This window comes from Vipera ursinii (genome assembly GCF_947247035.1).
Source record: "Vipera ursinii genome assembly, chromosome: 6".
In the NCBI taxonomy this organism is placed as follows: Eukaryota; Metazoa; Chordata; class Lepidosauria; order Squamata; family Viperidae; genus Vipera; species Vipera ursinii.
Window position 1 is genome coordinate 75,537,494 of NC_139515.1, and position 1,124,800 is coordinate 76,662,293.

At 39.5% G+C, this 1,124,800-nt stretch overlaps 11 protein-coding genes and 2 long non-coding RNA genes across 18 annotated transcripts in view; 7 read left to right on the plus strand and 6 right to left on the minus strand.

Moving 5' to 3' along the window:
• The window catches only part of WNT5B (Wnt family member 5B), a 134,452-nt gene extending 134,339 nt beyond the window's left edge, over window positions 1–113 (plus strand). The window contains exon 5 of the mRNA XM_083366819.1: window positions 1–113. This exon is cut by the window's left edge and continues 1,396 nt beyond it. The gene's annotated coding sequence lies outside the window, so the exon portion shown is untranslated.
• Window positions 114–13,574: 13,461 nt separating this feature from the next.
• Window positions 13,575–47,479, plus strand: ADIPOR2 (adiponectin receptor 2). 3 transcript variants are annotated; one of them, XM_083366054.1, is made up of 8 exons: window positions 13,575–13,771; window positions 24,353–24,584; window positions 35,639–35,755; window positions 37,134–37,305; window positions 38,979–39,165; window positions 41,032–41,219; window positions 44,197–44,390; window positions 44,888–47,479. In XM_083366054.1, the coding sequence occupies exons 2-8, from the start codon at window positions 24,423–24,425 to the stop codon at window positions 45,014–45,016; spliced, it is 1,149 nt and encodes a 382-aa protein (XP_083222180.1). In that variant the 5' UTR covers window positions 13,575–13,771; window positions 24,353–24,422; the 3' UTR covers window positions 45,017–47,479. The 3 variants fall into 3 exon arrangements, with proteins under 3 accessions (XP_083222180.1, XP_083222181.1, XP_083222182.1); XM_083366055.1 differs by lacking the exon at window positions 13,575–13,771 and adding an exon at window positions 13,814–14,055; XM_083366056.1 differs by lacking the exons at window positions 13,575–13,771; window positions 24,353–24,584 and adding an exon at window positions 32,072–32,240.
• A 5,616-nt stretch (window positions 47,480–53,095) lies between these two features.
• On the minus strand, window positions 53,096–229,174 carry CACNA2D4 (calcium voltage-gated channel auxiliary subunit alpha2delta 4; the record flags this gene model as incomplete). Its single annotated transcript, XM_083365389.1, has 39 exons — window positions 53,096–53,191; window positions 53,365–53,435; window positions 54,959–55,104; window positions 61,500–61,617; window positions 65,669–65,689; window positions 67,580–67,635; window positions 68,601–68,653; window positions 70,990–71,065; window positions 73,730–73,800; window positions 75,959–76,021; window positions 77,944–77,988; window positions 83,064–83,078; window positions 85,513–85,574; window positions 132,378–132,455; window positions 141,640–141,767; window positions 160,258–160,353; window positions 160,774–160,867; window positions 165,638–165,735; window positions 166,777–166,822; window positions 167,892–167,959; window positions 169,604–169,665; window positions 174,462–174,533; window positions 174,961–175,047; window positions 177,524–177,598; window positions 178,553–178,633; window positions 180,223–180,300; window positions 183,883–184,016; window positions 185,622–185,700; window positions 187,040–187,153; window positions 189,242–189,331; window positions 191,615–191,689; window positions 194,974–195,124; window positions 196,957–197,017; window positions 197,906–198,037; window positions 199,992–200,154; window positions 203,807–203,866; window positions 205,120–205,236; window positions 214,576–214,657; window positions 229,098–229,174. The coding sequence occupies 39 exons, from the start codon at window positions 229,172–229,174 to the stop codon at window positions 53,096–53,098; spliced, it is 3,291 nt and encodes a 1,096-aa protein (XP_083221515.1).
• LRTM2 (leucine rich repeats and transmembrane domains 2) lies at window positions 109,093–118,717 on the plus strand (the record flags this gene model as incomplete). The annotated part of the gene is made up of 3 exons (XM_083366820.1): window positions 109,093–109,180; window positions 116,142–116,732; window positions 118,263–118,717. 3 exons carry the CDS (start codon window positions 109,093–109,095, stop codon window positions 118,715–118,717), a joined length of 1,134 nt encoding a protein of 377 aa, XP_083222946.1.
• Window positions 229,175–250,416: 21,242 nt separating the features above from the next.
• DCP1B (decapping mRNA 1B) lies at window positions 250,417–300,675 on the minus strand (the record flags this gene model as incomplete). Its single annotated transcript, XM_083366812.1, has 9 exons — window positions 250,417–252,650; window positions 254,624–254,872; window positions 262,206–263,039; window positions 263,880–263,990; window positions 266,606–266,741; window positions 272,141–272,207; window positions 289,312–289,439; window positions 295,034–295,074; window positions 300,523–300,675. 9 exons carry the CDS (start codon window positions 300,673–300,675, stop codon window positions 252,570–252,572), a joined length of 1,800 nt encoding a protein of 599 aa, XP_083222938.1. The 3' UTR covers window positions 250,417–252,569.
• A 59,375-nt stretch (window positions 300,676–360,050) lies between these two features.
• On the plus strand, window positions 360,051–882,504 carry CACNA1C (calcium voltage-gated channel subunit alpha1 C; the record flags this gene model as incomplete). Its single annotated transcript, XM_083366796.1, has 48 exons — window positions 360,051–360,099; window positions 426,606–426,942; window positions 431,559–431,664; window positions 683,272–683,411; window positions 684,670–684,809; window positions 694,728–694,886; window positions 698,879–699,075; window positions 722,181–722,284; window positions 725,980–726,152; window positions 748,296–748,386; window positions 761,247–761,273; window positions 764,080–764,240; window positions 766,885–767,110; window positions 771,441–771,648; window positions 772,670–772,790; window positions 776,426–776,540; window positions 778,189–778,309; window positions 778,409–778,478; window positions 780,678–780,810; window positions 782,757–782,886; window positions 788,352–788,411; window positions 788,552–788,611; window positions 794,762–794,868; window positions 798,101–798,188; window positions 799,036–799,143; window positions 803,390–803,442; window positions 803,547–803,693; window positions 804,068–804,269; window positions 805,020–805,178; window positions 806,673–806,783; window positions 825,986–826,069; window positions 826,669–826,746; window positions 850,700–850,936; window positions 853,320–853,385; window positions 857,233–857,324; window positions 857,944–858,115; window positions 858,359–858,486; window positions 860,113–860,209; window positions 861,441–861,543; window positions 864,705–864,806; window positions 865,821–865,948; window positions 866,875–867,009; window positions 868,306–868,658; window positions 874,003–874,134; window positions 874,928–875,031; window positions 876,315–876,418; window positions 878,263–878,583; window positions 882,208–882,504. 48 exons carry the CDS (start codon window positions 360,051–360,053, stop codon window positions 882,502–882,504), a joined length of 6,636 nt encoding a protein of 2,211 aa, XP_083222922.1.
• A 17,692-nt stretch (window positions 882,505–900,196) lies between these two features.
• Window positions 900,197–926,380, plus strand: IL17RA (interleukin 17 receptor A). Of its 2 annotated transcripts, none has more exons than XM_083365736.1 (12): window positions 900,197–900,533; window positions 908,883–908,907; window positions 910,205–910,351; window positions 911,067–911,194; window positions 912,549–912,675; window positions 914,493–914,540; window positions 914,617–914,777; window positions 915,719–915,796; window positions 920,775–920,883; window positions 921,566–921,667; window positions 922,895–922,936; window positions 923,441–926,380. In XM_083365736.1, exons 1-12 carry the CDS (start codon window positions 900,423–900,425, stop codon window positions 924,874–924,876), a joined length of 2,514 nt encoding a protein of 837 aa, XP_083221862.1. In that variant the 5' UTR covers window positions 900,197–900,422; the 3' UTR covers window positions 924,877–926,380. The 2 variants fall into 2 exon arrangements, with proteins under 2 accessions (XP_083221862.1, XP_083221863.1); XM_083365737.1 differs by having other exon boundaries at window positions 920,775–920,808.
• An 8,104-nt stretch (window positions 926,381–934,484) lies between these two features.
• Window positions 934,485–936,667, minus strand: TMEM121B (transmembrane protein 121B). The gene has a single exon (XM_083366813.1). It carries the CDS (start codon window positions 936,400–936,402, stop codon window positions 934,771–934,773), a length of 1,632 nt encoding a protein of 543 aa, XP_083222939.1. The 5' UTR covers window positions 936,403–936,667; the 3' UTR covers window positions 934,485–934,770.
• Window positions 936,668–941,139: 4,472 nt separating this feature from the next.
• Window positions 941,140–954,262, minus strand: HDHD5 (haloacid dehalogenase like hydrolase domain containing 5). The gene is made up of 8 exons (XM_083366818.1): window positions 954,039–954,262; window positions 951,919–952,125; window positions 950,422–950,534; window positions 947,931–948,024; window positions 946,352–946,385; window positions 945,967–946,141; window positions 942,744–942,932; window positions 941,140–942,276 (listed from the first exon to the last, which is right to left on the minus strand). The coding sequence occupies exons 1-8, from the start codon at window positions 954,180–954,182 to the stop codon at window positions 941,919–941,921; spliced, it is 1,314 nt and encodes a 437-aa protein (XP_083222944.1). The 5' UTR covers window positions 954,183–954,262; the 3' UTR covers window positions 941,140–941,918.
• Window positions 954,263–959,197: 4,935 nt separating this feature from the next.
• LOC310642241 lies at window positions 959,198–965,753 on the plus strand. Of its 3 annotated transcripts, XR_014492862.1 has the most exons (4): window positions 959,198–959,606; window positions 962,692–962,898; window positions 963,324–963,552; window positions 963,636–965,753. It is a non-coding gene; the product is annotated as an uncharacterized lncRNA (long non-coding RNA). The 3 variants fall into 3 exon arrangements; XR_014492861.1 differs by having other exon boundaries at window positions 963,324–965,753; XR_014492863.1 differs by lacking the exon at window positions 963,324–963,552.
• A 6-nt stretch (window positions 965,754–965,759) lies between these two features.
• ADA2 (adenosine deaminase 2) lies at window positions 965,760–989,373 on the minus strand. The gene is made up of 11 exons (XM_083365804.1): window positions 989,254–989,373; window positions 988,659–988,984; window positions 985,931–986,153; window positions 978,348–978,558; window positions 977,350–977,477; window positions 975,263–975,353; window positions 973,076–973,184; window positions 972,053–972,210; window positions 969,120–969,322; window positions 967,385–967,539; window positions 965,760–966,455 (listed from the first exon to the last, which is right to left on the minus strand). The coding sequence occupies exons 2-10, from the start codon at window positions 988,966–988,968 to the stop codon at window positions 967,425–967,427; spliced, it is 1,548 nt and encodes a 515-aa protein (XP_083221930.1). The 5' UTR covers window positions 988,969–988,984; window positions 989,254–989,373; the 3' UTR covers window positions 965,760–966,455; window positions 967,385–967,424.
• Window positions 989,374–1,003,614: 14,241 nt separating this feature from the next.
• On the minus strand, window positions 1,003,615–1,017,313 carry LOC310642869. Its single transcript, XR_014492975.1, has 3 exons — window positions 1,016,252–1,017,313; window positions 1,013,817–1,013,913; window positions 1,003,615–1,003,933 (listed from the first exon to the last, which is right to left on the minus strand). It is a non-coding gene; the product is annotated as an uncharacterized lncRNA (long non-coding RNA).
• A 3,680-nt stretch (window positions 1,017,314–1,020,993) lies between these two features.
• On the plus strand, window positions 1,020,994–1,120,867 carry CECR2 (CECR2 histone acetyl-lysine reader; the record flags this gene model as incomplete). Its single annotated transcript, XM_083365390.1, has 19 exons — window positions 1,020,994–1,021,233; window positions 1,082,695–1,082,789; window positions 1,087,753–1,087,936; window positions 1,090,232–1,090,365; window positions 1,090,996–1,091,097; window positions 1,092,935–1,092,984; window positions 1,094,340–1,094,509; window positions 1,101,526–1,101,603; window positions 1,102,737–1,102,893; window positions 1,103,646–1,103,772; window positions 1,104,579–1,104,616; window positions 1,104,722–1,104,813; window positions 1,104,917–1,105,043; window positions 1,105,509–1,105,927; window positions 1,106,694–1,106,822; window positions 1,108,379–1,109,186; window positions 1,110,417–1,111,800; window positions 1,118,735–1,118,840; window positions 1,120,552–1,120,867. 19 exons carry the CDS (start codon window positions 1,020,994–1,020,996, stop codon window positions 1,120,555–1,120,557), a joined length of 4,446 nt encoding a protein of 1,481 aa, XP_083221516.1. The 3' UTR covers window positions 1,120,558–1,120,867.
• Window positions 1,120,868–1,124,800: the final 3,933 nt, after the last annotated feature.

Here is a 1,124,800-nt window from a genome sequence, read left to right on the forward strand (position 1 = left end):
GAAATTCTACAAGCACACCAGGCTCTACGTGGATGTGAATTTGAATAGCCATAACGGGGAGTTCTTTTTTCCAGTATCCAAGATGTACAGTTACTTTTTAATATTAAATATCCCCTGTTGCTGCCCTCTCCCTTGTTTTTGTTATTCATTATCTGTTTTTGTTATATTTATTATCTGTTGCTGCTAATGCATTACACACACCTCTCATTTTAATGTATTTCAGGATGAGAAGCCCGTTCTTGCCATCTAAGGAAACTTTAACTTTTAAAGTATATATTTATTTCTAGTAATGAATAACAATGCCATTAAGCTGTTTTGTGGCTTCCTGATCCCTGGATGAGTGGAATATTCCAGTGTTGCAATCATTTCCTATTTTCCAAACCTGCTAGCATGAAACTATTTAAATCATTTTCACAGTGCAAATTATGAGTGTCAGTTTACGGCATAAGGTCATGACTTATCTGTTGATACAGAGTGAAATTTATTTCATTTGAAAGATTCACGCCTGTAAAAATAATCTGGCACACACCCACCCACCCACACAAATCTACCTCACAGCACCGTTGTGAGAAAAAACAAGATGGAGAAATATATTCTGCCTTCACCTTTCAAATGAAATTAAATGATAAATAAGTAATTGTTACTCATTCTGTGACACAGAAATAGGAATTTCAGAAAAAAGATTACTCAATTTTCTCAGGCCCACAAATTGGCTAGACACAGCAATAACCCTGCGAGGTAGGTTGGGCTGACAGAGAATGACTGGCCCAAAGGCATCCAGCTGGCTTTTATGCCTAAAGAAAAGAGTAGAACTCACAAGTGTCCTGGTTTCTAGTCTGGTGCCTTAACCACTAGACTAGGGGTCTTAAGACTTGTGGACTTCAACTCCCAAAATTTCCCAGAATGGTTGGCTGAGGAATTCTGGGAGCTAAGGTCCACAGGTCTTAAAGTTGCCAAGTTTGGAGACCCCTGCACTAGACCAAACTCGAGCTAATGTTACTATGCATGAAATTGTCCTGGACTTCCCTTGAGATTTCAATAGATTTCAATAGGGCCTTGGTGGAGCAGTGGGCTAATGCCTCCTTAAGTAACCCCAGCTGCCTGCAATTAGTGCAGGTTCGCATCCCACCAGGCTCAAGGTTGACTCAGCCTTCCATCCTTCCGAGGTAGGTAAAATGAGGACCCAGATTGTTGGGGGCAATAAGCTGACTTTGTAAAAATGCTGCTTGGGGGGAAGCAAAATCCCTAATAAGCAGGCATATACATAGAATGAAGGCTATTGCTAAGCACATTGGTTTGTGCTTAAATTGTAAGCCGCCCTGAGTCTTCGGAGAAGGGCGGGATATAAATGGGATTAAAATAAAAAAAATAAAAAAAATAGCAGAGGCCATAGAACTAATCAGAGAGAGCTCTGAAGTGGGAGGGGGGAATCCAGCCTTGAAAACATTGACAATCCCCCCCTCCCATCAGTCTCAATGTGGTCTTCCCAGTGCCATAATTGCCACAGTCAAAAAAGGTCAAAGGAGATGTGGCTGAACTGGACCAAAGATGAATTAAGAAATCCTGCACCAAAGCAGAAATAGGGGAAACGGCAATCTCCCCCACCCTGCCCCAAATTTAATCTTGTTGTTCTGCAAGGGAGTGGGGTAATGATTTCACATGTTACGTCTGCATTGTTGCCTAATGCACAAATACGCCTATAAATACAGATAAAAGATACAGAGATACACAGACGCGCACAGATCTACTATTTCTCAAAGTCACCTTGTACTGAATGTAAGTCCATGAATATTATAATGACAATTTTCTTGCTTTCTTTCTAGTGAATTATGGATTTTTTTTTCAGCACCAGCAAAGACAATTTCCAACTGGGCAGGAATAAGAAAAAGAATAAAAATTATAAATGTTTACTGACCATATTTTTATTATTTGGAACAGTTTAAAAAAGAATTACCTCCGTATGAATTAAAAATGATATAGAGAAATAATATCTTACTGCTGGATTTTACAAATTATTTTTGCGTCCTGCTTTTTATGATTTCTTTGAATGTCTGCTATGAAAGATCTCAATAACACTTTCTGGAAGGCTTGGCAGATACAGAATGTAGAAGAGAAAGAATTTATGAGAATGTGCTTTATAGTTTAGAGGTTTTTTGCCAATATTTTAAATAAATTATTTGTGCATTTTGTAGTACTTCAGAAAGAAAGTTATTGGAATGCACCACGTACGCTGGATTTATGATGTTTTAGAAAATCCCAAGACAACATTGAATACTGAATCACATATTATGTACATAATTCAGAGCAATGAAAACTGTTTTCCACACATGGAAAACATGAGAAGATAACACAGATCTCTGAAAAACTCAGCAGGAATTTGAATAATCCCCAAATCCCATAACAGATATGAGCTACACATGACTGGAATATGCTTCTTTATAATCAACAGAAAATCATTTTGTATTTATATTTTTTTAATCAAATGATCATATGTATTCTCCCATCTCTCACAAAATCTAGGGTTTTTTTACTAAAAAGTTTTAGAATTTAAAAAATGTTGAAATGTTACTAAGGAGGGATATTTCATGGATTAAAAGACAATTGTACTTGGGAAAGGAAGTCTTACTACAGTCAATAAAAATAGGAAGATTTATATAAAGTCAAGTCTTGTCATTCTTAATAGAAAATGGGAAACATTCCATGATTTTTAAGAATTTTTAGCAATCCTTCAAAAATGTCATTTTCCTTTGAAATATACTTATATTTTTATCCTGCCCCATAAGAAATGAGCAACATTAAAGTTTAAAGCAATTTGATAAGGTAAGCTACCAGATCATCCAGTGAATCAGAGCTGAGCAAGGATTGGCATCCAAATTTTCCAGATATTCTAGATAATGAATTTACAGGGTTGCAATTTGATTGACACTTTCCTGAGGTAGCACTGAATCATTTGATACTTCCTTTTGAGTCCAGTAGAAAAATACAGGATTTAACCACAATCCATGAAACATCCTGCAAATCTATAATTAAAATAATAGTGATAATGGTAATAAGCAAGTGGGCAGGTTGTATTGAACTTCTAGAAGGAAGCAACAAGACTTTTATATGCACGCTAATGAGAAGATTTGATATTACCCAGAGTGGATAATGACAGTGATGGAGCTTGCTGAAATGGCTAATTTGACAGCCTTGGTTACAGAAAAAATTGATGTTAATGCCATCTAGAAACCCCTTTTCCACTTTTGGAGTGAAATAGAAAAAATGAAATTATGATATACAAGTTGATTAGAAAAAATAGTGTTGTAAATGATAGGAAAAAAATGAAAGTTATGTTGTAACCTTAGCGTGAGAGATCAATTTAAATTTGGAGTTACAACCGTTTTAAAAGAAAATTGGAAGCAATTTTTTAATCCTTCCTTTCTTCCCTTTTCTTCAGTTTAATGTTTAGTTTCTGTTAAAGATTTAATAAACTTACTATATAAAAAAGAAATTTTAACAGGCAGCAAAGTATGGATGATACTGGTATATAAGAAAACATTTTATAGATGAGAAGGTAGTTATGAAGAGGTATGATTGATCCAAACAAGGTCACAAAAATACATTTTATTTATTCATCACCTTTATATAACTCTCTTTTCACAAGCATGATTCTGGGCTGCATACAGTAAAAATTGACCACAGAGGAAACTGAACAGATGTCATAAAGATGAAAGGCTACTGTGAAGCCATGTTTCTTTCTACTTAAATATTAAGAAATGATTTAAAGTATCTGATTTGGATTCTTATGCCAATTGTCTGGCTCTTTGTTTATTTACAATATATTAGTGAATTTGTTACTGGAATATGATGGAGGGAAAAGCTGCTGTAAACTGCAGGGAATCCATAGCTTAAAAGTAGTGGCAATTTCCAAAATTTTCCAGAGGCAGATAATTGTGGATTTTCAAGTACAGCTTGGCAGGTATAATTATTCTTGATTGCAAATAATGAATTCAACTGTTTCATGAACCTGTTCTGCCAGTTTGCATGAACAGTTTATGCCATTCCATATACTGCTTTGAGAACAAGGATGCTTGTTTTGCTTCTGTTTTATTTTATATAAGCCATTGTTGTGACAAATTTTAATCCTCAAGCAGCAATCCCATCGCAGTCTTTCCAGCCACCATGGCAATTGCTGTGAATACTGAGAATTGAAGTTCACACATCTGGAGGAACCCAGATTAAGAAAGCTGCCTTACGAACCATATTCAGAATTGACTTATAACATGTTCCAAGCAGCTGGCACTCTCAAGAATCTGAAATGTACCAGATAATTAGATGGAATCCTTGGATCTTATTGCTGCTACACTATTATAGCCATTGTTGCTTTACTAATGACTTGAGTTCTTTGAGCAGTAGCATCAGCCCTAAATGCATTTTTACTTCATTTTTATTTTGGATGTTATACAGCTACACAGGGGTGTCAAACTCAATTTCATTGAGGGCCGCATCAGCATTGCGGTTGCCCTCAGGGGGCCGGGTGGGTATGGCCTGGGTGGGTGTGGCCTACTGTGTGGGTGTGGCTATAGTGGGTGTGGCCTACTGGGTGGGCGTGGCCAGCCCTACATCGTTCGCATCAAGGGTGCCTATGGGGGCCTGGGCAGGAGTGGGACAGATCTGAGGGTCTCTAGCAGAAGGAGGGTCTCTGGGCCAGGGCCAAAGCAGTGGGGGCCGTTCCCTCACTTTTTTCCAGGATGGCTTCGCGGGCCGCATGAAACCACTTCGCGGGCCGCATCCGGCCCCCGGGCCTTGTGTTTGACATGTCTGAGCTACAGGAATCTGTTTCTACTCCTTTTTTTTAAAATCCTTTGCAGTGAAAGCTGTTGAACAGGATCCTTTTTTTAAGAACCCCTGATGTAATACAAAATTCTACTGGTTATTAACTCAATAGGTCTTGTGACCAAGCAAAAGATTAGGGAATTGTATTGAGGATGATGGGAAAAAATTGAAATGTCATGTTAGAGATTATTCCAAAAGGAACAAACAATTTTTATGTTTGTCTCCATCTCTACTTCAAGCACCCCAGAAGCTACTATGAGAAACAAAATGTACCAAGAAGGAAGATGTTATGAACCACTGTGGCTTTTATTATATACTTAACACTCAAGCTTAATAAGATCAGAGCCTATATTACAACTGTATCTTTGAAAAGCAACATGGTGTCTGGGTTACAATAATTCCATTTCATACAAGTACATGTTATTACAAATATCCAATTTGTTGTAGCCAATATTTCCACTCTTTTTCCCTTTAATACATATTATCTCTTATCTAAATTGACATACTTCTTATTTTATCTATCAGTTATTTAGAAGTTTTCTTACATTTGCCAATACTTTTATATATTTTATTTTCATTCCATCTTCAAAACATCAATCACCTTATAAATTTTCCCAGCTTAAATTTTGCATTAATATTAGTTAAACGTTTGAAGTTTCTCATTTTCATATTTCTAGGTGACCCCACTTCCCTTTATCACAGTTCTCTAATATAGATACACATCTTATCTATCTCATTTCCATGTCAACAGGTTAATAATACAGTATAATGTTTTTGTTTTCATTATAACTTCCATATACTGTAAATTCAATAGCCAAAATTTCTCTCATTTCAACATTTAATACATCCTTTCTCTTCTCCTTTATATCTGCTCTCTTGTGCTTAAACTTATATTTTTATTCTTATCACTACATCCAAGTATATTAGTTTCAAAGATACAATTGTAATATTGGAAAATCAATAAAAAATTTATATAAAAAAATAAGATCAGAGCCTATGCATTTAAGAGGGGTGAGGAGAGAGTGAATGGTCTTCCAAATATGACTGATTTAAAACTCCCAACAGCGTTGCTCACTATGGCCAATGATGAGGAATATTGCAATTGTAATTTAATACCTGGCTATCCAGTGTCTCTTTCTCCATTAATAATGCAAACTATTAGTGTGATCAACTGACACAAGAGGCCTTGTGTTGTCTATATTACTATATGAATATCAGCATTACTTTTTTGTTATCCCATAATTATACATACAATTGTAAGATAGGCTTGAAGTTTTTGATTATAGGAATATTTTTTTTTCTAAAGGCCTTGGCTGTCCTCTCTGTTGCTTGTCACTGAAGATGAGGGCTATAACTTCAGGGACGTGTTTTGTTTCATTTTTTTAAAAAACCTCACTTTTGTTATTTTGATCATTTTTTACCATATATACTTCCTTAATATTTAATACTTTTAAGTATTTCACACATTATCCTAGTACAGGGGTAGGCAACCTCGGCTCTTTTATGACTTGTGGACTTCAACTCCCAGAATTCTGGGAGTTGAAGTCCACGAGTCATAAAAGAGCCGAGGTTGCCTACCCCGTCCTAGTACATACTTTTAATACTTGCTTTATAGCTTTTTGTTTTTATTATGTTTTTGTAAAGTTTTCCTTGGTTTTGCTCTTGAATTTTTCTTTGTAGTTATGAACATAGTTACATGTTTTTATTCTTAACTTCTTTCAGACTTGCCCCTTTTTTCAGGTATGTCCTTTTCAAGAAAATATCACAGTAATTATAACCATCCTGGAAAAGGAGCTTCCCTGTTGTTTAAAACAGGAAATGGTATAAATTACATGGCAGGCAGTACTGTGAGTTTTGGTGCATCCTATTTACTAAATCTTTGAAGTTAGGTTAATTTAGGAGAAGCGAAGATAAAGACTTCTGCGAGTAGAGTTTCAGGCAGGGTTGCTCACACATCAGGAAGCAATATCAGTTGCAATTACCACTGCAGCCACTTTAGGCTTGTGGAGTCCTTGGTGCTCGGCGAGCTTGGTTGTTTGTTTGCAGACTTTTCATTACTGATTTGTACTGATTATGTTATGTAGCTGGGTAAGTAAACATCAGCAGGCAAACAACCAAGCTCGGAGAGCACTAAGGACTGAGCTACATATATTCTCTTACCCAGGGCTTTTTTTCTCATAGAACACTCAGAACGGCGTTCCGGCACCTTTTTTTTTTGCAAAAAAAAAAAAAAAAGCTTTTGCACAAGCTGTGCTGCTATTAGCTTAAGCCTATTCCAGGCTTTGCTCTTTTATGACTCATGGACCTCAACCCCCAGAATTCCTGAGTCAGCTATGCTATTGGCTTTTGGAAGCCAATAGGAATTGCTGCTGAGCTTGCCAAAAGACCCAGCAGGCAAATGTTGCACAGGCAAGTTGTAGCGAAGGCAGACAGAAAATAGATAGCTGCTCCCCAACTACACCATCTCAACTAGGTAAGTAAGATATTATTTGCAAATAGGATATCCAAGTATGACTCAAGGAAATTTTCCCTGCATGGAGGGAGTAGTGGTTTGTTTCACTTTGCTTTACTTTTCAAATTGCTGTAGGGAAGAAATGATGATTAGAAAAAGGCAGGAAGTTATTTTTATTAGGAAGAATTCATTTATCCCATGCTAGATCTTTGGGAGCTTAGTACCACCAGCACAGAACATTTGCTTTTCTGAAACTTCATTCAAATTCAATTCCTGATAGGGGCATTTGGGAAAAAAGTTATTTATTAAATTTATATGCTGATTTCAGGATGACTCTGAAGTCAAGGAGAGGGCTTGCAACTTCTGTTTGTATATATATATATATATATATATATATATATATATATATATATATATATATACAGTCATGGCCGAAATTGTTGGCACCCCAAAGATTTTTCCAGAAAATCAAGTATTTCTCACAGAAAAGTATTGCAGGAACACATGTTTTGCTATACACAGGTTTATTCCCTTTGTGTGTATTGGAACACAACAAAAAAGGGAGGAAAAAAAGCAAATTGGACATAATGTCAAACAAAACTCCAAAAATGGGCCGGACAAAATTATTGGCACCCTTTCAAAATTGTGGGTAAACAAGACTGTTTCAAGCATGTGATGCTCCTTTAAACTCACCTTGGGCAAGTAACAGGTGTGGGCAATATAAAAATCACACCTGAAAGCAGATAAAAAGGAGAGAAGTTCACTTAGTCTTTGCATTGTGTGTCTGTGTGTGCCATGCTAAGCATGGATAACAGAAAGAGGAGAAGAGAACTGTCTGAGGACTTGAGAACCAAAATTGTGGACAAATATCAACAATCTCAAGGTTACAAGTCCATCTCCAGAGATCTAGATTTGCCTTTGTCCACAGTGCGCAACATTATCAAGAAGTTTGCAACCCATGGCACTGTAGCGAATCTCCCTGGTCGTGGACAGAAGAGGAAAAATTGATGAAAGGTTGCAACGCAGGATAGTCCGGATGGTGGATAAGCAGCCCCAAACAAGTTCCAAAGGAATGCAAGCTGTCCTGCAGGCTCAGGGAGCATCAGTGTCAGTGCAAACTATCCGTCAACATTTAAATGAAATGAAACGCTATGGCAGGAGACCCAGGAGGACCCCACTGCTGACACAGAGACATAAAAAAGCAAGATTACAGTTTGCCAAAATGTACTTGAGTAAGCCAAAATCCTTCTGGGAAAACGTCTTGTGGACAGATGAGACCAAGATAGAGCTTTTTGGTAAAGCACATCATTCTACTGTTTACCGAAAACGAAATGAGGCCTACAAAGAAAAGAACACAGTACCTACAGTGAAATGTGGTGGAGGTTCAATGATGTTTTGGGGTTGTTTTGCTGCCTCTGGCACTGGGTGCCTTGAATGTGTGCAAGGCATCATGAAATCTGAGGATTACCAAAGGATTTTGGGTCGCACTGTAGAGCCCAGTGTCAGAAAACTGGGTTTGCGTCCGAGATCTTGGGTCTTCCAGCAGGACAATGACCCCAAACTTACATCAAAAAGCACCCAGAAATGGATGGCAAGAAAGCGCTGGAGAGTTCTGAAGTGGCCAGCAATGAGTCCAGATCTGAATCCCATTGAACACCTGTGGAGAGATCTTAAAATTGCTGTTGGGAAAAGGTGCCCTTCCAATAAGAGAGACCTGGAGCAGTTTGGAAAGGAAGAGTGGTCCAAAATTCCGGGTGACAGGTGTAAGAAGCTTATTGATGGTTATAGGAAGTGACTGATTTCAGTTATTTTTTCCAAAGGGTGTGCAACCAAATATTAAGTTAAGGGTGCCAATAATTTTGTCCGGCCCATTTTTGGAGTTTTGTTTGACATTATGTCCAATTTGCTTTTTTTCCTCCCTTTTTTTGTTGTGTTCCAATACACACAAAGGGAATAAACCTGTGTATAGCAAAACATGTGTTCCTGCAATACTTTTCTGTGAGAAATACTTGATTTTCTGGAAACATTTCTGGGGTGCCAACAATTTCGGCCATGACTGTATATATATATATATATATATATATATATATATATATATATATATATATATATATATATATATATATATATATATATATATCCACGTTTCTGCACACTAACCGGCCATTGTACAAATACAGAGCCTATCATGCTTTTATATTTATATGGAACAGATGCATTTTTGGAACGTGTAAAAAATGTGAACCAGCCCAGAAACTCATTTCCCATTGTTTGTGTATATAGAAAGTAAACCCTGAAATAGATTTGGAAAGAGCAAGGACTTTGATTAAATGGAAATGTGGCTAAGCATAGAACTGTTAATTTGCAGCTGTTTCTGCTGTTTTCTTTTTATGTGCTTATGATTTTACATCACATTTTAAAATCAGCCAAATTGAATAGGAATAAGATTGTGACTGAAAGAATACTAATTCTGAAATATAGTAAATATCTTTAACAAGTAACATTAAATTTAGCTTTAGTGTAATTTGCTTGTTTACTGTAGCTAAAACTGGAAATTATATTTCTAAAGCATTAGTTTGGATCATTGGAAAGAAAAAATATTTAATATTTATGATTCAAAAATATAAATATGTGAGAAACATGTTTTTAAAGACCTTTGCAGCTTGTTCTCATATATACCCTGCCACAAAGGAATAACTAAAATTATGAAATTTAGAATCTACCAAGCTTCCCTCCCATGGACAGAAGACAATCCATGGGAAATGTGAATCATAATCCATAGCTTTAGCAGCAATAATAAATCTAATTATGCTATGCATATTTAAGTTAGCCAAACCCTGGAGCAGTGGTAGCAATCTTCTGTTACAATGGTAAGCCCTTTAAGATTATATATTGTTAATCATATAAGTGAAGAAATGAGGAAAACTGTGGTTAAAGAAATTGTTTGATCCAATAATAAAATTTCATTGATAATTGATGAATCAACCACAATAAGCAAAAAAACTACCCTCATAGTATTTGTTCGATGCTGTATCAAAGGTATGGGAATGAATTCACCAGTACATTTGTTTTTGGACTTGGTAGAACTTGAAAAAGTAACAGCAGAAGGAATATTTGATTCCTTACTCCAATGTCTTTACTCTTATGGGATGACAGAAGGATTATTTGAAAAAATATTTGATTTCTCTGGTATGCGATGGCGCCGCTGTGATGATGGGATGTAAAAGTGGAGTGAAAAAATTGCTGTCAGAACATTTTCCTTCTATTATAGTTTGGCATTGTGCTAATCACAGACTAGAATTATCAGTAGGTGGTACTGCCAAGGAAACTTCAGGAACAAATAGATTTCAATCATTTATTGATAAACGGTATGTCATATACCATGCTTCACTAAAGAATAGCAGAGAGTTGCATTCATGTGCAAAATTACTGGGGACTGAGCTGCTGAAAATTGGAAGAATTTTAAGTACCCGATGGGTGTCATCTAGTTTGCGTACAGTTTTGGCTGTATGGAATAATTTTGAATCCCTTGTGTATCATTTTGAACAAGCAATGCATGATCGTACAAGAGATAAAAATGATAAATGCACTTATGATAGCTTGAAAAGAAAAATAACATCTACAGAATTTTTATTGGACCTAGGATTGATGTGTGATGCTCTCCAAGAATTGTCAGATTTAAGTTTGGATCTACAGGACTGCAACATCGACTTGTATAAGGCAAATAAAAAAATAAAAATACTGATACAAGTTTTTGAAGAAAGCAGACAGAACTTTGGGCCCTATTATAAATGTGCTGTCGCTGCTGTAAGTGATCTTCACTTTTGTGGAGTTTTACTTCACAAAAGAGATTCAAAAAAGGATCCTGCCATTGACCCAAGTATATTTTATACAAAATTGAAAGAGTCAATTGAAAAAAGATTACTTGATAGCAAAGACGATGAGTTGGCGTATTGGTCTCGCGTACTTGATCAAAAACATTGGCCTGAAGATGTTAATAGTCAACTGACATTTGGAGAAGTGGAAATTAGAAGCTTATCAATCAGACTGCAACTAATGAAAGAGAAATGATTCGTGGATTCCATGAATATATTCTCGAAAAGGCATATACAGAAAAACTGTTGCATTTGATACGGACTCTGAATACCATTCCTATTTCTTCAAGTGAACGTGAACGTGGGTTTTCACAGATGAATCTAATTGCCACCCCAAGAAGAGCTTCGTTAAAGACTAAGACAATTTCAGCACTTTTGTTCATCAAACTTGTCGGACCACCTCTGAGACTTTTTGAACCTTCACAGTACCTTGCTCTGTGGTTACTCAGAGGACGACATTCGGCCATAGATACTAAGAGCAAGGAAAGGAGTCAAGATTTGCCAGACGAGAATTAGACAAAAGTTTGGAATTTTCTATGAACATTTGCCTTAAATACAATATTAGATCTCTCAGCGGCTTTCGATACCATCGACCATGGTATCCTGCTGCGGCGTCTCAGGGGGTTGGGAGTGGGAGGCACCGTTCTACGGTGGTTCTCCTCCTACCTCCAGGGCCGCTCGCAGTCGGTGTTGACAGGAGGGCAGAGATCCGCCCCGAGGTCTCTCATTTGTGGAGTTCCTCAGGGGTCGGTCCTCTCGCCTCTCCTGTTCAACATCTATATGAAGCCGCTGGGCGAGATCATTCGTGGTTTCGGGGTGGGGTATCACCAGTACGCTGATGATACCCAACTTTTTCTTTCCACCCCGAACCAACCCAGCGATGCCCTCTCTGTGATGTCCCGGTGCCTGGAGGCGGTTCAGGTCTGGATGGGGAGAAACAGGCTTCGTCTCAATCCCGCCAAGACTGAGTGGCTGTGCATATCGGCATCTCGGGTTAACCAAGTTATTCCACCTCTAACGATGGGGGGTGAGGTGTTACCCCCCGTTGATAGGGCTCGCAACCTGGGCGTCCTCCTGGACTCACGGCTCACTTTTGAAGACCACATAGGAGCCGTGACCAGGGGGGCTTTTGCACAGGTTCGCCTGGTGCGCCAGTTGCGTCCCTATCTGGACCGAGACGCCCTATGCACAGTTACTCATGCGCTTGTTACCTCCCGTTTGGACTACTGTAACGCTCTCTACATGGGGCTGCCCTTGAAGACCACTCGGAGGCTTCAACTGGTGCAGAATGCGGCCGCGCGAGTTGTAATGGGGGTCTCCCGATACTCCCATGTAACACCTCTACTCCGCGAGCTGCATTGGCTTCCGGTTGCCCTCCGGGTGAAATTCAAGGTGCTGGTTATTACCTATAAAGCCCTACATGGCCTGGGTCCGGGCTATTTGAGGGAACACCTGCTGCCGGCATCAAACGCCCTTCGCCCAGTGCACTCCCACAGGGAGGGTCTGCTCAGGGTGCCGCCGGTGAGAGATTGCCGGCGGGTGACACCCAGGGATAGGGCCTTCTCAGTGGGAGCGCCTGCCCTCTGGAACCAGCTGCCGGTGGAGCTGAGGACTGCCCCCGACCTCCGATCATTCCGCCGGGGCCTGAAGACCTGGCTCTTTGAGCTCTCAGGCCCAGGCTGAGGAGAAATTTTTAATTGGGGTTTTAAGTATACAGGGTCAATTTAATATTTTTTAATTTGGTTTTTTAACTTTTGTATGGTGGATTTTTTAATTCCCTGTAAACCGCCCTGAGTCCTCAGGGAATAGGGCGGTATATAAATGTAACTAAATAAATAAATAAATAAATAAATAAAATGTACGTTAAGAATCAAATATATAATTGTTTAATTATATAAATAAATATATAAATAAAATTATATAAATAAAAGATTAACAAGATCAGAGTTCCGGCACCTTTTTTTTTTTTTTTAGAAAAAAAGCCCTGCTCTTACTTTAGGCTTATTTACTTAGGAGGGAGCCCGAACACCTGCCATTTCCTCCTTATATTTTAAAACACTCCAAACTTCACTAAGTGAAACTGAACTTGGAGCCCCCACCAGCCATTTTGCCACCCTTCTCCCCCCCCCCCATCCCATAAGCCAGGGGTCTTCAAACTGGGCCCTTTTATGACTCATGGACTTCAACTCCCAGAATTCCTCAGCCAGCATGCCTGGCTGAGGAATTCTGGGAGTTGAAGTCCATGAGTCATAAAATGGCCCAGTTTGAAGACCCCCTGCCATAAGCGATTTCCTTAGAGAGCCCTTCGGCTCAGGCTCCGAGCCTAATCACCTGCCTCCCGTTTTACTACATTGCCCAGAGTGCATTGGGCCGAGCCAGAGCCGCCCTTTTTTCTGCGCGTCGGTTGGCGTGGCCGACAACGTCGACCTACGCGGCCGAGGCGGGCTCCGATTGGCTCGCGGCGCCTCTTGCGATGTTGATTCCATAGGGCAAAGAGCAACGGAAAACCGGGGAGGCGGCCAGCACGGCGGAGGGGGCGGGATTCCCGGAGGCGCCGGCGGCACCGTGGGGCCTCCCTCCCTCCCTCCGACCGCCTCAGCATCGGGACACCGGAGCGAGAAGGCGTCTGGTAAGGCGGCAGTGGGAGACGAGAGATGCGGGCTTCGGTCCCGAGGGCGGGTGGTCGTTAGGCCCGGGTCACCAAGGGTTTCCCCCTCTTACCGTCACTTCGTGGGGGCTCAGTCGCAGGCCCGTCGGCCCGGGGACTGGCGCCGGTGGGCTGCCCGGGCTCTCTCCTCCGCCGGCGCCTCTTCTTCTCGGGCGGCTGCTGACCTTGGCGACGAGCTTCTCCCGGGCCCGTCTCAGCGGCGATCAGGATTTTCTTCCCTCGTCGGGCACCTCGAGAGACAGACAGTGCGTGCGCTTTTAATTTTTACCTATTGGGATACTTTTAAAATGTTCCACACCGTCCCACGTTTTCAACCAGCTCAGGGGTAGGCAACCTCGGCTCTTTTATGACTCATGGACTTCAACTCCCAGAATTCCTGAGCCAGCTACGCTGGCTCAGGAATTCTGGGAGTTGAAGTCCATGAGTCATAAAAGAGCCGAGGTTGCCTATCCCTGGTATAGCCTGATCATACTTTGCTTCATTTTACAAAATTACTCAAAATTAGCCAACAATTTTATCCAGATAGTATAGACCAGGGGTAGGCAACCTCGGCTCTTTTATGACTCATGGACTTCAACTCCCATAATTCCTGAGCCAGCTATGCTGGCTCAGGAATTCTGGGAGTTGAAGTCCATGAGTCATAAAAGAGCCGAGGTTGCCTACCCCTGAACTAGCTGGAAGCTGTTTCATTTCTCGATACCCACCGAGTCTTGTAATAGCCAGGTGTTCAGCCACCTGCCCTAGCCTTGGAGTTTCTATAACGTGAGGGGGGAATTTAGAAAGAGCCAGTTTTTTTTTAAAAAAAAGAGGAAAACGCAAACAAAAACTGAAGGTTTTTTCCCCCCCCCACTCCTTTCAAAGTAAGTAGTTGCTGTTTTTATTTAGCCTGAGTTTACCATCCAGTGTGGTAGAACAGCATTTCCCAACCTGAGCCATTTTAAGATGTGTGGACTTCAGCTCCCAGAATACCCCCAGCCAGCAATGCTGGCTGGGGGCATTCTGGGAGTTGAAGTCCACACATCTTAAAATGGCTCAGGTTGGGAAACGCTGTGGTAGAAGAAGGTAACTTGCTTCCTTCCAAAAGCAGCCTCTTGGGAGGCTGTCAGGTTGGTTATTTATTTGAACAAGCTGGCCTGGCCTGATGGGGAGTTACTTAGGGTTTTTAATTTATATATATTTTCTTTTGTTTTTACTGTGGGCAATAATTTAATTCTTTTTTAACTTTTGTATTTTTGTAGTTTTATGATATGCCCTGTTCACCGCCCTGAGTCCTTCGGGAGAAGGGCGGTATAGAAATTTAATAAAACCTAAACCTAAACCTATTTATTTATTTTATTTTAATTTATTTTAATCCCATTTATATCCCGCCCTTCTCCGAAATCTCAGGGCGGCTTACAATTTAAGCACAAACCAATGTGCTTAGCAATAGCCTTCATTCTATGTATATGTCTGCTTATTAGGACTTTCGGCCTCCACCAAGCGGCATTATTACAAAGTCAGCTTATTGCCCCCCGACAATCTGGGTCCTCATGGGATGAACGTTTGTGTGCCTACTCGGGTCTGTCCTTTTTGGACGTTGTAACAATAAAAATCGGGGGAATCAACAGTTTATTTATAGCCCCCCCCCTTCCATCTTTCTCTTTAGAGTAATAAAGGCTCTAATAGTCTTTGGGTAGGTTTACATCACTAAACATTGGATATTAAACATAAAATGTAATAGGAATTACTGCAAGTGAATGCTATAAGAGGAATTTTACCATTCGTTCTGTTTTGGGTAAAATGACGGCCCTTGAAGGAACAGCAACTTTTTTTTTTAATCCCATTTATATCCCTTCTCTGAAGAAGACTCAGGGCGGCTTACAATCTAAGCACAAATCAATGTGCTTAGCAGTAGCCTTCATTCTATGTATATGCCTGCTTATTAGGGCTTTCACACACACCCCAAGCGGCATTATTACAAAGTCAGCTTAATTGCCCCCAACAATCTGGGTCCTCATTTTACCTACCTCGGAAGGATGGAAGGCTGAGTCAACCTTGAGCCTGGTGGGATGCGAACCTGCACTAATTGCAGGCAGCTGGTGTTACTTAAGGAGGCATTAGCCCACTGCTCCACCAAGGCTCCACCAAGTTATATTTGTAAAAAACTTTATAAGTCTTGGATGAAATACTGCATGGAAAAATGGCAGGCTTCAATACATTTGCAGGAGCAACACTGCATGAAACCCACTTAATTAGCAATAGGGTAATTTGAAGCTTGTAAGCATTTGGAGGTTAAAGTATTCCAGGATTTGCAGTACAAGGGCTGTCAAGATACTTTGGTACATTTCGGGTAACTTTAGTGGCAAAAGACAAGAAGTAATATGAACGATTTGAGTAATCTCAACTGAAATATTTTGTGTAAGTACTGGTAAATATTAAAATTAAATGTTTTTACTTGGTTTAATAGTGAATTGAGTTATGAACCAGGTTTGATAGCACTTGACTAATCATTTGCCTGAGACTGAAGAAAGGCATGTCTTATCAATATGTGCAGTATTTATAAATATTAGCTATGTATCTTTATCATGAAGAGAAAATATGAGGTTGATAGAAGTTGAAAATGACTTGATGGTACATAATTGTATATTATTTACCCCAAATTTAATATACTACTTTTTTCAGAGGCATAACATACATGATGACACTCAACCCAGCTGATCCTTCAGTGCAATAAATTTTGTACATTTGGAGGAGTAAGCCCCACTGAACTATGTGAGGTTTAATGACCATCAGAACCACTAAGAACTGATAAAAAGGAAGATGGTAATTGTTATCAAACAACACCACTCTATATGGTAGAGATCAAAGCACCTTTGAATGTTCCATCAGCTTTAGTGGAAGTGGGTCAGAACTGGGAAATCTATCAGCTCCATCACTCTTCTTTTACAGTATAATCCTAGGCAAGTTATTTTCAACTGAAACTGATGGAAATCTCGGAAGTAGTAAATTAGATGCTTTCACTTCATCAGCTTCTGTTTTTCTATCACTGGGGATACCAGAATGAAAGTGGTAAAGATTGAGTAACAGGAAGGGAAGATACAGAGGCACATAATAGGAGTATGTTTGACTTTGTTTACTGGTGGCTGCCTGGACAGGTCCCTGCAGTTTTCTTGGTGACATTTTCAGAAGTGGTTGACCATTGCTTTCTTCTTTCCATACCTGAGAGATAGTGACTGTCTCAAGGTTATCTGTGTGGCTTCATCCCTAAGGTGGAACTAGAATTCAGGGTCCCCCAGTTGCTAGCTGGGTGCCACTACCCTAAACTAGCTCTTAATAGGAGTGGGTTTTTTTAAATACTCACATTTCCAATGTAAAAAAATAGAAATATTCAGTATGCTAGCTTATAAACAACAGTGTTTGGGTGCAATTTGGAGTTAACTGAGCTCTGCCCATGGTTTTTAAAGTAGAAAATCTGGAAAACAATTCAGTATTAGCTTTGAGGTACTGTGTTAGAAGTCTTTAATCATAAGCAGTATCTGGGTTTTTTATACTATATTTCATTAAATTGTATCCTGTCTTCAAGGAGCTGAGAAAGAATTTCTTGCTGCTGGTAGTATACTATTTTGTCATGTACTTGCCTATATAACAATAACAACAATAATAGAGTTGGAGGAGACCTTTGAGGTCTTCTAGTCCAACCCCCTGCTCGGGCAGGAAACCCTAGGGCCTATACCGTTTCAGACAAATGGTGGCCCAGTCTCTTCTTAAAAACTTCCAGTGTTGTAGCATTCACAAGGTCTGGAATGTCTTTAAAGCCAAGTAATTATTTTGCTTTGAAAAACAATTCTAACTAAGGTGATATATATCATTGCACTGTGTATGATTATAGGTAAGAACAGACATACATGAATATGCCTATGCTTAAAGAAAATCAAATAACTATCCAGAGAGAAAATGAAAAATCTAAAGAGAGGATCTACCCTGATTCCCTTTTTCTCCTTGGAATTGTGTTTGTACAGAGAAGCCTTCATAACAATTTTCACCTGTCATGTCTGAACTAAAACACTTCAGACTGGTTTATAAACAATGAGTATCAGTTCAGGGTATGCTGTAGGCAGATTCTAGGTAAACAGAGATATACTTTACATATTACATTGCATATTAAGGTGTACACCTGGTACACTTTGCATATTTCATTGGAATACTGACTTGTATCCAATCTTTCTTCACATTTATTTAATATTCTGTTCCATATGTTTTATTTATTTTATTTATTTTATTTTTATTTTAATCCCATTTATATCCCGCCCTTCTCCGAAGACTCAGGGCGGCTTACAATCTAAGCACAAATCAACGTGCTTAGCATTGTGTATTTAACAGCTGAAAAATTTAGGTTGAATATATGTCATCTTCAAAAAGCTTTCCAGTTAGACTATTTGTATAGGAACATTTCATAACTGGTTTGGGTAGAATATTGTTGATGATCACCTGCTCTATGAATAATGTTAAAAATGATTGTATTCCAGAAATGATTTTAAAGAGACCTGCAGCATGTGAAATTTAAAATGTTAATTGAATTAATAACATATTAGAAAGGATTAATGATGAATAAGCTAGGCCAAAATACATATACCATACCAAGTAATAAAGTAAAAGTAAACCATTTTCATTTCAAATTTATGACAACTTTTTTTTTACTATTTCTTATCCAGTTGTTTAAAGATACTTTGGGGAATTTCATTTGGCTGTTTATTAAGTTAACTGTGGCCATATTGAAACCCTTGTACTTTTTTCTTGTAAAAGGAGCCATAAAATAAACACTTTGCTACCTGTGGAGTTAACAGATTGAATAAAATTTTCTCTTCTGCTTAAAAAAAAATTATTTCCAGATGGTAAGTTGCTTCTTGCTTATTGACAAATGTAAAACTTTTTCTCCACTTTATTTCTACTACATAGGAAATGCTTCAACCTCACTGATTACTTTTTGGTTTGTTCAGTGAAAGTATCTGAAAGAAACTAATCATAATCCCTGACTACTAGGCCTGGTTTTAAAAGGCAATTTTCAAACCAGATGTTTGGATTTACTAGTAATTTTAGTGCACATATATTGGATTTCTAATTTAGAAGCACAGTAACTACGCTACTGATTGCTCTTGGTTGTGATTGCTCATATGTTATAGATTGATGATGGCCTGATAAGAAGAAACTCAAATAGGATGAGGAGCTGTTTAGTGTAATGAATACCAAAGCCTAAGCCAGTTCAATCTCCATGGTTGTATAATTTGAGAATAAAGCCTATTTTCTCTTATCGCTGATGCAATTATCCAGTCATATAGTTGAAATGTATATTATACATTATATTTGTGTCTTTTGTTTGAGAGATATTAAATAACCTGCATTCACAAAGTACTGCATTAAAATACAACCTTTGCTTACTTATCTTAGTATCTTGCTAAGATGTCCCTTGGAAAGATATCACTAGTGAGCAGTGATAAAGAACACTTTGTCAGCAGCAATATTGAAGCCTCATTGGGGCAAAGTTGTTGACTTTTTGATTACATAAGCTTTAAAATTAGTTTGCTGAACAGTTGTTTAAAGAATATTTGCTCAATAGTGTGCAACTTTGTGTGCAACTTTGTGTGCCTGTCTTTTTAAGGAGGCATTTCTACTTCAGGGTATATAACTACAGTCTTTAAAGATTAAGGGACATCATGTTATTTGGGTAAAAATTGATATTTGTTAAACACTCGATATTGGCTGACTGTCAAGAAGTGTCCTCCTAAATAAATATGACTCAGTTATCCTTTGTTACATCTGTTTTTTTCTAATCTAGATTGCAGCTATTTCTTCATTTTATACAATGTCTTCAGTTCCTTGCTTTGAAGCTGCCAAGCCTCCATGTCATTACATTGTAATGTATTTTATCTTAATATCATGCATTTTGATTTTGTCATTGCATAGACTTTGGACAGGCAGTTTGTTAAATTAGGGCTGCAGATTGGAGTTGTGCAATTTACTTGTCATTTAGCCTCATTAGTTTGCCATCCATCTATTGCAAGGAACTTTCCAAGGCACAGCAACACTTTTATCAAGTTTCCATATGCCCACTGCCCTCTAAAATTGAGAAAACTGGTGAGAAGTAATGTATAGCACTTTCCTGAAATACATGTATACACACACACACACACCAGGTAAATGTGTGCTTTTTCTGTTTTAGCTTAATAATATAGGAGGTTCTTGATGCAGGATATTTATTGCAATTAAGGCATTGGCTGGATCACATATTTAATCAGATTAATTAAAACTTTTATGTAGTGTGTATTTGCAGCAAGTACTAAATTTGATTAATTTCAACCTTGTCTTACTTTTTATGGTATAATGTTTTATGCAGTTCTAGCCTGTTTGGTTAATTTATGTCTGGGTGCATTGTGTAAATGAAGAAAATATAATAATTCATGATGCAATCAGGGTAGGTCACCAGTACCAGAGGTTTAGTCTTCCAAGCTTTCAAAGGCATGACTGACCCAGACTGGATCCTGCAACATTATCCTGGCACACGTACATTTGCCTTCATTCATGTAATAATTCAGTAATACCCAATGTACCATGTTGTACAAACTAAGCCAGCATATTATTGTGGTTATTCTGCCAGGTGGAGAGACCTGTGTGTGCAAATCTGTACTCCTCAAAATTTTTTACTAGTAACTGAATACCTAACGTGTTCTACATAGTTTAGGAATGAAATGGGAAGGGATGAAGGGATGTCTGTAGTCCTAACCTTATTTCTTTTCCTATTTTAAAATAAAATAAAATTTGTATGGTATGTTCATACTCTATTTTAAAATAAAATAAAGATAAACAGGTACCACTTTGGTGGGAAGGTAACAGTGTTTTGTGTATCTCGGCATATAGTCTTGCTGGCCACATGATCATGGAAATGTCTGGACAACGCTACCTTCCTCAGCTAAGAAATGTGGAGATAAGCACTAGAGTCAGAAAAAACTGGATAGGGGAATCCTTTACCTTTACTTTTATACCATCTCTAAAGTCATCTATCTCAGAATTCTCCCACAAAAGCATCTAGTTTTCATTGCTGCTTTGTATTCAAATAGCTAGGAGCTCATTTCAGTAGATGTAACATCATGAAAACACCAGCCATGATTCATGTCTTGTAGAGTTTCTTTTCTGGTTTGCTTTTACTTAATAAAAAATATATTTGTCATGTATCATGGGATTTCTGTGAATTTCATTGAAATCAGTACAGTTGAGCAGGTTGTATCTTGGAGTCCTTGAGGCAGAGGGAACCAAACAATATGGCCCCCAAAACATCTGTATAATTACAGGAAGTTGTCTTCTGCATGCTTAGTTAAATATACAGTTTAGAATAAGTGGCACTTATGATTGGCTCAGGCCATACATTATTAGCAATAATATTACTATGAAGCTAATAAGAGTAATTCAGTAATTACACAGATGTACTGTAATGAAAATACAGAATTATGGGATGAGGATTAGGAAGCTTAATTTAGAGAGCCCTGTTTTGATGCTATGAGCATTTAGTTATACCGGTACACAAATTACTGCATTTATCTGAAGTGAAGACTGTCATTTCCTTGCATAATAATTTAACTTAAAATGGGATTGTTGCCTTGTGAAGTATGTAGGAAGACAGACAGATGAAGTATTTTTTGTTTAGTCTTCTTTTGATGGTGATGTTTATTCTTTTCATAACTGTGAAAAAGTATTTTACAAGTAAAGATAGCTTGGCCATCAGTAACATTTTATGTGTGAATGTTTTGTATTGTATTCAAATTATATTTTAATCGAATTTTTAAATTTAAAATCCTTATATTTTTAAATTTAAAATTTTTAAATCCTTAACATTTTATATTGCATTTTATTCAATATCTCTAAGCCTCTGTAAGTAGAGTTAATAGCATTCCATCTGAATCCACATGACATGAGGCTGATTAATAGTAACCACACACTAATAGTGGGGTTACTTGCTGAATTGGTATCTATCAGTATGTCTGTTAGAAATCTGAGATAACAAAATTGTTGTGCTTCTTAATATTGTATTAATATTATCTAGGAAGCTTACTTTCCATAATATAGCATCATAATTATTACTAAAAGGGGAACTAAGCACACACTTACGGAATGCTTTCTAATATCAAATTTGAGAAATAGACAAGAACTAGTTTCTAGACTCTGTTTTACTTGAAATGGAATAATCCTTTTATTTTTCAGCTTTATACATTTATGAGTTCTGTAACGTAAAATATAGTATAAAGATTTTTTGTGATTAAAACACACAATCTATGGAATTGATTGTATTTTGTGTACTTCTAATAATGTCACTTTTCCCAATCAGTATTGGTAATATGACTTGTACATTGCTGACAGTTAAAGTGCATTATTGGTATTGGGTGGAGGTGGCATTTTTACTTCATTAAAGCTATCAACAACATTCCCCAGCTGCTTTTCAGTCATGTATTCAAGGTCAGAGGTTATATAACATTAAAAATTAATAATTTATGTTGGATGAGAACTTAGTTTACTCAGGGTTAACTAATGTTATAAGTAATATTGTCAGGTAGATATCTTCTACTAGATAAAACTAAATTTATCTTTATCTAAAACTAGATAAAGAGAAGCAATAATACTAATAAAATTATTAAAAGTATGTTCCACTTTTCCTCTAAAATGGCATTCAGCCTCTACCTAATCCCAATACAATCCTGTCTATTTTGGTATTATCTATTTCAGGTCTCTTAAGAATGTTCATATTTCTTCCATCTTATTCTTTCTTTCTTCCTTTGCCATGTCATTTTTCGCTTCTTTGCCTCAGGATCATCAAAGCATTCTTATATTGCTATATCATATTGAAGTGGCCTTCCAGTCTCCACTCTTGAAGGATTGAACCATCTGTCAACAGCACCAAATCTTCTCATTATTTTCACCTCTTGATATAATTGTCCTGGTCTAAATAATTTTTTTCCATCTGTTCTCCATTATAATCTTGAGAAGCCTGTATTTGTTGAATATTTAATTCTTCTGCCAATGTATTTGATTGTTCAATTTCTTCTGTTAAGTTCTGTCCCAGTAATATATTAGTTGTAGTCATAGTTTGAGTTTGAGTTTGTTTCATCGAGATGCTTTCTAATTCTTTTCCAAAAGCTCTTATTTCATCGCCAGCTGTAGAAAGGAACTGATAAGTTTGGTAAGATATTTCCCACATAGCATGGATTTGTTTTTGAAACTCTTCCATAATGAAGTTTCACACCTGGTGTTCAAGGTTACTCTTATCTTGTTTTTCTTAAATATTTTCTTGATTTTTTTTTAAAGAGAAAGATTGCAAATTCAGGATTTGCTTAACAATTGCATGTTTCACTTAACAACTATAGTGATTCATTTTACAACTAGCAAAAAGGTTCTAAAATCTTGCACAACTCACTTTAGAACCACCTTGTTTAACAATGGAAAGTTCCAGTTGTGGTCATAACTAGAGGATTACCTATGTCTTTCTCATGCTTTATCAGTAGTGGGTTTTTTTGTCTTATGCTATCATTTTTATAAAAATCTGTTAAAAGCTTAATTTTTAAAAATATCTGTCAAGTACTTTTAGAGATATAGTTAACAGATTAACCCAGCTATAGGGTTGGTTTTTTTTAATTCATTCTTGCTACATTTCCCTATTGTATAGGGAAAGAATATAATGACCATGTTCTTCCAATACTGTAATATAGAACACTCACTTTACATACATGTTATACAAGTTGCACAGATGCTCCATAAGGAAAGCACATTCCTATGTTAACATGTCTTCAGTTAGCACTGTGTCTATCCTTACTGTCTTTCAACATGCTTATTATAGCAGTTATGCTTTCCTTTTCTTGGACAATGACACAGTTCCATTCTCCAGCATATCACAGTCATTCCCATGCAGCCCTCTAAAATTAGTACTTTTAGCCTTCTCTCACTTCCAACATTATCCCAACTCACTTCATTCGTTTTATTTTTAATTCCATTCATTTTGCTGGAGGCTCCCTGTTTGACTTGTCTCAATGGATTCCTGCTTTCCTAGACATCCATTATTATCTAGATCAGGGGTATCAAACTGCCGGTCCTCAGGCCGGATGCGCCATGCTGAAACCGCGCCCACTCCATTGCCGGCAATGGAAAAAAAGTCGCAATATGTCGTGACACGTCACGTGACATTGAGAGTTTGACACCCCTGATCTAGATGATAGCAGTTCCTATTTTATGACAAAACTTTTTGTTTGTAATAAAATCTGCTTCACTTTATATCTGCGGTATTAATCACCTCATTCAGTGGCAGCAAAGAAAGACAGCAGACTCAGACTGTTTTGTTTAGTGGCTCAACTGGATGTTTGTTGATGCTTTGTTAATGCTAGAAGATTCCAGAAAAGAGACTTCTTTCCATCCAAATGTGTATTCTTGATGGTTATGGTTTTTGGTACCTGCAAAAAGAAAAGATACTAGATAGGTTTACATAACTTAGCGGTGACATGTTTTATCAGTATCAACTTTGTTTTTCAGAACCAGCCGATTCGTCACTGCCTCTTGCTTGAAAAAATAAGAACTTCTTTTCAGGAAGAGCCTTGATCTCATGAACGAATCAACAGATCTTGGGGATGCAAGCACTCTGGAGCCAGTTATACGGCTCAGGAAGGGACACATGCCCAATTCTGCTGTGCAAGAATATGATCATAGTGACAAGTCCAGTGAGCAGAAACCCCTCTTAGTAGAACCATCAGCATCATCTGAAAAGGTAACAGTGAATACTTGTTATACTGAAATTTGAACACAAAAACAGACTTTTCTTGAATCATGTGTTTATTTAATGACTACAAAGATATAAATTAATCTGTAAAGTGGTTTTTTTGAGTACCTTAGGAACAACTATACTCCTGTTTTAATATACTTGATTCCGGAGCTGCAGGCAATAGTCGTATTGCCTTCTAGAGTGGCTGAAGTATTTTAGCTGTTTTGAAGGCCAATCCTATATAATCAGTTTTATTTTTGTTAATAGGTTTACCAGGGCAGACAATAAGAAGTGAAGTCTTAGGGAAATAACATATTGGTGTATTATCCACACTGGATATAAAACTCTTTTCTATAAGTGGTTGTTTGAAAATTTAGGATAAATATTAGACTACTGAATTTAGTCTCTACCTATACATCCAGGTTGTACCTGCACTCACCTTTCTGTAGCATTGAAAAGAAACAACAGCAATCAAGAACCATCCTAATGAACTTATTTTGTAGTCTTTAACACAAGGTATTGCACTCAATTGACATAGAAATGGTCTTTCAGCTGTTGGACAGAATGTTTATATTATCATTTAGTTCCTTAACTAGGGTTTTCTTTGACAGTTAACATAAACTTAAATAATCTTAAGTGTTTTGGAACCCATAAAAAGATTTGGGATTTTTGCCAGGAATACCCTTCCCCCAAAACATTGTAAGAACATTCAGAGAAACAAAGCATCCTTCTAGAGCAGGGGTGTCAAACGGGCCGGGTGCATCACACAGAAGCCGCGCCCACCCCATTGCCGGCAATGGCAAAACAGTCCTGATACGTTGTGCAACGTCACACGACGTCGCAAGTTTGACATGTCTGTTCTAGAGTATTGAAACTGATCAAGTTTTAAAATACATTTGTTTGAGACTAAATCTGTTTAAGTTAACTGAGAGCTAATCTCTATTAAACTGAGAGACAATGAAGTTTTGGAGTGGCAATGAGAAGTGTCATTTTCAAGTCCTTCCTCAAGTTCATTGGAAATGGGAGAAAGAAAATTATTTCCTATTATTTTATAAGGAGAGTTTAAAACTCTCCTTCTTTAAACATTTTCTTCTCTCTGCCTCTCTGTTGCACAAACCTATCTGAAATATGGTGGGATTCTACAACTGTCCTAAATACGGCATTGCTTGACATATGCATTGATTCTCTTGTGATCACTGTTTATTCAATATTCACATCCTTCTTTTAGCTGTAGCTTGTATGAATACTCTTGTTGGCAATGTGATGAAGAAGATGTTGAGGTTAAGGAATGCAGCAGTTCTGAGCTTGGGTCTCTGGAGGAGGGATAGAGCATGTACCTGAAAATAACTTGTAAAGAGGTTGAGCCAATGTCACATATAGGTATAACTTTAAGAGCCGACTTTGCTTTCATCCCTCTGTGCAACAAGCATTAAATGCCCTCAGTAGGCTATACTGGCTCATCTCAAGTGTTTCTGCAAATTGCTCTTACATTTGAAACTTTAAAGAACTTCGAAAAGGTTCTTTAAACCCCAAAAGATATGAAGGCCTAAAGGAAAAGCGACAAGCAAGATATTCTATTGAATTAAAAATTCACGCTTATTTTCTTGCTCTCAGCAGGGCAGTTTGTTCATTTTGTTTAGTGTGTACTTATGATCTGAATTTGCACACAGCTGCAAAATGGGAGAAAGGGTGGATTACAGTATTTGATTTCTCAAGAAGAAAATCAGATGGGGCCAGGATTAAAAAAAGAAGGAACACCCATTTTCATCTTGCAAAAGAGCGCTTGGGAGGGAGACAGGAAGTGAATGGGGAAGTTGCCTCAGATTCAGACACTATTGTGAGTCATGCAGTCCAAGTTAGATTATTATGCCCTCTGGTCCAAATTCCATGTATTGTTGTTCTGGAACTTCTTCTTTTGCACTTGGAAAGAAAGTGCATGTTTTCAATGTAGTTTCAGATGGGGCTTCATAAGTCTGGAATGGATAAAATCCAATTGGCTGGAGACTAGCAGAGCATAGGTTAAAGTGAAGATACGGTTGAGAGAAAATTCCAATTCTGTCCACATCATTGAAGGAAATCATAGGACTAGGTCACTGGTTTTGCTTTAGTGCCACAAGCCTCTCTGTGTTCAAGATATGGTAGATAACCTATTTTAAGAGTCATTTCGAAAAACAAAGAGCTGCTTTGTGTCCTCATGAAAAGAAGGAAATATTGTTGGCTGGCTGGCTTCAGACAGTTCAAGTTCACAGGTCTGCATACAGACTATATACCTTAAAGTGTAGTGATAAATTATGCACCTCAAAATGGCTACTGCTAAAGAACTATAAAGTGCGGTATTACTAAGCTTTATAAGTGGAATTTAGTCCCAATCAGTGCTGTCATAAAAATAGGCTGTTTATTTGGATAAAATATTATGTAGATATTTCTCTGTCCCCATTTATATTAAAACCTTTGATTAGAAACAGGAGCATATGAATAAAAATATAAGATACTAATTCTGAATGTGTTTATAGAAAATATACGATCATAAAGAAGACATCAGATTCACTTTCTAAAAACTTCTCTGGTAATGAATCTTATTAGTGATCTTGATGCAATTACCTCATCTGTTCTTTCAGACATGATGATAAAGCTGTTTTATTGGACTATTCATTGGATATTCTTTCTAATGTTTAGATGCTCTAGCAAATGCTTTTCTAAAAGAAAGGAAATACCATTTACTAATGTCATCTCAAAACATGAAATTCCATTAGGTGTAACCTACATGTTGATTTTCCCTTTTAAACTGGATAAGCCACTATTTTGAAATTTGCAGTAATCTATGTACTCTTTTTTAAAAAAAATCAGTAAGACTTACTAGGTGATAGGTATTTGGGAAGTGGGAAGGGCAGAATTATGTATAAAAGTGCTTTCAAACTTGGCAACTTTAAGATTGTGGAACACGAACCCCCAGAATTCCACATGCTGGCTCAGGAATTCTGGGAGTTGAAGTCCACGAGTCATAAAACAGCCAAGGTTGCTCTTTTATATTGAGGATATTGAGTGTATATTGAGGATGTTATTAGAAACAGTATGTTTAGTCCTGGATGCCTTCTTGTGCAGATTTATGCTTTCTTGTATTTCTAGGGGGAATGTTTTGTGGCACGTTTGAAATTACATTGCTTGCTGCCCATAACCATATGGATTGGGTGGAGCTATAGATAGTTTTTAAAATAAATGAATAAATATTCAAGTTCCCCCCCCATCAATATTGCTGCTTTCTCCTCTGTGTTGGAGCTGTCTGCCCTTTATCTCTCTCTGTGCCCTTCGCCCTTTGAATGGTGGAGTGTCTTTGTTTCCTCTGCTGTTTCTTCAGTTACTGATATCGCCTAAAACAAATGCCTCTTACTGTGGTTTTTGTTAAACTGGCACAATCAAATGCATGTGACTTTTATCACCTGATGAATGGGCTTTTTATGTACAGCTCTGAAAACCTGCACTTGACTCTCTTCTTTCCCCCCCCCCTTATAATCCTTCAGTGGCGGGGGGGGGGAGAGAACAAAAGGCTGCTTTTTCCAGCCACCCTAGCTTTTTGCTCTTGATGGATGGTGGGTTTTGTCTAAAAGACCTGCATCTGTGGTGTTCTGTGCATTTTTAGTGTGTGGCCTAGAAGCGTAACTGTGAAATTTTGGATCCGTTGCGCTGAGCCCTTTGGTACAGTGTGAAGAATAACGAAACCAGGGCACTTGACTCTTCCTCATGACAAAAGCCCAGCTGGAACATTGGTTAGACAACCGGGGGCCTTGGTGACTTCTGAATTCAGCTGTTTGACCTTTGGGAAAGAATCTGCCAGTAAGCCTGCTTTGAAACTAAAAATATGCTTTTTAGTTACAGCAGAGTGAAGAGGAGAGACCCAACAACAGTATCAAAGAAAAAATTAAGCTAAAATATTTTTTAAAAGCATAAAATATTTTTTTCAAAAAAAATATTAAAAGTACAGAAGCATTTTTTTTAAACTCTTGTGAGGAAAAAGCAGCTATAAAAGTTCATGTTAATGTTTAGACAAATGGTGCTTTATCTATTTTTCATGTCTACACAATATTTTGTACATACTTCTAGTTATTTTCCTCCACTGTACCTTTAAGTTTTACATACCATTTCTTCCCCATCGTGTTCTGATTTAATTTTTGAGATTTTTTATTTTTTTTAGAAAGAGTGATGCACACTCAAGACAAAACTCTTAAACATAACAAGCTTTTCTTTCTGTTTCTTTGTGCCCCTCACAAACGTGTAGTGGAAAATTCCTAACTCTGTAGAAATGCTTTGGGAATTGTTAGGAAAGCAGGAGGAGCTGCAGCTCACAAAAGCTTATCTCTTTTTAACAAAATTTGTTAGACAGAAAAGGTGCGACAAGACCCCGTCTAATTTTTGTCACCATAAACTAGCATTGCTTTCCTTTTGCAGTGTCTACAGTTGAGGAATGCTGGAGATGAGAATTCATTCTCCCAGTGAGGGATATTCTACTGTCAAAAAAAGACACCATTTCATACCGTCTTAAACTTATACAAAGTTTACGGCATTCAGTTTCAGACATCTGAAATTTACTGAAATCCTACCACCTAATATAGTTTGGCCAAAACCACCATGGCTGTGTGCTTGAGATTGCTTTGATGCTGTTTTGCAGGATCTGTTCTCTCTGAATTAAGTTGTTCAGACATTCATTTGATGACATATTTTTTATTTATTTATTTATTTATTAATGGGACTTATATCCTACCCTATCTCCTGAAGGACTCAGGGCGGCTAACAATAACAAAATTAAAGATCTCTGTACAATAAATTAAAATTAAAAATTAAAATAAATTAAGATTAGAGTTAAAAATTGTAAACATAATTAAAATCCCTGTCAGTCCAGGTCAGCCAGGTGGAAAAGGAGTGTTTTGAGGCCGCGGCGAAAGGACCGGAGATCTTGGGTCATCCGAAGCTCAGGGGGGAGCTGGTTCCACAGGGCTGGCGCTCCCACAGAGAAGGCTCTTCCCCTGGGGGTCGCCAGCCGACATTGTCTAGCCGACGGTACCCTGAGGAGGCCTTCTCTGTGTGAGCGTACTGGGCGATGGGAATTTGTTCCCGGCAGCAGATGGTCCTGCAAGTATCCCGGGCCTAAGCCATGTAGGGCTTTAAAGGTAAGTACCAGCACCTTAAATCTCACCCGGAGGGCAACCGGTAACCAATGCAGCCCACGCAGGAGGGGTGTAATATGGGAGTATCGGGGGGCTCCCATCACTACCCGTGCAGCTGCATTCTGCACCAGCTGAAGCCTCCGGGTGGTCTTCAAGGGCAGCCCCATGTAGAAAGCATTGCAGTAATCTATACAGGAAGTAACGAGTGCGTGGGTGACTGTACGTAGGGCATCTCGGTCCAGAAAGGGGCGCAACACATATACTGTGTTTCCCCGAAAATAAGACCGAGTCTTTTTTCTTTTTTCTTTTGCCTCCGAAAGAAGCACCAGGTCTTATTTTCGGGGGATGTTTTACTCATCTCCGACACCGACAGCCCCATCCAGCAGGTCCACTTCTTCTGGGGCTGAAGGAGCAGCTTCATTCTGCAGCTGCATTCCGGCCTGCATTTCCCAGTCAGGCCTTGCTGGAAGGCCTATGCAGCCGAGTACCGAGCTATGGATTCAATTGATAGCTCGGTCCTCGGCTGCAGAGGTCTTGCAGAACCAAGATATAGATTGAATCCCTAGCTCAGTTCTTGGCTGCAGAGGACTTCCGGAAAGGCCTGTGACTGAGAAATGCAGGCCTGGCTGCAGAAGACATCGCAGAAGAAGCGGCCAGGCAAGGAGAGGCCTGGCTGCAATGTAAGTGGGTGCAAGGCACGTAGGGCAGCTCCACAACCCCGCCCCAGCCTGATTTTTAGGTGTGCGCCTTCCCCCCAAAATAGAGCTTATTTTGGGGGTAGGGCTTATGTTAGGCCCACCCCCCAAAATTAAGCTAGGGGTTGTTTTCGAGGTAGGCCTTACTTTTGGGGAAACACAGTATATGACTTGGGGAGAAAAGACAAGAAAAAAATCCATTTGTTGTCTTGAAAATAAAAGAGAAAAAAAAGCGTTGTACCAAGCAGGTCATTTCCCTTTCTGGAAGAAGAGAAGTTTTTTAACAGCTGTTGTAGATGTGTTTTTCCCCCCCTCTTGTGCTTCATAAATAATAATAATAATAATAATAATAATAATAATAATAATAATAATAATAATAATAATAATAATAATAATAATAATAATAATAATAATAATTTAATTTCTATACCGCCCTTCTCCCAAAGGACTCAGGGTGGTGTACAGGGCAATACAATAAAATACAACATACAAAAATTACAAAAATATTAAATATTACAGCCCAATTCAATACAATTAATACAATAACATTAAAATACCCTTAAACCCATCAGACCAGGCCGGCTTGTATGGCTTGTATAAAGGCAACGTATGCCAGGGAGCTTGTCACACTAATACACAGCTGCTTTGGGAATTAACATATGGTCAAAAGAAACGGGGGAAGATGTTTTGAGGGCAGCTGCAGTTCTTAGTTCTGCCTGGTTTCAGATTGCCTGGTCGTTCTCCAAACAAGTCGACTATGCAGCCATTACTTGTGTTGTTGTTGAACAGATATGCAAAAGTTGGTTACTTGTCTGACACACAGACTAAGAAAAAAGTTATTACACTGAAACTGTTTTTAAGATAGAGGACCAATTCATATTTGTGTCTAAATTATAGAAAACTATTATTTATTAAATCACATTTTGTCTATCTCACTAAAAGCAACTCTGGATTGTTTTTAGATAGCAAGGGATAGTGGAAAATCAGAATCTAGTAATTTTACCCATTTTTTTTATTTTAAAAAAAAAGTGGTATTGTAGAAACAAATTTCAGGGGATTAGGTATGTTGGCATGATAGACCAAATGCAAGTAATATAAAATTTTGTGACAAAATGCACTCTGTTACACTTAAAATAAGACTATGTCTGGGAGACATTTTGCATACAGTATTTTGATCACCAGATTTATTATTTACCACCCTGTAGACTAACAGTGTTGTTGTTTTTTGCATGATAATGAACCTTATGACTTCAGTTTGATTTATAACCTTTCTTGACCTGGTGCCCTTCATTTGCATTGGGCTAGAGCCCCCATCCACAAGGGGATAGGATACTGAGATAATGGAAATAGAGGTCCAGTGTAGGTCCAGTATACATGGATGATATCAGGACATGTAGTGCTCATCTACCTCAGAGAGGACCAGCCTTATAAACATCTAATGTTTAATGTTACCATATAAGCTTATCATTCATTCTCTTTATGTGTACTTCTCACTCCTGACTTTGACTTCTGCTGTATTCTGCTCCACCTGCACAGTTAACTCAAGACAGCTTCTCCTCTTCGAAGTTTTTCTGGACTATTATATCCTTACTACCACTTTTGTTCTTGGCTAACCTTTTTACTCTCATTTCACTTCTCTCTTGTTCTTCTGTCTTGCCCTGTTTTCAGCACAAGGGATGCATCTATTCTATAGAGGGGAGAATAACCTACCTGTGTTCATCCACATTGCTAGTTTGCAGTTAGATGGCATCTAGAAGATGTAGCCAAAGGTAGTAGATGTTGAAGATATAGTCCATCATACCATACTGGTGAATATACTGGTGCTGGGAGTATCATACATAGGTTACTCCTACAGTAGAGTAATGTTTACTGCTCTGGGGGCATTTGTTTCGATGGCCATCATCAATATCATTAAGTTACAGAATGCTGCGTTCCTCACGCTTCATTTCTGCAAACTATAACTGTGTTAACTGTTGTAATTTGCTTATCTTGTCCCAACCCTCCTAAAATGTTTGGCTGAAATTTGAAGTTTGCAAAAACTAAAACACTGGCAATTCACGATCGATACAGAGATCATTGCAGCCTTGAATACTTAACTCAGAAGACAAAAAGTCTTGCTCTATTGTGTGTCAGTTTAGAATAATAATTAGCTGCATCCAGATGGCATGCTTCCGTTGGGTTATGTGCCCCTGTTGCAGTCTGGTTGCCGAGCCCTTAGAGCAGAAAGACGCCTACGGAGCTGTCGCACAAAATATCCTTGCGATTGGTTAGACGGGCAGCTTCCTTCTGGAGTCAGGTTACTGCAAAATAATGTCGCTCTTTTGAAACATTTCATTTCAGCTTCTCTTCCCCTGCTTCGGTGGAATAGGCCGCTCAGGATTGCAGTGGCGGTAGTTGGCCAAGAGGACAGGGGAAGCCAAGCCATTTATCTCTGATGTTATTGCAGTAAGACTGTTCAGCCAAGTTAATTATAGTGGGTGAAAAGAGGGAGCAACATTTTAGCTAAAGTTTTAAAGTTTCTGCATTGCTGAGATCCCCCTCTGTCTCTCAAAATAGTAGTTCTCCACATATGCAGGTGAGAAATTAAAACTTTTAAAGCTTTTATTACGTTTAAAAAAGTATTTTAAAGCCTCTTAAAGCTGTTTTAAATGGGTTAGAGAATGTCCCCATACCCTTTAATAAGGGTAATTCCATAGGTCAGACCCAAAGAGAAGAAAAAGATGAAATTCTCTTAAGATAGTGTTTGTCGGGCAGGTATACTCAACTGGAAAGCTATGAAGAGTTTGCACTTGTGTGATTCTTCTTCAACTTTTTTTTCTTTTAAAAAAGACAAGGGTTAGGTATAGTATTTGATAGAATAGTTCACTGTAGCTTGCAAACTGTTAAAAGGGTGTAAAGGCAAGACTGTTTAGGATAATCGTCGTCTTAACAATTACTGATAGCTAGATGCAAATGAGAAAATAATTTTACCTCATATAAATTACTATAGCTATATGGGTTAATTCATTGTACAAAGACCTCTGTTTCCATATATTCAAGAATCCTGCGTGTTTCTAGTTCCTCAGCAGTACATTCCATGTGGATGCTCTTTATTTTAAAGTGTTTCAATGAAGCCAAGAACTGTCTGTTCATTCTGTTACCACCTGAGAAGGCAGAATAGAGATCTATTAATTGATGAAAAAGGGAGAGAAACTACCATTGTAATTTGCTGCTACTTCATTGTTTGGAGTTGGGGGGGGGCTCTTTTTCCTCACTGTTCATAGAGCTATTAAGAAAGGACAATGGGAACATGCACCATGGAAAGGGTCATAGGAGACTGCTTATCAAGATCTGATATCTTGCTTATTTCCATGCCCTAGCAATCTCCTTTATCTTCTATATCAACTTTAAGAGTCAGTCAGTCTGTCTGTCTGTCTCTCAGATTTAGAGACCACCCAACTCTTAATGACTTTGGGCAGTTTATACCTCAAAAATAAGAAACAATGAAATGAAAGAATAAACACATGTATATTTATTTTATTTATTTTTTATTTATTAAATTTTTATACCGCCCTTCTCCCGAAGGACTCAGGGCGGTGAACAGGGCATATAAATAGAAATACAAAAGTTTAAAAAGGATTAAATAATTGCCCAATTAAAACAATCAGAATATAAAACCTATTAAAACCCTCACGTTCCCCCATCAGGCCAGGCCAGCTTGTTCGAATAAATGGGTCTTTAACCCGCGCCGGAAGGAGCGAAGATCCGGTGCCATCCGGAGCTCAACCGGCAGTTGGTTCCATAAAGCCGGGGCACCCACAGAGAAGGCCCTCCCCCTGGGGGCCACCAGCTGGCATTCTCTGACCAGAGGCACCCTGAGGAGGCCCTCTCTGTGGGAACGCACAGGGCGGAGGGGAGTCGACGCCGGCAGCAGGTGGTCCCCGAGGTATTCCGGACCCATGCCATGTAAGGACTTAAGAACCATCACCAAGACCTTGAACTGGGACAGATCTGGGACAGATAACCCAACACATTAAAAGAAAACAGTGCTTGACAACCACCTTACTCCCAGACCTGGGAGCAATATAGATGATAGATAGATAGATAGATAGATAGATAGATAGATAGATAGATAGATAGATAGATAGATAGATAGATAGATAGATAGACAGACAGACAGACAGACAGACAGACAGACAGACAGACAGACAGACAGACAGATAGATGATAGATAAATAGATAGATGAGAACTGCTTGCCACTGGATGTCTGCTGCTTGTGTATGGGGAAGGAAACTAGTGCATGATACTCCTTTTTCAGGCTGCAGGAGCAGAGCTCAAATCACCAGGATTTAAGCTCTGTTTCGACACCCTGCAGGAGGATGTCAGATCTCCATTCATTGAAGGGAACACCTTCAGTGGATGTTCAGGTGTGCGGAAGTTCAGCCCCCTTCCGCTTACAGAAGGGAAGGCCGTTGGGTGGGTGCAGGAACCAAGCTCTGATCTTCAGGATCTGAGCTCTTCTTTCCACCCTGCCAAAAGAATTCAGCTCCCCTCAGCAGGCAGCTCTTTCAACAGACCCCAGAAACAAGAGGGAATCCTCTCAACAGGTGGCAGCAGCTTGCGACCTTCCCTGCCAGCCTCCCTAATGACTTTCAGGGAAAGCTGCCTGAGAGGAGTGCAGATGACGATCATGTGATCGCGGGATGCTTGGCAACCTGTCATAAGTGCAAACATTTGCCAAGCATCCAAATCACAATTGTGTGAGCCCTAGTGCAGGCAGTGTAACATTTTACGACAGCCGGAGGTGCTTTAGAGGCCCGGAAGCACCCATTCCAAGGCTGTTGTAACTTCGAACGTCAACCACTCATAAGTCAAGGACTTCCTGTAATAGATGATATTCATGCTGTGTAGGAAACAAGTAACTTTGGAGATTTTTAACTCCTCTCTGAAAGACATTGGGATACACAGCAGGAGTCAGTTATATGCTGCCATTCTCTCTCCTTCACTCGTTCCCAACCATGCCAAAAGCATCTTCCTGGGGCACATTGAACTCACAGCTAACCAAAGAACATCTGTGGAACAGGAAGCTTAGATAAACTGTCTTCATGGTTAATTGTCCATTGACTCACATTTCTGGCTTTGTAGTTTACCTTTCAGTTTTTAAGTTTTGCCCTTTGAAAATAAAGCTTTTGCTTACCATTTTCTATTATTATTTTTCTGTTGCAGGATTCTGGCAAAGATGGGGATGACAATTCAACTCAGGAAGATGAGGGCTTTATGGGAATGCTGCCTCTCCTCCAAGCCCACCATGCAATGGAGAGAATGGAAGAATTTGTATGCAAGGTAAGATGTTGTAAAGCAAAAGGGCATCATGCACTAGTGAGTTTTACACAGTTTGTGGGTCCCGTGGCTAGCAGTGCATGCCCTTCTGGCAACAAAGAGGAAAGTCACAGTGGGTGGCCATCAAGAACTGCTGTCATCTCGGTGGTTACTTCTGTTTTGGTAGGTGTATCTTCAGATTTCACACCTTCCATAATTGGATAAATTAGAAAGTTTAATATGGTGTGGATTACAAGTTGAAATGTGGGATTAAGTATGTGGCAGAACTGTTGAGCCTCCTTTTAGAAACATCTGCAGAAGTCAGAGCAGAATAATGCTCTGTGGTTCACATGTTTCTGGGTCACAGGACTTTAACTTACAAGGTCACATTCCCCCCTCCCCCCAATTCTTTCTTTTAGTCCTTACAAATCTTTTCAAATCACCATATGCCTCTTTTCTATTGGAATCTCATTGTCTCTACAGTACAAAAAATAAAATCCCAATTCTATTGAACTGCTACATTGGGCAAATCTATTGTATAATTCTTGGAGCAGTACTTGTTTTGATTTTTCTTCAATTCTTTAAAGGGTAATAGTTCATACTATATAGTAGCCTAAATATGATGCAACTATTATTAATTTCAGAAGTAAAACAACAGACTAATTTTGTCCTTGTTTTGCATTTCTGTATCTGCATCAGTGGAATGAGAGATTGAGCAACCTAGTTATCTAACACAAATTCTATTAAAATATAACCCCAATATACAAATGTGGCAGAGAAATCTGCTTCTTACTTTTATCCAGTATTGAAGCTATTTAAGAAATTATAATATATTTGATTCCTGTTTGGGAGGAACCTCTGTGTTCATTGAATAAACTGGATATATTAGGTTGTCATTGCTTTCATGCATTATACATACCTCAGGTGATCTATTATAGACACTTGCAGCCCAGTGAATTATCTGCATGATACATACGTGCTTATTTTTTTCGTTCCTATTTTTATCACTTACAAATGGATATTGTGAAAGAACACTTCCTTATGGGGAAAAAATTCACACTAAGCAGCATTATAGCCGTTATAGCACATAACGTATGCATAGGTTCAAGAAATAATAAATATTTTCACAATTTGCATATCATCTATCATTGTGCCCTTGAGCAATGTTAGAAGATGGAAGCATGTGGAGTAGTAGGGCTGCATTTTGAGGGTAGCTATGTCCTTATTCTTCCTTTTGATATAGTTCAACTAGGAGGGAATCATAATCGTGTGGAAAATCAAATGGGCATATACAGTATAGATGCAACATATATGTAGATTTCCTGGAGTGGCAGGATTTTTTTCAACAGATCTGTTCCATCACACCATAATCCAGAATGTAACTTCCTATTACTTTCTTCAGGTATGGGAGGGCCGATGGCGTGTCATTCCCTTCGACGTCTTGCCTGATTGGTTAAAAGACAACGACTACCTGTTGCATGGGCACCGGCCGCCTATGCCTTCTTTCCGGGCTTGCTTTAAAAGCATTTTCAGAATACACACAGAGACAGGCAACATCTGGACGCATCTACTAGGTACCCTTGATGAAAATGTGTTTTTTTTTCTTTTTTCTTTATAGTTCATATTGGAATAGGAATGAAAGGAATGTAAATATAGCCACTTTGGTAATTCTATTAGAATAAATAGTTTTGGTCCAGTATTAATTTTTGTTGACTTGAACCCAATATTCTGATACATACAGCTCAGATAGCAAGTTGTAATATGCTCTTCTGCCCAGCTACGGCTGGTAACAATTTAAATGGAATTAAAATAAATAAATAAATAAATTTGAAGATTGTTGTTGACGTGCCTGATTGTCACTGTTGATCTACTAGATCCATGTGAATGGTGGTACTCTACTTCCCGTTCCCTGAAAAGAATCATCTTAATTAAGATCACCCTACCCCTTTCTATTATAGCCATCCAACCTATGCATTATATGGTTTCTTTAACAAGCTTGAGTTACAGTGTCAAACTAGTGGTGGTTCTTTTTAACTATCAGTATTGTTCATTGCAGCAGATAGGTTTGTTTTGCTTTTGAGATATCTTTCATTCATCAAACTTCTGAATCAAGATTTCTGGTTCCAGGCTTTGACACGGGCTATCTGAGTTGCAGTGATGCAGACCAACATTATCCATTGCAACTCTTTGTGTTGTCTTTGAAAGTAGCTTAATTACTTTTGCTTTCTGACCTTTGGGACTAATGTTAGACTAGCAATTACCTTGAATTGCCATTGCAGTCAGCATATACTACTGATCTGGAACAAAACTTGATTTGCTGACATTTTTAAAGTATGTAAATTTCAACTATTTTATCTGGTAGGTTATGCTTCAGTCAAAGTACATCTGCCCCAAGCCTTAGTGGCTCACTGATTATATCTGTGTGTCAATGCCACTTCCAGTGCGTAATTACACTAAGCTAGACCTAATCCTGGCTTTGTCAGATCACTTGTTTAGTTGGATTTCATAATCTTGCTAAAATGTTTATTGCACCAAGAGTAACCTTGAAATAGGAAGGGAGGACTGTAAGCAGGTATTAGTTTGGAAAAGCCAGAAATTCTAGTAGGATAGACTTGAAAATCTGGAAGGAGCAGTTAGCATTGTTATGAATTTATTGGAGAATTTTGGTAAATCTTTGCCTCTTATCAGAAAATAAGCCAACAGAATGTAGATCAAAACATTAGCTGGAATATACGCAGTAATAAGATAGATGATTTAGAGGCAGTATTTTGTGGTTGAGAGCTGGACCATAAGAAAGGCTGAGCGCCAAAGAATCGAGGCCTTTGAACTATGGTGCTGGAGAAGACTCCTGCGAGTCCCTTGGACTGCAAGGCGATCAAACCGGTCAGTCCTAGAGGAGATCAACCCTGACTGCTCTTTAGAAGGCCAGATCCTGAAGCTAAAACTCAAATACTTTGGCCACCTAATTAGAAGGAAGGACTCACTGGAGAAGAGCTTAATGCTGGGAAAGATTGAGGGGAAGAGAAGAAAGGGACGACAGAGAATGAGGTGGCTGGATGGAGTCACTGAAGCAGTAGGCGTGAGCCTAAATGGACTCCAGAAGATGGTAGAGGACAGGAAGGCCTGGAGGAACATTGTCCATGGGGTCACGATGGGTCGGACATGACTTCACAACTAACAACAGCAACAATTTTGTGGTTATGCCCCCTTTGCCTATCTTCCAGTAACCATGTCTTCCTTTGTCTAGGATGTGTGTTCTTTCTGTGTTTGGGGATCTTCTACATGTTCCGGCCAAATATGTCCTTTGTAGCACCCGTTCAGGAGAAGGTGGTGGTTGGAATGTTCTTCTTGGGAGCCATCCTTTGCCTTTCCTTCTCATGGCTTTTTCACACAGTTTACTGCCATTCAGAAGGCGTTTCCAGGCTCTTCTCCAAGTAAGCATCTTAACGATTAATCGTGAGCTATAAAATCCCTAGTTTGCCTTTTTTAGGCCTGGGCAATGGGAAATACTGAGGAAATTGGCTAAATTTACTGATTGGACATATGGCAATAAGGATTGATTGCTGAGCCCATGTATATAAACCATTTTGAAAAATGGCAGTGCATTGCATGTATATAGATAATCCTGTAAGCTACTTAATGACAGGTCGCTTAGCAACCACTTGGAAGTTACAACAGAGTCTCCTGAAGCTACCGGTGACCTGGTTTCAAAGTTAACGACAGCTGTGGCACCCCTGAAGTCAATTGTTCTTGCAACGGACGGCGGGGTGGTGCAGCGCTCACCTACCACCCATCCCACCTGGCTGAGTCCCTGCAGCCACTCGTCCACCTAAGGGAGATCAGGTGGCTCTAGCGAATCAGCTGGACCTTGCAAGCCTCCACTTTCCTTCCCACCCAGCAAGTAAGGGCAGATCAACAAGTTGGAGTATGCAAACTCCAGCAACCAAAGGGAGGCCGGGCACCAAAGGGAGGTCAGGCCTGCCAGAGCATGCAGGCCTCCAGCTTCTTTCTCACCCAAGGACTTGCAGCACTTAGCCTGCTCCAGAGCCCAACAACACCCAACCTACTTTTCTCTTTTTGCAACTTCTGAGAGAGGCACCCAGCCCAAGATCAGTATGGAGGTTCCATAAAAAAGCACAAACAAATAGGGCCTGCTTAAAAAAACAGAGCCTCATTTAAAAAAACAACAACTCTACACACGGCGAGAATAGAACCTGTTGCAAAATAGCAGGATTTTGCCAGGAGGCTGAGTTTATAAGAAAATTATCCTGTATCAGACCAGGTGCCTATTTCAGAAACTGAAAAAACAAAATGGTTAATTTGGGTTTTGCTGGGGCCCGGAGGAGGCCAAATCCTGCAAGTTCTTGGGTGGAGTCTTGCCCTTGTTGGTTGGAGGCTTGCAAATTCTGACTGGTCTGACCTCCCCTAGCTTGCTGGGTGAAAAGAAAGCTGAAGGATTGCTGAGACCCTGGCAAGAAGTGGAGCACATGGTGCTTTATGGGGTGGGAATAACCCTTGGGAGGCTTGGTGCAGGCAACCCTGGCCCTGTGTAGTCTTCCCACCCCCAAGGTACCCTATGCACCATTTAACAGCTCTCGCATTTAACATTTTAAGTACCCTGGTGGTTAGAATGCAATATTGCAAGCTAAACTCTGCCAACTGCCAGGAGTTCAATCCTGATCAGCTCAAGGTTGACTCAGACTTCCATCCTTCCGAGGTCGGTAAAATGAGGACCCAGATTGTTGGGGGCAATAGGCTGACATTGGAAACCACTGCTAGGGGGCTGTGAAGTGGTATAAGTCTAACCGCTATTGCTATTAACATTTGCAACAGGGGGAGCAAATGGTGGGGGTCATTAAGTGAGGCCAGTTTGCTTAACAACTGTTGTGACATGCGGCTGTAATGGGCAAGCTCCATTATGATCATATCTCAAAGACTACCTGTACTGAGTTCCTTAGGGCTAGGTGGGAAATAAGGTAGCCTTCACAAGCTGAGACAGTGTCCCTGTTTGGGCAGGTTTGCAAAAGTTTTATTTCAGGGATCAACGGACTACATATGTCTTACATTTAAAGTTTACACAGAGCTCCAGAATTGTTCTTTCCTGTACATTCACCAGTATCTAGAATTTATTTTCAGAATGTAATTTTATTACTGATGAGACCCGGCATGGTTCTTGTTGCTTATAAAGTTAGGTGCATCAGCAGCATGACAGGTGTATGTAATCAGGGAGCAGACAAGGACGCTGGAGTGTGTGAAGTTCTCTACAAGTGACTTTTCTCCCCCCCCCTCCTTTGTCTTAGGCTGGACTACTCTGGGATTGCTCTCCTCATTATGGGCAGTTTTGTCCCTTGGCTTTACTACTCTTTTTACTGCAACCCTCAGCCCTGCTTCATCTATCTGATCGTGATCTGTGTCCTGGGCATTGCAGCCATTATAGTTTCACAGTGGGATCGGTTTGCAACCCCTCAATACCGAGGAGTACGAGCAGGTGAGGTTTCTAGAATGGCCTTTGCAACATATTGTATACCAGAGGTAGAATGAAAAATGGAGCTTGCGTAAATGATACTGTCCCCTTTGAAATTACATAATGCAACTGTTAACTTAGATTTGCATAATGTAATATTCCAGTCATGTCTGTTTCCTTGTGACAACTTTAAAACGTATCTGGGAACGGCCTATGCATATCACTTCATATCACTTCATCACACGTATAAAGTGTTATCAATCACTAGTCTTACATTTTGTGTGCGTATAGATCACGGGTCAGCAACCTGCGGCTCCGGAGCCGCATTCGGCTCTTTAAGCCGTCTCCTGCGGCTCCCAGTTCTCCTCCACCATGTGCAGTTCTGAAAAAAAAGTGGGAGTAAAAAAGTCCCATTGAGAGAATGGGGCGGCGGAGGTTTGGAGAGCTGAGGTTTGGAGAGCTGCTGCCTTCATCTGTATTTCTTTCGGCCCCGAAAGAAACACGGACGAAGGCAGCAGCTCTCCAAACTCCCCGTTTGGAGAGCTGCTGCCTTTGTCCATGTTTGAAAGAAACACAGACGAATGCAGCAGCTCTCCAAATGGGGAGGCGGAGGTTTGGAGAGCTGCGCAGCTCTCCAAACCTCCGCCGCCCCATTTGGAGAGCTGCTGCCTTCGTCAAACGCGGAGGTTTGGAGGCCCTGGGGGGAGGGGCAGGGCACTCGGGTGGCTCCAGCAGTGCCCGGGCTGAAGGCGGTGCCGCGACCCAGTGCCCGTTGCCAGGGAGACCCACCACCGCCGCGCACGTGCCTCCCGGCTCGGGGGAGCCACAAGACGCGAGGCTTCCTTTGGCCGGGGAAGGGCCCGTTGCCTCAGAGGGGGGCCTGGGCGGGATCCTCTGAAAGGCCGTTTCCTTCGTCTTTGCGCGGCCTTCCGTGGTCGTCTCGGCCTGCAAGTGCCCCCCGGTAAGCTGGTGGCACCAGGCGGCGACAGGTGCATGCGGCTCAGGATGCAGCATGGGCGTCGGGGTGGTTCACGTTTTGCCTTGTTCTGTGCATGCACACGCACGCATGTGCGTACACATTTTGCGGCTCCCACTTTTTTGTGTGTGTGACGGAACCAGTTCCGAGTGGCTCTTTTGCTGTTTTACGTTGCTGACCCCTGGTATAGATAAAACTGAACTCCCAGACGTGAAATGTTAATTGTGGATAAAGCTGTCAAATTGGTGGCTACTCTTTACAAACATTTTAGCCAGAATACATTTATTTTTGAAAATATCACAAGATTGTTTTTCCTGCATTATGTGTTCTAATTGTACCCATTATTCAGCATTTTGTTCGTGGGACTATAAGCTAAGTAACCTAGCCATTGCGGTCAAGCCTATCTGATGAATAGGATGTAGTCAGTTAGGTCTTTTGTTTTCTCATTAAAAGTTTTACAGTAGAATATGCCTCGGATTTCTTTCTTTGATGTTCACCATGCATCAAATGAACCACCGTTCGTCGCCCTCTGATAATCCTCCCCTGACAGGATAGATGAAAATCAACTGGTTAGCCTGCCTAGCCAATGAGCTAGATTCTGGCGTTGTCTGAATAGTTTTTAATAATAATTTAATTTTTATACCGCCCTTCTCCCGAAGGACTCAGTTGGCATTCACATACAGTAGATGTGAGATATTTAGGTTTAACACACTTCATTTTAAAAATGCCACATGCTCAGCAAACAATACTAGGCTGGTGATTTTGGTGTGCGTCTTCTGGGTACCAAGACTAAAATTAAATTTATAAAATTTTGAAAAGCGAAAGTGAGTTATCCCATGAAAGTTGTGATTGGTTACATTAATTTTAAGAGGCGTTCATAATAACTTTATGTGAATAAATAGGATTTTGGACTTGGTATTTCTTTTGATTTTAGATTTGTGTGCAGGGTTAGGGTTTAGTACTACTTATCAAGGGCGGGGGGGGGAAATGACAAAAGTTATTTAATGTTATGAATGATAAAGGTGGTGTATTTTGTTAGCCAGGTTTTGTGTTAGAGTAGAATGCCACTGGTTCAATAGCAAAGCTGGATTCATTGGTAGTTAATAATATGTTAACGTAAGTGAATATTTTCACCACAATGGCAGAGACAACATGGAAGCCCAGTTTTTTGTGCAGCGTCTTTCTATTTAAGTAAGTAATGATAAATCACGATTGGCATTCCTCCGTTAGTGATTGCAGAAAGAAAAGTATTCTTCTAATTGAAATTACAATTGGATTGATCAGGAGAACCGCTTTATTGATAGTCCTCAACTTATGACTTAATGGCTGTTTGAAATTATGAGGGACCCCTTCCCCCAAAATATGGTATTTGCAACAAGGATTCAAAGTTCTGACAGCCAAGCCCCCCCCCCCAGTGATTACATGATTGCCCTGATGGATGTTTGTTGTGTTCTGTGGTTAACATGACTGCAATTTACATCCTTTTTTTTGTGTGTGTGCTTGGAACCGGCATTTCCTTACAGTTTCTTTAAAAAAAATGCCCATTGTGGACAGTGGGTTCACTTAGCAACTGTGGCATTCATTTAACAACTGGGCTTCGCGTAATGACCCCAAAAATATTGTAAATGTGGATCAATCACATGAGGACTCTCTTTTAACAACCAGCACAACTTAATGGTTATAATTCTGAGCTCAATTACAGTCATAAGTCAAGGACTACCTGTAATTGATTGGAACAGTTAGTCTTACCACCACAACCTTTAGACCAGGGATCTTCAACCATGGCCCTTTTATGACTTGTGGACTTCAACTCCCAGAATTCCTCAGCCAGCTTTGCTGGCTGAGGAATTCTGGGAATTGAAGTCCAGAAGTCATAAAAGGGCCAGGTTTGAAGACCCCTGCTTTAGACATTAAAGAGCTTTAATATTTTTTCTCTGGGATCCTGAGTTTTAGCTATTTGATCTCATCTTGCCCTGGTTTATTTATATGCAAGGTTGAATCTCTTGTACTTGCTCTGTCTCCTAGGAGTGTTTCTGGCCCTGGGCCTTAGTGGTGTGATTCCCACTCTGCACTTTGTCATCTCGGAAGGGCTCCTCAAGGCTGCCACCATGGGGCAGATCGGGTGGCTGGCCCTCATGGCCTGTTTGTACATCACTGGCGCTGGCTTGTATGCTGCTCGTATCCCAGAGAGATTTTTCCCGGGCAAATGTGACATCTGGGTAAGTACAGCTGTGAACTGTCAGGCAGATGCTACATTGGAAGCTCTAATTCAGTTCTAGTAGTGCCTCTGTTCAGTTCTGTTGTGAAACAGAAGCTGATTAGACAGTTGAAAGCCACAGCCCCGTCCTAGCGCATTCATTGGCTTTCCAGAAATCGGGGGGGGGGATACTTAAAACTATCACAGTTTTCACTATCGGAGACAGAGTGACATGTGGCTATAGAAATGCAGTTTTTTGAAATAGCAGATTTGTCCTTCTCGTCTTAAGCCTCGAACAGGTGCAAATTGCCACTTGATTCGTACTGGGCCTAAGGACGTGGAACAAGAGTGCTTCCTAGCAAATAAATTGTGTCTTTATCAGGCTAGTCCTGTTTCTAGGAGCTTGTAAGACTGCTGTTGTTATTTGGTGCTTGTTCTGAAAAAATGCTTCGTTTTCTAATCTTACTCTTGTCTTTCTCTCTCTGTGTATGTGTTTCTCCCCCCCCCCCTCTGCTGTAGTTCCACTCCCATCAGCTCTTTCATATTTTCGTAGTGGCTGGTGCTTTTGTGCACTTCCATGGCGTTTCAAATCTTCAAGAGTTCCGTTTCAACCTTGGGGAGAGCTGCTCAGAGAACGAGATGCAGTAAAACCCGTCCCCTGTTGAGGATCATAACCAAAACTGAACCGTGGGAGCAGTCGATCCACACTTCGCCGACAATAGTGTGGAGGTTTTGCAGGGAATCTTTTAAGTAGAAGATGGGAGAAAAATTCATACCTCAAACAATGGAGTGAATTGGTTCTGAAGACGACGTGGACCTTCTTAAATCTTAACTTATTCCTGGGATCTGCAACTGAAGCAAGAAAAACAACAACAACCCTTTTCTTAATCAGCTTATACGTTCAATGCCATATTTATTTGTAGAAAATAAGAGAGGTTACCTTGGGGAAGAGCTTGGCATTTTTTCTTTCTTTTCTTTTTTTAAATCTAGCTTAATCAAGATTTGTATCTTGTTCAGGTAAAGTTGATTTTTAGATGCCCTTTTGGGAGAAAAAAAAATGTAAATAAGATTTCTAACTTTCTGTTTGATTAAAAAACTTTCTATAAATGTTTTAAAAGGGGGGGGGAGGGAGATGGATTTTGTATTGGTTGCAACATGCAAGTACCACACACTGTTTCTATTTTGCACAAATTCTTAAAAGTGCAAGAAAGCTAGGTGAAGCTCCTGAAATCAGGCATCTGGGTCCTGCAGATTCTTCCTAATTCTGGTGTGTACTGATTGGCTCGATCCAGTGGACCCGATCCGCTACCCACAAGGCCCGAAAAGCAAAGACGCGCTTACTGATCAGCCTGTTCAGAAAGCAAAGGGAAAAGGCGCCAAGGCCGTTGCCTTTGAAGCTCTCTTCTGGGGTGGGTCTTTTAAGATTCCTTCATTGGCCCTTTGCTGCATTGGGGTTGGATGGCTTAAGGCACCATGTGGCATATATCCTGACCTTTTCGGGTCTCTCATCAGTGTTTCACCATTCTTTTGGGTGTGCTGTCTTGTTTATCCAAGTGCAATTGTTAATGTTGGGTACCAACCTTCTAGGTGGATCTGCCTAGGGTGGAAATGGTCCCAAGGGGGATGGGAAGTACACACAAGAAAGCAATTTTGTTTTTTGTTTTTCTAAGAAGAGGACTGGCTGTCTATGTGTTAATCCGTTCTGGGGTTTTGTGTGGAGGTGTGAGTGTGTGTGTGTTGCTGAGTGACAGTAACACTACAGTTGTCTGTATTAAATTCACTGAACTCTGCAGGCTGCAATAGTAACACTGCCATTCTTTTTTCCTCTTTCTCCTGGGGTTTATTTAGGACAATACTGTGCACTATTTTTAATAAGTGAAAAGCAAACAAACCGCAGGATAGACTTTCCTCTGCTTGTTAAAGTAGTGCTTTGTGCCGAGAGAAGGTTGTGAGCGCTTTCAAATATTTCCAGTTGAATTGTATGAGGCCAGGAGTATTCGAAGAGAAGAGAGTTACGACACAACAAAACAGTCAACATGGCAAGTGAGAAGAAATAGGCTTACTGCTGGTGAGCAATACTGAATCTAGAAAGAAACATCTGAGCAAAATGCAGGATTAATAGATTAGCCATTTGTCTCACTGTAAGGACAGATAATTTAGCCTGTAGTGAGTTATCAAGGATCGATTGTGGGGTAACATAATTGGTTACGTTTTTAAAATGTTAAATTTTTATAAAGAAATCCTTGGTCTTCCCCTTAGCTCTTCTTCTGAAATGAATTCCTCTAAGTATTTAAACCTGCAGGAGGTGCTTAACTGGTTCTTGTAGTCAAATTCAGATACAAATGGGCTCTGGATAGGATCATGATACTAAATGCATATAGGTAAAAATCACAGCCTAATTCATTTCAACGTGTTGATCCCAGACTGAAAACAGAACAGTATTAGCTGAATCCCTTCAACCAAACTGGGAGACCACTTAGGAGAAACTTTGGAGTTTTATATTTATGGAGTTAGCTGATAAAAGGATAGTTTACCTAAGGTGGGGAAGTGGTAATACATATCACATCCAGACTTACCTGTTTGAGAAGCACTTTTAGAGGTGTATCTCTGTATATACCAGCAGAGACTATATCTCCCTACTCTGGATTACCCACGCTCACTCTGAATGTGGCCCTTGCAATCCAGTCTAACAGCACAGGACCTGTACAGTATACAATGCACCATTTTGCTGTCCTGACTTCTGATCTTCCTGTTGAAGATACTTTGTGTCCCAATATGAAAACTGCATAGCTGCTGTGCACTTTTTCTGCGGTGCTTGCTGAGACTTCCTCCCAGGTTGGCACCTGAATGCCTTACTCTCAGCAACTGGAGGTTTGCTTGCTTTCTTTTGATGTGTGTGCAGGGTTCGGCATAGCGTAGTTGAGATACACAGCTCTCCCCCCCATTAACTAGTGGCCTTGTTCAGTATTTACTTTTCATTTCTAATTGCTCACTGTTGAAGGCAACAAAGCACATCTTGGATTTTGAAGATTGGGGGAGGGGGGTCTCCAGCCAATGGGATCCCATTACTTGTTGTATTCTTAACTTCTAATAAAAAGAACAAATGTAAAACAGGTTTGGATTTTTGCTTTTATTGTTGTTGTCTTTTCATGCCAGTATAAATTACAAGAGGTAACTGCATTTGTAATTTAATACTCACATACACCCCCAGGCAGGTAGTCCTTGACGTATGACCTCAGTTGGGACCTGAATTTTTATTGTAAGTTGTTGCGATCGTAAGTTGTTGCAATTTTGTGACATTTTTTATAGTGGTTATTAAGTGAATCCAGCTACCCTAATGAGCATTTTTTTTGCTGGAAACTGGCAAAAAAGGTTGCAAATTGTGAACGCATGACTGCGGGATGTTGCAACTGGTGAACGTGAGCTGGTTGCCAAGTGCCCAAATTGCAATTGTGACTGTGAGGGTGGTGTGACAGTTATAAGTACGAGTAGGGATTGTATGCCATTTTTCCCAAGGCCATCCTAACTGAACCATCAAGTTGAACCATCAAGCAAATTGTCATAAGTCAAGGACTACCGGAATGTATCAGGTAATTTAATCAGATCTGTTGAGTGGTTGGTTTAATATCAAGGGTAAATTACTGAAAATTCTAGGATAGGTTTTTCCATCACTTAGGAATTTTTATATATGACACCGTTAGCAACCTGAGCTGAAGAAATCTGAATGCATAACCACATCACAGAAACCATATTAACTTGAAATTAAACAAGTATTGTCTATCTTTCTTTTTTTTTCAAGAAAGCCATGTGTTTTAGTTAGACTGTGTTTTGTACTTTCCCCCCCTTCTTTTTAGAACACCAGGTTAAAATAATTATTGTCTTGCTATTATGACCACTTAGGTGTTGAAGAGACCTGTGCATCACTTACTTTACGGAAGATTTTAAAACTACTTTGTAGAACTATTTTTATCTACCCTGAAGTTTGTTAGGCTGCCTCTTGGGCAATAAAGAAACAAATAAAAATAAATGAATGATGTTACAGTAGCATTTAAAAAATATGAACGGCCTGTGCACAGGAGTTTTTCCAGAGATTAAAAAAAGAAATTGGTGCCAAAACTATATTTGGCTTGGAATTGGAAGAACAGATGCATTAGGACAGATCGCCTTAAAAGAGGAGGGCATTCTGTGGAAGAATGACAAATTAGCATGAGGTGTGCATATGCCAAGGTCAATTGATGTGTTATGGAGAGCTTTATCTTTCTGTTTAAATATTCTAAAACAGAAGGAACTGTACCTTCATGAAAACAACATTTCCAAAATCTATTTCTCTATGGCAATAGAGGAGAAATTGCTTATATCTAGGTTCTCTGAAAAAAGACTTAAGTTGGTGATTCGAAGTCCACAGACACGGCATAACTAGGACCATCTATCTCTCTTTATGTTTCTCTCTGGACCTTGTGGGTTTCTTGTCAAATACTGTTACCTACTGACTGATCATTCCTAACCTTAGTTCTAGAACTGGTGTCCAGCAATATTAAAATGTCCTTAACAGTTGAAGGGTAAAATTTAGACCACATGAAGAAAAAAATGACCAAACATGCCAGTCAGACATAATAGTTTAACTGTTAGTGCTGTTTTAATATATTTTTAGACGCAATCTTGGTGTTACCCTCTAATTTTCGCTGCCTGCTGTTAAGTATTGAAAATGTTTTATTGCATCTTTACACATTAGTAAATAGTCCAATTTATGGTTGCTTCAGCATCAGCGTAAAAATAGCCCTTTGTGCTTGTCAACATGACTATGCAATATATAGTGCAAATACTATATGGGGAAAAGGATGTGGTGTGGAAGCAAAACACAACAACCTGTCACAAATTTCTTTTGGGGAATGTATCAGTCAATAAAATTGGACTGAGGAGGAATTTGGATTTCATAGTGTAAATAGCCTCTTTCAACTTTATGAACTCCTAGTCATCCTGTTGGTGCTTTGTAAAATGATCATTTCTGATGACTCATGTTGAGTTAATCTAACTTCTGTTTTGGGTCTCAGTTTTGAGTAAAAATACCAAGTTTTTTGTTGTGTAACAACCTGGTACTTAAATTCCTAAGGGTGAAATCTATAAACTCTCAAGCGAGCATGAAGAAATTGCCCATAGTTTCTTTCACAAAGCAAAACAGCTTCCAAAAGTAGAGATAATTTCTACCTTTCAGGGATGCATCCTCTTAGATGTGCATCATGCCCTTAATAACTTAAAGAATTTATTATGCAGCCTTACCTAGGAGGAAGCATTTGTCTGAAAGGGAAAATAAATCTTTGGCACAAAGTGGCTGGCTGGAAGCAACAATATCTATTGTCTCATTAAGCCCTAGGGCTAGGCAGTAGCCTAATGTCCATGGTTTTTTTCCAAAATCATTTTTGAAAACATTGTCATTGCCAAATCGGGTGTCTTAATTTATAAGTTCAGTCTGATACTTATTTCTGTAATTTACACAAGGAATCATAATTCTATAAAATGTTCAAGTGTTTAGAAACAAAATGTAAGAGCCATAAACTCTGGCTGAAAATTGCAATAGTTAAAAAAATCCGGAACACATCCCTGACCTATCCTCATGCCAAAGTTCAATTTTGGAGAAACAGTCAATTCTGATATTTCTCACCAGTTTTGTCCAAACATTTAAAATTATTTAGCCAAGGAAAAGGTAGTCCTCAACTTATGACTGGTCACTTAACAAGAGAAATTCCGATGGACCTACTTGGGGAGTACTTGCAACCCAGATTCAAAGTTCCAGTGGTTGCACATGACCGCACTTTGGGGGCTCAGCAGCTGGCCTGCATTTATGGCAATTCGCAGAGTCACGTGATCAAAGTGGATTATGGATTACAATGGTTTTGCTGAAAATGGGCCTTCCAGTTTTCTGAAAAACCAGCCCATAGTGAACCTTTGATTCGCTTAACAACTGCAGTGTTAGACTGTTGCAGAAAAGGTCGTAACATCAGATTGGTTATTTGACCAACCTGCTTTATGTCTGTCACGAGTTATGACTGATGGGTAAGCTCCATCATGATCATAACTCGAGGACTACTGCTGTGCAGGTTCTGAGGTTTTGCTTGATAAAAATGTACAGAAACCAGAAGTTGCCTTTAAGCTTTACGTTTTTATTCAGCTGAACAAAGACGGGCTCCTCTAAAAGAGAGAAGCCCCAAATGATAAGAAATCCTTGTATTTATTCTTTCTAATTACATAAGCAATCCACCCAGCAAAGCTGACAGACATAAGATAAAGATTTCACCCAGTAAGTCTGGCACACTAGATAAGAAGGGAGAAAGCAGAAGTAGCTAAAAATGTTCCCTTTTGGGTGTTTCCCTAAAACAGGGGTCGGCAACCTTAAACACTCAAAGAGCCACTTGGACCCGTTCCCACAGAAAAGAAAACACTGGGAGCCAGAAAACCCTTTTGACATCTAAAATGAAGATAACACTGCATATATTATTTTTTACCTTTGTGCTATGTATAAAAAAACTATAGTGTGTTGCATTTATGAAATCAATGAACTGCTATAGAGAAAACAAATTTTTATTTCTGCATGCAACAAAAGCATTTTGAACTCCCAAAAAAAGACGCTGGGTCGAAGGTTGCTTTCAAATAAAATACTCAATGTCTATTTGAGTCCTCGTATTTATGAAATAAAAAGCCGGTGCAAGCTATAAAAACTACAAATAGAAAAATAGAAAAAGAAAAAAAATGCAGGGGTGGGGGGAAAGAAAAGGACAGGAGAAAGGTGGGGGGGAAACCCTTTCTCCTTCATCCCAACAGGTAAAAACAATTTTAGTAGCTTATCTACCACCTTTAAATACAGCATAATTATCCCCATACCACATCTCTTAATTAAAAAAAATCAAAATATTTCATTAGACATCCTTCTCCTGGGTTTCCCAGAAAACGTCTGGGATAACGCAAGGTGTGTGTGTTACATCTCTCGGCATCCATCGCTCCCCTGAGGCCAGTTCACATCTGCCACAATCCAAATTCCCTGTGGGGGGGGAAGCAGAACCCAAAGCTCTTGCTCTCTCTTCCTGGTTTGAGTCAAGGGCTCCATCCCAGGAAACAGCTGGGCTCTGTGGACCCCCTTGGCAGGGCAGGGGTCCACCCTCCTGCTCTGACCAGTGAGCAGCACAGTCAGCCCCCCCTTGGAAGACCCCTAAAGCCGCTCAGCCGGCTCTCTTCAGAGCAAAGACCAGGAGCTGAGCAGAATCAGGAAGAGACACCCCGGGTCTTACAGAAGACCCCAGACACAATTCCCTGCCCTGCCCATCTGGGGACCCCACCGCAGCCCCCCCTGCAAAGCAGCCTGCAGGATACTTGGGGGGAAGCCCTGCACTGGACCGTGGGGGGAGCCGGGGTCCCAGGACTCCCTGCCCAAGGAGAGGAACCCCCTCAATATGTACCAATCCTTCCAGGTGGCCCTTCTTCCCTCCAGCTCTGGGGCTCCTACAGCACCCGGCTTCCTCCTCCCCCAACCCTGAGCCAGCCTCCCCGGGAAGCTGTGACCCCCGGCAGCCTCCCTGGGAAGCTGTGGGCTGGGGAGGGGTCCTGCTCCAATTGGGTCCCCCCCCTTTTCAGAAATGGCACCCGAAAGGAAAGGAAGGATGGAGCAAGCGCCCAGCGGATCCACCGGGTTGGCGAGAGGTCCCTTGAGAGAGCAACTGCTGCCGCCTCCCCTCTCATCTCCCAGTGGGCTTCAGGGGAAGTGCGGGATTTTGGGGGCAACTCCGAAGAGAGCCCCTGACCCTAAACGGGGCAGACCCCTTTCCTGGGGCCACAGCTTGTGGGAAGGCTGGCCTGCTCAGTGAAGGCTCTGGTGGGCCGCTCCCAGGGGGAATCCCAGGGCTACTCTGTGCGGCTCCCCAGCCACATGCACCTAGGACGGGGCCAGCCCTGGAAAGGGACTTCCTTGCTGCACTTCTCCCAGGGGGCCAGGCACCCAGGTGCAGGGCCAATCAGGAGCCCCATGAGGGGGAAAGTGTGTGTGTGTGTGTGTGTGTGTGTGTGTGTGTGTGTGAGAGAGAGAGAGAGAGAGAGAGAGAGAGAGAGAGAGAGAAGGGAAGCGCAAGTGCCTTTCTCTGTCTCTGTCTCTGCAAATGGCGGAAGAAGACTGGGAGCCGCAGAAGGCTGAAAGAGCCACATGCAGCTCGAGAGCTGCGGGTTGCCAACCCGTGCCCTAAAGACATCGTACATTCCCAGGTGGATTAGGACATTGGGTGTTTTCCTTGCTGTCCTTTCATAATCCTGCATCCATGACTCTGCAAGTGCCCAAAGACAGCAGGGCCATCTGCACATATTCATAATTGATACTTCCTATGCTGTCTCCTAATTCCGGGTCAATGCTACCTGTATTAGAGGTTTAAATCCAGTAGATAGCACCTTTCTCCACGTGGAGAAAGCTAATTCATTATACGTTAGTATATAGTATACGTTATATGCTAAGACAAAAATCTAATAAACATCATTCCCCCAACACTACCCTTATATGAACATCTCTGTACTGTAGAGATGGAAAGAGTCAGTTGTTAGCTTTGTGTCATAGTTATTATCTCTCTCTTCTTTATCACTTGTAAATACAATGTAGAGTTAGGAAGTCCTTCAGAAATGATGAGGTCATGTTCTGTTTGAGGTCCATGTGAAAATAGCAGCCCAGGCTCAAGGTAAGGACTGCAGTGCACTTTGTCACCGCAGAAGAAGAGCTGTGGTTGACAGCAGAAACAGGAGCAAGGTTGATGAGGCTGAAATTGCTGCAGCTCCTCCACAATCTTGGGCATTTTCCTGAAAAAAGAGAAGGCCAGCGGGTGTTCAGCATCCCTAGTACGGTAGTAGAGTAGGATTGGCTCCATGGGAAATGAAGCAGACCTTATGGTTACAAGGGTATTGTTATACATCTAATTCTATAATTTCTGCATATTATTCTGTGACTGAAAGCTATGGATAACAGATCTTACCTCTGGATGGAATGCATGGCAGGTGTCTGGTCGGCGTCTTAGTTTCTGAGAGCGCATCCTGTCGCATTTCACTGAATTGTTATGTACACAGCTGTTAAGGCTAATAGCAGTGTTTGGAAATGGAGAAATAAGGACATCTTACTTAAAATATCTAGAGTCAGGTGGATGCTGTGCTGGCCAATCATTTAAATTTGCAACTAAAAATACTGACAGACCTACAGCAATGTATTTCCACTGCATACATAGCATTGCCTGATGCTCAAGCTAAGCAGGATGCTTCAGCCCACATGGATAATATTTCAGCAATGGGATAAGCCTACATCCAAAGTCTTGACACAGGCAGGAGATTTCCTAAATGTTTCTACCACCCATGATAGGTGTTTCAGTTGAGATGAACTGGAATTTGTGGGCATGTTTCGACACAAAATATCCTCAGATCATGTTGAAACTGACAGGACTTCATCACAACTAATCTGGCCCACTTTATGTTTTATGGCTTTCAGTTGGATTTGTTTCCTAGATGGGCAGCAAGCTGAATCTATTGAAAGCAATGGCTTTCATCTAGTCTGGGACACAATCTGTAGGTTGTTTTCCTCTCTGTGCTGAACTAAAGCTTATCAGCAAAAGTCCAAGTGTAATGTTTCATTAGATACATTTCCTATTTCTGCACGAGTTATATCTTTTCTCACCAACAGGCTGGTTCAGGGTGAACATTTCCAAGTTATCCTAAGGAGGTGAGAGCTGAACTTGGAAGTTAAGCTTTGAAGGCTAAGCAAGGTTGAGATGGGGGACTACTGGAGAATCCTAGAATAAGCAATGAGCAATTCTATATGATTGTCAAGAAAACCTCATGCATGTGTGCATGAAGTAGTTGGCAGGAGCTGAATCTAACTCAAAAGACTCTTCTTTTTTATCATTGGCATGTTGGTTCTGCTAACCTTCCTGCAGCTTCTAGGTAAAATCGGTAATATGTATTTTAGCGGCTGCACCAGGGCATCTTTAGTACTGTTGCAATTCATTATGGATTTCTGGACCAAAGGTTGAGAACATTGGCTTAACATACTGTGCCTATCCAACCAAGTAGTCAGTCTATATAGTATATCATGTGGATCCAGAAATGTGGCTTAATTGAATACTAAATAATGATTTAGAGTAAACTGTCAAATCTGTAGCAATAGCGACCAACGGAACTGGAGATAAAATCAAAAGTATCTTGCTTTTATTGTTGTAGTTTCTAATAGCCCTTCTATCCTTCTATATCTCTATTGAAAATCAGAGGCACAGGCTCTTAGAATTACATTTTTATAGAGAATTTGGAAAACAACAAGACTTATTTTTTCTGCTTATCTTCATAAAAAAGATTTATAGAATGCAAAAAAGCGCACACATTTTACTTTGCCTAATGGGTATCAAACAATAATAAATAATTGTAAATAGCAACTAGCAATATAGTACTGTTTCGGCTTCACTTTTTAGCAGTATTGTTTTCACTCCACGTTTAAATGGAAGCATGCTCTATTAATCCCTTCTAAAGTTATGAAGGAAAATGCTAGATTCGTACCTCATTTGTGCTAATAAATTGCCAAAGAATTACAATCCAGTACAACCATTGCCAGGGAAAAGATATATTTGACTTCTTTAGCTTGCAGTGCAAAAGATGGGAAGATGCTGCAATCACAGCTGGTGTCAGTTACCAGGAGCAGAAGGTTGCTCTTCATAATTTGCTGCACCAAAAACATCCTGCAGGATTGAGAAGGACATCCATCCCTAAAGATGATGTTATTTTCCCCCAAAAATATTATTTCTATTAAGAATTTTAATTGCAATAGTAAAAACTAATACAAGGTGAACTTTGAGAAAGAGAAGACAATGGAAAGAATAGAAAATGTAACAAAAGAGAAAAAAAGAGTATATAATTAAAAAGAAAATGCATCAGGAAGTGACTTCCAACCTTCATCATAACAATATAAACCAATTTAATAACTCTCCGCCCTCTAAAAAGTTCAACAAACATGTCTTCAACAATTCCGTTCTGGGAGTTGCAGTCTGCAGTCCCAGTCCCAGTATAAGTACATACAAACTTTTAATGGATCTTATCAGTAGTTTTGATCAGTGACGTCATCAAAGTAAACAAAGCCACGTGCTGATTACGTCACCAGGCCATGCCCATAAATGGAAGTGATGTTCGCACCCCTCCTCCCCGGAAGTGACGTGCATAATCCACACCCCACCCCTCATGGTACAGGACTCACAAGGCCATAACCCTAGCCAGATATGACGTGTCTGCCCAACCCCATCAAAATAAGCATGGGTAACCCTAGCAGATAAGGTGTGATATAAGGTGATAGCCCTATTTCCAGATGGTGCTTGCCAAACCTAATCCCATCAACAAACATGTGGCGGTCAAGCTTCTGTGTACTTGATTACATTAGCCCTAGACCAGGGGTGTCAAACTCAATTTCATTGAGGGCCGCATCAGCATTGCGGTTGCCCTCAAGGGGCCGGGTGGGTGTGGCCTGGTTGGGCGTGGCTAGACTGTGTATGGCCTACTGGGTGGGCGTGGCCAGCTCTACATTGTTCGCATCAAGGGTGCCTATGGGGGCCTCGGCAGAAGTGGGACAGATCTGAGGGTCTCTGGTAGAAGGAGGGTCTCTGGGCCAGGGCCAAGGCAGTGGGGGCCGTTCCCTCACTGTTTCCAGGATGGCTTTGCGGGCCGCATGAAACCACTTCGCGGGCCGGATCCGGCCCCCGGGCCTTCTGTTTGACATGTCTGCCCTAGACTAATTCCATGGACGTGCAAATCCAAAAGAAACACAGAGACCTGTGTTTTTGGGAAACAAAACCCTGCTTTTGGGGGGGTGATGATTAAAAAAAGCTTTTTATTTCTAATCATTCTAGCCTAATGATGCTTTTAATTTTTGTGGAGTTTTAAAAATCAATACCTCAAAAGCTGGGGGTGGGGGGGGGGGAAAAGGATCACCTAAAAGGCTTCCAGGGTTTGCATTTAAACCAGGCAATTTTAAAAACATTTTCCCTGAATGTAGGGGGAAAAAACCACAGACCTTTTAAAGCCCACAGCTGGTTTTTTACCTTTGTAAAAATCTAAAGACTTATATTTTGGCATTTGCAACTCCCTCGAATTCATATGTACGCGTAACCGTTCATAGCAGAGATTTAATAAAATTTATTCTAGCCTTACAACAAAAGCGAAGCGTTTCTGACTGGCCAGAACAGATTGATGTATTAGGTATGTGTATTGTGGGCATGTCTGGACATGTCATTCCCCGTGATTCTGGACAGGCACAAGGCTCAAGGACGTGTCATAGCATGCGTGAGGATGTTGTACAGGCAGGTCTGAACAGCTAGCAAATTAATTCCAACACAATGAGGAGAACCCTAGTTTGGAATAGATCTAATTATCTTAGTATTAATTTAAAAGATACTTGCAGGACCATCTGCTGCCGGGAACGACTTCCCATCGCCCAGTACGCTCACACAGAGAAGGCCTCCTCAGGGTACCGTTGGCTAGACAATGTCGGCTGGCGACCCCCAGGGGGAGGGCCTTCTCTGTGGGAGCGCCAGCCCTGTGGAACCAGCTCCCCCCTGATGGCTTCGGATGGCCCCAGATCTCCAGTCCTTTCGCCGCGGCCTCAAAACACTCCTTTTCCACCTGGCTGACCTGGACTGACAGGGATTTTAATTATGTTTTTAATTTTTAACTCTAATTTTAATTTATTTTTATTTTTATTTTTATTTTTATTTATTCTACAGGGGCCATTAATTTAATTTTTATTTTGACTTCTGTATTATTGTATGTTATTATTGTTAGCCGCCCTGAGTCCTTCGGGAGATAGGGCGGCATATACCGGTAAGTCCCAATAATAAATAAATAAATAAATAAATAAATAAATAAATAAATAAATAAATAAATAAATAAATAAATAAATTTTACAAGTGGTGACTGGCAATGCATTCCAAGCCCAGCCCTTTTTGTACAGGCATGGATGTCCCTCCAAAATATATAATGGTGGAAGGTGGGGGGGGGGCTGAGATCTTGTTGTTATTCCCCAAATTCTTGTAGATTTTGACAGCCCTTTATTGGATAAATTGGCCCCACTTTTGGTTTCCCATAACATGCTGTCTTCCCATTGATTGGGTTGTGGGTCGTGGGAACAGGGCCACAAAAGAGCAAAACTACCGATGCAACATCACCTTAAACTATGAAGTCAGAGATGTTGTAGCATCATTTTGTTTTTAAGATAAGGCAGCTGACTGGCTACCTAACCTGGTCAATTATGAAACTGACTTCACCAGTTTCCTCTCGTCTATAAAAAAATACCTCGGACCCCAGTGTGTCTCAAAGTAAGGAAAGTGAAAAGAAAGGGATGAAATATTTGGATCCCGGAGGTCTGTTTTGTAGTCTTTGAGGAGGAATGTATAATAAATAATTTTGAGTGAAGTTGGAGGTTGAGCAGTTGTAAAGGGTGACTAAATGCCTTATTACATTGACTTGTATTTATTTGATTTCCATAAAATACTTTCTCATATAACAGTAATGTGGCACAGGAGTTTGGTTGACATATAAAGTTATGAGGTAATTTTAAGTCACCTCAAGGCAGCCACAGTGCTCTGCTGCCCTCTGCCGGCACTTTATAGGTACAATTGAATCATGTGCCAAAATCTAGAGGAAGGGAGACTTCTAGCTTAAATATTAATTGCCACCAAAGATTCTGTCTTTGTATTGGCATATTGGTGGAAGTTTCATTTACGTTTTCGTGTGCACAGGTTTTTCTGAAGACCATCCTGCAAATAGTATTGAGTTGGTAACTTGATGTGAATTACCTGCATTTTCTAAAACCGGTATCTATATACTAGTTTTCTAGCAGCAGTGACAATACATCAACTCAGGGCTACCGTGTTTCAGACAGTTTGTTTCATATCTCAGTGCCATCATAGGTTATAGATCTGTAAGGATCATGGAGGTTCTTTGACAGAATGCCAATCTGAACATAGGATGCAGTTACAGGAAGCCTTATGGATGGTCGTCAAGCCGCTTATTTAACACTCTGGTCAAAAAGACCCCAAGAACAATAATACCAAGGTAGTCACAACAAGGTAGTCACTACAACTACAGGTAGTTTTTGAGATACAATCAGTTGCTTAGCAACTGTTAAAAATTCCGATGGGGAGGGAGTCCTGGTTCCAAAGTTCTGATGGCTACCTCCGGCCTGTGGTCATGTGATCAAATCTGGGCCCTTGGCAAGGGGCCTGCATTTAGGGCTCTTTGCAGCATCCTGTGGTCATGTAACTGGGTTTTATGATGCTTTTTGCCAAAACATGTCATCTGCTTCCAGTTTTAAGCAAAATTGGCTCATAGCAAACCAATGGGTTTGCTTAACGACTGTCGTGTTTGCTTAAAAACTGTGGTGGTTATGTAACGACTGCTTCAGAAAGGGTTGTAAAATTGGGTTGGTCACATGGGTGACCCGCTTTACAGTCAGGGTCAATTACAGTCGTAAGTTGAGGACTACCAGTATTAGGCAGCTCCTTCAACTAGGCATTTGTGTTTGTCTATATGTGAGCCTGTTTGTTAGCCTTTTTGGCAGCTGCACCATACTGGGTTCAAGCTTTTGTTTTTGCTGAAGTAGATATTCGGAAATTATCAGGAATCTTCTCTATCACTTTCATTCATCATACCTCACATGTTTTTATCCCTAATATGTTGCTGTTTACTTTTCTCCCTCAAGAACAGAAGTCATTAGTTCACAACATCTTGATGGAGGATGAAACTTGGGTTATGATGTTGCAGCTCAAACTTCATAACATGCGTATTGACATCTGTTGGTGAATCACAACAAAAGCCAGGTGCATATTGTGATGTCATAATGCACATTTTGTTCTTTGTATTTATCTTTGTGATTTGTATCTGACGTCTGTAACTGTAAACAGAATATAGCTAATCCTCTTCCTGCAATTTTCAGTAATTTTTTTGTTTAATGTTTTTGATGGGCTCCTATAACCACTGCATAGTGGGAAGCCACGAGGTGCAATCACATGAAGTCCTTGCTTAACAACCAGTGCAGTCCTAATCACAGCGAGTGGGACTGCCGTTGTTCAGCAATGCAGTCCTGCAGTATTTTTTTTTACTTAGGAATGAATTGCTTAATGATACATTAGTGTTGTTAAGCAAGGACTATCTGTAACAACACTACCAATGAGAAAAAAAACCATGTTTTTCTAAGTGTCATTTTAAAGTTAAAAATATTTATGTTTATCCAGTCTTCTTTACTTTTGCGTCCCCCATCCTCTAGTGGTATTGAGTGCTACAAGCACTCCACTGTGAGATTAAACAGTCTCACAAAATACAATAATTGCCAGATGGATTAGACTTGTTCTTATGAGAATTGAAATGATTGTGTTTGTTATACAAGAACAGACTTACTGAGATTTTTATCTGCAACAAGCCCCACAGAATTAAAAGACCTGAACAATGTTTCATCTGATCCTGAAAAGAAAGAGTTCCAATGTGTCAGCCCTACAAAGTAGACCAGACTATGAAACCATATGTAACCAATTCCATGAATGTCAGGACTACTTTTATTGGGACAGATATAATAACGATTGAAGATAGCTTGCAAGCTGAATATGCTTCCTGCCTTTATGTGAAATAGGAAAGGGCTTCTTCTCTGAGACATTTTCTCAAGTTACTTTCTTGGCCCAGGTTCAAGCCTCTTTTATTGGACATCTGTCTGTCTGTCTGTCTGCCTGCCTGCCTGCCTGCCCCCCGCCCTCTCTCTCTCTCTCTCTCTCTCTTTCTATCTATCTATCTATCATCTATCATCTATCTATCTAACATTTATCTTTTATCATTTATCATCTATCATCTATCTATCTAACATTTATCTTTTATCATTTATCATCTATCTATCATCTATCATCTATCCATCTAACATTTATCTTTTATCATTTATCATCTATCTATCATCTATCATCTATCTATCTAACATTTATCTTTTATCATTTATCATCTATCTATCTATCATCATCTATCTATCTATCATCATCTATCATCCATTTAATCTCCCTCCCCTTCTTCCCTATTTACCTATTTTGTATGGCTACCTATCTTACTCTGGATAGCAAAAAAAATTAAAATATAAAAACAGTTAAATTAATATATACAAATATGTGGTAGCCAAAAATAAGTACCCATCATAATGATTAAATTAACCACAAAATGGCCCCCTGCACAAACTTGGGGCTCTAGTTCCAGGCACAAAGCTAGGTCTTTAAGGACTTATGAAAAGTCAGCAGGGCTGGGGTCGTCCTGATCCTTGGAGGGAGAATGTTCCAGAAGGCCTTGGTAGCAGCTCTTCCTCTTGTCCTTTAAGGCCATTCTCTCTTCCTTCTACCCAGTGTTAGGAACCAGAAAGATGACCTTTCTCCAGGTATTACCCATCTAATGAGGGTAGCACAGGGTGATGTCTTCTGGAGCTGAAATTAAGTGCCAGGTGCATGTAGAAGGTAATAGTCAGGATCTTAACCAGGATTTATTATTTTGCTTTTTTAGTGCTTGCAATATTTTTTTTATTTATTTATTTATTTATTTATTTATTTATTTATTTATTTATTTATTTATTTATTTTAATTCCATTTATATCCCGCCCTTCTCCGAAGACTCAGGGCGGCTTACAAGCTTAGCAGTATATTAATTGCATTTGCATTCAATATCCAATTATTCAGTCTAAATCCTATTTTTGCTTTTTACAATTTTAATTCCCCATCTATGTTCAAAATATCCCAATCAGTTATAATTTCAAAACAAGTTATATTTGGGTAACCAAACGTTTCCCCTATTCAAAATTCTTAACATATTCTTCTTTTCCTTTTTATACCAAGATATGATATTCTGGTTACAAATCCTATCTATCTAATTATAATATTTCTATTGCTAACAATCTATTCTTAACCATATTCAAACATCAAATTGATACTATAACATCCCCCTCTAACAGGTCAAAGCTTCTGTTTCTTTCAGTCTTACTCTAGCTTTCTTTCTTTGCCGACTAACTGGAGGAAAAGGGTCAAAATTCTTGGTTGCTCTTGAGAGGCATAGATAAAGACCATTCTCTTACTTCTGACAGGCTCCACAGTCAATTAGTCCATTGGCCTCTTTGATGGCAGGCTCGTATACAAACACCGGATATTCAGTGTCACAGGGTTGCAGCGCATCGTGTTTCCTATGTTTGTGAGCTAGAATGGGAAAAATAAATGAGTCAGAGGGAGAAAATCAGGCACAAGAAGTGAAAAATGTGGAGGAGAAACAAAATGCATGGACATCAACGGCCAATAGATGCTGCTGATGAGCCAATGATTGAGGATGTCTTGAATGTATGATGCTAATCTCCCTTCACTCTACAGCAGGGGTCTCCAACCTTGGCAACTTGGAGTTGAAGTCCACAAATCTTAAAGTTCCCAAGGTTGGAGACCCCTGCTCTATAGGTACAATTAAATCCTGTGCTAAAATCTTCAGAAAAGGAGACTTTTCCAGACAAGTTAAAAAATTTTGAGTGACTGTCCAACTCTGCTGAAAGAGAGGACGAAAGGAGCAGGAAAAGACTTTTATAATTCTCCACAAATGTCTGTTCTTGACTTAAAGGGACAATTGCATCTCTAACACCAACCCCACCCCCAAGTCAGGTAGATTTAAATAAATTGGTGCAATAACTCATGCAAGGCTCAGTGCATCTGGCCATTCTTTGGCATACACCTTACTGAAATAAATGAAATGAACTTGGTTTGGACAAATCTATCTAATACAACGAAGAGAGAAATGCCAAGTGACTCATTAAGCTTGTTCTCAGCTGTAGATTCCATGGGACCAGCGTAACAATGGGAACTTTTATTTTAATTCAAATAGCCAAAATACAAAGAAAGGCAATAAAGCTATAATGCCAAGTCATTGCTCATATTCTTACTAAAAGTAATTTCAGTAATAGACTTAACAAAGCAACCCCCCTCCCCTCAAAATTTTTACTTCTAGGATGACAAAAAGAGATAACATTTAATTTAACTTGCCCATTTGTAATGAAAGCTCCCCATGTATGTACTGGGATGAGAAGGATAAGCAATTTTAGTTCTTCCTTTGAAAAGGAATTCCTTTTGACTCAAATGCAATGTTTTATTACAGACTAATCTAATCAAGAAGCCGATAATCTTTTAGTTGCATGGGATGTCAACCATCTGAGGTCAGTAGGATACCTTGAAGGGGGACGTGAGTTGATCAGATAAAGAAATAGTTCAGTTAATACATAACCTGGTTGCCAGGAGGGAAAAATCATTGATCCAACAGGGCATCAGTCTCAGTCAAAGTGCAATGTTTATTTAAGAATAGCAATTGGAGAACTATCATTTGCAAATATATGGCAATCTACATAAATAAAATTGCTTGCTTAGTGCCTCCTTCCTCCTGGAGGAAAACATTGCTAGTATTTACCCCTGTCACTAATGACCCCTCAAAATAGCACAAATATTATTATCTATTGAAATGTATTGGCCGCCAAGCTCCACTCTGTGTAGTGAATAAAAGTAAAAGAAAAAGCACAAAACATAAAAATAACATTTTAGCATGACAACTTTGTTGATTGTATCTCATGATTTATGTTGATTGCCTTTATTTAGTATCCTATGACTATTACTGAGTTCGCATCTTATGATTTATGATGATTGTATTTTATGGTTATGATCATGATTTATCACTAGTTGTTTGTATGTACCCTTATACACCAGAGACAAATTCCTTGTGTGTCTAAACACACTTGGCCAATAAACAATTCTATTTCTATATGCTATCTATTCAATGATCAAGTTCACTGGCATTAGAGAGAGAGGACCTTGAGGCAAATTGTCCGTAATGGTATAAGTCAGTGATGGCGAACCTTTTAGAGACCGAGTGCCCTAACTGCAACCCCAAACCCACTTATGTATCGTCGTGTGCTGGGTGGGCGTGGTCAATTGGGTGGGTGTGGCCCATTGGGTGGGCATGGCCCATTGGGTGGGTGTGGCTGCGGTGGTAATGGCAGACTGGATGGGACTAAAAAGTTCAATCAATCAATTCTAACTTTGCGAGATCTTTTTTTTTTCCCACGAGAAGTTGAAAATGATTGATTGATTGATTGAATCTTTTTTTTTTGCACACGATGGCGGAGACCTAAAGCGAAAAGGTTTTATAAAACCCAGCTGAAGGCCTAGGACAGGGGCGATGGCGCACGTGCCAACAGAGAGGGCTCTGCATGCCACCAGTAGCACTCGTGCCATAGGTTCGCCACCACGGGTATAGGTTCTCCTGCTTGAGCAGGGGGCCAGACTAGAAGACCTCCAAGGTCCCTTCCAGCTCTATTCTATTCTAAAATAGGCAAGAATTGTTACATAAGGAAAGAGGGCTGAAACATCCTGAAGCCCTGGGCAGCAAGATAGTATTCAGAAAAGACTCAGGCAACTCCTCTCTAATTCATTGGGACATACAAAGGAAGGGGCGGCAAAAGACTATCAGGGTTGGAAGATTCTGCTATTGTAGCTTACCTCAATAAAATTTAGTTCTACTCTGTTTACTATATCTGGTCTATCCCAAAGGGCTGACAGTAGAGCCATATATTCATATAGAAGTAGTCTTTGACTTACAATCATAATTGAGCCTGGAATTATGGTTGTAAATTATTAACTGGCTCATTATATGATTGACATTTTTGTGGTGGTTGTAAGTGAACCTATGGTTGTTAAGCAAACCCATTGTCTGCAATGGGTGCAATAGTGGCGCAGTGGTTAGAATGCAGTACTGCAGGCTACTTCTGCTGATTGCTGGCTGCTGGTAGTTTGATCCTGATGGGCTCAAGGTTGACTCAGCCTTCCGTCCTTCCGAGGTCAGTAAAATGAGGACCCAGATTGTTGGGGACAATATGCTGACTCTTTAAACCACTTAGAGAGGGCTGTAAAGAACTATGAAGCAGTATATAAGTCTAAGTGCTATTGCTACTTCTATTTTTACCAGAAGTAAATGTTGTTTTCTGGCAAAATATGTAAATCGTGGACACTGCAAATGGTTGTAAACGCAGACCCCTTGCTGAATGCCCAAACTGCAATCACACGACTAGGGAGGACAGTTATCAGAACTTTGTATCCAGATTGTAAGTATGTTTTCTGGGTCCATTGTCACTTCAAATAGTTGTTAAGAGACTGGTCATAAATTGAGGACTACATGTAATATATGAACGTAATTTTTTTAAAAATGCAAAAACTGAATGACTATAACTATGGGAAAGCCATGAAGAAAATACTTCCCTTTTTCCAAATTTGAAAAAAGGATAGATGTTAAGATGGAAGACTTAGAAGAATGAGTGGAAGATTCATCTTAGCAATATATAAAAGAATCCTTACTCTTCAGTTTTCTCATTTTTTATTCTGCCATTGTTTCAGTTTTCATCGACAGTAAAAACCTGTTCCATACAATATTCATTAATTTTATGAAGGTGTGTAGGAATATATATATATCTCCCAGAAGAAGGAAGCAGAAGCCACCAGCCTGATGATGACGGATGGGATTCCGTCGAAACGTCGCCCCTACACCTTTAGTTCTACGCGGGAAAAACCCCGAATAACCAAAGATCCACATATATATGTTAAATACTTGTTAACTATTTAGATTACCTTGCTAGGCCCCAAACATGGGACAAATCTTTATTTCCTGTTTCAGCCTAACCGAAGACCATCGACAGGCAGTAGTCACAACAGTGACAGCTCATATTTGTGTAAAAATTTTTTAGATTGCTAACAAAGAATTAAAGGGAGACTGATATGCATTTCAAACCTATTTGTTTTCATCAGTAAGCCATACCCTTCTGAGATTGTGTGTATATATATACACACACACACATATGTATATGTATATATATGTATATATATATGTATATGTATGTATATATATATTTGTGCATATATATGTGTATACACACACACACACACACACACACACACATATATATAGTATATATCACTAGCTGCATCTATATACAGTATGTCATGCACAGTTATGCAGCTATCAAGAAAACATGAAAAAAATTACAAAATATATTTATCTTCCATTGAATTGTGGCCAGATAATCAAGTAGAAAGTTATATTCCTGTTTCATCTTGAAAGATGTAACTGGAATATGCATAAATGGTGATATTATGAACTTTGTTGTTAAATCTTATGCACGTCTTCTTCTGTTTCAGAAGACAAAACTCTTTGTATGACAACACTACTTACCATGATGAAAAACAGATTTGGCTGTATTGTTCACATGGCGTAAGAAATGATGAAAATGAGTCCATCATGACATGTCCAGAAGATGATGGCACAACGTTATTGTGAAGAAACATGAAAGGGGGGGGAGGTAGATGGAAAATGAAGAAGAAAGAAAGAAATGATATGAAAGTATGGTGGTTAAAGCTATACAAGGTCACAACTATTCTATTTGAGATATCCCAATGCTGTGCTATAAAAGTTTTAAAGGTGATGACCAGCACTTTGAAATAGGTTTCTGGGCCCAATTCTAAGTATATGTTGTTACCTTTTAAGCCCTACATGGAGTACTGGGATACATCCAGGATTGCTTTGCAAAAGTGAAGGTATCCACTTGGTCTGATTATATAGAAAGCTTTTGTTGAGGGCCTTCTCTCCCCGAGTCATTCTAGGTAACACGTCTTTATGCTGGCAATTCCCAATCTGTGGCAATTCAGGCAGCCTCAAACTTGCAGGATCCAATCTGGGTAAGTCACCAGGAGCAGAGGTTTAGTCTTCCAAGCTTTCAGACTTGTGCTGGAGCCCATCCTCAAGGAACTTCTCTCTCACCAGAATGTATGCTTTTTTCATTGACTGTTGTTTCCTTTTGCTGCAAAGTCCTTGGCTCCTAAATACCTCATAATCTGGTGCTAAATCAGCAGTCCTGTTGACTGACATAGGGCCTGGTTCCCAGGCTTCAATCATTTCCCTGGCTATCTTTGTACCTGTTCGGCCAACAATCTTAGGTGCTGTGAAATTGAATGTGTGTCCTTGCTCATTGCAATGTGAGGCTATCACTGAGTTTGGGTCTCATACTGCTTGATTTACATCAGAGTACTGCAACATCTCCATGCTGGGAATTGGATTCTTTTTTAAACTGGATAACAATCAGTACAGGAAATTCTATACAGCATTTCTTAGCACTGTCAGCCTCCTCTGGCCCAAATAAGCCTCAAACTTGTTTAGATTTTAGAAAACAGTTAAACAATTAAAATGAAGATTGTTCCACCACTCTTGCCATGACTGATTATGAAAGGTTAACACAAACACTGATCTCATTATACTGTTTTATTTTCAGGTTTTAACTTTTGCATTTGAACTGGTATCAATTTATTTATTTGAAAATAAATATATAAATAATGTGTCTGTGTTCTCTTTGCCTATCTGTCTCACTTTCCTTGTATGTAACTATCTTAAGGACCATTCATCTGGTTAATTTGATGATTGTCAAGATTTGGGGGAATGTATGTATTTATGACACATGTGGTGCAGTGCTTTTTTGAAATTGTTACTACAGCTTTTTTAAAAAAATGTACTTAATAGTAATAACATTTTGGAAATTCAGGATATATTTTAAGAAATTCTTCTTTTCTCTTTTTTAAACTCATCTGATTTGCTTTGTCATTATGCACAATCAGTAGTCACCAAGACTAGAACTTTATTCTTGAAAAAGAAAAAAATAAAGTTAACCATTTTCATAATTTTAATAATCTATGAACCATGAGAACTTAAGCCAAAGATCTTATGTTAGTGTACTTCTGATTTAGGTTTTTTGGGTGTCCACTATTGATATTCCCTCATGTGTTCCAACTAAAATACCTGAGCAAATCAGAAAGAATGATTTCATTTCATTTCATTGACAATTTTCATTAGTCTTCTACCTATCTTCTGTGACAGCCTACTACAGACTATGTATCCAAAGTACCACAGTAATCAATGCCTTACTCCTTGCCAAATTAATGCTGGGGTCAAAATGAGATGAATGGGATCCAAATGTAATATTCTTAATACTAACAAGTGACAATTCTTTCAGGCTTTCCAAAATGCATTATTACTTATAACTTTTTCATCCAAATGATGTGGCTGCTACGTACTTACAGTAATACTGCTACTCACCATCAGCCAAGTTATCCATGTGCCAGAAACTAAAGATGTTAAATTCTAAAAGGAATCTGTCAAAGAAGAAAAATATGACGTAGTTTATGTCAGTCCAGAAGAGCAGAGGTGTTGTAAAACAGGCAGATACTTCTGATTTGCTGCTTAAAATTTACCTTGAAGCTACATTTATTTCTTGCCTGAACCAGGCACTTCAATCCTTCTTGCTTACTTTTTGACTGGTAATTGTATCTTAATTCTCATAAAAACTACTAGCTATTCCAGTGGCAAGGCTGTCATTAACACTGTGCTCTTAGGCGCTGAGAGGGAAATATTCTCAAGTCACCTTGAAAGCCATCTGCTTGATCATAGTGAATCACGGGTATGCACTATACAGCAACAGCTGTTGAGAGTGCCTGACAAATTAATCTCTACGAATATCTTGGAATTTGGTTCCCTGATCAGAGGCATTTGGATCCATCCAATCATTTCATCTGAGACCCATAAGATCCCTGATGGGTGCTGCCCCAGATATCTTTATCATCAGCAACTCTTTGTTACTAAAAATCCCTGCTCTTCCATTAATAAAGTGGCAGGTAAAGTAAATGGGCTTAATATACTTGCTCAGGAACAAAATGACCTTTTTCAAATATGCTTTCATTCACACAGCTCACTTTAGAACACCCAGTTGGTCAAATTTAAGAAATGAAGAAGTAATTCTGAAGACTTAAGAGATACTCCTTGATTTACATCAGAGTAGTACAACATCTCCATGCTGGGAATTGCAGTCTTATTTTATCTGGACAACACTGGGGGAATTGTTTATTTCTTAGTACTGCTGGCCATTTTGAAGTTGCTTTAATATTTTCTTGTTCATTTCCTAGTATAATAAAATTCTAGAACAACAACAATACTATAAAAAGTTAAGAATATGCTTAATCTGAAGACCTCAGTCATTGAATGTTTAATATACTAATTAAATTCTGAAACGGAATTTCTTCGATGTAATTTTCCACTAGAATTCCCAAACATTCATACTCACATGAGGAAATCGGTGATCAGCCACTTTGCTGCTGCCAATAATGTGTAAACTGGCTGTTGAAAAAAGAACAAATACGTCTCAAAAGAAAAAGAAGCATTTTGTATAGTGCCCCATTTTAATTGTGTTTCTCTTAAATTAAATGGCTTTCTTTAAGAATGCAACATGCATCCAAATCAGTTGTCTTTTCTACTAACAATAAATCAGGACATTTAAGAAAAATATATAAAATATTTTGAAAACAAAGTTTTTCCAGTTGAAAAGGCTTAAAAGATTATGTGTGTAAGAAAGAAAAAAAAATCTGGTTATTTGTGGAGCTGAACAACCAATACCTCCCCTAAACAGCTGTTTTGGATCATGCAGTACTGACAATATTGTTCATTTTAACAAAACCCAAAGTATTTTGGACAGTAAAGCTACCATTTTTTGTCACAGTAGGAATAATGACACATATTGATGGTGGATTATATTAATATTGCATTAACATTGGCTTTGTCTTCTTATGAATACTTCTGAGCTACTTTTGCTATGAATCTAAGTCTTCCTCATTTTGACCAGACAAATGAAGCCAAACTAGCGCTACCATCTTCAGGATGTATAATTGATAATGTACATGGTTAAAAGGTCCTTGCATTTCCACACATATGCAATTCAACTTTAAAGGCAAAGAGGCAACCATCTTGAGACTTGAGATCAGTTTGAATGAAAAGGAAGGAAGAAGTCTGTTCATAAAGACACCACCATTCTAATAAAGATCCTTCATTGATAACATAATATAAATGTTTGTTTCTTCTGTTCAGTTGTGTCCAATTCTTGGAAACTATTGAAAAACTTCTTGCAGTTTCCTTAGCAAGATTTTTCAGAGGCAGTTTGCCATTCTCTGCTTCCTAGAGTTGAAAGAAAGTGACTGGACCAAGGTCACCCAGGTGGCTTTGTCACTAAGGTGAGATTAGAACTCAAGTGTACCAGTTTCAAACCTGATGCCTTAACTACTACACCAAATTGTCTCTTTACAAATTAGTTAAACCCAGCCAAATAAAACAAATCAATTCAACCATAGTAGAAAATCCTATTGTTACTAGGTAAAGAAACCTATTACGAAATTTCTTGGTTGTTAACAGTATTTTTCTGGATTTTCTGCATAGAACAGAGCTAGCAGGCTTAAGGGTTTGCTAGTCAAATTTTGCTCCAGAATGGTCCAATGTAAGATTACTATAATATGAGCCATATATAGTTTATTTGCTAAAGGAACAAATGCACAAATAAGACAAGCACTGAAAGAATGAAAAGTTCACCCTTCACTTTCCCATCCTAGAATGAGTTTTCTCAGTAACATCCATCTTCTCTAAATTAATATATATATGCACTGTCACTTGTCCAGTACAAATAACTCATGGGAGAAATCACAGAATCAAGGCTGGAGTACTCAGCCAATTTATCTTAAAAGTGTTCCTCTCCCCCACCAGAATCTGGTTTATTCCTTTTGCATGAACCTCATTTGCTCAAGTTTTAACTGCAAAAGTGTAAGGTTGTATGGAAACTACCTGCTTTGCAAAAGTACGACTCGGAAAATGAACAAATGAATGGAATGATTTACATCCCTCCTTCCCTTAAGAAGCTCCAAGTGTTATTTATAAAGCTTCCTTCAAGTGTCCGTTGTTTTTACTTCTGCTCTAGCAGAGTGCATGGACCCTAAGCAAAGCAGGAACACAAAATGACAGTGGAAATCTAATGTTGCCCCATGAAACCCAGCAATTTCACAAGAACTCAAGGCTTTTGAATTTGACTGCTGAAAGCTTTTAATGTTTATCTCCAACACTGACCACTTTGTCCACCAACACAACGATTACAGAGTAGAAATCCACCCTGTTCTAAAATACTGTATAATTCCTGACTAGTCTTCGTGTACAGATGCTCAGATGTATGTATGTAACCCTGATCAGCTTTTTTCTTTCAGAATGCTCTGCCAATTATAGAATGGGAAAAAAAAAACATATATAGAAGATGGACATGCCTTGTCTTCCTTATCTGGCTTTGTCCTCAGGAGGAAGGAGAAACTTTCTGACAGTAAGAACAATTAATCAATGGAATAGCTTGCCTCCTGGATTTGTGGATGTAGCATTACTGGAGGTTTTCAAAAATAGACAGGGCAACCATTTGACCAGGATGGCATATAGTCTCCTGCCTTGAGCAAAAGGTTGGACTAGAAGACCTCTGAGGTCCCTTCCAGCCCCATGATTCTGTATTTGATGTTCTCTTTTGTTCTGGGAGAACAAAAGCAACTAATCTCATCAGAAAGAAAAGCATTTCTGAGCTTCTTTGCATCATTCTGTTCTATGTTCCAAGCCTGGCTGTGACTTCACGATGTGGTTTACGATATGGAGATACTTACACTGAGAAGAGGACGGGTACCACTATGATGGTGATGGGGCACTTTACACATGGCTTGGTAATCAAACATCTTCACTCTGCAGAAACACAAAAGCGACCATGAACTTTTGTGTAGAACAACTCTGGGAAGTTTATGTTGGGTGAATTTCAACTCCCAGAATTCCCTTTATTCCCTTATTCTAAAAGCCATCATTTACCCACCCCAATGCTGCTTGATCAGCAATGGCATTTCAAAGTGTTCTTCAGAGTTCTGCTCTTCAGGATGCTTTTTAGTGGAAATGGCAGAAATTAATCAAGGCATATATGTTACAATTGCATTATAGTCCCATAGCTACACATTCTTCTGCCTTGCACATGACTTTTGCCTAGATTTAAATTCAGTTAATGCACAGAACTGACTTTAGTTCATACTCTAAGGAAATACCTACAGTACATTTATGCCTCCAGTTGGATATTGCACAGCAAGATTTAATATTATAGAATGTGTTATCTGCTATATTCAAAGAAGAGATTTTGTACTACATTTGCAGTGTGCTCTTGCGATGTGCAAATACTATATAGTATTTACCAAAATAACCATAGCTACTATTCTATTCACTCCAAGTCCATTCTGGCAAAGAATGGCATCTCGGCTACTTTTTCTACCTAACTATAGCAGCTGTGTTATTTTCTTTGACCAGAAACAAACTGGTACTGAATGTTATGCAAGATAATTCTGGCTGTGTTCCTTATATCTTCTTTGTTATAAGTACCTGTCCTGGACCCTTTGTATACTCAGTCTGTAGGCCATATAAGTTATTTTCATCTACAGTGAATGGCTCCAAATTTCTGTGGTTCCAGATAACAGACTTTTTCAGAAATGTGGTCTTTGAACATGAAGCCCCTGGCAATCAAAAGTTCTATACTACACCAAACGTAAAACTAGTATTTGTGAGAACCAAAGAGATTGAGACAGGAAGTAATGAAGTGGGCAAGATCCACAGGGTAACATCTGTCCCTTTCATTCTGATTTTCATGCTAGACTGATAATATATGAAATGTCCAAGTTTGAAACATGAATATACCAGAACTGGTTATTTTGATAATATACAGTAGGAATGTGTGTTGTACCTCTGACAGTTACGGTGTCATAAAGGTATGTGTTTGAAACTGTTTTCTTGACAACTTTCTAGCTGCATTTCAAAATGTGGGTGGTGAAATATATTGATGTTAAAATATTTGTTCACATGCTGCATAAACATAAGGATGGCTGAGCTAGTCAGCAGACATTCCTCTCATCAAAGTTTTTTTATTATATCATTACAGATAGATTGCACCTATAATCATGTAATTTGCATATCATAGTTGCCAAAGTGAGTGAGACAGAACCGGCAGTTCTTTAGAACAAACATGTATTATAGGGAACAAAACTAACAAAAACAGAAATGTATGTATGTAGGTATGTATGTGTATATTCTGCCCTTATTATTTTTACAAATAATTCAAGGTGGGAAACATATCCAACACACCTTCCTCTTTCTATTTTCTCCACAACAACCCTGTAAGGCAGGAGTCCTCAAACTTGGCCACTTTAAGACTTGTGGACTTCAACTCCCAGAATTCCACAAGTCTTAAAGTGGCCACGTTTGAGGACCCCTGCTGTAAAGTGAGTTGGGCTGAGAACGAATCTTTTGGCTCAAAGTCCCCCAGCTGGCTTTCATGGCTAAGGCAGGACTAGAACTCACGGTCTCCCGCTTTCTAGCCTAGTGCCTTAACCACTACACCAAACTGGCTCTTCTGCTATTGTCCACTCTCTTCATCCTGTCTGTCTTTATTTTAATCTGTAGTATTATTGGAAATAAGGCACTTTCAGAGCATAAGAAGAGCAATTTAGGTCCCAAGTCAAAGTTCTTGCTGGGAATCCCCATCCCAAATCAATTCTTATTTAGAAAGCTAGTAGCTACACGAAGGGAGCCTATGGCTTGCGTGTGTGCGCACACACACACACACACACACACACACACACACACACCTTTCAGGGGGCCCCTAGCAGCCTTGGTGGCTCTGGGGCACCTTCAAAGTGATGAAAGAACCCTGGCAGGTGGCTAAAGCTACTAGATCTGAGATGCCAAATTCCAGATAACCACTAGATGGCAGCACAGAGTTTCTGCTTGAAACTCTCTTCCGATATTAACTTTACCTTACCCATCATGGCACTGGGTTCCTCTATGGCAGACATGTCAAACACAAGGCCCGGGGGCCAGATCCGGCCCGCAAAGTGGTTTCATGCGGCCCACGAAGCCATCCTGGAAACAGTGAGGGAACGGCCCCCAATGCCTTGGCCCTGGCTCAGAGACCCTCCTGCTGCCAGAGACCCTCAGATCTGTCCCACTCCTGCCCAGGCCCCCATAGGCACCCTTGATGCAAACGATGTAGAGCTGGCCATGCCCACCCAGTAGGCCATACGCACTTTGGCCATGCACACCCAGTAGGCCACACCCACCGGCCCCCCTGAGGGCAACTGCAATGCTGATGCGGCCCTCAATGAAATTGAGTTTGACACTCCTGCTCTATGGAGATGTTCTGATCCTGCACAATTAGCATTGTTTAAGAAAGATTCTGAGTCTAACTAATTCTCGTGTCAATGAATCTTTAGGCAGCTCCATCCTTGTTTTGATTATATTTATGCTGTGAAGGATTTTGCTTCAGATAGGGTCTTCTTTGAAAGGAGATGAACATAAGGAAGAGATGATGACACTTACTCTTTGAGCATTCCCATATTTACGAGCTGAGTTGTAACAGAACCATCTACTTCTCCCAAGAATTTTCCAATCTGCAACCGCAAGCAAGTATGATATAAAAAGAGAGTTTCTGGAGAGTTTTTAAATCATAGGTTTTGTTTGGCAAAACATTCTTAAGCAGGTTAGTTAAATATTCACTAATAATACAACAGGCTAAATTAAAGTAGTAATAAAACAGGCTAAAATTGATTGTTAGAATATGTTTTTTAAAAAAGTGTCTTAGCACATTGCAAACACACAGTCTGTTGATTTGTTTATAGTTCACTGTATTTTGTGAACCTGAAAAAGAGTTAATTCAGTAACCAGGTTTATAGATGTTGTGTGAATATTTCCAGAGGCTGCAAGGCAGAAATATTTACTGATTATTATATAGCAAATTCTTTAAGGGCATAAGGACTATGTACTTATGTTGCTTGGGGAAAAAGTGAAAGCACAGTAAGACACATTAAATCAGGGGTGTCAAACTTGCAATGTCACATGACATGTTGCAATGTATCATGACTTTTTTGCCATTGCCGGCAATGGGGTGGGCGCAGTTCTGCTATGATGCATCCGGCCCACGGGCCGGCAGTTTGACACCCCTGCATTAAATTGAAAAAACTGAAGTCCATGCTCAGTTTAGCTTTGAACTCACTATCTATGTTCTCACTATCAGGCTGCAGAAACACATAGCAAATGCACACCAAATTTGCTAAATCTGCTAGATTTAACTCCCCCCCCTTTTTGTGGTTGACTGGGCTTGTTAAGCAAATCCAATAAATTCACTGGTTAATGTACTCAGAAAATGAGTAAATCTGTACAGTTTGCTGGTTGGAGCATGCTGTATGAATACAGTGGGAGGCTTCAGATCACTGGAGATTGAAGCAAGCTTTAGACAAACCATTATGTGTTGCCTTCAATCTGCAAGATAATAATAACGGCCTACTTCGTAAAGATGAGAATAAATGCAAAGGGTTTGAACACTTGATGTATTATTCAAATAGTGCTGCCTCTGCTGAGATGGAAGGTATTAAGGCAATTAAGCTATTTTGCTCAAATCTCCTTGTAGTTTAAGGTCACTTTCGCCCAAGGAAGTTTCAGATAGGATAGCAAGCACGCTCACTTCTTAATTTTTTGTGTTTTCCAGTTCTGATACTGGAAAGGCACTGCAGCCTTCTTCCTTTTCTTACCTTTTCTTTACTCAGATCTTTATATTGCTGCAGTAATATTGTGTTTGAATGAGGTTTAAAAATTATTACAATGCATTAGTATGTGAAGAAGATCTCTGACATCTATCAAAACATTTTGTTTACTTAAGATACATTTAGCCTGACATGGCTTTGTCAAAGTAGGAGTTGACAGGTTCCTTAAAAGTCTTTGGTACATCCTCATATGCGTCTAAACATATTTTAAAGGGCAGATACTTTTGGCCTAGCAGTTAAGAAGCTGAGCTTGTCGATCAAAACGTTGACGGTTCAACACCCAAGTACTGCATGACGGGGTGTGCTCCTGTTTCTGCCGCAGCTCCTGACAATGTAGCAGTTTGAAACCATGCAAATGTGAGCAGATAAATAGGTACTACTTCATTGGGAAGGCAACAGCATTCCATGTGCCTCGGCATATAGTCATGGCCATGGAAATGTCTTCAGATAATGCTGGTTCCCTTGGCTAGGAAATGGAAATGAGCACCATCCCTTAGAGTTGGACATGATGGCACAAGGGAAACTTTACCTTTATCTTTACTTACTGTTAAGGCATCACAGAAGGAATTTTGCACTAACAATTCTTCCTAACAATGAAAAGTTAAACTTTCAATGTGAGATGGTGTCTCTCACCCATGCTAGTCTAATGGCATGCTCTGTTTCACTGGGGTTTTGAGTGCCATGACAGGGTTGCACTCCAAAAATTGATGCGGTATGACAAAGTATAGCTAGGACAAGAACAAAATTCGTTGTATTTATTTGATGCTTCCATTTCAAATGATTAAATGCAGCTGATATAATTACCTCGCATGTTATGAATATTTCTCTTTTTTTACAATATGAAGGACAGATGGCACTCAGAACTGTATGCCAGGCTTTCCAGGAGGATAAATGTGAGCAACCTTAGAAATACAGGCAGTGATTTCCTAGTCTGACCATTTTATTTAGTCTTTCTTCTAGACTCAGTTTGATAAATAAGATCAAGAGCCACTCATTCATTCCTTCTTACCTGTGGGGAGATTTTGGAAACAAGTATGAATCCATTGTTATCAATAAGGTAGCAATTCAGTTTCTGCAGGAAGAAAAAGACAGAATCTTCAGAAAAAGGTAGGTCAAGTATAGACCTCAAGAGCAGTATTTCCATGTCGAGGGCTGCATTCCTGCAAGAATAATCTCTTGGAGGCATCCCTAGGAGAAATACTGGGCAGGGGCAGTGGTGGGATTCAGCCGGTTCACACCAGATCAGCAGAACCAGTAGCTAATTTTTGTGGGGTTCAGCAAACTGGCTGAAGCCCTAGCCCTTTTTCGCAAGGCCCACAACGGCCCTCCGGAAATGCATGGATGCTGCTTCCAGAAGTCCATTCTGGGCCTCAGAGGCCAAGGCCCAGAACAGACTTCCGGAAGCAGGATCCACGCAGAGAACCAGTTGTTCACATATTTCAATCCCACCACTGGGCAGGGGTGAAACAAGTCATGGGGAGATCAGAATCAAAATAGGTGGGATTAAGCATTCTCTCTTTTTTTTAAATGAATCTTTATTTACATTTCATGTTAAAAACACACCATACACCAACACAGACAAAAAAAACCATTTACAATATACAAAAATCGAAGAAATCAAAAAATTGAAAACCATTTCAAAAATTTCACATTTTATCTACTTCTAAACTAACAATTATATTCCACTCATTAAGTTTCTTATAACTATTCAACTCCAAAGCCTATTCATTAACAAAGACTATATCACTTCATTTTTGACCAACCTCCAAGCCACCCTCATTTCTTTAATCTTTTATCCATCCAAATATACCATTTATTCCATGATAGAAATGCTGGTGTCTCTTCTTTACCCTTCAACTTCTTGATCAATGTGTCTGCTTCTGCACAATCAAGTATTCTCCTAATTATAACTTCATCTGGCGGGGTATGATTTGCCTTCCAAAATTGAGCATACCCCATCCTTGCTGCCGTTAAGATATGTAAAACCAAATACCATATTTCCTTCTTAATATTTCCAGGCCTGGAGCCAAGCAGATACATCTCTGGTTTAAGATCAACTAAACACCCTGTGGGTACCTCTTTTAACTTTATCTCTCCTGAAGACTGTGTAAAAGTAAACTAAGGGTTAACAGTCTCATCTCTTTTAGATGAGATCTTTGAAATCATCTAAGGCTCAGTTTAGATCTCTGACAAGAGCAGTCTTTCAGTTGGTCAACAAACTATAGACCAGGGAGAAGGTAGGTAGGTAGGTAGGTAGGAAGGAAGGAAGGAAGGAAGGAAGGAAGGAAGGAAGGAAGGAAGGAAGGAAGGAAGATCAGTTCTAGCCATTTTGGGTCCCCCCCATGCTGTTTTTCGCCATTCACTCCTTGAGTCCATCATAAGTTATACTAGAAGGAATGCAACATTAACTGAAAATTAAAGGTTCTGAGCTTTATCTTTTTATGTCAATGAGGCACATTTTTACTTATTTATAAGATTTCTATATACCTGTATCTGGAATGCCTCTAAGCAATCTACATTAAAATAACAGCATATATATCCCAATGAAAAATACTGATAAAAATAATACATTAAATGCAACAATTTTGCATAACAAAAACCATGGTAGGCCCTAACATTGGTCTCCATAGACCTTCCAAAATGTCCTGGCTTCTGGGGGTCTTTAGACACCAGGGGGGACTTTATTTTGGGACAAAATAGAGGGTTCCCCCACGTTCATGATTTCTCCTGTCTCAACTCACAAAAGTTTGGGAGTTTCAGCCTGCTATCCACCACCATATCTGATCTGATCTTCAGGTAAAGTAGTCATGCAATGCTCTATAAATAACCATCTTTTGTTATCATAGTTTCATTTGTAAAAACATCATAACAAAGACAAATAAGAGTAGCTGAATAGTGATGCTGGATTTAGGCTGTCTATATAGCATGAAAGTAAATTTGGCCCTGAACCACTGAATTACAGATATGAGCAAAATCAAAGTCTAAACAACTTACATCATCACGACAGCTCATTGGACACAAGCCGTCCACATTACTACACTGCAAAAGAAGAGAAAGCGTTTAAATAATTTCTTATTTTAAGATGCATTTTCCTGAGCTGTATTAAGTACTTTCTCTGGATTTATGGAATATTCCTGTCTAATTCTAGCACTACTCATATTATTCAGGTAGATTAAAAAGAATTTCCCACAGTAGTGTTCCTCTGACTGGTTCCATCCTGATATTTTGACCACTAGCAATAACATATCAGCAATACTATGAATCTGGGATTTAAATACGGTACTTGTTTATTTGGGAATACAAGTAACATGCAAGATATTTATGGAAAAGACTGGGTGGCAATTGAAATGTTGACACTTTTACTTTAAAAAAACCTTCCCTATGGGATAATTCTATAATAAAAATAGCTGGTTCCCCCCCCCCCAGTAAATCTGGGCTTTTTATAATATTGTATTTACCTGATAAGAAAATAAGGTTTCTTCCCAAAACTATAATCTGTGAATCAGATCATCCTAGACTGGCTAAAAACAATGTTGAAAACAAGCAAAGGGATACAGGTGCAAATACTGCACATATCCCTGCTGAAAAGCTCTGAAGACTTACAGGTCGTCTTTGATTTACAACCCTTTGTTTAGCGACTGTTCAAAGTTACAATGGCACTGAAAAAAGTGGCTTATGACTGGTTTTTGCACAGCATTCCCATAGTCACGTGATAGCATTGGTTTCTTAGCAACCAGCATTTATTTATGACCACTGCAGTGTCTCAGAGCCGCATGATCATTATTTGCAACCTTCTCAACTAGCTTCCAAGAAGGAAAGTCAATGGGGGAAGTTGGATTCGCTTAATGACTGCATAATTCACTTAAAAACTTCAGTGATTCACTTAGCAACCATGGCAAAAGAGGTCATGAAACTGAGTGTGACACACTTAACCACCAACTTGCTTTGCAATGGAAATTTTTTGATCCCAATTGTGGTTGTAAGTTGAGGATTACCTACACTGTACTTACGAGGAGTTACTTACCTGGAGACTTTTATCTTTTTTGTAATCTCTCTCCTTTCCTTCTTTCTTTCTCTCTTCAATTAACTTTTCCTTTTTCTACATCTCCATCCAGTTTTGTTCCCCCACCTTCTCTCTCTTTCCATCACAGCTACAGATTCATCTCACCCTATTTTTATCCTGCTTGTGTGTCTGTGTTTAGCTGTTCAAACAGGGTGCCCTGAATATTAGTGCTCAGGCTGACATGGCAACACTTGCTATATCAAGTCCTTAAAATGGTTGGCCCAGAATAAAAAGACTTACTACCTAGAGAAATACCCAACAGTGGGCTTAACACAAGGCCAGAGAGCAGCCTTAATCAGAGTAGCATTTGAGCTTGTGGATTCTATGATAAAATGAGGATTCCATCAAGCACCATATTTAGAAAGGAAATATCTATAAGGTGTTCCACATGTAGAAGACCCTGCATATATTCTTTGTGATTGCTGGCTATATGCCTGAGCCAGGATGAAGCATTCAGAGTCACTAATCAGCAGGCTATGTTCTTTGGTTTAAAGCACAAACACACGGACACTCAGAATGGCTGCCAACGTTTATATTAAAGCCATTCAACCAAGAACTTCCTACCAAGATTAGATTGCGGTCAATAGCGAAGGAGATGAACTGTTACTATGTACTGATGTGTTATGATCTGAGATGATTGTTTGACTAATCAGTAGAAGACAACTACTTGCAGATTGTTGCATGATCACATCCAGGGAGTCACCAAGAGCAGAGTTTAATTTCAAGGAGACATTATTTACTTCGGATTTTATAACCATTAATAACAACAGCTTTGCAGAATTACAGAATTAGAAGGGACTGTAAGCATCATTTAACCTCAACCCCTGCAATGGGTAGGAAAGCCATGAGAGGTGGCTATCAAGACTCTTTTTAAAAACCTCCAGAGATGGAAAACTCAGCATCATTGATGGCGTCAATGATGATGGTGTTGATGATAGTGGCGGTAATGGTGATAATGATTCACAGAAGGCAAGTAATATCAAAGAAGGGTATCAGAAATATATATATATATATATATTTAAAAAGCTACTACAATTATTTAGCAATCTTTCTAAAATCAGGGACACTATATTGTAAGAGGCTTCAGGGAGGAGGGGGGAGAAGTAACAATCCCATTTTTATCTTTATATAATAAGGTGGCTTTAAAAAAGAGAGGTTTCCTCCATTCAATTTAGTGTCGTCTCTGGGAGAGATAATGTAAAATGAATTTGTTTGATACAAACATTTACTTATTTGTATGGGTAAACCAAGCCATAAAGCTAGCCATAAACCTTCTAATTGTTTCTACAGTATATTATGAAATGCATCAAGAAGTTATGAGGACCATAATTGAGATGTAGATGCAAATCAGTTTTTAGAGTCAGTATCCCATCCCTCAGATTAACAAACAGGAATGCAAATATTTTTAAAGACAAGAACTGATTGTGACAATCATATTCTTGTAGCCTGTTTACCATTCCAGTATTTGTCTCTGTGTTAATTAAAATGTGCGGTTTGCTGCAGAAAATTCAATAAATATTCCTGATTGGATATCCCATGTACCACATGTACAAATTAATCTGTCCTTCATATAAAGTAGTTTCCCTTAATATATTTATGATTAGCTGTGCCTACATTTACACTGGCACATCAAAGCATGCCAGGACATGTACAATCTAGAAATCAAGCATTGGTGGTAGTCAAGTACTTGTTACTATGGATTTTAAGATTTCTAAAGTGTTTAGCTTCTGGGGGAGGATCTATGGCAGACTAAACATCCCTGAAGGAGAGGGGATGGCATTGCAGTGGAGACCAGGAGCCAGATGGCATATTCAGGCAAGCATTGTCTTTCCACACAAGGAGAGATCATGAAAATATTCAATTCAAAAACAGTTTTTTGTGGTCAGCTAAGGAATTGAGTGCTTGGGAGTTGAGGGATTTCAATCAGGTTCACAGCCATGATGCAGCCTCTATGGACACTAGGTTCACAGAAGCCTCACTTTCTTATCCACTTTCAGATGTAATCGATTTACAGCTAAACAGAGATTTTTCTGAGTGGCAGGATAAAAGTATCCACTTAGTGAGTCAATATTCTTTGTGGATTAAAAAGAAAAAAAGGATTGTAAAGATTTAAAAACTTTTGGCAAAAAGCTTAACAAGAAGTAGATGTAAGAATGTTTACACCTGATAAAGGAGACAGGCGGGTGTGTGTATGTGTGAAACTGCTTTTAAATAAGTTGGAATTAAAATAGACAAGCAAACCAGACCTTCTTGGAAATGTTTTTAAATTGCTATTAAGAATGCAGACAATTGGTGAAGTTTATAAGACAAAAGATTTTTTTTAATTCCATTTACATCCCGCCCTTCTCCGAAGACTCAGGGCAGCTTACAAGCTTAGCAGTAGCCTTCATTCTATGTATATGCCTGCTTATTAGGGCTTTCACACACACCCCAAGCGGCATTATTACAAAGTCAGCTTAATTGCCCCCAACAATCTGGGTCCTCATTTTACCTACCTCGGAAGGATGGAAGGCTGAGTCAACCTTGAGCCTGGTGGGATGCAAACCTGCACTAATTGCAGGCAGCTGGTGTTACTTAAGGAGGCATTAGCCCACTGCTCCACCAAGGCTTTGACTATTGTGCTTTTGAAATGGAATTACATACAAATAATGAACATGTAATTGATAAAATACATAAAGTTCTATTAAAATTTGAAATGGAAGAACAAGTGAGAGAATCTATGATAAGTTTTTTTTAAAAATTGGTTATCATATACAGATGGAACAATGGGAAAATATGTGGTTGAAAGGACTGACATTTATACCATGTTATAATTTAAATAATTTTTATAAAATGATGTTCTGTTGGCAGTTCAAACTCATGTTGAAAAAGTGAACCAAAAGAAGGGACATATCATGCTTGGTGGACATGTAAAGAAGCTAGAACACTTTGGATTTATATATATACTGATTCAGAGGATTTTGACAAAAACCTACAATGGAGGAATGGTTGGTGAAGATGACAGAACTTGCCGAGAGGGCCAAATTGACTTCTTTGATCAGAGAAAAGACAGTATATTTATTGCTGACTGGAAACTCTTTATGGACTTTTTGTCAAAAACAGAAAAAAATGAACTTATGATTTATAGTTTTGATGATTAGACAGGATAAATTATAGAAAGAAGAGAAACATGTAGCTTTAGAGAAGGTAAATCAATAACTACTTATAACTGCTATAAAGAAGATCAGGAATCACTTCTTTGTATCTTTTTCCTTCTCTATTTTTCTTTTTCTTTTTTTTCACATTTAGTTTTCTCTTTGATTTCTTTCTTTATCTTTTCTTAACTTTATATTAATGTGCATTAGTTTTTATCTTCTTTTATTTAAAAAATAATAAGAACTTTCAGACTTGCAAGATCAATATCAGCCTCCCCAAGTAGATCAGAGAGAAAACACAGCCAGATAAGATCATCCTATTTTATTGTAAAGGCTACATTAACAGAATTGTGCAAATTTGAAAATACAAACCTCCTGGCATCTCTTTTTATAGCCTGATAAGTTAGGAAGGATCCTATCTGAGTTTCTTTCTCTGCTGTTAAGCAACTGTGGGGTCCCCCTCCCCGTTTTTGTCTGATCATTTCCTAAGCAGCATATATTCCCTTTCACATTTAATTTGTGCAATGCATAACTATCACACATTTCCAAAGGCAGTTATGCAGAGCTGAGTTCAGTTGTCTCAGCCTTAGATTTGTTAAGGAGCTTTTTGTAATCTTTGCAGCTGGATTCCTACTGGGGTTGATTTAAGATTTTTTTTCCTTCACAGAATTTGTAGAGTGTTTGGCCAGATTATTTTTTTTATATATTTGAGATTTAATCAGTTTTAAATCTGTTTTTATTGTGCCAGTTCCCAGTCTTTAGCAACTTAATCTGATTTGTCTGTAATATTTGGGCATACAAAGAGTATTCAAATTCCACACCTCACACACAAATGGCAAAACAATAATCAAAGCTTAGTGTTGTACATAATCCATAGGTTCTCTTAAATATTTTAGTCTTTAAATCTTCTTACTTACATCCGTATCATTGGGCTGGAAGACAGTAAACAGAAGCAACATAAAACAGAAAGAAGAGAGAAAATGACCATTAATGACTTATCCACTGTTGAGTGCCACAGAGCAGAAGAAAGCTCCCTATACAAATTTTTGTCAATTCTAAGAACAGAAACGTGAGCAAAAGTTGAAATTTGCCTTTATTTTTTTTTCAAAACACACCATTTCCTGGGGTGTACAGCGGCAGGTTCCAAAATATCTGTTCTCCCATTCTCTGTCTTAGGAATGGCCTTCTAAGTTGTACATTTTTAATGTGAGAAAATCCCTATTAAATATAGATGGATTACCATCTCTATTAATAATGGATTAGATTAATCCATTAATTAATTTGGTTTTAATTATATTTAAACTAAATCAAATCAGATAGAAAGAGATTTGCTCTGGGCTGACACATCCTTTTGGAGTCATCTGCAATGATGCATTAAAAAAAAGAGGGCAGATCTTCAGTCACAGGAATGTGGCCATCATCTTGACTTTTTTTAACCTTTTCCATTGATGCTGTTGATTGTGGCTGTCAGAAGAACAGTGAAAGCAGTACATCCTTCCAATAGTGAAAATCTCTGCCATCAAAGATAAATGAGATGATTGATGACAAATGGTACAGAATTCTCTCTCTATAGCCACACCATGTTGTGACTAGGCAATCAAACTTCATTAAAAAGTCTTGTGTGGAAACTGGGGACAGCTAGCCTCAAGGTAGGATGGTGGAAGAAAGCTCTGCCCAAAGACTACACTATGTTTTTCTTTTAAAAATGTATTATAAAGCTTATAATATTAAGATCTTGCCTAACACAAACATCTTAGAGTCCTTGCTTGCTGTTTCCACACAGTCAAATGCTTTTTGGCTTATGTGAAGATAGCAATAGCATTTAGACTTATATACCATCCCATAGAACTGAGCAGCACTCTCTGGGTGGTTTATAATGTAGAGGATTATTTGCATAAGGCCCCCAACAATCTGGGTCATCATTTTACTGACCTCAGAAGGAAGGTAAGGCTGAGTCAACCTTGAGCCCTGTCGGGATCAAACTCCAGGCTGTGGGCAGAGTTCGCCTGCAATATTGCAATCTTGTTACCGTGCCACCTGGGCTCATGATGAATGGCTTCAGTGCTTTTATGCAAACACAGTTAAGACAATGCTAAAAGTGGTAAATAAATTGGAATATGTTCTGGTTATCTGAGGAATTGTTTTTCTCCCATAGTTGTACCAACCCAGCATGCTCTGGGTCTCGTCCTTGAAGAGCCATTATTGATGGGTCACCAGAGAATATGCCTTCCCTGTTGTAGCACCTACCTTTTGGAATGGTATATCCCCCATCCCCAATAGTCTTGCCTTGCCCTAACTTGGCTGTCCTGTAGGAAACCTTTTTCTCTGTTCTTGAGATTACTATTTTCTGTCGTTGTCTTGCATGATCAGACCTGGGGTTTTTGTTTTGTTTCGTTTTTGTGGATCTGATTAGTTTTATCAGGTCATGCAATTTTATTAGGGATTTTTAATTGATTGCTTTTATTGTAAGCCATCTAGAGCAGGGGTGTCAAACTCAATTTCATTGAGGGCCACATCAGCATTGCGGTTGTCCTCGGGGGACCAGGTGGGTATGGCCAGGGTGGGCGTGGCATACTGGGTGGGCGTGGCTAGAGTGCATATGGCCTACTGGGTGGGCGTGGCCAGCTCTACATCGTTCGTATTAAGGGTGCCTATGGGGGCCTGGGCAGGAGTGGGACAGATCTGAGGGTCTCTGGCAGAAGGAGGGTCTCTGGGCCAGGCCAAGGCAGTGGGGGCCCTTCCCTCACTGTTTCCAGGATGGCTTCGCGGGCCACATGAAACCACTTTGCGGGCCGCATCCGGCCCCCGGGCCTTGTGTTTGACATGTCTGATCTAGAGTAAGCCCCTACATTTTGTGGTACCATACTCTTTGATAGGTAAATGAATAAATAGCCACTGAATGCGCAGAGCAGCAGCAGATTCTCTCAAAAGAGTTGTTTGCATCAATTTGTAAGGCAAGAAAGAATGACGGTCCTAATTAAGAAGGATGTGCAAGGGGCTCATACAACATTCTGGATGAAATCAAAGTGGCTTTTGAATAACTGAACTGGTAGAGATGATCCGACATTTCAGTGTTTCAGCTGCAGTGGATTTAATGCCAAGCCAGGCTTTGGATTGTTAATGTTCTCAGAACAGATTGGCAGCAGATGCAGCATTAAAGTTGTCAAGGGATTACCAAAATGTGCAATTTAAAAACTAATGTCTTGCTCAAATCTGTTTAATACAGATTTCCCAAGGACTTCTCTGCAAATTTGGTATGGGAAATGCCGCTCGGCCCAGCCCTATCAGTATGGTTCACTTATCTAGAAATGGGGAAGTGGGCCTCTGTTTTGCCCTTTACCTCAACTAAAACATTGGTATGCTTACCTGTTGTGTAGCCTCCCATAATTTCTGCTGGAGCCATTCCAATTTAAGTTGCACCCCCACCGCTACGGGGAAAACAGAAGCAAAAAAAAAAAAGAAGGGAAGATTAGAGAAAAAAAAATCTAAAATGTATTATAGAGGCAAAACTCAAGAGATGCTAGAGGAAGTTACACCTCTAATAAGTGTAAATGACAGGTAAATGCTGAGTCAGATCAGAAAGTGAGAGTCAGGGGTTTAACGAGGGGAAAGGAAGCGGATCTATCAGCTGGTGTACTGAAATTCTGACACCTAACTCCCACTGAACACTATCAAGATAAAACAGCCTGACAAAATACTTTCCCCTTTAATTGATGTATAGACAATTATATAACCCATCTCTTGCAGTTACAATTCATTAAAGGGACACGGCCAGCATCTTACTCTAAAGATGGAAGAGAGCTGTTAACTTAGCTGAAAAGTGTGCATTTTTGTCCCACTTTCATTAAATCTACAAAATTCTTTTTAAAAAATTAATTAATTAACTATTCAATTTAGTTGATTGATTCAGGCATACTCTTGTTTTGGGTACTAAACTATTGCTTATATGCAGCATATTCTAGCTGGCTTTGCTGTTAAAAATCTATAGAATGGTTTTTATTCCATCAATAAAAACAAGATATTATGCCTTGCATAATAAGGCATGACTGGAGTGGCCATGGAGGAAAAAAAATGCATGATTGAAGCCCTACCCATTTTTATGGACATTGCACATAAGAAATGGACGGGGTTCTGGCTGCATGGTTAGTCTGGACTTACTATGGATGGGCAGCAAAACATCTCAAGCCAACAAGAAAATAAGTCCAGATGCCATGACTAAACTTACAGACAATTCTACTTGGGTGATTAAGAATCTTCATCGGCTAAAAGAAATGAAGTTAAGCAGTAATTCTGGCAATCATTGGCAGAAATAGAAACAATTTAAGGAGAGGAAAAATCAAGTATTTCTGTCAGCAGGACAAATGGAATTGCTTTATTACGTACTTGCTGCCAGGTCGAGGTTTTAAGGGAAGACTTTTACAATTCATTCATTTTAAAGGCATGCTATTCTCAAAGTGACAATGAAGGGAAAAAGGCTGGCTTTGTTGCATCATCAAATTATGTAGTTTGTCTAGTATAAATATATTGGTATGTCTTCATGCTTGTAATTTTTTCCAGAGGAGGGATTAATTTGAAATGTCTTAAATAAATAAATGCCTGAAATGTCTTAAATGAATAAAATGAAATTAGCTAAGCATAAGTAAATCCAACTAGGAAGGGTGTTAGAAAGTTGCTACAAGGTTCTGGCAACCAGAATGTGGCCGTGATGTCATCATACAACCACATCCTTGTGATGTCACATGCACAAATACCTAAGAGGAAAAGCTTGCATTACAACACCTATGTTTTGTCACTTCCCCATCCTAAAGACACCTACTGTCAAGACAGAATGGTTACTGCAAAAATTAAGAATGTGACGTACTTAAGGTGTCTCTACAGTAAAAAATATTTTTAAAAATGACAATAAAGATTATCTTATCTATCTTATCTATGAAAAAAATAAAACAAGAAGATACAGGGCAAGGAAAGAGAGAGGGATGTGAGAACCTATTATAGAAGTAATTTGGGGCCTGCCACATTCTTACATTACAGTTCTTACTCAGATATCAGACCCACATCTGCCATTATTGGATTAAAAACCTGTGAGCATGTGCATCCTTGGGATGAGGACAGACTTGTGTAATTTCCTGTCTGAGCCTTGAATTAATATAAAATGAAAATGATCCACCCTTCTGTTCAAGCTGCATTTTTGCATCACTGAAAGAAACACGTTGTCAGCGATAACTATGCACTTGGGTCCTAAAAGCTATTTATTATTTAAATAATAAAAAAGAATAACGTGCTTTGAAAATGTATATACTGCATGCTCACACTCATACAGACATGCACACATGTGAGCAGAATTGTAGAGAGTTATGCACACATGTGGCATTTGCACCCAGTGCAGTTTGAAGCACTTTTCTGAAGTAATGCATAGTAATGAAGCAGTGCACTTAAGTCAAAGGATTTTAAAAAGATCCATTGGTTTACTTACAAGGCAAATGAAGACCGTAAATGTAATCAACATTTTATTTTGCATATTTATTTGTTACCTAGTTCCCCCTAGAAATGGGGCTGGATAAAAAACTGAATGATATGAAATAAATAAAAGACTTCTTGCAGCATATGGTCTAGTGCAGGGGTCTTCAAACTTGGCCGTTTTATGACTTGTGGACTTCAACTCCCAGAATTCCTTAGCCAGGCATACTGGCTGAGGAATTCTGGGAGTTGAAGTCCGCAAGTCATAAAAGGGTCAAGTTTGAAGACCCTTGGTCTAGTGGTTAAGGCACCAGGCTGTAAACTGGGAGATTCTGAGTTTTACTCCTGCCTTAAGCGCGAAAGCTTGTTGGGTGACTTTGGGCCAGTCTCTCTCTGTCAGCCCACTCACTTTGCAGGGTTGCTGTTGTGGGGAAAATAGGAGTAGGAAGAGGTGTTAAGTATGCTTACTGCCTTGAGTTATTTATATAAAAAAAGTGTAGGATATAAATAAAGAGATTTTTTTTCATTATAAACCCTGATAGGCCAGGGATGATAATAATAATAATAATAATAATAATAATAATAATAATAATAATAATAATAATAATAATAATAATAATAATAATAATAATAATAATTTAATTTCTATACCGCCCTTCTCCTGAAGGACTCAGGGCGGTGTACAGGGCAATACAATAAAATACAAAATACAAAAATTAAAAAAATATTAAATATTACAGCCCAATTCAAAACAATTAATACAATAACATTAAAATACCCCTAAACCCATCAGACCAGGCCGGCTTGTTCAAATAAATATGTTTTTAGGTCACGTCGGAAGGAGCGAAGGTCGGGAGCCATCCGGAGCTCCACCAGTAAACGGTTCCACAGGTCTGGCGTGCCCACAGAGAACGCCCTCCCCCTGGGGGCCGCCAGTCGACACTCTTTGACCGACGGCACCCTAAGGAGGCCCTCTCTGTGGGAGCGCACTGGACGAAGGGAAGTTGATGCCGGCCTCAGGTGCTCCCGTAAGTAACCCGGACCCATGCCATTTAGGGCTTTATAGGTCGTAACCAGCACCTTGAATCTTACCCGGAGGACAACCGGAAGCCAATGCAGCTCACGGAGTAGAGGTGTTACATGGGAGTGTCGGGACACCCCCACCACAACTCGCGCGGCTGCATTCTGCACCAGTTGGAGCCTCCGAGTAGTCTTCAAGGGCAGCCCCATGTAGAGAGCGTTGCAGTAGTCCAAACGGGAGGTCACAAGTGCATGAGTGACTGTGTGCAAGGCATCCCTGTCCAGATAGGGCCGCAACTGGCGCACCAGGTGAACCTGGGCGAAAGCAGCCCCAGGGATATATTTGCTGTTCAATTTATATTCCCCCTTTTTGTTTTTTCTTCAGGAGCTCAAGCCTGCATACACAGCTTTAAATTCTCCCAATAATTCTGTGAAGTAGGCTTGCCTAAGAGCAAGCCATTGGCTCAGCCTCCCACCTGTATAAAAAGATGCTCCCAAATTGCAGAGATAACTTTGTTCTCTTTTATGGAGCTCATAATAGGTTATCTGCCCATCATTTCCTTCACCACTTATTCCCTTTGAATTTTTAAGGCCCACTTTTTAGGGCAATAAGGCGATTTAGGGCAATAAAGAACTGAAGACAATGCAAGTTGTCAAATAACAGCAAAGTAACAGGACAGAGAGAATGAGAGAGGATTGTCAAAAATAATCTTTGCAAGATTTAGCTTTTGGAAGAAGTTATGGAAGGTCCAGAGAGAAAAAAAGGAGATTTATTTAAAACAGAAAATCTGTAAGAAAAGATTCTCCACCATATAGGAATCTAGAGATAACAGAATAACACCATTGGAAGGGACCTTGGAGATCTTCTAGTCCAATCCCCTACTCAATCAGGAAACCCTATACCATTTCGGGCAAACGGTTGTCCAATCTCTTCTTAAAAACCTCCAGTGCTAGAAGACTCACAATTTTTGGAGGCAAATCATCCCATTGATTAAATGATCTAACTGTTGGAAATTAAGGTGGCAGAATAACTGCAAAAAAGTCTGATAACCCATCCACATTTTCTAATAATATACAGTTTCAGCTCTCCAGGCTGCTGCTGCTATTATTATTATTATTATTATTATTATTATTATTATTATTATTATTATTATTATTATTATTATCAGGGCTTTTTTTCTCATAGAACGCTCAGAACGGAGTTCCGGCACCTTTTTTGGATGGAACCTTATAGGTAGGCAAAGCGGGTGTGACATGTGTGAGTTCCGGCACCTTTTCCTTTTACAAAAAAAGCACTGATTATTATTATTATTATTATTATTATTATTATTATTATTATTATTATTATTATTATTATTATTATTATTATTAGCCTCCTGCTCATCACTTTCATTCAGAAGCTGGTCTGCTGAATTTACACCCAAAATGCAACCATCTTTCCACACAACTTCCACTTGCTCTTCTCCCCAGATGATCCGGCCTCTCTAGCCAGGCCCTGGAGTGGAGGCCTCATATGACTCTCAGTTGGACTCCTGTGACCCCAAACTGGCTGGCAAACAGGGTCTCACCCTCACTTTTCCCCAGGGGTGATATTGGTGTTGGTTGGCTGGTTGTTCACTGTGCAGATGTCAAAGGCTTTCTCTTCATTTCCTCTCCCGGCTTTTTTCCCCCCAAGTCAAGCAGGAAAAAGAGCAAAGCGAGGGGAAAAAAAAGAGCTCTCGGTTCTCCGGGTAGACCTGCTGCCGGCAGAGGCTTAGCGCCCAAGGCCTGCCCTGCTCCGAAAAGCGGGGGCGGCAGGAAGGACGGACTTCCAGCCACACGAAAGCACCTGCTGAAGCGGTGGGGGGGAGGCGGTGGGTGGGGAGAGAGGGAGAGAACGGGGCCCCTCGGAGTCCTGGGCCCCCCGGCCTGGACTTTTGAGACTGGGGAGGGCTGGAAAAGTGGAGGCCGCCCGCACCTCTGAGTCAGTCCCGTCACGCCGGGGCTGTGTGTGTGTGTGTGTGTGTGTGTGCGCGCGCGAGTGTGCTGCGTGTGCATTGCTGTCATCACAGATGTACACCCCCCCCCAGCTGTCACTCCACCCGCTCGGTCTCTCCTTCTCTCTCCTCCCCACTCGGCGCTTTCGCGAGCGTTCAGAGGACCGCGCGCCGTCCCCAAGCCCCTTCCCGCGCGGGCTCCCCGGCCGCGCTTTCCGACCCTTCCGAAAGCCTGGCGGCGGCTAAAGGGGCTGATGCCGACCGGTGCCCTGCGAGCCCCCGCTCGCCCGCCCGCCTTGCGCTCCCTGGTCCTGGAAGCTCCGGCCAGCCAGGCAGGGGGGCTGTGGGCGACCCCCAGGAGCGCCCGTCCCAGGCAGAGGAGACCGGTAAGTGGCGGGTCTCGCCTCGGGAGGGGGGTGGGGGTGGTCCCAGCGGAGCCGCGAAGAGAGGCTTTCCCCGGGGGCTGCCCTCCGCCGGGCGTCGAGAGGAAAGCCTTTGTCCGTCAGGAAGCGGAGCGAGAGAGGGCCGGGCGGTTGGCGGTGAGGGGCCGACGAGGGGACACTTCGATGCGGGCATTTGGGGGTCGAGCCAGGTCCCAGGAAGCGCCCGGAGGACGCTGTACTCGCCTGCCCTGGACAAGCCGCCGCTGCCCTTTTTTCTGGCAGTCCCGGTCTGATTCTGGCAGACGTGCTGCCCCTCCGTTCCTTCCCTGCCTGCCCCTTTCTCAAGAGCGCTGGATGCCCGGCGCCCAACAAAAGCCGTTTTCGCCTGGGAAACTGCCAGACATGGAGGCTGCGAAGAGAGAGGAGCAGGCTGGCTGATAGCTGAGGAGCGACAGAGAGAGAGAGAGAGAGAGAGAGAGAGAGAGAGAGAGAGAGGGAGGGAGGGAGGGAGGGAGGGAGGGAGAGAGAGAGAGAGAGAGAGAGATACACGAAGGGATATTTGAGTGAGAGGAGGACGACGTTGATGAAGATGGGGTGATGAAGATGGAGGAGGGGGGGAGGGGAAAGGAGACTGTTGGCTAACGGCTCCCCCATTGAAAGTTTTGATCCCAGAAAAGAGGTTTTTAATACCAGAAAGGTGCTTTCTGGCCCATCAGCTTCCCCCCCCTCCCCCCGGTTTCTTTTCCACTATTGCAAACATGAGTCCTGAGATGCTGTGCCACAAAAGGAGCCAAAATACCGGAGTTGTCTAAATGTGTGTCTGTGTGTGTCTGTGTGTGTGTGTGTGTGTGTGAGAGAGAGAGAGAGAGGTTGGGTGCTTGCACATACACACACACACACACACACACACACACACAAAACTCCTGCCTGCTACCCAGAGGCTAGCCCTTGAGATTCAGTGAGTCTTTGTGATGGAGACATCTGGTGAAGAAAGGAAGAGAAAAGGGCATAGGCTGTCCTTCCTAATTTGGTTCCTTAGGAATGATTTGCTCAGAAGTTGATAAAAGGGAGGGGGGGTGAGTGTAAAGGACTCCACACTTTTTGTATTATATCTGCCTGCTTTATATGCATTCAAGCTTGTGTCAAGGTGCCTTTTGGTCTGTTACACACAGCACGCGCACAAGCACACGCTCCCCCCCCCCCCCCCGCAAGAACCAGGCACACAACAATTTGCTCGCCTGCTTTTTCTTCAGGATGACAAGATGTTAAATAAAACCAACCCAAAGTTACAATTGGTCTAATATTCAGTTAAGCGTCTCCCTCCTCCTCCTCCTTGCGGATTTGAAAATGTTGTCAGTGGTTGACAGTTGCAGCTGAGCTCCTGATAGAACCATCTGGGCAAAGATTGGTGATGCAGGTAGCAATGAAGCCCAAAGCTTTTTTTCTTATATATACCGGTAGCATGCTGCTCCTTCTAAGGCTCTTCTTCCGTGGCCCAACTAAGATGCTGTCCACCAATCCTTGAGCTGGACGAAAATGTTTACCAGCAATACATTTGTCGCTTCCAATGGGAATTCCTCTCTTGCACCGGCATGATGCTGGCAAATAGTGCTCCCCTTACTTACTGTTTTCTGTTAAAGGAAAGATTTGTGAGATTCCTTCAGCTTTGCATTCCTCCCCTCTTCTGTAAGATCCCCAGCTATTAGGAAAACAGTCTTCTTAAGTTAGGATGGGGATGGACATGAGATGGATTTGAACAGATGGCTAAACCAGGTAATTTAGCCAAATGCCAAAATTTGCTCGGGTATTCCAGAAAAAAACAACCCTAAAACTCATGTTCGGAAGCAGTGTGAATCACAGCTGATGGGCATGAAGAGGGTTGCCCTGTGAAACAGCAGAGAGAGAGAACTGGTTCCGTCTCCCCAATTTTATCAAGCGATTCCCTGCCATCACAGCTGAGCAGATCCAGGCAACCTCATTAGGATGTGGCAGAACAAAGAGGTGGCCAGCAATGTTCATGCCCATAGTTAGGTGCAGGTGGGGAAAGGCTGTACCTGAGAGCTATCAATCAATTGCCTGCAAGTGCACCAGATTAGTATTTTTGATTTTTCAGTCTAAAGATGCTATATCCATTTATCATTTTCTGCCTCTGCTAGGTAATAGCTTAAGCACTGTGCAGCATCCAAGTAATATGGTAGGAGGTAGCTGGGAGCCAAATTTGAACATGGGATGGTGTGTGATGACAAGGCTACATGAAAACGTATCGTTAATTCTGACTACTGGAAGAGCAGAAGAAATAAGTTATTTCTTCTCTGGTATTTCCAGCCTTCTTTGAGTTATTTTGTCCAGGCTTTCTAAGAATGTGAATCTTCTCTTGACTACAATATTTCCACTTCAGGCAGTGACCATAGTTGGACTTACATACCACCATTAATGATGTCAACCATAAACTCAGTGGCATAGATATAAAACTTTATGGTTTTTACTATTAATACCCTCTCCATCAATCAAAGAGAAAACACATTAATCAGAAGCGGCCAAGCAGGAACATTTGTAAGTATCCTATGTAGAGCCTAGATAGAACTGGTAATTTTTTCCCCAAAAAAACCTTTTTCAAGCTGTGGACTGGAGGAAAGGAAATATATTTTGACAGGCAGCATAGCAACATTTGACAATGCTCTCAATTTTCCTGATGCCTCTGAAGTTTCTGTTAGGTTTTGCAAGGGAAAAGCAAGATAAACTTTGAGAGCATAGAATATCCTCTGTGAAATCTGGTGGGTCCCTTAACGTTTTCCTCTGGTTTATGGGATCATGAGCATTTATACTACGTAAGTAACCAAGTGCAACAAATTAATTGAGGCAGAAACAGGAATAAAGTGAAAAGCCTTTTTAGAGTTCATTATATATTCAGTTCTGTTTAAAGAGAAGAGTTGAGTCCATTTGGGGGATCATTAGCCAACAGCTGTAGATGCAGATTTTAAAAAGGAGTGAGAAGGGGCTACATAAAGCTGTTGATCCATTCTGGCCAAAGGAAAGTCAAAAGATGCACAGCCAACAGGTCTGCATGCAAATTATGTTAGGATTAGCCTAAAAGATTGGTAAATGGGGACTTTGGGAAGTGACAGAGGGATTTTATAATAAATTGTTTTCCACAATTGGAAAACATTTGATGCTATTCTACATAACTTTTTTTGTGGGGGTAGAAGAGGAAAGGGACTTATTCTAATTAGATGTGCACAATCAGATTTTTTTTTTTGCATTTCTGCTTGCACAGATATTCATATTAAAATATTCTGTAATTGGAAATAAATATCTTTTATTTGCACCTTAAAGTATAATGCTTGAGAAACTGTTCCTGCGTGACATCATTAAACTGTGGGAGTACTTTTTCTTTCCCTAAAAGAGTGAATAACAGCTCCCACAATATCCTAACAGTTTGTGCAAATTCACTTTTTTTAAAAGAAAAAGTTAACATTTGTTTCTTTTAGAAGATGTGTGCTGTCTTCTAAAGAAAGCTCTCTCTTTGTTTTCTATAATGTGGGAATGAACTGTTATGTAACTGGCCCACATAGGATCTAAAGAAATGATCATATGCCTTTGTGATTACATGGCATCACATTTTGTGTTGTTTTAAGTCTGCATAAACAGTTGCTTATGCGTATCAGAGCTTTTTTGTGACTATTTGGCAATAGGTTTTGCAGAATTAAAATGTAATGTTCTTCCTATTGGAGAATGATGGTTGAGTACGAAACGGCAAATGTTCTGATGATGTAAAAAAGGTAACACCATGTATAATCTCGTAAAACAAATTTGATTAACTACGAGAATTCGTAATACCATTCATGTAAGTATGGTTTTAAAGTGGATTTTTCACAAACCTAGCAGCATTCAGAATGACTTCTGGGAAGTCCACCCCATTGATGCAAGAGTTTTCTACAGTTATTGCTTGAGATCTGAGTTCAAAAGTCACAGAAGTAGAACATTTGAACTAAATTGGGTTAGGGTAGAAGTTGAAGAGACAAATGTAATTTTCTATGATTGTTTCTAAGTCACGAGTGGGGACTGGGACACTGTCAGTCTCTGATTCACATTTCTTTGCTGTGATTATTTCATGTCCATATATAAGCATTTCCAAACTACAATTTCTTCTCCACCAAGGATCACAGGGAGGAGTCTACAGATAGCAACTTGTTATTACTACTTTCATGAATGCTATTCTATCTTGGCATCTCCCGTATATCTTCCTGTTGTCTAGTACAATGAGAATTCTCTGTATACCGCATTATACACTCAAGAAATGATATTATTAGCAGTTGCTTTCATTACTGATACCGGCTATAGAGGTTTTTCTGACCCTAGCATTGCTTGGCCCCCTGTATGATTTAATAAGAACATACAGGTGTTGTCATGGAAATCTCCTGATTTGCCTCTAGCATAGGCATAGTGGCAAAAATCACGATGGGAAATTTTAAACAACAAATGTGCCATAGGGTTAAGGTGTGTCAAGTGTATGTGTGTGGGGGGAAAGTAAGCACAGAAGTATTATAATCTGTTCAAGAGGGCAGGATCTTTCTTCCTTTTATCCACATTACATCTTTTTTCTTTCATTCTTGCCCACATGGGACATTTTTCACATATCAGTCCCTAGCAGAGCAAGACTAGTGGGCATTGGAATGTTTTTTTTTCCTGTTTCACAATCTGGTGAGCCTGCTTTGCTACCCAAACTTGCCACCATAAACATACTCTTATAGGAAGCAACATCCTTAAACAAGAGCGCATATTCTGCATTTTGGACATATAGCTTGCATTGGAGACATAGAACTCTCGTACCCTAGTGGATGAAGACTTCACAATCCATGTCATACCGTTATACTCTGCACAGTTAGGGCTGGATCCTAATTGAACATCAGGTGGTAGCAAGATAAGTGTAGCTCAGTCCTTAATTCATGAAACATTTCAACACTTCTTTGATCCAAATTCTGTATACCATTTTGAGTAGAAGAAACAACCAAGAAAAGTCTTTAAAAGCATAAGATTATCTCTCAGCCAGCAGTGAAAGTACAATAAGGCAGAGTTGAGACTGCTCTCTTGCATAGCACATAATGAGTGCTATGAAATCCTTAGAATCATAAAACCGTGGAGTTGGAAGGAACCCTGATAATTTTCTCATCTGCCTTCTGCAATGTGGAAGAAAATCGTCCTTGAAAGGCGGATATATAGCCTCTTAAAATCCAGAATCTGTTGAGTAGGTGGGGTATACATGGCCCAGCAAACGAAGTACACATACATTATCTCTGGAGATAGAGGACCAACACTTCCATAGGTGGCCTGTCTCACTGTTGAGAGAGCTTATTGTCAGAAAGCTTTGTTTTTTTTCCTCACATTGAAATGAAATCTAAGTAGCTGCATTTAAATTCCTTATTGCTGGTCTTAGTTCTTATGTCCATGAAAAACAGTTCCTGGCCACCTTCCTTATGGCATCCTTTTGCTGCCTGAACACACGTGTGTTGCCTCTCAGACTTTTTTTTCCTCCAGATTGAACATCCCCAGTTTCTTAGGCTTGTCTTCACATGGCATGTCCAGAGTCACCTTCCTCTGAACCTGCCCTAACCTATCAAGAGCTTTCTGGAAATGTGCTGCCCAGAATAGCTGTAGCAATAGAAATAGCATTTAAACATATATGCTGCCCCGTAGCACTTTGCAGCACTCTCTGGGGGTTTTATATCATTTGCATATTGCCCCCAACAATCTGGGTCCTCATTCTGCCAACTTTGGAAGGGTGGAAGACTGAGCTAGCTGATTCATACATAATTCTCCAGTGCAAAGTAAATATAAATTTAAACATCCCACCAATAATTTAAATATAAATTTGCTTAGTAAATGAGTAAGTAGTACAAAGTAAGAAGATAATAAGGAGTTGATGAGTCTTTGATCAATCTTTCTCTTCTAATTAGAAAAGAATGGCTTCTTTTTCTCTATCAGGCGAGAGAAAGTATTTGTGGCATTTCCTATCTCATGAATTAAAATAACTATAGATTCTCTGCTCTTTGAATGGGTATGTCTGGGGAGATGATAACAGGAGTATATTTTGACTCCACCTTGTTAACAACATCTAACACAGATATTTCTATTTCCTTCCTTCTCTCTTCCCTCCCTCTACACTCAAAACATATACATAAAACCATAGATGCACCCAAAATACTTAACTCTGAATCTCATGCATCTTGATCACTTTATTTTTCTAGCAACCTGCATCATTAGAACAAAAAATGTTCTCCCAAGTATTTGTAAGTGGAAATATATATTGAGGGTTCTTAGCTGGTTTAATAAACCAAACACACAATTGGAATTTCCTTCATCCCTCCTATTTTCCTTCCCTTTTGCCTTAGATAATGCTAAATGAACATTTCTTAACAGTTACAGAATTGAGAATCAAGTCACCTGTGGAAATTTCACAAGCACCTCATCCTCAAACTGGGTGACAATGGTGTCCATGCATCACCTTCCAGGCAAATTCATGTGCAAAAGTGGAATTTATGCAGTGGCACCCTTTCCCCACCTATCAAACCTTCTGTTATTTCTGCTGAGTTCAGAAACCCTCTGAGTGTGTGTGTGTGTCAGGGGGATTAGCATCCTGAGCCACCGCTGATCATGAGATTAATCTTTGCAGAAAATTAAACTTCTGTCTGTGCAGAAGGCCTTTTCCTCTGCAGCTGAGAGAGACAAAAAATTGGGATTTGGATTAGAATTGACAAGGCGGGTGATAAACTGCCACCCACATACAGCAACTGTTCTTGGGTGGCTTTGAAAAGTGTCTCTCCAGCTTCACATGCAACCCTTTTCCTACTTCAGAGCTGTATCATTTCTTTTCTCCAATACAAGGATAGGGCACACTGAAGTGATTAAAAGATGAAAGCAAGCCATCATTTGATGACCTCAGAAAATGCCTGTGTTCAACTGTGCATGAAGTACGTGTGTAAACTGTGTAGTTCAGGAATTCCCCCATGGGAATCTTTATAGATCCAGTCTCTAAAGCAATGGATCTCGCTGGGGAATTCTGGGAGTTGAAGTCGACACATTTTCAAGTTGCCAAGTCTGAGGAACAGAGAATCAGATAGCTCCAAGCTAATCTGTTCATCCAAAATCACTGAAGGGGTTGTTTTTGAACTAGAGTTAAAATCAGCTATTTAATGCAGGGGTCTTCAAACTTGGCCCTTTTATGACTTGTGGACTTCAACTCCCAGAATTTCTCAGCCAGGCATGCTAGCTGAGGAATTCTGGGAGTTGAAGTCCACAAGTCATAAAAGGGCCAAGTTTGAAGACCCCTGATTTAGTGTGACCTAGCTAGAGCAGAAACATGCTATTTTCCTTGCCTGCCTGTCTCTAAAGTAATGAAGTATCCTTCTAGATTAGTCCAGCTGGTCCAATGTTCTGTACTTTTCCATAATAGTCCAGTCAGGACTATACAGGAGGTTTATAACAGGCTGGAAACAATAGTCCTTTCCAGGAAGCAGATCTTTTAAAAAGTTTGATTAAAGAGCTCAAAGACTTCTGAAGTCTTTCTCTCTTTAATGATATATTACATGGCTTTATGGGCCTCCAGGTTATTACTGCCTCTCACATTTTCTCACTATTCCTGTTTATTGCAGCTGAGTTAATACCGAGCACCACATCTGCTAATTAGTTAGTCTTGAACATTATCCCTTTCTTAAATCACTTTTTTTTTAATTTTGAAGTGCTCAGCCTAGCCGAAGCCCTTTGAGAAAGATTTCTTAAAGGATGAGAGAGCAAAGAAAACATCAATTGCCAGTTCCTGGTTTGGTGGGATAATTTGTTTTAGGGGGTACAGCTTTTAATGTAATTCAGTTCATTAATACTGTGTAGCACTTTGAATTTTTTTTTTGTCAAAAAACAAGATACAATTTTTTTCTAATTAACAAACCAGCAATCAGTGTAACAACCATAGATTCACGGTTGCTTTGACAAGACAGGAGCTGTGAAGGCATTACCTTTTCAAAACAAATGTAAGTAAATGGTTGTATTAATTGTTTATTGTTAATTTCTAAAAGGAGAGGTGGAGGTAGAAAGCCTCTGTGTTTGCCTATGTCTCTGGTTTTGAATCACTTGCAGTATCACACCAATCAAATCTGCAGCACAGGATCCAAATACAAGGCAGCAATGGAATTATAATCTTCATAGGCTCGGAGGCATTCTCCAGTTGTGTGTTCCAGGGCTGAGAGCTTGATACTTAAACAGATCCTGGAATTTTGCTCAGGCTGAAATTATGGCAGCAAGCACTGATGTAATCTTTCAAAATCTATAGAGGTGTCTGGGATAGTGGGGATTATCATCTCTATTTACATGCCTGAGAGCATTGCTTTACAAGCTAATAACAATTTTCATGCTTCACGTGAGCATATCGCCTGTTAGGTGAAAGATAGGAAGGATCAGAAACTTTCTGACTTCAAGCATTCTCTTGGGGATCTTTGCTGACATTACAATTCATAAAAGATTTTGCATCTCCATTAGGATGCAAAAAAACCCCTGAGTGTTTTAGGTTTCAAAATGTGAGGGCAATATAAGGGACTTTTGATCCATTTTCCTTATTTCTGGGAGTATACGGCAGTGGCATTACCATATTTTCTGACTTCAAATATCATGACAGTAAAGAAAGGCTGAGTGACCTCAGCTATTTCTATTTAAAGAATGATGCTTGAAAGGGACATTCTTATTGCAATGAAAAGTGGGCTCAAGTTTAATCGTATCAATGTCCCATGGCACCGTCCAGTCCGCTGGCAACACCAAGTCCCCACTTCCATTCCCCTCTGTCCCCTAGATTGCTGCTAGTGGCCACTGCCTCTTGGATTCCCTTTTTAACTCATTTTCTGTCCAAGGATGTACTGGCATCAGAAGTGATGGTAGCTAAATGGTTGCTTTACTCCAATTAGCTGATTAACATAATTTGCTTTATGGCATGTCTGGCACTCAGGGCCATCATCTGTTTTACATGCACTAGCAACTACATTACACAACCAAATGAGAGCACAGAAACAACCACATACAGTAACAAGAAGCCCAAAGAATAATGGAAGATAGAGGCAGCGGTGATACTTCTGGACAGTGTTGCCTACAGAATGTGTCAGAATTTTCAAGATGCTGGATATAGTAGTGACCCAAGCTCATGTCATAAGTGTGTAAGTTTGCATTGTGACACCTAGGTACCATCTTGCAGATTTTGACCCCTTCTTGTAGATGCCCCAGCCTTTGGATAGGGCATGAAACCTGATAGCCCTGCCAGGATAGGATGCATGGTTTCTGGAAGATTCTCTGAGTCTACTGCCGGGCCTACCTTTATTGTTTTCATTCATAATAATTAATAGTGCAATACATTATGCAATTATTTAGGATACTTCAAACATCTTATACAATTGCCAGTAAAATAAATCCTCACATTATTAATAGGAAAATGGGTGAATTTGCACATCACGCTAAAATATGGTTACTTTAACTCAGGTTTCTTGACTAAAGAGGTGGTTTAAGCCAAACCATATGTAGCTGGGTTCACATATTAATGCTAAGACACGTCATAATTTGGAAACCACAACGACTGTCTTCCCCCAATATGGTAAACTTCAACTAAATATACCATATTATGGGTCATTGCAGTGTATAAACCCTATTGTTATTAGTCTGACTAAAAGATTTTATTTATTTATAATATTTTTTTCTGACAAAGCTTCCATGGTTTTTTTTATCAAAGCTCAGTTTGATATGAGACACTGTCACCTGAAACAAATTCTACCACTGACAGGTCTATTTTGTCCTGGATAGCAGGGCTTTGCATAGTTGGCAAATAATTTGAAAAAATGCTCCTGGGTATGCCCACAAGAAAGTCATAAAAATCAAGATAAGATTTGTGACGCTGTAATGGAAACTCCACCCCTTTTTACACAGAACTCATATTAAAAAGTGGTGGGTCTTTGAAGGCACAGTTGCAGCTGCTATGGTGATATTTTACACTCAACAGATGCACTGAGTAGTTGAGATCCTATTTGAGCATGCACCTCGCTGCTGGTTGATGAAAGAAGCTCAGCCTAAGAAAAAATAATCCTGGTATCTTAAGAGTCCCATTGAGCTCCTTAACTGAGACTTGGGGGTCACAATAAAAGGGTTATCCCTGAGTGGCTTTTTGTTTGCTTGTTTCACTGGGTGTTTCATTTCAATTTTTGTGTTCTGTTACTATATGTTGTCATGGGTTCAGTTTTAAACTCTGTTTTAACTTTGTTCCTGCCTATATCAGCAGGACTTAGCTGATCCTGAAAAGCTAAGCAGAGTTGACCTGCAATCATTTTTGGAAGGCAGATCCCCAGGAAAATCCTGGCTTGTCATCTAAATGGGATGATGAAAAATAAAAACCCAGGAGAAGTCAATCTTAAACCTCTTGTGTAATGAGTCAAGGAAACAATGGGTGTGGGCTATAGGCATGAAGTCTCTTGGAACCAAGGTTGATTTAAAGGATTCTTACCTTTTTATCGCTAGATTTTGTTGCATCTTTTCACCTGTGTTTGTGAGCTATTTTGGGCTCTCCAAAAGGAAAGGAGCACATGTTTACCTTAATGACAAGAAAGTCTAACCAATTTCACAGTTTCTAGCCATGAGGGTAAGAGATGCAAGGGCAAGTCTGTCCTCCTGCACCTTTCCCCCTCAATATAATAGAAATCTTTGCAAAAGAAGATAACCAAGATAGTTTGTCCTCCAGAGCAAAGGACGTACAGATAAGCATTTCAAATAATTTTAGAAATTACATTGTAGAGTCTGTGTGTGCATCAAGGACTTCATAATTCAACCGAGCTACATAAATTCACTTCTGTTAGATAAATTTTATCACTGTGGTGAAGTTTAGTAGGTGGTTTAGTAGTTGAGAAGACTCTGTATAAAGGAAGCTGAATTCATTCACTATAATTTCCCTCTTTGATACCGGCCATTTAGAACATACCAGCCATTTAATTCAATAAAAGTGTATGTTGCCTAAAAGAAGTGCCCTAGTGTTTCTTCTATGGAAAAAGTGACATGTAAGCTGATAAAACTGGGTACAGAAGGAAGGAATCTGCTTGCTTATTATTATGCTTTCCTTGAAAAAAAATAAAAATAATTAAATTCACAATTTATAGAGATATTTTCATTAGTGGTCAATGACTCAATAGGAAGGAAAATGATATATTTTTGGCAATATGTGTCTGGACAGGCCTGTGAGTGCAGTGAAAATGAGTTAATTTCTGATCCACTTGTCCAAGAGAATTTTATTGGGGACACAATGTTTTGCGTACATTTTACTGTTTTCATTGTGTATTTGCTCTTGATTAGCTATTTGATAATCTTAACATGTAAAATTAGCCTTGATTCTGCTTGGAAACAAGCAACATGTATGTTAATAGACATGTTTATCAGTAGACACGCATACTTTAAGAATTATAAAAATAATCAAATAAAGCTATTTTTTAAAAAGTCTTCACAAACCTATGTACCATCCACAGGGAAGTAAAAAAGTTAAGAGGATGGTAACGATTGTGCGACAGAAGTCTGCTCCTTTTTCTATGCAATGCATATTTACAAAGGATGGGAGATTTGATTGTATTGTTGTAGCTGCCATCTTAACCTTTCTGACCTCTTCAGCCTTACCTGTGCTCAAAATAACCATCATATCTGCTGAGCTCTGATTTCAGAGTACCTTAGCACCCAGGCACTTACAAAGTAGATTTGTTCACACAACCTGGTCAGATAAAGACTTAATGGCTGAATATCCAAAACATATCAGGCTTGAGTTAATTTTAACCTTAGTTAGTTTTTGTTTTTGTTTTTTATTTTTTCTCTGTATAGCTTACATGCTGTGAAAACACAACTCATTTTATTAATTCATAATAGAGATGCTTTGTAAGATCCAGAAAAATGGGTTGATTCAAATGTACTGTATGGAACCTACCAAAGTATCTGTATGACAAAAGTGTCATGAATAGATAAGGATGTATCTCAGTTTAGTAACTGAACTCTTTCCATTATGCATTCATCTCCTATGTGTGCCTTCTTCTTAATCAAGTTTTGATAACACAAATTTAAGAAAGGCATTCACGGAAATTTGTGTCCACATTAAGTGGTAGGTGCAGGGAGAATTTAGCTATGGAGCCTTTGGTTATAAAACCTGGACATCCATCTTCTTTTATGCATTAATAGGACAGAATCAGGTTTAAAGCTTAAGGACACAGAGAACATTTTGGTAAGAAGTTTATTCAGGTTGCTAATTCCTGCAGCTTCTCCTACTATTGTTAATATCCCACTTTCTGACTTCTAAAATATGCCACGAGAGCTAACACAATCTAGAAAATATCACAAAAAAATAAGATATATGGTGCAAAAAGTATCAGTAATAAAATCATTTCAGTGAAACAATTCATCATCCTATCAAGCTCCTGTCAAATGCTTTATGAAAACTATATCTTAACCGCATAGTAGAAGGTCATCCAGAAGGAGGATAGATACACATTTCTCAAAAAGGCAGTTGCATGGCTTTGGTGAGGTGGCTGAAATGCCACTTAACCCCTTGATCTATCTCAGATGGTGGAGAATAGAGAAGAAGGCCTCTGCTGTTAATGCAAGTTCTCTGATAGGAGAGTGCAGATGATGACTAGAAGGTTGGCCTTAACAGGCTAAGATGACCACTATGATGACAACCCTGCCAGCAGGTCAGGAATATATTGAAGTAGGGGTGTGTGTGTTCTGTCTCTCTCTGTGTGTGTGACTGTGTGTCTGTGTGAATGTATGGTGATAATACAAAAATGCAGAAAATACTGTAAACTGTTCACCTAGTCGGAAAAAGTCTATTTATGATTTAGAACAATTAATCAGTGGAATAACCTGCCTCCAGAAGCTGTGAATGCTCCAACACTGGAGGTTTTTAAAAGAAGAGACTGGACAACCATTTGTCTGAAATGTTATAGGGTTTCCTGCCTGTGCAAGGGGTTGGACTATATGACCTCCAAGGTCCCTTCCAACTTCTTCTTCTTCTTCTTCTTCTTCTTCTTCTTCTTCTTCTTCTTCTTCTTCTTCTTCTTCTTCTTCTTCTTCTTCTTCTTCTTCTTCTTCTTCTTTCTTCTTATTAGAAACAGGTTCTGGGATTGAATGTGAAGGATGAGCTATGTGATATTATGCTAGAACGTTGTTGGAAGCAACAAGCAACCAAAATTTAGGATTGTTTTCTGTCTTCTGTGGGTGAAGGACAGCCCTGCCTTGATTGCACGTGTCACGATTATTTTACTTGCAAAAAAAGCAAGTTGCACACAAGCTGTGATTGGAGGAAGCAGATCAAAGGTTTGAGAGGCAAACTTTTACAATGGTATAGGATCTCCTGTTTGAGCAGGAGGCTGGACTAGAAGACCTCTGAGGTCCCTTCCAGCCCTTGGATTCTACATCACTCTTACTGTCCTGTCAAGATTCAGAAGTGCTTTAGAAAATGTGCACGTCTTTCTTTCCGTTCTTGCAGGTCACCTAGAAAGGCCAGAGAGACTTCAGTAAAGAAAAGCAGCTGAATGTGTGAACTGGCTCTATTGAAAAATGTTAGCCGTCAGCTAGGTGAGGAGGTGGGAGGTGAGGGAATAGCAAAGTAGCTGTTGCATCCTGACACGGAAATCCATACGATGGTGTAATCATCAAGTGAGCAACATAAATGTGAGAATCATCTCAGTAGGGGCAAGATTTCTAGTAAGTTTCCCGTGCCAGGAAACCGAGACCTGTGTTTTCCTTCAGAATGGATCACAAGAGGAGGGAACCCAGAACATCCCTTTCAAGAGCCAACAGGCTTCTTCAGCCCAGCCACACGGGTGGGGAGTCGATGGCTTCAAAGCCAGTTGTAATATTTATAGCTTAGTCAAAGCCTGGCTGAGTGATGGGGTGGGTAAAAGAAGCAAAGCAAGTGGCAGGAATTTCCTAATACCTCAGGGAAATGCAGACAGGATCATTCCACAACTCTCAACTCCCTTGCCCAGCCATTCACAGCAGCTGGTTAGGTCTCTGTGGCTGGCAGCTTAACTCCTCTCCTGGTTCCTGTGGGGTAGGAGAGTTAAATAGGACACAGATTCAGAGACTTAGAGTCAGTTTGGGGGGGGGGGAAGAACGAGGCACAGGAGGAGAGGAAATAAGGTGGAAATTGGCCAGAGCCCAGGTAAGCACTCCTGTTTGGGCTTAATGAAAATAGAAAGGAGAAGGTCCAAAGGGGGTTTTGGAGGGCCATTTCAGAGCTTTGGGCTCAGGTGCCTGAGCCACGGCAGAAGTTCAGGCTACACCTTTGGAAAGAAGTCCAAGGACAGATGCCAACTCAATTTTATTCTGTTTTTCAGAAGGTGGCGTAGATGTGTGTCTCTGTGTGTGCACCTGCATGTGCTGTGTCAAGGGAGTGTGTGTGTGTGTGGGGGGGAACAGGCGGAATGAAAACAACCTTCCCTCTTTGTAAGTGTTTCTTAAAACGCTTTTCCCCTCTGTGTTCTTGAGTCTTTTTCAAACAGTTTCCAGAGACCAGCACCAAACCCTCTGGCTCTCTTTGCGTGGGGATTTGGGAGGCTTTGATTGCCCATCAAAATAAACAAATGAGATGGAGGAGGGGGAAGTGAGAGATGTGGATCCAGCTATAGGCATATTCCCGCAAATTGAAAAAAGGAAGCCCCCACGGGTTCCGGAAGAAAAGAGAAAGGGTGATGGTGGTGGGAAAGGCATTCCTTTTCGATTGAGAAATACTGCCCATTAAGCGCCAACCCTGCACGGCAAAGCTGCCCCCTGGGTGAACCTGGAAGAGCAGCAGGAGCCGTAGACAGAGGTTACTTTCCTCCCCTCGCTTCTGGTACCTGAAGGGCAGGGAAGGACCTGTTGTGGTGGTGCCTCATGTAAGCATCAGAGGACAAAAACTGATGACCGTAAGGGGGCTTCTAATGAAGCCACACAGAGACATGGTTCTCCCCACGCATGTCCTTTAGATCAAAATGCAATTAAATCCCACCACCCCCTCAACCTTTTTTCCCTTCTTTTGCTCATCAGCTACTGCGTTATTAGGATTTCTGTACAAATTCCTTCCCTCTCCCCCGCCATCCGCTCCTTTCCCCCCCCACTCCCCCAGGGACATCTCCGAGGCAGGGATTACATCACCTTGTCATGGAGGGAGAGACGGAAGGGAAATCTGTCAGTGCAAAAGCCCCCATAGCCACACTAATTTTATTTACTTACTTCCCTCCCCCCTCATCCCACTGCAGAGCACTGATTTCAGCAAGTCAAACAGTGTATATACAGCAACCCCACAAGCTGAGCCTAGAGGAGTTCCTATGTTAGATGACGGATTGAGAGCTCATTAGGGCTTTAGTCTTTGAACTTCTTATGAACGCTGTGAATTTATGAAGCGCTATCTCCATAAACCTTGTGCTGGTTTGCACGTCAGATACACCCTTGGCTTTCCCCTCTCTTCTACTTGATGGCAGTATGCTGATGGCAACTAAATATTTTGAAGAGCATTTGGAGTGACGTGAACATTCTGCAATATTCCAGCAAGTCAATATTTTTGGCCATGAAATACTGAAAGAGCCGATCATGGGTCCATCAAACTCAATGCAGTCTGTGCACATAAAATAAGCCTATCTCAACCCCACCAAGAAATGGGTTTGAATGTGAGACCTTCTGAGCACCTGCTGGCATAGGCAGTCTGAACTAACCCTGGAGAAGCCGCTAAGAAGATAAGCAACAGAATGGCTCCCTCTTATCCAATCACATTTAGGAAGCCAAGAAGGTCACGGTATAAGATTTTGCTTTCAGACTGGTAAAAGGCTCATTGGAATACAGTAACATAACCATGCAAAGGATCAACCTTGGTTTGAACATACAGTAATGCACAGCTGGGAGATTCCCATGTTTCCTAAACCATTTTTACTGCTTCCCACTGTGCAAACAGGTAACTGTCAAAAGTTCTTCAGTTAATCCCAGAAGAGTGGACAAAAGCTACTTCAGATCTTTCTGTCTCATCAATGTCTCCTTCCCGATAAACTCATTTTGGTTCCATTTTGTTGCCTGTAACCTACATATCTTCCCTCTGGATTGCATGTTTGTCACAAGGACAGTGTTTCTCCACTTATAGAATGGTGATTTGACAAATGTAAGAGCCCTTTCCTCCAATTTATTGCAGTTGCAATTTTGGTATGAAATCTGGTGGTGGTTTAATACAAGTTTACTAGATACCTGATAACCAAGAGTGGAGGTCCAAACTTTTCCAATCATTTTCATTCACAAATTTTGTCCTACATTATGTTAAAAACATTTGAGGATCATACAATTACCGCTTATAACATTTCCATAATACTTCACTGAAGTAGCCATTTTTAAAGCAAAAAATACCTTGGGCAATAAGGTTCACTAATCCTGTTTGTTATTTAAATAAATCCTCCTGCCCTTAATGTGATGGTGCGACAAAAGCTAAAATTTGCAGAGGATAATATTCTCTTGAACTTTACATGCCTAATACATGGAATTTGACAACTGGACAATGTAAAGGGATTCTCTGTGATTTACTATGACTAAAAGACTGATTTTGCAACATTAGAAAGATAAATGTACGGTCCCATTCACTCAGTGGACTGAAGGATTACATTTGCCACCTATGAGTGGACTGCCTATAGACAGATTTTATGTGGACAATATAATGAAATATGGAACTCATTTTTACAAGTTACAGTAGGTTAAAAAGTCTGACAGTTACATAAATGTATTAGAAGTTAACATAGATTACTAAAAATATTTACATTAGATAGCTATATAGTCATAACTGTTAATTACCAAAACATATAGTAATTAGTATATAGTAATATATTGTTTCTTTTCTTTTTTCTTCGTATTTCTTCATGTTTTTAAGCACTTTGTATGCATAGTTTTGTAGGTATTATAATTGTGTTTTGCTGCTTTTCTTCTTTTTCTGTTATTTCTTAAAAAGCACTAAAACAAACAGAAACAAACAAGCGTATTCTCCATTTCATACTTCATCCTAGCTTGCTTTCCTTCTTCAGCAGCACTGGGCGAGTACCTTCAGAAGGGTACCTTCTCCTTTGGCTGGGTACCGATTTCCCAGAACGATTGCTTATAATTGGTGTCAAAAGCCTAGCCTACATTCAATAAAGACTACAGCATCATTTAGAAGGCAGTTTCTTCCATCTGCCCAAGGGCATAAACGTAATGAGATAGAGCACATGGCTGCCTTGCAGCCCATAGTCACATAATCTTGGGCTCCTCCTCGCTTCATTCCTTGCTCCATATCTTCAACACTTTTGGTCAATAGGAAACGTAGTGGAGGAATGATACAGAAAGAAGGAGAGAGCAAGTAAAAGATGGACCGCTTCCCCCACTCCTGAGTTAATTGTTGCCTTAGGTTGTAGGAATGGCCAAGGCTTTTTTTCTCATAGAACGCTCAGGACGGAGTTCCGGCACCTTTTATGGATGGAACCTTATAGGATAGGCAAGGCGGGTTGTATGACTTGTGTGCGTTCCGGCACCTTTTTCTTTTACAAAAAAAGCACTGGGAATGGCAATGTCACTCTCTCAGCCTCCACTTCAGGGATCACATCACCTGTAAGGAGGCTGGGCCTTGGAGTGGATGTGGTGCTCCTTGCGGTCCTAGTGGCTTCTACAGGGTTTTCTATTGGTCATTCTCTTTGCCTTCTCCTAAGTGCTGCCTATGCGTGTGATGCCAGCAGGGAAGAAACAGCTGGATGGGCTTCCTTCTTCTTTTCCCTCTAATGCTCTCAGTTGCCATAGCCTGGGGAGGGATTAATGCCTGAGCATTCTCCTCACTGGGGACCCATCTGAGCATTTTGCCTGGGAGTCCAGAGATCTCTCCTGATGCCTCCTTCTCTGCTAATTTTCTGTGGGTACCTATAAAAAAGCCCTCATTCTGAATGTCAGATTCCATCTCTAGGTTCTCTTCCAGGCACCCGATAATCATATGATTTTTGTTCTGTTTTTATCTTCCAGATTAGCCAAATTACTGTTCAGACCTCCAAGTATATGTGCCAGTTCCTCTGGCAAGCACAAACGCCATGGGGAAAACAGCAAATGTTATGTTGTCTCTGAGTGGTGGCTACTGGTGGAGCAACAGACTTTCTCTGAGATGGAGAAAAACTAGCCGTAAGTATTACTGGAAACGTTTGCAAAGAGACCTTTTTAGGTGAAGGTAAAGGAAAATAGCCTGGTTTTATAGTAACAGCGAACAGTATCCAGACCTTGTATTCTTTGGGACTTTGCATAGATGGTGTAAAATGTAACGTTAGAAAAAGAAGCTGCAGAACTTTTGCCGGAATGAATTAGACAGAGAGAAAATGTTCCCATCCTGTTCCTAATACCCAAAATAAGTGCAACCGACAGGTTCTATCACCTTTCATAATGATGTTATTTTTAAAACATTTACTGGGCCGTTTCACCAGTAGTCGATATTTTGCATTAGCCCTATACATTTCTATCATAGAAGAGAATGCCTAGTTTCAGGAAAAGGGCTAAATGCATCATTTTTATGATAATGATGGATATCCAATCATTCAAATCTCATAGATTCTATGTGATCACAAGAGCCATACCCTCTTTGCTCACTAAGCATTCAAATTAAATAGGTACAGTTCTAAGGACTGTGAGCATTTTGTAAAATATATATATATATATATATATATATATATATAAAAGCTTTTTCTCTTGCATGTTTAAAAAACGCAAAAGACCAAAAAGACACTTGGTATCACTTATCACATGTTATAATTTGTGAGCTCAGAGAAATGATTTGAAGAAAGAAGCAAAATAAAGAAGAAAAGTAAGTCGCCAGTAACTCGTGAGTCCAATCAAATATTTTCAAGCATTCTATGTTTCCATTTGCAACACAATCACCACCAAATTAGTTTATATTATTCACTGACTTATGATAAGTTCCAGCTAGAAGAGGGCTTTTCAACCTTTTCACCCATTGTACCACTTTTAGGATATGGTAACATCCAAGAACCACCAGTCGCCTAGCAAGGTGTCAAAAACTTGATGACCAAAAAAAAAGGGAAAAAGTGATGAAGTACAGGTAGTCCTCGAGCAAGACAACTGCCTGCCCGCCCGGTGGCACTCTTCCTCCTGTCCGAGGTTTTCATTGTTGTGAGCATTTCTGTTGAGGATTGGCAGCAGGGTTGGGGTGGGGGGTGTTTGGTTTTTATTCCCCCCCCCCGTCTGCTGGGTGGTTGCAGCAGGTTTCGGTCAATTCACATGAACCTGGGGCAGTGTGACTGTCATAAATATGAATCAGTTGCCAAGTATCTGAATGTAAATCACAAGACCCTGGAGATGCTGCAACATTCCAGCTGATCGGCGCTTCCTCTGGGCTCAGAAGCACCAGGATCAGTGCCGAGCTCCATTTGGAGACTGGCACTGATTCTGGCGCTTCCACTGATCCCTGACAGCCCTGAAGAAGCACTGATCCTGGCACTTCCACTGAGCCCTGACAGCCCTGCAGCTCCAGCCGTCTCTCGCTCAGGCTTATGCAGTGCTGCCACCAGTTCAACTCATTCCCCTCTCCCACTACCACTTTTCTAGGATGGTCGCGTACCACCTGCCAGGTGCCAATGTACACAGGTGGTACCCGTACCACTGGTTGAAAAGCCCTGAGCTAAAACATCAACTCTAAGGGATCTTCCTCAAAGTGATGTTAACATGCATTCTTCCACTCCTTGTGTCAGCAGAAAAGTATAGCAATAACACTTAAACTTATATACTGCTTCATAGTGCTTTACAGTACTCTGTAAGTCAGGGGTTCCCAAACCCCAGTCCCTGGACCAGTGCCGGGCTGCAGCACGCCAGCAACCGGGCTGCACAAACAAGCAAAACCCCATCCATGGGATGCAGGCAGTACATAAAACCACACACCCTCCAGTCCATGAAAAAACCTCTCTCCAAGGAACCGGTCCCTGATGCCCAAAAGGTTGGGGACCTCTGCTCTAAGTGGTTTCTAGAGTCAGTATATTGCCCCCAACAAAGTATGTTGACATAAACTGCATTGCCTCTGTGGCCAAGCTTAATGTTAGCAAGCAGGCTGATAAATGGTGCTGTTCTGACAAATTTAATGGGCAGTTTTAGGACAGCAATTGGTGGATTTCCTCATGTTTTATTTATTTATTTTATTACGTTTGTTTGTCTCCCATGTCACTGCAAGGAGACTTTGTCATTACCTGTCATGTCACCCCTCACCTTTCTCTTCATTAAACTACACATACCCAATTCCAGCAACCGTTCCTTATATGTTTTAGCCTCCAGTCCCCCAATCATCTTTGTTGCTCTTCTCTGTACTCTTTCTAGAGTCTCGACATCTTTTTTACATCGTGGTGACCAAAACTGGATGCAGTATTCCAGGTGTGGCCTTACCAAGACATTGTAAAGTGGTATTAGTACTTCACGTGATCTTGATTCTATCCCTCTGTTAATGCAGCCTAGCACTGTGTTGGCTTTTTTGGCAGCTGCAGCACACTGCTGGCTCATATTTAAGTGATTGTCCACTAGGACTCCGAGATCTCTCTCACAGTTACTACTATTGAGCAAGGTACTACCTATACTATACCTGTGCATTTGATTTTTCCTGCCTAAAGGTAGAACCTTACTTTTTTCACAATTGAATTTCATTTGGTTAGATAGTGCCCAGTGTTTGAGTTTGTCCAGATCCTCCTGTATCTTAAGCCTATCTTCTGGAGTATTGGCTATTCCTGCCAGCTTGGTGTCGTCTGCAAATTTGATGAGTTCCCCATCTATCCCGTCATCCAAATCATTGATGAAGATGTTGAAGAGCACTGGGCCCAGAACAGAGCCCTGGGGCACCCCACTACACACTTCCTTCCATGTAGATGCAGTTCCATTGAGGACCACACGCTGAGGATGGCCTGTCAGCCAGCTACGAATCCATCTGGTGGTGATGCTATCTAACCCACATTTTTCTATCTTATCAAGTAGTAGGTTGTGATCTACTTTATCAAATGCCTTACTGAAGTCCAAGTAAATTATATCTACAGCATTCCTCTGGTCCACTAGTTTTGTTACTTGGTCAAAGAATGCAATAAGATTTGTCTGGCATGATCTGTTTTTGACAAACCCATGTTGGCTTTTAGTGATTACTTTGTTTGCATCAAGGTGTTCGCTGATTTGTTGTTTGATTATCTTTTCCAGAATCTTCCCAGGTATTGAGGTCAGGCTGATAGGTCTGTAATTTCCTGTATCTATTTTTTTCCCTTTTTTGAATATGGGAACTACATCACCTCTCTTCCAGTCCTCTGGTAGTCCCCAGTGCTCCAGGATCTTTGAAAGATATAGTTCAGTGGTTCTGAGATCACGTCTGCTAGTTCCTTGAGAACTTTGGGGTGTAATCCATCTGGTCCTGGTGATTTGAACTCGTCTAGGCTGGACAGGTGCTCACTTACCATTTTCTTGCCTATCTTAACTTGCGTTTCTATTCTGTTTTTTATGGCACTGGTTTTGGTAGGTTGGACTGTTTTTTCCCTTTGTGTAAAGACAAATGCAAAAAATGAGTTAAATAGTTCTGCTTTCTCCCTGTTGCTTGTCACCTTCTTGCCACTTTCCCCCACTAATGGACCAATCATTTCCTTAACTTTTTTCTTGTTTCTTATATGTTGAAAGAAGCTTTTTTTGTTATTTTTGACTTTGGCCGCAAGCCTTAGTTCATTTTGATGAACATAATGATGATGATGATGAAGATGATGATGACGACGACGATGTTGGAAGGGACCTTGGAGGTCATCTAGTCCAACCCCCTGCCCCAACCCTATACCATTTCAGACAAATGGTTGTCCAGTCTCTTCTTAAAAACTTCCAGTATTGGAGCATTAACCGCTTCTGGAGGCAGGTTGTTCCACTGGTTAATTGTTTTAACTGTCAGGAAATTTCTCCTTAGTTCCAGATTGCTTCTCTCCTTGATTGGTTTCCATTCATTGCTTCTTGTCCTGCCTTTGGGTGCTTTGGAGAATAGCTTGGCTCCTTCTTCTTTGTGGCAGCCCCTGAGATATTGGAACACTGCTATCATGTCACCCCTCGTTCTTCTCTTCATTAAACTACACATACCCAATTCCAGCAACTGTTCCTTGTATGTTTTAGCCTCCAGTCCTCTGATCATCTTTGTTGCTGTTCTCGGTACTCTTTCTAGAGTCTCGACATCTTTTTTACATCGTGGTGACCAAAACTGGTCATATTTAAGTGATTGTCCACTAGGACTCTGAGATCCTATTTAAACAACAGTTTGGTAATCTTTTGGAAGAACACCAAACCCGTATCTAAAATAACCCAAGCTAGCTGATAGATCAGTTGCTTGCTGAGGGGCATAAGCTGAAATGTGTGGGGGTGCACTGCCAGAGCTCCCTGCCACCCTATTGCTCTAAACCTTAATGCCATGTTTAAGAAAACACACTTAGCACTCTTTCAAAACAGTGCTTGTCCATGAAAAAGTTAATTTAAAAGCATTTAAATAAATGGTGCAGAATCCTATATACTAAAATACGGAAGATAGAGGATCTACGGAGGTTTCAAGTATCTATTGGAAGTGGGATAGATTCCAGTTCCTGACTATATAATCAACTACATAGTCAGTGAAGAATTGAAGAGGGCGACCTCACTCAAAATTGTGTTGGAAGAACAAGGAAAACTGCATTTTAAAATTGGAACAGCTAAACACATAAATCTAATCTCTCTCTCTGGCAGGTTGAGGATGAGGCCAAAGTGTCCTTTAAAAATGGCCATCTCTGTGCTGCAGTTAAAAGGATAAAGAGTCCAAATCTGAAATTACTTTGTGTCCAATGCAGAAATAGAAGCTTAATAAACTTCAGTGAACTATCAGTCTCTGTATTTATGAAAAGCGTTCATTAATGAGGAGGCATGCAGTTACGCTAGGCAGGGGGTAGCGACACTCACCCAAACCTACAACTGGGGGTCAAGTGCAATATGTCAATAAAAGTTGCTGAGAAAATGGTTTCTTTTCACCTTCCTTTGTTAAAACACCATTGCTTCCTAGATTGCTATTATAAATTATTCACCCTAAATGCTACTGAGCCCTAGCCTAATCTTATACTTCTGGATCACCTTACTAGAGTCCTGAACATCCTACAAAGTAACACGATCTTTTCTTGACATAAGAGCATACACTGGGCTTGACAGTTTCTCTTAAACTATTGTTCCGTAAATATTGTTGGCTTTCATGGGATGAAAAACTATCTAGCTGCTCTGCTGAACATCCATAAAAAATGTCTTTTGAGATCTTGATACATGTACCTTCTGTCCTTTGCAAACAACCACATGCCTTACTCATGTTTTTCTTGGCACTTCTGTTTCCTCAGCAACATAAGTAATTGAAGTCTTTTCTTTCTCTCGGCTACCTCTTTCACCAGGAGAGTTTTGGTGTATATCTAATTCTTAAGCTGAAATTTCCAGTTGCTTAGAAGTAGCACCATTGCCTCATTTTGAATAATGGTATTTCAAAAGAGTTCTGTCACAGTCTTAACAGAAAGAAGGGCATTTGATTAAATGTGCATAGAAGAGTAATGCATTTCTGTGATATATTCTCACCTTTCTCTGTACACAAAAGCATTACCGTAAATGTTCTCCCATCATCAGAAATATCACTGTATTATTAATATGGTACTTCTGTCAGGCGTCCAAAGGCAAGATGGTTTTCATAACACATGTCACTTTTCCTTTCTCCTTGGTCTATCAGGCATAATCCTACATTAGAATGAGATGTTCTAAGAGGAATTAAATTCTCTAATCAAATAGTACCAACTATGGTGCCAACATACAGAATGCATCAAAATATTTCTACTGCTGCCTGTGACCTCTACAATAAGCAGGAAGATACGTTATGAAGACTGCTCTGTAGCCTTTTTAAATTTCGATCTGTCAGATTAAACCCTAATTTTCTTATGATACTGATATAGGAGCATCAGGTAGTTTTGGACTGAACTCACTATAGAATCATAGCAATGAATTATGTATTAATGTTCAGTCCCATATTAACTGATTCTAGATTTAATCTAAATCAAAACTGATATCTTCACAAAAAAGTAGTAGTTTCTGGTGTAATTTAATTCACTTTTCTTGTAAGTAAGACCAGATAGAATGTGGTTTTTTCCCCCTTGAGTTTTGCCACTTAATTATGGGACGCTGATGAAGGCCTTTATATTTGTTGGTTGGTTATACTTTTAGAATACAGCACTACCGTATCTCACCTGCAGCAAATGATGCCATGCTTAATGTCTTGGGTGCTTGTGTAATGTTTTAACATTTGCTTATGCTAGTTATTCATGATATACTTTTGTAATTTGTAAGTACTGAGGGCTGTTTGGGCACATTGAATTTAGAAGAGTTAAACAAAAGATAGTAAATACAACCACTGTTGTAGTCAATCAGATGTATAATAAATCCCACTGAAAAAATAACAACACATTGATTGAATGGATAATTTATGTTCTAAATTATCTTAAGTTAACTGTCCTAAGAATATCTAATTAAATATAAGCAAATATATTATTTATAAACGCTAATGGTCTAGCAAGTTCTCTTTTATAGTTCTGGATTATCTTCCATTCATACTTAATTCCATTGTGTCTAGGATGCTGGACACTGTGGTATCAGGCAGAAAAATCTCTGAGGAAGTATGACCTTTCTTTTCCACAGTGTGAGGATGTTTATTCTTTAGCCCCAGTAGCTCATCAGAAGCTAAAAGGAAGCTCACACTGTGGGAATCCATCTGGCTGCACAAGGATTAATCTGTGAAAAAGCTCATTTGGCTACCATTTAACTCTTAATGCTCCTTTCAAAGAGAAAGGGAGAAGGAAGGAGGCATTAAGGCCAACAAGAAACCACCCTAGAACACAATGCAACTGGTTCTAGAACTCTTTGAATCAAGAGTATTAAAAACCATCCTCTAGGTTAGTAGATGGAATTCTACTGTGATGGAGACACTTGTGCATCTGGTTGCAAGATACAGTAGCATTAATAGGTGAAACTGTGGTTACATGCAGTCATGGAAGATGCTTCAATATATTGTGTTTGGTTTTCCTCTTCTCTTGTGCAGTGTTTGCTTGTTGGCTTTCGTTTTGCGCAGCAGAGAGTTTCATCACATGTCCCTCCTCTTGTAAGTGCAACAGTGGTACCCTGGAAGTGGACTGCAGTGGTTTAGGCCTTTCATCCATTCCCTTGGACATTCCTACTAGTACCAGGACCTTCCTTTTCCTTAACAATCAACTCAGCACCTTGTCGGAACAAGCTTTTTCCAATCTTTCTGCTCTTCAGAGACTGGATCTTTCCAACAATTTCTTAGATCAACTTCCTGAGAATGTTTTCAGAGACCTAGTTAATCTTACTGAACTACAGCTGAGGAATAATAGCATCAGAAGTTTGGACAAAGATCTTCTGCAGAACACTGTTCTTTTGCATCAGTTGGATCTCTCCATTAATGGACTTGCTCAAATTCCCTCAGGAATTTTTGATGATTTGCCTTCTCTTCGTTGGCTTTCTCTCCGATCAAACCGTCTGCAGAATTTGGACAGGGTAACTTTTGAGCCATTAATCAGCCTACAACAGTTACATGTGGGAGATAATCCATGGGAATGTGACTGTAATTTGAGAGATTTTAAATATTGGATGGAATGGTTCTCTTATCGAGGTATGTACATTAAAGATTGGTCTAAATTGAGGGTTATTTTTTGCTAGTTTACTATCAATTACCAGAAAGAAAAATTAGTCAGATATGCAAACTTCAGATCTTGGGCTAGGAGGATAGTCACAGTGCTTAACTTGACTTCGTTAATGATACTGTAGTGTTTTGTAGTTGGTTTAGGCAGAGATAATTGCTTAGCCAAAGTCATTCAGCTTCCTGGAAGTGAGTTTATTTTCATTGGATCAAGATGGGGAGGGTATCCAATCCATTTCAATCATTCTGGAGTTTCTAAACATACTGTTGCAAATACAGAAGAACTGAACACAAGTCAAAGCCAGGATAAAGCTCAACATTTGAGCTTTTAAGACAACAATTTAGTTTTACCACTTGTATGCAAGAGGCTTGTAACGAAACTTAATCTTGGATTGTTTAATACAGAGTCATGGCTTCAATAGGACTCGACACTGGTCACCCTTAAGCATTTAGATTCTCCCATCTTTAAAATCGATCAACAGTGTATAACTGGGTGGTCCATAATTATTCCACTAGATTAGTTGAGACTATTATTGGGTGGGAAATATTAAGCATTTGTTAATGGTACTGCCAAGTATACTGTTTGATACATGCTGTTTAGTGGCTTCCCTTTTAAAAACTGATATTAATAATTCAAATCTTCTGAGTCACCTTGAAAGTATGTTTTACCAGAATCATCACTGATACAAATTTATGTAGTAAATTCCTCACATTGCACTGTAGAAAGTTAGATGTTTCTACTGATTATTATCCATTGGTTGCCAATTCATTTCTAGACTGGCCTTAGCTTTTATAGGTGCTCAAAACCCATTTCTAACTATACATACACTTAACTCTAGATCTGGAATTCTTGAGTGGACAAAGACACTGTCATTTTAATTGTGATAATGTTGTCATTGATAGTCCTCCTAATAAAGTCCAATTAGCATAGTGACAGCTCACATCTTGATTTTTTGAATCAAAAGTTGGAGAGAGCCACTTCACCCATCTATTTCACCCGAGTGGTCATAGTACAATCAGAATTTAACATTCTTAATCAATGTTTACCCAGCACCTGCTTGAACTTAGCCATTGAAGCTCATAATGTGTCTAAGTAATTGGCCACTCTCTTTTAAAGCTTTTTCGTGTTGTTCTAGAATGTTTGTGGCTGCTGCTGCTGAAGCATTATGTTTCTTGCTTTTTATTTACCTTTTACCGTAATCATTTTGGGAAGTTTGGGTTATTTACGTTTATTGTTACGCACTTGAAACATGAGGGGAAACCCAGCTTAAAGTGCAAGGTTTCCGAAAAGCTTTTTGCTTTAATAATTTGTTCCACAAGCCTGACTTTCTTGATATGCTAATGTAGCTACTATTTAGGTAAGCAACAGTAGGCCACTCCAATATTGAAGAATTCAGCCACAACAGCTCTACTGAAATGCATTATTATACTGAGACCACAGTATGGTCTCACTTGAGGATAGGGAACTAAGCTTTTTTTTTCTTTCTCTCTCTTATGGGATAGGAGGAAAGATAGACCAGCTGGCATGTACTTTGCCTAAGGAGCTGCGGGGGAAGGATATGCGCTTGGTACCCATGGAGATGTTTAACTACTGTTCCCAGCTGGAGGATGAGAACAGCTCTACTGTGCTGGACAATATCGGTCCTCCTTGCACTAAGGGAAGCCAAACTGCTCCCAAACCCAAAACAAGTCCTGAAACAGAAGAGGATCCCAGCGTGGGTTGTCCCCAGAAGCAAAAGCCACGACCCATCAGTGTGCGTCGAGCCATTGGCACAGTCATCATTGCTGGGGTTGTTTGTGGCATTGTGTGTATCATGATGGTGGTGGCGGCAGCCTATGGCTGTATCTATGCATCTCTCATGGCTAAGTACCATCGGGAGCTGAAGAAGAGGCAACCATTAATGGGTGATACAGAGGGAGAACACGAGGAACAAAAACAGATCTCCTCTGTGGCCTGAATTTTCTTGGAAATTTGAAGCAGAATAGGATACAGCCAAGACTTAAGAATACTTCCTCCCAGGTGAGCAGATGGACTGTGCAATTATGCCATTGGTCCAATTAGTAAAATGTGTTTATGGGTTCAAGACACCTGGCTCTGGGTTCATGTTCACTTTCCTTTGTTCTCATGGAACTCCAGGTGAATAAAAGATGTCTTCTCTTTGCACCAGATTTCCCATTAATGGTCACATCTTGGGAAAGTCAGCCAAACAAGCATCTTTGTTTGATTTCCCAGCTTTTTTACTTCTATTTTTTTGCAAATATCCATTGTCTCACAGAGTCTTTGGCACTCAAAAATATTTGTTAACTGTCTAAACTCCCCCTGTGGCATCACTCATGTTATTGTACAACTATTTATTCATTTTAGCTGTGCTAAAGAAATTTAGTTCACAAACACTCCAGGCTCATAGGCCTGAACAGTAATTGAATCCACCATAGTCAGTGGAAGTCTAATCTTCTTCTCTTAACACTAGAAATAATGAATATTTAGATGTACCATAATCAACGTAACATATGCTTATTAACATATGTATATTAACATATGCTTATTGCCTATATACTTATCCACACTTCTATCCACATCTTTCTTTACATATCATCAATATGTAATTGTGGAGAGTTAAAAAAATATGTCTCCTATCTCCTCATTCAGATTTTTTTCCTGATAGCTACAATGAAGAACAATGAAAAGCATCTGCAGAAGAATGGATCACGTCACTCCTATTAAAAGATCAATCTTTAGGAAAGGCCCTGAGTCTCATCTGGTTGATCAAAGGCCAAGTTGAAAATGTGATAGAAAGGATGCAATTCTGAAAATGTGTGGCCCCTTCATGCTAACGCTCTCCAACTGTGGTCACTTGCATCTATGTATACAACATACTAAGAATCCTCATAGGATTTCTGGTGAAAATATATGGATAGTAGAAATAAGATTCTGAGCAGATTTTGCATAAATTATATTCAGGCACTCAGACAACACCCTGAAGTATACATGTGTACACACTCCCGTGTATATACACATACTGAACATATGAATTCTCATCTTAGGTATTTTTCTCAAGCAAACATTGCATCACATTAGCCTTATTTTTCTTTAAACTGGTGGCAGCAGGGAGAGAAAACCAGCCTAAGGACTCATTTTATATTACTGGAAGTGGGATAAAGTGCAGTCTCCAGAGGAAAGCACACATTGCCATGGTAACCTGCTCTAGCCCGTCACAGCGGGTATTCCTGGGATAAGAAGATGACACAAGAGGTCGGTGCAGCCACAGTTTTTGTGGATATTGTGATTCTTGCAGTCATAAAGTAGCTTAACAGGTGGCCCAGATTCTGAGGTTTATCTCCTGCAACTGAGAAGCAGAACCTAGCTGGGCAAGGAACAGGCCACCTTCATTCTTCCTTGTTTTGTTGTGTGATGCCTTTGGCAGCAGCTTCTGTTTGTGAATGGAAGAATTCTCACTTTAAAAAAAAATAAAACAAATCTCCCCCGTCATCTGTCAGCAGCAGTCACACTGGGATAAACCTAAGATTCCAACGTGGGAGTAGAAAAGCCGTTTCTGTTCTATTAGCAAAGAAGCACTGGATTCAAAGAGAGAATCGTTTTTATGTAAGGATGACACGGGTGGTAGAAAAAAAACAACATATGGAACGTTTCCTGGAGGATTTGGCTCTGGCATCTGACATAATGTGCAAAAAGCCAACATCAAGGCCAAAGGCAAATGTTAAGAATGGAAAAAAACCATTCCCCCCCCCCCACACAATGAACTATATAAGTACTATAGTTCTTCCAAGGAACATTTTGTCTGATGAACAAAACTAAACAATCAAAGACACTAAACAATGACTTTATCTGTATTGCTTCCACCACATTTATGCCCAGGATTTCAGAACTAGCAATGAATCTGCTAGCTACACAACTTCAACCTTACTGTCTCATCTCAGTAGTTTCCCCAAAGGAAACTAACCTCTTCAATTGACTAGACAGCACAATATACTTGAAATGGAACATGCTAGAACTGTATCTTTAAAAATCTCTAGTTTATTTGTAAGAAATAATGATGACACGATTGCACAGACGAATCATATTTGAATTTATGTTTAGGAAATAAGAATATCTGGGCAATAAAAATTACAAGAGGAAGAGTGAAAAAAAAATCTGTTTTCTTTCTGACCCCTATTCTTACCTCTGAAATGATCCTTTATTGCATTCTTTTTGTCAGGTTGGGATTTCAGTTACAAATCTTAGCCTATGTTCTGATTTCTTATTAATAGGGAGAAGGGTTGGCACTGATATTTCCAGATTTATATTTAGAAGCTTGTATTTGAAAAGGTGACATAGATGAAAGACAGATTAAAAAAAAAGATGGGTGGATATTAAGTTAATCCCAAAGACACTAGAGTTCTTTGGAAGTACAATGAGGTACTAAAAATTTAGGGCATGGAGAATGCAATAATCCTAACTGAAAAGAGTCCTCATTATATTATTGGGAAACTGTGCCTTCAGCTATGATTGGAAAGTCTATAGACTAAAATATTTAGCATTCTTGTACTGATGTCCAGAAACTTCTATGAACCTCCACATTACACAGTGTCTTGCATCTCATCAACCTCCTATTGTACAGTCTGTATTCTATGTATCCACAGCCTATATTGTGAATATAGGGATTTATAACATCTTTGTTCTTGTACTGCTGCTATTAATATGAAGTGTGGCTAGATGCAGTGCAAAGAATTCAGAAAAAGGTTGTACCAAATTCACATGTAAACAGTTTCAGATCTGCTGTTGAACTAGAACTCGAAGGATAAGTAGAGCAGAGCCTATATACCCTTCTTTGTGTGCATGTAACCAGGGTACCTATGCATAAGATCAAAATAATTCAAGATATACATGGCAGTGCAATGTACATTAGGGAAATTGTTCCATCCAGTGATATAATACAATAGTTAGAATTTGTAATATGCAAACCCATAGAGTATTTTCCCCAAATGACATAAAAAATGCAGCATTACTGCTACAGGTTCTAATATGACAAATAGCCCTAATAATTTTAATGGAACTTAATTGTCCAGCTATTAATTCTAGTAGTGTCACTGAAGCTTCTTTGTTGGTGTGAGTAGAATTGTTTAACCAAAAGATGCCTAATTGCGACTGATGAAACTAAAAGAATCCCAATCAAAATTGGAAGATTAGAATTTTTTTAAAAAATTAGGAAATTAATAATACATGTATCACATATGAAAAAAAACTTGCATGCATCCAATTTAAATAGAAATTTCTTCATCACCTGTGAAGCCTTCCTAGATATGATCCAGGCTATTAGGTGTAGCCAGAACACTTTCAACATTCACAGAAAATGGTTCTTTGTAGTTGTTAAGAAGCCATATTGAAGGACAATCAAACTCATTAGTAATTGTGGCATAAACATGCATTGTGCTTTCTGGGGATGAAATATCAGTAGAGAGTTCAAGGGAAATAAAGATCCTTTTGAGAAAGTCAGAATAATCCAGGATGGCACACATCCTGGAGAAAGGGCAGAATTGTTAGACAGATGGCACATACAATCCTTTTCCTTTCTGTTAAAAGTTTAAAGAAAATAAATTTTTAAATGAAAAAAAAACAGATGAACGTATATTATATTTCTGGCTTGTGTTTTAGAAGATAAATAAAGAATGTATTTTCCTACAGAACATGCCTCTTGTTTTAATTCACTACTGTGTGGTGAAGGAATTAAGAGCTCTGAAAATTTCCTGCAGAAATGCCACAAAAAGGAAAGATTTCTTCAATGTCTGCGTGAATAGATCTCTAAAAATACACAATAAATTGAAGAGACTACAGTTGAGGTTAAGCAATCATTTATTAGGGGTTAGGTTATGCTGTCACAACCAAGAGGGAACCTATTTTTGCAAAAAGATAAGATTATATTCTTGTGGTTTAATGAAACATGCTGTCTGAAATGCATGATTGTCCTCAGAGCTAGACATATTACAGGTATTAGAAGCACACACCAACAGAAGGGACCCATCTCTACCTTCCCAGTTAGGCCATATGACGTCATGACATTCTGCTTAAAAAAAAAGAGAATTCTCTGACACCAAAGAGTCAGAATGTGAGGGTTGGACGGTATCTTAAAAATAATATAGATCGCCCTTCATCCAGTGCTGGAATTCACTACTACTGCAACTCTGTCAGGTAGCCATTCATCCCATCTTAAAATACTTCCAGCAAAGGAGAAACCTTTGCACACAGTCTGTTTTGTTATTGTAGAAGTCTTATCATTTGGATTTCTGGAGCCTTGTCACAGTCTTCACATTGTAACTTAAATCCATTGCTTCTCATCGTATCTTCTAGAACAGGGGTCCCCAACCCATGGTCCATGGACCGGCACTGGGGCACGGCATGCCAGAAACCGGGCCATGCAAACAAGCAAAGCCCCATCCGCGAGATGCAGGCAGTACACAAAACCACAACCTTTCCGGTCCACAGAAAAACCTCTCTCCACAGAACCGGTCCCTGGTGCCCAAAACATTGGGGGCCACTGTTCTAGAACAACTCAGCACTTCTGTTCCATCTTCTACATGATAGCCTTTCCATTTCTTGGAAACAGCTATTGTATTTCCCCAGAGTCGTCTCTTCTCCAGAAAATGACTCCAACTTTTATTGTTTTTCTTCTAAGATTCTTATCACCTTGGCTGTTCTTCTTTGGAGATATTCCAATTTGTCAATGTCATTTCTAAATGTGGTTTAAACCTGGATGCACTATGATGTGATCTGATCAATGCAGAGTAAAGAGGAACCATGAGTCCTCTTGATTTTGATACTTTGGTTGTTGCAGTTAGGACTGCATTTGCTTTTTTATTGCAGCTGTGACACACTGGTTAACACTCAGTTTGATCCTTTTCACATATGCTATTGCCCAATATTTCCCTTCATTCTACACTCACGTCTTAGATATTTCCTACTCAAATATAAGATTTTGCATTGAAATGCATCTTGCTACCTATTATTTCAACTTGTCAGAGTCCTCCTGAATGTTAATAATCTTGTTCTTGATAAACCTATTCTAGTTTCCACCAGAAAATGTTTTGTTTTCTGCTGCTCAGAAATTGATTGCTTAATAAACTATTTAAGAGTTTTGTTCAGTATTAATGTCAAACTAACCAGCTAGTTTTCACTTAGGTCCTCTTTCCTTGCCTTTTGAAAATAGGAACAACATTACATGCCAAAACAATTAGACAAAGAGATAGGTTTTTCCCTCATGCCATCACTCTGCTGAGCACCTAATTCCCACAGCACACTCTTACGTATGTCTAAGGATATTTACCCACGTAGTAGGGCTGTATTGCTATTATCTTTCCCGTCTTTCCTCCTATATTATGATTATATTACTTTTTGTTTGTATGTATACTGAGAGCTTTTGCACTGAAGATAAATTCCTTGCTTGTCCAATTACACTTGGCTAATAAAGAATATTCCCTTCCCTTCCCCCTTCTTCTATTCAATTATTACCCTACCCTACCCTACCCTATCCATTTGCCCTTTTCCAATCCACTGGCACTATGGCTGTCCTTCATGATTCCTCACTGGGGGGACTCTAAAATGATATCTTCAAACCCTTTCAAGATTCTTGCATGTAAATGATCCTGGAGAGGTAAACAATGCACTGTAGTCAGCTGTTCCATTATTTCCATATACTCAAATTCTTGGATCTCAATACATGTACACTTTCTTCACATATAATGTCATTCCTCCTCCCCTCTTATCTAACTTATTATTAAATATATTATGCACTTATTATTAAATATATTATGCACTAACTTATTATTAAATATATTATGCACTTTCAGTTCGCTCGTTTTATGCCGCCAGATTTTAGTATTGATGGATAAATTATATTTGCCTTCCTGCATTAAGACTCCTATTTTTTTGCTGCCCCCCCCCACCCCGGCCACTTTATACATTGTACAGAAACATTGGGACCCCAGAGACACATGGCTTGATTTACTTCAACTTGTATTTATATGTTCATTATTGGATACCTTCACATTCTGTACACTCCTCCTAGTCCCAGATCAGCTCTTAGCATTACCTTGTTTTCTATTTTGTTTTGTTTCCCCCATCCTTCATATAATACAGTTCAAAGCCCTTTGGATTACATTTGCAAGGTGCTTTCCAAATACAGTCTACCCAGTTCTCATGAAGGTTAGTTCATCTTTTGTTTCATCTTGGAAACACCATTGGAGAAAAATTCAAGCTATTCCTGTTAGCATCATAATTGGTAGCCAGTTGTTTTCTTCCAGTATTCTTTTCTCTTTCTGGGACAAATCTTTTGATGGAAATAAAGGAAGAAAATATGATCTGTGTTTCCATCTTCTACCCAATATCTCATACTCCTTGCAGTGCCTTCAAGGCTGTGCCTGACCAAATTATTTATTTCCACATGGATCAGCAGAAAGGAATAATTATCAGTGGATGTAGTCTGGGGAGCCTTTCCACCACATTCTGTATATTTGCCCCAAGAGGACAAAACATTTCTTTGACGGAAAAGCCAACCAATTGCTCATTCATATATCTGCATAGCACTCTGGAGAGAGGACCTTTTCAGCCAAAATGAAAGCACAGCTGCTCTTTCAGGTGCTTCATGTAGAACATCTGTCACTGCAGTTTTGCCCAAGCTCAGCCACTGGTGTCTTCTTCCTTTGGGAAAGGCAGATACTGACCAAGTTAGAACTGTGTTTTTCATGCTGCATTCAGGATTTTGCCCTCTTTGTGTGACAACCTTCCAGTATTTAAAGAGTGATGTCTGATCCTCCTTAGATTTTTTTCCAGGCTAAATATATGGAAGTTCCTTCACCCTTTCCTTGAAGATTTGCTTTCTGTATACCCAACCACAATATGTTTTTCTCTCTCTCCTTTGAACCCATTCCATTCATTTATAGCCTTAAAGATTAATACCCAGAACTCTATCCCCAGACAAAGTATGAATACTTTAAAGTAATGTCTTAAAGATTAGCATTCTCATCTAATTACAATTACAGCCCTGGAACATATGAAAAAAAAAATAGGATGGTGATCAATGACGCACCAAATAAGTCTCAGCAGTCAGTTGCTGCAAAGGAAGTGAAGGCACTTTGAGATACCATGAATAGATCCATAGTTCTCAAGTGCCAAGAGAGTGATTTTATTCTGGGCACCCATTTCTCTATTTCTGAATTAACATTCGAAAGCACTGACTTCTTCTCTGAAGAGGGCTAAAAAAGCATCTGTCAAATAAACCAAAAATAAGATTGACTTTGTTTCTCTGCTCTGAGGGGCCACATAATATGGTGATATTCCACACTCCACATTTCTCACTTTTGGCATGTGTATTTGTCTGTCTCGCCTCCCCTCTTTCTTTTATTATTAAATGCCTCCCTTGCTTTTCTACTAACAGCTGCTTTCAGATATTCTTTTCTCTGATCTGCTCAACTCTCATTTTTCAACTATCGCAAAGGATTCCAACCCCCACCCCACCCCACTGCATTTCCAAAAGGAGAGCTCCACTCCATTCCAGAGATGGAGATGAGAGATACCATAGAGCAGGGGTGTCCAACCTTGGCAACTTTAAGATTTGTGGTCTTCAACTCTCAGAATTCTCCAATCAGCAGCTAGGGAATTCTGGGAGCTGAAGTCCACAAGCCTTAAAATTGCCCAGGTTGGACACCACTGCCATAGAGCTCTAGGCAGAATCTAAAATGGGTGCAGGGTTAGTTGAGACAGCCTTTAATTTTGTAAAACAAGGCTATAAAGCATATGAAGAAAACACAGGTAGAGTTGATTAGGGACCAAGAAAAGGCATATTGACAAGCTTGATAAATTCCAAGCAACCCAGGAAGAATTATATCAGGGAAACCTGGCTGAGCAGCCTTTTACTTGACTCTCAAATTCAATTTCATCAGACATCAGGTGAGAACAGTCACTGCTCTACTACTCAATCATTTACCACCATCAAGGAAGCTAGCCGGTAGAACAGCTAGTTTAGCATCTTCCAGCAGAATGTCCAAAATCAGAGCTCTTTGCTCTTTTTGCAATCTTACTTGCTACTGGTGTTACTTCTGTTCTTATTTGGTGAGAAGGGGTCATGCTCCAAATAAATTTCCAATACCTCTGCTTGCAAAAGTTTCGATTAGGAGATAATTGTTGCCATAGAAGGTTAGCAAATCATTTGATCTACCCTTTCTCTATTTGCACTGTTGGGTGAAAAAATGCTTGTAAGGTTTATCTACTTTAAATGCCACTGTAATTTGGTGAATATTTGGCATTATAATTTTTTATGGAGATGAGACAGCTGCCCTTGCCTCAAGCAGCGACATTCTTTGAACTGTCCCCCCTTCCACACATTATTGTTGCCAAGTCACTTTACATTCAAATGCATGTGTAAAAATATGCAACATTTAAAATATTTCAGAACACAGTGTCTGTTTTCTTCAAACCACACATTATTTTCTAATCTGTGTCCAGGCACAACACTTCCCAGCAAGCAAATGTTCTCTCCAATGACATTTGCTAGAGGAGAAATAATATATTTCATCTATTACAGCAGGCTTTGCTGTGGTGAACATGGGCTGGTGTGAAAAATAGGGGCTGCTTTCTGATGCTCAAATTCTAAACTATGACAGTCTCTAATAATTCTTCTACTTGCCTCAACAAAATCTTCTCTAAACTCATATTACAGTTTGATCATTTAGTCATAATAGAATGACTTCTTAGGTTCAATTTCAATAACATATTTTCCCCACAAGTACAGAATTTATTGCCACAATATATGAGGAGAGCCACCATTGGAGATCAAAAATAAGGAACCTGTAGCTTTCTAGATGTTGCTGAACTACATCTCCCAGTGATCATGATTTAGATGACCGCAGGTGAGAAATAATGTCCCTCAAATGATGTCTGGAACCACAATATTTGGAAATTATGGTAAAATATAAGAAAATTGTGTCAAATATCTCAATAGTTATTCAGCGTTCTGAGACAATGTATTACCTAATATTAGTTGCTGAAGAGGAAAAGGGATTGACTTCAGCAAGACTTGGTCTACAGATGAGTTGGGATTACAATTCCCAGAATACCCAGTCATTTAGGATAGACTCATCACAACTGAAAGTTGCCAGTTTGGGGAAGACTGGCTAATGTCTTGGTGGCAAATGCTCCAGAGAAATCTGCTTAACCACCATGCAAACATTAGTTCACAGACTTGAATCTAGTAATCAGGTGGATCTCTTGTCTGATCCAAAAGGCATGTTTTTACTTTATTGGATGTATAAAAGGTAAAGCATTCTCTGTCCAGTCATATCTGACTCTAGGGTGCAGTGCTCATCTCTGTTTCTTAGCTGAGGAAGCCAACGTTATCCAAGGACATTTTCTGTGGCCATGTGGCCAGCATGGCTGTATGCAAAAGGCATATGGAACGCTGTTACCTTCCCACCAAAGTGGTACTTATTAATCTACTTGCACTCACGTGCTTTTCTTGGGGCAGGAATGGCAGCTCACCCCATTGCGTGGCACTTGGGTTTCGAACTGGGCTGTCAGCTGACAAGCTCAGTGTCTTTAACATTAGATGTATATCCCATCCTTTAACCAAACCAAGGCATCTTATATGAGGATCCATGTACATTTTACCCCCACCAAAACTTCTCTGTGAGAGAAACTGGACTAAGTATTAATGACCAGACAATAGTCCCCTGGAGAGTTTCTGTGTCTGAGGTGAATTTGAACATACGCTTTTGCCAGTCTTAATCTAACACTTAAACGCTACACCCCACTGGCTTTTTCTTATGTTCTTATAACATACCATATATATTTATGTATACATTTCTTTACACCCCTGATGTTATTTTTACACATTCAGTCATGTCAGGCTAAATTAGGAACTTAGAAAATCTTTTACTGTTTGCAGAATCTTTACACATTTTCACATTTGTGCATATATATCATGGAAACATAGGAAATACACCTCATATATAATCAGGACATAGTTTACAGCTTCACATGAGTATTACTCATGGCCAAACATGGTCTCAATGTACCAGCAGCCCCAAAAGTATGATGTTAGAGGAATGTTTCCATGACTATTTGGCAGTTAATACCTGGGATAAGAAGAAAAGGAAATACAGCCCAGCACACATTTCTCCTCTATCACATCTATGCATCCTGGAGCATGAGAGTAATTGTCTGAAATGAGTCAGACCAAAGGCTTAAGGAAACAGTTGCCATAGCAACCTCCTTCTCTACTCTGATTCTGCTTAGAATTAAAACGATAACAAATAATTTGGGAGTGAAGAGATAGGGCAAAAATCTCTGGGTGCTAAATAACCTTCTGTAAATCAGTCTCCTTTCTGGTCAAAATGACATACAAAATATATAAAAACTAATAAGCAAAATATTGTTTGATAGTAGGAAGAAAGGCTGCAAGCAAGATTTCTAATTATTTCTGATTCATTTTCTTTGCACTGATAAGACTCACTCCCAACAGTTAACCTATTTCCAAAGAACTCCTCATCCCCCATCCTCACTCAGTGCAGGAATGGACCAAGGCTAAGCCTGCCTGACATCTGTGCCCTTCTGAAATTCAACTGTATCATCACACAGCAACTGACAGTTAACAGTTTCACCCCATGCTGCTATGTCACTGTTAATGGCTCCCTATAGACCAACACAGAAGGCAGAGGAAGGAATAGTTGCTACAAGCTGTTACAGTCAGGAACAGGAATTTCTCTCCTCTTACCCCCATCTGTGGAAATCCCAGTGAGCATATGAATATATACAGTGCTTTTTTTTGTAAAAGAAAAAGGTGCCGGAACTCACACATGTCATACAACCTGCCTTGCCTACCCTACAAGGTTCCATCCAAAAAAGGTGCCGGAACTCCATTCTGAGCGTTCTATGAGAAAAAAAGCCCTGAATATATATACTTGTAGACATGTAAACATGCATGAACATGTGAACACACTGGTCTGTCCATGCTTGAAATTAGCAAGCAAAGATTCTCTTGCAAACCACAGTACTCAAATGACATCATATACGCTTCATATACCCAGACCAAGGAGATGCAGCTTCTAGTGGTTTTACTGAGACCTTAAAACTCTTAGCAGCTACAATGTCGGTTCAACCTCTTTTACCAATACGGAAGCTCAGTTTAATGATTCACATGATAGAACATTCAGTCACATTATCTGGAGCAGAGTGATGCCCCCCCTCCCTCCCTCTCCCTCTCTCTCCCACAGACACACATCTGGAGATATAGTCTTAATTAAGTAATAAGTAATAATTATGTTTCAGTTAATGTTCACTTGGGGATCAAAAGCTGGTAGGAAGATTACAATATTGAATGGATTTTCTAAATTCACTTGAAAATGTAGGCTATTATAAAGAGAGTATTCTTCCAAGGTGATTTCAGCTGGAAAATGCTATAATTTACTCAAAAAAATACTATAATTAACTCAAATAATAAATACTCAAATTTACATTATAGGAATTATATTATTGAGAGGAATCCAGAATATCAGCAGTGGGAACTAAAAGACTTGGATGTATCCCTGGCTGTGAGATTGGCAGATTAGTTTGTGTCCATGAGATATTGTGGTTTTTGTTGCTGTGGATGTTGCCATTGGCAGACATTTAGGTATTATTTATTTATTTTAAAAGACAGTAAGCTTATATTGCAATCATAAACCTGGGTGGCTCGCAAAACAATAAAAACAGCAAAAATTTCCAAACAGAGCTGAACAGAACAGCAACAATTCCCAGACAAAATAGAATAAGAACTCAAGAAAATAAAAACTCATGGCATCCCAGGACAGCACTTTCCCACATATCCACATATTATATTGATGGGCTCTAGTCAACCCTGACTGCTCTTTAGAAGGCCAGATCCTGAAGCTAAAACTCAAATACTTTGGCCACCTAATGAGAAGGAAGGACTCACTGGAGAAGAGCCTAATGCTGGGAAAGATTGAGGGCAAGAGAAGGGGACGACAGGATGGAGTCACTGAAGCAGTAGGCATGAGCTTAAATGGACTCCAGAAGATGGTAGAGGACAGGAAGGCCTGGAGGAATGTTGTCCATAGGGTCGCAATGGGTCAGACACAACTTCGCAGCTAACAACAACAACAACAAATGAAGACCCCTGGGTTAGGAAAAGCTTTAAGAAGACACACTTCTTGGTACTGCTGGAAACCAAATTTAAGAAAGGGACCTAGTGTGTGTGCGTGTGTGTGTGTGTTTGTGTTTGTGTGTGTGTGTGTGTGTGTGTGTGTGTGATATAGATCTGAGGTTGTATATATTGTAGCCTATATTTGTTTGTTTTAATTGTTTTATAAGTTGTCAGCCGCTCAGAATCACTATCGCAAGTTGAGTAGCCATACAATTTGAGATGAATGAATGAATGTATGAATGAATGAATGAAATCAGAATAGCAATGAATTCTTGGCTATTCCCACTTGCCTGGCTTCTAGATAATGGTGATCATTCATGTTTTGCCTATTCCAACTCATAGCAAAGAGGCAAGATTCTACAAAGACCTGTCTTCACTCCTTGCCTTCTTTCTTCTCTCACCTAGCTGCTTTAGATTTTACAACGAAATTCATCTAAGGCTGTATGGATAGCAAGCTTGATATGAATGTTTCTGTTTGGATGCTATAAACTGATATCACCATGCCCATGATTGAGCATGTATCTTCTAGGGGTATTTTTGGGAGGAGGGAGAGGGTGATACTTCTGAAGTTTCATGATTTTTCCATTTAATCTCTTTTTAATCCTCATCCTTCCGTCCTTCTGCATCATCTGCTTTTCTATTTTTGCTATCTTCTGAGCTGTGGTATGGCTTGGTTTTATTAAGAAGTCCTAATTATCAGCTACTTTTTCCCCATTAAAATAAATACCTTTTCCCCAATAAAATAAAATAAACCACTTTAAAGGGCATGAATGAGGCTCTCAAAACGCATACATTATCTGTTTCAACAATATTCATGCCAGTTCACTGATTCATAAATATCAAAGGGGGTATACAAAAAATAAGATGAACATTTGTAGGTTTCAGTTTTTACATGGATGAGTGGAAATACTGCAAAAATTGATGCAGTTATTATGCAGAGCAGCATCCCAACATTTCTATGAGGGCTATTCCATATTGTCATTTGAGCCCGTGGGGAACTCTGATCTTGGTTGAAAATTAAGTCAAGTGCTTTTGCTTTCTGTGTGTTTATTTTTATGAAGTTATGAAAAAGTTGCAAAGCACAGAAGTGATATTTGCTGAGCACAAAAAGGATTCTGCAATGATACACATGACATAAATCTTAGGCCTAGTATTAACAGCAAGGATTTGTCCTATAAATGTTGAAAGTTTTTGTTAGGACTTCCACAACATGCTGCAGTTGACCACTAGATGGCAGGAAAGCATTTTCTATCTCTCTTTGCTGCTATCTAGTGGTTGCCTGATATAATGATTCCATGTTTTGCCCATTGAAGTGATGGACCTGCCAATTTCCAGAAGACACTATTCACATTCAGACAAACAAATAAAAACAAGTAGAGGCTCTCCACAATGTTATCCCCAACTTCAAGTGCATTGAAAGAGGTCCTACCTGCAGCAATTCCTGTCTTCCCACCAATAGTCACAGTCACAGATGTGCTTACTGTTACTGCCTCAGGCAAACTTCCCTCTGTTAAGACATAAAAGTAGCAAATTCAAAAGCTGATCCTGTATCTCAAGGGAAGATTTTCAGCACTGACAGCCTGTTAATTTTGTTCACAAATCAAGTATAAAGAATAGAACAGGCATAAAGAGCAGTAGATGTAGGGTCCCCACATTAACTCCTCAGAATATAGGAGAGAATTAATCAGATTGCATTGTGTGGGAAAGAATGTATGGGGTAGAACAGGAAGAATCCTGCTCCTTGTGTGTGTGTGGGGAGAGGAAGAATATACAAGCAGTCCTTAACTTACAACTTTTCATTTAATGACCAAACAAAGTGATTTATGACAATGTTTCACACTTGCAGTTGCAGCATCCCCATGATTACATAATCAAAATTTGAATGCTTGGCAACTGGCATGTACTTATGACAGTTACAGTGTCCCGGAGTCATGTGTTCACCTTTTACGACCTTCTGATGAGCAAAGTCAAGAGGAAGGCCAGATTCCCTTAACAACCACACTACTAACTTAACAACTGGTGTGATTCACTTAACAACTGTGGCAAGAAAGTTTGTAAATGGAGCAAAACTCATGTAATAATTCTCTTGCTTAGCAACAGAAATTTTGGGCTCAATTCTGGTTGTAAATTGAGGACTACCCTGCATCAGGAAACCTCTTCTGTTTGATGGCTATGTCTCTGAATGTTTTTGATAGGGAAACATGGATATGTCTGAACCAAATGCTTTGTTCTGCTGCCAGTATGAGATTAAAAACAAAACAAAACAAGAAGTCACTTTGGGTTATTGATCACCACAAAAGATGCCTTGATCATCCTGACTTACAGTAATGTAATAGACGTCTCCAATGTTGAAAGGTAGAATTATGTCTGAATTTCCCAAATCAAACTAAAGAGTCCTACTTGCTCATTCATAAAGCAGCGCTAACATCAGTGTTTTGTGAGAAAAATACAGATGTCTGAATTTGGGAATGGACTTATTTTAGGGACATAACATTGGAAAAGAGAAAATCCGCTTAACAAACAACTGTTTTTCCACACGGATGTATAATTTGCCAGCTAAAGTATGGCTTCAGATTTTTTTACCTCTAGTCTAGTCTAGAACTCTAAATATTTTTAATAGGGAATTACTGTGGGTGTGAACTAGTAATATTAACACTATTTCCTGGTCAAAAGAACTAAAGGCTTTAGAAGAGAGGTGTTTAGGAACCCAGCTAATTGTCCATGGACAATTAGAGAATGTTCATGCAACATTCTTCTGAGCTGTATTTCTCTATCTGCATATGCATCCAAACCTCTGGTTAGCATTGCTAACTGTAGAGGTACTAAAATTCTCAAAATGCATGTATCCTGGCTTGTTCTTTATCAGTGAAGGTAAAGTGACACGGATCACCATGTGCTTTTCAGCCATCCATTCCTTTTGATAAAGAAGTGTAAGAAACTATGTGATTCTACACATGGAGCTAAGCAATAGTCAGGATATTCTTGTATTGTCATCAAAGGTTGGATTCCAGACACTCTGGACTTCAGACTCTGCATATCCCATTTCAACATTTCTTCCACCACCAATATTCAGTTTATCAAAAAGCACCATACTTCCTCTGAGTTTGCAATGCATTTGATTTCCCAGAAGTATGGATGGAATTAACCGGCTTTGGGAGAGGAGGGATTATGCTTCAGTTCTCCAAGGAGGAGTCAAATAATTGTTGGTTAACTTAACAAATTAGCAAATTATGGTTTGAGATTTTAAATAGGTTTGCACTAGGACAGGTATCATATCAACCACTTGTGTCATCTTAAAGGGATACTTTTGTTTACCAAGTACTAGTTCCTCAGAATAACAGAGTTGGAAGGGATCTTTGAGGTCTTCTGGTCCAACCCCCAGCTCAAGCAGGAGACTCTATACCAGTGGTGGTGATCCTATGGCATGCGTGCCAGAGGCGGCACTCAGAGCCCTCTCTGTGGGCACATGAGCCATTGCCCCAGCCCTGCCGTCCCCGTGGCCCCCTCCTGACCAGCAGCTCCCCTGGAGGAGAGTCACGCTGGGGCGCAGTCCACGTGGAGCAGCAAAGCCGAGGACATGACAGCCAGGCAGCAGGGACAAGACTCCGCCCTCGTGCCCCATCACGTGCAGTTGATGCTGCAGGGCGTGGCTGGAGGGCGTGGCCACCATGGCACTGCAGGGCCGCCTGGGTGATCTGCTGCAGCGGGCCGTGGAGGCGATAGGTGGCCCTGCGGGTGGGCAGGGCAGGGGGCAGAATGGATGGGGGTCGTTTTTTGGGCACTCAGTGTTTAAAAGGTTCACCATCACTGCTCTATACCATTCCAGACAAGTGGCTGTCCAGTCTCTTCTTAAAAGCCTCCAGCGATGGAGCACCCACAACTTCTGAAAGCAAGCCGATTCACTGGTTAATTATTCTCATTGTTAGGAAATTTCTCCTTAATTCTAGGTTGCTTCTCTACTTGATTAGTTTCCATCCATTGTTTCTTGTCTTGCCTTCTGGTGCTTTGGAAAATAAGTTGACTCCCATTTCTTTGTGGCAGCCCTTCAAATATTGGAACACTGCTATCATGTCTCCCCAGTCCTTCCTTTCACTAGACTAGACATACCCAATTCCTGCAACCGTTCTTCATGATTTAGCTCCAGCCCTCTAATCATCTTTGTTGCTCTTTTCTGCACTCTTTCCAGAGTCTCAACATCTTTAGTTTAACAATTCATTAAAGGATAGATATTCCGTACTGTAACTCCAGTAGTTCATTTTTTATGACAGATGAGCACTCAGTGACTAAACATATAATAAAATGTCTTCTACGTAATTAGAGAAAATTCTTCTTCATCATTTCTAGCTTTCTTTGTGCAAGCTTTTGTGGTTATTGTACAAAGGCACATTGAGTCACATTACAACCCACTTATAGTCTGAAGTAGCATAGTTGAAAAATAGGTCCGCCTCCTCATCAGCTGTCTTTGACAGCATAGGTTTCGAATCCAGCGGAGGCTAACTTGTTTATATTTCCTTGTGTTGTGCAGCTGTTCCATGCTGGGGATATTCTGAATATTGGTATTTATTTTTTACTGTAGTTTTCTTAAAATTACAATTAAAAATCTAAAAACTAATGCAAACCAAAAAAATAAAAGAATTTAAAAAATAGTGTAGAAAAAAGAAAAATAGAAAATAAAAAATAGGAATATAGTAAAGAAAAAGAAAATTATAAAGAAATAACTTTTCATCACAAAAATTATGAACAATTTTAGCAACTTATCACTTTAGCAACTTTCTTAAAATATAACAAATGTTCTCTTCTTCCTATCTGCCATTTGATCCTTATCAGCAAAAGTCCACTGAAGGTAGATAAAGATAACAACATATCTATTTTGAAGTTGATCAAATAAATCTATTTTATATTCCTTCCTTTTAGCAATCTTGATAATTAATCCTTCAAATAATGTCCTAGAACTTGATTCCTTTTCTCTTTTTGTCTCTTCTCACACATTTTTTCAAAGCTTTACTAAGTCTCTTTTCTAAAGAAGTCTCTTTTATAAATCCAATGTAAGAAAATTATTTAAGTCACTCTTTTGATTTATTATTTGTTCATCTCTTTTAATTATTAAGGTATCATCCAGTTTCATTTATATGACTAGTGTAGCATCTTTTTCCATGATATTCTTGTAGCCTGCCATTTTTTAAATCCACTTTCTGATTAGTCTCAGTCTCGTCCAGTAAAACCTGTTCCTACTCCATAACACCTTTTAAACAGAGGCTATTTACAGAACCACATTCTTAAAATTAACTTCTGGGTCCATTGTTCAAAAATATCCTTTAATATATCCAGGGTTACGATATTTTTCTGCATTCTGCATTTGTAAGTCAAATTTAAGTATTCTTCTCCTTTAATTATGTTTAGTTCCCTCCAGTGTCCAACCAAGTCTCATCATATTGGTGTGTTTTTTTAAAAAGAATTCTAAATAAAGGTATTTTCCTATGGGAAGGATTCTCATAATTAATTCCAAAATATTATTTCAAATCCATCTGGACTTTTAGTCTATTTCTAACGTCCTAAAATCAAACTTCTAATCATTCTTTTCCTGTTTATTCCAAAAGAATTTTTAAAAAGTCCTTAAATTTTTCTTTAAAACTTCTTTTGCCAAGGATTAAAGAAAACCCATGCAGTGCTGTTAAGCTTGTTGATCCAAAGGTTTGTAATAGCTGAAAAGCAATTAACGAGCAATTTCCAAAAGTAATTAAAAAGTAAACATGTAAAGCCAATATCTTTTGAAAAGGTGCTAACTATGGTTTGAACTAGATAGCTGTTCGCTTGTTTCTCAGAGCTCTAACCTTGCTAGAGACTGCTATATTGTGTTTCCTGGTGAGGAACAATTGTATGGAGTGTTTGTGGGTGATCTCAAGTTCTCTCCTTGTCCAGAAGAGAATTAAAAAGAGCTGGTCTACGCATTGCCAGGTCTTCGTTCCACAATGGACTTCACCTCTATTTTTAGTGGAGCCATCTTCAGTTCACCATTTCTTATTCAGAAGTCTGAAATATCAGGATTTCTGATTATATTTTCCCCTGACTTTTATTCCTGACTTTCTTTCCGGTACATTGCTTATTTAATGTTCCATGCAACAGAAGGGATTTTCTTTCTTTTCCTTCACAGTTCCAACACTTGTCACATTCTTGGCTTGATCTTTAATGCCCAATATGTCCTGAACATAATTTTGCAGCTTCATTCAGTTTTAGCTTCAGCCTTTTTGCCTTTTTTTTTAAAGCCTTGGAAACAGATTTGTGAGAGGCCTAAGTGCATTAGTCTTTATACATTGCATTGGCCCTTATTTCAAGAACTTTCCTTTGGGATAGCATTCATCTATATTCTACTAAAACTCTCATTATGTTTATCTTTCTGTTTGTACCTTCAGGTTAGCTCAAACGGTGCATTATACCGCGACATTTTTAATCAAGGTACCTACAATCCACTAACTTAAAGAACGCATAGAAAATCCAGGATTCATATGGAATTGAAATTTATGATGTTCAGACAATTTTATTTGCAGAGTTGTGGCTGTTGCAGCACCCATGCACTCTGCCAGCTTCCCACAAGCAAAGTCAATGGGGAAGCCAATGGGGAAGTCAGAAGTTGCTCCTGCTTCCATTCTCTATGAAGATTCTCAATCATTCAGGTTGTCTCCCTGTTGACTTTTAGAGTGTTAATGATTCTTGGTGAGTAGACAAAAATGCCAATCTAGTCTAAATATCTAGCTGACTGTGTGATGCGCACCACCCAACTCCCATGCTATGACTTCTTGTAGTGCATCCCTCTGGATCCTAGCTGATATTGTGGTATGTTCTGTGAGAGTCAAGGCAGGCCCTTGGTGAGATCCAAGATCATATGTATCTTTCCTGTTACAGCAATGGCACAATTCCGTTTTCATGTTTTCATATTTTACTTGTACACTGCCCAGAGTCACTCTGTAATGGAGATGGGAGGTTTCTAAATTTGATAAAAATATAAATACAAATAAATAATAAATAAAATTATTATTAGAATTTGAGGAAAATGAAATTGACAAGATCGCAAAGGAAAAAAAAAGCTAAAGCAGTAGACAGAAACAAGGAAGACAGAAAGAAAAGGGGTGGACAATAACCTATGGGATGAGGTCCACAATGACCTATGGGGTGAGGTCAAATGAGGGCATTTCCCATCAGCATCCTGGTATTACTAAGCAATGTTTCTTCCTGAAATGCCTGTCCAAAATAGTACATTAGAATGCTGGCAGATTAATTTTAGAGATGTTTATACGTATCATTAGCACTCGGTGCTAAAGGAGTTGGGTGGGTGTTGAAAATAGTCAAAAGGTTATGTAATTTATGGACAACCACAAACTGCCATATTATGGACAATAGGGAGATGGAGAGACAAGAAAAGTGTTTCCTCTTATTCCCAAGGAATAGAGCCACAACAATTGATGGAACTGGTAATTTTTAATTTTCAAGATACCAGCCAAATGAGAATATTAAGGGAATATAACTTAACAGAATTAACTGGCCAGCATAAAACTCAAGAGGAAGCATTCCAAGCTAGGTCAGGTATGAAACAAGATCATCAATCTTGTTTTGTCACTTCTGTTTGCTGCCACTCTGCAAAGTAGTATGCCTTTGTGGAGCCATCTTGAAGAGGTACTTCACTAAACCTTGATTCAAGGCCTAAGGTTTTTCAGCTTTCAATCTCAGGAGTCCTAGAATCCAGCTGTATTTGTCTGACTAGTTCAAATAGTAGTAAAGTGATAGCTGTTGAAGTTAAATGAAAGGAAACTAAAGAGCAAGAGCAAGTTCAGGTATTTTCATTCAATCTTGCATGTGCTTTAATTTTCCAGTTCACCTTCTTTGCTCCCCAATCTTGCCTTCCTTGATGTTGTCTTCTCCACCCACCCTTCTTCCCACCACAATGCCGAAAAAAGATTCACGTTTAGTGCATTATGCACCATCATCATGGTGCTTGAGTGCAGAAAAAGAAAGCAGAAAAAAACACCTTTGGATTCATTTTTAACCACCACATATTTACCAGACTTTGTAAACTTTGCCCGCACTCTGTTTCACTTTCTTATTTACCAACAATGTCCATATCCAGTGTCTCTAGAAAGATAACCTTTTATGAGCTGGAGGCCTTCTAAGATTCCAGAGTCACCCCACAGATGTATCTTTTAATGCATATCCTGCATAATGTACACCAGGGATGTCAAACTAGCAGCCCACGGGCTGGATGGGTCATGCACAGGCCACGCCCACCCTGGTTCCTCAAAGGCAAAAAACATTGTGAAACACAGTGGTGGGATTCAAATATGTGAACAACCGTTTCTCTGTGTGGATGCCACTTCCGGAAGTCCATTCTGAGCCTGGGCAACAAAAAATTAGCTACTGGTTCTGCCAAAGTGGTGCGAACTGGCTAAATCCCACCACCGGTGATACATCACATTAGGTCACATGATGCTATCGAGTTTGACACCCATGATGTACACTGACTATCAGCTCTAGATTGGAGAAGTGGAAGTTTCCTTCCATATGCAACCTTGAGGGAAACACAACTCAACAGGTTGCTAGACTGGTGTGAGCTGTTCCTCTTTACAAAATCTGGAATGGCCTTCCCCTTCTCTATCCCTCCCTCAATGCGTTTCTGAAACACATGTTGGGTACAGTCACACACAAGTATTCACTGCCTTGGGGTCTGCAAGCATGGGATCCCCTTGCCTTCAATCTTAAAAACACCCAAATCTATTAATGGTCTGCAAGGATGGCAGGCACTCTTAGAAGAACCAAATTATTTCCCTAGGGTGTCATGAAGGTGGTGGAGGAAGAATAGCAAACAGAAGCAGGCTGTGGAGGGCATAGCATCTAGTTTCACCCCACAATGATTAGGGCAACCACTAGATGGCAGAAAAGAGACACAGAAGACTACCTCTTTGTTGCTTACTATGGCAGGGGTCTCCAACCTTGGCAACTTTAAGACTTGTGGACTTCAAGTCCCAGAGTTGAAGTCCACAAGTCTTAAAGTTGCCAAGGCTGAGGACCCCTGTACTATGGTACTACCATCATAGTTTTCTAGAAACTAATTTGATAGCCCTAAATCTTGATGCAACTTGTTGTTACCATTCCACTCCCAACAGTGCACTTGAGCCATCTGATAGTGGCTTGTCTATGCAATCCCTGAGCAGCAGAACAGGTGGACTCCCCTGAGTTTAGCTGCTAGGTTTTTAAATGTTGACTAATATTGGGATGGGAATCTGATTTGAGAGGTTTTTCTGGGACTAGGGAACTGTGCTTGAGGCATGTGACACAAATCATCTTTAGAATATTTTTGCACTGGACCAATCTTGGCTGCCTTACAGAGTGATTCTGTACAGATCATTTTTCACTGTAAGCAAACATGTAGTACTACGAGGACAGTTCAGAAATAAACCTCCATTTATCAATGACAGACACTCATGGATACAGAACTTTTATTATACAAATTAGAAACCTACAACATTACATTACTTTTTGACATAATCGCCATTCAAATTGAGGCACTTGTCATAACATCTTACAAGGTTTGAAATTCCTTCCACAAAAAAATCTCCCGCCTGGAAATGAAGCCACCCTGTAACAGCATTGTGAACCCATTCGGTGTGTTTTGTGCTCCTCAGAAAGGGGTTTTGGTACCCAACAAGCACAGAACTTGAGGTATTCCAAATTTTCTGTCACTACCCCATCCAAACAGTCCAAGAAATTTGGGGAAAGTGTAAAGAAAGTGCAGATATTGTGAACTGATGGACTTCACGGAACTTTTTGTCAATTTCCTGCATGAGTTCATTGCTGACTACAGATGCATAGCCACTTCTTGCTTCAGCGTGCAAGTCAGTTCGTCCATCTTTAAACATGCAACGCCATTGACATAAGACACCTTCACTCATCACGTTTGGTCCATAAACATTACACAGTTCACGATGAATCGAAGCTGCCAAAAAATTTTTTTTGCACACAGGAATTGTGTTACTGCATGCACTTCACATTTGCAGGGATTTTCTATGGCAGGGTTCATTTTCAATTGATCTAGTGGACAAGTCAACTGCAACACAACCTTCTCCTTCCACTCCTCACTACTGAACTACTGTGCACGGCGCCATAGGACGGGCATCGCTATCCTCGTCTATTTCTCGCACATATTCAAATGGAGGTTTATTTCCAAATTGCCCTCGTACATTGTCATGGCAGTTGCAATTTAATCAAGTGTGCTAAAATGGGCACTCCTTGGACTTTGGGGAAAGAAATGGTGGACTGAAGATAGTTGAACAAAAAAGCAGAGTTGATAACTACAGCAGAATAAAAAGTCAGTCAGTAGACTGGTTCTTTGTCATTCCTCTTCAGACAAGGAGAGGACTTGACATAACCCATAAGCGCTCCAGTCAGAAACCCTATATATCTCTACAAGTGTTGGCATATTCTTGAATTTGCAGAAAGCTGCTTATTGAACAGGAGTGGCACTCTTTTAGCTATGAAACAATCAGCACAAATCAGTTGTGTGCTCCACCCATGGAAAATTAATGGCCCCACTATTGATTGGTTGGGTGAAGCAAGGACTGAAAATATTCTCGCTTCCACTGAAATCTGTCTTCTGACTAGCTAAGCATCAGCTGTTTTAAGGCACAGTATTTCAATGTAGGTACCTGAATCCTCTTCAAAAGAAAGGCTATAAATGAAGCTCCCCGGAGGATGTTCAGCTGCTCGGCGATACCAAAGGGGGAAGTGGTCCATAGTGAAAATGCTTTCTTTATCATAACTGGTTAAAAAGTTCCTGGAATTGAAAGAATAAGGAAGAAAAAGCTACATGATCATATCACATGATTTCAAAGCATTTAAAATATTTTTTTTTTAAAAAAATATTTTCATCCAATGAAGTGTTCTTGTTGTGCAAAACAGACACCATATTTAATATGGTAATATGTAATATGTAATATGTAATATGTAATATGGCATATTACATATCCATCTCTTTCACTTCTCTATTTATCAAAATTCTGATACTTCCCTTTTTGTACTTTGATGTCTCTGCTTGGCATCTTTCTATAGCAGGGCTGGCTGAAAGGCTTTGCAGGAGCCTGCCCGGGGAGAGGGAAGCTCAGACACCTGCTGCCAGTTTTGCAGAAGGAAAGAAAAAGGAGGAAAGAAAGGGGGTGGGAGTGGTTGCTGTTGTCGGAGAGAGACCAGGTGAAGTCGAAGAGGGATTTGAGGTTTTAGCCAATCCCTCTCTGTGAAGGAGAGGGAAGGAGATACAGAGAGAGTGAGAAGATGGAATTTTACTGCTTTCTTTCATGGGGGGGGAGGATATTCCGAGTGGAGGCAAGAGAGAGAGTGAGGAGAGAGAAAGTTGCTGGGGTTGCTAAATCCAGATTTTTGTCAATAAAAGAAAGGGGGGAGGGGTTTTGACACCGACGAGACCTGAGATTGCGGGCAATGACAGAAGAGAGGGAGAGGCTGGTCATTACTGCTTTGGAGACCAGCAGCCCTCCGAACTTTGATTATTGTTATTTGCGCAAGTTATAGACATTGTGGGGAGTTGCCCTTGCAGGGCGAGCTGTTACTGCAGAATGCTGACTACCTCCGTTCCTGTTCCTATCAATGCTTGGAGCCGTGTTTTGTCCCACCCCACTTGTTTCCATTGTGAAATCATTGACTATTGCTGCTATGACTGCCTGGGGCTGTTAAACACCGTCACACATTGACTATTGAGGCTAGGGGCTGGTCATCTTTGTTCCTGAAAGCCCGCCCCCCCTTTGACAATGAGAGTCTGCCACCTCCTCACTTCGCGTGAGCTTTTGCTAGAAAGGACACTTTACCAACACCTTGAGAGCGCAGCTGCAGAGTGCGACGGAGGGGAGAGGGGCTGGGGGGTCCTGGGCTTTGGCGGCCTCTGTGGGGGTAAGGCTACATTTCTATTGCTTGCTTTGTACTGCACAGCATAGACACATATTATACTCCTTCTCATTGTATGCCTATTCAGCTTCCTTCCTGGGGTTTGCCATTTCCAGAACTTGAGCTGGATAATGAGAAATCAGAAGAAGAAGCCCACAGCAACCACAGGTACTCAATGCTGTACAGTATACTGTATCTCCAGTGCTCTGCATCTATTCTTCCTCTGCGTTCACATGCACCTACTTTGATTAATTCTAGGAGCCCAAAAATGTGAATGGAGATCCACCCAACTATAGAATGAAGTATTTTGCAGGCAACATCAAGTCACACTCCACCAAGTTGACAATGTTTCCAGGATGACTAGGGGTGTCACTGATGTGCCAAGAATGAGGCCTGCTTTGGAAAGCTTCAGCATCTGCCTGTCTTATCTTGGCAAAAGACATTGTGACTGGAAAAAAGGTACGGCTGGGGGGAAAGCAGTTGGGTGTGTACCAAGATTTGATTTGTTTGAAAGAAGGCACATGACGCAAGACAAGAACATGTAGGCAGAAAACAGAGAAATGCTTCAATACTGGACTTTCATTCCATGCACGATCAGAAATATAGATTTTATACACAGCTGTTTATTTTAAGTTGGCACTCCTTACCCTCCCTTTTTAAAATCTTCCAATTGTTCAGAAAATATGATCCATATTTGGTAAGACTAGAATCCATGCAGACAAATGAAAAGCTTATTTTACTCAGGGATGTCTCAGGGATGTCTTCTTAAAACTCTCTCCTCTGCCCCCACCTTCCAAGTGCTTTTGGGTACAACACAACTACTCCAACTTGACTAACATAAGGAGTGGCTGCAGATGATGATGGTGTTGCAGAAATGAAATTAAAAGAAAAAATTTACTGACTAATATGTAATGGTCTATATTGCTTAAACCCTGTGCAGATCTGTATCCCTTAGACTTGATAAATCCTATTTGAAGAAAGTGTGTTTTACTTTTTGGTAAATATGCAAATTATATTAGCGCCTCTTAGCTGCCTACTCTTATTTTGACCATGATACTTTGGTTCCCAAGCAGACTGAAATACATCTCATTCATAGGGTGTAATACATCTCATTCACGAGGTGAAATACATCTCATTCACAGTGCATGTCTTTTTCTTTTTTCCTTTTCTTTCTTTTTTTTACCAACAGTATGCTGTACACAAGTATGTGTGTCATTTTATTATCCATTACAGAACTCCTGGAAAGATGAACAGGTGTTGTATTTTACAGCTTGTAGCTTCATTTTATAAACATTTTAGCATGTTAAATACTGTGTCTCCCAGGACAGATTTGGACAGATATACAGTATTAGGTTCTCAAGGCAATCTTTGACTATATAAACTCTATGTCCCCAATTTTAAAGCATACAGAGCAATCAGGATAACCAATAAGAACAAAATGTCCAAAGTATTTTGAAACCCAAGATTGATACGGACTATACAGGGCATACACTTTAAGCCTGAGTTATTAAAGTTGTGAATATCAGATACTCTCATGCTGATATACAGCTAAATACACAGAACTGATCTTTAGACTTGCCTTTTACATATTTGAAAGTCCCTCGGAGAGTAATGCAAATTTATCTTTGCAAATCCCAACCTATAACTACTATTTCCTTTATTTTTCCAATGTGCAATATGCAGGTCAAATGTGAGAATGCACCACACATGCATGAAATAGTGATCCTTTATGAAAAGAATCTGCTGAGTCACAATAGACTGATTTAAAGAAATTATAATATATTGATTTAAAGCAAGATAGAAAAAAAGTATTTCACACAGTAGCTGCTGCCATTAGGTATAGATTATAGATTGTTTGATTTGCACTAGACACATTGAACTAGGTCCTGTAAACATCTAGCGAACCATAGTCAGAGTGCACAAAAGGACAAGGATTGGAGGATTAAGCATTTTCTCCGTAACTCATGGTAAGAAATATGGTTCCAGTAGACTTACTCCTTTATATTTTCTTTCTTTCTTTCTTTCTTTCTTTCTTTCTTTCTTTCTTTCTTTCTTTCTTTCTTTCTTTCTTTCTTTCTTTCTTTCTTTCTTTCTTTCTCTCTCTCTCTCTCTCTCTCTCTCTCTCTCTCTTTCTTTCTTTCTTTCTTTCTTTCCTTCCTTCCTCCCTCCCTCCCTCCCTCCCTTCCTCCCTCCCTCCCTCTCTTATGGTCATATGATGAGAACGCTCCACCAACCATATGTTGTTGTTAGTTGTGAAGTCGTGTCCAACCCATCGCGACCCCATAGACAACCAACCATATAATGAAGTAGAAATATCTAAGGACGTACAGATGACTTTTAAGAAAAACAAAAGTATCAAGTATAAGACCAATTTATCCTAGAAAGAAGATATTTGTTTTATAGAATTCATATATCCCCTCATTCCAATGAGCTTCTGCTATTGCTGTTGCTGTACAACTGTAAAATAAGAAGATTAGGACTAAATAAACTAATTATGATGTCAACAGTCTATCCATCAGTGATTTCTACCACAATTCCATTTCCAAAAGTGTTCCAAATAATAATAATAAAAAAAAAATCACAAATTTTTACAAGTCTTCAGAAGAACCTGAATGTTGGAGCCCTTCTACTTTAAACTGCAAGCTCTTCAGAGGAGGAAGGTCTTTCAGGGAGCAGATATTCTGTCTTCATTCTGACTGAGCAGGCAGATGGCCTCACAGGTATTGAAACCCCAAAACACGCATGGCTTTGTAGGTGAAATCTAACCACCTACATGAGTTAAGGTTAAAGGTAAAAATTTCCCATCTCCAGTTGTGCCTGACTCAAGGGGGAGGTGCTCATCATTCTTATCCGAGGGAGCCAGGGTTGTCCAAAGACACTTTTGTGGTCATATGGCCAGCATGACTGTACGCCGAGGCCCATAGAAACACCATGAATTATGGCAGACAAAACTAAGAAACTCACAGGGATATTCCTGTAAAAGAACACCTTCTTCTTGGAGCAAGCTTCTTCACAACTAGTTCAGTATAATGACAATCAACTTCAGCGGTGATCCTGGATTACCTAACAATAACTGGAATCCTAGGTAAGCCATGTAACTAATACCCACAAATAACATTTGTTTTTTTTTCAATTTTGATTATTTCCCTCAAAGTTTGATAGCTTAGGTGACCAGTGAGTTTATTTCTATGGAGAGACTATCATGGAACATGGTGAAATGGTATCAAAGAATAGAATGTTTTCCCCCCTTTAGGAACTGTTTTAACTGTCTGTGTATATTTTAAGCTGGGTGGCTTCTGGAGTGGTAGCCATATCAAATTGAAATAAGCAAAGAATAGGAAAGAGAAGAGAAGAGGATATTCAGTTGGTAAGAAGGGACAGCATTTTAATAGTTCCCTTTTGCACAGCTCTGAGTCAAAGAAATGGCAAGGTTAAGAAATATTAACTAAGTTCTACCCACCCCAATATTATCCCAACCCATCTCAAAGAGCATCCCTTAAAGTGATACAACCCCCCCATAAGGAAAGGTAAAGGTTCCCCCGCACATGTGTGCTAGTCGTTTCCGACTCTAGGGGCCGGTGCTCATCTCCGTTTCAAAGCCGAAGAGCCAGTGCTTGTCCGTGGTCATGTGGCCGGCATGACTAGACGCCAAAGGCACATGGAACACTGTTACCTTCCCACCGTAGTGGTCCCTATTTTTCTACTTGCATTTTTAACGTGCTTTCAAACTGCTAGGTTTTATTTATTTATTTATTTGATTTATATACCGCCCTTCTCCTGGGGGACTCAGGGCGGTGTACAGGGCAATAAAATAAGAATACATTAGATAAATAATTTTAAAACCCAAATCCATCAGGCCAGGCCGGCTTGTTCGAATAGATAAGTTTTTAGATCACGCCGGAAGGAGCAAAAGTCGGGGGCCATCCGGAGTTCAGCTGGTAAGTGGTTCCAAAGGATTGGTGCACCCACCGAGAATGCTCTCCCCCTGGGGGTCACCAGCCGACATTCTCTGACCGGTGGTACCCTGAGGAGGCCCTCTCTGTGGGAACGTACAGGACGGAGGGACGTTGACCCCGGCAGTAGGTGCTCCCGTAGGTAATCTGGACCCACGCCATGTAGGGCTTTGTATGTCATCACCAGCACCTTGAATTTCACTCGGAAGGCAACTGGAAGCCAGTGCAGCTCACGGAGCAGGGGTGTAATATGGGAGTATCGGGAGACCCCCAAAAGAACTCGTGCAGCTGCACTCTGTACCAGCTGAAGCTTCCGAGTGGTTCTCAAGGGCAGCCCCATGTAAAGAGCGTTGGAGTAGTCTAGACGAGAGGTCACAAGTGCATGGGTGACTGTACGTAAGGCATCCAGGTCCAGATAGGGTCGCAACTGGCGCACCAGACGAACCTGGGCGAAGGCCCCTCTAGTCACAGCTCCTATATGGTCTTCTAAGGAGAGCTGTGAATCTAAGAGGACACCCAGATTGCGAGCCTTATCTACGGGGGGTAATGACTCGCCCCCAATATTAAGAGATGGAATAATCTGAATTTCCTGACATGCCGGTATGTACAGCCATTCAGTCTTGTCCGGGTTGAGTTGAAGCCTGTTCCTCCCCATCCATTCCCGGACCGCTTCCAGGCAACGGGACATCACGTCGAGGGCATCACTGGTGTGGTTTGGGGTCGAGATGAAAAGCTGGGTGTCATCAGCATACTGATGATATCCCACTCCAAAACCACGGATGATCTCACCTAGCGGCTTCATATAGATGTTAAACAGGAGGGGTGAGAGGACCGACCCCTGAGGAACTCCATAAATGAGAGGCTTCGGGGTCGATCTCTGCCCACCCGCCAACACCCACTGTGAATGTTCCAGAAGGTAGGAGGAGAACCACTGAAGAACAGTGCCTCCCACTCCCAATCTCCTGAGATGGCGCAGTAAGATACCATGGTCAATGGTATCAAAAGCCGCAGAGAGGTCTAATAGGACCAAGACAGAGGAATAACCCCTGTCCCGAGCTCGCCAGAGATCATTCATCAGAGCGACCAATGCCGTCTCCGTGCTGTGTCCGGGCCTGAAACCCGATTGGTATGGGTCTAGATAATCAATATCTTCGAGGAACAGAGGAAGCTGATGCGCCACTATGCTCTCAACAACCTTCGCAAGAAAGCAAAGATTGGAGACCGGGCGAAAGTTGTTTAAAACAGCTGGGTCCAGTGAAGGCTTTTTGAGGAGGGGTCTCACCACCACTTCTTTCAAGGTTGCGGGGAAACTGCCCTCTTTCAATGAAGCAGTTATCACTGCATGGATCCAGCCTCGTGTCCCATCCCGAGCCGCATAAACCAGCCAGGAGGGGCACGGGTCCAATAAGGATGTAGTGGAGCTCAGCTTCCTCATGATCTTGTCTACCTCGTCCAGAGTCACAGGATCGAACTCTTCCCAGATAACATCAACAAGACTGTCCATGTTCTCATCGTCAGATTCTGCCCAGTCGGAATCCAGACTGGTCCGGATCCGAGCGATTTTGTCCAGCAGATGTTGGCTAAATTCCTCGGCACGACCCTGTAAGGGATCCTCCTTCACCTCTAGATTAAGGAGGGAGCGGGTCACCCTAAACAGGGCGGTCGGGCGATTATCTGTGGACACGATAAGGGTAGCAAAGTAATTAGACCTTGCCCTCCTCAGCGCCGCGAGATAAGACCTCGTAAAGGACCTTAGTCGTGATCGGTCGGATTCGGATCGGCTGGATCTCCAACAGCTCTCTAGGCCCCGTCTCTGACGCTTCATCTCCCGGAGCTCCGTAGAAAACCATGGAGACCACTGGGATCTGCGCCGGGTCAGGGGCCGCATGGGTACAACTCAGTCAAGTGCTTCTGTGGCTGCCTTTTCCCAGGCTTCCACCATGGCATTGGCCGAGCTATGAGCAAAGGAGGCAGGTGGGGGACCAAGCGCTGTTTGGAACCGCCCAGGGTCCATTAGCCGCCTGGGGCGGTACCATTTCATTGGTTCAGTAACCCCACGACGGGGAGTGGCAAAGCGGAAGGCCAGCCGCAGGAGATGATGATCTGTCCATGACAGGGGTGTAACAATTGGGGAACCCCCACCCAGATCATCTAACCACTGTCCAGATAGGAAAATCAAATCGACCATGTGACCTCCTACATGAGTCGGGCCCTGGATTACCTGCGTCAGGTCCATGGCCGTCATGGAAGCCATGAACTCCCGAGCCAACTCAGATGATCCCCCCAGGGATGGTAGGTTGAAGTCACCCAAGATCATAATTTTGGGGAACTCAATCACCAGTCCCGAGAGGATGACAAGAAGCTCGGGCAGGGCTGCCGCTACGCGTCTAGGTGAAAGGTACACTAGCAGCAAGCCCAACTGAGCCTTAGGGCCACATCTTAGGAGGAGAGACTCACACCCGGCTATTTGGACAACAGTGGCCTCCCGCGGATATAGGTTCTCCCTTACCGCTACCGCCACTCCCCCGCCTCTTCCCTGAGCCCGAGGCCTGTGTAGCAGAAGCTGGTTGGCAGAAGCTGGGACGAGTAACAGGCGCTCACTCTGTTACACAGCACTCGGGATTCGACCCGCCAAACTGCCGACCTTCTGATCGACAGGCTCAGCGTCCTAACCCACTGAGCCACCGCGTAACCCCCCCCATAAAACCCCATAAATTGGAATGATGGCAACTGAAGTTGACAAATTATAGATCTCCTATTTCATCTTTTGCTAGGGGAAGACTGCTGCATAGAGCAAAACTAGCCAGCTCATAAGCATTGAAAGATATGTAACAATGGAAGAACTGGAGCAAAAGATAATAGAAAAGCTTTCCCTTTTTGCAGCAATACATTTCAACAATAGGAAAAAAGGAAGACCTACCTATCTCATATGTCACTTCCAAACTTAGGGAGGGAACTTTTTGCTCTACTTTGAGAATGTTAATGCAAACAATTCAGCAAACTCTAGGAAAAAGCCCATTCATGAAGGATTATCTCACAATGACTGTAACATCTAATGTTTGCTTTCATGTGTGAATTATAAATAGACATTTCCAGTGGCCTCTCATATTCTCAAATATCTTGATTTTTGGTTATTTCATATGATCAGTCGTCAATTTTCAGCTATGAACAAAAGTTAGAAATTTGAGATGAATATTTTGTGGTAAATCTAATTGTAAAAGATCTATATTTGACTTAATTAGATCTGCAGAGAAGCTTATATTGAAATTCAAAGTCATTATAGTAATCAAAGAAGAAAATAATTACGAGGCTTAAAATTACGCCAGACTTTTCTAAATCCAATATGCAGCATGCATGCCAAATCAAAATCAAATTGATTTAGAAAAGGCTCTCAGATAACCAATCTACCTAAATCTTGAAAATGGAGATGCCGATTTCAGTGAAGTTCTCAAGGTACAAATTCTTCTCTATCACCTATTCTTGGATGTTTGAAAAAAAAAGAAAGAAATACCAAAATTAAATCTAGGACCTGCTGTTTGCAATATCTAATACCGAACTATGATGCCCTTCTTATCACAGTATTAATATGTAATAAGCCAATGCAGAACGGTCTTCTTAGAGAATCATCTCTAATTCCAATTTCATTTTTAGAAATTAAGTCTGTCTTGTAAAATTGGCATCTTATAATTTCTCAACAACTATTGAATGTTCTCACAGTCTCAGGACAACGTATTCAGGCTTGACAATTATGTTGATTTTTTTTTTTTGGCAGATGATACACAGATTGAGTGAGCTCTGTAGAAAAAGATGGGTCGCTCTACAGCAGGGGTGTCAAACTCAATTTCATTGAGGGCCGCATCAGCATTGCAGTTGCCCTCAGGGGGCCGGGTGGGTATGGCCAGCGTGGGTGTGGCTAGAGTGTGTATGGCCTACTGGGTGGGTGTGGCCAGCTCTACATAGTTCGCATCAAGGATGCCTATGGGGGCCTGGGCAGGAGTGGGACAGATCTGAGGGTCTCTGGCAGAAGGAGGGTCTCTGAGCAGGGCCAAGGCAGTGGGGGCCGTTCCCTCACTGTTTCCAGGATGGCTTCATGAAACCACTTTGCGGGCCTGATCCGGCCCCCAGGCCTTGTGTTTGACATGTCTGCTCTACGGAGAGTAACAATAGCATAGATAAAGTGCTTATAGAAAATAGTTAATATAGAAAATTGTTTTATTTCAGATTCATTCCTACAATATTTGCAGGTATTTATAATTTACAACTTCCTTTTTCTTTTGTTTGTAAGCATTCCTTTTTTAAAAATGAAACTCTTGCTCCCCTTCCTCGCCACCTAGGGGAGATACAAAAACCAATCAATTCTCTAAATTTTCAGCATTTTGTGTCTATTGAATCTGGGTTATTGGTGGTCCAAAAAAAATTTTTTTTTAACAAGCTTTTTCAAAGCAGAAAAGAAAGTTACCAAACTGAGCATCTTAAGAATAAAGAAAACTAGGTGGGCTGGAAGGGGTCATTCTAAATTTATTTTATTTACTTATTTATTCAAATTTGTTATAGCCACCCAACTTCAATGGACTTTGAACATTGTACAAAATGACTCTAACCCTAAAAACATACAACATAAAACCACAGAGACGTCTCAGATGAAAATGATACTAAAAGCAACACAAATCAAATAAAATAAGAGCCCCAAAATATAATACAATATCCCTGGGCCAGATTATTACATAATATACAATCAGGATATGTGTCCATATGAAGGACTGGAATGGCAACGATACGCAAAAAGTACATTTCTAAGTATGCATGCAGCTATAACTCAATAAAACATAGCATGGAAGTGTGGAAGAAGAGGAATTCTTGCAAATTCTTGAAGAATTCTAAGATGAATTGCAAGATGTGCCAGGTGCAAACCTATAAAAGGATGCACTGCCTTTAATGGCAAAAGTTGGACAGATATTTAAACTAATAGGAGGCAGGCTAATAGAGTTTTAGAAAAATAGTGCTTTGCTTATTGTTAATATCTCCAATGTCAGGCATAAGGAACCGGAAACAACTCAAGGAGATGATCAGAGTGTTATGTTTATTGCTACTTGTCTACTGACAGGAATCCCGCCAGACTAATGCACTTACTACATAATTACTAGGTAAACACTGTGAAGCTTTAGGGTGGATCATCTTTCAGCCAGTTCCTCCCCATCAGTGACTCAAGGCTAGCCAACCTTTTTACTCCTTGCGCCAACTAAACTCCAGATTCCAACCACATATAAGCAATTTAGATGGACAACTTATACATGGACACTAGTGACAGGAACCAAACAGACTATATAATAAGAGATTGAAGATTAAGAGATACAAACTAGTCAATCACCTTCATAGGCTACATGGGTTAGATTTAAGAGAATATGCACGAAAATACACGATCCCAAAAACATAGAGCATATATTCAGTGTAAAGAATTTATTCAAGCTGCTTAACATATTTGAAATGGAATCTGCAAACCTTTGGGAAGGGATAAGAAACCATTTGAAAACCAAAGACACACACACACACACAGACATACAAACACATGCATTCTAGGGTGTCTATTCTAGATGTTTCAGAGGAAAATATCCAAATGTCTTTCATATTAGCTTTCATGATAGCTAGGAAAAGTTACATGACAAAAATAAAATGACCTGAATTTCAGCATCAAAAAAGAGAGGACAGGGATAGGTATCTCAGTCAAGAATATCATCAAGCAGAAGATTTGTTTTAAAGTTAAAGTTTAGAATTGAAGACTTTCAAAGAAGATCAGAAGATCAGAACTCTCTGATAAATTGAAAGATAAAGAAAGTGGAAAGAGGGGCACATAACTTGTCAGAATATCAGCAAATAGCCCGTGCCTGCAAAGACAAAGTGAGGAAAGCTAAGGCTCATAATGAACTAAGGCTTTCAACCAAAGTCAAAAATAACAAAAAAAGCTTCTTTCAACATGTAAAAAACAAGAAAAAAGTTAAGGAAATGATTGGTCCATTAGTGGGTGAAAGTGGCAAGAAGGTGACAAGCAACAGGGAGAAAGCCAAATTATTTAACTCGTTTTTTGCATCTGTCTTTAGACAAAGGGAAAAAACAGACCAACCTATCAAAAATAGTGCTATAAAAACAGAATAGAAACACAAGAAGATAGGCAACAAAATGGTAAGTGAGCACCTGTCCAGCATAGATGAGTTCAAATTACCAGGACCAGATGGATTACACCCCAAGGTTCTCAAGGAACTAGCAGACGTGATCTCAGAACCACTGAACTATATTTTTCAAAGATCCTGGAGCACTGGGGAACTACCAGAAGACTGGAAAAGAGCTGATGTAGTTCCCATCTTCAAAAAAGGGAAAAAAATGGATCCAGGAAATTACAGACCTATCAGCCTGACCTCAATATCTGGAAAGATTCTGGAAAAGATAATCAAACAACAACAAATCAGCAAGCACCTAGAGGCAAAGAAAATCATTACTGAAAGCCAACATGGGTTTGTCAAAAACAGATCATGCCAGACAAATCTTATTGCATTCTTTGACCAAGTGATAAAATTAGTGGATTAGAGGAATGCTGTGGATATAATTTACTTGGACTTCAGTAAGGCATTTGATAAAGTAGATCACAACCTATTACTCGATAAGATAGAAAAATGTGGGTTAGACAGCATCACCACCAGATGGATTCATAGCTGGCTGACTGGCCTTACTCAGCATGTGGTCCTCAATGGAACCGCCTGAACAGGGGGTTGGACTAGATGACCTCCAAGGTCCCTTCCAACTTTACTATTATGATTATGATTAATAGGTCAAACATAGATAGTTTAGGTAAGCATAGGTACCAGAGAACAATTTTGATAGTGGTTAAAAGAAGTTGAAAAGATTATACTGAGACATTTGACAAACAGGGTTGTAGAAGAAAGTGTTCACTGAAGTGTTGCACAAATTCCTCCCACAACGTTTTATTTATGATCCTAAATAAAATGGGTAAATTTTAGAAAAGGTAGAGGGACATGAACTCCAGGGTGTCCATAAGGGCAGCAGTGCGGGTAAATGACAAAGTTTATGATAACATCATCATGCAAATAGCACAACTTGTACTAGTGTCAGACATCAAGAGACAAATACACAGTGGCAGCATTTGTACGATGATTCATTGTGAAAGTGTTGTCATTTTGGCTTCATTGTGGCTTTTTTTTTTGAGAAGACTGCTGATACAATCAGATAGTTAATATTAAAATGGATAATGGAGGAAACAAAAAAAATAGAAAAAATGTGTTTGTTTCATTGACCTCAGCAAGGCCTTTGTCTGTGTGGATTATGTGAGTATATAGAATATATTAAAGCTAATGAGTTTGCTGGAACATCTGATCATTCTGTCTTTGGAATCTTTACAAAGAACAAGATACCTTTATAAGAAATTCTTATTCTTCTTTATAAGAAATTCTAAGAAACGGAGTGATCCGTTACAGGAAAATGAGTGAGACAAGGATGCATACAATCCTTATAGATAGTCCTTGACTTATGACTGGTTGCTTAGCAACCGTTCAAAATTATGACAGATTCCCCCAAAGTACTTACAGGCTAGATTTGAAATTCTGTGGTCACAAGACCATATTTTGGGCCTTGGCAATTGGCCCCCATGTAAGGACCTGAAAGTAAGACTCTTGAATCCATATGGTTGAATCAAAAGAACTTTTACTGAGGCAAAATGGTTGCAGGAAAGTCAGGCGGACTCTGAAAATCCTGCGCAAAGCACAAAGCTATTTAAGGCCATTGTCCCATGGTCCCATGGTCATGTGAACCACAATGTACGTTTTTGCTGGAAACCAGAGTTTACTTCTGGTTATTAGCAAAAAATACTCATAGGGAACAATGGGTTCACTTAAGGACTGCCACGTTCACTTTATGACTGCTGCATTTGCTTAAAGGCTGCTGCAAAATAGGCAGTAAAATCAGGCACAATCACATGAAGACCTGCTTAACAACTGTCACAACCTAATGACTGTAATTGTGGGCTCAGTTATGGTGATACATTGAGGACTACCTGTATATCATTTCAATCCATAAGAAGGGTAAACATGGAAGAGATAAGACCTGGAATCAAAACATTATGCAGCTGAACCATGCAGACAGCATCATGTTGGTTGAAAGTAATAAAAACTAAGAACTGCTTAAAAAGAGAACTACCTGGATTAATGTTAAATATTAAGAAAATAAAAGCGATGCTAATTAATATATTTAGTGAAACCCATACTGACGATGAAGCCTTGAAGCTGGTAGACAGTTCCGCTTTCTGGGGACTCAGAAACATATAAATATGGATAATACACTGGAGAAATAAAAAGATCCTAGCAAGAAAAGCAATAGCAAACTTTGAGGAGATCATTCAGAATAAGGGCCTTTCAATTAGAACTAAGTTCAGAGCAGTTGAAATAATGCCGCTCCAGCATTAAGAAATAGCTAGGATACTGGATGCTGAGAAGAAGAAAGAAAAAAAAATATCCCTTTGGATTGTAGATTTGAATATTGTAAATGTAAGAACAACCAGTCACTCAGTCCTGATCTAATCCAAAAGCTGACTTTGGCATATTTTATACTAAGAGAGGCAAGTAGAAACTTATTTATTTTGGATATGTAATGCAAGCAAATGTTGGACCAGACACATAATAAAACTTGGCAAGGTTGATATAACTAGAATAGAAAGATGGCTAGGTGGGATTAAAGAGATTACAGGCAGCACTTAACTAACAAATAATCAGTGACCATGATGTTTGTTTACCCAAGTACATTCTTCTGAAAAACTAAAACCTGCCTAATAGAGATAAATATCTAGCAGAAGTATCTACAGCAAGCCAAGATTTTGTCAAAATGATGAAGTGTGCATTGGGACCTCAGAAAACAAATTCCGCCCTTTTTCGTATTTGTGTACAATATCTTGATGCAAAATACAAGAAAGGCAGAGCTCCCACTGCAATATCCCAATGTGCATATCAAATTTTAATAATAATAATAATAATAATAACAACAACAACAACAAACAACAACAATAAATAATAATAATAATAATAATAATAATAATAATAATAATAATAATAATAATAATAATAATGTTGGAAGGGACCTTGGAGATCATCTAGTCCAATCCCCTGCTCAGGCAGGAAACCCTATACCCTTTCGGACAAATGGCTGTCCAGTCTCTTCTTAAAACCTCCAGTGTTGGAGCATTCACTGCTTCTGGAGGCAGGTTGTTCCACTGGTTAATTGTTCTAACTGTCAGGAAGTTTATTCTTAGTTCTAGGTTGCTTCTCTCCTTGATTAGTTTCCATCCGTTGCTTCTTGTCCTGCCTTAAGGTGCTTTGGAGAATAGCTTGACTCCCTCTTCTTTGTGGCAACCCCTGAGATATTAGAAGACTGCTATCATGTCACCCCTCACCCTTCTCTTCGTTAAACTAAACATACCCAATTCCAGCAACCGTTCCCTATATGTTTTAGCCTCCAGTCCCCTAATCATCTTTGTTGCTCTTCTCTGTACTCTTTCTGGAGTCTCAACAATAGGTTCTGGGCACCACTTTAGCAAAACCGGTAGCTAATTTTTTGTTGCCCAGCCCAGAATGGACTTCCAGAAGTGGCATCCACACAGAGAACCAGTTGTTCACATATTTGAATCCCACCACTGGTTCTAGATGACTTACAAAATATAATATTAAATAAAAACAATTTCAAAAAATGAAGACAGCCCAGATTAAACAACCATTAACACAAAGGATAACCTTCTTTCTCAAATATATGCCATTCTTCTTACATTTCAATTTATTATGACAATTTGCTGTGTTTACGACTGGCATGCAGAAGTAGATCAGAAAGCACTAATATTATTGTTTTTAATTATGGTTAATTTACTCATCACCAAATAAATATATAATTAAGCAACATTTGCTGCCATTCAGTTCTCTAGTTTAATATTTTTGTCCCTAGGACAGGGGTTCAAACTCACAACGTCATGTGACATGTCACGACGTATTGTGACTTTTTTTTCCATTGCCGGCAATGGAGTGGGCATGGTTTTGCCATGACGCATCCGGCCTGTGGGCCGGCAGTTTGACACCCCTGCCCTAGGATGTTTTGGAAAGCAAAGTTGCAGGTGGGTGAACTTCAGATGCAGATTAAAGCAATGAACAGAATAACAGAAACACAAATAACTGCATTGTGATATGTGTCCTCAGATAACTGCAAATTTTGTTTTTACTGATAGATTTTGTCTAATGAATAAAAGCTCAACCAAGCTGATTAAGCAAATAAAACCTACCTTTAGAAAACTCTAAACTGCATGCATTCACACCAACAAATTACCAAATTATAAAAGTTCAAAATTATGTCAATGTTTTGAAAATTAGAAATAATAATAGCATTCAAAGCCATCCAAATGAGAAAACCAGATGTAACTTTCTCCGCCAGATGGGGCTGTTGCCCACATCAAACAGACAAGATTTTTTTTTCCAGCTGGTTACAGTTGCAAATAGCCTAATGCTAACAAGCTGAGCAGTTGCTTAAAGGAAGGAGGAAACTCAGCTGGGCAAACATTGATTTACAAATGCTCACAATTTTGCTATGTACTATAGATTCCCCACGATTCCATAGTATAATGGCACTGTAAACATTTCTTGAATATGAATGACATATAAACAGGAACAATTTGGCAGATTAGGTTAACCTTCACAACTTCATACTACAACTGAAAGGTTTTCAGATCACACTGTTGGATAAGTCCTTGTATTTGCATTCTTCAATGCATTCATCCCTGAACATGCACATGATCTTTTTTATGTTCTGAAGTAATATATATTTGGCACTGAGGATGTGGCAGCAATTCAACAAATTGATAAAGAAGATAGACAAATGCTGCCAGAATCTCTTGTGGAGATGGGCAGCTATAGAAATTACATAAATGGAATAAAAAAGCGAAACAGGTCTGGTTATATAGAAGGTCTGGTTATTGTACATGAGAACAACTGTAGCAATATCTGTTATCTGAAGGATTCTGTTGTTGACATCTGTACCAGAACAGATGTTACCGCAAGCAATTGTGTAAGCTCTAGAATGAAAATAGTATCAGAACAACAGATGTCCCATCAGTTGAAGAAAATATGCAAAACAACGGATGCAATGGAACCTCTGATGTTATTGTGCAGGTTGGATGTCACCTTGTGCCACAGGAATAAAGCTGGTGATTTGACTCACCATCCTATGTTATTCCTGTTGCTTTTATCCAGATACAATTGGGAGGGAGGGAGGGGGGAAGGGAGAGAAATTGACTTTATAGTAGTTATACTAGTGATGAAGTAGCATTTCTTTTTTATTAGACATCATCCAAAGTAGCCTTGTTTTAAAAAAAACACCACAAATTAGGCTTTGTTATCCCTCACATGGAAGGAAAGCCAGGTGAGTGAGTACGTTTGTATGTACACTTCCTTATGCGTCAACAATATGTGCACCTTATGCATATATGTATAATTCCTACACAGGTCACCACAAAATAGTGATTTGCTGAGGTCTGACCCTGGCATTGATCAAGACAAATGAACTTATCAGCTCATACTATTTCCAGCAAGTATTTGCCTCAATATCCTCCTATCATTGTTGAATTTTCAGAAGGTGAATTGATGTTTTCAGAAGGTGAATTGAGTGAAGGAAGCCATGAATGGGATATATATTTTGCCCCAAAAGTATTATGAAAGGGAAATTGTTATGAATACTGTGGACTATTCCATTTAAAGTTAGTAAACTGGCAAGGGCCAGAGGGAATAGACAGAAAGGGAGGGAGAAAATGACAAACAGAGCATTAAAGCAAACAAAGAATGAAGCAATCTACATCAGAAGCTGCCACTAAGTAAAAATGGCACATTAAGCAAAACTTAATTCAGCAATCACAGCAACAACCAGTGACATAGCTGAGTCAGATAGAAGGAGTGCTATAAATAAGAGGATTGGACAAAAAAAATGATTGGAGAAAACAATATAGGTACTGTACATACAACATCTGAACCTGCAGCTCATTCCCTCTTCAATTTGATCAATTGCTTGGTGACAATATGAAAGTAAAGAAGTATGTATATGAAAGTGCTTTAGCAAAGCTTATAGGTAGTAGTCTTTGCTTACTGACTATCTCATTCAGCAATCCTTTGAGGTTATGATAGTACCACCCCTCAGTCATGTGATGGTCACTCACGCATTGTTCAGTGCATGATCTCCTAATTTTTTTCTCTCCTTGAAGAGGAGAGAGATTGGAGAGGAAGGGATTACAACAGAGTAAGCAGGAACGCAATGGGAATGTACACCAAAAGCAATGTGCTTGTGCCAGCAGCTGTGAGAGTGTTATGCAAACAGCCGGATGTATTCCCCAATATGTGCCTGCTAACTCTTGTAATCCTCTCTTGTAATTTCCAATGAATGTAAATACAAACATTAATTCCCTTCTTGTTAATTACACAGTGCTGGGGTGAGCATTTCAAAAGATGGGAGAAGAAAGAAGAGGAAGCACAGTTGTGGTCATGTGATTTCTCACTTTGTAACTGCTTCATTTAATGACAGAGCTGCCAATCCCAATTGTGGTTGCTACATAAGGACTACCTATTTTTTCCCTCCCTTTAATCCCTTTATTCAGAGTGGAGTCAGGGCAATGAGTGCAGTTGAGCATTTACTGGCCAGACGTCTTTACTGATACCTACATGGAGTTTGCAGCAGATATTTTCTCCTTGCATCCTGATAGAGAAACATCTACTGCTCCCTAGGATTGAACTCTCAACCTTCCAAGTGGAAGGCAAGCAATAGTAATAACACTTAGACTTATATACTGCTTCACAGTGCTTTACAGCCCTCTCTAAGCAGTTTATAGAGTCAGCATATTGCCCCTAACAATCGGCCTCATTTTACCGACCTCGGAAGGATGGAAGGCTGAGTCAACCTTGAGCCAGTGAGACTCGAACTGGCAGTCAGCAATCAGCAGAAGTAGCTGCAGTACTGCATTCTAACCACTGCGACACCTCTAGGCCTCTGTGCCATTCTAAACGATAACTACCTATATTACACTCAGTAAAGCTAAGGGTTAACAAACAAATCTTTGTCTGTTGTCTTGTCATTTTAGTATGGATCACCCATTCTTCTTCTATCCCTGAGAGGTTAAGATTTTGTGGAAAAAGTATCCTCTTCACATAATCTCCTGACCACTGACCAAGACTATGTCTCAAGATGCCAGCTGTTCACAAACCATGGAGCAAGTGGGGAGAGATGGTTACATGTGCCTCAGTGGATGGCAAAAGGAAAACTGAGAGATTATAGTGTTTCATAGTTATATTGGAAAGATAATAGAAGGGGCACATCTCAAAAATACATGTCCAAAAGACTCACTTGTTAGACAGTTTTTCAGTTCCTACATAAAGGGTATTCCTCAGGAGACCAGCTCGAGTTCCCATGAAGGCCATCTGCACACCATCTTCAGTTTCACTGTTACACAATAAAAATGAGAGTTGTATAAGCAAGTGAGAGCAGAAATCATTGAAAAGCTGGCTGAACTTCCTTTGTGCTGTAGGAACTGAAGTTGTATTTTAGAGTAATCAACATGCTTTCTAGGCAAGATCACAAGTTCAGTTCTCAGCAATTCTGGATAAAGTCAGATCTGTACCCAAGTGGCATTGGGATCCAGGACATGGGCCTTCAAAGGAATGAAGACTGTGGGAAGATCCCAATGGCCAAAGATGATAATTTGTACAATACAGGTAAAAAACAAGCTGCTGTTGATCACTGATTTTGTACCAAATGAACTTTTTGAACACTATTTCTGGACAGGTACAGGTAGAGTGCATTGCAGCAGTCTAAAGGTGGATGGTTTCAAAACCTCTCTTAGCTCAAGAAGTGTGTATTTACTTGGACATGGTGAGGGCCAAAGTCGTCCAATAGGCTTCCATAGGTGCTGTAACTACGGCATCAAAGAGAACCTGTTGAACTAACTCTTCATCACCTAGGTATGAGAAAGAATGGTAAGAAAGAAAGGCAATCACCACACAAACATTGGAGTTGAAATCCAAAGCCCATAAGGATGGGGACTTGATCTATGTGTTTAGCTGTACATTTAGAGTTTTGGGAAACAGGATCAATGACATTAAACTATAATCAGGTGGCAGAAGCCCTGCTTCATTTTACATGTGTGCTATGAATGCAAAGTGAGTTAAAAAGAAGTGAGGCTTTCAATCACCCAGTTTCAGCTGCCATAGTGATGTTATTGTCACCCCAGCAATGGATGGTCTTATATGGAGGCCCTGAAAACTGAAACGCTTTGAACATCCCCGTCTATCCAAAGTATATTCCTAAGATTTAAAGCTGAAGCCATCAGAAAGAATCTTGAATTGCAATAACAATAAATCTGTTCCTAGAATTTCAGTTTGGATCTCGTTTTAAATTCATCCATCCATTTCCCTCCCCTCCTTTCTCCATTTGCTCCATGGAATTATCAGGAGCTGAACTTTCATACTGAAAAATGGATGAAGCCTTAAACAATGTATTAGTAGAATTCTCCCTGAAATTTCATTCCAATAAATAACTTTGCTGGTTTGGGAATGAGAGATGATATACTTCTCTAGGTCAGAGACCAACTATGCTGACTGGAGCAAAGCATGAAAAAACAGTTTTGTAGGCCAACTGAATCAAGGAGATCAAAGAAACAGTGACCACGGGAAATGTGAGTTTGGAAAGGGTTCCATTAATAATCAGATGGGAGGTATACCACACCTGAAGTTTCTAGCTATTCAGCAATGATATTCAACAGCACAGTTTTAGTTACTAGGACAGACAATATGATCTGATGGACCAATTCATACAAGGAATTGAATGATGAAAGGTAAAGGTTGCCATCTGCCAGGTTTAACTTGAATTGAATTGAGTGGAAGTTGCTAATTCTCCTTCCCCCCCGTAAATATTTTATTAATTTCAAGTTTTACAATCATAAGTACTTAATAAACAACTATGTGTCTGGGTTCCTTTATCATTCAGTGTTATATATTAACTTTCACTCAAAATCCAATACTACACCATCCAGTTTTTCCCTGATCCTCTCTTCTTCCAATAATAATCATTTCCCCCCACTATACAAGTATAATTCTTACTGCTACTCATACCTATACAATTAAATATAAACATCTTCATCACATGTTTCTAATGTTATACATAATGTCAATAATATCAGTTTATAATATCTTGTCTAGCCAAAACATATCTCAGACGTATTTGCAGAGTTCCCTTATTCCAGACATGTCAAACACAAGGCCCGGGGGCCGGATCCGACCCCCGAAGTGGTTTCATGCGGCCCATGAAGCCATCCTGGAAACAGTGAGGGAACGGCCCCCACTGGCTTGGCCCTGGCCCAGAGACCCTCCTTCTGCCAGGGACCCTCAGATCTGTCCCACTGCTGCCCAGGCCCCCATAGGCACCCTTGATGCGAACGATGTACAGCTGGCCACGCCCATCCAGTAGGCCACGCCCACACTGGTCACACCCACCCGGCCCCCTGAGGGCAACCGCAATGCTGATGCGGCCCTCAATGAAATTGAGTTTGACACCTCAATCCATATCCTGTTTTTTTCCTCTTTTTTCAATTTTAATTTCCCATCAATATTCAAAATAACTTATCAATTATCATTTTTCTCATAATTAACTATATTTGGGTAACTAAAAGCTTCCCTTATACCAACTCTTAATATTTTCATATTTCCCATCTTATAGAAAATTATGTTATCCTAGTTACAAATCACATCCTTCTATTTTTACAATGGTCCTTTTATTTCTAACAATTGTCTATTCTTTTAATCCTATTCAAACATCCATTAGATGGTATAATACCTCATCTAATTAGTCGGGACCTCTATTTTCTTCAGTCTTATTCTAGCTTGTAAAAACACTTAATCATTTATATTCGTTAAACGGCCTCCATTTCTCCTTTAGTTTCTCTTTTAGTTTCTTGTTCCCCAGTTTTCAGCATTTTTCCTGACAGCTCTGTCATCCATTCTATCAATTCTTCTTCCTTGTCCTCAAATACGATCTGAAGTCTTGAAAAGTAAAATATCTTTTCCATTTCTGGTGTTATATCTGGGTCTTCCAAATTTTTATTTATCTGTGTCTGTCTGTTGGTTTCTTCTTTCGAATCCTCTATCTTTATGTCAGTTTCCTCTATTTTTCTTCTGGTTTCTGAGTTGCTAATTCATTCTTTATGGTCATTTTCTGAACATTTTTTGCTTGGAAAGTTGCTCATTTATGTAATTTAAATTATTTTTAGTCTCCCCATAATTTAAAATAATTGTTTCTTGAATTAATTTCAACATGGAAAGAATTTCTTTCTGAAGTCCATTTACATTTTCGTGTTGATTATCCATGTTTCTTCCAAAAAGAAATAGTCCAGAAGCAACTTTCCCACTGTTTCTTAATATTTCTTGATAATTATTGAAACTAAAAGTCAGTCAATATTTGTAATCCAGACTGGCCAATTTAGAATGGTTTATTGTCTCCTTCATACAGATAAAACAGCCCAAGGATTTTTTCCCTTTTCCCAGTTGCTGTCTGTAAAAGTGAAAGTTTCCAGGAATAACAAAGAGCCTTATCTATGTCCAGGCTTTGTGCCAAATTTTCTTTAAGCATAATAAATTGTAATGTCAAGGTTCATCACTAGATGTCATTAACATCCATCTTCCAGCTTTTAAATCCAAACCTATTTCACCAACTTTCCAAATATCTTTTCGAATATAAAGTCTTAAAAATACTTTTAGTCCCCAAATTTGTCAAAGCTATGTCTCTGTATTAAATCCAAATTAATCTTGTAGTTTTCTCTAATTTACCCCTCTTTTCCTGAGAGAACAGGATGGAAATTCCCCTTCTCTCTATCAACTGGGGGATTCTTTGGTTTGGGAGTTCTTTTTTCCAGGAAAATTTAATTTAATTTAATTTAATTTAATATTTGCATTTGTATACCGCCCTTTCCCTGAGGACTCAGGGCGGTTTACAGGGAATTAAAATCGAAACATACAAAAGTTAAAACCAATTAAAAAAGCATTAAATTCACCCTGTAGATTAAAACCCCAGTTAAAATTTTCTCCTCAGCCTGGGCCCGAGAGCTCAAAGAGCCAGGTCTTCAGGCCCCGGCGGAATGATCGGAGGTCAGGAGCAGTCCTCAACTCTACCGGCAGCTGGTTCCAGAGGGCAGGCGCTCCCACCGAGAAGGCCCTATCCCTGGGTGTCACCCGCCGGCAATCTCTCACCGGCGGAACCCTGAGCAGACCCTCCCTGTGGGAGCGCACTGGGCGAAGGGCATTTGATGCCGGCAGCAGGTGTTCCCTCAAATAACCCGGACCCAGGCCATGTAGGGCTTTATAGGTGATAACCAGCACCTTGAATTTCACCCGGAGGGCAACCGGAAGCCAATGCAGCTCGCGGAGTAGAGGTGTTACATGGGAGTATCGGGAAACCCCCATTACAACTCGCGCGGCCGCATTCTGCACCAGTTGAAGCCTCCGAGTGGTCTTCAAGGGCAGCCCCATGTAGAGAGCGTTGCAGTAGTCCAGACGGGAGGTCACAAGCGCATGAGTGACTGTGCGTAGGGCGTCTCGGTCCAGATAGGGGCGCAACTGGCGCACCAGGCGAACCTGTGCAAAAGCCCCCCTGGTCACGGCTCCTATGTGATCTTCAAAATTGAGCCGTGAATCCAGGAGGACGCCCAAGTTGCGAGCCCTATCAACGGGGGGTAACACCTCACCCCCCATCGTTAGAGGTGGAATAACTTGGTTAACCCGAGACGCCGATATGCACAGCCACTCAGTCTTGGCGGGATTGAGACGAAGCCTGTTTCTCCCCATCCAGACCTGAACCGCCTCCAGGCACCGGGACATCACGGAGAGGGCATCACTGGGTTGGTTCGGGGTGGAAAGAAAAAGTTGGGTATCATCAGCGTACTTTAAAAAAGGTTTTTAAAGTTATAAAGAGAGCTTTGTTCTCACCCAGTTCCATCGTGTTGTTCAGAAGTTGCTAGTTAGTGCTTATCTTGGGTTGTTGGTGGCTTCTGGCTGGCCACATAAATGTATCCAGTCTTTCTTCTACTGGTTTGAAGAGCTTCCTCAGAACTGCTGCCCCGAGGGTCCCCTTCTTCTTCGTTGCCTCTCCAGGTCAACTTTAGACCCTTTTTAGAGTCCCCAGCAGACCAAAATTGGATGTGGAAAACAGAGCCCCATTTCCCTGCACCTGTTACGCCACAACCTCTAACCCGGAAGTGTGAAGTTGCTAATTCTAATTTGCAAGTAATTTGAAAATCAAGAAAGAGCCATAATGAAAGATGATTAACCAACATGCTGATTATATACTGTACATGTTTACCCTGTAGAAAAAAAATTAAAAAGGGATATGATCGCCACTACCAGTTATTTGAAAAGATGTCACATAGTTGTTGGAGCAATTTTAGTGTTTTGCTATCTTAGAGAATAGGAGACAATTCAGGAAACAGGATTTAGAAATTGCTAGTAATTTGGACTGTGAAACATTGGGACAAAGTGCCTCAAAAGTTGGTGGAGGAGCTTATATTGACGCTTTTAAGCAAAAAAAATTCATTAAGCCCTAGTGTAATATCCTGGAATATGGCCACTGTGTAATTATACTTGGATGAACCAATTTGGTATCTTCACAAGACTGTTCCTAACAGTTTAGGCAAAGTGGTTCAGAAGAACACTGATTATTAGCTATATGTTTCCATACTCACATTCAAGGTCAGGTTCTTCTGCTGTAATAAAACGGATTACAGCCTCCAACTGACTTAGCTTCCTGTGAGCTGGATCAATATCTGTAACACAATAAATCCTGGGGGAAGGAGAAAGAAAGAATGAGAGAGTATTGGCACATATTCTCCTTTCGGGGTCTATCCTGACACACATAAGACTAAGCACAAAATATACCTTTTCACAATCACTATAGAGAGAAGTTAAACCAGAGAACAGGAAACAGCCTAGGGAAACTATAGTTAGCCCATTGATTGTCCCCCATCTTACCATATTCCAATATGGGCAATTGTTTGAATTACTCTCTTATCCCAATAAGAATATAAGAAAGCAGAATGCTCTAATCCAGAAGACTGTCACACAGGGCTTCCAGGATCAAAACACATCCTTCATATGTGGTGCACATGTACAGTACACATGCAAAACACTGAGGATTCAGACTCATCTTGACTTCTTTTTTGATTCCCCACAGTCCTAACTTTAAAGGAAAAAAAGGGTAATAAATTTATTTAGGCCCTAGGATTATCAGGTTCTGATATATAAATAATAATAAAAAATGGTAGAGTAACTTTTTACATCTGATTAATATTCCCCAGGGATGTGAACACTTGTGCTGGGTTTTGAATCTGAAAGGCAAATGATGCTTCAAACGGCATAGAATCACTCATGTACAATAGCACCCATTGGTAACTCTTTAAATTAGTTGTGTCTATTCTAGGATTCCGTGACCACCCTTTGCAGCATAATCCAGGGAAAAGACATCTTTGCTTTAAGCAGTGGCAATAGGTGTAGCCACTTGTAGCCACTTGCATTTTGGTGCAGTTCAGAACAGAATCCAAAGGGTTACACAACCCAAATAAACAGACATGAAGATGTGAATCAGCCTTGCACCTAACTCAAGCACAGGTTTAAGGCAGCGTTAATTGTTCTGGGAGACAGTGTTTCGCCACATCCTTGGGCAAAAAACCTTTCTCTGGTGTATTTAATATCCTTTAATTGGCAAAGATTTAGCTCAGCTGTTTAGCTTCTACAGAAACAGTTTCTCAAGGCCTCAATTGCAAGGACCCAATGCAAAGTGTTCATCTTTCCCAGACGTGCATGATCAGAAAAAAAAACATCTTACCACTCGTTGGCTAAGGTCAAATCTGGCTGCAGAAGGTCATGCAAACCTGAAATGAAAAGGTTATAGCATTGTTATGACGGTGATTCCTTCTTTGTGCCAAATATGCTTAACACTCAAAGTTTTCCACAAGAAATTTCCATTTGTACTGAATGAGAGTTCAGTCTCTGTAGGATAACAGAAATGAGGGTGATGGTTAAGACATTGTGTAATGGGAATATATACACAAAGAATTTAGTTTGGATGGGGGAGGAGGAATTACCTGATTCCAAATCTTATGTTGTACACACAGACACACAGACACACACACACAGACAGACACACACACACAGACAGACAGACAGACAGACACACACACACACACACACAGAGAGAGAGAGAGAGAGAGAGAGAGAGAGAGAGAGAGAGAGAGAGAGAGAGAGAGAGAGAGAGAGAGAGAGAGAGAGAGAAATACAATTTACAGTTTTGATTTAGATGCAACATAGATATGAGGATTCTCAAGTATCAAATTCCAATGCTTAAATTATAATAGATGTTCATATAGTGGGAATGAAGTTCAGTAAAATAGGAAGAACTGCCCCATTACTTCAGTCTACTCGGAAACAGCAAAGGTTGCTTTGTTTTGATAGAACTATTACTCTATAAAGTTATTGAGGCATCCTGTACTTTGCCTCATAGACAAAACCAATTAAAGTGGCAAATGAATCTGACTGATGCCACAGACCTTGGCACATCCATTTTGCAGAAATGGTTACTGACATTAGGACTGGATATGATACACAACATTGAGAAAAGGGAACTGTAAAAACTTCATAAACACACAGTGGGAGCCTTTCCAAGAAATATTTCGGTTTCAGGGGTGATAAATTAGTACGTTGCCATATTTTCATTTTTTTCATTCTATTAGTACTTTTCTTCTCCCTCTTTAAATATGTAGGAAGCTGAGATCAGATTTTTAATAATCATTTCCTACTCTGTCAGGTTAGCAAATAAATACCTAAAGAGAGATGGAGAGGGTGGCCAAAGAAAAACACTATTAAAACCTAGATAGGGTACAAGAAAGTGTTCTCCAATATTTCTCATTCAAGACTTTTACAAAACTGTGCCATATAACCAACCTTCTTCCACTGAAGTGTCCCCAACCAGCGTGTATTCACCATATCCTCGGGACAGAACAATTCCCAAGCTGTGAGTTGGGGTGAGGGAGTGGGGGACAATAAGGAAATAAAACAGAATATTATGAAAGTCTATCTCAGCCTCCATTGGTGGGGCATTAAAAAGATAAAGGTTTCCCTGTCAGTCGTATTCAACTCTCGGGCACAGTGCTCGTCTCCGTTTCTTGGCTGAGGGAGCCTGTGTTGTATGAAGACAATTTCTGTGTTCATGTGACCAGCATGGCACTATGGCAGGGGTAGGCAACCTTTTATGACTCGTGGACTTCAACTGGCTGGCTCAGGAATTCTGGGAATTGAAGTCCACGAGTCATAAAAGAGCCAAGGTTGCCTTCCCTTGCTCTATGCCAAAGGCTCATGGAATGCTGATAACTTCCTGTCAAAGTAGCACCTATTTATTTACTCACTCGTGTTTGCATGCTCTTGAACTGCTAGTTGGGCAGGAGCTGGGGCAAGTAATGGGATCTCATTGCGCAGAGCTCGGCTCTTGAACCCAGCTGATAAGTTCAGCATTTTTAACTGCTGAGCTATGGCGCCCCATTAACCAGATGCATTAACACTGAAATCACAGAATTCCCAGCCAACTTACAATTTAAAACAACAAAACAATAAAATGGAAAAATTAGAGCATCCAAACAACATTAATCCTCATAACGAAATACTAATAGGTCCCTATTTGAAGCTATGTGTTTTTTAAGATTTCTGGAATGACATTAGAGGTGTTAGACAAATTTTGGTGGGATTTATCATTCCAGAGGAAAGATGCTTCCTAGGCCCTGATAGCGGGCATTGTTTGACTGAAAGGAACTGAACTGTACGTATTTTGCCTGATCTTTTTAGATGGGCAGCAACCCTGGGTGATAGGTGGTCTTCCAAATAACCTGGCCTGTGAGATGAAGGGCTTTTTAAGTGATAGCCAACACCTTGAACTGTACCCAGAACCCCATCATACTTCCCTTTTTCCTCCACTATGAATTCTGAAAACTCAGAGATTCAGACTTTTAATTGGCAGGTATAACAACTGAGTTTTTGGATCTTCAACATCTACAGCATCTTGAAATTGCCTTGATGAATTTGGTTCTATTTCTACAGGTATGAAAAATGGATTCACTAAGTGAGTGAACTGGGGGACTTAAACTGGAGGAGTTAATGCATCTTTTTCTCTACAGGACTTCCATAAAGAAACAGGGCCTCCAAAGGCTTTGTAGATTATTCCTTTTCAGAGCCATTCCTATGGCTCTAGAAGTCAAATTCTCATTCTTTCTTCCTTTTTCTCTCTTAGTTGTTGCTATTTTTCTAAAAAAAAGAAAGAAAGAAAGCCTACTGTATCCAGCCTAATGCATCTGTTGCTTCTTTTGACATCCTGGTACCATCCAGGTATAATTGGATAATTGGATTACAAAAATAATATAAAAATATAACTGGACTATAGTTCCCATGTTTTCCAGCCAACAGGATCACTGGCCATGCCAGTTGAAAATTTTGGACCTTATAATCTCAAATTATTTTGATGTCATCAGGTTGATGAAGGTTGACCAACTGAATTGAACTGACTCTGTAGGATACTGGGTGGAATAAACTTTTTGTTACCTAAGGCCATCTGAATAGTAATGCAAAACATTTAATTTGATCTCCCTCTGCAGAGTCTGCTCACTCACCTAAATGGAGTGTGGGTAATATGAGTGAAGAAATAGTCATTAGTGAGAAACAGAATCCTTTTCTGAGAAAAGAAAAAAGAAAAAAAAAGTCAGGAATGCTAAACTGTAACTGCAGAGAAAACATACACCTTACACACAGACATAAACACACAGACACATACAGAGAGAGAATAAGGCAACTAGAGAAGAAACGTAGTTTGTCTTTCACATGTTTACTCGCTAAAAAGAGAGTCCTGCTCCTTCTTGTTACAAAGTTGGCATGTAAAAAGAAAGGCTTAATTTTGTTGTACATCATCAAATGAGTGCTGAAACTAGGTCATCATATATTAAGAATCTCGTGATTAGGGCAGTCTCCCAATTAAATAAATCTTACATTATAGCATTATATCTACTGGGAATTAAGACAGACTCAGTTTGGTAGATCCAGTCCTAAGTAAATGTGCAGAGGACTGCAGACTTTATCAATTAATTGGATGAATTTTAATTATGTAAACCTGAGTAGACTGAAGAAGAAAAAAGTATGGTTCCATAAAGGGAATGCCACAGCAGAGTAAGCGTGTTGCCTGGAAACTAGCAAATGTAAATGCCTGGCTGATGGCATCTGTACCATGCCTTCTTTGCAAAATCTGATGGGGCAAGTTGATGAAAGATGGTCCCTCAAATACAGGTCGTCCTTGACTTACAACAATTCATTTAGTGACCGTTCAAAGTTACAACACATTGAAAAAAGTGTCTTATGACCATCTTTCACACTTATAACTGCTGCAGCATCCCCATGGTCACATGATCAAAACTTGGACGCTTGGCAACTGGTTGGTATTTATGACGGTTGCGATGTCCTTGGGTCACGTGATCAGCTTTTGCGACTTTCTGACGAGCAAAGTCAACAGGGAAGCCAGATTCACTTTAACAGCCATGTTCCTAGCTTAAGAAATGCAATGGTTCACTTGACAAGAAAAGTCATAAAATGGGGCAAAACTCATTTAACAAACATGTCACTTAGCAACATCAATTTTGGGCTCAATTGTGGTTGTAACTTGAAGACTATCTGTAGCCTGGTCCCATGCCATGAAGCGCTTTAAAGGATAAAACCAGCACGTTGATCTGGTAGATTAGTCTTCCTTTGTAAGAAAATATAAGAGGTCATGAGGGGGTTGCCCTCTGCTATTAGCTACTCTATCTCTGTATCTAGGGCACAGGTGTCAAACTCGCCACGTCATGTGACGTGTCGTGACAAATCGAGACTTTTTTTGCATTGCCGGAGCTGGGGTGGGCGCAGCCTCCGCATGATGCAACCAGCCCACGGGCTGGCAGTTTGACACCCCTCCTCTAGGGTGAGTTTTTGTTCAATTGGGAGTGGTGGGTGGGAATGTGAAGGATGCCAACAAAATGGAGATGGGCTCTCCATTCTTCTTGCATCAACTAATATTCTAAAATCTTTGCACAGCACACTGGCCATTTTGTGAATTCACACTCATGATACCAAAGGAATCTTGCTGAGTAGGATTAAGCTGTGGGAAATAATACGATCTTAGCACTGTTTCTTTGTATACCTTGATACATGACTTGATGAGCAATGCACTTCTTATCAGAGAACCAGATGGAATTGGGGAAAAAAGAGACTGGCCACAGCCTTCAAGGCTGTTCTGCCCCTGCTTTAATGTCCTTGAAATATGTTACACAGATCAATGCTCAGCAGCTGGGCTACATGAAATGACAGATAGGCTTGAGATGGAAGTGTGACAGAGAAGATGACAAGCAGTAGGATAACCATCTCAGTCCTTGTGGCTGCAGGCACGTGGGCTGCTTTTCTTTTCTCCTTCACCTAAACATCATCCTTCCCTTTTGCTAGTTAAACACCAATCCTCAACATCCCGGAAACCCCATCTAGTACAATGACAGCAGGCATCAAAGGAGTTGAGGCTAAATTGTTCATGCTTTGGAAAGGCAGATCGATCCTGCAGGCAGTTACGTGAGCTGGCTGCCAGCTGAGCATTTCAAAAATATCTCAGCTAGCTTATTTAATTAGCCAAGCGTGGCCAGCTTGACGCTCTCCAAAAAAAGAAAAAGAAATCTGTGTGGGTTGCCATGTAATGTTGAGTGGTTCCCCCATTTTCTGTGTTGCTGGACAGGAAATAGCTCGGCTTAAATGACCCCCATGATATTCCCTCCAGGGGTCCCAAACCCTCCTGCTTTTCTATTGCTCTTAACATTTGATTTTATGATTCTTAGGTACCACAAGGTCACAGTAAGTGTCAACATCTAACCAATTTGGCTGATCTGGAAAAAAGCTAAGCAGAGCCACCAGGTCCAGCTGGGACTCAGAAATCAAGAGTCTCTAGGATAGGGTGGAAAACTGAAGGGAAAATGGAAAAAAAAATCCAAGGCAGTGGTAATGCTGCCAAGAAAACTACACAAGCATACTTATGGAGTCAACATTTTGGATTCAAAGAACACCAAGAAAATCAAAATGGATTTACATTTATTTTTAGGCTGTAGTAAGGTGCCTATTTTACACAGGCACACACACAAGCACTCTTCATGGAGCAGAATTTCCTCACAGTACTTTTTCTCCTTCAGTATAGTTTTTGCCTGAATATTGAGGGGAATTGGTGAACTATGTCATGCATTTAGCTTCACGCTGAAACTTGATCTGTTTTTTTAAAAAACCCAGTCTTAATGTTAATTAATGCAGTCAAGGAGGCACTTTGTATAGTCTGAAAGCTTACAAGATTAGAGAAATGGCAAATAGTTTCAAGTATTTTGGGGCAGGAGGTGATGTAATATCAACAGGAGTGAATAAAATGCCTCCATGGAACCCTGCTTTGCTAACCTTTAAAATAATTTTCAGTACAGTTGGAAATGGGGAAGAATATAAACTTAACTAATCAATTCCAGGGAGGATGTGAAATTTAGATGAATCAAAAAGCAGAGCATGAAGAAGTTAAAAAAGGTTAGTGCGGCAAGAGAGAAAAAACTAATACTACTTTTTAGAGTACTGACATATATTTCTTCAACTCTTTTTTTTCTAGTTACACAGACCTTGGAGGATTTGTTGTGATTCAGGGTCAGCCTGTGAGTTCGGCAATTGGGTTGGACAATTCAGAGGAGGAGGAGGGGGGTGTTGGAGAGGTTGATGAGGGTGTTGGAGAGCTTGCTGATGAGAGCCCTCAGCCAGGCCCATCTGGTTACGACGCAGACCCAGCTGTGTGAGCCTGACAGCGTGGATGAAGATGACCCACAGCTGGCCCTGTTCAAGGACGCCCGACGCAGGAGGCAGTCAATCAGGAGTAAACAGAGGAAGGCAATGGGGCACCTCGGAAGGAGGCAGAGAGAAGCCACGCCCTGAACTGTTTAAAAGGGGAATGCGTGGGAGGGCTGGTTTGCTGAAGGCAACCGTTTGAATAGCTCCTGTTTCATGGTTCATGTCTTGTTTTGCTCTGTTTGCTTTTGTGTCCATAAATTTGGCAGGCTTAGTTCCAGCCTCTTGCCTTCTTGTAAAGGGGTTGTCCCTGCATTATCTGCAGGGCCGGTAGTAGGCTGGTACAGAACAGGATTTTCTATCATTTCAAAACCTCTATGCATTTATTTAACTTAAGGGGGCAGCTGGTCAAGCAAACCATCTCAATGCATGTGTGTTATAGACTCCATGGAATACTTTCCAACTCTCTAGAAAAAAAAGTATGTGCCTTCAGTTTAAGAGATGCAGGTGAAAAAAAGCAATAATTGAAAAGCCAAGTCATAATGAGATGAAGGAGCAATAATGACAAAATAGTAAAAGACCTAATAAGGGGCCAATAAATGTCATATGGCATTTAATGATAACATATTTAATTTAGGAAATGTCATGATGCCTACATGCATTAATAAAAGGTAAAGGTAAAGGTTCCCCCGCACATGCGTGCTAGTCGTTTCCGACTCTAGGGGCCAGTGCTCATCTCCGTTTCAAAGCTGAAGAGCCAGCATTTGTCCGAGGACGTCTCCGTGGTCATGTGGCCGGCATGACTAGACACCAAAGGCACACGGAACGCTGTTACCTTCCCACCGTAGTGGTCCCTATTTTTCTACTTGCATTTTTACGTGCTTTCGAACTGCTAGGTTGGCAGAAGCTGGGACGAGTAACAGGCGCTCACTCTGCTACTCGGCACTCGGGATTCAACCCGCCAAACTGCCGACCTTCTAATCGACAAGCTCAGCGTCCTAACCCACTGAGCCACTGCGTCCCTACATGCATTAATAGAAGGGTATAAAACATTTCAATTTGTACAGAAGAGAACAAAACAGAAAGGGGGATATTGAAGCCTCTCCTTTTAATGTACACTAGAAGGGGGTGGGGCTTTGATTGCACAATTGCAGCACCTATATTGACTTGTTTGACCCTTTGTGGACACCTCTGCCCTGAATTCTTGATATGCACACCTGGACAAGATTTATTAGCACATAAGTCTCCAGAATTTTAGGAAACATTTCCATTCCTGAATCTACAGTCTTCAAATACCACTGGATTTTAATTGATCATATGTTTCTGCAGCAGCTACTGATAAATTAAGCCTCTGTTGATGACAACTATGACGAAAATGGATATTGTTCTCTTTACATCTTTTCTCTGCCTCCTAGGGAAACTCTGTGTTCCTGTTAGAGATGAAGAGAGAATAAAGATATGGCTAAGCTTTATATTTCTGAAACAGCCTTTATGATTTCGGTCTGCTAAATCTCCTGCTATTGTCATGAAGCTAATCTAATTATACTGATGTGCTTTTGGGATTTTAGGATTGTTCCACACAATTAACCTGTTTACTTTTCCAAATTGCATGGTTTTTAATCTACAATTTTTAAATACAGACTTATAAATACTCACTCCTTTATCCATGGGCACTTTCACATCCATGGACAAATAACCAGTTTCTCCATTGATCATTGCTGTTCGTAACTGCAGAAAGGAACCGGATTTCATTAGAATCTTTGGCTGACTCAGGACTGCTGGCACGCAGTGACAATTTAGGTATAGATATTTCACCCCTTTGTGTAATATACAGGTTGGGCTGTAAGCCTGTAATTGATCATACTGATTCAGGGAAGCAACTGCTATTAGAACTGGGAAATTTGTTCATATTGAGAAGTATGAACAATTGGCTACACCAGATTGATTCAAGGATGCTCTTCTATATGTTATATTTTTGCTCCACCTTTCATAGATTACTTGCATCATCTTCAGCTTGTTCTTATTTTGCTGCATATTGCCCATTGTCAATAGACAATTTGTCAATATTCCTGTGATTTGCTAGGAACTTTATGGATAAATCAGCCATGGTAGTGAGCACAACCCCCCCCCCCCCCGCCGCCAATTAGACACTTACAGTTTCATTGACATCTTCCCATTCTACTTCAGAAAGGTCAACACTGTTGTAATTAGGTTTGGGCTTCAGTTTTTTCCCTTCTTTGTACTGGAATAGTGAAAAAAGGACAGACAAAAAAGGAAGATATGCTTTTTCTCTATCAAGGAAACACTCGCCCCCCCCCCTCAGCTGATTATACAGTGTTAGTATCTATTGTTGAACGAAGTTCTAGGCATTATTACTGTTGAACAAGGAAAGTGCAGTTGTGCTCTTCCATTCATATTGCCCCCTGGGCAAAGATGAAGTTGTCCTCAACATGAGATTCAAGGTACTAGTAATGGTGTTCAAAGCCCTTCATGGCATGAGTCCGGAGTACCTTAGGGAACACCTGCTGCCGGCGTCTACTTCCCTCCGCCCTGTGCGTTCCCACAGAGAGGGCCTCCTCAGGGTGCCACCGGTCAGAGAATGTCGATTGGTGGCCCCCAGGGGGAGATCCTTCTCTGTGGGCGCCCCGGAGCTATGGAACCAGTTACCGGTTGAGCTCCGGACGGCGCCCGATCTTCGCTCCTTTCGCCGCGATCTGAAAACATACTTGTTCGAACAAGCCGGCCTGGCCTGAGGGGGGATTGGTGGGGCTTTTATTATTTTTATTGGGGTTTTTAGTATGTATTTATTGTATTTTTTAATTGGGCATGTATTTAATTACTTTTTATCTTTTGTAATTTCTGTGTTTTATTCTTGCCCTGTACACCGCCCTGAGTCCTTCGGGACAAGGGCGGTATAGAAATATTAATAAATTAAATTAAATTAAATCTTCCAGAGTTTTGCTATTACAGAAAGCAAAATAATGCTAGTCCTCGTGGCATCATTAGGAATGGAAGATTTTGGCTTCCAGTTGCCTTCCGGGTGAGATTCAAGGTGCTGGTGATGACATATAAAGCCCTACATGGCATGGGGTCCGGATTACCTACGGGAGCACCTGCTGCCGGCGTCAACTTCAGTGCGCTCCCACAGAGAGGGCCTCCTCAGGGTACCACCGGTCAGAGAATGTCGACTGGTGACCCCCAGGGGGAGAGCGTTCTCGGTGGGCCCGCCAGTCCTTTGGAACTGCTTACCGGCTGAACTCCGGATGGCCCCCGACCTTCGCTCCTTCCAGCGTGATCTAAAAACTTATCTATTCTAACAAGCTGGCCTGGTCTGATGGGTTTGGGGTTTTAACATTGTTTTTAACTAACTTACTGCATCGGGCGCAATCATTTAATTTTAAATCTTGTATCCTGTATTCTTATTTTTATTGCCCTGTACACCGCCCTGAGTCCTTCAGGAGAAGGGCGGTATATAAATCAAATAAATAAATAAATAAAATAAATAAGATAAGTTTTTTTCTGACAAAGAGAGGTAGTCCTCTACTTATGACCATTCATTTACTCATGATTCAAAGTTACAACAGTCTAGGTAGGAAAAAGTGACTTATGGCCTGTTCTTGAAATTACAATTGTTGCACCACCCCACTGGTCAACTGTTTCTAATTCAGGTGCTTGGCCTGAATCACATGATCACAATAGTAATCTTCCAAACAAAATCAATTGGGGAAGCTGGATTTACTTAATGGCCATGTGATTCACTTAATAACCCCAATAAAAATCATCATAAAATCAGACCTGATCATTTAATGACTCTCTTAACCACATTGCTTAACAACCAAAATTCCAGTCTTAATTGTGGTTGTAAATTGAAGACTACCTGTACAGACCTAGCATATTTTATTTGTACAAATTATCTTTCCAATAGCCCAAATCAGAAACAATAGCAGTGGCAAGAAGCAGAGCAATAATACAGGAATGATATATACTTTACTGTTTTAGATCAGATATAAATTTTAACACTGTAAGCATATAAGTAATCTAACCAGCTTGGCATTTATTGTATAATTTGTGTTCTTTTTCTAATTGGGATATTTATTGTATGCTTGTAATGAAAGCAAAGAAAATATAAATCAAGAGAAAATATAAAAAGTGAAGGAAGTTCTGGAGGAGATCTTTAAATCTCACATTTTGGGCAGAATAAGTATGTAATTAAAAGGTACCTTGGAGAAAATGAAGTATTTAACCAGCCAACGTAATTAGATAGGTGCATTGGAGCCTTGACATTTAAGTCAAGGTGACATAAAATTAAAATTTAATCGTGCAGGTGAGAAACGTTACCTACCTACAAAAGTTACCTGAGGTCCAAATTCCCTAGACACCATAACAATTCCATTGGCACAGAGTTACCAGTGATGTTTTTGCTGATGCAATGGGATCCACTGCATGTAAAAGTTCCTGATAGGCTGTTGATTTGATACCTCAATGGTGCCATTGAGAAGTTTGCATAGATATTGAATAGATAATGGGTTCATTGGAAAAGAACAATCAAAAACTGCCATTAGAAAAAGACAACCATCCAACAGCACCCACTTACTGTCACTGTGGGATAGCACAAATCTAGATAGCTGATGACCCTGTGCATCAATGAACTGGAGGTTCTAAAATGACGCAAACTAGACAGAGATCCCAGAAAATCTAGGGCTTGTTTAGGTACTTACCAGTGGTCGGAGGTCGGGATGAGACAGAATGTAGCCATTGTTGGTAATTAGAAAGGCATATCCGTGGATACCCAGCTTGAAATAAATGCATTAAAACAATTAGATGTATTTATTTCATATATATTTTTTGCAAGAGGGAAAGTTACAGAGCCCATCCCACAAAACTGTGCACTGATTGACTAGTACGCACACTATCATTTCTTAGTTTGAAAATTTTGTATAAAATCTTAACCCTTCAAGATATCTCTTTAATTTTTATTTTATTTATTTTTTATATTTCATATTTCTAAACCGCCCATCTCCCTCAAATTATCTTGCTCCTTCTTTAAGAAATACACATCTGGGCCTCTCAGATGCTCTTCTGTCTTAACATAGGTTAAAACCTGAATCAAGAGAGTTAAGGAGCATAAGAAGCTGCCAATACATCAGAATATTTGTTAATCAAGACTAAATTCTTGTGTCTAATTGGCAGTGACTCTCTGCAAGGATTTCTTCTAAATTTGCTTACTGAATTTCCCCCCCCCCCTCGAACTGAACAGAGCCAGATCGCTCATGAACCTCAAACAACATATTCAGATTCATTTTTAAGTTCAGACCCTAGCTACTACCATCCTAATATCACTTCTCTCCTCCACAATGCCTTGCTCTGAGGGTTCCTCAGATCAAGAAATAAGAATGTGAAATCAGCCTGAACACAATGCTGGCCCCCAGTACCCTGTTTTTAAGATTCTCACAGGAGCACCATATCTTTATAACAAGCCACGAGGAACATGGTTTCTTAGTTGTGCTCATATGATGGTGGGACTTTCCTTTGAAAGGGAGTAGTAGTAACAGAGAGTTTCAAAGGCATACATGTACTCTGCAGACACCTGGGAATGTGAACTTAATCCTTCTGAACCAGTGGGCATCTCTGCTTCTTACAGCATACAGGGATTGAATGAGTTCTTTGCCATTATGGTGGAATGAAGATTTCCTTTGGGACTGTTGCACTTTTAAAGATCAGACAATTCTCATTATTTCAGTTCTTACTTTGTATCGTGGAGCTAACTTAAGGAGCTCTCTCAGTGGAACATCAGACCCTACTACACCCAGGAGGATGCCATGGGATCTCTGAAAAATAGAAAATGAAAACCAGGAATGTATTGTCTCTTTTTGTCCTTGTACCGAAATCAATATCATCATTTTGTCACTATGTTGACTTTCATCATTTATATTGGACAAAATATTTGGATGGAAGGATAAAAAAAGGAGCAGAAATTGGTTAAACGTTCCATTCTCTAAGCTGTAGTGTAGATGCTAATAAAAAGAGATAATAAATTTTATAAGACTAATAATTTCAAAAGAAGCCAGAGAAGGGGATTACATTCCTTTTCTTAATTTGCCCAACAAAGAAAATAGTTCTTTCACTAGTTTTGATATGTTAGTTTCTTTATTTTAAAAAAATTATATTTCAAAGCCGAAGAGCCAGCGCTTGTCCGAGGATGTCTCTGTGGTCATGTGGCCGGCATGACTAGATGCCAAAGGCACACGGAACACTGTTACCTTCCCACCGGAGTGGTCCCTATTTTTCTACTTGCATTTTCACATGCTTTCGAACTGCTAGGTTGGCAGAAGCTAGGACGAGTAACAGGCACTCACTCTGTTACGCGGTACTCGGGATTTGACCCGCCAAACTGCCGACCTTCTAATCGACAAGCTCAGCGTCTTAACCCACTGAGCCACCACGTCCCTTCAGAAGCTCTAGAGAGTCCCTAAAAGGGAGTTAGGGCCATACAGGGAATGCAGGCTATACTTTGTTCACTTGACTTATTTATAAATATACTCTTTAAAATGTTTTTATTCATCTCGCATACTCTAGTTATAGGGTTTTAAGAAGTAGTAACACACATGTCCATTTAAGAAATAAATTAATGTCTGGAGATCTGCTAAAGATGTTTGAATTTGTTCTACCAGCAGCAAGATCTGACTGCTGGCCCAGTGATGGATTCTATTGCAAATCAGGGCTGTTTCCAGAGGAGGCAGAGGAGGAGAGGACCTGGAGCTTATGGAGTGAAGGAACTGGATGAGGCTGTCAGCAGGCCCAGAGGAAGAGAGAGAGGCTTTTGGAGGAGTTGGTGGCGGCAGCAGCAGTGTGCTCCAGGGGCGAAAAGAAGCAAGGCCTCTTTAAGGAAAAAGTGGAAGAGTCAGCATCAGAAAAAGGAAAGAAGGCGAGGTAGTCAGAATACAAGCGAATTTGAGGGCTAATCCACATGGAGCCCCATTTCCATCTGTCCTGTTTGCCATCGTTCACTGCCTAGAGACTAAAATGGACAATGTGAAATTTGAGCGGGCCCCGAACAAGGAGTATATATCGGAGGTAGTGACCCTTTGAGAGCTGTATGCAACGAAATTTCATTTTGATGTATGCCGATTGGTGTACATTCAAAGTGACAATAAAGTTATCATTATTATTATTATTATTATTATTAAAGCTCTGTCAGTCTGGTCTACTTACCTCCACTCCAGAGGAAAACTAAAACATCTGAAAATTATCTAACTGTTCTGATCTTAAGACATGTTTTATTCCTCACCACCCTTGAAGTTCATGTTCCTTATTCATGTTCCTTACTCTCTACAAGCTCCAACAAACAAAGTTTAAATTTTGCAAGCTATCCTCTTATCTTGCTCCCGGTGGAGGTTGCCTAGAAAATGATGCTTACCGTTTCATTTTTTTTGCTGAAGACAGGCATAGCCACTGTTGTCATAAGCAAAAGACTTTGAGCTTGAGAGGCAAAGAGCTACCAGATAGAAAAAGAGCAGCAGATTAGCTGGTGGAAGAGTAATTGGCAGGAGAAGCACAAATCCTTTGGATTAAATGGTAGGAAAGCACAATGAAAAGTGTGCACTAAACATACTAACTATACAAGAGGACAAGAAGAATATGATACAGAGGAATAAGAGATGAAGCTGAGACATGCTTTGACAATACTACTTTCACATAGGCAGATAAGATCATAAAGAAAGTTTAACATGTGACTGCACTTCTTCATATCCAGGTTAACATGGCATAGTTAGAGATATAGCTAAGCATGTGAATCACTTACCCAGACTTAACAAATTGTAAATGTGCTTACAAACTTATATTCAGGGATCAAATGCAAATGGGCTGGGGTTGAAAATAAGGGATATGTTCCACAAGAGACATGGGCTTACATGGAAGATGGATCATCAACAAGTTGGAAGAAATAAAGGTGAATTGTGTGAAATGAACAAAGGCATCACAAGCTAGAGATGGAGAGATGGGAGGGAGAAATAGCTTTGCAGCCTCAGAAGAGGAAAAAACCATTTATCTAGGGCTTCAAGTCAATTCAATAAAAGCTTCACCCATTTCACCACAGAGGGCTTCAAAGTCTCATTAGATGAATCCAAAGATCCAGCATAAAAGCCAACTAGATACCTATGGAAAGTCCTGAGTGGCATGAAGGCAGCTGCATCATTCCAGTCACATATGAAAGCAACCAGTATTGAGAGGAATCCTTCCTCTGTTGGGAATAATATATTGCTATTATTCTTAATAGCTGTACATAGCACTATCTTCTATGAATGTTAAATTTCACTGTTGCATCACCTATCACAAGGGTAGACAACCTTGGCTCTTTTGTGACGCGTGGACTTCAACTCCCAGAATTCCTGAGCCAGCATGCTGGCTCAGGAATTCTGGGAGTTGAAGTCCACGCGTCACAAAAGAGCCAAGGTTGCCTACCCCTGACCTATCACAACATTTTATAGTATTCAGTTCCACAGATTAATCTTCTGCTAGCCATTCTAAATGTTAGCTCAGTGGGCATTATTAACAGGTTGAGTATGGGTAATTCAATAACTAAAATGTAGATGGCCATCCTGTTGCGGTACTAAATATTTACTGTATAATTGTGAAAACATTTCCTCTATATTCTCTCAAACAAATTATGTTACTGCTATTTCAGTATTCAGAGGGAATCCCTACTAATGCTAAAATCCCATTATGGACATTGTATAATCTTAACAATTACTTCAAGGTGTAGCACTATAGTTGCATAATTATCCACATGTCTAGAAAGAAATAAGTATCATAAATTTCAGTTTAAGTGAGCACCAAGTTGCAGTCAAATCCATTAAACGAATCTAGGATTAAGCCACAATTCAAACAGGGCACCTTCAGCCCATGAGCCATGCTCGGAAATACTATTCCATGACACAACACAACACAACTCAAATACATCCAGAATTATGTTATCTGTGTCTTTCCCATGCTGCGTTGCTCAGACACCACTGTATTATCATCTGGATGTATAGTTAAGCTACAAAGTAATCTAATATACAACACAGCAATCCACATAAAAAAGAGTCAATGTTCACAAAATACAGCTAGGTTGTTACCTCCTCGAATTGTGGCAGCTAGTGAGAAATGTGGATGACATTAATGAATGGACAGGACAGAATAGATGAATAAGCCAAACAAACATGCAACCACTAACACAAAAAATGCAAGTGAGAAAAACATAAGAGCAAGCAAAAGCATCACATATAGTAGTAGTTTTTAGGTAGCAACAGTCCAGAATCAACACTCAATAAAATAAATACAAGGTCATTCTGCTGATAATCTTAACTAAATTGGAAAAGAGATTTCTTTTATAATTTAGTTCCAAGCTCTCTGAATTCAAAAATATCTTCTCTGGTCTGAGATGGCCAAGGCATGGTATGGTGTGGTGGGATCAACTTTTTTAACTGTTGGCTCTTGTAAGCCGTTGAGCTAGTTGTGGACAGTAGCAGCAAGTAACTGGGAACACATAAAGCCATATTCCATCCAGAATCAGATATTTTAAAAACTGTAGATTGATTCTGCCAGTATCAAGATTGTTAATGCTCTGCCTTACCATTTAATGCACAACAAAGACCATGTATATGTAGCAACCACCAGGCAAGAATTTTTCCTTGGTTCCTTATGATTTAATGGGCTCATTTTTATAGTTTCTTGAGGAACAGTACAAAGTGGTTCACTGTTGCTCTCTTCCTGGATTTATTTTTAATTTCCTAGTCTAACCTATAGTTCTGGTGCTTCCCAGTGATCTCCCACTGAAATCCAACAATGGCCAACTTGTTTAACTTCCTAAAACATGGCTGTAGGTGTTCTGTTCCAGCCTACGACTGGCCCTGTTGGAATGTCAGGGACAACCCCTTTTTATAAACAATAGGCTGGAACTAATCCGACCAAATTTATTTGCAAAAGCTAAACGAAAAAGTTCAAACAAAAGTTAAACAAATACAGACCAAGACTTTATCAGAAGCTCTTCACCTGGTTGCCTTCAGCAACCAGCACCTCCCACACATTCCCCTTTTAAACAGCAGTCTCAAGGCGTGGCTTCTCATTGCCTTCTCCTGAGTTGCCTCATTGCTTTCCTTTGCTCAGTTCTGCTGGATTGCCTCCTGCTCCTAGTGTCCCTGAACAGAGCCAGCTGTGGATCGTCTTCTTCCAATCTTTCACGCTCACACAGCTGGGTCTGAGGAGGAACAAGATGGGAGGGGCCTGGCTGAGAGTTCTGCCGTGCATCAGAACCTTCCTCTGACACCAAAGGCTCTCCAAACCCCTCCTCCTCCTCCTCTTCAGAATTGTCCAACTCAGCTGCCGAATCCACAGGCTGATGCTGAATCACAACAGTAGGTGCTGCCACTAGGTGGTCAGGCTTTATTGCTAGGAGTGGATAAATGCACTTGAGAAACTTTAGCCTTATACAAAATGATAGACATTCCTATGAGAAACCTGTAAAATTGTACTACTGAATTTCAACTTGAAAAAAATATAATGGAAAGTCTTCACTTTTCCCAACAGTCTCACTGCTAAAGCGAGATAATCTTGCTCATTATGAAAAGCAGTCTTCCTCCTCAAACAAATTCTTCCTTTGGATTTTAGCCTTAGTCATTTAAGACATATGGGACCCCATAATGTATGTTAATTCTTTCTGTGAAATAGGAAACAAGCTACAGTATGCTGCTGCTGCAGGCTCAGTGACCCATTTCTTGAGCACAAACTACTTTTTTTCTTTCTGCTGACTAATCTTTTAATAAAGTGCTTCTGCAGAATTTACAGAGACAGAGGTTTTAACTAAGTCATGCTATGCCTCTTGTGATTTCTTTTGAGTTCCTGGACTATGGTGGAACTTTAAATTGCACATAAGGAAAATGTGATAAACGATAACTCTTTTAGAAGGCACATTTTAACACTATCCAGCTCTGTGATCCACTTCTGAATGATATACATATTGCAAAATATATTTGAAGAGACCCTTATCTCTTAACACCTTCAGAGCTGGACAACTAGAAACTTTTCATGAAATACTTACAGCACTATCCATATAGGCTTCAGTCCATATGATGTCATGATCATGGTTGATAACCATTGGCCGACTAAGTACATGCAAATATTCCATGACATTCTCTTGCACATCAGCCAAAGTAGATATTTGTGTGTAGTAGCCTGACATGGAAAAATATAGGGGGAAAATAAAGATTTACCCTTCATTTACAAAAACCAACTGACTATACCAAAATCAAACCTTCTGAAAGTTTTCTAAACATACTTTACATGTTTTTATTTGCAGGTAGTCCTCAATTTATGACCACAATTGGGACTGGAATCTCCATTGCTAAGTGAATAGAAGGCTGTTAAATGAGTTGTGCTTGATTTTATGACCTTTTTGCCATGGTTGTTAAGTGAATAATGGTGGTTGTTAGGTGAAGCAGATGGTCATTAAGAGAATGCAGCTTCTCTCATCAACTTTGCTTGTCAGAAGCCAGCTGGGAAAGTTACAAATGGTGAACACATGAGCCTACGATGCTGCAACCATCATAAATCCATGCCGGTTGCCAAGAGCCTGAATTTTCACTATCTGACTGCAGGGACACTGCAGCGGTTGTAAGTGCAAAGACTGATTGTAAGTAACTTTTTCCAGTATTGTTGTAACTTGGAACAGTCATTAAATGAATGATTATAAGTCAAGGATTATCTGTACCATCTTTGTAGGTTACCCCATACTATACACAAGCACACTATTTGGAAATTTAGGAAAGGCCCAATTGAAATTGTTACTGTTATTTTTTTGCTTCTTTTATATTTTCTTTCTGAAGCAGTAGGCATGAGCCTAAATGGACTCCAGAAGATGGTAGAGGACAGGAAGGCCTGGAGGAACGTTGTCCATGGGGTCGCGATGGGTCAGACATGACTTCGCAACTAACAACAACAACATATTTTCTTTCACCCACAAAATGCTCCTGATTCAGTTTCCTAATTGCATATTCTTCAAAATCTGTGACAAATGGTTCGTACAAGAGTAGGCATTACTATAGTCTGCTACTTGTTTCTGGAACTTTACCAGTTCAAATTAGATTTGCATGTCACAATTGCTATAATATAAAAATATATGATTGGCAAGTGCTTCTGTCTTGCAGAAAGGATGATTAAAATGAATATATATATATATATATATATATATGTGTGTGTGTGTGTGTGTGTGTGTGTGTGTTTATGTGTGCAAATTTTTTGGATTGCTAACAAAGAATTAAAGTGAGCTGTCAATATGAGCTGTCACTACTGTCACTACTGTCACTACTGTGACTACTGCCTGTGGATGGCCTTGGGTTAGGCTGAAACAGGAAATAAGATTTGTGTGTGTGTATATACAGGAAATAAAGATTTACCCCATGTTTGGGGCCTAGCAAGGTAATCTAAATAGTTAACATTTGACATATATATATATATATATATATATATATATATATATATATATATATATATATATATATATATATATATGTCAAATGTTAACTATTTAGATTACCTTGCTAGGCCCCAAACATGGGGTAAATCTTTATTTCCTGTTTTCAGCCTATCTTGAAGGCCATCGAACAGGCTGTAGGACATATATTAAGCTGACTTTGTAATAATGCCGCTTGGAGGCTGTGTGAAAGCCCTAATAAGCAGGCATATACATAGGATGAAGGCTACTGCTAAGTTTGTAAGCCGCCCTGAGTCTTCGGAGAAGGGCGGGATATAAATGGAATTAAATAAATATATATTAATTACCTTTGTTGTTACAAGCTATCCATTTCACATTCTGGACGAAGCTGACTTCCCTCCCAATAAGGTATGTAAAAACACGGACCTGTCAAATGAGATCGCAAGCATTAGAATGTAATATTAAAAACAACCAGCACTCTACATCATTAATATTTCATTTTAGAAAACCCTGGACAAGATCAGCATTTATCTTATTCTGGCTCCCATCTGCAATTCTCAGGTCCTGCCACATTGTATCTCTGAGCTAAAGACCCCACTCCAAAAGACAGTCCTTATGTAAATATAGGAGTAAGAGTATGTGGAAATAATTAGTTTGAATTCATGGAATACCTAAGTCAGAACTAGCTAGTACTTAGATGGGAAGGGAGCAGGAAATCTCAGGGCGATAGGCTAAATGGATTTTTTTAATTCGTTGAAAAGAAACAATGACACAGGACTTTCATGAAAAAAAAAGCCCTACATGGATGCCCCGTTTGGAGATCTGCTGGCTTCCTCAAACATGGATGAAGCCGGCAGCCCTGCAAACGGGGCGGCGGAGGTTTGGAGGCCTCTCCAAACGGGGTGGAGAAGGTTTGGAGGCCCCGGGGGGAGGGGCAGGGCACTCGAGTGGCTCCGGCAGCACCCGGGCTGAAGGCAGCGCTGCGACCTAGCGCCCGTCGCCAGGGACACCCGCTGCCGCTGCCGCACAGGTACCTCCCGGCTCGGGGGAGCTGCGCTGCGGGAGACGCTCGCAAGGCTTCCTTTGGCTGGGGAAAGGCCCAATGCCTCCGAGGTGGGGCCGGGCAGGATCTTCTGAAAAAACGTTTCCTTCCTCGTTTTTGCGCGGCCCTCCGCGGTTGTCTCGGCCTATGAGTCCCCCCTCCCCCTGTAAGCTGGTGGCACCGGGCAGCGACAGGTGCGCGTGGCTCAGGATGCGGCATGGGCGTCAGGGCTGCCAAGGATCAGCGCAGTGCAAGCAATCCAGGGCAGGAGCTGATCCCGAAGCTTCACAAAAGGCGGAAAGAAAAAAGTCCCAGAGAGAGAGAGAGCGCAGGGCGGGGGGAGAGCAGTTTTTTCAGAGGGAGGAAAAGTAAGGATGGCAGAGCCGTCCATACTAGAGGTGGATGGGGGCAGGGCTGGTGCACATTTTGCGTTCTGCGCATGCATGTGCATGCACGCATGTGAGCGCACATTTTGCAGCTCCCACTTTTTTGTGTGTGTGACGGAACCGGTTCCGAGTGGCTCTTTTGCTGTTTCAGGTTGCTGACCCCTGATCTAGACCAATCTCATTAATTAGCAAGATCCATCCAAAATTATCTCAAGCAAAATTTTAGCTAGGAACCTAAGCGTCTCCCTGCTACTCATTGTTTTGTTCCCTGCTCATGATTCATACCAGACCAGTTGATTTTCTATGCTCTTCTCTGTTTTTCACTTTGGAAGCTAACCTTACGATCAGGCCAGTTGAATTTTTCAAAGACGTATTCATAATCTTCCATAGCTCCATCAGTAAGCAGCATGATTGCTTGGTTGCAAAGGCCTCCTTGTCCTGCATCTCTGAACTACAAGCAGAACAAACCACAATGAAAATCATGTATAGGGATACACATCTTACTGGCACAAATAGTATAGCAAATTAATGAAGTCCTTCATTAAGCCTCAGCAACTCCTATCTATCATACTGATAGGTGTGTTCAAACAAATTTATTCATTTATTTTTATCCTGGCTTTATTATTATTATATAACTTAAGAGAGTAAACATGCCTTCCTCCTCATATTCTCCTCACAACAACAATACTGTGAAGTGGTTGGTCTGAGAGAGAGTAACTGGCCCAAATTCACCCAACTGGCTTTCATGGCCAAGGTGGCACTAGAACTCATAGCCTCGTAGTTTGTAGCCTGGTGCCTTAACCACAAATAAAATAAAATAAAATAAATAAAAAATGTGTTCATAAAGGTCTCCCTACTTTTGTGCTAGATAATTCTATGATTAGTTATGCTAGAAGGGAAAATCTTTGTACATGCCAGTAACGTATTTCATAATAAGTCATGGGAAGAAAATATTAGCCATGAAATGGACAAAAACAATCCAGGCACGGTGATCCAATATACCCAACTTGAATTCAGTTATGTTCCAGAAGAGCAGAATATTACTTAGGCTTTCCAAAAATAAAAACAAGACTTTTGCCTAATCTAAATATTTCTGGGTAAATGTAAGGTTGTTGGTAACATTATCATTATATGTACATTATTGATATTCTTCTTCATAGCCTCCAACTAAGATGACTCTGGTGAATTGATGCTAATTAAGTGTAGTGCCTCCTAGCTTATCTCTTCCTTCCCAAAGTAGTGTTTGCTGTACATCATCTGAAGGTTTGGGTGGAATACTGTATGCTAGATGTAAGCTTTTAAACTATGCGAATGAACCAGACCAGGAAATATACTTGGTTTAATTAAGTAAAGTACATTAGGCCTTAGCATTCCAAAGCTCTTGCTCTCATCTTCTCTAATGCCTCCCTTCCAACCCTTTCTACCTCTCCTATTCCTAGGAAAGCAGACCCAAGTGTTGTGATTCAGTGTCAGCTTGTGCTCCCAGCAGCTGAGTCCGATGAATCTGAGGAGGAGGAGGTGGGGGGGGGTTGGAGAGCCTTTGGTGTCAGAGGGAGGCTCTGATGCACTGCAGGACTCTCAGCCTGGTCCTTCCAGTCATGTTCCTCATGAGGCTCAGCTGTGTGAGTACAAGGTGTCAGAGTCAGAAGAGTCACAGCTGAATCTGATCAGAGACGCTAGAAGCAGAAGGCAAATCAATGAGGCAGTAGAGCAGAGCAGAGCAAATCAATGAGGCAACTCAGTGAGAGGAGGAGAAGGCAGTGAGAAGCCACGCCTTGGGACTGATAATAAAAGGGGAAGGTGTGGGCAGGGCTGGTTGCTGAAGGCAACCATTTGGAGACATTCTAAGGGAATCCTGGTCTGTTCTTGTTACTTCTGTTTAACTCTTGTTTGTTGACTTTTGTTTGATATTTTGATTCATTTATTGAAGGAAATATTCCGTTGCTTTTTTGTTTGAACTATAAATAAATTTGGCTTGGGTTTTTCCAGCCTATTGACTGTAAAAAGGAAAAAGGGGTTGTCCCTGACACACAAACAGGGCCGGTTGTAGGCTGGAACAGAACACCAACCAAATATGTTATCCTCTTGAACAAATATGAAATTGGAAATATATAGTTATGATTAAACACAAAAGCCAACTTCAGTGGTCTCCCTACTGAAGAAACAGAGTTCCAGGTTAATCTGCACCCTATCTATTAGGGTCATCTAGTCCCATAGGAGCTTGGCAATATGGGTTGTTTTTAGTCCCCAAACCACTCCTAATATCTATTTTGGTCACAGTGACAGAACTGTTTTATTGCTATCCTGAATCCAACACATAATAAATATGAACAAGTAAATCAACATTCTTAAAATAATAATGTCTGACCTGGTCTGCAGTTTGAAACATGTTCATCAGCAGGTTTTGGCCATGTCACAAGGAGTATCTGTCACCACTATCTCTCCTTCCTTTTCCTCCAGTGATTTGCAATAATCAGCACAATGCTGCAGGACACGGAAGCCAGTGTGCCCTTAAAAAGTGGAATATAAAGAGTCTTACCTCCCTCAGGATTTTGAAGGATTCAGTCAGGGCTTTGTTCACCTTCCCAACTCCTTTTGCTTGTAACTCGTGCACCAGCTGCTTGAAATGCTGAGCAAATGAGACATTAAAGGTGCTCTAATAGCAGTGATTAGAAACATTAGAGAAAGGATAATAAAGGAATGTCAAAACTTTAGAAAACTACTTAAAGAATAGAGATCTCTAGCACAAGCGATATATGAAGGGTCCTTGGTAACATCATCCGTGCTAATCTAGACTAAAATCCTAAAGTACAAATATTCTCCTTTATTGGCAAGCTATATATTTCAGCGTGGGACGCGGTAGCTCAGTGGGTTAGGACGCTGAGCTTGTCGATCAGAAGGTCGGCAGTTTGGCGGGTCGAATCCCGAGTGCCGCATAACAGAGTGAGTGCCTGTTACTCGTCCCAGCTTCTGCCAACCTAGCAGTTCGAAAGCATGTGAAAATGCAAGTAGAAAAATAGGGACCACTACGGTGGGAAGGTAACAGCGTTCCGTGCGCCTTTGGCGTCTAGTCATGCCGGCCACATGACCACGGAGACGTCCTCGGACAAACGCTGGCTCTTCGGCTTTGAAACGGAGATGAGCACCGGCCCCTAGAGTCGGAAACGACTAGCATGCATGTGCGGGGGAACCTTTACCTTTACTATATTTCAGCACTGGGACAGCTCCATTATTTGAGTTACCCATTTCCCCTTCTCCCACCCTTCTTTTCTATACAGATAATCCTCGACTTATGACCAATTACTGAACAACCATTCAAAGTTATAATGCAGCGGCCCCCAACCTTTTGGGCACCAGAGACCAATTCTGTGGAGACAGGTTTTTTCCACAAACCGGAGGGGGCATGGTTTTGTGTGCTGCCTGCATCCTGTGGATGGTGCTTCTCTTGTTTGCATGGCCCAGTTTCTGGCATGCCATGGCCCGGTGCCGGTCCACGGACCAGGGGTTAGGGAATCCCTGTTAAAATGGACCTCCCCAAAAGTTACTTATGATCTGTTTTCGAACTTATGAGAGCTGCACCCCTGTCATCATATGATTGCATTTTGGGTTCTTGGCAAGTGGCTCAGCTTTACAGAATGATCCAATGTCCTACAGGCATATGACCATGATTTGCAACACTTTTCAATTTCTGGCATTTACTTCTGGTTTCTGGCAAAAAATGCCCATTGGGGAAAATGGATACAATTAACAATTGTAGTGTTCACTTATTGTCCCCTACAAAAAATGTTGAAAAATCAGCTCCAGTGATGTGATGCCCAACTTACAAACATAATGACTTACAACAAAAAATCTGGTCCCAAATGTGGTCGTAACTTGAGGACTAGCTATATGGCCTCTGTGTCTGCTGCTTCCTACAATAATCTCAGGAAATCTTGCCCCTGACCTTCCCACTGCTTTCCTTTTTCCATTCCCTTACCTCCCTCTGGGCCACCATTGGCATCTACATATTGATCTCTGCCCGTTCCTTATTGCAACAATCTCAGAAATTCCCAGCTTGGCACATCCTACTAGTCCAGCTGTCCCCTAATTATTACAGTATTCTAATCAAGCTTTATTTTTTGTTTTTCTTCTCCAGATCTAGAAGTTATCTTTAATCTCAAATCTCCTGATGAAATTCACAATTTCTTTTAAATATTAATATTTTTTTATTCTCTGGGAGACTTTATACTACCAATAATTTATTCATTATTTAATCCCTCTTAATTGTAGTTATTGCAAGGCCACTGCTTTTTTTAAAACATCCCATATTTTTGAAATGTGTAGATTTTATGGTTCTTTGATTGAGGAAATACAAATTTGTCGTGAAAATGCATCCAGGGCTTTGGTTGATCTTAGTTATCATTTTTCTCTCTCCTTCCTTTTAAAACAAGCAAGCAAGCAAGCAAAAAGATTAAATGAAAAATGTTAGGGGGGGGAGATAAGGGGGCACACTGGCTGGGGAATCCTGGGAGTTGAAATCCACACATCTTAAATTTGCCAAGTTTGAAAAACACTCCTCCAATATTTTGGATTCTACATTTCTAGCTTCCGATCACGTGAATTATTTATTTATTTTATTTTATTTTAATTCCATTTATATCCCGCCCTTCTCAAAAGACTCAGGGCGGCTTACAAGCTTAGCAGTAAGAATTAATATCTAATATCATCTTTAGAGTCACTATTCCCTAAATAGGTTTAGATGACTGAACTACTTAGCTAACATTTGGGTATATTGTATAAAAATAGCCACAGAATTCACAGGGGTGGAAAAAGCATGGGTTAAATATGTTTTATAAAAGTTTATGGGCCTTTAAGTCCCCAGTGCTTACATGCCGTATTCAGCAGATAATGTCTTTTCAAGTTTAATACTTACCTCTCTGTTATCTCTGTCAGCTTGAACCAGGATTCCCTTGAAACACGACTCAATGTAATGAACATAGTCATTGTACTGTAAAGACAAAAGGAGGAAAATTACATGCTGTAATTCTTTTTTTTTAAAGAACTCTGAAAGCATGAGCAGATTTTATACTGAATAAAGAAGATCCCTTTTAGCTACAAACTGCCATCCTCTCTTTGAGAGCAAGGAATATGTTCTAAAATGCAAGGTGCTACAAAACAATTTTCTTTGACTTTTGGGAAGCAAATCTGAGCATGGATACGTAGGATATAAGTTGGTAATGTTCATTGATGTTTAAATAGTACATAGGGGAAAGAAAATGTAAATTAAGAAGCAAATAATCTTGGCTACATCTTCCTGTGTTTCTTTTCCTTAATCTGTTTCTCAGTTGAATTACATTTTCTAGTGTTTAGCTCTTTATTAGTCTTGCCAGTGCTTTTTTTTGTAAGAAAAAAAGGTGCCGGAACTCACACACATCATACAACCCACCTTGCCTACCCAACAAGGTTCCATCCAAAAAAGGTGCCGGAACTCCGTTCTGAGCGTTCTATGAGAAAAAAAAGCCCTGAGTCTTGCACTCTTCTGAATGCTGAATCAGGCAGTTTTGTTTGCTTCTGATAATGTTCTGGGTGCAGTTTCTTCCCATAAATGGTAATAGTCAACACAAGAAGGGTAAAATCCATAAGGAAATAAGGGAGACCTATTTATCATAACAGCTCTTTAGCAGTGAAACTCATGATTCAGAAAGGCTTTCTTTCACCGAAAGAGCTCAAGCAAAAGCTACATGGACACCTGTCTGGAATGCCTTCATTTGGGTTCCAGCACCCAAAGTTCTAAGGGTCTCCTTCCAATCTTGGAATGATCAGTCTAACCTTCCTTGCCTCAAAGATATATATTAAGAATTGCTCCCGAGGATTGTTGGTGAAGATCGAGGAGGAGGGCAAAGGATGCTGCCTGAATTAGTCTGTCGCCATGTTATTTCTCTTATTTTGGAAACATATCCCATGGGGCTGTTCTGCTTTTATCACAGCAACATATTGCTGTTCTGTTTCTATACTGGAAAAATCAATACCTCTGATCAGGCATAGAAATGGAAACCAATCTGATAATAATAATGACCCGCTCTAGATTTATTGCTACAGTCAGAATCGTTTGTTTGGCTCCTCTATAGTAGAATAAGAGTATTCTTCATTCAGTTAGTTTTCTCAGATTTTGTTTATGGATGCCCCAAATATAATGCCTGTCTCTTCAAAGACTGGTGAAGATTCGGGGGAGGAAGTTGCTTGAAGATTTTTTTGTTATTAGGGGGTGGGGGCAGAACTCAAGTCCCTGTGGAAGAAGATACTTTAAGAAAAGAGATTTCATACTTCCAAGTTGAGGAATTTTAAAGAAATTGGATGTCCATTTGTGCTTAAATTCTACAACTCTCTCTGTACTATCCCAAAGGGAAAATTATTTTGCTAGAGAACCTGGTGAGATGGCTGTATTAACTTCCTGACCAAAAAATAAATTAAAAAACCCCACAGTTATGCTTGCAAACTTCAGTCTGAATTATCTGCAGCACTATATTCAGAACAGGCTGGTATAATGCTCACTAAGAGTGCCCTTCTGAATGGGCTGGATTATCTGGGCTGGTCACTTCCATTATTTCAAGACAGTTGAGTTAATGGCCATGGTGGGAGGGATGATGGCAATTGTAATCCAGGACAAATAGTGGAGAAAACTGTTGAGAGAGTCCTGTTTTATAGTGCAACAGCTCAAGACAGTGTGCCACAGTTCCAAATGACTGGCTTCTGCTGCCCAAAACTGCTGTAAACAAGAGCATGAAGGAAGCCCAGCACAGGGGCTAGAATAGACAAAGATGGAAAGACTGCAGAGCAACAAAGAAATGAACAGAAAGCTCAGGAAAAAAAATCAAGAGAAACACACAGATGACAAACAGGTTACATACAACCTGTTGTACCTGCTGAGTTCTTTTATCTATTGACACAAGTGGTATCACCGTGCACCATTTTTAAAGTACAAGACAGTTCTTTACTTCAAGTGGCTTAAAATATAACCTTCATGAAAGGAAACAGGAAAGCAGAGACAGGGTTTCACCAAATATGATTATGCATTTGCTTCAGCTGCGCAAGCTTCAGCTTAGTGACAGGCTAAATTATTGAGAGAGACCCGGAATTACTTTAGGGCTCCAAATCAGGCAGAGTGGAGGAATAAAGTATTGGTTAGTGAGGCAAGTGCTGAGACAGCACAGTGGGGCTACCCAGGGATATTTCCACATTTGCTCTGCTAAATATCTCTCTTTCATACCTCCATGAATCCATCTTTTAAGGATAATATGCCACTGCCAGGGTTGCCCCTTTTTATGGGACGGGGGTGGGCAGAGGGTGATGTAAGGGCTCTCTTGCATTTTAATCTCATGAAATTACTCTTGAGAGTAAATATCCTGCCCAAGCCTGTTCAGACTCTTAATCTCATAGCAAAAGCTATTTTTAAAAACTGTTGTATGACCAAACCCAGATAAAATAATTCTATTTGAAACAAATACTGCAAGCTAAAGAGAGAATGTGGTTTCATCCCAGGATTCTTTATATATTTAGCCAGAATTTTTATTTACTTATTTATTTTGCAATAATATGTGAAGCTAAGCAATCAGGAAAATCACTTCTATAAAATGTAAAGGTAATCCACAAAGATGTCTGCTTTTCTTTTCTTTTTTAATAAAATAGAAGGATCCATCCATGTCCACAAGATGTAGTAAAAAAAAAAAGTCAAGGCGGTAACATTCCTCCCCCCATTTTATGTGTCAGATGTGTTGCAGCATATAAAAACAAATAGGTGGGCCATCAAGCACACTATTGTGGCCACCATCCTGGTTTTGACTATGTCCTGCAAACACACACCTGAGTTACAGTCTTTTGGAACGAGTAGTTTATGCTTTGAATATATCACATCTGATAGACAAAGGGCTGATTGTCCAATCATTTGTAACCATTCAATGCATACAGGCTTTACGAAAAGTAGACCTCATTGTTTGGAGGAACAATAGAGATTACCAAGCAAAGTTTCTGAATAAATAAACTGAACATCTAATGAAGATGATAATGTTCTGTTTGGCTTATATCCCATCATTTTTCCAGGAACACCCAAAAAGCATCTGGAAGTTGGAGTGAGATTGAATGACTGGTCCCAAGTTATCCAATGAATTTCCATAGCCGAGCATAGATTTGAGCCTTAGATTTCCCAGGTCACCATTTTAAACACATAACACTCCACACTGACCTACCGGTTGTCATTCTAAAGTAAAAGAGAACTTCAAGGAAAGAGATACTTACGGCAATTATATTGACAAAATCATTTTCTCCCAGTGTGTCCAATATAGTGACAACAGTGTGTTTAGCAATGGTAAGACGCAAACCCTTCATGCTTCCACTGATGTCCACCACAATCACAATATCTTTGGGTGATGTAGCTGCCTGGATATACCTTAAGACAGGTGTAGGATAGGAAAAGGAAGTCAGAAATATAAAGCAAACATGTTAACGGAGACACAGTGGAAAATTTGGACCAATCACAGCACTCATGATCCTAGGCTGAAAGTTGCTCCTCCTGGCTACTCTTCTTTCTTATTAATGTAGATACAGTGAATCTTTGATTTAAGAGGCTGATTGGGCAGGAGGAAATGCCCATTAAATTCCAAATTAAGACAATCAAAGCAATTTACCTTATTTGTATTATAGCATAAATAAATGGCATAAATCATGGAGAACGGCATAAAATGAGCATAACTTTAAGTATCTTGCTTGAATCGCTTCAGGTGCAGTGAACTTATCCTTTAAGGGTGGGGAGAAGGATATCTAAGTAAAAATTTGGACAATTGTACTTGTACAATAGGTCTTTCTTCTGAATACAAATGCATAAATTTGTCCAGACTTTAGGATTTTTCTGCTTCTCAGCAGTAAATTTATTTTGGAATGATTAGAGTTTAACTCATATGAGAAAAACAGACAATTTTTAGAGTTAGTAACTGAAATAGGGGATTCAATTTCAATAGTTTTAGTCATGTCAAGATGTGTACACAGTTTAGAGATGCCTTTTACAACATGCACGATTCTTCTGGATCACAATATTGGTGCACAAACAGTGTCTCCTTTTAATACCAACATCACACCTACTAAATCTCTTGATGTTTTCACAAAAATTAAAGAATTAAGTGGATATGAGTTTTTATTCAGCTATACAAAAAAGCCAAACAGTGGCTGAAAAATAATCATAAAAATTGTTTTATGGAAATGCACTGTGCTGGTCTCCAGGAACTTTGGGCATGACTCCCAGATATCCAAACGTTGTTGCCAAAATAATATTTTTAATAAGACACAAAGGAAATTATTCAACATTTAACTGAAAAGTGATTATAATACTTACATATTTAAATATAAACATAATCAAGTCCAATTTGTTAGTCCCATCCATTACTTTTGAGAGCATAATCCCTAGATTAATAGCCCCAAACTTGGAAGATTTAATTCTGGTAGTTTAGATTGATTTATAGAAGGTGGGTTCTCTATGAAAATCAGCAGCAGCAGAATATTGGTATCCACAAAATCCACAACTATAGTGGGTTTTTCATAAAGATAGTACTTGAGTTGCAACCATTTGTCTAGCCACTATTTGAAGTTACAATGGCACTGAAAAAATGAGTTACAACCAGTCCTTGTACTTACAACTGCCACAACTTTCACATGGACATGTGATCAACATTTTGGTGTTTGGCTGAAACAAGGTTTTAACCAGAATGCAGTACCTAGGGTATCACTGAGATGGGAATGAAAAAATGGAAGGGGTAATTGTCTTAATGCTTTTTTTTAAAAAGAAAGCTATTGTATTGTACAAAACAATTTTATAATGTTCCAGTACAAAAGACCTGAATAGAAGCTCATGGATGAACTGTGGAGACTGTGGTGCTCTCCAGTTGTTTGCTTAAAGGTAAAGGTAAAGGTAAAGGTTCCCCTGCACATGTGTGCTAGTCGTTTCCAACTCTAGGGGCTGGTGCTCATCTCTGTTTCGAAGCCAAAGAGCCAGCGCTTGTCTGAGGACATCTCTGTGGTCATGTGTTGTTTGCTTGCAAACGTTTATTACCCAACTAGGTAACATCATCAATGTACTGCTGATATTGTGCACTGATGATGTTATCTAATTGGGTAATGAAATGTCTGCAAGCAAACAACCAAGCTCAGAGGGCATCAAGGACTCCACAGAACAAAGAAGGTCCACTAAAGCAAATACATGAACATTGGTTTCTTCCTTCTAAATCTCACCAGCCTCGATTTCTGCAGTCAAAGGAAAGGACTCCATTTTCATCTGGTATCCATTTTATTCCTGAAGAGACAACACAAGACATTTGCTAAAGATCTAGTACACAGATTTTACAATGTAAATATCAGGATTTCTCTGGGTTTTTTAAAGGTAGGCTACTTTTCAGAGATAGAATCTAATTAATGAACATTTTTTACTTCAGTGCGATTTTTAATCTTGCCATTACAGGTTACCAGTTGTCTTCCGGGTGAGGTTCAAGGTCTTGGTTATGATCTTTAAGTCCTTACATGGCATGGGTCCGGGATACCTCGAGGACCACCTGCTGCCGGCGTCAACTCCCCTCCGCCCTGTGCGTGCCCACAGAGAGGGCCTCCTCAGGGTGCCTCCGGTCAGGGAATGTCGACTGGTGGCCCCCAGGGGGAGGGCCTTCTCTGTGGGTGCTCCGGCATTATGGAACCAACTGCCGGTTGAGCTCCGGATGGCATCGGACCTCCGATCCTTCCGTCGCGGGTTGAAGACCTACTTGTTTGAGTTAGCTGGTCTGGCCTGATGGGGAATATGGGTTTTTAATTGGTTTTTATTATTCTATTATTGCTGTATTTTAATTGGGCATGGTTTAATTCTCTTTTAATTTTTGTATAGCTATTTATATATGCCCTGTGAACCGCCCTGAGTCCCTAGGGAGAAGGGCGGTATAGAAATCGAATAAATGAAATGAAATGAAATGAAATTGTGATTTTACAGATGTTGACATTTTTGACCTTAATAATCATATTATCAGAATTTTGTAATACAGGGTAGGTGTGTATTAGAAAAATAAACCCATCAAACTCAGTAAAATCATACCGATTCTCAGCTTCCTTTATTCAGGAAAAATGACTTTTGATTTACTCTACTTCTTAGGTAAAACCTAACATGTGGAAAAATGAAGACAGAACTAAGACCTGTCACCTGGATAAAGCCTGAAGAATCCTGTTGAGCTGCCAAAATACTGCCAAGTGAGAGTTGGGTCTCGTTCAAAGTTCTCCACAAAAACAGCATCTAAGGCTTCTGACATGTAAATACCATTCACAATGTCGGGGTCTAAGGGAAAAAGAATCAACTTTATTCAGTAAAAGAAGAACCACCTTTTGAAAAATGATAAGCATGATGGAATGATACTGAACTGTTTACAAATTAATTAACATCTATTCAAGCTTCTCCCTAAAGCAGCCATGTCAAAACCGCAACATCACGTGATGTCGCACGACGTATCAGAACTTTTTCCCGATTGCCGGCAATGGGATGGGCGCGGTTTCCTCGTGATGCATCTGGCCCATCGGCTGGCAGTTTGATACCCCTGCCCTAAAGCATCAACATGTAGCATATGGAAATATAAGAAGCTGCCTTATACTAACTATTGATCCATCTAACCAAGAGTTTTACTTTATTTGGGATAGTGAGCTATAGGCTAAAATTTGTTATTTGAAAGTGGGATGGAAAAGCTGTGTTGTATGTGTAATAAACTACATTAGGCTGGCACATCTATGACCAAGTTCAAAAATTTAAACAAGAAGGTGGGGTTATAGTGGGCTTCCTAATCTAAATCATCACCCCTCAAGATAAAGTTTGCTAAGTTCTGCAAATGAAGTACCTCTGTTTCGAAGTATTAAAAGTACCCCTATTCTTTGAAAACTGTTAAAATAGGCACATTCTCTGCAAAACTGTCACACCAGATTTGGAAAGAATCTGGCTATTTTAATATTTCAGAAAGACATGGCTCATTCATGCTAACATGTTTCCCAAAGCATCACTTCAAATTTTTTGTACTTGTTCTAAGTCTAATTTTACATCCGAACAAACAGAAAATTGGCTGCCGATCTGCTTCCAAGTACAATTCAAGGTATATAGGTGATCACCTTTAAAGCCCTTCATGGCATGGGTCCAGGTTACTTGAGGGACCATCTCACCTCACTAGGATTGGCCAGTCCCACTTGTGCCAGCAGAGGAGACTTGCTGTGGGCCCCGTAAGACTGATTATTCTGGCTGGTGGGGTACAGGAGGAGGGCCTTCTCTGCTGTTGCTCCTGCCCTCTGGAACATTTTGCCCCCCCCCCCATGTAAGGTTGGTCCCAAACCTTCCATCCTTTTGTAAGGGCCTAAAGGCCTGGCTCTGCCAGTTAGCATAGGGCCCCAATGGGGGAACAGCACAGGGGAGGTGGTTGATCAATTAACAACAGATTTCCCCCCCCCCCATTCCACCTTGCCCTCCCCTTGTGTCCTTAGATTTTAATCTTTGGTTTTATTTTTTTATGTTTTAATGTAGATATATTTTTATGGCTGTAAGCCACCCATACTTACCCTTTGGTAAGATGGGCGGCCAATAATTTTTATAAAGTAAATAATAAAATAAAATAATAAAGTAAAATATATTTAAATTGGGACACTAAAATGACAGGCTTCCTAAGATTGCATTAGCCCTGACCCTACCAACCTTTCATAAAAATTTCCTGATAAAGGAGCCCTAATTCTCCAGAGCTACCAGACGTTTAGATAGCACCTAATATGTTATTGTTACTATTTATAAGATTTCTTGTTGTCAGCCATTATGGGTTTTTATGCTTTTGCAGTAATGGGGTGTTGGTGTTGGTGATAATATTGTTAATATGCTGTTAGCCACTTAGAGTCATATTTGCAAAATGGCACCCATATAAACTGAACAAAGAAACAAATATTGGAATGAGGAAAAGAATAGCTCACTCTTCATTTCTGTGCTTAATTAATAATAAAACTGTTATTAACTATTTCTTAATGTCTAAATATTATCCCCCTTTAAGCTACAACACATGCATTCTTCTCCTGAAGTTGCATCTTTAAAAATTCTGCATCCAATTCTAGCAACCAGCAATACTACATGGTATATACTTGCATGCATACAACATACACATGTATGATTGCAGTCCACTTCTTTATCTTTATTTATGACATGTGCATTGAGCCTTGGCTGTCACTTTCATGCCAATTTTACAATAAAACTATAGAAAAAAAAAGAAACAAACCTTTGTTGTAGACATTGGTTGGAAGCTGTATATTACTGCATGTTGTGTTCACTGGCAAATTATTGAAATGCTCATTTGGCTCCAGAATGAATTCATTCCCAAGTGACACATAATTACCCTTTTCATCCTTTTCGTTAATCAAAACAGCATTGTAATAATCAAACTGGAAGTGAAGAAAAATACAAAAATGAATGAATACATAATTTTTAACAGCTAAAATTCATGCTGAACTTTACATTTTGATTTGAAATGAGTTCTTGGATTCTATTAAAATCAAGACTGCTTGGTGAAAATAATTGCATCTCCAAATGCAAGTGTTTGCATAGAGAAAGATCCCTTAACAGATCAGGCCACAAAGACTTGTGAAAGATTCAGTAAAAGAATGCTTCAGTAGCAAGAATAAAAGGCAAGTATGAGGTTTCGGAGGGTGCCCAAATTTAGTTAGATTATTCAGATTATTTTTTGGGACAAAGAAAATAAAGCAAGGTTAACCATTCCAATACACATAGGGTTTTTCCTGACTTTCCTTCTTTTGGAAACAGTGGGAAACATGCAGGAGGTTATATGAGTCGTTTCCACTGAAACCATTGCAAGACTGCACTGCTATGATTGCCACCGTGGCTATTTTCAACCAACCCTTCCTCCAGTTCACACATACATGCTTCTCTCCAGCCTGCCCTCACTATAGTCTTGCAACTAAGTTAAGCCAGGAATCAGGAGATCATGACTGAAGAACCCATGTCTCTCCATCCTAAACAGCCAGAGGTAAAGCAGAGATGCCGGGTATGAAGCCATAGAAAGAAAGCTCACTTTGGCTTTTCCCCCATTGCTTCCATGAGAAATGGACAGGTTGGCAGATGGAAGAGAGAAGACTTGGTAGCTTAAGCCAGAAAGCTCAGGAGGAAGTACTGTGGCAGGCCCTCACGAGCAGTAATTACACAGAGTCCCTTGGAGCTGGGCTGCTAATAAATTCAAATTAATAAATACAGTAGTGAATTCTGGGGGTAAAGTTTTCTCTGCCTCCTATGTTGAGCCTGGTTTCTTTAAGTTAAAAAAAAGAAAAGAACAAGAGGTGGAAATGGCACAAGTGCCTTAACATAGTTACTGGATTAATCCATTTTTAATGTACTGGATAGTACATTATGCATATTTTAATGTACTGCATTGTACAATGTGGCAGCATAAGCAGTTTGAGGTGCCTCCAAGGTAAGCTGCACTGGGTGCCAGTTGGCTTCCACATCCAAATCAAGGGATTGGTTATTACCTTCACCACAAGGGATCAGCTTACCTACCTAAGTAACCATCTTGTTCCTATTTTAGGGCAGGCAGCAAAGTTATGTTGTGGACCTCTCAAAGAGAGTTCTAAGATGGCGGCGCCTGGATCGGCTGCGGCTGCATTGGCTCTCGAAGGCAGCAAGGTCTGACTGCTGGCCCAGTAACGGATTCTATTGCAAATCAGGGCTGTTTCTGAAGGAGGCAGAGGAGGAGAGGTCCCGAGGCTTATGGAGCGAAGGAACTGGATGAGGCTGTTGGCAGGCGCAGAGGATGGGAGAGAAGCTTTTGGAGGAGTTGTTATTGGTGGCAACGTGCTCCAGGGGCAAAAAGAATCAAGGCCTCTTTAAGGGAAAGGTGGAAGAGACAGGATCAGAAAAAGAAAAGGAGGCAAGGTTGTCGTGGAGGAATACAAGCTAATTTGAGGGCTAATCCACATGGAGCTCCATTTCCATCTGTCCTGTTTGCCATCATTCGCTCCCTAGAGACTAAAATGGAAGATCTGTAACTTGAGCTGAACCAGGAGTGTATATCAGAGTTGGTGAACCTTTGAGAGCTGTATGCAACAAAATTTCATTTTGATGTATGCCGATTGGTGTACATTCACAGTGATAATAAAGTTGTTGTTGTAAAGAGTTATGATTGGTGCAGTCTCTTAAGAGAACCTTTTGTTTTTTAACTTTGCTTTTACGTGTGGATTTTATATAATTTTATCATTTTATTTGTAAACTGCTCAAGAGTCACACAAGTGTGATGGACGGCAAAGATGTCTGACAAATAAACCAAATGGAATGCCTTCAAACAACTTGCTAAGACAACATGTAGCATTACAATATTCTACATCTATTCTTAGTCAACACCAGTTGGCAGTAGTCAACTAACTAGGTTAAATGTGTTGTGTGTAACACCATCAAAGAGAATTCATTGTAGCCATCTAAAGCAAGAGGAACCTGAGATCCAGCTCACTGGGGCAAAAATCATTGAGTAAACTTTACAAATGAACAGAGATTTTAGCCTTATATGTTTACCTTGCATTTGAAGTGAATATTTGTGCTGAATAGTTTTAGACTTCTGTATTCAGGAATGAATCATATTCTAAAGGTGAGGAGATCCCACTATTTGAACTTTGTGCTCTTTTCTTCTTCACATTCGCTAAAAATGTTCCAATTTCATTTAGTTCAACATATTTCACTTTCAGTAACTAGATATATATTATGGCTAGAACCTGTACGTTTGCAAATCCCCTGTCAGATTAAACTTAGCACAGTCAAGCAAGAGTAGTATTGCCAAGATAAGCATGACCTATTCATGAATATATTTGCATAACATTGCGTCTACATAAAAAAGTCTATCACATTTATGGCATCCATTTGATGTTTTATTTTATTTATTTATTTATTTATTTATTTTATTACATTTATATCCCGCCCTTCTCCGAAGACTCAGGGCGGCTTACAAGCTTAGCAGTAGCCTTCATTCTATGTATATGCCTGCTTGTTAGGGCTTTCACACACACCCCAAGCGGCATTATTACAAAGTCAGCTTATTGCCCCCAACAATCTGGGTCCTCATTTTACCTACCTCGGAAGGATGGAAGGCTGAGTCAACCTTGAGCCTGGTGGGATGAGAACCTGCACTAATTGCAGGCAGCTGGTGTTACTTAAGGAGGCATCAGCCCACTGCTCCACCAAGGCTCTTATGTTCTCTCCATACCACATAGAAGTATCATTGGTTTGACTCAGAAAAATACCATAATGCTTTCATTCATACTTAACAGCCTCTACCACTGTGGTCAGTTTTAATAGCATTATTTTTAATTTTAATACCATTTTTAAAACATCAGTGCTCTGCAGTGGTTATCACTACAGGCTGCAACTACGGCTTTAGATAAGTTCATAGTCAAAGTCAGATTATACAGGGAAAAGAAATTAGTTTACATATACTTACTCAGTTCCTTAGCAATTCTAATTTTAGACATTGACTGATCACTTTAAATGGGCTGATACACATCACAGACAAGCTGTCAACTTTGTTCCCAAACATAAATCAATATCAGCCAAAGAATCAGAAGAATGCAACAGCTGGCCCTACCAAGGAAGTAAATTTAATATGGCAGAGAGCATAGATGTCTTTGAAAAGCCAGTGGCTAAGAGTGATGGACCTGTGACCCTCCAGATGTTGAGAGGCTACATCCTCCTGTATCACCAGCCTTAATGCTGGCCCCAACCAAAGTTGTCATCCTTTAATACAGGGGTCTTCAAACTTGGCCCTTTTATGACTTGTGGACTTCAATTCCCAGAATTCCTCAGCCAGCGTGCCTGGCTGAGGAATTCTGGGAGTTGAAGTCCACAAGTCATAAAAGGGCCAAGTTTGAAGACCCCTACTTTAATATTTAGAGGACTACAGCTTCCCCACTTTGCCATAATTAGTTGGATGCCTTTGTTGGACACAGGTTACCAGTTGTCCAGCAAGAGTTCTACATGAGACATAATTTGACTTTACAACAGATTATCTGAACTTAAATGATATCATATATCTTTTACCTGTAATGATGAGTTATATTCATGGTAAACATCAGCATCTTCTGCAGCTTCAACTAACCGCTATAACAAAGAAAGAAAAAGGGAACTTAAGGGTCCATAAATGGAAGCAACAATAAAAGCAGCACATCTACATGTGTATATGTGTGTTTGCAAAATATTTAAGATGGCAACTACAACCATGCTGTCAAAGTCCCAAATCCTTTTTACACACAATGCACACTAAAACAGGGCATGGTTCCAATTGTACTTCAATGGTTTCCATCTTTGATTTTGTTCTTTCCCCACAGATGATCCTGGCCCAATCCATAAATCTACTGTTTGCTTATTAGGAAAATTAACCATCATCTTGCAGGGACCCATAAGGGTGGGATATTGGGGGTGGTTGGCATGGAAAGAATGCATACAATAAAAATGAAAATATCATTTTTTTCCAAATGTATTGTTTTTCTGGTCTTAACGTCATGTTGGATTGCCAGTAAAGGAGAGCATTGCTAAGCATCATGGCATGTATATGTGAAGTAGAGATAGGTAGCTAAAGCCATTCCACAGTTTGCTGAAATACAACTCCCAGCATTCCTTTGAACTTTGTTCCTTCTTGTTTCTTTCATCTTAATTATTAGTTTATGTTAGATATTTTAGTTTTTTTAGTGGAAAAAAAATCTAATAGTTATCTAAAAAAAGATGCAAAGGATGCTAACATTCCTGTCTTGTGATGAAGGCATTTGTACCTATTGAAATTATAGCTTTAAGATCAAAATGAAAGACAGAATATACTACATTACATGGTTTGGGGGAAAATAAAATCTATGAATCACTGGAACATAGAAAGCTGCCTTATAGCCCGTCAAATGGACATTTCAGTTAATGCAATATTATTTTTTCTGACTGGCACTAAATGGGTAGGAGATTGGTGTGTGTTTGTGTGTGGGGGTGTGTGTTTGTTTGTTTGTATGTGTAGGTCTCTCTGTGTGCATTTATTATATGTATATATTACACACACATATATATACTGTATGTGTAAATATATATATACACAATGTGTATATACATATATATGTTTGTATATTCTGTAACTCTGTGTGTGTGTGTATGTGTGTGTGTGAGAGAAAGAGAGAGAGGGAGGGAGGGAGGGAGGGAGGGAGGGAGGGAGGGAGTGTGATAACTGAATTATTTCTTACCAAATCTAAACCTACACTTTATGTAGTGGTACACTACGCTGTGTTTAGAAGCCATTGTGCATTCTTTTTTTCCCCACATTTCTTTATTTTTCTTACTTCCAAGTAGATAAAAGTTGGGAGCCAAGTAGTCCTTACCTCAACAGCTTCTACTTTTCTATGTAGCATTCTTGACATTTCTTTAGAGAATAACTTTACCAGCTCCAAGCCATCTACCTCTTTGATCTTTAGATTTGGTTCCACATCTTTATACTTCTATCAAACAAACAGAAGGACAAACAGCCGAGATTTTCAGTAACCACAATCTGGACTCTAGTGAACAATGGTTTTAAAAACGCTCATGCATCAAATGTATTCATAAAAATCTTTTTCAGACTTCAGGATTTCAACTTCACCTCTTTTGGTTCCGAGAAAGCTTAGGAATTCATGGATGTCAGACCAACCATGGATTTGTCTGAGACCATCTGTTTTCATCAGTGGTCACCAGAGAGCAAAGGATGGCATTCCAGCTACTGTTTTACCCACCCACGTATCCTCCCCCTTTGTTTTCAACTATTCCTTTCATTTCATATTTTCACGGTGAGAAGGGAGTCACCGTGCAGAAGGTCAGCAAAGCTGCTCCCCAGATCTACTGTGATCTACTGTGAAGGAGGATGACAAGTTGCAAAGTGCCCTAACTTTGGAAGGGAAACCTAAGAGCTGGGAGCCTGGGGGAGTTTGTAAATCACGCATGTCTGCCTCTGAGGAAATGTTGCAAAAGTATCTTCACAGCATTTTATTTAGAGGAGCAGCTGATGTGCAAGATAATCATTAGCTCAAGTTCTCCACAAATCACATGGCATAGCGGGGCAGAGTTATAAGCTCAGATAGCTGCAACACTGGTTTGAGGAAGAAGCCATAATTAAAAGGGGGAAAAAATAGTGAGATGAATAGTCGAGGATTCTGTGTGTCCAATGACTGTTTTACTCTTCTTCAGAGAAAGCAGTGAAGGCCAGTGGCGTAGCGTGGGTTGTCAGCACCCGGGGCAAGGCAACCGGAAGCGGAAATAGAGGGGCGGGCGGGCGTTGATGTCACGGCACTGCTGAAAAGACGCGCCCCGCAGCGGTGTAGACTTTCCAAGAAGAGTCGCGCGCATGCGGGATGCTTCCGGGTCCCTCTCGAGGGTGGCTGGGCGGGGCTCCGACCTGCAAGAGCCGCTGCATTCAAGCTCGCATGTGAGCCCCGCTAAATAAAGCCACGCATGCGCACGAAGCTAGGCCGGCCAGCCAGCGGGTCCGTCTTCGCTCGGCCAAACCTGCCAGGGCGCCTGCGGGGCGCTTGCGGTTGGCCTGAGCCTGGGCGGAGAGTTGGCCGCTTCTATTTATTTTATTCAGTTTATGTGGCTGCCCATCTCACCTGCCGGACTCATTTCGCTTTGCAAGAAAGAACAGCTCGAGAGCGGAGCCAAGCCAACTCTGTGCAGCCCTTGGGGCTCCCTGAGCAGCTCAGTGCGAGCGCGCCCCCCCAGATGTTGCGCCCGGTGCGGCCGGCCCCCCCTGCACCCCCCACGCTACGCCACTGGTGAAGGCTATGATGAGTAGCAAACACCTTGAGAAATAAAGAAGGGACGAAGAGGTGAGACAAAAATAGAAATGAGCCTTCTATCCAATAGGCTGGATAGAAGCTGATAGCACCATGCAGGTTTTGCAGGATTAAAGACAGTCGGTCTCTCCATCCGTGCTGGTGCTAATAAAGAGAAATAAGGAGGAAGTGAAGCTGATGACAAAGGTTAGCTGATTGACACTGCCAAGCAGCAAGGTTAATGAGTGATAATTTAGCACTGATAACAATATACGGAGAGCCAGTTTTGTCTAGTGGTAAGGCACCAAATTGGGAGACTGTGAGCTCTAGTCCAATTTTAGACGTGACAGCCAGTTGGATAACTTTGGTCCAGGCACTCTTTCTCATCTCATTGGACTGTTGTTGTGAGGAAATGGGAACAGGAGGCATATGAGGTATGCTTGCCATCTTGAGTTACTTTTTAAAAAATAATAAATACAGAAAATAAATAAAAGGAAAATAAATAAAATAGGCAAAGGGCTGAACAGAGTAGCAAGTTTACAATTAATACCCAAGCTCTCCTGTTCCTCCCCCCCTCCTTAAAGTCTGTAGATATGTTGTGCCCACACAGCAGTTCAGCCTGCTAGTATTTCAAAGAGTTTAATCAGCAGAATGAGATGATCCCATCACAAAAATGCATGCTACGTGCCTGGCACTCCTGCTGTGTGCTTCTGTACAGAAATATAGATACAGATACGTACAGATATGTACATTACAAAAACAAAGCACTATTAGCAATGATAAACCAGTGATAACTGAGGGCAGCAAGTTTCTCAACAGGTATATTGATGAATGATAGTTAACATTTTGTCCCTCATGAGCCGTACAGATGGTTTTAACTACAAAAAAGATGAATAAGACCTGCATAATTTGAGATGCATAATTTGAAGTATTCTTAATACAGTCTGTTCAGGATCAGGATGAAAGGAAATTGCTTCTTCTTCTTTGCAGAGAAATACATTTGTGCACACCTCTAATTAGCTAATGCTATGTAATCTCATAAAGGCACTTACTCCTCTCTTAATCCGAGTGCCTTCTTCAACCTTGAAAACACTTTCGTTGGTCAGAGAACTAATATGAACCAGATTCTAAAAATGGAAATCTCCTATCATAATACTATAACATTTAGCTAGATTAACATTTGAAACATGGACTTTTTCCAGACAAAGAGTTCCTAAGGCCTACGTCCAAAGGCATTGTAAGCTAAACTAGTCTTTCTTTTCCTTTTTAAAATGGTACAACTGGTGGAAAAGAAATAAGTGCTACATATACAGGAGAGAACCATCTGGACCCCTTCAATCCTCATTCAACCTCAGTGGACAACATTGCCGGATTCTACTGCTAAAAAGATGTCTATGTCTTGGAGCATAAGAGATTTTCCCTAGTCATTTTCTTTTCTTTGTGCATAGTTTTATATATTCTATTGGCAGTAACAGGTTTCACTTAAGCCATTACTCAAATTTGAAAGCTAGCAGACAGAGATTTAAGGACACAACTCTTTGATAGTTTAGTTCAGGGGTAGGCAACCTCGGCTCTTTTATGACTCATGGACTTCAACTCCCAGAATTCCTGAACCAGTCATGCTGGCTCAGGAATTCTGGGAGTTGAAGTCCACGAGTCATAAAAGAGCCGAGGTTGCCTACCCCTGGTCTAGTTTTATTATAGATACTTAGAACAGGAAACCAAAGCCGTAAGCCAAATGACATACGAACCCAGTTCAAGTTTTAGTTCTCTTTTTCTTGCTTGTGCAACTCAATGGACTGCACATTTCTCAAGAATGGGGGCTATTGACATCTATACAGTGTTATTTATTTATGAAATTTATTTGCTGCCCATCTTGTATCCAACAACTCTGAGCAGCTTATTGGTCTCAGATTCTCGGATTCTTTGCATCTAGCCTCAGTCCTTATAGCCCTGCCAGTTATCATGCTCCCTCTTGTTTATTTTTTTCCAAAGATGAAATTTTTCAAGCACTACATGCAATCTTTTCTTATATAGGGATGTAACAATTTCTGTACCTTTGATCTCTGAGGTTGCTCTTTTCCATGTCTTTCATGCTATACTTTTCTATATGGTGGTCAGAATTATGTATAACGTTGCAAGAGTGCTTATATTGATTATTTTACCACCACCATCCTTCATAATAATAATAATAATAATAATAATAATAATAATAATAATAATAATAATAATAAACCTTTATTGTCAAAGTACAACATGTGTACATTGAGATTAGCTGAGCCTCCCCCGTGCTCTCTCCCCCCAACACACAGTGACAACAAACCCTCCATCCTACCACACCATGTGAACCAACTACACCACACACCGGCCTCCCAAGTCAATTCTGCATAAGATTATGTCCCATTTAAAAGCCTAACAGCCCACGGATAAAAGCTATTTTTCAGCCTGTTGGTACGGCTGGCTATACTCCTATATCTCCTACCCGATGGTAGGAGAGTAAAGAGATACCGTCCAGGGTGTGAGTCATCCCTGAGAATCTTCCTCACCCTTCCAAGGCAACGAGCCCTGGCGATGTCATCCAGTGGTGTCAGGGGACAGCCCACAATGTCTTGTGCTGTGCTCACTACCCTCTGTAATACTTTCCTATCCGCGGCTGTCAGACCAGCATACCAAACCACAATACCATACGAGAGGACGCTCTCTATAGTAGACTGGTAAAAGAGGGTCATTAGCTGTTGTTCTACCCTGTTCTTCCGCAAGACCCTAAGAAAGTGAAGTCTTTGTTGGGCCTTTCTAGCCACCCGAGTTGAATGAATGAATCCCAACAGAAATATTCTGATGTACACATGAGACGGTACTACCAGCTTAGACTTCATTTGAGTACAAAGTTAGGATCCTTGCTAATATTTCTACTCTTCTGGTACAGAACCCCAACTTGAGGATATGTTACACTGTATAGTTATATGAGATCAGCAGTCCCTAAAATTATTCAAGAAACTGTTAATTACTAGTTGAAAAAAATGTGATTAAAGTTACCCTTCAGCAAAAGATTTATTAAAATTAAATGAACGTCATCTGGAAATGTTTGGTTGGAAGATGTTTCCCTGTAGGGAACCTGTTTTTCTTAACTTTAGTTTCATTAATCATGTTCTTATCATTAATCTGTGCTCTCTGTTTCATATATGAGTGGAATAGAGACCATTTAAATAAATCAAATACATTGATCTGCCACCATACTGTTTTGGACCCAAGACACATCTTAGTAACCCTCCAGTTAGTTACATGAAATGGGTAAAAGTCAATTGCTTTAAAATGGGAAAAAATATATGCTGGGCTCTCTGAGAAAACACATATGCTGGTACTGCAGCAAATGTCTTACTGGATAGGATTTTCATTTGTTGTTGTGATGTGATGACCATTGGGTACCGAGAAATGTGCAAAGATGATGTAGTGTTATATATTACTTCCCCTAGGCTACCTAAGTGGGGTGCTTCAAACTCATTATGAAATGTGGTAGCAAAGAAAGGGAGTGATTAGCTTAGAAAGAGAAGTTTGATGGGAACCATATTTCCAGTTAAAGTCACTTTCACATTCAGGGTGAAGGAGACAAAGAAATTGAAAGGATTTCCTCAATCAATTTTTCAGTCAATGCTCGGGCAGCATTGACTCCTACACTGTCAAATTCAAGATAGTTTTCTGCTGTTGTCTATTGAACAGATTGTGTCAGAATGATTAATGGGCAGTGGTGGGATTCAAACATGTGAACAACTGGTTCTCTGTGTGGATTCTGCTTCCGGAAGTCCATTCTGAGCCTGGGCAACAAAAAAATAGCCACCGGTTCTGCCGAACTGGTGCGAACCAGCTGAATCCCACCACTGGATATGGGTAGTTCTTGACTTACAACAGTTTGTTTGGTAACAATTTGAAATTACAACAGAGCTGAAAAAAATGACTTGTGGCCATTTTTCACACATACGACCATTGTGACATCCCCATGGCCACATGATCAAAATTCAGGCACTTGGCTACTGATTCGTATTTATGACAGTTGGAGTGTGCCAGGGTCACGTGATCACCTTTTGTGACCTTCTGACAAGCAAAGCCAATGGGGAAGCCAGATTGACTTAACAACCACATTACTAATTTAACAACTGCAGTGATTCACTTAACAACTGTGGCAAAATAACCCCTCACTTAGTAAATGTCTCACTTAGCAACAGAAATTTCAGGCTCATAGTTGTAAGTCAAGAACTACCTGTATAAAGAAACGGCTAATGATTTGTATTAATAATAAAGTGCTGCTTGTTGGAAAGCCTTGTTCTTCCTTCATGGGAAGAAGGGGCATGTTTGAGGAAATGAATCTTATTACCTAAAACATCCCATCTACAAAGGATAGAGCTAAGTCAGGGGTAGGCAACCTTGGCTCTTTCATGACTCATGAGCATTGCTGGCTCAGGAATTCTGGGAGTTGAAGTCCATGAGTCATAAAAGAGCCAAGGTTGCCTACCCCTGAGCTACGTTGACATGAATTTGAAGAAGAATGCTTGGGAATGCATCCATTCTGTCTCTGTCTCTGTCTCTGTCTCTGTCTCTGTCTCTGTCTCTGTCTCTGTCTGTCTCTGTCTCTGTCTCTGTCTCTGTCTCTGTCTCTCTCTCTCTCTCTCTCTCTCTCTCTCTCTCTCTCTCTCTGTGTGTGTGTGTATTCAACCACAATCCCATCCAAGAACATTTAGAAACTTAAATTAAGATTTTCATAAGAACCTTGTGCAAGACTGGAGAACAAAATGACTGGACATGTCACTTTTTTCAGTGCCATTGTAAATTTGAATTGAATGGTTGTAAGTTGAGGAATACTTGCAGTTTCTTCATATTAACTATGTAGTAATTTTTCTAGCTAGCGTATAAAACAGGCAAGAAGATGTTCCCTTTTTTAAACAAAATAATCCCGTGGAAGGTTTTTAAGAAGTTTTAAAGTTTTAAGAGGAAATGACAGGCACAGACAGACACAAAGCCTGCAGAAACATGTTTCTATGATATTTTAGAACAATTTCCATTCCCAAAACATCTTTTTAACAAAGCTTGTTAGTAAGGTTGCTACCAATAAATCTACTATTAACATAAAAAAGGGAGCTCCTCCGCTAGTTGATGCTGACTTTAAGGGGCAGTGCTCATCTCCTTTTCAAGACATTGAGCCAGCACTGTTCAAAGACATTTCTGCGGTCATGTGGCTAGCATGGCATCAGGAAGTGCTGTTAACTTGCCACCAAAGTGGTACCTATTTATCTACTTGCATTTGCACGCTTTTGAACTGCAAAGTTAGGAGCTGCAGTGAGGATGGGAGTTCACCCCATCATGTGGCACTTGGGGCCTTGAACCTGGACTGCTAGCTTTCTAACTATTAACAAAGCAAAATGGTAAATATAAAACAATGTTAAAAATGTAGAGAATGCAAAGAAGGAATGTAAAAGTTTCTAGAGCATCCATTACACAGATTAAGCATTATGTTTTGCATGCTAGTCCTTGTTAATTAATGCTGCACTTCCCAAAAAAATAATTCTTTTTATGTGACAACAGTGTGAAATGACATTGGATGCTTTGGATATTAATTTTCTGGCTGAGTATAAATTGAGTTTTGATCCACTTGTTATTCTCAGCCTTCCTAAAGGCTATTGGCCATAAAAATAGATCGATTCCATTACACTCTGTAGATGCAGCTAAGAAAACCTTTCCTAAGAAATAAAAAAAATAATCATTGTTATTTCAGCCATTCCATTCCACTACTACATGCTAATATACAAAACTAAGCAATTTTTTTCAAAAAATTAATATTTCAGTTTTAAAAAGAGATGTATGATGAAATAGGATTTCTTCCTGTAGAGTATAATAATTAACTGATTTAATTTTAATGAAAAATGTTGTTGCTAGTAGAAGATTGTAATACCACATGGTAAGGTTTGGGTTAAAAAATTATTTAAAACTCAGGCTGTCAGGGTTAAATTAATTTCTTCTTTGCTTAAGAAATATCTCTGTCTGAACCATGTGACAAAAAAGCCCACAGAAACACACACACACACATACACACACACACACACACACACACACACAGACGACTAAAGGCCAGGATAATGATTCATAGCAGTAGATAACCAACATGATCACATTTTAATTTTTCCAGAACATAAATCAAAGACTATATATACTAAATATATACAGCCCTCAAGTCAACAGATGTTGTCAATACTTGATTAATGTGAACAAGAATCTTACATCAAATATAGACACTGTATGTATTTTTTTACATTAATTCCATGTATTCTGAATTGTCTGAGCACCACATTACCCAAAAAATGTTGAGACTTTGGTAAAAGTGCAGAGAAGAGCAACTAATATGATTAAAAGCCTGGAGACTAAAACATATGAAGAACAGTTGCAGGAACTGGGTATGGCTAGTCTACAGTAGAACAGGGCTTTTCAACCTATTCAGAGATTGTACCACTTTTAGCATATGGCAATATTCAAGTACCAGGTGGGCTCGACGCTACTCACTGGGCACAGCTGACTTGAGACAGCTGGATCAGAATGGAACAAGTCACATCGACTAACTTGATGTGGGGACAATTTGGTGCCCCACAAACTCTTTGCCTCCCCAAACTGTTAGCAGCCAAGCGCATGTGTGTGCACACAAACACCGCATTCCAGGTTTGGGGACTTTTATCCACAGAGGAAGAAGAGGGCCTTCTCCCCAAGCCCAGGCATGATTGGCAATTTGCTGCTGGCATGGCAGCAGGCGAGAACGCTGGGTGAGCCGTGCTTTGCAGGATGAAGCGGGTGGACCTATGCTGGCAGCCCTGTCGGGATCAGGAAGGCTCCGAAGGAGGTAGCTGGCGTGGGGGGGGGAAGGCTTTCTAGCAGGTGCTGCTGCCCCTCCACTTTCCAACCCCGAAATTTCAGAGTAAAGTTGGGCAGCCTTTGAGCGCCCCTGACAAGCGGCAAATCTGCTGTAGCCTCGGCTGCTGCTGCCCCCTTTGGCAGAGCAAAGCTGGAGCACTCGGCCTTTAGTCGGGGCTGCTGGCATGGTGGGAGGCGGGAGTGCTGGGTGAGCGCTGCTTTGCAGGACGAAGCAGACGGAGGTTCTGGCAAGTCTCACCCTAGCTATGGTGAGGAGCAGCGACTGCGTTGTAAGCCATCATAAGCGTATCACCTGCCAGGTGCCGAGGTACCACCAGTGATACATGTACCACCAGTTGAAAAGCCCTGGTCTAGAAGACCTCCAAGGTCCCTCCCAGCTCTATACTGATTGATTATTGACTCATGGACTAAAATTCAGGCCAATTATCCCTGATCTTTCTAGAATTCCTGAGATGAAAGGGCAATAAAAGTGATAACCGCTTTCCTAGGTAGGTCTGGGAGCCAAGAACACCCAAGTGAATCTCATACATTTGTGTGTATGTCTGCATGTGTGTGTGTATATATATTCAATCATAATCCTTTCCAAGAACATTTAGAAACTTAAACTAGGATTTTCATAAGAACATTGTGAAATACCAAGGAGAAAAAAAAATCTCATGGAAAAACATTGAAATAAAAACAGAGAAAATTGTATATCACACCAATCCATATTTATACTTCAGAGGTTATAAAAACCAACAGAGCACCTTTACATCTCCTGACAAAATTAATCTTTATATATTCAGCCACAGACTTCATATCTCATACCTTTGGCTTTAATCCAAAAATAAATTGATTTGCTAAACAAACATCTTTTGAACTGTCCATTATTTTGAATTTATTTAGATTTATTTACTGGAAGTATGGAAATAATAAACTCCTTCCACATCAGATGCTCTGATGGTAATGCCAATATTCTGTGTCTATTGATGAATATGGATTTCAGAAACAACCCTAAGGATTCTGAAGACTGGATAAACATCCTGATAGTTCCATAATGGGTTTTCTTAAGAGAGAAAGAAAACATTTAGATTATATTCTATGATTTGGTAGTATTTACAAAAATATGCAGCATATGTTACCTACCTTCTGTAATAAGAGGGAACCAGAATATTTTGTGACAATATAATACAAATCTTCACCAAAGGAGTCAGCCCAGGACTTCACTCTATGTAAAGGGGGGAAAACACAATATAGACATTAGTTATTTCCATGTCTCTAGGAGTATTCGTGGGGTCATGATGGCAGCTACAACCATGCAATCAAAGCCCTGCTGCATGTAAAAGTGGGATGGGGGTTCTATTTTAAGGTTGTAGCCATCCTCTTGACCTCTTTGATACCCCTGCAGATACTTCTGGATGTCATTCAGCCAATTAAGTAGGCATGAGCAATATGGACATTCCAAAATTGTAAGTTGTCAGCGCCAGATGTCGAGACAAGCAATCTGGGAATGCTTCCTGATTGGATGTCTCATTGTCCCTCTGCCTACTTACTTGCCTCTGAGCCCAGTCTATAGATGGTGGCATTGTACAGGAGGAAAAGAGAAGTAAGTGGAGCCTGCCATTCCTTCTCTTCTCTCTTATCCCTACTGAGCGGGACCATCACGTGTTCTTCTGTTCAACAGTGGGGCAGCAATAGGCCTTGATAGGGCTGAGCCAGATTGTATTGCACTTAGTGTCAGGACCCACCTCAATCCACATCTTAGGAAATAAGAACTCTTGGATGCAAGTTTAGTCCAAAAGGAAAATGTTTACTAGGAAGGAATTGATTGTGGGAATACAAGATGGAATCTGAGAAAAGTTACATTTCAATCCTATATAAACCATTCCCATTCCAGCCCCTCCCCTCATCCATTTGGTCAGGCTGTCGTCAGTTGCTAGGTGTCAGGTTCTTCCATGGGAAAGGGAACTCTCCTTGGTTTTATGGTTATTGCTTCCCTTTTTCAGTTGTAAATGAAGACACAAACCATATCTGTCTGTCCCCCTCCCTTCCCCCGTTAAAACATCCCCTGTTGTTTGAAAATCGCTTTAGTAACCATCCTCTCCCCCCCCCCCTCGGAGAGATGGCAGAATCCCCAGTAATAGCACGTTGTTCTACCTATACAATTATGAAATGTGATATAAATGGATTCTGACATTCGGCTCTCCTTTCAGAAAAAAGATGAGTCCATCTGTGGGGAAAGAAAACATATAAATGTTAGCCTGGTTTGTTTGGATATTCTGTATGAAATCTCTTAAGCAACTTAGGTGCTTTAACATGGAGTTTGTTAACCCATTCGTTTTCTGAGGAGGGGAGGTGTTTCCATGCCACTAAATATTGTATCGTTCCATGGTGTTTTCTGGAATCTAAGATTTCTTTCACTTCAAAATGTTGTTCTCCTTCCACCATGATGGGGGGTGGTGGTGGTGGGATTTTTTTCTCGTAGTGGAGATTGTTGTTCTCTCTTTAATAGACTGCAGTGGAAGGTTGGGTGTATTCGTCTAAGATTTTTGGGTAGTTCTAATTCAACTGTTACTGGGTTTATGATTCTTTTAATTGGAAAGGGTCCAATATATTTTGGTCCTAGTTTTTTACAGGGTTGGAGTGATTTCAGGTATTTTGTGGATAAATATACCATCTCTCCTACCCTAAATGGTGTGGGATCGGTTCTTTTTTTGTCTGCCTGTGTCTTGTATGCTTTTCTGGCATCTTCCAATGCTTTCCTAACGATTGGCCATGTATTTTGTAATTGAGCAATCCATTCCTTCAGATCAGGGATAACCGGTTCTTTTGGGGTTAGTTCTGGTATTGGGTTGAAACTCTGGCCTGTAGCTACTTGAAAAGGAGTGTAACCTGTGCTTGAGTGGACTGCATTATTATATGCTACTTCTGCAAAAGGCAGTAGGTCCGTCCAGTCGGACTGCTGAAAATTAATATAGCATCTCAGATATTGTTCAAGTATATTATTAAGTCTTTCAGAAGCTCCGTCTGTCTGAGGATGGTGACTAGATGACAGTCCTTGGGTGGTTCCTAAGAGGGATAAAAATTCTTTCCAAAATGCCGATGTAAATTGCACCCCTCTGTCAGATATGATGCGTTGTGGTACCCCGTGCAATCTGTAAATATGCTGTACAAAAAGTTTTGCTAGTGCTTTTGCAGTCGGGATTTTTTGGCAAGGTATGAAGTGTACTTGCTTAGAGAACAGATCTGTGACAGTCCAGACTACGGTGTTTCCATTACTTTCAGGCAGTTCTACGATAAAATCCATGGCTATTTCTTTCCATGGGGCTGAGGGGTTTGCCACCGGTTGTAACAGACCTGGAGGTTTCCCTTGCAGTCTTTTGGCCATCGCGCAAATTTGACAGCTACCCACATAGCTTTCTATGTCCTTTTTCATAGATGGCCACCAAAATTGCCTTTTAGTTAAGTGTAAGGTTTTTACAAAACCAAAGTGTCCTGCTGATTTTGTATCATGGCACAGTTGCATGAAATTGATTCTCTGTGTGGCAGGTATATATAGCTTCTCCCCCACCCACGGCAGTCCATCTTTAATTGTGCACACATGTTTATTTTTCTGGAACCATTCATCACTTTCCAAAGATTTCCTGAATTCTATTCCAGTTTGGCTATCTACCTTCGGCTTCATTTTTTCTTGTGCCCTGGTGGTGACTGGTGCTGCCAGTTGTTGTTCTGGTACAAGTGGTTTAAAGTCAGTAACTCTTGTGCTGTTATATTGGGGCATGCGGGATAATGCATCTGCAAGGAAGTTCTTTCCCCCCGGTAAGTGTTTGAGAGTGAAATTGAATCGGTGAAAATGTTGGGACCAGCGGGCTTGCTTAGGAGTGAGCTTCCTGGGCGTTTTTAGTGCTTCCAAATTTTTGTGGTCTGTCCAGACCTGGAAAGGTATTTTATTTCCTTCTAAGAATTGGCACCATGTTAGTAATGCCCACCTCAACGAGAATGCCTCTTTTTCCCATATTGGCCAGCGTTGTTCTGTTTCTGTGAGTTTTCTGGATGTGTATGCGCATGGTTGCAATGTCCCCCCATCATTTTCTTGTAATAGTACGGCTCCTACCGCTACATCACTCGCATCTGCCTGTATTACAAAAGGTTTGTCGGGATCTGGGTGTTTTAGGACAGGTTCAGCAGAAAAAAGTCTCTTTAGCCTCTCAAATGCTGCTTGACATTCCATTGACCATTTCAGAGGCTGGCTGGGTTTCACGGGTGACCCCCCCCTTCGTTTTCAACAAATTTGTGAGGGGCATGGCTATTTGGCCAAATGCGGGGATGAATTGGCGGTAGAAGTTTGCAAACCCCAGGAAACTTTGCAATTGCTTCCGTGTGCGGGGGGGTGCCCACTCTAGTACTGCTCTGACCTTCTCAGGGTCCATTTCGATGCCCTCTGGAGATATGCGATATCCCAGGTAGTCGATTTTTTCCTGATGGAATTCACACTTCGATAATTTAGCATATAAGTGGGCAGCTCGCAACTTCTTCAGGACTGCTCTGACTAGTTTGATATGTTCCTCTTTGGTTTCTGTGAAGATAAGGATGTCATCGAGGTAAACCAGGACCCCCTTATATAGGTGCTCTCTCAGCACGTCATTAATTAATTGCATAAAGACTGCGGGGGCCCCTTGCAGTCCGAATGGCAATACTTTGAATTGATAGCACCCCATTGGGCAGTTGAATGCAGTCTTCCATTCGTCTCCTTCCTTAATCCTAATTCGGTAGTATGCTTCCCTCAGGTCTAGTTTGGTAAAAATCTTTCCTTTCGATAGGTGGGATAACATATCCTTCATTAGGGGAAGGGGGTACAGATTACATTCACTAATTGTGTTCAAATTTCTATAGTCCACAACCAAACGAAAGGATCCATCCTTCTTCTCCCTGAACAGAACCGGGGCGGCCACTTTGGGTTTGGCAGGCTCAATAAATCCTCTTTCTAAGTTTTTCTTTATGAATCTCTCCATTTCTGCCATTTCCCTTGGGCTCATGGCATACATCCTGGGTTTTGGGAGTTTTGCCCCAGGTTTGAATTCTATGGTGCAGTCTGTGGGGCGGTGGGGGGGAAGCTCATCTGCTCTTTCCTCACTGAAAACCTCAGCCAGGTCCCTGTATTCCTCTGGTATCTCTGGTAATCCCTTCTCTTTCCCCACTGCTGCTGTCTCCTCCCTCTGGGTTGGGGGGGTGCTTTTGGAGTCTACGTTCTTCTGCCCCCCCTTTGGGAAGTTGAGTTCTGCTGTCCTCCAGTTTATCCCGGGGTTCCATTTCTTCAGCCATTCCAGTCCTAGGATCATTGGGCATTCCATGCCTGGGGCCACTATAAACGTTATGTCCTCCTCATGGGGCCCCAGTGATAGGTGGATTGGTAAAGTGGCTAGGGTGGCTGGTCCTCCCCCTGCTATTGTCCCATCTAATTGACTAAAAGAGATTGGATGTTTTAGCCTCCTCACTGGGATGCTCAATCTCTCCACCAGCGTTGGGCTGATAAGGCAGCGGATGCACCCAGAGTCTATCAGAGCTTTTATTTTGGCTGCTTCAGGCATAGGGGAAGCTAATATAGTCACTGTCTTAAGTATGGGTGGAAGGGGTCCACTTACCAATGGTTCTCCCTCTGAGCTGTCTTCCGAGTTGTCCACCGTCCCTGCGGTGCAGGCCGGAGTCCAGTCCCAGTTCCTGGCAGGAATTGTGGACTCTACAGCCTCTGTCCCCTTCATGGAAGATTCTTTTGTGTTGCCTTGGGGCTTCCCCGGCTTCTTGGAGGATGATGCCTCTGGTTTTCGGGGGGGGGGCTTTTGAACGACATTCTGCAGCACGGTGGCCCTCTCTCCCGCAGTTGAAACAACTTGTTGATTTTTTGGCTGTGGCTGGTGGTTTTTCCCCCTCGCGTGTTTGCTCGGGTGGCAGGCGGCCCCATGGTTTTCCTCTGCGGTGTCTCTTCAGTAGGTCTATTTCCACTTCCTCCGCCAGGATGTACCAGTCGTCGAGGTGGGGTGGGTCTCCTCGAGGCAGGCAAGCATCGTACAGGTCGTAGTTCAGACCGTCTTTGAAATGGCTAAGGAGGATGTCTTCTGGCCAGTTCAGCTTGCTGGCAATGGCTCGGAATTCTTGGGTATAATCAGCCACTGCTCGCCTGCCCTGCCTCACCGTTTTGATTCTCTCCCGGGCCTTACGGTCAGCCAAAGGATCCTCGAACCGTCGCCTCAAAGATGACATGAATCGGTTGAAGTCGTTGAGTTCTGGGGCGTTGGAGTCATGCAAGTTCACCACCCAGTCTGCAGCCATCCCGTCCAGGGCAGATTGCACAATTCGGATGCGTGTTTTGTCACTGGGGATGTCCCGTCCATACTCTTCCATGTAGCTGAGGACTTGGGTTAGGAAAAATCCCAGTCGTGATGGCTCCCCCTTGAATTTGACTTCCAGGGGCGGGAGTCTTTGGCTGGAGCGTTGTCTGCACCGTGGCCGGTATCGCTCCTCATCCTGGTCCCCATCTGTGGTTCTGGGGGGGGGTACTGCTGAGGCAGCAATTCCTGTTCCATTGGATGGCCCCGGGGTTTCAGGTGTTGGATCCCCTCCGTTACCTTTCCAGTTGCGTCCCCAGGCGCTGCCTCGGTTGCGATTTTCAGCTCTCTCCTCCCTCAGTGAACTCAGGGTTGCTTTCATCAGATCAATGGCCTTTTCCAGGATCCGCTCCTCCTCGCTGGCATGCAGGGAACTCTCCATCTCTTGCCTCCATTCCGGTTGGTGGTTACTACGCCTCAGGGCCTTTTCTCCTGAAGCCTTTTCCCACTCACTTTTCCTTCCAACGCCCATCGACCACCGGGGTTTTCGGTCGTATTGCTCCACCGCTTCTTCCCCGGGGGAATATGCTGCTTCAGTTTCCCATTGTCTCTGGGATTCCATTTGGGGGGAAGACTCCCCCTCCATGGGGCTTCCCTCCTCTCTTGCTTCGTCGCCAGACATTTGTATTTGTTGCAAAGTCCCCCGGTAAGGTTTTCCCTTCCAGGTTGACTCTTAAAGCAGATTCCGTCTACTATCAGGACCCACCTCAATCCACATCTTAGGAAATAAGAACTCTTGGATGCAAGTTTAGTCCAAAAGGAAAATGTTTACTAGGAAGGAATTGATTGTGGGAATACAAGACGGAATCTGAGAAAAGTTACATTTCAATCCTATATAAACCATTCCCATTCCAGCCCCTCCCCTCATCCATTTGGTCAGGCTGTCGTCAGTTGCTAGGTGTCAGGTTCTTCCATGGGAAAGGGAACTCTCCTTGGTTTTATGGTTATTGCTTCCCTTTTTCAGTTGTAAATGAAGACACAAACCATATCTGTCTGTCCCCCTCCCTTCCCCCGTTAAAACATCCCCTGTTGTTTGAAAATCGCTTTAGTAACCATCCTCTCCCCCCCCCTCGGAGAGATGGCAGAATCCCCAGTAATAGCACGTTGTTCTACCTATACAATTATGAAATGTGATATAAATGGATTCTGACACTTAGTCTCTGCAAGATAGCAACTGAGGAGGACAAGAAGTTGTCTGAGTATTTCAGTCACCATCCATCAATAAAGCTTTGCTACAATATAAGTTGCAAACATTTATGAGAGTCCTAAATTGGTCCGTTTAATTAAGTTAGCATGGTTGCTATTATGTATGTGTTCTTCACCCGAGGGATAATAATTAGCTGGTACAATCTGGTTTGTGAGAGCTGATTAAAATTATTATAAACATTTCAGCTAAACTCTTGCACATGTTTTAGCTTCTCCAGGTAGGACAGTAATGAAAGTCCAGATTAAACTGTTTGCACATGATTTACTATGTGTGGGGTGAATTAATATCTTAGCTCTAATTGTACTGGGTATTCTGAGGCTTGAGCACCTAATGAAGAATATATCTTCTATCAATCCATGTTAGTAGAACTTGGTGTGTACAACTGAGAATTTTTTTTAATTTTTAATTTTAACTGGGTTTTTATTTTTCTCAGGGTCTCATTTAATCTTTTTTAATTTGTTTTTAACTTTTGTATTGATTTTCTTTTAAATATCCTGTAAATCGCCCTGAGTCCTTCGGGAAAGGGCGGTATATAAATCTAAATAAATAAAATAAATAAACTGGTTTTATGGATAAAGATTTATTCTATATTTTATAGATACTTGTGCCTATTTAATTCAATAGGAGTCTGGACAGAAAATTACTACTTTAACTCAGCTCTAGACAGGGAAGCATGCAATGTGTTTAGAATTGCAATTGGTGCCTCATATATACTAAAGCCTTTAACACTGTTTTAATTATCTGTGTACCATGTAAGGATAAATGTTCTCTCTAAACATTCCTGTTTTCACCATCTGCACTTAAGATGAACACCAAACTAGATTTCCCTTATGTCTTCAGTTTTCTCCAGGGACATTTTTTCTTTGTTAAACAATACCATTCAGCTCAAAAAGAATTATTTCATATCAGTCTCACAACCTAAAACCATTGAACTCCTCAAAAGTTTCGCTCTAGTTTCAGTTACATCACATTATTTAGAGCATGTTCTTGCTCTATTTGTGTAATCAAGAAATGAGAAAAATCAATCCTAATTGATATCTTAGTGATATCTGCTAAGCTTGTAAGCCGCCCTGAGTCTTCGGAGAAGGGCGGGATATAAATGGAATTAAAAATAATAATAATAAAAAAAATAGTACTTCTTAATCCTGATCCAATTGGTTTTGTTGTGATTTCCTATTTTTTTTAATCAATTTTTGTAAAAAAAAAAGCTCTTTTTTAAAAGACGTGCTGGTCCACAGTGACTCATAACTACTTCGGTATTTTGTACTTTGAAGAGCTAATGACTCAAATTACTGTCAGAATCAGTTATGATCTAATATAGATAATAACCCTGGTTCACACACATCTTTTCATCCCCAGCTTATGAATGAAACAATCTTATGTTGTCACCAAGCATACCAGTATAAAAATAGGATTTCTCCACTTATGCTGACCTTATTCAAGATATGCGTAATCTCTAACAGTTTGGCACCCTTTATCTTGCAGGCAAAGTCAGCTGCTCTGGGTGTGATTAGAGTGTGTTTTAAGAGTGTCAAGTGATGCAGGCATGCACGTCTCCCTGTGGTCTGTAGCCTGCCTCCACGGGAGCCATTTCTCCCCCAGTCCTTTCCTCACCATTATTTATTCATTCATATTGATCACACTCCTATTTTTGAAATCAGCTTCTCTTCTGGCTGACAATAGCACAGGAAAGGAAAGGAAAGGAAAACCAAGCTTTTATTGGATGAAGAAGGGACATCCATGCACAATTCCACCTTAACTGTTATCTGAAAACGACCACTCTTCCACTATTTTATTAGGAAAGAAAGAAAGAAAGAAAGAAAGAAAGAAAGAAAGAAAGAAAGAAAGAAAGAAAGAAGAAGAAGAAGGAAGGAAGGAAGGAAGGAAGGAAGGAAGGAAGGAAGGAAGGAAGGAAGGAAGGAAGGAAGGAAGGAAGGAAGAAAGAAAGAAAGAAAGAAAGAAAGAAAGAAAGAAAGAAAGAAAGAAAGAAAGAAAGAAAGAAAGAAAGAAAGGGCAATTTAGCACTCTTTGGCTTTAAAAATACAGTGATCTGAAATGGCATCAGTTTGTGTCATTACCTCTTTTTCTGCAAGGTTACTCAACTTCATAAAGACTGTGGGCAGTGTGTAACGTTAAAAAACAGTAAGATCAATCAATAAAGAAGAGAACAATGTATGTCCAGAAGGGAAACTAACATACAAAATCACATAAGGGGGGGGCATCACCCATGCCTACCCAAGGCCTGAGGTTTTCAAAGACTTTTTAAAAATATCTTCAGAACAGAGACTATAAGGATTTTGGGGGGGTGAAACTCTGTTCCAGATCTACTGCCTCACTTTCCCTCATTGCAATAACTTGAAGATGGCAGATGTTGAATTAATCTTTTACTGCTTGCTTGCCAATTTTCCTGTGTTGTTCAGTTTCAATCATCCTGAACTTAAGAGACTGGTTGCCTATCAGCTATATTTTTGTGTTGGGGGGTCTCCCGATACTCCCATGTTACACCTCTGCTCCGCGAGCTGCATTGGCTGCCAGTTGCCCTCCGGGTGAGATTCAAGGTGCTGGTTATGACCTACAAAGCCCTACATGGCATGGGTCCAGATTACCTACGGCAGCACCTGCTGCCGGCTTCAACTTCCCTCCGTCCAGTGCGCTCCCACAGAGAGGGCCTCCTCAGGGTGCCTCCGATCAAGGAATGTCGATTGGTGGCCCCCAGGGGGAGGGCGTTCTCTGTGGGCGCACCAGACCTGTGGAACCGCTTGCCGGTTGAGCTCCGGATGGCTCCCGACCTTCGCTCCTTCCGGCGCGATTTAAAAACTTATTTATTTGAACAATCTGGCCTGGTCTGATGGGTTTGGGGCTGGATTTAGTTTTAACACAGTTTTATTATTGTATTATATTGGGCATAATTATTTAATTCTTTTTAACTCTTTTTTAACTTTTGTATTTACATTTTGATATTTATTGCCCTGTACACCGCCCTGAGTCCTTTGGGAGAAGGGCGGTATAAAAATTTAATAAATAATAATAATAATAATAATAATAATAATAATAATAATAATAATAATAATAATAATAATAATTTTCAAGTCATTTACTCTTCAGGACTTATCTAGCCACAAAGTTAGGGTAGGACCTATATTCCTCCTCTCTGGACTTCTTCTGTAGAAAGTAAGAAAGATGATCTTGATGAGGAATAAAAAAAAGACTGTTACAAAAGGAGCTAATACATTTTTAAGCCTAGAATGTTCAGATAGCATTTAGAAGTGGCTCACATAGTTACATCCTAAGGAGGAGGAGGAGGAGGAGGAGGAGGAGGATTTGGAGTACATGGTACAAATGCCAGCAGACTTGTAAGTTTCTGTTATTTTAGACAATCTCAGTCAAAGTAGTTTTAGCTTTCTTGGGGAGTTGATTTCCTAGTCGGGTCTGTCTAGTGGGGCTGACAAATCTCTTCCCACATTTTCTTTATTTTACTTTATTTTAACTGGGTAGCTACCCCAAAGAGATGTGGGAGGAGGGGCAGGCAAGCCATCCTATAGAAATCAGAAACAGTCTGAAGTGAGACCCACTCTGTTCTTGCTGTGATGCCCTGATTGGTGGATGTGAAAACCTTGCCTATAATAAGTGATACATCCACCAATCAGGATGCACTTTTAAGCCATGACCTGGAGAAGGCATAGTAAAGGCAACATAAGAGCTGAGAATGGGGAGAGCAATTTCATGCTGCCTCAAAAATAGGTGAAAAGCACCTACATTTAATAAGAAAAGAACCGCTTCTTTCTGTTGTTACCAGCAGGACTCATGAATTTATACCAATCAGAATTCTAGTCTCAATGGAGACATTTATGACGCCTGTGTGAGCAGGAATAGAAAATGTAGGAAACAATGGGAAAGCTGTGCAGTTCCATTTGTTTGTCCAAGTTTTCACATTTTTCAGAGAAAAGGGTGGAGAGGTACAGTTTCAATAGGAGAAATCTACATCATGTGATTTGTGCTACAGATTTGTAATCCTTGATATAACAGGTTGCTTGAATGCTTTGACTTGATTGAGATTTAAATGGCCCAATGGCACAGTAGGATGCCGGTTAATGTTTCCAGGCTTCATAAGATTTTTAATCTCTTGTTCTTCTTAAAATTTTATTCTTGGAAGCTATCCTTCAATTTTAATAAATCCCATAATACTTCCCTCCTAATTGTTCCTGTCTTCCTTCAATATTCACTAGCACACATATACAAAAAGAAAATATTATTTTTCTTACAAGATCAGTTTGACATGTTCTGTAGGTTTCTGATCTAATTATCATGAGATAAGGAAGTTGTATTTATTATTTTTCATCCATTTCAACTTCTCTTCAAATGCCCTCACCCAGCAACCCCATTGATGTCATCATGCCCCTGAGAGGCTGCGTAGAGAAGTTAGCTCTTCCTATTTATCCTTGTAAACTGTGAGATAAAAAACTTCCAGCAATAACACCAATCAGATACGGTAAGTATTTCCCTCCTTTGTCATAGCAAGCACTCAGAGCTTGCTAGACACTTAATCCCCATTAATATCTAACTTCCATTTGCTAATGCCTAAACCATGAGTAGGCAACCTTGGCTCTTTTATGACTTGCGGACTTCAACTCCCAGAATTCCTGAGCCAGCTCAGGAATTCTGGGAGTTGATGTTCACGAGTCATAAAAGAGCCAAGGTTGCCTACCCCTGGACTAAACCAAGCTACTCTGGGGGTAGAAGAGAGGAAAGAGAGATTTCAGGGCTATGAATCTTGCCCAACAAAGCCAAATGGTTTGTGAGTGTAGTTCCGGAATCTGTCCTTGCCGCTCAGCTCAGTGTGACTAATGGAGGAGGGACCGCTGATGCTACCGGTATAGGTCAGTGTTTTTCAACCTTGGCCATTTGAACATGTGAGGATTACAAGTTGTCAAGGTTGGGGAAACACTGCTGTAAGTTAATTAATGGGGACAATTTAAATAAACATGACACTGTTTGTTTTAGTCTCTGCATGCCTTTTAATGTCCTTCTGCTTTTGTTTCCATCCTGCAAATTCTAAATTAGTTGGCAGCACAGAAATTTCAGTTAACAACACTCTGCCAGTCCAAAGCCCTCAGAAAGTGCACAGAGGAAAAGGCCACAAAAATTGCCTGTCTTTGCACTAGGAATAGAGAGAGAAGGAGAAAGTGAGCTGGAAGGATATAGGTGTGGGAAGGATGTGATCCTTTTTCTTCTTATTAGGCCACTAATTTTTGTGAACAATTATCTACCTATTTAAAAGAAAAAGAAACAGGCCTAAGTGTCATCAGGCTGTTGGATGTCTGGGCTCAGATGCAGGGATAATGGAGGGCTGGGGGGAAGGGAAAGGAAAGGCTGACATATGTGGAATGACATGAGAGGGATCTCAGAGTCCTAGTGGGCAATCACTTAAATATGAGCCAGCAGTGTGCTGCAGCTGCCAGAAAAGCCAACACAGTCCTATGCTGCATTAACAGAGGGATAGAATTAAGATCACGTGAAGTATTAATACCACTTTACAAAGCCTTGGTAAGGCCACACTTAGAATACTGCATCCAGTTTTGGTCACCACGATGTAAAAAAAATGTTGAGACTCTAGAAAGAGTACAGAGAAGAGTAACAAAGATGATCAGAGGTCTGGAGGCTAAAACATATAAGGAACAGTTGCTAGAATTGGGTATGTCTAGTTTAATGAAAAGAAGGACGAGGGGTGACATGATAGCAGTGTTCCAATAACTCAGGGGCTGCCACTGTGCTTAGATTGTAAGCCGCCCTGAGTCTTCGGAGAAGGGCGGGATATAAATGGGATTAAAATAAAAATAAATAAATAAAATAAAGAAGAGGGAGTCAAGCTACACTCGAAAGGCAGGACAAAAAGCAATGGAAGGAAACTAATCAAGGAGAGAAGCAACCTAGAACTAAGGAGAAACTTCCTGACAGTTAGAACAATTAACCAGTGGAACAACCTGCCTCCAGAAGCGGTGAATGCTCCAACACTGGAAGTCTTTAAGAAGAGACTGGACAGCCATTTGTCTGAAATGGTATAGGGTTTCCTACCTGAGCAGGGGTTGGACTAGATGATCTCCAAGTCCCTTCCATCATCATCATCATCATCATCATCATCATCATCATCATCATCATTATTATTATTATTATTATTATTATTATTATTATTATTATTATTATTATTATATCAAGATGAAATCAACACTGCACTGTTGTGTGGTCAGCTCTGCACCTTGTATATTTGTGTGCACATTGCACCCAAGGATGAAAGGGGCAGAATTTGCCTCATAACAGTGCAATGCTTTCTACATGGTTATGCTACAATCACTGTCACAATTCCACATATTCAGGATTTTTTTTTAAAGAATCAACAATTTGTTTTTTGTTCTGGGAAATATGACTTTTATTACTAATGATCCAGTGAGATAACTGTGACTGCCTTTCTTATTTATTAATTAAATTTTTATCCCTCCTTTATTGTTTTATCAATAACTCGAGGCAACAAACTTATAGAATGCCCCTTCTTCCTCTTTTTTCTCCACAACAACAACCCTGTGAGGTGTGTTGGGTTGAGAAAGAATGAGTGGCCCAAAGCCCTTTCCCGCTATAGCAAGGGTTCCCAACCTGGGGTGCTCGCACCTCCTGAGGGAGCGAGATGATATTCCAGGGGGGTGCGAAAATTTGGGTTTTCAAAATTATAGTGCATATGCATAGTTCGTTGCCATTATTTTGAACTTTTGTAATGGGTACGACAATATATCAGAAGCGTTCTAGGGGTGTGGGGTATAGAAAAGATAGGGAGCCACTGCGCTATAGTGATATCCATCCATGTTTGAGTCTGCCAAAAACTATACTGCCAGACCATTTGCTGCCTCCATTGCTAGTCATCCTGCTTCTGTTCCCAGTTGCTGCCACCAACCTCCCTCCAACGCAAAGAGTAACAAATTCCGACATATTTCTGCACAGTTTGAAGCTGTTTCTAAGAATACTTTTAATGCTGGTACCACCGTGGGCAGAATAAGCCTGTATCACTCATGGGTTGGGGATAAGATGAAGAGAACTTCATGGTAACTTGTCAGAATGGAAGGAAGACAAGATGTCTGTTTGGGAGCAATGTTATCAGAGGCCTCATGAGGAAGTCGCTGCCTCAACAGATCCAAAGCCCAGGAGACAACTGAAGAGGAAAACAGAAAGGTAGACAGCCGCTGAGAAAACTGCTGAGAGAAAAAACATTTGTTTCATTCCCTCAGACTAGTGTGAGGAAAAAGTTTTTTAAGCCATTGCCCTCACTTGAAGTAAAGATTCAGAAGAAGAAAAGAATCCAGCCAGGAAGAAACAAAGAGAAAAGAAGAAGAAAAAGTAAATGCTTCAACAGAATAGACATAGAAAACATACACTCAAAAAGATGCAAAACTCTCATCAATTCCAGTGCTTTTGGTAGCCTATCTCAACCTGGTTATTGGTGGTTCAAAAATAGACCCCTGGCTATCAGTTTGTGGTTCCCTGATTCATACCTAACATTTTAACACAACTTGTGACTATAGGTTGAATGTGGGGGTCTATAATGTGCTTCCCTTAATTCTCCTCACCTTACCAGACTTAATTCTCTTCCTGTGCTATTTTAGTGTAACATAGTTCAGCAATTCTATACAAGCAAGTTTTTTTCTTTTCTTGAGTTGGTCAAGTTGCAACCTTCAAAATGACAGAGAAACTTGTGCCAGCTGTTCTTCAACTAAAATGGTGGTTTTAATAAGATAAAGAATAATTTCGAGTAAAATGTTTGCATCAACTCTAATGGCCATTTTGAGATAGGGGCAGAAAACAAGTCAAAAGGGGACTGAGAAGTCCACTCATGTTCAAGAATTGAGAATGTACATATATGGAAGAAATCCTGCTACAAAAATGGAATTTATATTATACAACATGAAATGTGGGTGTTGAGCAAAAGGCCTGGTTAGGAGATGGGGTATAAAATAGCAGGACTGAGAGATTTTAAAGGGTGAAGAGCTAAACAGTATAAATAACAGAAACACATTGAAAAAATGTAGGCCACTTACGTTTCAAATGGTATTTTCATCTGGGGCCTTGAGAAGGGCAGAAGGCAGCTGAATGAGAAAAAAAGCCACAGGAGCATCCTCTGTGTCCAAATTATCAGCAGCAAAATCAGAATGTTTACCCCATTTCTTTCCTTTTAAGTTGTTCCTGGCTCCAGAAAATGAGTCTCGAATATCATGGTTTGCTGGGATGAAACTTGAATCAGGGTAGAAGTAGAAGCATCTAACCCTTCACACTTTTATCCTTGTGTCTCTTCTTCCTTTTTTTCAGATGGGCAACAGCTTCCGGAGAGAACCACGAGAATCTTCTGGATTGGATTAGAATCTCTGCTCCATAGCTATGAAGGATATCAGAGAGAGGCTAGTGTCCATGCCCTGTAGGAATGGCAGACAAGAAGAGGAACTCCGTAAACAGCAAAAGCCACAGGATATACATAATCCACTGCCGGCCTTTTAATCCCTTCATATAGCAGAAGCAGCTGCAGATTTAAGGAACTGGGCTGAGATAAAATCAGCCAGGATTACTCTAATTTCTGGGGACACGATGCATCAATCTGTCCTTTCAGCGCCCAGAACTAGCCAACTTTAAGTCTTTTTTTTTTTATTAAAGCAGCATGGCATCACCATTTCACAACTTTAAACAAACCTCCTGACTTTTGAATCCCTCCAAAGAATCCTCAGCTCCCAATTTCATGAGAGGCTTTGTCTTGTGCTGTCTACTATATTCCCTGCTCTGCTCTTTGAATCCAATTTATTTCCTGTCTTCTAGTGTTTTCCCATCACCATGAAAATATGAAATATATTGAACCCCAAATCCTATTACACAGGACAGTCTGATTAAAAGAGAGAATTTAGGTCAGGCACACAGTAGTATTGATCATTATCCTGACATTTTGTATTATATTGTTTTCTGCTGCATTGTTTGCTGTTTTGGGGTTCCCCTCAGGTAAAAAACTGGTGGACAGTAAACTATGAAAACAGACACATTAATGCGAAAAGCATGAGAATTAGGCTGATATCATAAGTTTAATTAGTTTAAAAGCAGGAGGGAATTAGCACATGTAATGACCCTCTATCACTAGATTTGCAAAATTATTGGGACTTTCTGGTGATGCGTGAAAACAACCGATCTGTCACATAGGGTAGAAATGGGAACAAGATACTATCCTCAGAGCTACGAACTCTGAGCTACAAAACTTCGAAGACAGCAGACATATGATAAACTGTAACTCTTTACTGCCATCCAATGCTCATCCAGATTGGTGCAGCCCACATCATATTTGGTGTCTCTTCAAAGACATTTCTGTAAGATTCATTGTGCACTGTATTTGTGAGAACATTTAGAGGCTAGTCAAGAACTGAATGGAATTGACCAGCTCACCTGCTCACACAGTACACAAGGCTGGACCAAGCTTTTTCTGCTGAGATTGATGGCTGAGTCTCTCTGATCCTTAAAATATGAGGGGCAGTGTCTAAAGAAAACGGAATAGAGTCTTAGCAAGAATTCTTTTGGATTTCACTTAGCAGAGAAAGTAGAGGGGGCCCAACTGCTTCCAGATAATCTTTTTTAAAAAAAATTTGTTCCTGGAATTGTGTGTGATTGCATTACTGAATATCATTCTCTACCATTCTATGGTCACTCAACTCACAGAAGAGAGATTTCAGGCTGCTTACAACATTAAAATCCACAAAATAAAAACCATAACCTTTTTTTTGTCCTTCCAAGTTTCAGGGCCCGTCCGACGAATCACCCAACAAATGAAACCGGAACGGGAGCTGGTTCTTCTAAGCCACGTTTATTTGCTTCATAAACAAGTGCCCGAAGATTGATGAAGTCAGCGTTGATTTTACAGCACAATCAACGCTGCTAAATAGCCAGTAACGTCAACACCCTCCACCACACCCTTAATTATTCCACCACGCCCACACTTAACTTAACTACCACCCCCTACAGTATCCACCCTTTGGCACCCGCCCCACCACCATTGCAGCCGGTAAGCCACCCCCCAGCTCAAACCACCCTCCTTTCCCCCAGAGCTCCGCATAATTCCATTTCCCCCCCCATCTCTCCAGTCTCTCCAGTCCGACGAGGGCTGTGCCCCGAGCCCCTCCCTAACCCGCCGGCAGTCTCCACCACCCCTTGAACCCTCCTGGCACCCGTCCTTGTCCTGCCGTTTGAGTTGCTCCCTCCCGACTTGCTGATCGCTTCCGGGAGTCGGTAAGAGCGGCGCGGCGCTGTGGGACGTGCTGGCAGGCGGGCCCCAGGCTGGGAGGCTGCAGCCGATGCCTCGTGGTCGCTGCTCTCCGTTCCAGGCACCACCGAGGGAGGAAGAGCGAGGAAGAAGCCGCCGGGAGTCCCTGGAAGCCGGTAAGTCGCTTTTTGGCTTCCCCGGACGTTGGGCGGGCGGTTGCTGAGGCGCGGGGAAGGCTGAGCGTTGTCCCGGCCTTCTAGGAAGACGCGGGCGCTGGCGCTTGACTCCGGGGCCTGGCGGGGCGCTCCGCGGGCGCCGGCGGTGGTTTTCGGGCCCGGGCAGGTCGCTCCGCGGCCCCTCCGTATGTCGGGCATGCCAGGCCCGACATGCCGCCCCCCCTACCAAGGGTCTACCTGCAGATGTAGAGAACACGGTTAAAGAATCATTCACTGCGCAGATTCTCCCATGGCCCCTGCCCCCCGGCCTGCTAGGGTGGGCTCGATGGAACGCTCGGACCAAACGTGGAGCATGAACATTTTCCCGTGACACCCACGTAGCCTCCTCCACCGGGTACCCCTTCCACCGCAGGAGATACTGTATGCCGCCCCTCCGTACCCTGGAGTCCAACACCTCTTGCACCTCGTACTGGTCAGCGTGAACCGGTCCGGGGCCCCCCTCCCCTGCCGCCGTAGTAGCTGCTGGAGCGGGTTTCAGCAGACTGCTATGGAACACCGGGTGGATCTTACCCAAGAATTTAGGCAACCGCAGTCGCACCGTCACCGGGTTTACCACCTGCACCACCTGGAACGGCCCGAGGTATTTGGGCCCCAGCTTACGGCACGGAACCTGTAACCGTAAGTACTTGGTGGACAAGTACACTAGATCCCCCACCCGCGGCGTAGCAAAGGGTTTCCGCTTCTTGTCCACCTGTGTTTTGGCTGCCATAGCAGACCGGTCCAATGCTTCCTTCGCCGCCCCCCAGGCGGCCGTGATCTGACGCATCCAGTCCTGCGGTGAACATGAAGACCCCTCCTCCTGAAGGCATTCAGCAAAGGGAACAAATTCATGACCCGTGACCACCCGATAGGGAGAGAAGCCAGTGCTACTATGGACGGCGTTATTGTACGCCACCTCAGCCAGCGCTAACAGGTCTACCCAATCCGTCTGCCGAAAAGAGACGTAGCTTCGCAGATAACGTTCAACGGCGGCGTTGGCTCGTTCTGCGGCCCCGTTGGTGCTGGGGTGATAAGCCGTACTCAGACCCTGCGACGAGCCGATATGACGCAGGAAGTCTCTCCAAAATCGAGCCGTGAACTGCACCCCTCTGTCTGAAATTACACGTCGCGGCACTCCATGCAGTCTGTATATCTGCGTGAGGAACAACCAAGCTAGTCGACGAGCCGATGGTAACCCCTTACACGGAACAAAGTGTGCCTGTTTGGAAAACAGGTCGACCACTGTCCAAATAACGGTGTGACCCTTGCTCTCTGGGAGGTCCACAACGAAGTCCATGGCGATATCTTGCCATGGCCGAGACGGGTCAGCTACTTGTTGCAAAAGCCCCAGAGGCTTCCCAACCTGGGGCTTTGTAGTAGCACAGACATGACAACACCGCACATACTCCTCGATGTCACTCTTCATGCGGGGCCACCAAAACTGACGACGTGCCAGATGCAAGGTTTTTACAAACCCGAAATGTCCCGCCTGTTTGGTGTCATGACAACCATGCAGAACGTGTGGCCGCACAGATTCAGGTACATACAATCGCGTTCCATGCCACGCCAGACCGTCCCGCATAGACAATAGTCCCGGATTACTCCGTAACCAGGCGTCCTCCTGTAAGGCCCTTTGGATGGACTGGTTCAAATTCTCCTCCGTCACCCGTCCAGCACTCTCTGTAGCGTCCCCCGCCTCCACCAGTGACGGGATAAGCGCCTGCACCACCTCCTCCCTCTTGCTGTCAAACTGTGGCATGCGGGATAAGGCATCCGCCAGAAAGTTTCGACCCCCCGGCACATACTTCAGCACAAACCTGAAGCGACGGAAGTATAGAGCCCACCTGACATGCTTGGGCGACAGGCGGCGAGGGGTTTGTAGGGCCTCCAGGTTTTTATGGTCCGTCCACAGTTCAAATGGACGGGAGGCCCCTTCCAGGAGGTGTCGCCAAGTCTCTAAGGCCCAACGGACTGCAAAAGCCTCCTTCTCCCACACTGCCCAGGCCCGTTCAGTGGGAGTCAGTTTCTTGGAAGCGTAAGCACACGGCTGCAGGACCCCGGCACTACTCCGCTGCAGAAGGACGGCCCCAAGGGCAACATCGCTCGCGTCCGCCTGTACGACATAGGCCAGTTCGGGGTCGGGGTGTCGCAAAACGGGCTCTTTAGCGAAGAGGGATTTCAGTTCCTCAAATGCCCGCTGGCACGCTGTGGACCACTCCAACTTAAGCCCTGGACGTGGACGTGTCTTTAACTGTCGTGTGCGCAGAAGATCTGTTAACGGCAGGGCGATGGCCGCGAAACGTGGGATGAACTGTCTGTAGAAGTTGGCAAAGCCAAGGAAACTTTGCAACTGTCGACGAGTCCGCGGAGGCTGCCACTGTTGAATGGCGTGTACTTTTCTAGGATCCATCTCCACTCCTGCCGCCGATATACGATACCCAAGGTAGTCCAGCTGGGCCCTATGGAACTCACACTTGGACAGTTTAACATAGAGCTGCGCTTCCAACAGTCTGGTCAACACCTGGCGCACTAGGAGTACATGCTCCTCCAATGTGTCCGAGTAAATTAGGATGTCGTCTAAGTACACCAAAACTCCCCGATACAGGAACTCATGCAGGACCTGATTGATCAATTGCATGAATACAGCCGGAGCTCCCTGTAGGCCAAACGGCATCACTCGGAACTGGAAGCTACCAAGGGGACAATTAAACGCAGTCTTCCACTCGTCCCCTGCTTTGACCCTCACCCGGTAGTAGGCTTCTCTCAGGTCCAGTTTAGTAAACACCCGGCCTGTTGCCAAATGGGCCAGCAGGTCCTTCATCAAAGGAAGGGGATAGAGGTGCTCCACGCACACTGCGTTAACCCCCCGGTAGTCCACACACAAGCGCAAGCCCCCATCCTTCTTCTCGCGGAAGAGCACTGGCGCCGCCACCCGAGATCGGGCTGGTTGGATAAACCCCCTCTCCAAGTTCTTATCTATGTACCGCCGTAACTCCTGCATCTCCTTCGGAGACATGGCGTACATACGGGGTTTAGGCAGTCTGGCACCAGGTTCAAACTCGATGGCACAATCCGTCGGCCGGTGGGGTGGTAACGAATCGCACTCCCGCTCATCGAAGACGAGCACACTCGGGGCACATGCACCTTCGAGTCATCCGCAACCCCGCAAACCTTCTCCCGCGACCCTATGTCCTCCGGCCCCAGGAAAGAATGGTGGAGAGGGGGCTCGGGGCCCAAACCCACCCGGAGATGGCGACAACCTCCCTCCCACCAAATCGTGGGACCCCATTTATCAAGCCACGTAAGGCCCAGGATAACAGCTTCAGTCATAGAGGGCACCACAATGAAACGCAAAGTCTCCCAGTGGGCCCCCAACTCCAGCCGGACTGGTTCAGTAACATGGGTGATAGGGGCTCCCCCAAGGAGCGACCCATCCACTTGTTGGAAGTGAAGGGGGGTTACCAGGCGTTGCAACCGGATACCCACTGCAGCCGCTGTTTTCCGGTTGATAAGACACCGGGTGCTCCCAGAATCGACCAAAGCCCTAACTGGCCGCCTTTGCCCAGACACTGGGCTCACCAACACCACCGGGAACGCGAAGGGACACACCGGGGCGCTTACCATCGGATCCTCCTCCAGCTCCAGATCCTCAAGGTCCTCTGTTGGCGTGGGCTGGGTGGTTACGGGTCCGGTCGCCAAGGGAGTAGTTGCCCGCCGGCTGTCATCGACTGCCTGATAAGCAGTTCGGGACCGCTCCGAGGTCTTCCTAGTGGACAAAGCTTGTGTCGAGGTCGCAGGGGGAGCCATTCGGGCTGGCGGGAGCGGGCATTCAGCCGCCCGATGACCCGGCTGGTCACACCGGAAACACCTGATACCAGAACGTGGTGGCTGTACGGGGGGGGCTTTGGACTCCGACAAGCCAGGCCGCTCCTCCACCTTCTTTTCGGCCGGCCGACGGGCTCCGGTTGCCCCCTCAGGTCGTCCTCGAATATCCTGCAAGCCAATGTCCAACTCAACAGCCACCCGGTACCAGTCCTGCAGACGGGCCGGCACCCCCCTTACCACACAAGCTCGCCGCAGGGCACTGTCCAGTCCAGCCTTGAAGTGGTGCACAAGAAGGCGTTCAGGCCATGACCGTAGCCTCCCGGCCACTTTCCGGAACTCCCCAACATAACGCACCGCTGGTCTTCCTTGCTGGCGCAGATCCAACACTTCGGCCTCGGCGCAGAGCACCCGTGAGATATCTTCAAAACGGGCCCGTAGAGCCTCCAGGAAAAGACCAAGGTCCCCGAGCTCACGGGCATGATCGCCGTATAGGTCGGCCGCCCAGACCGCGGCCTCTCCTTGAAGACACGCCGTCACGGCCACTACCATTGCCCACTGGGACGTATAGGCTGGTCCGTACTGGTCCATATGATTAATCACCTGGCCCAGAAACATTGCCAAACGGTCTGGATGACCATCATAGACCGCAGTCAGGGGCGGAGGGCCCCACTGCAGCCCTGGACCCCAAGGACCCAGCGGCACCCCCTGGATTGGAGCCCCCCCATCTGGTCGTGACGGTTGTTGTCTGGGTCTTCCAGTCACGCTGTCCCAAGGAGCCGTGCCACTCGGTACTGCCGTTGCGGGAGCCGGGACCCCAGGACCTCTACGAACCTCAGGCTGACGGACTGGCCCCTGGTACCTTGGGCTGTCCATACGGAAGCGGGGCGGACTAGACCGCCGGGCAGGGGCCCTTGGGAGGGACCACTGCCCCTGGTCTGGCTCTTCTGGAACAGTCCAAAACTCAGGCTCCCGGCCCCTCACCTCCCCGAACCGCTCTCTGAGTACCTCCATAGTACGGCTGCCCGGAGCGGTGGAGTAGCTCCATTCTTCACTGCTGTCCTCCATGTAACACCGCTCCCTCCACTCTGTAGACGCACCTGTAGGCCGGGCCACCTGGCCTTGGCCGAGTCCTCTATAGTCCCCATCAGAGTGTGGCCACCGATCACTGCTGCGACCCCTCACTCCAGCCTCCTGAGGCCCCGGACCAGGGCCGTCGAGTGGGGGAGGCCTTTCCTTCCGCCGCACCGAGGGCAACGCCTCCTCCCCCACTTCCACCGACTCCAAGAGCCCAGCTGCAGCTCCAGCTTCCTCCTGCTCCCCAGCCAACGGCGCAGAATCCTCTGTACCTTCTGCCATAGCAAACACCCAGGAAGAACTCTCCACAAAGGTTAAAGGAACGCTGACTTACTTTCAGGGCCCGTCTGACGAATCACCCAACAAATGAAACCGGAACGGGAGCTGGTTCTTCTAAGCCACGTTTATTTGCTTCATAAACAAGTGCCCGAAGATTGATGAAGTCAGCGTTGATTTTACAGCACAATCAACGCTGCTAAATAGCCAGTAACGTCAACACCCTCCACCACACCCTTAATTATTCCACCACGCCCACACTTAACTTAACTACCACCCCCTACAGTATCCACCCTTTGGCACCCGCCCCACCACCATTGCAGCCGGTAAGCCACCCCCCAGCTCAAACCACCCTCCTTTCCCCCAGAGCTCCGCATAATTCCATTTCCCCCCCCATCTCTCCAGTCTCTCCAGTCCGACGAGGGCTGTGCCCCGAGCCCCTCCCTAACCCGCCGGCAGTCTCCACCACCCTCCTGGCACCCGTCCTTGTCCTGCCGTTTGAGTTGCTCCCTCCCGACTTGCTGATCGCTTCCGGGAGTCGGTAAGAGCGGCGCGGCGCTGTGGGACGTGCTGGCAGGCGGGCCCCAGGCTGGGAGGCTGCAGCCGATGCCTCGTGGTCGCTGCTCTCCGTTCCAGGCACCACCGAGGGAGGAAGAGCGAGGAAGAAGCCGCCGGGAGTCCCTGGAAGCCGGTAAGTCGCTTTTTGGCTTCCCCGGACGTTGGGCGGGCGGTTGCTGAGGCGCGGGGAAGGCCGAGCGTTGTCCCGGCCTTCTAGGAAGACGCGGGCGCTGGCGCTTGACTCCAGGGCCTGGCGGGGCGCTCCGTGGGCGCCGGCGGTGGTTTTCGGGCCCGGGCAGGTCGCTCCGCGGCCCCTCTGTATGTCGGGCATGCCAGGCCCGACACCAAGATTCTCAGCATTACAGACTATTTTTTTTCACTGTGCTCCTTGATTTTTATTATTGGAGCTTGTACATCATTTGCATTTTCAGCTATCAGAGTAGTGTCATAAACATAGCACAGGTTGTTGATTATTTAAAACCAGACTCATCTTCCAGTCCAGCTTCCCAGAAAAACTTACTTAACATACAGGTTGAATAAATAATGAGAGAGCATACAGTGTTGTCTCATTTTGTTGTCAATGAGAAGCAGTCTGTTTTGGCATGTTTCATCTAGACCAGACATGTCAAACTCACGACGTCACGTGATGTTGCACAAAGTATCGGGACGGTTTTGCCATTGCTGGCAATGGAGTGGGCACAGCTTCTGCATGACATGTCTGGCCTGTGGGCCAGCAGTTTGACACCCCTGATCTAGACTGTGACTTCCTTTCCAAAGTACAGGTTTTGCACGAAAACAGTAAGATGTTCTGGGACTCCCATTTTCCAAAGAACATTCCACCACTTGACATGTCTGGTAGAATCAAAACGCTAATCAATGACTTACATTTTATCGATTTTACTATTTTACCTCTGACTTTGCCAAAAAAATAATAATTTAAAAATTCAGTAATGCAATCTGGGGGTGTTTTGGTGTATGCAAAAGTGGGGTGGGGTTGGGGACAAATGCAGACTGGGAGCATTGTTACGCATCTAGGCTTAGCGTGATGTCTGAGCATTCTCTGTGCAGGTTTGCAATAGATGAATACACATGTTCTTCGACAACAGTGAAAATGGTTATTCTGTGCCATCTCTTGGTGTGGCACAAAACCCAGGATCCATTTTGCTTTCTTCCCTATTTCTTCATGCAAGCTCATTTACAGTGGAAAGGAACATTAATTTTAAAAAATAGTGTGCACCGTTGCCCTGCTTTGTACTTTGAAAAGTGTCTGAAAGGCTGAATGGAGAAGAAAGAGATCCCAGCAGGAGGCTGAGTTAGTGGGAAGCATCCAGGGAGGCAGAGAGGCATCAGCTTGAAAGCCTCCTCATGTTGTGTCCTCATCAGTCTCTTGCAAGGGAGAAAGAAGTCATGTTAATGAGATGCGAGTGCCAAAGAAATTGAAAACCCATGCACAATGGAGAAAACACAAAAGGATTCAAAGTGGCCCTTTCTGAATATCTATGAATTATCCATCTGAATACTAATAACCATCCAAATAACAGCAGAGGTGTTAGGCATATGGTGTTAGCCTACAATGTTGGGTTGAAAATATATTAACCATAATGCTATGTCTTTAAGATGTTAATTGGCCAATGGGTGTGTAAGTGTTCTCATGGCCATAAGAGGAAGCTAGGAACGTAGCTTCTCTCTCTCTCTGAATTCACTGATCTCTACTGTTACTGTTTTTGCTCTGCTGTTGGTTTACTACTGTTGTAACCTAAACTGTGTATTGACCTCTGGACCGGTAAGAAGACTTTGTATTGTGGATTGCTACTTGGACTGTTGCTATTGTTTATGACCTGGACTGTTTATTTTTTGACTGTGCATTTTTGTTCTTACACCACCTCAAAAGTAAACTACTTTTTGTTTTTATAACTCAGTGTATTCTTGTGTGACTTTTCTACTCTCAGTACCATTCCTTGTCTGTGCAACTCTTTGTTAGCACAAGGAGACCTCTGCACAAATAAAATTCCTTAACACTGGTTATGGGCCCAGGCCTGTACTGAGAGTTAGTACACACAGTATTCCTAGCTGAGTTTGTGTTAGTTATTTTTGGTGTACGATGGCACAGGAACTGTTGTCAGGCATCTCCTGGATAACCCGGTTGGATGGGACAAACTATGTTTCCTGGTCCATGAAATGCTGCTTGCTTTTGCGCAAGGAAGGACTATGGACTGTTGTAAATAACCCACCAGATACTACTGCTTGGGATCCAGATGATGAAGAGGATGCAAAGAAGTTAGACAACTTTAAACGTAGAAATGAGAAAGCTCTTTGCATTATTGGACTAACACTGAATGACCAGCAGCTTGTCCATATTCGTGGTGAGGAGTCTGCTGCTAGGTGTTGGGCTGTTTTGCGAAGGCTTTATGTTCGTGACAGTGTGGGTGCACATATACACCTTACACGTAAGCTGTTTAGGGCTCGTCTGCAGAAGAATGGAGATATGCTGACCCATTTAAATTACATGAAGGCAGCTTTTCAAGAGCTTCATGAAAAGGAGCTGATTTTTTCAGAGTTGCATCAGGTCTACATTATTCTGTCATCTTTGGATGAGAGTTATGATGAGTATGTTTCTTCTTTGGAAGTCCTGACCAGAGAGGAACTGACATTGACTAACATTACTGGGAGACTGCTGGAAGAGTCCAGAAGGAGGCGTGACAGAGACCAGCTGAGAGAGACACAGCCACGAGAGGAGCAGCCATTCACCACTGCTTACAACGTCAAGAAATGTTATTCTTGTGGGGCTAAAGGGCATATAGCCAAATTCTGTAGAAAGGGTAGAAAACAGAATGTAAATAGCAGTGGGAAGGCTAAGAAGGGCATTGGTTTAGCTATTTCTGATGAATCAACATCCAGAAACAATGAATTGTGGGTTGTTGATAGTGGGGCTTCACAATGCATTACTAAAGTGAAGGATAGGTTTATTAATATGAAAAACAGCAACCAATATGTTTCACTAGCCAACGGTTGGAGGATGAAGGCCTCTGGTGAAGGTAATTCCTATTGTCCATGCATTGATGAACAGTTACCTATGTTATATATACCTAAGCTAAGATTCAACCTGTTATCTGTAAGGGAATTGGTTAAGGTTGGGTTTGTGGTAACATTCAGAGGGGAGCAATGCACTATTGAGAGGAATGGAACCTGTGTAACTGCTAATTTGAAAGATGGTTTATTCGTTCTCACAAGTAACCAGGTTAGTACAGTTAAAGCTAACTCAATATGTGAGAACAAGAAGCCACATGATGAATGTATACATTTATTGCATAGGCGGTTAGGGCATGTAAACTTTAACTCACTACGTAAAACAGTTGAGTTAGTAGAGGGAATTAAACTGAAGCCATGTAGTAAGTATTTGAATTGCAATGCCTGTAATCAGGAAAAGAGTAAGGCAAGTCCGGCAAACAGGATAAACAGCTTCAAAACAACTGTTCCTTTGGAAGTTGTGTTTGCTGATTTAATTGGACCCATGAAGCCAAGTTTAGGAGGGTCATGTTATATTTTAAGTATATTGGACCACTACTCTCGTTATGGTTTTTGTTATCTGCTTAAGTCAAAGGCAGACACTTTCCAACAATTTGCAAACTGGCTGAAGTTTGTGGAGAGAAAAACAAAGAGAAAGGTTCAGTGCATAATCACTGATAATGGTACTGAATTTACAAATAAGCGTTTTGTTGATATGCTAGAATCAGCTGGCATTGAGCATAAACGTTCAGCCCCATATAGGCCTCAACATAATGCTTTTGTTGAGAGACGTGGGCAAACGTTACAAGCCATGATTAGAACCATGTTAAGAGATTCTGGCTTAACAGATAGACTGTGGGGGGAGGCAGCAAAATGTGCAAACCATGTTCTGAATTTAGTTGTTAATACTTCTACTGGTAAAATACCATATACTATATGGCATGGTAGAAGACCAAACCTTGATTACCTGCACACGTTTGGCACCCCAGCTTGGGTCCACATTCCTGCACAACTCAGGAGTAAAGGCCAACATAGGGCTAGGCAATTATACTTCGTAGGTTATGAAGCTAACCATAGATCCTATCGTTTCTGGGAACGAGGCACAACTAATGTATATAATAGTGCGAGTGCAAAATTCCTTGAGCACGTTGGTTGGGATAGGTTAGAGCAAGAAACTGTTAATACTGATCCTCTAGTGTTTGAGGACTCCTCTGATAACGTAACTAGCAATGATAATACATCTCCTATAAAAGATGAAGAGGAGATAGGGGAGATAAAAGATGAATCAGAGTCAGAGGAAGGAAAGGAGTCAGAAATTCAAAGCCCTGTAATTCCTTGGCGTTCAACGCGCATTAGACATCCACCTGATCGCTATGAAGCTAGTATATGTCAAGTTAGTGTAGAGCCATCTAACTATGATGAGATCAGGATGTATCCTGAAAAGGAACAAGCATCATGGAAAGCTGCAATGAACAGGGAGTTGAAGTCTTTGCGGGATCTTAAAGTTTATGTGAAAGCAAAACTGCCACCTGGTGAGCAAGCTATAGGTTGTAAATGGATATATAAGATAAAGAGGGGTGTAGATGGAACTATAACCCATAAGGCACGTTTGGTTGCACAAGGTTTTGCCCAAACTACTGAGGATTATGACGAAGTATTTGCACCCAGTCTAAGGTCAACTACTTTAAGAGCAGCTTTAGTATGGGCGGCTAAAAACCAATATATGGTTAATCATGTAGATGTTGAAACTGCATATCTACATGCTCCATTGCAACATACTATTTATTTAAGAATACCACCAGGATTGACCAATGATAGAGACCATGATTGTTGGGAATTAAAGAAAAGCCTCTATGGATTGAAACAATCAGGCTATGAGTGGAACAAATGTTTAGTTAATGAGTTAAGTGCATTAGGTTTTGTAGCCAGTAATGCTGATCCTTGTTTGTTTAGAAGAGAACACAACGGAGCATTATCTTTTCTTTTATTATTCACAGATGATATAGCAATAATAACAAAAACTGAGTTAGAAGCACAAACTATCATTTCAAGATTGGAAAATAAATTCACAATTAGAAATCTTGGGAAAATAAGCCACTATTTGGGGTTAGATATTGTGAAAACAAATAGGGGTTTTAAGATTTCGCAAGCCAGTAAAATATCTCAGTTATTAAAGAGATACAATATGGAAATGTGTAAACCAGCAAAAACTCCGATGGCTATGGATTTTAAGGACACTAATGTTGAGAGTCCTGTATTTGATAAGACTATGTACCAATCTTTGATAGGAAGTCTTATGTATCTGAGTAATTGGACTAGGCCTGATATTTCTTACTGTGTAAATCAATTAGCCAGGTACAACAATAATCCAACTGTTAGACATTGGCAATCAGCTAAACGAGTATTAAGGTATTTGAAACAGACTATTCACTACTCGTTATATTTAGAGCCAAATCGTGAGTTAATCCTTACAGCATATGCAGATGCGAGTTTTGCCTCTGATACAAACACTCGTAAATCTACCTCAGGGTTGGCTATATTGTTGGGTGATTCTTTGATTGGATGGAAATCTATCAGACAAAAACACATAAGCTTATCTACAATGGAGGCTGAATTTTCATGTCTATCAGTGTTATGTACAGAACTGCTAGTGTACAAACAATTATTGTTAGATATGGGTTTAGATGTAAATGATCCATTTATTGTGTATGAGGACAATCAAGCTGCAATAAAGATGGCTAATAATGCTGCAGTAAGAACAAGATCTAAACATACTGATCTTCGTTATTTAAATGTCAGACAATGTGTCAAAGATAAATTAATACAGCTAGAGTATTGCCCATCTGATGTAAATATTGCAGACCATTTTACGAAGGTACAAAGTGCTGTGAAACACAATGCTAATTGTGAAAGAATGTGCATAAGATTGTAAGAGTTATATATTATTCTACCCAAAGGGGAGAATGTTAGGCATATGGTGTTAGCCTACAATGTTGGGTTGAAAATATATTAACCATAATGCTATGTCTTTAAGATGTTAATTGGCCAATGGGTGTGTAAGTGTTCTCATGGCCATAAGAGGAAGCTAGGAACGTAGCTTCTCTCTCTCTCTGAATTCACTGATCTCTACTGTTACTGTTTTTGCTCTGCTGTTGGTTTACTACTGTTGTAACCTAAACTGTGTATTGACCTCTGGACCGGTAAGAAGACTTTGTATTGTGGATTGCTACTTGGACTGTTGCTATTGTTTATGACCTGGACTGTTTATTTTTTGACTGTGCATTTTTGTTCTTACACCACCTCAAAAGTAAACTACTTTTTGTTTTTATAACTCAGTGTATTCTTGTGTGACTTTTCTACTCTCAGTACCATTCCTTGTCTGTGCAACTCTTTGTTAGCACAAGGAGACCTCTGCACAAATAAAATTCCTTAACAAGAGGTATTTCTAAATGTAATCATCCTGCTTGAAGTAACTCTTAAAGTTTCCTCCAAAAGGATCAGGAAGGCACATTTTTGCTCTAAACCAGTGATTCGCAACCTTTTCTTCACACCCTTTAAATACCTTTTGTGGCCGTGGACCATGGCCACAGCCCTCCAAGACTTAACTCAAAATTTAAATCGTAACATTTTTTCAAGCCTTTGCGTACCTCCTGTGACAACATCACAGTCCCCCAGCACCACAGGTTGAGAACCACTGCCCTATTGTCCCAAGCAGGTAATTGTCAAATCTGATATTAATATTTTTGTTTTTTTTAAACAAACATTGGAAATGTAACCTTTAAGGCCAGTCATTCACATATGCATATCAGGAAAGCAGATTTGGCTATAGTTCTCTTTGCAACAAGATACTTCACAAAGGATATGGAACTTGTAATGTATTGGCCTTTTCTTTTCTTATATGTGTGTTTGCTTATGTTGCACTGCTTGCTAATTGCTTGAATTCAACTGCTAAGAGCTAGTTCACCTGTATGCTTGTAATGGTTGCTAGCCAGCCCAGACTGGTTGTCTGCAGCTGACTAAGTAGGTCTTTGGGTGGGAAACCTATTGGTCGCCACCTATCAGCCAACCGTATAAACAACCGTGCAGCAGCTCCCTTGTTGCTTCTGTTATGTTTGACCTTCAATAAAGCCTGTTGCTGTTTTGAACCTTCCGTCTCGCTCAATGCCTGCCAAGAACCGGCTACACAACAGAACTGTTGCATAAAATGGCTGGGCAAAGACACAATTTTCTGCCATTTCTGCCATGGGTGGAATAGAAGAACAGCCAATTTTATGGTGTATGGACAGCAAAACACACAAGGTGACAATAGCTAGGTTCTGTTAATCTATGGTGTGATCAGATAAGCCACAACTGCCTAGATTTGCACAACCTCTTAAGCCATAATCACAGTACATAAATTAGAATGACTAGATTCCTAAACATACAGCTAAACAAAGGGCTCTATGGCTTATCATGTTGGGTGTTTTATCTACTTGACCCAACAACTTCAAGTAGATAAAATAACCCCTTCTGCAGCTGCAATAGCAGCAGATTTAATCCCATACTTAACACTGCAGGATACTCCTATGCAAAGATGTAACAAATTGCTTGACAAAGGTAAACTGAACCGTGGAGAAAATATTTGCTAACACTAGTTAGAATTTCATCTCACTTCATCTCATCTCATCTCCTTTCATTTCAGTATTTCATGCCATAAGTGAAATTTGCTAAAGAAATTACTTGCTATGGTAAAAAATAATAATCTGCATTTGTAAATTTTCTGCCCTCACTGTCTTACTGTTGGAAGAAGCTATTGTGCTACCCCATTCAGTTAACTAATGAAGGAATGCTCTACGTACAAACTTTATCACCACCATCTTTTGCAGGACAAGAAAACTTTTCCTATAGCTGCTCTATCCCTATGGAATACACTTCTCCCTAAAATTTGTACAGCTCAAGGTTCCTGGTTTTTGTACAATGAAACCCATATCAGAACTATCACTTTGTGACCTCAACATTACACTCCTGTTGATGCACACCAGGATTGCATTGGCTCCTTTGACAGCTGCAACAAACTATAGGTTCATGCTTAATATGTGATCTACTAAGACACCCAGGTCCTTCTCCCAATCGCTACTGCCAAGTCACGTTAAAAAAAAGACACCCATCAATTTAAAACTGTGAATTTTTTTGTTTTGTTTTGTCTTGTTTTGTCTCAAAGAAAATGTCATTTTATCATCAGCTCTATCATATGCATTCTCTCTACATCAAGGTATTCACCAATCAACACATTTCTAAAGAACTACCAGAATACTTCATTTTTTTAAATTCCCACTGATTTTATTTTTAATCAATTTACAAATAGGAATGCTTTTCTCCTAATTGGGCCTCAAGTCTGAGAACAAAGTAAGTATAACTGGCTTGCTTCTTAACTCTTCTCCTTACTTTTTAGAATAACCTTAATTGCAAAACATAAACCAGAGACTGGCAAACATTAACTGAAGCATAAATCAGTTTATTGATCAATGCTGGAGGCATAGATAAGTCTAAAGATAAAAGGGAATTATAGTATCTCCCTATAAACTCATCCAAATTAGAATATATAATTCATTTGACTTTGATTCATTGATTGGGGTTACATAATATGCATTGTGTGTGCAGTAATAGTGCATTAAGGGTGAGGTAATGGGATTCAAATAGAATGGTATCCTTAAGTTCAGAAAACCCATGTCTGAAACCACTACATACAGTATTCCTAGTTGTTAGCTAGTTGCATATCAGGGGCTGGGGGTTAAAAAAATGTATAGGTAGTCTTATCACCATACTGCAGCCCCCGTTATAGTTGCAAGTCATGAGGGTCATTAAGCATGGGATCATGTGATCTCCTTGCTTAATGATCCCCACCCCTGCTCTCTCCCAGTGTGGTTGTTAAACAACTGTGTGGGTTGTTAAGTGGAACACAAGGTGCCTCAAGGATGGGGGATGCCCTGGGAGGCGTAGCACAGGCCCAGCCTACCTGCCCCAGGCCTCCCAATACTTCCTCACCCTGAAGCACCCAGTGCTCTTTTAGGGTCCTCACAAGCTTTGGGGAGCAATAAGAAAGAAACGTGTTCCATACACAATAGCTACCTTGATGTCAGCTTAACTTTAAAAAAAAAAAAGCTCATATGACAGATTGATGTTATGGCCAGAGAAAGTCACTTATCCAAGCAGATTGGTCTGAATGTAATGTATACTAAGAAATCGATGAAAAGGGAAACTCAAAATGGCAACTTCTTGGAGATGAAGGAGAAATTGTTTCATGTTTTTTCTTTCCTGACTAGAAAAAAAATCATTCATCATTATTATTAACTGTCAGAAACTTGGCAGAAGAGCCATTTTCTTTTCAGGAGTGATAAGGATGAACCAAGAACACTAAAATCCTGAAGATTATACTTTTCTCTGAAAACCATTCATGGCTTTACACAGTAGTTAGTGGCCAACGAGAGCAGCAACCTGAATTTCCAGGTGTTAATTAAACCTCAGTTCACTGAATAATCTTACTTTCTTTTTTCCTTATATGTACTTTAAATTTCTGAACTTTTCTCTTTAATTCAGGAATTTAACAGTTTAGACTTGCATAATTCAAGAGGATAGCCTAATTAACTTCTCAAACTGACTCTTTACTTTTTCCTTTATTACTGATAAATTGTTTAATTATTTTTTAACAGATTCAGAACTACAAACTTCTAAGAGGGATAAAAATAGTTACAAATTATATCTGGTCAACACTACAAGGATTTGTGAGCAGATAGTGTATCTTTGATCTGATTTGCTATTTTTCCCCCCTGAAAAATCCAGAGAAACTTGGATAGAAAAAAACCTGAATATTTAATATAATTCTACAAATAACTGTGTTACCAATATCCTGGAGTTACACATTAGCATTATCAATTACACAGAACGAGGTGTATAACAAGATGATACTATATCACCTATCCTCTTCTCAGTCTACACTGAAGATGTATTTCACAGACTAGACTGGGCAAAAGAAGGAATAAAAATCAATGGCACCTATTTATATCACTTAAGATTTACAGATGACATTGTTCTCTTCTCACAAGACCCGGAAGAGTTACAAAGATACATACAAAAAGTATACAAAGCAGGAGAACCATTTGGCTTAAAAATAAACCTGAAAAAAGGTGTCTGCATCTAAAATATTTTATGGTACATTTTATGGAGATATTGTTGGAGACCAATTATTTGAGTTGGGGTTCAAGCAGGGAATTAGTTCAGACTCACTACATAAAACACAAGAGAGCACCTGAATGCCTTTGAGCCTTATCTGGCCTTTCCCAGGTGAAAGCTGCCAGTCTGGGGAGATTCCTGTATTATAGGCAGAGGCAATAAAGTAACTAGTTTGAACTCTTCATGTGTCAGTCTGGTTGACAGATGTTGATGCTCAGGACCTGAGTTATATAGGTTGACATAAAAAAAACAAAAATTTACTATGAAGATATGTTGCCAACAATTATTAGCAATACATTTATATTATGTATATTTGAGCCTGATATCGAGATCACTATATGGATAGTCTTCCCTACAGATGACAAGAATTTGTAAATCTTGCTATGGAATATAACAACTCTTTTTTTTCAAATTAGTAGCACAATAAATCTGATAAAAGTTTAACATCAAAGTACTCCAGGACTAATTTCTTATCTGATGAAAGACTATCATTTCTAATCTTTGGAAATACATAATACAATTTTGTTGCAGATATAATACTTTCCTCCCAAAGCAACTAAACTTATTTCCTTTTATGCAAAGAAAGTTCTGTGTTCTTTGCACTGAGATTAGGAAAATGAAGATAAGGGACTTTAATTTTGGAAGCTGCCCATAAATATAGATAAAAAAGACTGGAATTTGTTCAGAGGCAGGCAACAAAGTTGATTATTACAAGTATGTCTTTGAGAACAGAGGATGAAGGAGGTTCTTTCCTAAATAAACAAGAAAAGGAAGTAACTGCTGATGGCATTGGAATGGACTTCTCAGAATCGTTAGAATAATCTTTCTTTGTAGAAATTTGACAGAGGCAGTATAGTCACTATCCAGGATCCTGTAAGAGTGAATTTTCTGCATGGGCACACATTAAGACCAAATACTGTAACCTTGAAGTTCTTAAATCTAAGTGGCTATAGAAACAAATTACCTTTATGGGTTGTAGTAAAAATATTACATTTATTCAGTTTAGGTTTTGGATTATTCCAAATAAACTAAACTAACTAAAATGTGTAAATAAATAAATAAAACCTACTTCAACAGTCAGATTTATTCATGAAATCGTAATTTAATGGGGCCCCTGTTAAGGCTTTCCTGTCTTTTAACCATTCTCTAAAATTGGTGCTTGCTGATAGAATCGATCAATAGCAAGTATCACCCGAGTTAAAAATTTAAAGTCTATGCTATACTTTAAAATTTCCTTTTTGATATGCACAATGCCCAAGATAAGATGATTCGGCAATGGCAGGCAACCCGTGGCTCTGTAGTTCCTGTGAATTTTCTGGCCTTAACCACTGCAGCCAACAATTTCATGGGAAGTTGATAGCAACTAATGAATTGAGAGTTACTGACAATATTTATCAATATATATGTAGGCTGACTAGGATGGTGGTAGATTCTTAGTTGGGGTTTTTTAAACATTGCCAGTGTTGAGAGTTAATTCATGAGCTCATTTCTCAGAATGAAAGATATTAGAAAGAGATCATATATTCCACTTGCTCAAGTATTAAAAAGCATGTACCTCAGTGTGATCCTCTTACCTTCAGGTTTTTTTTTTGCTCAACCCAAATGTTCTTCCTTGAAATTTAAACACTTTATTTCATGTTCTGTCTTCTGGAATGAATAATTCTGCTCTGTCTTCTACATAACACTATCATGTCTACTTGCAATTTTTACTACGCCAGGCTGAACTACCTAAGACCTCCACCTTTCCTCCTAAGCTTTTCCTGCAAAGCCCCCGATCATCTTGTTCTCCTCTGTATGTCAACCATCTTCCTAAAATGCAATGCCCAGGATTTCTCTGTTGTGGATGTTTCCCTCTGGAACAGAACACCTGTCATCTTCTCTGTCATTTTTTCCATTCTTATCTGTGTGGAATTTTTGACATCTTGGAATTAATAAAAGCTATTCTTAATAATAAATCAATGAATAGTGACTCAGTTCATAAAGAATACTCTTATTTTTCTAATAGTGAACTTCCATTCATCTCGGTAAATAATTTACAACTGACAAGCAGATGAATAATTGGTTTCGGATTTTAGATATGTCTAAAGTAAACTATAGAGCCAGTTTGATGCAATGGTTAAGGCACCAAGAAACTGGAAGACTGTGAATTCTAGTCCCACCTTAGGCATCAAGCCAGCTGGTGACCTTGGAACAGTCACTTTCTCTCAGCTCTAGAAAAGGGGAGGCAAGGGTAAACCACTTCCTGTTGTGATTCAGGGTCAGCCTGTGGGTTCGGCAGTTGGGTCGGACGACTCAGAGGAGGAGGAGGGGGGTGTTGAAGAGCTTGCTGATGATGGCCTTGAGGCTCCGCAGATCCCTCAGCCAGGCCCCTCCCACCTGGTCATGACGGAGACCCAGCTGTGTGAGCCTGACAGCGTGGATGAAGATGACCCAGAGCTGGTCCTGTTCAAGGACGCCCGACGCAGGAGGCAGTCAATCAGGAGTAAACAGAGGAAGGCAATGGGGCACCTCGGAAGGAGGCAGAGAGAAGCCACGCCCTGAACTGTATAAAAGGGGGAGGGCTGGTTTGCTGAAGGCAACCGCTTGATTAGTTCCTGTTTCATAGCTCCTGTTTCATGGTTGGTGTCTTGTTTTGCTGTTTTATGTTAATAAATTTGGCAGGCTTAATTCCAGCCTCTTGCCGTTTGTAAAGGGGTTGTCCCTGCCTTTTCTGCAGGGCCGGTAGCAGGCTGGTACAGAACACTTCCAAAATTTGGCCAAGAAAACTACAGGGACCATCCAGGAATTACCAGGAGACAAGAATGGTAGGCATCTCCCTTCAAAAGAAGTAAACTATGTACTAAATTGGGTAACACCTTATCCCTTGGGTAATGGATTTATATCCACTATATTTAAAGAGAACTAAACTCAATATTTAAAATGACAAATCTCAAAAAAGCACAATCCAGGAATGAGATGACACAAAAATATTTGTTCTTCATTTTATTTTCTTTACAAATAGATCACCAAACCATTGCCCATCTGTTCATGGAACAATACAATAAAAATGAAACTATTCATTCTTTGTCCTGGTTTTAATAATTTAAAACAATACAGCCCTCCCTTAAAAGAATTTCTGACAGGTGTTGGCCTATTTCTACATCTTTCTCACAGTTCCTCTGGATATATTTGTTACAACCTTTACATTCTTTTTATGACTTGTGGGCGGACGTCAACTCCCAGACTGACTGTTCAGGAATTCTGGGAATTGAGGTCAAGTCATAAAAGAACCATGGTTCCCCACCTCTGCTGTACAGGCTGGGAAGTCTGGGCGTTATAATTTAATGCAAGTGGAAGGCAACAGTTCTATACATCGCAAGGTAGGAATAGTGGAAACAAAAGTTTATTTTTGAAGTTATAATTTTACAGTCATCATAAAATATAAAAGACCTACTTACAATTTCCTTTTTTTTAAAAAAGAGAACAATCTTACGTCTTTCATAATTTGTGGATAAATGTGGGCTTCACTGCAGTTGACATAATCCAAATGGTGTCTTAACAAAACTCATAGTTTAAATGGGAATTTTGTATTTCTCTTAACTGACTCTGTCTTTCAGATACTTTAGCAACTGGTGAGATCTCATAAAGCATAGAATAACAGACATAAATATCTATGGCCTTTTGGAGTCATGGCATATACGTTTACTACACTAATAAATCTTACCCTAATCTTTGTATGGCTATCAGATCATGACTAAAAAATCCAGTTAGTTTTCTGTACCTCTTTCCTGATGCCTGGATCTGATAGCCCTAAATGTTCTCTCTGTTGCCTTAACTCATGATATGCCATTTTAAAAACATGAAAGTCATTATCTAGGGGATAAGGCCAGATAATGTCTGTTTCTGAAACACTGAAGTGAGATGACAAAAAAAATTGCTTAGAGTCTAGTCTAGAGATCTTCAAACATGTTAACAAGGTGGCTGCACTATGTGCACACATTACCTTTACTAGAGATAACAGATCTGGGGCACAAAAATCCAAATAATTGCTAGATGCTATCAAAGAGTTAAGAGTTTTATGAAATGGCTTGCTGCCCTCCAGATTTGTGCAGCCCATATAGGGTTGCCCTACCTTCAAGAAATCATCAAGGATCAAGTACACTTTGTTGATTTCTGAACAACTGGCTAGTAGTTCAGTTGATAGAAAATAAAATCGCAGCTCTCTCATACATACTACTATACAAATCATCTGTTTAAAAGTGGATATAACAAAACAACAGACCTATTCTGCCACCTAGTGGCCAATAAATATTTATTCAATATTTATTCTTTCTAAAATAGTTCAAAGTAGGAAAACTTTTGACTCTAGCAAAAAGAATTCAGAAGAAGCCTTCAGACCTTGTGCCACCCAGCAACTCTCTAATTAATTGAGCATCCCCACTTTTTTCACAGTTCTGCCCTGGCCAGAAAAAAAAGTGCTGCTGCTTTAAGAGCTGAGGAGTGGTTTCCTAAGAATTATCCTTTTTTTTCCTTGCAGAACCCTGGGAAAAGAATGGAATGTCTTTAACAAATAGCAAGTAGGTTCTGTGTTCATATCAAGTTTGAAGCACTTCTCTGAATAAGTTTTTGAAGTGTGAAGGGCCTTTCAGTACCCACATAACTAATAGCCATTATATATTTAAAAACCCACAAAACCTGGAAAAACCAAAGCAATCCTATTTATATAAGGCAGCATACCGCTAATGCAATGGCATCCAGATGGGAAGCAAAGGACAAGAAAGCGGGACTGCCCTGATGCAATGCAAGCTCCGTGCCTTGAGTACACACATCATGATATATGCACGCATGAAAAGGGAGGAGCTTCCACACAACATTCTGCTGCTTTTGTCATTTTAATGAAAGCGGTGGCTTTTGCGGAATCTACTTTTTTTTTAAAAAAGGAACCACAATGTAAGTTATTTTGATGTTATTTTCACACTGTAATCAGGAAGGCACTATTAATCTCATTTACTAATTTCTTAGAAGAAGATACGCTTCCAATGAAAATAATTTAAAGTCTTCCGGGAGGTTAAAAACCCTCTTCCGTTGTGTTGCTGTTCCAAACATGAAAATCAGGCTACATTTAATTAAAAAGTTTTGCTTCAGATAGGCTTTTTCAGTGCTGCTCTTCTCATGCTGCCAAGATAAGCATCATAGATGACGTTTAGAAAGTTGTCGTCATTCTGAAAACAAACACATTAGTTAAAAAGAATCTCAAGGAAATCATAATGTCACATTTTTTTAAACTCTGGGGGATTAGGATGATGGCAGCTCTGATACGGTAGCCCTAAAACGCACACACTTATACACATAGAAAACAAATTAAAAAGATACTCCACGAAAAACAACATAAATTACTTAAACTACATTCAGATATTTACAAATGCTAAAAAAAAAAAACCTGGCAAAAATCACCCAGAGAGCATACACACACACAAAGATCAGACAAATAACTCATATGATTTTTCTCCCTAAGTTATTACAGTATTTTGTAAGCTACCTAGTACCTGACAGTGAATTGAGCGGCATATAAATTTAATAAATAACTTTTTAAAACATATTTGAATATGGTCTCAATAAACCACTGGGGAGTAGTATGATAACTATCGTATCTAGGCTGCAAAAATCCAGATTTAAGTTAAAATGTTATACAACTCTCCGCTGGCACCATATAATGATCATCAAAAATTTTGCAGCCCAGATATAATAGCCCTATGGCAAAGCTTTCTTACAATTTTTTTTCCTAAGATAGACTAAAAATTTTTTTTATGGGATGCCTATGGACCCATGTTTTATTTTTGGAATGCCAGCTTTCCATTTATTTATTTAAATAATATTTTATTATGTGATGTTGTCTGCTCAGAAAGCCATGTCAACATCATGAGAAGTCTTCATGAATACATTGGTACTGATCGTCCCCAGAGCCTTGGTGGAGCAGTGGGCTAATGCCTCCTTAAGTAACACCAGCTGCCTGCAATTAGTGCAGGTTCGAGTCCCACCAGGCTCAAGGTTGACTCAGCCTTCCATCCTTCCGAGGTAGGTAAAATGAGGACCCAGATTGTTGGGGGCAATTAAGCTGACTTTGTAATAATGCCACTTGGGGTGTGTGCTTGGGGATTAAAATAATAATAAAAAAGTGCTTTTCCAAAAGGCAACTGGACTTTCCTGGGGGGTTTTCCCTTGAAAATGTTTCGCTTCTCATGCAAGAAGCACTTCAGTTCGCTTCTTGAATGAGAAGCAAAATGCTTTCAAGAAAAAACAAGTCCAGTTGCCTTTTGGAAAAGCACCTTTGAGACAACCATGACCTGGGTGGTTAAGCATTTCCATAGACATCAGTACTAGAGTACTGTAGTTTAACGAAGAGAAGAGTGAGGGGTGACATGATAGCAGTAATCCAGTATCTCAGGGGCTGCCACAAAGAAGAGGGAGCCAAGCTATTCTCCAAAGCACCTGAAAACAGAACAAGAAGCAACGGATGGAAACTAGTCATGGAGAGAAGCAACCTAGAACTAAGGAGAAACTTCCTGACAGTTAGAACAACTAACCAGTGGAACAACCTGCCTCCAGAAGTGGTGAATGCTCCAACAGTGGAAGTTTTTAAGAAGAGACTGGCCAGCCATTTGTCTGAAATGGTATAGGGTTTCCTGCCTTAGCAGGGGATTGGACTAGATGACCTCCAAGGTCCCTTCCAACTTCTTCTTCTTCTTCTTCTTCTTCTTCTTCTTCTTCTTCTTCTTCTTCTTCTTCTTCTTCTTCTTCTTCTTCTTCTTCTATTATTATTATTATTATTATTATTATTATTATTATTATTATTATTATTATTATTATTATTATTATTATTATTAGACATCCAAATGGAAACTGTAAGAAAAATGCTGGGAAATCCAAATTCTAGTTCTCTTTTATAAAGCTCATTAAGCAGTCACAGACCAATCAAATGATGTTTTCTAGCTAGCCTCACAGAACACAGAACAGGAATTTGTGCCTCTCTAAAACCAATGGTCGATTTCAATATATGAAGAATTTCTGCATTAACAATAGTATTATAACTGCACTGTAATTCCATTGTAGCATCTAACAATAGCAATAAGAAGACTACATTGTACAACTTAGCCACCTATACGTTTGTTGTGCTTAAGAGTTCAGGATGTCCTACCTGGATCAAATGCAGAAGCGTTTCCTGTAACTGTAACTTTGTTAGTGGGCTGCTCTTTGGGATGGTTGCTTCTGAGTTCTGTAGAGGCAGAAGAAGGTTTGCTGATCCAGAAGTACTTTCTTGATTCATGATGGACAGCCATCCACTTTCACTTGCTTTTGGCAGCTGTGGGGCACTCTGACTAAATACCATTGGGGACATCAGCAGTGATGGAGCTATAGTAGCGGGAATCCGCTGCGGGGAGATGACCTACTCCCAATATACAAGGAATTGTACATTAATTCAATGACTACATGAATTCAACTCATAGACATGCAAAGCAGAGGCTGAATAACAGTAATCTCAGCATTAAAAATAGGTAGGTTGAGGAAAACAGTTTTACTTTAATAAAAGGCGGCCAATTCTCTGGATTGAAATCACCTTGAGAAGACAGTATCATACCTTGGAGGCAGCAATACCCTATAAAACTGGGATGACAGAATCATTTCTGGTTTGAAGAGCAGAACACTGCTGAAGGTGGTGAACAGGGCCAACAACAGGCCAGGGCCACATAACTTATTTAATTGTAGAAAGGCTACTTTTTGTTGTGATCCTCTGAAAATAGATTGGATATATTCATATGAGATGATGAACAACTAGAACATACAGGTGGCAGTAGCATTCATTAACTAAGAGGGTTTGTTAGATACCTGTGGTCTTCGACTTACAACCACAATTGAGCTCAAGATTTCTGTTGCTAAGTGAGACAGTTGTTAAGTGAATTTTGCCTCATTGCACGACCTTTTTTTGCCACAGTTGTTAAGTGAATCACTGAGGTTGTTTAGTTAGTAACACGGTTGTTAAATGAATCTGGGTTTCCCCCATTGACTATGCTTGTCAGAAGGTGATAACATGACCCTGGGACACTGCAACCGTCATAAATATGAGTCAGTTGCCAAGTGTCTGAATTTTGATCACATGACCATCGGGATTCTGCAACATCATGTGTGAAAAACAGTCATGAGTCACTTTTTTCAGAGCTGTTGTAACTTTGAACAGTCACTAAACAAAATGTTGTAAGTTGAGGACTACCTGTATGAAGGTGGCTGCCCTATATGTCAACATTAGGCTGTAAGTATAAGCCATGCAAGTAATTGACCCAGCTTTGGATTGTACTGCCACAGCAGTTTTGTCATCTAAATACTCTTAACATGTCAACAAAGGCCACATTGCTTCTTTGGATAGCTGGGGTTGCAGGAGTGTCAAACCCGATCACGTCATGTGATGTATCATGACGTATCACATTTTTTGCTTTTGCCGGGGTGGGCGTGTCCTGTGTGTGACGCATTCGGCCTACCGGCCGCCAGTTTAACACCCCTGCTCTGTAGGATGCCAAAATTCTCATACAAACATGAGCTATCCAGCCAATAATGTTTATGGTCAGGAGTACCAGGGGAAAAAACACAAATTGCGAAAACCTTGAAGGAACAAAAAGCCTGATTGATAATTCCCATCATCTCTAGGATGCTGTTCTTTCCTTTTTAAGAGTCAAATGTAGACACATTCGATGACATTTACATTTTGTGATTTGGATGGTACAAATTCCATGTTATCAATAAAACGTGTACAGTGTAAGTAAATATAACTGGCACAATTCTGCACAATGTAAGGAAACCTGGCAGTTATGGAGCATGCTATGAACTATGCAGAGCAATACTGACTTCACCATGACAGGGACTATCCTGGTTTTTGACCTTTTGCAGTCACTGTCCATAAACAGTACTTAACAATCATGAGAATTAAAATAGCCAAACTGAATAAAATTTGAGTTTCATAAAGTAGCACTCTCTGAATTAAAGGAAATTCAAAATGCTACAACTTTCTAATGTATATAAATGCAGGGTTCCCCCCCTTCATTTACACATTCATGTCTTATTTTATATATTAGATTTAAATCCCATCTTTTGTTTAAGCACTCAAGGTGATGTACCTTCCACTTTCTGCTCTTTTTCCCTGCAGTAACAATGCTGCAAGGTATACTGGGCTGAGATAAGAGACTGACGCAAAGTGAGTTTCTGTGCTTGGGGGCAGACTACAATTTCGGTCTGTGTCTCTAATGCCAGGCTAACGCCTTAACCAAGCAAATAAATAAATATATATTTTGTGTCTTAAACACTAATATCCAAGAATTAGGTTTCTAATGCAATCACTTTCTTGAAGTTCAATAGACTGAACAAGGCTAGCTGGGAGACTGCAAAATCCAAATTAATTTCAGATATCTTCTCTCTAAAACCAGCTGTTTTCTTAGAGATAGAGGAGGATTTTTTATTTGTCTACAAAAGCCAGCATTTCCTTGAATACATCAAACCAAGGACTGATGGATGAAGGGTTTAAAATTCAAAAATACAAAAACATTGCCATACTAATGCATTCAGTTACAGAGTCCAAGACACCAAGCATCATGTTAAATTAAATGAGAAAGTCTATTAGTTGCTGAATCTGGTCTTTGATATGCATTTCTATTCATTAAACAACATTAATTCATTTTGTCCAAAGCCAGGGTTGGCTGCTTGCGGCCTCCAGTTATATATTTTGGAAGCACCTGCTGTGTTATGAACTACAGCCTCTTTTGGAAAGCAGGTTGTGTATCACACCGCATTATCATGGTCAGATTGCTGGGAAACAGCAATGAAATATCACACAGATGGCCAGCTCATCTTGCTGACCCCCACTGATGAGAGATAAATTTTGTAATTAAAGAAGAAAACCTGATATGCAGCTTTAGCTAGAAAAGCATTTCTTTCTGCCTAAGAAGATTTGAAAGTTTATCAAAACTTAGGAATATTTTGGGTTTTTTTTTAATATGGCCTTTATTACTTTATAAGTAACTCAAGGCAGCGAACATACATAATACTCCTTTCTCCTACTAATTTCTGCTCAACAATAAGCCTGTGAGGTGGGCTGAGAGGGAGTGACTGGCCCAAAGTCACCTAGCTGGCTTTTATCACTAAGTGCAATCCTGTCTGTGATCCAAGAAATACTTCACTGCCACTAAGATGCATGGTCCATGCTCCAGCTTCCATAAATTTTCCAAGAGGCACCCTATTAAAACCATTCCAATGGGTGAACATCAGCACACAGGGTGGGAACCAATTTCCTAATTTAAACATGCATTGTATTAAGTGCCCTTCCTTTCATTAGTTCTGAACCTGCCAGAATTTCAGTTCAGTGGAGGACTGCTAAGAATTAACACACGGAGAGGAAATCTTTTCTTTGTTCATATTTGTCTGTGTGTTTTTTTGGAAGGGGGTTGTTGGAGTTCCCTTAAATCAGTGTTGATTCTGAGAACTGTTTAGACAAGGGTAGGAGAAGGAGTGGCAGAACCTGGGGGGGGGGGCAGAGATAAAAGAGGGATCAGCTTAGAATCCCGATGTAACCACAAGCAAACTGAGTCCAATTTTTTATTATCTGAGGGAACACCTGCTGCCGGCATCAAGCTCCCTTCGTCCAGTGCGCTCCAACAGGGAGGGTCTTCTCAGGGTACCGCCGGTAAGAGACTGCCGGCGAACAACACCCAGGGATAGGGCCTTCTCAGTGGGTGCGCCGGCCCTTTGGAACCAGCTGCCAGTGGAGCTTAGGACCGCCCCCGACCTCCGTTCGTTCCGCCGGGACCTGAAGACCTGGCTCTTCGAGCTCTCTGGCCCAGGCTGAGAATTTTAATGTTAATTTTAACTGGGGTTTTATTTGTTCAGGGACGGATATAATCTTTTTAATCTGTTTTTAACTTTTGTATTTTTTGTTTTAACCACCCTGTAAACCGCCCTGAGTCCTTCGGGAAAGGGCGGTATATAAATATAATAAAATAAATAAATAAAATAAATAAAATAAATTTCCGTTGAATTCCTTTGGCCTTTACCTAATGCCAAGCAGGTGTTAACTATTAATTGAGAAGATACTTATGCATAGACATGATTAGCAATAAATTAGTTTAATGGGACCTTCACATGTGGACCTGATCTTTCATGGCTGACAACAGTCCCTTCAATTTTCTTGGCCATGTTTTGGGATGTGCTTTGCTTTCTAGGGCTGAGCGAGGAATTGTTCCTATGTTATCCAACTCACGTTGTGCCTAAGGTGGGACTAGAACTCACAGTCTCCCAGTTTCTAGTCTGGTATCTTAACCACTACACCAAATCAGGTCTCTGTATTGATGACTTTCCAGCCTCCCCCAGACACTGGGCTAATATGCGTGTTCTTACATTAATTTTACATCTGAAATACCTAAAATAGAATAAACCATTTCCCATATGAATTCTTTAAGAGTGTTTAGGTAGCTGCCATCTGGATCCAGTGAGTTGCTTGCTTTTAATTTGTCAATAATACCCATAACTTCAGCTCCTCACCTACCATCTGTTTCATTTTCCTCACTGCAAAGTGCCAAGTCAGGCACATGGTATCCATCCTTCACTATGAGAACATATAAGTGAAAAATTGAATTTCTTGTGTAACTTGAATATTCCCTTAATGCCTCTATTGACCAAAGACCCAATTGACTCCATTTAAAGTTGAATTTATTTTTAGTCATTACTTCCCCCCCCCCTAACCATACAGTATCTATGTATCTGACTTAAATTTGATCAGATGTGTCTATTTTCTGGATAAATTCAAATCCAATTATGTTTTGTATTTGTTAATTGCTTCAGTAACATATATTTCCACTCTGCTGAGCCTCATTCTACAAATTATGGTTTTTAAGCCATATGGAGATGCAATACAAGCCAATTTGAAGCGAGACTTATGAGATGCCTACTGGTAAGGAAGTACAAACAACAGATAGTAGTTATGGAAGGATCAGTTCAATATTCAAGATGTTGTCTAGGCAACAGGCAACACCAGGCAGACTTTGTAAAATTTGGTCCACTGTCCTTTGAAAGACTCTGAGAGCAGATGCAATTCACTAAGATAAACAATTCTAGGGAACAGATTTTGGGAATGTGATTATTATCGAAGGGCTGCTCTGATTTGCCGGAGTATCTGTAAACGTGAGCCAGCCAATATTATTTGCTGGAAATGTTTGTCCTTAGCTAGGGTGACAAGAAAAGTCTTCATGCAAGGCAGAGCACTGTCTTACAGGACAACAATAATAATCAGCCCATTGTCTTCATAAACATATATCTTGCTGCATAAGAGGGATAAGATATTTGAAAATAGGCATTTCTCCTTATGCTCGGATATGACGCTTGGGTTTTACGGCTGGTAAATATAGAATGTGACAGAAAGATAAAATAGAGAGCAAATCTTACTGATGACCTGAGAAATTAAGTCCTGGGAATCTTGATAGTGAGAGAATAATTTCACCGGTATTTTCAGCAATATCTGTTGATGTACCAGGAAACAAGTGTTTTCCAGGAGCAAAGGCCAATCTGGGGGGTTGAAAGTTGCCTTTCGCCCATGAAAAGATTCTGGGGGGCAAGCGGTGTTAAGAGGAGAAGGAAAGATGATTTTGTTTTGCAGAGGCTAGTAAATTGCTCACAAGTAGCAAAGCCTGGTTTTCACAGAAAATGAGATAATCAGGAGCAGACTATCATAGTATCTCTACCGCAGGGGTCCTCAACCTTGGCAACTTTAAGACTAGTGGACTTCAACTCCCAGAATTCCTCAGCCAGCTTTGCTGAGAATTCCTCAGTCAGCATGGGTGGCTGAGGAATTCTGGGAGTTCCACAAGTCATCCAAGGGCCAAGTTTGATGACCCCTGCACTACATGAAGGAGACCCCATTGTCTGTACCCTGCTCTGGGGCAAATCTACTTCCACAAATTGGGAACGTTGCATCATGGCAACTAAGTCTTGCAGGAAACCCCTGAAACATAAAGATTTACAACTCCCAAACCTAATCCTGGTTATGGAATAAGAGTCCACCCTCCAAGTGTATTTTTTATTATCTATCAAATACATAACATCTCAAAGCTGTCCTGAACTGTTGTTTTTTCCATTCAATTCTAATGAAAATGTCATAAGCATCCTTTTTTTAAAAAAATCCTTAAACAGAAAATGAGTCATCTGTTCAATTGTTGTTTTCCACATCATTTGTGCTTTCACGCTTCACATTACTTCAACTTGCAGAGCTTAAGAATAAGCTCTTTTCCCAATTTTACTTGTAAAGGAATACTTGGCTGTTACCTGCTGGGTTGGGTCTGACCAACGGCAGATCGTAACAAAATGAATAGACCAAAGGCCAATACCTCCTAAGAACACAAAGCCCATTATTCAGATATGAACTTTCTGAGGAGTTTCAAACCATTTAGTATGGATGGAAGCAGGAAGGTTGGAAGGGGATCATATTATCATTTCAAAAGGCCTTTTGAAAAGTTCAACAAGAACAGTGACAAATTGAAGCAAGTTGACAGGAGGGCTGCCAAGATGGCGAAAGGTCTCAAAAAGGTCCCACTGTCGGCCAGTAGAACAGGCTGCCATATGAAATGGTGGGTTCTTCACTACAGGTCTTTTAACAGAGGCTAGGTGGGCCTTAGATCCTGCAGTGAGCAGAGGATTCAACTGGATCAGTGTTTCCCATTCCTGGCAGTGGAATTCTGTGATCTAAAGTCCACACACCTGAAAATTTGCCATCCTCGAAAAACAACAGTGCACGAGATGAACCCTGTAGGGTTCCTTCCAACTCTACAATTTCTATCATTGCAAGATTCATGCAGATAGAGCTTGGCAACTGTAATGTATGCTTTAGAACAGGGGTGTCAAACTCAATTTCATTGAGGGCCGCATCAGCATTGCGGTTGCCCTCAGGGGGCCGGGTGGGTGTGGCCAGGGTGGGCGTGGCCTACTGGGTGGGCATGGCTAGAGTGTGTATGGCCTACTGGGTGGGCGTGGCCAGCTCTACATCGTTTGCATCAAGGGTGCCTATGGGGGCCTGGGCAGGAGTGGGACAGATCTGAGGGTCTCTGGCAGAAGGAGGGTCTCTGGGCCAGGGCCAAGGCAGTGGGGGCCGTTCCCTCACTGTTTCCAGGATGGCTTCGCGGGCCACATGAAACCACTTTGCGGGCCGGATCTGGCCCCCGGGCCTTGTGTTTGACATGTCTGCTTTAGAATACCTGAAATGATTGTTTATATATGAATTAAGTCATCCAATGCTGTTATTCAAAAAAAAATACATTTCCCCCCCCCTAAAGATAATCTCATCTGTGAGGGGAAAACAAATCTCCCAATTGCAGTCCTGGGATTTTTAAATCCTTCTTCTGAATACTTGGGAAAGTCATTAAGGTTTATCCTGTGCTTTTTTAGATAAGCTAAGAGAAGTGTTTGCAAAGCAGTAATGTGGCTAAAGGGTTAGGCGTTGTCCCTAATGTTGGAAAAGATCTGCTTATGTTTTTCAAAGAGAAACTAGTAATAACAGAACCATTTGAGGAATCTAGTATGTTAGATCAGGGGTGGGCAATTATGGCCCCTTTAACAACCTGTGGACGTCAACTCCCAGGATTCCTGACACAGTTATGCTGGCTCAGGAAGTTTAGGAGTTGAAGTCTACAGGTTATAAATGGGTTGCAGTTGCTCACCCGTTTTAGGTGCTATCACATTTATCATTGATTTACCTGAAGAAGAGCAGGTTGTTTTTCTGTAGCTGAAGCCTTGTCCATCCAAGAATCCAAAGCTTTCAGAGTGGTGGAGGCCTGAGGAACTACAGGAAACTTGGCAGCTAAGGTTGGCCGACTGGCTATGTGCAACTGTTGTTCCTGCTGCACTATCTGCAGTTTCTTCAACAACTCCTGAGGTGAAATTATGCCAGAATTTCCAGAGTGATTCCCAGGAAGGGAATGCGACTGTTTAGGAGGTTTGGATTGTTCTTTACCAAGAGCTTGGCTTGGCAGGGAACCATTGAAGTACATCATGGGTGGCTGCATTACGCTGTTTACCTGGGCCATCGAGGAGATGGCTGGAGTCCTGTTGAAGCCTGGAGCAGCTGAATTTGCTAGTCCTAGGCTGTTAGCTTCCACTTTAGTCACCTGTTCAGACTGGCCTTGCAACTGCTGGAGCAGGCTCCTTGCGCAAGCGGTGTTCTGGGCAGGATGGGAACTCCCAATGCTCTGTGAAGTCACAGGCTGGAGAAGCCCAGTGAAAGCTTCTCCTACGGAAGAAAGATGGCTGCCATTCTCACAGAGGTGGTTCTCTGGGATTTCCGAGACTGGGTGAAGCTCTGGCCCACGCACCATCAGTTTCTGAATGGCTGGGCAGAGCTGCTTGTCTGCTGTGGGCGAGTGTCTTCCGGGTTCCTCGTATGAGAAAGAGCGCACAACTCCTTGTCTCGGAGGAAAATTGTCTTGGTGGAGTTTCTGAGATGGCTCGAAGACATTTTGGTATAGACTTGATTTTTCCTGCTTTCCAAAGAGAGTCATAAGGGATAGGTGCCGAGGCTCAGAATCTGTGTTCTGAAAGAAGGAAGAATAATTAAGGACAAATCTGACTTGGCTAGCTGCATCAACAACAATGAATAAAAACAAATCCTCACCAGAACCTAGGAGCTGGGGGAGGTGGGGAATGATCAGAATAGATAGTTGTGAGGGGAAATGGCATGTAGGGGACTGAAGTTATCCCCTACTTATATTGATTTGCTTTGGTCTATCCATGGATACATTTTCATAAGGCAACGAGGTCACATATTTTTCTAGGGTCCAGTGATCCCTCGGCGCACACTTGTACAGTGATAGTGTGGTAAAATTTCTGGATACAAAAGAGGGAGGAGTAAAGAGCGGGTTCAGCTTGGTGTCACTCGGCAGGAGGAAGCAACAGAGGCCAGACCCTTGAAGCCTTTGTCTGCCTGTTCCCACGAGAATGCAATTAGTCTGGCAAACGTCTTGCATGTAGAGGTATCACAACAAAGACACCACTTTGCCCTACTCACAAGTTGTTCTGGTTCCTTGCACCTGACAGGCTATATTTTTCCTGTTATGACAGCACAATTGTTTGATGTCATAACAGGCTATATTTTTCCTGTTATGACATCACAATTGTTTCCACCAAGAATGCATGATCCGTCGCTCCCTGATAAGCTAGTAAGCAGCAGAAGCCTCTTAAAACCCCCACTGAATCAAGCTCACCGTCTGCCATTGGTTTTATCTTACCTATCTGAATGTAGCTGAAGACATGTCCAAATCTCCCACAGATGATTCTGTACACACTTATATTAAAACAAACCCCACTGTATTTCAGAAATTAATCAGTTGACATGACTAGGCTGGTTGATCATGAATGCGAAAATGCCCACATACCTGGACTTTCTGGCTTTCCCTGGGCTTCAGAGGGATTGGTTTGATCAAATTGGGATTGTGGTATAGAGCAGAAGAACTGGTCATTTGTTTTGGCTCGGAACATGTTTTACACTGCAACACACACACACACACACACACACACACAAACACAAAAGTATTATTTTATTTAAAAAGCAATGTTTCATCTCAAGATGGATAGAACTATAGATTGTGGAATTGGAAGGGACTGCAAAGATCAAGTCCAACCCTCAAAAGGTGACTGTCCAGCCTCTTAAGAGAATCTCACAGACAGTGATTCTTAACGAACTCCCTAAAAAGGTTGTTTCATTTTTTCTACAGATTTTACCGTCAGAACATTTTTCTTATACTGAAACAAAAATTAGGTAGCTGCAGCTTGTGCCCATTAGGATTAACACCATTGCTGGAAACAAATGTAGTTAAATTCAGAAGAGAAACTGCCAGGATGAAAAATGACCATGAGAATCAAGGATACTGGAAAGGAACATCATATCGTTTTATAGGAATAGACAGCACATGCAATCCATATCCTAAGTATAAATGCCAATTTCCATGAAAGAGTTTTTAAAGTGTAATTTTTCTGTTCCTGATTATCTTCTCTGTTTGCACCTAATATACATGTAAAACAAACTAAGGGCAAGGGACCCATTTAAAGCAACTCATAATGTTTGAACAAGAGTAGTTTCAGGTTCCAGATGTTATTACTTGATTTTCACAGCTTCTGAAGATACATAAACGTATGACCTTCAACACAAGATTTTGTAAGGCATCATTATATTGTTAAGGAACTTAAATTCAACTGACCTAAATTATATACAATCTTCTCTGTTTGCACCTAATATACATGTAAAACAAACTAAGGGCAAGGGACCCATTTAAAGCAACTCATAATGTTTGAACAAGAGTAGTTTCAGGTTCCAGATGTTATTACTTGATTTTCACAGCTTCTGAAGATACATAAACGTATGACCTTCAACACAAGATTTTGTAAGGCATCATTATATTGTTAAGGAACTTAAATTCAACTGACCTAAATTATATACAATCTGATATTAAATGAGAAGGGAAAATGCAAAATTGTACAAATTATAAGATCTGAATAGACCTCAAAATTAAAAAGTTCTCTGTTCAAACCCAGGCAAATTAAAGAAGCTGAGTGCTGAGCAAAAATAACTGACATTCTCAGTTTCTCTTGAGATGTTATTTCATATACAGTATGGGCCATCACAAACGAAATGGTCTTATCCTATATTTTAAGTCATGGAGCATCACAGGGTAGAAAGATGCAAAAGAGTTCAGAAGTTTGGGAAGCCTCACATAGCAAAAAATAACAGAAAGCTAACTCTTCAAATACTTAGGATTCAGAATCGTACAGAAGGAACGCTGGTATAAATTTGCATTCAAATCTCCAAAACTTAAAATGAACTCTCATTACTGCCACCATTTATTCTGCACCCAGGAAACTAAAATGCTGAGATTAAGAAGCTGAATATAAAATTATTCCTGTGAGTGGCATCTGATAATAGAAAAAAAACGAAGGGGAAAAAATACAGATTAAAGGATGTACTGTAGATTCTGAGGGAGGCACCTATCAGTCATGGGAGTAAAAGAAGCATAGACTTATCAACAGATGGCCCGAACAAATCTCTAATTTCTTGAGATTCTTACAGCAGAGGAACAGAAAAGCAAACCTCATTACTAGACTCCTACTTCATGCTGAGGTATCACTATTTTTAGGCCTTGCAAGTTTTTCAGAAATGATTATTCCCAAATTCCCTCATTATTTGTCTTGACAAAACTAAATCATTTTTTCAATAATGATTATCTATTCCTGAAAAAGAAGGTGCCTGGACTCTAAAGTGAACAGAACGGCAATCTAGCAACTCTCAAAGGCACCTCTGATAGCTTGTTAATTCCAATCATAAGGCATTTTTCAAAGTGGCCAGAGGCATGAGAGAGATATTGGCTTTATGCTAATATTCATCTCAAACAGACTACTAAGCTCAGCCTTCCTCAACCCCGTTCATGGAAGGGATGGAAACTACAGCCACATGATTTTTCACAGAACAAAACCACCAACAGCATGGTTTGTTATATATTATGGAACTGTTTTTCTCATGTGACTGTGGGGGCTCTACCACGGTCATAACTTTGGGCAGGGGTCATAAGTCCCTTCGTCCAGTGCCATTGTACTTTCAAATAGTTGCTGAATCAATGGTTGTAAGTTGAGGAATACATACTTGTTAGTGTGGCTTTCAGCAGCGCTGACAAGTACCATGGTGGTCAGGGAGAAAAAGTGATCCATAATTGTCTTTCTCAATTTTTATGCTGTATTTATCAAAGGAAAAAGATTGGGGTGGCGGGAGAGATTCATTCCTGTTAAGCTTCAGTTGCTCCCCAAATCTAAATAATTTCCCAGAGCTTAATGGTTTTAGAGCAGCTCATTCCAACTTAAAGCAGTCTGCAAGGTGTTGGATTACAAGACAAGAAATTTGGGAGTTGCAATGCAATATATCGATTGGACATTTGTTTAAAGATGATACCTGCTAATACCTGGCTTAGATGCATAGTGTAAAATACTAGCTTAATTAATATTAGAGAAAACAAGAAATTCTCGTCAGATACAGTTGCAAACAGTGCATAAAAAGAATGGATAGATCAAGCATGTAAAAAAGAAAATATAATACTTTAAATAGCAGACGCCCCACCTTTGTGTATTCATCTTTGGCTCTGGTGAGCATCTGTAAGATATCCATGTCTTTCCTGTCACCAGAGCTGAGACTGACTGGTGAAATTCCTATGCCAGATACCTGTTGTGCTTTCAATTGTTCTTGCTGAGTTAAACTGGAAATGAAGGGTAAAGTCAAAAATGACTGAGAAAATGGGTTAATTTCCAATCACTTCAAATAATTTAGAGAACGTTAAGAACACTTTTTTAGATTTTTTTTTGTTAAAAAAAACCCCTATCTTAAATGAAAAACTAAGGTTTGGCTAAGGTTGGCAATGTGGATTCTCCAATTTTATGCACTTGGGCTTTAAAAGACTTCTGTCTCCCCAACTTAGTCACAGCTCATTTTATGATGGCTGGAGGTTGTAAGCTGGTGAATAGATGCAAATCAATATTTAACTACTAGTAAATGACCAATTTCCTGCCCCAGCTCTTTTATAATTACTTCAAAGAGCTGAAAATTTTAACACACAGTACATTGGCTGAACCATAGCATAACTTAACTAGATGAAACATTGCTCTTCTGATGTAAATATATTTAAAGGTAAAGGTAAAAGTTCCCCTGCACATGCGTGCGAGTCGTTTCCGACTCTAGGGGACGGTGCTCATCTCCATTTCAAAGCCGAAGAGCCAGCATTTGTCCGAGGACGTCTCCGTGGTCATGTGGCCGGCATGACTGGACGCCAAAGGCGCACGGAACGCTGTTTCCTTCCCACCGTAGTGGTCCCTATTTTTCTACTTGCATTTTTTACATGCTTTTGAACTGCTAGGTTGGCAGAAGCTGGGACGAGTAACAGGCGCTCACTCTGTTACGCAGCACTCGGGATTCGACCCGCCAAACTGCCGACCTTCTGATCGACAAGCTCAGCATCCTAACCCACTGAGCCACCGTGTCCCTGTAAATATATTTACAATCATATAAATATAATTACAACCATATCAATATTCCCCAGTAGTCTTCTATGGAGCTACTTTTAACAACCAACAATGGCAGGATATTGGCTTCAAAACATAATTTATTAAGAATATATGGTATATTTGGGGGGAAATGACCTTCTTTCTCTTCAAAAATATTTTGTTATTGTTTTTAACTGACCTGTTATTTATCACTTAGTATCATATAATGTTCTCGATGGACAAAGAATTTCTAAATATCGTCTTCCAACATTCTTGCTACAAAAATATTGTGTCTGTGATACCTTCAAAACCAACAAGCTATGGAATAAATTTCTATGAATTACAGCTCACTTTGTCATATCCTGTTTGTGGCTAAGCCCAGAAGGATTTTTAAATGATGTGGCAATGTTACAATTCAGACACCAAACAAAAGCAAAGTCCTTTCATTATTTGAAGATCTCACAAATTTATTTTATTTATTTTAATTCCATTTATATCCCGCCCTTCTCCGAAGACTCAGGGCGGCTTACAAGCTTAGCAGTACAAATACTGCCGAGTACAAAACTGGGATTGTTAGAGCAGGGCACTGGAATCAACTGAGGACAAAGGAAGACTATCGTAAGATGTACATATGAAATTCAACCTCTGTAGGAGGAGCCATAAATGGGAATTAAACAGAGCTAAGATCTATTCTGCATGAGTGCATTCCACAGAAGTCAGAATGGTTCTTCCTATCTTGTGGCTTGATGTAACGGTGAAGGAGGTTCTCATTAGACACATTGGCAAAAGGGCAGGGCAGAGAATGTGGTCTCATTGTCCCTTGACCGCCTTTTCTATAATAAGAATGATGGTCCAGAAGCTCAGACGTCTCTATTTCCAGAGATGTTGGTTCCTACCACAGAAAATAGGAAAGCAGGGGACTGTGTTCAGACATAAAAGTAATATTTTAATTTAGGATATGCAGGTACTGGGGTGGGGGGGTGGGAATCTATTATTAATGAGTCCCAAATGCAAGATATATCTGTAGTTTTGTTATAAGCTGGTCAGCCTTTAAGAGAGGTTTATATTAATTTAATTTAATTTTATTGAATTTATATACCGCCCTTTCCCGAAGGACTCAGGGCGGTTTACAGGGTATAATTTTTAAAACATTAATACAAAAATTAAGACCAATTTAAAAAAGATTAAACTAAGTCCCTGCAACATGTAAAACCCCAGTTAAAACCCCAATTAAAACTCAGCCTGAGCCGGAAAGCTCGAAGAGCCAGGTCTTCAGGTCTCGGCAGAATGATCGAAGGTCGGGGGCAGTCCTAAGCTCCGCAGGCAGCTGGTTCCAGAGGGCAGGCACCCCCACAGAGAAGGCCCTCCCCCTGGGTGTCATCCGCCGGCATTCTTTGACCGGCGGCACCCTGAGAAGACCCTCCCTGTGGGAGCGCACAGGACGAAGGGAGCTTGATGCCGGCAGCAGGTGTTCCCTCAAATTGCAATTCCCAAAGTGCTAAATACAGTTCCTAGAGCTCTTTAAGTTTTGCTGATGAATTGTATTTTTTAACACGATAGAAGGAAACAATACACATGTGTGTGTGTATATATATTTACATATGTATGTACACACACATAGATAATTAATTGTTCTAATATGTTTATTTAATTTAAATTTAATCGTGTTTAATTTTATCTCTATTCTACCCAAGCATGACATTCTAAGTTTTCACAAATTGAAAAAGGGTTGTGCTCACTGTTGGTGCCTGAAAAGAACCAACACAACCACTCCTTAGAACCTCTATTAGTTTTGGCTCAAGACAGGGGTTTTTTTTCAGCTACATACTTTGCCAGCTATGCAAATATCTGCTTTAGATGAACGTTCCCAGGGCAATCTGTTATGGATTGACAACCATTTAAGATCAGAAAGCAAAAAGGCAAGAATGTCAATTTTAATAACAGATACAAATAAGCAGGGGGCTCCCCCCAAAGAGTTCTTTTGGGACTGGGTTAATTTATTCATACAGGAGTTGAAGTCTGATGTGTGCAGTGAAGACCAAAATTGCAAATGGCATGTAATTAATTACTGAGGATATGAAATACAAAGCAGGGGAGATCCAGAAAGGACTTCCTCAAAGTGGGCAAAGGATGAGAAAATGGAACATGATCCTTAACCCAAAAGAAATGTGTATACAGATATTGGCAAAAACAATGCATTCCAAATTTGAACTGAGGATGATTAATCAGGCATGCTGAACTATCGAAAACAACAAATCAAGATTAGAAATCAGGAAAGATCATGGGAAAAGAGCTACCGATATTACAGTTACTATATATAAATTTATCCCCATGGCTTAATTGGTAATACAATATTCCCCATTTTACAAGAAGAATGTCATTGCAATAAAGGTTTGAAAAGAGGCAGCTGAAAACAACTTCAGACTACACTCTGTAGGAAGGAAGTTTATGAAATACAGATTAGGCGAGACCTGGCTCCAAAACAGTAAGTGTGAGAGGGACCTTGGAATCCTAGTGGACCATCACTTGACTATAAGCCAGCAGTGCGCAGCAGCAGCCCAAAAAGCTGACACAGTCCTGGGTTGTATAAACAGAGGCATAGAATCAAAATCACGTGAAATATTAGTACCGCTTTATGAAACCCTAGTAAGACCACACCTGGAATACTGCAACCAATTTTGGTCACCAGACCAAAAAAAAAAATAGATGTTGAGACCTTGGGGAAAAGTTTAGAGATGAGCAACTAAAATGATCAAAGGCCTGGAGACTAAAACATATGAAAAATGGCTGCAGTTCAAACTCGTGGCGGTCAGCAGAGTCTGCCTGCAATACTGTATTCTAACCAATGCACGGAAAGCTGGATGAGGACGCAGGAGCAGCAGAATGTGAGACTGAATGGAGGAAGAGTCTCCTGCTTGCTCCCATAATAGGAGAATGTGAGGCCATCCAATCCAACTAGGAGCCAGTTCAACAACAGGCCAAAGAGCCTTGGTGGAGCAGTGGACTAACGACTCCTTAAGTAACACCAGCTTCCTGCAATTAGTGCAGGTTCGAGTCCCACCAGGCTCAAGGTTGACTCAGCCTTCCATCCTTCCGAGGTAGGTAAAATGAGGACCCAGATTGTTGGGGGCAATTAAGCTGACTTTGTAACAATGCCGCTTGGGTGTGTGTGTGTGAAAGCCCTAATAAGCAGGCATATACATAGAATGAAGGCTACTGCTAAGCTTGTAAGCCGCCCTGAGTCTTCGGAGAAGGGCAGGATATAAATGGAATTAAAATAAAAAAATAAAATAAATAAATAAAATGAGGACCCAGATTGTTGGGGGCAATAAGCTGACTTTGTAAAAATGCCGCTTGGGGGCCCCCCGAAAGCCCTAATAAGCAGGCATATACATAGAATGAAGGCTATTGCTAAGCACATGGATTTGTGCTTCTTAGATTGTAAGCCGCTCTGAGTCTTCAGAGAAGGGCGGGATATAAATGGGATTTTTTTAAAAAAAGAAACTATTTGACATGAGACATATTGAACTTATTTACCGCAAGATTACAGATGATTGTTTGGTGGGTGTAGCTTGGGGGTGCTTAAGAAACATTCATGGAGAACTGGCTTATTATAATTATCTGAAACTACTATGGTCAGACAATCTCTCTTGCTGGATATCATATCCTTAGGAAATGGGAATTGACAGAACATGTTTCCTTCATTTACTCTTTAGTGGCTTTTCTAGGAGGATCTGATTCTTCTCTACAAGGAAAAAGATGCTGAATCTTTGCTTAGAGCCTGCAAGGCTATTTGCGACTGTTTATATATTGTACTGTTATCCATCACTTGGACAGAGACAATGCATTTTAAAAAGTGTATCCATATTAGAAGAATTAACACAAGGAACCTGATATAATTGGAAAGAGGGAGTACCTCTATGCAATAATATTTATTGCATTCCACTCAGACTTATTCACAAACCCATCTATAAATATATATAATATAACCCAACCATAAATACACAGTATAATAAATACACAGACTTTTGCATTTATCAGAGCAAAGCTCAACAGCTACCAGTAAGAATGAAACACAAAAATCATTGTGTGCCAGGAACATTTTTTCCTTCTACAAAGCAACAAAATTAAATGATGCTTTTTATAATGCAATTGTATGTAGATTGATTCATGGGTGAATGCCATGTTTTCAAAGAGATCCAAGGGTGCTTTTTCAAGAGGCAACTGGACTTCCTTTGTTGTTGTTGTTGTTTTTGAAGACCTTTCACTTCTAATCCAAGAAGCTTCTTGAATGAAAAATGAAACGTCTTCAAAGAAAAACAAAGGAAGTCCAGTTGCCTCTTGAAAAAGCACCTTTGGGACAACCAAGACCTAGATGACTGAGAATCCGCATAGACATTTTCAAAGGGACTTATTCCCATGTAGAAACATTCATAAGACCATAACTTTAGTTGACATTCTGCTTTAATATGTTCTATGTCTCTATGTCAGGAGTCTCAGTTTAAAAGAGGCTAATGTTAAAAAGCGTATTAGAGTAACAGTGACATAACGCACACAAAAAATACCATTGTCCCTCCACCCCCACCCTGCCAGCCTGTCTTTGCCAACTGGCACTTACTTTTTCATCAGCTCTGCAATTCTTTGGCATTCTTCCTTATCGTAAAACCAAATTCCATAAATGGACACTGTAAACGCACATCAAACACAAATGATGAACAACAGAGCCTCATGTACACCAACTGCCCTTTTTGGCATTAGCAAGAATCAATGAATGTTGCTTGCAGAGGAGGTTCTAAAGCTTTAAAAATAAGTCTATAAAATTCAAACAGTTGCATTTTAGTTTCTATTCTACTTCTCCATTTACCATTTATTATATGATGCAGACAGGCAATCACAACATTTATAGCAACCAGATCTGGTTGACTAGGTGAAAGTCTCCCACAATGAACCATTCTCTCTACAGTAATGTCTTTCATAATTCCAGAACACTCTTTACAGACCTGCTTAGAAAACTATGCTGTTAGGAAATGACTAGACTTCATCCATGAATTTCATCCACCCATCACACTCTGCCTCGGCTATGTTTCTTCCTCTACAGTATTTCTGGAACTCATCACAATACTTACCATATTCTATGTCCCCATTATTTTATTTTGCAATTAAAAAGGGGGAAGCTACTATTTTGCAAAGCAAAGGGACACTCTGAAGCATAATCTTTATTCCTTAAAATGGTCCTAGGATCCAAAGTGACCTTAAAGTCTTTCTGAAATAATTGTTTAAAAATATATCTACCCGAAGAGAAAAAAATTCCTGAAATTTCTATGTCAGGGGTCTTCAAACTTGGCCCTTTTATGACTTGTGGACTTCAACTCCCAGAATTCCTCAGCCAGCTTTGCTGGCTGAGGAATTCTGGGAGTTGAAGTCCACAAGTCATAAAAGGGCCAAGTTTGAAGACCCCTGTTCTATGTGTTTCCCGATAAATGAGTTCCATTGTTGTAGTTCACTCCATTGTTAACAGTTACATTATTCAAGCTCTACAAATCTTAGCTTCATAGTAGAGTCTCATAAGAAACCACTATATTTCATATCAACAATTAGAAAAACTCAAGCAGGATCAGGTTAAAATATTTTATGTTTCATATACTGTACAGGTAGTCCTCGACTTAGAACCACAACTGAGCCCAAAGTTTCCATTCCTAAGCAAGACAGTTGTTAAAGTGAGTTTTGCCCCAATTTACAATTTATCTTGCCACAGTTGTCAAGTGAATCGTTGCAGTTGTTAAGTTAGTGATACGGTTGTTAAGTGCATCTGGCTTCCCCCTTTGACTTTGCTTGTCAGAAGTTTGCAAAAGCTGATCACATGACCCCAGGACACCACAACTGTCATAAATGCTTGCCAGTTGCCAAGTCTCCGAATGTTGATCAGATCACGGGGATGTTGCAACTGTTGTAAGGGCGAAAACAGCTGTAAGTCACTTTGTTCAGTGCCACTGTAACTTCGAACAGTCACTAAATGAATGATTGTAAGTCAAGGACTACTTGTAGCGCAAAGGAGCAGTTCAAAAGCATGTTAGATGCAAGTAGATAAGTAGATGCCACTTTGGCAGGAAGATGAGCTGGTGCTTTGTGCGGACGTCAAATCCCTGCCAGCACTTGTCCTTCCTGGATGCGACACCCGTTTGCGAGTGACTTCAGTGGAAAGAGAAAGTCCCAGATGACACTCCAGGATGCCGGTCCTCTTTCTTTCTTTCAGGTGTGAACTGAATGGGCTAGCAGTCTTAAGGCAGCCAAATAACTATTCTGCATTAGGACTGTAGTCTCCTGGGTAATATAACATCACCGGATGGATGGATGGATAGATAGGTTGATAGACAGACAGACAGACGGACGGATGGATAGACCAACAGACAGACAAACACTTGTTTACCACTTTCTGTCCCTATGCTATTGTTTGCTTGCTCTTGCCATCTCCAATCTTCTTTATCTGCTCACTATATTCCTCTGCTTCTCAGTATTTCCCGATGTCTCCCTAACTTCCCTATCCTCTTCCGTCCTTACGGCCTTCCCCAACTTCACCTGACGTTTCCTAGCCTGTGCATTCTTCTCCATCTCTCCCATACTGCCTTCTGCAATCCTGTCTGCTCACCCACATAGCTAGACTGTAAAAAAGAAGTGTTTTGCTTGAAAAATTAATTGTATTTTTCTTTGGTTGAGGATTCTTTAGATACGGAGACTGCAGTTGTAAACAAACAACAAAAGCTCTGTATCTTTTTGTTAAAAAATAAAAAAATTAAGTAATAAGAGGGGGGAAAAATGCCCCTGAGCAGAACTGACTCTGCGAGGACTTTAACTATGCAACCATGCCGTTTTCTTGACAACGCTACAGAAGTGGTTTGTCCCTGTCTTCTAATTTGTGTTGTTTTGTTTTGTTTAGTCTACAGTTCTGGGACTCCCCAAGTGATCTATCTTCCAAGGGTCAACTACATCCAATCTTGCTTAGTTTCTGAATCCAAAGTTTTACTATCTGCTGAAAAAAAAACTATGCTTTTTAAAACATACAGTTCTTTCTGATCAGTAGAAGGAACCATGAAACAACCGCTCCTGCTGAAGGAAAAAAAAAGCCTCACCTACTTCTTTTGGGGAGGAAGAGGGAGAATTTTCCTATTACGACTTCTTCCAGATAATAAAATGTAAAAATACAAGTAAAAGAAAAGAATGATAAAATAACATACATAAATTAAATAACAAAAGAAACAAAAAGTGGTTCCATTTACTCTAGGGCTGTATTTAGACACCATAGGTGTATACTATAGACCGCCCAACCAAGCAGAGGAAATAGATGAACTTTTTGCTACTCAGCAAACTAAGGTATGTAAGAAGCACATCACAATAGTAATGGGGGACTTTAATTACCCTGATATCAACTGGGAGACAAACTCTGCACCAAGTGGAAGATCAAACAGATTCCTGACAAACCTAGCAGACAACTTTCTCTCCCAAAAAGTACAGAAAGAAACTAGGGGATTAGCCATATTGGATTTAATACTCACTAACAGAGATGAAATGATAGAAGGTGTCGAAGCCACAGGAACCTTGGGGGGAAGTGATCATGCAATATTGGAATTCAACATTCTGGAAGCACAAGCAATAGAACACAGCCAAACTAGAGTCTTGGACTTGGGAAGAATTCCATGGATGAGAATCCTCAAGGGGAAAACAACTCAAGAAGCTTGGAAAATTTGGAAAAGTGAGATAATAAAGGCCCAGTCTAGCACAATACCAACAAAGAAGAAAAATAACAGCTCTCAAACGAAACCAGTATGGCTGCATAAAGAACTCTCTGATAAATTGAAAGATAAAAAGGACAAGTATAAGAAGTGGAAAGAGGGGCACATAACTAAGGCAGAATATCAGCAAATAGCCCGTGCCTGCAAAGATGAAGTGAGGAAAGCTAAGGCTCAAAATGAACTAAGGCTTGCAACCAAAGTCAAAAATAACAAAGAAAGTTTCTTTCAACATATAAAGAACAAGAAAAAAGTGAAGGAAATGATTGGTCCATTAGTGTGTGAAAGTGGCAAGAAGGTGACAAGCAACAGGGAGGAAGCAGAACTATTTAACTCGTTTTTTGCATCTGTCTTTACACAAAGGGAAAAAACAGTCCAACCTACCAAAACCAGTGCCATAAAAAACAATAGAAACGCAAGTTAAGATAGGCAAGAAAATGGTAAGTGAGCACCTGTCCAGCCTAGACGAGTTCAAATCACCAGGACCAGATGGATTACACCCCAAGGTTCTCAAGGAACTAGCAGACGTGATCTGAGAACCACTGAACTATATCTTTCAAAGATCCTGGAGCACTGGGGAACTACCAGAGGACTGGAAGAGAGCTGATGTAGTTCCCATCTTCAAAAAAGGGAAAAAATAGATCCAGGAAACTACAGACCTATCAGCCTGACCTCAATACCTGGGAAGATTCTGGAAAAGATAATCAAACAACAAATCAGCGAACACCTTGATGCAAACAAAGTCATCACTAAAAGTCAACATGGGTTTGTCAAAAACAGATCATGTCAGACAAATCTTATTGCATTCTTTGACCAAGTGACAAAATTAGTGGACCAGAGGAATGCTGTAGATATAATTTACTTGGACTTCAGTAAGGCATTTGATAAAGTAGATCACAACCTTCTACTTGATAAGATAGAAAAATGTGGGTTAGATAGCATCACCACCAGATGGATTTGTAGCTGACTGACAGGCCGTACTCAGCGTGTGGTCCTCAATGGAACTGCATTTACATGGAAGGAAGTGTGTAGTGGGGTGTCCCAGGGCTCTGTTCTGGGCCCAGTGCTCTTCAACATCTTCATCAGTGATTTGGATGAGGGGATAAATGGGGAACTCATCAACTTTGCAGACGACACCAAGCTGGCAGGAATAGCCAATACTCCAGAAGACAGGCTTAAAATACAGGAGGATCTGGACAGACTCGAACACTGGGCGCTATCTAACAAAATGAAATTCAATGGTGAAAAAAGTAAGGTTCTACATTTAGGCAGGAAAAATCAAATGCACAGGTATAGTATAGGTGGTACCTTGCTCAATAGTAGTAACTGTGAGAGAGATCTCGGAGTCCTAGTAGACAATCACTTCAATATGAGCCAGCAGTGTGCTGCAGCTGCCAAAAAAGCCAACACAGTGCTAGGCTGCATTAACAGAGGGATAGAATCAAGATCAAGTGAAGTACTAATACCACTTTACAATGCCTTGGTAAGGCCACACCTGGAATACTGCATCCAGTTTTGGTCACCACGATGTAAAAAAGATGTCGAGACTCTAGAAAGGGTACAGAGAAGAGCAACAAAGATGATTGGGGGACTGGAGGCTAAAACATATAGGGAACGGTTGCTGGAATTGGGTATGTGTAGTTTAACGAAGAGAAGGGTGAGGGGTGACATGATAGCAGTGTTCTAATATGTCAGGGGCTGCCACAAAGAAGAGGGAGTCAAGCTATTCTCCAAAGCACCTGAAAGCAGGACAAGAAGCAATGGATGGAAACTAGTCAAGGAGAGAAGCAACCTAGAACTAAGGAGAAACTTCCTGACAGTTAGAACAATTAACCAGTGGAACAACCTGCCTCCAGAGGTGGTGAATGCTCCAACACTGGAAGTATTTAAGAAGAGACTGGACAGCCATTTGCCTGAAATGGTATAGGGTTTCCTGCCTGAGCAGGGGGTTGGACTAGATGACCTCCAAGCTTCCTTCCAACTTATTATTATATTATTATTATATTATATTATATATTACCGTATATTATTTTACTTTATTTTTTTAATCAAACTTATTAACCATCCATCTGCCTCAATGAGAGGCTCTGTGGTTATAGGCTTTGACATGCTATCCAAAGCAGAACACAGGGACCAGATCAGTGGAAATTACACATTCCCGCCCTACAGTATAGCAGAGTAGAGTAGAGTAGAGTAGAGTACAGTACAGTACAGTATTGTGTTTAGTTTAGTTTAGTGTTTAGTTGTTTAGTGTTTACTTTTGGTTTAGTTTAGTTTCTAGAACATAAAACTACACCTTTTCAGAGACCTCTTCCATTGCTGATTTAACTTTATAAAAATATTTTTTCATAGAAGAGTCAAAAGGTTGTCTGATTTTTTAAAAATAAAGAATTAGTTGGAGTGTTGCCAACAGATAATTGATATCAAGCCTCCTTTCTTATCCATGTGAGGCAGAAATATAATTTGAGGAATATCTAATGTACCTCTAAATATATACTAAATTAGAGGACAAGTCTATGAACACAACAAATGGGAGTGTATCATTGCTTTTTCACAATGGCCTGATATAAATATTGCATGGATGATGTAGTTTGGTTTTGGCCTAGAATGCTATGTGAAACAATTACTGTGATTTATAAATTATGATTTGTTGCTTAGCTTGCTGTGCAAACTATAAAGTAATTACAGTTTATTCAATAAATCATGGATAAATAAACCTTGGTTCTATCCAACATATGAGCCCAGTCACCATATGGAAAAGCAGACGTGATGTTTCTGCATGAGTTGATCAACTAGACATCTGCTAGTTGTGTTCTTTTGGAATATAAAAATGGGTTATATAGGAAAAAATCATTTGTTGTTATTTATAAGGTCCTTGGGAAATGCAAGGATAAGCTTAGTTCTATAATAAATGTTTCTAAACCGAAATATTCATAACGTACAGTATTTCCCTATAACTTTTTCCAATAATGTTAAAACTGGACAAGGTATCACTCAATCCCTTCCTATTTATCATAATGTAAATCAAAACATCCAATTGTTTGGGGCTACAGACCTAAAATATTGAAAAAAGGACTCTCTTAAAATAGAACTATATCTAAAGAATACTATTAATGCAAGTCATATCTGGACAAACAGTACACTACCCATCAATATAGGCCTAAAGGGAAGAAGAAAAATAGACCATATTGTATTCACAGGAGGGACCCTAGCTCCTATAAAAGCAGACAAAGCAAAAATATTTGGCCAGGGGTGAGAACAAGCCTATTCCATGTTCAGGTAAGAAAGAAAATATAAACCAGAAGCCACTTACATGAGTTGGAGAGACAGCCTGACACTTTTTTTCTCAAATGTGGCTGATCTTCATTTTATTTATTTTATTATTTTATTTTATTTTATTTTATTTATTTTATTATTTTATTTTATTTTATTATTTTATTTTATTTTATTTTATTTTATTTATTATTTTTTCTTTTATATTTTGTTATTTTACTTTATTTTATTTTGTTATTTACTTTATTGCTCACCTATCTTTCAAAGGTCTCCATTGCTCAGAAGGTTGGGATACGGAAGGAGGACATGCCACTCCGTTGCTGGGCCACATGGCAGAATTCCACAAGCAGTCGCCTTTTTCTGAAATGCTAGCAAAAATCTTGGTTTTCCTTTCCTCGCTTGTCACCAGCCTTCCCCACCCGTCAGCATTAGCAGTATATCGGTGATGGCCACTTGTGGAATTCTGCCACGTGGCCGAGCAACGGAGTGCCCTTTCTTCCTTCTGTATCCCAACCTTCTGAGTTCTGGACAGCTTCGAAAGGCAAGTGAGCAATTGGTGATGGGCGGTGGGTGGACAGGGGTAGAGTGGCAAGGCAGACCCAGCGCCTGGGGGACTCGGCAAAGCAGGATAGGGAGGGAATAGAAAGGGGAGAAACATGTTGCAGCATCTCTGTAGATGGTCACGAGGATGAATGACAGCAAAAGTGCTGCGACAGACCTAACCTTGGGGCTGGGTCATAAGCAGTGCTTTTTTTGTAAAAGAAAAAGGTGCCGGAACTCACACATGTCATACAACTCGCCTTGCCTACCCTACAAGGTTCCATCCAAAAAAGGTGCCGGAACTCCGTTCTGGGCATTCTATGAGAAAAAAAGCCCTGGTCATAAGTACCTTTGCGCGGGGTGGTGGTGGTGGTGGTCGTGCTGGCGTAATTTTGTTCCATTGCTAAATGACCTGTAGTACCTTGAGGACTATCTGTACTTAGAAAGTAGCTCTTCCACGTTTTCATGTCTCCTTAAGAAGCTCAACTATATCCGTGGGGCACATCTTCTCCTGTTTTATATGATGAAAATCCTTGTGATTTTGCGATGCACTTACCCACACTTAAGTGTAGCTGCATATTTTCTAATGGGTGCCAAATGCCACTTAACATACTTCACATTCTGGATCCGAAAAGAAAGACTTAAAACAGAGCCACCAAATAAATCAAGTCCATCTTACCCAATTATAACCAGATATAGATTAGAAATCTCCTTATATAATCAGGAAATCTGTGGTAGATAAGAGGTTGTAAGAGTGGAAGAAGCTATAAAAGTATGCACTGATTTAATAATGCTGCACTGTGGCTTCCTCTTCTCAGCGAAAAGAGCACTTATCGATATATCACCAGACCGTGGGCTCAGAAGAGCAAAGGGGTCCTTTAAATTTAAAGGTCCTTTAAATTCCGTTCTAAAAACAGAAACAAGGGGAATTTCAAACGAAACCCGGAGTCCTGTTAGGATATACAATAAGAAAGAATCTTTTACAAGAAGAGTCTCTCTGTCTGGAGGAGACTAGATTCACTTGCATTCATCAATCTATAAAGTCTTAAAATAAAGCAAAGGCCCTGCTGGTCACTGCGTGATTTATGTTCCCAAGGAACAAAAAACCTGAGCCTCTTTACCATCTTCTGAGCTGAGTCTGTGAAGCCACTTGCAACCTCAAGATAATTTCACTAGAAAGGTTGCATCATTACAAAATGGACTGCATGCCTTTCCTTTTAAGGGGATGCTATCCTGCACTTTATTTTTATTTTTTTTTAAAATTGCTGGAAAATATGTGAAGGGGCTTGCCTTAGAACAAACTCTTTATATCAAGGCATATCGTACATAGATCTAAGGATCAGGAAATGCCCCTGCATGATCTGCATTTCATACTGACTCAATACGTTCCCTGGGCTTACGTCATAATTCAATTGTTCTGGTTCCGATATCTTTATGTACAACTTATGGCTTGGGGAAAAATAAGTTCTCTTACTAGGTGAAGCCCAGAAACCCCAAAAACTCTTATCTTCAAAAACAAGGCTACGTTATCGCAAACTGCCAAGGTGGTGACGATGTATGACAACCAGAGGGCTCCAGGGCTCGGGGAGGTGATGAACTGACAGGCAGATGGAGTCCATTAACCCCACTTCTCAATATAAGTTTTCCTGTAAAACTAACAGGAGGAGAAAGGGATTGCAAGCAACCATAAGGCGCAGACTTTAAAGACTATCCTGGAAGGAAAACCTAAAAGGAACAAACAAAAACAAAACCACGCAGAGAACTTTACTTAAAAGTGCCTTCCTAATAGTATTTGAGGAGGAGGAGGAGGAGCATTAACCCAATTTGACTATTATCACATATTTTGTGGCAATCTGACTACTTTGACCAGATAGCAATTTTTTTTTGCAGAGCATTAAGTTAGAGCACTGTTTCCGGCTATTTATCCGTTTTATCTATCTGGATTGTGCATTTAGAAGAAGATGTTTACCACCCTCGTTCGGAAAGCAACTTCAGCGTATCGCCCACTACCTACACATCAGCCGGGGGAACCTGGGGTGAAATATGCAGGCAAGATGGTTCATGAAACTCAACTCAGCTGCTTCTATATTCCACCTGGAGGTAAGGATTCCGAGTAATGTGTTCTACAAAAATGAAATCCTGTTCAAATTCTGTTTTGGGGTAGTGAAGAACCATGTTTAAAGTTCCGGCTTATATGTTTTCTAATAGTTGTCTTTGGAGCAATTCAGGCTCAGCAAATCAAAACATTAATTAATATGAATGCGCTTCTACCCAGAGAAGACATTACAGTGAATTTGCTAGGGGAATATGAAAATAAATTATAGATTTTACAATATTATAGTAAAAGAGGTATACTGCTATATATCAAGATAAAGAATTGTTTTGCACTGCCTAATATACTTGGGACCAGAACTTACAGGCTGTAATCTAATTCAAAAGAGGAGATTTATACATTTTAAGATTAAAATTTCATGTGCATCAATTTCATATTCAGTTTTGTTTCTATTTTCTCTGCAGAAAAAAAATATACACATATTCTATACAAATATTATTTTGAAGCTTGTCGTTCTCCAAGCCCACCTCATTTATTCTTTTTTAAATTTAAAATTGAAATTTACACATTTTTTGTGACTTAAGCGTAACAGCCTAAGGAATGGCAGTCAGCTTTTAAACATGTAAGAAAAGATCGATTTTCAAATATAACACTGTTTTTTTTTCATATTTCATATTTCAATGGCAGGTACATAGTCACACCAACATTTGATTGATTTTATCTAGTTGCATAAAATCACTTCTGTCTGTAAGTATTCAATGGCAGAATAGAACATAAATAGAACGACATTTGAAATGTCCTTCTTAAAAATACAACAGTATTTCAACTTCTACTACTGTCTGCTTAATGTGGTCTATCTTATCTTCTAGAAATGTCTAGAACTCTCCAACTTGGTAGAATATTCCAACACTACCACCGCCACACACACACACCCAAATTTTCAAACAATCTGAAATGTTACCTATGTGCTGAGCTTCATGAAGGGGAAATGCTTTTAAGTGCATTAATTGCTTGTGTGAATCTCTCACAAATCTTTAAAAAGCTTTAAAAAAAACCCAAATTCCATCACATAATCTTTCACATGGATTAGAAACGCTCCGATGAAGCTGTGGGGGGGGGGGAAATACCCCAATGCAAAACTGCTACTAACTGCTGACAGGCTGCATAGTTTTGTTATCTTAGGCTCTTGAATCCATCCCTTCTCACATGGGATAGTTTTACTCTGATACAGTATTAAGCATGAAGTTGTAATCTAAAAGCTCTACATCTGAATTAGGTATAAACTCACATGTTGTCAAAGTAACACAGTTTACATATACATTGGCAAGAGAAAGGAAAGAAAATATCCGTTGGTTTGATATGTTTATTACTGTACACAAACTGCTGAGACTAGTTAATCCAGACATGTCAAACACAAGGCCCGGGGGCCAGATCCGGCCCGCGAAGTGGTTTCATGTGGCCCGCGAAGCCATCCTGGAAACAGTGAGGGAACGGCCCCCACTGCCTTGGCCCTGGCCCAGAGACCTTCCTTCTGCCAGAGACCCTCAGATCTGTCCCACTCCTGCCCAGGCCCCCATAGGCACCCTTGATGCAAACGATGTAGAGCTGGCCATGCCCACCCAGTAGGCCATACGCACTCTAGCCACACCCACCCAGTAGGCCACGCCCACCCTGGCCATAACCACCCGGCCCCCTGAGGGCAACCGCAATGCTGATGCGGCCCTCAATGAAATTGAGTTTGACACCCCTGAGTTAATCTATCGTGCTTGTTAATCTATCACACATAGCAGTTCTTTAAGATGCCAAGTAGATAAGTACAGTACCTGAATTTTTTAAATCCCAGATGACCTTGGGATTTTTGAGGGGAAAACCCTGAGTTCTAGTCTTGACCAGGAAGACCTATAATTGCCGCCGTTGAACAGGTAGTCCTCCGCTTAAAACAGTTCGCTTAGCGACTGTTCAAAATTGCAACGGCACTGAAGAAAGTGACTTATGACCATTTTTCACTCTTACAACCGTCGCACACACCCCCATGGTCACGTGATCAAAACTTGGGCATTCGACAACTGGTTCATATTTATGACGGTCACCGTGTCCCGGGGTCATGTGACAACCAAAGTCAATGGGGAAGCCAGTTTCACTTAATAACCATGTCGTTAACAACTGCAAGGATTCACTTAACAACTGGGGCAAGGAAGGTCATAACATAAGGCAAAACTCAACAAATGTTTCACTTAGCAACATAGAATTTGGGCACAATTGTGGTCATAAGTTGAGGACCACCTGCATCTGCCTTGAAAGATCACTTGAAAAGCATACATAGTTCTGTATCTTTTAGCCTCTGAGCTTTTGCTTGGAAAATAATTCTGCTCTAACAATTTTATCATAACGCTATGTAAGGAAGACTGTGAAAAGTCTTGTATATTCCACCTATTTTACTTCTCATAATACCCACTTTACTTGTTAATCTAATCTGGTTTGCTAAACCATCTCATTTATGGAGGTCAATTATTCACTAAGGTTATCATTTTACTATTTAAAAAACTTGGGCGGATGGCAACCAGAAAACTTTATTATTGTGTGACACTTCACAACTTGAAATTACGTTCTGAGAGCAATATGGGGTTAACAAACTCTTGCTATGGAATAAGAAAACTGAGCAAGAAAAAAAATGGCATATGCATGACAGCTGTTTAAGAACCCATCAATCATTTCTACTAATTTGGAATTGCAACAGCTGGATCAACTATTGAAATAACTCTAATCCAAGTATGATTTAGAACTAAACTAATATTGCTGGCAAGCTAATTTCACAGCATTCCCATTGCTAAATGTTATTAACTATAGAGTACATTCTGAACAGAGTTACATCCACCTCGCCTTAAATTCCAGGTTTATGGCTTAGGAGAACTTCAACTGATTACCAGAGTTTTTGCAAAGCTACACAAATATTTTGATCCAGCAAATAATTTTTGCAAAGCGTTTTAAAAAGTGGCTTTGCAAAGCCCGTGAGTATCAATGAAAGTCTCTTGTTCAAATCATTAAAACAGTATGTTTCAATCATGACATCTTCAAGTTGTGGACTTCAACTCCCAGAATTCCTAGCTAGCCATTTAAAAAATTGAATAATACACACATGTACGTGCCCTCTAAAAAAACTCCAATTCTCACCCAACGTAGCCAGCACAGCCAATACTGATTGATAAGTTTTAATCCAAAAACACAAGGTCTATGCAATGCCAACTCTTAATTTACATCACATATTTCCAATAAATAGTCCACCTACTTTTTAAAATTACTTATTTCTAATTTTTTATTTAAAATATCACATTCTCATTTTATAATATCAAGAACTGTTTAACCAGCATTAAAATGCAGAGAATGTTAGTCAAAATTATACATAACAGAAATATAGTTCATAGAATTTAAGTACTAACCAATTTAATAACAGGGCATAAAAAGGTAATTTTCTTACAGCAAGCAATAATTTTGCTTCCCAGCTACAGTTAGCTAGACCAAGAAAATAACTATTATTGACTTTATTTGAAGTGAAGCTATTTTTGAATAAACATTTTGAATTGGAGTAGGGAAAGTGTTTACTGAAGGAAAACTGCAAACAATATATTCTAAGTAATTAACAATAAAGGTAAACAAGATTGCTTTCAGAAGATCATATCTTAGCATATTAAACTGAGATATTTGTCAATCCCTTTGTCTATACATAAAAGCTCTTTCATAACATGAGAATAGAAAACCAAAAGCCCCTAATTACCACCTTTTCGTTTTATTTGACCCAGCTAGGATAGCAGTAGCTAGTTGACCTTAACTGTTCTTGAAAATCTAGAAGTGTTATTACTTGTGTGAGGGGCTACCAGACCTAAATATATTTTACTTAATATATATTTAGGGGTAGAAAATCTGTGAAGAAATGTCCGAGCTTGGTTGTTTGCTTGCAGATGTTGCATTACCCAACTAGGTAACATCAGATTTGCTCCCTGCCAGTGGTGATGGTGATTGGTTTTCTCTTCGGTAGATGCTTGATTAAGAGATTGTTTTCTGCTGGATTGTTTGCCTGGTGTTCATGCCTGCTTATTTGGATATTTGCTGCACCAAGTATTCCACAATTCAATCCTGACTACACATATTTTCTTCTACTGAAACATTAGGTAAAGGTAAAGGTAAAGGTTCCCCCGCACATGCGTGCTAGTCGTTTCCAACTCTAGGGGCCGGTGCTCATCTCCGTTTCAAAGCCGAAGAGCCAGCGCTTCTCCGAGGACATCTCCGTGGTCATGTGGCCGGCATGACTGGACGCCAAAGGCGCACGCAACACTGTTACCTTCCCACCGTAGTGGTCCCTATTTTTCTACTTGCATTTTTACGTGCTTTCAAACTGCTAGGTTGGCAGAAGCTGGGACGAGTAACAGGCCCTCACTCTGTTACGTGGCACTTGGGATTTGACCCGTCAAACTGCCGACCTTCTGATCGACAAGCTCAGCGTCCTAACCCACTGAGCCACTACGTCCCTTACTGAAAAATTAGTCACCTAGAAAACAATTTAACTTTTCTCAATTTCTTCAAAGTTCATATGCCAGCCAAATGGCATTATAAACTATGCTCAAGATTTTTAGGGATCCTCATCCATAAAATTTCCTAAAACAGGAGGCTTTCCATGTATTACTGAAATAAGCTCTTGTGCCACTTGTCTTTTAACTCCTTTGGGAGGGAGAATCTTGAGGAGAGGCTAAAGCACATACAGGATGTCCTTGACTTACAATCATTTGTTTAGTGAGTGTTCAAAGTTACAATGGCACTGAAAAATGCCCGTTTTTCACATTTATGACTGTTGCAGCATTTCCATGGTCAGTGATCAAAATTTGGATGCTTGGCAATTGGTTCATATTTATGATGATTCCAGTGTCCCAGGGTCAAGTGATCACCTTTTGTAACTTTCTGACAAGCAAAGTTGATAGGAAAGTTTGATTTAATAACTATGTTACTAACTTAATAATTTCAGTGATTCACTTAACAAGTGTGGCAGAAAAGCTCGCAAAATAGATTCCTGACCAACCTAGCCGACAACTTTGTCATCCAAAAGGTGGAGGAGGGAACTAGACGTAAAGCTATACTGGACTTAATTCTAACTAATCGAGAAGAAGTGATAGAGGGAGTTGAAGTTGCCGGAATCTTGGGCAAAAGTGACCATGTCATACTGGAATTTAATATAACACAAACACTAGCAACAGAAAATAATCCAACCATTGTCTTGAACTTCAAAATAGCTGACTTTAACAAACTCAGAGAGAACCTAGAAAAGATCCCATGGATGAAAATCCTACAGGGAAAAAACAACACAAAGAAGCATGGGAAACTCTGAAAAATGTGATCATAAAAGCACCGACCAGCACAGTACCACAGAAGAATAAAAACAAAAACTTCAAGAAGAAACCAGCATGACTGCATAAAGATATCTCTGACAAACTGAAAGACAAAAAGGACAAATACAAAAAATGAAAAGAGGGACACATAACTAAGGCTGATTATCAGCAGACAGCCAGAACATGCAAAGATGAAGTCAGGAAAGCAAAAGCTCAGAATGAACAAAGACTTGCAACAGAAATCATGGACAATAAAAAAGTTTCTTCCAACATATTAACAACAAGAAAAAAGTCAAGGAAACTGTAGGTCCACTAAAGAGAGAAGATGGCAAGGAAATAACAGGCAACAGGGAGAAAGCAGAGCTGCTTAACTCATACCTTGCATCAGTGTTCACACAAAAAGAAACTATAGCCCAACATACCAAAAAAACCACTGCAAAAGATAAATTAGAAACAAAAATTAAAATAAGCAAGAAAATGGTAACAGAACACCTATCTGACCTTGATGAATATAAATTGGGGCCTGACACATTGCATCCCAGAGTTCTAAAGGAGCTGGCAGATGTTATCTCAGAACCATTGCACCACATCTTTCGAAATTCCTGGAGCACCGGGGGGGGGGTACCTGAGGATTGGAAAAGGGTTGATGTGGTTCCCATCTTCAAGAAAGGGGAAAAAATGGACCCAGGAAACTACAGACCAATCTGTAGTAAGCTAGAAAAAGGTGGGATAGACAACATCACCAGATGGATCTGTAGTTGGCTGGCAAACCGTACTCAACGAGTAGTCCTCAACGGCACTACATCCACATGGAAAGAAGTAAGCAATGGGGTACCACAAGGTTCAGTCTTAGGCCCAGTATTCTTCAATATCTTCATCAATGACTTAGATGAGGGAGTTGAAGGGGAACTCATCAAATTTGCAACTGGCGGGAGTAGCCAACACCCCAAAAGACAAACTTAGGATCCAAAAAGATCTTGACAAACTTGACCAATGGGCCCTATCCAACAAAATGAGTTTCAATGTGGAGAAAAGCAAAATTTTACATTCAGGCAGGGAAAATCAAAGGTACAAGTACATATAGGGCGAGACCTGGCTTAAAAACAGTAACTGTGAGAGGGACCTTGGAATCCTAGTGGACCATCACTTAACCATGAGCCAGCAATGTGCAGCAGCAGCAAAAAAGCAAACACAATCCTGGGTTGTATAAACAGAGGCATAGAATCAAGATCATGCGAGATATTTTAGTACTCCTTTATAAAACCCCAGTAAGACCACACCTGGAATACTGCAGCCAATTTTGGTCACCATATGACAAAAAAGATGTTGAGAGTTTGGAAAAAATTCAGAGAAGAGCAACTAAGATGATCAAAGGCCTGAAGACTAAAACATATGAAGAATGGCTGCAGGGCTTGGGTTTGGCTAGTCTAAAGAAAAGAAGAAATAGACGAGACATGATAGCAGTATTCTAGTATTTGAGGGGCTGCCACATTATTTTCCAAAGCTCCAGAGGACAGGACAAGAAAGAATGGATGGAAACAAATCAAGGAGAGAAGCAACCTGGAAATTAAGGAGAAACTTCCTGACAGTGAGGACAATTAACCAGTGGAATAGTTTCCCCCCACAAATTGTGGGCGCTCCATCACTGGAGATTTTTAAAAGGAGGATAGACAGTCACTACCCTGAAATGGTATAGGTTCTCCTACTTGAGCAGGGGGCTGGACTAGAAGACCTCCAAGATCCTTTCTAGCTGTATTCTATTCTAAATTCTAAATAAGGCAAAACTCACTTAACTGCCTCACTTAGCAACAGAAACTTTGGGCTCAGTTGTGGTTTTCCAGTTACCTTTTCTAACAGCAGCTTTCTTAATCTGTGTAGAGTCAGACATGTCAAACACAAGGCCCGGGGGCCAGATCCGGCCCGCGAAGTGGTTTCATGTGGCCCGCGAAGCCATCCTGGAAACAGTGAGGGAACGGCCCCCACTGCCTTGGCCCTGGCCCAGAGACCCTCCTCCTGCCAGAGACCCTCAGATCTGTCCCACTCCTGCCCAGGCCCCCATAGGCACCCTTGAGGCGAACGATGTAGAGCTGGCCACGCCCACCCAGTAGGTCATACACACTCTGGCCATGCCCACCCAGTAGGCCACGCCCACCCTGGCCACACCCACCCGGCCCCGTGAGGGCAACCGCCATACTGATGCGGCCCTCAATGAAATTGAGTTTGACACCCCTGGTGTAGACCATTAATATCTATTTTACAAGTCTGCTTTTTCCTGAATATAATTGTTTTCAAGATCAGAAGGAGATGAATGCAATTCAGCCATTCTTCGGGACAATTTAGCCTCCTAGGTTTTACTAACTTTTGTCTAATCCAGTATTTAGGAGAACTGACTGATAGACCTGAACCCACTTGCGTGAACACCTCCTTTACATTCCATTTTTGGACCTCGCTATAAAACTATAGAAAATGTGCAGTGTAATTATTAGCAATATCTAAAATACTTTCTGAACAGCTTGCAGAAATTTGTCCTGTTCTGTGAAATAGGACTTATTTATTATGTGGAATTAGACTACTGCAGAGTTGCAGCCTAAGAAGGAAAACAATTTTACAATCTTCCTTTATTCACAATCTCTTCTACGAGGTACTTGGTAAAATATTGAAACATGCTGTTCTAAAGAGAGGTTGTTTCGATTAGAAGCAGTGTTTAAGAAACCCATTTTATATAACAATTCATTTTGTTCGTGTGTTAGTAATTGTTACTCACGTCTAGCATTTCTGTAGAGTAGAAAAGGGTCCTGCAACTGGAAATCCAGATCTTTCGTTATGGGTTCTGTCCGATTTTCCATGCTCAGCCTATTCATAATGGTAAACCCATACTTGGGCGAAGCTGATCTGAAAATGACCAAGGTTGAAACCATCAGCTATCTACTAAAAATAACTCAATGATTAGTATGATAAATATTTGTAATTCTTTTCAAATACCAACATAATCAGTCATTTTTGATAGTTCAAGGAAGTTATTATTTTCTCAAAAAACCTCAAACAAAGAGCTGCCGCCGCAAGTAGCAGTACTTGAGGGGCAATCAGAGTGGAAGGGGGTTCATCTTATACGCCATAGCACTCGAGGGCAGGACAAAAAGCAACGGGTGGAAGCTCATTAAAGAGAGAGTCCACCTGGAATGAAGGAGAACTTTCGAAGAAAAAGCAATTAATCAACGGAACAGCTTGCTTCCCAGAGTTGGCCGTGTTTCCTACCTGGCTTACCTGGGAAGGCTGATGCACCATAATTTGGTTGTTGAACAAATGGTCCTTTAAGTGAGGACTGCCCGTGCATCTCCACTTTCCACAACTGTTCTATGTCAGGATAGTCCTTCCGGTGATTTAAATATTTCAAATCCTGTTCCCTTTCTAGAGTCTGAAACACTATATTTCACAATACAGGGGACAATTGCAAATGAAAGCCTACCAGGCTGATATGAGCTCTCAACAGGGAAGGGGACCAGAAACTTTGAGTTGAGTTTCTTGGACTGATGGGAGGAAGGTAGAAACTGAATCGGGGAAAAAACCATGCTAAATCCTCCACAGCGGTTCCATCGAAGTCCCCACTTGTAGTTCTGTGTCCTATAAGCACTGGCTTGTCCTTATCCAAATCAAGCTGCTCCCTTAAGATGAGCTCTGCTGTGTCTTTTTCCTTGGGAAATCAGAGGTTGAAAGAACCGAAGCAAGAGTCTGGCGGATAAACAGTGTGGGCGAAAGCTATCATTTGCTTGGAAGGAGCCATGGCACTAGAGGAATGCAGAGTTGCTACATGCAAATTTTGCAAATGGCAACAAGTCTGTCCAACTGTTCTATTGATAGGCTATTTAGCAATGCAAATATTGTTTTAATATTGCATTATTCTGCACAATGCTCCCATTTCAATCCTTGGTGATGTGCCGACGACAGATGAATATTAATGTCCGGTAATTGAAAAAGGGTTCTTCAGAATTGAGAGCCACGAGATCAGGTCACACAATTATACTAAGCCCCTGAAAACGTGGCCTAGAAATTGCTATGCAGTTTCCAGAGCAGATGGTTTAGAAGCAATAAGATGAGCCACCTTTCTAAACAGATCAGTAGAACGGTCATAAAACTCTGCACATCTGAGAAATCAGTAATAAAGTCCAGGGAAATTGTATCCTGTAGTCCAACACTGGAACGTAATAGCTGGACCAAACTGGTAGGCTTAGCAGAGATAGCCTCAACTCTATGGCAGACATGACATGAAGAAAACTTGTGACAACTTCTCTTGTCCTTTGCAACTACAAATCTCTAACCAAAGATGCAATGACTCAAAAACTACCCCATGCCTTGCATTTCTATTGTACAGAGTGTAGAGATAACCATGAAGAAGTAATGCAAGACCACTTAAGTAAAACATCAGTTCAACTCTGACAAAGAACAGGGAGTGAGGAAGAAACTCAAGATTATCCTGCCTGAGTTTCTTTCTCATTCTCACCTCTTTCGCAGGATTGAGGGCTTTTGCTGCTCTTGCATTCCTTCTTCAAGGTTATTTCTGTACATATTACCGTGGCTAAATTGCAACACCTCTTCCTAGAGGGGAAGAGGAACATAAAAAATGACCATTATGAAAAAGTTCTTCAGCATAGGAAGGGGAGAAGAACAAGAGTACAGTGCCTGCATCAGATGGCATTCCCATTGTTGTGAGGCTAAATAAACAATCCCTGATTCCTAGTGAATATCAAGATTATGTGCCTCTAGCCCAGACATGTCAAACACAAGGCCCGGGGGCCGGATCCGGCCCGTGACGTGGTTTCATGTGGCCCGCAAAGCCATTCTGGAAACAGTGAGGGAACGGCCCCCACTACCTTGGCCCTGGCCCAGAGACCCTCCTTCTGCCAGAGACCCTCAGATCTGTCCCACTCCTGCCCAGGCCCCCATAGGCACCCTTGATGTGAACGATGTAGAGCTGGCCATGCCCACCCAGTAGGCCATACACACTTTAGCCACGCCCACCCAGTAGACCACACCCACCTGGCCCCCTGAGGGCAACCGCAATGCTGATGCGGCTCTCAATGAAATTGAGTTTGACACCCCTACGTCTAGCCAGTCTGTCATTCAAACAACTGGGATGTGAAAGAAAGCTATCAAATATAAATGAAATGGTTCTTCACGGTCATTTATTCTCAGCTACAAAGAGGTTCTTTGTGCAGGATAGGCCCTGATGTGAGGGACCTGCCACTGATCAACTCTACTTGCATAGCCTTCTAGTGGTTGCACATGCAAGCCCAACTGCTGTATACGAGCACCATCAATGAAATTAACAGGCACCCTAAAATTCAAAAGTACTGAGGTCTGAATTTCTGAGCCTTTGAGGCTCTGAATACTAATGAGGAATATAACTCTATTCTTTTTTTTCTGGAGGTCTGCTAATCATTCTGTGACAAGAGATTAAAATATATATAATTGGCCATTTCCTTATGATTAAAGTTCCACCTTTTTTTACATTTGTCATATAATCATAAATCTTCAAGACACCATTATTTTGACCTATCCAACTGAGATCTCTGATTATAATTAAAATATTTCCCAACAACTTTAAGATTTTATATCATCACTGAATCATCTTTGAGAAGGTACCTTCTTTAATGTACGGTGTGTTGTTTTTTTAAAAAACTGACCTAAATGTTGTTTTACATTTATATAATTATTAGTGGCATACCTTGAAAGAGCAGTGTGTGCATATTCCTAGCAAAGGGTTTGCAGAGTAATAACTAGTTATACAAACAGTGGAATGTTGCATTGTCCCCAGATTTATTTTTCACAATTTTGAAGCCTCCGTTTATTCATTTGATTCTCTGCATATAAAGCATAAAGCTATGGTTTTTACTTAGAATAAGCCTTATTTCTTACCTAAGACTTATAGGATTGCAGCCCAACTCTCCTATTATGTTAACACAGGAGCTGACACAGAAGAAATTTATTCTATAGAGGCTTTGTCACCATTTCTCGTTTTTTCCTGTACATTTTCAGCACATAGCAATTGAAACGAGTGAGACATTCTAATCTGAACCCAAATTTCATACCACTGAAAAGAATCAGAATAAATATCTGGGAAGTGTTTCAAGTTGATAGTCCCAGAGGACATTCTGAGCCAGGAGACTGAATGTACAATACATGAAACAAGGCAACACACAAAAAATGCAACAAAAATGGAACTGAAAGAAACTAAATACAACAACAATCAAGGCATCGTCGTATCTGCAGATTGTTCAGTTTGTTTAATTGTCACCTCCAATAGGATAACTTCTAATATTTTAAATTGCATTTCTTTCCCCCTCAATTTTAGCAGCAGCAATCTCTAATCCAGTTTAATTATCCAAAAAGCTACAGCTGCAAGATACAATCTGTCATCACCATGCCTTTTATTTTTAACACACTGAACCAGTTATTTTTTCAAGAACAAAATGTGTGAATTTTCAAATATTTGTTTGTGAATACTTCATAAGCCAAGCAAACATTTTATTTTATTTATTAGATTTAAAACTGTCCCCTCATTCAAGGCTAGATAAGCTCCCAGCTGATATTACTGAGAAATCAAATTCAGATATTCTTAAGCAATCGATGTCATTCCTTCCTTTGATTATTAATCACTGCAATCCTAGTGGCTTGCAGTCAATGCCCAGTTACTGCCTATGCCTATATTCTGATAAAAACAAAATGTCACATTTGCTATTTACTTATTGTAATATTTCTACTTCCCTTTAGATATATAAAAAATTAAAGGGTCTTACACAAACAGTATTTTAAAATGAGATGTACAGATATGCAGTTTAAAGGGAAGCGGGGATTTCTGGGGTGTGGAGAAGATGGCAAGAGATTGGCCAAACTGAAATTTTTTAAAAAAACACACCTCCAGAATAAACATTTAACATTTATTGTAGAATTCATATTTATGGTGGAGAAAGTATAGCTATATGCATGTATACAGAGACTGATTTCCTTATTACTTCCTTATTATCACTTATTCTTTCCGTATGCTAGCCTGACTTATCTTTGGAGATAGGGTCAGTGAATAGAAACAATCTGATTACAGGTTCCTGGCTTCTCTCCTGTTGCCACTCAGGATCAATTCAGTTTACTGTGAACATTTTCTTCCAAGAGTGCTTTAAGCAGATCACAGGGGTGGGTGGTAGATCTCACAGGTTTCACGTATAGGGGAAAGTACCTTTTACCATGCCACTCACACTGGATATACCGTACATTGCAAAAAAAAAACAAAACTTTAATTCTTGAATGGGAGCCATGCAAGGTTTGTTATAAAATGTGCAACTGTATAAATGTTTTAAATAAATATAAATATAGGAAATGAAAAATGTGAATTGGATCAACGTAAACAGGAGCTTCGCAGAGGGGAGTTTGTGCTTAAGAAGCCCCAAACCGCCTGTTCAAGTGAAATGTATAAATGCAGGTGGTCCTCGACTTATGACCACAATTGAACCAAAAAATTTTGGTGCTAAGTGAGTCATCTGTTAGGTGAATTTTGCCCCATTTTATGAAGTTTCTCTCAATAGTTGTTAAGTGAATCGCTGCAGTTGTTAAGTTGGTGACTCGGTTGTTAAAGGACTCTGGTTTCCCCACTGACTTTGCTTGTTAGAAGAGGACAAAAGGTGAACTCATGATCCTGGGACACTGCACCCATCGTAAGTATGAGTCAGTTGATTTTTGATCATGTGACCATGGGGATGCTGCAAACAGTCCTAAGTGTGAAAAATGGTCATAAGTCACCTTTTATCAGTGCCACTGTAACTATGAAAAGTCACTAAATGAATTATTATAGGTTGAGTATTACATATAGAATGATCACAGAAGCAATCTCCCATGAATATCACCCATAGGCTGTAACTCTCTGGATGACCACTAGATGGCAGCAAAGGAACACAGAAAATTAATTTCCTGCTGCCCTGATTTTTGCAGACCAGATCCCGTAACCTTAACTATCCCCTTCCATGCAGAGTTCTGACTTCAGAGAAGGAAAGAGATTATTTTCATGAATGATGGCATCAAAAGACTGTTGAGGAGGCTTAGACTGTAGGTACGGGCCCTCTGGCACTGCCCTCAAACACTGCAGAGGTTTACAGCAAATAAAGAGGCACACAAATATAATCTTCCACTGTCTGCTACATAATACTTGGAAGAAGCCTATTCTTTCAATTTTACTATTTTTCTAAAAGGAGAGACAGAGAAGGATTTTGTCCCAAAGAAAAATCAATTTGCTGAACAGGTTATTTTAAGTATCAATTTATCATATTAACAGCCAAGTGAGTATATTTTATTTGGTGTTTGGATAGCTGCACCAGAGGAAAATAACATTTTGAAATGTGCGACTGCTGATTCAAAAAATTAATTCCTTTGCTCTTTCTTTGCTGTTTTGAGAATTGAATGACTTAACAACTTTAATCAAACAAATATTTTAATGGTCTCACCTTGTATATACAAATAGTGTTCCTTCCACATCAGTCTTCTCCTAAAATCAAATTAAAATTGCTTAGTTGTTTTACTGATGCCATGCAAATGTGCAATCAAGCTATTAAAAAGTCTTATTTTGTAGAGACAAGAAACTTGTGTTTTTACACTTTTAAGTGACTGCTGCCTTTCTAGCACATTAATGTATTCTAAGTCCATTCTAATTTTTCAAAACATACGGTATACCTTTGTCCCCTGTAATCCACAATCTTAAAAATTGTGCGCTGAGTACATGCTCCTAAAATGAAATGTTTTTTCCACTAGGAAGAATTAAAGACAGGTTTTAATTCTTTTGTGACAGCAGCCATTTTTCCATATTTTGAGCACTTTACTAAATTATAATATTTGTGGTAGGTATCCTGTTTTAAGACCTTTATACTCGAGAAAGCAAAACAAAACACTAACAATTCCTAAGAATGCTTTCATTACCAAATTTAACACATGGTGCCGGTAAGGAATTCCTATAGGTAGGGCATGCTTTATTATTGCTCTATAAATCTTGAGAACAAGACATTTGTTATCCATCTGATTTTTAAATGCATCAGAAATGTGATACGACTAACAATATTTGCCATAAAATATACAATTGACAGATATCCCATATTTTAAATTTAAAATAAATTCATAAGCAACGTAATTGTACTTATCTTGACAAGCCATATTTGACAAACAATTATATTGACAAACCATATTTCTGAAAGCACGGAGTGTACCTGATCACAGAAATACATTAACACAGAAATCCATTTTCCTGGGTATAAATAAGTCTGTCAAGTGATTTAAAAAGTCTTTAATAAAGCCTCACATAACAGCCATCAATATAAAAAAGCAATATATATATATATATATATATATATATATATATATATATATATATATATATATATATATATATATATATGCAAAGTAGAAAGCATTAACAGGTTAAAAGAATTAGTATGGATACCAATATTTTTATGTACCCTATACCAGGGGTCCCAAACCCCCAGTCCACAGCGCAGAGCCTGTCCGTAGCCCACTGGGAACAGGGCCACGCAAGCAGCAGGCAAGCGCAAGCACATGAAACCGTCCCATACTGTATCGTGCTGGAAAATATACAAAAAAACCCTATGTTTACTGCCATCTACAAGACAGCCAGAGTTTTACAATTCACATATAGTATGCTTAACATATATTCCACTTTTTAAAGACAGCTATATTATATTATTAATACATGCTAATTATTTTTTTCCGTATTCTAGATATGATTTCAAACCTTATTTCAGAAATGTAACTTTCAACAAGTCACATACGTTCAAATAGCCCCTGTCAAATACGTTGAAGTTAAAGAGTCGAGATACGAAATGCCAGTCAAGTATGAAAGATTGTTCCTGGAAACACTGAGAACTTAAAAGAGTTCCAAATTTAGTACATATAATTCAGGAAAGAGAAAAACTGAATTTTGAATTCATGTAGAGTCCAAGATAAAATAAGCAATCACTGTATCATGTACAAGGACTTCCAAGGACAGCCAGTATTGAAGAATTCTGGAGAACTCTAAAACAGGGGTCCCCAACCCCCGGTCCGTGGACCAGTACCGGTCCGTGGCATGAGAGCAACCGGGCCGCACAAACGAGCAAAGCCCCATTTGCGGGATGCAGGCAGCACACAAAACCACGCACCCTCTGGTCTGCGGAAAAACCTCTCTCCATGGAACCGATCCTTGGGGACCTCTGCTTTAAAATGTCTCCTTTCCCTCCCTCCCATTTTGGTCAGTGCTAACAAACATATTGTCTAGTTCTGGATTTTGGAGTTGGTATGCATGGGGGTTCATAAAATGCTGGATCCAATAAAAGCACAAATAATTCAATTGTAATGTAATCACACTCAATAGTCATATTTTGGAATTTAACAGGCAAAATATCTTTCATGTATTCCAGAAAGGGAAGAGAAGCTTGATGAAGTGGTGAGTCAAGGAATGTATCAGGAAAGGGTTACTTAAAGAAAATAAAAAGTAGAAGAATCACTTAGTGCTATGTAAATCAATGAACAAAAGAGACAGTGGCATCAACCAATGGAAAAAAACCAAACAGTTGAAACATTTTAATGAAGTGGTATAAAATTAGTAATAATAAAATGACACTGAAAGGGGAGCCAGATATACACACTGACCTATAGACTTCATTTCTGTTTGAAAAGAGCTTCACCAAAACAATGAACAGTGTAAATATGTAGATGTGTTATGGTCTATTTATTGTTAATTCGGAATTTTAAGAGGAAGTTTGGTGTGGTGGTTAAGGCAGGCTAGAAAGTGGAAGACCCTGAGTTCTAGTCCCACCTCAGGCACAAAGCCAGCTGGGTGACCTTCTGCCAGTCACTCTCTCTCAGCCCTAGGAAGGAGACAATGACAAACCACTTCTGAAAATGCTGCCAAGAAAACTGCAGGGACTTGTGCAGACAGTCTCTGAGAATCAGATACGACTGAACATAAAAAAAAGGGAGGGGAGTTAAGTTTTTTCTGGTTTAATAGCTGCAAGTAATCTTTTTTGAAGAGGAAAGGGTAAGAAAAGGAACTAATTCCAAATCAGAATTAAATCCTTCTGAGTGAGATGGCTGGAAGCAAGATTATCCCTCACCCAGCCAATTCCAAGTGCTAGAAGGGGAGGAAAGGAGACACAGATGACAAAAGTCATGTTGTGCCATTACCCACAAGCTTTGCTTCTTTTGCCTGTGCTTCATATTGCACAGATCAGACAAAAAAGGTGGTGCTTACACTGCAAAAACATGATGCTGATTTCATTATTTTGACAAAACATTGTACCCTGCCGAAGTCTGTGGAAGAAGAGGCTGGTGTATTTTACCTAGCACAGGCATGGACAATTGATTTTCCAAGGGGCTACATGACAAACTGGGCCTTTGTGGAAGGTCAAAACACACAGCTGTGAAGGTGGTAAGCACATATGCAAGCATATATGTAATTGGGGGGGGGGAACAGCAGTCACCTTTATAATAAAAGCCATGCATTTGCATTGTGTGCATGGTGTACACTTATTTACATTTGATTTCTAATTTCCAACTGACCTCATGTGGGCTGGACAGGGGCAGCCAAAGGGCCGGATGTGGCTGTAAAATGCCCAGATCTGACCTAACATACATGTTTATCATCTCTCCCTTGGAAACAATCCAAAGCCAAAACTTTTGGTTTACTCCTGCAGGTAGCAAACTGGGGGAGTCAGTTTGATCTAGTGGTTAAGGTACCAGGGCAGAAACCAGAAGATTGTGAGTACTAGTCCTGCCTTAAGCATGACAGCCGGTTGGGTGATCTTGGTCACTCTCAGTCCAACCCACCCCACAGGCTTGTTGTTGTGGGGAAATATGTTCGCTGTCTTATTTATTAAAATACAGGGAGTCCTCGTCTTATGACTTCAATTGAGCCCAACATTTCTGTTGCTGAGTGAGATATTTGTTAATTGGGTTTTGCCCTATTTTACGACCTTTTTTGCCCTAGTTGTTAAGTGAATCACTGCAGTTGCTAAATTAGTCACACGGCTGTTAAGCAAATCTGATTTCCCCATTGACTTTGCTTATCAAAAGGTCACAAAAGTGATCACACGAGCCTGGGACACTGCAACCGTCATAAATATGAGTCAGTTGCCAAGCATTTGAATTTTGATCACACGACCACGGTGATGCTGCAAACGGTCTTGTGAAAAATGGTCCTAGGTCACTTTTTACAGTCCCTTGCAATGGTCACGAAATGAATGGTTGTAAGTCGAGGACTGCCTGTAATACAGGCGGAATAATAAAACAAATAAATAAAGTCAAGTTCAGCTCCCAGTGATTATGCAGACACACCCATGCAGTTTTCTTGGCACCATTATGGAAGCGGTTCTTCCAGGATTCATCATGGAGAACATCTGATATCCACATGCTAAGAATCAACAACGACTTGATGGCACATAATCCATTAAAATAAAAACTCTTCCATAATGGGGACTTGTTGACTTTACAGGCCAGCCTTCAAATCTGAAATTTCCTGGGGCTCCCACAGGCCCAAACCTGATTACCAAGGATGCGCAATGAAGCTTTTTGCCATAAGCAGCTCCCTTCCAGGCACTCCCATCTTTGCCAGCTGAAAAGTGCCTATCCCAATCATCGGTTATTAAGCTCAATGTATTTGGACAGCCCAATTACTAAGTGACTAAAGGCCAAGTGCACTAAAAACAGGCTGGCTGGGGTTGTTCTGCTTCAGAATCTTATACTACGGAGGAGACGAAGGGGGTGGGGGGATTTAGGACATTGATTTTTGGATCATCCATATTGTTAATTATTTATTCTTGAAACTGATTAAACCTACTCTCAGACTCTTTTAACTTTGTGCTAGATTGTGGCTACGTCTGTTCTGAACGGGAAGTTGGATGTGGTATATAATAACTCTGGCTGCTCCTCCACTGGCAGGCTGCCCCTCTCCACTCCTTATTCCAGATCCTCTCTGCTTATCTTGGCAAGCCAGGGTAGTTCTGCTGGCAGATCTCTGGAGTTCGTCAGCAGAAAGAGCTCCCTGATGCAAGAAAGGGATTTCTGCAAGCAAAACTGGCATGAGCTTCATTTAGACCTTGTGCAGATAAACCCCTCTTTCCCAAGGGTGCTTTTTTCACAAGGCCATTGGACTTTCTCGTTTTTTCTTTGAAGACGTTTCGCTTCTCCTCCTCCAACAAGCGAAACGTCTTATTTTAAAAAAAAAGTCCAGTTGCCTTGTGAAATAGCACCTTTGGGATAACTATGACCTGGATGACTGAGAATCTCCATAAACCAGGGGTAAGGCAACCTTGGCTCTTTTATGACTCATGGACTTCAACTCCCAGAATTCCTGAGTCAGCATAGCTGACTCAGGAATTCTGGGAGTTGAAGTCCATGAGTCATAAAAGAGCCGAGGTTGCCTTGGTCCCTTTTGAAATAAGCTCAGGCAGCAAAGAACAGTCAAATACAGAGGTCTTCAAACTCGGCCCTTTTATGACTTGTGGACTTCAACTCCCAGAATTCCTCAGCCAGCGTGCTGGCTGAGGAATTCTGGGAGTTGAAGTCCCCAAGTCATAAAAGGGCCGAGTTTGAAGACCCCTGGTCAAATACCTCCTAAAAAGAATAAAACGGCATTGAATGGGAAGAAGGCGCCCTCCCTCCTTTAACCATTTCAGTAAAAGGGCAATGATCTCTGCCCAAAATGCATACGCAAGGCAAATTTGATTAGGAAAAAAAAAATGACCTCGAGTTTAAAGCGAAGGGAGAATCTTTTAGAGGGTTTACGGGACCTCCAGCTTGAGTAGAGGCCACGTAAAAGGCTTGAAAGACTCCGCCTCCTCCTCCTCCCGCTCCTATACTATAGGATTTACGGTAAGGGAACGACAGCTACTTTATTCCGCCTTTCTTCCACTTCCCCACTACCGTCCCGGGATTGCACTCGCTCACGCACCCACTCATTGGCGCGATGCCCGAAAGTGTAGAGCGCCACCTGGCTGGCCACGTCCAAGATGCTGCTGATGTAGGGGTCGTGCCGCTGGAGAGCCGCCAAGCTGATGTCCAACCCCTTGCCCAGTGGGGCAGCCCCAGCCACTGACGCGGCCATCTTGCCTCCGAGAAAAATAACTCCCCGCGTTCGGATCAGGCGTAACTAATCAAGATCCGAGAAACAGATTGAACGCGACTTTGCCACCGATCGCTCGGAATTGCAAGGCTGGGTGATAAGGAGCCCCGACAGTCGAGCACCGATTGCCGGTTAGCACAGGATTGTTGCTATTGACAACCCTTCTAGCTTTCCCCTCGCCAATCTTGCCTTTTGATTCCTCCCTCTAGCATTTTTTTAAAAGTATTTTTCCAACTCACTTTAAAAACCCAACTCCGTGCGACATTGATTTTAATTTAGGAAATAAAACGCAAATTCTTTGCAACTCCCCAAGACACTGCCAATGAGATAATCAATATGAGGAGATCTCTTGCCCCCAAAATTAGAGAAAATTCAACATCATTGAATTTTAACGTTAGATTTAGATGGAGGAACTGAATAGTTTCCTATAATCTTTTTTTTAAATAATATTTTATTAATTTTCTCATTTTACAATTGGGTGTAATCTTGATATCTTATTGCCAGGACTACAGTCTTTATCCAGAAGACTTCAGTCTGCTGAGGGATTCTGGGAATTGAAGTCCACAATTCTTTAGGAGTAATCTAAAAAAACAACCATACCACTTAGCTGATGCAAACTGCTCTGTTTTTCAAAAAAGTTAAGCTGAAAATGAATTAGAATTTTGCTGCATTAAATTTTTTATAGATTGATAGATTAGGAGGAGATAACTATGATAGCCACCGCACAACAATAGATAATCTTGAAGTTACCTGATCTTTCTCTACAACACTGTTTCTCATCCATGGCAACTTGCAAGCGGCTATCCACACTTCTTAAAATTACCACTTCTTAAATTTGCTGAGCTCCAGAAAAATTGCTTTAAAGGATGGTCTTTAGCACTGAAAGAAAGGACAGTCTCTCCCCCCCCCATTAGATATTTTACTAATCTAGAAAAGCTTCTGTCTGCTAGTGGATTAATTGACTTGTCCTAATCCTGTTGAAAAGACAAATTGATTGACCTGCCCATTCCATGCCTTCAGCTTAAGATACTAGTAGCTCTTATTTGGGGGTTAAATCAAATACTAAGGTGGTCTATTGGGATGGTTTTTCCAACTTTTTTTTCTTCAAAATTTGCAAATCTTTGCTTCTATGTCAAGACAAACAAATGAAAGGGAGAGGATAAAAATTTATAATTCACAGTCACCATTGATCCTTTGAACTTATTTTTCATGTGATGTTAAAATTATTTTTACAAATATTAGACATTTTTGCTACTCCCTCGTTTTTTGATAATTTCCTAAATTTCTGGGATCCTTACTTTAGAATTTCCCAAATGATTGATGATATTGGGAAATACTTTCTTTTATTATAAACTTGAGATGCAGAGGAGTCTGGGAGCACCTTTTCCAACTTTTAAAAAACTAATATAGATTAAAGGGAATACAGTACACTTTAATCTTAGAGCCTATGCCTTTTAATAAAATGTGTAGCTGGAAAAACTGCTCCCAGATGTGTCCTAATTTTTTTTGCCATCATAGACTAAGGTAGGCTTGGGTGACAAGCTGGTTGATTAATTCCTGTTGCAACCAACATAAGGTTTTTTTTTATAATCTGAAAAAAGGACCTTGCAATTGTGAGAAAATGCTAGGAAGAAAAAAAAAGACTAACAGAGCTTTCTCCCCTTTTTTGATTTTCCAGTTTAGTGCAGTGGTTAAGACACCAGGCTACAACTTGGGAGACCAGAGTTCTAGTCTTGCTTAAGACACAAAGCCAGCTGTGTAACATTGGGCTAGTTACTTTCTCACAGCCTTGTGGAGGAGGCAATGGCAAACAACTTCCAAAGAAACTTGCCAAGGAAAGTGCAGGGACTTGTTCAGGCAGCCTCCAAGAGTCATACATGACTGAACAAAAGGGAAAAAAGTATCTGGCTGCAGAAATCTGGCTGCCCATTAGGTGGCAGAAAATAATTATTTTCTATATTAAATTATTTTTGCTGCAGTTTCAAGATTGTATTTTCCAAAGCTGAGATACAGTAGTTCTAACTAAGCAATTTATTTCCATTTTTAAATAGAGAGATAATAAATCACTCACCAAACAACTGTTTTTAATTATGACATACTAATCTATGGCTTTCCTGCCTAAACCATCAAATGGAGCATTCTCTGGTTACCTAACCACATGTCATTAAGGCTTTCTCTCTTAAAACAGAAAAAGTAAAATCTCCTGGTAACTATACAGATCACACATAGGCAATTTTCTTGACTGCAGAAAATTAGTCATTGGCATCTTCTTAGATATTTTTTTTTGGTCCCTCTTCCAAATACTAATATTTATTTCTGATTACTGTTTAAAAAATCAGCCAAAGTGATGGTAGTGACCCAGAAATCATCACAAATCTCTATGGAAGAGGTACACATTTTAAAACACAATTGTCCAATGTGTTATGGCTCCCCGTTTGTCTGGTTTCCTATTCACTCAGCAAAGATAGGAAAACTAACTAGGAAGCTAGCTGACAGCTTAATTAATCAATTGTGCAATATACTGTATATTAGTAAATATTGATTCAACAGAAATGAAACAGATGTAGGGTGAATCAGCTCCTTTGTTTCATCTGATTGTTCATTTTGAATTTGAGACCCTTCTTCCCTCTGACTGTATAATTTTTTTCTGGCCAAACCAGAAAATACTGGAAAAACTACTCATGAAGGTTAGGGGAAGAAAAAGGTTCAGATAAAATGCACATATTTATTTATACAGCACACAGATGGGTAATACTGCCCTCTAGTGCTTTGTTCTTAACTGCTGCCTACAAAGTAATACTGTAATTGCTGTTGAAATCTTCCTTAAAGCCCTTAACCTAACATGGAAATGTTTATGTTAGGATTGCTAGATCTGGGCTGCAAACGACCAGCAATCACCAGATGGTAGTCCAGAGTTGAAGATTTCTAACAGATCAGCAGCCCAGATGTGCCAGCCCTAGTTTTATACCATTAACCATATAGTTAAAACATAAATGCTAGCGTTTTGTATTTTCAGAATCCTGAAACTATCTTGTCAAAACTTTTTTACTAAATAAGATCCAGGGTGATACAGTGATTAAGGTTCAGGACTTGGAGTAGAAAGACTCAAATTCTAATCTATCCTCAACCAAAGAAAGTGTTAATATTTTACTAATTCATTGGTTGTTGACAGATTAATTATAATATTCAAATAGATAATGCTTGATAGTGATTTTTCCAGAAAAAATAGATTGCTTCTTAGCATGGCTGATGTTCCTCTACTAGCAAAATATGCTAAATGTGTTAAAATATACTAAAATAATTTGTTCACATATATTAAAATAGTTTATTCAAATCTTGGCAAATGCTGAACCACGTATGATCTGTACCTGTCCTGCTCCATGTTCCAAATTCAGAACTGAAAGAACATTTGTGGCAATAGAGCTTGTCCAGGGGCCATTTTGGTGAAAAGATTTAGATTGTCGTTCCTAGCTTTTTTTTGTTAAAGTGGCTTTCTGGTGGAGAAACCCGGGTCTTAGAACTGAACTTGGGGTCAAAATGACGATTGGGATTCCATCCCATTTCATATTCTAATCAAGTTCTCAGACAAATGGATAGTACTGAGGCCTGGATAGTGGAATTGCAAGCCTGTGGATTCCTTTGAGGGTTTTTTTTTGGGGGGGGGATTATAGATAAGCAGCATCAAAAGCAAATTTATTGTTTCAGCAGAACTTTGTGTCTCTCAAAAGATTTCTTCTCAAACCTTCTGCATTTGCTTGGGGGGGGGTCAACCTTCTTGTGGAGTGGACACAGGTTGACAGGTTCTCCTAGATTTGGGTGTTGTTCTGTGAACTGTGAGTTCTGCATCGATACAGTTGCTCTTGGCCTGTCCACATAGATAGATGCTCTCTCTCTTTGAAGTTCAACTCTTTTTGGCATGACATTTTCATGAATGAACCAAGTAAAAATGGAAAAAGGGTATACTCACCTTTGTTGGCTCTGACTGCATGTTACTATTTCCTTTGTTTCTGTAAGATGGGACTGCATGCTGGAGCTATTTACGTTGGGAAAATTCATCGGAGGTACATCTTTTGCTGCTAGCCTCTCAGCAAATACATCATGCAGTTCCCATCCAACATCCTTGATACTTTTATTTTCCATTTATTTATCATGGGCTTTAGAGCAAAGCATTATTGTGCCTTTCTCAATGACAGGTACCATATGGTGGATATTTAGTCAAGAATAATAATATACTATTATTTTTTTCTTACTTTTTCTACTGTAAGGAAGACAACGGCAAACAGGAATAAACTCTAAAAACTCAACTTTCTCACTTTTCTCTACAATTCAGGGTTCCCCTTATTCAACCTCACTTGCCTCAGCTATAGAAGAAATTCCAGTGCCAGTGAACTTATTTATTTTCTGATTAAACTGCCAGCTATGATTCCTGCCCCCAGCTCTTTTCAGGGGAAAATTCACCAATGAGATTTTACTGCCTTATTACTATCAGGATTTATTGAAATAAAAAACTTTGCTGAAATGGTACCCTGGTGAATCAGATCTTTCGCCTCTTTGTTTGTTAATTCACAAAATTCTGCAAGGTCTTAGGACTGGATAAAAATAAAATAAGTGATTATCGGTTCTGAAGCAGAGTGAGCTTGGGGTTACCAAGACGGAAGAGTTTTCGAAACTTTAGAAAGCTCATCATCATAAGAGCTTTGTCTTCTGCAGTTCCATTAGAATAGGGTCTGGGGGGCCCCTACAGAACAAAAGAACAGATGCTGAGATTACAGAGTGCAGGGAAGAGCAATAAAGATGATTAGGAGACTGGCGGCTAAAACATGATGAACAGTTGCAGGAACTGGGTATGTCTAGTCTAACGAAAAGAAGGACTAGGGGTGACACGATAGCAGTGTTCCAATATTTGAGGGGCTGCCAGAGAAAAGAGTCAACCTATTCTCCAAAGCACCTGTAGGCAGGGCAAGAAGTACCAGTAATGGATGGAAAATTTTTAAAGAGAGATTCAACCTACAAGTAGGGAGAAATCTCCTGGCAGTGAGATCAATTAATCGCTGGAATGGCTTGCCTCCAGATGTTTGAGCGTTTCATTGCTGGAGATTTTCAAGAAGAGATTGGACTGCCATTTGTCTGAAATGGTATACTATAGGGTTTTCTGCTTGAGCAGGGGGCTGGACTAGAAGACCTCCAAGGTCCCTTCCAACTCTGTTATTCTGCAATTCTGTAATTCCAAATGCAATGTTTGGTAGTCTTGACTGAGGAATGATTGGCTGAAGGTGCTCACTGGGAATTCCAGAAGTCGACATAGGGCTATTAGTCTTGAAAATTCATGGAATTAAAATAAAGTGGTAGTGGTTTCCATAAATTGACGATGGTGCGCCAGATCTTGGAATCCTCCACTAGACATGTTGGCTGTGGGATGGGATAGGACTACTTGTTTCTTGTTTTGTTTTCTCTGCAACACTTGCATCCATTGGTTTTCCAGCAATGCCACTACAGCATTCCCTGTGGAATATAGCACTTTTTTTAGCCTGACTTCTTTTATTCAGGTGGGCAGTGCACACTCTGTTACATCACTTTGAGCGTTGTAACTGTGATTCATAAGTATGTATTAGCTGTGCACTCTGGAATATTGAAAAGGATTGTTTTCACAGGGAGAAATGGTTTTGAATTATGTCCTTGCCCAGGATCTAAGTAGAAAATAATAAGTCTCAACTAAGACTTATTTTTTAAAGTAAGTACTGAGCACTTCCGACTTTGAAAACACCTTTTCAACATAGGTAAGAACATGTATTAAGCTCTGTTCACTTTCAAAATTCTATTTATACACATACAAACACTTATACTCCTGCATAAAATCTAAACACGAAGATATTGCAACAGCAGGTATCCTCCCCAAAAATTTTAATGAAAGTGATCCATCAAATCTCAGTGACCCATTACACACAACATGTACTTTTCTTACTGCAGTTCTGGTAATTCTTTATTTTCTCAAGGAGCAAGAATGTGGAGCACGTTATAAAGTTCCTTCTTGTTTTACTTTAAATGCTTTAATGTACATTCCAGTGTGTATACATGCATGAATACAAATGCACATGCATATATACAGTATGTTTTAAATATAAACATAGGCTATCATATGTGCAAATATCAAATGTTTGTTTTGCAACATGTTAATGAGTCAGAGTTGGTAGGTAACTATAAAGTCTTCCTACATAATAGCATGATGTTCTTGAATTACGAATTCATTTTGTGCATATTCTTTTCCCATGTGGCAATTAGTAAGAATTACTTTTGGGAATAATCTGGCAATAAAATATTAGCACAATTATTCAGGCTGGTCTCTTTCCTAGACAGGAAGACTCCTGCCTTGCATATCTACATTCTTTGCTGTAGGATGCTTTTCATAACTATAACATATCGTTAAATAAATGTGTTTGAGGTTCAGACCATGTTCTATAAACACAGGGAACTGTGTTTTATGCAACAAATCATAAATAAGAAAAATGAAAGAAGAATATAAGTGAACCCAACTGATGTGTTTCCTAATACTGGTTTTGTCCCTCACCAGCTCATTTTGTGGGGTTTGATGGCCTTAAACAATTTCCTCTATTTATTTTAATATTAGGATCTCCAGGTTGTCCTTCTAAAGACATTAGAGCTCTGGTTATTCCCTTGGCTATTTGACCTTGGCTGTTAAGAGAGTCATGCTGGTTGATTTCTTGGGTTGTGGTTTACATGTGAATATGTTTTTGGATGAGTTTTATTGACAATTTTCAGGGTTGTTGTTTTTTTAACCAATACTCTTGGGCTGTTTTTCAATTTTAACCTCTGTTTGCTACCTAGACTTACTGCTGTGAAATGAGCAACCATATAAATATTTTAAACAAACTTTGGTTGGGAGATAAGGACCAGAGTGATGATTTGTGGTTTATGTGATGGCCTTATGACCATGAAACAATGATCTGCATGAAAAAAAGTACCGGTCTATATTTCATAACAACTGGCAAGGCCAAAATAGATGAGCCAGAATGTTAGGTATCCAGCTCTTTAAAAAAAAAGCTGCCTCATCTAAAATTTAAAGGAAAAGATGTATTTCTGGCCCTTTTGTTAAATAAATAAGATAGGGAAAACCTAAAAACCATGGACTTGGGAATTCTTTCCAACCCCTTTTACTAGCAGTAGCCAGCCATAGGAGGTGTCCATATTTTCTTTTGCTCCACAGAGTAACTTTGCATAGGTGCCTTTGTTTGTATTATTTATATCTTGTACCTTATTTGTTGCAAATTGGTGATTTTAAAAAAATATATGTGATGTACATTTTAAAAGGCTGTCGTACCAATGAATGCCCATGCACACGCTGTACAGCACTGCTTTATTAATAGCGCACACACAGAAACACAAAAAGCTGAAGGCCTGAGAGTGAGTGAATTCTGAGTAACGACATTGTACCATCCAAGAGATCAGGATTGGGGAGTGATTTGTTGTTGTTGTTGTTAGTTGCGAAGTCGTGTCCGACCCATCGCGACCCTATGGACAATGTTCCTCCAGGCCTTCCTGTACTCTACCATCTTCTGGAGTCCATCTAAGCTCACGCCTACTGCTTCAATGACTCCATCCAGCCACCTCATTCTCTGTCGTCCCCTTCTTCTATTGCCCTCAATCTGTCCCAGCATTAGGCTCTTCTCCAGTGAGTCCTTCCTTCTCATTAGGTGGCCAAAGTATTTGAGTTTTAGCTTCAGGATCTGGCCTTCTAAAGAGCAGTCAGGGTTGATCTCCTCTAGGACTGACCGGTTTGATCGCCTTGCAGTCCAAGGAACTCGCAGGAGTCTTCTCCAGCACCATAGTTCAAAGGCTTCAATTCTTTGGCGCTCAGCTTTTCTTATGGTCCAACTTTCACTGCCATACATTGCATATGTAATAACATTGCAGAGTAATCCAGTGTCACTTTCTAGTCTCCAGGTGTGTTGGGAATAAAGTGCACTATTCTTCGTTAGGGAAAGGCAATGGGAAAAAGGATTTGGATTTGATTGTAATAGCAGTACAATAGCAGTACAATTAAAAGGGTTGAAGGAGTCTGTGAGATATTTTACGCACACTATTAAGTAAAGCTGCTGATTTTCTTTCTTTCTTTCTTTCTTTCTTTCTTCCTTCCTTCCTTCCTTTCTTTCTTTCTTTCTTTCTTTCTTTCTTTCTTTCTTTCTTTCTTTCTTTCTTTCTTTCTTTCTTTCTTTCTTTCTTTCTTTCTTTTTGTTTCTTCCTGGGTGGGCATCTCCTTCTCTCAGAGCTGGCCTTGTTGCTAAGGAAGTATAGCATGTCATTTCTTAGAAATCACTGTTTTCTCATGTATTATAAAGAACTCCATTGTGAAGATATTAGAAGCTTTCAAAGCAGCGTTTTGCAAGGCACATTCACATGAATCAACTATCTTTCTTAAAGCAGTGGGACCACCATGTTCTCCAGAATGACATGTGCATACCTGGATGCTTTGCTCTGCCAAATCCCAGTGGGCATGAGACCTGTATATGAACAGGTACATTGCAATGGAATGTGTGGATAACTTTGGGGGATAAAGGGAAGAGATACTGTCTAGGAAACAATTAGACAACAGAGGGAGGCGCCCCCAATGGATTAAGAGGAAGAGATTTAGGAAAGACTTACTCATTAAAAATGGCCTATTTAATTTTTCCCAAGGACCTGAGATAGGCAGACGCTGTCTGATGGTGTTAAAGGTATCGTCACAGATTGTAAGCTATTCCAAGTGAAGCTACCTTTTGCAATTGACTGATGGTAATTTTGTCAATGCCAATGGTGTTCACATGGTGCTCCAAGTGTCTTGGAATTGCATCCAAGGCATCTATTACCATTGCTACTTTCTTTGCTTTCTTTTACTATAGGTATATTACTTCTACTTGCAGATATTTTGTGATTTTCTCCAGTTATAGTTGCTCACATATCAGCCCGATGTTTAGAATGGATTAGGCTTTTATAATGACTGTCCCAAAGATGATGATGTTAATGATAATGATGACGATGATGATGACAACGATGACAAGAGCGATGATGATTTCATTTTCAAGTGAGGCTGGTGCTATGGTATCGTTCTGTCAGATGGAATTTACCAGCACAAAGCCTTGCCCAGTGTCTTATAGCAAGCCTCAAGGGTGTCTGTCCTAAGGAGAAATCTCCACCCCAAGGGCATAAGTCTCGTCATCGTCACTTTGCTGCTCACTGGCACCGTCTCAACTCTATTACTTTAATTGTCACCTCAATTTAATTTTACAAGAGAACAACAAAAATAACAGCAACTTTAACTGAAAATGTAAGAAACCTTTGCACTCTTCAGTACATAGGAACTTATATCGGTTTTTTAAGCAATCTGAGTAGAAGTACAGTTCCAACGTACATGTCAGTCCTTAGGGGGCTAATTTTTTAGAAAAACTCTGGTCACATCAGTATCTGAGTGTGGGCTGTTTGTGAATTAAGCTGAAACAACTGATTGGAAAAGCTGTCAATTTTCAGGAATCATTCCTACGGTTCTGTGGACCCAGAAGGCCCAAAATACTTTCTGGTTCACTATTCTGCCTACAGTAAAACTAGTTTTTCTCCAGCTTCTTCATACATCCTGTCCCCAGGCATGACCAGTGGTGGGATTCAGCCGGTTCGCACCAGATTAGCAGAACCGGTAGCTAATTTTTTTGTTGTCCAGGCCCAGAATGGACTTCCGGAAGCAGTATCCACACAGAGGACCGGTTGTTCACACATTTGAATCCCACCACTGGGCATGGCCTCAAGTACAGTATACCAAATCTTCACTCCAGGACATTTTCCTTATTTTCTTCCTAGCATATAAGTGAGACCACTGTCACTTAGATGAGATGGATGGTATAGAAATATGATAGATAGATAGATAGATAGATAGATAGATAGATAGATAGATAGATAGATAGATGATAGATAGATAGATAGATAGATGATAGATAGATAGATAGATAGATAGATAGATAGATAGATAGATAGATAGATAGATGATAGATAGGTAGGTAGGTAGGTAGGTAGGTAGATTAGATAGATAGATAGATAGATAGATAGATAGATAGATAGATAGATAGATAGATAGATAGTTATATCACCATTACTTCTGAGATTCCAAAAATGGTGATGTGCTAAGATGCATTTTGTTCTTCTCTTCAAAAACAAAATGTGTGGACTGTGTTTGAAGAAAGTGGTTTAAGTTGGACATTTAATCAAATTGCTTCTCCACTGCTGATATCTGGGCAGGCAGTAATGTGTTTTAAAACATTCATTTAAAAATGAAAGACCTGCTTTCATTTCCGTTCTGCATAGGCATTTTTGCACAGCTATTCAGCCCCGATCTTGGTTTATGGAGAGACTGTAACAGAGTTTGGGAATGAGGCCTCAAGTGAGACTTTATTTGCTCCCCTTTCTCCAGTAGGAGAAAGACAGAAAGAGATCCACATCCCAGAAATCTCATCTGATATTTTCCCTCATGAGAAAAAAAACTTACTTGAAATTTATATCATGTTAAAATCTCTAAATCAGCAGTTCTTAAATTTTAGTAATAAAGCTGATAAAATCAAGATGAGAAATGCTTAGATCAAAAAAACCAAAAAGACAATGAGCTAAGATTGCAGCAAATAAATTAATTGTAGCATTGCCAGCAGAATAATAATAATAATAATAATAATAATAATAATAATAATAATAATAATAATAATAATAATAAAGAAAAGTTGGAAGGGACCTTGGAGGTCATCTAGTCCAACCCCCTGCTCAGGCAGGAAACCCAATACCATTTCAGACAAATGGCTGTCCAGTCTCTTCTTAAAACTTCCAGTGTTGGAACATTCACAGTTTCTGGAGGCAGGTTGTTCCACTGATTAATTGTTCTAACTGTCTAGGTTGCTTCTCTCCTTGATTAATTTCCATCCATTGCTTCTTGTCCTGCCTTTGGGTGCTTTGGAGAATAGCTTGCCTCCCTCTTCTTTGTGGCAGCCCCTGAGATATTGGAACACTGCTATCATGTCCCCCCTCGTCCTTCTCTTCATTAAGCTAGACATAGCCAATTCCAGCAACCGTTCCTTATATGTTTTAGTCTTCAGTCCCCTAATCACTTTGTTCTCCGTACTCTTTCTAGAGTCTCAACATCGTTTTTACATCATGGTGACCAAAACTGGATGCAGTATTCCAGGTGTGGCCTTACCAAGGCTTTGTAAAGTGATGTTAACACTTCACGTGATCTTGATTCTATCCCTCTGTTAATGCAGCCTAGAACTGTGTTGGCTTTTTTTGGCAGTTGCAGCACATTGCTGGCTCATTTCTAAGTGATTGTCCACTAGGATTCTGAGATCCCTCTCACAGTTACTACTTTTGAGCAAGTTACCAACTATACTATACCTGTGCATTTGGTTTTTCTTGCCTAAATGTAGAACCTTACTTTTTTCACCACTGAATTTCATTTTGTTAGATAGCGCCCAATGTTCAAGTCTGTCAAGATACTTCTGTATCTTAAGCCTATCTTCTAGAGTGTTGGCTATTCTTGCCAGCTTGGTGTCGTCTGCAAATTTGATGAGTTCCCCATTAAGCCCTCATTGATGAGGATGTTGAAGAGCATTGGGCCCAGAACAGAGCCCTGGGGTACCCCACTACACACTTCCCTCCATGTAGATGCAGTTCCATTGAGGACCACACGCTGAAAATGGCCGAATTTAAAGAGGTATTGTCTTGTTAAGAATTTTAGACCACAAATAAATGTTTCCTTGGTTTTTCTTATTTGTAGCAAAAAGTGATTTTAAGAGAAGCTATTCAATTTTTTTTGTTTTGTTCCTGTTTTGGATTGACTATGCTGAATCTATCCAGACAGCCTTTCATTTGTCATCTCGATGCAGGTCTTCACAAACTTCTAACTCTATTGTAATTGAATTTCTCACGAGACATTGACACTTAGGAGCAATTCTTATTTTAAAATGACTGGTAATTCATTTCTTTGCAGAAAACATGCGCTAATAATGGAAACATTACCTTTAATCAACCATCAAGTAATGACACTTTTTATGAATTTTACAACAAGAAAAGCTGAATCGCATAAAACATTTGTTATGCATCATTGTTCGGCTCTAATATCTTCACAGCCTCTAAAAACTTGAGAGGCACAATAATGAGAAAGGCCTTCGCTGAAACTAAGCATACAATGAATTATCAGTACTAACATTTTCATTAATGCTTTCAAGAAACATTATGTAGGGGGAAAATGGCTGCGGATGTCCCTTTTGCTGTGTTTAATAAGATATGTAAAGAATAGATAGCATCTGTGGAGCATTTTTTTAAAATCTAACAAACCTATGACAAGGATAATACATCTCTCCATAATTGTCATTTTCAAATGATATAATGTGACAAACAATCCTGTTTCAAATCAGGGAGAAGTTAGCCTTTGTTTCTTTCTCTCTCTCTCTCTCTTTTTACTTTTTAAAAAATGGATATGTTAATACCAGATTTTACAAATACTGTGACATGTTATCCTGATGAACTTGGTTGCCATGGAAATGGTTCGGGTAAAGCAGCAACCGAGAACTGTCTTAGAAGAATACTGAACATAGCAAACAGGAAGTGCATACCTAATATATCGGACTGAACATGGATATGTTGAAATTCAAGGTATTGGTTAGAGATTGTTCTACTTTAGCCAGAGCATAACACAACCTGGCCTCCAGCTAGCCAAGATGCAGAATTAAGATGAAACAGGTATCATCACCGGAGTCAGTGTTCTTCTACAGGGACTCAATGTAACATATCCTTTGGCAGATTCCATGCAAATAAGGAGAAAATAACCATTCAGTAAAAAGCAAAATCAATTCAGTTATTCAAAGTTAGAATACAGGTGCTGAATTTTGCCACTTGTTCCAGCAGATACTAAATTTAGCAGAGTTATTTTAAATAACCCAATTAAATAGTTCAGAGCTTAACTGTAAGTAGTATAGGTATTCTCCAACCTACAGCCATTCATTTAGCAATCATTTGAAGTTATAAGGGTGCTGCAAAAAAAGTGACTTATGATTGGTCCTCGCACTTACAACTGTTGTGGTCCCTTGATTCAGATGCTTGACAATTGGCATGTATTTACAATGGTTGCAGGTGTCATTTGATTGTCATTTACAACTTTGTCAGCTGGCTTCTGACAAGCAAAGTCAATGGGGAAAGCCAGATTCACTTCCTGACTATATCAGGGGTCCCCAACCTTGGCAACTTTAAGACTTGTGGACTTCAATTCTCTGGGAGTTGAAGTCCACAGGTCTTAAAGTTGCTAAGGTTGGGAACCCCTGGACTATATGATTTGTTTAATGGCTGCAATGATTTGGTTAACACATGTGGCAAAAAAGATTGTAAATTCAAATGTGGTCACATGATGACCATGTCATTTTGTGACACAGGTTCTGGTCCCAATTATGGTTGTAAATTGAGGACCACTTGTAAACTTACACCTAAGGATTTTGATGTTTCTGTGGATTTTGGTAGGCATCTTTTCCTGCAATGATCTCCTGAGCCTGCATGTATTGGAATCTGAAATTAGTAAGGTTCAGATGTCTCTTCTATGGCTCAAATAGGGATTTATTTATTTTTTGGCAGATGTAAACTAGGAATCTCTTCTAGATCCTTCAAGAACATCATTGGTTGAAGTCATTATTAAAATTAAGAATCCCCCTGGGGATAACCCTCCAGAATCTCATAGTTTATGAGAATTAGGAGCCTTTAGGAAAAGAAAAGCATTAGATATAATATCTGCTTACTGTACCAGGATAATTCTTTTAATGATTTTTAAATGCATCATTCAGATTAAAAGAACTAGTAGCATATACTGTAACAAACATCAAACATCATGGCTTCTCCATAAGTAATTTACCGTATATCAAAGTTAGGCATCAGTAATTCATTTTTAAAAAATAAATAAGGAAGCTGTTTAAATTAATACCTTGGCGTTTATGTATCCTAGGGCAAAACAGTGACTCAAATGCATGTAATTTTCACATGGATATAAAGAGATAGGGAAAGGTTAGGCAATATTTCTCATGCAGTATAGTTCTTGAGTATAAAATCCCAATTTGGCTGAGAAAGATGGCCAAGAGCTCAAATTTACCTTTGCATGAGGCATCTAATTTCATTGATAACTTCATCCAAATTTTTCCTAAATTCATACTTTACTTATAAATCTGGTCTAATTCTTGTTCAATAAGCAGAGAATACTACTCCTCTGAAGAGTACGTTTCTCCCCTCTTGCACCCCCCCTCCACCTTTAGAATCAGAGATACTAGACAGCGTCCCTTCTGACATGCTTGCCATTCCCCCCACCCTTTCCTTCCATGGTCTCAGCTGTCTCTTATTTGATCCTTGTCTAATCTGTAGCTCTTCTTCCTGTCTCCCAAGATCATTCCCACATACCATTACAACCTGACCCAGCCAGTACTCCTGGGTATGCTTTTTGTCTGAATTATCTTGCAAGGCTCATACAAGCCTATGGAGATTCTCAATCATCTAGGTCATTGTTGGCCCAAAGGTGCTTTTTCAACAGGCAACTGTTTTTCTTGAAGACATTTTACTTCTCATCCAAGAAGCTTCTTCAGTTCTGATCGAAGTTCAGAACTGAAGAAGTTTCTTTGATGAGAAGTGAAATGTCTTCAAGGAAAAAACAAAGTCCAGTTGCCTGTTGAAAAGGCACCTTTGGGACAACGCTGATGTCTCCTACAGAATAACTAAAAGTCAAGCTATATTGGTGGTAAAACATTTTGTTATGCCCGTGTAGCCTTCATTTGAGTTACTTTGTGAAAATTGACAGCTTTGTACGAATTCTTGCAGACTGCAATGAATGAACCTTTATTATCAAAGTACAACATGTGTACAGTGAGATTGGCTGAGCCTCCCTTCGTGCCCCCCCAACTCACAGTGACAACAAACCCACCATCTTGTTACGCCATGTGAACTAATTGCACAACACACCGGCCTCGCAAATCAATCATATATAGAGTTATTTCCTGTTCAGGAGCCTGGCAGCCCATGTATAGAAGCTGTTCTTCAGCCTGTTGGTGTGGCTGGCTATACTTGCTTGCCTCATCAGTCCCACTTCAGATTCTCTTTATCTCAGATCTCTTGGGATGGTGGTGGTAGAGAATGATGAAACTACATTATTAGAAGTTGAGGGTTATCATTCCAATGTAATTTTGAAGCATAATCATAGGTATCAACTGTCCCTTACTTATGTTTTAGGCAGCATGGCCTCAAGATTCCCACAATGAAATTTCAACTTACAGAATTTTTAGATCAAGATTGAAATCTCAGCCAATTCTTCACTCATGAAGCTTCTTCTGACTAAGGAAAAAGACTCTAAAGACTAGATTTAGAAAGCTTACATCTCAGAGATGCCTTTGGAGAAAACAGAAAATAATAGATCAGATGCTGTAAGCATTAAAACATATATTATTAAAAGCAAAAGATTATATATTCCCTGCACTCACACCAAAGTTGAGCTGTTCTTCCCTGCAGTTGTTCAGCAAACAACAATCTGCAGCACAGTCAGAAACTTCTCATAGCTTTCATTCTGAAATAGTCAAACAGAGAAATATAAAGCTAGATTCAATTCAGAACAAATCCCAGGGAATGCATCTTGTTTATGGTGTACAGCCATGTCAAAAATATTGTGACAGCAATTGATTACAATTTTTGCAAGCAGGATGTAAAAGTAAATATTTACTTCAGTTAAGGCCATCTCTCTGTGACTGTGTCATTGAATCATAGGGTTGGAAGGGACCTTTGAAGTTTTTTAATTCAGCCCCCTGCAGAAGGCAGGATTTCTTATAAGATCTCAGACAAATGATTCCTTTCTTGAAAACCTCCTGTGATGGAGCACCCACAATTCTGGAAGGCAAGCTGTTTTGCTACTTAATAGTTGTCACTGTCAGGAAATTCTTCCTTTTTTCCTAGTTGGATCTCCCTCTGATGAGTTTCCACCTATTGCTTCTTGTCCTACTCTCAGTTACTATACAGAATAAATCAACATCCTCTTCCCTATGACAACCCTTCATATATTGGAAGACTACTATCATGTCTCCCCTTGGTCTTCTATTTGTTAAGCTACCTAGTTCCTTTAGCCCTTTTCCAAAGGATTTAGCCTATGAAAATCTTTGTTGCTCTTCTCTGAACTCTTTATAAGGCCTAAGTATCTTTTTTGGTGTTGGTGAACAGAACTAGACAAAGTATAATTTGCCCTGTGTTTATTTCTACTTATTTTCTTCTTCTGCATTTCTTTCTTCATATTTTTTAAAGGCTGCTATATTCAACTTTTAAAATGTTGATGAATGAATTATTATTCTTGAGGTTTAAGGTCTCCAATTACGTTAGCATCTACTGGATCTGCTGATAAATACTCAAATATTAATCAAACAAGTTAGTATACTGCTGCTCTCTGTGATCCAAACTTAGCCAGATAGTACAGATGTCATGGTTCTGATGAATGAGACAATTCAAACAAGTTGCAGGCATATTATTTATCTAAAAGTCTTTGTAATGAAATGAAACATCGGCACTCATGGAGGGATGCCAGAATCTGAAATCTCCTCCCCCCCCAAACCCATCATAACACACACACAATCCCTGCCCTTATCTACATGTCATAAATCACATTATCCAATTAGTTTCACATATGAGGTCTCTCCTCCCATTCTGTACAAGGGCTTCTTATCTTCTCAAAATAGTTGTCAGAAAATTCCCTCCTTTCAGGATTCAAAGTGAAGCAGTTTAAACAAAAGGCTATCTCTTACATTGTCAGTGCAAAAACATGTCAATGTTTGCAGCATTAACATCTGACCCCCCTTACAAAAAGAATAGATCCCGTAATGTAAACAAACACAAGTTAGGAGCTGACTTTTGGTTTGTTGGGGTGTTTCTCATAAAACTTTTTGAGTGTTATTGTTAGAACTGTATTCTACACATTCAATTAATAAAAGAAAACTTATGATTGAAACATACCATCATGCATCTTTAAAACCTTGTGCAAGACTGGCACAGCAAGAGAAGACAATTCATAGGCAGAGAACATTCTTAGCAAGCCAATGAATATAATGCAGCAATCTTCAATTGTGAGTAGGAAGACTGAGATTCAAAAGTAACCATGAAATACAGGATGCATGAAAGAAATAAGTCAACTTTCAGGGAAGATAGCATTTCCCCCCTCTTTTTGTGACCTTGTAATCCCTTGATTTGGGGTGGAGTCAGGGCAACTGAATGTAGGTGAGCGTTTACTGGTCAGATGCCCTTCCTGCCACCTATGCGAAGTTCACAGCAGATATTTTCTCTTTGTGTCCTGATAGAAAAACACCTGTTGCTGCCTAAGATTGAACTCTCAACCTTCCAAATGGGAGACAAGCATCTTAACCTCTAAGCTGCCATGCCGCTCTAGAAGATAGCATATTAATGAAATGAAATAAATGTACATAAGCAGAGTGACTTAGATACTGAAAATTGACAGAAGAATGTGGATTATCAAGATGTGTGTTCCCTTCTTCATCCTTTCAATGTTGGAGAAGCAACATGCTTAAAGTGTCAAAAATATTTTTTTTAAATTGATAGTTTCTTCCTGGCAGGGAAGGGGTGAGGGAGGGAGGGAGGAAGGAAGGACAAAATTGTTTTACAAATTTAAAAAGTAATACCTTCTTGCGCTGATATACTTTGGCATTTTGTTAAATGCATTCTGTTATTATGGCCATTTAAAATGAAAGAAATGACTTTTCTTCTAGTGCGTGACCTTCATGTACTAAATCTATTTTGCTTTGAAGAAAGCGCTTTAGGAGCTTGCCAACTTCATATTTTATCCCTCTCTTGTCCCTTTTAGGTGGCCTAGATCTTGTTATACAATAAAAAGTGCAAAGTTTATGTGAATTTTTATCTAGATTTTTTAGGAAATATAAAACACCAGCACTATATAAAGGATAGCAAAATCAAATGTCTTTATATTTTGCAAACCTCAATACTCTGTTTCTGTATTGCAAACACAGATGCGCAAACCCAATGCAGAAATATATAGCTTTTTTTAGAGCCCTGTCAGTGGCACAGGATTTCCTACTTCAGAACTGAAGGCTTTTCAATAAAAATAATTTCAATCTTATGAATAATGATCCAAAGCAAATCTTTAGAGAGTTTCCCATTCTTCAATGATCTCATACAGAATGATTCTGTAGCAAAACAGCTGGGGAAGGATAGCAATTGAAGTCCAACATTTCTGGAGCGTCCTGGGTTATTCAAGCTACTATAGAAAGTCAGTGAGAATTTCAAATCGGCAGGAACGGACTGCCAATCTCTTTTCCAGGGGTCTGGAGAAATGACCCCATTTTCTTTCCTGCTGTTTGCATGGAATTGAGAGATACTGTAGAAGAGTAATTAATGCCAGAAGGCAGCAAGCATGCAAGCCAGCTTTCTCTCAGTCCTTCAAAAGCTGATGCAATTGTCTATGGAGATTCTCAGTCATCCAGGTCAGGGCTTTTCAACCTTTTCACCCATTGTACCACTTTTAGGATATGGCAACATCCGAGTACCACCAGTCGCCTAGCAAGGTGTCAAAAATTTGATGACCAAAAAAAAAAAAAAGGAAAAAAGTGAAGCACAGGTAGTCCTCGACTTACAACATTTCACTTAGTGACTGTTTGAAGTTACAATAGCACTGAAAAAAGTGCCCCCCAAGCCACAGCTGAGCAAGACACCTGCCTGCCCGCCCTGAGGCGCTCTTCCTCCTGTCCAAGGTTTTCATTGTTGTGAGCATTTCTGTTGAGGATTGGCAGCAGGGGTGGGGTGGGGGGTGTTTGGTTTTTATTCCCCCCCCCGTCTGCTGGGTGGTTGCAGCAGGTTTTGGTCACTTCACATGACCCTGGGACACTGACCATCATAAATATGAATCAGTTGCCAAGCATCTGAATGTAAATCACAAGACCCTGGAGATGCTGCAACATTCCAGCTGATCGGCGCTTCTTCTGGGCTCAGCAGAAGCGCCAGGATCAGCACCGCGCTCCAGCTGGAGCCTGGCGCTGATCCTGGTACTTCTGCTGAGCCCTGATAGCCCTGCAGCTCCAGCCATCTCTTGCTTAGGCTTGTGTGGTGCTACCACCAGTTCAGCTCATTCCCCTCCCCCGCTACCACTTTTCTAGAATGGTCGGGTACCACCTGCCAGCTGCCAATGTACCACAGGTGGTACTTGGACCAATGGTTGAAAAGCCCTGATCCAGATCATGGTTGTCCCAAAGGTGCTTTTTCAAGAAGCAACTGGACTTGCTTTGTTTTTCCTTGAAGATGTTTAGCTTCTTGGATGAGAAGTGAAACATCTTCAAGGAAAAACAAAACAAGTCCATTTGCTTCTCGAAAAAGCACCTTTAGGGTTCTTGCAACTGGTACCCCTTATGTGCGGTTGAGCTTTCTCCCCTTGTGGTGCCTGCCTTAGTTTCTTCACCCCTGCAGATGCCACCAGGCTGCTGCGAGCAGATGCATCCTTGCTGTTTCTCTCAGCATTGCTTTGTCAGCCTTCACGATCCAGTGTTAAATTTCATCAAAGTATTTTTTTAACAAAGGACTCAGGTTTAATGAGCCTATAATTCTCTAAGCTCGTAACATTGATTTATATCCACCCTTCTCTTTCTTCTAGGCTGATATATGCATTGTACCTAAAAATGATAAATCGTTAGAAATCAAGCCATCACTGTCTTGTCTGATAAGTTCAGTAGTCCACTGATTCAGTTTCTCATCCACTGAGATTTTCTACCTTGATGATTCATCTCCTACACCAGACATGTCAAACACAAGGCCCGGGGGCCGGATCCGGCCCGCGAAGTGGTTTCATGCGGCCCGCGAAGCCATCCTGGAAACAGGGAGGGAACGGCCCCCAGTGCCTTGGCCCTGGCCCAGAGACCCTCCTTCTGCCAGAGACCCTCAGATCTGTCCCACTCCTGCCCAGGCCCCCATAGGCACCCTTGATGCGAACGATGTAGAGCTGGCCACGCCCACCCAGTAGGCCATACGCACTCTAGCCACGCCCACCCAGCAGGCCACGCCCATCCTGGCCATACCCACCCGGCCCCCTGAGGGCAACCGCAATGCTGATGCGGCCCTCAATGAAATTGAGTTTGACACCCCTGTCCTACACGAACAATGGGCCAAAAACGTATGAAATCAATGGAGTTGGAGGAGATGGTGAAATTGACCACTTTGGCTGAAGTCTGTAGCTTCCTTTCTACTTGGAAAGTGCTCTTGGATTTTTGTTTCAAACTGGAAGAAATGAAATTTTAATCTTGGGTTTGGATGGTTAGGTTTGTTTATGATGATAAAGACACTGTTTCTTATGGTTTCTTCCTGGTCTTTGATTTTTAGCTTTTTATCTGTAGCAAAGAAAGTCAGAAGTCATCTTTTTTAATAGCTTTTTTCTTTTTTGTTTGCACTTCCTAGTTTTTCCCCCCTACCCTTTTCCCTTTCTTTTTAACTGTTTGTCCTTTGCTTTTTTGTATTTTACACTTTTTCAAAATTTAATAAAGTTTTAGGGGGAAGAAAATGGGTAAAGGAGGTAAGAACTCATTTTTCTGCTTTCTATTTTGGCATCTGACTTCCTTGCCCTTAACTCTTTCTGCAGCTTGATCTTTATGTTGTTGTTGTTAGTTGCGAAGTCGTGTCCGACCCATCGCGACCCCATGGACAACATTCCCCCAGGCCTTCCTGTCCTCTGCCATCTTCTGGAGTCCATTTAAGCTCACACCTACTGCTTCAGTGACTCCATCCAGCCACCTCATTCTCTGTCGTCCCCTTCTTCTCTTGCCCTCAGTCTTTCCCAGCATTAGGCTCTTCTCCAGTGAGTCCTTCCTTCTCATTAGGTGGCCAAAGTATTTGAGTTTCAACTTCAGTATCTGGCCTTCTAAAGAGCAGTCCGGGTTGATCTCCTCTAGGACTGACCGGTTTGATCGCCTTGCAGTCCAAGGGACTCGCAGGAGTCTTCTCCAGCACCATAGTTCAAAGGCCTCAATTATTTGGCGCTCAGCCTTTCTTATGGTCCAACTTTCACTGCCATACATTGCAACTTCATACCCTGCTTGATTTTTCCCTTTGGCCATGTGGATACAGAATGTTCGGCCTTGTTTCAGTGCAGCAAAACCCTTCTTAGGCTCTTCTTCTCATGCTTTCATGCGGCAGATGTCTTTCGCTCACAGCTTCTCACACTTGAAAAATGGACTGCAGGATTTGTGGCCCTTTCTGCCAAGACACAGTGTCTGTATCAGAGGAGATCCCAACCCATAAAATAGACTTTCTGCATACAAATCCATTCCTGGGGGGCACTTGGAGAGCATCCTGTGAAGAAAAGCAAACTGATTGTGTGAATGATATAAAACAGTGACAATTCTGCATAAGGCTGAAGACAAGATTGTTGATGTTCCCCCATTCCACCCCCAGCCCACGCACCCTCCTCCATCGCACAGATGCCTGCTGCTGAACATTTCCTGTGCTTCTAGTGGACACAGAGTATGTTGTTTGAAAAGGAAGGCCATCCTCCCAAATTAGGACATTTGTTCATCCGAAAGGCCGGAGGAAAACAGCAGCTTCCTGAAAAATAACCATTCAGCTAATTGGGTCGCCCTGGGAGGAGGCTCAGATGCCTGCAGGTGCCTGGTGTGCATGCTAAGCATCTGATCCTCTGTGGATAATTGTTAATATTTTCAGATTGATTTTTTTTTGAAGGAAAATCTTTTAGGTTTCTGCTTCTCAAGTGTTTTCTCCCTCAACTTGACAAATGAAATCAAAACTCGGATGTTTTGTATGTAGGCTCCTAGGAGCTTCACATGAAGACGAAAATTGTACCAGATGAATCCCAGTTATGATGATCAAATATTAATACCCTGCTCATAAATGATATATGAGCTTTTGAAAGTTAACCTTAAACACAGAACAGCTTTTCTAGACTTAGAATAAGTCAGGCGGGATTTGGGCTGGTCATAAAAAACACCAGTGGATTTGGGGAGCTTAGAGTTGTTTAGTCTACGGAGTAAAACTTATGAGTCTTGCAGCACTTAAAAACAACACGCTTCAATACAGTGTTTTCTTGAACAAGCATATAAGTCATCAGTTGCATCAGGTACAGCTATCAAAGGAATTTATGTCTGAAGTCCAGGATCCAATAACTCCAAATTCATCAGGTAGAAGCAGCAGCAAACAAGATCCTGGCCAGCACATTTACATAGTTAATTTAAAAAAAACACCTCATTCTTTTTATGATAAAATAGCATTTTTTGCAAATAAATGTCTTTAGAAGCTAAGGAAGAGCAGCAAATTATTTTACTCTTGTGTTGTGATAATGGCATTTTGTAAATATGATTAAATGTAAAACTGCATGTGGTTAGGATATTTCTTGTTTTATCAAGCTTGACAAATATGATTCGCCCTTATTTATTTATTTATTTATTTTATTCATTCATTTATTCATTTATTTCAATTTCAGTGTGATCTAATTCCTCAATGACTGTCGGTAGCTTGCATTAAAAGGAAACAACATATATATATATATATATATATATATATATATATATATATATATATATATATATATATATATATGGATCCTTGGTTTTTCGGGTTTTTCCCCGCGTAGAACTAAAGGTGTAGGCACGACGTTTCGACGGAATCCCATCCGTCATCATCAGGCTGGAGGCTTCTGCTTCCTTCTTCTGGGAGAAGCATGTGGCTGTTTGTTCCTCTTTTTTAAACTGCCAGAGGGGGTGTGTTCTGTGGAGGTGTGCTCTGATTGGGTAGGGGACCAAGTGTGTTCTGATTGGGTGGGAGTGTGTTTTGAATGGTGGGTGTGTTCTGATTGGGTGGGGGGGTGTTCTGAGTGGATGGGCTGGTCTCAGCTGCCAGCTCCAGACCTGAGCTGGTGAGTTGTGCTGCTTCTGTTCGGCTTCGTGTTTGTGGTGGTGCCATGTTTTTATAGTGGGTGTCAGTTTGCTTATTGTGTGGTTTGGAGGGGGTTTAAAGTGGCTGATGTTGCAGCTGTAGTTAGGTTTCTGTTTTGTGGTTGTGTGTCTTTATCGTTGTGGGTTCGGATTTGCTTTTTGAATGGTTGTGTGGTGGTGATGTCATGTGATGTTATCATGAGTTTGGGTCTGGTATCATTCTTGGTGGTTGGGCCTCGTCTGTCAATCAAGGCGGGTTTCAAAATGGCTGGTAGACCATTTGGGGTATATATACACATACCCCTTCATGGATTACTGCCTTGTCGTGGCGAAGGGGCTTGCGTAATTCAATGAAGCTATGAGCTATGCCGTGCAGGGCCACCCAAGACGGACAGGTCATAGCAGAGAGTTCTGACAAAACGTGATCCACTGGAGAAGGAAATGGCAAACCACTCCAGTATCTTTGCCATGAAAACCCTATGGACAGTACCAAAAGGCAAAACGATATGACGCTGGAAGATGAGCCCCTCAGATCGGAAGGCGTCCAATATGCTATTGGGGAAGAGCAGAGGGCTAGTACTAGTAGCGCCAGAAAGAATGAAGCGACTGGGCCAAAGCCGAAAGGACGCTCAGCTGTGGATGTGGTGGTGGTGAAAGGAAAGTCCGATGCTGTAAAGATTTTTTCTCCATAGGAACCTGGAATGTAAGATCCACGAATCAAGGAAAGTTGGACGTGGTCAAACAAGAGATGACAAGACTGAACATCGACATCTTAGGTATCAGCGAACTAAAATGGACAGGAATGGGTGAATTTAATTCAGATGACCATCAGGTATACTACTGCGGGCAAGAATCCCTCAGAAGAAATGGAGTAGCCTTCATAGTCAATAAAAGAGTAGGAAAAGCAATACTGGGCTACAATCCTCAAAATGACAGAATGATCTCAGTTCGAATCCAAGGCAAACAATTCAATATCACAGTAGTCCAAGTCTATGCCCCAACCACCAGTGCTGAAGAGGAAGAAATTGACCGGTTCTATGAACCCCTACAGCACCTTATAGAACTAACACCAAAAAATGATGTCCTTATCATCATGGGGGATTGGAATGCTAAAGTAGGAAGCCAAAAGATAACTGGAATAACAGGCAAGTTTGGCCTTGGAGTACAAAATGAAGCAGGGCACAGGCTGATAGAATTTTGTCAAGAGAATACGATGGTCATAGCAAACACTCTTTTCCAACAACCCAAGAGATGGCTCTACACATGGACATCACCAGACGGTCAACACAGAAATCAGATTGACTATATGCTCTGCAGCCAAAGATGGAGAAGCTCTATACAGTCAGTAAAAACAAGACCAGGAGCTGACTGTGGCTCAGACCATGAGCTTCTCCTTGCAAAGTTTAGGCTTAAACTGAAGAAAGTAGGGAAAAGCACTAGGCCACTCAGGTATGAATTGAATCATATCCCTGTTGAATATACAGTAGAGGTGACAAATAGATTTAAGGAATTAGATCTGATAGACAGAGTGCCTGAAGAACTATGGACAGAGGTTCGCGACATTGTACAACAGGTAGCAACCAAAACCATCCCAAAGAAAAAGAAATGCAAGAAAGCAAAATGGTTGTCTGAGGAAGCTTTGCAAATAGCTGAGGAAAGGAGGAAAGCGAAAGGCAAGGGAGAAAAACATAGATATGCCCAATTGAATGCAGAATTCCAGAGAATAGCTAGAAGAGATAAGAATGCCTTCTTAAATGAACAGTGCAAAGAAATAGAAGAAAACAATAGAATAGGGAGGACCAGAGATCTTTTCAAGAAAATTGGAGAGATGAAGGGAACGTTTAATGCAAAAATGGGCATGATAAAGGACCAAAATGGCAGGGACCTAACAGAGGCAGAAGAGATTAAGAAGAGGTGGCAAAATTACACAGAAGAACTATACAAGAATGAGCTTAACGTCCCAGATAATCACAATGAGGTGGTCACTGACCTCGAGCCAGACATCCTAGAATGTGAAGTGAAGTGGGCCTTAGAAAAGCTGAGCAACAACAAAGCTAGTGGAGGTGACAGTATTCCAGCTGAGCTATTCAAAATCTTAAAAGACAATGCAGTAAAAGTGCTACACTCAATTTGCCAGCAAATTTGGAAAACTCAACAGTGGCCACAGGATTGGAAAAGATCAGTTTACATTCCAATTCCAAAGAAAGGCAGTGCCAAAGAATGTTGAAACTATCGCACCATTGCACTCATTTCTCATGCTAGTAAAGTCATGCTTAAAATCCTACAAGCTAGACTTCAGCAGTATGTGGATCGAGAACTACCAGAAGTACAGGCAGGATTTCGAAGAGGCAGAGGAACTAGAGATCAAATTGCCAACATACGCTGGATCATGGAGAAAGCTAGGGAATTCCAGAAAAACATCTACTTCTGCTTCATTGACTATGCTAAAGCCTTTGATTGTGTGGATCATAACAAACTGTGGCAAGTTCTTAAAGAGATGGGAGTACCAGACCATCTTATTTGTCTCTTGAGAAACCTATATGCGGGTCAAGAAGCAACAGTGAGAACTGGACATGGAACCACTGATTGGTTCAAAATTGGGAAAGGAGTACGGCAAGGCTGTATACTGTCGCCCTGCCTATTTAACTTATATGCAGAGCACATCATGAGAAAGGCAGGGCTAGATGAATCAAAAGTTGGAATTAAGATTGCCGGAAGAAATATCAACAACCTAAGATACGCAGATGATACCACTCTAATGGCAGAAAGTGAAGAAGAACTAAAGAGCCTCTTGTTGCGGGTGAAGAAGGAGAGTGCAAAACTTGGGTTGAAACTTATTAAGAAAACCAAGATCATGGCATCTGGCCCTCTCAATTCCTGGCAAATAGATGGGGAAGAAATGGAGGTAGTGACAGATTTTGTTTTCCTGGGCTCCAAGATCACTGCAGATGGGGACTGTAGCCAAGAAATTAAAAGACGCTTGCTCCTGGGAAGGAAAGCCATGGCAAATCTAGACAGCACACTAAAAAGCAGAGACATCACCCTGTCGACAAAAGTGCGTATAGTCAAGGCTATGGTCTTCCCAGTTGCAATGTATGGCAGTGAAAGTTGGACCATAAGAAAGGCTGAGCGCCAAAGAATTGAGGCCTTTGAACTGTGGTGCTGGAGAAGACTCCTGCGAGTCCCTTGGACTGCAAGGTGATCAAACCGGTCAGTCCTAGAGGAGATCAATCCTGACTGCTCTTTAGAAGGCCAGATCTTGAAGCTAAAACTCAAATACTTTGGCCACCTAATGAGAAAGAAGGACTCACTGGAGAAAAGCCTAATGCTGGGAAAGATTGAGGGCAATAGAAGAAGGGGACGACAGAGAATGAGGTGGCTGGATGGAGTCACTGAAGCAGTAGGCGTGAGCTTAAATGGACTCCAGAAGATGGTGGAAGACAGGAAGGCCTGGAGGAACGTTGTCCATAGGGTCGCGATGAGTCGGACACGACTTCGCAGCTAACAACAACAACCATGGGCAAGGGAAGGTGAACTCCATGTTGCTATAACTGTAATTTTGAGACGATGAGAGAGTTAGTGTATTCAAACTACTCCTAATGTGCCACAGATTTTATTTTAGCATAATGAGAACAGCTCAATCCTAGACTCCACATCTCTATCCAAATAATAATACAGCTTTACAGGTATAGAAGAATTATTTTGCATAATAGTTTCATGAAAGGTTTCACCAAATGCCATGCTTTGTTGTAAAAGCCAGTTAACCAGATTCATAGATGATACACCATCAGTCATAGTGCACAAACCAGATTTTTCCAGATCCACACAATATGGTATGGGTAGTCCTTGACTTATGACCACAATTGGCATCAGCATTTCCATTGCTAAACAGAGTAGCTTATTAAAATTAAAATGTCTTGCCTTCAAAACTTGTTGGTACTCCATCACTGGATGTTAAGAAGAGGTTAGATAGCCATTTGTCTGAAATGGTATAGGGGGCTGGATTAGAAGACCTCCAAGGTCCTTCCAACCCTGTTATTCTGTTATTTTGTGGTTGTTAAGTGAGTCACACCCAATTTTATGCACTTTTTTGCCATAGTTGTTAAACAAATCACTGCTCCTGCTAAGTGAATCATGCAGGTAGGTGGTGGGATCTGTCTTGAGGAGTTTGTATGAAATTGATTTTAAAAAAACCAAAACTATCGCCAAAATTGAACATTTTAACAACAGAATAATCAGAGAAGCCATTGAGATAGAAAAACGCCCCCACAGCATGAATAAACGAGATGATACCTCTCGTCTACCAGCCATTTGGAAACCCGCCTTGATTGACAGACGAGGCCCAACCACCAAGAATGATACCAGACCCAAACTCATGATAACATCACATGACATCACCACCACACAACCATTCAAAAAGCAAATCCGAACCCACAACGATAAAGACACACAACCACAAAACAGAAACCTAACTACAGCTGCAACATCAGCCACTTTAAACCCCTCCAAACCACACAATAAGCAAACTGACACCCACTATAAAAACATGGCACCACCACAAACACGAAGCCGAACAAAAGCAGCACAACTCACCAGCTCAGGTCTGGAGCTGGCAGCTGAGACCAGCCCATCCACTCAGAACACCCCCCCACCCAATCAGAACACACCCACCATTCAAAACACACTCCCACCCAATCAGAACACACTTGGTCCCCTACCCAATCAGAGCACACCTCCACAGAACACACCCCCTCTGGCAGTTTAAAAAAGAGGAACAAACAGCCACATGCTTCTCCCAGAAGAAGGAAGCTAAAGCCTGATGATGACGGATGGGATTCCGTCGAAACGTTGCGCCTACACCTTTAGTTCTACGCGGGGAAAAACCCGAAAAACCAAGGATCCACATACAGGCACCCGCGAAAACCTCAGAAAATATATATATATATATATATATATATATATATATATATATATATATATATATATATATATATATATATAAAAGAATGTTTGTGGAGAACCTCAGTCATCCAGATCGTTGTAGTTGTCTCAAAGGTGCTTTTTCAGAAGGCAACTCGTCTGTTTTTTTCTCTTGAGGAGAAAGAAGACATTTTGCTTCTCATCTAAGAAGCTTCATCGGTTCTGGCAAGAACCAGAACTAATCCTTCCATTGCCACCACCATCCTGCCAGAACTGATGAAGCTTCTTGGATAAGAAGTGAAAGGTCTTCTTCTTCTTCCTCGAGGGAAAAAACAGTCTAGTTGTCTTTTGAAAAAGCACCTTTGAGACAAAAAACAGAATGCATCCAAGTGGGAGTCCACCTCTTTATCACACACATAAAAAGGGGGGGCTTGACAACCATCCTGTTACAATCATCCTGGGTGAACAATCAAGTTTTAACATATTATGGAAAGTCATTAAAACAGGAGCAGTACAGACCTCTGGAGGGATATCATTCCAGAGGGCAGCCATTGCTACTGAGAAGGCATACTTCCTGGGTCTGCAAGATGACATTATTAGATTGATTGATTGACTTGAATCACGTCCCTCTGCTTGACCTCACCAGATGGGCAGAAACATTTATTTATTTATTTATTTATTTATTTATTTATTTATTTATTTATTTATTTATTAATGGGACTTATATCCCGCCCTATCTCCCGAAGGACTCAGGGCGGCTAACAACAATAACATACAATAAATACAGAAATTAAGATAAAATTAAAATTAAAGGCCTCTGTACAATAAATTAAAAATTAAAAATTAAAATAAATTAAAAATTAGAGTTAAAAATTGTAAACATAATTAAAATCCCTGTCAGTCCAGGTCAGCCAGGTGGAAAAGGAGTGTTTTGAGGCCGCGGCGAAAGGACTGGAGATCTGGGGCCATCCGAAGCTCAGGGGGAAGAGAAGCAGTCCCTTCTTTATCCCATGATAACTACACCTGGAATTACACCTGGAAATCAACTGGTAACTCATGAAACAATGACGACACCTGAACATACTGCAACATGTCCATCGCTCCCTGTGCTGCTGCATTCTAGACCGGTTGTAGCTTCTGGATGGTCTTCAAGGGCAGCAGTATTTTTTGTATTTATTTACTCAATTTTTTTTTACTCCTTTTTATATGACTCTAGGAGATTAAGAGTGACTGAAGGGCTTCCCAGTCCAAGAATGGGTACAAATAGTGCAGCAAATGACCCTATACTGTTAGGAATATAGAATGTAGATTGACTATCATACAGGACAGTTCACCGCTATTGTTGGTAGAAGATTCCATTGCTAAACAGTTCATAAGCCAGGAAATACTTCCTAAATCCCGAATCTCCTTCATTTAAGCAGTAGTTAGAATGCAGTATTGCAAGCAAATTCTGCCCAGTGACTGGAGTTCAATCCTGACCGGCTCAAGGTTGACTCCATCTTCCATCCTTCAGAGATCGGTAAAAGGAGGACACAGATCGTTGGGGGCAATATGCTGACTCTGTAAACCACTTAGAGAGATCTGTAAAGCACTATGAAGCAGTATATAAGTCTAACTGCTATTGGTATTTAAAGTTCAGCCTTTTGTTCTTTGTCCTGGTTTCCATTTCAACTCTATCTTACATATTACATATTTAGATATTCAAAGATTACTACGTATCGGTCAGTGTTCAATTTTTCAAGCTAAAGATGCTCAGGGTTTTTGTTTTTTTTCCAGATTTCTTACCATCCTGTAACTCTCTTCTGGTACCATTCCAGCTTCTTCTTATTTAAGCTGTGATGTCCAGAACTTGACACAGTACTTCAAGCTCAGCAGGCACAGAGTAAAATAGACCTATTTCTAACGGAATTACTTCCTGTAATTTGCATGAAAATGCAACCTAGTATGACACCAGACTATTCAGATGCTATATTATACCACTTTCCTATGTACAAATAATGGTCCACTAGAACTTCTAGATTAATCTTACACTGTGGTTATTATCCCCAAGAAAGTAATTTGGACATATCCTGTGGATAAAGGAACAATTTGTAAATGCTTGTATGTGAGTTGCTTAGGATTGCCACTGCCAAGTCAACTGCCTCGACTGTATTTTTTGTGGGGGTAATGCCATTATTTGAGACAGGAAGAAAGGTAATTGATTTAGTTTAAGAATCACTGCTTCAGATCCTTCTGGCATATGCTTATGCCATGCCAAGTTGACCCAATCCTATATCCACTGAATTTTCTAATCCAGAACTATGACTGTACATCTGCCATAGGTTTAGGTTTAGGTTTATTCAATTTCTATACCGCCCTTCTCCCAAGGGACTCAGGGCGGTTAACAGGGCATATATAATAAATAACAATACAAAAATTAAAAAGAGATTAAACCAATGCCCAATTAAAATACAATGACAATAAAATAGTAAAAAACCCGTTAAAAAAACCCTCCCCATCAGGCCAGACCAGCTAGTTCAAAGAAGTGGGTCTTCAACCCGCAGTGGAAGGAGCAGAGGTCCGATGCCATCTGGAGCTCAACCGGCAGTTGGTTCCATAGTGCCGGAGCACCCACAGAGAAGGCCCTCCCCCTGGGGGCCACTAGTCGACATTCCCTGACCGGAGGCACCCTGAGGACATCCTCTCTGTGGGCACACACAGGGCGGAGGGGAGTTGAACAGCTTCCTATTACAAGTTTGTCAAAGTCAAACTTTGGTAATTTACCTTATAGCATATTACAAGGAATCTTGAGTTCATCCTCTACATGTTAGCTAAATCTTCTAGCTTGGTGTTTCCTGAAAATTTAATAAACCTTCCGTTCTTTGTAAATAATGGAAAAGATGGAAAGTTATGAATAACACTGGGTCAAAGACCGAGCCCTGGGGACCCCCAGTTGATAGTTTCCTCCAGGTCAGTTCAGAACCATTTATGAGCACTCTTTGGGTGAAGTTCTTCAACCCATTACAGATCTCCCCAGTGACATTTATGTATCTTGTCCAATATGAAGTCCTCTGTATGTGTGTGTGTTTGATTACACATATGTGATCTTCTACTGATCAAAAAATGTTTGGATGATATTCAGCCTTCCATCAACTACATTTAAATAAATCTTATTAAAGGTAAAGGTTCTCCTGCACATGCGTGCTAGTCATGTCCAACTCTAGGGGCCGGTGCTCATCTCTGTTTCAAAGCCAAAGAGCTTGTCCGAGGACGTCTCCGTGGTCATGTGGCTGGCATGACTAGACGCCAAAGGCACACGGAACGCTGTTACCTTCCCACCGTAGTGGTCCCTATTTTTCTACTTGCATTTTTACGTGCTTTTGAACTGCTAGGTTGGCCGAAGCTGGGACGAGTAACAGGTGCTCATTCTGTTATGCAGCACTTGGGATTCGACCCGCCAAACTGCCAACCTTCTGATCGACAAACTCAGCGTCCTAACCCACTGAGCCACCACGTTCCTTATTATTACTTATTATTATTACTTATTACTGATATACAATTGTACTGTCTTCTTGAGATATTGGGAGTAAAAAAAAACCCAATAACCTGCCATTTAATAAACATATGCTGTCATTCTCCATTGGAAAGCAAGGTCATTTTTAGTATTTTTATTTCATTCCTTACATAACAGTCACACATAAGAATTAAATAGCTTCCTGTAGCTAAAAGGATGATTACAGTCAAGACAAGTAGCAAGGACAACATATGCATTTCAAAAGAAGAGGAGCTAAGAAGGGCTGCAATGCAGGAAACTTGTGTGTAGCTGAATTAAAGCAATAGGGCAGTCTGGAAAACTATTAATCAAAAAGAAAGGTTCAAAACAGGGAGTTAGTTGCTCCAGGATACAGAAAATCAAATATCAAGGAGTGCAGGAATCCAAGACGGAGAATAAAGTCCAAATTGGAGAAGGAAAATGTTGGATCAAGGGTGACTGATTAGGAACTGGGTCCCCAAAATGGCAACTGGGAGTTAATAATGTACCCATCAAAGTTTCCTTGGGACCCCAAGAGTTTCTACTCTGGCAATTTTTATCATTTTAGATTCTTTTCATTTAAAATGGGTGGAAAGCTAGCATGGTACAGAGTACCAGCCTGGGGCGTGACCTTTATTTCTAACAATCTCAGGGCTCCTCAAAGACCCACAGGCTTTCTTTCTGCACCAATCAAGGCAACCATTTTTCCAGTGTACCCATAAGAGGCTCTTGGTCTAACTAAACTATTGATCAAGCCCCAGGAAGTGTGCCTTTTCTGTCATGGTGTCCCCCCCCGCCACCCCCTAGAGCTGTTGGTTCCCACCTGTGATGTTCTGAAATCTTTAAAAGATTGCCTGTTATCCTAGACCTGCTGGTAGAACCTTTGTCAGTTGTGTACTATGTTGTAGGGAGTGTGCTTATCCAAATGCATAATTTTTTATTGCTTTCTATTTTTTATCATAAGTCTCGTAGAATTGTTTGGTGTCAAACAGCTTCTGAATCTCTTAAAAAAAAACACAGACTAACCAAATGTGCCCATTAGCTTAAAAAGTTAAAGATTCTGGATTGCTGATATATCTGAGCAGTAATGTAAATGAGCAGGTTGCTTGCATGTTCCATGCATGTTCATTTCTAGGAAATGACACAGTTATAGGTGTGTACTACAGGCCACCCAATCCAACAGAAGAAATAGATGAAATTTTTGCTAACCAGTTAACGGAGTGTGCAGGAAACATACCACTGTAGTAATAGGGGACTTTAAGTATCCTGACATTAACTGGAAGACAAACTTTGAAGCACGTGGGAGGCCAAACAGGTTGCTGACAACTTTGTCATCCAAAATGTGGAACAAGAGAACTAGATGGTCAGCTACACCGGACTTAATTTTTATTAATAGTGATGAAGTGATTAAGAGAATGAAAGCTGTAGGAATGCAGACACAGGTAACTGAACAAAGTCAGAGTGGTGTTTTAGATTTCAAGAGAGCTGGCTTCAACATGCTAACAAAGAGAATAGGAGGGATTCCATAGATAGAAATCCTAGAGGAAAAAACTGTTTCAGATGCTTGGGAAATTCTGAGGGAAAAAAAAGATAATTTGGATAACTACTTTGGGCAGGGGGGTTGGACTAGAAGACCTCCAAGGTACTTTACCCCTGGATGATTCTATAATTCTTTGTGCTAGCAAGGAAAAGTTTATATGGAACTGTGGGGTGTAAATTGCCTCCAACTAGGCAGGAGTTGACCTAAAAATGATTTGCCCTCAATTCATTTCCATAACCTATATCCTAATAAAAAATTGATTACACTGATTAAATTGGCTCATGTTAATGGGAGAATCAAACCTTTTAGTAGATTATTCTCATAAAATCTTTCCTGGACCATAGCTGAGCCAAAGTATTTTACTACTGAAGGCAAAGAACAAGATGCTGTCTCTTATTTCAGTTCACAAACACTGGACTAGCAATCGAATTCTTCTTCAGCAGTGATGCTGGGGCAATCCTATCCATTGCAGTTGGAAACTCAGAAGATACACAGCTAGCATTGTTCTGTCCTACAATGTTTTATGAGCTTCCTTTTAGCATCTGCTGTCTGAGAAAACTGCTTTAGTCTACTTAATGATTGCGCCAACCCTTTTTTTACCCTAATTCTGAGCAAGTTGAATTTGGGCATTAATTCCGAAAAGGAAACAGTTACTAAACATAAGGTAAAGGTGAAGGTTCCCCCGCACATGCGTGCTAGTCGTTTCCAACTCTAGGGGCCGGTGCTCATCTCCATCTCAAAGCCGAAGAGCCAGAGCTTGTCCAAGGACGTCTCTGTGGTCATGTGGTCAGCATGACTAGATGCCAAAGGCACACAGAAAGCTGTTACCTTCCCACCGTAGTGGTCCCTATTTTTCTACTTGCATTTTTACGTGCTTTCGAACTGCTAGGTTGGCAGAAGCTGGGACGAGTAACAGGCGCTCACTCTGTTACGCAGCACTGGGGATTCGACCCGCCAAACTGCCGACCTTCTGATCAACAAGCTCAGCCTCCTAACCCACTGAGCCACCGCGTCCCTTTTTACTAAACATAGCACGGTGTAAAATAAGTGGTCTTGCTCATAAGAATCCTTCTAATATAGGTAGTCTTTGACTTATGACCAAAATTGAGCCCAACGTTTCTGTTGCTAAGTGAAACATTTGTTAAGTGAGTTTTGCCCCATTTTACCACCTTTCTTGCTACATTTGCTAAGTTAGTAACATGGTTGTTAAGTAAATCTGGCTTCTCCATTGTTTTTGCTTGACAGAAGGTCACAAAAGGTGATCACATGACCCCCGGACATTGCAACCATCCTAGATATGAGTCAGTTGCCTAGTCTGAATTTTGATCATGTTTCCATGGAGATGCTACAAGGGTCGTAAGTGTGAAAAATGGTCAAGACACTTTTTTCAGTGCCATTATAACTTCAAATGGTCACTAAATGAACTATATTTGCTTTTATTTTTGACTACATGAATTGTTATAAGTAGAGGACTACCTACACATAAACATTGTAGTAACTGTGAGAGGGATCTCGGAGTCTTAGTAGACAATCACTTCAATATGAGCCAGCAGTGTGCTGCAGCTGCCAAAAAAGCCAACACAGTGCTAGGCTGCATTAACAGAGGGATAGAATCAAGATCAAGTGAAGTACTAATACCACTTTACAATGCTTTGGTAAGGCCACACCTGGAATACTGCATCCAGTTTGGTCACCACGATGTAAAAAAGATGTTGAGACTCTAGAAAGGGTACAGAGAAGAGCAACGAAGATGATTGGGGGACTGGAGGCTAAAACATATAGGGAACGGTTGCTGGAATTGGGTATGTGTAGTTTAATGAAGAGAAGGGTGAGGGGTGACATGATAGCAGTGTTCCAATATCTCAGGGGCTACCACAAAGAAGAGGGAGTCAAGCTATTCTCCAAAGCACCTGAAAGCAGGACAAGAAGCAAGGGATGGAAACTAGTCAAGGAGAGAAGCAACCTAGAACTAAGGAGAAACTTCCTGACAGTTAGAACAATTAACCAGTGGAACAACCTGCCTCCAGAGGTGGTGAATGCTCCAACACTGGAAGTTTTTAAGAAGAGACTGGACAGCCATTTGCCTGAAATGGTATAAGGTTTCCTGCCTGAGCAGGGGGTTGGACTAGATGACCTCCAAGGTCCCTTCCAAGTTTTTTTATTATATGATGATGATGATGATGATGATGATGATGATGATGATGATTATTTCATATGCTTTTTTTAGCCTTTAAAGACAGGCAGAATGGGACTTTAGCAGCCTGATTCTTAAAAAGGAGAGCTGAACAACTAAACATTAGCTGGTAGGAAGGACAGATCAGTGACTTCCTATTTCATTATAGGAACAGGCAGGGACTGAACATTATTGACAAAGCTAGGCCAGTTGTAGAGAACACAATTTTTATGGATAAAATTCTGAGGCCAGTGCTTGGTATCTTCAGAAGGATTCTGAATAATATCATTTACTGAGGAGTAATAACATGAGATTGAGGAACAATAACATGAGAACATGAATAACATGAGTAGTAACGTAAGTCCCTTCATGGTCTCATCTATTCTTCTTTGAATATGTGGTTGGGCACTATGAGAACCTAGACTGTGCTGAAAAACATCTCTGAGTCTGTCTGATGTTTTGGGAACTGATTTATAGATAATCAGCTACTTGGGTTTTAGAGCCTGATTTGCTATAAAACAGTTTCATAGATTAAACTAAAGTGAGAAAAGAAGTAAAAAGGCCTTCTGAAAGACAAAAGTTATTATCAATTTCTGAAACAGCCAAAGGTCAACATTTTAAATTTCCACTTTAAACAGATGCACAAATTGTATAAATTCTGCATATCACTGTGACTTTGATATGCAAGTCATTTGTATTTCTTGTATCACCCAAGTGTTGGATGACATTCGTATACTGTAACCCATTCATAAGTTCCCTTTACATGTATATCAAGCTGCATGGGCATCATTTCACTCTGGTGATAAAAGCAAGACATAAATTTATGTGAATATACCATATGATCAGAGTTTACAGTATACAGAATGTACAATATGGCCACAGTTTATTGTAGGCTTTCTATAATTATCCGGCTCTTTCCCTTAGCAGGAAACCTGTCACTTAGGAAAAACTCTCAAAACAGCCCTGTTGAATTGCTTATCATATTCTTACATCAAAAGGGCATAAATATTTATGGAAACCGCTCCCATGTGACTTTGAATAAAACCTCACAGCTAACAGATTATTACTCTTTGACATATTTGAACTTCTCCATCACTTTCAATTTACCAAAAGCTGCCATACATGCTATCAGTTCAGGCTGGGAGAGTAATTTGCAGAGAGATGTTAAAGATCACTGAACCTATCCATAACAGAGTGAGCATTAAGGCACAAAATATATTTATCTATGTGTGTTTGGCCATTACGTTGGGTCTCTGAGAAATTAGAACAGGAGTAATCTTACAAAAAGTTGTGTTAGTTGCACTAGAAGCAGATATTTTGCAGAGGTAGTCTCATCCTACATGGATCAATAATACTATCCTGCTGCTACTACCTCTTCAAATGGGTTGATCCAGCCTTGTCCAACATAATGTCATTCCTGTTAAGGAATTTAGTTGTGCAGAGGTCTCCTTGTGCTACCAAAGAGTTGCACAGACAAGGAAGAGTACTGAGAGTAGTAAAAGTCACACACAGGAATACACTGAGTTATAAAAACAAAAAGTAGTTTACTTTTGAGGTGGTGTAAGAACAAAAATGCACAGTCAAAAATAAACAGTCCAAGTCATAAACAATAGCAACAGTCCAAGCTACAAAGTCTTCTTACCGGTCCAGAGGTCAAATACACAGTTCAGGTTACAACAGTAGTAAACCAACAGCAGAGCAAAAACAGTAACAGTAGAGATCAGTGAAATCAGAGAGAGAGAGAAGCTACATTCCTAGCTTCCTCTTATGGCCATGAGAACACTTACACACCCATTGGCCAATTAACTTCTTAAAGACATAGAATTATGGTTAATATATTTTCAACCCAACATTGTAGGCTAACACCATATGCCTAACAATTCCAGTTATATCACATTAATCTTAAGGGCCCTTCCACACAATGTCTTTATGCCGGTTAAAGCCAATTCCAGACTTGTTCAACTATACAAAGTGAAGTTATTAAAGAACTGAATTGGTGTTTTTTCTGGTTTTGTACAGAATATTTGTCCAGAGAAAAAATTAATTTTTGTCTCGGTGTTTGGATTTACTTACTATTAGTTTTTGCTGACAAACTCTTCCATATGTATTATTTCTGTGATTAAGATACATTCCTATAATGGGGCCCCTAAGATTTAATCTGTTTCCTTTTGACAACCAAAGAAAGCAATGACAAAACCCACTTCCACTGTGTTGTCAAGAAACTTTGGGTATAACTAGCAATCTTTATTGTTGACTTCTTGATCAACACCAGGCAGACCCTCAACAGAAAGATGACATGGCCAACTTCTCAGTCACCTACTGTATCCAATCCTTTAAGAGATGCTAATAATTTCACTTGTTCACTTTGGGGATATTAAGGAGCTATTAAATTAACAGGCAGGCCATTTTTTCCTCCTGCTTGGTACCAGGTATTATGATCAGATATGCAGTTGGAAAACTTTTAGGTGCTTACTTTTTATTGTTTAGTTATCGTTAAAAGCAAATGAACAACAGTGAAAATAATACTAGGTGTTTCCAGATGTTGGGAGACAGCAACACTTAAAGCTTCAGCCACCTGAAGAAATTGTAACCCCAAAACATCTGGAAGGCCAGGATATCCCCCAACTTTCCTTGAGTGCAGTGAACATTATTTTTCAGAAAATGCATTGTTAATGATAGATCTGCTAAAATAATATAAACCAGCAAGAGGAATGGAGTGCTTATAAGGTTCTGTATGAGACATCAGGCATTGTTTCATGTGCTAATTTCTGCATGCTTCAATAATAAATCACCCTGCTCTGTATGAACTCATTTCCCCCCAGCTGCGAACATATCAGCTTGCTCAGCATCTCACAGATGGAAGGGAAAAGATGCAGAGAGATTGGAGTGCAAAACTCCTTATTTACTTCGCCTGTTGGCTTCAAAGCCAAAGCTAGTTTAAGAAAAACAGATTGTATGACATTGGGCACAAACAGAAAGAAAGAAACTGGTCTTTTGCTTTTTATGATCATGCACTTTCATAAGACTGCATGCCATCCTTTGTAACATGGTCCATTTTATTCAATGGATTTATTCAGTGCGCTCAAGTAAATGTTTATTTCTAAATGTTAAGTAAATTTATTATACTGTACTTCCATCTATATGTACTTAGGACGGCACTGGATAATGCAATTATTTGCACAGTAATTGATATACCGGTATATTAAAACATGGAGCAACTTGCTTTATGGCCATTAAACTTTGTGTTATCACACGGGTCGGCAGCCGTCTCCTGCAGCTCCCAGCCGCCCAGTGCGTGCGCACCTCTTCGAACGGGCAGTGGTGCGTACGCACCTCTCCAAATGGAGACTGGCACCGCCCGTTTGGAGAGGTGCGCGCGCACCTCTGCGTGAACGGGCAGCAGCGTCACTCTTTGGGAAAGCTGCCGCGGCACGTTTTCAGGCTGCCGAAAGCAGCAGCTCTGGAGACGGGCCGCGGCAGCTTTCCCAACAAGCCGTGCCGCTGCCCATTCCGAGAGGTGCACGCGCACCTCTCTGAACGACCGTAGGTGTGCACGCACCTCCCCAAACCTTTGGAGAGGTGCGCGCGTACCTCCGCGAGAACGGGCAGCGGCGCCGCTCTTTGGGAAAGCTGTCGCGGCACGTTTGCAGGCTGCCGAAGGCGGTAGCTCTGCAAACGGGCCGTCGCCGTCGCGCAACCGGGAACCGGTTCCATCACATATAAAAAAAATGGCAACCGCGCACGTCTGCGCATGCGCAAGAAAAAACCGTTTTGTACACACGCACGCGGCTCCCACTTTTTTTATGTGTGATGGAACCGGTTCCCAGTGGCTCTTTTCCTTTTTCAGGTTGCCGACCCCTGTGTTATCAGAAGAGCATGCTATTTTAATATGCTTTTCCTTCTATATGAAAATAATAACTTTCTTGTTGTCTTTTGTATTCTCCAATGGAATACAGTAATATTATTACAATAACCTGCCCTAATTAATCAGTTAAGTTTTCCATGATGGCTGTAGCAAATGAATAAAACCCAGCGACAAAATGTAATACTCTCGGTTGACTGGATGAGGGTATCGGTGATTTTGTTATTTCTGTAATCTCCATGGAATCAGCAGCCAGATTCTATTTCAGCACAGTCTGTGGCTTGGAACTAACACTGCATTTTTTAAACAAAGTACAAAATTGGCAAAATTGGCCAAGAGAATGCTTCTGTAACAAATAAAATAAATACTTAGCACTTGTTAATGTCTGCAATAAAGCTCAATGGATGGATAACTAAACTTTACCTTTTTTAATCATTAATGTTTTCTAATCTTTAAGAGAGATTGAGAAGGTGAGCCAATGTTTCAGAAACTGGAATTAATCAATTGAAGCATCACTTTGACATATTGCTGCACACATACACACTCACACGTGTGCACACACAAGACACACATACAGACACACACACACACACACATTCATTTCTTTTATCCCATTTATCAGTTTCTACAGGTTTTCAATCCATCAACAACTCTGCAAATTCTGTTTAGACATCTGGGCAGTGAGATTCTTACACATATCATAAGTTGGTGCTCAGCTAGCTTCTTCTGTTTAAGCTTTAGTGGTGGTGGTTGGAAATAAATAGGTGTTCATCCTTTGTGGGACATAATTTAGGGCAGGGGTTCTTAACCTTTTTGTACTATGGACTCTTTTGAGAGTCTGGTGAAATTTACAAAACCCTTTCTCAAAGCAATTTTTAATTTTTGCATTTAATTTTTTAAATGCAAAAAATAAAATAAAGGAAACCATTTATACTCAAATACAGCACTAAAATATTAAAACAATATTAAATATTAAATTTCTCTCTCTCTCTCTCTCTCTCTCTCACACACACACACACACACACACACAAATACACATACACACAAACACCAACTTGTATTTTTTTTCCATTCAGACCCTCCCTGAAATCTATCCATGGACCCCAGGTTAAGTTCCCCTGGTTTGAAGTAAATAAGCGGTGCCAGTTATAATACTCGGCCAGTTTCCTTGAAATACAAAGCAAAATTTGACTTGATGATCACCTAGGACATGTATTTTATATCCCCAGCTATCCGGTTCAATTATCTTGTAGATTAACCAGAGAAACAGGATGTGATAGACTTAAATGCAGCATTGAGGCTAATCAGATGCATCTCCATTGATTTAAGTGGAACTGTGCCCAGTTACCCAGAGCTCAGCATGGCCTTATGGCTATCAGAGCATGCAATGTAAGTGATAATCATCTAATCCCTACTGGTTAAATTACTAAGCATTTGGCTAGATTGCTTGGGACTTGCTGCTGCTGTTACCACAGTAAAGTAACCACTGAATCAAAATCTTTTTCAATGATAAATATGTTTACCTTATGTATGGATGGGAACATCACTGGACACAGCAGTGGGTATGAAGTATGTTGGGTTCAAAGTTTAGTTTTTAAAAAGCAATAGTGACACAAGGATATTAAAATTTTACCACGTCTCTTGCTTATTTTTTTTAAAACACAGCCAATTCCTCCAGGCATTTTTATTTTCAGTTGAGTTCTTGTCAGGGAACTGATGTCAAAGGGGGAAAAAATGGAGCGGGAGGAGTATTATAGAAAGTTAAGAAAATTAACTTATAGGTGTGAAAACCTGCATTTTATACCTGTTCATATATGTGCCTCACTTTAATTGTGTTCACACAACATGCTAAGGTTTAACTTTCTTCACTGAGGTAGACTGAACAAATCACAACTGGCTGAATAAACTGTAAATCACAGACAAGCCAAACCACACCGGAAGCTGCAGACAAGCAAACCGTATTGTTGGTTTATATTGTTTATGACTGGGGCAGAACAAGGTTTAAACCAACTTCTTCCAGTTGGGGCCCTTCAAATAAATTGGAGCCCCAATTCAAAGAATTCCCGAGCCAACTGTCCTTACTCATCAGGGGAATTCTGCAGCTGCCTCTTCCTACACATCTGGAGACAGACCAGGAGAGGCCACTGAAGTTGACAGGCTTGTTGGTTTTGTTGTTGTGACAGCCTTCCTGTTATGTTTGGTCCAATTGCATTCAGTGAGGGAATTAACACCATCTTTTATGCTGGTGTGCTGTTCCTGTTGTGCACTGCACAACCGGCAATAAGCCAAGTCTTGTGCCCTGCCCTTTATCAGCGACCTTCTTCTCTCCCTGTGAATTATGGTCAGTCACTTTGATCATGAGAAAATGCTAGCAACTTTTATGACATGGTGGTTTGGCATTTTGTTTTCTTCTCTCTTTTTTGGCAGCTGGGATAATGGTAAACATTTCTTGGGCCCTGCTGCAGTCATAAATTTGGTGAGGGAGGGAAGGAGGGAAAGAGAAAGAGAGAGAAAGAGAGAAAGAGAGAGAGAGAGAGAGAGAGAGAGAGAGAGAATGAGAATGAATGAATGAATGAATGAATGAATGAATGAATGAATGAATGAATGATGGGTGGCTGAAACGTAGGCATTTATAGAACAAGGATTTTTTTTTCAAATCAAAAACTGCATTTAGCTCGGAAAGGGCCTGAGACATTATTTCAGTCTTTCTTTAAAAAAAAATTCAGGGAACATTTGTGAAATTTAATACTTAACCTAATTAAGCATAAATCAAAGAATTAACACTTTAAAACAGTATTTCTTAACGTCTGCAAGTTTTAGATGTTTGGATTTCAACTCCCAGAATTCCCCAGCCAGCATGAATTCTGGGAATTGAAATGCACACATCTTAAGCCTATCAAGGTCGAGAAATGCTACTTTAAATTATTCAAACTAGATATTTCAGTGAATGTGCTCTTCTTCATCTTATCCAATGTACAACAACCGACATACTTTTTTATCAATATCTGAGAAAAAACACATTCCAAACATACATTGCTTTATTTTTATGTTTCAGCAATAGACAAGAGTTCCCTTATGGTAAATTAGCACTTGTCATTCTCTAGAGGACATGTCCTTTTTAAAGGATAGGATGTCTTATCCATTAAGTTTGTTAAAGGCTTGGCTTAGGACAGGGGTGTCAAACTCAATTTCATTGAGGGCCGCATCAGCATTGCGGTTGCCCTCAGGGGGCCGGGTGGGCGTGGCCAGGGTGGGCGTGGCCTACTGGGTGGGCGTGGCTAGAGTGTGTATGGCCTACTGGGTGGGCGTGGCCAGTTCTACATTGTTCTCATCAAGGTTGTCTATGGGGGGCCTGGGCAGGAGTGGGACAAATCTGAGGGTCTCTGGCAGAAGGAGGGTCTCTGGGCCAGAGCCAAGGCAGTGGGGGCCGTTCCCTCACTGTTTTCAGGATGGCTTCACGGGCCACATGAAACCACTTTGCGGGCCGCATCCGGCCCCCGGGCCTTGTGTTTGACATGTCTGGCTTAGGATGATACAGTATGTGGATCTAGCCTTTACATACATCAAACAGTTCTGTGCTGACTCCTGTCCTAGGCTGGGGACTTGAAACCTTGTCCTAGTTTAACATGTACATATTTACTGTTTTAAAGAGGACAGCCTTTTAAACTATGAAGAAGTGTTGCCTATTTGTGCATTTTTAAAAATGCAAAGTTTCATTTTCTGAGTATGATCTTTAAGCTAAGATAAATTGCATCTGAATAGGACAGAGAAGATCTGGTTCTGCTACTCTTTATTGCCCATGAAACAGTGCATCTGCCTTGGTTACGGTTGCTATGGAAGAAGACTTGAAGCTGACACTTTAAAAATGACTAGGAGATAGCGAAATATAATTTGGATTGTCAAAGGGATTGACACATTGGGATTGTAAGTTAGAGAGTCTAACTCTGAAAGAACATGATTAGCCAGACTAGATACTGACTGGGATTTTAAAACAAGGAAGGATCAGTTTGACATATGGACACTGTCACTGGGTTTTGTTTATTTATTATGTTTTGATCTTCCTTTTCACCATGAAAAATCTTCTCTAAGAGACATGGGTTAGCATTTGAAGGAATGAAATTAAAAGAAGAAAAAGACTTTTCTGTTTTGAGATGGGCCTTGCTGAAAAGAGACCTGGAGGCCAAAGTCAAGGATGGAAACAAAGCTTTGAAGATGGTGAAGTTAATAGTAACCACAGATTACGTAGATCAAAATCACATAGAAACTGAAGCTCTAGCCTGCTTCATCATCATGCCTGAGTAGAATTTCACTAGGAAAAGCTGAAACAACAGAACAAACAATGGAAAAAACCAGAAAATTTATGTTTGACATTCATGGAGGTTAAGTAGACATTATCTTATGTCAGGGTTGTCCACAGGTTGGGGGTCAAAAATTTACTATGGTGGTCACAGTCATATCACCAAACTCTCAGAGCTTTTGACGACATGGAATTCAGCAACTAACCAATTAGTAGGTTTCAGATATAAGTGTTCTTCAGACAATGGCAGTAGCATATTCTTGGGAAAAGATGCTCATATTTGTCCTGCATTTGTTCTTCTTAAATATGTGGTCCAGTAGATGACCAACGCAACTTTAAACATGCTGGCTACATGATATTTCAGCTCAACGGATTCTGCATATTATCAGCAGGTATGAGAGGCACCAATCTATTTTCAGATGTAAGAGGCAGGTCACCAAGAGGCAGGATAGTGCCAGCCTAAGATGTTTTATTGCATGAAGCAGAATCCAAGTTTATTCCATTCAGATACTCCCAGCTCCATCTGTACACATGGTGCTAAATGAAGCAGTGTTTCACCTTGCCATATGACAGGGTCAGATATGAGTCTTAATAGAAAAGAGAAGAAGAATCAAGCAGATCTGCAAGGGCATATGAAGGCAGAAAATTAGAAGCATGATAAACCATGTTATATTTACTACTTTGTACTAACAAATTATCAGGCTTAATTATGCTTAAAATCTGTGCTTAGAACATTGTGAATCACCAGTGTTTTGAAGGACAAGATACTTAATCTTTCCCTTTCAAGCTGCAAAATCTACTGTACAGCTGATTTATTCATACTACCCAATTTAATGTTTCTGCCTTCATTACAACACGGAATTTTCCTGAAAATTATTTTCCTTTCTATTAAACTGTCTACAAATTTATATGAATAATGGAGTGGACACATTGACTGGTTTCACCATTGTGCTAGGCTATTTCAGTGCCCTAACCTCTGTCTGCGGAAAAAGGCACTGATAGCTGAACATGCAAAGTTATAAACCATGGTTTACAAATCACGATGTGTTGAGATTTAAATTGTGTACTAGAGTCAATAAAAAGTTTTTACAGTGCAGTCAGACAGCCCTGGTTTGTACTTTAAGGAGATCTACAACCCACTGAAAAACTAATCAACATTCACATTGTGCTGGTGGACTCTTAATTAATGAACATGGTATTGATGGCACTGAGCACAAAATGCCTTCTCAAACCCTAATACATATTCTTGGATGCTCTACTCCTGGTTCTCGAATTTCCCTTCCTGGATCTTTTGATTGTTCACCATTCCCCACGGTTGCTCTTCCTCCATTTTTCCTCTTTCTATTTCCTGCTATCTTTTTCTTGGATTTGTGATCTAGAGCAGTGTTTCTCAAACTTGGCCACTTTAAGATAGGTGGACTTCAACTCCCAGCATTCCCCAGCTAGGAAAGCTTGCTGGGAGTTGAAGTCCAGCTATTTTAAAGTGGTTGAGAAACACTGATCTAGAAGACTGAATAGGACAAGGACATTTTTCACCAAAGCTAATTCTTTAAGATAAAGATTATCTTAAAAATTAACCTATTGCATAAATGTTTATGTGCCTTGTTTGAAGATCACTTCAATGTATTTAATATATAACATTTTTCACTGCCTCATTATATCTTTTGAGCAAACTTCTTTTAACTGCATGCTGTCAATTTGTGTGTAACACATTTTTAAAGCCTCTATAAATGGAGCTTTGAATGTCCTTGGAGCAGAAGTGTAAGAAAGCACACAGATGTACAGTTAATATTTTAACACATCCAAATAAATGTGATGTAGCTGTTGCTTTGGGTGTTCTGATAATGATTCTGTAATGTTAGTTGAGTTATTTGAAGCAGTCTTATAACAACTTTATTTCAGTGAAATATTGAGGAAAAATGGATTTACATGAAGTTTCCAGAATGGTAATAGTGAAATACATAACTATGTGATCTAGAAATCAAAATTCATACTAGGTAATGCTTGAAGTGGAAATTCTATGCCCCAATTATTAGAGTAAAAAAAATATCATCACCCATAAATGTAATTGTTAGTCTCAAAAGCCAAGAAGATAATTGCTATTTATAGATCTGCAGAGAGAGGGGTATAAATAGGAGAACGTTGGAATATTACTGCAGATTTCTGAAGTAAACCATTTTCTAGAAGGCAGACAGTTATTAGAGTGAGAATAAATCCCATTTCTTAGAATTCTAGCTCAATAATCACATAGAAAGCAAACATTTTACAATCAGAGTTTGCTCTTTTCCAAAAACAGACAACCAAAATCATGAACTGTCCCTAATAAATAAGGGATCTGATACAACTGTTTTTATTACAACTGAATGCTTAAACTCACTGTTCCATTGAGAGAATGGGGAGACAAATATTTCTGCAGAGCAGAAAACGTCATCCTCTATTAATCTCCCACTCACCCTTAAAGTGACTGTTTCTTGCATTTAATTTATTTATTTATTTTTCAACTTCTGAAATATAGTTTTCCTTATAACGTCACCTTGAAGTGCTCCTGTCTGGTTGGGGTAGAACAACTAATTTTGTTTCAGGTTAACCTCAGCAGTTAATTGGTTAGGTTGCAGAGAGAGGATGATCCCTTCAACCTAGCCCAGGGGTAGGCAACCTTGGCTCTTTTATGACTCGTGGACTTCAACTCCCAGAACTCTGGAATTCTGGAAGTTGAAGTCCACAAGTCATAAAAGAGCCAAGGTTGCCTACCCCTGACCTAGCCAATACTCATCATGAATTCTAATATTCCTATGCAACACTTTACATCACTGCAAAATAGCCTTGTGGTTAAGATCTTCAGTCAGCATACAGAAGGTTGCTACTTCAAAATCTGCTATTTTTTTAAAAAAAATGATTTCAATTATTATTTTTCTTGAGTAGCTAGTTTCTTCCCCTTACCTTTTTTGTTACTTTTAATCCATCTGTAGATTTACCATTTCAACATTTTTTCCCCGTTCATTTAAGTATAATGATTTCAGGAGGACATCATATTTTATAGTCTCGACTGAATATCTTGAAAATTGTCCAGTCCAGAGAATTACAGTATCTTAAACCAGTTTAGCCTCAAGCTGGCATGAGTGTAGGAGAAGAGCAGCTCCTGTGGCAGTTGCAGATGTGACTTAAGTAATCTTCAAATTCAGCTGAACTGCATTATCTGGGCATAAATTAAAATGTTGCCATGGTGAAATGTATAATGTCCTGTACATCATTTGTAAAACAACAACAACAAAACACAGTTGCTAGTCTAGTGGCATAAATCCTGACATAAATTACTCTGCTGACATTGACCCTATGCTGGCATGGGGCTTTGAGCACTAAGTAGCTGACTGCCTCACATCTCCAATAACATGCTTCAAGCAGTTACAACAGTCAAGAAAGTGGAACAGCTCAGCCAAATGGCATCTATTTTCCATGCAAAAGGTCCCATATGAATTCCCTGGCATGTCTAGTTGAAATTTTGGAGAAGAGACGTCTTTGGAGATTGACAGTGGTTAATACTGGTTACTGATGGTTAAATCATCTGAACTGGTATAAGGCTGCTTTCTGTGACTCCAGTAAGCGATTCTCCATTAATATAAATGGAGGCCATGATTGATCAAGACATGAATAGTGATATTTGATATTTTAGATAGTCTTTCAGTGTAAAGCTTAACTATTGTATTTTAACAATTGATATACTGTCTTATATCTTATGCCTTGCAGAAAGAAAACCTTCAGAAATTGAGCTGAACTGAATGTTATTCTGTTATTCTGAAATCTTTAGATCGATGCACTAGTGCATGTCTAAAGACCTATTTTCTATTTTTTAATGAAACCTTTAAAATTGCTTTTTTCTAAAACAGCTCACCCATATAGCTTATAACCATAACCTACAATTGTTTCAGAGCAATGTGAAAGACTAAACAACAGAATATATTTTTCTTTCAACATTAGAGAGGTATTTCCCTAGAACTATTTATCAAAAATGAAAACTCAGTTTATCACAAATATGCTAAATTCTGAAGCATGGCAAGCTATCAAGCAGATAGAAAAACAGTCTAGTAAGAAAGAACCAGATTGCTTGGGCTAGTGAGAAACCTTATTTCTATAGTTACAACATTATAAACTCTTTTTCCCCTTTTGGATTGTATCTACTAGATTGTGAGCCTGCGTATAATGACTCTCTTCTTTAAATGTCTGAAAAATTTAACATACATTATGCGAATTATGCGAGTAGGAAGTCCATCACTTCTGCAGGATACTTGATTGAGGAAGGCTGCTTTAGAAATATTAGGTTCAACTGAAGTCAACAAAATATGAGTCATCTGAAATAAATACAAAATGGTCAGACAGAGAAACGTAATCACAGCATTCAACACAGAGAGAAGAATACTGATTAGGTAATAGTACCACAGAGAAAAGCCCAAGGGGTAAAGTAAATTATATACTAAGTCTGAATTAATAGAGTTGTTCTGTCAGAAAGGGGGACTAAATGTGATATTGAACTTTTTAAAAGGAACCATACATTAGCCAATGAAAATGATGAGCATGCAGAATGGCCTATATTCAGCTCTAGTTAAGTAAAATAGTGAGATCAAATTCCTGCATAATTGAATTAAACATATTCAAATGAGATGATCAGCAACAGAATAAGCATATTTAAGAAGTGACAGTGATCTACTTTTCCAACAAGTCAAAGGACGTCAAAATACTATGTACCAGTGATGGTGAACCTTTTAGAGACTAAGTGCCCAAACTAAATAAATAAATAAACCCACTTATTTATCACCACGTGCCAGGTGGCTGGGTGGCAGGGTGGGCGTGGCTGTGGTCATGGCAGACTGGGTAGGTGTGGCCAAAATGGGTGTGGTCACCTCGATGTTGCTCGTGGGGAGGGATGCCTGTGGGGGCCGGACAGGGTTGGGGGAGATCCATGGGGTCTCTGGCAGGTGGGGTGGTGGGCAGGAGGCTCGTCCTGTGGGGTGAGGCGAAGCAGGATGGGGGTGCCATTGCCACAGGGCAAGACGAGGCAGGGGCCAGGCCAGCTGCTGCCTGACACCATCGGCCCCCGCACACAGAGGCCAGTGAGCGCATGGGGGCTGACGGTGTCCATCAGCAGCCAGAGCCTGCCAGCTCCTTGACTGGCGCACTCTGGAGCTCTTCAGCCCGCCAGTAGTTCAGAGAAGCTGCCTCTGAGCTGGACAAATGGCTGAGAGCTGAGGAGGCGAGGCAGTGGGTTGTGCCCAGGAAAAGGAGAGCATGCGAGGCCAGGAGAGACGAGACAGAGTGAGGGGAGGGAAACCAGCCGTGCTGGGGTGCATCCGGCCACTGGGACCTTGGGCGGCTGGTTGAAGAGGGACGGTTGCCATTCCCAGTGCATGGTATGTGTGCCCACAAAGAGGGCTCTGAGTGCCACCTCTGGCACACATGCCATAGGTTCGCCACCACTGCTATATACGTACCTTCCTTCTCCTTCATGCGATGTCCACTTCTAAGCTAAATGGAGAAGCACAAACTAGTGCAATGCAGAAATACCAGAAATGTCTGGTTACATTCCTAATAGGCCTATTGACCTTCCTGCTCTTGTCCAGATGAAACCTTTCATTTTGGGGGCTGCTTCTAGAACCCATTTAGCAAGTTACTTAACTATAGGATAGATATAGGCAATTTTGCAAATCTTCTGCAAGTAATCAGTTTAGATTCTGGCAAGGATGATCCAACCTTCTTCAGCAGGATGAAGTGATTCAGGTCTTTAGTTGGGACTGAAGACACTCAGGTTTCAGGCCCCATTTTACCGTGGAGCTCAGCTCACTGGCCAGTCACATATATCTCATACTGTTGATAAGGGGAAATGGAGAAAACTATATCTATATACCTTACATTCTAAAAAAGTTGGATATAAATGTAAAAATATGCATCTGTATAGTAATATGGCTCCACAGTGCCCTAGAGCAGCTGGTACATTGGTTTCATGCTGGGAAGCCTGAATAGATTATAGCTGACCTTTTCTTCTCCAACAGTCATAGAAACTCAAGCTGTCTTACACAATTGTTTATTCAGTTAAAATTGGTCCATTCTTCTATCATTCATGTAGGTTTCATTCACAAACTGCTTTTCTGATTTTTGCCTGGACCTGTAATAGTGAAATTGTGTACTTTGTATGGTGTACACAACACAACATATAGGTCCTCCACCATATGTCATGATACTATAATTCTATATTAGAGTATATAGTTTATAGTATATACTATAAAGTATGAACTGTATATTATACTTGTCTCAGAAAAAAGAAGATGGGGTGGGGGAAAGAGAAATGGGTGGGGTGGGATAAGACAGCTTTTTCCTAATATTTGAGGTTTATAACTGAAGTATAAGAAGTGAGGAGTGCAACTAGACTGGTAGACACCATCCATATTTTAAATAAAACTGCAAGAAATGTCCATCAGTAAAAAAATATATTTTTCTTTTCCAGATCCATAACACCCTTTCTCTTTCTCTGAAATAACTATCCTTCTGGCATTATAATATAAAGCATAATTTTCTAATAGTGTGTGAAGATAATCTACTAAAAATAGAATTGGAAGATGAAATATGCAGTAGCCATATGAGAAGAAAAATTGCCATGGAGGAAAAACTATTTAAGGAAGGGAAAAGGGCTATTGTATTTCATTTTTAAAAAATCCTTCATAATATCTTCATCACAGAGCTCTCTCTGGCTTATTTTTTTTATTGATCAAAAGCACAATAACTGAAACTCTTTTAAGGCTATATCCTTTTACTAATGTATTTTAAATGCAGCAGAGAGTACAAGCAATGTTGGCTTAGATGTTCCATGTGGAGCAACTTTTCCTAAAGTTCTTATAAAAGCTCTTCCTTCAGATAATGGAAGTCTCCTGTTCAGAAGAAATATAATCAAACCATAAAGCCTTAAAAATGGATTTTCAATGCATGTCATCAATAATATCAAGGTCAATAATAAAACATTATTCTAATCTAATACTTCATTATCAAAATAAAAAAAGACATCTAGAGAAGGGGTTGGAAAGTAGAAAGTAGAAATGTAGAAAAAAATATGCTTCTAACCAGAAAAATAGAAAGAAGGTAATCTGTCTCTTCTTAAAACAGTAGAATCTGGGATAATAAAAAATGAAGTGGAACATTCAGAAACAAGGACCGCTTCATACCGTGCATTGTCACTATTGGAACTCATTAATTCTATTCTTAAGTTAATGGTGGTGGTTGCCAATCTAAGCTATTTTTAAAAAAAAATATCAGTAAATTGTTAAAGGATAAAGCCCTCAAAAACTGCAAAGTTATGATAGCTTTATATTATTTCCAATAAAAAACAAGGGATGACTTTCAGAGGAAGTTGGAGTCAGGAATATTTATTAAAATATTTGAGAATGGTTGGCTACTGTTGCCAGGCCTGCCCCAACTTGGTCCTTTAGTTAAGAAAAAAGAGTTGCCCAAAGAATTAAGGATATAGAAGCACAAACTGATATAGCTATCCTTAGTAAGGTGGGTAACTTGAAATGGCTGAGTAAATACAAATGTACTTTTCAAGTGGACAGTTATTTGAAGTTACAACTCCCAAAACATCTTAGGGAAATATTTACGAGAGTGAGATTCGAACAGCTTGACACAATGGTCAGATATGGGAGATTTCATGCTATACCATACAATGAGCGTCTCTGCATTTGCGGAGCGGCAGAGGTAGCGGACCTGGCTCACATCCTATTTGACTGTTGTCTGTATAAGAGGGTGAGACAGGTATCTTGGTCCATATACCAAACGAATGACCCATTGGGATCCCCACATCAAAATAACTTACCTTATGTCCGGTCAGAACTTGAAAATAACATTTAATGTAGCACAGTACTTAAACAAAATGATCCGGTTAAGATCTGCATATGTGGGACTGATTAGGGTAGATTGCAAGGGTGACTCCGAAATATAATGTTATCATATTTTATCTATATCTTAAAATTATTGTACATCATTACAATTTCATTTTAGATTGTATTTTATTACTATTTCATCTTAAATTGTATTTTATTTTAATTCCATTTTAAATTGTATTTTATCAAATTCCATTTTAAACTGTATTTTATCAAATTCCATTCTGTATAGCTTTTATCAAGTTTTGGTGATGGTTTGTTGCTGGAACTTTGCACTTTAATATGGCCCAAGGGCTAATCAATAAAGTTGTTGTTGTAGTTAAGAAAGACCTTCAATTCGATTTGTGAATTACTAAAAGCCAAGAGGATTACAGTATAGCAAAGCCACAACAGAAGTTTGTGCACCAAAATTTCCCGGTTAACTTTCCCCATCCAGTTTCTCTTCTCCCCTGGTCCCTTATTTTCCAAGTATATTTGAATAAATTGTTTTGGGAACAGTCTCTTCAGCATTGGGCTGGTTGGTGAGCCATTGCATTCCAATCTCAAAGGCTTTGACTTTGAGATGGTGTCTCTGGAAGGTATGATGAGTTGGTGGCCTTCCCCCCACTCCGGTCCGGCTCCCTCCCCCCATCATTCATGGCGGGCTGACAGTTAGCACCTACTAAGCTCAAGCGTATAATGGCAACTCTGACAACTGTGGGAACACAAATGGTGTGCTAGTTAGGCTTTTGATTTGGTTAGCAGAGAGGACTGATAACAGAAGGCATCTAAGCAGTGCACACGCCTGCCTGTTGCACATGACATCAGAAGCAAGTGATCTGTGCTGAAATAATTTGAAGAAATTGCAAGGTGGAAGGAGTGTGCTCAGCACAGCTACTTGGCCTTTGATAGATTAATTTTCAGTCAGCCTCCCTTGTTGCATCATAGAGTCTATCCACAATTCTCTGCAAATAATTTGGGTTCTTGACCAACAACACAAATGTCATCTGCATTCAAATGTGCAATATTCATATCTTTTAACTAACAACTTCTAACATTGCTATAAGGCTATATTTATTCATAAATAGGGATACGATACCCCACTCAAAGGAAAGGCATCAGACATTTTGGTCTTATTCCTTGATCAAAACTGAACCAGCCGATAATCATTTATTTTCATGCATGCTTTACTTCTATCACATAGTGCTTATTGCTTTTAGCAAATAATCTACTCCATAGTTAAGTAAAGGTAAAGGTTTCTCCTGGGTCCAGACATTTCTGATTCTAGAAGGCAGTGCTCATCTCTGTTTCCTAGCCGAGGGAGCCAGCATTGTGCAAAGACACTTTCCCTCATCGTGTGGCCAGCATGACTATATGCTGAGGTGCATGGAACGCTGCTAAGTTCCCTTCTAAATGGTACCTATTTATCTACTCACATTTGCATGCTTTTGAATTGCTAGGTTGGCAGAAGCCGGGGCAAGTAACAGGAGCTCACCCCATAGGATGGTGCTTGGGTCTTGAACTCAGGCTAAGATGACATGCTCAGCGTTTTTAGCCACTGAGCCATCACACCCTAATTGAAGTAAAACTGACTATAATTCAAGTTTATTCATTTTATCATGTTTCCCCAACTCAACAAATATCTTTTATTTCTTGCCTCCAGACATTTTTTTTAATTCCATTTATATCCCGCCCTTCTCCGAAGACTCAGGGCGGCTTACAAGCTTAGCAGTAATGTTGTGCTGAAAAGCAAAAACCTGGTCTGTACTGCACTACCTACCCCTATTCTAAATGCATTTCCAGATCATCAGTCTTTCAGCTTGTTTATTCTTCTGATACCAACACACAATACTCCTGAAATTATCTTAGGTTATTCTGTAACTGTATGAAATTGTCTAGACTGAAACAGTTCAGGAAAACACTGGCTGGAAATGTCTAGAGCTGGTTGGCTGAGGTTCAGGTACCTTTTTGGTCCTCACCAAGCTTCAAGGTAGCAGTCAATGGTTCAGACTATTGCTTTTTAACTGTTAGGTATTTTCTAGGCTGTAAATAACCTAAGCAGGAGACAACTAAACATATAAAAAATCAGGCTGTTTGGGATTTTTCCCTAGGCTTGCCAATTTCAGAGACAGCAATTATTTTGGACAAAAATTGAACTGTTTTCCATGGTGGGAATTTGGCAGGTAGACAATCTACAAGGGAAAGATTTGTATGTCAGGACAGATTATGTATGTTGCTGTATATGCATTATTTGGCAGACAGAAGTGCTAATGTGGTTGGTAGATGATGGTTGACAAATTCTGTCAACTAAAGAGATCAAAACGTGTCCTACTCCTATACAGATGGACCACTATGCTCCTGAGAGTGAATGCAGTGACATAGTGGCAGTTTTTGTACTGAATCATGCTTGGAATTCTCTGTTGACTCATTTTTAAGGCCAATGGAATTATACCAGCTAGGGGGAAAAAACAAATCCAAAAGAAAATATTATCAGAGTCTCACAGAGAAGGACAAGTGGAGGGTGGAGGAGGAATTTTTCAAAAGGGAAAAAGTCACAAATAAGTGAAAAGTTGGGGTACAATAGAATTCAGTGCCCCCCCCTTAATTATTCAGTTATCTTTTAAAAGGGATGCTATTTTCTCAAGGCCAATTTGACCATCTAGATTTTTATTAGCCAGTTGAAAAGACCACTTAAAAAGCATTCCTATGCACACTGGCCTGGAAGTAAGCCCCAATACACCAAATGGTTCCTCCTTCTAGGTCAGCCATAGCTGGCTGAAGAATTCTGGGAGTTGAAGTCCACAAGTCATAAAAGGGCCAAGTTTGAAGACCCCTGTTCTAGGTAGATACACCTTTGATCTCATTGTTTTCTTAGAGCTATTGATTCCTTCCTGTTCCTCTTGGACAATGAAGTGAAGAAACCTATTATTTATAATATTTTCTCTGAATTACTCCACTTTCCTTGAACAGAAAAACGTAGCTGTTGGGATTATACTTCATCTTAAGGACACAGAATCCCCTACCTCCTGTTTTAAGGGTAATACTCGTGCTCTTCTGATCCTTGGTGGTAGTTTAGTGGCTTTTCCACTTGCACTTTTTGTTGAAGGTTGAAGCCTTATGTGTATGTCAGACAGAACATTCCTGGCAATGGGAATCTAGCCAAAGATGTATAACTGTAACAGAAAAGAGATTTATTTGCAGGGAATGCATTGTAGGGATAGCTAAAGCCAGCCTCTAGTTAACTACATCCTATCAGGAAGACGGTCCAGGAGCATATACTTCATTCATGCATATTTGGGAAGAAAAACAAAAGGAAGTGAGCTCAGATTAATTATTTCTTGGGCCAATGTTTCTCAGCTTTGGCAACTTGAAGATGTCTGGACTTCAACTCCCAGAATTCCTCAGCCAGCATGCTTGCCAGGGAATTCTGGGAATTGAAGTCCATGCATCTTCCAATTGCTAAGGTTGAGAAACACTGTCTTGGACAAAGAAGCTGAGTAACAGATGAAAATGGTACCACTAGTTGTAAATCTTTAACTCTTTATCAATTACTGTTGCTCTTTTGCAATGTGGCCAGGAGGTCATGATGTGCTTAAAGAGGCAATCCCATTGGAATAACCTCCAACACTTTATGTATTAAAGATTGTTTGTGTGTGGTCTGTGTGTGCCTGCATGAGAATGAACATGCCAACCATCTTGCAAAGACACTCTGGACAGTTAACAGAAATTTGTCTCCTCTGGAATTATCATGAGAACATGATCCTGGGTGCTCTGTGGCCATCATTGAGGGCAAATAAAATTCCATGAGGCAGGAAAAGGAGCACTGAAGAAGGAAGAATGCTGCAAAGAACAAAAAACCATGATGGGGAAGAGGTTATGTAAGAAAAAAAATGATAGCAGTAAGAAATAAGAGATGTGATGTTTGAAAAAGTATTTGATACTTTGCTGATATAATAGGCGAGCAGTCAGGAACAACCAAAATTATTAGTTTTTTTCTGTAGGCAAGCCGTTGGTTTCCCATTCTGGCTTTATGGACATCCCAGCAGAGAAAAGGTCCATGGATTGAGATATTGAAACAGGAATACGTTTCCCATAGGATGGGATGTGCCAAGTGTGGTATTTTGGTGGGTATTATGGCTATGATCATGGTTCTGAAAGCTGGATCCTAAATAATCAGGAAGAAAATAAACTCATTTGAGCTGTGGTGCTGGAAAAGATTCCCGTGTATTCCTTGGACAGCAAAAATGACCCAGTAACAAGTACTGGAGTGCATAACATCGAACCTATCACTAGAAGGAAAAATCACAAAATTGCGTTTCACTTATTTTGGCCATGTCATGCTGGGGAATTCACTGGGGAAAGCAATTATGTTGGGAAGAGTTAGCGGTAAAAAGGAAACCGGGCCGCCAAAAAACACAATGGCTGAACACCATTAAAGCTGACACCTGCCAGAGCATAGAAAAACTTAAATAGTACAAGATCTGAAGATGCGGAGAGACCTGGCCCATAAAATTGCCAAGAGTTGGATACAACTGAATGAATACCATCATTATCAGGGCTACGATCAGGCTGGGGATTTGCCCAGCTCCTCTTAGCTTCCTTCAACTAGTTCCTGCACTGCTCCACGCACTCTGTTTCTTAGGGTATTTTCTTGTGTGTGTATGTATGTGATGTGTATGTGATGTATGTATATGATATGACTGAAATGGAAACGGGCTGATCACATAGCAAGAAGAACTGAGGGCAGGTGGACCAAGGTAGTCAGGATGGATTCCACTTGATAAAAAGCGTCCACGAAAGGGACCTAAAACAAGATGGACCAATGACATCAGCAAGTATTGCAGGCCCAGGACCATATTGGCTGGAAACATGCAGAAGAGGCCTTCATCCTGCAGTGGATAAACAATGGCTAGAATGGTGGGATGGTGTGTGTGTGTGTGTGTGTATCAGAGAGAGAGAGAGAAGTAACTGGTGGATGTTGTCTCAATTGGCAAGAAATCCATCTTAACTGTAAACCAGTCACTACTTGGGAGACACCTCCTATGGGGTCAGAGCAGAAGCAACGGATGGAAACTAGTCAAGGAGAGAAGCAACCTAGAACTAAGGAGAAACTTCCTGACAGTTAGAACAATTAACCAGTGGAACAACCTGCCTCCAGAAGTGGTGAAAGCTCCAACACTGGAAGTTTTTAAGAAGAGACTGGCCAGCCATCTGTCTGAAATGGTATAGGGTTTCCTGCCTGAGCAGGGGGTTGGACTAGATGACCTCCAAGGTCCCTTCCAACATTATTATTATTGTTATTATTAAGTATGTTGGTATACAACTATGACAAACATATTCAACCAGCTCTCTGGATGAGATTGCCTTTAAGCAAGGTTATCTGAAAAATGAGGAAAATCCAACTTTTGTGCCTGTTCTCCAGTGCTGGGCTTAATTCCCATCCACCTCTCTGTCAGTCTGCAGAAAGCAATGCCACCGTGGTTTGCTTAACTAATTATGGTCGCGGCCACCTATGGCTGTGTAGAGCCTTACTTAACTCCACAACTCGTGATTTCCTCCGTTTTCCCCTCCCTCTTCATCTCCATCTGACACCACCAAGAAGTGAGAGTTACTTTTTGATTAAATTCAAAAGCGTTTGTAGACGTAATCGCAGGGATTGGATTAGATTAGATAGATCGGGAGAGATCTTCGCAGAGAGGCGGGCTAACGACGGACCGTTCGCCAGGAATTTAATTGATCGGCCGAGCCCGTTATATTTCTCAGGACGTTTTGAGTCGACGGTAGCCCCTCAAGCGCTGACATCAATCCCTCGTGGCGAGGAGACATCAGGTGGCAAACTTCGCCGACAAAAGTTCATCCTTGAAAGTCGGTCCTCCTCTCCCAGTTGCTGTTGTTGTTGGTTGCTTTCCTGACCAACCAGCACGTTAGGGATCCTCCCATGCAACACACACACACACACACACACACACACGGACCCGCGCCTTTACTGTGTGCGCCACTTTCCCGCCCGTCTTCCAATGCAGGAGCCGATTCCTTTGTAAACGCTATTGGTGCCCTGGATGCTAACGGCTGTGCAGAATCAATCGTGGAAACGCACCTGCACGTCCCACCGCGTTCACAATAACACCAAAATCTCCCCCTCCCCCGAAGACAAAAACATTTCACGCCTTGCCCAGAAGGCCGTCCCCTCGGGGTTGCAGGGGGCTTGCCCCGCACTCCACGCGTGCACAGCTGTGCGCGCTTTTCCTTCGGAAACGAGGGTTTGCCCGACTTTCTCTCGAGTAATTCCGTAGAGAATCGGGGCGACATGTGTTCTTATTGCCTCCCGGGCGGCGGAAGCAGATTAGCTTTTCCAATCGATGGGGTTGGAGCGGCGGCCGTCCGGAGGAAGAGAGCGCGGTGTTACTCAGACGAAGGACGCGACCCGCTTTGCCTGGCTTGTTTAACATGGCAGCCGTCGTGCGGAGAGCCCCAGATAAATCGGCCACACGCCCAGGCCGCCTGCATCGGGGCCGCCACTGGGGTGAGGAAGATGGGGACGCCCCAAAGAGCGGATGGGAGATGTTGCGTGCTCGGGAATAGGTGGGGAGAAATCGTTCCCCCATCTTCACTCCGATCCGGGGTGGGTGGGTGGGTGGGTCGGCCGTGCGCCTAATCCGCTCCACTAATCCGTTTCAACAGCTGTGCTTCTTCTGCTCGCGGTGCGCGGAGGTGCCGAGCACACACCGACGGGTACACCCCAAGCCTTGTTCGCTCGCAACGGCTCCCATTCAACGCCTCTCGCCGACCCTTCTCTTTACTCTTTCGCGCAGAGTAGTTATTGTTACCCAAGGTTTACGCCGTTATCGTTCTCCCCCCTCCCCTCTCCTCCCCTCCCCGACCCATTTCACCTAATTCTCGCGCTCGAACATGCAGACGAATTTCGGTGGCGAAAAACTGCGGGTGGCTTTGAACGGGGTGGGGGTGGGGGAGAAAGAGGGAGGGCGAGCCCAAGCTTAGAAAATGAAACGCTGAGGGGGGGGGGCGGTGGGGGTGGTGGTGGCTGCGGGGTGGCTGGGATACGTGTGCCTCCGCCGAGCAAGGTAAAACGGCTGCTTTGGGGAACCTCTCTTAACCGCGGGGCTCCCCACCCAATCCCCCGCCATCTAAAAAGCACCCCCTCCCCACTTTTCCAGGCAAGCCAGATCCCGCTCGCCTTCTTGACGTCATGTCTGTAGGAAAGGGACCAGCAGAGCAAGCAACCCCGGGCGCTGGCAGCGAAGGAAGGGCGGACGGCCGCGGAGGCAGGTGAAAGTTTCCGCTCAAGTCTGCCGGTCTCTTAAAAAAAAAACCCGGCGAAGGAGGGAAGGCGGGCGACGCGCTCCTGCCCGGCTGCTCTGGCAACATCTGGAACAGTTCAAGGCAGGCTGTCCGTCTGTCTGCGAGCGAGAGCGAGGGAGGGAGGGAGGGGTGGCGCGTGTGCTCTGCCGAGAGACTGAGGGGCTGAGACTAGCTGTCTCCTCTCTGCAGAAAAAGCTCCCTGCCAGCAGAGCGCCCGGCGTTGGCTCGGAAGAGGAGAAGCAGCTGCTCGCCGCCGCCGCCTTTCAGCCTTGCTGTTCCCCGGTCTTTTCCCCCACGCCTGCCCGCCCTCCTCTTCTAGTTCCTGGATCTTGGACTCGGGCGAGAGACATTTGTATCCTCCGGACATTTTTTTCCCCCTTCCTCCCACCCTTCTCGGGGGGATGCTCCTTCGCCCCTCTTTTGCACTTCCCTTGGCGGCGGCGTTGCTTTTCTGCCCCCGGACCTCTCCGCTTTGCGAAGGCGAGAACCAGGGGCAGAAAGAAGCCAGCGAGAGGCCGGGAAGAAGAGCCCAGCGCTTCTTCCAGCCGGTCGCCGCCGGTGCGCTGAATTCTTGGGCAGGAGCCCGGATGTTCTCCGAGGATGCTTTGCAATTGTACTAAAGGAGGCAGTGCTGGAGCGAATCGGGGTTTGGGCTTTGATGCAATCATGGGAATCAGGTAATAACCGAGCGGGGGGCATTTAAATCGCCGCCGCCGCCGCAGCAGCTCCGGTTTCTTCCTTGAACTGCTCCCCACTTGCCGAGCCACCTCGGCTGTTTGGGCTTTGGAGGAATTAAAAACCAGAACTCCGACTTGGGCGATTGTGAATTGTTGCTACTGGTCCCTCGTTCCTCGACTTAAATGGTCAATGAAAACAAGAGGATGTACATTCCAGAAGAGAACCACCAAGGTAAGGCGAGGGCGGTTCGCGAAGGGAGGGCGCCGTCCCCGAAACCTCCTTTTCTCTCTCTCCCCCCCCCCCAACGCTTCACCTGCTGAGAGAAGTCGCTGCCCAGAGTGGAGGCAAAGCGGGAGGGGGGAAGGGGGGGGAAGAGAAATGTTCCTGCGAGCGTGGGCTCGAGCAGAGACATTTCACGTAGGAAACCTTCGAGCGGCGGGGCGCCGGGAACAAATCAAAGCGCCTCGGCTTCCCCGCCCTGCCTCCCACTCTTCCTCACGCCTTAGCCAGGTTCGGCTGGCGAGATTCGGCCAAAGGAAAGTTGTTCCTCGGGGTGACGAGTGGGGAGACGCAGCCGGTGGGGGGTGGGGGGGGGTGGAATCCAAAGAAGTTGGACTGCTTTGCTTGTGTTTTTCCCGGTCCGCTTCTTTGCATTGCCGAGGTTTGTTTTTTTAATGGCATAACAGCATTCCGGGCCAGGTTAACCCGCTTCTTGCCCCTTTCCGGGATTGCCAAGCCAAGCCAAGCCAAGCCCGTACTTGCTTCAGCCCCTTCAACTGGTAACTCTTGAGGATGGGATGGGACGGGTTGGGTCTTCTACGGATGTGAAAGCCCAGCTATTTGGAGGGGTTCCTAGCGGTGCCCTCCTAGGCTACGGAGCCAGGTTGATCTTCCTTAAATTCGTGTGGAAAGGAAAAAGTCTCTCTCTCTCTCTCTCTCTCTCTCTCTCTCTCTCTCTCTCTCTCTCTCTCTCTCTCTCTCTCTCTCTGTGTGTGTGTGTTTGAACGGTAAATCTTTTATTTTTGCTTTATCCACTGACAGTTTTCGTCCTGTTAAAACGGCCGCGTCACTTGGGGGTTGGGGGCACGTTCCAAAAACCTTGTTCAGAAGAGACTCTTCCCTACATTCCTCTCCCCTACTTTCATGGAATAACACCTCCCCTCCTGAACTTCATGGGACCCTAACCCGGAGACCAGCTCTAGCAATGGCAAGCAATACAGTAGAAATAGCATGTTTTTGAGCCTATATCCTCTGCTGAGGTCTCCCAGTTGGAAGAGAGAGGGCTGTGAACTCCCATCTTATAGTCAAGAGTGAGACCCTTAAACACTGAGCAGTGCATAGATTAAAAAAAACAAAACTCTAGTTTAGGGATGCTATTTCTTTGGAGGGGGTAAGGAGAGGATACTTTAAAAGGAAAACTACACGCCTTGAACAGTGCCCTATCCAGAAAACATTATTTTGAGCAGCATGGTAGAACAGCAGCAATATTTTTAAAAAAGGGAGGGAGAGGGAAAAACGCGAAACTTTTTCTACTTTCTCCCTGCAATTCCTCTTAAGCATGCTGCCCTTTGAACCTTGGGCACAGGGCCCCTCTTTTTTTGGATGGAAGTGCTAAAAATTACTAGTTTAGGAACTAAAGTGCACCCATGTTTGCCTGTGTGTTTCTTGTGGGCATCCTTGTTTCAACATCTCTGTTGTCTAAACCACAGTCAGGTCACAGAGTCTTGGGGTTATCAAAGGGTTAATTGGTCCCTGAGAAGACCAATTCCCCCCTCTGCTTGTTGCTGCAGCCTTTGATTTCTGCCTCCTCATTTCACCCCTATTGGAGCAGAGAGGCTCCTGGTGCTTGCTGTGTGGGTGTCACAGGCAAACAATCTTTGGATGAGATGGTGATGCCTTGATTACAGTGTTTCCTGATGTATGTTTGTTCAAAACACCTGCCTCTCGGGTAGCCAAACCTGGAAAGGGGTTTGCTTGAGACCTAGTGTGGCCCAGCCGAGTATTACAGTATTTAGCTCCCATCATCCCTTGCCAGATGGAATCTGTAGTACACAATCAGTTGGAGGACCAGCCAGCCAGCATTGGTTGCACTGAACGAGACAGACAAAACAGTTTCTCCTCTAACGTGGCTTTTTCTGTGTTCATTCTATCAGAACAGAAAGCATGTTTGCACGACCTCTCTCCTCCTTGCCCCTAAAGAAATTTAGCGGAGGAGGAAATCTGAGTAATAAGGATAATGTTTGATTGATGCTGGTGGCGAACACCTTCCCATTACATGCAGAACTGAAAAATCGTAAGAATTTCATCCTAATGAACATCTCAGGGAAAGACAGAAATCCACAATCATGTTTTATATGGTGCAAGGTTCTGTTTTTGCATTTGCTATCTTAAACCTATATGTATCTGCTAGCAAGAATATATGGGTCTCTATTGCTGCTGCCAATGGTAATGATAAGTAGATCAAAACTCAGCTCCATAGCAATATGCCAAATACTATGGCAACTGAACTGAACTCCCTACAGTACTTACCAGCTGCAATGATTATATAATATGTATGGAATAGGTTTGACAACTCTCTCTCACTGCAGATTAATTTTTTGTCCCTGCAAGGCAAAAAAGCAATACTTTTAAAGTGGAAAATATGGGAGGAAAGCCTATTTGTATTTTATTTTTATTTTTCTGGTCAAGAAGCATAGGCTGAAGCTACTAATATTAATGAGTAAGGGACCATCTCTAAAATAAGAAATTTGGGGGGGAATCTTTATTACTAACACTTCCCCTGTCTTAAAACAATATTGTACCCTTTTGTACCCTTTTTCTGCCGTTATCTGGGAACCCTTGATTTTGGGCCAAAGCCAAGGCATAGATTTATAGTGATGATTTTGAAAAACAGAACCCAAAACCAGTTTGGGGATAAATTAGTGTAATTAGAACAACTGAGTTAAATAGAGGTTGGAAAACTGAAGTAGAAGGAAGAGCCAGCAAAGCAACCCTTTTTTGATTTTTAGAAAATTCTATTTTGAGAGCACTAGACATTACCCTTGCCATCAATCACTCCTTAGCAGAGAAATGACTCCTTAGATTGCCACAAAAACTTGGGCAAAAGCTCTGAGATACATACAGAGAAGACCTTATTTATTTGACTTTCAGCCACAATAACTCTCTGGCTATAAACTGAAATGTTCTGATATGAGCTAAATATGCTTTTTTTCTTAATTAACAATGAATGTACTATTTACGGTGTTCTCCTGTTATAGTTTATATGTATGTTGCTCCTGAAAATCTGTCAATAAGATTTAGCTAATGGCTTGTTCTCTTAAATAATACAACAAGTAGTAGTAGTAGTAGTAGTAGTTGTAATAGTGGAAGCTGCTTGAAATTATCTTTGTTTTGTTTTTAAGTTTGGCTCTTTGTTTAATCATCTCTCATTGTATGTCTCCAAGTACTAATAATTCATTATTATTGTTTGGTATGATGGTTTATATGAATGTTTGCTGGGAGTGGCCCATAAAACACAAGCACAAAACAGGACTGGTTGATTGAGATGACAGAACTAGAGGAGATGGCAATATTTTTTTGACTAGAGAAAGATCAGTAAGTACATTTATTAGTGACAAAGCTTCTTAGACACTTTTTGCTGGAAAAAGAGAATGATAAATGTGATTTTGGGGTTTGGATTAAAAAGGGTACTTTATGGAAAGAAAGAAAGTATGATGTAACCTTAGAGAGAGGAGGTAAAATATAATCGTAATTGTTTTTTAAAAGATTGCATGCCTCTTTTCCTTTTTCCCCATATTTCTTTTTCACTTTTTTCTTTTTTCTTCTTGAAATAAAAATGTTTAGAATTCTGTTGAAAAACTTGAATTTTTTTTTAAAAAAAACGCGCACAAATTATTTAATTCAAAGTAGTGAGACCACATATTCTCGTAGATACAAATTGGTATTATGCTTTGTACTTTAACAGAAACCACAATGAAGTAACATTCCGTGGAAAAAAACATTCAAAGCTGGAAATGTGGTTTGCAGGAAACTAGACGTGAATACGATTATCTTCAGATCAAGCAACATGTTTAGATGGCATAACATGGTTTCAAATTATGTGTAGTATGGATACATTACCGATTTTGACTCCATAGCGTTGGCAGTGACATCGATAGCTGTGGGTGGAGGGTGGAGAAACCTGGTAGCCAAGAAAGAAACAACAATTATTTACATGCTGGATTAAAGGATTATGAAAAAGGTGCTGCATGGGTTCTGAGTTTGCCATAAGGTGGTGCTCAGTGTTTGTAGAGCTAAGAAGTTCTTGATGTAGCGTAGCCAACAGCGGATCTAAATCATAGACTTATATTGATTTAAAACTATACTTTCTACCTAAGTGAACCCTGGGGATTTTATTTCTGTAACAGATACCAAGGATGGTTAATAGAATACAGTATAGCTTCATTAATCTACTGTTCTCAATAATCTTGATTACAGTACAACAGGGAACCAACATGGCCCAAGTAATTTAAAACTGGTACAAGTTTATGGTGTGGACATACCATTGTTAGTAGGAAATGACCCCAAGGTTTACAATTGCCTTTTCCTTCCCTGATAGAACATCTATTTCTCTGCATATAATTTGAGGCAAGTTAATAATAATTAACACAAATGAGCACTTGCAGCTGGTCATCAATTCCACCTAGACAGGCTCTTTTAAGCTGCCTGTTGATTAATGCCAACAGCTTATAATTCATCACTGGACATTGTTCAGCTCACCCTGTTTTAACAGATTCATACTCATTCCTCGGGTAGCAATAATAGTGTTTTGTCTTTTTTCTTCTGGAAATTATTAGCGTTTTTAATATTGTCTTTAAGTCAGGAAAGATATTTTTTCCATGACAATATGCTGGAGGTGTAATCTGACCGTAATAAAGATTGATTGATTTGTATTCCCACCTTTTTAATAAGTTGTACAGAATCAAACCATACAGATTCCTGATGGATAATAATTAAGCAGTTTAAGATTGGGTAATCGTATATTTATATATAAAAACTGCTAGTATTTCAACGTAATTTTGGTTTCCCCTCTCTCTCTTTTTTGCTCCCTTTATCACAAAATACGCTCACTAGAAATGAATCTATCTAATAAAATGATTACTGCATTTTTCTACTAACCTTAACCCAGGGTTCAAATGTGCTGTGTTAATGAAATGCTCAGGGATTCTGTGTCTTACATGGTATGATGTGGTCTTAAGTCAATATTCTTCTACTTTTCAGAGTTAGTACAGTAGCAGTACTTTATTTATCTATTCCACCTTTATTGTCTTTACACAACTCAAGATGGTGAACATATTCTTCTTCCTCTTTTCCCCTCAGTAACAACCTCATGAGGTAAGTTGGGCTGAGAGTGAGTGATTGGCCCAAAGCAGGGGTAGGCAACCTTGGCTCTTTTATAAGTCATGGACTTCAACTCCCAGAATTCCTGAGCCAGCATGGCTCAGCTTGGAAACTCTCCCTTTCCCCTCAGCATGGCTGGCTCAGGAATTCTGGGAGTTGAAGTCCACAAGTCATAAAAGAGCCAACGTTGCCTACCCCTGCCCCAATGCCACCCAGCTGCTTTCATACCTAAGGAGGACTAGAAGTCACAGTCTCCTGGTTTCTACCCTGGTGCCTTAAGCACTAGATCAAAGCGGCTTGTAAACAATATTAGGTTAATGTTGCAATCTAATGCAGCGGTCCCCAGCCTTTGCGTTTTGGCAGACTGCCAAGAGGGGAATGGCTGCATGAGCTGCAGACTGGTGCATGATTACAACCTCTGCATGAGTGGTGGGTTGGCATGCTGGTGCACAGCTCAACTTGTGTGAGTGGTGGGCTGGCGCACATGTATGTGAGTGCCCCCCAGCCTGCCACTCACACAAGTTGAACTGTGCACGTATGCTCTGACCAGCCACTCATGGGGCCCAATTCCAAATAGGCCATGGCCTGGTAGTGGGCCATGGCCCCGGGGGTAGGGAATCCCTGATCTATTGTATCCATTAGGGCTGGGGTAGGCAGCCTTGGCTCTTTTATGACTCGTGGACATCAACTCCCAGAATTCCAGTCCACGAGTCATAAAAGAGCCAACGTTGCCTACCCCTGCATTAGGGCATTTAGCATTTTGGAATTATCTGCTATGTTAAGAATCTCTTAGCCTATATTGCTGCTTTAATTGTAACTGAAAGAGAGAAGAGATGGGGAGAAAAAAATTCACACTGGTCTTTAACAATAAACGTTTTTTGATCTGAAGCTGGCAGTATTATTTTCAGGGTAGATATTTCTTGTTTCTCTAATATTGGAGTCATTCCTTTGGAATACTCTTTTGTATCCATAATAAAGATACGACTACTATATATGTACGACAGAGAATGAGGTGGCCGGATGGAGTCACTGAAGCATTAAGCGTGAGCCTAAATGGACTCCAGAAGATGGTAGAGGACAGGAAGGCCTGGAGGAACGTTGTCCATGGGGTCGCGATGGGTCGGACACGACTTTGCAACTAACAACAACAAAACTATATATGTAGATGTAATAAATAATAAATGTTCACCCGGAAACAATTCCAACTGAATTTGCACCAACTATTGATAAGACTTTGAGTTGGACTTTGTTGCATGATCTAGCATAATCAGATACAACTGTTTAAAGGATGCAAGATTCTTTTTTCCCTGTATTTCTTTTATTCCACAAAATGAGCCCGTGTTTTGAGTTATGATGTATTAAACATGTCAACAAATTCATTTGAAATTCATTTTTCTTCTGTCATTCATTACAAATAGGCTTTTGAATCTTGCTTACTAATCGTTCGCTGTAATATTATAGGTGGCTGTTGTCAGCCCCCATTCATTCATTCATAACTACATTCAGAAGTTTAAATATTGACTATGTCTGAGATTCCCAGCTCTCTGGTGATGGCGGTAGTGAGGGTGATGATGAAGATTAGAATTGGAAAACAGAGATATGGAAAAGGATGAGATATGCTTGGCATCCGTCTTTAGGTGTGAGGGAACAAAGGTAAGAATAAGGGAACTTCCTCTTTTCCTTCTATATTTTCAGTAACATCAGAATGGGTCTTTTGCTCAGAATTTGGCAGAACTAGTGTTTATTAACTGCTTTTCCCCTCGGAACATAAGGGGAAAAGTTCAGTATAAAAATCAATAACAGAAAAGGAAAGAAGTAAATATTAAAAGCTACAGCAAGTATCCTATATAGCAATTTTAAAATCAGGCTGTGCTTGAAGGTGAACTGCTGCTATATTTTAAAATCCTTTTAAAATCCCAGATATATAGCATCCAGGCCGATTGGAGCAAACCCTTGAAGGGGCTATGCAGCTTTCAGCTAACCTTAAAAGGAATAGCTAGCATGCACATCAGTGGCTTTATTTAGATTAGGCAACTAACTATCTAAGGGTTTTTCTGATTGGTTCTCCTACAGTTTCTCCTCTAGTCGCCACTATATTTAACTTCCTTAAGGCCTTCATGAAGAATTCTGTGATAGGTGGTTGTTTGTTTTTTTTAAAAAAAAGGAAAGAAAAATGCATTGATTTCCTTCCTGAAGGTGATCTCTTTCTCTGCTTTGATTTCCAATCACAGGGGAAAAAACATTTGGTAGTTAAAGACAGGCTGAAATATTTTGGCAAGCAACCCATAGTTCCATACATTTTATCCCTTCCTCATTTTATCTCTCCCCAGGTTTATGGGAATTTAAGCATTCAGATGGAAAATGCAAAGCTCAGGTCTTCCAAGGCTGTAGTGTGTCAGGATGTAAGAAAGGAATAGCAAATCTCTGGGTCGTTTTTAAAATTTAATTTAATTTAATTTAATTTTAATTTAATTTTTTTAAAAAATTGCATTTATATCCCGCCCTTCTCTGAAGACTCAGGGCGGCTTACAAGCTTAGCAGTAGCCTTCATTCTATGTATATGCCTGCTTATTAGGGCTTTCACACACACCCCCAAGCGGCATTATTACAAAGTCAGCTTAATTGCCCCCAACAATCTGGGTCCTCATTTTACCTACCTCGGAAGGATGGAAGGCTGAGTCAACCTTAAATTAATTTAATTAATTTAAATTTAAATTTAAAAAGAACTCTTTTCTCCCCCTAGGTTTTTAGCCTGTGATGACATATAACAATTGCTGAGATGGTTTATTGCTCTGATTTTATTGACTGTAATTCAGCAGCATACATATTATTTTTAACCATTATCTGAACCTTCCTGCAGGACATACAGTATCTCAAGGAAATGTTTCTTTTTAAGATTTTAATCCAACAGTTTGGATTTCATATTCAGGTAGTTAATTCATGTAAGCGAGTGGTCACTCAGTGCCAAATTGTTCAGTATGCAAGATTGGTAAATTGTTGCTTGGGTTTTTTTCTTTTTGGGGTTTCCCCCCCCCTTTTTTTGATTAGGATATAGATAGGATTCATAGAGAAGTCTATTTGGTGGGCAGACACCTCCATACCTTGACTATTTCCCCCCAAATAGTTCAAAGTCTACCTTTGTTGCAACCACCCTTAAAATGCTTGTGGCTTCCACCAGCTGAGAATATTGTTCAGTCACTATATCTTTCCCTCCATCCCCAAATCATCTTTAATGCATGATGTTACCATTTGATGATTTGAGGGGGGAAATGTTAGAAGTTGCCACGATGAGAAGCTATGAAGCTGCCAAAATGTGGCCGCCTCTTGCTTTTAAAGGATTGAAATAATAGAAACTTGGGATGGTATTACAGTATGTTGTTGAACTGGTACAGGAAAGGAGAAAGTTGGAACCCAAAAGCTACAAGATGGGATGAGTCAAAAGTTCCCCTCATTGAGAATCCCACCAACTATGCATAGCTGTGCCATTTTAATAGAAGTGGTGTTTAGAGAATTCCACATAAACATGAAGTTAAGGCTGAAATGGTCTTAGTTGCTAAATAACATAAAATATATATGATTATATAGGTCTGTGTGGAAGTGATCTTTTTCAGTTATTGCATGAAGTTATAATGTGTATGTAGCTGGATGGGTAGGTTTTGATGTACAGGTAGACTTTGACTTAACCATTCATTTTGCAACTGGAGTTACAATGGCACTTAAAAAGGTGACTTAAGACCAGTTCTTGCATTTACAACTATTGCAGCAGCCCCATGATCATGTGATCAAAATTTGAGTGCTTAGCAGCCAGCATACATTTATGACACTTGCAGTTCCCCAGGGTCATGTGATCACCATTTGCAACCTTCCCAGCTGGCTTTCAATAAGCAAGGTCAATCAGAGAACCAAATTTGCTCAACAACTGCATGATTCACTTAGCAGGAGCAGTGATTTGTTTAACAACTATGGCAAAAAAGTGCATAAAATTGGGTGTGACTCACTTAACAACCACAAAATAACAGAATAACAGGGTTGGAAGGACCTTGGAGGTCTTCTAATCCAGCCCCCTATACCATTTCAGACAAATGGCTATCTAACCTCTTCTTAACATCCAGTGATGGAGTACCAACAAGTTTTGAAGGCAAGACATTTTAATTTTAATAAGCTACTCTGTTTAGCAATGGAAATGCTGATGCCAATTGTGGTCATAAGTCAAGGACTACCCATACCATATTGTGTGGATCTGGAAAAATCTGGTTTGTGCACTATGACTGATGGTGTATCATCTATGAATCTGGTTAACTGGCTTTTACAACAAAGCATGGCATTTGGTGAAACCTTTCATGAAACTATTATGCAAAATAATTCTTCTATACCTGTAAAGCTGTATTATTATTTGGATAGAGATGTGGAGTCTAGGATTGAGCTGTTCTCATTATGCTAAAATAAAATCTGTGGCACATTAGGAGTAGTTTGAATACACTTAACTCTCTCATCGTCTCAAAATTACAGTTATAGCAACATGGAGTTCACCTTCCCTTGCCCATGGTAAAGATTATTAACTAGAAAAACAAACCCCGTACTGACTAAAAAACTTATATAGTTAGGGTTTCAAATATATGGCAGAGAAAACAGTATCTGAATATGAAATTCTTTGAGAATTTATTTTTTTAATTAAAGCCTAAGATTCTATCTACTATATTTACAAGTAATCCTTGAATTATGACTGTAATTGAGCCTGGCAATTACGGTTGTAAATCATGAGGGTTGTAAAGTGAGTGGACCTGTTTTTATTACCTTTTTTGCAGCAGTCTGTGGGCAATGACCAGGGTGAGCACGAGGGAGGGATCAAGCATGTCATCAGTCTGGAGTCCCTTCATGCCCACAAGTCCAGCCCTCCTTGAATTCCATTGACTGTTATCTGCTGCCAATGTATCTTGTCTGTTAGTTGTTCAGATACTTGTAGAGAGCTAACTTGGATTAAACTTACACTAATTTGAATAACCTTAGTTCCTGATTTCTTGCACCTGACACAGTTGTTAAGCTAGCTAGCCAGTTGTTCGCCAGGAGACAGATTTTGCTGAAAACTGGAAGTAAACAGTGGTTTCCGAAAAGCCATCATGAATCACAGTCACATGACCACAGAGCACCGCACATGGACATAAATGCAGGCTGGCTGCCAAGCACCAAAAATGAGGTCACATGACTGTGGTGGATGCCGTAATTTCAGAACAGGATCATAAGTATGGTACTTTGGGGGGGAGCCATTGTAATGTTGACCGGTCATTTAGCAACCAGTTGTAAGTCAAGGACTACATATATTACACGGGCTGTGATATACAGTATTGAACAGTTTTTAAAAGCAGAACTCAGAAACCCAAGCTCCTGAACTAGATTATCCTGGTGAGATGCAATATTTGATTCCAAAGTACAAAGGTAAAATTTAAAGAACAACCTTAGAGAAAACTGCTGACTGAAAAAGAAGGTTTTTTTTTTTGTTTTTTTAAAATTCCATTTATATCCCGCCCTTCTCTGAAGACTCAGGGCGGCTTACAAGCTTAGCAGTAGCCTTCATTCTATGTATATGCCTGCTTATTAGGGCTTTCACACACACCCACCCAAGCGGCATTATTACAAAGTCAGCTTAATTGCCCCCAAAAATCTGGGTCCTCATTTTACCTACCTCGGAAGGATGGAAGGCTGAGTCAACCTTGAGCCTGGTGGGACTCGAACCTACACTAATTGCAGGCAGCTGGTGTTACTTAAGGAGGCATTAGCCCACTGCGCCACCAAGGCTCTTTTTAAAAGATGAGAATTCTCCATAACAGTCATAACCTTTTACACCATCTCCTGCTACCAAACAGTTATCTCTTCAACATGTTTACTGCATCTTTACTCATGCAGTAAAAATGTATTCACTGGGGTTTATTTCCATAATAAGCCTCTTGTCGTGTAACTTATGCTCCGAAATAGAAGTGCAAATTATTTAGATTCTAATATAACAAAATGTGCCTTTGGGTGTTTTAGAAAATAAAACTATTCAAAAGCCTGAACATGGCACCGTAATTATAAAATACATGTGGTTTTATAAAGTTATTAAGTCAACAAATCTTCCTATGGATATTATAGGGACCAAGCTACACTTATATTGCTTATCAAACTGCAGATTGTTTATTCAGCAGAAGATGAAAGGGACAAGGGAAAAAAAGTTTGTATTTCTCAGATGGATACACAAGAATATTTGCAAAGCCTGCCTTTAAAACAAGTAATTCTTCACTGGTGCACAAGTGATGCTGCTTGGAATTTCATTTCCAATTTTGCCGGACAAAATAAGCTTTTCCAATGCATGATTCATCTTAAAATACTTGCTTTATGTAGCATGAAGTAACTGTTGGAGATTGATCATATGCAGACTGTGTTCTTTGTTCTCTGTGAATTTTTTTCTAAAAAAACTTTTCTACAGTACTGATTTTGAACTGTAACCTGTCATGGTGTCCAGGCTGTTGGTCATGTGCCTTCCCATAAATTTTATTCCAGACCACAGGAATCTATAGTTCGAGGTTTAAATGCAGAAGATTTGATTTTCACCATGAAATCCATTTACACTTTGGTGACTGTTGTTCCTGCATTCAAATTCCAGATCCATATATGGACACATCATGATGGCCATAAATGTGAACTAGAATGCAAGGGATTTCTCTGCTGCAGACAGGAGAAATAAAAGACGATTTTTTTTCAGAGGTAGAGATGGGGAAAGATTGCCTTGGAAAGGAACTGTAACTAAGATAAAATCTTGTGTTGGAAATAACTGGCTGAGACAGAAAATGCTTACTGAGCATCAAAATTTTGCAATCTCACCCCTTTTTAATTCTGTCTCGCATGTACGGTAATCTATAAACCTTTCACAACGTTTATCTACTTCTGAGTTACACCCCTTGTCATTCTTTTGTTCTCAATCCCTTTTGCTTTTCTTCATCCCTACCCTCCAACTTTTCTCCATTTATTATTTATCTATTTTCTCATTTTCTGTATCCTATTTCCCTTCTGTTTCTTTCCTCACCTCCTTTCTTCCATGTCCTGCTTTTAGCCCGCTTGGTGCTTTATTCCTTTTTGACTGTCTCTATCAAATATGTAGAAGTATTTTAATTTAGTTAACTTCTTGTGTTTGTTCGTAGATTGAGGTTTGATCCAAATTTAAACACGGGAAATGCCACCATGGAAGGAGAGCTTTTACATTGACTTAAATGTTTGATAACTGCCAGTATTCTTGTTGTGATTCAGGGTCAGCCTGTGGGTTCGGCAGTTGGGTCGGACGACTCAGAGGAGGAGGAGGAGGGGGGTGTTGAAGAGCTTGCTGAGGGGATTGGACAGCTTGATGAGAGCCCTCAGCCAGGCCCCTCTCATCTGGTCACGACGCAGACCCAGCTGTGTGAGCCTGACAGCGTGGATGAAGATGACCCACAGCTGGCCCTGTTCAAGGACACCCGACGCAGGAGGCAGTCAATCAGGAGTAAACAGAGGAAGGCAATGGGGCTCCTCAGAAGGAGGCAGAGAGAAGCCACGCCCTGAACTGTATGTAAGGGGGAATGCGTGGGAGGGCTGGTTTGCTGAAGGCAACCGCTTGAAAAGCTCCTGTTTTTGGTTCGTGTCTTGTTCTATTTGTTTTTGTAGCAATAAATTTAGCAGGTGTAATTCCAGCCTCTTGCCTTCTTGTAAAAGGGGTTGTCCCTGCCTTTTCTGCAGGGCCAGTAGCAGGCTGGTACAGAACAATTCTGTGAATAAAGGAAGTTGAGATGTGTGAGATTATATATGTCTATCTGAAGGTTGGGAAGGCTAGAAGTGTAAGGAATGTTAAAATCCCCCCCCCAAATATTTCTCTGATGTCAACCATGAGCTACAGATATTTTCCTTTATTTCCCTACTGTCTTAGTGCACTATGTTGTTATCTGTATACTGCAGGAAAGGAAGTAGAGTTATTCAGTTTGCATAACAACAGATCCAGAAATCTAAGAATAACTTCTTTAAGCCTCTGTTTACTTAGAGTTGCTAGATGTCTAAACATTTTCTATTTAGAGAAGGCTAAACCTTTTGCTCCATGAAAACACTTGCATTTAAACTAGGAGAAAATTATTTTCCTCCATTTGTGTAAAACATACTTTTCAAGTTGACTTATACTAGAACAGTTAATGCCTGTGATGTTGCAATGGATGAAATATGACTCCTTACATACAGCAGTTTATTAACTTCTTTTTTTTTAATCTGAAGACTAGTCATGACATTACTGCCTTTTGACCACATCGTATTATTTCATTAATTCTTTAAGGTAGACTGGAACTGCTATCATAGCGTTAACAATAGCACTTAGACTTATATACCGCTTCATAGTGCTTTAGAGCCCCGTCTAAGCAGTTTACAGAATCAACATATTTCCCTCAACAATTTGGGTCCTCATTTTACCAACCTCGGAAGGATGGAAGGCTGAGTCAACCTTGAGCCATTGAGGATCGAACTGCTACAAGTTGGCAGAATTAGCCTGCAATACTGCATTCTAACCACTGCACCACCACAGCTCCTGTGTCATGTTATATAACATAATGGATAGCCGAAATGTTATGGTTTGATCAAGAACATTCAGTAAGCCAACTTTATCTGAACAGTGTGGTTCCAGAGTCATTGTGGCATTTTATTTATACTGTAAATAGTTCAGATATTAAATAGCAACTACGAAAATTATTTCATTAAATTAGAAGCTTGAACCACAAGTTGAAAGGAAAAGTTGAGAAGCTTGGCATCTAGCACTGACTATCTTTTAAAAAGAGTGTTTTATGGGATGATTGGATAATTATAATGGGGAGAGGACATTTGCAGAAAGATGCGTGTGCATATTTGCAAGTGTGTTTGTGCATATTACATTTTACAATTAAAAGGTAAAGATTCTTCAAGACATTGCTGCTGTGTTGGTCCTACACACCACACTGCCACTGTTTTTGCTTCACAAATACTCAGAAGCAGTTTGATGTCACCTTTGGTGGTCTTCATTGAAATGGCATAGAAAAGCTGAAAGCATTATGTCACAACAATCAGTGTTTCCTCCAGCAGGTGCATGGGACAGGGTGAAACCTAATATCTAACCTGCGTTCTACCTCCTTATGCTTAATTCACGGTATGTTCATTTGCCTGGTAAATCATCAAGAATCTGAGCAGTTGCTGTCCTAGGGGATCTGCAAAGCCACCAAGTCACTAACATTTCATTCAGTACGGGCAGAGATAACAGCATGCAATTCTAAAATGAATTGATTTGGAAGTGGCCCTAAAATTCTAAGTGGAATTGTACCTAGACTATTTTAGAGGTTTTATAGTGGTGCTGTCACTGATATTTATCAAATAGTATGGATGATATAAATAATATCTGGTCAATACAGTAATTGGTTCTACGTGACTTATTTGCTGAAAATCAGTATTTGATTCTTTTGGTGTATCTACTCCTAGAAATTTTACAAATAGGCATTGTTTTAACTATCTATTCAAACTGTAAATAAAACACATTCAATTGGTAGTGGCAGTAAAACAAAGATAGCTATGATGGTTCTTTCCTGAGGTTTGGTCTATAATCCTAAACTATCCATTGCTTTTCTCCTCCCTGGCTGGGCTAACAAGTTCAAACCGTCTGAATGGTACCCATTTGCTTACCCCGGGGTCAAAATATAGCAGCAATTCTGGGACAATACTGTAAAAACATCTTTACCTTATGCTGGAAAGAATACTTGGTACTTGATAATCCTTGATGGAAATATGCCAAGAAGGCTCATTACAAGTGAAGAAGATTTCTGTTCATCCACTTTCCCAAGTATGGAGGGGTTTTCTAAAGATAGGCTTGGGAGAGAGCCAGTCTCAAATCATTTGGGAAATGAGCTGGCGGAAATGCACTTATTTCAAAGTTGTCAGTGCATTGCCTTTTTGACTGATCTCATAATCTGTGTTCTGGATTATCAAAGATTTCCCCATTGTACTCCTGTCTCTCTGGCTGTCTTGCCTATCTACTTATCTATCCACCCACCGACCCCATCGCCCTCTTTCTATCTCACACACAATTTTCTGTTACTCCGGTGTCATCCAGTAGTGTTGAGTTTTTTTTATTATCGTGTTCAGCGCTGTCTGATTCTCGGAGACTGCTTGGACCAGTCCCTGCAGGTTTTTTTGGGGCAAGATTTTTCAGAAGTGGTTAGCTATTGCCTCCTTCCTAGGGCTGAGAAAAAGTGACTAGCCAAAAGTCACTTGGCTAAGTGCCTAAAGTGGAATTAGAACTCACGGACTCCTGCTTTCTAACCAGATGCTTTAACCAGTACGCCAAATTTGGTCTCCGTGTTGAGATTACAGTTCCACAAATTCTGAAACAGCATGGCCAGCTATGCAAATTATGACAAAAGTACCCTCACCCAATTAAAAAATTCCAGGTTAGAGAAGGCAGATATACCAGAGCATTGCAGTAAGTTAATATGAATTTCATAGCCTAATTAACACATCCCATTGTATCTTATATAGGGACATGGTGGCTCAGTGGGTTAGGACGCTGAGCTTGTCGATCAGATGGTCGGCAGTTTGGCGGGTCGAATCCTGAGTGCCGCATAACAGAGTGAGCGCCTGTTACTCGTCCCAGCTTCTGCCAACCTAGCAGTTCGAAAGCACGTAAAAATGCAAGTAGAAAAATAGGGACCGCTACAGTGGGAAGGTAACAGCGTTCTGTGTGCCTTTGGCATCTAGTCATGCCGGCCACATGACCACGGAGATGTCCTCGGACAAGCGCTGGCTCTTTGGCTTTGAAATGGATATGAGCACCGGCCCCTAGAGTTGGAAACGACTAGCACGCATGTGCGGGGGAACCTTCACCTTCATTGTGTCTTATTCTGCATAAGAATGGTAGCATGGATTCAACACGTGTGTATTATCTTTCTACCAAGGCACCCAACATGGTTTACAGTTTTAATATATTAAAATCAGTATTGTTGCAAAATCTAAAATAAGGGTGTTCTCTCAGGATGATAGGTGGTATCTTCAGGAGCTGATAGCGTGATCTCGTGATCTGGCCTTCACTCCTGGCTTTCCTCAAGGGTTAAGTAGCCGTAGGGAATATGGGAAAGAACTTTTCTTAACATATCTTTCAAGCCGATTGATAGTGTTTTCGAGACTATCCAAGCTAACTTCAGCATGGAGTGTTTGGATGTTACATGAGTCTTAGCAGATGGAAAACTGTGTTTCTCTATTGCCATGACACAAATGGATGTAATAGCAGTTTCCTCTTTCTGACTGCACATGGGATTTTTCTTGCAACCCTTACCTGGAACATGCTGAATACTCTTTTGTGACCAAATGAATCACATCTTCATAGCCACTCTACAGTAGTCCTCGCCTTACAGCCACAATTGAGCTCAAAATTTATGTTGCTAAATGTGGCATTTGTTACATGAGTTTTGCCCCATTTTAAGACTTTTCTTGCCACAGTTATTAAGTGAATCACTGCACTTGTTGACTTAGTCACACGGCTGTTAAAGTGAATCTGGCTTCCCCATTGACTTTGCTTGTCCAGAAGGTCACAAAAGAGGAATCACGTGACCCCAGGACAATGGAACCGTCACGAGTCAATCGCCAAGAACCAGAATTTTGATCACGTGACCAAAGGGGGTGCGGCAGTGGTTGTAAAACGGTCACTCTTTTCAATGCCATTGTAACTTTGAACAGTCACTAAATGAACTGTTGCAAGTCAAGGACTATCTGTATTTTATCAGATTTGAGCTTCAGTTTATTGTCCTACATCCATATTTGATTAATATTTGTACCCATGAATTGATCGCTCTTACTTTTCTGAATCAAGTATGATTTTTTTCTTATGCTCTTCAGTTGAGGTCAACTCCTGATGATTATGTGGACATATTGTTGTGATTCAGGGTCAGCCTGTGGGTTCGGCAGTTGGGTCGGACGACTCAGAGGAGGAGGAGGGGGGTGTTGAAGAGCTTGCTGAGGGGATTGGACAGCTTGATGAGAGCCCCCAGCCATGCCCCTCTCATCTGGTCACGACGCAGACCCAGCTGTGTGAGCCTGACAGCGTGGATGAAGATGACCCACAGCTGGTCCTGTTCAAGGACGCCCGACGCAGGAGGCAGTCAAGTAGGAGTAAATAGAGGAAGGCAATGGGGTACCTCGGAAGGAGGCAGAGAGAAGCCACGCCCTGAACTGTTTAAAAGGGGAATGTGTGGGAGGGCTGGTTTGCTGAAGGCAACCGCTTGGATAGTTCCTGTTTCTTAAAGCTCCTGTTTCTTGGTTTGTCTTGTTCCGTTTGTTTTTGTAGCAATAAATTTGGCAGGCGTAATTCCAGCCTCTTGCCTTCTTGTAAAAGGGGTTGTCCCTGCCTTTTCTGCAGGGCCGGTAGCAGGCTGGTACAGAACACATATCTGCATTATTTTGGGAAGGCAAAAATGTGGAAATTTCGTTATTGAGACTTCTGGGATATTTTAGAATTTCCAGTGTAGTCTACAGCTATGACTTTTCCTGGCAGCCTTCTTCTGAACCTGCTTAGGTTAGTATGATCCTGCTTAGCGTTTTTGGCTAAGTGTTTCTACCCACTGTGACTATCATAGTATGGAAGAATACTGCCGCTCCAGCAAAGATACTCCTGCAGGGGTGCTTAAAAGTGTGTGAACCCTTTTGTCTTTTCAATATTTCTGCATAAACATGACCCAAAACATGATCTGTTCTGCACACAAATCCTAAAGTTAGATAAGGAGAACCCAATTAAATAAATGAGTCAAAAACATGCAGTACTGTATTGGCCCGTAAATTATTACATGGAGAACATATCTGTTAAATTTTGCCAGGAGAGAAAGAGTAGCAAGGAGATCGTGGAAACCTCTCTGTGAGAAAATTTAAAACATTGATATATTACATTTTTTCCTCTAATAATTGGAACACCATATGCTTGGAAATTGTTCCATTTTTATCTCCGTTGCTGTCCTATGAGATGACATACACTGGGCTAAGATCAAGTGAGTGTAACCTGTGTTGGATTTGTAGACAAGTGTTTCCATCTGCTTTCTGATTCTCTGGCTTAGTTTTGAGTTTTGAGGCTTCGGCCATGAAGTGTTGTGGTTATTGTGGGAATTTATTCATTGGGATTTGTACACATCTCTTTCAAAAGACTCAGTAGTTAACAACAATTATAAAGAAACAGTATTACATGTCTTGGACTCCCAACACATCTCAAAGGCATGAGGTTGAAACCGCTATTCTATCGAATACACTACACTGGATTTTCCTGATAGCTGTTTCAAGAACAAGACTTGTTCATTCAGGAAGAAAAGCTTTTGTTTATTTATTAATATTTATTTAAAGGAAATGTAATTGCCATTATTTATTTACATTTGCAATTGGAGAGTTGACCTAGCTCAATAGAGCACTTAGTTGATATAATGAAGCTTCCGAAGATTTATTTTGAAATTTCAGACTCTACTTTAGCACATAGTTTCCAAAGACCTTCTCTTTGGCTTTGCTGGATATTGAGCATCTTATATTGCAATTTCTTAATATAAATTACGTGCAGAATGTTTTTGATTGCCCATAGAGCTACATTTTATAATACTTTGCACTATAATGTTACATTGCAGGGTTTGATTTTTAATGAACAGTGTACCTGGTTTTGGATAATTATATTTTTAATTGGAATCTATAAAGTTTGCTTCGTGTTTTTGCGAGTAGAAGAAATTACTAAGACATTTATTGAAGGATACTTTTGTATGGCTTTCCACTGATACATTTCAAGGCTCTACATTATAGTTTTGGTATTAGAATACAGTTCAGGCCTAGGTTATTGCCCCTACATTATCCTCTCTTATCATTATAAACCCACATTTTATCATCCTTTCCTTTTTTTAAAAAAATGATCATTAGTACATTATTATTTCAAATGTTTTAAGATTTGTATTTTATAACAACTATTTGCTGGAGACTCAGAAGTATACATCCTACACCAATTAATTGGATTATTTATTTATTATTTTAAGAAGTCAAAGAACAAATGCTATTTTCTAGAAATCTTGAATGGGGGATAAAGCCAAAGCAGTTTTGATTTGGGCCTGCTGCTCTTATCATTCCACTCTTTAACTCTCTAGAGCAGTGATGGCGAACCTTTTAGAGACTGAGTGCCCAAACTACAACCCCAAACCCATTTATATATTGTTGGGTGCCGGGTGGGCTTGGCCCATTGGGTGGTGTGGCCCATTGGGTGGGCATGGCCCATTGGGTGGGCATGGGTGTGGTGATAATGGCAGACTGGTTGGGACTAAAAAGTTCAATCAATTCCAACTTTGCGAGATCTTTTTTTCCCCCGTGAGAAGTTAAAATTGATTGATTGATTGAATTTTTATTTTTTTGCACACGCTGGTGGAGGCCTAAAGTGAAAAGGTTTATAAAACCCAGCTGAAGGCCTAGGACCAGGGTGACGGCGCACATGCCCACAGAGAGGGCTCTGCGTGCCACAGGTTTGCCACCACAGCTCTAGAGGATTTAATAAATTGTTATATAAATGAGTAAGCTTATAGCAATAGTTTTGTCAGTGGTTGTCTCTGAATGTTTAAGAATAGAGAGCCGTGTTTCTCATCTTCAGCAACATTAAGATGTGTGGACTTCAACTTCCAGAATTGTGGGAGTTGAAGTCCACAAATCTTTAACTTATTAAGGTTCAGAAACACTGATATAGAGGCTTGGATAAGGAATTGAAATATCTGGCACTTGAATACAGGTAGTTAGGAGAACCCCACAATCAAAATGTGGATGCTTGCCAATTGGCATGTATTTTTGATGGTTGCACTGTCCCTGGATCCTGCAATCACCTTTTGCTGCGACTAAGTAACAAGCAAAATCAGTGGGGAAGCCAGATTCATTTAACAACCATGTTACTAACTTAACTGCAGTGATTCATTTAACAACTATGGCAAAAAAGGTTGTAAAATGGGACAAAACTCAGTAACTGTCTCAGTAACAGAAATTTTGGGCTTGTAAGTCGAGGATGCTAAAATACTATTTTAGCATCAATGTCTCATTTCAATATTTTAAAATTATAATTAATTAAACATAAATTATTATTTCACACCTGTTGGATATCTGTCTGACCCTTTAAGATGAAATAGGGAAGACAGAAAATTATTCAAGATGCTGGGCTCAAAGTGCCACATTGATTCTTGTTGACGTGGTTGCGTATAGCTGGCAAACAGCCTTGCTTTGGAAGTGGAACTGGCTTGTGTGTACATGGAAATGCAGATGATGTAAAGAAGCTTGTGAAATCGCCACATAGTGCTTCATGCCGTAAAGTTTTTGGGATGGCACATCATGAAGGCTTTGCCCAATGCTAGTTAAGCTATACTGTTTTGCTTTTTTTTTTTTTGCTTTTTTCTGGTGATGAAGATTGCTTTTTGAAAGCGGTAGTAGCAGACTGATCTTTTCAGGGATTTCAAACTCAGAAAGATTGGGTTTGAATGGAGACTGGCAGAGAATTCAAGGATGTAGGCTAGATGGAGAAGTTGGAAAACATCCATTGAATGGCAAAAAGCTTCAGTATTGTTACCAGAGAAAGTACATGGTCCCATCCATTCAATCACCACGTGTTGAGCTAGACTACAGGAGATTTTACTGTTGTACATCCTCTTACTGTATATGTTAGAAACTACAAAAGAATATTGGAAATAGATTAAATAGCCATGTTGTAGAATCTCTTGTTTTGAGGGATGAGTAGCTATATAAATTGAAAAAAAGTCAGTCAATCAATCAGTCAATCAATCAATCAAGACTGAACGACAGCAGCAAAAAGATGCTACAAATATAAAAAAAACCCACCCATTTTCTGCCAAATACAAAATGGCCCAGCATCACTTTCTACATTTTACTGCTGGGAGTCCTGTTCTGAGGACGATGTAGACATTTGGGCTGCATTTACTCCTTACATATAATTTCACATGCATATTTAATATTGGTGATTCAATTATTCAACATTATAGCAATAGATGTGTAAGTCTAGCTTTGTTTACTGTAGGAGATATGATTTAGTGGGTTTCCATTTTCCCCTTTTGATGTAATACATAATATATATGTAGTTATAAAACAGTAATATAGAATGCAGGACTATCTGAAATAGCAGCAGTAAACCGCAGCAGCAGTGAGCATTTTGATTTGTGCAGTAGTGATTGGCATAAATTCACTTAAAAGGTTGGAATATTTAGGTTTATGAGCATTTTATCCCATGTGAATTGGTTCTATCAAGCTCTGAGCAACTGTTTTTCACTATTCCCAATAATTTGGTGGCATCGACAGTCTTAAACTGATCTTGTTTCCAGATGATTTCTGAATAACATATAAGCACTTCGCTTACAACAACAATTGGGATCAGAACTTCCAATGCTAAATGAGGCAGTTAAGTGAATTGTGCCCAAATTTACAATCTTTTTGCTGCCATCAAGTGAATCACTCATTTATTACGTGAATCTGGCTTCCCCATTAGACTTTGCTTGTTGTAAACTGGCTAGGAAAGTTGCAAATGGTGATCATAGTGCAGTTATCATAAATACATGCCAGTTTTGATCATGTAACTGGGGATGCTGTGATGGTCCAAAGTGCGAGGACCAAGTGTAAGTCGCTCTTTTCAGCATTGAAACGGTCATTAAATGAACGGTCATAAGTCGAGGACTATCTGTAATTCTAGTACAGATCTTTCCTTTCGCTGTGGGAAGTGCTCATTAACCTCCAGATGAGTGGCAGGTTGGGCAAGAAAATAGAGTAAATGGATCAAGAGATTTCACAACAAAGGGAAATAAGAATTGATGTCTCTCTCTCTCTCTACCCTTTCATGGCCCTTGTGCTTGAAATCCAGGACAGAATGCATCATTGTCTATATTCCTGACTCACTTCTTAATATGGTATCTTAAACTGACCTGATTTTCAGGCAGTGCTAAGCTTTAAAAATAAGTTCCCCTCATGCTGATGAGCACATTAGTCACCTCTGGGAAAATGCAAAATCAATCAGTCTTTCATTCATGTTCATCTCACCTAAGGTTGATGAAGAGTTCTAACTTATTTACTGAAGGTATTTTATTTTAATATCAAAAGCAGGATGTTGGGCATGAAATACAGATGTGATTGGAACTGAACATTTAAAGTGTTGTCAGGAAACCATACTCCCCCCCCACTTGTTTTCTGCAAAGATTTACATAAGTGTTCTGGATACATCTGGAATTTGCATGAGATTATGCATTTTTGCAAGATTTAAAGGACTGGGAAGCCCTTATTAGATATGCAAATGAAGGCACATATTCCCTCTACTTTTGTTGAGCACCCTGTGCAAAGTTAGAACAGTGGCAATGTTGACATAGTCTAGATTGTGGGGCTTTTGCTGTCTTTTAACTCCTGGCAAAAAAAAAATGATTTATTTGACAGGTCCCTTGATATACAGCAGTACAACAGACCCACAGATTCCTGAACCATATTAACTACACAATCAGAAAGCAGGGCAAAGAATTAAACACAGCTGGGAGTGTGAATAAGTGGTGCATCTTGTAAAATATTTCAAATTCCCTGTAAAATCCATTCTTGCTTAATGCAATTTATTTTAATAAACACTCAAATTTGAACTGAGTACAGGCCAGTAATAGTGCAATTTCATATTATTCCCTACCACCACTCTCCCTCTTCTTGGTTTACTATCTTTTCTTGCTGTTGCCGTGCTTTCCTTGAATTTTTATACTTACGCACATATATATATATATATATATATATATATATATATATATATATATATATATATATATTTGTTTTCTGAGGTTTTCGCGGGTGCCTGTATGTGGATCCTTGGTTTTTCGGGTTTTCCCCCGCGTAGAACTAAAGGTGTAGGCGCAACGTTTCGACGAAATCCCATCCGTCATCATCAGGCTAGTGGTTTCTGCTTCCTTCTTCTGGGAGAAGTATGTGGCTGTTTGTTTTTCTTTTTTAAACTGCCAGAGGGGGTGTGTTCCGTGAGTGGAAGTGTGCTGATTGGGTGGGGATTATGTGTGTTCTGATTGGGTGGGAGTGTGTTTTGAATGGTGGGGGTGTTATGATTGGGTGATGATGACGGATGGGATTTCGTCGAAACGTTGCGCCTACACCTTTAGTTCTACGCGGGGAAAAACCCGAAAAACCAAGGATCCACATATATATATATATATATGTTTCAAATGTTAACTATTTAGATTACCTTGCTAGGCCCCAAACATGGGGCAAATCTTTATTTCCTGTTTTCAGCCTATCTTGAAGGCTATCGAACAGGCAGTAGTCACACCGGACAATTCATATATTTGTGTAAATTACTAACAAAGAATTAAAGGGAAACTGAGATGCATTTCTGACTCCTTAGTCGTCCTCAGCCAGCCATACCCTTCTGAGATTCGAACCAGGGCTGATTGCATATGAGGCAGTGTTATTTGCCTCTAAGCCACAAGGTCTCTCTCGCTCTATTAGCTTTTTTTCTGCAAGGGAAGATATGTTTCAAATGTTAACTATTTAGATTACCTTGCTAGGCCCCAAACATGGGGCAAATCTTTATTTCCTGTTTTCAGCCTATCTTGAAGGCTATCGAACAGGCAGTAGTCACACCGGACAATTCATATATTTGTGTAAATTACTAACAAAGAATTAAAGGGAAACTGAGATGCATTTCTGACTCCTTAGTCGTCCTCAGCCAGCCATACCCTTCTGAGATTCGAACCAGGGCTGATTGCATATGAGGCAGTGTTATTTGCCTCTAAGCCACAAGGTCTCTCTCGCTCTATTAGCTTTTTTTCTGCAAGGGAAGATATGTTTCAAATGTTAACTATTTAGATTACCTTGCTAGGCCCCAAACATGGGGCAAATCTTTATTTCCTGTTTTCAGCCTATCTTGAAGGCTATCGAACAGGCAGTAGTCACACCGGACAATTCATATATTTGTGTAAATTACTAACAAAGAATTAAAGGGAAACTGAGATGCATTTCTGACTCCTTAGTCGTCCTCAGCCAGCCATACCCTTCTGAGATTCGAACCAGGGCTGATTGCATATGAGGCAGTGTTATTTGCCTCTAAGCCACAAGGTCTCTCTCGCTCTATTAGCTTTTTTTCTGCAAGGGAAGATATGTTTCAAATGTTAACTATTTAGATTACCTTGCTAGGCCCCAAACATGGGGCAAATCTTTATTTCCTGTTTTCAGCCTATCTTGAAGGCTATCGAACTTTAATTCTTTGTTAGTAATTTACACAAATACCGGTATATGAATTGTCCGGTGTGACTACTGCCTGTTCGATAGCCTTCAAGATAGGCTGAAAACAGGAAATAAAGATTTGCCCCATGTTTGGGGCCTAGCAAGGTAATCTAAATAGTTAACATTTGAAACATATCTTCCCTTGCAGAAAAAAAGCTAATAGAGCGAGAGAGACCTTGTGGCTTAGAGGCAAATAACACTGCCTCATATGCAATCAGCCCTGGTTCGAATCTCAGAAGGTTATGGCTGGCTGAGGACGACTAAGGAGTCAGAAATGCATCTCAGTTTCCCTTTAATTCTTTGTTAGTAATTTACACAAATATATGAATTGTCCGGTGTGACTACTGCCTGTTCGATAGCCTTCAAGATAGGCTGAAAACAGGAAATAAAGATTTGCCCCATGTTTGGGGCCTAGCAAGGTAATCTAAATAGTTAACATTTGAAACATATCTTCCCTTGCAGAAAAAAAGCTAATAGAGCGAGAGAGACCTTGTGGCTTAGAGGCAAATAACACTGCCTCATATGCAATCAGCCCTGGTTCGAATCTCAGAAGGGTATGGCTGGCTGAGGACGACTAAGGAGTCAGAAATGCATCTCAGTTTCCCTTTAATTCTTTGTTAGTAATTTACACAAATATATGAATTGTCCGGTGTGACTACTGCCTGTTCGATAGCCTTCAAGATAGGCTGAAAACAGGAAATAAAGATTTGCCCCATGTTTGGGGCCTAGCAAGGTAATCTAAATAGTTAACATTTGAAACATATCTTCCCTTGCAGAAAAAAAGCTAATAGAGCGAGAGAGACCTTGTGGCTTAGAGGCAAATAACACTGCCTCATATGCAATCAGCCCTGGTTCGAATCTCAGAAGGGTATGGCTGGCTGAGGACGACTAAGGAGTCAGAAATGCATCTCAGTTTCCCTTTAATTCTTTGTTAGTAATTTATATATATATATATATAATTTTGCTCCAGATTTTATGGAAGCAAAACCGTGTCCTCAGCTCTAGCTAGCAAGTGAACTTTATAATGGTGTCTTCAATTGGTCCATATAAAAAAATAAAATTAGTATTTTAAAGCATTGGATACCCATTATGTGGTACCAATGAAGGAGAATATTTGTAGCTCATAAAATAGTTATTTAAATTTCTTGCCCCAAATTCCTTACCCTAAGCCAGGGGTCAGCAACCTGAAACAGTGAAAGAGCCACTCGGAACCGGTTCCCTCACAAAAGGAAAAACTGGGAGCCACAAAAATTGTGTGCGCATGCGCGTACATGCGCGCATGTGCAGAACAGGGTTTGACTGAAGAGTGGAGCCAAGGCGAGATATGCACCTACCCTGCATATTTGAATTGATTGGTTGAACTTTTTTAGTCCCACTTTTTTTTTTTTGGACTATACATAGCAGAATACTGGGAGCCGCAGGAGACGGCTGAAAGAGCCGCATGCGGCTATGGAGCCGCGGGTTGCAGACCTGTGCCCTAAGCCAACTAAAATACTAATGAGGGGTCTTTAGTGCTCTCTGAACTTGTTTGTTTTCTTGCAGATGTTTCATTACCCAAACTAGGTAACATCGTTAGTGCTAGTAAGGAGTGGGGTTTGCGCTCAGTTTATATGGCAAACCTTTTAGAGACCGAGTGCCCAAACTGCAACCCAAAACCCACTTATGAATCGTCGGGTGCCGGGTGGGCGTGGCCCTTTGGGTGGGTGTGGCCCATTGGGTGGGTGTGGCTGCGGTGGTAACAGCAGACTGGGTGGGAATAAAAAGTTAATCAATTCCAACTTTGTGAGATCTTTTTTTCCTGTGAGAAGTTGAAATTGATTGATCCATTGAACCTTTTTTTTTTTTGCACCTGGCAGCGGAGGCTTAAAGCGAAAAGGTTTTATAAAACACAGCTGAAGGTCTAGGACTGGGGCGACGGCGTGCATGCCCACAGAGAGGGCTCTGCGTGCCACCTGTGGCACGCGTGCCATAGGTTCACCACCACTGTTCTAGTGGCTTGCCCTGTCAGTGTTGGTGGGGGTGGTCTTGGAAGTTCTTTGGTTGTTGTTAGCTTGTTTGGCAGTTCCTTGATATAAACTTACTAGCAGTGATGATGTTACTTAGTTTGGGTAATGAAATGTCTGCAAAAAACAACCAATTTCTCTTTCCATCAGTCATTATGAACAACATTGAATTTTAAAGCATACAGTATAATTGTGGTCTCTCCAAATTCTGGCTTTTGCTTTTGCTTTCTTCCTTTGAGCGAATCAAAAGTCTTCATTCTGAGTTTCTGCTAAATCCAAATACATTAACGGCTGATATCTCTTTCAGTAACTGGGCCTGTTACTTACTTAAATGGTGTACTTGCACATTGCTTAAATGCTGGATTGGTTCCTACCTCCAAGTTTAGTCCCTAAAAGGTTATGTAACCATAAATCAGTTTCAAAAGTGCACAATACTTAAGTTTTTACTACATTGGCAAGCAGAGCTGTTTAGTATGTAGTTGATCTTGTGTGCAAAGCAAAACAGAATACAGAACACAGAATAACAGAATTGGAAGGGACCTTTGAGGTCTTGTAGTCAGAATCCCGCCTCAGGGAGGAGACCCTACACCATTCCAGACAATTGGCTACCAATCTCTTCTTAAGAACTTCCAGTGATGGAGCACTCACAACTTCTGGAGGCAAGCCGTCCCACCGATTCATTGTTCTCACTGTCAGAAAATTTCTCCTTAGTTCTAGGTTGGTTGTCTCTTTGATAAGTTTTCATCCATTGCGTCTTGTCTTGATCTCAGGTGCTTTGGAGAATAGGTTGACCCCCTTTTCTCTGGGACAGCCCTTTAGATATTGGAACATTACTGTCATGTCACCCCTAGTCCTTTTCTTCATTAGACTAGACATACCTAGTTCCTACAGCCATTCATTGCATGTTTTAGCCTCCACCCCCCTAATCATCTTTGTTGTTCTTCTCTGCACTTTTTCTAAGGTCTCAACATCTTTTTTGTATTGTGGTGGCCAAACTGGACGCAGTATTTCAAATGTGGTCTTACCAATGCAGTATAAAGCAGTATTAACAATTCATGCAACCTTGATAATAATCCTCTGTCGATACAGCCTAGGACTGTATTGGCATTTTTGGCAGCTGCAGCACACTGCTGGCTTCTATGTAAATGGTTGTCCACTAGGATTGCTAGATCCCCTCTCACAGTTACTGCTGTTGAGCCAGGTATCGCCTATTCCAGGGGTCTTCAAACTTGGCCCTTTTATGACTTGTGGACAAAGCTGGCTGAGGAATTCTGGGAGTTGAAGTCCACAAGTCATAAAAGGGCCAAGTTTGAAGACCCCTGGCCTATTCTACCCCTGTCCATTTCTGCTTTTCTTGCCTAAGTGTAAAAAGCCTTACTTTTCTCACCACTGAATTGCATTTTTTTTTGGCTATGGCCCCGTGTTCAAGTATGTCAAGATCCTTGAACACTGGGCTTGGTTCAGCCAGCAATGCTAGTTGGGGAATTCTGGGGGTTGAAGTTCACCTATCTTCAAGCTATCAGGGTTGAGAAATACTAGAAAACTATAATATGTGCAAACACCGTGTATGCAAGACATATTTTACATGCAGTATAGTATAGAAAGGCCGATACTTTCTAATCTTTTCATTTCACATCCATCAAGCCCTCATAGTGTGATCAAAATAGCTGTAGCCCGAGTATATCTGGAGGACACCAATTTCTTTACCTCTGATGGAAATATATGACAGTTTCTGCATTTTCTTAATAATGGAAGAAGAGTAAAGATTCCACTTGTATGTTATTACTGTGAGTTGCCCAGAGTCCCACATTTGAAATGAGTGGCTACATAAATTTAAATAAACGAATAAATATTTTGCTTAGGTGAATTAGCTTTTTACTCATAACTTACTTTGATATAGAATGATGGATGAGTTGATTCTTCAAACCATGTAGCTTTCTTGTGGAATTATTTTATTTTTATTTATTTATTTAGTTATATTTATATACCGCCCTATTCCCTGAGGACTCAGGGCGGTTTACAGGGAATTAAAAATCCAAAATACAAAAATTAAGAACCAAATTAAAAAATATTAAATTAACCCTGTAGTCAGTTAAAAAGAACCCCAAATTAAAAATTCCTCCTCAGTCTGGGCCCGAGAGCTCAAAGAGCCAGGTCTTCAGGCCCCGGCGGAATGATCGGAGGTCGGGGGCAGTCCTCAGCTCCACCGGCAGCTGGTTCCAGAGGGCAGGCGCTCCCACCGAGAAGGCCCTATCCCTGGGTGTCACCCGCCGGCAATCTCTCACCGGCGGAACCCTGAGCAGACCCTCCCTGTGGGAGCGCACTGGGCGAAGGGCGTTTGATGCCGGCAGCAGGTGTTCCCTCAAATAACCCGGACCCAGGCCATATAGGGCTTTATAGGTGATAACCAGCACCTTGAATTTCACCCGGAGGGCAACCGGAAGCCAATGCAGCTCGCGGAGTAGAGGTGTTACATGGGAGTATCGGGAAACCCCCATTACAACTCGCGCGGCCGCATTCTGCACCAGTTGAAGCCTCCGAGTGGTCTTCAAGGGCAGCCCCATGTAGAGAGCGTTACAGTAGTCCAAACGGGAGGTCACAAGCGCATGAGTGACTGTGCGTAGGGCGTCTCGGTCCAGATAGGGACGCAACTGGCGCACCAGGCGAACCTGTGCAAAAGCCCCCCTGGTCACGGCTCCTATGTGATCTTCAAAATTGAGCCGTGAATCCAGGAGGACGCCCAAGTTGCGAGCCCTATCAACGGGGGGTAACACCTCACCCCCCATCATTAGGGGTGGAATAACATGGTTAACCCGAGACGCCGATATGCACAGCCACTCAGTCTTGGCGGGATTGAGACGAAGCCTGTTTCTCCCCATCCAGACCTGAACCGCCTCCAGGCACCGGGACATCACGGAGAGGGCATCACTGGGTTGGTTCGGGGTGGAAAGAAAAAGTTGCATATCATCAGCATACTGGTGATACCCCACCCCAAAACCACGAATGATCTCGCCCAGCGGCTTCATGTAGATGTTGAACAGGAGAGGTGAGAGAACCGACCCCTGAGGAACTCCACAAATGAGAGACCTCGGGGCGGATCTCTGCCCTCCTGTCAACACCGACTGCGAGCGGCCCCGGAGGTAGGAGGAGAACCACCGTAGAACGGTGCCTCCCACTCCCAACCCCCTGAGACGCCGCAGCAGGATACCATGGTCGATGGTATCAAAAGCCGCTGAGAGATCTAATAGGACCAGGACAGAGGAGCAACCCCTGTCCCTAGCCCTCCAGAGATCATTCACCAGTGCGACCAATGCCGTCTCCGTGCTGTGTCCGGGCCTGAAGCCCGATTGGTACGGGTCCAGATAATCAGTTTCCTCCAGGAACAGAGGGAGCTGATGCGCCACCACACTCTCAACAACCTTCGCCAGAAAGCGAAGGTTGGAGAGTGGACGATAGTTGTTTAAAACAGCCGGGTCCAAAGCAGGCTTCTTGAGGAGGGGTCTCACCACCGCCTCCTTCAGGGCGGCAGGGAAGACACCCTCCTTCAAAGAAGCAGTTATTACTGCATGGAACCAGCCTCGTGTTCCCTCCCGAGCCGCATAAGCTAGCCAGGAGGGGCACGGATCCAACAAACAGGTGGTGGAGCTCAGTCTCCCCATGATCCTGTCCACATCATCAGGGGAAACAGGGTCGAACTCAGTCCAGATAACATGCTCAAGACCGCCTGATTCCTCCACATCAGACTCTGCCCAGTCAGAGTCCAGGCCGGTCCGGATCCGAGCGATTTTGTCCGCCAGATGATGACTAAACTCCTCGGCTCGTCCCTGCAAGGGATCCTCTCTCACCTTCTGGTTAAGGAGGGAGCGAGTCACCCTAAACAGGGCGGCCAGGCGATTATCTGCGGATGCGACAAGGGCGGCAAAGTAGTTAGACTTCGCTGTCCTTATCGCCGCAAGATAAGACCTTATAAAGGTTCTTAACTGCAGTCGGTCGGATTCGGATCGGCTGGATCTCCAACCGCTCTCTAGACCTCGTCTCCGACGCTTCATCTCCCGGAGCTCCACAGAGAACCATGGGGCCCAACGGGATCTGCGCCGGGTCAGAGGTCGCATGGGTACAACGCAGTCGAGTGCCCTGGCGGCAGCCGTTTCCCAGGCCTCCACCAGAGCATCGACTGGGCTGTGGGTAAGGGTGATAGGTATCGGCCCAAGCGCCCTCTGGAACCGGTCCGGGTCCATTAGGCGCCTGGGGCGGAACCACCTGGTCAGTTCCGCCGCCCAGCGGCGGGGGATGGCATGACGGAAAACCAGCCTCAGGAGGTAATGATCTGACCATGACAGAGGGGTGATGGATGGAGAACCCCCTCCCAGATCATCCAACCACTGTCCAGACAGGAACACCAGGTCGAGAGTATGATCCCCCTCGTGAGTAGGGCCCTCAATAACCTGGGTCAGGCCCATGGCTGTCATGGAAGCCATGAACTCCCGAGCTAACTCCGACGACCCCCCCAGTGATGGCAGGTTGAAGTCACCCAGGACTATAAGCCTGGGGAACTCCACCGCCAACCCTGAGAGGGTGTCGAGCAGCTCAGGCAGGGCTGTTGCCACACAGCTGGGCGCCAGGTATGTGAGCAACAAGCCCAACTGAACCCGAGGACCACATCTCAAGAGGAGGGATTCACTTCCGGCCATCTGGACAATGGTGGCCTCCCGGGGACACAAGGTCTCCCGAATAACCACTGCCACCCCACCACCCCTGCCCTGAGCCCGTGGCTGGTGCAGCACCCGGAAACCTGGCGGGCATAACTCGGTGAGAGGCACCCCTCCCTCCGAACCCAACCAAGTTTCCGTGATGCACGCTAGATCCGCACATTCCTCCTCGATCAGATCACGGATGAGGGGAGCTTTGTTAACTACGGATCTAGCGTTAAAATAGACCAACCTGAGCTCAGGGGCCTGATCACCCTCATCCCCGGGTAAGAGGGTGCTAACCGGAGGGTCGGAGCGCGCCACCGCTCGGAGATAGCGGGGGCGCGATCCCAGATGTTGATATGGCCCTCCGCGCAAACACCTGCTGCCTTTCCCTATCGCCATGGGGATTTGAAGCCCCACCCCCACATTCCCAGAACCAGCAGCCACCTCCCCAGACCCCGTCCCGTCAGGACCTCTAACAGGACCAGACTGAGTGCCGGTTAAAGATTCCCTCCCTACCCCCCCTCCCTCCCCCTCCCTAACTTCTTAAAATAACCGGCTAAAAATTTTATCAGGGGCCTCTTAGCATGTCTTAACTCGAGGCCCCTATCTAAGCCCAGCCACCTCTCGGAATCCCAAAGCTTGGGATCGTCATTAAGGGGAGTATGGAAACAGGCGACAGGTTGCGCCCATGAGGCAGGAACTGCCCTAAGGGCATACAAGTCCGCTCCGGAATAATGATAAATCATACTGCGCTGGGATAGTCTTTTAGGGCAGATGTTATGAATATGTCCAAGGATCGCTCAGTGATGGTGTATAGATGGTAAACAAGTCCAGTAGGCATATCTCCTAATCTGCAAAGCCATCTCAGCTCTCACCTGAGATGGAAATCCAAGGGACAGCCTCAGTCGTCCTCTCACTCCGGCTGAGGAGTCCAATCAGGAGCAGAGAGAGAAAGGGAATCCTGAGCCAGGGCCACCCCAACTGGTCTCTCACACCAGTGAGGTGGCCGCTGACCAGTCCAAAACCGTCCTCCCACCACGGTCCGGTCCCGGCCACACTGGACTATCAATAGGAGGGATCTTAACTCCCATCAGGCATGGAGCTAGCCAAATGCCTGCCTGTCAACAGGGAAAGTAAGAACAGGCAGGCCAGGCCTCTGTCGATCCTCGCATCTCCAGCCAGCACCACCAGTCCGGGAGGGGGAAGAACAAAAGCATTCTTTCCCAACGCCCGACCGCCAGTCCAGGCAATCTTCCAACGGCGGAGAGAGGCAATCCCAGCCGATGTAGTAAGTCCGGGAATTCGCCAACATGTCCGCCGAGGCCGATGACCAGGCCCACCGTCTGCAGCCACCATCCGGGAGGAGAAAAAGGCTCCGCGCCGCCAAAAACGGCGCCAGCCAGCTGATGATCGTAAAAAGATCTCTGACCGGTGGGATCGTCGCCGCTGCCCCTCCGACAAGCAGAGGGTATTCACGGCGAGCAAGCAGAAGAGGGAAGGCAGGGCAAGGCGTCCCGGACTTCTCGGCGTCATAGCGGAGAACAGCAGGTCGGCAGGCAGGCAGATTCTCAAACGCCGCTAGTGCAAATCAGCAAGCCGCTAGTTCGGAGGGGGGGGCTCAGCACCACAAAAGCAGCGCCCAGCAGCTGTTATAAAATCCCCCCAATCCCCAGAGACGCCTCGGCAAGCCGGCAGAAGAAGGAGGCAAGGCAAGGCATCCCGGACTTCACATCGCTGTCGCAGTGCTCAGCGCCATAGCGAAGCTCGACAGATCGGCAGGCAGGCAGTTCTCGAGAGCCGCCAGTTCAGATCAGCAAGCTGACAGTTCGGAGGGGGGGGGCTCAGCGCCACGAGGAGCAGCGCCCAGCAGCTGTTCCAGAATCCTCCCAATCCCCAAAGTCGCCTCAGCAAGCCGGCAGAAGAAGAAATCAGGCAAGGCGTCCCTGGCTTCACGGCGCTGCAACAGCGTTCGGCGCCATAATGGAGCTCGGCAGGCGGCAATTCTCCAGCGCCGCTAGTTGGGGGGGGGCTCAGCGCCGCAAAGAATAGCGCCCAGCAGCTGTTTATTAAATCCCCCACCCCCAGAGTCGCCTGAACATACCGTGGGCCTCCCTAAGCTAATTCCTTGGAGGCCTCGAAGAGCGCCCGAAGCTTAGGCTGCGGCCGTCGCCATCTTGGGCAAAAAAAAAAAATTATCCCCCTCTGTCCTCCAAAAATCTTTCTTTCTGATGAGCTAGTGAAGCATAAAGTTTTTAGCACTTTCACTTTCTTCTTTGATTTGTTTCTTAATTTTAGCTTCATTTGCCAGGGTGCATTCCCGGGGTTCTTGGAGAAAATCTCCCCATGGATTTGCACACAGCAGTGTGGTGCAACTAATTAGATAGTGCTTTAATTATTTCCTTCAGGAATCCATAGCAATACAACTTATTGCTGGCACTGACTTTGTGTAAAAAAAAAGGCAGTTAGTAAATGCCTTTAATGGAAGAAAGCTCTATCCATATAGGGTACTGTCAAATGATTTAGGAAGTTCATACAAGGGCAGCTTTGGGGTATTGCAGTCAACTGCTTGACTTTCCAAATTGTTAGTGCAGCTGAAGCAGGTTCCATAATTTTTCATTACTATTTGAAGGGAAGTTGTGCAAGCGATAGCTGACTCTCTTTCATAGGCTCTGTTTTACTGAATGCCTCCATAGCTGAGACATTTAACCGCAGGAGGGAAATGTTACCCATAAACTTCCAGACTATGCATACTTTCTTGCAGAGCTTCCTAGACTGAAAAAGTAAAGACTCCCTCCCTCCCCTCCCCACCCCCACTCCACTGGAGAGGGAAAGCTTGAAAAAAACACAGCTTGTTAAATTTGAGGAACATGTCAGCTGGTGCTGCCTAACTTTCAGCATCCAGTTTGCATTTCTAAACAGGTTTTTGCACACGTCTTGAGTACAGGTATTCCTTGACTTACAACCATGATTCAGCCCAAAATGTCAGTTGCTAAGCGAGACGGTGGTTATGTGAGTTTTGACTCTTATGTTACACCATGTCTTGCCACAGTTGTTAAGTGAATCACTTCAGTTGTTAAGCTGATAATATGGTTGTTAAGCGAATCTGGCTTCCCCATTGATTTTGCTTGTCAGAAGGTTGCAAAAGGTGATCACACATGACCCTGGGACAGGGGTAGGCAACCTTGGCTCTTTTATGACTCGTGGACTATCTGCTCTGGGACAACTGCAATTGCCAAACATTTGAATTTTGATCATGTGACCATGGGGATGCTGCAACGGTCGTAAATGTGAAAAATGGTCGTCAGTCATTTTTTTCAGTGCCATTGTAGCATCAAACAGATTTTAAACCAACTGTTGTTGAGGACATACCTGTATTCCCTGTTTCAGAAACAAACTGATATCCAGAAGTTGACTGGAGATTCTCCCTATGCACAGAGGACAGAAAAAAACATCATTATTGGATAAAATAAGACAGTTTCCCTGGAATGGAATGTAGCTGCTTTGCCGCTGAGAATTGGCCACCCATAACTAGCTTGCCAAAATTAAAGACTGAATGCAGTGTATATCCCACTTGGAATACTGCAACCAGTTTTGGTAACCATACAACAAAAAAGATGTTGAGACCTTGAAAAAAGTTCAGAGAAGAGCTACTAAGATGATCCAAGGTCTGGAGACTAAAACACACGAAGAACGGCTGCAGGACTTGGGTTTGGCTAGTCTAAAGAACAGAAGAAACAGGGGCGACATGATAGCAGTATCCCAGTATTTGAGGGGCTGCCCCAAAGAAGAGGGGGTCAAATTATTCTCCAGAGCACCAGAGGGCAGGATAAGTAAAAAATGGATGGGAATTAATCAAGGAGAGAAGCAACCTCTGGAATTAAGGAGAAATTTCCTAACAGTGGGGACAATTAACCAGTGGAACAGCTTGCCTCCAGAAGTTGTGGGCACTCCATCACTGGAGGTTTTTAAGAAGAGACTGGACAGTCACTTGTCTGAGATGGTATAGGTTCTCCTGCTTGAGCAGGGGGCTGGACTAGAAGACCTCCAAGGTGCCTTCCAGCTCTATTCTATTCCATCTCTACATGGTAGGGTCTGAGCTACAGCTGAATAATAATAATTATGATATAACAATACAGAGCCTCCCTGTGCAGAACCCCCAAAAGACTATCCAGGTAGTCCTCAACTTACAACCATTTAATTAGTGATCGTTTGAAGTTATGAAAGTGCTGGAAAAAGTGACTTACACTCGGTTCTGGCACTTACAAACCATCACAGAATCCCTGCAGTCTTGTGATCAGAATTTGGGTGCTTGGCAAACAGCATGCATTTACAAGAGTTACAGCATCTCAAGGTGATCTGATCGACTTTTGACAAGCAAAGTTACTGGATTCACTTAACTGTCCTGTGATTCACCGAACAGCCACAGTGACTTGCTTAACAACTACAGTTTTAAAAAAAGGTCATAAAAATGGGTATGACTCACTTAACAACCACTTCATTTGCCAACAGAAGTTATGCTCCCAATTGTGGTCATAGGTTGAGGATGACTTGAAATCGGTTCTAACACTTTATTTCTATACTTTATACACGTTCGTGTTTGATGTCAGAAGTGCATTGCCTTGTGGTTCTAAGTTCAGATATGCTCCTGTCAGAGATAGGTGCCTCCCTCCAGCTCTTCCAAAAGTTGCTGGCTAATTAGATGCTCGTTAAAGTGATGTCTGAATTTTAATTATTGATTTAATTTTAGTCAAAGTTAACCTTAAACCAAACACTGCCACTTTTTAAGAGCACATTACCCAAGGGCCAAGTGGCTTAAAAATTGCATAAACTCTTGAGTTAAGTAATTATTAATATTTTCTCTTTATTTCTGCTACACTGATACTTATCATTATTCTAGCAATCCCTGAGGTTACAGCATTTACATGCACAGCATTACCGGAATTTGGGAAAACCATTTAGTTTAAACAAAATAGCAAATACTTACTGTTATTAACATATCTTGATTTTACTGCCCCACTGAATGTTCTTGTTGTGATTTTTCAACCGTTCAATTATGATTTTCCAAGGGGTAATTTTTAGACCTGTGCACATTCTGAAAATTATTGAAAAGAAATGTTTTAGATTTCATACAGATATGCCACTTCTGCTTTCATTAAAGTAGCCATATCTCTTTCAGATCTCTGTGAGCAAGATACTGCTGCCTTCAAGAGTTGAATTAAAGATACATTGCTTTAATTATTTCATTCAGGCTCAAATTGAGCAGGTACTTTGCAAATGTATGTAAATAGAAAAAAGAGGATATACATCTTTGAAAGCCAAAGATGAATTCAACATAGTCAAATAAGAAAAGTAAGAAAACATGTCTTTTCAAGTTTCCATTAACAAAACCATGCATTGGTTTGTCAAATTTATATAGTCCTATGAAAACTACTTATTACAGGTAGCTTTTGAATGAAAAAAAGTGATTTATGATTGGTCCATGCATTCACGGTTGTTGTAGCATTCCCACGGTCACATGATCCAAATTCAGATGGTTGACAATTGGCATGTATTTATAACAGTTGCAAAGTTCGTGGATCACATGATTGCCACTTGCGATCTTCCCAGCCAGCTTCTGACCACCAAAGTCAATCAGGAAAGCAACATTTGCTTAACAGCCATACAATTCATTTAATGACTGCAGCAATTCGCTTAACAGTCATTGCAGAACAGGACATAAAATTGGGTGCAACTCACTCAATAATGGCCTTGTTTAATGAAAAAAAATCTAGTCCCAATTGTGGTCGAGGACTACCTGTAATTTGATTTATTTTGAATTCTCTTTTCCCTATGGCTAAATATGACATGTTTCATAAGGAAGCATGTAACCACACTGCAAGTAGCCCGTATCCTACTTGTATATGCCTTCTTCCTTTGTGTATCTCTCTAATTATTTTATCATTGTTCGGTGGCATTCATAGAATAAATAGTAGAGAATGGCAAAAATGCAAGGGGGTGCCTAAGGCAGTATGGTTGAAGTCTTGTCATGTTCATGCCATGTTGATGCATGTACCAATGGGGCAGGGTTTCAGTCATGTAGCTACAACTGCCATCTTGCCACATCCCCCTTCATTATTCAAGATCTTGCTTAGTAAGACATGAAAATGCCCCCTGTTTCCTTAGCAAAAGCAGCTTACTAAATGTCTATGGAAATTCTCAGTCATCCAGGTCATGGTTGGCCCATCAACTCTGACTGATGAAGAAGCGAAATGTCTTGAAAGAAAAACAAGACATTCCAGTTGCCTCTTGAAAAGGCACCTTTGTGACAAGCATCTGACTATTTCCAGGATATAACAGAATAATGGAAGGGACCTTGGGGGTCTTCTAGTCCAACCCCCTACTCAATAAAGAGCCACTGTACCATTCCAGACAAATAGCTGTCCAGTCTTTTCGTAAAAGCCTCCAGTGATGGAGCACCCACAGCTTCTGAAGGCAAGCTGTTCCATTGGTTCTCTCCATTAGGAAATTTCTCCTTAGTTCTAGGTTGCTTCTCTCTTTGCTTGGTTTCCATCCATTGTTTCTTGTCTTGCCTTCTGAAGCTTTGGAGAATAGCTTGACCCCTTATTCTTTGTTGCAGCCCCTCAAATATTGGAACACTGCTATCCTGTCGCCCCTAGTCCTTCTTTTCACTAGATTAGACATACCAAATTCCTGCATTGCAAATATTCTTCACTTATTGCATTTTTGTTTTACTGACATCAGCATAATCTATATAATAATTTCAAACCAGTGCAATCATTGACAATCTTAAACCATAGCTGAACGGCCAAAGAAGCACAGAAGTTACAGAACACAGAAGGTACAAAACAAACTCTTTCTCACTATTGTTGGAAAGCAAAACTTTGCTGTTTTCTTTGGAGACTGAGCAGCATGACTCCCTCCTCCTTTTATTGCTCAGATAAGCCAATAAAGCTAACTGATTCTTTGGTTTCTGTTGGCCAAGGAGAAACATGGCTTGGTTGCCTGTCCAACAGTTTCTGTCTCTGGATTAGCCTCTAGGGCGGGGGTGGGCAACCTTGGCTCTTTTATGACTCGTGGACTTCAACTCCCAGAATTCCTCAGGAATTCTGGAAGTTGAAGTCCACGAGTCATAAAAGAGCCTAGGTTGTCTACCTCTGCTGTAGGGGGAAAGTAGAAGAATAAAGTAGAAACACAAAATTTATTGCCTTATCTCCTTTGGATGTGATCATCTGAGACTTATCTAATAATATCTCATGCTGTGTTTATTTATACAGTACAATCATTTTTGTCTTTGACTTAAGTAAATAAATAAATAAATATCTGAAGAAGGCAATGACAAACCACTTGTTCCATCATGGGAACTGTGTTTAGGCGTTAGCTCCTTCTAATCAATTGATATATTGTTTCCTTCATCTGAGGACGGCCATGTATGCAAAGAAGGAAAAGTGTTACATGAAACAGTCTACTGTGATTTCCATTATAGTCCTTCGGAAATGTCAGTGATGAAACACTGTAGTTGAAAATAAATCAAAGCAGTAAGGACTCAGCCAGCTCCACGGAAAGGATCTGAACTGAGAAATACATCCAGAGATGCAGGGGCAAGAAAGAGGTAGAACAGCGCTGCCAGGACACAGGACAGAAGCTAAAACAAGCAGATAAGGATGCTACAACATCTAGGCAACTAACAAAGGTAGAAGATCCAAGAACAGGAAAGCTGACTGGGTGCCTGGAATTAGGAAGTTGAGTAAAATTGTAATGGAATTACTGCTTAGGACTGGCATGATGAATCTTTGGCCCTGAAGAAGTTGCTGAACTACAGTTCTCAGACTTTTTCCTTACTCGGTTTATTCAATAAACAAAATAAAAAAACTATGAGTATTTTTCATACTCAGCATTTTTGCTGTAAACCAAAATAGAATTTATTTGAAAAGTGCTGGAATAATTGTTACCCTGAAAATAAACTTGATGAGGATTCACATCATGTTATTTGAAAGCAAGACAGCATAAGGCCAATGGAATAGTGTTACATAATTGGGGCATCATCATGATTAAGTCAATCTGTATATGCCAGGGGTGTCAAACTGCCGGCCGTGGGCCGGACCATCATGGAGAAACTGCGCCCATCCCACTTTTGTCAATGGGAAAAAGTTCCGATATGTTGCGCGACGTCACGTGACGTCGCGAGTTTGACATGCCTGGTATATGCGATCTCAAGCAGGAGCTCCCGGATGCTCTTCATGAGAGGATTGAATTATATTGGGATATGCAATCTTCTGTATAAATGCTGCTTGGGAAGTAATTTACATATATTGTAGAACTGTGATGTAAACCTGTCCTCTCCATATTTATACTTAGAATGGGAATTCTGAATTTTGAACAAACTTCCATCAGATTAGAAACGTTATGTCCATCTTAAAATAATTCATCTCCCTAATTTCACCCTAAAACTTGTCTGTATTAATCAGGCTATATAGATGCATTTTCCTTCCTTCTTATGCCAAGAAAGCATAATTCTTAGGAAGAATGGAATCTGTTTAATTGCTTTTAATTTTAAATTTTGGAGTGAATTGATTAACTTTCCTTCTAACTGTACACAATTGAAGTTGACAGTGCTAAATTGACAGACAGGACAGATAGTGTAAGATAAGATCATTGAAAACACTTTCTGGAATTATTGTTTTCTTTTGGGAAACTGTTTTAGTTTAGTTATGACTTTAATGTGGAAGGCAGTAAAATTCCAAACTTCCAAACAAGTAAGGAAAATAAAATAAGGAAAATTAAAAAACAACAACATTTCCTTCTTAGAATAAATAATATGTTGGGGGCTAGATAGTAGATATTTCCATCCTGCCAGATTAATAGTAAGTATAGGATTTAAAAACTCTGTTTACTACCTTGGAATTTATATATTAGAGGTTTTTAAACCAAGGTAGCACAATATAATTGCTTTACTACTACAGTAAGTTCTCAAATTAAATGGTGAGTTAATCCATTTTCTGGTTTTGCCCAGTATTTTGAATCATAAATTGTATTGGTATAAGCCAGAAAAAACCCCACTTAAAAAGCTCACAAAAAATAACAACCAAGATTAAAAATGAACCAAGTTTAGCAAGATGCTGTATTTGGGATTCCTCTTGAAAGTTTCTGTTAATTACAATTGGAGCTAACAGGTTACGGTAAACTCAGCATACATATTCATTAGTTGTCACTTGCCCAATGAAGACAGTTTAAGATATTTTCTTTGACTGTTAAGGTACTAAAAAAGCTGAGTTCCCGCTTCTCTGAGGAATTATCTCTCTTATTATAAACTTGGCAGGTTTATTAGATCAGCAAGAGAGTCCATTTGAAAATGTCTCTCCCCGCAAAAATTTGGATAGCTTGAATGCAAGACAAGAACATCTCCTACTGTATATACTGTAGCTCCCAAGTATACAAGGTACTTTCCAAAAACAACAAAAAACCCCAAAACCCTACCTCTGTTACTTAGTGATTTACCTGTTAGCTAATTTTAATGGCATTGCTTTTAATTTTGAGTTTAATTTTACTGTCATGTTTTATACTGTATCTAGGGGATGAAAAACATGAAGTAAATCTTGCTTTATACCTAATATATATTAATCCTGTTGGGCAGGGCATAAGTGTAATAAAAAAAATTAAAAAAAGTGGATATATTTGTCAGGTGTTCACTTGGTATTTAAATGTGCTTTGTGAGCAGAATTATTATACCTATAATTCTTTGACCAATTCTGTTAATAATAATGGCTAAACTTTGGGAAACACAAGCTTGTGAACATTTCTAAGATCTGTAGGAATTCTGTGCCCCAAATATTTGCAGGGGAAGGAATTTAAAATGGCCAGAAAACAGTCTTCTATATACACGTTTGTTAATAGAGCTTTTTAATGTTACTGAATTTTAAGTCTGGATCCTTTTTAATGCAGATCAGAGAAACCAGTGTAGTGGGCCTATTGAGGCACAGTGATAGAGTCAGGAAGGAGATACAGTTACTGTAATCTGAATGTTTTTAATTACAAAATATTTACAAAATGAAGATTTTGCACTAAAATATGAGATTCCAACCACATTATTCTAGAGATTGTTAACCCAGCCTGGCCTTCTAATCAATGCAGTACTTAAGCTTTACAATTATGCTGTAATTTACATGGTTCTAAGTACTGTTACTCTTTTTCCTGTAGTCCAACAATGTTTACCATCCTGTGACCTGTAGTAATACTGGTAGCCCTCAACTTACAACCATAATTGGGACCAGAATTCATGTTGCTAAGGAAGGTGGTTGTTAAGTGAATTGTGCCTGATTTTACAATCTTTTTTGCTATGGTTGTTAAGTGAATCAGACAGTTATTAAGCGAATCTGACTTCCCCCCATTGACTTTGCTTATCAGAAGTCTGTTGGGAAGGTTGCAAATGTTGATTATATGTCCCCGGGACACATAAATATAATGCCAGTTGCCAGGCGATTTGCTGCAATGGCTGTAAGTGTGAGAACCTGTTGTACATCACTTTATTTAGTGCACTTGTAGCTTTGAATGATTGCTAAGCAAATGGTTGTTAATCAAAGTCTACTTATATAGTCTATATTCTGCCCTATAAGAACAGTTCAACCCAAGCCTTCCGCACCAACCCTTACCCCAAATCATTTGTTTAGTCCAGTGGTCCTCAACCTTTTCTTCACCACGGACCCCCATTTAAATAATTTTTGTGGCCACGGATCATGGCCATTGACCCCCCAAACTTAGGATTTAAATCATAACAGAACCCCTGTGATGACATTGCCCCCCCTCTGTCTGCAGGCTACAGGTTGAGAACCACTGTTGTAGTCTGAATAGGTCAGCAGTTGTCTGGATTGATGAAGATTCAGGCAATCTTCTTTTTCCTGCTGGTGCTTTTTAAGGTCATGGCGGTGAGCTTTGGTTCTTAACTGGAAATACCCAGATCTTGTACGCTTATTACAAGTATTTGATTCATCTGGTATTGTGATTAGCAGTTGATAAAGGTAAAGGTAAAGGTTCCCCCGCACATGTGTGCTAGTCGTTTCCAACTCTAGGGGCCGGTGCTCATTTCCGTTTCAAAGCCGAAGAGCCAGCGCTTGTCTGAGGACGTATCCGTGGTCATGTGGCCGGCATGACTAGATGCCAAAGTCGCACGGAACGCTGTTATCTTCCCACCGGAGTGGTCCCTATTTTTCTACTTGCATTTTTACGTGCTTTCGAACTGCTAGGTTGGCAGAAGCTGGGACAAGTAACAGGCACTCACTCTGTTACGCGGCACTCGGGATTCGACCTGCCAAACTGCCGACCTTCTGATCGACAAGCTCAACGTCCTAACCCACTGAGCCACCACGTCCCTTAGCAGTTGATAGATTATAGCAAAATAGGAAGGGTATTGACGCCCTTGAATTTTGTTGTTGGAGAAGATTCCTGAGAATACTGTGAACAGCCAAGAAACAAATTGATATATCTTTGAACAAATCAACCCTCAAATTTTCACTCAAGGCACAAGTGACCAGGTTCACATTATCCTACTTTGGACACATTATGTGAAGAGCTGGAAAAACCTAATGCTGCAAAGAATGGGAAAAAAAAGAAGAGAAGATTACAGTGGTGATAACTGAACAGTTGGAAGAAATGAAAGAACAGGTGATAGTTCATCATGGGGAAAATCTATGTGGCCACTAGGAAGTGAAAATGAATTGATGGCAGATAATCAAACAATCCAGTTGTATCATCAAGTTGCATCCAGGATGTACACAGTGCCATGGTTTTTTCTGCAGATTTATCTGCTGTAGTTGCCAGCTCCCTAAGCCTTTACGGAATGAGGGGGTGGCATGGCTGAATGCCAACACCAGGATCTTTCTTCAAAATGCCACTGCCTGTTCTGTAGTGATTGGAATTGCCAGTGCTTTGTGATGCCTTCTCAGTTGTGTGCCAGAATCGTTTCAACCTGCCAGCGTTTTGAGCCACCCAATGAAGTCTTGGCCAATGCCATAGGGGAAATTCCACTGTTGCCAGTTTCCTTCGCATGGACTTCTCAGTTCTCCATGTCTTCTTTTTTTGTTTTCTCTGTGTGTGTTGCCACACATGAACTCTTTTGAAACGGTCAGCTCATCTGACCTTGAAGCAGGGCCACTGTAAAATTTCCTTTTGTAAGGGGCTCTTCCTTGCATCTATTTGGGATAGATAAAAATTATATATCCTAGTATTTTGCAGACTAAGGGTTCCACCCAGAAAATTCTCAAGTGGCTTTTTGCATGTATAGTGCAATTGAATTTCTCTTTCCAGAATCTGTTTCAGCAAATACAGATTTGTTCCCAGACAGAGCAATTAAATTGACAGGTCTTTAATTTGGGAGGGGGGGGAGAATCCCAGTAGTATGAACTCTTTCTCCACTGAGGAAGAATTTCTACAGTCCACATGTATAACATTGTATAAGAAGTAAGGCATCCTGCTCACTTTTTTGTGCAGTTGATGTGGTTTTTCCCCCCTAAAAGGCCATGCCTGTATATACACATATATCTACAAGATATTCTACATATAGCAATGGAGCACATTTGGACATAATATGGCATTCCAAGAGAAAAGAAAAAGGCTTAATTAAGGCAGGCAGGACCTATGCAGTTCATGGTGTTGTTCAATAGATTGTAATAAAAATCTTGAGTAATTCCTGGGACCTCGCTGGAAATGTTGGACAGTTTTATGGAGGTCACATAATAGGCAGTTTCCAGAAGAGATGCCATGCTTGTTTGTGCTGGACCCAAGGACCTCATGACACAATTTACATAGCATATGCTTTCATGGATTGCAACCTACTTGGTCATTAATACAATCCTGAATTACAGTTTCAGGGGAAGGAAACATAATGAAAGGAAAAGCTGCGCTTTAGCCTTTTTTCCCAATTTGTATGTGGAGATAGAAATATATTGATCCATGTGTCTGGCTGTTACAGTATATGCAAATGGCTCTGCAAATGTCTTCCTTCTTCTTGTATGTATGCATTTTTTCATACAAAATCAATTAATTGTCCAAAGGCAGCATGTCTTTATTAAGCTGCTTCCCAGCAGCTTTTGTTGGTGAAAGTAACCCTGCACATGAAATGCATTAAAAGCACTTCTCAGTTCAGATGCTAACGAACAGAATTTTTCTCATGCCATCATCGCTGTTAATAGCATTCTATCAACCAAGCTTATTCTATTAGCTCCCTCCCTCCCTCCCTCCTCCCTTCTTTCCTGTGATGATTCAAAGATGATCCAGTTTCTATGCAGAATTCAAATATCTGGCATACAGTATTGATTTCATCAATCCTGCCAATCCTGAAAGTCTCCTTTCCAAGGTCTGCCACGAAAGTCCTGCTGTTTTTTTACCCATAAAAGAATTGTTGTTTTGGACAAGGCATTTTGCATGTTTTCAGTTAACTACAACCAGCTAACAGGTTAAATACAGGCTGGAAAGGACCATATTAAAGTAAGGGAGATGAAAACAGAGGGAAGAGCTCTGGAGTGAGGGGAAATCTGAGATAGTGATTGGTCACTGATCTGCCTATCAAAGGCCGTGGGGAGGGGGATCACAGCACCTGCGGTGTTGCAGCCGGGGCTGCAGAAAGCTAAATTAGATGGTAAGTGAGAATATCATTTGCCTTTACTGATCACACAGCATTCAGACACCTTGCTTGGTAAATAATTAAATCTAGATTAGGTGGTACATTGGAGGAAAAATGCATTTCTTTTAAACTGAAAAGCAGCGTTTCAGAGCCATCTCACTGGAAAGAGACAACAGAGAAAAGAAATAACGGGTCTGTGACTGCCTGACTGGTTGCTGATTTTGTTTGCAAGAACTGATTTTATTATTATTTTTTTAAAAAGAAAACAGGGATTCTCTTGATTAAGACAGAAGCAATAAATACATTCAGTATTGGAAAACCATGATGAGGGTAACAATTCAGGGTTGTAACAACATGTTGATGATGCTGATCTCTGTCTTGATATGTTTTGTATGCAAACTACTTCAACACTAACAGGAATCTTGGAACTGTGGATTTTTGAGGGTTTGAAAGAAATTCAAAAAGGGAATCCTTTCTTTGGTTACAAGGGATTAGATGGTCTGTGCCATATATTAAGATTATCTACGCTGTTCTGGGTGTCTTGTTTCATCAGTGAAAGGGCACTCTGCATGCTTTTATATTTTTTCTACCTGCCTAGGCATAAATCACAATTTTATACATCTTCCATTTGTTTCAATGAGACTCATACAATGGATTTTTCCAGAGAACGGTACCTTGTAAACCATCCTTTCCACCCGATATGTGTGTACTCAAACTTGTCCTTCTTTTTGGCTTTCCATTTTGATGGTCCATTTTTTAAAAAACTGTCAACAGTATAAATAAAAGCAGCAAGTTTATGCTTATATCAAACATAATTGATTTCCAATAGTCACAACGCCGCTATGCATCCTCTCTGGATATAATAAATGGGTTTCTGAAAAATGACACTTTGGGATCCAGTTTTCCCCAGATGTCTGTCTAAAGAAGGTCTTCTGTGAGAAAAAGGTGTTTTTTTTTGCGTAGGATGGGAATGGAGCTGTATTAGAAAATTCCCCCATCGTGGCAGCTAATTCCCTGCTGAAAATCATCCCTGAGGAAGCTTCTTTTCACCAGCAGAAGTGATAATTGGCGTTTTGTTACACGCATTTGCATGTAACGTGCAGCTGTACTCTCAGATGGTTTTTGAAAGGGGTTATATAAATTCATAAAAGGTCTAGTAATGGGCACTCCAAATCCAGAGCTGCATATTACTGAATGTCAAAAGGTGGAAAAGAAAACAAGAGTTGGCAATTGCTTTTCATAGTACACTTCTGGTTGATTTCTCAGAAACATTTGGCTAGCTGCTGTTATAAACAGCATTTTGGACTCCGCATGACTTCTGTAGGGTTCTCTAATTTTTAACTTAAAGGAGGAGAGGCAACCTCCAGCCAATCTATTCTTTTTTGCTTGCATCCATTTTCCCTTTCTCTTCTTCCTATTTCACATTGGACTGTACTTATGAAGCATAACTCTTGCCCTGAGTATGCCAAATATGGTAAAGGAAGTTTAATGGAGAAATGATAATACTTTTGTTGTTGTTAGCTGTGAAGTCGTGTCTGACCCATCGCGACCCCATGGACAATGTTCCTCCAGGCCTTCCTGTTCTCCACCATCTTCTGGAGTCCATTTAAGTTCATGTCTACTGCTTCAGTGACTCCATCCAGCCACCTCATTCTCTGTTGTCCCTTTCTTCTATTGCCCTCAATCTTTCCCAGCATGAGGTTCTTCTCCAGTGAGTCTACTGGAGAAGATAATACTAAGGTGTCCCTATTATTAACCAAGGAAAACAACCACGTGGACATAACTCTAACCTAGTAGAATGAAAGAACGAGTACCATATTGGCTGCCCAGTGTTCTTCAACCTCCTCTTACTCTTTGGTGTGATGGAGTACATTGTCCCATAACCAATTTAGCTTGCTATTCAACATTTGTACCCAGAACTTAAAGACTTCCTTCTTGTTCTTAGCACCAGGGAACAAAATGTCCTCAGCTAGACTTAGCTATGTGTCTATCACAACCTTTGTTCCCTAGCTATTCTTAAATGTTGATGGTTGGTGTCAAAAAAATTTTTTCTGCACATATATCTTCGATTCCCTTGCTGTGCAGATGAAAACTAGATAAATGTCACAATTCTTATTTCAGTAGCTGTTAGGTGATATTCTTTGCTATACAATGCAAGGAAAAGCAATTAGTCCACATTTTAATTCCTACATCTGTAGGGTTCTTGGTGATCTCATCTTCCCTCTGTTTGTCAAAATGCCATTCTTAGAGAATGGAAAAAGGAATATTTTAAAATCAAATTCCATTTGGCTTTTGGTGAATCCTAAAGTACTTCTCCTCCTTTCTTCAATTGTCAGAATGCAGCCATTCCAGGCATTCTTCATAATGGCATCACATTAAAATTAATAGCAATCACAGAATATTCTAGGTTTATTTATTTATTTAAAGACTTCTCCCCTTCTAAAGCCATGAAAACAGTCATTGCAGTTTCTAGTAGCTGAAAAGAATCTCAAAATGAAGGAGAAGAAGAAGAAGAAGAAGGTACAGGCTTTCTGACTCCCAACAACCCTGGGCAGTTCACAAGTAATAGAAATACTAAGATATAAACATTAAGTCAACCCATATGGGTTTTAAATATCTAATGAAACCATAGGAACTTAACAACAATAAATTTTGGACCTCCTTTGCTGTAGATCTGACCCACTGCTGAGTGATGCTTGAAGATGTACGATAGTTTCTTTACTTGATTCTGCCCTTTTAATTTCATGTAACCCAGCAAATTATTTGGCTCCAGCATAATTTTTATGTTTGTTCTCACAATTTTTAATCCTGTCATACTAAAGCAGTTATTTAAATTAAACTTGCAAGATGGGCAACATATCTTTTCATTCCGTGGCAGAAAATTTTCAGTAGTGAATGCCTATCCTGTTACGTATATTGTACCTTGATGGCAATTGGTTTTGGCATAAAGCTGAACTTTCGCAGCCTGTCTGGACAGTGTTTTAGTAAATAACAAACTTTTATCAAATTTTTACAGTTGTCTTCAGACATGGAATTGTAGATCGGGTGCTACTTCAGTAATAAATATTTCTGTTGTGAATTGTTTTACGCAACTAAGTTTAAAAACCAAGAATATAATTAACATGTTTTTTAGGCAAAGCTTTATTTTTATGCATACTTACTTTCTGTAAATTCCACTGAATACAATCAAATTTCCTTCTGAAAAGCACATGTAACAACACTATGTTGTTCAGTATTTTATCAAACCAAACTAAATCTTGCATTCTTATATGCCACCACTACTTTATGTTCTTCCCTTTTAAGAGTTAACTGGTTGAAGATTGCTAGTGAAATGCTAGAAAATATTTTATATTTCAAGTAATGAAAAAAAATGAATTATAAAAATTGCAATCTTTGTCTTCACATTTGTTTGCAGGGGATACCCTCATTATTTAAATTGGTATAATGGAATTAATATAATTAATATAGAATATGGCACATGTTACATTTGCTGTTTGCATAATACTATTGTAAAGATTTATAGCCAATATATGCAGCATTTTAGATGACTTGGCTGTAAAATGTGGAATTTAATAAAGAATTTCTGCTATTCTGCTATTCCTGTAGAAATTAAATAGTGGAACTTTTATATTTTTTGACATCTTATGATTTGACATCATGAGAGCTGACATCTTATGATTTGCAACAGTAGTGTAGATACTACAGATACTACTGCAACACATACTACTGGGGACTACACATAAGTTCCATTGATCTCAAATGTACGGTCCGTCTGTTATCCAATGGTTACCTATCATAGCACATTACACCTAAGTTGTGGATCCTGCAGGCTTCTGGGTGCAATGTAAAGTGTTGGTGAATCTCTTGAGCCTTCTAGAGCAGAGCCTCCCAACCCTGGCAACTTTAAGACCTGTGGACTTCAATTCCCAGAATTCCCAGCCTGGCTGGGGAATTCTGGGAGTTGAAGTCCACAGGTCTTAAAGTTGCCAAGGTTGGGGACCCCTGCCATAGAATGTTCCTTTTTAGATTGTCCACCTAGATTGCTTTTTCAGATTTTTGGCTTGTGTGTTTTTTATATTTTTAAACTTTATTGGATTATGGATGTTTTAACCTTTGTGTTACTGGGAAACGACTGCAGTGTAGCAAGGTACACAGGTGATATATAAATAAGTATATATGTGTGTCTGTATACGTACACATGTACACTTACTACAGTGAATTTAATATCTGAATTCCTCCTATAGTTAAATTGAATGCCGGCCCTTGAATTTAAGCCAGCTGGCCCCTATATTTCTCCACTAGCAAGCCAAGCTACAAGAGTGTACTGTAGTTACTTTTCTGCAGAGCAGTATGGTTTTGCGGTATTGTATTGGTGTCACAGTTGATATACGCCCTAAGAATTTTTAATAGCACAGTACTGAGATTTGGAAGCAGACTATGAATTTACTTAAAGACAGTAGCCAAAATCAATATCCTTTAGATTAAATGGTTGGCAGATTTGGGATGCCTCCAGATGGATGGCTGATAGTGGCAACCAGTGAAAAGACTTACTGCAGCTCCCTCCCATTTTTTTCCCCTTCAAGCAACTTATTTTATTTTATTTTTTATTTTAATCCCATTTATATCCCGCCCTTCTCTGAAGACTCAGGGCGGCTTACAATCTAAAGCACAAATCAATGTGCTTAGCAGTAGCCTTCATTCTATGTATATGCCTGCTTATTAGGGCTTTTGCCCCCCCCAGCGGCATTATTACAAAGTCAGCTTATTGCCCCCAACAATCTGGGTCCTCATTTTACCTACCTCGGAAGGATGGAAGGCTGGGTCAACCTTGAGCCTGGTGGGACTCGAACCTGCGCTAATTGCAGGCAGCTGGTGTTACTTAAGGAGGCATTAGCCCACTGCTCCACCAAGGCTCTTATGATGAGAAAAAAAGATGGAAGAACTAATAGGGAACATGCAGGAAGTATAAAATCAAAGAGGGTGATGTACTTCTATAAAGTGCTATTGTCTTTAGTATAATGGTGTAAGAAAAGTCTTTTCTAGGAAACATTCTGGCTTTATTTGGAAGGTGGTGTACTGGTTTTTTTTGTTGTTTTTTTTAAAAGACCTTATTACTTTTTATTTATTTATTCAATTTCTACAGCACTCAATCTCACCTAAGTGATTATGGTAGGCTCACAACAGTTAAAATTAACAATCAAATAGAAACTGGTTAAAACAGATATACAGGTAGTCCTTGTCTTATATCAGTTCATTTAGAAACCGTTCAGAGTTACAGTGACTTATGACCGTTTTTCATAAGTCACTGCAGCTTCCCCATGATCATGTGATCAAAATTCAGATGTTTAGCAACTGGTTCATATTTATGACGGTTGCAGTGTCCCAGGGTCATGTGGTCACCTTTTGTGACATTCTGACAAGTAAAATCAATGGGGAAACCAGATTCACCTAACTGAATTACTAATTTAACTACTGAAGTGATTCACTTAACAACTGTGGCACGAAAGGTCATAAAATGGGGCAAAATTTACCTAATTTCACTCAGCAGCATAGGTTGGGCTCAATTGAAGTTGTAAGCTGAGGATAACCTGTGCAAACATACAATACCAATCAATAAAACCACATTAAAACAAATTTAACCATCATCAGCAGCAAACTCTTATCACTACGTCACGTTCTACAGAGCCATTGTAGAAATTCTGCATTATCACCAGCCTCTCACATGCAATGGCAAAGTCATGGCTTCAGGCCCTTCCCAAAGCCCCCGGGATCAGAGGAAGTCTAAGAACTGAAGGTCTGATGTTCCAAAGGATGGGCACCACAGAAATGCTTGGGAATAATATCAAGGAACGGCAATAAAAATGGACTCTTGCTTGCTTGAGTGATTCATTTTGTGGCATCAAGATGTTTCCAACTCCTAACAACCACAAAGATGGAAGTGGACTGTAATAACAATTGAGTGCAATTAAAACAGCATTTCATCCACATAGTAGATGAAAATGAGTTATTTATATTATACCTTGAATGTTTTAACATAAACTTAAAATGTTCAAAAAAAAAAACCCCAAAGTAATTACAGACTACAGAAAGAAGGTAGAAGAGAATCAAATTAAATTTCCTTTCCCAACTTTTTCTCTTAGATGCCCACCTGCTCTTTTGCTATTTATCTCTGCTGCTCACACACGTGTCTGTCCTGGAGTAAATTCAAATCTAATCTGACTACTCAAATCAAATTAGTTAATTGTTATTATCAGTGCTTTTTTTGTTTAAAAAAAAAGTGCCGGAACTCACACACGTCATACAACCCGCCTTGCCTACCCTACAAGGTTCCATGCAAAAAAAGGTGCCGGAATTCCGTTCTGGGCGTTCTGTGACAAAAAAAGCCCTGGTTATTATGGACTGAAGGCCAGAATACCCTCCTCGCAGAGAAAGAGTAGATTCAGTGAATTTTCTGCTTTTGGCAGCTCTGTGTACCCAGATTTTTGTTGGGCTGGGCTGCAGGGCGTTTTTCTTCCTTATTTTTGCTTCTACCACAAGATGAAGCCATAATCCAATTTAAAAAGCAGATTATATGTTAAATAAGTAATGACTTGGCAAAAAAGGTGATTTTTTTGTTGTTGCTAGCATTCCTGCCTTGTTTGACAGCCTGCAGATGGGCTTTTAAGATGCTGATGTTCTTTAATCTTTGTTTATATGTATCTGTTTATTATTTAAGTTTTCTGTGGTTTCTTAAACCCTTTCAGAATTGACTCCAGCTTCTACTGTTTCTAACAAAAGTTCTTGAAAATACTTCTTTAGCAAGCTAGCCAGATTCCTTCCACTTTCTGCAGTAGGCTAGTGTTTCTAATTGTTTTCTCTAGCCAGCCTAAAGAACAAGCCATTTTAATACGTCTAAGATCTTGAGTCCTTATTGGTAATTCATACTTGCAATATTTGTTCCTATAAATCTGCCATCATGGCAGATTTCTTTGAAACTAATTTGAGGGGAAGGATTCTGTCATCACACATGCTTTTAATGTGGAAACGTAAGAAGCCCTAAGTGAAGCTACCCCAACGATATGCCATTTTTAAATATGAAGCAGGGTAAGGTAATTGGGACACTTCTCCAAATTAATATTTCCACCCATTATCACGTGTGTTAGTCACTCCAAGTGATTGTTTTCCAGCATACTAAAAAAAGTTATTTGCTTTGCTGGAGAGATTTCTCCCTTTTTGCTGGAGGAACAAATTGTACATACCTCCCATACAGAAATGGCCAGGCGAGCTATCTGTAAGTCAATTAGACCTTGTGTAGGGAGAATAATGGACTGCTGGTGAAGCTGAGAAGTTTTCTGATAATCAGCATTATCAGAATGTATGTATGTGTGTATAAATAAATAAAATAAGTTAACTGCCTTTAAAATAGTGCTGATTAAGACAGCCCTTGATTTGTAACGATGGTTGTAGCCATATCTAGTCTGTGTCATGGTGCTCGCAGGATCTGACTGCAGCAAAATATATGTGAGGATTACTGCTTGGCAGCAGTTAAACTTAGTGGGTTATGCAAGACACCAGCATTTCCTCTAAAATAGAATTTACTTATTAAGTCCATCCTGTTGAAGTACTGATAAATACTGTACAGATACGTAGAGAAGACAAATAAAAAACTTACTATAGACGTAATTGGATGTAGAACTGAATAGCATATGTAATTTACAACAAAATGTACAATAAAAATGCTTTGAACAAGAGGCTTTGGTGTCTGGCATAAGCCCAGTCATAAACTAAGTTCTCTAAGTCAGGGCTTTTCAACCTTTTCACCCATTGTACCACTTTTAGGATATGGCGACATTCGAGTACCACCAGTCGCCTAGCAAGGTATCAAAAACTTGATGACCAAAACAAAAAAAAAGGAAAAAAGTGATGAAGTACAGGTAGACCTTGACTTACAACAGTTCGCTTAGTGTCTGTTCGAAGTTACAATGGCACTGAAAAAAGTGCCCCTCAAGCCACAGCCGAGCAAGACACCTGCCTGCCCACCCAGCGGTGCTCTTCCTCCTGTCCGAGGTTTTTATTGTTGTGAGCATTTCTGTTGAGGATTGACAGTGGGGGTGGGGTGGGGGGGTGTTTGGTTTTTATTCCTCCTGTCTGCTAGGTGGTTGCAGCAGGTTTTGGTCACTTCACATGACTCTGGGACACTGTGACCGTCATAAATATGAATCGGTTGCCAAGCATCTGAATGTAAATCACAAGACCCTGGAGATGCTGCAACATTCCAGCTGATCAGCGCTTCTTCTGAGCTCAGCAAAAGTGCCAGTATCAGCGCTGAGCTACATCTGGAGCCTGCCTCTGATCCTGGCACTTCCACTGAGCCCTGACAGCCCTGCATCTCCAGCCATCTCTCGCTCAGGCTTGTGCAGTGCTGCCACCGGTTCAGCTCATTCCCTTCCCCCACTACCACTTTTCTAGGATGGTCGCGTATCACCTGCCAGGTGCCAATGTACCACAGGTAGTACCCGTACCAGTGGTTGAAAAACCCTGCTCTAAGTCATATTCCTGGTACCTGAATGTATAGGAGGAGTAGCAAAATCTAGCAACTTGGATTATGATAGTTGGAGTTAAATGGACCAGAGGATATCTCATACAGAATTCAAAGAGCACCCAGAATACTCTTTATCAGAAGGAAAATTGTATTGTTAAGATTTTCCTAATAAAAGTTACTAGGAAACTGGAGGTGCTTTAGTATTTCAGTGGCATCTGAGCCAAAAGGAAGGTTTGATCACTGAAGATTTATATGAACCTGAATCTTCCTTTCATTATTGCTGAAAAAAAAGAATATTATTGAACAGATGGCTCATGGGATTTAGGGAGCATGAACTGCTCAAGGTGCATTCCAGGTTAGAATTAGAGCTTTGGTTACTTGCTATAATATTTGTGTAGCCGATAACAAGCTGTCGGTTTGTTAATATCTTCCAGTCTCTGTTTTACTAGCACGTAGCCCAGTTCCCTTAACAACTGAGGATAAAATCTATATTGAAGCATTTCCTCTCATGTTTCCAGAGGGATGTAAAACTTAGCATTTTCTAAGGGATTTGAACTGTCAAAAGAATGTCATTCTTCAAGGTATGAATTAATGCGTCATCTGTGGTAAACTGACTTTTGTCTGAAGGGCCATGCTGGAGACATTGGGGCTACTTCAGCATTTTGATTAGGTCTTAGTTGACTAAGAGAATGATTAAAAATGAGCTATGAGTTAGCAGCAGGGATGTAATAAGGTTCCTCTCATACAGAGAAATAACTTGATAGTTGCATTGTTCTTATGCTCAGTCTGAGTACTGTAAATGATATGGGGGTGCTAGATTTACAAGCCTCTTGTAGTGTGCAATACCTATCTGCAAAAAATCCTAATTCTTTGTCACTGATAAGTGTATTCAGAGATACAATCTCAGAACTACAGATTATAAAAAATGGAAAACTGGATTTGTGTTTATATAACAGTCAACTAATATACACTTAAGGCTGGATCATTGGTTGAAACTCCAGTTGATAATAGCACATAATGTGTAGTCACGGTTAAAACATTTGTTTAAGAGATATCATGAGGTTAGGATAACTTGCTCATAACATCAAGATCTTTTAGCTGCTCTGTTGAGCCTGGAAATCTTCTGACTGATAATTGAGTTTGGTGTGTGATCCAAACATCTTCTCTTAAAGGAAGTGCCTTTATTTAAAAGTAAGCCATTTCCTCAGTAGAATCTCATTGCTGGAATAATTGCATTACTTGCCTATATCTTTCCTTTGGGAGAGTCGGAGAGGTGGTCTAGAAGCAAATATTCAGAAACTGTTATGCAAGTAAAAAGGGCAGAAGCTCTTAAGTCCTGGGAACAGATATAATAAAGAAAAGACTCAGATTCCCTGATACCAAAGTTTGAGGAAAGGAGGAAAAAACAAGTAGAGATCCAGGATTCTGTTTTTTATAACTTATCAACAAAGTGTAATTTAGTCTTTCTTTGGAGTTGATGTTCAGGTCTGATCTACCTCATGGGATTGACAGGAGAATAGGACACAAAATGTTGAGGGCTTCACAGTAGGTTTTAGGTTTAGGTTTTATTAAATTTTTATACCGCCCTTCTCCCGAAGGACTCAGGGCGGTGAACAGGGCATATCATAAAACTACAAAAATACAAAAGTTAAAAAAGAATTAAATTATTGCCCACAGTAAAAACAATAGAAAATATATATAAATATTAAAACCCTAAGTAACTCCCCATCAGGCCAGGCCAGCTTGTTCAAATAAATGGGTCTTTAACCCGCGCCGGAAGGAGCGGAGATCCGGTGCCATCCGGAGCTCGACCGGTAGCTGGTTCCACAAAGCCGGAGCGCCCACAGAGAAGGCCCTCCCCCTGGGGGCCACCAGCTGACATTCTCTGACTGGAGGCACCCTGAGGAGGCCCTCTCTGTGGGAACGCACGGGGCGGAGGGGAGTCTCCTTACTGAACACCGTGGGCCATGTACCATGCATATACAGGTAGTCCTTAACTTACAATCACAGTTGAGCCCAAAATTTCTGTTGCTAAGCAAGACAGTTGTTAAGTGAGCTTTACCCCATTTTACAGTGTTTCTTGCCAAGTTCTTATCTGATCTCAATCACTGCAGTTGTCAAGTTAGTAACATAGTTGTTAGGTGAATCTGGCTTCCCCATTGACTTTGGTTCAGAAAGTTGCAAAAGGTGATCACATGATCTCAGGACACTACAACTGTCATAGATACATGCCAGTTGCCAACATCTGAATTTTGGTCACACGACTGTGGGGATGGTCGTAAGTAGGAAAAATGGTCATGTCACTTTTTTCAGTGCCATTGCAACTTCACTAAACAAATGGTTGTAAGTTGACTACCTGTATTAAAGAGCCCTGGTGGAGCGGAGGTTAGAATGGACTATTGCATGCCCAAAGCCTGGAGTTCCATCCTGATGGGGCTCAAAGTTGACTCAGCCTTCAAGGTCAGTATAATGAGGACCCAGATTGGTTGGGGCAATATGCTGACATCATAAAATGCCCAGAATGCTATAAAGCACTATGGAGTGGTATATAAGTCTAAGTGCTGTTGTTATTAGATACACGTGAATATCAAAATTTTGCAGTTGACTTGGAGTGTTGTCCCATGGTGATTAAAAAGGTTGAGATGGTGATTCAGATTTGAGTTTCTTTTTAATTTCTCATAAGTTGAGTACCATAATTTTTATACTGAAATAAAATTCAGGGCAGGTTCGGAATATAACCTTGTATTCTTACAGGCACAGCCTGGTAATGCTGGACTCTTACCAGTGCTGTATCATAAGCAACAGTCTGAAGTTAGCTATGAATCAGATCCCAAGAGCTGTAAGTTAGGCCCAGTAGTGAACAATGAGGAACAAGTTAGAAGTTATTATCATTGTCCCAGGTGAAACTCAAAGAACAAGTCAAGAATTAGGTTTGAAGGCCAACCAAGAATACAGGGATATAACTGACTTTGGGAAGTGTAAGGAAGGCATTTTACAATTCTTCCTAAAGAAGGAAGCAATGGGTATCCTGAGTAAATACGATTTATTTAGGATCTGCAGCTATAGAGTGCCTAGACACAAACTACATCAGGCAGTTCAGGAGCAAATCCAAATCGAAGGCTCCCATTATATCATGGGTACTTCTTAGAGATTATGCTAAATAGTGAGGAAAAATATGCTACTAAAATACGAATATAGCTACATACACATGGACAGAGAATAGAATAGAATAGAATAGAATAGAATAGAATAGAATAGAATAGAATAGAATAGAATAGAATAGAATAGAATGGGACCTTGGAGGTCTTCTAGTCCAGCCCCCTGCTCAAGCAGGAGAATGTGTATCATCTCAGACAGATGAATGTCTAGCCTCTTCTTAAAAATCTTCAGTGATGGAGCACCCACAATTTTGGGGGGTAAACTATTCCACTGGTTGATTGTCCTCACTGTCAGGAAATTTCTCCTTAGTTCCAGGTTGCTTTTCTCTTTGGTCAGTTTCCAACTGTTGTTTCTCGTCCTTCCATCTGGTGCTTTGGTGAACAACTTGGCTCCCTCTGCCTTGTGGCAACCCCTCAGGTACTGTAACACTGCTATCATGTCTCCCCTATTTCTTCTTAAAAGCAAAGTCAAGAGAGTAGGAGAATATAAGCAGATCAAATATTTAAACATCAATCAACCAATTTTCTGGACTGGGTAATATAGGGAGACAATTAAGTGTGGGTGAAAATCAAGCCAACGTTAATTATTCATAGTACTCATATTTTTTGAAAATTTCAAAAAGTAGCCATTAAGGGATGATCTCTATAGAGGAGAAAAATGGAACAATTTTGGCAATTAACCATAGAAGTGATCAATAACACAGATATATGTGGAAAAACACATTCTAAACCCACTCTGATTTTTTTTAATGTAAACTAAGACCAACCATTAAAGCAATTTCAACTCATCCTAATATGTAGCAAATTTGGGCCACATGAATAAATAATAAAATATCATTTAAACATTTTATGTTTTTTCAAGTAAAATATAGAGCAGTCAACCCTCTCACTGGTCTTCTTTGGGCTTTGGGCATTTAGTCCAAGTGTAGGCTAAATTAGAGCATCTTTGCCAAGGGTGAAGCTGCAGTGTGAAGCCAAGTGGTCCAGGTTGTTGTTAGCTGCGAAGTCATGTTCGACCCATCGCGACCCTATGGACAATGTTCCTCCAGGCCTTCCTGTCCTCTACCATCTTCTGGAGTCCATTTAAGCTCACACCTACTGCTTCAGTGACTCCAGCCAGCCACCTTATTCTCTGTCGTCCCCTTCTTCTATTGCCCTCAACCTTTCCCAGCATTAGGCTCTTCTCCAGTGAGTCCTTCCTTCTCATTAGGTGGCCAAAGTATTTGAGTTTTAGCTTCAGGATCTGGCCTTCTAAAGAGCAGTCAGGGTTGATCTCCTCTAGGACTGACCGGTTTGATCGCCTTGCAGTCCAAGGGACTCACAGGAGTCTTCTCCAGCACCACAGTTCAAAGGCCTCAATTCTTTGGCGCTCAGCCTTTCTTATGGTCCAACTTTCACTGCCATACATTGCAACTGGGAAGACCATAGCCTTGACTATAAGCACTTTTGTTGACAGGGTGATGTCTCTGCTTTTTAGTGTGCTGTCTAGATTTGCCATGGCTTTCCTCCCAAGGAGCAAGCATCTTTTAATTTCTTGGCTACAGTCCCCATCTGCAGTGATCTTGGAGCCCAGGAAAATAAAATCTGTCACTACCTCCATTTCTTCCCCATCTATTTGCCAGGAATTGAGAGGGCTGGATGCCATGATCTTGGTTTTCTTAATGTTTAAGTTTCAACCCAAGTTTTGTACTCTCCTTCTTCACCCGCAACAAGAGGCTCTTTAGTTCTTCTTCACTTTCTGCCATTAGAGTGGTATCATCTGCATATCTTAGGTTGTTGATATTTCTTCCAGCAATCTTAATTCCAACTTTTGATTCATCTAGCCCTGCCTTTCTCATGATGTGCTCTGCATATAAGTTAAATAGGCAGGGCGACAGTATACAGCCTTGCCGTACTCCTTTCCCAATTTTGAACCAATCAGTGGTTCCGTGTCCAGTTCTCACTGTTGCTTCTTGGTGGTCCAGGTAGTAGAATACAAATCAGAGCATTGTGCAGGACAGAAATTGATGCATGTTCTATAGCTTTTTTGTCTTTATTTTCATGTCTAGTCTTTTTGGACTTCTGGCAATCATTTTGTAGCCAAGATCAAAACATAAAAAGGCATAAAATTCCCATAAATTGATATATCCTATTTTTTTCCTTGTTGCAGTTTATTAGACCATAATTGTTGTGATCTGAACAAACCTTACTAGGAAATACTCACTAACAGTCATTTGTTTAGTGATTGTTCAAAGTTAAGACAGTGCTGAAAAATGATGGGTGCTCACACTTATGACCATTGCACCATCCCCGCAGTGATGTGACCATGATTCAGGCACTTGGTAATGTATGTCTGAATATATTCAGGTCCTTGTGCCTTTATGATAGTCATGGCATCCTATGTTCATGTGATTGCTATTTGTCATTTTCATGGCATCTAACAGTCAATGGGGAAGCCAGTAGGAAAGGTCACAAGTCTTGAGTTACATGATTTCTTGCTTAAGGACCACAGTGATTCACTTAATGACCACAGCAAATTCGTAAAATCAGGTGTGATCATATGATGCCTCACTTAATTAGAGTACCATTTAACAACAACTTTCTAGTCCCTATTGTAGTCATAAGATGAACACTATCTCCTCTAGGCTCAATGTAAGTTAGTACAGCTTTACACTTTCTTAGTGTCTTATAAGTCCTAGTACTTCTCAAATCTGTAATTAACTTAATTACTTATAGTGTTTAGACTACAGAGTGTAATTTTATAGGCCTCTCCTATAAAGTAGGAGCCTATAGCTTTTAATTCCTGTACTTTTTAATTCTTTGCTAATGACAAGTAATCCTTGGCCTATGACCACAGTAGAGTCCAGAATTTTGATTGTAAGTTTTTGTGACTGTCAAGGCACTCCATGACTGGCTCAATTTCACAACCATTTTTAAGATAGTTGTAAACCAAGTCACCTGGTTTTTTAACTAATCACATGGTTGTTCAATAAATCACACAGTTGTTAAGCGAATCAGCATATCCAGTCAGTGTTTTTTGCAGTTTTCTGTCAGAAAACAGCAATAAGCATCGCCAATCGCCATCAGGTGACAGTTGGACATTGCAACCATTCCTAAATGCAAGCTAGTTGCCAAGTACCAGAAGTGCGATCATGTGACCATGGGAGATGGTGCTGGTGCAGTGGTAACTTCAAGGACAAGTCATAAGTAGCTTTTTTGAAGTCCATCGTAACTTCAGTTGTTATGTGACCGATCATAAATCAAGGACTATGTATACTTCTGTTTTAGGGTCATTATTAAGTTATTGGTTGTGTGCTGATATACATATAAACCAGGGGTGTTCAAACTTGGCCCTTTTATGACTTGTGGACTTCAACTCCCAGAATTCCTCAGCCAGTGTGCCTGACTGAGGGATTCTGAGAGTTGAAGTCCACAAGTCATAAAAGGGCCACGTTTGAAGACCCCTGATATAAACAAACAAATCAAATGGCAGGACAAATTCATTCAAACACTGCATAGAGTTTGCAGAAGGTTTTCCCTTGCAGAATCAGCATATTTTCTACAATGTGGTCCACAGAGATAGGAAATAGGAAAAGCAGATGTGAAAACTACATATTTTTGGCACAGAGAGACTCTCAAATAGGCTACTGACCATTTGGAAAGAGCATGCGCAAAAGAACATAGTAGCGATGATTCTATAAAATAAGTAATTACTCCTGGTTTGGAGGCAAGCCCTTCTCCAAAATACATTTTTACTGAAGTGGGGGAAATGTTCTCTTTCAGTTGTATATTTGTGTGAACCTATTTTATATTTGAGGGGCACGATGGCCCAGTGGTTAAAGACGCTGAACTTTTCAGCTAGAGAGCTGAGAAGACCTCAGCTCTGCGCAATGGGGTGAGCTCCTGTTACTCACCCCAGCAGTTGCCCACCTAGCAGTTCGAAAGCATGCAAATGTGAGTAAATAAATAGGTACCACTTCAGTGGGAAGGTAACAGCGTTCCGCGTGCGTTTTGGGTATAGCCATGCTGGCCACATGACCTCAGAAATTGTCTTTGAACAATGCTGGCTCCCTTGGTCAGAAAACAGAGTCAGACACAACTAATAGGGGAACCTTTACCTTTTTATTTTTTATTAGGTTAGGTTAATTAGATTTAAGATGCCTATAGCTGGCCTCTGTAAACAATCTGGACATTTTCCATGAAAGAGAGAAACTTTTACCCTCTACTCAGCTTTAACAGATCAATTCACAGTATAGAGATTCCCCGTCCTCCTTTAGATTCACATTCTTTGGTTTACTTCCAGCTCTAGATAAACAAAATGAAATCCACAGTCATCCGGGGGGAAAAAAGAGACATTCTGTTCATTTTCATTCAATACATATTAATCTCCTCAGAATTTACTTTCCTGTCCTTGGTCTTTTTCCACTGTACATTGACTCATAGGCCTGCAATTAATCTAACTGGGAAAAATGACTATTTCTTTGCCTTAATAATTGCTTTTAAAATCATGGGAAGATCTGTGCAACCTGCAGGTTCACCTTTTCATACAGAGGTGGATCAGGATCCTTCAAAGGAATTTTCTCATCATTTTATCTTCCTTTGGAGCATGCAACCCTCAAGAGTACCTTTTCTGAGGTGAAAATGATAACCAATGCTTAGACAAATGGAATGTGTTTCCTACATGGCATGAAGGAATAGCTAAGTAGGCTTATACTACAGACAAACTATCTTCATAATAAAAATATTACAAATATAGTATAACGGGAGACATGGCCTGGTTCATCATTGAACAAAAACGTCTACAGTAATTTCAAGCTGTGTGCTAGAGGAACTCCAGAGTAAGGTCACTTCAGCTAGGGACTTGTTGGTTTAATTAGAGGTAGACCTTATAATTTACAAAGTGATTTTTTTCAAGGGCAAGGTCTGTTATCTGCTGAGAAAATTGTAGTTGTCGTTGTTGATGATGATGGAAGGGACCTTGGAGGTCATCTAGTCCAACCCCCTGCTCAGGCAGGAAACCCTATTCCATTGTTTGCTATCCTAGCTGAGGTCATTCTATATGATCTCTATAATATCCTTCTCTCTTCTCTAACATTACAAAGTCTGAGTGTGGGTTTTTGTTGGGTAGAAACTCTACGTTCACAAGGGCCAGTACCAGAATTGTTTATTTTCACTAGGAAAGTTTATTTTACCACGTTGTATAAATATATATAACCTTACAAAAACAGAAAACATGTATTTTTATTTTACAAAGAATGTTATTTTCTATGCCACCATTGTGTGTGAGAAGGAAAGAGTGACAAGAGGAAGAGGACATTTTAAGGGAGCCTGCTATTTCCTTTGCATTTTTACATTTTAAGCAGACAGCTGATAATGCAGGCAGGTAGATGGTATTCAAGAGAGGAGATTCTGGGAGTAGCTGTTATCTTCCTCTGTAGTATTATGATCATGTGCAGGATCAGACCTGAAATGTCCTAAATGGTTAAAATGTGAACATTGTCTAATTTCCATGCAGTACTGTTTTTAAGATAACCGTTGTGCTGTTTCTTTGAGGTTCTTCATGTAGACTCCAGAGTAAACCATAACATTATTATACAACATTTTTGAGTCGTACTCTCACAGTCCTTTGTTTTGTTTGTTTTTCCACTTGCTGTCTTCTGAACTCTATAATAGGACTTGTAGACCTACATCAAAATTATCAGTAGAATCCAAATCAAGTTACTTCAGAGTTTGAGGTGCAACAGATACTGTGAGAGACAGTTTGGTCTAGTGGTAGAAAGCATTGGGCTAGAAAGAGGGAGACCCCCAGTTTAAGTCTTGCATTAGATCAGGGGTCTTCAAACTTGGCCCTTTTATGACTTTTGGACTTGAACTCCCAGAGTTCCTCAGCCAGCCTGGCTGAGGAATTCTGGTAGTTGAAGTCCACAAGTCATAAAAGGGCCAAGTTTGAAGACCCCTGATCTAATGCAAGACTTAAACTGGGGGTCTCCCTCTTTCTAGCCCAATGCTTTCTACCACTAGACCAAACTGTCTCTCACAGTATCTGTTGCACCTCAAACTCTGAAGTAACTTGATTAAAGACCCCTGCCTTTAGATCAAGGGTCTCCAAACTTGGCAACTTTAAGACTTGTGGATTTCAACTCCCAGAATCCCTCAACCAGCCGTGCTGGCTGGGGAATTCTGGGAGTTGAAGTCCACAAGTCCGAAAATTGCCAAGGTTGGAGAACACTGCCTTAAGACATGAGGCTTGATGGGGGACTTTTGCCCATTCACACACTCTCTCTCAGCTCTAGGAAAGAAGAGGCAAGGGCAAACCACATCCCCAAATGCTGCAAGAATCAAGAGTGGCTTGAGGGCATCACTCCAGCCAGTTCTCTATAGCAACCCTCTCCCTGCTGCCAATGAAAAAGAGAAGCAGTGATACCTGCATGTGAAAAAATACTGAAAATTCTTCTTACTCTGCTTGATTATAGAACCATAATTCAAGTTGTCCCTGTGTAAGCTTGAATTAGACATTTCTCTCTTTAAAAATTAAGTGTGCCATTTCTCAGTTCTAAGAAGTGCTTGATAGTTTTGCAACTGACTTCAAAGCAGATGTGTGAGATTTTTCACACAGATCTGAAATATTACCAGATTTAAACCAACACAAAATATTAGATATTACAGTGTAAAAAGTACTGAAGAGAAGCTAAAACTACATATTTGAAGAATAAAGGTTTCCTGTATATTTGACAATTAAGGCTAACAGTATGTTTATTAAAGTTGCTTTGATCAGTATATTGGTACATTTCCACCTTCAAATCTACAGACAAAAAATTGTTTGTGTAGTTGATTTCCATAAAATAAGGTTCATGCTCATAGTAGAAATTTAGATATTCTTGTTAGAAAGTATATAGTTTATTTAAAAGTCTTGTATGGACACCCATCTTATGTATAACAATCCTAGATGGTTAATTTAACAATAGTAATACCAAGACAGCAAATAAAATCAGTGTACAAAAAACAAATCCTAGCAACCTCAGTTGGGGACGACAGAGAATGAGGTGGCTGGATGGAGTCACTGAAGCAGTAGGGGTGAGCTTAAATGGACTCCAGAAAATGGTAGAGGACAGGAAGGCCTGGAGGAATGTTGTCCATGGGGTCACAATGTGTCAGACACGACTTTGCAACTAACAACAACAACAACCTCAGTGGCATTCCCTAACCCATCAACAGTCACAATCACTGGGCTGCAACCTCAACCTATCCAAATGCTAATGGGATGATCCAGCTGTTTAAATCCTGTCAGAAGGCTAGGAAAATGGGGGCATACTGGATCTCAGTGGGGAAAGGGCAGGAACTGCTATGGAATATGTGCTCTTCCTGGGTCCCACTAGACTAGATGATGATGATGATGATGATGATGATGATGATAAAGTTGGAAGGGACCTTGGAGGTCATCTAGTCCAACCCCCTGCTCAGGCAGGAAAGTCTATACCATTTCAGACAAATGGCTGTCCAATCTCTTCTTAAAAACTTCCAGTGTTGGAGCATTCACAGCTTCTGGAGACAGCTTGTTCCACTGGTTAATTGTTCTAACTGTCAGGAAATATATGCTTAGTTCTAGGTTGCTTCTCTCTTTGGTTAGTTTCCATCCATTGCTTCTTGTCTTGCCTTCAGGTGCTTTGGAGAATAGCTTGATTCCGTCTTCTTTGTGGCAGCCCTGAAATATTGGAACACTGCTATCATGTCCCCCCTCATCCTTCTCTTCATTAAACTAGACATACCGAATTCCAAAAACCGTTCCTTATATGTTTTAGCCTCCAGTCCCCTGATCATCTTTTTTGCTCTTCTCTGTACTCTTTCTAGAGTCTCAACATCTTTTTTACATTGTGGTGACCAAAACTGGATGCAGTATTCCAAGTGTGGCCTACCAAGGCATTGTAAAGTGGTATTAACACTTCACGTGATCTTGATTCTATCCCTCTGTTATTGTTTAAGGAACAGGATTTGGGAGAGGGAGAGGGGGAGAGAGGGAGAGAGAAAAACAACATTTTGAATTGCACTTAGAAAAAAACTGGAAATAAACAGACATCAATAATGTTTTATTTGGACATAAAATTACGTATGTATTTATTTATGAATTCTCTGTACTCTGACTGGAGTACTGTACTCTATAATAAATCAAATTAGAGTTACAATTAATAATAATTCTGCCTTGTTTTTCTTTAATCTTGGTTTATTGGCTTACCCTCCCGAACAAGAAAATTAATTATTTTGATTCTTTTCCAGTTACCAGGTGAGGAAGATTAGCTGATCTCAAAAAGCTAAGCATGTTCAGATCTGGGTTAATAACTTGCATGGGAAATCATAGAGTCATAGGGCTGGAAGGACTTTGGAGGTCTTATATTCCAGACCTCTGGCCAAGGCAGGAATCCAGTGATGGAGTACCCACAACTCCAGGAGGCAAGCTGTTTGACTGGTTAATAGTTCTTATTATCAGGAAATGCCTCTTTATTTACAGGTTGGATTTTTCTCTGACAAGCTTCAAGCTACCATCAGGTGTTAAGGAGAATAAATTGATGCCCTCTTACTTTTGGCAGGCTTTCAAGTATTGGAAGACTGCTATCATGTCTCCCCTTAGCCTTCTCTTCGTTAAGCTAAACATAACTTAATTCCTTTACACATTCTTCCTTTAGCTTCACTATCACCAGAAAATTAAACATCACCAGAATATCAGTTTGTAAATTAAACTGGGAAAGTGGAGGGGGGGGAATGTATTCCAGAAAAAATTATTTGGATTACTTTTTAGTTACCTTGTGTAATCCCAGAATCTTTATGAAAGGCAATTCTCTGTGGAAACCCCCCCTCCAAAATGACATGCCAAGTTATGTGATTAAAGTGCAATAAATTTCCTGTCAACTTTTCACTGTCCAGTTTCAAAAGTTTGTTTACTGCTTAATTTTTTTCTTTCCATTGTCATTTCAGTAGGAATAACCATCATTTCAGGCAACATTTTATTTTTAAATGTGTAACATAGAAATAAATATTCAGACAGATTGTTACAACATCTGGGCTGTTTTTCCTAGACTATCAAGTAGACATTTTGAACACTAACATTTTTATTACCAAAGACTTAGGGTGACAAATTAAGTTCTGGAGCTACAAATCTTCAAAGCTATTGCTGCAAACTGAATAAAAACTCGTAAAATATGCAGAGAATAGTGGTTGACTCAGGACTGAGCAAAGCCATGTTGCTTTGTCTCATGAGGATGAGAAAATGGTGAACATCTGTCCCAAATTAAGATTTATACACTTTGCTAAACTCGGGCAAGTGAGTAGGTCATTTGAGGCAGAAAATCCTAAGTTTCCCCCCCTCCCATGATTCATCTGGCTAAGAATACAATAACAATAAATTAAAAATTGAAGAATTTGGTATGTGGTTCTTTTTAAGTGTCTGTTCTCTTGTTTTAATATTGATGGTACACATCTTGAGTTGCATTGTTTCCTGGTCATATAGTGTGATTCAATACTGGAATTAGCCTTTTGTATATGGGCAAAAATATTCTAATTTGCATATCCTTATTTTTGTTGTCATAAAAGAACCCAACTGTTATATCCTTGTGGCATAATTGTGAGGGAATGATGTGAGGAGGTGGATCCCCAGGACGGAAGAGTTGCATTCCAGTGGCTTAAGAGGCAACCCAGTCCAGATATTTTGTGTGAGAGAAAGAAGGTAAAGACAGCTCCTCCCAAATAGTACACAGAGTATATTGTAGATGCAGATATTAAAGTCTTCAGTCTGGCAAGATTTTGACTACAGGTGTGAAACAATAAAGAACTCGGCTTGGAAGAATTGCCATGTACCAATCTTGGATTTGGGCTGGACGTAATTGTGGAAAGACCTAAACTAGGGGTAGGCAATCTTGGCTCTTTTATGACTCTTGGACTTCAATTCCCAGAATTCCTGAGCCAGCACATCTGGCTCAGGAATTCTGGAAGTCCATGAGTCATAAAAGAGCCGAGGTTGCTTCCCCCTGACTTAAACCAAAGGGTATGCTTCCTTTCTCAGCTTTATCTTCAATCTCTTCTTTTTCTCACTTCTAGGTTCCAACTATGTGAGTCCCCGTCCGGCTCATGCAAACATGAATGCCAATGCAGCAACAGGCCTGGCACCTGAGCATATCCCTACTCCAGGTGCAGCCCTCTCCTGGCAGGCTGCTATTGATGCTGCCAGGCAGGCGAAGTTGATGGGTACTGCTGCCAATGCAACCATATCCACCGCTAGTTCCACACAGAGGAAACGGCAACAGTATGGAAAACAGAAAAAACAGGGTACCACGACCGCTACACGTCCTCCCCGGGCACTGCTGTGTTTAACATTGAAAAATCCCATCCGGAGGGCATGTATCAGTATTGTTGAATGGAAATATCCTTTTTTGGTGTAAACCTGTGGGAACCAGCGAGTCATCCGTTTGCAGTCAGGTTTGATTGGAATTGCAAATAAACCTGCAGGTTAAGGGGAGGAGATGCAGATAAGATGGAATAGGCTGGGAATGGTTTCAGTCAGATTTATGGAGGCCAAGAGATGGCTATTTATAGAAGAATGAAAACTGTGGAAGGGTACAGGAGTGTTTCCTTGACCATTTTAAACTCAAGTACTGTATTATTTCTGTCCTTTTTTAAAAAAAATGTTTATTCTTTTATCACCAAAATTTAAATGCAAAACAAACAAAAAAAGGAAAAAAAATGGACTAACAAACATCCAACACTAACAACAAAAATAAAAAAAACCAAGTGTACAAAAAAAACCCCAAACCCAAATATCAAATACATCTAACATTAAACATTAAAAATATCCACCCGAGCTAAATGCTGAAGGAGACATTAAAAAAAATCTAATATATTTCTCTCCCCTTACACAATGGATGCATAAATAGTTATAAACTTTCCCATCTGTATTTAATAAAAATGCCTATACTACATAAACTAATAACCTCGATGCAGAAATCTATTAAATAGTTGAATTGACCCAACACACCCATACAATCAATAGGTTACCCCAAAGTTAAGACTAATCTTCAAATATATTATTTCTGCCTTGATTGGGTAAGGAAACAAAAGATGACCAGGTGCTAGCTATCAAAAGAGACATTTTCTGTGATCCTTCCACAATCTGCTCTTCTTGACTATTATGTCTAACTGAGCAATAATGTCTGTTATAAGTACCTAGTTGATCCAAAGAAGATCTGATCCAGATCGATCTATTTTTTTTAAAAAAAATATTAAACCAGATTCTGATTTAAATACAAGAATGTAGGTGGCCCTGAAATTAAATTTCTTATGAGTGGTATGCCTCTAAGCAAAGCAGGAGGGATAAATAGAGTATTTAAAACAATTTTCCTTCAGTATTAGGGGAGTTTAAAAATTGACTTGTCAAACAAAGTTTAAAGATATCCTCCAGCGTCTCCTTTTTTTTTCTTTTTCCTCTACAATTGTTTGATCTTCTGGATTAATTTTACACCTTACTTTTTTGGACAAAGAAACTCCACATTTGGCATCTAGTGATGGATGGCTAACTTAAGGGGGACAAGCTGATATTTGTTTATTTGCCTGGCATTTGAGTGAGTATGCATCTCTAGGCAGTTCACACAAGTGAAGGCCTGATAAATGGAAGAGATTTGCGCTGGCTGAACCGATGGATGTGTTGCAAAATAAGAGTACAGGGGTGCGATCCGGAAATGGTTGAATAATACAGTTAGCTCCGTCTCTGCAGAGTAATATTGTTTGAAAAACACAACAAAGAAATAGCTGAAATCCTCCCAGCATCTCAGGAATGGCTTTGCCGGCTAGTCTGACGTATGACCATAATTGGGATCAGAATTTCTGTTGCTAAGCAAGCCAGTTCCTAAGTGAGTTATGCCCAATTTTACGACCTTGTTTTGCCCTCTTTGTTAAGCAGACCACTGCAGTTAAGTGAATCCCATGATTACTAAGCAAATCTAGTTCTCTCCATTGATTTTGCTTGGAAGCTGGATGGGAAAGTCGCAAGTGAAAATCATGTCACCCCAAGACGCTGCAAGAATCGTAAATACTTGCTGGTTGCAAAGCACCTGAATTTTGATCATGTAACTGTGGGGTGGCTACAACAGTCCTAAGTGCAAGGACTGATCATAAGTAACCTTTATCAGTACTGTTGTAACTTCAGGCAGTCACTAAATGAATAGTTATAAATCAAGGACTACCTGTAATCATTATGAACTAATTGCTGGCAAATAAAATCCATTCGGTGATTATATTGCAATCTATGTATTTATTTATTAATGAAATTTATATAGCTGCCCATCTCACTGGAAGTGGCCCGAGGCGGTGTACAACAATCAATGTATAGAGGTAGTCCTTGACTTACAACAGTTCACTTAGTGACCATTCAAAGTTACAACAGCACTGAAAAAAGTCGCTTATGACCATTTTTCACACTTTCGACTGTCGCAGCATCCCCAGGGTCACGTGATCAAAATTCAGACACTTGTCCACTGACTCATATTTATGACGTCTGCAGTGTCCTGGAGTCATGTGATCCCCTTTTGCAACCTTCTGACAAGCAGAGTCAGTGGAGAGAAGCCAGATTCACTTAACAACTGTGTTACTAACAACTGCAGTGATTCACTTAATAACTGGCAAGGTTGTTAAATGGGGCAAAACTCACTTAACAAATGTCTCACTTAGCAACATAAATTTTGGGCTCAATTGTGGTCATAAGTCGAGGACTACCTGTATGTGTAATTGTATTATACATACATTGTACACTGTATGTAACAATATTATATAGCTTTCCCTGACCTGCCTTCCAGATTTGTTGGGGCAAAACATTCAGGACTCTTAACCATGATATTGTAATCCCAGCCCATCTGGAAGGCAACAGGCATCCTGCTCAGATGGCCATCATCTTAGGAAAGGAACAGTCTCCCAGCGTTTCTGATGACCAGATCTTGGAGGAAGAAACATGGTGTACCTCTATCATCATGCTCGGCTTGTGCATTTCTGAACAGTATTTTGCCACTAATTTGGGATATAAATAATGGAACTCATGAATCTTTAATCTTGTGCCTTCTGCCTACATTGATTAACCAGATGCCTCTGAGAATCCAGTATAAGTTTCTCCAATATCTTCATACAGATGCAGAAATAGTGTCACAGATCTAAAACTATTATGAAACAATAAAAACAAGCTTTATATAAAAATGCTGTCTCTCTCAAATCAAGACATAGTAAAATTTCTCAGTATAGTAATTATTTCTTGGACATTCATCAATTTACGTTTCCTTTTACTAAAAAAGAAACCTATTTAAACCCTTCCAAATGTGTTCGTATGAGAAATTTAAAAGCTATTTTAATAAAGAGGGAAATAGTTGAACAGAGATTTTTGAATGCTTAAGTCATTATGCAGGTCAATATAAAATTATGAAGAGGGCATTAGCTATCTAAAAAAGAACTGGGGCAAAATGCATCTCTGGAACCAAATGTTAATTGATTGCTTTCTCTAGTTCAGAATGTCCTTTTCCATAGTTCCATATTTCAATCTGATCTTTAACTATATTAGAGAAATCAAAAATGGCACAATCGTATGAAAGAAGTTTATTTACTTTGCATGCTGTATGGTAATTAAGTCAGTTGATTACTTGAGCATATATGCTGCTCCATTCTATAAGAATTCATCCGTCTGATTCAGAAAAGTGATCCAGTTTGGCTCACTTTCCATTAATTTGAAAATGGTTTGAGATCCACTCAGCTTAAAACTGAATTGTTCTGTGCATTTAGAAAAACATTCAACTTGTTTGAATTGATGCAGAACCATGTAATTAGATTCAGAAATCAATTCAGTTCGGAGAATTGACCAAATCATCCTTGTTTTGAATCTCTGCATCAATCTAATCTATTTGTCATTTTCAGATCGGTGTAGGTTCCTGCTCTGATATATTGTTTTCCACACGATGTTGTCTTTATACAGTTGTGTTCCCAGAAACTGCCATACTACAATTTATATTCGTGCATTTGACCTTAAAATGTAAAACACAATGCTATAGGGAAGAAAGTTATACTTGAACTTTTGCAGTGCCAGATACTTTGGTTTTATCCATCTCTACTATACAGGAAAACTACAGAAAAATATAATATAGATTTGGAGAAGGGAAACCAAAATCAAATTTTGATAGAGCTAGGGTTTTTCTTTTACGTAAATGCAGATATTCTGTTATGAACTAGCAGAAAAGCAAATGGGTCAAAGTAAAATATCTCAGGGACACATTGCTATATATTACTTTTCCCTAACATCATGCATACAAATTCAGCCAAAAGGGAAAAACAAGGTAGAACAAGTCTATTACATGGAATAAGATCACAAACTGTTACTTAATTCCAGAATACAGGACATGCAGTGTAACTAAACTCATATTTTTACAGGTTAAAACTACTCTTTAAAGTAACCTTGCCTGAGTAGATAAGTAATCACTTATGAGGTTTACTTGTTTTTTAAATCTTTATATCCTTTAAAGTCCCTAGAGCTTCTTTGCATATTCCTCCTTTCTTTAGAAAAAGAATTTTCCAAACTTGACAGAAACAAGACACAGAGAAACCCAAAGAAGACAAAAGAAGGCAGAAACAGAGTTTTAAAAGTTGGTTTTCTGAAACAATAGTTGACTATGAAATTGTATTGCAAACGCAGTTACAGAATAAGATACTTAGTTGGAAGCGGTTTGTTCAAAGCAGCAGAGCAAAGATGGAAATATATAAATTTCAGTTTAAATAAAGACAAAAAAAAAGCTTAAGGAATCTATGTGTACTCTGGCACGCGACTGACCTATTGGGCTTTTGACATATTAGGAAGAAATTTGGCTGGGAAGGTGAAAAAGCACTTTAAAGGCATGTGTTTCTTTTCAGAAAACAAAGAATTAGAAAAGTCTTCTTTAAACAGAATTCTTTCTAACTTTTTTTCCCTTCCAGTGTAATCAGCTTATACAACTTAAGAAACCAACTGTCTTCCTTAACTCCATTCCTCAGACCATTTGAAATTATTATTTTACTGACTATTTTTGCCAATTGTGTGGCCTTAGCTATCTATATCCCCTTTCCAGAAGACGATTCCAATGCCACCAATTCCAATCTGGTAAGTCTTGGTTTATGCTTATGGCTTTGGCAGAAAAAAGATCTTATTTGGAACTCAAGAAAAAGGTGTTTAAAAGGTTGAAATCCCCCGTGCTCATATTGTAGTCATGGTTGTATGCATGGATTTTGGGCAGTAGAGTCTTGGGATTATTTGATATTTGGATTAAACCTCACTTTTGTGTTTTGTATATGTGTTGTTGGAACAGTGCCTATGTTCTGTATATTTCTTCAAGCAATGGAAGATTATTTATTTTAGCTAATAAACAGTCTCAGTGTTAAGTTCAAATGTACTCTGGCTTGACAATAGGACTTATGGTGTATTTGATATATGGCTATTGATTTTTTCCCCCTTCTTTTGCTTGAAATATTTTTCTCCAAATGCAGTGGTAATGCCGTCGTTTCAGTATGTGCAATGCTTATTATAGAAAAGAAGGAAAATACGTTTGCATTTCAGTTTTCAAGTATGTAGCAGTAGTCCTCAACTTATGACCGCAGTGGGAACCAGAATTTTATTGCTATGCAAGGCAGTTAAGTGAATCACACCCAATTTTACAACTTTTTTGCCATAATTTTTAAGCGAATCATGTGGTTATTAGGCAAATTCAGCTTCCCCCCAGCTGGGCAGCAGGTAACTTGGGCTGCTGCATCTGTTATAAATACAACAGTTGGTTGCCAAACACCTGAATTTTGAACATGTAACTGTGGGGATAGTGTGATTGTCATAAATACAAGGACCAGTTCTAAGTAAAAAAATTTCCGGCACTGTTGTAACTTCAAATGGTCACTAAATGAATGGTGGTAAGTTGAGGACTACTTGCAATTCCTTCTGAGCAAAAGGAAAAACAAAGGGCCCCAAAGCTAGTTTGGTAATGAATTTTAGATAACAGACTTAAAGTTGTGGCTGTATTTAAAGCAATATTTTCGAGAGATAAGTTGGAGGAAGAACGACAGATCTTTAAAATATCTGTTAAGGATTTCCTTATCATAGGAAGCAAATTTATTTGTGATTTGATTCCAGTAATATCCAACTGTTTTTGTGATGACTATTAGAAAGGCAAGGTAAAATACGGGAATAATTATGTCAGTTCAGATTTAATTCTGTGAGTGAGTCAAATGTTAAATATTCATGTACAAATACAGATCAGGGTGTTATGGAAATGGGATCTGCTAAACAAAACAGCAACTTACTAGTGTATATTGTACAATCTAAAAAAAATAGAAAAAATAAGTTAATAAATTTCTTAAAAGTACTGAAAACGTGACAGTGATTGTGGGCTTAATCATGAGCAATTTGTTAAATTGATTGTGGGAAATTACAGAAAACTACATAATTAATGTGATTGTTATGATGATTATGTGAAAATGTTTATTATGTGTTTAGGAGATGTTTCATTTATTTATATGTATCATATCTAGGCTGCAGAAATCAAGATGGCAAGTAGATGGCAACAGATATAGCAAAACTAACTCTTTGTTGCCTTTTAGTGGCTGCCTCAAACATATCAGCCTAGATGTGGTAGCTCTAAACTGCAATCATCCAAGTTGCCTGACATTCTTGGTTTCTATTAACCCAATTTATTTGGTAGTAAGAAAGATAAACTTGGTTAAGAGAAACATGGGATGTGTCTTCTCTCTGGTGCCATTTCCACAACCTCACCACCTAATTGTAAAATTTATATCCTTGAGTAAGTTAAATTGACATTTTTCTTGGTGTACTCTTAAGCAGATCTTAAAATATTCTGGTTTCCTGTGGATTTTTGTGATACAAAATGTGTTCATTGTTCTTTCTGTTTTAGAATTACCTTTGCTTTTACTTAATGCTGTTGTGCATGATTTTTTTTAAAAAAAATTTTTTAAATTGTTTTAAATTAAAAGGTCACATTGAGAAGCTTTGCTGGCTGACAGACAATTCTGACAACCCAGAAATATTGTTTTAAATGAAGAAACAAAATAAGACACCATAGAGAGGTGCTAGATAAATCACATCCCTAACTGTTCCCAAAGTCTGTTCAACCACATGGGATAAACCAGCAGAGAAAGGGAGGGGGAAAAATATACCAACTTAACATATATCAAGAACAAGCAAATTTTACAAATTAATTAATTAAAATAAAATATGCATTAATTTAAATAAAAGATGCAGGAAGGTATTTGACATGGGCACCTTATATTTTTCAGAGGCTGATTCCTTCCCCCCCCCCAAGTCTGATGTTTCTGTGTGGTTGTAAAGTCTCCATAGGTTATTCTTTTGGTCTATGCTCTGTACCTATCAAATTCTATGGCATTCAGGTGAAGTATATTACAGTTGCTCTCAGATGGCTATCATCCATTCCCCTGCTAGAGAGGAGGGAAACTGCTGTTACTTTCTACTATGTTCCCATTCGTTGAATGTCAAGTATTTTATTTGTCTTTGAAAAGCACTGAGCGAGACAGCAGGTATGGCTAAGACAGAAAAAGCTGCTTCAAAAATAATACTGTGTTCTTTAGAGGTGGAAATCAAATACAATGGGAAAGAAGAGCCATTTCCCTGAAGAAAATTACCTTCTGAGGTTGCTAAATATGGCACTTCTACAACAACCACAGGGTGAAATATTGTGGCTCTATGCCAGATTGTAGATTTATGCATGTGGGGAGAGGGCTTCCTTGAATCTAGTAGTGTCTAAAGATTGACTTGCAATTCAGTGGAGAAAAGAAAGAGGATCTCCCTCTTGTGAAAATGTACAGTTAGACAGGAACAAACAAGAAGAAGTTTTTCTTTCTTGACACACAGTAAATTTATATTCACCTGAGCAGAGCTCCTTAGATGACAGCCTATTTTACTGGCACAATCTGTTCAGCTTTCATCACAACTGGGTCCAAAGGATGCGTAATATGACATCAATTGGTTTGATTACTTCCTTAGTTATGTTGGGTGATGATCTTAAGTATGGGTAATAAGATAGAATAAATAGAAGAGAATAAAGGTAGTGCTTGTTTAGTGATCACAATTGGGACTGACAACTCCATTGCTAAGTGCTACCGTTGCTAAGTGAAACATCACATGCCTGTGACAGACATGTGATGTCTCTCCCACTGCAGTCGTTAAGTGATTCATTTGGTTTGTTAAGTGGGGCATCATAAATCCCTCCTGTTTACAAAGTGCCCAAAGGTCAATCACGTTTGTATGCCGATGCCAGACAGATTGTAAATGCAACGTGTGGGCGGTAAAAATTACTTCTTCAGTCATGTCATAACTTTGTGGTTGCTAACTGAGGTGGTCAGTAAGTGAGATCTCTAATAGGATTCCATAGTGAACAAAATATTTTATACGCACTGATAAGAATATACATGAGGTTCTCTCACACAGTGAGAGAAAGCATCTCTAAAGCGTATCCAAGAATTTTTCCCGTTGTACTGTACTTGGAAATTCAGAGATTGAATCCTGTGTCTGCAGAATCATACACTCAGTCATTGAGTTATGTTTATGGGTGCTTCCCTCAACCAGTGGCGAGTGACTGTAAGTACAGTTGGCATTTTATATTGGATTGTGAACTTGTGGCTTCATTAGAAAAACATGACCTATCCTTAATCTGTCCTTAATGAAAGGACTTCAAGAAATATTTCTGGCTTGTGTCCTGATGGGATGTTTCAAAATTGGTGAAGATGTTCACCTAAACCAATTCTGCAATCAGAAGAATGGATAATTTTTTTGGAGAAACTTTTGATGCAAATTGAAAAGCTACCCTATGCAATTTTTATCTCTGAACTGTACAGAAAAGTAGGAATCTGGTATACAGTTTAGAGGGCTGCGATGATTTTTGGGCATGCTGCTTTGGTTAAAATTTGGAGAGCGATAGAATTTCATTTGCAGATGGCTTTTGTATTGGGGGGAGAATTGGACATACCTGCACTAGGGAAGAGCAAGGTTAGCAATTAAGTGGGAGCAGAAAAGAGGAGGCTAAGGGATGCGGTGGCTCAGTGGGTTAGGACGCTGAGCCTGTCGATCAGAAGGTCGGCAGTTTGGCGGGTCGAATCCCGAGTGCCGCGTAACAGAGTGAGCGCCTGTTACTCGTCCCAGCTTCTGCCAACCTAGCAGTTCGAAAGCATGTAAAAATGCAAGTAGAAAAATAGGGACCACTACGGTGGGAAGGTAACAGTGTTCCGTGCGCCTTTGGCATCCAGTGATGCCGGCCACATGATCACGGAGATGTCCTCGGACAAGTGCTGGCTCTTCGGCTTTGAAACGGAGATGAGCACCGGCCCCTAGAGTCAGAAACGACTAGCATGCATGTGCGGGGGAACCTTTACCTTTACCTTTTAGAAAAAAGGAGGGAGTAGTTAAAGTAGAAAAGGTCAAGGAAACTTTGCTTAAAAAGGAGATGTGCTCAGTGGAATGCTTTGCCTATACCAGGGGTCAGCAACCTGAAACAGTGAAAGAGCCACTCGGAACCAGTTCCCTCACAAAAGGAAAAACTGGGAGCCGCAAAAAATGTGTGCACATGCGCATACATGCGTGCATGTGCAGAACAGGGTTTGACTGAAGAGTGGAGCCAAGGCGAGATATGCACCTACCCTGCATATTTGAATTGATTGGTTGAAATTTTTTAGTCCCACTTTTTTTTTTTTTTTTGGACTGCACATGGCAGAGGACTGGGAGCCGCAGGAGACGGCTGAAAGAGCCGCATGCGGCTCCGGAGCCGCGGGTTGCAGACCTGTGGCCTATACAGTATGTAACTCACCCCCCCTTTTGAATGGCTTAATTTGGAGGGGCTTTCATTATTACAACAACAGGGAAAATCATTCAAAACCTTTACTGTAATTCAGGGGCCGTTCCAGATAAATAATTTTAGTACAAATTATATGCGATTGCTATACATTGAAAGGGTGGGGAACAAGGTATTTTACCATAAACTCATTATTCTGTTATTCCCCCCACTAACAACAGTGCAATTTTGGAATTTTGTGAGTCTAGGGCCACTAGTTGGAAAAAGCTAAGCTTTTTGAGAAAATCAGTAACTTAATTATGAAGTGATAAGAAGCTTTCTTTTTTTCCATTATTATTATTATTATTATTATTATTATTATTATTATTATTATTATTATTACTATTATTATTATTATTATTATTATTATTATTATTATTATTATTATTATTATTATTATTATTACATTTATATCCCGACCTTCTCCGAAGACTCAGGGCGGCTTACAAGCTTAGCAGTGACCATACCATTTTATGTACCCCCAAGAAATTATTATTTTGTTATATAATCTTTATAGTCTGATTTCGTATGGATCTAGGACAAGTACTGATATAACACTTGTTCCTTTAAAGTATTCAGTCTTCCATCTCTGTTTCAATTACGTTGCAATTTTTGCTGCAGCATCCATTTTACAGAAGACAGACAGATGACAAATTAAGGAAGAGAGGACAGTCATTATAGCTGTTATTTCTGTGCTATCAACTGTTAGTTGTTTTGTGCATTATAGTTTTCAATGAGGGCTGTGTGTGAGTAGAAGTAGATACCTTGCTTTTTAAAAAAATAGATTTTTATTTTAAACACATTAAGAATCTATAAAGCTGGTATGTGCTAAGCCCTGCTTTTTAAAACCATGGTTTGTTAACTAAGTGGCTGGTTTCACACATCATGCTAATACTAAATTAAAACACATTACTCTGTAGCACTAGATATAAATTCAGAAATAAAACTATGTGTGTGAAAAACACTGGCCTCATATATGCAGGTCCAACCATTCTGGGGATAATTTTTTTTGGTTTCCACGATGGAGTTGCAATGTTCTGTATGTGGTCTGACTCTGGTTTTGGAGCAAAAGTAGAGAAAAACAAGGTTCCAGAGCTCCCGTAATAGTCCATTACCAGATGAATTTTGTACATCTCAGTAGGTCTTAACCAGGGCCATTAAGGTTCATGGTTGAGCAAAGATTTGGACTTGTATTGTCCAAATCTAATGTCTCTTTGCATTCTTCTGTAAACTTAAATTGGTGGTTCAGCTTTTCTTAGCTGTTAGAGAGCAGCAGTTGCCATGTGCACATTTTTGGCAATTAAGATTCCAAAGAAAAAATAAAACTTCGAATATATACATTAAAAGGGATGTAGAAATCTAAGAAATCACTATAGTAATAAAGAAATGAAAACATATGCCATCTAGCAGTCACCTGATTTTCAAATCTAGATATGGCAACCCTAAAACTTTCTGAAAGCTGGTTATGGTACATGTTAATATTAATGTTAACATTAGTTATGATTTATCCTACCATTAAGTGCTGATTATTTATATGAGGATACCTTGTTCGATTCCAAGCTGATGGACACTCAGTATTCTAAAAATGTTTTTAAATGTAGGCTTTTAAAAAGTAGTCTTTATAGAAAACACAAAAGTCTCCACTCAAATACAAGCTTTGTTTCTTAAGTACATAATTAGAGGGCTCTGACTTTTTGATGCATTGTGGTGTCTTAGAAGGTTATCAATAGGATAAGGGCAATCCAACTCACTGCTGGTGCTATAAACTATGAAAACACACCTTGAGGGGGTTTTTTTTGCCTCTCAAAAAAGCTAGTATGCACTAAGTGGAAAAGAGCTTTGCTGACTACTGAGCCATCTTGAAATGAATCAGTTCCAATGAAGTTTGCTAAAGTTTCACAGAAGAAAGATTCCACGCGTGTACGTCCTCATGCAAAGATTAGCGGTCGTCGTTCCCATGCAGCCAAAACAGTTTGAGACAGTTTGGGAAAATTGAGACTAGCCTGAATGATAGGATTGTAGAGCAGTTTTTATAGAGCCATGTTTTCCCAGCAATTGTATGCTAAAAGGAAGATAACCACCCTCCAAAATAACAAAATCATAGCTGTCCAACATAGGCAGTTAGATCAAAATGCTTCTGTTTTTGTTGGAGTGAGATTGCCAAGTCTGGTTGATGTCATACTATGATGAAAACCCAATGAGGTTCAGACAGTTTGTACAGCAGAGGTCCCCAACCTTGGCCACTTGATGACTTGTGGACTTCATCTCCCAGAGTTCTGGGATTTGAAGTGCACAAGTCATCAAGTGGCCAAGGTTGGGGACCCCTGCTGTACAGCATCTTGCTAGGCTGATGGTTTATGGCATGCCTTCTAGGATAGGAAGAGATTTTGATTCCTATTTCAACTTTCATCAGTCTTGCCTGTGATAAAAGCAAAATTTTGATTCTTTAAATTAAAAGTCTTCTGCATCCGCATTGAATATTTATACAAGTGGATGAAAGTCACATCCTTTAATTCTTTTTCTGAAGATTGTACTGTACTTTCTAAAGCAAATAGATACGATTGCTACATCTTGCTTTCTTGCCAGCTCGGGATGCCTTTGAGATTGTACATCTAACCCTGTCTGCCTTGCCGAGTGGCTGTTTTGAAATGCTGTTTTGTGGCCAGCCAAGATGTTTGATTTGTGCTAGGGCCGAGTTTTGGATAGAGCCCTTGATGGTGGTCTAGTGCTGTGGATGCATTTGATTTATGAGCTACAATGAAATGATTGTGTTAGTATTTTAAGCTTGCCATTATTTTAAGTACTTGTTTTCTTTAAAAAAATTGACTGTTTTTCATAAATTCATAAACCTTTTTCTAGAACCTCTCAGTGCTAAAAAAGGTAAACTAAGCAAAAAAAAAAGGAATGACATATAATAATCGTGATATGGAGCCCATCTTTTACTCTTAAGATGAAATATTATTTTTTTTAATTCCATTTATATCCCGCCCTTCTCCGAAGACTCAGGGCGGCTTACAAGCTTAGCAGTAGCCTTCATTCTATGTATATGCCTGCTTATTAGGGCTTTCACACACACCCCAAGCGGCATTATTACAAAGTCAGCTTAATTGCCCCCTGCACTAATTGCAGGCAGCTGGTGTTACTTAAGGAGGCATTAGCCCACTGCTCCACCAAGGCTCCACCAAAATATGGAGGTAAACTATATATTTCAATTAGATTTTCTCAAGTGATGAAATGGTCTCAAGTTGCAATTAAGCCTCTTAACAGCTGGTGAATGAATAGTTGGTTCTTCATTTTTGAAAACATAAAATATGGCTGACTGTTATGAGCACTACTAGCCTTAAGTGAAATACACAGGTGCTTTAGTAGGTGATAGACAATAGTACAAAACAACAACAGCAACCAGACCACATGGCTAGGTTTATATTAACATTGCTGGAAGTAATTTTGTATCATGTAAAAGTAAATAAACATTTGATACAGTTGTTCAGTTCTTGGGGATTGCATCCATGTTTCCTGGCAATCTATTATTTTTTCTGTCTTCCTTAGATGAGATAACAGGCAATAAAAAATAAATAAAAAGAAGCTAAATTAGTGAGCTTTAGCTATTAGTACCTCCAGTAATTATGCTACATATACCTGTATACTATGTATACATGTGTGTGTGTATATAATTGTTACTTAATGTAGTCTGGACTACTTTATGTGGCATACAGACACACAAACACACGCAGCACATAAAGTAGCCCACAACTTATTAGCAACAGTTATAGCAGTTCGAAAGCATGTAAAAATGCAAGTAGAAAAATAGGGACCACTATGGTGGGAAGGTAATAGCGTTCCGTGCACCTTTGGCGTCTAGTCATGCCGGCCACATGACCACGGAGACGTCCTTGGACAAGCGCTGGCTCTTCGGCTTTGAAACGGAGATGAGCACCGGCCCCTAGAGTCAGAAACAACTAGCACGCATGTGCGGGGGAACCTTTACCTTTACTTTATAGTCATCCATCTAATCAGGGGCTGGATCAGGAATTTCTGGGAGTTGAAGTCCACGACTCATAAAAGAGCCAAGGTTGCCTACCCCTGATCTAAGTAACAGTAATTTTGTTGCTTGCACTTGGCCATTTGAAAATAGAAGCCTTGCCCACAAATTTAGTGTGAGAATGATCGTACACTGATTGGGGCTAAGAGACATTAATAAACAGATTTTGATTCACAGTGAATAGTTCTTACGGTTTGCATATATTTGCTTAATTTTATACAGCCTGTTCTCCTGGTAGCAGGGTAGATAGATCAGTGTTTCTACTTTATCTTGAAGGGGGAGGGCTTGTCAGCTGGAAAGCTGACAGCCCAGGTTTGAGACCTGAGCACTGAATGATGAGGTGAGCTCCCACTCCTTGCCTCAGCTCCTGCTCGCCAACAGTTCGAAAATGTGCAAATGTGAGTAGATTAATAGGTACCACTTTGGTGGGAAGGTAACAGTGTTCTGCGTATCTTTGGTATATAGCTATGCTGGTCACATGATCAAGGAAGCATCTTTGGACAACACTGGCTCCCTTGGCCAAGAAACAGACATAAGCACTGCACCCTAGAGTCGGACATGACTGGACAGGGAAACCTTTACCTTTTTACTTTGTCAACTTTTGAGTATTGACTGGAGTTCTGTATGTGTAGGTGTGTGTGTGTGTGTGTGTGTGTATCTTAGCAGGGTAGGAATGGAAAACATATTTAGATGATATGGCTGCAAAATGGTTCCTCCATTCAGTGAGATGAAAGTTTAGTGCTGGTTAATCAGAAATAGTGTTATATTATAGACAGAACCTGGAATGAATAGGAATGAGTAGAAACAATAAATATAAGAATGAAAATATTATCGCCTCATAGCTACAGTGTGATGTACTTAGTGTGGTTTAGGTCAGTGGCCCCCAACCTTTTGGGCATCAGGGACCAGTTCCGTGGAGAGAGGTTTTTTCCGTGGACCCGAAGGGGTGTGGTTTCATGTACTGCCTGCATCCCACGGATGGGGCTTTGCTTGTTTGCATGGCCCAGTTTCTGGCATGCCACGGACCGATGCCAGTCCATGGACCAGGGGTTGGGAACCTCTCTAGGTAATGAATTCAAATGCCTCCTTTTTGAACTGAGAGAGTGCTCTGGTAATTAAATTAAATTCATCATTTCTTCCATTGCTAGCTATTTGGCAGACAGAATATTAAAATGAAATTTTAAGTGAAAGTTATAATGGAACTTCTGGCAACTGGCTATTCTTGTGAAGTTCTACACCATTTGTATTTGTCTGATTTCTCTTGTTTTGAAAATGGAATTTATATCATTATACTGAGCTGCAGTATCCCTTTTCTGGATGTGAAGACATTACACTGTGACCCTTCATAGCAAGTGTAGTTTGATTGCTGTATCTGGGTCAATTTTTGTGATTGTTGAACTTGAGTCTTCTGACATCCAGCTGTGATGTCAACACCTTTTGCTGTAGAAGCTATATTCAGCACTAGTCAGATCCAGATGCCTGATTCCTACAGCACTTTTCAACTATAGTGTTTCTACAATTCCCTAGCTAGTTGTGTTGGCATCTATACAACTGCTTTTTGCTCTGTCTTGTTAAAATTTCAGTTATAGAAAATGTTGGGATTTTGGGAGACTTTCTGCCTGTCTGCCAGTAGCTTGATGGCTGTGAGGTCTTCATGGAGGAGAGTGGAGGGAAGTGAAGTGAGGTCCATCCATCTGTGTGTGATAGTCACTGTTTGGCTTGCCGAAATAGCAAACCCTTTTTAAACCATTAATCTCCCTAACCAAAACATAACAGGTTTATGCAGCTAAGGTTATTTTAGGCCACAGGTAATGGGGATATGCATGCTAACCTAGATTTTTAGTCACATTATGCCATTTTCTTATGGGTGGGATTTATTAAAATATTCCATGTTGGGATTTCCCACTATTAGGGCAAAAAAGCAATAAATCATTGCTATTTATTCAAAAGTAATAATTTTATCTAACAAATGCAAGCAATGCATTTCCCTTTATATCTTTCTGTTGAGATCTTATTAGATGCTTACTATGTTGTCCCAGTGATTGTTTTTGTAGTGATAGATTGGTATTTGTACTTTTGTACAATATGGATGGCATAGAATGACCTTTTTAGGTGAGCCACATTGTACCAATATGAAGTTCTGTCTGCAAGGTAAATTGAAGAAGAATGAAAATGGGCAACATTCCATAGAATGTTGTCAAGGAGCTAATGTACTCAATAATTTATTGAGGAGGTGGGCTGTATGTCAGTAGTGAGTTATATGCTTTGCGTGCACATTCTTGATTTGGATCCTGGATTCTGCAGTTAATCAGGACGGAATCTATGGGAGTTTATTCCATTTTATGAGCCTAACATTTTAGTAGATTGACTGAGATCATTTCTTGTTGAGGGTTCAGCCTAAGAGCATGGGAAAGGAAACCCAACTTTTCCCATTCAAAATACTGTTAATCACAGTTGACTCAGCCTTCCATCCTTTCGAGTTCGGTAAAATGAGGACTCAGATTTTGGGGGGGCATTAGGATATAAAGCACTAAGGAGCAGTATATAAATCTTAAGTGCTATTGTTGTTGCGCTAGTAAATTATATAAATTATTACTACATAATTTTACACACTATTGTATCAGTGTTCATCAGTTCCACATATGCTGTTAGCAATAAAAAAATAATTGAAGAGAGAATCTGTTATAAAAGTTATAAAAGAGATAAATCATTGTGTAAGATTTAGATTTGCCTTTATTTCAGGAACTCAAGTAGTGTATACAGCATTCCTCCCATTCATTTTCTCCTGCACACCAACCCTTTGAGGTAGGTTGGGCCAAGAAAGACTGATTGTCCCAAAGTCAGTCAGTGAGTTTGTACAGTTGAAGGTGAAGCATCTTAACCTTCCATACACAGTTGCTCTCTCCTAAAGTCATGCAGTATGTGGCGAGAGGCAATTTACTATACAAAATAAAATATACAGCATTATATTACCCTTTTCCATATCTTTGTTATAGTGCATTGAGTATTATTGAGTATTGTCATCATGCTTGAAAACATATTTTTGATTAATAACATCAATAATGTATTGGTGCAGATTTTAGAAAATATATTATTTGGAGAAAATCAAGTAGTTTAATGGTGTTTTCTGTACTTGCTACAAGATCTGAATCAGCTACTCAAAATTGATCCTATCTGCATGGCAAGTTGAAGATCTATTAGAACCGCTACATGACCAAGCAGTCATCTGATTTTTCTGTCACATTGCCAGATTGATTTTTAGCATACAATGAAATGTGCTATACATGGATGGAAAATCAATTTGGATGTGTGGCGTATAAAACAGGCAATTGCTTGGTTGCATGATTAGATGCAGTTTGTGTTAAACTCAATACACAGATTGGGATAATTTGGGAGTTTGTGAACTGATCTCTATGTTCGGAAAAGAAATTTCATTCAGCATTGAGGAACTGATGACCTGCAGTAATCCAAAGAGCCAGTAAAGGCTCGGAGTTGGAAAAATGACAGCTGGAGACCTGTCCTGCAGCATTCACACTGTGGGTACATTTTAATCTTGACATCTTTAGTGCGGTTCTTTGGGAAAAATATTCAGACATAAAAAGTACTTTTTACATAATGCTTTTAAACCCTCAAAAATATGATTTCCAACATTTGAATTCCTGCATCTTTGAAATAATCATTTACGACAACTAAATCTGCATCTGTAATTTTTAGTCTGGAGATTCCCAGGCGAAATTTCCTGAATTCAGCAATTGTGAAACTACCATGCAAAAGTAGCTGCCATCTATTCTACAAACGTGATGGCCCAATAAAGTAGTCCTTTCTTGAGAACATAAGAAATTGTCTTCTGCTGAATTAGACCTCCATTTCCGTCTAAGCTTGTAAGCCGCCCTGAGTCTTCGGAGAAGGGCGGGATATAAATGGAATTAAAATAAAAAAATAATAATTGAGCTTTATTTACACAGAGCAGAGGTGAGAGTCCATATTTAAATATAAAAGTTTCAGCCAGCTGGACTAAAGCTTGTTAGAACTGAATCCAGACCTTTTTTGCATGAGCTACTACTATCCTTAAGTCAAAACATTTTTTTTGGTTAAAATATAAAATGCCATTTGTAGTAAGTGGTGGAAATATGAAATCTTTTGAGAAATGCAGTTGCTTGTGGCAGGTTAGCCTTGGACAATCCTGAGAAAATAGCATAAAATCTTCCTGGTCAGTTTACCATTCACTGACAACAATTTCTTTTGAAAGTGTTTATCTTTTGCTTTCACATGAAAAGGTTGCCTTGACGCCACAGAGATATTGAATCTACTCGCATGGAAGGAGTGTTCTCTATGATATTCAGGCTGTTTTCCCTGAAAAGCCTCCTAGGTATCTTTCTCCACTTGATTCATCTATTGCCTAAACCCTTCTTGGAACAGATGGAAATGACATTGTTAGGTCTCACTTTGAATTTGGAAAAATATGTTTCAGGTACCTGGGTGGGATTTCTTACAGATCATTTCGCAACCTGCATCCTAACCAATGTAACAGGGTTTCCTAATGTGACCATTATGGTGTGCAGAGTAAAATCTCTGTAGTATCGTAAAGCCCATTCTTCAGTGGATAAATCATTCCAGCAATAACAGAATGATAGGTGATTCAAGCTGTACTGCAGGCTAAAAGCCGTGGTGGCACAGTTTAGAATGCAGTACTGCAGGCTACTTCTGTTGGCTGCCAGCTGCCTGCAGTTTGGCGGTTCAATTCTCACCGGCTCAAGGTTGACTCAGCCTTCCGTCCTTCTGAGGTTGGTAAAATGAGGACCCAGATTGCTGGGGGCAATAGGCTGACTCTGTAAACTGCTTAGAGAAGGCTGTAAAGCACTATGAAGCAGTATATAAGTCTAAGTGTGCAAATTCAAAATGCCAGCTGATGTTTTACAATATTTGGATTACTCCTATTTTAAAAATTATTAATTTAATTAAATATGTTGAAACCTCCTCCTTATTCCAGCAGGTAAAACATTTTTAGTAGCTTATTATTGTCTTTTAGTACAATCTATATTCTTTTTACCCCCATAACTCATCTCCTAACTTAAAAAAAACCCAAAATCTAAAAGCCTGGTCATTCATTCTTTAGCAGCAGAAGTTGAGTTAAGGGGAGCCAGCTGTAATTAATTTTCTATTTTAAAATTGACTAAGTAAGCCAACCCTGTGTTCCTTCTCTGTACTTTTAACAAAGTTTATTTTAATCCCATCAAGTATAGTCCCAGAGCTTGATTTCTGATCATCTTTATTTTTGTCCCAAGAATCTTTCAGAACTTTGACAGACTTCTTTTGTATATTCAATAAGTAAACTCTGTCCTTTTTAAAAATCATTTATCATAAAGTCCCTCAAGACTTGTAACAGTCCTCTCTTGTACTTTCAGTAACAAAATGTTATCCATATCAGTTTTCTGGTTTAGTAACTGTACGTCACCTTTAAGCAATGAAACATCCACAAGTTTCATTTGTATATCCATCCAATGCAGCCTTCTCCATATCCTTCTCATTGCTTGACCCATTCAAATCCACATTCCGATTCACTTCAAATCACTACTAAGTTACCCTAACCACATGAAGGTGGCCCTGTTCAGAAAATTTTATTTTATTTGGAAAAGGAACATTATTAGTAATTATAATGTAAGATCCCTAAAAATAAATGAAAAGTTGGAAGGAATTGACTGTCAGTGGCACTAATAGAATTGTCAGTAGAGTGAATGAATTAACCAGCATTGAAATACATAGCAGTGCTATAGAGACGGAAAGTACTTTATGCAAGATTGATTATGTGCTATCAAGTCATTGTCATCTCTCATAGATTTTCTCCCTGATGATCTATCCTTAACCTGGTGTTTCAGATCTGCTAGCTCTGTGACTGAATTCATTCACCTTGCTCTCTGGTCATCCTTTCTTTCCCCTGCCTTCCACCTTTCCCAGCATTAGAGCTTTCTCCAGGTCTTCACATAACGTGCTCAAAGTAGAATAATTGGAGCCTTGGCATTTGTGCCCCATGTAATGAGCTATTTGTTCTATCCATAGGTTTGGGGGGGTGTTTTTGGGTGTCCATGGTATTTTCAAGAGTCTTCTCCAAAACCAAAATTCAAAAAGCATCTATACTCTTCCTAACCTACTTCTTCAAAATCCAAAATGACAAGAATAAACTTTTTTAAAAAAAAAAACACCACCTGGGATTCTTCCAACTGCAAATTAAGTATCATGAATACATTATGAGAAAGATGAAACATCATTTCTGATTTCCAGGAAATGAACTGACACACAGAGAAAATAAAGTTTCAGTTGGAAAGGACCAAACTAGAATTAATGTAATATCCCATCAAGTTTCCATCTCCTTCTCCGTAAAGGCAACAAAAGCATACTGCGTGATGTCACATTGTGTGATTCACTGCAATCTTCTACTCCCACCTAAATACTCATTTCAAGTGAATATTAGGAAATGCGTATGGTGACGTCATGAGGCATGGCATTTATCTTTCTCAAATCTAGTTTCTCTTTGTGAGAAATGGTGAGAAAGTTGGGGATGAGGTGTTTGAATGTTTACATTAGAAGAGACATCTTAGTCCAGCTACTGAAAGATGTGAGAAAACTCAGACTAATGTTAATATTATTCTTGAAATCTTGTTTGTTTGTTTGTTTGTTTAGCCTCCCATCTTACCATAGGGTAACTCTGGGCGGCTTACAGTTACAACTAAGCTAAAACATAAAAAATTAAATTCAGACATTAAAACCAAATACACACGAGGAGTACAGGGTGGAATGGGGGGAAGAGGTGGGATCTGTTATCACTTAATCAACCATCTCCATTGTGCTGTTCCCCCACTGGGGCTCCAAGCCAACTGGCAAAGCCGCATCTTTAGGCCCTTACAAAAAGCTAGGAGGGTTGGGCCATCCTCAAAATGGGGGACAAGATGTTCCAGAGGGCAGGAGCCACAGCAGAGAAGGCCCTCCTCCTGGATCCTGCCATTTGGAATAATCAGGGACCCACAGCATGCCTCCTCTCTGGCACAAGTGGTATGGCCAATCCCAGTGGGGTGAGACAGTCCCTCAAATAACCTGGACACATGCCATGAAGGGCTTTAAAGGTGATCACCAACACTTTTAATTGCACCTAAAAGCAGACTGGTAACCGATACAGCTCGTGGAGCAGTGGTGTTACATTTGTTAGCTTTGCTAGTTTAACACTCCTAACATTGATCTGAACAAGAAAAGGTTGTTGAATTTCATGCAGCAACGTCAAGATATATCAACTCTGCAATGGCAGTTTTCCTCTGTTAGTTCTCTGGCTTTCTGAACAGTTACCTTGTCATCTTGAAAGATAGCCCTACTTAGAGAATGTTGCCATAGCCCCGTGACTTGGTGATCGTAGAATGAATTAGTCACTAAAGCTTCTTGATCCAGGTAAGGCCATAATTAGTGCACCAATTAAGCTGACCAAAGCTCTCCCAGGTACGGCCTACATCTGCTGCTTGAGCAGGAACCATACATCCAAGAGGACTTCCAAATCATAGACCAGCTATTTTAGTGGGAGCATGAAGCCACTGGAGCAAATGTTATTGCATAGTCAATGGACAAATAACAGCTTTGTTTTTCTTCGATTTAGAGTGAGTTTGTTTTTCCTCATCCATCCTTCACAGTCTCCAAGCACTGATTTCAAGACTTCCTCAACTAGCCCACCCTGGAATGATAATGCATACTAAATATAATTAGCATAGATTGATGTCTCAATCTAATCAACTGTTGATCTAGTCCACTACTTTCACACTGATATTAAATAACACAATTGGGAAGACCCAGACCCAAGTGCTCGATTCCCCTCTGTACCAACTAAAGCAGTAGCCATCAAAATGTCTTTTATAGCAAATTTCATAAATGCAATTATGTATTGTAAAAAGCGCTCTTAATTTTTTTTCCAGTGCTGACCTATGAGATTTATGGAAATTACAAAGGAATCATTATGAGTGGAATGCTTAAAAGACTAAGTGTCTAGCAAAGTGTATGCAATATACATGCACTGATTATAAACTCTTGGCTGTAAGTCCATTGCTCCAAATTCATAGGATGTTCACAATTCTCTCCCTTTTCTCCATCCTCTGTAGAGAAATATCTTGAGGCAAAATAATCCTACTTTAATCCCATAGATTTGAGGTGGGTGAATAAATTCTTGAGATAGCATCGCTTGTCACAGAGCAAGTCTAGAAGCTGGGCTGGGTGCCAGACACTTAGGGACACCATTCCATGGAGGGCTTCTTGAAGAATTATGCGTTTTGTGCTATCATCCTAATGAGTGCCAAGATACAAAATCACGTAATAAAAATGAAGTGAAACAGCCTTATATGGACATCTGAGTAAAAAAAATGAAATCAAATTTGTCCACCACCCTATATTCTCCTTGGTAAGAGTAAATAAATATGGAATGCCATTCCTACTTGAGAGACAGTATTCCTATATTCCAGAAAAATGGTTAAGTAATTTTAATTTGTGATATGTAATTATTTGCATTATTTTTATCTATTTTCAAATGAATAGTAATCTTAATAATAATCCTGTAAGGTAGGTTAGGCTGAGATGCAGAAACCTGCCCATTGCCACTCACCTTTTGAATTTTATGCATGGATATGCAAGCCATTAAATCTTTTTTGCAAAAGCAGGTGAGTGGTTCTATATGAGAAACTCTCACAAAGGAGCATTTAATTGCCAAAGTACTGAAAATACTGAATACACCAAAATTAAAATATTCCAAAATGCTGATGGAACCAGTATCGGTATCCACTGGCTGTTTGCCTATTACAATTGGTGATGTGTCATGTGGCTTTTCTCATTACCATATGAAAATTGCAATCTCATTCCGGGGATAACAATATCTTCAAAAGGAAAGTGAACTTGCCATCATAGAACAATACTTTGGGCATTATGCTATATTTAATTTTTCTCCTGCTTGCCTCCTTTCTTTAGTAACCTTGCTACTGAAAGCTGGGGATTGTCTATTAAAAGATATAGAATAGATAAAAGGAAGTGCTTCTTCAAACGTTATCTAATTAAATTATTGAATTTACTTCAATGAGATAAAATGATGGCCCCACATCATTTTTCATGCCCGTTTTAAAAGTGATTTCTGCAGATCTACAGGGGATAAAAAGGTGTATTCTACAAATCCATTGGAAGTAAAATCAATATCATGTTGCTAATAATCATGTTGGCAATGCATCACTTCCAACATCAAAGACAGACAACCTCTAAATATCAGTAGTTAAGATAAGGTATGAAAGCAACAAGACATTAGTACATTTACATCCTTCTGGGGCCATTTTGTTACCAAACTTTTAAGATAAACCCTTTATCTGATGCAGTATAGCAGTATTTCTCAAACTTGGCAACTTTAAGACACATGGACTTCAACTTCCAGAATTTCCCAGCCAGCTAAGTTATGCTAAGTCCATGTGTCTTAAAGTTGTCTAGGCTGAGAAACATTGCTGTATAGCATGTCCTACGTTCTCAGATAAGCCGCAAAAGCCATAAAGGAAAGTTAATTCCAATCCAATACAGTAAATAGCTGAGAAATGTGATATAGGGTTTATAATGTGATGTAGGGCTTTATTTATTTTGTTTTTAAAAAGACTATATGTCATTAGATGCCTATGGAAGGAGGAGTTAATAAATAATCAGTGGGATTAAACAAATAAATAAGGATCTCAAGGGGAGTGGAAATTAGGTTGCCATGTGCTTCAGTGTAGGAAACCGAGGGCATGAGAAAGAACCAGCTCTCCTTTGAAAGTCAAGAACATTAAGTTGAGTCTGATTTTAAAGTATACAATTCTATTTCCTCTCCTGGCAGTTGCAGGCAAAGGATATGAAACATGGACCCTGAAATAGCAGCAAAAAAAATCAGATTCCAGCTGATATTGAAAACATTATTCTTAAGGTTAGCTCTAATTTTAGGACAACCTATCACAACTAGAATAATAATTCACATTTTATTTTGCTATCCATCTAAATAATGAACTGCCAGTTGCATCTCACGAAAAGAAAAAAACACCCCAACCTATTTTGGTTTTAATCAAAGACAAGCCAAAAAAAATAATTGGGTGGCCACAAGTCATAGTAAAATAAATGAAGAAAATTCTGATTGTTTTACAATGCCTGCCTCCTGTTCTGTGGTTGGAATAATAGGCCAACCTGATTAAGCTTGCCAACTCTAGTTTCACAATTACATTTGCGCAAGTGGAGGCTGCAACCATCAGAATAAATGAACATTCAGTTAATAGTGGGAAAGCAGAAACAAAAGAGATGTACTCCTTTAAAAAGAAAATCCCAGATAATAAAGCATTAGTAATTTGTAATTTCCAAGAAGTGAGTGTTATTCATAATGCTGGCTTTAACATGTCAAACCCTACAGTATAAGTAGGCCCAGTCATCTCCTCCCATCTATTCATTCTGCTCAAGAAGGAATGCTCTGTCCCTCCTTGATTCAGAAACACAAGGGTTGGGGCGCTCTGTTGCTGCAGTGGTTCTTCTTAATATGACTCCTTCCAGATTCACATGTCACTCTGCCTTCCCTGGAACAGACTACATCAGGGGTCTTCCAACCTGGCCCTTTTATGACTTGCGGGCTTCAACTCCCAGAATTCCGCAGCCAGCGTGCCTGGCTGAGGAATTCTGGGAGTTGAAGTCCACAAGTCATAAAAGGGCCAGGTTGGAAGACCCCTGGCCTACATAGTACCTTTATATGGTGCTTGGGAGTATACTGTTCCTCTTACTTAGAATAGCAGCCAAAGGATAAATCACCTCTGTGGACCAAATCTGCACACTCCAACCTGTGCAAAGAAGTAACCTTGTTTCTACATTCCTGGCTTCACTCATTCAGATTCTTGCCCATGCTTGAGTACCAGGTTTTGTCCAGACATGCTTCTGACTTCAAGTTCTTAAACTGCAAAGTTTGGCTTTCAAGATGCTACTGCAGTTGCTGCTGTGTGTAGGCTGCCGGTTGTTAGTGGTACAGCTGGAGATGGGATTCTGTCATTTGCTTTTGAGGAGGAGAAGCAGACTGAATCTGGAGTGGGAAAATGACAAAACTGACTATGGGAAAATTCCCCAGTTGGTGCTTGCCGATGAATATTTATTTTTAGAACTTATAAGGCAGCCCAAATCAGCCCTAATGACTCTGGCTGGCTAAAAATACATGCAAACTTAAAATAGAGCAATGTAACAAAAACAATACAATGCAATACAACTAGGGTTCCAAACAAAACTCATCACATCGTAAAACTACATACCAGGCTGAACTAACATCGTGGCCCCAATCTCTGAGGGACTTTTGGCCTCAGGGAATACCTTTCATGAGGCTGATGTTCCTAAACCAAAACCTAAAGAAACAGAATTATTTAGTTTAGGCCCAGTTTGCAACTGACTGCAAGGAAGAGATAGTCCTGGACCTGGCTAATAGGAATCCAACAAATGACTGAGACTCTAAAGACACCTCTGTGCAACCCCAAGACAGCACGTATAGGAGATCTTATTCTGTTTTCCACTGAAGGAAAAACTGGTTCAACTGCTAGCTGATGGAGGCTTCTTTCTAAGTACATGTAATAAATGGTAGGCAGGTTACCTCAGAACTCGGGTAAGAAAGCTGTATGAACAAGACCTCTCAGATGTGAGAGACCTTGGGATCCTAGTGGACGATCACTTAATATGAGCCAACAATGTGCGGCGGCAGCCAAAATAGCTAATTCAGTCATTGGTTGTATAAACGGAGGCATAGAATCAAAATCATGTGAAGTATTAGTACCACTTTATAAAAGACCACACTTAGACTTAGTAAGACCACACCTGGACTACTGCATCCAGTTTTGGTTACCACATTTACAAAAAAGATATTGAGACTTTGGGAAAAGCGCAGAGAAGAGCAACAAAGACCATTAAAGGCCTGGAGACTAAAACATATGAAAAACAGTTGCAGGATTTGGGTTTGGCTTGTCTAGAGAAAAGCAAGAACTAGGGGTGACATGATAGCACTATTCTAGTATTTGAGAGGTTGCCACAAAGACCAGGGGATCAACTTATCTTCCAAAGCACCAGAGGGCAGGATAAGAAACTATGGATGGAAATTAATTAAGGAGAGAAGCAACCTGGAATTAAGGAAAAACTTCCTAACAGTGAGAACAATTAACCAGTGGAACGGCTTACCGTCAGAAGTTGTGGGTGCTTCATCACTGGAGGTTTTTAAGAAGAGACTGGACAGCCAGTACTCTGAAATGATATAGGGTATCCCTCTTGAGCAGGGGGTTGGACTAGGAGACCTCCAAGGTCCGTTCCAGCTCTATTCTGATTTGAATTGAATGTAAAGGAATAGTTAAAACATATGAAGCATGAAATTATATATCTGTGTTGCTGTGGCTGGACAAGACAGTGGTCCTAAGATTTTGCAGTGCTTGAATTCAGAGACCAAAAGATACTTTGGAAAGTGGAGGTATAAATGTAGCTTTTTATCTTTAAACCAAACTCATCTTTTTTCCAAGAAAAGATACAGCTGCTTTCAGCGTTACAGTATATCCATAAATGGTTCTTTTTAAGCCCTTGTTCATTCCAAAGGATCTTTTGCATTGGAAAGAGATGCACTGCAGAGATCTAATTGCTACTATCCATAATTATACTGTACATCTAGTTTGTTTACCACTAATATGAACATACGTGTATTGTTTTTCTCCCTCCCATCTTGACATTCTATACCACCATGTTATGTAGTGCTTTACAAAATTGGGTGGAACTGATCCTTATTTTTTAAAAAAACAAGCAGATGAAAAAGCACAACTAGGGAAAAATGGATAACATTAGTACAGGTAGTCCTTCACTAACAACAATTCATTTAGTGACCATTGAAAGTTACAATGGCACTAAAATGCGACTTATGCCCGTTTTTCACAGTTACGACCTTTGCATCATCCCCATGATCATGTGATCAAAATTAAGATGCTTGGCAACTGGGTCATATTTATGACGGTTGCACTGTCCCAGGGTCATGTGATCACTTTTGTGACCTTCTTACAAGCAGAGTCAATGGGGAAGCCAGATTCACTTGACAACTGGGTTACTAATTTATCAATGGCAGTGATTCATTTAACAACAGTGGCAAAAATAGTCATAAAATGGGGTAAAATTCACTTAACAAATGTCTCAACAACAGAAATTTGTTGAGTTCAATTGTCCTAAGTCGAGGACTACCTGTATTGTACTAAGATTTGCTATAATATTCATGCATTTCTGGTCTCAACCAGTTGCTTTTCATGGCGAATGTTATGAATGATTCATGTGGATGTTAATTCTTGTTAGTAATTAAGAAAATTCAATCAATTTGATAGTTGCTGCATTTACTGATTTCTTCCCAATATAATTGTAGGAACAAGTATGTCTCAAGTTACTCAAGGTGCTTTGGAATAAAGAAATCTGATGTTGAAACAAAACACAGGGAGTAACAAGCAAATGTAAACAATCTTCTGATTTCCCATGACTTGTACAATTATCAGTGACTTGTGGCCAATTCCTTCATGCTCTTGGAATTGAAACAACAAACAGTAATCAACAGTAATAAGATAGAAAAATGCTGGATGATTGGAGAGCTTATTTCCATGCTTTTAAAATGATCCAAAAGGGAAGAAATTATGAATTTGCTCAGGGCAAAAACTTACATATTTACAAGGTGAACATTCTTGCAAATGTAAGTTGTCTTATAATTTATCTGTTTTACTTTGTGGCAACCAAACTAAAAATCATCACACAACACGGCATCATCTGTAAACAGAACAAAACAAAAATGCGTACATTCATATTTCCAAAACAAAAATCTTACTTCGCTGGAAGCACAGCTTATACATTTATCCATAAATACATTAAACAACCAAGGGAACATTATACCTCCTTTTCCTACTCTGCTCAGCCTTGAACTATTTGCTCTACATTTCATCTGTTCTCATGCATGCTTTCTTTGCATTTCATACTGCTGTTATTAAATCCAGCAGCCAGCTATCAATTCTAGATTTGTGCCAGAGATCTCTTATTTCACTTTTTGCATGCTGTTTGTAACTCAGAAAATATTTTTTCTCAGTGATATATGGAAGAGCAAAACTCTAGCTTACCTACCTTCTAGCCAACACAAAGCCACACAACAATTCTCAAATTTGCTTGTTGTCGTCTTTCAATCTGAATTTTCCTACAATCCTTGGCAGGTGCATTTAATCTTCCTGCTGATTTTAAAGTGTAGTTACCTTTTATTTTTGCAGAGGGAACAATAATGGCATACAGGTAGTCCTTGACTTATGACCAGAATTGAGCCCAAAATTTATCTTGCTAAGCAAGACATTTGTTAAATGACTTTTGCCCCATTTTATGACCTTTCTCACCACAGTTGTTAACTGAATCACTGCAGTTGTTAATTTAGTAACATGGTTGTTAAGGGAATCTGGCTTCCCCATTGACTTTGCTTGTCAGAAGGTTGCAAAAGGTGATCACATAACCCCGGGGTACTGCAACCATAATAAATATGAATTTTGATCATATGACCATGAGGATGCTACAGTAGGTGTAAGTGTAAAAGCAGTCATAACCAACTTTTTTCAGCACCATTGTAACTTTGAACTAAACAATAGTTGTAACTTGAGGACTATTTGTATTTTCAGTTAATAGGCACAGGTGTAGTCTTCACACAGATATTAACAAAATGTTCAAGCACTCCATAAGCAAACCAAATTCACATTCATGTTCCTATCATACCAACTACTGCTGCAGTCTTATAATCTTCAACATTCAGCTTTTATGCCTTTCTTTTCAACATTTTTTCCCTTCGGGTATTAACATTTATAGTATTTGCTTCAATTCCACTCATTGACAACATTAAAAGAATGATATTATTGGTTGGACTTAATGTTTTGTTCTACATGGATCTGCAATTAATAACATTCCATTCCAGAAAATTGCTTGTGACCTTGTGTGGACAATTGGAAAGGTATAACGTATGTCGGTGTGCTTTGCTTTGTATTGAACCTAGCACTTTGAATTAGTTACACCCTTGACTATTAACCCATTAGGCCAACTTGAAGCCTTGGCATCAGATTACTGTATTCTACAGAAGTGTCTAAAAGGATTGCCAGATTTTGTTCCCATCCCTCCACACTTCTCACTAAAGGAATAATTCCCTTACCTAAAGGAAAAATTTTCCCTCCCCCCATATCATGTTCATTCAAAATACTGCACAAAGTTTTTTAGAATTCATTTCTGCTTTTTTTAAACAAAAGGTGATTAATAAAACCATGACATGCAACAATCATTAACCTGTGGATTTCTACTTTCATAAACACCCACAACAACCTACGTCAAGGATCCCCAACTCCCAGGCCATGGACCCATACTGGGCAGTGGCTCACTGGGAACTGGGCTTTATAAGCAGTGGGCAACCGCACAAAGCTTCATTTGCACATGCACAGGAAGTAGGTTGTACACACAAAACCATCCCCTCCCGCCCACTGGCCCCGCTGCTGCTGCTTGTCCATGGAGCCAGAAAGGTTGGGGACTGCTGACCTAGATCAGGGCTTTTCAACCAGTGGTACAGGTACCACCTGTGATACATTGGAAACTGGCAGGTGGTACGCGACCATCCTAGAAAAGTGGTAGCGGGGGAGGGGAATGAGCTGAACCGGTGGCAGCACCGCACAAGCCTGAGCAAGAGATGGCTGGAGCTGCAGGGCTGTCAGGGCTCAGCAGAAGCCCCAGGATCAGCGCCAGCTGGAGCTCGGTGCTGATCCTGGGGTTTCCTAGCCCAGAAGAAGCGCCGATCAGCTGGAATGTTGCAGCATCTCCAGGGTCTTGTGATTTACATTCAGATGCTTGGCAACTGCTTCATATTTATGACAGCCACAGTGTCCCAGGGTCATGTGAAGTGACCAAAACCTGCTGCAACCACCCAGAAGAGGTGGGGGAATAAAAACCAAACACCCACCCCACCCCACTGCTGCTGCCAATCCTCAACAGAAATGCTCACAACAATGAAAACCTCGGACAGGAGGAAGAGCGCCTCAGGGCGGGCAGGCAGGTGTCTTGCTCGGCTGTGACTTGGGGGGTACTTTTTTCAGTGCCATTGTAACTTCAAACAGTCACTAAGCAAACTGTTGTAAGTCAAGGACTACCTGTACTTCATCACTTTTTTCCTTTTTTTTCTTTTTTGGTCATCAAATTTTTGACACCTTGCTAGGCGACTGGTGGTAGTCAGACGTTGCCATATCCTAAAAGTGGTACAATGGGTGAAAAGGTTGAAAAGCTCTGACCTAGATAAGACCCAGTTCATACTTTGTAATATATATTCTAGTTCTTTGGTTCTTGTTAATTTCTTATTTATTCCAGGTATTTACAGTCTGATCTGCTACAGACTCAGGGAAGTTCACAGTGAAACTCACATATTTATTATCTGACCTTATTGTTTTTATTTTGGAACTGATTGATTGTATCACCCTATAGGGGTGAGTTCTGGTGATTGGTTTTTATTTGAGACTTCAGTCTTATTTGGATTTGCTTTTTTCATGTTGCTTTTGAGATTGTTTTATAGTTTTACTTTATTCATAGAATCATTGTAATTACCTGAAGAAAAATGGAATGGAGTGGCCTATAAAAGATATTATAAATGAACAAACAAAATCCAGATAGGTCAAATCTAGTTGCACAGAGCTATAACAGTTGTTTATACTTTCATTCCTACTTTTTACCATTCAGTCCTCTTGCAAGTCAGTCTTCCAAATGCAATGGTTGTCATCAGATGTATCCATGGTTGTCATCAGATGTATCTTTACTATCCATCAGGATTTTTTGTGCCCAGTACTTGGGCATTAACATCCAGAGGCATCTTCTCCTAACGTTATGGTGAGTCATTGTCCCAAAGACTTTCTGTTCCATTAGAGCAATGGATCATGGCAGAGAGGCTGACTCCTCCATCTTATTCATGCACAAGAAATCATCTGAAAATGCTGTATAGCTGGCAGAGAAGAGACACCAGTGTACATCTTTCTCCTTGGAAGATCTGGCACACTTCCGGCAACACTAGGTAAAATTAATTGGCTGAATGCAGGCGGCTTGTAATTGATGCAAAGTAAAAGGGAACACCTTTTGCATGATTTAGCAGCTAAATATTCTATGTGCTGCAATTGCTGAGATCAATAGTGAGAGCATTTAACTGTGGTATAAGATGAAATAGAATTGTTAACAGTATAAATTATTCTTTTTAATCCAATAGAGTGCTATGTATAACTGAAATAAAGACAGTTCAAAAGAGCCATCAGATTCACCCGCACCGATAGTGCCTGTTGGCTTATTCTAAGGTTCTGCTACACATGGAGAAACAGATTTAGCTTTCCTCAAGTTCAAAAATGCAGCCTGGTAATGTGTTCCTAATTGTCAGCAACAATAAGAATGAGTCAATGTTTGCTCTTCAACTCTTCTGCAGACAAGAGACTAGTGCTTCCAAATACTCTTCACGGTGCAAGGTTCTGGCTTCTCCAACCAGCAGGATTTACATACTTATCTCCAGGCAAAACAATTTGGGGGGGGGGGGAAGACTCACCCATCTGTACAAAAGACTACTTAAAATAAATTATTGTATGCGGTGGTTGTCCAATGAGATATAACCCTTTTTAATAGCAAGATACTTTTCTGAACTTTGCTTAAATCCAAGCTCTGTGTGTGGGATTAATGTTTTGCAAATATTATTTGTCAACAGTATTTATTAATTTAATTTAATTTAATTTAATTTAATTGCCACCTATTCTCACCACAAGGTGACTCTGGGCAGCTTTTTGGAATTCTGTCAAATGGATTTCTTTCCAAGGTTTATTTTTGTTGTTGTTGTTTTATGTCAGAGTCATGTTCAAATGAACATTGAAACATATAAAAAAAGGTTTATCGATTGTTTTGATTTAAATTATACTTTGCCTATCTATACAGCTGAGTGCTCAGTATAGTTGGCAAATTTAGAAAACACAAACAAAACATAAGAAGTTAAAAACATAAATGAAAATTAACACTATACTTGATACTAAGTATTTTAAGAAGATGCAGTTTTATAGATTTTATGAAAGATGAGGAAAGGGGATCAAAGGCATTTGCCAGAAAAAATGTGATGCATATTCCAAGGAGTCTCTCCTACTTAACAATTGGATTGATTCACAACAGAAGATACATTTCTTTTGATAGCGAGGCCTAATCTATTAATATTGTTAAAGAAACTAAAAAACCAATGCCACGTAGGACTAAAATGGCTTTTATTAGAATAGCTCTAGTAACAGAATTTTGCAAGTCTGAATGCGCTTCCCTCCTCTCTCACTTTATCTTCAAGTGAATTAGGGAGGGGTTAGTTTGGAATGTTTTTTCAAGTATTTTCTTGAAGTGGGCTTAAGATGGGCTTGTCTGATCATTGCTTTAGTAAGGGATCTTCCCACAATCCTTTCTTTATGTCCTCTACATCAATTGCTTTCTTGGAAATTAGATGGTAGGACACAGTATATCTGGGTTAGCCAATAAGAAGCAATAGAACTTGGAACCACCTCTACTAGTGGTTTGAGGTGGTGTTGAGTGGCTTAGGAGACAAGATGTAGTTTTCAGCAGAGCAGATATTGATGTCATAGTTCCCCATTACCATCTGGGACACAGGTTGAATTCCAATCTCAGATTACCATCTTTGAACACAAGGTGACAGGAAAGATTAAAGCAACAATGGAATATTACTCCAAGGCCAAATCCCACAAAATGGTCCAGAAGGGCACCATAATTAATGGTATGAAAAGCCACCAAGAGATGCAGGAGAATTAGCAGAGCAATACTCTATCTATCCTGCTAATTTCCAGATATGCCATCCATCTAGGCCAGGGGTAGGCAACCTTGGGTCTTTTATGACTCATGGACTTCAGCTCCCAGAATTACTGAGCCAGCATGGCTCAGCTTGGAAACCTCTCCCTTTCCCCCTCAGCATGGCTGGCTCAGGAATTCTGCAAGTTGAAGCCCACGAGTCATAAAAGAGCTAAGGTTGCCTACCCCTGACCTAGGCAGCCAGAAAAGTTTTAGTACTATATCTTTCCCAAAATTCAGCCTCAATGGATTGAGATAATTAGTCTTATTCAAAAGCATCTGAGCTTGTAAGAGCAGTATCTTAATTATTATCAAAAGTAGAATAGAGGTAGTCCTCGACTTACGATACAGTTGAGTCCAAACTTTCTGTTGTTAAGTGAGACATTTGTTAAGTGAGGTTTGCCCCATTTTATGATTTTTCTTGCTACGGTTGTTATGTGAATCATTGCAGTTGATAAGTTAGTAATCTGGTTGTTAAGTGAATCTGGCTTCCCCATTGACTTTGCTTGTCAGAAGGTTGCAAAGGGTGAACACATGACCTTGGGGCAGAGCAACGGTCGTAAGTATGAACCACTTGCCAAGCATCTGAATTTTGATCACCTCCTCTTGGGGATGCTTCAAAGATTGTAACAGTGAAAAATGGTCATAAGTCATTTTTTTCAATGCTGTTGTAACTTTGAACAGTCACTAAATGAACTGTTGTAAGTCGAGAACTACATGTTTTTGATACTTGCATATAATTTTATAGTTCTCTGGTTGAAGGATTTTTTGTTGTTGTTCAGTTTGGGCCTGATTTTTGGGCTACTAGATCTGTGCTACAAAATTTCAGGCAAGCATTAGCCTTGAAAAAAGTTCTGGACCTCTACCTTTTACTCCTACCTAGTGGTCATCTGGATTTTTGCTAATAAACCTAGGCTTATTGCCTCCTTCTGTCACAGAAGAACGCATTTCTTCTGCAAGAAGCCTTCTACAAGTCTCTGTCTTAATAAAGCAGCCAGTCCCATCCTAGCCAATTTAATCAGCGAGGAAGAACAGTAGGAGTAGAGCCTACAGTGACAATTGATCTGAAGGGACAGCTAAAAAAAACACCATGGAACTTTGTTTTTATATATGACAACTACAGTGAGATTACTGTTTGCTCAAAGGGGGAAAGTTTTGACACGTACCTACAGTGGATGAATGGCTGGTGAAAACGATGGAATTTGCAGAAATGGTTAAATTGAATTCCTTGATTTAAAAAAAAGACAGTATCTACATTTATGACAGACTGGAAACAAGAAAATGCACTTATGACCTGTGCTTTTTTTGATTAGGGGGAAAAAAAAGGGTAGTAAAAAAAAGTGAGCTTTTTTGTAATCACAGAGTGAGAAATAACTTTGTGATCATATTTGCTGCAAAGGATATCAGAAGCTTCTTCGATTTCCTTTCACCTTTCTGCACTTGTCTTTTTTTCTCCCTTCTTTCTTCATTCTGTATTAGCTGATGTTATTTTTATGGCCTCTTTAAAACTTAATAAAAATTATATATAACAAGAATTAGTCAGAAGGATGGTATAGCCATGCAACGGATTTGTGCATCACACTGACATAAACTCAGTTATGCTGGTGGATTACAGTTGCAATTGCCATTTAGATATAACATATTACATTGGTAGGATTTCAGGTCATGACTATCAGTTTAGAGTGTACCAAAATGACATGTGTTGTGACGTCATTATTCAAATTCTACCTATATATACTTACATTCCAAATCTGACCCAAGTATTTATGTCATTATAACACCCATTTTGTTGTTTTCACTCTTCTTAACCTCCTATCCCACAGAAGAATCTTAAAATATATGTGATGTAGACATTGTTATTAAGAGAGCCACCATCTTCTGTCCCTGTGTCTTTAATAACACATCGATGTGGCCCCTCTTAACTGCCACTCTAAAGTAAAAGCTGAGGATTCAGCAGGTATTCAGGTGATAATACTTTTGCGAAGGATTCATAGAATAGTTACAGGGACTCAAAACCCCATGTTTTGCCTTTCTACCATTCAGGATAGGACTAATTTGCTACTGGATTAGGGGCACACCAACTTCATGAAGGTGATGATAGATCCTTTTGTGTTCCAAAATGGCAGCATGTTATCCTGAAAAGCACCACCACAGAGAGCGATGCTCAGGGGGAAAAAATTGAATGTCAGTGATCTGAGCAGCTGGAATGGCATTTTGAGCAACTTGGACAAAACTGTTTGTAATAGTTTCCCCATCTCTTGATCTTAATCAGGTTTTATGTTCATTAGGACAAATATCTGCATCTGCTTTCAAGCTTGTCTCATTGCAGTATCTACACATGACATGGTGCCTAGCAACAGGGAGCAGAATCCAGTATTTCTATCTTTTTTCAGTTTAGTTTACTTTTTGCAATAGGAAGGACTGCAGTCATACAAATTTCTGCACAGGATAGATGTGAGATGCTTATTAGTATAATTTGTTATTTCGTTATGATTTCCAAACCATGTCATTGAATATCCTCGGGAATTTTCATGATACTCCTGATGATTTTTCCCCCCTGTAACCCAGTATGCATAGAAATCATAGACTTGTTTCTATATACAGCATGTGCAAACTGCACTTCTATTTTTTTTGTCCAAATTCTAGAGACAATTGTTAAATAGGTGTGTTGTATATGTGTGTAGTTTTTGGTGATTTCTCTAATGGGTTTTTTTCTTGCAGATGTTTCAGTACCAGAGTAAGTAGCATCATCATTCTCTTACACTGATGATATTACCTAGTCTGATAATGGCAGATTTGCAGGGGGGAGGAACCCAACACAAAAACCACCAAGAAACCAACGTTTTAACCCTGAGCTACATATATATTTACATATTCTCTTATATGAAAGAGGGAGAAACACAGAATTATATCTCTATATCTGTATCTATCTATATACACAGACACGTCCATACATAGACACAGGCACAGGCACACAGCAACTACTATTAGGAAGCAAAGAAGACAGCAACATCCATGTAACATCAAAGGATAAGACAGGTCCTGATAAGTTCAGTGGGAAGAAAAACTTCCATGCCATCAACACATATTCCCTGTCAGTCATCAGATACCCTGCCAATATAATGAGCTGGCCAAAGGTCAAAGGAGGACACAGAAATTGCCATGGTGAAGAATTGGATTTTCCTCACAATGTACAGAGGAGTCCACCCTGAGACTGCATACCAGGCAGAAAAAGGGTGGACAGGATGTGGTGAATATGAAGTCACTGTCCAGGACAAAACCTAGAGCATTCAGGAGTACATCAATAAAATGGCACCCAAGACTGAGCTGCTGAGAGGTGGCAGCAGGCATGGGAAGAAGATCAAGCAAAGCAAGTGATATGACAAACCCCTGCATGGGATGTACCATCAACAGATAGCTGAATTGGCAGACAGAAATCCTACCAGTGGTTGGAAAGACCACTGAGGTGCTAATCATACCATGACAAGAACAGGCACTAAACACCAGATCCATAAAAGCAAGGGCCTACCATACTAGACAGGACAGATGCAGACTATGGAGATAGGCCTCAGAGACAATACAAATGTTGTGGCAGGATGTAAGATGTATGCAGGAATAACATACACTGAATGGGGCACGCCCAAGTAGCTGTATTGTATACAAGAACATCTGCACAATGGGTTAGACCCTGCCAGTTTCAGATGGGAGATTCCATTGGAAGTCATGGAGAATAATAGGGCTAAGGTCCTGTGGGACTTCCAGATACAAAAAGACAGGCTGGTACTGGCCAGTCATCTAGACACCATGTCAGTAGTCAAGGACCAGAAGACAGAAGTAGAGATAGATGTAGCAGAAGAAGTATGAGAAGCTGAAAAAGTACCAGGGCCCGAAGAAGGTTGCTGTGAGTGAAGGCCAAAATGATCCCAGTGGTGGTAGGAGCACTTGGGGCTAAGCTGAGAGAGTGGCTCTAACAGATCCCAGGACCAACATCAGAGCTTTCTGTCCAGAAGAGTGCAGTCTAGGAACAACTAAGGAACTAGGTACTGTACAGAACCCTCAAACTCCCAGGCCTCTGGTAGAAGATCTGGAATTGAGGAAGACAGATACCATCCATAAAGGTGAGAAGGGACTTTATATCTTGCACCAGAGTTGTTTTAAAAATAAAAATAAAAAACAATCTTTTTTTTACACAGAGTGAAAGTATGATATGTGGGTGTTTTTTATTTTATTTCTGATGTTAGGTACTTCATTCTGAAGCTTAGTTCGTCCCTGAGGTCTTAATTGTATGTTTATTTAATAAGGCACAATTGGTTTGATTCACTCTGTATAATATGCCAGAATCAAATAGGCCACATTTTGGCTTTAGCTAAACATTTTCAGTGCATGCTGTCCTGTGATTGGTACTAACAATCACAATATATTTTGAAAGAGTAGTTAGGATTAAAGATTTCAGGTATTTCAGTCATTTCAGTATTTCAAAGTCCAATTGGAATCATACAGCAAGGGATAGTGTGAGGAGGAGCCATTGTTCTCTTTTATGACATTTTCATGTTATAGCTAATAGATTCTACCAGTTTTGAAAATTTTATAAGGAAAAAAAACAAATCCTATCTCCCAGGCCCCTCAAATGCTGATAAGGATGGGAAATTAGAAGTAGCAAAAAGTAGGAGTATCAACTGAAGGCAGATCAGTAGAGATAAGTGGTAACTAATTTTTCTAAGCTCAAAAATTTACAGGTGTAGTTGTAAAATAAAAGATATCTGCTACTTGGGAAATCTAGACAAATGATTAAATTTTAGAGACATCACACTGATAATAGCGATGTATTTTTCAAGACTGTAATTTTCTCAATTGTAAGATAGGACTGTGAAAACTAGACCATCAGGAAAACTGAGTGAATAATGGTAATGCTGGAGAAAATTGTTGGGAATAAACTGCAAAAAGAAAAAAAAACCTCATTCAGTATTAGCTGAAATAAAATTAGTCTTCTCATTGGAAATGATATAGCTAAAATTGAACTATTTTGGACATGTAATGAAAGGCAAGAGCCACTAGAGAAGACTCTGATGCTTCAAAAAAAAAAAAAGATAGAGAATAGAAAAATAGACTGATAGAAGATGACTAGATTTTATTACTGGTAACATGAACATAAGATCTCAAAGAGGTAGCTAGAATCCACTTGAAGCCAAGTGAGGTCCATTGGGTCATGAAGGAACTGAATGGGTCCAACCAGATTAAGTCATGAAGCAACTGAATTATGGGATAATAAAAATATTTCTCTCGTCTCTTCCCTCCTCTAGTCTTCAAGGCTTCTGCTCTTCACTTATTGATATATTTTTCCCCAAATTGCTACTAGTCAAAGGCTGACATTTTTAGCAGTTTTGTGTATAAAAAAGGCAAAGATGAAATGTTTGAAGGAGGATGTTTAAACTTTTTGAATGCTTTTTATTGAGTCACGACTCCACATGGAACTTGTGTTTCTTCCCAGTGAGCATTTTATGTGGAACTCTAAACAGTCATCTTCATCCATGTGGCACTGCTTATTTACGTCTTTTGTGCACATTGTCTTTTCAGACTTACCCAAGAGAATGCACAAAAGCATTAAATTTATGCTCATTACTCTAAATGGGCAAATGAGATGTTTGTTTCTCTTATTTCGGTTTCCCCCACCTCCATTTGTGCCTATCAAATTTTCTTGGCACTTACTCTATTACAAAGTGCATACTGAAAGCCAATGATAATGCAATAGACTGGGGTTGATGTCCTTGATATTAATGGAGCAGCACCGGGTGTTTTTCGCGTCTTGTTTCCTCCCCTATGTAATTCACTTAATTATTATTTTTTTTTTTAAAAAAAGACCCATAGTGTTGTTTGCTTTAAGACAAATGACCTTCCAATTACAAGTGGGAATGGAATGGAACAGAACAGAATGGATCTCTGGTGCAGAAGCTCTTATTGTAGATACAAACAACAAAGTAATGTAACCATAATAATGATACCAATAAGAGAAGGTAGTAGAAAAGATGGAAGGATAATATATGCCATCCTGATGGCACGAAGGAAAAAACTGTATCTAGTTGTTTTGGCATGTAATGCCCTGTAGTGGCGTTCCGAGGGGAGGAGTTGAAACAGTTTATGTCCAGGATCACTGGAGAAGAGCCTCATACTGGGAGAGATTGAGGGCAAAAGAAGAAGGGGACGACAGAGAATGAGGTGGATGGATGGAGTCACTGAAGCAGTAGGCATGAGCTTAAATGGACTCCAGAAGATGGTAGAGGACAGGAAGGCCTGGAGGAACATTGTCCATGGGGTCGCAATGGGTCAGACACGACTTCACAGCTAACAACAACAATGTCCAGGATGTGAGGGGTCTGTCAATATTTTCTCAGCCCTCTTTCTGACTTGTGCAGTATACAGGTCCTCAGTGGAAGGCTGGTTGTTGTGAAGGAATGGATTGAGAGCTACATCTTTTTCAGCCCCCTAGAGAAGAGGGAAAACTTAGACTGGATAGAAAGACTCCTATCATTGATCCTTCTTCTCTGACCTTTCCCTTCCTGCAAACAAAGAACAGACAAGAAAAGAAAAATGGTAGTTAATGTGTGGAAATGTTAAGAACTCTTGAGAGCAACTGGTGAAATAGAAACAGTGCAGTCTTGTGGTAAGATAATAGTATGCTGCTGATCAAGAAAGGCTGGCCTAATTGTCTGGTTTTGCATCTGCCAATCGTATGAGACCCACATTAATGCTTAGAATTAAAAGTAATTCAGTGACATACACCCAGAAGCACACTGTGATAAATATTAACATGTACTTGAGGAGCATGACAGAGCAGGACGTCATACAGTGACAGATGCCATATGATAGATATGCTCACACAAGGAGTAGGTTATGTTTGAAAGTAGCTGTTCTCAACCTATATGGGTCTCCACTCACAACCTTCTCAGCAATGCCATGCTGTCTGGAGAATTCTGGAGAGCAGGCAGATTGGGTTTCTCCACTGTTCTTTGGCATTGATCTTTGCTTCATTTTTGTCCTACAGGATAGTCCTTGTTTAGCAACCAGAATTGGGACCAGCAACTAGGTCTTTAAGTGAAGCAGTCACTGAGTGAAACCCTAACTGTGCTTATGATTTTCAGCTTTACTTTGTTCTGCAGACCTGCAAAGGTCATAAATGTGAGGATTGGTTGTAACGTTACTTTTACTTCACCACCATAACTGCAAACCTTTACTAAAGGTAAGAGAGGTTACCTGTAGAATTACTGCACACCTGGTAAAGGAGTATGACTCTTGGTTTTCTCCTAAATTCTTCTGGTGTTGTTTTTTTTCCTAACAAAGACTAGATTTAGGGACAAGTGTTTAGGGAAGATGTAATTAACATGAGTATAAAGAGTCAATTTTCGTTATACAGCTGGTAACATTTAAACTGTATAGCTTGCACTGCATGAATCATTTGGAGTTTTCTTTTTGTTTCTCAGATTCCTAGAAGAAATATACAATGTAAACATACATTCATAGACATGGCTGTAATTAATTTATTTTGTTTGCAAATTGAATAAAAATAATGAAATGATTAGCTATATCCAGTTACAAAAAGATTTTCTCAAACAGAACATTCTCTTTGTTTAAAACACCATATCTCAAAAATAAGGTCTGCCAGTGTCTCACTTAGTATTTCTCAATCTCAGCAACATGAAGATATGTGGACTTCAACTCCCAGAATCCCCCAGCCAGCATGCTTGGAGTTGAAGTCCACACATCTTCATGTGGCTGAGGTTGAGAAACCCTGGTCTCAGTAACCTTTCTTTTAGTGCAAGTTAATTTGTGTGTTTGTATGCATGGTGGAAAGCAGATGCCTCATTTCGTATCTGTCCCTACGTCTAGTGATGCAGATGCTCCCATAGTTACATTATTGCTGTTTTATGTTTGGAAATTTCAAAGTATGATCATGATTTTTATATCTATTAACAGAAATCAAATTGCTAACTCATTATCCCAGACCCAATTCCAAAAATGAAAGTATCCTCTGTTTAAATGTACTTGTAAAGAATCGTAGAGGTGACCTTGGAGAAGGGATGCAATAACAGCTAACTAAAAGTGATTTACACCCAGGACAGGAAGAGAACATTAGAAACTTAAAGGTAAAAGACAGAGGGAGGGAAAATGGCATCAGGCTTTTTGGTAATATAGCTATATCAATAAAAGAGACCCAGTATTACAGGTAGCCCTCGACTTAAAAGCACAGTTGAGCCCTGAATTTCCATTGTTAAGTGAGACGGTTAAGTGGGTTTTGCTCCATTTTATAACCTATTTTGCTAGTGTTGTTAAGTGAATCACTGCTGTTGTTGAGTTTGTAACATGGTTATAAGGTGAATATGGCTTCCCCGTTGACTTTGCTCGTCAGTAGGTCACAAAAGGGGATCACGTGACCCCGGGACACTGCAGTCGTCATAAATATGAGCCAGTTGCCAAGTGTCTGGATTTTGATCACATGACCGTGGAGATACTGCAATAGTTTAAGTGTGAAAAACAGAAGTCACCTTTTCAGTGCTGTTCTAACTTCCAGTGGTCACTAAATGAATAGTTGTAACTTGAGGACTACCTGTACTTGTCTCAAAGGGCTGACATCATTTTCCTTTTCTCCTTTTATACCAAAGCGTGTAACCAGTTTAAGTTTCTTTTCTAATGTTCTCTTCCTGGCTCAGATTTAAATCACATTTTACTGACTACCACATTTCTTCCAAAGGGTCATCTTTACAGTGCCTGCCTTTCTTTTTGGGGCTCCTTGCTTTATGCTTATTTAGACAGATGGCACGGTTATTCCAGTTGTATAACAGAACCCCCCAAATAGCGGTTCTGTAGTTACACAAGCCAATGTGCATATGCATAGGAAGTAAGCAAAGATTAGTTCTGGGGGAATAAGCATCAGATAATCGAGTTATAAATCTAAAATAATTAAAATGGCAATGAATGAAAAATCAGGGTCCCTCTATTACTTAGATCCAGCCTGAGCTAAGCTTCATAAAAAACAGGGGGAATACATGTTATTCATTGCTGGGCTATAATTTTTTGTGACACTGAGAAAAATGATAGACTTGGTGGTCAAGAACATATTCTACATGAGAAAGGTTGAAGGTTCAACCCATGACACCTCTTTGTAGAACTGGATAAGATTTATGTTTGGAACCCTGCAAACTGCCTCCAATCACTATAGACGATGTTGAACTGTGTAAATCAATTTTCTGACTCAATATAGACCAGCTATCAGCCTCCTATTTGAGCGTAAATAGGAGGTGACCTCCAACCTCAGACAGTATTGTTGATTCTGATGGGGATAAAAGGAAATGAGGCAAGACAAATGAATGTCATGCTGTGGCCTACCCAGGAATTCTACTGTTCGTTACCACTCATAAACAGCAAGCTATGCCTTGCAGAGGAGAGTATCTCTGAAGAAGCAGCCCAGCTAACTCCACCTTTGAGGGCTGTGATTGGTTCCTATAAATGGTTGGTACTCAGTTTTACCTTAGCAACATAGCAATGACAGCGTAAGCAGAACTTGAAGCTTCTCATATGTATAATGAAAGCTTTGGGTAGTTGCAGGATCAGGAGACATTCTGTTCTCCTCTTCAGAAATCAAACATTGATCTTTGCTATCTGAGCTCGGCTGGTTTGTAGATTTACAGCTGAGTCTTTGCTGGGTGATAGTCAGAAGGGTGATCTGTTTTTTCTCTTCTCCTTGCTTTGAATTTGAGCCTGGGTTGAGTTTGGTTTGTTTGATCCCAGAAGTGAGGACCTTGTTTTGGGCTTTCATTGTGGCACAACACCTGACCTTTTCAGCAAATTGCTTCTGCTTTCAAAACTCTTAGAGAGCTGAGATTGTGCCCAGTCCTGTTTCTGTAATTTTTTTTGTTATTCTCATATTCGCAGTGCTGACTCCAAAAATACTTATGCATATTGCTTGCAATTTTTGTTTACTTCAAAGCATTTGCATCCTAATGCAAGAATCAAACGTAGACCAGTTTCCAATATGAAAGCTGTTCAAACGCCTAGCTAAAGAAAAGGAGAATAGGAAACTGTCAGCTTTGTCTGGGGGAGAGAATCCAATAACAAAGGAATCACTTCGAGCAAGCTCTGTTCCTGACATACAAGTACCACCCCACTTTAATGTTCAATTAAAAAAAAAGGTTCGTAGAGCCATGTTGTCAGTATCTATCTTAGGACTTTCCACGGATACTCCATGATTCTTCATTTACCCAGTTCATCCTTTCAGCCCAAGCCATTTTGCTTTTTCGACCGAACAAGATGGCAGTAGTCCTTACAAACACGCTGAAAATCGCTTCAGCATTGGAGAGCATCTCTTTACACAGAGCACAATACTGAGGGGCAGCACAATACTTGTTCTTCAGGGCCACACGGCCACTCCAGTGACAAAAAAAAGCTGCCTTATTCTTCTTGACGTACCCCATTCTCCCTGAATGAGTTTTCTGACTATAGGTCCCATTCTGAATTCTGAGAACACCTAATTTAATCCACAGAGCCATCATCTTCCACTGCCTAAACCTTACATTTCCAGAACTTGTTCCTATCATTCCCAAAGTAATAAAAACCAGCTTCTTTAGTTCTGCCAAAACAATAGATACACAGTTTTACAATCTGTAAGCAACAGATTATGCAGGACATAACATGCTTGCAGGGACATAAAGCAATTAACGGTTCCTTTTTATTGTGGCGTTCTGTGTATCTGCATTGTCAAAGGAACACAAGTGTTACATTTTGGATCTGGATTTTTCTCATTTTAATTTTTGGTGCAAGTCATAGTGAGCGCTCATTAAGTTGTGCTGGCAACTGGAGAGCCGTGTACAGCAAACAGAACCTGACAATCCAGCCATCTCTGGTGTTTACACCAGATTTTGTATAATCTCTTTATTTTAGCAAAAGACTGCATTTCGAAAGAGCAGGTCACAAGGGAGGACAGATCTGAGAGATGAGTCATCGCAAAAGGGCTAGATGGAGTTGTGAAGATTTTCCACTCGTGTGTTATATTATAACTCTTCTTATGTTGCTGAAGGGAGGGGGGAGAGGGGGCCTTTTTATCTAGCGAGACTGTTACCTTGTGAGAAGTGATTCCATCAAGGTGACTGAACGCTACTGAAATGAAGGTCTTAGTGAATGAGGTGACAGATCTTTTTATGAAGATTTTTTTCCCCATGATTAAGGAAGAATTTATCTATATTTTTTTGGTTCTGGATGTTCAGAAGATGCTTTTTGGATGCCAGGTCAAATTTTTTCTTCACAGCACCTGCAAAAAATGTGGAGCTGGAGAGACAACTGTGGTAGTACATAAGAAAAGTCTCAGCCATGGACTCATCATTTGGAAAATAGTCTCTTCTGTAGAAGAAATGGGAGAAACAAAATCACCAAGAGATGGACCAGTCTCTGCAATGTAAAAGATACCCATTTGAGTACTGATCTCCATTATAGAATTTCTCTGTGGCCTCAGGCAAGTCTTACAGCGAAATAATATATGTGGACTACTAAACATTCGAAAAGCTATGCAAAAATGTAAAAGGCTGTTGGGCTTTCATATATTACCAGGTGGCCAGATAACATAATAGTATCTGCACAAATCCATTTATACCATAGCAGGTGTTGGCTTCCCAGAAGGACTCTGATGGGCAGCAAGCTAACATATAACATGGATGAGTTGAATCAAGTGGGTTCTGTATCCTGATTTCTTTTAGCCTGTTGTGTGTCTCTGTATGCACACCTAACTTTTCAGGCTTCAAAAGCCAACCCATGTTGAGGCTCCTTTAAGTAGTTTCCTTTGTTGTTCCTCACTTATAGACAGAAATACCAAATTGAAGCAGATCACTTGTAGTGTAAAACATATACTCTGGGACCTTCTAGGAGGAGTCCTCACCTATAGGCAGAAATCTTGCCAGGTTAAAGCAGATCACTTGCAGTATAAAACATATATTTTGGGAACTGCTAGGAGGAGTCATCTTAACTCTTTCTCCCTCTCAGATTATCTAAACAGTGCTGTCTCTTGCTCCTCTGGAAGGCATTCTGTTCCTCCTGGGAATTTGGACAACATTCCATCACACCACCAAGCAATTGAATTTGCTCTCTCTTGGATTAGTTGCATATTAAAATGGTTCAAAATAATGCTCAATATTTTTGACCAAATTTACTTTCATTGATTTGCCATAGATCAGCCAGATTAATTTTGGGTGTGTAGGGAAGGGACGCGGTGGCTCAGTGGGTTAGGATGCTGAGCTTGTCGATCAGAAGGTCGGCAGTTTGGCGGGTTGAATCCTGAGTGCCACGGGCTAACAGAGTGAACGCCTGTTACTCGTCCCAGCTTCTGCCAACCTAGCAGTTCGAAAGCACGTAAAAATGCAAGTAGAAAAGTAGGGACCACTAGGGTGGGAAGGTAACAGCGTTCCGTGTGCCTTTGGCGTCTAGTCATGCCAGCCACATGACCACGGAGACGTCCTCGGACAAGCGCTGGCTCTTCGGCTTTGAAACGGAGATGAGCACCAGCCCCTAGAGTTGGAAATGACTAGCACGCATGTGCGGGGTAACCTTTACCTTTAGGGAAGGTTAGAAGAATATTCCGAGAATGTAGTGTAGTGCAGTGTAGATTCTACCTAATGAAATACATAAAATAATGCATAACTTTGTGGATAGAAGCTCTTTCTTTCTTCCTTTCTTCCTTCCTTTCTTCCTTCCCTTCCTTCCTTCCTTCCTTCCTTCCTTCCTTCCTTCCTTCCTTCCTTCCTTCCTTTCCTCAAGCCAGGAATTTAAGTTCTGCTACTGGTAAAAAAACAGATTGGGAGCTAATGGCTTTTGTTTCCTCAGAACTGGGGGAAAGCAACAATTTGCCTTATCCAGGATTATAACTTGAACTTTGACATCTGTTGCCCCTAATGCTGTCCATTACATGTTGTCAACAAAATTCATCTTAAAGATAGAATCCTGGAAACAGAATCCATGACTGTTGACATCAAATCTCATTATTTATTTATATGTTTGGGGTTTGTTTTTGCTTTCTCTGGGTCCCCTGGCATTAGTAACATCCTGCCTAATGGAGGATTTCGCAGAAACCAGAAGCTTGCAGATCTTTGTATGTCTTTAGCCTCTTTAGAAGCAGTTACAAGGGTGTTTTTTTCCCCTCTGATGAATCAATGTGACAATTGCTTCTTAAATTTTTGGACACAAAATTAGGAAATACTGCAGTAAGTCAATATAGAAGTATAACTTTTATAGCATAGAGGCTTGCATGTATGAGGTCTTTTTATTAGCCTCCTGGTTAGTTGAAAACAGTTTTTTGTCCCCACATCCATAGGCTGTCTCAGGCTGAGGTCTACGCATGATTAACCTAGGTGCACCCTCCACTGAATACAGTGAGTTTTCTCAGAGTAAATATGCATACCATTGTATTCTTGAAATTACTGAAGTTTTCCAGAAAAGCATCCTAACTGTTTACGTAAGGATAAATCCCAGTCATCCTTTATATAGCAGAGTCCCAGGTGTTACTGATCAGTGACTAAAAGTGAAGCCAGTAAATTCTGCTGTGCTTAGAAGATCAACCACATTAAGAGATGATGGTTGGAACACCTTGGCAGAGAGGGGAGCTGAAGTCACAAATCGGCTATATCTCAGGAGACTCATAAGGTGTTTGTGTATTCAGCCTGAAAAACCTGACATAGAAAATGTTGCTTTCTGATTTCCAGTGCATGCAAAATTTGTTGTGAATTACATCCATTGGAGAGCAAAAGATGGAGAATATATGTAGCTGAGAAACCTTCCAATTTGTTCTAATTGGCTTAGAGGCATGTTTCACTCTCAATTACTTCCCTCATCGGCTCTCTAATTTTTATATTGTTTAGTCAGATGGATGACAGCCAGCTGAGTTTACAGGACACAAGAGAAGAAGCACCCATTCATTGAATGAGAATTATTGCACTTCCTATGTTCTGAGTAATTGTCTGTGTAGCACCATCTTTGCACATATCAGGGACTTGCAAAGAACAGGTCTTTTTCCAAACAGGCTAATCATCTAAAAATACTCAGAGAGAAAATAAAGGAAGTAGGAAAATGCAATATTATGGTAACTTGAGGCTTGATGATCTGAGAGGCTATTTCTTCCTTTCTTAGCTTGTCCATCGGGCAAGATCTAGAGCTGAGCCCGGTTAAGCCATATTTGCCAAAAAAAAGCCATATTTGCCAAAATATCAAGACTTAAAAAGTGGAAGTGGTTCTCATGATCCCTCTCCTACACAGCTGCTCCTCCCAGTGTCCATTCTATCTTTCCAGGCTAAAAGGATTTAACCAATAAAAAAAATAAATTCAGAACTGAGGCTAAAGTACTCTGCCACAATGGAGACAGTCTTCTCTAAGTGAAACCAAGCAATGATCAACTATGTATGGCCATGGAGGAAGGAAGGATGCAAGATCAAATTTAGGTCTTTTCCCGGGACCAGAGATTTACCCTTCCTAGCTTACCGATCCATGCTGGAGCCCATCTTCAGGGAATTTGTCTCTACTGAAATACGTGTCTTGGGCTGTTCTGTGAGTCTTGTTTATGTGTTGCCTTGCTATTGGCTGGTTGGTGTGTTGATGGCTGGCAACTGGCTCTCATTTCCTTAGGCTGCCAAGCCCTCAGCTCCTAAGTATTTGATAAGCTGGTAGTAATTTAGCACTCCTGTTAAATGATTAGGGGTCAGTTTCCCAGGCTTCATTCAATTCCCTAAAGATGGCTCCAGCGTGAGTCTGAAAACTAGGAAGAGTAAATCTGAGGTCCTGGTGACTGACCCAAATTTGATCTCACACCATTATCCTGGGATACGTATATTTGCCTTCATTCGTGAAGGAAGAATGGTTTGTAAGGGCAGAAGGAAATAGGCATAATAGTGAGATGTGTGGGTATAAGCTAGCTGTAGCTGCATTGCCTCCCCTTCTTCTTTTGTTTTCTATTTCTTCTTTTGTTGCTCACCCCAAAAGGGAATAATGTGATGGGCTTGTGCCCATTTATCTATGCAGAATCATTTTGTGCATACATATTTCTTAAGTCATTTCAGGGACAAGAAACATTCTCCTGCTCAGCTTACTAAAAGCTGTTAGTCACACAAAAGTCAGAATAGCTGAAGTACTTATATGTTTATCACAGCATTCTGGGGATTGGACCAACAACTCATGAATGCTCCAGGGGATTTTAAACTCTCTTGACCTTCTGAATTTTCCTTAGGCTTGGTAGTATGTAATTGTCCCTTTATATCATGAAATTCCAAGGTGGAGCACTTAAAAATCACAAATACATATTTCACAGTGACACCTGTGTTTGTTTTTCTGGTTGGTTTTATAGTTTCCTGCTTTCTACAGAATATAAAGAATGCAGTTGTTTTTGCTTGGATTTTGGCTTGGACACAATACAACAATACAAATTTGAAAGTAAAAGACTAGTTTGAAAAAAAATGGCACTGAATTGAGTACTTAAGCAGATTTTGAAAATAAAATATGGTTTAGGATAAGCAAGGATTTGAACACTTAAGCAGTTTCTAATAATAAACTACTGATTTGGATAAGAAAGACCCTTAACTAGAGCACTTAAAATGGTTTGGAGAATAAGCACTGTGCTGGATAGGAAATTAAGTTATGAAGCAACTCTTCAAAATAATTTATTCTTTTAGACAAGCACTGTGGTGGAATGTAATCTAGATTCCCAGAAGGGAAGGACTACTTTCCAGAAGACAAATAGGTAACAGAGCTTGGAACATTTGGTTGGCTGAAAGTGGGTTAAAATGGCTCTTCCCCAGCTTTTCCAAAGTGTGTCTGCAGTTATGCAAATAGTTGCTTTAGTCTGGCAAGATTCTGTCTATAGTTGAATTCTAAGGGAAACTACTCTCAACTAATCCCCAATTCTTGGGGCCCCGACAAGCATGGCCCTTCACTTTACTCTCCTCAATATTTAGAACATAGAATCTTAAGGCTGGAAGGGACCTCAGAGATCTTCTAGTCTGGGGGTAGGCAATCTTGGCTCTTTTATGACTTGTGGACTTCAACTCCCAGAGTTCCTGAACCAGCCATGCTGACTCAGGAATTCTGGGAGTTGAAGTCCACAAGTCATAAAAGAGCCAAGGTTGCCTACCCCTCTTCTAGTCCAACTTCCTGCTCAAGAAGACCTTATAACATTCCAGTCAAATGGTGGTCCAGCCTATTTTTGAAAAGCTCCAGTGATGAAGTGCCCATAAGTCAAGGAGGCAAGCTATTCCACTGATTAATTGTTCTCACGGTCAGAAAATTGCTCCTTACTTGGGTGTGTAGTTTTTTTCCCCCTGAATTTTTGCAGAAGAAAAAAATTGCTTGACTTTCAAGATGTCACTGCTGTGACAAAAGCATGTAACATAGTTTTTAGCCAGTGACTTTCCCCAATAACTGCAATTAATTTGTAGTCTCTGTATATCTCTGTGTTCAGACATTTAGTGTGGGAGGCAAAGAGAGTTATAGGAAGCTTGCTCATAGTGGTGGCTTTGCAGCTCACAGTTATATTTATTGTAGTTTTTTTCTTAGTATCTTATTAACTACTATTTTCCAGCAAAGGAAATACTGCATGTTGTTTGGATATTACTTATTTCACAGATGAATTATTTTTAGCTTTTCTTCTGCATTGGTGCGAACAAATAAGACAGTGGTTCATATACAAGTATATAGGTTTTAACATCACATCATTGGGTGATAGATTTAGGTGGTTTTATAAAGAGACTTAGAAGGCTTTATCAACTTCATGAAGAGATGCTAGGCAATTTTTATACTGAGATTAGAGTTAGCTGACTTCTGAATACTAATTGCTTTGGAATCTTTGCCAGAAGAGCCTCAATGCTTGCAGGCTTCTTAGAGGCATCTGATGGACAATCCTTGTTATGTATCCAGGTGAAGGGAACACATACACACTTACATAGCAGTCACCACCAGGGGGAGTTGAACTGTAACTGTTTTGGCGGGAACCCAGTTCCGGCGGGAAACAGTGGTTCAAACCGATTGGCCGGCTGCTCACCTGGCCAGGTATAAAAGGAGGGCAGGTAACCCCTATTCCCCCAGTACAGTCACTACCACCGAATAAAGATCTGCCATGCTGTACTCATTGTCTCGACGTCTTTCCTGCTGCCCAGAACCCACTACACAATAATCCTGATCAACAGGCTACTGAATTTAGCTCTTTCCAGTGATCCAACAGGGCTCTCCTTATGTTCTTAAATTAGAAAAAGAAATCTTAGCAATGTTTTCCTTTTGAAATCTGGAATTCTGTTTTTCTCTTTCTTAAAAACACTCCCTCAAATCACTTCTCAAAATGCAGTTTCAGCTGGTACTGCCTTACAGTGTTGACTTTATCTTTAATTGCCTTATTTGTGATGCTCTTCTTGTCTTACTGAGATCAGCTTCACTCTTAAAACATACTCTTTGTACTTACAGCCCTTTTTATGTAATATGTTTTCAGAATTAGATATTCTTAATTCCTGTCTTTAAGTGCATTCTTGTCTTTATCTGAAATGTGTAACCCATTACTGATTTTCTACCCAAACATGCTTTTAGGTGAAATAGCCTAGAAATGTTTTCTCTATGGATAGAATACAGGATCCTAGTTTAAAGCTTTTAATCGTTTGTATCAGCCACAGGCAGTGTAGGAGTTAATACATTGGCTGCAGAACTGTGTCATGAAAATACATGGAGAATCTTGGAATTTTTCTTTCCATAGCAAAGAAATGCTTCCTGCAAGACACTATAGAGTACAGCACAAAATAAAGTAATTTCACTTTGAACATGATTTAAAGATCACATGCTTTTTGGCTTTCACTGAAAGCTAACATGATACAGTTTACAAAGTTTCCATGTGGATTCAAATGCCTGCTTGGTCTACAACTCTCTGGGCCTTCGGAAACCCTATCCTTTGTATGGGAAATACACCTACATTGCATATTTTGTAACCAATTTCAGACAAAGAAATCTGAAAGACAAGTATTATAATGGACTCCTTCTAAAGTATACTGGAATTTAAAATGCCATATGCAATTTAGGTCATGTCTACAAGTAGTTCTCGACTTACGACTACAGTTGAGATGGGAAATCTGGTAGTTGAGAGAAACAGTGATTAAGCAAGATGTTATGTGACTGCTTGACTCAATGACTGCAATTCTAGTTGTGGTCATTAAGGAATCTTTTGGGTCACTAAGCAGATGGATTCCCAGGTAGGGAATACAGAGGGTGCCTTGGGGTTGGGGGAGAACTGGGAGGCTCAGTGCAAGAGCTGAAAATAATCCCTGCTGAAATTCAGGTAGGGTTTCATTCTTCGACAAAGTGACCAAACTAATAGACCAGTGAGATACTGTGGGCATGGTATACTTAGACTTAGTAAGGCATTTGATAAAGTGGACCACAACCTACTTCTTAGTAAGCTATAAAAAGGTGGAATAGACAACATCACCACTAGATGGATCTTTAGCTGGCTGGCAAACCATACTCAACGAGTATTCCTCAATGGCACTACATACAAATGGAGAGAAGTAAGCAGTGGGGTACCACAAGGTTCCGTCTTAGGTCCAGTACTCTTCAGTATCTTCATCAATGACTTAGATGAGGGAATTGAAGGGGAACTCATCAATTTTGCAGTTGACAGGAAACTGGCAGGAGTAGCCAACACCCCAGAAGACAAACTTAGGATCCAAAAAGATCTTGACAAACTTGAACAATGGGCCCTATCCAACAAAATGAGTTTCAATGTGGAGAAAAGCAAAGTTTTATATTTAGGTAGGAAAAATCAAAGGTACAAGTACAGATTGGGTGAGACCTGGCTTAAAAACAGTAACTGTGAGAGGGACCTTGGAGTCCTAGTGGACCATCACTTAACCATGAGCCAGCAATGTTCAGCAACAGCCAAAAAAGTTAATACAATCTTGGGTTGTATAAACAGAGGCATAGAATCAAAATCACACAAGGTATTAGTACTACTTTATAAAACCCTAGTAAGACCACAGCTGGAATACTGCAGCCAATTTTGGTCACCATATGACAAAAAAGATGTTGAGAGTTTGGAAAAAATTCAGAGAAGAGCAACTAAGATGATCAAAGGCCTGAAGACTAAAACATATGAAGAATGGCTGCAGGGCTTGGGTTTGGCTAGTCTAAAGAAAAGAAGAAATAGACGAGACATGATAGCAGTATTCCAGTATTTGAGGGGCTGCCACAAAGAAGAGGGAGTCATGTTATTCACCAAAGTACCAGAGGGCAGGACAAGGAACAATGGTTGGAAACTGATCAAAGGGAGAAGCAACCTGGAATTAAGGAGAAACATCCTGGCAGTGAGGACAATAAACCAGAAATCGTGAATGCTCCATCAATGGAGATTTTTAAAAAGAGGCTAGACCAGGGTTTGTCAATCAGGGGTGCTCGCACCCCCTGGGGGTGCGAGACGATGTTCCAAGGGGTGCAAAAACTTGGCTTTTCAAAATTATAGTGTATATGCATAATTTGTTGCCGTTATTTCAAACTTTTTGTAAGGGGTCCGAGAATATATCAGAAGTGTTCTAGGAGTGCAGGGTATAGGAAAGGTTGGAAGTCACTGGGCTAGAGAGCCACTTATTGACTGAGATGATAGAGGTTCTCCTGCTTGAGCAGGGGGCTGGACTAGAAGACCTCCAAGGTCCCTTCCAGCTTTCTATTCTATTCTATTCTATTCTATTCTATTCTATTCTATTCTATTCTATTCTATTCTATTCTATTCTATTCTATTCTATTCTATTCTATTCTATTCTATTCTATTCTACTCTACTCTACTCTACTCTACTCTACTCTACTCTACTCTACTCTACTCTACTCTACTCTATTTTCAGGCAAAGAGACATATGCATGCAACCTGGGCCTTTCCCAGCTGTCTAAGGCACCCTACACTTTTTGCCTTACCATGCTGTGTCTCTGCTCTCTATTTGGATTGTTAGCTCCCTCTTATCTCTGGAAGTTGCTGAAAGAACTGCCTGCCACAGGAATTCAGCTCTCCTCCCATTTTTTTTCCAACTAGAGGAACCTGTTGCAAGGGACAGGTGTGGTTTCTTCTTTTTACCTTTGGTCCCACTTTGGAGTGAAATATTTGAACCTGCACATAATAGTATATTCAGAACCAAAGAAATTTTTACTCTTTATTTATCAGTTAAGAGAATAGCCTTCTTGCCATTTCCTACAGAGACAGTTTGGAGAAGAATAAAAAGATCTCTGTCTTAACTCACTAAACTAAGTTGCAAATTAAAAAAAGTCGAGGGATTCAAGATTTTTGTAACTACGTTCTATTTTATTTTAATAAATCTTGTTAAAAGAAACTGGTTCTAACCCAGAGCTAGGCAACTAGGTCCCCTTCAGATGCTTTGGACTACAATTCCTTCTGTTCCTTGTGTTGGCTTGTTTACTGGAGCTGCTAAGAATTGAAGTCCAACCTATCTGAAGGAGGCTAAATTGGCAATTTCTGCTATTCTAAGATGGCAGCCAGTGTCTTGTAATATCTGTCAGAATTGCCTTATTAAATTCAAAGAAATAGAGGGTAGCTGAGGTCAGAGCTCAGTTAAACAAGAGGAACATCCTCAAATTGTTTGAGATATTGTTTCAGCACTGTTATCTATTACTAGAGTTCAATAATCCTATTTCATGGAAGATTTTTTTGGATTATCATTTGCCCAGTCTCTTTACATTGTCCATGCTGATAAAATCTGGTGAGAATTGAAGTCCAAAACATTTCCAAGGGACCACATCACCTATTCTTGTCTATCACTTATTCATAAAATGGTTTATAATACCAAGCTAAATTAAAATGCACTGATGCACCATCTGCTTGACAGGGCTGGTAAACAGAAGATTATTGGGAATAAATTCATGGCAGATTTCAGCTAAACATAAAGGATGTTCTGTGGAAATCTTTCATTTGCTGCAGACATTGTCTCCTGAAGCCTCCTTTGTTGTGATGATGTCACATGGGTACAGGTTAAGATGATGGTGTGAAAACCATCATCTCATCTATGAAAACGTACTGGGTGACTTCAGCCAATCACATACACTCAGCTCAGACTGTTGTTGATTGGATTGTTTTGTGGGATTAAATCAAAGGGAAATTCCCGTATAAGCTGCTTTGTGATTCTAGAAATTCCCATATAAGCTGCTTTGAGCTTCTGGAGAAAAAACAGAATATACAAGCAACATAACAAAGATCGAAAGTTCCACACGTTGTAATTCTGGGGCAGTTTTTTTTTTTCTCTATGCAGCTTTTGTAGTTGTGATAGTATATAGATGATGCAATGCAAGAAATGGACAAATTTTGAAGGTGGAGATGTATAGAAACCTTTGAAACATTTCATTTATCTTTTGGATAGAATAACATGTACTTATTTGTCTTGCAAATGTGTTTCAAATCAAATGGGGTGGTAACAGGTGCTCACTCTGTCACGCGGCACTCGGGATTCGACCCACCAAACTGCCGACCATTTGATCGACAAGCTCAGCGTCCTCTAAATCCCTTCTCTCTGATTATACTGAATTTGAGAATGTGGACTTCTTCTGCCCTTTATATAAAATTCTGTGCCTTATGTCTAGTGGGACAGAGCTATCAGAAGGATTAGAAATGCAAGGAAATCTTGAGCAGGAAATCAGTGGCAGTAATGAGCATGCATAAAGGTAAAGGTAAAGGTTCCCCCGCACATGCGTGCTAGTCGTTTCCGACTCTAGGGGCCGGTGCTCATCTCCGTTTCAAAGCCGAAGAGCCAGCGCTTGTCCCAGGACGTCTCCGTGGTCATGTGGCCGGCATGACTGGACGCCAAAGGCGCACGGATGCATACAGTCCTGTAAATTATATGTTTACATTGTAGATTTTTCTGTTATCAGTCAATAAATGAGTAAATCTTTGCATAGTGCAGAAAGCAAACTTTAACAAGTTACTCATTTGGAAAAATAATTTCCTTCTTGCTAGTCATATTTTATGGAACTTGGCACAAAGAGCAGAATGTCTTTATAAAGGCATTTCATTTTACATTATCTTTATAGCACTTGCTACCCAACACCACCATATATGCAGTTATTTAGATGATGCAAAAGAGGCCCTCATTACGTTTTAGAAATGCCAATTGGAAAGTGCAGGCTAAAATAATGCTCTTTAAACTTTAGCAAACACTATGTCTTTGGAAACAATCCACTAAATGGATGTTTTGATTTCCCAAGAGGATCTCTTGAAGAGAAAAGGAACATCAGGTATTGTTAGTGTTTGAGGCGTTGGCTTCTTTTAAGGTTGCTATTTCTCCTCCTTTCCCCAGATCAGGCCGAAATAAGAATTTCATGCATGCCTGTTATGGTTACTTAAAAGGGTTCTGATGTGATATCTAAGAGGCACATTCCATCTCTGCCATTAGTCAGAGGACCACAGAGAAACTTCATCTCCTGTTTCCAAGAAGAACATCATTGTGAAGGGAACAAAATCCTGGCTCATCCATCATACTTAGTAGATAGCTATAAGGAGCTTCATTTCTTTTTTCCTCATAGGAAAAAAAAATTCCATTGCTAAGATACTTCAGTATTGTGTAACTGAAGAGAAACATTCTGGTCTCGTGACTTGGGTAATGTATGTGCAGAATTTTGTTTTTCTTCCAATTGTAGTTTACTGTTACAGCGTGTTGCTTGGTTGCAGAAGGTCTTCTGTTTCATTCCTGCCATCTCTTTAAGGAGCAAAAACTCCTCCCTGAAACTACCCATTCAAAGACCATTATAGAAGGCTGGAGGCAGCAACAGCTTGGCTGAGAAAAATGCAGCTTTTGGTATTCTTTCTGTTGCTCATAAGACCACTTGCAGAAGGTTTGAAGGCAACGTGACAGATTAATGACAGAGAGAGTGATTTTCAAAGGAAAGGCTCTACTTTGATGTTAAGGTGCTCCTCAAGCAATCAAGGAGTTTTATGGACATGGTGATGTGCAGCTTTTTTGTAGCAGTTTTCAATTCGGGTTTGCTCCCATGACATGTAAAACGTTGAGTGACCAATGATAAGATTTTGGTGAAGATTAATATCTATGGGCAGTCTGCTGAAGGAGGATTGTGATATACATAGAATATAAGAAGATCAAATAGTAATTAACATGAATTAATGAGTACAGTTGTGTGATCTGTGTGTCTGTGAAAGTAAGAGAAAGAATAATGATTTATACTGAATGCTGTCCTGTGCTTATGAAATGAAGTTGGTGAATGTTGAACACAAGTGAAAATGTAGATTTAATTATGAAGGAAAGATTCAAATGAAGGTCAGAAAATATCAATTATGGTAATTTAAATTATTGCATGTGAGTATGAATGTTTTCATGAATACACATGGTGAATAAATATAAATCTAAAAGCATCATTGATTTGATGATGTACAATTGAAAGATAAAGATGTTGAATGGGATAGGCCATTTTGGGGTAGTGTCAAAAATGGTTATTTGAAAAAGAGGTTCATGAAAGAAGTAGAGGTAGAATGGGAACTGGGATAGAATGCAGGAAAAGGAAGTATGAATTTTCTATGCAAAATATTTGAAGCTAGATTATTTTCCTAATACAGTGGTGGTGAACCTATGGCACGCGTGTCAGAGGCGGCACTCAGAGCACTCTCTGGGGGCACACGCATTGCCGGCAGCAGCTTGCGCAGGTCCATTAGGCTGTCGCCGCCTGGAGTGGCAGCCCCATCCAGCACAAACAAGGCAAAGCAGCTGGCTAGCAAGCTCGAGTAGAAGTGGTAGAGCATGCCCACGCCCAACAAACCAAAGGCCACCCAGGCCCAGCATAGATGGGGAGGCACGCAATCCTAGCTGGAACCAGGGGGCCATGCCGCCGATGGGGATCTGCCTTTCCCCGCTCAGGGTGGCCTTTGGCTTGCTGGGCGGGGCTGCCGCTCTGGGTGCCGTTGGCGGCCTAATGGACCTGTGCAAGCTGCTGGTGCTGGCAGCCCGAGGCGAGGCCAAAGTGTGCGTGAAGGGAACAGGCCCAACCCGCCAGAGACTCCCCGGATCTCCCCCAACCCTGCCCAGCCCTCACAGGCATCCCCCCACTAGCAAGATTGAGGTGGCCACGCCCACCCCAGCCATACCCAGTCTGCTGTGACTACCACAGCCACGCCCACCACAGCCACGTCCCCCCACGGGCACCACAATGCTGATGCAGCCCTGGCACTTTGCGATAAATAAGTGGGTTTTGGGTTGCGGTTTGGGCACTCGGTCTCTTAAAAGGTTCGCGATCACTGTCCTAATAGAATAAATGAAAATTTGACATAAAGAAAGAGAATGTGGGAGCTGGTGAGTGGAATTGCCTTACCAAAGTTAAGTTATGTTAATTAGATGCATAAAAAAGGAAACTTGGTTGAATAACTGAAGTCAGAAATGAATGGATTGTTGTATGAATGTGGATTTAATAGAAAAGTGAGTGATAAGAAAGAAAGGCGTGTATTGAGAAATTTGCTTACACATCTAGTATTAATGTGGATTGAATTGCAGAACAAATTTATTTATTTATTTATTTATTTATTTAGTTTTCTATACCGCCCTATTCCCGAAGGACTCAGGGCGGTTCACAGGGCAATATTTAAAAGACAATATAAATTAAGATAAAAATAGAATTACAAGAATTAAATTAATAGTAGCCCAACAATAAAATAATGTTAAAATTTAAAACTAAAACCCCCCTCAGTCCAGGCCGGATAGATCGAAAAGCCAGGTTTTCAGGTCCCGGCGAAACGAGCGCAGGTCAGGGGCAGTCCGGCAGCAGGTGTTCCCTTAGATAGTCTGGACCCAAGCCATTAAGGGCTTTATAGGTCATCACCAGCACCTTGAATCTCACCCGGAGGGCAACTGGAAGCCAATGCAGCTCACGGAGAAGAGGTGTTACACGGGAGTATCGGGAGACTCCCATCACAACTCACGCGGCCGCATTCTGAACCAGCTGAAGCCTCCGAGTGGTCCTCAAGGGCAGCCCCATGAGTGAAGAAAGAACAAAAGGTCAAAAGGAAAGGGAATACTGAGGAATTTATGGTTGGATGGAGTTGATGAGACCGGGAATGTAAAGAACAAAGGGCAATACAATAACGATGAATGAATATGGTTGGAATCAAGGAGGATTTGCAAACTGAACAATATGGAGAGGTGTATAGTAAGTGTATAAAATAAAAAACCTATGTTTCCTTTTTTTAACACCTTGACTTGAATTTTTACTATTTCTCACTCCTTTTTCTGCACTACGAATAGTGTTGCTTAAGCTGAAAAGGAATAAAATCCTGGATGTACTATATATGCCTTTATATATATATATACACACACACGTACATCCTTTGGCACAGGAACGGCATTCTCAATTTCCATTTCATCAGAGCCCGTGTTAAGCTTTTATCATAATATTTGTCTTTCTGAAGTATTATCTTCCATGGCTGCCCACAAAATGCCCTGGAGAAAGATGAACTTTTGTGTATATAAAATGACAGAGAACAGGGCTGACTGGCAGAAATACTCTTTTTGAAATATCCACAATGAAAGTGGTTGTTTGAATTTAAGCTGCTCTAAGATGTAAAATCTGAACACATAATAAATTTAATACTAGGGGAACCCTTTTGCCTATGGATATTTTTGTATACTTAGCTGAGTCCATGACATTTAAAGAGAAACACTTCAGCCATAGATCTCCTAAAACTGGAAGGAAGCAAAGAATGTAAAAGCTCTGCTGGTTGCCATACCAGCCCTTTCTCTGACAACTCAGTTGTTTGTAAGATGTTAAGTTTTTTTCCTCAAAGAGACTGGCTGTGAAGCAGGACAATGATACTAACTGACATTGCAAAACAGCATCTTCCATTTTTAGTTGCATGTAGAAAACAGTTCTGGGGAACATCAAACACATTTTAAAATGTAGCAACTGTCATTTCATATCTCGGTAAAACTTGCAGTATTCCATTATTTTGTGGACTTAAATGCTATGCTTACAACTGACAAAACATTTACTGTAACAGATATGACTTTTTAATATATTTCTACATATAGACTGTTTTTCAGCCACAGAGAACCTCAAGAGAAGAAATAAATGGATGTTAAAACTGCATAAATCCTCAGCCCTTGGACAGAAGGCTTGAGTCCTCAGAACATTGCCCTATGGAACATGAATATTTTCTAAAGCAATATGCAAATACATTCAAGCCGCAATATTGCTCAGCTTTACTGAAATTGCATACCTTCCTCTTTCAATGTAACAAAATGCATAGGATCTTTTAGCCTGAGATGGATTGAAAAGGAAGCAAAACAAAAGATTAAATGGCTTTTAGTTGCATACATAAACATTGAGGGAGGGGACATCAAGGAGGAAAATACCATTAATAGGTTGAGATTCCTTGTGGGGATGTGGCAGGGAGCATGGGAAAACTTCCTCCCTCCCTCCCTTACCTTTTCCAGCAGATAGGTAAATGGCTGCTGCTGGATGAGGAAGGGATTGCAAGACTGGCTGGAAAACTGTCATGGAACATTGAACATGAAGATCATATGACTGCAGCAGGACCCTGCTTGCAGCAGCAGCCAGTAGCACTGAAGCAACCACAATTTATCCAAATTTCATTTTCTTGGGAGTTCATGAGTGGGTCCCAGATTTTGGACACATTCTGTAAGTTAGCCCATTTGGGGTACTTTGGTTCAAAACGGTTGTCATCTGATACACTATTTCACCCAGTTAAAGGTCACAGCAACGATAGTTTTATTGGTATATAGATGCCACGCTGGCTCTCATAATTCAATTTACTGTCTCATTGGAACACAACATGTTTTGATAAACTCCCATCTATTTCCATGGTTATGTTTACTCATTTCTCTTCCTTCTTAGACCTGTCAAGGATTCACTTATTAGAATGTATTGCTTTTGGTAATTAATATACCCAGTTGCTCAGAATATATGTGGATAGCAATTGAGGAATGTCATTTGGCTTTGCCTGACTTAGTAAGTTTCCCAGTTCTTCAAGCGGCTATTTAGTTTGGTAGCCTGGACTTAATTGCTATCCAGTGCTGTAGTTTAAATCCCTGTCAGAAAGCCAGAAATGTTTACTTCCAATCAATCAGAGCCCCTGGAAATAGAGATTGGTGAGGGAATCCAGTGTCTTGTTTCTCTCACACGCTCTCACTCTTTGTGAATGTAGCTTGATGCATTCATGCCTAACCCTAAGAAAAGATCTCTATGGCCGAGAGAAGAAGAAATAAATTTGAGCCATATTGTACCTGGGTAATACAAGGAAATACTTAAAAGCACCAGGGATAGTAGATCTCCACTGGGTTCCCTCGATTGTGCAGCTGAGGATAATGAAGAAAAATCCTTTATTGCTCTCCTTATTCCTGTTCGTTGTGTATAAGCCCCATTGTGATATTCCATAGATGTTGGGAACAGAATTACCAAATCTTGCCTTTGAAAAACAAACTAAAGGGAGAAACTAATTATTGTTCTTGATATATACAAGGACATCTATAGGGCGGTGGGATTTAAAAAAACAAAAAAGCTGGTGATTTTATTTTTAGGCTTTGCTAATTCTCACTCTTCTCCTGGTTCCTAGCTACCTGGCAACTGCTTACAGTCATGGCAACATAAATGTTAATGAATGTAACGCTTGGTGTGCCTGTTTTATCTGCTTCTTTGTGATACAGATAGAAAGTTGTGTAGCTTTGGGGCCAACGTAGGCTACTAAGTTCATTTTTTTTCCTTTTTAGTGGAAAAATACAGAGAAACCTGAGTCTTAAGGTAAGGTGTTGCTAACTGAGGAAGGAAATGTGCTTCCTGCTTGGTGACATGTATGAAACAGGACTTGGAGACAAGATGTGGTCTGTAATATGAATATTGTCATTTTATTCATAATCATCCTTCTCAGTTTTGAAAGCTGCCGTTGGGATTTAGGAGGAATTTGGAATCCTATTTTAGATTTGCATCTTTCTTTCTGTGTATGCTCTTCCTCATCAGGTCGGGGAACCGTGCCACTGGTGGTTGACAATTGTGATTGCAGAGGAGTTCAGAAGGGGAAAAAACAAGGCATTGGGTGTTATGTATCCAGGTGACATAGCAGTCACCACCAGGGGGCGTTGAGCTGTAACTGTTTTGGCAGGAACCCAGTTTCGGCGGGAAACAGAGGTTCAAACTGATTGGCTGGCTGCTCACCTGGCCAGGTATAAAAGGAAGGCAGGTAACCCCTATTCCCCAGTACAGTCACTTACACCTAATAAAGATCTGCCATGCTGTACCCATCGTCTCGGCATCTTCCCTGCGCTCCAGAACCCACTACACAACATTGGGAATGCATGCAACCTGGACCTTCACGTTACCCAATGCTGCTTTAGAGCATTGGCAAAAGGAAGAGCCTCATGAAAGTAGGGATAGGTACAGAGTTTAGGCAAAAAGTACACATTCAGTGGAATTACTTTGAGTGGAAGCAACCAGTATGTCAACTAGTGGAGAACAAACAAGAGCCCTTCCTAGCCTCTACCCAAAGCAGTTGAGTCAAACTCAGGGGACTCTACCTTACTGATCTTTCCTGGACCACAATCCCCGTCAAGGCGTTGAATACTTAGCATACTCCAGAAGACCAAGTTTTCACTTCAATAAAAATGGAGGAAATTACAATACAGCTGGGCAGACCTAATGCAGAAAAGTCCTCTAGCTCCTTGCCTGCAACCTGTCCCAGTACAAAAGGAGCACTATACACTTTAGAAAAGGTAATAAGGTAAAGGTAAAGGTTCCCCTGCACATGCTCTAGGGGCCAGTGCTCATCTTCATTTCAAAGCCAAAGAGCCAGCGCTTGTCCGAGGACATCTCCGTGGTCATGTGGCCAGCATGACTAGATGCTAAAGGCGCATGGAACGCTGTTACCTTCCCACCCTAGTGGTCCCTATTTTTCTACCTGCATTTTTACGTGCTTTCGAACTGCTAGGTTGGCAGAAGCTTGGACAAGTAACAGGCGCTCACTCTGTTACGCGGCACTTGGGATTCGACCCGCCAAACTGCCGACCTTCAGATCGACAAGCTCAGTGTCCTAACCCACTGAGCCAAAACTATAAAATACAAACCATGCATATAGAAGACATTACTGCAGAGCTTCTCGGCAACCACAAGTCTGAATACTCATTAACTACCATTGTGCAAAATGTATGACCGCTGTTGCAGTTCCTGCTCATAAGTGAGCTCACTTGATATGTATTACATTATTATACTTTAGGAAAAGGTCCCACAAGCTGCGTTTTACTGGTGATGTTTCCCCATTGGATACTAAACTCTCCTCCAATCTGTTATTATTGGTGGAAATGCCCCAGATTCCGACTGGGATATTGCATGAAAAATTCAGCTGTTATATTGGGACTTTGAAAGTTTGACTTGATTCATTGTAGTTCTTTCAAATAAATTATATTAAAAAATCGTCAATTGAATCCAGGCAACTAGTGCATTTTTTTCAGCTTAAAGACTTGAGGACAGATTTATAGACGTGATGAAATGCCATTAAGTATCTCTGTGTTTACAGCCTACATCATCTAGCTACTTCCGCCAGAGAATCTCTGGGAATCAGCCTGTGTAATTAGCATATCATACTCAGTACCTTTCCTATAGCTGCACAGTGGAATTGAAAGAGTGAATATTTTGTGCTGGGAAAAACATTCCTTGTATCCCAAAAACCTAAGAATCAAAGCCAGGCCCTTTTCTATTATATCTACAGTGTCCACTCCCCCCTTTTTTTATTTAATATGGAGCACACATTCTGTCTTCTCTTTCTTGCAATCTGAAGGAGTACAATCTATGAACATATTTACCATATGCTCCCCTGTTGACTACCTCTGAGAGTATCTCATATCAGAAGCAGTCAAGTGAACTTCAGATCTGACTTGATGGTTCTGAAACTTTTCCTTCTCCTAGACAAGCAGAGAAAGCTAAACGATCACAGACAAATAAATTCACTAGAAAATAGGAATCACTAGCTGAATCACTATTTATCTCTGCTTATCCTATCCCTTCTGGGCCAATTGTCTCTACTACTTAATCGCGGGAGCAAACCAGCTAGAAGATAAGACATGCAGAAATTAATAGGGGACTGAGAAAGCTTTTAGCATCCCATAATTTCTGCTTCCTGTTCAGCCCTTTCCTATGAATTACCTAGGTTTTTTTATGTTTGCCTGCCTCTGTGTTTCTAGAAGTTCCTCAGAGCTTGACATACTTTCGATTACTTTTGATCTGACGAATGCAGTAGCCACCAGCTAGACTTTAACATCAACTTCATTCCCAGTAGTCCAGCTCAGTTAGCTTATGGATTGCTGTTGGAGAATTGGTTTGGCTTAGAGGTTTGTACCTGACATGTTATTAATTTGCTCCAAGCCTTACTTCTGAGATAAAAGGAAGCTTTAATAGCAACAGAGGTTTAAGAAATGTGCCAAGTGAGATAAAATCTACTATTAGAAGGCAAAATAGCAGGATTAAACTTCACATATTGCTCAATTTTATTATTTCTGTCTCATGTCTTCAGAGTTTGTGCAATGTTGTATGAAATTATAAGAATGGCACATAATAGTCCTGCATGAATATGGAGCACTTGATTGCTGTGTAAGCACTACAACTGAAAATAACTAGTACATAGAGAAATATGGATAGTAAACGTAGTTTTTAAGCGGATTCTATTTTTCCCCAAATAGTGTCTACTTTTTTTTTATTAAAGAGTTTTACAAAAACAAAATTTTACAATATATCCCCAAATCCCTCCCACCCCAAACCCCCCCACTTCCCCCCCCCACTTCCCAGAGCTAAATACAGGATTATAGTTACAATAATCATATTCTAAATAAAAATTATGCATAATATACAATTAACCCAATTCATAATGTGCTTTAACTCCCCTTTAACATAACTACAAACAAAGTACCAATAACAATATCCCACTAAAATCTACTCATAAGCTAAATGAAAATTTTTAGTCCCATATTTGTTCTGAATATAATTTATCCATCTCCTCCAAACTGAAATATATCTTTCCTGTGAATGATCTTTCAAATAAGCAGAAATCTTAGACATTTCTGCAAGATTCGAAACTTTAAACACCCATTCTTCTATAGTGGGCAAACTATCCTTCTTCCAATATTGTCCCACCAGTAACCGTGCTGCTGTTATCATATTCAACATCAAGTTAGTTTCTTTAACATCACAATCTACCACAATACCCAATAAAAACAATTGCGGAGAAAACTTTATCTTTCTCTTAAAAATCTTTTGAATGTTCCATATACTTGACTATATATGTAGTACCATTCAGTTAGTACTGTTTGTGAAACTATTCCCAACTTCAGTCTTCACTAGTTCAGTATACTAGTTCTAAAATGTGAAAGCATGTACCATATACACATATACATACACATATACACACAAACACATACTGGTATATTTATAATACATAAATTACATAACACATAAAAACCATATCCATAACATAATATATAAACACACATCCATAACAATACTTTCAAATTATCAAAATATTTATATCAAGCATTTTTTTTTAAAAAAAATACTAAGATCTTTATAAAATGGTTTGCCATTGATGAAGTTGAAAGCTAGAAACATTTTTGGCTCACATTTGTATTTTTCAGGTTTTTAAAAAAAATATATTTAATGTGTACACTTTAACTCTTTTGATTGCCCTCTAATTTTATTTATTTATTTATGCTGCAAAGATGTCATCAAATAGGTAGAACTGATTGGCCATGTCATGGTAGAACATTATTTTGTATAAAAATCAGCCTGTTCCTGATTGCTATCTCTCATGGGTCTAATCTACACAGGAGCAAAAAAAACAATAAGGACACTGATATAATGTTAAAGCAATTAGGGCTGAGATGCTTCAAATAGTCCAAAGGAAAACTAAAAAAGACTTATGCACTGTCTCAAATAAAGTATTTGTGTGGGAACAAACTATGAACTTCACCCGGAATGTGGTCCACATTTGTATTTATCTATAAGTAATGTCTGTTTCCATATTTTGGCATACTTGTCTGATCTGGAAGCAAATTCAGACACTCATTAGACAGACAGCAGTCAATGTCTTCCTGAAAGTCTGCAATAACCTGGAGCAGAGAGCAGATTTAGATCCCACCTTGGAGATAGGCTTCACTACACTTTTTCCGCCCCTAAAAATAAGTAACACCTGTGTGGATTTAGACAAAGTAGGAGGGTACAGCTGCAGGCAGTATGATCAGAAACACAAAATGTGTTCTTGGGTGGTTTAGCCCTTACTCAGGAATCTCAGTGAATAAGGTGTCTATTTATTCATTCATTTTATAATGTTGACACATTTTTCATTCCTCAGAACAAATCCCAAACTGCACAGATATGTGCATGTGCATGTGTATACGCGGTGGCTCAGTGGGTTAGGATGCTGAGCTTGTCGATCAGAAGGTCGGCAGTTTGGCGGGTTGAATCCCGAGTGCCGCGTAACAGAGCGAGTGCCTGTTACTGGTCCCAGCTTCTGCCACCCTAGCAGTTTGAAAGCACGTAAAAATGCAAGTAGAAAAATAGGGACCACTACGGTGGGAAGGTAACAGCGTTCCGTGCGCCTTTGGCGTCTAGTCATGCTGGCCACATGACCACGGAGACGTCCTCGGACAAACGCTGGCTCTTTGGCTTTGAAACGGAGATGAGCACCGGCCCCTAGAGTCGGAAACGACTAGCACACATTTGCGGGGGAACCTTTACCTTTTACCTTATACTAACAAATATCTGTCTGTCTCTAAGATATATTAGGTTGCTTTATCAACACCCTTCCAATTATAACAATTGGATGTTTATAATGTTTTTGAAATTTTTATTTTATTTTATTTTAATCCCATTTATATCCCGCCCTTCTCCGAAGACTCAGGGCGGCTTACAATTTAAGCACAAACCAATGTGCTTAGCAATAGAAATAGCATTAGAAATTAATGGAGTCCATGAAGATTTTCCAGTGTCCAGGTTCTTTTTCTACTTCTTTTTTTCAGCAAGAGAGGGAGAGAGAGAGAGAGAGAGAGAGAGAGAGAGAGAGAGAGAGAGAGAGAGAGAGAGAGAGAGAGAGAGAGAGAGAGAGAGAGAGAGAGAGAGAGAGCGCTCTTCCCATCAGTGAGACTCTGAAGGCTTTGCAACCAAGTGATTCAACAACCATGGAAGACCCATTTGAAGTGTTTTGCAGTTATTTTTTTTTTAATCTTCATTTTCACTCAAGATAGAGATTTCACTGTCTGCAATAATCTTCTTCACTTCTGAATTCAGGGAATTAAGAAGCAAATGCGATAAAGTCACCTGAAACAGGAGACATTAGCACTCCTCACAATTCTTTCATTTGTATATAAAGTAGGATGTTGCTGTTATGTCACTATAGAACTGCAAAGCATATGTTTTCTGGGGATTTTAAACTTTCAATTAAGTGAAAGGCAGCCAGTGACGGTGAAACAAGAGATTAAAAGTGGGAGGGGGGATTTCAAAATTGAAGCTAGCTGTTTGCTTTGAGGACATGTATTTGAATATGGTTCGTTTGTTTCTGAAAGGAGTATTTGTACTGGAGAACAGCACTGTTGATTTTAAATTGGGTTCCGTCAGCTACACACAGCAGCTTGCATTGTAAAAAAAAAAAATCTTTAGCTTTCCGTATCAAACCTTTATTAAATACTTAATTGAAAGCTGAAAGTCTTGATGTTTGCAGCAGGCTCTGTGCAGGAAATCGTCAAGAAGTTGTTTGTCCAAAATGCACGAACCTATGCAAGATGGAAGAACTCTGTGAGTTGGAAAAAAAACTCTTCTGGTTGCCAGTTGCTAACCCAGCAACATATTATAGGTTGAGTTTGACCTTTAGAGCTCAGAATTGCTGAGCATCTAACCATGTTATGAAATTAACAGGTATTTAGATTAAAAGGAAAAGCTTATTTGGAGATACAGCTACTTTCCAAAGTTTGCTGATTAGTCGTACAGATGATGACCTTGTCCTGTATAAGTCCAAGGCTTTGAAAAAGCCATTGTCCGGGGGCTAACATTTCGTTCTCTATCTCTCATATTTAGAGACATGCCTCATTCATCATCCTTTTCATTGTTAATCGACTTCAGTAATAAGGTTTGGAAAAGTCTCCTCCTCCTCCTTCTCCTCCTTCTCCTTCTCTTTCTTCCCAGGAGCTATCTCTCTGGTATAAAAACACTCTCAAACCACTTAGTACTGTAATACTAATATATTATATACATATAAAAAAAGAGAGAGAAATAGCATTGCTGAACAAGACCAAAACTTTGAGAAGTCAAATAAGCTATACAGTATGTATTATATATATTGGAATTCATAGTTGTTGGGACTAGCAGTAGTTCTGTGCTGGCTAGGGCACGGAATTTATTTTTAATTCCATTTATATCCCGCCCTTCTCCGAAGACTCAGGGCGGCTTACAAGCTTAGCAGTAGCCTTTATTCTATGTATATGCCTGCTTATTAGGGCTTTCCCCCCCCCCCAAGCGGCATTATTACAAAGTCAGCTTAATTGCCCCCAACAATCTGGGTCCTCATTTTACCTACCTCGGAAGGATGGAAGGCTGAGTCAACCTTGAGCCTGGTGGGATGCGAACCTGCACTATAATTGCAGGCAGCTGGTGTTACTTAAGGAGGCATTAGCCCAGTGCTCCACCAAGGCTCTTTAACAACCTATTGCCCATTCCTGTGTTCAGCCTTAATCCCAGTGTCCAACTCTGGAAGAATATTTTTATACAGGTAATCCTCAATTTATAGTTCATTTAGTGACTGTTTGAAATTACAAATTTCAGCACTGAAAAGAGTGGTTTATGATCGTTTTTCACACTTAAGACCATTGGAGCATCCCCAGGGAAATGTGATCAGAATTCAGACTTTTAGCAACTGGCACATATTTATGATGGTTGCTGTGTCCCGGGGTCATGGGATCACCTTTTGACAAGCAAAGTCAGTGGAGAAACCAGATTTGCTTAACAGATGTATTGTTAATATAACAACTGCAGTGACTCACTTAACAGCTCCAGCAAGAAAGATCGTAAAATAATACAAAACTATCCACTTAACAACTGTCTCACTTAGCAACATAAATTTTGGGCTCAATTGTGGCCGTAATTCAAGGACTACCTATAGTGCTTCTTAATCATAATAAAGATCTTTGAGTTTTCTGGATCTTTCGATATTCTTCAGTAAATGGAATGTCCAAAAATCTCTGCTTTGCTCATACGGAGTTGCGATGATTTGGATTTGTGAATGAGCCACCACACATTAATTATCACAGCTAAAGCTTCCATATGTCAGCTCAATAACACAAAGCCATTCATTCATTCATTGACTTGCAGACCCCAAACATAGTATTTTTAAATACACCCTATTCACATATTTGGCTGATGTAACGTGATGAAGTTGAAAACATGAAACAGCTTGGTGTTCCATGATGGAACTTATTTACCAACTTCATTTGTTTGAATTCTGGCTATATGTGTAGCCACAACATTAATACACGTAGTTTTTAAACACTGTTTTTCCTACAGCTAAGCAGAACATAACCCTAGCTCCACTGATACCTGTTTTTCTTTCTACCCTTCTGATTTAACAGATACTTGGCTGGTTCCTTATGGCATAACATTTTTTAAAGCTGGGAACTGTTAATTTCCACCTCACTAATCTCATCCCGTACATCTTGGACCAGGTTCAAAACCAAATGGAGCCTCTAGAAAGCCTCTTTCATCACTGCTGCCCATGCTTCTACTCGCATAAACATCACCAATCTTTCAAATGAAAAACATCTACCTTCCATGCCCAGGAATTGTTTTGCTGGGTATTGGCAAAGTCTATATGCACGTCACATCACAGTCATAGACACTAGATTCAGTGATTCAGGAAGCATCTTTGACCCTAATGTCCCCCATATAAATCATTCAGGGATTGGCTGTTCATTTTTAAGAAACACGGGCTTCTATAAATAATAACCTTAGGCTCTACTAAATATTTTGCTGGGTTATATTCTTGGCGAACCCTACCCAAATCTGCCATGTTGCTTCTAAGGCTTCTTCAAAAGTTGCAGCTTATATGTTCCCCCCTTTTACAAAAAAAGGGGAGCAATTGACAGTATCCCTTTAGAAAATTGTACTCCAGTCTTCTTTATACTGGAGTAGGTTCTTTACTGTTCCAAAGAGGGACAATGAAGTATCCTGTTTTGGATCTTTGTTATCACAATTATTTTTGAGAATACTATCCTTTCAGGATGCTATTTATTGTTTCTGTTTTTCCCCTCTTGCAGAAGTGCAGGTCTTGCATCTACAGATTTGCAGGTTGCATTTTTTTTCACAAATCTATATTGCTCCTTGTGTCACTTTTAGATAGATGGACCCATTTGGGCTTTTGCCCCCTGTTGGTTTGTTACTCTGCTTCTAAGGCAGGGGTGTCAAACTCAATTTCATTGAGGGCCGCATCAGCGTTGCAGTTGCCCTCAGGGGGCCGGGTGGGTATGGCCAGGGTGGGCGTGGCCTACTGGGTGGGCGTGACTAGAGTGCGTATGGCCTACTGAGTGAGCATGGCCAGCTCTACATCGTTCGCATCAAGGGTGCCTATGGGGGCCTGGGCAGGAGTGGGACAGATCTGAGGGCCTCTGGGCCAGGGCCAAGGCAGTGGGGGCCGTTCCCTCACTGTTTCCAGGATGGCTTCGTGGGCCACATGTAAACCACTTCACGGGCCGGATCTGGCCCCCGGGCCTTGTGTTTGACATGTCTGTTCTAAGGTATCATTTTGGTTCCTTATGTGGACAATGGGCTATTCTTTGTCTATTCCTGTACCAAGTTATTTGAACGCAAACACAAACTTTATATTTGATCTTTATAAAGCCTCTGTTTCCAGATCAACTAGGAAAACTCGTCTCCTCTTGCAGCATATGTAGTTGACAGGGACAATGAGAATTACCATCAGAGTTCATATTCCTATCATAGCTGTAACTTTGTAGACTTCCAGAACTTTTTCTCAAGATACCTTTCTCCAAAAGTCATGGCCCGTGTTCATCCAGTGGCTGATCTCAAATGATCTCACCAGAGGTGTTTGTTTCATGACTCCCTCCCCAGTGAAAGTATATTTTTGGTCTCATTCTTCTTTAACTTTTTAGAAAGTCTCTTTTTCCTCAACTGCTAATGAAGTATTTCATGAAGGGCTAAGTACATCTCTGTCTGCTGTTTCTACCTTGGGGCCTCTCCCTTTTTCTATCTAGGTCAGGGGTAGGCAACCTTGGCTCTTTTATGACTCGTGGACTTCAACTCCCAGAATTCCTGAGCCAGCTATGCTGGCTCATAAAAGAGCCAAGGTTGCCTACCCCTGATCTAGGTTAATGGCAAAACTACTTATGTGTATGGCAAACAACCTGATTCTCCTTTCTGGCATAGATGTGACATCAACTTTTAAAGCTGAAGAACTGTGTGCTGTATGAAGAGAGCCTCTCTTTCATAAGTACAGTGTTACAATAGTACCTTGGTACTCAACTGCTTTGAAACTCATCAAATTTGGTACTCAATGCATTTTGACATGAAAATTTTGTCCTGGTACTCATCATTTGTTTGGTACTCAATGCGCAAGCTAGAACTTGTCAGTGTTGGCTGCCTTGCAACTCACTACATTATTCCGTATGTAGTGTTTGTTTGGTACTCATCATTTTTGGTACTCATCGGAACCAAGGATGAGTACCAAGGTACCACTGTATTTATTTATTTTTAGATTTGTCTCTCCTTTTTCCTCTAGTCTAGGAGCTCAAGGCAAGACTCCCTCTTTAAATTTTTCTTCTCAACAACTATCCATCAGGTAGATTGAACTGAAAGTTTGTGATTGGCCCATTTTCACATAGCGTGCTTCTATGTTGGCTGTGGCACCATTGTGACTTTCAAGTACTATTTAAAGGGCATAAGCTCCCCCCCCCCCCAACATCTATGCAGGCAACTGTTGTAGAGACTAAGGAAGATAATCTTGATGAAGATATGCGGGAACCATTACCTGAGTAATAGAGCTGTAGTGGTGCGTGCGGTGTTTGGAATGTAGTACTGCAGGCTAACTCTGCTGGCATTTCTAGGAGTTCAATTTCTTTGATCCTGACTCATCCTTTCATCCTTCCGAGGTCGGCAAAATGTGGACCCAGATTGTTTGGGGCCATATGCTGACTCTGTAAACTGCTTAGAGAGGGCTGTAAAGCACTCTGAAGTGGTATATAAGTCTAAGTGCTATTGCTAATAGAGGATGAAGTGTTTTTAAAATTCAAAACAAAGTGATAACATTCTGAAGTGGCTCAGGCAGATGCCTCCCCAATTTACTGAACAGTAAGAAGGAAGAGGAGATATAGCACAAACAGACTTGCAACATCCTGATGTTGTAGCCAATCTGAATAAAAGTAGTGTTAGCCTTCTTACGGAGGTGACAAATTGATCTGGTCTACTTATTAGGGCTGACAGCCATCAGGCTTTGTTATGAACTGACCAAATATCTATACCACCTATCAATCCACATTCATTCCACAAGAGAAGTAGCAGCAGTCTTTATCTGGGACTACCCCCAACCACAGTTATGCCAGATAGTGTCAGGACAGCCTCCAGAGAGCCCTCTTCAAAACCATGATTCACAGAAGACAGGGAAATTATAGTCCCCAATAAGGGAGGAACTGAGGGTAAACTCTTAAACAGTGGAAACAGCTGGAGATGTTCTGGAGGCCAGAACTCACTCTACTTTCACTTACATTGTAGAGTGGAGATAATTCAGGATGCAAAAGCAGTGGTGGAGGGAGCAGCTAAAATTAAGAACTGACAGAAGTGTGAGTGCCCTGGATGATTAATTTAAGCAGGACTCAGTGGGTTGAAGAGAGACACCTTGCTTGGCAGTTTTTAAGCAAGCTTGCTAATAGCTTTCATTGTTTGCTGAGTTCATCTTGACAATCTTGCAGAGTATATCTTCTGTCTTCATCAAGTGACTCTAGAACCCTGTGCCTCAAATTTTAATTGCATTACGACCCCCACTTCTCACCCATGTACCAGATTGCTGCTCTGATCATCTTAATGCAATCTTGCTATAGGCACTGAGTCCCCTCTCTGATTCTTAACCTGTTGCTTTATTCCTCTCAACTCCAACTTAGCTGCATCTGCCAGTGGAATTTATTCCTATTGCAGGCATAAATGCATGGTCGCAGGGGATGCAGCCCTTCACTTTGGTTCAGTACCATGGACTGGGCCTCTATTCTCCAAGGGTGCAACTTTCGTAATTTATCTCTCTCTTCAGGCAGCTTATGACAACCAAGGGCCTCTTTCATATATGAAGCTTGCTATTCATCTTTGAGAGGTTATCTGGGAATTGACACAACATACTCTCCCACCTGCTTGGTCTCAAATGACACTGATGTTCCTTAACATTTACTGTGGCAGTCTCAGAAATCAAAGAAAGTTAGAAAGCTTACAAAGTTCTGAACCTGTAATGGCATGTTGGAGACAAGGCAATGAGATGCAACTAAGGGAACAGTCCGATAAAAGGCAGCTTAGCCTACAGCAGGAATTTGTGAGGAGCAAGAGGTTCAGAAGAGACTCTTCTTAGTTTTTGTGCTGTAAAGTGGGAGGGGCAGGGAAAGATACTGTCAGACTTGCAGGAATCTGTTAATGTCATCTTACAATAAAGTAAAGTTAACTCATCTGGTCCTGCTTCCTGATTGGTCTCCTTCCTAAGGCTGATGCCAGATTGGTTCATTACAATAACAATGCAAGAATGCCAACAACTTACTCTGTTGAAAATTGTTTCTCATTTGGAAGACCAGGTGAAAAGAGTTTGGTGAAAAGGAAGAGGACAGCTATTTTGTAATATCCACAGTAAACATACTGTGTCAGAGTTGTGACCTTGAATTTCTGACGTTGAGACTTCTACTTTAAGTAGTAGTCTGGGAGCAGCTAACAGAGCTGCCATTATTTTTCCACTTTCTTAAACTGAGTACTTTATAACCTCCTCCCCTCAAGTGCTGGGGAAAGCATCTTATTTCCCAAAGATTCTGCAAGAACGTTGCCTCTTTTCCCCTCTATGAATCTTTCACTCAGTAATATAGAGGGTTTGAATGCTGCTGGGCTCTGGCATTAGCAATGACAGTAGCAGGGAGGGGGGAATGTAATTTTCCCAGAACATCTCTCTTTTGCTATTGATCTTGGAAATGTAGAGAAACGGGAAAGAGCAAGAGACATTTTCCCTCCATTTTGACATAACTTCGGTAGCAGCCAGAACCACATAAGCAAATAGGGTGAGAAGCCATGAACGATCAATTTTCCTTTCCATCTTGGACTTCTGATTTGAAGTAGTTTGGACCCTGTGTGGAATACGAGAATGTGCTATTGGTGTGTCAAATGCACCCTGGAAGTCAGGTAACGATGAGACTTTGCAATGTCATCAATAGCTAAAAAGATCCAGGGAAGAAAGAGTCTGCACCTTAATGTAAATAAGCATGGCTAACAGAGACATGGTAGGTCAATGCCAGGATTCCCAAATCTACTCTGAAATCCTAACAGGAAGCCATTTAGGCATATGGGGGGTGGGGGGGAGATAGAGAAGCCTCTTTTCCTGGGATATCTCTTCCACTCTGATTTTGAAGGGAACAAGTTGTGAGTATTCACCCTAATCATTTTAAATGCCGGTACAAGTAGTCTTTAACTTACAACCACGATTTGGCCAGAACTTTTATTTCTAAGCCAGACATTTGTGAGTCTTGCCTGATTTTATGACCTTTTGTTGCTGTGGTCATTAAGTGTTGAGTTTCCTTGTTGGAAGCTGATTGGGAAGATATTATAGGAGATGGCCAGGCTGAGCCTGAGGGAGGGGTCAAGCATGTCATCAGTCTTAAGTCCCTTTGTGTCCAGAAGAGATCTAAGTCCAGCCCACCTTAAATTCCATCAACTCTTACCTATTGCCAATGTGCTTTGATTGCTAGCAGTCAGATTCTTATAGAGAGTGTTAGCATGCATTAAACTATTCATTTGAATTGCCTTGGCTCCTGATTTCCTGGGCTTGACAGAAGGTTACATATGGCAATCAGATAACCCCAGGATGCTTCAACTGTGGTAAATGCAAGCCACTTGCCAAGAGCCTGAATTTTGCTCATGAGCATGGGAACACTGTAATGGTTGTAAGTGTGAGGACCATCATAAGGCACATTTTTCAGCACAATCGTAACTATGAACAGTCACTAAATGAATGGTCATAAGTTGATGACTACCTCTATATGCTTATAAGTCTGAATAATGAAATCAGACGGCTGTGCGGAGGTCTGAATTCAAAGGGCAAAAGGTGATTCAGAGCATGCAGAGTTGTACATGTGGCACTGGTCTGGAATGCCTTCAGCTGAACATACTTTGTTTAGGTTATTGCCAATAAAGGCTGTGTAAAGTGATGTTAACCTAGAATGATGATAATGTGAACTAAAAAGACACAAATGGATCTTTATTTTGCTTATGTGGTAATGGTTCAGGCATTTTCTCCTGCAGATAATTCCTTCTTCCCTGAACTAGTTCCAAAGCTGCAGGTGAGTCAGTTATCCTCTGTGTTTCCTTTTGTGTAACATTCTTATTCTTACAAATAAGACTAAATAATACATTTGGAACAAATATATTAGTTTCCTAAAAGGCAATACATTAAAGTAACATACACCTGTGACTTTATACTGCAAAGTTTGGTCTAGAATGGCACCCTGTTCTATTTATATGTAACTGATCTAGTGTACAGTGGTCCTCGACTTACAATCTTTCGTTTAGTGACCATTTAAAGTTACATGGTCCTGAAAAACCATTGCAGCATCCCCAGAGTCTTGCCAATTGCTGTGTGTTTATGATAGTTGCAGTGTCCCAAAGTCATGTGATCACCTCTTGTGACCCTCTGAACAGCCCAGTCAATGGGGAAACCAGATTCTCTTAACAATGGCAGTGATTCACTTAAGAACTGTGGGAAGAAAGGTGGTAAAATGAAAGGAAATCATTTAACAACCGTCTCATTTAGCAATGGAAATTTGGGGCTCAATTGTGATTGTAAGACTATCCATAGTGTACTGTAGATGGTTTTCTGCCTGACCAGTTTTGTGCATCTGAAAGTCAATAGAACTCTTTCTTTCAGAAATGTCCTCAGTTGTTGGATTGCCTTGCTCAGCCAGATTGGCCATTGGTATGATGGATTGTAAAAAGACGTCTTATTCCAGAAACCATTGATATAATAGCTATAGACTGGTTATTCTTTGTTCTTTTCTGCTGGCTTGTTCTCAGATTTTGTTTGGTTTTTGCCTTTGACCTCTAGCTTGACTTCTAGTTTGTTTTTTCTAATACAGCTGAGAATGCTGGTAGTGAGTCAGCTCTCTTAGTGGTAAATTTCACCTCTGTAATTTCATACCAAATTTTCTGATACTGGATTCAATGCATCCTTAACAAATTACACCTCCATAAAATGTATAGATTTATCGTTAGAAACATTTTGATAACCAAAAGATTTTGTGCAACTTCCCTAACGATGCATTCTGAAAGCTCCAAATCTTTTTAAAAAAGGAATTCTGAATCAATAGAGCTCAGAAAGATACTTCATACATATTCATGTTTGAACTTGAATCTGCAGTCTAAGCCCCAATTTAATAGGTTCACATGCTACTATATGTAATCAGCTTCCTTTCTGATTTGCACATGTGCCTATGAATTGAACTTAACCTAAAGCAAAACAATTTCCTTAATGACTCCAGTATTATTTTGAATTGGACAAGGAGAATCAGGCTGCCAAAGGCTCCTAGTTATAATTACTATTTATTGCTCCTGGTATTAGAGGCATACGGCTTTTAGTATTGCACTGATAAATCATAAATATTTTGGAAACATGGTGGAAGTTTTCCCTGTCTGATATAATGTTTGTACTTGGTTTTCATTAATTTTATGATTGTTTGTTGCCCAAAGTCACTTGTTTGAGATGGGTGGCTACAGAAAATGAATGAACGAACGAATGAAGTTGTATGAAAAGACTTTGATGCTTAGAAAATTAAAAAGCAATTAAAAAAGAGGCAACCAGAAAATAAGGTGGCTAGATGCTATCACTGATAACACAAGCATGAACTTCCAAGAACTCAAAGCAATTACTGGCAGGTAATCCTAATGAACTGATTATTGGACTTCTCAACCAATGCAGTCCTGGGCTGAATTAACAGAGGGATAAAATCAAGATCATGCCAAGTGTTAATACCACTTTATAATGCCTTGGTAAGACTGTACTTGGAATATTGCATCCAGTTTGGTTGCCGCAATATAAAAAAAAGATGTTGAAACTTTAGAAAGAGTGCAGAGAAGAGTAACAAAGATGGTTAGGAACTGGAAACTAAAATATATGAAGAATGATTGCAGGAATTGGGTATGTCTAGTTTAATTAAAAGAAGGATGGGGTGACATGATAGCAGTGTTCCAATATCTCAGGGATTGCCACAGAGAAGAAGAAGTCAACCTATTCTCCAAATCACCTGGAGGCAGGACAAGAAGCAATGGATAGAAACTAATCAAAGAGAGAACCAATTTAGAACTAAGGAGAACTTTCTTGGCAGTTAAAACAATTGATCAGTGGAACGACGTGCCTCCAGAAGTTGTGGGTGCTCCAATGCTGGAGATTTTTAAGAAGAAATTGGACAATTATTTGTCTGAAATGATACAGGGTTTCCTGCTTGAGCAGGTGGTTGGTCTAGAAGACCTCCAAGGTCCCTTTCTTGTTATTCCTGTTCTGTGTATGTGTCACTCCATAGTGTTAAGTCCTGTGTAACTGTTCATTTCCTGACCTTGAAGTTTTTTTTCTCAATTTGTTGCTTCCTTACAATATAGTTACAGTATAGGTATAAGAATCAGAGAACTAGTTAGTTACATAGGAAAAGAATTGTGCACTACATGATATTTTGATTTCGTTCTCTTCTTGTAGAATGTGTATGCTTGCCTATATACTATTTATATATGGATCTCCCACAGGAAAAATGTGATTTCATTTGGACACTTTCAGCATGACAATTCAAAACCTTTAAAAAGCAGAACAAATAGTCTCCCAGTAGTTTAGAGACTAACAAATGAATTATCACAAAAGTTTTCAAATGATGAAATGAATTATGATTCATCAGAACAGGCAATAGTATGATAATCTTTAAAGTGCCCCAAAACTTGTGTTTGCTGCAAAAAAAATTAATAATTACTTCATTGGAAATTCTTATAGAGTAATTCTCTATATATTAATTTAATCTCCTGCTTCCACTTAGAAATCAATCTCTAATGATTTACAAATATAAAATATAAAGGTAAAGGTAAAGGTTCCCCCGCACATGTGTGCTAGTCGTTTCCGACTCTAGGGGCCGGTGCTCATCTCCATTTCAAAGCCAAAGAGCCAGCGCTTGTCCGAGGACATCTCCGTGGTCATGTGGCCGGCATGACTAGACGCCAAAGGCGCACGGAACACTGTTACCTTCCCACCGGAGTGGTCCCTATTTTTCTACTTGCATTTTTACGTGCTTTCGAACTGCTAGGTTGGCAGAAGCTGGGACGAGTAACAGGCGCTCACTCTGTTACGCGGCACTTGGGATTCGACCCGCCAAACTGCCGACCTTCTGATCGACAAGCTCAGCGTCCTAACCCACTGAGCCACATGGCCAAATGTTTGAACCTTCTGTAAAGCATAGTGGAATGGTGTGAACATGCACACACCTATATTTCCTCTATTGACGTAAAGTAGGCAGGTTGGATCACCACAGTGTCATGGCAGCATGACAACAACTGCTGTGGGACTGTTTTCAAATTCAGTTCCCATAAGGTTGGTTCTTGATTTAGAAGCAAAGCCTGATTGCCAATGCAGAAATATTTTACAATTAGATTAATGCTTTTGGAATCTACTGTGGATCATTTCTAATCTGTCCTTTCCCCTGCCGCTCCCAAATTACAAAGCTTTTCAGATTAAAAGCACTCTGTCATATGTTATTAGGGCAGTAGGTATATTTTTGGTTTGACTTAATTTTTAAACTCTGCATAATTGAGAAATTGTATACAGGTAGTCCCTGGGTTAAGAGTGTTTGACTTATAGACAGTTTGTACTTATGAATGGGCTACCTATTACTAAAAATGGTGGAATGCATTTTCCTTCCTCGAGCTGATAAACTGCTTGAAGCTGTGTAATGTTTCCATGAACTGCTGAAACCACCGTTTTTAACTCTTTCCAGTAGTTTTCAATGGGTCATGAAAACATCGCATGTCTTCAGCAGTTTGTTAAGGAAGAGAATGCCATCCGTCGTTTTTAGTAAAAGGCCGTCTGTTCCTAAGTATAAATTCTGATTTACATACAAATTCGAATTAAAGACAAATTTGAGTTAAGATGGAACTCGTTCTTAACTCAGATATCTAACTGTCTATATTGGATATAGATTAGAGTAAGATAAATAAATTGTGCAGATAGAAAATGTTATCCTTTCCAGATCTGTTGTCATCTTCCAAATATATTGGGTTTACAATTCCAGGAATTTTCACCAATCACCTATATAGTTGGCTAAGACTGTTAAAATCTGTTAACGCACACACAAACACACACACACACCGAGGCATTGTAAGACAGATTATTTTGCCTGTAGTTAATGAGTGATCATAGCCATTCATGGAAACTGTAGAACAACTATTTGCTTACTTTTTTATTGAAAAGTTTTAAAATACATTTTTGAATACATAAAAACAACAACAACCCCTCCTCCCCCCCTCTCCCCAACCCCTCCCTCCCCTCCCCTCCCCCTCCCCGACTTCCCAGAGCTGAATACAGGGTATAAAAATACAAACAAACATAATCTAAAATATGCTAACAACAATAAAACATTAAATTCTATTGCACTTTAACTCCATCGTCAGAATAATAATAAAATAACTACTAACTACTATTTGCTTATTATGAGGTGTATATATAAAAAAATTGCTGGATAAAACATTGTAAAGTAAGCTGAAATCTGATGGCTTTGTGAAACTGAGTAGCACAGTAAGAAATAAATGTCTTCCATATTTAAAATGCCTAATATTTAACTCGACATGATTGGGTTTAAGTTCTAGGTCTAACGAAGAGTAAAAATGTTGGAACTCCAGGAAACAATCAGCTACAGTACATCAGTGAGGCTGTCCTGTACATCTGCAGGTTTAAACCACATGTTTAGTATTCATTTGAGAAAAGCACACCAACTGACTAAACAGTCATTCTGCATATAAATATAGACATCTGGCATGCTGCCAGACACAGCCAGATCTGTAATTAGTCAGTGTCTGCTAAACAGTCGTATGTGGTATCCCTTTAAATCAGTGCTAAGTCTCACTATTCTGGATGGGCAGGGGGCAGCAGAGAACATGAATGGAAAATCCATACGCATGTGCTTCCCTGTTTTATATAATCCTTCTGTGTCATGTGTGTTCCTTGGCCAAGAAGGGGATAGATGGCAACAGTTTAGGCTACAAACAGTTCATGTTGCTTGCCAGAGAATAGATAGATGTGGGCATTCTAATCTTGACGTTTAATAAAATAAAATAATTATTTTGTTATATTGAATGAAAATCAGAAACTTTCTGTTGCTTTTGAGCAAGAGCAGTGGCATCACTTATGCTTGTTTTCTTATGTCTATTTTAAATATGATACACAGACACAAATGCTCTACTAAATAACTGAGTTTGTCCGGAAATGACGCTGTGTTACACCTTTCTCAGTTTGGTTGCCCAGAAGACACCAGGAGAAATTATAAAAAAAATCAGCAGGAGGAAATGAACAAATGCAGATGAGTTTAAAATAATTTCAATTGTAGCAAAGGTACTTGCAGAAAACTGTATTTAGTGTATGGGGGAAAACATGTTAGAGCAGTGTTTCCTCTTGCTGGCTGGGGAATTCTGGGAACTGAACATCACGCACCATAAAGTTGCCAACATTGAAAAGCACTGCCCTAGAGCAGACATGTCAAACACAAGGCCCGGGGGCCAGATCCGGCCCGCGAAGTGGTTTCATGCGGCCCGCGAAGCCATCCTGGAAACAGTGAGGGAACGGCCCCCACTGCCTTGGCCCTGGCCCAGAGACCCTCCTCCTGCCAGAGACCCTCAGATCTGTCCCACTCCTGCCCCCATAGACACCCTTGATGCGAATGATGTAGAGCTGGCCACGCCCACCCAGTAGGCCATATGCACTCTAGCCACGCCCACCCAGTAGGCCACACCCACCCAGGCCACACCCACCCGCCCCCTGAGGGCAACCGCAATGCTGATGCGGCCCTCAATGAAATTGAGTTTGACACCCCTGCGTTGCATCTGTCGAATATTAGCAAAGTTATTTTTAAGCTATTTTTGTACCTAGATATTTCTTTTACAGCAGCATACCTAACACGTCCTGCCTCTTTAGTGGTTAGGCTAGTTTGTGTTTTTTGTTTGCTCTGAAAAAAACATGATGACTGCAAGATGGAACCATCTTAACTCTTTAAATCCATCTTGATTTAACTTGGAGCTTCTGATTACAATTTCTGTTGTCAGACGTGGTCATAAATATGTTTTTACCTTCTGCATGAACATGTTCTTTATGAAACATGAAACAGTATTTCTACATATAGGGAACATATAGGCTAAAACATATAGGCTAAAACATATAGGGAACGGTTGCTGGAATTGGGTATGTGTAGTTTAATGAAGAGAAGGGCGAGGGGTGACATGATAGCAGTGTTCCAATATCTCAGGGGCTGCCCCAAAGAAGAGGGAGTCAAGCTATTCTCCAAAGCACCTGAAAGCAGGACAAGAAGCAACGGATGGAAACTAGTCAAGGAGAGAAGCAACCTAGAACTAAGGAGAAACTTCCTGACAGTTAGAACAACTAACCAGTGGAACAACCTGCCTCCAGAAGTGGTGAATGCTCCAACACTGGAAGTTTTTAAGAAGAGACTGGACAGCCATTTCTCTGAAATGGTATAGGGTTTCCTGCCTTAGCAGGGGGTTGGACTAGATGACCTCCAAGGTCCCTTCCAACTTCTTCTTCTTCTTCTTCTTCTTCTTCTTCTTCTTCTTCTTCTTCTTCTTCTTCTTCTTCTTCTTCTTCTTCTTCTTCTTCTTCTTCTTATTATTATTATTATTATTATTATTATTATTATTATTATTATTATTATTATTATTTGTGAAACAGTCATTTTTTTCTTCTGGGATGAGGGGTGATTGACTGAGTCAGTGAGTTTGGTATCTGGATACACACATCACACTAGTGAATAGGCCATGATTTGCTTAAATAGACACCACTGACTACATTCACACAATGTTTACAGCCAAAAAAGACATGATGGCTCAGGACATTTTGTGAAGCAGGTTACACATTCTGGTGGTTGTTTCAAGCATTTCTTTTGGCTTGTCATTATGCTAAAAAGCAGCTGTGAGGTCCATTATACTGCTGTCAATGAATATAAATACTTAACATGTGCATGGGTGTCTCTATTTTTTTAAATGTCAGAGCAGAAACTAAGATCTCAATTTTGTGACGAGAGTGTTGAAATGGAATAGTTTCACACCTTCTTCTGTTATTTCTTGTTAAAATGTTCATTGCACTGTTCATTTTCCTTTTTTTTTCCTGGGTTGGAGAAAGACGATAATGTAATAATATAAGTATGCAAACATTCTTCAATTGTTTTGGAATATGATTAATAGGATAATTTCTATGACACATAATGGAGGTTTGCATGCAAGAGGTAGAAAAAAAATTAATGCCGAAGGTGCTCTGACTGGATAGTGGGGAGCTGAAGAAGCTTCTTGGATGAGAAGCGAAACGTCTTCAAAGAAAAACAAGAAAGTCCAGTTGCCTCTTGAAAAAGGATCTTTGGGACAACCATGACCTGTATGTCTGAGAAACTCCATAGACAACAACATTTAATGTAATCAACCATTTTTACTGCAAATCCTATCCTTGCTGACTTTATTAACATGCTGTTAATTATCTGATCAATGATGGAGGAGAGCATGTTGTTATGGATAAGCAATTACGAAAAGCTGATATTCAGATACCTTGTGCCTCTTTCTTCCACCAGAGCTAAGCAAGGGAGTGGCCAGTGGTTTTCAGCTTTAACATTCTCAGGTTAGATACCAAAGAATGTGACTATGAAGGAGGACACCAACATGAATACAATGAATAGTTGTTGTTGTTGTTGTTGTTTTAAGTCCTAATACTTATGTAAGACAGATCCTACCCGAATTGGCTATGGTGATCCCAGGTAGCTACAAGGAAGGAATTCCATGGAATTGACTCTAAAAGTGAATGCTATCGTTGGGCAATTTCTCCCTTCTCCCAGAGTTGCTTACTTTAGGCATCAGCAAGGGAAAGTTGCATATTAATGAGCTCTAGCTACCTTTTTTACGTTTCTACCAGATATTAAGACAAAAGTGGGAAATAGTTATCTAACTGTGCGTTCCCACAGAGAGGGCCTCCTCAGGGTGCCTCCGGTCAGAGAATGTCGTCTGGTGGCCCCCAGGGGGAGGTCCTTCTCTGTGGGCGCCCCGGATTTATGGAATTGGTTGCCGGTCGAGCTCCGGATGGCGCCCGACCTTCGCTCCTTCCGTCGCAATCTGAAGACTCACTTATTCAAACAAGCCGGCCTGGCCTGATGGGGGATGGGTTGGGATTTTACTGTTGTTTTTAATATATATCTATTTATTGTTTTAGCTGGGCATTGTGTTTAATTCTTTTTAACTTTTGTATCTTTGTATTTTTATATGTTTGCCCTGTTCACTGCCCTGAGTCCTTCGGGAGAAGGGCGGTATATAAATAAAATTATTATTATTATTATTATTATTATTATTATTATTATTATTATTATTATTATTATTATTATTATTATTATTATCTGGTATTAGAGAGAGAAGTTTCTTATCTCGTAGATTGGGAGAGTTCATAGGAAGGACTAGCTTGTTTAAGAAGCCTGTCTCTGTTAATTAAAAATGTAGTTCAGTCACAGGATACCAATTTCCATCTGTCTCCCTTTTTGCTAATGGAGAGATCTATTATCACTTTGCTTTCTTGTGTTTCAGTGACATCTATTATACCCTTAACCATCAGTGATGGGCATTTCAGATACTGGCCTTGTGATAAGGAAAAGCCATTTACTTTGTAACCATTCTATTAAGTCTGAGAATTGTGATTGGTAGTTGGTTGGAAATAATTCCTATAGTGTAGTTGTATTAAATCAATATATTTTGGGTGGGAAATTGGAAAACAAAAAAATCAGTATAAATTTTAATATTCAAAGTTTGGGTCAGGTTTGGGGTAAGGCCTTTATTATACCACTTTACAATGCCTTGGTAAGGCCACACCTGGAATACTGCATCCAGTTTTGGTCACCATGATGTAAAAAAGACGTTGAGATTCTAGAAAGAGTACAGAGAAGAACAACAAAGATGATTAGTGGACTGGAGACTAAAACATATGAATAACAACAATAATAATAAAGTTGGAAGGGACCTTGGAGGTCATCTAGTCCAACCCCCTGCTCAGGCAGGAAACCCTATACCATTTCAGACAAATGGCTGTCCAGTCTTGTCTTAAAAACTTCCAGTGTTGGAGCATTCACCACTTCTGGAGGCAGATTGTTCCACTGGTTAATTGTTCTAACTGTCAGGAAGTTTCTCCTTAGTTCTAGGTTGCTTCTCTCCTTGATTAGTTTCCATCCGTTGCTTCTTGTCCTGCCTTCAGGCGCTCTGGAGAATAGCTTGACTCCCTCTTCTTTGTGGCAACCCCTGAGATATTGGAACACTGCTATCATGTCTCCCCTCCAGAAACCGTTCCTTATATGTTTTAGCCTCCAGTCCCCTAATCATCTTTGTTGCTCTTCTCTGCACTCTTTCTAGAGTCTCAACATCTTTTTTACATCATGGTGACCGAAACTGGATGCAGTATTCCAAGTGTGGCCTTACCAAGACATTGTAAAATGGTATTAATACTTCACGTGATCTTAATTCTATCCCTCTGTTAATGCAGCCTAGCACTGTGCTGGCTTTTTTGGCAGCTGCAGCACACTGCTGGCTCATATTGAAGTGATTGTCCACTAGGACTCCGAGGTCCCTCCCACAGTTACTACTATTGAGCAAGGTACCACCTATACTATATCTGTGCATTTGGTTTTTCTTGCCTAAATGTAGAAACTTACTTTGTTCACCATTAAATTTCATTTTGTTAGATAGCGCCTAGTGTTCAAGTCTGTCCAGATCCTCCTGTATCTTAAGCCTATCTTCTGGAGTGTTGGCTATTCCTGCCAGCTTGGTGTCGTCTGCAAATTTGATGAGTTCCCCATCTATCCCCTCGTCCAAACCATTGATGAAGATGTTGAAGAGCACTGGGCCCAGAACAGAGCCCTGGGGCACCCCACTACACACTTCCCTCCATGTAGATGCAGTTCTATTGAGGACCACACGCTGAGTACAGCCAGTCAGCCAGCTACAAATCCATCTGGTGGTGATGCTGTCTAACCCACATTTTTCTTTCTTAACCCACATTTTTCTATCTTAATAGTTGCAGGAATTAGGTATGTCTAGTTTAATGAAAAGAAGGACTAGGGGTGACATGATAGCAGTATTCCAATATTTGAGAGGCTGTCACAAAGAAGAGGAAGTCAAGTTATTGTCCCAAAAAACTGAAGGCAGGACAAGAAGCAGTGGATGGAAATTAATCAAGGAGAGAACCAACCTAGAGCTAAGGAGACAATTAATCAGTGGAACGACTTGCCTCCAGAAATTGTGGGTCCTCCAACACAGCAGGTTTTTAAGAAGATAACCATTTGTCTGAAATGGTATAAGGCTTCCTGCTTGAGCAGCTGGCTGGGCTAAAAGACGTCTAAGGTCCCTTCCAACTCTGTTATTCTATTAGTTTCTTCTGAAAACTACGCAGGAATGGAAGTAAGAGATTGGCAACTATAAGGGAATTAATAAAGAAGGAATATGTAATTATAACATATATGCGATGTAGCAATACTTTGATGTCAATAACAACTTTAAGATGTAACTGTCCTTCAAATATAAGGCTAAAGGTAAAGGTAAAGGTTCCCCTGCACATGCGTGCTAGTCGTTTCCAACTCTAGGGGCCGGTGCTCATCTCCGTTTCAAAGCCGAAGAGCCAGCGCTTGTCCCAGGACGTCTCCGTGGTCATGTGGCCAGCATGACTAGACGCCAAAGGCGCACGGAATGCTGTTACCTTCCCACCGTAGTGGTCCCTATTTTTCTACTTGCATTTTTACGTGCTTTCGAACTGCTAGGTTGGCAGAAGCTGGGACGAGTAACAGGCACTCACTCTGCTACGCGGCACTCGGGATTCGACCCGCCAAACTGCCAACCGTTTGATCGACAAGCTCAGCGTTCTAACCCACTGAGCCACCGTGTATCAGCTATAATTGTTTAAGTTACTGCTAGTCTTAAGAAGGCAATGCAAAATCAGCAGTTGAACTAACAGCAATTTCAAATGAAATGTTCTTTAATAGGTTTGGATAAAAATCAGCTTGACAGATGTATTCATTTATCAAGCATTAGTCTTATGGGATTGTGATTGAAACATCAATATGTCTTGTCATATTTGCTGATGTCTGTAAGCCACACAGGCACCGGATCTGTTGAAAAATGATGGAGGAAGAACGTTGGATAACAGTCAGCTTCATGATGACATAGCACTGAGAATAAAGTAGATTGTATTATGAGGCTAAATGTCAGGGCTGAAATATGTCATACTGTACTACTGATCTCATGTGATTTAATGCTTCTCCTTAAACAAAATTCTAACTACAGAGAAAATGTGATATTGAGGAGAAATGTCTAGCAGTGTTCCCTAATTTAGAGAAAAATGAATTTCATCTCTCTGAATTTCCTAGCTAGACAACCATTGCTGTAAACCCTGAGAGTTGAAATTAATACATCTGGAGGGTGCCCCAATTGAAGAAGGCTATTTTGTAGTGCACCCCTATCTGCAATATGCTGGGGTTTTTTTTACCCATTATAGCATGTCTTCATGTGATTTGTTTCATTTTGTCTTAGAAATGCTAGAGTCTAGACACAGTTGTGGTATATTTGTTTGCTTGGTTGTTTGTTTGTATCCCGCCTTTATTATTTTTACAAATTAACTCAAGGTTAACATATCCAACATACTTTCCTTCTGTTGTCCCCAGAACAACAACCCTGTGTGGTGAGTTGGGCTGAGAGTGACTGGGCTAAAGTTACCCCACTGGCATTCATGGCTAAGGCAGAAGTTGAAATATTCAGCAAACTATGATCACAGAAATCATGGCTTAGTTTAAAATGTTAGCCCGGTCTATGTATCAGTGATGTTTTATCATATGAGCCTTTATCTGATGTTTGAAGTGCTATACCAGACATGTCAAACACAAGGCCCGGGGGCCGGATCCGGCCAGTGAAGTGGTTTCACGCGGCCCACAAAGCCATCCTGGAAACAGTGAGGGAACGGCCCCCACTGCCTTGGCCCTGGCCCAGAGACCCTCCTTCTGCCAGAGACCCTCAGATCTGTCCCACTCCTGCCCAGGCCCCCATAGGCACCCTTGATGCGAACGATGTAGAGCTGGCCACGCCCACCCAGTAGGTCTTACGCACTCTAGCCATGCCCACTCAGTAGGCCACGCCCACCCTGGCCACACCTACCCGGCCCCCTGAGGGCAACCGCAATGCTGATGCGGCCCTCAATGAAATTGAGTTTGACACCCCTGTGCTATACCTAGTGAAAATCACTACCGGTAGGTTTGAATACTGATGTGTATATAGGATGCTACACTGTGTTGACATAGAACTGTCTACACAGTACTGTGATTGGCACTGACCTGTTAGAGTCTCAGTTTCCTAAATATCTCCTGATCTTTTGAACTGAAGATGCTCAGACTTGAATTTTGAACCCTTTTTCGTGCAACGTTTGTGCTTTCCTTCTGTGCTGTTAATTTTTCACACTTGATTAAATTATCCAGGATCAATAGAAGTAGGTCAACAATTCCAGTAGATTTGAAATTTGTATTTAAATTTGCTGCAAGTGTCACCCAGATGTTTAAAGGAGATTTTGCAGCATTCATTTTATGATACTGCATTGAAATCTGTTTTGTCAAAGAGGAACAGGAACACAAACCATCAGGTAGTTCTTTGGAACCCAAGCTGTAAAGCTGGAACGGAACAGTAACTTTTGCTGCTGTTGTGTTGATCTGCCTGTGGCAATCAGAACAGAATAACAGAGTCAGAAGGGACCTTGGAGGTCTTCTAGTCCAACCCCTTGCTCAAGGATAGGTGTGAAGCATGTTTTAGATCCAGAGCAGCAAGATGACACTGAGAAGCAGATTAGACAAATGTCTCTCTAGTTTACCAGGGTATAAGAAGGAAAGGAAATCCAGCACCATCAGAAGTCAGAATAACAGATCTGGAAGGGACCTTGGAGGTCTTCTAGTCCAACCCCTTGCTCAAGCAGGAAACCCTCTTAGGCATGAAGCATGTTTTAAATCCAGAGCAGCGAGATAAGATAGATTAAACAAATGTCTCTCTAGTTTACCGGGGTATAAGAAGGCAGGGAAATCCAGCACCAATAACTAGGCGCCAGAGATAACCTCTCCAGATTTCCAGGTCTTAATTTGCAGCTTTCCCCTTTTGCAACAGGGTTTCATATCTCTTCTATATTTGAGGTGTTATGGGTCTGATCATGGAGTTGGTGTGTACAGCAGATTTTCTATCCACAGACGGCCCCATTGCATGGGCATCCGTGGGATTTCCCTGTGCCATCCTAAGCCCTAACTTTAACTTTCCCATTTATGGCAATGGTGAACTTAATTTGTAAAGTAGTGTTTTAATTTACTTTAATGTTTCATATTTGCTGGTAGAATCTGTAACATCACTGCAATCAGCTGGGATAAATGTATTCTTTTTCCTTATAGAACGACATATCTAAGGAAAACATTGATTCCATACTGCTTGTTTTCTTGAGTGGAAAAGAAGAAAGGAGCACGAAAGGGTTTTTAAAAATGTAATAATTCTATCTGTCTCACATACAGCAACCTGTATTTAAACCTAAAATAAATATCTGAAACTGCCTTATGGTTTTTAAAAAGTGAGGCATTTTAAGATGATGGACAATATTCTCTTTTTTGTAAAAGAAACGCTATGCTGCTTTTAGGCTGTAATAAAGTTTTTTCAACTAATCCTAATTATATCAATTTCTGTCAATGGTGGATTTAAGGTATTCTTAAAAATAGACCCTGTTGTCCATGGTCATATACATAACAAGATACTGATAAAGGAGAATATTTGTAGCTCAGGGTTCACATGAGGGGACCTTGGGGTTCTTTGAGCTTGCTTGTTTTCTTGCAGACATTTCATTACTCGCACTAGGTAACATCATCGGTGCACTACCTAGTTTGGGTAAAGAAATGTCTGCAAAAAAACAACCAAGCTCAGAGAGCATGAAGGATCCCTCACATAACAAGATTCTAGACAGTTATCCTGCATTTCATCTTCAGGTAAAGGTAAAGGTTCCCCCGCACATGCGTGCTAGTCGTTTCCGACTCTAGGGGCCAGTGCTCATCTCCGTTTCAAAGCCGAAGAGCCAGCGTTTGTCCGAGGACGTCTCCGTGGTCATGTGGCCGGCATGACTAGACGCCAAGGGCGCACGGAACGCTGTTACCTTCCCACCGTAGTGGTCCCTATTTTTCTACTTGCATTTTTACGTGCTTTCAAACTGCTAGGTTGGCAGAAGCTGGGACGAGTAACAGGCACTCACTCTGTTACGCGGCACTCGGGATTCGACCCGCCAAACTGCCGATCTTCTGATCGACAAGCTCAGCATCCTAACCCACTGAGCCACCGCGTCCCTATATATTTCATCCTTAGTTAACAGCAATCTATTGGTTTTAATATGCAGAGAGTAAGGAAGATGAACTTGATGGAAATAGGCAAGAATTGTTTCCTAGACAAAGGGGAATGAAGCATTTTTAAGCCCTGAGAAACAGGATAATATTTTGAACTGGTTCAGGCAAACACTGCCTGATTCACTGGGATATTGGAAGGGGGTGGATATAGGATGGGGAACATCACAATTAGGTTGTAAGATTCTGTTACTATAGCAAACGTCAAGAAGGCTATTTCCTGTCTTGGTTGGTTTTCTGTTGGGGCTCTTCCCTAATGTCATTGAGTAAGGAATGTCTCCATCTTCTACTCCAAGTTAGTTAACTGAATAATCACATCTTTGAAAGCATCACTTTGTAACGGCTGGGAAAGGACACTTCAGGTACTGATTTCAATTTATTACTAATCTGTAAGCACCCAGCTTGTGAAACCATAGCACCTTCCATTTCTGTTGGTGTAAATGCCAATCATCAAACTGTTAGAAAGACCAGCCAAGAACAATAAGACAGCTGGAGCAGAGAGCAGCCATCATATGGCTGATGGGCCGCATAAGTGACTTTAAAAGAAAAATGCTTTCTGTCACCAAGTCAGGCTTTGTTTTGGGATCCTGGCCTTGGAATACAGCTGGAATATAGTAGGAGTTGAGAGCCCCTGCCACATAACAGCCCATTGGGGAATATGAGGTATCCCAACTGGAGAGCGAAACCAACTTGCCGTTAAGGATGATTTCATAAAGAGCCATTTAAATCCTGCATTGTGGAACTCACTGGGATGTTATGGACAGCCAGCATAAAATTGCCCTTCTGGCCAAGGTCATAACATACAACATAATAATAACATACATGCAACACACATGTTTTCAGAACACAATTGTTGCTAAAAGCAAACCTGATCAGCTAACTTAGAGGAATCTGTTTCACATTGCTACTGTTTCACTGCTATCCTTGTTAAGACAGCCAAACAGGTACACCATGAGGTATGAATATGGCATTTGTGTCATATTTATGGTACTATGTAGTGCCCACAGGACTGGAACAGCTTATAAAGGCTGGTATCTGGAAATCAAGTTTAAACAAGTTAGGTTTGTGCCTGTGGCACTGAGGTTTATATTACTTTGCTTTGTGTAACTTTGTGTAATCTTCAAGGGTTCAACGGGATATCTCTATCTCTGTAAAGCTTAAAATGTGGTTGTAATGGGAAGGGCTGTTGGGTAGAAAATGTGTTGGAAACAACTAAGAATAAATGTTTATAAAAGACCACTGCATATGTGTAGTGTAAAGTTAAGGTATTTGAACTTAGAGCTTAAATATCTAAATGTGTAGTGTGAATATATACCAATTGGAAGCTGTGACAGACTGTTTCCACAGGTCCCTATTTAGTGCACACTTGGGTTTCTTTGTATATAGCAATGGCAGTGCAACACTATAGTGCTATATAATAATAGCATTTACATTTATATATTATTTCATAGTGCTTTACAGCACACTCTAAGTCACATGAGTCGCACAACGTATCACAACTTTTTCTCCATTGCTGGCAATAGGTGGGTGCGGTTTCAGTATGATGCATCTGGCCGCGAGGCCAGCATTTGACATACCTGCTCTAAGTGGAGTAAAGCTTTAGCTAATTGCCCTCAGCAATCTGGGTCCTCATTTTACTGACTTCAGAAGGATGGAAGGCTGAAACCTTGCGCCAGTTAGGATCAAATTCCTGGCAGTAGAAGTTAATAATTTATATTAATTTATAATATGTGCAAGAATGGAAGATGGCTGGTGTACATTCTTTCATCTTGTTAAGATAAGTAAGTTATTCTTACCAGTTTTGTCACCTAGAAAAACACAATTTCTGATATTAAAAAAAAACACCAATACAGCATTTGTATACTACTTTTTAATATTTAAAAATTTAATATTTAAAAATCATACAAATACTACAGTATATAAGAATGCAATATAAGTATGTATAGCTTCATACAATAGATAAAGATCCATGCAGCTGTTCAAATTTGATCGCAGAAAATTGGGGCAAGGAAAATTACAGAATGACTTCTGATTTGTTATCCCATAAAAAAACCACATTCACATTCTTTTAATGGGTTTAATATTTTTTTCTTATCCAACTAACGTAGCTTTTTTTTAATGGAAGTTTGTTATATGCTATGAGATCACCTTCCTGTCAAGCTGATCTTTTTCCCCGAATCAGTAATTGTATGAGTAAATATGTATATGTGTGCATACGTGCAGTTGGGTGCATGAAGCCTAAAACATAGGTCAGAGGAATGACAGGTCCCACTGCCTTTTTTATAATTCTAAAGTCTGTTTGTTCAGTGCATTAAGAGATTAATAAATGAAAGGGAAAGGAGCCAGCAAGACACTGGAGAGGACCTTCTGAGGCTGCAAGCAATAATGTAATTTCATGATCAGAGCCACTATTTTCCTTTCTTTCCTTTTCACTGTTCTGTTTTGTATTCACACTGCCAGTTCTAAAACAGTCTTTCTGGGGTCTTTATCTGCATGGCTGGTACATCAACTGAGAAATTGTAAGATGCATCTTTCTTTTCCTGCCCTTCTGCTATTTCTACAACACATCAGTTCACCGAATGAAAATTCACCAAATATTGTTTGACTCTGCAGATGCTCATCAAAATGGCGGACATGAGAAAGATGCAATCTGCTGGGAAGAAAGACAAGGAGAAATCACGTAGTGGCAGGATCTAAAGTGCAAAAGATATTAACCGATTGCCATCTTGAAGCTTTCTACTTGCAGTTTCCTTCATACTTCCTCTTAGAATTTAGTGGTAACCAGTTTTGGATTGAAGCAAATTTAGAAATAATAAATTGTACCCCAGCAGTGGATAAAACAGGACAGAAATTGCTGATGTTAAATGTTTAGGATGCCAAATTTTGCAACAGTTCTTAGCCAATTAATAAGAGAATCTCTATTTCCTTATGCTCTTAGTATGCTCAGTAGAAAATATTCAGTAGCTGATAATTAAATGTTGCCTTGTTACAGTCATAAATGGACTACAAGTTTAACTTTTCAGAAAGTGGAGAAAGTATAAGCATAGTATGAAATGGAAAATGACTGCATTAATTTCAGGATTATGCTGGCTAGGGAAGATTTAGATAAGAGACAACACAGCCCACAGCTGCATAGTAGGCAGAACAAGAGACTCACAAGAAACCCTCCCAATGTTCTTGGGTTGTAAAGGTGATGGAGGGAGAATTAATAAATTAATAAATATTTAATTTATGACTGCCACAAAAAAGTTGTAAAATCGGGTGCATTCATGTGGTGACCCACTTTTTGACCTTCATGACTTATATCCAAAATTGTGGGCTCAATTACAGTCATAAGTTGAGGGTTACTTGCACTGTACCTTATGGACAACCATGCTATCATTCCTATTCAAATTCTATATAGATTTTTTCAATGCCACTGTATGTTTGACTCTCCAGATAGGTGCCAACTCCTGAAAAAAGCCTAGATGAATCCATCTCTGTCATTCTAAGTTGCCACATAGGTTGGGGGGGAAGGAGGAAAGAAAATAAAGAATGCTAGACTAAACACAGAGCAGTCCCATGGGAACCAAAGTCATTCCCACAGGTGCTGGAAGGAGGAACAAAGACAAGTTGCAGAGCCTGCCAATTACTTTCATTGAGTAGCATGATTTATAGCAAATAGAGGGGAAGGGGATGTTGCATTTAGTTACATTGAATCTCTAGGGAAAATTTAGAGTTGGTTTCACTTTTGACTGTGCCCATATTAAGTATCCAATAAACATGTGCTTTGAGGAAACTTAAAGCTTCAGAGTTCTGCTTTATTTGGTTTCATTAGTTGGAACTTTGACAATAGGTAGAGATAATATGCTAAAAGTTAAATTGTAAGCATCTGGTATGATTTTTTTTAGAAAGCAAGAGATAGTTTCATTGACATTCCTCTCACCTGGATATACATGATAGAGCTTTGTCAGTTATTAATAGCAGCAAAGAGGTTTTAGAATTGATCAGCAAATTAAATTGTAAGACATCATTGAGTTCAAAGGATTTTCATTTGAGAGGCCAGTTCTTCAATAACTGCAGTAGGAAATAGGAGAATGATTAAATAAAATACATTACTTATTAAAATCTTCCTCTTTATTGGATGATTGAAGAGTTGCCCAGCTAACAACAATTTTTAAAAACAGAAACCAGAGGATGAAAGAGCTGTCAGATCTAATCTTTCCCCAAAATATAGAATTGAAAGCATTCTAGCTAGAACTGTTAAATTTGTCAGTGAATATACAATGATATAAAGAATTAATAAAACTTCTTCAACATGTTCCTGATGAACATTTTGATGCCACAGAGTAAGACTAAAATATTAGGACTTATGGGTATTATGAGGATATCAACGATAAAGCCTTTTCTCACATGATTTCTGGCATAAATATTTATTCAACAAACAGTCAGGCTTTTTCTGTGAATCATTCTTCCCATTTAGAGTTTTTGTTAGCAATATAAACAAACATATCTGGAAATATTTGAAGCTTGGTGCATATACAGGTCTTGATATAATCAGAGGAATGCTATTACAAGTGCAAATGACTCTAATTTTCCCCTAAAATAAACACAGAGGTGATGTTATTTTCCAGTTAGATTTAATTTGGCTGCTTGTTCATTGTTGCTAGGTTATTCAGAGTTAGGGAGTATAATCTGCTCAAAATGTTGTGGCTTCTCATACAGAATAGTACAGTAGTTTTACTTCTGAGGTGCAATGTGTCTTCATGAATTTAATAGATGATTTGGGGGAAGGAGTTAAATCCAAATTTATGTCATTTCATCAATTTACATCTTTCTACTGAAATAATATAACTTGGTGTAAATGATGTAAACAAGTAAATTATTCAGTTACACAAATGGCATAAACTGATGCAAACAGAATAAATTATGACTGTTTCCACATTGCTTTAGAAACAACAGGGTTTGTCAACAGTTTGGGAGGGTAAAATCCAGAGAAACATTTTTGACCGTTACATTCAAAGTCCACTGAATGAATGTCTGGAAAAGGTAGATTCTCCTTTATTTAGTAAACATTGTCTTTTGATAGCTCAAAATAAAAGTATAAAAAATTATTTATCTGGTGTTGAAATGATGACAAGAGTAGGCATCAAAAATGAACATATGATATTATGGAAGATGCTTTAATTTCTGGAATTATTATATACTGTTAGTATATATTGTCACTGTAAACCACTCAGAGTTCTTGGAGATTATGACGCTATGCAGATTGGATATGCATAAAAAGCAGTATGTGAGAATAGTAAAGCATTGAAACAAATTTTGTCAATAGTCTGACTTTACACCTTTCTAGCTTTGATCTGAAGCTATACTTGACTTCGTGAACATTCTGACTCTGGAGTTGCGTTGATGATATTTTGCTCAGTAATATCTGGATCCTTGATGCTGGTAGAGAGCATTGTCTTGAACCCTGGACTGATTCTACCATGAGTGCGTCTATTAATTCTGATCCTGAGCAATGGTAGCAAATAGCTGTAGCTCGGGTGTAGGGTGAGGATGGAGGTTCGTTCTCCACGCTTGTGGGTTGGTTTCTGAACATTTCGTTACCAGGCTGGGTAACATCTTCAGTAGAGTTTAGAGGTTGTCAGTGTCAGTGTTCCTCTGTTTAACTATATCAAAACCCTGTTGTGATTCAGGGTCAGCCTGTGGGTTCGGCAGTTGGGTCGGACGACTCAGAGGAGGAGGGGGGTGTTGAAGAGCTTGCTGAGAGGGTTGAAGATCTTGCTGATGAGAGCCCTCAGCCAGGCCCCTCCCACCTGGTCACGACGGAGACCCAGCTGTGTGAGCCTGACAGCGTGGATGAAGATGACCCACAGCTGGCCCTGTTCAAGGACGCCCGGCGCAGGAGGCAGTCAATCAGGAGTAAACAGAGGAAGGCAATGGGGCACCTCGGAAGGAGGCAGAGAGAAGCCACACCCTGAACTGTAAAAAGGGGAATGCGTGGGAGGGCTGGTTTGCTGAAGGCAACTGCTTGATTAGTTCCTGTTTCATAGCTCCTGTTTCATGGTTGGTGTCTTGTTTTGCTCTGTTTTATCTTAATAAATTTGGCAGACTTAATTCCAGCCTCTTGCCGTTTGTAAAGGGGTTGTCCCTGACTTTTCTGCAGGGCCGGTAGCAGGCTGGTACAGAACAAACCCTTTGGGACAGGATACCTTATTTCAGTCAGTAATGCCAACAGAAGCAATTTTGCAGGATCACCAAAACATGAGAGACGACCAGCTAAGCATTGCAGTTGCCGCTTCCTGCTGCTCCTGTACCATCATTCTATTCCATCCTAACCCTAATCCAGCAAAAAAAAAAAAGCAGATCTTATGCCATTGCTTGGCAGGCTGCCTTAACACTGTATGTTCTGAAAAGTGGAAGTCTTTTTCCATGCTGGAAACATTCCATAGTTTATGGCATGGCATGTTTCTTCATTGCAAATGGTAAATTAAGCTTCTGGCCCTCACTTCTATTCAATTAGGACCAAGCCTTGTTTTGATGTGTGGGGAAGAACACTTGGAATTCTCCTGATGCATTTCAGGAATGATCTCTCACAAGGTTGAGTCACAAGGAATCATTTTGTCCACTGGATTTAATATCAGGGTTTCGGTTCTGTGTTTTCCTTTTGATAAATCAGGGCAAAGCAGAACTGGAAAAAAGGGAAGAATGCCCTTGAAATTAATAGCTGTGTTTGAGTTTGTGCAAAGATGGAATAAGAATATATACTCGTCTTCTAAATTATAGGTGTCAGCTTGAGACCCAGATTCTAGCATAATAATTCCCAGAGTAGCTACAAAACAAACAACAGTGACCGAATGGCACGAATATAAATACTTTTTAAAAAGGTAATGTGAGAATATATACCAATATATTTGTAATATCAAGGTAAGATGCTAAATTTTAAAGATCTATATTGAACATCCAAAACAGCATTTGTGTATCTGGGGATCCTCTATGAAATATGGAGACCACATATGAACAAACAATTCTTAGTTAAAAGACTTTTTGCCAATACTACGTGTATTTCCCACACTTAAAATAATACAACCAATTTTACTTTAGTTTGCCAGTACAGTACATTTACTGACCGTTTGAAGTTACAGTTGCAGTGAAACAAGTGACCTGTGACTGTTTTTCACACTTACGACTGTTGCAGCATCCCCATGGTCACATGATCAAAATTCAGACCCTTGCCAACTGACTCATATTTATGACTGTTGCCGTGTCCCGATGCCATGTGATCCTCCTTTACGAAAAGCAAAGGCAGTGGGGAATCCAGATTCACTTAACAACCATGTTATTAACTAACAACTGCAGTAATTCACTTAACAATTGTGGCAGGAAAAGTCGCAAAATGGGGCAAAACTCACTGAACAACTGTCTCGCTTACCAACATAAACGTTGGGCTTAATTGTGGTTGTAAGTCGAGGATTACATGTATTAGGCCTTCCTCACTTTGTAAGTTTTGCAAAACATGCTCAATAAGGCCACATTGGAATTAACAACCAAAAATTGTGTAATATTTTCCAATGTTCATAAAAATGTTAATGTAAAATGAATTAAACAGAGATAATAATATGTACAGTTCAGTTACAACCTCTCCAACATGATGTAGGAATATGAAGAAATTTTAAGGAGATGTAGCAGTCTATGAAAAACTGTATTATTAATAGTCATCACATTCTACATCTTGAATAATTCTTAAAATAGATTGAGTGGTTCACATAATATTTTTCAACAGCATCTTTATAAGTATTGGTGACACAAGAGCACCAAAAGAAATCTAAGAACATGACAAATTATTATAAATTGAGGGGAATTTTTTTTAAGGACTTCTAAAGGAATCTTTTCAAGAGACATGATGTAAGGATGTTAAATGATAGTACAACTTTTTTATTATTGTTTCAGATTAGCTTTCTCTCTCTCTCTCTCTCTCTCTCTCTCTCTCTCTCTCTCTCTCTCTCTCTCAGGGGTTTATTCTAAATTTAGTAAACAACAATAAGTTATTTACTTATTCCATCCTTCCTACCTACCTTCTTTCCTTCCTTCCTTCCTTCCTTCCCTCCCTCCCTTGTATTTTGCTTACATAAAATACCTAATTATATTTAATACCAGAAAACATTTTAAAATAATTGAAACACAATTAACTAATCCTAACAAAGGTATAAAAATTGAGGCCATGGAACCTTGCTAATATTTTTTTAGGGCTGTGTAGTGAATTATAATTTGAAGGGGGAAAAGTGATTTTAGAGTTTTATTGGGCATACAGCACACATCATACCTGTTGACATCTCCTTAAATATGTCTTTAAAGACTTGTCGTTAGGTGCAACATACATGCTCACCTTTTTCTTTTTGAATCCAGGTAGTTGCACAGGCCTAATTTTTATCCCTTTATTTATGCATCATGGTACAGATAATGTTGATATTTGTTGTGGAAAAGGTGCTGTAGATAATGGCCTTCTTCACATATCACATTCAGACATAAGATGGTGGCTTTGATTTTTAATTAGTGTCATGTGTGAACCCAAATAAGTCACTTTATGTGTGAATCAGTCCACAGATTCCACAGGTTATCGTTTAATAAGCCTTGCCCTGTGACTGTGACTGTGGATATAAGACTGATTATAGTTGAACAGAAATGTGGATAGCAGTCATGGACAACTTTTGAACCAAATCAGATTTATGTCATTAACACTAGCTTTCATTTTGCATAAAGGCAAATAAAATAGGAATTTTGCCAATAGTTTAATTCCAGTCAACTTCTGCCCTGGAGCATTTCGAAAGTATAAAATAATGAACACAAGATCCCAATGCCAATGTTTTTTCTTTTCCTTATCCCAATCTCTCAAACCTCCTCTGCCTTTTAAGATAATGAGATTGGGTTTCCAGCTAGCCTGAACCCATCTTTTGGCTTGTTTGTTTAACCACTGTCCTGGCAGAATGACAGAGCATGTCTGTAATAGTCTCTTGGCTGCTAGCCTTTTGCCAAGCAATAGGTAGTTCTTATTACCGCTTTGCTGTAAATGAAATCAAGCAATTTGCCCCCCGTCAGTTTTAAGCTTTTTTTTTCCAGTCAGAGTTCAAGCCCCCTTGCATGAATTGAGTCAGCACAGCTATTGCAACTGTTATAGTTATAACTTTTGCTATAGATAATTAGAGTTTATGACCAAAGAGTGCTATTTATACTAATGTTCTCCTGGATCATGGGTAGTAGTTAAAATACTTGTTTTCACTAAATAAATAGCTGACTGTAAAGTAAACCTTAGGCACAAATACTGGTCCACTTCTGTGCTTTGAATGACAGCATCTAGACCCCGTCACTTCTTTTTGTTTTAATCCATCTCTGAATTTTGAATTTCAGCAAATGGCGAAGGAATGTTACCGGTCAGCAAACCTGCTGGTTATAGCACACGTGCCCCTCTGCAACCTGTGGTGCCTTTTCTTTCCCATCACAGTTCCTTATGGGCTTCTAATGTTCATATGTCCATAGTTCAGTGGTAGGGCATGTGATTGGCTGTCCCTCATTCCCATCTGTGCCTCCATAGGAAATACTTCTACTATGGTGACCATTGCTACCATAGTTCTTAAATAATGTTGTTCCAATCTTTGCTTTTGGTAGAATGGAAGCTCAGTAATTATGGTTGATGAAGGTTGATAATAGTGTTTTCAGGTAGGCATTTTGGTTGAACCAGATTAAAACATTCCTCTGAAAACTCTTATATATTGTTGTTGTTGTTAGTTGCGAAGTCATGTCTGACCCATCGCAACCCCATGGACAACATTCCTCCAGGTCTTCCTGTCCTCTACCATCTTCTGGAGTCCATTTAGGCTCATGCCTACTGCTTCAGTGACTCCATCCAGCTACCTCATTCTCTGTCTTCCCCTTCTTCTCTTGCCCTCAACCTTTCCCAGCATTAGGCTCTTCTCCAGTGAGTCCTTCCTTCTCATTAGGTGGCCAAAGTATTTGAGTTTCAACTTCAGGATCTGGCCTTCTAAAGAGCAGTCAGGGTTGATCTCCTCTAGGACTGACCGGTTTGATCGCCTTGCAGTCCAAGGGACTTGCAGGAGTCTTCTCCAGTACCATAGTTGAAAGGCTTCAAATTTTTTTGGTGCTCAGCCTTTCTTATGGTCCACCTTTCACAGCCATACATTGCAACTGGGAAGACCATAGCCTTGACTATACGCACTTTTGTTGGCAGGGTGATGTCTCTGCTTTTTAGTGTGCTGTCTAGATTTGCCATGGCTTTCCTCCCCAGGAGCAAGCGTCTTTTAATTTCTTGGCTGCAGTCCCCATCTGCGGTGATCTTATATATTAGTATATGGCTATTTGCTACTGTTCAACCATATCCTATCCAGATGTGCTTTAAGTGGCCAACCGATCAATGAATACGTACCATTCATTATATTGTGCCACAGAACCTATTTAGAGCAAGGGCAGTACATCTTGTGTAGTTTGTTTGGGAAAGGAAATCTGAGATTGCAAACTAATTTCAGGTACAAAGCGCTGTTGAATAATTGAAAATATAGGAAGCCAGTATTAAGATCACATTCTATTAAGTTCTAAATTGAGAGTTTAACCAGCAAGCAGCACTAGATAACATAACACCCAATTTATTAGGCTTAGCATAAATGCAGTTTAATTATCTGGGAACAAATTCCACAAAAAATAACTTTCTGATTATTTGGTATCTCCAAGAGTTATTGCAGCAAAGCCATTGTCTTCTCAGTCAATATTATACTAGATGGATTGGGCAATATAAGCCTTTGGGATTTTGCAGCTAATAAAACTATGAAAGGTTTTAGTTTCTTCCTCCAAAGTGCCAAATATTCAGGTCAAAATTTGGACTTAATTTTAAAGGAGATCTTATTCCTATTTAGTGTTATGGGTGGTTGTTTCTTGGACAAGCAGATATTGTGATAGATTCATAGAATCATAGGGCTAGAAGAAACTTTAAAGTCTTCTAGTCCAATCCCATGTCCAAGACAGGAGTCCTTATATCATCCTGGACAAATGAATGTCCAATCTTGTCTTGAAAACCTCCAGAGTTGGAGCACCCACAACTCCAGGAGGCAAGCTTGATTAATCCAGTATTCCATGGATTAATCATTTTCACTGTCAGGAAATCCCTCCTTATTTCCAGATTGGATTGCTCTCTGATGAACTTCCACCCATTGTTTCTTATCTTGCCCTCAGGTGCTATGGAGAATAAATTAAACCCTTTTTCCCTATGACAGCTCCATCAAGTATTGGAAGACTGTTGTGTCTTCCCTAAATCTTCTCTTTGTTAGCCTAAACATACCTAGTTTCCTTAGACATTCATCATATAATTTAGCCTCCAGACTCCATATCATATTATTACAACTATAAGCATTCTTTAATTTTAATAGCACTAAAACAATCTATTTTGCTGTTGACATTGTCAAAAAAAATTATATTTTTCTGATTTGGTCTTTGACATCATCAGTGTTGAAATGAAATTTATTCTTTCTTCCTCAATAAACTGTTTTCCTTAGTCCCAGCAGGCCTATTACATCTCAAGTGTTCAGCTGACACCCAGTTTTTCAGCTGTGGGATGGAAGAGAACTAAACTTTGAACTCTTGGTAAAATTGTTGTCAGAAGCTCGAAAAATGTCATGCTTTACCTGGCAAGCAGAAACGAGCCACAAGATGAGTAATGTTCATTGAAAGTAGGGAACCCAAGCCAAAGAATTTATGATTGTGCATTAAAGAACTATATGTACTGTAGAAACAATGTCCAAATCACATTGGGGTAAATTTTCCTTCTCACCCTATAAAAAGGTAAAGTTTCCCCCGCACATGTGTGCTAGTCATTTCCAACTCTAGGGGCCGGTGCTCAACTCCGTTTCAAAGCCGAAGAGCCAGCGCTTGTCCGAGGACGTCTCCATGGTCATGTGGCCAGCATGACTAGACGCCAAAGGCGCACGGAACCCTGTTACCTTCCCACCGTAGTGGTCCCTATTTTTCTACTTGCATTTTTACATGCTTTCGAACTGCTAGGTTGGCAGAAGCTGGGACGAGTAACAGGCGCTCACTCCGTTATGCGGCACTCGGGATTCGACCCGCCAAACTGCCGACCTTCTGATTGACAAGCATGGACTATTTAGCATCTTATTTTGGGCAGGCTGGTCTGATTTTACCTGTTCTTCATTTGGTAACTGTCAGAAACTCTCATGTTTCTTACTGGCAATGTTAAAACTGATGCTTTTTCATCTATTTGTACTTGCTTTATTAGCTTATGGTGATGATTGTAGTAAGGAGGTGTGGGGAGGTGTGCATTCCGGAGGAGTAAGAGGCAACTCAGTCCAGATACAATGTGTGAGAGAATGAGGGTGAAGACAGTTCTTCCCTCGGTTTGACAAGATTTTGTGAAATAATAATAAAGTTATTTTGGAAGAACCACCAGGTGTCATTCTTGGTTTTGGGACTGATAGTAACAAGATAAACTCAGTCAAGGTATTAGTAGTTAAAGAGCACAACCACCCATTGTTTGGGATATGTAGAGGAAATCATATCTTTTCTCAGAAAAATGTGGCATGATTGTAATGTCTTTAAAATTCTGTACATGACCTGTTGCACTGGCAGCCTGGAGCTGGGAACATTGGGTAACAGCTTACAAGACTCTTGAAATCTCTTCCTCTTCAATCTCTCTGATTTACAAGGGATGGGCCAGACTGCTTGTTTCGGGTGCCATGCCTATCTGGCTTCTTTTTTTATGTGCTGTGCAACGTATGCTTATTTGAAATGAGTAACCATGTTTTTATAGATTTCTACTAGACTCATCTTGTTTTCTTCAGCTTCGTGTTCTTCTAAGGCAGAGGAAGCCATTAAGCAAAATCATTTCCCTCCATATCTTTTTTTTTAAAATTTGGAAGTTACACTACCAGACGATGTTTAAGGATAGAATCAGAAATTGTTCTGAATATTGAGTGGATAAATGATTTACTTAGTAAAAGCACTGCTAGAATGAAAATACATTTTGAACATGTCTTCTGTGGGCTCCTCATAGAGTTATTCTGATATCCCTAGTGTTCTTTGCTTTGCAAAATTTATATGATCTTCTACAAAATACCAAAATTCTGTAAAGAAATAGTCACAGATAATAATTTGAAGGAACACCAAAACTGAAAAAGATATATTTTTCTTAGTTTGGGAGAGATAAAACTAGCTAGAGCAAACTTCTAGAGTTTTCTGTACCTCTTTTGTGCCATTAAGTAGTTTGGGGGATGTTTGCAGCCTAGTGTTTAATTGTGAGGGAGGAAAGAGGGAACTGGGGTGGGGAGAAGAAACAAGAAAACCACATAACAATGCATATTGGAAATTATTCAGTCTAATTTTTAATCACATCTTTGAACTTCAATCACATAGAATAATATTGATTGGTGTTTCATTGCTTTGAAAGAGAGCCGTTTCCTAAAGAGAAAGGGATCTATGCTGCTATTCCTGTATTGTGAAGTTTGGAATTTCATTTTCTTTTTAACATTGTTGTTTAATGAGTGTTGAAACAACAATGTACAAGGTGCACATAAAAAAACACACAGATCTTTGGTTATACCATCATAGTTGCCATCTTGGTTTTTCTCCTGCTGATATCCTGTTAGGTGCAAGGAACCAGAACCACCCCTTGAACAGGCCCAGCAGTTTCTTTGTTGTTGTTCACCTTTTGGACAAGAATCTTGCCAGACTGACTGCATTCCTTTGGAAACCTGTAGTTAACAGCTTCACTAGTCTGGCCTATATTGTTTCCTCCTCCAGAGTAACTCCATGCTGGGACGCCTCTTTATTCCCCCTGTCCATTTACCTAATGATTCCAGATGTACTTGGCATGCTTACATCAGACCACTATTCAGTGTAACCTAATGTACACTAATGTGACTGGCAGCAGCGTTTCAGATCCAAGAACTGAACTTGGAACATTTTTCATGCAATGAATGTGCTTAGTCAATATGTTGTGACTTTTTCTATATAGCTTTGTGTATCATCCATATTGCAAATCTTTCAGTAGGTCTCAGATGTTTTGCTAAAGAAATACTTTCACATTTATTCTTATTTTCATTCTATGCAAAACCAAGTGGCACATTTCAGGTGGAAGAAACTTGTTTTGCACAAAATTCTTCAAAATGTCTACTCTCAAAGTACCTGTTTCCAAAGAATTTGGCTGGACCACAGAGAATGCAGAGAAGAAGATTCTTACATTAGCATTGTTCATAACAATGAGGACATAAAAACTTCCAGACTGCATGCTTGCTAATCTTATTCCAATTTTATGACCATGCAATTGATTTTTAAACTGAAAAGAGAATGAAGCTTTTCTTCTCTTCCCCACCCTATCCTTCATTTGTTTGTACATCTTGCTACCTGTTGAAATAATGCATGTGAAAAACCATTACAAAGCTTTTTTCTTCTACTGTTACAGAAATGGAAGCTTTAGCACTGCTGGCTGATGAAGGCATTTAGTATAAGGAGGAAAAATGGGCTATAATTAAATGCTCAGATCCTGTCTTGAGAGTGACAGTTACAAATATTTCAGCACATAGCTCATTGGAAAATGAGTAGTGGGCAAAATTGCCTGTGTAAGAAATTCAGATCTCTTAGGGAATGTTAATAGAAAGGCAAAGTGATAAGGATTAGTACATGATTTATGGTATGACCAGAAAAGCTAATTTTCTACCACCTATATGCATTCACTGTGAAGGAAGCTGAATCATGTTTGCTAATGTGAGTGGTGATGAGCTGATGAGCCATCCAGATATAAAATAACGTCAGTGGTGTTGCAGATTAAATTATTGAAATGTAGCTAAGTTATCCTCTATCATTCTCTTGTGCTACAGATCTACCAGTTTACATAAATAAATCCATAGATCATAATAAATTTTTACTGCTAAATCATATATCTCAGGGAGTATTCACCCATAATACTTAATCATGATTTGTTACTATTTGGGTTCATTTTTTTTTCTTTTCAGCTGCAGGCAGATCCTAATCAGCCACTATAGTACGATTTCCTTGAAGCAAACCAGTTTCATAGCCCATAAATCTACATTAGCTTGTTTCAAATAAACCATAGTCAGAATTAAGCAAAACATATCCTGATAACTCAAAAAGGACAAACTTTCATATGTCTTCTAGCTGCTTTATAGAATACAGAGAAAAGCTTCTCATCATATCTAAGCAAGATGGAGCACTGTGCCCAAGACAATTGAATGCCTTCTGCTTAGGCCAGGGGTAGGCAACCTTGGCTCTTTTATGACTCATGGACTTCAACTCCCAGAATTCCTGAGTCAACTCATGAGTCATAAAAGAGCCAAGGTTGCCTGCCCCTGGCTTAGGCCTTTCCTCCCCTCACCCTTACTTTGTGAGTTCACAAAACCTTTTGAGAAATATGAATGTTGCAGTTTGCAGGAAGAAATCTTGGTGATACATGATGTGAAATGAAATGTAATAGAAAGCATGCTAACCACTCTTATTTTATATGCATGTTCACTTTTGGCTGTGCCTAATCAATCAATGGAAAATAGATGTCTATGGGGATTCTCAGTCATCCAGGTCATGGTTGTCCCAAAGGTGCTTTTTCAAGAAAAAGCTTCTTTGGGATAAGGGAAATAGGTTTTTCCTCTCCTTGGGTGGAAAATATAATGGTGCTTTATTCAGATAAAACACATGGAGCTTTGCAACAGCTTTCTAAGTAAAGGAGAACAGCTCCCTTTCATTAGAGTTTCATTTTTATTACAGAATGTCAGATAAAGCATGATCAAGCCAAAGTGAAACATGTTGAGGACCCTTTCATTATTATTAGAGAACTCCCATTTTTATGCTTGGATTTTTTGCAATTGGAATTAAAAAAATATTCACACTGGTTTGATTTCATGTCAAAAGAGTAAAGTGCACATACAGCTGCCTAATCAAAGGACTTCATTACTTTAAGATTGGTTAGCTCACATTGTTAAGATTATATGCCAGCCAGGTCCAGCCTTGCCCTCAGAACAGATTGGTATGGAAGTTATTTTGAGAACTAGAATTTCCCAGAGCAGGAATACCAGTTATGTCATCAGTGCTACCAAATACCAAGTCTGAGAAACAGAAAGCAAGGTGTTGGTTAAACCATAGGAAAGGAAGCAAAAAAAGAAATTCCAGATGTAAATTCTTATCTAGCTATGCCATGTTCAGGATCCAGGTAGTTCAAACTGCCTGCTGTTATTTAGATATATAAAGGTTTAAAGGTGCCCATCTTACCAACCTGGGTCTTTATGTCACAAGAAACAAAGGCAGTAAGAAAAAAGAAACATCTTCAAGTAACACAGGCCTATTAGAGATTCATGATTGTTCAGACCTAGAGTGGTTTCTTCACAATGCTTATTCATTCAAAGTATTCCAGTATGATTTCTTTTACAAATTTTAGAGTGATCAGGAGGCCATATTATTATTATTATTATTTATTAAATTTTTATACCGCCCTTCTCCCGAAGGACTCAGGGCGGTGTACAGGGCAATAAATATCAAAATGTAAATACAAAAGTTAAAAAAGAGTTTAAAAGAATTAAATAATTATGCCCAATATAATACAATAATAAAAGTGTGTTAAAACTAAATCCAACCCCAAACCCATCAGACCAGGCCAGATTGTTCAAATAAATAAGTTTTTAAATCGCGCCAGAAGGAGCGAAGGTCGGGAGCCATCCGGAGCTCAACCGGCAAGCGGTTCCACAGGTCTGGCGCGCCCACAGAGAACGCCCTCCCCCTGGGGGCCACCAATCGACATTCTCTGATCGGAGGCACCCTGAGGAGGCCCAATCTGTGGGAGCGCACTGGACAGAGGAAAGTTGATGCCGGCAGCAGGTGCTGCCGTAGGTAATCCGGACCCATGCCATGTAGGGCTTTGTAGGTCATAACCAGCACCTTGAATCTCACCCGGAGGGCAACTGGCAGCCAATGCAGCTCGCGGAGCAGAGGTGTAACATGGGAGTATCGGGAGACCCCCAACATAACTCGCACGGCTGCATTCTGGACCAGTTGAAGCCAGGCTTTAAAATTTCTATAAACCCTTTGTTTCTACTCCTGAAGGTTTCAAAATGTCCTATATACCTGGCACAGATCTTTGCAGGTGCTGGTTGCATATCCAGCACTGGAAACATAGCTTTCTTAAAAACAGGTAGGGGTTATGTCATGGATGGTCTAAAACAGACGTGTCAAACTCACAACGTCACATGACGTTGCGCAACATATCAGAGCTTTTTCGCCATTGCTAGCAATGTGGTGGGCGTGGCTTCCCGATGACGCATCCGACCCATGGGCCAGCTGTTTGACACCCCTGATCTAAAACAAGCTGAAGAAACAGCAGAAGAAATAAATATCTCAGTTTGTTTGAAGGACATAGCATTGCCCATTTTGTCTGATTACCTACCTCCTTGGTTGAAAAATTGTCCAATCCTTTCTGGCTATGAAAAGGTGGTTCTTGAGTAGAGTGGATTATGGAACACCTTACAACTCCCTGAGATATGAATATATGTTTTACCAGTAGTCCTTAACTTACAACAATTCATTTACTGACTGTTCGAACTTACAATAGCACTGAAAAATTGACTTATGACGTTTTTCACACTTAAAACCATTGCAACATCCCCATGGATACTTGATCAAAATTCAGATGCTTTTTATGTATTTATGATGATTGCAGAGTCCTGGGATGTTGTGATCACCTTTTGCAACCGTCTAACAAGCAAAGTCAATGTGGAAGCCAGATTCACTTAACAACCGGGTTAGTAATTTAACAACTGCAGTGATTCACTTAACAACTGTGTCCAGAAAGGTCATAAAATGTGGCAAAACTCACTTAACAAATGTTCACTTAGTAAATGAATTTTTCGGCTTAATTGTGGTTGTAAGTTGAGAACTACCTGTATTTCAAAGTTTCTGTGAGAATAAAAAGAAGAAAAATGCTTTGTTTCTCTGATTACCTGAAAATCACTGAATTTTATGATGTTCTGTAACATACCCTATGTCCCCCCCCCCTTCATTTTTTTCTGACAGGACTTTTGCCCATTCAAAAATCAGGATAAACTGACCTGCCATAGAGATGTAATAAATAGAAAGGGTTCAGCTTTATCTGGAGGTCTGTACTTCGACAAGCAGAGGTTAGGTACTTCAGTATGCAGAATAGGAGCCTACATAGAAGAAAAAAAGTGACAATGTTACTTTAATCTTGTTAATTTTCTTTAGAAAAATGGAGTCATAATTTCTGATTGCATTCTGGTACATTCATCTTGCTAAAAGCATATTTTTAAGTAAGGGAAAATTTGAGTGCTGGCACCATCCTGGGAAGATTATTATTATTCCCCAAACTCTTAAACCATTTCTTTAAAAGCTTCTAGTAAAATATATTATAAAGTGTTTGCCTTTGCAGTAAAGCTGTATTCTCTCAAGTTGAGAGAACATACAATTTTACAATGCTCACATTCACATTATTATTATTAGTCCTCAAATGATTTTAAGATCTCTAAAATTTTCCCTCAGGCTCAATTCTGACAGCAGAGTTTCAGCATCAGAACCCTTTAGCTATTAGGAATAAAGACACATTTTGCTCAAATAGAGCCAGTAACAAGGAAATGGATGAGAAGTTTAAGCTGGAAAGAGAGGAATTCACATGTATTAGAGGTAGGCCCTTTTGGTGGTAGCCCTAACACAGTGGAATTTCTTTCCCCAACTAGTGTGGGCAACTTAAGATGTTTATAACTTACCTCTCACAAGCTAATTCAATTATCTATGAAGATTTCATGGTGAAATCGCTATTTGTTTATTTATAGACCACCTTTATTGTTTTTACAAATAACTCAAGGCGGCAAACCTATCAAACATAGTTTTCTCCTCCTATTTATCCCACAACCTCCCACCTGTGAGGTGATTTGGGCTGAGAGATAATGACTGATCCAAAGCCACCCAGTTGGCTTTCATGGCTAAGGAGGGACTAGAACCCATGGTCTAGTCTGGTGCCTTAAGAACAACATCAAACTGGCTCCTATATATATTTGTATATTGTTGTGCCATGTTAATAGATTGTTTTGATCTTGACTGACATATGGCTTTTACCTTTTACCTTGTTTTTGAATAAGTTATTACCTAATGATAGTTATACAATATTTTCAATTGTTTGATATTGTTTAATTCATTATATTAATTGTGTTCTATTGAATATTGAAAATTGCAATGAGCTGGTTGTGTTTGGGAGCAAGATCAGAAATCTGTGGTGGAAGTGCCAACAGCCATGTAAACGGGTCACTTGATGAAACAGGAATCTTACTTAGTTCAAAATAAGAATGTTGCTGAGGTCTAATCATCCCCAATACGTTAGCAGTCAAATTGGAAAGAGAGTCTGTTTCTCAGCTGCCATGTCTTATCATTAAGCACCTGATTCCAGTGGAAATGATTGCCTCTCCAAGATGACATGTTTCTAAAACTCAGTAGAATGTTTGCATCTCTTTCACCTTTCCTTCATATGGGACAAGGAAACCATTCAGAGAATGTGTGGCCATATAGAATAGCTACCATGTTTGATGGGACTCCAAGAGAGCAGCAGTCAGAGTCATCTTTCTGTCATTCATCTTGAGTGTCATTATTATTATTGTAGCTATTCAGTTGGTTGAAAAGATATTTAATTACACTTAGTTGCAGCTTATTCTCAATAAACTGAAGTAAGAGATCTATTAGTCTCAAGGCTGAAATTCCTCTCTCATTTTCTTTTTTCTAAAATTATTGCTATCATTGCACTAAAACCAGCTTTAGGTTCCTTCGACTTTGTATGAAGTCCCCAAATGGCTTTGTTTTGTTAGCTTTTTCCTGTGGCATATTAACATTTTAATTATCAAAATTATCATATTAGCTCGGCACTGAAACAGAGAAGGAGAGTCTAAAATACAGAGGCTGCTGAATGCTTCATCAGCTTTTAATGGGCTGATAACACGACACCTTAAATTGTTATTACAGTTTGTATTATCATTTTTTATCTGATCTGTGTTGAATTTTATGTACTCAAGGTAGTTGGCAAGACTGGATTTTTTGAGTATGCGTATAATAGAGAATGAAACAAAGACAGAGAGAGAAAGCTTTATTTAGAGAACCTTCTATGATAAAGCCTTGAAGCCTAATATGTTTGTGTTCTTTCTACAAAAAGGGAATGGAAATAGATACTAAGTTGAATTTAGCCCAAGGAAAACAATTTTGCAAGCAGAGTTTTAATCATCCAGAAAATTTCTCATGACTTCAACAAGCTGCTTTAAATAGGATTTTTTTTAGCCAGTAGATGTTTCTCCCCATCAAGAAGGCTAAGTGGAGCAATAGATGAAATATTATACAAATCAAGAGGAGGAGAAAATTCTGAAAATATCAACCTGAAACAGGCACACTATTAGTTTTAATGATAGATAGATAGATAGATAGATAGATAGATAGATAGATAGATAGATAGATAGACAGAACGAAAAAAAATTACCACAACCAATTACAATTAGTTTTAGTTCATAACTAAAAATCTTGATGATTAATATAAGGTTGAAACCTTCATAGATATGTGGCTACAGTGCATAGTGTTGGAACGTTTATCTGTAAGGTTGAGAACATTTATATCCTTGTGAGAATCCCTTGGAGTACATTTTGTTAAATAGATGTAATTTTTTTAAGCAACCACAATTGGGCCTGGCAGCTAGGTCACTAACTGAAGTAGCTGCTAAGTGATACCATGACTATGTTTATGATCTGACTTCAGTTTTCCTTTGCTTTACACACTGCAAAGGTTCTAAATTCAAGCACTGGCCACAGAATTACTTTTTCATCATCATAACTGAATGGTCACTAAACAAGGCAGTCACTGAATGAGAATTACCTATATTTGTGATTGTCTTCCATTGACCGATAATTATGTGCCATCAAATCATTTTCAACTCCTAGCAATCACATAGATTTTCTCCGTGACAATCTGTCCTTAAGTTGTTCTTTCAAGTCTTCCAGTGGGCTTCATTGCCACCCTAACTTGGACAGAGCTAGGGTGGCAATGAAGCCCACTGGAAGACTTGAAAGAACTTAAGGACAGATTGTCACATTGTGATTGCTAGGAGTGGAAAATGATCTGTTGGGTTGTTTCCTACAAAGCCTTTAATTTGACCACTTCCAGATACCAAGTACATATATATTGTTTCTGGAATACATTTCAACTGACAATAAATGACTTCAGTTAGCCAGGGGACAGACAACTGTCAAATTCCACTTGTCTTCAGCCAATTTAGTTAGAAGCCCATGTGTAAAGAGCTCCTTTTTTATGTACAGGCAAGTTTTTGACTTACGACTGGTCACCTAGTGACCATTCAAAGTTATGACAGCCCCCCCAAAGGCTAGTTATGACCCAGATTTGAAGTTCTGGTGTCCAGGGGCCGCTCTGAGGTCATGTGATCACATTTTGAGTGCTCAGCAACTAGCCCACATTTAGGGCTGTATGCAGTATCCTGCAATCGTGACCATGATTTACGAATAGTTTTTTTGCCAGAAATTGGCTTTTACTTATGGTTTTCGGCAAAAAACACTCATTGGTTAAAATAGATTCACTTAACAACCACTGTATTCACCTAATGACTACCACGAAAAAAGCTGTAAAATTAGGCATGGTCACAAGACGGCCTGGTTAACAACCAACATGATTTACAATCATAATTCTTGAGTCAACTACCATTGTGAGTGGGGAACTACGTCTATCTGAGGCATATACACCAGATTCCTTGTAAAATATAGACTTGGAGAAAGTCCTAGATATCTTGAATACCATAAAAACACATCAGAAATTTAAGCCGAGGTAATGATTAACTTTCTCCATTACTGCATCTCAGTGTTCCGTATCTGTTTTTATTGTAATAAGTAGAGGCACAGAACATTTGTTGAAGGAAAAACCTAAGAACTTTAATTGAGATCTGTGTCTTAATTGGTTACAAAGGAAAATAATCCCATATGAAATATAGCTGCATCTATAATAAACTGATTCTGTTCCAGTCCAACAAAGGAAATCCACTTAGGAAAATGTTTAGTTTGTACCAAGAGGTGTAATAATTGGAAGTCTAATGTGAATCTGAATTTTATCTGTATTGTATCATTTTCATACAAGATATTTGTACTAAATATCTTCAGATGTCAACAGAGTATGGATTGAGATGAAACTCTTAGTACTGTTTCAGTTTCTGAAGATTTCCATTTGTTCATTGATTTTGTGGTCAGCTTTAATAGCTGGCAACTTTGGGGAATTCTCTTTTTCCCTTAATGCTTGTAGACCCTATTTGTCTCATTTATTCATAAATATTTCAGAATTATTTAAGTTTCCAGTATGGATACTGCAGGCTGTAGTAGGAAACTATCAAGAATAATTATTAATGTGTCTGTCCATATAGCGATTGATATATTTTTTTTAAAAAAGTAAACTTGCATATTTTCAAGAGTTAATCTATAGACATAGGGCCCTACACTTCTTAGGATCAACATGGCTTACTTTGTCTATAGTGTAGTTCACTTTGTTTTAAATCACCTGAAATGACTTAAAGATTTGCACAAAGATATTGGTTCATAGTAGATTAGTAAAAAAAACATAGACTGTAGTGTATTCTATTATAAAAGATGGTGAAAGCTGTGGATTAGCCTCCTTTAAAAGGGAAATTAATTAAATCCACTCATGTTTTGTTCTGGATTCACCACTAGTTATGGTCCTGATACTTCTAACATACATCCTCAGCAGATTATGCCAAAGAGAACGTGATTTTTGTAGCTTCTGATAGTCAAAACTAAAGGCTCCTCAATCCTGCTTTAAAAATTAGACAACCTCAGGGCTATCACTCTCCATGATATTGTAATCTGTCCTTTATAGTCAGAGACTGTCTTCTTTGAGTATTCCAGAGACCTCAAGCTGACCATTTTCCAATACACAAAATTCTATTAGATGGAACAACAAAATGACCCAATAGGGTTCAAGTTACATTTGTTCAGTCATTAGCGTCTGGCCTTGCAGAGTTAAACTGAAGTAATACAAACAAATGGTGTAGATATTTTTGCCCAGAACAAGATGAAAGGGAAAGGTAGAGAAGGATGAATATAAAGGCTTGCTCATCCTTAAGGCAGCAGTGATCTTGGAATTCTGTTTTGGGGATGTATCTCCTGACTTTGTATCAAGTATCTAAGTTAATGTGAAAACCAATTAAGGTTTCATCTAGATAATTAAAATAGCTTTCTTTCCTATCTTTATTTTGTAGGCTTTCCCTAGTCTTGGTGAAATATGCATCAAAATACCATATCCTGTCTATTCAGTTAGAGATGATCCAATACTAGTAAAAAAAAACCTGAATAAAACACCAAATGAATGCTCAGTATGATTAATTGAGATAAATTTCTTGTGCTGGATGTAAGCAAGGTTGTCTAAGCATAATTGAATTTCTTAAGCGCTTTTCTGCACATTTTGACCCGGCATGGGCAATAATTTTACTAATTATTTTTTAAAAAATATGAACAGTTTCTCATTTTTAGTCATAGCCTGTATTTTCTTCTCTTCAGGACAAAAACATGCAAAGTATGCCTGTATATGTGGTAATGTCCCAAAGGGTCAAAATAGAAAAACCTGTACAGTTCCCAAAGGATTTCTGATACATTTGTCCTTAAAACCCTTTTGTTCTATCTAGCACCCCTTTAGTTCTGTTCACTGGTTTCCATTCTTATAGGTTGAACACAGTGAATGCTAATAATTGATTGATTGTACATGCAACAGCACTTGGGAGATGCCATACATATTAATCAAATTAATGGATCTTGCTGTGTAAGTAAAAGTATTGTTTTGTATACCTACAAATCTCTGGATGACAATTGCAAAGTGGTGCAATGCTGTGGAGTGGCACATGCAGTAAAAAGATGATTATGAAATAAAGTGTGGCGCAGAATTTTGCAAGTTGACAAGTTGCGCATGAGCTCCACTACATTTTCTGATTTGTGACTGACTAGGCTGGAAAAAGAAAACTTGGTTTCTTGAAATGCAATGTTTGGTACATTACCTTAGACATGGCTTTATGTTCTTTAAACTTGCCACCTCTCTCTTTTCAGGATCTCATCAATTCCACACTGACTTTATCATTCTTTATCTTCCTTTCAGCCAATTCATTCTGTCTTCACATATTAGTCTGCAGTTCAATCTTCATCCCTTTTCTCTGCATCACCAAGTTACCTCCACATACGTCTTCTGTACTGACCATTCAGTTGTGTATTCTGTCTAATGTCTGGCCCTCCGAAATATTTTCCTCATCTATTCTAAATACTCTCTAGAGTAGACCAAGGGTGTTTGCCCTGTTCTCTGCAAATTAGGATTTTCACTTAGTTTTATCTCTTAAGTATATTTGCCCATGCGGTATGGTTGTATTATTATTATTATCCTTCTCATCTTCTCTACTACCTCCTCTTATTGGTATCATTATTATGATTATTATTACTCTGTTGTTTTTCATGTACACTGAGAGCTTCTGAACTGGAGACAAATTCCTTGTGTTTCTAATCACACTTATCCAAATAAAGTATTCTATTCTATTCTATAAGCTATCATGCAAGCCAAAATAATGTTGCCTGCTTCTCGCCAATTATTCTTGCAGTAATCTGGCCTACACCATGGATGCAAAGTCCTCAATTAATTGCATAGAATATACATCTCCAATATGAGCATTACTGTATATGTATTCTGTGTACAAATCGTACAAGGGCAATTCAGAAATAAACCTCTGTTTGAGCATGTGCGAGAAATAGGCGGGGATAGTGACAGCCGACCTATGACGCCATGCACAGTAGTTCAGTAGGCAGTGAGGAATGGAAGGAAAAGGTTGTGTTGCATTTGATTCGTCCGCTACATAAATTGAAAATGAACCCTGCCATAGAAAATCCCTCCAAATGTGAAGTGAGTACAGTAATGCAATTCCTGTGTGTGAAAAAACATTCGGCAGCTGCGATTCATCGTGAACTGTAATGTTTACAGACCAAACGTGATGAATTAAGGTGTTGTACATCAATGGTGTTGCATGTTTAAAGATGGACGAAGTGACGTGCCCAATGAGGCAGGAAGTGGCTGCCCATCAGTAGTTAGTAGTGAACTCGTGCAGGAAATTGACAAAAAGGTCCATGAAGTCTATCAGTTTGCGATATCTGCACTTTCTGTACACTTTCCACAAATTTCTTGGACTCTTTTGTACGAGGTAGTAAAAGAAAATTTGGGATACACCAGGTTTTGTGCTCATTGGGTACCAAAACGCATTTCCGAGGAGCACAAAACATACCAAATGGGTTCACGATGCTGTTAAAAGGGTGGCTTCATTCCCAGGTGGAAGATTTTTTTTGCAGAAGAAATTTCAAACCTTGAAAGATGTTATGACAAGTGCCTCAATTTGAATGGCGATTATGTCGAAAAGTAATGTCATGTTGTAGTTTTCTAATGTGTATAATAAAAATTCTGTATCTGCAAGTGTCTAACCAAACAGAGGTTTATTTCCAAATTGCCCTTGTACAAAGGACAGATACTCAGTTCCATTTATACTACTTACATGGAAATATAAGGTCTGGTCTAGGAGGCTTTTAAAAAAAATTGAATGCAGTGCTTTCATCTTTTTCTCCTTAACTGATTTTGTCTGGAAAGAAAAAATGACATTAGATTCAGTGAGATAATGTGGGGTACTAGTTTTGCCCAATAAAGTCCATATCTGGGAACACTCATAGAAAGGCTTAATAGAGGGAACTATTTAAAATAATTTCTATGTGGCAGCTGAAGTGCTTTATCTCTGGATACAATAATTATTATTTTGGACACCACAAATGTAGCCAATGTGTTCCAGATCAGAGATGGTTGCATTTGTGATAAGGTTGTGCTTCCTGCTGCATTTTCAAAGTTTACGGTTGTTAGTGATGGGAATGCCCTTGAATTTGGATTAGAATGTTAAAATATTATTAAAGGGTAAAATAATTCTTACTATGGATCACTTACTTTGCTATTTGTTATGGCGAGTGGAATCTCAAATTTCACCCATCTTACATTTCTTAGTAATTGAATAGCAGCATACTGCAGTGCCCTGTCACATCACGATGATTTCATTATGTTTCTGAAAGGTACCTGAAATCTTTTATCATTGTATTGTGACATATAGTGCCACAGAAAATCTGAATTTCAATTAAGTCAGTGTAAAAATACTTGTTTAAACATTGCCATTGCTTCAGCTTCAAATTGATGCTTATCCACTGAGATATACTTTTATGAAATGACATAAGATATGCTTACAAAATTAAAATTAAGTGCCAAACTGGGAAATTTGCAAAGCAAAAGACAAATCTGCTGATGGTTCGCCCGTTTTTTCTGAGAGATGTATTTGGTCTGTCAGAATTCCATTTATTTATGGCCCATACCTACAAGGTAATATGCATATTATAAATAACGGTTACATAAAATTTGTATGCTTGGATAAATTAGGTAAAATGAAAGAATTTAGGCAAGAAAACTGGCTGGTTGACTTTGGACCATTCATTCTCTCTCAACCCAACTCATTTTACAGGTTTCTTATTGTGAGGAAAAATGGGAGAAGGAAGAAGTGCTAGATATGATCACTTCCTTGAGTTATTTATAAAAATAATAGAGGCAGGATAAAAATGAATCAATAACAAACACAATTCACAAACATGAGCGTGAATAAAGGAGGAAGCAGGATTTAAGATGTTCCAATTAAAGGTTATGAATGTGTTACAATCAATGACTACTTGTATCTTATTGCTATTCTGTGTTCAGTTTCTTCATACAGCAATGGCTGCATTGCGCATGCTAACTATTTCATGGAATTGTCTCTTAACTGAGTTCTCAAACTGAAAATTATAAGAAATTAAACTTCAAATTCCCAGAATATTCTGATTCTGAATCTTTTTTTTTAAAATGGTGTTTTAAGAAGAGTAATGTGGAAATGATGAAAGAGATTTCATTTCTCAAAAATATTTTTTTTAAAAAAATCTCTATGAAATAAAACACCCAATTTCAGATCCATTATCAGAAGCTATAATCAAATCTGGTTGTTTATTTCCCACTGATGTCAGGAAGTCAGTCTGTCTCATGGATAATGCTTTCTCCCATAACCCTCATTTGACATCTTGTATTTTGGCAACACATCAACATATTGCCTGTGTTTTCTCTGATTTTTTTTTAAAGCTGCCTCTCAAAAAATAATAGTAAAGCTATAGATTAAAGATCAGTGTAACAGTGGATAAAGGGAGAAATAGCATGTGCATAAGCAAACTGGTTTAAAAACCCATTCCTCTGAAGTTTGATCATTTTGTGGCCAATAATAATTAGCCTAACTATGCTGACATGGGGATATAACATTTTAAATCACATAAGTGCAGAGTCATAAACTGTAATCCTTATGTTATTATTTATCTATTTCAATTTTAGGAAGTGTTTTTCATCAGAAATACATGCATATTTTTAAAAAATTATCCAAATCAAATATGTAAGCCTAAAAAAATGGCATGAGGCCCTGACCCTCCTTTGCAAGATACAATATAGGATGTACTGTACTATCCATTACAAGGTTCCAGGAAGTTGTGCATAGAAAACTAGTGAGAATTTCCATTTTCAATATCTAGAAAGTCTATGAAAAACTGTTTCTCTTGACAGTCTCTGTTATTCTACTCTGTTATAATATTGGGCTAACAGAAAAGGCAGATTTTTATGTTCACATGACTTAATGTTATTTTTGGCTCTGTTTTGCTATTTTCAAATCAGTTTGATGATGTCTCATAAATGTGCTCAATTATATTTCATACAAACAATGAGCTGTTTCAAAATTATTCAATATTTATCTTGACCAACATCTTTGACATGGAATTTTGGAGAAGGGGCTAGAATTTTGCAGACAGAACATTCATTTAAGATCTTTCTTTCTTTCTTTCTTTCTTTCTTTCTTTCTTTCTTTCTTTCTTTCTTTCTTTCTTTCTTTCTTTCTTTCCTTCCTTCCTTCCTTCCTTCCTTCCTTCCTTCCTTCCTTCCTTCCTTCCTTCCTGTTGTTTTTCTCACCTTCTGTAACCAGAGATTTAATTAAACAAGTGTACTTCTTGAATACATCTAGACAGAAGATGCATAATAGCTATGAATTCCTAGTTCAAATAATCTAAACTGAGATAACTCTGAATAGAAGAGCTCCTGTATTTATAAAACATGTGATCTGAAATTTCTTTTCCTTCAAGAATATGTCAAGGACTGCAAAAATTCTAGCACCACCTACTGGATTATATCTCATATATACTAATTTTATAGGTAAGAACCCAGCAAACTCTGGTATTTGATCATTCATCTAATGCTCCATAATTTTCCATAATTTCTCCCATATTGCTGTTAAATATGCATGTTTGAACTCAGAGTATGCTGGTCTCACAGCCGCGGATAGGAAAGTATTACAGAGGGTGGTGAGTACAGCACAAGACATTGTGGGCTGTCCCCTGACACCACTGGATGACATCGCCAGGGCTCTTTGCCTTGGAAGAGTGAGGAAAATTCTCAGGGATGACTCACACCTGGACGGTATCTCTTTACTCTCCTACCAACCGGTAGGAGATATAGGAGTATAGCCAGCCACACCAACAGGCTGAAAAACAGCTTTTATCCGTGGGCTGTTAGGCTTTTTTGAACGGGAAATAATTCTTATAAACTTTATGCAGAATTGACTTGCATGGCCGGTGTGTGGTGTAATAAGATGGAGGTTTGTTGTCACTGTGAGTTGGTGGGTGGGAGCACGAAGGGAGGCTCAGCTAATCTCAATGTATACATGGTTGTACTTTGACAATAAAGGTTTATTCATCATCCAATCTTTTATTTAGGAAGAGGATGTCAGAGAAAAGTCATACCATTTCTTGCATCTATTGATTTAGGAGTTCTGATGTCCCAGAATGTACAGATAGTTTTAAATTCGATTGCAGAGATTATAAAGATTTAAAACTAAAACTCAAGTGTCTTATTCATGTAAATTACATAAACATTACTATGTATAGCATTTTTATTTGGATGCACTTATAAGCACCTATAACACCTATGTTTCTGCCACAGCAAACACCCTGGAAGTAGTTGGACTGAGAAAATGACTGCTCAAAAGTCACCCAGTGAGTCTCTATAGCTGAGAATAGATTAGAACTGGACCCACCATTTCTAAAATGACATCTTGACTAGCCACGCTGGGTCTCATAACTCAAAATATATAGCTGAGGTCTAAATTATATGCTGACACATGTTTATGAGTTTTAGAATTTTTCAAATAAATACAGTGGAATGGAATTAGATTTTTCAGTCAAGGGACCTTGATTGACAAAAGGAGAATTGCATTCCCAAAGGAATCACTTTCTGATTATAATCCTTCTTCTGTCTCTCGAAAAGAAACTTTACAACCACTGCCTGCAAACTGAAAAATACTTGCTGTTTGTGTTTCCTAAGCATAACCCCAATAAAATTGATGGCCAGAGCAGCCAGTGCTGTGAAATAAGTATAAGCCATTGGATATTTTTGGACAACAAAGTACAATACTGGTATATGAATTGACATACTGGGATAATTGTACCTACGGGGAATAAATTACTAATAATTCATACAGTTATATATTACAATAAAAACATTACCATCCGGCAAATATCACTGAATATTATGAAAATATTGTAACTTAAATTTTTATAATATTCATTATTGTTTCCTAGTATTTCTAGTTAAATATTTCACTAAAGGAACTTGAACATATTACACTTTTTTTAAGGATCATATTTTAAATAAAGTTGGAAGGAAAATTTAATGTGGTTCAAATTATTATTCCAAAGTATAATGTGTAAGAAAAATTATCCTATTAGGATATTTTCCTATTAGATATATTATCTATAGACACCTAACAATAAAATGGTAGCAATTTTTCCTCTTAGGTATATTTTCCTATTTCTTTCTCCTTTATCCAATCTAAAGGATATCTGTGGCAACTTGTCCTTCTTGAACAGCTTCTGCATTGTGTGTTAACTATCATATTTCATGAAAAATATTTCTATTTTTACACATTTAGCACTTCTTTACAGTACAAAATAGAAGATCTGAACTTAGAATAATCAAATCCATTTTTGGTTTGGTCTTTTATTTAGTCCTAGAATTAAGAGAGCCTTGGAGTAATGGGAACATGACTATCGCAAAACATATTCAGCTTAACCAGGAAATACTGCTTACAACTAAGGATTGGTTTCAATCAAGCATGTTTATGTTAAAAGGTTCCCCCGCACATGCATGCTAGTCGTTTCCAACTCTAGGGGCCGGTGCTCATCTCCGTTTCAAAGCCGAAGAGCCAGCGCTTGTCCGAGGACGTCTCCGTGGTCATGTGGCCGGCATGACTAGACGCCAAAGGCGCACGGAACGCTGTTACCTTCCCACCGTAGTGGTCCCTATTTTTCTACTTGTATTTTTATGTGCTTTCGAACTGCTAGGTTGGCAGAAGCTGGGACGAGTAACAGGCACTCACTCTGTTACACGGCACTCAGGATTCGACCTGCCAAACTGCCGACCTTCTGATCGACAAGCTCAGCGTCCTAACCCACTGAGCCACCGCGTCCCTTATGTTTATGTTGGCCATAGGCATAATTGGCCATTATGCAGTGCTTGCCATAATTTGATAAAAAATGCATGTTCTGGGGAAATTTCTATGTAAATTCTCTACATTGATGAAAATGGAACAAATAGTCTATTATCAGAGTACTAATTCTATGAAGTAAGCTGCTGTTGATGAGTTCTCTCATTTTTATAATGATGGATGCCACATGAAAATGTTTTTGATATGAGAGTCATAAGATCTGTCATGTCCCAATCTGTTTGACTACTGGAAACTAAGAATTATATTGTTTGTCTTGTAATGGTCTTAGTTACAAGCAGAAAAGAAATCACATTACTACTATCTCTTCTTTCCTTCCTTTGTTCCTATTTGAGGTCAGTGTGATTAAAGTAGGTATATTAGATAATGAACATTTATGAAATGAGAAATACTGCAGCTATTACTATCATCACACAGTTTATAATTTTACTCAGTAATCTAATTTTTGTGCACTGTATATCATGGAACAAGCTTGCTTCTATCTTTTCAATCTTTTTCTCAATAAGAATGTATTTTATTTCCATTAAGCTGTACTCTACCCTTAGTTTCAGATTTATTTTTCTTCAGAAAATTTACTTTGCTCGAGTGAACTTATAGAATATAACCTCTATAAATTTGAGGAAGGCAAGAGAATCATAAAAAAATATATTCTTAATTAAGTACCACTTAATTTATTAGTACCATTTTATACTGCTTTATAAAACCTTAGGAAGACCACACCTGGAATACTGCATTCAGTTTTGGTTACCACATTACAAAAAAGATGTTGAGACTTTGGAAAAAGTGCAGAAAAGAGAAGAAGATTAAAGGTCTGGAGACTAAAACATATGATAAACTGTTGCAGGAACTGGGTATGGCTAGTCGAGAGAAAAGAAGGACTAGAGGTGACATGATGGCAGTATTCCAGTATTCCACAAAGAAGAGGGGGGGGTCAACTTATTTTCCTTCAGAAGGCAAAACAAGAGACAACTTATGGAAACTAATCAAGGAGAGAAGCAACCTGGAATTAAGTAGAAACTTCCTAACAGTGAGAACAGTTGGCCAGTGGAACAGTTTGCCTTCAGAAGTTGTGGGTGCTTCATCACTGGAAGTTTTTAAGAAGAGACTGGACAGCCACTTGCCTGAAATGGTATAGGGTTTCCTGCCTGAGCAGGGGGTTGGGCTAGATGACCTCCAAGGTCCCTTCCAGCTCTATTGTGATTGATTAATACCATGAATCATGTAGTACATTTAGTATATTTAAGACATTTTTATATGAGCAAAAATACTCTTCCAGTAATTACAAGATAACACTAACTTAGGTTGTTTACAACGCTCTGCTCCCCCAGTTTCCACTATGTAGTGAAGATACATAGTGAGAGTAGTTGAGATTAGGGTAGTATCATCCCCAAAAAGGAAAAAAAAAGATGATGGAAGTGTATATTTTTTCTTACACTAATTTGCATGTATATATTTATATTTAGAACTATCAGTTCACTCCTCCTTCATCTTTTCTATTCGTTCAGCAGATGCTCTTCAGGGTAGGGAAAATCAAAATTGTTCGTATATGCATCCTGGGATACCACTTTCTACTGCTCAGGTTAGTAGAAAAGGACAAAGGATTACAGTGGTCAGCGGGCATGGAAAAATGAGTAACTATTAAATGTCATAAGAACAGATAAATTGTACTATGTATCTTAACACAAGCATGAAAAAGAGACAGGAAGATATACTGAAGAGAAAACACATTAATAAGATTTGACATAACATACTTAAAAAAATAATTCATATAGTCTAAAATGAGAACCCGTACAAGAATGAGGAATTTTGAAAACAAGGAATGTGCTCAGTATTACCCATTATTGTTTCCAAAATTTTATTGTCCCTACCTTTTATCTTCTTCTAAACATGTTACTGTCATTTTAGAAAAAGTGATGATGGCAGTTATCAGATCTGTTAGTACTAGCTGGAGCAGAGGCATTCAATATGTACAGTTTTAAGGCTTCCTTGTTTTAGCAAGTGTGTTGTAAGAGATACCTATAGTAGTCCAGGTATTTCAAGTTCTAAGGATCTTTGCAAGATCAGCATGCCCACAATTGTAGACTAATCCTTTTTAACTTCAAGGAGGAAAAATGCAGGAACTTACTACTATAATAGGCAAATATTTCTTGAGGTTAAGTGGCGAGAGAAGAGTTTGAGCCTTTGGTTTTTCAAATCTCCCCCTGGAATGGCCACTGACTCTGGGGAAGGAAAGAATTTAAACCCACCCCCAACTGTAGAGTGAATTCTTCCAGGAACTGGCAACAAATGCAGATGCCTAGATGCTGTGAGTAGATAGGGTTTGATTTTACTTTACTTGTGTTCGAGGCAAACATCTGGTTCCCTTTAGAAGTATTTTCTGGAGGGACCAATCTTCACTTTAGATTAGGCTAACTATTGTTCCTTTATTTATCGTTATTCTTTTGAAGTCCAGTTCTTTTCTCTAACTCTAACGTATGCTTTCTTTGTTGTTGTGTACTCGTTGGTAATATTAACAATTTTTAAATAATCATTTTTGGTACCAGATGTGTTTAGGACATTGTCATTGCTTGTGCTCATAAAAAGGCTTAGGTTTTGTTGTTTTTTAAAATTGTAACCAGCCTGCCTTCCACTGAGGATCTGTACACTGCACGGACCAAAAAAAGGGCTGAGAAAATATCTACAGACCCCTCACATCCTGGACATAAACTGTCTTAATTTCTCCCCTTTGGGTGCCACTATAGGGCACTGCACACCAAACAATTAAACACAAAGATAGTTCCCCCCCAATCACTCTGCTGAACACCTAATTCCCACAACACTGAGTTAGGCCTAAATCTATTTACCCATGTAGTAGGCTGTATTGTTATTGTCCTTCTCAACTTCTCATTTTTCTTAACACCTTCTCCTATTGGTATATTTGATTTATCACTTGTTGTATCTTAGGATTAATGATTGTAACTATGATCTGTGATACATAACCTATCACTGTGTTGTTTGTATGTACACTGAGACCTCATCCAATGAAGACAAATTCCTTGTGTGTCCAAGCACACTTGGCTAATAAAGAATTCTGTTCTTTTTTATTTCACTTGACTACCAGATACTGGTTTATAGGGACATATAGTTGTAAATTGTCAAGAAGTGGAAGGCAAGGCATTACCTTTTTTTTTGGCCTTGCTCCTATGATGTGACCAAGTAGAAGAGAAGAAGGTGGTCCCTAAATACCAGCTAAAGGCAATAGCTGCAGTCACATTCCGGTCTTCTTGGTTGCTTGGGACTAGAGCTGGTGAGAAAAACTTTCCTTGTTAAAAAAAATCTACAGAATAAATGAAAAATTGAGGACCCTACTCCAGATACTAGCTTCTGTAGGAAAGTCAGAATAGGAAACTACCATCATGTTAACTTATGAAAAAAAAAGTTTTTGATACCAATATGTACAGGATTCAACAAAATTCAGTATGGAGTATGGTACAATTTTTTATATTTAGTTTATGCTTCTAAAGATAACAAAGAAAGCCTCTTCTAGGTTCCCCAGCTCAAGTATGGGAATTTGGGAAGTCTTTTCTCAGATTGCCATGCTGAATTTTTATACTTTGGAAGAGACTCTTCATATTTTTTGTGGTTGCGATTTTAGAGCTAATCAGAAATTGTGTTGTGTCTCATTTGTGCCTTGTGTAACTGTGTTAATTACTGTAGCACAGGGAACAGGCTTGTCCCTTTTAAAAGAGTATTTTAATCCAGTAGGGAACCCTGTAGATTGAGGCTAAGTAGACAGAAAGCAGAACTGGATCTTCCATCAAGGGATTATTCTGAATGAACAGAGGTAACAGTAGCAACATACCCTTAATACCTGTTGATAAACATGTGGGGGGCATATTTCAATGTCATTAACATAATGTTTAGGGAAGAAACAATATGGTAAATATTAGATTAATCTAAAGTATTTCCACACTGTCAGTATTTTCATTCTCCAATCAGTTTGAGGGATGAAATCCTTTGTTGTGCAGTTTGATCCAACCTATAATTGCTTTTGTTTCTGGCAACCTCAAAATGCATAGAACTGCTTTAGGCAGTCATTGCTCAGCTGTTTTTCCTCCAACTGAACAAGAGTGCAAAGAATACAATCCAGTTAATATCCTGCCTCCTAATCTACCCCCAGCCATGGAGTAACTCACCCTCAAATTCTTCTGTCTAATCTATCTTGAATTCACAAAATGATTTGCTCTCATCCTCCTATTCAGTCAACCCATTTGTATGAAATTGTTGATTTTTAAAAATCATAAACTTTGAGAAGTGCGTAAAAGAAAATTTACTAGTTTTACAAATCCAAGGCTACAGTTCTATCATTTGTACGCTGGATCAAAAAAAGCCTCCTGTGACTGGCAAAGATTTGAAAAATATGCAATTTAGCTATGCTGCATCAGGACCTTTTCCCAATAGGTGTGATTGTGATGGCATGCTGCAACAATAACTAGATTGTGGAAGGGGAAGGTAAATTCTAAATAGCATTAATGTAGTCCTTGACTTACATCAACAAGTTAGCCCAAAATTTCCATTGCTAAGCAATGGAGTGAGTGAGTTTTGCCCCATTTTATGATCTTTCTTGCCACCGTTATTAAGTGAATCACTGCAGCTCTTAGTTAGTAAAATGATTGCTCAGTGAATCTGGCTTTCCCATTGACTTTGCTTGTTGCAAACAGGACATTGCAACCATCATAAATATATGCCAGTTGCCAAAGTTCAAATTTTAATCATGAGACCATGGGGATACTGCAATGTTGTGAAAAAAATCATAAGTCACTTTTTTCAGTGCCACTGTAAGTTCAAACGGTCACTAAAGAAATGATTGTAAGTTGAGGACTACCTGTACAATATTTAAGAAGGCACAAGTTGACCAGATGCTGCCTTTCTGTTGGGGAAGAAAGTTATGGTGCACATGAGCCCAGAAGCCAAGACTGGGGAGAGTTGAGATTTCTTACCAATAGGAAAATAGCTCAGCATAAGAGATTCACAGCCATTGTGGTTTAAAGAAAAAAATGACAGAGTTGCAAATTAGTAGATCCAACTCAATCAGATCCATAGCTGATCCCAAAGTAGTGCAGATAGTGTGTGTCAAAGTTCTTAAATATTTTGAGAAAAAGGGAGAAGATTTCAATTCAGTACAAGTATGAAGTTATTGAAACCATTCTAAAAAGGCATTTAAGGATGTTAAAGCAATTAAAAAACCCAGACATTTACCAAATGTCAGCATTTGGAATAAGACCATAACCAACTAATAGCGAATATGTTTTGCTTGCAGAAATTCCCCATTAGTTGGCATCTCCAATTAAAAAAGAATTAGATAGCATATGATGGGTAAAAATCTCTGCCAGAGGCTCAGTGCAGAATTACGGTACTATTTGGAGGAAAGAATACTAAAGAGAGAGAGAGAAAGAAAGAGAGGAGAGATGGTGTTTATTAGTAGATCCTTAACCTCTTTTATTAACTGAATGTTGATTTGCCCTATCACCTTTTCCCTAAACTATTCTCAGCTACATGTTACATAAGTGATCTGAACAGGTAATATGACCTGATTGGCCCATTATGTCTTATTTATGGTTTCTTGAACATAGTTGGCTGAATTCAAATAACACATTGAACTATTTTCATGGCTTTCCGTAATATGTGGACCATATTTGGATATCAATCACCTTCTAAAATGCAATACAGAACCGTAATATAAACTAGAACTTGGTAAATGTTTAGTATTTATAATTGTTATCACAACTGATTTAGGTAATTTGTTGTGTAATATTTTTAGCTGCAAACTTTACTATTTCTCTCTCGTTTTAAGAACTTAACAAGGAAATAAATTTCCTAATCTGTTTCAGAAAATATACTTTGTTGTTTTATATATTAGGAACTAGAAAAAAATTCATAGGTTGTGGGGAATCGCCAACTAGAGCATTTTGGTTCTTTTCATTTTAGTGCTGAGAAAATGTACCATAATACATGCATGGGGAACACAGGAATTTCAACTTGCATAGAAGTATATGGAATTATTAGAAAAAGGGAATTCATTTTAAGAATTTCCATGAAATAAGATTAAAGATTTGGCACTGTTGAAATGCTCTAAACACACACCAATATTCCATGATAATACTGCTTTTCACTATGTCCCAGCTTAAGTCGATTTTAGGCCCATCATTGGTTCCATTATCATCCAACTATTCTTATTATCCGATTTTGTGATATTTAACTCTATACTAATATTTTATGCACAATTTATAAAGGACAAAACTGAATCATACAAAATGTACATATTTTTATGTTTATGTTCACATTTATTTCATTTACAATTTTTTTCCGCTTGCTCCCCAAAAGCTCAAGGTTGATTCACACCCTCTTTCATACATACTGTACATTTAAAAATAGCATAAATACAACATAAATATCCTAAAATGCCTTTAAAAATTATAGTAAAGAATTGGCATGGCAGATTACAGGAAGTTTTCAACTTACGACCACAATTGAGACCAAAATTTCTGTTGCTAAGTGAGACATTTGTTAAGGGAGTTTTGCTCCATTTTATGACCTTTCTTGACACAGTTGTTAAGTGAATCACTGCAGTTGTTAAATTACTGACCTAGTTGTTAAGTGAATCTGGCTTCTTCATTGTTTTTGCTTGTCAGAAGGTCATAAAAGGAGATCACATGACCCCGAGACACTGCAAACGTCATAAATATGAGTCAGTTGCCAAGCTTCTGAATTTTGATCATATTACCATGGGGATGCTGCAACAGTCATAAGTGTGAAAAATGGTCATAAGTCACCTTTTTCACTGGTGTTGTAACTGAATGGTCCCTAAACAAACTGTTGTAAGTCGAGAACTACCTGTATTCCATAATGAAGGCCCACAGCATTTACCATCTTAGGTCCGTCTGGGGCAGAATCTTCAAAAGGGTTTTGGATTACATAATTAAAATAGAAATGTGTCGCATTGCATCTTATAACAGTGGAGAAGGCTGTGACCAAGTAATGCATAATTACTGAATCTGCTCCATGACTCCTACTCTTTATTCTTATGGTTCTTTACCTTACCTTTAGGGTAGGTCAGCCTTTTAAAGAGAGTTGTGTCATATGATAGCCGAAAAGAGAATAGCTATCCCTAAAAAGAGATGTACAGCCCTTACTATCCCCCATTGGCCTTTGTTTTTCTTGATACCAGTTCTGGTGTGATTTTGTAAAATTGGTAATTCCTCAAGGTTCGACTCCTTTTTCAAAATGCTTATAGTAAAATTTCAGTGTGAGAGCTGCATAGGAACTCTACATGAAAGTTGAATTTATTTTAAACGCTGTAACTTTTCAGATAGATTACAAAAACATTGATCACGTCTTTTAGAACAGTACTTTCTCCCTGCTGCAGAATGCATAGTATTCAACAGAACGATTTAACAAGAAGATAAAACAGCACCACAAAAGCAGACTACAGAATTTCCTATCGACTGAGTTGGGTCTCCAAAACATGAAGACAGCTATGGGGGAAGTTTTTAATTCTCCACATTTTTTCTCTCCAAGTTTTTAAGGATTATTATAAATTAAATATACCTACATAGATTCCTTTGTGCCTCTTATTTTGCAGAAGAAATGCTTTGCACAAGAGCAAAACTGTCCTGTCTATTGAAATTGCTCACTCTTTAGGATTGTTGTGGGGTTACAGAACAGTGGCTGCGTGTTCAACATAGAGTAGTCAAATTAAGCAGCAAAGCAGACATGCTCCTGAATTTGAAATGAGTTTAGACACAGAATCATTGATGCTGTAGATAAGAGTATGGGAGGCAAGACAGTGGCAGAACCATGTTGGTCTGTGCGTCATCAGGGATGCGGGGGGTCAATCAATATTTCCAAATGGAGTAGAAAACACTAGGCAGGATGAAATGTGTCTTTAATGCATCACAGAGAGGAAGCAAGTGAAAGATTGAACATTCATATTGCTTAACGCACTAGATGGGCTAATATAAATAAATGGTTCCGTCTGTGCACAATGCTTGATTGCTGAAGAGTACTTTAAATCTCAGCTTCCCCTGGCAACTAGGACAATGACTATAACAACAAATGAAAATTAACTGGAGATTGGAAAGCAGTACCTCTGGAAAGAAATACCTACTAGTATAGTGGTCACTGTTGCCCGTTCTAATCACAGCATGAATGGCTGGTGGTAGCTTCCAGGTGTACTGTGCTGGAGATATGCAGATGTTTCCATTTGGAAGTGTCTTCAATTCATGGCTCTCTGTTAAAATAAAGCACAATAATAATAATAATATAGAAGTCTGATTTTTTATTTTATTTTAAAGCAACATAGATCATTGCAAGATATCTGCCAGCTTCCCCTAAGTCTTAGTTATGGCAAACCTCCAGAGCTCCTGGTGTGCACAATCAACCCAACCCAGGGGCTGCAGAATAATAGATAATGTAATGAAGAATACAGTGGCGTAGCGTGGGTTGTCAGCACCCGGGGCAAGGCAAGTAATTCCCTTTAGCCTTCTGTCCCTCCCCCAGATAGTCCCTCACTCTCTCTCCACACCGCACCGCACCGCACGCCTGGCACCCCCCCTCCACAGTGGGCGGCGACCCGGCGGCTCGGATCGGATTCGCACAGCCAGCACTGCAGTGAGAGAGAGTGAGTGAGCCAGGCAGGGGCAGAGAGCTGCGAGTGCGAGCGCACCCCCCCAGATGTTGCACCCGGTGCGGCCGGCCCCCCCTGCACCCCCCACGCTACGCCACTGGAAGAATAACAAGCTCCTTCTATGTTATGTTTTTGTTTATTAAATTCCTACCCTGCCTATCTTATCTAAGTGATTCTGGCTGGTTTACAGCAATATAAAAAATGATATAAACACATGGCTAAAAGCACGGTTTAAAAAACAGAATGAAAACAAAAAAAACAAGGTTAAAATGTATAGGTTAAAAGGGAAAATCAAAGTTAAACAATTCAGAAGACTAAGAAAATTAACAGGGCAGAGGGAGTGCCCTTAAGCCAGCAGGGATCCCCAGGGCTGCATTACACTTTTAGGCCCCCATGCTAATTGGCAGAGTCAGGTCCTAATATTCTTCCCCAAAACCAGAAGAGTGGGGGCTTGCAGAGAAGACCCTCCTCCTACATCCTGCCAAACAAAATTCTTTGAATGATGGGTTTCACAGCATGCACTCCCTGTGTGACTGAGTGGGATGAGTCAGTGTAATTAAGATGAGACAGCTCCTTACATTCCCTAGACCCAGTGCCATGAAGGGCTTTAAAGGTGAAACCAGCACCTTTTGTTAGCAGTTACGTAGCTCTCCCACAAATGAGAAGATTCTGACTGTTATTGCTCTATAGCCTGAGTCCTCAGGATAAAACTCCCTGAGCTGTAATGGCATAATAATAATAATAATAATAATAATAATAATAATAATAATAATAATAATAATAATAATAATAATAATAATTTAATTTCTATACCGCCCTTCTCCCGAAGGACTCAGGGCGGTGTACAGGGCAAATACCATAAAAATACAGTATACAAAATTTAAGAAAGAATTAAATAATGAAGCCCAATTAAAATAAAAATTACTACAATTAATATTAAAATAATTAATATTAAAATACCCCAGTCCCATCAGACCAGGCCGGCTTGTTCAAAGAAGTATGTTTTTAGGTCACGGCGGAAGGACCGAAGGTCAGGAGCCATCCGGAGCTCAACCGGTAAACGGTTCCAAAGGTCTGGCGCGCCCACAGAGAACGCCCTCCCCCTGGGGGTCGCCAGTCGACACTCTTTGACCGACGGCACGCTAAGGAGGCCCTCTCTGTGGGAGCGCACTGGACGAAGGGAAGTTGATGCCGGCAGCAGGTGTTCCCGTAAGTAATCTGGACCCATGCCATTTAGGACCTAGGAAGGCGCGCTTATTATTTGGTAAGCGTGAGATGATTAGCATGTTGAATGTTAAGGAATTGCTGTTTTGTAGTCAAAGCAAGGCAATTGTAGGAGAAAAAGAGACAGAACTAGGAGTGGAGTTAAGAGAGCAATCAGTTTGAAGTCATTGCATTGCCACAAGCAATCCAGGTCCGGTCCCTCCTGAATTCTGTTAATTCTTATGAATCACCAATTTAGCATTGAGTGTTACTTCTGAGTGTTAGTTCACTAAATTCTTGTGTATAGGCTTGAGAAATAATTCTTTTGAACTATAACTTAACATATCGTCTTGATCCTTTGCATCTGACAGCAGTCTTCCTTTTGACTTTTTTCTAGAAATACTATAGCATGATTGCTGTATGCCAGTGGTGGTGAACCTTTTAGAGACCAAGTGCCCAAACTCCACCCCAAAACCCACTTATGTATCGTCGGGTGCCAGGTGGGTGTGGCCCATTGGGTGGGCGTGGCCAGTTGGGTGGGTGTGGCCAATTGGGTAAGCATGGCCCATTGGGTGGGTGTGGCTGTTCTTCTATTAAATCCTTTTTTGCTGATCTAAGATGACCATCTTGCCTAGGAAGACCAGGTTAATCTAGGAAAATGGAATCACTTGGATTTACCTTTGCAGACTTCAGAAAGCATAGAGCAGTGGTAATGGCAGACTGGGTGGGACTAAAAAGTTCAATCAGTCAATTCCAACTTTGCAAGATCTTTTTTTTCCCACGAGAAGTTGAAATTGAGTGATTGAACTTTTTTTTTTTTGCACACGGCAGTGGAGGCCTAAAGCAAAAAGGTTTTATAAAACCCAGCTGAAGGTCTAGGACTCGGGCGACGGTGCACGTGCCCACAGAGAAGGCTCTGCATGCCAACTGTGGCACACGTGCCATAGGTTCGCCACCACGGCTCTATGCTTTCTGAAGTCTGCAAAGGTAAATCCAAGTGATTCCATTTTCCTAGATTAACCTGGTCTTCCTAGGCAGGATGGTCATCTTAGATCAGCAAAAAAAGGATCTAATAGAAGAACAGAACTATCTCATCAACCACATACACCTTATATGCTTCTATTATATAAAGAATGAAATAACTAGTCTCAAAACAAGCTTAACAAAATGTGCTTGACTATTTTTAAACATTTGATCATGTTGGTTGTTACATAACTTTCACTTTCTATATATAAAGTATTCAGTAAATAGTTCCACATATGAAGGAATGGTATTTTTTAAAGTTTAATTTGTTTTCTGTCTTTCACATTCTAAAATAGGCCATGAAAGCATATTTGGATTTTTATGATTGGGTGCACAAGTGAGGTAACTATTGGTGAATTAATCTTGCCATTTTTTTGTATTAGAAAAGTCTATGTAAAAGTGGATAACTTTGTATATTCTTCAGCCAAAAAATGTGGAAGACTCTAAATAAAAGGAAAAATTATGCACATATTTTGCTTCTGGTTTTGAAACATCATTCTATTTTCCTATCCAGTGTATACAATGAAAAATAAGAATATTACAAGCCTCATCCCACCACACCATCACCCAGATTTCTTTTCCTATGCTGCTTTGATACGTAGTCATACCTATAGTTTCATAACTTGAGAATTGTAATATATGAGGGCAATTTGGAAAATAAATAAATAAATAAATAAATAAATAAATAAATAAATAAATAAATAAAAATAAAAATAAAAATAAATAAATTCCAAAATAAATTTGGAAATAAACCTCCATTTGGTTATCAATGACAGACACTCGCAGATACAGAACTTTTATTATGCACATTAGAAAACTACAACGTTACATTACTTTCGCATAATTGCCATTCAAATTGAGGCACTTGTCATAATGTCTTACAAGGTTTGAAATTCCTTAGTAGTAGTCGCTTGGCGCCAAATCTGGGCTATTGGGGGGGGTGATCAAAAACATCCCAATGGAACTGCTTCTTGGGTGCATCTAGCAGTGTGCAGGCGAGCATTATCATGAACCAACACCACACCGGAAGTGGTGCCATAGAAAATCCCACCAAATGTGAAGATGCCAAAGGAGTACTGCTAGTGAAGTTCATGGGGGGTGGTTCGATCACCAATTCAGAAGTCTACTGTGAAACGTTATGAAAACTCAGATGAGCCATCCATAACAAGCGTCGGGGGATGCTGACTTCCGAACACCGCTAGATGCACCCAAGAACTTTTGAAGCAGTTCGGCTGGGATGTTTTTGATTACACACACACACACACCCCGTAGCCCAGATTTGGCACCAAGCGACTACTACTAGGGAATTTCAAACCTTGTAGGACGTTATGACCATTGCCTCAATTTGAATGGGGGTTATGTCGAAAAGTAATGTAATGTTGTAGTTTTCTAATGTGTATAATAAAAGTTCTGTAGCTGCGAGTGTCTGTCATTGATAACCAAATGGAGGTTTATTTCTGAATTGCCCTCATATTAAATTGTTTGATAACATTTGCTGTACAGAATCTCTCATATTAGAACTGAGAAGAAGACCCAGCAAGAAATTAGCAGCAGTGTTTGGCAGGGGCTTTCAAGTGTTAAGTCATTAAACAATTAACAAGAAGTAGACGGTTATTCTACCGTGGTGCCTGAAGTGAAGATGAGCTGACATGACTGTAGTCATGAAATGCAGTGAATTTGTATTGTTTCTGTTCCTGCTGGGGGGGAAAAAGATCTTTCATAAATTTATAACAAGTGCAACCTTTGGTTGAAGAGTGTATTTATTTTTATCCCACCTTCATTATTTTTGTAAATAACTCAGGGAGGGTAACTCTCTTTCCCCCCTCTGGGTTTTCCTTCAACGACAACCCTCTGAGCTGGGTTGGGCTGAGAGAAGGTGACTGGACCAAGGTCACCCAGGCAGCTCTCAAGCCTCAGGTGGGATTAGAACTCACATGTCTCCTGTTTCTAGCCACACACATAGACTGAGTAAAACTGTTGGCTTAAAAAGTTCCTGGCCTTAGCTGTCACCATATTAATGCCAGGAGTATGAAAAAAAATAGAAGATGAGCTCATACATTCTTACAACAAAAAAAGAAATATGAAGAGCCTTGGTGGAGCAGTGGGCTAATGCCTCCTTAAGTAACACCAGCTGCCTGCAATTAGTGCAGGTTTGCATCCCACCAGGCTCAAGGTTGACTCAGCCTTCCATCCTTCCGAGGTAGGTAAAATGAGGACCCAGATTGTTGGGGGCAATTAAGCTGACTTTGTAATAATGCTGCTGGGGGGGGGCGAAAGCCCTAATAAGCAGGCATATACATAGAATGAAGGCTATTGCTAAGCACATTGATTTGTGCTTTAAATTGTAAGCCGCCCTGAGTCTTCGGAGAAAGGGCGGGATATAAATGGGAGTAAAATAAAAAAATAAATAGTAATAACTGAGGCCTGGTAATTCTTGTCATTGAAATACCAGTCAAAATATTCAAAAGAAACACAAGCAATAGAAAAAGAGGACAGATAATAAAATGGCTCACACCTGTTCAGAAATGGGTTTTTTTTAACCTAATTTGTATTTTTAAATATAATTTTATACCTGTTCAGAAATCCAAGTGAATTAACTTGAGAGGTGGAAAGTGGTATGGTGTCTAAGAAACATTGCACAGAGATAGCCTGGAGTTGTGGAGTAAATATCAGAAAGGCTAATGTATAGAATAAGCAGAAATTGGTGAAAGATCCTAAGATATGTTCAAAGAAAAAAGAATCCTTATTTTTTCTGCTCAGTTAAGGATGGCAAAATACTAACAGGTTACCGGAACTAAAAAAGAAAGGCAGAATTACTTAATTTTTCTCCATCTTCAACAAGCAAAGGAAGGGTGACATTTCACAAACTGTTTGCTGTGGTATCCTTTGAAGCCATAATAAACTCAGAAGGGTGCCACAAAATTGCAAACTATTAGCTCAAGGTAATTTAGTTTTGACCTAGGAGCATTGTGATAAAATTATTGAATCAAAAAAAAACCACCTCAAGAAAGTTTGGGAACTTCTTGTCTAGAGAACTATAAACCATCTAGGCTCATATTGATACATGGAATATTATAAAGTATTGTTTAAATGACTGAACTGTAAGCCCCTTGAACACATTGCAGGGACTACTTTAGCAGTCAGGATACATTTGTCAAGAACAAGTGTTTTGACAGGTTAAGCTTCATGTCATTTTTAATTGGGTAAATTTCTGAGTAGATTATTGGAATGCTGTAGACATAATATATCTTGATTTCAGCAAAGGTTTTGTTAAACTTTAGGAACCTTGTTAAATTTAAACTAGCTATTGCATGAATTAATGGGTTATTTGTCTGACTCAGTACTTGTATTCAGCATCCTCATTGGGATTTGTCATGAAATTAAAGAAAAGTATCAGGAAGGGTACACAGGAGAAGGGCGGTATATAAATCAAATAAATAAATAAATAAAAATGTTTGATCCTGAGCACATGACTTTTTAGTTTTTTTATTAATGAATTGGATGAAGAGATGAAGACAATGCATATCACATTTTCTTAACTGAAAGCTGCTGCTCTCGTCAAAAAGAAAAGGCAAGGTAATTGAAGAAAAAGAAGCATCCTGAAAAAGACTTACAGTCTCAACGTTCAGTCTTCACATTTGTTTTATGCATCATCCTGACTAAATGAAAAATTCTAGTAGATTCAACAGCTTGCAAATGACTACCTTAAAACAGTAGTGGTTTTGTCTTAATTATTATTTTTTTTTTAAAAAAGTAGCTAATAGGGCTATACATTTTAATATAAAATATAATATAACATTTTCTGGTTTCTGGATTTGTAGTTTGGTTTTTGTGGATAGAATGTAGATTTCTCAAAAAGAATCAAAGGAATATATGTTTATTTAAACCGGAATCTATTTGTAACCTGTGTTTTCTATTAGTTTTCTTAAAGCCCCATTATAACTCTTGTTATGTAATGGGCTTGTGGTGTTACACCACGTGCATTGCTGGAGCAGCCAAAGGCTCTCCAGTAACCTAGACCAGCTGTCTCCGGTCCTGTAATTGGCTAGCCCCAGGCGGCAAGAGTGGGTTCAAACCTATTACCTGCCGCCTAGGGGCTAGACTATATATTGTGGCTGGTTGCAGCCCAAGCTTCAGTACAGTTCTAGGAAGAATAAAGAATGTGTTATTTTGTACTCAGCCTCGTGTCTTCCTTCCTGCACCAAGGAGCCCACAACTTAACAACTCTCCCCACAGAAAAATCCGGGAAGAAGGCAGAATATCTGTGCACCATCTTTTTTATTTGTAGTAATGGGCATCTTCAATCTGGAAGCGCCACAGTTATAGTGAATGAGCTTGGCAATGTTTGCCTTCATAAGCTATTTTTAAAATGTACTTAAAGGATAATGGCCCTGTCTGAAGACTGTAGGAACAAATCAACATTTTTGTGGATGATTAAACTTCAAACAGAAGCTGAAATATTAAGCCCACAGACATTATTTCTGTTACAGGGTAGGAATACAAAGGAATCACAACACCAAATCATTCAAAAAGAGAGCAAAATATGATTTCTGCTTTGTGAAATGAATGGTGTTTATTCAACTGTAATGGAGCCCAGCATTTCCATTGTAAGTCAGGAGGATCATAAATCAAGTCATTCACATGACCAAACTTGATTTTATGACTTTTTTTGCACTGATTGGTAAGAGAATGTCCTGATCATTAAGTGGATTCATGTATTTTGAACAGAATAGTTGGTGAGGGTGTTGATCAGAAATATTTCAAATTTCTTGGGTGGGTGGTAGTGATTGGGTATGAACATGAATGGGTGTGTCTATATTTGTGTATTATGATAAATCTGTGTGAATGACTGCTTCTTCCACTCATATCCAAGGGAGTTGCACAAAGACAAATTAGTGCCCAACCCAGAAATTTGGCCCACTTCAATTCTGACCTCTATTTTTTAAGATTGAAAAAATGGACATTTGATCAGTTTTATCATTTTCATATTCTTTTGATAGCATGTATGTCAGGGCACATATTCCAATGAAAGAAGTAAAGAATCTTAGAGAAGTTAGATAGTAAGGATCTAAAGAGTTTTTCAATTGTGCCAGGCAAAGAATCAAACCAAATAACAATAAAGAAACATTTTAAATGAGCTTTGCAACTTAATTAGAATTATTATGCTTCCAGTGATTTATATTGGAAAGTTTTCTTTTAATTTTAATTTATATTTTCTACCTGAAAGATAATCAAAGGAATACACTCAAATATATTTAGATTGTGAGACCTAAAGCTAGAACACTGAAATGTTCTGAACAAAACATTTCATGATCTTTTCTAATAGCCTGTTCTAAATTTCAGCAGTCTAACGAAGTTTGAAAAATTGTTACAATTCCCCAAGGCTGCAATAAAGCTGATGAGAAAGTGACAGCTGCGGTGATATCTGCAAACCAAATGTTTCTGTTGAGAAAATTGACTAGATAAAGTGGTATTAAAGTGATATCCTCTGACCAATAAAACGCTATTTGAAATTCTGCATTTCCAAGCACTGAAATGTAATCTTTAGTAAAATTGGCTGGTTGTTTGCATAGTTTCTCTTAATTTATTCTTAGTTTTATGCATTCCTGTATAATTTATTGCTAGATTCTTTTGTTTTTTGTGTTTTCTCAGTGTAGATTGCATTGCTTATCAAGAACTATGTCTCTGATAATAATTTGTAATTAAAGCAGACGGGCATTCTGAACACGCCCTTTCGCACTTACATATAATATTGAAATAGTTTACTTGCTTTCAACTTTGTACAAAATATTAAAGCAATCCATAGTGGCTTGTTCAACAAGTCATTGTATAACAAACCATGGCATAGTGCAATATGTGATCTGAGTTCCTAGTTTTCAAAAAGTAAAATTTAGAACCTAAGATAATTCCAATGTTGTTGAACTGCATCTGTAGAAGCTGGTTGCAGGAATGTCCTGGGAAGAGCTGTAAATTTCCTGTAAATTTGAGTCTGACTCAGAGGCATCAGTTAACTGACTGTGGTTAGGTTATTCTCTTTTTAGCCAAACTGATCTCATAGAACTGCTGAGGAGAAGAAAGTGGAAGGTGTTATGTGCACCATATTTAGTTTCTTAAGAAAAGGCAAATTATCACTAACTAAGCACGTAAGCCCTAAGATGGCTACAGGTTCATTCTTCCTTCACCAAGCCATAGAATATTTCTTTTTTCTTTGGTTCAATCATGTCCAATTCTTGGACACTACCTAAATAAGTCCCTGCAGTTTTCTTGGCAAGGTTTTTCAGAAGTGATTTGCCATTTTAGGGCTGAGAGAGAGAATGATTGGCCCAAGGTCACCCAACTGGCTTTGTGCCTAAGGCAGGACTAGAACTCATCGTTTCCTGGGTTTTTTTAGCCTGATGCCTTAACCACTATACCGAACTGCTCGCAGCATATCCCAGTTCCTATTGATAAACTATTGTCTGGCTTTAATTCTTCATTTGGTAATGAAATGAAATAACTTTATTTCAGTTATTGATCAGATTCTTTGGATAAAATTGACATGGCCACTAAATTCCTATTCCTTTTAATATTTAGGGACAAAACTGAAGCTTACCTTCATTTAGATCTGTAATATAATTTGCCTGACAAACTATGACAAACTGGGGGAGCCTGTCGCGGAACAATTAACAGTCCGACCAGAGGTGGATGGACCGTGGTTCATTTGCATGGTCAATATCAAAGAAAAGAAAACCAAGACATATTCTATAGTAAAACTTTTAATGAGAAAACAAAAGACCTAGACTGACCACATTCTTTCATCAGGCAGAAGGAGAAAAAGGTAAAACTGAAACTGTGAACTTTTTCAGACCTGCGCACAAAGCAGTTTAAAACCAAAACATTGGCTGGACATAGCTGGAGTCACTATGGTTACAAGATAAGATAATATACAGTTGCAGAGCAGAAAGAGATGTACACTTAGGAATGAGCGAAGCTGGCAAAACTAAAAAACACGCAGTGACATCCCCTTCTTTTGTCAGCGAAGCAGAAAATCAGATAAGACATATCTTCTTGCGCAGATACTCGTGTTGGGCTGTAGGAAGTGGTTTGTTCAGCATATCAGCAATTTGGTCATGTGTAGGCACACACTGCAATTTGACAAAACCTTGTTTAACTGCTTGTCTTATATTTTGGTAACGGATGTCAATGTGTCTAGACCTGGAACCTGTAAAGCGATTCTCAGATATATAGACCACAGATTCGTTGTCCTCCATCACAGTGATTGGTCGAATCGGAGGTGTCCAGATATCTGTGACTAAGGCATCAAACCACGTTAGAGAATTACATGCATCTGAAACACAAGCATACTCAGCTTCTGTAGAAGAACAAGAAACAAAATTCTGTTTACGCACATGCCAGTAAACAGGACATCCATTCAAAAACATCATATAACCTGAAGTGCTTTTACGTGATTTCTTATCACTTGCCCAATCGGAATCTGCATAACAACATAACTCCGCATAGTCAGTATGTGTGGGTTCTAACAACAACTTCATGTCTTTTGTGTGTTTTAGATATCTCAATAATTTCTTAACACATGTCCAATGAAACTGTTTTGCCTTTCCTACATGTCGTGATAGGAGATTAACACTAAGTGCAATGTCAGGTCTAGTCCAACTACTAATATATAGCAGCGACCCAATGACTGAGCGATAAAGTGTTTAATCCTCGAACTCAGGACTCGGTTCATGTGTCAAGTTGTGAAAATCAGTTTGCATGGGTATACTCACAGGTTTAGCATCCTTCATGTTGCAATGATGCAATAGTTGTTCAATCTTATCTTCCTGTGTAAGAATGAACCCCTTCTGAGTTTTGGTAACTTGAACACCTAAATAAGTGTTAATATGTCCTAAAGACCTCAATGTGAAAAACTGTTGTAAAGCTTTAGCAAAACATTCACTCATCTGCTTATTTGGACCAATATAAACAATATCATCAACATAAACAAGAATTATCTCATACCTATTATCAGATCTTTTTGTAAACACGCATTCATCTGTTTCGGACTTAATAAAGCCCATTGAATTTAGTTTGTCAGAAAGACATAAATGCCACATTAAACCAGACTGTTTCAGACCATAAAGACTTTTGTGTAGAAACCAAGTATCCCCTTCTTGCTGTCGGAAACCTGGAGGACCTTTGACATAAATTTCTTCATCAAGATCAGCGTGTAGATAAGCTGTTTCAACATCAAACTGGAAAACTTCTAGGCCAAGGATAGTTGCAGTGGCTAAGGCGATTTTCACACTCTCCGTCCGCACTGTGGGTGAATAGGTATTTGTATAGTCCTCAGGATAACGTTGAGCGAAACCCTGGGCTACAAGTCTGGCCTTGTACAGCGACTCACCATTCGGCTTCTTTTTAATTCTGTAGACCCATCGAGTGCCAATAACTTTCTTGTTTGCTGGAGGGCTTGCAGGCGTAAACACCTGAAGTTTCTTTAGGCTGTCCATTTCAGCCTGCATTGCCTCAAACCATTTATCTTGCTCTGATTCAGGAAGATGTTTGATTTGTGTGAACGTCTCAGGAGGAAGTGTAACATTACAAATGCAAGGTGCTTTCGTTACTTGCCACGAATACCGTTTTGGAGGAATTCCCTTTGTGGTCCTCTTGGGACGTCTCGGAACAACTGTCCATTCTTCTTCCGTTTCGTCCTCGTCTTCATCGCCAGCAGCATTGGCGGCTTGCGAAGACGGAACAGTGGGTTGAGAAGAACTCATGGAAGGAACATTCGCCTGTGCATCTTGACCATCAGGCTGCGTAGCATCAGCAGCATCATCTCTAGGAAAATAAACTCCAGGATCGTTAGAATGAATCCTGGACCAGTCAGCATCTTCCTCAAAAATAGCAGATTGTGAAATGACTATGACATGATGAGAGTCAATGTATTTGCTCCATTTTGAATTATCATCAATGCCCATAAATCTCATCCTTTTTGCTGCAGGACCCCCTTTCTTTGTTTGGGCTAAAGGAATATTGACCATAGCATAGGAACCAAAAATATGGAGACGTGAGAGGTCAGGCTTGTGTCCATTTAACATGTAATAAGGGGTCTGATTTATCACACTACTCCAAGTGCGGTTGATGATATGGTTAGCATATTTGATAGCTTCACCCCAGTATGGAAGACTGAGGTTAGCATCTTCAAGAAGGCAACGCATCATGGTTTGCAGAACTCCATTTCTGCGTTCTGCCACTCCATTCTGAGCTGGAGTGTAAGGAGCTGAGGTCTGGTGTAGTATCCCACTCTTACGCATCCAGTCCTGGAAACGCTGAGACATGAATTCAGCACCACGATCACTCTGAATTCTGGCAATGCTGACTTCGAATTGGGTATAGACAAGATTGGCAAAGTCTTTAAAGATCTGAAAGGTCTCAGATTTTTCTCTCATAGGAAATACATATCCATATCTAGAATAATTATCAACAATTGTCAAGAAATATCTTTTACCACCAATTGTTGGTGCAAAAGGACCCACTATGTCGGTGTGTACCAAATCAAAAATGCGTGTTGACAGGCGTGTAGCGTGTTTTGGAATTGCTGCTGCTTTAGATTTGGCTTTCTTGCAGACAGCACAGTCCAAGAACACCTTACACCCCTTAAGATCCAAACCTCTTGCGAACTCTGGCATCTTCTTCAGAACACGGAAACTGACATGACCCAATCTTCTATGCCACTTATGGATACACCTGGAATGCAAAGGTTTACCTGTTAGTGAATTCTCAACATTAACATTTTTATTAGGAACCTCAGGCTTGCTACGAGCAACCTGTGTCTTATTTGTCCTTTTATTGGCTTTAGGAGCCTTTGAAATAGCAGCAGGATCTCTCTCTGGGACATCTCTCACTGGGCCTGTGCTCTCCCTTTTTGGAGCTTGTATACCTGCCTGCTCTTGCGGCTTAGACTTTGGTTTTAAGTAATAAACACCACCAATCAACATGGTTTCAGCAACAATATCTCCATCTTTAACTACATAACTTGCTTTTTCGAGATGGTGTACCTGGAATTTTGACACCCTAGACAAGTGACTCTGACTAAGCAAATTACTACTGGCAGACGGAACATAGTAAACATCGGGAATGAATGCACCGAGCTCTTCAATGTAGACAGTTCCTTTTCCCATGACCTGAACAGGATGATTTGAAAAAGAGTACAGTTCACGAAGTTCAGGTTCAGGCTCGTGCATCTCTGTGTAAAGCTCTTTTCTGTAGGTAACATGTAACGCTGCTCCGCTGTCCAAAGTCCAAAGTAGGCGTCTGTCATACTCTGGTTGAGGCTGTGGATCGTTGGTTACAACCAATGTGGCAAGTGGAGCTTGAGGATCATGCCTGGGACCACGACCACGACCTTGTCGTCCACCTCTACCTCTGCCTCCTCTGGAATCTGTTCCTCTGGGCTGGTACATGGCGGGCGCTGGAAACCGTTGGGGACAATCCCGGGTGGCATGTCCCACACGATTGCAGATGTAGCATCTTGGCATCCTTGGAACGTAGGCTCTTCCATGGAAGGGACGCCTCACTGGAGCCTTCGATGCAGGTGGTTCCCTTAAATGTGGCGTGGCTTGCATAAGTGCCTCTTCTTCGGTTAAAATTCTGCATACATGATCCACTGTGCGTTGAGCAATAGGCACTTGATTAATCTTAGAAATAGCATCTTTCCATTCATAATTCAAAGAGTTAATGATAATGCTGATCATTTGACAGTCATCAATAGGATAGCCTTTTTCACCCAGTTCTTTTCTTATTCCTTTCATTTTAGTTAAGTGTTCTCCAATATGCTCACCAGGTTTTAATCTAGAACCATGGAACTCAGACAAAAGTAAACATGTAGACTCAATGGACGTAGGCCGGTAACATGCTTCTAATTGAGTCCAAATTTGTTGGGCAGTTGCATCTTGTGAAAATGTGAGCTGCAATTCAGTGTCCATAGACATCAATAACGTTGTGCATGCTCTATTATTCAAGTCCCATATGTCAGGAGGCCATGGCTGGGCAGGAGGATTAAACACCATCACATGGGTACCTTCTCTACGAAGCAAAAGTCCAACTTCACTGACCCATGCCCTGTAATTCTGTCCTGACCGCTTCAGTTTTGAATCACCAGCCAGTGGTACAATAGAGGGTGCCTGTTGAGGAACATGCAATTGGGGTACTGGCTGTGCAGGTTGTGCAATTGGGACTTGGCCTGCAGGAGGCGCTGGTTGTGCAGGCTGTGCCATCTGGACATAACCAGCAAGGGGCACCTGTGGTGCCTGTGCCAGGGCCTGTGGCAGTTGCACTGAAGCTGCTACAGATACTGGTGCTGGGGGTGGCTGTACTTGAGTTGCAATGCCACCCTGGCCAGCAGAAGGTGCTGGTGCTTGAGCTGCTACATTAAGTTGGCCTGCAATTAGCAGTGGCCTTTGTATTTGAGGAACCAGTGGAGGCTGCACTTGGGGTAAAGGCTGCTTTGCTCCATCTGAGACAGGAACTTTAATAGTAGCAGTATTAATAGGCATTCTAGCTGAAGCTCTCAATGAATGAGGAGGTGTGGCAGCTTGAAGCGATGCCTGCTGAAGGGATATCTGTGAAACTGCATTCTGCATTCTTTGAAACAGAAAACAGTCAGGCTCCCATTCGTCTGACACAAGATTCCACTGTGGGCGTGCCTCTGTCTTTGAGGGAGAAGGCAAAATGGCGATCCCTTGTGGGTGTGGCTTTGCTTGTGAAGAGGGAGGCAAAATGGCCGATTCTGAAAACTGAATGCCAGCAGAGGCTCTCCCATGCTTTTCATACCATGCTGCACACAACTTTGCGTTTAGCAGATCCTTCTCTAAAATTTCAATTTGTTCATAATAACTGTGCAAAGTCTTCTCATGCACAGTTTGCCCAGGGCTTGGAGAATAATAGCTCACTTCCTTCCCTAGTGAAGCCCTAGGTCTAGCACCAAATCTCTCATAATCAGCCTGATCCCCATGAGCAGAGGTTACAACTGGGGCATCAGCTTGAGAGTCTGTAAAAACAGAAAATGGTGAAACTGACCTTGGCTCAGAGGCTGCTTCTTCAAGATGTGTAGCCGATGCCAACGGAGTCTGAAAACTTGAAGGAAGATCTCTCTGTGGAACGGCTGCCTCCTCCTTAGCAGACAGATAACAGGCCTTCTTCTTTCTGCTTTTCCTGGGCATATTGTCAGCAATGAATCACAGCCTCCTCAGTGCTGGACTAACTGCCTAATTAATTGCCTATCAATAAATCTTGAAAACAAAAATAAACCATCCTCGGGGACCAAATGTCGCGGAACAATTAACAGTCCGACCAGAGGTGGATGGACCGTGGTTCATTTGCATGGTCAATATCAAAGAAAAGAAAACCAAGACATATTCTATAGTAAAACTTTTAATGAGAAAACAAAAGACCTAGACTGACCACATTCTTTCATCAGGCAGAAGGAGAAAAAGGTAAAACTGAAACTGTGAACTTTTTCAGACCTGCGCACAAAGCAGTTTAAAACCAAAACATTGGCTGGACATAGCTGGAGTCACTATGGTTACAAGATAAGATAATATACAGTTGCAGAGCAGAAAGAGATGTACACTTAGGAATGAGCGAAGCTGGCAAAACTAAAAAACACGCAGTGACAGAGCCATTTATTGTCAATCTAAGCAAATGCTTGCATTACTTTGAATGAAAAAAGGATGACTGCAAAATATTTGGATGCTGTACCGATTTAACATATTTAATGTATAGATAATTTTACAGAGAAGCTTGAAACATACTTTTGTTTAGTAGTGTATGGAATTGTGTATACAGATAGTCTTTAATTTACCACCAACCAATTATTACTGTTCAAAGTCATTCAGTCCTTGCACTTACGATCAGTCCTCATGCTTACAAGTGTTACAGCACACCCATGATCACAATTGGGATGCTTGGCAACTAGCACACATTTATGACTGGTGGGCAGTGTTCTGCGGTCACCTGATCTGGATTTGCAGAATGGATATGAACAACCATGGTGTTTACTTAATGACCATTATAAAGTTAGTCATAATATCAAGATGGCCCCAATTGTGGTTGTAAGTTGAGGACTACCTGTGAATTGGAAGTTGGCTGTTGACATGAAATTAGGCTACCCAGGCACGCTGATACGTTTCTGCAATCAGATGCTATACTCCAGGGTTCATTCTATTAAAGCTGAAGCTGTCCCTTAGCTGACAGTGTCCTTGCTGTAGGCTCAGAGGAATGACATGTTCTTAGCATAACAAAGACTATTAACAAAGTATTTGTTCACTTTATAGCTGTTTGAGATATGTTGTCTAGTTTAAAGGATATTTTTTGTTGGCTTGCTGCCTTGCACTATACACAAATAAAATAGTTGAGAGGAAGTGGATATTATAATACATGTTTTAAGGAACTGCTTCTATTGATTTATTACACTTCAGTTTAAATTTATCTTCAGTATGGTAAAGCAACTGAATATTGTATAAAGCAGAACCAGAGGAAGTTCCCATGTTAGTTTCTGTGATAGTAATTATTGTTATTGCTTGGTTACGAGAGAGAGAGAGGGGGGGGGAAACAAAATTCAATAATCATTTTTGCATTTTATCCTCATGTTTTACAGTTCTCTTTCTTGTTTTATATCACCATACAAAGCAGAACAAAACAGATATCTGCAGTTTTTAAAACAATTTTTAATACCCATACTTGCATAGGCACATCAGTTGTTAAACCCAGAGGAGCAGATTTCTCTTGACTTTAGGGCAACATGGCTGCTGCAATGGTTACAAAATATACCATCTGCCAGAAGAAACATTTCAGAGAAATCCATAACCATTGCAAAACAATAAATATACTTTAATTGAGTTAATAACTGCTGATCAATATTAAAAACAGTTTAGACTCCTTCAAGTCAAGTTTTATTCTTACATGTAGCTTTTGGGAAGGTATACATTATTTGGCATTAACATCTTTCTATCATAAATATAGACATACTTTCACAAACGACCCCAAAACAAAATGTTGTACAAATGTGTCAATAAATCAGAACTTCATTGCTTCATCAAAGGCCATGGCAATCAGAAATAACTGCACTCTTTGGCACTGTATAAAAAATATCAGTGAACCACTATAAAAAGCTAAAGTGATAAACCCATTTCATGAGCATTTTGGAAGAATTTCATTGTAAAATTTAATTGAACTATCTTTGTCCAAAATCATACATAATTTTTTTAAAAATACTACCTTTTGGAGTATGTAATTATTTAGCATGCAGTTGGCACTGCCTGCAAATTGATTAAACAGTTTTAGTAGTGCTAAATTCAAATGTGCATTTAATGTACATTTAGTATTATGGGAATTTTAAAGTCATTTATAAAACAACTTAAGAATCTTTTCACAATATAAGTAAAATGCCAAATGAAAATGTGTATTTTCTATCGGCAGCCAAATTCACTAATCTATGAATATGACATTCCTCTGCTTCAAGTTCTAGAGGTGGTGAATGCTCCAACACTGGAGGTTTTTAAGAAGAGACTGGACAGCCATTTGCCTGAAATGGTATAGGGTTTCCTGCCTGAGCAGGGGGTTGGACTAGATGACCTCCAAGGTCCCTTCCAACTTTATATTATTATTATTATTATTAAGTTCTACACAATTCTACACACTACTGACAAAAATTTGAGCCGTGTTGGTGCAATGGTTAAAATGCAGTATTGGAGGCTAATTCTGCTGACTACTGACTGCCAGCAGTTTGGCAGTTCGATTCTCACCACTCAAGGTTGAATCAGCCTTCCATCCTTCTGAGGTCAGTAAAATGAGGACCCAGATAGTTGCGGGTAATGTGTTGACACTGTAAACTGCTTAGAGAGAACTGTAAAGCACTGTGAAGCGGTATATAAGTCTAAGTGCTATTTCTATATCTTGTTAGTCCTCTGCTTGATAACAATAATCTGTTCCACAAATGTGCGCCTGGGGAACCTTTCATACAATTATTTGCAGACTGTGGATTGAAAACTTGGTTTGTCATTTAGTTTGATCATGCTGGTTGGAAATTCTTGGTGCTGTAATGTCTAAGGTACATCAGGAGACTGAAGGCTACAATATAAGGATAAAGAATCAGCGCCCAGAGTCACACTGAAATGAGATGGGTGGCAAATAAATGTAACAACAACAACAATAATAATAATATAAAAAGATAAATAATAATAAAGATAAAGGAAGCAGTTCCTACTTTTGTCCCCAATCAGGTTGTGACAACAGTAAACTGTTTACAAACATGTTTATTTAACAGGCTAGAAAAGAACCTATTGTGAGTGAAATGAGTCCAAATTCAATGAACACATTGATGGGTGAGAACACGCAAAAGAGCTATTTCTTTTTTTGAGGGGGTGCGGGAGGAGGGAGTGTATTGTGAAAACCAACTCAGATTTTGTACATATTTGTTATTCCCAAATTCTCTTGCCTTAATCCAGCAAGCCGTTTTTCCAAAGTTCAGTGGAATTTAAAGAGTCTCTGAGACATTTTCACATACTGTACCTCTATTCTAAGAAGTTTTTAAAAAAACATTCTAAGTGGAACTAGGAAACCATCGCATTTCCATTTTTAGCCAATTTTTGTCCTGATCAGGCAGAATCTAAGGAGAATCATTTATTCCTGTCCTTTTTTTAAAGTCTAAGATGTATTCTTTTTATTTTTAGAACCATACTGTATCCTTAATCTGAATCTTTGACTATATAAGTGAGTCAGAAGTCTCACTGCCTGGAGATACATGAGTCAGAGAAGCAGGAATAGTTGTTCTTCAAAGCACCAAAGAATGCAGAGGTACAAAGAAGTTGGACTCGTAGCAACATATACAAAAGGAATCATCTCGTATCAGTGCAAATGTTAATACTCCATTAGTTGATTTTTCCCTGCTTTGTTGAAAGTTCTTGTTCCAAAAAATAAACATACCTTAATTATTTTTATCTGTGACAAAAAGTGACATTGTATCAATTCCATCCTTTTCTTCCATAGCTGCTTCTTATGTAATGAAAAGATAGGTCAAATTGTCTTCTTTCCCCATTGTGATATAATCTATTCACCAGAGACACATATACGCCAGCTAACAAGGTTAAGTGCATAGTTTTTCAAAATTAGCTGTGTCTTAAAATTGTTCTTCCCCATAGAGGGTTTGTATTCATTTTAGCCTCACTGAGAGAGAGAAATGGCATAACTCTTTTATTTTTTGAAGAGGCAGCTCACAACAAAACAGCATCAACACATTAATAAAGTATTCTTAAATCTGATGTAGGATTGTCATTCTAAGTATTTCCCTGCCAAACATGGAAATATAAATACACAAATTCATTAGTTTATTCTTTCATAGCTTTCTGAGACCTCAATCATTAGATTGCAATAGAATAGAATGGAATGGAATGGAATAGAATAGAATAGAATAGAATAGAATAGAATAGAATAGAATAGAATAGAATAGAATAGAATAGAATAGAATAGAATAGAATAGAATAGAATTCTTTGATTCGAAAAAATAAATTTCTAGGAATTGCCATGTTCTCTCAGTTCCATAATTCCTTTGAAAATAACATGAAAATGGTGGAGTTTCTAATGAGATTATTCCATTTTTTAAATTTTTGAATCAAATACAGTATAGGTTTAGGGGGGGAAAGCAATTGAATATTCAGTACTGGAATTGTCCCCCACAACCTAAAATAAAGGTACCAGAACAGAAAAGAAGTCAAAAGGATAGGTTTGTAAAGTAGCAAATCAAGTAATTCTCACTAAGTACAACACCATGTATCTTCCTTTATTTTTAGAAGACAGCAAGAGGCTTCAAACTTTCTCTCTCACACAATGGCACCAGATCCATTACTGATTTTATCACAGTCGGGTAGTCCACTCGTCAAATATCAAATTGAGGAGCCCTTGGCTGCTTTTACTATCTATATTAATTACTATTTAAAAGAGTAGACTAGAGGTTGAAAGGCTTAAGGATTTTTTCATTGGTAAGAGATTATCTTTTTCACCTTAATGTCCCTCTAGAATGGACTTATCAGATCTGTATCTCTGGATCTGTTGTCTCCTGCCAATATTATCTGCCAGTTGTGAACAGAAGGAAAAACTAATTATTTGAATGAGGCCTTGGCCCGTCGTGGAAAGTAGTTTCCAGGGACCTTATTAAAATATGAGTGTATAGTTCTTATGCTAATTCCAATCTAATGGCAATTTCATTTGAATTAGTATGTTGAGAGTGAATCTTAACATCGTGGCTTATGTCTTAGTTTTATTTGTTATGCACTTGTACTAAGGATCTATTCCCCCCACACCACTTGCTAACAAACTATAATGTAGGTTGGACTGAGACTGACTGGCCATCATCAGTCCAAAGGTGATGAGCTTTCAGGCTAATAGATCGTGGTCTAATTACCTGGTAACTGGTATCCTTACTTCCCACCCACCCCCCGCCCCCCAGCAACTGTGGTTGGCATCTTCTAGGATAAAGTGATCTGCTTGCAGCTCTCTTCTTAGCAACTCAATGGATCAAGAACTGGTGAAATTCTTGTATTTGTAACAGAGCTCATCTCTAATTGACCCATATCACAGGAACTCTGGAAAGCTAGCTTCTGATTGGTCCTTTCTTCAAACAAATTCGGTCTGTTTTGAAGACATTCCAAAGGAGCTTATTTTTTTATTGGTCTGTTTTTGAAACACTCTACTGCTTATTAGTCTTTCGGGTGAGATTGCTATAGATTCTGTATGGTGTTACTTAATTAAGGGCAGTTTTATTTTGGTGTCATGTAAAACTGGAAAACAGACTTTACCTACTAATTGCTAATTCTGTGTGGCTTTAAATAGGCCCATTGTGTAGCAGTGCATGTTCAACCACTGTTGATTTTTCATGTTGTCCTAACAAATGTTACTTTTTCATGATCTTTTTAGTCAAATGTTAATTCAGTGTTCATCTGCTGTAGCTGCAAGGTAGGTGGTATACTCCTGATGATGGAAGTGGACTTCTTTCATCCTTAGATGTTTGAATCATTTCTTGGATTTTTCTTGTTGGTTTGTGGACATACTAGTTTTTGTGTTTTTGTAATAATGTCTGTAATCTTCCCAATATAAGAGAGAAACACCTTTCCTACTGGGGTTGGTTACAAACTGAAGTGGAAAATTACTGGAGCAACACTACTTCAAAACTATCTACAAACCAATGGGAAAAATCCACAAAATGGTCTGATCATCTAAAGATGGCAGAAGCCATCCTTGGAATGACTGGTACAAAGTTTCTCAGTAAGTTTCTCTAACTGTGGATGGACTAGAACTTGGGCTTCCCTTTTCATAGTCCACCATCTTAACTATTACTCCACACTGGCTCTTGTACGCTGTTTAAATCCTTTGAGAATTAAGTGACAAACAAGTAAGTCAATACATAAATAATCTGAACAATTTGTTGATTGTAATAGAAGAGACTATATGTAGCTCAGGGTTAATCAGTGAAACTCTTGGTTGTTTGCTTGCAGATGTTTCATTATCCAACTTCATATTTGCATTGGAAAGATCTATTCTATTGTGACAAAGTTTCAAATCTTTTCTAAAAATCTCTTAGAAAGTATTTGATGGAACAAGAAGTGGGAGTAAGGTTTCTCTTCTAATTTGTTTTTCTGTAATTTAAATCTTGTATTTCATGTTCCACATTCTACAATTTCTTCTGAATGACATCCATTCATGTATTTGAAGAGGGTTATCATGTCTTCCTGAGTCTTCACATTTTAAAGCCAAACACACACACACACACACACACACACCCACACACACACACACACACACACACATACACACAGATCTCCTTCCATTTCTCTTCTTGAGACTTAATTTCTTCTTACTGTTTTCTGAATCTGTTCCATTTTTGGACTCCTCCTTACAATGTCATGCCCGGAATTGAACATAGTAATTGGTGGTGTCTGATCATAAGAGAATAAAGTAGAAATTTTACTTCCCATAATTTTGAAACATTATTCAATTGATGCAGCTTTTTTCAGTACATTATTATTCTGAGTCATATTTAGTTTGCAGTCACCTATTATTATTTATCCAGGAATTTCCCACCCTATACATTTAATACATTGATTTTTGTTTCCTAAATTAAGAACTTTGCTTTTCTCTCTGTTAAAATTATGTTCTGTTACTTTCAGCTTATTTTTCTACTCTATAAATATAGTTAAGAATTGTATTTCTTTCTTCAGGAGGCTTATAGTAGCTGTTGTTGTTGTTAGCTGCGAAGTCGTGTCCGACCCATCGCGACCCTATGGACAACGTTCCTCCAGGCCTTCCTGTCCTCTACCATCTTCTGGAGTCCATTTAAGCTCAAACCTACTGCTTCAGTGACTCCATCCAGCCACCTCATTCTCTGTCGTCCCCTTCTTCTATTGCCCTCAATTTTTCCCACCATTAGGCTCTTCTCCAGTGAGTCCTTCCTTCTCATTAGGTGGCCAAAGTATTTGAGTTTCCACTTCAGGATCTGGCCTTCTAAAGAGCAGTCAGGGTTGATCTCCTCTAGGACTGACTGGTTTGATCGCCTTGCTATTCCACCCAATTGTGGGTCTTTTTCAAGTTTGATTATTATTATTCCCTTCTTTATCCAAGCAATTAATAAAACTACCAGAGTGCAGAGTATAGGACTGAATCTTGTGATATGCTGCCCAGTTTTATGAGAGAATATACTTGTGATCTAGGACAGGGGTGTCAAACTGCCGGCCCGCAAACCGGTTGCACCATGTGGAGGCTGCACCCACCCCAGCTCTGGCAATGTGAAAAAAGTCACGATACATCGTGACATGTCACGCGACACGGCAAGTTTGACACCCGTGACCTAGGATGTATTCATCACATCATCTTGACTAGTTTCTAATCAGAATGCCAGCTAATAATTGTTGTGACAGCTGATTTGCTAAAACCAAGATACAGTGGTACCTAGGTACTCGGCTGCTTCAAAACTCATTGAATTTGGTACTAGAAACATTTTGACATGAAAAAGTTGTCCCGGTACTCGTCTCCATTTGGTACTCGATGTGCTGCAAAAGGAAGTGGGGGGACAGCTGCAGAGGGAAGTTGCTGACATAGGAAAAAGATAGGAAGCCCTTCCCAGCTGAAGGGTTACGTGGTAAGTCACATGGTTTGTTTGCTACTCGTCCTTTTTAGTACTCATGCTTCCCGAAACCCAGTATCAAGGCACCAATTAATATTACATTTATGGCATTCCCACAGTACTTGCTTTGCTTCTCCCTTTCATTTAGTCACAGCAGACCTTGTTGGATCTGCCCATTTGTGACATGGCTCTCTCATGGCAGCTGACCTTTTGATATGGAGGGACTTACTGAAAATTAAGGGAATCATCCAATTTGTGCTCAGTTGGAGAAGCATAAATTTAAATTGCTATTGTTATTGTATTGAACATCTAACAACCATAAACTTTTCCTATTATTGGAAACCATATAAACAAAACTACAGAGCAGGAATGTTGACATTGAGACCAAGCAACGAACTTTACAGGTAGTCCATCATTAGAAGACTTTCAAAAGGACAATCAATAGAATAGTTCTTTGTATTAAATACATTTCTTCTCTTTAGTCATTCATGCTGACAGCCTGTGAGTTCGTTGTTTTATTCATTTTGTATTTCTAACTCTGCAATTGATTTTGCAGTTAAATGTAACTATAATGGCAAGTCATAGTCTTAGATTACAGATTCTTATAAGTGCACATACATATCTTAAATCTTCAGGATTTTTTTAATGCTTTGAGTAGATAGTTAAACTCAGGAAATAATCACTTTTGAGTCTTCTGAGAGCTTAGTGTTAAATTATTCCTTTGTCACAACTTCTTAGTTTGAGTTAATATAATAAAAATATAGTGCTGAAATTATCCTGGAGCACATTTAAAGGGAGAGACCCCAAAATTAGCTCAGTTGCTTCTAAGACTCTATCTCCCTGTCTAGCTTCTGGCCAATGCGGCCATTATGCTGTCATGTGATCCTCAATTATTTAAAAAATTCCTAACCATTGCCTAAGTGTTTCCATTAGATAATCAATTGGGTTCTTTCATGGATTGGTACCAATTAGAATGCTATATTTTCACCCTTGATACTCCAAAGATCTGATCAAGTGACACAGAATGAGGGCATTTCAATTGTGTGCATTTGTTACTTGTGTTTATATCATACACTTGAGAAACAGTTTGGTCTAGTGGTTTAGGCACCATGCTAGAAATGAGGAGCCTGTGAATTGTAGTCCCACCTTGAGCATGAAAGCTGACTGGGTGACTTTCGACCAGTCTCTTTTTCTCAGCCAACAATGATCCGGCCAGTCAATTCCCTTTGCAGCCAAATGGATCAACACTCAGTTAATCTGAAAAAAGCAGATTCTTGACTTGTGGGAATACGCTAGGAAGAAAAACATATTTATTATCATACATTTCCTCCAGGATCAAAAGGCAGTGTACATAACATTCCCTGATCCAGTTTTTTCTGTTGGTTTGAAAGACAGACAAGGTTACCCAGTAAAATCACATGGCTAAGAACAAGCTGGAACATGAATCAGTTCCACACCCTCAAAATTTCTTCTAAGAGGTGGACTACAGGTAATATAGGGACGCGGTGGCTCAGTGGGTTAGGACGCTGAGCTTGTCGATCAGAAGGTCGGCAGTTTGGCGGGTCGAATCCCGAGTGCCGCGCAGCAGAGTGAGCGCCTGTTACTCATCCCAGCTTCTGCCAACCTAGCAGTTCGAAAGCACGTAAAAATGCAAGTAGAAAAATAGGGACCACTACGGTGGGAAGGTAACAGTGTTCTGTGCGCCTTTGGTGTCTAGTCATGTCGGCCACATGACCACGGAGACGTCCTCGGACAAGCGCTGGCTCTTCGGCTTTGAAACGGAGATGAGCACCGGCCCCTAGAGTTGGAAACAACTAGCACGCATGTGTGGGGGAACGTTTACCTTTACCTTTACAGGTAATATAATTTTCCACAATTGTAGACAAGGTAAATTTACCTTTATATTGTGGCTAAAATAGATGTGCAAGTATTCTTTAAAAAAAGACTTAGTTCTACTAAGGAATGCTTGGCCATTTAAGGCAGCAGGCAGGGAATAGCAATGGGATGCTGGATGCCAACAGCCTTTCTTGCACTCTGTATTAAGCCTGTTCCCCAGTACAAGGTAAGATGCTGTCCATCTCCTGTGCTGAAAGAAATCTATTTGCATGTTGTACATAAAAGGAGAAAGTATCCTTTTTAGGCAGAAAAATGCCACATACTAATACTGGTTTTCTGAACAGGTATGAACAAGGTAGAGTTAATCTCAGATAACTGTACTGCCATTGGCACAGCTCCAGGTTACTGATATATTTGCTATTCTGTGAAATAGCTTAACATATTTCATCCTGTCTGTGATCTTTGTAGTAATCACTAAAATCTGTCTTGTCACTAGAAAAATTTACAGTTACAGTGAAAATGAGTTTAAAATCTTGCTTGTGGCTTGGCAGTGTTGGTAGCTGTTATTAGAATTATTATTAGCAATAACATTTTTATAAGTAAGATTTATTAACTCCCTACTCTCCTGAGAAATCAGAGTGAAGACTTGGGTAATCAAAAAAGGTTTCATGTTAACCAACTTCACTCCCTAGGGAAAAGAGATCAGAGAGACAAAGTTGTATCATATGCACTGTATTCTTAAAAAAATGAGAGAATGTAATTAGAAATTATACACGTATGCAGTTATAATTACAAATAACTACCATGCGATGAAGTAAACCTTACAATTTAACTATAGATTTTTTAAAAAAAAATCATAAGTGCTTTATAAATTTTTAAAATTTAACTGAATAATTAGTTGGGACATGACAGATTAGAGATCAGGTGTGTCTCATTGTCTGCAGATAATATCACATGATATCTCAAAAGGTGATCACTTCACCTCAGAACACTGCAACTATCAAGTGGTGAATGCTCCAACACTGGAAGTTTTTAAGAAGAGACTGGACAGCCATTTGTCTGAAATGGTATAGGGTTTCCTGCCTTAGCAGGGGGTTGGACTAGATGACCTCCAAGGTCCCTTCCAACTACTACTTCTTCTTCTTCTTCTTCTTCTTCTTATTATTATTATTATTATTATTATTATTACTATTATTATTATTATTATTATTAATATTAATATTAATATGAGTCAGTTGCCAGCTGTCTGAATTTTGATCACGTTTCATCACGTGACCACGCTGCAGCAGTTGTAAGTGTGAAAAATGGTCATAAGTCACTTTTTTTCAGTGCCCTTGGAACTTCAAATGGTCATTAAATGAACTGTTGTAAGTCAAGGACTATCTGTATTGTTATCAGGGACTCCAACATACAGGTAAAGAATTTACAAAAAAGCTTGGATATCTTACAGAGGGAATATTCTATCAACTTCTACTACTTTACCACCAGAAAATCAAAAGCCGAATAATAGACCATAATAGATGAGAGTCTTCTTCTGGTTTGTGGTATGATTGTCATGCCTTATGTTTTCTTGGATCTCTGTGGGAAGTCCTGTAGTTTTAAATGCTTCTTGTAAGGCTGCAAAGAATTACAACTGATTGGCATAATCTATGTTGTAGTTGACTCCTTTCTGTAGGATATTATCTTCTGCAGTATATAGTGGGTGGCTGGACATGTTGACAACTGTTTCAGGCTCAGATACCTCTTTTCTTCTGGAATTTAGTGAAAGTAGTTTGATTCTGACTTTCCTTTTTACAGCTTGTCACGGGGAAGGGAAGAGAAGATGATACCTAACTGGACATTGAAACATGTTCAAGAAAACAACCAAGCTCAGAGAGCACTAAGGACTACATAATAGCTTTTAATCAAGAAAATAACTGAGTCAGGAAAGTTAATTTCATTGTCATGTTTCTTATACAATCCCCAGCAGATAGTCATTTTTTTCCAGCTTGAGAAAGCCTTCATTATATCACAGGCCTCCCATCTTAACAAAAAACTAGCGATAACCAAGTCAAACATCCTGAAAGTGTGGTCCATGGAATTCTGGTGGCCCTGTGTTAACCGATCTACCTTGCAATAGTCTTAGAGCATCTGGAGGCTAATTATTTCTTTCATTTTTCCTTTAAAACTGAAATTTTTGCTCTGCATCTTCTCTTTTGCTGATGTTAAATCTGTGAAAGCATTACAGCTACGCCTCCTCTTTCAAATGCTTTGCTCACTGAAGTGTACCCATCTCCATCTTTGAGAGCCTGGTACTGTCAAGTCAGAAATTGATTGACAGTTTTTTAATGCTAGTGGGTGATGGTGGTGGTTGTTTTAAGTCTTTATTTTTATCTAGCTCATTTTTTATGGATGGCTTCCATTCTGCCTGTTTTGGTCTTTAATTGTTACTTTGTATATGAAGCTATTATATCATGCTTTTTAGGGAATAACGTTTCAAATTCGCTTGTAATAGACTATATGGAAATAAACCTCAAAATCCTCTGTTACTGCTTTTCCTTGGGACAATTTCACTGTTAATGAAAGCAATATTAGAGATCCCTCGAAAACTGGCTGCCAAAACCCCCACACCTGCTGTATTTAATTGTAAACTCATTTTCTAAGTGTTGACCTTTGTATGGCAAAAGACAACATTGGTCCTGCACATGGAAGAATACATCAACTGTGTAGCTGATCTCTAAGACTTGCTTACTTGCATAAGACCTGAAGAAAAAATGTGATTCCAGTTGTAATTTGAGGTCCTCTTCTGCTCTTTTCATTTGTAAAAAATGATCCTAATAGAACATATGGAATCCATTTTCCCAGTGCAGATAGTAGATGGAAGATTAAAGCTCTCTTGTTCCTATGCCAAGATTCTGATTTAGATCATGGCCTTATTATAGCCTGCATTTTATGTCTCCATTTTATTTTAAACATATTGCCATTTCTATTTGTAATAATAAGTAATTGTGTGAGTGGTCCCTAAGCATATGAGCATCCTAGAAAAGGTCATGTTTTATGGCTGGAATCCAGAATAGGAGCACTTTATCTATCTCTTGTGGCAATTTCCTTTTAGCAGCTCCCCAATAATTACTCCCAACCCCACCCCCCTTTTTTTTGGAGTCAGTTCCTGGTTTTAAGAGGCAAAGTTTTGAGTAAGACGTCCATCTATATATTTTGAAGATGTGAAGAAATAAACACTGCCTGAAATATTTTACAAGGAGAAAAGATATTCTATTAGTAGCACTAAAGCAGTTCAGTTTTATGCATAGGCTGATAAAAACCCACTGATTTTTTTATAGAATCTAATTTGCCTAAATCTATGCCGGATTGGAGCCAAACAATTATTAATTTTTATTAAAAAGTTTTATAAAAGTTACAATACAAACCCCAATCCCCAAACCACCCCCTCCCCCACCCCCACTTCCCAGAACTGAATACAGGGTTACAAAAATAACAGTCAAAATCTAAATAACATTAACCAACTATATATGTAACCAAGTTCCTAACGCACTTTAACTCCCCTTTAACATAAACACAAACAAGATAAAAGTAAACATAACAACAATAAGAACATAAAAACAAAATAATATCCATATTATTAAACAATACTAATAATAAAAATAATAAAATATAATAAAAACTAATAAAAACACCATAAAACAAACTAATATTAATAATATCATTCTATAATTCATTCATAAACTAGATGAAACTTTTTAGTCCCATATTTGTTCTGAATATAATCTATCCATCTTCTCCAGACCGAAATGTATCTTTCTTGTGAATGATCCTTCAAATAAGCAGAAATCTTAGCCATTTCTGCCAAATTTGACACCTTAAATGACCAATCTTCTATAGTAGGCAAACTATCCTTCTTCCAGTATTGTCCCACCAGTAACCGTGCTGCTGTTATCAAATTCAACATCAAATTTGTTTCTTTAGTATCACAATCTATAACAATACCCAATAAAAACAATTGTGGAGAAAATTTTATCTTTCTCTTAAAAATCTTTTGAATATTCCACCAAATTTTAATCCAAAAAGCTTTAACATTTCTACAAGTCCACCATATATGATAATAGGTAGCATCCAAACTACCACATCTCCAACATTTGGGCTGTAAGTTAGGATACATGCAGGACAATATTTTGGGATCCAAATGCCATCTATAAAACATTTTATAAAAGTTTTCTCTTAAATTTTGAGCCTGGGTAAATTTCACATTTCTAACCCAAATTACCTCCCATGTATCCAATGAGATTGGTTCTTGAATATTTTGAGCCCACTTTATCATACAATCTTTAACTAATTCTGTTTCAGAATCCAATTCTATTAAAGCATTATATATTCTCTTTATATGCGCTCGGTTTTGATCTTTAATTTGTTTTACCAAATTTTCATCAGATTATGTAATACCAATTTTCTGATCTATCTTCCACCTCGTTTGCAATTGAGTATATTGAAACCAAGACTGTATGATATTTTCTTGTTTTAACTCACCTAATGATTTTAATTGCCAACCATTCCCTATCCATTTAAGTAACTCCTTATATGAAGTCATATCCAAACTCACACCCACAGATACACCCTCTATCGCATGCCGGGGAATCCCCCAAATTGGTATTTTATAATTTAACTTATAATAATATTTTTTCCATACGCGCAATAAGGCGCTTCTTAAAATGTGAGATTTAAATGCCTTATCCACTTTTTTATCATAAACTAAATATGCATGCCACCCATATAATAAGTCCCATCCCTCAAGGTAAAGTAATCTTTCATTTGTTAAATTAAGCCAGTCACTAACCGCTGATAAAACAACTGCATCATAATATAATTTCAAATTAGGCACTTTAAGTCCTCCTCTTTCCCGTACATCTTGTAAAATCTTAAATTTAACTCTCAGTCTTTTCCCTGCCCAAATAAATTTATTAATACCCTTCTGCCACTCATCCAAATTGGCATCCTTTTTCAATATAGGTATCATTTGAAACAAAAAAAGAAACTTTGGTAGAACATTCATTTTAACAGCTGCAATTCTCCCCAAACAGAGATAATTGTAATTTTTTCCAACTATCTAACTCCTTTTGTAATTTTTGCCATAATATCTCATAGTTGTTCTTATATAATTTCACATTTGAAGCTGCAATATATACTCCCAAATATTTAACCTTTTTCACTATTTCAAAAGCCGTTAGTTTTACTAACTTTTCTTTTTCATTCATAGTCATATTTTTAGATATTTTACTCTTATAATTATCTTAAAACCAGAAACTTTCCCATATTGAGTTATAATTTCCATTAAATCTGTAACCGATTGAGTCGGTTGAGATAGTGTAACAACCAAGTCATCCGCAAATGCTCTTAACCTATAATCATTCTGCTTTATTTTTATTCCCCTTATTTTAGTTGATACACGAATTTTAATCAATAAAATCCCCAATGTTAAAACAAACAACAGTGGTGAAAGGGGGCATCCCTGTCTTGCACTTTTTTCAATTTTAAATGCATCTGTTAATCCCCCATTAATTATAATTTGTGCCGATTGTTGTTGATATAGCCTTAATAGATTGCAAAAATTTATCCCCAAAATTCATCTTATCAACAACTTTCAATAAAAATTGCCAATTCAATTGATCAAACGCTTTTTCAGCATCTAAAAATATCAGTGCCGCAGGGACTTGGTTGTTCTTATCCAAATACTCTATTAAATTTACAATTTGTCTTACATTATATTTCATATGTCTTCCAGTTATAAATCCAGACTGATCACTATGAATCATTTGTTTCAAAACCTGCATTAATCTATTTGCCAATATTTTTGCAAAAATCTTATAATCTATATTTAAAAGCAATATAGGTCTATAATTCTTTGGTTGAGTGGGATCTTGCTCCTACTTTGGAATTAGCGATATAAAAACCCTTCTCCAGGACGGAGGCACCACCCCTCCAGCCTGGATATTGTTAGATAATTCCTTTAACGGTTCTACCATCTCTGCAAATAATAATTTATAATAAGTTGCTGATAACCCATCTGTACCAGGAGCCTTACCCAATTTTAACTGTTTAATTGCTGAAATGATTTCCTCAGAAGTGATTAATCGATTCATCTCCTCCCGTTGCTCATTTGAATATGAGCTTCCTGTAAATACTTATCTATATCTAAAGCTTGTATATTCTCACTAGCATATAAATTTGCATAAAAATCTAAAAAAACCCTTTTAATCAAATTTTGTTGATAAACCTGTTTACCCTTATATTCTATTTTCTCTATAGTGTGTAATTTCTGTTTTTTCCTTAATTGATAAGCTAACCACCTACCAGGTTTATTTGCATTATAAAAAGCATTATGTTTCGCATACCGCAAGTTAGTTGCAACCTGATCCGCCATTAACATATTAAATTGCTCTTTCAGCAAATTTATTGAATCCCTTACTCTCTTATCTAATTGGTTCAAAATAAGAGCTTTCTCTTTCAACTTAATTTCTTCTTCCAACTCTTTATGTTTTTGCATCTGCTTACGCCTATGTCTACTATGCATATAAATCAAAACCCCTCTCATATAAGCTTTATTAGCATCCCAAACCATTTCAATCAAAGTACCTTTATGCATATTCAAAGCAAAAAATTCTTTCAAATGTTCCCTACATTTCTCCAAGAACTCATCATATCTAAATAAATTTTCATTCAATCTCCAAGATCTTCTAATCCCATCTTCATTAAACAACTCCATCCATACCAGACTATGATCCGATAGTGTTCTGGAAAAAATCTTGACTTTTTTAACCCTAGAAAAAAGATCATTAGTAATTAAAAAAAATCAATTCTGGAAAATGATTGATGCCTGTCTGAAAAGAAGGTAAAGTCTCTGTCCTCCAAATTTCGCTCCCGCCAAATATCTCTTAATTCCAAATCATGTTTCAAATCAAAAAAGGCTTTAGGCAGTTTAGAATGATTAGGGGTATTTTTAAAAGATCCCTTCTTATCCTTACATGAGTCCAAAACACCATTCCAGTCACCCATCATAATAACAGATTTATAATCCAATTGAGTTATTTTGTCATGTAAAAGTTTATAAAACTTTCTTTGCTGTTGATTAGGTGCATATAATCCAATAATAAGAACTTTCTTGCCATGTAACAGTAGTTCAATAATAACATATCTTCCTTGTATATCAGTCTCAATTAATCTAACTGGTAAGTCTTTTCTTGAGTAGATAATCACTCCACTCTTTTTATCTGGAGAAGATGCAATAAAATGTAATCCCAGTTGGGAATTAATCAAATACCTTTGATCTTTCGCAGAAATATGAGTTTCTTGTAAGCAAACAATATCATTTTTATGTTGCTTCAGGTAATGAAATACTTTCTTTTTTGTGGTGAATTCAGGCCATTAACATTCCAAGTCAGGAACTTTGTCACCATTCTTTGCGACCTGAAGCCTATAGAACAATGCCTGAAGATCCTCAGTTGGCCTCTTTGGTCTTGCTCCTCCCACCGCCTCAGTAGTAACCGGACCTTGTATTGTAGAACCAGAATCTATCTTCTGAGCCAAACAATTATTATTTCTGTACTTTTTTTACCTTTGTAGTTCTACTGCATATCTATGGCATGGTCTTAGTGCTATTTTGTTGATATGCTTTAGTTTGGAGTTTCCAGTTGAGCTTAAAGAACAGGATTATAAAGGAGGATTGGACTTCGTCCAGCAAATGTTGATTAAAACTAATTGAGGGATGCTGAGAATGGTTGGTGAAGTGGCAAATTATGAAACACGAACGTTCAGCAGCAGCAGAAAGACAGATTCCAGTTGAATGTTAGAAAAAGAAATGCTCCTAACAATAAGAGTGATTTAGATACAATGAAACCAATTACTGGATGTTTTCAGGCATAAACAGTTATTTGTTATGGTTTAATTTGGATTGGGAATTAGATGGTCCTTCCAACTTTATGATAGAGGGTACATGTATAAAGTAGATCTTCCACAATATGTAATAGAGAAGGCATTGACAGCAATCTTTGGATTTTTTTAAAAAAATGTGAACAATGATCTTTTATTTTGTACATTGTTGAAGGGGATGAGAATGCAAATTAACCCTAAGGTTCCATTTGAAATATGTAAATTGAACTTCTCTTAACTGATTCTAAGACAGTTGTGCTTTTTCCCCCCTGCAGATATTTAGACTAAAAAATAAAGACAAAATTTAATTTTAAAACAATAACCAAGATCAAGATACTCTATTGCAGAGTAAAAGAACAGAACATACTGTAGAAGTGGGTGCAAAACCAGATTGTCAGAAAAATGTGGTATGGAAATTGGGAAGATACTAGTATAATCCTATTTAATTTCATCTGTGAAATATTATAGAATAAAGTCTATTTCTTAGGGGGTCTTTTCTGTTGATGCATATGAATTACACTCCTAAGAAGAGCAAACAAAATGTCTTTGTTTTAAACTGAAAGATCCTGCTGCAATTTTGAACTTAGAACCCTGCTGTAAAGCAGAATAAAAGGCTATAAAAATGAGTTAATAGCACCTTTGTTTTTGATCAGAAATAAATCCTTCTGTTTTCGGTTAGGTGAGTGTCCATTGTATTGTAACTGTCAAAAATCAAGAAGCAAGGTGGTCCAAATGATTACAGGTTTATTGCATGCTAACACTCTTTACAAGAATCTCAGCTATTAATGGCCAAAGAAATTGGCAGTAGATAAGAGTCAATGGGATTCAAGGAGTGCAGGACTTAGGGTACAAAGGGACTCAAGACTGATGACTCACTTTATCCTTCCCTCAGATTCAGCCTGCTCATCTCCTACAGTATCTTGTTGACATATCCCCCCTGGTACCCCCAGTTCAAGAATTCAACAGCTGATACCCCCTTTCAATAGCAACACAAAAACATACCTTGTCTAAAGGCTGCATTAAAGATCACCTTTATCTGACAGTAAAGAATTCCTTGTACATTGATTCAGATTGTTTGATTTCATTGTTTGCATTGAAATCAATGCAAAACCAAGGTATGTTGACATTTCTCACCATTTCCCTCCCACATACCCAGATTTTCTCCATTCTTCCTGCTACAGAGGCAAAAACATTGTCTTAGTTGTGAGAAACATCCTCTTCTCCCAGTGGTGTGACTCCTATAATTCTACTGTCATTTTGAGATTGGATGGAATTATCAAAATTTGATTTTAAAAATGCAGATAAGGCATGGCTAAGTTTAAAAGATTGCTTAAAAAAAGGCCACATCTTGGTCAAAATGAAACTTTTTCTTTTGACAACACATGACAAGGTAAAAGTATTAAGCTCATGATGTCTTTGGTGTATATCTGTTTTTGTTAAAAGTATAATTGTTATTTTTTAATCTTAAACATGAAGTATTTCTAAGAAAAAAGAAATATAATCCTAACTCCAATTCTTGCTTAGATGCAATCTCTTCATCCTTTTCATTTATTGCAAATTAAAACTAAAACTGCAGGAAGCATATATCTTAATGAATCAATGAAGATTCTCTGTCACCCACGTAGAATTATCTGAAAGTTGAGTAATGGCAACTGGACTTATTTTCTTGTTGGTTTGAGATGTCTCTCTGCCTCTCTAAGCAGCTTCTTCAGTCTGAACAAATTGGTTAGGGGCATCTGAGTAGGTAGAGAGAAAATAAGTCCAATTGCCATGCCTCAACTTCCAGACAATTCTACATATTGCCACACATTTTGGGGGAAGAAGCCCTGAGGTTAGTGCAGGAACATCCCTAAGAATTTTAGGCATTAGCACATTCCAATGACTCTCTGCCTACTCAGATTCTCCTCAGATTCTCCTAAAAGTTATCTGATGGATTCAAGTGTGGATTTTATAAGCAATGACCAATAATTTGATTTGAACCCTGAAGACTTTTGATTACCAGTCTAGCAACCTCAAAATCAACCTATCCTGCAGTACAGCTAGTCCTCAACGTATGACCACAATTGAGCCCAAACTTTCTGTTGCTAAAGTTGTTAAGTGAATTTTGTCCCATTTCCTCTTACAGTTGTTAAGTGAATTACTGTAGCTGTTAAGTTAGTAATATGGTTGTCAAGTGAATCCAGTTTCCCCATTGACTTTGTTTGTCAAAATGTGATAACCTAACCCCGGGACACTTGAACTGTCATAAATCGGAGTCAGTTGCTAAACATTTGAATTTTGATCACATGAGTATAGGGATGGTCATAAGCGTGAAAATAAGTCAGTTTTTTTTCCCATTGCTGTTGTATCTTTGAGTGGTCACTAAATGAACTGTTGTAAATCGAGGACTACCTGTAGAGGAATTTATCTTCCAGCAGTCTGGCTGCTACATTCTAATCTGCTTGCAGTTTCCAAGTTGTCTCCAGAGGCTGCCCTACACAAAGAGTTTTACAGTACTCCAGCTACATGGTGGTCAAAGCCTGAGATACTTTTGTGGGGCATGCTGGGCCAGGTACAATTGTGAGTTGTGCACCAACTTCAGCTGGGAAAAAGCTCCCTTTGGCATGACCACGTACAGGTAGTCCGTGACTTACAGCAGTTCATTTAGTGACCATTCAAAGTTTCAGCAGCACTGAAATGTGACGTATGACCATTGCAGTATCCCCATAGTCACGTGATCAAAATTCAGATGCTTGGCAACTGACTCATATTTATGACGGTTACGGTGTCCCGGGGTCATGTGATCATCTTTTGTGACCTTCTTACAAGCAAAGTCAACGGGTAAGCCGGATTCACTTAACAGCCATGTTACTAACTTAACAACTGCAATGATTCACTTTACAACTGTGGTACAAGAGGTCATAAAATGGAGCAAAGTTCACTTAACAAATGTTCCACTTAGCAACAAAAACAGGCTCAATTGTGGGCGTAAGTCGAGGACTACCTGTATATTAATTGGAGATGCTGGCCACGTATAGTTTCGTTGTAAATTGTTCTCATGGTAAATATTTAAATACAATTGATGACATTCCTTGCTTCATAGGTGGATGGTTTCATAAATAACGAGGAGTGCTTTTTTGTCATCTGAATGCTCTATTTAGAGGTTTAGAGAATGAGGAATTATTTGTAACCTGATCTGTAGTTCATGTTGCAAACAACCCTTGAGAAGTAGTTAATTCTACAAAGTCCAAATAAGATTTTTTTTAATGCAGCATTAGGCATTTTAAATTTTGATTTCTCTCTTCCCTGAACTTGTAAGCTAGCAAAGTTTATATAGGAGATTATGCTGATCCAACAAAAGCTTGAAATTTCCCATTGTTCCAAAGTTCTACATTTCCCAAGTGCCTTACGTTATATTTCTGCAGTCCCTTTTTCAAGAAAGTAGAACAGAGCAAAAAAGCAATGGGAGAATTACAGAACAATGCGACGCAAACTGTACTGCGGTTTTCCACTATATAAGGAGTTTCAAGCTGTTTAAATAAACTCTGTTTTTGATCTTAAACAGAGAGCTCACATTAGCTTCAATGTGGTGAAAAAAAGGATAACCAGCTGTTATCTCTTATTCAAAAAGAAAAAAAAAACCATGCAACCTAGGATGTAGGTTTAGAAGATCAGATGCATGCAAAAGAGTCAGCAACCCTGCTGGCTGCGAATTTGAGGGCTTGTATTCCCAACACGGGATGCGGTGGCTCAGTGGGTTAGGATGCTGAGCTTGTCAATCAGAAGGTCGGCAGTTTGGCGGGTCAAATCCCGAATAACAGAGTGAGCACCTGTTACTCGTCCCAGCTTCTGCCAACCTAGCCGTTCGAAAGCACGTAAAAATGCAAGTAGAAAAATAGGGACCACTACGGTGGGAAGGTAACAGCGTTCTGTGCGCCTTTGGTGTCTAGTCATGCCAGCCACATGACCACGGAGACATCCTCAGACAAGCGCTGGCTCTTCAGCTTTGAAACGGAGATGAGCACTGGCCCCTAGAGTTGGAAATGACTAGCACGCATGTGCGGGGGAACCTTTACCTTTTTACTTTTTATTCCCAACACACTTGAAGGGATCAGATTGGCAATACTGCAATATATAGCATGGATCAACATTGTTCTTCCTGTGGAGTAGGGACTCTGCCCAGTGATCCAGATTTGAAGGGTAAAAGTTGCTTTGGAATACACATGAACTGCATGCCGTGCTTCTCAGCATCTTTATTAATAGATCTTTCTCTGTATCCACTTTACAGAGCCTTGATGGAGATCTCTGTGATAGAATACAGGGAGAGATAGAACTTGGCCACATCCAGTGTGTTTTTTATACTCTTATTCTTTTTTCCTTTTTTCTTTTAAAGTCTATCTTTAACCAATATGCTAGTTAAATAAGAGTAAGTGTCCCGCTGCCTTTCAGTTGGTTGGTTGTCATCAGCCCCAATCAGGATGACTAATAGTAATCATGGGATGAGACAGATGTTTATCTGTAACATGTTATCCACCTAGCCCAGGGGTAGGCAACCTAGGCTTTTTTATGACTCATGGACTATGCTGACTCAGGAATTCTGGGAGTTGAAGTCCATGAGTCATAAAAGAGCCAAGGTTGCCTACCCGTGATTTCAAACTGATTAATTTTTTCACAGTATTTTAAAAACAGATGCAACAGTGAAGACATCCTTTTTATTAATTGAATGGCCAACAATGCTACATGAAAAATGCTTTTTTCTCTTTTTTGCTAGGAGGATAATAGTGGTAAATAATAATGTGTCAAGGTTAGGGAGAAAAATGAGATGTTATGTACTTCACAACTGAAATACTACAACACAAATATTTAAAGAAGAAGGCATGTAACAGAATTCCATTATCTTGAACATTACACTGGAATAGGAGTTAGACAGTAAATAAATAACATGTACTTTATTTCCTTTATTCCGGAATTTTTCTAAAATGGGAAGAAAAGTATAAAAGTATATAAAAGTTACAGCATAATAAGACATGATATTCTGTATTATCCTTGCTTCCCAAGGAAACCAATATTCTATCTAAAGCAATTTCTCTAACCATCGGCCATATTATTTGTAGAACTGGTGTTTGTGCAGTTGCATCTTTCTAAGCAGGCCAAGTGTAGGCCCATCTGTGGTATATATTTTTGTGCATATTGTGTGCAAACAAATCAAGACGCTTGACATTTTTAAATTTAATTCAAAGGTATGGATTTATTCTGGCAGGAGAAACTATTGTAAAGTTCTTAATCTTTCAAAACCTAACTGAGTATTACTGGAGATGGTGTGGTTTTTATTCTTTTGATAAGTCTGTGGTTTAAATTCCAGTCCTTCTCTCTCAGAAAAAGTAACATGTTATATATTGAATATTTTTTAACCTATTCTGTGTTTGAGTTTCTTAGCAGAATTCTGTCATTGAATTAATGCAGCTATTCTCAGATTGTTAGTCAAAGACCAGCCTGCGGGGGGGGGGGGGGGGAAGGGGGTCACAAGCAACTTAAAAAGTTAGAGCATTCTCAAAACCTTGGCTGCAGATATGCCTTGGCAAAGTAGAAGTGAATTTGGATAGTCTGTTCATGTTGCCTGATTTCTGCAAAGCTGGGTAAATGGTGGCTGTAATATGCTTAGAGAACCTCTTCTAATAATTAAAGTTTAATTATTAAAAGTAAGTGGTATATTAATTCCCTGCCCAGTCCAACCTTGATCCCAGTGGGAATATTAGTTTTAATATGCAGAGGACTTATACAAATTCATGTAACAATTGGAGAGTCTAATATTGCAAGCATTGTAGGAGAAGTGTATTGTAATCTGTTGTCGCCACAAATAAGAATCTGGTTTTGCTCACAAAAGTTTATAGCTTTGAACAAATTTGAAAAGGTGCTACCAGATGTTTGGGTTTTTTACTAGTGGTGCAAAATTTGAAAAGTTTTGCAGTACTATAATGAAGTGCTGTTCCACCATTACTGCTTGTCTCCACAACAAAGACATTTTTCAAGGTGGATGTCTTTATTGATTGCACCTGTTTATCTAATTTTAATACATGAAATACTTTTTGCAGTCTGAATGCTTATGAAGTTGCATTAATTTCTCCTTTTTGAACATAGAAAGCTAAGGCTAAACATGCAGCTTGTCTCATTCATTTATTGTTATTTTTAAAGCCTAGGTATAAGTCCGATTAACTTCAAATCTTTGTACAGGTAGTCCTTGATTTATAACCATTCATTCAGCAACCTTTCAAACTTAGAACTGCACTGAAAAAAAGTGACTTACAACTGGTCCTCACACTTAGGATCATCATAGCATCCTCACAGTCACATGATCAAAATCTGGGCTGCTTGGCAACGGAGATGTACTTACAAGAGCTGCAGCATCTTGGAGTCATGTGATCACCATTTGCAACTTTCCCAGCTGCCTTCTAACAAGCAAATTTATTTATTTATTTATTTATTTTATTATATTTGTATACCGCCCTTCTCCCGAAGGACTCAGGGCGATGAACAGGGCACATATAAAATACCAAGTACAAAAGTTAAAAGAGAATTAAATATAAGCCCGAGCTAAAACAATAAATAATTGTATAAAAAACCGCAATAAAAACCCCAACACATCCCCCATCAGGCCAGGCCGGCTTGTTCAAATAAATAGGTCTTCAGATCGCGTTGGAAGGAGCGAAGGTCAGGCGCCATCTGGAGCTCAACCGGCAACTGATTCCATAAGTCCGGGGCGCCCACAGAGAAGGCCCTCCCCCTGGGGGCCACCAGACGACATTCTCTGACCGGTGGCACTCTGAGAAGGCCCTCTCTGTGGGAACGCACAGGGCGGAGGGAAGTTGACGCCGGCAGCAGGATTCAATTCAATATGAGAAGCTGAATTTGCTTAATGACTACGTGATTCACTGAACTGCAGTGATTCACTTAACAACCACAGCAAAAAAGGTCATAAAATTGGGTGCAACTCACTTAACAACTACCTTGCTCAGCTATGGAAATTGTATTCCCAATTGCGATCATAAGCTGAGGACTACCTGTATGTGGATGTATATAAGTGGGCTGCTATTGTTAATCACAGTAATTTCAATAGCTGCAAATGTGAGTAAAAATATGGGGTTCTAGCTTAAAATCTCACAATCAACTTTTTCCAGGTTGATAATCAGTTAGCCGGCATTTTTTTTTGCTCATTCAATTAAAACAGAACCCATATGATTTTCCTGAAATTGTGTGGTGGAATCCAAAATATAGCAAAGTAATGGATTTGCAAGAATGCAATTTTCCTGCAATGCAGGCATACTATAAATTTATTGTGATTTGAACAATAATCAGTGAAATTCCTATGAAGGTAGATATTTGTTTTGTCTTTTGTCATGAATGTGAAAGCATATAATTTTTACACTCTTAGCACAAATTGTTGTCAGACTTCTTGCTACTACAATTGTCCAATTCATTGTTGGAACTATATCTTAAATCACATTTTATTGAGTAGCCTACAATCATTCTTTATTTCTCAATGTATAGATTGATCAGAATGATCTTGATAGTATAGCTGGACTCCCACCATCACACTAAGCACAACAGAGTTTGTTAATTTTGAGGTAGCAAGTTGTCTGAACTCACATGTTGTGACTTAGTTGTCAAACAGTAGATAAACAGAGGCTTTGAACCCAGTCTATTGTGTTATTCATTCATTCATTCATTCATTCATTCAGTCATTCATTCTATTTTATGTTGCTTCAATAAAACAAAGTTAAGTGACTTACAAATCAGTGTAACAATATTGAGGTCTTATATAAAAATAGTAGTTCAAACAGTAAAAATGCATACACAAAAATATGTATGGATATTAATCAACAACTATGATAACAAGCAAAATAGGAGACATCCATATACATCACAAGGAAGTACTTATTGCTTCTTCAAAGTCCTAAATGCTAGTTTAAAACAGCAGATCCTAGCAGTTGTTTTTTTTTTTTTTTGAATATTTTACAACAAGGAACCTGGTCTCCTATTTGCTTCTGCAGAAGGAGAATCTTACCAGAATCCTCACAGGAGGTGGGGGACACTAAATATTCAAATACTGCCAAGGCTTTGGCAGGCAGATTGTACTTGGAACTGCCTTACAGATGCTCGGGTAGGATTGGATTGCACCTGGAAACAACCTGGTATCTAGTGCACCTAGTATGGAATATAGGAGCACTCCTGCTAATGCAGTCATTCCTGAGTTTTGTTTTTTGTTTGTTTTGTTTTGTTAGCAAATTGTGAAAGTAGTGTGATCTTACAGCATATGCTTTACAGTTTAATGAATTTTCTTTTTGAATTGTTCAAAATCACTCCATTTTTTATCTAGTCCATTTTTACTCAGTCTAGTAACCATTGTCAGGTTCTAAGCAAAGGTCCTCCATTTCACCTACTAGCTGATCTTTTTTTAACTGGCAGGGATCTAATAAGGCCTTCTGCAGTCCAAGTACTTATCACCGAGCTGAGGTTACCTTCTCCCTTCCCCATCCAATCAGGATTTAAACCTAAGGCTGACCTTAATCCAGAGGGTTTACTCATAGCTATGAATATGGACATCTGGAATTTGTCCATATGAACAAACAAGAGATATGCAACATTGGCCTCTATGGCTGGCAAGTACTATTAGGCTTTGGGATTTTTCAGATAAATCCATCTACAAGTTAATACTCTCCAGATAGGTCAGCAGTGCAACTGTCCAAATTCCCAAGTCAGCATCTGGCTGGGAAATTCTGAGACTTGGAGTCTTAGCACATCTGTACAGTAGTAGGAACATGATGGAACATTCCGCCTATTTCACTCAAAGCATTTGGCTTGACTCCAGATGCAAATTCCATCTTCTGATTGGGGTGAAATCCATGTATGGCTGCGACTGCTTAAAGTACAGTTCTCATTATTCCTTAAAAAGGGGTGATTGATTGAAAACCTTTACGAATGAAAGTAAGTATACATGTCCCAGGATAATATTGCAGGATCCAATCTGAGTCAGTTATTGGGACCAAAGGTTTATTCTTCCAAGTTTTCTTACAGCCATGAACACCCTACTTAACAACTAAAAGCTACACACAAACAGGAATTATATAAATACAACACACACGTATACCAGCCCAGTATACATATTCTGAAGAGAGAGAAGTTCCCTGATAATGAGCTTTAGCCTGAGGCCGTAAGCTTGAAAGAATAAAACCTTTAATCATAGTGACCAGCTCAAATTGGATCCTGAAAAACTTTATTCTAAATTATTTAGATTGGGGAGCAGAAGGATGAGCAAGGTATGATCAGAATTAGGCAGGTTCTCTTGTTTCTAAAATGCAAAGTGTAAACTGGTTCCATTTTAAGGTGGTCCTGGTTGATAAGTGGTTATCATACTTACTCTCACTGTGTTTTGTATACTGTTTTTTAATGATATTTTAATGGTTTTAATAGTGATTGTTCATATTTAAATAATAGTTGTTTTTATAATACGTGTTTTTATATTGTCATTTTATTTTATGGCTGTATATTAGGCAATTCTGGTGAATCATTTCTGGTGAGATGGACAGCTATATAAATTAGATAAGTAAATAAAATATTTAGAATAAAATATTAGTCATTCAGTAATGCCTCAGTGAATTTTTCTCTTTCTTCAAGATAAACTATCTTTGCCTCTGTTTTTTCCTGATTGCCAGCTAGCTAACGAAGTGGCAACATTATATAATTAAAAGGTATATGGCAATACATTTGATTTTTTTAATCTTCTTATTGGATATTTATAATGCACAGATCTGGAAAACTGCCATTTCTGAAATAGTTATTTTCTCAATAAAGGGATTGCAGCTAACTGCTTAATCCTCCTAGCAGTAGATGTAGAGATTTTTTTTTCCAGAAATGTATGCTGAGCTCCCTAATAAAACAAAGAAGAACAGGAAATTATTTCAAAAGCCAGGACCATTTCATCTATAAGTGCTGATTGTTTTAATTTTGCATTTTGATAAATATATTCCACAAGAAAAAGTGAAACAAGATTTTCATAGATTTATTAGTAATGCAGAGATCCAGTCTGCTGACCAATATTTCACTTGTCATTTTATTCTGGCATGTGCTTTAATTTCTTATTAGTCTTTTGGTTTAACAATTTGATTAAAGGTGGGTTCTTTGGAAGCATAGAAAAGATAAAAGTTTTAATTAATGCTGCGGTCAGCTGCAATCATCTGCTTTATCTTTTATCTTCTTGCTGATAATCGGTGGTACATCTCAAGTCCTGTTTGCCCTTGGATGAAGACTTTTGATTGCTATCACCAAAAGCAGAACAAAAAGCATGTAAGCAGGCTGCTGAAAATGGGGTGCTTGTTTACTGTTTTGCTCTGGGATTTGTTTTACATCTTGTTTAAAAAAGTAGAGCAGCAGAATAATACATGATGAGAAAATAATAGCCATGGCAGTTCATGTATTTGCATGGAGTGCTCCACTTTTTAGATGTCCTGGATTAATTTATAAGGCAGGAAATTATTTATGCCCAAAATAGATAAAATAAGGTCACCGTGGATATAGGTGATTGGAAGGAAACCGTCCCTTTCCCCCCAGGTAGCTGTTTCTTTCTTTCAAAAAACCCAGTGCTTTTGTTATCATAGGATTTTGGACAGTTCTAATGTAGTCATTCTATTTTTCATGACCACTATTTCTTTGACCTTTATTTGAAATCATTCCGCACCCCCACCCCAATATGAAGTAAATCATGTTGAGGCTGCTTCTCCACTTGTATTTTTCCACCTAGCCTGGGTTCCTTTTATCTTTCTCCTTTCTACGTGGCATGTTAGTATTTTCCCCTCTTTTGTTCAACATTCCTCATGACTAAGTCGCTGCCTTGGCATCTCATCCTCTGTGTATTTTTAGTATCTCTACAAAAACTCTGGAATGAATTCTTTCACCTGGTCATCTGGCATGTCATCTTCCAGGAGTAAGCATCCAAATACTGTTCTTTGCTCTTTTCCCAACCCCAATGGGGTTCATGTTTGATTTGCTGTATGGAGATTTTAATGTTATTCAAGCTTGGGATCCAACAAGCTGGGGGAAAAAAATCATTTATTCTCAGAGGTAGCACCCAAGGATGTTAGATTCAGTAGTAGCTTCAGGCTTCAGAAAGAATTTCTTTTGCTCGGTTAAACACATTTAAAACAAAACAAAAGCTTTCTCCCTGAGTTGTCATAGTGACAGCAAGACGTGTTTATCATGGTCCCTGTCTTCAAGTTTTGTGTAAGTAGTCGCTATCCTCCTTTTGTTGTCTTCTGGTATCATTAAATTAATTCAGACAAAAGTAAAAGTTTGTATTTGGAGCAAGCCAAATCTTCAGAAGCCAAGCATTTACAATACATGATGTACAAGTGCAAGAATGCTAGCTTTTTAAACAAGAACCTGTTGCAGGAGATCTGTTTTTTTAAATGTCTAACACAGTACATCTTAATTTTGATGCAAGAAATGCCACATATAAGAAACCCAGATTTTAGCTTTTGTTTACAGGATGTAATTTCCAGACAGAGTCTGCTAACAGCCCCGTATTATATTGTCTATCATTTAATCATTCTCTCTGGAGTAAATATATTAGGAAGATACTTAGGGTCTGATTTTTTAAAATTTTTAAATAATTTTCCTATTGTATCCTGAAACTTCCTCCTATGAAAGAAACTTCAGATAACCTCAAGTCCCTGTAATATTGGTTTCAGAGACATTTATAGATTTCCAACTGGGTGGGGATTTGCTTAAATGTCTTAGTTAAATATTTGATTTATTAGTACGTTTAAATGCCACCTGATCCCAGTGACTCTGGGGTGTGTACAAATTTTTAAAATCTTTAAAACAAGTAAATAACACAAAAAATGAATAAAGATGGCAGAGATAACAAACTCAGATAGGGAATAAAACAAAAAGACAAAAGGGAGGTTCAGCCATGCTTGCCCAAGGCCTAGGACTAGGTGAAGAGCTAGGTCTTATGAAATGCTTTTAATTTTTTTAAATTTATAATATTTATTTATTTATTTATTTATTTTATTTTTGGGACTTATATGCCGCCCTATCTCCCAAAGGATTCAGGGCGGCTTACAACAATAAAAAACAACAGTACAAAAATTAAAAAACGAATTAAATAACAGCCCCAAAATAAAAATTAAAACATATTTAAAAACCCATCATCAATCCAGGTCAGCCTGATGGAAGAGAAAAGTTTTGAGGTCGCGGCGAAAGGACCGGAGGTCTGGGGACATCCGAAGCTCAAGGGGAAGCTGGTTCCAAAGGGCTGGTGCTCCCACAGAGAAGGCCCTCCCCCTGGGGGTCGCCAGCCGACATTGTCTGGCCGACGGCACCCTGAGGAGGCCCTCTCTGTGTGAGCGCACTGGGCGATGGGAAGTCGTCCCCGGTAGCAGACAGTCCTGTTTTCTGATACAAGTAAGCAACTATCAAGCCCAACATCCATAAAAAAGGCCACCTTAATCTTCTCCCTGGGTCAAAGTTCTGTAAAAAAAGAATAGTCTTAAATGTCTTTCAAAGTTTGCATGTGACTCAAATTCAGTGCAAATCCTGGTTTATGTCAGGAAAATGCCCCTTTTAAGGAAAGCACAGAATTTCAGCATTGTTCTACTGTATATGATTGTTTGCTTCACCAAACAACATGTCAAGCAAGTAGCAGTTAACTAGGTTTATACTTAATACTGAATTATGAATGATAATTTTTGATTTACAGTGGCTGACTTCACAGACTACACTGTATCAAAACCAATGAAATCAAATTGTGGCATAGTGAATTGTTCAAAAGTATGTTATAATGGATTGAGCACACTGTCCCTGTGAATGTAACCTGACATTAACATCTCCTATGTTTTCCTGTGCTCTGTATCAAACTAGTTAACCTAATCTGATAGCTCTCTTGGTTAGAATTCTAGATGTTATAAAATATATCAGAACCCAGAAAATCTCTAAAAATAACATGTGTTCTGAATTCTCAGCCTTATAAACATTTATTTTAACCAATTGTTTTTGTCAATTAAATTCTTAATCTTATTAATTTTTATACACCTAATTAAAGCTTGCAGTCTTCAACTAATTATTTTGCAACCTTCAAAATTTAGAAACAAAATCCATCTGTAGCCCAGTTCTCTTCCTCATACTATGTTCTCAAGAACAGTCCATACTATTCACGGTTGATTTCTTCTTTTGCTGGCTACGTACACCCACACTCTTCAATCAAAACTCTTAACCAAAGTAGTCTTTGCAAGCAAAAACTGCAGTTTTGAATGCTGCTACTTACATTTGTATGTATGGCAACTTGTGCTCATGTCATACAATTTAGACAATTGGTCTTATTACATATACACATGACATCATTAACTGTAGTATTAACTGCTATGTGTAAAAAATATATTTTTGGACACAGTAGACAGGTTTGCAAAACTGTTTTGTACAGAGATTCTGCAAACCTTGACTTAAGCCTCAAGTGCTTGTATCTTTCCTTCTTTCCATTAGAATCTTTAGGTAATCTTTAGAATCATGGAAAGAATAAGCTGCAGTTTAGTTTCACTTTCCCAATACTTGGTTTATTATTACATATAAATTGAGAATCTTAGTTTGAAACAAGCTAGCACAGTAAGCAATTTGGAGTACTTGTGTTCTCTGTGCTTGATTGTTTGCTTGCAAATGTTTCGTTACCCTACTAGATAACATTATCACTGCTTCTGAGTGAGGGGTTTGCTCTGCCAAGGTTGGTGGGGATTTTTTTTTATTTATTAGAGTATTATGTTCTGCTTGCTTGTCTGGTGTTCATTACTGCTTATCTGGATGTAGGTTGCTGAAGAGGATGTTTTCTGGTCTTTTTGCTGCCATTTTAGCTTTTTTATTTCTTTTTTGAATGGTGTGTAAATGTGGTTTATCTCTATGTGCCTATTAATGGCTGATTTTTTTCTGAATGTCAAGCTTCCATTATTTTGAGGAGGGGGGATTTAGCTTGGACTAGGATACTCAGTTTTGTCAGTTGAAACTGCCTGTGTATTCTAAAGTTAAGGTGTTTTCATTGTGTCTTCTGACTTCTACTTGCTGTTCATGGATACACTCTTCTAATCTTCTCCTTGTCTGAACTGGATGCTGGCTGTTTCAGTCCTTACACTGTATGTTGTAGATGACTCCAGCTTTTTCCTCTTGAGCTACTGGATCCTTTGGTTTACTTAAGACGTTTTGAAGAGTTTTAGTTTATGTGGCATGGTTATGACGTATAGTTGTAATAATCTGTTGGTTAGGCTACAAAATAGGAACAAAATGATTTCAGAACCCACTCGGAATAAGATTACTTCTCACTCTGAATATTAAGCTCTGTGATTGCATGGAACTATTCAGCTCACTTACAGCTTTCTATTGTAAAAAGGTTCAATCAGAAACATATGAAAGAAATATTAGCTGCATTCAGGAGTGTTTGTTTTGTGGTGAATATGGTGCATATTCTTTCCAATCACCTTCAGAACACTGAGAAAATCTGGCTGCCTTTTTCTGGGTCAGGGAGGGATTGACTGAATTCACCTCAACAGAACTGGAGAAGTAGATGGTTGAGTAGCTGTCCACAAGGTATCAGGTGGAAGCTCAGGATTACGGATTGCTTGCAGTCATATGAGAGCCAATTTGGTATAGTGGTTAAGGCATCAGGCTAGAAACCAGGAGACCATGAGTTTTAGTCCCATCTTAGGCACAAAACCAGCTGGATAACCTCGGGCCAATCACTTTCTCTCACCCCTAGCAAGGAGGCAATGGCAAACTTCTTCTGAGAATTTGCCAAGAAAGCTGCAGGGACCGGTCTAGCAATATCTGAAAATCAGACACAATAGGATGGGGGGGGGGGAAAGGGTCAGGTGAGATTGTATTATTCTAAGGAATATAGTCATATTTCCACTGCATGGATAGACCACCCAAACATTTTTAAGCCATTATCTTTTAAAAAAATTAGTCACCTTCATATCCTTCTTCCTGACCCTGTCCTTGCAGATATTTCAGGTCTCGCTTTTCACAGCAACGTGCAGCAGTTTATATGGCCAATTCCCTGTGGCCATTTGAAGTGGTAATTCCTGGATGATAAGCTTATCAAGTCCCAATTTACTTCCCATCGAGAACTCCTGCATTCACTGGACAAAAAAGGCTGTGCTCCTGACAGCTGCTTCACTCTTATCACTTGTTACTTGCAAAACAGCTCACTATCTGCCAGGTTGAAATAGTTTGCAAGCGAACAGCAAGACAGGATGCCTAGCGAGGATGATATGTAGTTAGGAAAATGTCAAAAGGATAGAATTATATGGCCAAGTAGACATTTTTATTTTATTTTTTGTTGCTACCTTTGGCTAAGTTCAGTCTCAAATTATCCTACTGTGGACACATTATATGAAGAAAAAGCTCTAATGCTGGAAAAGGTGGAAGGAGAGAGAAGATGGTGATGACCAGCAGCAAGATGGATGAACTTACTGTGGTGATGGATGCACCTTTGGAAGACTTGGAAGATGAAGTTAGGAACAGATTATCCTTAGTGTAAATCAGCTATGTGGTTACTAGTAGTCGAAAAAAATTTAATGGGACATAATCAACCAATGGCTTGGTTGCTGAGTTCCCATCCTTGCTTTTTATTTGGATTTGCTTGTTTTTTAAAAGAAAAATCCCTTTTTTTCATATGCAACACAAGGCAACAAACATACCCAGTACGCTTTCTTCCTTCTATTTTCCCCAGAACAGCAACCCAAGTGGATGATCCAAAGTTAACCAACTAGCTTTCAAGCCTAAGGTGGGACTAGAACCCACTGACTCCTGGATTCTTAGGCCAATGCCTTAACCACTACACCAAACCAGCTCTCTTTGATGATGCACCTGACTTGACCATGTAGATCGGAATACAAATATAATTGCCCACCTTCTAAGCCTTGTGTTTCCAGTAAGAAGAATGTAACCCAGATGCACTTTGGGCATTTCTCAGTAGTGCTTTGAATCATAGATGGTATACTAGCATTTAGTGGACTGAACCAGAATAAATGTGCTCTATTTTACAGACCTGTTTTAAGGCAAATTTCAGATCCGGGGAAAACTTCTCAAGACCGGTCCTCGGATCAGGTTACAATTCTACTTTTTAAAAAATAGCTTTCAAAGATAATGGAAAAGGCCTCCCTTAGATAATGGCCTTCTTCCTTTAAAAAATAAAATGAAAACATCTAATATATAGCAGGGTGAGTTTCTTTGAACACAATTTACTTTCCCTTTGCTTCCTGGAATGGCCGTGTCTAGAAACAATATTGCATCTGGCTTTTCAAACATTAAAAATAGTGAAACTGTTTTTTAAAGAGGAAATCACATCACCGTAGTGTTTCTAAAGTGCATATGTCTTTCTATCTTCACTGTAGACAGTTTTCATTGTAAGGACAGATGCTAGCTGGGATTTTTTCTGGCTAGTAGAAAACTGGAAACTTAATAAAAGTAAAATCTAGAAATACAATTTTAAAATTTACTCCCATGAGTATTCCAAGCAGACTTCAACTTCTCCATGGTTCACACTATAATGTGATTTTTTAAAAAAAGCTTTTGCTTAGCGTGTGATATAACCTCAGCCTTTTGGTTTATAGATTAGCCATGTGTGGAAGCTCAACAATGTGAATGAAATGATGGGAGATAAGAGAGTCTTATGATAGGGACTCCAATTTAATTTTTAATGTAACTGCCATTCCTGTTCACTACCATTCTAGTTGGGAAAAGATCTAGCGTAATTTAAGGGAAGCGGTATGGCTAACAAAAGGAGTTGATGCCGACTCCCAAACAACAATTCTTGTTATCCGTTCAATTTCTAAATTGAGAACAACAAACCTGATGATGAGAAAGGATACAAGTGAGGCAGGAGGTATTGTGTAGAAAGTCTTTGCTTTTCCATAAAAACTCAAGCCTGTATTTTTTTTCCTTTGCTGTTTGCACATAAAGCAATTGTCTGGCAGCATCAGGATTTTTTAAAGGCAGATCACCCATTCATTATTTTGTACATTTGATCACTTATTCCTCTTATATGCCAGGCTGCAATCTTCCAGGAGTCAGGTTCATCACTGGATTGGCTAATAGATATTGATTTCTGTCATCCATCATTGGGTTTGTGAATCAGCAATTTCACATAATGCTTCTAATACAGAGAAAATGTAAACTAAATTACAGCCTTTTTATGTCTGTTCCACATGCAACATTCATAGTAACTATAAGGAAAGCACTGGTCACTTATGGAACATTTTGGTCAACATGCCATAAGCACTATCAAAGCTCGGCTTTATCCCTAGCATGCTTATGCTATTCTGTAAAAGCTAAGATCTCTAATTAAGAGAGTCCCTTGCAAACTAATGTATTACTACTCACAAAGAATTTCAAGTACATTATTTCTGACATTTAACTTTACACATTATATTACCTCAGTTTCTTCTTATATCAAAGAAAGAGGCTCTTACATGGTAAAACTGACATTTCAATTGATAAAAGTTATGTTTTTCTAAGAAGTAAAGGGTTGGATCTAGGATTATAGTATATCTATAGAAATCAGGGATGCATACATTCATCCAGACTTTGTTAAAAGCCACATTTTTCAGTGGTCTGCTTTAAGGCTGACAAGTTCTGGATGCAGCCTACAATTTCCAAGCCTTTCTCATACATTGAAGGATGTCTTCTTACTTTAAAAATGTATTTTTAATAGAGTGGTTACGTAAGAACTTTCAGGGATGGTTTGTAGAGCAAATCATAGAATTGTTTAAGGCCTTTTATGGTCTAAAGCAGAAGTCCCCAACTCCCAGTCCATGGCCTATTGGCAGGCCACGGCCTATTTGGAACCAGGCCACTGAGGTGATGGGCGAGCATGTCCGCGCGTGCACAAAGCTGAATTTGTAAATGAGGCATTGATGTGTGAAATCATCCCCCCCAGCCTCCTCCGCCAAGCCAGAAACGTTGGAGACTACTGGTCTAAAGTTATCCGTTAACTCACTTTTTATGGCAATGGATGTCTGTGTGAAATTCACACACACACACACACACACACACACACACACACACAAAATAGGCCCTCTTAGTCTGAGTTTGAGTTGTGCTAAATCTATCCATTCAGGTTTCCCAGTTTTATGAAAGTAATTTCTCTCTACAAAGGAAGTAATACCCTTCTGAAATTATTTGGGGGTCATCACCCATATAACTAGTGATCAGGCCTGGCCGTACTTAGCTTCTGAGACTGGTCAGGTTTCTGATGTTCTACTACCTGTAAAGCATTGTATGTGAGAAAAGTTTAGTTTTTGTTGTAAAATCCTAAGCCTAAGAGAACAAAATTTCTTTTTTGGGGTAAATTTTTTATTAATTTTTTCCATATAATTCAGTAGTACTTATTCAACAATGTGTTATCTAATACAAATTTAATTCCTAATCCTTTATTCTTTTCTCCAACCATTAATAAAACAAGTCCCAAATCTGATAGTATTCTGTTTCTTCTTTTTCTTTCAAACTCATAGTAAGTCTGTCCATTTCTGCACAATCTAATATTTTTTTTAATTATTTCTTCCTGTGGTGGTAATTCTTCCTTTTACCAATATTGTGTAAGTATGATTTTTGCTGCTATTATCACATGTAAAATCAGATATATACCTGGTTTATCAATCTTTTCTGCCAAAATACCTAATAAAAAAATCAGATTTAATATCTACGTTTTCCCACCATCTTTTCTAGCCAAGTATGTATTTTTCCCAGTACCTCTTTACTTCAACACATGTCCACCATACATGATAATAAGCACCTGACTTATGTTTACATTTCCAACATCTATCTGACATATTTTTAAACATTTTTGCCAATCTTGCTGGTGGCAAGTGCCATCTATAAAACATTTTGTATAAATTTTCTTTATAAGAAGCTGCCACTGTCAGTTTATAATTTCTTTCCCACAAGTTTTGCCATTTTTCTAATTCTACGTTATATCCAAATTTCTTTGCCCATGTTATCATTGTTTCTTTAACTTGTTTATCTTCCATTTTCAAATTCAGTAAAAACTTATAGATTTTCTTAGTTGGTTTCTCATCAGAGGTTAATAATGTCTGATCAAACAAGGTCTGCTCTTTATAAAATCCATACAGTTTGACACATCTTTATCACATCTAACTTTCATTACTAGGTATGTTCACCGCGATAGATCTACTCCATGATAGATCTACACCCTGAACAAAATTTCTTTTTATCTATAACAATGATATAAATAAGATAACCTTTACTGTGACCTACCTTTATACACAACGCCACACATTAAAAAGAAAAACCAATGCCCCACTCTAAAAAAAAGGAATGCCATCCAATGAACAATATCACCATCCCAAGGATAAGAATAATAATACAATAACAGGAGCAGCACCAAAAATGACAAGTTATACAAAAATGATAGCAAAGCTTCTATTAATCATTGTCCATTTTGAATACATAGTGGAAAAGAGTCTTGAGAGTTAATAAGGTTGATACTATATGGAACAAAGCTGTTACAGAATCTAGTTGTTCTGCTTTGGATATCACTAAGCTTCTCCCAGAAAGCAACAATGAAAACAAGTCGAGAGGATGTGTAAAATTCTGACAATACTACCGATCCTGGTTAAGCAGTGTTTATATGCCATGCCGTGGATAGAAGGAAGTGAACTTCCAATTTTCCACCATCCTCACCACTCTCTGCACAGCCTCCCTGCCCAAAGCAGTAATACTTCCGAACCAAAGAGTAATACAATAGGATACTTTCAATCATCCCTCTATAGAAAGTGGGAAGGACAGGGGGAGGAAAATGAGCTCTTGTCAAAAGACGCAGAATATGCGGTTGCTGCTGTGCCCACTTCACTAGTGTCTCACTGTTGAGCAACCAAGCTAACCTATTCGTTAGTTGAACACCCAGAAACTTAATACTTCTGACCACCTACACAGATATCAACTGTGGTGTTTGCTATTTTTCCACTAGACTGTGTGGCAGCTTTTCATTTAAATTTGTAGGGAACTCTTATTTCATTGGAGCTATAAACCAGTTTCCTGCAGCCTACAGCCTTTGGAAATCTTTCTTCAAAGCTGAGCTAGAGAAAGCCATTAGATTGAAGCTAAAACTAGTTATGATATAGTTGGAGGATTCCTTGAATTAAAGGCAACCTAGAAGCCTCGAGGAAGAAAAGTATCATTATAAACAAAAAAAGCTAAAACATACTGGAGATTGGAAAATATTGTTGCTAAGCAAATTCTGCATTCAAATAAGAATTTTTAGTTATCATTGCACCAGCACAGAGAGAGAGAGGGGAAATCAGGAAGGAATCTAATGAATTCCTATCTCTTTTTGCCAAGGAAGAGATTCAAATTGCCTGTCTCATTTCATATAAGAGCTCGGCGGAATGAGATTTCAGCCCACATCAATATTTCTTGGAAGAATTCAAGTTCTAGAAGAGTAAACGGAGTCAAGCAAAATTCAAAGTTCATTGTGCAAAAGAAATCTGGATTCTTGTAAAACAAGGCCAGATTTCATCTAGTCTCCTAATTAGTTCTGTGTAGCGTTCCAGTGGAAAAGTCCTAGGTGAGTATAGTGGCTGTCATAGGGACTCCAGACCAGAGTCTTCAGATTGAGGAAACAGCAGTTCAGCCATTTCAGTTTGAGAATGTAACAAGAGAAAAGGCTCCTGGCATTGTACTGTACAAGGCTTTGGGGGAAATCACTTCATTTCAATTTTCATACAATACATTTTCCGGTCCGTTGCCTCTTTTCCCAGAAAAAAAGAGTTTGAATCCAAAACCATTAATATTTGGTCTATGACTATATGTTTTAAATAAACAGAAACTCCACAGTCATGGTCATCCCTGTAGCTTCCAAATTTTTTGTTTCTATTGCTCAACCCCATCTTCATCTGGCCCTTCCCTACATGGTGATTCTGTATCTTTCTGTTTCCCAAAGTTTTCACTTTCTTCCTAGTACCATTTTCCTGTCCTCCAGGGTATTAAGTCTAAGAATTTTCTCTCTCTCACTTTAAAAGCTGTGTTACTTTTTTTCAGTGTGTGAGATTAGGTTGTATCTGTTGAGATTTTGAGACCACAGGGTTCTGAAATGAAAGGGACAACATCTTCTGCAGTGTCCTGACAGTGCCTATATTTAAACAGAAATTAATGTAACATAATTCTGAGCTAATTGGTTTAAAATACACATGCAAAACACAAGAGCCCTCCATTATAGTGTACAGGAGGCTTTTCATCACACGTACTAGAGTCAGTTACCATGGCATTGTTAAAAAAAAGATTTTTGTATCTATGGCAACATTAGGCGAACTTGTCATACCTTAAATCTTATGGAGATAGGAAGTAGCAGCTTCTTTTAATGCTGTGCTACTGTGAATGCTGAAAGATACTTTACTTTCTGACCACCTTGGAGGGGGAAACTCTAGGCTAATTATTAGTAATCATGTATCTAGAATGAGGGCTAGGAGTAGGACCCAGCTGGTACTGAAAATAATAATTACAGCTCTGTTTCATTTATTTGGCATGTATGTATTTATTTCCCTTTTATTACCTTCTCTCATATGGAATAGATATTGCACATATGAATTATTGGGAAATCCCATTGTTACACCATATATTTTAACATGTTCAAAGATCTCTAAACCTGATGGACAAATCTCTGTTCAAAAAATTTGAAATAATTGCGATCTTTCCTTCCTCTTTTAAAATAAGTCATACAATTCCTTCACACTGGATTGTTTCACTTCTGCAAGTATGATAGGATGGCCTCCAGTTATTTATTTATCTATTCATTTTATTCCCATCTTTATTATTTTTATAAGAAACTCAAGGTAGCGAACATACCTGATACTCCTTCCTCCTCTTACTTTCCCCATAATAACTTTGTGAGGTAGGTTGAGCTGAAAGAGAATGACTTGCCCAAGGTTACTCAGCTGTCTTTCATAGCTAAGGCAGGACTAGAACTCACAGTCTCCTGAAGCAACTATTCATTATATAACATACTGTGTAATGAAATCATGTTGCATTCTAAATTCTAAATATGTATGAAGAGTATACAATATCATAATCATGTGGATCAGTTACACCTGATCATAATGGCCTGTTAGCACTGTTTCTTTACTTAAAGTCATCCTTAAACTAGGATGGCTAGGAAGAATCCAAGATTCCTTCCTTTCCTGTTTCTCCTTAGATTGAGCCTTTGTAGTTATTCCCACCATCTTAGCCTTGTTCTCATTCCTTTTCTCTGAGTCCAACCTTCCGTTAATGGAAAGTCTGTACCCATTGCTAGGTTATATATGGCAAATGAGGGATGACTTCTACCATCATTACCTGTTCCTTTCCCTGTGCCTTTACTTTGGCTTTAACCAGTGTGGCCATCTTAGTCTGCCCAAACACACTTGTAAGAGGCTCTTTCCCTATAGATACTGCCCTTTTTGCTAAATGAGGACGTACTGTACCAATGGTTGTATACTTTCAGTATCTACTAACCCTCTCACAGGAACTTCACCCATTTCTGCTGGGATTACATCAATACAATTAAGTGGATAATGCCAAAATTCAGTGAAAGTGTTGATGAAAGAAGTCTTCATTGCAGCCAGCCTTGACAGTTCACTTTCTCCACAGAAATGACTCCGCCGTCATGAGAGCAGGAAGCCGCCTTATCTCCTGATGTTTTATTTCTACCAGGTACAACAGGTACATAAGGTCTCTTTAAGGAGGGTTCATGAGAGAGATATGGCACAGGCTTTTTTCCTACTAGTGTTAAAGCACCATGCATCTCTTTCAGTTTGCACAATGCCATCATAGAATTTCTGTTGCCAATTCCTATCCTGCCTCTGTTTTTGAATCATGGGATTCCATGCCAGGTCATCTTGTCCAGATTTGCAAGAGTCCCACTTGTTAGAGGGACACCAATTGCTTTGTCTTCCCTCTTCGACATATTGTTGCTGAGCAGAAAAACGTCTGCAAATCAGTGCAGTGACTCAGCACAAAAACATGGTTTTGACGTTAGAATCAAGTTCCACCTTCAGGCTCCTGCCTTGGCCCTAATTCGTTCTTATCTCATGGAAAAATGATTGAAACTGGTAAACATAAGGAAACATATAGTCAGCCCATGCTCAATGTGTTTCTACAGGTTATACAAACACACCTGTTTGCTCTATGAACTTATTAACCTACCAATCCTGATTTAATCTAAGGTTCTTACTTAAACTATGATAAAAACTGGTAGAAGCTAAGTGCAGAACTATTGTATTTTAATAAATTGTGAACATAAGATATAGCTGGCAGTTCTTGAGAGAGAAGGAATGGTAGTTCAGAATTTATATCTGATCAGATCTAAGAATTTTTGCACTATATCTGTACAGATGAAACTCGATAAAGTCTCCTGTAATTATTTCTAACTCCTCAGTTTTTCAGTACGGCACCCAACAAAGGTAGAGGGCCGATTGTCTAAGCAGAAGTTCCTAACATAATGTTAATGTTAATTTTGTTAATTTTATTTGTATACCGCCCTTCTCCCGAAGGACTCAGGGCGGTGAACAGGGCACATATAAAATACAGGATACAAAAGTTAAAAAAGAATTAAATACAAGGCCCAAGCTAAAACAATAAATAATAATATAAGAACCACAATAAAATCCCAACCCATCCCCCATCAGGCCAGGCTGGCTTGTTCGAATAAATAGGTCTTCAGATCACGTCGGAAGGAGCGAAGGTCGGGCGCCGTCCGGAGCTCAACCGGCAACTGATTCCATAAGTCTGGGGCGCCCACAGAGAAGGCCCTCCCCCTGGGGGCCACCAGACCACATTCTCTGACCGGTGGCACCCTGAGGAGGCCCTCTCTGTGGGAACGCACAGGGTGGAGGGAAGTTGACGCCGGCAGCAGGTGATCCCCGAGGTACTCCAGACCCATGCCATGTAGGGCCTTAAAAACCATTACCAAAACCTTGAATCTCACTCGGAAGACAACTGGGAGCCAATGCAGCTCGCGGAGCAGAGGTGTAACATGGGAGTATCGGGAGACTCCCAACACAACTCTCGCGGCTGCATTCTGTACCAGTTGGAGCCTCCGAGTGGTCCTCAAGGAAAGCCCCATGTAGAGAGCGTTGCAGTAGTCCAAACGAGAGGTCACGAGCGCATGAGTGACCGTACACAGGGCATCCTGGTCTAGATAAGAGGAGAAACACTGTAATAAGATATCTAAGTTCCTGGAGCTCTCTGAGTTTGCCATTTGCTTGTAGAGATTTCATTATCCAACATGGTATCATACTCACTGCACTTGAATGTGGCATTTGCTGCCTATGTATATACTATAGCTTGCCTTGCCAATTTTGGTGGTGGTATGGTTTCCTCTTTGGTAGTTCCCTGATTAGAGTATAGAGCAGGGGTAGGCAACCTCGGCTCTTTTACGACTCATGGACTTCAACTCCCAGAATTCCTGAGTCAGCTGACTCAGGAATTCTGGGAGTTGAAGTCCATGAGTCATAAAAGAGCCGAGGTTGCCTACCCCTGGTATAGAGTATTGTTTTCTACCTGATTCTTTGACTGATGTTGTTCCCTTATCTGAGCGTTGGCTGCTGAAAGGGATGTGTTTTAGTTTTTGTGCTTTGTTTTGATTTTTCCTTGGTTGTATTATCGCTTTGAATGCTGTGTAAATGTGGTTTAGCTTTGTGTGTATTGATGGCTGATTTGTCTGAGTGCCAAGGTTCCAAGAATTCCATAGTCTTTTGGGGTTGGCTTGATCTAAAATCCCAGCTGAGTCTGTCAGGGTAAGTTTTTTTCAAGGAAAATGCCCATAGAAAATGTGGAATAATTTTAGTTGTACACCTATACTAAATTATTCAGTAAAATACAGCATGCCTTGGTTCTGGAGTACTTAACAGCATTTTACATAATATGATACTGCTTTAGGGAGAAATACTGCTTTCACAGATGAATAGAGAAGAAATGATGGCCACAGAAGCAGAACAAGTAGAGAGTAGGCAATGGGACAGGCTTTTAACATAAGTAGACTTCAAACCTGATACTGATACCTCTCCTCAGCACCACAACAATGGATTAAGAAGTATTACAGATTGCTTCATCCTAAGTATATAAAATGTTAGATTTAACAGGAAAAGCCGTTGTTTTGTTTTGGTGCACATACTGATTTTATTTATTTATTTATTTATTATTTAGACTTATATACCGCCCTTCTCCCGTAGGACCCAGGGCGGTTCACAAGGCGATTAAAACAATATAACAATACAAAAGTTAATAACAAATTAAAATAAATTATATTATCCTTAATTAAAATCTAAAACCCTTAACTCTAATTTAAAAACCCAATTACAATAGGTTAAAAATTAAAAGTTCTCAGTCCTGGCCGGAAAGCTCAAAGAGCCAGGTCTTCAGGTCCCGGCGGAACGAACGAAAATCTGGGGCAGTCCTGAGCTCTACGGGTGACTGGTTCCAAAGGGCAGGTGTGCCCACAGAGAAGGCCTTCCCCCTGGGTGTCGCCCTCCGGCAATCCTTTGCCGGCGGCACCCTGAGAAGGCCGTCCCTGTGGGAGCGCACAGGATGAAGGGAACTTGATGCTGGCAGCAGGTGTTCCCTCAGATATTCCGGACCCAAGCCATTTAGGGCTTTATAGGTCATCACCAGCACCTTGAATCTCTGATGATTGAAGACTTCTGAAATCATGGCTTAGGGAAGAGATGAGACCAGTGGTGGGATTCAAATATGTGAACAACCGTTTCTCTGTCTGGATGCCACTTCTGGAAGTCCATTCTGAGCCTGGGCAAACCGGCTGAATCCCATCACTAGATGAGACCCATCTTTCATGATCAAATGGAAAGTTTAGGGTTATCAGTGCATGTTAGTGTCAACTGTAAGTAAAGCCAGAACCAATGTGGGCAATTATAATATTGACCATTTGGTTGGAATAGAGAACTCTGGGCAATGGGCACTTGAATGGTTGGCCCTTACAGCTAGAAAGTGACTTTGCTCTTTTTTCTGAAAATGTGGAGAATAGATCATCTATTTGCTATAATTTAATCATCACCCAGGATCCATTAGTGACATCAAAGTGAAGACATTTTGTGTGGTTCATCTCCATTTTCATATGTTGCTGAGATTTCCTGGAGACAATAGAAGTTTGTTCTTGGCCAAGGGTGACCTCTGCAACCATATTATTACATAAATTAAATGGTGCTATCTGAACTTGATCATTTACTTGCAGGCATTTCAGTATCCAACTAGCTGACATCATCAGAATGCCATGAACTCCATGGGTCAACCCCGAGCTTTCCTATATTCTCTTCTAGTTAAATGAACTATTTCCCAATCTACCATGTCTTTTCCTCGCCCTGTCTATCCTATAAGCCGCTATTTTGGAATTTCATTATTAAAGATTTAAGCAAATTCCTTCTAGTAAAGAAAAGCCCTTGCTGAAAGTTTTCTTTCTAAGAGTGTTAGCATGCACGTGTTTGACAACCGCAGTTTAAAAGGTCAAGCGTGGCCTTGGAAAGGAGGCAACAGCCTTGAAGGGGTTAAAAGGGGCTTTATGCTGGCATGCATCTCAGAACAACGTCTGTTTAGAGAAGTGCAGCCAGCAGCAGCAGCAGTAACAAAGAAGGGGAGGGGGGAAGGAAAGAAAAAAAAAGAGCAAGCAAAGATGGAGCACGCTCGTTTTTTTTCTGCCTGAATTGAGATGGATGACAGTAATCACAGAGACAGTATGCTGGCCTTTTCCATTGTGCCCACCTACTGATGATGCTGTCATGTTCTGCACTAAACTGCCATCCCCCTTGACAGAGGAGCCTCCATTTTGGCACAGCTCAGAATAATTAGGGGTGGCACAACTTCACAGCTGCTTTGGTGTTAAAGGGGTATGTGTGGGGGGTGCAACCAAAGGGGGAGGGGAACTGAAACAAAAGCCAAACAAGAGAAACAATTAAATGTGCTGCCTTGAAAGCCAACAGTTGCTGTTTTCAATAAGAAGTGGTGTCGTTAGATCCCAAGAATCACTGGCGAAATAATTCTAAACAGGTTAGTATGCGCAGCTGGGATTTCAAAGGCTCCGTGTGTGTGTGTGTGTGTGTGTGTGTGTGTGTGTGTGTGTGTGTGTGTCTGTGAGAGAGAGAGAGGGGGGGAGGAGAAGGAGAGAGGGGAGAGGTCAATCACTTTATGCTAGGGTAACATTTTCCCCAAAATAGCATGAAATGAATTAGCATAAACATAAATACCCAAACCAATTGGCGGGGGGGGGGGGGGAAGAGAACGGGTTGTGAGGTATGGTGGCCAATTTTGTAATCCTAGTGCATTGACAACAGTACTCATAATTTTTAGAGCCTCATTCTTAAGCACGTTGTTACTTAAGCAATCCTTTTGATACCTGGGATTTCTAATACATTTATTTATTTTTTATTTTAATTCCATTTATATCCCGCCCTTCTCCGAAGACTCAGGGCGGCTTACAAGCTTAGCAGTAGCCTTCATTCTATGTATATGCCTGCTTATTAGGGCTTTCATACACCCCCCAAGCAGCATTATTACAAAGTCAGCTTAATTGCCCCCAACAATCTGGGTCCTCATTTTACCTAATACATCACGGGTGTCAAACTGGCTGCATCACGTGACATGTTGCGATGTATCGTGACTTTTTTCACATTGCCAGAGCTGGGGTGGGCGCAGCCTCCACATGATGCAATGAGGCTACAAGTTTAAATACAGTTAGTCCTCAATTAATGACTACTTGTTCAGCAACTGTTTGAAGTTGTGATAGAACTGGTGGTTACTTATGACTGGTCTTCAAAGCTCCAGCTATTTACAGCACACACCCATAACCCATATTTTTTAAATTGGGTTTTAACTTTTGTATGGTTGATTTTTAACTCCCTGTAAACCGCCCTGAGTCCTCAGGGAAAGGGCGGTATATAAATGCAATAAAATAAATAAATAAATAAATAAATAAATAAATAAATAAATAAATAAATAAATAATCGCATGATTTGATTTGGATGCTTGGCAACCAGTTCATACTTTGGTTGCAGAATCCTGTGGTCATGTGGTCGCTATTTGTTACCTTCCCTGCCAGTTGGTTGCAAGTGACTCCCATTCCCATCACTTTTTCTCTTGAGGAGTCGTGCTATGGGTTATAAGATTCCAGTGCATGCCCACAGCACTCCCCATAACACTAACTGTCCATCCGCCCGCATTCATGTTGCAGCATCATCCTACCTACCTACCCTCTGCAGCACTCAACTTGCCCATCAGCCTGCTTGCAAGTCACCTAAGGTAAGGCTTGTTGTGCCTGGGAGTAGCAACTTCCTGCCAGCTTCTCTATTGAGTTTGCATCTTGGAAGATGACAGGAAGTTGCAAGTTGTGTTCACATGAGGTCCTCACTTAACAACCCATGATCCTTACTTAAATGACAGCAATATGGTCTGTGGGGATTGCTGTCTCTAAGCGATGCAATCATGTGACATCATGCTTTACAATCCCTTTGCTTAGCAATGAAAATTCTGGTCCCAGTTATCCTAATTAAGCGAGGACTAACAATTGTGTTCTTCATTAAATTGCACATCATAGACTTCTACAGGTTAAAAGGGTGTGTCCTAGGATTGGGGATCTTTCACAATCACAATATATCCAACAATGTGTCTAGGGTTGTGGAGATCCTTTTCCTTTCCATTTTGGAGAAAGGGGAATGGGTGAGATGTTGGTGGTTATTTTGACTCAAGAAATAGTAGCAGTTATTGCAAGTGTATAAGTAACTAGGATACAGGGTGCAGATCTGGAACACTCACATTACACCAAGGAGTCCCACAATTCCAAAAAAACTCAGAAATGGTTCTGCTGTTTGAGGAGTTGACTTACACATATATGGAGCTTTCCAGGGCTGGAAAATACTATACTGCACAATGTTAAATTCACAATTAAGGGCAGAGAGAGGGTTTATGGGAAATGTCCAAGCAATTTTGGCAGGAAAAAGTCTTGGCATTTTTCCAAGCACTTGGTGCAAATTGATTAGGCTGGCACATAATAGTGATTTTTTTTTGCATAACATGAATTCTTGGATATAAATTTCACTCACATAATACAGTAGCAGATTCACGTAAAGCAAGGAAAGCTTGCCTTTATCTTTTGCACAGGATAGCCCTTAATTGAGCTTGGTGTTTGAAAACAAAACATCTATTCTCTACATAACTAATATAATCCTTATAATTCTTACAAGACATGTTTTTTTTACTACTACTACATTCTTCTAGAAAAGGTTCCCAACCTTTTCTATACCCCACACCCCTAGAACGCTTCTGATATATTTTCACACCCCTTACAAAAGTTCGAAATAACAGCAATGAATTATGCATATACACTATAATTTTGGATCTTGACAGACTTGAACATTGGGCGCTATCTAACAAAATGAAATTCAATGGTGAACAAAGTAAGGTTCTACATTTAGGCAAGAAAAATCAAACACACAGGTATAATATAGGTCAGACATGTCAAATTTGCAACGTCACGTGACATCATGAGACGTATCGGAGCTTTTTCTCCATTGCTGGCAATGGGGTGGCCACTGTTTCCTGGTGACGCATCTGGCCCACAGGCCGGCAGTTTGACACCCCTGGTATAGGTGATACCTTGCTCAATAGTAGTAACTGTGAGAGGGATTGCAGACTCCTAGTGGACAATCACTTTAATATGAGCCAGCAGTGTGCTGCAGCTGCCAAAAAAAACCAACACAGTGCTAGGCTGCAATAATAGAGGGATAGAATCAAGATCACATGAAGTGTTTAATACCACTTTACAATGCCTTGGTAAGGCCACACGTGGAATACTGCATCCAGTTTTGGTCACCACAATGTAAAAAAGATGTTAAGAATCTAGAATGAGTACAGAGAAGAGCAACAAAGATTATTAGGGGACTGCAGGCTAAAACATATAAGGGACGGTTGCTGGAATTGGGTATGTCTAGTTTAAGGAAGAGAAGGACGAGGGGGGACATGATAGCAGTGTTCCAATATCTCAGGGGCTACCACAAAGAAGAGGGAGTCAAGCTATTCTCCAAAGCACATGAGGACAGGACAAGAAGCAATGGATGGGAACTAATCAGGGAGAGAAGCAATCTAGAACTTAGGAGAAATTTCTTGACAGAACAATTAATCAGTGGAACAACCTACCTCCAGAAGCTGTCAATGCTCCAACACTGGAAGTTTTTAAGAAGAGACTGGACAGCCATTTGTCTGAAGTGGTATAGGGCAGGGATAGGCAACCTTGGCTCTTTTATGACTCGTGGACTTCAACTCCCAGAATTCCTGAGCCAGCATGGCTCAGCATGGAAACCTCTCCCTTTGCCCTCAGCATGGCTGGCTCAGGAATTCTGGGAGTTGAAGTCCACGAGTCATAAAAGAGCCAAGGTTGCCTACCCCTGGTATAGGGTTTCCTGCTTGAGCAAGGGTTGGACTAGATGGCCTCCAAGGTCCCTTCCAACGTTGTTGTTGTTGTTGTTATTTGATTGGACTTCCTGCACTCAGCAGCCAGTCCTCATGTATGGTTGTTTGCAGGGTCCCACAGTTACATTATTATGGTTTTGCTGAAAAGCAAAATTTGCTTCCAGTTTTCAGTAAAACCAGCCCATAGTGAACCATGGGTTTGCTTAACAATTGCAGTTCACTACAAAAAGATTATAAAATCAGGTCGGTCATGTGACTGTCCCACTTTACAAGTATCATGAGTTATGACTGTGATGGGCAGGCTCCATTAAAGTCATAAGTTGAGGACTACCTGCATATAAAATATTGTAATGCAGGCCACACTAAGATTCTTTCTCTCTCTCTTTCTCTCTCACTCTCTCAGAGTATCATGCATTATAACTTCTATATAGTCTCCTCCTCCTCCTCCTCCTCCTCCTCCTCCTCCTCCTCCTCCTCCTGAAAATACATAAAAACATCCCTGAATAAAGTCACAGAAGCGAAAATACAGTTTCCTATATTTTGATAAATAACTGCACTACAGAGTATTGTGATACACAAATTTCTAAATTTGCATAAGAATGATTTTAGGCTTCTGGAGCTGATATTCCGACCCTTCATATCATTGTTTTCACCTTGTTAGGGAAATGTTCAGTAAGAGTATTTATTTTTGCCAGCTTTTGTGCCATATTTTCTAGTAACTGGAACAAGGTTTTGACCTTGAGATTTTAGTTGTTAATGTTAAAAGATGGTATAAAAAAAGAGGAATAATCAGTTCCCTTTTATCATACCAGGATATAGCTAATCGAATTTTGCAGGACGGGCATACTCTCTCTTTTTCCTAAAAGCTTTTAAAATTGTATTAATGTTGAAAAATCATCTTCTGCCACATCTCTAAAGTGAGTGGGGCTTTCAAAACAACAACGTGGCATAGTTGGGAAAATTTCAGTGTGCCTTTACGGAGCATTCAACATATTTCTTTGTCTATGGTGCTACATTATTTGGCTTTTTTTAGCTGCTTTTGCTTGAGTTGACCTTTTAGTGTTTCTGGGGCTCAGTGCTTAAAAGAAGGTAATACAGAAAGGCCCTGTATGTCTGGGGAAAGGAAAGGGGCTATGACATTTATTCACTTGCTAGGTTTAAGGTGGGGGTACTTATTTTATAAGAGGGCAGGATTTTGCTTTTCCTGCAGATCTACTTTAGTTACTACAGCGATGTTGAGAAAATGTAAATTTTCTGATGAACAAAATGGTTCCAAAAACTTATCGAAATGAGAAGAAAGCCTTGCATTTTTCTCTTCCTTTTTCTACTGACCAGTGGAATCTGGACTCCATGTAGTCCTTGACTTACAACAGGGGTCTTCAAGCTTGGCCCTTTTATGACTTGTGGACTTCAACTCCCAGAATTCCTCAGCCAGTGTGCCTGGTTGAGGAATTCTGGGAGTTGAAATCCACAAGTCCTAAAAAGGGCCAAGTTTGAAGACCCCTGACTTACAACCATTTGCTTAGGGATCATTCAAAGTTACTGTTTAACAATATTTATGGTCATAAGTCAAGGACTCACTTTAGTTAGTGCCCTCCAGCCATCTCATGGAACCCAGGAGATGTGCCTGTCCTCTGGATAAACATCCCTATAAAGTTTATACAGCCCTGTCCCTGTTGGGCTTTAATAAAGTTCCAAGGACTTGTCTTTCCACCAAGCTCTGGGAATGAACCTTTATTGTCAAAGTACAACCATGTATACATTGAGACTGGCTGATTGCAAGCTATTTTCTGTTGGTTTATTCTGATGATTTAATCCTTTGAGCTGATTATTCTCCTGCGTATGTGGCTATGTGTTATTAGCTGCCTGTTACTTTTACTTTTTGTAATTGTTTTAACCTGATTATGAAAGCTACCTAAAGCTGTTTTGGTCACTGAGCTGGCATGTAAATAAACAAGTCTTCCACCAGCTGTGATTTGACAGTTCTTCTTACTTTCCTCTTCTCTCCTTGTCAACTACCCATCATCACCACTAATACATCTTCCCATAAACCATGCAATGGTAGCTTTGGGAAATCTGACTTTCTTGAAGCAAATAACATCACTCAATAAATCTGGGAAAACAGTATTTTCTGCTACTGCTCTTAAGTGATTTGCCGATGTAACATGCTAGGCACTAACTAGAGCAGGGGTAGGTAACCTCGGCTCTTTTATGACTCATGGACTTCCATGAGTCATAAAAGAGCCAAGGTTGCCTACCCCTGAACTAGAGAGACTTCCTTCTCTTTGTTCTGCCATCATCTCTGATGCAGCAGGTCAAATAAATTGGTGTAGGAAATGGGAATAGGATTGGATACATTCATTTGTCTCAGAACTGAGCTTGAAATAAACTAAGCAAGTTTAATAATAATTATTAAAGTAATAATTCATTTTGCCAGAGTGGTTGAATTCTTCCAGTCAAGCATTATACAGATAGTTCTTGACTTATGAACACAATTGGGACCAGAATTTTTGGGGTTAAGTGAGTGGTGCTTGATTTTATGACCTTTTCTGCCATAGTTGTTAAGCGAATCACTGCAGTTCTTAATTCAGCTTCCCTCATTGCTTGTCAAAAGCTGACTGGGAAAATTGCAAATGGCAGTCACATGATCCTGGAACACAGCAACCACTGTGAATACCTGCTGGTTACCAAGTGCCTGAATATTGATCACATGACCATGAGGATGCTGTAACTATTGTAAGTGCCAGGACTGGTTGCAAGCCACTTTTTTAGTGCCACTTGTCATTTTGCATGGTTGCTGAACAAATAGTTGTAGGTCAAGAACTATCTGTAAAACAGACCCCATTGTCATCACCATCATCGTGTGTGTGTATGATACTTTCTAAGAGAACACATGCAAGATATATGCATCAAGAAGTTACAAATCTAAATTTTAAGAGAAGTGGAAGAAAGGAAAGAAAACAAGTTTCTAACTTCTGCCTCGTGTGTCTTCTTCATTCTTCGATTTCTTTTGCTGATCTGTTGAAAGCTTTTTTTAATCCCTGATTAAATGAGCAGAATGAGGTCACCAATCCTCTGACAGATAAAATGTATGCTCTTACCCCGCACAATTGTTCCATCACTGATTGCCCTTTTTCATTATTTCTGCACTTTTGAATCTTCATGCTGCCATGTCCAGATCACCTGTGCACCCCACTTAATCTCAGTCCAGATTTCTCAGAGGAAGGAACATTTCATATTAATGGACTGGATGCTTTTCCCCAACATTGAATGGTGTAAAAACACCTGTAATTTCTCTATAATTGTCATCAGTTTTTGAAGCTTTCTGCCTCTCTTAATAATATTCACAATATCTAATTAAGGTGTTCCCAAGTCTTTATAGGTCTCATTTCCCATACTGTTCAATGGAAGGTTGTAATGTGTATGCATGACAGTTAATTAACAGAAAAGAAACAGTAATGATAATATAGCTTCTTCAGGAAACTGTTGGACATAAATGATTCCTGACATTAATCATCATAGCTTCTCAGTCTATAGTTTGGATTAATGGATACTGCCAAAGCATCATATTTGAATTGAGAGGTTTGTAATGTGTCTGATGAAGACATTATTGCTTTTTTCTTTGAACAACAGGCTTGCCTGCCAGAACAAGGCAAGTAGGATTAATCATTAATGCATGCAATTGTGGCATCATTTATTTGCTTTTTTTTCTTTTTCAAAACTAATGTACTGAGCTCTAAAAATATTGGCTTCAGAGTCACAGGGGGGTCTTCAAAAGGTAGTCACTTCACATTTTACTCTACTTTTTGTAACATTAATCACTCCTACACTCTCCTAGAACATTTTGGCTGATCTGTTGTATTCAGAACAACTCTCCTGCTAGTGCTTTTTTGTTGACAGAATATGAGCTCAGCCTATAAGTGTATGTAGTGATGAGAGTAACTTAAATCTGGATCATATCCAGTTAACAGGCAGGCAATGCTCATTCCTTCCATATTGTTTAGAAATAATCCTTAGAACCTGGATTTAATTGCTGAATGGTCTGAAGAGAGATTTACAAGAGCTCTTTCTGCTGTTCTGCTTCCCTATTTTATTAATATACAGATAATCCTTGACTTTCAACAAGTTGTTTAGAGACAGTTCAAAGTTATGACCTACCTGAAAAAGGGAACTTACAACCTGCATCTGAAATTCTAACTATTTCCCCCTCCCTCACTTTGGGCACTCAGCAGTATGGCTATATTTACAGCCATTTGCAGTGTCCCGTGGTGACATGACCACATTTTACTAGTTATGCCAAAAACTGTCTCTTCCGGTTTTCAGCAAAACTGGGCCCACAGTGAATGATGGGTTCACACTTAAGCCTGCTGCATTCACTCGTAGACGACCTGATTCTGGGTCGGGGTTTCGTGCATAGCAGAGCAGCTCCCTCGCTGCGATCTATTGAAAGTCAGCCCTCGACACAACCGCGGGGAACCCGGTGCTAAATCACTTAATGACTTCAAAAACACATTGTAAAATTGACAATTGTCACAACATAATGACCATAATCGGCAGGCTCCATTATTGTCTTATGTTGAGAATTACTTGTAATGAGAAGAATGGGGCAAGTTCATATTTCAGAGTATCTTGAGATCTATAAAAATAATTTTCCCATGGTTTTTGTCATCTCTGAATTTAATCTTCAGCATGTTTGCATGGAAGTTTCCAAAGCGCAAAGAAAATATAATTTGCTCTTCCCTTAGTACACTTGAGAAAAGAGGAAAAGAAGAGGGTAGTGGAGGTAGGATGTAAATGGATCCATTATGATACCAGCCAGATTTTGAAGCTGGCTGGGTTCATTCATAATTGGATCGGGCTGAATGGTGGATAAGTATTCAACCTCTCTCCCTTTTTAGGATTCTGCTCCATTCCTGCTTCTGAGCAAACCAGTTTTAGTCATTGCATTATAATTTTATTAAAAGAACATCACAAGGGCTCTGGGTCAAAAACAATCATTCTTTTTTAAGGGTTGATTCTTATATTATGTAGGACAATGCTGGGAACGCATTCTTTAATGAACCACAGCCATCTCTAGTTTGTTGATACCGTGTTTATATTTTCACACTCCTTTGTCACATTGATATATAAAAATATTAGTTCTCTACCTGAAAATACAGAGTGTAAAAACCTCTATATTTGTCTCTATCTTGTCCAACCACTGCCAGCATCTTGGTACCCTCACTATTTTTTAATTTACGAAGTTTGTCAGAAGCTGAAGTCAGCAATCAGTAGTAAGTCAAATCTGCTACGAAACTCATACCACGCTGTCTGTCTGAATCATGTCATATGCAACTGAAAACTGTTGTCAGTTGGAATGGAGAGTAAAGTATGCAGTATCTGCCAAGTCCAAAGGGATGACTATATAAAATTTCCTTTAAAAATCATGCTTGCTCAGAGAATAATTCCAGTGCTAAGCAAGGATATGAGACATTGGGAACCCTGCCATGATAGATAACTAAAATGTTTCTTTAGATATTCATTGAAAAAATCTGTTTTCCAATTTTTACAGGGTATGTATTCTTGCGTAAAGATTTAGTGTGTCAAAAATGTTTAAAATTATCAAATGCTGAAGTAGATTTGAATAACCATTTGAGTAACATAAGCAAAACCCTGTAGATTTAATTTCAACTATGTGAAAATCATTTGTTATATCTCAGTGTGATCTACAAGATTGCAGCTGTGCAGCCAGAAGTAACATCTGTTTTTACTATTTTACTCCAAATCTGATTTCAGTATGTATGTATCTATGTATGTATCTATTTATTGGATTTATATGACCGCCAATCTCATATGCGTGACTCTAGAAGGCTAATATTAAAAATAATAAATACATGTAAAGGTAAAGGTTCCCCCGCACATGCGTGCTAGTCGTTTCCAAGTCTAGGGGCCGGTGCTCATCTCTGTTTCAAAGCCAAAGAGCCAGCGCTTGTCCGAGGACGTCTCCGTGGTCATGTGGCTGGCATGACTAGATGCCAAAGGTGCACGGAACGCTGTTACCTTCCAACCGTAGTGGTCCCTATTTTTCTACTTGCATTTTTACGTGCTTTCGAACTGCTAGGTTGGCAGAAGCTGGGACGAGTAACAGGTGCTCACTCTGTTACGTGGCACTCGGGATTCGACCCGCCAAACTGCCAACCTTCTGATCGACAATCTCAGCGTCCTAACCTACTGAGCCACTGCGTCCCTTACAATATAAAATACATACACACATACAATATATACAAATCGCTAGGCAAAACATCTAAATCAGTATTAAAGGTAGAAATGTTATTCAGCAGAGCTTAAATCATGAAGACTGAATTCTTGCAGTTTTCTTAACAATCTTGTGGTTAATGATGGCAAGTGTGAAAACTCTTTTGTCTATTCCAAATCTCCTAACTTAAATTAACTAAGTTGTTTCACTTAGCTTTGATTTGTTTAGCTGCCATAGCTTTCTTTTGGGATTTTTAATCAAATGTTACCTTATTTGAGTTAGCATGCTAACTGAGATTGATGGGAATGGTTGTCTGCTCCATTTGGTTGGGGAAACTGGCTTGCCAAACTAAGTAACAATAATTTGCTAATCTTTAAGGTCCCTTTTATACTCATTTTGTTTGTGCTGCAGTAAACTAACACAGATACAGTAGCTCTCTGGTAATTTTCCCCAGTATTTTTTTAAGTAATATTCAAAGTAACACAAAATATGCAATCATTTTAATTCAATCATGCAAACCTTTCAGACAGACGCTGAGTCATTCCCTGGCACTTTTCAACAATCATTTAATGGAGCACCGTTTTTTGTTTTTTGCTGTGAGAAAATCCTTGCTTTGTGTCTGAGCTTGAATTTAACATGTCTTGAAACCAGGGTGACATTCTTAAGGCTTTGAAATGTCTTCTGCTCCAGTCTTTTCCACAAGACTGGTAAAACTAATGAGCAAAAATTCTCTTCTCTCCCCAGTTGTGTAGCATATTGTAGTGCCAAGACAGAAGAGGCAGACAGCCTCAATCAAACTTATTTTTATTTATTTTTTAAAGTCCTTCACTCAGTATAGTTTGGTAAAAAATAAAATAAAATAAGCAAGCTCTAAAATTAATTACTTTCATCTCAGATCCTCTGAATTCAGTGAAACCTTTACTACCCTCCAAGGATAAGCAAAGCTTACATCCTGCATTATGTGGGTCATCTGAATACAAGATAAATGTATTCATAGCAGTTTGGTTACCTTTTAGCAGCATCTCTTTACTTATAACCTTGTTTGTTTCTGGTTATAGTCAGTTCATGATGGTTTGTGCTCTACTAACTTTGTGACTTACTGTATCTTTACATATATCAGATCAGTGACCTAAAAGCTTCCACCAGAAGAAGAAATCACTTACTATAATGTTAGTAGGAATACGACTCCCTTATGTCAGTTTTCCATGCTTTAAAATCTTTAGGAGTGGCTCTTCTTTAATTCTACTGTAAAACGAAAGAACATTTTTTTTCTGCTATTAAGTCCTTCTTGTAGATTTCTCCCCTATTGTTGTGTGACTGCTGCTGATCTTTAAAATTCCATTGAGGTCAAACATTTTTATTTATTTATTTATTATTTGGATTTATATACCGCCCCTCTCCCGAAGGACTCGGGGAGGTGTACAGGGCAATTAAAACACTATATACAACACATAATATACAAAAATTAAAATAAATTAAACCAAGTAGCCCTAAACAATAAAACACGTTCTAAAATTTTAAAATTAAAATTTTAAATCTAAAACCCCAATCCCTCAGTCCAGGCCGGCAAGTTCAAATAGCCAAGTCTTCAGGTTGCGGCGAAAAGAGTGAAGGTCAGGAGCCATCTGGAGCTCAACAGGACGCTGGTTCCAGAGGGCAGGCGCGCCCACAGAGAATGCTCTTCCCCTGGGGGCCGCCAGTCGACATTCCCTGACCGACGGCACCCTGAGGAGGCCCTCTCTATGGGAGCACACAGGACGATGGGAAGTTAACGCCGGCAAAAGGTACTCCCGTAAATAATCCGGGACCATGCCATTGTTAACATGCTCTAATTTATTGTCATGTCTTTGTAATTGAGCTTTTTAGAATAATGTATTATTTTTCTTTCAATTTTGGTTATTGTTGTTAATATAACTGTCCCTGTCTTTTGATGAAGGGTCCTTTATAAATTTCTAAATGTGCAATATATAGCCAAATTTACTATTGCCATAGTTGCAACTATATGTTGCCTGGTGTGGTTCCACCTCTTGGCCCATTCCCATACTGGACATCCTTTTACCCAATTTGATTCATTCAGAGAGGAAACTGGGGTTCAACACTATATTTCTGCAGAAAAGTAAAATGAAGTACTCTTGGGATCCAAGCCCAAATCAAGTGCATCTGCTGATGTTCAACAAGCTTGTTTTATACTATAAACCCATAAATACATATGAGAATTTCCTGATATTTTATTGTTTGTTGCTGAGCTATGGAAAACATGGACAGTTTAGGCTAACCTCCCATAATATAATAAGCATTGGGGGTTCCGTTAATTAGCTATGCTTTTTCACATACTAATGTTGAATTTGTTTTTACCTCCAAATCTTTGCCAGGATATTATTGACCACTTCTTAAGCAAAATGCCATATTACTTCCTTGTTCCAGTAATGACCTTATGAAATTTTTCAGCACAGTAAAAACCCCACAATTATTCAAGTACACCACAGCTTCTTGTACCGTAACTGAAGCATTTGTGGTCAGCCTCTTACTTTTCTCAAAGTAAGTGTTAGCAAACTGCTGATTCTAATAATGGCTATATCAAACAAAAGCATAGACAAATTGATTAAGATGGACTAGCTCTGGTTGAAGTTAATTCATGGCTTACTTGGGAAAGTTCCTTAATTGTTTAAAAAGGTAAAGGTTCCCCAGTGGTGGCGAACCTTTTAGAGATCGAGTGCCCAAACTGCAACCCAAAACCCACTTATTTATCACTGGGTGCCAGGTGGGCTGTGGTGGTCATGGAAGATTGGGTGGGTGTGGCCAAGGTGGATGTGGTCACCTCAGTGTTGCTCGTGGGGAGGGACACCTGTGGGGGGCAGGCAGGGTTGGGGGAGCTCCAGGAGGTCTCTGGCAGGTGGGGCGGTAGGCAGGAGATTCATCCTATGGGGTGAGGTGAGGCAGGGTGGGGGTGCCATTGCCAAGGGGCAAGGCAAGGGCTAGGGCAGCTGCTGCCTGACACCATCGGCCCCCGCACACAGAGGCCGGCGAGCACATGGGGGCTAACGGTGTCTGTCAGTAGCCACAGCCTGCCGGTCCCTCGACAGGCGCACTCTGGGGCTCCGCAGCCCGTCACCAGCAGTTTAAAGAAGCCACCTCCGAGATGGATGGTTGGCCAACAGCTGAGGAGGTGATGCAGTGGGTTGTGCCTGGGAAAAGGAGAGCATGCGAGGCCAGGAGGGACAGGATGGGGGGGAGGGAAACCAGCCATGCCAGGATGCATTCAGCCATGTGGGACCTTGGCAAATTAGCAGGCGGCTGGTTGAAGAGGGACAGTTGCCACCTCCGGGACATGGCGCAGGTGCCCACAGAGAGGGATCTGAGTGCCGCCTGTGGCACCCGTGCCATAGGTTCACCACCACTGGCCTAGCCCTAGGCCCTCATACCATTTTGTTGTTGGAACCTGGCTGTGTTTACCAAGGAATTAAATTCACTTTGACTATGTTATCTAGAATGTAGTAATTTAGAAAAAAAATAACAGTAGTTTTTGTAGGTCTAGATCCTTTCCTGCTTGACTCTAGCTCCACTAATACCATAACTCAAGTTTTCCATGATTATATTTTTTTCTGAACATAATACAGTACAAACCTCTTCAGGCACCCGAAAATCATTTTATCAGTCCTCATGCTATCTGCATATTATGCTAGCATACCAATAATACACCCTTCTAAATTGCCTGAAGCCATATATGTCAGGTGCAAAGGATGAGGACCCTTTGTAAGGTTACAGCATTGAAGATTTATTCAGGTCTATACACAAGACCCTAGTCAACTAAAATTCAGTGCTAAATTGGTACCAGATAAAGGTCAATGGAATTTAGGAGGGATCGGACTTGCAGCATTTGTGGGAACACAAAGATTGTAAACTGATGATACACTTAACTCTGCCCCCCTAGCTCTGCCTGCTCTTTTCCTAAATGCATACTTTTATATTCTCCTGTTTCGTGTGTCTATAGATTCTAAAGTCCATTACTGTAAGAGTAAAGTGCTGGTTGCATTCTCAGTTCCATTTCATCTGACTCTGATTTCAAGAGGATTGCTTTTTCATAGCTTTGTGAAAGTCCCAGGAGTATATTTCTTCCTTTTCATTTTTTGCAACTGGTAATAGAGTGGCACCCTGTGTTTCTAATTGCTATGAAGAACGACTTTGCTTTTAAGTTTAAATCTGATACATAGCAATAACAGCAAGAGAACCTTTATGCATTTATATATGCCTTTTGTTACTAGAAGTGAATGAACAATGTTGACTTTTGACAGTGTTCTGTGATGAGTGTTTTCATCCAATTAAATATAAATATTTTGGTTAACTCTGATTTCGGTCAACCTTTATTAAACAAAAATGTATATTTTTATTAAATGAATAATAATTGCATCATGCCATTTTTTAAAATGAAAATAAAAGCTATTTGGTAACAACAGAGTTCAGCCAGAGTAGGATAGAATGGATACCAAGCTAATTTATTACTCTGATTCACTTCTGCTATGGGACCTTATATACTTACAACCTGAATTTCCCTGTTGAGTACAATAGAAAAATACCATGCCAAGATGATTTCCCTTCATTGGAGGGAATCCTGGTCCAAGTCATTAACCATTAAATGACCACAGTTGTTACTTAGGAGATGATGAAGGAAAACCCATGATGAGTCTAATTGTGGTGAATCTCAAAGCAGTCTAATGAGGATTGTAGCAAAGAAATCTTATTGCACCAGCAACACTCCATCAAACTTAAAGCTGGCCATGTCCACCTTTTCAATTAGATATGGGTTTATTATGTATGAGAGCCACTGTAAGGTCTGCTTGCAAAACATTTTCCTAAAAACATAGCTTGCTACAAACCAGGGCTCAGTCCACAAAGCAAGGTCATGCTGCCCTAATACAAACATATGGAAGAAATTTGCAAGGCCGATAACAAGAGCTCATTGGGCATAACTCTACATCCTGCATTTGTGTGATGTAAATAACATGGAAGCTAGCAATGATCAGGATTTGTGAGGAAAACTAATTAGTCTGGCAGAGCATTGTCTTGGAATTATCATATTACTTCATAGTTTGCCTATCTATCCTTCATTGCCGATAAGTAGCAGGTGTCATGTTGTTTGTTATTGGTAACACCTCAGGAAGCAGAGCACAGATAACAGATTTTCCAAGGGCTGTTTGGCTCTAGTAAACAGTCCTTTGCAGAGCATTTGCTGATGATGTGGCTATGACACATACTGAGTAAAGGAGAGAACATTGCTTAGGGGAAACCATGTCAAGAAAGGCTTATCTGATAGAGTATAAAATAATTCCTATTCCTAAATATCTAAATCAGGAATAGCCAATATGATGTCATCTTTAGTACACATGTTAAAGCATGGAAAGAGTAAGCTATTAGTAAAGAATATTCCTGACTCTGCTCATGTTGAAGTTTCTTGTGTAGATAGAAAATGGTTAGGTCAAAGAATCATAGAGTAATCTGAGTGAGTCAAGTTGGATGAGATGGTATGTGCCAACCAATAAGTTTCCAGTTGATACACTTCTTGTAACATAGAAGGGGAAACTAAAGTGTTATTTAGGTAAAGGTAAAGGTTCCCCCGCACATGCATGCTAGTCGTTTCCAACTCTAGGGGCCGGTGCTCATCTCCGTTTCAAAGCCGAATAATAAATAAAAAACCTTTATTGTCAAAGTACAACATGTGCACATTGAGATTAGCTGAGCCTCCCCCCGTGCTCTCTCCCCCCAACACACAGTGACAACAAACCCTCCATCCTACCACACCATGTGAACCAACTACACCACACACCGGCCTCCCAAGTCAATTCTGCATAAGTTCACAGAGATTATATCCCATTCAAAAGCCTAACAGCCCACGGATAAAAGCTGTTTTTCCCCTCCTGTAATAAGACCCACCACCATCTGCGAACTTGATTATCGCAGTAGATGGGTCAGATGATACACAATCATATGTGTATAAAGAGTACAGGTAGGGGCTACACACACAGCCCTGTGGCGTGCCGGTGCAAAGCTTCAGGGAGGTGGACAAAGCAGACCTGACCCTCACTGTTTGTAACCAGTCCCTAAGAAAGTCTTGAATCCAATCGCAGATGGCGGGGGAGAATTTCAAGTCAGTCAGCTTCTCGATGAGAATGCGCGGCAAAATGGTATTGAAAGCCAAGCTGTAGTCAACAAAAAACATCCTGACGTAACTTCCAGGTTTCTCGAGATGACCTGCTACAGAGTGTAAAGCAGTAGCTATGGCATCATCTGTTGACCTATTTGCCCTGTAGGCAAATTGATGTTTATCAAAGTCCAGTGGGAGGCATGTCCTAAGATGTTGGAGAGCCAATCTTTCGAAGCATTTCATGACTACAGACGTTAATGCAATAGGTCTGTAGTCATTCAGGCACTCAACTGCAGTTTTCTTGGGGACTGGGACAATGGTAGCTGCTTTCAAGCATGATGGTACACATGCTGTTTGCAAGGAGATGTTAAAAATCCTTGTCAGGACCCCTGCTAATTGGTTGGCACAATTCCTGACCACTATCCCCAGCACCCCATCTGGGCCTGTGCTTATCTAAGGATGTCTCCGTGGTCATGTGGCCGGCATGACTAGACACCAAAGGCGCACGGAACACTGTTACCTTCCCACCGTAGTGGTCCCTATTTTTCTACTTGCATTTTTACGTGCTTTCGAACTGCTAGGTTGGCAGAAGCTGGGACGAGTAACAGGCGCTCACTCCTTTACGTGGCACTCAGGATTCGACCCGCCAAACTGCCGACTTTCTGATTGACAAGCTCAGCGTCCTAACCCACTGAGCCACCACGTCCCTTAAAGTGTTATTTAATTGTCTTTAATTCTTCCAAATGCAGATTGTGAAAATGCATTTAGGAATTCTGTGTAGAAAGCTTTATCCTTTTCTTAATCACTCAGAAAACTTAGAAGTACCTATAGGATTTATAAAATAAAAATCTTGCATTTCTTTCTTACATTTGGAATGTAAAATGTCAATGTATATCTCCCCACAGCCACACAAACTGTCTCATAGCGCTAAATAGTAAACCCAGGCATATTTGCATATAGACGCCTATATTTCTAAAATATTTTCATTCCTGATGAGCAACATGAGAGCTGTTTGAAAAACACATAACTGCATAAATCACAAGTGCAATCAGAAGTGAAAGAACAATAGCTCTCTTCCTTGTATTCTAATTAATGCAAGACAATCCTTATTAGTATGGAGAGAGAGAAAATGTGTGTGTGTGTATGTGTGTAGGCTTGACTCCATTGCAGTTACAAATAAGGGATGTCATCTTGTTAAGTATGAGCTGCACCAAGCTTTATGTGAAGTGTTTCATCACAACTAGTGGTGTACAATTTTGGGATAGGGAGTCCTTCTGCTTGGATGTACCTCCATATTAATTGTTATGTTTCGGGTTCGGACGAGCAGGAAAGACGCCAGGCAGATGAGTACAGAAGAATACTTGCTTTATTCATAACTATAACTGTACTGAGGGTTAGGGGTATCCATGCAGTCTTTATATAGTCTCCCATAGTCTGAACAACCAATCAGATTGAACCCATCATTCCCACCAAGTTGACTGCAGCCTGGACTGGAAAGTCCCATCTGTGTTGCTGGAGAACCGTTAGCTTTCCAGCGTACACGTGATAAGGTCTTCCCAAAAGCTCAATACATAACATTAATGATATGTCTTGAGAAAATAATTCCATAATAAAATATTTTCCCTACCTGTCTTGAAAAACTTGCTTTGGCACTTTCTAGTCATGGCATTCTCTTTTCTTCTCTTTTAATAGTGAAATTGAAATAAAACACATAGCCCTGCCCTCTCATATGTGACTTTGTGGGACTCAGGAAGTATAGCTATTGGGTTGACCTCTTCTACTCTGGAGAAAAAGCTGCAAAAGACAGGTTTTCAGCATTTCCAAGTTGGGCAGTACGTAGTTACCACCACCCTCCTGTCCTTCACAGCTTCCATAAGGTGTGGCTTTACTATTCTCCCACAGATTGCCAGGAATCTATTATTATTTTCTTTTGACATGAAAATAATATGCAGCAAAGGAAGAATCAAGAAGGGCAAAGTTCAGCTAGCTGCCATGTTTAGCACTTGCCTATTGACTACCTGGTTGTTTCGTGGAGAAGACAAAATGAAGTTGGTCACTAGGTGCCGTATATGAAAATACTGCTTATAGTTGTAGGGTGAAGCTAGTGACCCGTTGGAAGAAGCTAGAGAAACACAGTGCTGTGATGAATCTCTCTCTTTCTCACTCTCTTCTGTCACGGTTACAACAGAAGGAAAAGGAGAGTTATACATCAAATAAATTAATAAAGAATTCCACTGTTTTCCCAAGTCATGAAACTCTATGATAGCTATGTGCTTCCCTCTTTTGCTGTTAAAAGACTGAAGGTCACAAGAATGAAAGAGACCAAGAAAGACATATACTATATTTGTGTGCTTCATTTGCAAGAGAATTTGTAGCAGTCCATTACAGTAACTTCAATTCTGAAACTCCTTCCCAAGACAAATTCTTCTCATGTCAATCAAGCAGCATATTGTGATCCATAAGACCTTTTACAATCTTGTCTGTGGATTTCTTTAGGGAGCTCTTCTTTAATGTTCTATAAAACTTTTGACTTTGTTCTGAATAATATTAATCTTATAAACTGTTTTGATATCTTAACTTTTCAAGTTTAAATGAAGATCCTTATTTAACCTTATTACGTTGAACTGGATTCCTCTAATTAGTTAATAGTAATTTCATAAGTTGGATAGATCTGGGTCTTCTTCCAGGCACTTAGGCCACAATGTGAATGTAGGTCTAGCATGGGTGTGATTTTTCTCTGTCACATTGATAATGATTTGTAGGAGCCTTGATCCATTTTTTTAGCTTCAGCATCATGAAATTTAATGCAGAACTGAATTACTTGAAATATATCTCCACAAAAATGGTGTAATAAAAAGCAGAGATTAAGTTGATATACAGCATTAAGCCTTTGTTTGTTTATTCAGGGTTATTGAATAAATCATAACTAGTTGGGTTCCCAGAACTCTTAAACTAAACCCAAACATTTTCCATTTTTGATTTATTCTATAAATGGGCACTTGAGCAGGTTTTATCTGAAACACTAAATAAAGTTAAAATTTTAAAATAAATTAAAGTGAGAGGTAAGATATTAAAACACAACTCACCACCACCAGCAAAAACTTTGGTTAAAAGTCAGCCCTAATGTATTTTTGCCAAGCAAAATTCTAGATCACGGGTGTCAAACTCGCCACATCACATGATGTGTCACAACGTATCACAACTTTTTTTGCATTGCCAGAGCTGGGGTGGGCGCAGCCTCTGTATGATGCAACTGGCCTACAGGCCAGGAGTTTGACACCCCTGTTATAGATGATATGAGAGAGCAAGCAGATTCATGAGAGAAGGTTAAAACTACCATTTTTTGAACTGCCCAAATCCATATGTATTTATTTTAAAAAATAGATTTATATATTTTGCTCCAGTTTTTATTTCTGGTTGCCATCCAGAATTCCCCTGGGTAGCTATGAGGCTAAATATGATAGATAGATAGATAGATAGATAGATAGATAGATAGATAGATAGATAGATAGATAGATAGATAGATAGATAGATGATAGATAGATAGATAGATAGATAGATAGATAGATAGATAGATAGATAGATAGATAGATAGATAGATAGATGATAGGTAGGTAGGTAGGTAGGTAGGCAGGCAGGCAGGCAGGCAGGCAGGCAGGCACAATAGAGTATACTGTCCTATTCATAAATTCATTCCCCAATTGTAGCTGGTTTTCCTGATGAACTGATGTTTGCTTGGGAAGTAGCATCACAGAAAAATTATTCCATCTGACTTGTCTGTGACACAACAGTTTCAGCCTCTGAATCCTACTGTGTTAATGGCTTGGGAAGATTAGCCTCACTCTTCAGAGCAGGCTATAAGCCGAATTTACTTTTCTTTTAAGAAGGCTCCCCTATGGAGTGGAAAGACTAAATGAAAAGCCAAAGTTCATAGATGTTTGAAGCAATCCAAGGTCAGAAGCAACTGTCTGCTAGGCAGAAAATGTTGCTTCTTAAAAGGGTTAACTCTCACTTAAACATAAAAGAAATCACAGAGGAACTGCATATTTTCCTACAGTTTTGACTTCACAGGTATTATCATCTCTTTTTCTTAACCCACCTTACATAAGTGCACTGAGCGTTGCTTCCAGATTTCAGAATCCACATAAAAACACATGCTACAGCAATGAGTTTATTCATACTGTTGTGTTAATAGAAATCTCTGCCACGTCTTTTAATGCAGGTTTACACCATAGTTGTCCTCCCTTCCTGCTTCTTATATATAACAAGGGTCATAAAGGGTATAAGGTAATAATAAAGGTAATAAGAAGATACGAATGTAGTGATACTTTTTAATTTGTTTGCTGATGCTTATTTGTCCTCCTTATCAAATTGATGTGGGGAATGTAGATACACGTTTTTCTGGCAGAATAAGATATAGACTCAGAAACCTAATACTGTACGTGTTTTTCCCTTGCTTCAATACAGATTGAATATAGCCTATAAATCTGAGATATTTTTATGCCCCTAGGCCAGGGGTAGGCAACCTCGGCTCTTTTATGGCTCATGGACTTCAACTCCCAGAATTCCTGAGTCAGCTATGATTCAGGAATTCTGGGAGTTGAAGTCCATGAGTCATAAAAGAGCCGAGGTTGCCTACCCCTGCCCTAGGCAGACAAACAAATGCTATAGGTAGATTTCCCATATGACCTCAGTCTGCTTTTTCTCTTTTTCATCCCCTGGCAACAGCATCACTGGGGGGGGGACAGCAAAGGGCTCTTCCCTGTCATTAAGCAAAGAAAGATGCCTTAAGCAGCTGATTTGGAATATTATAGAAAAGTGAGTAATATCTCAGAGTTGCTGGGAGTTGGGCAGCGTATAAATATAATAGGTTATTGGAATATTATTAGTATATAATCATTTTTTCTTTCTTTGCATCGGAAGCACCTACAAATTAGAGACATATAACATTCGATACTTAGCAAATAAAATGGATGCAAAATAGGTCATAGAAATAAGGCACATGTAAAAAAGTATGTAGAAGAAATAGGACTAAAATTAAATCATCCAGCATCAGGCCACTTTGACAGCATTTTCTCTCACAAGCGTGAGTTCTTCCTCCATACATGTTGAAGTACACTGTAGTATGTGTGAGATGAATTGTTCTCCACATTCACAGAGTATAGAATATAATTGTTTATGTATTTTTATTGTCAAGGAGGGAGAAAAGATAGAATGTTGAGAAATCAAAGAACGATAAATGTTGGACAAGATTGGCCACATGACTTTCACTTCAGTGGTGTTAAATGGTATCTGTGGCCATGCAGTTTTAAAAATATTTTTCTTAAGAGCTGAAGTCTTTTCATATTGATACATCTCATGAGATTCTGTTATTTTCATGCAAAGACTCTCAAGGTTGAGTTTGGAAGTCTTATAAGATTTCAGATGTTTTTGTTTTGGATGTGTTGTGTGGTGCTAAGCCAGGGAAGTTAATAATGTCTGTTGCTGATCTTGGAGATTCTTGCACCTCGATTTTGGCTCATTGAATGAAGGATTTTTTTTTTAAAAAAAAAGTATACTTACCGGTAGTCACAGAAGCGTCATATTCTTTGTTTAAACCTAGAATGTTGGCCCTTAATGGTGATGAGTGCGTAACTGTGTTCAGTAAGAATGTGGTCATTCTATAGAGTTACTGCTATTAGAAAGCCAGATAGTCACTGCAGAGCATGTTTTAATAGCTGGTGTCACCATGTCTTTCCTGTTAATTTATTCCAAGGAAACATAGGCACTTTTTCATCAGCCTGCTGTGACCCTGAAGGTTCTTTATTCTGGGAACAAATAACAGAGTAATAATTAGGCTTTTAAAAGTGATGTTCCAAGTCTGGATCAAACACTAATTCATCATCGTATACTCCGCAGTATTTTATTTTGAGTAGAACCAAGGACATCAACAAGACAGGCCTGCTTGTCAACAGACACCACATGCAGGTGTTGAACTGTTCTAACTAAGTAAGGATTTAATTGGCTGTTTCATTTCATGTACACAAACTGCCCTTAATTCTTTTAGTTCAGGTATAGAAACTGTGTTAAGATGTAAACACAAGTCTCACCACATTTATTTCTTCATGAAATAACTCCTACAAAATGAACACAACTTAAGTTTTATGGCAATAGCAAAGTAACATAATAAAATACGTCAAAAAGCAATTACAGTTTTTTTTTGTATTTTATATCATAATAAGCTATGGTTTCTTTATTCATTTTTTAATAAAGCACAGCTGGATAAGCGCTCACAGTCTACCAAGCTGTAAACATGGTTTTTGAGTCACAATATAAATAGTCCTATCTTACTGATCACTTGTTCAGCAACCATTTCAAGTTGTGACAGCGCTGAAGAAATGGTACTTACAACAGGTCCTTGAGGTTCCAGCCAGTACAGCATCCCCACAGTGGCAATTTGAGCATTTGTTAACCTGCTCACACTTACAATGGTTGCAATAGCTCATGATAAGTCTCTCCCAACACCTGGCCCTTCTGTGCACTGTGGTGAACCTTCCTGCAGCTTCTGTGTGCTTGCCTATGTATACTGTACTCATTCCCTTCTTCCCTTGGCTTCTGTGCATTCACACAAACTCGCGCCCTCCTTCCCTTGACCATCTCACCATAGCACTCTCCTTCTCCAACCTGCACTTGACCTGTGCTGGGCCTCCTCCAGAGTCCCCCTGTGACACTCTCACACTCCTTACCTGTGACTCCTGCTGCTTCCTACTTAACATCTTGTGCCTCTTGGGGCTGCGACAGCAACTAAGGCTACCCGGATTGTTATCACTAAATGATACTGCCACGTGACAGCACACTTTATAATGGCATTGTTTAGCATGACAATCTCAGTCCCAATTGCTGTCTTAGCCCGAGGACTACCGTATACAAAGCCAAAATAAACTAATCATGGTTTATCGTAGCACAAATATTGCTAGCTCAATGATAGAATTGTTACTTGTGAAATTTGCTATTTATAATTTCTCTGCAATCTTCCTTTTTCTTCTCTACAAAAAAATTGGGCAACTGCTAACATGAATAAAGAGAGATTGGCTGCAGATGCTATTGTCTTCTCTAGAAATGTACACATTGCTGACCAACAGGAAGCAGTATATGACTGATTTTGTCCTTATTGGGATTCATCAGGTACATGCAGCCTTGATAGGTAATCAGTGGCTTGTAGGAAGGGGTTATGGGCAAACTGTGAGTGGTGCGCCCCTCCCTCATATGAGCTGTCAAATTAAAGCTGTTATCTTATATAATAATTCATTGTTCTCCACACGTGTAAAGGTTTACATGTATTGAGCCATAATACTTGCTATGAATTATGTGATCAGCAATAATTTTCAAGGTGCTATTTTTGAGTTTGGGTAAAGATTAAAAAAAACCTTAAGATATGGTAGTATAAGGACAAAAGAGAACAACAGAGCCATCAAATGAGTAGATGACCAAAGATTAACTTGTGCTAGGGGAAAATATTAGTTTAGCCTTGTTTTGTGGTAGGTTGAAATTAAACCAGTAAACTCACTGATTTTACTAGGTAGGAAATACCAAATCTTCATTTGATTACTGGTCTACTGGCTTGCTCTTGCATAATGTGGAGGAGTTGATGTCACTAAGCCAATGCATGTGCTGTTGAGCCAAGGTGAATGTGTTCTGAAGCTATTTCCAACACTCTTTTATACTTTCTGTGCTCTACAGGATATAATCCATCCACTTTGTCACATTTAAACAATCTGTGATACCATATACTATGCTGGAGTTCTTGCTTTCCAAAAAGGACTAATTTTGAATGGAAACATTTGATTGGGCATTGCACAAATACATTCTTTGCAAGCTATAGATATTTACATTGACAGCTATTCAAAATGTACAGTGTATAAATGCCTCACGTTTACCGCAATGATGGATTATTGCATGAGCTTGGAGTGTAATTAATTGTTATAATTAATGAATGAATTATTTTCCCCAACAAGATTGATTTTGATTATTTTATCAAATTCATATAGTTTGTGCCAATATATCATCTTATATAAAAGTCTAGTTTGTATCCTTTGGATGTTGTCATCTTAGGATCATTTTCTGTGCTACTATATGTTCCACAAAAGAGCTGAAATTAGAAATATTTTGGAATATGACTGTGTTGTGAGCAACCTTTGTCCATTGCTGCAAGCAAAAGTTTAAGGGTTTTGCAGTCCAACCCTTTCTGTCACTGAATTCCAAATTATTATGTATAAACATATGGTCTTGTATTTTCAATAGACCACTAGAGCATATGCCCAAATATCTGTAGGGTTGAGTCTTCTCCATATTACTAATTCCCATTATCGTGCCATTCTGTAAAAGCATTCATATAACTAAAGATGCAGGGAATAAGTGTGATTTTCAGATTGATGTTTTTAAGCTTATGCTGTTGTGCTTTTAAACATCAAGCTAATTTTGACTTACTTAGTATAAGAATAGATTTTCTAAAATTTCTGTTGAAAGATAATAACCCTGCTTTTTTTTTTAATCTGGTTTGAAATTTAATTTCTGATTAACAGAATTCTGCTGAACTTTAAAGATAAAGCCTCACGATGTACCAGATACCATTCTTCAGCATGACATTCATTAAAATTAGCTTTTGGAAGGGAGATTTTGAAACACTCAAAAGCTTAAAACTAAACAGAACAAGTCATTATTAATTTCAAGTGTCTATTTACATGTCAGGTTAGGGTTTCATGGGATTTTTTATAGAGGAAAAGGTAAATTTGGAAACATTCTAAAACACAGCATAACATATTCCTGCTGTTATAGAATGCACCATAAAGGTTTTGGATTGGCTTGTAGTAATCAGAGTGTCTTCAAAATACAAGATTTGATAGGTCAGATATCGGGGGGGAGGGATGATTAGGAGAAGAAGCCCTTTTAAAAATGTAACCAAAGAAAGAAGCCAAGAATATCCAATACCATCTGTGATTTTTATAATTGTTTTATTTTGCATTGAACGTAGAATTATTTCTTAGATTTCTTTTTTTTTACCCCAGACATCTAATGTAAGATAAGAAATGACCAGGCTTGTGAGATCTACAGAAAGTTTTTTTAAGATAATTTCTGATATTTGATAAACAAGGCCCAATACAATTAGCCCTTTTTTAAAGCAACTGCCTCATTTATCAACCATTCACAGTTACAGGAGTGATGAAAAAAGTAACTTTGCAAACAATCCTTGCGTTTACAACCTTTGCAGTTCTGTGTAAGCAAAGGAAAATTGAAATAAGTTCCTAAGCACAGTCAGGTTCGTTAGCAACCACTTCACTTAATGATCAAGTTGCTGCTCCCAGTTATGGTTGTTAAATGAGAACTGCCTTCACATAACTCATATATTGGGATTTTTCGATTCAGAGTCCAGATTTTTTTTTCTCTCCCCAGAACTGAATAGAGTACAGAATCCTTTCCCACAAATATCTACTGTGGTCAACTTAAACTTTTTAAAAATTATTTCTGCAGTACAATTAGGTGCTGAAGAAATATCATTTTGTGATGCTATTTAGATTATGAAGAATCGGTCTCCCAACAGCAACTGATAGGACACATCATTCTTTCTTCTATTCTCTATGTATGTAAGACGCCCTATTTCTAGATTGCCTTTTTAATCTTTACTGGAATCAGGACTGAGACAAGAAGACTCTGTGATACTCCTGCCCAGATATTTCTTTTCCCATTGAGTGTCTCTTTGTGCATGAATTGTCTCTATCAGCTCCCCTCTTTATTCTCTCTATCCTCAGCACATTGTGTCATTACCTGCCATGGTTAATATATGTGAGAAATTAAGCCTTGAGAAAATCAGTAGATCTCAAGGACTGAAGGAAACACCAGGGGCATCATCAGTCCATTCATTAGACAGCAGAAGAAGCCATTTTAATGAAACTGAAGCTTTTCATTTAGATTTTTGGGCTGCCCAATTTCCTCTCCTCTCTTTTTCCCTTCTTTTCACCAGATGCTAGTATTGTCCAAATGCTTCTTAAAGGGTAAAGATTCAAAATAGTTTAATCAGATGTGAATCAACAAAATGCTTTTCATTTCATGACAAGAGTTATCAGGATAAAATATAGCAACCCTCACAGCAGAATGGCATTTTGTCATTTTATATTATAAACATTGATATGCAATAATCAACTACAACTGCAAGAAAAAATCCACAATAGTAAATAATTAAAAACATAGGTAATTGGGTGCTGCCACTGCCTTCTTAAATATTATAAGGACCAGCAACTTTATAAAAATGTTGAGACCTTTGCAAGAAAATACACGAGCTTAGGCAATAAATCTTAAGACCAAGAAACTGAAACGTCATTGGGAATTAACTGCCAGTATATAGAGACCAGATGTAACCAAATGATACCTCTTGAGAAACATATATTCTCAGACTGTCATTGTCCAAGATAAAGACATACTGATGTAGATCAAACAAATCCACTGCAGTAGGAAAATTTTCATTCCCAAATTCACCAAGGGAGGAACTCTAACATACAGAACGAAGCCTATAGTTCTGGCAGTGCTTCCAGTTCTCTCCCTGAGCATTACAGGGTTTGTCTTACACTGAACACTTATCTCTGAATCACCTGCAGCTTAGGAGAGCTTTTGTGCTATCATTCGTTTAAGCTACCATGTTTCCCCGAAAATAAGACTCACCCTGTAAACAAGCCCTAGCCTGATTTTTTTTGGGGGGATGGACCTAATATAAGACCTACACCAAAAATAAGCCTGGGGGGATGGGCAGGCATGCTGGAGCCAATGGTGTCTGGCAGCAGCCGCAGCCCACCGCCCCCTTGGTGTACAGCAGGTAAGTCCAAGCATGGAGGCAGAGGCATGCAATCTGGATGTGCTATGTGGTCGCCTGGCTCACGGGAGGCTTGTGAGATGTTTGCACGGTGGCACCAGCAGCATGTGGAGGCAGAGGCATGCGGGGGAGGCAGGTGATCCCAGTGTGGTTGTGGACAAGCCGAGAGACGGTGGGACAGAGTGGATGGCGTGTTGGAAACACCTGCCTCCCCCCCTGCCTCCACCTGCTGCCAGTGCCGCCACGCAGCCTCCCGCCAGCAAGGTGGCCACACAGCACATCTGGATCACCTGCCTCCCCCTCCCATGCCTCTGCCTGGCTCTGCCGCACACTTTTCACCCAGAAGGAGACTGGAAACTTTGTCTGCTTACAAATGAGGTGCTTTGAAATGGAGCAATTAGCTCCATTTCCAAGCGCCCCATCTGCAAGTAGACGAAGCTTCCAGTCTCTGTCATTTCTCCGTCTGTGTGAAAAGTGGGTCTGCCCTGGGAACGCCTGTAAACTGTTGCAGCCACAGGGAAGCAGATGGTGGGAGGGAGCTGGCAGGCAGCCCCACAATAAGACATCCTCTGAAAATAAGACCTAATGGGTCTTTTGGTCCAAAAAACAATATAAGACCTGGTCTTATTTTCAAGGAAACACGATAGTATGGCACACGTTATTCTGCTTATAACCCCAGCACTCCTTTTCTGGCCTTAATTTTGTTGTTTGCTGCTCGAGTTTAAGAGGTCTTAAGGGAGAAAATAGACAATTCTTTAAAATTTTGAATAGTCTTCCAATAACACAACAGTGGACCTTGTCCATACTTGAGAAGCTTTTAAAGGGCAAAATTAGTGTCCAAAGTATAACTTTCACCCAACATATAAAATAAAATAGGTTTGATTCATGTATGTTGACCTCACCTACTCCAGTAATGCCACAGTTACCATCTATACCCTTTGCAGCTTCTAAGCAGAGCTATAAGGGAACGTGTCTTCCCCAGACACAAAAGATTGGTTGCCTTTCTTAACATTTCTGGTTGGGAAAATTGATGTGCTGTACTCATTTCACTAAAAGGGACGCGGTGGCTCAGTGGGTTAGGACACTGAGCTTGTCAATCAGAAGGTCGGCAGTTTGGCGGGTCGAATTCCGAGTGCCGCGTAAAAGAGTGAGCGCCTGTTACTCGTCCCAGCTTCTGCCAACCTAGCAGTTTGAAAGCACGTAAAAATGCAAGTAGAAAAATAGGGACCACCACAGTGGGAAGGTAACAGCGTTCCGTGCGCCTCTGGCGTCTAGTCATGCTGGCCACATGACCACGGAGACATCCTCGGACAAGCGCTGGCTCTTCGGCTTTGAAACGGAGATGAGCACTGGCCCCTAAAGTCGGAAACAACTAGCACGCATGTGCGGGGGAACCTTTACCTTTACCCATTTCACTACAAGGCTTCTTGAGTTTCTAGATGATTTTACTTTATTGATGAATTCATCTTTATTCCAAGAATTCCAAAATGGCCAGTTGCATATCTGAAGAGCAATGAATGGGATAAAGCTGTGCTAGAACACTTCTCCATGAATTGAAGCTATTGCAATCAAATTAAATTTGTAACAACCCACCACAGTCCATGATTGTGATTTCTTCCATTTGTTCTACATTTTTGTTATGCATAATCTGGATATCCTTGTGGACATTAATTTGGGGACTAAAGAATGGTTCCATTCTGTTTGACTACTCCATCATGATTCTTGATTATAAGCAGGCAGAATAACATAGATAGAGAAATGAACGGTGTGATGTCCTTGACCAGACTTGGTCAAGGGTACACTGTTTTTAATTCATGACAATTATTGTGTAAGGCAAATCACTAACATGTAGAGTAATATAATGTATGAGAATAAAATGGCAGTGGACATAGTTAGATGCTACTTGAAGAAAGTAAGGAATAATAATAATAATAATAATAATAATAATAATAATAATAATAATAATAATGATGATGATGATGATGATGATGATGATGATGATGATGCGATTCATCTTCCTAAACTGGTTGTCTTTGGTAAGAAGACGACATCATATCTAGCACCAGACTAGATAAGCCTTCATCCACAACATTGCCATAATGGTTTTAAGCTGGGGACCTTCAACAAATGCTAAGTGACTCCCTGTATCTTATGCTGAAACTCTTCTAGGCTGGCTGCCTTCATGCACAGTGTGGGTAATCTCATATTAAACCTCATCAGCAAATTACAGATTTTCTAGAAAGTGTGGCTTTGGCATGTATTGACGTAATCTTGCAGCTAGTAGGCTGTGATGTCTTATCCTGGAAGTCTTTGGGCCAGTGCTGGAAGACATGTTCTTCCACGGCATTGCCCCAAAGCAGTTTGAGGCAACATAAATAAACTTCTTCATCAAAGGGAATTGCACTGCCTTTTAACTTCAGGGAAGAGAAACTTCCACACTGCAAATTTTCTATGCTGTCACTGATGGCTACCAGGCAACATGATAGTTAGCTGGATATCAACCTTCCCAGGTAAGCCAGAGAGAGAGGAAACAATGAGATGAACTAATTCTATTTTATTGTAAGGCTACATTAACTTGTATGTCTGAGTTACAGATCTCCCACTGCCACTTTTAACTGCCCAATTGATTAGGGCGGGTCTTTCCTAAATTTCTTCTTATGGCCCTTAAGCTACTGGGGGCTCCTCCCCTCTTATCTGATTGCATGTCCTCCTTTTATTCCTGAAGGTAATTTTCACATATCATTTACACTGGATGGCTGCCGCAACCCAATGATAGACCAAGCTCAAGCAGATCTTCTAAAGGAAAAATGCCTTTATAGCAGTATCTTAAGATAGCAAGACCAGAAATCCACAAATCAAGTACAAATTGAAGTGCAGAGACAGCAGACACAATGGGGTGAAATCCAGACTTCTAAGCACAGCATTACAAGATAAACATAACAGATCTGAGGCAGGAACAGTTGTTCTTAGCATTTTGTCCAAGGGAGTGAAACCAATAAATCATCCTTGCTGAGCCTTCAACCAGTACATAGTGGAGACATATACTCTTTAGAGTCTTCCCTTCTTTGGCCAGAGTTTGGGCAAGCTTTTCCAACCTAAGGGACTGAGTTCTCTGCTGTTGGATTTTTATCACCAATCTCTGTACAGGTCTGAGTGTCTGACCTTCTAAGTCTGAGAAGCTTAGAAGTGGGTGCAGACAAGATGTCTTTGGGGCTTGCTGGATCTGCCTCAACCACAGTGGGCATCGGCTCCACCACTGTTGGCACCTTCTATGCCAAAATCCTAGATTATTCTTAGATGCCCTTGGCTCCACTTCTTCCTCCTCCTCCTCCTCATCTGAAGACATATCCAGCAGGGCCACAACAGAAAATCTCTTCTGCATAGTGATCGTAGGCCACTTTGCACGCATCTCCCGGAGATCCACTTTGTGGGATATGCTTTTCATATGCTTTTGAGTGGGAATAATTGTCTGTCTCCTAGTAACTGCACTTGTTTATCGAGTAATGATGATTCAGGAGAAGAGGTAAGTGTCAGAATTTGTTACACTTTATTAGGATGGTGCTAGCTTAATGGAAAAGGGGAAATTAGGTGTCTAAGAACTCTGTAAGGAATGTCCTGATGAAAAAACTGGACAGGAACTTCCTGATCCTATTTTTAACAAATTTAATTACCACTTTTCTTACAGTGTCTTAAGTAAACTCACTGTACTCTTAAAGCCAAATGAGTAATTTTCATTTTCATTTTGTGTGCCTCAGAAGGCCAATGATTAGTCTATAACATTTCAAATATGCTGCTTAGAAAAGCAATATATTATTCATAAATTATTCTAAAGTGAGGTAAAATACAATCCATTTAATTACTAGCAGACAAACATAACAATTCTTTTTCCTTGAGGCACCCAAAATGTTCATACTTAGCTTAATTAAGCTACCAGATAAATGATTATTCAAAATAAAGAGAGATTGAGGAGATGGGAGTGAAACAAAAGAAGTGAATTGTTATATGCACAGAAGTTGCTTTTTTAGGTAATGAATCATTCGGGGGGGACAGGGGACGGACAACTTGTGGAAAATTATAAAGAAAAGAACAGCAATTAGCTCAACAATGTCTATGGCACCCACCATTTTTGTATGGTTATCAGAAAGCTGTTGTATGTGAAGGAGAATATTCAGCTGTTCTTTGAGCCAATATCGTTATCCTGGATGGATTTTTTTAAATAGTTGGAGCAATGTTCCCTGACTTGATATCACCCAGTTTATTTATTTATTATTTATTTATTAATTCAATTTGTATACCGCCCTATTCACAAAGGACTCAGGGCGGTTTACAGGGCAAAATTAAAGTTTTGCTTAAGTTTAAGTTACGTGACTCTGTTCTCTACTTTGCATATAAAGAAGGCAAAGACTGCAAATGTCTACGCTTTTTAGTAAACAGAAAAATTATAAATTGTATGTGTCCACCTACTATATATGAAGAAAGTGCTACAGAGTTCAGTGTTGACTTCCTTGAGTTGTGTATATTTTGGAACTGGGAATGTTCTAAAATTTGTCTCTAGCACATACCAAGGATTGTCAGGATAGCCATGAATTTAAAGAATTAATTTAATTTAAAGAATTAAAAGAAGTATTCAGGATATCATGCATTTTGTCTTGTTCCGTGTAGAAAGCCAGAGATGATGTGAGAGAAACTATACAGAAACTGTCACAAAAACAAAAGCATGCTTTATGCCTAGGAAACAGAAAGTCTGAGAAAGAAACACAGACTGTCTCTATCTTCAGTCTCCAGGATATAAGATGGAGAGAAGATAACTATGAAGGGTTACTATAGTTTGCATTAATAAATTTATTTCCAGACAAACTTGGTTTATTGGTCTGGCCTACCTCAAAGGACTGACATGAGTCTTGTGTATTTCTGCATATTTTTTTCAAGGTCAACTCTGTGGCTGTCTGTGCTCTGCTGTTGTTGAATTATGCTGCTGGAGAATATTTTTCTCGTACACTTAGAAATGGACAAATCAGCACTCATGTATTTTCTGCAGTGCCGAATGGGATAGGGCTAGTGAAGGAAACAGCAGGATCTCCAACCATTACCAGACAGTATATTTGATATTTTGAAAGCATATTGTGAAGGTGATCAAAGAAAATGGATGTCCTGGGGATGTATGCCCATTATCCAGATAATTGCCAGAGTGGATGTGTCTAATTCTCAAACAGCTATTGATCAGAAATCAAGTTGATGAGATTGTCCTGTGACAATCTTGTGAAACCAGCATGCTTCTAAGGAGAGTGGAGGTGGGGGGCGGGGGAAATACTGGGAAGAAAAGAGATAGAGAGATAGAAAATGTGGAGGAATGATTATTTTTATACTTCCTTCTCTCAGCTAAGAGTGCTACAACATGTGCATCTGTTCATCACAATGTTCTCTTCTTGTTTTCTAGGCTCCAGAAAAGCAGACATGAGATTGTTGGTGTGTGTGTGTGTGTGTGTGTGTGTGTGTGTTGTGATTATTGTTGTTTCAAGTGTTGTTTTCTCTTTCCTTTGACTAAGTAGATCTTTTTATTATTGGCCACTGTTGAGAGCCAAGGGGTTGATTGCAGGCTTGAAAAGGCTTTAAGGTTATTTAGAATTCCACATCAATAGAGCTAGTGTTCCTAATGTCAGAATATTCTGAGGATATAGTACATTTGGCTATGTTCATGCAAGGGATAAAGGACTGATAATTGTGGAGAATATTACATACGATGGGACTATTCTCACTTTGCTCTTCTTGTTGAAGGAAATTACCAAACAAGGATTAGCTTTTATAGTATAGAAGTAAAAAGGGTTCTGGATTCTGGCATAAGAGAATTTCCAATAGAATATTTGTAGCTTGGAGTTGAACTGTGGAGTCTTTGGTGCTCTCTGAGTTTGGTTGTTTTCTTGCAGATATATTTCCTTGTCTAGTTGAGCAAATACATGTTTGTAAGGAAACAGCCAAGCCACATAATGCAACTAATGTTGGATACATCGAGAGTCTCTGCAGAATTAGCACATTTAACTGGAAGACTAGACTCAAGGAATGCTCAACAATAATTCCTCACCAAACAAATTAGATATTGAGCAGGATGTCACATGGCTTGGTGTCAACATTTCTATTAATGACTTGGAAAAGGTGGAAGAAAGGACGTTCATCAAATCTGCAAATATTGGAGAAGATAGAAATAAGCTTCAAAGTAAATTTGATAGTTTAGAGAAATGGGCTGAAAATAACAGAATTAAATTTTAATGAAGACAGATGCAAGGTTTTTCACTCAGGTAATAGAAAGCATGGAGACAAATGTGGGAGTGGGAATATCTGGACTTGTGAAAAATAATATGAAGAGTAGTCGATTACAAATTGAATATGAGTCAGCAGTGTGATGTAGCTGCAAAGAAAAGAAAACCCCTAGATACAATTTTAAGCTGCATTAACCGAAATAGAGTTTCCAGATTATAGGACAAATTGTCAGTATAACATGTGCTATAATTCAAATGTTGTCTCCACTTCTGTGCAGAATATTTCAAGTAGGATTCAAACAAACCAGAACAGTTTTGGAGAAGGGCAAAAAGGATCATCAAAGGACTAGAAAATAAATCAAAAGATCAAGGGATGTTTAGCCTTGGGAACAGAAGGTTTAGCAAAATATAATAATACTTTTTAAATTCCTTCATACATTCAGTTTAAGCCTGTCATAGTTAATCAACTCTCAGTGGGTAGCAATGAAGAATTCAAAATAAAACATCTATATGTCTCTTTCAGTTGACCAAAATTTCCATGCTCTGCTGCCTCTTTGTCCTCTGGAAAGCAGCCCACTTTCCTGGGAATCCAGTGTACATTCCACCACAAGTGTCAATCAGAAGATGTCATATTATCACTCCCTTTCAGGGAAAAAAATATTGAATTGGCTTGGTAAATATCAAAAAACTTAGTTTCTTCTTTGAGAGAATTATGAAATCAGGTGAACTTGGACTGTATTTATAATTACTAGCTTTTTCCTTTTTGTATGTATGTTTTTACCTATTTTGTGTTAAGTAGTTGTTGGTTTTTCTTTTTGTTTTGGGGTTTATTATGGAGTGGTGAGTTGTTTATTTTTGTTTAAAAATGGACTACTTTGTATGATGTAAATAAATGAATGAATTAGATGGCACATGTAAGATCCCAAAGCCATCTTAACCAATTTAGATTTTAATAATACCCGATTCAGACCTGTGATGGAAAAATATCCCCAAAATACCCCAAACAACAGGAGAGAATTTGAACAACAATTTTATTGAATACAATAAATCATCAGACACTATACCTTGGGGCAAAGAGCTGTGTGTATGTATGTGTGTGTGTACATATGCACGCGTGCACACACACACACCACACACACACATATAAAGAAAATGTAGAAAAAATATATAGAGAAAAATATATACACATAAACGCATATACACATATACACTGTAGCAAAGGTGTGTGTGTGTGTGTGTGTGTGTGTGTATCTTGAGAGACAGAGGGAAAAAGAGAGAAAAAGAATATATGCAATATATAATGTACACATATTAGGTGCACTAGCTGTGTACATGTAATGTATATAATGTTTGTAATAATGCCTTTAGGCTAATATAGACTGCTCCTTGTAACAAAGGTGAGTATAAACCACCAAATCCTGATTGTGAAAACATTACAAAAAGATACTTTGGTATGTGATAGTTTTTTAGAGTATATATGCTAAGGATGTACAATCTGTTCAATTGTCCTTGAGATGCCTAGTGTCTTATGAAACAAACTGTTCTTACAGATCAAGGAATGAGATTCCAGAATGGCTAGCAATCATATCTAGTTATGCGATCTATGCTAATACAGCTAGGTGTTACCAAAGAACCTAAACTAATTATTTAATATGAACTGACTGTATCAGGGTATATAGAGTGCATAGCACATATATAGCATATTAGTTACTTAATTTACTTGATTAAACTACTGTAAGTTTCATTCAGCACCGGCCCCTAGAGTCGGAAACGACTAGCATGCATGTGCGGGGGAACCTTTACCTTTTACCTATACCATAAAACAGTGATTTTTTTTCAAAGTGAGGGGGCCTCGGGGCCACACTAAGAAAGTGATCTTGAGCCCAAATGTTTGAGAATACCATAGAAAAGTTGTAACAAAATTAAGCAGCTATATAGAAGCCTTCTGGTTTTCACTGCCTTAAAAAAGTGGCATGCAGCTATTAATATGGTATTCCAGTCACTGCATACAATTATCTTGTACCACTAAGAAGCCTGGAACTCAGAATAATGGAGAATGGAGAGAATTGCCCTTAATTTAAAAACTACTTAGTAGGCAGAGACTATTTTGGCAAATTTTGGAGATTAAAACTGATTAGGGAGCACGATTTACAATGAGCTACAGTGGATTACCTAGAAGCTCCTAAGATTTAAGAATTGTCTTCTCTCTTTCTTGTTGTAGGAGAAATTTCACTGCTGACTCTATTAAAAGCCCTAGTAGTACACAAACCTCACTGAAAAAGTACTCAAAATATTACGGATAGCACAGGGCTCATAGCATGAATAATTTTTTTAACTAAAAGATCTTTCCCACAATATTAAAAAGTGATTTTAGATGGAAGAAAGAATTTTGGATTGTTGTACCTTTTCTTTGTGTCAAGGAGCTCAGCCAAAGCAAGTAAGCTAGTCTGAATACTTAGACTCATGAAGTACTGACAAAGGATGCTGCACTATCAGCAAATTATACAGGCCTGCAATCTACACAGTCATAGGACTTGTATCGATAGAAGAGAGGGACCCAGATTTCTTCTTTTTCTGTCTAACACTCTATAAGCCTTTCAAGACTGTTGGGGACACTGACCTAGATTTTAAATTTTGCAATTGTGTGAAAAGCTTGGAATATTCTTTGCGTGGAAGGTATAAGAGACGTGAGGAGCCTGTAAACTAGCTCACGGACCCTAATTCTCAACTGGGCTGGTTTAGTTTGCAATATTGAATGTGACAGCTTTTTTAGATCTAGGTCAGAGCTGATGAGCGTTGCATTTGTACTGTGCAGATTATATTGCAAAACGCCTCCACTGACTTTTACAAATAGGATATGGATTTAGGGCTGAGAGCAACATTTCAGCAATCAAGTGCTTTTATCAGGCTAGACTCTGCAACTGGAGCCAAAGAGCCCTTCCTCTGTTGTTAAATTAGAAGAAATTAAATAACACAATTATCAATAATGTTTTAAATATTTCTGTTAAACTGTCCTCATATTTTCCATTAGCATAACCATACCAATATATGAACAATATAACCGACACAAATAACTGAACAAAACTAAGTTATCAAACTCAATGGGAAGTTCTGCAGAGACGTGGTGAGAAATAACAGTTCTTCCACTCTCACACCCATATACACAGCAGACTGAACAGTCTCCTTGACTATCTAAGGAACCTCTTACCTTTTGGTTCTGATTTCTCCCAGATTCAGTCATCTGCAAACAGATTCTTGGTACCCAGTTTTTTACTTCCTTCCTTCTCTTCCAAATCTCTCGCCAGTTGCACTGAACTTTAAGAATGCCTCAAATTATCAAATTACTGAAGCCAGTCAAATATGTCTGATGGATATCCTTATTTTTAGGATAGGTCTGATTATATTGGTTAGATAGGTATAGAACTATCTAAGGCTGGGGTGTCAAACTGATGGCCCATGGGCCGGTTGCATCATATGGAGGCTGCACCCTCCCCAGTTCTGGCAATGCAAAATAAGACACGATATGTTGCAACACCTCACATGACACTGCGAGTTTGAAACCCGTGATCTAAAGGAAATATTTAAGAATGCAAATGTTTAGCATGCAAATGTAGGTAATAAATCCATCTGCAAAAAAAGTGTGAAAAATTCCATTCCTCTCTCCTGCACCATCTTTTACTAAATGTTGCATGAGTCTTGCATGTGTCTCCTCCATGAAATATCAAAGCTTGCCTCCCAAACTTAATCTGTTATCTCCAAACTTAAGCTGTTGTTTCCTATGAATTAACACTAAAAGAAGTGTAATGTATTGGGCTTGTTTTGTTAAGGGAACACCACGTGGGTAATTGCTGGAAGGTTGCTTGAGCAGGGAAGCTGGCTAGCAGCTCCCAGCTCCTCAGACAACCCGTCTCCAGCGCCGCTATTGGTTGCCTCTAGGGCGGCCATAGGTTGCTTTAAACCTATTGGCCACCACCTAGAGGCCAGGGTTTAAATTGCTGCATTCGCAGCCCTGTTCCTCAGTTCAGATCCTGCAAGCAATAAACAATGGTCTTTGCTGAACTCACTCGCCTCATCTTCGTCATTAAGCAACGAACCCAGTACTTAACAAGAAGAGTTGCTAGAAACTCTGTTTTGAGTGTTTTGTGGCTGTTTAAACTTACATTCTCATGCTTTTCATAGTTGAGTGCTACACATTCTTTATGTTTGCCATCATTTTCCAACAAATTTTATTAAAGTTCAGGCATGAACAAATTGAATGGGATATTCCCCCAATCTATATTCATTCAAATATGTATTTGCACTTGCTATATATTATAGGTGAAATAAGCCTAAACCTATGCAGGACCTAATTTGCTTGTGTAGATTGTTGCTATGCATAATTAGTGGTGCATCACATAGAATATTGTTAGATGGTAATGATTCAGTAAGGGACACAGTGGCTCAGTGGGTTAGGACGCTGAACTTGTCGAGCAGAAGATCGGCAGTTTGGCAGGTCGAATCCCAAGTGCTGCGTAACAGAGTGAGCGCCTGTTATTCGTCCCAGCTTCTGCCAACCTAGCAGTTCGAAAGCACATAAAAATGCAAGTAGAAAAATAGGGACCACTACGGTGAGAAGGTAACAGCGTTCCGTGAGCCTTTGGCATCTAGTCATGCCGGCCACATGACCACGGAGACGTCCTCGGACAAGTGCTGGGTCTTCGGCTTTGAAACGGAGATGAGCACCGGCCCCTAGAGTTGGAAATGACTAGTATGTATGTGCGGGGGAACCTTTACCTTTTTACTAATGATTCAGTAAGAGATAATAAAACAAAAACAAAGGAAACTATCCTTTAAGATAAAAGCTTACTCTTCCTGAATTAAGTTACAGATCGAACTATCTCTTTATTAATTAAAAAATAAAGGATTCCTCATTAGCCACAACTGCACCTTTTTAGTGTTTTCCCCCTCAGAATAAAAATAAGATACTGCATTTAATTTATTCCAAGATTTTGACCCTTATGTTTGTTATTCTATCACAATTCAATAAAGCATAATAGATTTTTCATACAGTTACTAGATTTGATGTGGAATGTACCTTTCACCAGTTTTCTGCTTACATTAATAGCATATTTAAAATTCAAGACAATTACTTAAATGGAATATACAAGCTCATTGAAAAGGTTACACAAATTAATCCTCTAATTTTATATTATTTGAGGACCAATACTCAAAAGAGCATCAGTGCAAGAACCTAAGACTATTTTAGATGACATTTATGTATATTCAATTATAACTACAACAAATTTAGACTGATTCTAGTCATCAAATACCTGTTTCTTCCTTTTGTTTCTGTTTGCCATATGACAGATCTGGCTAAACTAAATTTCTAATACAACACAGCTAATGGCATCCATTACTCCTAATTGAACTTTTTATTAAAGGAATGATTGCAGAAAGAAAAACTAATTAGAATTAAAGAAATTTGTCTGATTGCTCTGTTTTATGGTCTTGTTGTTGAAGTCTGACTGAATGACAATCGAAATTGTTTATTTGCGTCACCATCTCATCATTGAATAGGAACGCAAGAATAAAGCAGGGGAGAAGCAGGATTCCCAGTGTGTGGGAAAAGGCAAAGCAACAGAGGCATGAAAGCATTTTCAAAGAAGGAGGAAAATAAATCCCAACTAGAATAATTCAATCACAAATAAGCTTAAACCAAACCAAACTAACCACATTGTGTTTAGAGCAATGCCCTGCTCCTCATTCAGGATACTGTATTAGAGCCTAAGGCCCGTATATAAAGTATTTAAAGGGGAAAAAATCTTAAGCATAAGAAACAAATAATACTTGGATATTCAAGCTCTCAATCTGGAGGCAGCACATTATTCTTGTTTCATCCTGCACAGATACACCTGAGAAGAAGAAGTGCTGTTTGGAGTAGCAGATGAAAGATAGCTTCGTGATTGATTTATTCCTCCAAGCCAAAACTTTTGTTTCCAGGAAGAGTGTTTGATTTTGTCAGATTACTCTCCCATGCCTAGACCAGAACAGACATCAAGAAAAATCTCGCTGAGCTTACTTCCAACCTCCAAACATTATCCAAGCTTTATTAATAATACTTAAAAGAGTGAAACCTTGTCATGTCAGAATTCTGTGTTCAGTACCAACTTCTAGTCTAAAGAAAAGAAGAAATAAGGGAGATATGATAGTAGTATTCCAGTACTTAAGTAACTGCCACAAAGAAGAGCGGGTCACGTTATTCACCAAAACACCAGAGGGCAGGACGAGATACAATAGTTGGAAACTGAACAAAGAGAGAAGCAACCTGGAATTAAGGAGCAACTTCCTGACATTGAGGACAATTATCCAGTGGAACAGCTCCCCTCTAGAAATCGTGGGCACTCCATCACTGGAGATTTTTAAGAGGAGGCTGGACAGTCACTTGTCTGAGATGGTATAGATCAGACATGTCAAACACAAGGCCCGGGGGCCAGATCCGGCCCGCGAAGTGGTTTCATGTGGCCCGCGAAGCCATCCTGGAAACAGTGAGGGAACAGCCCCCACTGCCTTGGCCCTGGCCCAGAGACCCTCCTTCTGCCAGAGACCCCCAGATCTGTCCCACTCCTGCCCAGGCCCCTATAGGCACCCTTGATGTGAATGATGTATGCCCACCCAGTAGGCCATACGCACTCTAGCCACGCCCACCCAGTAGGCCACGCCCACCCGGCCCCTTGAGGGCAACCTCAACGCTGATGTGGCCCTCAATGAAATTGAGTTTGACACCCCTGGTATAGATTCTCTTGCTTGAGCGGGGGGCTGGACTAGAAGACCTCCAAGGTCCCTTTCAGATTCTATTCTATTCTATTCTATTCTATTCTATTCTATTCTATTCTATTCTATTCTATTCTAATCTTTGCATGATAAAATGCAGGTTTCATCCCTTCCTAATAATGATCCCATCTGTCACCAAGCATAACTTCCTATCTGTAAATTCATTCTTGCTTGCACTTGTACCTTATTTTTTTTAGACCTATGGTTTATAGATGATGGAGGGCCTTCTTATCTATAGTGAAAAAATTCAAAAGGTGGCTAGTTGACAGGAAAGAGATATGATAGTACTGATGTGATAGAACCACATACAAACCCAATATATTTTATTTCCTGGTGACAGGCAATTGTGACAATTTTAGGCTATTTTGTTTTATTTATAACAATGTTGATGTTAGTAATAGTAACCGTAATAGTAATAATAGTAATAAAGTTGGAAGTGACCTTGGAGGTCATCTAGTCCGACCTCCTGCTCAGGCAGGAAACCCTATACCATTTCAGACAAATGGCTGTCCAGTCTCTTCTTAAAAACTTCCAGTGTTGGAGCATTCACAGCTTCTGAAGGCAGGTTGTTCCACTGATTAATTGTTCTAACTGTCTGGAAATTATTCCTTAGTTCTAGGTTGCTTCTCTCTTTGGTTACTTTCCATCCGTTGCTTCTTGTCCTGCCTTCAGGTGAAAGGCAATCAACAACAATAAAAACATGTCTGGTATATAAAAGGTATCATTCACTTAACTTAAGGGCCAATCATATTGCCCTGGTCTGTTTTTGAAATATCTGTAGAATAGAGATCATTGGTAATTCTGCGGGCAGAGTGTACCATGAAATGGGGGTCATCACCATGAAGCCTTGTCACCTGGATTAAAGGGGCAGATTCAGTTCTGGCAAGGCTTTGCCTGGTATATCCTGGTGCTGTTTATTTATTTATTTATTTTATTAGATTTATATACCGCCCCTCTCCAAGGACTCGGGGTGGTGTACAGGGCAATTAAAACGCTAACAACACGCAAAGTATAAAAATTAAAATAAGATTAAATCAATAGCCCTAAGTAATAAATACAATCTAAAATTTAAAATTTTTTAAAATTTAAACACTAAAATCCAATCCCTCAGTCCAGGCCGGCCTGTTCAAACAACCAAGTCTTCAGGTCGCGGTGAAACGAGCTGTTCCATAAAGAACTTTAAAGCTGATAAACAACACTTTCAATAGGAATGAGAAATTTATTAGAAATCTACACAGCAGCTTCAGAATAAGGGTTACAGGATGACAACCCTTCAACCTCATTTTGTATTAGCTATAGCTTCCACATTCTTTCCAAAACCAACCCCATGTGGAATGCATTGTGGTATTTCAGCAAGTAGTGACTAGGGAATGAGCTGTTTACAGGACATTTTGATTAGGACAGACCGTTGATCTTCTGTTTAAGCTGGAGCCACAACTCCAGGAAAATTCTCAAATCACAAAAAAATCCTTCTTTAGGGGGGCATGTAGCCCTGTGCAAAGTAACTACCAGAGTATATGTTACAAGGTCACTGGGATGGCTATTGCCAACTAGCAAGTGGGTTCTCAGCAGATTTTGCCTATACACATCCTTAGAGCCTCCAGATAGCAATTTGGGATTTCAATAGCATCTCTGGGTGGTAATGTATAACTGGGTGTCATTAATTTATTGATGATGCTTTGCCCCCAAATCAGCAAATGATCTATCCTAGTAGTTTGACATAGATGTTAAATAACTCAAAGCCTAAGGAACAATTTCATGGAATACATAAGGACACAAATACTATCATCCAAGCCCAGGAACTAGAAATATCCTTGAGATAGGAGTGAAGCTACTACTAAAAATGTCTCTAATGCTTAATCCCTGCTAATGATCTCAAATACAATCAAAGTCAATCATATTGGAGGCTGATGATAGATGTAACAGAGTCAAAAAGGGTTCACTCCCTACACTGGGTTGCTGATGGAGGTCATTGACCAGAGTGACCCAGGCCCACTTCTATCTTACAATCAGCTCTACGTCCTGATTGAAAACAACCCAGATCCTCCAATTTCATCTAGTTTCCTCACCAACTGTTTTGTTGCCATCATCTTAGCAACCTTCACAAGGAAAAAGAAATCAGAACTTGACTGAAAGTTGTCAGAAACCATTAAGTCCACAGAGGCCCCTTCAGCAGAAAGATACTGACTCCCAGAGCCAGCTACTCACACTTTCTATATCTGTTTGAATAAACTAGGATCTAGCCCAGAAGTAACAGAATTCAGATTCAAGAGGATCCAGTCACTTCCTCAGGCTCCACAAGATAAAAAAAATCCCAGATAGCAACAACAGTGATTCCTTCTTCACTAGAAATGATTCTTCATTGAACTGGCATCCAAATCAGATGCTTGCCCAGTGTTCTCAAAATTATGAGCCATTTCTTTCAAATGAATTCAGCTTGAAAAGAAGTTGATATACTAAATGTGGGCTGTGGAAATCCAAAGAACCCAGGACAGGAACAAAGACTTAAGAGTTTAATATATCTTTTTGCTATTGGGTAATTACCAGATAATAATCCCAATTTTTGCAGCCCATGTCTGGTTGATCTAAACTATTTAGGAACTGACTGAAATGCAGCTAAAAGAAATTACTGAAACTAAAAATAAACACATAAAATATGAAGCTCCTTGACCCTAGTGTCTTTAATGAGTTCCTCAGATCAACTTAAGTACTGCTACAGTCCTAGCATTTAAAAAAGCATTATTTCTGTCCAATTATTCTAATTTATTGCAAGAAGTCAATGTTTGAAATACAATAAGCATTATGTATTTGATAGGAAATAACAATATAATAAATAGCATTTGTCTTGCACTGGCAAGACAGATAATTTGAATGAACTAAAATGAGAAAATTAAAATGAAATAGAAGGTATGATGGAATACCATTGAACATTACTTACAAAAGTAGAGTGAGCATGCAAGGAAAACGTGCAGAAAGCTGAAGTTTTAAGAACACTGATTCACCAAAAGCTACATAATCTTCACCTCCTCCAGTTTTTTCTAAAAATTGTTAAGATTTTCTGAGACAGTTTCTATTCTGGCACTCTTAATCAACTCAACATGCAACATGAACAGTCCACAGTACAAACCAATGTTACTTTTGTTATATTCTGAAGTTCTTTTTCTCAGTTTCTAATTAAATACTGTATTCTTCAATATTTCATAGGCTTGTGTCCTAACATCACACCTCCATACGTGGTGTGAGAGGATTGGGAACAGAACATTTGAAATATATTTGTACCCCACCCAGAATCCCTCTTGAGGGAAACGGCTGGTTTTCAAATGTGATAGATAGATAGATAGATAGATAGATAGATAGATAGATAGATAGATAGATAGATAGATAGATAGATGATAGACAGACAGACAGACAGACAGACATTGAATGCATCCTTACCCCTATTTCTTCAGTGTGATTTGAGTCTTGAGCAATGTAATATGTTGCTTTGCATAACCATACCTGTGTAAGCCATGAATCATAACTGTGAGGTATTTATTTATTTACCATTTGTTTTTTTTATTTGTTTGGTTTATAACGCTGCCAATCTCATAGTAATGAATGACCCTGGGCTGTGGGGCATAATAATTCCTAACAGGTGCATTTTTTTTCTCAGCAGCCCAAAGTGACAAGCAAAGATTACACATCTTGTTAAAACGTACAGTATTAAAGATACAGCAATCAAAACAATCAGAAAGTTCAATGTTCCACCTGACATTTTGTCATTTTTTTTGATAGAGGGAACCAGACCAAATTCGGATCAGGATCTGTTGCCTCAGAAAAATACCCTTTCTTGAATTGGTTTCAAAGTTCAATTTGTTCAAATAGTGGTTAAAAAAATAAACAACTGGAATTGGAAGTCCCATTGAGGATCATGAGGTTCAGTCTGCTTCTTTTTAGTCATGTGAAAAGTGAGCAAGGAAGAAGAGTTAATATTTAACTAGAGAGAAGGATTTTTAAAATCTGTTATCCTTCCATTTTTTTGCAAGTCCTGGCTGTTGGGGTTGCGCAAATTCATTGAAAGAGGTGCTTCAGAAATATGAAACCTCTATTTTTGCTTTGAATATTTTTATGTACCTATTTGGAATCTGCTCTTTGCTGGCTCATACAGCCATTTTGTTTTGCGTTCTCATTCAATCTCCCAAAGCAGAATGGCTATGCCTGCATGTATACATAATCCTTATGACCACAATTGAGCCCAACAGTTCTGTTTCTAAGTGAGACATTTGTTAAGTGAGTTTTGCCCCGTTTTACAACTTTTCTTGCCACATTTGTTAAATGAATCACTGCACTTCTTAAATTAGTAGCCTGTTTGTTAAGCGGATTTGGCTTCCCTATTGAGTTTGCTTGTCTGAAGATTGCAAAAGGTGATCACATGACCCCCGGGACACTGCAACCGTCATAAATATGAGTCAGTTGCCAAGCATCCGAATTTTTATCACATGACCATGAGAACGCTGTAACGGTTGTAAGTGTGAAATACAGTCATAAGTCACTTTTTCAGGTGCCATTGTAACTTCAGACAGTCACTAAATGAACTGTTGTATGTCGAGGACTACCTGTACTTGTCGAGACAATTGGGAGTTTCTTCTAAAGCAGCTGCAGGAGCTGAGGGAAAAAGCAGTTTGTAACATTTTTTTAATTTTTTTTAAAGTGTGCTGAAACCTCCTCCTATGGCTTCTAAAGTAGAAGTGGTCCTTGACTTTCAGCCATTCAATTAATTTAATTCAAATTTACAACAACAGTGAAAAAAGGATCTGCAACCGGTCTTCACACTTAGGACCATTGGAGCATTCCCAATCATATGATTAAAATTCTGGTGCTTGAGCACTGGCATGTATTTATGATGATTGATCCTTGGAGTCATGTGCTCTCCATGTCAGTTGGCTTCCAACAAGCCAAGTCAATGGGGAAAGTTAGATTTGCTTAATGACCACAACATTAGCTTAACTGTGACAAAAAATGTCATAAAACCAGGTATGACTCCCTTAACAACAGCCTTCCTTGGCAACAAAAATTCTGGTCCCACTTCTGATTGTACACCTGTATCTCCTTTAAAGCGTCAGTGCTGGTGTTTGACCTGATTCAGTCACACCAAGGGTAGGCAATCCTGGCTCTTTTATGACTTGTGGACTTCAATACCCAGAATTCCTGACCCAGCCATGCTGACTCAGGAATTCTGGGAGTTGAAGTCCACAAGTCATAAAAGAGCCAAAGTTGCCTGGCCCTGAGTTACAGCCTCAATAATTATATGCAGGATTAAGTACAACGGGACATACGGACATTGTTATCTACTGCTGTGCTGATCCGGAGGGGGACACTATTTCTGGTCAGGGATGCCTTTTCCCTACAGATTAGTCGGATCTTAGTTGGCGTGAACCCTTCAGCTAAGCCTGTCCTGCACTTTCTGCACACAATGTTTTATGCCTTTAGGTTCACACAAAAATTGTCACAAAGGAAAATTCAGCTAAATTAAAACTAGCCAAATTTAACGTATCGTTTCAGTGCAGCCCCTAAGTATTTATTTGATCAAGTTAAGCCTGTGTGAACACAGCCAGTCTCTTCTTTAGGGACCTGTTACATTTTTAACTTAATGAAGTCAAGGCAGTAAAGCATAAGACAGAAAATTCACTTTCTTGACCTTGGATTGGTTTACATGTCAAAGCATAGAAAGGTAATGCTTTTATAGAAATACAGTAAAACCTCCATAGCTGACCACCTCCCTACATTGACCACCTCCCTAAGTTGACTTTATTTTCATAGGCCGGACATACATTATATGTACACAATAGAAAGCCTACTTCTCTATATTGATCACCTCTGTAAGTTGTATCTTGACCACCTGGACCGTGACACACGATATTAGTTTACTCTCTATAACTTGACCAGTTGAGTCCAGTTCGCACCAAGGGCAAGAAAAGTGAAATGAAGTGTTGATAGCAATGACTGTATATTTATGTATAGAAACATTTCTTAAGATACTTCATTGTTGCATAAAATTGCTTGGCACTGAATATTGCATAGGAAGTGACCTATTAAGAGTCAAACAGTCTTATTATGACTTTGCATCCAGGCTCCCAGATTCCATCCTCAGTTTGGAGGGGATCTGTATTTATAATCAAAAGACCACAGCTCCAGTGTTTTTATTTGTGGCACAGCTGGGAAAAGTACAGAATAACAGACTCTAAGGATTGTAGCTATCCTTGGTGATGGTCTAGTTCAGGGGTAGGCAACCTTGGCTCTTTTATGACTCGTGGACTTCAACTCCCAGAATTCCTGAGCCAGCCATGCTGGTTCAGGAATTCTGGGAGTTGAAGTCCACGAGTCATAAAAGAGCTAAGGTTGCCTACCCCTGGTCTAGTTAGTTCAACACTGCCCATGCAGAAATCCACTACTGTACTACACCATCCCTGATAGATGTCCATTCAGCCACTTTTAAACATTTTTGTCATAGCTGAGCCTACCATCTCCCAAGGCAATTTGTTTGATTGTTGAATAGCTTTTACCACTGGGAAATTTACTCTGGTACCCAAATGAAATTTGCTTAAACTTCAACTCACTATTTCTTACCTCGTTTTCTGAACAACTCTAAAACAATTCTGTTCCATCTTCAACTCTAAAACAATTCTGTTCCACCATGTATCTAAGACAACTGTCCAGTTTAATCATACCCATTGTTTCCACCTATTCTTAAGAGTTTGTCCTTATCATCTTGGTTGTTCTCCTGTGCGCATTTTTCAGTTTGTCAGTGTACATGCTAAAGTAGGGTGCCCAGAACTGGATGCAATATTTATTAGTTTACAAACATTATATGGTCCCTATGCTCATGATTCTTGGTGCTACCTGACAAATCCACAATGGAGAAGAAAAATGACTCAGGAGCTGTCAACCCTGGGCTAAGTAGACCATTCAATTGACTTTGCATGAGTTCCGTAAGCATATATTTTGTATCAGTATAAGAGATAGCATTTATTATCAATTGAATGAGACACTTTTGAAATTCCAATCCTTTTACCAAAGCATTTGTCAAGAAATTTTATTTTAGTTTGTGATGAAGGAAATCTGCCAGTGTTCTTAATGAAAGTTTCCCCAGCCAGAAATGACTGCTATGCTTTCAAGCATTAATTGCTGATTTGCTTGCAACTTTGCCAATTAGCACAAATTGTTTAGATCAGTTCTCAGTCTAATTTTTAATAACACGTAGCTTATACAAGAGAAGATATTACTAAGGATATATGTGGGTGGAAAGGAAGTAGTCTGCAAAAGCCTCTCGAAAATAATAATGTGATTTGATTCATAATTTGGAAATCACTTAAGGAAATGTGGTTTGTCTGATCAGCATCATTACTATTTTATTAAAGCTATGTACTTTGCATTACATTTTAATTTTTCAGTTATATAAAACGAAAAGACTTGTGAATACTACAAAATGAGCTACTAAATTCTCCCATTACCTCCAAGTCTTTGTGGTATGGATTAATAATGAATCTCTCATTACATAGTTTTGTACCAGTGAAGTCTTATTAGCCTTCCTATTTAATCTGAAAAAGAAATCTATTTGAAAAAAGTTAAATTGATCTATTTTTACATATTTACAGGCAATATTCTTATCCATAAGAAGTCATATTCCCCCCACCTTTTTTCATTTCTGCAATTCTTAGTATTGTTTCTTGAATATATCACAACAGGAAGCCTTGGTGGAGCAGTGGGCTAATGCCTCCTTAAGTAACACCAGCTGCCTGCAATTAGTGCAGGTTCAAGTCCCACCAGGCTCAAGGTTGACTCAGCCTTCCATCCTTCCGAGGTAGGTAAAATGAGGACCCAGATTGTTGGGGGCAATAAGCTTGGGGGGGGGAGAAAGCCCTAATTAGCAGGCATATACATAGAATGAAGGCTATTGCTAAGCACATTGGTTTGTGCTTTAGAATTGTAAGCCGCCCTGAGTCTTCGGAGAAGGGCGGGATATAAATGGGATTAAAATAAAAAAATAAAATAAAAATAAACTAGAGGCAGTTTTACAAGACACTGAGTCTATAACTTTTTAGATTTATCTCATTCTGGTTTCAGGTTTAGTTTGAGGGCTAAAGCTTTGATCAGCCTGGTAGGTACTCAGTGCTTGGTATTGGAAACCTTACCTATATAGCCAATAAATCTTTGGCAACAATAGTCTTGGGAAATCAGTCCATTTTAACTAATGACATTCTTGACCTGTACTTACATTTTTGTATTACAACATTGCTCATGGATGGATCTTGCCTTCCATATGATTTAATATCTATATGGAACCTTGGACATATTTTTAGAGATCTGGGGTGCGTTAAATGGGGACATTTAAGGAAGATCTAGTCTGACCAGTGTTTGCTTTTTAGTGTGCTTCTATAGTTTCTAGCTCTGTAATTCGTTAAATAAATGGGCTTAATAAACAAGTGAATTGTGATTTGAAATGGTTGTGACCTGTTCCAAAAAATCTGGAGATGAATGCATGAAATAAAGAATAAACAATCCTTCTTGGTTAAGTTCAAAATTTGAATCAGCTTTGTTGAAATATCAGATTAAGACTGAGGTGTTATAGCATTTAATCCCAATTCAGCCATCAAGCTCTGTGTGATGTATTTCTCAGCCAAGTTCTCATCAGAGCATGGTTGTGAAGACCAGGAGAAAAAACATATGTTATATAATGAAAAGATGTATGTGTGTGTTTCTCATATACAGAGGATGCACCACAAGTCAAGCCCCATATTCGGTGTATAATATAAATTATATTAAATGTCCAATTGGCTGCCATTTTCTTCTAAACACTTCCTTGCTCGTTTGACACATGTCCTTTGAACACTTTAAATACACTAATGTTTTCTCTTGGCATCAAAAGAATTAATAAACGTATTGTAATTAATCTAGGGACCTGATATTTGGTATGCCCTATCTTTATAAAAAAAATTAAAACTATCTCTTTTTAAGACACTATTCCCTTTTAATTGTTGGCTATTTAACTCTCTGTTTATTCCTTTCCTTATGTATTTTAGCTCGTATTCTCTACTGATTTGTGAAAACTGTATTCTCAGCATCTAGAATCTGGGTGTCCTTAAGGCCTCTGAGGGCAGTGGAGGGATGATCTGCTCTTTTTTCCTTTACCACACCCATTTTCATGCTCTTGTGTTGCCTCTTCCTTTGATAAGTGGAGTTGTTATAAACACTTTTATGCAGAGTCTCTGAAATGATAGCTAATTCAAGAAAGAGAGCCTGGTACCATGACTGTGATGGTGAAATCTGCAAGGATTTATTATTTTTCATTCTGTCTAGTTCTGTTTTTCTCTGTCCACAAGGAGCAGTGTGCACGGAATGTTAAACATGTCCTTTATATTTACTCATGGAATTGAAAGGTCACTTGAGCAAGACAAAAAGATCCATGACCCCAATACAAAGTAAATGAATGAAGCTTTACAGTTCAAAGATAAGCTAGAGATTTCAAGAAGGGAGAGGTTACAAAAAGGAACATAAATATCATTTCATTTATAAATAAGATCTTGCCAGGACATTTGTTCTGCTGCACAGAGACAATTGCTGAGAGAAAAATTTCTACAGATTAAAAACATAAATTAAAACATCTTCAAATCCACAAAAACACAAGAAAGGAAACTGCCTCCAAATTATTCAGAAAGAGAAACTCTTCAGCAAGAAAAATGAAGAAGACAGTTTCACACTTGCCAGTCATGGGAGATTCTCTCCTACCATTTGGTCCAAATGTGCAAAATGAAGTTTAAATGTGTACGAAGTAAGTTTTTATGTCTACTGAAGGCTATGGAGGAAGATTGGTTTATAATGCATCAAAATTTGCTGCAATGCTTGTATTACTAGAAAATTATTTTTTTGTATTGAAAGGGTGTTATTGGTCCTTCCCCCATCTTATTTTCCCCTATACTCGTGGTGGAGAACCTATGGCATGGGTGCTACAGTTGGCACACAGAGCCCTCTCTGTGGGCACGCATGCCATCGCCCCAGTCCTAGGCCTTCAGCTGGGTTTTATAAAACCTTTTTGCTTTAGGCCTTCACCGCCATGTACCAAAAAAAGAGGTTCAATTAATCAATTTCAACTTCTCTTGGGGAAAAAAAGTTCTTGCAAATTTGGAATTGATTGAACTTTTTAGTCCCACCCAGTGTGCAGCTACCACTGCAGCCACGCCCACCCAATTGGCCACACCCACCCAAAGGGCCATACCCACCCGGCACCCAACAATACATAAGTGGGTTTTGGGTTGCAGTTTGGGCACTCGGTCTCTGAAAGGTTCGCCATCACTGCCCTATAAGGTTGGCATATTTTGAATATATTTTATGGTCTCTTCTCTATAATGAGAATTATAAGCATCAAATTTTAGAAATTCAATTTAGCCAAATACTAATATTTTGCAGTGCATTTATGGTGTTTTATTATTATGTTTTACAATATAACCTCACATATCCTGGAAAATCCAAAGTATTTTAAGAATTTCACTCTGTGTGGGTGGAAAGGTAGCTCTGCTGTTCTCCTCCATCCCGTAAAGCTGCTTTGGAAGTTCTATTGCAGTTGGGATTCAGTATTATTGTGGAGGGCGAGACCATAGAAGAAATTGGTAACTGTCTTCTTCAACCCTTTGCTGGATGTGGTGTTGAGATATTTCACCCAGTGCTTGGTCTGTTTCCGAAGGTCTTCTACAAGCAGACAAGCGGGTGACGATTTCTCTCTTCTCTCTTTCCTTCACCTGGAAAACAGGGGACAACCGGAGCAGAGAACATGGACGGTTTCACACAGAGCTTCCTTCAGCAATCCCTGACATTGCTGCGAGTTTCCAAAAATATTATCTCTGAAGGGAAAAACTGTTCTCTTTGGGCAACATGTCGCCTGAGATAATTGGCTTTCCCAATCATGCATTTTCAAGGATTGAAGTAAGGTTAGATAAATCCTCCTTCTGAGAGTCAATTTGATGCAGTATTAAGACAGCAGGCAAGAAATCAAGAGACTGTGAGTTCTGGTCCTTCCTTAGGCACAAAGTCATGTGGCCAGTAACTTACACTTGGCCCAGGAAGAAGAAGGCAAGAAAAAACCAATTCCAAAAATGTTCCTACCAAAAGAAACTCTCCAGGGATGTTTCCACGGAGTCATCAGAAGCCACCATTAACGTAAAGGATCTGCCCCTTACCCAGATCCTTCTTATATGGGTAGTTCTCAACTTAGAAGCACAACTGAGCCCCAAATTTCTGTTGCTAAATGAGGCGGTGATGAAGTGAGTTGTGCCTCATTTTACAATAATTTTTGCCACAGTTGTTAAGTGATTCACTGCAGTTGCTAAGTGAATCATGTGGCTGTTAAGTGAATCTGGCTTCCCCCAGTGACTTTGCTTGTCAGAAGTCAGTAGGGAAGGTTACAAATGGTGATCACGTGACCCTGGGACAGTGCAGCTCTTCCTAAATACATGCCAGTTTTGAAGCACACTTGAATTTTGAGTGTGCGCCCATGGGAATGCTATTTTCAATGCTGTTTGAACAGTCTCTGAATGTTTGTAAGCCAAGGATTTATTTTTTTTGCTCTTTGAACAATGACAGAGAAGTGGATAAATTTGAAGACTGTTTATTATCATTGATTTTATTTTATAGAATTATTTTAAAAATACAAACAGTGCATTTGCAAATCTCACATAGATTTGGGGAATGAGTCTTTCACCTGTCTACTAATTGCAGATAGCTCTCATTCACTTGTAGGGACGCGGTGGCTCAGTGGGTTAGGGTGCTGAGCTTGTCAATCAGAAGGTCGGCAGTTTGGCAGGTCGAATCCTGAGTGCCACGGGATAACAGAGTGAATGCCTGTTACTCGTCCCAGCTTCTGCCAACCTAGCAGTTCAAAAGCACATAAAAATACAAGTAGAAAAATAGGGACCACTACGGTGGGAAGGTAACAGTGTTCCGTGCACCTTTGGCATCTAGTCATGCCGGCCACATGACCACGGAGACATCCTTGGACAAGCGCTGGCTCTTCGGCGTTGAAACAGAGATGAGCACCGGCCCCTAGAGTTGGAAATGACTAGCATGCATGTGCGGGGGAACCTTTACCTTTTTACTCATTCACTTAGCAACTATTAAGAGTTAAGGAGGCACTGAAAAAGGTGACTGACAACTGGACCTCACCCTTATAACTGTTGCAGCATCCCCATGTCACATGATCAAAATTTGACATCCTTGCAATGTCTCCCAGGTTATGTGATTGCTATTTGTGACCTTCCCAGCCAGCTTCTGACAAGCAAAGTGAATGGAGGAAGTCAGATTTGCTTAACAGTTGTATGATTCACTTAACAGCGACGGTAAAAAAATATATCATAAAATCAGGTACAACTCACATAAAAACCACCTTACTTAGCAATGGAAAATCTGGTCCCAATTTTGGTCATAAGTCAAGGACCATCTGCATCCTTTGTTAAAGCTCACCTTGGGTCATTTCCCCAGATATTTAACTTCTTCCTGGTGTTGTATTTGGTTAAGAAGAAAACTAGCTGGAAATGGTGTGGGATATATTTGCATAAAACATGCAAGTAGAAGGATTAAACATTCTCTCCTAATGGCCATTTATCCACTAAGTCTCCTTTGCCAGCATTATTAGGCAGACAAGAGGGTTAGGAACCAGGTTTGCAATGCAATGTGCGATTTACCCTCTAGCATTTTTAAAGTGGATGCAGCCCAGGGATATTCCAAAGAAACAAGAAGTTAGCATACTCTGTGAGTTGAGAGGAAATAGCTCCAAGGTATTTAGTTTGTTGTGTAGTACATGTTTTCACAGAGGTTAATTCCAGACAGTGCCTTGCCAATAACCATTCTTAAAACAGCTTACCTTTTTAGCATGAGCTAATTTACTTACAAGGGATGCGGTGGCTCAGTGGGTTAGGACGCTGAGCTTGTCGATCAGAAGGTCGGCAGTTTGGCGGGTCAAATCCCGAAGTGCCACGTAACAGAGTGAGCACCTGTTACTCGTCCCAGCTTCTGCCAACCTAGCAGTTCGAAAGCACGTAAAAATGCAAGTAGAAAAATATGGACCACTCCGGTGGGAAGATAACAGCGTTCTGTGCGCCTTTGGCATCTAGTCATGCCGGCCACATGACCAAGGAGATGTCCTCAGACAAACACTGGCTCTTCGGTTTTGAAACGGAGATGAGCACCGGTCCCTTGTGTACTAGCCTAAAATGTTTGGCTTTCTTGGGTATCTCAGATGTATTGTTAACTGCTAAATGTGAACAAATGCAGACCAGAAATTCAGCACCATAAGCAAACTGAGGAAGGGAGGAGGGTCCTGGTTTTAAAAAATATTACTATTACTTCCTTCTGATATTATGGAAGCTGCCAGTTGTTTTTTTATATGAAGAGACTTCTAGATTGCATAGGCAAGCCAAGTTGTTAATCTGGGATGGCATTTGGTAAGGATAAAAAACTACTTGATATGATCGCATAGTTGATCATATTTCTGCTTTTTAAAGACTATTTTAAATGTTATATTCCAACTGTCTTTTTTATGTCAATATCAATGCTTTAAATTATATTGATAATATTAGTGTTTTGTTTAAAACAAAAGTAATAACAATAAATTACTATTGCATACTACAGTGTATAAAAACAGATCTTACTGTGTGCTGCCCAGAGTCTGCTTGTATTAAGGCCAGAGATAAATCTCGCAAGCAAAACAAAGTAATTACAAGTACAGCTGCAGTTCTGCTGAATACTCTCATTTGCATAGGCACATATAAAATGCTCTTCTAGTAAGCAAACAGTGGGATGCCAGGGAGAGATTGACAAGAGGAAAAGAAAGAGAAAATTGAAGGTGAAAACTGCAGTGCTACTGTTTCATTGTGCAGCCTTACTAACCATCTAGCAATAGATATATACCTGAGCACATTATTTTACCTAACTTGTTTATTCCACAATAGAATGATTGAGGGAATGGTTCTAAACGTCATGAATTAAGGTCAGCCGATGTTGTTCCATATCTATGGTGCATCAGATTTAGTAGGTACCCATGAATATAAAGGATTGTCTCTTATTTTTGGAATATCATTGTTATATACAAGATGTGCATTTATTATTTCTGACGCAACAGCTCTTGACTGCCCCTTAGTTGTCAACATTCTAATCTGATCATTCTAGTTATGTGACATGGATGAGCCTATTGTGTTAGAATTGCAAATATGTTGGTAAATATGTTCCTAATAGAACGAGTCATTTCTTCATTGATATAATGAGTTGCCCTGCCACATAAAATAGCACTGTATTATAGCATTGTATCTAACAAAAACTCTATTGAGAGATATAAGAACCCAAACCTCAGCAGCTTTATCTATTTATTTATGAATATCTATACCACCAAGTTCCCACAACTCTATGAGATTCACAATAATACGATTAAAACATCATCATAATGTAGTTATGTGAACAAAATATGCCATACCAAAATAGTCACATATCAGTGCAGAGATCCTAGCAGCCCATTCATAAAAAAATACAAAAATTATTGATTTGTTGTCTAGGTTCATTTTTAACTTAAAACTCCATATTAAAGTTATACTGTGTCTTCTTTTTCTTTGTTCTTCAATATTACTCTGTCGTTTTCTACACATTCTGGTATTTTCCTAATCCCCTCTTCTTCAAGTAAGGTTTCTTCACTTTTCAAAACTAAACAAATACAATTCTTACTGCTATTAATACATACAACATACATATAACATTAAGTATATGCTTCTTCATCATATTTTTCTAATATCTTCAAAAAAAATAGTTCCAATTTATAACAACTTTTCTATCCAATTCATATCTCAATTATATTTGCAGTTATGTTTACCTTGTTAAGTCAATATGCTATTTTCCCAACTCGCATTTCAATTTTATTTTCCCTTCACCTAGTTATCACACTAGAGTTTACCCATAAGGAATCTTGTGATCAGTGAAAATTGAATAAATATCATAAAGAGGCTTTATGTATGAGCACTTACAGATGCAAAAAAATTCAAAGAAGTAAGCCTGTGTCATTGTTAACATTGCCACCTCATAGGTCCTAATATGGACTCAAATGTATGATTTCTATTCATTTTGTCTTCAGCTACTTGTGAGAGCTTGTTGGCTGACTAAGAAAGTAAGAAGAAAAATTAAACATAAACAATCAAGACAGAGAAGAGCGTCTGTTGGTTACTTAGTTCCTGAGAAGAAGCTTTTCAAATCATTCAGTGGTTTGGTTTCAATGAACTCATTATAAATGAATCTTGGAAATTCTTCTTACAGTTTCCAAGTTTTCTGTATTTACCCCAAGATTAGTATTAAACCTATCTGAACTCTTTCTAATTCTTACTTTTTTAGTCTTTCTCAGCTATGAGAGTCTTGACACCATTGTTCACCTAGGCGTTTCTTCACTTCATTTCCCAGAGTTTCTCAGGAACATGTTATTAAAATACTGGAAACATAAATAATTCAATAATTCAGGTAATCTCTAATATAAAATGTATGTCTGAGGAAATTGAAAAATGCTTGCTTTGGTGGAGTGCTATGTATTCACACATGTCCTTGTTTTTTTGTGTCAGCTCTTCTGGAACACTGCAGTCAACAGTGTAAAAGATAGCAGAAGCTTCTTGTCTTAACAAAGATCATTTTTCAGATAGGGACATCTGTATAGAAGCCAAGATGATATTTATCAACTCATTGTAATTCTCTGGTACATTCTGTATAATATGTGGGTGTATATTAAAGCCTATTACCAAGGAATTGTGGGAAGGTTGCGGGGTAGTGGGGTGGTAGATTTGAGTGTTTCATTTCCTGATTATCTCTTCCTATTGACTACAAACAGATTAAGATGGATCCAGAATTGCATGGGATGAAAGGTCCTTGAACTCAGCCAGCAAAAACTCTGTGGAGTTCTTGTTACTCCCTGCTGCTTGCTTGATCATTTGCTTGCAGATGTTTTGTTATCTAACTCAGTAACATCTTCAGTAAGAAAAGGAAATGGGATTTGTTCTCTGTTTATATACAGTAGCTCCCGTCTCCCTTCTAGAACGTAACTCCCTACTCCCTTTTAGCACTATTACCTGGTTGGATAATAAAACATCTGCAAGCAAACAACCAAGCTCCAAGAACATCAAGGACTCCACAGTTCAACAGCTTGGTTGTTTGCTTGGTTGTTGGTTGTTGTATATATATTTCTTCTCTTAGTACAGCAAAAACTCCACTGGTAGCATCTTAAGAGCTAACATGTAGTGTTTGGAACATTCCAAGATGCCACTCTGGTCCCATAATGTTCTTCTTGTTCAGCAGCTAAGACTCAGTTCAGTTGCAGGAATCTGAAATTGCTGCGTTGCTCATTTTTTAAGTAACATGCTTCTGTAGAACTTGTTGATGGCCCATTTCTCAATTTGTGGAAATTCTTCCCTTACCTTGATTCCCCGACTTGCCATTACAATAGCAAGTCTTTCAAATGGAAAGTTGGCTTGACAGTTTTTCGGTTTATTGGTCACTTTGGGATTTATTTATTTATTTTTGTAGGTATGCACACACACATCTAAAGACAAGGCATGGAAGGGGAGTCTAAGTAATTAATTTTGCATGCCTGTAGTATAAAGTAGGGATGAGGAGATTTGTTAATTGCTGCTGCAGGTCCCCGAGGTATCTGCAGGAGGAAAGTCAAAGAAGTCAAGTGTCAATCACAACTGTGTGTTCAAATTCATGTCTGCATTTTTATGTCTGCCACATAAGGAGTACAACTGTGATCATGGCTGAGATCTTAACTTTTTTTTTGGCTCTCCCCCTGCAGATACCCCTGGGATCTGCAGCAACATCATATGGGGCAGTGATTTTATTGCTTCTCAGCACTCAGATGTCAGAGCATCAAAATCATTTGCAGAATTTCTTTGTCGGAGTAGCTGAAGCTCCATGATATCTAACCCACCTCACATGGTCCCAGCATAGTTTTGTAGATCTAAGACCCATAAAGGGTATGTATAGTGGACTAAGATTCCATCAGTTTTCTAAGTAGCTGCCATAGACAGAATGTTTCAACAGTATAAAAATACAGTAATAAGCTGTAGAAAAGTAGATTTTTTTTTGTTTTAAAGCTTAATTAAGAAATATGATGACCCAAAATGTTTTATGATGTACCTACTTATCTTAATTGACAGCATCAGCGAACCCAAGCATCTAATATGAGGAGTAACAACTTATTAAACAAGGCAAATGAATCATGATGCACACCATGGTGATCTGTCAGATGTCACTACCATACAAAAGCAGATTAGATTTAAACAATTTCTTCGGGGTTTTTAACTGATAAACAAAAGAAGACATGGCAGATCTTAAATGGGCTGAACTTGTTGTTCTAACCTTGCCAGTGTTTTGCTGGCTTTTTGTAACAGCAATTAACATAAAGTCTTTAGAACATGTCTGGATGTAGTCTTTAATCTTTGGTTTATTTAGCAAAAAAGAAAAAGAAATGTGGAGTCATGTTTTAGCTTCTTTAAGAAAAATAATGAGTGTCTCCTGGAAAGCTGACAAACTACATGTTAAATGTAGTTGGATATGGTTGTTTATATCTTTTTTTAAATAAGAAGAACTGTTTTGCTGGAGAAAAACAAATTCGCAGCCTGAGAGGCATGTTGGACCTTAATTCTAAATACTATACTAGGAACATTATATGTAAGATTTTTGTTTTAATTAATACTGGAGCTTTGCAGATGTTTATAGAGATTATTTGAATTACAGCATGTGGAAAGGGTAACGTTTGTGATTTCCTTACTAGTCATGATCTTGACAATGCTATAATTAAGACAAACCAACTCATCCCAACATCATAGCAAAAATAATATGCTTTCTAACTACCTATTTAATTTGTTAAACCCTAAATTTATATATTTCTCATGTGAACCACTTGCACTCAGCTCCAGCTGATGCAACCCGCAATAAAAAGTGGATGAACTCTGCTTTTGTAGCTTGCTCTTAATGGAATTAATTAATTAATGACATAACCTTATTTGAATAAGCTAAGAGAACCACAGTTCGTTGGAGATGCCTTCCTGCTGAAGACTGAAACAGAAGAAAAACAAATTAAAGAGTGTATGATAAAATGAGCTAAGAATTTTGGTTATAACTTACATATGGAACAATGGGAAAACATGTATCTGATGGACTTTCATATTATGTTACAATTTAAAAGAAAAAAAGTTTTAACGACATACCATTGGTATATGGTACCAGAAAAACTATGTATAGAATGTATAAAGGTACTTCAGATTTATGTTGGAAAGATGGAAACCCTGAAGAACCATTTTATCATGTTTGGTTGCCTTGTAAAAAATAATAGAAAATTTTGGATTCAAATACATATAGTGATTTAGATATTTTTTTAAAAAAATTAGTATTCAATTGAAACCAGAACTTTTCTTACTGGGACTAGTGGACAGACAACTAGAATGCACAAAGATGGAAAGACTCTGAAATACTTACAACAAAGGAATGATTGGTGAAATTGGCAGAATTTGCAGAGATGGAACCCTTGCCAAAGGCATAATCTGCAGATAATCTTATGGATGTGTCTTAGAGAAGGTTGCAAGGATTACTTATTCTACAGATAGTAGAAGTGAAGTACTTTCAGCTTTGAACTTTGATAATCCTATCTAGTTGAGCAGGCAGAAAACCCATTTTAAATTAGATGTCATAAATATATCCACTCTTATTTTGTTCAACATTTCATTTTACACTATTAAGTTTGTTAGAGCATGCACAGTCTTATTGCATGAGATAACCCAGGAGTAAACACAGTAAACAGTGGTCTGTATTAAATGGTGGTTTATCTTACACTATTTACAATATCATACACCAGGAACAATATACATACACGTGCTAATACAGCAGGGTCCAACAAAACACAGTTACAGCAGGAAACAGAAGAGAGATAACACATCAGCAGAGCCTTCCCTTTATACAAAAGCTCTTAAAGAGACACAGACCCTCCTGAGTCATTCCTATCATTATATCTTAAATCTTACATTACATAAGCTGGTTAGCTGTTAATACCTTGTCACTCCTCCCATTTAAAGCTAAACAGCTGTTAACCCAAATGCTTTTACATACTCTTGATGTCTGCCTGCATTCAGTGGTGGGATTCAGCCAGTTTGCACCACTTCTGCAGAACCGGTAGTTAATTTTTTGTTGCCCAGGCCCAGAATGGACTTCCGGAAGCGGCATCCACACAGAGAACCAGTTGTTCACATATTTGAATCCCACCACTGCCTGCATTTAAAGGCTTGATCAACATATTGGCTATATTGTTGTCAGTGGAACAATGCTGTAACTTTATCAGTTTATCCTTTACAGCCTCCCTGACATTACAATATTTTATGTCTACATGTTTGCTTCTGCTTCGCTCTCCCGTTTCCATCTTTATACATGCAACATTCAAGGTCTTGGTTATGATCTTTAAGGTTCAAGGTCTTGGTTATGATCATTAAGTCCTTACATGGCATGGGTCCGAGATACCTCGAGGACCACCTGCTGCCGGCGTCAACTCCCCTCCGCCCTGTGCGTGCCCACAGAGAGGGCCTCCTCAGGGTGCCTCCGGTCAGGGAATGTCGACTGGCGGCTCCCAGGGGGAGGGCCTTCTCTGTGGGTGCTCCGGCATTATGGAACCAACTGCCAGTTGAGCTCCGGATGGCATCGGACCTTCGATCCTTCCGTCGCGGGTTGAAGACCCACTTATTTGAATCAGCTGGTCTGGCCTGATGGGGGAATATGGGTTTTAATTGGTTTTTATTATTCCATCATTGTTGTATTTTAATTGGGCATTAGTTTAATTTTCTTTTAATTTTTGTATAGTTATTTATATATGCCCTGTGAACCGCCCTGAGTCCCTAGGGAGAAGGGTGGTATAGAAATCAAATAAATGAAATGAAATGAAATATTGTCCTCAAATATTGGCACAGCTTCTTTTATATCAATACGTACATCTCTTAGTAATTACAGGGTTCATATCTTACATTTTACACTCTAACCCCACTTGCTGAGAACCAGTCAGGAGATACTTCTTTATTGCTATGTTCAGACCTCCTCGGTATCATCTGTTCCTATGATTCTGTTACTTCTCTCTTTACCTCAGGTCCATCCTCTTCTATTCCTACTATTTCTGACCTGCTATTCTGTTCTTCCTTCATTGGGCTTTGTGTAATCTCTACTTCCTGAGAACTAGCACTATGTGTTGGCATGAACACCTTGGTGTTAGCATGCGCCCTGTCCCAATTGTTTTGTTCTGCAAAACTAGCACACCTTGAAATTATAACCTTCTCTGTTCCATCTGTGAATCTATATCCTTTGGAATCTGGCTCATATCCAACAAACCTAAGTTTCCTGGCCTTTCCTTCTGGTGCTTTTGGGAATATGCACCCAGGCATAAGTGCCAAATGTCCTTAGGTGAGCCAATGAAGATTTCCTTCCATATAACAGGAAATATGGAGTTTCATTGATAGCAACACTCCATATCCTGTTTACTAGATAGTTAGCTGTTTTCATGGCTTCTCCCCAGTATGTTTTACTCATTCCTGCATTTGCCAGGAGTGAGTCTTTCAAGGTTTGCAATACGCCATTCCTCTGTTCAGCCACTTCATTTCCTGCTGGCGAATATGGATTCATACGTCTATGCCTTATGCCTAAGTTCCACTTTTGGAAATTGTCAGACATGAACTCTGTTCCCCTGTTTGCAGCTGGCATACTTTATGGCCATATCTTCATTCTACAAAGTTCACCCATTGCTTGAACTGTTGTAGAACTTCTGGTTTGCTCTTTAATAAATAACAAAACCCATATCTGGTGTAGTCATCTACTAAGACAAGTACGTACCGAGCCCCTCCTACAGAGGGTGCCATAGGACCAATCAAATCACCGTGAACTAACTGCAAAACTCTGTTTGCCCTGAGCTTTTCTTACTTACAGGATACACTCTGGACTTTGACTCCTTACAAATAGCACAATCTAAATATGTGTTGTACTGCTTAATGTGTAGTCCTTCCATTAGGTCTCGTATGACCTAAACTAGACAGCACACATCAGTGGAGCCTTCCCTGTATACAAAGGCTCTTAAAGAGACACATACCCTTCTGAGTCATTCCCATCATTACATCTTAAATCTTACATTACATAAGCTGGTTAGCTTTTAAATGAATGCCTTGACAAAGTTGCTCAGAAATTCAGCATTCCATACACATCTGGAGAGCTGGTTTCAAGTAAAATAATCAATCATACTTGAAAAATATACTTTGACAGTTATTAAATAAATAGTGTTGAAAGATTACTCCAGGCTTCGTTGCTAAAGAATCTAGTCTTTTCTTTTATCATCTCTATGCACAAAATATGTGTATGAATCAATAGGGACTAATTCATACTTGAAATGATTCTTATTTCCACCAGATAAAGACTACTCTCTATTGAAAATGGACCTTTGTGGGGAGGTGTTTCATATCCTTTATGTTCTAAGCTTTTAAAACTGGTTTTGTTTGGTTTTCTTTTGATGGAAGAGCAATACGATAACAGTAAATGGAAGCTCTTATCTGCTCCAAAATATGATACAGTAATGGGTAGAGACAGATTTACTCACAACTGGACCATATCTGGGCCTCAGGGAGAGCATAATGACTGCCTCATTCTTCATAAACCAATAAATCTTCATAAAGATTTATTCTAGAAACAGGGGTCCATGGTGCAGCAAAAACATGTTTTATTTAAGCAGACTTGGTAGGTATCGTACTTGAAACCATTATTCTTATGCCATATCCCTCATTGATTCTTGGCTACATTTTGACTTCAATTTGACTGTATGTAGTACTCTAAATTTCTTTGTGACAGAAGGAAAGGCCTTTATTTACTACACTAACAATGTTTCCTGGATAAAAAATAAATCTACTGAATCCTTTGTAGGTTTAAAAAAGAACTGGGCCTCATGTCTCCTTGGCAACAAAATGTGTTTGGAAGCAACCCAGTATCAACAAATCTGCCTCAGAATCTGTTTTATATAGTTGATCCTATAAGTATCACCTTCTGGCTCTGTATTACTAAAGATCAGTTTTATTCATCCTAATTTCTGTTAACCATGAAGTTAACATAATCACACCAAAAAGGATTCTCCCATAACAAATTTGTTGATAACATTTAATCTAGAAATCCTTGCCACCAAGTTCTTAAAATACACCTCACACACTTGAATAGCTGCTAAAATAAGTTGATATAATATTCCACGGGAACATTTTGGGAAATTCTGGTGAAGAACACAGACATTTAAATAAACTGGGTTTCATCTTGCATTCTTGAGTCAGTTTTTGGGATTAGGATAAAGTTATTGGACAAAAACGCCAGCAATGTAGATTGTTACAAATTTGGCAGAGAATGGATAGCTAGGGAGATAATAGCAAAAGTTGCCCAGATTGCATAGCCAGCTAAGAAAGCCCCTTTCATATTCATTCTGTCCTCAAAAAGAATTTTTTAAATCAGCAAAAATTTCTAACAATTATGTTACCCAGTTTGGTAATGAAATGTCTGCAAGAAACCTCCAAGCTCAGAAAACACCAAAACAACCTCAGTAAATTTTTTAACCTTCCCTCTCCCCAACTACCCACTCACCCCAGGCTGAAGTAGTAAAATGCATTGTGTGATGGTAGATGTTTTGAATTTGAATATGTTACACTTCTTCAGTATTTTAATACATTCTTTGTTTCAACTCTGAGATCTAGTTTTGTGGCAAAATAATGCCAGTCAATATTGTTAATATTACCAATACAATGGCATACTTGAGGTTGAAGAAGTACAGGACATGACAATTGAAGAACAGTAATAATAAAATGCACAGTGCATTAATTTACTTGTGAATATGCTGGAGTATATTTTAAAAAAAACAAATGTTGAGAAAACAATTTTCCTTCACTGGAAGGAAGAGGAAGGAAAAACAGGAAAAGTAGGATGATCAAGATTTCTAGGATAAACTAATAATTTGTGAAGCTAAAATAAGTTCTATTCAGTATGGGGTGAAATGGAATCATGAACAAAATCTATGCCATACTTTCTTTCAACATTTAGAGTAATACAAGGCTCCATGTTATTCAAATATAGCATGAATAGATTGCAAGATCTTTATGTTCAGAGAGAGAGAGGATGTACATCTAAAAGAATTTGTTAATTCAGCTAAAATTGGAAGTTGTAAAAGGTACCATATATACTTGAGTATAAGCCGACTCGAGTATAAGCCGAGACCCCCAATTTCACCCCCAAAAACTGGAAAAAGTTATTGACTCGAGTATAAGCCGATCCACCGTTCTGCAAGCCTCCGCCGCCGGCGGAGGCTGGATCCGCGCTCTGCAAGCCTCTGCCGCCAGCAGAGGCTCGATCCGCCATTTTGCAAGCCTGAATACACAGGAATACCCTGTGTGGCCGCGGCTCTCGGGGAAGCCCTGGCTGTCCGCTTCCTCGCTCCACGCTGCCATTCGGGGCCCGCGCGTTCCCCGGGCAAATCACGGCGCCCAGCAGGCGAGGAAACACGCCCGCTCCAGTCGCCCCCCCTTCCCTCAGGAGACGCGAAGCAAGTGACCACCCGGAGCTTACCGAGGACTTGCGCGCGGCCGAGGCTTCGGTGCTTCCAGGATCGCGCGCACCTCTCCCAAGCCGCCGCCGTCCGGAGACCTGCCGAAGTTTGGGGAGGTGCGCGCGCACCTCCCCAAACTTCGGCAGGTCTCCGGACGGCGGTGGCTTGGGAGAGGTGCGCGCGATCCCGGAAGCACCAAAGCCTCGGCCGCGCACAAGTCCTCGGTAAGTTTTTTTGTTGACGAGTATAAGCCGAAGTGGAATTTTTCAGCCCAAAAAGTGGGCTGAAAAATTCGGCTTATATTCAAGTATATACGGTAAATGTAAATTCTTTCTCAGCTAGGTTGCCTTAACTTACATTCTAAGAAGAAAATGGGGCCTAAATATTAGACCCACCCATCCCCATTCAGCTGGACTGTCATGGTTCAAAGGCGGAATAGAACATTCTAGAATTCTCCAGAATGTTGCTCCCCACAACATTTGGTTTTGCAGATTTCTACTTGATGATTTCATGGACCACTCAGATAATTTTCTTGGCAGTAGTGTTGTGTTTATCATCAGCCTCTTTCAGGATTTTAAAAAATTTCTCAATCTAGCATACAGCCCTGATATTCCCTAAAGGTCTCCCAAGGAAGAATTAACCAGGCCAGACTCTGATTAGCTTCCAAATCTGCCAAGACAAACTGCAGGATTCCAAATGCTGCAGAATTTTATTTTGGTATACTGTATCATATGTGTTTTTGCCACATTTAGTAGAATGTGTCTGTAGACTGAATATTGTAACAAATATTGAATAGTTTTTTTTCCTGTGGTTGCTATTAATTACATAAGGAGCAAAAAAGGAAAATATAGGAAACATAGGAAAGGAAAACATGTTAGACAAAGTCTAACATAGACTTAGTAAGATTGGTTAGAAAAGTTTAATTAGATAAGTCTTTTAGTACGTAGGGCAGCATCCAGTGGTACAGACTGAATGTGGGCCTCTGCTCCAGGAAGTTCCGTTGCCTTGGAAAATGGTATAAACATTAGAAACATGACAAAAAGGCATATATTACTTAGAACTAGAAAAGTGGGATGCTGAATTGTGTGTATTAACTTAATCATCCAACTCTTTTACAGGCATATAGTTGCCATACATCACAACTGCACATCTTCAGTTTATTTTAAGATGATGTCTCAGAAATAAGTGCGTCTTAAATGCTAACAAACAAATTCAGCTAGGTTGCCAGCTTTTAAAAGCCATTAATATGTGGGCGATTGGTGATAGATCTCTTGATTTTGTACTCATCCCTAGAAATACTGCAGATATTTATTATGCATCACGTATAGTATAACTACAGAGATTTAAGTACAAACATTTATACAAACTGTGAAAAAATTATTTTCCTTAGTAATTGACAGTTTCGCATCTGAATATGATTGGATGGACAATCTGGATAGATCAGGGCCTTGTTTTTTGAATTAGAGACATTCCATTAATTTTTATTTTGATGCTAAGGAAGAAACCTGGAGAGCCAGTTTGGTCTAATGATTAAAGCACCAGGCTAGAAAACAGGAGACTCTGAGTTCAAGTCCTTCCATATCCATGAAAGCCAGTGGGGTTGATTTGGGGCCAGTCATTCACTCTCAGTCCAACCCAACTCACAGGGTTGTTGTTATGGGGAAAATAGAAGAAAGGGGTAGTAGATATATTTTCTGTCTTGAGTTGTTTGTAAAAATAATAATGGCAGGATATAAACAAACAAAATTAATCTTAGAAATACAGCTGAAAATGAGATAATTTTCCTATTATTCCATCTGAGGAAAGTATTGTTATGTGCCTAGAGAAAGATACTCAATCCAGAGATACATTTAACATTGTAGTTTGGAATATAGAGGGTGATATGACAGCAATCAGAGAATATAACAAAGCCAGAGATTTACTATTTATAATAGTAAATTATAAATTTACTATAAGATTTATAATAGAGATTTATAATAGTGTGCTTCTAACTAGAGAGAATAAATTGATAGGTATGGATATTAAAAATTAAATTCATGACTTAATCTGCCTTTTGGATAGTTCTTATTTTCTCTTCTGGACACTGATGTGTTGCATTGTATAATACAGGTAGTCCTTGACTTACAATCCTTTGTTCAGTGACCGTTTGAAGTTATAACAGAACTGAAAAAAGTGACTTAAGACTGTTTTTCACACTTACGACTGTTGCAGCATCCCCTTGGTCACATGATCAAAATTCGGACACTTGGCAACTGTCTCGTATCTATGACAATTGCAATGTCACAGGGTCATTTTTTTGCAACTTTCTGACAAGCAAAGTCAATGGGGAAGCTGGATTCCTTAACATATGTGCTACTAACTGAACAACTGTAGTGCTTCACTTAACAACCATGGCAAGAAAGGTCTTAAAATGGTGCAAACTCACAAGAAATGTCCTGCTTAGTAATGGAAATTTTGGACTCAATTGTTGTAAATCGAGCAATACTTATATTTTACTTCATGCCTTCAGTTCATACAGAATGATTTTCAAGACCCCAAGTCCTGATCAGCATCCTAGCATGGAACATATTCTTGAGTCTTCCACAAAACAATTATTTAACACATGAAATAAATTAGCAAATGAACCCAACAAAATGTCTACAATGAGTGTTCATATATATAATATAGCATTATTAAGAACAGCAAGACAAAAATAACATAAATATTGAAGATGAATGAGGAAACTTTCAGATGTGGAAAGAATGGAAGACAGCCTGAAGACTCGGTTTATATTTTGCTATATTTGGGATAGGAGAACTATAATTCTGGAGTGAATGATAGGAGCTTGTGGAAGGAACAAAGCCTAACATAAAAAGCAATGTAAGGCATTTGTCCAACATAATTGAAGACTATCTCATCATGGTGATCATTTTTTTAATCAACTGTACGTCAGTGACAATATCTGGAAGTAGTTTGCTGGTTAGGGTGTATCTTTCATAGGACAAGAGAGGAAGTAGATTTCACCTGCTTCCTTGCAGAGAAAGATGAAGTACAATTGAGATAGCGCAGAGAATAAGCATATTCTTTCTTTGTTTACAGGCTTTAAATCATTTCCCTGAAACACCCTGTAATGTTAATTACAATATAGTCCTGAAAATGGAACTGCCGTTCAGATTTTTCCATTGCAATGTTACAGGTTACAGAAGAAGCTTTATATTCTGAGATTAACAAATACAGTGACTGCTTAATATTAAATCCAGATTATCAGCATACAAACACTCTGTTCTTATTTTAGATCCTATTCATCAGTTTTGTACAGCTCATGTCTCAGAATAGTGAGGTGGCATCTCTGCTTTTATGGACATAGGCTTCCAGACACATACGTAGACTATCACCACCACCAACAACAACAACAGAAGAAGGATTTAGGGAACTGCCCAAGATCTTGGTACCTCAATTTACCTATCTCTAGCTTCCTGAAATAATTATGGTTCCTTAAATGGATAAGTTAAACTTCTGAATTTCAATTTAGGCTTTGATCTGCAAACCACAGTTCACTAACATACAACTTTATGCATCTGTCTTTGATCCATCTGTAAACTGGGAATAGATACTAATAGCCAATCACAAAATCCAAATAATTTGAAAAATCTATTGCAACCTGAAAAACTCTTAGTAATACAAATTGTGAGCTAATATTTTAGTTTTTATTAAGAGCCATGACCTTGGATGAACATCTGATCCCAGTGAAACTTTGCTGTATTTTGAGGCTGATATCATATGGTTTGGGTTATGGATAACATTGTGTTCAGCAAAAAAGCCAGCTGTTCTCTTGTAGGCAGCTGTCCTATTTCCCCCTGAGGAGTTAGAGCCTAAGACAGGGGTAGGCAACCTTGGCTCTTTTATGACTCATGGACTTCAACTGGATGGATGTTGAAGTCCATTAGTCATAAAAGAGCCGAGGTTGCCTACCCCTGGCCTAAGGAATCAAGAGCATATGAAAGTGGCAGCTTCTTTAGTGACTACAGCAGATAGATTTGGAAACATCTGCTTTGCACCTCTCAGTAAAGACCAAGGTTCTTTGGTTCTTAATGTTATGGATTCCTTCTTTGGCTTCCTTGCTTTTTCTCTCTCTGGAATAGAGTCACCAGTTATCCTAGAATTAATGGCTGCTTTTGAGGGAATGTTTCTGTGCTCACACATCCAAATAGGAAGCTATCCTATTTCTAGGAATCTTTCCTGGCCGGCTGAGAATCAGCAGAAGCAGTTGATCATTGTTCATGGTCCCATGTGAATATTTGAATAGGGCAATCATATCCTAGCTTCAAAAATTCAAATGACTGTTAAAAGCAGCAAAGCAGTACAAAATCTCAGTTTACAGCCGTCTAATGGCCATCCCTATTTTTATAGCCTTAGCTTGAGCACTAAGGTAAAGTCAGCAGCAGCTCTGTAGCAAACAAAAGTCATGGATATAGCAGCCTATAATCAAATAATCTTGATAGTATGTGGTTTGCTTTCATTCAGGTTTGGTGCTATCTCCTGAAGACTAGGAGATTTTCTTTTCCAGTCCCTGACTGACAAAGGAGTTTATTGCATTTTGGTCATCCATTAACCTGATTTCGCCTGGAAATCATTTTGCATCCAAAGTGAAAGCACATTTTGTAGAAGAAGCATTAGGGAATATGAAGTGTATATGTACTTGTGTGTGTGATATACTGTACCAAGAGAAGAGAGAATGTGGGGGGATGATGATGATGATCTTGAAACTTTATCTACATGATAAAGGGCTCTTCAATGAAGGCTGTGAAACATAATCTACAATAGGGGTGTCAACTGGCGGCCCGTGGGCCGGATGCATCACGAGCAAGCCACACCCACCCTGGCTCCGCAAAGGCAAAAACATTGCTATACATCACGATATGTCACATGAGGCAATCGTGTTTGACACCCATGATCTACCACATGTTCCAGTGCTAGTAAACAGATGTTTTTTAACTTGCCAATCTAGAGCTGAGATAGGGTGACTGACCCCAGTTAGCCAGTAGGCTTCTGTATCTAAGGGAAGACTTAAACCTGGGTTTCCCTACTCCTAGACCAACCCTTTCACCACAGTGTTCCGCTAACCCTATTATGTGTGTGTATTTACATGAATTTCTCACATTGTGATTTTTATTGAATTTAAAGGTTATCAAGATACTCAAATTAGCCTTCAAGACAATTTCAAGGATCAAACAACTGGTTAAAGATGAACCTTCAGAATTAATAAACTGCACCATTACAATGATCCAATAGACACTGTAATATTTCAGATATGGATACATTGAACTGACACTTTTCCTGAAATATCAGAGGTGAAGAATACTGGGAGCTGAACTTAACAGTGATACAGCTACCTTAATTTCTAATCATGACATTTTCACAACTCTTCTCAATAACTCCTCTTCAGCAACTGCTTTTCTCCAAATATATAACCTTTTCCCCACTGGTTGCAAAGCCAAACTTGGAATTCCAAATAATTCAATAATAGACAGTTCTATTTGAATGGAAGTATGGAAACAGCAAGTAAAGAGTTGCAGGAAATAGTTTATCAATGTACTCCTAAATTATTTCTCTCTTATCCTTTCTCTCTTAGAGTAGATTTCCACATTATTTCATGAATTTTTGATCCTGTTGTGCATATGATGCTTTTGTTTGTGCACATTTAAATTTGAAAATTAACCAAATTAAAGTAACTGTATTTTGATTTTCAAGTTGTTTCACTGTAACTGTCTCCATGATTATAGGAGTAGAAGTCAAATATGTGTGGCGGTATTGGATTAGGAAGTATTGCCATATTCTAGATAGCCAAAACCATACAGAGTATACAATTATGTATAAATTATTTGGCTTGCAGTTAGCAATAACAACAGGAAATGACAAACTTATCAAAAAGACAATTGTTTTGACTAGGAAGTGTAGTCCTCTCTTTCTCCTATGATGTAATATTTCCTGTAATTTTCCAAAGTTAACCTCCATGTTCCATGTTTTTGTTTTCTTTTCTCTGCAGGAACGAGTGGAATATCTCTTTCTCATAATTTTTACAGTGGAAGCATTTTTAAAAGTAATAGCATATGGACTTCTCTTTCATCCCAATGCTTACCTCCGGAATGGCTGGAATTTACTAGATTTTATAATTGTGGTAGTAGGGTGAGTATCTATCTTTCAATCTTTAGGAAATAGTTGCTGTTGTTTTATTTTAAAAAAAACCTGCAAAGATATTTGAAAATTTATATTATATTACTATGATGAATACATGGATAAGATAGTACTTCTTCCTGCCTACCCACCCCTCTACCATTGCCTTTTGTAAGAGATTCTATGTTTTTAAAAGATAGCTGTCATGTGGATGCTTAGTGTTTGAAGTATTTCAGATAAAGAGGTGCATGTAGTATGCAGCATCTGAATCCCATACATATCATCATCATTAAAGATAAACATATTTGAGTTGATAGATCATCCTGTGGAACATCATTCCTGCCAAGTTGAGGTTGGCCCCTGGGAGTTGAAGTCCATATATAGTATTTTAAAATTGCCAAGGTTGAGAAACATTGCTTTACAATCTAGAAAGGGTACAGATTGTAGCCAAAAGTATGTGCATTGATTAATGTTTTTGTAAGATTGACTCAGACCTCCATCTTTCCTAGGTCAATAAAATGAGGACCCAGAATGTTGGGGGCAATGTGCTGACTCTGTAAACCACTTAAAGAGTGCTGTAAAGCACTATGAAGCGGTATATAAGTCTAAGTGCTATTGCTATTAGATTGATTCTGTTAAATTTGGCATTGATTCTTCTAAACCTTTTTAGAAACTGCAAAGCATGTCTGGGAATTATGTTATGGCTATCAACTGATATATTTCTAACAGGGCATATGTGCATTTTGTTTACATCATTATTGTACATATAAAGAAATACAAATGTTTTAATCTCCTTGTTCATAGGCAGGATTTTCTGCACTATATAAAGTAGCTTGATTGCTTCTTTCTCCATGCTGTATACCAGGGGTGTCAAACTCAATTTCATTGAGGGCCGCATCAGCATTGCCGTTGCCCTCAAGGGGCTGGGTGGGTATGGCCAGGGTGGGCGTGGCCTACTGGGTGGGTGTGGCTAGAGTGCGTATGGCCTACTGGGTGGGCATGGCCAGCTCTACATCGTTTGCATCAAGGGTGCCTATGGGGGCCTGGGCAGAGTGGGACAGATCTGAGGGTCTTTGGTGGAAGGAGGGTCTCTGGGCCAGGGCCAAGGCAGTGGGGGCCGTTCCCTCACTGTTTCCAGGATGGCTTCGCAGGCCGCATGAAACCACTTTGCGGGCCAGATCCGGCCTCCGGGCCTTGTGTTTGACATGTCTGCTGTATACTAACCATTTTGTTGTTTTGTTTTGTTTTTCATTCCTTTCCCTTACTGCAGGCTTTTTAGTGCAATTTTAGAACAAGCAACCAAAGCAGATGGGGTAAATTCGCTGGGAGGTAAAGGCGCTGGATTTGACGTTAAAGCACTTAGAGCTTTCCGCGTACTACGCCCTTTACGGCTGGTATCTGGAGTTCCTAGTAAGTAACCAAGTTGTGTGGGGGGGAGGGTTGTTGTGGTTGGTTTTAGGAGCAAAAGCTGATACTGTGAAAAGACACTGAAAGAAATAATTTAGAGAAATATTCCATCCATAATGTGAAGACTAACTTCAGGGCTAAGTAAATGTTGCTCATAACTAAGATTATCATTCTCGTCCAATAATTAAAAAGAATAAGGTTGAATGTCAGGTAAGAGAAACAGATTATTGTAAGAGTGGAGTGCTATGTGGGTCATGTGAGACTGAGCTATGATATGAAATAATACATCAGTTTAAAGTCCTATGAAATGAAGATGAAATCATTATAATGAATCTACTTGTAAATTAAATCAGCGTGGCTAGTGAGATGCTGGCTCTGAAGCTGATGCTTATTAATAGTCTCACAAATGGCTAACCTGATGAAGAAATCTGCCCATGCAATGCATGCTTGTTCTTCAGTGCAATAAGACTGTTCTTTCTCAAGAGTCTGCACATTTGATTAATCATTTTAATACAGTGAGGTGATAGGAGCATTATTTCCTGTCTGGTATTTTATTATTATTTATTGTAACACTCCCCCCACACACACTCAAATGGTTTAAGATTTTTTTTATTGATTGCTTAGTTAAAATACCGTTATTTATTATGCTGCATTGCTAATCTCTCACATCTGGTTCTAAGAAAATGCATGGAGGGATGGTACAATATAAGCTAGAATTCTCAGTCCTGTTGAACATCTGTATGAAGTCGCTAACTGAGCTCATCTGGCAGTATACTGAGGATACCCGGCTTTATATCTCCATCAATGGCCACCCAAGAAGATGCCATGGAGATTCTATCTTGTTGGTGCTCTGGGAGCTTGGATGAGGAAGAACAGGCTTCAGCTCAACTCTAGCAAGATTGTGAACCTCCAATTTCTGGAGATTTTCTATATTTGGTTCAGATGGTTATATAATCACCAAAGTGGTACAAAGATTCTCAGAGTACTTTTTGATCCTCTTTAGCATAAAGTTCTCTGCATATTGCAACACCTGCTACTTTTCTTCTCAATAGAAGGGAATATTTGTAGCTCAGGAGTAATTTTTGAAGTCCTTGGTGCTCTCTGAGCTTGGTTATTTAATTACAACAATAAGGTAATGTCCTCAGTGCTACTTCACTGGACTTCTCACTTTTCCTTTCACAAGCACTATGTGGCCACCAGAGCGATGCTGCAGAACTCACTCTCTACACAGGCACACCTTCAGCAGATGTGCGATGATGCCTTGTCATGTACTGTAGAGAGGACAGATATTACAGCAACCTTAGAAGCCATGGATAGGCCTCTTGAGTCCTGAGGGTGAACCCTACATTTCAAGTTCTATTAACACCTGAAACATCAGATTCAGTTGTCAGATAAATATAAGTCTAAACACCCCAATGATGATGCTGTGAAGATGGAAGAGTATAAAAAAGCTTGATATTAGAGACCGAAGTCCTTCAAGACATAAAGAATAATAGCTGCTTGTCACAAGCTCCATTGCCTTCAGTGATAGCCATGCATCCACTGCCTTCTACCTTAGTGCTTTTACTGCTTTTGGATAATGTCTGATGCCTCTTCAGCTCCTGAAATCATACAGTTAATTACTACTCCAACTAAATCCTAAGGACCACCCATGGAGATCACCCTTTTTTCCACTTACTCAAGATGTTTGTCTCTACCTAGAGGAATTGCTGTTTATAGTTCAGGACTAGAAGCAAGTGTTAAGCAACTCCACATCAGCCTTGGTGGAGCAGTGGGCTAATGCCTCCTTAAGTAACACCAGCTGCCTGCAATTAGTGCAGGTTCGAGTCCCACCAGGCTCAAGGTTGACTCAGCCTTCCATCCTTCCCAGGTAGGTAAAATGAGGACCCAGATTGTTGGGGGCAATTAAGCTGACTTTGTAATAATGCCGCTTGGGGGTGTGTGTGAAAGCCCTAATAAGCAGGCATATACATAGGATGAAGGCTACTGCTAAGCTTGTAAGCCGCCCTGAGTCTTCGGAGAAGGGCGGGATATAAATGGAATTAAAATAAAAAAATAAAATAAAAAACTACAGGGCTGGTTTTGGAACATTATATTGGCTTTGATTGGCTAAAGACCACTCAAAACATTTTCCAGCCTTTTCCTTCTTTTATTTCTACTTCTGTAACTGCGGTCTCTCAGGACCCACTTCCTCTATTTGGGTAACCAGCTTCCCTATCCAACATGTCCACAAATCCTCAACATTTCCCCCCATCTTCTGAATGTTCCGGAGAAAGCTAGATAAATTGTAAACCTAGTGAGGGAAACCCCAAAACAATTGCTTCCATGGAAGTTTTGCAGTTGAAACTTTCTGCAGAGTAGAAAGAAATCATCTCAAGTCTGGATGAGTTGCTGGGGATATTTCTGTACTGCTTAAATTTGAATATCCTTGCTTTCTCTCTTGACTGAAAGAAATCACTTTGGCAGAAACAAAGGATTTTTATGTAATGCGGAAACAGAACAGGCTGTTGCCTTATTGTCGCAGTGTTTCTCCCAGTGAATTATTCGTACATTTTTGCTTTTGTTTTTTCTACAACTATTAGAGACTCTTCCCTTAAAGACTATTTTCATTTTTTCCTCACTTTTTTCCTCAACAGACCATAGAGTTTTCAAAGCTTTGTTCTGATGGAAGGATACATAAGATAATGTCTAAAACATTAACATTATTTATTTTCTTCATTCCATCTGGTTGCCCCTGTTTTTTTTAATAATGATCATAGCCATGAGAGCTTTGCCAAACGTTCAAGTGTGTTTTGGAATGGACTGAATTGTTCTACCATCACCTGTCCAACTGTTCATCCTGAACCTGTTTGCAGCCCTAGTCTGTTGCTGCTCTGACAACAATTTCTCCACATTGAAGGCTCGTGTTCTTCTTTCCCACATAATGTCAGCAAATCAGGGCTCATCTGAATATATTTAATGTCAAAAGATATGTAGCAGATAAACTAACATAACTAATGATAGATAAAATTCATTCAGAGGAATACTAGATTTTATTGCATTGTCCTCTTTCTGAATAACGGAGCCCAGCTTGTTTTTGTGTGGTGATTCTAAGATTCATTAGCTTTGATTGTGAGCATAAAGCTGTGCAGGAATTGTTCTAGATAGACATTTATAAAGTATGAGTGATTTGGGGCAATTTGGCATCAGATTTCATATGTGAAAATATCCTTTTATCCTGTGATTCCATGGATAATAAGCAAGCAAAAAATGTCTAATTATAATGGAAATAAATTGTACATATTAACACTTTCTGTCACAAAGTAGTCATAAAACTACATAGAGTGTATACGGACAACAGGAATGGCTGCTAGCCTTTACCAGTTAAGCAACTGTTTGTTGCAGAACAATAAGTAGAGTTTTTGTCAGAAGATGATTAAAAAAATAGAACATCTTGCTTGTTCACCAAAAGGGCATTTCTAAAATGCTGCTTTTCAGCTATTTGGATTCCAAATGGCTGGTCGTTCAAGAAGGTTATCAGCAGTTCTGTTTGATCACATGTTGTGGGCATTAAATATGGCATTGAAGCACAAACTGGCAGTTGAATTGTTTTCTGAAAGGCAATGATATGACCATGTAAATGTTTCTAGAGAATAGTAAAGGTAAAGGTTCCCCCGCACATGCGTGCTAGTCGTTTCCGACTCTAGGGGCCGGTGCTTATCTCCGTTTCAAAGCCGAAGAGCCAGCGCTTGTCCGAGGACGTCTCCGTGCCAGCATGACTAGACGCCAAAGGCGCACGGAACGCTGTTACCTTCCCACCGTAGTGGTCCCTATTTTTCTACTTGCATTTTTACGTGCTTTCGAACTGCTAGGTTGGCAGAAGCTGGGACGAGTAACAGACGCTCACTCTGCTACGCGGCACTCGGGATTTGACCCGCCAAACTGCCGACCTTCTGATCGACAAGCTCAGCGTCCTAACCCACTGAGCCACCGTGTCCCTCTTCTAGAGAATAAACCTAAACAAATCTAGGCTGTAGATGCATGAATGGGAGAAACTGCAATTGCATGCCTATATTGGCTTTATTGTCCCAAATACTCTACTACTCTAGTGTCCAAACCTCTGCCTTTTTTATCATATTCTGAAAGGAAATAATTCCATGTATTCTTTGAATTTTTAATATTTATAGAAACGTTAAACTGGGAGCACAGAGGGCTCTAGTGTGGGTAGATGTTCTCATTTAGGAGGAAATATTCAATTCTGTATGGAAGAACTCAACTTAGAATTGCTAAAGTTGGATTTGTATATGAAAAAACAGTCAGAAAAGTAAGTTCCTACTGACAAAGTATAGAGCTATGTTTCCCAGCCAAGGATTTCCAAATGTTTAGACTTTAAGTCCCCAGCAAGCATAGCCATTCCTGAAGTTGAACTCTGCACAATTGGAGGGTGTTCCAGTTGGGAAGCACTGGCCTGGAGTGTGTTGTGACATATGGAATTGAGATTCATTTGAATCTGAGTTCTAAATTTGTGCTAGAAGTATACTGCAGTTCAAAAACGCAACAGTGCATTCACCCTTCATACGTTGTATTGTTTAGCAAGAATTAAGAAACGTGATTGTTCCCCCATTACACAATTCAAGCATTTATTAGAAGCAATACCAGTGGTTATTTAAAAATAGGTTAATAAGCAGTTACAGCAAAGTACTGGGTGTATTTACCCAGGTACAAGTCTCAGTATGTTCATTATGGCTGATAAATGTAATTAGGATTGCAGTCTTAAGTTTATACAGCATGGAAGATTGTAGTCTTCTACACTGAGATTAATTGGTCATCCAAGGAAAACCTTCCAAAGAATTCCACTGCATATCTGTTATTGCAATCAAAGGGATTTAAAGGTACTACAGTAATCTTTGGCTGGATTACACTCTAAATTAGTTGATAGGAAAAAGGACTGATTGATTGATGAGCATAGGTGAGACAATATTATATGAAAAGGGCAGGAAAATAGGTGATCATAAGAAAAATGTAAACCATTCATCCCTTTTTCTTTTCATTGTAACAAATCATACTTTTATTTTACCTTTTGCATTGCATAAGCTTCTTTAAATTCATACTTTGTGGTTATGTTGTAAGGTTTGTCTGCCTATCAAATACTATCATGTTTGGGGGTTTTTGGAAGATAACGAGCACATCATTCCTCAGATTTGTGTGAACGGAAGCAATCTATAGTAGCAACTTACAGCACTGCGTTTGATGTTAGACCCTTAATTTCAATAGTCTCTTAGAAAGATGTATTTCTTTATTGTGCCAAAACATGTCAATAATAAATCTTATGGTCTTTTGTCAAAATAAATATGAACAAAATATACTGATCTCTCAGTGCAATTTTATGCATGCAAGATCGCTATCTGAATTTGATATCCTCTTATATGCTGTAAATAACTTTATATGTGACAGACTGAAGGGCTTCAATGGTATATGGAGGTAGAGTCTTGTTCCTGATGGATGGAAGGTGAAGAAGCTATTCTGATAATAGGTATCCGGATGCTATATTACCTTTAAAAAACCATTAAGTATCTGATGCTTCAATAATAGATACTTCAGAGCACACAAAAGGATCATACAAACCTTGGCCACTATCATGTTGTCAAAATTAATTCTTGTTGTGGTATCAAAGGGAGGAAACTTTCAGAATAGTGATTGAAATCTACTACTAAATCCCCTGATTAATTGTTCTAACTGTTAGAAAATTTCTTCTTAGTTCTAGGTGGATCCTCTCCTTGATAAGTTTCCATCTATTGTTTCTTGTCCTGGCTTCAGATGCTTTGGAGAGTAGATTGTCCCCTTTTTCTTTGTGGCAGCCCCTTAGATATTAGCAAACTGCTATCATGTCACCCCTTCTTTTCATTAAACTATTATGAAATTATGATGCTGCTTCAATATTTCTTCAGTTTTTAAAGACTTTAGATGTCCTCCATCATGTCTGGGTAAACAATAAGCCATTTTAGTCTAGTGGTTAAAGCACCAAGTTAGAAACTATGGGGGACTATGAGTTGTAGTACCCCTGTAGGCGTGAAAGCCATCTAAGTGGCCTTGAGTCAATCACTCTCTAAACCACAGGTGTTAAACTCGCCACGTCATGTGACGTGTCGTGACGTATTGCAACTTTTTTTGTATTGCTGGAGTTTGAGTGGGTGTGGCCTCCATATGATGCAACCGGCCCATAGGCTGGCAGTTTGACACCCCTGCTCTAAACCTTCTCACAGGATTGTTGTGGGTAAACCAAGAGGAGGAAGGAGTATTGGGTATGGTCACCTAAATGAGAAGGTTGGATAGGAAATAAGGAAGTCAAGAAAGTGGATTGTTCCGAATGGGCCATTGAGATCTATGTGATTAGATAGAAAGTTTTCTGCCTTTGTCAGTATGCCAGCACTACATCACTCCTACTTTTACCATGCTGGCATTGAGTTTAGATACCTGCTGTTAACTTGTGCCTTTAATAATATTAGTGCCATTACAAAGGAGAGCTGATGTCAAAACAAGCTGATACTGTGAGGAATGCAGCAAGTCTCAATCTCATTTCATTTTTTTATTTTTTATTTTTGTTTAACAGCAGGCCAGATTACAGTAACCAGCTTGAAATGGCATATGGCAATATTTTGAGTAATACATGCTTAATGTTATTGCTGTTAACAATGCTTAGGATATGAGATCCATGGCTCAGTTATTAATATTTTTTTAAAAAAAATCTAGACAAGGGGAAAGTGAGTAAACTCTTAAAAATGTCATGAATGCATTCAGGCAGGAGTTAGTTTTACGTGCTTAACTGTTTAGTAGTAGAATATTTAAAACACAAGTGAAATAGTAAAAGGTACACTGATGGATGAATAAATTTGAAAGTGAGAAAGTAAAATATTAGAGATAAGACTAGATCTGAATTTCATTTCCAGTAGCAACAAGAGATATTGGAGTGAATAACATTGGCTGGTGAGGATACAAATTAGGGAAAGTGGAAGGAGGACACAAGTAACTTATCAGAACAGTTTTGTGGAGAGAGGTTGTGGAAAGAGGACGTTTTCCTTCAAGTGAGTCTTGAAGGAAACTGCCTGGACAAGACCCATGACGTTTTCTTGGCAATCTCTTCAGAAATACTTTGCCCTTGCCTCCTTCTATCTAGAGCTGAGCGAGTGACTTACCCAAGGTCACCCAGCTGGCTTTCTGCCTTGAGCAGGACCAGAATTCACTGTGTCCCAATTTTTGAGCCTGTTGTCTTAATCACTACATCAAACTGGTGTTCTCAGAAGTTATATCAGCTTCAAATTAGGTTTGGATGAAAGTTAAGAATATTTACATAGACAAAGAAGACTCTTATCGTGTGCTTAAATTAGTCCAAAGCTGCAGTAGCTAATTTTGTCACTTTAACGACCAATGCATCTGCATACCATGAATTCTAGGTTCACCAATTTAAAATTCAAAGATTGATATTTTAGAGTGCTTAAGGATTTAGAGCTTTTCTTTAGACTTGTCTAGTTTTTACAGGGTAAAAGTTGACTCACTAATGAATCATCTTTGTGCATAAAGGTAAAGTCTCCTACAAGTCAAACTTTGTTCCTGGTCAATTCACAGACATTTCATGGATTATTTTTTGTTTTGTTTTTAGCAGCAGGATTTGCAATTGCACTAAGTGCCAGTGTACAGTATTCTGGACAGATTTCAAATTGTATTGTTCTATCAGTCACTATGAATCTCTCAGCCACAAAGAATCTGGAGATGATAAGTTCTAGTTTTATTGCTCAAGCCTATACACAAACATTTAGTCTACTAATGGTCAGCACTAAATTAGCACCAGATAAGAGTCAATTGAATTTTGGGGAGGGGGGGGACTGAACTTGGAGCATTTGTAGACATGTAATGATTCTAGGCTAAGTATTCTCTTGATTACACACACACACACACACACACACACACACACACACACACCTCCCTCTTCTTCTCCTACATCATCCAACTGTAAAATTGGAATATTAATCCAAATGCACCACATAATAGCGGATAATAATTCCAAGAAAGAGGCTCATCTAAAATGTCAATTTTCTAAGGAGAAGATGACATAACTCTATATTACTTGTATATAAATTTCAAGAAATTTTTGAGATTTCTGGTAAGAGATCACTTTGATAGGGAGTCACTGAATAACAATATCTGGGTCAAAAACTATCTAAGAAAGGCATATAATTGTTGGCCATTTTTGTGACTATTAGATTCTATGTATTTCCTATACTAAGGACATGGTAATATGGTAATATTTATTACAATGGCTTTTTTATCTATGAAACTAAAGGTTGCAAATGTGAACACATTTACTGTTACATCACAACCTATAATTTTTTCCCCAAACAGTAACTTAGTAAAACCACCAAAACCTGCATCTCTGCTTTGTACTTCAGAAGTTTCTAAGTAAAAAGTGATATGGTATCCTTATTCAGTTAATTTTTGAATCAACAAAACTGAATTTACAGAAATAAATTGCTGTATCTTATTTGCTCTCTCAATTTTGGTATAGGATAAAGGAGATATAGGATATAGACAGTCAGTAATAACCAATCATCATAATTTCTAAAACCAGAAATCAAGCAAATTTATAATCTGGGAGTATCAATTCATCACACTTTTCATGTAGATTAAGGAAATGTGGAAATGTTGTAAGACAGTGTGGCTTACAAACTAAATTTTTACCTGGTCCATCTATAAACCAGGATCCTTTCTAATATTTTTTTTCCTTATTTCAGTTAAAAAAAATATTTTAGTTAGTAATACAAAGCATGTGATAAATGTTAGACCATCAGTTTAATTTGTAGACTAGATTCCACTGCATGTCCCCTTTTGTAAGTAGAATAGGTAAAAAATGTCAAGGAGATATTTATTTATTTATTTATTTATTTTATTTGTATACCGCCCTTCTCCCGAAGGACTCAGGGCGGTGAACAGGGCAATAAATACTAAAATACAGAAATACAAAAAATAAGAAGAGATTAAACCATAATGCCCAATACAACAAATAAATTACATAAAAACAGTGATAAAACCCAAACCCATCAGACCAGGCCGGCTTGTTCAAACAAATAGGTCTTTAGATCACATCGGAAGGAGCGAAGGTCAGGAGCCATCCGGAGCTCAACCGGTAAACGGTTCCACAGATCTGGCGCACCCACAGAAAACGCCCTCCCCCTGGGGGTCACCAGTCAGCACTCTCTGACGGGTGGCACCCTGAGGAGGCCCTCTCTGTGGGAGTGCACTGGGCGGAGGGAAGTTGATGCCGGCTGCAGGTGCTCCCTAAGGTACTCCGGACCCATGCCATGTAGGGCTTTAAAGGTCATTACCAGCACCTTGAATCTCACCCGGAAGGCAACTGGAAGCCAATGCAGCTCACGGAGCAGAGGTGTAACATGGGAGTATCGGGAGACCCCCAACACGACTCTCGCGGCTGCATTCTGCACCAGTTGGAACCTCCGAGTGGTCCTCAAGGGCAGCCCCATGTAGAGAGCATTGCAGTAGTCTAACCGAGAGGTCATGAGCGCATGAGTGACTGTACGCAAGGCATCCCGGTCTAGATAGGGCCGCAACTGGCGCACCAGGCGAACCTGGGCAAAGTCAGATTGTAAATTCACAGATGATGTTTGTCAGGTGCCAATAAGCACAGAAGAGTTTATTACTGATACCTGTACAAGAATCTGGTCAACCAATGCTCAAAGCTGAATTGGCGCTAGATAAAAGTCAATGGAATTCACGGGGTGATGGACTTGAGTCTCTTGTGACTCTAAATTTAATCACATTTTAACTCCGCCTTCCAGTTCAGCCTGCTCTTCTTCAAAGCTTTGACTGCCATGTATTTTCTTCCATTAACTATCTGAGTTTGTTCTTATCATGCTATCTCTGTCATTATAGGCCTTCAGGTGGTGTTAAATTCCATTATCAAGGCTATGGTCCCATTGCTGCACATTGCCCTGCTGGTGCTGTTTGTCATAATTATCTATGCCATCATTGGGTTGGAGCTCTTCATGGGAAAGATGCACAAAACCTGCTACTTAACAGGAATTGCCACTGGTAAGTAATGTACTGAAGTGACCTCCATTTTGGCATAGCCTTTAATATATGTGGAAGATGGATGTAATGTGTAACAATGCCATGCAAACTTGATAATCAACTAACACTTAACATTACTTACTCTGATTTGACCTCTTTGAATTCAGGGAGAAATTTCCTAGAAAGAAGGGATCTTCTGTGACAATATCCAAGCTATGGAAACTTCTAGAAAATATTTACCATCTTTTAAACAGAAGTTGGTCTATTCCTTTGTGTTATGTTTTAAAAGAATAAAGATTCTTTAAATAAGATTTTAGTAGGATATGTAGATGTTTGGAATTTGACTGAAATCTGATTTCTGAATTGGCAAGTTGGGTATTTTTTAATAAATTGTATGCCTTTAGATGAATTTGGATTACTTCTGTAAACATTTACAAACTTCCCCCCCCCGCTGCCCCCCCCGTTTCTATAGTATACTCCATGAGATGGATCCTTGCCCTTGACAATTAAGATATGAAGTTTATCCTAAAGACTTTGGTTTTGTCATTAGCTTATTGGTCTGGATTCAAGTTGGCAATACTGAAAACAACCATCATATTCTACTATTATGGCAGTTACTGTTCAAAAATGTTAGTGACAATTGTTTACTTGTTATATTTATGCCCTGGAGGACTTTGACAGACTCCTGATGGTTTATATCCATAAAACGGAAACACATAAAACACTTTAAACCAAAGATTAAAATAATTCTAACATAAAAATGCAGCACAAAATATCATAATTATCAAGAACTAAAAATACAAATGGTGATGATTATTCCTCAGTATCCCAACATCCTCCATAATCATTCTGTTATGATGAAGTCATTAATTTGGCCTTTAAGCAGAAAGAACTATCATCCAAAACATTGTCTGTAGAACTTGGCCCTCCTCACTTCCTGAAACCAGGGGAGGGGGCATATGCTGATGGGTCAGAAGCTTTGTTCTATGTGGGAAAGGCAGTTCTGCCAGTCCCCAGGATCCAAGCCATGTAGGACTTTATAGGTTAAGAACAATATTTTGAATTGAGACAAGAAACCTATTAGTAACCAATGCAGCATATCCAATATGGTCGTTTGTTGTTGTTAGTTGCGAAGTCGTGTCCGACCCATCGCGACCCTATGGACAATGTTCCTCCAGGCCTTCCTGTCCTCTACCATCTTCTGGAGTCCATCTAAGCTCACTCCTACTGCTTCAGTGACTCCATCCAGCCACCTCATTCTCTGTCGTCCCCTTCTTCTATTGCCCTCAATCTTTCCCAGCATTAGGCTCTTCTCCAGTGAGTCCTTCCTTCTCATTAGGTGGCCAAAGTATTTGAGTTTTAGCTTCAGGATCTGGCCTTCTAAAGAGCAGTCAGGGTTGATCTCCTCTAGGACTGACCGGTTTGATCGCCTTGCAGTCCAAGGAACTCGCAGGAGTCTTCTCCAGCACCATAGTTCAAAGGCTTCAATTCTTTGGCGCTCAGCCTTTCTTATGGTCCAGCTTTCACTGCCATACATTGCAACTGGGAAGACCATAGCCTTGACTATACGCACTTTTGTTGACAGGGTGATGTCTCTGCTTTTTAGTGTGCTGTCTAGATTTGTCATGGCTTTCCTCCCCAGGAGCAAGCGTCTTTTAATTTCTTGGCTACAGTCCCCATCTGCAGTGATCTTGGAGCCCAGGAAAATAAAATCTGTCACTACCTCCATTTCTTCCCCATCTATTTGCCAGGAATTGAGAGGGCCAGATGCCATGATCTTGGTTTTCTTAATGTTTAGTTTCAACCCAAGTTTTGCACTCTCCTTCTTCACCCGCAACAAGAGGCTCTTTAGTTCTTCTTCACTTTCTGCCATTAGAGTGGTATCATCTGCATATCTTAGGTTGTTGATGTTTCTTCCGGCAATCTTAATTCCAACTTTTGATTCATCTAGCCCTGCCTTTCTCATGATGTGCTCTGCATATAAGTTAAATAGGCAAGGCGACAGTATACAGCCTTGCCAGACTCCTTTCCCAATTTTGAACCAATCAGTGGTTCCGTGTCCAGTTCTCACTGTTGCTTCTTGGCCCGCATATAGATTTCTCAAGAGACAAATAAGATGGCCTGGTATGCCCATCTCTTTAAGGACTTGCCAGAGTTTGTTATGATCCACACAATCAAAGGCTTTAGCATAGTCAATGAAGCAGAAGTAGATGTTTTTCTGGAACTCTCTAGCTTTCTCCATGATCCAGCATATGTTAGCAATTTGATCTCTAGTTCCTCTGCCTCTTCGAAATCCTGCCTGCACTTCTGGTAGTTCTCAATCCACATACTGCTGGAGTCTAGCTTGTAGAATATGGTCGTTATGCAACTCTTATTCAGCAATAAGGGGGCTACTGCATTCTGGACCAATTGAAGTCTCCAAGTAGTCTTCCAAGGCTGCCTCACATGCAATTTATTGCAGTAATATAAGTGAATGATGCTAAGAATAAGCCAAGGTGTCCAAAAAAGTCAGGTTGATACCTGTGATGATGGGATAAACACTCCACCTCTTTTTAATGCACATTGCATATAAAATATGCACATAAAATATGATGGATTCTCAATCCTACTATCACAGCTGCCATCTTGATTTTTTTTATCATACCCTGTGGACACCTTCAGTCACCATTTCATGTATATAATCTATGTAGTCTAGAGAGATGTTTGTAATTTGGTGGGCTGTAATTGGAGACATAAAAGCACCTGCCTTGTTTAACTTTAACTTTTATGTATTTTGTGCAAGGATTGCAACTGAGGTGTGTGTGTGTGTGTGTGTGTGTGTGTGTGTGTGTTAGCATTACAAAAATACACAGTAAATAAATTGGATCTTCTTTTTTTAACCGCCTCCTTCCTCAACACAGACTTATATCTCTCTCTTTCCTTCCACACTGACCTTTCCCTTTTCCCAAATGATCTAGTTGGTGGAATAAAAAACATGTTGGCTTTGTGGCAGCCATATTTCTGTGTGAAACATGAAGCAACTTAAACTGAAGCAGAGATTTTCATGAATGTAGCTTCAGAGTGCAAGATCAAAGCAGGCACTGTCTGCATATTGCTGTTTGTCCGTAAAACCCCAATATGCAGAGAATTTAGGATGGAGAAGGAGAGGAAGGAGGAGGAGAAGGAAAAGAAGAAAAGAGTGCAATTGAAGTGACTGATACATTTAGCTTTTAATAATACGAAAGGGTATGTAGTAATAATAGGAAAGGCCATAGGATTTTTCAGTCATAGTTTTGAAGTCCTTTAACTAGAGGTCATACTACGTAGGTCACAGTATATCCAAAAAGAGGGTAACAAAATGCCCATTATAAAGTATTATTTCATCCCCAATAGCCAGAAGAGAAATTAAGAGAATTTAGGGATCATCCCCTGAGCAAACCATTTACTAAACAAGTAATCTTTCCAACAAATAAATAAATAAAAATAAAAAAATGATATTTAATTCTGTCAAGAATGAACAAAAGAATTTTCAGTTCCTGTTTCTAATTTGACAAGATTCTTACCAAGAGTATCTCAACAGCTTTGTGTAGTTTTCATCAGCATTCCCCATCAAGCAAAAAGATGAATGATTTTTTAAAGTCATGTCCAAAAAATTTAAAAAGTGCTTTTACACTAAAAAACACTCAACTTGCCTATTTACAAATGCAGAATTGCCTTTCCTTTGCATAAGCAATAATGCTCAATTTTTAATATGTCTTGTGTTTTGACACACAGTGCAACACAGTCAGTGACTTAAACCCAGTGGTGGGATTCAAATATGTGAACAACCGGTTCTCTGTGTGGATGCCGCTTCTGGAAGTCCATTCTGGGCCTGGACAACAAAAAATTAGCTACTGGTTCTGCCAAATTGGCACGAACCGGCTGAATCCCACCACTGCTTAAATCCCTTGTCTTCATTTGCAACCCAATAACTCTTTCCCTTACCACTTCATTGCACCATTTTAATTGTTTGATCTTTCTTTCCATTGTTTAAGATACACCTGCAGAAGAAGAACCAGCTCCCTGTGCTCCTATATCTCAACATGGACGGCAGTGTCAGAATGGCACTGAGTGTAGGGCCATATGGGAGGGACCCAAACATGGCATTACCAACTTTGACAACTTTGCCTTTGCCATGTTAACTGTGTTTCAGTGCATCACCATGGAGGGCTGGACAGATGTACTCTACTGGGTATGTATGAAATTAGTTTATGGCAAGAAGATGGACGCCTCTTTTGCCATGCTCAGGACATGGGGCGGACATTGTCATGCTGTTGTGCTGCTTACTGTATTGTTGTCATGCAAATCACCTCCTAAACTGTTAAGTCAAAGTAATGCAGTGCATTAAAGAGGTAGAATGACAGCCTGTTGCCATTGCATACATTCCTTTTGACATTAATTTTCTACTAACATGTTATTTGTTTGTTTTATGCATTTTTGCTGCATTCTTCCTAGAATTCTTACAAGATAAAGATAAAGGATAAAATTCAATAACCAAATATATACCCAGTATGAGCTTAACTTATTTTGGGTAAACAAAATTAGGTAAAGCACAGAAAAGAGTAAGAAATAGTGAGCTGAAGAAATTAAGTAATGAGATTAAAGAGAGAGAGAATCAGAAAAAGAGAGAAATAGAGTGAAAACTAGTTTATGCTATCATTTATTTTCTCACATATTTTTCTATGTCTGTAATCTTGCTTCCATAATGTCTATGTACAATACTGAGTCATGCAATGCTTTGATTTTTAAACTTTTCAGCACTCCGTTCTTGAGGCTTTATCCATCCAATCACAACTTTCTCATTCAGGCTCTAAAATATTATTTTGAATGAAACAGTTATTCATCATGCCTAGAATTGAGAGCAAAAATATCTTTAAAGTGAATGAGTTTCCTCAGCAGCATTTCCCAGTGGGGGTATAGAGTCGTCTTTCAAGGCAGGCAAGATGGCAGATACACTGTTATGATGTAAACTTCATTCACATCTTGCTTGTTTTCACTTTTTTTCCTCACACACACAAAAAAAACATATGCAGACATCACTCTCCTTATTGAAGCCTTTTGTGTAGTATGGCATAGGTTTCATTTAGACATGGCACTTATAATCAGTAAAAACAACAACCCAGAATCTCAAATAATAAATATATATGTGGATATATATGGTATATCTAGCCACCTAGAGCTGACATAAGTGGGAATGATTTCTATCACTCATTCCTTCTACCCCAATGTTTTTCAGCCTTGGCAACTTTAAGATATGTGAATGTCAATTCCCAGAATTTCTCAGCCACCGTGGGGAATTCTGGGAGTTGAAGTCCGCTCATCTTAAAGTTGACAAGATTGAAAACACTGCTCTACCCTGACCCTGATAAGTTTCCAGGGTTAAAGAATTCTTCCTTTAGAGCAGGGGTGGCTCATATCAGAAACTACGAGTGTTATGGAGGGCCAGACCAATAGAACTGTGAAGGTACTGCATAAATGGGACATATGTAAATTGAAAAAAGAATAGCAGTTTCCTTTGGAATAAAAGCAATACACTCAGGCAAGACAGGGACACCCAAATGGATGTGGCCTGAGGGCTTTAAAATGCTCAAGTCTACTTTAGAGTTTATGCCAAGGTTTTGCCCCAATATCCTTATAACATTGCAAAAGATCCAGGGCTATACAGCAGAAATTGTGCTTTCTCTAAAAGGGACACTGCTTAAGCAGCTGCCTTGGCTGCATGAACAATTTGCCTCACCCTGTTGCTGAGTAGATAATAGCTTAAGAAAGATAGGAAACAAGCTTGAAGATCCAATAGAGCAGCTATAGGCGTGCTGACCTGTAAAATCCCCCCCCCATTCTCCAACATCTTTGAAATTGCATTCTTGAGTTTCATTGGGAAAGCTTGAAACTGAAGTCCACAGTTGCCCTGGAAACTCCTGTCAGGAAATCAAATTGGGGGGGGGGGGGAATAGGCAATAAATATAATTTACTTTCCTGACAGCCTTGACATGTTCTTTGAGCTTCTCTCATCCCTTAGCACCCTGTTGAAACCTATTGAGCAAGATGCAGTGAGAAATGCAGTGATATTAACACAAAGTCCCCCCACTTAAAAGAAGTTATACACAGAAACATCACCCCACAATTTTTGCCAGCTGTGTTTATGCTTTCTTACCCTTTTTCCTTAAAGAGTACACAGGCTTGAATTAGCACAGTCTTCACACGCAAAGGAATTGTCTGCTTTGCACAACTCAGCTCACTGCATGCTTCCTCTCCATGTATTTAATAAGGAAGAGCCGGTGCTTTGTTTGAGATTGGCTTGTTTAAAAGGAAAAAAAATAAAAAATCATAGCAAATTTTGCATGGTAGTAAAATATATAAGTCAAGAAAAGAAAGAATGTATGCAATCAGCTCTGATGAATTCCAGCCATCACTGTTACAAAAAAATGAATGCCTTGGGTACCCATCTTTTATGCTGGTAATGAGTCATGAGGCTAAGACAATTGGTCCCAATTTAGGGGGGCATCATCTGCAAATATCATTTTGTTTTATTTTGTTCAGATTTCCAAGGGCCTACTGGGACTACCATTTTTAAAAACATAGCCAAAATTATTCAACAAGAGGTTCCCCCTCCAAAAAAAATAGTTATATTGTACCTTCTTCAAAGGAAACTAAATGTAATGGATTACTTATTGGTGAATATTGAAAAAAATGTGTTCTGGAAGTTAATTGGAAAAGAAGGTACTTTTTACAGCCTAACTTTTAATAGTTTACTTGTATCATAAGGGATATATTTCAGAAAATATAGTTTATGCTTCCCCTACACACCAGAATCATAAACCATGGTTTGATGGTCCTGCAGGGAAATAAAAGGAAATTGATTTTCCCTGAATGAGAGGGAAGATTGTAGTGAACCTCCTGAGGAGCATGGTATTTCATGCTTATTCCAGGCTTGTTCACTTAATTTAAACCATGGTTTCATTACAATTAAAACAAGACATTTCTGTGATTTGACTTAACAACAAAAAGAAATTCCTATCCAGTGTCCTGCGGGTGGGAAGGATGTCTTCAATATTCTTCTCTTTCTCTTTACTATATTATTTTACTCCTTTACAATTCTTTTTTCTACTGATCCTTCACTCTTACTTGAAAATAATTTGGGTGCCAATATGGAAGACTGAGTGTTGATGACAGTAATGGATATTTATTCCAAAATACAGCAAACCATGGTATAAGGAGAAATCATAATTCAATGGAGATGCTAATAGGTTATGCAGGAGGTCTATAAGGCGTGATCAAAGAAGACCTATATAAAAAGAGACAGAACTTCAATCACACTTTTGTGGCTTCTGTAATGTATTGGAGTTTTTGCTTGTACTGATTCACGTGTCTGCTTAAATGCTGCATTAACGATTGCTCAATGGTGTGTATGTGTAACGGTTACTGACTAAGCCAGACTTGTCTCCAGGGCTATCATTGGTAGATTTGAGGCAGGAATGGCTTTCTTCACATCTATTGGTCACCACCTAGTGGCAAACCGTATAAATAGCTACACAGCAGCCACTGTTTCAGTTCTGTTCTTTCTGCTTGACTTCAATAAAGCATGTTACTGTTTGGAACCTTCCGTCTCCCTCAATGCCTACCAAGAACCGGCTATACAACAGCTTCCTTCTTTACTTTTTTTCCCCAAGCATACCCTAGAACAGTGTTTCTCCATGTCAACAGCTCTAAGATGTGTAGACTTCATTGCCCAGAATTTCCCAGCCAGCATGCTAGCTGGGGAATTCTGAAAGTGTCCAAGGGAATCCTGAGGAGGTCATAGCCTTGTTGCATGCATATTTAATTTTCAGTATCGTCCATCAAGAGGATCATTTGGCAGGTGATGGGAAGTATTTCCAGGCTCAAGCCTTGGGAAACTTTTTCCTTCACTGGATTACATGGAGACAAATAGTTCAGGGAAGCATCTTTATTCCTATTAGCCACACATATATTTGTGTATGGCTAATAACACAAATGGAGGCTAAAACATATAAAAAATGTTTTAGGAATTGGATATGTCCAGTTTAATGAAAAGAAGGACCAGGGGTGACATGATAGCAGTCTTCCAATATCTAAAGGGCTGCCACAAAGAAGAGGGAATCAACCTATTCTGCAAAGCACCTGAAGCCAGGACAAGAAGCAATAGATGGAAACTAATCAAGGAGACTATTGTGTAGTGGGTCGGACGCAAGAGAGACGCCAGCCGGTGTGTGAGTTCAGCTCTTTATTGGAAGGGGAAGTGAACTGAGGAATGAGGGCTACCTGGCCTCCTTATATACCTGGCCAGGTAAGCTAACAGCCAATGGGGTTCGCCCTAGGTTTCCCGCCGAAACTGTCCAGGCCAACGCCCCCTGATGGCTGTTGCTATGCAGATTCCTGCATACATAACACCCCTCCCCCCTTAGAGAAGACCCACATAACAACAACAACATGCAACTACTATAACTATGAGTATATATATAAAAAAAAACAGTGGTGTCCTTGTGTGAGGGTCACTTGCACACATAGTCCGACAGGTAGGCTGGTGTCCTGTGTGGACGGGTGGATCGTCTGGGTGTGCTTGGCCCCTGGGCTTGGACCGTGGGTTCCTGAGGCCTTTGTGCAGGGCTGCAAGGAGCCAGCATCAGGAAGTCCTCCTCCTCTGGTCCCTGCCCTGTGACGTCCTCAGCTGGGTTGACCCCTCCTGGAGTGTGGTCCTCCTGTTGATCGTGTGCATTGAGTTCAGGGACGTGTGTGACGCGCTCAGGGGCGTGTGTGACGTGCTCAGGGACTCTTCCTCTGAGCTGATCGATGTGCCGCCTTATGCGTCTGTCCCCCTCCACCCCTACAATGTACGAAAGGGGTCCTGTTTTCCCGACCACTGTCCCCGGAACCCAAGGATGTCCAGCCCCATAGTTCCTTGCCCAGACCAGGTCCCCCAGGTTGAGGACCCTGTGTGTGGGTGATGATGGCAATGGTGATGGTAGTGATGCTGGTGGTGATGGTGATGATGGTGATGTTGCCCTACCGGTTTCGGCTGCTACCCGGTCTGGGTGTAGGCGGTCCAGCTTGGTGATGAGGCGCCGTCCCCATCGCAGTTCTGCTGGGCTCTTGCTGGTAGCCACGCATGGTGTTGTGTGTTGGGCTAGTAAAAATTTGGCCAGTCTGTGGTGCCAGTCCCCGCTGATGATGCGCCGGAGTGCGTCTTTGGTCGTCCTTACCATCCGTTCGGCCTGCCCGTTGGTAGATGGATGGAAAGGCGCAGAGGTGGCGTGCCTAATCCAGTTCGCCTTCAAGAACGCCTGGAAATCAGCAGCAGTAAACTGAGGCCCATTATCAGACACAATTACGTCGGGGAGGCCATGTGTGGCAAAGAGAGCTCTGAGCACCTGGATTGTCCTCCCCGAGGTCATGTTGGGGACAGGGACTACCTCTAACCACTTGGAGTGACTGTCCACCACTACTAAAAATAGTTGACCCTGGAATGGCCCCGCATAGTCAATGTGAATGCGGGACCATGGCATGTGTGTGGCCTCCCACCGGTGTACTGGTGCATGTGGCACTTCTGGCCTGGATCTCTGGCACGTATAACAGGCCTTGACCCGATCCTCAACCTCCTTGTCCAACCCGGGCCACCAGAGGTAGCTCCTAGCCAGTGCCTTCATCCTGACCACCCCCGGGTGCCCTTCGTGTAAGGAGTCCAATACCCTGGCGCGTAGTGCGGGTGGAATGATGACCCTGCTACCCCAAAGGAGGCACCCTTTGTGTGTGGAGATTTCATCGCGTCTAATGAAATAGGCCTGAAACTCTGGTCCCTGGGATTTGTCCTGCCACCCTGTGCAAACCCATGAGTGCACCCTGTCCATGATGTTGTCTGTGGCTGTGTGGCTGGCAATGTCCTTGGCAAGAACTGGGCACTCGGGTAGTTCCTGCAGGGCTAGGATCTCTGTGGCTGGTGCTGGGTCTGGGTCGTGTGTGTCTAGGGGGAGCCTACTTAGACCGTCTGCGTGGCCCATCTCCTTCCCTGGCTTGTGTACCAGCTTGCAATTGTATGCTGCAAGGAAGATGGACCACCGGAGCATCCTGGGGGACAGAATCTGGGGGGTTTGCCTGTCTGTGGTGAACAGGCCCAGGAGTGGTTTGTGGTCTGTGAAGACAGTGAACTCCCTGCCATATAAGTAATCGTGGAATTTCTTGATTCCTGCCACGATCGCCAGGGCTTCTTTGTCTTTTTGGGCGTAGTTTCTTTCTGCTCCAGACAGTGTCCTAGAATAGTATGCTATGGGGACTTGTGCCCCGTTGGGCTCAAGGTGGCTTAGGACAGCGCCCACACCATAAGGGGATGCATCGCAGGCGATACAAATGGGCTTGGACTCGATGAAATGGGTTACTGTGGACTTGTCCGACAGCAATGCCTTCAGGGCCTTGAAGCTCTGATCATGGGTGGCCGTCCAGACCCATGTTGCCTGTTTGTCTAGCAGCCTGTGGAGCGGTTCAGCGATGGCTGCCTTGTGTGGGAGGAATGTATGGTAGAAATTCAGCAGACCCAGGAATGCCTGAAGCTCTGCTTTGTTCTTGGGTGTGGGTGCTAGTTTGATGGCCCTCACCTTGGATTCTGTGGGGTGGATTCCCCTGGCGTCTACTCTGAACCCCACAAATTCTGTGGAAGGAACGCCTATGCTGCATTTTTCCTTTTTGAGTTTGAGGCCAGCTGTGCGCAGCCTTGCCAGCACTTCCCTAAGCCTCCCTGCCAGTTCCTCTGCTGATGCTCCTGCGATCAGGATGTCATCAAAATAGGGGCAGACTCCTGGAATGCCCTTGAGTGTCTTTTCCATAACCTCCTGGAAAATGCCGGGAGCAACGCTGACTCCAAACTGCAGCCTGTTCACCCGGAACGCCCCCCTATGGGTTACTATGGTTTGGATGTCAGCTGTTTCCCTAGTGACCGTGAGTTGCTGGTACGCCTGTGCAAGATTGAGCCTTGCAAAAATGGCGCCGCCTTGGAGGGAAGCGAGAACGTGGCTGACCGCGGGAACCGGGTAAGCGTGTGGGTTTAGGGCGCGGTTCACCGAGCACTTATAGTCGGCGCAGATCCTTATTTCCCCGTTGGATTTGAGGGGGGTCACGATGGGGGTTTCCCACTCCCCTCCATCTACAGGCTCTAAGATTCCCTGGGCCACCAACTTGTCTAGTTCGCGCTCGATTTTGTGTTTGAGCGCAAACGGGACTCGCCGCGGCCGGACCTTAACGGGGGAGACATTCAAGTTAAGCTTGAACGATATGGGGGCCCCGGTGTACTTGCCTAATGACCCGTCAAAGACGTCGGCGAACTCCCGGCAAACGGCCTCAACGGAGTCCCCCTGGATCCGATGGATCCCGGATACTGAGATTCCCAGGGCCTCAAACCAGTCCAGCCCGACCAGGCTGGCTCTGCGGCCCTCTACCACTACAACATCCAGGTGCCCTTCGTGACCCTTAAACCCCACTGAAATGGTGGCCTCCCCCTTCACCTTGACCGGCGAATTCTGAAAATCGGTCAGGGTTAATTTAGTAGGCCGTAATTTAATCCGTTGCTTGCTCCGGCTAATTATGTGGTTAAGGGTCTCGTCCGAAATAATCGAGACCGCTGATCCTGAGTCAAGCTCCATGCTGCAAGGGACACCTTGCAAACGGATTGTTAATCTAATTTTGGGTTTGAGCAGCCGGTGGCTACCCGTGTGGTTAATGGCCAGCCGGCTCTCGACATAGCCAATTTTTGTTTTGGTGGGGGCCCCAGTACCTTCGAACGGCGGTTCCTTCGGCTGCAGCTCGTGGATCTCCTCTCAGGGGCGGCGGCTACGGCAGACGGCGGCTATGTGGCCTGTTTTCTTGCAGGCCCGGCACGTGGCAGACCGGAACTTGCAGAGGCTGCGCATGTGGTTCCCACCACACCCTGCGCACCTCTGGGGAACGGCAGTGTTGCTGGGAGGCCTGGGCCTGTCTGGGCGTCTGGCTCGCTGGTCGGGGGTCAACTTCCGCTGGAGGAGGTCGATGCTCAGGTTGTCCTCCTCTGTGGCCCCTTGCCGGTGGACGCTGGTTGCCGGGCCGGGTTCCCTGGCAGGCTTGGACGGCCCCGCAGGCTGCTTCGTGGGCTAGGATGGCGTCCTCGGCTTCCTGGAGAGAGCCCTCCTCTCTTTCAAACAGGCGCTCCTGCAACCGCCTGTCGCGTAGGCCGCAAATCAGCCAGTCCCGTAGTCGCTCCTCCAAATTTGTGAACCTACGAGCGACGGCAGCTTCCCGTAGGGCGGCGAGGAAGTCGGCGCCGGTCTCGTCGGGGCACTGGTCCCTTTTCTCGAATTGTGACCGTGTGGCCACCTTGGAGCGCCGGGTCCTGAAATGTGCATTGAGCCTGGCCACGAGGTCTCGGTACACGACGGTGTTGATGGCCTCCTGGGGGAACAGGTTCGCGGCGACTTCCAGCAGCGCTGGTCCCCCAAGGCAGAGCAGGGCAGCCGCCTTTGCACCGTCCTCCGATATCTGATTGAACCGCATGTACAGTTCAACGTGAGCCAGGTAACGGGTCCAGGTTTCGGGGCGGCGGGTCTCGAATTCGCAGGGTTGTCCGGCTCTAGCCATGGCGGCAGTTGGTCGTGGATGTGGCTCTTGGCGTTGCCGGTTCGGCTGGCGGTTGTGGGGGGAAGAAGAAAAAATGCCTTTCCCTTCAGCTCGCGGAGCGTTTCCCCAGTGACTTCAGCTCTTGGTCGGCAGCAATCCCACCTTCATCGCCACTATTGTGTAGTGGGTCCGACGCAAGAGAGACGCCAGCTGGTGTGTGAGTTCAGCTCTTTATTGGAAGGGGAAGTGAACTGAGGAATGAGGGCTACCTGGCCTCCTTATATACCTGGCCAGGTAGCCCTCATTCCTCAGTTCACTTCCCCTTCCCTCAGGTAAGCTAACAGCCAATGGGGTTGGCCCTAGGTTTCCCGCCGAAACTGTCCAGGCCAACGCCCCCTGATGGCTGTTGCTATGCAGATTCCTGCATACATAACAGAGACAACCAACATAGAAATAAGGAGAATTTTCCTGAGAGTGAGAACAATCAGTGGAACGGCTTGTCTTCAGAAGTTGTGGGTTATATCACTGGATGTTTTTAAGAAGAGATTGGACAACCATTTGTCTGAAATAGTATAGGGTCTTCTGCTTGAGGTGGTTGGACTAGAAGACCTCCAAGGTCCCTTCCAATTCTGTTATTCTGTGTATGCATTTGGGAGGGTATCTGTTTTCCTCTACTATGTCTCTGGTCAGCTATAGTAATTCAATTTGATATAGAATAGAATTCTTTATTGGCCAAGTGCAGTTGGACACACAAGGAATTTGTTTCCGGTGCATAAGCTCTCGGTGTACATACAAGTAATAGTGATAATCATGATCATATGCAACATGAAAATGCATTCATCATAAATCGTGAAATACAACACTTCATCATAAATCATAAGATGCAACACTTAGTGATAGTCATAGAGTACTAGCTATGCAAACAACATAAATCATACTAGGGTATAAAAAACAATATATTGTAAGATACAAGCAGCAAAGTTATAGTCATAAGAAGATAAGGATAGGTGATAGGAAAGATGAGGAGTATCATAGTAATACAGCTTTACTAAATAGTTTGACAGTGTTGTAGGAATTAGTTGTTAAGCAGAGTGACGGCATGGGAAAATTTCAAGGTGAAAGAAAAAAAGTTTCTCTTCTTCTGTGAGATGCAGATATTAATAGATGTTAAAAAGAAGGATTTAGTAAGCCAATTGCATGAGAGATGTAGCTGCTAAAAACAAAATAAGGAATTATAATTCTCACAATGTAAAATCTTGGTTAAAGGGATGTAAATGACCTGCTGCTAACCCATTTAGAGCTTCACAGATTATTACTAATATCTTCTGCTGAGAAATGTGCCATTAGTATAGTTCATATAAACTGCACTGATGACACATACATTATGTTCCTAAGGAAAAATAGGAGAGTCATTTATGCTAAATTAAGTTTCTTCACAATCTTCAAAGACATCTCCATGTAAATTACTTTACATAATCCAGCATATGGACAATCCATCTTTTTTAGTCAAGGTCTCAGTTTTTAAGCAGGGAGAAAACATTGTTGAATTCCATTTCCATTTTTATTTGCTTTGGTAAATATCGCTAATTTCAGAGCTGAACTTGGTACAACCTCATTCAGGTCTCGTGCACATCATCTTATATCAGGCAAATTCTCAGAGCATCTCTATGTATACGAATAAAGATTTAGACTATAAACTTTTTATCCAATCCACATTTCCAGGTATCAGTAAAAATATCTCATAATATCCTTAAAATGAATAGGTGAAAATAAGGAGGCAGAGTAGCATTCTCCTATATTTTGATGATGCTCTCCAAGTATGCCCATAATTTTATGTGTTTATTATTTTCATCTACAGGTTGAATAATGTAGGAAGAAACTTGAATTTGAAAAAAAGGTAGCTAAATAGCAAAAAAAAAAAAACTAGAAATTTTTTTGCTTAAAAACAACATGGACACATTGTGGTCTCTACAAATCAAATTCAGCATGAGGCTTTCAATCTTAATGCTTTGTTCAACTCTGAATAAAGTACACATATGAATAAAATACATCTGTGACCAAAAAAAGTATCAGACCTTATAAATAAGAAGAGGAACTGCTAGTACTGTATCTGTGGTCCAATACTGGAAATGTAGACAGCCACAATAGAATTCAAGATGGGAATTTTGCATATCCAGATAAATTTTCATTTTTGTCTCTTGCCCCACAATGTATGCAGCGATCTATGTAAGACAATATAGCCCAGTGATGGCGAACCTTTTAGGGACCGAGTGCCCAAACTGCAACACAAAACCCACTTATGTATCATTGGGTGCCGGGTGGGCATGGCCCATTGGGTGGGTGTAGCCAATTGGGTGGGTGTGGCCCATTGGGTGGGTGTGGCTGCAATGGTAACGGCAGACTGGGTGGGACTAAAAAGTTCAATCAATTCCAACTTTGCGAGATTTTTTTTTCCCCGCGAGTAGTTGAACTTGATTGATTGATTGAACCTTTTTTTTTTGCACATGGTGGTGGAGGCCTAAAGTGAAAAGGTTTTATAAAGCCCAGCTGAAAGCCTAGGACTGGGGCAACGGCACGCGTGCCCACAGAGAGGGCTCTGCGTGCCACCTGTGCCATAGGTTCGCCACCACGGATATAGACTATACATTTATGAATGTTTACTAAGAAAAAAGAGAAAAAATGTGCTGCAAGTTTCTGAAACTTAAAGACATTCTCTTGCTAAGAACAAATGACAAACTGTTACTATAAGGTTGCCACGAAACCAACATGGACTTGTCAGTACAGTCACTAGGAGTCAAGCCAACTTAATCCAAGCTGTAACCAACAATAAATATACTATATCATGTTCACCCTATTCCCCCAAAGTGTTCTTGAATTAAGATTTACTGTTCAGGATTTTATCAGCAAGAATGCAAGAACAGTAAGATCAAATAATCTTGATGTTAGGACAGCAAAATCCTTTGGAAATTGTACATTCTGCTGTTCAAAACTGATAAAGTTCTATTTTGAGCCTCATAAAGAAATGCATATGCTGAAAATATGGATTTATTTCTTGTACAATGAAAGGAAGCTGGAATCTCCTGCCCAACATCTGCATCTGTGCGTTCTATTTTGAAGTAAATACATACAGGTGGTCCTTGATTTATGATCACAATTAGGACCAAAGCTTCTGTTGCTAAGAAATGCAGTTGTTAAATGAGTCATCACATGACCACACCCTATTTTGCCACCTTTTTGCCACAATTGTTAAGTGAATCATGTGGTTGTTAAGTAAATCTATCTTCTTCTGTTGACTTTCATTGTCGAAAGCCACCTGGGAGGGTTGCAAATGATTACATGACCCTAAGATGCTGCAACCATCATAATTACATGCCTGTTGCCAACCACCCAAATCATAATCATGTGGTTGCAGGGACATTGCAACAGTCATAAGTGGGAGGACCACAAACATTTGTTAAGCAACTGTTCAAAGTTATAACAACCTTGAAAAAAGTGGTCCTCACACTTCTAACTATCGCAGCATCTCCATGATCACATAATCAAAATTCATCTTTTTGGTAACTGGCATATACAGTATTTACAATGGTAAATGTTACTGCCATTTGCAGCCTTCCCAGTTGTGGGTGTACTGTACTAGCTCTACTGTACTGTAATGTGCTTAGGGAATTGCTAAATGGCCCAGCAGATTTTATGTTATATCTTAAAGTTTGAAAATATCATTACTAAATAGGATGGGAAATTGAAAACTTGTATTACTGCATCTTATTATTGTTATTGTCAATTATTCAAATTGGTTATGTAAATCACTGCACAATATACACATTTGTGCTATTACATAAATATGCATAGTAGTATTTCCAGTTTGGGGAAATAAAAACCTAGGACTGGAGGGATAAAGCAGCATTATAGAAAAGCCAGCAAATCTCTATCTCAATTATCAACCTTGTAGAAAGCAAATATTATTGCATTTTTAATCAATTGTATTTGGAGATGCAGAATCCTAAACAATCATTCCACGCTTGTAGCTGTACTTCATATTTTTGATAATGGATTCTTAAAAGTCTTAAGAAGATTAAAAGAGTTTTAAGTAACCAAGATTCATAAGCAGCATAGACACAAACATAGTAATTTGTAGAACAGGTAAGGAAGGAATAATCAAACTTTCTATATCAGTAACCTTTGAGTCTTATGGATAGCACTTTTCTGAAGAGATGATGCAGAGAAGGAACTAATCTTTTGTATTAAAAATTACTATACTTCCAGTCAAAATAACCTACTAGACAAATACCCTATAAACAAATTCATTTTGAAGATTCTTCTGAGTCTCCAGGTTACATGTATAAACATTAGATTAGGAAATTAACGCAATTCATAAGAAAATCTAATTCCAAGAAAACTAAGAACACAATTCAGTTGAAGCAACAATATGTATCTCTGAATATCACATTTTATAATACAACAAGGTTATATGTGAAGAACTATATATTATATTGGAAAAGCAAGGACATCAGCCTGGCAACCAAATGTAGATTAGTCCATTCTATTGTGTTCCCTGTAGCTACCTAGAATTGTGAAAGTTGGACCTAAAAGAAGCAAGACAGGAAGAAAATTGACTTGTTTGAGCTGTGGTGCTGGAGAAGGCTCCTGCATATTCCTTGGACAGCATAGGTGACTAACAAGCAAGTACTGGAGCACATAACACCAGACAGGTCACTAGAAGGCAAAATCACAAAACTGTGTCTCACTTACTTTGCCCATGTCATGTGGAGGAATTCACTGGAGAAATCAATTATGCTTGGAAAAGTTAGCAGTAAAAGGAAACCAGGCCACCAAAGAACATAGCAGCTGAACACTATCAAAGCTGACCCCAGCCACAGTATAGAAAAGCTCAAAGAAGTACCGTATTTTCCGGCGTATAAGACGACCCCCCAACTTTTGAGGTGATTTTCATGGCTTAAAAAGTCGTCTTATACGCCGGAAAATACGGTATTGCAAGATACAGAGAAACCTGACCCATAGAATCACCAAGATTCTTGGTGATTCTGTATATCATCATCATATATACTATATATCACTGCTAGTTTGGGCGTAATACAGATAGTCCCCTTTTTGGTAGACTCTCAATGATCCTTTTCTGGTTCTTTCCATCAAATCTGATGATGGACCTCCAGGGAGACCTGCTGCTGATGGATGACATGCGTTTAATCAGGGGTCTTCAAACTTGGTCCTTTTATGACTTGTAGACTTCAACTCCCAGAATTCCTCAGCCAGCAGCCTCCTGACTGCTCAGCTTTTAGTTCTTCAGCTCAGTGGGAAAACTTTCTATGCTTCTGGGCTTCCAAAGCAAAAGAACAATGTCTTGACTCTGCAGCTCCAGATGAAGAGGAAAACCGCTCTTCATATTCCCTATTTAGCTGTGGTTGCTCCTTTAAACTTGATGGCATCTCCACACTCAGTAGTGGGGTCATTTGAAAAGAAAACAAGGCACTACAGGTTATTAGTTATTATTTACAGGACAAATGACTCATCATGCTTAATGAGAAACAGATAATGACAAAATTGGATTAGTCATACACACAAACACTAATATTTCTAACACCATTTTCTTGAGCACAGATTCTCCTCAGGGCTGCATCCTAAGTCCTCTGTTGTTCACCCTGTTGACCCTTGACTCTTGTGCAAGGTTTGCCACCAACCATATTGTGAAGTATGCGGATGATACAACAGTAGTGGACCTTAAATTCAAGATGACAGGGTGCTTACCACAAGGAGATAGAGGTTTTAGTGAACTGGTGTATTAAAAACAGCCTAGTTTTAAACGTTGGAAAAACTAAAGAGATCATTGTCGATTTCAGAAAAGGTAGGCATAACCACACTCCTCTGTGTATTAATGGTTCTCCTGTGGAGATGGTTAGCAGCATCAAATTTCTGGGTGTACAGCTATTGAGTAGGCTGGCTTGATCCCTCAACAGCAAGACACTGGTGAAACAAGCACAGCCTGCATTTTCTGTGTCACATGAGAAAAGCACATCTTCCTTCCCCTGCCCTTACCACTTTCTACAGAGGGACAACCGAGAGCATCCTGTCATATTGCATTACAGTCTGCTTTGGAAGCATCACTGCTTCAGACAGGAAGGCAGTGCAGAGAGTGGTGAGGATGGCTGAAAAGATTATTGACAGTTCACTCCCATCTATCCAGGTCCAGGACATAGCATATAAGCTTTGCTTGAGCAGGGTCCACAGTATTGTCTGGGACACTACACATCCTCTTCACAACCTGTTTTCCTTGTTACCTTCTGGGAGGAGGCTCCGTGGTATCCGAAGCAGAACATCCAGATTCATTCACAGTTTTGCTCCATACAGTATCAACCTTGTGAACTCTCAAGCTTCCTCTTTTCGCTATGTATTCAAGATGGACAGTGATTAATATTTATATGTATTTATATCTAAGGGTGTAGGTATATACATATGGAATGTGTAATGTATGTGTACACTTTTGAGAGCAGGCAACAGAATTTCTTTTTTAATGTGTGCCAGTGTGCCACATTAAAAAAAATTACAAAGGTGTGTGTGTGTGTGTGTGTGTGTGTGTGTGTGTGTGTGTGTGTGTTGAAAATTCACTCCTATTGGAGATAAAAATGTTGATGTGAGTACCTGTTGCCCTCTGCTTGGCAAATTGCTAAATGTATCCTCTAAGACAGGGGTCAGCAACCTGAAACAGTGAAAGAGCCACTCGGAACCGGTTCCCTCACAAAAGGAAAAACTGGGAGCCACAAAAAATGTGTGCACATGCGCATACATGCGCGCATGCGCAGAACACGGTTTGACTGAAGAGTGGAGCCAAGGCGAGATATGCACCTACCCTGCATATTTGAATTGATTGGTTGAACTTTTTTAGTCCCACTTTTTTTTTTTGGACTGCACATGGCAGAGGACTGGGAGCCGCAGGAGACGGCTGAAAGAGCCGCATGCGGCTCTGGAGCCGCGGGTTGCAGACCTGTGCTCTAAGATGACAGTGAAACTGTGCTTTTCATAGATATTTTCAGATCTGATAGCTATGGAGCTGAATACCTCTGGTGTAATGCTTTGTTTAGAATTTCTGCCCATCAGGAACCATTGTTAATCCATGGATCAGCTGAACATTCTTTGGATAATTCTCTGCAATTTTACTAGGGTTTTTCCTCTCTTGCCTTGTTTCACTTTGAAAAATAGTTGTAGTGACTGAAAATATAGCTCCTCTCTAATTCTCCTGTAGCTATTGCTGGCAGCTGGCAGGGTGCCAAATTATCTTGCTGACAAGCTGACTTTTTGCTTTTAATTTGTTGTCCTTAAAGAAGAATGTCAAACCATCTCTATATAAGTTAATCTATCTAGATAAATTGCCTTTGCATAAGGTGATTCTTTGACTATTATTATTGTATCTATATATCATCCCTATTGCCGGTTATTATTTTTTAAAAAATACATGCCCATTTCTTTCCATATGAATTCAAGCAGTGGATGTCATTGGTTTGAAATATGTAAAGTAGCATCTTCCCCTTTAATGGATAGCATTTAATTGCACAGAGTTGCTCATTGTTCTTGTAATGACTATTATCCTGCCAATGACTGTTATCCTGCAAAGGTTAAACTACCATATAATGAAAGAACCAAGCAAAGGCCTAAACAATTAAAGCAGGTCTTGCAAAAAAAAGGGGGGGTAGTTTTCATTTTTGGTGTTATCTACTTTATAAGGAAAATCTCATTCATTTTTTTTCATAGCATGATCTGTAACTCATTTCTGCCTTGGGTAACTGTAACTGCAAAAGAGGCTCTTTTTAGCTTGATATTTACAGTCACCCTAATTCCACGCATATTTATTTATTAATTTGGATCTTTGAATCACACAGTTGACTCCTGGTAACTGCCTGGACTAGTCACTACAGTTTTCTTGACAGGATTTAATAAGTGATTTGCCATTGCCTCTTTACTAGGGCTGAGAGAGGATGACTGGCCCAAAGTCACTCATCTGCTTTCTGCCTAAGAACTCCAATTCTACCAATTTCTATCTTGGTGCCTTAACAACTAGACTAAACTGGCTCTCAAGCATATTTATCTTGAAAGCTATAACTCAGAAATTCTCTCTATTTCTATCTTGAAATATCCCAGTCTGATCACTACAGCTTATATCTATATAAATATGTTTCAATCTGGAAATATAAGGATATTGATATTAATTGGACCTAGAATATGTTATATCACTAGGGCAGGGGTATCAAACTTGCAATGTCATGTGACATGTCGCAACTTTTTTCCATTGCCGGCAGTGGGGTGGGCGTGGTTTCAGCATGATGCATCCGGCCCACGGGCCAGCAGTTTGACACCCCTGCACTAGGGTCTTAAGATGGAGCACAGTACTTGTGCTGCAATAACAGTGGAAATAGCCATCCTTAATGTATTTGGCAGACAAACTCATGTGATGAGCTTAAATTTTCTTTAGATTAATTATTGCCCCTGGACTCTAGGAAACAGAGTTCCTTTATTAATGGAATTTAAATCTTTTTGGGGAAAAATAATTTCTGTAAACTAGAACAAAGGAAGATTTGCCAAAATGGCTGCATTTTTGTAGATTTAATGAGGTGTCATACAATCTCCTCCCTCTGTTATAGCCAAAACACCCTTTAAAGAAACAAACTAATGGTTTTTAACACTTCATGCTACTCTTGGATAGATTGAAAAGACAACATATTTCAATCTACAAATAGCTATATGAAATGTAGATAAATTTCAGTCACAAAGAAAGTCCACAATCTAATTTGATTACCAGTGGCAAGATCAACAGCAGGGTGTTGTTCTTGTTTTTCACAAGATACAATTATAGATTGTAGCAGAAAATATCCACCCATTATTTGAATGAGTGATTTTTTTTATTAAAGCCAAAGGTCACCAACTTAACATAGCCTCCAAGAACAAAATGTCCAGATAACAATGCAATACATAATAACAAGTGTCATAAGAACAGTGAGATTATATATTAAAACTGGTAAAAGAGATGAATGGCCACTTGCTGGCATCCCTCATTATATGTTGCAATACTTGACATGCTGCCATGCAAAAATTTATTGTATTTTAGGTTCTAACAGGCAATCTTTCTGTAAGAAATGGGTGAAAAGTATTTTTTTGAATGGAGCTAGCAAAGTATATTTGTGATGCTTAAACAGTGTAATTTTTTTTCTTTAGTCTGCTTCTGCTTTTGGAACTGCTTTCTCTTGTGATTAAAATATTATAAAATATAAGAAAGTAGAATATTAAGAAGACCTGCCATATCTGAATCGCTTTTGCAGTTGCATGTACATCCAGTGAATGCAAATTGGATTATCTCTGTATAATAAATCTGATGCACTTTTGTAAATTTTATCAAGAAGCAGCTGGCCCAATCCTGGGCATATTTGAGAATGCAATCATTAGACATACATGGGGTGTTCCAGAATTCTTCTGAAAGAAGACATGTTTCTTACTCAGCTCCTGGAGGTGTATTTGTGTGCTTACAGTTTACTGTCTGCTTCAACAGCAGATCAATATTGCAAAATGTGCAGCAGCTTTTAGTGAGTATGATAGCATGATTGGGCTATTGCAAGAGATCCTTAGCGGAGCAAAAAACTTTCCTTTTGATGATGCTAAAACCCAACAAAATACAACAAATGAAGACAGCATCATAGAAAGGGGAAATGTCACAGAGTCCTTCATGCTCTATTGCTCGCTTCCATTTGCATTTCCAATGTTCTGCCTCTCACTCTCTGACTCACTGTTTTCCTTTGAAAGGCATAAGCAAGCCACTAAAGGCTTGTTTGCTAGATATTCCTCTTTTTACAAGTGAAAGTCTGGTGGCAAATCTGAGTAGTGTTTTTTAGTCCAATTGGGCAATCGAGGCCTTGTCTTTTCACACGTACAGTGCTTACATATATTGGAAGTGATTAGAAGAGGCCCTGGCCTCAGAATTATTTTCTGATATGTCATAGTTTTTTGAAATTGTCTATCATGGTCTTTCTGACCAATCTCCTCCTACACAAAAAAAGTCCCCACAAGAGTTTGTGGCGCTTGATTATACTTCTGCTATTTCATCACTGAAAAAGAAAATGGTGGGTTTGTCCCATCTTAAAAGCAATGGGATCTCAACAAGTTCAATTCTTTCCATGAAATTTCAGGGAGATTATATGGTTTGTGGTTAACCAAGCTTGTGATATCCCCACAAACAATCAGGAGTTTCTACTTAGACCTTAACCTACGATTGGTTTTCTTCAAATGATTTGGTAGCAACACAAACTGCCTGATCACTCTGCAGAGGTATCTAATAGGCACCCTAGTTTCCCAGAAATGCTGAGTCAATCTTGAGAAACTGAAGAGAGAGTGGAAGCTTAATCTGTAAATCACTAGAGTTCACACCTAGAGCTCCAGAGTTATGGAGAATTCCTTGTGGAGATTCTTAGTAGGTCTGTTTTGTTTTTATGCCTTCAATCAGTATTGACTCCTGATGATCGCCTGGATTAGTCTCTGCAGCTTTTTTGAAGAGATTTCTAAAGTGGTTTGCCATTGCCTCCTTCCTAGGGCTGAGTGGGAGTGACTGGCCCAATGTCATCCAGCAGACTTCATGCCTAAGACAAGACTAGTACTCATAGTCTCCCAATTTTTAGTCTGATCCCTTAACCACTACATCAATCTGGCTCTCCTTTTAGTATGTATAGAAGTATATATGTGAAGCAAAGAAGACCATTTGAAAACTATCTGGAATCAACCTGTTCTTATGGATAATTATTTTTACAGAACAGCAAAAGTGATTTCCTGTTTTTTCTGCTACTATGGCAGTCACTCTGATCCATTTTTAATATTCTGATAACTCTACAAACATGCTGGGCAAAAAAGTAGCTTTACTGACAGAGGAAAATATTTTTGTTGCTTTTCATAGTCTCCTAATAGACAACTTGGTTTCCTGGCCATTCATTAAGGTCAGCAGGAAATGCCTTTTTCTCCTTCTCTGATGTCTTCTTATGAAATTGTTGTAAATATGGGCAAAGACCTTGGTTGCAGCACCCAGAATGTGAGATATTTCTGCTGCAGGTTATCCATCTATCTCTTTCCCCATCCCCACATCACCCCCCGGACATTCCAAAATTGACTTTAACAAGTGGTTGTATTGTGATATTTTTTGCTGTATTCCTTTTTTTAAAAAAAGTGTTTAAGTGGATTTTTCCTGTGCTTTTAAAAAGAAACAACAGTGGATGATATGAATCTCAAGTACAAAAGCCAGATCAAACTCTCACATGTAATAGTAATAGTTTACTGTAGTACAAACAAGAATGCAAACTGTGCAAGTGAAAGTAATGAAATCCATCCCAGACTTAAAATTTGCTTCAACCAATTCCATTAAAGATAGTCCAGTGAGACTGGCATTGTCAATAAGCAAAATCCACAACTATGTATCTCATCTTATGATTCTATTGTTTGGTAAATAATGTAACATTCATAATGATGTCCTGGGCAGTTTTAAAAACACTGGATTTATGGATATATTCGTGGAAGGCACAAAATACATGTGTTCTGTGACTGAAGGCAGAAAACAAGTTTAGAAGGAAATGATTTATAGGTGCTCTGTACACTAACCCTTGAAGGCATTACTATACTACTTTTGGTTCATCACACTCTAGTGGTTTTCTATAATATTAAAAAGTATTTGTTCACAAGTAGTGCCTGTGAGGCCTGGAAATGGCAGAATGGGAAATCTTCCTCTGCTTTTGAAACTTCCAGCTTATGTTAACAAGAATGGAAAGTATATTGATATTGTTTTCTCTGGACTTTTTCGGCTTAGCGCATATTGGCAATCATATTTTTTCTCTAAAGACAGAAATAAAGGGTAGAGGGTTTGAATCTGCACCAGATTCAGAGTTGGCTTATGTGATGGGTAGATATCACATAGCTACTTTGGTTGTAAAGCGATCATTTGCTTATTCCTGCTCTATCCCAGGAGTGACTTGCTTGCACCTGAGAACTTTGTGCTCACCCACAATGGTACAACGTATTTCTGATAGTGCTTTTCTTTCCTATAAAAGACTTGCAAGATTCTGTTCTTTGTATCTCATTTCACTACTACATTATAGTTTTCCTGTTGAGTTGATATTCCATTCTGATCTATCTGATGGGGGGGTAATATTGCATGAGAATTTGTTAATGACCTTAGGACCATGTTTAATGCAACATTAGCAGAGGAAAAGTTGTTTTATGTATCTGTTACCCAGCAGGTCACCCTAGTTCAGGGGTAGGCAACCTCGGCTCCTTTATGACTCATGGATTTCAACTCCCAGAATTCCTGAGTCAGTGTAGCTGACTCAGGAATTCTGGGAGTTGAAGTCCATGAGTCATAAAAGAGCCGAGGTTGCCTACCCCTGCCCTAGTTAAAGATCCTTAAAGATTCATGGGGCCTATATGTTTAAAAAAGGAAAAGGAACGCCGGTGTCTTTAGTTTAATCCAGTAGATTATCTATCAGATCAGATCCTCTATAATATCAGAGATATCCACAGGATATGATTAAAAAAAACAAGATGGTGGCTGTGACATTTCACTACTACATTATAGTTTTTCTGTTGAGTTGATATTCCATTCTGATCTATCTGATGGGGGGGGGTAATATTGCATGAGAATTTGTTAATGACCTTAGGGCCATGTTTAATGCAACATTAGCAGAGGAAAAGTTGTTTTATGTATCTGTTACCCAGCAGGTCACCCTAGTTCAGGGGTAGGCAACCTCGGCTCCTTTATGACTCATGGACTTCAACTCCCAGAATTCCTGAGTCAGTGTAGCTGACTCAGGAATTCTGGGAGTTGAAGTCCATGAGTCATAAAAGAGCCGAGGTTGCCTACCCCTGCCCTAGTTAAAGATCCTTAAAGATTCATGGGGCCTATATGTTTAAAAAAGGAAAAGGAACGCCGGTGTCTTTAGTTTAATCCAGTAGCTTATCTATCAGATCAGATCCTCTATAATATCAGAGATATCCACAGGATATGATTAAAAAAACAAGATGGTGGCTGTGACAGTGCAGTTGAAGTCAAGATGTGGTTGTGATAGGTAGACCCACATATAAAACAGGGAATTTTGATTGCACTTCCACAACTACCATCTTTTTATCATACCCTGCAGATTCTCTGCATTCACTTATTCAGTTGCAAGTACTATGATTTTACCAGTCCTTTGCTTTCATTTATGAAAGGAACTGCCGATGATATACATGTTTCCACAGAATTTCAGAATTCATTGTTCATAATAGTTTTAGATGCTACCCCTCAGAGTCTCTTTAAATCCACAGTTACTGGAAATTGAAGAAACAAGTCGATTCAGTTGCCATATTGATTTTATGTTTTTGTTGAACAAAGACAGGATTATACATTTGTACCCCAAAAAGAAATGTCAAATTTTACTTTTCTTTTAACAACCAAGAGGTGTTGGAACTGGGGAAAGACATGTTTTATTGGATGTGTGTGGCCTGAAGCCGTTACTATTTGTAATTTCCTCGAAATGCTGGACCTGATGTGAAATATGATTAAAAGATCAATGCTTTATATTGTATTAAGCTAGTAAATGATAAAGGAATTATTGGATAATATTAATAAATGTTTTGGATTGGCCCCTTTCAAGCCAAAAGGATTTTTTTTTTAAAAAAAAGGAAACCTGACAAAAAGCTCTCCCATGAACCACAATTAAATTTAGCACTAAGAAACTGTTATTATATATAACTGTACATTATTCATCAGTTGTCTATTTTTTATAAACTGCCAGAAATGTTATTGGTAAGAGGCAACTCTTTTTCCTTATTTAAATAAAGATATGTAAATAAGAATGCTTTCACTTCTATAATGTGATTGAACTCTCATGCACACTTTCTGATTTCCCATAATGTTTTGAGCCACTAGATCAGGGGTCTTCAAACTTGGCCCTTTTATGTCTTGTGGACTTCAACTCCCAGAATTCCTCAGCCAGCAAAGCTGGCTGAGGAATTCTGAGAGTTGAAGTCCACAAGTCATAAAAGGGCCAAGTTTGAAGACCCCTGCACTAGATCTTCAAAACAGCTAAAAATAAATAACTGTAACATTTCCAACTCTCCGGGTCAGATACAGTAGACAGGCCTGATATGTAAACACTCTGTCTTCTCTCCCTAACCATTTCTGCTCTCTGTCTTCTAACTATCCTCCATCTTTCCAGATGCAGGACGCTATGGGCTATGAGTTACCCTGGGTGTACTTTGTCAGTCTGGTCATCTTTGGATCCTTTTTCGTTCTTAATCTGGTTCTTGGTGTGTTGAGCGGGTAAGCTGTTAGATTTGGTGTTTTCTTCTCCTCATGCTGCAGGGCAAGACTCCAGGATCAGGATCCTTCCATGTCACCAAGCTTCTTAGCTTGTCAGAAACCCAAGCAAAGAGTCTGTTTAATGAAAATTCGCATATCATTAATATGCCTAAAGGCAGTCACGTTACAGTAGGACTATATAATAATACCTCCATCAGGAGTGGAGAACTTAACAAAATTTGTGCATTCCTAGACAGATGACTATCTCTCTTTGTCTTTAGAATTGACTCACTAAACATTCAGGTCCAGTGCTGGTGGCTGAGGTTCCCTTCAACTGGAGACTTGCAATGCACAGGAATTAACTTTTCTCACTAATTATCATTCCACTCTTCCAGGTCAATGATGCCATAGGAAGTGAGTGGCCCTGGATCTATTTTGTTACACTAATCATCATAGGCTCATTTTTTGTACTTAACTTGGTTCTCGGTGTACTTAGCGGGTAAGCAATACAAGGAAAAATGGTTTTCAATTGTTTTTGCTGTTATTTTCCTAGCTTCTAAACTGATATTTCTATTCTTTGGCGGGGGGGGGGTGTTGTGGATATAAGTGTTGATTCAGCATCTACATTTCTTTTGGTAACATCAATGATCTTTGGCCAAACCCTAACTACTGGCACAGTAGTTACAATGCAGTATTGCAGGCTGACTCTGCCCACTGCCAGAAGTTCAATCCTGACAAACTCAAGGATTGACTTAGCCTTCCATCCTTCCAAGGTCAGTAAAATGAGAGCCCAGATTGTTGGGGGCAATATACTGACTCTATAAACTACTTAGAGAGAACAAGTATATAAGTCTAAGTGCTTTTGCTATTGCTGTAAAGTCATAGTAGTAGTAGTAGACACACACATTGAATTCATCCATTTTGTAGCATAATATAACTAGAGAATTGGGCAGTTTAGTGTTCTCAAAAACCAACAATATTAGAACTATTAATTGAAATTTGCTTGACATAAACTGCTATCGTAGAAGAAAAAACTAGTATCATAATTAGTATGCTTGCAGCATTAGAATATTGAATATGGCTTATGTGAATTCAACTGAAAAGCAGAGGTTGATTTCTCTGATACCTTAGAGCAGGGGTCTTCAAACTTAGCCCTTTTATGACTTGTGGACTTCAACTCCCAGAATTCCTCAGCCAGACATGGTGGCTGAGGAATTCTGGGAATTGAAGTCCACAAGTCATAAAAGGGCCAAGTTTGAAGAACCCTGCCTTAGAGAAACTGACAGCCTTACACCATGCATCAGAACATTTATGGTCCATACATACTGATCATTCAAATAAAATTACATTGTATTTTCTAGAGTACAAAGGTTTTTTAACATTGCCTTTGTGCAAATTAACAAAGTGGTTATAGGGATTTACAGTAAAACTTCAGCCATACAGAGATACAAGTCTATTTAAGAATGTTACATGCATACATGAATTTCATTAAAACAATCAGCAGTAGATAAGGAATGGAAAATATAAAAAGTTACCATTTAGTGAAAAATTCTCCTTTCTCAGTTCAGCATTTTCCTGATGAAACTTGACTTAACTATGGAAGACAAATATTCACTATACCGGTATTATTGAATCTGCTATGAGATAATAGGTGTCAACGTTCATGACAGTGGTACTAGTCACTAGAGAGATGTTAAATGTGTTCAAATTGAGGCTAGACCATCATTTTTGCATTGATTTAGATTCGTACATTGTGAAGGAATTTGGGCTCAATGTTGCAAGTTAAAATGATACTTCTGTGTATTGCATGTTTATATTTTACCAGTTGGGATATATTAGTCGATTTACAATTTGCTTTCTTAGTGTGACAGCCAAAAACTAGAAATATTTGAAAATCATTGTAAAATAAATTTGGCCTATAAAGGTGCTAAATTAGGATTTGGTATAACAGTAATTTGTTGGAATACCTGAACACATAGATGCTAAGAGAAGAATTTGGTGTCGTGGTTTAAAATTGGTTTTTGAAAGCTGCCTTATTAATTTAGCTAAACCTGGCATCCTATGTCATTCCTGGTTTGTTTTTGTGTTTTTTGTGCACTCCTTACTAGCACTGATGATATTACCTAGTTAGTGTAATGAAATGTCTGCAAGAAAATAAGCAAGCTCAGAGAGCACCAAGGACCCTTCATTTTTCTGTTTGTTCTCGTTATCTTGAAATTGCAAGATAATAGTAGTTGAAAATAAAAATAGATTGATTCCCAGATTAAATTGTGATCCAAAGACTTTCTCTCCAAACTCTTCACTCATCCTCAATCTACAAATACTTTGCTTTCTGTGGCCAAATCTTCTTTGGGAGCAAGATAGAGATACTGTACAGATCTCCAAATAAGCTCCATTCATGTTTTTATCACCTCCTAATTGGATTATTGTAAGGTACTTTATACAATATCCTTGAAGACCATCAGGAACTTGTGCGACCACACATATGGTTCCAAGACAGAAACATTACAGCCATGTGAAACCACTACTGTAGCAGCCCTACTGATTCGGATTGTTTTCAAGCACCCTTTAAGGAACTGTTTATGATCTATAAAACTCTATATGCTTGGGCTCACTGTAACTTCAGATGTGTTTCTTCCAGATAGAATATGTATGCCTGCCCAAAGTGCCTGCTGAGAGTCCCCATGATAGGAGGAGACATTCACACAAAAGTAAAACAGATGAAACATGGAGCACAAAGCAATATATAAACATTCCTTGGTTCCTAGGAAACATTCCTGCAAACAGATTGGCAAAATAGTTGTATACCTCTGCTAGAGATTTGGATGTTGACAAAAGATATGCAGATAAAACAAACCAGGAATTAACCAAACAAACTATATTGCTTTATTTTAACCTGTACTGTATAAACTAAACACAATTTGGCCTTGTGCGATACACAAAGTTATACGAAGGAATGGAAATTGAAATTACTTCACAAAATGCCAAATAAAAAGAGAATTGCCTGTACATGCATTTTGATTACACATTGATACCCAGTTTCCTACCATCATTAAAACATTTTTAAAACTGTATTAGATGTCCCAGAAAAATGTCCATTTGATATTAAGTATTAACAGTACCACCATAAACATAATGGTTTTTCCATGTACAATGCTTGGATGCAAAAAAAAAAAACCATACAGAGCCCCATCTATAGTAGATAGCAAATGTCTGCTTTGCAAGAAAGCCAAGCAAACCAAATTATTTATATTTTTAAAAAATCTCAGGTTCTGTCTTTGACTCTGCAATTTAAAAGATTACAAGATGTGTAAAATATATTCGTTAAAGCCAGGACAATTACTACCAGGTAGTAGATCTGATATTGTAAAAAAGGAATCTGAAGTCTAACATCAACATTCTTTCTAATACTGAGCGTAAATATTCCTCTAACTATTATTAAAAGACAGTGTTAAATAATAATGTTTAATATTGCAAGGCCAATACAGCCTAAGTTGCATTTTTTAGTGGACCATACAGGGGTAACATTACAAGAGATTGAACTCCATGGACATAAAAAATTAAATTTAATGTTCTTCACTTAATAAAAAATAATCTCTAATCCTAATATTCTTAGTACAAAAATGTGGTTTTTATTAGATGAACTCTTACGGTATTTCCACGTTTGTAAATGGCCTATTTTAATAGCAAAACTCTTTCCACTAATTAATTCACTGAGATGTTTTTGATCCTAAGAATTAAATAAAGTATTTTGTAATATTGTATTTTAAAATCTTCATGATTAGAATCCTGACAGTGGAACAAAAACCAAACAATAGGACAGAAAACGTGAGACAGCAAATCGATATGACATAAGAAACAAATTTGCCTTGCATTCCTAGTAATATATTGAATGTAATATTGCATCAGGTGTAGGAGATTTTAACAACACCAACAATAATAATAATACCTACATATCAAGTTACAAAAGTAATTTGAAATGCAACACAGGGAGCTCACATTAGCTGTTTCAAAACCTAGCAATATATCTTGAGGAACCACAATTAATACAAGCAGCTGAGTTATCATGCCAAGAAACTTAATATTTTAAGGGCAATTCAAGTTATTCTCTTATCTTCTCTCTCTTCCTCTCTCTCTTTTCTTTCTATTTCTCTCTCTTCTGTCCTTTTAATTTAATCCTCTCCTTCTCACCAGGGAGTTTTCTAAAGAGAGAGAAAAAGCAAAAGCTCGAGGTGACTTTCAGAAGCTAAGAGAGAAACAACAACTGGAGGAGGACTTAAAAGGATATCTAGACTGGATAACTCAGGCAGAAGATATAGATCCAGAAAATGAGGATGAAGGCATGGATGAGGAGAAGCCCCGAAACAGTAAGAAACTCTTTCCTGTTTTCCTTTTTGCTTCTAGCCAGAGATGACTTCTGAAGGTGCTCAGCATTTTGAGAAGCATCATGAGCTGAAATTTCCTTCTGTATCAAATATTGCTTTATAAAAATAGGATGGGGATAATGAAGAAGTCAATATAATTACTATGGATTCCAGAAGATCATGCCTTTGCCTGGCCTTGTGTATAACAAAGGAAAACTGGCATATTATTTCCATTAGAAGATTCCTGAGAGATGTGGTTTAAAATGAGCTTTGGGCTCCATAGGTTTACTGAACTGCAATTCACCCTTTTCCCTTTGAAATAATTATCTTGAATACTTCAAGCTGACTCAGTCTTGTGCTGGTGTTTGTAACATTTCTGAAACATCCTTTTGCCAAAACGTTTCAGGCCAAATATAAAAGCAATACTATTTGTAAGGTAAATACAATACCAGGATGGCCCTGTGGACTTAAATAAGCATCTAACATACTGTGTGCATTATGAGAATAATATCTCTAGAATCAGAATGAAATGATCATCTGTGTGATTTGTGAAATCACATGATTAGAGAAATATCAGTTCCACTTCATGAATCTTGCTTTGTTATGGTGGAAAGGTAATATTGCTTTGAATGATGTCACTGTTCCAATCAGCACCAAGACGATATGTTGTAGATTTTCTCAAGGTATTTCTGAATGTACTCTTATCAAGTTTATAATATATCAAAGAATTAGCCAGATTATCTTTATGGGGGGAAGGATCAATTGGTTATCTGAGCTGTTTCTGTATCAAAATGAAAGATATTCTTTGGTTGCCAGAAGCTAACATATTTTTAATTCATATTCTGCTCTTCCACATGATGCTGCTGGAGGTGATTTGGAAAGCAACTACAGTATTAGGCATGGTCCTTCTTTTGCCATGCAATGCTTAGTAGAATGTGCTTCAAATAGCGACCAACATTGCTGTCTTGTCTTTCTATCTGTATGGTGATCAACTTTTTGGCAGAAGTTCAGAGGGTACTGTATGGCACATTTAGACCAGTCCAAGATCATGTGAAATAAATGAGTATTAAATAAGTAGTTATTCCTTTCAGAGCCTTTCACAATTTTGTCTTCTTGCTTAGGTATTGATGACTTGAACTCTGAGAGCTGTGATTCCTCCATTAATAAATGTCCTATTGTCTCTGTGTCCAAATCAAAAAGTGACTGATTTTGCTTTCTTCCAAGCTTCCTTGCTGTGAGGTCCTTAGTGTTGTCTGGCCCTGAAATATTGGAAATATTTATAGGCTAGCATGAGTTATTTTATTTTATGTAAACATTTTTGATGTGTATGGATTGTGTAAGTTTGTCTTTACTATATAAGACATTAGGCTAGGTTAGATTAGGGTTAGGATTAGATTAGGGTTATGTTGTTATATTGTGGTCGTTAACCAGCACAAGACTTTTTAAAGACTAGATCTTCAAAATAGTAGTTGTGAGAATAAATTTGGAGGTGATGAGATTAATCATTGTCATAGAATCATTGGTATAATATAGCAATAATACGACAATAACCTTTAGGATTTAATCATGAAAGGTATATTGTCTAGTTTTTTAAAGCAATACTTCTAGATTAGAAATTTCTCAGCTATATAGAGAATGGCTTTTCTAACAGAAAAAGGCAGAATTTGAAAAAATACAAATAAGAAAAAATATTTTATTGTTATATGTTATTAGAAATAATGCATACAACATGACAATAATTAAGTCAAACAGCAGAAAAAGTGGCTTTGCAGCTACAAGTGTTTTTCTCACAACTACAATTTTTTCAATCAGTTGAAAAATGCAAACTATATAAACTACAAACAGGAGGGGATCTAGCATCCCAGGTAGTGGGACGTTGATTGGTTGATGATTTTGGCTTTCCTTTTAACCAACTGAGTTCAAAGTCAATGGGAAGATTTACAATTTGTTCATACTTCAGAGGGGAGGCTTATGCAATCTGAAGTTTGATTTAGTTGTTAGAATGAATTATCTGTATTTCAAAAGACATGTAAAATTTTCAATTAAAAAGGGAAAATAAGCCCAGTTCCATAATATACTCGTTAAAGTCACTATGATTTTCAGTTTTATTGAAGATATAAAAGTACCTGCTAAGTACAGGTAGTCCTTGACTTAGAATCATTTGTTTAGCAACTGTTCAAATTTATGACAGCACTAGAAAAAGTGACTTATGACCAGTCCTCACATTTATGACCATCACAGTCCACATGTTCATGATCCAGGAGCTTGGCAACTAGTTCACATTTATGATGGTTGCAATGTTCTGGGATGACGTGATCACTATTTCTGACTTCTCAAACTTCAAGATTCCAACAAGCAAAATCAAGGGGAAAGCTAGCAGGGATGGTCATAAAATGCAATCGTGATGTATCGCTTAACAATCACAGTGATTCACTTACTGACCACAGCAAAAAAAAATGGGTGCGTTCACATGATACCTCACATAATGACAACATAACAATGAATTTTTCGGTCCTAATTGCGGTCATGACCCATATCCTTAGAATAATCTATTTCTTTTGGGATGGAAATCATATTTTGTAACTCTGTGTTTTATTCTTGCCCTGTACACCGCCCTGAGTCCTTCGGGAGAAGGGCGGTATAGAAATATTAATAAATTAAAATTAAATTAAATATATCAAACTTTTTTTTTTGTAAATCCCTTGTATTTGAGTTTCCTACACCCAGTCTAATGAAGAAGCAAATGCTATTAGAATATTTTGGAAACTTTGTTGATTAAATAAGATAAGGCCCCTGATCAGATTTTTAGCCGGTTATTTTAGGAGGTTAGGGAGGGGGAGGGAGGGGGGGATGGGGAGGGAACTTGTAACCGGCACTCAGTCTGGTCCTGTTAGAGGTCCTGGTGGGACGGGGTTGGGGGAGGTGGCTGCTGGCGCTGGGAATGTGGGGGTGGGGTATCGAATCCCCACGGCGATAGGGTATGGCAGCAGGTGTTTGCGAGGAGGGTCATATCAACATCTGGGATCGCGCCCCCGCTATCTTCGAGCGGTGGCACGCTCCGACCCTCCGGTTAGCACCCTCTTACCCGGGGATGAGGGTGATCAGGCCCCTGAGCTCAGGCTGGTCTATTTTAACGCTAGATCCGTAGTTAATAAAGCTCCCCTCATCCGTGATCGGATTGAGGAGGAATGTGCGGATCTAGCGTGCATCACGGAAACTTGGCTGGGCTCGGAGGGAGGGGTGCCTCTCACCGAGTTATGCCCGCCGGGTTTCCGGGTGCTGCACCAGCCACGGGCTCAGGGCAGGGGTGGTGGGGTGGCAGTGGTTATTCGGGAGACATTGTGTCCCCGGGAGGCCACCATTGTCCAGATGGCCGGGAGTGAGACCCTCCTCTTGAGGTGTGGTCCTCGGGTTCAGTTGGGCTTGTTGCTTACATACCTGGCGCCCAGCTGTGTGGCAACAGCCCTGCCCGAGCTGCTCGACACCCTCTCAGGGTTGGCGGTGGAGTTCCCCAGGCTCGTAGTCCTGGGTGACTTCAACCTGCCATCACTGGGAGGGTCGTCGGAGTTAGCTCGGGAGTTCATGGCTTCCATGACAGCCATGGGCCTGACCCAGGTTATTGAGGGCCCGACTCATGAGGGGGGTCACACTCTTGACCTGGTGTTTCTGTCTGGACAGTGGTTGGATGATCTGGGAGGGGGTTCTCCGTCCATCACCCCTCTGTCATGGTCAGACCATTACCTCCTGAGGCTAGTTTTCCGTCATGCCATCCCCCGCCGCTGGGCGGCGGAGCCGACCAGGTGGTTCCGCCCCAGGCGCCTAATGGACCCAGATCGGTTCCAGAGGGCGCTTGGGCCTATACCTATCACCCTTACCCACAGCCCAGTCGATGCCCTGGTGGAGGCCTGGGAAACGGCAGCCACCAGGGCACTCGACTGCGTTGTACCCATGCGACCTCTGACCCGACGCAGATCCCGTTGGGCCCCATGGTTCTCTGTGGAGCTCCGGGAGATGAAGCGGCGGAGACGAGGTCTAGAGAGTGGTTGGAGATCCAGCCGGTCCGAATCCGACCGATTGCAGTTAAGAACCTTTATAAGGTCTTATCTTGCGGCGATAAGGACGGCGAAGTCTAACTACTTTGCCGCCCTTATCGCGTCCGCAGATAATCGCCCGGCCGCCCTGTTTAGGGTGACTCGCTCCCTCCTTAATCAGGAGGTGAGAGAGGATCCCTTGCAGGGACGAGCCGAGGAGTTTAGTCATCATCTGGCGGACAAAATCGCTCGGATCCGGACCGGCTTGGACTCTGACTGGGCAGAGTCTAATGTGGAGGAATCAGGCGGTCTTGAGCACGTTATCTGGACTGAGTTCGACCCTGTTTCCCCTGATGATGTGGACAGGATCATGGGGAGACTGAGCACCACCACCTGTTTGTTGGATCCGTGCCCCTCCTGGCTAGCTTATGCGGCTCGGGAAGGAACACGAGGCTGGTTCCATGCAGTAATAACTGCTTCCTTGAAGGAGGGTGTCTTTCCTGCCGCCTTGAAGGAGGCGGTGGTGAGACCCCTTCTCAAGAAGCCTGCTTTGGACCCGGCTGTTTTAAACAACTACCGTCCAGTCTCCAACCTTCGCTTTCTGGCGAAGGTTGTTGAGAGTGTGGTGGCGCATCAGCTCCCTCTGTTCCTGGAGGAAACTGATTATCTGGACCCGTACCAATCGGGCTTCAGGCCCGGACACAGCACGGAGACGGCATTGGTCGCGCTGGTGAATGATCTCTGGAGGGCTAGGGACAGGGGTTGCTCCTCTGTCCTGGTCCTATTAGATCTCTCAGCGGCGTTCGATACCATCGACCATGGTATCTTACTGCGGCGTCTCAGGGGGCTGGGAGTGGGAGGCACTGTTTTACGGTGGTTCTCCTCCTACCTCCAGGGCCGCTCGCAGTCGGTGTTGACAGGAGGGCAGAGATCCGCCCCGAGGTCTCTCATTTGTGGAGTCCCTCAGGGGTCGGTTCTCTCGCCTCTCCTGTTCAACATCTATATGAAGCCGCTGGGCGAGATCATTCGTGGTTTTGGGGTGGGGTATCATCAGTACGCTGATGATACCCAACTTTTTCTTTCCACCCCGAACCAACCCAGTGATGCCCTCTCCGTGATGTCCCGGTGCCTGGAGGCGGTTCGGGTCTGGATGGGGAGAAACAGGCTTCGTCTCAATCCCGCCAAGACTGAGTGGCTGTGCATATCGGCATCTCGGGTTAACCAAGTTATTCCATCCTTAATGATGGGGGGTGAGGTGTTACCCCCCGTCGATAGGGCTCGCAACTTGGGCGTCCTCCTGGATTCACGGCTCAATTTTGAAGACCATATAGGAGCCGTGACCAGGGGGGCTTTTGCCCAGGTTCGCCTGGTGCGCCAGTTGCGTCCCTATCTGGACCGAGACGCCCTACGCACAGTTACTCATGCGCTTGTGACCTCCCGTTTGGACTACTGTAACGCTCTCTACATGGGGCTGCCCTTGAAGACCACTCGGAGGCTTCAACTGGTGCAGAATGCGGCCGCGCGAGTTGTAATGGGGGTTTCCCGATACTCCCATGTAACACCTCTACTCCGCGAGCTGCATTGGCTTCCGGTTGCCCTCCGGGTGAAATTCAAGGTGCTGGTTATCACCTATAAAGCCCTACATGGCCTGGGTCCGGGATATCTGAGGGAACACCTGCTGCCGGCATCAAATGCCCTTCGCCCAGTGCGCTCCCACAGGGAGGGTCTGCTCAGGGTCCCGCCGGTAAGAGACTGCCGGCGGGTGACACCCAGGGATAGGGCCTTCTCGGTGGGAGCGCCTGCCCTCTGGAACCAGCTGCCGGTGGAGCTGAGAACTGCCCCCGACCTTCGATCATTCCGCCGGGGCCTGAAGACCTGGCTCTTCGAGCTCTCGGGCCCAGACTGAGGAGGAATTTTTAATTTGGGGTTCTTTTTAACTGACTACAGGGTTAATTTAATATTTTTTAATTTGGTTCTTAATTTTTGTATTTTGGGATTTTTTAATTTCCTGTAAACCGCCCTGAGTCCTCAGGGAATAGGGCGGTATATAAATATAACTAAATAAAATAAATAAATAAATAAATAAATATTTAAGGTAAGGTACATTTAAGGTAAATATTTATTCTCCTGTTTTCTTAAATAAATAATATTCAGCAGTCACAGAATTCAGTTGTGAAAAGAAGAAATAGCAAAGAAAAGGAACTAGAATGTTGACTAATGTGGATATTTATTCCTCGAACACAAATCATGTTATTATACCCTGTGGGATTTATTAAAAAAAAACAATGGGAGAAGGATTAGAATACAACATTGCCTATTTTTCTTTCTTTCTCAAAGCGGTGGAAATTCAGTGTGCAACTATAAAGATATTAGCTATGCATTTAATAACAGGCATTGTGTAGCCGTAACTGTGCAGAAATAATGGTTGAAGTAGTGATGGAATTGCTGGTAGCATTGGCAACATTCACAATGTTTGTACAATAATCTGTAGAGAAGTTGGGGGGTTTTTTAGAACAAAGAAAGCTGCAGCTTTGTCTATGCTCACTCAACTCTGAATCCTATCACTGTTATTAATCTGTGCTGGGATGAAACAGCAAAGATGTACCACTTCCTTAGAAAAATTGGAAATGAGTGAGGCAGATTTTAAGTCACTAGCATAGCAATTCCTTGTGTTAACAGTTTAATAAATAGTTTCATAGCTGCTAAAATATGTGAATGACTTTTTTATTCCTGAAGCTATCAGAAAGGAAGAACCAACGAATTTGTGTAAAATTAGCGGTGTAATGAAGGTCCTTCAGGCTGTCATCATTTTGCTTAATTTTTCCACATTTTCTTGCCAAGGGAAAGCAATGTAGAAGGAAAAAAAGAATTAAAACCGCTTTCTAGCCTTTTATTGATTTCTACCAAGGGAAGGTGTAAATGAGTTTAGCTAAATGGAAGCTACACATAGTCCTTGACTTACAACTGACATTGGGATCAAAATTTTGGTTGTAAATTGTGACAGTCATAAGTCAAGGTACCCATGTGACTGGTCCTGATTTTATGGCCATCCATTTTTGGCAGTCCTTAGGCAAATCATGCAGTGGTTAAGTGAATCATACAGCTGTAAGTCCAAATCCATTCTCCCTTTTTCTGGAAATGAGCAAAAAACATCTCAAATCATGATCACATGACCACAGGACATTACAACCACTCATAAATGTAAGCCAGTTGCCAAGCACCTGACATGTGGTTTTGTGACCATGGGAGAGGATGGTATGACATGAAAAACCATAAAGCACCCTTTTCAAGGGTACAGTAACTCCAAACCACCGTTAAACAATTGGTTGTAAGTCAAGATCATGTAGAATCTGTTTCTCTAGGCAGTAAAAAAGTAGAATCTTATTCAAAATACTCAAACACTAAAAAAATCTCAATAATGACTCCTCCCCTAATTCTGTGGTCTGGATTGTGGATTTAAAAAATTCATTTTATTCTAGTAAAATTGTTATAATAACCAGTTTAGCTGTTATTACAGTTGTAATAACTAGTATAGCTGTTATAACCAAACTAACTAGTACGGCTATTTGTACATGCTTCTTAATAGCTACTTAATGGCTCTTTCTTGGCTGCATGGCAGAAAGAGAAGTATTGGTGGTCATTCTTTCCTGGTCTTGAGGTCTCCACGAAGACCAGTGACCATATTTGGTCAAACAGAGAAGTTTGGGAGATAACTTTAGATTAGAAGACACAAAAGAGCAGAAGATAGGAAGTAAAGTTGTATAAAGAGACTTCTCTTTTCTTTTAGAGAATGAAAGGGAAGAGAAGAACTTGGGGGAAAGCCTGGGAGAAGAACATTCAAAATAAGCAGAAAGGAGAGCAGGAGCTGAAGATGTGAAGGCTGTTGAAGTTTGTATTTGATTTCAAATAAGTAGGCAAAATTCGGGCTGCAGAATTATGCTGTAGCATTACTGAATTTTATTCAGTCAATAAAACACAAACTTCTTCTACTCTAAGAATGTGTCCAGATTAAATAGATATCTAGAAGCTACCTACTGCGGAATGCAGTAGGTAGAGATAGTTAAGGTTAAAAATGAGGCAAGCTTGTATAACATTTGCCCACACAAGGCCTAAACTAAAGTAATTATATTAGCAATTCTCCAGCTCTATAAATGCTTCCAAACATATTCACAGATTTCAAAAAGCAATTACTACCAAAGCATTAAACATGCCTATTATGAAATATAATTTGATGCTATTTATCCATCTATCTAAAGAAGCACAAAAGCCAAAATCATGCTCCTGAAAAACATGAGGAAAGCCATTTAATTAGAAAAATCCTTGTTCAACTTCTTTGTTCCAAGGTGCAAAACATTAGGCTGTACAGAATATCTTAAAAGTTTTTCCACTTCAAAGAGTGTGTTGGTGCTAAGGAAGCTCCACTTATAAACCACTGTGACGGCCATGTCCTTTGGAAGGCTAACTGTGGCTGCTTCAAAGCCTTCTGCAAGTGCTCATCTCATGTGTGGCACAGCCACTTCTCTACCTGATAAATTTAGTTATTTTCAGGTTTGCACACTGCCATAATCAAGGGATTAGTCAGGGTGTTAACATAATATAAAATAACAAATTCACAACAATAAACACCTACAGTGGAATAATAATAATAATAATAATAGTCAGCAGGAGAAAAGTCAAGAGGATCACAATGATTGCAGACGAAGTACAATAAAGAAGAAGAATCCAGCAGTCATAATTTCTCAAAAGTCAGAAGTGTTCCATCTTAAGTAGTTCAGTACCTACTTGTAAAATCATGGCAAGACAATGTCTCTTTTGTAGCTGCCCCTCTTCTTTGGAATAGTGCTCTACCTGAGCTTAGGTCAGCACCAACGTTGTTGGTGCTCAGGCAACAATCAACTCCTGACTGTTCCATGAAGATACTAAAGCAAGTCCCCTGCCTATAGGAGGCAGTTGTTAGTTTTGGCTTGAGGGCTGGTCTGCTTTTATTATTATTTGTTTGTTTTATGCTCTTTATTTTACTTCTGTAAGCCACTATAATTGCTGGAATTATATGAAATGAAATCAATAAAATGCAAACGAAACTTCTGAGAAGATGCTAGTTCTGAAGGTGAGCTGCAAAAGAGAATTGGTACTTCAAAGCCTTCATCCTTCCTCACCTCATAAGTATGGCAGATACAAAGCATATCCAACAGGAATGAGCATATAGGATGGAACAATTCTGTGTGAAGGCAGTCTTGAAGGTACCTAAGAGCTGAATTGTATGGGGCTTTAAAGATTAATGCTCCTCTTGCTTTACCAAGCGGGTCCCAGACCCACCTCATGGTAAATATTCTAGGGGCTTTGTGTGGGGGAGTAAGGACACTCAAACTCAAATTTAGCCCTCTGTCAGAATTATCCACCAATCTGAACATTATTGTGATTTTTCTATCGTTTGCCATCAGTTGGTGACCTTTGGTAGTGGGGAAGACAGCAAGTCTAGCAGATTTAACCAAAGATTTTGTTTAACCTGCCTTGTTCATCCAGTGACAACTCAGAAGAAATGCTATGAAGACACAATAGAAACTGACAATGGATACAGCATATTTTGCTGGTTTTTATTTAGTTTTCTGCTGTCTGAAAAATAAATGGATAGCACTTAAATTCAACAGTCTGGGAAATACCCACCCTCTGGCCTGCTAAAGGCAAGAATTAGAATTAGCATGTGCTTTCAGAGATTTTAGTGATCCTAGGGAATGTTTTGATACATATAATATACCCTTACAATTTCAACCACATGAAATTGCTTGGTTGGGAGACCTTTCTTAGAATTTTACGGGAGCTGGTTTGAGCCCTTTGAAAAAAGAGTGGCATATAAGTGTAATGAATCGCGTAGCTTTAATGATTTAGTATAGCTCACTTTATTCTGCATTTATTTTAAGAACTACAGAAAAGATTTAAATTCAATGTAATATATTCATATGTAATAGCATATCATCTGAAGAACAAGGATGCATTAATCTGCAACTGTAACCCCAATTTTAAGGTGGTTTTATCTGTTGGTGAAGGGCTGGCATTTTTCTTATCTCTGTGTTTCCTCAGGTATCTCATTTATAAGTCTTTCCCACTGAGCAAGTGTAGTTTTGGAGATCTGACAAGATCCCTACCACTGACTGAAACAGCAAAGTATGAATGCCAACAAGAAAGAAAGGGTTTCTGATTTATCAGTACCCTTGTGAAAGAGCCACACACAGCAGTAAACCAAATATTCTTGCAGAGAAGCAACAGGGTTGGGGACTGCTATGAATGTAAATGTTGTATCCAGGGGAATGCATTGGACTTGTATAGATTTTCTCTGTAATAGGGAGGAAATTATTGCGATTCACTATTAGTTCATTCTCTCTCAGCCGAACCAAGCTCTCTAGTTAGTTGTGGTGGGGGGCAATAGGAGAGAGAACAGTATATGCTTTGTTTGAGTTCCTAAATAAAAGGCAAAATATAAATCTAGCAATAACAAATAAATTAAGTGTGGTGGAATTGGTGTTTCTGTTTTGATTATACTTTCTGGAAAAGAAGTAAATGGCATTGTGGAACACCTATGGATTGTTCTCTAAAGCATCTTTCATAATGAAACATTATTGTTATTTACTTGTACTCAATTTCTTCCAAAGCTTGCAACATCTCTCAATATAAAAGCAGAAAGTTTTTTTTAATCCAAAGCCATACATACATTTTTATCAAATCATAAAAATCAGAAACTGTACAATTGTAACCGATCAGTAACAATAATAGCAATGTATACCAAGCAAATATTTCATCTACGCGTTAGTCCTTGGCGTATGACCACAGCTTGGTCCAGGATTTCCACTGCTAAACAAGGCAGTGAGTTGTGCCCGATTTCATGACCTTTTTTTGCCATCGTCGTTAAGCAAATCGATACAGTTGTTCACTGAATTAGATGGTTGTTAAGCAAATCTGGCTTATCCCATTGACTTTGGTTGTCAGAAGCTGGCTGGGAAAGTCACAAATGGTGATCACATGACCCCAGAAGGCTGTAACTATCATAAATACATGCCAGGTGCCAAAATCCCATATTTGATCATGTGACCAAGGGGACTACTGTGATGGTAAGTGCAAGAACTGATCATAAGTCTGTTATAACTTCGATCTCAATAAACAAATAATTGTTAAGTCAGGAACTACCTGTATTTCATTCTAAATGTTTCTAAATAAACTTGTCTCTTCTTTTCACTGTGCTTTTTACTTGTTCCAACTGAACTTATGAAGACTGGCTAGACTAGATTTCTGGAAGAAGACTGTATAGGAAAACTTTTAATGAAGTCAGGCTGTTGCTGTTTTAGGAAACTGTTATCAATGATTTCCTTATGAAATTGAGTGGTCACAGATCATGCATTCTTGGAAAGCCAATTACTGCATTGTTTTGATCCGGCTTCAAATCCCCACTGAAGTTACTAACTGACCTTGGGCCAACCAATCATATTCCTTCTCAATTTTGCCTTTGGGATTACTTTAAGAATAAAATGGTGGGGTGAATAAATACAATGCCTTCTTTTAGATAATGTGGTAGTGGTACTAACAAAATAAATGGATCTGTGACAAGGGCTAAAAAGCTCTAAGAGACAGATCACAGTTATAAGGCCATGTGGGGAGGCCTAGGTGCACCAGATCTTGAAGTACATGGCACAGAGAGTTAGTTTTCTGCATCTCTTTGGTGCCACCCAGTCATCATCTGCATTTTAACAGTCTGTTTATGGTAGGCCTGGAAACGTCATTACATCATCATTGCTGTAAAAATAAAATATGCTTCTGGTAGATAATGTCCTAAATTGGTGTAAGTATGCTGTTGGGCTAGACTAAGGGAGATGTTGTTAGATACTGACTGTGCCCTCTGTTATAATGTTTTATTTTCCATATGCCTTTGTTTTCATTTTGTGTCCTTAATTCCCACAATGAAAGATAGAGGTGGCTGTCCTACATGTAAGCTGAGTTCCTTATTTCTTTTTCTTTTGATCGTCCCTGGCTGCATGTTCTCTGTTGATGTCTTGTTCCTGGTACTTGACCATCTTGTCTGTGAAAGGAAACACTCCAGCTGATAAGAAGAAAGGAAAGTTTGCTTGGTTTAGTCACTCTACAGAAACTCATGGTAATGTTCCAATGTTCTCTGTGTTCATCCTCTCTGTACATGTGTGTGTTTCTCTGTATAGTAGCTGTGCAGTCTTTTGGTGCATGTGTCTGTTTCTGTTGCTTTTGCAACATCATGCTGTTGTGTTTGAAGTGGAAATCTTCATTTACGATCAACATTTTGTTGGTATCCTCAGAATTGTATTGAAGATTATCAAGATCGTTTAAGCATCTGAGACGTTTTATCAGATGAATACTTCAAGATAATTCTATTTTATGTATCCTGTGCTGTGCTAATTTTATTTAGCTTTTGAGTGAAAAATATATGACACCAATGCTTTTTTTCTATAAAAAAAAGATGCCGGAACTCTCATCTTGTTAATCTTTTATTTATATAATTTTATTTATATATTTATTTGTGTAATTAAATATATATATTCAATTCTTAATGCATCTTTCAGGCATTCACCAAATAATCTAGAATTTGTTGTGAGCGTCTCCTTAAATACAAACAGCTCATAAGCCAGACCTACCTATATTAGCAACCACATTATTGAAGGCTTGTACATACCATTTTAAAGATATAATCACATTGGTTCAAGTGAATGAGATGCTCCTATAACCCAAAAAGCATGCTATTAATTCATCCCTGCCAAAATAGTTATTTTCATCAGACTTAGTTCATGATGAACTTAGAACACTAAGTTCTGTTTTATCAAATTAATCATGAAGACAGCATAGTAGGCTGCCATAGGGGTGAAAAATTGTGGGATAGCTCTCCTATGTTTATATACTGCAGGTGGGTATAGTAAAGATGGAATATTATTTTTTTGTCTACTTGGAAAATGATGTGTTGCATTTTAATAGACAAGGAGACAACTTTTGCATAAATAGTATGACATATATTGAGTTCCTTTTGGAAGGACTAGCAGTGGGAGATAATAGATGTCTAATACAAGTGCATATACTGCCTTCAACATATATGTGTTTAATTGATGGAATCATGTTGCTGACAAGATAATGAATTGCAAAGAAATTGTTATTAATACATAAGTTAAACATTTTGTTTCTATTTCTTTACAACTGCTGATAAAAAATGCCCTGACTATGTTCAAATTATACACCCAAGAGAACAGGCTTAGGTGAGGGGGAAAGTGTTACAATTCAATCTATTTATGAATATTAATGTCCATAATTGCCCAGTGTATTTTAACAGTGATATAGAACTGTCCTATGAGGAGCTTACAATTTACATTTCTTATTCTTGGAGAATTAATGACAGAAAGAAAATGGATTGAAAAAAGTAGATGCAAAAGTAACATTAAATAAATATGAGAAAGTATAGTTGCATATCCTTAAGTAACTTATGAAAAAAATGCTTAAGATTACCACTTCAGATAGACGTACAAAATATGCAAGAATCCAGATAACCACTAAAATAGTAGCCATGAGACACAATTCCTGGCTGAGGGAGTAAAGGAGCCTATCTTTTAGAAAGCTAACTTTCACTCTTGGGGGCCTTTGAGGATCACCTCCTGAGCTTGGAGCTAAGTAGGGTCAAATCTAGTTAGTGGTTGGATGGCTGACTGTCAGGAAATCTCAGAGATGTAGGTTAGATTGGGGATTTGGAGGTGGGGGTGGGGACGTAAGGACACCATAAAGGAGACAATGCAAACCAGCTATATACCGTTGCAAATATAAAGGCTACCCAGATGTCTCCATGAAATGAACAAGAGAGGACTTTAACTGAAGAAAAGTTTACCTTGCTAATCCTGCATGGTTCTAAAATTAAGAAATGCAGAGATCCGGTGGTGGACAGGCATGGCCAGTGTCATAATTCACAGGACCTTTAATGGACCTCCCCCTCCCCCCCCCAGGCCCACTTCCTTCACACCTGCTGCTAAGCCACGGCTCGGGCGGCCTCGCGAGCCTCCTCTGAACTTTGCTAGCAGCCAACACCACAGCAGTAGCTGCCTCCTCTGAATTTCTTCCCCCGCTTTTCGGGGTCGATGCGCAACTGTATTTGCCAGCGCCGAGACCTCTCCAGTTCCCTCTCCCAAAGGAGAATAAAGAAAGACCCTATTGGCTTTCGAAAGCCAATAGAGAAAGTAGCACAGCTTGTGCAAAAGTTGAAAAAAAATCCTTTAAAAAAAGGTGCCGGAATGTCGTTCTGAGCGTTCTATGAGAAAAAAAAGCCCTGTATGACAGTAATCATTGTAAATCAGCTATGATCAGTAATGGCTGATGCTTTTTGAGGCTGGTGGAGTAAGAAACAGGACAGCTAACTACAAACAAAGCCACGCTTAGTGAACTAGGTTAAAAAAACAGCTGGAGCAAATTGTAAGCAAAGCCAGAATCACAGTAGGTACTTTCAATGTCAGATGTAATTAGGCAGGCACTCAAATAAGCAAATACACTTTTAGAGGCAAGTAATTTCAATACCATGATTGCAAAGGTTAGAGTTGGGAAGCAAAAATAATTCTTAAAATTATTTTGTATGTACAATACAAATGCAGATTAGGGGCATCATCCATGGACATTCTGAACAGAACAGAATAGAATAGAAACTTGGAGGTCTTCTAGTCCAGCCCCCTGCTTGAGCAGGAGAACCTATATTATTTCAGATAAGTGACTGTCTAGCCTCTTCTTAAAAACCTCCAATGATTAGCTGAGTCAGAGTATATGCACTGAAGACATCAACATGGCATCCACTGTTGCTTAGAGAATGGAGAAGTTGCACAAAATAAAGAGGAACAAGAGAATAATCTTGCACATTAATTAGCCTGCCCAGTCACTTCCAGAATCATAGGAAAGAAGTACTGGGGGGGGAGGCTAACAAGAGGTAGTAATATGACTACAGGTACTCCTTTGACTTATGACCACAATTGAGTCACCCAGATTTGAAAACAATATCTCCTGTTGTACTCGCTCCCATAGAAATATGGGTGTTAACGTGTTGTAAGCGAAGGGCAAACTAAATATGAAGTTAAACGTGTGTTTGAAATAACTGTTCATTTAGTGAATATTATTCTCTCTCCCTTAAGCAATCTTCTCCTTTAGGAGCATCTCCTCTAAGCTTTAACATTTCTTCAGATGTGCAAGCAAGAGAAAATAGTGGTGCTCCCATTTCCTTTCTCTTGCTTATGAATGTATCTATCACAAAAAAAGAATGGTTTGGCTGGCTAGAGAGAAGCAAAAACTGGCTTCTTTAGCTCTGGGTAATGCAACTGGGGTGTTTTTAGCTGGTTTTATACAGTTCCTGAGGACCAGTTGTTAAAATGTCACATAGAAGAGGAAAGAAAGTCCAGAAGGCATCTCACTAATTTTGAACTTTGCCTGAGCAGGGCAAGCCAAAGTCATAACGGAACCATGCTCCAAGCTTTGCTGCCAGCCAACTTATGCCAGCAGAGTGGGAGAAATAGCCTCTAGCTCTAATTGTATTGAAAATATTGGGACTTAATGAAGAATATAAATCTTATTACTTCCTTCTTAATATACAGTACTTCGATGTGTGTAATTGTGCATTTATGGATGAAAATTCCTCCTAGATATTTATATCTACATAGGCCAACTTAGTGCAATAAAACTCTGGGGACAAAATTGTATTACATCACTCCAGTTCTAAAGCAAAATTGTAGTCAGCAAGTTTGAGACTGTGGCTGTTGTTCCTTAATTAGGAAAGACCGTAGCCTTCTTTTAATTATCTATATTACCAGACTTTCACTATCCACACTCAAGGATCTCAAGCTATTTCTCTTTACGTCTTTAATTTTCTGAGTAGTATCAATTTAACCTTTTATTATTAAAAAAAATACCATCTGGCTTAAAAGGAATTCTTTGTGTGGATCATTTTGCCCCCCCCCCCCAAAAAAAACCACTGCAATTCTCAAGTATTTCAATTTCATTTTAGTTAAATTCTATTATTTCAATCAGTTTTCTGAGTGTGCAATATTAACATACTATAATGAGAAATGTCAATTCCATTTGAAAGTTTAGGGGGTCATGAAACAGCAAAATTGGTGCTGTTTTATTGGTGCTGTTCATACCATGCTTTTTAAATCTTTGTTGAAATAATTCAACCTTTTTCTTAAAATCTGTTGGTACATCCTGATGAGCAGCAACTTTGATATTTCTCATTTTGAAGAGTTAGCATGTCAAATTATTGCTAGAACCTGTAATTGCCTAATTTAAATAATACCCTGGGCCCTGTACTGCAGCATTGGGATAGGTAATCAAAAGAGCTACCTTCTCATCTATTGTTCTTTGAATTTTTTGTATGGATAGGAAAGAGAGAGCATCAACACAGTGATCAGTTGTATGTTCAGCAGTGAGCTGCATTGATTACCGGTCTGCTTTTGGGTGCAATTCAAGATGTTAGTGATCACTTTTAAATACCTTCATGGCATGGGCCCAGGTTACTTGAGGGACCATCTCACCCCGCTGGGATTGGCCCATCCCATTCATGCCGGCAGAGGAGGCATGCTGTGAGCCCCATCAGCCTGGGGTTCGGGAGGGCCTTCCCTGCTCCTGCCTCCTAGAACATCCCCTTCAATGTGAGGTTGGCCCCAACCCTTCTATCTTTTCGTAAGGGTCTAAAGACCTGCCTCTGCAAGTTGATCAAGTAACAACAGATCCCACCTCTCTCCACTCTGCCCCTGGCCTCACCATGTGTTCTTAGATTTTGATGTTTTGATGATTTTTATGCTTTATACTTTATGCTTTAATTGTATATGTATAGACATATTTTTATGACTATAAGATGCCCAGAGTTACCCTATGGTAAGATAGGCAGCCAATAAATTTTATAAATCCATAAATGAATAAATAAAATAAACAACTGATGGTCTTCCATGGGTCAACTACTCTGCTATGCTGACTCAGGAATTTTGGGAGTTGAAGTCCATGAGTCATAAAAGAGCCGAGGTTGCCTACCCCTGGCCTAAACAATCCATTGACCTTCATGGTCCTCAACTTCTCTTGGATGATTACCCAACATTCTATATGCATCTTTGTGGATGGTGCATCTTTAAGCCTGTGAGAAGTATCTGCTTTTTGTGGTCCTTCAACGCTTTGGGGAGGTATACCTGATGACCTGACATTACTGGAAGAGATGAAGCACAGCTTTTTAACCTTTGTCCCTTAAAGTCTTATAAAAGGGAGAATTTGACTTAATTTTAAGGATTTTGCACTTCATAAGAGATTCTTTTATTCTTTTCTATTTCTTTTCCAAGGCAGGAGAAAAGAAGGACTATTTATGATTAATTCCCTCTCTTCATTTTTCCTTCAGGATTAAAAAAAATCATTATTAAGAACCCTATTTCAATTATGAGGTATATGTAGTTTAGCCTTTAGCTATAACTTTTTGGTTAGAGTTTTGGCTCCTTCCTTCAACTCCCTGGTGTTGACATAAAAGCTCTGATTGACCAACCTATTTCATTTATATTGATATCAGCTACCTTCCTTGCTTTCTGTCTGCACGGCTACAGCCTTCTTTTTTGTTTCTTCTTTTTCTTTCCTTTTTTAAAAAAAGCTTTTTCCCAGTCTTAAAAATAACACCATTTTCTTTGGAGTTTAATATATAAGATTTTGGCCTTCTTCAAGCACCATGTATTACTTTGCTAAGTTTACTGTGTGTGCCACCCTTTAGTGAATGTTTTGACTATCACAGCAAAACTCTGCATTAACCTAGGATTTTCAAATTAGTATGCATAGTAACATAAGAACTGATCGCTTTACACTTTAATGTCTACCGTGAAGTTTCTATATGACTGTGTCAGCAATTAATTTTAACAAGATCCCTTGAACTGAGCAAGGGATGAAAATCAATGTTGTTTTAATCTATTAAACCCAACCTGAAACCTTAACAAAATGTTTTTATATCTCACTAAAGAGCCCATTGCCAATATTCTGTAACTATTATGGGAAAAAAGTAGGTGAGTGAGTGAGATGGAGTGAAATTTAAAGAATGATGAAAGCCTTTGATAAGGTTCTAGTAATGCTAGCTCTGTGCAAAACATGGGTTGAAACTAAACATTAAGAAAACCAAGATCATGGCATCTGGCCCTCTCAATTCCTGGCAAATAGATGAGGAAGAAATGCAGGTAGTGACAGATTTTATTTTTCTGGGCTCCAAGATCACTGCAGATGGGGACTCTAGCCAAGAAATTAAAAGACGCTTGCTCCTGGGGAGGAAACCATGGCAAATCTAGACAGCACACTAAAAAGCAGAGACCTCACCCTGTCAACAAAAGTGCGTATAGTCAAGGCTATGGTCTTCCCAGTTGCAATGTATGGCAGTGAAAGCTGGACCATAAGAAAGGCTGAGCGCCAAAGAATTGAAGCCTTTGAACTATGGTGCTGGAGAAGACTCCTGCGAGTCCCTTGGACTGCAAGGCGATCAAACCGGTCAGTCCTAGAGGAGATCAACCCTGACTGCTCTTTAGAAGGCCAGATCCTGAAGCTAAAACTCAAATACTTTGGCCATCTAATGAGAAGGAAGGACTCACTGGAGAAGAGCCTAATGCTGGGAAAGATCGAGGGCAATAGAAGAAGGGGACGACAGAGAATGAGGTGGCTGGATGGAGTCACTGAAGCAGTAGGCGTGAGCTTAAATGTACTCCAGAAGATGGTAGAGGACAGGAAGGCCTGGAGGAACATTGTCCATAGGGTCGCGATGGGTCGGACACGACTTCGCAACTAACAACAACAACAATGCTAGCTGTATATTCATATTACAGTATGAAAAAATATTAAGAATTTGATGCATCCAAATTATTTTAAATAGCCAACTTACAAGAACTACAATATGCACATAATTATGTTAAGATTTAAGACTTTTGATAAATATTTGAATATGTGTTAACTTTATCAAGAATAAGAGGGCCTTATATACAAAATGCATTTTGGGAATTGAGAGATTTTTTTCATTATGTTTATAAAATACTTTCTCTTTAAAAATTATCATTCTTTATATAATTAAGCTGCAGAGTGATAATATGCTGGGCAGAGAATAGCTGAGACCTCTAACCGTGGCTTCTGATTAGCTCCTTAGCTAAAATCGTCATCAGCACAGGTAGTCCTCAACTTACAATAGTTCATTTAGTGACCGTTCAAGTTACAATGGACTTATGACCATTTTTTACACTTAAGACCATTGCAGCATCCCCATGGTCACATGATCAACATTCAGATGCTTGACAGTTGGTTCATATTTATGACGATTGCAGTGTCCTGGGGTTATGTGATCACCTTTTGCAACTTTCTGACAAGCAAATTCAATGGGGAAGCTTGATTCACTTAATAACCGTGTTACTAACTTAACTGCAGTGATTCACTTAACAATAATGGTCATAAAATTGGGCAAATTCACTTTACAAATGTTTTGCTTACCAACAGAAATGTTGGGCTCAATTGTGGTCGTATGTTGAGGACTACCTGTATTGAAAACCACCAAGATGTTACTTTTCACATCTATTCAACTCTCTCATATTTAGGAAAGATAGAGCACTTATCTTGGTTTTCAAGACGTGCCAAATAGGTTGCTTTCTGACATAGTATCAGCTACAGAATGGCATTATTTGTTGTCCTGTTTTAAGGGAAGAAAAGAAGACATTGTTTTGTTAAATGAACAAATCCATGCAAATCTTTCAGAAGACCAGACTAGAGTTTACTTTGAAGCTTACTGAAGCGAAATAGTCACCTTTGTTTTACTGGGCATTATAGATTACTCATGAAGAACTCAACTGCAAACAAACTCATTCCATCGGCTCATCGCAAGCTGAGGGGATCATCCACTTTGCAGAATAGTGAACATGTAGTTTGTTTTACCTGCAGTTGTAGCTTCTAGATGGTACATATTCATAAAGATTTATGAATTATCCTACATGGTGAATTAAATGTGTGTGGCATGGCCTGCCCTATTCAAATTAGTAAGTATAGAACAATACATTACTCGTTTCATCTACAGATAGGATGTTTTATAAAGTGTCCAGATGTTCATCTTTATCTATGCTACAGTATTTTAATAAAACAGGCAAATATGGGGGGAAGGCTGTTATAGAGGAATAGAAGAAAAAAAACAAGAAATATACAGGAAAACATGAGAATAGATTAATTTCTGAAGTTTGTATCATGAAGCACTGATTTTATTGGTCAGACCATCCTCCTATAGAATGAAGGCACAAACCACCTGAGGCACATTTGGGCACAAGCCATGGGTGTGCAGCAGATACAAAGATAATTTGAATGGCAAGAGAAATTTGGAATGAGTCTTGTTTTAATTACCCAGAATTCAACATGAAACTTATCTCTTGTTATCATAGATCGGTGTGCTATTTGTTCCTTTAATATAGTAACATCTGGCCTGTATTTTGTAAGATAGTTTATAACATTCTTAAACAAAAGGCAGTGCAGTGTATGATATGTGATATGTTTCTCAGTTTCAGCCACTTTAAGATGAGTGGACTTCAACTCCCAGAATTCCCTAGCCAGCCATGAAGTCCATCCAAGTTGCCAAGGCTGAGAAACACTAGTAGTTGACATTGCAACTCTTCAGTGCAACCTATACAGTAAATCTGGCTGGAGAATTGCGGGAGTTGAAGTCCACCCCTCTTAAAGTGACTGAGGTTGAGAAACACTGTATGTGTGATTGACTGGATAGATAGATGGATGGATGAATGGATGGATGGATGGATGGATGGATGGATGGATGGATGGCTTTATATCACTGTTCAGCAGAAAAGATGCCAAAAAAACAGTCATAAGGTGCTGATATAGTTGAAGAAAAGGTTTATCATTGGGAAGGCTGTATCCTTGAAACTCATCAGAGTCAACAATCAGAGATAGTTGTCAACTGTGCAACTGGACAGTGTGTTAAATACCCAGAACTCAAAACATACAGGTAGTCCTTGATTACTACCGATGGCATTGAAATGCAGACTTGTAACCAGTCCTTAAAGGTGTAGTCATCATGCAGTCCTCACGAGACATTGCACTTTATGATCACATTGCTTAGCAACAGAGCTGATGTTGTAAGTTGAGTGCAGTTGTCAACGCTGCTAATATCGGATGCTCTTGCTTTGATAACAGATGTAAATGCAGCCATTTTCTCTATTGCTTTTAGAATTAGTTGCTGCTGGGAGGGAGAATAGGGATGACAATAACAGTAATAACTTAATCGTAGGAACCCAAGGACATTGGGCCCAGAGCTGATAGTGTTTTGGCAGGCTGGAGAGCTGGGGAGAAAGCCCACGCTTCAAGCTTATTGGGGAATGTGATTTATGACTGTTTATTGGGGATGGGAATTGCACTTTGTTACTTTGTATTGGGGAAGGGAATTTAGTTTCTGGGTTCAACTATGTAGTGCCAATACTTTGCTTCCCGAATAAAAGACTCTTTAAGGAAAACAATGCCTCGAAGTTCTTTTGAAGGGTTTCATCTATTGCAGGGGTGTCAAAATGCCGGCCTACGGGCTGGATGCATCATCCAGAAGCCATGCCCACCCCATTGCCGACAATGGCAAAACTGTCCCGATACGTTGCACGACATCACATGATGTCACAAGTTTGACATGTCTGATCTATTGGAACCATGACAGCACTCATGTGCTATTGCACTGTACAACCACATTGCTTAGTGACAGACTTTCTGGTCCCAGTCACGGTTGGTAAATGAGAACTACATGTATGTGTATACGTGTGTGCATGTCTGTGTGTGTGTGTGTGTGTGTGTGTGTGCATACACACATATTGTATGTACCAACTGACAATTGAAATTTGTTTCAGTTTCTAGAGGTTACATGCCTTACCTGAGATTTTTATTTCAATCACATAGGGCTGAATCTTAAAACTCCATTCACTTGCTCGTGCTTCCTCTTCATACTTAAGATGTGCCTTTCTGCTAAGCCAGTGCTTTTGCTGATAGTAAAGCTCATTTATACAGGACAGACTAATTTACCAACTATCTATTTTTTTTTCTTTCTTTCTTCTGACCATTGCAGTGAGCATGCCCACCAGTGAGACAGAATCTGTGAACACAGACAATGTGGCTGGAGGCGATATCGAAGGAGAAAACTGTGGCGCACGACTGGCGTGAGTTTGATTCTGTTTATATTATGCTGGTGTCCTCTTGACTCCAAGAGGGAGCCTGGATGATATTAAGGGAAATATATATATATATATATCAGAACTATCTTTGTTTGAAAATGTTTCTTCCAAAAAGAATGAAAGTGAATTTGGAGTGATTCACATTTTCTGTCAGACTTTTCCATAGAACATTATAAATGCATCAGAAAATTATTTCTATGACTCTGCACAAAAGCAATATTCCAGTATCTGCTTTCCGACATTTCTTATTTTTTTTAAAAAAACTGACATTCATATTCATAGAAAGGGATATTAAGAAGAATTTCTCAAGACAGTTTCTTTGCCCAAGCCACACATTTGATCTGGACAAGACTCCTTTCAAAAACTTCAGACTGCTTACAGCAAATTAAAAGGACACTAAAAACTAATCCACTTTTCTCCCTTAAGAATAATAATACAGCCAATCCTTGACTTACAATAGTTTGTTTAACGACCATTCAAAGTGACAACGGCACTCTAAAAAGAGACTTATGACCGTTCACACTTACGACTGTTGCAGCATCCCCGTGGTCACGTGATCATAATTCAGTTGATTGGCAACTGACTCATATTTATGATGGTTGCAGTGTTCTAGGATCATGTGATCATTTTTTGGGAACTTATGATAAGCAAAGTCAGTGGGGATACCAGATTCATTTAACAACCATATTATTAGCTTAACAACTGCAGTGATTCACTGTGGCAAGAAAGGTCCTAAAATGGGGCAAAATTCACTTAACAAATGTCTCACTTAGCAACAGAAATTTTGGGCTCAATTGTCGTATGTCGAGGACTAGCTGTATCTTCCAAAGAATTATTTTTTAAAAGCATGAATACTAGGAGAAACATAAAAATATATGGGAGATACAGGTAGCATATAGTGTATTTGGTGAAGCATATTTTGTCCAGGATTAAGTTTTAGAAATAAATTACTATGTTTCACATTAAATGTTCACCATCCTAAACAACTGAAGCAAAGTACAAGCTTTATCCTTCATTTCATATAAAAACATGAAGGTAAATATAGGTTAGGCACATATATCGCATTTTTTATTTAATGCTAGCATAGCACAACCTTGAGCGTTTCTCCAACTTAGAAGTGCATAAGTGGCCATCTCTTTGTTTAGGTTAGAGTTCTGTTTCTACCAAAACAATTGTAATAAAATCAGAGTTTGCTGTGATGGCGCCTCTGTTTAATGCTACTTCTGTAAATCAGACTTTTTAGAAAAACTCAGGCATAGTGATCATAGTAATCATACCATGTCAACGCTGCTAACATCGGATGTTCTTGCTTGACACCTTGTGGTTGCACTTCTTGTTGTTTACAGTGTTCTTAATTACTTCATAATGAGCAGTTTTACACAATCCCTTCAGGTGTTGAAAACCCAGGTGTGAAAGGGAGGCACAGATGCTATAATCTCATCTCAGTCTCTCTTCCTTGAATATGCACAGAAGCGGTCCATGGGTTTCTCACTGTGCACTTCTTCCTTGGGATGAGAACCAGGATTGGATTGGGGGGGGGGGACTGAATGGGTGACGAATTTGGCTGTGGCGAGTTAACTGCAGCAAGTTGTCCCATTTCACAGTGGGAGAGGGATGTCCTTGGATGCTAATTAGTATAAGTGTATTGATTCCCTTCTTATGAGTAAGAACTGGAGGAGGAAGTGGCAAGGTTGAATGGGGGAAGGAAGCCCCTGCTTGCTGGTGAGAGCAGCAGAGGAGGGGGGGCCTTTGCATGAGTGTTGTAGTGTAGTGGGGAGGTGGTTACTGGGTGCCCTGTTGATGCCGAGAGCTGGTCATCTAAAGTTCCTTGGCGTGTGGATCCACAAAAATGTGAATCTTTGTATTTTGTTTCCCCTAATATCTGTTGTTTTTATATCTGTTGTTGTCTCTGCCTGTTGTGTGCCACCCAAAGTCACCTTTGTTTAATTCGATTAATAAAAATAAATAAATAAATAAAAATGGTTTGTTATACTTTTAAAACCATCTATCAGTTGCACCAGGGATTTCTGATGCTAGTTACTAGGAACGGGAAAGGTACAAAATGGATTGAATTAACTCCTCGAAACAAGCATCATTGTTATTTTTGTTATTTTTATTTTGTCCTGAAATTCCATAGATCTTTTATACATTGTAGGAAGAGAGTTATGTTTGTCTATGACATCCCAAAACCAGGAAGAGTCTGGGAAATCCTTTTCAGGATGACGTATGTCACTAAAAGTCCTAACCTTTCATTCTGATGAAATGAATGTATTCTCAAAAGCTTATGCCATTTAATAACATTTGTTACCTTGAAGAGAATCCATCATATTCCCTTGGACACATCTTTTTAACAGGTTTCAAATAGAAATGAAATTTCACGTAGAAATAGAAACTTGGAATAACTGCAGAAGGTTGTCTGAAAAAATAATAATTGAGAAGCTGACAAAGATCATTTCGTAAAATAAGTAAGAAGAAAGAGTTTATATGCAAACCATGGGAACAGAATTGTATTTTGAAGCCAAAAGCCTGTAATCTCTTCCCAAATGAGATAAAAACTAGCTTACATAAATGCTTTTCATCATGTTTCAAAATAGTATTTTTCAGTGACCCAGAGGTCAGTAAGAAAGCAAGATTTTCCCATGCACAGATCTATGCAGTGTCTGGAGAGGCATTTGCCTTATACAATCACTTGATTATTACAGTATATATGAACTGGGCCACAATTTTGGAGCAGTGCTATGTTAAGGGTTATTTTCAGATCTTGGGACTTAGACTGATATAACATTCAAATCAACCTAATTAATTCATCTGTTCTACCTAGTTTAAATTAAGTGCAGTCTACTATGCTACAGAGATGCTCAGCTATGTCTTTTGCTGAAATCTTGTTTGAGAATAATATATAAATTCAGTATCAGAACCAGGGCTTTTTTTTGTCATAGAACGCTCAGAACGGAGTTCTGGCACCTTTTTTGGATGGAACCTTGTAGGGGTAGGCAAGGCGGGTTGTATGATGTGTGAGTTCTGGCACCTTTTTCTTTTACAAAAAAAGCACTGATCAGAACTAAAAAAAAATGCTCACCAAGCTCAACATGACTAGTACTACTTCAATAACAGTTTGTCAGGAATTGTAGTTTGCAAAGCTCTCTTTCTTTCTGGGAAACCTGGGGGTGTGGGATGGGAGGGGAGATTCATAAACGCTATGACTTGAAAAGCTTCTCAATAATGGAACTACTCCGTCAGAAGTAATCAGCATAATACAGGATATTTTCCTGGACAATTGATTTGGTGCTTTTCTATCTGATGGAAGAAGTCCTACTGAGACTTTCTCTGACCAGATCAGAGCCTGAAGCTGGCAGTAGATAACTTTAAAGGACAGCTTGGATTGTCAAGCTTAACAGCACCTTGATCAAAGAAAGTATTGTGTTTCTTTGGATCCCATTTGATTTTCAAATCAAAGCCTGCTTGTGTCACATGCACCTGATCTGAAAAAGGCTAGCGGTGGACTCTATTTATAAACCATGCTGTTAGAGCATTTTGGGGGGAAATAAAACCCTAAGGCTGTATTTACCACATTTCGATATTAGTAAAACAATGCACATTAGGCTGTGAAAAGGAGATCTTGTTAAGATGATTCGATCCAGAGACAAAAATGATTTAAAAACACTACTGCTTTTCGAAGACTGAACCAATTGGGGGAAATAGTGACAATGTTAAGATTACCCTTCTCAATTTTGTATGTGAAAAGATCCAAATAAATGCAGTTGAAATTGAAGAAAGTTACATCAGTTTATTTTATGGGATAGACTCAACATTCTTAAATGAATTTTCTTGACATTGGCTGGATTATACCTTTATTTGGGAAATAATCAATGTAAACTAAATGAGATTATGTTCATGGTGAGCAAATTCTGGCTTCTAAAATAAATACGCTTTTATTTTTTAAAGTGAAAAAGACTCCTGACTAATTCTGTTTTGTTGTTTAACATGATTGATTGCATTTAACTTTATGGATCTCAGAATATCACTTGCTGGATTAAAAGGAAAATTAATGAGAAATTAGTTCTCAGATTTCATCTCCTTATAGGGTATTGATAATAGTAATGGCTTTTATGAGGTATTCGCTATACTGTAGGCTTGGTCTAGTTAGTTTATTTTAATATTTTAATTCTGGTATACAGAGCATTCATAGCATGTATTCTCTAACCCCCACATCATTTTAATAATTAAGTAAAAGTAGCTAGACTGCCCAACATCTTGTTGCATAACCAAGATTTCTGCAATTTTGTGTGAGATTTTACAAAACGTTGGCCTTTTAAAAAGGCATTTATTTTCTTAACTAATTTTTAAATCAGTGATACTGAACACAATAGTGCAATGGTGCCTGCTGACATAAAAGATTGCTAATCCCTGCTATTCAATATAAAAATGGTTTTTCAAGGACTTGCAGAGAACAAAGGTCCTCTGTTTACAAATTGATAAGCTCCGTTTTTTAAAAAAACATAATCTTCAAGATGCATTGGGACTTTTTTGGATTCTCCAAGACATCGTGTCCTTTAACTCTTCCCCACCCCTTTTGGACCACCAACCAAACCTGTGGTGTGAAACAAATTATGCATTGTTCTCATAACCATAGAATTATTAAAGGTAAAGGTAAAGATTCCCCCGCACATGCGTTCTAGTCGTTTCCAACTCTAAGGGCCGGTGCTCATCTCCGTTTTAAAGCCGAAGAGCCAGCGCTTGTCCGAGGACGTCTCCGCGGTCATGTGGCCGGCATGACTAGACGCCAAAGGCGCACGGAGCGCTGTTACCTTCCCACCGTAGCGGTCCCTATTTTTCTACTTGCATTTTTATGTGCTTTCGAACTGCTAGGTTGGCAGAAGCTGGGACGAGTAACAGGCGCTCACTCTGTTACGCGGCACTCAGGATTCGACCCGCCAAACTGCCAACCTTCTGATCGACAAGCTCAGCATCCTAACCCACTGAGCCACCACGTCCCTTGAATAGAATTATTAGGAATAAGCATAACAATACTCTGATTGTGTGTTTGCTTACTTTTTAATCAAATATGAAGACCCTCCACAGATGACCAATAAAAAGGACTAGGGCGAGGCAAAGCTTTGGATTCAATCGGTAGCCTCCCAGTCCTAGGAAAAAATGTTTCTTGTGTGCCCACATACTCCAAAAGCAGTTCTTTCTGATGGGTGCACAGACCATTCTGATTGAACTAACAATTGATTTACTCCAGCAGCCTACTTCCCATAACACATGAACATTGTACGAGGTGGATCATTGATCCCTGAAGATGCTTGATAATCCACCAAAAATATGTTACAGTTTTACTGAATGATCTTAGTTGTCCCCAACAGTTTTGTGAGAAATTTCATCAAGAGAAGCAGGTAAAAAATGTCAGAGCTGCTGCATATGTAAAGTTAGAGATGAGAGGGGATTATTAACCTGTTGGCATGATGGTATTAGCTCCAGCTTTTAAAACCCACAATAAAATTACTACATGCATAAAAAGTGAAATAACAGTCATATCTGTTAGCTTAATTAGATAAAAAGATTTTTAAAATACTGCTCAGCTGCTTTGATGAAAAAAGCCTACATTATATTCACCCAGTGGGGCAGTGTATGATTTGAATTTCATTTTTCTAATGAGGACCAGTTTAAAATTTTAAAGGGTCTCTGGGGCCTGATAATTTTGATGGATCTCTTTAGAGTTCCCTGATCTCTGCTCTCCTGCAATGCAACAATACAAAAAAGAATTCTCACTCCAGCTAAAGGAGCCTGCTTCAGAATAGTGAAAATCTTCTTCCACCTCTTCAGTGGTATCATTATATCCATTCTAACTTCCGTTTTTAGCTGGAGTAAGGCTGAATAATGAACTACAAAAATGTAATTATTTGTTGAATTTGTAGATAAAGAGCTGACAGTCCAGTGTAAGGCACTTTTGGTTAAAAGAATGCTATTTACAACTATCTAGAGGTCCCTGAAAATTAATTTAAGAGTTAACCCATTTTTGCTTATGCCCTCAGAGTTTTCCCATCTCTTTTATGGATGCTCACTCAATTTTCTCCCTCGTTTCTCTTTGAATACTTCTACTCCCACTTATAATATCTAATAATTATCACAATCCACAGATCTGTGCTTGCTTCATTGTTTGATTTTTCTGTATGCAATCATGACTCTGGTTTTCTATTAACTCATACTTCCAAAGATAGCAGTGTAGGTCCATAACATTCATTTCACACATTGGCAGATCATGGAAAGATCTATTTGAACTTTGATCCATTTATTCTTCCTTTGCTTTCTCACTCTGAAGACAAAAAAACAGAGTTGTAAAGGACCTTGGAGGACTTCTAGTCCAGCCCCCTGCTCAGGCAGGAAACCTTGTACCATTTCAGACAGGTGGCTGTCCAATCTTTTCTTAAAAACGTTCAGTGTTGGAGCATTCACCACTTCTGGAGGCAAGTCATTCCACTGATTAATTGTTCTGTCAGGAAATTTCTCTTTAGTTCTAGGTTGCTTCTCTCCATTCACTGTTTCTTGTCCTGTCCTCAGGTGCTTTGCAGAATAGCTTCTCTCCCTCTTCTTTGTAGTAACCCCGTAGATATTGGAACACTGCTATCATAGCCCCCAACGATGTCCTTCTTTTCATTAAACTAGACATATCCAATTCCTGCAATGGTTCTTTATATATTTTAGCCTCCAGTCCCCTAATCATCTTCATTGCTCTTCTCTGTACTCTTTTCAGAGTCTCAACATCTCTTTTACATCATGGCAACCAAAATGTAGTATTTTGTGGGAGACTCCCGGTCCTGCGCGGTAGCGACTGGTTGCAGGCTTGCAGATCGCCACACCCTCACAGCTAATTTTCATCCTGCCTGGAGATCCTAATGGGTCCAAGCCACCCCAGAGAGGCAGCGAAGAAAGAAGGGTGCCCCCGCGACTCTGGAATGATGGCAGTTGTTCCGTTCATCTTGGGGAAAGTCTTCTAACCCGACAGGAAAAAGTCTGTATTTCACTGATCAGCCCAAGCTACTTGCAACCGAAGTCCAAAAGAACTAACCAGCACAACAGTAAACAGCTTGCTTGAAACTGGGTGAGGAATCTGATTTTCCCTTTTCTATTCTACACTCAATTTCCTGGAAAAGTTCCCAAAGAAGCAAAATACCTCCGAAAGTGAAGGAGGGGGGACTTCCATCCCACCCTTTATACTAACGGAAGTGGCAAATTAAAGTCTCCATGGAGGATCAAAATATATGGTTGTGAAATAAATTTATAAATTTGAAAGCTAAAATTTAATTTTGGACAAGTTTAAAATTGTTGAATGGTTGAGACTCTCATGTTAAAGACCATTGTTCATATTGAAAACTAAATAGATGCTGACACCTAGTGGTGGATGAAGATTATGACAGATATGATTTCCATAGAGAACTTGTCAAAACCTGGGAAAACCTAATCTGTGTTTGTGACCTTCAGCACTTTAATAACAAAGAACAGCTGTGACAAAAAAAGTCAACAATCTGGGCTGCAGACAAAGAGAGAATTATAAACTTTAAAAAAAAAACTTTTTTGAACTCTTTGGATTACAAATATCTATTTAATCAGGACTCAAAAGCTATTTGCAGATAAGAAGGAAAACTTCAATTTTTGGCCATTATGGATCAGAGACACGTAGATAGAACACACCAAGAAAACCTAAATACCTCTCAGGAGGAGATATATAGTATACTGCAATTAATTCAAATAAACTGAGTTCAAATCACAAAGAAATCCAAATCAATCTATTTGTAAGTTAATTCTACAACAAAAAAACTTCCAGGAAAAAGCAACAGAGAAGGAGCAGACAAAACAAATAGGTGGATATAAAATTGAAAATAGAGACTTAAAGACAGAACTTAACAAAGCAAGAAAACATGATTTAATCCTAGTGGGGGGGAAATTACAAGAAATGGAAAAAACAACTCATCCCTTAAGTCTACAAAATAAACATTAGGACAAAAAAAAACAGATTGGATAAAATGGAATGTAGAGATGTTGAAAACATCAGAGAAAGGAAGTGATAAGAGAAGCAGAGAAGGAGAAAAAGAAAAAGATTTTCAAGAAACATGGAAAGGCAAAGGCCTCATATAAAGACACTATATTTGATTTACTTCTATACCTACAGCAACAGTCATGAACATATGGGAAAACTTTTTGATTCAGCAAAACACATTGATCAAGAAAGATCCTGGCCAAAGAAAAAAGATTAAAGTGAAAATTAAGAGAATAGATGATGGGATCTACCAGAGAGAATATTTTAAAAAGAAACATTTGTTTGAATATGGTTAAAGAAATAGAAAAGATTCTGAATACATATGTCATTCTAAGAGGGATGAATTTGCTAAATAATACTGTATGCTTTTTTCCCTTTTTATTTTATTTCTTGATATAAGTAATTTAATACTGTTGAAATGGCTTAGATGAAAGAAATGTTGTAGATAATTAAATGTGTTTGAATTTAGAGAAATATAATGTATAAAAAAGAAAAAAATGTTTTGAATAAGAGTTAAAGCATTAGATGACTAGACATATTAAATGGAATATTTAAAGATTAAATATATTTTTAATTATGGTTAAAAAAATAAGAAATTTTGGGAATGAATATATACTAGCTTAGGAGGAATATATATTTTAAGTAGTATTTTACTTTTTATGTTTCTTTACTCTTGCTCTCTTTTGCTTTTGCTTACTGTTTTTACATATTCTTTAAGAAATGTAAAAGTGTTGAGATGATTTATATGGGTAAAAAGGATTTAAATCTTTAAATGTAATTAACTGTTGAGAAAATCTTAACCAGCAAGAATACTTCAAACTTTATGGGAGAAACAAATCTAAATAAGGACTGTAATAGGATATAAGATGAGGCAACCAGAATGATTAGATAGAAAAGAAATATTATATTGATGTGATCATTATTTCTACAAATATTGGGGGAAAATCATATATGTAACTTATTTATCAAAATAATAAGAACTGTAATAATTTAAGGTTTACAAAGAAGACATTTTGGGGAAAAGGGGAAATCAACTAAATGTACTATGTAGATTATGGATTATAGAAATCAATTGTTAATGATTTTTCTTTACAAATGTAGACCCAGCAAACACACTGTTTACCAACTATTAAGTGATTTATGTTTTAAAAAATTCAATAAAATATATGGGGAAAAATGTAGTATTTTGTTATATCCCAACATAGCAATAGGCTTATGTAGAGTTTTTTTCATACACCTGCATTTATATATATATATATAAAGAATACACTGACATTCCAGAATAGTGTGGTAGAATCTCCAGCTAGAGTGAGGGGATGAATGAAAAGTCCAGTGAGTTTAGACTAGAGTCTTCACAGGGAAGGAAGTGACAGAGGCCAGACCTCTCCCCCACCCCAAGAATTCCTGAAGTCTTTATCTAACCATTCCCAAAAGGATGTAGTTACGTAAGATTCTTGTAAATAGGAAGGCAACAATAAAGAAGCAGCTCTGTTCATCTCACGTTGTCTTTCTGGTTCCTTGTGTCTGACAATAGGAACTATACTTCTATTCTCCATGCTTTTTCTTAATTCTCCTATCTATATTCTTTAATACAGTGAATAAAGTAATCTTATGGTAATATTCTAGTTTCCAGACTATGATCTTAAGCAACCAACCATTTTCAAGGAAAACAGCAGGAATTGATTTGAAGTTGTGAAGCTCACTAATAAGAAGCCAGAGGAACTGTTGAAATAAATCAAATAAGATGATAAGGATAAATGTAAAAACACACTGCCAAAGATCAAGAAAAAGATGAAAGCAAACTGGGTAGTGCAAGCTCTGGTGGAAATAGCCAAAAAGAAAAAGGGAACCGAAGCCAAAGAACACAGAGATTGTAGGAAGAAACATAACAAGAATTTCACAGAGCTCAAGAGACAAGAAGCAGCATCACAACATCTGTCAAGTTACTGAAAAAGACATGAAAAACAAGAATTTTTTTCCAAAAGATTTCCAAACTCAGAAGAAAATTTCATTTCAAAATTGGTATGCTAAAAGAACACAAACAAACAAGTAGTAAATGATTCAAAGAACATCAAAGATGGAATGGGTATACTGAAATTCTACACAGTAGAAATATCCACACCCAAGATATCTTACAAGACATTCCCTACTTAAAAGATTCTCTAGAACTTATAAGAAGATGAACTTAATCTGGCTTTCTGGTGATTACCAAGTAGGAAGTCTATAGGAGTTGATAGAATGAAAATAATTGAGAAAGCCAAAAAGAAGTCAATATCTCTGTCATTAATTATAAAAAAAACCTTTGATAGTGTTGACCATGTCAAGCTGTGGAATGTCCTTAGAAAAATGAGAATTCAAGGACATCTAATTATCTGCATGTGAGAAAGCCGCACATATGAGTCTTGGTGGAGCAGTGGGCTAATGCCTCCTTAAGTAACACCAGCTGCCTGCAATTAGTGCAGGTTCGCATCCCACCAGGCTCAAGGTTGACTCAGCCTTCCATCCTTCTGAGGTAGGTAAAATGAGGACCCAGATTGTTGGGGGCAATTAAGCTGACTTTGTAATAATGCCGCTTGGGGGTGTGTGTGTGTGAAAGCCCTAATAAGCAGGCATATACATAGAATGAAGGCTACTGCTAAACTTGTAAGCCGCCCTGAGTCTTCAGAGAAGGGCGGGAAATAAATGGAATTAAAATAAAATAAATAAATAAATAAATGTTGCAGATTAACACTTAGCAGGTGGCAATAAACATCTTAGAAATGATATTCTGATGCTGTGATGAATAACTATAGAGATAAAAATGATGCATGGAATGGAAACGGAAGTTGGACTGAAGAAGCAGGATAGAAAGAATGTGGATGCCTTTGATCTTCAAGGCATGGGAAGACTCTTGAGAATACCATAGTCAAGATACAACAAATGGATCACAAACAAATCAAGAGTTCTCACTCAAGGTACAAATGATCAGGGTCAAATTATCATATTTTGGACATGTTATGCAAAGTTAAAGCTCTCTAGAGTTCTGATGGACAAGGTAGATAGACTCAACTATAGCAACTATGGATGTACTCTGGAAGACCTGAAGGACCAGATTGGGACAATTCTATGTAATCTTTAAAAATTGATACCAACTTGATGACATATAATCAATCAATCAATCAATGGTTTATAAATCTACTATAATGAATCTTGAATGTTTCACATTGAAAGGCAGTAAGCAATAATGGGAACTTGCTTCTTGTTTTCTTTTTAAAACTACAAAAACATTTTTGTGATATCTGCCATTTTTTAAAAAAATTGTCATTACTAAAGACATATTACTTCTTCACATTTATGACATCTACTTTTCCTCATGTGAATGTTTCTTGATCAAATAAACACACTAACATTACCCTCCCTGTTCCCAAATTATCACATTCTCCAGAATATCAAATTATCCATTCTCCAGAATTTCAGTAGATTAAATCATGTTCAACATCTAGCAACATCAATATTTTCCTTCAAAGTGTTTATCTTTCTATTACTCTCTTTGGCCCATCATTGGAATAATTCATTATTGTTATTTCCATTTTTCTCCAGAGCTAGAGGATTCCTCTTTTATTCTCACAATAAGGGTAGGTAGGCATAAAGTTACTAGCCCTTGTATTATCAAGTGTGTATAAGACCACATGAAAGATGTAATCATTTTTAAAAGTTTTGCATCTAATGGTGATAATATTTTTAGGACCCATTGCTTATGAAATAACTAGCACATTTTCTAATCCATAGAGGGAGAATAAGCTTGGAATTCAGCTAATTGATTTCTGGGATCTTGTCAGATTTGCATGAGTGCTTATCGTATTTTTAAAGAAAGTGCAAGCATCTTTAGCTTGATTGTTCTTCTTACTTGTTCCATAACTGTGGTTCACATTGTTGCCCATTCTGCCTCTTTGTTTGCTACTAGCTGGTCACATCTAGTTTCTAAATCTGGAGGTCTGGTATTTGCCTTACATGAAAAGAGCTTCCTACTATCTATATACTACTAAAGAAACCTCTCCTGTCTGTTTGTTCGTAATTTACAGTTGATCCAAATCGTGCATCAAAGGGGAACTTAAGGCACACAAATGGGCAAACTTCAAGAATGGATCCAAAATCCAGGACCCATTACCCCTTGAAATTGAAATTCAAGTATTGGAATTTTAAGGATCTTCAGAATAGTTATCCTCAAAAACTTGTGGCCAGCACAGTGCCACCATGCCACTGTGGTCAGCCATGGTCAAGTGATCATGATTTCCAATATTCCCTGCCAGCTTCCCACAAGCACAGTCAATGGGAAACCAGCAGGAATTCAGAAAAACACTCTGATTCCCATTATTTGCTAACAGGATGACCCGATGTGGCACGGGCCTTATAAGTGTCTAACAGTCTGACATGGCTGAATGTAATTAATATAAATAGTGACAAAGAGAAACCATGCTGGGTTTCATGAGTCCTTTGGGAAAGGGCGGTATATAAATTTAAATAAATAAATAAATAAATAAATAAATAAATAAATAAATAAATAAAATGATGTCACGTTCTAATGATGTGAAGGAAAACAATTTATGTGGTGATGTCATAACACATGTAATATCAATCTTCCCTCCCCAACTGACACCTTCTTAAACATGGCGTATAAGCAGAAACTAGTTACTCTAAAGTATTTAGGTGTTAGGCCAAATAGTAGCAATGCTAGTTTTTAATAGCTGTGTAGCTCATTCTTTTTTAATGATGTTGAAGTAAGAAATTACAACATGTATTTATAATAATTATTTGCTTTCCTTTCCAGGCACCGGATTTCTAAATCTAAGTTTAGGTAAGCATTTCATTTTTTCAAAAAATGTTCTCTCCACTTCTGGACAGATTCTTATTAATAGGAACTTATAGATCTTATTGTGAATAGTAATTGCTTATCATAAATATTCTGCTGACTAACATTTGTGATCAGTAAGGTTACTCAACCTTCCCATTTAATCAACAATTAATTATTCTTTACATTAATCTAATGAAGATAAAATCTAATAAAGTATTAAATTGTTGATTAGTAAACTCCATATGATCTTGTTAACAATAATGTAATTTAAATATCATGTAAATGCAAGAAGGAAAATGGTTATTAGAATACATGAAGAGGAATCAAGGACACAGCAATAAGAGCATTGTCAGTAACGAGTCAGAGTTACTCCAAATTTCTTCGTGAATAGTCAGACCTTGTTAAAATCTTCTGCATAGTCATAAAAAAAGCTGTACAGCTTATATATGAGTTAGAAAACATGTTATGAGCAACTCTTAAAAAGCCTGCCTTAGCAGTAGGAATTTTTTCATTCACAAAAACCAAATTTCCTAGAAACTTTAAAAAAAATCATAGTTCAAAAATCTTAAGTACAAAACAAGTGAAGCCCACATTTTCTCCTCTGAAACCCATATTTTTGTTTAACTTAAAATTTAAATTAGTCTTTTTTTAAGTGTAGAACAAAATAAGGGTTTTTTAAGAATATGTTATAATTTATTTAGGTGTCTATGTAAAAATTATTTAGTATTTTAAAACACTTAGATTTCTAATATTTGGGTATTTTTGAACCTGACAAATGATTATTTGTTCTTATAACTATTATTATTACCCAGTGAGGTAATAATCAGCAACTTTGGCTGATCTCAAAAAGCTAAGCCAGGGTTTATTAACCTTGATAACCTTTAAGATTTGTGGACTTCAAGTCCCAGAGTTCCCCAGCCATGACTGGCTGAAAAATTCTAGGAGTTGAAGCCCATATAATTTAAAGTTTTCAAGGCTGAAAAAAACTGAGCTAATAATATCAGACCTGAGAAATAGTTGGATAAGAAACCACCAGAATTTCCATATATAATTATAAAGACAGGTGAGAAACCTGGCAGACAGCAATTTAGGAATCATAAGCTGTAAGGTATTATCTTAGAAAAAACGGAAGACTGTCTGATAAGATGTTGCTGGAAGATTCACATACCATATTATTTTATTGATAGTTCAGCTAGAATGTTTTGATTGGGAGCAGTCCAGAGTTGTATAAAAGATGAGCAGCTATATAAACGTTTTAAATAAATAAATTGTTGCTTATTCTTATCACTGGGCAGAGACAGGGATAGAAGGGGGCAGAGATGAGTTGCATCCTTTAAATATGCATCATATAAAAAGCCTAGACTAAGCACCAGTTGCTTGGAAACTGGTTGCTAAGCAAGCTAAATTCTGAAGAATAGAAGATGTATAATTAGCTCTTTTTTAAGGGGGCGTTAGTAATTACTGTCTGAAGTCACTGTTACTCTCATGTGGGGCATATGTATTCCAGAAAAGCAAACTGTAACATCACATTGTTTTTGTAGCCCATCTCAGCATATGAGTAGTATTACTCTGGGTACAATAGAGAAGACGCTTGTGACCTTAGTATAGAATTCTTCAAAACAATGTTGATCCAGAGAATTGTTCAGTTATTGTTGTTGAGATATGAGCCACTGTAGACCTTGATCATGAAGTCCAATATGATTATAATTATATTCAGCAGGAACCGGAAAGGGTCAAGTCCTATAATCAAAAGATAAAGCCTGTGGTTATTCAATAATTAGGAAATTACTATTTTATGGTGGAAAAGCCCAAGGGGAACTCAACAACTGGAATGTAATCCAATAACCATTATGCTCATTTTAAGCATAAGAACTCATATTTATACAAACTAAACTACTGAATTCTAACTTAACCACACAGGTTAGTTGTGTTTTTGAATCAGCAGCTTTGTGTCTTTTGTGGTGTATGAGAAGAAATGAAAACCAGGAATCCGCCACTTCTTCCCATTTCTAACAGCAGTTTTTGTTGGAGCTACTCTGTGGAAATTTCAGCAGCAAAGTGGAACAAAATAGAACATATGCATACATTTTCATTTCCCACTAGTTGCTCCCAAGTGAATCTAGCCTGTCTTATTTCAAGAGGCAAATACACAAAAACAAAAGTTATAAAAGCTTTATTTAAACAACATTAAACGTATGGTCCTTCATTGTAAGCCGTTGAAAGAGAAAAGTTCTATGTAATAAAGCAAAAGAAAGGGATTTAATGGTAAAAACAATATTTTCCACAGTCTCTCAAACAGTATCTTATATACCCAAACTGTCCTGTCATCGCCTAAGGAAATGATCAACTTAAATCTTAAACTTACATGCTAAGAGGCCAAAGTCTCTGTGGCTAAAAACGGCAAATTTATGCTTAACAATCTTTACTAGGGTGAAAAGCCACTTTCTGAAAAATTCTTATTCATTAAATTAAATTAAAAATTTACCATTCAGTATGGCATATAAATTTAATAAATAAGTATAATATATATAAATATACATTCCAATGAATGATAGCATTGTGTAGGACAATTTGAAGACTCACCCAGCCATTTTACACTTCAGGAATACTAAAGTTAAAATAAAAGTCTGCAAGAAAAAAAAGGTGAGGATTGTTTAGCGATAACGTTACAAATGTGCCTTTTTCGCCTCTTCTTATAAACTCAGTAAAACAGACATGCTTGAGAAAAAGGAATCCTTGAGGCCACGAGACACCTCAGAATGTCCTGCAATCATGGTCAGATGTTCTGTTTTGTTTTCCTTTTTCCAAGCCGCTACTGGCGTAGATGGAATCGATTCTGTAGACGAAAATGCCGAGCTGCTGTCAAATCCAACGTGTTCTATTGGCTTGTGATCTTCCTGGTGTTTCTCAACACACTTGCCATTGCCTCTGAGCATTACAACCAACCTGATTGGCTCACTGAAGTCCAAGGTAAGAACAGGCAGAGAGTTAGCATTGTTCGAACATAAACTGAATGCAGAAAAGCTACATGACGTAAAACCATTTGATTGCTTAAGCCCCAGAAAGAATTAATTACAAAATGTCAACACTAATTCTCAGTGCATTGTGTGTGTGTGTGTGTGTGTGTGTGTGTGTGTGTATTTTGTACCATTCCAATCTTTCATGAAATGAACTTATTTATATCCTCTCAAAATATTTGGTATTCTATTGTTTTTTGTAATTATTTACTAGGCATCAAGAAGAAAATAAGATAATAAAAAAGCAATATTTTCTATTCCATATTCCAAGTTCTATGTGCATAAAATTGCTTCTTTAAGCAGTGCCACTTTATGATTTATTTGTATGAGAGTATAAAGTTACACAGGGACGCGGTGGCTCAGTGGGTTAGGACGCTGAGCTTGTCGATCAGAAGGTCGGCAGTTTGGCGGGTCGAATCCCGAGTGCCGCGTAACAGAGTGAGCGCCTGTTACTCGTCCCAGCTTCTGCCAACCTAGCAGTTCGAAAGCACGTAAAAATGCAAGTAGAAAAATAGGGACCACTGCGGTGGGAAGGTAACAGCGTTCCGTGCGCCTTTGGCGTCTAGTCATGCCGGCCACATGACCACGGAGATGTCCTCAGACAAATGCTGGCTCTTCGGCTATGAAACGGAGATGAGCACCGGCCCCTAGAGTTGGAAACGACTAGCACGCATGTGCGGGGGAACCTTTACCTTTACCTTTTATAAAGTTATGTATAAGGCTAAGACACCGTAATAATGAAAAGTCTTCTGGAAGTTAAATGCAATAGGATCAGCTGATTAATATTTGAGAATGAAGAAATCTTGTGGAACTTTCAAAACTTAATATGCTTGTTGGGACTTCCAAAATCCAGAACAGAGATGGCCAAATATTTGAACCCAGGAAATTATCTTCCATGGCATCATCGATTTATATTCCCAGCTGCTAAACTAGGAAGAATATATTCTGTTTTCTAACTCAAGATATTAACAGAGGTGTTTGAAATATAAGAAATTGATTTTGGAAAGATGTTTGTAATCAAATCAATATAATTTGGCGTAGCATGGCATGGCATGGCACTAGGATATTTAAGAAACCAGTATACCAAATAACTACATTATATCTGCTATATAAATCCTAAATATGAAAAATAGGCTCTGAAGTATGTTTTAGAGCATATAGTCTATTAATGTGCAGGTTAGATAGACCTCTTGGTCCTCCTTGCCTCATTTAGGTGGTATATAAATCCATGTACAGGTAATCTTTGATTACCAACCACAGCTGGGACCAGAACTTCCATCACAGTCATTAAGGGAGTCACATTTTATTTTACAACCTTTTTGACACAGTCATTAAGAGAATCATCACAGTCATTAGGCAAATCACACAATTGATAAGCATATCTAGCTTTTCCTATTGACTTTGCTTGTTGGAAACCCCTGGGAAGATCACAAATAAGTGTTCACATGACTCCGAGATGCTGCAACTATCATAAATACATGCTAGTTGCCAAATGCCCAAGTTTTAATCATGAGACCTTAGGGATCCTTCTATGGATGTAAGTGCAAAGATCAGTCGTAAATTATTTTTTCCCATGGGATTATAATTTCAAACAGTCATTAAATGAATGGTTGTAAGTCTAGGACAAGGGTCGGCAACCTTAAACACTCAAAGAGCCACTTGGACCCGTTTGTCAGCTTCTCAGAGAACAGCGTGAGGCCACTCTCTTTTTCACACACACACACACACACACACACACACACACAGAGAGAGAGAGAGAGAGAGAGAGAGAGAGAGAGAGAGAGAGAGAGAAGGAAAGCGCAAGTGCCTCTCTGTCTCTGTCTCTCTGCAAATGGCGGAGGACAACTGGGAGCTGCAGGAGAAGGCTGAAGGAGCCGCTACAGCTCCAGAGCCGTGGGTTGCCAACCCGTGGTATAGGAATACCTGTATGCACACAATCCAAATGCAGATATGTCTTGTCCTTACAGGGAAATGCAATCATTATTATTAAACCCAGCAAAATGTGTAATAATGTTGATTTTAAAGTATATTTACAGTTTATTTGGGTAGAGAGCTTTTAATGAATCCAGATTAAGATGTAATTTAGCTACTTCTATATTATAGAATAGGGACCACTACAGTGGGAATAGGGACCACTACAGTGGGAAGGTAACAGCGTTCCGTGCGCCTTTGGTGTCTAGTCACATGACCACGGAGATGTCCTTGGACAAGCGCTGGCTCTTCGGCTTTGAAACAGAGATGAGCACCGGCCCCTAGAGTCGGAAACGACTAGCACGCATGTGCGGGGGAACCTTTACCTTTACCTTATATTATAGAAATGAGATAAAAGCAGAGAACATGCCAAGTTGAGCATTAGTTTTGATACTAGATTTGCCTTCATATTTCAAATTCTTCCTTCAGTAAAGAATTGCAAAAATGTAAAATCACAAATAGAGCTTCCTCTAGATTGCTGAAGAAGCCGGTTCAAATCAGAAAATCTAATTTGGCATTTAACAGTTAAACTTAAGTTTCATAGGTTTGTTTTTAGCGTCTCTTGGTTGAGCTAGTCTTTCAGTGCCACTATAATGATCATTATTTGTTTATTTATTTTTTATGAGACACTGCGAATAAGGTATTGCTGGCTTTGTTCACGGCTGAGATGCTGCTGAAGATGTACAGCCTGGGTCTTCAAGCTTACTTTGTGTCCCTCTTCAACCGCTTTGATTGTTTCATCGTGTGTGGTGGAATTCTGGAAACCATCTTAGTGGAAACAAAAATCATGTCCCCACTTGGCATCTCCGTGCTGAGATGTGTACGTCTTTTGAGAATCTTTAAAATCACAAGGTATATGATTTTTTTAAATGTTAAGTGGGATTGACAGGGGGAGAATAAAAGTTCACCATTTTCTACTTGGAAATGTTATTCTAAACAAATAAGGTAAATTACAAATCTGTCACTCCTTTGCATAAATCATTCTTTCCTTAAGACTCATTTCTTGTTCTATGACTAGTGCTGTGGAAACAACACGTTTTAAATTATATATGTTCCTTTGTTATTTATTTTTTTCACTGTGTTGCAAGGTGCTGTGCAGGGCAACGGACAAGAAATAATACACTAAAATAAAATCACAATCAAATATAAATATGGCCTAAAACCGGAAAGAACTTCCTAAAACTAAGATTGTTTGAAAGGTAAAATAAAATAGACTTTGTCAGGCATTGACATGACAAAGCAAGAATTGAATCACTTGACAATGAAATGGGTAGCATATAAATTTAATAAATAAAAACAATCACTCGATGAGGTAAACCCTATTAGCCTTCCAAAAATCCTTTAAAACATGGTTTTTCCAGCAGCCTATTCTGTAGAAATAGGGGACGTATGAGTTAGTTACAGGCTGTTAATCAATTCTGCCATGGCCTTATTTGTATTTATTTTTAATTGTTTTATGATTATTTAGACTTAGTTTTGGCTATTTATTTTATTGTACACTGCCATGTTTGTGAGATATTAATTTTTATAATAATAATAATGGAGTCCTGTTTGGGAGGTCGAGCAACAAGATTTAAAAGGCTTGATTGTTTCAGCCCCTCAGTTGATCAGGCCCCATGCACAAGGCTTCTGAAACATACAGGTAGTCCTTGCTTAACAACGTCTTTGTTTACTTCCCATTTTAAGTTACAATGGCACAGAAAAATTAATTTTATGACCGGTCCTCATTTATGGCTGTCAAAATTTCCTCATATTCACATAATCAAAAATCGGACACTTTGCAATTGGTGAGCACTTACAAACATTGCAGCATCCCACAATCACATCATCACCATGTTTGTGCTTCCCAGCCAGCTTGCGACAAGCAGAGTCATTGGAGAAACTAGCAGTAAAAAAATCACAAGTCGTAACGCTAGTCCCAATATTGATTGTTAAGCAAGGACTACAAAATAATTCAGATACCTTGGTCCCAAGCTAGATAAGCCCTGAAAAATTGTATTGGGTCTGGAAATAGCCTGGAATCTAAAAAAGACAGTCAGGACATGGTAAAGCAAGATATTTCTTCTCAGCTAGATAAAGAGTTCTAAGACACACACAGCGTTTATTGTTCTAAACTAAAGCCTATTTCTCAAAAGACTTCTATCTTGTGTATTTTTAAAAGACTTTAGAAGAGAGTGTTAGCTATAATACCTACAGGAATCTGAACTCTTGGAGGTACTAAAGGGGTTAATCAAATATGTAGAAAATTTTAAATTTACCAGATTTGATACTACTGACTTTTCAACAACAAAAAAATCACCTTGCTCAGAACTTGAAACTGACTCTCCCCAGTTGTTTCTGTATGTCCCACAAGGTACAACAGGATGGGCACACTCCAGGTCTCCTGTTTTTAAAGGTGTGGCCTTGAAATATAGGCAGAAGTTCCACTATCAAGTGAACAATCAGAGGGTCTTGAACTTGGGCCAAGAAAATAATTTAGACAAGCAGCTCCCTACTTCATACGAAGATAAAATTAAGGAAGTAGAAGCACAGTCATACTTCCAAGGTTCTGTTACTATAGTTATTTTGGGCCTACATTGCACTGGTTTCTTAGTCTACATTACCATGATGGGCTGACATAAGACCAGAATCACCTCAAACAAACGAACTACCTAAATAGTCACACGATGATATTGTTAGAGCTATTGATTATCTATAGATGGTCTCAATTGCCCCACAGAATTCCTGAATTCAGATCATGCAGCTAAAAACAAAAACAAAAAAGAAAGAAAACTTGTGCTCTATCTCCTCTTTCTCCTTCCTTGCAAATGCTCATTCTCTCTCCTCCACATCCAGAGGCCTTTATTTTTATTTTATTTATTTATTTGTCCAATTTATATAGCCGCCCATCTTGCCAAACAAGCTATTCTGGGTGGCATAATTGAAACGAAGGATGTTATTCCTGATTATTTATTAACTGTGGGTATATTGCAGCCATATAACACTGGGTCTCTAGTGACACACAAAACAACTACATTAAAATAGAACATAAAATCATGATTCTAATAGAGCTAAATCCAGTAAATCACAGACTGTAAAAATAGAAAACCCATTGAGAATTACATGATCACAAATGGTTTTAGAGTGTGCAAATTTATTTATCATAATGTTCTGCATTTCTTCTTTATCATCATAATTGGTAAAATGGCTGATTGCAAAAGGCAGATACATAATTTCAGCGTAAGAGCTTTGGGCTTACAGAAAGCAAATAATACAATAACAGGGAAAGGGGCAGAAACCTCCTAATATTAGAGGTTTTATAAAGAGCTGAGTTATAATAGACTACGTCTTTTGATTTGGGTTTGATCAAATATGGAATTAGTTTTTGTTTTCATTATAATTCCCCCTCTGACTACGTGGAATTATTTATGTGGCCAAATCTGGTTTCTATCATTAGCAATGTTATATATGTTTTGCATTATAGTGTTGGCAGCACAGAGGGTGTATATGGGGGCATACTACAATTTTTATGTTCCACTTTACCTCATTGCATTCTCTGTGAAAGTGTATGCTTTGCTAATCTCTCAAAGTAAAATCTGTAGTGAGGCCTCTTTCATCTGTGAGCTGATCACTGAGGGCTGACCTGGTGTATATCAACAAGATTTGATTGGGCTTGGAGGGGAGTGTTCCTCTCTTGGAGATGTGCCCACCTGGGTTTCAGGTGTGGCATCAATCAAGAACCCAGGTCAGGGGTGGGGTGTGGCCATGTCACCTAAACTTCTCTGCTGTCATCCAGAGCATTGGTCCACAGGCCCTGTTAGTTTCATCTCTAGGAGTCAGTTTGGATAGTTGGATTTATATCAGCTTCCCTACGGCATGTTAACATCTCTTCCTGGTCTCCTTGATTGTCTGGCCAGGTTAGCAATGAAGTTCCCAACTCATGATATTGGGAGACATTTTAGGAACAGTGACTGAGAAAATGGTTGTGCAGCAACTCCAGAGAACTCTGGGTGTGGCTAATTATCAGGACCGCTTCCAATCATGTTTCAAAAATTGACATAGGCTTGAAACAGCATTGATTGTATTAGTAGATGACCTTTGACAGGAGTGGAATGGGGGTAGTGTATCCATGCTTGGTCCCCCTAGATTTTTCACCAGCTTTTGTAACGGAAAGAATAATGTTGAGGAACAGGAGGAAAAGCTGCAACCAGGGCAAGGGTCTGATAAAACTGAATCTAGGCCAGAACTGTAACCTGAGTAAGCCTCTCAGACAAGACCCCCACCAAATTGTCATGAAGGGAAGAAGCACACTAAGGCTTCAGATTCGGTTACTATGTAACAATGATATGGGTGACATATAAATTAAATAAATAATTTTATAATAAAAGTATTAGAATGCATGACTTTGGTTTCCTACGGAAGTTGATCTATCTTGAAGGGCTGAGGGTTGTCAACACTGTTGATCATGAAATCCTTCTGGACTCATTCACGGGTTGGGAATGGGTGGCCCTATTTCACATTGGTTCTATTCCTTCCTTTGGGAATAGTTCCCGGTAGTGTTGATGGGTGGAGGAGGAGTCTTATCTATTTGCCCCCACTTTATGGGATGATGCAAGGTTCAACACACTCCCCGCTCCTATTTAACCTATATATGAAGCTGCTGGGTGAGGTCATTCATAGGATCTCCACACTTGACCACCCAATATATATGAAGCTGCTGGGTGAGGTCATTCAACAGCATAGGATCTCCACGCTTGACCACCCAAAATATATGAAGCTGCTGGGTGAGGTCATTCAACAGCATAGGATCTCCACGCTTGACCACCCAAGTGACATGGGATTCTGTCTTGATGACTGGAGTTTGTGGAGACATAATAGCTTTAGGATCTAGGTTCCCCCTGATTCTACAGATTCACTATCACTTGTTCTGGATGAGATTACTTCCCTGGAAGTTCCTACAAATTATTGCATACTGATGTGTGCCCTAAGTGTTCAAGGTGCAGAAAAGTCTGTGTTTTATTTCCGTGGTCATAAAAATACTAGTTTTCTACTGTGTATTTCATTTGGGGGGGGGGAATATAGACTAAGATTTCTTGGTTCATTCTTTGGAAAAGACAATGTTCGTGGGAGTCAGGCAGCTTTCCCCAAAGAAATACCTAACGCAGACAAGAAACACCTGCTTTTCTTTTGTTTGGCTCCCCAGGTACTGGAATTCCTTGAGTAATTTGGTGGCTTCCTTGCTCAACTCAGTGCGCTCCATTGCCTCCCTGCTGCTGCTCCTCTTCCTCTTCATCATCATCTTCTCCCTCCTAGGAATGCAGCTCTTTGGGGGCAAGTTTAACTTTGATGAGATGCAGACCAGGAGAAGCACCTTTGACAACTTTCCACAGTCTTTGCTCACTGTGTTTCAGGTACAGTTTTCTTTCAGTCTATTTAAAAAATAATAATGCACTCTTGAGAAGCAATGTAACAGGATTCTTATGTCTATGCCAGGGGTAGGCAACCTCGGCTCTTTTATGACTCGTAGACTTCAACTCCCAGAGTTCCTGAACCAGCCATGCTGACTCAGGAATTCTGGGAGTTGAAGTCCACGAGTCATAAAAGAGCCGAGGTTGCCTACCCCTGGTCTATGCCAACCTATATTAAACTAAATGCTTTCAAAAATATAATTAACATTCATTAATTGCCAGGACATTTTTTAAAAAATCTTGCAACATTTCCTAAAACAGACAGAAATAGAGCAAGGTGAATAGTTATCTGAATAGGAAATATCGAATGTATGAGTGCAAGATTAGGGAGATCTAGGCTGGCAGCAGTTATTTATAAGAAAGATCTAGAGATTACAATGGATCGGTATAAACACAATGGTATGAGACAGCAAAAAACAGAAACAAAAAGTCAAGGCTTTCGGGGTGCTGAAATAACAGAAGCATTGTATCGACACTATAAATCATGTGAGGTATGAGTCCCAATGCACTCTTCACTGACTAAAATGAAAGGAAAGGAGATCCATGCTGAATATTAGACATAATTTCCTAACTGTAAGAGATGCTAAACAATAATCTGTCTAGAATTGTGCTATATCTCCCTTGTTTGAGATTTTACAGTGGAAGTTGGATGACTATAATCAGTAGGGCAGAAGGATGGACTGTATAAAGTCCATCAGGTCCATATAGACTAAGATTCTACTCTGCAGCCTGAGATGGTGAATATGTAACCCTACCCACATGTGCAAAGTATCTTTCCATTTGTATCTTGAAATTCAAATGGAGATCTGAGTCAGTACCTTGGATGTTTACTGATCAGGCAGGTTTCTTCAAGATAGAACAGGATGGTGTTATTTCTTGTTACAGGCTTTTTTTGCAGGTGTTCTGCATGCTGTCTAACTATGTATTTCCCCCCCCCCCCCATTGGTGGGAATGTGTCATTTAGATCCTGACTGGGGAGGACTGGAATTCAGTGATGTATGATGGAATCATGGCTTATGGCGGCCCCTCTTTTCCAGGAATGTTGGTCTGTATTTACTTCATCATCCTCTTCATCTGTGGAAACTGTATCCTTGAGTGTTTCTCTGTTGCAAATAGTTTGAATATAGCTTGAATTAACTATAGGGCAGCATCAGCAACTGATTTGGTTAAGCACCAGTTGGGACTCATACGTATGTGATAAAGTGGTCTTTACTTACTGAGACTACATCCTGCCACTCTTCTTCCTGTCTGCCATCTCCTGCTAGCCCAACTATTGCTCCTTCTGGATCAGGGAATTTAAAACATCAGTGCTTAGCAAGCAGAAAGAAAAAGAGCCACTATCTGTTGGATTTCAACTTGAACCCATCTCAGAGAAGAGAGGGTTGGTTTGCTGGTTTGTTCTTCTTCAAGTGGGAAAATGGATAAAAAATCACAAGGAGAACAGATGTTCATTGGATAAATTTCAGACCTGTACATTTGTTGGGCATAGATTTTCAAGGGTCACAGCCCACCATCAAATCCATAGGGTCATAAGAAGGAACTTCATATTGAATCAGACAATTGGTCTATCCGAGTTTACTCTTTCTCCAGGATTTCAGGCAAGGGAATATTCATTCTTTCTTTAGATAATAGGAGCTAGAACAGGGACCTTTTATTAATCTTGTTCTGAGTCAGGTTTATTGCATTTAATCATTCTAGCTCATATTCCTATTAATATGAAATTTTTAAAAATATGCACAATAATCCATATTTTAATGGCTTTTAAATGTGCTTTGGGATATACTTCCTCAGTATATTGATCTCTATTCACACATATATACTTTTTAAAATACATGATCTTAAAATAAGCATTTCGCATGTGTATGAATTTGACCTGATCACCCGATAGCTCCTTCCTACTAAAATGGAGCTATGGTTCCATTTTTCCCATATGCTATGATTAAGTCAGTGCCAGACCAGATGAAGCTAACTTTGTTATCAAGGCTATGAAGTTAATTGATTAATTTACTTTTAACAACGCACTTTGCTTCAATTTCCTGCTCAAGATCTTGAAACTCCCAGATCCTATTTCCATTCCTAGCAAAACTGCTTCCACTATTAACAGCTGCCTATCCCTTCATCAAAGAGAGGTTTTATGCTTTTAATAATGGAAAGGCAGACAATTCTGCATTACAGGATCCAATGAAACACAGGTAGTTCAAAACAGGACTAGGCATATCTTAATTCTACTCACGGTATTATGTAAGGACCACATTTTGAGTACATTTTTAAATAATGCATTTCAAAACTATAAAAATACCAGAAGCCAATGGTAATTTTATTGATTTCAAAAAGGGTCTATTCATCGAGAATCACTATGGAATATTGTAAAGTCCTATTGTATTCCTCAATCTTTTATCAATATCTTTAAGAACCTGTATTATAACTCTAGCTGCTGTCTACGAATGGAATCTGGCAACACAGACTTCTTTAATATTGATACAGGAGTAAAACAGGGATATATACTATCGCCATTCTTGTTTCTCCTCTCCATGGACTTTGGTATGCATAGTTTTGGCATCCCATGGACAATACCTCATTTAACAGATTTAGATTTTGCGGATGAGATTGCATTGCTTGGTGAAAAAAGGGGTGCTTGCAAGAAATGACCATCAGTTTAGATCAGGCATATCAAACTCGCGACGTCACGTGACGTCGCACAATGTATCACGACTTTTTTCCCATTGCCAGCAATGGGGAGGGCGCAGTTTCGTCATGATGCATCCGGCCCGCGGGCCAGCAGTTTGACATGCCTGGTTTAGATAATGAGGCCAAAAAGATTGTCTTACATATAAATTTTGAGAAGACCACGTTTATGCAAATCAGAAGTCCTCAGGGTAATATGCCTATAACAGTCTGTGGTCAGGCTATAGAACAAGTCCAACAGTTTACTTATCTTGGTAACAACATGTCTATTGATGGAGGTACAGATAAAGACATTAACTATCAAATTGGAATGGCAGTAAGCCATGTTTCAAAGCTCTACAGCAGCCATAAGTATTACCACAAAGACAAAACTCTTAAAGAGTGTTGTCATAGCAACTGCAGTATATGCTTGTGAAACATGGAAGTGTACAACCAAAATGATTAAACAGTTAAATGTTTTGCAACAACGCAGCTTGAGAAAAAATACTCCGTGTTTCATATCTTGGGTTAACCAGACCATTCCATCTTTAACGATGGGGGGTGAGGTGTTACCCCCCGTTGATAGGGCTCGCAACTTGGGCGTCCTCCTTGACTCCCGGCTCAATTTTGAAGACCATATAGGAGCCGTGACCAGGGGGGCTTTTGCCCAGGTTCACCTGGTGCGCCAGTTGTGACCTACCTGGACCGAGATGCCCTACGCACAGTCACTCATGCGCTCACGACCTCCCGTTTAGACTACTGCAACGCTCTCTACATGGGGCTGCCCTTGAGGACCACTCGGAGGCTTCAGCTGGTGCAGAATGCAGCCGCACGAGTTGTGATGGGGGTTTCCCGATACTCCCATGTAACACCTCTACTCCGCGAGCTGCATTGGCTTCCGGTTGCCCTCCGGGTGAGATTCAAGGTGCTGGTAATGACCTATAAAGCCCTAAATGGCTTGGGTCCGGGATATCTGAGGGAACACCTGCTGCCAGCATCAAGTTCCCTTCGTCCAGTGTGCTCCCACAGGGAGGGCCTTCTCAGGGTGCCGCCGGTAAAAGATTGCCGTCGGGTAACACCCAGGGGGAGGGCCTTCTCAGTGGGTGCGCCTGCCCTCTGGAACCAGCTGCCTGTGGAGCTGAGGACTGCCCCCGACCTCCATTCATTCCGCCGGGACCTGAAGAACTGGCTCTTTGAGCTCTCTGGCCTAGGCTGAGAATTTTAATTTTAATTTTAATTGGGGGCTTTTACTTTTTCAGGGACTGTTGTAATTTTTTTAATCGTTTTTAACTTTTGTATTTCTTGTTTTAATTACCCTGTAAACCGCCCTGAGTCCTTCGGGAAAGGGCGGTATACAAATCTAAATAAATAAATAAATAAATAAAATATCGTGACCACAACACTCATGAGAAGGTACTACAAAGATCAGATTTAGAACACCTATTGAGAACTGTCAATGAATGTTGAATGTGGCTTGTTGACCATATATTACTTATGCCTAAAGACTGGCATTCCAAAATTGCAGTATGTTGGATGTCTCCTGGAGGGAAGAGGAAACAAGGCCAGACTTGGAAAAGTTGGCACCAAACACTAAAGAAAGATTTTAAGATAATATCTCTTGAAATGAATCAGAAGATGCTGCAAATGATTGAAACTGCTAGAGGTCACTTGCTACCCAATGTGTTCTGTTATGTATGTATGTAAAACTATAGAGAAGGCATATTCCTAGTACTGATTGTCTGAAGTTAGCCAAATGCCATCTCTTTTTTCAGTTGTGTAATCTTCATGTGTGGTAATTTGGATTTAAGGATGCTAACTTTTACTTAAACGTTTATTCTTGATGAACATTTTTTTATGCATTGGGAAACATTGCTGTGTCTGCTATTCTTGGTGAAGTATGTGAAATAATTTATGCTTTCACCCTTAAAATTATTAATATGAATTTAGATGTTTATCTTTATGTTGCATATCACATGTGGGACATTTTAAATACCATTTCACGGGATTGAGCTGCATAGATATTCACCGATATTTTCTTTAAATAATACGCAAATAGATATCTTGCTGAATGTCTTCTTGGCCATTGCTGTTGACAATCTTGCTGATGCTGAAAGCCTGACATCTGCTCAAAAGGAGGAGGAGGAGGAAAAAGAAAGGAAAAAACTAGCAAGGTAAATTTTCGTCTATTTTGGCATTAAAAATATTAGCCTTTTTTTTTTTTTTTTGCTTGAGAGTAAAAACATGTCCGGAAGAAGAGCTTCTTATGCTTTGTTAGGTACAATATTTCTACCTAAGGTTTTTTGTACTTGTGTCAGAAGCACCGAAGCGCTTCCTGACTGAAAAGATTAGCCGGTGACATCACTGTTGCCTGGGGGACGCCCCTATGGGGGCTCCTTTCATGTCCCCAGCAGGAGCTGGAGCAAAGGACAAGAGCTCACTCTTCCCCAAGCAGAACTCGAGTCACAAACACAGTCTTGCTAACCTCCAACCCAGAGCCCTAACCATGAGAGCCACCATGCTCCTTCTAGCTAAAGTTATACAGTAAAAGATATTGTGGAGAAAACGAAGCATCTTTCACCAACAGGATTCAGTTTATTCCAGGAAGCCAGCCATGCAAATTGCAAAATACCTGCTTAACCACTTCATCTTTCAATGTCAATACATGGGAGCTCTTTTGACTTGAACAATAAAGATCAGAAAAGGTGGAATATCTACATAGCCTGGGTGCCTGTTGAAATTTTAAGAAGCTTTTGCACAGCCTGAAGCAAGGTTGGCAGCTTGGAAACTAAAATATTTGTTTTTTAAAAAAATGGAGGAAAAAAGTTATTTTCACTGCAGGCTGAAGATCCTGTAGAAATAATTTGGGAAAAGGATAGCTCCCAAACAAAGTACAACTGATAGGACAGTGATGGGGAACTATGACATGCATATAAAGGTGACATGCCACAATATTTTGGGTGAAACGCTAGGGCTCACCCACACATGAGAACTATTCTCCAAAGCACATTCATCCTTGTGTGATTTTTAGAGGTTGTGGAGGCTATGTGAGAATGGAGGGTGCTCTTGCATGGCCTCTGGAAGTTATACAAGAGATCCCTACTCCTGCACAGCCTCTAGAGTCTCTAAAAAATCATACAAGAATGAGGCATCTTTTCGTGAGATTTTCGGAGACTGTAAAGGAACATTCTCCAATTGGTTCAAAGCAACAGCAGCTTTGGGTAGACTGCAGAGGCCTCTCAAGAGAAAGAGAAACCAGCCTGAAAGTAAGCGGTCCATGGCAGATCCTGGGGAGTGCTGGGCCACAGGTGAAATTGCTCCATTCCCTAAAATTCACAGAGTGGCCTTTTGAATGGCAGTGGTGGCATTAGGACTGAAGTCCAGGTCGTAGCCCAGGCCTCAACTTCAGGGCCAGCCTTAGCACTTCCGCTGAGTGCCACTGTTCAGTATGGCTTAGATTTGGTGGGGGGGAGAGAGAATTTTCCATCTTTTCTTTGGGGTGAGTGAGTGAGTGAGTGAGTGACATACTAGCAGAATCAAGTTAGGCATTTTCCAAATTTTGGATATTTTGGTTCACCATCATTTAATTAGGACCACTGGTTGGAAAGCAGATGATGAACTTTCCTTCAATTAACTTGCTAGATTATTTCAGGATGCAAGGTTTTTTGAAAGTCTGGTAGGCACATGAGTGTTTCTGAGAGGAGCAATTGTTTATGAAGGTAAGGAAATATTCTTGGGCTTGTCTGTTGGGCTATCAGCTACTCAAGGAAGTCAGTATTGGCAATTCATTAGCTGATTTTTTTGTGTCTATTAAATTGGTAGGACTGCCAGTCCTGAGAAGAGACAGGAGCCTGAGAAGCCAGCTGTGGAGGGAGAGACAAAGGAGGAAAAAATTGAGCTGAAATCAATTACAGCTGATGGAGAATCTCCACCTTCTAATAAGGTTTGCTGCTTCCCAAAATCCACCTTGCTTTGAGATGACTGTTTTTATGAATTAACGAATATGCACAACTAAAGAATGGCTGTTTTCTCTTTTGCCCAGAGCAACACAGATGAATATCAGCCAAATGAAAATGAAGAAAAAAATCCCTATCCTGCTGCAGAGACACCAGGTAATTCATTGTCTTGTCCATTTTCTGGAATGACCAGACACATCCTCAGGGAAGGATAAAATAAAATAGGTAACACAAAATGGCAACCAAAAATATGTGACTGAATTTCAGTCATTTTTCCCCATGCATTGCTATGCAGGTGTAACATCTAACTAATGGCTTGCCCTGTCAGTGTCGGTGTGAGTGACCTTGGTGGTTTCTTGATTAGGCTATTGTTTACTATTAGCTTGTTTGTCTACGTTCCTTGAGTTGATTGCCTTTACTGTTTTTACAACAATTCAAGGCAATGAACATATCTAACACACCTTCTTCCTCCTGTTTTCCCCACAACAAAAACTCTATGAGGTGGGTTGAGCTAAGGCGGGACTTGAACTCACAGTCTCCCATTTTCTTACCTTAACCACTAGACCAAACTGGTAACCAGTGCAACTCTTGCAGCAAAGGTGTAACGTGCTGTACAGAAACACAAGTAACTGCTTGCTCTGCTGCATTTTGGTCATGTAACTGCAAGATGCTACAATCTTTGCAAATGTAAACCTGTTGACAAGGGCCTGAATTGCAATCACTTGACTGCAAGGGTGGTGTGACAGTTGTACCTTCAAGGACGAGTCATAAATCTTTGTTTTTTGAGCCACCATAACTTCAAACCATCGTTAAATGAACCATAGTAAGTCAAGGACTACCTGTATGGATTTCAGAAGCAGATATAGGTGATTACTCATACAGATTTGAAAATAGGAGTAAGAATATAGAGACATATCACTGCATCCAACAAATCCATGATACATGTATATATTTTAAAGATTCTAATTTACAACTACTTAGCCTTTTTCTAGAGGTCTAATTCCTTGTACTTCTTCAACCACTTCCCAAGTTGAGGTATATTTCTTGCTTAAGCCAGGATGGAACTAGAGAGAGATATTGTCTCTCTTCTTGCTCCTGATTGATTGCCCAGTTCCCTGGCTTTGCCATTCTGTGCACTAGATTGGCAGATTTAATTTTTAATGATTAATTATTTGTATCTGAACTTCTGGAATATGTTCTCCCCATTCACTATACACAGTGTTAAAAAGTTCCCTTGTTTGTTGAAGTTTGACATTTAAAAAAATGAGTCTGCGTATCAGAAATGCTTGATTTTGAGTTAAATATTTCAACTAATGGTTGATTTTATGTAATGTTTACAGTCTACTGTGCCAGGTACATTAGCTGCTATGAGAAATAATTGAGTTGATTAACTGAATTTTAGAAATAAATAAGTGTGCAAGTTGCATTTAATTCTGGATGTGGGCGTGTATTTGCATTATTTGGAACCATATGAATAGTTATGAGACTGTACAGTAAGTCCAATAGTCTGGTAAGATTTACTTAGCCTTGCATTGTTTGGAAAGTCGAGCACAGATCCTCATCCATTTGAATAAGAGCTCTCCATTGGTCCCTGTCACTATTTTCTTGGTCTGACCTGCCAAGAAATTAATTTCCACATACAAAGAATTCCCAAGGCTTTAGATAGAGTTTGATTTTTGAATCACTCTCCTTTTCTGCTAGGAGTTACACAGTTGCTCAGGATCAAGTATACATAGATAAACTACATACTCCCTCAGACTCCAATCTTAAACACAGAAGTTAGGATCTGTCATTCTATCAAGGTTGAAACATAGCCTCCTCTGACCTCTCCAATTATAAGGGAAAGACCCTTCATAATTTTGGCAAGAGAATTTCAAATCAGCCCAAGATGGAGAACAAATCATTCTTCCCTGACTGTCTTCAACTTCCAGTATTCCTAGCCAACATGTCCCAAGCATACTTTTCAAAAGGCAACTGGACTTTCTTGGTTTTTCCCTTGAAAACATTTCACTTTTCATCTTTTTTCAGTTCTGAGAACTGAAGAAGCTTCTTGGGTGGCAAGTGAAACATTTTCAAGGAAAAAAAATCAAGAAAGTCCAGTTGCCTTTTGAAAAACACCTTAGGGATAACCATGACCTGAATGATAGAGACTCCATGGACATCTAGCCAAGATGGTTCACGCTGGCCAGAATGCTGGAGTGGTACTTGTGTTATACAAGTAGATATGTTATTAGCGAGCCCCAGTTTGGGATAGGTTGGAGTACTTTTTACTTTTAAGAGTAAATGTGTTTATGTGGTAAATCCATAGGCTATTTATGATGAATAATTCTAAAAATGAAGATCTTTACCTTTTAGGAGAGGAGGATGAAGAAGAACCGGAGATGCCTGTTGGGCCTCGTCCTCGCCCTATGTCTGAACTGCACCTTAAGGAGAAAGCAGTGCCAATGCCAGAAGCCAGTGCTTTTTTCGTTTTCAGTCCCAGCAACAAGTATGTTGTTTCTTGTATGACCTTCTGCCACCATGAAAACAGTCTCGATATGCTTTTAAGAAAGTGTGGGAAGTTGCATGTTTTGTAGTCTGTCTAGTTGAATGCAGGTCTGATCAGTGGATAATTCGATGGCATAGGAAAAATGTATACTCTTGTCACTCATCTTCAAGAACGTTATAAGAGGCTGTTGTGAGTCCTCGCCTGCCAGCAGATCCGGCAGCCAAGTCAGATGAGTCAGATGGGTTGCCTGGGGTCACATCGGAGTCTGTGGAAGGCTCTGAGGAACACGAAGACTCCGAGCTAGATGTGACACCGGACCCATCTACTCACGCGCAGGCAGAGAGACAGCTGGGTTGGGGGCCTGAACTGAGCGAAGATGAGGAGCAGCTTGGCCTGCTCCAGATGCACGGATGCGCAGGGAGGAAAGGCGTGCAGGACAGTGGAGGGCGGTGGGGCGGCTCTTCAGGAAAAGTAAAAGACTTTAAGAAGCCACGCCCTGGCTGGACTATAAAGAAGAGAGGCATGTGAGGGGCTGGTTGCCGAAGGCAACAGTTCATGCTACAGCTTTGTGCTTTGGTCGTTGGATTTCTTGCCTCAGGATTCTTGGATACTTAACCATGTTTGTTGGATTTCTGTGTCTTTGAGTGATTTAAAGGAGCATTCCAGTTGAGAACTCAAAGACTGAGTCTTGGTTCGTTTCAATAGCTAAAGCACTGATTGGGGTTTTCTGATTGGGGTTTTCTTCCATAAAAGCTGTGTCAAAATAAAAGGGGATTATCTTACCAAGTCCTGCCTTGTTCCATGCAAAGGGGTTTTTCCTCACGAGTAAGCAGTTGAGCAGTATTTGCGGAGGCTGGGACAGAACAGAGACAAATACATTCTAGATGAAAAATGGAAAAGACAAATAATCTTTATCTTAAGATAGAATTGCTCTGTGAAAAGAAAAAAAAAGCTGCTCTTATCTAGCCCAAGAGCCAGCTTGCTGCCATGAAAGCCCTACTGGCCTCAATGACATAAAGGGAAGGGCAGCCTTCTGTCCAAGCCATAAAAATCTTCCTTGTATCTTGAGCAGAATGGTTTGATATACATATGAGAAGAGTATAAATAAGAGATGGGGGGAATTAGAAGCAAAATTCAGATGTTTTTGCAATTATCATTCTACATTCATTCACAACAAAATCTTAAGGCTATTATCACAGTCGACTTCCTTTACCTAGGGAATTACAAAACTCCTCACTCTATTGAAAAAACAGTACAGTATTCTCTCTCTCTCCCCCCCTCCCCCATAACAGTTTTATCTTCTTTTTAAAAATAACTGTATTGATTTATTCGAAGCATTTTACTTGGATCTTCAGTTAGACACCCATATGACTTAGGTGAGTTCAGTAACAAAGTCCCTCTGCTCAGATTTACAATGCCAAAATATGTTTAAAACCATGGATATATCATAAGTCACAATCATTATTTCATCTTTTATTCCCTGCAGAAGGTTGAAAGTCATAAGTAGAAATCCGTTTGTGATTTATTTGTCCTGATACTTTCAGTCAAGTGGCAAATCCGTGACTGGGCTGTTTCACTTCAGATTGCTGATGCTCATATGGTCAAATGTTCTGTTTCTGTTGGCCTCTGACATACAAATAAGCTTAAGAAATTGAGGGGTTGAAATAAAACATTGATCTGCCGGCCTGGCCTGATGGGGGATGGGTTGGGTTTTTATTGTCATTTTAATATATGTATTTACTGTTTTTAGTTGGGCATATGTTTAATTTTCTTTTAACTTTTGTATTTTTGTATTTTTTATATATCTGCCCTGTTCACCGCCCTGAGTCCTTCGGGAGAAGGGCGGTATATAAATAAAATTATTAAATTAAATTAAATTAAATCTCTATAATATCTGATGAATAAGGCTAAGTCTCTCCTCTCTCTCTCTCTCTTTTTCTTTTCAGATTTCGGGTCCACTGCCATCGCATCGTTAATAATAACATTTTCACCAACCTGATCCTCTTTTTCATCTTGCTCAGCAGCATCTCTTTGGCAGCTGAGGACCCAGTTCGGCATTACTCAGTTAGAAATCAAGTATGCCTTCCATCTTTTCACTTCTCTGCAGATTATTCAGAATGAGGTTCAGAAGCCAGACGACTAAGGCTTACCAAGTTCTAAATTAGTGCCTAAAGGGAAAGAGCTACCAGTCAGTGCAAGTAGTCCTCGACTAGCAACAGTTCATTTAGTAACCATTTGAAGTTACAACAGCACTGAAAAAAGTGACGTATGACCATTTTTCACACTTACAACCATTGCAGCATCCCCATGGTCATGTGATGAAAATTCAGATGATTGGCTGCTGATTTATATTTGTGAGCTTCTGACAGGCAAAGTTAAGGGGGAAACCTTAACAACTGTGTTACTTAACAACTGCAATAATTCACTTAACAACTGTGGCAAGAAAGGTCGTAAACTGGGACAAAATTCACAAATGTCTTGCTTAGTAACAGAAATTTTGGGGTCAATTGCGGTTCTAAGTCGAGGACTACCTTATAACACACACACACATAATTTTGTGTAAATTAATCTAGAATTCATATTAAATTAAGCAGTTGTTATATTTTTATTTGCTTCTGGAACTAAGAATGGTACTTCAGGAAAGTTTATGTGGTCAAATATATATAAATAAACAAATGAGAGCAAATAAAGTGGGCTTTCTGGGGAATTAACCTCAAAAAGACTCCTAAGGATCCATTACCCTTCCAATAAAACTATATTTGCAGTGGATCCCTAGAAAAAAGAATGGTCATTACATCTGTCACTTAAACATACCTACCAGGGGTAACTCTCACTGAAATCAATGAGATTAACTTCAAGTAGATTTACATATGATTACATTGCAAACTATTTTTCAGTCCTTCCGAAGGAAGCTTTTTTGTACTGAAACAGATCACCAGTGTTTTTACCTCAAAATTTCACTCTGTAAATTGTTAAGCAGATGTTTTTACAATTAGATTTTGAAATGCCAAGGATTGAACTGGGGCATCCTGTATGTTAATATTATCCTGCATTCAGATCTGATTTAATATAGATGTGCTTGAACAGATGTTATCTAAATCATGTTTCTGAATCTTACTAATTTTAAGATACGTGGACTTCAGTTCCCTGGCTGAAAATTTTGGGAGTTGAAACCCACAAATCTTAGTTGCCACATTTGGGAAATACTGGTCTAAACCATTCTCTGCAGCAGTGGATCCCAAAAACATGTTTTGTTTTGTTTTTAAAGGAAGCTAAAACATTCTAGAGCCACAGCAGATAGCAACAGGTTTGACTGATCTCAAAATCTATGAAAGGTCAGACTAAGGTCATACTTGGATGGGAGATAATAATAGTCAAAAACATGCAGCAGAAGAAGACAAGGGCAAGCCACTACAAAGTACAGTAGTCTAGCTCCCTTCAAGAGAGTTGTTACTTTTACTATATTTTTGGTATGAAGAATTGTAAATGAGCAGTATATTCGCTTCTGCTATATCTGGCAGTTTCAGAAGTATTTATACCAGAATCTTTGTTTCAGAGTTTGATCTGTGTTGAAAATGAAAGAAGAAATATATGTGGAAATATTTTCAAAAGTATCATTTAGATAACAAGAAATCATCACTATTTCCAACCTCCTCCCTGGTCTTTATAATGTTCCTCTTTCAGAAACACACTTAATTTAACACATCATCCAGAAAAGGGCAAATTTCACCCAGTCTGTTTAGAGTAAGGAAAATCCAGGGAAATTAGCTACTGATGATTCTCTTTGTAAAAGTATATTCACTGTAACAAGACATCTGTGTCAAGTGTGTCTAAATGCGTTGTCGAAAGCAAAACTATGCTTCATTATCAAGGTATTTTGAATCACATGACAAAAATATAATTTAATGGGATAATCTCAATATTTATATAGCAGAAATTACAGGCATAATCATACATAAAATAACTTGATAATTGGGAGCATTTAAGCCTGCAATTCTATTATCATTTACTTCAGAACAAACATAATTGAACTCAGTGAGACTGAATTTACAGAAGAAACAAGTATAAAAACAAGGGGCAAGATTTTAAGCATAATTTGCAATTTACTTCAGTGAAGAGATATTCCCTTAAAGTTGTGTTTCTTCAGGCTGGTGGGGGGGGAATGCTGGGACTTAAGTCCACACATCTTAAAGATGCTGAGGTTCAGAAACACTGCTCTAAAAGATCTTGAAATTTAAAAGTTGCACATGATATTTTTCTATTTATCTTGTCAATTGAATCAAGTTTGTAAATTAAAAAACCCACCAATATTTTTATGCTATGTAAAGGCCTCTAGAAATAGGAGGCAGCTGATCTCTACATTAAAATTAATAGGAAGCTTGAAAGGTCTATGCATGCATCAATAGTCATTCAGAGCTGAAAAGAGAAAAATCTCTGCTCCGTATTAGCATAGGAAGACTAAAGATGCAGAATTTGGCTCTAGTCCAAATTCTCTTAATTTCCCAAGATAAAATGCTTTCTTTATTCCTATTTTTACCTACTGCCAGAATACTAAATTACACTGTTTCTGCAAGGTGATATCAACAGGTAAAAATGTACGTGGTGGTTCATATACATACATGTACAAATTAATTTGTTCATATATTTTATTTATTTTATTTTAATTCTATTTATATCCCGCCCTTCTCTGAAGACTCAGGGCGGCTTACAAGCTTAGCAGTAGCCTTCATTCTATGTATATGCCTGCTTATTAGGGCCTTCACACACACCCCAAGCGGCATTATTACAAAGTCAGCTTAATTGCCCCCAACAATCTGGGTCCTCATTACTGTGTTTCCCTGAAAATAAGACCTATCCTAAAAATAAGACCTAGCTTGATTTTTCCGCATGCGCCTATTATAAGCACTACCCTCAAAATAAGCCCTAGTTTTGGAGCGAGACACACCTGCTTACCTTAGGATCGCTGCAGCCAGGCCTCCCATGCCCTGACATCTGTCGCGACACTGCTTGAATTCCTCTGTGGCTGCATGCCACATGGCGCATCACACAGATGCCGCTTGCAGCAGGAGGCCACATGGCTCATCGAGCTGATCACTCCGGTGCCACTGCTTGTGGCAGGAGGCCACGTGTCTCATCACGCCAGTGCCACCTCTCGCGGCAAGAGGCCGCATGGCACATCACGAATGAACCTTTATTGTCAAAGTACAATCATGTATACATTGAGATTGGCTGAGCCTCCCTTCGTGCCCCACCACCACAACTCACAGTGACAACAAACCCACCATCTTGTTACACCATGTGAGCTAATTGCACAACACACCGGCCTCGCAAGTCAATCATACATAAAATTATAAAATTATTTCCCGTTCAAGAACCTGACAGTCCATGGATAAAAGCTGTTCTTCAGCCTGTTGCTACGCCTGGCTATACTCCTGTATCTTCTACCCGATGGTAGGAGAGTAAAGAGATACCGACCAGGGCGTGAGTCGTCCCTGAGAATTTTCCTCACTCTTCCAAGGCAGTGAGCCCTGGCGATGTCATCCAGTGGTGTCAGGGGACAGCCCACAATGTTTTGTGCTGTGCTCATCACCTTCTGTAATACTTTCCGCGGCTGTCAGGCCAGCATACTAAGCCACAATACATCACACCGGTTCCACCACTCACGCACACACCACCCAGCCTCCTGCCGCAAGTGGCAGCACCAGTATGTTGAGCCATGCGGCCTCATGCTATGAGTGGCAACACCGGCGCAATCAGTGCGATGAGCCACATGGTGTCCTAATGTGAGCAGTAGCACTGGCATGAAGCGCCACATGGCATGCGGCCGCAAGCGGCTGCAGAACAACACAGACAGCAGCTGCAGCAGTCCTGAGGTAAGTGGGTGTGGGACAGATGGGGCAGCTCCACCCCTCACACTCCCGCCTTAGCTTGATTTTCACGAGTGCGCCTCGCCCCAAAACTAAGGCTTATTTTTGGGGTAGTGCTTATATTAGGAGCATGTGTAAAAATCAAGCTAGGTCTTATTTTCGGGATAGGTCTTATTTTGGGGAAAACACAATACATGAAGTAGATTCCATAGCAGAATTTGGATAATATTTCTTTACTATTCTTACCAAATCTGTACTCCAATGTGATATTTTCCAAATCCTTCAACAGTGTGGCCAGGTCTTCAAATATTCTCTTATCATCAAATGGGGATTTATTTTGATTTTAATATGATTTAAAACAGAATAGACGTCTGGTTATCAGCCAGTAAGTGAGATTTAGTTTTTGCTGATGTTTTATAATAATTTCTACTCAGCTGCAAATCTTGTATGATCATATATTATGTTAGGTCTTTTTAGTGTTGTTTTGAAGTATTTCTAAATTCATAGGCACTGCATAAGAGTAATTCAAATTGCAGTGTCTTGACCTGAACTGTTGAATTTTTGTAATGATGTAAAAATTATATTGACCAGCTATTAAATTTATTTATTGTACATTTACTGAATTCACAAAAATAGGGCCACTTCCAATCCTTTCTAAATAGAGTAATTAAGAACTATTGTTGTGAACTCAACAAAATAGCTCCAAAATTGCATTGTGCTATGCTAAACTGAGCATTAATCTGGTCATGTTTAATTGTGCTGGCATAGAATTTTGCCTATAAAGATTAAAAGCTAGGAAGTAAGTTCAATTGTGTGAAAAACCCTTTCTTCCGGCATTGTTTAACAACTCCACATATCTTTAAATATGTTCCATCCAATCAGCTTTTCATTTGTGAAATGAGTTTCTGTGCTTCCCTCAGAGACACTAAACCTGTGAAGTTTAATCAGACTAATTATAAAGTTAAAAGGAACACAACATTGTATATTTGACATTATAGTGAACAACGTTCAGGGAACAGATCATTAAATAGTTAACCAAGATCTACTTTGGTATTTTGTTTACATACAGTATAATCAAATCTATCCCTACTTGAGGATCAGATAGAGCTACACTGCACTTTGCAGCCTAACCTTAATTATGGTAACCTCAGAGTAAGTCTCACTGATTTCAATGATAGCTATATTTAGGACACCCTTTTTTAAAAAAAAAATCTTAGCTTAGGTGTGGTTTTATAACAACATAGGATCATCCAATAAGTCTTAAGAAGCTTGGCTTTCAAAATGTGACTTTGTTTCCCTTGATAATAAAACAGAGTTCAATACACATAATAGTTTTTAGGAAGGAAAGGAAGGATACATTTTCCACCAGAGATCAAGTATATTTAATATTTTTGGCCAGGAATTTATGATATACCGCAAATATCTGCCATTTGACAGAAATAGTATTTTGCTTTCTCATGAATGCACACATGACAAAAGAGTGAACAAAGAAAACTGTTATTTAAATGTCCTGCTTATAGCTTGACCGTTGCCTTCACTAAAAAATTATAGTCACTCCACCAATACAGGTCCTTAACATAGCTATTCATTTTGACTTTATATTGTGATTTAGTTTTAACAGTGTTCATTCACATACCTTCCTTCTCCCTGTACCCATTCCCTTTTGTTTTACAGATTCTCTTTTATTTTGATATATTTTTTACTGTCATTTTCACCATTGAAATTGCCCTGAAGGTAAAGTCCCATTTCCTCTTCCATTAGCTTCTCACTTATAAGCCCACTAATTTTCTGCTGCTCTCTGTTGCTAACCCACACACCTCTTTGTGTTTTGGCCATGCTCTGTGATCACTAACCCAACTGTGCTTATTTTTCAGATCCTAGGCAATGCAGATTATGTCTTCACTAGTATCTTTACATTAGAAATTATTCTTAAGGTAACCAATATGAGCCTTATGTGCTCCCTCTTGCTTTCTGCTTTGTAATTTTGTACTGCTTTAAATCCCAAGTGTTTTCTCTGTAAATAGGTGTCCTTTGTAGCTCAGTTGTGATTGTGCATGCTTTAAAAACTAATCTATTGTAAATACTACAGTCTCATTTGTTAGTAAACCTGTTAGTCCTTGGTATATAGCAACCAAATTGCACAGTAAGCTCAGGGAAGAATAAATGTCCTGGAACACCACATTTGTTCATTTCAGGAAGCGATACTCATGTGCCACACAAAAAGGACTCTTTATGATAAGCTCTCCTAATATCCTTATATTGCTGTAAGTCTAAAACAAAACAAAGTTAAAAAAGCCCATATTATAACTTGTCATTATGAATGCAGGCAACCTGAGGTCTGATATGAGTCAGACTATTTAGAGTACAATTTCTATTTTATATATCTTGTGCTAAATTGGCTTTAGGGAGCGGAATTTCCACCTAATAACCGGGAAATCCTAGCAATTTGTTAATGTGAGTAAATACAGTTGAAGCCAAGAATCCTTCAATATATGTGTAAAAAGTGGATTTGTATTAAATGTGGCCTACTATGTTAAATTACAGTTGCCGAAATAGCCAATGCAGCACTCAGCTATTGAAATAGGAGCAAACTTTAGCCACCCTGAAACTGCAAAAAAATGAAAAGACAGGTGAAATTATTAAAGCCCTATCAGGCCATAGTAACTACTTGATAAATTGTGTTAACTTGGTAGATTTTAGATTGTTTAGAATGTTGGAGACTAAGTAGAAGAAAGTCTAGAAAGGAAACCCAATTGAATTTCTTCTAGTATACTAAAAACAAAATTACAGCATCACCTTTTAACCTTTTGGTGTTGTTGATTCCAATCTGGATGAGAAATTTATGATCCAGCATGACGTCTAAGTCCAGAAAACTGAGTTAAATAAGTAAGCTATGGCTAGATAAACTGAGACAGATATCCTGTCAACACAGCCACTGAAGATTACATCACTTTTCAGTATTGTTCTTCCATAATATTAACAGCATCAGAGTTTAAAAGATCATATTTCCTTCTGTCTTGTAACTTTGCTCTCATACACGGAAGATACTCTGGTTTCTCTTCAGATCATATAAATCTTTCACAGATAACTAGAGTAAGTGGTGTAGTTCAGAATTCCACATAGTATATCCACTAAGGGCAATTCCCCTTTAGCTTTCAGAGAATTACAATGTGCCCCAAATGCTACAAAACACTCCAATGTTGCCTTGTTCCAGTTTATATCTGCCAATAATCTTCTCTTAGTTCAGAAAAAACTAGTCCTAACCAGAGACATTAAACCCGAGAGACAGAAGAAAAAGGGTGCTCTTGCTATCACTCCATGGGTAAGACAAGCTCATCTTAGTCCAAACTTGTAGCATCTGTTGGTATTCCACAGTAGTTCCAACTATGAAGATTTGTGTGGTTCCATCTATGTGATTTCTCAAGAGAAATGTACATGCAGGAGACTATGTGAAAAGTGCATTGAAACATTCGCAGGAAGAATAGGATAAGCTATAAGCTGCCTTTCATTTTACCATTATTAAGGTTAGCCTTTGGCTGTCATTATGTTTAGAATACAGATAGTCCTTGACTTACAACAGTTCATTTAGTGACCACTCAAAATTATAAGAACATCGAAAAGTGACTGACAACTGTTTTTTGCAGTTATGACTGCTGCAGTATTGCCATGGTCATACGATCAACATTCAGATTTTTGGCGGTTGACTCATTTATGACGGTTGCAGTGTCCTGGGGTCATGTGATCACCTTTTGTGACCTTCTGACAAGCAAAGTCAATGGGGAAGCCAGATTTGCTTAACAATTGTGCTACTAACTTAACAAGTGCAGTGATTCATTTAACAACTGTGGCGAGAAAGGTCGTAAGATGAGACAAAATTCACTTAATTGTCTCACTAAGCAACAGAAATTTTGGTATCAATTGTGGTCGTAAGTCAAGAACTACTTGTATCACTGTGAGGGTTTTTTTCCTAAAGCATTCTTCAAAATTATTATGCATGGGGAGAACTCTCTAGGGCAGGGCTCTTCAAACTTGGCCCTTTTATGACTTGTGGACTTCAACTCTCAGAATTCCTCAGCCAGCATGCCTGGCTGAGGAATTCTGGGGGTTGAAGTCCACAAGTCATAAAAGGGCCAAGTTTGAAGAGCCCTACTCTAGGGATTGGATCTAAATGTCACCATTGGCCAAGATTGGAGTAATTAGTAGCATTTTATTATCCCCCAGAGTCCTTGACTTACAATCATTCATTTAGTGATCGTTCAGAGTTACAACAGCACTGAAAAAAGTGGCTTATTTTTCACAGTTATCACCATTGCAGCATCCCTGTGGTCACATGATCAAAATATGGCCGCCTGGGGTCATGTGATCACCTTTTGCCACCTCTGACAAGCAAATTCAATGGGGAAGCCAAATTGGCTTAACAATTGTGCTACTAACTTAACAACTGCAGTGATTCATTTAACGACTGGCAAGAAAGATTGAAAAATGGGGCAAAACTCATTTAGCAACTTAACAACAACACCACATTTTTTTTGCTCAATTGTGGTCACTTCGGACCGCCCCTGATCTGCGTACATTTTGCCGGGATCTGAAAACTTGGTTTTTTGATCTATCAGGCCTGGACTGAAGGGGTTTTAGCTTTTAATATTGTTTTAATTGTTGGGCTTATGTAATTTAATCTATTTTAATTTATACTATTTTTATATCATATCTTATGTTGCCCTGTAAACCGCCCTGAGTCCTTCGGGAATAGGGCGGTATAAAAATTTAATTAAATAAATAAATAAGTTGAGGTCTACCTGTATCCATTGTTAGTCTTAATACTGGAGCACTGAAGAATGCCTTTCAATATTACTTGGCAAAATGTTAATCTTTCCACCAGCCTATATAAAATTTATAACTATGTCCAAGTAACTTTCCCCTACAATTAAGAGACAGTCTAGATTAAGGTCAGAAGTACAATTTGCTTTAAAGAAAAAAAGCTTATATTTAAAACAAGCTTTCCTTCCCACCAAAAAAAAAAAAAAAAGAGTTTGGCCAGGGGAAAAAAAATCACCAACATTATCACCTTCCTGGGCCATCTAAGAAAACTCTCATTTTAAAAATAAACAATTTGAGTGGAAAAATCTAGGTTTCCTTTTAGTTAAATACAAGAAAATAAATGGCCTGACTATACAATATCCTATCTGAAAAAAAACTAATCTGATTAATCATGAAATGTTCAATCAGAGCTGGTAAAATTTGTGTTTGATGGTTTTTTTAAATGTCCTATAAACAGAGAAAATCTTTGCAAAATAAGTCTCTTTCCATCTTTCTCTTCCCGTCTGAAACTAGAGTTGCTTCAGATTTCTTGGGTAAAGGATTGGACACAACCTGAAGCTATTAATACCTTTTAATATGTGTAATAGTAATTGAGAATGCATCCAGGCTCTCTTTGCCTTGTTTACTTTATAGAATGAGCTGTACACACAACATTAATGCTTAGTATGTTTTGTTTGATTTTGATTTGATTTTGACTTAGGGGAATCTGAAAATATGTAGCAACCAAGCTGTTGTCTGAGTTTGGGGGCCTTTGTTTCTGCCATCCTGTTAAAAAGTAATCTTAGGAAAAATATAACTAAGTAAGTCTTTATAGAATTACTTCTGGGCTTACTATATCACTTTATTCAATTCAGTAAATAATTAGGCACTATATCTAGAAAGTAAATCCCCATGATCTCTAAACATATATTTCTGCATAGCATAAAATATGATAGTTTTTACTTTTTCTACTAATTTATGCCTAGCATTTAATACTCTTTTGGCATCCTGTTCTCGTCCATCGCACGTGCATGTTCATGTCAAAACGTATTGTACAAAAATATACAGTGCCTTTCAGACCCTCCATTCCCTAGTTGTGATTGACTTATTTATCTTTCAGTGATATAGAGAATATTAAATGTTAGTTTCTACCGCTCAGATTTATGTGGATTTTTTTTATCCAGTGGTTCTGTTGCTCTGATTCAAAAGCTGTAGCCTTAATGTTTTACTGTGTCACAAATAACTTTAGAAAATGCAAGCTGAGCTGTTTGGAGTTCACACAACCTAAGGTTGCCATGGTTGAGAAACTCTGCTTTAAAACAGTGGTCCTAACAGACACTTTGGCCAATTGTTGCAGCAAATGCCCTTCCTTCCACAATTAATTATATTGTTTTCTACCGATTTCAACTTAAAGAGCAGTGCTTTTACACTCTTTCTGAATTCTTTCCAACAGAAGATACTGTTTTCTAATACTGTTTGATTTGAATGATATATAACGTCCCATTCTCTTTAGCATATAAAGACTCATAGAAAATTATAAGTTTTTATGCAGTGTATTCTGGGTTGAAGGGACGCAGTGGCTCAGTGGGTTAGGACGCTGAGCTTGTCGATCAGAAGGTCGGCAGTTTGGCGGGTCGAATCCCGAGTGCCGCGTAACAGAGTGAGCGCCTGTTACTCGTCCCAGCTTCTGCCAACCTAGTGGTTCAAAAGCACGTAAAAATGCAAGTAGAAAAATAGGGACCACTACGGTGGGAAGGTAGCAGCATTCCGTGCGCCTTTGGCGTCTAGTCATGCTGGCCACATGACCACGGAGACGTCCTTGGACAAGCGCTGGCTCTTCGGCTTTGAAACGGAGATGAGCACCGGCCCCTAGAGTCGGAAACGACTAGCACACATGTGCGGGGAAACCTTTACCTTTACCTTTATTCTGGGTTGGCTGCAAGAATTGAAAATGCAACTATGGTTGTTTGTTCCTCATATTCCAATCAGTATTTTAAATTTAATAAATAAATAAAATAATTATACTTATTGTAAGTTTTTCAGGTCTGAAACTTTTACGGAGTCATGCTAAAATTCCATGTGCAGATAATGCTTTCCTTGAAGTAGCTAGTTTTATCAGCCAAAAGAAACTTAATCAGATTGGCCCCAGCTAATTATTTTTTAAACATTTCAAAATCAAATCACAGGATTAACATTTGTATTGTCTTGGTCTGTTAACTAAATGCAAAGCAAACAGACAAAACAGTCGAGTAAGTTATTATTGTGGCACAGGAAAAATATGAAACAGAGAAAGATATCCCAACATGATGCGTGCACTTAAGTTCAAAGGTACTAAAAATTATAAAATGCCTGGGAAAAGGAATATTTTAGCCTGATGTTCAAAAAAGCAGCAACATACAGTACGTGCCAAGTGTGTATGTCTGGGGAATACATTTCACAAAGCCCCAAAGCCACTAACAGCCTCAGTTCACAAAAACTGTTGAAGTGTCCTTGAAAGTTCATATGGAGAAGGCATTCCTTGAGATTCTAAGCCATTAAAAACTGACCTAAGATTTTGAATTACAGAAAGTTTTTCTTTTCTTGGAAGAGTGTGTTGCTGGTAAACATAATTCATGCAGAAACTGCTATGATCTAGTTAATATTACATTCAGGTTTTATAAGTGATTGCAAAAATTGATTTAGACATATGTACATTATCACTGATAATAAAAATCACACTTGGGGTTCTTCTTGCACAGACAACTAGATCCTTCATTTTGTAGAACCAATATAACAGCAAACTGAACTGTATTGATAAAACCCATGCCTGCTAGTAAGAAAGCAGCAGAGATATAATCCTCAATTCAGTCTGAGAGATTAAGCAGGGTGATGACTCTTCTAAAAATTTAAATCTGGATCTGGTAGCACTCAGTAGGAAGCTATTGAGATCATTAGATAAATTTTCATTAAAGGAGATTTATGAAAAAAAAAGTTTCCATTTAAATAATAATCATATGGAAAAGTACATTTTACAAAATTCTAGAATGATTGTCACATTGAAAGCTAACAAAAAGAAAAGTGTATTCCAAAGGCAATAGTAAGCTGCAAGCAGCCATGCCTTAGTTGGACCAGATGCTACTAGCAAGTTTTTCTAGCATATCCTTCTCTGAAAAACACATCTACTCCTCTTTGCCTTCTTCATGTGAAGCTTTGTGCTAAAATGTATAGAGATTTTCTCCTCTACCCTCCTTCTGCTTCCTGTGAAAATCTTTCACATTTTCTAACAGTAAAATCTTAATTGCCTATAGATGACTGCTTATGGGGCTTTCCTTCACAAAGGCTCCTTCTGCAGGAACTACTTCAACATCCTGGACCTGCTAGTGGTTAGCGTTTCTCTCATCTCCTTCGGGATCCAGTGAGTAAGCTATCGTATCTTTCCAACTATCGTAGGATATATGGATAGTAAGGAAGAGAGATGGATCAGTAGAAAGCAGGTACAATTGTGGCACAAGCTACATGGAGGTTCTTCCTGCAAATTGTATCTATTGTTTTTCTTCTTTGTGTGTCTGTGTGTGCATTTCTCTGTGTGTAAGATCATCCTTTGCTCATGCTGAACTACCTTCAACTAGGAACTGTTTGTTTAGTCAGTTTGCCTCCTTCCTGCATAGTCCTGTCTCTTTGTACAAACTTTTGTAAAGAGTTAAAAGTAAGAAGGTAGGTTTCTAAGGCCTGGTTTTTAATTTCTGAGTCTCCCATGTAACTATTTTTACATGTCTGATTTTCATTCTCATTTCAAAATAATTGGGTCTTTGTATATTTGCATGAAGAATAATGAAGAAGCCACAAGATGCTGTTTTAGTTCAGACCGATACTGGATTTTAAATTGGTTTGTAAGCTATCATAAGAAAAAATTATATTCTGAAGATACGCAAGAGTCAAGTGATTACGGCACCTGACATAATCCAAGGAGCCAAGGTGTACTAAGTTTTAGTATATTATAACATTATAGAAGAAACAAAAGAGGAGATAATGGCAGCAGAAGCAAAAGGAACAAAGAACTTTGTTTCATTATTACGCATTTGACTTAGGTTGAAGCCTTGGTCGCAATAAAAGAATTAGGAGGAGGGACCTAAAGCATCATAGGTTTTGAGAATAGATTTGAAGAAAACAGAAGCAGTGTTGTACAGATGTTCTATAGAACAAATCCACACCAAGCACACACAGCAGCGGTGCAAAAGCACCGAGTAGTTTGAAATAGGAGAATTTTGCATGGCTGAGATTGATATAAAGCTGGCAATTGTTTATGAGCAGGACAATATCAGGAAGTTGGTGTGGTAGGATAAGAAATGCAAGACTAGGTTATGGAAAACTTTGGAAGCTAGAATAAGTCAGCGTGGGGATTTTAAGAGGGTATTACTTGATCATAATGTTGAGAGAAGCGAATTATTTGGTCAGCAGTGTGCCAGGCAAACATTAGGGAGCTAAAAAAAAGGGAAAAGATGATGTCACATGTTTTGCCACGGAGGCAGAATGGGTATGAAAGTCTGGACAGTGAAGATAAAAAGAATATAAGCAAATTGTGAAACTTGGATTCCTAATTAAGAGCAGAATGTATGGCTTATAGTGAAATCAACTTCAGTAATGACTCATAACTAATCTTATTCGTTAAGCTAGTACAGCCTTTTTTCAAGTTCCCACAGTCTGAAAACGTGTCAGGCTGCTGTAGTAAATAGAAAGAAAAAAGAGTTCAGCCTCCTTCAAAGAATACACAGCTCCCAAAGCAAGATTCTTCAGCCCATTAGTCTACCTCATCCAGTTGTTTGGAGCTTCTTTGCCACGGGGCAGGAAGGATGGGGTTCCGTCTGTGCTGGGGTTTGTGTTTAACAGAGCCAAGTTGTAGGTTGAAAAAGTCTTTCAGAGAATAAATTACTGGAGAACTGACCTCTTCTGAATTAGCAATTTGGTGAAATGCTTCTGAGAGTCCTTATCTTAAAGTGCCTCGTGATGATTACTGCGTGGCACCCTGTTTGTATTATATCTGCTGTTCATTTGGCAGATTGACTTGTCATTCTTCCCTCTTGGTCAATGTGATATTTTTATACAGCTTAATACACCTGTCCCTAACAGCTCCCTCCCCTTTAGCATCTTAGTATGCAGCATCTCAGCTATAAAAGAATGCAGTAGAAAGACTCTGTGAACAGAAATCATGTATATATTTAGAATAATATACATACTTTTAAAACAAAACCTCAAAACCTAAGGGGCATGCAGTGGTAAAAAGAATAAAATCTCTGCTGCCAGACCAATAAACCTTTTTTATTAATAAGGTATTACAATAAAACTATATATAAATGACTAAGTTGAAGACATTCTAAATAAGTGCAACATTTTCCTATGAAAAAATTAAATATACTTTTAACTGATTTAAAGATGCCAGTACATATTGCCAGCTTTATATTAGTTTTAATTTAATTTAATTTTAATTTATTAATATTTCTATACCGCCCTTCTCCCTGAGGACTCAGGGCGGTGTACAGGGCAAGAATAAAACACAGAAATGTACAAAAATTAAAAGATAATTAAATGCATGCCCGATTAAAATACAATTAATACATAGTAAAAACCCCAATAAAAATGATAAAAAACCCCACCAATCCCCCTCATGCCAGGCCGGCTTGCTCGAACAAGTATGTTTTCAGATCGCGGCGAAAGGAGCGCAGATCGGGCGCCGTCCGGAGCTCAACCGGTAACTGGTTCCATAGCTCCGGGGCGCCCACAGAGAAGGATCTCCCCCTGGGGGCCACGAGACGGCATTCTCTGACCGGTGGCACCCTGAGGAGGCCCTCTCTGTGGGAACGCACAGGGCGCAGGGAGCTTGATGCCGGCAGCAGATGTTCCCTGAGGTACTCCGGCCCCATGCCATGGAGGGCTTTAAACACCATTACTAGCACCTTGAATCTCACCCGGAAGACAACTGGCAACCAATGCAGCTCACGGAGCAGAGGTGTCACATGGGAGTATCGGGAGACTCCCAACACAACTCTCGCGGCTGCATTCTGTACCAGCTGGAGCCTCCGGGTGGTCCTCAAGGGAAGCCCCATGTAGAGAGCGTTGCAGTAGTCTAGACGAGAGGTCACGAGCGCGTGAGTGACCGTGCATAAATCATCCCGGCTTAGATAGGGCCGCAACTGGCGCACCAGGCGAACCTGGGCGAAAGCCCCCCTAGTCACGGCCACCATGTGATCTTCCAAGGTAAGCCGCGAATCTAGGAGGACTCCCAAGTTGCGAGCCCTATCTACGGGGGGTAATAATTCACCCCCCATAGAAAGAGATGGAATATCCGAATGGACCCGGGATGAAGGTATGCAAAGCCACTCGGTCTTGTCGGGGTTGAGTTGAAGTCTGTTCCTCCCCATCCAGACCCGAACCGAAAGCAATTCAGTAGAAACGTTCCAGGGAAAGATATATGAATCTTTTACAAATCTTCTTTCATATACCTTGAACATTTTATTTGAAAGCATATGAACTGGTAAACAGTAAAAAATTCGCTTTCTGTGCTCAATCATATCTATTTCACTACATAATTTTCAGCTCATAGATAACTCCTAGAATGATAATACATCCTGATCTTCCATGTTCTTCTCTAGGTCCAGCGCAATCAATGTAGTAAAGATATTACGTGTTTTGAGAGTCCTCAGACCGCTGCGGGCAATCAACAGAGCGAAGGGTTTAAAGGTAGAAAACTGTTACCAGTCCTTGAAAAATCAAACGTTCTCTCACTTTATGTTACTTTTCTGAATGAATCAGTTTGGGGTCTTTTCCAGTGCTAGGCAAGGAGTATAAAGGCAGTGATTCAATCTATCTGTTTTGTTCGGATAGGCAGGATTCCTTGTTAACAGTGAGTGATTTTTTTTTGTCTTCAAGGTAATAGTCCCCACAAGTGTACAATTCTATTTATCTTGCTACATATAAATGATTTGTCATTCATTTTTATGGCAAAAGATCCTGTCTTTTTTTTCCTGTAGTAATATTGGACTGGGCAGAGCTCTAGGACAGGAAATGTCTCTGTGTTACAGTGATTTGTATTTGTATTTATTTATCAAATTTCTACACCACCCATCTCACCTAAGTGACTCTGGATGGTTTACAATGTGAAAGGCATTTCTGAGCAAAGTTTAGCATACGCCTGGGTATGCTACATGATGCTACAGATTTTCTCTAATACTGTCCCATTCAAAAATCGTTATGGGCTCCAGTGCAGCTTAAGGGTGGCCATTTGTTATCTAAACAAAGGCAACATACCCATTTAAGTTATAGATCCTCTTCCCCAAAAAATCACTGCTTTAGGAGATTCTGTTGTTTAGCCTTTTCACTGTGGATACAAATGGTAAAAAGCTGATAAAGTTTTTAGAAAGTGAACAGTCTGTTGTGAAAAATCACAGTCTAAATAGCCTGTGGATTTGTACCTGCTAAGTGGTACTGCACAGAGGTATAAGATGCCTAAGTGACAAGAATATTAGTACTTAAAACAACTCGAAAGTGAAAAATTCAACTTGTTTTTATTTCTGATTTTTATTTGCAGCATGTGGTTCAGTGTGTATTTGTAGCTATACGAACCATAGGGAATATTGTGATCGTGACCACCTTGTTGCAGTTCATGTTTGCCTGCATTGGAGTTCAGTTGTTCAAGGTAAGTGTTACAGGACTTGTTCCTCGCTTTTTCATTGAAAGTTGAAAAAAATGACAATCCAATAGAAATGTTTGGAAGCATTTGGGAGAAAAAGAAAAGAAAAACTGCCTGGGGCTCTACATTTTCTAGAACGATCATCACAAAACATTAAAGTAACTGACTTGCTTAATTTGAGAGAGCTATTGAGCACTTTAGTTCATAATATACACTAAGGGAGTAACTAATGGTGTTCAACCTTTGAACTAGTATGTTCCATGTCAATGTAGTTCTCTGCAAGAGTAGTCCCAAATACTACTTGTATGTGATTTGGGGCTTTGTGTCACCCTTGCTAATAATTTAAGGAAAGATTTTATGTTTGCAACTGGATGGGATGTGGGAACCTTCTCTGAATTTTGTTGAATAGTAAAGATGAGCAGAATCAGCCCAGCTGTTCTCACAGTGCATTCAGTGCACACATGAATGAACATTTCCTGAAGCTAGGGATAATTCCAGAAGCTGGAGAGTCCACCATATGGATCTCATCAACCTACATAGTTAATCAGGTGTACACACAGGGCAGGTATTAATATTGTGGCTGTTATTGAAAGTAACTGTAATATGGGTTTGCAAAAAGTGGAAGCTTTTACTAGCAATGAGCTGCCTTCAGTGTATTTTCTATCTGAAAACTACTATTGCAGTATCAGCAATAACGATACATGTGAAGCATGAAAATCTAGAACATTTCAATTTGCTTCATAAGATCTTAAATTAAGAATTCTTTATTTCATTATATGAATAACAATTAATATAATAATATTGTATAGTGTTACAGTGTACTCCAGTTTTCAGAGCACACCAAACACATAGAGAATTTCTATGACTTCTCTGTTCTAATACAAATATACCATTTTATACTAAGACAATGATATTGTTCCTTAGGGTGCAATTTTTGATTTTTATCCTTACTATAATCATAATTACAGGTAGTCCTTGACTTGCAACCATTCATTTAGTGATCAGTCAAAGTTACAATGGCACTGTAAAAAGTTTTCACACTTGGCAGCTGGCATGTATTTAAGGTAGCTGCACTGTTCTGGGGTCATGTGATCACCATTTCTCACCTTCCCAGGCAGAGTTGGGATTTATAGGCCAAAGAAATTAAGCATATAAAATAAGAAAATGCAAAGAAAATTTAGCTAAATTTAATTTACGTAAAAACCATTAAAGTATCTGCATCTTTTCGTACCCTTTTATCATTGCAAACACTGTCTTGCTATTTAAGCTTTTAATCTTGTTCTTTTTGAGGATCACATCAGCTCCTTCAAATCACAACTATCTTAGACTTCATACCCATTTGGATAAAGGGAGAATCTTCAGTATATTTATATAACGCACATGTCAAATCAGGTTGACATTTTGGTGGATTTGCACATTTGAAATAATTTGGAAAATGGCTGGAAACCTATTTTGTTGATGACTAATCTTTCTTTGATTCAGACTTCTGTTAAAATCATATACTTAAACATTAAAAATAACTTTTTAGAAGTAATTGTATGATAAAATACTTATTCCTTTTTTTAAGTTTTATTAATTTTTAAGAATTACAATCTTTAGAGCTTAGTAAACAACATGTTGTCTGTGTTCACATATTTAACACTCACTTCTTCAATATAAATCCATTCAGTACTGCACAATCCAATATTTGTTCCCTGATCCTCCTTTCTTCTCCATATTTTTTCATTTTCCCCTCATTACACAATTACAATTCTTGGTACTATTGATGTATACAAAATTAGATATAAACATCTTCATCATATTTTACTAATCTTATACAAATAACATAATATCAATTCATAAATCAATATCCTGTTTTTCGTGCTCTTGTTAAGGTTTGATTTCCCATCAATATTAAAAGTATCTTTGTCAGTTATGATTTTCTCAATATTAATTACATTTATATAGCTAAACATTTTATTCATACCAATCTTTCTTTTATTTTCATATTTCCCATATCCAAAGAAGAAAAATAAAAATGCTATTTTAATTCTAAATCATATTTTTCATTATAAATGACTAATTATATCTAAAGGTCATCCGTTCTTTTAAACATATTGAAACAAGTATTTAAACATATGATGCCCCCTCTAATAAGTCAAATCTTCTATTATTTAAATCTAACTCTCGCTTTCTTTCTTTGCCAAGTATCTTTCCAAGCCAAAGCAATTAAATCCCCCAGGAATTCTCTTTTTATTTTTATGAAAATTGCTTGGCATAAGGCAAACAATTTAGGTAGGGTATTTTTTTTGGGGGGGGGAGAATTCCATCCATTTATGTTTCTTAAGCAACTCCCACCTTCTCCCTCAATTTTTCCCCTTATCTTTTGTCTCCCAAATTGTAACATTTTCCCTGACAGCTCTATGTTCCATTCCCCAAAATCATCTTCCTTGTCATCAGGTGCATCTTGCAGATTTAAAGGGTAAAGGGTCTTTTGCATTTTCATTGTTATGGGTAAGTCTTGCAGTATTTTATTTGTGTATGGTAGTTTATATTTCCCTTCTTTCATCTCTTCCATCTCTAGATCCATTTCCTCTGTTTCATCTTCTTATCTCTGGTTTATTTGTTCATACTTTGTAGTCATTGTCTGGGAACTTTCTAGTCATAGATTTCAGTTGGAGATTTGCTCATTTATATTATCTAAATTATTTTTAGTCTCATTGTGGTTTCTTTTTATGTCCACTTTGTATGCAACAATTGTTTGGTGAATTAGTTGTAGCATAGAGTATATTTCCTTCTGAAAGATGTTTGTTTTTTCTTGAGGCATCTTTCCTGGAGATCCTCTAATATCACCAGTCTCAGTAAGAGTAAAACAAAGTTTCCTCTAGCTTTCTGGTCTTTATACGTAGCCTTTATAATCCAATACATTCCAAAATACAATATTTTATAGTGATCCGTTGTCTCAGGCATCCAAAAATTGTCAATCAGGCAAGGTTGTAAAACACAATGTTCAAAATGTTCAACCTCCCTGAAAACAGCTCAAAAGTCTCTTTCAGCCAGGCATAGTCCAAAGTCAAATTTTCCTTCTCTCCCACTAGCTCTTGAGATTAAAAGTCCAAGCTCAGTAGGTGTTTATAGTCCAAGAAGGTTAGGGTGATAAGTATGCCAAAATCTTTTCCTTTGTTGCCAGCTGTTCTCCTAAGCTAGGAGTCACCAAGCAGCCAGGAAGCAAGTTATAGTGCTGTACACAAATCCACCGCTAGATGTCATTCAAAGTTCATTTTCCACTCTTAAGAGAAAGGATTGATTTCTTTCTCACCTCAATGTTTTGTTTTGTTTTTTCCAAAGAGAAAATCTTAACAATTATCTCAATTCTCAAATTTATCAAAACTGTAGCTTTATGTTACTTTCACTTCAGTATTGTATATTTCTGTCCCCCTTAAAATTAAAACACCGCTTCTGTTCACATTCGGAGGTTTTTAGCTTCATGGGAGCCTTTCCCAGTAAATTCAGTTGTAAAATAGTAAAGAAAGGATCTATATTCTATGTTGTTGTTGTTATTTGCGAAGTCGTGTCCGACCCATCGCGACCCTATGGACAATGTTCCTCCAGGCTTTCCTGTCCTCTACCATCTTCTGGAGTCCATTTAAGCTCATGCCTACTGCTTCAGTGACTCCATCCAGCCACCTCATTCTCTGTCGTCCCCTTCTTCTATTGCCCTCTATATTCTTACCCAGTTCCAAACATGCTGTTTACGATGTGCTAATTGGTGCTTTTGTTCTTCGGTTGTCAGCAGCTAATGGCTGGCCACAGGATGTAGCCAGTCTTTCCCCTGCTGGTTTGGAGGGTTTTCTCAGATCAAACGAAAAGACCGCCATCTCTCTGTGATCAGCGAGATACCCTCCTCTTCATCGCCTCTTTGGGGCAACTTTAGGCCCTTTTTTGGATAGGGCGAAATTGGGCGCGTAAGGATGAGCCCTGTCTTCCTGCGTCCATTCCACCACAATGCAAAACTGGAAGTCCAATAAAATACTTATTTCTATCCCAGTTTGACTCTTAACTGTGTTGTCCGTGTGTGGCCTTGAATGAAATCTTATAAGCCAAGATCCATACAAAATGCAGTAAGCCTGGCAATATAATTCAAGCTGATAAAACTTTAAACAACAATAGATGAAGAGAGAACAAAGCACATTTTTTTCTTCATAAGGCAGTAATGAAAGCATAACTCTGTATTCTGCTCTATAATTAATTATTCTCTTTCATGCTTCTCCAGGGCAAACTGTACAGCTGCAGTGATAGCTCCAAACAAACAGAAGCAGAATGCAAGTGAGTTCATGATTGTCTGTCCTCTCTTCCATGTCAACTGCTGTCAGGGAATTTTCTTTTGTGTTTATTTCCCCCAATTCTCCTTACTTTCCTTCTCCTCATAGGGGTAATTTTATCACTTACAAGGATGGAGTGGTGTCTCAACCAATGATTCAGTCCCGAAACTGGGAGAATAGCAAATTTGATTTTGACAATGTCCTCACCGCTATGATGGCCCTTTTCACTGTTTCAACCTTTGAAGGCTGGCCAGAGTGAGTATATAAGGCAATATTTCTTCATATTTTATGGATCCAAAATAAGTTGCCTTTTTCAGCGTTTAAATGGACATGTTAAACTTGACTCGTCAGTCAGTATTTCAGTTTGTTAACGTGCTAACTCACTACCTGTTTCAATAGTTCTTTAGAAAATAATGTTTTATTTCATTTTACTGTCCCATTTCTGACATAGTCACAAGACTGAATATCTGGAAATCTGGAAACTTTCAAATGGCACATTCAGAAGGCTGTTTTGTGCTTTCAGCTGAGTTCTACAGTATGCTCAGAAAGGATCTCTAAAGAAGCCTGCCAATTAGGTTATCCAAAAGTATTTACTGTCTATTTCCTTTCCCTCACCCCTTTGTTTCCAGCTTGCTGTATCGATCTATCGATTCCCATATGGAAGATGTGGGGCCCATCTATAACCACCGGGTGGAGATCTCAATTTTCTTCATTATTTATATCATCATAATTGCTTTCTTCATGATGAACATCTTCGTTGGTTTCGTCATTGTCACGTTTCAAGAGCAAGGAGAACAGGAATATAAGAACTGTGAGCTTGACAAGAACCAGGTAATTCCATGATGTGGCTGTTAAAATCCTGCAAGATACAATTCAAATATCCAACTAAATATTTATTATTACAGTGTAAGGTGAGGGTGGTAGGCCTGTTGATAAACATTACCCACCCATGCACTATTAGAATATTTCATTATCTTCATCAAAAAATAAAAGAAAGATACAGGGCTAGTCAAGAAAAAACAAGCATCACAATGGAAGCTCCTCTCCTGTTATATGTTCATTGTGGCATTGCTTGTATAATAATGTAAACTACATCATGAAATAAAGCTATCAAGTCTGTGTTCCTGTTGCAATGATATATTTTGGAGTCTTCATGTCATATTTTGATACACGCTAACAGACCAGTACTACTGAGATCAGTGGTTTATTCCAAAGTAAATAATTACAATATTGCAATATACAAGTTTATTAGATTTAATAAGATTTTAAGACTGCAACTTCTAGAATTTCCAGTCATCAAAGATCATACTGGATGGAATTCTCAAAATTACATGAACTTTCATGAGGTATAATTGCTCTACCAGCTGTTTCTCACAAAATGGTCTATGCTAGACAAAATTTTGGGCCCAAAACAATGTGTTGGTCATTAAGACTTACAAGATTTACCATTAGAAAATGATTTTTCCTAAAGCAAGAATTTTTATAATAAATATTTCTGACCAAGCTAAACAATCATATACTCGTAGAATTTATTTTTCTTGTTACAGATGGATCATCTAACCTACTGCTTTCTCTTAATAGCGTCAATGCGTAGAATATGCTCTGAAGGCCCGGCCCCTGCGAAGATATATCCCCCAAAACCAGTACCAATATAAAGTATGGTATGTGGTGAACTCCACCTATTTTGAATACCTGATGTTCGTCCTCATCTTGCTGAACACCATCTGCCTGGCCATGCAGGTAAGTGAGAAGTTAGAAAATACCAGGACTGTGCAGAGCTTCAGAAATAATTTAAATAATTTAAAACAAATGTATCTTCACCTGGCTAATTACTGTGGCTGCCATGTCATTTCAGGAAATGCATTGTTTGCTTTAAATAGCTGAAGTCAAGTGCAATGTCTTTATCCCATGCATTCTGAAACACTTTTCTGGAATAGAGTTCAGTGCAGTACATAGCCCAAGAAAGTCTTACAATATCATAGCTAATATTGAATTCATAGCAATATTCATGATCTAGAAATTGCACAGTTCCTGTAGTTTCTTTAATTATCAAGGGAAAAGAAGTACATTATTAAAACCAAGAAGAATTTTCTACTGTGAGAAAACTAAAATTAGCTGAAAGTATGAATTTGTCTCATTCTACAAAAGCAGATTAAATTGTATCAACTGCATACCTTTTTTTAAAGCAAGTGTATTTCCTAAGTGCAACATACGGAAACAATAAGATGTTAATTTTTTTATTTAAATTGTGTATACATACTTACACACACATACTCACATTTTTTTACAATAATTGTAAAGTGAGTCGCTATGTTGTAAGCAAATCATGGGGTCATTAATAGAATCACATGGTTGTTAAATGAATCCAGTATATCCAGTGGCCATTTTGGGCCATTTTTCAGTCAGAAAACAACAGCAAAAAAAGTTACAAATTGCAATAACATGACCACAGAATGTGACAACCAATGGTAAATGCGAGCTGGTTGCCAAATGCCTGAAAAGCAATCATGTGATGGGGGAAGCAGCAGTCATAACTTTTGAGTACAGGTCACAAGTGTAACACAGGTAGTCCTTTATATATGATGTAATGGAGCCTGTCCATTACAGTCATATCTTGTGATGGTCATAAAATGGGTTGGTCACATAACCAACCTGGTTTTGTTTTTTGTGGCAGTCATTAAGCAAACCCAACAGTCATAAAGTGAATGCTATAGCTATTAAGCAAACTAATAGTTTGCTATGCATGTATTTTGCTAAAAACCAGAAGTAAAACCATCATGAAATATAGTCATGTGACCACAACACGCTGCAAATGGCCATAACCGTTGCTGAGTGCCCAAAGTTTGGACACATGGCTGTGAAGGAAGCCTAACTGTTGCAACTACAGACACATTTTTAGATCCGCCATAACTTTGAATGGTCACTAAAGCAGCCAATTGTAAGTCAAGCACTGCCCACTCTGAGGACATGGCCTTTTAAAATTAGATATAGATTAAAGTCACATTATTATATTTCAATTGGATAACCCATGATATTGTATTAGAAAACTATGTTCTCCATATCACAGCTGGTTTTGAAATGAAATACATTTTTAAAGGTTAATTCATTAAATTATAAAGAAATCTGTAGGAAAAAAAGTGGAGTAGAAGAGGGAAGAGAGAACTGATAAAAGGAGAAAACAATCCACTTCACAATGCAAATTGAAATAATTAATTGTTGGGGATTTATTTTCAGCACTATGGTCAAAGCATCCTCTTCAAACAAGCAATGAACATCCTCAACATGCTGTTCACTGGCCTTTTCACCGTTGAGATGGTTCTGAAGTTAATTGCCTTCAAACCCAAGGTATGTTGTCAATCAAAGTTTCCCTCTGTGCATCTATGGGTTAAAAAGCAGACTGGAGGAAATAAAAAGGTAATAGTCAGTTTTATCTCCCATACTCCTCCACAATCTAAAGGAAATGGTCTTGAGCAGTTGTTGCCTAGTCTGGAATCTCAATCTGTGCTTGGAATAGCCTTCCATTTTTAAATTGAGTATACAGACAGAATCATGCCTTTTAAAAACACAGCATTTCTATGATTCTTCAGAATATATAAGCTGTAAAATGTCGTGCACCCCAATGAACATCCATAGGAACACGAGAATTGTCTCAGTACCAACTTGTAACTACTAATTTGAGGGCATAACTAGGATATTTGCTCCTGGGGCTGAAAAAATGATCTCTGAACACAGCCTTTTCAACTCCTTTTGAAAAGCAAAGTTAAAGAAGACTGCTGTGAGGTAAACAGAGCACTTTACCAAAAAGACAAGAGTTAGGAGGTTGCAACAGGAAGGCTTGTGTGTGTCAAAAAAAAGAGGGTTGGAATAAAAAGATAAAGAGTAACAGCTGTGATCGGATGGTGGGGAAGGAAAAAGTGGCAACTTGTCCCATAAAGAGGAGGCAGGAAGAAAAGAGAAAGTTTTCATCAAGTACGATGTTAGGTTTATTGATGAAGTTGGGAAAGGAAAGTGAGGAAAGGTTTTGTATATATTCAGCAATGCTGGGAGTCCAGGCCTCATCAGAGAAGGCTGGTGGCTGAAGGGATGAAACCTACCCTGCTTGCCCAAAAATAGTGCCCAGTGGAGATGGGATGCCTGAGGAAAAAGCAAGAATATTCTTCACTTAGCCATTAGCAATAAGGCATTGAGAAGGTTGCCTGGAAAAACTGCTCAGTGGGTACAGCACCTAGCCCAGGGGTAGGCAACCTCGGCTCTTTTATGACTCATGGACTTCAACTCCCAGAATTCCTGAGTCAGCTATGTCAGGAATTCTGGGAGTTGAAGTCCATGAGTCATAAAAGAGCTGAGGTTGCCTACCCCTGACCTAGCCTCAAGCATACACACACACACACACACACACACACACACACACAAACACCCTATATTTTTAAACTTGACCCCAAAATGCCTGACCTAGGGGCCGCAACTGAGTCAGTAAGGAAAATGGTCTTGCTTTGTCTACTCTCTGTATCCTCCTCCTCCTCCTCCGGAACACAGAGGAGGCAAAGCAGTTTATAATAGCTGAGTAGGAGAGAAATGTTCCTTCCAACAATCTCATCACAAACTCCTAGAAGTACATATTCATCTGGAACCAGTACCTAGCCTTTAAAAAAAAGCTGTATTGCTAAAATAAATAAAACATTGTGGTAACTATTTTGTGAATTGTAGCCAGAATAATTCCCCATGGTCCACATGTATCCATGAGCCCAAAAGATTGAAAAGCAGCCCCTAATATACAGGGTGTACTAAAAAAAAATCAGGCAATTTATTGTATACATTACATTAAATGTTTGAATTGGTTGCCGTTTTCTTGTAAATACTTCTTTAGTCATTTGACACATGACCTTTGAACACTTCTAAATACTATAACATTTCTCTGGGGGGAAAAAGTAATATTCTGATTGGCTTGGAAGCCTGACTATTGATACACCCTGTATATCTTTCATTGCTTTTAATTCATAATGAGACAGACTTTGAGGCAGAAAGCTAGTATAAAATGAGTACAAACTCACACAGTTTAGATGGTCTTCTAACAATGGTCGCACAAACAGTCCTCTTTTAGTGACCATAACTGGGACCAGCAACTGGATCATTAAATAAAGTGATCACTAAGTGAAATTATGACTGTACTTATTATCTTCCTTCAGCTTTCCTTTGCTTCATAGACCTCCAAGGGTTCTAAATTTGGGGACTGGTCACAAAGTTCCTTTTTCATCACTGCCATAATTGTAAACAGTCACTTAATGAGGCAGTTGCTAAACAAGGACTACATATAATATGAAATGTTGCAAAATATAAAAAGTGAATTTTCTGTAGGTTATTTGTATAATGCTTTTTATTTATTTATTTATTTATTTATTTAATTTTTAACTCATAAGTGGCAGTGGCAATTAATCCACTTCCCCAAACACTTCTGTGACTCATTTTCTAGTCTATTTTACATCTCCAGCATAAGATAAAATTATCCTTAAACGTGTAAGTAAAAGCTAGTTGAGTCCCATTGAATCTCTACTAATAGTTATTTTAGCTTTGTTATGCCAGGCAAAGGTTTTTAGACAGCATGAACTTTAAGGTAATTCATTGCATAAATAGTACTTTCAAATTATAGAGCCTGTGTTTGTGTGTGTGTGTACGCGCACACATACACACACATGTCTCTGAACTGTCTGTAACTAAACCCTCCCTCCCCCCAAAAAATCTTGAAAATCTCAGTTTTCAGCAGTTTTAGAAAAGACAAATTCGGTTTAAATATAAAAATTATTGAAAATAAAACTCCCATTGTAACTTCCATATAACAGGGTATAGTATGTCCATATCTAGAACACTATGTGCAGCTGTTCATTTAAAAAAAATATATAAAGTTGGGGAAAATGCAGACGATGAGAAGCAGAATTATCAGGAAGGTTGAAAACCTAATCTACAAGCAAAATCCAGAATACTTGGAGTGCTCTAATTCGGAAAAATTGTAACTGAAGAGAGACAGGATTAAAATGTATAAAATTGTGGATGGCATGGAGAACAGGGAAGAATCTATCTTCCATTTTTAAAACGCCGTAGGAGAAACATCAGTCCGTGAAACTAGCTGGAAACAGATTTAGAATAAAGGAAAGCACTTCTTCACACAGCACACAAGTAACCTATGGAATTGTTGTCAGAAGACCTTGTGACAGCTACTAACTTGGATGGCTTTAAAAGTGGACTGGATAAACGGATGGAGGAAAGGTTTTGCAAGGGCAATTTGCTCAAAGCTGAAGCCAGCATGTCTCCAGATATCACTTGCAATAAATAGTGGCAGGAATGGGATAGTGTCTCCATCTGCTTAAAAGCGCAAAGGGTGTCTGGCCATAATGAAACAAAATGCTGGACCTTGGCTTGATCTAGTATTCTTAAGTCTGTTCTTAGGTTCACTATTTTCTACAAAGCAAAGCTGCTCTTTCTAGCTATTTTGTTCAACGGCAGTAAGAGTAAAGTAATGCACATTACATCAACAAATATTCTAATAAGCCAGTTGCCAAGCATCCAAATGTAAATCATGTGACCATGGGGATTCTGCAACAGTCGTCAGTGTGAAAGCTGGTCATAAGTCACTTTTTTCAGTGCTGTTGTAACTTTCAATGGTCACTAAATGAATGGTTGTAAGACAAGGACTACCTATGCTACACCAAGTTTTAGTTATTCCTCACCAAACTAAGTATCAATGCCACAATGCATAGGAAGACACTATACAGGTAGTCCTCGACGTACAAGCACAATTGAGCTCAAAATTTCTGCTGCTAAGTGAGACATTTGTGTAGTGAGTTTTGCCCCATTTTATGATCTTTCTTCCCACAGTTCTCATGTGAATCACTGCAGTGGTGAAGTTAGTAACAGGGTTACAAAGTGAATCTGACTTCCCCATTGACTTTGCTTGTCAAAAGGTCGCAAAAGCTGATCACGTGACTTCGGTACACTGCAATTGTCATAAATGTGAACCAGTTGCCAGGCATCCGAATTTTAATAACATGACCATGGGGGTGCTGCAATATAATTGTGAAAAACACTTTTTTTCAGTGGCATTGTAACTTTGAATGGTCACGAAATGAATGGTTGTAAGTCAAGGACTATTGCAATTCCATCCCATCTGTTTATAGTTTATTGGATGCTTACTGTTCCAATGAACATTTATCTGCGATTTCATTAAACAAGACCTCCCATTGTCACCAAATGAAGCTTCCATCTCAATAAGAAGAGACTTTAGCTTTGAAACATCCACAGATCATGAACAGATTAAGCTCTCCTCCCACTTCCCACAGTGGTAATGGTAACAAACAAAGGGCAAGCAAGCTTCAGGATTGTAAGATCCATCTTACATTTTATTAGAAGATTTGCATCTCTTTCCTGAAATACAGTTTGCATTAAAGGATTCTGAGCCCAGAAATGTTTCAAAAATCAGATTTTCATTCTCTTTTTCTCTCATTTACTCACTCACTCACGCACACACACACACACACACAGAAACACACTCCTGCCTTACTCTCAGGTAGCCTAAACCCCATTCTCTTTTAATTAGCAGTATAATTATGGAAATAAGAAAGAAGCAAAGGGCGTTATTCTATTATTACCGTAGATAAAGAACTAAACGAAATACTTGCCCATATGCTAAAAAATACCTTAGGATTTACCTAATTCCAACTTACAAGCTGTTTGCCCAGTTTAAAACCACTCTTACGTGTAAATGTAAGACCTTTTTAATTCAGTGTACTATATATTCAGAGAAAGGCTGGCAGTTCTGAATATTTGAAAACAATGCTGCCACTGTGAATAAATAGATAGGGTGTCTACATGTCATATCCTCTTCTTTCAGTTTAAAGGTTTAGTTTGCTTACTGGGTATTAAAAGTGTCAGTTGGATCAGATACTACCACACCATACCATAAAACCACAGATCATTGCAGATCAAAAGGTATCACAGGGTATCACATCTACAGTTCCAACTGTTTTACAAGTTTCTGATAGGCAACAGTACTGAAATATGGTCCCTGTAAATAAACTGCAGAAGACTAAAAATTCCTGCTAAGTAAGAGGGCTCAGTGGATCATTAAGAAAAGAAGAAGGTTGAGCATCTACCAGGACAAGTTCTGTGCTGCCTACAATGGTTTGTTTTTTGAGTTCATGGTCAGTGTTTTCACTACCTTTTTTTTCCAAAATCCAATTTAAAAATTGGCTTCTTTAGTCCAAACTATTCAACTGTCTACAAGAAGTACTAATATTTCCTCGAGGTCACTTCCCAAAAGTGGCTGTATCCCTCCCTTTGTCTACAACTATCTCACAAGGGTAGATGATCCTCAGAGAGTTTTGTTACTCTTAACCTTTTTCCCTTCAGCTGTTCTTATTATTACCCCCTGCATGGTCGGTCCAGTGACCATTATATCTCTGCACTTGATTTGAGACTGTGAAAAAACAAACCAGGGCTCCATGTAACCTGCCATCTTCTTGATGCATCTTTTCTGACTGACATGAAAGTGCTTTCTATCATTTCACAGGTAGCATTCTCTACTCTATCACTATGCAACCATTGAATGAAATTATGCTGTTTACAAAGCAATAAATTCACTTTGCAAAGCCCCAACCTGAAAAGCTCTCTTTTGCATCATAGATCCATTTTTTTTATTCTTCTCTGTCGTCACCAGTGCGCTGATGGTGGGCTAGAAAGGGCATCACAAGGGCATCAAGTTTCAAAAGAAATTACATGTTTCAGAGTTTAGCTCTCATATCAGAGCCCTTATATTCCAAGCGTTATAGTCAATTCGAACAAGGAAAGGAAACTCTCACTCTTCTTAATCTTACAGTCCTGAAAAAAAGTCAGTGGGTTCAGTTAATGACTGCATGATTCACTTAACAATTGCAGTGATTTAATAACTGTAGCAAAAAAGTCATAAAATCAATTCACTTAACAACTGCCTTCCTTAGCAATGGAAATTCTGGTACCAACTGTGATTGTAAGTCCAGGAATACCTATATCTCCACTTCCTCTTCTTGAAAATCTCCAGGCTCATTACCATGGAATAGTGGCTCCTTCTACAGTTCTTGTGAAGGGCAAATCCATATTACAGAATCTTCTGCTTTCATCAGCTTTATTCTTTGGATCCCAAGGCACCTGCTAATGCAGCATTTGGGTATATTGTATTGTACTTTATTCTGTAGTAACGAGCCAAACTTATCTCCGGTAAGTTTAGCTTGCCAGTTACCCATATCTGTAATGCAGAGAGACCATGAAGCTGGATAGTTGCTTTCCTTTTTCTTACTCTTTGATAGTCTGCATCCGCATAACCTATCCTGCTTCCCGGGGCAGTCTCACTGTTCTGCATTGGCCACAAGGTTAGCAAAGCAGCAAATCAAGGAACAGCAGGATTCTTTAATGGATGCACAGTGACAGTGTCGAAGCCTGCCAAAATCTTACACTTAGAAGATTCCAGCCCAAAAAGCTTCATGTCTATGAAAATAAAGATACCCACCCTTTTAGTACCCTTCTTTTTGGATATAGAAAATGGCATTTATTAATTCTTTCGGTTGATTCTGGTGGTCAGTTTAAAAATTATCATTTATATGTATTAGAGCTCATTATCACAGTGCTTAAAATATCCAGCTGAGACCCTGAAAATAGGGCATTACATGGAGGAAGTGAAAAAATAAATGTCATAAAAAAAGCCTTGGTGGAGCAGTGGGCTGATGCCTCCTTAAGTAACACCAGCTGCCTGCAATTAGTGCAGGTTCGCATCCCACCAGGCTCAAGGTTGACTCAGCCTTCCATCCTTCCCAGGTAGGTAAAATGAGGACCCAGATTGTTGGGGGCAATAAGCTGACTTTGTAATAATGCCGCTTGGGGTGTGTGTGAAAGCCCTAATAAGCAGGCATATACATAGAATGAAGGCTACTGCTAAGCTTGTAAGCCGCCCTGAGTCTTCGGAGAAGGGCGGGATATAAATGGAATTAAAATAAAATAAGAAATAAATAAAAAAGAGTAAATAAAACAATAGAAATCATATATAAACATATATGCATTTTACTTATATAAACAATTTTATATATGAGGAATAGAGGTAAGTTAGCATCTTTAAAGGAAGAAAAGTATGTTAAATATATCGAATGAAATAGAAAGTTTGCTAGGCAGAAGAATGAAAGCTGGGGAAAATGAAAGTTATAATAAAAAAGAAGGAAGAGAGAAAGACAACAGTATAAATGGCATTACAGAACCCATGAAAATGGAAATGTTACAAATACGCTTTGTAACTTTGAAGTGGGCTTAGCAATAGGACTGTTCTTTGAAGGAAATTATTTAGAAAACATGAAGCACCTTTTGTCAAGCCCTTAAAACAGTCACATCTTTCCCCAGTCTTATGTGCAGGCACAGCCAGCAAAGGAACAGGAGCTAGGAAAAGATGTATTCCATGAATTTCAGTGGGCCTCTTTCATAGGATTTACAAAATCCCAATAAGCAATTTGTACAAGTATAGGCAGGTTTTTCTGTTCCTTTTCTAATGACCTTACCAAATTTCATTTGCCTTTTCACAGCAGCCATAACTCAACCAGGTTTCATTAATACTTCCACTTTTATACCTAAGCAGATGTGCTCTTCTTTGGTAAGGAAAATCTAGCAATGGGTATTGGGTAATGTAAATTATTCAGTTAGTCTTGTTGAATATTCCTCAATACTGGTTGGCTGTAGAGTTTAGATGCTAAAATTGTTATACTGTAAAGCTTCCTTTGGAATAAATAGCAAGGAATTGTCATTCAGGCAGTATTAAAAACTTATTTCCTATAGTCATCGAACTTTGGATCTATATATTTGGCTTGCACATACTACACGTACCTTGATGCTGCTAGACTGCATTTTCACTCTTCCTGGACAAACCTCACAGTGATCTAGTTGCGATGTGCACACGAGACTTGTATATCCAAAGCTGGACCACTATCAGAACTTGCTCTCACTTTGCTACAAATGCATCAGAGAACAAAACCTTGAGTAAGTTCTGAGAAGCTTCCCCTACATAAGCCCAGTGACTTGTATATGCACAGGTACTCCCTCCTGCTCTGCCTGGAAAAGCTGTCTGTTCACTTGTCTAAGCAGAGGAGCAACAAGATTTAACAGCAATCCAGATATCTGGAGATACCAAAATGATTACATTAGAGGCTGATACAAACGCATTGATTTTGGGGGTTTACAGCACTATGGTGTTTAAGAACCCCTGTGCTGCAGATCTGTGTGCAACTTGGGGGAGTCTTTCTGGATGCTCAGCTTCTGCCTGAGACACAAGTGGTAGCTGTGGTCAGGGAAGGCCCTTGCATAGGCTCAGGTTGAACCCTTTCCTAGACCAAGAGGCCCTCCTCATAGTCATTCATGCCTCATGATTGGGCTACTACAATGGATGTTCATCTGGCTGTCCTTGGAAGTCACCAAGATACTACAGCTCTTCCAGAATGCAGTGCCCCTATGCCTGCTGTGTGAGCCCTACAGATTTCTATATAAAATGCAAGATGCTGGTTATCACCTGTAGAGGCCTACAATGACATAAAGCCTAGGTACTTGAGAGACCCCATGCTCTCTGTTGTAACTGGCAGTTCTATTCACTCAGCAGGCTCAGCCGTCAGTTAAAGGGACCCAGAAAGGAGGCTTTCTTTGCCATAGCCCTTTGGAAAAGCATCCTTCTGGAGATCTGCATGCCTCACCCTAGCCTGCCTTTGAAAACCTGGGTAGAATGATTGGGCAGGTCCCTTTTTGATAGATGCAATGAAGTTAGGTTGTATCTTTCAGTGGTTTCCCTCTAGTTATGTTTTATGCTTTGCATTGTTTTCTTTCTGTTTTTAGTCTGTAAAGCCACCAGAGCGGGAGACAGTTGAGAAATGTGATACTACTTTTGAAATCATTTTTCCTAATTTATCAATATAATTTTAAAATACAGGTAGTTCTCAACTTATACCCATTTGTTTAGAGACAGTCTGAAGTTACAACAGCAATGAAAAAAATGACTTATGACCAGTCCTCTCATTTATGAGTGTCACAACATCGCCCTGGCCATGTGATCAAAATTCAGATCCTTGGCAATTGGCGTGTATTTACAGCAGTTGTGGCATCAGATCACCATTTGCATTCTTCCCAACCAGCTTCTGACAAAAGTCAATAGGAGAAGCCAAATTCATGATTCACTTAACAACTGCAGTGATTTGCTTAACAACTTTGGCAAAAAAGCCCAAAACCATAGGCATGGCTAATTTAACAATCCCCTTGTTTAGCAACAGAAATTCTGGTTTCAATTGTGGTCACAAATTAAGGACTACCTTTATTGTTTCAGCCTCTAATATATAAATAGTATATATTCTATCCACACTACCTTAAAAGTAGAAGAGACCATCAAAGTTGAAATTATAAATTAAATAAATGCATCTTGTGATATCAACAGATGTAGCAACCATCCCACTATCTCACCTTCTAAGTCACTAATAAAAATGTTTAAGAGTAATCTTCCTTTGTCTCTCCCCCCCCCCCCCATTTCTAAATTATTTTGATTTTTGAAGAATACCAGACTACCAGATGTAGTGGTACTTCACTAGATACTTTTGATGGTGAATAAAGGCTCCTTCCCATCATCTGTTGTCCTCCTGGTACTAATGTTCTTGGAATTGAACTTATGTATTTTTCCCAAAGAATTTTTACAAGTAATTGTTGATTAAAGTTATGCAAGGATTTGGACTAAGGCTTCATTAATACAATCAGCCATGCCAGTACTCTTGTTTTATTATAATATTTAAGGGACCCAAGAAAAGTAGTTCCATGTGGAATTGTAGTTCTATATCATGGTGAAAAAATTGGACTGATATTTTTCCTGGAAATGTTTTTTTTAAAAAAAACACCTTTAGGAAAAGGGAAAAATATGCTTTGAGATTTCAAAGATGGGAGTTTGTGTCTTTTTCTTATTAAATAGTGAATTGAATATTGTAGAGCATTTTTCATTTCCTGAGTCATCCCTTCATAAGGTAGACAAATTGCAGTAGTTGCCTTTTGAAAAAAAATCCTGTAAGATGGAAACTAATAAATATTGTTTATACACTGTGCTTTTCTAGCAATCTGTTATAATCCCCAGGTAGCTTTAGCTTTCAAGATTTTTCTCCTTTCTTCCATTTGGCAATGCTAATTTCATATCTATTGCCATGGCTAAATTGTCTTCTGATTTTAATAAAGCATGCATTTATCTTTGCTTGATATCAGTTGCTGTTGATACTTAGTAATATTCCATAGAACTCATGTATTTGATTTAGGCTGATGAGTCAGAATGTGCGAAATGATAGTAAAGAAGTGATTAGTTGCTGCTTCATTGAGTATTAATGCTTATTCTCTTGACAACATGTCTTCAACATGACTTTTCTCAGCAGCTTATAACCTACTGACCATAAGGGGCAGTGAGGTATGGATAGAATTAGGATTTCTCTCTATAGTCCCTCTTTGCTATTCTGTTTGCTCTTTCTTCAGGAGGTTGCTAATCTCAGGATTTTTTTTCACCTTTGTTCCCTAGTTATTCAGACATGGAGTGTTCTCCCCTTGAATCTCTTCTGATAGGATGTAGCTAGCCAGATGCTAGGCTGACCTGCTTAGGTTATGTATTTCATGTAAACAAAATTTCCTTCTAGTTCTAGCTAGACAGCCTATCTCAATAGTCTTTGCACTAAGTGAATTTCATTTTTCAGGAAGGCATTTTTCAGAACACAAAGAACTTCCTCCAAATAGGATTATAAGACCAGCAAGAGAAAGTAAAAATTCCCATAAAAGACGAAGAAATTGTGAACCATTCAAGACTAGGAAGGAAAGCAGCAATTTTCTTCTTGAGACAGTCTGTATAAAAGCTGAAAGGATCAGACTTCTGTGATCAAATTGACCAAGGGTTTGCATACATGCTAGAAGAGAAAAGACTCCTGGATAGAAGAAAGTATTAAAGAACATAGGATGCATCACAAATGATATAGTTGGTAATGAGTGATTCTACTTTCAATGTAATTTAGAACTAGTTGAGGGTATCAAGGAATCTTTCTTACCTTTATGATGAAAAATTCAGCATTTCAAAAGTACATCTCTATACTACAAGAGGCTAAGAGATGAAAACCTGCATTTGCATATGAATAAAATACTTGAAGTGGTCAAGCAATTTGAGAGGCAAGACCTGAGAATCTAAGGTGAAATACTAATTGCTCTACTTCTAAATTCTTAACCTATGAAATGGTAGTTTCTTTGTTAGAAATGAAAGATGTGGGGCAGATCTTTATAATAACTGACTCTGAATTCTATAATTCTGAAAAAGTTCAAGTATCTCTGAAGAATCATACAGCTAAATTTAGACAAACAGCAGTCTAGCTCATCTGTATGCCAAGCACCCCAAGAAAGACAAGCCAAAACCACCAGCCTACATATATTCCAAAGAGAATGGAATCAATCCACATCAGTGAAAGAAAGGCAAAGGACAGAGTGTAAAGTAAATAAAATTCAGAGGAGATTAGACTTGTCTTTCTCCATCACACAGGATGGCTACATATCAATTGTTCATCACAGTGTTTCTCAACCTTGGCCACTTTAAGTGGTGGAGTATTCAACTGGCTGGGGAGTTCTGGGAGATGAAGTCCATACCGCTTAAAGTGGTCAAGGTTGAGAAACACTGATCTAATATATGGAAAAAGGGACATTCTGAGTGGAGGAAGCTTAATGAGATTCTCATGCACAGGAAGCAAAAAGGACATGAATTTAACAATACAAGATGACCACTATATCTCAGATCGGTTTAACTACCTGTCAATGAAGCATATGACTCTGGATATGAAGTGGAATTTAAAAGAATCCAAAACTATATAACCCAGTATGATGAATTAGTTATGAAATATATTCTTTAATAATACGAACTTTTTGATGTGGATTTTGAAGACAATAAAGCTAGAATAACAACACAACATCTATATAAATGTCTGGCACAGAAGCTGGGGACATAAATTGGAGAAATTAGTTAAATGCCTGAAAATATGGCATGTAAATCAATTATAGCAATCCTGCTATTGGATCAGAACAAGATACAGGTCCATTTTTTTCCAAAAGAAGAACTAAAGAAACAAAGGAACTCCCAGAGTTTATTTGCTACAATATTTGTGGGTCAGTACAAATATACTAGGTGGAAAATTATATGTTGTCTTCTGTAGATGACTATTCAATATTTATTGACCAAACAAGAAGACTCAAGAATTAGAGAAATTCTAAGAAATGTGGCTTAGAAGAAAGTCTCAGGTACTGTGCAAAGATAATATGATATAAAGCAATACAACAGAAAACATAGAATAAAATGGCAAATAGCCCTCTCTAAGCAGTTTACAGAATCAGCATATTGCCCCCAAAATCTGGGTCCTCATTTTACCAACCTCAGAAGGATGGAAGGCTGAGTCAACCTTGACTGGTGAGACTCAAACTGCCAAACTGCTGGCAATTGGCAGTCAGCAGAATTAGCCTGCAATACTGCATTCTAACCACTGTGCCACCACAGCAAAAAAGAAAAACTCAGATTGAAATGATGAGATACATGCTGCAGTGTGTAATACTGGGAAGAAGCAATCATCACATCCACCACTGCAAATTAGGTTGCCAAGCAAAACCACAAATGCAATCCCTTGTACAATGCATTTTGACATGGAAAGAAGCCCAGTCTAGGGTACGTGATAGGTTAAGATTTAGGCTTGAATGTCAAAAGAAAAGAGGATCAAATTACAATTGCAGATGTATGACACAAATCATGGTTGGATATGCAAAATACTGCAAGGTATACAAAATCCTAGAATCTGTTCTATAGCTGTCAAGATGCATAATATTACTGATTTTGATGAGAAGAAAAATAAAATGTGGAGGTTTCAGAACATGTTCCCCACATCTAGTTAAGCAGTGAGCCAAAACTGCACGCTTCAAAGGAAATCTTTATCACAAGCTGGTATGGCAGAGCAGGTAGGGGAAAACAAGGTGTCACAGATCAGAAGGCCAGACAGATCCAGGAAAGGCACTCCACCCTAAAGGCTTTCCTATGTTGTTCGAAGGAGGTGGTAACAGAACCCTGCTCAATGAAAGACATCAAGATAATGCCAGTCACCAAGCCAAAAAAGGGAAAGGCTGTGTAACAGAATCTCTTCACAATAACGACACATGAAAACTTGTCAAGACACCCACAGGAAATGAGTCTTCAAAGCCAATGGAACACAGAAGGGGATAGCCAGTACCATAAGGTCCAACTAGTGTATAAACGATACACAAGTATGTTGAGGATTTATGATAAAATTTTGCACCAATAATCAGATAAATTTCTATAAAGTAACAGAATTTATTGACCCTGGGAATAAAAATGGAAGTTTTCAGAACCTTGCACACCAAGAATAGAGGGATAGTTTTGTTCTATTAAGTGATCAGCACTCTCTCTATTAATTCAGACCTGGATTAGAAAGATTAAAAATGATAGGAAGGCTCCACCTTTACATTTTTATTAATAACTGGAGCCCAAGATACACAGTGGCTAGAATCAAATCCAGTTACCACAGCAGCAACAACAACTACTGCTTCCAATTAAAAAAAATTCTGACATAAAGATGAATTGCATAGGATAAAACTATTCAACTAACTTATTTAAGGAATAAGAAAAATGTACCAAATTTAAATAGTTGAGGTGTTTAACATTCCAAAATTAAACTATTAAACATTAAATAAAATGCAAATAAAGTAAAATGAAATAAAATATAAATTTAACTATTAACACTGCAGAATACCAACAAAAAAAGATAATGTATTTTTTAGAACTATTTAGAACTAATTTTTAGAATAAGGAAATTGATTGACAGGTATCTCAGACTTTTGATTACATTAGTCTGCTATCAATAATGGGAAGCATAGTTTGATTGAGAAAGATGAGCTTAAAGAATATAAGAATAGTTTGACTGGATCATGTCAAGGCTCATCTTAGTCCAACATTCTGTTTGTCACAGTGGCCAACCAGACTCTACAACCTGTTCACTCTCCCCATCATCCTGATGCATACAAGACAGCGGTTTTCACCTACTCATGGTAGGAGAGAAAAACTATCTTGATCAAGATAGATGGGGTTGAGAAGAAAAACTTTAAATCCAATTCCTACTGAAATAGTCCTAAGGAAAATAGTCATTTCAACTGCTAATTGCACTGCAGTTTGTTCTTACTAGTTAATTGCTGATCAATTGGACAATGGGATCAGTGAGATGGAGGTGGCAGCATCATGATTAAAGCACCATCCTTTTTTACGTATGTCAACTGCTGTTTTGACCTGACCCTATCCTGTGGAGACTACTGAACTGGAATGGGGAAGAAGGGCTTTATTGTGGCACTGTGAGCTGCAGCCAAACAGAGACAGACTTGTTAATTAATGCTACTGATTTTCAAATAGGCTGTAGAGATGTGAAGGATTCCTTGGTATTTAGCCAACAAAGGGATGCTGAAGGATGTTAGATGAGAGCTTCTTTAACAGGTTTTGTTGTCTGCTAACATAGGCAACAAACAGGCATGGCTCATGGGTTCTTGTGGCTATCTGGACAGGTTCACGAAATAGTTCATGAATAAATATGGGGCTAGAACAAATATGAGGAAATTTGCACTCCTCTCTACTTCATTCTCTCTATCCAGCATGAAAGACCAAGGAAACTTTGAGTATATGAAGGATAAGCTGACAGTAGGCAAGGAAACCAAGGACTGGTTTGACAGGTGCACTCTGAATGCCCTCTGCTTTTTTCCCTTGCACAAATGAGATTCCATACCACCCACCTACTGTGTATATTTGATGGTTGTTTTCATATTTAATTGATTGTGGTTATTATTTTTTTGCTAGAAAAATACTGTATTTAACAGTGAAGCCAAACTATTATTTGTGAGAAAAAAATATCCAGCCTCCTATCCTCTTGAGTTACAAATTTTCAGGGCATTCTGTAACATAAAGAAATTCCCACTTGAGGTCTGGGAACTTTTTTGGAGTTTTAAACAGAATGATAACCTAACTCTACCTTTGACAAGAAACCAAGAGGACTCCCATTGGGTGTTTCACTCTAACCATTTCAGTTGCAAAAATAAACAATGCTATCAATTTGTTTTTCCTAAAAACCCTCCCTAGCTTTTCTCTTGGGAGTAAAAGAAACTCACAACAAATTTTCTGATGGGAAAATGCCTCCTCCTTCGTAGACTGAGGAGTCCTTGCTTCAATAAGCGGTTCCCTTTCTAAAGCTATTACGCAAAGATAAACCACGTGGCCTAGGAAACAGTTTCAGACACTTGGTTTTCAGTATGTTCTGATGGCTGTTGATAGCAATTTGTCATCTACAAAATCAAACAAACTTGCTTAAAAAGAAATTTCCTTTAAAGAACATTTTCCAACAGATAAAATAATAAAGAAATAGAGGAGTAGACTAGAGTAGATAGTAAAGAATTGTAAGAATTTTGCAAAATATAGAGGGCTGTTATTTACTTGATTTATAGTGATTATAAAAATACTATCCCAACAAAGGCTTAGCCATTTTTTTAAAAAAAAAATCCAGACTTTCTGGAAATTTAGGTGGATAGCTGAGTTCAGGAGTGGTCATACCAGGGTTTGGCAACATGAACCATCAGGGCTCCATGTGGGCTTTAAATCCCATTTGGGCTTCTTCAAAGCTACTATTCAACATAGTTGCTAAAACTAACATAGTTTCTAGCCACTTTGAAGTGAGAAATGTTAAAACAAAATAAAATGTATTGTAAGCCCTAAAAGAAATTTAATCAGCAGTAAAAAGCAAAACAAAAAAACCCTCCCCAAACTCAAAGGAAACTCATCTGAAAAACCTGGCTTCACTCAAACCTGCCAGGCCACCCTTTATGCAACCCTTGTCATTAAAGGTTTGCCTGCCCCTATTCCTAAATGTTCCTACTTTCAATCAAAAATAAATTAGAATATTTTTAATTATTTCTGCTTGTTCATGTTTAATGATGTCTCTCAAACTACACAATGGTATGTAGTAAAAAAAGGTGAAGCTAAAAGACAGAAAACTTTACAATACTAATCTGTTATTTGGTTATTCCTACATAAACTCAGGTTACTGTAATTCTGTGATAGATATCTCTTGCATAAGAAATGCTGCTTTGAGAAAGTAGTTAAGTTCTGCAAAACGAACCTTGTTCTTTCCTGAGTTTTAAGCCTATATGTCAATGGAGCAGAACTTTAGTGTAGTGGATTCATTTAAAACCTCATGCATTTACTTCACTAAATGACTGAGCCAAAATACTGTTGTTAATCTTAGTTGGTAAAGCTAGAAAATCTGACAAATCCTCTTGAAATCACAAGATCTGCTTTATTCTAAATTTGGTTAGCTTTCTGTTATCCTTTTTTACTATAAAGCTTTGTTTTGTAAAATAATAATACCCTAATAATGACTGAAGGCAAACAAAGCTTATCTCCCTAGCCAACAGCCAAGAACCCAGAAGATTAAAAAGCATAATGTGGATGGCCACGCATTCTAAAATATTCAGTGGGAATAAACTCACTCTCTCACACCATACTAAAGTTATTTTAAAAATCCTTCTTCCTTTATCTAAAAATAAATAGTTTATATTTCGTACAACGGTAATTTTTTTCTTGCCAATCACTGTATGATAAGCCTGATCCAGCATTAATAGCTTGATAAATATACAAATATTTTTCCTATAAGTTGATTACTTATCTAATTTCTTAAAAACCAGTATATCAATAAATTAATTAGACTGCATTACAATCAGGTCCAAGGCTAGTAAAATTAATTCCTATGAGGAACTTTGTGGTTTATTGATTAAACTAGTGCATATGTGGCAGTATTAATTTCTAGTTTTGTTTTGGGGCAGAAGAAAGACATCACGTAATAAATAATTTAGTATTTATCATGATAACCTTACCAAAATGTACTCAATAACAACTGTAACTACAATAGACTATTTTGTGTTTTACTGGGTGCAGTTTATAAAATAAAATATTACAAAACTCTTTTGACAGGAGATTTTAGTGAGCCACAAAATGAACGTGTGCCAGAAACAAAGAACATTCTGGTGTGCTTTATTATCTTTTCCTGACTGTAAAAAATTGCAGTTGATAATTACAGTTGGTACAGCTTTTACTTTATTGAGAAATAAACTAGATCTGTCATGCATATTGCTAATTACAAGTAGCAAGAACTGAGATAGAAGGAGTAGGGAATCCAGATTGAGGCAAAGACACGAGGGAAGTGGTAGTTAAACCTTCATCTCTCTGTAGTCCCAGCTGAAATTACATGTCCATTGAATCTGCTATTCACAGTGGGAGCTTTTTACTTACATAGCATGAATAGGAAAGAGAATTAACTGTTTTAATCTGAATTTGGATTCTCAACACTGCAATGGGTCTTTGATTTTAAAATAAAATAAGACATTTATTTTAAATCACATTTAATTCAGCCCTTAAAAATCATTTGACATATGCTAGAAAGACTTAAAAGTATACATTCTGTTCATAGTTTAGAATCCAAAAATGTGGCTACCCACTCTGATTTCATTGAAACAAGTTTGGTTGAGTTTCCAAAATTTCCATCTGTTCAGAGGACATGAATATTTGTATGCTTTGAATGTTTTTATTATGTTATTACTCAAAAATCTCTGTGCCTTTTAATCTCCATTTTTTCCCTTGCCCTTTGATATAAATGTCTAATTCCATATTTATTTCAGGTTGATCTAGTTCCTAGAGATGCTGGAGACCATCGGCACTAATTTTAACATTTTACTCTAAATTTATAGGAAGAATATTGAATGATGTATCTTGAATGATGTATCTCCTACAGATACTTTCTTCCATTCCCAATGCACTCAGTTCTCTTTTAATGGGATAACAAATAAAAAATTAACCCTCCATAATTAAAATGTTGAATTCAAACTAGCCTATTTTTCAAGGTTTGCCTGGATATTTTCCTTATGTATGTTTCAAAAATGCATTTTACTTCTTTCTAACTTCACCTTCTCTTTTACTTTCTCCCCACAAAACTCTCTTAACAGTTTCTCCAACTGTTGAGGAGTAAAAATCAGAAAGTTTTCAATCCAGGAAGATTTAGTTGGATTGCATATCCAACTACATGACCTTAATCAGAATTTAGCCTAGCTGTGAATTCTGCTTTGCTCTTAACATTTCTAAACCTGGTTTTTTCGCCAGTGTTGGAACTAATTGCTTTTCCCATCCCCTCCCCCCTTTTTTTTCTTTAAAAAATCCTGGGAATTCAGGCTCACATTTCACCCATGACCTGTAGTTTCCTGTACTAAGAACATATCCTATGCCACTTGGGTTTGGTTTCTTTGAAAATTGATCACAGCTGGAGAAACAGGGAAATCAGATTAGCACAAAATAGTAAACAACCAGAAACCAGCATATGCACTATTTAATAGTATAAGAAAAATGTGGGAAGATGATTTTAGAATGTGGATGTGTGAAAAAGAATTTTTGCAAGTCTTGCAAAAATGTCTGAAATACTTAGAAATTTACCTAAGTTTTTAATTTAAAAACAGAGCAAATTCTACCTCAGGATTTATAAGATTCCAGTCTTTAGTTTAAGTTCTACCTTACACCAATTCATTTTTAATATTAAAGTGGATCAAATGGATAAATTAAATACATAACGATAGTATATGGATGAAAGCTGACAGTTATTGTCTGTATAAAAGGAGAAACCTGAATTCAGTAGGCCTTAAAGCCATGTAAGCTATTGGTAAAGATCCACTTCTTCATAATCAAAAAAGTTCTTTTCTACTCAATCCTCCTCTGTCTCCAGGACATTCCAAAGACAGCTGATTTATGTCAGTTATAGTTTAATTGACTCTGAGCATAATGCCACCAATGGCCATTACGAGGTTCCTAACCTCAGAATATAAAGAATGCTCCATTTTAGGCTCTGGACAACCTTTTAGAAAACAGTTGTGGGAACAATTTGTTTCCTGCTAGTGCTACTCTCTAATGAACTGCCCACAAATCAATGGTCTAACACAGGGGTCGGCAACCTCGGCTCTTTTATGACTTGTGGACTTCAACTCCCAGAATTCCTGAGCCAGCATAGCTGGCTCAGGAATTCTGGGAGTTGAAGTCCACGAGTCATAAAAGAGCCGAGGTTGCCGACCCCTGGTCTAACACATAAAAAGACCAAAAGAAAATACAAAGGAAGGATTCCTTCACCTTATCAGAATTAATCTAACCCCAGCTTGCCTTCACACAGGTAGTCCTTACATGAACACTTGATCCCTTTGCTTTTAATGGGATTACATGTTTGAGTAATGCCAACATGTGCTTATATCGAAACACCCGATCCTAAGCTGCTCTTCTACAGCCCCTGGCATTATCAGGGCAGTGATTCTAATGCCAATTCTGAACTGTTTCTGTCTGTCTAACATTCCTTTTTAATCCCCATCCTGCCTGCCCCTCCCTTATGTAGGGTTACTTTAGTGATCCTTGGAATATTTTTGACTTCCTCATCGTAATTGGCAGCATTATAGACGTCATTCTCAGTGAAACTAATGTGAGTATAACTCTACCCTCCTTAGGATGCCACCAAATCCTCCTTCTCTTCTTGTTATCTTCTCTTTTTTTCTGGTTTATGTTTTCTTCCCTCTAATCATGCTTTTATTGACCTTACCGTCGTCCTTCTCCCAGTGGAGGGAAAAAAGGAGGAGGGTTGAAGACCCTCCTTTCTTTTCACTGGTCACAATTGTGGCTGGTGAAGGCGCACAGAGATTGGGGTATGTGTGCTTTTTTCCCTCCCCAAAAGATGAAACCAAACCAAGCCAGACATGTTTGAGTGTAACTTTCTAACTAACCAGGCTTTTTATTGATACCCTCCATCGTGTTACAGAGGTATGAGCAACCAGAACTTTAGAGTGGTAAGAGAGTTTTTACTATGCCCGCGTAACCTCTTTCTTTCCTTATTTTTTTCTCTTCTCTCCCTCTTTCATGCTTTATTTATTTATTTGTTTGTTTGTTTGTTTGTTTTGAATTTTTCTTTGGGGGTTTTTATACCCTTTTTCCTTCTCTCTCCTGTTTGTTTTCTTCTTTCTCTTCTTTTTTTTCTTTTCTTTTTTTTTCTTTTTTTTTTCTTTTTGGTTTCCCTGACACATGCAGCACTATTTCTGTGATGCATGGAATACATTTGACGCCTTGATTGTTGTGGGTAGCATTGTTGATATAGCAATCACCGAGGTGACCGTAAGTAGCTGGCGTCTGTCCATGAATGTGCCTGCTCTTAATATTCATTTGTCTTTTCTGGGTTTTTTAATCTCTTTCTTTTTTTACTCTCTTCCCTTCTTTCTCCCTCCCTTTTTATTTAAAGTTTTTTTTTTTAAGGATTGCTTATTTCCTTCTGTTTTCGTTTATGCTTGTTTCTTTATGTTTTAGAACAACTTTGAGGATTTTCTGACTGTTGCATCATTTTCTTTCCCTCATAATTAGCCTGGCATGAATAAAAACTGTATAGTAGAAAAATCTATGAAAAGTTTGTGGAGTGAATGCACAGTAAGCAAGCTTCTGTCCTAGGAAGTTGTAGAAATAGTCAAGACTGATTTTTCAAAACTATGTTAAATTTCCTAGGGCAATGAACCACTTGCCATTTCACAAAGAATTATAGGGCAACTCTTTCGAGGTGGAATAGTTGGAACCAGACATGGGGGGAAAAATGCCAAGACCTTTATTTTTCCAAGTTCTTTTCTTCAATCTTGAATCCACTAAACTTCATAACTAAGCTAACATTCTATAATAATATTTTATACACTAAACGAAATTATATTATTTCTCTCCTAATTATTTATGAAAAAGAAACTTCAGGAGAGGAGCAATTACTCTAAATTTTACAAAAAATGATTAGAACCAGCTAAATTCTGGCTCCGAGAATATTTTGGCACTGCAAAAGTTATCTGTATGATTTGTTCACTATTTGGCATCTCTTCAGTGTGGGTATCTACAGAGATCTTGACCAGCTGCAGCTATAGTGATGAAAAGGGATGTCATTCATTATTATAAGCTGAGAGAATTATGTTTGGCAGAATCCAATACTATTTACAATTTCAAAATATTTGGTAAATTCTACTGAGCTAATTCCCATTCTAGATAAAATTCTAATTTGGAACTGAGATCAGATAAATTAATCGCACATATGTTCCATTCTTCATAGGACAGCCACATTATTTAGCAGGAAAATATGTGAAATGTAACATTGCCTGATTGTGCAGGTTTCTATAACCCAGACAAAACAACAGACTGGGCAAGTTACATGTTAAAACATTAATTAAAAAATCATAAGAATAAATTCAATTATTTTTAAAAGTAGCAATGCTTTTAACAATACTAATACAAATAATAAATAATAAACGGTCTCAATGTGTACACCAGTAATCCTAACCTAGGGTTGAAATCCCAGTAAAATAAAACTGCCTTTTAAGAACTTCTCAAAAACACGAGGGAAGGCGGTTTATGGATCTCTAGGAGTGTTGAGTACATTTTTGAAACATTATACAGTACACTGCAGTACATTTAATTAAAGTTTGTTAAATATGGGACAGCAGAGATTAAGTTCAGCAGTTATTTATAGAGCAGAAAAGTTGACTAGGGCTATTTTCTTCCCAGTATCAAGTAGCTTTGAAGTGTTGAAGCTGACATTAATATTGGTTCCACTTCACCTCTAAAGAATACCCTTCTACTATACAGGCCCTAAAATTTTTGCATACGTCTTTTTATTACCTGGCATGTTTGAAGTTTCTCTTTTAATCTTTGCTTTGATTCTAACATTTCTTATTAAGCTATTCATTTTGAATTTCTTCTAACTTTTTTGCATATCTGATGCACTGATAATTTGCAATCAATTAAAGATGGAGTTTGTTCTGAAATGTTTGAAATCATATTATACAAATTCATATAGAATAAGAAACTGAATGGCCTTTGATATCAATTTGTACCTTCAAAAATAATCCTGCTCTGTGGCAGTCCACCCAGCCACCCAACAAATAGGCATTGTTTTTTGCAGATCAAATTGAAAAGTTTCCCTCTTCACTTACCAATTGCATCATTCCTTTGTCTTTCCTACCATGAAAGTTTTGCTTTGCTCCTGGTTTTTGAGCCTGAACAAATCTGTCTTGCGTGCCTGTATGCTGGCTTGCTCTGCAGAAACTGGAATGGTGGGTGGAGGGAAGAAGAAAAGTAACATTTCTGAGTATACAGAATATTAGTTTTTTACTTGATTCAAAATCAGATAGCATATGATAGGCTAGAGCCTAAATAAATTAGTCTGTCATAGATCTCTAAAAATTGTTGCAAAAGTAAGACTTAGGTTTGTATAAAATGAGCCTTTCTTGGCATTAATTACTTTGTCATGAAAGGTGATGGATGTATTAGATAGGAACACTGTGAAGTCTCATCTGCATAGACTGCCATGCAGAAACAATTTGACTGGAAAGCATTTAAAAGCACCAGAAAATCAGAAGGCAAGGGTAAAAAAGTCAGATGTACGTAATCAGTGGGTGTATAAGTATGTGTGTGCACGTGTGAATGAATTAAAGCATTTTACAGTCAAAACTAAATTTCTTTATAGTACAAGATAATATTTTTATAACTTTTTAACAATTTTGAAAAAGATGTATCTTTGACATTTTATCTTTAAAAAACAGGGAATAAATATGTGTTAATATTTCTTTTCTAAAAATTCCCTTACATTTAATACATCTATTACAAATCTTAATAGGATATATGAATTTATATATCACAATATATTACCTCAAGTGATAGAGCGACATTTTTTTAAAAAAAATCTTTAAAATAGTGTAACCTTCAGCCTATTTTAATATTTGGTTTTGGAATATTTAAGTACTAAAAATGATCTTTCAAGTATATATTGAAAGATAACCGTTGTCAGAGTCTTTTAACTTACATTCAATAACCGTATTAAATTATTAGTCTTTTTTCCAAATAATTTCAGTATGATGACAGAAGAAATCTGGCAATTAGTCTTTATTCATGAATAGAGAACTTTTATGTCTAGTGAAACTGAATGGATCCAAACTCCATAAAATACTTATTTTGGATTTGGAGTTATTCAGGAAACACTGATGTTCTATCTAATGTATTTTAAGAAATATTGCTGTAGAAAAATCACAAAAGCTAGTGCAAATTTGAGTAAGCTAAAAGCAGTGCTTTGAGGAGTATAAAAAGGGAATATTTATGACTATCTGGTCCTGAAATAGTAGAAAACATGTTCAGAAAAAAAGGGGAAAAAACCTACAGTTTATTGAATAAACATCAATTCATCATAAAGCTTAAATTATTTATCTCATCTCAAATTCAGTTACTGAATCTTATATGGAGATCTAGCCATAGCCATTTCTTATTTTTGCTATATGTGCAGAACTATACTCAATTCTTAGAGTATAAAAATATGAAAAGGAAGAAATGCAGCTTTCCATCTGCTTCTGATTCCATCTTTATACAACTTTCTGATTTCCCAATCAGCTTCAAAAGTATCAGTAACATTAAAATGAACAAAACAAGTAAAGACAAGTTATTATATCTTTCAGAACCTTCAACATGAAATCTAAACTAAAATATATCAGGACAGTTGAAAGAACTTTGAAACACTGCAGATCAGAAACACAAAAATTATAAAAACTGGTAACAAGGAATTACTGTACATTATTGGCAGTTTGCTACCAAGTGCTCTAGCAAAAAGATTTTGCTGAGACTGATAATTAGGAAACAAATGAACAAAACAGAATTGCCCATAGCTCAAAGTTCCAAAAAAATGATAAAAAAATCATGGACCTCCATAATAGAAAAATGGGAAACATGTGCAATAGATAAGAATTTTCCAGTACTAGAAAGTGGCTTCTAAAACAAACATGCTCTTTTCTTCCTTGGAAATAAGTCAATTCCTGAAATTATTCAGTTAACTTTTTTTAAAAAAAATTCTAGATAATTCAGAAATACCTTTTATATACCAGCCTTCCCCAACCTGTTGCCTCTAACCATTGGACTATAATTTCTAGCTGTTATGGTATGCAATCTGGATCATTTTTCTCCTGTATATAACATTTTTCAGTGTTATAAACTTTTTGTAACTGGAAGTATATTTGCCCACCCCCATCCCAACACATACACATATCCTTGACTGTGGTATAATCCATTATTAGATTGGCAAGGTGTGGTAATGAAGCCTTTAGTGCTCCATTCAACGTTTCAGCTGGAGCAATGCTTTTTGGAAACATTTCTAAAAAAGTGTTCTTGGAAGACATGCACTTTTGTTACCCTTCAACAGCTGCACTGCACATCTTTCTCCAGGTAAAACTATGAATTAGTATTAATTCGTTAATTATGCAACACGGTCAAAATTCATTTGTGTATTTTAGATTAAAATATACACAGAAGGAATAATTTAAAAATAGTCTTTTAGATTCGTATTATGTGAAATTACACTTTTCAATATGGATTTCAATATGAATGTTTATCCAGATTTTTTTCAGTTTGGATTAAACTGAATACAGTACAAAACAAATGTATGAACTTGCAAAACTGGGGAAAAAAGAACAAATACAAATTAATCAGTTTGTGGCATGCTGCTTCTTTGGGTAAAAATTAAGCATCATAAATATAGCATTAGGAAAAAAGAAGCCTAGAAGGAATTTTTCTTTATGAAACGGAATTTCTTAGTAATTAAAAAAAACTTGACAATATGTATTTGTGATGTACGGAGAAGAGTTCAGTCTGTAGTATAATTAGACTATAGAACAAACAGATCATGTACAGTACTGGTATGTAGGAATAGTTCTGCAAATATATTTTATCATTTCAATAGGGCTAGATTCTAATTTTGTGTGTGTTGTGTGTGTGTGTGAAATGAGTCGATGTGTATATTTATCTGTTTACTTCCTTTTTATTGTTTCACTTTTGAGCATATTTCAAATAGTCTATCATTTAACAGTCACCTATTTGTCTGTATATCTGAATGTAGGTGTATCCCTTAGGGCTTGTGCACACATTAAATTTACTCCTTGTTAAACTGCTTTGCTTACCTTTAGGGAGCAGCACGCTAGCTCTAAGATGAGCTAGAGTTAATTCACTAGAGGTAAGTGAGATTTCATTGGGGAAACTAGTTTCCACAGGGCAAATGACATCCACTTTGGGTAGACATTGTGTGCACAAGCCTTAAAAATATAATTGAAATTGTATGTGGATGCCTTTGTAATTGTCTAGATGCATAACATGCTTGGTATGTAATTCTCTTGCATTAGAGGGGATGTGCATGTACTGCATGTGCATGTTTAGTGCATGAATATAAATTCTGGACACATGAAACTACTCTTTAGCTGCATTCATTTCAAATGAACTGTATTGTCACAAATTTCCACCGAAATCACTGCATTGTCACAAAAACAAAATCCAATATTAGTTGTTTGCCACTTTTTTAAGGTGTAGGTCTCTGAGTCTGAGTCTCTGAGTACGGTAGCAATCACTATAGGATGTGTCTTCTCAGTTTACCCTTTGCAATAGTTGGAAACCAAATTTTACTTAAGAAGCCATAGTGGTTTCTACTAAGTTGAGATGTTTACAAGCTTGTTACCTTTCTTCCAAGGTCCTGAATACAAGATTTAAATCCAACCTAGGCAAATTTACTTGGAAGTAGGTAGTACTGATATTATTTCTCAGAAAAGGTGCACAAATTCACATGCTTAGATTCCTAATGTTTAGGTGCCTCTTGGGTTTTTTTAGCCTTTGATTTATTGGTTTCATTTTATTTTCTTGCATCTTATTGATTATTGTTTAATTAAGGGGTTATAGTTCTGCCTGCTTATGCACTCATTGCTGGATTATTCCCAGAATACGCTTCAGTTATAGGCTGTTTTCTTTAACCTCTGAGATTAGAGCAGTAAATGACTAGCTCCCATGCTGTCCAAATTGTCTTTGCTCTCTGCTTGTCAACAATGATGTTTCTTTAATTGCACAAATATATAATCCACTGAATAGGTTCTGACAGGGCAGAACCAACTCTGATCAGCCATTAAGATATCCAGTGGGCTTCTTTCCCAAAACAGGAGTAGTTGCAAACCACTGATTGGTGATTTGTTTTTAGGTGTCATCTGAAGGTATTATAATGGCTTACTTCTATTCAGTAGAAGCTCTCATGCTTCATTCAAGGCCAGGCTGTGTCATCCAAAAGTAGTCATAATTAAAAAAGAATTTCTAAGTTTAACAGTGAATAATAAAACAATAAAATGACTGAAATCTTTAACTTATTTCAGTGCTCAGTGGTTAAAATGCAGTGTTGCAGGCAAAACTGCCCACAACCTCCTATTTGGTGAGAAATGATGGTAAATGAGAGTTTCTCGCTGTACTTTTTTCTGAGGAACTGTTTCATTTGGGAGAACTCACTATCACATTTTATGAACTGAGGAACAAGGACTTTTGGAATGCAATTTCCAAGCAGCAATAGTATGAAATTTGAAAGATGTAACACTGAGTATTGTCTTTAAAAAGGGATTTGATTACAAGTATTGAGAATGGTTTTCTCCATTGATACATATTTAGTATTTCTGGTTTCTTAATTCATACCTGGATAAATAACTCCTCTGTCTGAGTAATAAAAGAGGCTTGTTAATCCACATGGAGATCTTTTATATATCTTTTCTAATATTACAAAATAGGAAAACATAGCTAATAGAATAGAAAAAATAAAAATAAAATTGAAAATAATAAAACATCAGAATTCAAATCTAGGAATCTATTGAAAGAACTCTAGTGTTTTGTTAAATCTTGTTTCCTATTTCCCATTATGTTATTTTTAGAGCAGTGTATAGTTAAAGAGCAGGCTGTTTAGAATAATTTTAGGCACCTATGCTGCCGCCTCTCCCCCCCACCCCAATTTGAGTCTTTTCCCCAGCATCAGCAAGGCAGAGTTGCCAATAAAGCTGCAACCTTGAAACAGATGTAGGAGGAGAATCCAGGAGATTTGTGTTTTGGAAGGTCTGCAGCCACCAGCTAAAAAGAAAAGCAGCTGAATAAAAGGTGTTTTTCCTTCAAAGGGAGAGATTGGATCAGGGAAAAACAGTATAAAGCAGAGAAAAAGAGAGAGAGATGAATTAAGACAAGCATGGGGGAAAAGTCTTGATACATCACGTGACATCACATGACGTCGCGAGTTTGACATGCCTGAATTAAGACAAAAAGCAGTGTAGGATTTGTAAGAAGTGTTGCTAGTAATCTTACAGCAGGTAGTAATATTAAAAAGGAAATGTTGTAATAATGCAAATAGCTATCCTATAAGTATAGTATAGAGGATATGTAATAGTAATTGAAGTATAACAGAGCATAATAATTATTACAATCATAATAATTAGCATAATGTAGAAATAGCAGTAGAAGAGAATATTGGATAAAGACAATAGAAAGCACTCACATATAAATTTATAAGTTTCACATTTCACTTTTGTATTTTTTTCCCAAAATAAACATCTCCCTGACTTGTATAGGGAGATATAAAGAAAAACTACCTTTCCAGGATCGAATATTTTCTGAAGAAGAACCTGTGAAAAGGTGCCCTTATTTTAATTGAATAAAGTAGATGTTCCCTATCAGGCACATATGAAAGCGCTGCTTATATGTGTTGAGTTTGTATGTCCTTGTATTTGCAAATGTATGGATGTTCTGTGAAAGGCAAGTAAGGTTTATCTACTTCTGCATGGCTAGCAATGTTTGTCAATGCATCTATGTAGCTATCCTTAGTTTGAATAATATATTTCAGATATATGTATGATTGCATTTAAGGAGGATGTAAGGCTTTGAGCATATCAGTCCTAATTTTATGCTAACTGTGTCTTAGCTTCAAGTGTTTGCATGCAGTAAGTGAGCCTGAAAGAAGTTTATCCTTAGGTTTAATGGAATGACTGCACAGAAATGATTATAAAGAAATGAGAGGGAGAGAGAGAGATGGGGATGTAACTGTCCCCTAGATATTTAGGAATATCTCTATTCCTACATTGCTCTCTAACAAGGCTATTAATACTTTACTGAAGCAATTAAAAATACCTGTTCCTGGGGAAATCAAATTTCTTGATATACTGCCAAAAATAAAGTTTCCTTCCAAATCAGTAGATTTGGTGGTTGTGATTTGCTGCCAGTTCAGAGATTCAGTATCTTCTCCATGTATTGTGTTCTGATTGGTGTCATCCCTGAGAACCCATGTCCATATAGAAGAGAGCGTTACCAGGCCCATTCACAGGTACAGCTTCAGGTTTGTAACTGTGGTTCCTGTAATGATAGCAAAAAGCAAAATATTGCTACAAGCTTAGAAGAGGCAGCTATATAAATATTCCAAGTGTCATTCAAATATCTCCGTAGAAAAAAAATGAAATGTATATTACCAATAGTCTTGGGGAGGTTTCTGAAATGATTCTAAGTCAGAAGCAAATACTACTTTTAAAAACCTTTGTCAAACCCCACGGCATATAAATTTAATAAATAATAATAATAAATAATAATAATGTTTTTCCTCATTTGGTGCTGGTTTATTTCAGATTAGGGCAGGAATGGGAAATCCGGTGCAACCTCACTCAGTCCCAGCACACTTGGTCAATTTTGACTATTACCATTCCCCAAAATATCTGTGCAATGTAGATTCCCAGTTCATACCCCAGGCAAATAAGAGATCTATGTATATATTAGAATTCCAGAAATACCAACACAAATGTTCATATCGTTGGTAATTCATATTTCCATTTATTCCCAGTGGTACTGTGCATCTTTCTTCCCTCCCTTTCTCTATTCCTACTTTTTATGACCTCCTTGCCTTTGTCATTCAAGTCAGGCCAAATATCTGTCAGCCAATTTTCAGCAACAATCAAAGTTTCTGAAAGCAAAGAGCTATCGGTTCAACCTTGAAAATGACACTAAGGCCAAAGGTCAGCTGGGGACAAGAGGTAGAGCTCTTTGCATCAAAATCTCAATGATTCTGGAAACCTAGGTGGGATTCTAGCTATAAACCAATTTATGTGTATTTTCTATAGAAATCAATGGGACATGTTTCTCTAAAAATGGCTTTTAAGGTTGAAATGACATATTTACTGTATATTTAATGTAGGCTGGTTTGAAATATGGCAGCTTCTTCTCTTACTAGTCCCCAGTAGGCAGCTTGAGGATTGTGGCCTAAAACAGCCCCAGTCTTGCAATGGTACAAAGACTGGTGGAAGGACCAGTGGCGTAGCGTGGGTTGTCAGCACCCGGGGCAAGGCAAGTAATTTGCGCCCCCTAACCTGTGGATTTTAGCACTCGAGTCTCTTCCACTAGCTCAGGAATTCTGGGAGTTGAAGTCCATGAGTCATAAAAGAGCCAAGGTTGCCTACCCCTGAGTTAGGTTCAAGGCAAAAAAGGGTCTCTGGAGAAGAGGGAAAATGCTAGTTTAAAACTGAAACAAGGCAACTTTAAGGTGCCTCAGCTGTGATTTAGGATGAGACAAAGAGAGGACATGGCGTTGAAAATGGTTAATGGGGCATGTTTGTTCCACTCTTAGTGGACGTCAGGATAAACCCCACGAGAGAATGACCTTACAACAGATGTGAATAGGCTTGGACTACGTTTGTAGATTGAGTGCATACATCACATGGAGCGATGATGGGCTTCATCAAGATTTATGATCCCACAATTGGCTAGTTTTCTCCATCTTGTCCTAAACCCTAGATACCAACCACGGTTTATGGCATGTGGCGTGGGGTTGACCCAACATGTTAGGCGACAAACAATGACTTCCAACTTACAATGCCTCAGCTTCCCAAGGTTATTCCAAAGCCGGAAAAGCCAACCAACCCACCCTGCAGCTTTGCCTGCTTAGGCTGAACCCCAGGAATTCATACTTGCTGCGGCGCCCGACCTATTTTCTGCCCAGACGCTGCTTATCCAAGCCAAGCCGCCTCCTTCTCTTTGGCACCTCACCCCAAACAGAAACTGAGATTGAAGGCAGAAGAAGAGTTCAAGCTTTTAATGGGGGGGCGCGAGGGCTGCTTTTCTGCATTCCAGCAGGACAGGATTTATTTTTATTGTTATTTTTTTTTAAAAAAAAGCGCCTTTTGCAGAACAGAGACAGCACGGGCGCGCCCACAAACACACACGCACACGCACCCGACCACGTCCTCTCGGCCCCAAAGTCTGCATGCACGGTTGGATCGGCAACCTGCCGACGCAGCTTTCGTTCCAGAGCAGGGACCCCCGGAGAGACGCTGCAGCGATCCTCCCCCCGCAGGAAATCCACCCTCTTTCAAGCCCCGCCGTGCCCCCCCGCCTTTGGCAACCCCGGGAGCGCCTTGGGAGAGCCTCCGCAGCGGAGCCCCGGGCTTGCAGGAGGGCCGCGCTCTGTGCACGCTCAGGAGCCGCCTTCTCCTTTGCGGGGGGGGAGGAGGGAGAGAAGGCTTCCGTCCAGCGCCGGCGGCCGGAGCGAAGGCGGAGCGGCCCGAAGGAGGAGTCACGCTGTGTGGTTGTGTGTTTGTGTGTGTGTGTGTGTGTGTGTGTGTCGCGCCGTGGGGCGTCAGGCCCTTCCCGGCTGGGGCTCCGGTGCCTCTGCACTGCCGGATCCTGGCGCCGTCGAGCGCGCCCCCCCAGATGTTGCACCCGGTGCGGCCGGGGCCCCCTGCACCCCCCACGCTACGCCACTGGGAAGGACAGCATGCATCTAATCCTTGGCCCCTTTTTTTTCAGATTCTGCACTCATCTAAGTTGCTCTGTCTGCTCATTTCTCTGATGCTCAGTATCTTATCTTCTAACTTTTCCAGTCCTTTGCTATAGAACTGATATTGGAAAGAAATCTTTGTTTCTACATACGTGTGAATATATTGTTCCATGAGAACATTATTTTAAAAAATACTTCCTGCAAAACTGGTGTGAGAAGAGCAAAGTCCTCCAATATATAGTAAACAAAGGACAGGAGCAGCCCAACACCTTCTTTTGACATTCTATATTATTATTCTCACTGTGTTGTTGTTATCTTAATAATTATGTTATTTCTGATATCTCTGTATTGTGTTTATGTGCATGTTCAAATTGGATGTTGTTTTGGAGTTTTAATGAGTTATTTATTTGGGAAAATAGTTATTTGTGTTCGTTTTTGTGTCAGGTAGATTATTCTACAAAGAATAATCAAGCAAAGCCATTGAGTGCAGAATTGGAAATTACTCATCGATAAGGTCTTATAAATGTATGAACACTGCCAGTGTCTAAATAGGAGTTCCTATGATCCAGCAATGAGACTTAGGCAGTGTCATATTATTAGAAATTGATTCATATATGTAAAACAAGCTACTAAATGTAAACATGCTTCTTGCATAATATATGGAAATCACCAATTTTATTTTTTTGTGCAGAAGCAAAACTTATTTTTTTTCCAAGAAAGAATGTTTGTAGCTCTAGCATTGCTAGAGCTGGAAGGACCTTAGATTGTGAAAGGCTGTTTTAAGGGAGTCCATGTTTCCTATATGGAAAAACATTTATTCTGAGTGTGTTATGTTAATGCTGTAAGATTATTTTTCAAATGTCATAAATATATAAATAACTGAAAAAGTAACAATCATTTATTTTTTAAAAAAATATTTGCATACTGCTTCTGATCTAAAATCTCAAAGTATATTACAATAAAAATATAACTCTTAAAATTACGAAGGATGTAGTAAAATGAAGAATAAATTTACTAATGTTTCTTCATGAGCCACCCCTATAGCTTATATATATAATACGGTATTTAATATTTTAAATACTAACTATTCAGTTTTCCAAAAATTCTTACTTTTTAATAATAAGAGTGGGGAAAACACAAGAGGAGAATTTATTCAATTTTTCCTTGGTAGCACATAACAAAGATTGAGTTCCATCCTATCTGGTATTCTCCAGATATCTGAGGTTTGTTACTTCCAGAATTACCAGCCAGTATGATCAACAGATTGTAATCTTAACTTTTCTGGAGGATTTCACAGTAGGGAAGACTATTTCAAAGCAATTTCATTTTAATGATTGAGCTTGCATTTAATTTTCAGCCTTTAAAAAGTATTCTTACCTAAAATTAATCAAAATTGTACATGTTACAATGAAATATAGCGTTACAATTATAAATCAACTTAATTTTGTGGGATAGATCAACTGTAGCTCGCATGTTATCATTTTATATCTAGGTCCTTGAGGTAAAAAGATGAAACTGTAACAGATTATGTACCTGAATTTCTCTAGAGCCATATCTGTTAAGCTATGACACTATACAGATAATCTTTAATTTAAAACCATTCATTTAGTGAAGGTTTGATGTTACAATGGCACTGAAAAAAGTGACATAAGACTGGTCTATGCACTTAAGACCATTGCAGTATCCCCATGGTCACATGAGCAAAATTTGGCTGCTCGACAAACAGCATACATTTATGAAGATGCTAAGACATTCTAAGTTATGTTTTTAAAAATAAGTGCAGGTTCATTATATCTGTTGTATATTACCAAGTTTGAAAAACTATTTCACTGGAAAATGGCAGCAGTACATCTAGGCTTCTTTCAATATATTTCACAATTCTGACATTTAACGTTTGAGTAAAAATATTGCTATTTGAAAGTGATACACGATCTAGATATTATTAAACAATTTCATATGCTTTAAAAAGATGTAAATTAGGTTTCAGAAATGTAAAGCTATCATTGTAATGGTTTTGCATAAGTTTATTACCTTCAGATTTCTTACTGTAAATCAGCTCAATTTCTGACACCATTAAGTTGTGATTTAATGTAATTTGTATTTTAAACTCAAAATTCAGAATTTTGATCACTACATCTTTTCCGTTTTGATAGGCAGTAAATATGTACATTTGTATTATCTGAAGCTACATTCCTACATCCATTATCTGTCTGTGATTTCTGGCACACTGTCCTCCACTATGAAATCAAATCTGCTAAGCTTGTAAGCCGCCCTGAGTCTTCGGAGAAGGGCGGGATATAAATGGAATTAAAAAAAAAATCATCTCAAATGTCCCTTTATGCCATGGTATCTTTTACTTGCATTGCCCTTGCTGTATGTTTTCAAGGTATCGAATGCATAATTGCTGAATTGCAGAAGACACCATGCAAACATCGGAAAAGGCTCCTCTGGCACTTGCTATATAATATTTATCATATTTTTATGGTTTCAAATGTGACTCTGGGCTGTTTACATATTCCCTACATAAGATTGAAGTCTCATTGAAGTCAATGGAAGTTACTTTTGAATATTTGGGATTGTACTAGGAATCATATAAGTCCTATTTACTACTGGCTTGTTGAGCAATCTTGCCTGATCCCAAAACACAGGAAATTAAGTCTCTGTGAGTGAAAAGTTATTTGAAAATGCATCATAATATCAATTATTGGTTATTTATAACATACACATATACATATACGTACTTAATGGAAGACCAAAGTTAATACAATGCTGCTTTCTCCCTAGACAAATATTTCAGTTGAACTTAAGACTCCCATATCGTATACAATGTATACACTATATATTCTTAAATACTTAGTATACTTATATACTGAAACTCATTGCAACATGTAACCTTTGCATAGATTGAAATAGATTTAGCCCCAATCCAACTATTACTTTAATTTGGGCTCTACTGCACTACTTGAATGCATCTTTTATTGAAGATGGCAATATGGGCCCTGTTAGGGACCAAAATTTGATATTTATATAAACAGAATTGATTCAAGACCACATATTATAGATTTCTATAAACTATAAGGTGATGCCCAAACACATGTTCTAACAATAGTCATTTACATACTCTTATGAATATGCTACAAACAGGAGCACAACACATCAGAAAACATTGGCAACTAATATATTTCAAACTTCTTTAGATCACTATGAACTCAGCTATGCTATCTCACTTCCATTTTATTGTGTCTAATGAGCAGAATAATAAATACATTCTGAAAACTAAAAAGCATTTAGCTACCTGAATTCAATTAAAAATAAACTGCTATATGTAATGTGAATCTATTAGACTATAATCAATCTGCAGTACTGAGACATTGGGTTGATAAGTAAATGAAAAATTTATGAATTTATTTTATAAATATGTAGAATTTGAAATTATAAGATAATAGTCTTTAAACATATGCCATGAAAAAATAGCAAAACAAATCCTAGAACATTCTTTACATACTTGGTAACAAATTATTTATAATTTAAATGAATACAAATTAATATTCAATTAATGGAGTAAGCAAGAGACATATTAAAATATTTTATGTAGATTGACATACCTAAATTACATGGGATTATTTATTTTATTTTTATTTTTTATTTTTTATATATAGATCAAATGTCCAATTCATGTCCCCTCCAATCCTTTTCCTTGATAGGTTAATCATACCTAGCTCCCTCAACCATACAAAACAAAACAAAAGGACCAACAGTGAATTCTTATTTATCTTTGTAAGGTTAAGCAAGCTAGGTATGTTTAACCTATCAAAGAGAAGAATTGGAGGGATTGGAATTGGACATTTTAAAGAAGAAATTTGTCTGGAATGGTATACGGTATCCTGCTCAAGCGAGGGGTTGGACTAGAACAGGGGTCCCCAACCCCTGGTCTGTGGACTAGTACCAGGCCGCAGCATGCCAGCAACCAGTCCGCACAAACAAGCAAAGCCCCATCCACAGGATGCAGGCAGCACACAAAACCACGCCCTCTCCAGTCCGCAGAAAAACTTCTCTCCACGGAACTGGTCCCTGGTGCCCAAAAGGTTGGGGGCCTCTGGACTAGAAGACCTCCAAGGATCCTTCCAAAAGTTATTCTGTTACAACTGTTAGATATAAAAAAATTAATTGCTCCTGTGAGGATTGGTCTAGGTCTTGGTGCAGGAATCTATGCGGAATTCACATCCTGTGCCCAAGTAAGGGATTACATATACAAATAGATGCTTGATAGACCTGAGGTCTGTGAGATACTGTCCATCAATTGAAAATATTAATGCCAATCACAGGATAAAAAGAGAAAGTAAGAAACTGGATTCAGTATTTATTTTATATGTTACTTTGATCATTTGTAATGATTCAATAGCCATTTGCCTAGGTCAGGGGTAGGCAACTTTGGCTCTTTTATGACTCGTGGACTTCAACTCCCAGAATTCCTGAGCCAGCATGGTCCTGAGGTCTGTGAGATACTGTCCATCAATTGAAAATATTAATGCCAATCACAGGATAAAAAGAGAAAGTAAGAAACTGGATTCAGTATTTATTTTATATGTTACTTTGATCATTTGTAATGATTCAATAGCCATTTGCCTAGGTCAGGGTTAGGCAACTTTGGCTCTTTTATGACTCGTGGACTTCAACTCCCAGAATTCCTGAGCCAGCATGGCTGGCTCAGAAATTCTGGGAGTTGAAGTCCACAAGTCATAAAAGAGCCAAGGTTGCCTACCCCTGGCCTAGGTGGATTATAATCTTTTATTAGCAAGAAATGTGCATATGTGGCAATGTGTTTAATAGTGACAGAAAATGTTTTATTAGTGTACATATATGGGATATTATGGACTCATTATGTTCCATACACACTTTAAAATTTATAATAATTAACATAACAAACATAACAATATGACATATAATAAATATAATTTCCTCAGACAGTCTCACCAAGGTATTCACCTTCTGTGTTACTGGAAGGCTTTAGTTTTAATCATAGTATGGAAGCTGTTTTATTCTTAACATTTCTAATTCAATTTGATTCTTCTCTTGGCATAATTTGCTATTATTTTCCCATTCCTCAGAAACAATTGGTAATTTTTTTGTGGTCCCTGAATATAATTAGAGCTCAGAATATGTTGTACAGTCTTCCTTAAGAATATTTCTTTCTCTAATTATTCAGCAATCCTTGGGATTTTTCCAAGCTTGTCTCTACCTCTTATGTGATAGTACTGCAATACCAATTTAGATACTTAAGAATTCACAACTGTTCCCAACTTAAGCAACATTATGCAATAAGGAATAAATACATTTGAAACTACACAAACATATGAGATAAAATTTGACAGTACTTAAAACTCAGGTTGTAAGTTAATTATTACTATAATTGGTCTACCCATGTAGAAAACACTATATAAATACTGCCTTCCATGAGATTAATAGAGATATAAAAGGATGATGTCCGCTTCTAAAATTAAAACAATCTGATTTTTTAATAATGGGAAAACATGATTTTTCATGAGTAATCTCTGTCCAGTTAAACAGCAAGTGATATTTAAATTCACAATTGGAACTCTAAGCATAGTTGAGAAAATGGAAAAGGATCAACACATAAGACACCATTGACAAAGACTCAAGAGTTTCTGGTAGTTATGGATTCTCACTGAGCTTTTAGGATCAGATTTTATAAGACAAAACATACAAAGTAGGGTTCCAAGAATCTACTTTCTACCTTTCTGTCTTTGTAACCTAATTCTTAGGTTTCACAGATCGGTTTCACATTAAATCATCTTGTCCTATGTTAGCAAGATTTATATCATGCAGTAATCAATACAATAACAAAGTATGCAGCAATTCTTAATAGTCACATTCCAGGCAATCTTAAATTAAGAAAAACTAGAATACCCTGTCTGAGATTAGTACCTGAAATGCAGTGACACTGTTTTTATTTTTGAATTGAAACTTGATTTGCATTAAATTTCAATAAAAGATGGATAATAGTGTTTGCTAAAATTGTTGATCTGCTACTTTAAATGGAACCATCAAATACTAATCTAAATATTAAGATCTGTATTTAATTTTTTTATTTTGAAGAAAGATCCTTTCGTATAAAATTCATATTTTAGATTATAATTCAGTATTGCTGTACTGTCCATATCTCTGATAGTTTCACTAAGTTAGCCAACACTAAACCTTCTCTTGAAATATTATAAAACTACTATTCTATAAAGCTTTGTTGTAGATATGAGGAAAATAATTTGGACAAACTTTATCATTTCATTCTTCCAAACATGTTAATATATTTACTTTCTGCTTCATTTGGAACATGGGAAATTTAGCATAGAAATTATGTGAACTCATCAATACCGTATTTTCCGGCGTATAAGACGACTTTTTAACCCATGAAAATCACCTCAAAAGTTGGGGGGTCGTCTTATACGGCCAGTCGCCTTATACGCCGGAAAATCAGTGGGTGGCGTCTGGCGGGAGCCGGCAGGGCAGTCCTGCGCACGCGCGCACTCCCCGGCTGCTCCTTAGCAGCTGGGGAGTGCGCGCGTGTGCAGGACTGCCCTGCCGACTCCCGTCCGACGCTCTCCCCTATTGAGGCAGCTGTTGCCTCAGGAGGGAAGAGCCGGCTCACTCTTCCCTCTTGAGGCAGCAGCTGCCTCAAGAGGGAACAGCGTGGAGCCGGCAGGGAAGTCCTGCGTGCGCGTGCGTTTGCAGGACTTCCCTGCCGGCTCGCTCTTCCCTCTTGAGGCAGCTGCTGCCTCAGAAGGGAAGAGCCGGCTCGCTCTTCCCTCTTGAGGCAGCTGCTGCCTCAAGAGGGAAGAGCGTCGGACGGGAGCCGGCAGGGAAGTCCTGCTCCCGTCCGACGCTGTGCTTCCGCCGGGCGGTGCTGGCCAAGACGAGCCAGCAGGCAGCCGCCGTGAGCGCGGCGCTGAGGGGCAGCAGCCCCACGCGCAGCAGCAGCCACTGGCTCAGCAACAGGTCCGAGCACAGGAGCCGCACCGCCAGGCTGCCCAGGAAAAGCAGCCACACCGAGAGGCTGCACGCCCAGTCCAGCTCCATGAGGGGCAGGGCGGGAAGCCGGCCGGGAAGAGGGACCGTGAGCCCGGGCCGAGCGCGCCTCGGCCGACGGTGAGAGGGAAGCGGCACATTAAAAAGAGGCTGCGGGCGGAGCTACCCCGCCCTGCGCCGAATGGGAGAAGTTCAAAGCCTGGGGGGGAAAGCAGGAGGGGCGCCGGCCGTGGCGGGGTGGCGGCTGCCCTCCAGCGCTGCCTGCCACCCGGGAAACGCGTCTCGGGGGCCAGCAGAAGTGCGGGAGCAGTGGGAGGGCCAGCGGGGCCAGTCGGGCCTTCGCCTCCTCTGCGATGGACAGGGAGGGCAGGGCATGTAAGTATTTTCTGGCGTATAAGACAAAAAACCTTGAAAAACTTCTTAAAAGTAGGGGGTCGTCTTATACGCCGGGTCGTCTTATACGCCGGAAAATACGGTACTCACACAAACACAGACACAGACACATCCATAATATATTTGCAGCAGCAATTTCAGAAACAACACCAATTTAGAATGTTGAAATGGTTATTTTTATAAAAGCTGAATTTTGCAATTATATGTAGCTTTTTATTACTAGGAGAAAATATAACACTAATCCGTTGATCATTACATTTTAGCAAGTGCATTGTTTAATAGTGTTAAAAAAACTATAGTTATAAAACCTGCATCTGAGAAGTACAGCTCAGTCACAATTAGCAGACAATTAAGAATGTACAGGTAGTCTTCGTTTAGTGACCACAGTTGGGATGGGCAACTGGGTCATTAAGCAAAGCAGTTGCTAAATGAAATTGTAATGTTTATGATCTTACTACAGTTTTCCTTGGCTTTACAGATCTGCAAAGATCATAAATGTGAGGATTGGTCTAAAAGTTATTTTTTCATCATTGTCATAAGTGCAAAATGAAATGAGGCAGTTACAAAATGATGTGTACTGATACATTTAATACATATTAGAAATACTACTTTGTACAGAAACAAACCTAATTAAGAATACGTTAATATTCTCAAAAAAAACCCAGAACATACATTTTTGAGACTATACATATAAAATTCTCTATTTATAAAAATGTGATGAATGGGTGGGTTTATTCTGTTTATCATTCAATAACTCATTATTACAAAAATGTAATCTGAACTATATTCAGAGTTCAGTTACTTTAGATCTAAGATTATCAGTTTATCACCAAAATATTGCACAGAAAGTGGAAATAGCCAATATTTTTAAAATATAAATTTTTAAAATAAGACAATTTCATGAATGATAAATTCTACAATGATTGCTAACTATATTAAAATTGTCAGAGTTATAAGCCTCTAATTGACAACTGCTGGAGGTAAACCAAAGATAACTATCATATCTGTTTATCTGCTCTAGATTGGTTAATATTGCAAATAGAGTAGATGGGCCTTTTGTTTAATCTAAAAAACGTAAACAAAACATTAAATCCTGTACATTTCTAGTCAATGTACAGAGTAAGTTTAATTAAGTCCAATAGAACATATCTCAAGATTTTTATAAGATTATAACCAAAATTGAATGTTATACAGAAATAAAAATCAAGCATATTAAAAACATCAGAAACTTTATGTGGTAGAAAGGTAAGAATATTGTGATATAAAGACCTCTTAGCTTTTGCCAACTACCAAATAAATAGATGTAACAGTCATTAGCCCAGCTAGCCTGGTCACTGGCAAGTGATTGTGGAAGTTGTAGTCCAGAACATGTGGAGATTTTTTATTTCTTATATATAGGAAAACATCTTAGCTTTATTTTAATATTAATTAATTAGAAAACCCAGCACTGACAATGGATCCTGATGTCATTTTTAAAAAAAATAAAATTTCAGTTTAATGGATATTGGTGGAATGTCCATTAAAATTGAATTTTCATAGTGACATTTATGCTTTTTGCATCATTATTTAACTAATATTGAAATTGTCATATAACCATGCAAATTACATAGATTATATCAATTATCTAGACTGCTTTGGAAATAGTGGAATGTATTCCTTTGAGGAAGTTAAGTCTGAAGTAAAATTTTGTCTTTTGTTGTCCTTAGTCTGATGAATGAAGATCCAGAGATATGAAACTTTACTGAATTCTAACATTTGTGCTCTTAGTACTGAGAAAGAAGATAGATTAGACAAGAGAAAGTTCTATCACTTCAGTTAATATAATTGTATTCCTAAAACAATTAGACTTCGTGATTTATTTTTCCAAGAAAATAGCTAAAAGAATGCATGTTTCTGGAAATATAAAATATAAATATAAAACCAATCTGAGAGCTGAACAATCTCTTTTTGATAGATTAAGTCAGTGATGGCGAATCTTTTAGAGACCGAGTGCCGAAACTGCAACCGAAAACCCACTTACTTATCACAAAGTGCCAACACAGCAATTGAATCTGAATACTGAGGTTTTAGTTTAGAACAACTTGTACATTAACAACTTTTGTCTTAAAAGAAAAACACAATAACAAAGCTTTCAATGATCCAAACAACCTTTTACTGAAAGGTAAAAGTTTGCATTTGGCATGCTTTTGAACAATTAATGTGACTTTTGCTGTTGTATGGATGCTGATCATTTGTCTAACCTTGGCTTATACTTTGTAAGTTTGAGGGCAACACATGCAGCACTCAGGTCATCTGTTAGTCTGTTTCTGGTGTCAGACTTGATATAATTCAAAGCTGAAAACAGCGTGCTCGCTCCAGAGGCTTGTTTTGGCTCAGAAGGGGCTTGAGAAATGGCTTTTTCCTGCAAAAACCTAGCCAAAAAGCAAGGCGCGCATGCCCACAGAGAGGGCTCCAAGTGCCCCTCTGGCACGCATGCCATAGGTTCGCCACCACTGGATTAAGTTATCTGTATATCTGTAAGACAATGGATTAAAATTCATAACCCCATGAATACAATTGTGTGAATGAGTGTGCAATCTGTTTAATTCCATAAGAGGACTCTCCTTAACCATGGCTGAATTTGATCCATTGCATTCCAGAGAATCTATAGTTCTTTTCTATTATGTGGTCCTATTTTTTTCTTTATATCCTTCCTTCCTCACTGTGATGTTTTGTTGTCTCTGTGTGCATTTCTACACAAAAACCCAACCATCTTCTTCTGTAACACTTCTTAATCTCCTAATACATGCCTTATTCCCTTGCCACCCTGACTACTTAGGTTTCTGTCTCCAAACCTGGCCCAGTTATCTCTGCATGTAACCTCCATGTTGTGTATCCATTTGTAGAGTCTGGTATTGGTTATTCTGCACATAATTTGTATTTATTGTGCATCCTTGATTTTTTCTTCAGTCAAGTTATCTGTAGTCCTACCATAAAATGAGTTTTTACCAAGAGAGAACTGGAACCCTTTTTGGATTTCTTGTTTGTTAAAAAAGCTCTTTGAATCAAGTGGATTGGCTTGCAAAATAAATTCAAACAGAAAAGAAAGCTAGTATTCATATTTTCATACAAAATTAAAATCAAACAATGAAGACCTAGAAAAGAACAAATAGAATATGAGTGTCATGATTCCAACAGAGACAAATTTTCAAAGTTGATAATGGGGTTCATTTGTTCAAATCAGTGTCACTCCTACAGCATGATTAATTCACCTGTTGAAGCATCTCTAATTGAAAGTGAGGGAAGAGAGAAGGAAATGTACTTCTGACTGAACTGGACTAGTGAGGTTGACACTAGTGTGTATGCCTGGCCACTGATTTCCTCTTGTTTTTGTTCACATTTCCATATTGTGGACAATATGCTTGAAGCACCCATTCCTGCCATCCAGGAAATAATGTATGCTTCATTTGTTAAAGGGAAATGGGAGCTTATTAAGCACATATTATCTTTTAGAATACCACCATTCGATGACACTATTATTGGTTGAGAGGAATATCACCTGGAGATGCTAATGTTATTTCATCTCACTATAACTCCACACTGTAATGTCTGTGGTATTCCTCATGACTCAATAGGACAAGTTGTAATACTCTATGGCTTTAGTTCTGAAATGAAGGTAGGGAATGATGGCAATCACTTAACCAGATTCAATAACATTACAATGGCATAAAGTGTCCCTTGCGTAGTAAAAGTGAAAGTAACAGAATAATTTGTGGGTCTAATAACATGATGCTAAAAAACATTGTATTACCCATAGTTCCACATTGGTTCACTTTAAAAAGTCAGTTAATGTCCTTTATTTTACTACATTACTTAATTCAGCAAATTCTATAACCTGAACAAAGTTGGTTGTCAGACTTGGGAACTGCATGTAGCATAGCATTTCCTTTCTTTTTCACCTGAATAGCCTACCTTCAACAGCACGCATTCATTCATTCTAGCATAGAATTATTTTCATGTGTATTTCAGGAAATGTTTCTAATTATTAAAACCAGTCATTGACTTCTGCAAGCCTAGTTAAAAAAAATCCAACAAAAATAAAAGCCTATATGCGTTTTAAATAAGTCAAAACATAGATTTGATTCGCAGCATCTTAATTGTGCCTCATTTAAAAAGAAGAAAAATGATGCATTTTACATAACATAAATTATACAGGAAAAAAACCAAGAAAATTGCAAATTGTTTAGTGATTTGAATTCTGTACATATGCACATAGACACATAAATACTCACAGGGTAGAACAGCTAGTGTTAAATTCTTAACAGGAAATCAAAGGACCTTTTCTCTCGTGGTCACTGAAAGTGGTGAGTAGCTCAAATTGGAAGATATGTTTGTTGGGTGGTGGGTGATCTGCACTGTTTCCAGGTTTATAGATCAGAAAGAGAGAGAGAGAGAGAGCATCAAACTGTTGGCTTGATGGAAGCCATGGAAAATTGAAGACCATAAGAAGGAAGAAGGTGCTACTACTTCCTCTGAAATCTGCCAGTGTTCTACAGTATATGTAGGAGACATAGACCATATCTTAGGGTACTAAAACCCTTCATCCTTCACTAGTCTACCTTGGTAGGGTTTGGTAACACCATTACCCAATTCCCTACCAGCACCCTGTTTGGTAGGGAACCTTCTCACAAAAGCCAAAGCAAACTAGTTGACCCATTTGATTCTGGCTTATCCTGGCTTAGTGCAAGTGAAAGGAATGTCCATGTAAGTCACAGGCCCTAAAGGGAGTAAGTATGGAGGAGTCCTATGCTAAGGGACTAAGCTATGAGAACATCAGAAGCCACTTGGAAAAAAAAGGCTATTTTAAACTCTTAAACTATTAAACAGTAGTGGCAGGCCAAAATAACTATATTATCTGAGCAGTGGACAGACTGTGGGAAATACCCAGGGGTCATGAGAAATAAAATTGGGGACAGGGAAAATAAGCCAAGATGTAGTATGCAAAACACAAGAAGCACTAGTGTTGTCTCATCTTGGATCCTTCTAACTGAATTTATTTTTATAATGCAGTACACATTGAAAAGTATTTCTTTTAAAAGCAAACTTTGAAATGGCTATTGCTCCTCATATTGCGGAGATTAAGTATATCAAAGATAAAGTGAACATATTTTAAAGTTAGGACTTTCCCTTGCAAGAAGAAACCCTATATAAGCATGCTTCAGATATATTGTTTCCAAATACAACTTATGCATCAATTCTTGTGGGATTTCTGCAGGGAAGAGAACAGAGAAGGTCCCTTATCCCAGTCAGATTGCATGCTATTTGCTGGGTTGTTAGTCTGTATGGCTAAACAATGCTACCTCCTTTTGGAATTTGAACTTCTTATTCAGCGTGCAACAAAATGAAACACATTCTGTATAGCCTGCTTACTCTGTATCTGAGTATCAGGATTTCATTTAATTGCACATTCCTTCTAAACTGCCCAAATGTGGGGTATCAGTTTTTTCAGGAAGAATCCTATCTGACATATGTAATATTTACACAAACGTAACAGCATCTGTTTATAGTATTTTGGGTAATCAGTCTCTCTCCCAATCAAACATGGTACATTTGTGTGTGCAGTTTTTTTTTTTAAAAAAAGGGGGCCAAGTATCTACAATATTCCTTCTTAAAACCCCGATACAATGTAAACTACAGCTAAGCTTCTATGATTTTATTATACTAATATCATTACATTGTGAAACATAATTTCATTATATTGTGGAGAAAAATGTAACTGCATGCCTAAGTTTCGCAGACTAAATAATTTCGCACCCAAATGCTCTGCTTGGCCATTTGTTATGACCCTTTAATCAATGAGGTAGGCAAACATGGCTTCACACTACTAGCAAGAGCCCTGGCAAGTTCTTCTTGTTAAAACAAGGAGAATGTTTGAAATGCTCCTGAAGAACCATCGTGAATTGAGAAGAAGGATGTGGGTAACATAGATTAATCATAGGGGTTTAGAGAAGAGATTAGTAAAAGATTGGGGGGGGGGGTGTTCTAAGGCAGGGGAACAGTGCAGTGAACTCTTCCTGTGAAGTCGCATTTTCTGTGGCCCAGGGTGGGTTTTCTTCACCTGCTGTTGTAACTACTGCCCTCTGTGCCAATGGATTCCAGAACACAGAGGACAACTCTCGCATCTCAATCACCTTTTTCCGACTCTTCCGTGTGATGCGTCTGGTGAAGCTCTTGAGTCGAGGGGAGGGCATCCGCACGCTGCTTTGGACCTTCATCAAGTCTTTCCAGGTATTCCTTCCTTCTGCTTTATGTGGCCTTATCTCAGGGAAGCAGTGATGTTTCAGTCTGCTCCTTGCATTACATGTTTATATGGGATACAGCAACAATTTCTGAATGGTCTCTGCCCAGGACAAATTAGTTTCTAGTTCTAAGAATCTCAAAATTAGGATGGATGGAATGAAGCCTGGCGGGGTAGAGGAGTTTGAAACTCAAACATAAACAGTTGGTTATTTTTTTTAAAAAGAAATTTGTAAGAGTCACACACCTCTCCAAGTGCAAAATTATTGGACCCTAAACTGAGTTTTATTCCTGTCAATACAAGTGTTAAGGCAAAAAGTGAATACAACAATTTTATAGTAAAATTGTTTTTATATTAAAATAAAGGTGATGCACTTTCCGTCCATTAGGTCAGCTTGCTGATGCAATTGGGGAATCATTCAGCTATGCAACATTCCCCAATATAGCACCCTCCAGATGTGTTGGACCACATGCTGGCTGGGGATGATGGGAGTGATAGTCCCAACACATCTTAAGAGCACCAGGTAGGGGAAGGCTGATCTATGGCCATTACTGGCAAGTGGACTCAGTCCAAACATGGCAAGAGACCTAAACCCTTATGCATATCTTGGTCTTGCTTTCCAACTGACATAAAATCATGGATGCAAGGGTGAAATCTATGCAGGTAGCCACAAAACTGAGATCTCACTGAGGCTGGAACTATTTCAATGTCAAGGTCACCTGACTCCACAACAATTATTTAATCACACCTTATCATTTTAAAAATTAAAAGAGCACGACATATAGTCTTTTATATATAAAAAGAATACAACTGACCAGAAGACAGACCCGAGACTTCAGAAAAGGTCCCATGCAAATACATTTTTAGTAGTCTCCAGTCCAAATGAAACCTACTGAGTTCTTTCTGCAGCATACCAATTCTCTACCTTGCAGAGTGTTTCTTTCAGATTTATTCTCTATGCATCTCTTGCTGAATTTTTGAGATTCCCAGGTCAATCCTACAGACTGGTAGTTCTCAACTTACAACTATTCATTTAGTGACCATTCAAAGTGTTAATGGCACTGAAAAAAGTAACTTACAAACCAGTCCTTGCACTTATAATCACTGTTGCATCCCCATAGCCACATGATCAAAATTTAGGTGCTTGGCAGCTGGCTGCAGCATCCTGGGGTCATGTGATTGCCATTTACAACCTTCTGATTTGGCTTCCAACAATGACAATGGAGGAAGCTGGATTTGCTTAACTGTGCCAAAAAGGATCATAAAATGAGGCACAACTCACTTAAGCACCTTGATTAAATGGAATTCTGGTCCCAATTGTGCTTGTAAGTCGAGGACTACCTGCAATTCTTTATAACTTGAATACATGCCCATGTAATGCAGAAACGTGGTGGCTGCAAGAGGAATTCTTGAATAACATTATTACTTCTTAAAAGTACCTCAGACAATTATAAATAAAATTTGATTGTCTAAGTGGAACAAGATGATATGTTCACTTTCATTCTAATTTCAGGAAGCAATATTTCTCCATTATCTCTGAAATATGATGACCAGAGTCTAATATCTACTGGACTACTTTTTTCAGCAGTTTCTCACTGTAAAGCTCCATGCCCATTGATGGAAATAAAATTAGTGGAGCTCAAATAATTTCTTATTGAGTGAATTATGATAATCTTACTGCAATTCAAAATATTGGATACATATTTCTATACTGGATAGTTTTTGCTCTTATTCTATGTGTTCCTCATTTCTAAATTTTTGACTATATTTTTCTTTTACAATTATCTTACTTTTTTAAAGTATTAATGTAACAGTTGACACGTACAATTTTTAAATAGGGAAGAATTATTGATGGTGATTAAAGTTATAGCTAAATTCTTATTACAACAAATACTGAAATCATCATCTATCTGGAGAGAAATATATATATAAATATTAAGAAAAATGGTTTTACAGATCTAATAGATAATAGGCAGCAAGCACTGTTTATTCTAAGAAAAATATTAATGTGAAAAGAAATAGTAATGACTTAAGAGAGATAGAATGTTTTTGTTAGAAGGATTAGTTATGGCAAAACAACGATGGATCAGTAGAGTCATCTAGTGGAGAAATAGTTTATATTAATCATAGTATGGTGCACACAAGTTTTTAAAGGGAGAGCACAAGATCATCTAATTTTTTTACTTTCTGATGCATCTTCATATGTAAATGCATCCATATGCATTCTATGCAGATTGTAGAGTCAAAGAAATATTTGCCTCTGGTCTTATGCTCTCAGGTGCTTTCAATATGGGAATATTGTATCCTAAGTTCCAAAAAGCTAGCTTTCTTAATAAATGATTCATCATTACCTGCTTTTGATTTTTTCCCCAGGCTCTCCCCTATGTGGCTCTATTAATAGTGATGCTGTTTTTTATCTACGCTGTGATTGGGATGCAGGTAAGTGTCTTTCCAAGATTTAATATTTACTGTTGCAAGTATATGGAGAGGGAATTACAGAAACTATTAGGAAAAGAATCTTCAAGTGAAGTCAAAAACTTCATATGGTGGCCTATTACCTGAACATGAAGTCAAGGAGTCTAAAATTAAAATGCCAATTTATTTTGACTAAATTAAAATTTTAAATTAGTTTTATGTGTGGGTTAATAACAGTAATGCCCGTTTGGTGTAAAGGCTAAAGGTGCTGAATTAGAAACTGAGTTCTCATCCTCCCTTAGGCATGAAATCTGGCTGGGTGACTTTGGACCAGTCGTTTCTTCTCAGCCCAACCCTCACTTAGCGACTCAGTAAACACGGTCAGAAAAAGAATTTGCTTTTGTGCTTTTTTTCTTTTTCAGCACTGCAATCATTTCTTCATATTGCTGGTAACTAAAATAAAAGGCAGATTTTAGCCAAAGTGGTACGTGTGGTTATGTGCAGAGTCTAAAAGACAAAAGAAATCTCTCCATGTAGAAACTCTGCCTTACCATCTTCTTTCCTGAAATGAAAACTATGGCCTGCCTCAGAGTGTTTAATTTGTCCTCTTGCAGTAGTAACTCCCAGCGCCCCCTCAGAACAGCTGCAACTGTCATTACTAACTAGTGAGTTGGAGGATCTGAGCCCAGACAGTTCCAGGGCTCCTCAGGCGACTGACTTAGAAGAACCTCCCTTTAAAAGTTCTGTCTGCTTTGGATGCTTAATTTGCACTATTGTTTTGCATTTCTCTACTTTTAAAAAGCTGGTTACTGTCAGCACTTACAACTGTCAGAACAATCTGCATATATATATATGTGCAGAGCTCAACCAGTTTCCAAAGGTTTTGCATATGAACCTCAAAAGAAAATTTATTACATAAGATACCAGATTGCCAGATGGACACCCACGATCTGAGATTCTAGCTTGTTCTCTGTGCATTGTCTCCGATAACAACTGCCTAGCCTTAGACTAGGAAGCAAGTCATCTGTGTTTGTTTGATCAGCACAAGTGATTGAGTGACTAGTTTGCTGCTCCTCTCTATCATCGCTGATTTGGTACAATGCTCATACCCTATAAGATTGCAGATATTCATATTTTATACAGTAGGGTTGCATAAACTATATTAGATGCATAATATATTAAATGCATACTCTAGTTGTATGTAAACATGGAGATTTTAAGGATTTGCAGTGGCACATTAGAGGCGCTGAAGTACAAGTAATCCTCGACTTATGACCACAATTGAGTCCAAAATTTCTGTTGCTAAGTGAGACACTTGTTAAGTGAATCATGGCAGTTGTTAAGTTATGAGCATGGTTGTTAAGTAAATCTGGCTTCTCCATTGACTTTGCTTTTCAGAAGGTCACAAAAGGTGATCGCATGAACCCAAATATTGCTCTCATGACCATGGGAATGCTACAGTGGTCTTAAATGTGAAAAACTATTGTCACTATTTTCAGTGGTGTTGTAACTTTGAACAGTCACTAAATGAACTGTTGTAAGTCGAGGACTACTTGTGCTGCTCAAGGCCCTTTCACGACTTGCCCAATATTTTTGATTCCAGTATAGCTCAGGATATTTGAGCCTAAAAATCTCAGAAAGACTTATCAGACCAGATTTTTAGAAATAGTTTAGTGGAGTCCTTAGTGTTCAATAAACTCAGTTGTTTGCTTGCAGATGTTTCATTATGTGACTAAAGTAACATGGATTAGGCTACATAAATCTGCAGAACAGAAAACTTCTACTTTTACAACTCACTTTCCCTTTGATGTCATTAGGAACAGAAAACTCTTTCAGAAAATGGAAGAATGTGCAGATGCTCTAAACCTGCAGTATTTTCCAAACCATCCACCTTTTTCTCAAGTACCAAGACGAGCATAAGAGATTCAGGCTGTCTTGATTATTTATAGAATTATTTCCTATCTTACCATCTACCAGGCCCCAAACCAAGAATAACATATAGCAATTCTTCCAAGCTGAGTCCTTTATTGTTTCATGTCTATAGACAAAATCTTGCCAGAATAAGCACTGTACTAAATGGCTTGGGTCCGGGATATTTGAGGGAACACCTACTGCCGGCATCAAGTTCCCTTCGTCTTGTGCGCTCCCACTTGGAGGGCCTTCTCAGGGTGCCGCCTGTAAAAGACTGCCGGCGGATAACACCCAGGGGGAGGGCCTTCTTAGTGGGTGTGCCTGCCCTGTGGAACCAGCTGCCCGTGGAGCTTAGGACTGCCCCTGACCTTCGGTCATTCCGCCGGGACCTGAGGGCCTGGCTCTTTGAGCTTTCCGGCCTAGGCTGAGAGGTTTTTTTTTTCCCCCTCAGGGATCAAATTTAATTATTTTAACTGTTTTTAACTCTTGTATTGTATTGATGTTTTTAAATACTTTGTAAACCGCCCTGAGTCCTACGGGAAAAGGGCGGTATATAAATTCAATAAACTTAAACTTAACTTACTATGAGCATCTACAACATACCGTGTCAACTAGTAAGAAGGGGCTGTCTTCACCCTCTTTCTCTCTTGTATAATAGCTGAACTGAGTTGCCTCTTCCTCTTCCGGAATTCATAGTTGTCTTAAGAATCCACTCCTTACTATAGTCTATCACATCATTCATAATCTGCATCCACTATTGCCCAAAAGATGTAAGCATAGAGTGAAAATGAAGGAAAGATCATCTGTAGCAGTTCAACTAATAGTGGAGCATCAGGCTACTAGGCTAAGTTGGGTTTCAGTGAAGCATGCAGTTCCAGAGAGTGTAAGCATTAACAGATCAACCATTTGAAACTCAAGATGTCCCTTATGTTTTTCACATTTCCAACATTTCATTAATTTCATGACAAAAAAAGAAGTAATGGTCTTTGAAAATCTTGAAAATACTGCACTTATTGAAGGTAAAATTGAGAAAATTAATCTTTACATAACTCCTTCCTTACAAATATCATAAGAGTACAGTAATATACAGGATTTCTTAGCACAACATTTTTAGCCTCCCTAAGCAATTTTAGGATGGTTTATGTAGAAGCAGAATAATTTGCCCTCTTATTTTATATGATAATTAATCTTGTGCCCTGTATTATATCTGCAGTATTTCATTTTAAAATAGTTTACTATTTTTATTAATATCATTTGTACATATAAAGAAGAGTACCTATTGTATAGATGAAGCAAAATGAAGTCTGCAAAATGTTTTTTGAGCAAATTGGAATAGTGAATGATCGTAAAAACCTTAATATCTAAACCCAAAATAAAAAGATTTGATCAGTTTAAATGGTGTAATATATAGGAAGACTGTCAATCAGATGTACACCCAGTGCAGTGGGAAGATGTCGAATGAGATATCAGAACCATGCAAATACAGGTAATCCTTGACTTACGACCACAATTGAGCCCAAAATTTCTGTTCCTAGGTAAGATATTTGTTAAGTAAATTTTGCCCCATTTTACAACTTTTCTTGCCGAAGTTATTAAGTGAATCACTATAGTTGTTAAGTTAGTAACATGGCTGCTAAGTGTATCTGGCTTCCCCACTGACTTTGCTTGTCATGACTCTGACAATGCAACCATCTTAAATATGAGTCAGTTGCCAAGTATCTGAATTTTGATCATGTGACCACGGGGATGCTGGAATAGTTGTAGGTGTGGAAAATGTTCATAAATCACTTTTTCCAGTGCCATTGTAACTTCAAATGGACATGAAATGAACTGTTGTAAGTATAATATATAACATGTGTATATTTTATAAGTTTATTAGAATAAGAATATTAAAACTATCAGATACAGGAATATTTTGTGAAATGAAACGTTACCTTGAATCAATTTTTTCTTTTATTAGGTGTTTGGTAAAATTGCATTAAATGATACTACAGAAATCAATCGGAACAACAACTTTCAAACATTTCCTCAGGCTGTGCTCCTGCTTTTCAGGTAGGTCGCAACAAGGGATGCCAAGGAAGGCAACCCATATAAAACCCTCAAAGTCCCCAGTAATGAAAAATAATGTTGCAGCTTCCCAATAGCTTCCAATAGGAACTAAAGAAATCAAGGGCACCAAGTCTTTAGAATCGTTATTAAGATAAATCAGCAGATATTTTTTTAAAAATCCTTCAGTGAGACTTAAATTTTGGCCCTGCCCACTTCCATGATGGCAAGACAACACTGGAAAACTGGAAAAATAAAATAATCTTCTAATCACAAAACTTTGCTAACCCCAAAGCATATTTGATTTAATCATATTTTAGGGAAATGATTTAATCTTTTTCTACCAAAGCCAAATTGATTTTTAATTCCACTGAATTTAATACCTGTTTTACGAGGCATAAGATCTGATGTTTTACAAATCTCAAAATGCTTTGTGTAGACCAGCTACCCAAAACTATCAGGTACAATAGACATGTCATCAAACGTCTGTGGATGCTTATGAAGTATGACTTTGTGCTGTAGATCTCTTAAGGCAGCTAGATTCAATTATCTGGTGAGTTATTTGCTGAGTACTTAATTTTTATGATAAACCACCTTCTTCTCTGCTACACCCCTTTTTCAACAGATGTGCTACTGGTGAAGCTTGGCAGGAAATCATGCTGGCATGCCTACCTGATAAGAAGTGTGACAATGACTCTGTGGAACCAGGCAGTAGTAATATTGAAGGTGAACATCCCTGCGGAAGCAGCTTTGCTGTATTTTATTTCATCAGTTTCTACATGCTTTGTGCCTTTCTAGTAAGTAGCTATGGCAATCTATAAAAGTTGTCGTGATATGCATTTTTTAACCAAAAAAATTTGTCAGGGGAGGCAAAGTAGTGATCCCTGAGCCATATGCAAATTCTGAAGCCCCTTTTAGCACCTTTTGATCTTAATTGTTTTTCAAGAGAAGCACTTTGTTTGAGAAAGACCTTGAAATATAAATCATTCTGGCATTAAGTACCTTCTTCGTAGAACGAATGTTTTTGTGCTTATTTACAGATCATTAACCTTTTTGTTGCTGTTATCATGGATAATTTTGATTATCTAACCCGTGATTGGTCCATTCTGGGTCCCCATCATCTGGATGAGTTTAAACGGATTTGGGCAGAGTATGATCCTGAAGCCAAGTAAGTTCCCAGCCACACCACTTAAAGAAAGGAACTTTGAGTAACTCTATCTACAAAGTTTAGGATCTACTCAGGTTTCTATTTAGGAGCTGCTTAGGATTTCGTGTTTTCTGTGACAACCAAGACAAATGGTATCAAATCTTATACGTGTAGCAGGGCACCTGCTGGATTTTGTATTCTATTTGTGTGGAACTGATGGTCTGAAAGTGGGGGATCTCTCTAGGATGGATCTTTCTTTTTATTAGATTCAGGATAATGGCTGGTACAAACTTACAAAGGTGAGAAGGTCAGAATCAGTTAAAATGATTGAGTCCAGACACCTCAGTGCACTCACAGAATTTCTAACCTTATATATATATATGAAATATTATATATGAATACAGAACCAATCAAGGTCATTAATATTATGCTTCCTAAGCACACACCCCATCATATTAATTATTTGATCACCTAGGCAACTGAAAAGGTGGTGGCCTCACAGCTCTGCATGCACCTAAATTATACTGATTATCTAGATTGATTTCAGTTGAGCTTTTGGCTGGCAGGAGATACTGATACTCCTTTTATTTACTTGGTAAATTGCCTTGGCCAGAAATTGCATGATGAAAATGCAGACTTGCTGCTTGTCCTAGATTTTCAGTTGGTTTCAGTATCACCAACTCCAGACCTTCCGGTGGAATCAGGCTTTGGGATTTGTGAGCGTTCTTTGTTTTTCAAAGATTGGACACCTTACAGCTTAGATCATAATTGTATAACATACAGTATAGTAGCATACACTTTTTAGGCTTTCCACCTTTCTAGGCTTTGCAAATTGATGTAGCCATATAAATAAGTCCTAAAGGTAGTCTTTCTAACAAGTAAAAATCTTAATGTCTATAAAGTGGCGTACAGCTCTTGCCTCTTTCCAAATGTTCCTGCACTTGTTGATTAGGTGCTGACTCAGCATGGTTGCTGCCAAGTTCTAAGCCAAGCTCCAGGCAGAAATCATATCACGTTGGGCTGCTTACAGTAGCTTGTGGTCCTGGCAGTTGACTGATAGCTCTCCTGCTTGCCTGTAATAGTCGTACCTTCCAGACATCACTTCTCGCTTACCCCACCTAGGCTAAGGGTCTAGGTGGGGTAAGATTGCCTATGTATATCTGCAAGAAGGGTCATAAAATGTGCAAAACTGCTTTTAACAACTCTCGCGCTTAGCAACAGAAAGTTGGGGCTCAATTGCGGTCGTAGGTCAAGCAATACCTGTACTGCCATTTGAGAGAAAGGATAAGTTGAGTCTATCCTTGAGGAAGTGAAGGTGGGAAGCATGTCTGTTTGGCTGCAGCTGCTTTTCCCAAATGCAGACTGCAACTCCATCTGCATTCCTTCACAGGAATGCTTTCTTGCAGTGCTTTTCTTTCTTTCTTATCCAAAAGGAAGTGCTGAAGCACATTGTTTGACACCTAAGCAAACGTTCTGTGGTTTCTGTGAGGTTACTTATTCTATCCCCTGATGTTCAACATCTACATGAAAATGCTAGGAGAAATCATCCAGAACACTGGTATAATCAGACACCTAATTCCAAAGAAGCCACCAATATCGTTGAATATTGCCTGACAAGCCTTTTTTTTTAAATTATTTTTCCTATAGAGGACGTATCAAACACCTAGATGTTGTAACACTCCTGCGTCGGATACAACCTCCTCTGGGTTTTGGAAAGCTCTGTCCTCACAGGGTAGCTTGCAAGGTATGATAGGCTTCTGTTCCCTTCTTGTTACTGTTTTGCATTACTTTGCCTTATATACTGATGGATGACAAACCCCATCTACCTTGACCATTGGTGATATTGGTCATATTGACTGGGGACAATAGGAATTATCATCCAATATATCAATACACAAAGCTTGTGATTTCTAGATTTTTTTATTATGTAGTTAATAGATTTTATTATCATGAAATGTGCACTGGTTTCTTAGACTGCAAACTTTTGCTTCATTGACTGCATTTTATTAACATTTCATATTTTATTTAAAATATTTATTTTCTGGATAGTAGTATTAATATTGTTTCAATATTAGTATAGTTACTAAAATTAATCCCACACAATGTACATTACATACTGTGACTTTTATCAACGCCATCAAATTGACAAAATCACCATCAGCCAATTGCAAAAGGCAGCTTTACTTGGAAAAGCTTACATTAGCCAGATGTTTAGACTGGATTTGGCATTTTTTGCAAACCCTTCTCAAGGACATGAGATAGAGAGATGTTATTATTTGATGATTGTGAAGATACCACTACAAAACGTAAGCTATTCCAAGTAAAACTGAATTTTTTCATTGACAGATTACAGAATAACAGAGTTGGAAGGGACCTTGGAGGTCTTCTAGTCCAACTTCCTGCTCAGGCAGGAAACCCTATACTATTTCAGACAAAAGATTGTCCAATCCCTTCTTAAAAACTTCCAGTGTTGGAGCATTCACAACTTCTGGAGGCAAGTTATTCCACTGATTAATTGTTCTATCAGGAAATTTCTCCTTAGTTCTCACCACCAGTCGGCAGGTGATTTTGTCAAAGCCAATGGGATTGACATTGCTGACATCAACTTAAGGATTTATTTATAGAAAAGAGATGTGATATGGGAAAAGAGATTTGTTGTATTTTAAGAAATAGTGATGTTATTAAAATTATTATAGATGTTGTGATGAAGGGGGAAGTAATTTTTTATATATTTCTCTTCTTAATATATTCTCATTTTTCCTTTCTTTTTGTTCCTTTCTACTTTTTTCCTTTTCTGCATCTTCTAGTTTTTCTTTTTATTATTAGTTTTTTTTTCAGTTTGTATTAGTCTTTACTGTTGTAATTATAATTCTTAATACAATTACTATAAAAGATGAAAGTGGGAAAACAATATAATGAAGATATGGTCTATGCCACATAATTCAATATTGTGTTTCTCTCTTTTTCTTCCATAGCGTCTTGTCTCTATGAATATGCCATTGAATAGTGATGGAACTGTTATGTTTAATGCAACCTTATTCGCGTTGGTAAGAACAGCACTGAGAATCAAAACAGAAGGTAAGAAGACACTTAATATGCAGCAGAAATACATGGGATTCTTGATAATTTCCTTACAGCATATGTGTTATCATGCCATAAAATCATATAGATTTGGGAGTGGCCAACTACCTGCTCAGTGACAAATCCAAATTAAAGTATCCCTGAAAATGTGAATAGTAGTCAATAACCAAGGATTATCTGTAATTAATGTAAAAATATTTGCAAACAAACTAATTTTATTCTGTAAATTAAATCAAGGTGGAACATTAAACTGAACAGTCTGATTTTGAAAAATTAAGTTTGCATTTTAAATTTAAAATGCAGAATTCTCCGTGTATATTTAATATTTAGCCCATAATATTCTAAATATAATTTATTGTTCAGACCAAAAATGCTGAATCCATTCATACCTTAATTTCTCTTGTGATATTTTAAGATTTCCTGAGAGCAATATCAAATATTGTCCCTATAACAATAAGCAAAATTCTATTCTCACTATCCAATTCTTATTCTTCTCTAAATCACTTAGAGCCTGGATTTGTATATTATTCAAAATATCTTTCATATTGTTATAATTTAGTGATGGAATTAATAAAGCCCACATAGACTTTTCAATCTATAATGCATGGATAGATAGTCTGTCACCAGTAGTTGGTTCCTTTCCTGTCTTTTATCAATTCATTTGAGAAGCCAAGAGTGATGGAGGCCTATGAGTAATACAATGATATCACCAATATGATAATGTGACTTCTAAGGTCCCTTCCTACAACGATTTGGATGAGGGGATAGATGGGGAACTCATCAAATTTGCAGACGACACCAAGCTGGCAGGAATAGCCAATACTCCAGAAGATAGGCTTAAGATACAGGAGGATCTAGACAGACTCGAACACTGGGCACTATCTAACAAAATCAAATTCAACTGTGAAAAAAGTAAGGTTCTACATTTAGGCAGGAAAAATCAAATGCACATGTATAGTATAGGTGGTACCTTGCTCAATAGTAGTAACTGTGAGAGAGATCTCGGATTCGTAGTGGACAATCACTTCAATATGAGCCAGCAGTGTGCTGCAGCTGCCAAAAAAGCCAACACAGTGCTAGGCTGCATTAACAGAGGGATAGAATCAAGATCATGTGAAGTACTAATACCACTTTACAATGCCTTGGTAAGGCCACACCTGGAATACTGCATCCAGTTTTGGTCACCACGATGTAAAAAAGATGTCGAGACTCTAGAAAGGGTACAGAGAAGAGCAACAAAGATGATTGGGGGACTGGAGGCTAAAACATAGGGAACGGTTGCTGGAATTGGGTATGTGTAGTTTAAGGAAGAGAAGGGTGTTCCAATATCTCAGGGGCTGCCACAAAGAGGAGGGAGTCAAGCTATTCTCCAAAGCACCTGAAAGCAGGACAAGAAGCAATGGATGGAAACTAGTCAAGGAGAGAAGCAACCTAGAACTAAGGAGAAACTTCCTGACAGTTAGAACAACTAACCAGTGGAACAACCTACCTCCAGAAGTGGTGAATGCTCCAACACTGGAAGTTTTTAAGAAGAGACTGGCCAGCCATTTGTCTGAAATGGTATAGGGTTTCCTGCCTGAGCAGGGGGTTGGACTAGATGACCTCCAAGGTGCCTTCCAAATTATTATTGTTGTTGTTGTTGTTGTTGTTGTTTCCTCTTATGGGTGTTTTCAATTTATTCGATTGACAAAATGTGCCTACCTAACTTGATTTCTCACCAAAATGACTGAAAAGTCCCTCATCATTATTTGATAGTTTGTGATATTAAGGAACTTTAGGATCTGCATAAAAGAAGCCCAAAAGCTGTTAATTCTTGCCATAATGTTTATATAAGTGATCCTTGACTTAGGACCACAATTGAGGACAAAATTTCTGTTATTAAGTCAGACAATTGTTAAGTGAATTTTGCCCATTTTATGACCTTTCTTGCCACAGTTGTTAAGTGAATCACTGCAGTTGTTAGTAACATGGTTGTTAAATAAATCTGGTTTCCCCATTGACTTTGCTTGTCAGAAAGTCACATAAGGTGATCACATGACCCCAGGACATTGCAACTGTCACAAATATGAGTCAGTTGCCAAGAGTTTGAATTTTGATCACTTGAACGTGGGGATGCTGCAACAATCATGTGAAAAATGGTCATATGTCATTTTTTTCAGTGGCATAACTTTGAACAGTCACTAAACAAACTGTTGTGTCAAGAACTACCTGTACTTTGAACAGTTTTACTAGCATTTGTGTTTGTTATTTCAATTGTTAACTACACAAAAACATACATAAATTAACCCAGAGTCAATCACACAAAAACAACTCTGAGCTGCTTACAACTCCAGAACAGTAAAACCAGTTTTTAAAAAATGGAACAATAACAAGGTATGTTAGCCATACAATCAGCAGGAGATAGTGTACAATCTCTTCTCAAAAGGAACAGATGCATATTCATATCAAAATTAATTTCTGCTCATAACACCTTTTTCTGTGTCTCGCAGAGCTTGATTTACTTTTCTTGAGGCAGGTTTTCATTTCCATATTAATATGTAGAAGATGGAAACAGTTTCAGTTCTGAATTGATCTCATACTTTAAATTGCATTTATCACACTGTTGTCTTCCAAGTGTTGTACTGCAGTATCATAAAGCCAAGATCATAATATAGAATATTGCTAGATATTTGATGAATTAACAGTTACTTGAGTAGGTGCAATATGAATTATGATCCACTCAGATTTTATATATAGATACAACTTTGTCACCTCAAATAGCCCCTGACATCTAGCTGTAGAGAAACCTTTTTAAAACATCTTTTCTTTTAAAAAAAACACAACTAGTTCCTAAAATATTTCTGCTACTCATGAAACTTTCTTCTGTTCAAGGGAATCTTTATATTTTTATTTCTCTAAATACCATTCTACCTTTTCAGGATCATTAAGTCTGGCTTCAGCCTCAAAAAAAAACATCTATCACCATGTTTCACAGGTCAAAATAGGCCAAAAGACAGACATTGTCATTTTTTTATTTAATAGGATCAGAGTTATTAAAAAATGTATTATAATATGGCCTCTTATTTTTACATGATTCTCTTTTTATCTGTGGACCAGATAAAAGTACTGCTCCGTACAAGAACTGAAATATTTGTTTTTACTAATATATCTTCTTATAGGTAACTTGGAACAAGCCAATGAGGAGCTGCGTGCAATCATTAAGAAAATCTGGAAACGCACTAGCATGAAACTGTTGGATCAGGTTGTACCCCCAGCAGGTGGTGAGTCCGTCTTTCTTTCAATACTCTATTTACTTGAACAATGGGCCCTATCCAACAAAATGAGTTTCAGTGTGGAGAAAAGCAAAGTCTTACATCTAGGCAGGAAAACCCAAAGGTACAAATACAGATCGGGCGATATCTGGCTCAAAAACAGTAACTGTGAGAAGGACCTTGGAGTCCTAGTGTACGATCGCTTGACTATGAGCCAGCAGTGTGCAGCAGCAGCCAAAAAAGCTATTACAATTCTGGGTTGTATAAACAGAGGCATAGAATCAAGATCACACAAAGTATTATTACCACTTTATAAAACCCTAGTAAGACCACACCTGGAATACTGCAGCGAATTTTGGTCACCATGTCACAAAAAAGATGTTGAGAGTTTGGGAAAAATTCAGAGAAGATGATCAAAGGCCTGGAGACTAAAACATACGAAGAACGGCTAAGGGACTTGGGTTTGGCTAGTCTAAAGAAAAGAAGAAATAGGGGAGACATGATAGCAGTATTCCAGTACCTGAGGGGGTACCACAAGGCAGAGGGGACCAGGTTGTTCGCCAAAGCACCAGAGGGAAGGACGAGAAACAATGGTTGGAAACTGATCAAAGAAAGAAGCAACATGGAAGGAGAAACTTCCTGACAGTGAGAACAATCAACCAGTGGAACAGCTTACCCCCAGAATCTGCTCTATCACTGCAGATTTTTAAGAAAAGACTAGACATTCACCTGTCTGAGATGGTATAGGTTCTCCTGCTTGAGCAGGGGGTGGACTAGAAGACCTCCAAGGTCCCTTCCAGCTCTATTCTATTCTATTCTATTCTATTCTATTCTATTCTATTCTAACCAGTTCCAAACTGCAAAACACTTTGATTTCTAAATAAAGGCTGGGAGATTATTTTTTTTAAAAAAAACAGTAGGCATTAATATCATTAACTAATAGTTTGTTGGTAAATTATAAAAACAAACTATCAGTTGTTTTTAGCTTTTTATTTGATTTTTTTCAATTTTTTTGCCATCTAGATGATGAAGTTACAGTTGGAAAATTCTATGCCACGTTCCTGATTCAAGAGTATTTCCGAAAATTCAAAAAACGTAAAGAACAGGGTCTCGTGGGCAAACCTTCACAACGTAATGCTCTTTCTCTACAGGTAAGTAATGAATACTTAGCATGAGGTTTACAGAAAAGAAAGTCAAAAGTGGATCTTCTGTATATTGCTTATCATTATGACATTGACAGAAACTATCAACCCAGCAGTTTCATTATCCTTCCTATCAAAGATCTACTCCAAAAACTGAGAAACATCTCTTAAAAATATGAATTTAATTAGTTTTGATGTTACAAACTCAAGATGATGATCCCCAGCCCAAATTTTAAAAGCATTTTAAATTAATCTAATATATTGGGTATACTAGTTATCAACATACCTTTTTAGTTATTAGAATTAATTATAAATAGGGCCCTTTTAATTAAAATTGTATTTTCTTATGTAAGAACCACTGGTTGGAAATAAGATATCTTGATAAGAAATATATTTACTTCTACATTAATATACTTGGATCAAATATTTAGAGCATAATTATGAGGAAGTAAAGTTATGAGGTTATTCTATTATCAAACAGCATCTCAAGGATCCATCATATAGATCCTTCAAAAATTGTAGTGAAATTTAGGAAATGTTTATGAAGGCATTCATTGTAATTTTTGTCATGTTTTCAGACTAGACCAACTAACTTCACTACATATGGGAACAATTTATAAGTTACATTCTTTGTAACATCCATTGTCACAGATGGATTGAAAGTGGTCCTCTTTTTTTCTGAATTGCTTTTTCCATATTTCAGATACAGGGAAACTATTCTCTACAAAAAGATTTTTGTCAATTTAGAATTGCAGAATGAATCAGCTGATAGGAAAATAGCACTCAGCACAAATATGTTTATGACTTGTGCTCAAAATCCCCAGCACTACAACATCCAATTATATTGAGATTTAGTAGGTGTTAAGGGCCAATGTATTTTAAGGTCAGTTTTATTTCTTTTATCTACCAGTATGCTAAACCATAATATTTTCTAGGCTGGTCTACGCACATTACATGACATTGGACCAGAGATTCGAAGGGCAATATCTGGAGACTTGACAGCAGAAGAGGAATTAGACAAGGCCATGAAAGAAGCTGTTTCTGCTGCTTCTGAAGATGATATTTTCAGGGTAAGTGCTTTCACCATGAAGATGCAATCTGGTGTGCAGCAGAATGATCCAAAACTATTCAGTCAGATTCATAGACTGAAGTATATGCAGTACAGGATGAACAGAGAAAACTATAACTAAGAATAATAAAAAACAGATATCTTAAAAAGGCATTTCAAATTTATACTATAACATCATCTGTGTTTTTAGTTAGTATTTACTTCTTATGAGAAATCAAAGATTACAGAATCAATAGACAGGATTAGCAGAAGTAGTAGCATAAACCTCAGATTTAAAAGACTTATGCCTCCTTCTTAGCTGAATGTGATTAGTACAATGCAAAACTAACATTCTTTCCATCACTACTGTTAATGTTATGTTTCTACATTCCCAACATGTTAAAGCAGAGATGAATAGGCTCAAGAACCACATTACGTGCTGTACTGTGAAATTACAAGTATGTATGCACATACAACATTCACCAATACACAGACACAGATTTCATTCATCTCCCTTGCCTTCCTCTTCCTCTGCAGCTTTGGAGAAGAAGACAATAACCTAAAGGAATCTATTGTAGAAATCAAGTAACTCTAAAGTAGTTTTTGCTTTGCTCAGTTTCACCTCAATGAAGGATTGCTGGGAACTTAGCTGAGGATTGCTGAGTGCCCGGTGTTAATTTAGGAATACGCATGCCAAAGGTGGAGGATATGAAGGATTTCTATTCTATTCCTGATAGACAGAAGCATCCTGACTACATATCATTGCTGTGCAAAAGGGAAACTAAGACATTGTACATTGGAGTTTTAAGAGCCAGATATTTATTTGCAAGTACTGCTCCAAAAAAGCATCCTATTAAATGGTGAACGCACACAACAAGATATGCTATTATGGCATATTCAGCAACCACTTGTTCCATGACTATTTGACGTTACAACAGCAATGAACAGGGAGACTTATGACTGCTCCTTATAGTTGCAACTATTGCAGCATGATTGCGATTTGGGCACTTGGCGACCAGCTTGCAATTATGATGAGTCCAGCTTTCCGCTATCACATGATCACTATTTGTGACCTGCACTGCTGGTTTCCAACAAGCAAAGTCAATGGGGGAAGCCGGCAGGAGTCACAAATGACAGTCACGTGTTGTTGTGCCTAATGACCATGTGGGATTTGCCTAACAACAACTGAAACAGCCACAACTACCATTGTAGGTCAGTCCAGTTGTAGTGCATTTGCTTTACAGCCTCCTGTAGGACATTACTACCTCTGTACTGGAGCTTTTATTCATTCATTAATATGCTTCTGTTTTGCTTCCAGAGAGCTGGTGGCTTGTTTGGAAATCATGTCAGCTATTACCAAAGTGATGGCAGAAGCTCATTCCCGCAGACATTCACTACTCAGCGCCCTTTGCACATCAACAAATCTAGCAACAACCAAGGAGACACTGAATCCCCATCCCATGAGAAGCTTGTGGATTCCACCTTCACTCCAAGTAGTTACTCCTCATCAGGTTCCAATGCTAACATCAATAATGCCAATAATACTGCCTTGAGCCGCTTTTACAATCCACCAAGCTATCCCAACACCGTCAGCACCGTGGACAGCTACAGCACCCCTTCCTCCACCACTGTACGGATTCAGGAGGTTCCTTGGAAGTTCAGTTGCAGAAGGTAAAGATTGTTGACAGCAGCAATATTTCTATTGTTTGCCAGTTTAATAGATCATTATAATTGTACATGGAACTTCACAGAGCAAATATATAATAATGTAACAGAAATTTGAAACATTATGTGTATATATTTTTTTTAAAAATGACTTTTGAAAATATTTACACATCTCACATGTATATAAATAAATATAATTTATATATACTATACACACACACACACATACTCCCTGCCAGAAGATGATGAAAATGGCTATTCCATATGTTTCAAAATATAATTAATTTTAAGTTGTTATATATTTTAAACAGAAAATAAATTATATTAAATTTTAATAAAGAATTAGGAGTAAGTACACCATCAAAAATGTGCTGCAATGTAATGAAAAAATGAATTGAGACAGTATTTAGTCCTAATCTATCAGGTTCAGCCCTATCTCCTTTCCATCTGCTCCTTTGTAAATAAGACTATTGGATTATTTTATTTATTTGTATCCCACTTTTATTATTTTTACAAATAATTTAAGGCAGCAAACATATCCAACACATCCTCCTCCTATTTTTTCCACAACAACCCTGTGAGGTAAGTAGGCCTGAGAGAGTGACTACTGTAAAGTCTACCAGCAAACTTTCGTGGCTAAAGTGGGACTTGAACTCACAGTCTCCTGCTTTCTAGCCTTAACCACTAGACTAGACCAAAGTGGCTATTTGAGGTATATATGAGTCCTCTGAATACTCCAAACACGTTACAAAATAACGTTTTATTGTCATTATTTGAGAAATCACCATATAAGAGAGCCTATAAGTTAAGTTGAGGTACTCAAGGAAACTATCCTAATGGCCTCTCAGTATTCATTTACTTATCTACTTAGTAGGTTCCCGGTTTCTCCAGTTGCAAAAACAGCTCTGAATGGACCAAGGGAATTCCAAGGCCCAGACTTCTATTAGTTCTTCCTCATTTGGGCCAGAAAGTTAATGTCTGTTACATAATGAATATTACAGCTTCATAATCTAAGAAGAGCTTTGATGGATGTCAATCTTAATATAGAATTGTTTCTAATAAAGGCTAACCAATTGGCTCCCCAAAAACTCAGAAGCATAGGAAAGAAGCTATTAACACATGTCCACTGATTATTGGCAGGATTATTGCCTTTGATTATTGAACATTTATGGATAAAAGTTATCACATAACTTTTATCAAATAATTCCTAAGAATTATTTAAGGATATCTGTTGCAAATGGCAGCCAACAAATCCCTATACCAGGCAGGTACGGACATAGAATCCTCATCCATAAATGAGGTGCCATCTAGAGTTAAGATTACTCCAGATTCTCCAACTGAAGGAGCTCTAAACCTGAGATGTGAAAAGCATGGGAGTAATAGATTAAAATTGGGAATCCCAGGAAAATGGGAAATCCAGAAAGATTGAAACAGAAAATGTATATGAGAAATAGATAGATGTTCCAGCCAGAAATTCTGATTTTTCTTCTCTGTGATACTTTTTATTTTATTTTATTTGTGCAACCTAGTGAAGTGTATCCAATTATCCATTCATCAGTGTAAGCATGGAGATATTGTGTTTATAATCCAAGTTGAAATTTCTGCAGTATCAAAATTTGGCAGGAAAAAAACCTGTTTCTGTTTACAGCAGACACGCATCATCTAGCATTTCCTTTGCTTTGTAAACTCAAGTCATGTTGCATTTTGCATGCTATTTTTTTTAATTTTGGCAGGCTTTTTTTCCTTTATCTAAGGAATCTAATTTTGTTTTACTCCTGTCAAATAGATTTTCTCCTATAGGTAAGGGGAGGGGCAGGAAGGACTTGTACTCTTTTTCATCTCAACACAACACAGCCAGAAGTTTTGGACTGTTTAAATTATTTCTATCTTGGTAGCTTTTAGTGATGGGCTCTAGAGTTATCAAACTATCACCTCAAAAGCAGTAGGTGGACCCAGGATATGATGATCCAGAGTATTCCTGGAAGAAGAGGTTGTACCCTAGGGGCAGTATTTTTTGTTAGTTAATTCTGTGAGATAATTAAGCATTATTTATTTTTATTTTATTTAGATTTATATACCGCCCTTTCCCGAAGGGCTCAGGGCGGTTTACAGGGCATTTAAAAAACAGTCAATACAAACGTTAAAACAAATTAAAAGAGATTAAATAGAACCCTGAGAGAATTAAAACCCAGTTAAAATTAAAATTAAAATTAAAAATATTCTCAGCCTGGGCCAGAGAGCTCGAAGAGCCAGGTCTTCAGGTCCCAGTGGAATGAACGGAGGTTGGGGGCAGTCCTAAGCTCCACAGGCAGCTGGTTCCACAGGGCAGGCGCACCCACTGAGAAGGCCCTATCCCTGGGTGTTACCCGCCGGCAGTCTTTAACCGGTGGCACCCTGAGGAGACCCTCCCTGTGGGAGCGCACTGGACGAAGGGAACTTGATGCTGGCAGCAGGTGTTCCCTCAAATATCCCGGACCCTCGCCATTTAGGGCTTTATAGGTCATCACCAGCACCTTGAACCTCACCCGAAGGGCAACTGGAAGCCAATGCAGCTCGCGGAGTATGCAAGAAAAGTACTTTTATCTATTCTAAATTAACCACCCATTGCAAGGTCTTTGTGCCTATAAGTTCTTTTAAAATATTCAATATAAAGAGGCAAATATTGAGGATATGTGTGATATAATTAAAGTATGAAAAGTAAAGTATGCAAAATATAACCAAGATCAATCTGTGTCTAAAAGCTTCGTTTTATTTTTCTTTCTGTGTATTCTTTAACCCTCATTACTGTGCTCCTTCAGAATAAATAGGCTTAGACCATGTAGAAAGAGCAAAAGAATAATTGGCAATGAATAAGCACTACATCCTAGGAGTTGATGCAAGACCTAATATCTTTGTGATAGATAAAACAAAAATTACTTATGGTGAATTCAACTTGTAGGTAAATAGAGCCAGAGTCCTTGTTCTTGCCCTCTTTCAATCCTGACAAAATAGGCATTGAAAAGCTTTAATGGGATTAATTCTTATCATACTGAAATGAAATTGGGATTGCTGAAAAAGTATTGCTGAAATGCTTTGGACATCTCAATCTGACCCTGTTATTAATTTGAAAAATTTACTTTGAACTGGTGGCAACTACCCTTAACAACTAGGTGGATTGTTTAGTATACTGTACTGAGGAAATTTCATGTAAAATGTCATATTGAGATCCCCTGTAGTTTAATTATTTTTAAAATAATATTGTTCAATAGGAAATACTAATTGTTAATATTTTATTTTTGATGAGATTGCGTCAGTTCATAGCTAGGCAACTTAACTAATGTTTGCCCTGTTTTCTGAAGCATAATTTTAAAAAGCTGGGCAAATAGGTCTGTAATCCAGATTTCTCCCTTACTCTACAAAACTATAGCAATCCAAAAACACCATGCTTTTTCCTTCTTTACATCTCTATTTTTTTTTCTTCTCATGCTTTCCTAATGAATTAGGACACATTATTATGAAACATTAGGGAGGGAGGTAATCTTGCTGTTCATCTGTATTTCATATAAACATTCAATGATCAAATCATGTTAAATTTTAGTTTTCAAGTGTAGTGAGGGAGGAGAACAATATTGCTATAACAGATAAGTAAGAGGTTTGTTACTATTGTAAACAGCAAACTTAGAATGTTTTTGTGGATTACTTATCCAAAATGCATTTCAATTATACTGAATCAATGTTGATGTTATGGTTAAACTACAAATTATATATAATCTTAACAATTTATTTGCAGGACCACTTGTCCCTAGCCTTTGGGTTTATCCTACTTTCTCTCACAGGATGGACATGTTTCAGGTCTCCTCCCTGAGGCAATGCCTTTTCTATGGCAATGTCTTCACTTTGGAATAATCGCTATCCCACCCCACCCCACCCCACTCAAAGCTCAGATAGCCCCAATTCTCTTCACCTTGCAGAAAATTTTAAAGAACTTTTCCCCTTTAGATACTTGGTGAGGATGACAGATGACCCTGTTTTCTGGGAAACAAAATACAGGGATTGATTGACCCCTGTCTCTGTATTGTTGATATGTTGCCTTGGGTTGCATTACTTCTTATGCTCTCTTAACTGTACTCAAATGTTTTTTGCTTGGTTTTTATTTGGTATACTGCCACCTAGAGTCATGATTATACATCAGATAGCTACATACACCTAATCAATAAAAAAAATTATCGCTGGAATGCTGTTATGTGAATTGACAGTCTTTTTGGAGCAGTGGCAGGGGTCAATTTGTTCTTCCTGTGCTGTTTCCTGAATCACAGCTGCATTTACAACTAGCTTGTTTTTAAAAAAAATAGCAAAAAAATCAGATACACGGAAAGCCTTAATTTAGTCATCTGTCCCTCTGATTTATTCCTAAACTCAGAATAAAACAGTGGCAGTTATGTCAGTTAATTGACAGTAATGCACTTGAATCACCAAATACCAACGAGAGGATAGTAATGGCAAAATAAGTGCTTTAAGATGTGTATGTAGGTTTGCTGGAAGCAAAGCAATTTAAAAGCTACACTCCCAACAAGATAACATGCAATTCAATACATGAGCCATGAGCAATACTAATAGACCATTTGAGTATTGATGTAGGTTTTAGATTTGTTTCTTCAAAAATCTTTATTATTATTCTGTTTCAGAAGTGTGGACAAGCATGGTGAACAGGAAATCTTAAGGCAGATTCTTCATATCTTGCTTCCCCATTTCCAAATTAATTTCCATACAGGAGATCTGTATCTCATTTGCCAGACCAATTCAATTTGGCAGGGTTGGCACATCCTGGGTTCCAAATAATGCTATCTGGAATAAGGTTCACCTCAAAATTTGAATGATTCCCACTGTGTTACCATTTTAAAGAAGCTTAAAAGAGTAACACTCCTTTCTTCCTTTTTGTTCTCTTCTGGGTTTATTTGCCATTTTGTTCTTTTGTCTTGTGCTGTTTTTATGTTTTCACATTGTTCTTTGTTTTTAAATGTTTTAACAATTGTAAACTGCCCAGAGTCATTGGGAGTCAGATAGTATATACATTTGGTTCGTTGCACAAGCAGCCAGATGTTCAGACTAGATTTGGCATTTTTGTCCACCTATCAAGTCATTTCTAAGGACTTGGGATGGGCAGATGTAGATGTTTGATGTTAGAAGTATTGTCACAGGATGTAAGCTGTTCTGAGTAAAGTATATTATTATATTATCATTATTATCTTTCTTATAAGTTAATTTTGCCAGGAGCTGTTTAAAAATAATGCAACAGATTCAGTGTTTTCACCATAGAATTTCTAGATTTTCTTCAATAACCATAAATCATTCTGATTTTTTTGCTTATTAGATCCTATTCCAGAGACAGCCAAGTAGCAATTGTTAGTGAAGAAGAAGCTCCTCAGGAGGATGAAACATATAGTGAGCAATTAAATGAAGAAACAGAATATTGTAGTGAACCAAATTTGTTATCACCTGAAATGTGAGTATTTTATTGCAGTATACAAGTTGTTTTGGAATTTTTAGGAATGAAATCACAAAATTCAGTCTTGCCTTTTCAATAGTTCCAGATTAGAAATACATTAGTAATTTTTTCCATATATTTATATCATAGTTTAAATTGTCAGTTGCTGTTTCAAATAATAGAATACACAAAGATGGGGGGGAGAGAGGGAACAAGCATGTATAGTATTTCTAGGCAAATCATGTTATCTGAATTAACTCAATAACTGTAGTATGAAAATAAATAAGTCATAAATCTAGGCATATGTATATCATACCCATAAAGGAATTATTTCTGGATTTTACCACTAGCTAGCTCCCAGATTACTGTTCTCTATAGTGAGAAGAATCTGATACCTGCATTGTCAATTGCTGGAGGTTATAAAAACCTGCTCCCACATACCAATATATTCCTAATTTGTGGATGAATTACCAATGTATTCCTAACTATACTATTGTGCGTATAATTAGTATCGTAGGTTGTTTAAGGAAGAAATATGGTTGAAAACTAAGGCATAAAGAAACTCATTCTAAAACATCATTCTCAAATATTTCATCATCCCATTATAGAATGAGTAACAACAGCTTGCTATGTGGAACAGAACTGAGAGGCAAATTCTGCAGATTTGGGGGTTAGACCACTAACCCTACATTATATAGCTTGACATTAGCCTAATTAAATCTGATAAAGGAGGCTGTGTTCCTCTTTAAGAACTGTACAACATGTTGGCTAATTTGTATATTTTGGAAAAACATGGCATTTTCAATTACAGGTTATCATATCAAGATGATGAACACAGACAGCTAACTCTCCCAGAAAACAAAGAAGATATCCAGCCATCTCCAAAGATTGGATTTCTACATTCCTCATCACTAAGTAATACTGTTGACATTTTAAAAATTGTGCAATCTATTAAAATATATCATTTGTTGCAAACATGAAATAGACTACACAGCTGATACATATTTTCATGGCTTTTAGCTATTAGCTGCCAGAATGTTGGAATATACTGAGATTCTGTCAATTTATCCAGGAGCACAAACATTTTTCAACTGCTTGAAAAATACTATTGAATTAAAACTTGCAATTCAAATAGGATAATCCTTGTTTTCACAAATATCAAATGAGCAAATCTTGTATCTTCATATCTTCAAAATATAATTAGAGACATATGTTAGAGGGAAATCCTGTAAAATGAGAGTTCCTATCTAGATTATTTTCTTGATATTCACGTTTTGCAAATATATTTTAAAAAGAAATTGCAAAATGGTCTGAAATGTAAATTTCTAGTTATAGTCCAGATTTATTATCTCAATGAGAAATAGACCATATAAATACAAGCAATGTTTAATTAAGAATTGTGTAAACCCAAATTGTGTGTTTGTCAGTTTAACATAAAAGCCCATTAGCTGAGTGGGAATTATTAATCTTTTCTACGCCAATGATTTTCTCTTAAAAATGCCATACACACACACACACACACACACACACACACACACACACACACAAAACAATTTTGCCTCCACTCACATTTATTTAACAGAATTGGGCTAAAAAGATATAAACAGGAGCTTCAATGCAGAACACTCTTCTAGCTGACAAGTCCTTACTACAAGTAACAGAGTCCTATCAGTGATACAAGGGAAGTATGATACTTCAACATATGATCATAATTGAACCTGGGATTATAGTCAAAAGTCATGCTGGTTGTTAAATGGGTCACCATGTGACGGCACACCAATTTTACAATGTTTTTGCAGTGGTCATTTAGCAAACACTGTGGTTATTAAACAAATTCCACAGACATTAAGCAAAACCATGGTACCCAGTGGGCATTTTTTCCTAGCACCTAGAAGTAAATGCTGGTTTCAGTCACAGGACGCTGGACACTGCAAAAAGCCATAAATGAAGGGTAGTTTTCAAGCACCCAAAATGCAATCAGATGACCGTGGGGAGAGGCAGCCATCAGAACTTCGAAATTGTATCATAATAGCTCTGGGGAGGTCCATTGTAATTTCAAACAGTCGCTTAAGTGACTAGTCATAAGTCAAGGGCTACCTATATTTGATTCCTGTTTCTGCTTTATAGGCTAATGCTCTCCTTTCAATGATTATGCAGTTGGATTAATCTATTTTCGTACTGTGTAATTGGCTTTCTAGGTCGAAGAGCATCCTTTCATCTAGAGTGTCTAAAGAGACAGAAAAATCAGACTGCAGGTGTCCCCCAGAAAACAACATTACCTTTGCATCTAGTACATCGTCAGGTGAGTATTTGCATCTAGAAACTGCCATCCTTTGAATCATACTGCATTTAAAAAATAAGGTACACAATCTGATCTCTTCATCATAAATGGTATGGTTAATTTTCTAATCTGAATGTATGCAGGTATATGTATCTAATGTCCAATGTATACATCTAATAAAAAGGCTATTAGTGAAAGTAAAATCAAAATAATATTACAAATAATAAGCTATCTGCCTAAAATATCGCTACAGAATTCTGTTCTACAGAATTGGAAAAGTAATTGAAGATTGTTTAGAGGGTAAGATCTTTATATTTGATGACTTACTGACTTTCCTAAAGCAAACTCCCAACAACACAAGAGTTATCAAAAATTGAAAACAAATAAATTATTATGAACTGCATGTGATGAAATGGACTATAGCCACTAACACCCATGCCATAATATATTTGTTCCTGGATAAACTACTACAAGAGTCTTTAAGGTGTCATTTATTAATACAACATATTTAATTGAATCACCCACTTGGAAGACTGAGAAGTTTTCAGGGACAAAGTTTACTATAGCTCATGAAGAAAAATATAAATGATGTTTATCTTATGAAAGCCAAATGGCACAAGATGCCATTTGGCTTTCATGAGATAAACACAGTTTATATTTTTCTTCATGAGCTATAGTAAACTATAGCTGGATTTTGCACAGTGAAGAGAAAAAAAGAAAAAGCCTGCTTTTGAACTGATAATTTTCTCTTCCAGCTACCAAGCCTGATGACACAGTATTTTAACCCTTTAATACAATCTTTCCCAGATTTTACAGATTGACCTTCCATGTAACAGATTCATGAGTGGCATAAGAAGGGATGTTAACAATGTCCAGGGGAGTGCTTTATCTATTCTTTTTTTTATAGCTAACGGTAGTCGTTGGATCCTAACAGCCATCAAAGTTTTTTGAGGCTAAACTCCAGCCAACTACTATATACCTCCATTAACACAGCATTATGATTTCAAGCAGGTCTGATCAGAGTTGAAGCCAAAGTTTGACTTTTATTAGTCAACTATTGGTTTAAACTAAACTACCTTTCAGTGAGTTTTTCACTTCTCACATTAATAGATAATAATTATTGATACAGAAATACAACGCTTAATATGACTTAATTTTTACTCAATGCAGGTAACAATTCAGCTGTCATGTTATACGGGCAAATTTTGTGCTGCAATTTTCACTCCAACATGATTTTATTTTATTTTGGCCAAAGAGTGTAATAAAATCATGGAATTGGAGAATTTAAAATAGAGCATCATGTTACAATGTCTTAAAACAATATAATGACAAATCTGTTATAATAATCTGTCGTAAAAATCATGGTGACTATCTATATATCATGTAGAGGTGCTAGTTTACACAAACACAGCTTTCCAGCAAGCACACTAGTTTCAAATGAATGGCACTCTTCTCTATTCAGAAAATAATGATAGAATCACTCCTGTGTATAAAATATATGTAAATTATCTTAAAATCCATTAAACTGTCCATGAAATTCTAAATGGTATTATGGTATATACAAGAATAATCAACCATGTATTATCCTTGTTCAGTTAGTAAGTTTCAAGTTACAAACAGGTGAAGAGCAGACATTCATTCATTTTTGGTTAAAGTTACTTTTTGATCTATGTTCTAGTTTTCTATAAGATTGAGGATATTGTCAATATGAAATATAGGACAGCAGGTTAAAGGAATATCATTATCCAACTACAGCCAGCTCCAAGCTAAGCTGAACGTTTTTCAAAAATATTTGGTTCATTTTCCCCCACGTTCTGAAACACAATGTTGCTGACATACTAATTTATCATGTTTTCTGTCTACAGGCACTATCAGCTGGAGGTCAGAGTCCTCTTCAAAGTAGTCATTCATCAATTAGATCTTCTCGACCCTGTTCCACATCATCTGCAACACATTGTACACAAGACTGGCCACAGCAACATGATAAAGGATTGTGGCCTGATGAGGAGGCCTCCAATGAGAAACTCAATAATAGCTTCCCATCAATATTCTGCAGCTCCTCATATTGTGATAGCACCAGCTCTAGCAGCACCCGAAAAGCCAGGCCAGTCTCCCTAATAGTTCCCAGTCAGACAAGAGAGTGTGGCAGGCAATTCCACGGTAGTGCCAACAGCCTTGTTGAAGCGGTAAGTTGACAGAAAATTTCTTGGTGTTACATTAGTTTACACTCATGACTGTGGGAAAAAATGATTCTCTTCAGTTCATGTTGTAAAAACTAGAAGAAAAACAAAACATATAACTTCTAACCAATCTAGCAAGTGGAATTTGATTTTAATCATCTCAATAAGCAATTTCTGACCTCATTCCCAGAGGCCCCCACTCTTGAAAGAATTTTTGGAAGAGGAGTAGGCTTCAGAACAAAGGGGGTATAACTGCCAAGATTTTTCACTAATTATTTTTATCAACTTTATTAAGTTTCAAAGAGAGATAAAACATAGCAGAAAAGTAAAATGGGGGAAAGGGACCAAAAAGGAAAGAAATGTTAAAAAGTGACAAGAAAAAGAAATCAAAGCAAGAAAAAGTTGTCTTCCAACTTTCTTCACTACAGATATAAACATATAATAAAGCAATGTCTTACTCTAGCCTGAAACAAAACACAGAAATCATATTAAACAATCAAAATAACACTAGAATTATATAACAAAATAATTTATTACTTTAGTTTAAATATAGACATAAAAGAATATACAGTACACATGTCTAATAATAACAGTAAAAATAGACATTATTTCCATAATCATAATGGATCTACCGGTAATTATCAAAATCTAAAATCAAATCTTCATTTTTATCTTTCTCAAACAAGAAATCCAAAACTGGTCTCCAAATGGAAACAAACTAGATAAGTTTTATCTTTCATCAAAGTAGTCAGTATCAATTCTTCTTATTTCACAATTTGCTCTGCAATTGTGGGAATTTGTGTATCTTTCCACCTTTGATATATAAAAGTATCAATGCCATATATAGAAACAAAATCCCATGTTTTCTTTCAATCTGTTTATCCATGATACCTAAAAGCTTCAGATTTCAATTTCAACCATTTTCAATATTTTCTGAATCAAACAATATACTGATCCCAATACTTTTTCAGTCTTATATGTCCACCAAAGGTGATAAAAGATACCTTCACATTGATTACCTTTCCAGCACTCATTTGATATTCCCTTAAACGTCTTTGACAATTTCTCAGAAGTTAAATACCAGCAATATGTCATTTTATAAAAATAAAATTTCATATTATACATCAGTAAAATTTCAATCCATTAGTCCACACATTTTCCCATTGATCAACCATTTATATCCAAAGTTTTTGCCTATTTAATTATATGCACTTTAACTTCATTCTCCTGGTCCATTTTCAATAACTATTTATATAATTTGGCAAGGAGAAGTTTGTCATTAGTAGATAATCACTTTCAAAGTCTGTATTTTTATCTACAAAAACAGAATTCTTTTTATCCAGTTTAAATCTTTCTGCCAATTGGTCCTAGGCAACCTAATGACAAATATATCCTTCCTTCTTTAACAGTCTCTTGTTTTTAATCTAGGTTCTCTTTCAGTAACAATCAATAAATCAGCATAAGTAAACAAAGTTGGTATAACTAAAATTTCTCTTCTAAAAAAGGTTTCCAGTGGTGACGGCCATAGAGATTTTAGAACAAAATGTTACTTTATACTATTCCAAACTCAATAAGGCATGTCTAATAAAATGATTTTTAAAATCTATATTAACCTTTGCCATACCACATAGCTGTGCCACCCAAATCTCAACTCATGTTTCTCCAATAAATCTATTACTTAACGTCACCCATTCCTTCATCCATACCAAACAAGATGCCTCAAAATACAGTTTTTAAGTCCAGTAGTTGTAATCCATTGTGTTTCACATCTTGCAATAATCTGTTTAATTGATTTCTTACCTTGTCATACAACTATAGAAATTTCTTTGTACCATTGTTTAAAGAGTAAATCAGTTGCCAATACTGGTATAGTCTGAAATAAAAATAACATCCTAAGTAAAACTTTGTCTTAATAACATCCCATCCAACAGTGAGAAGTATAGTTTATCCCATCTCACTAGTCTTTCTGAATGTCATTCCATATTTTAATTTATTCTGAAACAACATACAATTCGTGTTAGTTTAATCCCTAGTACTTAACCTTATTAATTTTAACACCTGTGTTTTTCATTAAAATATTTTAATCTCTCTCAATATTATTGTAAAAATTTTATAGTCATTATTCAAGAATGAAATTGGTCTATAAATCTTATTAAAACCAAATCTTGTCCTTCCTCAGTAATAAAACAATATTTGCCTCTTTCCGGGAATCTGGTATGGCACACTTATATATTAAAGTTTTTAGCTGCATCACTTTTTTAAGTGGAATTAAAAGTTGATCCTCAAAACATTTCCATCATAAACTCAAAAATCTGCTTTTCCTGTTTTAATTTTCATTATAACTTCTGAGGTTTCAAAAGCAGTTATTGGGCTATTCATAATTTGTTTCTGAGCTTGTGTACACTTAGGTAAATTCTGTTTATTCAAATAATTATCCATCTCCTTTCCGATAGTTCCAAGGAGACTTCCTGTCTCCTATATACATTTGAATAATAATGCATTATCTACTACAGTTTTATTACCTTCTTGAATTTTTAGGGTTTTTTTCTTTCTGTTTTCTCAGTTTATAAACCAACTGTCTCCCTGGTATGTTGGCAAATTCATTTTTTTTTCTGTTTCAGTAATTTCATTAATTTGGTTTCTACTTCTTGTACAATTAACATCTATAATTGTTGCTATAAAAGTTTGATTTGATATAAAATGGAGGAATCTGTTGATGCTTTCCATAGTTCATCTTTTCTTTGAATTTCCTCTAGAATAGTTTGCATTTTTCTTGTGTTTAATTTCAGAATTATACTGAATAAAACACCTTGTCATTGCAGCTTTACTAGCATCTCAGGCAATCTTTAATTCTGTGTCTTTGTCAGGGTTGCTATAAAAAACCTCATTTAATTTTTTTTACAATTCTCTACTACGCAGTCTTTTTGAAGTAATGCTTCATTTAATTTCCATCTGAAAATGGTAAATTTTGTCTTTAGTATTAATTTAACTGGACTGTGGTCAGAAAAAGTCTTTGATAAAATGCCTGCTTGGACTATATATTAGCCAAAATTTTTGAAATCCATATCAAATCAATTCTTGAAAAAGATTTGTTTTTCTGAAAAAAGTATATTCTCTTGAATTTTCTATTTTTCTGTCTCCAAGAAACTCTACCAATGCCAAATTGTTCATCAAGTAAAAACAAAATTGATAACCTACCCTGATTGGATTTAATTCCCTTACTAGTTGTTCTATCAAACTAGGAAGGGATACGCCATTGCAATGCCCCAATGTATACCAATTCTGGTATGAAAAAAAGACAATTGATTCATCAAGTATTTTGAAAAAATTATCTTTATCATCATGTGGTACATATAATCTAATACAAATATATTTAATCCCATGCATCTCCACTTCCACAGCCACATATCTAGCATCTGTCAATTAAAGATGTGGGTTCACTTGTAATTTTATATATAAAACAATCACACTGGGCTTTTTGAATTTGCAGATATAAATTCATCTCTTTATTTATCAAGTGTTTTGTATCTTTTTTTTCTTTCACTGATTTCTTTGCTCCTTGCTATAACAGTGATATTAATACTGATATTCACTTTTGTTCCTTGTGTTTGATGTCCTGGATTATAAAAGGTCTTGATTTCGGAAGGACTGATGCAGTTTGCTCAAGATCCAAAGTTCATTGAGGTTACCACCCAAGAACTAGCTGATGCCTGTGACTTGACAATAGAAGAGATGGAGAATGCTGCAGACAACATTCTCAATGGTAACAGCAAACCAAGCCCCAATGGCAACCTCTTGCCTTTTGTTAACTGCAGGGACTCAGGGCAGGACTGTATGGGTGAAGAAGCAGAAGCAGCCCAAAACCCAGATTGTAGGAAAAGTCAAGAGGAGTCTAAGGATACCAGGATTTATATCAGCAGCCTGTAGTTGCTGAAGCTGAAAGTGATGCTGGTTTTTTAATTTGTTTCAATGTTCCTAATGGGTTTGTTTCAGAAGTGCCTCACTGTTCTCGTGACCAGGAGTAACCAGAACAGCATTCTTCATTTATTTCTGTCGAGAAGAATTGCAGAGTTGGGTGGTGTAAGAGAGCTTTTCAGGAGTGAATATACAACCCCAGCATGTGTCCGTAAAGGAAGAATCAGGAGAAGTAAAAGGCAGTGTGTCAGCTCCCTTCTTTTTTCAGTCCCTGCACAAGGAACAACAGCTGCTTCCTGAATGTGAAGGAAAACCTCAACTTCCTGTGGATGGCTGTAGCCAAAAGGACACTGTAATCAAGCGGGTGTCTTTCAATTCTGCTTGTACAAAAAGGAATCGTTTTGCACATGTTCTGTACGAGCCTCACTGTCTCCATAAAGCCAAGACCCTTCTGATCTACAAGTGGAATAGACTTCTGCAACAGATCCCACACATTGCTGAGGAGAAGGAAGCAGAAGTTGCAAGATAGGAGATGCAGGTGGCAATATTGCAGATATTTCTTGATGGAAATGCAGAGACTCCCGGGCAGTCTTCTCTGCCAACCAATCAGAGCTCAGGCAGTCATCTCTGCCAAATTGAGTTCAAGACAGTTAGCTGTGCCAATGGCTCCAAGAGCATGAAGCCAGCTCTGTCAAAAGGAGTTCAGGCAACCCGCCCATTTCTAAGAGAGGTGGTGATGGGCTTATGTAGATCTCTCCTCGTTCTTGCTATTTAATATTTTCTTGAAAGCATGTTCCAATTTTTATTTTTGGATACTTTATTTTATTGTATTTTATTTTTTAAGGGAGAGGGATGGAGTGTTTACAGAGTTTTGTAATCACCTGCCTTTTTGTTTTTCACCTTCACAAATGTTTAACGTTGATTTATTTTTTTTGTTTTTGTTTTCCTCCACTGACATTTGGTAGAAGCTAATGATATTAGGAGTTTTGCCAATCATAATGTATACCAGACTTTGTAATTTTATTTGAAGTAATGAAAATTTCCTTTTTTGTTGTTGTTTTATAATTTAAAGGTAGTAGGCAATGCACTTGATATAATCTTGCACATATGAATGATTGATTTGGATTCTTTATAGTACTAGGTATATTTGCAATGTGTGCACGAATGAGCAGGACTGGGTGAATGAGTGAGCAAGTGAATACACACTTGAAAGTGTGCAACTTGATACAGTTCTCCATTTCCTGGTTATAACTGAAGGAGAGCTTTATCTGGGGTGATTTGAGTGCAAAAATAAATCACTGTCTCTGCTTTTGAAAGGGGAATCAGTAACTCTTTGCATTTTCTGTTCCACAAGATATGCAAAAACAATGCAATAATATTAATTTTGAATAAAATGTGTGAATTGTGCTGGCATTAAAACTGTATAGAAAAACAAAACAAGGGGATTAAAAACAAACAAAAACAACCAAGTGAGAAGGAGTTATATTTCAATATATTCCGTGTGATGTTTTATTGCATTGATAATGTTTCTGTTGAAGAAACCGTAATACTTGAATTCAGGTCAGTTTCAGTATTTTTCAACTATTTTTTTAAACTGAATAGCAATTGTGCCAAGCAAATATAATGAATTAAGTTTGTTTAAGGGAAAAATAACAATTCTTGTATATTTTGCTGCATGTAAAGTAAATCATTTCGTATTTGGAGTGTGCCAAGCTTTACCTTTGAACTTTAAGTGCTTTTCTACATGTGGTTGGGGAAAGGGTATACTATTTTTTTTCTTTTTTTAATTTGTATAATGAACAAAGTGTACCTAGTGCTAAGTAATTATCCTGCAACCCACTGACAGGTTGAACATTAACTGATTTTGCATATCTTGTGTTCATTTTCCTTATTCTGCACTTTCTTAAACATGCATGATAATGAATTGGGAAGACTATCTTGCATTTTGAAGCTATGGATTCTTATCCAGCTTTCTTCTTTTGCATAGTTTCTCTCAGTGATTCTCCTAATTAAAGATGAATAATTCCATATGCTAGGATAATCAAATATATCCAATCCTGTAAACTGAGCTGGCATCAGCAACTGGGACGGGAGTATCATCTTTTTATTATATGCTGCAAATATTACAGTGATTATTGTTATGACATCAAATAATGATCATCAGGAGTTGAATAATTGCTATAAATTCAGTAGGACAGTGTACCTTTAACCAAATTTGTATGTGTAGAGAAGCTTCACTTGTGTACTTCAGAAGACTAGTTAAATATTTTTCATGGTAAAATAAAAGGGAAAGAAACACAGATTAAAGAAAATAAATAACAATTTAACACATGGCCCATACGAAACAGGAATAAGATGCACAAGAATAAAATGAAGAATAACATAACAATAGTGACATTGCTAAGAAGTATTTAGAGATTGTGATTAAGTTGATATGTCAGAAATCTCATAATGAATAAGACAAGAATTTTATATTGTATTATATTAACTGATTAAAAAACATAGAATGTAATTATCATTTTCCAAAACTTAATTTAACTGAGAATACTTCATAAAACTATAAAGAACAAATACAGAAAGATGTGATATGGTAACATACTAAAAAAAAGTTAGAAAGAAATATTGACCCCTTTCAAATATTTAAAAGCAGGTTCTGTAGCCTCAGTTCATGTATTCATACATGCAGCAATGTAGTACAGTACTTGGAAATGTTTGAGCATATTTATTATCACCTACCTCCTGATCATAAGGAAAGCATTTTGGTATAATACATCAACCACTTGTTTGAGAATTAGTAGAATAATTTGAGTAGCTTATTAATATTGTAATTGTAATTATATGCTACTCAGGATTAAAACATAGTTCGAATTTAACAGTTGGAAACTCTTCTGCAGGCCCACATGCTCAATATAACACAGGTCTCAAAAGAGGAGGGGATACATGCGTCATGATATATATTCATTGATGTAGAAAACATATATAATTCACAGGCCAAAGGTAATTTGATGTAAATATTTCAAACTTTCTAAGCAACTTCCTTCACAGAAGATAGATGAGTAGTTTTTGGAGATGCTACTCATAGTAAATGTTATTTTCAAGAAACAAATGTCACCACCTACCCTACATGTAGGAACCCAACCTGTTAATAATCTTTGATTCTCTTAATACTGAAATTCAGATTTCTTCCAAATCAAATCAAATCAGTAAAATCTACTCTAGAGTGCTGTTTAGAATACTGTTTATACACCATGTACAGCCCCCTTCAAAATTATAAAGTTGAACATTTAAACTTTTTATAATCCTTGGTTAACGCAGAAATCCAAATTAAACTTTCAGAAAAATGGTTTCTAATATTTATCTACTGGAATACATCCAAAAAGAAGCACCATCTCTCTGGGTAATTGGTTTCATCATCAAACAGCTCTTAACAGTTAGGATACTCTTACTAAGTTATTTTGAATCTGTCTTCCTATAGCCTAAATCTATTATATCATCCGTTGCACTCTGGAATGAGAGAACTGATTTCTGACTTTTTTTATGCAGTGTTTTTTCAGGTATTTGAAGAGTGCTGTTACATTTTTTTTCCTAAGGCCATCCATAGTCCTCCACTAATCTTTATCTGAATCATCTTATACAATATTTTACTCCAATCTGAAGGAACCACCCATGAGAATCATGTTCAAGCCAGCTCTGTATCCATTCATATACCATCCTATACTTCATTAATTTGCTAATCAGCATGTCATGTAGTAGTACTTTGACAAATGTTTGCTGAAATCAAAATATATTGTTCTCACTAATCTGTCATATTTATTTTACCATTTGTTTCTATGTGATAGTACATTCAGAAGTGTGAAAGCATATCACTTTATTGAGATTTCTTTTAAACTCCAGTCATTCAAAAATATCCTACAATAAATTATTTTGGATACTTAGCATCATTGCTTTTTATCTTCACAGTACAAAACCAAATTTCTTCTGCTATATTAAAACCCTATGTTTATCAGCAAATAAAAACCCCACTGATCCTTTTATTTTTTGAAAGCACTAGCTATTAGTCAGTATCTGACATAGAACAAAGCACATTGAAATCAATGGTTCCAAATATTCCTTATTCTGTTCTGCACTGTAACTATTCTTTTTCTTTAGGTACTTATGCTCCATTCTTCAAAGCAACCCCCCTTACTTTTACTATGAACATAATAAATAGTCATTAATTCTACTGAAAGTTTCAAAAGCCCTGCAAAATGTTTTTAAATATCTAAAATATTTATAATTATTTATAAACAAATCTTGCTCACTAAAAACTTTGTGCATGTTAATCATAAAACATAAAATAGTTTACCTGAAATTAGAAATTGGCTATCAGTCAATAAATATATCTACCTATAAGATAAAGATATAAAATCTGCCTGAGAAATTCCTTCCTTTCCTCCCTCTCTCCCTCCCTTCCTCATTGGCATATTCTAGGAAATGCCTACAAAACTTCTACATATATTAAAAGCATATTATGCCACCATTTTTTCCTGTTTTATTTATCTAGTCTTCCCCTTGATATCATCATGGGGGGCTAGTTCATATCAGCATCTTGATCACTAGGTTGTAGTGCCTTGGAGTAAACTCAAACTTAATGAGAAGTACTTCTAAGTACAATTGTGTTAGTTGTGATTTTGACCTTGGGTACAGAAATTGCGCAAGCACATGAGCCAGAGCATACATGTTCTTGTGAGCTAATTTAAATTGCTGACTTTTGGCTATAATAAAGAATTCCCCAAGCACCCATTAACTGAGATAATTCATTTATTATTCAACCACAGTAGATGAAACATCAGAAAGTAAAACTTCACATTGCCTAAAGCTCAAAGATACATTACATTGTGTAGAATATGAACAATGTGAACCTCAAGACCAAATGCTATAAATCTACAATATGGCTTATTCCCATAGTAGCATACTGCAAGTCCAGAAAACATTAATGTTTCTGTACACATTTATTTCAGATTATCATGAAATTTTCCCAAATTTTCTGGGGCTTCTAATATTGCATTGATAGCATATTAAAAAAAACATATTGCTACTCAGATATCTCAGAAACAGCTTAAAGCTTTTCACCAAAGTTAGTTCACACTAATTAGTTCATCAGTTGTATAAGCACTCAATTGGCAAGAAATCTTAATACATACTCATATACTAATAAATATACACAGTAGTCCTAAAGTGTATGCTATCATCCTCAATACAAATATATATTACAAATTCTGATGAACAAGGAATAAGATTAAAAACAACTAGTTGAATTATTTTATACCAGCTGTGAAAATATTTTGAAGGGTTAAAATATGCAATTACAAAATTATTATTTGTGATAACTTTACCTTTTTACCAATGTCAATGTGTTTTCAGATCAAGCTCAGCTACTGGTGACTTACATGGAAACACACATATTTTTATGTGATAAACAAGTGGTTTGCCAATGCCCTCTTTCAATTTTTTTTTTTACTTCCCAGTTATACTTCCAAGGTTTCCCTCCTTAGCTTCATAAATCAACCAAGGTCAGCTAGGTGCTGCCAGGATCTTTTATTTACAAGATTGAAATCCACAGGTAGCATATTACCAGTGTAACTGGTCATATATGGTGCTATTTCCTTATCTCCTGTGGTATATAAGCACCTTTGCCCAGTGTTTGCAAATGCCAAATTGCTTTGTTATTTATTTAATTGGTATAAGAATTAAATTGTGACATTGCACATTCAGGTAAAACACAGCTGCAGTAAGTGATGGCATAAATAACAGTGCCAGATCTATACAAAAAGAATACAAGAAGCATGTTCTCCAGATGACAGTGAAGAATAAGTCAATTATGAATTGATCAAAAGGAATTATTTCTGTACTTATCAAATAGTATATGAACTAATCTATATTGCTAATTTCTGCATATTTGCTAACATGTTTTGAGACTATATATTGAACGATTATTCTAAAAGGCTCTTATCTGAACTATTCATTTGTGTATATTCTCTATGCCTCATATAAATATGCATAATAATTTTTATGCAAGTTACAGTCAAAATAAGTGGTAACATTCCCAAAGCCTAGGGAACAGCATTAATAAACTCTTTACATAAGGTACAGTGCTTATTTTGTGCTTATGTAAAAGAAAAGAACTATGAGTGCTCAAAGATCTGAAAAAGGATAATATTTAGGGTAAGTTATTTTACCATGATTATGGATTTGGGATATTAGTTACATCTCCAATTAAGAAAAATTCAATATTCAGCTTGGTAGCAACACTTGCTTCATTTCTGAAAACTATCAGTATATATGAGCACTAACATATTAGTCCCAATTAGCATCCTTTCAGATGTTGGTCAGTGAAAACAAAACTGTATCCTGTAGCGGTTTAAGTGAGAAATTGGTGGATTAAAGGGAACAATTTGCTGGTGCCAGCACATTTTGCTGGTGGATAGTTGACAGTTCAGCTCACATGGCTGTAACCTAGAAAGAGAGAAACTTCAAATGGGTATGAGCAAAGAGCTACTGCCTCCTTTAAACGGGGCAGAGTTTGGGGCACAGTCGAAAAAAGATTTGACTTCATAACATGTTCTCTTTTCCCTTTGTATTGAGCTTATATGCTGGATACAATCATTGCACTGCAGCTGGAAGCTTTACAGAACCTAAAGACTGGGCTGTTTCTTAGAAGGAAAAATGCAAGCATCACTCTTGAGTTTGTCTACTTGTGCAACAACTAAAGACATTGATTGCAAATACCAAGATTTCCATCTTCCCCAGCCAGCTTTGTATTTCCACCAGATCAATTATTTTGGATGTATTTTTTTCCTTCCTTCTGCTGTATGATTTAAATGATGGGAGGGAACAGGGATTAATGATCCAGAGCAGGAGTTCCCTTAGCCCCAGAATTTCTCTGCATCGTCTACCTCTTCCAGTGAACATACATGATGAAGAAGTTTATGATTATGATGATGCAGATACTGCTGCTACTGCAAGGGATCCAATCTGCTTTATTAACCAAACTCCCACTGTCTGAGGAAGCAGCCAAAGGAGCACTATGTACAGGATTGCATCTATTCTGCTTTGTTTTCTATCCCTGGCCCCATATCATTGATGACTATGAAGACAACAACAACAACAAAAAGGGCAAATGCATTTTTTTACATTTCTTGATAATTTTCAAAGCAATGTATCATTGCTTTCTTTAAATTGATGCCAATATAACAATTGTATGGGTCTCAGCCAGCCTCCTGTGTCTTTTTCTGATTTAGAGTTTGAGATCTTTCTATGAAAAATTCATACTTATATACAAATATAATTTGACGAGCCAAAAGAAACTTTTAGGCAATACAAAATCTACTAGCTGATTAGTTACTGAGATAAATTGAAGTTTCTTAAATACTTATTTAAAAAACACACATTATCCTATAGAGAAAGCCCTCATATATGATCCATGTTCTACACTGCTTTCTATGTATTTGTGTCAAAACATTACAGTATGCATGTGTATACACACACATACATACTTAGTAAGATTTTTCATTAAAGAAAAATTGTGGAACAGTATAAGTGAACAACTGAGTTATTACACATGAATGGTTTTACATTTCACAAATAAAATAATATTTTACAATGTCTATGGAGATTCTCAGTCATCCAGGTCATAGTTATCCCAAAGGTGCTTTTTCACGAGGCAACAGGACTTTCTTGTTTTCTTTGAAGATGTTTCACTTCTCATCCAAGAAGCTTCTTCAGCTCTGACTAGATGGTGGGGAATGGAAGGGTTTATACTCCTTGCAGACAGCTGGTCATTTGCATTCTTTTAGAGTCGTTGAAGCCACCTGGAGGTCTATCTGTGTCATTAGGGTAACCTGAATAGTGCAAATGCGTGTGGAGCCTTTTAGGAACTGCTGAAAGGAATTTCAGCAGTCCTTTCAGCAGTTCCAAGAAGGCTCCATACCATTGCATTGCTCAGGTGACCCTGATGACAGATAAACCTCCAAATGGCCTCAACGACTCTAAAAGAATGCACATGATCAGCTGTCTGCAAGGAGTATAAACTCTTCCATTCCCCACCATCCAGTCAGTGCTGAAGAAGCTTCTTGGATGAAAAGTGAAACATCTTCAAAGAAAAAACAAAGTCCAGTTGCCTTGTGAAAAAGTACCTCTGGATATTTTACAATGTCTAGAAAAAAGATTATTATAGTTTAATATTTATATAGGCCTTCAAAATCCTCTTGCAGAAAAAGATGAGATGCTAACAGAAATGTATATAGGGAACTGTTATAAGAATAGAGAACAACATTAACCATTGACCTAATAGGTATTGCAATCCAAGGTAACCAAAGCTATTTATTGCATGAAGGGTAATCAGAATTATATTTCTGGAAGGTACCTCTATTATTATTTGTTCAATAGAAATCAGGAAATGCAAGTGATGTGGACAGGTCTGCGATCAAAAGTATATTTGTGTTGCTATCATGACTGCTGACTGTCAGCAGTTCAGCAGTTCGAGTCTCACAGGCTCAAGGTTGACTCAACCTTCCATCTTTCTGAGGTCGATAAAATGAGGAGCCAGATTGTTGGAGGTAATATGCTGATTCTGTAAAATGCTTAGAGAGGACTGTAAAGCACGGTGAAGCGGTATATAATTCCATTGCTAAATGCTATAATGAAACAATGTTCTGGATTAAATTAGACTTTCAAAATACAGTACATAAGGTTTGTAAGAATTGTAAGAGTATCTTACAATTTCCTATATCAAAATTGACTGGATATAGTCACCTTTAACTTGAAATGGGGGGAAAAATTAGCCACATTTTATGTAACAATACTCATTACAAGTATGAAATGATAAAAATCAAGTGTTCATGAACATTTATGAGATTGGATCAGATCCCCTTCTTCCTCTGAAATGACTGCTGCTGACAAGAGAAATCTGGAAGGGAGAATGATAATGTAGTCTAAACACAATAATACAAAAAGGCAGGTATTTTTTCAGAGAAACTGGACCTGTATTTAGCATAAGCTACAGGGACTACAGCACATAGTATGTCTTTACATGCAGCTTATTCTGTATTGTATCAAATAGTGTAAGTTGATGAATAACCAACTCTGAAAAATCAACTCTGATCCTGAGTGCAGTAATACTGACAAGATGTGGAGATCAGGTGCAACAGCACACCCCCAATATGAGCATCAAAGAGTGGAGAATTTTTCTTTTCTTGTATGCTCCATTCAGGCTGCTTCCTCTCCCCACTTTTATCGTTGTCTGTTTTTTAAAAACTATTTCTAAATTAATTTGGGGTTTGTTTTTTTTAAAAAAATGCCATTTATTCAGCACGTGTTGAGAAAGTTTTGGTCCCTTTTTCTTTTTTTACAAAATAGCATTCTTTCCATAGCTAGAATACTTTTGATTGCACATTTCAGTGCCCTACTTATGAGTAAGGGGACACTAAGTTTCTTTTTAAAATAAACAAATATGAACTAAAATAAAATAGGGTTATGTATTCTACATACTTTTAAGGTACTCTAATTCAGGATTTTAGCTAAGCAATGCTTCCAAGCAGAGCATTCCAGTTTCCATTACCAATATTGTTTTTGTTTAAAATTCTGTCACAGTTCTGACATTCTAAACTGCATGCTCCTAAACTTACCACTTCACATGTGGCTGGTCTTGATAGCAATGAAATTGTATTTTTAACATTTAAATTTTCACGGCTGCTGATGTCTCTGTTACTCAATGTCATTGTTATCAATCATCTGATCAGTAACTGTTAGGATTTGATACTAGAAGGGAGATGGAGGAATACATCACTAATGCCATTCTTAAATGGTTTTATTGTCAGAAAATAGGGCAACCATCAGATTCAGCACACAGAATTTTCAAAATTTTTGCTCACATCTAGCAGTCATCAGATTTTTGCAACTTAGATCTCGTAGTCCTATCAGAAAACGTTTTCTCCCAAACTCTTAACTGATGACTATTAAGGCTACTAGGCACACACTGTCATAATCAAATTAAAAGTGGAGATTAGTACAGAAAAAATGCCTAGCAACATGGTTGAGAGATACGCTGGTTACCCTACTTAATTTATTTTTATTTTATTATTTTTATTTATTTTTATATTTATTTTAATTTTAGGTTATTTCACCTCAGTTTCTGACAGTATTGTATAGGTTTTAACATGCTGCTCCATTATCTTGTGTTACTGGCATGCACATTCTTTGTTACATCTTGTACTACCAATACTCAAGAAAGAATACCATTCAAATCATGCTATCAGTATGAATTTACAAATTTATTGTATATTTATACAATCCCCCTTCCTACTTTGAATGAACCATGCAAATCTAGATAAAACAAATTTTATTAAATGCAAAACAAATAATTAAATGCATTTAATTATTCAAAAATAATCTTCCTAAATGGTTTACAAACTTAAATCCCTGTTTAAAAATGAAAATAGTTATGTTTTTGAAGGTAATAAAAATAATAAAACTGTTTTTATATGTACTTGGCCCATTATCACGTTACTTAACAAGAAATTTTATTACAAAATGAATCAATAATCTATACTTTCAGCGCAGACAAGTCATTCCAGCTTATTAAAAACAAAACGCCCATTGAACTTTAGGATTCTCACAGATCTTAATCATGAAATAAAAGTAAAAACTCCAATCTGGCAAAAAGAAGAAAGAAGCATGTAAATATCTGAATTACAGAAAAAAGAAACCTCTGTCCTCAATTGAGACCCTGGCATGTGCTTTTCAATACTGCTTTTCCCTTTTCCACCCACTTATTTCTACTCACAGCAGACAACCTATATCAGTCCTCTGCTTCTGGTAACAATTTATTTCAGACAGGCATTTCACAGTTGCAAGGGCTAAATACAGAATTCTACAACCCAGAAAATCTATTGAAGAACTGTCTAGGATATTTATTTATATATTTATTTGCTTACTTACTTGTTAATTATAGCTGGGCACATATGTGTTATGGACCAAAATTGCAGATGAACAGATCTCACATTTTCATTTTTCAATGACTAGGGAAGATTTATGTAATTGCTGATTGATAAATGGAGGTCAGACCAATTCCAAAATGAAAAAAGAGGGGGGGGAATCCTCCTGTTACATTTTCTGAGAACTTTTACATAAATTGTTGCTAGGCAAAGTACTTAGCCACAACTGCTAGTGTTGTACTGTAGCTAGAAACAATTTCCATAAAAGATTTAAGGGGAAGGCAAAAACCAAGGCTCCCCATTTCCTCTGTATGTGTAACTGAATATGTGTGGTTAACCAAGATACATAAATAGGTCCTCTTTCTTCTTCCATAACTTTGTTAGCGATACTTGGCAATCAAAGACTAACCATTCCAGAAATTTTTGGAAAAGGGCAGAAAAAGGATCTGTTTGTTCTCTTCCAGATCCCTAAAAGTGGGGCAGTGGGCTGAGGGCAAACAGACTTTGGAGAACAGTGGGGGAAAAAGCATAGTGATAGACTTCTCTGAATGATTAAAAGGTGTCTAAATAGTAGTTTGCTCATGTTCTCTTGATGAATCGCTTCTTCTCTGCCTGAGCATTGAAAATTAAACATATATTTTTTCAGACTTTATTCATTACAATTTAATTATGTTCCCCCAGGAAACTCAAGAAGATGTGCATGAGCATATCCTTAAATATAATTAAGTTGTTTTCATTCCCTTATTTGCCTTAATTCCCCATCTCTTCTCTGGGCATATTTCCAGTATAAGTACCTGGGCAATTTAAAATGTTCATGACTTACTATGTTTGCACTGGCTTAATCAGAATCAAAGGCTAAAAACAATAAGCACAGTACAAAATTGATTTCAGCTTTCTTTTCAATGTATATACCATGGATCTATTCCAAGAAAATCTTCATATTACATTAAACAATTAGACTAATAATGTGGTCTTATATTAAAGTCAATTTGAAGTTCTTGACCCATTGTTATCAACTAGCTTTCATTTTGTAAATTTCTGTCAATAGGGGCAAGTTGATTAAACAACATTTATTTTATTAATCTTTTATATTGCAAATACATTAGAATTAGAATAACTGAATTCTTCCAATTAGTTCCTATAGTACTACTGGATAAAAGGTATCTTACAAGGCCTGTAGGTCTAAAAAAGAAAATATTTTCCAGATTCTATAATAATAAATTTGAGATTCATACATAAATAAGGCATATTATAACCTCACATACCCAGAGCTTCCATATCAACATTCTTCCATAAAATAAACATGCTGCATGTCTCTATCAGTAGATATTTTAATATTTATAATACTATCTCTATGTCAAAGATGCCTCTATTACAGATATGTTTGATTATCTCAAAGTGTCTGGATAATGAGGCTACCTTGTGCCTTTCTTCAATACGTATGTATAAACAATGGGAAGATTTATTCCTAAATGAATGTAATTTAGAAAGATAAGAATTTTTGAAATAACAATTTATGTAATTTTACTTTAAAAACTACATAATGTAGGTTATTATACCTATAGATCATTGTCTCTAATTTCAGCTTAGCACAGTACAGGAAGGGCCATATTTATCCTTACCCCATTAAACTAAGTGGGTTGATCCTGGGGGAAAAAACAGCCACCTTTTCTAATTTCATTGTAAGGTAGGCTGGATAAAAATTTTGAAGATCTGCCTTTCTGACTATCAATTATAAATATTTATTTACATGATACAGCCTTTTGCGTGTAATTTTTTTTCTACTTGTCTGGATTTGTGAATTAATTACATTCTCAAAATGTAAGACAGTTAAGAGATATATGTGTATTTCACATTTCCCTTTTCTCTAAGCTGAAATGCTCATACTGTTTTAGAGATATGGCCAGGTATAACTGTTTACCACACCTACAATTTTAGAATTTTAAAGAACTTACTGAAATCAAGAAGGCTGCACTGCCCTTGTAAAATAAAATTGTATATTTTGTAACCATGCAATCCTGCCATAGGTCAAAAACAAAAAGTCTCACCCTCTTTTCAAATATTTTAAATAAACAATTGTTCAGAAGTGGCCAGAGAATTAATTGCCTTGGTGTGAGACAAATGTATATATATCTGTAAGACTGCATTTTTATTTAAGGCATTATGTTATTTTAAAAATTATTAATAAATTTTTAACTATATCATTATTGGTTTATCCTAACTCTTTCTAAATTCCTCTTGGAATCTACTGCAAACTGACCAATTTGCCTGATATTGTCATTATTTATAAATGTACTCTCCCCAAACTTATCTATAATAGCCCCATCAATGCAAAATGCAAACAGATTTAGTTTGCTACCACCAAAAATGTAGTTATTGCAAGTAAAGGGCAGTTCAACACTCAAAACAGCACAGTAACAGTTGCATAATACTCAAGATCAGAAAAATACATTACCTAATCAGTTTTATATATACATATATTATAAACAATGAACAGTTTGAGATAAATCAGACTAAGATATCAAGAATCTTGATTTATGAGAACTCTTTCCATATTTTTCTATTAAAAATGCTAAGGGCTAAATTTAAAAAATGAACCTAAAATCTCTACTAAGCAACAATCTTCCCCATTTTACAGAATATATATTTTAAAATAGCTATACTGCAGGAAAATATGCTCAATTGTACATGCCTATATATATAAACAAGTGAATTTTCTACATGGAACATATGTGCCCATCAAGATGCCTACAATTCTAAATGACATTCTTTGCATTAAGTCGTATGTGAAAGATGCGACATATTATAAGAATATAACAGTGAAAGGGGGAGGAAAAAAATTAAAATTCAATAGTATTTATCTTTAAATAGATAAATTATGCACTCATAATTTGAAGAGAGCTGTAAGTTACAAGAAGCCAGACTCCCAATTGGGATTTCAAAAAGAAATCCTAAGAGCAAAAAATATCAAATAATGGAACCAGTTATCCAGTTAAGAAAAGTCTCCCTTTACAACATATGTTCAAGCAAAAGTAAGTCATCTCTCAAAGAGATTGGGCACAATAGAGAAAAAGACGCCTTCTAACTCTGTTTATAAAGAATATGAAATTTATTTTAATATTACTTTGATAAAATTATTGCATAAGAAATAGTCCTACCTATATGTTCCTATATTTTAGGACTTAGGAAATGCTAGTTTAAAGTATGTGACTACACTACTAATAATTTGAGAACCCAACAAAAACAGACTTAAATTTTATATAGTAAATCTGTATCAGTTCTTGTTCTCGATTAGTTAAATGTGTAGATTTAACATTCTTATCTGTAACATTATAAGAAACCCAGTCCTATTTGGTTCGGTTCTGTTTCCAAATACATTTTAACATCATTTAAAATAACTAATATATATATTCTATGTTGATAATTGAGGTAAGTAAGGTATCAATCAGTATTGGACTTCTTTCAATTTGCCAAAGAATATAAGAAGAAGTTAGCTGGATCAAGACCAAAGGCCTATTTCGGCTAGCATTCTGTTTCCATATTGACCAATCAGATGTCTATGAAGATCATAACCAGTAAGATATCAGCACAACAGTGTCCTCTTTCTTTGATTGTCTAGCAATTTGTATGGTGAGACACAATGCCAGAAAATGAAAGTACCGGTAATAAATTGCCATTATATATAATAGTTACTGATAAATGTAAATTCCATGAATACATGGAATATTTTCTGAAGCCATTCAGGTGAACAAGGTTCAATACAAAAATCATAGTTTAACAATAGGTTGTAAGACAGGACTTTTCAACCAGTGCTACGGGTACCACCTGTGGTACATTGGCACCTGGCAGGTGGTACGCGACCATCCTAGAAAAGTGGTAGCGGGAGAGGGGAATGAGCTGAACTGGTGGCAGCACCACACAAGCCTAAGCGAGAGACAGCTGGAACTGCAGGGCTGTCAGGGCTCAGTGGAAGCACCAGGATCAGAGGCAGGCTCCAGCTGGAGCTCGGCGCTGATCCTGGCACCTCTGAGCCCAGAAGAAGCACCGATCAGCTGGAATGTTGCAGCATCTCCAGGGTCTTGTGATTTACATTCAGATGCTTGGCAACTGATTCATATTTATGATGGCCACAGTGTCCCAGGGTCATGTGAAGTGACCAAAACCTGCTGCAACCACCCAGCAGATGGGGGGAGAAATAAAAACGAAACATCCTCCACACCACCCCTGCTGCCAATCCTCAACATAAATGCTCACAACAATGAAAACCTCGGACAGGAGGAAGAGCGCTGCTGGGCAGGCAGGCAGGTGTCTTGCTCGGCTGTGGTTTGGGTGGCACTTTTTCCAGTGCCACTGTAACTTCAAACAGTCACTAAGCTAACTGTTGTAAGTCGAGGACTACCTGTACTTCATCACTTTTTTCCTTTTTTTTGTCATCAAGTTTTTGACACCCTGCTAGGTGACTGGTGGTACTCGGATGTTGACATATCCTAAAAGTGGTACAATGGGTGAAAAGCTTGAAAAGCCCTGTTGTAAGAAAGGTAAATCCTTATTTGTCCAAGGTCTGGGAATTCTGCTCCATTGATTAATTGGATAATCATGCACTGTACTTTTATACCAAGAGGGGGGGGACTTCTTTTCCATTGTCTTTCTACCATGCAATATTTCTATTGTGACTTGTCTTAATATTTTTCTTACTTAAAAAGTCCTGTTATAAACATGTAAAACTGTAAAAGACACTAGCACTGTATAGACAAGTAGCTGATTATAAAAAACTGCAGAGACCACCTTTATGTTTGTTCTGAATAATTTACCTTGATACCTGAAGTGGCACATAACCATCATAACAAATACTGGAGATAATATGTAATTATGAATGCTGAATGCTGGACACCAATAACTATAGCCTATGCAAATGTGACCAGCAGCTCATGAAAGATTATGCCTCTTAATAAAATAGCTTACCACAACGACCTTTTACAGAAAAAGACAAAACTGGAAGAGGGCACTGAAGGAAAAATAGGCTGAAAGAAAAAGGAAAAACATTCCCCAGCCTCACAATTGTCATGTCCAAAAGAAAGATGAATCCAAATCAAATAAAGCAGAGAATGTCTGCTTCAAGGGGAAAAAAGTTTTCTGTCGAAAAAAGGTACATATTCTAGTCAGAATTTGCTTCAGACTGTTTTTCTTTTTACACCCAGCTGTGTTAAGGCACCCATGCTGCTCTTAGTTCTCTGTACAAAACAGCATGTGCTGTGTAATTTCAGCCATTATTCAGGCTGATTAGGAAGATGTTTTTGGTAACTTATGCCATAAATCACATCGACCCCTCCCACAGGACAAAACATTCATTTGGAGCCGACTAACCTTATCTTGGGACGCGGTGGCTCAGTGGGTGAGCTTGTCGATCAGAAGGTCGGCAGTTTGGCAGGTCGAATCCCAAGTGCCGCATAACAGAGTGAGTGCCTGTTACTCATCCCAGCTTCTGCCAACCTAGCAGTTCGAAAGCATGTAAAAATGTAAGTAGAAAAATAGGGACCACTACGGTGGGAAGGTAGCAGCGTTCCGTGCGCCTTTGGCGTTTAGTCATGCCGGCCACATGACCACGGAGACGTCCTCGGACAAGCGCTGGCACTTCGGCTTTGAAACGGAGATGAGCACCGGCCCCTAGAGTTGGAAACGACTAGCACGCATGTGCAGGGGAACCTTTACCTTTACCTTATCTTAAGGGCTGTCTGAAATGCAGCGTTTTCTTTAGTAGTTCTCGGGGCTTTCTTCTATAGCTGCTTCTTTCTGATAAAATTGGGTTTATTTCAATTGCTTTCGACTTTAACTTTCTGTATTTTTTTTTAGCTTTTGAACACCAGAAGGACTTGGGGGGCCCTTCTCTGGCAGGCATCAGGGCTAGCAAGAGGACCCCAGAGAAGGCGCTGGCTACATCTTAGGAAATAAGAACTCTTGGATGCAAATTTGTCCAAAAAGGAAATGTTTACTAGGATGGAATCGACTGTGGCAATACAAGACGGGATCTAAACAGAGTTACATTTCAATCCTATATAAAGCATTCCCATTTCAACCCCCTCCCCTCATCCATTTGGTCAGGCTCCCATCATTCACTTAGGTGTCAGGCCCTTCCGTGAGAAGGGAACTCTCCTTGTTTATTGTTATTGCTTCTTCCTTTTCAGTTGTAAATGAAGATGCGATCCAGATCTCTCTCTCCTCCTCTCTCCCCCAGATCAAACGCTTCCCTGGTGTTTGAAGCTAGCCTATTTCAATCTAAGTAACCATCCTCTTCCCCCCCCCTCGGAAAGATGGCAGAATCCCCAGAATAAGCACAATATTCTACCTATACATTTATGAAATGTGATATGAATGGATTCTGACAGAAAGTGGGGTTTGGGCGGGAAGAAAGGAAGGCTTAAGATTCCCCGGCCTGAAGCTTCCACAGCAAAAAAAAAATATCAATATCAAAGCAGCAACCCACAGAAACCATTATTGGCAATAATATCTCTTGTCAACCCGCGGAATAACGCGCTCGCATCGACGCCCTTTGAAAAGCTAACCGGCACCTCAGATTCGAGCTAACTGACGGCCGCGGCTCGTGCGAGGCCACGCCCCCCGTTTCCTCAGCTTGTCTCCTCACCGCCGCTCCAAGATGAGGAGGAGGAGGAGGCCCGCCCACCTTCTCCTGCAAGCCCCGCCCACGCACCTCCTCGCCTCAAGGTGCCGCGCTTGCGCCGCCCCCTCACCGAGAATGGGCGGTGCGCGCCCTCCACCTCCTCTAGCGACCACGCCCACCCGCCCACCCACCCGTCTATGCCCCGCCTCAGGTGAGCTTCCTCAGACTCCACCCCGGCGTCCCGTTTCGAGTTTCGTCCCGGAAGCCAGAGGCGGGCGGAGCCGGGTCAATGAGGCTGGTGGTCTCGTTTCGGGAGCGGGACGGCGGCGGCGTCGAGGAGGATGAGGGCAGACGCTTCGTGGTCCTTCGTGCTCTTGGCGGGGCTGCTCCCTGGGCTTTCAGGGCTGAGGCTTCTCCTCAGCGCCCCGCCACTTTTCAACTGTTCCCAGCCGGTAAGTCGGGCCCGGACGGGCGCACAGCGTGGTAGCCCGCGGGAAGCAGGACGGAGGGACACGCGTCTTTCTTCCCTAAAGCGTAACGGACTGTATCCCGGAGAGACGTGTGTGTGTGTGAAGCAGCCTTTCCTGTCTTGGGCCTGCCGGATGATCTGAACATTTTGGGAGTCACCCGGTTGGGGACGTTGAACGTGCCGAGCGGATTCTGCCTTGAACTCCCTTGAGCAGGGGTCGGCAACCTCGGCTCTTTTATGACTCGTGGACTTCAACTCCCAGAATTCTTGAGCCAGCTATGCTGGCTCAGGAATTCTGGGAGTTGAAGTCCACGAGTCATAAAAGAGCCGAGGTTGCCGACCCCTGCCCTTGAGAAAGTTGTGGCAAGATTCTCGCCTTTTTCTGCGTCAATTGCAGGTTGAGAGTGTACCAGTTGCGTTTCTGAAGCTTTTGTGGATCGTCTGATCTTTCCAAAAAGCTCCCGATCTTGCAGTTTTGACCTTTGGGTTTTGTTTTTCAGTCTATTTTCCTATTAGCAAAACACCATGGAACAAGGGTGTTCAACTTTGGCTGCTTTAAGATGTATACTTTAAGCATGGCTGACTGGGGAATTTTGGGAGTTGAAGTCCACAGGTCTTAAAGTTGCCAAGGACACCTGTGCCCTAGAAGGTGGTGTTATTTCTCTGATTGTGGCCATGTGTGTGGTTAGAATCATACAGCTGGAAAGGAAATTACAGGTCGTTGGGTCCAACCCTTTATAACGGGTGTCAAACTCAGTTTCATTGAGGGCTGCATCAGCATTGCGGTTTCCCTCAGGTGGGTGTGGCCTGGGTGGGCGTGGCCTACTGGGTGGGCATGGCTAAAGTGCGTATGGCCTACTGGGTGGGCGTGGCCAGATCTACATCATTCGCATCAAGGGTGCCTATGGGGGCCTGGGCAGGAGTGGGACAGATCTGAGGGTCTCTGGCAGAAGGAGGGTCTCTGGGCCAGGGCCAAGGCAGTGGGGGCCGTTCCCTCACTGTTTCCAGGATGGCTTCACGGGCCGGATCCGGCCCCCGGGCCTTGTGTTTGACATGTCTGCTTTATAAGATTCACTAGACTAGTGTTAGCAAAGTGCTTCTTGAGTTATCAGGAACCTACACAGGCAAAAGCGTACTGAGAATAGTAAGAGTCACACAGTAACCACACAGATACACTGAGTTGTGATAAACAAAAATACTTTACTATTAGGTGTAAAAACAAAAACACAATCCGAATAAACAGTCCAGGCCATATACGAATAACAACAGATAAGCAACAGCAACAGTCCAGGGAGCATCCAAAATACAATGTCTTCTTACCGGTCTAGAATCTTCAACTAGAATCTTGTGGCAGATGACCATCCAGGTGTTAAAGACCTCCAATGAAAGTAATAAATGAAAACTCACCTGCTGCTGACTGTTGCACTGGCTCCCAGCTAAAGCACTCCTAAAGTGTGTCCTAATATTTATCTTGAACCTGCTTCCTTTGCAGTTTTAACCCATTAGTTTATATTGGTCTATGACCACAATAAAGATTTAATTTGGTAACTTAGTGGCTCTATTCTGGAGCGATGAAGAAATCCATTCCCTCCCCTATAGCCCCTCAAGTATTTGAAGATTGCTATTTGATGTCTCTTCAGTCAAATGTCAAATGTGATGTCCCGGTGCCTGGAGGCGGTCCAGGTCTGGATGGGGAGAAACAGGCTTCGTCTCAATCCCGCCAAGACTGAGTGGCTGTGCATATCGGCATCTCGGGTTAACCAGACTATTCCATCTCTAACGATGGGGGGTGAGGTGTTACCCCCCGTTGATAGGGCTCGCAACTTGGGCGTCCTCCTGGATTCACGACTCAATTTTGAAGACCACATAGGAGCCGTGACCAGGGGGGCTTTTGCCCAGGTTCGCCTGGTGCGCCAGTTGCGTCCCTATCTGGACCGAGATGCCCTACGCACAGTTACTCATGCGCTCGTGACCTCCCGTTTGGACTACTGTAACGCTCTCTACATGGGGCTGCCCTTGAGGACCACTCAGAGGCTTCAACTGGTGCAGAATGCGGCCGCGCGAGTTGTAATGGGGGTCTCCCGATACTCCCATGTAACACCTCTACTCCGCGAGCTGCATTGGCTTCCGGTTGCCCTCCGGGTGAAATTCAAGGTGCTGGTTATTACCTATAAAGCCCTACATGGCTTGGGTCCGGGGTATTTGAGGGAAAACCTGCTGCCGGCATCAAATGCCCTTTGTCCAGTGCGCTCCCACAGGGAGGGTCTGCTCAGGGTCCCACCGGTAAGAGATTGCCGGCGGGTAACACCCAGGGATAGGGCCTTCTCAGTGGGGGCGCCTGCCCTCTGGAACCAGCTGCCAGTAGAGCTGAGGACTGCCCCTGACCTCCGCTCATTCCGCCGGGGCCTGAAGACCTGGCTCTTCGAGCTCTCTGGCCCAGGCTGAGGAGTAATTTATTTTAATTGGGGTTTTAATTGCACAGGGTTAAGTTTAATCTTTTTTAAATTGGTTTTAACTTTTGTATTGTTGGTTTTTAATTCCCTGTAAACCGCCCTGAGTCCTCAGGGAAAGGGTGGTATATAAATGTAATAAAATAAAATAAATAAATAAATAATGAACAGATCCTTAGTTTTAGGGTTCCTATTCATGCAGTTTTCAGACCCTCATCCTTAGATGCAGTCCTTTCAACTTGCTTTAGTTATTACTTGTTTTTTAAGCTACAGTATCCAGAGTTGGTATCCGGTATTTCCAATTGGGTCTGATCAGGGAATGATTATTACCTGGAATTTGTGTTCCTGTTAATTGCATCCCAAGATGGTATTTGCTTTTTTAGCAGCTGTATCACAGCAAAGCATATTGTGTATTCCCTAGGTAAAGAGATGTATTAAAAATATACTCTTGTTCATATTTTTCATGGAAAAGAAATATTTTCACTGAAAGTGAATTTCTTCTACATTTTATATCATTTTTTAAAATCTCATAATAACTTCTAATACAAAAATACAAGCAATAGCATTTCAAAAAATTAATATAAACAAGTATCCAGCATACATTCAGTGCACATGTGTACATGTATGTCTGTGTTCAGTAAATACAAATAAAATTAATCAGATTGTGTAAGAGTCATCAGAAACAAACCATGCATATATTTGTTTTATTTAGATTAGGGATCATCGTACAGGTAGTCTTTGACTTATGACCACAACTTAGCCCACATTTCTATTGCTAAATGATACATTTGTTAAGTGAGTTTTGCCCCATTTCATGATCTTTCTTGCCACAGCTGTTAAGTGAATCACTGCACCAGTTAAATTAGTCACACAGTTGTTAAGTGAATCTGATTCCCTCATTGATTTTGCTTGTCAGAAGGTCACAAAAGGTGATCACATGACCCCTCGACAGTGCAACCAACATAAAATATGAATCAGTTGCCAAATGTCTGAATTTTGATCACATGACCATGGGGATGCTGTGCAGGGTTGTAAGTGTGAAAAACGGTTATAAGTCACTTTTTTCAGTGCTCTTGTAACTTTGAACAGTCAAAGTTGTAAATGGAGGATATCTGTATAGCCATCTCCTGAGGAGGATAAGCTTAATAATACAGCTGAAATTGTACTTCAGATGTTGTATTCAGTTTCCTGCTTTACATAGTCTTCATGTTTTCACTAATTCTGCATTATTTGTTTCTTTAAAAGATTTATATGGCCACCTATCTTGTAGCACACAATTCTGGATGGCTATCAACAGTGATAAAAACACAAACATTAGAACTACACTAATTCAAAAAGAAAAAGTGAGAAAAATCAAGAAAAACCAGGTACCCGGTCCATAAATATACCCATTTATCTCTTCAAACCCTGAGCTCCAACATTAGTATCTCAGTGCCTGAGGGGAGAGCCATCTATCTCTTCACCAATTACAGAAGACATTACTGATAAGGTCATATATTTATAGCATTCTTAGAATGATAGTTTGAATGTTAAAATTGTAACAATATATATTTATGTTTGCTTCTTTTTATTTAAAAAAATCTGCACCCATCCACATATATAAACATTACCAACAACTATTACTTAATTCCTGAATGGATGCCAGCAATTACATTTTTTTAACTGTTTTCCACAGTTTTCGGTCTAAAAGAATTTTTTTTAAAAAAACAAAAGAGGGTTATAAGGCAGGGGGAGAGGCCTTGCAAGGCCTGGGTCAGGTTGAAAGAAAGAAAGATGGGTCTACTTAGCCAATTATCTTCTCTTAACTATCAGATCTGTGTAGCAAAAATTTGGATGATCATTAGTTGGTAACAAAAAGAAATGTTTGTGCTATGGTAAATCTAGCCCCAACACTAGACTTAGGAGTAGTAAAGAAAAAAAAAGCTATAGATAGTCCTCAACTTACAACTACAACTGGGATCAGACATTCTGTCACCAAGTAGTGCACTTATTGAGTCGTCACATGACCACACACAATTTTGCATCCTTTCTCATTGCAGTCATTAAGTGAATCCAGCTTTTCCCCATTGACTTTGCTTGTTAGAAGCTAGCTGAGAAAGTCACAGATTGTGATTGTGTGACCTCAGGATATTGCAACCATTGTAAATACATGCTGGCTGCCAAGTGCCCAAATTGCCATCATGTATCTACAGGGACTCTGCAATAGTTGTAAGTGCAAGGAACAGTTGTAAGTCACTTTTTTGCAGCATTGTCATAACGTTGGTCATAAGTGGAGGGCTACCTGTACCTAGAATACTGAAAGTGCAACGCACACCCCAAAAAGTAAGTCTTGCTTCCAAAATGAGACAAGACTAATTCAAGCAGCTAAAAGTTGTTTCACAAAACAGCAGTCACACATCTGTTATGAATTGTACAATAGTAGGAAACCAAGATTGTTAACTTCCGGATGAGGACATAGTAAATTTCTTAACCAGTGATGATAGTGCAGTTTGTCCATGTTTTTCTTGCATGACCATCTATGTTGAATATGCATGGTAAAAAGGGAACAATTGTGTCAGGAGAAAATGTATATAGAAAGTAGAGATAGCGATTGTGTGATTAATTGTGACCTTAACGTTTCTTTCTTACCCTCAGTAAGCAAAGTGAACTAGTTAGAGTAATATTGCTTAATGTCATGTTTCTCCAATTACTTTATGATAAATATGTGCATTTATACTTAGTTCCATTGAAAATAATGTATATAATTAATTTAAATATGTTTAAATAAAGGATTTGATTTAATATTTTAGTAAATATGACTTCACTATTCACATGAGTACACAGTGTGAATTCCAGGTTGCAAAAATTAATTTGTAAGATTGTAAAGTTACTTCCTCTAACATTATGTTTACTCGTGTACTGTAAGTGGCCTATTAGTAGCACCTATTAACCAAAATAAGCTTCAGAATATCATAACCAGTGAATTATTGGAAGAAGCATAAAAACAATAATTTTAATAATGAAGAATGCCTTTCATAATTTTGAGGATAAAAATGTCTAATTACTTTGCTAAATTAAATTATTCCCGTGTTACATTTAAGTACAGACTAAATTGACTCTTTAGAAGAGCAAATGAAATGTACAGATAGACCACGGCTTATAACCACAAGTGGGATTGGAATGTCCATCTTAAAGCATTGTGATCATTAAGTTGAGTCAGACCTGATTTTATGACAATTTTTACAACAGTCATTAAGCGAATCCCAAGATTGTTAAGCAAATCAGAGGTCGTTAAACAAATCACACAGATGTTAAGTGAATCCAGCTTTCCCAATGGATTTTTTTGCCAGAAAATTACAAAAATAGTTCCCAATCATGCTCACAGAATGCTGCAACCTTTCATAAATGGGAGAACATTGCCAACAGTCCAAATTGCAATCACATGACAATAAAAGTGGTCGTAAGTCACTTTTCAATGAGGCTTCGTACTCATTAAACAAATGTTCATAACTTGAGGACTATCTTTTTAAAACTGATAGTAGCTTTATTTTATTTTTAAAATTTTAACATTCCTTAAAGTCTTCCCAAATTTAAATCTAGACAATAAATCTTTTTTAAATAATAGCTTGATCTGCAAATTTTTAAGAATAAAAATAAGCTATAAAACAGGTGGGGGGAGATGGGTTCTTAAAAGGACTCTTGCTAAAAAAAATGTCTTAAGGTTTTTTAAAGTAATTTTTAAAGATTTCAGAAACTTCAGGAAGATTTAAAGCTTTCTTATATGACTCAATCTAATGCAGTAAATAGCTTCATTTTCTATTATTTGAATGTCATAGTTGACCTGATGGTGTTTTATTTGGTCTTTATAAAATATGTTTACAATTCATCTATAGATATTCGAGAAGATCATCTACAGCAGACAGGTGCTGTGGGAATAGTTCTCTGTCTACTTGTGCTACTGATAATGGTGCTAAAAGGAACTGAGGGGATAAACAAACCACCACTCCAGGAAATGATCCTTCCCAAAAGTAACATATTTAACTGCCCTGCAAGCATGTGACTTCTCCCTATGTTTTTGCATTCCTTAATAAGAATCTTAATACTAAACCAAATGATAATATTGCCTGTCAGAATTATTATATTTACTGTCAAAGGTGTTCTCTACAAACATAAAAATCAAGCTGCACAAAATGACTTGCATGCAGTATAATTTGCAAAGAAAAATGCATGGAACAAGCATATTGTTTTGCATTGCTTTTTAAAGAAATATTGATGCCTTTTAGAGCTATAGGAAGGCAGAGAACTACTAGACAGCAACCAAGAGATACAAACTACAGTAGTGTACACCTCCATTTAATGGTTGGAGGTAGTTTTTCAGCCTTGAAATGTTAGCCCTAACATATTTGATTCTAAAACTCTATAATTTGATTCTAACTTTGAGAATTTTATATAGTGTAGGATTCTAGGAAGAATCTAGCACAAGCATAAGTCACTGGGAACTTCAGAATATAGATAAAAGCACATAAGAACACTAGTCTGCTTGGTGTGTAAGTTCTTTTATTATTGTTTATCTGCCAAGCTTGTCTTAAAACAGATTGTGAAGAACATGCATTGACACTTCACAACAACATACAGAAACTTATACAATTCTTCTTTCTTTCTTTCTTTCTTTCTTTCTTTCTTTCTTTCTTTCTTTCTTTCTTTCTTTCTTTCTTCTGAAATCACACAGCAATGATGTGATTAAGGACAGATATGCAAACATCCCTAACCACAGTTTTGGAAGTTGGGGCAATGTATGGGAAGTATGCGTCAACACATAACAGTAAAATAACTTCTTTTAAGTTTATAAGCTCTGCAAAATCACTACTCATACGGTAGTAACTGTTTATTTTGAACACCATGACAGAATGTTATTGGAGACATCATATGGTACTTTAGGTTGACCCTCCATGTATCTGTGAATGATTCTTAGTACAGTGTAAAGTTTTTCCATCAGATGACATTTGGGAATTTTTGTCAAGAAAGATAACATTCTCCGTGTGAACTAGGATCAAAATAGGATCGTACTCACTTGTAAAAATATGGTGTCCTGGTAACTTTGGGGATTTTTTTTGAAATGGTTAGAGGGCCACACACAGATTGACTAAATAATCATTTCAGTCACTCTGTCAATATTTCCTAAGAATAGAAAAGCTAAAGAGTTGAGTGCTTCACATAAAATTACCCTAGGAATTTTTGGCAACCATAAGGGGGGGGGGGAATCATCAATATCAAAATGGTGATTGTAACCAAATAATCAAAACGCAATCCCTTTTTAAAGTATCTAGATTTCTTGTGTTTATCATTCTTTGTTCGTACGTTAGGACATTCTGCTTACTTTTCTGCTACTTATTTGAACCTTTAGGATTTCAAAGGGGAAGATGTCACTCCACTTTCAATAAACAGTCGATTCATAGAGAAGTAGAATTAACAGGAAAATAAACGTCAACCATTTTTATCTTTGTGATCTATGTTAACTATTCTGCCTATTTTTATAGGAGTATTTGCATATAAACAAGATAATACTGTATTTCCTTCTTATAATGATTCAGCAACACAGCTTGTTACATTTGTTTCTCAGAATACATTTATAATCACATGTATGACAAAGAAAAAATACATTCTTTTTAAACATGTTAAAGTGGTTGCAGGTGAAAAATCATGTAATAAATACCCAGCTTAGTAAACTAATAAATAAGTGTCTGTAAAGCTTAATATCAGTTAAATCAGTTAAATTGAGGGGTGGAGTTTTTTGAGCTGAAAATATACATGAGAAAAATACCCATTTTGAGGTGAAGAAGCATTCATGATCTGTATGATTCTTAAGACTTTTTTTAGTAACATATTTATGCTCTCTCCTGTAGGGTTTACGCTGCCTTGTACGAAACAGTAAGTGCACTTTTTTTGGTTTCACTCTTAATTAATTTTGCTCATTTTAGATTTGTAATACTAACTCTGTTCTGTCCAACATTTTATAAGATTGATATTTCAGTAGGAGGAATGTTAGTGTAAGGTATCTATATCTCATGTTTGGTTCAAATGAGTTCAGGACCAACATAATTTGCATATGAAAGTATACCTATATTCACATCCCCAATCACCTCTAATGTCACTCCAAACATTTGTTATACACACATCTACAAACATATTAAACAAAGAAGAGAATATCTCACATATGTCTTCCTGCTTAATGTTATCCACTCACTAGTCATTCTATTGATTTTCATGTGTGCTTTATTTTTCTCATACATTACTTTTACTCTATGGAGCTATTAAAGTTCCAACTCCATATCCACATAAAATGTTCCATAACTTAATCCTATTCCATTTACCATATGCTTTCTCTAAATCAAGAAATATATAATAAGCTTGTTTTTCCAAAAATTAACCCAAAGTGCACCTTTATATCAGGAATGAAATGTAACAATACTCTGAATAATCCATTTTAGAGTATACCCTACTATGGAATTCTTACTGTAAATAACATGTGTCCAGCCACATCTAACACACATCTCATCATACATATTATCTTTTAGAATAACCTTTCTCAACCTGGTATCTTACAGAGTTATCAGAATTGGCTAGAAATTCTAGAAAATGCACATCTGGAGATAATTTGGGGAAGCCTGGTAGAAGGTGAGAGGTTTAGTCAATAGTAGAAAGCACTCAAGTACTTTGGCCACCTAATGAGAAGGAAGGACTCCCTGGAGAAGAGCCTAATGCTGGGGAAGATCGAGGGCAATAGAAGAAGGGGACGACAGAGAATGAGGTGGCTGGATGGAGTCACTGAAGCAGTAGGCGTGAGCTTAAATGGACTCCAGAAGATGGTAGAGGACAGGAAGGCCTGGAGGAATGTTGTCCATAGGGTCGCGATGGGTCGGACACGACTTCGCAGCTAACAACAACAACAAGAAAGCACATTTTGCTAAGAAGCATAGCAGCTTATGTGGAGTATTGACTATTCAGTATGGACACTTAATACATGTGTAAGCTCACTTTGGTTCACCCTTTAATTCTATTTTTCTTAGCTTTTCTAAAGAGCATTGCAATGCAGCAGATAGTATTTGATAGCTTGTGCTGCACTGAAAGTTTGAGAGGAGGCATCACAGCTAGAATGTTATAGTCCAAAGGAAAATCAATTGCTATCTCAAAAGTGGGACTGAATTAATTTCCATCAAACTTGTAGGTTATTGTGTGGATGAGAGCTGGCTCCTTCCTTGGAAATGGACTCCTTCAGCTCCAAGTTCTGTTGACGTATTTATTGATACATTTCTTGCTGAAGATGGGAAATTGGTCCCTGTGCTGAAGATAGACTGGAAAGTGGCTACTGATGGTACGTGAGCAAGAAATCAGTATAGAACTGCACTTTTACGGCATGTAAAAAATGTTGTATTATCTATTATACAAGTTATAGTAGCCAGAACTATCTCCACCATGTTTTAGAGGCTAGTTTAGGAGGTTAGTAACAATATGAACTGGTGATGTTTTTAAAAATTCATTCAAAAGTTATTCAAAAGAACATAACCCTGATTTTAAAACACTTACTTAAAAAAATAGAGAAAAAATTAATCTTTCTGTATTATTATGCTTGTGGTGAATCCAAGGTACCCTCCAATTTTAAAAGTAAATTATTGGGTAGTAGGTAGTTTTCCTTTCAGATAACAACAGTTCAGAATAAAAATGTAAAAATTTAGAGTAATTTGGGGATGAATATTAAAATGGCAGTATAGCATGTCAGTATGTATTGGTTTTTTTCATAGAATAAAATCAAAATGTTTGAACAAGTCTTTGTTGCTTCATGCTGACTGTGATCATTGGTCTTTGTAGCCCATGATTCTCCATTTCCTGGACTGAACACTATAACTTAATTTTGCACAGTTGGGGTGATGGTGGTGGAAGGAATACTTTTTTAAACATTTGTCCTGACCTCCTGCATGCTGTTTGTAAATTATAAATCTTCTTCTGGTTTAGCTTGCAGCATGACCAGAGGATACAAAGAGAGAACTCTTTACCAATGTTTTTATGTCTTCTCTTCTCTTCAACAATAGCAAGCATTATATATCTCAGAGGAGTGGAATTGGCTGTAGTACAATTAAGCAGTAATCGGCAGGTTTGCGCTCAGTTTGACTTTCAAAATAACTTGACATTCCAAGTCCGTCCAGACAATGGGGGCCGGGTAAGCGATCATGAATGTTTTACTAATTTATATTTCGCCTCCTCAGAATCCAGCAGAATTGCAATGGGGTTGGGCAGCCTGGTGCATTTAGTAAAGTAAATAAATAAATAACAGTATATTTGCTATATAAAGTATGACATTTGCTAGCCAAAGAATAACCTGGTGCTTAAGAAAAGCCCTGTAATTAAGAACATGATCTGTTACATACAGTAAGCTTAGATGACTTGGTATAGTCTCTATTGTGTGTGAAATGCTAGTGTTGGAATAACTATATGATTTATGCTGCAGTGCAGAAAAAAAATGAGAAAAGGGATGAGAAAAGGCCAGGCTATAAGCAGGGAAACAGCTAAACCTATACATTTGGGTTATTGCTGCTCCCATTTCTGCTTGATGTAAAAGCACCAGCTATGTTGTGTTCCTCAGCTTAAGGAGGGGATAGAACACAGTGCCGCAACTTCACTTTTAACAGCACTGGCTGAATATTTCTAGATGTCCTGGAATAAGAGGTCACAGACTGAAAAACATTCATGGGAAGCAAATATACTTGATTACCCCAGAGTGCTTTTCTCTCCCATGACTCCAGTTGCCAGCCTATAACATCTTTTAATCTATTATTTAACATCACCGTTTTCTCACTGTACATTGTGTTATATCAGAAATATGGGAAAGAGAGTGAATTTACTTCCTAGACCAGGGGTCCCCAACCCCCAGGCCACAGCCCATTCAGAACCAGGCCACACAAACGGCGGATGAGAGTATGCAGGCACACAGCTCCACTTACATGAGTAGTAGCCACCGAGCCAGAAAGGTTGGGGACCTTTGTCCTAGATTATTTTTAAAAACTAACATTTGTTTAGGATAGAGCTGTGTTAGGTATCTTGTACATAACCTTGTAAGCTAAGCTTGTAAGCCGCCCTGAGTCTTCGGAGAAGGGCGGGATATAAATGCAATAAAATAAATAAATAAAATAATATGAATTCATGTTTACAAGATTTTGCATTGTGAAGAGAATCCTCTTTTCCTTTTCATTGTAGGAAAGCAGGAAAAAAAATGCCTGTGTTAGAATATGTTGTTTCCACATTTGGTGAAAGAAACGAATTTCTATGCGGATATGGAGAAAGAACTCCTTACTTTTCTTTCCCCAAATCATGGAAAATGAAACAGGGATCTTTCAAATCCAGATAACTAGAGATCTGAACAAAATGAATTGCTCTGCCTAAGTGCTCGTATAGTTCTGGCTTGTGAATTTTCTTTTCTTTCTCCTAGTACAGAATTTCATACCTGTTCGGTCTTATAAGTCACTTCATTGACTCACTGCATGTTTGTTAAAAGATTTCTCCTCATATTGTTTCAGTGGAATTTCTCTTTCAACCGTTTTGAGGTACAGCCAGGCCAAATGTACCAAGTAACTGTCTATCATTTGCCCAAATTAAGTACTGCGGGGGACTATAACAGGAGATCAAAGCCATTCACAGTACCAAGTAAGGGACACTTTTATGATATATTTATTTACAGATTTTTTATTGACAATCCACTCCTAGATCAGCGCTTCCCAACTTTGGCTACTTTAAAATGTGTGGACATCAACCCCCAACTTGATGGGGATGAGTCTCAACAACCTGGTTCAGGATGAAAGCCCCAGATAGCTTGATTCTACCTGAAGGTGGCAGTCATGAAAATATCTGGTTTTTAAGCCATAATGGGTTTTATATACAAAACAGCACTTTGAATAGTACCAGGAAGCTTAAAGGAAGTTAATGGGTGCTCACAGAGCCAGTGTTATATGGCCAACATATTTAGAAGCAGATTGCTTGCTGCATTCTGTCCAACTGTATCTTCTGTATAGTCTTTAAAGGCAGCCCTATATACTATAGCACATTTCAATACTTGATCTGGAAGGTGATAAGCAATGGGTAACCATTATGAGGGCCTCAGAACTATACAGATCCTCAGTTAATGACAATTTATTCAGCAACTGTTCAAAGTTACAGCAGCATTGAAATAATGTTCCTTACATCCAGACCACCAAGTTACAGCCATTGCAGCACCCCTGTGGTCACATCAGTGGTGGGATTCAGCCGGTTCGCACCAGTTTGGCAGAACCGGAAGATAATTTTTTGTTGCCCAGGCCCAGAATAGACTTCTGTAAGTGGCATCCACACAGAGAACCAGTTGTTCACATATTTGAATCCCACCACTGTGTCATATGATCAAAATTTAGGTGGTTGGCACCTATCTGCTTGGAAAAAAATATACACAAGCAGAAGCTTACCTGAAAGAATAAAAAAAATGGAATTGAAAGAGATGTAAATGAAGAATCCTTAGTTGTGCCAATTGACACTAGGATATCCTGAAGAAGAATTTACTGATAAACAAAGTCTACAGTACATAGTGTGAAGGTTGCACATTCAAAGTTGCAGTTTGCAGTGCTTAAAGTAAACACATTGAGGAAAATTAAAAAAATAAAAGTAGGGGAATGAAGAATGAACTAGTTCTGAGCAGAGAGAAACCAGATAAAAGAATCCTGCCACTTCTTTGAGAATACCTCCAACACATGGCATTTAAAGCCACTCATCTGGGGAGGAAGGGAGTAGAGGCAACATGGCGCTGAAACCCGGGGTGCCAAACAGGGATATAAAGGCCTCTAGTACAGACATGTCAAACACAAGGCCCGGGGGCCAGATCCGGTCCGCGAAGTGATTTCATGCGGCCCACGAAGCCATCCTGGAAACAGTGAGGGAACGGCCCCCACTGCCTTGGCCCTAGCCCAGAGACCCTCCTTCAGATCTGTCCCACTCCTGCCCAGGCACCCATAGGCACCCTTCATGCGAACGTTGTAGAGCTGGCTACGCCCACCCAGTAGGACATACGCACTCTAGCCACGCCCACCCAGTAGGCCACGCCCACCCTGGCCATACCCACCTGGCCCCCTGAGGGCAACTGCAATGCTGATGCGGCCCTCAATGAAATTGAGTTTGACACCCCTGCTCTAGTACATTGGTGGATGTTTGTGGAAGTTGCTAGATGATACAATGCGAGTCTGTGGAAGGAACTTTGTAGAAGCTATCTGAAATGTGCTTTCTTAAAAAAAATACATTACATCTTCTGTAATTCAAATGCAGGGTGTTTTTTTCCTAATGATGTAAAACTAATAGTTTTAGCCCAATAATCTTTTCATAGTTGGCTTACATTTGAGCGTAGTTCTTTTTAGGCTACTTGCAAATTGAAGTATCCAGTTTAACCCGTATTGTCTTTCAGAACACAGATGCAATCTGTTTGTTTGTTTTTTTCATTGCAGATTGCACGCATCCTACCATGAAAAAAACAGAACCGTGTCTACAAATAGGTATGCTTTTTTCAGGTGTTTGGGTGCATCCCTAAGCAGTGCCGTTTGGTGTCATTGATGAGTTTTCTGCACTTAGGGAGTTCGTGGGAACCCAGAATTAATGGAACAAGTCTAGATGATCATTCTGTGGTGCTGAGCTTTGACCCCGCAAAGATGCCAGCCACATATTTTATCCATGTAATCAGTTTTCGGGAGGATAAAAAGGAGTGCAAGAGGGCCACGGAAAGCATTTCAGAGGTAATCAGTTTTGCTCCACTGTATTTTCTCCTCCAGCCGTTTAATTTTACTTTAGCACTTCCTCATTATCAGTGCCATTACTTGCCAATCCATCAGAACTCTCCTCTTCCCAGTAACAAAAAAAACAACAGCTAGCATGTCTTGAATTTGAGTCTTTTAAAAACATTGTTTACTGCCAAATGTGAATTTGACATAAATAGTAGATTGTGAGAGTTAGACACCTGCTTATTTATGAGATTGGGACAGCTTTTGCATTTTCACCGTGTCAGAATCTAGAATTTTATGCTACTTTTATTTCCTAGGAAATTAAGGGATTTTTTTTCCAAAGTGGTTTGAATGGTGTGCTGAGCAAAAATCTGTTTACTTAATATGCCTTTAAACCAGAACTGCTTCCAAGCAAGCAAGGAATTTTTTTTGCTGTTTATTGGAAAAGGAGAAACTATTTCAGAATAATTGAATAGAAGAAGCCGCAATTTCTTGCTTTTTCAGCAGCAGAACGCTAGTCAAGTAGCCGCATGCTTGTATGTGAAGTTTGATCAGCCACTCCAGATTATGCTATGCTACTTGATTTCATGTTGACATCGCTATTGAAAAATGCACAAGTGCATCACCATTACGACAGCTGCCACTCACATCCACATGGGAGCTGTCCTGAATCCATTCACTGCTTTATGATAAAATGCAATTGCCCCTTGATTTCTATTTCTGAGCCTGCTTAGTTACTCCACAGTTACAGTATTTTAGATCAGGGGTGTCAAACTGCCGGCCCACAGGCCGGATGCGTCAAGATGAAACTGCGCCCACCCCATTGCCGGTAATGGAAAAAAAGTCGTGATACATTACGACACATCACGTGAGGTTGCGAGTTTGACACCCCTGTTTTAGATTAATCACACCGCTGTTGCTGGTCCTGTCTCAACTGTGCCTCTTGGTTTCTGCAGAAAGGTCTGCAGCGGCGCCTTAATGTCACAGTCAAGCTGGAAAGGAACTTGAAGATTTGTTGCAAATACAAAGTGGAGGTAGGTTTAGCTTTATTAGCTTCTGATAAAACAATAATTTCCTCCATGTTAATAGTCACATTCAGTTACAGGTTGACCTTGATTTAGTGACCAACAGCACTGAAAAAGTGACAATGATCAGTCTGTACTACCGCCGCCCCATCCCCCCCAAGCATCCTAGCGGCTGTAGCGCTGCTCCGAGCATACCACCAGCACTAGTGCTACTCTGCCCCTGAGTGTCCCACCGGTGCTAGCACTGCCCCGTCCCCAAGCGTTCCGCCAGTGCTAGTATCACTCCGCCCGAACATCTCAATAGCACTGGCGCCGCTATGAGCATCCCGTCTATGCTAGTGTCGCCCCACCCCCAAGTATCCTACTGGCTCTAGCACTGCTCCGAGCATCCCACCAGCACTAGTGCCGCTCTGCCCCCGAACATCCCGCCGGTGCTAGCACCACCCCGTCCCCAAGCATTCCGCCAGTGCTAGTATTGCTCCTCCCTGAACATCTCACCAGCACTAGCGCCGCTCCGAGCATCCCGCTGGTACTACTGCCACCCTTCCCAAGCATCCTACTAGCACTAACACTGCTATGAGTATCCTGCCGGTGCTACCACCACCCCGCCCCGAGCATCCTGCCCTGCCCCTGTGCATCCCACTGGTACTAATGCTGCTCCAAGCATCCTACCACCGCTAGCACTGCCCTGCCCCCAAACATTGTACCAGCACTAGAACCACCCCAAGTGTCCCACCAGCGCTAGTGCCACCCTGAGCATCCCGCTGGCACTAGCGCTGTCCCATTTGCGGCACTCATGCTCATGTGGCCCCATCTGCACATACACAGCCTGTTTGCGTGCGTATGGGCACTCGCACGTGGCCCATTTGTGTGTACATGTGTGCCATAACAGTGCCTGCCTCTCTTTCTGGACCAGCAAACGAAAAGGGTTGGTGACCTCTGGCATAAGGAACAACCATAATAGTCATAATAGTAGTAAACTTGGAAGGGACCTTGGAGATCATCTAGTCCAACCCCCTGCTCAGGCAGGAAACCCTATACCATTTCAGACATATGGCTGTCCAGTCTCTTCTTAAAAACTTCCAGTTTTGGAGCATTCACAGTTTCTGGAGGCAGGTTGTTCCACTGATTAATTGTTCTAACTGTCAGGAAGTTTCTCCTTAGTTCTCGGTTGCTTCTCTCCTTGATTAGTTTCCATCCGTTGCTTCTTGTCCTGCCTTCGGGCGCTTTGAAAAATAGCTTGACTCCCTCTCCTTTGTGGCAGCACCTGAGATATTGGAACACTACTATCATGTCATCCCTAGTCCTTCTCTTCATTAAACTAGACATACTGAATTCCAGTAGCCGTTCCTTATATGTTTTAGCCTTCAGACCTCTAATCATCTTTGTTGGTCTTCTCTGTACTCTTTCCAGAGTCTCAACATCTTTTTTTACATCGTGGTGACCAAAACTGGATGTGGTGTTCCAAGTGTGGCCTTACTAAGGCATTGTAAACTGGTATTAATACTTCACGTGATCTTGATTCTATCCCTCTGTTAATGCAGCCTAGCACTGTGCTGGCTTTTTTGACAGCTGCAGCACACTGCTGGCTCATACCAGAATCTAGTAGTTCTGCTATAAATACTTCAAAACCTCCTCCCAGAGGGGAACAACAGAAACAGACTGTGAAGTGGGTATGTGGGGTCTCTGACAATGGTTCAAGCTCTAAGCACATAGCACTTATAGGCAGTGTCCTCTCCAGGGTGCCATATTATCATCATTTTTGATCTTCCCAGCTGGCTTCCAACAAGCAGAGTCAATGGGGGAAGCCAGATTTGTTTAATGACTGCATGGTTCACTTAACAACTGCAGTGATTCACTTAACAACTGTGGCAAGAAAGATCGTAAAATGGGACAAAACTCATTTAACAACCATGTTGCTCAACAACAGAAATGTTAGGCTCAGTTGTTCTCATAACTCAAGGACTACCTTGGTGGGGATGGGAGGGAGAAAACTGGAGATAAGGATGTTCTCCAGAAGTCAAGCTCAGCTTCTGATGACCAAATAGACACATCCATAAAACAACAGTAAAAAAATGGGTTTGCTTTCTTCTGGGATGTTTTGACTTCCCAATTTTATCTCCAGTCCTGGGATTTCCCAATAATCTCCCATCCAAATACCGAGTTGTCCCTGTAGTGCTTAGCTTTTCAACTCACCTGCCAAAACTTCAGGGTTTGGGTGGTCATAAATTAGTTGACAGAATCCTGAATTGTTAACATGCGGCAACAGAGATGACAGTGTTGATTCACTTATTTTAGAGACCTCTCTCCTTTTCGTTCTTTGGGCATCTGCAGTCTTTTAAAGTAAGGAATGTTCCTTTGAAGTGGCAGAAACTGGAAAAGAAACATCAAAAGGAAAAAGAGTCCTTTCATTTCAGAACTGAATTAAGGAAAATCAGCTGCATGCTGCTTTTTGCTTCAGACAACATCTGCTTCACTCTTAGCTAGGTTGTAGCCAATATAGGGCTCATGTGCCTATGGATATTTCTCGTGGCAACTGCCAGATCACTTTTTTAGGTGTTTTTTTTTTTAAATTAAAAGCAAAGTGTCAGCCTTTAATCTAGCATTAACTCTGCAGGACTTTGTCTGCATCTAGATGCTAAATATGGACGGACCTCAGCGAAGACTGTAGACTATTCTGGGAATTTTTAGAAAAACTTACAGAAAGATGATTTTTTAAAGGATTTTTAAAAGCCATTTCTATTGTGTTGTCAAAGAATCAGCATGTGTATAGATAGACATTAGGAAGCCAGCTGTCAGGCACAAGTAATCAGATCTACAAAATAGGACTCAAGCTAACTGTTTTATTAGATTCTGCCTATAATACAGGAATCTCCCAAACTGGTTGCTTTCCCTTGAGAACAGATAGACAAGGTTCTATGAAGCTTATTTTATTTTTATTTATTTTAATTCCATTTGTATCCCGCCCTTCTCCGAAGACTCAGGGCGGCTTACAAGCTTAGCAGTAGCCTTCATCTTATGTATATGCCTGCTTATTAGGGTTTTCACACACACCCCCAAGCAGCATTATTACAAAGTCAGCTTATTGCCCCCAACAATCTGGGTCCTCATTTTACCTACCTCGGAAGGATGGAAGGCTGAGTCAACCTTGAGCCTGGTGGGATGCGAACCTGCACTAATTGCAGGCAGCTGGTGTTACTTAAGGAGGCATTAGCCCACTGCTCCACCAAGGCTTAGGGAGAAAGCTTAGGGAGAAAGCTTAGGGAGATCAGTCCTGGATCTCTTATGGCCACACAAAGATTCAAGGCTAATTCCCTGCTTGATCCCTCCTCTCTGACTGGCTAGACATTTTCCAACATTAGCTTTACCTCCAAGATCATGAAGTACCTCTTCACCTCCCATACATATATTTAGAAAATAAAGGTAGGGGGTTGTACTCCAGCCCTTTGTTTGACAGTTGTCCCCTTACCCAGTAAAAAAACAGAGGTCACTTAGGATAATTAACTGGGTCTTAGCCAGAGGAGATACGGGGAACAATCTCATTTATTTGCCTTCTGATAGATATGAATTTCATGATCAGCCATGCATGTCATTCCAGCTGTTTTGGGATAACATTCATCTTACTAAAATTCCAAACCTGCTCATTGCCGCACAAATGTTGCCCGCCTTTTTAAAAACTTTGATTATTATGAAGACAGGCTTATGAACATAACACATTCAGTTAACTGTAAGTGGATTTTGGCCTAGTTTTTCTGAATATAAGTAGCCCTTGACTTAACAAGTGATTGCTTAGCAACAGTTCAAAATTACAATATCTTAGACACTCAAAATCAGCCCACATTTACGGCTGTTTGCAGCACACCTGCAGTCATGTAACCATCTACCACATTATTCCAGAAACCGGTGTTTATTTACAGTTCTGGCAAAAATCACCCCATCCCAAATAATGAGTTTTACAGTGCTCAATTGCAATTGTACCTTGAGAAGTATTTTTATTATCTGTTCACATCAATGTGAAGTCACAGTTGTCCGTTCTTAAGCTTATAATTGGCCTTCATATGCATCAAGTTATTCCCAAGAACCTAGGATAATCATAATGTATCAGTATAGTATATGTGCAGAACCAGGCAGTGTGGCCTTTGGTAATTGACAAATGAAAATTTTGTCAATGTACAGATTTTCTAAGTGCTATCTAAGATTTTTTTTTTTTTATGACATCCAATGTGCCGATAACCCCTGGGAGAACCACAGCCAGTTTATAACATAATCTTTCAATTTTCTTTGTGATCTTCTTCAATTCTTTCTGTTCTGTTCTACAATCCCCTGGTATTGTCACATCAATTTTCCACATTTTCTTTTTTTCCAGCTACAAGTTATATTTGGTCTGTTATCTTTATATGTTTATATTCAGAAATCATCATCAATAATAATAATATACTATCTATATTGAGAGCATATTTGATGTAGCAGTTAAGGCACCAGCATAGAAATCAGGAGACTTGAGTTCTAGTCCCGCCTTACACACCAAGACAGCTGGGTGAACTTGGCCAGTCCCTCTCTCAGCCCTAGGAAGAAGCAGGCAGTGGCAAACTACTTTCAAAATCTTGCCAAGAAAACTGCAGAGACCTGTCCAAGGGATCACCAGCATTCAAAACTGACTTGATGGGACAAAAAATAATAATAATAAATAAGCTTTACTTATATTGTTATATATAGTATATTGTTAATATACTATATTAATAGTATATTGTATATAATAATATAATGCATTATAGTGCATAGTAGTATAATTACATGTTAATATATTATTGTACATTGTTTTGTCTAATAATGTATAATATGTTACATTTTATTTATATAATGTATCCAAGAGAAAATAGTAGTCCTACATAAGCTATTTTTTTCTTTAACTTTTTAAATCTGGTGGCTGATTGAGCACTGAACTAATTGCTATAATTACCCTCACTTTTCTTTTCTTTTTCTCCAGATCCAGCCAATCTTTCCTGCCTGTGCTACAGACTGTAAGAGGCACCAGTTTTTAATCCCATGTTCTTCTGCTGATGCTTTAAGTGTTGCTGATCATTCCGGAATGAATGGTGCATATATACTCTTAAAGTGATTTGATATAGTTAGAAAAAAAGTCAATTTTTCTATAGAACAAGAGCTTAAGAACTGGATTCTCCCCTAATTCATGTATTCTAATGTACAGAAATATATTTAAACTTGTGAGTATGAAGGAAGTATAATATCTGGATGATTTAGCAAATTCCCTCCCCTTTTACCCTAAAAGATTTTCCTTCGGTTTAGCAACCCCCATGAGTATATGTTTAAGGTTAACAACTGAAGGGGTACAAATTGTCCTTTCTCCCAGAAAGAGTAAACGTGATTCTGTTGTTGCTTTTGTACCACAAAATGTGGACTTGGGGTTGAATGCTCTGTGCAGAATCAAAAAAAAATATTGCAGGAGCTTACCCTACTCTCAAAAGGAACTTTCTTTTGAAAGTTAATGTTTTTGTGGATGCAGTAATAATTTGCGTGATGCCTGGCCACACTTACATGTGTCCTCTGTTATACCACATTGTTTTGGAGAATCCGATTAAGCTGAAGATTGGAATTTGAAATATTAAATAACACAATAGCTTCGTGCAGAACCAATAAAATAAATTGTTCTACTATTTTGTGGCCCATGTTTGTTAAAAATGTATCAAGACATTCTGTAGAGTATTATTACCTGGTTTGATGACTCGACCTATCATTTTTATTAATATTATTTTTCAGATACATTTTCAGTGGGGTTACCTTGGACCCACACTATCATCTGCGTTCTGTTAGTTGGTTCAGCTCTTGCTTCCGCAATCTGCCTTACTCGAAGACAAAAAGGTAAGGTGGGTTCTAGAAATGGGTCTAAGAGGTGTTTTGTCTTCAGAACTTTATTGGAATGGTGTTGAGTTGGACCAAATTTGTGCAGGAGCAGCAGACATTTATTTTCTCACCCTGGAAGCTCCCCCCCCCCAAAAAAAAAACCACTTCAGGTTTGGGCAGACAGGCTGAATCTTGTAGAGAACTGCAGGCTGGGAAGAGGCTAATCAGGTCAGGGCTTAATTTTCAGGTATATCTTTCTTTGCCCTTTGTCTCCCCACCTGTTAATCCATGATATTCAACAGGGGGGAGCAGGATAGAGTCTGGGAAAACTGCCAAGGAAGAAGAGAAGAGAGGAAATAAGCAGCTCTGTCATACTTGTGTTAACTTAAATTCATGCTCAATTTCAGCCCTTTTGGGCAAAATTGTTCTGTACCAGCCTGCTACCGGCCCTGCAGCAAAAGCAGGGACAACCCCTTTACAAACGGCAAGAGGCTGGAATAAAGCCTGCCAAATTTATTAACATAAAACAGAGCAAGACAAGACACCAACCATGAAACAGGAGCTATGAAACAGGAACTATCCAAGCGGTTGCCTTCAGCAAACCAGCCCTCCCACACATTCCCCTTAAATACAGTTCAGGGCGTGGCTTCTCTCTGCCTCCTTCCGAGGTGCCCCATTGCCTTCCTCTGTTTACTCCTGATTGACTGCCTCCTGCGTCGGGCGTCCTTGAACAGGGCCAGCTGTGGGTCATCTTCATCCACGCTGTCAGGCTCACACAGCTGGGTCTCCGTCGTGACCAGGTGGGAGGGGCCTGGCTGAGGGCTCTGCGGAGCCTCAAGGCCATCATCAGCAAGCTCTTCAACACCCCCCTCCTCCTCCTCTTGAGTCGTCCGACCCAACTGCCGAACCCACAGGCTGACCCTGAATCACAACAAAAATTTAGATAGCCTACTGATACAAAGTGATGCAGTTGGAAGGCTTTATCCTACCCATTGTTAATGATAGCCAATCATCTTAATTTCCTGGTCAATCTGACGCCATTTTTTCAGCATTTCATTTATGTTTCCCCAGTTGTGTCAAGGAAAACTTAAATTCCAATTCCAGATCCTGCTTTTCTTTGCTTGCACTTGAGTCTCAGGACGAAAGTCATTGAATCATTATCCCTTCTTTTTGAAAAGTATCTGAACTTTTTTTTGATCCAAGTTACGTTCTTTGACATTTTCTATGTTCTTTTTTCCCTCCTAGAATTAAATTCTGCAGCAAAAAACTGTGATTTTGAACTCCAGGGTAAGAGAACTTTTACTTTCTATGACTCTGCATTGATTTATAATCTAAGTACATGGATTAGATTCAGAGAGAGGACAGTATTGACTCTTTGTTTTCTAAAAAGTTGCATGTGTGCTTTCAGTCACATACACACAAACAAAGGCAAAGTCAATTCTTATAGAGTTATAAACTATTCATCTATTTCTGTGGCTGAATATCGGCTTGGCAATGTTTATATCAATATCAAGGACTGACACAACTTTTTTTGCAGGAGAAATAAGTTTCTACACCAAGGATTGCTATTTTCTGAAATAAAATATCTTCCACATTAAAAATTTGGTACTAGAGATAAAGTTTAGTTGACTAAAGTGAAGCTAATGACTTTAAAAATTGTTTTAATATTAAGTGCAGTAATGTAGACAAGTAACAGTCCTATTTCATGTACTCCTTGTTTTCCATGTATCGGGGGTGGGCAGCAGCTATAATATTACATTTTTTATATATTTTAACTTTTTGATTTTCCAGACGTCACCCCTATGTTGCAACCTCCTCCACACCTCAAGCCACGTACAGTTTGGATTGTGTATTCTGCTGATCACAAGCTCTATGTAGACATTGTGTTGAAATTTGCTCAGTTCATGATCACAGTGTGTGGTACGGAGGTCATCCTAGACCGGCTAGAGGAACGTCAGATCTCTGAGATGGGAGCGATGTGCTGGCTTACTCGGCAGAAACAGAAAATGGAAGAGCTGTCTTCAAAGATTATCATCTTGTGTTCCCGAGGTACCCGAGCCAAGTGGCAGGCTATGCTTGGGCACGAGCAATCCACTGTACATCTGAAGCAAGATCACCTGCTACCAACAGGGGACATGTTCACTCCAGCACTGAATCTGATTTTACCCGACTTTAAGCAGCCAGCTTGCTTTGGACTGTATTTAATCTGCTACTTTGAGGGCATAAGCAATGAGAGTGACATTCCAGACCCATTCCATGTCACCTCCAAATATCAGCTGATGGATAAATTTGAGGAAATTTACTTTCTAATCCAGGATCTTGAAAAATTTGAGCCAGGGCGAATGCATCAGATCCCAGCCATCTCGCCTGAAAAGTACACCGAAAGCCCCTGTGGCAAACAGCTGAAGGAGGCTTTGCAGAAATTCCAGGCATGGCAGGCTGAGCATCCAGATTGGTTTAAAAGTGAATGTGTCTGCCGTGAGGATGAAGGGGATCTACAATCTCTGAGTGGGGAACTCACTGAAGAATTAATATTCCCCGGGAAAGGAATTCTCAAGAAGCAACTGCTTCCAAAGGAACCTGACCCCAGTAGCTATTGCTTAGTCAGCCTTCTGGTTAATGAAAGTGACTTGGGAGCATATAAATTGACACCTCAGCATCTGTCACAAGAAGATCTAGCATTCCAAACTCTGGTCACTCCTGCTGAGACACCTTCTGTTCAGGTGGTCACGCCAGCTGCCCTTGCAGAAGAAAAAGAGATACTCAGTCAAAAACTGTTGACCAATGAAGATTGGCTAGAAAGTGTGCCTATGATGGAAGCTAGCATCCCAAGAAGAAATAATGTCATTCTTCAAGAGGATTTATCCTCAGATCCGCAGGCCTTGCCAGATGATGTGAGGCAACAACTGCAGGGATTGATGTATTCCCTCTATCAACAAAGTATCGTCCCCTCGGATATGCCCCTTTGCCAAGAAGATGTTGATGAACAGCAACAGCTGGTATTTGAGGAGGCTTGCAAAGTTCAGAGACAGTCGGTACAGTCCGATCAGGGTTACATCTCCAGATGTCCTTCTTTGCCTTCTGATACCCCTGTTGAACAGGAGGAAGAAGAGAGCCAACAGGAAGGATGTTGGTCTGGTGGGCATCTCACTGAAGATGTCTTAAGTAGTCTAAAAAGTCTTCAGCAGCAGTTGTTTTTCCAAGATATCCAGAAAAACTGTAGCTAAGGTCACTTGGGAGAGGGAAGGGAGAATTTGTTTTGTTTTTGAAACAGCTAGACAGCCCGTGACTGGTTGGGTGATTTTTCTTTCAACATATAATACAGCCCTGCATCATTTTCCCTCCCCTTATGACCTTGGAGAGCTCTGGGGAAGCTGCCTCCTCCTCCTCTTCCTCCTCCTCATGGAACTGCCTGTCACTTTGCTAGGGGGAGGGAGAATAAAGGGAGGGGCCTACCACAAGAAAAGAAGAGGGTTCAAGGGTTCAACTATCATTGGCCAGGCCTCCCAGTCACTCCTTCGTCCTTCCTCTTTCCAAATGTAATATAGGCTTGCACCTTTCCCCTCCAATCACAAACCTTCTTCCTCCAGGTGACCTGCGGAACTGCCTGCCACATTGTTGTGGAAAGGGAGAACTATGGGAGCCATGGACCACAAGGAAAATTGCATCTTGCTTCTCATTCTGGCATGTCCCCAAGGGAGGAAGGAAGGCTCAACTCAAACAGCCCTATCTTACCAACAGGCATCCACGTTACTCCCTTATTCTTCCCTTATTAGCCATTGCCGTTAAGAGATCTAAAATTTGGACCATGGTTTCAAAGCTGCCAGTGGTCGCCTGTCAGATCTTGCTACCAGCCAATTGGGTGTAGGGGCCAGAGGGAGGCTGGATACAGAGTAGGTATATGCCCTTCCCAACTTTCCTTGTGCTATGCTGGGGGTCCCCAACCCCCGGGCTGTGGACCAGTACCAGGCCGTGGCATGCCAACAACCAGGCTGTGCAAAAAAGGGAAGCCCCATCCGTGGGATGCAGGCAACACGCAAAACCACGCCCCTCCAGTCCAAAAAAAAACCAAAAGCTTTCTCCATGGAACCAGTCCCTGGTGCCTAAAAGGTTGGGGGGCCACTGTGCTATACAAGCTATAAGTTCCTGGAAAGTGTAGTCAGAAAGTATGGCACTAAAACTTTGTCAAATTTCAATCCCACAGGAATCATGGATCCCAGATTTTGGACTCATTCTGCAAGTTGGTCCATTTAAAAAGTATGTTGGTTCAAAAATTGTTGCTCTATGATGCATTGGAGGCTACAAAGTGTCAAACAGAAACAAGAGTTTTAGTAGTATTATATATAAGTTAATGGGTGTTTGTTGAATTGTGCAGCGTCTAACCTGAGCTAAATAGCAAAGTACTATGATGATATAAACTGCCTCTTAAGAGTACAGGGATAGCCATTTTTAATTGTTTTTTAATTGTTTTTTAATTTTTGTATTGATGTTTTAAACACCTTGTAAACCTCCCTGAGTCCTACGGGAAAAGGGCGGTATATAAATCTAATAAAATCTAAATCTAAATCCATTGTGGCTGATAGCAGATTATCTGTGAATTTAGTAGTTTTGTAAGGCTAATCAGTAAGAATTGCCCCATCTCTTTTTATAAGTATTCACTTTTGTAACTATAGTTACAATTTGTAGCAGTGAATTTTGTTTGCCATTTTTGCCCTATAAAGAAATGTTTCCTATCACCTCTGCCATTTAATTTCATAGTATTATCTACATTTATTTTATTACTAACAAGGAAGAAAAATTCTACTTACCTTATGACTTACATCCTTCTCTCTTTTGTACCTGATTTTGTCACTGTTTGCTTTTTTTTTTCCTGAACTATAGTACCCAAAACACTTTATCACAACTGCTAACTGATCAGTTGGATAATGTATTTCTGCAATTTCCTATGCTAGGATGTCTGTGTTAAGCTAATATTGCTAGAGCTGTTAACTGAATTCCAGTCTATTCTTTTTATAAAATGACTAACTGCCCCCTTGTGCGAACTATCCCTATTTCATAGGCCAGTGGGGCACATTGTTCAGCCTTAAAATCTTTTCTCAGTCTTTTCCACCAGTTCAGATTTTATTAATGAATGCAGAACTAGAGCATCTTGTCTCAATATAGTTGCCTTTTGACTTGCTTACTTTGAAGTATATTTGTCACTTTCTTGTCCAACAAAAGGGATTTTATAAGGCACAGTTCCATAAGCATTTGTAAAGGGAAATTTAATGAGATTTTATTGATCTGAAGTCCGGCATTAATTAATTGATCCACTTATTTACAAATGATATGGAAAAAAATATTTTTCTACCAAAGAATCCTAGCAAGGTTGCCTGGCTTTAGAGTATATTTAATTATTATAACTGCTTTAGGAATTTTGATTGACAGTCTTGAACATACAGCTACTTTGAATATGGACAATATGTCTTGTCTTCACCACCTTAACTTACTACCAGGATAATATTACTTTATTACCGAGGCAATATGGAAGCAAGAGAAGGATTATGTGATTAAATTCCTTGGGCCAGCTGCAGGGTTTGGGGCTGGGAGATGTAGTATTGCACTGGTTTGGCTCCTTTTTCCAAGACTGGTCCCAATTGATGTTAATCCCTCATGAGTGCCACAGGGATGAGGTATGATCAGTATGTAAATGGTATACTGTTGTACATCTCTATCCTTGGTGCTCCAAGTGATGCTATAGTTGCCCTTAGTGCCTGGAGACTGTAAAGGCCTGGATGAACCCTGTCAACATGGAATAGCTGTGGGGGCAGGGGACCTCAGGATCTGGTTATTTATCATTTTTAGTTCTGTGTGTGGTTATACTACTCCAGACAGATCTGGTGTATATCCTGGGAATTCTCCTGGACTTACAACTCAGCTCGAAGAGTGCGCCAGTTGCCCCTTATCTGGATCATGAAGCTCCGCACACAGTCAGGCATGCCTTACTCATCTCTCAGTTGGATTACTGCAATGCTCTCTACATAGGGCTACCTTTGAGGAGTATTTAGAAGCTACAGCTGATGCAGAATGCAGCCACACGGGCAGTTCTGAGGGCCCTTTGGCTGGCATGTATAACACTGTGACCAGTTTGCTTCCAGATCCAGTTCAAGGTGTTGATTATTACCTTTAAAGCCCTGTACGGCATGGATCCAGGGTATCTCAGGAGCTGTCTCACCCCAGTGTGACTAGCCTACCCCACTTATGTCAGCAGAAGAAGCCTGCTAGACTCCATCTGCTAAGGAATTCCAGCAGGTTGGGGTAAAAAAGAGACTTTTTCTGCCGTGACACCAACCCTGTGGAATACTCTACCACTGAAGGCGAAAACTACTCCCAGCCTTTTGGCCTTCCAGAAGGATATTAAAACTTGGTTTTGACAGTTGGCCGAGGGCCAACAGGAGGTGGTTGACCTGGTAAGAAGACCTCATTCCCATACCATCCACCTCCTTGGTTCCAGTTTTTTGCAGAGTTTTAAATTTTTAATGGCTTTTCTATTCTATCTTTTTATGTTCTATATACCACTCAGAGTCACCCTATCAGGTGACAGCGTATACATTTAATAAACAATAAATAAATGAGATATAGGAAATAACTGCAGTTGTGCTGATGCTGTGGCTTTCAATTGTACCCCTAACTGCATGCCTTTGGATTCTCCATGAAATGTTATTTGCGGCAACAGAGACAGCATTTCATAGCAAAGGTCTGTTGCCTCTGAAACAAAGGGATTCTAAAACATGCATGGTTCCCAAACCAGACAGCTGCTCTGACAACAAATAGAAGCAAATAGTTGATATTAAAAGGGTGTGTGTATGTGAGTGCTCAGGTACATACAGTGGATTGAGAGAGGGAGTTGGAGTCTTCTCTGCCAGAAATTATTTAGTGTGCAGGAAATCTGTTTTCAACATCGCTTGATTCAAAATTTACAGTTGTTTTTAAAATGACCTTCAAGAATCCAAACAATCTTTTTTTATAGATCAGTGACTGATACAGGATCTTCAGAGTTAAATATAGGTGGTCCTCAACTTGCAATACAATTGTGATCAGAATTTCCATTGCCAAGCAAGGCAATTGTTAAGTGAGTCATGCTTGACTTTATAACCTTTTTTTTTGCCATGGCTAAGCACATCACTGCAGTTGTTAAAAGGGAACCACAGCAGTCGTAATCCAGCTTCCCCCATTGGCTTTGCTTGTTGGAAGTTGCCTGGGAAGGTCGCATGCAGGTGGCAATTACATGACTTGGGATGCTGCAACCATCATAAATACATGCCAGTTGCCAAGTGCCCAAATTCTGATCACGTGACTGTGGCGATACTGCAACAATTTTAAGTGTGAGGGCCGGTCATAAGACACTTTTTTCACAGCTATTGCAGCTTTGAATGGTCACTAAACGAATGGTTGTAAGTTGAGGATTGCCTGTAGTGCTGAATAAACTTGCATTGCAATTTTATTACACTACTGCTTATAGGAATTGAAAAGGCTATTAAAAGATCCAAGTACATGGGGTTAATTCAGTTCAAACTCAGTTAAATAGCAACTGATGTGGAGGATTTGGGGAAAGTAATTTCCCAACTTGATTACCTCATGTTCATACATTGTATAACCCACTTTCTTGCTAATTAGATCAATATATTAAGGCAAATAAGCAGGACACTTGTTTTTTTTTTCAACTAAAATAACCTAGCCTACTGGAAATTACTCTGCAATATCTTTCAATGTTTATCATTGATGTTCAAGCTAGTTATTTTAATTTTACACTCTTGTCTTTTCCAGCCTAGCTTCTATTATACAATTAAATTGTGCACTATATTTTTAAGCATTACTGGCTTAATTTAAATTTGTAATTAAATAAAACCATATTTTAGTACTGTATTAGTCAGATTTTTTTGTTTTACATTTGTATACATACTACTTTTGGCCAAGTTTGGAAATGAGCAGTTAGAGAATGCTAAACCTGTTTCATTTTTTACCTAATATTTAAAGAGCAAGTATCAGCCAAGTCAGAAACCTGTGGCTAACTCATAGTTGCTCAGGGGTCAACATACCATTGTGGTTGAATTATCTATATATTAGACATAGGAAGAATTAATGGAATGATTAACACTCCAAGTACTTTGTATTTCAGAGACATGGTATATAAATGGACAGTTCACAATAATATTATTCTAATAAAAGTTTAGAATATTTAATGTAAGAGTTCTTTTCTTACAGTGGCCCTGAAATGATGGAATACTAGAGTATTCTTCATTTTCTTTGTTAGGGCAGTATTTCATAACCAGTTTTGATGTACTTGTAACTGTTAGCAAGTTTCATATCAAATTTAAATAGCTGTTAAAAGATGCAAAATTTATCTTGAAACATTAAACTCTGTTACATATTTAATCCAATCTGCTCATGTGATCATTGCCCAGAAACTAATTACAGATAACTAAAATCTAAAATAGCTAGTGGAATGTTGTAAGTATCTTGTGTTTCTGTTGGAACAGCTAAACTTACCCATCCCTGAGTTTTCTAACTGCATACAGTATAGGTATCCTCAGTACATTTCTACCTTTTGTATAGCTATATATGAAATTAAGAACTTGAAGAATGTTTCTGGCCTTCAATCTAAGATCATGATTCAACTGAAGCTTTAACCTCTACTGACTGCAGTGGAGATTCGCACAAGTGAAAATAGCTAGGTCTACATGAAGTGCTTGAGGTACCTATGTTATCTTATGCCACAAAGCAAACATTTTATTTTGTCACGGTGTAGAAGTAATACACATGGTTTCTCATAGCCCAAAGTTATCATGGCAGGTGGATGCTAAAGAAATACACATATGGAAAACTGCCTACCAGGTACTTCCTCAACTTTTGAAGAGCTGAAAATTTCCAGTGCATGTTTTGATAAGTATCTAGAGCATAGAGATGTTTTTAAATCCCCAGTAAAGAGGAAAACAATAGAGTAATAAACATCCAGCCTATTGCCTACTATGTCAGCATCTTGTCTCCATATTGCATTTTCATACAAGAATTGGAATTGCCTGAATTCTGAGTTTTGCTAAAAATTTAAAATTGGGAGGATGTGACACATTTTTATCATGCCAGAATTGCAAATGTTTAACCAGATAACAGCCAAAAATGCATACTTTTTATTTTTAGAACAAAATCTTTATTATTTTTTTCCAAATACTCTGTTAAATGTACGGGGATGCTACGTTTCCTGGACTATATAACTGTTTTATTTTCCATGGTATTGTCACTTGTGTAGCTGCCCTTGTCATATGCTAGAGGTTTGCTGCTTAAAACTAAGGGTGTGGGACATAGCTTCCTACGGATAGCTGTAGTTCAAATTTGTATGCTAGCTTGCAGTCAACTATCATTTCAATAATGATAACGTAAAGTAATTCAACTGCGTAACAACTTGCAGTCATTGTTATTTCAGTTAATAAGTGTGTATCATTTTAAAAGGTACAATATGTGTCAACGTTTAATACTTCTTTCCAGTGCTATGAAATATGAAGTGACTGATACTACAAAAAGATTAGCCCAACTGCTTCAAAAGGCAACAGTTGCATATATTGTAATGATATTTGGGGGAAACAAATAGAACTTATTTGTTTAGTAGGCCACTAGCATCCCCATTTAAAATATCACAGAGTTCAGGAAAGGGCAGGGGGAAGAGTGCACAGTACTTAAGTTTCACAATCACAATCACAGCACCAAGATTATCCAGACAAATAGAAAGGAAATACTAAATGGAAGGCCTCTGGCCAAAATTTTACACCACTATTCTTCAAAAGCTCTGCTTTGGGACCAGAATAAAGCACTAGTGAGAAAGGTAAACCATCATCTTCAGTCCTGTAATAACAGAAGAGTTGTACAGAATTACATAGTAAAGCGCCCTTTACTGGAAACCTTTAGTCCATAAATTATAAAAAAGAGTAAAGTGTAGTTTTAAAGCTACATTGGAGGATCAGGTCCTTTATTCTTTTTTTTCATAATGCAATAACTTAATTGCAAAGAAGAATATTACCGAATTGGGGAGAAAGCATTGCTTTTCCCCACACACTATCATATACATCTTTTTATGGAATAGTCTTCTTGATCTAGCCAGTTTATAGGGAGAAAGAAATAACTTTACATTTCTTCCATATTATGTCCAATAAGTTGATTCTCTGAAAAAAGTAGGTATTAAGAAAAAGTTAGTAGGTGAATATTTTCTTACTTGCCAATCAATGCACCTACCACCATTCCTGAGCCTTTAGTCTCCAAGTAAATTTTTTAAAAACATGGGTGGCTGAAAACAGGTTACTCTAAATCCACTTTGGAGACTTGTCCAAATGTGGAGATTTCTCTAGCCCTGTTGAAGCCTGGCTGCATTATGAAATGTTAGGACTCTTGCCAAGACATCCAAGTTCTCACTAGTGATCTTTGTGGGTGTGTCCTGTCACATTTAATCCCTCATCAAATCAGTTTGAACATATGAGGAAGCTATGTCCCACTCGTGAATTATCATATACAAAAAAAAGACTAACCTAAATTTATTTCGCCTGCCTTGAGTGGACATTTTAGCAAATAGAACTTAATAGATCTGAACGAAGGCTGTCCTTGAAACAGAGCACCAATTTATAGAAATCACACAAGGCTTAGCCCGAGAGACATGAAAGCCTCAGGTGGAGGTTGTTAAGGGACCCTGTTATCACCGGTGAGTTAGCTGTTAATCAGGAGAGGTGGACATTCCTCTCCAAATGCAGTAAGGTTCAAGCACAGAGGTAGACATCAGCAAGACTGTAGGCAGCATCCTAATTCCAGGAACTGCCCCTGAAAGGAAACTATCTCTGTGGGGAGGGAGAACAGCAGGTGTTGGTGATTTTTACCACTTTTTTAAAAGGAGGTACAAGGGAGGGAGAGCTACAGGTTCAAAAGGCAGGCATGCTGAGGAAGGCAAGGTCCAGGGCAATCGGTTCCTAAGTCACAACGATCAAGAGTATATTACAGTCTGAAACACTTTGGAGCCTTGGAATTCAAGAGGAGAGGACAAAATTAAAGCAAATAAAGGGCACTATGATTGTGCACAAAAAAAGAGCCCACAGTACATATGTGGCTGAATCCTTTGACACCATAAGAAGAAAAGGAACCTGCAGTAGATTCCCGAGGATCTACTGATTTATCTGTTCTTATAGATGCTTGGGATCGTCATGCTGAATTGATGAAGAATTTCCCTCCACACAGTGAGCAGAGGGGATGTAGAAAAGGAAACAATTGTTAAGAAAAAAAATGTCTCCTTGATCTGCCCTTGGTTGAAGCAGCTGGTACACCTGGAGCACCTTAGAACAGCAATGCTAAGGAGAGGCACATTTTAAAAGAAAAAAATGGCTTAACTCTCAAGGAGATGGTATTTTTGTGCCCAGCTTGTTCAGCCTGCAGGTGATAGCTCACATCCATAGACTACACACACACACACACACACATACACACACACACACCCTAGAAACAAGAATCTATGGGTAGAAATTTGGCGTATCAGGGAAAAGGCTAAAATTCACATGCCTGACATGTCATTTCTGATATAGAAATAATGTTTATATCAGGGGACCATCTGATCAGGAACTTCCACTTTTTTCAGTTGGAAAATTCCCTCCATACCCTTATTCATAGAACTATTCCAACATAGCATCAGCAAAAAATAATTATTTTCTTTCATTAGTCAGCACTGCCATCAGTACATAAGTCCATTAGGAAATATAGGCAGGTAGGGCTAGACTGGGAAATATTTTTTTTAAAAAACCAGGAAGAAGGCAATGTGGAAGCTGTATTTGTTTGGTGGCCAAGAGAACTACATACGGTAGTGATATTCATGATGTTCCCAAGAGTCTGACTCAACCCAAAATAGATTTTACCTACTGCTGCAAGGAGGACCCTCTAAGATAAGTATGGACAATTTGAACAGTTGAGAAGAACATATCAGGCCAAGCTTTGTGATCTTTACGCAGCATGCCATAAGGTGGTTGGCTTGTCCCCAGTTCTCCCTTCATTGTAGGCATTGATGGCAGGAGGCACCTCAGCAAGGACATGTGAGTGGGAAACCTGACAAGGTGAAGAAATGGAAATAATGTACATTTCCCCTTTCTTTGGAGGATAAGACTAAGAAGCTGCCTCCTCCTTCCTGAAGTCATAGGTGAGGAGCAAAAAGGAGTCCATAGCATAGCACATGAAGCAGCTGTTAGAATCTATAGAATAAATAGGGTCAGGTGTGGAAAGAAAATATTTAGAATTATGGGAGGAAAGACTTAGGAATCTAAGTCTTCAGATTCTAAGAATCTAAGAATGTTTTTGTTAAAAAAAAAGCTTATTGCTGCCATCATTCGGCTCAGTGGATACATTACTGGGATTAATTGGGAATGGGATGGGAATGTACCTATTCCCTTGGAGAAGAGATACCTGGATACATTTCCAAAAGTTATATATCTCCATGTTTATAAATAGTTGGGTAGGGAAGAGAGGGAAGCAAGAATAGCATGAAGAATGCAACAAGAGATCCAAATTGCATGGATTCTCTCTGTCCAGGCATCCATTCCATAAAGCGTTCTATCCCTCTTGACTACGACTGCATGGACATCCTTGCCCTGCTGGAATCACCATAAGCCAATGTTCACGTTATGAGCCAAGTATCTACAGGGAAGTAGTTGTTGTGTGGCAGGGTTTTCAGAAAGCAAACTGAGATTGGGAATGGATTTGCGAACGATGACAACAACAGAATGGGAAAGCCCATAATTAAGACTTGACCAAAAGGAAACTTCACAAATACATGGGGGAAAGGTATAATAAAGACTACAAAGTAAACACAAATTAGAACCCCCATTTTCCCGCTGCATTCAGTAAGTGACCAACACAGTTATGGAGAAGGAGTAAATTTGGTGGGACAACTGAATGGATGCCATCTATTGAAGGAGGCCTAATAACTGGACAGCTGTAAACACCAAATAACCAGAGAGGGCCGGGCAGCTAAACAGGATTAAGAAGGAATACAGTTTACAGCAGGTGGAATGGGTAGGATGGAGGGAGGGCCCCCAGTCTGATTTTGAAGCCCCCTCCCTTTGTCCTCAGCTCTGGGCAGTGACAGCCAATGTGTTGACGTAGCCATGGGGCCCCATGTCGTTCTCTGAGATGCAGTGACTGAGCTGGCCAGCCCCGACGCCCGTGGAAAGGACGGGCACGTTCTTGCCCTTGCCTCCCTGTCCGCTGGCAGAGTGGAGAAGGTAGCAGGTCTCCATGGCTTCCAAGGCCCGGCAGGCCAGAAAGAAGAGGTTCTTCAGCATGAAGATGGAGAGCGGCTGCTGGTAGCGCACCAGCAGGAGGCAGCGCAGGGCCAGCAGCGGCGCATCCAGGAGTCCGGCGGGCAGCAGCCAGTGCAGAGCCAGGCGGCCGGCGCCGGGGGCCCGCGGCGCGTTCAGCTCGTAGAGCCAGAGCACGGGCGAGGCCAGGCACAAGAAATAGACGGCGATCAGAACGTAGCGGACGGGCGGCGGCAGGGGCAAGGCGGGCCGGCCCGGCTGCAGGAGCAGCAGCTCCAGGAGGGTGAAGCTGTCCAGCAGGTCCAAGCAGGTGGCCAGGAAGGCGGCGGAGGCGCGGTGCTGGGGCGGCGGCTGGGGCGGCAGGAGCAGCTGGCCGCCGGCGGGATCGGTGCTGATGGCGCGCAGGAGGCAATAGAGCAGCGGGGCCGAGAGCGCCAGCGTGATGCGGAAACCCGTGGCGCCCAGCGGCAGGCGCAGCTCGACCAGCTCCAGGATGGACGTGCCCAGGATGAGGGCCGCCTTGGGCGTGAAGGCGATGGCGTAGATCAGCCAGGCCAAGTGGGCGTAGGCGAAGTCGCCGCCCCGCGGAGCGGCTCCCGTCTTGCCCCCCGAGCACGCCCCGCCGCCGCCTCGGCCGCCGTACGGGCCGTGAGCCAGCAGCGGGTGCAAGGGCGGCGGCGGCGGGTGGGCCCCCGCGGGCCCCCACGGCCGCTCCCGCCGACGCGCGCGGCTGTTGCGGCAGAAGAAGATGCTCCAGCCGGCCGCCAACACCAGGTCGGTGGCGATCCAGCTGCACCAGTACAAGTCGGTGACGGCGATCAGGTAGATGTCCAGCAGCGCCCCCTGGCCCAGCAGCAGCACCAAGGACAGCGCCTGGTAGCCCCAACGCGGGCCCGACGGACCCCCGACCGAGCCCCCCGACCACGGCAGCCCGGCCGCCGGGCCCGCCGCCGCCGCCGCCCCCGGCCCGGCCAGCGGAGTCCCGTACAGCTCGCCGGCGGTCATGGTGCAGCCCGACGACGAGGAACTGCTGAAGCCTGACGAGGCACAAGCGGCGGCGGCGGCGGCGGCGGGAATGGCCACTACGGCCGCCGGCGAGGCGGGCTCCTGCGCCGGCACCAGCGGCTTAGCTTCTTCCGCTCCGCCTTCCTCGTCCTCCTCGTCCTCCTCCTCGCTGCTGCTGTGGCTGCGGCTGCTGCTCCGGGTCCCGCTCGTGGTCGAACTGGAAACCGAGCCCCGCCTGCCCCTCCGGGTGCCGCCGCTGGAGCTGCTGCTGCTGCTGCTGCTGCTGCTGACGCCGCCGCCGCCGCCCAGAAAGAGCGGCTGCAGATCCCCGGCGGCGGCGGCGGCGGCGGCGGCGGCGGGGGGAGGCGGCGGGGGAGCCTGGAAGGAGCCGGAGGAGGAGGAGACCGAGCGCTGGTTGGAGACCACCCGGTGCATGGTCAGCCTGAGCCCGCTGCCCAAGGCGACGGGCGGGCCGGCGGGCCACAGCCCTCCAGCCCGGCCGGCCACCAGAAAACCAGCGACCCTGCCCGGCGCAGTCCAGCCGCGGGGAGCTCGAGCGCTGGGCGGACGGGCGGGCGAGGCTGAGCGAACGCGGAGACCCGGCCTGGATCGTCGGAATCCGGGCAAACCCGGAGCGGATCGGCGCGGAGGAGGAAGAGAAGGTAGAGAAAAGGCAGAGCCGCTGGGGAGAGGCGGCCTTTGAGGGTCCCGGGCGCGCTTTGTCTGCTCCGAGGAAGCCGCTGCCGAGCCGCGGAAGGACGCGGGCAGGGGCGGGCGCGAGGTAGGAGACACTTGGGAGGGAAGCCCCCCCCTCCTTCCCGCGCTCTTCTTGGCAACTGGGTGGGCAGCCGGTGACAGCAGCACATGAGTCACTTACTTGCTGGAGGGGGCAGGAAATCGTTGCTTAGCTGGAAAGGCAGTCTGAGATTCTGAGTATCTCCCTCCACCCCCCCACCCCCGACTTTGGGAATTAAGGAGGGGTTGTTGGAAGAGACTCTTGTCCAACATGGAGCCCACCCACCCCATGAATTCTGTGACAACTGTCCGAAGGAGTCTTTCTTGAATTCACGGGCCCCCAAGTTGCTAGCCTGATGACTTAAGTCTTAAACCACTATGCCAAACTGCCTCTCCAAGAGTTGGACTACAAGTTCCTATATCATCTCCGGAGAAAGTATAGAGGGCATCAGATGGAGAAAGGTGACTTTTGCGTTAGATTGCTTTCTGCTTTACACACTTGTAAGCCCAAGGTTCCAAAGGGGGCTTCTTCCCCCTTCTCGCCTTCTCTGAGAAGGACGTTTAATCCTGCCGGTGGTCTTTGGGCAGAACTCTTTATGACCCTGTCCTCGCCCAACCAGAACAGTCTGGCGTGATGCGATATCAATGATCCTGAGCTGCTAGTTATTCTTCGCAGCATCCTCTTGGCTACTTGAGAAAATTTAAGCCTGCCATGTGGAAGTCAGTCAGGAGAAACCTATGTTACTGGGCTACAATTCTGCAAAGGCACAAAGAGGACTCCAAAATGTTTAAAGTATATTTAGAGTGTATTAAGAAGATTCGTGGTAAAGAAAAACATGGATGGGTGTTAGGGTTAAAGAACTTGGATTTAGAAGTAGCAACGAAGGACCAATAGATAGTTCCCTTCTAACAGGGAGGAAGGAAACCAAGTATTTGTCCTGAGCACAATAGAATAAAACCAAATTATAACACCAGGCTATGTAATTAGTCTATGTACTTAGAAGTTCGGCATCCTACAATCTGAGGTGGGGCTTCTCTGTTCTTGCCCACAGACAGGCAATTCTCTTGAACAGAACAAAAGCTTCCAGCAAATTTCTTCCTATTTAGCTTCAAAGGGAGGAGAATTATTCTTGCTTAGAGATTTGCCTAGGTAGCCCCTTGTGAACATACCTTAACAGAAGCAGAAGAGGGGGGGAAATCTACAGATCAATTGTGTTTGGATCTAACAGGACTTTGTTGAAGCTTGCCTTGTTAGACTAATGCCCCAAAATGCAGCGTGGATTTGCAAAGTGTTCAAATGCTCCAGTACAAAATACAAATCCACTGCAAAGTGACATCAGGCACGGCTATCTGCCCGAAAAAACAAGGTTAAAAAAGCAACTTACATTACAATGCCATGGCCCAAATGTGGGCTTTTTTAACCAGTCTTTTAATGATATTCTTAAATATTACAATTTATAACAATAAAAATTAATACAAACTAAAAAGAAAAAAAAATAAGGTCTAGCTTTTTACTTTTTGGTCCATAGATAATGTTAAATGATAGTAAGACAATAACTACTTTTATGACTAAATTATTTATACATCATAATTATTCTTCTAATACCACTCATACTTTGAAAAGGATTGAGACTGCTAGGAGACAGAACAGACTTTCTCTCTCTCTCTCTCTCTCTCTCTCTCTCTCTCTCTCTCTCTCTCTCTCTCTCTCTCTCTCTCTCTCTCTCTCTCTCTCTCTCTCTCTCTCTCTCTCTCTCTCTCTCAATATTGCTGGAAAGAGCAGGAGTGAGAATTTTATTCTCCAGATTATCAAGAGCCATCTTTCTTTAGAGCAAAGAGTCTGAATAAGGGGGGGAGTGTTTTAAATAAAACAGCCGAAGCCCACAATTATGCCTCACAAAATCTGTCAAGAGGTAGCAGGTGCAGAAGGGAGACAAAGAGAGTAAGACAATTGGATTCCTCTTTAAAAGTGCAAATAGCTGTTTCAGTGGGAGGGGAGGGATGACACTCCTGAGACAATAAGCAGTTTCACAAGCCAAATTAACATGCCAAGATGGTGCTGAACACTCTCGGCTCAATGGCTCTCATGTTGCTGATTTTCCAAGCTCTCCAATGGCTAATTCCTGTTTTCCATTCTGTTCAGTTTGCATCTCATTTCCCCTCTTCTGTCTCTTCACTGGCTCCTTTTGTTCGACACCTGAACACAAGAAGCCATGTTTTACTGACCTCCTTTCAAAGGATTTGCTGCAGCTCCCCAGAATTGGTGGACCAAAGAGGTCCTTGGTCGCCTTGTCCAGAAATCTTGACCGTGGATTGCATCTGGAAAATTTGGATTGGAATCTAGTGTCCTATACTTTAAATCCATAATTCCAGCTTCTCTCTACTCTAAAGCAAGAGAGGGCAGGTAGTCTTTGATTTATAATCCCAATTGGGACCAGAATTTCTGTTGCTAAGCGAGGTGATTGTTAAGTAAATCATGCCCAATTTTACATTTTTTGCCATGATTAAACAAATCACTGCAATTAAATAAATTCAGCTTCCCCCATTGACTTCGCTTGTTGGAAGCAGCTGGGAAGGTTGCAAATGGTGATCACGTGACCCTAGGATGCTGCAACTGTTTTAAATATATGCTGGTTTCAAAATCCGTCATGTGACTGTGGGGATGCTGCATCAGTCATAAATGTGAGATTTGTCACTTTTTACAGTGCTGTTGTAATTTCAAATGGTCACTGAATGGTTGTAATTCAAGGACTATCGGGATACCCTTCCTTGTAAGTAACCTAGGTATGTACATGACTAGATCTAGATTTCTAACAAGAAACAAGAGGCTTGGAGGGAAAGGTTGAGGTAAACACACAGCCCTGATTAAAATGGGTGCTCCACACTTTATACACATACAAGTCCAGAAAGGGAAGGTCTATCTGGGGGACAATTAACACCATAAATCAGAGGTCCCCAATCTTTTGGGCACCAGGGACCGATTCCGTGGAGTGGTTTTTCCACAGACCGGAGGATGCGTGGTTTTGTGTGCTGTCTGCATCTTGTGGATGGGGCTTTCCTTCTTTGTGCGGACTGGTTGCTGGCATGCCACGGCCTGGTACTGGTCCACAGACCGGGGGTTGGGGACCCCTGCCATAAATTGTAGGTTAGCACTTAATATTGGGTTAGAGCATCTGCTTCTTAAGGTATTTTTCTCTAGCCCCCATAATTTCAATTTTCTTTAAAAGAAGTCCTTATGATCTTTCCATCCCCCACTTGCTTTGGCGTAAAGACTTGTGAATGACAGGATTTGTCAGTGAAGTACATCAGATTGATGGGCAGTCAATCAGTGACATCAGTACACCTGAATGGTTGGAAATGGAGGATGAAGACGCAATGATGGAGTCCAGGAGCAGGCAGGAAGTCTGTTCTAAAAGAGCACACCAAACTTCCTTTGTCACAGAGACAGTAGGAAAAAAGGAACTTGGTGTAGCCATCTTGAATACTGCAGTGTAATTTTTCTTATTTTCTTATTCCTTCTATTGCAAATAAAGTACATGCACAAATCTGAATATTTTGTAAACTAATGATCAATTTCTGATCAACATTATATGGAGAAAGGATGGCAAAAACAAGCTGTGAAAATATCCAAATCTTCCGCTAACAGCAGCATGCTCATATAAGTACAGTATTATTATCCTCTTAACTATTATAATGTGTGTTGGATATGTTCTCCACCTTGAGTTATTTGTAAAAATAATGAAGGTAGGTTCTTTTGCATTCATTATTCAAAAAACCTCCTGAGGTCTTATACGCCTTGCTTAATTTTGTGTTTGTGTGTATTACTTTGTACAAATACAAACAATTTTATTAGTTTTATATTAAACATTATATATGCAGAAAAATCTGTCTATAGAAAATACTCTTTAAAAAGGTAAACTGCTCTTAAAAAGATGATCCTGGATAAATTTCCTTAAATATTTAAATAAATTTTTTTATTTTTTAAATAGATGCACTTATACATTTTTGTATCTTACTTTTCGTATGAAATGATAGATCTTACCTCGTTTAGAACTATGGTTGTTAAGAGGATACATGTAAGACCTTCAAAAGTGCAATTTGGAGGGCCTACGCCGCTTATGGCAAGTAGAGATAAATATTTAAGGACTAGTAAAATGAGGTAGTCATGAAGAAAATCTGAATTAGTTACTATGGTACCTACCAATCATGATCCTCTAATTCAGGGGTCTTCAACCTTGGCAACTTTAAGACTTGTGGACTTCAACTCCCAGAATTCCTCAGCCAGCAAAGCTGGCTGAGGAATTCTGGGAGCTGAAGTCCACAAGTCTTAAAGTCGCCAAAGTTGAGGACCCCTGCTCTAATTTATATGGCATAAAGCAGCATTCCTATTGTGACAAGAGGTTCCATAGCTTCCAAGTAGCCCATTTATTATAAATGAACTTATGATGCACCTTTAATATGTCAGTCATAAATTTGTGAGGAAAAAAGAAAAACCCAAAAAGTGTACAAGCAGTTATCAGGTTATGACCGCTGGTCAGCAACTGTTCAAATTTGCAGTGGCACTAAACAAGGGGGATATATGACAGGTCCTCAGAGTTCTGACCAACAGTGTCATGCGGTCATGTGATTGCGATTTATAACCTTCCCCGAGGGCCCTCCACAAGAAAAATCAATGGGAAAGCTGGCAGGAAGTCAGAAGTCGCAGTCATGTGGAGTCGTCACTTAACAACCCACGTGGCCCTCACTTTGCAACAGCAACTGGAAACATGTGTAGCAATGGAATTCCAGTCTCAATCTGTTGTAATCTAAGGGCTACCTGTAGTAGCACTCTTGACCCTGGATTACAGTATTTAGACAGGATGCCCCATCACAACAAAAATGGATGAAACAAAGCCACAAACGGATTATTCAATGGATGATTGTATTTCAGGCAAAAAGAAGAGTTTTAAAATCCCACAGATGTGTATCCTGTGAGATCACCAAATGATCCCTTCAATTACAAAGTCCTTACACTCTGTGGCCAAGTCAACATTAGCAAAGGAGATTAATTTTAAACTACATGGTTGACAAATCCAGGATTTGAAAAAATTGTTTAGTATAATCCCTACCCCCCAAATAAAATTGGAGAATTTTCTTTGCCTTTGGCGTGAGTTAAAACAAGAAAAATATCAAGTTTTCTTGCATCTCTACTTCAGATGCTGCTGGCAATAGATTGTTCATTCTTGTTTCCAACTCTCTTTTTGAAATACAAGTTCCACAGCATCATTCACATCATGAACAACGTAAGAAGCTTTCACCAAGGATGGATCAAAATGGAAATCACGATGGCCATGGGACAGAGTCTTCAGGATGTTCTCAGGGTCACTAGGGATGTCTCCATGGGGATTGTAGACCCCGGTGCAAACTAGTATAGAATGGCAGCTTTTTGCAGAGCTGATTGAGATACTGCAGTCTCTCTGTGCCTCCAGATGTTTCTCACTCTCTGCTGCCATAGCAGTTACATTTACCTCAGCCTGAGTCTGGAGGTAGCGGTGGTAGAGGTTGGCACCATAAATATCAGCCATTGGATTGTCCCTATAAGTAGGGTTAAGATGTAAGAACACAGTAGGGTGGGGGCAGAAGAAATAGTAGTTAATATATGATTTTTGCCAACCATTAAATCATTCTTCTTGAACATATTATCTATCCTACAGTTGCGTTGTGACCAAAACTCCTCAATTCCAAGTAGCACAAGTGGGTCCAAATAGCACATTTACAATTCATTATTACACTTGCCTCCACCTGAGACAATTATCCATACTCTAACCATGAACTTTACTGCTTATAAATAGAGACTCCAAGATCAGCAGGAACAGAGATTAGGTTTCCACACTGCCTGGTTGTGCATTGTGCTTAGCCACAAACCATGGCTTATGCACCATGGTTGGATGCATATAATTTGCTCAGCCCAAACCAACAATGAACAACACAACGCTCCTCACTGTTTTTTGCACTAGGGCAAAATCTTCCTCTTTCCAAGCTAAGACAGGAGGGCTGCTTACCCAATAGCATAGAGCTGGTGAAGAGGGGATGACCATCCACAGCTCTCCATCTGCTGCTTGAGCACATGTTCAGCATAGCGGTAAGTAACAGTGCTGGGCTTGCCCAACAGGGCCTCGTACTTCAGTTCTTTGCCTGTCATTTTCTTGTAGATGTTCTCCAAACAGACAAGAAAGGTGCCATGGCCGAACCTTGCCAATAGAAAAGACAGTGGGACAGGGAGAAAGGAAGTCAACATATACGCTGACTGATCGGAGTACAACAGTTTGCCTTATATGTATCCTGGATTAAATATACCAAATTTCAATGTCTAAGCACTGGCCTCAGCAAGTGGAGTGGACGCAGGATAAGACCTAATTAGTACTTCCATGGAGAATCACCTAAGAATCCCAGACCTATTGGCTAAACTGGGAAGAAGAGAGCTAAAACAGGCCACAGTAAATTACTTCCATCACACTGCCTAGGACTGCTTAGATGGGGGGGGGTTGTTGTCTTCAAACTTGGCCCTTTTATGAGTTGTGGACTTCAACTCCCAGAATTCCTCAGCTAGCGTGCCTGAGTCATAAAAGTTTGAAGACTCCTGGCTTAGATGCTGTTAGCAAGCACCGGGGTGTTTTTGTTTTTACTTGCTAAGTGACATACATTGGGATGTTCACCCATTACTGATATTTGCTCTTGCAAAATTCAATATTTGCTGCTGTTCCCTTGTTGGTGATTTGCTCTGTTACCATTAGACTACAACAAAAATCTTCTCTCAGAACTCCCCCCTACTAGATAGAAAAAATAACCGGATTTCTCCAGAGAAAGGAGAAATTTTCCAACAATTGGCTAACTCAGAAATGCCTGGACATAAAAGCATCATAATGGGGATATGACTCAAAAATCCCTACTCCTGGCTACCGCACTGTGAGCCATTATTAGTGAGTCCATAAGAAAGGCCCACCCAGCATTCTGACTGCACAAGTTGAATGATATAAATGAAAGTGATATTTTAAATATTAGAATCCTAAACTATAATGACTTTATAAACAAACATCAATCCCTTAGGTTGGGCCTGCTAGTTCACAGGTGCTAACACTGTAGTACTTTCAGGCCCACAATTATATAGCCCCAATTAGGCAGCAGCATCCTGTACTAGTTGTAGCTCCTGAATTGACTTCAAGCAAGCCTACAAATTGCAGCGAACAAATAAGAGAAACTAAAAGATCAACTATCACAAGAATCTAGGCCAGGGTAGGCAACCTTGGCTCTTTTATGACTCGTGGACTTCAACTCCCAGAATTCCTGAGCCAGCTGGCTCAGGAATTCTGGGAGTTGAAGTCCACGAGTCATAAAAGAGCCAAGATTGCCTACCCCTGATCTAGGCTATCTTGGTGCAGGTAGAATATTAGCTGGCATGTCAACTGAAGCTGGGCATCAACCCTTCTTACCGCCAAGACCACCTGCACTTTTAGTGACTAATTGGAATGAAAGAGAACCCCCTCCCCCTCCAAGGAACCCAATTCTGGTAGAGAAAAGAACGCTAACCTATCGAGTGCCTGCTATCTTTCTACCTCCCAGAATGGAGAACTAAGCTATGTCCATCTTATATGGATTCAGCTTCAATATAGTGAAATCACCCAGCCATTATAAACTTCCGAAAATACCAATCATCTGAATAGTGTTTCCTAATTTAGCTGGAAAGCAGACACAAAACTGGGTGTCATCTGGCAATTGGAAACATCAAATTCCAAGTCACTGGAGGACTGTTACCTGTAGGTTTATATAAACATTGAACAGCAGGAGAAAAAGAATAGATTTTTGTGATATCCTGCATGAATCAAGGAATTCCACAGAAATATGAAAGTGTCCTTCTCTGATGATGATTTTACAAGTAGGACTCACATCCTGAAGACATTTTCCCTCAACTCTTAAAGTTCTGAATAACTACATCATTGGAAATATTTTCTTGAGTGAGATACTGGAGAGTTGATGGCCATCAGTCACGTTTCAGGACTGGATATAATACATGCAGCCTTATCTACTTTGATGGGTTACTGAGAGGAGAGGCCTAGGGCAGGACTTTTCAACCTTTTCACCCACTGTACCACTTTTAGGATATGGTAACATCCGAGTACCACCAGTCGCCTAGCAAGGTGTCAAAAACTTGATGACAAAAAAAAGGAAAAAAGTGATGTAGTACAGGTAGTCCTCGACTAAACAACAGTTCGCTTAGTGACCGAAGTTACAATGGCACTGAAAAAAGTGCCCCCCCAAGCCACAGCCGAGCAAGACACCTGCCTGCCCACCTGGCGGTGCTCTTCCTCCTGTCCAAGGTTTTCATTGTTGTGAGCATTTCTGTTGAGGATTGGCAGCAGGGGTGGTGTGGGGGGTGTTTGGTTTTCATTCCCCCCGTCTGCTGGGTGGTTGCATCAGGTTTTGGTCACTTCACATGACCCTGGGACACTGTGACTATCATAAATATGAATCACTTGCCAAGCACCTGAATGTAAATCACAAGACCCTGGAGATGCCGCAACATTTCAGCTGATCGGCGCTTCTTCTGGGCTTAGCAGAAGCGCCAGAATCAGCGCCGAACTCCAGCTGGAGCCTGTCGCTGATTCTGGCGCTTCCACTGAGCCCTGACAGCCCCGAAGAAGCGTTGATCCTGGCGCTTCCACTGAGCCCTGACAGCCCTGCAGCTCCAGCCATCTCTCGCTCAGGCTTGTGTGGTGCTGCCACCGGTTCAGCTCATTCCCCTACCCCACTACTTTTCTAGGATGGTCGCGTACCACCTGCCAGGTGCCGATGTACCACAGGTGGTACCCGTACCACTGGTTGAAAAGCCCTGGCCTAGGGAATACTATCATGTTGGTTTCTCTGGCTCCCTCAACAATCTTCAACACTATTAGTCATGTAAGATTGCTAATGTTGGTCAAAATGTGATGTGGAGACACAACATTTCAGTGGCTCCACTACTTGCAGGAATGCCACCATAGATGGCACTAGCAGATCTGTTTGACTGAGATATATTATATATAGAGAGAGACAAAAAACTCCCTTCCTAAAATAATGCCAAATTACAACTTGTCTAACAGATAATAGTCAGCTTCCAGCTCATGCAAGCTAACTGGGAAAGGCATATTCTACAAGAGATTTATCAAGAATGCTAGTGATATTTGGATGGGTGGGAGAAAACGATTAAAAAAATGTAATTGAGACATCTCTGCAAGTCATTTCGCTCACCTTGGCATCTTGGCTTCTGCCATCCACAAGAGGTCCATGTTGCAAGCAATGATAGGCAGATGTGGATATGGTACAGAAGCTAACTCTACTCCTGGATTCCCATTGCTCAGGAGCACATCAATAATCAACTGAAGACAGGTTTCCCATCTTACTGGCTCCCCCAACAGAATTATTCCTAAAGTTGGAGAAAGCCAAGCAACTTTTTCAACAAGGGATTCTGCATGGCACACTTTTTAAAAATTTTACAATATCATTGGATTGTCCACAACTTTTTTTTCTACTGCTATTTTTATTTAGTGCAGCTTGATCAAGACCATAAATTAAGTCTGAGCTAAGAAGAGCTAACTGTATCCTTAAAACTGCAAAAGTGCCCAAAAACAGTTACCTTCTATGGTGGGAAAGTCAACGGTTGGAGGAGGCTATAAAAAAAAAGAAACAAATTTTAAGCAAATGAGCCAAGGTATTGCCAGAGAAAATAATCAAATTTAGAAACAAATTCTGTTAAGTCCATAAAGCAGGAGAGGTCCAGTTGGATCTTATTTCCCTCCCAGAAATTCCATTCCCCCCCCCCCGAGTTTCTTTTTCTGAACAAAATACTTCCTTTCTAAGAGAAATGACAAAGGGAAGATAGCAGAAGACTTAGCTTCAAATGAGCTGATGAGACTTCATTGTTCCAGAACCCTGCCCCTGATCTCCTTACGGGCTTTTCTTATGTCATAGCTATGAAGGAGTGGCATAACTTGGCTTCATGTGGGCTCCCCATATGAACATACAAAGATCCAGGTCTATAGAGCCTGCGTCCTGAGCACACTCTTGTACTGCAGTGAGTCTTGGACCCTTTACGCTGTCTCCGACGTATTCTTGGCATCACCTGGCATGACAAAGTTCCAAATAACGCAGTCCTGGAATGTGCTGGAATTTCTAGCATGTGTACACTATTGAAACAAATAGTGTACACATGCTAGAAATTCCAGCACATTCCAGGACTGCGTTATTTGGAACTTTGTCATGCCAGGTGATGCCAAGAATACGTCGGAGACAGCGTAAAGGGTCCAAGACTCACTGCAGTACAAGAGTGTGCTCAGGACGCAGGCTCTATAGACCTGGATCTTTGTATGTTCATATGGGGAGCCCACATGAAGCCAAGTTATGCAGCAAAGTTTCAATAGTGGCTTGGGCATGTCGTGAGAATGGCTGATGGTCGGATTCCGAAATATCTCCTGTATGGAGAACTAGTGCAGGGAAAGCGCCCCAGAGGGAGACCAGAGTTGCGATATAAGGATATCTGCAAGAGGGATCTAAAGGCCTTGGGAATGGATATTAACAGCTGGGAATCCTTGACCTCTGATCGCTCAGCTTGGAGGCTAAAGACAAAGCATGGCCTTCTCCAATTCGAAGAGACACTTGCACGGCAGGCTGAGGCAAAGAGGCAGTCCCACAACCAGCGAGATCTGGGGGCTGGACAGGGGACAGACTGTACCTGCCCTCAGTGTGGAAGGGACTGCCACTCTCAAATTGGCCTTTTTAGCCACAGCAGATGCTGCTTTAGGACCCCTTTCCAGAGCACGATACCATAGTCTCTCGAGACTGAAGGATGCCAATGATGGGCTCTCTCCATAATTTATAATATCTATAGGCTGTGATCCAACCAATTCATTAATTTCAGAATTAAGTCAACAGGCTTTCCCAACTTGACAGAATATGGACAAATAGGGGTGCATGTTAACTGCAAAACCTAACTTTGTCTAAGTTGAGAATAGCATTTTTAAAGCCAGATAATGTTCTTCCATCAGCACTACTTCAAGTTAGGTACAATAAAATCCTCAGAGCAGAATGCATTTGTCCATGTGGCAATAAGGAATTTGAAACTTTCTTACACATATTATTATGTTGTAAATGTTATAGGGACATAATCTATATTTTCCCCCCTATATCACACTTTTCTATGCCCAGTTAATACTTGCCAGTTCTTTAGGTCGCCGCTTCTGATCAACCATATCCAACAAAGGAAATGCTTTCCTAATGTCTTCAATGGTGAGAATATGCTGAAATCCCAAACTATTTCGGATGGTCAAGGAATAGCATTTTTTTTCCCAAAGAAAAATGATCAGAAATATATATTGTCCTTGACTTACAACCACTTGTTTAACAACATCTTGAAGTTAAGACCCACCTGGGGCAAAGTGACTTTCAACACATCCTTAAAGTTACAACCAAATCCACCACACATGCAATCTTACGATTGGCAACCAACTCACATCTAGATGGTTGCAGCCTCTTGCGGTCATGTGATTGCAATCTGTGACCTTCCCAACTGACTTCTGACAAGCCAAGTCACTTGGGGAAGCCAAATTTGCTTAACAACGGTGTGGCTTTACATAACAGTGATAAAAACGGTTGTAAAATCAGGTCTGATCACATGATGATTTACTTAAGAACTGCATCACTAGCAACCAAAATTCTGGTCCAAACTGTGATCGTATATCAAGGACTACCTGTAACAGAATCTACTAACAGGAAATCCATACAATAGAGTAGTATCTGCAACCTTTTTTAAAGCCCATCATTCTCTTGCTGGAAAAACAAGAATAAAAGCAGCCCCAGAGAGCTTGGGACTGGTTTATCCAAGAGACCATCTTTTTTCAAGAGCCTCTACCCATCCAACCTTAGCCAACAGACTGGGCATGCTGCAGATCCTGTCAGCCAAAGTGTCAACTAGAGGGAACCAGAAGATGAGCCTTATCTGCTGTAGCCCCTGCTCTATAGAACATCCTCCCCTCAGAGATAAGAATGGCCCCAACCCTATCGGCTTTCGGCAAGGCTTTAAAAACTTGGCTATTTACCCAGGCCTAGTACTCAGAATGTGTTAAGGGCCTTGTTATTTGGCTTTACTGTTAGTTGATTAATCATCATGGCTGCAGTTTGTATTTATTTATTGTGTGGAAGTTTACCGTTTAATGTATTTTAATTGTTATATAATGTTAGAATTGTAAGCCCCCCAGAATCACTTGGTTGAGATGTGTGGCTATAGAAAAAAAATGAGTGAATGAATGAAAATGGAGCACAAGAAGAAGAGGTCTCATGATGAAATGATCTAGGAAAAAAATTGGGATTGAATTTGAACTTGAATTTCGGTTAAACATCTGAAATTCCACAAACTACTTCCTCTTCCAGAAGACTAACTAAAACTGTTGGAGGACAACAAAAAAAGCAAGGAAACTCTGATCTAGAGAAGATGAAGGTCCAGAATTTCCCATAATGTTTAATCTCTGGAAAAGAACACTTTGCACAAGCCTAGTTTCGCAATCTTCACAATTAACTGGCACTCCAAGAAGCTTACGAAAGCTTTCTCACCCTTGTTTCCCCATATCTTATGAGACCTGTTTGGAGGTTTTAATTCAGTATCTTTGAACCCATTGCTACTGAAATTCTTTCCCCAAGAGTTCATGTAAGATGCATTAAAGGGTAACCAAAGTCCCACAACCCAGCTTTGTTTACCTCATATGACTATTCTTGCTGGGTTGCCATTTATCATAAATTTTAACCCACAGACCTTTTCGATTAATACAAAATGTGTACAATTTTTCAATTTTGAAATCTAACACCCCATTTTGAAGGAGAAATATATGACCATTTTTTCCAGGATTGTTTTGGGATTGACATGCATTTCAATAATGATTCACTCACGTACAAAGAAGTGATGCATAGATTAATTAATTACCATCAACAATCACTAATTTGGTTAGAAATTTTGCATTGTTACGGACAGTTTGAGCAGATATAATAATCCGCCTTAGATAAGACCCAGTTTTCTAAAAAAAGACTCTAATACTGGGAAAGTAGAAAGGAAAGTGAAGATGACCAAAAGCAAAATGGCTCGCCAAAGGTACAGTGAAAAAACTGCAAGATCTGAAAGACCAGCCAAGGACAGATCATGATGGAGAAAATCTATATTGTCACTAAAATCTGACAATGATTTGACGGCATGTAATCAGTCAATCAATTTATGCAAAAATATGTTCCTCACAGCATCACAGTGTTAACTTATTTCTTCCTCACATCCATAAAACAGATGAAGCCACATTTTGCTTGGGATCACTTATTGAGTGACAGGGGACTTCAAACCCCATCTCCTCACTACATCCAACATTCCAAAGTAGCACAGGGATGTTGGCCCAGAACTAGTGAGATCTAGGTTTAAGTTGCCATTCCTCCATGAAGTTAATTGTGTGATTTGGGTCTCTCACTGTACCTCCTTCCACCTACTTGTTTTTGTGTGGAAAACAATAATGGGAAATCTCCATGTCTGCTATCCTGAACTTTCCAAGGGAAAACAGGGTAGAAAAAGAACAAATACATGCAGTTGTGCCTGTTATATAACAGTGTTTCTCAACATGCAGCTAAGGAAACGGGAGGAAAAGGACCCAAAAATTTTTGGAAACACAAAAAGGATACTCCCTGGCATTCTGTTCCACTGGGCCTTGTCCACACACAAGCACACACTTGTCATGGAGCTGATGGAAAAGTCGCAGTGGGCTATAAGAAAGAATTACCCATTCGGAAGATACCTGGAAAAAATAGAAAGGACACGATAGCTAACCAACATTTTACGCGGCTGTTTAAAAGACTGCCATCATAGATAATTTGCCTGGTGAATGCCTAGGTTATTTCCATCCCATTCTAAAGCAGATTGAAAAAGTCAGCTTCCTGAAAGTCACCTAGATCCAACGTTTTCACTGAAGGACTACTACACTATTAATGCATCAGCTTGGAAATAAGAAAGAGTCAGTTTGATTTAGTGCCTAAGGCACCAGGCTAGAAGCCAGAAGACCGTGAGTTCAAGTCCCACCTTAGGCATGAAAGCCATCTAGATGACTTTAGGCCACTTTCTCTCAGCCCAACCCACCTCACAGGGTTGCTGTTACGGGGAAAATAAGAAGAGGAAAGAGTTTTAGATATCTTCAACATTTTGAGTTATTTCTAAAAAAAATAAAGTAGGGATACAAATAAATAAAATAAATAATAAACAGGAATAATATCCAACAAATGGATCATCCAACATACATTTTATTTGTATCCCATCTTTATTACTTTTACAAATAACTCAAGGTGGCAAACGTATCCAACCTACCTTACTCCTCCTATTTTCCCCATAATAGCAACCTTGTGGGTGTTTGGGGCTGAGAGAGAAAATAAAGGGCCCAAGGTCACCCCACCAGCTTTCATCCTAAAGCAGGATTAAAACTCACAATCTCCGGTTTCTAGCCTGGTACCTTAACCACTAGATCAGACATGTCAAACACAAGGCCCGGGGGCCGGATTCGGCCCGCGAAGTGGTTTCATGTGGCCCACGAAGCCATCCTGGAAATAGTGAGGGAATAGCCCCCACTGCCTTGGCCCTGGCCCAGAGACCCTCCTTCTGCCAGAGACCCTCAGATCTGTCCCACTCCTGCCCAGGCCCCCATAGGCACCCTTGATGCAAACGATGTAGAGCTGGCCATGCCCACCCAGTAGGCCTTACACACTCTAGCCACTCCCACCCAGTAGGCCACACCCACCCTGGCCATACCCACCCGGCCCCCTGAGGGCAACTGCAATGCTGATGTGGCCCTCAATGAAATTGAGTTTGACACCCCTGCACTAGATAAACTAATATATGCAATATTAGCTGTACTAACTAAACCAATTCTAGAGATTCTGTCAGTTGAGCCGATCAGTTTGGGATCAAGTCCTATCAACTTCAGATACCAATGGCCAATTATAAGGGAATAGAAAACTTGGCAGTCCAAAATAAGTTGATGCAATGAGTTGTTTGCTCTTGCTCTAAGTTTACAATAAGACACTATAGGATTCTTTTTCCTTACAAAGATCCCACACAATGATCTTCTTAATGGTTCAGAATTCTACTCTTGTAGTCAGCCATTGAATTAATAACATAGGTAATCTTGATACCTTAAATCCAAGGGCTTCCGTCAGTTCCTCAGCCTTGCTATCCCGAGAACAATTCCCTGCATTGGTTACAAATGCAACTGGCACACGGAAGTGGCCCTTCACATTGGTTAGTTTCTGGAATGCCTTCTTCGCAGCAGGAATGACTAACCGGCCCCGTAAAAGCACTCCATCAATATCAAAGAGGAATCCAAATGAAGGAGATGTCAGCTGTAGTGGCAAAGATTCAAAGGGATTGGATTATGTGCCATGTTTAATTTTAAGGACAACAGCTAGACTGAGTTGTATTAATAGCTTTAACAAGACTACGTTACCAAGAAAAGATAAACAAAGGCAAGTTAAACATTTCCAATAATTTAATTAATAGATTTCAACCATTCTCTATCGTATGTTCGACGTAGTAATAAAGAATGCTGCTTAAAAGTTAACACTAAAAACTCATGCAGTCAATAAAAAGCTGATGTAAAAAGCATCCCTGATTATTAACAGTGGCTTCTCAAGAAACAATTCATTTCACAAGATCTCCAAAGAAGTGGGCTGTACTTGATTTTTTTAAAAAAAGTCAGGAATGAGATTAATAATAATAATAATAATAATAATAATAATAATAATAATAATAAGAAGAAGAAGAAGAAGAAGAAGAAGAAGAAGTTGGAAGGGACCTTGGAGGTCATCTAGTCCAACCCCCTGCTCAGGCAGGAAACCCTATACCATTTCAGGCAAATGGCTGTCCAGTCTCTGCTAAGCTCCAGCAAATTATTCCAGAAACCGGGCCCATCATTGAAACGTTCATGTTCACAACATGGTTGGGGACCTCAAACTATTATATCAATAGGTAAGAGACTTTGTACGAAAGTCACTTGGAGATATCTATATAGTAACTGCAGAAATCTGTATAGTAATTCCGGAAGGGAGTGTGGACATGAGAATAAAAATAAAAAGTTTTCATTTCTCTTCCTAGCAATATTTCCTCAGATTAGTGCTCCTCAGCTCCTGTCAACAGGGAAGAACAGCTTCCTATTCCCCACAACCAGGTCACCAAGTACGGTGGGTGAGCAGAGGACCCGAGGGCCACAGGAAGGTCAAGGAACATGGGGCTGCTGACTCTTGAAATACAGATCTGGGGAATACATCTGACAGCGTTTTACAAGATGATCTTCCATCCCCAGTAACCTTCATACAACTACAGTTGAGAATCACAGTCACAGCAGGACAAGGAATCTGGGCCCCAGAACCAACTTCAACTGCTCAGGCCACTTCTGAGATCAGGTGGATGCACCTGTAACAACGCAGACTAAATAAGAAACCCAGTTACCCAGAGTTAACCATTCCTTTCCACCCATCTTGCCACAAAAGTGAATTTTAAGCCAATCCAGTTAAGACAGGTAGTCCTCGACTTGCGACCACAATTGAGCCCAAACTCTCTGTCGCTAAGTGAGACAGTAGTTAGGTGCGTTTTGCCCCATTTTATGACTCTTCTCGCCACGGTTGTTAAGTGAATCGAGGCACTTGTTAAATTAGTAACAGGGTTGTTAGGTGAATCTGGCTTCCCCATTGACTTTGCTTGTCAAAAGGCTGCAACAGGGGTTCACATGCTCCCAGGACGACGCAAAGCCGTCATAAATATGAGTCAGTTGCCAAGGGCATCCGAATCCCGGTGACCACGGGGGATGCTGGCGTTAAGCGTGGAAAAGGGTCGTAGGTCCGTTTTTCCCCCCAGCGATTTGCTGTAACTTTGGTCACTAAGCGAACTGTTGCAAGTCGAGGACTACTTGGAAGTGGAACCGCTTCATTCTACCCGGTGAAAGGACGCGTGCCAAGGGGAGGCCCCGCTGGCTGGGTGAGCGCAATGGCGAACTGTGCTCGCACGCACTTGGAGGTCACCAGACCGAGAGCCGCGCTTACAAACGCCCGGGCTTCAGAGGGATCCCCTTCCTGCCTACCGAACCGTGCTCGAAAGAGAAGCGGCTGGAGGCGAGGGCGTTTGCCCGGCGGCGACTCTGAAGCCCGGCGGGCCAAGGCGAAAGAGCTTGGCTCCTTTTTTGGCCCGGCTGGGTCTCCTTGGAAAGGTCACCGGCCAAGAAAAACTCGCTCGGGAGGACGACCGGGGAGGCTCCGCTCACCTGATGGAGCCCGGAGGCTGCGGTTGCAAAGCCTCGGCTAAGGCTGGAGAAGCGGCCAGCCCCGGCCCTGCTCTGCCCCGCGCCGGCTCGCAGCGCCCTTTCCAGCGCGGCTTCGCTCACAGGGCGCCAGCAGCGCCAAGCCATCCGCCCGCCCGCCCGCCTCGCTTCCTGCCCAGGCGAGCGTCGCCCGCCTGCTGGCCGCTGCCCGCGGGGAGGGGGAGAACCTGCGGGCAGCCAATCTCGGCCGGATCACATGGAGCGCGGGGAGCCGGCGGCGCTGGGAGGAGCGAGGAACTACAGTTCCCAGGTTCCTCTGCTCGCGGGGAGGAGGGAGGGGGAGGTGAGCGAGGGCTCCCCTGAACACCCCAAAGTCAGTGACTCCTTTCCTGGGGAACGAGATCGATCCAACCCAAGAAACTCACTCGTGATCAATCCAAAGCAGGGGGTCTTCAAACTTGGCCCTTTTATGACTTGTGGACTTCAACTCCCAGAATTCCTCAGCCAGGCATGCTGGCTGAGGAATTCTGGGAGTTGAAGTCCACAAGTCATAAAAGGGCCAAGTTTGAAGACTCCTGATCCAAAGGAGCCCACGATACAAGGCTGCGTCCGAATCGCCGGCTTCGCCCAGCTGAATAAGAAACAGGGCCTGTCAAACTTGGGTAACTTTTAAGATGGGCGAACCGCTGCCCTGCTCGCTGGGGATTTCTGGGAGTTGAAGTCCACTTGAAAGCTGCCAAGTTTTGAGAAATGCTGGATTAGAAGGAGCAGCTGCGGGTCGGCCCGAGGAAGGGTGCAAAGGGTTGGCAGAGGGAAAAAAAAAAGGACCGCGGAGCGAAGTGCGGCATCTTTCACAACTAAGGGCCACCCGCAAATATTCTCTGGAGGAAGAGGGAGATAAATGGTTTTTGGGGTCTTTTTGCGCAATAAAATAATGCATTTTTTTTTCCTGATCGGTGTTGAAACGTGTTTCCCCCCACCAAAAATAAAGGTTGAGAGACGTAGACCAAGGGTCTTCAAATTTGGCCCTTTTATGACTTGTTGACTTCAACTCCCAGAATTCCTCAGCCAGCGTGCCTGGCTGAGGAATTCTGGGAGTTGAAGTCCACAAGTCATAGAAGAGGTTTTTGGGGTTTTTTGCGCAATAAAATAATGCATTTTTTTTCCTGATCGGTGTTGAAACGTGTTTTCCCCCACCAAAAATAAAGGTTGAGAGACGTAGACCAAGGGTCTTCAAACTTGGCCCTTTTATGACTTGTGGACTTCAACTCCCAGAATTCCTCAGCCAGCGTGCCTGGCTGAGGAATTCTGGGAGTTGAAGTCCACAACTCATAGAAGAGGTTTTTGGGGTTTTTTGCGCAATAAAATAATGCATCTTTTTTCCTGATCGGTGCTGAAACATGTTTTCCCCCACCAAAAATAAAGGTTGAGAGACATAGACCAAGGGTCTTCAAACGTGGCCCTTTTATGACTTGTGGACTTCAACTCCCAGAATTCCTCAGCCAGCGTGCCTGGCTGAGGAATTCTGGGAGTTGAAGTCCACAAGTCATAGAAGAGCCAAGTTTGAAGTCCCCCATGGACTAGACCAGGGGTAGGCAACCTCGGCTCTTTTATGACTCATGGACTTCAACTCCCAGAATAGCTGACTCAGGAATTCTGGGAGTTGAAGTCCATGAGTCATAAAAGAGCCGAGGTTGCCTACCCCTGGACTAGACCAACTTTTTTCCCCAAGTTCTCTTTATTCCCTGCCTCCTACAGTTCTGCATAATTCAACAACCAGCGCACAAAAGGGACACTATTCCATTTTTCAGTGACACCCCCCGAAAGAAAGCGACGGTTTTTATCGACAGGAAACTTAGCAAAATCTTCGACAGCCTCGAGTCCAAAGGGCTTTCATGGGTTTATGCCCAATTCATCTGAAAGCGCAGGCGCCTACAAATTAGTCTTTTAAATTATTTTTCTGATGCATTTTGGAGCTTGTAGTTCTAACGTCCTTCAACTCTATGCGTTCCTGATTGGATAACCCCCAAACTACATCTCCCAGAATGCAAAGCTCTTCCGGAAGAGTTCAGAGTATAATTAAGTTATTTACGTAGAGGCGTTTGGGGTCGTTTGTTTTTAATGCTGGCGGCAATATAAATTACAGTACTAAGTTGCAGAAATCTAATCATGGTTCAGATTAAAGGAAGGGTTAGGATCTAGGTATTACAGTAAGCAGAAAGCCAGGAAGCATACAGTAATATGATTTTTTTTTCTCCCCTCCCCTCCCGATTAAAATTTAAAATATGAATCAGTTATTTGGGCAGGAGAAAAAGTGGCGTTTGTTGTTGGGATGTGTCCTATATTTGCTGAAGATTTCAGAAGACTAGAAGATACATTAACTAGAAGATAAAGTTTTCAATAAAATGTGTATTTTCAGTAAAATAACACTGATTATAAAAAATAGCTCACTTTTCTTTATTATCAAATTTATCTGGGTAGTGTTGATATCTGAAGCAATGACTTATTTAAAAAGTATCTGCAATATTGTTTCACATTGTCCCACTGGGAACCTTTTATTTATTTAAGAAAGTTACCCTAGATTTACAAGGCATTTCATAAAAAATTACCACAAAGAATTATAGAACTAGAAGAACTCATTGGTTCTTGAATCCAGACTTCTGTTTGGTGCAGGAATCCAAACTCAGGCAACCCTATTCCTAGTTATTATCCTGGTTGTGCCTCTTCCGTAATGGTAGTGAAAAGAAATGGGGGCTTTGTCAGGCATATGTACCTAAGAATAAGTTCATTTAAACTATGTGGAACTGAATTTAAAACTGGGCTTCTCAACTGAGGTCATTAAGAGTTCTCTGGAAGATCATAGTTAACAGGTTGTCCTTGATTTAACAACAGTTCATTTAGTGATTGAAGTTACAACAGCACTGAAAAAAGTGACTTATGACCATTTTTCACACATATGAGTGCTTCAGCATCCCCTTGACTATGTGATCAAAATTCAGATGCAAATTCAGGTGCTTGACAACTGGTTCATATTTATGACGGTTACAATGCCTAGGGTCATGTGATCACCTTTTGTGCTCTTCTGACAAGCAAAGTCAATGGGGAAGCCAGATTCATTTAATATTAACACTGATATTAGCAATGATATTAACTGCAGAGAATAATAATAATAATAATAATAATAATAATAATAATAATAATAATAATAATAATAATAATAATAATAATAATATAACATAGGGTGGAAAAAGTTGTCGAGAATGAGAGGGTGAAGATCTTGTGGGACTTCCGAATACAGATCGCCATTTGGAACACAACACGCCAGATATCGCAGTCATAGAGAACTGAAGCATACAGTTGATTGATATCGCTGTACCAGGAGATGCCAGAGTCGAAGAAAAAGAACTGGAAAAAATTACAAAATACCACGACCTGGCCATCGAAACTGTGCAATTATGGATGAAATGTGTAACAGTGATACCCATTGTCATTGGGGCACTGGGAACTATGTCCAAAAACTTTGCAAAATACATCAAGAAATTGCAGCTTCCTGCAGTAACTCCAGCAAAGCTACAAAAAACCGTGCTACTTGGAACATCTTACATTTTAAGGAGATACCTGGTTGATACCTAGGATGCTGGCAGCAACCCATGTCAACCATTAGTGCCAATCAATTTGAGTGTTCAGTAGACTGAGTTTCATGTTTTATGTATAAGTTTAATAATAATAATAATATAATAATAATAATAATAATAATAATACCAATAGTAATAGGCACCTTGGGTGCAATCCCAAAACAACTGGAGCACCACTTGAACACCATTGGCATTGACAATTACGCCATTAGTCAATTGCAAAAGGCGGCTTTACTAGGAACTGCTTCCACCCCGCGACGATATCTGTAATACCATCAAACATCCACATCTGCCTATCCCAGGTCCTTGGTAAGGACTCCTATAGGTAGACAAAAATGCCAAATCCAGTCTGAACATCTGGCTGACTGTACGATGATCAATAACAATAAAGTTGGAAGGGACCATGGAGATCTTCTAGTCCAACCCCCTGCTCAGTCAGGAAACCCTATGCTATTATAGACAAATGGCTGTCCAGTCTCTTCTTAAAAACTTCCAGTGTTAGAGCATTCGCAGCTTCTGGAGGCAGGTTGTTCCACTGGTTAATTGTTCTGTCAAGAATTTTTTCCTTAGTTCTAGGTTGCTTCTCTCTTTGGTTAGTTTCTATCCATTGCTTCTTGTCCTGCCTTCGGGCGCGTTGGAGAATAGCTTGACTCCCTCTTCTTTGTGGCAGCCCCTGAGATATTGGAACACTGCTATCATGTCACCCCTCACCCTTCTCTTCGTTAAACTACACATACCCAATTCCAGCAACCGTCCCTTATATGTTTTAGCCTCCAGTCCCCTGATCATCTTTGTTGCTTTTGTCTGAACTTTCTAGAGTCTTTGTAGCAAAAAAAAGTGTAGCAAGAACGGTGATAAAATGGGGAGAACTCATTTAAGAAATGTCTCACTTAGCAACAGAAATTTTGGGTTCAACTGTGCTCATAAGTCGACTATATTTGACCGACCCAACTATATTTCTTTTAAAAATGAAGAGACTGAATAAAAACCCTCCAATCTCCCAACACTGGGTTGGTTCACCAGAGGCAGGAGTTTGGATTTCACACACTTGTGCAAGCAGGGAGGTGAGCAAAGCAAGAGCCAAGGAGTCGGGTGTAAGTGAGGATATCATACACTCAGAGTCAATCTCAGGAGCTGGCTGCTTCAGTCACTCAATTGCCCCCCCCCCCAATTTCCTGGCAATTCCTCCTGGGATCTCTGCATTCTGCTGTAGTGTGCAACTCACAAGCAAATAGCAAGATATTGAACTAGGCAGCAAACATAAGGGAAGATTGGCAACAGCTGTGCATGTCAGGCAGGGAGGCATTTAAGCCTCTCAGAAAGTTTTCCCTTGAGTAAGTAAGTAAGCAACTCGAGCCTTTGCATTCTGTGATTCTTGCCTGGGATTCAATTATCTATGACCCTGGCGTGTTAATACTTTGCTTCTCTCTTGACTTGGCATTATAAATCTTCGGCTTGACCTTGCACAGCCCGGCTTGGAATTCACCTTTGCTCAGCTAAGTGCTTATCTGCAAGTAATTGCTGTTTTTCTGCCTTTCCATTTTTTGTCTCTGCTCACTCCTGCCTTGCTGCTTGAAACAAGTCCTCGAGTCCTGTCTTTAACCCCTGTGTCTAGCTGCTTCTGAAGGGGTGCTAAGAAAGCCACAGTGCAAAAGAACAGGGTGGAGGAGCAGCAGATGGTTAGATAGCCCAGATGAGTGTGTGAGATGCTGCCAGGGCCTTCATACTGGAACTATCCTTGCTGAGTTGCTGCCCACCTTTCTGCAAGGGGTGGGGATGGAGGGGGATCCATCTCAGGGTGGGCACAGGCGGTCTGGGCTGAGCACTAACAGCAACAGCTGCACACCTGTCTTTCTGCAGATGCAGCAGCCCAGGGGGCTCTGCCTTGGAATGGCTTGCCTGGCCTGGGCAGAAGCAGAATCAATCCACAAAGCAGGTAAGGATGGAGGAAGGAGGCAGGGGAAAATTTTATTCTTTTATTTTTAGCTTAAGTGTTAACACGTATGCACAGGAGAACACATGAAATGCAATAATTTTGTAACTTCTGTCTTATATTTGAGCTGGAATGTTCAGGGGTTCCCCAAGACCTGAAAAAAATGTTTTAAGGGTTCCTCTGGGCTCAAAAGGTTGAAAAAGTTTGCTCTAGACTAGAATATATAAATGGAATTGATTGAGATTAAACTCAAATGGCTTGTATTTTTTGTGTTGTTTTGAGGAGATTTTTTTTGTCAGTTTTAATCTAGTTTTAGGTGCCTCGAGTCCCATCTGTAACTTGGGGGCAGCCCTGTAAATTGAGTTAACCAATAAATGCCTGGAACGAGAAAAGGAAAATTGCAAGCATCCACGTATTGGTTTGGACCCCAAAAAGCGGCCATCAGAAATTCTCTTGAATAGCTCAGGTTGAGAATTGTGTTGAAGAACAAGTGCCAAGTATCAGATTCATTTGGATCTGCACTCTCTTGCAGGAATATTGCTGGTTAATAAGTGTCAGCAAGTCCAAATACTTCTTAGGATCATAATTCTTAAGAGTGCTCAATATGGATTTGGTGTTTTCCAGTTTCTGTTAATCCTGCATTAATTCAGGCAGATTATTATGTACAGGTGACCCTTGATTTATAACCACAATTGGGACCTGAATTTCCATTGTTAACCCAGGAGGTGTTTTTTTTTAGAGTTGCACCTTTTTTGCCATAGTCAAGTACATCAGTATAGTTAAGTGAATTATGCAGTCTTTAAGTGAATCCAGCTTCCTTCCCCCCCACCCCCACAATTGACTTTGCTGGCTGGGAAGACTGCCAATGGCAGTCACATGATCAAGGATGCTGCACCTATCATAAACACATGCCAGTTGCCAAGTGCCCGAATTTGGGGCACATACCTTTGTGAATGCTATGATGGTCTTAACTCAAGAACAGTGGCCATTGTAACTTTGAGTAGTGGTTAAATAAATGGTTGTAAGTTACAGCAATTTAGATATTCAGTCCCAAAGTTCTTCTGGTCATCCAGAAGAGGTCACTTTTTGTGCCATAAACATGGACTAATTGGTACCAAAGTGCAGCACAATATAAATTAGTACTTTGCTGTTTTTAGAAGCTAGTAAGGGCCAGTCTCGTGAATAAACCTTTGCTCCTTCATGCAAAGAACTATAGTAAATTGATTATGTGTCATTAGCTTGGTGTCAGCTCTTGGGAACATACGGTATATATAAAGAACAAAATAGTGAATACCGAATGGGAACAACTGATAATATTATTGAAAACTAATGATATTTCTGTGGAAAATGGAAATGCTAGTAGCAAATTTACAACTTAATCAGGAAATTACTTTGTTAATTTTAAAGTTATATAAATATTCATTTTACAATAAATATTGTATGTTACTTGCAAAACAGGTGCTCAAAAGAAGTTAACACATTTTAATTGTAAGAATTTATCCAAAGTTAAGCCCTTTGAACGTCTTAGTGAATAAAGTGCTTTGAAGCACCATTTTGCATCTGATTGCTCAGATGAAAATCCTTCTCAATTCAGCGGGCTTCACTCTGTGTGTGTGTGGTATAATAAACCGCTGAAAGTAATGGGATTTAGCATATACATGCTTGCATGTATATACAAGGGTACTTGTAAGTGTATATCTGTGACCGACACACATATTGAATTATAAATATTTAATTGAATGGGGTTTATAAAGTTATAGAAACCCCATAGAATAATTTCCTATCGAAAGCACTGCCAATTTTAAATGTTATATAGATGAAGAATAAAAGTCTACAGCAGTGTGTGAACTTTCTCAGAATTCTGTTAAAATTGCCAAGGTTGAAAAACAAAGGTTTACAGAGTAAATTAGGATTCTTTTCCAGTATTCTATTTTTTAACGACACGGATTTTTTTTATTTACTGTTTTTATTCCACATATTTTTCAACTCCCTTTTTTTGTCAACTCTAGCAGGAAAAGAAAGCTTTTATCAATACTTCCATAATTCCAGGCCTTCAAATTAGGCTATACAAATGTAATTGATCCTTGGTAGGAGTTCCAGATGCATACTTCCTTCCTATAAAATCAATCCATTCAGCACACACTGCCTCAAGCATTTACTGCCTATGGATCATATCAATATATAAAAAAATGAAATTGGCATGGGGTAACTCTCCTTGGATTATCTCAAAATATTCTGGATTTCTTTGATGGTCCAAGGAATAGGTAGACGCTCTTGTACTTTCAGGGTCAGACCAATTTCATTCCCATTTCTTCACGTGGTTACTATAGAGTTCAACTTTCTTAGTAATGGAGTTCAAAGCCATTCAGCAAAGGAACATTATTCTCTACAGGAGGATTTCATTTGAAGGAGCTCATACAAATCATATTCACCCTGATATCGGGCCGCAGAACAAGCTATTTGTAATACTGGGGAAAGGAGACTGCATTTATTTATTATCAAAATAAGCTGAGTCAAGGTATCAATTTTGAAAACATAGTCAAGAAGATACACAGTCAAGCGATCTCTACTCTTGCGGTAGAGTGAGTTAACACAATATGGTTGGTGAAACGCTGCAGGGCCCTTGATGATATAGCCCAGGGGTAGGCAACCTTGGCTCTTTTATGACTCTTGAACTTCAACTCCCAGAATTCCTGAGCCAGCATAGCTGGCTCAGGAATTCTGGGAGTTGAAGTTCACAAGTCATAAAAGAGCCAAGGTTGCCTACCCCTGATATAGCCATTCAGCCTGCTGGGCTCTAAAATTAGAGATAAAGCATCTTGAAGAGGCAGAAAGAGCAATAAAGCACAAAACTGAAGCATCCTGACTAGGAGAGAACACAAAATATTGCTACCAAAATCTAAAGGACACACATCTTCCCTGGATCAGGCAGTAATTTCAAACAATCACTTCCGATGTTTACCTTTGCAGAGTAGATTCCCCTAATAAATACAGGAGTGACTATAACAACCAACATGCAAAGTGAGATTCACATTTCATTTTTCAGATTGGGGGGGTCTTTGTGACGCTTCTCTCTTCTCGTGTATAGGTAATCTTTTGACTTACGTCTACAACTGGGGGCGGAATTTGTCGCTAAAAACAACAGTTGTGAAGTGTGATGTCATGTGACCGCAGCACTTACCAACAGGGCTCCTCCCCATTGCCGTCATTAACTAACAATCGTGGGTCATTAAGCAAGTACCCACCCCATTCCAAGTCATTTCAGACTTGGTTCCTCACAGGCCCAAGCCTCAAGGTAAGGGACTGCCTCTACTTCAACTCCCACCCCCACCCCCCACCCCATATCTCTCCTCCATCTTTGCCTTGTATCCTGCCTTGTGGGATGACAAGCAGCCCCAGAACCTTGTGGCTGTGGACCTGCTTGCCACATTGTTGCTTGGGGGGGGGACTTCTTGCATGTTGCTCTTCTGGGTCTCCAGCAAGCCCATGAGCTGCAGCATAGCACAAAGCTCTGCCCAGTGCAAAGCCCTTTACAGAGCAAAGCCAGTAGCCAGTCCAGCTACCCTGGGAACCCCCAGGAGTACAGTGTGAAGCTGACATTACAGGAAGCCCCAATCATCCCAGCCCCACTCACTGCCCCCTCACTTTGACATCCCTACTGCTTTGCACACCACCACCCCAGCTGACCTTTCCCGTGTCTTTACTCCCACTACTGCTAAGGCTGGCCCACCTTAGCTGTTGGTGAGACAATTGCTGGGCATGTGAGGCCATTTTCCTCATGTCTCACAAAGAAGCCACCGTGCACCTGAGGAAGAAAAGACTTGTCCAGCCAGCAACGGCCTCTCAAAGGCCAGGCCAGCATGCTCGGTCAGCAGTGAAGCAAGAAGATGGTGAAGGTCAGCTGGTTTGACGGGAACCATGGAATGTACGGGAGCAAAAGGGCAGAGAGGTGGGTGTCAACACTGCTATCATTGGATGTTTTTGCGTTGACAACAGATGGAAACGTAGCCATTTTCTTCCTTTCGCTTTTAGAGTTAGATGAATGCTGGGGGGGGCGATGTGAAGGAGAGTCCAGCTAGATATAACAACACTGAACCTAGCGTGAGAATCAAGGTTGTTGAAATCAGAGCTGATATAGAATTGGTGGCTGGAGAGTTGAAGAGGAAGCCCGGGCTTCAAGCTAATTGGGGAATGTGATTTATGACTGTAAATTGGAGGAGGGAATTGTGCTTTAATACTATATGCCCAGAGGAAGGGAATTCAGTTTTTGGCTTCAATTATGTAAGTGCCAATATTATGCTACTTGAATAAAAGTTTCTTTAAGGTAAACAATGCCTCAAAGTTCTTTTGAAGAGTTTCATCGTTTGGAACCACGACAGTGGGGAAAATAGGTGGGTAGGGGGAGTTGAAGTGCCTCACAGTGATGAGGGTGGGCTGCCAAATGCCCACATTTTGATCATGAGGACACTGCAATGCCCATAACCTTGGGGACTGGTCATGAGTCCCTTCATTCAGCATCACTGTAACTTCAAACAGTCACTGAATGTAACGGTCCTAAATTGAGGATTACCTGTACAAGTACTTATCTTCTCTCAATTTGTAGATTACAATGGCAACTTTTGAAGAAGCTTTGGCGTTCCAAGAGTAGCACACTGTTCTGAGATCTTATTTTTACAGTTGTGGTATAAATCAGCAGAAGATCTCAGGATATAATTGATCCTGAGGAATCTTACATTCTGCTAGCAGGTTGGATTAGATCAGACAATGGTTTTCTTAACAAAATGTTTTTTCCCCTTATCTAAGATAAAGTTTTGAAAAAGCTGACAGTAACAATAATTAATATTTCTTGTCCTAAGGAACATGAACATATATTGCTTACGAATTAGTAAATCATAATTTAACACCTTTGTAACATCAATCAAAATATGAAATTATTGTATCTGCAATTTTCATCAGTTACAGCCATCATAGGTAATGATCAAGAAAATTGGGAGTATAGAACAGCAAGGAGGTTGGGACTAAAAGCTGCTCAGATCTAAAAAGCATCTGAAAATGATCTTACTATGGTTTATCTAATTGACTCATTCTTATTTTCAGCCATTTTTTGCCTACAATTCCAGCTCCTTTCCTTACTTTTAGTGAAAACTATGACTCCAACTTACCTTTTGGTCTAATTCAGTTTTCTCTTCCATGCTACCTTAAGATATGAATTAGTTGTTCCTTTTCCTGACCTATCTAGCTTATTTGCATACTAAACTGTGATTGGTTCTAATGAACAATGTTTCGAAAGAGGGATTATATGTGTAATAATCACTGTACATCACAGTTATCACTATGACACATACTGGGTTGCTGTTTTCAGGGAAGCCTCATCAAAAATGTACCGTATTTTCCGGCGTATAAGACGACTTTTTAACCCATGAAAATCATCTCAAAAGTTGGGGGGTTGTCTTATACGCCCAGTCGTCTTATATGCCGGAAAATACGGTATTCTGACACATTAAATTTTCAGGCTGAAGCATGATTCACAGGTGTAATTTTGTAATAAAGAAGCAAAAACTTGTAATTACATGATTTGAACTAGTACTAAAATTTTGGGGGTTTGGCTGTTCTTGGCAAAATTTAAGAATTGGGGTAGGTGAAATCATGTTTATTGTTTACCATGTTCTGTTACTGAAAGGTGATCTATTTAATAAACCATCACTGTACAACTCATGGGTTAACATGTTTATAATAGGAAAGAGATGAAAGCTGAATTTGCACAGCATACTAATTAACCTAAATTTTAAATTCTTAAGTTTTTGTATAAATTTATCTTATGCAAATCCAGAAAACATTAGTTTATGATTCAGTTTGTTTTGAAAATTCATTTTTTTATTCCTTGCATGGAGAAAATTTATTTCAGCACAGCATATGATAGAAGTATTTATTAGAGTAAAATCAAATATGCTCCATTACATGATTACATGAGGACCCAGATTGTTGGGGACAATAAGCTGACTTTGTAATAATGCCGCTTGGAGGTGTGTGTGAAAGCCCTAATAAGCAGGCATATACATAGAATGAAGGCTACTGCTAAGCTTGTAAGCCGCCCTGAGTCTTCGGAGAAGGGCGGGATATAAATGGAATTAAAATAAATAAAATAAATAAATTAATGTATTCATAACTGATTATCAGCATTTTAACAAAGAAAAATTTGTTAAACACCAAGTTTTTTTCTCTATCTTGATGGTACTCTGTCCTGATAGAAATATTGTTACATAGTAGTATCTATAGTATTACTACACTGCACTTCATTAAACTTTTGTAAACCACCTGGGTTATGTATAAAGTAAGATAAATTCAATAAATATTATTACACCTGTATAATTGTTGGGAGAAATGTGTGACCATTCAGATATTTCTGAACTAAACTGCAAACATCCCTTATCAGTGGTTGTTTGAAAGTCAACAAGGTTCTTACGTTTTCTATGCTGTAAAACTAGGCTGCATATTTTTTAAATATTGGCTTTTTAAAAAGAAGCATATGTGTTAAGTATTTCATTGTATTTCTGTACTTTTCTAGCCCCAAAATGCAAGTAATTGTTTCTCTCTTGATGGTTCATATAATACATGTTTGATAAACAAAAATAGCAATCAGCAATTGTTACAATTAGAGCCAAGTATATTAATCTGTATTAAATATCTATAAGCGATGGATCATGCCTCTATTCTTTTATTCTTTTTACTGGGCTTATGGGCGGTTCATGTGACGTCGTGCAATGTATCGGGACAGTTTTGCCATTGCCGGCAATGGGGTGGGCGCAGCTTCCAGATGACGTGTCCGGCCCATGGGCCGGCAGTTTGACACCCCTGAGTTAATATAATAACATTCATTATTATTATTAGATTTTTAATCCTTCCTAAGTTTAAAAAGATAAATATTTGGTCAATTCAAGACTGTAAAAATGCTGTACAGGTAGTCCTTGACTTATGGCCACAATTGAAACCAGAATGTCGGTTGTTAAGGGTGGTGGCTTTTAAAGGAGCCATACAACCCTTTTGTCATGGTTGTTAAGTGAATGATGCAAACTTTAAGCAAATCCTGCTTTTTCTCATTGACTTTGCCAATAGCCAGTTGGGAAAGTCCCAAATGGTGATGACATGACCCCAGGACAAGCTGCCAGCACAGTAAATACACATCGGATGCCAAGCAACCAAATTGTGACTGTGGAGATGTTATTGTTGGTTTTAAGTGTGAGCACTGGTTGTAAGTCACATTTTTCAATGCTGCTGTAACTCCGAAGGAGAATATTTGTCGCTCAGGATTGACATGAGGGGTCCTTGGTGCTCTCTGAGCTTGCTGGTTTTCTTGCAGATGTTTCATTACCCTAACTAGGCAACATCATCAGTGCTAGTCTTTTTTATCGCTCACTTTCTTGGGCTATTTTCCATCCAACTGTTGTGATTCAGGGTCAGCCTGTGGGTTCGGCAGTTGGGTCGGACGAATCAGAGGAGTAGGGGGGTCTTGAAGACCTTGCTGAGGGGGTTGAAGATCTTGCTGGTGATAGCCCTCAGGCAGGCCCCTCCCACTTGGTCACCATGGAGACCCAGCTGTGTGAGCCTGACAGTGTGGATGAAGATGACCCACAGCTGGCCCTGTTCAAGGACGCCCGACGCAGGAGGCAGTCAAGTAGGAGTAAACAGAGGAAGGCTGTGGGGCTTCTTGGAGGGAGGCAGAGAGAGGCCATGCCCTGAACTCTTTATAAAGGGAATGTTTGGGGAGGGCTGGTTCAAATTACCTGGGAGAAGCAAGATTTTGTATAGAAACTCTACTGTGGCCTATTTCCCAACAGCTTCCTGGGGCGAAGCTGCAGAATTGGCTATGAAGTGGTCCCATTTTTTTTGCCAAATGTTCATGGCCTTTTTCTTCTCAGCAGGTTGCATACTACTGTATCTATGAAGGGAAAATACTCAAAGATAGCAAGATACTCTTTAAGAAATGAATGCAAGCAGCCCTGTTCCCTCTCACTCCCCCCACCCCCAAGTCATACTGTTAAAACTCAACACACTTGTATTCAAGAGATACTGAATAAACGGAATATGGCTTGCTTTCCAATTAAGCACATTGAAGCCAATTCTCATTTGCACTTAATGGTGATGCCAGCATGGCCAGCAATATCTTTTTTTTTAAACCTGGTATTCCTGCCCACTCATGTGAGGAAGGAAGGCTGAAGTCATCCTTAACTGTACCACTTAAAATAGATTTCTCCCCTGATTACACTGCTTGCTGAGTGAGTCAAATCTGATAGAATCCATTACCCATAACCTTTGGGGGGAAATCAGGTGTCTTTTACAACTGAGAAGAGGGTAAAGAAGCAGGACAGGGATAGGTAATGGGACAACAAGTGCCAATATTTTGTCCCCGATTAAAAAGTGTGGATATTTTTATAACTCAGCAAAAGTTCTTAATATAGTAGCTGTTACAGCCCCAGCCTCGAGCTCAGAGTAAGAGGAGGAAACCCTTGTGTCACTGTTGTACTACTATCTGTAGGAGTGGTTCAGATTTCTGATGCTGGTGCAGGATCCAATCTGGGTCCAAAGGTTTAGTCTTCTGAGCTTTTGGACTTGTGCTGGAGCCCATCCTCAGGGATCTTCTCTCTAGCAGAGCGTCTAGTGTCTACTAGAGAAAGGTTATCTAAGCACGAGTCCAAAAGCTCAGAAGATTATACCTTTGGTCCCGGTGACCGACCCAAATTGGATCCAGCAACATTATCATGTGACACGTATATTCCTCTTCATTCATTCTAATGCTGGGCTTGAGGCTAATGCCCAGCAGCTTTCAGGAATTGATCTAAGATCCTTTAGATGGCCTTGCTTGAGTCCATCCATTCCATTGTTTTTGCTGAATGGATGAGTGCCAGATGGAGGCCACAGCAGGTTAAAAAAAATCCCTTCAAGACAAAAGGTTGGCATGCTGAGGATTCACACAAACAATGGCCCATTCATTCCCAATCTTTACCTAAGTATTGGTTTGGAAGTTCAGGGAGTGAGGAGCAGAAGGAGAGATGGTATCAGCAGGAGAGTGACAGAGCAGGGGAAAATATGCACCATTATGCTTTGGCAGATCTAATAAAACGTAAATCTTACTGAATTTAGTAGGACTTTTAGTAGGACTGGCACTCTAGGAAGAAGGTGATGGGCACAATAAACAAAAAAGGGGAGAATTTGTAGTGTTTGTAAAGTGTTTTTATAGCATGCATAGTTGTGAAGAATATTCCACCTAGTTCCATCTCAACTATCTAAATGTTTTGGATCAGCAAACTGTATATTTTCATTTTTTATGCAACCCCCCTCCCCCTCTACTATGGCAGGATAGATGTAGTTTCATTTTTGGGCTCCCTATATATATATCTGAAAAGTTCAGCTGGCTCTAAACGTTGTCTCTATTTATTGCCCTGTTTGGACAAAGGTTTGTACATACATGGTGTTTTTTTTTTGTCCATAAATGTCAGCATACAAAATAGATGCACTTACTTTAAAGAGTTTAGCACCAGTTGCTTCAGAGTTCTCAGATCGGCACTCATCCCTCCTATGCCCATAAACATCTCATAGAAGTCATAGGATAATCCCTTTGCTCCAAAGATGGATGGATCATCAGAGGCAACCACTATCTGATGACCCTCTGACAACAGAAAAGCAGCAGGATGGTTTCTCAGATCTGATACTAGCTTCAGGACCTTGCAGAAGAAGAAGAAGAAGAACACATAAGCCAAGAGTTATTTTAGTTAAATCTGCATTTGGTTGTGAGCCCATTGGTCCTAGAGGCCAGTGCTCTTCAACATCTTCATCAACGATTTGGATGAGGGGATAGATGGGGAACTCATCAAATTTGCAGACAACACCGAGCTGGCAGGAATAGCCAATACTCCAGAAGATAGGCTTAAGATACAGGAGGATCTGGACAGACTCGAACACTGGGCGCTATCTAACAAAATGAAATTCAATTGTGAAAAAAGTAAGGCAGGAAAAATCAAATGCACAGGTATAGTATAGGTGGTACCTTGCTCAATAGTAGTAAATGTGAGAGAGATCTCGGAGTCCTAGTGGACAATCACTTAAATATGAGCCAGCAGTGTGCTGCAGCTGCCAAAAAAGCCAACACAGTGCTAGGCTGCATTAACAGAGGGATAGAATCAAGATCACATGAAGTACTAATACCACTTTACAATGCCTTGGTAAGGCCACACCTGGAATACTGCATCCAGGTTTGGTCACCACGATGTAAAAAAGATGTTGAGACTCTAGAAAGGGTACAGAGAAGAGCAACAAAGATGATTGGGGGACTGGAGGCTAAAACATATAAGGAATGGTTGCTGGAATTGGGTATGTGTAGTTTAACGAAGAGAAGGGTGAGGGGTGACATGATAGCAGTGTTCCAATATCTCAGGGGCTGCCACAAAGAAGTGGGAGTCAAGCTATTCTCCAAAGCACCTGAAAGCAGGACAAGAAGCAACGGATGGAAACTAGTCATGGAGAGAAGCAACCTAGAACTAAGGAGAAACTTCCTGACAGTTACAACAATTAACCAATGGAACAACCTGCCTCCAGAAGTGGTGAATGCTCCAACACTGGAAGTTTTTAAGAAGAGACTGGACAGCCATTTGTCTGAAATGGTATAGGGTTTCCTGCCTGAGCAGGGGGTTGGACTAGATGACCTCCAAGGTCCCTTCCAACTTATTATTATTATTCAGAATTCTGAGAACTAGATCTACTGTCACAAAATCACTGTCACAAGGAGGGCTTGTCTATGCACAGAAGAGCTACTATTTGGATATGGTGAGCAACAAAATACCTACTTTTCTAAATGGTTGAGGTTATTCAACCAGTAGTAAGAGAGCAGTAACCATCTCTCCAGAAACTTAACCAGTGTTCAGGAATCAACTGCAGGTGAGTCAACAGATCTTAAATAAATATTTTACAGCTCTTGGACTCCCCCCGCCCCCTCAGATTCTTTTCTTTCTCTTCTTCTCATTTGTCTTTTCCTGTACAGGTAGTTTTTGACTTATGGCAATTGGGACCAGAATTTCCATTGCTAAGCAAGGCAGCTTTTAACGGAGTCATGTCCAACTGTCAGTGCTGCAAACGTTGGATGTTTTTGCTTTGACAATATAAGAGGCAGCTTTTTCCTTTAAATTGTTTTGCTCTTAGAATTAGATGAAGCTGGGGAGAGGAGGGAGAATGTTTTCCCCCTGTTGCACGGAAGGGAAGCTTTGCCCTTCAAACTGATTGGAGAATGTGATTTATGACTGCTAATTGGAGGAGGGAATTGTGCCAGATATTAGGTGCCAAAGGGAGGGGAATTCAGATCTTGGCATCCCACCATGCCATGCCGATGCTTTGTTCTCATTATAGTAGACTTTTCAGAATAAACAATGCCTGAAGGTTCTTTGAAGAACACTTCATTAGTCGGAACCATGACACCAACTTTATGACCTTTTTTGCCATGGTGGTTTGGCAAATCACTGCAGTTGTTAAATGAATTACTGTTAAGCAAATCCCGCTGCCCTCAGTGACTTCCACCCTTTGCATCTTTTATCCTACTGAGTGCTAGGCAGCATGGGAAAAGGTGGCAGTTTGTTTCTAACTCTAATCTGCTCTTCCATGATAGAAAAACTGATAAGAGTTCTCTAATCTTTAGCCTGCTTGTTTCAGAAAGACTAATGTTTATTCTTCCCATTTCTGTATTTCACCATGTAGACAGAGATATAATGTTTCCATCTAAGCATACAATTTCCTTATGAAAGTTAACTCCTCCTTTTAGCCTATAATTGTGTGTCTCTTAATAACTTTCTTGGTGTATCCCTCACTTAGCAACCGTCTGACGTTATGATGGATCCTCCCAAAAGTTACTTATAACCCAGTTCTGGAGTTCTGGTGGCTGCACAAACCCCTTCCGGTCACATGACTTGGAATTTCAGGTGCTTGGCAACCGGCTCACCTTTAGTGTTCCTGCAGTCATGTGACCACTATTTACAACATTTTTACTGGTTTCTGGCTTTTTATTCTTTATACTCTTTCATTTGGGCTTAATGACTGCCACAAAAAAGTCATAAATTTGGGTCAGGTCACGCAGGTGCCTTGACCCATGGCCATCATGACTTACAATGAAAATTCCAGGTTCCATTAAGGTCATAAGTGTAAGACTGCATATATTGAGCTATTTGCACATGGACTGTCTGCTAAATAAGGGTTAACTCCATATTTTCCCTGTAGTTTTTTGTCATCCCATCTAACTTAATCCTAACATCTAGAATGTTCCTCAATCTCCATCTTTTATCTTTCCTTTTTTCTGGGCTGACAGGAATATTCCCAAATAAAATCTAGTATTCTTCATTTTCTATGAGGTCTACAAAAGGATTGGAAATAATACATTAAGTCATTTCAGCTCTCTTTTTCTTGAACAATACCTGATTAGAAATAGGACAGACTTCTACAGCAATATTTCCTTTCAATGCCAACCTCCTAGCTTCTGGATGCTTGGCAAGGGCAAAGCCGTGACCAATCCGGTTGGTATTCAATAGCAGAGCATCCAACAAATTGTTATCTATCGAACTGCCTTCCCAGTCTGAGTAATATAGAAGAAGAAGAGTTATTATACCTTTACGAAAGGATGGCCATCATGGTAAAACTCTCTCAAAATTTTATTCTGAAAGAAAAAATATTAATGCAGTGTGTGGAAAAACCTTTTGGCATCTTCTGCAAAAGAGCATGAAGATTTCTCACAAGGTGCGTTTTTTTAAGGATTTAAACTAAGTCACAATGGTATCTTATACCTATTTTATCCATGGAGCAAAATTCTTCATGAAATTCAACTAAATGGGCTATTTGCACATATACGTTCTGCTAAGTGAGGTTGCCAACCAAGGTTAACTCCATAATTTCCCTATAGTTTTCTGTCATCACATCTAATTTAATCCTAACATCCAGGATGTTCCTCGATCTCCATTTTTATTGTTCCAAGATAAACCTTCAGGATCCCTACACCTGTATACTGGCTTTTTTTATATCCTTCTGTACTTTGGAGAGGAAAGTGTGTGAGAATTTCTGAGAACAGCAATTTGATCTCAACACTGATGAGTGAATATCATATATCAGTGTTTCTCAACCTTTTCTTCACCACAGACCCCCTTTAAATATCATTTTTGGCCACAGACCATGGCCATGGACCACCAGGACTTAACTCAAGATTTAAATAATAACATTTCTTCAAGCCTTCATGGGCCCCTTGTGGTGACATCTTGCCCCCCCCCCGGGGTCTGCAGACCACAGTTTGAGAATCACTGTCATATATAGATGTATATTTACTTAGAAATACTTACAACTGTGTTCAAAAGGTTCACCTCAAGAGGTAATTACGAAGAAGTTTGCAGAACTAATTTCTTAGCTATTTATTGCACTTCAAAGGAGTGCTGTGATGTATTTGTGCTTACTTGTCTCACCAGCATGAAAGAAATATGGCAACTTAATTCCTTGAGTTTCTGGCAAACGTAAAGCTTCTTTCAATTCCCAGAGAGAGTATCCACCATCTTCCCAACCAACCTGAAAAAGAGCATTGCTCTGGATCAGCATTCAGTACTAAGGTATTATTAATGTATCAATGACTATCATTTAAAAAACCCAAACAGATCTACTCTATTAATACAGGTAGTCCTCGACTCACGATCACAATTGAGCCCAGAATCTATGTTGCTAAGAGAGAAATTTATTAAGTGAGTTTTGCCCCATTCTACAACTTTTCTTGTCACATTTCTTAAGTGAATCACTGCACTTGTTCAATTAGTAACACGGTTGTTAATTGAATCTGGCTTCCCCATTGATTTGCTTGTCAGGAGGTCACAAAAGATGATCACGTACCCTGGGACACTGCAACCATCATAAAGATGAGCCAGTTGTCAAGCATCTGAATGTAAATCACATGACCAGGGGATGCTGCGACAGTCATAAGTGTGAAAAATGGTCATAAGTCACTTTTTTCAGTGCCGTTGTAACTTCAAAAGGTCACTAAATGAACTATTGTAAGTCAAGGATTAGAAGCATGGCACCAGCTGCAAACAGCAATGGCCCATAATAAGCCACTGGATGATTGCAAACTGAAAAAGCCAGTCTTTTCTTTCTGTTCTTTCACTGGGCCAACTGCCTGCCTGCCTGCCTGCCTGCTTCCCAGCTTGTGTTTCATGTTATTCAGCCAGCAGTAGAGAGCACCCGAAAGCATTAGCACTCTGGCAAAGCAGAAGTGAGGTAGGTTTGTTTTATACCAGGGGTCCTCAACCTTGGCAACTTTAAGACTTGTGGACTTCAACTCCCAAAGCTGGCTGAGAATATCTGGGAGTTGAAGTCCACAAGTCTTAAAGTTGCCAAGGTTGAGGACCCGTTTTATACTACCTTGGGAAGGGCATGCAAATAAAACGGATTGTGAGGCAGTGGTCTCCACCCCAGCGGTGAGGTTCAGAGCTGTAAGTACGGAAATTCTATAATTCAGTTTCTCACTTGATCAACACAGGCAATGTTCACAAGGACTACAATACTGATAGTCCTCGAATTATGACTACAATTGAGCCCAGAATTTTGGTTCTAAGTCACTGGGATTGTAAGCTGAGTCTCCACATGACTGGACTCAATTTTAAGACTACTGTGATTATTGAGTGAGTCACATAATGGTAGTTCCAAAAAAGTTACAAAACATGATCACGTGACAACAAAACGCTGCAAGTTGGTTGCCAACCTTCCAAAATCTGTCACGTGACGTATGGAGCTGGTGCAGCAGTCATGACTTTGAGATGGTGAATAACTTTTTTTTGAGTCTATTGTAACTTCAAATGGTCATTAAACAGCTGGTCCTAAGTCAAAGATTACCAGCGTATCTATAACATTCTGTCTCAGAAATAAGTGTAAGGTTCAACTGTATGGGTGTTTCCTTTATAAGATGATGAGATGAAATAGTATGTGGGAATGACCTTGGCAGACAGGAGGGAAAACTGCAGAGTAGACAACCAGAACGTTCAAGATGTCTCAGTGCACAGAAGAGGGGAAAGGCACTGGAAATTAGAAACCCTCCCTAATTTCAGGTAGTCCTCGACTTATGACAATTGAGCCCAATATTTTTGTGCTAAGCAAGGCAATTATTAAATAAGTTTTGTCCCAATATTATGACCTGTTTGCCACAGTTGTTAAGCAAATCTCTGCAGTTAAGCGAATCTGGCTTACCTCACTGACTTTGCTTTTTGAAAGCCAGATGAGAAAGTCATGGATGGTGATTACATGACCCCGGGATAGTACAACTGTCATAAATAATGCCAGTTGCCAAGCACCTGATCATGTAATCATGGAGAGGCTGCAATGGTTGTAAGTGTGAAAAACGGTCAGTGCTGTTGCAACTTCGAACAGTCACTAAACAAGTGGTTGTAAGTCAAGGACTATATGTAAAAGGGAAGCAGGGGAGAAATACTTTCAGTCTTGCAAAATTCTGTTAATATAATCTAACAATTTTCTGGTTGAACATCTGGTCTGGGCTGCAGTGCAGGGCTAAGGTAGTCATATGATTGGACTGCAGCTTAAATACTTTGCTCCCCACTATTTCATCCCCTTGCATAAAACCCATGAGGAATATCAGGAATTACCAAATCAAACCCTGCCACGGTATTTGGGAACTGAGTTCTGAGTTCTATGGCTGTGCGAATAGCTTCTTTGATCTGGGAAACACTTTGCTTTCTGAAAGGCAAAAGCAGGAGAAAATATCAAGGAAGAAAAGGTTGTAGATACTGTTGCTTTGATTAAAGAGTGCTGAACAAATATTTGACTAAACTTGTATGATGCCTAAAAAACAGAATATATACCTAAACAGAGGAGAATGAGTATCTAAGATTGCATGTATTGAAAGCAGCGAGAATAGCATTTGCCTAATACTGGAAAAATGAAAGCCTACCAACTGAGATTTTAATCAAGAAAATTTTAGAATGTGCAGAAATGGACAGATTAACTTTAGAGATTAAAGAGAAAGAGGATTCAATTTATTTTAAAACATGGGTTAAATTTTACCAATGTTTAGGAAAACGAACTAGCGAGAAATGAATGTTGTATGTTATTTTGAATATATATTAGTAAGGAGAATGATATGTATTGACTAATTGATACCGTATATGATTATCATTTAGCATATATATTATAGCTATTTACTGTTATATTAATTAGCGTTAATTGAACATATGTACCTGGACAATAGTCTGTTTGCTAAAGCTTGAAAATGTTATTGGGGGGCAACCCCAATGTTGTTCCCAAACCCGTTCCTACCCCAATCCCGATCCTAACCCCATCCCAAATCCTGATCCTTACCCTAGTTATAGCCTCTTCATAACCCTATAAAATTCAATAAAAAACTCTTATAAATAAAAGAACATATACCTAACCAGTTCACCAACAACAGAGAGAAAGAAGTCATGAGAGAAAGGCTATTTATTTAGTACGTTTATAAGGTATATACTCATGGATAATCCCATCCGCAGGCAATACTTGCATATTAATGCATTCATCCCAGAGTGATGTAACTTAGGGGTCTCCAAACTTGGCAACTTTAAGACTTGTAGACTTCAACTTCCAGAATTCCTCAGCCATACAACTCCCTTATGAGCTAAGATGTGACTATGTACTTAATCAAGCTCCCTTTTTAATGAAAAATTTGGAACAAAATACTTAACTCACATCAGCCTTACCAATGTTGGTACCCCTGCCATATAAATCTCATAATCTCTGAATAAGGGTACCAAATTGGGGAAACATGCCAGAAGGGATTCTTTTTATAGTACCAAACACGTATTTCACACCTGAAATTCCTTTACATACTCATTATGATGTCAAGCTCAATTTGGATTGGCTTAGAATAAGCCAAGTTATCCCTCACTTCCATTACAACATATTTTAGGTTCATCCTTCTGAAGATTCAGAACTCGCTACACCCCAACTTCAGAGGTGGTGATGTTCAATTCTATCTTAGTCCCATGCCTATGTGCTTTTAAGCTCCTTCCCTTTAACGCTCTCCAACAAATCCACAAATTCTATCACACTTAGCTCTTTTGTATCAATTGATCTAATTTCTATTCCATGGCAATAAGAAGTTGCAGGACAGGAAGACAGGAGACTGGTAGGCTTTAAAAATTCATCCAGAAATAGCTATGGTAGAATAAGGAAGCTCTGATACTCCTAGTGTTGCCCATTTCCCTTGCACTAGCTACAATGATGTGGGTTGTTGTTGTTGTTAGTTGCGAAGTCGTGTCCGACCCATCACGACCCTATGGACAATGTTCCTCCAGGCCTTCCTGTCCTCTACCACTGGTCTGTAATTCAGAACTTATGGATTCATAATCCTAGTGGGGGTCAGGAAGAAACATATCTCTAGAGTCTAGAGACTTATTGGATAGATAGCTATAAAGAGAATGATGGGATTTTTAGTCATTACCTGAAGGTGGTTTAATTTAAAAAAAAAATAAGATGGTTTTATTTTTGCTAGTTAATATTGATTATGTGCCATCAAGTTGGAGTCAACTACACAGATGTTTCCCCCCCCCCCCAAAAAAAGGATCTAATCCCAGCCTGATTCTTCAGGCCTTTCAGTGCCAATATAATTGTGTTCTTCCACTTGGTTAATATTAGTTACTTAAATTCAAATGTATGGACCTGCCCCAGTTGACAAAGCTATCTAGACATTCCTTACCGGAGTGTCGTATATATAAGTTTTAGTCCCACAAAATCAGGATGAACATTTACAAATTGCTTTGCCACTGCTTCAAAAGCTGCCACAGACCAAAATTTATCATGAAGACTTCCATCCAGCTCATATATCTGTGGGCAAAAAAACAACGCACAAAAAGTTTAAACCATGTGAAAAAAGCTCTTACAGGAAAACTATAGATACCATATGTAACCACTTGCTAACATAGATCACCAGGAGGCAGTATGCGACTAATTTCATGGTAAATCTGGACTCATTGGACGTATGTAGCCAACTCTTATTCTTATTGAAACCACGGAATAAGATCTGGTTACGTATGTCCAGTCCCAGTATAGGAAAAAACCAGTTATATACTGCCACCTGGAAATAATAGGATATACTGTAAAAATAGGGAGATTTCCCCTACTTCAAAAAGGGTGATCTTCTCTCCTTAAGGGAAGTGGACTACCATTCTGGTAGTTTTTGAATTTTGATTGTGATGTTTAAAAAAAGTATATTTTTGTCCATTCTACACACTTGGAATACTGCATCCAGTTTTGGTCACCACGATGTAAAAAAGATGTTGAGACTCTAGAAAGAGTACAAAGAAGAGCAATAAAGATGATTAGGGGACGGGAGGCTGAAACATATAAGGAACGGCTGCTGGAATTGGGTATGTCTAGTTTAATGAAGAGAAAGACAAGGGGGGACAGGATAGCAGTGGTCCAATATCTCAGGGGCTGCCACAAAGAAGAGGGAGTCAAGCTATTCTCCAAAGCACCTGAAAGCAGGACAAGAAGCAATGGATGGAAACTAGTCAAGGAGAGAAGCAACCTAGAACTAAGGAGAAACTTCCTGACAGTTAGAACAATTAACCAGTGGAACAACCTGCCTCCAGAAGAGAAGGGGAAGGAAGAGGAGAGGGAAAGAGGGAGGGGAGGAAAAGGAGCAGGAGGAGGAAGGGAAGAGAAGGAGAAGGAGAAGAAGGAGAAATGTATTACCGGTGGTAGGATAACTCTGATCTCAATATACTGCACATTGTCTTTATAGAGCTCCAGCAGACCTTGATACAAATAGGATTTAAACACAGGTGCATAATTAATAATGCCAGAAGCGGTCTTAAAGATATTTTCAAATTTCTCCCAAATGAAAGCTTGAGTTGGGTAGGTCTTCTCTGGAGTATCTGTTACTAGTGTTAGGTTCCTCAGTAAACTGGAGAGGGAGAAAGAAAAGCAACATTCTGACTTGAGGAATCTTCACAAAATCTCTTGTTCTTGGACACAAGCTCAAGATCAAGTAACCTTTTAAATGCAGATCATTCTCTTGCAGGATCGTTTTTTTTTTAAAAAAAACCAATATTTATTTTATGCATACACAATTAACAAACTTCAATCTTAAAAGAAACAAATAGAGAAGAGACAACTGCAAATTAAAAATATATACTAATAAGGAAAAGAAAAATGAAACAAAATCTGTCTTAAATGTTATACTTATCAAGTCATTGATTTACTAATGAATACATTAATGATCAACACAAAATAGTATTGTAAATATCACATGTCTGCCATAGTAACACATACACCTGCATCTTTTGATTGGTAGAAAATAATCAAGTAAATAATCTGAAAATAATTTTTCAAAGAAATAAATGACACCTTTCCAACAACCATTCCTTGAAGTTTGGAGTAATAACACATTTCCATTTTCTCAGTATAACTTTTAGCTCTCTTTCGTGCACCAGCACTACTAAGCATGTGTATTCTTTATTCTTAATTTATGCTTCATATTTCTTAATTGCTCTTTTTCCTCCCTGCCATAAATTCCGATCAACATTTAGTACTGTATGTGGACTTCAGATGTTATGGCTAGGATTCTGTCCAAAGCATATTTGGTCAGAATAATAAATTTATTCATCCTACTATTTCAGGTTACTTAACTATTTTTAATGAATTAACCACTAAATAGATTTCCTATAACCCATAAACCATGGCCAGCAACCAGAATGTGCTAAACAAAAACTGAACTAGCCACAAAACAGGTGCAAAAATGCAAAAAGGGGATATGACTGTTTTTATTTCCCAATGCGGTTTATAGGACTGATATTTCCTGGTAATCTCTTATCCAAGCATTAACCAGATCCAATCCAATTTATCTTTTCAAAATTTGGTAGTGCTGCAGCTACTGTGATTCTTATTAATTAAAAGAAAAAACGAGGAAGCATACAATCCTTAATATTCTCTCTTGAGGCATTTTGAAGGTAGCTTTGCGTACAAGAATTAGATTTTCTCAGCACTCTATGGCATACATTGTGTCAAATTAACACCATCTAGACCAGGGGTCTTCAAACGTGGCAACTTTAAGATTTGTGGACTTCAACTCCCAGAACTCCTCAGCCAGCCCTGACTGTGCTGTTCAGTTATCAACGACTTTGATGTGGGAAGAGAAAATATGATCTTGAAAAGATAAACAGAATTGGATCAAATTTGTCAAGGTGGGATAAGATAGATGGGAATAACCTCAAGATTCAGAAAGATCTTGACAAGCTGGAATAATGGGCAGAAAATTTATTTATTTATTTATTTTATTTTAATCCCATTTATATCCCGCCCTTCTCCAAAGACTCAGGGCGGCTTACAAGCTAAGCACAAATCAATGTACTTAGCAATAGCCTTCATTCTATGTATATGCCTGCTTATTAGGGCTTTCGGGGGGGGGCAAGCAGCATTATTACAAAGTCAGCTTAATTGCCCCCAACAATCTGGGTCCTCATTTTACCTACCTCGGAAGGATGGAAGGCTGAGTCAACCTTGAGCCTGGTGGGATGCGAACCTGCACTAATTGCAGGCAGCTGGTGTTACTTAAGGAGGCATTAGCCCACTGCTCCACCAAGGCTCTATAAAAAATGCCCTCATCTAGGTAGGAAAGCATGATTATGGGATGTAGGGCGCCAAACTGGGCAACATGATGTTTGAGAAAGGTGATTTGGTGGAGCACAACTTGAATATGAGCCAAAATCATGTCAGTATTAAATACAGGGTTGGGTCAAGATCATGAGAAATCACTGTTTCACTCCATTCTGCATAAGCTAGATGTACAGTATCTATAGAACATTGTGTCTAGTTTTGGGCACTGGACTTTGTCCAAAGGAGAACACCCATAAAGACAAGTGACCTGGTAAGGAACGATTATAAAGAAAGACAGGAAACATTGGCTATGCTTAATACGGGGAGAAAAAGACACAGTAAAATATGGTAGCAGTCTTCGAGGATCTGAAGGGCTCCCATACTGAACATGGGAAGGAATCCATTCCACTGGGATCATTTGCCATAATCAATTCTTGGCTCCAAAGAAGAACATGAGAATCCCAAGAAAAGATGATTATTTTGCAAACAAATAAACTGGGATGCTGATTTGTTACTACTGCTAACATTTATACTGTTATTACAATCACAGAGAAGAGAAAAGACAGCATGTGTGGAGCAAAGCTTAGCACACAAGATTTGCTAAAACTAAGAAATGTGTAACTAAAAGTAGAACCCCAGAAGAGACAATTGGCCAGATTTATGGGCCCTGCTGCAGCAGCTGAAATGCTGAGGATCCTACTGGTATCAGGTCAGCAGGAAGTCCTCCTCTGATGGGTATCCCAGACCAAGCAGTTCTGCCCTTCCCCTGGGAAGCCTTAGAAGACATTATGCAGAAGGCACCAGCCACTTAATCCAGGGGCTGCTTCTCCGGCACTTAGTTAATTCTTCTTTTGCAAGAAGATTAGCATCAGGGTGTAAATATTCAGATAGCACTAAGGTATCCTGGCTTTGGGGGTTGGGAGGAGAACTTCCTTCTTTTTAAGACATTGAGCAGAAGGAATAACAGGAAAGCTGCCTCCAGTAAAAGCTGGCTATTGGGTTAAGCTACATTTTGGATTCACATAATGAGCCATAAACAAGGAAAATAGGCTAGATTCATAAAAACACATCATGTCACAAAAATATATGGAAGCTTAACACTAAACAAGCTTCAGACAAAGTGCACGTGGACCCACTAAGTCACTAACTAACTTGGTGGTGCCATTAAATACACTACGTTTAACTTCAGTTTCTGTCTTGATATTTAGCAATCTTAGTGTTAAATTTAGACAATAAGAACATCTTGAATATATTAGCTGTCAGCCCAAAGGGCTGCCTCATGAGGTGGTGAATTCATCTGCAAGTCTTCAGGTAAGAGGCTGGATGGTACGTCAGAAATGCTGGAGAGGATCGACCACCCGAGTAGTCAACTGGACTGGATGACCCCTAACATCCCTTCTAAAAATAAGATTCTATTACCGAAAATGAATTTGAATACTGAACAATTTCTACACTCATAAATATTGGTTCTGAGGTCTCTAAAAATGTTTTGATATCAATTTTAGTGTTCCATTTTCATCAGTACTCTTGCATTTTCTTTGGAATGAGAAATTCCAGTTTATTTCATCCTAAGAAGGGTCAGTCAAATGTCTTTTGACTTATTATCACCTCCCCAAGTGAATAACAGGCAAATAGGCTCATTGTATGCAGTGAAATATGCAAATCAAGTTTGGCTCATGCTGTTGTTCCATCCAAGCCCTTCATAATAAACCAGGGTTTCACCCAGGACCCAGACCACATTCCTTCACTATGACAACTGTGACCAGGTCCTATAAGTGGTCTATGCTTGGTGCTTTTCCTAATCAGAGCCTGATCAGTGAAACATATACATAATGGCACAAGCAAAACCTAGATTGAATTGCCCCATCATCTCCATCATTATTAATCATAATAATATTGTGTTCCTACAATTTATAAGAAATAGCACTGGCAATAATCCTAAACCAAGGTAGCAATGGGTCTGATCAAACAGACAGGAGGAGACAGCACAAAATGGATTCTCTTTGCCACACATTTAAAGGGCCAGCTGCTATTTCCCTGACCAAAACGTTTTTCCTATGCTTTCAACTGCAGGTAATGTTTCATTCCTGTATTAAGTGGGATGGGAGGACCAGATTAAAAGAGTGGGGAAGGAAGCTAAAACATCCAATAGCCCTAATTTGCTCTGGGTGTTTTCCATTTTTTTTAAGTTCCACCAGTCAAGGAATTCAAAGTTAAGGTTTCCACAGCAACCTTAACTCTGCCCTCTTGTGCATGACAATGGGGGGTCTTTCTTATTACATTAGCAGACAAAAGATTGAGCAATGCAAGAAACTACTCCATAAACAATGCAACATAATAGAAAGGAAATGAACCATAGCACGAATGGCAGCATTTTCTGCTAGTTTATATGTGGCAGTAACTGCCATTTCAGGTCTGTTCGGACAACTGCTTATGTGGTGACATAGCAAACATCACCCTAGAAACCAAGAATGAATGAAGGGCAAGGAGGCATCTTTTACAAAGTTATCTGAAGTATAAGTCACAAGGGATGCCCAAGAATGGCAGTTTTAAAAGACAGATCCCCTTCAGCCCAACAGGGAGAGATCACAAAAATTTGGCCAAAAAAGAAAAAAGAAAATGAAAAAAAAATGGAAAGAATCTTAAACTAGAGATTTTCTTTAGAAAATGAACACAAGTTTTAGGCAACTTGATAATATTTACTCAAAATAAGTCCTACTATGCCTAAATCCTACTAAAATAATGTAGAATTGCATTATTTATGATATATGATAGTACCCGTAGTCCTCAGCTTATAACAGTTCATTTAGTGACTCTTCGACGTTACAACAGCACTGAAAAAAAGCGACTTAGGACCATTTTTCACACAACTATTGCAGTATCCTCATGGTCACTTCATCAATATTCACTAGGCAACTGACTCATATTTATGACGGTTGCAGTATCCTGAGGTCATGTGATCATTTTTTGTGACCTTCTGACAAGCAAGGTCAATGGGGGAAGCCAGATTCACTTCACAACCATGTTACTAACTTAACCACTACAAGTGATTCACTTAACAACTCTGGAAAGGAAGATCGTAAAATGGGTAAAATTCACTTCACAACTGTTTTCATTTAACAACAGAAATTTGGGGCTCAATTGTGGTCGTAACTCAAGGACTACCTCTATTGCCATTATCATTTTAATCTCAGCAAAATTTTGTTCTTGCAGAATCAAGCTGTCCTGGTTCTCCTTCTCTCTTCAGAAAAGATAAAATGAACCAAACAGACATGAGGGGTTTTTAATTCCTTCACAGAATGTTTACTATGGGGGGGGGAGGGGAAATGGATGGAGAAATTTGAAGACACGCAAACACTGGAAGAAAGTGAGTAGATTTGTCAGAGGAAGCAAAACTGGCTGTGTATAAGAGCATGAGAGCTGGAAATATCAGGAGAAGCATAAAAGTTGAATGCAGAGGGAATGGGGTGCTTAAGAAGTGTGTGGGACAAAACAAAAAGAGATAGGGTCAAGATTGAATGGATGAAGAATGAATATAGGCTAAACACAAAAGTGGGTGATCAGCGTGAAAGGAGTGTTGATATGGTTTGGCCTCCTAGAAAGAATGAATGAGAACTGAATTGCAAAACAAATACATGAAGGAAGAATGTATGGGTCAAGAGGAAGGAGAAACAGAATCATGGCTGGATGGAGTTGGTGAGATCTTCAAAAGGAGAGGAGCTTGAAAAATAAAAGGCAATGTTTCAAGGTACAGCATGAAACATTTTCTTATTTCATGCCATTTATTCCCTTTGCTTACTATTTATTATTTCTTCCCTGTGTTTTGGATTAAGTTGCTTATCCAAAAAAGTGAACTGCATGATGGATATATATGTATTAATTCATTCTATGTAGTGCAGAGTCTCTGCTTTTTAGTGTGCTGTCTAGATTTGCCATGGCTTTCCTCCCCAGGAACAAGCGTCTTTTAATTTCTTGGCTACAGTCCCCATCTGCAGTGATCTTGGAGCCAAGGAAAATAAAATCTGTCACTACCTCCATTTCTTCCCCATCTATTTGCCAGGAATTGAGAGGGCCAGATGCCATGATCTTGGTTTTCTTAATGTTAAGTTTCAACCCAAGTTTTGCACTCTCCTTCTTCACCCGCAACAAGAGGCTCTTGACATCGCCCTGTCAACAAAAGTGCGTATAGTCAAGGCTATGGTCTTCCCAGTTGCAATGTATGGCAGTGAAAGTTGGACCATAAGAAAGGCTGAGCACCAAAGAATTGAGGCCTTTGAACTATGGTGCTGGAGAAGACTCCTGCGAGTTCCTTGGACTGCAAGGCGATCAAACCGGTCAGTCCTAGAGGAGATCAATCCTGACTGCTCTTTAGAAGGCCAGATCCTGAAGCTAAAACTCAAATACTTTGGCCACCTAATGAGAAGGAAGGACTCCCTGGAGAAGAGCCTAATGCTGGGAAAGATCGAGGGCAATAGAAGAAGGGGATGACAGAGAATGAGGTGGCTGGATGGAGTCACTGAAGCAGTAGGCGTGAGCTTAAATGGACTCCAGAAGATGGTAGAGGACAGGAAGGCCTGGAGGAATGTTGTCCATGGGGTCGCGATGGGTCGGACACGACTTCGCAGCTAACAACAACAACAACAACAGTGCAGAGTACAGAGTATTCAATAACCATGTAGGTCTTGGAGTGAGGGCTGAAGCTGGGATGGTAGGACAATCTTCAAAACATGGTGCAGATGCCGTCCACATCCAAGGTTGAGAAAGAGACAGCAAAAAAATAAATAAATTTTCCCATAATAAAGAAACATAAGACATTATGGAAGGCTTGGTTGTTTCTTCATTATTAGGTTTGCTACTATCTGCACTGAAACAAGGTATCTGTCCCAGCAGCCTTGTCCTTGATGCCTCTATCGTTATTACCTGAATGCTGGCTGAATTTTGAAACAGATCTACTTCCATGCCCTGAATGAAGCTCTCTTATGAACAATACTCTTTATATTGAAAAAAGAAAGAGTTAAAGAGCTGATACATGTAAGCTGCTATAATGAGTCAGAACAGTAGTTCATCTAATCCAGTAATATTGATCCTGAATGGCAATGGCTACCCAGAGTTTTAGATAGGTATATTGGAGATACCAAGATTCGAACCTGTAATCTTCTTCATGCAAAATATATGCTTGAGGTGCAAGGTACATATCTGCAAAGAAGTACTGATTGAATTCTCGGTCTTTACTCATTAATTCACTAAAAGGTTTTAGATGGATGATTAACATATGGTCTTATCAGCAACCCAACTCCACATTTTTTATTGTAGGGTCATAGTAAGGATAAGGTAAGGCACCCTGAGTAATTAGGGAACAGATTGTACAAAAGTTAAGTATTATGGTTAAAACAATGTTGACATGTTTGCTCCACTGAAGCACTATGATGGCTTCTAGATTAAAAGAAAAGGCTCTGACGGAATAAACACGCAAAAATAGTAATCCATCTTTAAAATTATGCAGATAGTGCTCCAAACCAGCCTTCCTCAATCTGCTGTATTTCAAATTGATGCATACTACTGGTAGCTATACATTCAAGGAGTTGCAGTCCCAGCACATCTGGAAGAGGCAACTTGGGGAAGGAAGAAGCAACATAATAGTGTAAATTTGCTTGTAATCAATCAGAAATATTTTCACTCACCTCTTATCAAATCCACCCACATCCTTCAGTGTCTTGCGGTAGGTCTTTAGCAAAGTCCACTTGGAGCAAAGAGGCACTTTTTTAGGAGGAGAAGGCTTTGAAAACTTGAATTGAACAGTCCATCTCGGGCAGAAGCAAATGTAACAGTTAGGCAGGTAACTTGCATTGTACACCAGCCAGTCAGCACTCAGGATAGCATAGTCGTGAACATGTAAAAGGCCACCTGTCAGCAAGGAAGAAGCAAGTGGACAAAGGAAAAGATTGGATTGAATTGCTTTGCCAAGACAAAGAAACTATCTATACCCCAGTGATCTGACCAGTGTGGGTGAGGAAGCCTATAAGTGACTAGCTGAATTGTCTCAAACAGTAGAAAGCTAGGAAGAGGAATGGTGCTTAAAGATACATTGGCCCTGTACAAGTCTAGATTGAAATGACAAACACAAACCCTAGCCAATAACACTGTGCAAAGGCTCCAATGCTTGGATTGCACCATTGTCCAGAAGGTATCTTCTTTAGCAAACAAAGGTTTTCTTTATTTAAAATTAGCTATATTTGCATGTTTAACTGTAGGCAGGGAGCAAATGATGGTGCAAGAACAGCTTTCACAGTATTGTCTCTAAGTCTAAGACTTTATTTTCCTGCTTAGCTTCTTTATTGTGTTGGGATCTCACTACAAGTTTCTTGAAGAGAGATTTCATTCAAGGCTTAAATAAAATGTATACGAAGGCAATCGTGCCTCAAATTTGAGACAAGAATGGAAGAAATCCACTTTTTTTTAAACACCATGAATTATCACAAGGTGTGGTCACCCAAGCCCGGATATTTTTTCAGGGTAAATTTTTTCAATACAATTGAATGCTTTGGGAATTGTTAAAAGGGCTGGATAGCCATCAATTGATTACTACACTGGACTGTAGTAGTAGATTACTATACTGGACTGGAAGTTGGATTATATGACCTCCAAGTTATCTCAGAATCTTACATTTAGTGATTCTACGACTAACAAAAATAGCCATTTTAAACAAAAATAAATGACAAAAATGGAGGTCGGTGGTAATTATATAACTCAAATACTTACTATGCAAAATCTGCCATTATCAGTACTATCATGCATGAGGAAAAGCAGGGCAGAAAGGTATTGCTGAAGCTATTGTTCCCATGGTAGTTTGTCCAAACAGAATATCTCGGTAAAGGTATGATTGTGCGCCCATTCCATTAAACAGATATCATTTCAAAATAGCATTCCTGGACTCCAGTGTTTCTCAACCTTAACAACTTTAAGACATATGGACTTTGACTTGCAGAATTCCCAAGCCACCTTGCCACGAATAAAGGTGTGGATTATAACTTGTTCTGTGAAACACCCAGAGAATATATAGCAGGGTGTAGGCAACTATGCCAACTTTGCAACTGGTGGACTTCAACTTCCAAAATTCCTAGTACCGCTGGCTCAGGAATTCTGGGAGTTAAAGTCCACAGTCATATAGTTGCCGTTGTTGCCCACCCCTGATATATAGTATACTGTATAGTGTAGTTCTTAAACTACTAATGGGAAAATTGCCTGGTTTAACAGCGATTGTTCCAGTTTAGATGCTAAAATGACCCTGTATCTTTCTTTAATTGGGTTATCATTTGGAATTAATATTTCTTCGAAATGTTTGTGGACCTTAGGTATATGTTATCTGATAACCAATTTTATAAAATCCTGCTGTATGGAAAGGCCAAGTCATGGAGTGAAAAGACAGACTCAAAGCTGTTGACTTGAATTGAACTTCCTTATTCACTGTGTTCCATCCTTATGGACTGTTCCCTGGGATTTTAAGACAGCAAAGACCCATACCTGTATTACAGGGAGATACAAGAGCAATGCTGAAGGAACAGAGTGTAGGTATCAATGGAAGAGAGAAAAGAGCCAGGGCAGTCAATTGTGTGCGTGGAGGAGGAGAACCAAAGACCAGCCTTGGAAGCGACTATAAGGTAGTCCTTGACTTACAACTACAATTAAGCCCAAAATTTTCATTGCCAAGTGCCCAAATTTTGATCATGTGACTGTGGGGATGCTGCAACAGTCCTAAGTGTGAAAAACAGTCATATGTCACTTTTTCCAATGCCACTGTAATTTTGAACTAAACAAATGGTTGCAAGTCAAGGACTAGAGGAGTAGAGAAGTAGAGAAGGCTTAATGCTTCATAAGTCTTTCAAAGATACAGATCAGCTACAGTCAACCATTAACAAGTAATTTTAATTCCTATGAATCGATAAAGGCTGAAAGCAAAAGAAGCAACTCAGTAAAAGGGGTCAACTACAAGCCTATGAAAAGATCTTGTAATATTGTCTTTATTGCTAGTCCATGTATGCCATGTACTGAATAAATATATTGTCTTTATTGCTGTAAATGGTGGGCAGTTAAACAAACACAGGGGAAAAAGGAAATCTTTAACTGTCAAATATACTTATCACTATTCTCAAATTCAGAATTTGCATCTGTGGTTTATACCTTAACTGGAACACTCAAACAGCCTGGGAAAATAATTTTACCTAAAGTTGTAAAAAAAACACCTCTACAACTAATTTTGATAGACTTTTTTTAAAAAAGCAAAAGCTCTATAGTTGGAAAGAAGCAGATTAGTCATTATTCCTTTACTTTGTAGAGTTTATTTTAGTCCAACCAAATTACTTATTTAGCATGAAACTCATGGAGGTGCTGAGGAAATCAGGAATTATTTACCTTTGGGCATTTCTTTTAAGATGTTGAACACAGCACTTTGTTCAATGAAACTTTTAGCCTTGAAGAAATGCATAGCAGGTGGAAATATCCCAGTCTGCATAGCTTTCATTACTTCTGTTTTTTTGAGGTGCATAAGCTTGTGGTTGAAATATTCTTCCTGTTGTCCTAGGATAAGATTGCCACCTGTACGCCGGGCATTTTCCTTCTGAAGTAGCATCTCCCGTTTGGTCAATGAGACGCTTACACATAGGGAAACCAAACTGAAAATGAGGATCACCCAACCTCCAAAACTCTGAACAACCACTTTCATTGCTACAGGGGCACACCTAGAAAACATGGACACAAATGCAAACAATTTTTCAAAAGAATCTGAATTATCTTAAGTATAGGAAACAATTGGAAAAGTCTGAGAGACCTGTTTTCAGAAACATGTTCTGTGCTTGAAACTGAAGGATTTAAATTGTAGAGATTTAAATATTCATTTAAGGGTTCAAGAATTTCTCCAAGAGATTTTCCAGCCCACATTAACAGCTTGCCCCTTTCTAACAAAAGGTCCTTCAAAGCTCACTTGGAGGCACCCCCACAATTTACTTACTGATGATTTTTCCTTCCTTGTGTTTGATAAAAGCTCTTTCACAAGCCAAAAGTCACAGCTTCTCAGGAACATATAGGACGATAGTCTGGTTGTGTGTTGAAACTAATCCTCCAACACCAGTTGCAATGCCTTTATAGTTTCAGTTGGACCACAAAATTCCTCGTCACTCTTTAAATAAAGAAGGAAGTTATGAAAATGATAATGAATTACAGAAAAACTATGATTTTCATGCTCACTTAAGCAAAAATTAGTATTATTCACTAACTGGACACGGAACCACTGATTGGTTCAAAATTGGGAAAGGAGTCCGGCAAGGCTGTATACTGTCGCCTTGCCTATTTAACTTATATGCAGAGCACATCATCAGAAAGGCAGGGCTAGATGAATCAAAAGTTGGAATTAAGATTGCCAGAAGAAAAATCAACAACCTAAGATATGCAGATGATACCACTCTAATGGCAGAAAGTGAAGAGGAACTAAAGAGCCTCTTGTTGCGCGTGAAGAAGGAGAGTGCAAAACTTGGGTTGAAACTAAACATTAAGAAAACCAAGATCATGGCATCTGGCCCTCTCAATTCCTGGCAAATAGATGGGGAAGAAATGGAGGTAGTGACAGATTTTATTTTCCTGGGCTCCAAGATCACTGCAGATGGGGACTGTAGCCAAGAAATTAAAAGACACTTGCTCCTGGGGAGGAAAGCCATGGCAAATCTAGACAGCACACTAAAAAGCAGAGACATCACCCTGTCAACAAAAGTGCGTATAGTCAAGGCTATGGTCTTCCCAGTTGCAATGTATGGCAGTGAAAGCTGGACCATAAGAAAGGCTGAGCGCCAAAGAATTGAAGCCTTTGAACTATGGTGCTGGAGAAGACTCCTGCGAGTTCCTTGGACTGCAAGGCGATCAAACCGGTCAGTCGTAGAGGAGATCAACCCTGACTGCTCTTTAGAAGGCCAGATCCTGAAGCTAAAACTCAAATACTTTGGCCACCTAATGAGAAGGAAGGACTCACTGGAGAAGAGCCTAATGCTGGGAAAGATTGAGGGCAATAGAAGAAGGGGACGACAGAGAATGAGGTGGCTGGATGGAGTCACTGAAGCAGTAGGCGTGAGCTTAAATGGACTCCAGAAGATGGTAGAGGACAGGAAGGCCTGGAGGAATGTTGTCCATAGGGTCACGATGGGTCGGACACGACTTCGCAACTAACAACAACAAAATTTAGAAGTATACATGCATGGGTCACAAAGACTTTTGCAGATCACCACCTCTCTGCCTCTCAGCTATGTTACCAGTGATTTAGGCACCTTGGACCCAATCCAGCATAAGGACTCTTGATGCAATGGACATCTAATGGTTCTGTTTTTTAAGGGACACAGAAGTAAAAATAAGGATGTGAATGGACTGTGTTGAATAGACTGCTTATTCAGATGCATGTTACTGACTTATTAAAGAAAGTAGGAAAGGAAAGCAAGGATTAATTTAAAAATGTTACAGGATGCAAGACTCAGAGGTGGATTTGGTTTACCTAATTGGGAACTATATTATCAGGCTGCAGCATTATCATGGATGAGAGAATGGATCTTACTGAGGAATTCTAGATTACTGACATTAGAGGGACATGACTTACAGTTGGGATGGCATGCTTTCATATGGTATGGGAAAAACAGAATACAAACTATTTCCAGAGACATCATATTCGGAATTCTTTATTGATGTTTTGGGAGAAAATAAAGAGAAAGCATTACTTGAAGATTCCAGATTGGCTCTCAACTATGGAAGCATTAATACACCCCAACATGTTTAACATGGGAAACATTATAAGATATAAAGACCTACTAACGGAGACAGGGGAGCTGAAAACCAAAAAATAATTAGAGGAACAAGGAATAAAGATGGGACTGGTACATGAGAACGCAAATACAATCTAGATATGAAAAAGATGCTAAAATAGATGGTTTTAATTTGGGGAGAACAGAGTTAGATGAAATACTTACGGGAACTGAAGAAAAATGGATTAAAAATGTATAGCTACTTACTGTATAGGAAATTAGAAGAGGAGCAAGTTAAGGAGCCAATGATAAAATGGACAAGAAACTTTGGATATATGATTGAATTAGATAGATGGCAGCAATTATGGGAAAGAAATTATAAACTGACAATGGCGACAGTGTATAAAGAAAATATGTACAAGACATTCTACAGATGGCATATGTCCCCAGAAAGATTAGCTAAAATGTTCAAGGACAGATCTATGAAATGTTGGAAATACCGTCAAATACCAGGCTCTTTCTATCATATGTGGTGGACGTGTGTAGAAGCTAAAACCTATTGGAATATAATTAGAACATGGATAGAAAAGATGATAAAACAACGTATAGAACTAAGACCAGAAATATTCCTGTTGGGTATTTTACCAGAGAAATATAGTAAAGAGAACACATATTTGATTATTCATGTAACCACAGCAGCTAGGATTGTGTTTGCACAAAACTGGAAGGCACTGAAAGCTCCTCCAGAAGAAGAGGTGATCAGGAAAATAATGGAATGTGCGGAAGTGAGCAGATTAACAATGATAATTAAAGATAAGACAGAGTCAGATTATTATGAAATCTGGGGAAAATTTTATGAGTGGGTGAAAAAGAGAATATGCCTAAAAGATGGCTAATACTAATTTAGATGGAAGAAAAAGGAGGAGATAAGGAGGGAGACCCAGGTGACACAGTATTGCATAACCAGAGGTAGTATAAATATTTACAGAAGTATATACCGAGTAGGCCAGATTTATAGAAATATTGATGTAATAGAAAGTTAATGTTATTATATCTAATATAGATATTGAAAATCTAAGGAGAGGAGCTGCTCGGACATTACCCCTGAATTGTATCGGAAGAGGAATGGGAGGGAAGAAAGGAGAGGAGAGAGGGAAGAGAGTAGAGGAGGGGGAAGGAAGTAGGAAGGTTGGAGGGAAAGAGGAGGAGAAGTGGGGAGAAACGGGAGGGGAGTGGTGAAGGAAAGAGGAGAGGAGAGGAAGAAGGGGGAAGTAGGAAAGAAAGGAGAAAGGGAGAAAGAAAGTAGAGAAGAGGGAAGAGAGAGAAGGAGGGTGGATACAGTGAAAGGGGAAATGGGCAAGCAGCACTCAAACTTACGAGTATGTATTTATGTATGGCGGTATATGTGTTGACTTGTTTGTGGAAGAAATGGGGGGGGGGAAAGAAAGTAGGAAAGGCTGATATAAGCCCTCAATGGGGGAAATTGTAAATTGAGGGGGGAAGAAGACAATTACATTTCTTAAATTAGCAGAGCGATCATAGGTATCAGGCAACAGGAAGCTGTAATACCTACACAATTATTGTCCAATCATCTCAGACACAAGAAAGCTAGCAGAAGAAAAAAGATAGTTTTAAGGGGAACAAAACAAATTTGCAGATGACAGGAAGGTGGGGGGAACTAAAAACAGTTTGGAAGAAGACTCAAGCTTCAAAAGGATCTTGATAAGACTTGAGCATTAGGCTCCATCTAATAAGATGCAGTTCAATGGTGAGGAAAGTAAGGTAATCAAATGTACAGTTCAGAATCAGTAGCATCTGACTCAACAGCATTAACTGTGAGAGAGAGCTGGGTGTCTTAAGTTATGAGCCAGCAATGTGCTGCAGCTGTCAAAAAAGCCAATGCATTCGTAGCCTTGCACCCACAGACGGATAACATCAAGATAACAAGAAGTGATAATGCCATTTTATACCACACTAGCGAGTGGTATACACTTGGAATACTGCATACATTCTTCATCACCATGATACAAAAAATGATGCTGAGACCCTGGAAAGTGTGCAGAGCAGAGCAACAAAGATGATAAAGGGTCTGGAGGCTAAATTGTATAATGAAAGGTTGAGGCAGCTAGGTATATGTCTAGCCAACCTATTGAAGAGAAGGATTAGGGTGGACACTATAACTGTCTTCCAGTACTTGGCGGGCTGTCACAGAGAAGAGTAGGGCTGACTTATTCTCCAAAGCACAAGAGGGCAGGACGAAAAGTAATGGATAGAAGACAACCTAGGAGACGACATGTTTTTTTTAACAGTGAGAACAATTAATCAGCGGAACAGCCTGCCTCCTGGAACTGTGGGTGCTCAATCACTATAAGGTTTCAAGAACAGGCTGGACAACCATTTGACCAGGATGGTATATAACGTCAGGGGGTTGTAATAGAAGATTTCTAAGATCCGAGATCCCTTCCAGCCCTATTATTCTATGTTCTGAAATGCAATTGCAGAAAAGAAATACAGGTAGTCCTCAATTTTTAACAGTTCATTTAGTGACCATTCAAGGTTACCATGGCACTGAAAAAGGCGACTTATGATCGTTTTTCACACTTATGACCATTGCGGCATCTTCATGGTTATGCGATCCAAATTCAGACGCTTGGCAACTAACTCATATTTATGACGGCTGCAGTGTCTCGAGGTCATGGGAACATCTTTTGTGAACCGGATAAGCAAAGTCAATGGGGAAGCCAGATTCACTTAAGAAACCCTGCTACCTTAACAACTATGGTGATTCATTCAACAATTACGGCAAGAAAGGTCATAAAATGGGGGAAAGTTCACTTAACAACTGTCTTGCTTAGCAACAAAAATGTGGGGCTCAGTTGTGGTCATAAATTGAGGACTACCTGTATTTCCTTGAGAGAAGAAATCTGGATGCCTTATAACACTGTTGCAACAACTGTCCATTTATCCTAAGGGTAAAACCACATCATGGCTTAGAAAGCTAGAAGAAAAAAAAGTAGCGACTGCTAGGAAGAACTTCAGTGGGTTGGATTAGGTTTACCACAACCGGCTTTATCCTAACTTAATATCAGCCAAAACCAAATAATTCGCTTCAAACATTTATCAGTCTAAAACAGCCACTATTTTTACGCAAATCTTCCCAATGGTTTCTTTAGTTCAAATGCTTATGGAACATTTATTCAAACATCTTTGGTTCATAATACCATCTTATCAATGAACTATGCCACAAAAGATTTGCATGTTTATTTAATTAAGATAGCTGTATAGCAAAGCACCTTGCTTGGAGGGCTTGTGTTTTGCTTTTTAGAACGAGTCCTCAAATACATATTTTCTCAGCACATAAACTTTCCCAAAGAAGGATGATTTTTAGCTGATCTGTACCACTGCTCCAATATCAGTAGTTGAATAAGTCTGTAATCACCAGCATTTCCTGATCTGCCTGCCTAGCCTTGGCAGATGGGTAGCACATTCTTAAAGAAGGCCTAGAGAAAATAAAGTATTTTAAACAGAATCTTAAGACAGTATTGCGGTACAGAATCATAAATGTTGGAAATCATCTTCAAACAACAAACAACGTATTTAAGATAGATGACAATATCTCTAGCCTCTTAGAAAGCATGAGTTGGAGGGCTATACTGTGAAACTTAAACTTAAAAAATGAAAGCAATGCAACAATTCGGGATGAACTACCAGAAAAATCTCTCATAGCACCAGATAAGATATAATTAAACCATAAAACAACTACTAATTATTATTAGTTGTAGGAATCCTGGGTTTTATTTTCTGAGAGAGATATGAAAGCAATTGCTACAGCAGTTTAGATATAGAGATATAAATGCCCAGCATTTAATCATGATCCTAAACTTGTATGAGGTCATAATTACATGTTCATCTATGCAGAGATTATGAGTACCAAACAGAGGGAACTAGAAGTCTTAACCTAAGAATCCAAATAGACCAGAGAGGTGTCATGAAAGTCAATCAGATCAAAGTCATGGCAGGAAGGATAGCAAACAGAACTAGATAAGCTTATTTCCTTTTTTTATTACTATTCTGCATTCCTCCTTCTCTGCCGATACAGGCATCTTAACTCCTCCAAAAGGAGCCAACAATGAGCAGAGGTCCCTTTTGAACCTGGGAAAGCCAGCCATAGTTTCTGCACAGTTGCCATAGACAAGACCTCTGAAGATTCTTGTTCTGTATGAAAACAGAAGTCATTTTTGCCTCCTTCCACTCTGACCCTGCTCTGTTGATCTTAACAATTGCTACCTGCTGGTGTGCAACACAAGAGGGCCAGGGGGCTGGGCACAAAGGCCTCTTTCAGATGAGGGGTTTACTCTAAAGCAGCCAGGCTTGGAGGAGGCAGAATGAACAACTTTCCTCCCCCTCCACCCAACCACTTTGCATTTCACTCAAAGCCAACAATCACTTTGGAATCCCCATTCTCTGCTGTCCTTTGCATTCTGTGGCTTATCCTACCTGCCCACCACTGGCCACCAGAATGACATAAAAGGAAACGGATACTCACGGAAGGAGAAACAGGATAAATCTTTTTCTCTTCACAGGAGTTAATTTATGAGCATCTGGAGTTAAAGAATATGGACATAAATTAAGTGCCAACATACCTCGCTTAACCTATAAACCGAGCATATACAACCACAATTGAGCCCAAAATTTCTGTTGTTAAGTGAGACATTGGTTAAGTGATCATCACGTGAAGTGTTAATGCCACTTTACAATGCCTTGGTAAGGCCATACTTGGAATACTGCATCCAGTTTTGATCACCACCATGTAAAAAAGATGTTGAGACTCTAGAAAGAGTGCAGAGAAGAGCAACAAAGATGATTGGGGAACTGGAGGCTAAAACATATAAGGAACGGTTGCTGGAATTGGGTATGTGTAGTTTAATGAAGAGAAGGACGAGGGGTGACATGATAGCAGTGTTCCAATATCTCAGGGGCTGCCACAAAGAAGAGGGAGTCAAGCTATTCTCCAAAGCGCCTGAAGGCAGGAAAGAAGCAACCTAGAACTAAGGAGAAACTTCCTGACAGTTAGAACAATTAACCAGGGGAACAACCTGCCTCCAGAAGCGTGAATGCTCTAACACTGGAAGTTTTTAAGAAGAGACTGGACAGCCATTTGTCTGAAATGGTATAGGGTTTCCTGCCTGAGCAGGGGGTTGGACTAGATGACCTCCAAGATCCCTTCCATCTTATTATTATTATTATTATTATTATTATTATTATTATTATTATTATTATTATTATTATTTTGTTTTTATTATTATTATATTGCTGTTGTCATCATCATCATCATCATCTCAACAAAAGCTGTACACCAGTCTTCTTAAGAATCACTGCATGGGGTTTGCATGTGAACCTTAGACGTGAAAATGTTTAAAGATTCAAGCTGAAAGTCCCTCAATTACAACCCCATTTATTCAGGGTCTACAACAGGGGTCTTCAAACTTGGCCCTTTTATGACCTGTGGACTTCAACTCCCAGAATTCCTCAGCCAGGCACGCTGGCTGAGGAATTCTGGGAGTTGAAGTCCACAGGTCATGAAAGGACCAAGTTTGAAGACCCCTGGTCTACAACTTCTGGGCTCATTGCCTATCTCAATTAATCGGATAAGAGGTCAGCTGCAAATGGAGACCTAGTTGCATCATATGTAGGTTGGAAACAGGTAGTATCCACCATAAGTGTTCCAGGAACATGAGTCATTGTTTTCCTTAGTGACTTTGCTATGTGAGTTTATAGCACACACATGCCAGAAAATGTCTCCTGCAGAGAATTTCCTTTTTTTTTTAGTTGAGTGATATTTAAATTCTGGAAGTTAGGGACATTCTAAAAAAATTATTATTTGTACATACTGCAAAAATCATTTGTTATTCAACTACTTGAATTTAGTTGGTGGCAGGAAACTACTTTTATTATAGCAATTTCATTGCATAAAAAGACCATTGACTAGACTCCACACAGAAAACAAAGATTGACAAAAATGCTATGACCACACAGGAACCTAACCCCAAATTCTCTAGGAGCAAGGGTTCAGTATTTGCTAATTTAGCATTTAGGACTACCTACGGGAATACCTGCTGCCGGCATCAACTTCCCTTCGTCCAGTGCGCTCCCACAGAGAGGGCCTCCTCAGGGTGCCGTTGGTCAAAGAGTATCGACTGGCGGCCCCCAGGGGGAGGGCCTTCTCTGTGGGCGCGCCAGACCTTTGGAACCGTTTACCGGTTGAGCTCCGGATGGCTCCTGACCTTCGCTCCTTCCACCGTGACCTAAAAACTTACTTATTTGAACAAGCCAGCCTGGTCTGATGGGAGTGGGGTATTTTAATATTAATTTTATTAATTTTTATTGTAATTGGTCTACAATATTTAATTCTTTCTTAAATTTTGTACATTGTATTTTTATTGTATTGCCCTGTACACTGCCCTGAGTCCTTCAGGAGAAGGGTGGTATAGAAATTAAATTATTATTATTATTATTATTATTATTATTATTATTATTATTATTATTATTATTATTATTATTATTATTATTATTATTATTATTATTTACAGCAACTTTATGGAAGATATTACCTACCATGAATGAGAATTTACTGTGTGTCCTTTGGCCGGTTACTCCGGGAGGTGGAATTCTAATTCGTCTGTAGGGCTGCAATTGCTAAAAGACTGTCTTAGGGAATCTTTATTTTATTTATTTGAATTTATTAGTAGCCCAGCTCCACTGGATTTTTCAATACATTCTTCGGCTTATCCCACTTAATGAGGAATATGGAGAAGAATAAATCTCTTCCATTGAAATTATGCAGGAAGGTCGAGGATAACACTAACAACTTGATCTTAAAATTTGATCTTAAACTTAAGCCAACTGAGGAAATTCCATGTTTTAGTTAGTAGTCTGCTTTCTGTACTATTCTAGTATCAAAACACATCAATTATAGTAGATGGTTGTAAAGTGCAACACTACATGACTGCACTGACTTGTGACAGCAGTTGCAACAGTTGCAGTTGTTAGGCAAATCCCATTTGGTCACCCCTTTCCTGGTCACTTAATTGCCACTTGCAGCCTTCTGCTGGGTCTTCCACTAACTGCTTGTCAGAAGCCATGGGATGTTGTGACTGTCATAATTGCGAGCCAGTGGCCAAGCTCTTGAATCACAATCATGTGACTGCAGAAACACTGCGATGGCCACAACAAGGAAGCTGCGCAGTTCAGCGCTGTTGTAATTTTAAATGGTCGCTGAATGAGTAATTGCTGAAAAAGGATTCATCTGTACTCATTGCAACATCAGCTAGTGCAAGGGAACAACTGACTAGCTTGGAAAGATAGAGGTGGCATCATTCTGCCAAATCACAGAACTTTGGCCAGTCTAAACCAGGATGTGAAGTTTTAAGCATGCCCAACTGATCTGACCAAGGTACTTAAATGGACAGATAACAAAATCTGGTTTCGAGTAGGGATCTTCAAACTTGGCCCTTTTATGACTTGTGGACTTCAACCCCCAGAATTCATCAGCCAGCATGCACGCTGGCTGAGGAATTCTGGGAGTTGAAGTCCACAAGTCATAAAAGGACCAAGTTTGAAGACCCCTGCTCCAGAGACTCTCAATCTTGAAGATCATGGCTATGCATAAAATGGTGCGATCTGTCCGTTTGCACAAGCAGGGACTAATGTTCCTCCTGCAAACAACCATCAAAGCTTCTGCTGGGGCACACCTGGGCATTTTCTTTGATCACATGTACAGTATGGGCACACTGTGTTCGTCATGCAACATTATAAATTAACTTTTCCGTCGCTGCGTGTTGATCTTAGTCTCTCACAATCCCCCAAATTATAAACAGGCTGTACAGCTGGCTCCTCATAACATCTTAACCCCCCCTTCCCCCTGCCCCCCAAAAAACACAACACAATCTAATCAGGATAACAAGTAACTTGTGTGAATGTTAAGTGGTAAAGCTTGTTGCCCAAATACAGCACCCCCACTGCTGTATTTATGTGCTGGGTCTTGCAAAAGACACCTCAGATACTTGGTAAGCCCTACCACAGTCCTTTCAAAGGGAAAGGGTCACACGCACACACACCCTGGGTTTTTTGAGGATTATTCCCCAAGTGAAGGCTGCGTTCTCTGGTTGCCTGGCTGTGCTATGGTTACAAACCTGAGAAGTATTACACTGACCGAGAAAGCCTCCGGATCTCCTTCTTCCTGTAGCCAAGCTGCTTTTTTCCCCAGTCTGTTGGGCCACCCTCAACAGCAGAGCAGATACTGTTAAGTGTAAACAACTTCCACCTGCTCCCACTTGCAACCCCGCCTCCTCTATGGATCAACTGCATTTCTCCAAATGTGCACCCGCCCCGTCTTTTTTTCCTCTTGCCGCAGTTTCCTTATTTCTAATTACAATAACTGCGGTGAGAATCTGCCACAGCAGTAAGCAATTTGTTTCTGTTCAAGGTGGCAATGCCGGCTCTTTCTAATTTCCTTGACACTATTGGCAGAGTTCGCCTGTTATTAACCGAGTGTAATTTACTAAAATTCGGCATTAAGTGTTCACCCAAGACACTGAACTAATCACAGGGGCTACACGAACATAACTTACTCAAGCTTCAAACTAGCCAACTCTGTATTAGCCCAGCCTGGTTTGCAAACTCAGGCAATAAATCACTTTAAACCTGGTGGGATTTCATGACTTTGACCTCCGTTCAAAAGTTCAGAACCAAAGATGGATTAAATGGGAGAAACTTTTTAAAATTCTGACTAGCTACTGAATTGGAATTCCAGACCTGCTGTGTATTTTTTATCTGAAGGGTCCATCATGACATTAATTAAAATCCTATATATGGAATGTATGTAAATTACAGTATCTCACTAAATGTGATTAAAAAGCCTTGAAACCACAATTAAAGAGTTAAATGTAGCAAAGATAAAACGATGCAACATGCATCCTTCTAGCTTCAAAGCCAAGGGTGTTAGATAAATGCCTCCCTGTTATTGGAGGGAAGCAGGTTTACAATCCTCTCCCTGGTCACTGGAACTCCCAGTCTACATCACAAGGTTGTTATGGAGATGAACATCAGAGTATATTGGGGACAGATATAATATTTGTAACAAACAAGTCCCTGTGTGAACTAGGCTCAGTAGCTTTTGAATTAAGTCTTAAAAGTTACAAAAAACACACAGTGCTGGATAATGTGGTAGCCATAAAAAATACATCAACCAGACAAAAATTGGCTGTCCATAGAAAGGTTTCCAAATTAAATTATAGGGAAAAATAATTACTACAATTTTATGTTTTCAAATAATTTCTTCTGCTTTAAAAACAAACTAAATCTATGACACTTTTTGAAATAAATCATTTGGATTCTTCACAAGCATTTATGGACACTTCACAAGCATCTATAAAGAGGAAGTGGTTTTAAGTAAAGTTACTTTATTCAAGGCAACTATAAAAGAACTAAAGCACCAAATAGTCTTTCCATTTAATAGTGTTCCCCAAACCGACACCCTAGAGCAGGGGTCTTCAAACTTGGCCCTTTTATGACTTGTGGACTTCAACTCCCAGAATTCCTCAGCCAGCTTTGCTGGCCGAGGAATTCTGGGAGTTGCAAGTCCACAAGTCATAAAAGGGCCAAGTTTGAAGACCCCTGCCCTAGAGGCAAAAGCACAATTGCATCACACAGTCATGACATAATCACACAAATGATATCATAAAGCTTGCTTTGGTACCAGGTTTTTGTTTTATGTGTTTAGTTTTAATACTTTTAATATTTTATCTTATTTTTTATTAGGAGTTACCTAGTTTGTGATGTGTAGCTATATAAATGTTTTAAATAAATGACATGCTCCTCGCCTCCATATTTATGCTTCCAGATTTGATCAGTGGAAATTCCTTTCCATCCTATTTATTTTATTGATTACATCCCATCAATTGGTTAGCAAACAACCATATAAAGATTTTCTCCATGAGCAACACTTCCTAGCCTGGTCTTTCAGATCTTCCAGTGATGCAGTCATTGTCACTGTAACTCAGCTGATCCACCTTGCTGATGGTCGTCTCCTTCTTCTCTTTTCTGTCCACCTTTCCCAGCATTAGAACTTTCTCCAGAGGAGATAGCCTGGTCATTTGTGCCTGGAGTGGATTTATTCAATAATCCATTTGTTTGTTTTGTCAGTCCACAGAATTCTCAGGGGTCTTCTCCAACACCAAAGTTCAATAGCATCAATACTCATCCTATCCTGATTTATTTGGGTAAAATACATTTAATTTAATATGAACAGGTTCCCATTTGCTGTTTTTAAAGGATGAGAAATAATAATATTCTGTGTCCTCAGGAATTGCACTATTGTGTCATCAAATGAGCATTTAGTGGCAGAGAAGACAAGGCAACTAGAAAGATTTCTGAATGTATAATAGCTGGACAAACTGCCACTCTAACAGTGTGATCAGCAGATTAAGTCTCCTTAATCCCAATGTGTTCAGGAATCCTATAGCAAATAATTAGACTTCTGTTCATAAAAATTTCTGAAAGAAGCTAATAGAATAGAATAAGAGTAAGCTCAACCTAAAAATCTATGTTCTCTGGGTATAATAGCATTTTAAAGTACAAACATTTACTAGTTTCGATATGGATGGGATGACAGGAATTATAATTTGGGGTGGAACTGAAAATACAGGTAGTCCTCGATTTACAACAGTTCATCTAGTGACTGTTCAAAGTTACACTGGCACTGAAGTGACTTATGACCATTTTTCACACTTACGACAGTTGCAGTATGATGGTTGCAGTGTCCCAGGATCATGTGATCCCCTTTTATGACCTTTTGACAAACAAAGTCAATGGGGAAGCCAGATTCGCTTAACAACTGCAGTGATTCACTTAACAACTGTGGCAAGCAAGGTTGTAAAATGGAGCAAAACAAATTCCTCAACAGAAACTTCGGGCTCAATTGTGGTTGTAAGTCAAGGACTATCTGTATACAGTTGTGCCTTACAATTCCCAAGAAAGATTGACAAAATAAAGCTAAATCTGTGGAAAAGCACAGCACAGGCCTGCCCTCCGTTCCCGTGGCCTGTTTTTAAGAGTGCATTTTTATGAGTCTGGCAGATCTTTCGAGTAATTCTGCATAGGAGTTTCATGGAAGCAAATGGCTTTTGCACTTGGTAACATCTTTGAAATGAGACATGCTGCAGAAGGCTAAAAAGGATTAGCCCATATAAACCTGACACTTCCCTGTCAGTCAGCCAAATGATGACCTTGCATGGATATAGGCTTCTGGTCTCCAAAGGGAGCAATTAATGTGATGTGCTAGCCTCTCCAAATGTGACAAGACGGCTTGTTCCCATGGGCTGCAAGCAGTGAAACATTCAATTGCTTTCAGTTGCTTTAATAGGAATTAAATTTTCAAAGTCACTTCCAAACCAAAGTAAACTGAAGTAACTATGGATTCTTGGGTGTTCTCTGAGCCTGGTGGTTTTCTTGCAGATGTTTCATTTCCAAAGTAGGTAACATCATCAGTGCTAAAATCCTTTTATTTTATTTGTCTTTTAACTTTGCATTTTGTATTGGTATGATTTTAAAATGCCCTGTAAACCACCCTGAGTCCTTCGGGAAAGGGCGGTATATAAATCCAATAAAATCTAAATCTAAAATCTAAAAAGGAATAGGGTTTGTTCTTATTTTATATTTATTTATTTAATAATATTTCTATACCGCCCTTCTCCCGAAGGACTCAGGGCGGTGAACAGGGCAAGAATAAAAATACAGAATTACAAAAATTAAAAAAGATTAAATACATGCCCACTAAAAACAATCAATACAATATTAAAAACCCCAATAAAATAACAATAAAAAACCCACAATCCCCCATCAGGCCAGGCCGGCTTGTTCGAATAAAAATGTTTTTAGATCGCGGCGAAAGGAGCGAAGATTGGGCGCCGTCCGGAGCTCAACCGGTAACTGATTCCATAGCTCCCGGGCACCCACAGAGAAGGATCTCCCCCTGGGGGCCACCAATCGACATTAATGGCTTGCCTTGTCAGGTTGATGGGAATGGTCTTGGTGATTCCTTGGTTAGGTTGTTGTTTGCTGCTAGTTGGTAGTTCCTTGATTGGAACATTGGTAGTTCCTTGACTGGAACATTGTTTACTTCTTGATTGCTGGTCTACTATTAATTTTAGTATTAATCTCTGCTCATATGGGTGTCAATTGTTGGTGGGAAGATGTTTTAGTCTGTTTCCTTTTTGACTTGTTGAGTATTTCTTTTGAGTAGTATGTAGATATCATTTATCTCTATGTGCCTGTTGGCCAATTTGTCTGAGTGGCAGGCTTCCAGGAATTCTTTGGGGGGGGGGGTTGGTCTTGGCTTAATCTAAGATGCTCAGTTTCCCAATTAAAATTATGGCTGAACCTGTCCATGTGTTGTGAAATTAAGAAGTATTCATCAAGTCTTCTGATTGCTAGTTGTTATTCATGGATGCCAAACCCAAATAAAGACAACTTAGTTTCACAGGATGAAATGACTGATCCACTTCTAAGAAGAAACAAAGCCACCTGTGTTGTTACTAAGTAAGATTTATTAAAACTGGACTGCAAACTGGGAACAATCACCAGACGGTGGCAAAGTCTTAGGAAGCCTTTTTTGTACGTGTGCTGCCATTTAGTGATCATCCAGGGTTTAACATCAAAAATTTGTTGCATTAAAGATCATGCAGCCATACTGTTTTTCCTGTTGAGCTTGGTCAAAATTCTTTCCTGCTGATTTATTTTATTTATTCTTATTTGGCCCATCATCGATAAATAATAGCTGTTATCTCGGACTTCTGTGAAGCTGACTCTCAAATAAATGGGCTCAGCATTAGTCTTTACTCTTTGATCGTTTACCTATGAAGAGAGAGAAATCCAGCATTTTTCAGTCTTCCCTTTGTTTATAACAGATACAAGATGATACCAGATAATTCTTTCGGAATATTTTGCATGCAAGTGCACACTGAGAAGTCACCTCAAAAGAGGTTGAATGGGCATTTCTTTGCTGACCTGGGGGAATTTGTAAGAAAAAAATCCTTTCCGACCTGTCATCTTCTCCCATCCTTCAAATCATGTGCCCTACCATTCAGGCAAATTGGCCTGCAGGGATTATGGTGATGGGCAGAGGCGGGGGTAGGTAAAGGTATAAGAGGAGAGCCCTAAAATTCATCATTGATGTAGAATTTAAGCTGAGGGGGGAAAAAACTCTAGATTCACATTAATATAGGCTGCTTTTATGCCCAGAATTGCCATCTAGAATTCATTCACAAAGCCCCTCGTCTAGGAACTATGCTTATCAAAAAGATACCATTTCTAAATCTGGGGGCAGATTTTCCTGTGGGTTGGATCCAAAGGCCACAACAGGAGGACGGAGGGTTTTTCTTTAGATCAGAGAAAATTGATGTCAACGTTCCTGCTCAGCCAAGAGACAACCAGGTGCAATGGCCCGCCTCAATGTATTTTACAGACGCATGGCAAGACTTGCCACTAGTCATCCTGTAATGGCATATGGGAAGGACCTTAAGTGACAGGCCAAAGAAACTGGTCAATGAAATAGTCGGATCAGAGACAGTACAGCTTGCAGCTGAATAGTAGGTGGGACATGTAATGGTATGTGAGAAGGCTCTTGAATAACAGAATAACAGAGTTGGAAGGAACCTTGGAGGTCTTCTATGGTATGCTCAAGCAGGAGATCCTATACCAGTGGTGGCAAACCTATGGCACGGGTGCCAGAAGCGGCACTCAGAGCCCTCTCTGTGGGCACGCGGGCCATGCCCCAGAGATGGCAACTGTCCCTTTTCAACCAGCGCCTGCTAACTCACTGAGGTCCCACGTGGCCGGATGCATCCTGGCACGGCTGGTTTCCCTCCATCCCGTCCCTCCTGGCCTCGCGTGCTCTCCTTTTCCCAGGCATGACCCACTGCATCACCTCCTCAGCTGTCGGCCATCCATCCAGCTAAGAGGCGGCTTCTTTAAATTGCTGGTGGTGGGCTGCGGAGCCCCAGAGTGCGCTGGTCGAGGGGCCAGCAGGCTGTGGCTGCTGACGGACACCATCGGCCCCCATGCGCTCACTGGCCTCTGTGTGCGGGGGCAGATGGTGTCAGGCAGCAGCCACCCCGGCCCTTGCCTTGACCCATGGAAATGGCATTCCACCCTGCCTCGTCTCACCCCACAGGATGAGCCTCCTGCCTACCGCTCCACCTGCCAGAGACCCCCTGGATCTACCCCAACCCTGCCCACCCCCCACAGGCGTCCTTCCCCACAAGCAAGATTGAGGTGACCACGCCCACCCTGGCCACACCCACCCAATCTGCCATAACCACCACAGCCACGCCCACCCAGTGGGCCACACCCGCCTGGCACCCGGTGATAAATAAGTGGGTTTTGGGTTGCAGTTTGGGCACTTGGTCTCTAAAAGGTTCACCATCACTGTCCTATACCATGTCAGACAAAAGGCTGTCCAATCTCGTCTTAAAAATCTCCAGTGATGGAGCATGCCCAACAACTGGCGGCAAGCTGTGCCACTGGTTAATTGTTCTCTCCTTAGTTCTACATTGAATCTCTCCTTGATAAGTTTCCACCCTTGCTTCTTGTCCTGCCTTCAGGTGGTTTGGAAAACAAGGTGACCTCCTCTTCTTTGGCAGCCCCTCTAATACTGAAACACTGCTATCCTATCACCCCTAGTTCTTCTTTTCACTAGACTAGAACCACACATTCCTGCAACCATTCTTCATATGTTTTAGCCTCCAGCCCCCTAATCATCTTTGCAGCTCTTCTCTGCACCTTTTCTAAAGGCTCAGTTTCTTTTTTTTTATATCGTGGTGACCAAAACTGGAGAGGTGGAATGAAGAAATACTACCTAAGGAATAGTCAGATAAGACGGCATAACCAACATCTAGATGGTGGGCAGAGAAAAGAGGTTCAGAGAGGACTTCTCAAAGTGTAAACGACACAGCGAGATTTGTACCCTCACACCTGCAAGATTCTGCAAGTATAGTTGATAATAAAGTAGAATGAGTTCATCTGGTTGTGTTTTCCATCTGGTTTGCCCTGCAAATATTCTCAATCCATCTCAACAGGAGAATCTCCGAGAAGGCGTTCCCTAGTGCGAGGAGGCAGGCGTTAATCAGAGGTGAAAGAGGGAATAGCAGGAGCCAATCCCCTCTCAAAGCTTTTCCTCCCTCCAGTTAGTGGCTATTCCCTAAGCCCAGCTGATGAAAGATCCAGTGGTGGTTACACAGGAGCGGCCCTTGATCCGCAGAGCTTTGCTCAGCCGGTTGGATGTCTAAGTGGAACAGAAGAAAATAGCCTGTCACGTGTGAAGTTGCCACCCAAATGATTTTCTGAGTGGATTAGTTCCTCTCTTCTCCCTGCCCCCATTGTGAATCCCAAGATGGACAAACAGGGATCATCGGTAGATCTTCATACAGGGGGAAGGGAGGGACTCTGTGGCTTCCCCCTTAGAAAAAGAGACAAAGGAGAAAAAGGCTCTGTGTGTGTGTGTGTGTGTGTGTGTGTGTGTGTGTGTGTGTGTGTGTAACAGAGAGAGGCACTAAATAACTGCTAGAAAACAGCACAGATTGTAACAGAGACCACCTTGGGGAGCAGCTGGGTTTGTCTCTCTGGCTTAAAGGAGAGGCTAGGCCAGCATGCTGGGAAATCCTGCAGACAGAAGAGTTAATTAATAAGGAATGGACAAGCAGGCGGAGAAAAGGGAGGCTTAAATCCTCAACTTTTCTGTGGGCCAGACTTCAGAATAAAAGATATGCTAAGCAGGAGCCTGTTACAGAAGCTAGTTATGGTCAGCAATTATTGTACCCATGTAGACAGAATGCAGAAGGCCATTTGGGAATAACAGCACGAGCAGCTATGCCAGCAACTTATTGCAAGCCTGGCAAGTCCAGCTTTCAGCATCTTGTCTCTTACGGCCATAAGGTGAAGCCACCCAAATGCTAGAAAGCCCGATGACACTGATTTTCTTCCAGATCGTGGCATGATGGTACAGCCTGGGCATTGACCACCTTCACACACAGCCAGTGGTATAAATGTCATGAAAGCAACTCCTTTAGAGACCACAGCTGAAGGAGGCCAGGACAGGCCTTCAGATCTTTTCTAAAAGTAAAACAAATCTGCTCGTGATAGGCCACAACAGCATTTGTCATCCTAGCAACTTTACAATGGCGGATATCAACGTCCAGATTTCCCCAGCTAGTAGGTTGGTTGGGGAATTCGGGGAGTTGAAGTTTATCTTTATCTTTATTGGACTTATATACCGCCCTTCTCCCGTAGGACTCAGGGCGGTTCACAAGGTTTTTAAAATAACAATACAACAATTACAAAAATTAAGAACAGTTAAGTTTACCCAACTGGGGATGGAAACACTGGGCTACAAAGCACCTATTAAAAGAAATTGAATCTTGACTAAGACAACCTGATAGAGAGGGTACACAACAACAAGAGGAACTATACTACCAGTCACAATTCGTCTCCAAGAGAGTCCTTCTGATCGCCACATCCCATTTCTCCTATGGTTCCTGAGTGGATTAGGATGTGCAAGCCTTAGGTGTTTGAACAGACTGCTGGTACTTACAACCATTTGAAATTACGGTAGTGCTGAAAAAAAAAGTCACTGATAACTAGGTCCTCACCTTATGACTGATGCAGCATTCCCACAATCACTTGATCATAATTTGGGCAGTTGGCAACCAGCATGCATTTACAATGATTGTAGCATCTTGGGAGTTATGTGATTGCCATTTGCAACTTTCCCAATTGGCTTCTGACAAGCAAAATCAATGGAGAACACTGGATTTATTTAATGACTGTATGATTCGCTTAACAACTGTGGCAAAAAGATTATCAAATTTGGTGCATCTCACCAATTGTGGTAGTAAATTGAGGACTACCTGAACTACAAATGGATTGAAGAAATTCAGATGACTATTAAGATAGGAGAAAGTAGATCACCTTTCTGTGTCTCTTTGCTGCCATCAAATGTCTGTCTGGATTTCTTTAGTCTATATATGGTAACCCTAATTAATTCAATTAAACAGCAGAAAATGCTTTTTTTAAGAGTGTGAATTGTAATCATTCCACACATATTTTCCACCTATTTTACTCATTTGACAAGCCAGGTAGACCTTTGGGACTGGAGCTTAAATAGCCATGAATGCGTTTATCATTTTCATAGACTCAGCATGAGAGATGCTCATTTGAATCCTTTTTATTTTTTATGCAGCAGGCAAGTTCAGCCATGTTTATCTGAGCTTGGTAATTAAGAGTAATGAGAATGATTTTGTTATATTTTTGAGTGGCATTGTTGTGGCTGCTTCTTCTGGTTGTGTAGTATTGTATGTGAATGAATGCCTGGGTGAGGAAGCCCATAAGTTGTAGAAGGAATAGAGTGGCCAACAGATTAAAGGAGGTAAATCTACATTGAAATACCAAAAAGAGACTTAACACACTATAGAAACTATCATACATTATTAATTTCAAATGCTGGTATAATAATACTTAGATTCATCCAACACAGATGAGAACCCTGCATGCAAAAAGACATGCCAGATGTTTGAATTGGCTTTAGAAATGGGGAAGGAACCAAGACATTATTGCTGATCCACACTAGATAACTGAGAAAGCCCAAGAATATAAAAAAGAAGTCAGGATGTGCTTTATTGATTATAAAAAGTCATTTGATTGTGCTGATCCCACCACAATGTGAAGTGTGGTTAGAAAAATGGGAATCCTAGAATATCTCACTGTCTTAATGCAAAACCTGTATACAATAGTATCCATAGTATAGGTAGAACATGGTGAAACAGATTGGATCCAAGTTGGCAATGTAGTGACTTTGGACCTAAGAGAACCGACTTCTGAGAATATTATGGTTAGCCAGACCTAGACAATTGGATTAATAAATAAGAGTAAACATGGAGCTTGGTTTTTCAATAGGGAGGGAAAGCTCCATTTTTAGATACTGTCATATCTAGAATAGAATAGAGCTGGAAGGGATCTTGGAGGTCTTCTAGTCCAGCCCCCTGCTCAAGCAGGAAAACCTATACCGTCTCAGACAGGTGAATGTCTAGTCTCTTCTTAAAAATCTCCAGTGATGGAGCACCCATGATTTCTAGGGGTAAGCTGTTCCACTGGTTGATTGCCCTCACTGTCAGGAAGTTTCTCTTTAATTCCAGGTTGCTTCTCTTTCTGACCAGTTTCGAACCATTGTTTCTCATCCTTCCCTCTGGTGCTTTGGTGAACAAACTGGCCCCCTCTGCCTTGTGGCAGCCCCTCACATACTGGAACACTGCTATCATGTCTCCCCTATTTCTTCTTTTCTTTAGACTAGCCAAACCCAAGTCTAATTGGACTTCGTACTTTCTTGGTCCTAAGAGACTATCATAGCTGCTTAGACAGGTAATGTGGACTTACGCGTGTATGCACGTAGTTGCTATTTCACATTTGGTTTCAAAACAATTCAGAACATATGGAGACACAAAGATAGAACCTGTCTGCTACTTTTCCTAAGATTGTGAAGCTGCTACTGCCACATGTTCTTAGGAAAAGAGGTGGCTGCTTTAAAGAACTTCAGACAGGTTCTAGCTTATGCTTCCACACTGTCCCAGTATCTTTTAGGATCATACATCTTTTCCCAGCATCTTTTAGGATCATCTTTTAAGTGATCATACCTTTAGGTACGTGTACGATTTTTGTAGCATTTGTTCCAGCCATGATATTTAAATTCTCTGGCATGACATTTTATGTAGCCCTGACAAAGAGCTTTGAGACTCATGATTAAAAGAATGAAGAATTTAAAGGCTCGACCAGAATGGCAAGAGATTTATGCATCTGATTAGTATTCATGAAAAGAAAGACCACCTGTGTGGGAAGCAAAATGAAGATCCCTCCCTACCAATGAAAAAGTTACAACTGTGGTGTCTAGGTGAAATTCAGTCCAGATGTTTCAGGTTCAGAAGAAGGTGCAAGAGAATGCTTAATGCACGCCATAAAGGCCATAGTCTTTCTACATCCTCAGACAGCATCAAATGTCTGCCACAGATGACGTTGCTTTTCAATTTATATCTCACATTTAGAATACAACACATAGAAATGGAAGATACTCTATTGTTCCAGTTGTACTGATGTTGGAACTTTGTTCTTGCCTCAAAACAGCTTGGTTTTTTTTCTTTCTCCAAGGCCTCTTTTCGGAGAGTTTAAACAGGAGGCCTCAAACTCTTTTAATAAGTAAAATTGTTTCCTCAATTGGTTCCTTTTTGGCTACCATACAAGAAGAAAGAGAGAAGGCATCCAGTGCATTTTATATCTGACAATGAAGTTTGTTCTGTTTCAGAACTGGCTATGGAGATAACAAGCTGCACTAAATTGTGGAATTCTCTGTTCCTCATTTATGTAGACATTTACTCCACAGAGAGTGTAAATTTCATCCAATGCTTTAATTTTAACTTACCTATTTCTACTGTACAGATGTTCTTTCTGAATATAGTAAAGTATACAATTGCCTTTTAAATTGATAGTATTCTGTATTGCTTTTCATACCATGATCATGGAAGAATGGGAAATAATTTTATGCCAACACATTATTATAGCTAGAGATTTCGAATACCATTTTTCTTGTGCGTATGCTTTCAAGTCGATCTTGCCTCCTGGCAGTTGCCTACACAAAGTCCCTACAGTTTTCTTGGCAATGTTTTCAGAAGGGCTTTGCCATAGTCTTCTTTGTAGGAGTAAGAGAAAGTGACTGGCTAAAAGTCTCTCAGCTGGAGGGACTTTTACAATAAAGTGCTTCTAACCACCGCACCAAACTGGCTCTTCTTAAAAATCTACAGATGTATATAGTTAGTGAACCTTAGAAGAATATAAAGAATATCCACTCTGCCCCAAATACTCTTTATTGTTTTTACTACTTTCCATTGTTTTAGCATTCCCAACAAGCTTTTCCTAAGCCAGCTTGTAACCCGTTATTCTAACATACAATATCAACAACCTGAAGAGATTGTCTTTAGAAATAAATGGATAGTAGGCAATGAGAATCAGAAGAAGGAGAGAAATCCAAAACAGAAAGAGCCAGAGGAAATATGGAAAAATGGATAGAATGACACACAGAGAAAATTCAATTTGAGGATCTGAAAAGAAATGTAGGTATGTGGGCTGAGTACCCTTTCCCTCTTTCTATCATAACTTTCACTTTTTGAATGAAAGAAAGATGCACATGATTGGTTGAACTGATACATGGATGGAAGTACCAAGGGAAAATATAGAAGAAAACTATGCAGGTGCAAGCAGTATATAACTAACTGTAATCCTGCAACTGTAAATACAAAAAAAGAATGAATAAAAAGTTTGTTTTTATTATTTTATTTTATTATTTTATTTTTTACAAAAAAGATGTTTTGTAAGTTCCATCCCATTTCACCCCATTCTCTCCCTCTAGGCTAAATTAGTTTTTTTTCAGAGAAGGGTTAATGACATATTATTGCTTTTTCATGTAACAAGCCAGTATCATCTTCAAAGGGGCAGTCTACAAAGCAGAAAGAAGTACATGGGCCATAATTTAGTAGCTATTATTTTTTTAAAATTAGAAGGGTAATTGTTTAGACACTTCAAGTTACATCCTCATGCCTTATTCCATCTGGCAACTATAATGGAAACCATACCTTCATGTATTGAAAAGCTAATTCTAAAGAGCATGGATTTTTATATAAAGTTTCTCCCTTCAGATTCAAAGCATCTGTTGTCACCAACTCTAAGGAAGGATGATCTATGTGAGATCAAGATCATTGCTTTATAATTATCAGATATCAGAATTTCATCTACCTTCTCCAGTCTGATATTATAGATGAGATGGCCTACATTTCCCATGATTCCTAAAAGTAAAGCTGGGGATTTTAGGTCGAGGGATACAATCTCTACAGAAAAACGTATCTATGTATGTATTAAACCTATATGCCCCCCATTATCTTGCTATCTAAATAGAAGCAGAAATAGAAACCAGAAGGAAAAAAGGACAAACCCAGTCAAACTACTTAAAGCTTCAATCCTATGCCACTATTTTACTCATTTCAATAGAATGGCAGACGAGTGCTTTATGGGAATATTAGAAAGGCAAATGCATTCTTCAATTTTGGCAATAAAGAGTTTTTCATAAATCCCAATCACAAACTAGCAACATCAATACTAGTATAAATTCTTTGGTTGGGGAACAAGGCCACCATGTTCTGTAGTCCCTTCCCTACAAGGAAGTTGATTCCAGGAAGAACCTCCAGATGATTAAACAGATTAGTCACTACTCTTCCCTATGGAACTAGAGTTAAATCCCTTTTCACCATGAATCAGACAAACACAGTCAGTCCCAAATCCCCCTAAGCTTCTCACTCTTAATTTATAGATTTACCACTGCTTACATGAACTATTTTCCACTCTGGAGATCAATTTGTAGTAGTTACAGTGGGACACATTTCCTATCTCATATTTGCTATTCAACACAAAACCTCAGTGACAGAAGCTCTTATGTTTAATACTCTATTTTCCCCAGAGATAATAAACTTGCAACTTTAGAATTGCTTGCTGTACAAAGCAGTTATGAAATTGCACTTCGATGGTTCCTCCCTTGTTAATGCATTTGTCTGAAGGTTTAACTTTATCCTCATACTGGAAAAAGAACCATCCATATAAACAGTAACGTGGACTCTGCTGCAGAGGGAAAATGAGCTATGCACTTTAGTGAAAGAGTGGATGCAGTTAGGACCAAAATTAATCTGTAAAAATCTGCCTTCTTGGTCTTTAATTGGCAGTGTATACTCTCTAGAAAAGGTGGGAATTTTGAACTTTTCAATCTACTTTAAACTCTGTGGAGTAGTAGAGAGAATGCACAGGAAATGGGGCTGGTAAAGAAGCTAAAAAAATTGGATGGATGTAAGAGACAGGGAGAATCTGCCAAGGAACTGTGTCTCTTGTCTGGCAAAGGAAGGCAGATGGGGGAAGCTCAGGTAAACAATGACTGAAGTCTGAATTCTAAACGCATGAGAAGCACACTTCCTAAATATAGTCTCTTAGGTAGGAAGATAAAAAGATGCCAAAAACAGAAAATATCTCCTGAGCTTAGGTTGGAACTACTATCACTAGTGTAGAGATTGTCATTACAGCAGGCTGTGGGGTTCATGCAAATAAAGAAATCCTAGAATTTCAACTCTTGGCTCAGTTGGCTTTTATATATGAATTACGGTACTGATTTTAAATGTTAAAGAGGCTGATAAGACCCCCAACTTCAGCAACATGTTATATTCATATCCTTTGTTATATCTACGGCCTCAGTAAGCAAGATTAATTCTACTTTCCTGTAACTGAGTCCTGAGATATTTGTAAAATTAGGTTGATCACACAAGTGACCCATTTTATGACTATCACAACTTAAAACCATGGACAGGCTCCGTTATGGTCCTACGTCAAGGACTGCATGTATTAAAATAGGAAGTCATGTTGTATATGTTTGCCACCCTGAGCTATTTGTAAAAATCATGAAGGCAGATACAAATAAATAAATAAAATTAAAATTAGGAAGAGAGAAGGAAGATCTCTGAGTTTTTTCTTCACATTGTTTTCTTCTTTCTTCCTTTCAAGTTCTTTCCAGACCCTATTTTTCTTAAGCAACATTTTCCCCCATATTGTAATGGACATTTATACATGCACACACACACACACAGAGACACACATACACTTTACTTACTATAGCCGCACAGCTGGCTTTATTCAGAACAGGCAAATACAAATACTCAAGAGAGCAACTGCCTTCCAGACTATGGTTGAATGCCAGTCACTGTTTCCTGAAATAGGGACATGATCATTTCAGCCTGTCATTTGGTGTGCATGTGACCAACAAATCACTTGTCTCAGGCTGGATTGTTCTGGGATAAAACACACACACACACACTCGTCTTGTACATAATCAGTGAGAAACAGTGGCAGAATAACAACTGCAAATAAATAAAATTGTTTATCCACATTACCAGCCCAGCCCAAATATATCTTATCGTAATAGGAACATCATATGGCAGTCCAATGGTCCAGCTAATTTAGCATCCCTTTGTGGCCAGCTGCCAGGATCTCACAATTATTTTTAAAAAGTGCTTGACATACCCGGATGGACAATTACTGAATAATCTGCATGAAAATGGAAGTTGCTTTCTAATCCTTACCATCAGTAAATTGTTATTCTGTGCTTTAAAAGAGAAGAAATTTTATTTCCCTTGAACAAAAAAGGGATTCTCATCCCATCTAATATAGCCACAGATGGTCTCAATAGCCATAAAAATGTCTGCTCCTTTTTTTTCCAAACCTACTAAACTCTTGGCCTTGGCAATATCTTGAATAATGAATTCCACATGGTAATTATATATTGTATAATTTTCTTTTTTTAAAATTTGCTGCCTTTCAATACCATTGGATTACCCTTTCATCTTACATTTTGAGAAGGGCCAGCAACAGCCTCTTTCCTATTACAATATGTCATCTTTTATTTTAAATATTATGACCATGTTATATTTACCACCTCATTCCATCTCTCAGAAGGATCTACCCTATTATTCTGACATTTGCAAGGCTAAATAGATAATATAATATGCATTCTTCTGACAAGCTAAATCTCTATTAGGTATAATCTCACCTGTTATATGTGCCAACATTCAATAGATTCAAAAGCAGAGTTAAGTAAACTTGAAAAGATGTGGAGAAACAGGCTCCGACTCAATCCTGCCAAGACTGAGTGGCTGTGCATACAGGCATCTCGAGTGAATCATTCTATTCCATCTTTAATGATGGGGGGTGAGGTGTTACCCCCCGTCGATAGGGCTCGCAACTTGGGTGTCCTCCTGGATTCGCGGCTCAGTTTTGAAGATCATATAGGAGCCGTGACCGGGGGGCTTTTGCCCAGGTTCGCCTGGTGCGCGAGTTGCGGCCCTATCTGGACCGAGATGCCTTGCGCACAGTCACTCATGCGCTCGTGACCTCCCGGTTAGACTACTGCAACGCTCTCTACATGGGGCTGCCCTTGAGGACCACTTGGAGGCTTCAACTGGTGCAGAATGCAGTCGCGCAAGTTGTGATGGGGGCTCCCCAATACTCCCATGTAACACCTCTGCTCCGCGAGCTGCATTGGCTTCCGGTTGCCCTCCGGGTGAGATTCAAGGTGCTGGTGATGACCTATAAAGCCCTAAATGGCTTGGGTCCGGGATATCTGAGGGAACACCTGCTGCCGGCATCAAGTTCCCTTCGTCCTGTGCGCTCCCACAGGGAGGGCCTTCTCAGGGTGCCGCCGGCAAAGGACACCCAGGGGGAGGGCCTTCTCTGTGGGCGCGCCTGCCCTTTGGAACCAGTTACCCGTAGAGCTTAGGACTGCCCCTGATTTTCGTTCGTTCTGCCGGGACCTGAAGACCTGGCTCTTTGAGCTTTCTGGCCAGGACTGAGAATTTTTAATTTTTAACTTATTGCAATTGGGTTTTTTAATCAGAGTTTTAGGGGTTTTAGATTTTCAATCAAGGATAATTTAATCTATTTTAATTGTTATTAACTTTTGTATTGTAATATTGTTTTAATTGCCTTGTGAACCGCCCTGGGTCCTACGGGAGAAGGGCGGTATATAAGTTCAATAAATAATAATAATAATAATAATAATAATAATAATAATAATAATAATAATAATAACTCAAGAAAATGTAAGCATTTGTTTCAGACTATGCATATGCTCTCAATATTACTTGAAACTAATGGTACTGTATTTCCCTCTCACCCCAGTTACTCAGTTGCCTAACACCAGAGTAAACACCTGTTTATTTTTAATTATCACTGATGCTATAAGGCAATAATTGGAAGAAACAGATGTATGAAACAAGTTGCAGTGGTGCTCTAAGGAGCTAACAGTGTACTGAAATAAAAAGCACTTGCAGGAGAAAGGCTTATTTCATTAAAAAGAACTAAAATCCATGTTCCAGATGAAATACATGTTGAAGACTTTTTCATGGATTTTAGTCAAACTAACTTCATTTTCTCAAGGATATAAGACTATAAAGTTTTCAAATACCTTATTAGAAAAATATTTCAAAGTAAAGCAGTATTACAATACTGCCAATGGAGACAGAAAGAATAAAATTAAAGGCTCAGACTTACTTTTAAGTATTGTATTTGGGCAGTATGTAATGGCCATTCTCCATGTTGGTTGGGGAACTCTGGGAGTTGAAGTCCACACCTCTTAGAGTTGCTGAGGTTGAGAAACATTGCTGAAGAACAGGGGTGTCAAACTGGCGGCCCAAGGCCCGGATGCATCATGCAAATGCCAAGCCTACCCCGGCTCCGCAAAGGCAAGAAACGTCGCAATATATTATGTGACACGATCACGTTTGACATCCGTGCTCTAGAATGTGAAAACAGATCTTAGAAAGTGACATTCTTTCAGGTACTAGAAAATACAATTATATTTCACTCCTCCCTCAATATGCCCAATTCTTTCTGTCTCCCTTTGTGAAATTAATTTCTAACACTCTGATCCTTATAATCCTAGAGCTCTACTTTGAAATTGTTGTAGTGTGTCTCAAGCATTCTTCACAGTGTGGTTGCCCAGAATTGGACTCTGGAGTTGGGAGGTAAGCACTTGGGAAGTGCTTGAAATATGATGCAGTTTTAAAGTCAATATTCAGATGAAATCCAATTTTTTTTTTACTAGTACTTTTGGAAAGTCAGTTAGAAAACACTCATGGACAATTGGTTTGATGTATGGTAACTATAGCACAGCTACACTATTACAGGTAATTCTTGGCTTAACCACCGTTTAGTGATCGTTTTAAGTTACAATACTGAAAATGTTACTTATGACGATTTTTCACACTTGTGATTGTTCCAGCATCCCTGTGGTTACATGATCAAAATTCAGCCACTTGGCAACTGACATGTATTTATGATGGTTGCAGTGGCCTAGGGTCATGTGATCCTTTCACAACCTTCTGACAACCAAAGTCAACGGGGAAGCCAGATTCACTTAACCATGTTACTAACTTAACGGCTGCAGTGATTCACTTACTAAGTGTGGCAAGAAAGGTTGTAAAATGGGGCAAAATGCACTTAAGTCTTTTGCTTAGCAAATGAAATTTCGGGCTCAATTGTGGTTGTAAGTCAAGGACTACCTGCATAGAAATACCCCTAATGGAGGAATGGATTGTAAAGATGAAAGAGCTTGCAGAAATAGCTAAAATGACTTTTTTTAAATTAAAGAAAAGTTATTTTTGTAAAAAAAACTGGAACCTCTTTAGAAACCTTTTGCTGAAATTGAATAAAAACAAATTGGGGATTTATTAATCAAAAGGGAGGGTAATGGGAAGAAAGGAACCATGATATTGGGAAGGTGGAAATGGAAATTACTATAATTGTAACCGCTGCAAAGAAGCTTTAGATATTTTTTTCCTTGTCTTTTTCTCTCATTTTTCTTTTATTCTTTAGTATCCCTTTTACATTTCTCTTTCTGTTTTAGTTTTTTTAATCTTTTAATGAAATATAAAAAAATTAAATAAAAATTACATACAAAAACCAAAGAGATGTGAGATAACCAAGGCAGAATATAGTAGATTATATTTTTATTTTGGAAACTAGATTTTTAATGATACAATATTTGGCTACAGGGGAGGGGGAGGCTGCAATCATATCACACTATTCATTTTTGCACAATGTGCATTTGATCTGATATATTTGCCTCTATTAAATTTCATTTTGTTACTTCCAGCTCATTTCTCAAACCTGTAATATCATTTGAATGCAGCTTAAAAATCACCTTTGCCCTTTTTTGCAGCCACACTATACAAAGAAAATACAAATAGTGAGTATTCTAAAACCTTTTTGACAGTTACTGTTACCTAATCAAGTCTGCCTTACGTTATAGTTATGTATTTTATTTCAGTTTCCTAACTGAATACCTCTGCACTTCTTTTAATTTTTTTAGTTTTCAGACCATTTTTGACCCATCAAGATCATTTTAGCTATTAAATATTCCATCCACTTTTGTCTCATCTACCAAGCTTGTGACTATTCCTGCCACCTCAGCATCTATATCATTAACAGAAATATGGAATAAGAAAGGACTCAACTTTGTGGCATCCCATGTGGTATCTCCTCAATTTGGTGAAGAATTTCTGAGGAACATCCTTCACCTATAATTTCTGTGCCAGTTAAGAAGTTATTTAATGGTCATGTCATCCAGGTCATATGTAATGGACAGGCTTGCTAATCAGAATGTCATGGGGCATTCCATCAGATTCTTTGCTGAAGTCAAATACATTTTGTCTACAACATGCCCATAGTCTGCTAAGGAAAGGAGAAAAGATTAAGTCTGGCAAAACTTGTTCTTGACAACTTTGATGTCTGGTTAATCACTTCATTCTTCTCCAAGTGCATACTGATTAATTACTTTACTGCTCTGGAATCTTCTAGGAATCAATATCAGATAGACTGGTCTGTAGTCTTAGCGTCACTGTTTCCCCCTGGGTAGGATGTTTGTTGTTCCCTAGTCATATTGTACTTTGCCCACTTCCCACAATTTGTCAAAGATAATGGAGACCACTATCAACACTGCAAAGAGATTTTTTAAATGGTATAATTTGTCAAGCAACCCCAAAGGAAGACTCTATGGACATCAGTATTGCTATACAACAATACAATTTTCATCAAGTTGAGCTTGACTCCTGGTAACTTACAAAAGTCATATAGTTTTCTTCACATACTGACAAGTATTTTCTTACTGCTTTCTTTTGGGTTGTTTGTGTGGGTTTTTAATTTTCAGTCTGAATTAACCTCATAGATTTGCTTCAGAAAACATATACCGTACTCATTTTTCTAATTAGTGTCGATATTGACCTTGCTGGATACAGAGGAATGTTGATTTTTCAAAAGACTAACACCATCTACACTGCTTATCTGGAGGAGAACTAAGACGCAAATTGAAACTCTGGAGTTATTTTCGATTAATTAAAAAAACACCCTTAAACATATTTAAAATTCAGATGTACACTACACTAAAAGGAAAAAAAATCCAAACATTATTTTTAAAAGAATTTTGGTGCGTTAAAGCTACTATAGGCCAGTAAATTGCTTTAGAGCAAACAGCTTCTGGAGTAAAGCGATTACTCCATCCAGTCGTAGCAAACAGGCTATTCAGATCTCTGAATACGGATAAAAGTGTATGTTTAACACAGTCATGGAACTTTATTTCTCACATTTGCAGAGTTGATCACCAGATCACAACACAGCAATAAAAAGCGCTGAAATCCACTTCAATAAACAAACGGATTTTAGCGCTCACTAATTGATAGTTCAATACTTTTTTTCTATTTAAGACTTCTTACGGCCCCGGAGTTCACTTCAATCCAGCTGGCAATCCCAGCTTCAATTAGAATCCGCAAAAGGGGTGGGTTGGGGGGCTAAAGTGGAAAAAAGGAAAGGGTCAGAAATAAAAATCTCTACCTTTCATCCATTTTTCCCCACCGTAGCCGTAAAAACGCAGTTGGCTAAGCAGCGCCCATTATTGCAACTGGAGCGAGAGGATGATCGCAGAACGTACCGCAGTTCTAACAATGTAAATTGCGACGACAATTCAAAGGAGGAAGATAGACGTTGCAAATGTCGGGGTAATTTATATACATATATATAAAAAAAGCCCGGCGGAAGCCACGAGGAGGACTTCGTGCAATTGGCAGTCTCGTTTCTAAGCAGTCAGAACTCAGGAATCATGTTGCTTTACATCCGGCCAAGAACCAGCGGGCTTCCGCAGCGCCGTTCACACGGTTGCTCCGTATCCAAACAGGCACGCTTACCTGAAAGCGAATCCCAACGAATTTCTGCAGAAGCTGGCATCCAGAGACCCTTCCCCCATCCCCATCCAGCTCACGGGTTGACCGCAAAGCCGGGGCTCCACGTGCCGTCCCGGAGCCGAAGTCAGCAAGTCTCTCCATTCCCCTTTTTTCCGACAAGAGCTCCGCCCTTCCTGCCTCGCAGCCATAGAAAAGACGGCTTCGGGCCGGCCACGCCCAACACGAGCTTCGCCATTGGTCACTCGGAAAAAAAAGGGCGGAGCCGCGCTGTTGTTATGATAAAAGAGCGGCTCCGCCTCCGCCTCGTGGGCGAAGAGAGCTTCGCCGAGCCGGCTCCCGATTTCCTCTGGCGCTCGGCGCTCTTTAAACGGCTCTCGCGGAAACCTCTTTTACATCCGAGGCCCCGCCTTTTTCCTCCAGGGCTCGTGCGGCCGCTTAGAAAAGTTAGCTTCCAGGCTCCGCCCCCGCCCCCCCTTGCTCTACTCGAAGACGTCCGGTCGCCTTGTCGCCCATCCAGGCCCGCTTCCCCCTCCTTTTCCCCCCGCCCCTCCCCAAGATTACAGGCTTGATCTAAGCCCGCGCGAGCTGTTCTCCTCAGAGTCGAAGATCGCTGTTCCGCACGACGCCCCGCCCGTCAGTTTCCCAACCCCGCCCCTTTCCTCCTCCGTTCGCGCCCCTCCCCCCTCGGAGCCCCATCTGTTTCTTCGGCGTTGTGAATGCTTAGCCGAGCGCGCGCTTGTTTTTTAAACCGTTGCCTGGACCAGGCAACAGTTGCGGCGGCGGCGGCGGCGAGCTGAGGCCAAAGGGGAGATGGGTCTTGGCGGCGGCAGCAGCAGCAGCAGCAGCCGCCACCGCCGAGAGCAGCGCCGCCTTCGCCAGCCCTAGAGACCCCCAAGCGAGCGAGGAGGAGGAGCGGAGGTTGAGGAGGCGCCAACCCGGAGGAACCCCATGCCGAGAAACGGGCGCGGAGCGGGCAGCCGTGGCTGCTGAGGGGAGAAAAGAAGACATTTCGGTCGCAGGAAGGGAGGAGAGCATCTCGCGCCGCGGGCCCGGAGCGAGATGTGTCCGGAGGAGGACGGAGGCTGCGGCGAGGCAGCGAGAGGGGTCTCGGCAACGACGACGGCGGCGGCTATTACTTCAGCCGCGATCGGAGGACCGGAGGGCTCGACGGCGACGGCCAGCAGCGCCGCCGGGACGAGCGCCCTGAGCGAGCTCCGCTCCTGGTGGGAAGTGCCGGCCATAGCTCACTTCTGCTCGCTCTTCAGGACCGCTTTCCGCCTGCCCGACTTCGAGATAGAGGTGAGTCCGGGTGGGGGTCGGAGAAGGGAGCGTGGCCGGAGCCAGGCGCGTGCTCGGTGGGCAGCGGCCGGCCCCTCTCTCCCGAAGGAGAAGCGGTTCAGGCCGGACAATTACTTTTGGCCCTTCTCGGCGCAGGGGAGGCTCTCCGAGCGCGCCTGCTCGCCTGGCCCCTCACGCTGGGTGGTGGGGGAGGGGTGTGTGTGTGGAAATGCCCGCGGGACTCACCCTCCCCTCCCCCCATGGGCAAAAGTGCCCCGCGTGCCACCACCCAGGGGGGCTGCTTTCTCCAGAACTCGGGGTGTTCCCTTTCCTTCGGGGTTTTGGTTTTTTTTTCTTCTTTTTCGACGTCTATTTCGAAAAAGTGGTGCCGCCGAGGTCGGTCGCAGATTTGTGGCGGCGTCAGTGTGAACAATGACAGAGGGGAGGCTGAACGACCCACCGAGAGAGGGAGGGAGGGAGGGGGAGGGTGCCTTCCTTCCTTGCTTGCTTGCTTGCTTGCTTGCTTGCGAGTAAACCGTGCGTAAACACTGATCTGCGAAAGGCTAAAGCGGGCAAGGAGTTTTTAACAGTTGGATGGGGAAGGGGAAAAAAAAACCCACCTCCTTTGGCAGATAAGGAATAGTGCCAAAACAATAGTTTTCGTTCTGTTTTGTATTACTCTGTCGCTTAATTATTATTATTTTTTTTTAAAAAAATAATCTTTGAAGGTTATTTCGTGGTTGGAGAGGTTTGATCCCACCGGTTCTTTCCCCCCTCCCTCCCTCCCTCCCGCCGACGCCACCACCACTGAAATGTCACAGTTGGGGACGAGAATCCTTTCTTTAATAACCCCAAGGAATCCTTATTTGTTCGGAGCCAGGATGTGTGGGAGCGATATGGAGACTTCAGCCGCCTTTTGAAACCAAAGTAATGCCTGTTTGTGGGGTAGATCTTGATGATCTCTTCCTTATCTTATCAGTTCACTGAGCCAGCTGCAGACGAGTAGAGTGGCTCTGATCCTAACGTCTTCCATTTTGCTGTTCTTGCCCTTTTTTAAAGTTTGGCTGCCAGGTATTTAAAAGGAGGTTTCCATGTCAAAGATAGAAGTTTCCATCTCAAAGAATAAGTTCTTATCTCTCCGGTGGCCTGAGATCAGCCCAAGGGGTTTGAAAAGAGTTTGCTTTGCTTCCATTATTCCAGCAGGGAAAAGATGGATAAGAGGGAGGGGAGTTTTGTTTCTCCATGCTAGGGTGGTGCCATAAGCCTCCCTCCAGGTTTTGTGACAATCAAGCTGTGGGCTTTGTGGCAATGGAGCAGACATCCGTTTCTCCTTTTCTCCCTCTTAAGATTCTCTGGTGTTTAGACCTCATTTTCATAGGAAAGCAGCACATTGAAATTCTTTCAGCTGAAGTTGGGAAATCTGGTTAGTAAAATGGATAAACAATTATTTTAATAGGTGAAGTACTTGCAAGTTTTACAGTGGAAAAGTTACTCTTACATATTGCCCTTTTTTTCTAGAAATCTCTGGAATTTATCCAACATTACTATTCCTGGGTTTAGAAAGGGTGTTTGTCCAGCAGTGCTCAGTTGTTTGTCCGGTATACAGTCTTAACAATAAAATACTGTGCTCTTAATTTGTAGAAAGTATAATGGTGGAAAGTATATGAGCTTGAGGCAGTGGTTTTATTTTGATTTGTTGCAAAATTTTACCAATACCGAAAGTAATTAGGTCAAATGGAAGAATATGAGCAGGATATGTGTATGCAGACCTCCCAGAGGCCTTGTGTCATTTTCCAAGATCTTAAGTAGCTTAGACCAATATGATTAAACCTGAGTTTACCATCTGTTTAAAACAGGATGCAATAGCTTTAGTATCTCATGTTCTTTTCAACTTTTAAAATGTGTATGATAAGATCCTGTTAGGCTCTCTTCATAGCTTAAGAGAAACTCAGTGAAATAAACATATTTATATAATTGCTATTTGTTAGGCTAGCATTATAATATATGTACTCTGGTTAGCATTTGGAATAAAGATAAGAAGATTGCTTAAAATGGTAGCATTACTAGAGACTCGGATCTGTGATCTATAGAAAAATTCTTAGCTGAATGCATGAGGAAAGCAACATAGAAAGTTGAGTCTGGGTTACCTTATTTCTGTAGATAAAGAATATACTTAGGGGTTTGTTTTTTTTTGTTAACTTGCCTTTGTTAGTTGTGTGTTATCAAGCATAGGGTGTTTATAAAAGCTATAATACATTCTGATGTTTAGTTATAGGGGCACACGTGTTTATAAGTCCCTGCTGAAATGTTGTGTTTGAGCAATACTAATAGTAAGGCTGAGTTTCAAAATTAGCATGGGGAATAAAATATAAATTGTGTTAGAATTAGTATTACCACAGTATTTTTGTGCCTGATTTTAAAATCAGTCAAATCTACCGTATCTTGTCTTGTAACCTAATGTCAGTGTGATTGACATACTCAGACTCAGCAGTAAGGTATGGTTAATGTTGTGAATATAATGCCTTGCTGTGTATTTTGAATATAGATATAAGGATGTATGTTCAGATTTAATTTTTGTGTGGCCTTAAATATTAGTTTTGGCTTGAGTTCATCTTTGGTGAGTTAATTGTTGCTATGACATGTTTGTAATTTACAAAGGTAGTTTGAATCTTCTTTCCCAAAATACTCAGTACAGCAGGATGTGAGAATTCCTAAAACCCCTTTAGCAGGATGTGAATGTAGAAGGAGGAGAGAATCCCTTATGCAGTGCTAAATTGCTGAAGGGTAAATTATGTTCCAGTGATAGTACTCCTTAGCAAAAAAGAGCTCCTCCTCCATCTATTGATGTGAACTCTTAAAAGAAACTTCCCTGGCCAAGCATATGAAGCAGGGGGAAAGATCTTGAATTTACAATGATAAAAGGCAATTGTACTAGCCTTTTGCCCTTGGAGGCTGAAGTAGCATCTGGTTTGTTTCACAGTTAAGTCAGTTTGGATTCTAGTTCCTCAACTTCATACCAAGTGGGAACATGTAAAGTGGTCTGGAGGGATTATGCATTTCGGAGGGAGATGAGGAAGGAAGATTTGTGATGCGTCTCTGTGTTCTTAATTCATTCCCTTCTAATAAAAACATTCCTACAGCTCTGTCTGTATTTGCTTACATTGAATATAATATTTTTAAAATAAGCTCTATGAAATAGAAGCTGTTATTAATGAAACTAAGTTGAGCCAAAGTCATGAATATAAATTTTATGCTGGATTTCCATATTGAAATATATTTGGGGGTTAATATAAGGGAATGATGGTTTGAAAAGAGGGCACTAGGAGAATTCAGCTGTGAATTCTTCCTGGGAAAATATATAGATGGGACAAGTGTACAAATACTTGGAAAGTAGTGGAGTGAAGGACTGAAGTTCTGTTGGAAGATTGTCAGACTAAAGCTTCACATCACCACTTCAACAATATCTTTATGTGATTATGCTGAAGATGCAAAGACTTACACTTTTTGTTGTTAAGGATGGGTATTGTGAAAACTTGCTAAATATGCTTTTACAATATTATTTGCTTCAAGAATTTCAGATGTGGATAATGTTATTATACAACTCTCTTATTTCATGGTTACAAATTCCAGAAAATAAGCATTTTTGCATTGAACAATTTGAATATATACCTTATCATGGAAATAAATGTAATACAGGTAGTCCTCAACTTACAACCATTCATTAAGTGACTGTTCAAAGTTACAAGGGCACCAAAAAAGTGACTTATGACCAGTTTTCACATTAACAACCTTGCAGCATTCCCCATGGTCACACTATCAAAATTCAGATGCTTGGCAACTGGTTCGTATTTATGATTTGTTGCAGTGTCCTGGAGCCAGGTGATCACTTTGCGACCTTCTGACAAGCAAAGTCAATGGGGAAGCCAGATTCCCGTAACAACTGCAATGTTTTGCTTAACAGCTGTGATAAGACTGTCATAAAATGGAACAAAATTCACTTAACTGTCTCACTTAGCAACAGAAATTTGGGGCTAAATTGTTGTAAGATAAGACTATCTGTATAAGATTTTTTTTTTCATTGTAACATGTTTCTCAAGAGTTTTAAGCAACTTTGATGGTTTTTGATATTTTGTAAATTTGCATTCAATATTATCAGAAGAAGCATTGAGTGATTTTATTATATATTAAGATATGTTATTTATTATATATTAAGATATGTGATCAGTGATCAGTTGCCCACCTATATTCTTGAAATGGAAGACCAGCCTTTATATGCACCATTTCTTCTCAACAAATATCTATGTTTCATGGTTTTTCTATATGTGATATGTATATTGATTTATAAGAGATTTTGATCATGTTGTTCCACAGCTTAAGAATGTTAGGAAGATGCATGGGAAGTTTAAAAATAAAAGCAAACAATCTGGGCAATTATAACCTAGCCATGCACATTCTTAGTAGTTGATAATGTTGGGTGGCTTTAGATTATGGGCATTGCTAAATACTACTAAGGAGTTTGTAGTATTTGTGTAAACTTAAAGTGCTTCCTGATTTGTTTGTCCAGCCTAGGAGTGTTATCTTCAGCATTGTACCTTTTGAACTCAGGACTTAATTCAGTACCTGGACATTTACTGAGTGTTTTGCTCATCCTTGTATGCTGTTTTTCTGAATTCCTCATTTGTATTCTCTGGGATCTGCCCTCACATAATCAGCATGAAGTTTAAACTAATTTTCCAGAGCATATAGTTGAAAAGTTATGTAACACAAAGATGGTAATCTCATTATCTTCTTTTGCTATTATTTTCATTGGGGTTTTTTAGTATTGTGAAACAAAGATAGCATGGTCTGCAGTCTGATCCCATGCATTTTTCTCAGAAATGTGCCTTATTTCCTGATTCTTACACCTAATACTGCTATCTTGGACTAGATAGCAACCTTTAAACTACACCAAAAAAGAGAACCATAGGAAAAAGACTCCACAAATTCACATTAATGTATTCAAACTTTATTGTCAGAAGAAAGCATTTTAATTTTTAATCCTTAAATTTTAAAGATAATAATAAACCTTTATTGTCAAAGTACAAAGTACAACATGTGTACATTGAGATTAGCTGAGCCTCCCCCCCTCTCTCCCCCCAACACACAGTGATGGGCAATTGCCTTGTCAAATCATGATCAATTGCAACATTTATTTTGTAGATTTATAACAAAAGAGTTAAGCAAATATACTTCTTTAATGTCTTGCCTCCATATGTCAGAATGGAAGATTCTGGGGGGGTGGGGGGCAGCAGTATGGAAGTGGTTTACCTTTCACCTCTTCTGGGTTTACCAGTTGAGTGTACAGTCCTAAGATTCCCTGTTTGTCTTCTTTCCAGGTACCAACCATACTTGACCTTGCTTAGCTTCCAAGCCCAGACAAGGTTAGCCAGCTATTGCCATTCGCTGAACACATCTTTTGATGTTCCACTTTTAAACATCTGACTTGTCCTGCCAAGTATAATATAATGAGCTTGACTCTTCCAGAATTAACCTACAGCTCTACAATCATTGCTTGCTAGGAATGCTGGAAGTTATAGCCTGGGCATAACTGCAGTGTTCCAATTTAGGAAAGATTGATCAAATTGATAATATAAAGGAAAAAGGATAAACAAAAAGCAAGCTAGTTTGTATACCTCGCAATAGAAGTACAAAACAGTTAAATGGAAGGTACAGTGAAGATGTTGCGAGCATCACCTATCCCAGGGGTAGGCAACCTTGGCTCTTTTATGACTCGTGGACTTCAACTCCCAGAATTCCTGAGCCAGCCATGCTGAGGGGAAAGGGAGAGGTTTCCAAGCTGAGCCATGCTGGCTCAGGAATTCTGGGAGTTGAAGTCCATGAGTCATAAAAGAGCCAAGGTTGCCTACCCGTGACTTATCCTAATATACTTAAGTGTTGCACTAAGTTTTTTTCAAGAAATATGAGCTAAAAATGAATAATGCACAGATAGTCTATTTTTCATCAGCTATTAGTCACTTGTATAGCACATTGATATAAGAATTTAGATATCCTTGTACTCTTGCCAATTTTTAAGAACAATTTGTTTCTAATTCTAAATGACAGTGTGAAATGAAAGTATATCTGTCATATTTCTTTGCAGTTGAAAGACACAAAGGGTTTTTTTCCCACCTGATTTACCCTAGTGGGGATGATTACTAGTAGTAATATACCAAAGTGAACCTTTGCTCTACGCTGATATGCTACATTGTTCTTTTTAGACAAGAAACTTGACATTGATCTTCATCTGTGCAGTCCAGGTTTTTGTCTTTTTCATTCTCAGTCCACAATATGCTTACTAGACTAATAGATGGTGATCTTTCCAGATGTGTACTTCATCCACCAGCTGGATATCTTAGAATGTGTGAAGCAGATGTCCTTTTTTTTCTTTTCCTGGACTACTCTTTAAACACATGCTGAAGAAGAAGGGGAATGGATTTACGAAGCTGGTTGGCTTAAATAAAGCAGTGCATCCATCAGACAAGGCTCTGGGTATTGTTATGAGAAGAAAATGTTGAACAGCCAAGCCCCCATGCTGGCTTTAGCAGAGGCAGCTGCCTCACGCGACTCAGGATCCCTTTTTTCAAAACATCGCAGCTGTGGGATTGGAGGGGAGGAGGTGGTTCAGCTCTGACCAGGTCAAAAGTTCAGTGGGACATGAGAGAGATGAATGTGCAAAAAGAATATTGCACATTAAAAAAAATGTTTCAGAGCATTCTCAGAAGAAATTCCAGGCATTGAATACTTCAGAATTTCAAAGATGTTTCAGGTATAGTAACATCTTAATCAAGATGAGAAAATAGGAATGGAATTGTCAGAAATAGGATTTTTTTTAAAAAAACACAACCCTACTATTTTTTAATTTTTTTTAAAAAAGCATGGCCATTAGTGGTATCATTTCAGTGATTGATTGCCTCTATAATAACTAGTACCTAATTTTAAAAGCTATGTCTTCCTAGTTTGCCAAAAAAAATGTGTACCTGACTTTTCTTTTTCCTGCTGCCATCTTTTTACTTAACTTTTTACTTTATATTGCTTTACTGGTTTTATTGGCTTGTACAGTGTTAGAGCAACTCTCTATCTTCTTCATATGGTAATATCAGCAAGAATTGTATGTTCAATATTAGCGAGTTTATAGAAGTATTAAATGTTTTGAAATAGAAACTGTAAAAGCATGAAGAGTTATTCTCAATTGCTAGTTACTCCTATGCAAAGAAAGAAAGCCTAAAGTGAAAGTCATAAAATGAAAATGTGTTTGTTCTGCTTTTCTGAAGAATCAGAATATGCAGGATAGGAATGGTATGATCTGCTCATTATGACAGCAGATACTTTAATAATACCATGTAGGTTTTACTATGATATGCTAATTATTGGGTTTTCTAAAACTATTGTGGGCTGCCTCAAGTCATTCTGGAGTAAGTCTGCCTTCTAATTCTAATAAAATAAATAAATCTAACATCTGTAATTTGAAGGTACAGAATTCTTGCTACTAATAGGAAAACAAATGCCTGTTTTGTATAAATTGTGGTGACTTACAAGTTTATAACCAGAATTTCCTGCACAACTGACTGTGCTGCTCATGTTATCTGAATTACTGCTATAGTTGTAAGGCACATTTGTGTACGTTTATCTTCTTTTGCAGAGAGTGATCACTAGCAAATAACATATTCAAGAATAAGCAAATGTATTAACCATCTACCATAACTTGTAAATATTACATGAGATAATACAGAAGTAACACTTGGAAGTTGTAGGGCCTAATTTCTGGACCCATAGTTTTCAGAAAGCCTCTTGTTGGTAAATTTACCCAGTGAGTTTGTTTTTTTATTCCATTGTGTGTGGGGGAGATGGGAAATATTGTAATTTTAAGAATGCTTGGATAATGTTCTTCAGACATAAACCCTTCTTAAATAGATGGAACAATTGTTATTGTATTATATTCTAGACTGGTCATCTAAGAACCTTCACATTCTCTCCCCCCCCCCCAAATTCTTTTTGCAATCACTAAGCCTTCTCTAAACAACATAGCTCAGTGATGGCAAACCTTTTAGAGACCAAGTGCCCAAACTGTAACCCAAAACTCACTTATGTATGTTTGGGTGCTGGGTGGGTGTGGCCCATTGGGTGGGTGTGGCCCATTGGGTGGGCGTGGCTGCAGTGGTAACAGCAGACTGGGTGGGACTAAAGTTCAATCAATCAATTCCAACTTTGCAAGATCTTTTTTTTCCCTGCGAGAAGTTGACATTGAACCTTTTTTTTTTTTGCACACGGTGGCGGAAGCCTAAAGTGAAAAGGTTTGATAAAAACCCAGCTGAAGGCCTAGGATTGGGGCGACGGTGCACGTGCCCACAAAGAGGGCTCTGACATAGGTTCACCACCACGCCATAGCTGAAACCTTTTATGATCGTTTCTCTCTATTTTGTGGAGGAAGAAATATACAGGCTAAATAAACCAGCATAGATCAGAAATCCAAAACACCTGTCCCAAGGACATCTATAAACAATACTGTTCTATGTCCCTGAACCAGAGAGGTTTTACGTTTGTGAATGGAGCATCTTGTTGTATGGTTTGCATGAGTATACTGTCTATTGCAGCCTTTCCCTGTGTACCTCTCTTGGGGAGGTGCAGGCAGAGTCCAGGAAGTGTGAAGAATTGTATTTTAGTTACTATTGTTACAATAAAACCATCTTTCTCAAAGTTTCACTGTATTACAGGTAGTCCTCAACTTACAACCACCACTGAGCCCAATATTTGTGTAGCAAAATGAGACAATTGTTAAGTGAGGCTTGCCCCATTTTATGACCTTTCTTGCCACAGTTGTTAAGTAAATCATTGCAGTTGTTAAGTTAGTAACACGGTGGTTAAATGAATCTGGCTTCCCCATTGGCCTTGCTTCTCAGAAGGTTGCAAAAGGTGATCACCTGGCCCCAGCCTGCAACCGTTATAAATATGAACCAGTTGCTGAACATCAGAATTTTGAACATGTGACCATGGAGATGCTGTAAAGTTTGTAAATGTGAAAAACGGTCATAAGTGCCATTGTCATTTTGAATGGTCACTAAATGTATTGTAAGTCGAGGACTACCTGTGTTTTCATTGTTCATGTGTATTAATTTTTGTGCTTGGATTTTTAGGAGAGGTGTGATGGCAAAAGTTTAGAAACTCCAGGTCCATTACATATCTACTGTTTAATTTCCAGAGAGTGATTTTGAAGCCTTTAAAAACTAGAGTTGAAGTTAGAAATGAATATTTTAGTACAATTTGCATGGAGACTGTTCAAACCTCAGGATACAAAAACATATTTTTTATTTATCATATCATAGCAGGAACCTATTGAATTTAAACCATTGAGGTTATGGCTGAGTTAACAGAAAAATGCGGAAGAAGGGGTGATTATCCCCTATCTTTTTGGTATGTGGAACAAGCAGAGAGGAGAGAATTGGGCTTAGGAGATTTGTACATTTCCACTCCTAACTTCACTCATTGTTTCACAATGCTGTGAGGCATTAAGGGCCCTGTACCCTTGATAATTTAGAGCTCTTGGAAAAATGTTTAATGAAGATTGCAGAGCTTTTCTCCAGTGTGAATAAATTCCCCGTCTCCAAGTCTCCAAAGTCTTAAAAAGATCAGACTCCTGAAACATTCATAGCACCCCAGATCAGTAGGAAGGGAATTAAGAATGGGAAAGCCATACTTTACATACAATACAGATTCCCTACCTGCTATGATGGATGTTGTCAGTTTGTTTGGGGGATAGACTAGAGCAGGCATGACAAACACGCGACGTCTTGGAACTTTTTCCCATTGCCGAAAATGGGATGGGCGCGGTCTCTCTGTGACGCTCCGGCCCACGGGACGGCAGTTTGACACCCCTGGACTAGAGTATTGCTTTATTATTTGATATTGTAGCAGTTGTGGCTTCTGTAGAATACATATGGGCTGCAATTATTTAATGAAGCTCCCAACAAAATTATGTCATTGTGTTTTGGGTATGGGGAAATAATAGCTGTTATCTAGTGCAAAGAACACTGGTTGATAATAGAGTATTGCTTCTAAGATATCATTCATTGTAGAGAATTTCTCAGCCACTGTTCAGTTTCAGCAAAAATAGATAACTTTTGATTCAACTTTAATTATGATATCAGGCATGGTCTACCTAATGTCCTGTCAAAGTCCACAACTGAACTTTGATACTAATTTGTAGTAGAATAGAATAGAATAACAAAGTTGAAGGGATCTTGGAGGTATTCTAGTCCAACCCCCTGCTTAGGCAGGAAACCCTATACCATTTCAGACAAATGGCTGTCCAGTCTCTTCTTAAAAACTTCCAGTGTTGGAACATTCACAACTTTTGGAGGCAAGTTGTTCCACTGATTAATTGTTCTAACTGTCAGGAAATTTCTCCTTAGTTCTAAGTTGCTTCTCTCCTTGATTAGTTTCCATCCATTGCTTCTTGTCCTGCCCTCAGGTGCTTTGAAGAATAGCTTGACTCCCTCTTCTTTGTGGCAACCCCTGAGATATTGTAACACTGCTATCATGTCACTCCTAGTCCTCCTCTTCATTAAACTAGACATATCCAATTCCAGCAACCATTCTTTATATGTTTTAGCCTCCAGTCCCCTGATCATCGTTGTTGCTCTTTTCTGCACTCTTTCTAAAGTCTCAACATCTTTTTTACATCGTAGTGACCAAAACTGGATGCAGTATTCCAAGTGTGGCTTTACCATTATAAAGTGGTATTAACACTTCATGTGATCTTGATTCTATCCCTCTGTTAATGCAGCCTAGGACTGTGTTGGCTTTTTGAAGTTGGGAACTACATCATCTCTTTTCTAGTCCTCTGGTAGTTCCCCAGTGCTCCAGGATCATTGAAAGATGTAGTTCAGCGGTTCTGAGATCACATCTGCCAGTTCCTTCTGAACCTTGATCCAGGTGATTTGAACTCATCTAGAGCAGGGGTCCCCAACCCCCGGTCCATGGACTAGTACCAATCTATGGAATGCCAGCAACCAGTCTGCACAAACAAGGAAAGACCCATCCACAGGATGCAGGAAGCACACAAAACCACACCTCCTCTGGTCCGTGAAAAAACCTCTCTCCTAGTAACTGGTCCCTGGTGCCCAAAAGGTTGGGGACCTTTGGTCTAGAGTGGACAGGTGCTCACTTACAATTTCCTTGCCTATCATAACTTGTGTTTCTAATCTGTTTTTTACAGTACTATTTTTGATAGGTTGGACTGTTTTTTCACTTTCTGTAAAGAGGGATGCAAAAAGCAAGTTAAGTAGTTCTGCTTTCTCTCTGTTGCTTGTCACCTTCTTTCCACTTTCTCCCACTAATGGACCAATCATTTCCTTAACTTTTTTCTTGTTTTTTACACACTGAAAGAAGCTTTTTTTATTTTTGACTTTTGTCGCAAGCCTTAGTTCATTTTGAGTCTTACTTTTCTTCACTTCATCTTTGCAGGGTCAGGCTATTTGCTGATATTCTGCTGTAGTTATGTACCCCTCTGCACACTTTTTATATTTGTCCTTTTTTATTTTTAATTTATCAGAGTTCTTTATGCAGCCATGCTGGTTTCTTTTGAGAGCTGTTATTTTTCTTCTTTGTTGGTATTGTGCTGGACTGAGTTTTTATAATCTCACTTTTCAAAATTTCCCAAGCTTCTTGAGTTGTTTTTCCCTTGAGGATTCTCATCCATGGATTCCTCCCAAGCGCTCTCTAATTTTTTGAAATTAGCTCTCTTAAAGTCCAAGACTCTAGTTTGACTATGTTCAGGCTTGCATAATATTGAATTCTGATATTGCATGATCATTCCACCCCCCTCCAAGGTTCCTGTAGCTTCAACACTTTCTATCTTTTCATCTCTGTTAGTGAGGATTATATCCAATATGGCTGATCCCCTAGTTCCCTTCTCTAGTTTTTGAGAGACAAAGTTGTCTGCTTGGTTTGTCAGGAATCTGATCTTCCAGTTGGAGCAGAGTTTGTCTCCCAGGTCTCCCTGATGTCAGGGTAATTAAAGTCCCCCATTACTATTGTGATGTGCTTCCTACATACCTTAGTTAACTGACTACCGGTAGCAAAATGTTCATCTATTTCCTCTGTTTGGTTGGGTAGGCCTATGGTATACACCTATGGCAATGTCATTTCCCCCTGCTTTTATATTGACCCAAATGCATTCAAGACAGTTTTCATCATTGCTGTGCTCTATTTCTGTAGAGATGTAGTTATTTTTTATAGAGAGCAACTCCACCACCTCTTTTATTTGGTATGTTTCTTTTAAATAATTTAAATCCCTCTAGCTGTGTGTTCCATTTGTGGGTTTCATCCCACCAAGTTTCCATAATGACAACAGTATCATATCTGCACAACAATATCATATCTACTTGAGGTATATGTTTGAGAAAATCAGTACTCCATATATTTGCAACATTTCTCACTTCCCATGGGTTCAGACTTTCTTGGTATTTTTTTCGCCATTGTCATCAAAGATTTGAGGCTGGTATATTAACTTTGATAAGTATGTGCTAGTCATTATATGATGAAAGGAGTCCCTGTGGATTTTACTCTGTTAGTCTAACTATATGGGGCCAATACTCATCTCCATTTCAAGGCTTTTGAGCCAGTGCTGTCCAAAGAGGTCAAGTGACCAGCATGACATCACGGGGAGCTGTTACCTTCCTGCTGAAGTACCTATTTATCTATTCACATGCTTTCAAACTGCTAAGGTTGGCTGTGAAAGTTGGACTATAAGAAAGGCTGAGCGCCAAAGAATTGAGGCCTTTGAACTATGGTGCTGGAGAAGACTCCTGCGAGCCCCTTGGACTGCAAGGCGATCAAACCAGTCAGTTCTAGAGGAGATCAACCCTGACTGCTCTTTAGAAGGCCAGATCCTGAAGTTGAAACTCAAATACTTTGGCCCCCTAATGAGAAGGAAGGACTCACTGGAGAAGAGCCTAATGCTGAGAAAGATTGAGGGCAAGAGAAGAATGGGACGACAGAGAATGAGGTGGCTGGATGGAGTCACTGAAGCAGTAGGCATGAGCTTAAATGGACTCTAGAAGATGGTAGAGGACAGGAAGGCCTGGAGGAACGTTGTCCATGGGGTCGCGATGGGTTGGACACGACCGCAGCTAACAACAACAGCAACAACAAAGGTTGGCAGAAGCTGGGCCGAGCATGAGAACTCACCCCTTCATGTGGTGCTTGGATCTCGAACTTGTGCTGCTGGCTTTTCAGCCAACAAGCCCAGCATCTTAACCAATGAGCTACCGCATTGCCAGTTATTATATGGGCTTTAATGAAATTTATGATGCAGATAAGACTTGGCAATGGAAGATACGAAATGTGCCCTTAAGGATACCTAGAATGCCTTCTGTCTCACTGAGTAATACTAGATTGAGAATTGTAGGAAGACAGTAAGAGCTCCACCTGTAATTTTATAAGCTCAATTGACAAATGATATCCCATCAGATATAATAACGAAATGATTGATAGATCTTCATTGAACTTTAGTATGGAATATTAGTTTGGATACTAAAGGTTAAAACTTCAGTGCTGAAATACATCGAATTAATGGAACTTCAGCACAGAATCTCCACTTTAATTTTTGACAACTGAAATTCACATTAAAATTGTGAATTTGCATTAGTTTTGGAAATGCACTTTTTTTTTTAGCAAAGTTGCATGAGCACCAAACAACTGCCTCAAACAAGAGGAGGTCTAATTCAGAACAAAATAATATATTGGGTTAAAGCAGTCAAGCTTTGTTTGCTGAGCAAGCCTAATTCTTAAGGTTCTGTTCTTCCCAACAGGACAATTGTGTATTGATGGCACTCCACGCTTGGCATCTGTTCAGTGCCTGTTTGGTAGGGCACGGGGGAAGGGGGAAGACTACACTCCATGGTGTCTAAAGATATTATAAATCTTTTGAGAGGAAATTATTACAAATTACTATGATCAGAGACACATTTAAACCTAGGCTGTAAAGATATAGGTAAAAATTAATCTGTAATATATTTTGTTTTTCTCAGTTGCATAGTATGATTGCATCTATGTTCTCTGTGTGAGAACAATGCAGCTAGCTTTCTTCCTTACAGTAATGAATCCAGCTAAACACACAAGCTCATTCCTTCAGAGTGTATCCTTTTCAGTAGACATGTTCCTTTTAAAATGGGTGCCCATTCCTGGGGTCTCTATTGTCTTGGCAACAATGGTGCTAGAGGCAGCTGATTTGGTTGACAGAAAATGTGTTAATTTAACAGATCCATTCACCATAGCAAGTTTCACTAATGTGGTCAATTTCTTTTGGTTTACTGGAAAGCAGTGTTATCAGGCTATGCTTGAAGAGGTGCCTCTGTAATTAAAAACTTTCTGGAAGCTTTTTTGAAGCAAGTCTATGACTCTTAATAGATACTTGTTAATCAAAATGATAGCCCCATAGAAATATTTCATGAATTTTTTTTAAATTTTTCAAAAATAAACTTGATTTAGTGAGGCTTTGTATAATACAATGTTTGAAACAGGTATGGATTTCATAAAAAATTAGAGTATCAGTGACCAGTTAAGACTGTGAGCCCAGTTCAATTCATCCACACTGGATGAATTAATTAAAGTTTCCCCAATACAGGTAGACATCAACTTACAACTGGTTGTATAATGACCATTCATACATCTCCCCAGGGCTACTTAGAATCTGAATTTAAAGTTCTGAAGGCTCCCCACCCCTATCACGTGATTACATTTTACAGCCGGTTTTGTTGTTGATGTTGGAAACCAGTGTTTGTTTCAAGACAATGGATTCTCTTAACGACTGTGGTGATTCACTTAACAAGTGCTGTACAAAGGTCGTAAAATTGGATGAAGTGATGTTGTGACCTGCCTAATGATTAGCATGATTCATGACTAATTCTGGCCTCATTATTGTATAGACAATTCTCAGTCCAATGATCCATAGATTCAGTATTATATTAAAACTACTAAAAATATCAATGATCTACTTATATTGCAATCTGCATTACAATTATAGAGATAAACATGCATTCTTACAACCCCCCCAATCTTATTCATGATCATAATCGCTCTAACAATTGGAAAATAACATTCTTAATAAATTTCTAACTCCACATGACTCTAATTGCGATCCTACCTATGCTACTCTGTTGCTTTTTTTGTTTTGTTAGTAAAAGGAGAAGCTTTGCGCCACTCCAGTCTCTTCTTGTCAATTCTAAGGCTGCTTTTTGTAGCTGTTGTCACTATTTTGGTTTTTATATTTAATCTCAGGATCATTTTTTTCACTGCGTTCCTTGATTTTCATTACTAGTGTTTTGTGATCATTACTGGAGCTTCCAGAGTAGTATCATGAGCATCACAGTATCAGAGTAGTACCAGAGCATCACACAGATTACTACTACTTCCAGTTTTAAAATCAGATCCAATCCATCATCCTCAATATTATATATTCAGTGCATTGTATAAATAAGGATAGCATATACTGTACAGACTTATCTTACACCTTTGCTGACCTGAAACCAATTTGTTTCATTCTGTTTTGTCTGGACTGCGGTGGCTTGTATAAATTTTGGATGAAGACAATGAGATTTATTCTAAAATGGTGGCTCCTTGCTTGGTTGCAGCTGCTTTTGACTCTGAAGAATGATGGGGTTTTAGAGATAAAAGTGCTATGCAGTTTGAATGATTCTTTGGGAATTGTGACAAGAAGGCGGAAGAGTATAACCAAACTGTTATATGACCATCAGTCTATATTGGATATGGTGATATTTACCAAGAGATGAACTATCGTTAAAACTGTTCTGGAGAGTCTGCATTGCTTTGGATTGCTTCAGTTGAAGGTGTCAGCAGCAGAAGTGTTGAGGTTGTGCAGAGGGTATGAGATTGGCTACAATTTCTGAAAATACTTAGTGTTTTGGGTGGCAGAGGCAGCGAGGAGCAGCAGTCTTTAAGCAGGGAAGTCTCACTCCTGTGCTGAGTGTCTTCTGAGGTGAAGGTGGTGTGATTGAAAGAGGAAACGAGGCAAATGTGGAGGGCTAACAAAGATTAATCCATATTGAGTGTCACTGTCATCTATTTTGTTTTCTAATGTGCTCCTTAGAGTCTAAAATGGTTTACATGAAAGCTAGAGTTAATAGCAAAATAGCAGCTGAGAAACTGCTGTGTCATCATTGCAACAGAATCTTGGTTAAAACATTCTGTCCTGGATAGTAGGATTAGCTTGGGTGGGTTTTCAACTTTTTGGCTTATTTTCTTTTGAGAGAGGACATCAGAATTTCATTTTTTAATGTGTGCCAGTGTGTTCACAGGAAAAAATGTCAATAAAGGTCATCTTATATTCTTATTTCCATTTTCCTGACATTCCACAGGTTGAGCTCATCCACACAACTGAAGGCCTGTCTACAATCAGTGAGGCATGTTTTTGTCTGTTTTGGCTTTGACTCTTCTTCCTTTCTTGGCAATTTCCATTGTTTATTCTCTATATGTTTTCACATCCATCTTCAACGGTTCCATTGATTTCTTCCCCCCCCCCAAAAAAAATAGTTCCCTGTTTTCCTATCAATGAGATTTGGTACTTCATAAATGATTCCTGACATTCATCTTAAAAGTGGTCAGTTCAGGATCATATTGTGGAAACTGGTTGTCTTTGTTCTGCTTTAGCTTAATTTGGAACTTGCACACGAGCATTTTGTGATGTTTCCCAGTGAGTTCCTGACACGTTTTTGCTGATATAACTGAGCACTTCTATCTCTATCTATCTATCTATTTATTTATTTATTTATTTATTTATTTATTTATTTATTTATTTATTTATATTTATATTTATATTTATATTTATATACTGCCCTTTCCCGAAGGACTCAGGGCAGTTTGCAGGGTGATTAAAACAAAAAAATACAAAAGTTAAAAACAGTTAAAAAAATTATATCCGTCCCTGAACAAATAAAACCCCAGTTAAAATTAAAATTAAAATTCTCAGCCTGGGCCAGAGAGCTCGAAGAGCCAGGTCTTCAGGTCCCGGCGGAATGAACGGAGGTCGGGGGCAGTCCTGAGCTCCACGGGCAGCTGGTTCCAAAGGGCAGGGGCACCCACTGAGAAGGCCCTATCCCTGGGTGTTGTCCGCCGGCAATCTCTTACCACTCTATCCACCAATAATATAATCAGTTTGATTTTATTTATTTATTTGTTTGTTTGTTTGTTTGTTTTATATACCGCCCTTTTCCCGGAGGACTCAGGGCGGTGTACAGAGCAATAAAGTAAGAATACAATAAAGCAATAAAGTGAGAAAATTTTAAAACCCAAATCCCTCAGGCCAGGCCGGCTTGTTGGAATAGATAAGTTTTTAGATCACGCCGGAAGGAGCGAAGGTCGGGGGCCATCCGGATTTCAGCTGGTAAGCGGTTCCAAAGGATTGGCGCACCCACCGAGAATGCTCTCCCCCTGGGGGTCACCAGCTGACATTCTCTGACCGGTGGCACCCTGAGGAGGCCCTCTCTGTGGGAGCGCACAGGACAGAGGGATGTTGACGCTGGCAGTAGGTGCTCCCGTAGGTAATCCGGACCCACGCCATGTAGGGCTTTGTATGTCATCACTAGCACCTTGAATTTCACCCGGAAGGCAACTGGAAGCCAGTGCAGCTCACGGAGCAGAGGTGTAATATGGGAGTATCGGGAGACCGTTTACTTCTGGTTATGTCCATATATTTGAAAAATATATAATCATATGGATTGGATATTTGAAAAATCTATTAGGAATAAAGAAGAAATCACTGGATTGGCACTGGATAAGTTCTGCTGCTTCATTCAGCATCTGCATGAAGCTGCTGGATATGATTGTTCATTACATCTCCATCTTGACCTCCCCGTGTTGCTGTGCATGTTCTCTCTGTGTTTAGAGGTTGAGGAATTTTGCATGGGGAAAAACAGGTTTCAGCTTAAACCTAGAAAGACTGAATGGCTCTCAGTTGTAAGGTCTCCAGATTTGTTCTGGGGACTTTCAATATTTGGTTCTGAACAGAACCTCATTTCCCAAACAAAACCACTGTGTAATTTAGGAATCTTCCTGGACTGAGGACTCCTATTAGCAGAACAGGTGACAGCCATGTTCTGCTGAATTTTGCACAGTGTTATAAGTCTGTTGTGCTTGTTCTTCATCTGACAGGTTTATAGTCACTCATGCCTACTTCAGATTACTTCAGTGCGCATGAGGTTGCCCTTGAGGAGCATCTGGAAGCTACAGCTGATTCAGAATGCAGTGACCCTGGAAGTTATGTGTGATCCACAAGCAGTGCATGTTATACTTATGCTCCAAGAGCTGCATTAGTTGCCAGTATGCTTTCAGATTCAATTAAAGATATTGTTAGATATTTATAATGACCTTTGTGGCACGAGACTAGGTTATTTGAGGAACTGCCTCTCCCTGATTGTGCATATCCATCCCATCAGATCTGGCAAGTGAAATGTATTATGGATCTTTTCTATTAGAAAGTGCCATCTGAGAGGATCCAGGAAGAGAGCCTTTTCTTCCTGACACTTGCCTTTGAAACATCATCTCCCTGGACAGGGGTAGGCAACCTCGGCTCTTTTATGCTGGCTCAGGAATTCTGGGAGTTGAAGTCCACAAGTCATAAAAGAGCCGAGGTTGCCTACCCGTCCCTGGAGATCAGACTAGCCCAACCCTGTTGACTTTTCATAAGGCTTTGAATACATGACAGTGTCATTGGGCATCGGGATCAAAGTATATGACAGAGCTGGTTAGATTGTTATATTGATGTTGTATTTCCTTGTTGGTTTATAGTATTATCCTATCTGCTGATTATGCATTTGTTATGCTGTTAGGTTGGACAAATGGATGTTGTATTACTGAATTTTGGTAGTAAGATCAAATGGGCCTCAAGGTTGCAAGAAAGGGCTTGGGGGCAAAGATTAGTTACTCATCCTGATGTGGAGCCTTCACCATCAAACAGGTCTGTCAAGTCTTTATAGTGAATGGATTGCACAAATGGGCCCTAAGTTTGCAAATATACAAATAAAACTACTTTGCACTGAATATTTTTTTGTAGAGTGAAAGTAACACACATTTTATATCTCATTTATAGCGTGTCTTTAACTTTTGGGATCATATACAATTGGTCTAGGGATAAAAATTTATGTTTTTTACAACTTAATTTTTGCATTTCCAAAATTCATTTGAAATACCTTTATACATTCTTGACAACTTATCTGGTGATAAATACCAATGATATTTGTAGAAATAAATTTGTTGATTAATTCTAAGTAATTCAAGAGTGTTCCTATGGAAGTAAAAAAAGCTTGGTAAATCATCAGGAGAACCTAAGGCTGAGAGTTTGTACACTTGCTTGTCTATATTGTGCTTTCCAATTATGACTGTCCTAGCATCATTAATGTTGGACTCTGATACCTTTCAAAAGTCAATTCACTGTGAAAAAGTTGGTGTGGTAGAATAAAGAACGCACATTTCTTTTCCTGAGTTTATCAAAATGATTGCCTAGTAGTTCCTATTCAACTTTATTGAGGATAACTTTAGCCAAGATGTAACTGTTTAAAAACTTCATATTCTAATGGATTTAATTCCAAGGTTTATCACATGCTTGTAACTTTAGAACATGCGGTTAAACTTACATTATTCCTTGCTACAGCTTACCTCAGGGGGGCCCAACTCCCGAGGCCATGGACCGACTACACCAGCTGTGGTGCACCAGAAACAGGTCCTTGCAAATGAGCGAAGCCCCATTTATGCATGCGCGGGGTGCAGGCAGTGTGTGAAACCATGCCCTACCAGTTCGCGGAAAAACCTGTCTCCATAAAACATCCCTAATGCCCAAAAGGTTGGGGGCCACTGCCTTACATTTCTGAATACAAACTTTTTGGGAAGGGAAGATAGTTTTGTTTTGTGTGTAAAATAATAGTTTGGGTTGAAATTCTAGTAAATTTGCCACCAAATTTGTCTGTTCCTTAACCTCCATCGTTTCTAAAAGATAGAAGCCTAGCTATAGAAGGCCATGAAATGCTAAAGATGGAAAACATTTGTAATTACCTCCCCATCCCTGGCCGTGTCATCTGCCAATATATTCTGATAGTTTGTAGCTTATAAAATCTGGACTATTATATTTGAGACTGGCTTGCCTGTTATGTTTTCAGTATTGAAGCCATAGTTTTTGGAATGAAATTGACAAATTATTTAGAAATATTGTGCATTGTGGCTTGAAAATGGATTGTTGGGTACGATGGCTTAAGCTGTTTATATGGCTGGATTGCAGAAAGACTGGAAAGTAGTAAAGCAGCAAAAAAAGATATATGGAGCCAGTGCTTTGGCAGAACACTTAAGAGACACTGATGCCAAATTTTGGAGCTCTGAGCTTACAAATAGCTTTCTTTTCCTCCCTGCCCCCAATTTCGCTGTCATGCTGTGTAGAAGTGTCCCATTTCTTGCAGCTGTGTCAAATTGTAATGGGTCATTTGGATCCAAAATCCCTGGTAAAAGGGTAGGGGGAGGAGGGGATGCTGAAACCTTGCTTCAGTGTGACAGCTGCCAGTTGGTACTTTCTCTGTTTGGAAGTAAGCCAAGGAAAATAATGATTTGCAGGTTGGTGGGGGTGAGAAGTTAGAAGGCTTTCTGGCTTCATTCTGTGAGTTTTAATGGCTTTATGTAACTCATTCCCTACATGGGTGGTAGTCATGCCCCATATATTTAATAGGTCTCATTGCCTGTGCCTGGACTCAAGAATTAGGTTATGTTGCAGAGAGAGAAATACAAGGCAGCAACCTAAACTCGTGTTTGCAACTGTTAAATCTTAGTTCTGTTGTGAGGGGCGTGATTTTAATGTCCACAGCAAAGGCAACACCTACTAATACCACTTTACAATGCCTTGGTAAGGCCACACCTGAAATACTGCATGCAGTTTTGGTCACCACGATGTAAACAACGATGTCGAGACTCTAGAAAGAGTACAGAGAAGAGCAACAAATATGATTGGGGGACTGGAGGCTAAAACATACAGGGAACAGTTGCTGGAATTGGGTATGTGTAGTTTAACAAAGAGAAGGGTGAGGGGTGATATGATAGCAGTGTTCCAATATCTCAGGGGCTGCCACAAAGAAGAGGGAGCCAAGCTATTCTCCAAAGCACCTGAAAGCAGGACAAGAAGCAACGGATGGAAACTAGTCAAGGAGAGAAGCAACCTAGAACTAAGGAGAAACTTCCTGACAGGTAGAACAATTAACCAGTGGAACAACCTGCCTCCAGAAGTGGTGAATGCTCCAACACTGGAAGTTTTTAAGAAGAGACTGGCCAGCCATTTGTCTGTAATGGTATAGGGTTTCCTGCCTGAGCAGGGGGTTGGACTAGATGACCTCCAAGGTCCCTTCCAACTTATTACTATTACCCACCATGATTGATTTTTAAAAGCTGAGCAAGATTGGAAGTGTTTAGTACATAGATGAAGAAATGGGAGACTAGACCAAAAAATTATTATTGCTGAAAACAGTATGATCATGTCACCAAAAGTCAATGTCAATTCAGTGGAAGTGTTACTTTCTATGGTTTAAATTCCATCATACTTTAAAAAGTTATGTTCCCAGTTCCAAATAATAAAATATTTTCTGTGGGGTCCTCAGTGCTCTCTGGGTTGTTTACTTGTAGACATTTCATTGCCAAAGTAGGTAACATCAGTGCTAGTAGGGTTTGATCTCATTTTACCTACAGCAGCTTGCCCTGACAGTATTAGTGGGAAGGGTTTTGATGGTTCCTTGATTGGGCTGTGATCCTGAAAGCGGTGATTCCATGGGTATTCCTTCGATTTGTTGATATATTATGTCCATCAAACTGAAAGTATGTGGTAAGGCAAAAGTTGCAAGACACATGATTTTGGGTATTTCAATCTCAGTGCATTTGGTTAGGTTGGTTGTGCAATTATAATTCAGAGCTTCTGATATAGGAGGTTTAAATATTGAAATTTGCTACTGAAATATGTTAGCAGTTCACAAAACCTTCCATCCCCAAAATAATAATTCAGAATTGCAGTGGCCCCTAGTGGGATTGTACATCCTTTGGAAGGCTGAGTTTAACTCTTTTTAGACCTTAATACCCAACCCATATCTAAGAAGTAATTTTTCAATTCTATATATGTGCAGGTGTACACAACATCCTGAATCATAAATTCATTCAATTTATATGGTTGAATGCAATTAATTAAAAAAAAATGCCATGCCATGGTAAATTCATAAATCCAAACTTTTAAAACGTAACTTTCTCACCTATTGCCTGAGGAAGAGCCACGTCTTCAAAGCCTTTTGAAAGGTAGGCAGGGGCAAAGCCAACCACCTTCAATAACAGAAGAGACACCTCCTGGGTCCCATACCTTGATGCTTCTTAATAGATAGGATCTCATACCTTGATGCTTCTTAATAGTTGGGATAAGGATTAAATTTGCCAAATTTTATTGCACTAATGGAGACAAGTGTGATAAGTAGTCAGGCCCTGCTATAGGTGATTGCCAGCACATTGAATTGCATTCAGGAGCCCACTGGCAGTGTTCTATGGGTGTAATGAGATGTACCCATAACCACTTTCACTGCTTTATACAGTACTGGAACAGTTGTAGCTTCTGAGTGGTCTTGCAGGGCAGCCTCATATAGAGTATGATTGGATATTTCAAGTAACAGGTAGCAAAGGCACAAGTGGCCATGAATAAGGCCTCATAGTGCAGAAATGGACCCAAGATGGATTTGTGCAATTTGTCTTTCTGGCCAGAGGCCATGATTCTAGGAGGCAGGACTCCTGGTTGGTTAAGCAGTATAATCTCATCCAGAATTGGTGATGAAAGCTCTCCGGAGGCAGGACTCCAAACAGTCACAGAAAATTGTTAGTAGGGTAAAGCCTAGGTTTTGGAGTTTTTGCTGCTCTTGGTCATTTGCTTGCAGTTGTTTCATTAGCCAGTGAGGTAACGTCATCCATATGAGTGACCTTGGGGCTTGTTACCTATTTATATATAGTAGCTTGCCCTATTTTGGCTTGGTTGTTTTTCTTCTTGGTGGTTTCTTGATTAGTGTACAAGTAGTTCTTATGTCCACAATCAGGATCCAAGTTTCTATTGAAAGTTGTAATAATAAGTCAGGCTGCACCCTATTTTACAACAATTTTTATGGTGATCATTAAGCGAATCCCACAGTGTTAAGCAAATCACATGATTGTTAAGCAATTCTGGCTTCCCCTATAGGCAAAATTGGCATAAAGGTTGCAAATCATGATTATGAGTGCAGGATATTGCAACCAGTTGTGACTGTGAGGCAGTTGCAAAGTGCCCAAATTATGATCACCTGACCATGGGGTGGCACAATAGTTATAAGTGCAAGTACGGGTTGTAAGTCACTTTCCAAGGCTGTTGTAATTTTGAACCATTGTTAAATGAATGGTCATAAGTCAAGGACTACATGTATTGTTTTCTCATTGATTATTAATGTTATCTGAATGCTGGCTGCTGGAGGGGATGTCTTCTAGTCCTTTTGTTTCCTGCCAAGGTCTTGTATTGTCTCTTTTGAATGATGTGTAAATGTGGTTTATCTCTACAGATACTCTTTCTCTTATGACCTGTTGCTTAGCGACCGTTTGAAGATAACAAACTTATCCAGGACTACTTCTGATCTGGTTGTGAAGTTCTCATGGAACTTATGGACATTTGCAATATCCCATGATCATGTGACAGTGATTTATGACATTTTTTGCCAGAAATCACAGTTTATTTCTGATTCCCAGCACAAAATGCCTATCATGGACAATGGATTCCTTTAAAGAACACATGCTAGCTTAATGACCACAGCATTTGCTTGACTAACCACTGCATTTACTTAATGACCATCACAAAAAAATACAAAATTAGACATGGTCACACAGCAATCGCTTAACAATTGTCATGAGCTACAACCCTAAATCTGGGCTCAATTAGTGTTGTAAGTCAAGGGCTACCTATATGTGACTTTTAATGGCTGAATGCCAAACTTCCAGGAATTCTGTACCATTTGGGGGTTTCACTTGGTCAGTTGGTTGGTCTAATTGTAACTAATGTTGAACTTGTCTCTATGTTGGAAACTATTGTTGAATTTGTTTATATGTTGCCAGATTAAGGAGTTTTTGCCATGTCTTCTGACTGCTAAAGTTATTCTTCTCCAGATTACATGTATTGGGACGGAAACTTGATGACATTACTTGGCCAGTTGAGGATTGAAATACATAAATGGGTATCAGTAGCATACCAGTGATACTTTATTTCATGCCAAAGGATAAACTTACCCAGTGGCTTTATGTGAATGTCAAGCAGGAGCGGGAAAGAGAATGAGCCCTGAGCACTTCATGAAGCAAGAGCCTCAGGCCTAGATGCCCCATCCCCACAAATATTGGAACTGGCTCTGGAAAAAGGAGGTGAATCACTGCAAATCCAAGTTATTCAGCATCCAGTGCCTAGCTAGTTAATTTGCCAGAGTCCTTTGAGCCACTTCTGCCTCACGATTTAGCAGCTTCTCCCAACAAGTCAGGTTCCCCTCTCTGTTAGATACCACAACATCATATCTATCTCAATCCCAGGCTCCAGACTGGGTTTGAGAACGATTGCCTCCCTCTCACCCAGAGGGAAATCAAATGTTCTCCACCTCAGTTGCCTCCAGTTGTTTGAGTTTGTGAGGAAACCATCTTCTGCAGTCCTGCCAATGCACAGTCCTCATCCTCCCAGTTCTAATGTCTTCTCTTGTAGAAAGTATAACCAGCATACAATATACTGCCAGTAGATACTTCAAGGAGCTGATGGTCCTTTTTAATCACCTGTGCACTCAACAGGCCACCTAACAGTGTGCTTCCATATTATTTAAACAAGTGCTTCTATTTCATTTTCTGGCAGCAAGTTTTAAAAACACTCTGTTAGCTCCTAAAATCATTTTTAATACGTTTAATCTAGCTGGATTTTTTTTTGTATACTTTTCCTTGTGAGCTGTCGTAATCCGTTTAAAAATAAAGTACTTGAAAAGACATAATCTCTTAGTAAGTTGGCCAAATTAATATAAGTAATAAAGGGTGAGATATGTTAAGTAAATATCTATGGGCAATCAGATGGATTTGTAAACCAAGTTAAATTTATTGTTTATTACTTCCTTTTCACAGATATAAATTTTGGGGATTTGAATCTTTTGTCTATCTAATATGTTTGGGCAAACACTGAACAACCAGTAAAGTGGACAGTATTGTTGGTGTCAAGCCTGAACTATGCCAGAATCTTCTGTTAAGGTTCGGCCTTTCTTGCTGACTGGTTGCCCATCCCTACTCTCATCAAGGTACAATATAACTTATTAGAAACTGCAATTGTACCAGCACACATAAATCTATATATGGAGTATCTTTGCTAATATAGGTATTGATGTATTGGCCATACATTACTAATGTTGAATGAATGTCGTATTTTACTACTTATTTGGAAAATTGGCATTTAAAAGTTAGTTTCTATTTCATAGAATTATCTTGTTCTCACAGCATTAAAAATATCTGTATGTTATTTTTTTTCTTTTATCTAAAACTATCTTGTAAGTAAACTGATGTATATTTATTTTTATTTCAGAGTTTACTAAAGCTTGTAAATAACTTAATAACTTGTGAATAGTTATTAAGACGAGCTGCGAAGTAATGTGTATCAAAACATTACTTTGAAAAGAATACTGGTTCTAGATATAAATTAAAATTTAATCTTTAATATACCTAATACATGAACAAGCACTTTGAATTAATGTAATGGAAGTAAAACACTTGCTGAAGTAGAATCACTTAGCCTACATCTAAAATTAAAACAGGAAACTGCTGTCAAAGGCATCTATTTCTAAATAGAGAATTAGATGTTTGGGCTGGAAAAAGAGGATTGTGGTATAAATGGTGACAATAAAGCAAAAATTCCTTCATACCTATACATTCAGAATGATGACAAGGGTATGCATATGTTTTGTTCACTAGAGAATATCATTAACAAGTAGCAAGATCAGCATATAGATGAAAGATAGCCTGTTGAATATTTACTCCATACTCTGTCAATTCTCAGCAGTTGGCTGGAGACTATAGGATGATCCTGTGGAGCTCTAACAAAAGGATGAAGCAAACTCCCACCCTGTGAGTTCTTCTCCCTAACAATACATGAAGCAACTTGATAAATGATTGCAGTGTCAAGGAATGGTGGAGATGGAGATGTCTAAGAACATAAGAAGGAACCAGCCTTATTTGAGTATTTTGGCCAGTTGAGGGGCTGGGTGAATGCAAGCTGCAAACACTGGCATTTCACCTCTATCCTAGAATGAAAAGAGTGATGGTTTAAAACAAAATGGCAAAAATACAGTATTTAGTGGATTCTGCCACCTTCTCTGGAATGAATTTAAGATTTCCTTTCTTAGAATTAATAAAAGGGGTTCAACAATACTTATCGAGTATATACTACTGTCAGTATATATGTGAGACCTGTAGACTTGGGAAATATTACCTGAAACAATAAGAACACATCTCTTGTCAGAGCTTTCAGTGTAGTCAGTAAAAATAGAATATAAATGAAATCTGTTTTATACTTAACAATGGACTGCCTATTACTAAAAATGGCAAACAGCATTGTGCTTTGAGCCAATGAAACATGGAAGCCCTCCAGTGCTTCCAGGAATTGCTGAAAACAGGACATATATTAAAATATGCAGCTTTGGTGATTCCATAAAGCATTGCATAGCTTCAGTGCTTCGTCAGCTCAAAGAAGGACTAAGTTGTCTACTATTTTTAAGAACAGGCAGCCCATTCATACCTAGAAATTGTTCTTAAGTCACATGTTCTTAACCGGACTGCTGTATAGGAGCAAAAATAAAAGCAACAACACAATTAACATAACCAAGATACGGGCTCAACCACTCCCTCTGGGGCTCCAGTTTATAAACATATAAAGCCAGTTTATAAACATCTGACGTAAAGAAAGTAGGATCAAGACAAGTCTAATCTCCAGGGACATTGTGTTCAATGAGATGACATTTCCTAATAGACAGGACCTGGAACATGCTTCTCCTGCTTGATATTAAAGAATGGGTAGATACATTGAGGAAGAGGCAGGCCCACAGGTAACCAAGCCCCATAGCCTGAAAGGCTTTATAAGTTACTACGAGCACCTTGAATTGAACCCAGAAGCATATTGACAAACAGTGCAGCTCACAGAACATAAGTGTCATATGTGCCAAGCAACAGGCACCTATAACTGACCATGCTGTTGCCACTTGATGTTGTACCAACTAAAGCTGCTGGGTGCTCTGTAAGAGTCAGCCCTATGTAGTGTGTGTTGCAATAGTCCTATGGGGGTGGGGGTGGGGTGATCAAGGCATGAGTGACTGTGAGCAAAGCCTCTCGGTCTCGGAACAGGCACAGTTGGTGCACACTGTGCAAAGGCCTTCCTAACCACAGCTGCCACCTGCAGTCTGGAGTAATGCAGCTCCATACAGAATAAGAGATGGAAAGCCTTCAGAACTAGGGTGCTCAATATCTAAAGCCAGTAGGTCTTGCTATGGCTGAGCTGAAGCTTTTTGTTTACCATCCGGACAATGAGACAGGACCTCTAGGATCCTTGGGGTGAAAATATAAAACTGGATATCATTAGCATACTGATGAGATCTCACGTAGCTGCTTCATGTAGATTTTAAACAGGAGAGGCGAGAGCATCCAGATCTGCAGCACTATACAAAGCAGGAGCCACTGATTGAAAAATAACGCAGAGGAAGGAGGAAAGTAGTACGAAACAGGGCCATCAACCCCAAGCCTCTGGAGCTGGTTGGTAAGAGTACCAAGATGGCACCGAAAGAGGTCAAGAAGAGCAAGACACATCACTTCCATCCCACTTTTGTCAGAGATCACCTAGAGGTATAATCAGTGCCGTCTCAGTCCCACGCTAGGGTCTGAATCCTGACTGAAAGGGGTTGAGATAAACCACTTCTTCTAAAGTTCCTGGAGCTGCTACATAACCATCTTCTTTCTTTTCTCTCCTGGAATTCAGAGTTTTGGTGTTGCTGGGGAGGGTTAAAACAGGCCCAACCTCTCCTTAATTGGAAATTTTGTTCCATTAAAAGGGACCAAAAATCAAACACATTATAAAAGGGTCAAGCCTGGAAGACAACAGGGAGTGGGGGAGGAAGAAACTGCAGCTCAAGTGACAAAACAACTCAGTGCCAGTCCCAGGACAATGGAACAAAACTGTAAGTTTTAGAACTGCAAAACTAACCAGAGTCTGCAAAAGAAGTGACCCAAAACAAGCCCACTGCCTGTAGCAGTCTAGGCTCATAACTCCACAAACCAGCTTCAGAAAGAAAGGGCTGTGAGTACTTGGGGAGGGTGGGTGGAGAAAGGCCCCATTCGCAAGTCTGTAGAGAATTGAAAAGGGTTTTCAAATGCAAATGGACTGAGATTGGCTACAAATGCTGAAGATCTGGGGAAAATAAGACTTGGTTTCTATGGGTGGTATAGCAGTTTGATAAATAACTAAGCTAGAAAAACATAGTACAACACATAGTGATAAGAAACACAGAAATAAGAGATTTATAGATTAAATAAAATAGAAGTAATTATAAATTGGTAGTAATAGACTTCAGATTAAGCTGAGAGCTAATTTGGTGTAATGGTTGAGGCATCAGACTAGAAACTAGAAGGCTGTGAGTTCTAATTCCTTAGGCACAAAGCTAGCTGGGTCATCTTGGGCTAGTCACTTTCTCTAAACCATAGAAAAGAGGCAATGGCAAACCACTTCTGAAAATCCTGCAAAGAAAATTACAGACTTGTCCAGGCAGTCTCTAAGATTTAGACATGATTGAACAGAAGAAGAAAAAAGAGATCAAACTAGGTAGCAAAATAGAAAGAAGCATAAAATTATCAAGATTAGAAGTAAGGAATAGTTTAATTTTGTATAATAAAGCAGCTTTTGTGGGAAACAAATTAATGAATATGAGATGGGTGGCTATAAAATGTAATAATTTTCAGCCGTTGCATCTATAATTTGTATCAGATTTTTAAACAACTCCAGCAACCCATAATTGCAAGAGTAATTCAATTACCAATTTTACATTCAGAAACCTGTTTGAAAAGCCAAGTCCTAATGGCCCGCCAAAGCAGTAACAATCAAGGGGTTTTCTTTATTTTGGCGGAATATGCTGTTCTCCAGCATGATAGATGGAGAATCCACGAATGGGTTAACTCTGTCTTCCTGCCCAATTAGACTAAGTCAGTCAAACTTGCCACGCCTCTCCTGGGCCAGGACACCTCCCAGTCACAACTTAGTCTGTGCCCATAAGAGACGTGGTAATTTTGGCTTCCAGAATCCTGCTGAGTCATCTCTTCAGAGTAATTGAGCAGGTTGTATAGTTTTTCCCCTTTCCTCATTCGTGGATTCTTCCCCTTTCCAGCTGCAAGCTCTGTCTGAGCTGCAGCCTTCCAAAAGTCTCCTGGCGGCCGCCATTTTGAATGCCTTGCTGTTTATTGTTGGTTCGTGGGGAGGCTTTTTCTCAGTTCAGCTGCCTGTTTCAGAGTGCCTGAAATTTCAGGGGCACGTGAAAAGGTTCCCTTTTTTTCTAGCTGCAGGCTCTGACTAAGCTGTAGCCTCTTCTGACTTCTCTGGCTTTCGTTTTCACAGCGCGCTTATGGCGGCTGCCATTTTGAATTCCGTTTTGAATTTTGCAAGTCCGTGGGGAGTCTTTCACTTGGAAATTCTCCGTTGCCTGTTTTTAAGCCTGCCTGAAGTAGCAGAGGCATGCAAAGAGTTTAATATTTGCTTGCCTTCTATCTGGTCTGGAGGGGAAAGAACAGATTCCCTCCTGTGCTCACTTTCAGTAGCGGCCGCCATTTTGGGCGTCACTATTGTCCCCTTTTTTCCGGAAGGCTTTTGGCTTGGTTTGTCTTTGCTAACTCAGGAGGGAGAAGGGGTAGATTTCAAGCATCCCAAAAGTACAGAATTGCAGTTTGCTTTGTCAATCCAAGAGAAGCTGGCCTCTGAGGACGGGGTGGGCATCCCTTCAGGAAGTCTAAATGACTTCAGGGCGGTCTCCCCAATTGGTGGCAGACTGGTGTTTGTTCAAAAATGGGAGACCACCACCACAGACGCTTGGGTCCTCAACACTATCAGGAGTGGCCTGTCCCTAGAATTCATGTCCGTCCCCCCAGAGCGCTTCATTCCTTGTCCGCTGTCAAAAAATGCGGTCAGGAAGGCTCTCATGTCAGAGGCTATTCAGCACCTCTTAGAAATAAGGGCCATAGAACCAGTCCTGGATGGACAGCTAGGAAGGGGGTTCTATTCCATCCTCTTCGTCGTTCCGAAGATGTCTGGAGGAGCTGAACGCTCATCTCGCATACAAAAAGTTTAAGATGCAAACACTACAGTCCGTCTTGGCCAGCATCAGGAGGGGAGACTTCCTGACATCCATAGACCTCACGGAAGCATACTTTCACATTCCCATCCTTCCCGCCCACTGGAGGTTCCTCAGGCTTTGCTACAAGACTCACCATTACCAGTACAGAGCCTTACCATTTGGCCTTTCGTGGGCCCCAAGAGTGTTTACCAAGATCTTGGCGCTGACCGCGCATTTGAGGTCCATCCCCGTATGCATCCAGTGCTATGTGGACGACATTCTCATCCAGTCCCTATCAGTCCAGGCGGCTCAATCGGACCTGGCTTTGTCTATCAAGACTCTCCAGGACCATGGGTTCTCGGTGAACTTTCAAAAGAGCCAGACAGTTCCCTCAATCCGCCTTCTTTATTTGGGCGTGGTAATAGACACCAAACTATGCAGGGTCTATTTATCTCAGGAACGTCAGGACAGCATCAGAGCCCTGGTCCTTCAGGTACAGAGGGAGTGTGTAGTCACCCTGGCCATTCTTTCCCAATTGTTAGGGAAGTTGGTTTCCTGCATGAAATAGTCCCATGGGCCAAACTACATTCCAGGGACCTGCAATGGTTTTTGCTCCCGTTTCAGAGACTGGGCACCAGCTCTTTCAACCAAAGGGTAAGGTTTCCATCTCGGACCCTAAAGTCCTTCCAGTGGTGGACCTCGCCAGCGGTAGCCAGGGGCTCTTTGTTCCAGGAGCCCGTTCAGATCACCCTGACTACGGACGCCAGCCTGTTTGGCTGGGGAGCCCATCAAGGGTCTCAGTTGGCTCAGGGCTGGTGGTCCCAGTCAGACCTGAAGCACAACATAAATTGATTGGAGCTCAAAGCCATACATCTGGCCCTATGCTACTTCTGCAACAGGGTGGTGAGACATGTCCTGGTCCTCACGGACAACGTAGCAGCAAAAGCCCATGTGAACCGGCAAGGGGGTACCCGTTCCAGGTCCCTTATGGCCAAGGCCCAACTGTTGGGCTTTTGGGCAGAGACCAACCTCTCATCACTCAGCAGGCAGACTTTCTCAGTAGGTCGACAGTGGATCACTCCCAAGTGGTGCCTGCATCCCGATCTCTTCAAGGAGATATCAGAGAGGTTCGATCAGCCGGTACTGGACCTGTTTGCTTCTCCGGTGAATTCCCAGCTTCCGAGGTTTTTCTCCTGGTTCCCCTCTCTAGGGGCAGAGAGGATGGATGCCCTCCGCAGCCCTTGGCCCGGGGGCTTGATGTATGTCTTTCTGCCTCTCCCTCTGATCCCGGCAGTCATCTTCAAGTTAATGCAAGAGTGGGCAGAGGTGATACTTGTTGCATCACACTGGCCAAAATGGCCATGGTTTGCTGACCTCGTGAGTCTGTCAGTCTCTTCCCCCGTGGAGGATTCCTCCAGATTGTGTTTACTCAGCCAGGGAGCTCTGCATCATCCAGAACCTCAGTTGCTACAGTTGACCGCCTGGCACTTGAACGACGGCTCCTGACACATGAGTCTTATTCATCGGAGGTAATTACGATGATTCAGGCCTCCAGACGGCCTACAACAAACAGGATCTATGACTTCACTTGGAAGAGTTTCTGTCATTGATGTGCTAAGAACCAGTTAGATCTTTCGGCTATTACTATCCTGAGGATCTTGGACTATTTACTGGAGGGGCTTAACAAGGGCTTTGCGCCCAATATCATCCACCGACAAGTAGCAGCTCTCTCCACCGTATTTACATGGGGCAATTCGGAGGCATTGGCTCAACATCCTATGGTACGCTCATTTCTCAAAGGAGCAACCAACACCAAATCGCCAGTGGTTCACCGGTATCCCTCTTGGGATTTGTCATGTGTCTTGCAGGCCCTTACCTCTCCTCCATTTTTTTTTAAATTCCATTTATATCCCACCCTTCTCCGAAGACTCAGGGCGGCTTACAAGCTTAGCAGTAGCCTTCATTCTATGTATATGCCTGCTTATTAGGGCTTTCACACACACCCCAGCGGCATTATTACAAAGTCAGCTTAATTGCCCCCAACAATCTGGGTCCTCATTTTACCTACCTCGGAAGGATGGAAGGCTGAGTCAACCTTGAGCCTGGTGGGATGCGAACCTGCACTAATTGCAGGCAGCTGGTGTTACTTAAGGAGGCATTAGCCCACTGCATTTGAACCCATCAGGACGTGTACTCTGCGGTTCTTGACAATTAAGGTGGCCTTCTTGATAGCCGTCACGTCGGCTAGATGCATTTCTGAATTGGCAGCTCTCTCTGTCAGACAGGGCTTATGCGTTTTTCATGCTGACAGGGTGGTCCTTTGATTGGATCCCTCCTTTATTCCTAAGGTCAATACCTTGTTTCATAGGTCACAGGAAGTCATTTTGCCGGATTTTTGTCCTCCTCCAACTGATGCCTTGGAACGGCAATGGCACACTCTAGACGTCCTCAGGGCTTTACGCCAGTATATTAAGCGGACAATGTCTTTTCACAAGTCGGAAGCCCTCTTTGTTTCCTTTCAACCTTCTACTATGGGGCGGAAGGTTTCTTCCTTTACTATAGGCAGGTGGATCAGGGCTTGTATTGCAGGGGCGTACCAATCTCATTCCCTGTCAGTTCCCAGGCGTATCACTGCTCACTCCACTCGTAGTGCTGCAACTTCTGTGGCTTGGGTGACACAGGTGTCCATTGAGGACATTTGTAGGGTGGCGACATGGTCCTCGCCTTCCCCTTTTGTGAGGCATTATAAACTGGATAGGTTTGCCTCCGCAGATGCATCATTTGGCCAGAGAGTGCTGCAACAGGTAGTGCCACAGGGTGGGACACAGGCCCAGACTGATTCCCTCCCATAGGGACAGGGCAGCTTTGGTATGTCCCATTCATGGATTCTCCATCTATCATGCTGGAGAAGGGGTGTTGTCTTACCTGAACGCCTTTTCTCAGCATGATGATGGAGAATCCACACCCACTCCTTAGTGTCCGTCAGGTCCTGTGTCGGGTATGGGAGCCAACACGTCAGACTATCGTCATTTGCTTCACCTTCGTCGTAACTGGAAGGTGTCCTGGCCCATGAACTTCCTGCTTTTCAGTAATCACCCTGAAAAGCAAACCTTACAAACATTGGAATGGTGAAACCTGCTTGAAATTCCATGAAAAATGTTATCTGTGGTCTAAGAACATAATAATGTTTGATTTGATTGACCCTGGAAAATTTTATAGTCCACATACAAAGAATCCCAGTTCTTTAGTTCACATTGTAGAGAATCTATTAGAAACATCATTACTTCCATGATTTGTTTCAGTACTAGATTAAAGAAATGATGGTGCTGAAGTAGCTGGATCTAATACTTTTATAACATTGTGTCAAAACGTTTGGTTTGATTTATTGTTAAGTGAGCCAGTTTAAAATAGTCCATTAGATAATGTTTATTTAGACTTCAATATACCTAGAATGTGAACTAGGTAAAGAATAGAAACTGGAAGTGAAGAAGAGAAATAAATGGACAATTATTAAGTAGAGATATCCAAATTGGGTGTTTCAGGGAATGATGTTCTATTTTTAAATTTATGTATAAACAGTGTAAAGAGTGATGTATTAAAATTTGCTGTTTATATCAAGCTGTTTAGCATAATTTAAAAAGCATTAAAATAAAAAAGGGATAGTAAAGTAAAAAAGTAGAAATATTCCAAAACAATATCTCCAGCTTAAAAAATAATTGCAATAACTCAAGTTATACGTATTAGCACAAAAATTTAAAACTGCATATATATGAGCTGATAGTGATTTATCAAGAAAGGGGTCTTGGAATCAGTATCTCAATGCAAATGTCAAGGCAGCTTGTGTGTATGTGTGTAATTTGTATTAAAATTGTAAAACAATAAAAATAGAAATTTTGAAAGAAAAGAGTAAGGAAAGTACAAGAAATCACAAGTTCATTTTTTCTTTTTTTCAATAAAAAGTTCAAAAGAGATTTCCAGTCTGCAGTAAATGTAGTAATTATAGTTTTTTTAATCAAACAAGTCAATTTTGCTTTCTCTGATAATTCTGTAATCTTTACCAATCATTTCTCCATTGTGGGTATTTCAAAGACTTTCATTTTTGTGCATGTAATAATTTTGCAGCAGTTATCATATATAACACCAATCTTCCATAACACTTTTCTAACTGTCTGTCTTAAAGTACATTTCTCTAACCTCTCAAAATTGTTTTAAATTCTAAAGATTTAAATGACAAAATAAATTATATTTAAATGCTATTTGTGTGCTGCAATATGCCTATAGTCAAAGGGTATCTCTAGTTATAGTAAACTGTTTACTGTAAACAACTACATATGTGGTATATAGTAAGATGTTCAGGGACAATTCACTCCATATATTACCATAGAGAGGACTTACTCCAGGTCTCTTCATTTTTTTTTCTTTTCCTCCACCAGGACATGGATCCCCCAGGTTGCCAAATGCCTTGAAACAAGTGTGATTGGGGTGACAATTCCTAGTTTAATGAGTAGATAATAGGGGAATTGTCTTGTGTATGTGCAAGATTGGATCTCTGTGCTTGTGAAGAAAGCATAGGAGAGAGGAGTGAGAAGTAGGGGGCTGAGGGCACAAGCATGACCACTTCAACAGTGATGGGGACAGAGAGATATGATGAGAATCCAAGGCCAGACTGCACTTGGCAACACTGGCCCCATTCTTTGAAAGTAATCCTGTTGTCTGGCCTTTAACTTCTACTCTTAGTTCCTCCCAACTGGACCCTCAATTGGCCCTGGATTTTGACAATTTTTACTGAATGCCAGGTAGATATAACATCAAGCTAGTGTATACTCAAGTTGTCTTCATCCATGATCTTATCTAGGATGACATCACCAACCTGGCATGACTTACTGAAACTTGATTGGGCTTGCGTGGGGGACTTCTACTCTCATAAATGTGCCATTTTGATTTTGGCTTCTGTACTAGCTGAGAGTCGAGGAGAGGGAGACAGGGAAGACCCTTTCATCCATGAGTTGTTACAGGCTTTAAGGGGCTCCACTCTGCAGACAGCCAAATAGGAGGTGCTCTGATTGAAATTTGGCTTATGGAAATAATTGGGACAGTTGTTGGTGTGTACCATACTCCATGATGCTCATCTCTACCTCAGTTGCTGGATTTCTGGCTGGTCCTTGGGGATTTCTATCTGCCATCCAGTGACATTGAATTCATGCCCTCCATGGTTACCTTGGACCTATCCCAAGTCATCAGCGGACTGACAAATACCAGAGGTTGCTATGGATAAATCACTTGCTGGTTACCTTTCAGTTCACTGGTGTCACACTTTTAGGGAGACAGGGCCTGTTCAATTTCCCCTTCCAATGATTAATGAAACCAGTAGGGTTCCATAGAGAACTTGGAGCGTTTCCTGAGGACCTGGTGGGTAGTTTAACCAAGGCTGTAGTCTATTCCTGGGGTAAACAGGTGGCTGAAGTCTTGACTCATATAGCACCTATGTGCCTTTCCCTCCACACCAATCCTGGGATGCACTTTGGTTTATCAATGGCTCTGACAAATGAAGTGTCAGGAGAGATTATCCAGATCTGTTTCAATTGGATTTCAGGCTGGGATTTAGTTCTGAGCCAACCTTGGCTTGTTGATGACCTATGATGGAGCTAGGACTGGTGTGCACCCAATTACAACTTTCAATCCTGGGCCAGCGAAGTGAGGAAGAGGCTGTCTTGGTTCTTCCTCAATGTCTGGAGGCTGTAAAGATTTCAACAGAGAGGAACCATCTCTGATTTAATCCTACCAGGACTAAAAGCTGGAGCAAACTCCTCCGACACTACACCTGAGGAAACATATGTGTCTGTTGTATGCATCTGTCATGGTTGCATAGGCGTTGCTTTTACATGTCAGCAACTTTTAGTGCTTCCTCCTTCCATGTGCCTTATCTTCCTCTGCCTCCCAGCAGGAAATCAGAACCAATCAGCTTCCAGGGCATGCACCTTCACACAATGCACAGTTGGGATTCAGGAGTTCTTTGGGTCAGCCCGTCTGTAGCCCTCTGCAACCCCCGTTTATGCATCAACCCTTTCACAATGTAGGTATGCAGCAGCAGCTACAGCCAATTGTGGGTGACTCTAAATCAGCCTTTAGTGACTGTGGGTGGTTGGACTACCCACATCTGGGGATATTCCATCTTTGACTTTGATTGGGATAGCACTTCTCCCTTCAAGGTGCGCAATTTTGGAGTCCTCCTGGACTTGAGCTCCTGCTTGAAGAGCAGGTGGCAGCTGAAGCTTAGTGCAACTTCATCTGGTATGCCAGTTTCACCTTTTCTAAATCCGGGGACCCTTCAGATAGTTACTTGTGTCCTAGTCATCTCACAGTTTCCAAACAGTTCCAAACTGTTTCTTACAAGCATGTCTCTCTCCCCCCCCCCCCCATGATCAGCAGAATGTGACTCCTATGAGAATCCTGATTTTTCTGTCAGCTGCTGTGAGAGTAGTGCAGTTGGTCACTAAGCAACAGGGCTGGGGCCTGTTTGGTTTTATTTTATTAGCATCCTGTGTAGCATGGTGGCTCAGTGAAGCAAAGCAGGACTATAGGACCGTCAGGAAAACAGGAAATGGTAAATTTCACTTGGAATTAAGAGACCAACCTTAGAAACTTAGTTATCTATTTGATCTTAAATCATTTCTATCAAAAGCTTAGCTGGTCCATCTTCCTGATAGAAGTTCTGATACTGAATAAAATAGGACATTCTTTTTTTTTAAATTATTTTAACTGCTATTTGGGTTTTGCTAATCTTGTATCTTTGCTAGGGTATCTTATTTATTATTTATTTATTAATGGGATTTATATCCCGCCCTATCTCCCGAGGGACTCAGGGCGGCTAACAACAACAGAACTTAAAGGTCTCTGTACAGTAAATTAAAAATAAAAATTTGAAGTAAATTAAAATAAATTAAAGAATAGAGTTAGAGTTGTAAACATAATTAAAATCCCTGTCAGTCTAGGTCAGCCAGGTGGAAAAGGAGTGTTTTGAGGCCGCGGCGAAAGGACTGGAGATCTTGGGCCATCCGAAGCTCAGGGGGGAGCTGGTTCCACAGGGCTGGCGCTCCCACAGAGAAGGCTCTTCCCCTGGGGGTCGCAAGTCGACATTGTCTAGCCATGTCTTGGCATATTATTGTGGATTTCATGGAAAGTCTGCAAAACTTCCTTTACATTCATTATTATTTCTTAGAATAAAATAAATGCTCTTTAATATACAGCAAGATAAAGATGACTTGTTCATATTTTTTATATTCTTGAATGTCAGTTTAGGGTCCCTGTGACTTATTAATTTGAACATATTTAAATACTTTTCTTAAACTTTCTTTCTTTTAAACTTTCTCATATTAGGATTTGGTTTCCTCCTCAGGAGTATGTGTATGCCAAATCTGTGTGAATGAGGTACAGTACTATTAGAAACTGGAACAGTTTGGCATAATGAGTGAAATAATTATACAATTCTTTGTACAAGGCTTCATAACAAGTTGTCAACTATGTAAAACATCATGTGCATGAGACCATTATTTTGTGAGGATGAAAAAGACAGTTCTATTCCAGTCCTAGGTTTTGTTCTTGGTTGAGTGAATTGTGATATAAAAAATCTGTAGATTGTTACATTTTGGTTCAGAGCATTTCCTTTATGGATGAACGAACAAAAGTTGCAAATACTGAGCTGTATGGAAAGTAGCTGCAGGATATTATGCCATATTTCAAAGCAGTGTAGATTAATTTCAGATATTTTTAAAATACATGTTTTTTCTTTTTATGACCCTGTAATCCCTTTTTATTGGGGTTGGGGTGATTGAATGGAGCTGAATGTTTACTGGCTAGATGCCCTTTCTAATGCCTACATGGAGTTCGCAGTAGATATTTTCTCTTTGCGTCCTGTTAGAGAAACATCTGTTGCTGCCTAGGATTGAACTCTCCACCTTCCGAGTGGGAGGCATGCGTCTTCTCCTCTAGGCCACCACGCCTAAATATCACTTGAATAAAGGAATAAAAATCAATGATAATAGCTTAAACTCCATACTATCGCTTCTGGCTGGTAGTGGGTTTTTACACAGTATTATGCTGCTAAATTGACATTGCTGCACTAGCTGCAGAACAGCTGATTGGTGCAGTAGGCATTGGAACTCAGCTTGGCAATCCATTTGTTCACAGAATTCCAGAAAATTCATCAACTGATGAGCTGATCCAAGCTGGCTCCAGCACACCACTGGTTTTACATCAGTCTCTTAAGTCTGAAGTAACTTGTGGGTCTATAATTGGAAATGCTAGATAGCCAAGTGAGGGCTTGTTAGATGCAAAATATGAACTCTGAGATTTGAATAGAAATAGTCAAATGGTCATGATTTTTTCCTTTAGTTCAGGCATGTGAAACTGCCGGCCCGTGGGCCAGATGAATCATACTAAAACTGCGCCTACCCCATTGCCAGCAATGGGGGAAAAGTCACACGATGTCACACGACGTCGCGAGTGACATGCCTGCTTTAGTTTGTTACATAATGCAAATAATCTTCAGTAACTATATTTTTGTCTTATTGAAACATGATTTAAATAATATATTCTGGATTGTTTGTGAACACTAGAATATAATCGTGCCAACTCAGGTTATAACCACATTTTATTACTTATAGTGGATAATCTCAGTGAATTATTCAAATTTGAAAATACTTTATCTGGTTTGAATATGTGAGGAAGATTAATATAGTCTGTACAAATAGGACTTCTAGAAAACAAATTACAGGAATTTCTGAATGTGTTTGGATTTAGATTACAAAGTTGTTTTTGTGCTCATGAGATGGAAGCCATGGCCAGTCCAGCTTCATTTGCATGTTAGGAAGTGTAATTTTCCAGAATATTATAGCTTTGATCCTGTTTACATTTTGCCAGTAGGCTTAAAAGTTTAAGAGAACTTCTAGATATCTAGGAAGCATCTAAGAATAGAAGTTGGAAAGATTCTGAGATCATCTGTTTTGTATTTATCTTTTCAGTGGATATGCCATATAGTTTAAAGTTGTGTTTATTAATCAGAATATCATGGGATATTTTATCAAATATTCTCTTATATTATAGGAATGCTGTAAGTGTAATCAACTAAGGAACTTACCTGATATTTTCTTCTGGGTAGAGTCTGATCAATTCAAGGAAGATTAATTCCTTTGTGATTTCTTCCATTCTCTGAATAAGAAAGTTGTTAGCATAATAGGTCAGGGAATTTCTTAGAAAGTACACTTTTGGTCGAGATTGTCCCTCAAGAGGTGTGAGGATAATTAAAATCTCCCATCAGTATTATCTCATGTTTCTTTGAAAGAGCTGAAACTATAATTCACATCTCTTTAGTTGAGGAAAATAATAGAAAAAATATGAAGGAAAAGGTAAAATTTACTACACCTTGTCTGTAGCTTTGAGGCTAAAAGAATTGTGCACATAATGATCCATATACTTGGTTCAGTAGCTTTTCTAGGTGAGGCACTAGTGCTAAGTGTTCAGTTTTTAAAATTTCTAGACAATTGTATTGCTCTGAGAAAAAGACCAGCTAAGTCATTTCATTCTGCAAATTATTCATGATTAACAGGTAACATTCTGTTATTAAAAAAAGTCTTGCATATCCTTGGGTGGGGGGGAATTCTTGGTTTCTGCTTTCAGTTTATAACCTTCTCTTTGTCTCAAGGCAATTACCTCACACCTCAGCTAAACCCCATTGTAACATTATGCCCTTGATCTAATGCAATCTAAATAGCCTCGCATGAGTAGTTTAAAAAAGGCTAGGGGAAGGAACCAAAGCTGTGAAGTCTGGAAATAGCCATGTCGTTAAAAATAAACCCAACAAGAAAACAGTTTTCTCCTTCTTCAACTTCTATTTAGTTCCTAATAATATGTGTATATTGTAATATGTAATATACATATACATGAGAAACGTATGTTGCCTTTTAGAACAATTTGAGTGTTTTTTCTGGTTTTCTGTGACATAATAGAATGGCTGGATTCTTCAGCATCACATGTTCTTCATGGAAACGAAGCCAAGAAGCAGTTTTCATGAAATGACTTATAGATTTAAATGTTGTCTGTATCACTTTTTGCCCTTAGTGTTGAGATAGTAATGTATTGCTATAGTATAGTCGGAGAAGCAGAGGAATTTTCTGTTCAGGAAGCCATAAAGCACTTTTATTGAAATTAGGTAATATTGAGATATTTTGGTGTGAACTTCCTATAGATGAAAGTGTAGGAGAGTAAAGCTTCTTTTGGGAAGTTGGGTTGTTGCTTTGGTAGTGGAGCACCTGGTTAGTATGAGGGGTTTTTCCTGTAGACTTGCATTTCTCGTTTGCCATTGTAGTCTCCGCTGATCAGGATGTCCAGGAAGGATAACAAATTATTGTTTTTTTCTTCTCTAATAAACTGGATTCCTTTAAAAGTGTTATTGATAGTTTTGTGGTGTTCTCTAATTGATTATGGTGAAGGTATCTTCTACGTATGTGATCAATATTTTCTGTTGTATTTGTAGAAGTGCTATGGATTCTAGAGGTTTTATGACAACCTCCGCTATCAAACTTGAAAGCAGTGATCCCATAAGTGTCCCTTTAATTTGTTGGTAAATATGTCCATCAAATTGGAAGTATGTAATTAAACAGAGGTTAATGAGATTCATAATCCTGGGTGTTTAGATCTTCATTTATCCTGTTAAGTCAGGTAGACTGTGGAGCAATGCTGCGGTCGTGGTTGTTGTAATAGTTCAAATACGGTAGCTTAAAATTGTGTTTAGCAGTGATGTGATTGATACTCCTATTCACCCATTCATTTCAAAAAGAAAGACTTATTTGCAGTTTTCAGACTGGGATTATACAAAAGTATCATGTATAAAATTTTTAATTAAATTTCTATCCCGTTGTTTTCCCAATGTGTTTTCAAGTTTTTAGTACTGGAAAGATGGTAAACTTTTGACTTAAAGAGGAACCGAGCCCCTGCCATATTATCAAAGGGTTCATATGGAAACTTTCTCATTGTGCTTATAGTGGTTTCACCTAAACATCTGAATGCTACAAAACAGTAATAGTTAAAATACATGACCAATGAGAAAGGAAAATTCATTCTTCTGCAATAATTGACAGCCATAATTAAGCTAAAGAAAAACTAGGGATTTGTTCTTTCCATAGACATACCTATATGGTCAGGAGGTTACATGGGGGAGTGTTTTTAATCAATTAATTATCAAAAAGGCAATGCTGGCAGGGAGGGCCCTCTTTTTCTTTCACCAGTTAAAAGAGAGGACATCCAATGAGGCAGTCCCTGGAAGATGGTGGCAGCAGGAATCATCAAGCTGCTATTCCAAAGCAGGAAATAGGACCAGGATGTGAAGATCTAGAGCAGGGGTCTAGATCTTGGCAACTTTAAGACTTGTAGACTTCAATTCCCAGAATTCCCCAGCCAGCTATGCTGGCTGGGAATTTCTGGGGCTTGGTCCACAGGTCTTAAAGTTGTCAAGGTTGGGGACTCCTGATCTAGAGCACTGCAGGCTTGGCTGTTTCACTATACTAATTTTTCTGATGCTAGCGCCCTCATATTCCAACTTCAATTGACAGTTGCCATTCTGTATCATTCTGGGACATCTTTAGAAATATCTAAATGTCAATCCAATTTTCCAGAGTTTTCTAATTCAACATGTGTAGTCTCTTTTATTAGGTATTCACTTAATTTTTCTTGTTCACTGAAATACTGTTCACTGTAAATTCTCAACTCTCAAATGTTTTAATATTTATTATTATTATTTTTATTTATTAATTCGGTTTATATACCGCCCTACTCCCGAAGGACTCAGGGCGGTTTACAAGGCAAAATTTAAAAACAATACAGTATAAAATTAAAATAAAATTAAATTAAGTCTAGCCCCCAAAAATTAAAATCACAATTTAAAAACATTAAAACCCCTCAGTCCAGACCAGATAGCTCAAAGAGCCAGGGTTTTAGGTCCCGGTGAAATGAACGAAGGTCGGGGGCAGTCCGGAGTTCCGTTGGCAGTTGATTCCATAGGGCAGGCGTGCCCACAGAGAACGCCCTCCCCCTGGGGATCGCCCGTCGGCAATCCTTGACCGGCGGTACCCTGAGGAGGCCCTCCCTGTGGGAGCGCACAGGACGATGGGAAATTGACGCTGGCAGCAGGTATCAGATATGTCTGATCGGGATTGCTGCTGAACCACAGTTTCAGTGTAGCCATAACTCAATAAACAATAAAACTAAATAACTTCTCTACCCTACAACTTTCTTTCTATAGCTGAGTAATTGGGTTCATCCCAAATAAATGACGTTATTACTCTAATGGGCTAATAAATTGTTTTTGCTTCTTTTACTGTATTTTTTTACTTTATATTGTTGACAGGTGGATCAACAGTATATATATTTCCCAATAGCCATTGGAAATCTTCAAGTGAATTGTCATGAAGAAAAGGGGGAAGGGAGAGACATTAAACAGGCTTTTCTTTAATGAGCTGTGACGCCAGCTGGAGAAAGAAAGAATGTGGCTTTTTTCTCCTGGCTCTTGCTCTGTGAATAAATAGTACATAGATGAGTGAAAGAGAAACTACATATACCTATTTTGAACCTCATTCTGCCACTTGTGGTTGCTACCTCAAGACTGAATCCCGAAGTAAAGAACCTCTTCATTCATTCATTGATTCATTCAAATGTAGATTCTAACTTACTCCTTGTATTTTTATCATTTGTATTTTTATCATACCAGTTATGGAAGTTTTAATGTACGTATGTTTGCCTAAAATGACATTTCTTTGTTATTCAAGAATTCTTTTTCTGATTTTCTGTCCTTATAATACAATAAATCTGGCTCTTTGGCTGTGCAATGTATATTCCTCAGAAATGCTCCTTAACAATGGAACTTATCCAAGCACAACAAACCCTTGTTTGAAATCATTTCCAACTTCACTTTGAACTTACAGCTTCTGCTTGAGCACATTAAGCCAATGAGAGTCTACCCCATTTCCCATTTCCCCCGCCCCAGACGCTTAATGGATCCCCAGAGGTTCCAGGCGGCGCTGGGGTCCCCACCTGCCTCCCTCGCTCACAGCTCGGCCGAGGCCTTAGTGGAAGCCTGGGAAAGGATGGCCACTGAGGCCCTTGACCGAGTTGTACCCTTGCGGCCCCTGACCCGGTGCAGATCCCGCCGGGCTCCATGGTTTTCTGCGGAGCTCCGGGAGATGAAGCGTCGGAGACGGGGCCTAGAGAGCGGTTGGAGGTCCAGCCGATCCGAACCCGACCGATTGCGACTAAGAGCCTATATTAGGTCTTATCTCGCTGCAATTAGGGAGGCGAGGTCCAACCACTTCGCCACCCTTATTGCGTCCGCAGATAATCGCCCGGCTGCCCTGTTTAGGGTGACTCGCTCCCTCCTAAATCAGGAGGTGAGGGAGGATCCCTTGCAGGGACGTGCCGAGGAGTTTAACCAACATCTGTCGGACAAAATCGCTCGGATTCGGACCGGTTTGGACTCTGACTGGGCAGAGTCTGACGATCAGGACACGGGTGGTCTTGTCGATATCATCTGGGAGGAGTTTGATTCTGTGACTCCGGAGGAAGTGGACAGGATCATGGGGAGGCTGAGCACCACCACATGTTTATTGGACCCGTGCCCTTCCTGGCTGGTTTATGCAGCCCGGGAGAGGACACGCAGCTGGTTCCAGGCAGTTATATCGGCTTCTTTGAGTGAGGGTATCTTCCCCGCCGTCTTGAAGGAGGCGGTGGTGAGGCCTCTCCTCAAGAAGCCTGCCCTGGACCCGGCTGTATTGAACAACTTTCGTCCTGTCTCCAACCTTCGCTTTCTTGCGAAGGTTGTTGAGAGTGTGGTGGCGCATCAGCTCCCTCTGGTCCTGGATGAAGCGGATTATCTAGACCCGTACCAATCGGGTTTCAGGCCCGGGCACAGCACGGAGACGGCATTGGTCGCGCTGGTGAATGATCTCTGGAGGGCTCGGGACAGGGGGCATTCCTCTGTCCTAGTCCTATTAGACCTCTCGGCGGCTTTCGATACCATCGACCATGGTATCTTGCTGCGGCGTCTCAGGGGATTGGGAGTGGGAGGCACAGTTTTACGGTGGTTCTCCTCCTATCTCTTGGGACGTTCGCAGTCGGTGTTGGCAGGGGGGCAGAGGTCGACCGCGAGGTCTCTTATTTGTGGAGTTCCTCAGGGGTCGGTCCTCTCGCCTCTCCTGTTCAACATCTACATGAAGCCGCTGGGTGAGATCATTCGTGGCTTTGGAGTTGGGTATCATCAGTACGCTGATGATACCCAACTTTTCTTTTCGACCCCAAACCACCCCAGTGATGCCCTCGACGTGATGTCCCGTTGCCTGGAGGCGGTTCGGGTCTGGATGGGGAGGAACAGACTCCAGCTCAACCCCGACAAGACTGAGTGGCTTTGCATACCTTCATCCCGGGTTTATTCGGACATTCCACCTCTAGCTATGGGGGGTGAATTATTACCCCCCGTAGATAGGGCTCGCAACTTGGGGGTCCTCCTAGATTCACGGCTCACCTTGGAAGATCATATAGGAGCCGTGACTAGGGGGGCCTTTGCACAGGTTCGCCTGGTGCGTCAGTTGCGGCCCTATCTTAGCCGGGATGATCTATGCACGGTCACTCATGCGCTCGTGTCCTCTCGTCTGGACTACTGCAACGCTCTCTACATGGGGCTGCCCTTGAGGACCACTCGGAAGCTCCAACTGGTACAGAATGCAGCCGCGAGAGTGGTGTTGGGAGTCTCCCGATACTCCCACGTTACACCTCTGCTCCGTGAGCTGCATTGGTTGCCAGTTGTCTTCCGGGTGAGATTCAAGGTACTGGTAACGGTATTCAAAGCACTCCATGGCATGGGGCCGGAGTACCTCAGGGAACATCTGCTGCCGGCATCAAGCTCCCTGCGCCCTGTGCGTTCCCACAGAGAGGGCCTCCTCAGGGTGCCACCGATCAGAGAATGTCGATTGGTGGCCCCCAGGGGGAGATCCTTCTCTGTGGGCGCTCCGGAGCTGTGGAATCAGCTACCGGTAGAGCTCCGGACGGCGCCCGATCTTCGCTCCTTTCGCCGCGATCTCAAGACATTTTTGTTTGTACAAGCCGGCCTAGCCTGAGGGGGAGTGTTGGGGTTGTTTTATCTTTCGTTTTTTAAATTTTTCTGGGGGTTTTTAACGTTGTATTTATATTGTTTTTAACTAGGGCAATTGTTTAATCTGTTTTTTATGTTTGTATTTCCTATTTTATTCTGCCCTGTGAACCGCCCTGAGTCCTCAGGGAGAAGGGCGGTATATAAATGTTATTAAATTAAATTAAATTAAAATCTCTCCCTCATTCTTACTCTGACATGGTTTTCTGCAAAAGACCCAAGGACATCCTTTTACCTGAGATTATTTCTTTTTTCTAGTTTAAAATACATTTTTATTATTATAATATTGAAATACAAGGAAGTAAAGGCTATATTAGATAGTGGCAATAGAATAAACCATTGGTTTCATATTTTTCTCCATATTACAAACGCCTACATTTTCCCTGGTGTGTAATGTTTGCTTAAATTTGATTAGGCTTCTATTGTGGATGTATACTGTTAATTTTACTATTGCAGTATATTCTCCAATTTTGATCTGGTATTATTAGTAAGGCTCTTCTTTTCCAAAGTTGTGCTAAATTTGATTTTGCAGCTGTCAGCATAAACTGTATAGTAGTAAATTGTCATAATTTTTATTTATATTTTCTGAGATGATACATTATAAAATTTGTGTCTCAGATCACATTTTCTGAATATTTGATATGCTTTTTCCAGTATTTACCTGATTTCTAAGTTGCAGAAGGTTGCAGAAAAAGGAGAGAGCATGTCACACAGCCTGTCTAGTCTACTAATTTCCCACTGGGAAAGTAACCCAGACTGCCTTCCTACTACTATGCAAGGTTTTCCTACAGCAACAAGAGGACACACATGTATAATGTGCAACATAAAAAGGATACTACAGGTAGTACTTGACTTACAACAGTTCGATTAGTGACTTTTTGAAGTTACAACAGCACTTAAAAAAATAACAAGACCATTTTTCACTTATAACCATTGCAGCATCCCCTTTGGTCATGTGATTTATATTCAGATGCTTGATAACTGACTTACATTTATGATGGTTGCAGTGACCTGGGATCATGTGATCACCTTTTGCAACCTGACGAGCAAAGTCAGTGGGGAAACCAGATTCACTTAACAACCATGTTACTAATTTAACAGCTGCAGTGATTCACTTAACAACTGTGGCAATAAAATGGGGCAAAACTCACTTAACAAATTTCTCTCTTAACAACATAAATTTTGGGCTCAATGTGATCGTAAGTCAAGGACTGCCTGTATATTAGACATGTCAAACTCGCAACATCACATGACATCGCTCAACGTATCGGAGCTTCTTCTCTGTTGCCGGCAATGGGGTGGGTGCGGTTTTGGGATGATGCGTCCGGCCTGCGGGCCGGCAGTTTGACACCCCTGCTGTATATGTTTACAGAGTTTGTTTTATATTGTCAAAGGCCAATGTGTCTATGTTCTGTTGCAAGAAAGAGAGTCCAGTGACAACATAGATATGCAGTGACTTTCTACCTCCCTGCTGTTCAGGAAACATGTAAATTTATTCCAATGTGTTTTTGGCATTTAGAGGAGGCAGCATCTATTTGAATGGGCTTCCTTTGCTCCTAGCCCTCTTTCCTAATAATGAAGAGGGCTTTCAAAATTTGTTTCTCGAAAACATTTTAAATATTTCTGGGTCCTTTTCTTTTTCCTTCCTGAGATGTCCCCAATATATTGGCATTCCCTTGGAGAGAGCATTGAGGCTGAATAACTCATGCATTAAAGTAGCAAGCAAACCACAAGAATGCATGGAAATGTAAGTCATAAGTGCCATATTAATAATAGCCCTGTTCACACTATGTTTCTTTTTCTCCTGAATCCATCAGGGAAAAGTAGAAAAAGCAGAATATGTTTGCCCATTATTTTATCTGACAAATATATGAATAAACTGGAGCATCTGGAGCATACCCAAGGATAATGAGGCCGTCTAGTTGCAGCAGAATAAGAGTGCCATCATGGTGTAGTGGTTAAATGGTGGACAGCCAGGTTTTACTCTTTCCTTAGGCAATGACACCAGCTGGCCAATCAGTTCCTCTCAGCCCTAATCAGCATCAGGCTTTGCGAAAATCCAGCTGATTAACATTGTTAGCTTTGCAATAAGAACTAGACAATTGTGGTGCAAAAAGAACTCCACACCCCCCCACTCCCCACCCCCACAACCATGTGGGAAAAATGCTAAAAAGAACAACTAGTCGGACCAGGATAGAGGTGGAAAAACAATTGTGCCTTTATAGCCAGCTACCAAAACCAGAATATTTACATATTTTTTAATATGAAGCTCCACAAATGGTGAGAGAAATTGGAAGGAGTGCAAATTAATGACTTTTTGAGGTGTATGTGTGTATATAAGCTTTGGTTGGGTCTTTCTTGGCACCCTTAATATTTGTCTTTAGGCATGCATTGCTTGTGAGGCAGCACTGAATATATGAAACTGGATAAGGATGGCTGTCAATCCTGAAAGAAAAGTGTCTGTGTATCATCAAAAATGCAGCCTTTATAAATTATACAAATTTAATTGTTTTTAATTTGTTTTTATAGTTACTTCTGGTTCTTCTTCATAGTCTCTGTGCATCACACATGGACGATGTGCCTCTGCAGAGCCCACACTGGAACTTTTTAGAGCTGTGAAGAACTGTCACCTCTAGCACACATTTGTTCCCACCTGTCCCCTCAGTTTCATTTCAATTAATTTCCATAAGTTTCTATTCTTTAGCAGAAGGAGTACCTGGATACCTCACCTCAGTTTTTCATTTTTATGAATTTCATCTAATGTATGAGGTTTACATTTATTGTTTCCCCGTGTGGTAGCAAGTGGCACTAATCAATGGACACTTTGTTTTATTTACTTTAGGGAGGCAGAAATAAGAAATTGCAAAATCTATGGCCGAATTGATGGTCCTAGATTTATAAAACAAGTGCAAAGTCACGATGGAGTTTGACAGCAAATAACCAAATAAAGAGATAAACAAACTATTATTTCTTGCTTTTGGTCAATAAGTATCTTTCAAAAAGTTGAATGATAAAGGCAAGCAACCTCTTCTCATACCAAAGTAATAGGTACAGGTGACCTTACTTTCCATGGTTTCACATATTTGCACTTGATAAATATGGAGCACAATTAGTTATCCTTAGTAAATGGATTGGTGTGTCCACTGCTTTCCATGCATGATTCTGATCCATTCACTGTTTTGTATATATGTATATATGCATCTAGAACTGTCCATCCCCATTTCACTGTAATCACTGAATTACCTTGGAGTCAGCCTGTGTGAATTGGGCTGTCATATAAATCTATTTAATAAAATAAATAAAATCAAGGTGATCTATAACATCCTGCTCTAATATTCCTTGATATGACTTCTTCCACAGTGAAAATGAGCAAGCATACACTTAAGAGCCTTACAGGAAAGAGTGATAAATATTTACACAAAGTTTTGTCCTTGAGTGAGAATGCAGAGTGGCTGGACTGTGTAGTATCTATTCCAAGGGTCTTCAAACTTGGCCCTTTTATGACTTGTGGACTTCAACTCCCAGAATTCCTCAGCCAGCGTATGTTTAGCGTATGCTGGCTGAGGAATTCTGGGAGTTGAAGTCCACAAGTCATAAAAGGGCCAAGTTTGAAGACCCCTGATCTATTCTGTGGCATTGTGAATCCATGTCTGCTTCATAAAGAAAAGTAACGTTAGTATCTTAGTGACTGGGGAGTCTGAAAGGAGCATTTCAATCACACAGTTTCATTTGGAATGGATGGAAAAGAACCTCAGATTTTTGAATAGAAGACCAAGCCCAGAGTCATTAAGTGAACTAGTAATCCCTGAAGAACACTGCTGCTATACAAGCGTATATTCCACAATTTTATAATAATATATTAAATAAGTATATATAACTCCACAAGTAATGGAATATGGTGGTTTACAAGTCATCAAAGTCTGGTTTCAAGTATTCAAAAATTATTATAGCCTCTACAGTATCACATGGCAGGAGAAATATTGACTATGAGGTATATGCATCAGTGAATTTTAACAGTCAATGAATCCCAAGGAGTACCAAGCATAGCATTCACCTTGGGGGATCTTGAAAGGGCCTTTTCTGTTGCAGTGTCTCCCTGTTGGAAGATTATTCCCTCTAAGATTAGGTTAGCCCACAGGTCTGCAACCCGCGGCTCCGGAGCCACATGCGGCTCTTTCAGCCATCTCCTGCGGCTCCCAGTCCTCTGCTATGTGTAGTCCAAAAAAAAGTGGGACTAAAAAAGTTCAACCAATCAATTCAAATATGCAGGGTAGGTGCATATCTCTACCCTGTTCTGCGCATGCACGCATGTATGCGCACGCATTTTTTGCGGCTCCCAGTTTTTCCTTTTGTGAGGGAACCGGTTCCGAGTGGCTCTTTCACTGTTTCAGGTTGCTGACCCCTGGGTTAGCCCCACCCTACTATTTTTTGGAAAGCCCTGAAGAGAGGGATACATTCCCAGGCATGAGATCATTCCCAGGCATGGGATCAGTGTTGAGCTTGTGAAGTTGTAAAACACCAGATAGACTTTTTTTTTTTACTTCAGGTATTTTTTTTTATCCATTCTTATGGTTTTAATAGTTGTTAATTGCCAAGAGCTGTCATGGTGACGGGTAACCAACAAATTAAATAGCAAGTCTTCAATGCTTATGAATGAGTCTGTTCTAGAAACAAATGCACATACGGTAATTTCCTCATCAGAAATGAGAAAGAAACATTTTGAATTTCAAGACAACCAAGGAAACTTTACTTTTTGGTGTTCAGCAGTCCTACAGGAGATTGAATGATCATGCCTATGTTGAACATTGATTACACAAGCCCTGAAAAGAAAGAATGAAGGCCGGCTAACTGCAACAGTGAAGAAAATTTATGTTTCTTTATTCTGTATTATTTTGGATAAAATAAGGCTCCAAACTTAATCCTTCAGTTCCCACAGGTTCAAGCTGTCAGTTTTCCATAGTTGTATACTGGAATGTAATCCCCATGAATAATTAAGTCCATGTCATCTGGAGAAGTTAGGACTTCCATGAAAGGGAAAGAACTTTTAGATTATGCTTGGCATGCTACCTCTCAGGAAGAAGATATTGGGGAAAATTAAAATCTTCCATCATTATTACTTATTGTTTCCTTGAATATTCTTTTGAAAGGATCAATCATGTATTTTTGGTTTGGTTGGCATCAGCAGCAGCATTGTTTTTATTTGTTCCTCCAGTTATTTTATCCAATATCATCAAAGTCATTTATCATCAAAGTCTGAACAGATAGAGATATTTAGTAACATATAAAGCTATAAACCACACATAGAGGACTGTTCTTTGCAATAAGTTTGTCACCCAAAGAATTAGCAGGAAAGAACATTTTTATGCGCTTAATAATCATGAAAGTTATTACGTCATCATTTGTTCTGAGCTTTTGAGATACTTGTTCGCTCAAAGATCTATCTTACAGATTTTCAGTGTTTCACTGTCTTATAGTCCTATTGTATTTGACAACTTTTACTACTTTTCTTCATCCAGTTTTCTCTCATTTTCTGATATTTGTTCACTAATCTAAAAAGAATACTAAATTTATATTCTCATATTCAGCATGAAGTTCCCTCACAGTCTCTGATAAGCTATACTTAACAGTCTAATGTTGGACCTTCTGACAGATACATATTGCCTGTTGACTTTTGATGCTGCTTTCTTTGTTAAATCATTTTGGCTTCTCAGGCCAATGAGATATACACTGTTAACAGTTATTTTTTTCACATTTAACATAGAAAAGTGATGCTTAGCATCAGAGTCAAAGGTTCAACAGAATTCAGGGGGGGGGTTTGGACTTAGTCCACTTGTGCCTACATAGGGATTCTAGGGTGATCCCTCTTTTAACTCTACCCTTAGTCCTGCAACTCCTTCTCTTACATTAGGTGTTTTCTTATTCACTTCATATAAAGCCATCACTTAGTCACAATCATATTTTTTCATTCAACATGTCAGATTAAGAGTGAATTCTCACGTTAGCAGGAAAGACCACTTATCTCTCATTCATGCCCCTATTGTGATTATTTATTTTTTATATGGCTGTCCAATCAAACAATCATGACTCTGCACAGCATACAGTCAAAAGTAAACAATATAAATAAAAACAGTCACAAAAATTATTGGGCAATTGAGAACTCATATTCATATTATAGCCCTCCAAACAGGAACTCCAGTCAACATGGCCGCAATGGTTGAGGGTCAAATGCCTGATGCACAAAGATCATGAAGAAGAAAAAGAAAAAAACAGGTTGCATAACTGTAACTGTAGTTTTTGAGTGGTCATCTGGCCATTTACATAATTCACACAACTTCCCCTCTGCAGATACTTCTGCTAAGGAGCCTTTTTTCCTAAGAGCAGCTATGATGATCTTGAAAAACTGAGGGGACGGAAGGAAACAATATCCAGGAGCATGTGTGCTAGAGAGTGAGCTTCTGCTAAAAAGGCCTGCACAGCTCTAGAAGATTCTGATGTGCATAGGTGCACCAACCATCTGTATGAATGCACAGATAACCACTTGAAGAACTACGGTTACAGGTAAGCATTCTGACTTTGATCATGCTGAGAACACGATAACTTTTAAAAGCACTGAAAGCTGACATCTGGCACTGGCTGAGAAACTTTTCTGGTTTCTGAGATTTAAAATATTGCTCACATACTTACAAGTGTGTCCTAAAGCCTAGAACTTGCCTATTTTAAAAATCAGATTTACAGAAAGCCTATATACCATATATATGCCATATTTTTCAGTGGAACTTCTGCAATCAAATATCTGTCATTAAATATTCTTTATAAATAACTGCAAGCATACATTAGAATCCATACGCTAAGAAAAGGAACAGGAGTAAATCTGGCCACAGGATAATACAGATACTTTTAGAGGTTTTTCCCCTCAGTGTTTTTTCAAGAGTACCTATTACATTTCCTTAGAGAGTAACAATCCCCAACCTTTTGGGCACCAGGGACCTGTTTGTTGGAAGACAGTTTTTTCATGGATCTGTGGTGGTGGTTGTTTAGCTTTTGCTTGCTCATCCACCTGCCACTCACCTCCAGCTGTGCGGCCCAGTTCCTAACAGGCTATGGCCCAGGGATTGGAGATCCCTGCCCTAGAGGGATAGAAAGAGGAAGGTTATTTTGGAAAATGTCTCCAGGTCACAGTTATCCCAAAGGTGCTTTCTCACCAGGCAACTGGACTTCCTTGTTTTTCTTTTGAAGATGTTTCGCTGAAGAAGCTTCTTGGACGAGAAGCGAAACATCTTCAAAAGAAAAACAAGGAAGTCCAGTTGCCTCGTGAAAAAGCACCTTTGGGTCATTTTGGAAAGGATATGTATGAATGTTTTTTGTTCACATATGCTAAAAAGCATCCTTAAACTTCACAAAGTTTGAAATGGGAAATTGGAAAGGCAAAATGAAAGCAATGAAAAAACATAAAAACTTTATTGATTTGAAGATAAATGAGGTGAAAACTTTAAAGGGATAAGGTAAAGGTAAAGGTTCCCCCGCACATGCGTGCTAGTCGTTTCCGACTCTAGGGGCCGGTGCTCATCTCCGTTTCAAAGCCGAAGAGCCAGCACTTGTCCGAGGACGTCTCCGTGGTCATGTGGCCGGTATGACTAGACGCCAAAGGCGCACGGAACGCTGTTACCTTCCCACCGTAGCAGTCCCTATTTTTCTACTTGCATTTTTACGTGCTTTCGAACTGCTAGGTTGGCAGAAGCTGGGACGAGTAACAGGTGCTCACTCTGTTACGCGGCACTCGGGATTCGACCCGCCAAACTGCCGACCTTCTGATCGACAAGCTCAGCATCCTAACCCACTGAGCCACCTTTAAAGGGATACTTAGTACTAATAATTTATTATAATTATTTACTGTTTTTATCGTTTTATTATTTTTTATACATAACCCAAGGTGGTGACTCCTTCCTTCTCCTATTTTCCTCATAACAACAAACCTGGGTTGGGCTGAGAGAGAGTGCCTAGGTGGGACTAGAACTCATGGTCTTCAGATTTCTAACCGAGTGCCTCAACCACTATCAAACTAGCTATTTGGTAGTAAAACAGTAATATCAACAATAACAAATTTACATATGTCATGTTAATCTCTTTCAAGTAAAGCAATATTGTGCAAGACAGAGAAAAACAGTAAAAAAAAGTAAAATAGGGCAAGAGGAAAGAGGGGAAAAAACACTAACCAAATCTATTTAGAGCATTCTCTATACTTTCCATTCCATTCTATCCTTATAAATCATTTTTTTTATTTCTCTACATCCATCTTGATATGTTCATATATTGTTTTCTGTTTTTCACAGTTCGTGCCCCTCTTTTTTTCAGAATCTCATTAACACCGTCCACCTAGAACCTTCTTGGTCAATTTTAATTCTCAAGTCATTGCACTTGATGATTCTCTTTCAATTCTTGTACATCTTGACATCTTTCTTTGACGTTAATTACTCATTTTTATATTCTGTCCGTATTGATTACCAATTTGTTTTTTTAATTTTTTACTTTTTGTTTTATCATTTCCACTGTCAAATCAGTTCTCATTTCTGTATAACAAAGCAAGTAGAACCATATTGTCTTCTTAAAATTTTTTCCAATCACTTTCTCATCCTTTGTAAACAATCTGCCAAAGTAGATTCACTCACTCTAATTATACAAAATTTATGCATAGCTTGTTTTTGCTTACCCCATTTTTGCTGGCAAATGTAAAGATGGTCTTTGATATATTTATTTTTAGTTACATCTTTTCTGTCATATAATCAAATCATTCAGGTTCTCCAGCAACAATGCAGCATAAACTGCTTGCAGAATTATGTTATTGCATATTCTCAACCAACGCATATGGCTACACACATTCTTTATACATTTATCCATAAGTATGCAAGCAGTCATAAACATACAAGGGTATCTTATTCTCTGCTTAGTGGCTGAACGTTCACTAAACATTCCATTTATTTTCATGCATTTTTTTCCACGTTATACCACTCGTGTCACATTTCTTCCATCAATTAAACAATGCCACTTTTCCGGATCTCAAAAGCACACTCTTCTCTATTCACCCCCCTCTGGAATGAGATTTCCTCTGTAATTTGAAATCCCTACCTTACTGGCATTTCAGAGAGCTATTTTCACAGGCCTTTGGTGAGACATGGACACCCCTTTTCTTCCTTTTCCTTGTTCCCATCTGGGTTTATTTCATCTGCCATCTTTGTTTCTTGTATTGGTACTTTCTTTGAAATGTTTTTAACAATATGTAAACTGTCCAGAGTTGCTAGGAGTTGGACAGCATATAAATTTAAACTATTATTACATTATTCAGAACCACATTCAATTTCATATTCATGCAAAACAAGCACAGTTCGAATCTATTCATATATTAACATCTATAATTTTCAGTTTAAATAAATATGGCGCATTGGCTAAACTGCAGTATTGCAGAAAAATTCTGCCCAAAGCCTAGAGTTCGATCCTGATAGGGCTCAAGATTGACTCAGCCTTCCATCCTTCTGATGTCGGTAAAATGAGGATCCAGATTGTTGGGGGCAATATGCAAATAATGCTGACATTGTAAACCGCACAGAAAGTGCTGTAATGTGCTATGGGGCAGTATATAAATCTATATGCTATTGCTATGCTATTACTAGCGAATGCACTACAAGCTCATTCTTCATGAAGAGAAAAAAACCTGATCTTTGTACCTCTTGTTTGGCATAAAGTTGCATTGCATTTCCCAAATTTGGCTCATTTTCCCCACGTATACTTTCAATTCAAATTTGTGAAGCTTATCAGACACACTTAAATCTAGCTACCTTGCAGCTTTTGTATTCATTGTTGCCATTGCCTTTGTATAAGAGTATAGTAACAACTTTGTTTCAGAAATAGTCCTCATACAGAATTAAACAACATAAAGCAGTCTACAAGTTTGTTTATGTTTATTGGACTTATATACCGCCCTTCTCCCGTAGGACTCAGGGCGGTTCACAAGGTATTTAAAATAACAATACAAATTACAAAAGTTAAGAACAATTAAAATAATTAAATTTAGTCCTTGAATAAAGTATAAAACCCCTGTTAAACTCCAATTAAAACCCAATTAAATTAAAATTAAAATTCTCAGTCCTGGCCAGAAAGCTCAAAGAGCCAGGTCTTCAGGTCCCGGCAGAATGAACGAAGGTCAGGGGCAGTCCTGAGCTCTATGGGCAGCTGGTTCCAAAGGGCAGGCGCACCCACAGAGAAGGCCCTCCCCCTGGGTGTTACCCGCCGGCAATCTTTTGCCGGCGGCACCCTGAGAAGGCCCTCCCTGTGGGAGTGCACAGGACGAAGGGAGCTTGATGCCGGCAGCAGGTGTTCCCTCAAATATCCCAGACCCAAGCCATTTAGGGCTTTATAGGTTATCACCAGCACCTTGAATCTCACCCGGAGGGCAACCGGAAGCCAATGCAGCTCGCAGAGCAGAGGTGTTACATGGGAGTATCGGGAAACCCCCATCACAACTCACGCGGCTGCATTCTGCACCAGCTGAAGCCTCCGAGTGGTCCTCAAGGGCAGCCCCATGTAGAGAGCGTTGCAGTAGTCCAACCGGGAGGTCATGAGCGCATGAGTGACTGTGCGTAGGGCATCTCGGTCCAGATAGGGCCGCAACTGGCGCACCAGGCGAACCTGGTCAAACCATAACCATAAATTAATATTTTGGAGAGCATTGTATTTCTTCATTCTAGAAGTGTGACTTTTTATTTTGTTGTCTTTCATTTTATAAAGTAAATTACCTATAGTAATCTGGAGTCAGGCAGCATTTAATTTAAAATACATACTTTTCTAGTTAATACCATCTATACTTGGAGCCTTATAATTTTTGATATTTTCAGAGTACTCGTGATTTCATTTTTCAAATCATCTTTCCATATGTCCATTTCGGTTACCGTATATACTTGAGTATAAGCCGAATTTTTCAGCCCACTTTTTGGGCTGAAAAATTCCACTTCGGCTTATACTCCAGTCAACAAAAAAAACTTACCGAGGACTTGTGCGCGGCCGAGGCTTTGGTGCTTCCGGGATCGCCCGCACCTCTCCCAAGCCACCGCCGTCCGAGACCTGCCGAAGTTTGGGGAGGTTTGGGGAGGTGCGCGCGCACCTCCCCAAACTCCGCGCCTTGCCTGCCTGCTTCTTTCCGCAGCGGAAAGAAGCAGGCAGGCAGGGCGCGGAGGAACGGAGACTTGCCGACGTTTGGGGAGGTTTGGGCGTCTCCCCAAACCTCGGCAGGTCTCCGTTCCTCCGCGCAGACCTGCCGACGTTTGGGGAGGTTTGGGCGCCTCCCCAAACCTCCCCAAACCTCGGCAGGTCTCCGTTCCTCCTGCCGACCTTTGGGGAGGTTTGGGCGCCTCCCCAAACCTCCCCAAACCTCGGCAGGTCTCCGTTCCTGTTTGGGGAGGTTTGGGCGCCTCCCCAAACCTCCCCAAACCTCGGCAGGTCTCCGTTCCTCCGCGCAGACCTGCCGACCTTTGGGGAGGTTTGGGCGCCTCCCCAAACGTCCCCAAACCTCGGCAGGTCTCCGTTCCTGTTTGGGGAGGTTTGGGCGCCTCCCCAAACGTCCCCAAACCTCGGCAGGTCTCCGTTCCTCCGCGCAGACCTGCCGACCTTTGGGGAGGTTTGGGCGCCTCCCCAAACGTCCCCAAACCTCGGCAGGTCTCCGTTCCTGTTTGGGGAGGTTTGGGCGCCTCCCCAAACCTCCCCAAACCTCGGCAGGTCTCCGTTCCTCCGTGCAGACCTGCCGACCTTTGGGGAGGTTTGGGCGCCTCCCCAAACGTCCCCAAACCTCGGCAGGTCTCCGTTCCTGTTTGGGGAGGTTTGGGCGCCTCCCCAAACCTCCCCAAACCTCGGCAGGTCTCCGTTCCTCCGCGCAGACCTGACGACGTTTGGGGAGGTTTGGGCGCCTCCCCAAACCTCCCCAAACCTCGGCAGGTCTCCGTTCCTGTTTGGGGAGGTTTGGGCGCCTCCCCAAACCTCCCCAAACCTCGGCAGGTCTCCGTTCCTCCGCGCAGACCTGCCGACCTTTGGGGAGGTTTGGGCGCCTCCCCAAACCTCCCCAAACCTCGGCAGGTCTCCGTTCTTCCTGCCAACCTTTGGGGAGGTTTGGGCGCCTCCCCAAACCTCCCCAAACCTCGGCAGGTCTGCGCGGAGGAACGGAGACCTGCCGAGGTTTGGGGAGGTTTGGGGAGGTTTGGGGAGGCGCCCAAACCTCCCCAAACAGGAACGGAGACCTGCCGAGGTTTGGGGACGTTTGGGGAGGCGCCCAAACCTCCCCAAAGGTCGGCAGGTCTGCGCGGAGGAACGGAGACCTGCCGAGGTTTGGGGACGTTTGGGGAGGCGCCCAAACCTCCCCAAACAGGAACGGAGACCTGCCGAGGTTTGGGGACGTTTGGGGAGGCGCCCAAACCTCCCCAAAGGTCGGCAGGTCTGCGCGGAGGAACGGAGACCTGCCGAGGTTTGGGGACGTTTGGGGAGGCGCCCAAACCTCCCCAAACAGGAACGGAGACCTGCCGAGGTTTGGGGACGTTTGGGGAGGCGCCCAAACCTCCCCAAAGGTCGGCAGGTCTGCGCGGAGGAACAGAGACCTGCCGAGGTTTGGGGACGTTTGGGGAGGCGCCCAAACCTCCCCAAACAGGAACGGAGACCTGCCGAGGTTTGGGGACGTTTGGGGAGGCGCCCAAACCTCCCCAAAGGTCGGCAGGTCTGCGCGGAGGAACGGAGACCTGCCGAGGCTTGGGGAGGTTTGGGGAGGCGCCCAAACCTCCCCAAACAGGAACGGAGACCTGCCGAGGTTTGGGGAGGTTTGGGGAGGCGCCCAAACCTCCCCAAACAGGAACGGAGACCTGCCGAGGTTTGGGGACGTTTGGGGAGGCGCCCAAACCTCCCCAAAGGTCGGCAGGTCTGCGCGGAGGAACGGAGACCTGCCGAGGTTTGGGGACGTTTGGGGAGGCGCCCAAACCTCCCCAAACAGGAACGGAGACCTGCCGAGGTTTGGGGACGTTTGGGGAGGCGCCCAAACCTCCCCAAAGGTCGGCAGGTCTGCGCGGAGGAACGGAGACCTGCCGAGGTTTGGGGAGGCGCCCAAACCTCCCCAAAGGTCGGCAGGAGGAACGGAGACCTGCCGAGGTTTGGGGAGGTTTGGGGAGGCGCCCAAACCTCCCCAAAGGTCGGCAGGAGGAACGGAGACCTGCCGACGAGCCGCGGCTACACAGGGTATTCCTGTGTATTCAGGCTTGCAAAATGGCGGATCGAGCCTCTGCTGGCGGCAGAGGCTTGCAGAACGGCGGATCGGCTTATACTCGAGTCAATAACTTTTTCCAGTTTTTGGGGGTGAAATTGGGGGTCTCGGCTTATACTCGAGTCGGCTTATACTCAAGTATATACGGTAATTATGCTGTGAGATTAATCTGTATTCTAATGCAAGGATATCAAACTCAAACGTATTTATGGGCCACATTATATAAAATGTACTGATTGATGGACTGCATTTATTCACATGCAATAATGGAACAATAATTAATAAATTAAAATGACTATTGACAGTTAATGAAAGCAAAAATATGTTGCCTAATGTAAAATTGTAATATATTCTGTCTTTGTGATGTTTGAGAGGTCTGTTCTAATACAGTGAGGGAAAAAAGTATTTGATCTCCTGTTGATTTTATATGTTTGTCCACTAACAAAGAAATGATCAGTCTATAATTTTAATGGTAGGTTTGTTTTAACAGTGAGAGACAGAATAAAAACAAAAAAAAAATCCAGAAAATTGCATTTCAAAAAAGTTATAAATTGATTTGCATTTTAACGAGTGAAATAAGTATTTGATCCCCTATCAGTCAGCAAGATTTCTGGCTCCCAGGTGTCTTTTATACAGGTAAAGAGCTGAGCTGTCCAAGGGTGTCAGGGACAAGATTGTAGACTTACACAAGGCTGAAATGGGGGTACAAGACTATCACCAAGCAGCTTGGTGAGAAGGTGACAACGGTGCGATTATTCGCAAATGGAAGAAACACAAAATAACTGTCAATCTCCCTCAGTCTGGGGCTCCATGCAAGATCTTACCTCGTGGAGTTTCAGTGATCATGAGAATGGTGAGGAATCAGCCCAGAACTACATGGGAGGATCTTGTCAATGATCTCAAGGCAGTTGGGACCATAGTCACCAAGAAAACAATTAGCCATGAAGGACTGAAATCCTACAGTGCCCACAAGGTGGTCCTGCTCAAGAAAGCACATGTACAGGCCCATTTGAAGTTTGCCAATGAACATCTGAATGATTCAGAGGAGATCTGGGTGAAAGTGTTGTGGTCAGATGAGACCTAAACTGAGCTCTTTGGCATCAACACAACTTGCCGTGTTTGAAGGAGGAGGAATGTTGCCTATGACCCCAAGAACATCATCCCCACCATCAAACATGGATGTGGAAACATTATGCTTTGGGGTTGTTTTTCTGCTAAGGGGACAGGCCAACTTCACCACATCAAAGGGACAATGGATGGGGCCATGTATCGTCAAATCTTGGGTGAGAACCTCCTTCTCTCAGCTAGGACATTGAAAGTGGGTCGTGAATGGGTATTCCAGCATGGCAATAATCCAAAACACACCAAGGAAACAAAGGAGTGGTTCAAGAAGAAGTACATTAAGGTCCTGGAGTGGCCTAGCCAGTCTCCAGACCTTAATCCCATAGAAAATCTGTGGAGGGAGCTGAAGGTTCGAGCTGCCAAACATCAGCCTCGAAACCTTAATGACTTGGAGAGGATCTGCAAAGAGTAGTGGGACAAAATCCCTCCTGAGATGTGCGCAGACCTGGTGGCCACCTACAAGAAACGTCTGACCTCTGTGATTGCCAACAAGGGTTTTGCCACCAACTACTAAGTGTTTTGCGAAGGGGTCAAATACTTATTTCACTCATTAACATGCAAATCAATTTATAACTGTTTTGAAATGCATTTTTCTGGATTTTGTTGTTATTCCGTCTCTCACTGTTAAAATAAACTTACTATTAAAATTATAGACTGATCATTTCTTTGTCAGTGGGTAAAGATACAAAATCAGCAGGGGATCAAATACTTTTTTCCCTTATTGTACTTTGCATATAATATTCAGATTTTCTTTCTTTGCAATTCCTTTTCATTCTTGTTTCAATTACTTTTTTTTTCTTCCATTACCATTTTTCCCCCAGGTTTTTTTTTCTTGATGTTGCCGCCAAACAGTCTGCTGTATATTCACAATCTCTCACTTTTGTGATCTTTCACTAATTCTCTCAAGTTTTCCTCTTACAAAAAGTCAGATTATTAATGCTTTTGGAATTATATTCCTTTCTTTGCCATGTATGACATGAATAGATAGACTGTGCATTTAAAAAATACAGATCTTTTTCTAAACAAATTCTCACCAAATTTTCAGCATTTTCATTCAAACTCAGATCTCTGAATTGCCAAAAAAACTTTTTAAAAATTCTCTCATTTTTGTTCTTAGTTGTACCTGTCAATTTTGGCACATTTTGGCCAGTGTGCCATTAATGCAACCAAAACTTAGTTTTACCCCAAGAATTCTTATGCTATGTTATCCAGACTATTTTATCTAGAAACTACTTTGCAATCCAGCATATTATTTATTGCCTGTATCCCGCCATTTAGGAGGTACCAGATAAGCGATACTGAGGATGCAAAAAAGCTGTACAAAGTATAGAAACAATGCAAATTATGATTCTTATGCTAATTATTGTAATTGCATGTAATTACCCAGTCCTTTTTCACCAGCCAGCAAGGATTTTAGGAATTTAACCATTTTTTTTTCTCATTAGGAACTTGAAGCAGCTCTTTACAATGATGATGTGGAGTTCATCAGTGACCTGATTGCTAGTCTTCTTCAGGGCTGCTACCAGCGCAGTGATATTACGTGAGTAGTCTCATTCTACAGATTCATATATAGAATTAAGAAATGTTCTCCCCCCAAATTGTATGCTTCTGGAAAAAATAAGCCTTTTGCAGACTTCTAAAAAAATATAAAGAGAATTCTAACTTCTTTCTTCTTCTAAAGTGTGTGTAGAACTACTGTTTTACTTTGATTCTGTCTGCTGCTTTCAGATTCATATCACAGGTCTGAAATATTTGGATGCTTTCAAGAAGCTTCTTTTAGTTGTAGTTATTTAAAATTAAACAACTACACAAACAAACAAATGTAAGGCTTTCCCCTGTTCCTGATCTTCCATTTACAGTTTGTGAACAGACAGATGTTGCATACGTTTGTGCTGTGGAAGTTTTTGTAACAATAATGCCTGATAGAATAGTTATGGAAAGAATAAAATCTGGTTCATTGATTTTGACATCTCAGGTGATGCTAGAGGATTGAGGAAAAACAATTGGAAAAAAATATTGAAATATTTGGACTTGCAGAATGAAATTGAATGCTTATGGAAAAGAAATCTGTTATTATACCAGTTGCAGTTGTAACTCTTGGAGCAATACTTAGACTGGAAATCTTGAATTTTATTGGACCTAATTTTACGTACACACAACACACAAGCACACCTACTTTGATATTCTTTTGTCTCTGGTGAGATTAATTTAACAACATTGTATTGAACCTTGCTTGCTATATGCTAAATGCCACTGTTTGCAGTTTTTTTCTTTAATTATTCAACAATTCCACTGATTTTGGTCCATAATCATCCAGGAGATGAGTAAATTAATATTTTGAAAGATCTGAAAAGATAATTATTATGTGTATGATAAATAGCACAGAGCCTACACTAAGTCTTATTAGATACCTGCTATTGTTAGTTGGCTTTTCCCTGTTTAATGTTATGCAAATAAAAAAAACTTTATGCTTATACTTAGGCGTAAGTCTGAAAGGAAATAGTTAATTTAGTTCAAAGTAACAGGTATGTGTGATTTCTCTTGCTTGTACATTCTGTACCATTGTAGTACAGCTCGATTACAGGCTTCTTTGCTGCTGTTTTAACAGGATAAATAATGGAGAGGCAAGATGAAAGAGATCTTTTTCATTCTTTTAGTGGCAGTGTTCACTTGAAAATCTAGGCAGTTTTCAAATATTTATGGGTTGATAGTTGACTTTTCTAAACTACTCTATCTGGACTTTTACTAGTTAAAGAATCAGCCTGATAAATGACCTGACAATTGTGTTCCAGCATTAGTATCTCATGGTGACAGAATAATTTAGATGAAGAGCATTGTAGAACAAAAAGAAATATTGAAAATGTTTATGAATCCAACATTCGGTTTGCCAAGATTTCCTCTATCTAGTGACTAAACCATAAATGAACGTATAAGTGAGTGTATATGTTGGAAATATACAATATCTATGATGAAGTACTGGTAGTCTTCAACTTACAATGACAAGTCAGCCTAAACTTTCTGTTGCTAAGCAAGTTTAAGTGAATGTTTAAGTGAATTATGCTCTATTTTATGACCTTTTTGCCACAGTTGTTAAGTGAATCACTGCAGCTAAGTGAATCATGTAGTTGTTAAGTGAATCTGCTTCCCCCACTGATTTTGCTTGTCAGAAGCCAGCTGGGAAAGTTACAGTGATGATCACATGACCCTGCAACTGTCATAAATACACGCTGGTTGTCAAATGCCTGAATTTTGATCATGTTACCCTAAGGGATGCTTCAGTGGTCACATAAAAATAGTTATAAACCACAACAAGCTGCATGCACACTTGTGTGCCAATGGGCCGCTCACATGAGTCAAGCTATGCACGTATATGCATGCCGGTCCGCTGTTCCAGTCAGGATCCAGGCCTGGTTAGTGGACAGAAATTGCTTTCTTCATTCATGTCAGTTCATTTCATTTTTCTTTTTCTCTGCAGACACCAGGTAACTTAACACTATAATTTCAAGAGGTATTACAGCTGTTCTACAAGAATTTCATTTGAACCCCCCCAATATCTATCTATCTATCTATCTATCTATCTATCTATCTATCTATCTATCTATCTATCTATCTATCTATCTATCTATCTATCTATCTATCTCCATTGTTGCTCTTTGAGGCCAGGCCTGCGGCAGTAACTCAGATTAGGTTGACCTTAATCAGAAGCAAGCTGGGGTATTTTTGACAATGCTTGATGGATTGCTGTAGGGAAGAGAGTATTAACCATTCCTTAGATTTCCCCCCCCCCTTTCCTAATTCAGTTGTTGTTGCTTCTGCTGACCTACTAATGATATCTGGTTTAGGTCACTTAAACTCCTTTAGTCTAATTACTAAAGAATATTGCCAAGCACATTAGAATAAAGCATTTTTGACCATGGTTGTCAACTTGAAAAACACTCTTACTTCAGAGAGAGACATGTTATATGTATCTTCTTCTAATTTAAAGAGATATATTCTTTGAATTTTTCTATACCAGTAGAAACTTCTGAAATGGTTTTTATATGAAAGCAATGTGTTTAAATGTTATTTTTTAATAAAAATAAAAGCAACTCACAATCATTGAGCCATTGTCTTTCTTAGTGCTTCCTACCTCAGTTGATTAAAACTTGCTCTTATAAAATGTGGGGAAAATTAAAAGATTATTAAAAAGTTAACAAAAGGATGTGCTTTTTCTTAGAAATTACTAAAGTGGGGGGGAGTTGTGATTTTTTTTAAAGCTCTATTGAGCATATTTAATATATACACTCATTTCTTCTAATTGATTGTTGCAATATATTGTAAATTCTTTTTTCTTTCTGCATTTTGTTACTTCATGCAGTTTTATAATATAATTTAAATTTAATCAACTAATTGGATTTAAACACATTTAACTAAAATAAAAGTGTTCATTAATTGATGCTCCAAGTACAACTAAGAACAATACATAAATAGTTTGCAATTTGATCAAAGGTGAGGGCAGTTAATGCTATCCTAATACATGGAAGCAGGGTTTTAAGGAATTGGTTACACAAGGATTCCAAGTTAAAAAATGTCCTTTAATAGATTTCTTTTTACATCAATCACATTGATGACCCATTAACTAGTAGTTTCAGAAAGGGTGTATGTCATTTATCACTGAGGGTTTAGAAATTTGAGGAAATCACCTGGAGTGTCTTAATTGGTTTGCTGATGCAGCAGTTTCAGCCAGTGATAAAGCGCACTAGATTTTATATGTGAAAAAATGTAATTGTTTATAGAAGCATGACTCTTTCATTTTTGTGAAAATGAAGTTTAGTAATAGTGTAGGGCTGCCTGTATAATTTAAATTATTTTACTTAGATGAAAGAGTAAATTTAAAATTTCAGTTCTATATTGCACTTCTTGAGGCTCAAAAGCTGACTCTAATATTTAATATTATAGGACTTAAGAATTAAAAGAAAATCTATTTAGCACCTTCTCTCATATTATCTAGTTTTGTTCTGATGAAAAAATAACAGATAGTGGGGGAAGATAGCTAAAAATGTGAATTTATTTCTCCTGCCACATACTAAATATACTTTCTAATTCTTTAGCTGCTTTTATTTGATTGATCCTGTTATATGAACTTAAAAGTTAATCATACTTGTGCATACATTGTTTCTCTGATTTGGATGCATTTGGAAATTCAGCATGTTCAAGCCACTACTTGAGGATTTAAAAGAGGAGAAAAGGAAATATTTTGACTGCTCACCATTGAATAAAATAATAGAAGTTTGGTCCAGATTAACTCATTTTATATAGTGATATTTCTGTGAATTGCAGAAAATGATGAAAAGTTCTATTTGATTTAGTTTTATTTGAAAAAATATGGAGATGTCCTGCTAATTAATTATACCTATGCTGTAGTCCATATATTGTAATAAAAACTAAATAGGTCACATTAATATCATAGATTAGTTCTAGGAGCCAAACTAAAGACAATAGTACATGTGTTTATTTAAGTGAAACATCTGCTGGTATCTGTTCATTAATTGAAAAAGGGAAAGGCCACTGCTTGCTCTCAGATCTTGATTTTGATAGCAAAAGTGAGCTTAGATGAAAGAAATCTCAGAGGTTACTTGTTTTATCCTGACAAATAAAACTAGAGAGACCTATAGATTTAATTTACAGAAAAGCACAGTAGGTATTATAAATTGTACTAAAATACTTTTTAAATTTAATCTGTGTGTGTGTGTAATATTCACATATTACAGTAAGTCAAAGTTTATGGGTTTTGTTTAGGTAGATTAACATTCATTAAGGAGAATATTTAACAGATATGTCAATCTGTAATTTTAGCTCTTTTAGGTATCTAAGATCTTGGTATCTTAGTGTTTACACTCTTAAAATATTTTAGCACTTTATCTCTTACAATAAACAATTAGTTTAAAAACCTTTGAACCTCATTTGCAAGCTCTGCTGCTCTTGTCATGGAACGATATTCAAACATGTTGACTAAATAATACATTTAATCATTTATTTTTTTGGCTTACTTATTTTGCATCCCAAAGTCAGAATTCAGTAATAGATATAATGTGTAGAGGAATCAAATAGAAAGCTTTTTCTGAATTTATTAGATTAATTCTTAAGATAATTAGTTTTAATCATTCTATAAATTTAAATATTTCCACTGATTTTTTCTTTAAGTAATTTTTTTTAGAATTTTATACCCCTAATAATATTTTATAGACTGCAATCAGTCATTTACCATTGGTAACTTCAGTTTATCAAATAGTTTATATGAGCCTTAGATTATTTTGCTTCCTTAAAGATAAACAAGTTTTATTATGCTTTAGATAAATTATTCTGCAGAAAAAAGAAGTGAAATATGTTGTTTAATTTTGCACAAGGAACTGGACTAACCTGGAAGTATCTTCCTTGCCTTCTGTGTGCAATCATCTGTGAAATGATGGATAGGTCAGATTCTGTTAGATAGTAATTGTATGGCCATTTATTATCTTTATTAGAACCCAGACATTTCATGGCTATCTTGAAGATATAATCAATTATCGCTGGGAATTGGAAGAAGGAAAACCCAACCCCTTGCGAGAATGTACTTTTCAGGAACTTCCCTTACGTACTCGTGTGGAGATACTACATCGTCTTTGTGATTACCGACTTGATGCCGATGATGTTTTTGACCTGCTTAAGGTATGTTTGATGATGACAGATGCTGGATGAGAAACATTGAAAACATAATATACATTTCCCACCATTAAGCATCGCATCACATTCTGTATAACAATGTTGCTTTGTGCTAATAACCTTATTTAAAATGTTAAAGATTATTTTTGGTGTATAATATTTTCCAAATTGAACAATTTAGCTGAAGCTGACTAAAAAATTTTAAGTGTTTTCTGATTACCGGTATTTAAATTTTAAGTTATGCTTTAAAGTACTAATATAATATTTTGTTTTATTTTATTACTTTCTGGTCTGCATTTAGCTGGCTCAGTGGTTTGTATTGGTGTCCAAGTATTGTTTTAGTCAAAGGAAGGAGATTTAATGTCTCAATGACCCTCAAGGATCCTTCCTTGATTAAGATAACATTCTTTGGGATTATCAGATAAGCTCCATTGCAACAGAGTTTTGCATCCTCCATTGTAAATGATTAGTAATGAAAGTACCTGACATTGGGAATCTCGTTCCTGTCTCTTAATTATATTACTTCGTATATGTATTGGGTCATTTTTTTCAAACATCTCTATAGTACCGTAGATATTAACAATTATAAGTGCCATGGCTGATGTACTCCCAGGGTGAGGGAGGCGAAACATATTAATAATCTGGTTTGAATTGAGAAGATTGAACTGCTATTGTCCTTGATAGCTAGTTACCCATTGAGATATGCCAATGACCTGAAGAACTCTCTTTAGTATAACAGTCATTGTAACTAATGCTTATAAAGGTTAAGTGAGCCTTTTAAAAAGATCTAAATGGTTTTTAGAATTGTAATAGCAAGTAGAGTCAAGTTTAAGTTGTAGCCTTCCACTGTGTAATTAATTAATAACATCTGCATGAAGAGACATATCCTTTGAAGATATTTAGTAACTTTCTTTGGGGAAAAAATGATTTTTGTGAGTTAATACCATTTTGAATGCCCTAACATTGTTGAGGCCAGTTCCAGAATGGCATATGTATTAAGATATTGCTTGTAAACTCACCGTGGCTGCAGAATGTCATTTGGAAGGTCATGAATGAGTGCTGTATTTATATGTGCTGTCTAACTTGCACTTAAAACATATTTTCCAATTTGCTGTAATGTAGCAATAGGCAAACTATTATTTGATCCTGTATTGGGAGATCAGATGAAATGACAAAGCATGGCTTCATTAAAATGGGAAGTATAGTACCAAACCATGTGCGTGAAATAGTGAGGGTGAAGGGAATGAAGAAGCAAAAATGTGAGCATAGCATTTGTTTGCTACCCAAATACTAGGTTAGAGGTTGTGGCCTTTGAGGCATCTAAAGTATTATAAACTACACAGGAATGTTTGTTTGTTTGTTTGGGACTTGGGGGGTGGGTGGGAAAGAGAGCTATAATACTTGTCCGGCATGTCTCTGCATTCTACAGATAACAGTGAGTTTATTAGCTAGATATCACATCCGCAGGTGCTGGTTTAGAAACATTTAAAATTTTGCCTCTAAAAATAATCTGCATGAAAACAATGGAATTAAACATTTTCAGTGTCTTCGTACATTTTCAGTAGGAATCCAGTTTTGAGGATAGTGTCATATATATATATATATATATATATATATATATATATATATATATATATATATATATATATATATATATATATATATATATATATATATATATATATATATATAAGTAAAAATGTAACCACTTCTGCCTGGCTGTTTCCTTAGGCATAATGCCTTAGTGCAGCATTTCCCAACCTTAGGAACTTGAAGATGCGTGGACTTCAACTCATGAAGTCCACGCATCTTCAAGTTCCTAAGGTTGGGAAACGCTGCCTTAGTGGAAGTAATCCCTAAAACAGACTTCTGAGGGCAACCATTATATCGGGAGAGACCCTTTCAAAGCCTCGGAGAGATAAGTTAAGCAGGTGTGACTTCTCTTGTTACTGCCTAAGTGTGGTAGAAAAAGATGCACCTGCTTGCAGGGTGAAGCCAAGCGTTGCCTTTGTGGAACTTTAGAATTCTGCCACTTGAAGAGAGAGCCCCCACCTGCTGCTTCACTATTAAAGGTATAAGAGGCCACTTTTTGCTAGGCATTAGCAGGTTTAAATTAAGTTTCTTTCTCACGAATAGTTTACAGGACATAAATCTCATTGTCAGTTAACAGTTGATCACTTTGGGGGGCAAGCCGGAGATCGGAATCTCTATAACTTACTCCAAAGGCCAGTGGTGAGGACTAACATGAATACAAGAAACTTCCAAGCTCTTACATTTATGTGTATGTGCTTTCAAACACAGGGCTTGGATGCAGACAGCCTCCGGGTGGAACCATTGGGTGAGGATAGTAATGGTGCCCTCTACTGGTATTTTTATGGCACACGAATGTACAAAGAGGAACCTGTGAAACCAAATGGAGACCTAATTACTGACAGGTACATATTTTTTTTCTTGCCTGCAGGGAAACAGGGTGATTGGAATACCAGGAAAAAAACATTTAAAAAGAAGCTATTTTTGCAAAGGCAACAAGATGCGAATGTTTATGAAATTCCTTATCATCAGAACAATACAGTTTTCAGAGTTCTTTAGTATTTTGTCTGTTTATTTTCCCAACAACCTATGAATTAGGCCACTCTTAATTCCATTTCAGTTCCATGTTGGGAATTAAAGCTTGAAAAGTTACCATCCCAAGGCTGCCCATTCTTGAATGAGTGAAAAATGAATGAAACCGTGGCAGAGCTAGAATCCATGTTTCCTTTTAAGGAAACTAATGTCAAACAGTCTTATCATAGCACATAAGAAACTATTTGAATGGGGAGAGCACCTGTACTTTCTTCCAAGGAAGCAAATATTTTAATGTAACATAATGTTGGGTTGTGCTCAAATTAACTTTTCACCATATCTGGCTATGTACTTTCTCCTCTTTAGAGTTATTGTCCCCTAGCTTGGCTCACAGTTGCTACTTCAATCCTTTTCATTGTCAATGATCACTCCTTACCTTCTTGCTTTACCAGGCCCATTATTATGTATTTAGCTCTTTTGTGTAACATTTCAATGTGTTCCAGAGAATGGGAGATACACAAAAATATTCCAGACATTCCTGGAAAGGTAGTAAAAAAACGGGGGCGACCTCCAAAACGAAAAAAAATGGTGGAGAACATCTTAAGGTAAATTAATATTATAATTGGAACATTCATTTGCACATCTCAATAATAAAAACAGTGCTTACTTCATCAGAATACATTTATACTGTATACAGGGCAGAATAAAATTAAATTATATTTTTCAGCTCTTATAATTAAATATTTGTAGAAAAGCTGGAGGGTATATGTAAAATGTTTGTGGTGGTACAGTAAAGGAATGAAGTAAAGTATGACTTGTTTATATGCCATTTTTGTAATTAATCGAGAGTAATGTATTCCCTTCCTTCCTCCCTAATTCCCACTTCCTCTCTTAGGCAGTTATGACATACTTTTTCATCCCTGTCTGCCATATACCCTCAGATTCTCCTATGCTGCCTCCTTGCGACAAGGGGCTATTTCTGGGAAGGTTGAGTAAATAATACTCGGGATATATTTCAAGAATATATAATCCCAGCAGGGTCATCCAAAGCAGATGACGCTGTTCCTATAGTTGAATATGCAAGTGATCTACAAGCTCTAGTAAAGAAAGTCAAAGAGCATAATAAAAAAGTGGAACTAAAATATAAAGAAAACCAAACTTGACAAAAGGTTCAGCAATCAGCCTTAGAATTGACAATAAAGATACTGGAGTGGTGGATTTTTTTTTCTTCTTCTTCTAAGATCATCCAGGGACGTGGTGGCTCAGTGGGTTAGGACGCTGAGCTTGTCGATCAGAAGTTCGGCAGTTTGGCAGGTTGAATCCCGAGTGCCGCGTAGCAGAGTGAGCACCTGTTACTCGTCCCAGCTTCTGCCAACCTAGCACATAAAAAATACAAGTAGAAAAATAGGGACCACTACGGTGGGAAGGTAACAGCGTTCCGTGCGCCTTTGGCATCTAGTCATGCCAGCCACATCACCACGGAGGCGTCCTCGGACAAGCGCTGGCTCTTCGGCCTTGAAACGGAGATGAGCACCAGCCCCTAGAGTTGGAAACGACTACCTTTACCAAGATCATCTAGTGACAGCAAAGGAACCAGCACTCAAGAAATAGGCCACACCATTTGGTAGATTAGTCATGAAGGTCTTGGAAAAGGTATTCAGATTCAGGGATATGTTTACACCTACAAAAATCAGAATTGTGCATGCAGTGGTTTTCCTTGTGACATTCCAGGGAAATGAACGTTGAAATTGCAAACTAGAATGTATACTGTTGCTTTGGAACTTTGGGGTTGAGTAAGCTTCTAAAAATACAGTGATTAGCCAGGAAACAAATACATTGGATTAGTGAACAAATCAATCCAAATTTCTCACTCTGGGCAGAAAAGCACTAGGTTCAAATTATTATAACTGGGATATATTATGCAGAAACTCAGTCTCTGGAGAAGTCTATAATCAGGAAAGGGGGGAAGAAGGTGACTAGCAGCAATGTGCATGGACTCATAATCAATTAATCTTTTATAAGAGTTGACTAGCTGAGTTTCTGAGTAGTTTGGATCTTTTTTTCCAGCTTGCCCAGAAAACAGTGACAAGGATGTTAATGGACCTTTGCCCCAGATGACATTATTATTGTTCTACTATGCTTGGATCAGTTTTTTGTTTCTGAGCTTGAATTTATTTGAAAGAAAAAGCATCCCTACATTTTCAAAATTTGTTCCAATCGCTTATAACTACTGTGTTTTGAAGACAATGAAAGGCTTATAATGGATATTGAGTTCTATAGGATTAGAATCTAGTTCATATTTTGACTTCTACAGGTAAAATATAGTTAAAAGCTGCTTTGGGTTTTTATTTTTGGTATAATTTATTCTAACCCTGTGTGTAGTCCTTTGTTGAAATTTCCTTTTTATAACTTTTCCAATTTTTTTTTTCTTTTTGTTTTCAGAGAGAAAGAAGAAGCCAATGCACTTGTTCATGAACCACAGTCCAGAAATTGTAAGTAGAATTTTTGGATTATAGTTGAGTTCTAATTGATAAAAATGCAGCTAGGGGTCTTCTTTGTTTTCTTCATTTCACTCCATACAGTTAGAAAATAAGTTGAAAAGTATTTTTTGCATGTTTAGTAATAAAGTTCTTGCCACTTTAAAGGAACGGGAATTGACAGTGAAAAGATGCAGACTGTTTGCTTGCTCTACTACTAAAAATATTCATTTGTTTAACGTTACAGTACAAGTAGTCCTCGACCTAAGACAACAACTTCTATTGATAAGTGAGACATTTGTTAAGTGTGTTTTACGACCTTTCTTGCCACAGATGTTAAGTGAATCACTGCAGTTGTTAACACAGTTGTTAAGTGGATCTGGCCTCCCCATTGACTTTGTTTGTCAGAAGGTCTTAAAAGGTGATCACATGATCCCAGGACACTGCAAAGGTCATAAATATGAGTCAGTTGTCGAGTGTCTGAATTTTGATCACATGACCATGGGGATGGCTGCAATCGTCAGAAGTGTGAAAAATCACTTTTTCAGTGCCGTTGTAACTTTAAATGGTCACTAAATGAACTGTTGTAAGTCGTGGGCTAACTTTACTACCTTTACTTTCAAGAAGCAAAATATATGTGAACAGGTTATTTTGCCTTTTATATCACGGAGAAAGAAGAATCCTTACCCCTTTCAGCTGAATTCATTCTTTGTTACTGGAGCTTCTGACTCTTGGAGGCAATAATCTGCCTCCCTTAAACAGCTCATCAGCTGAGATCCTCAGATTGTTTTCATTATGTCCATGTTAAAGTTGTGTGTAATTATTCCTGTGAAAATTAATTCATGTTTACCCACTCTTGGTGTGGAACAATCAAATCAGAATTCTGAAATCAGTTCCATTTGTCATGAGAAATTCTATGGATGTTATTCAGGTCCTTGCTTACCAATCACTTCAGTGACTGTTCAAAGTTACCCCAGCACTGGAAAACAAGACTCATGACCAGCCCTCAAAAGTTGTGGCCATTGCAACATCTCTGCAGTCGACAGTATCATCATTTGTGGCCTGATAAGCAAAGGCAGCCAAAGTTGCAGTTGTGTGGCATTTCATTTAACAATCCATAGCGATTCACTTAGTGACCACAGCCGGAACGGATGTCCTAAGTCAGTGCGATTAGATGACATCACACTAATGATTGTACTCTTTAGTGATGTGTGCCAGTATCAATTATGATTGGTGAGGACCACCTGTATTCAAAAGTATAAAATGAATTTGCAAATTGAAACAGAGAAATTTTGAATTAATTCAACATGAAAAATATGATTAATATAATCGTATAGTCAGATTAATAGAAAATTATCCCATTATGAAAGTCTCTCAAGGACTGGGCCATGGAACATGGTGGTTAATATGCCAGACAGAAGAGGAGTGGAGGCAGGTTACAGAAAGCTTCCGAGAGAGAACATCTTTAAGAGAAAAGCAGCTTTATAAACTCTTGAGTGAAGATTTCCTACCAGAGATTTGCAATATGATTACCCAAAAGGTAAGAAATATTTTTTTAAATATGTGTTTGTGAAGCAGCTGGGAACCAGATTAGACAACCAATACAATGTTTTGCTAAATTACTCAAATGATATTAATTTTCCCAATTTGCAATGGGTGGTATTTTGTGCACTAAACAGTTAAATGAAGGAAAATGTCCAGTGAACACATAATGTTGGAGTGGCAGCACGGTTATTAAAATTTATTTATCTATAAACTGCTATAATTAAATGACTCTCAGCTTACATACTATATGACAAAGAAAAAATAACATATTCATGGACAGATTAAAACCAATCTCAGTCAAAACAGTAACAGCCTAAAATAACCAGTCAAAAACTATAAAATACAACAATAAATGTAAGAGTAACAAATCAGGAATAAGAAGAAATTAAAACAAAAACAAGATGGCATCAAATATAAGCCTAAGGAAAAAAGGCTTTTCAAATAATTCAAAATTTTAATGTTTCCTTACAAACTAGCTGGGAGTCAGCTAACTTGGTATCTTATTGGGAAGATACTCCAAAGCACCAATGCTGTCTTTTAGCTTCAGTCCCAATGCACAGAAATCTGGGACGATAAGTGTTGTTTCCCTAGATGTTCTAATACAGTGATGGCGAACCTTTTAGAGACCGAGTGCCCAAAAACCGCCCCGCCCACCTGCGGGGCCACCCTCCACCTGTGCCCCGCATCATCTGCACACGACGGGGCACGAGGGCGGAGTCTTGTCCCTGCTGCCTGGCTGCCCTGTCCTCAGCTGCACTGCTTTGCGCGGCCGTGTCTGGGGGCGAGTGCGGGGGGGCTGCTGGGGAGGTGGGGCTGGGGCAACAACGTGCATGCCCACAGAGAGGGCTCTGAGTGCCGCCTCTGGCACGCGTGCCATAGGTTCACCACCACTGTTCTAATAGCTCATGCTGATTTTGGAGAAATCATCCTGTGGGAATTTTGGCACAAACTGTAAAGCAGTGGCCCCCAACCTTTTGGGCAGCAGGGACTGGTTCTGTGGAGAGTAGTTTTTCCACCAACTTGAGGGGCCCTGTTTCGTGTGCTGCCTGCATGCCATGGATGGGGTTTTATTTATTTGCACAGACCAGTTTCTGGAATGTCCCAGCCTGGTGCTGGTCCACGGCCCAGTGATTGGGACCTCTGTTGTAAAGGGCTTTAGAGGTCAAAACCAGCACCTTGTACAGATAGTTCTCAGAAAATCATTGGACCATGTTGTGGTTTCCCTTCTTGACTGACTATCATCCAGTCTTTTTTGCAACATGGAAGTGACTTATATAACCAGAATCTCTCCTACCATTTTGTGACCATGCCGGCTTATTAATCCTGATGTATTTCATAGATTCTTTGCTCTAACTCCCTCCCCTTCTCCCTCCTCCCCTATAATAGAAGGCCCGGGTTGTAACCACTGTGGGAGAGTGGTTAAGTTTTTACATCTGCTGCCTCCCAGAGGTGAGAGCTCTGGGGGGTATTGCTCCCCCGGTTTGTATGTACCAGGTTGCCCCCTGGCTTGACCGCCGTGAGAGGGCGGGATTCGATCTGTCCCAGGATTTCCCAGCTCTAGTGGCAGTGGAGCTGGGCTGGCTCTCTGGTCATTTGCCTTCGATTTATTTATTTTGAGATCCTCCCATGTTGATCTGGTCTGCCTTGCTGTTTTTTTGTCGGACTTGTTAAGATCATGCGTCTGACTTATTCTAGCACGACCTTATACGCTCTCAGGGGGGCCCCCCCATCCTGGGAGCGACCCGCCTTATTGTTTACATCTCCTCTTGATGAAGGGCCCGAGTGTTGGGACCCTGAGAGATGGCTGGGCATGGGTAGGGACCTCCGATATAAGCCAAATAGGAGGCCCCTGGTTAGTTTTTTGGTTAAATTTTTTAGGAGGTTAGGGAGGGGGGTGGGAATTTCTTTTGGTTGTTCGGATATGGGGGGCAGTCCAGCAACCACTGTTCAGGCCAGGGCCGGGATTGATCGCGGAGGGGAGGAGCGGGGGTCGGTCGCCCCCGGGGCTCCAGGGCAAGTCGTGGGAATGCCTATTCCCACGACGTTAGGGAATGGCAGCAGGTGTCGGAACAGAGGGCCGTATCGATCTCAGGGAAGGCCTCTCCGCTACTTGCAAGCGGTGAGGCGTTCCGACCCTCTTGTTCTACCCCGAGGTCCCGGGAGTGAGGATGTGCAGCCTCCTGAGCTCCGGGTGGTGTACCTGAATGCCAGGTCTGTCGTTAATAAGGCTCCTCTCGTCCGTGACTTGGTCGAGGGTGAGCAGGCAGACCTGGCTTGCATCACGGAGACTTGGTTGGGCCCAGAGGGCGGTATTCCTCTGGCTGATCTCTGCCCACCAGGTTTCCGGGTGCTACACCGGCCTCGGGCTCAGGGTAGGGGTGGGGGAGTGGCTGTTGTTATGAGGGAGACCTTAGCTCCGCGGGAGGCCACCGTTGCGCAGATAGTCGGGTGTGAGTCTCTCTTCTTGAGATGCGGCCCTGGTGCGCAGTTGGGCTTGCTGCTGGTGTACTTTTCGCCTAGTCACGCAGCAGCAGCCCTGCCTGAGCTTCTCGATGTCCTCTCTGGGTTGGTGGTTGAGTTCCCGAAACTTATAGTTTTGGGGGACTTCAATCTACCATCTCTGGGAGGATCATCTGAGTTGGCTCGGGAGTTCATGGCTTCCATGACGGCCATGGACCTGACGCAAGTAATTTCAGGACCGACTCATGAGGGAGGCCACACCCTTGACCTAGTTTTTTTATCTGGTCGGTGGTTAGATGATCTTGGTGGGGGCTCTCCAATTATTATGCCCCTGTCATGGACCGATCATCATCTCCTGCGGCTGGTCTTCCGTTTTGCCACCCCCCGCCGTGGGTGTGTGGAACCAGTTAGATGGTACCGCCCCAGACGCTTAATGGATTCCGCGAGATTCCAGGCAGCGCTGGGGTCCCCACCTGCCTCCCCCACTCACAGCTCGGCAGATGCCTTAGTGGAAGCTTGGGAAAGGGCAGCCACTGAGGCTCTTGACCGAGTTGTACCCTTGCGGCCCCTGACCCGATGCAGATCCCGTCGAGCTCCATGGTTCTCCGCGGAGCTCCGGGAGATGAAGCGCCGGAGACGGGGCCTAGAGAGCGGTTGGAGGTCCAGCCGATCCGAATCCGACCGATTGCGACTAAGAACCCATATTAGGTCTTATCTCGCTGCGATAAGGGTGGCGAGGTCCAATCACTTCGCTACCCTTGTCGCGTCCGCAGATAATCGCCCAGCCGCTCTGTTTAGGGTGACTCGCTCCCTCCTTAATCAGGAGGTGAGGGAGGAACCCTTGCAGGGTTGTGCCGAGGAGTTTAACAATTATCTGTCGGACAAAATCACTCGGATTCGGACCGGTTTGGACTCCGACTGGGCAGAGTCTGGCGATCAGGACGCGGGTGGTCTTGTCGATATCATTTGGGAGGAGTTTGATTCTGTGACTCCGGAGGAAGTGGACAGGATTATGGGGAGACTGAGCTCCACCACATGTTTATTGGACCCGTGCCCTTCCTGGCTGGTTTATGCAGCCCAGGAGAGGACACGCAGCTGGTTCCAGGCAGTTATATCAGCTTCTTTGAGTGAGGGTAGCTTCCCTGCCGTCTTGAAAGAGGCGGTGGTGAGGCCCCTCCTCAAGAAGCCTGCCTTGGACCCAGATGTATTGAACAACTTTCGTCCGGTCTCCAACCTTCGCTTTCTTGCGAAGGTTGTTGAGAGTGTGGTGGCGCATCAGCTCCCTTTGGTCCTGGATGAAGCGGATTATCTAGACCCGTACCAATCGGGTTTCAGGCCCGGGCACAGCACAGAGACGGCATTGGTCGCGCTGGTGAATGATCTCTGGAGGGCTCGGGACAGGGGTCATTCCTCTGTTCTAGTCCTATTAGACCTCTCAGCGGCTTTCGATACCATCGACCATGGTATCCTGCTGCGGCGTCTCAGGGGATTGGGAGTGGGAGGCACAGTTTTTCAGTGGTTCTACTCCTATCTCCAGGGACGCTCGCAGTCGGTGTTGACAGGAGGGCAGAGGTCGACCGCGAGGTCTCTCGTTTGTGGAGTTCCTCAGGGGTCAGTCCTCTCGCCTCTCCTGTTCAACATCTATATGAAACCGCTGGGTGAGATCATTCGTGGCTTTGGAGTTGGGTATCATCAGTATGCTGATGATACCCAGCTTTTTCTTTCTACCCCAAACCACCCCAGTGATGCCCTCAACGTGATGTCCCGTTGCCTGGAGGCGGTTCGGGTCTGGATGGGGAGGAACAGACTTCGACTCAACCCCGACAAGACCGAGTGGCTTTGCATACCTTCATCCCGGGTCCATTCGGATATTCCATCTCTTTCTATGGGGGGTGAATTATTACCCCCCGTAGATAGGGCTCGCAACTTGGGAGTCCTCCTAGATTCGCGGCTTACCTTGGAAGATCACATGGTGGCCGTGACTAGGGGGGCTTTCGCCCAGGTTCGCCTGGTGCGCCAGTTGTGGCCCTATCTAAGCCGGGATGATTTATGCACGGTCACTCACGTGCTCGTGACCTCTCGTCTAGACTACTGCAACGCTCTCTACATGGGGCTTCCCTTGAGGACCACCCGGAGGCTCCAGCTGGTACAGAATGCAGCCGCGAGAGTTGTGTTGGGAGTCTCCCGATACTCCCATGTGACACCTCTGCTCCGTGAGCTGCATTGGTTGCCAGTTGTCTTCCGGGTGAGATTCAAGGTGCTAGTAATGGTGTTCAAAGCCCTCCATGGCATGGGGCCGGAGTACCTCAGGGAACATCTGCTGCCGGCATCAAGCTCCCTGCGCCCTGTGCGTTCCCACAGAGAGGGCCTCCTCAGGGTGCCACCGGTCAGAGAATGCCGTCTCGTGGCCCCCAGGGGGAGATCCTTCTCTGTGGGCGCCCCGGAGCTATGGAACCAGTTACCGGTTGAGCTCCGGACGGCGCCCGATCTGCGCTCCTTTCGCCGCGATCTGAAAACATACTTGTTCGAGCAAGCCGGCCTGGCATGAGGGGGATTGGTAGGGTTTTTTATCATTTTTATTGGGGTTTTTACTATGTATTAATTGTATTTTAATCGGGCATGCATTTAATTATCTTTTAATTTTTGTACATTTCTGTGTTTTATTCTTGCCCTGTACACCGCCCTGAGTCCTCAGGGAGAAGGGCGGTATAGAAATATTAATAAATTAAATTAAATTAAATTTGCAACTACAGTTGGGACCAGAATTTTGGTTGCGAAGTAATGTGGTCATTAAGTGAGTCATCATGTGACTAGACCTGATTTTACTACCATTTTACCACGGCTGTTAAGTAAATCTTGCAGTCATTAAGTGAATCACATGATCTTTAAGCAAATTTGGCTTCCTCCCACTGACTTTGCTTGTCAAAAGCCAGCTGGGAAGGTAGTGAATTGCAGTTGTGACCACTCATAAATGTGAGCCAGTTACCAAGCAGGTTGAGCTCCGGATGGCATCGGACCTTCGCTCCTTCCGGCGTGGCCTGAAGACCCACTTGTTTGAACTAGCTGGTCTGGCCTGATGGGGGGACGTTAGGGTCTTTTAATGGGTTTTTTATTATTATTGTATTTTTTAATCGGGCACTTGTTTAATTCCTTTTTAATTTTTGTATTTGCTATTTATATATGCCCTGTTCACTGCCCTGAGTCCTTCGGGAGAAGGGCGGTATACAAATTTAATAAAAGTAAAGTAAATTGCGATCGCAGATCTACAGGGATCATTGTGACAGTCATAACTTTGAGGACAGTCACTTTTTTCAGTGCTGTTGTAACTCCAAACTTGTTAAATGACTGTCAATTACTATCTATTTCAAAAGATTAATAGCTAGTACAGAGTTCACGGAATCTGCTATATGCACTCAGTGGAGAAAAAGGTAGAGGGTTGAGTGTTTTGAAAAGAAACAGAAAGTGTAAATAATTAATAAATAACATTTGGTTCATGGAGTATTTATACCAGCTCTTGGAATTTCAGTAGCATCAACGTATATTTAATCAATATGTTTTCTCCATAGCATTAAGGTTAGAATGTCTTCAAAAGTGTGTCTTTAACACATGATAAATGATATAAAGATACTTTGAGGAATAAACATCATATTATCTTCTGTAAATAATATTGTACATTCTTAGTGGATAATTGCATTATCCCCCCCCAGACCCATTCCCTTATTATCAATGATTGGACTGGGGAGCATGCTTTTTTGTTGTTGTCAGATACATATCTATAAAATGTACATTTCTTGTTTTGATGCATTCTTTCTTAGAGAAGTAATAAATACAGTAGATGTAAGGAGCTGCCTCAATTAAGCCTCCCAAGAAAGCAGAACTCTTGAAACGGATATCATTTCAAAATGAACTTTTATTGGAAGGTGTTGACAGCAGTAGTGGAAGACAGGATCTGAGGGTTCCCGCACAAATCAATAAGTCAAAAGAGTCAATGAAAATCCTACCCCAACTGTCCATCCAGACGGTTCAAATGGGCCAATCTGCAGGTGTGAAAATGTGGGAACGGAGCAGTGAGGCGCCTCCGTGCCTCTTCTTCTGCATCCGGAGATAAGGCAAATGGCACATTCCATTCTTGCCCCCAAGAAAGAAACATCAAAGAGGATAGAGCAAGGAACAAAGCAAAGGAAATACACTGTAGCAACCCCAAGCTCCCCACTCCCCACCAGAAGAATGGCAGAACCCAAAAAAGAACAGGAATCCCCATGCCCATAGAAAGACAGGGTTCTGACAGTAGGTAGGCAAAAAGACCTGTCTAACCACATGTGGCTAGATTGCAGGGTATCTTGGTGCACATTAGCTGTGGAAGATATTTGCCAATTCTAGCAGCATTTTAAACCAGTGGTATTTTGGATTTTGCTCTTCATCTGTTTTCAGAAATCTTGTCATTTCTGATAGAAAAGGATTGAATTTTGAAGTTATTTCTATACTCTAGAATTCTCTAATAAACTATAGCAGAGACTTTGCTGATCTGGTATTAACTTTACTGCCTCTTAGGAGAAGCGTCTGCAGCAGACAGAGTTTACTCCCAGGTGGACATCTGATAGTAAAAACATCAAGCCAATACATCCAGAGGTAAGAGATCTTTTTAGAGTGGGAATGTCCAGTACAATAGGTTTTGTGTAAGCTTTGTATGTTGTTGTTGTTAGCTGCCAAGTCATGTCCGACCCATCGCAACCCCATGAACAATGTTCCTCCAGGCCTTCCTGTCCTCTACCATCTTCTGGAGTCCATTTAAGTTCACACCTACTGCTTCAGTGACTCCATCCAGCCACCTCATTCTCTGTTGTCCCCTTCTTCTCTTGCCCTCAATCTTTCCCAGCATTAGGCTCTTCTCCAGTGAGTCCTTCCTTCTCATTAGGTGGCCAAAGTATTTGAGTTTATGCTTTGTATAGACCACCCCAAAAGACAAAACAGTAAATTTAAAGAAAAATAAATAGAATGGATTAATATATAGCACTCTTTTAAAAAAAATAAGAGCAGTTCAAGCAGAATAACAACAGCAGATGAAAGGAATTAAAAACATATAACTACAATTTCATTTACCCATTGCATCATTTAAAAGACCAAAGAAAATGATAAAAAACACATTTAAATTTTGTTACAAATGGGATCTCTGTAGACTATTTTCTATAAATACAGCAAAAGGCCCACTGAAAAGGCCTTTTAGGATGGCCATCCCATTTGGCAAGGAAATCATAAGAATGCTTCAGGTATGAGTGGATGCATAAAGGAAAAATATATCAAGACCCAAACTCTAAAGATCTCTACCATTCAAAACCATCAATTTGCTGGTGACCTACTGTGGTAAATAATACCTGTACCCAGGCCATACATTCGTTACCACATTCTGAATATAGTACTTGAAATTTCTGCCCTATTTTCAAAAACCCTGCTGTCTTTAACTCATTTTCAAATTATGGATCACTGAAATCTGCTAATTTTTCTGAGGTACTATTGAAACTGTTATACCAACTCCAACTGCCTTTAGTGACAGAAAGGATCAGTGGGATATTGGGTTTGCATTTTTGAGTGCATGGGCAAAAGTGGCTTTGAGGTACTTTAGAACTCATCTTGGCATATTAATATCTAACCTTCTTACAGTTTTATTTTCATAACATTGAGAGAACTATACACCTCACCATCACTTCTTTGGACAGCAACAAAACAGGCATAAAATAACTAAATAGATTCGTGACTTTCTTCAGATGACCCCAGTCGTGTTTAGTAGAATGGAGAAGCAGAGACGTCAAGAAGAAGAGGAAGAACGTCAGATCCTTTTGGCAGTTCAGAAAAAGGAACAGGAACAAATGCTGAAGGAGGAGAGGAAACGAGAAATGGAGGAAAAAGTCAAGGCTGTTGAAGGCATGTGGATCAGCTTACTGAAATAAAACATGCATTTTTTTTTAAAAAAAAAAGCTTGAAAACATCTGTCATGAGTGGAAGAAAGTAGACTTTCAATCACGCTAAAGTTGTGAGGTGTGAAGGTGAAAGACTAAACAGACTCTCAGCTTCTTTACTTTATTACGTTGGATGTGAGGGCGATCTGGCTGCGACATCTGTCACCCCATTGATCGCTAGGGTTGATTCGGCTGATCTGGCTGGCCTAGGCGGGTGTCCCCTTCCTCCCTCACTGCTCCATGTGCGTCCCTCCCGAAGCTGCGCGCTCGGTAGAAGAGGACGACCATCCCAGATAGAAAGAGTATACCGATCTTCGCTCAAGGGTATACTTTCTTACGTTGTTGGCCTCACTGTCCTATTTTATTACTCACTGCTATATTCAAGAGATTTTTATGGGGACCTTTCTCAGTTATAGCAGTGGTAAGATCAAAATAGGATTCATTGCCCACCAGAAGTCAAGTATTTGAACTTTTTTTTTAACCACCTAAGACAAATCATCCAGTTTTAATCCTTTTTCCTACATTTACTTTCTTTTGTTCTTTTAAAATATTGCTTTATTCCACACCGAGAAATTTAAAATAGCCTACCTAGCATTTTTGCTATATGTATACTTTTTTTCTATAGGAATAAAAAAAGAAGGAAAGTTACTGTTAATCCTACATTTTGTGCAAGAGAGTTTCTTTAGGAGTGTAATGACTCTTCTTTTCCACGAGCAGAACGAGCCAAGAGAAGGAAACTTCGAGAAGAGAGGGCATGGCTGCTAGCCCAGGGAAAGGAGCTTCCCCTTGAGCTTTCCCACTTAGATCTCAGTTCACCAGTTAAGGAGGAGAAGACGAAGGACTTGTAAGTAAATTAAATACAAATGCAAATGTATAACCTCTGTAAATACAAATATATAATCTCCATCTATAAAGCAATTATCATTTCTTATGTTGGAGACAGTAAAAAAATGTCTTAAACTTTTAACTAAGGATATGCTAAACACAAAGGGACACGGTGCCTCAGTGGGTTAGGACGCTGAGCTTGTCGATCAGAAGGTCAGCAGTTTGGCGGGTCGAATCCCGAGTGCCGCGTAACAGAGTGAGCGCCTGTTACTCGTTCCAGTTTCTGCCAACCTAGCAGTTCGAAAGCACGTAAAAATGCAAGTAGAAAAATAGGGGCCACTATGGTTGGAAGGTAACAGCGTTCCGTGCGCCTTTGGCGTCTAGTCATGCCGGCCACATGACCACGGAGACGTCCTCGGACAAGCGCTGGCTCTTCGGCTTTGAAACGGAGATGAGCACCAGCCCCTAGAGTCGGAAACGACTACCACGCATGTGCGGGGGACCCTTTACCTTTACCTTTTATGCTAAACAACTGTAAGTTCCATGATATTTTAGACTAAAACACCCAGTTTACTTATTTGTATTTTACTAATCATAATCTTATTTGATTATGTGTTTTTCCTTTTTCATGGTTTATGGTCTTACCCAAATATTTAATTAAGAAAAAGAAGAGACAAGAAGGAAAGTTATAGACAATGAATGGAATCATTTCCATTGAAAGGGCAATTGTAGTTGCTGCAGTTGAATATTTAATGCTTAAGGTTTTTATCAAGTTGACAAAGATGAGGGGTTTTTTGTATTTATTTTTGCATTTCATTTTTACAGCTTTGAATTGGATGATGAATTCACTGCCATGTACAAAGGTCAGCTCCAAATCCAGGTTTAAGCTTTTCAAAAACTGCTTATTCATAAAATGTGGATTTCCTGTTTGAATGAATAACACATTATTCCATTTTATTTCATGACAGTGTTAGATGTTGTAAAAGCTCACAAGGACTCCTGGCCATTCCTAGAGCCAGTTGATGAATCATATGCTCCAAATTACTACCAGATCATTAAGGTAAACAATACATTTTCTTATAAACGTATAGCATAGAATCTGCCATGATAATAATCTGATAAAATATGAAGATGTATATATTTCCCTATTGTGATATTTTCAGGCTCCTATGGATATTTCCAGTATGGAGAAAAAGCTAAATGGAGGCCAATACTACACCAAGGAGGAATTTCTGGGTGATATGAAAACTATGTTCAGGAACTGCATTAAATACAATGGTGAAAATAGTGGTAAGAGCATAGAAATACAAATTATCTCACTTGGATGCCTGTAAGTTGGAAAACACCCATATATTTTCAAACCTCTCATAGATAATCATTCACAATAAATATATGAAAAAATAAAATATGCATTTTGTACATACATTATATAAATAGGCTATTTCCAAAAGTGTTTCTTTTCTCTTTAGCTGATATCTACGATATGAATAGTGTGACAGAAAGTGAAGTAGAAATAGGAAACAAGTAACTTACCATTACAAAAGAGATTGGGAACTGTGATGGTAATAAATGTGTATACTCTGGCCATTATAAATTCCATTTATTCCTAATTGTGTTGGTCTTTATTTTTCCTCCCAGTTAATAGCACAAATAGAGAATTATCTAGATTCTGAATGTAATATCTAATTAGAAAAGAAATGTCAACACCAAGAAACTTGTACCCATGTGTCTGTTCATTTACTTTTTAAAATACAGAATATACTAAAATGGCCTATAACTTAGAAAGGTGCTTTCATCGGGCAATGATGAAGCACTTTCCTGGAGAAGATGGAGACACAGATGATGAGTTCTGGATCAGAGAGGATGTGAAGCGTGAGAAAAGAAGCCGTCGGACTATACGTTCCAGTCCGGGAAATGTTTGGACTCGATCCAGAGATTCCGAAGGATCTGGCAGAAAACAGCCACATGTACAAAATGGAGGAAAACTTCCACCTCATAAAGCAAAACATCATGTTCCCCTTTCTTCCTCCTTATCCTTCTCTTCCTCAGCAGAAGATTCAAGTGGCCATTCAGTTCAAATGTCTGGAAAGATGGCATCTTCTAATGGCCGAGGCTTTCTGCATTCACATCGCTCTGGTGGAATGCCCAGTTGTGTATCCCATTCTGGGCACATAGTAAGTCTCTTACTAGAGGAGAAAATGCGCTTTGCACAGAGGAAATAATATTAGGCACCCCATGTTAGCTTCAGTTTTTCCATTTGCTTGTTATATTGTCCTTTATACTCCAGTCTTCTACAATAGTATTTCCATTCCTTATTCCTTCATTCCTTCCTTCCTCCTGAAAAGTATAAATATCAGTCTTAACAATTAATGATTAAGTATCAATGAAAGATTAGGTATCCGACTTTGAACAAAAAAGACTATCTTGTATAGTCATTTCATGGATTTTTTTATACCCACTTTCAAAGAAATATATTTCAGGCCTGTTGCAACAGACTATGTTGCTTCAAATAGTTCAATAAATGAGAAAGACTACCTTCTGTGTAATTCAGTTACAGTCTAGATCGCTAATACATTCGATTGGACGTGAAATGTCTAATTTAGTCGTTAATACAAGGATCAGTTATGCTTTTGAATAAGGTGGTAAATTATTCCTCCTCAGCATGAGCCTTGTAAACTGAGTTTTTTTTTTTTTTAAAAAAAGGGCTCATACAATTGGATCCCCATCACCCCATGCTCTATCTAAAATTGAGACAATCTTTATTACTTTGGAAGAATGGAAGAAGAAATTGTAGGTAACAGCAGCTGAAGCACCAGAAAATATATATATTTTAAGATGAAATGCATCTATTTCAACCAGTAATCATTTTTTTCCTGCGTCTATTCTATCTCCTGTCAAGGAGATCCCTGTCAAATCTCACAATTTTATTTTCCTGTTCAGAGGCCACCTATCCCCGGAACATTTGACACTCTGCATGGATCTGATCCAGCAAAACCGTATGGATCACGCCGAGTACCAGAACCACATCCTGGGGAGCCAGGTCAGCAGCACCAGCACTTTGCCATACAGGTAAGAAACATGTGAACCCAGCTTCTGTCTGAACATGTAAAGATTACATGTAAGTCTCTGATACGTAATTACCTACTTTATGTTTACAAGTGAGAATGACGACATTGCTAATGTTGCTGCCTTGCTGGTTTTATAATAATTGTGTATTTCTGTATTTTTACAAGATTTTGAGATGAGTGTGTGAAGGCAAGTCAGACAATAAACCCTAAGGACATACAAAGTTTGGGTCTCTCTTAGTATAAGTTTTCAATGCACTTAGCTTTGCTTGATTTGTTAATAAAGATAGAATTTTGAGACTGGGCAGAACCTTTTGTTGATTGTTCATTCATATTATACTGGCTTTTTTAGTTAATTATTGAACATTGACTTGATCTTAACACTAGTTTTAAAATTGCTACAATAAATGTGAATACGTAGCACTGATCTAATTTTATTCAGTTTTATACTGTTTGTAGATCTGTTTCTTTTTTCTAAAGTGTTCTGAGTTTAAATGTCTTACTGAAATAAATGTACAAAGGGCGGGAGGATGAAGGATAGGAAGATTTTGCAAGGTGTATGTAGGATGGACGGGGGCTATTTTTTCAGTCTATGGAGTTTACTTATGTAATGGAATCTTCTCAGGGACTTGCACAAAATTGGGCAGGTTTAATAGTAGACCACCTTATTCATTCTCAGACTCATACACACAGTGCATGCATATGCATGCCTAGATTCCTCCAAGTTAGATTTGGAAGACGCAGTAATGGTTATTTCCAAACCTATGCAGGTTGGATGGGTAGAAATGAGTCCATTGCAAATTATGATGCTGCATAATTGTCTATCTCCACCTGCTCTGCATTTAAAAATAGAAAAATATTATTGCTGTGAGAAATGGGTGGCACTAGGGTTTCTGAGGTAGATGAAAAAGGGCGCTGTGCAAACTGTATTCTATCCATTGATTGGGGTTTCTTTATCCTCTCTGATTCTGGAAGCTTTGCTTATAATTTTAAAGGTTTCAAATTCTTAATTTTTTTTAACCTTCTGGGGGAATCCCGGTTGTAATAATTAAGTTAAATGCAAAGGTTGATTTTACTCATGGACATACTTACTGGATTAAAAGTATACATTGAAGTTCACTTCAGTAATGGTTGCGTCTAAGGTAATTTGATTTCAAACCAATTAAAATTTAACACTGATGCTTAATCAAGCTTGGAAATGTATTAATGGCCAATGCACGATACTAACCTTTCAGTTTTCCTGACCCCAGGAAAACCTGGGCAGCTGAAAATTTGCACTTTGAGGTTTCTACACTATTTTTAAAGATAGATCTATGTAAAGAATATTATCATTCTTTTTGGTAACAACTACTGCTTGAGTATGTATGGATACATTAGCTACTCTAAAATTCAGGCTAATATATAAGTTACTTAAAGTTTTGTAAGCAGGGCAATATACAACTATCCCTTGCGTAGTACTGAGTATAACAGGCACAATCTATGCTTATGTTTTTTGGGAGATGTCTGTGTTTTAAATTCATTGCGTAATATGTCCATGATAAGAATGATATTTCTTTCCAGCCTCCAGTTGGTCTGAATGATCATAGAGGACCTCGGCTTCCAGCTCCAGAGAAGCAAGGATGTGCTGCACCAATGCATGTTTCCACAGTAGGAGCACATTCTTCATCTTTACAACTTGGTCGAATGAGTGGCCCACCATCAGATGCCAATATGTATTCTTCTGGGCGATTCCAGCCCAGATTTATTTCTTCAAGACACAATGGACCTCCTATGAGACAAGGAGAGACCCCAGAGCTTCCCCCTGGCCATATATACAGATCCTATAAATATCCTGCTGTATGGAATGGAAACCATGATGCAGCAAATCAGATAGCCCTGGGAATAGATAAGAAATCTCCCGTGGGCCCTTGCTCTCCTATATTGCCCCATGCTTTGAGCCACATAATGGACCCTCGGACCGTGAGACAACCCTTGCCCTCAAATCAATGGTCTGAGCAGTCTAATTTCCTACCTCATGGAGTTCCACCCTCAGGATATATCCGCCATCCAGGAAAAGGCGCCAGTCAAAGAATACAGCAGCAGCTTCCTGCCTCGTTATTTGGGTCTATCTCTCAGATTCAGAGAGGATCCCAGGGTGGGGATTCTATGATGGACAGTCCAGAGATGATTGCCATGCAGCAGCTGTCCTCCCGGGTATGCCCACCCGGTGTGCCTTATCATCCACATCAGCCTCCTTCCTCACATTTATCTGGACCATTCCCACAATTAACTCATGCAGCAACTGCTAATATTCAGCTTCCAAAACCAGTATTAAGGAATGGGAATTCTGAAGATGGCAGCCAGACAATTAATTCAGAGAACAATCAAGGTAATTATATATTCTTGTTTCACTGTGGCTAAATAGTGACCCACCACATGCTCTTTTGGGGGTACTAGCTCTGTTATACAATGTGCTGGGCCTATTTAGAAACTGCTATTGTCCTTGGTGTTTGGATTTTCTTCAGCTTTGATGCTTTGCCATGCATAAGTACTGATTGGATATTAATATGTTACTAATTCCCCATTGGATTGAGGTGAATTGAGCTGGAAGGGCATAATTTGGGTAAGATTTGTATAAGACTTTTCCTTTTTACCAGCTGTTGTGAAGGAAATTTAGGCGATTTCCTTCAGTTATATTCCAATTATATTCTTGTTCTACTTACAACTTTCTACAACTGGTGACAGTATGACACTCAGAAAACATGCAAATGTGGTGTTAACTAAAGAATTGGAAATACATTTTTGGTTCTGATATCCACTAAGGCAGATTCACATTCAATTTTCCTGCCCCTCTTTATTGTGGTGTAGCATTGTATGTGCGCACATTGAGAATAAACTGGAAGAGTTTGTAAATTCACTTCCTAAACAAATTGTGAATTTTATTAATTCCTAAATTAATATTGTGCCTCAGAAACGTATGTGTGTGTGTGTGTGTGTGTGTATATATATGTATATGTATATGTATATATGTATATATATGTATATATATGTATATATATGTATATGTTTTCTGAGGTTTTCGCGGGTGTTTGTATGTGGATCTTTGGTCATCGGGTTTTTCCCCGCGTAGAATTAAAGGTGTGGGAGCAACGTTTCGACAGAATCCTATCCGTCATCATCAGGCTGGTGGCTTCAGCTTCCTTCTTCTGCTTCTCCCAGAAGAAGGAAGCTGAAGCCACCAGCCTGATGATGACGGATGGGATTCCGTCGAAACATTGCTCCCACACCTTTAATTCTACGCGGGGAAAAAACCCGAATGACCAAAGATAGATAGATAGATAGATAGATAGATAGATAGATAGATAGATAGATAGATATAGATATAGATATAGATATAGATATAGATATAGATATAGATATATAGATAGATATAGATATAGATATAGATATATAGATAGATATAGATATAGATATAGATATAGATAGATAGATAGATAGATAGATAGATAGATAGATAGATAGATAGATAGATATATGCTAGAATTGTCAGTTGATACGATGAAATAAGTTTGAATTCTATCTTTTCCTCTAAACTGCCTCTGTTTTCTTTGTGCATTAGAACTTCCAGCAGAAATGAATCAGAAAACTGAGTGTCTTCCAGAAGAGATATACCCGAAGCTGCTACCTCATTCTAAAGTCCCATTGCAAATGGACTCTTCCCGGCAGAATTTAACACAGGAAGGGGAGGGAAAGCATTCTGACACTAAGAACAGCTCAAAAGCAACACAAAACAAGAACACATGGCCAGCGGAGAATAACTACACAGGTTCTGCATCTCAGAGTTGTCTAGGTGACATCGTAACAGTTATGGAGAGAGGACCAATGACCGAAAATGATGCTGCAGGTGAAGGGTCAGCCGCTGATAGTGAAGGGAAAGCTGTACCTGCTAATGTCATAGAAAAGCCTTGTTGCACTGGAGGTGAAAACCTTCTAGAAGCAACTGTGCCTTGCATGGGACAGAGCACAAGTACTCCTGCTAGTGTAGATGGGAATCCAATAGGGGGCACTTCTAGCCAATTTGCCCCTCTTTATATGTCCAACATGGAATATCCAAATTCAGCCACACAATACCACATCAGTTCAGGATTTCAGGGGTTTAGTGCTATAATGGGAGCAAAACCCCTTTCAATGTCTCATTCGCGTTTTTCTGCCAGGGGCTTTCATGCTAGCAACAGTTCCCATGGCACTTATCCTCACTATCGTTCTCACCAGGCAGCGCCATACCCTTACCATCCTCAGCCGCCTCCTTATCCTCACTACCAGCAGCCTCCTTACTATACTTGTCCACAAGGCTATTCAGACTGGCAGAAGCCTTTCCCTCACCCATCAAGCCCCACTGGGCATTCACCTGCCCAATCCCCTATGGCCAGACCACCTTTCTCAGGCAGAGGGACAGTGGGCGGTGGCATGCAAAACTGTGAAGTGCTTAGTGCCACTTTGGCTTCCCCGAATCAAATAGACGTAGCAGGCACCAAAGAGGATTCAACCAACAGACAAGAACTGTCCCTTGAATCTGAGAAAGCAGAGGAGCCCCAAGAAAGGCCTGAGAGTCCCAAAGAATTCCTTGATCTGGACAACCATAATGCCACCACCAAGAGGCAAAGGTCAGTTGCAGCAGGAGAGTATTTGTATGGGCCACCTGTGAGTTCTTCTGCATTTGGATTTGGCCCTTTCCCACCCCATGGCATCATGCTGCAGACAGGGTCACCGTATGCATCCCGACATCCAACCACCCACTTCCAGGCCAGAGGTTATGGGTCAACAGTGAATGCTCACTTGTCACATCATCAAGCTACCAATCAATCCAATGGTCTTGCTCATGAAGGACCTCTGTACCGTTGCCAAGATGAGAATGTTGGGCACTTTCAAGCCTTAATGATGGAACAAGCAGGATGTGGAAGTAGCCTGGGAGGGCAATGTACAGATATGTACAGAACACCAGGGTAAGTGTGGAATTGTGTTGTTATTAAATACAGTTTTATATCAACTGTCATTGTTTAAAATGTCAGTTATTTATAATAAATTATTAAAATGCTGCCAGTAAGTTAAAGCAGTATTTTTTTCAAACATAATTTAAAAGGTGAGAGAAACAAAACAAAACAAAAATAAAGCCAAAAATATTCATACAGGGAAAGCCTTGTTAAGAGATAAGTCTTTAAAAGGAACTAAACAATGTAATTATAGGCATCGTCACAAGCAGGAGGTCAGAAGTTGCAGTCACATAATGTGTCGCCTAACGACCACGGCAAAAAAAAGTTGTAAAATTGAAAGCGTTTACATGATGCCTCACTTTTTTATATATATACAAGTTTTATTGATTTTTAATATTTACATATACATGTATTTGTGAAGCAATACGGTGGTTGGGTAGTCAAAGTAACAAATAACAGGTTGTAAATAGTTCAGGTTGCATCAACAGCGATTCCCTCTCTAATTCCCTTAGTTATCACATAGTCAAAATAGTCAAGTTAATACATTTCTAGTTGTAACCTAGTCAATTAACAAAATTTTCAATATATTTTCACTAATACATATCAATATCCTGTTTTTAAATTTTATCTAATTGCAATAAAATATTCTAGAATAGCCTATAATATACAAAAGAAAGCTTAATTTTTGGGTAACCCGCAATTCCCTATTTCAGTAAAGAATAATTCTCTTGTCTACAAAACTTACATTGTTCATTACAAAACATTCTTATGTTTTACCATTAAAATCTAGTTTTCATCTTAACAGATCACCAATTATTAGATATTTTTTATCTTAACCATTCAACAATTATTAAAATACTATCTTTTGTATATAAAATTCTAGATTCTATAATATAGTTCAAAAGTAACAACTAATATATTCTACTGTATAAGTCGTCTTAATTGTACATCAATTGTTAAAATACTATCTTTTGATATATCATTCCAAATTCTATTATAGTTCAGAATTATATTCTAAAAGCTTACTTTTGTTTTTCCTTACGGATCTAAAATCTAAATGTAAAATCAGTTATATTTTTTAGAGATTCCCCTTAATCTATTGAAAAGTATTTTTATACTCTATCTTTAGGAATCCCAAAAAAGAAACAAGTTCAGTTTTTTAAATCTAACTTGCCTTCCTTTTGTGCCAATCAGGCTTCCCTTTTGGCATCTTTACATTCTCAAATGTATCTCCCTTTCTTCCTATACCTCTTATTTGAATCCAGGGAGCATATCCAAATGTCAATTTTGCAAGGAAAGTGTCCCCTTTGTAACCATTGTAGTTTTACTTTAATAATTCAGTTTTTAATGATTGACGTAATATAGTTGTCATTAGATCAGTCAAGTCTTTTTCTTCTTCCAATTCTATCTGGGTTAGGTAGAAAGTAGTAGCTGGTGTTATGGTTGTCATTTGATTAGTTGAATTCTCAATATAGTATATTTGAAGGCCTTTAATGCCTTCACTCTTTAGTATTGGTGCTGTTGCTTTTTGAGTTGTAAGTTTTGTAGTTACCATTGAAGTTTGGACTTTAAGGTTTTCTGTAGGTTGCATTTGTTGTTCTTTGAAATCTCCTATTTTAGTGTTAGTTTCCACTTCTTCTATTTGGTTTTGGATTATCTTTTCCTCATTTAAAGTCAAAATTTGATTTGGTGGCTTTAAATTGTCAGATTTTTTTTGCAGTTTGGCTTTAATTTGCTCTGTCATTGCCAAAATCGTATCTAGTATCAGTTTATAGTCAAGTGGTGGGATATATTCATCCATTTCGTTATTGTTGTTTTCATTGCCAGGTGTACCCACACTTATCTTTAAAAATAATGTCAAGGACAGCTCTGTTATTCTGTCAGCTCTCACAACAGAAAAAAGAAATTTACTTGCTGTACCAAGTTTCGCCAGAAGGTGTCATCAATAACATATAGAATGCAATGTAAAAACTTTCCTTTTTTCCCAAATTAATATAGAACTTTTGTAGCATTAGTCCATTTTTTCCCCTTAATTCACAGCTTAGAGAAAAAATAGGATAGTGGATCCCCAGCAAAAAATAGGAGCTTTTTAGTACCGTATTTTCCGGCGTATAAGATGACTGGGCGTATAAGACGACCCCCTACATTTCCTGTTAAATTATAGGGTTTGGGCTATACTCGCCGTATAAGACTACCCCTCTTCCAACGCACACCAAATAAAAATTAAAAAACATCAGATTTGATTTTAATATGGTAATTTTAATTCAAATGCTTATGACATGCAGGTGCTTAGTAGGAAAACTGTCACTTATAAACATAAGGCTGTTTGTCATCAAGCATGTAAACATAAAACAGTGCAAGTGGATTAAACTATAATAATAATAATAATAAGAAGAAGAAGAAGAAAAGAAAAAGAAAAAGAAGAAGAAGAAGAAGAAGAAGAAGAAGAAGAAGAAGAAGAAGAAGAAGAAGAAGAAGAAGATGATGATGGAGGGGACCTTGGAGGTCATCTAGTCCAACCCCCTGCTAAGGCAGGAAAGCCTATACCATTTCAGACAAATGGCTGTCCAGTCTCTTCTTAAAAACTTCCAGTGTTGGAGCATTCACCACTTCTGGAGGCAGGTTGTTCCACTGGTTAATTGTTCTAACTGTCAGGAAGTTTCTCCTTAGTTCTAGGTTGCTTCTCTCCTTGACTAGTTTCCATCTGTTGCTTCTTGTCCTGCTTTCAGGTGCTTTGGAGAATAGCTTGGCTCCCTCTTCTTTGTGGCAGCCCCTGAAATATTGGAACACTGCTATCATGTCACCCCTCACCCTTCTCTTCATTAAACTACACATACCCAATTCCAGCAACCGTTCCCTGTATGTTTTAGCCTCCAGTTCCCCAATCATCTTTGTTGCTCTTCTCTGTACCCTTTCTAGAGTCTCGACATCTTTTTTACATCGTGGTGACCAAAACTGGATGCAGGTGCTTTGGAGAATAGCTTGACTCCCTCTTCTTTGTGGCAGCCCCTGATTCCAGCAACCATTCCCTATTTTCCTAATTCACTTTTTCACTTTTCCTAATTCACTCTAAAGCTTTCCCTGCGCAGAGCCTTAAGTTACACAAGCTGCCTGCAATTAGTGCAGGTTCGCATCCCACCAGGCTCAAGGTTGACTCAGCTTTCCATCCTTCCAAGGTAGGTAAAATGAGGACCCAGATTGTTGGGGGCAATAAGCTGACTTTGTAATAATGCTGCTGGGGGTGGTGGTGAAAGCCCTAATAAACAGGCATATACACAGAATGAAGGCTATTGCTAAGCACATTGATTTGTGCTTTAAATTTTAAGCCACCCTGAGTCTTCGGAGAAGGGCAGGATGTAAATGGGATTTAAAAAAAAAAGACCAAATGGGAGATCCGCTCCAGGTTTTCCAGCCAGCCCGCCCAGTTCCTGAGTCAAATGTGTCCTTAGAGCTAAGCCGCTGCTCTGACTTCTGCCTTCCCCACCTGCCTTTCAAGTTGGGATATACTACAGCTGGTCTTCAACTTTAGAAGGAAAGACGCCCAGACCCCAGCCTGTAAAAAATCACAGACTGCAGCTTCTACTCCAATTGGTCCTGCTTTCCCTGCGCAGACTAAATGGGAAATCCGCTCCAGGTTTTCCAGCCAGCCCTGTCCCTAAATTTTCAGCACCCAGCGTATAAGACGACCCCTGACTTTTGAGAAGATTTTTATCGGTTAAAAAGTAGTCTTATACGCCGGAAACTACGGTAAATACAAATGAAATTGCTTAATTTCTTTGCTGAATTACTTGAGTTTCCTTTAAGGTTTTGAGGCTTTAAGATTTGTTCCCAGAGTAGATATTTGTTGTTTTTTTCCCACCGTTCCTGTTTGGCAGCCAGTGGGACAACTGGGAAAAGCCAGTGCTTGGCTTTCCAGCTTGTTTTTTCTTCGTCTAGTGACCCTTAAAGGGTCAGAAAGTTGCCCTGGAGGGGCAATGAAGGAGGAGGGATACTTCAGGAGCTCAGATCAGGGGGCACCTTATTGGAGCGAACTGTAGGACCCTCTGGAAAAACGAAGGAAAAGGCTGCCAAGACCTAGCAGCCATAGTCGTCTCCAGCAGGAAAGAAAAGGACTAAAATCAGCGACATTTCAACTGCGTGCTGAAGCTGGGTAAGCAAGATTTTCTCTTTCCTTCTCCTTGAGGATTATAAATGTTATGCCCCTGATGGGAAAGGACTGAAAATTAAAGACCCCCAGAAGGATTAAAGTCAAAAGCGGCGAGTAATTATAAAGAGGGGGAGAGACTCTGCTAAAAATCGGACATTGATAAATAAGCCAAGGAGGACATCTAGTGCCAAAAGAAAAATGAAAATTTTGATATATTGTGAGAATTGAAAAAATTGTTGTGGATTGAAGTAACACCTTGACAAAGAACACCTACAAATGATAAGAGTGCCTTGCTGTGAGATTGAGATTCAAAGCTACTTTTATTGAATTTGGCTAAATCTAAACAGATGTTGTTTTGGCTCTAGATTGTAAGCTGTAAAATGACTTCATCAAATATTACTAGGTTTATGAAGAAAAATCAACAGAAAATACACAAAATCGAAGAAAAAACAGATGAGAATGATAAAAAGATAAAAATGTTATTACAAGAAAATGAAAAATTAGAGAATGCAATCAAGACCTTAGAGATGGAAAAAGTGGAACATTATTTAAGATTTCAAAATACCCCTGAGGATAGAGAAGAAAACATAGCAGAGGTGATTATTGACATCCTGGAGGAGGCTCTGAAGGCAGATCGAGGAGAAATTTAGCTAGAGGTAGATGACGTATTTCGCATCAATTCAAGCTACGCAAGAAGAAATAAACTGCCAAGAGAAGTACATGTACGATTTATAAAGAAGACAACAAGAGATGAAGTACTACGGAAAGTTAGAGATGAACCAATACAATATAAAAATAAGGAAATTGTGGTTTTAAAGCAGTTACCCAAGAGAATTAGAGACACACGAAGACAGTATCACTTTTTGACCACGAAGCTGATTGCCAATGGTATAAATTTCAGATGGCTGATTCTGGAAGGCATCTTAATAAACTGGAATAATACAAGATATAGACTGGACTTAATTTGGAAAGCAGAAGATTTTGAAGTGAAGAACAGGTCAATCTTAGATGAAGGAGTGAAACTAAGCCAAGGGAAGAGTAACGAGCAGAAACAAACAGAAGAGAGGATCCAAGGAGCAACTGCACAAACAGAAGAACAGAGAGAGGAAGACGACCAAAAGGGCGAGGATGGAGGACTTGCCAGAGAACAAAGGACTACTAGATCTACTAGACCGAAATATAAATAAATGGAAATGGAGAAAGAAAATGGAATTTTCTCAGTAAACATAAATGGACTGAATTCCCCAATTAAAAGAAACAAGATTTTTAGGAAATTACGGAAATTGAATTTGGATATAATCTGTTTGCAAGAAACGCATATAAAAGAACAACATCACGAATTATTGGAATATTCAAAAATTTGAATACTTGAGTTTCTTTTAAGGCTTTGAGGCTTTAAGATTTGTTCCCAGAGTAGATATTCGCCATTTTTTCAAAAAATGGGGAAAGAAATGATTAAGGGAATAGGAAAGGTAAAGTCTCACCCAGGTCCTCCAGATTGCTTCTTAGTGCTAGGTAGTGCTTTTGCCTTTCGGCAGGGAGTGGCTTAGTGATTGGCCATCTTTATGGCCGGTCTCTTCTTTTTCGGGCCAAAGGAGATTGTCCCAGATTTGAGTGGAGGGATGTCGCCCTTCCGTGATCGCAGGGAAGGCCTCCTCGCAGTAATCGCCCCTCCAGAGTGATTTTCGACCCTTTTCAGGGTCCTCCAAAAAAGAAAGAACGGACGGCAGGAAGCGGACTGTTCTTGAGCATCCGGAAGTGCCGCGTGCACAAACCGGAAGCCACATGATGCCTCACTTAATGGCCACACCGCTTAACAACAAATTTTCTGGTCCCTATTGTGGTCAGAAGTTGAGGACTACATGTATAGAGGTCACTTAAACACTCAGTTGCAATTTAACAACAACAACTTGGGACTCACATACCAATTCTTTCTCAGGAATTGCAAGCTCATGTACAGTAAGTAAATTTCCCAGTTCCTATTTAAGGCCATCGTAGGACTTGAATTGTTAAATTCAATTTATTGGTCCTCATTTATTCTATAAGTGTGTTCATATTTTGCTTCAGAAATATAGTCTGTCTTATGAAGAAGTAAGATGGGTTTTCAACATTTTGACATGTTTTTGCACCGACAATATAAGAGACAGCCTGTTATTTCAATTGCTTCATTTGTGAGGGAGGAATCACCCGAAAGTTGTGATAAGATTGCAGAAAGCCATGTACAGAATGGGAAGTGAAACCTCATATGTAAAACTAATTGGATAATGTGATTTATGACATGTAGATAAGGGCGGGGATTGTGTGTGTGTTATGATGGTTTTGGGAGGAGGAGATTTCAGATTCTGGCATCCCTCCATGAGTGCCAATGTTTCGTTTCATTACTAAGACTTTTTAGATAAATAATATGCCTGCAATCTGTTTGATTTGTCTCATTCATTGGAACCATGACAGTCTAGCTCCAGAACTCTAATGGCCTTCTTGGGCTTTGTTTGGGATGTTAAATAACATTGGAGACAAAATGGAGCCTTGTGGCAGCTTGCAGCACAAGCTGCCAGGATACAAAGTCATACTGATACAACACTGTTTACTGAGACTGTCCTCAGAAGTTGCAGTGGAACCACTAAGTACGTTTGAGTGATCAAACGGGTGAATCTCTCTCCTCTGCAGGAAATCTTAACACATGACTGTGCCTTAATTATTTTTGGATTAAAGATACTTATGAAAAGGTACTATACTATGCAGAGAAAGAACTATAGCAACCACATATACAGTACTTCTTTCTGTTTTCTGTGATTTCAGGGTACACATGCATCAGCCACAAACTCCATTCCCAAAGGTGCCTACATCAACTCCAATTTTGGAAGAGCTGCAACCACGAAAACCACCAGCATTGCCTCTCGATCAAGTAAGTACAAATAAACAATCGTATTTAGAAGACAGTGTCTCTTTATGAAAGATCTGAGATTTCTAGTTATCTTAAGTGGGGAGTAAAGGTCAACTTGCATGCATTTTTGCTAAAGTCATTGTTCTAGTAAATAACATGTTTTCTAGATGATCTGTGATTCATTGAATGTATCATCAAGTTACTGTTGACTCTTGGCCAGCATATCCAGTGGTGATTAAAAGTTTGTGAGCTCTTTTATGAATGTTCAGTATGTCTGCAAAAATACGACCTAAAATGTGATCTCTTCGCATGTCCTAAAACTAGAAATTAAAAACATTGTACTTGTTGGTTTGTTGTAAAATGATAAATGATGCGATTCCAGTCCATCTCAGTTCACTGATGCCTAAGATGCCCCCATATAGTTGATTCACATTATCTTTCTCTTTTCTATGTTCATGCTTCTTATGTTCAATTTCCCACTGTAATTCTTTTCTTTGCCACTTTGGATTTTCTTTCCTTGCATGGCAATATCTGGCATGGCAAATAGACATGCCAAAGGTTTTAATCTAGCCTCCTCCTCCTCAACACCATTAGTACTATGAAAGGTCCTCAGCCCTTCCTCAGTAGCATGTTGCCATCCAAACTGAGGAGCCCCTAATTTTGGGTCATATCGTTAAACATATTTTCTATCCATGTGTGTTTTCTTGGTAAAGTACAGGAGTGATTTACTATTGCGGAGTATGAAATTAGTATTAGTATTAGTATTATCATTGCCTGGCATCTTCTGTATCATTGCAACTCAGCATAAGCACCTGCTTGTTGAACTGGGCAGCTGAGGTGCCTTTCATACCTTATGTGACCCTGCTGGGATTATCTACTCTTGGCATACGCTGCCAGTGTTCTTTGCTTATCCATCCTCCACATCCTACTGAGGAACAGTAATTCTTAGAGCTGATATTGCATTTCCGGTTATTCACAATGCTTCTTGATAATCCACATAGCAAATTTGTAAGGCAGCCTATTATTAGAATCCTTATAGTTATAATTTTTAGAGTAAAGCTAAGGCAGACAGAAAGAGTGAGCTTGTGGCATGCCTAGAGAAACTTGGTAAGTTGCTGATAAAAGCAAGACTTGAATTACAGTTGTCCAGCTTGCTATTGAATCAATAAAAATTTTGCCATTTGGCCATTCTCAACATATTTCTTTCCAGGGCTGATGATTTTGCTGCTGTGTGATTTGTCAAGGACTTTGAGTTAAATTAGTATAAAATAATTTAACGCCATGTTAGATTTATCTGAAATTGTTGATCTGAAAGCCAACTAGATTGTACATTAACAATATTTTTTTTATTTTTTAAAAAATAATAATAATAAACAATATAATTTTATACCAGAGATTGGTAGGGACTGTTTTTAGGATATCCACCTTAAATACCTGAGTATATTTACTGAAGCTCTTTTGTTGGAAATATGCAAATGGGGAGCCAGGTTAGCATCTTCCCCTCCAAAGAGATGGGACGGCACTAAACTCAACACTGCTGTTTGCACCCCCTATAAAGGAAGTCTGTAACGGTGTCCTCATATGCTCCTGAAGTTACTGTTTTAAGAACCAAAACCAGACAAGTCAAACCCATTCACAGATTTGTGATATTACCTAGTATCCTTTTTTAAATTTTTTATGTTTTTTAATCTTTCTGAAACTTGTACTAATTGCTTTCACTTATCTTTTCTAGAGCTAATCTAAGGAAGGAAGAATACACAGAAGATAGAGCCATATATGAATAGACATGGACAAAGGGACCATCCTTTCTATTTCTTACCTTCTTTCCTAGCATCGTCTGGCTTCCGTGGTCCTGTGCAACACAGTGCCTCAGTTGACGGTGGAATTGTCCTGAGTCTGAGCCAGCAGTATGGCTATCACAAACAATGCCACAGTGAATCAAGAGAGGGGGGTCTCAAATTAGGGCTTTGTTTCTGATCAGAGAGTTTATTTCATTCAGGGTTGAAGGAAAGTTTTTGAAGGACTTGAAACTTTCATTAACTGCTAAAACTCAGGTATATTTTTCAGGGTGAAAGACTGGAGATAGAGGATAATACTTGTATTAATATGTGTGCTTGGGATGGAATCCAGTTTTCAGGTTTTTTTAACCTATTGCCTTTTAAAAAACACAAGAAAAATTCTGTTTGTGAATGTATTGTACATGATTAGAATTGAGGTTGTAGATTCAACATTTGCAAGCATAGCACTGGGATGATCAGAAGATGTTTACAATCATGTCACACCATTTTTGTTTTTGTTTTTAAGAAGGTAGATGTAGAAAATGGCAAAACTCTCTAAAATGTGACAGTGCTGTCTATTGGTAGTTTGCATCTGAGGCATGCTTACTAATGGATCACATTTATTCAGGAGAAAGCACAGTGTTAGATCTCCTGTCCATGGATTGTGTGCAGTACTGCTGTAAGAAGAAAGGAACTGGAATTTTCAGAATATTGGGATTTTTGCTATTGGGATTTTTATGTTTTCATCATTTCCAAGATTCAACAATATGTCACTAACTAGCCAAACCATTGTCTCTAAAATCCTAAGATAGGAAGAAATCTTGCAGAAGCATCTTTAGTAAGGCCCAGTGTTATTCGTAATAGACAAGAAACGATGCATACTAAACTATTTGAGTGTGATTGGTCCCATGCTCTGATTAGGGCAACTCAGAAGTAGAGCTCCTCCATTTAAATTTCAGCTTTATAAGGGGATCCAGATAAGCTTTTGGGGACAGACAGCATTTGATTCTGTTTATGGGTATTGAGCATGTATGCTAGAAGAGATGAAATCACCTATACATTCACACAGTTCTTTTAATAATTTCAGATATCATAGGACAGCTTACATTAGCTCAGATTTTCACAAATAACTTTCTGAATCCCTCAACCAGTGAATTGGAGTTGGGTGGCCAACAAATCGAACAAAGCTGCTTGCAAACAGTTTGTAGAAAATCTGCCAAATATATCAAGCTATAAGCAAAAATAATGAAAGTAGCATTGCAAATTTATATGATAATACTTGAATTTGTTACAGTGATATTATTACATTTCAGTATGGTTGCTTGGAGTGATCTAATATGGTGCTTTGCTCTAACTTAATGAATCTGAAAAAGTAAACACTTCTCCCAGAGACTGTTAAAATATTCTATTGACATATAATTTTTCCATTTTTAATTGGATTTTATATAAGAATACTTTGTAAGGCAGTGCTTGTCCTCATCCCTTAGCCCCTACTCCTCCCACTGTTTGTGACTAAATAGAAAAGATCCAATATTTATTTGGGGTTTTCTGCTGAGTTTTACCTGGAGTGACCTTATACCAAACATGAAAAGCAATGCAGAAATGAGAAAAGTGCTCTGCATCCCATCCCTGTTGCAGTCCCAAAACGAAATAAAAACAGGCAGATCCACAGTCATAACTGTTTCAGATGACCTGATGCAGTTAAGAACAGTTAGCATCTTGTGTGCTAATTAGCTAATATATCTGTTAGGGGCAGTAATTTTCCTAGGAACATATTTTTTAAAAAACAGGTACATATACAGAAAGATAAATATCTTTTCTTACATATACCCTATTCATCCCATGTGACTTCTGCATGCAAATTATTTTAATTATTTTTATTTTACCAATTTCTAAGAAGCTAAGAAGAGCAACCTAATTTTATAAACTGGTAGGCAAAGAACATATAAAATGGATGTAAGATTTCAAAGAGCCCATCTTTAGTTAGCATTCTAAAGCATTCTATTCTTCCATTTCATCTCTTCTAGTACGTTAGTTTGGAAACACATTTCAGAGGCATAGCATTTCTAGTCTTTGAAACAAATTGGTTATGGGGCATGCTTAGAAAGTGAAGACCCAATTGCTCAAAACAATGAAGCAAGTTTTGATTGCGAAAAATCTTTCTGCAATCAGCTTATCTGCAATCAGCTTAAAATCACCCATCCATAAACATTTAGGGTTACAGTGTAATCTGTTATATCTGTAAGCATGCTATTTTTAGTTAGGGAGCCGGTGAATTAGGATTTTGGTTTTATATCGTTAAAAAAGTTTGCTTTTCAAATAATAAATTATCTTGTACAGTCAAGATCAATGAATAACACAGCTAGAGGTTGTCTGATCATGGGTACAGGCCTTATGCTTGCTGTGATAAAAGAGCCATCTAATGCAATAACCTTCTGACTCCAACATACCTGTGTCTGCTCACCAGAACTTGTGCAAGTTCTTTGCTCTTCATGTGGAAATATTGCTTTTAATCCCGTTTGCTTTTCTCTAAACCTTTGGGAATAGAGTACGGTAGAAAATATGATTGTGGGATCATTTAGAATAATGCTTTTCAAAATGAAAAGTCTTGGTGGTTAAAGTTGACTACTGTAATCACTACTTGAAATGTGTGTTGCCTCCGCTCCCCGAAATAACTACTTACATATTAGCATTCTGAGGGTTTTTCCTCCTAACTCATGGTTGGAGTTTCAAAATGAACCTTTGGTATTAATTACCAGCAGTAGTAATTAAATTTTGTTAGTTATATATGTTTTACTACAACTGATATCTCGTATTCAGTAGTGTGATTATTGTCTTAATGGCAAGTTAAAAGTTCTCTTTTATCAAGAAGTGGCTGTTAATTTAATGAGCTTCTGAATTCTGCACCTTGATGAAACAGAATAATGGCAAGGTAATTTACTTTTCTTTGATCCCAAATCAGGATTCTTTGGCTCGCAAAGAACAAGAGTTTATTATGTTGTATAGATGCATAGACAGATTATTCCTTTGGTAGTATATCATTCTGATCCTAATTGTGACATTTTACTAAAAGGTTTTCTCAGTGTAAGTCAATGTTACAATATGTTCTATGTAATTAGTCCCACTGCATTTTTTTTCCAGATAAATTTTAAGTAAAGAGTCTTAAGAAAAGAGTTCTTAAAAGCCAGAGAATGTAGTTAGTTTTTTGCTTGAATTCAAATTCTGTCTAGCACAGGTGGAAGGAAATAGGAAGAAGGCCCACTTCTGGGTTCTCTGAGTTTTCACCAAATTATGCCCTGCAGTGGCCTTGATAAGAGTTAAGGAAGCTGGACTTTCTTTCCTCACAATGAAGTGTGAGCATTGTATAAAGCATTTTTCAATGCTCACTTTTACTACTATGTTCAGTTTTTAAAGAAAATCTAAACTATTTTCCCTGATTCGGACACAACTTCCTATATGTTTAAATTTGCAGTGGTGAAATTATGAGGCAGTAATAGAAGATGACAGTTTGTAATGTCAGACTAGGCAGGCACTCTGGGGAACAAGTAGGAATAGATACGTAAAAGCACATTAAAATGAGGTATTTAAATTCTACCTAGAAAATGGAAGATTTCAATAAGGAGACTTTAGTAACCGGCCCGCATGACTACATATGCCAGTGATAAGGATAATATAATGAGTACAAGTGAGAGGAAGGTGAGAACTTTCATCTCGATACTCACTAGGAGCTTTAAAGGTGCTTGAAAGCAGTGATGGGTACTGTGAAAGCCTAGCATATCTAAATAATTAATTTCCTCACCTTTCTGTTAATCTGGAAGAATTGTAGGTTTGTAGGTTAGCCTGCTTGTAGGTTAGCCTGCTCTTCACAAGCCATACTTTAGCTGCTAAAGCCTGCCAAAATCTTAGAACCAGCTAATAATCATTTGGGTCAGAGGGGTTCTTATTAAGAAAGGTTCTGTCAACAATGTGCTTCATCATAGTTTTAAAGAGAATTTAGATGCTGTTAAGCTGTTAAAAGGCAGAACAATTAGCTATCTTGAACACAGAACTGCCAGGTGTAGTTGACAGGTCCTACAGTGCAGAATTCATTCAGTTCTGGATATGAAGAGAACAGTCTTACCTCTAAGGCAGCCTTTCCTAACTGATGTTCTCCAGGTTTGTGGAGCTACTATTCTAAGAACTTCTCAGTCAGCACGGCCAAAA

Bases quoted from the DNA above. Each gene is read 5' to 3' on its own strand.
- ADA2 (XM_083365804.1), bottom strand. From the start codon at position 988,968: ATGAAAGTGGTTGTTCAGAGTTTTGGAGGTTGGGTGATCCTCATTTTC. The intron at 986,154-988,658 runs GTAAATAATTCC...CCTTGCTGACAG, and splicing joins CTTAAAAGAAATGCCCAAAG to GTGGCCTTTTACATGTTCAC. The intron at 969,323-972,052 runs GTATTGTTCAAG...TTCTTCTGCAAG, and splicing joins TCTGTCCTATTTCTAATCAG to GTCCTGAAGCTAGTATCAGA.
- IL17RA (XM_083365736.1), top strand. From the start codon at position 900,423: ATGAGGGCAGACGCTTCGTGGTCCTTCGTGCTCTTGGCGGGGCTGCTC. The intron at 911,195-912,548 runs GTAAGCGATCAT...ATATTGTTTCAG, and splicing joins GTCCAGACAATGGGGGCCGG to TGGAATTTCTCTTTCAACCG. The intron at 915,797-920,774 runs GTAGGTTTAGCT...CTTTTTCTCCAG, and splicing joins GTTGCAAATACAAAGTGGAG to ATCCAGCCAATCTTTCCTGC.
- TMEM121B (XM_083366813.1), bottom strand. From the start codon at position 936,402: ATGCACCGGGTGGTCTCCAACCAGCGCTCGGTCTCCTCCTCCTCCGGC.
- HDHD5 (XM_083366818.1), bottom strand. From the start codon at position 954,182: ATGGCTTGGCGCTGCTGGCGCCCTGTGAGCGAAGCCGCGCTGGAAAGG. The intron at 952,126-954,038 runs GTGAGCGGAGCC...TTGCCACTACAG, and splicing joins CAGCCTCCGGGCTCCATCAG to CTGACATCTCCTTCATTTGG. The intron at 950,535-951,918 runs GTATCAAGATTA...TATTTTTTCCAG, and splicing joins CGGAAGCCCTTGGATTTAAG to GTATCTTCCGAATGGGTAAT.
- ADIPOR2 (XM_083366054.1), top strand. From the start codon at position 24,423: ATGAACGAATCAACAGATCTTGGGGATGCAAGCACTCTGGAGCCAGTT. The intron at 41,220-44,196 runs GTGAGGTTTCTA...TCTGTCTCCTAG, and splicing joins ATACCGAGGAGTACGAGCAG to GAGTGTTTCTGGCCCTGGGC. The intron at 44,391-44,887 runs GTAAGTACAGCT...CCTCTGCTGTAG, and splicing joins CGGGCAAATGTGACATCTGG to TTCCACTCCCATCAGCTCTT.